This window comes from Pan paniscus, chromosome 16 (genome assembly GCF_029289425.2).
Source record: "Pan paniscus chromosome 16, NHGRI_mPanPan1-v2.0_pri, whole genome shotgun sequence".
Lineage (NCBI taxonomy): Eukaryota > Metazoa > Chordata > Mammalia > Primates > Hominidae > Pan > Pan paniscus.
The window spans coordinates 58,352,398-59,505,830 of NC_073265.2; the positions used below are offsets into that span (position 1 = coordinate 58,352,398).

The 1,153,433-nt window shown below is 45.7% G+C and overlaps 5 protein-coding genes, 5 long non-coding RNA genes, 3 other non-coding genes and 3 pseudogenes across 38 annotated transcripts; 9 read left to right on the forward strand and 7 right to left on the reverse strand.

The window, feature by feature from the left end:
• The first annotated feature begins 4,769 nt into the window (after positions 1 to 4,769).
• Positions 4,770 to 23,941, forward strand: LOC129394041 (uncharacterized). The gene is made up of 4 exons (XR_008621228.2): positions 4,770 to 5,098; positions 7,027 to 8,073; positions 15,065 to 16,668; positions 20,061 to 23,941. It is a non-coding gene; the product is annotated as an uncharacterized LOC129394041 (long non-coding RNA).
• A 47,775-nt stretch (positions 23,942 to 71,716) lies between these two features.
• GLCE (glucuronic acid epimerase) lies at positions 71,717 to 183,265 on the forward strand. 3 transcript variants are annotated; one of them, XM_024925721.4, is made up of 6 exons: positions 71,748 to 71,925; positions 105,600 to 105,689; positions 121,487 to 121,577; positions 166,867 to 167,465; positions 172,151 to 172,393; positions 179,276 to 183,265. In XM_024925721.4, exons 4-6 carry the CDS (start codon positions 166,880 to 166,882, stop codon positions 180,298 to 180,300), a joined length of 1,854 nt encoding a protein of 617 aa, XP_024781489.3. In that variant the 5' UTR covers positions 71,748 to 71,925; positions 105,600 to 105,689; positions 121,487 to 121,577; positions 166,867 to 166,879; the 3' UTR covers positions 180,301 to 183,265. The 3 variants fall into 3 exon arrangements, with proteins under 3 accessions (XP_003818579.3, XP_024781489.3, XP_034794914.2); XM_003818531.5 differs by lacking the exon at positions 105,600 to 105,689 and having other exon boundaries at positions 71,717 to 71,925; XM_034939023.3 differs by lacking the exons at positions 71,748 to 71,925; positions 105,600 to 105,689 and adding an exon at positions 109,874 to 121,041.
• Positions 107,582 to 108,623, forward strand: LOC129394042 (histone-lysine N-methyltransferase SETMAR-like; annotated as a pseudogene).
• Positions 183,266 to 193,649: 10,384 nt separating the features above from the next.
• Positions 193,650 to 209,423, reverse strand: LOC130540838 (uncharacterized). The gene is made up of 3 exons (XR_008954837.2): positions 209,151 to 209,423; positions 199,097 to 199,204; positions 193,650 to 194,826 (listed from the first exon to the last, which is right to left on the reverse strand). It is a non-coding gene; the product is annotated as an uncharacterized LOC130540838 (long non-coding RNA).
• Positions 209,424 to 209,480: 57 nt separating this feature from the next.
• Positions 209,481 to 316,624, forward strand: PAQR5 (progestin and adipoQ receptor family member 5). Of its 2 annotated transcripts, XM_034939025.3 has the most exons (10): positions 209,481 to 209,716; positions 247,484 to 247,645; positions 269,399 to 269,503; positions 270,047 to 270,212; positions 292,056 to 292,183; positions 296,785 to 296,990; positions 301,734 to 301,860; positions 309,539 to 309,635; positions 312,021 to 312,162; positions 315,615 to 316,624. In XM_034939025.3, exons 4-10 carry the CDS (start codon positions 270,162 to 270,164, stop codon positions 315,854 to 315,856), a joined length of 993 nt encoding a protein of 330 aa, XP_034794916.1. In that variant the 5' UTR covers positions 209,481 to 209,716; positions 247,484 to 247,645; positions 269,399 to 269,503; positions 270,047 to 270,161; the 3' UTR covers positions 315,857 to 316,624. The 2 variants fall into 2 exon arrangements, with proteins under 2 accessions (XP_034794916.1, XP_014197011.1); XM_014341525.4 differs by lacking the exon at positions 269,399 to 269,503 and having other exon boundaries at positions 209,482 to 209,716.
• On the reverse strand, positions 235,441 to 235,568 carry LOC112437348 (small nucleolar RNA SNORA77). The gene has a single exon (XR_003025971.1). It is a non-coding gene; the product is annotated as a small nucleolar RNA SNORA77 (small nucleolar RNA).
• On the reverse strand, positions 308,975 to 327,113 carry LOC117976051 (uncharacterized). The gene is made up of 4 exons (XR_004666575.4): positions 326,254 to 327,113; positions 313,020 to 313,074; positions 310,809 to 311,012; positions 308,975 to 309,819 (listed from the first exon to the last, which is right to left on the reverse strand). It is a non-coding gene; the product is annotated as an uncharacterized LOC117976051 (long non-coding RNA).
• KIF23 (kinesin family member 23) lies at positions 326,346 to 360,556 on the forward strand. Of its 9 annotated transcripts, XM_008971869.5 has the most exons (24): positions 326,450 to 326,578; positions 328,095 to 328,164; positions 329,483 to 329,611; positions 333,754 to 333,859; positions 334,099 to 334,235; positions 334,442 to 334,551; positions 335,280 to 335,450; positions 337,404 to 337,445; positions 338,192 to 338,304; positions 338,458 to 338,579; positions 341,211 to 341,313; positions 347,582 to 347,661; positions 347,751 to 347,870; positions 348,237 to 348,360; positions 348,666 to 348,824; positions 350,354 to 350,511; positions 352,014 to 352,187; positions 352,418 to 352,597; positions 352,880 to 353,191; positions 356,916 to 357,167; positions 358,140 to 358,222; positions 358,414 to 358,495; positions 359,002 to 359,072; positions 359,923 to 360,556. In XM_008971869.5, exons 1-24 carry the CDS (start codon positions 326,568 to 326,570, stop codon positions 359,936 to 359,938), a joined length of 2,925 nt encoding a protein of 974 aa, XP_008970117.3. In that variant the 5' UTR covers positions 326,450 to 326,567; the 3' UTR covers positions 359,939 to 360,556. The 9 variants fall into 9 exon arrangements, with proteins under 9 accessions (XP_003818581.3, XP_054954848.2, XP_054954846.2 ...); XM_003818533.6 differs by lacking the exon at positions 337,404 to 337,445 and having other exon boundaries at positions 326,346 to 326,578; XM_055098870.3 differs by lacking the exon at positions 358,414 to 358,495.
• On the reverse strand, positions 346,563 to 347,213 carry LOC100976687 (acylpyruvase FAHD1, mitochondrial-like; annotated as a pseudogene).
• Positions 360,557 to 364,984: 4,428 nt separating the features above from the next.
• On the forward strand, positions 364,985 to 367,651 carry RPLP1 (ribosomal protein lateral stalk subunit P1). The gene is made up of 4 exons (XM_003818535.7): positions 364,985 to 365,120; positions 365,747 to 365,821; positions 367,275 to 367,392; positions 367,533 to 367,651. The coding sequence occupies exons 1-4, from the start codon at positions 365,049 to 365,051 to the stop codon at positions 367,610 to 367,612; spliced, it is 345 nt and encodes a 114-aa protein (XP_003818583.1). The 5' UTR covers positions 364,985 to 365,048; the 3' UTR covers positions 367,613 to 367,651.
• Positions 367,652 to 373,234: 5,583 nt separating this feature from the next.
• On the forward strand, positions 373,235 to 667,816 carry LOC130540858 (uncharacterized). 2 transcript variants are annotated; one of them, XR_010110066.1, is made up of 19 exons: positions 373,975 to 374,113; positions 375,815 to 375,873; positions 379,158 to 379,378; positions 458,890 to 459,168; positions 473,552 to 473,783; positions 474,071 to 474,285; positions 475,995 to 476,328; positions 481,544 to 481,708; positions 543,625 to 543,758; positions 546,522 to 546,631; positions 591,098 to 591,192; positions 593,581 to 594,679; positions 597,669 to 597,814; positions 600,288 to 600,559; positions 601,674 to 601,937; positions 611,822 to 611,893; positions 613,179 to 613,251; positions 628,930 to 629,123; positions 665,935 to 667,816. It is a non-coding gene; the product is annotated as an uncharacterized LOC130540858 (long non-coding RNA). The 2 variants fall into 2 exon arrangements; XR_010110065.1 differs by lacking the exons at positions 458,890 to 459,168; positions 543,625 to 543,758; positions 546,522 to 546,631; ... (7 more) ...; positions 628,930 to 629,123; positions 665,935 to 667,816 and having other exon boundaries at positions 373,235 to 374,113; positions 481,544 to 482,249.
• A 49,007-nt stretch (positions 667,817 to 716,823) lies between these two features.
• LOC100994745 (gem-associated protein 8-like) lies at positions 716,824 to 717,914 on the reverse strand (annotated as a pseudogene).
• Positions 717,915 to 748,582: 30,668 nt separating this feature from the next.
• LOC130540855 (uncharacterized) lies at positions 748,583 to 756,338 on the forward strand. The gene is made up of 5 exons (XR_008954858.1): positions 748,583 to 748,630; positions 750,778 to 750,851; positions 754,106 to 754,188; positions 754,828 to 755,045; positions 755,421 to 756,338. It is a non-coding gene; the product is annotated as an uncharacterized LOC130540855 (long non-coding RNA).
• A 205,717-nt stretch (positions 756,339 to 962,055) lies between these two features.
• Positions 962,056 to 1,011,826, reverse strand: TLE3 (TLE family member 3, transcriptional corepressor). Of its 14 annotated transcripts, none has more exons than XM_034939042.4 (20): positions 1,010,643 to 1,011,778; positions 1,010,030 to 1,010,130; positions 1,009,449 to 1,009,512; positions 1,008,377 to 1,008,421; positions 989,957 to 990,019; positions 988,397 to 988,471; positions 979,875 to 980,079; positions 978,317 to 978,333; positions 974,391 to 974,510; positions 973,271 to 973,321; positions 972,524 to 972,676; positions 972,047 to 972,152; positions 971,320 to 971,519; positions 970,161 to 970,237; positions 968,912 to 969,161; positions 968,301 to 968,548; positions 967,083 to 967,230; positions 966,233 to 966,383; positions 965,250 to 965,326; positions 962,056 to 964,064 (listed from the first exon to the last, which is right to left on the reverse strand). In XM_034939042.4, the coding sequence occupies exons 1-20, from the start codon at positions 1,010,664 to 1,010,666 to the stop codon at positions 963,957 to 963,959; spliced, it is 2,283 nt and encodes a 760-aa protein (XP_034794933.1). In that variant the 5' UTR covers positions 1,010,667 to 1,011,778; the 3' UTR covers positions 962,056 to 963,956. The 14 variants fall into 14 exon arrangements, with proteins under 14 accessions (XP_034794933.1, XP_034794931.1, XP_034794928.1 ...); XM_034939040.4 differs by having other exon boundaries at positions 971,335 to 971,519; positions 972,020 to 972,152; XM_034939037.4 differs by having other exon boundaries at positions 972,020 to 972,152.
• On the reverse strand, positions 993,250 to 993,310 carry MIR629 (microRNA mir-629). Its single transcript, NR_163125.1, has one exon. It is a non-coding gene; the product is annotated as a microRNA mir-629 (primary transcript).
• A 94,823-nt stretch (positions 1,011,827 to 1,106,649) lies between the features above and the next one.
• LOC112437397 (U6 spliceosomal RNA) lies at positions 1,106,650 to 1,106,758 on the forward strand. The gene has a single exon (XR_003026016.3). It is a non-coding gene; the product is annotated as a U6 spliceosomal RNA (small nuclear RNA).
• Positions 1,106,759 to 1,153,433: the final 46,675 nt, after the last annotated feature.

The following is a 1,153,433-nucleotide window of genomic DNA, read 5'->3' on the forward strand; positions in this document are numbered from 1 at the left end:
GTCAGGACAGGGGTTGCCTTTGAGAAGGAGTGGGGCAAAAAGGGACTCTGGGAGTGCTGGTAAAATTCTGTTTCCTGATCTGGTGACAGTTATAGGTTATGTTCACTTTGCAGAGATTTATGTTGTACATAATTGGTTAAGTTTTGCATCTTTCTGTATGCATGTTATACTTCAACAAAAAAGAAGTTTACTTTAAAAAGAGGCAAGTAGAGCTGGGCATTGTGGCTCACACCTGTAATCCTAACACTTTGGGAGGCTGAGGCAGGAGGATCACTTGAGCCCAGGAGTTTGAGACTAGTCTGGGCAACATAAAAATATTTTTTTAAAGAAAATTACCTGTGTACAGTAGTGTGCACCTCTAGTCCCAGCTAGTCAGAGGCTGAGGTGAGAGGATCGCTGGAGCCCAGGTAGAGGGTGCAGTGAGCTGTGATCGCACCGCTGCCTCCAGCCTGGGCGACAGATGGAGACCCTGTCTTTAAAAGAAATTAAATTAAAAATAAAAAGAGGACAGCAGGGGGAAAGCAGTATGGAAAGACAATGCTCAGCCCAAAGGGGTGAGTAGGGGACTCTGCGACTGTGTTTACTGGAATTTAGAGACAGTCTCTGGGAGGGAATGGAAGGGAAGGAAGCAGGTGGGGCAGAGGGAGAGGTGGGGTTTCAGTGCAGGCCAGCCACAGCCTCTCCAATCCCTCAATCCCTTGTAGGAGTCCTGGAGCTAGATAAGTTCCTCAGAGTCATCCTGACTTGGGCTGTGATGGCCACACCTTTATACCCCAGCATTGGTCAGTCACTGAATGTGCACTGCCCAGGAAGAGGAGGGATCTCAGGCCTGGCTGCGCTCTGCAGCTGAGGCCATCTGAAAGGGGCTGGCCTGACTATAGCTCTCCCAGCATGTCCCTCCTTGAAATGGATCTGGGCGACCACCACAGGAAGCCTGCCACCTGAGTTTAGAAGATTTGGTGGCCTGTAAAGATTTTTTTTCAGATCCCTCAGTCCCAGCATTCCTAGTCTGGTTAAACTCGTCCAGCGGTGCCCAGCACTCATAGGACCTGCTTTGCATCATAGCCTGCAGACAGGCTTCCCACACAGGATCCAATGCCTGGACACACCAGAGGTCTTTGCAGTTTGCCTCTCACACCTCAGCCAAAGCCTCTCCTTGGCCTGGACTCATTTGGTGAAATCCAGCTGTCCTGTAAGACTTGAGAGTCACCTCCTCCAGGAAGCTCTCCCAGATCTTGCCCCTTCTCCCAGGAAGGCTGGGCCCTTGCTCTTCTGAGTCCCCTCCAAGCACCCTAGCACCCTGCCTTTTATAAAACTCTCATCACACTCTTTGTTTACCTGCTGGTAGAAGTAGACTGAGATCAAGAGATGCCTTGTCACTCCTGATCACTGACACTGCACAACAGTGACAACAATTCTGATGGCTGCCATGTACTGAGCTTTTCCAGCCAGGCTGGCATTTGCTGTGCACATCCATGCCTGAATTTACTAAATCCCAACAACCAACCAACCCTGTGAGGTCAGAGTAGCTACCTTATAAAGCAGGCATGATTGCCCACAATCACACAGCCACTAACTATCAGAATTAGCACACACGTGGGAGTCAGTTTGAACTCCTGGTATCCTCTGGAAATGGTGGTCGGGGAAGGAGGGGAGAAAAGGGAAGGGAGGGGTGGGGAAGGAAAGAGAGGGAAAAAGGAAGGAAGAAGGAGCGAGAGAAGAAGAGAGAAAGGAAGGGAGGGAGGGAGGGAAAGAAGGAAGGAAAGAAGGCAGAAAGGAAGGAAGGAAAGAAGGAAAGAAGGAAGGAAAGGAGGTAGGGCTTTCCATCCATGGCCCTGAGGACTATCAGAGTCCTCAGGCCCATTGGAAGCTGTTTCACATTTGAAGAGGGACTCATGAAACTATGGCAAGCTGCTGAGTGGGAGAGGGCAGTCCCCCAGCCCCTCCCTGAGCCCCGCCCATCTCTGTGTTTCCAGAACCTCTTGCTCTCCCTGGGATCCTGGCCTGGGGAAATGCAGTCGTCAAATCAAAGCCTGCCTGTGGGAGCAGGTTCATGGGCCAGATCTAGAGCAGGGGCAGGCTTAGTTCACAGTTTTAATCCTGATGTTTACTTTCTTTCTTTCCATTCCTAGTGGCTCCCTTTGAAGAACTGCCTTGGGGTTCATGTTGCAGCATCAAACAGGGATGGAAGATGCATCTTGCTTTAGCAGCAGGAGCCTGGAAAGCAGCTGAAGCCCTGGAGGGTGCCTGGCACACAGAATCTTGTGCTGAGCCCGGAGCACAATGGGAGCGGGCTGGCAGGGTGGGTTCACAGCTGGACTGGGAGCAGCAGACATACAGGCCGTAGGCACAGACATATAAAGACAGTCATGCAGATTGCAGGATGCCTGAGAGCACAGACTCTCACATGCACAAATACGTGCATGATCGCCAGTGTGCATCCAGACAGCCCCACATGCATGCACACGCATGCACACATGTGATGTGTACATAGATGGACACATGTCTATGCCCACAAACACTGCAGAGACACACACAGAAGTGTCTGGCAAGGAACACTATTTTGTCCTCAATTTTCTGCCAGTGAGAGTCTACTGACTCCATCTCTGAAATGTCTCTACTTATTGTCCCTCTTCTCCACCTGCGCCACATCCCTAGTCCCTGAAACTCCCACCGAGACCCCTGGGCAATAGCAAAGTCTGGACAGGATTCCTGCTCCGCCTCTACCCCACCCTTAAGCCCATCCTACATGCAAGAGCAGGAGTTATCTGGGTATCAAGCAAATCTGACCAGATCACCTCCCCACTGCTTAAAACCCTTTCCTACAGGATGAAGTTGAAATCACTTGACATCCCATATAAGGCCCTTGACTGTCTGGCATCAGTCATAGTCTGGCCTCAGGCCCTGGCATGGAGTCCCCTGGACTCAGTGCTCCAGCTGAGGGCCTCCAGGATGAAGATGCCCTGTGCAAAGCCTCACACTTTTGCTGTTGCTGGGCTCACTGTGTGAAATTCTCTCCTCCCTCCTTCCACCTTCCCTATGCTGAACTGCCACTCCTCCATCCTCCATGGCCAGCTAAGCCAACACCTCCCCACTTCCTCCTGACAACCCAGGCACAGCCACTGACCTGTCCCATGGCTGTCACAGCCCTTTCTTGGGCTCTCAATGGTATCATTGTCACCTGTGTGCTCATGAGCCTCCGCCACTCAACTCCAAGCACATCAAATAGAGAGCTCAAAACATATCGGATACTCAACAAATTTCTGGGTATGAGTGAATGAATGAATTAGTCTGTAAGACAGCATCACACTAGGTGATTGTTCTGGCTACAGAACCTGGGCATGTCCTGTATGTAACTCCTATGATCTCAGCCTCCACATAGGTAAAAAGGGCTCTCTACCTCCTGGCAGAATCTATGGTTCAGACCATGGAGATGTATATAAATAACTGAGCTGAGCGGCTAACATGGTGGGCGCTCCACAGATGACAGCCATAGTTACTGTCTTTAACTTCTATTTTTATTTCCAGTGAAGTCTTTCCACTCATGTTTCTTAATTCTCCATCTCCCTCACTGCCTATCCAGTTCAGTGCTGGACTCCTGGAACCAGCTCATTGAAGGTGCGTTGTCGGATTGATCGGCTGAATGGCTTCTTAAGGCTTGCTTCCAACCTGAGAACACTGAGCTGAGTACTGTTCTTCCTCCCTCCCAGCCTCCCCTGAGACTGAAAGCCGAGAGCCATACAGAGATCACTCCTCTTCCAGGCTCCAGAAGCTGAACATCTGCTCCGTTTGGAGTTCTATGCACTGAGCTGAGTTAGGACCTGGGGGGACAGGAACAGCTGAGCCTTTCTGCTCCAAAAGGCAGAGTCATTTCAGCCAGCCACCCAGCAGCTGCCTAGCCCCTCCCAGACACCCCCAGGGATGCTGCACATGCGGCTAGGGTTCCCATAGGAACCTCTGTGGAGACCTGCCATCCCTGCTTCCCCACATCTCCTTTTGGACTCGTGAGAGAGGTTAGGAAGAGGAGGGGAGGGGAAAGGATAGGACTGCCAGGCACTTTCATACACAAACACCCAGTCTCTTAATCCTCACAATAACTCTAAGAAATATGCTATTATTATCCTTGTGGTACTGACAAGGAAATTGAGGCCCAAAGACATCTAACTCAAGTTCACCCAGGTAACAAACAAGAGAACTGGTCTGCCACCTTATCAGTTTGTACTGACACAGTATCAGTCAGTAATCTCTGGTTGCAAGCAACAGAAACCAACTCCCACTATCACAAGCAAAAAAATTGCTGAAGGACTGTGGTGCCACACCAGAAGGAAAGGAAAAGCTGAAGACACATGATTGGAAAGGACAGGAAGCAGGGCAGCGTCAGGATCTGGGTGCCAGGAACGGACCATCATTTCATTGGAATAAATAAACTTCTATTTTTAAATTCCTTTGTCTCTCCATTTAGGATTCAGGTTTGGGGAGGAAGCTGGGCCCAGTGCCGCTTGTTGGCTGGAAGAGGACAGACTGCTGTAATTGACAGTCCTACCAAGCCTATATTCAATGGGATAGAGACTGCCCCTCCCTCCAAATTGGGATGCTATTTCCAGAAGAAAGGGGAATGAATCCTAGGCAGGCAGAATCCCAAGCTCACCTGACTGCACCATGCTGTGATGGGCTGCAGGGTGGGACAGTTTCTATGGCTCTCTCTAACAGAACTAGACCCATTCAGGAGGCAGCAGTGGTTAGAAGATGGGTACTGGGAAGAAGGAAGCTGGAAGTGATGGTCTTCGTTTTTATGGGAACAAAATGCATTTACATCTCAATGTTAACCACCCTGTTAACTGACCTCTCACATCCCAATACTATCTCTCTCTTTTTCTCTTTACCCAGTATTGAATTCCCAGGATCCCAGAGAATTATTAGTCACCAGCCTTGATTGGTAGAAAGAGTCCTAGTCACCTTCTAATATTCTATATGATTTACTTTTGTTAATTGTTCTTTTTTTGTATAGACGGGTCTCACTATGTTGCCCAGGCTGATCTCAAACTCCTGTTCTCAAGCGATCCTCCTACCCCAGCTTCCCAAAGTGCTGGCATTCAAGGTATGAGCCACCATACCTAGCCCATGTTAATTGTTTATTGCGTGACTCCCCTGTCTCCTGTCCCCTGTCCCCTTTAGAGTGTAAGATCCAGGAGGGCAGTGATTTTCTCCTGTTTGTTCACTACTGTCTCCCCAATGCCTAAAAGAAGTGACTGGCACAGAGCAGGTGCTCAATAAATATTTGCTGAATGAATGAGGAGGTACCAATCTCTTCAACAGGCATTTGGGATGCAATGATGAACCAGAAGACAGATCCTGACCTCATGGAATTTATAGCTTCCATGACTTTAGTGAGACAGAAACAATTACAAAAACATGTGGCAAAAGAACAAAACTAAAATAATGAAAAATTGTGAAATATATTTTGAAGGAAACACACTAAGGTTTTAAAAAACAGAACTAAGAGGGTAGGAAACTACTTAAGATATGGCAGTCACAGAAGGAAAGAAGGCCTCTCTCAAGCAACATTTAAATGGAGACCTGAAGGGTGAGAAGGTGCTGACCACGAAAAGTGTGAGGGCCGCTTCTTCCAGGCAGAGGAAAGAGTATGTACAAAGGCCCTGAGGCTGGAAATAACTTGGTATGTCTGAGGAGCTGGACTGTGAAGGCCAGTGTGGTTGGAGCTTAGTAAGCAAGGGCTAGAGGCCTACAGGCTGAGGATGGAGAGTGTGCCAGGCGCTGGGTTGACAGCCCCTTACAGGCGATGGCATGGAGCTTGGATGGCATTCTGGATACATTGGGAAGCTATCAAATGGTTTTTAACATTCGTGCTTGACCCCATTTGCATTTCAAGCTGATCATTCTGGCTACTGGGTGGAGAATGCATGGAGCTAGGGAGTAGGGGACCAGTTCGTAGGCAACTGTGGTGGTCCAGACTGGGGCTGAACTCAGGTGGCCGAGGCTCAGAGAACAGTGGAAACTTTTGAGTCACTTCTCAGTTATAGTCTCCATGACAGGTGCTATCATCAGGCTGGATGGTATCACCCTCCAGGGGCCACAAAGGCACCCCCCTTACCAGCCCACTCCCAGCCTGTGGGTGATGGATAGACCAACTCATGGTCTGGCTAGGCCCTGGGCCTAAATGACAGGTGACGGATGGGGTTGGAACTAAACGCTCTGAGCCATGTGGCCAATGCACTGTTCCAAGGAAGACTTTGGAGCCAGGAGTTAATTTAAAGAAAGGAGTAGGGGAGCTCAATATCGCTTCCTCCACTGCTCAATTAGTGGAGAGAGCTGCAGGGAGCTGGAATTGTAAAGACCCCCTTAATCATCTCTGTCTGCCTGGCAGCGTGCAGGAGTGTGGCAGGGATAATTGCACCTACCCATTAACAAATGCAATTAAGGTGCCTGGGCCTCTAGCACCCCCTTCTCCAATTAAACAGCAGATGAGGGGCCCGTGGGGGTGGGCTTTAAGATGAATCACTTGAAGCTGGAAACTTGGAGCCTGGAAGTCTGGACAGAGAGGCGATTAGAGACGATAAAATCGTGATGGGGAAGGAGAGACTCATATCCAATACCAGCCTGCTCCAGCTTGAGGCCCAACCCACAGTTGGGCAGATATTCTTTGGGACAAATTAGAAGAAGTTCTGCTTCACACATAAGAAAGTCAATATTTAGAACCCACCGACCACCACTTCCAGCCAAGTGCTTCCCCTTTGCCAAGGACACACTCAGTGTCTAGATACAGGTGAAGACCTGAATAATTCATTTTGATGAGAAACCGTGAGGTCTGGGTATGTTGGCAGGGAGGGTCCAGGAAGGCACGTTCTTGTCCTGTGAAGGGGCATGGGGGTGGAGGAAGGGGACTTCCATTTGTGGGCACCTCTAATATGCCAGGCCTTGTGCTCCCTCCCTTTCCATATGGCATATCCTTTAATTTAATCCAGATCCCACCAGCCTCACACAACAACCACGATCTCTTCATTGCAGTGATGGAATAGAAGTTTGGGGAGCTCAAGAACCTTGTCTAAGATCACAGAATTAGCAGGTGGTGGAGCTGGTGGAGCTGGGATTTGAACCCTGGTCTATGTGGCTTCCAATAGGCCACTCCCCTATGCTGAGATGCTTTGAAATTGCAACTGTCAAGATCTTGCCCCTTGTGCATTTTGATGCCCCCATGAGGGTGGACTCAGGGCAACATTTCAGATGTTATTCCCAAATCTCTCCCTGCTCCCCTTGGCTGAATCCCTGAACTTCTGAAACAAGGCCTCTCTGTGGTTCCTGTTGTGGCCTTGAGGTAGGATTTGACCAGTTGTCAAGTCCCGAGGTGCTGACTAACATGCTCATCTCAAGCTGAAATAATAAAATAAAAAATCTCTCCTACCTTAATTGCCTCTCCCTATTCTCTTTATGCGTTTCACCAATTACAAATGCTATGAATCATTATGCATGTGTGGATCATCACTTTCATTTAGCATCTCCACCGAAGCTCCAGGTGCTGAAGTGCATAATTGAAAAGCTCCACGATTTGAGTTTGCAAAGAGGAGGCTCAGCTCCTCTGAACGTCACAGTGTGCAGGTCTCCCCTGCTGGGGCCTAGACAGCAGCCAGGAGATGACAGCCTGCATCTGCCCGAGAACCCAGCCACACCAGATGAGTGCTGAAGTAGTTCTGCTTTTGCCCAGGGGAGCTCAGGCAGTGAGTAATATGTTTCTTAATTCCCAATTCCCCCATCTTATTTCCTTGGGAACTTTGCTTTTTTATTATTTTTTTATTTTATTTTATTTTATTTTGTTGTTACTGTTTTCCTCTGTGGCTTCAGAGAGCAACAAAAGTCACTGGGTTGCCATCTGCTAGTTAACCCCTTCCTTCAAGACCTTCCTGAGCTAACTCCAGGACACCTGCTCCTTTCTGCAGCCTACATTCTTCCTGAGTGCAGGGCTCTCCCAGGTCTGCCTCACTCACTTCTGACTCCATAAAAGCTCCCATAAGATGGAAGGAGAAAGGGGCAGAGATGACCAGCTGCAGCTTGGCCCAGGTGAGGAATGAGCTGCCTGTCTTTAACAGCAGCTAGGCTCTATCTTAGCTGCCAGAGGGAGGGCCGTGTCTTCTCTTGCACCCCCATAACCTCTATGACATTGCTGGGCATTTAGACATGGCCATGGAGTCCTTCCTCTCTCCTCCCCTCCTTTCCTTCCCAAGCATTTCCCAAATGTCTACTATGAGTCTGCCTAAGTCCAGGGGCTGAGGACTGAGCAATAAATAAACCTGCTCCCTGTCCAGTAGGAGAGACACTCCAGTAAGAAACATATAGTAATAAATACAATGTGAGAAGTTTTTCCATAGATGGAGGAGCAAAGACTTCTCTCTGGGAGCAGGGAGGAGGGAATACTGATTCAGCTGGGAGAGGCAGGCATTTGCATTCAGTCTTGAAGGCTGAATAGGGCAGGGTAGGCACAGTGATTCCAGGTACGGGAAAAGCCTAAGCCAAGTAAAGAAAGGCACAAAAGACATGGCATGTTCCATGCCACCTGGGCCCTGCTGCTTCCAGGGCCCTCGAATCATCAGAGTTTCATAGAGCCAGCCCCAAAAGGGGGGATGGCTCTGCCCCCTCAGATGTCAGCCCCTTGAGCCAGATGGGGGCGCTCAAGGGCTCGGACACATGCCCCTCCACTTCTAGTTAGGTTGGAGTGGAGGTGGGGAGGCCACAAGACACCTGGACTGAGGCCAGCATTCCAGATTCAGGGAGTGCCCTTGGCACACACATCTTGGGTGACAACCTACTTCTAGCATAGTCTGGCCAAAAGTAAGGATGCGAATGCACGCACGTATACACACACAAAAACACACACACGCACAGAAGCTGTGGGCACAGCTCCCTAGACCATCTCACTGCCACCCTCCTGCCCTTCCATGAGCAGGTTCCCCTTCACACCAAACTGAGCACCACCAATCACCTGATGCCAAACAGATGGCGGGAAAGAGTTCTTACTCTGAGTGGGGATGGCGGCAAGGTCACTGCTGATGCGTGAGGGGCTGGGCTGCAGGGCAGTGAAAAATCAATGGATCACTTCCCTCTCATCACTTTTCTGCCACAGATTGAGCTGAAAGATGGTTCAGCTTGGAGCTGAGAAGCAAAGTCTGTAAGGTTTACTCTCTCATACCTTTTTATTTTCCCTCTTCTTTTCACTTTCTCAATTTTCAACCTCCATTCACTCTTCTCTTTCTCCTCTACTCCATCTTCTCTTTCCTTTGGTGGGGGGAGGAATGGGGATGATGAGGGGACTATGAGTGATGGGAAAAAAGAAAAGCAGCCCCTGTCATTTAGAAGCTGGCCTGACCCTTGCAGCTAAGCCATGCTATTCTCTCTTGGATCTAAACAATCTCACAGCATACCAGCCTCAGACAGATTAACTCCGAGGCCAAGATAAAATGAAATGAAGCAAGGTGACTTCATAATTTTACCTAAGGTCAGACAAGAATGAGGTCACTCTGCCACCCACAAAATACCAAGTAGCCCCTCTCTTGGCCAAGATGAATGACTGCTACTTCTTTTCTATTTCAACTTTATCTTCATTCTAGTCTTTCACATAGTCCCTAGAGATGAGATTTATTGAGATACCCAATCATAGAATTGCCCCTGCTTACTGACAGCATCCAATCTAGAGTAACCTTCACTTCCTTGGACCCCTTCCCAAGTTGTCCCATCAAAGCCAAGATTCTATAATCAATTCTAATATCCTCTCTTGGAGAGAACACACCCCATGGTTTCCCATGCTGTGCCTTCTCCCTCTCTGCAGTAAGCAATAAACCCAACTGGTTTAACTGTGTTCCTGGCGGTCTTTGGTAAATTACAGGACACTGACAAAATTGGAGGTCCCACCAAGATTCACCTGAGACTTTCATAGCTTTAACCAGGACCCTGACTCAGTAACAGTTCACATATCGTGGAGGGGCGGGCCTCAGGCACTGGTATGTTTTAAAGATCTGTAGGTAATTTTAAAAGGCAACCTGGGTTGGGAGTCCGTGGGGAACAAGTTGCTTTAAGAGTCTCTGGTGAGGGTCAGAGGGCAATGCCTCTAAATCACTGAGTTCGGGACCTAGCCCATGGTGCCCAGTCATTGTTGTTGGCTTCTGTGACTTATTCACTCTGCTGTCCCTCTCAATAAGCTTTTGTTGAATGAAAAATATAATAGGTCTCAAACCACGCTGCCATTTTCTCCCCAAACTATTTTTCCCCTGGCTCCAGTGTTCTCATGGCACTGGAGGCTCTGATTCATCCCATCGCCCTGGCCATGTCTCCCATCAGCCCCAGGCCCTGCTTCCCTCTTCAGGCAGGACCTCTTGGCACCCCTTCCTTTCTGATTCCACTTAGTAGCTTGAGGCTCTGTGGTCTTCTCTGTGCAGCTCACCATGGCCAGAACAGATCTGTCTAGATATTGGCTTGACCATGTCATGCCTCTGTCTCAGATACCCCTAATAGATCCTCATCACCCCCTAATAAAGTCCAAACACTTGTCTTGACATTTAAGGCCTTCCATAATCCAGCCCTACCTCATGCATGTATCATACTTAAAGGTTATACCTAGTAGCCCCATGGACATCCTTCATGCCCTCAAATTATTGTGCTTTGCTTCTGCTGGGCCTGCTACATGAAATGCCCTCCCATCATTATGTCTGTATAAAGCCTGCTCACCATTCAAATGCCAGCTCCAATGCTACTTCCTCCATCCCTCATTGCCCATACTAAAAGGGACTGCTGCCCCTTTATGATCTAAAACTATCCTCTTTAAAAAACAAACAAACAACAAACAAAAAACTCACTTGTGACCCTTTATCACATGTTAACCTGAATTGTGACTATCTTTATTCACCTTTGATCTATGTGGGATGGGAGCCATTCCATACCAGTAGGTTAAGAATCTAGGCTTCGGAATCAGGAAACCCTGGGATTGTAATCCTATTCCCTCCTGTTAACTAGTTCAGTGACCTTGGGCAAGTCTCTTAACATTTTTGAACCTCAACTTCTCATTCACAATGAGGGGAGCCTGATAGGGTTATGGTGAGAAGTACATGAGATAATCACATGTGTTGAATGCCTTGCACAGAATGTGGCGGAAATAATAGTTATTATAATTACAATAAGAATAGTTATCATTGCTAGGTTGAAATCTCCTAGAGGAGGGTGCCTCAACTTTAGTGTGCACACAAATCACCTGGGGATCTGGTTAAAATCCGATGTGATTCAGGAGGTCTGGGGTGGGTCTGAGATTCTGCATTTCCAACAAGCTCCCAGGTGGTGCTGATGCTGCTGGTCCAAGGATTACACTTGGAATAGCAAAGTCCTGAAGAGCAAGGCTAATGTCTAGTGTAGCAATATCTCTCTTGCAGGATCTAGCATGGTTTCCTGCACAGAGTAGGGACACCACCATTTTTTTAGATGAATGCATCGTCTTGATGATGGTAGGGATGGTATTGCACATAGCCTTCTTTGCTCGGAAGATCACACACACATTGCATACACACACCAGCTAATCTAACCTTGCATAGGACTGAGATTTCCCAGGGGCCCAACTGCTGTGTTTCAGAAATCAGAGCTCTGAGATGGAACCGGCTGTGCACTAACCTTATAGCCCTGATTAATTCCCTCCCTTTGTTTGCCTCATTATCATGATTAGGTTCTGCCCGTAGCATAGCAACGGCTAATTGTAGGCTGGTTGCAGAGTGCATAATTCCTGCTATTAAAATTTTATCGAGGCTTAATTGTGCTCCTTTTTGCTGTGGCGAAGCTTCAAAGTTTCAGAAGAGAGGGGATGTGGTTAGTGGGAACTGATGATTTTTTAATCTTAGCAAGCCCTGTAAAACCCTACTCTGCAATATCATTGACCTTGAGATGGTTTCCTGTGGCCAGAAAGAAGCCCATCATTTATTTATTAACCCACCAGAAGGTCTGCAAACATCCCCTGTGGCCAGGCGGAAAGCGTATTATAGGTCAAATGCCATTACAGAAAGCCCCAAAGGGCTGGCAGACCAAAGAGTGTGGCCGTGTGGGCATTAGGGTGGGGGAGGTTCGGTGGGGAGAGCTGCACTTTGCACGTGGAAGTGGGTCAGTGTGCAAAAAGTTGTGTCACTCCTTAGACACCCAGTGGCCTCTCAGTGGACCTCCAAAACCTGCAGTAGAATTGACAGGCTTTCAAGGCATTTTCCAGGAACACACCAAATTGCCCAACTTGTGCTTAGTGGGAGGTGAAAAGAAGTGAACCCATTAGCAGGTACTTTCCACAAATGGTTTCCAAACCCAACTGATCACTAGTATTACCTGGGGAGCTTGTTAGAGCTGCGCATTTCCAGGCTCCAGCCCAGACCTACGGATTCAGAGTAGGGAGGGAGGCTGGAAGTCACTCCTCAGGTGGCGCACTTATGCTGAGCCACTTCGGGAATCCCTTACCTGTGGAAAGAAGGGGCTTCGGCAATGTAAAAAAGACAGCAGAACCAGCTGCTTCTTGGGGAGGGGTCCACCTACTCAGCTTAGCTCAAATTGGAGCCACAAGGCCTAATGATATGAGATGGCTCTAAGTCAGTGCTTTTCAAATCGAAGTGTGCATCAGAATGCCCTGGAGAACTTGCTAAAACACAGGTTGCTGGGCCCTACTTCCCACAGTCTCTAATTCCTTAGGTCAAGGGTAGGGCCTAAGACTTTGCATTTCTAACAAGCTTGCAGGTGGTGCTGCTCTAAGGACCACACTTTGAGAACCATCGCCTTTGGTGATTCTCCAAATCTGAAATCTGGACCAAATGTGACTCTTTGAAAAGGACTCAGTTGTGTTTCTCAGTCCTCGCATTATAACACTGCTCTACGTGAAGACTCCATCCTTGTGTCTTGAGCATCTTTCTATAATCCAGAACCAGTGGCGTTTGTCATCAATCAAGCTTTGACTTGAGATATTATGAAGGCGGAGTAGAGCCTGGGGTTTTGGATTTAAACACAGTTAAATGCAGATAAATCCACTGCCATTTTACCATTATTAAGTAAAGCAAGGATTTTAAAAGGACATGGGATTTCAGGCACCACTTAAACAAAGGGCAAAGCATTATTTGATGAGCTGGCCTCAAGCTGGGAAAGGCTTTAGATAATACACAATGATAGAATTATGGTGAGTGGAGAATAACAATAGGCACATTTGATGGAGAGGAGATGAATTGTGGTGAATTGTGGGTGCGGGGAATGGTGAAAGGGAGAAAGTTCAGAGTAAGTGTAAAGAAGGGGTTGTAACTCAAAGGCTAGGCAGATCACAGAAATGCATCAGGCAGACAAGCCAGACCACCATTAAAACCCATGGCTCCAATCTGAATGAGACTATATGGAATGGTGAGGACTGTGGTAAACTGGACAGTCCTGGGCCCTCTAACAAGCGGAGGCCTCAAGTCAGCTCTTGCCAGTTGTTGCCATGAAAGAATGTGGGCCCAGGAGTGCTTGCCCTTCCTTATTTTCAAAAGAAGCTTGGAATGTGGATTCTAAGATAAAATTTCCCTATTTTAAAAACCTTTGCCCCAATCATAACATGTCTGTAGGCTATCAGTTTACAATAATAGTTTAGAAGTTTTAAATCCTAATTCATAGGGATGTTATTTTGGAACTGGGAATAGACCAATATTTTTTCCCTTTTTTTTTAAGGAGGGAAGGGCAGGTAGTTTATAAGGAGAGGGAAAAAAAAATGAGTAAGATGGGGAAGGAGGATGAAATCATGGAAAACATGGTGGAAAAGACTTCACTACTCAGGCGGAGCTTGGAGGTTTACACAGCGCTCTCTTCTCCTCCGTATAAAGAATACATCACTCTACAACATCCCTGCTGTACCACACTATTAGTTTGGTGACCATTGTGGAGTCCCCTCTCGCAATGACTGGGCTTGGCCAGTAGGACATTAGCAGGTATGATACCCGCAAAGCTTGTCAAAGACTTGCACCCTGAAATGCACGCTGTTGGACATCTCACTTGGGATCCAGCTGCTGTGTGAAAATGCCATGAGGAAACGTATGGAGGAAAGAGAGGTCCCAGCCTTTCAACTATACCTGTCAAAGTGCCAGGCATGTGGCCGGGCACGGTGGCTCATGCCTGTAATCCCAGCACTTTGGGAGGGGCCAAGGCAGGCGGATCACCTGAGGTCGGGAGTTCGAGACCAGCCTGACCAACATGCAGAAACCCCATCTCTAGTAAAAATACAAAATTAGCCGGGCATGATGGCGCATGCCTGTAATCCCAGCTACTCGGGAGGCTGAGGCAGGAGAATCGCTTGAACCTGGGAGGTGGAGGTTGTGGTGAGCCGAGATCGCACCATTGCCCTCCAGCCTGGGTGACAAGAGTGAAACTCCATGTCAAAAAAAAAAAAAAAAAAAGGTGCCAGGCATGTGAGCAAAGCCAGCTTGGATCCTGGTTGTAACTACATGACAACCCAAGAGAGACCAGCAGAAGAATTCTCTAGCCCAGCCTCAGTCAACCCATAGAATCATCATAATAAAAAGATTGCCTTAAGTCCCTAAGCTTTGGTGTTAAGCAGTGAAAACTAACAGAAACACTTAGTACGTAGCTGGCTATGAATCAGATAGGATCCTGTTTGGTTAGACGTAACAGAACACCTGATAAATAGTGACTTGAGCAAGTAAGAGGCTTATTCTCAGGCAACAAGAAGTCTGCTTTTGTTTCATTGGTCAGAACCAGCTGCACCAAGGGGGACTGAGGAAGTGTGATTAACTGGGCACATTGGTATTCTGAACAAAACAGGGTTTTTGACTAGTAAGGAAGAGGGAGGAATAGGTGTATATTTTGCAGTGTCTGCCACAGCCGTCTTACTAAAAAAAGAACAAACGTGTTTCTCTCATGATTTTTCCCTTCTGTACCAAATTTAGTCATAAAACCACAAGCCCAGCAACCCATACAGCCAGCACACATTTATCCCATGTTTGAAGGAAGAGGTCTCATCTTGATTTAATGGCTCAGCATTTTGTATTTGTCTGCCTGCTTCTTCCAGGTTCATTTCATAAAGAGCTGATTGATCTTGAACTTGATGCAGCCCATTGATACCATCACTACTAATAAAAGGTTTCAGGGCAATCAACTTTAAATTGGAAGCAATGGAGATGAGCAAACATTTTCAAATGAGCATATCTTCTGCAAAACTTAGCAGACTTCCAGGATGGTTGGTACAAGAGAAGAGGTCATAGAAGAAGCTAAATATAAAGTTTGCAGTTCTCATAGTTAGCCTGTGGCCATTTCAAGAGTTAGAAGCGCCTTGGTGGGAGTGGGGGGAGAAGCAATAAAAGAAAATGAGATTGAAATTCACTCATTTTCTTTCTTTTTAGCAACTTCTTGGAGAGAGGAAATGGAGATGAATGAGACATAATATCACAGAACTTAGATTTGGCAATGCTCTCAGAGATAAATTATCCAGCCTTTCACTGAATTGCAAATAATAATAGCTAGAATTTATTGAGTGTTTATCACATGCTAAGTGTTATGCAAAATAATTTACTGGCAATCTTTGATTTTACCTGCACCCCATCTCTAAAGGGTAGTATGATTTTAATGTCCACTTTACAGACATCAAGTTAAATAACTTGTTCAAGGCCATGGTAAATAAATGGGGGGACCAGATTTCCTGGCTATGTGTATTGCCTCTCCTTACTTCTTTTGACCCCATCCCATAACAATCTCTGCTCACCTCTTCCAGGTCTCCATTCCTCTAGACAACTCATTCCTATTTGAAAAACCCATCCTATTAAGTTGAAGTCTGCTTTTCTGAATCTCTCATCATCTGGTCTACCCTCTGGAGCAACACAGGCTGATCCCTCTGACCTACGACAGTCCTTCCAATAATGCATCCTCTGAGCTTTTTCTTCTCTATGCTAAACGTCTACAGCCATACTAACCGTTCCCTTCTTAAATGCTGTGTTTCTTCTTCTATGTGTACTGTATTCAAGGACCGCAAATTCAAAGTTCTACAGACACCAGGATAGTAATGAAAACAAATAGAGCAGGGTAGGTATGGTAAAATCATATGGCTGCCTCACTCTTTCATTCTCCCACTTTTCTTAGAGACATGGATATAGAGATGCTTTCCTCTACAAACCCAGTGATAAAAGGCAACGAGCACTCAACCTTGCTACTGTGGGACAAGAGGGAGTGGTGAGCACTTTGGCAAACTGGCAGCAGATGCTTGATCTAAAGGACACAGGTGCTACTCAGAGCCTGCCAGGTGTTTCTAGTAAAGGAGGGTGACAGCTTCTCTGAGCTTTTCCAAAGCTACTGGAACTCTGGGTTTTCATTTGAAAACTTTTCATCTTTATCAGATTTTTTTTTCAATTTTTCATTTTTTTACAGTATCGTGTGGCCCAAACAATATTCTACAGGCTGGATCCAGCTCCTGGGCTGCTGTTTGACAACTGATGTTGCTGGTCACCAGCTGGACTCACTCCCCTGATGAAGTCTAAGGCCAGTGGGACTCGCCCTTCACTAAACCTACACACCACGCTTCTAGGAATGCAGACTAAATTTGCAATCATTTTTCCAGCAGTTGTGTCATATTATACTTTAAATTCACACGAAACTGGTGGCTAAGGACCTCCAAGTCTTCATGTGAGTGTTGTCCAGCCTGACCTCTCAAACCATCTTGTGCAATGATACGTTGAACCTACCTGCATGGCTTTGCATTTATCTCTGTTGGTCCCCATTCTGTCTTACAGAGTTTGTGCTATTTTTCCCCAACCTGCTTTTGGCACAGCTTTGAACATTACTTCTTACATGAAATCACCAGCTGGATTCAGTAATTCAGTGAAGTCTGACAAGTCCTAAAGGCATTAATACAATTTTTGATTAAGCCTGGGCAACATAGTGAGACCCCGATCTCTACAAAAACATTTTTTTAAAATTAGCAGGGCAGAGTGGCACATGCCTGTAGTCCCAGCTACTCGAGAAGCTGAGGTGGGAGGATCACCTGAGCCCAGAAGTTTGAGGCTACAGTGAGCTACGATCATGCCACTGCACTCCAGCCTGGGCAACAGAGCTAAAACCTAGTCTCAAAAAAACTTGGCTAGAAATGTGATGCTCCAAGGTACCCCAAATGTCACCAATGCACTAATGAACACCCCTTACCTTCAGAGTAAAAAGAAACTAGCCTATGTTCAGCACCTGCTACAAGCTCAAGACTGCCCAGTTTCCTCATTCTCACTTCCCATCTAATGCAGAGACCCTTCCAGCAGCTCTGCCCAGTGACAAAGGAAGAAACCCCAGGCTGTCCTCCAGATAAGTCTGAACTCTCCACTCTGGTCTGGAATTCCAAGAATGATTCCTGATTGAACTGTATATTTGGTTCTAGGTCTCAGGTTCACCCCTGGGTATAGGCCCACACTCTGCAGCCCCAGGATCACTGGCCCCTGCCCAGTGTCCAGCCCAGGCAGCTAGCCGTTTGCCTGTGGTCTGAGACAGCTCCTGCTTGTCCAGGAGGATATACACTGTGCCAGGCACTGTCCATGGCACTGCAACATTCATTGTTTCACTTAATGATGAACCCATTTACACATTTACTTCCACTGCCATCTGGCCCACGTTTTTCAGTTGAGCCTTTGATTTATCAAGGAACTTGTATCATTGATGCTCTTCCTGCCTCCCTGTTATTGTAACTGAGAGCAGAGCACCAAGCTGTTTAGCAGCTTGCATAAAGACAGCAGCACATGCTCACTCAAATTCCCTCCCTTTTTTGAGCTCTTTGTGCCTCATTATTTTCATTGATAAATGAGATTGTTGTGAGGGGCCCATTAGTAGATATTAGGCAGTTGTAACAGAACTGGGTATGTAGTGGGCACTCTTGAATGTTAGCTTGAAGGAGAAGCAGTTGAAGAACTAGTCATGGTCATCTCCTGGACTAGCCCCCAGTAGCCAGAGGGAACACCCCTTTATAAGGAAATGTCACCAATCTCCTACCATCAACAAGCTCAGCAGCAGGCACTCCAAGTTGTTTTTCTGTCAAAGGGAAAGATTTGGCTCAAGCCATCTGCGTGGCCCACTGGATGGCCAATGGAAGACCCAGGATGGTCAATTACCTTACCCTGTGGCTTCGGATCAATTGCTTAACCTCTCTGGGCCCAAGTTCTTCATCCACAAAAAGGAAATACTAATATATAGCTTACAGAATTATGGTGAGAGCCAAATGAGATTGAGAGTAAAACACCTGGCACATAGTAGGCACTTGATATAGTAATGATGATAGTGGTGATGATGAAAATACCCAGACACATGTATTGTCAGTGAATCTTCCCAGTGAGCAAAAGCAGCCTTCCTTTTTTTGTCCTGTCAGATTTGCAAAAATTAAATTACAAACTTATTGCATGGTCATTATTTTTAAAAGCAAACACAATACAGGCATTTATAAACTAAAATAAAAGTTGGAGTCCTCCTCACTCCCATTCTACTCTTCAGAAAGAGCCACGTTAACTGTTTGGTTCATGCCCTTGCTGATGTTTTCCTACACACACACACACACACACACACACAATTTTAAAGCAACATTGGGATCATACTATGCATATTGTTCTGCACCTTGCTTCTTTCTCAAAGCAGGTGTCATGGCCACTTTTCCAAGTGAGAGTACATGGAGCTAATCCATTGCTATGGGCTGAATTGTGTCCCACCCACAAATTCAGATGTTGAAGCCCTAATCCCACAGTACTTTAGCATGCAACTCTGTGTGGAAATAGGACCTTTAAAGAGGTAATTAAGTTAAAATGGGATTATTAGGGTGGACCCTAATCCAGTATGACCAATGTCCATATAAGAAAAGGAGATCAGGACCGGGTGCAGTGGCTCACACCTGTAATCCCAGCACTTTAGGAGGCTGAGGCAGGTGATCACTTGAGGTCAGGAGTTCAAGACCAGCCTGGACAACATGGCGAAACCCCATCTCTACTAAAATTACAAAAAATTAGCTGGGCGTGGTGGCAGGCACCCGTAATCACAACTACTCAGGAGGCTGAGGCAGGAGAATTGCTTGAACCCGGGAGGCGTAGGTTGCAGTGAGCCGAGATCATGCCACTACACTCCAGCCTGGGTGACAGAGCAAGACTCTGCCTCAAAAAAAAGAGAGGAGATCAGGACACAAATAGAAAGAAACACCAGGCATGCCCACACAAAAGATGACTATGTGAAGACACAGTGGGAAGGCTGCCATATGCAAGCCAAGGAGAGGGCCCTCAGAGGAAACCAACCCTGCTGATACCTTGATCTTGGACTTGTAGACTCCAGAGCTGTGAGGAAGTAAATTTCTGATGTGTATGCCACCCAGTTTATGGTATTTGTTATGGCATCCCTAGCAAGCAAATGCATCCATCCTTTCTTAAGAACCAGAGTATTCCATTTTATAGATGGTACATAAAATGTGTTGTGGACTCTTATGTTTTTTCCAGTTTTATGCTTATTACTAAGAGTGCTGCAAGTAATATCTTTGCAATATACTTTGTGTACATATGTGAGGATATTTGTAGGTTCTGTTCCCATACAAAGAATGACTGGGTTGGAGGATATGCACATTTTAAATGATGTATGAATTTACTGTACCAATGAAAACTCCAGTAGTGCAGGCAAATTCCTGCCTTTCTATACCCACCAAAGCATAATTTCAAGGACTTATATTCTGTGGCCATTAAAATATAATGAAATTGACAATCCAAAAAAGTCTGACACTCTTGACCTTGGCTTTGCTCATACTGACCACCCCTGCCTATGCCAGGACCTTGGCCCCATCAGCCACCTGCGAGAACATACAACCTTCCTAAATAGAGAAAGCTCTCACCAGACTCTTCACTGTGAAGGCAAACTTGATAACAACAAATGCCCATGCTTCAAATAGAAGCATTGATTTTAACTTTTTAAGAGTATAAATAGATTTGAATCACACATAGTATATTGGATTTGGGAAGAAAATATTTCATGACAGCCTGCCAATATATTTGTTTTCTTATCTTTCAACAATTAAGAATGGAGATTAAAGACTGCTGAAGTGAAGAGAAGCTGACGATGCCACTCAGAAAGGCCATTATCCTCATCTGAGGAGATGAATCTGACTGACCTTTTGTTTGGAAAGCAAAATCGGAAACGGGAACCCTCTGCTGTGGTGGAGATGAACTTGGGGATACCACAGCCTGGGTCCTTCCTCAAGAGTGCAAGGAATTTACCCAAACCATAAGGGGCTTTGCCTTCCCTCTTCTCTTGCTCTTACTCTTTTATACATGAGGATGTCCAGACGAACCAATCATTAAAGGAAGTCATGACCTATCAGCCACTTGGAAGATGTGTTGAGGAAGAGTGGTTATCACTCATGGTGGCCAGGGAGCTGCTTTGGGAAGAAGGGAGGCTGGCAATCGGACACATCTGAGCATTGATTTGTGAGCCCATCTGTCTTCCACTCTGGACCATGGGCTACTTGGGAGCAGGGGTCATCAAATTCATCTAAGCCTACAGCCCAGCACAGGACCTGGACACAGATCTTCTTCTTGCCTTCTGACACAGTCACTGCTAAGAAGATCTCATCCTGCTTTATAGCTTTAAATGCCATCTATATGCTGATGACTCAGATTCATATATCCAGCCTAGAATTCAGTCCTTGACTCCAGCATTTATTTATCCATCTGTCTACTGCCATCTCCCCTTGGAGGCCTAATAATCATCTCAAACTTAAGATCTTTAAAACTGAATCTTCGATTTACACTTCGCCCCAGTCTGATCCACCTGCAACTTCCTAATCTCAATTACTGACAACTCCATCCTTGTAGTTGCTCAGACAAAAACCTTGGAGTCATTCTTGACTCCTTTCATTCTCTTATTTCTCAAATCCTGTTGGCTTCACCTTTAAAATATATCAAGAATCTTTTCATGCTATCATCCTGATTCTTAGCCACTGTGGTGGGTTGAATTGTGGGCCCCAGAAAGATATCTCCAAGTCCTAACCCCAGGAACCTATGAATAGGACCTTATTTGGAAAAGGGGCCTTTACAGGCATAATTAAGGACTACTAGATGAGATCATCCTGGATTCATAATGGGCCTTAACTCCAATGGCAGGTACCCTTGTAAGAGAAAGGCAGAGGGAGATTAGAGACACGGGGACACAGGGAGAAGGCCATGTGAAGACAGAGGCAGAGATTAAAGAGGTGAAGCCCCAAGTCACAGATGCCTAGAACCACCAGAAGCTGGAGGCAAGGAAGGATTCCCCCTGGAGCCTTTGGGAGGAGCACAGCCCTGCTGGCACCTTGGTTGGGATTTCTGGTCCCCAGAACTGTGAGAAAATACATTTCAGTTGTTTCAAGCCACAGAGTTTGTGGTAATCTGTTACAGCAGCCCTAGGAAACGAATATAGTCACAGTGATCATTCACCTGGATTACTGTAATAGCGTCCTAATTGGTCCTGTTTTCACCCTTACCTCCCTATGGCCCTTTCTCAATACCTAAGCTAGAGCAATCCTATTAGAACATGTCAGACCACTGTACTCAACTCAAAGACTTCCAGTGGCTCTCAATTTAACTCAAAATAAAAGCTAAATTCTTTGCATGGCTTGAAAGGCCCTGTCTGAACTGCCCCCTCCTTTCCCACTCCCTCTGCCTCTCTCTTTCCCACCTCTCTCCATCTTGCCTGCCCCTGTCCAACCACAATAGCCTCCCATCTGTTCTTTGAACATGCGGAGTGCTGTCCCCCTTAGAGCCATGCACTGGCTGCTCCCTCTGTCTGGAAGGTTCTTCCCCTAGGTATCTGCAGGGCTCACACCTTTGCCTCCATTAAGTTTGTAGAAACCGCATCATCTCAGAGAGTCCTCCCCTGACCACCCTCTTAAACATGGGAACCCTCAGCATCCCCCACTTTTCTTACTTGGCTTTACTCCCCAGCGCACTCTCAGAATCTATTATTTCTAGTGTACTTTACATGTCATTCATTTATTATGTTTATTGTTTCTCTCCCATCAGGATATAAACCCACAGGCCGGGCATGGTGGCTCACACCTTTAATCCCAGCACTTTGGGAGGCCGAGGCGGGTGGATGACTTGAGGTCAGGAGTTTGAGACCAGCCTGGCCAACATGGTGAAATCCCGTCTCTACTAAAAATACAAAAATGACACAATAGCAAAGACTTGGAACCAAACCAAATGTCCAACAATGATAGACTGGATTAAGAAAATGTGGCACATATACACCATGAAATACTATGCAGCCATAAAAAATGATGAGTTCATGTCCTTTGTAGGGACATGGATGAAGCTGGAAGCTATCATTCTCAGCAAACTATCCCAAGAACAAAAAACCAAACACCACATGTTCTCACTCATAGGTGGGAATTGAACAATGAGAACACATGGACGCAGGAAGGGGAACATCACATACCGGGGCCTGTTGTGGGGTGGGGGGAGGGGGGAGGGATAGCATTAGGAGATATAACTAATGTTAAATGACGAGTTAATGGGTGCAGCACACCAACATGGCACATGTATACATATGTAACAAACCTGCACGTTGTGCACATGTACCCTAAAACTTAAAGTATAATAAAAAATAAACAAATAAAATAAAAATACAAAAATGAGCCAGGCATGGTGGTGCGTACCTGTAATCCCAGCTGCTTGGGACACTGAGGCATGAGAATCACTTGAACCTGGTAGGCAGAATTTGCAGTGAGCCACAATCACACTGCTACACTCCTGCCTGGCGACAGAGCGAAACTCTGTCAAAAAAAAAAAAAAAAAAAAGAAAGAAAAGAATATAAACCCATAGGGCAGCGATTCTTGCCTGTTTGTTAATTGTTGAGTCAGAAGAGGGTCGAGCATATAGCAGTGGCTCAATAAATACTTGAGGTGCGAACGAATAAATAAACAGCTATTAGTATGCTTTTTGTATTTTATTTGATTATTATTTTCCGACTGTCATATATTCACATTGTGCAAAATTTATAAGTGCACAAAAGATTTACAGCAAAAGGTCTTCCTCCCACGCCATCCATCCAGCCCCACTTCTGTTACTCTGCCCAGTGGCAACTGGTAATCAGTTTCTTTTCTTTCCTTCTAGACTTTATTTATCCACTTATCTATCTCTGCTTATTTTAATTAACACTGAAACTTGAAGGTATTTCATGTCCGCACATAAAAATTCCCTCATTCCTTTTTCTAGCAGCGTAGCTTTTCATGTTATGCATAAACTTTAAAATGATTTAATAATGGGCATTTAGGTTGTTTTAAATTCCTTGATATTTAGGTGCCAATGATGGAAACTTTTTTTTTTTTTTTGAGACAGAGTCTCGCTCTGTCTCCCAGGCTGGAGTGCAGTGGAGCAATCTCAGCTCACTGCAAGCTCCGCCTCCCGGGTTCACGCCATTCTCCTGCCTCAGCCTCCCGAGTAGCTGGGACTACAGGCGCCTGCCACCACGCCCGGCTAATTTTTTGTATTTTTAGTAGAGGCAGGGTTTCACCATGTTAGCCAGGATGGTCTCTATCTCCTGACCTCGTGATCCGCCCACCTTAGCCTCCCAAAGTGCTGGGATTACAGGCGTGAGCCACTGCGCCCAGCCCTTGGAAACTTTTATGTAGATTATTTTCACACGTGTGAATGTATCACTGTGGAATAGTACATTTTTAAGATAACTGAACTTTTCAAATGAAATTTTTAATAAACTTTGGGTCATATCATTTGTTTATGTGGTTCAAGTCCCCCTTACCCGCTAACCCCCAGCAGGGGCTGGCCACCTCATTCTTGGCGTTCTCTGCTTCTCTTGGTCTCATTCTGGGTGGGGCTGACATACAGAGTCAGCTAAGAGCAATCGCAGTACTTCATTGGATGCTTACTGGGCACTTGGCATTATGCAGTGTACTTTGTTTAATCCCACTTAATCCCTCTATCAGGGAGGGATTAGTATTACCATTTACACTTTAAAAAACTGAAGCTCAGAGGGGTTAAGTAACTTACTTGCCCAGGGTTATCACAGTTGGTAAGAATCAAAAGCAAGACTCTTTTCCAAGTCTTTACCAGAATCTGGACTTTTAATCACGACATACTTAACCTCTCTGTGCCTCAGTTTCTTCATCCATAACAGGGGGAAAATAATACCAATGATTTCATAAAGTTGTTTTGAAGGTAGGTGAAAAAGCAGCAGGGAATAGAGTGAATCAGAACCAGTTGGGAAAAAGAGTCTGAGGCAGGTCACAGTGAGTGTTCAGAGATGCTCAGTGTTTCTGAAAATGCTAACACACATTAACATCACTTTGGATGTTTATTTAACATGCAGATTTCAGGGTCCCTTCCTAGATTTCCTAGGGAACAGAGCATGGGAATCTACATTTTAAACCAGCATCCAGGTGATTCTGATACGCATTGAAATTTCGGAAATGTAAGCTCTAGAAAATATATATATATATTTAAAATTGTTAACTGTAGCACTACTTTAGCTCCATCATAAGCTTCTTTTCACCCTTCCTCCTTATTCCCCTGACACAAGTCATGTTTTTCTCAAGACTGGCATAATCAATAATCTCTCCAAAAGAGATTCCTGGATCTCAAATCCCGGAAATATGGGCGGGGGGTGATACTGTGTTTCTGTTTTCTCTTTGCTGAAAGAACAAAAACAAAAAAAATAATGATAGTTGACCCATGAATAAAGTACAAATGTGGCCTATTGTCTTAAAGGTACAGGGACCCAATCCACCTCCATGCTGTGAAAGTGACCCCAATGGCTATGGATCATTCTCATCCCCTGAATCTTGGGGCTATGTCTGTTGGTCCAATATGTCCTACAAACTAAATAGGCAGTGGAAATTTAAGTAAATAGTATTCATTAACATTGTGATCATGTGTGGCATTTTCTATTACTAAATGATCCTAGTACACAGATTATTCACTTAAATAATCAATCACTGTCAACAAATTACAGGATGCAGAGAATGAAATTAGCAAAATGAACTATGAATGTAAAATTCATTTGAAATTCAATTTAGTGACAACGTTAGCTTTCAATTAGTCTGCCCAACTGTTTGAATGTCTTCCTTTTGCATTGATTTTTTAAAAAATGTAATTAACCTTTTTACTGTTAAATTGCTGTTGGGTGCAACAATATCATTGTTACATGGCTCCTATTGCTGGGGAGTGAAAGGATTAAATGATGAGTCAGGATGAGGGCAGTGGAGTGGGGCTTCTCCTCATGACTGAAGGGCTGGGGAATAAGAGGAGCCCGGGAGCGGGAAATGGATGTTGTTTGAGCTGAGGCTTCCCCCACGGGTGTCCGGTATTGCTGCTATTGTCTCTAGATTCTTGTAGAAACCTTCTCAAGACCATCTCCTGCTCCAGATTCCTTGCTCCCTATTTCACACAAAATGGTTTGTATTCTACATTTCCTGTCAACTTCCCAGAAAACTCGGCCCCTTCTCTCACTACCTTATTTCCTTTCGTGATTCTCTGACACCTTTTATTCAATTGGTCTGGCTGGAGAGCTGGAGTGTCCCATCAGACTCCAGCTCCTTCTCAGCTCCCACAGACAATGCCACCTCTTCAAGTCTTCTTCCAGTCGAACTCGGCCACTCTCTTCCTGCTTGTGTCTGTGGTGGCCACAGTGGTCTGGGTCCTCATCGCCACTTGCTTTGTTGCAGCATTGCATTGTGGCAACCTCACCTCTACCCCACAATCCACCCTGCACACTTCTGCCAAGCTTTAACAGAGCACTCCCAGACTCAAGACCCCACCGCCGCTCCCTGCTGCCTCTGCGACTGAGCCCAAGCCTCCCTTCAAAGGCCACCCCTCACCACCTGTGGGGCGTGGGCTCCCCCACTTCCTCTGCCTCTGTGCCCCTCGAGTACAGGTTGCCCACTTCAAATTAGCCTCCTCCTTAGCCCAAAACGTGTTGTGCACTTTCCTGCCCTCACACCTTTGTTCTTGCCAGCTTCTCACCTGGAAAGAAAACACCTTCCATTTCTCTTTCTTAGTAAAATCCTTCTTACCCAATGCCCAGCTCAAACCTCACATCTGCCAGGAAGCCTTCCCTGCCACACCCCAGGCTCCAGTGATCCGTCAGCTTCAAACGGTTCAAGAACTTATTGCCTGGGACATTCCTTTTGATCTTTAATAACACGCTTTGTGATTTTCCTCTGCACTCTCAGCTGAATTGTACATTCTTTGAAGGTAGGGACACGCCTTGTGGTTCCTGCTTCTTGCCGACAGTCTTGCTTAATGGGCAACGGCTTTTCTAAGCCTTTTTTGAAAAAGGACGGCACCAATCTCTCTCATCTACTGTGTTCAGGACTGTCTTGAGGGGGACAGCTCAGTTGTGGTGAGAACCAGGAAACCTATGCATTGGAGCAGGGTGTGGTGGGTGGGCTGGCCGGGGTTACGGTGAGGCAGGCAGCCTCAAGGAGCAATTACAACATGTGGACACGGTGCTCATGCTGTAAAACTGTCTCTTGTCAGCTGCACTGGCTGAGATAATCTTGGTTCTGAACCACATCCCTGGCTGTTCCAGATCACCCATTATCTCTCCAGAGCTGCCGCCACTGCTGGGAGACACAGGAGTGTTTAGCTGTGCCAAGGGTCTGCAGATAGAGGCAGTTTCTTATCCCGTCTTCACGAGGAGCTGCAGGGAAATAAGTCACACTTAGACATTAAGAGGCCTCCATCCTTCAGCAGCCTGGCAGCAGAATTCTTTATGGGTCTGAGGAGAATCTCCATGAATTCTTGGGATTCATCCCTAAGAACCCCATGGGGATGTGGCCCGGATGTTGAACCTGTTCCTTCTTAGGTCTGAGAATAGAAAGAAACAGCCTCACTCCTCTCTGAGCGGTAGCTCCCTTCCCTTAGCTTCCAAAAGCCAACTCAGTTCTCCTCGGTACTAGCTAGCCGCCATTTATGAAGCCATCGTTTATGTGCCAGGAGCCATGCCAAGTGCGTCACATATTTTATCTCGTCGAATTTTCACAGCACCCTACAAAGAAAAGTTCTCATTTTAGAAATGGGATTCCTTAGGCTGGGGGCAGTTAGCAAACACAGCTGGTCAGCAGAGCCGAGTCCAGATTTCCTCTTTCTTTTTTTGAGACAAGGTCTCTCTCTGTTGCCCCGGCTGGAAGTGCAGTGGCATGAACACAGCCCACTGCAGCCTTGACTTCCTGGGTTTACTTGATCTTCCCACCTCAGCCTCCTAAGTAGCCAGGAATACAGGCACATGCCACCACACCCAGGTAATTTTTTAATTTTTTTGTAGAGGTAGGGTCTCATCATGTTGCCCAGGCATGGTAGCCTGAACTACATCCCTGACTGTTACAGACCACCCCATTACTTCTTCAGAGCTGTCGCCACTGCTGGAAGACACAAAGAATGGGCAGCCGCTCCAAAGGCGAACTCCTGGGCTCAAACAATCCTCCTGCCTTGGGCTCCCAAAGTGCTGGGATTACAGGTGTGAGCCACTGCGCCTGGGCCAGATCCCCTCTTTCAACCACCACACAACCTGCCTCCTAACCCAACAGGTCCAGAATCCCATCTCCTCTGGGAAGGCCCCCACCTTCAGGCTGCCTAAATCATGGGATTGCTGCCAACATCCTTCACTCGTTTCTTTCTGGCCTGTTATAAAATGATGGCATCAGGTGCTCCTCCTGACATGTGGGCTATGAAAATGTGTGGATCCGGGATCACCATGCCATGTTTCCCATGAACTAAGTATTTGGGCAGGAATCAGGTTGTCCACCTCCAAGCCTGGCTGGCTAGACTCTCTTCAGAGTGTCAAGACTTAAAATGAGGGTCTAGGTGGGTTTTAGGTCATTGTGGCTGCTGTGTTGCCTTTCCCCCATCCCCTATACTCTTTGGGATACCTTTGAGATAAAGTCAGCAGGGCAAGCTCTTCCCAGTCCCTTTCTTGGATTTAAGTTCTGGCTTCACACATGCTGGGTGCCTTAGCAAAGGACTTTCACCTCTTTGTGCCTCAGTTTTCTCCTCTGTAGAATAAAGACAGCCTATTACATTATCTGAGAAGCAAATGAGATAAAGAATATTAAACATCTAGCACAATATCTAGCATACTGTGGGTTTTCCACAAATGTTTGTTTATTTCAGATCCCAAAGAAATAACCATGAGTATAACTGGAACTGGAGAATAAAGTCTGAACAACACACACACCTCAGACTGCATGCCCAACCTCCAGGTGAGCAGGACCCAGGCCCCTGTATCAGCTCTTAGCTCATTTTCCTATTACTAGAGCTCTTACTCAGGCTCAGGGTAGACAGCGCCCTTCCTAAGGAGGCAGAGAGACAAATGGGAGAGGGAAGCAAGACTAGCCCCACCCACTATGCTGCTGCCTTTAAGGACACCGCGGAGGATGCCTCTCCCCTCCTCCTCAGCTCACTTTGCGTACATCTTACACTAGTACAGACAACTTTGTGGAGGTTTGCAGAGAAATGGAGCAGTAATTGAAGGGAGTAGTGGAGTCAAGGGAGGGCTCTTTAAAGATGGGAGGTGTTATTTAACACATTTAATGATCAAATAGAAAAATTAGTGGAAGAGCAAAGGATGCTTCCACTGAATCTGGTTTGGCCATTTTATCTGGCCTCCTTTCATCCCCCCTTGAATTTTAGGCTAAAGTTCTCTTTACCATGTCAGTGACTCCCTTCTTACACTCAGTAGAAGCTGTTCATCTGGTGGAAAAAACTTTGGAATGTGGGTTCAAATCCTGGTTCTGCCCATTATTGGCTGGGTAGCCTCTCTGGGCCTCTATTTCCTCACCATCAAATTGAAATAATAATGCTTTCCTCTTGAATTTGGTGTGAGGATTAAAGGAGTCATGTTTGGCCTGGCCCAGCACTTAGTGAGAGCTCAAAAATGGTCATTGTTGTTGCTACCATTATTTTATTGAAAAGGTTCTTCCAAGTCTTTGTGATATGCACCAAGTCCCTTGTGAGGAGCCAACCATAAACTACAGTCCTCAACACTAATATGTGGGCTCTTATTAGCATGAGCAGTGTCTGGGACTTGAGTTTTCACGGTTGTTCTGACAGAGCCCTCCTTACCTAACTCTTCGCATACCTGCCTGGGTTTGCCACTCTCTGTAGGATAGTGTTCCTGGGAACTCCGCATGAGCCTGATGCTGCCTCTTGCACCCTGAATGTGTCAGACAGGGAGGCAGCTTCCCCATCCTGGGCGGGGTGCTGTGAGATGAGCAGTCACTCTGCCTTTTAACCCCCTCCCTGTTCCGTGTTGATGACTGGGCAGGTGGGGGCAGTTGCTGTGAGTGGACGCATCTGCTGTGGCTTGTCAGCCTGTGTCAGACTCGACCCTGAGGGCAGATAGGGTCCCAGCTAATGAAAAGCCCAGAGCCACAGCCTCTGGGGTAGCTCCACAGCTGCTGTCTCTGTTTTCTTTTTCCTTTTCCTTTGTGCTTGGCAGTTCTGGCCCTCGGCACAGCAAGACCAGCACTAGAGACACAAGCACTGAGGTTCCCTTCTCCAAAGATCAAGTTACAGAACACATTCTCTGGCTCACCTTGAAGAACAAAGACTTGAGAAAAGCAGCCTGCCTGGGGATGAGGAGGCGGCTGCCTGCTTGATGTAATTTCAGGGTCTCTGGAAAAATCTCTTGAGCTCCAAATATTTTCCTGCTATAAACCTGAGAACGCCATCATTGGAGACTCAATCTTTTTACATTTGGAGCAGTGGTTCTCAAAGTGAAGTCTGTCTGTGCCCCATCCCATCCCCAGCAGCATCTGCATGACTTGGGAGTTTATTAGAAATGCAAATTCTTGGGCCCCCACTGCAGACCCCCTGAATCAGAATCTGGAGGAGGGAGTATCTGTGTTTAACTGGCCCTGTGGGTGATTCTGACGCCTTAGTAACCCCACCGAAGGGCACGTCACCCAGGAGGGGGGAACTCATCAGTATTATAGCTCTGATTTACTGCTCAGCTTGATGGACTGTGAGGAGGTGCAGACAGGGACAGGGACAGGGGAGGGGAGGGAATGTCTTGTCTGGTGTAGAGCAGTCAGACAACCTGGCATCGACTCCTAGCTCCTCCTTCTCCCTCTGTGGCCCTGGGCAAATTACTTCATCTTTTCAGCTTTCCTTTGCTCCACTGCAAAATTCAGCTTGTGCAACCAACTCACAGGGCTGAAGATGAAATGAGATATAGAAAGTACTTTGCACATAATAGGCGCTTAAAGAGTGAGCAGTTGCTCTCTCCAACTCACCCCTACATCCTCTCTGATAGAGAAGAGGTCTATGCTGATTGGCATATGGTAGAAGGGAAGGTACCAGAGGTGGGGATTCATGTATCATAAAGGCATGGACCAGGAAAGAAAGGGGCTAGAAGTGGATGAGATGTCAAGACACAGAAAGGGGAGGAGAAATGAGAATAAGGAGCTCCCCTAGACTCAACTCATCTGGTTTCTTCCATTTTGCAGGGGGTGGTCCTAAGACCAGGGTCTCATAACATGTGGCCCAGTCTCACCACCACCCTTTCCAGGTGGTGGGTAGGGCCGATTCTTTGCTTACCTTCCTCCTACCTCATTCTAACCTTTTCGGGTGCATGACTTAAAGGTCTGAAGTTTCCCTGCAGGGAGATGACTGGTGGAAATATGCAAATGGTGAGCTTTATGGCAACTCAGGATCTTTAGGGTTAAGAAGAGAGCTGACAGTTGGTGCACAGGCCACCATGGTGACCTGACCCTTGCTCAGACACAGCCAACAGGCAGGAAGCAGAGAGCGTCTTAAGAGAAGGAGAAACAGATGTGTGTGCCCCAGAACAGCATGCTTCCCTTTCTTTTAAAGCCTTCACACGGTGTCTTGAGCCTTTGATGGCAGTGCAAATTAAGATCTCAGTCTCACTAGGAAGGCTCACATGATATGGCTCTGGGGCAATTCTACCCCCATTTCCCTATCTCTCCATTGCCAGGAATTTCAGAGTCAGTGTTTCATCATTTATGTAAGGGTTTAATCCCTATGAGAATTTTCATCTCCATTAAGCTGTGTTCTGGGCTTGGGTTAGTCAGTCTGGATTCAAATCCCAGCTCTACCATTTGTTAGTTGTTATATTCTGGGTTAAATATTTAAACTCTTCGAGCCTCACTTTCTGCCTTTGTAAAATAGGGACAGTGTTTTATACACACACACACGCACAGACACACATATACATATATATGCTCGTTATTTCAAGGGTTAAACATGTACAGTGCTATTTGGATTTCTTATGAATATATTTCTTTAAAGCTACAAAAAGAGTGGGAGGAGTAAAGACTGAAGGGAATGGTTGAGATCGGGGATGGCTAATAGGTCTCACCTATGAATGTGGGTGGACTCGGAGGTGCCCCAGGTACACTGCATTGTCAGTTTGTGAAGAATTCCAAGGCAGCTGACTGCAGTCTTGGCAGACAGCATGTGACAGTGTGGAAATGTCTGCTCCAATGTGGGCAGGGTCCTGAAAGCATGTGCAAGCCACATTTGCCATCTCTGCTCTAGTTGCTTCCTGCCTGAAGGCAAAAAGACAGGCTGTGACTCTTGCAATTACCTGAGTAGAATTATAGAAGCCATTACCTGGGATCTTCAAAGGCTCCCACAGAGAGAGTAACTTAGCCTCTTAATTGAACACAGCCTCCCAGTATCATTCTGGAACGTTGGAGCTGTCCCCAGTCACAAGGCACAGCCTTCTTAATCTGATAATAGTGTACTCTCCAGGAGGGAGAAGAGAACTCCCTCTGTAGTAGCACCAGACACAGTGCAGTGACACACTGTGAACCAGAAAGATCTTGAAGATGGTTTCATCAGAGTGGGGTGAGTGTTGGGAACCCAGGGGTGGGTGGGACTTAAAGGAATCGAGGACCCCAGGGGAGCCTGAGCTCTAACTCCGTGGCTATTTTGGATATCAATTGCTGCTTTTGTGTGTTTCCCAGCTGGACGTCTGTGAGGCTTGCAGGTGTTTTACATTATTAATCAGCTAGATCTTTTTTCTTCCTAATAATCTAGCCTCCTTCCACACCTGTGAAAGCCCTTTGAAAAACAGGCAGCAGTGCATACATTCAGTGTTTAATGGAAGGGGCAGGGCAGGGCCCACGTTTCCATTAAGCACAGCAGGCTTTGTGCCTGGGGCCCATAGGACTTTCAGGGGCCATGAATTTGTTTTAATTGTGGTTTCTTTTAAAATCAGAAGAAAAAAATGAATATAATAATAATGATATAGAAGAATAAATCCAGCCTACAATATACTTGTCTTTGTACCAATGCAATCATAAAATATAACTTTTAATATTTTGTTATGGCAGAAGGGGCCCCCAAAGGCAAAAGTGCCTAGGGCTGAGGGAAGTCATTATGCAGTCAGTCCTAAGCATGGGATTGGAAAAGATTTGAATGGGGTCTGAAGACAAAGCTGCGGTTCTACCTCAGGCCCTACTGACCCCGTGACTTTGGGCAAATCATCCATTTGGGGTTGCAGTTTTCTCTGTGGTCCAGTGTCCTACAACTGCAGGAGAGGACTGAGTTCTTCCCTCCCCTCCTTTTCTCAGTCCTAGGCTCTAAGGAGATAATAGCTGTAAAGTGCTTGAACATGTGTAAACATGCAACAGGTATAACAAAGGTCAGAATCCTTATTATCTGGAGGGAAGATGGAGACCCGTATACTCCAGGAATGGATGGCTCCAGAGCGGGGGTGAATGTTGCCATGACACCCTAACATCTACCAGGTAACCACCATCTGTCCCATTCCTAAGAAAAAAATCAGTTAGGAAGAGGCTGGATGAGTGAACTGGGCCTTTGAGGGGTTACGGGGGCTCCAGGGAAACTGGAGCCTTCAGAGAATCACACAGCTCTGGCCAGAGTGCTGAGCAGGCTTCTAGAATGACCAGGGGGAGGGAGGGAGAGGGGGGCCAGAGAGACACTAGGTGTGAGAGACATGGCCAAGCTGCAGACCAGGAGCTTGTCCTACTCAGTGAGTACCTAAGCTGAGTTGAAGAACTGAAACAATCTGGAAATTAAGGGACTTTTCAAAAATAGGCTATGGGAGAGTTAGGGAATAGGACAAAGGAAAGTTTGATTACAATCTGCTGGTCTGCAGTGTGATGCAACTGCCTCCATCTCCCCAAGGCATCGCCATAAAATCAACATCACCACACCTCTTGGGAGTTGAGTTCATGTTTTGGAGATGCCGCTAACAGCCAGCAAGTCTGGCGTGTGTGCTGATAACCCACCTGCCTCATGCTTTTCCGCTTCCTCCTTCTTTACTTCTCTTCTCCTTCCCTCCTCTCTCCCTTCAATTTCCCTTTCTCTTTTTTCTCCCCCTCTGGCCTTTCCCCTTTTTCCTCTTCCCCTCTCCCTCTCTCCCTCCTTTCCCTCTTTCTCTCTCTCTCACCTTTCCTCTCCCCCTTCCCTCTCTTTTCCTCTTCTTCCTCTTCACCTCTGGAAAGTGGAGAAAAGTGCGTCCATTGGAGGTCTCCCAACTGTGGGGACCCCAAGCTCACAGGGTTTGGAAGCCTCCTGAGGACAGCTGCATCACCATCCATCATCTTTTTGATGAATGGAGCTCTAAATGGCTTAGTCTGACTGTGATGCAACCCAGATTTTGCCAGTGGCATCAGTGATTTAAATATCATTGCTTTTCTTTTCTTGTACTTCTATAGGATGGACTTGGTGTAGAGCAATGGAGGCAGTGCTTTCCCTCAGTCTGCGAGGACTGGGATCTAGGTGGCCATCCCCACCCAGCTGTGGAGCAGTCAGACAGTGGGACCCTACCCTGCCAGCCTGCAGGGGAGGGACAGCAGGCTGAGGCCTGCCAATACCAGCACCTTCATCTGTAGGGACAAACCAAGGACCTGGCCTGGCCTCAGAAAGAAAACTCCTGACCCATACTCTGCCCATGCTGCTGGGAGAGAAAAAGAAGGGAGTGATCTAGAAAGAGGAAAACAGGCTGGGTGCAGTGGCTCACCCCTGTAATCCCAGCACTTTGGGAGGCTGAGGCAGGCAGATCACTTGAGGGCAGGAGTTCGAGACCAGCCTGGCCAACATGGTGAAAGCCTGTCTCTACTAAAAATACAAAAATTGGCTGGGCATGGTGGCAGGTGCCTATAATCCCAGCTACTCGGGAGGCTGAGGCAGGAGAATTGCTTGAAGCCAGGAGGCAGAGGTCGTGGTGAGCCAAGATGGCACCACTGCACTCCACCCTGGGCCATAGAGCAAGACTCTATCTCACAAAAAGAAAAAGGAAAGAAAAGAAAAGGAAAGGAAATCTAAGACTAGGGTGGAGTGGTGGGCTGGATAAAAGAAAGGGCTGGCCGAGCCCTCTCTACCTCTCAGACCTCCCCACCCCAGACCTCAAAGCTGCTGTAATTAAGAATCAAAGAAATTGTACCTTCAAATAATCAAAGACCATTTTTTAACCTTATCAGATGGGCAAAATAGTAAAAGGTTTTGAAGAGTTGGCTACTAAACAGGTGCTCTCAAATCCTAATGGAAAAAAATCACACAATCTTTCTGAAGACACAATTTGGAAATACATAACCCAAAATATATTCTCGGACCCAGCAATTCCACTTTTGAGAATTTATCCTAAGAAATCACACATGCCATTCAGAATTACCCACCAAAATAATACCAGAATTATTACAACTAAAATTGTAATTTTGGTTATAATTGTGAAAAGTTTGAGACTTGGAGAAGTGGTTAACTAAATTGTGGTACATTTGGCCAGGTGTAGTGGCTCATGTTTGTAATCCCAGCACTTTGAGAGGCTGAGGCGGGTGGATCTCTTGAGGCCAGGAGTTCTAAACCAGCCTGGGAAGCATGGTGAAACTCTATCTCTACTGGAAAAAAAAAAATTAGCCAGCCATGGTGGTGCACGCCTGTAATCCCAGCTACTCTGGAGGCTTAGGCACAAGGATGGCTTGAACCCAGGAGGTGGAGGTTGCAGTGGGCCGAGATCGTACCACTGCACTCCAGTCTGAGTGACAGAGCAAGACTCGGTCTCAAAGAAAAAAAAAAAGTGGTACATTTATTCAATGAAATTCTGAATGCTAGTTAAAAATGATTATAGATATGGATTTACTGACATGGAAGATGTTCATGATATACTGTTTACGTGAAAAAAGCTGGTTTCTGGACATTACCTATGTTATGATCCTAACACAGGATAAGGAAAAGAAAAAAAGAAAAGAAAAAAGAAATAAGCATATCAGTTATCTGTTGCTGTATAGCAAATTACCCCCAAACTTTTCACCTTAAAATAACAAACATTACCTCATAGTTTCTGTGAGTCAGGAATTCAGAAGTGGCTTCTGGCTCATGGACCGTCCTGAGGTCGTCGTTAAAATGTCAGCTGTGGCTGCAGTCTCCTGAAGCTTGCCTGGGCTGGAGGGGCTGCTTCCAAGATGGCTTACTCACATGGCTGCGGGCAGGAGGCCTCAGTTTCTCACCACATGGACCTCTCGGTAGAACTACTTGAGTATTCTTGGGGCGTGGCAGCTGGCTTCCGGTAGAGCCAGTGATCCCAGAAAACAAGACAAAGATTGCAATGTCTTCCATGACCTAGCCTCAGAAGTCACACTCTGTCACTTCTGCAATATATGATTCTATTGATTATACAAATTGGCCCTACTCAGTGTGGGAGGGGACTATACCACAGCATGAATACTAGGAGCCAGGGATCCTTGGGAGTCATCTTGGAGGCTGTCTGCTGGAATGTTTGTATTCATTCCTTCAATAAACAGTGTTCGAGCACCTACCAAGCAAGCATCAGACCCTCATGGTACCCTACTCGGGTACACCCATAAAAAGAGAGACAAGATCCCTCTTCTCCTGGAGATTACCTTCCAGGGGAGTGGGAGGGGAGAGACACTAAAGAGGTAAGAATTGTAAACAGTGGTCAGTAACTGAAAGGTAGCATGAGGAAGGTGATGTCAGAGGAGCAGGCAGGGGCTGGGTGACAAGGAAGCTTGCAGGCCATGCAGAGAGTTTAGACGTTATCCTAAGGATGATAGGGAGCCACTGAAGAGTCTCAAGCAGAACAATGACGTGATCTGAGTTATATGTTTAAAAGATCACTATGGCTCAATGTGGAGAATGAATTCACGGACAAAGGTTGAAATAGAGGCCAGTTTGGAGTTTATAAAAGTAGTCTAGGGGCCATGGCTTGGATGACTACACAAGCAATCCTGGTGGCCATATGTATATATCTTACAACCATGCTCATATTATTTATATATATATATATATATATAGTTTTTCTTTTTATTCTCCCACCCCTTGCCTAGCAGAGTACTGGGCACATGGTAAGGAGGTGGGAGGCCAAGTGAACACAGAGTATTGGATTGTTCATTGAGAGACCACGTCCACTTTCACTGTGTGACAGTCACTCCCATTCTGTGCCTCAGTTTCCTCATTCATAAAATGTAACAAGTGAATGAAGTCAGTGATATGCCATTTTTTTCTTTTTCCTTTTCTTCGATTAGAATCAGCACCCTAAAAGATAAACCAGATGAAAGACAGTGCAGTGGCAGAAGCAGAAGGAGCCTCAGCCTCCTCATTCTCCTCTGGCTGCATGATTTGAAGCCCGTTGAAAGGACTCCCGGCTGACCCTTCTGTCCTTGAATGCTCCACATGCCATGCATTTCATAAACAGTCAGGACCAGCCAATTGTTTTAATTTCTGCCAGGCCTTTCCTGCCGCCACGTTGAAATGCTCTGTTCCATGTCCCTCCACCTGGCGGTAACTGGACATTCCATTGCACTCCGTTTTTTGCACACGGGGCTGCCCAGCTTGGGAATACTGCACTGTCCTCCATGGGGAGGGAGGCCCAGCACCTGGGCACTGCTGATGAGTTTTCACTCATATTTAATATGAGACTTGGGGCGCCCTAAGGAGGAAGAAGCTGCCTTGAGATCCCCCTCATAAGCTCTCTGATGAGTGGCTGCCTTTCCCTGAGCTCCTTGGATGAAAACTGTCAGGGGAGATTTCCTGGCTGAAATCCTTTACTCCCTCCACGACTGTGGCCCAGACACTCCCACACCCTCTCAGCAACCCTGACATCGTTTTCTTCCCAACCCAGTATTGCACTTGCTAGCCATGGACTTCAGGGTAATCTCACCCCTCTGAGCCTTGGCACCCTCATCTCTAAATCGCGGATATCAACACCTACTATTCAGCCCGTCCACATCCGTGTAGGTATTCCAGTTGCTACAGTATTCAAATACATCCATACTGATTGGTGAAAAGCCAGGACTCTAAGCCCCTGGGTTTCCCTCACCCCAAACACTCCAGCTTCCCCCTCTGAGGCCCACAGACATCCACAGAATCAGCAGCCTACAGGTCATGCCTGACCCGGGAGGAACCTGCAGACCCAGTTCTAGTGCTATAACCAAGGTCAGTTCTGACATGTTGGTGTCTGGGCCTTACTGGTTGTTAAATATTGTAGTCTTATCCTTGACCATGGTGATGCAAGATTACGTACATGAGGCACCCAGCACTTCAGTTCCTGGAACACCAGAGGAAGAATAACTTTCATAATCCTCGTACTTCACAGCATGGGGCCTCCCATGTTTGTTTTCCTGTTAAAGTCCGGCTACAATTTATCCTCCTTCACCTTGCCATTTCACCCCTTGTTTTGTTTACTGAGAGCTGAGATATTGAGGTTGGGACCTGGTTTGTGTGTGCTTTCTAAATGTTCTTAGGTCTCCATGTGGTTTTATGCCTATTTTGTTTGTGGGCTGACTTCAGAAGTGATAAGGTGAAAAGAGGTGAGCCCATTTTGTAAAGAGGTGAGTGGTGCAGGAGGGGCTATTCCCAGCCATTTGTCTACACTGGCACACACACAGCCCTGGGGTTCATCCCCCATTGTACGTTAAGCAGTCAAAGCTGGCTGGCCCACTTCACAGAAGCCCACCCTGCAGACTGAGAGAATCAGCTCTTTATTTGACTTGCTGAGCACTGTGGCCAAGTACACACTTTGAAGTGATATACTCCATGTTTCTCGGTGCCTGTCGCTGGCTGAATGGTGGGCCCTGAAAGGTATGTCCATGTCCTAACCCCCAGGACGTATTAATGTGACCTTATTTGGAAGCAGGTTCTTTGCAGATGTTATTAAGTTTAGGATCTCAAGATAAGGTCATCCTGGATTTTTTTTGTGGGCCCTAAATCCAATAACTGGTACCATTAAAAGAGAAACACAGTTCCCAGCTTGGTGGCTTACCCCTGAAATCCCAACACTTTGGGAGGCTGAGAAGAGCGGATCACTTGAGCTCAGGAGTTTGAGAGCAGCCTGGGCAACATGGTGAAACCCCATCTGTACAAAAAAAAAAAAAGAAAAGCAAAAATTAGCCAGGCATGGTGGTGTGTGCCTGTAGTTCCAGCTACTTGGGAGGCTGAGTTGAGAGGACTGCCTGAGCCTGGGAGGCAGAGGTTGCAGTGAGGCAGAGGTTGCACCACTGCACTTCAGCCTGGGTAATAGAGCTAGATAGACCCTGTCTCAAAAAGAAAAGAAAGAAAGAAAAGAAAAACAAGAAAGACACAGAGAAAAGGCCATGTGCTAATGGAGGCTGAGATTGGAATAGCACAGCTACAAGGAATGCTGACAGCTGCTAGAAGCTAGAAGAGGCAAGGAAGTATTTACCCCTAGAGCCTCCAGAGGAAATGTGCCCTCTGGACACCTAGATTTCAGACTTCTCACTTTTAGAGCTGTGAGAGAATCAATTTTTGTTGTTTTAAGTCACCAAGATTGTAGTAATTTGTTACATCAGCCACAGAAAACTAATACAGAGCCTAACATGCTGATTGGCTCAGACTCAGTAAACAAGGATGAGTTAGGATACAGGAGCCGCTGCTACAGCAAAGACCCCAGACAGCAATAGACAGCTTAAACACAATGGAAGTTTATTTCTATCTCGCGTAAGAGTCTGAGCATAAGCAGTGAGGGCTGATAAGGTGGCTCCCAGGTGTCAGGGACCTGGCCTCCACCGTCACCTCGAATGACAGTCAACCTTGTGGTTGACTGATTTAATATAGCAACCTGCCCCTCCCCTGCCCCCTGCACTGTATCTGTGCCCCAGTTCTTTCTTTTTCCCCATAGCACATCTTTTAATGTACAATATAAGTTGTTTGTATCATGTTTATTGTTTATTATATGTCTCCACCTGTTGGGCTGTAAACTCCACTGGGGCAGGGATTTTTGTCTTGCTTATTCACTGGTGTATCCCAAGTGCCTAGAATAGTTCCAGGCAAATGCCTGATGCGCAATAATAATTTTTTTTTTTTTTTTTTTTTGCTTTGAGATGCTGCAGAGGGAAGATAGCTTGAGGGAAGGAGTTTGAGACCAGCCTGGGTAACATAATGAGACCCCATTTTAAAATGTTTTAAAAAAACATTTCTTTTTAAAAATAAGGCCAGGTGCAGTGGCTCACGCCTGTAGTAATCTCAGCACTTTGGGAGGCCGAGGCAGGCAGATCACCTGAGCTCAGGAGTTTGAGAGCAGCCTGGCCAACCACAGCCAACATGGTGAAACCCCGTCTCTACTAAAAATACAAAAATTAGCTGGGCTCAGTGGTGGGCACCTGTAATCCCAGCTGCTGGGGAGGCTGAGGCAGGAGAATCACTTGAACCCAGGAGCCGGTTGCAGTGGGCCAAGATTGCGCCATTGCACTCCAGCCTGGGTGACAGACCGACACTCTGCCTCAATAAATAAATAAATAAATAAATAAATAAATAAATAAATAAATAAATAAATAAAATTAAAAATTAGCCAAGTGTGGTGGCCCACACCTGTAGTTCCAGCTACTCAAGAGGCTTGAGCCCAGGAGCTCAAGGCTGTAGTGAGCTATAATCGTGCCACTGCACTGTAGCCTGGGTGAGCCAGACCCTCTCTCTCTTTCTCTCTCTCTTTTTCTCTCTCCCTGCCCCTGCTCCACTCCACCTCTATTTCCTAATCTGATCTCTGAGAGGGACAGGAAAAGGCAGAACCAGGTTCAGAGTCCAGGCCTGTGACTCTCTTACTACCTGCTTCTTGCTAGATCTCCCCTGCCCCCTGAAGTGGATTCCACCCTGCAGCACAGCCCTTCTGACTAATGGGAGCAGGGCAGAGGGCCAGTGAGCCTCTTTTGACCCTGATCCAGGGCCAGAGAGCATTGGAAGCAGAAGAGAATCTGAATTTCCTCATCCAACAAAATGAAAATGCCAACTCTGAAATCAAAAGTGATGAGAAATAGAAAACCAAGTCTCAGAGCTCCTTGTCTGTACAGGCCATTTGGCTGACTGGCTGGGCACACAATCAAGAGAGAGCAAGAGACACAGAGAGAGAGAAAGAGATTGATTGAATGAAGTTGTCTCACTACTTTTTGTACTGGCAGGCACAGGGCAAAGCCACAGTGTAGCCCACACTCTTTCCCTGTATGGCTATAACCCGGAAGCTGCAAACATTGTATCCACTCACATCTTGGTAGCCAAAATTAGTCACATGGTCACATTTGACTGCAAAGGACACTGGCTTTATTCTGAGTGCTATGTGACCAGGCAAGTTCAGCAAGTCTGCTAGTAAAGGAAATGGGGAGAATGGGTTTTGGAAGAAAAACTATGAGTCTCTAGTCAAAATGATGGTTGAATAAAGATTATGTATTTCTAATAAGCGCCTGGGTGAGTCCAATTCAGGGGGATAGGAGCCCTGAAAAAAATCCACATCAATTTCACAATGTATCTAAGACAAAATTCGGAAAGAATATTCAATGTATTCATTTTACAGCTGAGAAAACTGAGACTAGAGGGTGAAATGACTTGCCCAAGGACACCTAACCAGAGAGAAACCTCGCGTGTCTAATTCCACACTGAATCTTCTTCCCATCTAAGCACGCCCCTTCTCCTGAAAGATGCGGACCGTGAGAAGGACAATACTTCAGTCCAGGGATTTTCATCATGAGGACTTCCAGCATCCGCATCATCTGTGAACTTCCAGCATCCGCATCATCTGTGAACTTCTTAGAAATGCAAATTCTCAGGCTCCCAGCTAGACAGGGGAGAGGGGGCAGCAATGTGCGTTTTAACAGGAATCCAGGTGATTCCCATGCGCTCTAAAGTTTGCTTTAGGCAGAAGATTGAACCTCTAATGGGGCAATTTTCAGAACTCACGGCAGCTTTAGGGATGATCTTTTCTGTGACTCCTCAAACAGCGTGTCATGCTCTGGGAGATCATTTAGGGGCTGGGCAAGCAGAGGGCTACTAAGATGAACAGAAAGAACTGAGGCCACACATAGGTGCCTTCTACTGGAGGAAGTAGTTACTGTGGAGCAGTTAGCCCCAGAGCAGCACCTAGTCTCATTCCTTAGCAACTCAGACTTAGACCCTTTCTTAGCCAGTGGTTGCCTGGGCTGTTCAACAATGTCAGCCTCTTTTTCTTCCAGTTTCTACAAACCAGCTTCTTTTCCCTCTAGACAGTGTCTGAAGATTTTCGCTGCCCCTTTTCTCTTCTGTTTCTTTTATTTTTCCTTTTGCCTTTAAAAAATGCATCGGAAGGAGGAGAAACCTCCACTCTCCTGTTCAACCAAATGTTAGCAAACTAGAAATTAGACATTAGAAGAGGAAGGTGGCTTAAGTGTGGGGGCTCCTTTGAGATTTTGATCATCGGAATTTTCTTTACCCTTCCAGGCAAAGACAGCCCTCGATGGATTCCAATCTCAAATAACCCTGCTCCAGGCTCCAGGAAACTCATGATGTTTGTCTTCCTTAGCCTTGGCTCTTGCTAACTCACTGCATGACTGTGGGCCAGTCCCCTAATCCCACTAACTCTTAGTTTCCCCAACTGTTAAACAAGGGAATTGAACAAAGTAAGTTAACTTTGTGTTTCTTAACGTTGACTATGGAAACCCTAGACATTTGGATAGCAGGCCACAGGGGAGCACCACCAACCCACCTCCTGGTGACAGCATACCTAGATTACAGATAAATTACCCAGGAAGGACACAATAGCCTGACAAACTCAACCCACAAACACGAGTGAGGAGATCCCTAATTTAAAGAAAACAGCATTGTTAGGAAGGTTTGTCCAGCATTTAATTTGTCTCTATCCTTATGACTTTGGAAAACTAGGTGAAAAAAGAATCCCTTTAAAAAATGGGCAGACAAGTTCAAGTGACATGTGCTCAGCTTGCTGTGATGCATTAATCCATCCATTCATCCATTCTTTTCTCTTTTTTTCTTTCTTTTCTTTTTTGTTTTTTAACACTTGCTCTGTCACCTAGGCAAGAGTACAGTGTTGCGATCTTGGCTCACCGCAACTTCCGCCTCCTGGGTTCAAGTGATTTTCCTGCCTCAGCCTCCTGAGTAGCTGGGATTATAGGCACCTGCCACCATGTCTTGCTAATTTTTGTATTTTTAGTAGAGACAGGGTTTTGCCATATTGACCAGGCTGGTCTTGAACTCCTGACCTCAGGTGATCCACCTGCCTTGGCCTCCCAAAGTGCTGGGATTACAGGCGTGAGCCACCACACCTGGCCTCATCCATTCATTTATTTTATATTTCATCTTCCAAAAATTATTTGAGGCAGAAGTAACGATGCTAAAAGCTATTGCCTTGCTGCTGTAGGACAGAGTTGAGAGAGAGAGAAGAGGCAGAGGAGGGGCAAAAGAAGAGGAAAGAGAAGCAAGAATAACTGACAAGTTGCTAAGATAAAAAAGAGAAAGAAGGAAAATACTGTCCCTAGCAAAGTTTCATTTACTAAGCAAACAACGCTTGCTATTTTTCTTTGGCTCTGTTCTCAAAAGGCCTCTGCTGGGCATTATCGATTGGACAACCGGGCCACAGTCCTCCTGCCAGGCAGACTTCATCAAGGCAGCACCAGCACTTATAGGAGATGGTTTTTTTGGCCCTGATGGAGCAGGAGCCCAGCAGGTTGCTTGCAGGAGCCAGTTGGGACCTAAGTGTGCCCCAGGGAAAGGGGAAACTGCAGTAAGATGAGAGACACTAGGGTGGAGGGCTTACAGAAGCTGAGATTCACTTCCTCTCTGGGACCAGGATACTGCAGCCCTGTGACCAGGCTCCCTGCTCCCTGAGCTGGCTCTACAGCCCTGCACACAGATTGTTGGAAGGTCTTTTGATCAGCCAGTCACTCGATTAACCAATAGAGCCATCTTTATTGAGCAGTTCTCAAGGTACCCTGGGGAGGTGCTTGAACAATGCCCTCAAGGCCTTTGCTAGGGAGAAAATGTCATCACACAGTTTAAAAAGAGCCACTCTTGAAAGTGAATCAGTAACTTTAAACATTGAAGGAAGGAAAGAGGAACAGGGTGTTACTATCTGTGGCGACTGACTCTATTAGGAGAGCCGACCCAGTGGTAGGAAGCTAAATTCAAGGCTCCTAAAATTAAACTTTTGAAAAGTGAACCCTTCTTCTTCATGAGAAACAGAAGGCAATCGGCAGTGCAAGGCCATGCCTGGGAGTGAACCCTGCAAAAGACGGAGGAGGTGTTGCTTTAAGATTTCTGAAGAGGGAAAGCCCCCCTCAGCAGGGGTCCACGGGGGCCACTCAGGGAGAGGCAGAATGGAAGAGAAGAAGAAGGATAGGGGAAGGGGTGGGAAGCAGTCTCAGAGGAGGCTATGGCATAAGCAAAGGCAAGACCAGAAGTATAAAGCGTAGTTGGGGCCCAGAGTCATGAACTAGTGTGACTGGAGCCAAGCCTGCCCCACATTTTGGGCCTGGGAAGAGTCAGAAGGGCCCTGTGTGCAGAACCATGGAAATGCTAATAGCTCATATTTGTATGGTGCTTAATCTGTATATACAGTGTATTAACCAATGTAATCCTCAGAATAGTTCCATGAGGCAGGTACCACTATTCTCCCCATTAGGCAGATAGGCAAACTGAGGTACAGAGAGACTTAAGTAACTAGCCCAAGGTCACCCAGCAAGTAAATGGTAGAACTGGAACGTGAACCCAGCAGTCTGCGTCGCAGCCCTTGTATCCTCAGCCACTAGGCTATCCTGTCTCCATCAGGATTATCAGGAAAGGGAGCCAGAGCATGAGGAAGGTGATGCTTGCTATTTGGGACTTGTTGCTTTGAGGTGGATGCATCTACCAGGCAATTGAGAGCAAGGGCTACCGCAGAGGGTGGGGTGCTTGAGAATGCTATGATACCTGCCCATACTCTTCCTGTCCTTGGGTAGGGCAGAGAGGGCACTGGAAATTGACCATTTTGTTTTGTTTGTCAGTGAGCTGGTCTCCAGGACAAGGTTAAATATATATTAAAATGTACACACACACACACACACACACACACACACACAGAGTCAGCAGCATATCATCCATTCTCTCTTGGCTAATACACAGGCAGAAGTCTTTATGCTGAGCTGATCAATGCCCAGTCAGGGCATTCTTTTCATACACACACACAAAAATCAATTAGTCTGAACCAACAAAGAGGAACAACAGGATGGCCCAACTGATGAAACCCACTTCTAAGAAAGCTTACACTGTGTAGTTATTCATTTAACCTTCAAAATAACCCCATGAGGTAGATACTATTATTATGGTCATTTTTACACATTGACACATTCCCTGTGGACAAAATCTTCAAGATAAGATAAACTTTTGTTGGTGGAAAGAGCCTGGGCTGAGAATCAGGACACATGGCTTGTAGCTCCTACTTTGCAGCTTACAAGTGTGTGATGGGTCTCAGTCTTCTCATCTGTAAAATAGGAGCGGGGTTGGAGTGCAGAATCACTAAAGTTCCTTTCTGCTAAGGCTCTAGGATTCCAGTACTGTTCCCAGGACCTCATATTTTCATTGGCTTCCTGGACCCAGCCTGGCTGCTCAGCTCCTGCCCCCAGCTGTCCCTTTACTAGCAGGCACAGGCTATGGCTTCCATCCAAAGCTTTGCCTTCCCAACTTGCCCCAGGGCCTTCAGTGAGCATCTGTCATTTCTTCCTGCTTCTTGTTGTGAAGTTTGGGGGAGGAGTGGCACCCTGTGGGGCCTGGCCAAAAGGCCAGGTTCTTCCCCATCTGGCTGAGGACAGGGAAGGAGTGTGGCAGATGGTGAGCAGAACTGTCCTTGCCCTAGACCCGGGGGGCCCATCACCTGCCACCCTCACTCTGGCTGCAGTCTTGCTTGGTTGGCAGCACCCACCCTGCAGCCCAGCTAGTCAGCCAAATGGCCTGTACAGACAAGGAGCTGTGAGATTTGGTTTTTTACTTCTCATTGCTTTTGATTTCAGGGTTGGCAATTTCATTTTGCTGGATGAGGAAATTCAGATCCTCATCTGCTTCCAATGCTCTCTGACCCTGGATCAGGGTCAAAAGAGGCTCACTGGCCCTCTGCCCTGCTCCCACTAGTCAGAAGGTCTATGCTGCAGGGTGGAATCCACTTCAGGGAGCCAGGGAGATCTAGCAAGAGGTGGGTATTGAGATAGTCACAGGCTTGGACTCCGAACCTGGTTCTGCTTTTTCCTACCTCTCTTAGAGATCAGATTAGGAAATAGAGGTGGAATGGAGTAGGTGACCTCTGGGTGGTCTTTTCAGATCTTAAACCTATTCCTGTACATCAGGGTTGACACACCACAGCCCACAGGCCAAATCTAGCCAATAAAGTTTTATTGGAACACTGCCATGCCCGTTTGTTGTAGCTGCTTTCATGCTACAGCGTTGAATAGTTACAACAGAGACCGTATGTGGCCCACAAAACCTAAAATATTTACTATCTGGCCCATTACTGAAAAAGCCTACTCAGCCCTGCTCTTCATAGCTATTCTCACAGTCATAGGGGTTATGGAATTGCCTGCTGCTCTCCTTTTAGCCAAGGCTATGTAATAATACACGTCTCTTGTGGCCAGGTGTGTTTCAGAGCTCAGAACTGCTTGGATTTCAGTGTACGTGCACTGCATATATGGTTCTATTAGACATCACCCATGGTAGGGCCTGGGACAACATGCCATAATCAAATACATTCATTTTTCTATAGTGAAATGTAGAACTATTCCCTCTACATAAGATAAATAAGACCACAGATATGTTCCCATCAATGCAAGCCAGGCTCTACCACCTAAATGTTCATGTCAGGTCAGATGTGGCTGCAAAATGAGTTATGAAAGTCAGTTTTGGATCTCAGAGCATTAGGGGTATCAGAATTGTTGCTAAGGAACTGTGTTGTCATACTGACGCTTTACTGGGCACTGGAGCAGAGGAACTACAGTCCTCTGAGGGGGTGTGATGATCTATTTGGTAGATTAGGAAACAGACTCAGAGCAGGCATATGGCCGAGGTTACCCAGTTAGTGAAGAGCAGAGCCCACACCCAAATCCAGATTTATCTCCAAGTTCTAATCCTAACCTCCTTTAAGACCCAGGTTTAATCCCCTGACCCCTATCACCTTTCATGAAGTCTTCCCTGAGAATGAAAGTCTACATTTACCTCTGACTTTTCCAATTTTTTTTGACTTTGAAATCCAGCACTTAATTATATGCTACATGGTGTTGTTATGCCTCAGTGGTCTTCTCATCTTTTTGAGGGCAAGGTCGGTGAATTCCATTTTTTCCTGTCTTCCCCACAGGGCTGAATGCTCAGTGTATCGGTGATGATTCATCGTTGATTGAAAGAAAGTAACTCACTTAGGCTGTAACTTCGCTTCCTTCACCCAGAGGGGCATGGAAAGGATGCGGGGGGCGGAGGTTGTCAGGTATGTGTCCATGGAGTAGGAAGGCCATGGAACATAGCCTATTTGTCTCCCTTGAAAACCTTGACACTCCTTAATTAAAGAGGTTGGATTTGGAGATGGATACATATGGAAATGAAGCATATATGTGTCTTATTTTGTTAGGTTGGAAAATGCCACGGAAAAGCTGTAGATCTGCATACAGTTATCTCGATGATCAAGAGCAGCCAGCAGTCAGAGGTGACTGGCCCTCTGTGGTTGGTGTTAGCAAGGAGGATAAAGACAGTGTCTGCTTTTAGAAAAAGCATTTAGGTGAATCTCCTGGCTGAGTGCTCCTGTGGGGCTTGGATAATGCTGATGAATATGTGCATTTTGAAATGATCAGGAGTCAGCCTGATAATCCATCACATGTAAAGATGCCTTTGGGAGCAACTAACCCTTTCTTTGCTCCTGTGAAGTTCAACCCCTTATGAGAAGGGGCTCCTAGGCATCATTACCACAGGGTTTATCATCATTATCAGCCTTCATGGTTGCCAGCATGAGTTCCTGAAAAGTCTGCTTACGTATGGTACTTAGATAAAGCTGTGTCTAGGACAAGCCTCACTGCTGCCCTCAATAGTCTTGTGATCCAACCCATTCCAGTCTATGCACTAGGAGACTGGGTGAGGTGGTAGAACAAAGCATGGCCTCTGGAATCTGGAACCTAGGTCTGGATCCTGACTCTGCCACTTAGTAGCTGTCTAGTCTTAAGCAAATTACTCACCTTCTCTGAGTCTCCGATTTTCATCTATAAAAAGGATTGCTAATAGTACCTCTTTCTCAGTGTTGTTGTGAAATATAATGTGATAGCTACTATTAAATATTTTTATAAGCAAATTTTAAGTCCCTTCCCTTCCTGTCCACCATTAGTCTCTGTATTAGTCCATTTTCATGCTGCTAATAAAGACATACTCAAGACTGGGTTAATATGTTAGGAAAAAGAGGTTTAATGGACCCACAGTTCCACATGAGGAGGCCTCACAATCATGGTGGAAGGCAAAAGGCACGTCTTATATGGGAGCAGGCAAGAGAGAAAATGAGAGCCAACTGAAAAGGTTCCCACTTATAAAACCATCAGATCTCATTCACTTATAAAATCATCAGATCTTATTCACTACCATGAGAACAGTAGGGGGGAAAATGGCCCCATGATTCAGTTATCTCCCACTGGGTCTCTCCCACAACACATGAGAATTATGGGAGCTGCTATTCAAGATGAGATTTGGGTAGGGACACAGCCAAACCATATCAGTCTCCAAAGGCAAACAGTAACCTAGACAAGGGAGGGCATAGATGTGGCACACATGCTGCTCCTCTCTCTTCCAGTGCCTATGGTAGGCATCAGTAATCAATCACTGCACTGTACTCCGTTCTGCTAAGCTTAAACGAGGCCCCAAAATCTTCAACATGGTGTTCCAGGCTGCACAACCTGCTAGGACCTATACAAGTGTCTGCAGAGCTCTTTCAGTTCATCCCTTCGTGGTGGCGGAATCTCAGTTGAACCTAAGCTATGATCCCAGTAGGATCCAGAATGTTCTATAGACTGTTGGGGCAGGCCCACTAGGGTCTATTTCCCAGGAACCAAGGAGCCTCCTGGGGAAGAATTTATCCTAAGAGAAGAGAGCCAAAGAAGTTAGGTTCAAGGTAATAGTCCATGGTGCAGGAGGTGGGGATGTAGAATCTGCCACTCAGGATGACCTCTGCCTATCCCTACCGGACAGATGCCTGAGCCCTTTTTTAGAGGAAGGGCTACAAAAAAATTATAAAGGAGCAGTTTCTCAATAGTGGTCATAGATAGTGATGGTCTAGCACAGCTGCTGCTTTGGGACCAGCAACTGCTTCCACTATGGGAGCAGACATAGTACGTCCAGCCTAGATTCCCATGCCAGGTGTTGGACTTGGCAAGTGGTGGGCATGGGCAGGTGTTGAGCATGGGCAGCTTCAGCATACGCACCAGAGAGCACCAGCCACAGCAGGGCCCTTCGTGGCACCCCCAATGCACCAGGCATTGGCAGATACCCTCTGTGGCTGCTTCTTGTGCTATTGGTGGTGACCAAAGATTTCAATGCAGTGAGGCAGAACAAATGAGCGGGCTGGTGTCAGGTGCTCTGAATCCTCCACAAGCACAGTAAGTCACCCATTGGGAGCCCCCAGAGCAACCTGGGAGGGAATTTAAGGTGTCAAAGAATGGGTAGGAAGCAGCCAGAGAAAGATTTTAAAATAGTATTCCTTGAGCTCCCTCCAGTCCAGCCCCTGGTGGCCTAGGAAACCAGAGTTAGTATATGATCTTGAGCCATTTTGCATCTTATGTCATTTTTCAAATATTTATAAGTCACCTCCGGAATCTCTGAAGTGAGAAGAGTGTCTTTTGTACGCTAATGAGATGACTGGTGGCTGGCAGCCCCTAGATGGCTTCAGAATGGGGACTGGTCACAGGGAAGTCCCTCTGGTTAGGATTTTCAGCCCCATCCCCCAACCTCCATGAGGGGAGAGGAGCTGAAGGTTAAATTGATCATCAGTGGCCGGTGATGTAATCATTCATGCCTGTGTAATGAAACTTCCATACAAGCCCAAAAGGACAGGGTTCAGGAAACTTCCAGAGAGCTGAACATGTGGAGGCTCCTGAGGGGTAGTCTACCCAGAAAAGGCATAGAAGTTTCATGCCCCTTCAGCCATACCTCTCCCTAAGCATCTCCTCCATCTGGCTTTGTAACATCCTTTATAATAAATTGATAAATGTAAGTAAAGTCTTTCCCTGAGTTCTATGATCCTCTTTAGCAAATTAATCAAACCCAAGGAGGGAGTCATGGGAACCTGGATTTATAGTAGGTTCATCAGAAGCACAGGCAAACAGCCTGGGGCTTGTGACTGGTATCTGAAATGGGGGGCAGTCTTATGGGATCTGGCACTCTCTCCAGGTAATAGTGTGGCACTGAATTGAATTAGAGGACACCCAGCTGCTGTCTGCTACAGATGGCTTGGTGTATGGAGAAATACCTCCACACGTGGGGTCACAGAAGTATTCTGTGCTGTGTTGTGGTGAGTAGAGAATAGGAAAAGCACACTTTGGTTTCTCCTCTATAGCTAGAAGGTATAGACCCTAGAAGCAGTACGTGGATTTTATGTCTCATTGTGTCCTCCATGGTCTCTAGTACAGGCTGGTATGATGGTAGTTCCTCAAAAAAGTTTGGTCAAAAGAATGAATTAACAGAAGGAAGGAGGGACAGATGGATAGGTGGGTAAATGAATGGATGGATGGTGTGCCACCCTGCAAGCCAGCATTGATGGTCCTGTATTACTGATTACTATTTGCATTTTGTTTCCTCCCCACCCTCTCTCTTTTCCTTCCTTCAAATATTTTTTGCTTCCTTAGTTCTCATCAACCCCATCTTTGGCTCCATTGTGAGCTTCCTTTCTCATAATTTCACTCTCTTGAGATCAGAATGAAAAGCTGGGTCAATTTTCCATTAATTAATTCATTAATTAATTGAGTCAATAACTGTTTACTGAGCTCCAGCTGTTCCTTTGTCCATTGATGCAGTCACTTGACAAGATGTTTATTGAGCACCGGTGGTGTGTCTGATGTGGTGCCAGAAGCTAACTGATGGGGAAACACAAAGATCTAAGCAAGATCCCTGCTCTCTGGGGTCCAACATCTAAATGACAAAGCGGACAGAAGCCAACAAACACTGAGCTCTGCTGACCCATTGCTCCCACCCTGATCAGTAGCCCCATCTTCAGGTTGTGAAGGTCAACCCACCTCCAAACCCCATGTTGTTTTGCCTCTTGTTCTTTGTTAATTGGTCTAACAGGTTGCCTGCAGTGGCCACATAATTAATATGGCATTTGCAGAGACAGGCACTCTCTGCTCGCTACCTGCCTTCGCCCTGCTTCTTGCCTCATCTTCAGTCTCCCCTGCTCCTTCCTCATCTGAATCCTCAGAACGCAGAATTAGAAGAGATCTTGGGGTGCTTCTGGTTATCCAGAGCCCAGCATGGGTGTCCCATCCACAGCGTCTCAGAAGCTGGTCCCTCACCGTGGCCCTCACCTCCAGCAACAGCCTGCTGTCTCTGCTTCATGAGCCTCCTGTCCTGCCCCACGAAGGCATGTTCATATGTTCAGCTCAAGTTGACCCACGTTGTCTGGACTGCATAAGTTAAAGCCTGGAATAATCCTGATTCATCTTTTGAGCTGCAGCCTTTCAGATTTTAGAATTATGGCTATTATGTTCCTTTTCAGGATTTTCTTGAGGATAAATATTTCCAGTTTCTCAGCTTTTCCAAATTCAAATTTGACCTCTCACAATCCTGAAGATGTTTCTCTGGACAGCCTCTAGTTTTTCTAGAGACCCCTCAAAATGTGCCCCATTCCCCCAAACTGACTGCTACAAAGAGAGCTGCCCAGCAATTGAGGTCAGCTGGGTTATTGCCTGGTTTTAAGTGACCACTCTATTCCTATTTGTGCACCCTAAGTTTTCATTAACTACGATTTACATACTACTAGCTCTTATTGAACTGAGAGCCAACTAAAACTACCAAGTCTTCTTGACATGAATAAAATAAAATAGCGTTATATGTTAAGGTTAAAATAACCCACTAGGATTATCTGCTAGTCCAATCTACTAATTTTACAGGAAAGGAAACTGAGGCCCAGAGAGATCAAGGGACTGTGAAAAGGCTCATAGCTTGTGTGGAGTAGGGCACAGTGCGGACTCCTAACTCCTGATCCAGTGCTCTTTCTAAAACACCAGGCTGCCTCCTGATTGGCAGCCATTTCGGGGGTAAATAGAACGCGTCTTCTACTTTCATGTCAGTCTTTCTCATGCAGTGCTTTATGCTGTTGGATGTTGGAACCCAACGCATAACCCTGGGTTTAGCCCTTTGGGATTTTATCTTATTCATTTCATGCAATCTGTCGAGATAATTTCCAGCCTGATTTTGTGAGGCATTGCTGTGGCAGGTCCTCCCAGGCTTGTGTCGGGCTGACGTATGGAATTTTCTCCAGCTCTGGATGCTTTTCATTCTGTGCCCTGTGCCAGCGTGTTCCACCACAAACCTGGCAGAGGAGACGCACTGTCTGAAGCCAGAAGCACCGCGCGCTTCCTTCTCCCCTCGCCTGTCTGCCTGGCGGATGTCTTCCACGTGAGTCTCTCTCCTCCCACTTGCCTCCTGTCCTGCTTGTTAGGTAGGAGCCCCACAAATCCATCCCAACTGTACCACCAGCGTGGAACTTAGGGGCAAACGTGCCAAGCAGGGTTTTGTTTTATTTTGTGAAATAGCCTTTCTTGAGAATCTACCTGTTGTAGAAAAAAAAAAATCCCTGAACCAAGCATACTCAGACATGTTTCCTATCCCTTTATGGACTCACATTACGATTCTCTCCTTAGTTTTCTCATCTATATAATGGGAGGAGACAGAAACTCAGGACTAGTAAGCATCTACTCTGTGCTAGCAGCTATGCCAGGGGCTTTATTTACGTTTGCCTTTACGTTTACTTTTAACTGTCAACAAAAGCCTGCAGATGATATCCCCATTTCAAAGAAGAGAAAACTGACCTCAGAGAAGTTAATTTGCCAAGGCTTATCCAGTTAGTAAGTGGCAGAGTTTCTTTACCCTCTGCCCTCCCTTGCTGAGTTACTATAAAAATCAAATAATTTAGTAATGAATGTAAAGCTTCTTTGAAAAGTATAAAGCACTCTGTAAACATAAGGGAGAATTGTTAAAATACTTAGGTTCCTCACTTGCTTTCTCTCTCCTTCTTCTTTTCTGTCACCTCCCTAAAGTATAAGCAGCTGCCTTCGGTCCAGACCTATCAAAGAAATGTCATAAAACTATTTTTCAAAATGTCAAATGCCTGTGTACTTTAGCCCAAACTAATTATGCCCTTTGATTTTCTTGAAGTCACAATGCAAAACCCTGGGAGCTTCGAGGATGTGCCCTTTCTCCTCCATCCTGAACTAATGGAAATCAAGGCTGAAGGCTGAGCCTGCCGGGGAGTCCACAAGAGCCCTTCAGTGCCACAGAGGCCTGGCCTGACTTTGGCAGGTCTCCAGCAGTGACCACAGAGTGCTAAATAATAATAGGGTTGAATTATTTATACAGAGGCCAATGACTCATGAGGCATGGTCCACTTCTAAAAGAGTGCCAGGGTCCCAAGTCTAAGGTGAGTGGCCACCAGAGGGAGGACTGCAGTCCTGGCCTCTAGAGCACCAGTGCACACACCCCCCACCCCCCACCCTGCCATCATCCCACCCCATGTACAGCAGGCACAGCTCTAGCACAGTGCCTGGAGGGCAGCTAACATTTCAGTGACATTATTGGGTGTTTACACCAAGCTAGCTATTTGTGCATACAATTTCCCATTTCATCTCCAAAACAATTTTTATTTTTCATATTTTTCCTGATAAAGAAAGTGAAGCTTATGTTTCAGGTTATACAGTTGGCAAAGCATAGAGCTGGAACGAGATCCAGGTCTGACATTTCTAAGATACCATGTGCTATTTCTTTTAGAATTCCTCTTTCCTGACAATTACATTTAAAAGCATAATCTGGGAAGTGCAGATGGTGCCAGGCCCAGTCTCAGGGCACAATGGATTCTTTGTGTGGTCTTTAGGGCCCTTTGTGATCTGATCTCATTCTGGATTCTTCTTATCAGACACAGTGTTTTTCATCATCAGAATCACCTGGAAGCTTTAAAATACAGATTGTTGGAATCCATCCTTGGTTTACTGTAATCCAAATAATTGGTACTGGAACCAATTATTTGTATTTTTAAGCCTTCCAAGTGATTGTGATCATCAGTTGGTTTGGAAACTATCATGTTATGCAGAAAGTCACTTCCAAATTCCCATCCATATTCCCATTTGTGTGACTTTGCTCAATTCCATGGACTTCACTTAAATTGACTTTTTTTTACTCCCACCCATTGTTCTCATCCAGCTCACACTCCATCACCTCTGTAAGGATCTTGGCTCCCAGAGCTTCCAGGAATGCTCCATCATCTGTATTCCATTAACACCTTTGGCTCTAAACTGATATATATTAGTCAGGATGTGAGTTTAGAAGCTGTCTGAGAGACCCAAAATAGCAGTTTTGCCTCATTTAACACCTATAAATACATCCCTGTCTTCTCTCACGGTACAGAATAATCAGTCCATCAGGGACCCAGGCTCCTGCAATCTTGTTGCTCATCCCTAGCGTGGTGCCTTTGTTCTAATAGCCCAAAACGGCTCATCACCATGCCCATAACCAGACACTGGAAAAAGGGAAAATGGAGTAAGGAAGAGCAACGACAAAGAATTGCACACAAAAATTAGGATCACCTTCCACTGTCCAGAACTTGATCACATAGCCACCCTTAGCTGCAACCAAGGTTGAGAGATTTAACTTTATTTTGCATCACTACATGCCTAGTAGAAATGGAGGGTTCTGTTAATTGTGCTACTGGTTGGGGAGAATGGGTATTGGGGAACAACCTAGCAGGCTTAACTTCTACTTGGGATTGTAATTTTCTCTTTGTGTCTGTATTTCCAGCTAGACTATAAAAGCTCCATGAGAACTAGGCCCCTGACTTACACCTGTTTGTGATCCTTCTAGGAAGGCACTAGATCAGTACCACTGGTTGGCAAGATAGACTAGAGTGATTGACAAAGCTCTGGAATTTAACTTTTATTTTAGTCCTTGTTTTCTACAATTTAGCACAAGTTTCTTAACCTCTCTGGGCTTTAGTTTCATAGAATCATAAAATTTAGTTGAAAGTCACCTTCGATATTATCTAGTGCCATCCTCTCATTTTGTAGATGAGGAAGCTGAAAACCAGAAAGAATAGTGACCTGTCCAGGACACAAAGCTTTATAAATAGAAGAGCCAGAGACCAGGTCTCCTAGAAACCAACCCAAGGACAGCACTAAGGTGTCTTCCCATATCCAGAAAATAAGTACAAGGGACAATGTTGTCTTTAAGCTTCCTTCCAATTCAGAAACTCTGAGCCACATACGCAGTCACATTTGTACCCCTTGTTCAAATTAAGTATAAAAGTGGGATAATTTCCAAGCACTCAACCACTGCATCCTGCTGGATCTTGCTATGTACTTCAGCAGCTTAGATGGACACTCAAGAGGTTCAGTTCAGTGCTTTGGGTTCCAGGGTCATCTAAGAAGTAAACTGGGTGGAGAAAGCAAAGAAGAGATACTTGGGTGACCCCACTCTCTGGTCACAAGCAGTAATATTCCCTGTGAGCTTCTTAGGAGATGACACAGCTCCAGGTGTTGTGGAGCAGCTGCCCTCAGGGAATTTGGAATCCAGGTCACACACAGTTAAATAGCAGTAGAGGAGGGCGTATGTAACATTAAACAGAAGAAATGTCACAAGGCAAACTGGCTGTAATAATAATAACAGCTTCCATTTATTGCTCAACTGCAATGTGTGCCCCACACTGTGATAGGTATTTGTTTTATAGGCTTGATCTCATTAAATCCTCACGACAAGCTTCTGGGATTACTGAAGGTCATACAGCTGGTAAGTGGTGATTAATTGTCAGAGGAGTGGTGTGAAGAACATAAATTATGGAGCAGTTCAGAAAGAGAGAAGCCTGAGGATGGAGTGGTCTGGGAAAGCTCTGTGAAGGAGGAGAGTTAAACAGGATTCTGAGGGTAGGTGGGATGTGAAGGAGGTGAGAAAGAGGGAAAGTGAGTGTAGATGGCAAAGGCAACACAGGTACAGGGGACACTGAGTTAAAAAATTCCCAAGTAAAGCATGAGAGTAATTAAATCCAAGGGCAAACATCCAAGCTGTGGAATTGTGGGGCTAGGGAGTGGTGGGGGCAATGAAACACCCAATGATCATTCTTGGAAAAGGGATAAAAGGTCAACTGAAGTCCCATAGCTCACATGTGGCCTGCTACAAAAGAAAAGAGGAAAGAAAATGACCGAAAAACTCTAAAGGCAATTGTGTCAAGTGACTTACAAAAAAAAATATCTTTTCATCCAGTAATCTCTCTTCTAGGGTTTAAACTAACAAAAATTTCAGAGACAGAGTGAAAACTGAAGACAAATGTCTAAATAATAGGAGAATTCTTGAATATATTATCACACATATACATGGTCAAATGTTATATAGCTTTTACAGAACATACTTTTGAAAAATGTGTAATGATGTCACATAATGTCAAGAAGCAGAATGTGGGCCAGGCGCAGTGGTTCACACCTGTAATCCCAGCACTTTGGGAGGCCAAAGAAGGTGGATCACCTGAGCCCAGGAGTTTGAGACCAGCCTGGACAACATGGTGAAAACCTGTCTCTACAAAAAAACAAACAAACAAAAAACCCCACAGAAATTAGCCAGTGTGATGGTATATGCCTGTAGTCCCAGTACTTGAGAGGCTGAGCTGGAGGATCGCTTGATCCTGGGAGGTTGAGGCTGGTGTAAGTCGTGATCACACCACTGCACTCCAGCCTGGGTGACAGAGGGAGTCCCTGTCTCAAAAATGAAACAAAACAACCCTCCCCCAACCAAAACAAAACAAAGAAGCAGAATGCAAAAAAGTATAGTACCACAGTTCGTCATTTTAAATTATATGTATGTATATATTATGTAAAATCATATGTGAGTGTACACACACAGAAAAAAAGACTGAAGGAAAGACAGCATATTTACCATGGTTATCATCACAGAGTAAGAATGTGGGTAAGTTTTGCTTTAGAGTTTTCCTTTTCTATATTTACTAAGTTATGTTCAGTGAGCACACACTTTTATAGTAATAAAAATGTTCATTTAAAATTTTTTAAATTTAAAATGCTCATCCTCTGCCATAAAGCAATATTTATAAACCTCTCGCTTTGTCTTCAAAGAAAATTCATTGTCTCTGCCTTCAGTATGCAGACACAAATATTCCAACCAAATGATTATTCAGTAATTGCTGAATCCATAGATTTTTTTGAAAGTTCATTTAAACTGGGTTTTCCTGGGTTCCCATGTAACGCTCCCAGCTCCATGGCTCCCCAGGGACTGGAAACATTAAAGTCTCCCATTAATGTTCTCTGGAGCCATTTAGATAAATTGTCTTCCCCAGAGCTATAAATCCTAAATGAATGACACCCTTATTTCAGGGGACAGGTACCAAAGCCTCTTTCAAACTTGATGATTTATGTATCTGTGGCTTGCAGAATGTCAGGGGTCCTTCATCAATATCCACAGGGCCTTCCCAGGTATAGGAACATACCACCTCTGATGGAAAGACATTACTGTACTCGGGTCAATAGCTTTCACCTTTATCTGTCCTGCTTGCTTTGCGTTGGGGGTTTATTTATTTTTCTTTCTTCCACTGAAATAGCTGGGATATGAGCTGAGTAAGAGAGGCAGTGCATTAAATATAACTTGATCAGAATCCCAGGCTGTCTTTGCCCTCACTGCAATAGGGGCAACATAAAGGTTAATAACTGAGAGAGGCCCCCACGCACTTAACCACAGTGCAGCACCCCATCACCAAGTGACAATTAGGAACTCTCCATGAATGCCAATGACTGGTGATCAAACAGAGCTTCACCCAAACCAGGCGCACTTTTGCATTAGCTCAGCTCTCCATTCATCACTGAGCTGACAGCTTGCAGAGCTCAATGTTGAGTATGCGGCTCTGTCTTTGTTTTACCCAGTGAAATGATCTATGCTACCAGGACTGAGTGGGAGAGGAGCAGGGGAGGGAACGAGGAAAATGAAATAGGCTTGTCTTTGGCATGGTTGGGCAACAGCTCAAAGTGTCTGTTTGAGACTTGAAGAGAAATATCGCATAATGATCTTGCTTGTTCCTGCTTTCAACTTTTTGGCTCTCAGACAAGGATGGTCCTACCTTAAATAGTTCTCTTTTTGGAGGCAGCATGACAAATTGGAGCAAGCACATAGCCAGCTGTGTGATTTTGGGCAAGTCACTCTGGGTCTTAGTTTTCTCATCCATAGAATGAAGGAGTGGATAAGAACAGTGATTTTCAAACCAGGTTCCTCAGAGTGTTAGGGTTCATAGGGGCACCTCAGACCCTGCAAGGGCATGCTTCCTGCAAGGGCAGAGGTGAGGAGGTTAGTAAATTCCAGGCACAGCTGCTCCATGTTGGCTCATTGAATTTTATTAGTAGACTACTTTATTTTTCTTTTATTATACTTTAAGTTCTAGGGTACATGCGCAGAACGTGCAGGTTTGTCACATAGGTTTACACGTGCCATGGTGGTTTGCTGCACCCCTCAACCCATCATTTACATTAGGTATTTCTCCTAATGCTATCCCTCCCATAGCCCCCAATCCCCCGACAGGCCCTAGTGTGTGATGTTCCCATCCCCGTGTCCATGTGTTCTCATTGTTCAACTCCCACTTATGAGTGAGCACATGCGGTGTTTGGTTTTCTGATCTCGTGATAGTTTGCTGAGAATGATGGTTTCCAGCTTCATCCATGTCCCTGCAAAGGACATGAACTCATCCTTTTTGATGGTTGCATAGTATTCCATGGTGTATATGTGTCACATTTTGTGCAGAACATGGTCTTACATTCTAATTTCATTTGGTCCTCACAATTTGTAAGGTAATTAGGACAGATATGACCAACTATTCCAGTAACTATTGCTGTGTTAAAACCACCTCAAGACTCTATGGCACAAGACAACCATTTTATTATGTTCACGGATTCTTTGACTCCGGAATTTGGGTGGGCACAACACGAAATGCTCTTCTCTGTTCCATAATGTCTAAGACCTCGGCTGGAAAGACCAAAGGCTGGTAGTGACTAAACAGCCGGGGGCTAGATTCATCTGGATGTGTCCTTACTCACGTCAGCTGAGCTATTGACTGGAACACTGACACACAGCCTTTCTCTGGGGTTGTCACATGGGCTAGTTTGGGCTTCTTCACACAATGGCAGCTGAACTCCAAGGGCTGATGTCCCAAGAACAAGGCAGAATTGCACTTTATTTTTATCATCTGAACTCAGAAGTTACATAGTGTTGCTTCTGCCATGCCCTATTGGTTGAGGCAGTCCCAAAATTTCACCCAGGATCAAAGGAGGGACAAGATGGGAGAAGAATCAATGTCACAGTGGAGGAAGAGCATGTAGAACGGGAGATAGTGTTATTATCTTGAGAATATACAAAGAGCTGGGACTAGAGCCAGTTACTTCAGATTTGAGCCCTTTCTTTGCCATGCTGCTTTGGGTTCTTCATTTCATCTTTCTGAGTTAACTCTTTATTAATTCAGTGGATAGACTCATTAAAATATGAATCCTCATCATGGCGATGCATGACCAGCCCAGGAGAGCTGTATCTTCTTGTGGATGGAACACTTTTCTCATCTGTTCTCAGAAAATTGGAGTGAAAAATGTACATAAATTCCATTAAAATTAAGGTAAAAGGCAAGGCTATTCATGTCGCTTTCTAGCTTCCAGTCCAGCATCAGGAATATAATTGGTACTTAGTAAAGGATTGGGCTCTTTGTGTGTGTTTTTGTTTTTTATGTATCAACATTTGCTTTTAAATCCTTTCCAAATTCAAAGCCATATAAACAATTCTTTAAGGTTGTTTTGATTCTTTGATGGTTCCTACTTGGAGTTTACTTTTATCTTCATCCATTCTGACAACACCTAAGTGTATTTATTTCCAATTTACCAACATGAAAAATGAAAGCCGAGAGACAAAAAGAGAGCCAAGGACACAAGGTAAAGTCTGAGAAAAGAGTTGGAATTTGAAGGAAGTTATGAAGTAGGATTTTTTGTTATTGATTCAGTAGCCATCAGTTGGGAAGTGTCAATGCCCAGTCATACGTTCAGCACAGAATCCAAAGGCAAGGTGACAATGGTCCTTGCCATGGAGAGCCTCACAGTCTAGGAGAGAAGTCTAGGTTATCCAATATAATCATTGCTGAAAGAGGGCCTGAACAAAGCACTGATAGAACACAGAGGAAGCAGCTGTGGGCACTAGCTGGGAGATTGGATGCTTCACAGAGGTGATAATGTTTAACCTGGACCTGGAGGGATAGGTAAGAGCTGTCCAGGCAGAGGGAGCGAGGTGGGACAATAATCCTGAGCATAGGGAATACACATGGGGAGACACAGAAACATGAAAGGGCATGATGTGTACTGAGAAAGATAGACATTTGGTCAGTGTGGGAGGGTAGATGTGAAGGGTGGGCAGACAAGTAGGGAAGCAGTCTGGAAAATTGAGGTCAGATCATAAAGGAGTGCCAGTAGCATCCCTAGATACTCCCTTTCTGTGAACTTTATCTTTCTCATAGTCCCACCTTACCCCTGCTTCTGAGATCTTGCTCTCTACCTCTTCACAATTAAAACCTGCTCTGGAGAGTGTTGGATATCAGTCATTTACACTATAGTATAAATGACATTATATATAGACTATAAGCCAATGTGTTATTTCTTGGAACATTTTTTTAATTAGAAATTTTATTTCAGTTTATTAAACAAAAGGCTATGTCTTTCTTGTTTGAAAGAATGTTGTGGAGATTCATCTTATGGCCAGTAAAATCCCAGCCCAGAGTGAGAGTCTTGTAGGGAAACATCCACCACTCTGTACCAGAGACAGAATCCTGGGCCAAACTAATCATATGTCCAACTCAATGTACCTGCATCATCCCTGGTCATTTTGAGCTCTCTTGGTCTCTGGATAAGAACTTAACTATCCCAAGAGCTGCTAACCACTTTTCCCAATAAAATATAATACATGCCCCATAATGATCAACCTGCAGAACTCTTATCCTTCATATCAGCAAGCCAAACTCCTTGGCATGGGGCAGAATGTAAACGTTAATCTGATAGCTCACTGCCTATAAAAACTCTTTAATGTGTGTCTAAGTAACAGGTGATTGTCCACTGCCTACAGCTAGAGCGATAATTGCAGCTCCTCTTTCCTGAAAGAGATGAGTATTGATTGTCTATGTGAGAACATGTGGGTTACAGTGATGTTCGGGGAAAGCCAGATCTTACTAACATATGGACACAGTTCATTTACAGTTCTGCAAGGGAGGGAGAAGAACGTTTCCTTAGGGTTTTCTTTCCTTTTTTTTTTTTAGAGACAGGGTCTCACTCTGTCACCCAGGCTGGTGTTTAGTGGCATGATCATGGCTCACTGCACTCGGCTCCTGGGCTGAATCAATCGTCCCACCTTAGCCTCCCAAAGAGCTGGGACTACAGGTGTGTACCACCATGCCTGGTCCTCCTTTCATTGTTGATTGGTGTTAGGTACTGCCTGATCTCTTAACTTATAAGTGCCATTCTCATCTCCCACTTGCTGCCATCCTTGAAGTCTACTTGACTTGGTATTAGAAGGCACTTGGCCGATTGTTAAACTCCATTCTCACTGATTTTTCTCAATTACTCCTTTAACCTCTTCTTTCTGCCATCTCTCAGGTCCATCCCCATAGATGGCCTCTTGACTTGTCTCACCTCCTAAGCTCTGGTTTCCTGATCTCCCACTGCATTAATGGACTTTGTTCCACGCCTTACTGTCCTCTGTGGTTGCCAAGGCTACTTTGTTTCCTCCTATATACAACTCTATCCAATCCCTCCTCCAGTATTACTACCCCGGAGGATTGACATTGAGTCAGTTGTGCTGTGGCTGTCACTTCTGTTCCTTGGACATGGTCCCTGCACCAGGAAAGAGGTTCTTGTCTTGTTCCCCTGTGTGCTGAGCCTCTGCCTGTGCCATGGTCCAAGTTGCCAGATCTATATCTCCTCCTTTTGCTTGAACCCCTGCCCTGCCTGATTCCTTTCTAAGTGTTCCTGCTGTATCCTTTAGAATAGAGACTCTGTCTTGTCCTCACTGTGAAAACTGTGTTCCCAGGGACTGGAGTCTTGTGGGAGCCCCAGTCCTTGGAGTCCAAGACTCCCTGCTGTCATGCTCAGCTAATGCCAAGTTATAGCTGCTAGGACCACCTTTGACTTCCAGTCTGGGCTCTGATCCCTTGCCTGTCCATCTCATCTCTGGTCACTGGAGTTTGTTTCCTTGCATGGACTTCCTGCTGCCATCTGTTGCTGGGTCTGACCAGAAATCTGCCATGTCTCACTGGTTAATGCCAGAATAGGCCAACTGCTCTGACAAACAATCCCACGTCTCAGTAGCTTAACACAGTAACAGGTTTATTTCTCATATCAGTCCAAGAGTTCGACAATCTACCACAAGATGATTCGTGGACATGCTCCTTCCATCCAGTGGGCCCTCCATCTTCTAAGACCTTGGAATCCTTAACTGGTTCCTTTGTATCCAGCCAGCCAGTGGATGAGAGAGGCAAGACAGCAAAGGAGATATCAGGAGATTTTTTAGGGGCTGACCAAGAAGTGGTATTCATTGCTCTGACTTCATCATCACTGGTTAAAACTAGTACCTAACCTCACCTAGAAAATGAAGTCTTCCTGAGTGCCAGGGGAAAATGAAAAAATCTGGTGTACAAGTAGCATTTTCTCTGCTACGCAGTGGAACACCTGTTTTCTAAGTGCTATCTCTTTCCAACCCAGCCTATTTCTCCCCCTCCAGCTTATCATTCAGTCCAAAGTCTGGAAATGACTGGACTCCTGAGAAGAAATTTCAGAAGTCACAGAAAATGGGGACCAGGGTTTTTGCCTTCCTACCACCTGAGCAGAAGGTGGATCCCAGGGGGAAGCCCCCCTAGGGAGAACCTCCAGCCCTACATAATCATGCAAACTGGGATCTTTTTGATAAGTGGCAGCCTTTCATTTCTTCCAAGAAATATTCTTTTCCCTCTCCCGGGGACTTGTTCAGAGAAGAGATACTCAAGTGATAGGTGCTTTGCAAATATCTAGATGGAGGGGGAAAATGGCATGAGAAAAAATTTAGACAAAACAATGTAGATCACCATGGAAACAATCTTTAGAACACACTGAGGAAAAGAAATCATTGTTAACATGGTTCATATTTTGCAGAGATATCCAATCACCAAATTCAATTTTAGACCTTTCAATCACACTGCCTTCAAAATGCCAGGGTTGTTATGACCACAGAACATGCTGATTTTCTGGGATCCCTCCTCTTACTCATCTAATAACCTTTAATGAAGATACTGCTTTAATTAAGGCAACTTACTGTTTCCCCGTTGTTTAATTTGAAATCAGTGAAAGGTCAAGTTACCATTAACACAGTGAGTTTACTAAGCTATTTTAGAAGTATTTTTATTCTGACAGCAGAAGCTTATAAGAATATGGCAAAAATATTTAGTTGAAATGTGAACAAGGAAAATAGGAGGTTTGTTTTTTGCATGGCATGGTAAGAAAAAGAGAAACCATTCTTAGTTACTCAAAAGCAGTTTTTCTTAGAATTTTCTGCCCTAATATACGTGAAAAAGTCTACAGGTATGGATGACTGTTGGTCAATAATAATGCTTCAATATGGCCATTTAAATAAAACCTTTGGGTGTTGCTAATGAACAGTTTGTTCTGGGGGCTTCTAAAGAAATGTCAGAAGAAAAGCAGTGGCTTTTGCAAGTGAGATCTCAGAGACAGAGGGTCACCACCATCTAGGTGCTGGGCTTCCACCTTGCAGGTACAGAAATGTAGTGTTTGCCCATGGTTATCTGCCCACCAGTCTCATGGGGCTTCATCCCTGTTCATTCTCCAGGTTCCCAGTCTTTCTGGGGAAAAGTTTCTCTCTCTCTCTCTCTCGTTACACACTTTAAAAGCAAGGATGTCTTTCTCATTGGAAGGCAAGGCCAGAGTTTTATTGGATAGTCCCAGGATAGAAAGTTACAAACTATGCATTCTGAGGCCTTTTGGAAAATTTATATGTATAGTGTATATGTTAGAGACAGGGTCTCACTTTGTCACCTAGGTTGGAGTGCAGTGGCACAATCATAGCTCACCGCAGCCTTGAACTCCTGTGATCCTCCCACCTCAGCCTCCTCAGTAGCTGCAACTGCATGTATGAACCACCACCCTCGGCTTGGAAAATGGATTTGTGCTCTGTTCTCTATTTTCCTTGGCCTTAGTCTTCTCAGTACATGATACGTGTGGGCTGAGGGAGAAAAGAGCCAGTGTGCTTATGTGAAATAGGAGGCAAGTCTTGATACAACTATGAGCTCTATTTCTTCCTTTCTCTCATTTCTTCCTACAAATATTTGATGAGCGCGTACGACGTATTAGGTATTCTCTCTGGTGCCACTAGTAGTTCTTTTGTGTGCATCTTTTCCCTCTCTGTAGCTTTTCTTCTTCCTACTTTAGGTATCATATTTCTTTCTGTCCTCCACTTCCCTGTGACCTCAAAACCTATTCTCAGGAAAGTTGAGCTGTGAGTTGTTTGCACTTTGGTGCAAATGTAAGTTGCTTTAATTTAATCTTCCGTTGTTGTATCAAATGATTCCCTGTTCAAGAAATTTTAGACATCAGTTTGCAAGCAGAGGAGATATTTTCAAAGTAGAAGCCCTTCTCCAAAACCTCAGAGTCACACCATCTGTTGACCACCTACTTGGAATATGCAAGAGATCGGTCCTTTCCTTGGCTTTCATGTATAATCAGAACAGATAATGGAATTGACCAACCTCAGAAAAACATGCCAACATTGCTATTAGGATAAAGTCCCAAAGCCTTTTCCATAGCACACAAGACCCTGCATAATCCTGCCTCCTACCTAACTCTTTAGACTCTTTCTTTGTCATTGGAGGAAAGCCACATTGGAATTTTGTCAGATCTTTGATCAAAATACCATCTAATCTTAGCATGCTTCTGCTTGGAGTGTTCTGCTTGTCAACCTCCTTCACCGTGCTAACTCCTACTCCTGCTTCACGTCTCATCTTGGATGTTACTTCTTCTGACAAGCATTCACTGACTCTCAGGGACTTAATGAGACTGGGATTAGGCCCCCTGATATATGATCTGATAGCATCATAATTTTATTATTTTTTCTTTTTTAAAAAAATTATACTTTAAGTTCTGGGATACATGTGCAGAACGTGCAGGTTTGTTACACAGGTATACACGTGCCATGGTGGTTTGCTGCATCCATCAACCCATCATTTACATCAACATTAGATATTTCTCCTAATGCTATCCCTCCCCTAGCCCCCCACTCCCTGACAGGCCCTGGTGTGTGATGTTCCCCTCCCTGTGTCCATGTGTTCTCATTGTTCAACTCCCACTTATGAGTGAGAACCTGCGATGTTTGGTTTTCTGTTCTTGCGTTAGTTTGCTGAGAATGATGGCTTCCAGCTTCACCCATGTCTCTGCCAAGGACATGAACTCATCCTTTTTAATGGCTACATAGTATTCCATGGTGTATATGTGCCACATTTTCTTTATCCAGTCTATCACTGATGGGCATTTGAGCACAAGTAATTTTCATAGCACTTCTCATAGTTGTGCTTAGTTATTTATTTCACAGAAGTATACTTCATTAATTTTAGTCTTCACACTGTCTTGTCTATTATTTTGTATCAAACATCTATCAGAGTGCTGGGCTCATAGTAAATATCTGTGGAATGTATACATAACCAATCTTAAATACTAAATCTCAAAGTCAAAACTTCATCAAGAGTCCCCTTGCAGTTTGATAATAAGCTGATTAGCTCTGCCTTGCTGAGTGGTCACCTACTGTGAAGGTAATTCCATCTTGGACAGAATCTGTACTTGGGTTGTGCCCTCATTGTCTCATGTCTAGGATTTCCCCACTTCAGCTCATGAGATCATACCAGAATAATCTTCCCCTAAACTCTGGTTTGACCAGGTCATTCTTCTGCTCAAAAGCCTCTGATGGATTGGAGTTGGCTACAGAATCAAGTTCAGACTCCACCTGGCCTTCTTTAAGCCCTTTTGTATGTTGATCCTGACCTCTATTTCTATATTAACTTCCTTTCTGAGATGAATTGTTCCTTCCACCAGACATTTTTACTCACTGACTTTAAGCTTTTGTTTACATTATTTTCTCTATCCAGAAGCACCTCCTATCCTTCTGTTTATAAAACTCATATTCCATCTTCTAAGAGAACAACTCATATTCTGAGAGAACAACTCATATTCCATCTTCTCTGTGCAATAGTCTCAGGCCACTAGTGTTAGGACTCTCAGGTGCAAGTGGTGAGACTGATCTCGAATTGCTCTAAGTAAAAAAGAGAACTTACTCTTAATACATGCAAGGTACTGTGTATTTCGAATTTTCCTTTAGTCTGCATGAGTTCTCCCCCACCCCCCGCAAAGGAAAATGAAGATATTTTACCTATTCCTGTGATAACAGTATCTCAGTTTTCCTTTGTGGAACCACCCACGTCTCATGCTCCATTCATGCAGTTCCATGAGGCTGACCTCACCCATGGGCTCCAGGAGTGGAAGTTTTTTCTATCTCTGGGGGAAGTCCTCTCTCCATCTGCTTCCTTCTTCCTACAGTTTCTGGCAAGATCTGTAGCTTATACTTGCATTCTTACACGTAGGAGTCATCCAATAAGTATTTGTTCATTATATTTCAGAATGAGGGGTTGAGGGAAGGGTGGAAGACTCAGATTTTCTCTGGGATTGTGTAGTTCAAAAACTTAAATTTGCCCTCACTGCTAAAGGAAATCGAAGGTCAACACATCTGTGTTATGGCATTTGAATCATGGAGATCCAAATGTATCTCAAATATATTTTCTTAGCTATAAGTTATCTCCTGGTCAATTTGGAAATCATTCAACTCTTTGTATGTATGGCCCATCTATATGGCTCTTATATATGTAAAATGAAGTTATACAGGCAATGTACATAACTCAGCCAGCTGGTCTCCTTTTTATGGGGATTTTGCTCATTTTTAATTTAATAAAGAAATCATTCTTTCACTGAATTTTAATTCACGATGATAAGACTTCAGAAATATAGTATTATATTCAGAAAGAATTTCAATCTTCTTGCTGTCAAACACCTCTTGCTCTCACATGGGCACTTTAGTGTTGTCAGGATGTAAATTCTATTTTGACGGAGTCCTTATAGATGGAATTTTCAACTTTTTATTCTTAGCTAATATGGATGGGTAAGAGGATGTTTGAGTTTTCTCTTCTGTTTTCATAAAAACACACTTTCCCACAAGACTAGATGAAAATAGTCTGGTTGTGAAGCATTCTAAAGTTTGGAGAGACAAAGTTTTCTCTGCTCCTCAAGACCTACTGTTAACTATCTCCAAATGGCTCTGCGGTTATTGTTATCTCTAATTGCTGTGATGCTTTGGAGAGTCTGAAGGCACTGGAATCGTTGTTTCCACCAAGAAATGGTTTCTTCTACTTACTTTTGGTGCAGTTCCAGTTGAGTTTCCGATGTAAAGAGTTATGGCTACAGAGCCATGGTCCTTTGCTCTTTACATAATGTTAGGGCCTGATGATTAGAAGGATGTAAGTTTTTACCTCTTTTGTCCAGGAATAAGAGTAGACTGAACTACACTCAACACTTGTATTAGCTATCTATTGCTATGTAAAAAGTGATCCCAACATGAAGTAGCTTCATAATAAACATGTTCAACAATAAACATGTATTATCTCACACATTTTCTGTGTGGAATCTGGGAGAGGTTTAGCTGGGTGGTTCTGGCTCAGGATGTCTCATGAAGTTATGTCAAGGTGTTGGCCTGGGGCAGTAGTCATCCGAAGGCTTTGCTGGGGCTGGACTGGGGTTTTCAAGGTGGCTCATTCACATGGGTATTGGCTGGAAGCCTAAGTTTCTTGCTTATGGAGACCCCTGCTTGAAGGCATGGCAGCTGGCTTCCTCCAGAATGAGTGATCAAAGAGAGAGACCAAGGAAGAAGCTGCAATGCCTCTTATGGCCTTGTCTCAAAAGCAGTCACTTTGTCCATATTCTACTCGCTAGAAGTGAGTCACTAGGTGTAGCCCATACTCAGGGTGAGGGGAATTGAGGCCTACTTTTTGAGAGATGGTATATCAAATAATTTGGGGACATATTTTTAAACTGCCACTGTTCTTTTGATTTCCCTCCTTTATGATTGGCTATCTGCAAAACATAAACAGATGAACAAACCAATCAAGGTCAGGGGTTTAGTCTGGAGTCAGCAAATGGACAGATAAGTACTGTTCCCTCAGTCTTGGGGTAATTTACAGAGAATTTCATGCTTCCAACCTAATAAAATAGGTGGTCCCCAAAGCTCTAAAAAGATGAAGTGGAAATTCGGTCTGAGAGAGCCAGATTTTCAAACAATACTAGCTTCTGTGCCCTTGTGAATATGCAGGGGCCAGGAGGTAGCTTTACTTGGGGAGTGCTCAGAGAATGGGACACCAGGAAGGCTTCTGAACAGGGATAGAACTGCTTGGCTGTGCTCACTTAGACTAATAGGTCAGAATGCAGGCAGCAGATGGTAAGACCTGAGTAAGAAGCTAGCTAGTTCTGTTCTGCAGGTTGGCAAAGGCCAGTCACAGATGGCGACAGTGAGGCTACAAGTAGATCCCAGTTCTGGGATCAAGCAAGTGCCAAAGCCTCACACTAAAATTATCTGCAGCACTGCTGAGAGACGTGCAGGATCCACAGGCAGAATTCTAGGCTTGGATAGCTAAAACAGAGACCATAGTGGTTCTGGCCCCTTGGTGGCTCTAAGTGCAAAACATGAGGAAGGGAGCACTTGGTACCAGATGGAGAGGTTGCGGGAACAGAGCATGACTGTCAGACCACAGAGTGAAACATCGCACCATAAAGACAGATGGCGAGAGGGGTGCCCCCCTCCGTGGCAGCTCACTGCCTTTTGAGTACTCTTACTGCCTGTGTACCCTTCAAATGGGCCTCTCCAAAAGCTTCTACTTCCAAAGCATTTTTATCTAGAAGTCAGATGTAAGTGTTTCAAGCTTGATTCCAGGCTGAGAGCACTTCATAGCTTTTCTATTTTCTCACATTTAGAGACTACCAGGTTTCTGATGCACTAATTAACAAGGGAATCATAGAATGGTGTAATTTATGAAATTGAGCATTGGAGAAAAGGATAGAGTCTTTCCAGTACATTCTTGCTATTAAGATACCCGTGCAAAGGCAGAGGGGGTGGGAAACAGAAAATGCACATATTTATACTTCAAGGTATAGATCAACTCTACATGTCATTACCCTACCAAGAAATTCAGTGGCTCTGCTGCTACCACCTTTAGATGCAGACAGGCAGGGCTTCCCTTTAAAGGCTCTGCTCTGGCTCTTCCCCAGCTGTGCTCCTACATCTGAGGAGTCCATTAAGCCAAGAAATGTATCCACCTGGAGGTGACTGTACCCCTTCAGACCTCACATCAGGTACCCAGGAGCCAGTATTCCCTGCCCAAATGGCTCTGAGCCACTTCCAGAGCCTGCATAGGCTTCTCCCCTAGATCCTGAGATATGCACCCCTGGACCTGTGGAATAGCCAAGAAATGACTGTTTTGGAGGGGAGAAAGTGAAGACAGAGCTTGGACGTGTGGGCTAGTGTGTTCATGGAGTGGAGGGTACCTGGCACTGTAGGGCTGAAGGGGCCATGGGAAGCAAAGGGTAAAGGCTGCTCCATGTGGGGAGCAGCTCTCTCTGACCTGCCTTGTTCCAGCAAGGAGCTCTGAGAAGTCTCAGAATTCTCAATTCAAACTGGGTCTTCCAAGTTGTTATGAAAGTATATTTGTCAAGGTGAAAGGATATAATGCTTTTAGTACTCCATTTGTTAGCTTTTTAACTTTCACATATTTAGACATTTGGTATGTGGGTCTCCATGTGTAGCCTTCTCATGGTCCCTACAAATATTAAAATTGGTCCCGGCTCCCCATTTAATATGGAATCCAAGTCAAATCGGCTTGGCCTGATTTTTAAGGCCTTTTACTATTTGATTTTTCTATAATCTTGCCTCCCGCTACTCTCTGCAGGAATCTTCTATCTGTCAAACCTGTCGACCTACAGCCCAGGCTCAGCCCACATCCTTTTCTCTGTGCTCAGGTTCACATTATTTTTCTCCTCTGAAAGGCCTCCGTTTCTGCCTTGCATTTATATGGCCAACGTAGTGTTTCGTTATGACCCAGCTCAAGCCTCACAGCTATGTCTCCTCCTCTGGACTCTTCTAACAGCTTTTGTCTCAGCCACTTATTGGCACTCAAAGTGTGCAACTGTGTGTGGCCATTTTTCATATTATGCACAAGGTGTGGCTATAAGATAAGGAGACATAAATATGCAAGTTTTCAAACCAGGACAAGGGACAGGGAAAAAAAAAAAAAAGAAGAGTTGCCAAAGAATCAGGAGAATGTAGTTAGGCAGCTACTAAGGGAAGAGATGTCAGCATTGTCAATAAGCTGAGAGAGGTCATGAGAAAGATACCCCAAAATAGACCATTCTTCTAGAAGGTAAGAGGTCTTTTGTAACCATTGAAAGAATAGCAGATTGTGTGAGCAAAAGCAACGCTGTAGTGGGAAAAATAAGAGATGAGAAAGTGGAGACAGCAAATATACTTTTATTTTTTTATTTAGAGACAGGGCCTCAGTCTGTGGCCCAGGCTGGAGTGCAGTGGCTTGGTCACAGTACACTGCAGCCTCAACCTCCCACACTCAAGCGATCATCCCATCTCAGCACCCCGCCTCTCCCACCGCGAATAGCTGGGACTAGAGGTGTGTGCCACCACACCCGGCTAATTTTTTATTTTTTGCATACAGGGGAGTCTCATTATGTTCCCAGACTGGTTTCAAACTCCTGGCCTCAAGCAATCCTCCCACCTTGGCATCCCAAGGTGCTGGGATTACAGGCATGAGCCACAGTGCTCAGCAGCAAATATAATGTTTCTCAAGAAGTGTGATTCCTAGGAGAAAGGAGAAGGTAGTTTGGGTGGAAGAGATTGGGTGGCTTTGTTCTGTTCAAAGGATGGGCGAGACTATGTTCGTGGGAGAAAGATTTAGGTTAGAGGAAGAAATTAATAATGGGGAAAGAAAGAATAGCTGAATAAAATCTGGGAATGGCTGGGATCCAGGGCACAGGTGCAAGATTTAACCTTGAGGAGAAAGGGCACTTCTTGCTGTGGGTGAGGGAGTGAAGAGGGTAAGATGAATGAAGGTACAGGATAGGCAAAATAATGAAGAGCCTGGATTTAAGGGTGAAGCCACTGGCTCACATTATAGAGGAAAGGCTAGGAAAGCCGAATTTTCTGGGGCCAGGTCCCGATTTAATATATTTAAGTATAACAGTCTTAATTCATTCCTTTCACCTTATTCAGTGCCCTGGGTGTGCCAAATACTACTGGGCACTGGGGTCTACAAAGGTACGACTTTTCATGTAATGTTGGAATTTGTTATGTTGGTAACTCGAGATTTGCATATATTTAACAGTCTTAATTCATTCCTTTCACATTATTCAGTGCCCTGGGTGTGCCAAATACTACTGGGCACTGGGGTCTATAAAGGTACGACTTTTCATTAATTTTGGAATTTGTTATGTTGGTAACTCGAGATTTGCTTTTCATTCTTCTGCAAGGCTGTATGTAGAAATAAATACAGTCATCAGACGAGTCCTTTGTCAGACCAGATGTCCTGGGTTGGGGTTTGGAAAACATGGGCATCTTAACAATGGTGCCCTGTTTGAGGTGGAGAGGGAGGAGAGGCCCAAATCGGGGAAAGGAATTAAATGGAGGTTTAGACGCGGGTAACCGGAGTGGGTGGGCCTTCGACCTGGAAGATGGGAATCCCCTGCGCACTTCGGGCAGCGCTGTAACCAAGGGTAACCGCACCTCGGTTTACACCGGTGTGAAGACCAGCCTCTTCCCCAAACCAGGTGTATCTACGGCGGCCTAGCAGGACCACACACAAGCCAAGCACGTCACGTCATTCCAGCTACCTTACCGCGAAAGTACACTGCCTCCTACTACTTCTGGTCACTACTACCTTTGCTCACAGTTTATTAAGGAGGAGCGGAGAAGAAGAGGGGCGGAGAAGGGGCGGGGAGAATCACCTTTCCTTTTTTACAATTGGTCGTAGTAGACTCCGAGTCCTGCCGCCCGTCCTGCAGCCGACAGGCTGCCAGGACTGTCACTCGAGGAGCTGCCGCTACCGCCCCCCGCCGTGGCCCCGCCCCTTGCCGTGGCTGGGATCTCGCGGGAAGAGCTGCGGGCACGGCGGTGGCTCGGTCTCCCGGCTGCGCGCGGAGCGGGAGGGCTCTCCTCACACAAGCGCTTCCTTGCCGAGAGGCTGGAGCTGCGGCACCGCAGGCCTGAGCCACCCCTTCTCTGCTGTCTCCTTCTCTTCCTCAGGGCTCTCGTGTCTGCTCGCCCTCCGACGCTGCTCAGGTTAGAAAGCCCGGAGCGCGTCTCCGCTGAGGAGCGGTCGGGGAGCGGGGACACGGAGCAGCCGGAGCAGGCGGGCTCCTGACGGGGGCGGCTCTGGGGGCTGCGCGGCGCTGCCTGGTGGGCGCGAGGCTTGGCGGGGTTTGGGAGTCCGGGGGGCGAGGAGGCGGTGCAGTGGGATCCGGGCGCGGGCGCCCAAGGGCGGTGTAGCGGGTGCCGGAGCTCCCGAGGTGAGGGGGCAATGTATTAGGGATCCTGGGGGCTCTTCCGGCTTGGGGTAGGGGTGGGTGGCGGCACACGGGGTCCTAGGTCTTTGACGTCGAGGGAGATTTATCAGGGTCTTGAGCTTCTTGGAGGTGGTGTAGCGGGGTTCCGGGACAAGGGGTCTTTTTACCCGGGTCCCGAGCTCTTTGGGGCGGAGAATGCAGTTTAGCAAGGTTTACACCGGTGTAAACCTTGTCTCTGGAGGCAGATCATCGGGGTCTTGGGGGTTCTTTGAGCGGGCGTGGGCGTCCGTTTCGCATTGCTGGGATGAAGAAGCAGTGTGTCCGGGTTCTGGGGAGAGGGGTCTGTTCATCGGTGTCTCCGGGTGAGAGAGCGATGTATCCGTTCCGCTGGGGCCGGGGCCGCCTTGGGGGGTTGTTGGGGGCTGAGGGTGTGTAGCGGCGACCAGCGTCTGTGCCGGGGTTTCTGCTTTGCCCGGAGCGGGGCGGTAACTTGGCATGGTCTCCAGTCTTTTGGGGGCGACGGGGCGAGTTAGCTGGCCCCCGGGCAGTCTCTCGGGGTGGGCGCGGCTCCGCAGGCGCTGGGTCCGCTGAGGGCGGGAGAGGGCTTTAGTGCTACCGCGCAGGCTGGGCAGCATCCTGAAACGTTTTTGTTCAGGTCTCCTTCTCTCTGGATGAGATTTACTCAATGCTTAGTTGGAGGATTGATCGGTGTTGTTGCCTAGTTGAAGAAGCAGTGCGTTTGTTCTGCAGTTTTCTTTTCTCTGCCCCGGGATCCCTGTGGGGGCGCGCTGGTCTCGCTGGAGCTCCGGGAGCTAGAGTGGCAGCACCTTAGGTGGGCGTTTGGTCTGCAGGTTCTTTAGGAGGCCGGTGTCCGCAGGTTGAGCGTGGATACAGCTCCTGAGCAACTGGAATCTGTTGAGGGTGGGGAAGACTGTGATTTTGGCTTGCTTTCCTAGGTGGTGGTCTGCTTTGCTCATCCTGCATGATTAGATCTGTTCTGAAGTCTTGCCTGAGTGAGTGTTAGGCAGAGTCGGATAGTGCAGGGAAGCGTGTTCTGTCTGGCTTCTTTCTGTCCTTTGAAAAGCATTTGTAGAGAGGGATAACGTCAAATTCAGCCTCCAGAAAACAATGGAATTTGAAATCCCAAAGCTAGAACTCTGCAAAAGCGTTTTCTGTGACCTGTAAGGATGGTTAATCGAGCTTTTTTAGAGAATTCTGCTTAACAGTTTCATTGTATTGTAAAAGTGTATTTAGCCTTGGATATTACAGAGGTTTTGGTAACTAGCGTAGGCGTAGGTGGGATTTAAATAAAATGACTTGTATGTATGTGTATTGGTTAAAAAAAAACAGCGTATAGGTGAGAAAGCCTATGTGTTTGCCTGACATTTCTTTTGGTTAGTTACTCTATCACAGAGGCCTGTATATGAAATTTAATGTGGCAGGCAGTGAAGTCCGTACTCAGAGCTGTTCTGTAAATATGTAATCTGGGGTTAACAGACAAATTTGAGTATACCAAAGCAAATAATTTTGCCTGCCTTAGTCTTTTTCTTCGTGTCAGTTTTTTTTTTTTCTTGTTTTTTGGTTTGTTTCTTTTGAAACAGGGACTTATTCCGCCTTCCAGGCTAGGTTGTAGCATCGCTACCATGGCTCACTGCAGCCTCGACCTCCAAAGCTCAAGCAGCCCTCCCAGTTCAGCTTCCCATCCCCACCCCCAGTAGAGGAGCTGGAACTACATGCATGTGCCACCAGGCCTCACCAATTTTATTTATTTATTTATTCAATTAATTAAAGACAAGGTCTTGCGCTGTTGCCCAGTCTGGTCTTGAACTCCTGGCCTCAAGTGATCCTTCAGCCTCAGCTTCCCAAAGTACTGGGATTTAGAGGCGTGAGTCACCATGCCAGGCCTCTTAGATACAATTTTTTAAAAAAGATGTCATTTTTTCTGATCTTAGAACCAGACAGATTAGGGATAATGTACTTAATTTTGGAATTTTACATCATTTTGAAAAACAAAGGAATCCCGCACAGCAATATTTAACACTTTGAAGGGGTTAAAATAAGTTTTGTTGTTGTTGTTATTCAGACCAAAATACCTGGTTGACATTTACAGCTATCACAACTGATTGCTTGAGCAGATATTTGGTTGGAATGACAGCCCCCAAACCTGTAAGCAGATCTTATTTTTCCTTTTTTTGAGAGAAAGACAAAGAACAAATTAAGCAGGTTTCAGAAACTTTTTTTTTTCTAAAAAGCAGCTTTCATCATTTCTAAGTAAGGCGTAGACTGATAAGTCAACACATATTTGATTATCTGCTAGGTATCACAGCGCTGGATGTACACTGATTAAAGCTGACATGTGACTTTCCCCTTTAAGTCCAGAGAGAGGAAGAAAACAAATAAATACAGTTAAAAATTGTGATACTGCTAAGGAAGAAATACACAAGGTACTTAAGATTCAGCTCTCTTTTTTTAGTAACCCCTGAATGATGATACGATTGATGTGTGTTGTGATAATAAGAAACCAAGCAAAATAGTTAACTGCCTTCTGAATTAGTAAAGAAAGATTAAATTACAATCAGTAGAGTTTTAGGTGTTAAATGTATGTTGACTCTTTGTAGATGATTGTGCTACGTAAGCATACAAAAGCCTATAAGGATACACATCAGACTTAACCATGTTTGGATTCTTCAGGAGGGAGTTGCAGAGGCGTAGAAGAGAGCGGTTTAATTTTATAGTTTTATATTACTTGAATCTATTTCAATGAGCAGACATTACTTTTAAGTACAAGTTAGAGAAACCCTAAAATTAAAACATTTCAGTCACTATGCAAATGGTGAAATGTACAGTATTTATAAGGCTTTTGTCAGTATTGCCAGTTGCACCCGTGTATACTAATGAAGGAAAAGGGTATTTCAAGTATCTGAAAATTATAAGGGTGTACAGGGTGGGGTGGGTAGCACAACAAAATAAGAAAAGACATAGACCTAAGTAAAATGTTAAAACATGTTAAGTTTGTTGGATATTTAATTATGTAAAGATAAATTAATTTTAGGACTTTCTTTTATCAAATTTAATTGTTTCCTGAGTTTGCAAAAGGAAGTTTTTAGATTTCCTAGAGGAGAATAGGGTGGGGGAATAGGTATTCTTATTGTGGTACAGACTTCAGGAAATTTCTTTTTGTCAAACATATACACATCTGATAGATATATTTTGCTTGTGAAGCATACGAACCATACAAGTAATTTTATAGTTTCATTATTACACTGCTGAAAATGACAGTACCAAAGTGTCTTTTGAATTATCATTCAGAGTTCTAGAATCATAAATATGATATACTAAAGCAGTTTCTAGAAAGGAAATCATAAGACATGAATTCCAGTCTTCACTGTGCTACTCATGGTGTGTCCTTGGATAATTCCTTAATCTTTCAGGGCCCCAGTTTTCATATATACATATATGAATTATACTTACATACATTTTATATATAATATATACTTTTGCTTTAATATATACATATATGACATGTGTATGTTGTTGTATACATATGTCATATATGTATATAATATGTATAATATATAAAATATGTGTATAAAAAGATACATATACACACACTTCGAGTTTTTATGTTGCAAGTCTGAAGTATTGTATGTACAAAAAGGAAGAGATACCTTAAGAGTAGCTAGTTCTCAAGAAACAACTAGTTCCATGTAATTTTTACATATTATATCTAATTTTAGAAGCCTCTTCTTTTTAAAGGTACATGGCAAGTATTTAATTCCAGAATATAGATTCATGAAGGTGAATGATTTTCTTTGGATAATTTAGCTTTATCTGTTAAAGCATTATTATTTTTAGTTCCGATCCCTGGTTCTGTAGTAGATTATCTATATAATAATATGTCCTTACTTAACTCTGGATATAGAATGAGGTCTCTAGTGGTTGCCTCCAGACTTGACCCCCTTTAATCCATCCTTACATTACTGCCAAGGTGATTTTTCTGAAGTGCAAATCTATTCATTGCTTCTTTTCTTGTTTCTTTTCTCTTTTCTTTCTCTTTCTTTCTTAGAAATGTTACTGAGATTTATTTATTTATCTTTCAACTTTTCTTTTAAGTTCAGGGGCACATGTGCAGAATGGGCAGGTTTGTGACACAGGTAAACATGTGCCATAGTGATTTACTGCACAGATCATCCCATCACCCAGGTATAAAGCCCAGCATCCACTAGCTATTCTTCTCTTCCTGATGCTCTCTCTCCCTGCCCTTCTTTCTTAAAGCCCATACTTTATCAGCCCAACTCTCTATCATTACAAGGCCTTTCATCATCTGACTAATCTTATGCATTTCCCCCACCATAAATCTAAAGCTGCACTTGTACTAATACGAGCAGTTTACTGAATGAGCCATACTGTTTCCTGACTCAGAGCCTTCACATATGTTCTCTCCACTGTTTAGGATGTCTTTCCTTCTCTTGTCTTGCTGGCAAAGTCTACTGATTTTTTAAGATACAACGTAAGCACTGTCTGCTTTTTTTTTTTTTTTTTTTTAGCTCTTTTTTAGTTACCATTTTTTCTTTTTTTTCTTTCTTTACTGTCTGCTTTTTAAGTCTTCTGGTCTTCCCTCTTCCCAACCCTAGGTGTTATACACTCACTGTATCATGTTCATTCATTCTCTTGTGTTTACTAATGTGTTGTAATTAAGTCTCTCTTTCCTCCTGGACTCAAAGGCAGGTTTATATTTGTCTTATTACTTTTTGACTTCCTGTTGCTTGTTTATGCATAGTTGGCTATCATTACATGTTTGAACTCTCAGTACCAAGATTGATGTGTTCATGATGTCAGAAGTGAGTTAAACTCAAATCTCAGTCTTATCCTGTTTTCCTAAAATTTGGGAGTTTCTAAAGTATCTTATTCTCTTGCCCTGTGACCATAAGCTGATATGAGAATGGTAGTTCTTAGCTTTGTGTTTAAAAAATAAGACTTCTCGCACTTTAAGAGGTGATGGTTACACTGTTAAACTTGCAGAAAAGTCTTGTAGAATTTTGAGGCAACTACTAATCCTTATCTCTAAAATTGCTAGAAGAGATATTAACTAGTTTGGGTGTTTTAAATCTTGGACATCATTATTTGGTAGATATTTTACCTTGGCTGCTTTTTACTTGGAAAATGATAGTAGCTGATGTATGCAGGTTTTTATATAGGCTTTAATAATTGCTTTACATACATTGCCATTCATTTTCAAAATAAATCCTAAACATGTAATAATTTGCTCAGCGTCATTATCTACTAAGATGCAGACTATGACTACATGTAGGTCTGACTGTCTCCAGACTCTATGCTTTTTCTAATACTACACTGTTTTCTGAATATGACTGCTTATTCAGTGTTTAAAATTATTAACATATTTAATTCATTTTGTAAATTGAAGAAGTAGGTTGTAAAGTTTATCCATTCAGTTCTTCCAAAAAAGCTAAAGTAGACAATTTGAGATTGATTGGACTTTAGAGACCATTTAATCCAACTCCTTCCTTTAGCATATGAGGAAGCACACATGCAAGAGTGGTGGAATGGCGTGCTGAAGATCACACAGTTAGTTGGTCTATAAGATTTTCTTTGTTAAGCTGGTTGTGAACACTGGTGTTATAAAACTATTACTCGAGGCCAGGCGCGGTGGCTTACGCCTCTAATCCCAGCACTTTGGGAGGCCGAGGCGGGCGGATTACCTGAAGTCAGGAGTTCAAGACCAGCCTGGCTAACATGGTGAAACCCCGTCTCTACTAAAAATACAAAAATTAGCCGGGCGTGGTGGCACATGCCTGTAATCCCAGCTATTCGGGAGGCTGAGGCAGGAAAATTGCTTGAGCCTGGGAGACGGAGGTTGCAGTGAGCCGAGATTGTCCAGCCTGGCCGACAGACCTAGACTCTGTCTCAAAAAAAAAAAAAAAAAAACAAAAAAGGCCGGGTGCGATGGCTCACACTTGTGATCCCAGCACTTTGGGAGGCTGAGGCAGGTGGATCACTTGAGTTCAGGAGTTCGAGACCAGCCTGGTCAACATGGTGAAACCCCGTCTCTACTAAAAATACAAAAATTAGCCAGGTGTGGTGGTGCGCACCTGTAATCCCAGGTACTCGGGAGGCTGAGGCAGGAGAATTGCTTGAACCCGGGACGCAGAGGTTGCAATGAGCTGAGATCGCGCCACTGCACTCAGGCTGGGTGACAGAGCAAGACTCATCTCAAAAACAAAAAACAAAACAAAACAAAAACAAAAACTATTGCTTGAAAGGGATACCAGATGCTTGATTTTCCCCCTCAAGGGGAAGAAGCAAAAGCCTAGAATGACTTTTTATAAAAGTAATGTTGAGGATCTGAGAGTCTTAAGGACAATCAGAGAAAATCCTGACTTTGGATCATGACACATGGAGACACGCCAGTGCCTGAAGCACATGGTTCCCTAATCTTGGCTCCTTTCCTTCCTCTTTTTCTTTCTTAAAATTTGTCCACAGTTTACTGATCTTATGCCTGCTGAGTTGTTATTAGCATCAGTCTTACCAGTTATCATTTAAGTGCCAACCATGGGCCAACTAATAGGAATACAGAAATGCATAAAATCTAGTCACTGCCATGAAGAAGCTTGGTCTGTTTGGGAGCGGAAGGCAGTTTATATCTAATTGCAAGGTAGTGTATAAAGATAACCATGAGTAGTATAACTTTAGCAGCTCAGAAGATTAGGTAAATGTGGGCTGGGCTAGTGGTTACAGAAATTTCTATATAGAAAAGTTTCTACTTAAGTCTTTAAATGAAGAGTTGGAATGGTGTGGAAAGAGAAAAAGACTTGGGAAAAGTTTTTTTTTTTTTTTTTTTTTTTTTTAAATCTCAGCTTTTACTAATCTTACCTTGCTTACTTTCCTTCAGCCACACTCCTCACTGTTTCATGAGGTCTTTAACATGTTCTTTCAGATATCCAAATGTCTCCCTCCCTCACTTCCTTCAGGTCTTAATTAAAGTATTATCCTTTATCTGAGAACTTTACTGGTCACCTTGTTTAAAATGACAATATCTCTTCCACACATACTCTTCCTATCCTTCTTGCCTGCTTTGTTTCTTTTTTGTGCTTTTCACTATCCAACATACTCTAGATTTTTATTGTCTTTCTACTCCTACTAAAAAAAAGTGTAAGAGCCAGACACGGTGATGCATGCCTGTAGTCCCATCTACCTCGGAGGCCGAGGTTGGAGGATTGCTTGAGCCTAGGAGTTTGAGATCAGCCTGGGCAAAAAAGTAAGACCCTGTCTCAAAAAAAAGAGTTAAATTAAATGAAAAATTAAAAAACATAAGACCCTCCAGGATAGGGATTTTTACCCATTTTAGTCAATACTGTATCCCCAACATACAGAACGGTGCATTTTACAAAGTAGGTGCTCAAATTTTTGTTGAATTAATAAGACAGTGGAACTTTAAAGCAGGAGCTTAAAAGATCATTTGATCTAAGCCTCTCATCTCTTCTTTTCTTTCTTTCTTGCTGGCAGGCATGGAGGAAGAGGAACTTTCCATTCCATCTATTCCTTTTTTTTTTTGAGACGGAGTTTCGCTTCTGTTGCGTAGGCTGGAGTGCAATGGCCTGATCTGGCTCACCGCAACCTCTGCCTCCCAGGTTCAAGCGATTCTCCTGCCTCAGCCTCCTGAGTAGCTGGGATTACAGGCATGTGCCACCACTCCCGGCTAATTTTGTATTTTTAGTAGAGATGGGGTTTCTCCATGTTGGTCAAGCTGGTCTCAAACTCCCGACCTCAGGTGATCCGCCTGCCTCAGCCTCCCAAAGTGCTTGGATTACAGGCGTGAGCCACTGCCCCTGGCCCATCCATTCTATTTTTTAAAAAATTTGATAGGACTCGAAGAAAAAATATATACAATAAAGTACACAAATCATAAGTATACAGCTCAATGAATTACATATGTAAACATGTAACCAACAATCAGATCAAGATAGAGAACATTTCCAGGACCTTGAAAGCTTCCCTCCTGTACTCTCTTAATCATTGCTTAACAAAAGTTACCACTTTTCTGATACCCATCACTATAGATTAGTTGTGTTTATTCCTGAAATTCATATAAGTGGAATCAAATCATTCTTTTATGTCTAATTTCCTGTGTTGAACATTACATCTGTGAGATCCATGTTTTTTGAGTTAGTAGTAGTAATTCTTTTTCATTGCTCTGTATTATTTCATTATACGAGTGTCTATTTGCGTCTTCTGTTGACAGACATTTGGGCTGTTTCCAGTGTTTAGTTCTTAGAAACAAAGCTACCATAAACAATTTTGTGCATGTGTTTTGGTGGCCATAAAAATTCGTTTTTTGGCAAAGCGCTTCATTTAAATATATAATAAAACATATCTCCATATATATACACACATATACACACATAATTCTTTTTTTTAATTATACTTTAAGTTCTGGGGTACATATGCACAACGTGCAGGTTTGTTACATATGTATACATGTGCCATGTTGGTGTGCTGCACCTGTAACTCGTCATTTACATTAGGTATATCTCCTAATGCTGTCCCTCCCCCCACCCCACAACAGGCCCTTGTGTGTGATGTTTCCCTTCCTGTGTCCAAGTGTTCTCATTGTTCAATTCTCACCTATGAATGATAACATGTGGTGTTTGGTTTTTTGTCCCTGCGATAGTTTGCTGAGAATGATGGTTTCCAGCTTCATCCATGTCCCTACAAAGGACATGAACTCATCCTTTTTTATGGCTGCATAGTGTTCCATGGTGTGTATGTGCCACATTTTCTTAATCCACCCTATCATTGATGGACATTTGGGTTGGTTCCAAGTCTTTGCTATTGTGAATAGTGCCGCAGTAAACATACGAACACACATAATTCTTAAGCTCACATGGTTCCTCTCACATGCTAGATGATCATTAAATGATTAAAGATGAATTAACTAATCTCTTATTATAAGATTATTTCAAATGTGTTAAAATAATTTATTCTCTCTGCTAATAACATTTATGTAAATCTTAGTACATAATCTTTCTCCCTACCTGATTTGTTTAAAGAATAGGAATAAAAACATTAAGTCAAAAGATAAGACCTTAAAAAAATTAGACATTGCCATATTGCTTTCTAGAAAGATGCTAATTTATATGCCAATATGAAACATTAGTTTTAAAAAAACATTTGCAATTTGATAAGCAAAATATCTTACTTAATTTGTATTTCTTTGGTTATAAGTGAAGTTGAAACATTGTAAATTGTTTCATAAACAATTAGATATTAAAATATTTATAATAAAACAATTTTTAAAAGAATGCCTCAGATGTCTTGTAAGGTAAAATATATTTTAACTAGAATTAATGTTCTTTATTGTTGTTTCTCCTTTTAATAGATAAATTTTGAATAGTTATTAGAAAAACATAACAAAATTCAGAGATAGAAACAGTTGTCCCAGAGGCAGCCATTGTTAACAGTTTTTTATGTATACTTCTAAAGATATTATAGACTATGCATATATATGTATATGTGTATAAATGTGTGTATATGTATATGTTTGTAAGTGTATGTATATATACATTTGTGCATGCATGTGTGTAATGTGTGTGTATATATGCCAAAACATTAGATGAATTATGGAAACCATTCATTAAAATACTTTCTGGTTTGGATGTGTTATTGTGTACCATTTTGTGTATTAAAAATTAGAAAGGGTCTAGCTATGATTCGTATCTGGCTACTGGCCCAGAAGGAAGAAAAGCAGGGTCTGGCAGCATTTGGCGGTAATTTTCTATAAGACAAGTGGCCTTAGCGCTCCTTATTATTGAATCAGTTCTTTGACAATAGCACTTCTTTTATAGTACTGATTCTGTAGTACTGTTCCAAAGTGAAAAGCCAAGTTTTTGAAAATTAGACAGATGATACCTGAAAGAAGCTCTTTAAATGTACGAAAGCTGTTTGGAGGTATTTAGGAAAACATTTAGGGGAAAGATACTTTATTCTTAAGCATTTTAGGATTCATTTGCTTGACAGTTACAGTTTTTGCAGAATTCCTCTGACTACTGTTTAACAGTGAAAATTTGAGTTTGAATAATTGCAAATAAAATTATTCATTTACTTAAACTTTTATTTACCTAATTTAAAAACCAAATAAAATTATTCATTTACTTAAACTTTTATTTACCTAATTTAAAAACCAATCACCCTCAATATAAACATATTTTAAAAATATTTTAAGACAGTTTTTCATGATAATATATAGTAGTAATTTGTCTCATATATAAAAGATATTTCTGAGCTTGACTTGAATGTCACTGTTAAATAAATGGTTTGAGCAACAAGAGTCAGAAATTTTAATTGGTTTCTGCAGGATTTTAATGGTTTAGGGAAAAGATATTTGCTTTTGGGATATATTCTTTTTTTTTTTTTTGAGATGGAGTCTCGCGCTGTCGCCCGGGCTGGAGTGCAATGGCATGATCTTGGCTCACTGCAACCTCGGCCTCCCAGGTTCAAGCAATTCTCTTGCCTTAGCCTCCTGAGTAGCTGGGATTACAGGCGCCTGCCACCATGCCTGGCCAATTTTTTGTATTTTTAGTAGAGACGGGGTTTCATTATGTTGGCCAGGCTGGTCTCGAACTCCTGACCTTGTGATCCACCCACCTTGACCTCCCAAAGTGCTGGGATTACAGGCGTGAGCCACCGCGCCCTGCTCTGGGATAGATTCTTTTTAAGGCCCTTATTTCAAAAACTAAAATTTGGGAATGACTATTGTTTACTGAATACTAACTCACTGATGTAGCCCAGGATAAGTTAGGGGTATTATAAGAGTTCCTGTTTACTGGAATTCATGTCTCCTACTGAGGATAGATTATAAAGCTCTAAGGGCCGCTGAAAGAATTTACATCTAATTGTGATTGGTAATATTTGGGGAATTTGAAGAAAGAATTTGTCAGAGGGAAGAGATCATCTTGATTTTTAAAAAATGTTCAATTTTGAAATATATCTTTATAGGAGAATTGCAAAGATAGTCCAGAAGATTTCCATGTGCCATATACCCTTCACTCAGCTTTCTCTAATGTTCACATCTTATATAATCATGTTATATTGATCAAAACTAAGAAATTCATACTGATTTTTTAAAAGGGAATTCAATTAACCATTTTTTTTGAAGACCTATTATGTATAAAAGAGTATTTTGGCTGCTGAAGTATGTACAATATGGGAAAACAAGTAAAGGTTACAGACAATAATAGACTGATATCAGAGCTTGGTGTCATTCCTTGAACAAATTCTTAAACAGATTATCGAACACACGTGTTGTCGGTACTTAACAAAAGAAGGCACTGATCACTAGGAGCCAGCATGGGTTCACAAAGAACAAGTAATGACACCTAGCTTCACTTCTTTTTTTATGGGGTAAGTGAACTATTAATAGTAGATATATCAGAAGATACTCTGGCCATAGTATATATAGAATTATTGCTACATTTATTGGATTTTAAATTACGTGCTGGGCACTGGATTAAATGCTTTTACATAGGTTGTCTCATTAAGTTATTGTTTTACAGATGAGGAAAGGGTCCCTCAAGATTATACATATAGCATTTGACATCCTCTTATGATATCTTTTTAGACTAGATAGAAAATGTGGTCTGAATAGTTACATAGGTAGGTGGATTAGTAATTGCTTAAATGGCCATATCCAGAGCTTGATGATTAAAATTAAACTGCAGTACATTCTTAGTGGTGTGCCTCAAGAAGCTATCATGTCCTATTTAAGATTTTTATCAGTTACTCTGAAAATTGTAAGGGAATGCTGGTATATATACAGAATCAGGATCTTCACTCTTACTGCCTTATTTCTAATAGTTAAAAATGACAGACTGTATTTAGAAAATATTTGTTACGAAATATGTTATAAGATTTTATATTTGATGTGTAAATATTTGATAAAGACCGGCCTATAGTTGATTTTTTTTTCAGAAGTCTGCACAAATACAAGATGGGAATCTTGGAGGGCTAACAGCAGTAGATGTGTGTTTGTTTAAGCAGAGGTGTGTGCCTGGGTGTGTCTCCTTATTTGTCTGCAGTTGGTGAGTCAGTGGTTTATTATAACTATCCCAAAAGCCAGCACCTGCTTAAGCTACACTTTGAAGCATATTGTCCAAAACAGTTGATTATTCTTTTCTACTCTGCATCTAGCTTAGTTCTGTTCTGTTTGCCACATTTTAAGGTAGGCATTGATAAACAGTGTAGTGAGAAGAGAGTAATCAGAATGAAGCATGTCTTGAAACAGTTGCAAAGTAATTGAAACATTGAGGTTGTTTAGCATGGAAGAAAGAAGAGTTGGGGTATATGATAATACTTTTTAGATTGGGTAACTGGATGATCTTTAATGTTCTTCCTGACTCAAATCTGGGATTCTGTGAAACGTGAAGGGTTGGCACATGGAAGAAGGATTAAGCATATCTTTTCCATTGCAGTCTGGAGGATGGAACTAGGAACAATGAATGAAAGTTAGAGGAAGGAAAATATTGGTTCATAATGAAGAAGCCTTTTTATTTTTTTAAGAGATGGGGTCTTGCTCTGTTGCCCAGGCTGGTGACAATTTGAATGGAGTAAACATTCACTCCCTGAGGCACTAAAGCATAGATTGAGTAGGGTTTAATCAAGCGATCCTTTAAGGACTTTTCCAATTTAAAAATTTTTTTAAGTTTTCTTCATTGGTTGTAATTCCAATTGGCAAAACATTTTCTTGGGCACTTATTCACACTTATAATACTTATGGCTTCATATAGTATCAGATTCTATTAGGGAGAATGATACCTTCCTGATAATCAAAATCTGAAATTATAGTATGAAATAATTTAACTAGATTTTTTATTTTTTTGAGACAGGGTCTTACTCTGTCATCCAGGCTGGTGTGCAGTGGTGTGATCTTGGCTCACTGCAACCTCTGCTTCCTGGGCTAAAGTGATCCTCCAGTCTCAGCCTCCCAGGTAGCTGGGACTACAGGCGCATGCCACCACACCCAGCTAATTTTTGTATTTTTGTAGAGATGGGGCTTTGCCATGTTGGTTGCCCAGGCTGGTCTTCAATTCCTGAGCTCAAAGTGATCCACCTGCCTTGGCCTCCCAAAGTGATGGGATTATAGGCATGAGCCACCATACCTGGCCTTAGATGATTTTTAAAAAGTTTATTCACAATTCCGAAGGAAACAAGATTTTAGTCTTGTTTTAGAAATGTCACAGACTAATTGAAGTTGCTTTTAAAGATGATGGCATAAGTATCATTAAATTCAAATGCTTGTGGTTTCTCTTCTGTGTATCTAAAAAAATGTTAATGTCAAAAACTGAAACCACTCATGCCTGTAATCCCAGCACTTTGGGAGGCAAAGGTGGGCAGATCACCTGAGGTCAGGAGTTTGAGACCAACCTGGCCTACATGGTGAAACCCCGTCACTACTAAAAATACAAAAATTAGCTGGGCATGGTGGTGGGCACCTGTAATCCCAGCTACTCAGGAGGCTGAAGCAGCAGAATCACTTGAGCCTGGGAGGTAGAGTTTGCATTGCGCTGAGATCGCACCAGTGTATTCCAGCCTGGGCGACAAGAGTGAAACTATGTCTAAAAAACAAAACAAAACAAAACAAACAAACAAAACCCCAAAGATTATTAACTTCTAAATGATTCAGTTGTTTAAATCTAAAATGGAACAGTAAACCATTTTATTCACTGTCATCCCTTACACAAATCAAGAGCTTTTTTTGGCCGTCATGACCTTCATATTTTTTTATTCTGAGAATACTCTCTTTCTTTAAGCCCATCTAAAGTCTAATTTTTAGGACTTAACCCTGATCCATTTTTTTAAAGTCATCTCAGGTTCTTCTATCCAACACTGATATTTTTCTTTCTTTTCTAACAGTTTGGTAATCTATTAGTACTATATCCTATACTGTTACTAATTGCTTTATAATATGTAAGGTTTTTAAAAAAAATTAACAGGATTATAAGCCCCTTGAAGACTCTTTTACTGGGGCTTGAAAACTACTTAATGAAATTAAAATTTACAGACTCAGTGGTTGAATTTTAGCTAATGTTGAAACTCTTAATAGCATAAGAAAAAGCCTATGCAGAATTTCCATGTTTAGTTTCTACTTTTTTTCTTTAGCAATATGATCTTTAGTCTTCATTTGATGTATTGTAAAATTTACAAATAATAGTAATATACCCACTTTAAAAATGAAAAATAAGAAAAAGATTTTTCCATCATCCTCACATTCTTAATACCACCATCTCCTAAATTCTGGAGTCTCCCTTTTGTTGTTTTTCAATGCATATGCCAATGTCTTTGTCATTAGCCCTCAGAAGTGGCAAATAATTTTAAAATGTGTATTTCAAAACGAAATTTCTTTTTAGAAAATCAAGAGATACATTCTAGTAAATGTACTTACTGGACCTCAGTAGTGTACTTTTTACTTTGTTACATTCATATGAACACCAAAAAGTTTAATGAATAAAATAGAATATATTTTAACATGTTTAAGAAGTATATCTGTGACAACATCTAATTGAGCTGTTGATGAAGTTAGTTTATAGTCATCAGCTTCATTTTCTATATTCTTCATTCCCCGTACAAAATACTTGTCATACCCAGTGGGTGTTCCAGACTTAGCATGTTTTAAAATCAAGGTAGCATTGTCATATTTTGTTTTGATTGGCTTTTGCTCAGGGGAAGTTTGGGTCCATATCAGAGATCTGTTTGCCTTCTTCACTGAAGCTAATGACTTTCTGTTATGTGATAGGCTTTCACTGCTTCTTCATGTGGGGGCATCTCTGCAATGTAATTTGCTATTTTCCAGTTATTTTACTTAAATTAAAACAAATAAAGTTTCTGAAGACACTCAGGAAATGTGTGAATTTACTGATTATATAACCTTAGAACCCTTGAGCAGGAAAACATCAAATCACAAATAGGGAGGTGAGTATACTGGCTGGCAAATCTTACATTGTACTTTGTCATGTAACACTGTTCACTTACTCATTTTTACAAGCTACATGTGCATTATATACTAATGGTATATCTCTCAAATAATTGAAATAATGAAAAATTGATAATTCACAGCCACTTTTTATTTGGCATGGGATGTGATTGTTTTTGCATTACCACATATTAAAGTCTAAAAGGAGTTAAATTTTGTGATCTAGTAGTTTTCAGTGGAACCTTGTTTTTTTTTTTTTTTTTTTTTTTTTTTTGAGACAGGGTCTTGTTCTGTTGCCCAGGCTGGAGTGCAGTGGTGTGATTTCGGGCTCACTGCAACCTCCACCTCCTGGGTTCAAGCGCTTCTCCTGCCTCAGCCTCCCAAGTAGCTGGGACTGCAGGTGGGCAATACCACACCTGGCTAATTTTTGTATTTTTAGTAGAGACAGGGTTTCACCATGTTGGCCAGGCTGGTCTCAAACTCCTGACCTCAGATGATCTGCCCACCTCAGCCACCCAAAGTACTGGGATTACAGGCGTGCGTCAGCCACCACCCCTGGCCCATTTTTGTTTTTTTTTTCCCCAAACATCTATATGGCACTGCAATATAGAATACAAATAAAAAGTAACATTTTTGTATAACTTTAAGTACATATTTATAACATTAACTTAGCATAAAGGGGATCAGTGACATTCAGGGTAGGCTCTTAAGTTGTCTTATCTTCACAACATTCTATTGCCACTTTATTCCTAGCATTTAACAGTGCCTCATACATAGCAGATTCCAAATGTATCTTAGTGGAATAAATGAATGAATGACTTAGGCCATTTTGATGTACTCAAGAATTTGAAATTGAATAACTGATAATGATTGTAGTTTCTCAATCTCTGCATTAAATTTCTATTTTGTTTTGATTGTACAATGTCCACCACAACTGGAAGAGTTGTTTTAGTTGGTTCTTGAGACTTAGAGTAGAATCAGGACACTCTCAAATTGAACTATGACTTTGAAAAAAGAAGTGGATAATGTTTCAAACCTGAATCAGGAACATTTCATATTTGCTTTTTTTTTTTTTTTTTTTGAGACAGTCTCTTTGTCACCTAGGCTGGAGTGCAATGGTGCAATCTCGGCTCTCTGCAACCTTTGCCTCCTGGGTTCAAGCGATTCTTGTGCCTCATCCTTCCGAGTAGCTGGGATTATAGGCATGCGCCACCACACCCAGCTAATTTTTGTATTTTAGTAGAGACGGGGTTTCACCACGCCCAGCTAATTTTTGTATTTTAGTAGAGACGGGGTTTCACCACGCCCAGCTAATTTTTGTATTTTTAGTAGAGACAGAGTTTTGCCATGTTACCAGGCTGGTCTCAAACTCCTGACTTCAGGTGATCCATCTGCCTTGGTCTCCCAAAGTGCTGAGATTACTGGTGTGAGCCACTGCACCCGGCCTTGCTTGTGTTCTTTATGATAAATATAAAAGAAGTTAAACAGGAGATATCACCATTTTTTGATAATTTTTAAAACAGTAGTACAATATGTTATGAGTCCCTTAGTATAACAGCTTCACTGAAGTATAACTGGCATATAGTGAATTACACAATTTAGTAAGTTTTGATGTAGGTATATACCTGTGAAATCATTACCACATTCAAAATAGTGACCATACCCATCATCTCCAGAAGTTTCTTCATGCCCCTTTATTATCTTTACTTCATGCCCCTTTATTATCTTTACTTCATGCCCCTTTATCATCTTTACTTCATGCCGCTTTATCATCTTTACTTCATGCCCCTCCACACTCCACCCTCTCAAAGTAACCATTGATCTACTTAATGTAACTACAGATTGATTGTTTTGTATTTTCTAGAGTTTTATATAAATGGAATTACACAGTATGTACTTTTCTTTATAGTCTGGCTTCTTTCACTCAAATAATTATTTTGAGATTCTTCTCTGTTGTTGGATGTATAAATAATTCATTCATTTTTTGTAGTAATATTCCATTATATGGGTATACCAAAATTTATCATTCATTTGCTGATGAGCATTTGGGTTATTTACAGTTTTATTTACAAATAAAGCTGTTATGAATATTAGTGTACGAGTCTTTATATGGACATATATTTTCATTTCTTTTGGTTAAATAGGATGACTAGGTCACAGGGTAGGTATCTGTTTTACCTTTTTTGGGAATAACATATTTATCATAAAGGGCTAATTTTCTTAATACACAAAGAGATCTTGTAGCTCGGTAAGAGTAAGATCAAAAATCCAACAGAAAAATGGGCAGAGGACAAAACCAGGTAGCTAATATCAAAAAATATACAAATGGCTTTAAGCATAAGAAAATATTTTTGGAAAGCTGAACAAAAAACTTAATATGTTGTTTAAAATTTAAACGTCTAGAGTCAGTCTGCTTGGGTTTGCATATTCTTTAACAATCAGTGTAATCAAGTTCCCTAACCTTCCTGTGCTTCAGTTTTCTCATCAGTAAAATGTGGCTAATAATAGCAATATCATCTACCTCAAGGGACTGTTATGAGTATTAGATAAGTTAATATATGTGGAGTTCTCAGAACAATATCTGACACACAGTAAGTGCTCTATGGAAGTTTATTTTTATTATTATTCAAATGCAAATTTAAACAGGAGAACATTTTTTGATTATCAGATTGACAAGGATTAAAAAGCTCAATAATACACAACACTGGCAAAGATATCTAGAATCACTGTTATATACTGTAGGCAGGAACACAAATTGTGCAATTTCTTTGGAGGACAAGTTGACTTTACATCTTAAAATGATAAATGTTCATACTTTTTCATTCAATTTTAAATAATTTATCTTTGCTCTTTATAGTATTAATTATATTGTCAAAAAACATAAATGACTCAGTAAGGGTCTGGTTAAATAAATGATGATATAGCCACACAATGGGATGTCATATAGTCATAAAAAAAGAAAAAAGGAGCACTTCTCCATAAGCTCATCTCTAAGACACATTATTGGGTTAAAAAAAAGTAAGTTGCAGAGCAGTGTTTATGGTATGCTGCTTATATTGCTATAAATAAGTTGTGTATGTGTTGGTGTAAATACACATGCATATGTACACATTAATAAACATATTTTGCTTCAAAATGCATAGACTTTTCTAGAAGGATACACAAGAAAGGGAATAGTTCCTTCTGAAGAGGGACTAAAAGAAGGGACCAGGAGATTGGAAATCAGATCTCGGTATGACTGTGGTTGGGTTTGGTTGTGTACACTTTTATACTGCTTGAGTATTTATTTCTTGTCAAGAGAATATTACATTAAAAAATTTGTAGTATGTAATTATAGATTCACAGGAAGTTGGAAAATTCGTGCAGAGAGGTACCATATACCCTTCATCCAATTTCAAACCCTGCTGGTAACATCTTATATAACCCTAGTGCACTATCAAAACCATGAAATTGATGTTGGTACAATCCAAAGACTTTATTCAGATTTCACCAGTTTTACAGGTACTCATTGTATGTGTGTAATTGTTTGCAGTTTTATCATGTGTAGTTTTGACCACCACAGTCAAGATACAGAACTGTTTCATCACAACAGAAATCCCTGTGCCATCCCTATATAGTCATATCTCTCATCCTAACCACTGACAATGTAACTCCTGGCCTTAAAGAGCATATAGTTTTATAGGGGAGATAATAGAGATATACCAACAATTCAGTACAAAGAACAAAACAAGTGGCTGTGTGCAGTGGCTCATGCCTGCAATCCCAGCACTTCAGGAAGCCAAGGCGGGCGGATCACTTGAGAGGTCAGGAGTTCAAGACCAGCCTGGCTAATGTGGCAAAACCCTGTCTCTACTAAAAATACAAAAATTAGCTGGGCGTGGTGGTGCATGCCTGTAGTCCCAGCTACTCAGGAGGCTGAGGCACAAGAATTGCTTGAGCCCGGGAAGTGGAGGTTGCAGTGAGCCGTGAATGCGCCACTGCACTCCAGCCTGGACGACAGAGTGAGACTCTGTCTCAAAAACCAAAACCATAACAAGTGCCAAAAGAACGTATTTATTGCTTTGAGAGTTATGAGTGATCAAATATTAAAAAAGGATCAGAAAAATCTTCATGGAAATAATTAGTATAGTTATAAGGAGAACTGGCTATAGTTCTGATTCTGCATTAAACACCACTAACTAACTAGATGTATAAAATAAGAAAGTTGAGAGAAAGATTTTTTTAGTGGTCCCTTTTAGTATAGTCTTAATACTGTGGATAATTTGGCATCATCCTTGAAGGAGGGCTATGATTTTATTCATTTATCAAATATTTGACCATTTTATGCCAGGCACTGCTCTAGGCTCTGTAAGTACCTCAGTGAACAAAACAGACAAAAATCCCTACCCCTACCCTGAGAAGACATACATTTTAGATGAGTGAATTAAAAAAAAAAGTAAGTTTACAGCATGTTAGAAGATAAGTAGTAAAGAGGAAAAATAAACCAGGGAAGGGGGAATAAAGTATGGGAGGAGTTACACTTCTCTAAAGGATGGCCAGGAAAATTCACTGATAAGGTGACTTTTAAATAACATGAAGACAGTCAGTGAAGGAGATATGACACAAATACAAATCATTCTAGGCCCAGGGAATAGCAAATGCCAAGTCTCTGAGGTTGGAGCATGCCTGCGGTATTTACATTTGAAGAAGCTTGTCATTGGAGTTGAGTAAAGGACTGGGTAGTATAGGATGAAGTCAGAAAGGTAATGATGGCACTGGTGATGGGCTGGTTGTGCTGCCAGGTCAAGCAAGGTCTTATAGACCATTTTAAGGACTTCAGCTTTTAGACTAAGTGATACGTGGTATAGAAAGACATTGGATGAGTTGGAACAGAATAGTGACATGATTGGACTTTTAAAGAATCAGTCTGGCAACTGTTGAGAGTAGGCTAAAGGAGAACAAGGGCAGAAGCAGTGAAACCACCTAGGAGACTGTTGCAGTAATTCAGGTGAGAGGTGATGGCTTGGACCAAAATGGTAGTAGTGGTGGTGGTGAGTAATTGACATTTTGAGGTCAACAGGATTTGGGGGACTGGGAAGCAGGGAGAGAAAAAAGAGGGAGGCACAGAGGTTAAGGGTGATACAAAGTTTGTGGTCTGAGCACCTAGAAGGCTAGTTACCCATTTGCTGTTATGGGTAAAACTATGATGGAAGATTTTGGAGGAGAGAAGTTGGATCTTGGACAAAGTAAATTTAAGATATATCTTAGGTATTCTAAGTGAGATGACTGCTAACTATCTGAGTCTAGAGTTCAAAGGAAAGGAATGGGCTAGAGGTTTAAGTTTGGGAATTATGTATAGATGCTATTTAAAGAAATCAGATCAGATGACTTCACTAAGGGAGTAAGCATAAAGAGGCGAAGGTCCAGGACAGAGATTTGGAGCACTACAACATTTAAAGTGTGGGAAATGAAGAACTAGCAAAGGAAACTTAGAAGGAGAAATCACTGAGGCAAGAGGAAAACCAGGAGAACATGGAATCTTGGAAGCCAATGAAGAAAGTGTTTTGAGAGGAGGGAGTAATGAACCCCTTGTCAGATGCTGCTCATAGTTCCAGTAAAGAGAACTGGTAATTGAATTGGTCATTCTAGTTTGCAATGTGGAATTCATTAGTGATTCTGACAAGAGCAGGTTTGATAGAGTGGTGGGGAAATAGACTCATTGGAATGGATTCAAGAGAAAGGGAAGTGAGAAATTGGAGACATGCAGAAAGAATCATTTTTCTGAGGAATTTTGCTGAAGAGGGAGGGAGAGAAATAGAATAGTAACTTAAGAGAGATGTTCAAAGAGTTTTTTTGTTTTTTGTTTTTGTTTTGACGTGTTTGTAGGAGGCTGAGAAAAAAATGGAAAATTTGATGGGATAGACGAAGAGGTAGTGGTGGTTAATGGGGATCTAGTGTGTAAGTAAAAAGGTTGGGTCTTGGGTAGAGCAGAAATAGTTCACGCTAGTAATGAAAGAGGAATCAGAATATGTGGGCACAGACGTAGTTAGGTAGATGTGGTTTGAGAGTTTGTAGAAGTTCTTTTATTGCTTCTAGTATTTTATTAGTAAAATAGGACACAGGGTCATAAGATAAAAGTGAGGATGAGAGGGAAGGTGATGGAAGATTGAGGAGCAAAAAGTTGAAATAGTTATGTAAGAGAGTGGCAGAATGGATGAATCAGGAAAATAAGGTATAATTGTCAGTCAGCATTAAGGAAACTCATTTGAGGCTCCTGGCCACGAATTTAAAGAGAAACCAATTTATCAGACATCGTGTATTTGTGTGTGTGTGTGTGTGTGTGTGTGTGTGTGAGAGAGAGAGAGAGAGAGAGAGTGCATGTCCATCCAGCCACATGCAGCTGTGTAGGTATCAACACAGAATAGGCAGAAAATTGCGCTGAAAGAGAGAGAGAGAGAGAGAGTCCATCCAGCCACATGCAGCTCTGTAGGTATCAACATAGAATAGGCAGAAAATTGCATTGGTAACAACTAGCCAAGCAAGATTGACATAGTCAGAAGGAAGACAAGTAGTTAAGCATGTATGCAAAGGAAGGAAGGAAGTAAATGATTGAATATGGATTTAATTTGGGTAAGAAGGGGATTGAGGACATGGGAAGGTAAAAGGAAGTGCAGAAGTTGTCAGATTAGTGGACTACAGGTCTGTTGGGTTGGCAGATTTTTTGGAGTTAGGATATTAGAGGTAGTGAGCTGGTATCAGAGTGTGATACTTAAAAATGGTATTTTGAGGCTGGGCATCATGCCTCATGTGTGTAATCCTAGCACTTCGGGAGGCTGAGGCAGGTGGATCACTTGAGGTCAGGAGATTGAGACCAGCCTGGCCAACATGGTGAAACCCCGTCTCTACAAAAAAATACAAAAATTAGTCGGGTGTGGTGGTGCGTGCCTGTAGTCCCAGCTACTCAGGAGGCTGAGGTGGGAGGATCACTTGAGTCCAGTGAGCTGTGATTGCACCACTGCACTCCAGCCTGGGCGACAGAGTGAGACCCTGTCTCAGAACAAAACAAAACAAAAAATGGCATTTTGGAAGGGTTGCATTTATTAAAATTGAGAAGGTTTAAGGTTTGACTGGGAATGAGTATAAAATAGGGTTGAGGGAAGGATCAGTGGAAGATCCTAGATCTACTGAAGGGCAGAACTTCCTTTCTGATAATAAGAAACTGACAAGCAAGAATTTGGAAAGGATTGTGTGGATGATGAGATTCCCAAGCATTATGACAATAATGATGGTGTAATGAGCAAGCAGCTAAAACCTTCAAGAAATAAAGTGGAGAGCTTGATAACTGCAGTAAAGAACGGCTACAGTCTGATGATGAGATTTCAGTTTGGATGTTTTTAGGGAAGAGTTAGGAAGAATTGTCTGGAATGGGCAACTAGGATTGAGAAAGAATAGAAGCTTTTAATCTGAGGAACTGAGCCACCATTATCAGGCCTAGAGAGGCACTGAAATGAAATAATTACCTCTGGAAGCCACATGCTGTGTGGGCTCTAGACTGATACCAGGTAGCCATAAAATGCCATGTGCTAGACGCCATAACTCATACCCTATAGTTCGACAATATATAGTCAATCACTAATCAATGCTATTTCTGTAAACCAATGAGAATTCCTGTCAAACAATTGTGTATCAGTCTGCTCCATGTCCCCCTTTGCCTTTAAAAACCTGCTGGTAACAAAGGCTGAATGGGGCACTCCCCAAGGCAACTTGGAAATGTGTCCTAGGCTGCAGGTCTCAACCTTGGCTCAAATAAATTCTCTATATTAATTTTACTTCAGTTTCTTCCTTTAGGTCAATAGGATCAAGAAGACCTACCTTCACATCCAGGCCCTGTGGTATGAGGAGTTGGGAGGGAAAACACATAACACTTGAGAAAGCTTCAGGGGAAATGCCGATAACAGAGAACCAAGTTGTAGTTAGAGCAAGAATGACTTTAACTAGTAGAACCAGTGAAGAACATCCCAAATAGAGGAAACACCAGAAACAGAGTCACAAAAGGTACATTATTTGATGTTGGAGAATAGCAAAAACTCTAGTGCAGTTTAGAATTTAAGGTTTATTCCAGTTTGATGTCTTCGTAGTCACATCCCTTTTAGTATCATGTAGAATTTATAGGCATTCTCTATATTTTAACATCCAGGAATTTTTCATAAGAATGAACATCAATCCCAATATTGAAATAGTAGGACATGGCTTACTGATCCTGAACCATTAATAATGATTTTTGTTACAGCTTCCCAGCCACTTCAATTTAGTTGTAGCTCTGGGCATGCAATGCGGAATAATGACATCTCTCCTCCCTTATGAATCCTACCTCCCACTAAGTCTTTCAGGAATACCCAAATCAGAGAAAAATATTAATTATAAAAAATAAGCATAGAGCTCTTTCATCTCTTTCCCAAAGTATTTCTAGAATTTTTTCACCTAGTTTATATTACTACATTTAAATTACCCACTAATAGAATAACAGTGTTCTTAAAATATTTTTAGAAATCCAAGAGACCATGTTGGTTCTTAAGCACCTTTTGTTGTCCATCAGCTACATGTATTATATCACTAATATGTTTCATTTAGGTGTCTTTCAACTTTAGATATCAGAAAGCCCAATTCAAACAACCTTACACAATGAAGAAATTTATTAGCTTAACGTAACTGGAAGTCCAGAGGAAAGGCAGTCTTTAGGATTAGTCAGTTAGTACCTTAATGAAGACACCAAAGATTCAGATCATTTCTATTGTTCCACTCTGCTGTCCACAGTGCTGGCTTTATTCCAGGGTGGGATTCTCAGATTCTCTTCATACAGTGGGTACCAGGAAGGAGCTATATGTTCTATAAGGAGGAAAAATTCTGGCTTCCTCCTAACAGAAAGGACAACCTTAACCAGAGGCCACCAGCAAACCTCTTCTACCTCTTCTCCTATCTGATTGACATGATTCCTCATATCTGAGTCAGTTTCTGGCAGTGAGGATAGATCCACCATTGAGCTAAAGTTAGTTCTCCCAGTTTTTGCCACTCAGAGTTGTGGCGTGGATATTGGAGAACACAGTCACAATGTCTGCTTACAGTGTTTGCCTTGGTTGTGTTCTAATGCTCTGAGGTTCTTTATTCATTCTTACCTGTTACATTTTTATAGTGAGTTAAAATATGCTTCATCATACTTTATTGGTTTAATTGCCATGTTCAGAGCTTTCTGTCATATAGAGAGTACAGCAATTATTAAGCATTCCTTTCTGCAAAAAGGGAAAAATGCTGGAATAGTGAAAAGATTGAAGATAGTTGGCAAATTTGAATCTGTACCTCCTTATAACCAATAGTTTTTAACCTCTTTCAACCTCCAGTAATTGACTTAGCTATCATTTACATAGAAACTTTAGTAATTTGATTTGTATCTCCTTTCTCTCTGTCAAAAGTTGCCTGAAGCGTTGTGGTAAAGTAGAAAGTGGACTGGGTTGTGATTAAGTTTCTAATTAATTCTAGCTCCACTGCTTTCCAGATCTGTGTGATCATGGGCAGATAACTTCATCTCAGACCTTCTGCTTGCTTCTCTGTAAGCCTGGAGAGAACTACCTGTCTTCTCATCAAGTTGTTTTTATTGGAGTTAGTGTAGCGAAAACTCTCAAACCGTGTTTTTTTCTACTCTCACACCACCACAAAAATCATCATCAATACAGAAGAAGACTTCTGTGACCAAAGGTGTGGGGGTTTTTCCCTACACACCAAGCAGTGCACATCAGCTGGGTATTCTCCAGTTCAATTCTGGCACTGTCTACCTGGAGAATTTAAGAACATGCCAACCTATCCTTAAGATACCAGTCACAAGTCCGGGCCACCCCATCCTTCAGACACCAGTTGCAAATCTGGGCCTCTGGAACTTCTGACCAACTGGTTTCAAGTTGGGTTCCTCTTTGGGCCCACTTCCTCTTTGGGCTCAATTAATTTGCTGGAGTGGTGCACAGAACTCAGGGAAATACTTGCTTACCTTTAGTGGTTTATTATAAAGGATATATGTAGAGGATACAGATGAAGCGATGCATAGGGTGAAGTATGGGGGAAGGGGTGCGGAGCTTTCATGTCCTCCCTGGGTATGCTACCCCCTGGGAACCTCCGTATGTTCAGCTATCCAGAAGCTCTCTGAACCAGTTTTCTTGGGTTTTTAAAGAAGCCTCATGACATCAACATTCCTTCCTTCAGGGTATGAGGCAGGACCCTCTCTGGAGGGTCTTAAGACCCACTGTCAGAGAGGCTGGGAAGATTAAAGTCCTGCTATAGAGCCGATAAAAGGAGAAGAGGAGAAGGTCAGAGGCCTGCCTCTGAGGCCTCACACCCTCAGCATTATAACAAAAGACAAACAAGGGCTATAGGGGTTAGGAGCCAGGAACCATGAATGAAAACCAATGTATATGTGTCATAATGCTGCAGAGTTAAATAAGCTAATATGAAATAAATCTGATAAATATAGAGTAGCAAACAATTTTAAATTGCCTGAATTATTATATTCTAATAGTAAACTGTAGGCAGTTAAAGAGAGGAACCTGAATAACACAGAAGATTCTGATGCTAAAAAATAAATAGTTAATCTTAGTTTCTGAGTATCTAAGGTGTATCAGAAGAAGATAAGGATGTGTGCAGCTTTTTTGAAAGTAGATGCTTAATGGTTAGCTACTAGTTAGTATATCCAATGGCTACTTCTCAAGTATTCCCTAGAATTTTTTTAACTTAAATTTTTGCCCCTTTTCTGGCTAAAGCTGTTTTTAAAGGTATCAACTAGGTATTATTATAAGCTTTAGGGCTTTGTGTAGCTTACAAGGTATGACAGATACATTTATTCAAATTATTGACTGTTTTCTCATATACACTTTTTTTTTTCCTTTCTTGGAATATCATTCTTTTGAAGAACCCCAGGGTTTCACATTGGGTGAAGTTTGGTTGTTATTACCAAAAGAGATAGCACATTTCATTGCTGAGAACCCTCAAGAGCAAGACTTCATATTTGGAGTAGAATGAAATTAAGATGACACTAAAGAATTTGACTTATAAAAAACTAATATATCCATTCAATGTCTTAGGTTAATGTTCATGGTGAGTCTGAGTATGTTAATAAACTGTATTAGCTTTAGTTTCTGTATCTCATTACTATTGGTTTGAAACTGGGTATATATGCTTCTTAAATTGTTGACATTCACCTTTTTGTTTTGAGCTAGTCACTGTTATCTGTCATGTTAGACTTGGGGCCATAGCTTTTTCTAAATGAAAAGACTGATCTTACCATATTTTTTTTCTTTTACATAAGAGATACTATTAATATATATAAGCCTTGAAAGGAAAAGGATACTAATATATGTTGACTGTGTTACTATGTACAAGCATACCAAACATTTAACATTTGTATCATTTAATTCTCCCTTCAACCTGATGAGAGAGTATTATTGTCCCCATTTTACAAAAGGAAACATTGAAACATAGAGATTAAGTAAACAAAATTACTGTAATGGAGAAATCCTGCTTTCTCCTTCCCTTTTACCATCAGTGGGCATTTTTCATACCTGCTTTCATTTAATTATACAACTCTTTGAAGATGTTATTATCATTTTGCAGATGAAGAAAAACATTAACATGAATGTACAATTTAAAGAATAAGAAAATGAAAATGTGTACTACATTAAGGAATAGAAGCCTATATAAAAGGTTTTCGTTTGGTTTTGTTTACATCAATTGATTCTCAAATGTTAAACCAACCTTGCTTTTTTTCATATCAACACTACTTGGGGCCGGCCATGGTGGCTCACCTGTGCAATCTCAGCACTTTGGGAGGCCCAGGCGGGTGGATTGCTTGAAGTCAGGAGTTCGAGACCAGCTTGGCCAACATGGTGAAACCCCGTCTCTACTAAAAATACAAAAAATTAGCCAGGCATGGTGGCACGCACCTGTAGTCCCAGCTACTCAGCAGGCTGAGGCAGGAGAATCACTTGAACCTGGGAGGCAGAGGTTGTAGTGATCAGAGCTCGCCCCACTGCACTCCAGCCTGGGTGACAGAGCGAGACTCCATCTCAAAAAACAAAAAAAAAAACACACAAAAAAAATTAGCTGGGCCTGGTGGTGCATGCCTGTAGTCCTAGCTACCCAGGAGTCTGAGGCAGAGAATCACTTGAACTGGGAGGTGGAGGTTGCCAAGATTGCCACTGCACTCCAGCTTGGGCGACAGAGTGAGACTCCGTCTCAAAACAAAAACAAAAAACAAAACAAAACAAAAAAACACAACTTGGTCATGAGGTATTGTACTTTTTACATATTGTTGATTTGATTTATGTCATATTAAGTATTTTTGCATCTATATTCATAGGAAAATTGGTCTATAGTTTTCTTATAATATCTTAGTTTGGTTTTGATACAGGGTCATGGTGGCCTTATAGAATGACTTGAGAAGTGTTCTCTCTTCTTCAATTTTCTGGATAAGCCTTTTAGAATTAGTATTATTTCTTCCTTAAATGTTTGTTAGAATTGACCAGTGAAGTCAGTTGGACCTGGAAGTTTTCTTTGTGGGGTGGTTTTTAACTGTAATTTCAATTTCTTTAATATATGTAAGGTTATTCAGGTTATCTGTTTCTTCTTGAGTGAGCTTTATAATTTGTCTTTCATGGAATTTGTCTGTTTCATCTAAGTTGTTAAATCTATTGACATCAAGTTGCTCATGACATTCTCTTACCCTTTTAATGTCTGTCTTTAATTTATCTCTCTCACTTGTGATATTGGTAATTTATGTATTTTCTCTCCACCCCCCTCCTCCATTAGTCTGGCTAGTGATTTATTAATTTTATTGATCTCAGAGAGCCAGCATTTGCTTTCATTGACTCAATAAAAATTTTTAAATAAACTTTATTTTTTTAGAGCAGTTTTAGGTTCACAGCAAAATTGAGTGGAAAATACAGAGTTCTTATATCCCCCCCACCAGCCTTTCCCACTTCAACATTTCACACCAGAAGTGGTATATTTGTTACAACTGAACCTACAGTGATGTATCATTATCACCCAAAGTCCATAATATACATTGGGGTTCACTCTTGATGTTGTACATTCTGTGGGTTTTGACAAATGTGTAATGGCATATATCTACCATTATCATATTATCATACAAAATAGTTCCACTCTCCTAAAAATCCTCTGTGCTCCACCTGTTCATCCCTACCTCCCAGTTAACCCCTGGCAACCACTGATCTTTTCACTCTCTCCATAGTCTTTGCCTTTTTCAAAGTTTCATACAGTTGAAATCATATAGTATGTCACCTTTTCAGATTGGCTTCTTTCACGTAGTAATACATACGTTTAAGGTTCTTGCATGTCTTTTCATGCATGGCATGATTGCTCATTTCTCTTTAGCGCTGAATCATATTCCATTGTCTGGATGTGCCACGGTTTATTTATCCATTCACCTACTGAAGGACATATTGGTGGCTTCCAAGTTTGGGCAATTATGAATAAAACTGCTATAAACATAAGGACATACGTTTTCGACTCATTTGGGTCACTACCAAGGAGCATGATTGCTGGATCATATGGTAAGAGTATATTTAGTTTTGTAAGAAACTGCCAAACTGTCTTCCAAAGTGGCTTTACCATTTTGCATTTTACTGATCTCAAAGAACCAGCTTTTGGTTTCGTTGACTTTTTTCTATTTCTTTTCTGTTGTACGTGTATGTTTTTCATTCCTGCTCATCTATCTTTTCTTTCTTCTCCTGCGTACTTCCCTTCAGAAGAGGAGGACACACTTACTGCTTAGGATTAGCTTGCTTTTCTCTTTCTAATTTTTTTTTTAACTTTTATTTTAAGTTCAGGGGTACATGTGCAGGTTTGTTATATAGGTAAACTTGTGTCATGGAGGTTTGTTGTACAGATTATTTTGTCACTCAGGTATTAAGCCTAGCACCCTTTAGTTAGTTTTCCTGATCCTCTCCCTCATCCCACTCTCCACCCTCCACTAGGCCCCAACTAATTTCCTAAAGTGAAAGCCTAGGTCACTGATTTGAGACCTTCTTTTCTAACATTCAGAAGTATATTGTTTAGTTTCCAGATGTTTGGAGATTTTTTTTTAGATGTTTTTCTAATTTTAATTTCTAATATAATTTTATTGTGATCAGATAATATACTTTGCATGCTTCGAAATCCTTGAAACTTAGTGAGAATGTTTTATGGCTCAGAATATAGTCTGAGTTGGGGTGTTGTTCCATGTGTACTTGAAAAGATGTGTATTCTGCTGTAATTTGGTGGTGGATTCTATAAATGTTAATTAGATCAAGTTGGTTGCTAGTGGTGTTCAAGTTTACTATGTCCTTACTAAGTTTTTGTCTACTAGTTGTGTCATTATTGAGAGATTTGTTGAAATCTCTGACAATAATTGTGGATTTGTCTGTTTGTGCTTGTAATTTTATCAGGTTTTGCTTTAGGCATTTTGAAGCTCTGTTACTAGCTTAGGATTTTTCTTCTTGATGAATTCATCCCTTTACTCATTATGAAATTATTCTTTTTATTCTTAGTAATAATCTTTACTGTAAAATATACTTTATCTGTTATTAATATAGATACTCTAGCTCTCCTTTGATTAATGTTAGCCCAGTTAACAATCCTTTAACCTTTATGTGTTTTTATATTTAAAATGGGTTTCTTGTAGACACATATAGTTGGGTTTTACTTCTTTTTAAATACAATCTGACAATCTCTATCCCTTTTAATCAGGAGTTTAGACCATTTAGTCTTAATATGATGACTGGTGTGATTAGACTTTTGTCTACTGTTGTGCTGTTTGTTTTCTATTTGTCCCATTTCTTCTTTGCATTTTTCTCTCTTTTCTTGGCATTCTTTTGGATTGAGAAGTTTTTAATGTTCTATTTTACTTGCACTATTGTCTTAGGAACTTTGCCTCTTTTCTTTTTTAGTGGTTGTCCTAGGATTACATTCTATATCTTTAACTTACACAGTGTTCCTACACATTATATTATACAACTTCTATATTTTACTTCTATATTTGTTAAAAACCCCACAGTAGATTGTAATTATGGTTGTTTTAAACCATTTTATTTTAAAGAGTTGTAAAAATAAGAAATATCTTTTATAGTTACCCACATATTTACTCCACTGTACCTCATGTCTTTGTATGGTTCCATGTTTTTGTTTAGTATCATTTTTCTTCTGCAAAAAATCTTTCTCAATATTTTTTATTGTGCAGTTCTACTGGTGACAGATTTTCTTGGCTTTTATGTGTCTGAAAAATTACATCAACATTTCAGAAAGATATTTTTACTGGGTCCCAAATTGTAGTGTATCACCTCCGGTTTGGTGGTTGGCTAGGAGGACTCGGGACTTAGCATATAGTCAAACTCGTGGTTATGACTTATCACAGCAGAAGGGTACAAAGCTAAATTAGCAAATGGGAAAGGTTCATGGGTGAAGTCTGGAGGAAACAAGGCACAAGCTTACACGAATCTTCTCCCAGTGGAATCATGCAGGATACATTTAATTTAACAATGAATTGTTGACAACACATGTGAATACAGTTGAACAGGAAGCTCATTAGAGACTCAGTGCCCAAGGTTTTTATTGGGAGCTGGTCAGGTAAGCATCCTCTGCCTAGCATGTAGCAAAATTCCAGTTTCCAAGAAGGAAAGCAGATGTTCAGAATATTGTTTGCATAAATACTTCAGGCACAGTAAACCACCCTTTTTAGTTAGGGAATGTCAGGAACCCTTTTGAAGTTCAAGTTCTTAGACACCAGCCAAGGCCTAACCTTACAAGTAGGCCTTTCTAAGGATAGCACTCCTGAGCCTGCTGTGTTACCTTTTTCCTGCATACTAGGTTGCCTGGTTTTTTTCCTTTTCTGTACTTTGTAGATTTTAATTTATTGTCTTCTGACTTGTATAGCTTCAAGGAGAAATCTGTGATGACTTATCTTTGCTCCATTGAATGTAATGTACCTTTTTACCTCTGGCTGCTTTAAATGTTTTCTTTATCATTATTTTCAGCAATGTATGTGTGAATGTGTGTTTGTGTTTATCCTGCTAGATATTGCTTGAACTTCTGGGAACTGTGGGTTTGTAGTTTTCAACAAAGTGGAAATTTCTGTAGCTATTTTTTCCAATATTGCCCTACTCTTTTTGTTTTCATGCTTTCATTATGGTTATGTTGATTGCCGACATTGTTACAGAGGTCATGGCATCTTTATTTTTTGGAGGGGTTATGTGTGTGTGTGTGTGTGTGTGTGTTTCTCTCTGTCTTCATTTTTGGATAGTTTTATTCCTGTGTCTTCAATTTACTAATACTTTCTTTTGTAGTGGCTAATCTGCTACAAATCTTATATAATAATATTTTTATTTCAAGTATTTTTTTATATGTAGAAGTTTTATTTGATTCTTTTATGTTTCTTTGTCTCCTCATTGTGTTTGGGTTTTCTCTTATGCTATTGAGGAAACATTTGTTTTAGCTATTTTAATGTTCTCATCTCTTAATTTGATCATCTCTTTCATTTCTGGTTCTGTTAATATTGACTGTTTTTCTAGTTCACAAGTCACATTTTATTGCTTCTTGATAGGTCTAATAGTTTTTTATCGAATGCTCATTATTGTGAATTTTATGTTATTTGCTGGATTTGGTTGCATTATTTTAAAGGATGTTGGTTTTTTTCTAGTATGCCACTGTTACTTACAGATAAGTTCGATCCTTTCAAAGCTTATTTTTATGCAGCTTCAGGGAGAATCTAGAGTAGCCTTAAGGACTAATTTAACCTCACTTCTAATGCGTGGTCCTTCTGGAGTCACTCATGGCTGCCCTGCTATTCAGCAAGATTTCACCACTTTGGGTAATACAAATTTTAACAATTCCTGGCCTTTTGTGAGCACTGACAGTTGTTTATCTTACAACTCCTGGTAATTTTCTTTTTCTAAAGGTTGATGTTTTATTTTGCCCAGCCTCTTGGGGGTTCACCCTTCACATGTATAACTTGTATTCAGCCAAAGATCCAGTAGGACTGCTGTGCATTTTTTGGGATCTCTTTCCGTGTTGATCTCTTCTCTCAGGCATCTGCCCCCTCCCCCTCCCCCTGAATTCTAGCTGTTTTGGCCTCCCTAAACTCTGATATATGTCTTTTCAATTCAGCAATGTTCCTAGGTTCTTATGAGGTTACCTTTCCCTGCGCCATTGTTTGTAAATTACCTCCAGGCAGAAGCTGGAGGGCCCTCTTATTATTGCCCTTTTAGGGCAATAGTCTGGTATCATAGACTTGTGCTGCCTTTGTTCAGTGCCAGCAAATAGTTTCCTCTATTTTATCCAATTTCTGGTTGTTAGGGAGAAGGATATTTCCAGACATATTCAGAATGTCCTTCATATTCAGAAGTGGAAATCTCCCTATAAACATTGCATACTTTTCCATTTATACCATAAATGTTTCCCTTTTCTGAAGCAACTTCATCCTCATAATGTGTGAAAATGTCAAGCCTTTACTTTTTTCTTATTATATTCAGAAGATAATAATGATGCGTGTGATCAGGATCCCAAACTTCAGATTTTGCTCAGATTTTGTTTCAAATTTTTGTATTCACAAAAAATCTCCTATGCCTTTGATGAACATCTAGGTATCACTGTGGATCTGGGCTCCAAGGAGGGTGAGGCAAGGGGGGCGCCTAAGGTACAAAATTTAAGGAGACACTGACTCTCAGATGTCAATCCTGTGCTTGTACTACCTGGAGAGTAAGTGTCTCCTTAAATTTTGTACCCTAGATGCCTTGTTTGCCTCAGTCTAGTACACGCTTTGCGGTGGATATTCCAGACTAAGATCACTTTTATTACCTAGGGCATTAGTCTCAAACCATTATTAACTAGATCACATATTTCCTTTGTAGTAGGTGTCTTTTTTACCTTCATAGTTAAATTATTTAAACTTCTCTGACCATCTGTTTTTTTGGAGGAGTTGTAATAAAGTCTGATGTAAAATGCCAGTTCCTTAGTATTGGCTGAGAAATGAGAGAAGAAAAGAAAAGAGTATTCAGGGTAGCAAATACTGTCCCACAAAGCCAAAACCATGTGTACTGAAGCCTTACCTATTTTTAGTTTAGTCGGCCTTGGCCCTAGAAAACAGTTCCTCTCCCTACCTAGGCCAGATTCCATTAATTCCATGTGGGCTGTTGCCCACTGGGCATGCAGCTGTATTTGCAGTTTGAGAGTCCCAAGTAAGCCTGACTAGGCTTCAAAAATGAATCTAGATTTATACTAAGGAATTTTAATATGGGTCAGAGACATGCAGTTGGTCTCTGATGGTGGGAAGAACAGAGTTTTTAATCTTACATAAAATGTACTCTCTTTGAGGTCTTTGGTTTGTGACCCACTTTTGGATTGCCTTAGAGTGTTCTTGCAGCTGGAATGATAAAGGAATCTCTTTTCTCTCTTCTTAGAATATTAAAGGAGACAGGAAGAAGTCCAGATGAAGTGACTCATGGAACCATTTGTTTATCTGAACCTGAGCTAAATCTTAGGAGAGAAGGGTAAAAATAATTCATTCTTATTATTTTTAGTCCAGATTACCAGGATTTTTCAGATAGTGATGTAGGTATGGGTTCTGGCAGTAATAAACGGCAATTTTACCCAGAATGGCATCTGTTAAATATCTTCCTCTGGCACTTGAAGTGGTATTTGGTATCTGTTTGATAGTTCAGGGGTTGTTCTAAAACATTGATCCTGTGTGCAGAAAGTAACCATTAATCTCATGTTACTACTGCTTGACTCAATTTTCTTTATTTTTATTTTCTTGGACTTTTCTTTTTTAAAAAATAAGAAGAGTAGCATATTTGTACCATCTGCAAAGCACTTTTATAATGGATTGGAATGTGAAAATCTCTAATCCAGAAGGAAGATACTTATATAGTCTTTATAGATAAATGCAATGTACCTTTCTTTAATTACTGGGTGAGGTAATATGTTGTGAAAGAAAATAGTGAACTTGGATTCAAAAAAACCTAATTATAGTTCAGGTTGAACTGCTTGTAGCTCTGTGACCTTGAGCAGGCCAGTTAATCTCTTTGAGAGTCACTTTTTTCCATCTGCAAAGTATGTGTATGTATGTGGGAGGTGGGGGAGGATGTGATAAAATCTGCCTGCCTATTTATTCGTGTCAGTGTGAAGAGCATAATAAAGATGTGAAAGCACTTGGGAAATGTGTAAAGAACATATACATACAAATGTAAAAATGATATTTATAAGTATTTTATCTCAGCACAATCAAGTCTTGTTTTTGTCTTTGGGACACTGTGTAAATATAGTCTCAGCTAAATTTTTTTTTAAAATCACTGATAGCTTAGAAAAAGAGAAGTAAAAAAATACGTATATTGGCAAATGGATGGAAAACACATCAAAGGTTACAAGTTACCTATGAAAGAATTGATAAAATCTCCTTAGAGTTTGTGTGTGTGTGTGTTTGTGTGTATTAACAAAATTTGAAATTTTTACTTACCTTCTCTTTCACCTCTAGACTTTGAAAGTCTGTATCAGATTTTGTGACATATTGTATGTGGATTGTCTACTTTAGATTATCCATGGAAAACTATTTTTTAAAATCAGTCTTGTTGCTCCTTGTTGTCTAAGACAATTCTGGATGTTTTCTCCTGATTGGTATGTTTTCAGGGGAATGCAAACTAATTTAATATAGCCCTGGTGTGTATAATGAGGGTGTTAAATCTGTCAGAACACAAATCACAATGATTGAAATATGAATGTAATATTTTGGTACCTTTGAAACTATTAAATTACTCCCCTATATTACATTAAATCAGTGAGAGAATTCCCTTGGTTGGTTCATTCATTCATTAAACAAATATTAATACCATTCCTACTATTGCCAGGTACTGTTGTATCACATACAACAGTAAACAAAACAGACAAAAATTTCTGCCTCTATGGAGCTTACATTCTAGCTGAGAGGGAAACTGAAACTAACAGATAAAATATATACTGTATCAGATAGCAAAATAAAGGAGGGAAAGGGGATGGGGGAGTGTTGGAAGGCATGGCAGTTGGAGGAGGGCAGGCCTGGGAAGGATTGTGACATTTGAGTGAAGACCTACAAGGAATCTGTGCAGATATCTCAGGGAAGAACATTCCTGTTCTAAGGTATAGCAAGGGTAACAGATTTGAGAAAAGTGTGTGCCTAGTATGTTCAAGGAACAAGGAGGAGGCTAATGTGACTGAAGTGGAGTGAGCATGGAGTGTTAGGCTGGTGCAGACATAATTGCGGTTTTTGCATTGTTTAAATTTGCTGTTTGGTATTGGAATACATTCTTAAATAAATGTGGTTATGTTATACATAATTTTAATGTGCATTTCTTGCTTTGTTTTGCTAATGACTTATTACTTGCTGTTTATTTTATATTTATTTTAGACTATGGAAATGATGTTAGACAAAAAGCAAATTCAAGTGATTTTCTTATTCAAGTTCAAAATGGGTCATAAAGCAGCAGAGACAACTCGCAGCATCAACAATGCATTTGGCCCAGAAATTGCTAACAAAGGTACAGTGCAGTGGTGGTTCAAGAACTTTTGCAAAGGAGACGAGAGCCATGAAGATGAGGAGTGTTGTGGCCGGCCATCGAAAGTTGGCAACGACCAATTGAGAGCAGTCATCGAAGCTGATCCTCTTACAACACTAGAAGTTGCCAAGAACTCAACATCAACCATCCTACGGTCATTCAGCATTTGAAGCAAATTAGAAGGTTGTAAAAGCTCGATAAGTGGGTGCCTCATGAGCTGACTGAAAATAAAAACAATCGTCATTTTGAAGTGTTGTCTTCTCTTACTTTGTGTAACAACAATGAGCCATTTCTTGATCAGATTGTGACGTGCGTTGGTAAGTGGATTTTATATGACAACCGCTGATGACCAGCTTGGTGGTTGGACTGAGAAGAAGCTCCAGAGCACTTCCCAAAGCCAAACTTGTACCAAAATGTTCATGGTCACTGTTTGATGGTCTGCTGCCGGTCTGATCCACTACAGCTTTCTGAGTTCCAGCAAAACCATTACATCTGAGAAGTATGCTCAACAAATCTCTGAGATGCATGGAAAGCTGCAACGCCTGCAGCCAGCATTGATCAACATAAAGGGCCCAGTCCTTCGGCACAGCAATGCCTGACAATGTGTTGCACAATCAACGCTTCAAAAGTTGAATGAATTGGGCACAAAGTTTTGCCTCATCCACCGTATTCACCTGACTTCTTGCCAACTGACTACCACTTCTTCAAGCATCTCAGCAACTTTTTGCAGGGAAGATGTTTCCACAACCAGAATGCAGAAAAAGCTTTCCAAGAGTTTATCGAATCCCAGATCACACATTTTTGCACTACAGGAATAAATAAACTTATTTCTCATTGGCAAAAATGTGTTGATTGTAATGTTTCCTATTTTGATGAATAAAGATGTGTTTGAGCCTAGTTATAATATAATGATTTAAAATTCACGGTACAAAACCGCAGTTATTTTTGCACCAACCTAATAAGATTAAAACCAGTAGAGGTGGGTATTTTGAGAACCATGTATTTCAAGGACGGAATTATTGTTTGTGTCAGCTGCTGCTCATAGGTAAAATAAGAGGAAGTCGGAGAATCGATTGTTGTGTTTAGCAATGTGGAAGATGTTGGTGACCTTAAATAAGTGCAAGTTGGTAGACAGATGGGATGAAAAGCTTGGTTGATATGGATTCAGGAGAAAATGGGAGATGTGGAGACAGTGAGTGTAGATAACACTTTTGAGTTTTATTGTAAAGGGGGAACTATGCACATTTGGTGTGTAGAGTTAAGAGAGTGGGCTTTAAAAAATTTTTTGGTTCTATGTTTAATGTGATAGGAATAATCCAGTAGAGAGGGAATATTTGACAATGCAGTAGAAGGAAGAGAAAATTGCTGCAGCAGTTTTCTTGAATAGGTGGGAAATAATTGGGATTACCTTTAGTTTTCCAAAGTGACCATTGTATTTCTTTGATGCTTATAATTCACATTCTTCCCTTTTAAAGAACATCAGTGCCTGAGCCTTTTTATATACATATCCTTTCTTATGTCTGTACCTTACCCCTCACATGTATACTTTTTTCTTTTTTTTAAAAAACCCTGCATGTGGCATTCAAACACATGTATGCTTTTATCAGAGCCCCTAAAATACTTTATTACATTTATTTACATGTCTCACCCATTACTGGATTGTCGATACCTTGATCTATGTTATTACTCAACTATTGGTTCTTTGACTGCAGTGTTTTTATTCATTGCTACATGCCTATATTAGTTACCCATTGTTGCATAACAAATTACTTTAAAACATAGCCACTCAAAACACACATTTATTATATTGCAGTGAGTCAGGAATCCAGGAACAGCATAGGTGCTGGGTCTCTTACAAGGTTATGAACCAATGTGTTGACAGGGCCTGAAGTCTCATCAGAAATCTTGATGTGAAAGGATCCATTTTCTAGGTCACTCATAAGGCAGGATTCATTTCTTCTCAGGCTGTTGGCCAGAGGCCTCCCTTGGACCCGTGCCAAAGGGCCCCATAGAGCATCTCACAATATGGCAGTTGACTTAGAGCAAACAAGCAAGAGGGCAAGAAAAAGTGCCAGCAAAAGAGAGTGCTAGCAAGAAGCACATCACAATTTTTATAACCTAATTACAGAAGTGACTTCCCATCACTGTTGCCATATTTTCTTTATTTTTAAAAATTGAGACAGAGTCTTACTATGTTGCCCAGGCTGGTCTTGAACTCCTGGGCTCAAGTGATCCTCCTGCCTTGGCCTCCCAAAGTCTTGGGATTACAGGCGTGAACCACCATGCTTGGCCAATATTTTCTTCTTTATAAGCAAGTTACTAGGTCTAGCCCACACTTAAAGAGGGTTACACAACATGTGTCTATCAGAAGGCAGGGATCACTGCAGGGATGTATTAGAAGTCCGCCACCCGGTCCCCAAACTCTAGAACTATAAAAATGCTTAACTTGTTGAATGAATTAACCTTTTTCCAAGCACCCTCATAACTGGTAGTGTACATTTGTAAGAGGGCTGGTCAAGGGTAAGAATTTGGTTTGAGACTGTATACAGAATAACTTGATACTCAGGGATTATTTCAACTGTTTCTTGTTTCCTTAATGATTTGCTTTTATGAAATAATGTTAATGAAAAGTTCAAGTCATTTTGTATCTTCAGGAGCTAAGCAAAACCAGGAATGCTATTCAAGAAAATCAGAATACATGCAGTATATTTTAATAGGAATTCTAGAAATAATCTGATAGCAAGCTGTATTTTGAGATAATTCAAGCTTCCAGTCATTCCTAACATATATACCCTTTTATGACATGGATGAGCATAAGGATATATAAAAATCTGTGCAATTGAAATGTAGTTGAATTTGATCTCTACTATAAAATAATCTTTATAAAAATAAGATTTTAACAGGTAGGAATAAGCATCATCAGATCATGGATTTCAATTTTTTTGCATAGTTTAAATGTTGAGGTGATTTAATCTTTTGAAGAAAACTAAGGAATCTCATCCTCTTATAAAATGTTAGATATTAGAAATAACTTGTCCAATCCTATATTTTTATAGATGAGGAAATGGCTACCCAGTGACGTACCCAAGCTTTCTGGTGGCACGGCCAGTGCCAGATCCCAGGCCTCCTGACTCCATTCAGTGCACTGTACCATGCCTTAAACCATACTGGAGCCACTTGGGGAGTTTAAAAACTTTTATGCTTCTCTTATCCCCAGACCTTTTGATTTAATTGATATGGGTTAGAACTTGGTCATTGGAAGTTTTAAACACGCCCCAGGTGATTCATGCATCATAGTCTGGGAACCTCTACTCCAAAAAGAATTAGTGTGCTTAAGGAATTGGAACTAGAGTGAAATCAGTGGTACAGACTTCTATCCGTTATGATTCCTTAATCACTTATTTGGCTGGGTTTTATCAGAGTAGTAAGACAATTTTTTACATTGAGAAATAATTAAGATATATGCAGAGCAAAGACTTCCTTAATAAAACTGTCCTTTCACTAGTATTTTGTGAGATAGCCTGTGACAAAATTTTTCCTAATCATGAAATTGGAGAACAATTTTTTGACACTAATCAGGCAAGGAGAAAGTTTCGTGCCATCTGTGTTGTGGCATGCTCTGCTGTTGTTTTAACTAGATAAAATTCTAATTACTGTTAAACAGATTGTTTATGAGGTTGTTTTTAATATTTTAGAGCAAGTGCATAAATATAAAGAGGCAAAGAAATGGTTCCAGATTTAAAATACAGTTTCTTTAAAAGTAAATCAGAATTTGACACACTGGGTTGTTTAATTACACATTTCAGTTTGGGTCCTTGGTACTGCAATGTTGCAAGGCATATGAAATTTGCAGTTTGTTACAACTATTCTGTTGTGTCGTTTTATACTTTTGGATATAAAGCTGACCAAACATTCTAACTAGAAAATACTAATTCATGATTGATAAGTGGCATTTTGTTTCTACATATTGTTCTTTTAAACAAGGTCTTTCTTTGATAATGACAGATGTAGGGAATATGAAGCAGAAGAGGTAAGAATAGGAGATTATGATCATATCAAAGCATTTCAGAATGTTAAATCTTTTATTGAACCAGTATCAGGGTGTTGACAAGAAAAGCTATATATTTGGGTTGCTAGAGTAGAAGCGATAAGGGGCATATTAGTTTTCTATTGCTACCATCATAAATCAATACAAACTTGGTAGCTTAAACAGAAAGCTTTTTAATCTTACAGTTCTGTGAGTCAGTAGGCCAATCCAGGTCTCATTGGGTTAAAATAAAAATTTCAGCATGGCCATGTTCCTTTCTGGAGGCTGTAGGGCAAGATCAGTTTCCTTGCTTATATGGGGTTTTGGTAGAATTCACTTCCTTGTGGTTGTAGCATTTGTCTTGATCAGAGCCCTTTCTAGCACCTACATTCCACCCTCGTTCCCTGGCATGTGGCCCTCCTTCATCTTCAAAGCCAGTAACAAAGGTCAAGTCCCTCTCAAGCTTCCAGTATTTCCTTCTCCTTTGATTTAAACTCTCTGATCCACCTTCTGTCTTCCTCTTCCACTTCAAAAGCCTCATGTGATGAGATTGGGCCTACCTGGATAATACAGAGTAATCTCTCCCATCTCAAGTTCCTTAACCTTAATTACAACTGCAAGTCCCTTTTGCCATGTAAGGTAACTTAGATTCCAGTGCTTAAGGGCACAGATATCTTTGGAGGGCCATTGTTCTGCCTGTCAAAGAGGGCTAGATCACTGGAGTCAAGGAAGCCAAGTGTCAGTATTGACATAGCTGTTGAAAGTCTTCATTTATACAACAAATTTTTTTTAGTGCTTGCTGTGTCTAGTCATTGTAGTAGGCACTGGGGCTATTGTGGTAAACAAGACAGACATAGTATCTGCCCTTGCCTGTCTAGCAGTATACTTATAAAAACAAGCAAAACATATAGCATTGCTTTATAAAGAATTCTTCATGTATTCCATATTTATGTAAGCTCTTTGAAAGCCAGTACTAGTGTTCTTTGTTTTGGCCCTTTCCTCATCCCATCACTACAGCAGTGTTTTACATACTAGATGCTTAACAGATACTGTTAACAAAGGCTTACTTTGTTTTTTCTTTGCATTGAGTTAGAAACCTCATTTATCTCTCTTTTTTTCTATTTTCTGCTTCAAAAGCAGTGAGGAATTTTGAGTTCAAAAATCCAGACGTAGAGGACAATTTAAGATTTAATCAGATACCCACTGAGGAATTTTTAAAAAGGCCTTAAGAATGACCATGTACTCCATTTTACTTTTCTTGGTAAAGACTCTAAAGTGCTAAAGGCAGCTCTGTTTTTGCTTTTTCCTCCTCCTCCTATTATTATTATTATTGTTATTTTTGAGAAAGGGTCTGGCTCTGTCACCCAGGCTGGAGTGCATTGGTATGAGCACAGGCTCACTGTAGCCTTGACCTCCTCAGCTCGAACAGTCTTCCTACCTCAGCCTCCCAATGAACTGGGACTATAAGCACACTGTACCACATCTGGCTATTTTTTACATCTTCTGTAGAGATGGAGTCTCACTATGTTACCCAGGCTGGTCTTGAGCTCCTGGGCTCAAACTATCCTTACACCTTGGCCTCCCAAAATGATGGGATTATAGGCATGAACCATGGTTCCCAGCCTTGCTTTCACCTCCTAAATTCAACAGTCAGAGAGTACTTACCCAATTAAAAAAAAAAATCAACAGTTGCTTTAAACCAGTATTCACCTATAGTGAAGAACTGCCAACTCAGAAGCAAATTAAAATAAATTTTTCAATATGGCTTTTCTGAGATAGATAGACTTTTAAAATAATGGAAGAGATTTACTATCTGTTGGTCACTGCTCTTAGAGCTTCTGTCTTCCTCATATACAATTCTCTCTTGTGCTCCCACTGTGTGCCGAGTGTGGGTCTACCCTTCATGGAAAAACTGCGGTATTCTTACCAATCGTTAAATGCCTTCTAAAAGACAGTTATTTGTAGTTTTCTTAGTGATAGTCCTGGTTACAATTCTGTATCATGTAGTTTCCCAATGTAGCAATAGGAAACTTCAGTAATGGTGGATTGGAGTAAGCATAGGTATATGAGATTTATAGTCTACACAGGCATTGATTTCAATCATAAAACTTTTTATCAGAACTATTAGCAAGTGGTTAAATATACTTGTAACACAGGTTTGGGCTACATAGTGTTAAGTGTCACATGAGGCCTTCTTAATTTCAGTACATACCAAGTTCTCCATCCCAAATCCCTTCTTGATTCTTCGATGATTTAACATTATTTATGGATAATTTCTTATTCTGACCTTTAATGTTTCTAAACAAATAGCCTAAATATATTTTATATAAAACTTCATTTCTGAAAGAAGAACTTTTGGAATAATGGGTGGAAAGTTCATTTGATTTGCTTAAGTGTAGAGATGGCTATTGTGATATTTAAGTTTGGATGATACTAATTTGGGTGAAGGAAAGTAGTAGCTACTTTTATAGAGATAGGTGGTTTAATCTTTAAAATGTTACTAGGTAATGTTGATTTCTGTGAACTTAGCATTTCAGTGGCCAGTAAGGTAAAGCATCCTGTTGGGTTTAGTTCATATGTAAAAATTCTTATTAATTGGCAACTTTTGAAGAGAGCTGGAAGTTTAACTGTGAATGGTGTAATACTAATTAACTGAAGTTTTCTTGATTCTTTGAAAAAGATGGGAAAAAACTCCTGTGTTTATGGACGTTAAAATATAGTAGTGACTTAAACACACGCAATGCTACAGAGAGAAGAGACAGGAAATTTACTAACCTACTGAAACTTTTGACAGGTGCAGTGCATCTTTGGAAGTCAGATTTTGATTATTATTAATAAAACAGCCTTTGTTTAGTAAGTTGAACATCAAGTGAGAAGATTACATGGAGCAGTAAGCATACAGATTTGCAATAGGTACTCCATTCAGTGGGTTTTAATGGGTGTCAAAACTAAACTGACCTTAGTGAATTATAGCTACTGCACACACATGGCTTCAGTTAGAAAGGATATGGTACCAGGTAATGTCATCAGTTTTTCCAAATGTGTTCCTGGGGAAAATAACCTAAATTCTTGAAGCAGATCATTTAACTTATAATTGGATGTAATATTATGACAAGAAAAGGCCTTAAGGCAAAAACTGTTCCTTATAGAGGCTTTTTGTTTTTCATTTGAAATTAGTGCAGTTGCTGATCGGCTTTAAAAAAAAAACTCATATTCTTTTAAATATAATAATCTGAAGGTGTTGCTAAATTTACTAGCCCAACTGAGAAACAACAGTATCCTTAAAAACAAATAATTGAGTTTAGGTTAAATGGAAATAGTTGGCTAAATATGATTTTTAAAAATAATACCTAAGGTACATATAGGAACCAGATAGATTAAATAACATGATAGAAAGTGTTCAGAAGAGGTAGTACCTTTATACTTAGTTTTAAAAAATTTAAATTCCTCTACTATGTAGATTTTTATATTTTGTGACCACATGCATGTATAGTATAGTAATAATTCACTGTAAGCTTGTAGTGTACTGTATTAGTTGAAGTACGATAAAGAAATTCTTGCAGAAGAGTAGAGATACTTCTGAAATACTGTGTTTTCCAGCTTGCATTCCTCATCCTACTTATTCAAATAAAGCGACTATTTTTTCCCTGATAAAAAAGTTAGAAACAAATGATTGTTTTACTTTTTTTTTTTTTTTTTTTTTTGAGATGGAATCTCACTCTGTGACCCAGGCTGGAGTGCAGTGGCACGATCTCAGCTCACTGCAACCTCTGTCTCCCAGGCTTAAGTGATTCTCATGACTCAGCCTCCCGAGTAGCTGGGATTACAGGCGTGTGCCACCACACCCAGCTAATTTTTTTGTATTTTTGGTAGAGACAGGGTTTCACCATGTTGGCCAGGCTGATCTCAAACTCCTGACCTCAGGTGATCTGCCCACCTTGGCCTCCCAAAGTCCTGGGATTACAAGCATTAGCCACCTTGCCTGGCCTGTTTTACTTTTTATTTTCAGAATGCTTATTATGCAATGGAAGCAGAATTAATCATATTCCTCTCCCTGACCAACAATGTGGAATTCTCTACTGACTGTAAATCAGTATTTTTAAAAGAGCTTTAATGAAAGTTCTTTTATGATACCACTAAGCAGATGTCAGGATTTACTTTTCAATTAGGTGGTATAGTGGTGATGAGCAGATCAGACTCCTTTGCAGGTGATACATTGCTTAGGGGAACTGACATTTAGACCATTGATCCCTCTAGTGATTTTACATGTCACGACTGAGCTATTTGTCACTTGCTCTATCTGAAAAGTAGGCAGAATAAACAAGAGGATTTTCACAGACTATAAGATCCAAACTAAATAATCCTGAAAAGGCCTTTGATTTAAAATTCTTTTAAGTATCATAAATTTTATTTGTTTAAATGAACATGCAGTAAAACTGACTTTTCCTATGTATAGTTGATATATTTCAACATGTGTAGATTTATCTAACCACCATCACAGTCAATATCCAGAATAGTTTCCTTAGCTCAAAAAACTCCTTGTGTTATCCCTGTGTAGTTGTGCTCCCCCCCACCCCTCAATACCTGGTAACTCTGCCATTTTACTTTTGTCTTTTCAAAAATGGTCATGAAGTGGAATAATAGAGCATGAAGCCATTTAAGACTGTTACATATCCATTTACTCAGCATATGCCTTATAAGATTCATATAAGTTGTTCTGTGTATTGATATTTTATTCCTTTTTATTACTGAGTAGTATTCAGTTGTATGGATGTACCACAGTTTGTTTATAAGTTTATTAATTGGAGGACATTTGAGTTGTTTCCAGTTTTTAGCTATTTTGAATAGAGCTTCTATAAACATTTGTGTATAGGATTTTGTGCAAATGAGTTCTCATTTCTGTTGGGTAAAAATACATAGGTATGGGATTGGTGGGTCATATGGTAGATGTTTATTGTCAAGAAATTGACAAACTGTTTTCTAAAATGGCTATTTCCACTTTGTATTTCCATCAGCAATGTATGAGTGTTCTAGTTGTTCTGCACAGTTGTCAGCACTTGGTATGTTCAATCTTTCTCATTTTAGCCATTCTAATAGATTTGTAGTGGTACCTGATAATGAGTTTCATTTTTCACTTTCCTGATAGCTAGTGATGTTGCGCATTTTGTCGTATGTTTTGTTATATTCTCTTTGGTGAAGGATCTATTCAGGTCCTTTGACCATTAAAAACAACCTTTTTATTTTGGTAGAAGTTTAGGTGTATAGAAGAGTTACAAAGATAATACAAAGAGTTTTATATTCCTTTATATTCCTCACACAGCTTGCCATAATAATAACAGTTTACAAAACCAAGTGCATTTTTCAAAACCAAGAAACCAACAGGTACCTTACTACCAACCAAACTCCAGATTCCAAATTGAGATTTTGCCAGATTTTCCACTGGGTCTCCTGTTCTTGAATCCATTCCAGGATTACGTGTTACATTTGTCATCTCTCCCTAAATCTCCTATAGTCTATGACAGTTTCTCTGCCTTTCTTTGTTTTTCATAAACTTGATAGTTCTGAGTACTAGTACCAGTCAGATATTTTGCAGAGTGTCTCTCAATTTGTGTTTGTCTGATGCTTTTCTTGTGATTAGACTGAGGTTATGAGTTTTAGGAAGAATACACAGAGGGAAATGCCCTTTTCCTCACATCTTATCAAAGTGCATGATGACAGCATTACTTGGCTAAGGTACTGTTTATCAGATTTCCTCACTGTAAAGTTGATATTTTTGTCTTTTTGTATTATATTCTTTAGAAATGAGTTGCTAATTTCAGCCCACGATCAAAAGGGTGGGAGATTGTTTCATCTTATGGATAGGGTATATCTATATGTTATTAAGTTTTCTTCTGTAAGTAAGCCTTTGTCCCTTCTCTTCCATTTATTTATTCAGTCATTTATATCAATATGTATACTTATTTTATACATTGGCTTATAATTCAATACTATGTTATTTTGTTGCTAAAATTGTTCCAGTGTTGGTCCCTGTATTCCTTTGACATGTCCCGTCCTTTTCTTTTTTGAATACTTCCTTAATTTCTGGTACTACAAGATACTCCAGGCTTATCATATATTTTCTCTGCCCTACCCCTAGAATCAGCCATTTCCACCAGGAGCCCTGGTTTCTTGTATTGGAGAATTGTGTTTAGATCCATTGTCTCTCTGGGTACTGGATATACTTGTTGATACAGGGGTATCACCATTTCAAGGCCTTCTCAGAGGATAGAGCTAGGAAATAATACATTTGTATATTAATCATGTATTTATGTACATCTATAATTGTTTCTGTACCTATCTATTTGTATTATATATTTTGCTGTATATATAATATATATTAAGTTCATACTGATGTCTGTGACTAATCCAGTACCACAGGGTTCATTCCAGGCTTCCCCACTTTGCTTATCTGTAACTTTCCTTTCTAACAGAAACCTGGCCTTGATCATCCATTTACTTGTTTGTTCCATCTCAGTAAAGCAAGTTCACAATTGTTAACCAGTACCCCTGTGAGAAATAAATTTACCCTACCCCCTTTAGCTGGGTTATGCCATTCATTTATAATACAGCCAGATTCATTTGTCATGGACTGCATTCTATCTTAAAATTCCCCCAGCATCTTTGTTGATTTTTTAAAATTTGCATACATTAAAGTTCAGTCTTTGTGATGTGCGGTTCTGTGGGTTTTGACAAATGCATAACATCATGTATACACCACTTCAGTGTCATACAGAACAACTTCATCACACTAAAAAATTTCTCCATGCATCCCCTTTGTAGTCAGCCACTACTCCATACCCCAACTCCTCTCCTGACAACCAAAATCTCCTGTAGTTTTGCATTTTCCATTGTGTCATCTGAATGCAATCGTATAATATATTGCTTTTGGATCTGACTTCTTTCATTTAGAAAAATACATTTAAGGTTTATTCATATTGTTTCATAAATCAAATAGTTCATTCCTTTTCATTTCTGCATAGTATTTTATTGTATAGGAATACCACAGTTTGTTTATCCATTCACCCGGACATTTTGGTTGCTTCCAGGTTTTGGTGATTATGAATAAAGCTTCATTAAATATTGGTGTATAGGTTTTTGTCTGAATACAAGTTTTCAGTTCAGTTTAGTAAGTATCTAGAAGTTTGACTGCTGTGTCATATGATAAATGTATACTTAGCTCTGTTAGAAACTGCCAAACTGTCTTTCAGGTGGTTGTGCCATTTTTTATTTCCACCAGTAATGAATGAGATTTCCTATTGCTCTGTATCTTTAGCAGCATTTGGAATTACCAGTTGTTTTTGTTTGTTTGTTTGTTTGTTTTTTAAGCTATTCTAATCATGTACTTTTGCTCATATTTAAATTATATTGTTTTCTTACTGTTGAGTTTTGAGTGTTCTATATATTTGTTGGACAGAAGTCCTTTGTTCCATAAGCGATTTGCAGGTATTATCTCCCTGTCAGTAGCTTGTCCTTATGTTATGTTAAAGATACCTTTCCAGAGCATAAATTTTTAATTTTGTTGAAGTCCAATTTATAACTTTTAATTTTATGGATTATGTTTTTGGTGTCATATCTCAGAACTCTGCTTAACTTCAGGTAACAAAGATTTTCTTCTTCTTTGTCATTTTCTAGGTACAAGTTTTACAGTTTTATATTTTACATTTAAGTTTATTTTGAGTGAATTTTTGTATAACATGAGGGTTTAGGTGAAATTTTATTTTTTTCTTTGCATATGGATGCACAGTTGTTCCAACACCATTTGTTGAAAAGACAATCCTTTCCTCACTATATGTCTTTGAACCTTTGACAAAAATCAGTTGACCCTGTTTGTGTGGATATATTTGTGAACACTCTATTCTTTTCCATTGATTGATCTCTCCCTTCAGCAATATCACATTGTCTTGGTAAGTAGCTTAAAGCCTTAAAATTAGGTAGTATAATTCCTTCAACTTTATTTATTTTAAAAATAGTTTTGTCTTCTCTAGTTCTTTTGCCTTTCCATAATAATCTTGGAATCAGCTTGTCTATAACTACAAAAAATCCTGGAATTTTGATTGGAGTTGCATTAAATTTCTAGACCAGTTTGGGGAGAATTGACATCTTTACAATGTTGAGCTTTCTGATCTATGAACACAGGATATCTTTCTACTTACTCAGATTTTCCTGATGCATACATCAGCATTTCGTTGTTGTTAGCATATAGCTCTTGTACATGTTCTAATATGTTTATGCTCAAGTATTTGTTTTTTATGGAGCTATTTTGAACGGTATTATTTTTAAATGTGAGGGTTCCAAATTGTTCATTGTTAATGTACAGAAATGTGATTGATGTTGACCTTTTCTCCCCAATCTTTGTCTATGTTCAGATTGGATCATTTTTATTCATCTGTAGTAAGTTCACTGACTTTTTCTTCTGTCGTCTTCATTCGGCTATTGAGCTCATTTAGTGAGCTTTTTATTTTGGTTATTGGTATTTTTCCACTTCTAAAATTTCCATTTGGTTCTTCTTTCATGTTCTATTTTTTTTTCTGAGTTTATCTCTGTTTCAAGAATGTTTGCACTTACTTGTTAAAGCATTCTGTAATAATGGCTCTAAATATCTTTAATATCTTAGATAATTTCAATATCTTTGTTTTCTTGATGTTAGTATTTTTCCTGTGCAAGTTGAGTTTTTTTGATTCCTTGTATACCTAGTAATTTTGGATTATATCCTGGACATTTGACTATTATGTTAGGAGACGTTGGGTCTTGTTTAAATACTATGCAAAATGTTGATATATTTGTTTTAGTAGACAGTCAACCCAGTTAGAGTCACACTGCAAATTTCTGTGGATTGTAGTTACAACATCAGTTTGATTTTCAAAACTTTTGCGATATTACTTGCTTCTGTCCCACATGTGTACCACCCATTGCCAGTCTGGAACTTGAGGGGTGGTCTGTTCATAATTCTCAAAGTCTGTGTATGTTTGTTTGGGTCAGATGTATGCATGTGCCACTCGAGGGTGAGTCCAGGAGTTCATAAAACAACTTTGAGGTGTTGCTCTCCCATGTTCCTTGTCTGTGATCTCCCAGTAATTTCTAATTCTGCATGGCTCCCCTTTTCTGATCAGAAAGTGGATCTTTATCCCTCTTTAATGTTCACTCCCTGCAGCTGTGCCCATATTCAGGGCCAAGTGGCAGGAGGACAGAGAGAGAAGCAAAAGGGATTCACCACATCCTCTTGGGACCACAGCTTCTGTGATCAGAGAGGTAGATTCCCTCTCTCAGAGTTTTAGTTCTTAGTAACCTCCATTGCCACTGCTGCCACAGCTGTGATGGGTGGCTGGGCTTGAGAGAGTGAAGAGAGAAAAAAACGGGGGGATTTGCACACTTCCTTGTGAGTCTTAAGAGACCCCTTTCCCTCTCTCAAGCCAGAGGTAGAGGGCTTCTCCTGAAGCTTTCCATTTGGCCTGTATTATGTTCAGTCTGGATGAAAGCAGAGGGGGAAATAAATGGTAAACCTGTGGTTGCTTCAGTGGTACATCAAATTCTGGTTGTTTTAATCGGCCTGCTACTGTTACTTTTCAAAGTTCCTTAGTAGTTGTTCCATGCATTCTGTCCAGGTCTTATAGCTACATTAACTTGTTGGCATGTGATTACCCCATCTTATCTGGAACTGGAAGCTGACTTAAGGTTTTCAATTTTGTTTCTCCAGGAATTTGACAAGAAACTGAAGTTTTGATTCAGATATATTTTGAATTGAAACCAGAGATGTTCTAGAGTTTAGATTCTTTCATTTGATTAAGGTAAGATTGTTTGATAAAACTTAATCATACCTTTACTCTACGTTTTCAGTGATGTGCTAGAATTTAGATTGTTTCATTTGATTAAGGTAAGATTGTTTAATAAAAGTTAATTATACCAATACTATGCATTTTTAGACTTATATTTTAATGTGTATTTGATTAACACATTTAAATTTCCCAGTCTAATCTGAGATTCTGACCTCAGGAAATATTTTCATGGTTTCTTTACCACTTAAATAGCTAATGTTCCTTGTAACAACTACTAGATTCAAGGGAAACATGATTATACATTCACTGGAAGTGTTATAGACTGATATCAAATCTGTTTGCCTAGAGCAGGAGTCAGCAAACTATGGCCTATGGGCCAGCCACCTATTTTGGTAAATAAAGTTTTATTGGAACACAGTCACACCCACTTAATACATATTGTGTGTGGCCATCTTAGCACTACATTGGCAGAGTTTTTAGTTGGAACAGTGTCTGTATGGCCCACAAGCCTAAAATCTGGCCCTTTTAGGAAAGTTTGCTGACCCTTGGCCTAGAAAACTGAAGCAGGGTATCTTATTCTGCTATGTAATTATAATACATGAAATGGTAGCTAACTGATTTTAGTTGTCAGTAAGGCTTGTTGTATGAAAACTTATTAGAGATTTAAATATGCATATAAGTATATGTGCAGATACAGGAACTCTAATTTCTTGAAGTGAAGGGTCTGTATTATTTCTTGGGAGGTGCTAGTTTTCTGAAGTAATTGATTTTTAAAATAAGACTTAATGTTAGCAGTTAAATACTATGCTTATTTTTTAAGTAGAAGCCTTCATTTTGCTTAGATTTTCAAAAATAAAAGTTTATATGATAAAGGTCAAGCTTGTTCTCATTCTAAAAACTATTCACACGAATGTATTTGATTATATTTGTCTCTCCTACTAAATTTAAACTGAACAAATAATATTTTGAGAGTGATGATTGTGTGTTTTTAATATCTGTTCTAGTAGTGTAAATGGTTTAGCATATATGAACTTAAATGAAAACATGCTAATATAGAACTACATTTAGTGGCTAAAGTTGGAGTTACGTTTCTCTCTGAGGTTTAAATGGAAACGCTTACACTTGTTTGTGATTCCTAAAATTATTAGTGTTTAAATAAACATAAGATAGAAGGAGAAAATAAAATTGGAGCCTAGAAAGTCTATAAAATCTTTGCTACCCTCCTCAGAAGTCTCTTGGCTGAAGAAAAAAAAAAGTATATTTTAAAAACATGCCATATAAGTTAGAATTTCCAACCAATATCATAAAGGAATTTCTCTGTTCAGGGCACCAAAATTAGAAACAAATTATTTTTGCTATTTCCCATGTAATTTTAAGAAAATAAAGTAAGCTTCTAAAATCTTCATCTCATAAAGAATGATTATTTGATTTGAAAACAGCCTCTTATATCCTGCATAACCTGAAATATATTTGGTTTCCTAATAGACTTGTGTGAGGTATCTTTGCTTTCATTTTCATAAAGTCAATTTAAAACTTTTTAAAATTTACTTTTTAAAGGAGGGAATCTGGAAACTTATCAGAAAGAAAATACTTTGCATCTTTTTGTGCCATCACACATTTTATATTTAAATCAGTATGGATTTAGAATTTGAGTGCTTATACATTTGAATTATGAAAGATGATAAAATTAAGCTGCAGAAGGGATGGAAATCTTGATAGCTTTAATATGTTAATGAGGCCACCTTAGCATTGTGTGTGTTTAGCTGTGGAGAGTATCTGATTTGTATACTAAGACTTATGAATAAAATAATCAATTTCTTACGAATAAGTAAAATTTCCTCTTAAATGATGGATGATATAAGAAGGTAATGCTAACATTTTTTGCATCTATTAAAATCATATCTTAAGACATCTTTTTTTAATTTCCCTGATTTGTGTTCTAGTTGTGGTACTTAAAAGTAAAACAAGGGGAAATAAACTCATAGGAAAGTTTATACTTTGATTTTCTCTTTCATATAATCTTAGATTATTTAGATTTTTCTAACAGCATAAAATATTTCATTATAAAATCAAATACTGAGTCATTGCCAATTTGATAGTATCATTGAAGTTAAATATGTGTACTTTAAAGACAGGCATAGAATTTTTTCTTTTAATTGAATATACTGCTTATCTTTTAAAGTATATGTGGCTAGATAAGAAAGGACCTGAATGGACTTGATTTGGAATTTTCTCTGTTCATGTCTTTGAAGGTATTCAGACTAAAAGAGAATGTCAGCTTTTTAACTTTGTAAAACCTGGTCCATATTACCGCATAGCTGTTAGTTACAGTAGCTATTTGCAATGTTGAATTTTTGAGATGAGTATTTTTACTGCTAACGATGTGGACATGTGTATTATTTTCATATAACTGTCAGGGCAGTAAAGAAACTAGTTTGGAAGTCAACCTCCAAGATTTATCCTCTTAGGAGACAGTGTTAAAAATCTTACTTTAGTTGACCACTATGGGGTTTTCTTTAAAATGTTAAATAATGTTTTCGAATAATTTGGTTTTTGTACCCATTTTATCTTCTACCAAATAAATTTTAAAAAATCAAGTTTATACACGTAATTTGCTATCAAGAAAGGTATACTGCATTTGAAGGAGAAGAATAACGTCTCTTTTTCTCTTGTTTAAAGCTCTTGAAAAAAATTTTATTTTGAAATAATTTTAGATGTACAAATAAGTTACAATGATAATATAGTACAGAGAGTTTTTTTAATATTCATTACTCAGCTTACCCTCATGTTAACATCTTACATAACCATGGTATAATGATCAGAACTAAATAATCAATAATGACTTACTAAAACTACAGACCTTATTAGAATTTCACCAGTTTTTCCACTAATGTTCTTTTTCCAGGATCCCATATTACATTTAGTTGTGTTTTTCCTTAGTCTCCTCCAATCTGACAGTTCCTTAGTCTTTCCGTGTTTCTCATGATTTTCACACTGTGAAAGACTCCTGGTCAGGTATTTTGTAGAATGTCATTCAATTAGAGTTGAGTTTCTCTGATGTTTCCTCATAACTAGATTGAAGTTACAGATTTTGAGACAGAATACCACGGAGGTGATGTGCCTTTCTCAGCACACAATATCAGAGGCCACGTGGTGTCAGAATGTCCTATTACTGGTAATGTTAACCTTGATCACTTGATTATGGTGGTGTCTATCAGATTTCTCTATTAAAAAGTTAATACTTTTCCCTTAATTAGTAAATATTTGGGGGAAAATGCTTTGAGGCTTCACAAATATCTTGTTTTTCCTTAAATTTTTGGCCACTAATTTTAGCATTTATAGGTAGATCTTGCCTGCAGCTTCTGTGGTGTTTTAGTGGTGATTTTCTATTCTCCGTATTTCCTCTACATTTATCAATTATAATTCTTCTGTAATACACAGTAGTCCCTCCTCACATTTATTTGCTTAATCATTTACTTATATCAGTGTGAACTCATAGATATTTATTTTATTCTCTGGATTAGAATCAAAATTCTGTTGTTATTTATTTTGTTGCTCAAATTGTTCCAGCTTCAGCCACTGGGAGCGCTTTTCAACACGTCATTGTCTTTTTCTTTTCTTTCTTTTTTTTAAAGCAATTCCTTACTTTCTGACTTTATGAGATGCTTCAGGCTCATCTTGTATTTTCCCTGCTTTAGTCCTGAAATCACTTACCTCTCCAAGGAACCCAGGTCCAACTTATTGGAGAATAGTATTTAGAAACCAGCATCTGGGTGCTAGGTATGTTCATTGCTACCGACGAGTTACTGCTTTTAGGCCTTTCAGGAGTCAGAGTTAGGAAATGTATACTGATATGGTTAGGCTTTGTGTCCCCACCCATATCTCATCTTGAATTATAATTCCCATAATCCCCACATGTTGAGGGAGAGACCTGGTGGGAGGTGACTGGATCATGGGGCAGTGTCCCCATGCATTTCTTATAATAGTGAGTGAGTTCTAATGAGATCTGATGGTTTTATAAGTGTCTGACAGTTCCTCCCTTACACACTTGCCCTCTTGCCTGCTGCCATGTAAGACATTCCCTTCTGCCATGATTGTAAGTTTCCTGAGGCCTCCCCAGCCATGTTGAAGTGTGAGTCAATTAAACCTCTTTCCTTTATAAATTACCCAGTCTTGGGCAGTTCTTTATAATAGTGTGAAAACGGACGAATTACATATACCAACTCACATACATACATCTATATTTGTGTTTACTTTCTGTATACACGCTTAAAATTTTAATTCATGCTGATACCTTCAACTCCAGTTTTGCACCACAGGGATTATTCTAGCATTTCCCCTTTGCTTATTTGTAATTTCTTTCTCCCACAGTGAGAAACCTGACTCTCATTCTCTACACTATATTTATGTATTTATTATACATATATAGTAGTTTCCAAATTGCTAATCCATACTCCTGTGAGAAACAAATTTACCAAATAGAATACAGTGTTTGTATACAGTTATTTTTATCTTTATTCTCACATTATCCAGCCAGAATGCTTTTTTCCAAAGTTAGTTGTCAGGTCTTTTCTTCTGTATATCCCCATCAGTCTACTATGCCATTTCATTTGTACCACAGTTAGATTCATTTTGTCACAATTCACATTCCATCTTGGGTTTCCCTGATATCCTGGTTATTTGCATTTAATTTGTATACAGTAAAATTCATTCTTTGTGTTGTAGTTTTGTGGATTTTGAAAAATGCATAGAGTCGCATATCTACCAACAGCAGTTCTGTGACCACCCCCGCACCCCCAATTTTTTTGTGCTGCCACTTTGTAGTCAGCCTCTCTTCCAAGCCCCAAATCCTGGCAACCCCTAATGTGTGTTCTATCCCTTTAATTATTAGCCTTTTCCAGAGTATCATATACATGGAATCATATAATATGTAGCCTCTTAGGTCTGGCTTCTTTCATTTAGCAAAATACATTTTAAGTTTCATCCATTTGTTGCATAAATCCTTAGTTTATACCTTTTTGTTGCTGAGTAGTATTCTACTATATGTACACGATTTGCTTATTCATTTATCTGTTGTGGGACATCTGGGTTGTTTGCAGTTTCAGTCAATCATGAATAAAGCTACTACATTTACATAAAGGGTGTGTGTGTGTGTGTGTGTGTGTCTCTGTGTGTGTGTATACATAAGTTTTCATTTCACTTGAGTGAATACCTAGGAGCAGGATTATGGGCCTTATCCTAAGTGTATAGTTAACTTTATAAGAAACTGTTAAGCTATTTCTAAGTGAATGTACAATTTTGCATTCCTGCCACCAATATATAAGAATTTTTGCTGTTCTGCATCCTTGTCAGCACTTGATATTGTGCAGTATATTTTTGCCTTTTATCTGTTCTAATGTATGTGTAGTGGCATCTTGTGTTTTTCTAATGACTCATAATGTTGAGCACCTTTTTATAGGTCATCCTTATATGTTTGTGAAAAGGTAGCTGGTCTCTTTTATTTCTCTGTATTTTCTTCTTTTATGATCAGCCAAGTAGATAGTCTTTCCAATATCTTTTTGACCAAATTAGCTGTTATTATCTCTGACTATTTAGCTATGCTTTATAATAAAATACACATTTTCATATATGAGTTTTGGTTATCTGTACCTGTTCCAAGGGAATGTCTGTATAGTTTTATATAGGTGAGTATTTGAATGATAATTTTATTGTTGTCTAAAGCTAGATTGCATCGTAGGAATCTATCCAAAGATTACATCTGTGACTGAAAAAACATGTAAAACAAGACGAAGTGTAATAAATACTGCTAGTGCTGAAGATTGGCATTGGATTGACAAATGTTATTCTAGAAAAATAAATTTTAGAGTCTTTGGTGAGATCTTTTCACCTTTGAGTATCAAATGGACAAAGAAACCTGATACTGTCTTGGGATATCTGTCAATATGGACAAACTTTGGTATGTTCTTACAACTAATCAGTTAATATTAGGTGAAAGAGATTAGAAATGAATGTTTTTAAACTTGGGCTACTTTATATAAACATTTAAACTAGCAACTTAAAATACTTAGGACTTATATTTAGTTTCTGTCAGAATGGAATGAAGACATAGCAAGTTTCAGTGGTAGTTTTCTACCCTATTTAAGCCTGATACTTACTATTTCTTTTTGTAAAGACCTATGTTTAACCCATTAGAATATGTGTGGGGATGCCATGTTATTTAATTAGGCCTTTCTATTTGTTTGCTATATAACAAATAGAAAGTTATACAGCAAACTGTATAACTGCTGTATAGTTCTTGCCCTTTTAAGAACTTTACTATATTACACAAATTAATATGCTTAGATTTGGAAAATACTGTATGCCTAGATTTGGAAAATAATATATGCCTTAAAGGATAGCATTCCTGTCACATTATGTGAGTAATTATGATTGATTCTGTTGATAATTCTAATTAGCTAAGTGAGTTCCCTATTTCAGTAGGAGATTGTTTCCTATTTCAGTAGGAGAAAGCCAAACGAAACAATGTTTTATTTACATATTCAGATTCTGAAAATAACTTTAGTATTAGAAGTCATTACATATGGGAAGATGACTTTTTCTGCTTTAGAATAAGCGTACCTCTTTAAATGTCCTATTTAATAGTGTGATCACATGACTGATATTTCTAATGGCTAAACCCAGTGTTGTTATTATGATGATGATGACAGTCTTTGATTTAAACCAAAGCCATTATAGAAAGGTCTGCCCTTTCCAATATAAAACTTATAAAACATATATATATAAATTACATTGGATGTAACTTGTGTATATATAACTTACATTAATGACTGCTGTAGTCATTGTATATATCTTACATTGTTGTCCCTTCTCAGGCCATATTTGTAAATGAGATGTATTTTTTGTTTGTTTTTTATTGATCCTTATTCCTAGAAATATAAATGAGATGTAAATAAGACCAACTGTTTTCCAAGACTTGTAAAAGTAGAAAAATTACTATATATACATATATTATAAATATATATTTTATTTCCTTTTTCCCTTCTCCTGAAAAGCAGGAAAAAAAAAAGAAGAAAGAATGTGGGTTTTTATTTGTTCTGTAAGGCCTTGATAGCAGCCTACTTCCTTGTTTATAGGAGACTAGGAACTTTGTGACTTCAATTGAGTATACTTTAGAACCTGAAACATAATAAAGTGGCACCTGCTAGCAGTTTTGCATGTATGACAGTTGACATTATTAATTTCACTTTCATTGTTGAAATCAGCACTTCTGAAATTGGGGTATTGAAGAAGGATGGAATTTAACTTCTTTTGAACAGCTGTTCTTTGGTTGACTCTGACTCAGACACTTTGTTTCTTTATTATTTTATTTAATTCTTAAATTTAATCCTCACAATTTAGTCTTCACAATTAGCCTACAAAGGAGGCGTGATTACACACATTTTACAAACAAAATGTATTCAAAGGAACACAGCAGGCCAGGTGCGGTGGCTCATGCCTGTAATCCCAGCACTTTGGGAGGCCGAGGTGGGCAGATCACAAGGTCAGGAGTTTGAGACCAACCTGACCAACATGGTGAAACCCTGTCTCTACTAAAAATACAGAAATTAGCCGGGCGTGGTGGTGCGCATCTGTAATCGCAGCTACTTGGGAGGCCAAGGCAGGAGAATCAATTGAACTCAGGAGGCGGAGGTTGCAGTGAGCTGATTGTGCCATTGCACTCCATCCTGGGTGACAGAGCGAGACTGTCTCAAAAAAAAAAAAAAAAAAAGGAAATTCACACTTTTATCAGCTATACTATATTGCTTCTTCTAAGACTAGAAAAATAGGCCAGGCACAGTGGCTCATTCCTGTAATCCCAGCATTTTGGGAAGCTAAGGCCGGTGGATTCCTTGAGCTCAGGAGTTCAAGACCAGCCTGGGCAACATGGTGAAACCCCATCTCTGCCAAAAAAAATACAAAAAAATTGGCTGGGTGTAGTGGTGCATGCCTATAGTCTCAGCTACTTGGGAGGCTGAGGCTGGAGGATCGCTTGAGCCTGGGAGGCAGAGGTTTCAGGGAGCCAAGATCAAGCCACTGCACTTCAACTTGGCTGCTGGAGTGAGACCCAGTCTTAAAAAAGAAAACAAACAGAAAAAGAAAAGTGATGAGAAGTGTTAGAAAATCTCTCTAAACTTAAGCCTGTGGGAGGGAAACTAATAATTAGACAAGACTGAAATTTCAACCTTATGTTTAATTAATAATTAGACAAGACTGAAATTTCAACCTCACGGGGCTTCACTTTTGGAAAACCTGTTTTATGTGTGTTATACAAGAGAACTGTCAGTATAATACCTATTAATGCTAATCATATGGCTAAATATCCATTTGATATCTTGGAAAAGATTATCTAATAACATTACTGATAATTGTTTTCTTAGAAACAAATTATCTGTGAATCAGAAATAACGCACATATCTGCATTGCTGTTAGCAGTAAAAATACTCATCTCAAAAATTTAACACTGCAAATGTAACTTTCTGATAGTCCAATTAAACTCTTAAAATGATACTTAGTATAATATTTGTAAAACAAACTCATATAGCTGCAAATAATACTTTTAAACTGTTTTGTCAATAAACTCATTTTATTGTAGATCAGTAAATTCTATTTCCATAGTGATTAAACCGTCTTTATCTTAATGGTATTGATAGTAATATAGTAATGTTATACTGTGAACATTAATAACTTCATGTAGAATTGTCAGTTGTAAGGGTTTTTCTTAATATTTTTGTTATATTAGCAGTCTTATTGTATACTTAATATAAATTTATCTATAGTCCAGTCATTATTTAGTATTTATTTCCAGCATATTAATATTCCCAAATCAATAAAATACATAACATGTTTCAAGGATAATGAAATTGTATAGACAGTTGTTTCAGTATATATAAGCAGTCAAACTGTAGATTTTCTGTTGAAAAAGTGATAAATGTTAGTTGACATTTGGTAAGGAAAAAGTCCAATAATTTAATATTTTTTAAAATAACATCCTAGGGTAAAGTATGTTGTAATACTAAGTAGTATATATAAAAGTAGTATCTGAGTCTGTGTATTTATTTCAGTGTTATAAGTAGAACAACAAAGTTAGAAAGCTGCAATGGAAAGCAAAGCCTTTGTAAGTAATCACAAGACTTGGGTCTAGTGTTGGTGCAGCCAGAACTAGTTGTGTGACTTTGGACAAGTCATTAAACTCTAGATCTTATTTTTTTGTTGTTGTTCTTTACAAATAAGCTGGTTGGATTACGGTTTTTAAGATTATTGCCAGTTCTGTGATTCTTTTTTGTTTTCACTTGTTTAAATTGTGTTAAAATACACGTAATATAAAATTTACCATCTGAACTATTTTTAAGTATATAGTTCAGTGGTATTAAATACATTCATAATGTTGTGCATCCATTTCCATTACTCTTTCAATCTTGTAAACCTGAAACTCTGTACTGATTAATCAGTAACTCCCCAGTTTTCCCTTCCCCCACTCCCTGGCAACCACCAATCTACTCTGTGTCTTTATGATTTTGAATAAGTACCTCATGCAAATGGAATTATAGTATTAGTGTTTTTGGTGACCAGTTTATTTCACTTAGTATAATGTCCTCAAGGTTCATCTATGTTGTAACATATATCATAATTTCCTTTCTTTTTAAGGCTGAAAAATATTTTGTTATATGTATATACCACATTTTACGTATTCATTCCATTGATACACTCTTGGGTTGCTTGCACATTTTGGCTATTGTTAATAATGCTGCTGTGAACACAGGTGTACCAATATTTCTTTGAGAGCCTGTTTTAAGTTCTTTAGGGATATACTGAGAAGTGGAATTGTTGGATCGTATGGTAAACTCTATTTTTAATTTTTTGAGAAACCGTCATACTGTTTTTCCAGAGTGGCTGTACCATTTTGTTTTTCTTATTTTTTAAATTTATTTTTCTTTCTTTTATACAAACCTGCACATGTAAGTGGCTGTACAATTTTACATTCTCATCAACACTGCACAAGAGTTCCATTTTCTTTACATCCTTGTCAGCACTTGTTATTTTCTGTTTTTTGATAGTGGGTATGAGGCAGTATCTCATTGTAGTTTTGATTTGTGTTCGTTAATGATTTATGATGTTGAGCATCTTTTCATGTGTTTCTTGGCCAATTATGTGTATATTCTTTGGTGAAATGTCTATTCAAGTTCTTTGCCCAGTTTTGAATTCGGTCGTTTGCTTTTTGTTGTTGAGTTTTAAAAGTTATCTATATATTCTGGATATTAATCCCTTATCAGATACATAATTTGCAAATATTAGCTCCTATTCTGTGAGTTGCCTTTTTACTCTGCTGATATTGTCTTTTGATGCACAACATTTTAAGTTTTTCATGAAGTCCAAATTGTCTATTTTCTCTTGTTGCTTGTGTCTTTGAGTAATATCCAGGAAATCATTACTAAATCCAGTATTGTGAAGTTTTTGCCCTGTTTTCTTCTAAGAATTTTATAGTTTTAGAATTTATGTTTAAGTCTTTCATCTATTTTTGCATATGGTAAGGATCCAACTTCACTCTTTTGCATATGGAGATCCAGTTTTCCCAACACCATTTGTTGAAAAGACTGTGCTTTTATTCCCCTTTGGGTGGTCTTGCCACCCTTGTCAAAAATTATTTGATTATATATTTGACAGTTCATTTCTAGGCCCTCTAGTGTATTCCATTGATCTATATGTCTATGCCAGTACCATACTGTTTTGATCATTCTAACTTTTGAAATCAGAAAGTGTGAGTCTTCCAACTTGGTTCTTTTTTAAGATTGTTTTGGCTATTTGAGGTCCTTTGAGATTCCATGTGGATTTTTGGTTAGGTTTTTCTATTTCCATGAAAAACATGTCATCAGGATTTTGATAGTGATTGCATTGAATCTGTAGATTGCTTCGTGTAGTGTTGACATTTTAACAATGTTATGTCTTCCAATCCATGAACATGGGATATGTTTCTATTTATGTCTTCTTTAATTTTGTTCAGCAGTGTTTTGTAATTTTCGTTTTACATGTCTTTCACCTCCTTGGTTAATTTCTAAGTATATTATTCTTTTTGATGCTATAATAAATGGAATTACTTTTGTCATTTTCTTTTCAGATTGTTCATTGTTAGTATATAGAAATTAACTAATTAAAAAAAAATTAGGCTGGGCACGGTGGCTCATGCCTATAATCCCAGCACTTTGGGAGGCTGAGGTGGGTGGATCACCTGAGGTCAGGAGTTCAAGACCAGCCTGGCCATCATGGCGAAACCCCATCTCTACTAAAAATACAAACATTAGCTGGACGTGGTGGTGGGCACCCATAATCCCAGCTACTTGGGAGGCTGAGGCAGGAGAATCACTTGAACCTGGGAGGTGGATGTTGCAGTGAGCCGAGATCACGCCACTGTACTCTAGCCAGGGCAACAGAGTGAGATGCTGTCTCAAAAAAAGAAAAAACAAAAAAAAAAGAATATGCCCTGGCTTTTAGAGTTGCCAGAGTTCTTGTGCTGGTTCTTTCTCATTGATGAGGGCTGATGTTCTTTTTTCCTTTGAAGTTGCTGTCCTTCAAATGGGACTTTTTGTTTTTATGATCTTTATTGCCTCAAGAGTTTGCCTGTGGCACAAGTTGCATGTGGTTGAATGCCTTTGTTTCTGAATGCTTTCAAAGGGCCAAGGTTCAGCTTTACACTCATGGGCTGCATGCTCTAACTCTGGGTGGCCTGGACTGAATCCACAGCTTTGTCCACTGATTCCTCGAAGCTGAGCCCAGGCTAGGCTAGAGGGGCTGAGGTACTCCCAGACTGCTGACAACAGCATTCCATGACGTATGGCAGCACGGGTCCATGGGCTTAAGTGCTCCTGTGGGAGCATTGCAGGTGGGAGGCATTCTGGCAGGGGCACCATGGGTGGGAGGCAGGGGTGGTGGAGGCACCACGGGCAGGAAGTGCTCCAGCAGGGTAGTTGAAGCTTTGCTGTGTGTAGGCACGACCAGACAGGGACTATGCGAGGGGCTGGTGGACAGCAGGGTGCACAGATCAGGCTCACCCTGGTCCCACAGGAAAGAAAGCCCTGTTCTCTCCAGGTCTGGCAGCTTATACAGGTCAGAGCCACTCCTTCCTAAGGAGCTGTTTAGGGCCTTGAACATATCCTGGCACTTGGCAACCCTGTGTGGGGTTCCCAGTTTCCTCCCCCTTCAGTCCTGGCATCTAGGTCATCTCTCTAACCTCTTTCAGTGTGATTTTCTCAGATTGTCTGTCTGGATTATGCCAGTTTAGTTGATACTCTGGTCTATCTCAATGGGAGAAGTTATTTCTGGCTATGACTAGTCAGCCATCTTGTTTGGGTCCTCTGCAACTGATTTCTGTTCATATCCTGCTCCTTTGCTGAATCCATAGTTGATTTTTTTTATAGTGAAAGGTTTAAAATAATTTCACATTCCTGTTTGTGTATTTTCTATAGCTACTTTCTTTGTGGTTACCATGGGATTACAATTAACATCCTAGGTTATAACACTCTAATTTGAGCTTATAAAAGTTTAACTTCAATAATATCCAAAAATCCTGCTCATCTACAGCTTTATTCCCACACCTGTCAGTTGTTGGTGTCACAAATTACATCCTTATACATTATGTACCCACAAACAAACTCTTAAATGCGGTAGTCTCTTAGGTTGTATAGAAAACAAAAAGTGAAGTTACAGACCATTATTACAATAGTAGGTTTTATGATTGCCCATGTAGTTAGCTTTATTGAGATATTTATTTCTGGTGTTCTTTCATTTTACCTTATAGGTTTCCATTGATCATTTCTTGCAGGGCAGGTCTAGTGGTAATGAATTCCTTCAGCTTTTATTTATCTAGGAATATCTTAATGTCTCCTTCACCTTTGAAGGACACTTTTGCCGGATATAGGATTCTTGTTTGACAGATTTTTTTGTTTGTTTGTTTTCCTTCTAGCACATTGAATATGTCAACCCACTGCCTCTGGCCTCCAAAGTTTCTGATGCGAAACATGATGATAACCTTCTTGAGAGTCCCTTGTATATGATAAGTCTCTTTCTTACTGATTTTAAGATCCTCACTTTGTCTTTGGCTTTCGATAGTTTCATTATACTATATCCCAATATGGGTCTCTGAGTTCATGCTACTTGGAGTTTGTTGAGCTCCTGGGATGTTTATACTCATGTCTTTCATCAAACTTTGGAAGTTTTTCATCATTATTCATGTGATCTCTTTGCCTCTTTCTCTTTTCTCCTCCTTTCAAAACTCCCACAATGTATATACTCATCCAATTGATGGTGTCCCACAGATCTCTTAGATTCTCTTCATTTTTCTTCAGTCTTTTTTTTTTCTGTTCCTCAGAGTCATAGTTGCAATTGTCCTATCTTAAAGTTAGCTGATTCTTCAGCCTGCTCAGATATGCCTTTGAATCTATATAGTGAATTTTTCATTTTGTACTTCTCAGCTCCAGAATTTCTCTCTGGTTCTTTTTTAGGTTCTGTAGCTCTACTGATACTTACACGTTTTTCATACATCATTTTCTTGGTTCTGTCTGCACCTTCCTTTAGTTCTTTGCACATCTTTAAGACAGCATTTTAAGAGCTATGGTAGATTTGCCATCAGGTCTTTTTCAAGGACAATTTCTATGATTTATTTTTTGCCTTTGAATGTGCCATACTTTCCTGTTTCTTTGTATGCCTTGTGATTTTTTGTTGTTGTTGAAAACTAGACATTTAAATCTATTAATGTGCTAAGTCTGGAAATCAGATTTTCTCCTTTCACTAGGGCTGGTTGTTTTAGTATTATTTTTATTTATTGTTTTTGGTTTTTGTAGACTGGGTAAGGAAACAGGGATCAGCCTATGTCAGAGATAGAAATATAAACTTAAGGTCTTCCCAGGTATTTTCTTTGCATCTTTTCCTGGACATGCATGATCATTTTCCAATTTTGTCCATATTTACAGTTGTTTTTGAATGTCCCAGTCTTTAATGTCTGGCTCCCAAAAGGAGAAAAAGAGAAAAATAAATACAGGAAGAAAAATTGGCTCTGGCCCTTTAAGTTCCCTGGAAGTCATTTAAGGGGAGCAGGGGGGCTCTTGCAACACCGGGAGGAGGTGCAACAACAATGGCTGGCAGCCTCTTTGACTACACCCATGTGATCTTTGGCAACAATCAGTGATCAGAGTACAGATCTCCATACCTGGAGGACAAGGTCCTTTTTGCCTACGTGGGCTCCTGCAAGCTGAGTACAAACTGCTCCAGGAGCACATGCACAGCTGCCTGCCAGGGAGCTAGGAGTGGAGGATGGCTTGCTGCAACAGTGTTAAGAGCTGAAAATGACCCAAATTAATGCACTTTATCATTTAGTCCTTCTCTTGGAAGTTGCAAGCCTTCAGTGGACTACAGAGTTCCAAGATAATTACTCTAGACAGATTCTGCCAGTGCAGTTGTTGTCTAAGTTGGGAGACAGATTCCTGGTGGTTCCTACTTTGTCATCTTTCTTGAATCCCTCTGTGATTTCTTATGGCAGAAATTATGTTAATAGTAAACTCAACATAAGTGATATAGTTTTTTGGTTCCTAATAAATCAGATTTTTGTTTTTTGTGTTTAGAATGGCAGCCCAAGATAACTATGCTGGTGGTTTTATGGCTTATGGTGCTGCATATACCCATAGTGATATAATATGTCTAAAAAGGTATGATTATTGGTATTAGGAATAAAAGCTTCATTAGCCAAATATTTTAAAGCTTTTTTTTTTTTCTTTTTTGCAGGGCAGAGGTGGAGAGGGGTTAGATTATTTCATCTGCCCTACAGTTGGCATAATAAAGAGTAAGCCCTTAGTTTTGGGAATGTATGCAGTAAGCTAGGCATCCTTGCGTCGGCTGTCATAGAAGTCCCTGTCCTCTTAGTCTTCAGTAAACATTAGGATATACCAGGACTTATATTCTGTACCACAGAGTTCAGCATTCAATTAAATATGGTCTTATATCATAGTCTAAATAATTTGTTAATAATTATAAGGTTTTGAGGGGCAGTTGTTATGCCTCTTGTTTGTACACACAGTGCCTAGTAGGTATTCAGTAAACACTTGTTTATTAGGTTATCATGTATAAGCAACAATTTTTTTGTGGAATAATGAAGGTCTTGAAACTTGAGTAGACATTAGACTGAAAGTATGCACAACTTCCTGTGAATTATGTGTAAATTTGTAGATTTGAACTTTGACTTGCATACTAAGGATTCTTTTACTGATTTCAGAGTGGTAGTGCTGATATTTCCTAACATTTACTGAGTACTCTCTCTGTGCCTGGCATCGATCTAAACAATTTACGTACATTAACTCATTTAATACTACCTTATGAAGTATTCTTTAAATCCATATGGTGTATGAGGAAACTAAGATATAAACAAGTTAAACTTTTTCTTAAATACACAGAGTTAATAAGTGATAGAGCCAGGATTCAAACCCAGAAAAAAACAGCTAAAAGCCTACATCCTTAACTTCTGTGTTATACTGCCTCCCAGTGTTACATATATGACGTTTCCAATTTTTATTGGACTTAAGGGCCTAAATTCATCAAACCTCCCTCCTCTAAACACATACACGTGTGCGCGTGTGCACAGACACACACACACACAGACACACACACACCTGTTTTAATCTTTTGTTATTAGATACAGTTATTAGACCATCTTGGGATCATGGCGTTTTCTGTAACTTAAACTACCTACCTTTAGGTGAATTGAGTTAGAATTGAGTATTTGACACAAATATTACTTCTATTCCAGATTATGAACATTTCAAAACTCTATTTCATAAGTAATAAACATGATTTTGGCAATATTCCAAACACTGCTGTTGTTGGAAGTGTTAGGTTAGATAGAATTCTGAGTACTTTATTAAGTTAAATAGACACTGACAAAGGAATATTTTTATAAAGATCTGATAAGCCTTCTGGTCTGTATAAACCCTGTCTGTCCTACAAGTGTACAAATGTAGAAGATAGCAAAATCTGAGAAATATTATAGTCAATTAGTCACTCCTAAAATGTAGCGTTTTTACTTTGTCCATAGTGTTTATTGCAAAACAGCATAGGAATAATGGAGTCTTAAGAGTAAAGCTCAGTTGCCAAATAGGAAAGCTTATACTAAAATGGATTCCAATTTCTTAGTGAAAATCAAAACTTGATTGCATAGAAAGTATAAGAATTTCATGTTCATGCACATCCCTGATCCATAAATCAGGACTTTTAATATAGATTTCATATCTTCAGCCAGAGTGAGCTTGCTTGCTTGCTTTTTTTTTTTTTTTTTTTTGAGGCCTAATCTTGCTCTTGTCACCCAGGCTGGAGTGCAGTGGCGTGATCTCGGCTCACTGCAACCTCCGCCTCCCAGGTTCAAGCGATTTTCCTGCCTCAGCCTCCTGAGTAGCTGGGATTACAGGCGCCCACCACCACACTCAGCTAATTTTTGTACTTTTAGTAGAGATAGGGTTTCGCCATGTTGGCCAGGCTGGTCTCGACCTCCTGACCTCAGATGATCCACCTGCCTCGGCCTCCCAAAGTGCTGGAATTACAGGCGTGAGCCACTGTGCGCAGCCAAGAGTGAGCTTTCTAATTAGTATATTCTTGAGTCGGATGTTAGTAGGGAAAAATGTGTATGTGTATAAAATATATATAATTATTGCCTAACTAAATCAAGGATGATTTATTGTTTAAATGTAATTTGAGTCAGTAGACCATGTGTAAGAGAGACATTTTTGCTAAGTCTCTAAGATTATGGGGAATATTTGTTACAGCCCCAGGCCTAGATTATCCTGACTAATTAATACCCTATAGAAAGGGTATCCAGATAATTATTAGAGACCCCTATTTGTATTGGAGAGAGAACATCAGTATTAGTGAAGCCCTATGATAACTCAAGTCACTAGTCTTAAATATGATTTGTTCAATGTAGAGCTGATACTAGAGTAGGTGTGTCAGAGAAAGCTTTCTAAGTATGCACAAAAACACAGTATTTGTTAGAATGAACTGTTAGATAACTAAATCAGGAGAGTTATGAACTTTCTTTTTTCATATGACAGAAAAAAAATTAGATAATCTTTTTTGAGTGAACGCTGTGAGCCGAACATAAACCTTGCAAGAAGCAGCAAGATCTGCAAGTATAGCTAAACCATCATTTAAAAAACAGTCTTTGTGTACAGCAAACTTGGGCATATATGCTGACCTTATACTGATAATTTCAATTTTGTTCTCACCCTTTGTTGGTTGTCCATGATAGAGTTAAATATGACTGACTAATCTGTATGGTTATAAAAGCACATTAAGGAATATAGGTTTAGTATGGTAGCATCAATCCCTTTTGTATTTTTATACATGAGAAAATTCCGCTTTTATTTTTATGAGCTTATGTGGAAACTGGGTAAGGTAAACAATGATACGTAAGAATATGACTGCTAGTAGAAGTAAATATAGGTAAGTTGCATTAGAGTACTGAAAATTGTCACATAAAGTATTTTCAGTTGATCTGCTAATAGATGCATTGAAAGCTAGCATTTGACATTTAAGCCTACTCTTAAAATAGTAGAGAAAGCTAGGAGGAAAGTTTTTCTTCTCCAAGGCATTATGTTCTTTCTCTACTGAAGTATTATGCTTTTCCTTCCTATAATCTGTCTGATAACATTTTTATTTTCTATGTATCTTCTTTGTATTTTATAGCACTGTGAGGAACTATAAGTTGTCAAAACCAGTATGTATAGATTGAAAAGTGACAGAAAGGGTAAATATATAGATGAACTATATTAATTGTATCAGACAATTTTTATGAGCTCTAAAATGTATGTGGAATTAAAACTCATGATATCAGCAACTCAAAAAGTGGGAAGGGTATACATAAAGTGTTTTAAGTTCTCAGAGTTAGCTATAAAGTGATAGAAGTACTGATTTGTATTAGACTGTAATTAGCAAGGATGGTTTTAATCATTAGGGTAACCATGATTGAAACAGTAAAAGAATTATTAGCTAGCAAAAGAAATTGAATAATGAAAACTACTTGATAAAATCAAAAGAAGGCAAGAGAGAAGAGAAAGAATATAAAACAGGTTAATTGGAAGAAACAAACAATAGGCTAATGGATAAAATTTTAAATATATTAATGACATCAAATGTAAATGGTTTAAATATTCTAGTAAAAGACAAATTTGTTTGAAAAATTTGGAAGACTAAATTTCTTTCTTTTTCTTATGAGTCAGAGTCTTGCTGTGTTACCCTGGCTGGAGTGGCACGATCTCGGCTCCCTGCAACCTCTGCCTCCTTGGCTCAAGCAATCCTCCCACCTCAGCCTCCTAAGTAGCTGGGACTACAGATGCATGCCACCACACCTAGCTAATTTTCTTTATTTTTTGTAGAGACAGAGTTTTGCCATGTTGCCCAGGCTGGTCTCAAACTCCTGAGCTCAAGCGATTTGCCCACCTTGGCTTCCCAAAGTGCTGGGATTATAAATTTCTTTAAAACCAAAATATATTTCATTTTCAAGGGATACACGTTACATATAAGAACACAAAAAGGTTGAAACTAAAAGGATTAAAATATACCATGCAAATGCTAATCAAAGGAAAGCTGATGAAGCTATGCTAATATCAGGCAAAGTAGACATTAAGGCAAAAAGCAATACTAGACGTAAAGAAGGTCATTTCATGATAATATAAAAGGTCCATACACTGGAAAGACATAATAATTCTAAATTCATGTGAACTTAATAATTTGGCTTTAAAGATATAAAGCAAAATATGACAGAGCTAAAATGAGTATGGCCACAAATTTCATTTCTCTAGAAGCTAAACCAGAGAGTCTAGCTGTGTGATTTAGAACAAATGAAGTGAGCCCACAATGTTTCCAGGCCATAGCACAGGAAGAGGGAACCCAAACAGCTCAGGAATTACACAGGTTTGAGTTTGGGTTCAGAGATGACAAGGAATGAAAATTATATCAGATGGAAATTTGCATCTACAAAAATAAATGAAGAGCCCTGGAAATGGTGAGTGTATATGAATAGATATAAAAGTCTTTTTTCTCTCATTTAAGAAACTTTTTTCTTAAAGATAATTGCTTAAAACAAGAATAATAATATGTTATGGAATTTTTCACATAAGTAGAGGTTTTTTTGTTTTTTTAAAGCAGTATAGTTAATATACCAGTAGTGGAGATAAAATGGAATTATGAAAATTACTTACCCAACAATGACAAAAAGAAAAAAAATGACAAAGATGAGACATAGTAAACCAATAGCTAGATAGCAGATATATACCCAATCATAGCAATAATCACATTAAATGTAAATGGTCTAAATACCATTAAAAAATGGAGATTATCTAATTTGATTTAAAAAAAATTTCATTTACATATTGTCTACAAAAACTCACATTGAATATAAAAACACAGGTTAATAGTAAACAGCTGAGGCTGGGTGCGGTGGCTCATGTATGTAATTCCAGCACTTTGGGAGGCAGAAGAGGGTGGATCACTTGAGGTCAGGAGGTTGAGACTAGCCTGGCCAACATGGTGAAACCCCATCTTTACGAAAAATTAAAATTAGCTGGGCGTGGTGGTGGGCACCTGTAATCCCAGCTACTCAGGAGGTTGAGGCAGGAGAATCGCTTGAACCCAGAAGGCAGAGGTTACAGTGAGCCAAGATCGCGCCGTTGTACTCCAGCCTGGGTGACAGAGAGAGACTCCATCTCGATTTAAAAAAAAAAAAAACGAAAAGTAAACAGATGAAAAAAGATATACCGTGTAGACACTAATAAAAAGAAAACAGGAGTTCCACAATTAGTATCAGATAAAGTAGATTTTAGAGCAAGAAGTATGAAGGACATTTGATAATATAAAAGGGGTCAGTTTACCAAGAGTATATAGTGGTCTTAAACATGTAGGCCCCTAATAATGGAGCACTAAAATAGATGAAGGAAAATTAATAGAATTCAAAGGAGAAATAGACAAATATACAATTATAGTTGGGGTCTGCAACATTATTTCTCAATAATTGATTCAGTTGAACTGTAGTCTACCACAAGAGGCATGATTTATCCTTGTTACATTAGTTTTAATGTTTCCATTCTAATTGGGAGTTGCTCTCTCATTAGCCAAAAGATTATTCCTGCTAACCCTGATTATCAAAGTAGTGTTAAAGTGCACATTCTATTCTAAGTGTCAACAACCAGAGATCAGTAAAAATAGCAAATACTTATTGGGGCTTACTAATTTCTAGATGTATTTGTGTCCTGTTGTTATTATAGCAAATTACCACAACCTTAGTTGCTTATAACAACACAGATTTATTTTACAGTTCTGGAGATCAGAAGTTCAAAATGCATATCACTGGGCTAAAATCAAGGGGCCAGTAGGATTATGTTCCTTCTGGAAGCTGTAGTGGGGATCTTTTCCTTACATTTTCTAGCTCCTAGAGGCTGTCTGTATTCCTTGGCTCATGGCTCCCTTCTAAAGAAGTAAAAAGGCCTGTATTTCAGATGGAATACTTGATCTGTGTAATCCATCAAGTAGATAAAACCACTTTTTTGGTTTATTGAAACAAGACCATGAAAGTAAAGTTTTGAAAAAGAAAACAAATTTTCAATTCGAATCCCCTTTGCAATTCTGATGACAGTTTTTCTCCTGGTGCTCTGCTTAGGTATGGGTAAGCAGGGGTGAGACAGATTTTATTATACTTTAGACTTTTGAAGACAAAATATCTAATTTTACCAAGTTTTTATGAGCAGCCAGAGATTTTGCCTTTGCTACCTAGTGTTTTTTGTCCAGTCATTTTTTTTTTTTTGAGATGGAGTCTCGCTCTGTCGCCCAGGCTGGAGTGCAGTGGCCTGATCTTGCCTCACTGTAAACTCCGCCTCCCGGGTTCACGCCATTCTCCTGCCTCAGCCTCCCAAGTTGCTGGGACTACAGGCGCCCGCCACCATGCCTGGCTAATTTTTTGTTGTTTTAGTAGAGATGGGGTTTCACCATGTTAGCCAGGATGGTCTCGATTTCCTCATCTCGTGATCCGCCCGCCTCGGCCTCCCAAAGTGCTGGGATTACAGGCGTGAGCCACCCAGCCTTGTCCAGTCATTCTTAAAAATCACATGTTAAGTGAGTTGATGGACTATTCGCTGAGCACTTGGCAACATCCTCAGCAAATGCCCTCATTTCATTTTGTTGTTGTTGTTTGTTCTCTAGATCTTAAAGGACTTTTTGATATTTTTATATATGCTTACGAGCTTTTCCCATTTAGGATGTACATGTGATTCAGATATCTATCTATCTTTTTTGTTTTGTTTTGTTTTTTCTGAGACAGAGTATTTCCCTGTCACTACTCAGGCTGGAGTGCAATGGCACGATCTCTGCTCACTGCAGCCTCCGCCTCTTGGGTTCAAGCAATTCTCCTGCCTGAGCCTCCCAAGTAGCTGGGATTACAGGTGCACACCCCCACGCCTGGCTAATTTTTATATTTTTAGTAGAGACAGGGTTTCACCATATTGGCCAGGCTGGTCTCGAACTCCTAACCTTGTGATCCATCTGCCTCGGCCTCCCAAAGTGCTGGGATTACAGGCCCAAGCCACCACCCCGGCCTCAGATTTTTATATATACGTTTGGATGGAGTAAAGTAGGCTATTGTCTGAGTAATTACCATTTCCTTTTATTTGCAAGAAAATAACAATTTTAATTATTTGAGAATGGACAACTTCCTGTGTCTGGTATGTTAACGAGTGAATCTATAGTGTCAGTCTGGTAGGAGAGTATGGTAGAATAGTCATTAATGCCTTTCTAACATCTAGTGCTGATCTAGGACTAATTTATGTTCTTAGTAATCAGTGATACTTTCAAGCAATGGCTCCTGAGATACATATTGTGTTATATTACGAAATGTCTTCCTAGGAACAAAAGTCTTGATTAGTCACTTGGTTTTATGGGATTGATATGACTACATGAATTGTGTGTGTGTGTGTATGTATGTATATCAATATGTCCATATGTTCTTACTCCTGAGTTATTTGTCATGAAAATAGAAATCATTGAGTTATGCCTTTATTTTGCCAGTTGTCTAAAATATTTCAAGTACTTTTTTAAAAAATGATGCGTTGCTTTCTAGCTTTTATTGTTACAGAGCTTGGAACCATTATACTTCCTAAACTAGCTGCGGCTTCTTACAGGGAAAAAATAAGTGTTTAGAATAGCAGAGTAGAATTTGAGGGGGGAATTATATTCACATAATTTGTTTATATGTATACTAGAAACAATTAGACAATTAAATAGAAAACAAGGGGGAAAAATCTATTCACACATGGCTTCTTCTCTCAAGGAGTTTATTTTTTGACATAAATGGAACAGCAAGGACCTGTAAGACATTTATCCTTGAGAGTAAGCTTTTGATTAGTCCAATGTCATAGACTAAATGAGAGTATTTCTGTTTGGGTGGAGAATATGCTTTTTCGGGAGGAGCAGCAGACAGTAGGAAGGGAGCCAAGAATACACAATTGAGAAACAGTTTTCTAACAGTGTAAGATGACTTACTTAACATTGATTATTAAAGATTGTAGAATATTCATATTTGGGCATTTTAGGATAGTTTCTCATTTTCCCAGAAAGGCTGAAAGAGGGCATACTGGCTTAAAATTTCATAGTCATCTTAAGGGGTTCCTTTCAGAAAAGTATGTTCAAGCTGGACATATTTAACTTTTGGGTGCTCTATCACCTCTAAGGATTTAGGTGTAAAGTATGTGAAAAACATGTAAAAGATTCCATAAAGCCCCCAAAAGTCTTGAAGTTTGACCTCCTCAGTCACTTCTTGTGACTAACATGGAGAAAAGAGAAATCAAAATTTTATTGACTTTATGTTTGTTTTTAGTTTATAAATTCCCCTTGTTTTATCTCTACATTCAGGCTCTGTAAATTTATACCAAGAAACTGCTAGAAAAATTACATTTTAAGTCAAGAAATAGACATCAATAACATACTTGAATGCTTTCTCCCTCCCAACCCCAGGCACTAGTAATGGGGGAAAACACTGATGTCATATGAGTCTTCAAATTCAGTATATGTTAAACTTCTGTTTAAAGTCACTTTGCTTCCTAGAGGTGGAGTTTCAGCACTAAGGAAAAAGAACAGTCTCTATCCTTATTACATATGTGCATTGTAGGGTATGATAAGAAGCTCAGTTTATAACCCAGGTACCCTATTAGACTGTTTAGGGACCATAGCTACTTTGTGGTTGGCTTAATAGAGAAGGAAAGATTTGTATAACATCTTAATTTCTTAATCAACATTTGCCACAATTTGAAACCTAGAGTTTATTATGATGTGTGAGTAATAATTTAAATTCTGTCTTAAGGAAGCAATTTTTAAAACATGAAGCAGTGTGTAGGCTACACGGTACAGCTTGTTGCAGGAAGAAAACTCATACATACGTACATATGAAATATATGTGATGCACATATACATACATATATGGAGAAGATTTTTTTGTTTTTTTTTTTTTGAGACAGAGTTTCGCTCTTGTTGCCCAGGCTGGAGTGCAATGGCATGATCTCAGCTCACTGCAACCTCCGCCTCCTGGGTTCAAGCGATTCTCCTGCCTCAACCTCCCCAGTAGCTGGCAGTACAGGCACACGCCACTACACCCGGCTAATTTTTTTATTTTTAGTAGAGAGGAGGTTTCACCATGTTGGCCAGACTGGTCTCAAACTCCTGACCTCAGGTAATCCGCCCGCCTCAGCCTCCCAAAGTGCTGGGATTACAGGCATGAGCCATTGCTCCCGGCCAGAAGATTATTTTTTTAAAATTTTTTTGACCTTATTTTTTCTGGGGCCACCGTTCCCACAGCTGAGGTGGGGATGCCGCCCCATAGAAGATGATTTTGATTTGGGAAGAAAGACAGAAAGTATAATTTTCTCCTTGCCAAATATTTGTAATTCAGGTTTTACCTTTGTAAATAATCCTAGTGCCAAGATTTTAGGTTATTTATATAAATGTCAGTGAAAACTTAGTTTCAACCCTTAGAAAATGTATTGATATATATATATATGGAATATATTTATATGCCTTAAGAAATAATCTTAGGTAAAATTTCATTTCTGCTTCACCACCTTATTTTTTTAGGTAAATGCTGTTTCTGTGCTGCAAGTTACATTCACCTCAAATTTAAAAACCAACAGAAAGTATCTACACCCTTTGATCAGCATGAAGTAAGGTCTTAAGCAGGAGGTTAATGAAAGTTCTTGCAGTGCTGAAGTTAATTCAATTTGGTAACCTTCTTATTTGCTTAGAAAATTGTGCAGCTGGGAAATCTTAGTTTAAGTCTTATTTAATTCACATTTATTGCTGATAAAATTTATGTTGCCTACCAATATATCATTCTGTGGAAAGCCAGATTATATTTGTTTCTTGATTGCTATTCTTATCAACTTTTATGAGATAATAAAAATTACAGAAGCTTAGAGAAAGGTGATTTTTTCAGGGGAATATGTACTCTGGTTTTACTGATTGTTTATTTGGGAAAATGCTAACATACCTTATAACAGATGTTTAACAAATATTTGTTGATTAAATGAACTGATACAGATAGATGAAGATTATTATTATTATTATTATTATTTTTTTTTTTTGAGATAGAGTCTCGCTTTGTCACCCAGGCTGGAGTGCAGTGGCACGATCTCAGCTTACTGCAACCTCTGCCTCCTGGGTTCAAGCGATTCTCCTGCCTCAGCCTCACAAGTAGCTGGGATTACAGGCTTATGCCACCACACCCTCCTAATTTTTGTATTTTTAGTAGAGACGGGGTTTCACCATGTTGGCCAGGCTAGTCTCAAACTCCTGACCTCATGTGATCTGCCCACCTCAGCCTCCCAGAGTGCTGGGATTACAGGTATGAGTCACTGTGCCCGGCCTGAAGATTATTATTTTTCTAATTGACTTAGATATCACTTCATCCATAAACATTTTCCTTTGTTTGCCTATTATGAGTGCCTACTGTGTGGTAGGCACTAAATTAAGTGTTCACTTAATCTTAAAACTACTTTATAAAGCAGAAAGTATGATATCAGCTTAACAGATGAGGAAACCGAAGTTTGGAAAGGTCAACTAACTTGTCCAAGATTGTCAAGCTTACCAGGATTCAAATTTAGGCCTATCAGACTAAAAAGCTCAGGTTGTCCCAAAAATATACCTTCTCACTTTGTTTATATGACCTATTTAATTAGTTTCTTCTGTATTTTCATAGCATTTATTACTCAAAAACAAAACTATAGAAACCCATTATAGATTAATTTTACTAAGGTATAGTTTACATAAAATAAGATGTGCCCCTTTAAAATTTATAGTTGGATGAGTTTTGTCGGATGAATACAGTCATTTAACTACCAGCACAACAATCAAAATCTAGAACATTTCCATCGTCCTCAAAAGCCCCTCGTCTATGTCCCATTATAAGTCACTCCCTTCCTGCCACTGCTGATTAACTTTTATCCCTATGATTTTCTTTTTCCAGAATGTCACATAAATGAAATTATATAGTAAGTACGCTTTTGTGTCTGACTTCTTTCACTTAGTGAAATGCTTTTGAGGTTCATCTATGTTGTGGCAGGTTATCAGTATCAGTGCATTGCTGTGTTGTGTTCCATTGTATGGATGAACCACAGTTTATCCAGTCACCATTTGGTGGACATTTGGGTTGTTTCCAGCTTGGAATTATCATTAATAAACTGCTGTAACCATACATGTTCATAACCTGTTTAGTTTTAAAATTTCTGGATTATTATGGCATTCTCTGGAGTCATATGGCCTTCTAACGAGTTCATAGATTCCTTAGTTTTAGATATGAGATACATGATTGAAGGCTGTGAGCCCTTTGTTAGAAATTGGAGATGAATTTGTTGATTGCTTTCAAAATTTGGAGATGACATTTGAGACATGCCTTTTAAAAAAATTAGCATGTAGTAGTAGTAGTAGTAGGAAATAAATGACATAAAAAGTGCAGGGAAATGTAGTATAATGGCAAACACTGGACTAAGATAAATTTGGGTTCTGAGCCTATAATCTGGTTTCATTTTCCAGCTGTATCTCTTAAGAGATTTTGGACAAGTTGAGACTTGAAAAAACTAGTAACCGCTCTAAAAGAAAAATGGAACTTACATTTCCACATTCTTGAGTATATACATGTATCTCATTTAGTTCTCAAGACACCTGTGAGGTACCTGTGAGCTAGATAGTACTAGTGCTAGTGTACTAATGAGAAAACCGTGATTCAGAGAAGTGAAATAACTGGCAGTGGAAGAAAAGCTAGTAAGTGATTGAGTCAACAGTTGACTCTATATCAGTTTCCTTATCTGAAAAATGAAGGTAATACCACTTTGTAGTTATGAGAATTAAGTGGGATTACATTAATAAGGACTCAAAACTGCTGCTAGTCTCTTCCTCTACCCCCCTTTTTATAAAGGTCCCCACTTCCCAGTCTCTTGACCTGCCATTCTGTTAACTATTAATTACTAAGAGAAATTTATAATATGGATATTACTCTTATGTATCTTTAAAATGGCAAAAGATTATGCAGTGTCTGAAGGCTGTATATTAAATGTTTCTTTTTATCATAAACATTAGAAAAAACATTACTTCAAATTGCAAGTAGAATTTGCAGTATTGTTTATTCTACCAGATTATCCTTACATGTTTCCATTAGCATATTCTCACAATCATTTTTTCTGATATCATGCTTTCTGCATTGCTTTGTGAAGTAGCTCAAAACCGCATTCTATATAAAAAAATTATCCTAATAATAACTCATTTAAAAACCAATTTGGGGCTGGGTGCGGTGGCTCATGCCTGTAATCCCAGCACTTTGGGAGACCAAGGCAGGTGGATCACCTGAGGTCAGGAGTTCAAGACCAGCCTGGCCAACATGGTGAAACCCCGTCTCTACTAAAAGTACAAAAAAAATCAGCCAAGCATGGTGGCGCACACCTGTAATCCCAGCTACTTGTGAGGCTGAGGCAGGAGAATCGCTTGAACCCAGGAGGCAGAGGTTGCAGTGAGCCGAGAATGTGCCACTGCACTCCAGCCCAGGTGACTGACAAGACTCTGTCTCCAAAAAAATTAAAAAAAAAAAATTGGGCACTGATTTCTTCCACATATAATTTCTTCTGCATAGCTAATACTCTGTATCTTATGATTTTTAAAATTACTATAAGCAGGCTTCTTGATGAACCTTTCTCCTTTAGACATTCCAGTTTGCAGGATGGCGCCAAACTTGGTAAAAGATGTTTCATAAAAACTTATTGTCAACAACTATTCTATAGAACCTGTGTTTGAACCATGCAGAGTAAACACATCATTAAGTTTTCTTTTTCTTGGCTTTCCTAATGAGTGGAGAAATCTTAACACAGCTGGAGAAGCCTGGAACTCCTTTCTGAGCTGATTTATTTACATAGCATATGCTTAGTTTGACACATTGCTTAGAAGCAAGCAGAGAGCTTTTAAAGTTAAGTGCTATACAGTACTTCAAAGAACATTTTAGCTACACTGTAATTGTTCAGCTTTTCTGGATACAAAGCATCTCTTTGCTGTTAAAAAAACATTCCTGTCTCACTTTTTTATGTTATGGCTTTCAATGCTAGAGAAAAGTAAGCTGAATGTATTTAAAAGCTCTTTTTAAAAACATATTTTAGTTTCAGAAGCTGATGCATAATGCTAGTAGTTTAAGATTGTGTCTGCACAACCAAGGGTAAATCTTTCTGCTCTTATCTAGTTGGTGTGAAAGTATATGGTGACTTGGAGCCATAATATGATACTATGGTCTGATGTAAAGAACTTACACTTCAAAGCCAGATTAAATCTAGGTTTAAATCCCACTATGTGCTCACTAATAATTTTTCTTCAGCAAAGTTAAGAACTACTCAGTTTCTTCAACCATATGTGGGTGATAAAAAAAAATCTTCTTAGGGTTTGATTTCAATAACCGAAAGTATATCTAATGCTTAGCATATATGGTAAAACTACTCGTTAAACCTTTCCTTTTTCTGTGACCTTCCCCACCCTCCCAAAAAGGAACAACTTCCTTTCTCATTGAAATGAATATTTTTTTAGCCTAAATATGTTTTATTAAGGTTTGAGGATAAATGAGAGTAGCAGGGTTGACCTACTTATGGAGTGCTGATGATGATTTTCATTCAGCACAAGCTCTGGATTGTGGGAAGAATAGGTTGCCATACAGGTAACAAAACCCAATAGAATAGTTTGAAAATGAACATACATAACTATAAACATGGCGACAAAATACATGCCTTCAGTGTGTCTGAATAAGGCATGTTTGAGTGGAATGCCTGAATAGGCATTGATAGAGGGAAATATATATATAAATAAAAAATGCCTGCATCTTCAAGGAATTCAATCTAGAGAAAAATACCCACAGATTCATAATTACTTGCAAACCAGACTTGAAGAATTTGTGTAATTGAGATATAGTAAAGGGCTACATGGGGAGAGAGTGATTAATTTGTACATTGAGAAACTTTCTGGTGAGATGGTATGACAGAGACTGTGGGTTTCCTCCCAGGGTCTGTTTTCTCCTTAATAATAGAACCCGGTTTTTTCCACTTGGCATGTGGCTGCCTAGAACAGAGGTGCCTCCTAGCTTCCCTTGCAGCTAGAGGTGGCCATGTGACTAAGATTTGACTAATGAAATGTTGGAAATGTTGTGTGAAGCTTGAGGAAAGTCTCATTAGTTTGAATTAGTTCTACTGAGAGATGTGCTGTTTTGCCCTTCTGCCTTTCTTTTTCTTTCTGGGATACAACACAGACATGATGGCTGAGGCTTCAGTAGCTTTCTTGGGGCATAAGGTGATGTAGAAAGATAGAAAGCACCTAGGTCCTTGATGAGCACATAGCTGCATATATGCTCCAGACTGCCTATTTCTAGATATATTTTATATGAGTGAAAACCCAAGCTGGAACATAAGATGGTTTATTTCTGGTGTCTGTTACTAATAGCAAAACCTGTTCCTCACAGGTACAGATAGCAGTGTGGTACAAGCATCTGACTCCCTCTAACCCCACATCTAGTTACCACTGAAATGACTATAAATATATCTAAATAGAGTGTACCAGCATTGAAAACACCAAAAAGGAAGTGTTCACATACCTGAAATACCAACATCCCAAGAAAAAGAAATAACTGCAGTAGGTTGAAATTTATCAAATATGTTAAAAATCTGTGAGTTCATATGTTACTTTTTTTTAAAGCTCCTTATGTTTGGGGACTAGGGAGCCAATTCATTATTTTGAAAATTGATAAAGATTTAATCATTAATTCTGCCCTTCCCATACAAACTGTATATCTCAGGGTAACCAAGTAGTTGGCAAGAGCAAGATTTTCTTTATAGAAATATTTTAACTATACATTAAGAAGGTCTGATAGAATATCACCCATTTTGCAACTTTTAATGAAACAATCATCAGTGATTGCTAAAAGTAATATTGGGTGAACTGCTAAAGGATAACTTTATAATGGCTTTCCTCTTGTTTTTGGGCTACAACACAGACATGGCTGAGGCTTTAGTAGCTTTCTTGGGTCATATAATGGCTTTATAATGGATTAGGCTGAAAATAGGGATTAATCTTAACATCATAAAAAGAGAGACAGTTGAACATTATATACTTCCTGATGAAAGTTCACATCTCTATCATGAAGTATCCTTGTGAAAAATCAAACCCTACTTTTATCAAACCTCTAGATATCTAGTAACTGATATATAAGAAATATTGAGGAGACAGACTCTGAAATAAGATTCTGCAACCTTAAAAATACAGGAATGTTGCACTCAACACCAGGGCAAAAGCACATACTCTTGATATAAAAGGTTACTTCTGTAACAAGAAAATTGTAGAAAACATTTTTTTATGCTTGTAGATTTTTTAAATTGTGGAGTCTTTGGAGTGAGATGTAGAAAATAAGTTCATAAGGCAGCAGGCGGGGATGAAAGTGGGGGCTAGCTAACGGGGAGGCATACATTAAAAGGGTGTTGGATATTAATAAGTAAGGCCTATAGGATGGAAACTAAAAAATGCAATATCCGAATAAGAAACAATAAAATAGAAACTAAATAGGCAGTATATAGATTAAACTGTACCAGAAGCAACAGAGAGTGGATTAGAAAATTGTATTAGTGATGCAGACTACAAATTTGAGAAGCTCTCCCAAAATGCAGAGGAAAAGGGGGAGAAGAGATGAAAAAAGAAAATTTGAAGAAAAAGATGATTGACATAAAGGATAGAGTACAGAGATCCAATATATACAATTGACATTTTGGAAGAGACCAGAACAAATTCAACAGGAACAATTATTAAACACACTATGGGATAAAAACTTTTCTGAGATGAAGGATGACCTGAGCCTGCAATTCAAGCAGGCTTGTTGCCAAACACCAGGAAAAATTAATGAAAACAGCCTAACAACTAAAGCTATTCTGGTGAAGCTTTGTACTTTCTCTTGTTAAAATCATCATCGTCGTCGTCATCATCATCATCATGATCATCAGGCATCCAGGAAGGGAGAAAAACAAGAAAACATGCAAGTTGTTCACAAGGAAAGAAAAGATGGACTAGCTTTAGATTGATTGTTCTTATCATTAAACATCGGCTTGTTCTTGCCATTAAACAGTTGAGCAGTGTATACAGAGTTCTGTAGGCAATTTGGACCCTAAAATTCTTTATTCAGCCAAGTTGTTTGATGAAGAAGCAACACATATTTTCAATTCTACAAGACTTCAAAATATATACCACCCACCTACCCTTCTAAAAGAATTATTTCAAAACATACTGTAGCTGAGAGGTTCTGCAACATACAGGCAAAAGCCAAAACTTACAAATTTTTTCCAAGCATGACTTTAGGGCTTAGCTAACTCTTGAATCACTGCTTTGTAAATTGATTCAAGAGTTAACTAAAGTCATTCTCACTGGAGCACAAACTAATTATTCTGCAAAAATCAATATGCTAGTGACCCTAATTTTCAGAATTGCCTAAGATAGTTCTGAGTTTGGGCAGCATATGTATTTCCACTTGCACATAGTACCTACTTTATGCATATGGTATATTACAGTGGTTCTCAAAGTGTGATCTCCTGACCAGAAGCATAGGTTTCACCTGGAACTTGATAGAAAAGCAGGTTTTTAGGTCTCTACCTAGATTTAGTAAATCAGAAACTGTGGGGTTTGTGAACAGCAATCTGTGTTTGAACGAACCTTCTAGGTAATTCTAATGCCCAGTGAAATTTAGAGCCAGTTGTATTGGTTCTCAGACCAAATTAATCATCAGAATCACTTGTGTAAGACTTTGAAACGTCTTTTCCCAGTCCAGATGAGACTTAATTATCTGGATTTGGAAATCACTGGTCTGATAAAGCTTAGAACCAAAAGACCACCTTATCAATTTCTGAGCCTTAGTATTTTCTATTGTAAAATAGCACTCATTTTCCTGACCATTTCATTGGATTGTTGCAGAAATTAAATGAAGAAATGAATGTAAAAGTACTTTGCAGTGTAGATAAGGAAATCCATAGCTACAAGTTCATTATCCTGTGTTTGAAAAGGGCCTCACTTAATGGTTGTTAATATTCTCTTGGAGACCAGTATATACCATCTGTGTTGGGCTTCAGTGAAGTGTTCTCCCCATGCACCACTTTCTAGTATCTTTCCCTTTCCTAACTAAACTACCTGCCACGCTACTTTTTATTTGATTTTCAAATTCAATTATTATATTTATTTTACCACCTTTTCAATGTGGATTTTTTTCACTTGTTTTCTGTATGTTCAAGTCTTGTATCTTCAAGGTTCTAAGTTATTTGAGAGCGGAAATCGTTTCTATATATATTTTTATTTTCCTCAGTATCAGATGTTAAGCTAAGCTATGCATCTATATATCTATATACTATAGATATATAGTAATACTAAGTAAAATGCTTCATTCATTGAATTTAGTCTGTTCATTAGCTCATTGTCATTAACTGCTGTAGGAATTGATGAGGATTTTCTTTTTCTATTTGATTAATTTAGTGCTTTGATGCAAACAACTTTCCTTCTACTAGTATGAAAAAGTGGTTGGTCTGGAACCAGTCAACATCTGTACTTCTTAAAATTATTTTTTTAAAGGTTCACCATATTATTCTTTCTGCCTAGTTTATGGTTGCTGAAGTTAAGAAAACTGGAACTAGGTGTGGTAGCTCATGCCTGTAATCCCAGCACTTTGGGAAGCCGAGGCAGGGGGTGTTGCTTGAGTTCAGAAGTTCAAGACCAGTCTGGGAAACATAGTGAGACTTCAACTCTACTAAAAATAAAAATAAAAAATAAAAATTAGCCAAGCATGATGGTGTGCACCTGTAGTCCCAGCTACCCAGGAGGCTAAGGCAGGAGGATCACTTGAGCCCAAGAGATTGCAGCTACAGTGAGCTATGAGCATGGCACTGCACTCCAGCCTGGGTGACAGAGTGAGAGATCCTGTCCAAAAAAAAAAAAAAAAAAGAAAAAGAAAGAAATGAAAAGAAAGGAGAAAGGAAAGAAAAAAAGAAAACTGGAATTGCTTTGGTGTCCTGTTAGGGGTAAGACTAAGATTTTCCTACAAAAGTATGTCAGGTAGGAGGCCCAGTAGGCTTAGAATATGAATTTCCACACCTGAGCTAATAGAAGCCACCAGGTGGTCTCAGGTCTCCTTATGAGTAAAGTGCAATAACCACGAATGTGTCTTCCCCCAACTTCTAGTTCTGTTCTGCATTTTTATTTATACATTATCTTTAAAGGCTAATAAAATTAGCTTTCCTTAGATGGTTCTCCTTTATCTCCATAGTGTTGAAATTTTTTATTTTTGTTTTGCTTTTTCGTTTCATAGCTTCAAAGCCGATTTATTGGCTCGGCTCAGTGGCTCACACCTGTAATCCCAGCACTTTGGGAGGCTAAAAGGATCACTTGAGCCCGGGAGTTCAAGACCAGGCTGGGTAACTAATGAGACCGCCCCCATCTCAAAAAAAAAAAAGCCAATTTGTGTTGCATGACATGAGCAAATAGATTTGACCTTTGGTGTCACTGGTGATTTTCATTCTAAGGGTAATTACAATCTGTATTCAAGATTATATGTTCTTGCCAGAAATTAAACTAAGTAGAAAAAAAAAGTTAAAGCTTTTTATTCCCCTTGACTTCTTGCCTTTTTTTATTATTATTTTTATTTTTGCTATGGCTAATAAAAAGTCATAGAATAAAATAATTTTTTTTAAAAAAAAGACAGGGTCTCAGGTCACCCAGGCTGGTCTCGAACTCCTGGCTTCAAGTCATCCTCCCACCTTGGTTTCCCAAAGTGCTGGGATGACAGGCGTGAGCCACCATGCCCAGCCCAAAAAATAGCTTTATCTTTAGATTCTTCTTTTTTACACCCTAATTTCTTGTACTGTTAGTTACTCATATATACTGCCACCTTGGGGCTTTTAGAACATGAGTACATTTTCAAAGCCTCAGATTAACATGGGGAAGGTTTTGCTTCAACGAGCTATACCAGAATATCATAATAATTATGACAGAAATAAGGTATTAAAATGCATTTGTAAGCTATTGCTGGATTTGTGGGGCCAGTGAGGATCCTGTTGTCAAGAGCTTAATTATTCTAAGCCACCTGGGGACCAGGTAGCTTTCTTAGAATAAAATACATAACATTCACAATCATGACTCTCATTTCTGTCCCTTTCTAATATTAATATGGCATTTAATTATACTGTTAGATTTAAAGAAAATTCAAAAATTTCAGTAGCTTCATTCAGAAATGCTAATACATTTTTAGAACAACTAGATAACTTTTCCTAAAATTATGTTTACCTGTGTGAACTGTTGATTTATGGTAAAATTAAACTTTAACCAAAACAAGACCTGTGAATGTCTGAATTCAGTTCGCAGTCTAGTAACCTGTTATAAGTTAAAATCTTCTGGGGAAGGGGAGTATTCAGCTTCTGAAATATAATATTTATATATCTGTTCTAAGATACCCTGTGACATATCAGAGCACAGCCTTTGGAGTCAGACTGAAAAACTGGAGTTAAAATACCATTCTTAATACTAGATATGTGAACCATCAAATAATCATGTGGCTTCAGGTAAATTACTTAACATCACAATGCCTTAGTTTCATCATCTGTAAGTAGGGAATGCACAAAATTTTTTATCAGATTTAAGTTCTCGTCTTGGCTTTGTTCCTGTTCTTTTCCTTTAGTAAATCTTTTTGTGGGTTCTTATGCCTTAGTCTTTTCATCTATGAAATTCAAATAATATAATTTACTATAGGAATACATTGGAGATACTGCAGATTCAATTCCAGACCACCATAATGTGAATATTACAATAAAGTGACTCACACACATTTTTTGGTTTCCCAGTGCTTATAAAAGTTATGTTTATTCTGTACTGTAGTCTGTTAAGTGTAGAATAGCATTATGTCTAAAAAATATACATACCTGGCCGGGTGCAGTGACTCACAGCTGTAATCCCAGCACTTTGGGAGGCCAAGGTGGGGAGGATCACTTGAGGTCAGGAGTTCAAGATCAGCCTGGCCAACATGGTGAAACCCTATGTCTACTAAAAATGCAAAAATTAGCCAGGCGTGGTGGCATATGCCTGTAATCCCAGCTACTCGGGAGGCTGAGGCACAAGAATCGCTTGAACCCGGGAGTTAGAGGTTTCAGTGAGCCGAGATCACATCACTGCACTCCAGCCTGGGAGACAGAGCAAGACTCTGTCTCAAAAAAAAAAAAAAAAAAAAAGTACATACCTTAATTTAAAAATACTTTATTGCTTAAAAATTGTTAGAGATTATCTGAGCCTTTAGCAAGTCATAATCTTTTTACTGGTGGAGGGTCTTCCCTTGATGTTGATGGCTGCTAAATGCTCAGGGTGGTGGTTGCTGAAGATTGTGGTAGTGGTGGGAATTTCTTAAAATAAGACAACGATGAAGTTTGCCACATAGAATGAGTCTTCCTTTCATGAAAGATTTATCTGTATCATTCCATGCCATTTGATAGCATTTTATCCACAACAGAACTTCTTTCAAAATTGGAGTCAATCCTCCCAAACCCTGCTGTTGCTTTATTGACTGAGTTTATGTGATATTCCAAATCCTTTGTTGTCATTTCTTTTTCTTTTCTTTTTTGTTTTTTGAGACAGAGTCTCACTCTGTCATCTAGGCTGGAGTGCAGGGGCACCATGTAAGCTCACTGCAACCTCCGTCTCCTGGGTTCAAGCAATTCTCCTGCCTCAGCCTCCCAAGTAGCTGGGATTACAGGTGCCCACCACCACGCCTGGCTAATTTTTATATTTTTAGTAGAGACAGGGTTTCACCACGTTGGCCAGGCTGCTCTCGAACTCCTTACCTCAGGTAATCTGCCCGCCTCGGCCTCCTAAAGTACTGGGTTTACAGGCGTGAGCCACCGCGCCCGGCCAGTCGTTTCAACAATGTTCATGGCATCTTCACCAGGTGTAGATTCCATCTCAAGAAACCACTTTCTTTGTTCATGCATGAGATTGCAGCAATTCACCCCCTTCTTCAGACTCTACTTCTAATTCTGGTTCTCTTGCTGTTTTCACCACATCTGTAGTTACTTCCTCCACTGAAGTTTTGAACCCCTCAAAGTCATCCATGAAGGTGGGAATCAACTTACAAACTCTGTTCATGTTGATATTTTGACCTCCTCCCATGAGTCATGAATATTCTTAATGGCATCTAGAATGGTGGATCCTTTCCAGCAGGTTTTCAATTTATTTTACCTAGATCCATCAGAGGAATCACCATCTATGGCCAGCTATAGTGTTACAAAATGTATTTATTAAATACTAAGACCTGAAAGTTGGCTGGGTGTGGTGGCTCACACCTGTAATCCCAGCACTTTGGGAGGCTGAGGTGGGTGGATCACGAGTTCAGGAGTTTGAGACCAGCCTGGCCAACATAGTGAAACCCTGTCTCTACTAAAAATATAGAAATTAGCCAGCCATGGTGGCACATGCCTCTAATCCCAGCTACTCAGGAGGCTGAGGCAGAAGAATCACTTGAATCCGGGAGGCAAAGGTTGCAGTGAGCCGAGATCATGCCACTGCACTCCAGCCTGGGCGATACAGTGAGACTCCATCTCAAAAAAAAAAAAAAAAAAAAAAGACATGAAAGTCAAATTGCTTTTTGATCTATGGGCTGCAGAATGAATGTTGTGTTAGCAGGCATGGATACAGCATTAATCTCGTTGTACATCTCCATCAGAGCTCTTGGGTGACCAGCTACATGTCAATGGGCAGTAACATTTTGAAGGGAATCTTTTTTTCTGAGCAGTAGGTCTCAACAGTGGGCTTCAGATATTCAGTAAACCATGTCGTAAACAGATGTGCTGTCATCCAGGCTTTGTTGTTCCATTTATAGAGTGCAGGAAGAGTAGATTTAGCATAATTCTTAAGGGCTCTAGTATTTTCAGAATTATAAAGGAGCATTGGCCTCAACTTAAAGTCACCAGTTGCATTAGCCCCTAACGAGAGTCAGCTGGTGCTTTGAAGCCAGGCATTGACTTCTCTCTAGCTATGAAAGTCCTAGATGGCATCTTCTTCTAATAGAAGACTGCTTTGTCTACATTGAAAATCTGTTTAGTGTGGCTGCTTTCATCAATGATCTTAGCTAGAGCTTCTGAATAACTTGCTGTAGCTTCTACATCAGCACTTGCTGCTTTACCTTGTACCTGATAAACCAGCCTCTGCTAGCTTCCAACTTTTCTTCTGCAGCTTCCTCACCTCTCTCAGCCTTCATAAAATTGAAGGGGTTAGGGCTTTGCTGTGGATTATTAGGCTTTGGCTTCAGGGAATATTGTGGCTGGTTTGACCTTAAGACCGCCAAAATTTTCTCCATTATCAGCAATAAGGCTGTTTCACTTTCTTTTCATTCATGTGTTCACTGGAGTAGCAATTTTAACTTCCATCAAGAACTTTTCCATTGCTATCACAGCTTGGCTTTTTGGCACAAGAGGTCTAGCTTTTAGCCTATTTTGGCTTTAGACATGCCCTCCTCACTGAGCTTAATCATTTCTAGCTTTTGTTTTAAAGTGAGAGACATGTGGCTCTTCCTTTCACTTGAATAGTTACTGGTCATTGTAGAGTTATTAATTGGCCTAATGTCCATATTGTTGTGTCTCAGAAAATAGCAAGGCCCAAGGAGAAGGTCAGAAACAGGCAATCGGGGAACAGCTGGTCATTGGAGCAGTCAGAACACACACAACATTTATCAATAAAGGTTGCCATTTTATATGAGTACAGTTAATAGTACCCCCAAAACAATTAAAATAGCAACATTGAAGATCACTGATCACAGATCACCGTAACAGATATAATTATGAGAAAATATTAGAAATACTGTGAGAATTCAGTAACATAAAGCATGTCCATATATATACCCACTACTCAGTTTCCTTGGGATTTTTTTCCTAGAAATACAATCTTATTTGAAGTATTATGAGCACTTGTATCACAGATCATTTCAATTTTGTTACTAAAAAATAAAAGGGACTTGCAAAATTTCCTTCCTGTTTTGCCTTATTGTGAGTAGCTACCAGAGAATTCTACTTGTTTATATTACTGGAAGGATCCTAACAACCAAAAATATTAGGCAGTTCTCCTTTGAGTTACATCTATCACTGGATATTTAACAATTTGACTGTATAATTTAAATCTTGGTCTATTAAGCAGTAAACAGATGGAACATTACTAACAGCAGTAATTAAATTATAAATCTGTTTTAAAATCGGCCAATATACACCATCACAGTCCGTATTCTGTTATGTCAGTTATGTTCGTTTTTATTTGGATTACAATTTCTGAATACCCAAATATTGGAAAGAAAACAAAGTTGTCTGGTTCAAATGTCTGTTTTTTATCTTTTTAATTATATAGGCCAAGTGCTTGCTTGCTTGCTTCCTTTCAAGAAAGGAAGGAAAGGAGGGAGCAACGGAGAGGAAAGAATATTTAACAATGTTCATTTATTCAACAAACCGTTAATGAATGTCTACTCTGAGCTAGGCACGGTTTTTTTTTGCCCCCTCACTCTGTCGCCCAGGCTGGAGTGCAATGGCGATCTCAGCTCACGGCAATTCTCCTGCCTCAGCCTCCCAAGTAGCTGGGACAACAGGTGCGCACCACCATGCCCAGCTAATTTTTTGTATTTTTAATACAGATGGGGTTTCACCATGTTGACCAGGCTGATCTCAAACTCCTGACCTTGTCAAGTGATCCTCCCACCTCGGCCTCCCAAAGTGCTGGGATTACAGGCATGAGCCAAGCTAGGTGCATTTCTAAGTATTGGGGATAAAACAGTGGCCAGGAGAAGCAAAACCCCAGCCCTCATGGAATTTGCATTCTAGTGGATTGGGGATGAATAATTTAAATGTATAATATGTCAAATGGTGATAAATGCTATGAAGAAAAATAAAACTGAGTAAGGACCTAGAGAATGATGGGGTGAGAACTGGTATTTTAGATAAGGTGGCCAGGGAAGCCCTTTCTAATACATTGGCATTTAAGCAGTGACCTGAATGAAGTGAGAGAGCCATCCAAATGGATATCTGGGGAAATAGAGTGCTAGGCATGGGGAATGACAAGTGCAAATACCCTGACTTGGGAGCATGCTTAACTGTCAATCTTCAATTCATTCTACCTGGAAGCTTTTCTTAACACCTTAAAAGGTTAAGGTGTTTTATAGCATAGTCTACATAACTTTTTTTTTACAGTTCTTAAATCTTAGCATTATTATTTTTTCTGCCTGTGAATCTGTCCTTTAGAGACATGGATAATGCCTTACCTGCCACATAGTAGCTGCTGAACAAATATTGATCAAAACAATCAGTGAGTTTGATTATTTGTTGAGCAATTACTATTTCATCTACTTACTCAGTATCAATAAATTATTTTTTAATTAAGAGTAAGCATTCTTCTCAATCAAGGAATTATAGGAAACATAAGTAGATGTGTAAGTAGATAAGAGAAATAATAAGCAGGGAAACCTTGGCCTACATTATTCAGAGGGAAAAAAAGCCAATAACAATGTAAGTGAATATTTTAAAAACCTATTGAAAGGTTGTTCTTTACTGAAATATAACCTTCATATTTTGAAAGCTCATGATGCTATCCATAGTTCCTGATATTTAGTGAATTACTCTAATAGTTACTTGAAGTAACTAGGAAAATAAATCTGAAAAGTAAAGTATCACAGAAAAGATGTTTGAATTGCAAATCACTTTAGAATAGAACAATTTGCTTTCCAAAAAAAAACCCTAAGAGTTATGTTTTACTTTCCCTAATTTTTAACTATTTCTACAAAGAAGTTTTTCCACAGTTTCTTTATGATGCTTACTGCATGACATTTTCTGTTTTAGATCTCCAGCGTTATAAGACCTGATTTTTATTGGATTCTATTTCTAATGAAATAAATCTTTAGGGTCAGCAGTAGGTGAGGTTTCAAGATTTTTTTTTAATTTATGAGTTTTTCATTTGTTTGTTTTACCTAAAACATCAATCTATTTTGTAGATGTGGCAAAAGCTTCAAAATAAGTAGGAAGCCTCTCACCACTCAAAGTTACCACCATTTATACCTAGCAGAATGTCAGTGCAATCTACTTCTTGAAATTTCAGAGTGTCTGTGTCAGTTTTCTATAATTTGGCAACATTATAATGAAATTACTGAGTTTCTCTTTAGATGAGCCTATTTTTTAGTTAATACTGTATGTCAACACTCAGAGATTTCCTTCTCTTCATCCTCCTTCGATCTCTCTTATCATCCCCGCCCCTCTGAAAAAAACCCGTGCCCATTTGAAAGCTAAATTTTTCTACAAATTTTTAACTGACTTACATTTTTTTCTTTCAATATTTTAACAAAGTTAACCTTGCCGTTCTTAGTTTTTCATTATTTTTTTTTTAAGAGACAGGATCTCGCTGTGTTGCCCAGGCTGGAATACAGTGGCTCTTCACAGGCGCAATCCCACTACTGATCATCACACTCCATTTCCAGCCTGGGCTGGTTCATCCCTCCTTAGGCAACTTGGTGGTTCTCTACTCCCGGGAGGTCATCATACTGATGGCAAACTTAATGTGGACACCCGATCGGCATAGCACCCTATAGCCCAGAACTCCTGGGCTCAAGTGATCCTACCCCAGTCCCAAGTAGCTGGGACTGCAAGCACATGCCATTTTTTATAGTTTAAAAAAAAAAAAAACAGCGTGGTCATGGAAAATTAGAAAATAAAGACCTATATATGCATTGTTTACTTAAAATAAGATAATACTAAATGTGCTGTTCTGTAACCTATATTTTTCAGTTAACAGTCTTCATTTCAGTATCTTTCCATTTTATCAAGTCCATTGTTGAATTTCCCAGTCCAGAACCAAGTTTCACATCTGGTTGTTATGTCCCTAAGTCTCTTAAAAAAACACACACACACAAAACAGCCCCCTCCTTTTTTATTTTCATATCACTTATTGAGTTGAGGAGACAGGACCAGCTGTCCTGCAGGATGTCTCACCTTCCAGAAGTGTCTGGTTGCTTCCTCCTTTAACTTGTTCCTCTATCCCTTGTATTTCCTGTTAACCAGAGATTAAATTTTATGTCCTGAGAGATCCAAGTGAAACATTTTGGGCTGGAATGTATGGTAAGTGATATATTTTTTATTATGACTTATCAGGAGACAGCTTCTGGATGGGTCACAATTAAGGAGACTAAAGTTGACCACTGAATTAGGGTATGACTATCTGATCCTTTCACTGTCAAGTTTAATCTTTTTCTTCTTTCAACTAGAAAATAACGTATTTGGTGTTACTTTGCACAGTATGAATCTCTAGGTCATGGCAAACATATACCTGCATTTAACACTTGCCTGAATCTGTAATATCATGAGGGATTACATAATGCTAATTTTCTGATTTTTTTAAAAAATTTACTTCTTATTATTAGATAGGCTTTTGCACAACAGAGTATTTTATTTACTAGGGTTATTGATTTGTTCTGAAATATGGTTGCTCCTACAAAGACAAGTAAATAATTTTTTTCACTCAGTTGCCAATTTTTGTCAGCTCAGAAGATTAGGTAAGTTTTTTGCTGGCTTTCTCCTTTTTAAATATTATTGCAGATTCATGGATTTTTATTGCTTCGTTGTGTTTCAGTCTACTTCACTCATAATTCTTACAAATTTGACTAATAGGAAAGAGGACCTTTTAGACTGATTCCTGTGTCTTTTTGCCATGATGTTATATATTTATGGAAATGTTTAAACAAAAGTATATAGTGAGTGGTATACTGAACTTCCAATATATCTGTCACTCTCAGTTTTAGCAATTAGCAATAATTTTCTAATTTTATCTGTCTCCTGCTGCTTTTTTGACACCCTTGATTTTTATCTCATTGGTAGTTGAAAGTTTGTTTTCTGGTGTGGCAAGGTGTCCCATCCCTAGACCTGGAATTACTCATTTCTTTAAGAAGCCCTGATTGTCTTTAGTAACGAATGGCATCAGACAATAAAACCTGGACATAAGGATTATTGGAAGTTTTTAAATTTGATTTTTCTTTATTTTCCCATCGTGTGCTTCAACATATTGGTAGCTGTGTTAGTTTGTTCTTGCATTGCTGTAAAGGAATACCTGAGACTGGGTAATTTATTTTTTAAAAAAAAGAGGCTTAAAATTGGCTCACAATTCTGCAGGCTATACAAACATGGTGCCAGCATCCACTCAGCTTCTGGGGAGGCCTCAGGGAGCTTTTACTCATGGCAGAAGGCAAAGCTGGAGCAGGCAGGTCACATGGCCAGGGCAGGAGCCAAGGGAGTATGGGCAATGCTTTTAAGCAATCAGATCTCACGCAAACTCATTCATCATCAAGGGGATGGCGCTAAGCCATTCAAGAGGGATGCACCCCCATGATCCAAACACCTCCCCCCAGACCCCACCTCCAACACTGAACATTACATTTCAACATGAGATTTGGGTGGGGACAAATGCCCAAACTATATCAGTAGCCTTGTTCCATAAGCAGGGTTGCAGGCATGCGAGTAGTGGAGGAAGGGCACTTCTCAAAGATAGGATAAAAAGCTTTATATTTCTATATTAGTTGGTCAAAATGTAAGGCGTAGCTGACAGATTACTCAGCTGTTGACATGTAAGTGTTTTTAATGAAGGATTAAAAAAAAATAAACACCATTTAGTGTTATCAGTTTGCCCCCACTGCAATATAAGGAAACCCTCAATTTATATGACTTCTAAAGTTTTGTTTGTTACACACTTTGGTTTCTCATAGTAATAATGCAGATGATGAATTATTCTCAGTTAATAGGGTTAAAAATGTATTATTGGGTTTCCACTTCTTAAAATCTGTATTCACCTCCTTTCCCTTCTGATACCCCAGCAAAATAAAATGTTTAAAAATGAGAAATGAAGAAGCCAGTAACAGTAAATAGGAGGACTACCCAAGGATGATAGTTGAACAGATTTCCAGATCTCTAGTTGAGTACCAGTAGGCCCAACTATACCCTCTTCTCCCCTCCTCATACCTCTTTCACCCCTACACTTGAATACAGATAGCCGGCAAGAATCCCAGGCAAACACTAGGCAGATTTTCTTTACAGAGCATGAGAAAGACGAAGGCTTCTAAAGTGTGTGCTGTGTTCGTGTAACAAAAGAGAAAACACCATCTTCTTTCTGGCATTTGAAAGGTCTGCTGGCTCCCCACCCACTCACCCTGTGGGAACACTGCCAGTCAGCTTATGTCCAGCCCACACAGAGCTCCCTCTTTTTATCCCCTCCAGGGGAACAATCTAGCCAAAATCAGACTATCTTCAAAATAACACAGGAAATCTTTGTTGGCTAATGAGTCATTCTCCCTTAAATGTGAATGAGTAACCGAAGATTACCAGGCATGGTGGGAAAAACTAATGGCATGAAAGACTAAATAACCAGGAAAATGGCCAGTGGAAAAAGTAAAACTAATAAGAAAGAACTTTATTTTAAAAAAAGAAGAATAAATCATCTAATATATTCAGAGATCCAAGAAGATACTACATCTATTAAACAAGAATAGGAGGACACAAGTTTTTAGATTGAAAGGGCACACCAAGCACTGAAATAGAGAATCAAACATGGTACTGTGACACATCTCAAAACTGCAGAATTCCTAGGATAAACAAAGATCCCGGAAGAAATCACACACATAATAACAAGTAAGAGACTGAAATCAAACCCCTTATGAATAACTCTTAATGATTTAAGACAGTAAAGTATTGCCTACAACATTTAGAAAGAAAATAATATGCAACCATGGATTCTACAACCTGCCAAACTATTAATCAAGGGTGAGAGCAGAATACAGTTGTTTTCAGACACTGAAGGGTGCAAAGTTTGCCTTCCATTGGAAGTAAAAGAAATGAATGAATTACACATTCACCATCAACTTCTTGAGAAATGGAAGTTTAGCATTTGTTTTTTTTAATATATCATTGCTGCCAAAAGGGTTGAGGGGAAAATGAGAAGGGGGGATTAAAAACGATAAAATTAGTTGTTGATTCACACCATACAATAAATTACAGAGCTCCTGTGGCAAACGGCAGTTAAACTACTCCCTTTACTCTCAGCAGGCTGAAATGTATCATACATTATACGTATAACTATCCATAATTTCCCATGTTTCCCAATCATCCCAGCAAAAAGTAACCCAGGACTACTTGCATTGCAATCACAACAGGCTCATACACCATATGGCCAGAAGAAGCAACAGCATCACATTTTCCTCCCATCAGGACTGGAATGACATGATCTGACTTAAATTTAAGAGCATCATTCTGACTGCTGTGTTAAGAATAGACTTGAGGGTGGAGTAGTAGGGTAAGCGTAGAAGGAGAGAGACCAGTTTGAATATAACTGCTGTGTTCCAGGTGAAAGATGACAGTGATTCTGACATGGTAGTAACAATGTAGTTGGTGAAAAGAGGTCAGATTCTGGGTATAATTTGAAGGTAGAGCCAACAGAATTTCCTGACTTATGGGATATTGAGTGAATAAGAAAGGGTCAAGATTTTTAGTCTGAGCAGTAGGAAGGGTGGAACAGATTGAGGAAAAGATTGGGAGTTAAGTTTTGGATGTTATTTCAGAAATTTATTTGACCTCCAAATAAAGATATGTGTATTTGGATATACGTATCTGCAGCTCTGAAGAAAGACCTGGCCTGGCGAGAGAATTTGGGGATAGTCAGCCTTGTATTTAAAGGCATGAGGTTGGGTGAGATCAAAGTGAATAGAGTGAATAGAGATAAAGAAGTTCAAAAGACTGGGGCCCTAAGGTACTCTAACATTTAAGAATTAGGGAGATGAAAAGGAAGACTCAAAGAAGAGAAGAACAGCCAGTGGGATTTTAGGAGAACCAAAAGAGAATGGTGCCCTAGAAACCATGGGAAGAAAATGTTTCAAGAAGGAAAGAGCCATTGACTATTTTATGCTGTTAGGAGGTCAAGTAGGATGAGCACTAAAAATTCATTGTTGGATTTAGCAACATGGATGTTGGTGTTTACCTTGAAAAGGTCTACTGTGTTTTTTCAGACAGCTACTAAGGTGTTAGGACATAAATACTTGTATATAAGTAGTTATTTGGCCCTAACTATTTAATAAATGCTACATGTTGAGCATCCCAAGTTCAGAAATCGAAAATACAAAATGCTTCAAAATCAAGAACTTTTTAAGCATCAACGTGATGCTCTAAAGAAATATTCAGTGAATCGTTTCAGATTTTAGATCTGGGGTGCTGAACTGTTAAGTGTAATGCAGATATTCCCAAATCTGAGAAAAATCCAAAATCCAAAACCCTTCTGGTCCCAGGCATTTTGGGTACAGCATACTCAAACTGTATTAGGTATTTCTTTTGGCCTAGGGGGCATTGTGAAAAATTACTGAGATACCAAGGGAGCCACAAACTAAGAAAGTTTGAACATCTCTGCTTTAGAAGCTTGTGCTAACTAAGGATTTCACCAAAAGGAGGAAGCACCTCTTACCTTTTTTTGTGCTGAAAAGTTTGAGTTTGCAATTTTAAATCTGATCCAAAATTGTCCTAATACAGTTGTTCAACATTAAAAAAAAAAAAAGCAAAGAAAACTTTATCCTATGAAATGCCGGTAGTACATCTTTGCATGATTTTTTTTCTTCTTGCCTCCATAGGTATGGTCTGAATATGCGTTGCTTGGCAGCTCGGGTCAACTATAAGACTTTGATTATTATCTGCGCACTCTTCACTTTGGTCACAGTACTTTTGTGGAATAAGTGTTCCAGTGACAAAGCGATCCAGTTTCCACGGCGTTCGAGTAGTGGCTTCAGAGTGGATGGGTTTGAAAAAAGAGCAGCAGCATCTGAGAGTAACAACTATATGAACCACGTGGCCAAACAACAGTCTGAGGAAGCATTCCCTCAGGAACAGCAGAAAGCACCCCCTGTTGTTGGGGGCTTCAATAGCAATGTGGGAAGTAAGGTGTTAGGGCTCAAATATGAAGAAATTGACTGTCTCATAAATGATGAACACACAATTAAAGGGAGACGAGAGGGGAACGAAGTCTTTCTTCCATTCACTTGGGTTGAGAAATATTTTGATGTTTATGGAAAGGTGGTTCAGTATGATGGCTATGATCGGTTTGAATTCTCTCATAGCTATTCCAAAGTCTATGCACAGAGAGCCCCCTATCACCCCGATGGTGTGTTTATGTCTTTTGAAGGCTACAATGTGGAAGTCCGAGACAGAGTCAAGTGCATAAGTGGGGTTGAAGGTTGGTATCTGTCTGCTTCACTTGCATTTTTCAAGCATGATTGTGTTGAGGAATAAGAAAATGTTGTTAATTATACATCAAGTACATAGCTTACTGTCAAAAGACCTTTCATCACTCTAATTTAGCAGGGAGGAACAGGTTAAGCCTGAACCTAGGGCAACTTTCTAGATGCTATGACTTAAGGGCTGCCATAAGACCAAACCTGGGCAAATAGAATTATTTTATTAACCTAACTCAGAATCTAAAATTCTCACCAGTAAGGTAAAGGCACTGTTTCTCCGGAAGTTTGCGTTAAAATATATAGCTAGAATCCTGTGAGAGATGGGAAAGGGAGAGAGACCATCCAGTGGACCCATCAATGTACCAGTGTGGTCTGGTTACCTAATGAGTCAGGTGTCATCTCTGGAAGGAGGTTTCAAGTCTTCAGAACAAGACAATATGTAGATGCTTTTTCTCTGGACTTATACTGAACTCCTAGTCTATTACATTTTTCATTGTCTTTAAAACCTGGGGCAGTAAGAGTTCCTTGTGGATACAATTAATATGCTTTGGAATTTGCTTTTCAAACCAGAAAGCCAAATTGAATTTGACTTTAAAGTATATCACTTAAACAGAGGAAAGAGCTTAATATGTTTGAGATTTCTTGGTTTGGGTTTTACTTTCCTCATTTTGTTATAAAGTGATTTTAAGATCTTAGTATTTTAAAATCTGTATTGAAATAAGTTTTTAACTAACTAAATATCTGTTTTTTGCTCTGGAAAGAAGTTTGTGCTCACTTGGTGACCATGTGGATGTTTTCAGACTCCCACAGACCGAAGGATTATAGCCCACCCATGTCTGTGAAGTTAATGGTGTGTTTATTCATCCAGTTGGAAATTGGAATTTACATATCTGATGCAGGAGTTTTCTCCTTTGTTTTTACTACTTAGATACATTTTTTATAATATCTTTTTCTCTTATTTTGAGACAGAATCTTACTCTGTCACCCAGGCCTGGAGTGCAGTGACACTGTCATGACTTACTGCAGTCTCGATCTCCCAGGCTCAAGTGATCCTCCCACCTCAGCCTCCCAAGTAGCTGGGACTATAGGCATGCTCCACCATGCCCAGCTAATTTTTTAAAATTTATTTTTTGTAAAAACAGTGTCTCACTGTGTTGTCCAGGCTTGTGTGAAACTCCTGGACTCAAGCAGTCCTCCCACCTTAGCCTCCCAAAGTGCTGGAATCACAAACATGAGGCACTGTGCCTGGCCAATATCCTTACCAAATGTTTAGAAGAGAGAAGCGACCAGATTCACCTATACTCTTACCACCTCAATATAATTATTATTATTTTTATATATTCTCTGGAGGCCTTTGTACTTAGACATATGTTTTAGCATAATCGTAATGATGTTTACTATACAGTGATTCAGGAGAGTAATAGAGATTTCAAAGATATTCAGAGTCAAACCTTTTTTTCAGCAGTTTTTTAAATGCATGAAATTAATAGGTGCCTAAATTCTAAAATAAAAAAGTAAAAAGTACCCATAACCACTGTTAATATTTTGACTTTTTTTCCCCATTCTTTTTGTTGTTGTAGAAATATATTTTTATTTTATTTTATTTTTAACTTTTAAGTTCAGGGGTACATGTGCAGTTTTGTTATATAGGTAACTTCATGTCATGGAGATTTGTTTTACAGATTATTTTGTCACCCAGGTATTAAGCCTAGGACCCATCAGTTATTTTTCTGATCCTCGCCCGCCACCTACCCTCTACCCTCCAGTAGGCCCCAGTGTGTGTTGTTCCCCTCTATGTGTCCATGTGTTTTCATCATTTAGCTCCCACTTAGAAGTGAGAACATGCAGTATTTGGTTTTCTGTTCCTGCGTTGGTTTGCTAAGGATAATGGCCCCTCGCTCCATCCATATTTCTACAAAGCACGTGATCTCTTTCTTTTCTATGGCTGCATAGTAGAAATGCATCTTTAAAAAAAATTCAGATCATACTGTATGGTCAGTTTTTATTCTGATATTTTCTACTTAACGTGTTTCAACTATTTCCCCTCACTGAATATTTATTGAACATTTTAATAACTAATATTTGTAGTAAGGACATGCCATGATATATGTAATGTATGAGACCCTTCTCTTTAGTTGTACACTTAGGTCATTTCCAGGTTTTTTATGTTTTTTAATTAATGTTTTATATTTAATTTTTGTGGGTACATAGTAGGTGTATGTATTTATGGGGTGTATTAGATATTTTGATACAGGCATGCAATGTATAATAATCATCACATCAGGGTTAATGGTGTATCCATCACCTCAAACATTTATCCTTTCTTAGTGTTACAAACAATCCAGTAATATTCTTTCAGTTATTTTTAAATATATAATAAATTAAGATCAAGTGAATAAAATCTGGTATTTGGTAGCACAAAGGGTGACTAACTATATTTCCATTTTTTTGCTATTATAAATGTTACAGATTTTCATTGTTAATCTTTATTTGCTATTTTAATTTTATTCTCATTGTAGTGTATTCCTATTCTGAGAATATAATTAACCGCCATGTCAAATAACCTGCCAAACCTTTGTACTGTTTTGCCAGCCATTTTCCAGAAAGGTGGAACTTGCTCATGCTTCCAGCAGCAGAGTATGAGGGTGCCATTTTCACCCAACTCTTGCCATCATGGAACATTGTTTTTTTGTCTGTTGGTTACAGAGGGATATTATAATTTTCTCTCTTTAACAACTAGTGAGGTCAGATATCTTTTTCTTATGCTTTTTGCCGTATTTTCATGTTCTTTACCCCTTTTTCGAATGTGATAAGTGGAGTTTTTAAAAAATGTATTTGTGTGAACTTATGTAGTAAGGGTAGCAGTACTCATATTTGTTAGGGCTATTTCTTCAATCTGGTTGTCTTTTCATTTTACATATGATTTGTTGGTTTTAGAAGTTTTTAGTTCCATTTATTAAACTTATGGGGTTTTTTGGATCTTTGTACCTCTTCTTTTTATGCTTAGAAAGGCACTTGCCACACCACATTATGATCCGCTTTTCACTTTTAGTTTCTCTGATAGTTTTATGGTTTCATTTTTTTATGTTTAACTTTTTTAGTTCTGCTAAATTGATTTATATTTTGGCAAATGGTACAAGGTCACAGCCTAATTTTAAACCTTTTTCCCCAATATGTATTGAATCATCTCTTTTCCCACTGAGTTTGATGGAATATTCGTCATTATACTAAATTCTTAGGAGTACTAGAATGTGTTTCTGGACTGCTACTTGGTTTCATTGATCAGTCCCAGTTCTTGTGCCAGTTGCACATTATTGTAGTCACCACTCATGTTTAATGAGGTTGTATAAACCACCTTTTATTAATTGATAATAATTCTATTTGAATTACAGAGGGGATCCCCCTCTTGGAGGAAAGGTACAAATGTTAAAAAGCTTATCTGTAGCCTACCTAATTCTGTAAACATTGTTTTGAATCTACAACAAAACACATAAAATTTTGTAGATTCCCAGTTTCTGCTGTGCTCATCAGATTCTTATTAATTTTAGAACTACAGATAGTAGTTTATCTCTCAATACATACGTGATTCAACCATACAACATTATGTAAATGTAGGATTTGTAGCTCCTAAGTAGTAAATTACTAAGAAAAACACTAATACCAAACATTTAAAAGTTGTACTTAGAACTTTACATAAGGTAATCCATTAATGAATTATTTCAAGAATCTGTGGTAAAATATACAAACTAAATTGATGTTTTAAAAAACACTTCTTAAGAATTACATTTTAACAGGAAAGATATGAAAAAGAATTTCAAGCTGTGTTTATATTTTAAATTGCCAAGTCACAACTGGCTTTTTTTTTTTTTTTTTTTGAGACAGAGTCTTGCTCCATCATCCAGGCTGGAGGGCAGTGGCGCCATCTCGGCTCACTGCAACCCCCGCCTCCTGGGTTCAAGTGATTCTCCTGTCTCAGCCTCCCAAATAGCTGGGATTACAGGTACCTGCCACCACCCCCAGCTAACTTTTTGTATGTTAGTAGAGACGGGGTTTCACCGTGTTGCCCAGGCTGGTCTCAAACTCCTGAGCTCAGGCAGTCCACCCACCTCGGCCTCCCAAAGTGCTAGGATTACAGGCATGAGCCACCGTGCCTGGCCACAACTGGCTTTTTAAGCAAATACATTAACCATCAGATGACATACCTAATTAGTAGACCACACTTTGACATTGGAGGGAAAGATGAGTATGTAGTAACTTGACTGTTAAGTATAAATGTTTAAGAAAATTTCAGGATTAATATTGAAAATAGAACTGTGGTGACATTAGCTATACGCATCTAAATTGTGCAGAATTTGAATGTAGGAAACAGGATTATGAAACATGACATCTGTAGCCATGAGCAAAAGTAACACACACAAAAAGCCAGTCCTTAAAAGGTAATTTATAGCGTTGCACTATTTGTTAACAAATAATGAATGAGAGTGAAAGAATACTTAATTTTTGTTTTTCACATCTGGTTAATTTGGTACTAGATCTGGTCATTATGAGAGCAGTATTATGAGGAAGCCCACAACTTCCTGATAACCCTGTAAGATCCCCCAGAAGTAAATCAGTGAGGAATGGTATTAGGAATAGGCTTGTGATGTCTGGATATGATTATTCATTTTGTTTCTCTATTTTATAGGTGTGCCATTATCTACACAATGGGGACCTCAAGGCTATTTCTATCCAATCCAGATTGCACAGTATGGATTAAGTCATTACAGCAAGAATCTAACTGAGAAACCTCCTCACATAGAGGTATATGAAACAGCAGAAGACAGAGACAAAAACAAGCCTAATGACTGGACTGTGCCAAAGGGCTGCTTTATGGCGAATGTGGCTGATAAGTCTAGATTCACCAATGTCAAACAGTTTATTGCACCAGGTAAGTTATGTATTATATGTGCCTGCGAATTTTATGTTGATTTATGGGACCCTGATAGTCCCTTAAAATTTTAATATGGTTTAAAAAAACACATAAGCAGACCCTTTATATTACATATATAAAGTAACAAATGGTGTCACCCCAATGAAATCTCTAAAAAAGATACAGCTAAAAAGTCAAGGTTATAAAAAGGAATATTTACTATGTAAAGAGCCAAGCCATAGATTGAATGGTAAGGTCCAGGTTACTGCACAATGTGTACCTGCCTCCAGGGGTCTATATCTGATAGGAATGAAGTTCCTCCATTTAATATTTCAGTACAGTATAGTTTAATTTTTAAACTTTTGCAGTAAATAGAATGGTTTTAAGGAGACAGCCATCTTTTCATTTGCCTATTTTTTGCCAATAGCTTTTAATTTTTTCAGGATAATAGAGCATTACCAAAGAGGCCTGTTTCCCATATTGGATTTTGTTAATGTAGTAGATTATCTCAAACTTCATGTAAAGTCATTTTCATTAATAAAATAATTAACAAAATCAAATTAACTTTATGCAACATTTCCCCTTTTACTAAGACAGTCTCATTAATTAGAATGTAATGCATTTTCCTGCACTAATCAATATCAATGAGAATTAATGAGTCCATTACTTAAGAAGACAATGAAATAATTTTAGTTAGCACCTCAGGTTTAATTCTCTATGGGGGAATGTTTTCAAGTACAGAACTTGTTCCCCCTCCCACCAATCTTGCAGTTGGTAAATAAAAAGAGAGGAAAGGTTATAAGACCTCTTCTGTATTCTCTCCTTGTTCTTCATAATTTACAGACCCTGAAAGCCACAATACAAACCCACTCATTCTAGATAGCCTTAAGTAATGAATTTATGAGTACTGAATGCAGTGCAAATAATAGATGACCTTTACTTTTTATTCTGTCACTAGAACTCCTTTTCTCCCATGGCATTCTGTGATATTCTGGTACACAGAGCATCTTTGCTTATTGTAAACAACAGGTTTGGCTGAGTGAGAAAGTACAACTAAATGTTTAAGAATATTTAGCTTGTGATACCTAAGAGGTTATTGCAACAGGAAATGATTAGACTATGCAAAAGAACTTTAGGGTGCACTCAAGAAACTTATTTTTGCACTAGTTAATAATGGTTGTCTGGATTAGGGTGGAATCAGCAGCCCTCACCTTGATCTCCTTGAGTGTTTGGAAGGTTTTCTAGGACAGTCTTTTGAACTCTGTCCTATTTAGAGCAACAGATTTCATTGTGCACTTTTGGGTGCTTTGAGTAATACAAAAGATAGGTCCCCACATCTTAAATGAGGGATCCTCACCTTAGCCCCTCATTCTGTAGCCAGTAGCTGGAGATAAAACTACTTCCTAAGATGGTTTTAAGCATATAGAGGAGAGAACTCTGTCTCTAACAGCCACTCTGCGAGTGGGACACAGCTGTTCTAAGTTGGAACTCCCTGTTGGTGGAAGCATGCTAGCTGGGAATGGAATTCTGTGTGTGCATGTACAGGTTGAGTATCCCTTATCTGAAATGCTTGTGACTAGAAGTGTTTCAGATTTTGGAATATTTACATATACATAAATATCCTGGGGATGGGACTCAAGTCTAAACACAAAATTCTTTTATATTTCATATGCTATACACATAGCCCGAGGGTAACTTATTATAATATTTTTAATAATATATGCGACCCATCATGAGGGAAGATCTGGAATTTTCCACTTGTGGCATCATGTTAGCACTCAAAAAGTTTTGGATTTTGGAGCATTTCAGATTTTGGATTTTTGAACTAAGGATGCTGCCTCTCCAGTTGCATACTATAAGAGTATGAGAGAAGGTGAGTTGGAGTTACATGGGAGTTATTGCTCAGAACAGAGCAGGAGAAGGGAATCAAAGAGGTGAGACTATTTTATTGAAGCATAGGTATGAGAAATGAGGCTTTTTAGAGGATATAGACCTCATGGGAGATAAATTCAGAGAATCACCATTAAGAGGAAATTGGAACTTGTACATAAAAGCATAGGCTCAAGTGAGGTGAGACCCTGGAGGACCACAAGCTGAATGCTGTTGGCCTTTTTTTTTTTTCTTTCTTGGCCTTCGATTTTTTTTTTCTGAAAGGGGATAAAATCAAATATGAGTGAAGAGGCATATAATATGGGTCTGCAGCTATTTTTGTTGTTTTGTTGAATAATGTTTTATTCCTTTTTCTAATTTTAAAATTGAATGAATTGAAACTTTAGGCCTGTCCTACTCTATTAAATTAAATTAGCTTTCCCTTTCCCCAAGCACTCTTTTCATTTGATTTCCATGACCTCACTTTCTCCTATTTCTGTAGCCATTCTTTCTCAGGCTTCTTGGGAGCTTCTCTTCTTCTGCCTGATTCTTCTTTCTCTTGGTGTTTCTTAAGATTTTGAGTAGGGCCTCTTCTCATGCTGCATAGTAAATCTGTTGATTAAACGAATTGATTGATCAACAGTTTTTGTTGGATGTGAAACATTGATTTAAAGGCTCTTTTTTCCCCAGCTTTATTGAGGTATAACTGGCAAACGTATACAATGTGATGCTTTGATATACATATATGTTGTGAAATGACTGCCATAATTAAATTAGTTAACACATCCATCACCTCATAGTTACCTTTCTTTGTATGGTGTTGGTGGTGGTGAGAACATTTAAGAGATATTTTAGCACATTTCAGGCATACAATACAGTATTATAAGCTGTAGTCACCATGCTGTACATCAGACCCCTAGAACTTATCTTATATCTGAAGTTTGTACCCTTTGATCAACATCTCCCCATTTTTCCCACCCCCCCAGCCCGACAACCACCATTCTACTGTTTCTGTGAGTTCAGTTGTTTGGGGGTCCACATATAAGTGAGATCATACAGTATCTTTCTCTGACTTGTCACACGTAGCATAATTCCTTCAAGGTTCGTCTATGTTGTCACAAACGGCAGGATTTCCTTCTTTGTTATGGCTAATATTCTATTCTATAGGTATGTGTGTGTGTATACACACATGTGTGCGCACGTGCACACACACACACACATATTTACACCATATTTTCTTTATCTATACTAGACACTTAGGTTGCTCCCATGCCTTGGCTATTGTGAATAATGCTGCAAAGAACATGGGAGTGCAGGTATCTTTTTGAGGTTATTGATTTCATTTCCTTGGGTTGTATACCAGGAAGTGGGATTGCTGGATCATATGGTAGTTCTATTTTTAATTTTTTGAGGAACCTCCATACTGTTTCCTAATGACTATGCCAATTTACATTCCCACCCAAAGTGCGCAAGGGTTCCCCTTTCTCCATATCCTCACCAGTACTTCTTATCTCTTCCCTTTTTTATGATAGTCATCCCAACAGGTGTAAGGTGATGATATATCATTGTGGTTTTGCTTTGCATTTATTTCCCTCGTGATTAATGATGTTGAGCACCTTTTTATATACCTTTTGGCCACTCGTGTCTTCTTTGAAAAAGTGTCTATTCAGATCATTTGCTTATTTTTTAATCAGATTTTTTTTTGCTATTTGTATAAGTTCCTGATAGATTTTGGATATTAACCTCTTATCAGATATATGTTTGTACATATTCTCTCCTATTCTATAGGTTGCTTTTCATTTTGTTGATTGTTTCCCTTGCTGTGCAAAAGCTTTTTAGTTTGATGTAGTCCCACTTGTTTGTCTGTGCCCCTTTTGCTTGTACATTTGATGTCAAATCTAAACAATCATTGCTAAGACCAATGTCAAAAGTATTCTTAAATGTTGATCATCCTTTATTGCCTAAAGTGCATATATATGTGTCACATATACCAAAAATAAACAGTTATAGTAACTACTGGGAATAACTGGTTAGGAGAGGATGGGTCATGGCTTTCAAACAATAAAAAAAAAAAAAAAACTTTCCATTAGATTTGAAGGAGGAATCTTCAGATAGCCTAGTACCTCCAGTAGAGCTCAGAATCTTACCTGGTACATTGCCAAACTGGTTGCCACCATCCCATTTGCTCCCATTCAGGTCCTCGTGAATGATGCCAGGAGGTTATTTAACGTCCTCTGTATATCTATAAAATGGGAATTAAATGATTTGTAAGATTGTTGTGAAGATTATAATTGTTGGTTGGTTAATTTAAATTGAGGATTGTGACTTCTGTCACTTCTCCTAGATGACTCAGGAACGCCCTCTGCTGGTGTTAAGGTCTTAGGAAAATTGATACATTGGCTTTTTAAAAGGTTACATGCCTTGACATCGTTCATTACTGAGTTCTTTGGACTGGTTTGTCATATGAAGATATAAGGTGACGCATTAAACCATGTCATTTCATTAAATTTGTGTAAATAAAATTGTAATTCTGGGAGGAAATGGGTACTCTTCCAGCTTCCGAAATTCTGGGAGGAAATGGGTACTTTTCCAGCTTCCTCACACTTGGACTTCTAAAGATGGGTCATTGTTATCCAGTTTGGCCAGAATAGATGTCATAGTTAATAATCCCATCTGATGAGAATGAAAAAATAAGCACTCAAGATAGTCTGCTCTACTGAATATAATTTAATCTTGAGTGGTTCATAAGTCAGTTCAGAATCCTGCAGTGTTTCAGGAATGTTGTCCTGAACTTCAGATCCCATTTTACTATAGATGCAGAAAAATGCTAGTTAAGAGAGAGAGTACATGTTGACATTTTGCCAGATGAAATGGATTTTTTACTGTATTAGAAGTTTACTTCTGCAATCAGTTTTTCTATTAAGTTACTCAGAGCATTGTTTGATGCATAAGTCTATGAGGATGTTCTCATTCTTGATACAACTTTCAGAATTGTCTGTTCCATCCAATGAAGTAATTAAGAGCCTTGGGACAAATATAACCATCCTGCTTGAGTCCAGTGTTGCAAGAGTTAAATGATCAACTCAGCATACTGACACCCTCCAAGTATACACCATCATCAGTTCACATTCCTTTTTCCCTTTCTTTTTTTTTTTTTTTAAGAGACAGAGTCTCATTCTGTCACCCAGAACAAGAGTGGTGTGATCATAGCTTACTTCAGCCTTAAACTCCTGGGCTCAAGCAGTCCTCCCACCTTGGCCTCCCAAGTACCTAGGACTACACATGCCACTGCACTTGGCTATTGTATTATATTTTTTGTAGAGTTAGGGTCTCGCTTTCTTGCCCAGACTGGTCTCAAGCTTCTCGCTTCAAGCAGTCCTCCTGCCTTGGCCCCCCAAACTGCTGAGTGTGACCAGTTGTGCCTGGCCCAGTTCACATTTCTGATCTTTGCTCCTGGTGACACACTAAAGATTTTTTCAAGGATTCTGCAAAGCATAGATCTGCTTCTATGGCTGCATCTAAGAGAACCTTTCTATTGAATATTCTCATAAGAATACCATCTCCAATATCATTTGTCTTTTTCACAGTCTGAACCTGAGTCCGGGAAACCTGGATTCTAGTCCCTGCTCTACCACTAATTAGCTTTTGGCATTGGGCAAACCATTTAACCTTGCAAAGCCTACATATCTTCACCTCTAAAATGGAGATGTAATATAATAATTCCTGCCCTACCAGCTTCAGAAGATTAAGTATCAAATGAGATAATACATGTGAATGCGTTTTGGACATTTAAGCTGTGAAAAGATCAAGATATGAAGATTTCCCTTTAATATTTTTAAATTTGTACTACGTATATTTTTGTTGTTCTTATTCTTGCTGCTGCTACTGCTATTTTAATATGCTCAGTTTCTTGGTAGATCTAGATGAGCAGTATTCAAAATGTCATCTTTCTGGGAATTAGCCATCATTAATACTATAAATATTCAAGAGAAATTTTCTCTTTAATAATTTGTCAAATAAAACAGCTTTAACTTTTTGACCTCTGAAGCCAGTGGCTTCGGAATAATAACCATCATTTATTATTATATTCCACTCCATTGTCTTTCTTAAAATCCTCACAATTACCCTGCAAAGTAATATTATCTCTATTTAACATGTGAAGAAACTGAGGCTCAAAGAGGTGCATCTTGCCAGACTTCTCAAAGCTAGTGGTTGAACAAAAATTCAAATCTGAGGTTTTTAAACTCCAAAGCCTGAGCTTTACCCTGTCACTCCACCATTCTCTCACTTTTTGTTGTACACATGAGCCCATTGCTTAATTTCCAGAAATTTTATTAGCACTTCTAGCAAGTATGTGAAAACAAATCTATCATTTTCAAAATCAAATTAATAATGTGTTGTGGAGTGAGACCAGGCAACCTGGGTTCAAGTCTTGTACCTTGGGCAAGTTACTTCCTTGTGTCTCAGTTCCTCATCCATAAAGTAATAGTAATAGCACCTACCCTTGTAATTGTTCAGGGGATTAAATGAATAAATAGGTGTAAAGCCCTTAGAACATAGTAAGTACATATTAAATGTTAAATAGTTTAAAATTCATGTATAACCATTTTTTCTAGCCTCTTTCTTGCAATATTATGTGCTGAGCCAGCTTTTGGCTTTTTTTTTTTTTCTGTTTGCAGAATGGGTATACTAGAATAGTCATTGATTACTGATCAGCTAGTACTAGATTTAGGAAAGGCAGTTTTGATCAGCAATACCTTAGCCATTTGCTCTCAATCCTCTGCTAGAACCTAGACAGGGCAAAAGGTAAGAGCTTTGGCCTGATGCTCACAAGCCATCATGAACTCACCAATTCTGTCATTTGTTTTTGTTTAATTTAATAAAAAATAAAATTACAAATGATCTGATACTAAAAATATGTAAGTGTTAATTTTGTGCGGTCAGGGTTTTCAAGGATGAATTGCAATTCAATTTCAAATACAAAAGTGCTTTTATTCTAACCAGTCTTTGTTGGTATATTCTCCCCTACAGAAACCAGTGAAGGTGTATCCTTGCAACTGGGAAACACAAAAGATTTTATTATTTCATTTGACCTCAAGTTCTTGACAAATGGAAGTGTGTCCGTGGTTCTAGAGACCACAGAAAAGAATCAGCTCTTCACTATACATTATGTCTCAAATGCTCAGCTAATTGCTTTTAAAGAAAGAGATATATACTACGGCATTGGGCCCAGAACTTCATGGAGCACAGTTACCAGGGACCTGGTCACTGACCTCAGGAAAGGAGTGGGTCTTTCAAACACAAAAGCTGTCAAGCCAACCAAAATAATGCCCAAGAAGGTGGTTAGGTTGATTGCAAAAGGTAAGGGATTCCTCGACAACATTACCATCTCTACCACAGCCCACATGGCTGCATTTTTTGCTGCTAGTGATTGGCTAGTAAGGAACCAGGATGAGAAAGGTGGCTGGCCAATTATGGTGACCCGTAAGTTAGGGGAAGGGTTCAAGTCTTTAGAGCCAGGATGGTATTCTGCCATGGCCCAAGGGCAAGCCATTTCTACATTAGTCAGGGCCTATCTGTTAACAAAAGACCATATATTCCTCAATTCAGCTTTAAGGGCAACAGCCCCTTATAAGTTTCTATCTGAGCAGCATGGAGTTAAAGCTGTGTTTATGAATAAACATGACTGGTATGAAGAATATCCAACCACACCTAGCTCTTTTGTTTTAAATGGCTTTATGTATTCTTTAATTGGGCTGTATGACTTAAAAGAAACTGCAGGGGAAAAACTCGGAAAAGAAGCAAGGTCCTTGTATGAGCGTGGCATGGAATCTCTTAAAGCCATGCTGCCCTTGTATGACACTGGCTCAGGAACCATCTATGACCTCCGTCACTTCATGCTTGGCATCGCTCCTAACCTGGCTCGCTGGGACTATCATACCACCCACATCAATCAGTTGCAGCTACTCAGTACCATTGATGAGTCCCCAATCTTCAAAGAATTTGTCAAGAGGTGGAAAAGCTACCTTAAAGGCAGCAGGGCAAAGCACAACTAGAGCTCACAACCAAAATTGCACTTCAGCCTCTGCTGTACACAGAAACTACAGGCTCTGTCTCAGGAGAGCATAGGCACATTTTAAAAGGTTATGTACTAGGTTTTTGTGGATTCTATCAAAGTGATAAGTGATCCTTAAAACCAGCCTTCTAAAATAATTGCATTCCATGGGTTGGGTATTTAGAAATGTAGGTGGCATTTAGAACACAATGTTTAATCAATGGGCTGAACAAAGATGCTTCACTTTGCCTTGCCCATCACCCTATACAGTTTCGCAGATAGTCTAGTCACTCTATGTGAGAAAGATAATGGTAAGTAGTTGCTACTGGCCAACTGTCTAGCACTTACCTGAAAACTTAGTATGGAGCTCTTTTAAAATGTGATTATTTATATTTATGTTGAAAGCGGACTTTAAAAAAAATAATGTGCTGTAATACAGTAAATATGTACTTGTAGCCTGGATAGCAGACTGTGTTCAACTTTTTAAAAAGATGTTTCCTTTCTATAGATTAATTTCTTGGGAGCAAATGAGTATTTGTTGCATTTGTTCAATTTGTTGTATATGGTGAATATTTAATTATGGTTTTCTTGAAACGTGTAAATTAAAAACACAATCAGTGTTCAGGCTTCACAGTTATATAATGTAAGCACAACTAAAATGAAACTTGTTGACTGCACAAGAAATTACAAAAATGTTTCTGTTTTGAAACTTGATCTACAATCAGTAAAAGTTTGATAATCAGTATATCCCTCCCCAACCCCCATTGTGACAGTTTCTTTTTGTCACTGTCTAGAATTTTGTATTTTATTTCAGACTATACCTTGGAGTTTTGTATATTTTGAGAGAGATATTTTTGGGACATTATTTTGGAAACTTATTACAAATCTAAATTTGGAAAGGAGCTAGTAGCTTTAAGGCCACCACCATATTTTACTTTTTTAGGATTTTTCCCCCTTTAAATAAAAATATTAGATCAAATACTATATGCAAGAATCATAGCAAAGTTTTTTTTTCCTACCAGGATCATTCTTGATCATCAGCTTCCCAAACTAGTAAGTCTGTGCATCATTGGGTGTTTTTCTTAATTTAATTTTAAATTATTCCAGCTATTAGATAGAAGGGATGTTACTGCACTTATGTGTAATGAGATCTTTATTTAGGTATACATATCCTCCTATACCGCACATAAATAGATTTCAGAGCCCCCATACAATGGGCAGTGTCTGCTATAGGGCTTCAGGCATTAAATAAAACCGAGGGTTGTTGATTTTGCTGTGACAGTACACTAAATCAATACTATATCTTATACAGTTTGAAAATATGATACCCTACACTTTCAGGGGACCGAGTCTGACAAACACAATACATTTATCTGTGACCTATATCAAGTACACATTTAGGAGCCAGGTAGGTTACCTGCTTACACACTATATTTTAATTGAATTCAAACTATCAAGCACTACTTAGAAACTGGAAAACATATATATGTTAGCATCAAAGGGGGCAGAAGCAAAGAAGATACAGATCTGCACTGAAGACATTAGACTGGCCATAGAAAAGTAAGCTTGAACTCCCAATTGATGTGACCACACTTTTCTTAATTTTGCTCACAGTAAAAACACTTTTTTGAGTTATCAGGCTTACCCCTAGCTTTTGACCTCTGCATTTCATATATGTTAGATGTCTCAGCAAGAATATCTGGTCTCCCCTAATTTTTATTCCCAGTGCCGATGTTCAAAATAAACTTTCTCCAGTCTGGGAACCTTTTTTACTTCCCCGTATTTGTTATTATTTAGAATGGTTCATACGTCTGCTTTGTTTGCATACTGGTCTTCAGATTATGAGACTCGATGATAACAGTATGGTACTGCTTCTGTGACAAATATCGTGCCTTAACAATGTGGCTGTCCTTTTCCACTGAAGAAGGAAAGACTTTTTGATCTAGAAATAGCGTTGTGATTTCCTTGCTGTTGGTTTTACACTGCCTTCCACATTGCAACAGCAAGTTGATTTCTTGTGATCCCAGAATTTTCTAAGAGGATGAGTTGAATCTATAGCAGCATTGTCAGTACAGACCAGTGGTTCTCAAACTTTAAAATGCCTCAGCATCACTTGGGAGCTTATTGAAATGCAGAACCCAGAGTCAGTAAATCTGCCTGTGAAGTATGATAGTCTGCATTTGTAATGAGCATTCAAGTGATTCTGATGCAGGTGAGCTGGGGGCATACAGGGAGGAACACTGCCCTGGACTATCCATTGCATTTTTGCCTCTAAACAACTACAGAATTTTCTAGGGTTTTAAATTATGTAAAATGTTTACTTATTCTGAGCTTAGAGAGAATGCGGAGGGTATTTTTAAATTTTATTGTTTTATTTCTTTAAGTTTTTCTTTGCTTTAAGATTATAGGTATTAGGTTTGTTTTTGTTTTTCCACTTATCTTGAGTTCATTTTGATGTTAAATCTATTGCTACTTCAGTTGTAAAACCAGCCAAAAGTTTCTGGATGAAGGTCAAGTTTGACCTTTTAGGAGTTATTGTACATAAAGGCTTCATCCACGAACCATCCAGCGCACAGAAGCAAGTGCAAAAATGACACAAGCACAACTCTCCAGACGTGGCTCCTTCTCCTTTCTCAGTGCAGACTCTCACTGAAAGCTGCTATTTTCATCCTCCTTGTGGTTGCTTTTCTTGTTTCTCTTCCATTGTACATGTGGGTTATATACCATATGTTAAATATGCAATAAAGTGTTTACAGGATGCCCTTCTGAAGGGTAGTCCTTTGTAAAGCTGTACAGACTTTGCAGTTTAAGCACAATGTGCACATGTTAGTTTTATATACAGCAAAACTTGATTTTTTGCAGATGGAAAGGTATTTTGTTTCTATACAAAGTAAATGGATTGTTTGTGCTTAATGTAAAGCCGCTTTATAAAACTGTAAAATAAAGTTTTTTTCTTAAAAAGAATATACCTGGATATTTCTCTTTCTTCTCAAATTATTCTAAGGTTATTTGAGCCCAGCAAGCAGATTTCTGACCATTTCCTGTTCAACCCGTGACCAGAAGTCAGGCAACAAATGTTGTTCATCAAAGGCATACCAAGCCCTGTCAGACAATGTGTGGGAACAAAGAGTATGCATGGGCTTTAATCCTAAGGACCCTTAGTCTTCAAGGGGGCGCACAATGTATACTAAAAACTCGAAGAAAAATAAAATGCTAAATTGTGTACTCAGGGAAGGTGTTAGGGAAGAGACAGAGCCTAAGCTGGTGTTCCAGGGGTGGAGTCCAGGTGGAAGAAGAGGAGGGAGTAACCTGAGCAAAAACAGGTGTCCATGCCAGGTGAGAGGATGGCCTTTCCCATGCTCATTCAGACTGGGTAACCATTTTTTATTCAGATTTATTTGAGAGTTTGTCCCTCATATATTTTCTCTACTTGCCTCTTCAGAACAATTAGCATTATTTAATGTTTACCCCCTTCTCAAAGAATAATGATTTAACCTCCCAAACAGACAAAACCAGAGACCAGAGTCTTGCTTCATGTTATGTTTCATTGCACAGTATTTTTTGGATTATAAACATTCTGCACCATTTGTGTAATGGGATTACAATTGATCACGAATCAACTTTTTCCAGCTGATGGGTGCACAGATTTTGACAGGCTACTAATCAACATTCTTGGCAGCTTTTCCTTCCCCACCGTCTTCAGTTGGGAAATGGCCATAAGGTTGCAAGAAGTCTTGGGCTGAATGAGCTCTCCAGCTGCTCTTGCTTTGATTTTGCTGCTTGTAGCCAAACTGTTAATACGTTGGCTGTTCTGCCTTAGCACAATGAGCATCTCATATTCATCTCCCCATTGCCCTTGAGGGGGATGGGCCCTCCATACTCCAGAGAACTTACTTGGCAGTCTGATGAGTGCTCCTTCCCTTCATAGCCACAGGCTCTGGCGGCCACTGTATGCCATGTGACCCTGCCTTCTCTGGCCATGACTTAGACGAGGGGCGAATCCCCCTCACTCAAGCTGGCCGACCAATCAGTCTTTTCCCCAGGAATTCAAAATGGGATGGATTAAAAAACTAAAGCAGAAATACAGTGAAAAGCGGAGATGAGAAACAGAAGACAATGCTCCAGGCCCTGGATCCAATGCCCTTCTGAGGCCAGCTGTATTCCTCTCAGGTTCCGCGAGGTACCACTGTATCCTTAGGATAAATTCTTAACTTTTGCTGAAGTTGGCTGGATTTAGTTTCTGTTACTTGCAACAAATGAGCCCTAATTAATAATGTATCTCCATTATAGAGGAAAATACGTGTAAATACAGTGTAAATTCTGCATTTTCCTCCAATCTGGACCCTGTTGTATTAGCTTGCTAGAGCTGCTCTAACGAATATCACAGACCGGGTGGCTTACACAAGAAATTTATTATTCTCACAATTCTGGAGGCTTGAAGTCCAAGATTAAGATGTTGGTAGGTTTGGTTTCTTCCAAGACCTCTCACCATGTCTTGCAGATGGTGCCTTCTTGCTGTATCCTCAAGGCTGTCTCTCCAACTGTGCTCTCTGTGTCTAGGGCCCACTCATGTGACCTCATTTTACCTTAATTACCTCTTTGAAGGCCTGTCTCTAAATGCAGTCACGTTCTGAGATGCCGGGGAGTTAGGACTTAACGTGTGAGTGGTGAGGGGCACACAATTCAGCCAGTAGCAACCACTCAAAGGGTTGCCATTTAATTCGATGACAATCATTGAAGGACAAAACTGAAATCTGTAGGGAACATTAGTTGGGCAGAAATCTAGACTTGGTACTCAGAATACAGGGCTCCCTGGCTCAGCCATTAGAGCATCAAGAATTTACTCAGGCCAGGTCTGGTGTCTCACGCCTGTAATCCCAGCACTTTGGGAGGCCGAAGTGGGCAGATCACCTGAGGTCAGGAGTTCAAGACCAGCCTGGGCAACACGGCGAAACCCCGTCTCTATGAAAAATACAAAACTTAGCCAGGCATGGTGGTGCACACCTATAATCCCAGCTACTCAGGAAGGTGAGCCAGGAGAATCACTTGAACCCTGCAGGGAGAGGTTGCAGTGAGCTGAGATCATGCCACTGCACTCCAGCCTGGGTGACAGAGTGAGACTCCGTCTCAATAAAAGAAGAATTTACTCTTTCACCCCATAGACTTCAGTTGCCTCATGGTACAATCCAATAAATAGAGAACTCTGCTCTCAAAGTTTGTAATAAACTAACAAAAGGTAACCACTAAATTTAAGCAGTGGTAAAAACAACAACAACTTCTAGGTTTTTATTCTTCTTACCTGTATGCCTTTTTCATTAGCTCATTCGGAATGCAGAACTCTGGGGTACTGGGAGCGGGTTGGTGGGAAGTATAGACAGAGTATATAAAAGTGCAAGTAGTGGTGAGATTTTGTTTAATGGTAATTTTTTAATCCCAAGTCTGCACTATCGTAACTTACAAATAGTCAACAATATAGGGATAAAATATTGATTTTCATTATACCAGCTCATTAAGGATGTCAAACTGAAAATGGATGTGAATGTAAATGTTGTATTGGTGATGAATTTGAATGTTTGCTGCTCAATTTCTGGTGAAAAGAGATACATTTACCATCTGGTAAGAATGATTGATAACTTGCATGCGTATGCTGCATTTCCTGAATGTTAAGTAGCAGCAACACTGTGTAATTTTGCTAATCCTTTTCTAGGAGGATTTCACAAAATGACAGGACTGCAAAGCAAGCCATCAAAGAGCAGTAGCAAAGAGAACAGCAAAAGGGGCAGAAAAAAAGTCCTGTGAAGGACCAGAAATAGAGCAGTGGACAACTGGTATTAAATGCACAGTTTAGATAAGATGTTCTTAAGCAACACAAAGCTCATTGCATCTAAGCTTAACGTCAGAAGAGCTGGTGTCTCCCTGGGATTTTGCTCTGTTCTGTCAGCACCTAGTGAAATCACTGAGATAAGAATGGCTACTTCATTTCAGTTCAGAAAATCTAGTAAAGAGAGTTCATCTCTCTGGGGACTACAGAAGGAAGTAAATCTCTGAAGTGGGGTGAGGAAGAGGTCTTGTTTTTAAGCAAACATATAGCAAAAATGCATGATCTTAATTTAATGCCTGTTATTCTGTCATCTTTCCTTTTTAACACCAATGAAGTTAAGTTTCTGCAATTCAGTTGAATACAGTGGGAGGCCCCAAACAGATTCCTATCAATGGCGTGGCAAGGTAGTCTTAGGGAAAGTGTCTGTCTATCTTCTCAGCTACTGCAGGCAACAGAAAGAGGCACTCTCTTCATCTGAAAATATCCATCAGAAGAAATTACCTAGGCAACTTCTTGTGAGCTTGAATTAGTAGGTTTCAGTGTCTGGGGTACAGGAAACCATGGTCCTGGGTTAGTGTTTCTTGCTAATGAGCATTTAGGAATAGGAAGAGGAAACAGGCACCATTACAGGTGCTCCTCAAACTAACTCTCATTAACTGCTCACCATGACTCTGGAAGCCCGACTCCTGGTAGGTGAGAAAAAGAAACACTGCTGCCTAGTGTTCCATTATCGGAATGCTAAGCATGTGGGAGTTATTTATATCCTACTGCTCAAGGTCATCGCCAAGGTCTGATTTTTCATTCATGCAAAAATTCAAAAAATTGTAACCCCTGGCATAAATGGGTTAAGGAGCTTGCTGAAGCTCGTGCAGTTCTTTTCACTACGTATTTATTGAACACCTTCCTACTGATTGTGCTACCTGCCAAAAGCAAAGATGAGACCTGTCCCTGTCATGAGTCATAACTAGTTAACATAAATAACCGAGTCCACAGCTGACTGGCCTGGAGTGCTCTTCCCTGGGGTAAGCTTTGGATGGCCTTTCCTTTCCAAAATCACAGGCAGAGCAGTGGGGCCAACACGAAGAGCCAGAGTGTCTAAGCTCCCACAGTGGGTCGGGCTCTTGCTAGAAGACTCCACGGGTGTTCTTTCTAATCCTTTTGACAACCTTGGGAGGAAGTCTGTGAACTTCACGGATGAAAAAACAAACTTGGAGAAGTTAACAACTTGCCAGAAACCATTTAGCTATTTGATAAACAAGGTCTCAAGCCCAGGTATGTCTGACTCCAAATTCCATGTTCTGACCGATCGTCCCCAGGCAATAACTATAATCCACTATCTCCTGACTCCACCGTCTACACAGTGGGCTCAACCAGGGAGGCAGATCTCAGCCCCAGAGCTCTCCTACATTTGCCAGGTAAGATAATTAGTCCATTTCATCTGTGGACTCTGTATCAGATCTGCTGAAATTGGTATTTGCTCCACTAAATGATTAGAAAAGCCCAAAAGCAGAGACAGGAAGTTTTTTCAGCAATTGAGTCTCTTAGCATGTGCCCTATTTCTTCAACTTCCATTGATGTTATTTTTTGAATAACCCAACATAAAAACCCCTCTAGCCTCTCTCCAGCCCTCTCCTGCTATTTGCTGTCTTCCCTAGTGGACTTTCAAAAAGCTGCCTCTATTACAAATTAAAATGTACACAGCATGTGTTTAATACGTGCAAATACGCGCACACACACACACACAAGTGAATACACAGATGCACAGCAAACAGCATGCACTGTGCTGGCTGCAAGGGATGCAGTGATGAGTGAGATGAAGTCTCTGCCTTCTGTGAGTCCATGAAGTGACAGCTTTGGGAGGTACACAATTTTATTCTTTGCTGTGAAAAATGAAACCGTTTAAAATTTTTCAAATTCCAAATTAGAGTTTGAATTAATGAGATTCTAAAGAACCTTCCTACGTTATACTTTTTAGCTCGTTTCATGAAAATAATGAAATATTTTATCCTCAGAATGGCCCTAAGAGACTGGCCGAGTGGGCACCTCCTCTCAGTGGCAGAGCAGCGGTGTGTGTGTGAGGACTGTGTGGGGTCAACGTCCTGGTGACGGAGCTGGAGTAAAACCCTGGTCTGTAGACTCGCAGTTGGATTCTCTTCATCTTGGTGCCTTCACATCTATGGGAATCTGGAAAAGAGCTTCCCGGTGTGCACTTAGGCAGGGCCATGTCTTGTCTCCTTTGGCCCTAGGCTTGGCATGAAAGGAGAGGGGAAATGGGGCCATTCTCTTGTGTTTCTGTTTCTCCTCGGCTGTCAGCACTTCTCTGTCTCATTATATCTGAGCTCTCACCAACAGGAACCCACCCAAAGGCCTGTCTACATGTTGCCTGGTTGTCTTATTTAAAGCTGTATTTTAATTTTTAAAAATACATTTTTTGTGGGGTGTGATGGTTAATGCCTGTAATCCCAGCACTTTGGGAGGCCGAGGTGGGTGGATCACTTGAGGTCAGGGGTTCGAGAACAGCCTGGCCAACATGGCAAAACCCCATCTCTACTAAAAATACAAAAATTAGCCAGGTATGGTGACGCAGCCTGTAATCCCAGCTGCTCGGGAGGCTGAGGCAGGAGAATTGCTTGAACTTGGGAGGCGGGGCCCCTGCACTCCAGCCTGGGTGACGGAGTGAGACTGTGTCTCAAAAAAAAAAAAAAAAAAGTATAGAAAATCAGATTTGACAATAGAACCAGCACACAGATGCTTCCCAAGTAGCTGGGACTACAGGCATGTGCCATCATGCCCAGCTAGTTTTTATATTTTTAGTAGAGACAGGGTTTCACCATGTTGGCCAGGCTGGTCTCGAACTCCTGACCTCAAGTGATCCACCCACATCAGCCTCCCAAAGTGCTAAGATTACAGGCATGAGCCACCACACCTGACCAAAAATATTCCATCTTAAGGTGCCAATTACTTCATAAACTTTAAGATAGTTATGTTTTATTCCTGGGGAATACCCCTGAGTGCCACCCTGCGATTTGCGTTCGAGTAGCTGTGAGAAAAGCCGCTTCGTGTCGGGGGTCGACTGTCCCCTGCTGGCCAGCTGTGGGTGTGGAGCCAGTGACTTTGCCTCTTCACATCTTGGTGACTCCGTGGCTCTGTGGACACAGGATTGCAGGGGCAGGAGTGGAAGCAGGAAGCCTCCTAAGGAGATGGATGCTGGAGCTGTGGTGAGAGGGAAGGGGGGCCAGGGCTGAGAAGGGGTGGAGAGAGGTGGGTTGACTAGGACACATGGCAGAGCCGGTGTGCTGGCTGTATGGAGTGAGGAGTAATGGGGACTCAAGGACGTCCAGCTGTGGATGGCAGAAGGGCCACTGTCTGAAGTGGAGTCTTTGAAAGACTGGGTCTTCTCCTGAGCCTGAGAGCAGTGCTTCTTCCAATGGCACTGCTTCCATTTTAAGGTATGTGGAGGAAACAGGATTTGGGGTGTGTGTGTGTGTGTGTGTGTGTGTGACATTTCGGATGCCACTTTGTTTGCCAGTGGGATTTCTGCCCCTGCCTCCCTCCCTGCAAGCCTGTGTCCATGTAGCCAGCAGAGTCATTGTTTTGGAAAATAACATCAGCTGTTCAAAACTCTCCAATAGCTTCCCAATGCCTGAAAATGGAATTGAAATTCCTCAGCAGGCCTGCAAGGCCCTCAGTGAGCTGTCCCCTGCCCCTACCCTCCCTCATTCTCAGCCTCCTCAATCCACCACTGGGCTCCCTCAGAGGGCTTCATGGACTGCCACGCTCCTCCTGCCTGGCACCCTGGCTCTCGAGTTTTCATGGGGCTGGCTGCTTCTCCTCACTCAGTCATCAGCTCCAGTGTCAACTCCTTGGTGTGGCCATCTCTGCCCAGCCAGCCAAGGCAGACACCCAGGTGCTCCTTATCATAATACCTTGCTATAAGGACCTGTTCCCGTGCGGGTTTACCTGCACGCTGCCTCTCTTCCCCCACTGGAATGTGACCTTCTTGAAGACAGGGGCTTGACTCCTTGGTCTCCATCTCATACCCAGCATCTTAGCACAGGCCCTGGCACATCAATAGATATTGGTTGGTTAACTGGATGGATGGGTGGATGGATGGATGGGGGAATGGATGGATGGATGGATGAAAGATCCCACAGAATGGAGAGGGGGCTGGGGGCTAGAGTTCTCCTCACAACACTTTGACCATGTTCTTTACATTCTCTAGCATCAGCATGGCCCGGGAGCTTGTTGGAATGAAGAATCTCCAGCTCCATCCGAAACCTGCTGAATCAGAATCAGCATTTAACACGCCACCAGGATCCCAGGTAATTGCTGTCCACGGTGAAGTTTAAGAAGCTCTTCTAGAGCACTGACTGTCAAACTTGCCTGCACGCTGGAATCACCTGGGGAGTTCTAAAAGTCACCGAGGCAGGCGGGGAACGTTGACAATGAGGGAGGCTGTGCACATGTCGGGGCAGAGGATATGTGGGAGATCTCTGTGCCTTCCTCAATTTTGCTATGAACCTACAACTACTCTAAAAATTAAAGCCTTTAAAAAAATTTTAAAGACACTGATGTCTGGGCCACTCCTGCCAGGGATTCTGAGCTAATCAGTTCTTGGACTGATTAAAGTCTACCAGCTGATTCCATTGACTACCCAGCTGACACTAATGTTTGGCCAAGGTTGAGAACTAGCTGATGTCTGGCGTTCTTTTTTGTTGGGAAGCAGAGAGCAAAGCTCAAGGAATGGTAAGGAGGGAGGCTGGGAGAGTGTGAAGAGAAGAAAGGGAGATACACATTTCCTCCCTGTCGCTGGGGCTTGGCTGTCTGCAGAGCACTTGCTCACCTTCATTAATTATATCAGGTGCCTTTCTCCTGGTTCCTAAGATGCTCTAGGCCGTTCAAGAAGCTCTCAGGGTTGAGGTGAGCCCCAGACCCATGTGTGTGTGCCCATATCCCCCCCATCACCACCCCCCTCCACACACAGTGCAGCCTGACTACCGTCTTGGGGAATCCAGAGCTTAGCCCAGGCCTGGTGGGCCCAGCAGATGCTCAGGCAGAAGCTGCAGGAAGGTAGGAGTGGTAGAAAACCAAGAGAAGCCAGGAAAATCACACTTCATTGCTGTGTTTTCAATGCAAAGGCGTCTTTGCCCATGGTGGAACCACACAGAAGAAATACCTCAGGGTTGGGTCTCAAAGAACAATTCCAGCTCCCACTTGAGGAAAAGCTTTTGGGTCCAAGAACAGGCCTCCTGCCTCTTCCCCCACCCCACTTTGCAGGCTCCTCCCCAAAGGTCTTCCCTACCTTTCCCTCAACCCCTAGCAAGCTATGCCTGGAATCAGAGAGTTGGGCTGAACCATGATTGCAGTTAAAATGCAGACTAAATTGTAAGTTGTTTTCATCATCTACACCTCGATGTAACTGGAGTAACCAGATCCTCTTTTGAGAATGGTTTGCTGGGAGGCAGCACAGCCAGTGGGCCCTGGCCAGGGGAGAGAGGCCTTGTGGGGCTCACACCAGCCTCCCACATTCTCCCAGCCTGACTCCCACCTCCACGATGCAATTCTTGTCTCCCTTTCTGGCTCCTTGCCCTCCAGAGCTGCCTCTTAATGGGGGGAAGAAATCACTAATCTAAGCCTTCCTCTCCGGTTCACAAAGTTACTCACTTTGCACAGCTGCCTTAAATCAATGTGCCCAGCCCTCTGGTGACAGTCATAGTGCCTACTGTAACTGTAAACAGATCTCATAGTGTATTCATTTTTTAAAAATCACCAACTGAATTAAAATAGACCGAGAGGAAAAGGTTGCAGAAGTCAGCCCTGGGTCTCTTCTTTGCTGATTGCACAGACTTCCTCCAGGGCCCCGCAGAGACCTCTGTCCACCTGGCTAGGTCTCTTTCAGGAGGTTAAGGGGTGACCTTCGCAGAACTCTACAAAAGCCAGGGACTCTCTCACCAGAATAATGCTCAGAGAATTTAGGTACGTTTAAGGTCCCTGTCCACAATTTTTGGGCCTCCAGATACTCTGAATTTCATACAAAGATCTGAAAAGGGTCCACAAACCCCAAGTGAAAAATCACTACAGTTTTTATATTTAAAAACTCAAACTACAAACTCACAAGCCTTCAGAAACCAGGCAGGGGAAGATTTGTCACCAGACTTCAGAAACCAGGCAGGAGAAAATGTGTAAGTGAATAATTGAGTCCGTGGATGATAAGGAATGGTGGGTACCATTTAAATTCATTTCATAAATTATTACCGGATAGACCAAGTAATATATATCTTCAGACTAGATTTAGCCTATGGGTAACCCATGCATTGTTCAGAATTTTCTAGGTATTTATACCTGCCTCCACCCTCCATTTGATAATGAGATCTACCTAGTATCTAAGCCCAATCATTTCTGCAGGAACATGAGCTTATTTCTCCTCAGTTTTACTTGGCAAGAGTTCTCTCAATTCTCCTCCTCCATACTACTGTCAGTTCTTCCAGATGTCTGCCCAGCTCCAGGGCCCAAGTTAAACAGCCCCTTCTTCCATGAAGCATCCCTGATAGCCCCACACCCACAGCCAGACCCGCATCCCTTGCCCTTCCATTCCTAGCCACGGGTGTGTTGGCACTACAGTGTGCTCCCTGAGTCCTCTCTGACTTGATTGTCAACACCCATTCCCCAAGCTGTTGCTCTTACCTGGGAGCTATTTTGCTTCCTAGGGGACATTCGGCAATGTCCGGAGACATTTCTGATGGTCACCGATTGGAGGGAGGGAATCCCCCTGTCATCTAGTGGGAGAGGCCAGGGATGCTGCTAAACATCCTACAATGCACAGGACAACCCCCCACAACCAAGAGTTACCCAGTCCGGATGTCAATGCTGAAGCTGAAAAAACCATCCTCAGCGAGCCCTGGATAAACCCCTGAGGGCAGGGCTGTGTCTTGCTTAATGTGGTCCTCCCAGAGCCTAGGATACAGGGTCTGGCATGCAATAGGCACTCAACACTGGCATGTTGATGGGGTTTAATGGTAGCAGGCTAGGTCAAAAGAGAAAGACCCAATCTCAGCCCCAAATAGCTCATAGCTAGATCAGAGAGGAAAACACATGTCCAGTTGGCTCTCCACAGTGGATGATGCAACCAAGGCTGGACAACCATGAAATGAGTTTGCTCTGGGAGGGGCTTCACCACTTTCAGGAGGGGACATTAGGACTGGGTGTTTGTTTCAGCTGAGCTCTTTATTGCAATACAGAAATGAACTCACGGCTCCTTAAGAGGTGAAAGATCCACTGCGAAGAGACACCTGAATGAACACCCCAGCCCTGGGAAGAGCAGGGCATCCATCCATGGGAGCTGGGCTGGGGCGGTCACACGGGCGCTGTCCACTAAGGAGATGCAGAGACAGCCCCACCTCTTCTCTCCACCCCACCCACCCCAGGTTCACCCAGACGTTTCTGCTTCCCCTTGACCTGAGACCCCACCAGGGCCAATTATCTGTTAGCTACAGTGTCTAGGGCCCACAATACTTCCTAGGGGCCCTTAAAATGTTTAATTTTAATTTATTTTAAAATCAGAAGAATAAAAGAACATAATAACAATGAATCTAAAATAAGGAATCCAGCCTGAATTGCATTCATCTGTATATCTATGCAGTCATATAATCTAATTTTTTCTATATTTTTATGGAGAGGGGCCCAAAGGTACCAGCCATCACCCCCTCCCAGCCCTCTCTACTCCTCCCGGGTGAAGCTCCCACCACAGACGAGCACTCCTGGGTTCTTCATGAAAATCTCATGGAGGATCCACTGGAGACATTTTTCTCTCTTTTTTTCATTTTTACTACCAAATACCTATGGAGATATTGTTGTTTTTGTTGTTGTTGACACGGAGTCTCGCTCTTTCACACAGGCTGGAGTGCAGTGGCGTGATCTCGGCTCACTGCAACCTCCACCTTCCGGGTTCAAGCGATTCCCCTGCTTCGCAAATAGCTGAGATTACAGGCGTCTGCCACCATGTTGGCCAGGCTGGTCTCGAACTCCTGACCTCAAGTGATTCGCCTGCCTCGGCCTCCCAAAGTGCTGGGATTACACGCATAAGCCACTGCACCCAGCCTATGGAGATATTTTTAATACAAATATGTAACTCAGAAGTTCTCTGACTGATGAATTTTTCTTGGGAAAGGGTTTTCCAGAATGGACTCCATTAAGTCAATTTAATTCCTTGATCAATTCTGTAAAAAGCTCGGTTAAACTATTTCCAATTTTTCCACTTTTTCATTTCCAATGGACTGAAATTATTTTCATTGGGACCAATTCTTTTTCATTTGAATTTTATATCAGAACTGTGGTTCATAGATCGATTTTTGTCAATATCAACTTTCACCAATGATAGCTGCTGCCGTGGCAAGTTTCCTTTTGTGGACTTTATTTCTATCACCTCCATTTTCCAGGGTCAATTTTTGTTCTAAATTTTGTCAAGAACATTTGATTCTTTCGTGAGTTCTACCGGATAACAACTTATCTAATTTAGTATCTCAGTTTTTTAATGCATTGGATAAAAGACTTTAGAGTTTGTAACTGTTTCTTGGCTTAAACCATGAGAAAATTGTGACTATATTTATGAGACAGAGAGGGTGTTGCAGGAGAGAGGAGAGGCAGAGCAGAAAGGCAATGAGTTTAGCAGCTCTGTTAGGTTGAATGCACACTGGAGGTCATGATGTCCTGGGGAGGAGAAGAGAAACAAGTGGTAGGATCAAGACACTGTTTTCTGTTCCAGCTCATTTTGCGAACAATGTTATGTCACAGGTCACTTGGCTGTCCTTGGCTCAACTGTGAGTAAGGAGGAGTCCTGTGGAATGAAAAATGACTACCCAGATTTGCCACCAAAATCCAGCAGGAGTGCCTTAGAAAGCAGGTAAGGCATAGGAGCCCCGGTCTTGGGGCACAAGAAGAATGGTCTCCATCTGTCCGGTCCTCTTCATGGGAGGAGCCCTTGCCTGTGCACTCTTTTTTTTTTTTTTTTTTTTTGAGATGGGGTCTCCCTCTGTTGCTGAGGCTGGAGGGCAGTGGTGCAATCTCAGCTCACTGCAACCTCCACTTCCTGGGTTCAAGTGATTCTCCCGCCTCAGCCTCCGGAGTGGCTGGGATTACAGGTGCATACCACCACGCCCGGCTAATTTTTGTATTTTTAGTAGAGATGGAGTTTCAGCATGTTGGCCAGGCTGGTCTCGAACTCCTGACCTCAAGTGATCCACCTGCCTCGGCCTCCTAAAGTGCCGGGATTACAGGTGAGAGCCACTGTGCCCGGCCACCTGTGCACCCTTTCATGGGATTTCTAAGCAGTGCTGGGAGGCAGGCAGGATCGCTTTTGACTTATGATGATGGAAGAAAATTAAGCTAAAGTGGGTCATCTTGTTTCAAACCCAGTGATTGTCCCATCATGCCTTGAAGCCTCTCGAAAGGAGAGGTGTGAGAGTCAGTACAACACTTTGCCATTGGCAGAGGTCTTTGGGCTGGCTCCCGATGCCTCTGGGCCCTGGAACAAGAGAACAAATGGAGGCCGCCCACCATATGTCTAAATATTATTTAAAAGTTATTAATTAGGGGCTGAGGGCAGTGGCTCATGCCTGTAATCCCAGCACTTTAAGAGACTGAGGCAAGAGGATCGCTTGAGCCCAAAACTTCAAGACCAGCCTGGGCAACATACAAGACCTTGTCTCTACAAAAAAAATGTAAAAATTTGCTGGGTGCGGTGGCGTGCCTATAGTTTCAGCTATTTGGGAGGCCAAGATAGGAGGATGGCTTGAGCCTGGGGAGTTGAGGCTGCAGTGAATCAAGACTGCACCACTGCACTCCAGCCTGGGCAACAGGGCAAGACCCTGTCTAAAAAAAAAAAAACAAAAAACAGGCCGGGCGCGGTGGCTCACGCCTGTAATCCCAGCACTTTGGGAGGCTGGGGCAGGTGGATCACGAGGTCAGGTGATTGAGGCCATCCTGGTTAACACGGTGAAACCTCGTCTCTACTAAAAATACAAAAAAAAAAAAAAAAAAAAATTAGCCGGGCGTGGTGGTGGGCGCCTGTAGTCCCAGCTACTTGGGAGGCTGAGGCAGGAGAATAGCGTGAACCTGGGAGACGGAGCTTGCAGTGAGCCGAGATCGCGCCACTGCACTCCAGCCTGGGCGACAGAGCAAGACTTCGTCTCAAAAAAAAAAAAAAAAAAAAAAAATGCCCAGGAGGAAGGGGTACAGGAGCTTCTCGGTAGCTGAACACGCGGGGTTTACGGAGAATGCTGCATCTGAGGAGGACATGAAAATTCTGTCCCCCTTCCCCATACCTCACCCTATGTGTCGCCTCATCTGTATCCTTTGTAATATTCTTTATAATAAATCAGTAAACATAAGCAATGTTGCCCTGAGCTCTGTAGAACTGCTCCAGCAAATTAATCAAACCCAAGGGGAAGGTAGTGGGGACCCTGATTTATAGCTGCTTGGTCAGAAGCACAGGTAAAACAACCAGGGGCTTGCGGTTGGCGGCGGAAGTCGGGGGGCAGTCTTGTGAGACTGAGCCCTCAACCTCTGGGATCGGACACGGTCTTTAGGTAGAGGGTGTCAGAACTGAATCGGAGGACACCCAGAGCCTTCAACCTCTGGGATCAGATGCGGTCTTTAGGTAGAGAGTGTCAGAACTGAATCAGAGGACACCCAGCTGGTGTCCACTGCAGAACTGATTGCTTGTTTGCTGGTGAGAGAAATCTTCACATATGTGGGCACAGAAGTCTTCTGTGTTGATTGTTGTGATGTGAGAGTGGATAAAAAACATTTTCAATTTGTGGTTTTTTTCCACTCACATATCTATATTCAAAACAAAAAAGAAAAGATCTCACATACCCACACCTTACACAAAAATGAACTCAAAATGGATTATAGTCCTAAGTGTAAAACATAAACCTATGAAACTTCTAGAAAATATAGGAGAAAATATGTGTGACCTTCAGATACTAAAGGAATAATCTATAAGGAAAAAATGATAAATGAGATTTTATCAATATTAAAAATGTTTGCTCTGAAAAAAAGTGAAAATGAAAACACAAACCACAGACTGGCAGAAAATATTTACAAATCATATATTTGACAAAGGACATAAAAAGACTCAACAGTGAGAAAATAAGTACATTTTGCCAATTAAAAATAGGCAAAAGACTGAATAGATACTTCACCAAAGAAGAAATGAGAATGACAAACACACACACACACACACACACACACACACACACACACACACGCAAAGATGCTGAACATCATAGTCTAAGGGTAATATAAATTAAAACCACAACAAAATGATCTAAATACTCAAAAATAAGTGATTAGTTAAATAAATTAGGGTGTATTTGTGCAAAAGGTTATTATCCATCCCTTAAGAATTATGTTTTGCACTTTAAAATAACATGAAAAATAGTTATGGAAAAATGTATTAAGTAAAAGAAAGAGAATTTAAAGATATACACAATATTAATCCAAACTTGAAGGAAAATTGTGTATATGTTACATACATGTGTTCAACAAACACTGAAATACATTAAAATATAAACAGGCCTCATTTCTGGGTGTGGCAATTATAGAAATTTCATTTTTTTTCTTTCTATTTCTTAGACTTTTCCTAAATATTTTCCAACACACACATATTATTTTTATAAATTATTTAAGCGATGAGAGAAAAACATAGACATATATCTGAGCTCCCCCTCCAGGCATCATTCAGCCCTTCTTGTAAGAGATGCCACTGTGGAGACCCCCAGCAGTGGAAGTCACGTACCTCAGTTTTCCCTCTCAACAGCCTTTCCCAGAAGCCTCCTCTGGCTCTCAGCTCTTGGTGCTGCTGCCTTTCCTTCCAACGGGAACGCCTTCCTCCCCTGGCCGTCTCCTTCACTGACACTCCTGCTGAGTCCCTCTCCTGGGATGGAGGTCCCTGGGGATCCTTTCCTTCCCCTTTTCCTTCCTGGCCCTCATTCTGTCCCTGTGGGATTTAATTTACTTCTGTGGCATCAGCAAGGGCACCCAAGACACCCACATCACTGTGTCTGGCCTAAACTGTTCTCATGGGCTCCAAGCCCATCCATGCCACAGATGTTTATTGGGTATCTATAGCCAGGCTCAGCTCCAGGGTCTGGGGACCCAGCAGGGGCAATCACAGCAGAGCCCCTGCTTTCAGGGACCATGCATTCTAACAGAGGAGTCAGGCAATAGACACATCCACAAATCAACAAGCCCATTCATACTTCAGAACCTGCATTTTAGCAAGATTCCCCAGAACAGGTGAAGGCACATTGAAGTTTGAGGCCCACTGCCCTACACCAGTGGTTCCCAAAATGTGGTTCCCAAGCAGCGGCTCTCCTAGGAGTTTCTGAGAAGTACAGCCTCTCAGCTCCAACCCAGACCTACTGAATCAGGAACTCTGTGGGTGCGGCCCAACATCAGTTGTGTCCTCCAACTGATGGAGGGCTCTCCAGGGGATTCTGCTACAGTCCCATAAAGGGCTACTCAGGGCTAGGGACCACATCTCATTTATCTTGCTATTTGTTAGTTTCCAATTGTAGCAATCACAAATCACCACAAAAGTAGTGGCTTAAAGCAACACAAGTGTATTATCTTATAGTTCTGGAGATCAGAAATCTGAAAGCAGTTCCGCTGCGCTAAAACCAAGGTGCTGGCTGGGCTGTGTTCCTCTTGGAGGCTCTAGGGAATGGTCCGTTTCCTTGCCTTCTCCAACTTCCAGAGGCCGATGGCATCCCTTGGCTCATGGCCATATTGCTCTGACCTCCACTTCCGTCGCCACACTTCTTTCTCTGACTCTGATCCTCCTGCCTCCTTCTTAAAAGCACCCTGTGATTACATTGGGCCTACCCTGATAATCCATGATGACCTTCCCATCTCAAGATTCTTAACTTAATCATATCTGCAACATCCTTTTTGCCATGCAGGGTAACATACTCACAGGATCTGTGGATCAGCACATGAACATCTTTGGAAGCCATTATCTACCCCACACCATCTCTCTAGCACTTAGTACACGGCCTGTACAGAGCAGATGCTTGGCAAGGATCTGGAGAAAGAAAGAAAGAATGAATGAATAAGCAAAGAAATCAGGAGCCAGATGAAGCCTCCCCTTCTTTCCCCCTGAGCCCTGGCCCACCTGTGAGCATCTGACCTGGATCAAATGCTCCAGGTCAAAGGCGATGAGGCCCCACAGTGCTCCCTAACACATGAGTCCTTCAATTCAAGGTGGGGCTCAGGGTTGAGGCTTTGCCCTCAGAACCGAGCTCCACAGGCAGCACCAACCAGGCAGTGGGGCAACCAGGCCAGCACTGTGGAGGTCAGCAGTGAAGGGGCTTCTGGGGTCCTAGCTGGTAGGCATGGTGTATAGGGGCACCAAGAGAACATGGGCTTTTGGTTGAAGTCCTGACTCAGCCACTTGCCAAGTGTGTGAGCTGGAACAAGCTACTTAACCACTATGAGCCTCCTTGGTTACTTCCTCCTGCATATGGGATGGTAACAGCAGCCTTGCCAGGTTGTCCTGAGAATTAGAGGACACGAAGTACCTGGCCCTGGAGTGGTGAATGAGCGTGGAGATGCTGCTGCCGGAAGTAGGGTAAATGGGAAGCTGGCATTCGGACCTGTGCTTGGGGAGTGGGCTGGGTGCTGGCTTTGATTCTGGCTTGCCTGGAGATCAGTCTCCCGCCCTGAGGCCCACTGGCCCCCAGCCATGACGAGCCTGGGCATGAATTACCTTCTAGGTTTCACACGGTTCTTCCTCTCTGTGTGATATGCTGACTCTCTTTAGTCATTCAGTGCAGGAGAACTGAGCTCAGAGAAGGGAGGAGTCATTGGGGGGCCTCCCTGCAAACCCCAAACTGGGACAGAAAATGCTCAGGATGTGGATGAGGAAACCTGGGCTCTGGCACTTACCAGCTTCCCTGACCCTTTAAACCTTGGTTTCCCTGTCTATAAGCAGGGATCTGCAATCTGTCCCTCCTCCCACTCCGCCCCTGTGGCAAGGACATGCCGAGGAGGTGAAGGAGTATGCGACCTTGCAGGATGGAGGGAGCAGAACCTGGGACCAATAGAAAGAGGCTCTGGCTGGAGACTTCTGATTGGGGGTTTTGATAGTGAGCCTGAGAAAGGGTTGTTTATCATTAGTTAGACCTGGGAATATTATGATAAAGACGTTAATGTTCTGTAATTAAGGCTACCAGCTTGAGGCTAAATTAAATATTTACACAGCCCTCGATTATCTTCTTCCTCTCTTTTGCAACTCCCTCCCCATGCTAAAATATTTAGCAGGGATTTCAGAAGTGTTCTCAAATCCAGCTATGGTTCCAAAAGTTACTTAATAGCCAGGAAGTTTGCAAACACTGCTTTTAGTAGATTCCCAGCGGCTGCTGCTCTCGTTGGAGCCCAGGATAATCCACATGGCTCATCAGATGGGGGTGTTAGATGGAAGCTTTTACACTTGGATTTTTACAACAGAACCAAAATAAACTGCGTAGGGTAGTTGTGAGACAAGCTGGACCCAAAGGGACTCTCTAATACAAGTGTCAGAAACTGCCCCCAAAATAATTGCACAAAAATGTTTAAGGAGGAAGAAACCCCAGCTGGGCAGGTGGCAATGAATGCAAGGTCAGCCTTTAATTCATGAAGTGACAAGCAAGTCACTTGCCCTTTTAGGATCTTACTGTTCCTAGAATAGCTAATAGATTTCCGTGGTCCCTTCTGGTTTAATGTATGAAATGGACTAGAAGTACTCTATATTTCCCAAAAGAACAGTAGACAAAATGCCTGCTCCTCACATTATCTGAATATTCACCATTTTTGCCTCAAAGGCATGATCCTGTAAGAGCCTCCAGATTGGCTGGTTGAAGTGAATAGGAGTCCTGTTTTGAACATCAGCTATAGGATATATGTGGTGGTGAATTCAGAGCATATATGTTCAAGGAAGAATTATATGTATATTTAATTTTTGAAAATCTAAATGTACTCTCTGATTACTAAGAGAAGTGGTACTAAGAACCGTGTGAAACCTACTGGGTAATTCATGCCCAGGCTTGCCATGGCTGGGGGCCAGTGGGCCTCAGAGTGGGAGACAGCAACTGAGAACACAAACTTCGGGCCAGTCCTAATTTGAGATCCAGCTGTGTGATCTTGTAGACGTCACAGCCTCAACTTTCCAATCTATAAAATGGGATGGTGATAGACATGGAGTTTGGTGAGTACCACATGAGATACTGATCCTGCAAAGCTCTTGGCACCTAGCTTGTAGCAAGAGCTTGGTAAACATTGGCTGTTATTATCACTTTAAATCTTCTTATCAAAGTGAAGCCTTCCCTTCCCATGGAATGTTTTGTGTAAATCTGACTTCCACACCCTGAGCAGACTGGGTATGTCATAGGGTTCTTTGGCCTGCCCTGAGCTGCCCCACAGCCAGCAAGTCCAGCCCAGGCCCCAGGAGAGCAGCCAGGGAGAACTTCCTACGTCTTTTGAGCTGGGTGGGAACAGAGAACACAGCAAGGCTTCCTCAAGCCTTTCCTGAGAACACAACTTCAAAATGTCCACACCCAAATGTTAAGAAAGCCCCACGCCCAGCGCCAGCCCCCTCCTCCCTGGAGTCAGCACCCTGTCTCAGCCCTAGAAGAGTCCATAGCCCTCCAGCCTGCTGCAGAGGAGGCTCAGGATAGCGGCTGGTCACCTCTCTCCTCCCCCATCTCAGGGGGAAGACCCAGAAACAGAAGGTAGAAGGCCTGTGCCCTTGGCTGAGACCACCTGGGTTCAGCTCTCATATAAGCTGTGGCCCCTTGGCCCCCTTCTTACTCTTTCAAAGTATCCCCATCTGACCCTACAGATAATCCTTTTTTTTCTTTTTTGAGACGGGGTCTCACTCTGTCACCCAGGCTGGAGTGCAATGGCATGATTTCGGCTCACTGTGACCTCCGCCTCCCCGGTACAAGTGATTCTCCTACCTCAGCCTCCGAGTAGCTGGGATTACAGGTGCATACCACCACACCCAGCTAATTTTGGTATTTTTGGTAGAGACAGGGTTTCACCATGTTGGCCAGGCTAGTTTCAAACTCCTGACCTCAGGCGATCCACCCACCTTGGCCTCCCAAAGTGCTGGGATTATAGGCATGAGCCACTGCACCAGCCCAGATATTCTTAATATGGAGTAAAATACCGCCCAGAGAAAGTGAGGCTTGGAGCCTGAGTTGCCTGTAAGCTCTGCATGACTGTCTGCCCCTTCCTGCATTGCACAAAGGAGAGTGCACTGAGCTAGGAAGGCTGGTGGTCCTGTGGGTGGCTGTGTGGGGAAGGGGTCAGCTACGGGTGGTGAGCTCAGGGCCTTTCCCTGCCCATAATAAAATAGCTGTCACCGGCCGGGCATGGTGGCTCACGCCTGTAATCCCGGCACTTTGGGAGACCAAGGCGGGAGGATCACTTGAGGTTAGGAGTTTGAGACCAGCCTGGCCAACATGGTGAAACCCTGTCTCTACTGAAAATACAAAAAATAAATCAGCCAGGCCTCTGGTTGAGTGCCTGTTGTCTCAGCTACTTGGGAGGCTGAGGCACGACAATCGCTTGAACCCAGGAGGCAGAGGTTGCAGTGAGCCAGGAGATCATGCCACTGCATTCCAGCCTGGGTGACAGAGCGAGACTCTGACTCAAAAATAAATAAATAAATAAAATAAAATAGCTGTCACCCTGGCTGCAGTGTAGGCTTCTTTCAAATGCAAACACTCCAGAAAGACAGTCCATGTGAGGACCCGTGCTCAGGTACACCTGTGCTGGAATAGGAGCATTCAAGAGGCTTCTCTGGTTGTGCAAGAAATTATTATCATTATTATTTCTTCATATAAAATATTTATTGCACAAACAATATTATAACACCACCACAAATTTAAAAAAAATTACAATCCCCCAAACCTAGTAAATGGGCATTGGTTTTCTTTTTACTTTTGCAATTCCCCTCCGTCTCTCATTCATACACACACAATTTTCTCATAGCTGGGCTCCAGCGCAATGCAATTTGCACCGAACACCATATCATCAGCATTTCTCCACGTTGCCACAGTCTTCACTATTAGCTTTTAACATGAGCATGCTTTGCTTACCAGCGCTCTGGAGCTGGGCATTTAGGTTGCTTCAAGTTTCTGGCTATTAGATATGAGGCTGAAACTTTGTTCAAAGGGCTTTTTCATTTTTTGAGGATTATTTCCATGGGCTACGTTCTCAGGTGTGTGATTGCTGGATGAAAAGTGATGATTATTTTTGTGGTTCTTGAAAGAGACAGCCTAGTAGAGGTTTTGCTTGGGGCTTGCAGACAGTTGGTACCTTAGGGTTGAGAGGGAGATGGGGTCAGGGAAGGAGTCTCTGTGCTTGCTGGGGCAGTGGAAGTTTTGCCTGGAGCAATCCTTAAAGGACTTTAGCCCTAAAGGAGAGGCAGTGGCTTCAGGCTGAGAGCAGATCCCAGAAGCTGCCCAGAAGATGCTCGCTCCTTCCCGTTCCTCCCTGAGTGGGGAGAGCTTCAGCATCTGCAGCATCCACTCACTGGGAGAGGGGGCATGGGCAACAAGGAGAAACCCAGGGAAGCAGCAAGCACTGTGTAACTGATGGCCCGTGATTCAGACAGTAAGGGCAATTGCAATTGCTGCTGGGAAGAATCCACCACCATGGCTATTTGCTGGAGCGGCAGTAGAAGGCTCTGTGTGTCCACACGTACATATTTATATGTCTTTGCTGTATGCTGGGCCCAACCCAGAGAACTGTAGGAGCGAGATGGTAAGGAAGCAGCCGTGGCCTCGCCTCTCAAGGTGCCCCAAGAATCAAGCAGGCCGAGGTAGTTGGACTACCTGGGGGTCTCTGCCCCAGCTGCACATCAGAATCCCCTGGGAGCCTTAAAAGAGATGTGGGCCTCACCTCCAGAGATTTGAATTAAATAGCGTCGGATGCTAACTTGTTGCCATGATTGAGAACCAATGGACAAGAAGTTATGTTTTCTTATTAGAGCAATTATGGATGCAGGAACAGAGACCCTCTTAAGCTAACAGGATAAAACAGAAATTACTGTGGGTGACCGGGATGCATGCAGGGGAGGGTGGGCTAACCCCCCTTCATAGAGGCCTCTATAATCACCCTCCTCCAACCCACCCCAATTAAACCCTCCACCTAAATGAAACAGGCTGCTTCTATCCTATTGTAGCTTCAAGCCCAGCCCCCCAGCTCCCCCTTTGCAAGCAGGGGGCTGCCCAAGAGGCACCGTGGACTCTCAGCTGCTGTAAAGATATTGCCTGGGCCTGGGAAGCTGGCACCGAGACAGAGGCAACCTGGATGCTGCAAGCCTGCTGGTCCCCTCACTGCATCTTTACTTCTCTGCAAGCAGCTTTCCTCCCTAGGTCAGATGGCCCTGAAGGCCTTGCTGAGTGTTCTGGTCCTTGATGGCTACTGGCCCTCAGGAGCCCACCTGGCACAGGGTACGCCTGGGGCTTCCTTCAAGTACCGGACATGACAGGCCCTTGTGATCTCTGTCTCTGGCCAAGGCAGGTCATCCTCCTCCTGTCTCAGCATCTTCCCCCTGACACACACTCTCCAAAGGCCAGCTTCCCATGCTCCACCTCCCTCAATCCTGCTCTCAAGACAGGGTCACACCTGGGGATCCATGCCAGTCACAGTGTCTCCTGCCCCAAGGGGTTCTGCCTGGAAGTCTGTGCTTTCCGCATGGAATTCAAAGTTTTGTGGCTCCCTGGCAAAGGGGCTCTTAGGACCTGGGCATCAGAAGAAGGGCTGGGGCACAGATGGGGTGAGAAGGGAGAACAGGCATTTTCTCTGAGCCTATTCACCATAAGGGACATCTTTCCATAGGGACCCCATGATGGGAAGATGTTAGAGGAAGGGGATCCAGGGTCCTTTTGAAAGGCCATGGCCAGGCCGGGTGCGGTGGCTTATGCCTGTAATCCCAGCACATGGGAGGCTGAGGCAGGTAGATCACTTGAGGTCAGAAGTTTGAGGCCAGCCTGACCAACATGGTGAAACCCCATCTCTACTAAAAATACAAAAATTAGCCAGGCGTGGTGGTACCTGAGTCCCAGCTACTCAGGAGGCTGAGGCAGGAGAACCGCTTGAACCTGGGAGGCAGAGGTTGCAGTGAGCCAAGATAGTGCCATTGCACTCCAGCCTGGGTGACAGAAAAAAAAAAAAAAAAAAGCCATGGCCAGACTGTGAGGTGGTAGGAAAGGGAGTTAGAGGGAGGTAAGTCCCCCAACTCAATGTCCCCAGCAAGGACCCTATATGTCTTTACCCTCCTTTCTCCTCCATAACATGACCAGATAGGAGAAGATGCTATAGGAGACCCTCTCTGACACAGTGAGAAGCTGAGGGAAGGATAAAAGGAAGAAACTGACCTTGCTGGACCCCCTTGTGCTGCCAGTGGGGGAAAGACACTGATGTCGATTGAACAGTGTCCCCAAAATGTATGTCCACATCCTAACTTCCTCTACCCGTGACTGTGATCTTGTTTGGAAAAAGGGTCTTTGCAGATGTACTTAAGCTAAGGATCTTGAGATGAGCTCATCCTGACTCCAGTGACTGCTGTTCTACAGAGACGAGAGGACACAGACACACAGAGACGGCATGTGAAGACAGGCAAGATTGTGTGATGCTGCCACGAGCCCAGGGATGCTGGGACCAGAAGCTGGAAGAGACAAGGAAGGATTCTCCGTCTCAGGGTTATTGTGGTGACCACAGAATGCATTTGGAAGTGGCTTTGTAAACTGCAGAGTGATAAGCCAATTCAATATTTGGAGTTGTGTTTTATCTTCCAAAGACCTCAGTAAACATTTGTAGAACTGACCGGTGTTGGATTGGGCACTGGGTCTCTTCACAGCCATGGGCAGAGGGACCATAAACGTAGGGGGCAGGGATGGGCAGCGGTCAGAGGGAGCCATGGAAGCTTCAGAGGGAGCACAACTCTGCAATGCCCCGACTTGGGACTTCTGGCCTCCAGGACTGAGAGTAAATAGTTGTCGTTTGAAGGTGCTGTGCATGACAATTTGTCACGGCAGCACTGGGAAACCACTGGCAACATGGACCCCTTATCTGGATGCAGTGGCAGAAAAGAAAGCTCTGCAAGAAGTTCCCGTAAAGCATGTCCTTGCCCTTAGTGCCCGTTTCCTCCTCTGTCAAATGAGGCAAATACTTCCAGCCCTGATGAGATAATGGCCTCATCAGCAGGGCAACTCTGACGGTGTGGGTGAGGCTGTTCTAGGTTTCCTGCTGCCAGGCAGCACCTCTCTCCTAGCCTCCGTTTTCTCATCTGCCAAGTGGGGCAGTAAGCCCTGCCCTGGTGACTCCATTGCCAAGGAGAGGGGAGGAGTGAGCGGACTTATGGATTGGGGTAGGGTTGGGTGCCAGGGGGCTGAGAACACATGTGAGGGACCTGAGTCTTGCCATATTAACTGAGGGCGATGGTTTCTGTAGTACCGTTTCTGCTATCCAACAAGGCCTTGTAAACAAATACAACGTCTGGGCCCACCCAGGAGGAGCTGGTGAGTGCCTGAGGAGTAGATGGCCAGTGGGGATGGGTGAAGAACACATAGAATAGTGACATCTGATATGGCACCCCTTGAACACACAGGCAAAGGAAGAGATGGGGCATTTTGAGTCACATGGATTGGGGTAGGACTGTTTCCCCCCAAAAAGGCTTTTTGAGTTATGTTGTAAAGATGTCAGAGGGAGACTGACGTTTAAGACTGAAGCTCTCCTTCCTTCACACCCTTGCCAGGACTCTCTCTGACCACCCCAATCCCTGCCCCCCTCCGTTTGTGGTCCCTCTGCCCATTGCCATGAGGAGAGTGTCCAATCCAATATCAGTCAGTTCCACAAATGTTTACTGAGCCCTTTGGAAAATAAAACACAACTCCAAATATTAAATTTACTTAGCACTCTGCAGTTTACAGAGCACTTCCAAATGCATTCTGTGGTCACTACAATAACCCCGAAAGGAAAAAAAGATGATTATCTCCCACTCCACAAAAAAGAAACTGAGGGTCAGAGAAGAGAGACAACTTGCTCAAGGCCATTTGATTGGAGGTTGCCTGACTCCTGGAGCTGCTCTTCCCTGTCTCCTTGCTGCCTTGCTGTCATGTCACCTGCTGTCTCACTGGGTCATTTGGGCGTGTGCCCCTCGCACGCCTGTATCTTCCCAACTGGTGTCAGCTCGAAACCCTCTGTGGTCTGCAGTGCTCAGCCTGGCTTTCCAGGTCTGGGCAGCTCCCTCCTTCCAGATCCTGCCTGTGATTCCAGCTCCTTTCCCTTGCTGTACAAAGTTCCCACCTCTGCACTTTGCCTCACTCTTTCTTCCTGCCCACTGGTACGTATCCCAGTCCTTCCCACACTTCAGGTCTCCCTCGGCTGCACAGGAGGCTCAAATCCAGCATAGATTCCTGAAGTCCTGGGTCCAAGTTCTAGCTCTGCTACTGACTTCTTGTGACTGTGTGACCTTGGGCAGGTCACTTTCCCTCTCTGGGCCTCCATTTCATCACTATGAAATAGGAGTGTTGAACACAATACTCTAAATGCATCTCCGTGTGGTCTAAGTACCCCCCTCCCCGGCCCCTCCCTGCCCTTCCCCCTCCTCTGATCATCCTGTGTGCTCACCATCCACAATCCCCTCTCCTGGCTCCACATCATTCTCCAAAGGGTTCATGTTCAATCATTCAGTTAGACTTTAAACTCCCTAAGAGCAGAGGAGGGTGATTTTGGCCAAGATATGCAGATCGATTCATCAGTAATCCACTGACCACCTCCATTTAGGTTGGGAGCCTCTTTATCTTCCCTCTTTAGTTTCTTCAAGGTGCACACACAGATACCTACAGCAGGCAGGAATCCAGGTGGGGCACCAGGCATCTCTGCTCATCTTGGCTGCTGGTGGTGGGGTGCCTGCCTGTGCTGTGCATGCTGCAGCTTTGGCAGGGTGGCCAATCAGTCCAGTGCCAGCCTTTGCCTCCCAGAGAACGCTTCACACCCTATTCTTCCCCCAAACCCATCACTGGCCCAGACATCAAAAGCACACATCCCTGTGCTATTCCCCTTCAAAGAGCTTCATGTCTAATATCTCATTGAGTCCCCCGACTAGCCTTGGAAAGGCAAAGCAGGGATTATTAATCTCCATTTTGTAGATGGTGAGGGTCTTGTCCAAGGCTACTCTGAATTCAGCATAGAGCTGGGACTGAGCTGCACTCTTGTGTCCAGTCATTCTTGTCAAACTGTGGTCTGTGGAATATACATGTCTGCCTCTGTGTAGGCCCCAGTCTCTTTCCCTTTAAGAACTTAGGTCTGAGAGGACAAGCGCATGCTCGCACGCACGCACACACGCACATGCATACACACACTTACAAGATGCACAGCCACCAAAAAGCCTAATAAAGCAAGGTGCCCAAGACCGCGGTTCAGGATCTGTAAAAATGGCCGGAGATAATTGACTGCAACCTATTCACTGCAAATGGGGCAACTTAGGCCTACAAAGGGCCAGAGACTTGACCCGAGTCACAGAGTAGACTAGAGCCCAGGTCTCTGGACTCCCAGTCCTGTGCTGTCTCCACTGTGTGTGCCCTCAGCAAACAAGGCAAGGCAGGGAGAAGCAGGAGCTCAGAGAGCCTGGGGCTGAAGGGTGGGAGGAAGGAGCGTGGTGGGGGACTTCGGTACACAGGTGTGGATGTTCCAACCTTTCTCTGGCAGGGTCGGGGTGGGGGCACCAGGTAGCTGCAACCTGTTCCTTCAGCACCTGGGAGGAGACACAGAGTCTGGTTCCCTGAAGCCAAATGTTTCTTCTTTGTCCTCTGTGTCCCTTCATCTCTTATAGCTGTGTCCACTGAGTGGCAGAGGTCCAGGCCCAGCACCTTCCAGTCTAGGAGCCTGTGACCTGGGACAGGATCCCTGGGGAAAGGGTGAGGGCTGGCAAAGGGCCCACCACCCTGAGCACTCCAAGAGACAGGGGTGGAACTCACTTCAAGGATTCAGGGCGACCAGGATCCTCTCCCACCGGCGAAGGGGACACCGCGGTGGGGCTGCGAGTACCTAGTTGTTTTTTTTCTCCTTCCCTGTTCTCCACCCCATGCACTTTTTTCCGAGGGGCAAGCTCCGCAGTTCTCCCATCAAGGAGGCTCTCCAGGCTCCCTGCCGGCCTTCGGCTCCTGGGGTGGAGGTGGGCGTGGGATAAGAATGGGGTGTGAGAGACTCCCCTGGGCTTATGGCTTTGGTGGCACCTCAGGCTGTGGAATGGGGTGGCGAGTCTTTGGAAGTCACAGAGCCCAGGGTCGGTGGCACGTGATGAGGCGCAGGCCTGGCTCAGGGACTGGTGCCCACGGCCCTCGGCTCCTCCCCCGGGGCCGCCCCGCCCCGCGCGGGAGGGGACGGGCGGGGACCGGCATGGGTAGGCGCGGCGACCCGCAGGGCCAGGTGCAGGGCCCGCGAGTCCGGGGTCGCCGCAGCCCGGGAGGAGTGTCTGGTCTCCGGCCTGCCTGTGCTGTCCCCGCGCCCTGTCCACTGGACTCCCGAGACCCTTGGAACCCAGGTAACCCGGGGCGGGACTCCCCGCCGCGCGCCGCCTCCCCACCTCCCGGTCCACGCGCACCCGCCCTCCGCGGCAGCCCCAGCCGCCCTGCGCCCGTGGAGCCCGTGGAGCCCGGGTGGCCGCTCCGAGGGTGGGTCTGGGAAAGTTTGTGCCGGGGCGGCCCTGATCCGGCGGCGGCGCGGCTCGGCCACTTTGACCGCACGCGGGGCCGGTGTGAAGGTGGGGCGGCCGCCGCCGTGCAGAAGGCTCTCTGCTGCAATCGAGGGCGGTGAGGGGAGCTGTTGCCTTCTCGCACCTTTTCTCTCACTCTCCAGGGCGTTTGCGCCGCTTACCCTTCCTCCACTGCCCCCCTCCCGCCGCCCCCACTTTAATAAAACCCTTGGATTGGGGCTGCACAGTTGGCGATTTCTTTACACCTGTGCTTCCAGCTTCCTGAGCCCAGATGTGAGCCTGGGCTGAGCAGGACCGTGTGGGTGAGGGGCGGCCCACTGCCTGCGGGGGTCGTCCCGGCCCTGTTGAAGTGGGTGCCCAGCTACAGGGAGTTCCCCCTGCTCTGTCATTGGCCTCCCCCCGGCCACAGCCCCCAGCTGGGCATCTCTTGGCTCCCCTAGCACTTCCCAAGTCCCAGTCGGATGAGCCCAGGAGAGGGGGTGGACCCCGGCCCAGCAGAGCAAGAACTCAGGAGCCCGGTAACTCTTATCCGTGAGCAGAACCGGCTTCCTCCCGCTTAGGTTGGGAGGAGGGCTCAGCTTAGTGGGAGTCGGGGGTGACAACTGCCCCTTCCCACGCAGAGCCATAGAGAAGAGATGGGGAGAGGTCAGGGGATCTGAGAAGAGCCAGCAGCCAAACAGGGACACATCCCTGATTTCATTTGAACCTAACAAACCAATGGCGAGTAGATATTAGCACATGGGCAGATGAGAAGACAAGGAGGCCCAACGAAGCTCAGCCATTTGCTGGAGAAACTGGTGGACTTTTCTCCACCACTGAGTGACGGATTTCCCACCGCATCCTTCCAGAGCTGCATGGTCGCTTCTGCATTCTCGCAGTGCCCTTGACTCAGCAGAGGTCTGTTTCTTTTACCCCACTCCCCACCCCCTAGGTTCTGCCTGTGAAAGAGGTTCAGGGGAGAGGGCACCTCCAAGCAGACACAAACTCCAGTCAGTAAGGTCCTCCAAGAGCCAGCCAGAGCCTTGCTAAGCTCCCAGAACTGCAGGAGGGCAGGGACCTGCTTTGTTCCCTGCTGTAGCAATAGTACCTGGCACACGGAAGGTGCTCTGCGAGAATGGAATGATTAGCCTGCAACAGCAAAGCTTCTTTTCCAACTGCCTTATCTCTGCCCTTGGCAAGCAGAAAGGGCACTCTGAAAAGTTGGATCAGAAAGGTGTCCAGCCCCACCACTGAGATCCCTTGGCACTCTTACCCACATGGGGCAACATTTTCCCCTTACACCAAGAGTACATCCTTAATCCCCTATGCTTTTCTTTCTTTCCCTTTCTTCCTTCCTTCCTTCCTTCCTTCCTTCCTTTCTTTCTCTCTTTCTTTCTGTCTTTCTTTCTTCCCTCCCTCTCTCTCTCTTTCTTTCTTTCTTTCTTTCTTTCTTTCTTTCTTTCTTTCTTTCTTTCTTTCTTTCTTTTTCTTTCTTTTTGACTGAGTCTCGCTCTATTGCCCAGGCTGGAGTGCAAGGGCGAGATCTCAGCTCACTGCAACCTCCGCCTCCCGGGTTCAAGCAATTCTCTTGCCTCAGCCTCCCCAGTAGCTGGGATTACAGGCGCCTGCCACCACACACAGCTAATTTTTGTATTTTTAGTAGAGACAGGGTTTCACCATGTTGGCCAGGTTGGTCTCGAACTCCTGACATCAGATGACCCACCCGGGTTGGCCTCCCAAAGTGCTGGGATTACAGGCGTGAGCCACTGCACCCAGCCCCCATGTGCTTTTCCAGAGAGACAGGGGACTTTCACTTTACCCTTGTCCCACCAAGGAGAGGCCGAGGCTGGTGGGTTCCATGCCAAGCTTGGCCCTACCCTAGACTGAGGCAGAGCAACTTTGTCCCTTTACGTAGAATTCTTATGCATCCCTCTGGGGGTAAGAATTGGAATTGGAATTATTTGGAACCTTTAATCTTCATTGTCTCCTCTCTCTCCTTACCACTCCATGGGGCAGCTATGTATTGAGGGAAGAGAAGGTGCTTTTCTGGGCCTCAATTTCCTCATCTGTAAAATGAGAGCAACAGACCCTGTGTGGTTTTAGGAGATAGTAAGTGGTTCCAAAGGACTCTGTGGGCTGCAAATCAAACTGTAAGAGCGGATTGTTATTTTCTCATGTGTATTAGCCTGGCCTCCCTGGTTGGCGGTAAGTCCTTTCTCAGCATCTTGGCATCCCTCATTCATCCTGAGTACACAGAAGGTTTGCAAGACATGTTTTCAAAAATGATCCCTACAGGAAGAGAAAAATTGTGAATTCATAAGAAATGGGGGGAGATTTTTTTTTTTTTTTTTTTTTTTTTAGCGCAGTGTTAGGAGTCAAGAATGGTGGCAGGAAACTGGGCAGGGCCATGCGTGAGTACAGGGACAGCTTTCAGGGGTGGTGGGGGTGGTAGGTTTGTGCATGGGCTTGAGCCCCAGTCAGTCTCTCAGTGGCTTCCTCCAGGAAACAAAACTGACCAACTCCGGGTTGGTCAGATATATATATTTGAGACAGGGTGTTGCTCTGTCTCAACAGAGCAGGCTGCAGTGCAGTAGCATGATCTCAGCTCACTGCAACCTCCGCCTCCCGGTCTCGAGCTATCTTCCTCACCTCAGCCTCCTTAGTAGCTGGGACTATAGGCATGCACCACTGTGCCCAGCTAATTTTTGTATTTTTTGTAGAGGTGGGGTCTCACTATGCTGCCCAGGCTGCTCTCGAACTCCTGAGTTCAAGCGATCTGTCTGCCTCTACCTCCCAAAGTGCTGGGATTACAGGTGTGATCCACCGTGCCCAGCCAGAAATGGGGACTTTCAAGTTCCTCTCCCTCCCTCCCCATGTAAGGGGAGGGGACAGCCCACCATGCAGGGGAGGATCAGTAGGAGGGAAGGAAGGGTCTGAGAGCCCCTGTAGTTGGAGGTGGCCAGTGTCTTGTTCATCGAAGGCCAGGGCAGAGTGAGGGATGTAGAAGAGTCACTGGCAGTGCCCTGAGGATGCCGCCCACCTTGCTTTGAAGAAATCTGCCCCTCAGTCAGGACTTTTGGAGCCCTGCCAGGAACCCTGTGTGACCCCTGGACTCCTCAGCAGACCCAGGTGTCTGCCTTTGACCTGAGGACAGGCCAGCACACCCGGGGTTGGTCAGTTCTGTTTCCTGGAGGAAGCCGCTGAGAGACTGACTGGGGCTCAAGCCCGTGAACAAACCCACCATCCCCACCACCCCTGAGAGCTGTCCCTGTACTCACGCATGGCCCTGCCCAGTTTCCTGCCACCATTCTTGACTCCTAACAAGGATGCAGCAGAGTAAGAGCTTTAGACCCAGAGTCTCTAAGCTGGACTAATCCTTAGCAGCCATGTCCCCCTGCTTCTTCTCTGCTTCATTTTCCATGGCTCGCATCCCCTTCTGATGGCCTATAGATCTCACTCCTTAATCTTGTTTGCCATCTGTCCTCCCTGTTAGAATAGCAGCTCTGTGAGGGCAAGGCCTTTTGTCTCTCTCGTTCCATGGTCTCTCCCGAGAGATCAGAGTGTAGTAGGTGCTCAGTTAACATGTGCTGAGTAGATGAACACATCCAATGCACCATTTCTCAGTATACAGATGGGGAGACTGAGACCCAGAGGCGAGGAGTGACTCTTGGAGGCAGAGCTGGAGCTTTTCCTAATTAGACTCAAGTTAATTCAAATTTGGGTCTCTGTCCCCCACTTTGAATTACCTTGGTTGCTAGGGGTGCTTAAGAGGCCCTTGGCAAGAACCTTCAGGCCAGCTGCCTCCAGAGTTACCCAAAGGGGCAGCTCCCAGACTGAATGGACAGCTGCCACATGAGGCGATTGGTGAGTTCCAGGAAGGAGTCATCCCCACCAGACCTCCATCCTCAAAGAAAACCTCCCAGGGTTGCTCTCCCAAGGCAGCCAGTTCCTCTGCTAGTGAGTTCTCTCTTGGTGAAAATAGTGCCCTCTTCAGGCAGCCTTTTAAAATTCCCCAGTGCAATTAAAAAAAAAAAAAAAGCACATCCAATCAATCAATCAATCAATCAATTCTCCAGTGCACTGGAGAACTAAGGAAGTCCAAAGCCAGGCTCCAGGCAGCCGTGGGAGAAGGAGTGGCATTCCCATGGACTTGGGCTAGGGATAACCGACCAGTCTGAGAAACGCAGCCAAAGGCCCAGGGAAGCCTTGGGGTTCTGAGGCCTCACTTGGGAATCTGGCAAGAGAGCCTAGAGGCCACATTGCTCAGCATGCCCCCCACAGAGGAGCAGATCTTGTGCAGGGCTCTACATTCCATCCATGGGGAGCTTTGGCTTTTTTCCCCAAGCCCAGCTGTTGACCCCAAACATCTTTTTCCATCGTCATTGTGGTTTGCCAAATTCAGGGTTGGAATGCACCTGAACCTTGGAGCTGGGGGAAGGACTCCAGAAATTAGGCCTTGAAGGATATGTAGGAGTTTCCAAGCTTGTTGGAAAAATTAGGGAGGAAGGAGACAGGCAGGTGAGGGAGCAGTGATAATGCTTTGCCTGAAGAAACGAATCTGTAATGGGGCCTTCCTCTGTGACTGAGGCCATTGTAGGCCCTTCCCTACCCCCCCATCCTTGTCCCCAACCACCTTCTATGGGCTCCCTGCTCCTGAAGAGGGTGAGGCCCTGACCTAAGACAGAGCTTCATGCACTACTGCCCTGGCCTTCTCTTTATTACCACTGTTACTACAAGTTTGCTGACTTTCAGCCACAGTGGATGGAAAAGTACGCCTGTTGCAACATGATGTGAGTCAGTTGTTCATAAATAATGGGATTGCACCGTCAGCTCTGATGCCCTGGTGTCTGGCCCACAGTTGGAGACATGGTGTTGGCTCCTTGGAGAAAAGGATAAGGGTGACTCTAGACATCAGTTTGAAATTACGCAGGATGGCAGTGAGGATCCAGCAGGTGCAAGAGCTACAATCATTTTTGGCATCTAGGAAAAAAGATAGTGCCCCCAAATCAGTGATCCAAGGTTTAATTCTTACCCATGCCCTGTCCTCCGATCCAGGTTTTGCCTTACACAGTCATCCTCTCTTCTGACCTTGACCTCAGCCAGGACCACCCCCAGCATGCTATGGACTTAAGGGGTGAGTTTTGCCCAAGCCTCAGACAGGGTCATTCTGCCTGGACACACCACAGCCCCTTCAGACAGTCTTCCTCTGATTATCTGGGAACCCTGTGACCAAGATGGTCAGGTTCACCTTGGTGGGATTCATTTGGAGCTTGCCAGAGACACAGAGACCAACTATGATAGCTTCTAGACCCCAGAGTCCCAAATTCAGCCACTCCACTAGCTTGCCACTTGTTTTGGAGTTGATCACTGCACTCCTGGGAGCTGAAGGCTAGTGTGGCTGGTAGAGAGCCCTGGATTCTAATTCTGACATTATCTAATGCATAGTGTGACTTTGATCCTGTCACTTCCTCTGCCTCAGTTTCCTCTTCTGTACAGCTTGGATTCATCATGGTATCTCAACCTCAGCACTATTGACTTTTGGTACCGGATAATTCTGTGTTTGTGGTGGGCGGTGGAGAGGGGGGATGTGCTGTGCATTGTGGGAAGTTAGCAGTAGCCCTGGCTTCTACCCAGCAGACACTGCACCATCACATCCCCTTCCCTTCCTGGCAACCAAAACTGTCTCCAGACATTGCCAAATGTCCTCTCGGGGACACTCCATCTCTGGTTGAGACCCCTGGGATCAATGATCTGTGAAGACCCTCCCAACAGTCATCCTCAGGACAGGGGAGACCATGTTCTCTTTCCAGCCCCTGTTTCATGAATGTGGACTGGGTGTGAATGAAGAGTCAACAGGTGGGGTGTGCAAGGACTTATGGGTGGAGGGGCCCCTTGGACCTCATGCTGAGAGCCAAGGCCAGTTCTCTTCGCCTTCCAGACCTTGGGTTACATAAGTCGGGGTGGGTGGGGCGAGGCTCGGAGTGAGGGGGAGAGAGGCCTGTGGTTCGGGCCCGCACTCTAAGGTCAGTGGCCTTCCAGTGCGGGGCAGCGTGGTGAGTAATCATCTATTCATGCCCTAGGACTCAGCATTCCACCCACTTTCCCCTCTCACGCTGCCCTGGGAGGGGACACAGGAAGTGAATCAGCCCACCCACCAAGCAGAGGAGGGATTGAGGGTGGAGTGTGGTGTTGTTAGATGTAAGGGCACGCCTGCGCCGGCCTACCCTGGGTTTTATTTTGTTTATTCCTCCCAAGTTAGCTGTTTATTAACTTCGTCCACAGAAACCCCCTTCTGACCTTGTCGCTTAATGGAAGGGCAGACGATCTTTGGCAGGGGGAGGGGTTTGTTGATGAATATTAGAAGTAAATCACTGTTCTGGGAATAACAGACTGTGAGGTTTGGGATAGTACAACCCAGAGCTATTGGTTTGGGGGATTCATTCCTTCATTGAAGAAACTCTGCTCTGGACTGTGGGCTAGATGTGGGGCAGGAGAAGGGAATGAGATATAGTGCCTGCCTGCAGAACCCCTCAGTCTCAGAGGGCAGACATGGCTGTCAGGCTGTCCCTGCAGGGTACTGGGAATGTACATGGAATGCATGGAGTGGGATGTGAGCAGCACCACCCAGCTGTGTTGCGGGGAATTTGCGGGGGGCAGCTGGGGCAACACATGTGCTTGGGGAGGTGGAGGGAAGGTTCAGGCAGCTTCCCGAGAGGAAGAGGTGGAATTTTTGTTGTGTTATTTTGTTGTTACCTTTTGTTATTGCAGTAAAACATACAAAACATTTAACCCTTTTTTTTTTTTTTACCATTTAACCTTTAACCATTTAAAATTTACCATTTAACCTTTTTTTTTTTTTTTTTTGATACGGAGTCTCGATCTGTTGCCCAGGCTGGAGTGCAATGGCACCATCTTGGCTCACCACAACCTCTGCCTCCTGGGTTCAAGCAATTCTCCTGCCTCAACCTCCTGAGTAGCTGGGATTACAGGTGCACGCCACCACTAATTTTTGTATTTTTAGTAGAGACAAGGTTTCACCATGTTGGCCAGGATGGTCTCGATCTCTTGACCTCGTGATCTGCCCACCTCGGCCTCCCAAAGTGCTGGGATTGCAGGTGTGAGCCACCGCCCCCCGCCCATTTAACCATTTTTTAAGTCTGCAACTCATTGTCATTAAGTACATTCACATTGTTGTGCAACCATCACCACCATCCATCTCCATACCTTTTTATCATCTCCCAGATGAAACTCTGTACCCAGTAAACAATAATTTCCCATTTCCCCTCCCCTGGCCCCTTGCAACCACCATTATCCTTTCCGTCTTTTTATGAAGTTGAGTACTCTAGATACCTCCTGTAAGTGGAATCATGCTGCACTTGTCTTTTTGTGACTGGCTAATTTCACTTAGCGTAGTGTCTTCACTTAGCATAATTTCACTTAGCATAGTGTCTTCAAGTTTCATCCATGTTTTGGCATGTGACAGAATTTCCTTCCTTTTTAAGGCTGCATAATATTCCATTACGTATACATCACATTTTTTTTTTTTTTGAGAGATAGTCTCGCTCTGTCACCCAGGCTGGAGTGCAGTGGCACGATCTCGGCTTGTTGCACCCTCCACCTCCCGTTATATACCACATTTTGTTTATCATTTGCTACTGACACTTCAGTTGCTTCACCTTTTGTCTGCTGTGAATAATGTTGCTATGAACATGGAAATGCAAATATCTGTTTGTGTCCCTGCTCTCACTTCCTTTGGATGCATGCCCAGAAGTGGAGTTTCTGGGTCATATGGTGCTTCTATGTTTAAGTTTCGGAGGAACCATCATAGTATTAAGGAAGAGGTGTTTGAATTAGGTTTTAAGGATGAGCGTGGGATCTCTGGACACCTCAGAGGGAAGGGGAGGGGAGAGGAGGGAAGGAAAAAGCCCAGGCTGCAGGAAGAAAGTGGCGCTGAGGTGTTCGTGCCTGGGGCTGGAGATGAGGCCCTGAGGGTAGGAGGGGCTGGGGAAGAGTATGGAAGGTCTTGCACCTTTCATCCACCACCAGGCTGGGGAACTTAGGCTCTGCCCTGTGGACAGTGAGAAGTGTCGAAGGAGTTTTCATCAGGAAGTGAGACAGGCTGATGGTCATCTTAGAAGGACATAGTTGGGAGGGATGTCCCAGGTGGACTGAGAGGGAAAGAGGCTTCAGGCAAGAAGACCAAGTGGGAGAAAGCTGGGGGACCCTGTGGCTGTCGGTGGGGTGGTAGAGGGAGCAAGTCTGAAGGGTGCTGTGCCGCACAAGGGTGCCCAGGATTCTGGTTTGTTGGCTGGGTTGATGGTGGTGCAGGCACCTGGGTAAGTTCACTGGAGGAGCAGCTGACTTGACAAGATGAGGAGTGGATAAACTTGGGCCTGGTGGCTTTAAGGGGCCCACAGAACCACCTGGAGATGAACTTAGAGACGAGGCATTGACAAGTGTGAAAAGGCATTGCAGAGCTAGTTGCTGAGTACAAGGTGAGAAGCCAGTCAAGGGCCAGGGCAAGGACTGCCATCAGATGACCTGGAGGGCCCTGCGGAGTTGAAAGCCAGGACACAGGGTGGCCTCTGCTCAGTGTGGCTCAATCCCTGCCCTGGGCATGTCATATCAATCCACACATTCTCACTGCCAAGCTCGAGGCTGCGTGCTTGGTTTGGGCACTGTGGGTAGAGACCCAGAGATCAACATGACCTAGTGACTTTAATTCATTTATTCATCCCATAAAGCTCAGAGAATGGAATCTGGCCAATACCTTTGCACAGCTAAAGATTGAATGTCTGCAGGAGAAATGGAGTGTGTTATGGAAATGTATCATGGGGACATGACAGGCTAGAGCAGGATTTCTCACCTTGGCCCTGCTGACATATTGGGCCAGATAATTCTTTGTCATGTGGGACTGTCCCGTGCACTGCAGGATGTTTAGCAGCATCCCTGGCTTCTATGCAACAGATGCCAGTAGCCACACACACCCCCTCCCTGCTTGTGACAACCAAAAATATCTCCAAACATTGCCAAATGTCCACTGGGGAGCAAAACCATCCCCAATGAGATCCATTGGTCTAAGGGTCAAAAAGGTTTCTTTGAGGTAGTTATGTTAATCTGAATTCCAGAAGATAGATAAGAATTAGTTAGGGTACAGCAGGGGTGGAGAGTGGAGGAGAGTATTCAAGGCACAGGTTCCAGCAAGTGCAAAGGCCCTGAGGTGAGAGACAGCATGGAGGCAGCAGTGAGGAACCTGGTGTAGCTTCCTCACTGAATGAATGGGGAAGGCTTTGATTAGGCAAGCAGTGGTGAAGGTGGGAGAGAAGGGTCAGATTCTAGGGATCTTCCAGAGGGAACACTCTAGGTTCTGATGACCAAAAGGGTTTGGACATGAGAGTGCTAAGGAAATCCCCCAGGTGCAGAGAATGAAACCAACTAGAAGCTGGTGAATTACATTTGGAGCATGCTGGGTTGGAGATACCTGGGAGACAGCAGGTGGGGTCCTGAGCTCAGAAGAGAGGTCTGGTTGGAGCTACACAGTTGGAAGCTACATGCATACAGGTGATGAGAGAAGCCATGGGGTGGATGGGACAGCCCCGGGAGAGCCTGCAGACTGAGAAGTGGAGCATGGAGAGGAGGGCCTGGCAGGAAGCAGCAGGAGCTCCAACATTTAGAGATGGAGAACGAGTTCCAAGAGAGATAGTGGAGGACCGTATGGAGAATGGTGCTGTGGAGGCCCATGGAAGAGTGCTCCAGGCGCAGGGCATGGGCCACTGTGAAGCCTGTGGAGCACGAGTAAGTGGATGAGGACTGAGAAGTGCCTGGGGATTTTGAAGTGCTATGAGGAGGAACCAGACTGAGATGGTTGAGGAATGGGCAGCAGGTGGGAAGAGAGGCAGCTGGCAGACAGTTTTTCCAAAAATGTGTCAGTAGACGTGAGGAGAGAGTGAAGAAGCCAGAAAGGGAAGTGGGTTTAGGATCTCACTGGGAAGAGTTTTCATCCTCCTATCTCCCCCGATCTCCCTGTCTCCTCCCTCCTCAGAGGCAACGTTACCAGTTCCACGCATGTGTTAGAAAAGACGTATACAGATTATTTCCCCCGGATGGTGGCACATGCATGCACTCTGCCCCTGAGCCTTAATTTTTCCACCTAGCTACCTACTGTGAGGTTTCTCCATATCAGTACATAGAAAGCTGCTTCTTGGCCAGGTGCGGTGGTTCATGCCTGTAATCCCAGCATTTTGGGAGGCCAAGGCGGCTGATCACCTGAGGTCAGGAGTTTGAGACCAGCCTGGACAACAAGGTGAAATGTCATCTCTACAAAAATACAAAAATTAGCCGGGCATGATGGTAGGTGCCTGTAATCCCAGCTACTTGGGAGGCTGAGGTGGGAGAATCACTTGAACCCGGGAGGTGGAGGTCACAGTGAGCTGAGATCGCTCCACTGCACTCCAGCCTGGGTGACAGAGTGAGACTCCATATTAAAAAAAAAAACAAAAAAACAAAACAACAACAACAACAACAACAACAACAACAACGAAAGAAAGCTGCTTCTTTCTTGCTTATGGATGTCACATAACTTATTTAACTAATCTGTTTTTTGGACATGGAGGCAGTTTTGAGCCTTTTGCCACCACAAATGATTTCCCACAGAATCCCCTTATACTTCAGTCATTTTGCAAATGTAGGTGGCTATAGGTAGGATAAAGTCCTAGAAGTGGAATTGGTGGTTCAAGGGTATGTGCGTTTATATTTGGAAAGATATCGGCAATGTGCTGTCCATAGAGTCTGTAAGAATGTACCCACCTACCAGCAGTGGATGAGGATACTCATTTACCACACCCTCCAACAGAGAGTGTTACCAAACACACCAATATTTGCCAATCTGGAAGACAAAAAATGACTTATTGATATAGTTTAACCTGCATTTTTGAATAAAGTTAAATATATTATTACAGATATAAAAGTCATTTGAATTTCCTCTTCTGTGAACTGTCTATTCATATGTTTTATCAATTTTATTTGAAGTTGTTCTTATCAGAACTTTTTCTTATTAGAGGAATCAGAGGGAATCTTGATGTACTGGAGAAACTAGTCTTTTGTCTGGAATATACATTATACGTTTTTCCCTTCCTCATTTGGTCAACAATTTATTATTATTATTATTATTGCTGTTACTGCTGTTTTTTAAGAATTATGAGTGTTGGCCAGGCGCGGTGGCTCACGCCTGTAATCCCAGCACTTTAGGAGGCCAAGGCGGGTGGATCACGAGGTCAGGAGATCAAGACCATCCTGGCTAACACGGTGAAACCCCGTCTCTACTAAAAATACAAAAAATTAGCCGGGTGTGGTGGCAGGCGCCTGTAGTCCCAGCTACTCGGGAGGCTGAGGCAGGAGAATGGTGTGATCCCGGGAGGCAGAGCTTGCAGTGAGCCGAGATCGCGCCACTGCACTCCAGCCTGGGCAACAGAGCAAGACTCCGTCTCAAAAAAAAAAAAAAAAAAAGAATAATGAGTGTTGATGGAAGAGATTCACTAGAGAAGGGATCTCTGATATGGAGGTCCCTGAGGAAGCATTTAGGTGAGTTCCAGAATGGACCAGGGCTTGTCCTTAGGCAGGAAGGGAGATACCTCGCTGTCATGACAAGTAGAAGGGAGGGAAGAGGGAGCTGTGTGCCAGGAATTGGATGGCTACACGTTGAAAGAGTGAAGGAAATCGTGAGTTCATCTAGGGAAGGGGCTGTGTTCACGAGATAGCAGAAGTTAGAGGGATGAGAGAGTTCACCGATGTAGCAAGAGAATGATTGGACTGATGAAGCCTGGAACCTGAGTTAGATGAGGGAAGTGAATGGATGGTGTTCTGACGTTTGCCTAGATTTTGTGTTTGTTTGTGTGGCATTTGTTAGTCACAGGGCAAACAATCAGCCCAAGTTGTTTCCATCTCCCCTGCAACTTAAAATCCATGCTCTGAATCACTTCCTTATGTAACTCTGATGCACCCTGCCAATCTTTCCCTGCCCTTAGTCGCCCAGGCTGAGGTACCAAATGAGTTGGGACAGCCTCTATGCCCCAGTGCCCACAGGGGTTATTTAAAATAGCCATTCCTAACCTGCTCAACCTGCCCTGCTGTGCTTTTCCTGTTGAAACACAATAAAGGATCTGACCGAGGCCTCACGCTCACTGACCAAAGCCTGGTGATTCCCCTGCAGCCACACACTGGGTTTGGTGTGGCCCCTCCTCTTGGGAAATGTGGGTGATACATTCTTCTTTCAGCAACATTGCCTCTGTTATCACTCAGTTGCCTCCATCAATTAAAATCCTGCAGGTACAATTGAGACCACAAAGGACCCTCAAACAGGAATAGAATGTAAGGGTCAGTAAACTGCAGGCCCGGTGAGGCTCCAGAGCCTTCAGAGCGTGAGTGGTTAAATAAGCAAGCTCTCCGGGAAGAATTCCTGGAGGAGGTGGGCTGCGGAGATGGATTCTGAAGAATGGAGATGAGGAGATGCGTTGTAGTGGGAAAGGCAAGAGCAAACTGGGGGGTGCAGGGGAGTGTGTGGGTGTGTTTGGGTGTCCGGGAGGACAGCAATCAGAACTGAAAGAGGCTGGAGGAAAATCTGCAATGAGGAGGTTAATCTGATGTTGTATAGAGGAGGCAGGGGCGAGAGGGTCCAAGAGGTAGGGTGGAGCCTGCAGATGCTTTTTGAAAACAGGATTTTTCTTTCCAAGAATGATTTGATTTTGTGGTAACTCCTTCTGGGGGCTCAGAGTGGGGCTTGAAGGTGCCTATGATGAAGGACCTAGATGTGCGTTCCAACCTTGCATTAGGTCCAACTTGACTCTTGCTATACAGTAAACCCCCTACCCTGCTACCTTTTGGTTACCACATTAACAAAACCCCATTCCTGGCTGAGCTCAATCATCTGACTTTGCCCTTCAACCCTGGCAAAAGTCATCCTCTTCTCTCTCTTCTGCTTGTTACAGCAGTGGGGGAACTTCCCTCCTATCTGAAGTGAGCCTCAGCCCTCTTGGTGCCTTCTTCCTCCCCATGAAATCCCCCTTTTTCCGGCCAGTCCCCCCCTCCCCCAGGATCAGCTGCCCATACCTGGCGACTGCTTCTGACTTTCCAGGGGCATTTGACTTAAGAAAAAAAAAAAAAAGAAACTGGAAGACCGAAAAGTCTTTAAAGCATGAAGACTTGAGCAATACTGGTTGGACGGTGGGTGGTGGCATTGCTGTACTGAAGCCTGAGGCCCTGTTCCACGCTGCCTCAAATCACAGAGACTCTTTTTTGGGGGTGGGGATTTGCCTGTTCTAATAATGCTGGCCTAGGTCACAGTCCTATGTGCTATAAATCAGTAAATCCATGGGAAGTTCACGAACGCATGCACCTATTGGGCGATTCCTCATGCTACCTTGGGATTTCTCTTGTATTGTTGCTTACACAGTTATTTACCTTTTTGAGAGTGGAATTTGTGGGGAAGTCATCTCATATTCAGCAAGTGCTTGCCTAGTTCTCACAAACCCTGAACTGGGCCAGGTGGCATGGATCTTAAACCTTTGTTGTATGTGTTTTACCTCCCCAGTAAAGACCCTGTCACGACTCCCTGATATGCCCTATAGTCCCCATTGCCAATGCAGAGAATAAGGGAACCCAGCCAGGCACAGTGTCTCATGCCCGTAAAATCCAAACACTTTCAGAGGCCAAGGAGGGAGGATCCCCTGAGCTGAAGCGTTTGAGACCAGCCTGGGCAACATAGTGAGACCCCCGTTTTTACAAAATTTTAAAAATTAGCTGGGCATGGTGGTGTGTGCCTGTAGTTCCAGCTACTCAAGGGGGCTGAGGTGGAAGGATCACTTGGGCCTAGGGAGCTGAAGCTGCAGTGAGCTGTGATTGCACCACTGCACTCCAGCCTGGGCAACAGAGTGAGACTCTGTCTCAAAAACAGCGGCAACAACAACGAAATAAATAAATAAATAAAGGGAACCTAGATGGGCTGTGGTTGGCAGAGAAGATTTCTTGAAAAAAGGAAGAGCTCGAGCAGACAGTGTGTCTAGAAAAGGTAGGAAAGGGGAAGGAAGAGAAAAGGAAGTCCACCAGGGAGGCCCCATTTCCGGCACTCTACAGAGCCAGGTGTTCCCGAGAGGAGGTTGAGTGTCAGCCCTTCAGGGTGGCCAGTGGATGGCGACTGGTCACCCTGGGGTGGGGGGGTGACAGGTGAGCCGGTGAGCCGCCTAAGAAGGAAAGGGACAGGAGGCAATGGAGTTCCTGCCAACAGTGAGGGTGGGGGTCTGTGAATGTTGCCCCCTCTCTGCCAGCTGGGGAGTCCTGGGGGGGCTGCAAGCTGGATGGGCAGGGTGGGGAGTGGGTGGACTCAGGGAACTTGCCTTTCTGTGTGGGACTGAAGTTCCTTCACAGCCGCCTCCCCAAGCGCCCAGGGAACAACTGTTCTCCCAGATCAGGGCTCACTAATGCCTCCTGCCTGGAATCCTGGCTTGCTGAAAGGGAGTGATAGGGAGCAGGGAGTTCTGAGAGGGGGGCTTCCGTTTCTGAAATAGAGGATGCCAATAGTTCATTTCTTCGATGTTTTTGGTACACGTCCTCTCTAGAACCTGACTAATCATTTTTTACAAATTGTAAGTGGAAAAAAAAAAAGGAAATTGTGTGCAGGAGGATGAAAACTTTGGCTTAAGCGTGGGCTTAACCAAGCAGGAAGGGAAAGTGACTGGCCCAGCTGCCCTTCTCCCTCCTGTCCCTCCTAGTCTGGTTTGGTTTAATCTTACCTTTGTCCTAGACGCAGTTCCAGATGCCCAGTTGCTGGAACATTACTTCTGGGTGTAGCTTAACAAGACCATGGCCTCTGGACTGGTGATCAGCTCCCTGTGTGGTCCTAAGCAGCCACCCAACATCTCTGGGCCTTGGATTCCTACTTGGCCTTTCTTCTGGATGCATCATTTTTGCCTTTAGGTATCTGGACCATTCCCTCCCATGGATGATAAAGTCTTTGCTTCACACCCTCAGGATTACCTTAAGGGCCTGAAAAGAACAGAGGAGGAGTCTGAGGAGGTGAATTCCAGCCGTGCTCTTGCAGGCTGGCTGGGCAGTGTGCTGGGGAGGAGAGGGAGCCTCTGGCTGGGCCTCCTCCACCGGGCCTGGTGTGCTGGGAACACCCCGCATTGTCCCAAGGCCTCAGATTTGACTTTCAAAGGGAAAACAGCTCTCCTGATAAGGTGGGTCTTGTTCTATGATATATGGCTTTGTTCCAGTGTCCTGCAGGTATGAGAAGAACAGAGGCTGCACCGGGTCTCTAGGGGGTTAGACGACTCCTGCTTTGGGGGAGCTGAAGGGTTTCATGTGCCTGGGCTGTGTCTGATTGTGCCTTCAGTATCGCTGTCTGGGCGCCTGCTGGTGCCGGGCACTCTATTAAATGTGATCTTAGGGACCACTCTGGAGGAGCAGTGCAGGAGTGGTCATCTCTATTTTCTCAGCCTGGGATGAGGAAACTGAAGGGTGTGCAGCTTGTGCAGAATCCCTTGGGCTTCCCAGGGGACAGCTCAAGTCAGACTTGAACCACGTCTTAGGAATCCTTGCCCAGAGCTCCTTTCCCCACAGACTGTTTACGATGGGCCTTCACACGACTGCAACTGCGTTCTCTGCCCTTCCACTCCCCCCTTCTGCTCTCATGTGTCCCCTGCAGCATCAATGGTTGCCAGTTATTGAGGAAATGAATTCACTTTGTTCAGGGAGGAAGATCGGGGTCTTTGTCTGAATAATAAAAGAAAAGAAAAGTTTGCTCTAATAATTCCAGTGAATCCCCACAGCACCTCCCCTCTCCCCAAAGCATCAGCATGTCTTCGTGTTTTCCAGCATCCTTGAAGACCCAAGGGAATGGGTCTCGAATGGGGAAATCTCCAGTCTCAAGTCACAGGGGCTGGCCCCTGACTCACACTGCAGAGGTGACCACTTTTCCACCTTCTTACCCAGCCTTACCTTCTTACCACAGCCAGCCCTGTGTGACATTCCTGTGCCAAGAAATGCAAGGACCTGTCTCCAAGTGTGTTTCACCTTGACTGGCACTTTCCACCTCACATACCCAGGGACACGTGTTTGGGAGAGGTGTCTAAACTACGGAAGTTATTTCCTTTCTTCTCACTTTTCATATAGAGGCCCTGCTTTTTCTCCCTGGGCAAAGTGAATCATTTCCCATGACAAGCAATGGCAGTTGGAGCTCTGGGGGCAGGGACTACCTGGGTTTAGGGACAACTGTAGTAAGAATCTTCCCCTCCAGCCCCTCCACTGTCATGCACTTGCCAGTCCCATGCCGCTTCCTTCCCCTTGGGCTCGGGGCAGTCCTTGGGTCAGGAGCTCAAGGCCAGCCTGGAGCCTCAGAGGTGGTCCTGGGCAGTGAAGCCTCGGGGAAGGCGGAGGGCTTACTATTTATGCCTTCTGAGCTTGGGCTGCACGTTCTTGGGGGCTGATTTAGATGAACTGTTATTCTCATTATTCATAGGGTTTTTTATTTTTTTATTTTTTTCAAACAGAGTCTCCCTCTGTTGCCAGGTTGTAGTGCAATGGTGTGACCTTGGCTCACTGCAACCTCTGCCTCCTGGGTTCAAGTGATTCTCAAGCCTCAGTCTCCAGAATAGCTGGAATTATAGGCGTGCTCCATCACACCCGGCTAGTTTTTGTATTTTCAGTAGAGCCGAGGTTTTGCCATGCTGGCCAGGCTGATCTGGAGCTCCTGACCACAGGTGATCCACCTGCCTTGGCCTCCCAAGGTTCTGGGATTACAGGCATGAGCCACCGTGCCCGGCCATAAGGTTTTAAATAATGCATTTTGCCTCAGCCCTTTAAAAAAAAAAGCCCGTGCTTAATAATGCTACAATAATGACGTTGTGTCACATTTCAGCCACGGGCCTCTTAATCCACCACTGCATTCAAATATTGTGAAATGTGTTACTTATGATATTGGGTTAGCGGGAAAAATAATGTCCTAGCAAGGAAGGAGAATACATTTTCCGTTTTATCTTGTAGCCTGGGACAGGCCAGAGAAGGCATGTCCCTGGTCATAAGTTAGAATGACAGTTGCTCTTTTTGAGTCCCGGCTATGCATCAAGGGCTTACACATGGGGCTTACACTTACTAATGCTTGAAACACCCCAAAGAGGTAGTTGCTCTGGGGATTATAAAAGTGTCCACCTGAAGAGATGCTGTGAAAATTAAGTGGGGTGTAAAATGCCCATAAGGGGTTTATTTATTTATTTATTTTGAGATGGAGTCTTGCTCTGTCACCCAGGCTGCGTGCAGTAGTGGGATTTTGGCTCACGGCAACACCTGCCTCCTGGGTTTAAGCAATTCTCCTGCCTCAGTCTCCCAAGTAGCTGGGATTACAGGCACACACCACTAGGCCTGGGTAATTTTTGTATTTTTAGTAGAGATGGGGTTTCACCATGTTGGCCAGGCTGGTCTGGAGCTCTTGACCTCAGGTGATCTGCCCGCCTCAGCCCCCAAAGTGCTGGGATTACAGGCGTGAGCCACTGCACCCAGCCCACAAGGGGTTTAGAATAGATTGAGTGCTCAATAGTGGTGTTTCAAATCAAACATCATCATCTCCATTTCACAAGGGAGGAAAGTGAGGCCCAGAGGGGCTTCGGGACTCAAAGCCTGGGTGAGCTGACTCTGGAGCCCAAATGCCATACACACCAGGGGGAGTGGTTGGACATTATGCAGGCGGGGGCATCCACCCAGGCTCCCCCACCCCATCTAAGCTCCCCACTGGCTGTGGGGCCACTTACAAGACATGCCCTTTCCCATCTGGGCCCTGCATCCTTCTCTGACCCCTAGTACCCTCCAGTCTCTGCTGAGGTCTGGGCCCATGCCGGTCCACCCCCCTACCCAGGTCCATGCAGCCTTCTTCCCTCTGCCAGTTCACATCTCCCTGGCTGCTTGGCTGCCCTGACCATTTTCCCCTCACCTGTGAGGTGTGCTGTTTGGGTAATGATTACGTGAAATGGCTCACCTACAGCTTTATAGATTTACAATCCCCCTAGTCCCAGTGGGTGAAGCTCAGAGTTAATGATTGCTAGAAAAGCTTCCCACAAATGCAAATCATCTAGGGAGGTGCAGCAGCTCCCTGGATGCTCCCTCACTGGCCTGGCATTGAAATGCACCCGGGGTGCTATGTCTTGGCTTTCTCCGCGTGCCCACCCTCCTTTCCCCTTCTCCCCCATGCTGTGCTCCCACCTCTTGCCTCTCTGAGCTCAGCACCAGCAGGCCTCCCTACTTGCCGTCTGCCAGTCTGCCTCCCTGCCTTGTGCCTCTGCTGTCTCTGGGGACATCGTTCCGTTCTCTGCCAAAGCAAGTCCTCAGCCTCTTTGGTATCCACCTAAAGCACTGCCTCCACCAGGAGCCTGCCCTGACTGCACCACCATCCTTGCTCAGGGTTTCTTCTCTGAACTTCGCCGAGCCACCAGGCAGATCTTTTCTGAGTGCTATCCCATACATCGGGCAATGTTTTGTTGCGAGGACTCAGCAGTGGGCAAGGCAGAAGCCCTGCCATCCAGAGGGGCATTGATGTGCTCTGGGAGCACCCAGCCAGCCTGAGCTGCAGCAGGGGCTCAGAGGAGAAGAGGGGTGCACTGGAGGCTGATGAAGTGGGGCTCGGGCTGGGACAGACGGTGTGGTGGAATTGCCTAGGCAGGCAAGAAATGCATCTCGAAGCAGAGGGGGCAGCTTGTTCGAAGTACAAGGCAGGATTTGGTGTCAGACATTATGCAGCCATGTCATGTTTGAGACACCTGTTTAACACCCAGGTGGAGGCAGGTGATCCCTCAGAGATGTCTGTCTCCCTCTCTCCTGTTACCTGCTCGTGGTCCACTGGGTATGTCTGTCTCCTCAGAAAGATGGGGTTCTCTTTGAGGGCAGCCGACATTTCTGACACTCTGCCTAGCTCAGACCCCGGCACTGAGCACGCACTCACTGCAGAGATGTGGGATTGAATTTAAACTCACCTCCGTCATCCATTCTGCCTCCTTCTTGGGGCACCTGCTTTTCACCTTGTCCCGCTAGTACAGTAGTCCCCCTTATCTGCAAGGGAGATAGTTCAAGACCCCAGTGGATGCCTGAAACCACAGATAGTACTAAACCTGGTATATACTATGTTTTTTCCTATATATACATACCTATGGTAAAGAGTAAGTTATAAATTAGTAAGGATTAACAACCATAATAATAAAACAGAACAATTATTATAATATATTATAATAAAAGTTATACGATGCCAGGTGCAGTGGCTCACGCCTGTAATCCCAGCACTTTGGGAGGCTGAGGCAGGTGGATCACCACCTAAGGTCGGGAGTTTGAGACCAGCCTGGCCAACATGGGGACACCCTGTCTCTAATAAAAATACAAAAGTTAGCTAGGCGTGGTAGGGGGCGCCTTTAATCCCAGGTACCTGGGAGGCTGAGGCATGAGAAAAGCTTGAACCCAGGAGGCAGAGGTTGCAGTGAGCCAAGATTGTGCCACTGCACTCCAGCCTGGGCGACAGAGTGAGACTCCATTTCAAAAAATATATATATAAATATATACATATATATATTTATATATATATATATGAATGTGGTCTCTCCCTCTCTCACTCTCTCAAAATATCCTGTTGCACTATATATACCTATTTTTGGATCACCGTTGACTGCAGGTAACTGAAACCCCAAAAACTGAAGCCATGGATAAGGGGGACTGCTCTATGGGTCCCCAGCTCCTTGTACTTCTGCTTGCTTTTGGTTGTGAGTGTCTTGTCTCCCAAACGGATTCTAGGCCATGTGACCCGAACGAGCACAGCTCAGAGCAGTTGTTCCCTCCTTGGGCTGAGCATGGGACTCACCACTGGAGCTTGATAACAGGGTGATCCCCAGGCAGCACCCCAAGGGACCCTGATTCAGAAGGTTCGAGATAGGCCCACCTTGGCGGCTCTGGGTTCTGACAAGCCAGGTTTATTTGGAAACACAGCTGGGCTTGGGACTTGCTGCCAGAGAGGTTTCCAGGCTCCTGTCTCTACCCTAGCTTTAACCAGTCCTCACCTCTTCCCAGGGTTAGAAACTTAGACTCGATTGGGACATTTTTGGAGCAGGGAGCTCAGTGCCCATGGAGCAGCATGCGGGTGCTTGCCTCTGTGGGTTGAGCTGAATGAAGCCTGTCTCCTGGAAGCTCTTGTCTGGGGGTCTTGGTTCTGCTCTCAGGGGTTGCATGGCCTCTTCCAGGTTCCCAGCCTGCTGCCCCTGGACATGTGAAGGCACTCACCCTCGCCCCAAGTCTTCTCTGGGTCTCCTTCCTTTCCTTCCTCTGCGGTCTGGTCTGGCTTCCACAGGCTGGCAGCTTTATCTCAGACTTCAAGTTTCTGATCAGATTAGAAGCTTGAGAGCAGGGTGGAGATAGGATCTCGCCTTCCCCCGCAGCCAGAGGCTTCCCTGTTGGGGTGAGGGGAACCCAACAGTCAGGGCCTGGAGTCACCTTCCATCAGCCTGGCAGGGGCTTTGCCCTTTCCCAGCCTTGGGGGAGGACCCCGCCTGCTGCACCCACCCTGGAGGCCAACTAGCTGGGTAGCATATAGCCAGAAAGAGCCCAGGCTGGCGTTTGGCACCCTGGTGCTAGATCTACAGGGCTCAGCAGCAGACTGGCTCCAGGTGGGCTCTGCTCCTCTTACCTGGGACCAGCTTTACAGTCACTGACGTGGGTCCCCTTCCCCTCCCCTGACCCTTGGTGAGCTGGATTTAAATGAGCTGGGGTTCGGCCTGGGCATTAGTATTTTTTAACTTTCTGGGTGGTTCTGATGTCCATTCAGAGAGGTGCCTAGCATCCCCTTCTAGCTCTGACAATGCATGGAAATAGTTATTGCATGCTGGGGTAAGATCACCAGGGCCGATAATATGCATATCGTATAATGCTGAAATCAGTATTTGTATTTTACAAAAAGGTATTTAAAAAATGTAAAACAGGAAACCCAAATCTTTAATAATTTTAAATATAAAAATGCTTTAGAATACCAATAAACATTGACTTAGAAAAATACACATTCTCATTCTGGTCTATGTTAGCAGATAAAATAAACAAAAATGAAATATTCAAAACATTAAAACCTATCCACCTCAAAAACTCAAAATTCAGTCATGGAAAGTTCAAGAAGGGATACTATTTGATCCCTTTTAAAGCAGAAATTTAAAATCAAAGGATGTTGGCAATATCATTATGTCACAAGTATGCTTTTTTTCCCTGTAAAATTTTCTAGAAAAAGCTTTTCCTGACTCTACCCTAGTTGGGGAATAGTGAGAAGATATATTTGTGTGATATCTTCGAATATTTTCCGCCGACAAGGCCTTTTGGCTTTTTTTCAGAGACTGCCGTCTTTTATTTATAAGGAGCCACAATTTTTGTTTCTAAAGCATTTCCGATTTGCCTTTGAGTTCTTTGGTTTTATCTTGTTCAGATGGAGATTCTGAGGCACACTTCCTGTATCAGTTTCAAAACTGTCATGTTAATATCCCACATGTTAGGAAAGTCTGTGAATAGAGTGGTAATTATTCTTGCAACAGAGTTTTGCTTTGTCTATAGGCATGCAACATCTGAGTAGGACTCAAAAGACATATTTCATATTTCAGGGTTTTTTCTGACACTGTTATTCTCCCCTTTTCAAAGCATATACAAAGATTGAGAGATTAGTAGATTAACTTCCATGCTGGCTCCAGCAATTATCAACTCATGGCCGTTTTTCATCTATACTCTTACCCAGTCCCTTGGATCCCCACCAGATTCTGTTACAGCCGGTCTGAGACGTCATATCATTTTATCTGCAATTACTTCAGTATACATCTCCAAAGGAAAATGGCCCAATAAAACACATAACTACAGTACTATTACTGTACCTTAAGAATTGATAATTCCTCATTATCATAAAAGAGCAAATGTTGACATTTTCCCAGTTGTCTCCTACATTTTGTTTTATAATTAGTTTGTTTGAGATTTCCTATGTTTAAACTTTTGAAATAAGTATCTTTGGACCAAACAGATACACAATTTTGGCACTGAAGTGCAGTTTTCGTGAACACAGTGTGGCAACCACCAGGTAGAAGATGCCAGACAACCAGGCCAGACCCTGCCTCTAGGGCTCAGAGTGCAGTGGACAGCAGAAGTCATTCAGTGGCTCAGCAAACATTCATTCATTGAACAGGAACACTGGACAGTGTTCCTGGGCTGGGCACCATGGGCACAGCAATGACCAAGACAAGCTGGGTCTGTCTTGACCTGATGGAAACCAGGACACTGGAATCTAACTGAAGTTTGCAAATGAAATGATAGATACCCTTGTACTGGAACCCAGAAGTGAGTGGAAGCTAATTTTACCCTAGAAAGCATTATAGAGCAGGTGACATTTGCGTTTAGCCATAACAAAAGGAAGAATTTTGTCAAGAAGACTGGTGGCTTATGCCTGTAATCCCAGCACTTTTGGAGGCCAAGGTGGGAGGGTCACTTGAGACCAGCCTGGGCAACATAGTGAGACCCCATTTCTAAAAAAAAAAAAAAGAAATTAAAAACTAGCCAGGGCCGGGTGCATGGCTCATGTCTGTAATCCGAGCACTTTGGGAGGCTGAGACAGGCAGATCACCTGAGGTCAGGAGTTCGAGACCAGCCTGGCCATCCATGGCTAACACGGTGAAACCCCGTCTCTACTAAAAATACAAAAATCAGCTGGGCGTGGTAGCGGGCACCTGTAATCCCAGCTACTTAGGAGGATAAGACAGGAGGCAGAGGTTGCAGTGAGCCGAGATCGCACCACTGCACTCCAGCCTGGATGACAGACGGAGACCCCGTCTCAAAAAAACCAAAAATAAAAAACAAGAAAAAAACCTAGCTAGGTACTGTGGCGTGTGCATGTGGTCCAAGCTACTCAGGAGGGAGGCTGTGGTAAGAGGATCATTTCAGCCTAGGAGGTCGAGGCTGCAGTGAGCTGTGTTTGTACCACTGCACTCCAGGCTGGGTGACAGAGTGAGACCCTGTCTCAAAAAAAAAAAAAAAAAAAGAAGAAGAAGAAGGAGAAGAGGAAGAAGAAGAAGAAGAAGAAGAAGGAGAAGAGGAAGAAGAAGAAGAAGAAGAAGAAGAAGAAGAAGAAGAAGAAGAAGAAAAGGAATTATTTCATCAAGAAGAGAAGATGGAGGAAGAGATGTCTCATCCAGTGCAAATAACAAGCACAAAGAGTGTATGGGGGTGGGAAGTTCCTGTGCACTAAGGACCGAGATGACAGGTGGGCAGGCATATGGCAAGGCTGGTGGGAGGTGGGGCTGGGGGACTGCGGAGGGCTTGAGGATATGCTAAGGAGTGGGGTTTTCCAGGACCTACTGCTGGGGACTGCGCTATTTTCTTGTTTGAACATAAAGTGTGGACCATGGGGCAGGAGAAGAGAACCTTGCAGGAACAATGAGGAGGATTTGGATTTCCAAGCCCTTCCTGGAGCCCTCTGTCCACTAGGCCAAGAGTCTGCCTGGATCTCCATGAGTCTCCAGGGATAACACAGAGGCTGGCGCACAGTGAGTGCTTGATATAGGTCTACTAGCAGATGGCCTCTGCCATGCTCCCAGTGAGAGTGCTCCCACCAGCCTCCACCTTCACCTATGGTGGTGAGAGAGGGATCCCCCTCTTTATGCCTTCGGCTCAGGGAAATGGGGTGGCTTTTCCAAATGCATGAGCTGTTAGGCTTTAGGACTTGGTCCCCAGCTCCCCTGAACGGCCAGTGGTGCTGCTGGGCCAGAGGCAGGATGGGGGCACATAGAGTAAGGCTCACCTGTGACCTTCTCAGGTGAATGTACAAGCAAATGCCAGCATTTGCAACCCATGGGCTGGCTGACACAATTAATCCTTTTAAGACCCGCCAAGAGTTAGAGGACTCATTCATTTATTTTCTTCTAATAGCGTTGCGTTAAATGAAAGAAAGAAAAAGAAAAAAGAATATACATGCTCATTGTGGGCAAACCCTGTTGTTACAGAAAAGGAGAAAGAGTAAAGCAAATCCCTAGATTTGCTGATCTACCACTACCATCTAGAGAGAGCCACAATGAACAGCCTTCTAAATCTTCTTCTGTTCATAAATACAAAGCAGTTAAATGTAGCACCATTTTATATAGACAGTATTACGAGATTTAGGCTGTTCTATAACCTGCTTTTTTTCATTTAACAACTTGTCATGACACCGTTACCTGTCGGTTACCACAGATCTGTACCATTTTTAATAGCCCCACGGTACAGTTTTGCATGGATGTGGCGGTAAGTTACCCACCAGTTCTGTTGCCAGAAATGTGGATTGTTTTCCATTTTTCTCTGCAATGTGCTAGGGAATATCATTCAGCTTTTTCAGATGTAATAATCGTCTAGCAGTAAATATTTAGAATAGCTGGGATAGCTAGGGCAAAAAAAAAAAAAAAAGAAAAAAGAAAAAAGGCTCAGTACACTCAGAGTCCTAAGCCAAGCTGGGAGGTCACCATGGCAACCCCCTGCCATCCTCACACAGGGAGTGCCCATTTGCCACGGCTCCAGCCCAGGAGGTGGGTCAGAGCTGGAGGAGAAACAGTCTGTTTTCAAGCAGTTTTATAAACCAAGGGCAGAAGGCACAGGAGAGAGCATTAATGCAGACCTGAGACAGCTTAAAATGCAGTGGTGATAATAGCTCTTTATTGAGTCCTTGTCATCTGGTAGATACCATGGGTTTTCATCCTCACCAGAGCCGTTGAAACTTTTATGATCCTGATTCAAGTGATTAGAAACTCAGAAACTAAGGAATCTGTCCAAGGGCACACAGTAAATGATGGAGCCAGGGTTTGAAATTAGGCTGCATTCACTCTTCAGCATTCTCCTTGCCACCACAATTGGAGTGGCCAGCCTCTGTCTCATCACCATCTCTGAGGCTCAGGTTCTCTTTTCCCAGTCCCACTAGAGCATTCATTCCCACCCCATTCCTATGCAGCACACACCAATTCTTCATCTGGCCTCTGTTTTCTGGGCTCCACTCTGGCAGACAGGTCCTCGAATGGCACGCCCTCTTCCTACCTCCATGGCCCTGTCCTGCTATACCCTCAGCTCTCCCCCATAGCTGTGGCACTCCTATTGACTCTTCAAGACTTATCCCAAGCTTCATTTCTTTTTTTTTTTTTTTCCTGAGGTAGAGTCTTGCTCTGTTGCCCAGGCTGGAGTGCAGTGGGGCAATCTCAGCACATTGCAATCTCTGCCTCCCAGGCTCAAGTGATTCTCCTGCTTCAGCCTCCCAAGTAGCTGGGACTGCAGGTGCCCGCCACCATGCCTGGCTAATGTTTGTATTTTTAGTAGAGACAGGGTTTTGCCATGTTGGCCAGGCTGGTCTCGAACTCCTGACCTCAGGTGATCCACTCAGCTCAGCCTCCCAGTGTGCTGGGCTTACAGGCGTGAGCCACCGCACCTGGCCCCGAGCTTCATTTCTTCAAGAAGTCTCCCCTGACTCCCTAGCATAATGCCGTCCTCTGTGTTCCCCTAGAGGCATAACCACTATTTTTTAAGCACTGTCTATCCCCAGGCAGCTGCGTCGCCCTTATAGGTCAGGCAGCCACAGCACCCTGGAATGTTTGTTTCTCTTGCAGAGGGAACGAGCACCCACCTGGGCCTGCAGCCAGGTGCACAGTGAGTCTGCAATAACCACTGCTTTACTATTAGATGTGCCGCGTGGCAATTGTTAGTGCAGATCTACACTAGAATGTGAGCTCTTAAGGGATAGAACTGTTGTGTCTGCTTCTTCATCCCCATATATTTCCTACCAGAGCTTTGGACATATAGTAGGTATTCAGGAAATGTGTGCTGAATGAATGAATGAATGAATGAATGAATGATCAAGCATATTCCTGCCCACTCTCCACTTCTGCTACCAGCCCCAGGGCAGGTGCAAACTCGGAACTACATTAACCCAAGCAGCCTACCAAGTTCGCTGCCTCTCACCTGGCTGGTTCCTGACCACTCCCCAAACACGTGACCCCTCCTGTCTCCTTAAGCCTCATCTACCTCTCCACCCACCACAGTTTCTACTCACAGCCATCTGCCCGGGAAGCTAAGGTTCTGGGTGAACCCTTATCATCACCTCTACCACATCATCCCATGAACCTGGCTTTTTCTTCTCCCTTGGGCTCCCCTGTCTGTGTTCCTCTCCTTGGTGGGACCTCAGGTATTCCCTGGGGCTTTGAAAGTCACTTTTCTCTCCCTCTGAAATGTATCTGTAGCCTCAACTTCTCCTCCAAGATGCAGTCACATTTTTTTTTAACGGCAAATACATGCAAATCAAACTCAACTTGTCTGAAAACTGTCCTGGTTTTCCTTACTTTCTTCATCATTTCCCATTGATGTCATCATTTTCCAGTGCCTGGGAAATGGTGCTCCAAAGACGCCAGCGAAATGTGCCTGTTTCTCTGTGATCAGACACCTGACTTATCACCAGGGCCCCAAACTCCCCAAAGCTCCCAGCCAAGCCTGGCAGGAGTAGTGAGGCCTCAGCAAACCTAAGGGTGAGTACCCATGTGAAGAAGCTGTGTTTCCTGGGCTGCAGCCCGTTCTTTCCATGTGCAGATTCAGCCCAGGGCTGTTAGATCTTCAGATTTATCAAAAGAAACTGGGAGCGGGGTTTTTATTTTGACAGCTCTTTGTCTTTCTTTTTTTTTTTTTGAGATACACTCTCACTCTGTTGCACAGTCTGGAGTGCAATGGCATAATCTTGGCTCACTGCAATCTCTGCCTCCCAGGCTCAAGCAATTCTCCCTGCCTCAGACTCCTGATTAGCTGAGATTACAGGTGCCCGCCACCACATCTGTCTAATTTTTGTATTTTTAGTAGAGACGGGGTTTTGCCATGTTGGCCAGGCTGGTCTCAAACTCCTGACCTCAGGTGATCTGCCTGCCTCGGCCTCCCAAAGTTCTGGGATTACAGGCGTGAGCCACCGCACCTGGCCTTTTGTTTTCTTAATAGACTTTATGTTTTAGAGCAGATGTAGGTTTATAGAAAAATTGTGCAGAAGGTAGTTTCCATTCCCTCCCTCCCCACCCCCCTGTTATTAACATCTTGCATTAGTGTGTATGATGAACAAACATGGATGCATTGTTATTAAGTATTGTCCCTCCTTCACATTAGGCCTCATGCTTTATGTTGTGCATTCTATGGACTTTGACAAATGCTTAATGTCATGTTTCCACCATTACAGTATCATGCTGGGTTTTTTTTTTTAGATGAGGTGTTGCTCTGTTGCCTGGGCTTGAGTGCAGTGGCAGTAACATGGCTCACTGCAACCTCGACCTCAGGCTCATGTGATTCTCCTGCCTCAGCCTCCCTAGTAGCTGGGGCTACAGGCTCGCGCCACCACACTTGGCTAATTTCTTTATTATTATTATTATTTTTTGTAGAGATAGAGTCTCACTATGTTGCCCAGGCTGGTCTTGAACTCCTGGACTCAAGTGATCTTCCCGCCTCAGCCTCCCAAAGTGCTTACAGGTGTAAGCCACTGCGCCCACCACATGCGGATTGTTTTGTAAACACTTTAGGCATCAGAAGTCTCTGCTTTCTACGCTCTTTCATCCTAGTGTGCCCCTCCTTCTCATTGTATCTACCCCACAGTATTCAGCTCTTTCCCCCTCTCTCCACTCCTTAGAGCTTCCTGTCCCTACACATGGTCAACCTTTCATTTGTGTCATCTTTCTACCAAACTCTAAGCTCCTGGAGGCATTTGGAGGTTTAATTTAGAAGTCTCAGTCTCCCCAGTGCCTAGGGTGCTTTTGAGATTCACTAACATTCACCTGTAGGCATATTAAGCAAGTGCCTGCAGGTGTGTTGGCTCTGAGGCTTCCAGGAAGACGCTTTTAGGTCCTGTTGACAACAGAGAAAGTGAGAGTATGTGGCAAGGGATGAAGACTTGGGCACATCTCCAGTGGCAGTGGCTGCAGGGAGGAGAGAGGAGGTTTTCCAGCAAGAACAGTTTTAGAGAGAGGAGAGGTGAGAGGACAAACAGCTTTGAGTGGGAGGATGCTTGAATCCTTGGGAGCTGCCCCATAGAATGCCCAAGTTGGGATCTCAGACTCCCAGGGCCCTCACCTACCAGAGTCAAGCGATTCTCCTGCCTTAGCCTCCCGAGTAGTTGGGATTACAGGCTCCTGCCACCACACCCGGCTAATTTTTTTGTATTTTTAGTAGAGACAGGGTTTCACCATGTTGGCCAGGCTGGTCTCAAATTCCTGACCTCAGGTGATCTGCCAGCCTCAGCCTCCCAAAGTGCTGGGATTACAGGTGTGAGCCACCACACCCAGCCAAGTCTCTTCTTCTGTAATGAAAATAGATCCAGGTCCTGTCTTTCAGGAATCTAAATTGTGGCTACCAAAATGACAACACTTGAAAGGATCAGAGAATGATATAAATCAAGCTAATAATCATAATGACCTTTGATTGAGCTGTTTGCTGCCAGCCACGCTCTATGCAAAGAACCTTATGTACATTATTTCATTTAATCTTCATGCAGTTTATAAGCTAAGGACAGAGAGGCTGAGAAGGCTAAGACCAAGGCTGAGAAAGTTAAGCAACATGTTCAAGGGCACCAGTTAATGAATAGAGAAGCCAAGTCTGAAAGCCAGATCAGTGTGACCCTGAAGTCTGGTCTCAGCCATTTCCCTACAGCTAGAGGGTTCAGGGAGGAGGAGGGCAGCAGGAGAGGAGTCGCTGGAGCCCGTGTCCCTCCTGGAGGAGGCTGACTGTGTGCTGGGCCCGAAAGGCTGCCAGGGAAGTGGCCAGCTAGAGGGTATTTGAGGCTTGGGGGCAGGCCTGCAGCCTGGCCAGCCTGGAAAGACTCCCAGGGAGTTGCTTGGGATGGGGGTGGGGGTGGCCATTATTCCAGCCTGTGCTTACCCTGAGTGGCCCACAGTGACATGGATGGCAACCCCTCCTTAGGGCCCTGCCAGGTTCCCGTTGCCTTTCCCTCTGTCACCCATCCCCCTGGGTCTGCAGATGAGATCCAGGCCCATTGCCTCTGGTGTGGGCTGGTTGCCTTGGGTGCGGACTTTACCCAAGTCAGAGGGCAAGGCCAGTGCAGCCTGCAGAGCCGCTTCTCCCTGGATCACGCCTGCTGAGGGAATGCCTCTCCCAGCCACCGGACCAGTTTCCAGTTTCCAGGGTGGGGCAGCCAGGCAGAAACAGGTTTCTGTGAAGTGACACTCCCTTCATTCACTGACTGGTAGCATGACTCTGTCCCACCACTTGGAGCCACGCCAACAAATCCTGCCCTGGAATGGGGATTCCGTCTGGACGCCAGGTTACCCTGGGAATGCGGCTTCGCCCTTGTTCACCAGGCACTGCAAGGGGCTGGTGGTTCTGAACCTTTCCTGGCTCACAGATGCCACTGAAACTGTTGAAACTTTGTTGAAAGCCATAGCCCTTGTCCCCAGTGACACACACACACACATATGCACTCACTCACACATAATTTAACCTATAATTTGATAAACTCCCTGAGGCCCATCCATGGATTGTCATGGACCTCAGGTTAAAAACCCCCATCCTTGAATATAGAGAGTAGATTGGTGGTTATCAGAGGCTGGGAAGGAGGTGGGGGATGAAGGGGAGAAAAAAAAGAATATAAATGTATTTACAATCACTGAACTAGATGGTAAATTATATATGTATATTTTACCTAAATTTATTTTTTCTTTCTTTTTTTTTTTTTTTTTGGAGAGAGAGCCTTGCTCTGTCACCTCACTCTGTCTGATTGTTACCAGTGCAGTGGTGCAATCTCGGCTCACTGCAACCTCTGCCTCCCAGGTTCAAGCAATTCTTGTGCCTCAGTTTCCTGAGTGGCTGGGACTACAGGTGTATGCCACCATCCCCGGCTAATATTTTGTATTTTAGTAGAGACAGGGTTTCATCATGTTGTCCAGGCTGGTCTTGAACTCCTGAGCTCAGGCAATCTGCCTGCCTTGGCCTCCCAAGGTGCTAGGAGTATAGGAATGAACCACTGCAAACAGCCTCAATTTTTGGTTTTTAAATCATCCTAAAAGTTTTCGCCGCTGATGGCTCACTCTCCTGAACGTGTTCTTTGTAGTAATAGTAGCCGTAATAGTAGCCATAGTGGTAAATACCACTGGCATTGATTCAGGGTTTTGTAGTTAATAAAGTTTGTTCACATCTATTATTATTTCATTTTAGCTCCCCCATAGCCCTGGCCAGGTAGGTATTAATGTTTTTATTTCACAGATGACAAAAATGAAAGTCATTTGGAACAAGCCCAGCCAAATTCATACCTAGGAGATGGTAGAGAGAAGACCTGACCTTGGTCACCCAAAATCCCAAGCTCTATGTGCCTCTCCCCATCTTCATAGAACATTCTCCAAGCTTAGGCAGTCCAGGGTACTTGTTACAATACACCAGGGAATGTTAGTGAAACCACCTGTGCAAAATTGTGACTGAGACAGTGAAAGAGATCTAACTTAACTGACTCCATCTTGCTTCTAACCCCAAGCTATCTTTGTTCATTCCTGGGCATAGGCTGAACTTACTTTGGGAGAAACTTGGTTTGTAGTTTATAGTTTAAACAAAAATGGTAACAGCTCTTTCCCAAAGGAGACCTCCTTCTTGCCTGGGGACTAGATTAACATTAGCCACAGGATTAGAAATTATGGTTTAGGAGTCCTGCAGTTGGAGGCTACAAGATTCTGACCCTCTCCAGACTGCTCTTAAGATCAGTGCTTGGGATATTTTGCAGACCCTGCACTCGATGGATCACCACCCAGATCAATGAACTGGCTCCTCTGATCTTGTGGCCCCCTCCCAGGAACTGAGTCAGTGCAAGAAGACAACTTCAACTCCCTATGATTTCATCCCTGACCAGCACTCCTGGCTCATTGGTTACCCACCCCCCAACCACCAACCAAGTTATCCTTAAAAACTCTGCTCCAGGAATGATTGGGGAGACTTATTTGAGTAATGATAAAACTCCAGTCTCCCACACAGCAGACTCTGCGTGAATTACTCTTTCTCTATTGCAATTCCCCTGTCTTGATGAATCAGCTTTGTCTAGGCAGCAGGCAAGGTGAACCCCTTGGGCACTTACAAATTTGGTGGCTCATCCAGGATTGCCCTTGTGGCTACCTGCCCATGGTTCAGTGGCCCCACTCCAGTGATGGATCCAGAAGCCAGCCCAAGCAGCCACCTAGTTCTCTTGGACTGGGGGCTGACTCAGGGACTCTCTGTACTGGTGGGGCACTGCCAACCCAGTGTACATTGATCTAATTGCAATGGAGAAATAGTCCTGGGGCAATGTTCCTTAACTGTAGCCCTATCACAGGGTGTCTGTATAGCCTATGATGGGGTGTCTGTCTGTAGCCCCATTGTGGGGTGTCTGGATTGGTGAGTAACCTAGGTGCTGCCAATGCCTCCTTCCTTCTCGCCACTGGTTCTGTAGCCCTATGGTGTGGTGTCTGTAACTCCACCATGGGGTGTCTTGTGTCTGTAGCCCCATTGCAGGGTGTCTGTTCAGCTCCTGCGGGGTCTCAGTTGGCTCTTTCTAACTAGTAAGAAGAGTCTTGGTTTGAGAGACTTATCCTCAATCAGGAAGATTTCGAGGCAGTTTCTCAGACGGAGAATAGGAGGATAGTTTGGAAGGGATACTCTTGGAGTTCTTGGTTAGGGATCTGATTTAGAAGGCCTTCTGTCTATCTCGTCTTTGTGTGTGTCTGTGTATGTGGAAGGGATCTCAGGAGAGGTTGCTAATGGAAGTCCAGCAGGTCTAACTCAGAGATCCCTCCTTATTTGCCTGGTTACATTTGGTAAGCCCTAAAGAAAGCTCAACAGGCCTGTCTCTCGGGGTGACTATCTGGTCTTCGCCTTGCCCAGAGACTCCATTGTGAATTACCATTTGGAGGTCATCCCTCCCCTCCCCACTTGGAGTGGATCAGAAACAGGGAGCAACGGGAAATAGTTTGAGCTTTACCAGACTTATATTGGGTGCTGAATGAGGTGACTAACGTCTGTTCTGTTGTGTATATTTTGCTGGGATGGAAAATGTTAATTTGGTTCCCCATGCGACCTGTTGGTTAGCATCTTGCAAATTGAGAATCTTGCCTATGGTTCCATAAAACAGTAAAGTGGCTTATTTTTTCTCTTGTAAGTGGCTTGAACCTCACAGCTATAGCACAAGCGAGCAGGATCATCAGAAGCCCCTCCTTCTTCTGGAAGCTGCAGAGAAAGAGAACCCAGAAGCCGGGTATGCCAGCAAAAAGGGAGAGAAATTCTTACCAGCGAAGATTCTGGTCTCTCTTTCTCTGTCTGGGTAAAACAGTAAACTATTGGTCTCCTCTGCAAGGGTTTGATTAATAGAAAAAAGGATTTGTGAGACTAGTCTTAGGCGGTAGCAAATCTACTGTACTTTGTGCTAAGAATTTGTCTTTCTTTGTTCTGTAATAGAGAGAGGGGTATCACAGGATAGAATGTGGGTTTAGGACCCTATAAGCCCGCTTTTCAAGCCAGCTTGGCAGGCTGGTCAGTTACAAACCTTGCTACAGGCTCCTGAAACCAATACTGGACGAGATTTCTCCGTCTTGCTTTGTGTCCTTAAGAGCTTAACCTTTTGACCATGTGGGGATACTTTCTCTTGGTTTCTGCCATCCAGAGGACAGGAATTTTGGGGTTCATGTCGTAGTCCTAAAATTTTTTTCTTGAGCAGTTAAAAGCCTGTGCAAGCTTGAAATTGGCTTCTCTAGGCTCCTTCTGGGGAGAGCAATAGAAACTGCTCAATGCTGTAACTCAGTAGCTGAGGCTTTGCTTTTTGACAGTGGCAGCCTGAGTTTTAGTCTTGGCTTCTGGAATGATTCCTTTCTGAGTTTTATTTATGAAACTTTGCCATTTATTGAGGTTCCCCACCCCACCCCCACCCCAGCCAACCCATGGATAGCTTCTGATTTCCTGTCTTGAGTTTTCCTTTCTCTAAACTACCCTGGGGGAGATTCTAAATCTTGTAAAAAAAGAAAAAAAAAAAGAAAAAAAAAAGAAACTGCTTACCTCCTCCTTGAGACATGAATGTGTCCATGGTTAAGTTATAACCTTAGCTAAAACTTATTAATTTCATGTGGGAAGTTAACTGTGGTAGAATTTAAAAGCCAAAAATACTGGTCGCTTAGTGTTAAAGTCAGGTAATAAAAAATTTAAAAGGATATTTTTTAAAGAGTGCTATGGTTAAAAGTCAGCTTAATTAAAAGTGGATAAACAAGCAATAGGTATATTTAAAAGGCCTTTATGTTTTTCTCTTTTTGGAACTTGTTTTTTTCCTGGGAAAAGGTTTTTTCTTCTCAGTTGACTGAATTATTTTTTTCCATTTTTTTTTGTCTTGCCAATCTTAATACACACATGAGAGGCCCTACGATAACTTCTGGTAGCCTGGGACTCCTTGGGAAAAACAGAGGAGGCACCACGGACCCCGTTTTGGAAAAAAGGCTCTGTTTTCCTCATGAAACCCCAGGAATTAAAAGCGGATAGATCCCTTTCAGAATCAAAGGCTCTGTTCTGTTTTTCATTGTGTTATCTGACAGTTTTGATTTTTAGGGGTATCAGAAATTACTTATTATGAGAGAGCTTTGGTGTGTAATAACTAGGTAGGAAATATACTTTAGGGAGTGGCTAATAGTAGTTGTGGAGGGATACTTGACTCTGCACACTTGGATCAGAGACGCATGCTCTCGGCCACCTGGAAGATAAGGAGACATCCCCACCCCCGACTGGGAGATGAGACTCCTGTGAGAGATGGGCCGATTACAAAATGAGCTGATTGGCTTTGGGTTGCCTTGAATGGAATGCAGGGTAGAAGCACTGCACGGTCTTCTCCCACAGTATTGCCCTCCTGTTGGGGATCCAGGATCCAGTATAAAATGGCACCCTTAATTTTGGGGATCTGTCTTTGCCTTCAGCTGCTTATTTGCTGCTTATTTGGCTCTAGAAATGCATGCTTTCCCGGCCCTGTTCCTCCAAGGGCTCCACCCTAAAGCCAGTCACCCAGTTAAGAAACTGGCAAATGAAAAATCTTACAAGTGCTGAATCTTCTGTCTGTCTGTATTCATATGTGTTGTGTTGTGTGTGTGTGTGTGTGTGTGTGTGTGATGTTTGTATAAAAGAGCTCTGGTTAATTGGCTTAGAAATATAAGCATTTAAATCAAATATTTTATCAGAAAAATAGAAACCGTAATACCTTTTTGTTCACATGACTTTAGTAGTCTTTTGGAAATAAAGACGGTTTTTTTGTTTTTTCTTTGAGATGGAGTCTCGCTCTCTCACCAGACTGGAGGCAGTGGCGCAGTCTTGGCTCACTGCAACCTCCACCTCCCAGGTTCAAGTGATTCTCCTGCCTCAGCCTCCCAAGTTGCTGGGGCTACAGGTGCCCGCCACCACGCCCGGCTAATTTTTTTGTATTTTTAGTAGAGATGGGGTTTCACCATGTTAGCCAGGATGGTCTCGAGCTCTTGACCTCGTGATCCACCCACCTCGGCCTTCCAAAGTGCTGGGATAACAGGCATGAGCCACTGCACCCGACCTGGGAAATAAAGACAGTTTTAAAGATTATTGGTAAAATAAAATGTCTTGAAAATGTAGACATTTGGTCTAAAATAAGGTCAGGTATCAGATTTGCTAAATGCTTTAAGGTCAAACTGTTTCTTTGACTTTTGAGAATTGTTCAATTTCCCTACTTTGGAGCATTAGATGATAGGTAAGGCCTGGGGACATGTGGAGAGCCATGCCCGCCAGCTATGCTAAGAGTCAGACCTTATCTTCATTTCTGATTGATGTCCTAGGCTCCACCCCAGTACATAATTAAAATCGCTTACTTACCAGGTTTTTCACTAAAAATAAAAGTTGCTAAGATTTAACATTGTAATATGTAGTTGAGACCACTGGAGAATGCGTTTTACATACTAGGTGTGTAGGGAATGTGTTTTTGGTAAAAGATGATCAGAAGGCATGGGAATATGGCTTTTGTTAAAGGGAATGTAATTTTGTCTACTTCAGAGGGTTTTAAAGATTGTCTTAACCTAAAAGAGTAATGGAACAAAACTGAAGGTTTAAGCAAAGGGAAAGGGGTTTGTAAAGGGTTGATCTTGTAAAAAATTCTGTGGGTATAAACAAGTTGGCTAAGATTTAAAAGAAATTGGCTGGGCACGGTGGCTCACGCCTGTAATCCCAGCATTTTGGGAGGCTGAGGAGTGGGGATCCCTTGAGGTCAGGAATTCAAGACCAGCCTGGCCAACATGGTGAAACCCCAACTCTACTGAAAAAATACAAAAATTAGCAGGGCCTGTGGCAGGTGCCTGTAATCCCAGCTACTCAGAAGGCTGAGGCAGGAGAATCGCTTGAACCCAGGAGGTGGAGGTTGTAGTGAGTCAAGACTGTGCTCAAGCATGGGCAACAGAGTGAGACCATGTCTCAAAAAAAAAAAAGATTTAAAAGAAATTTTAGCTTTTTTTTTTTTTTTTGAAATGGAGTTTTGCTCTTGTTGCCCAGGCTGGAGTGCAATGGCATTATCTCGGCTCACCACAACCTCTGCCTCCTGGGTTCAAGTGATTCTCCTGCCTCAGCTGCCCAAGTAGCTGGGATTACAGGCATGAACCACCACACCTGGCTAATTTTTTATTTGTAGTAGAGAAGGGGTTTCTCCATGTTGGTCAGGCTGGTCTCGAACTCCCCACCTCAGGTGATCCGCCCGCCTCGGCCTCCCAAAGTGCTAGGATTACAGGTGTGAGCCACCGCATCCAGTTTTTTTTTTGTTTTTTTTTTGAGACAGAGTCTCACTCTGTCGCCCAGGCTGGTGTGCAGTGGCACGATCTTGGCTCACTGCAACCTCTGCCTCCCAGGTTCAAGCCATTCTCCTTACCTCAGCCTCCCGAGTAGCTGGGATTACAGATGCATGCCACCCTTAGGTTAAAACATTAAAATCATACTGATGTGGGGCCAGAATCTGGGCCTGTGTGTCCGAATAACAGGGTTTTCTTAGAAAACTAATCTGCTGTTGGATGGAAAATTGTAAAGAGTTCTAAAAAGTCTATAAAAATCTTACCTTATGGTCAGACTAATTATAACTGGATAGAGATATAAAATTTTATTTAAAAAACTAGTTTTAACATTAAAGATGCACTAATGCAAGCCTGAAATTTGGTTTTCTCTTTTGAAGCCGATTTTTATGTAATGTTAAAAGATAATGAAAGTGGTTTTGTTTTCTCCTTTGGGTAAATGGCAGGAAAAAAAAGGAGGAGAGAGAAAAGAGACAGATTCAGGTGGCTTCATGCTATCTTCATTGAGCCTTGTTTGGAAAGCTAAGTCTCCTCTATCAGAGTAAAGGCTTTCTTTTTTAGAAAAATTTTTTGGAGTTATCATTTTGGCTAAGTGAATGACTTATGGTGACCTGGGATTCTATTTTGTGATATCCAGTGTTTTAAACCTTTGATATTTGACAAACTTTCCAAAATCAAATTATAAATTATGTCTCTTTCTAACCTAATATTTTAGATATTAGGTCCTCTAAAGTCCAAAAATGACATTTGGCTTATTTGACATAAAAATCATACAGGAAGCATTGTCAAGTATGAAATGGTGTTTGGCTTTCTTTGGGCTATGTTTGTGTAAATGTATTATTGGCATATGTTCCAAAATTATGTAAAACTCCTAAAATTCTAATATGACTTTGTATATGTTAGCAGTAATAATTATAATTATGTTAAATGGCTGTGTGCCACAGAGGTAACAAATCTCTTTGTCGATCGTGTCTTTAACTGTGGCTACCCTATAATGTTTTTGTCATCCACAGATGATTGTTGTCTCATTTTGGTCCTCCTAAAAGTTGGTTTTATAATCAGCTGTAAAATTTAACAGGTGCTCTTAAATGCAGATTTCTGCTTAATAACTCTGGAGATTGTGACTTTAGAATAGACAAAAAACTTTCAAAAGAAAGAGAGAATGGTGTTTGGTTTTCTTTGGACTGTATTTGTATAAATATGTTATTAGTATGTGTTCCAAAAATTATGGGAAACTTCTATAATTCTGATATGATTTAGTGTACATTATTAATAATTATAATTGTTATGTAAAATTGTTGTATGCCACAGAAGTGGAAGAACCAAAATTCCTAGTCAATTGTAGCTTTAATAGTGGCTATAGACTTTTGTCATCCACAGACATTTTGTCCTGCTTTTGTCCTTTTCAAAAGGCAATTTATAATCAGATACAAGACTCTGAGTGCAGGTCTCAGATAACTTTAAAAATTGTACTATTGGAATAGAGGAAAAAAGGAAACTTCTAGGACTCTTATGGAGAGCTGGTATGTTAAACATTGCTAATCCTTTTGTTTTCAGAGTAAAGATTACTTATTTCTTTAGAGCTATTTGCAAGTTTTAACAAGTGAGTAAAATATACTCCTGTGGAAAATTTTGGAGCATATTTGTTTCTCTCTACCTGACTGCTCTAGAATTTGGAAACCATTTGTGTGTATTCTCAATTTATGGCAGTATAGTTAATTACATAAGTGCAATAAGAATCTGTTTTCTTTTGTCACAGGACACCATTGGAGAAACTGGTCATTTTACCAAGGATTTGACTGGAATGGCATGCTTCCTTTAAAGAATGGAAGTTGACTTTTAGAGCCAATTAAAGCCCTTTGGGAAATCTGGCCTCATACCTTGTCCACACAGAGTTCCTGTACAAGGTTCCTGACCTGTGGTAAGTAAACAGCATCACTTTCTAACAGGCCCAGGAACCCCAAGTTATCTTGGGACCTCAAGAGGAGAGGATTTTGCTCAACTCATAGGTATTTGAGGGTACAAACCCATGGCTGGGCTCAGCTTTTAAAAACTTTTATCTGAGATTCTTCATGGAACAGAGTGCTATCAAAGCCAATTTAAAAAGCCTAAGTGAAAAATAATTATTCTTGCTGCACTTTATGCAAATAATCAGGCCAAGTAGAGTAAGACTAAAATTTATTTTGTAAACTGTAAATCAGTTCTATCATGACTTGCTTTTAAAAAAATGGGGACTGAAATCCCAGCACTTTGGGAGGCCCAGGTGGGTGGATTGCTTGAGGTTGGGAGTTCAAGACCAGCCTGGACAACATGGTGAAACCCTGTCTCTATTAAAAAAATACAAAAATTAGCCGGGTGTAGTGGTGTGCACCTGTGGTCCCAGTTACTTGGGAAGCTGAGGCACGAGAATTGCTTGAACCCAGGAGGCAGAGGCTGCAGCGAGCTGAGATTACACCACTGCACTCCAGCCTGGGTGACAGAGCAAGACTCTGTCTCAAAACAAACAAACAAACAAAAAAACCAGAAACAACAACAACAACAACAAAAAGATTGTTGTGGGAGGACTAAGGCTACCAGGTACCCAGACGGATGCATGTCTGGACAAGAAGCCCCTCCTAATGTAACTGCCCAAGGGGTTCACCTTGTCCACTGCCTAGTGGCAAAATTATGCTCCAAAAGAAAACTATAGTATACTGTTGTTAGCTGTTCTTGAGGTTTTTTCCTGCAGTTTAGACTAAATTCTAAATTCCTTGTGGGTTAGAAGTCCCCAAGCTAATGCTTTCAAATCTTTGCTTTTAAAATTGGGAATTGTACTCCTAATTGTAGAACTCGTAATGTACCTTTTAGTAGGCTGTTCACTTAAACACTGTAGTAAAACTATAGATGAGAGCACTAATGTTTTTCCCACACAAGCCTTGGAAGCCAAGCCAGGCCTGCATGAGTACACTCAGACAGTTAGAAAGCGGTTCCACTCTTCTCACCTTGGGGTTCACTCCCATTCCCACAATGTCCCTTGTCAGCAGGAAGAAGCCAGAGCGATTGACAGCCTTTTCCTATCTTCATAGCCTACACTTTAAGATTAAGGTGTTACAAAATCCAAAGGGAGGGATTGAGACCGCCTTTGCAAAATTATGACGGAGACAATCAAAGAGATCGAACTTAACTGACTCCATCTTACTTCTAACCTCCAAGCTGTCTTTTTCATTTCTGGGCATAGGCTGATCTAACTCTGGGAGAAACTTACTTTGTAGTTTATAGTTTAAACAAAAATGGTAACAGCCCTTTCCCAAAGCAGACCTCCTTCTTGCCTGGGGACTAGACTAACATTAGCCAAAGGATTAGAAATTATGATTTAGGAATCTTGCAGTTGGAGGCCTCAAGATTCTGACCCTCCCTAGACTGCTCCTGAGATCAGTGCTTGGGATATTTTGCAGGCCCTGCACTTGATGGATTAGCAGGCACCACTCAGATCAGTAATTTGTCTCCTCTGATCTTGTGGGCCCCACCCAGGAACTGAGTCAGCGCAAGAAGACAGGTTCGACTCCCTATGATTTCATCCCTGACCAATCAACACTGCTGGCCCACTGGCTACCCCTGCCCCCCACCCACCAAGTTATCCTTAAAAACTCTGCTCCTCAAATGCTCAGGGAGACTGATTTGAGTAATAATAAAACTCCGGTCTCCTGCACAGTTGGCTCTGTGTGAATTACTCTTTCTCTGTTAAAATTCCCCTGTCTTGACGAATTGGCTCTGTCTAGGCGTGGACAAGGTGAACCCCTTGGGCAGTTACATTAGGAGGGGCTTCTTGTCCAGACATGCCTCTGTCTGGGTACCTGGCGGCCTTAGTCCCCCTACAACAATCTTTTTGTCGTTGTTGTTTTTTCTGGGTCTTTTTGGTTTTGTTTTTGTTTTTGAGACAGAGTCTTGTTCTGTCACCCAGGCTGGAGTACAGTGGTGCAATCTCAGCTCACTGCAGCCTCTGCCTCCCAGGTTCAAGCAATTCTCATGCCTCAGCTTCCCAAGTAACTGGGACCACAGGTGCACACCACCATGCCTGGCAATTTTTGTATTTTTTATTACAGACAGGGTTTCACCATGTTGTCCAGGCTGATCTTGAACTCCTGACCTCAAGTGATCCACTCACCTGGGCCTCCCAAAGTGCTGGGATTACAGGCATGAGCCATTGAGCCCGGCCCCTCCACAATCTTTAGAATGTACCAGAGCATGTGTGACTCTAGGTGGAAAAAAATCCATGGCTCTTCGTAATCAATACAGGTGACCTGTGACATTAACACCTTTCTTTTTTTGGGACGGAGTTTCGCTCTTGTTGCCCAGGCTGGAGTGCAATGGCACAATCTTGGCTCACCGCAACCTCTGCCTCCCGGGTTCAAGCGATTCTTCTACCTCAGCCTCCTGAGTAGCTGGGATTACAGGCATGTGCCACCACGCCCGGCTAATTTTGTATTTGTAGTAGAGATGGGGTTTCTCCATGTTGGTCAGGCTGGTCTCAAACTTCCGACCTCAGGTGATCTGCCTGCCTTGGCCTCCCAAAGTGCTGGGATTACAGGCATGAGCCACCGTGCCCGGCCTCACATTAACACCTTTTTTTCAAGCTTTTTTGATTATGGCTTTTAGTAAGCAATACCTTTTGTCATAATCTAGTATACACATACAGTCATACATAACATAGCAAGCAATATCTATAAACATATGTAACAAACATCACAAAACAGTACTTACCTTTACTCTGCAATACACTGATATTTTCTGTCTATTCTTTTCCATACGATTCTATCTTTAAATGTTAATCATGACTCACTAAATAGATTTCACGATCCATTGAGAGGTTGTGACCTGCAGTTTGGAAAGCACTGCGTGAGCAGACATAATCATGGCTTTAATGAATGGCAAACTACTTGGGAGTTGTTTATAATCTTGCTGAGGTGGGCATTTGACCCATGCTGCAAGGAGGCTGAAGTTCAGGCACGTGTCATTCAGCTGATGAGTGACCTCAGCTTTCCCCCAGCTCCCTGCCCTGTGAGTTGGCCGTTTTCTTCCCATGGTGGATTCAGGCATTGGCATGGCGGGGTGGGCTTCTGGTCCTTCCAACTCTAGGACCCATGCACATGTTCCCACTGTTCGTTAGAGACCTTCCTTATTTTAGACTTTGCCAGGCCCTCACTGAGTGACCTCAAGCAAGTCATTTCCTATCTGAGGTTCTCAGATATAAAATAGGAAGAAGGGTGGATTGAACTAGTCTGCGCTTCTCGCAATGGGGGGGAGGCAGTTTGCAGCAACAGGATGTGTATAACATGTACTTTTTTTCTGGAAGATTTGGAGAAAATAAATTTTTGTATTAAAACAAGTATAAATTATGGAGCAGACTACAAAAAGCACGTGCTTTTTAATGATACTTTTTTATTGTGGTAAAATATACGTAACATAAAATTTATCATGCTAAGCACTTAAAAATGTGTAATTCGTTGGTATTGAGTACATTCACATTGCTGTGCACCTATGACCACCATCCATCTCCACGACTTCTTCATCTTCCCAAATAGAAACTACGTATCCCTTAAACACTAATTCCCCATCCCCTCTACCCGCCCCCGCCCCCCCTGCCAGACTGTCTTTACGTAAATGTCTCTAAAATTTGCCTATTCCAGGCATGTCATCTCAATGGAATCATACAATATTTGTCCCTTTGTGTCTGGCTTATTTGACTTAATGTTTTCAAGCCTCACCCATGTTAAAACATGTATTAGAATTCTATTCCTTTTTTTTTTTTTTTTTTTATGAAATAGGGTCTTGCTCTGTTGCCCAGGCTGGAGTGCAGTGGTGTGATCCCAGCTCACTGTGGCCTTGTTCTCCTGAGCTCAAGTAGTCCCCCCACCTCAGCCTCAAGAGTAGCTGAGATTACAGGCATGAACCACCACATTGGGCCTTTTATTCTTTCTTAAGGCTGAGTAATATCCTGTAGTATAGATATACCACATTTTGTTTATCCATTCATCTGCTGAAGAGCATTTGGGCTTTCACCTTTTGGTCATTGTGAGTAATGCTGCTATGAAAATTGGTTTAGAAATACCTGCTTCAGGCCGTCACACCTGTAATCCCAGTACTTCGGGAGGCCAAGGTGGGTGGATCACTTGAGCTCAGGAGTTTGATACCAGCCTGGACAATATAGGGAGGCCTCATCTCTACAAAAAATACAAAAATTAGGTGGCGTGGTGGCATGTGTCTGTGGTCCCAGATACTTAGGAGGCTGAGGTGGGAGGATCACTTAATCCCAGGAGGTCAAGGCTGCAGTGAGGCACTCCAGCCTGGACAACAGAGTGAGACCCTGTCTCAAAAAAAAAAAAAACTGTTTCAGCCCCTTTCACTTCTTTTGGGTATATACATAGAAGTGAAATTGCTGGATTATATGGTAATTCTGTTTAACTTTTTGAGAAACTGTCATACTGTTTTCCATAGCTATTGCACCACTTTACAGTCCCACCAGAAATGCATTAGTTTCTATTTCTCCACACCCTTGCCAATACTTACCTTCCATGTTTTTTGTTCTGTTTTTTGATAGCAGCCATCCTAATGGCTATGAAGCGGTATCCCATTATGGTTTTGAACTGTGCTTCCCTAATGACTAGTGGTGCTGAGAATCTTTCCATGTGCCTATTGGTTGTTTGTTCTTTTATTATTATTATTATTATTTCTTTTATATTGGTTGTTTGTATATTTGGGGAAGAAATATCTATTCAAGCCATTTGCCCATTTTTGAATTGGCTTGTTTGGAATTTTTTTGTCAAGTTCTGGGAATTCTTTATATATTCTGGATATTAGTCTCTTATAGACATCTGATTTGCAAATCTCCCATTCTGTGGGCTGTCTTTCACTCTCTTGATAGTGTCCTTTGATGCATACAGGTTTTTAATTTTGATCACATGTTTTAAGGTAAAACGGTGGTCTGAAAGCAGCTGGGGCCCCTGCTCCTAGGCTCTGCCTCCCTCCATCGTCCCCCAGAGTGCTATTCAGTCCTTGGAGGTGGTGAGGACTGCCGGGGCCTTCTGGCACAGTGATGGGATCAAGACTTGGCCTCATTCACCTCCTGGGCTCTGTGCTGTTTTCTGTTCACATGAAGGAGATTAGACAGGAGCCCCAGGGGAAGGAGAGGATCAGAAGTGTGGCTCAGCCACCCAGAGTCTGCCTAAACTCAGGACCTCCCCTTCACCTCTCACTCTCTATTCTTCTCCAGCCACGCTCAGACCCTGCACCTTGCAGCACTGGCTAAAGAAGCCAGCTCCTCCTACCACATGCAGGAGGCATTCAGACCACTCTGAGATAAGCAGAAAGGTGATGCTGGCTTCCCTCTCCTGACATCTCCTTGCTTCCTTCTCACAGAACCTGAAACCCCTCTGTTAACCTTGCTTCTTTGGGTCAAATGTATGACCACTTGTCTGAAATGCCTTTAACAAAATCCAGACATCCGGTGGTGATTTAGACTGCATGGCTTCTCAGAAGCTTCCCAGTCTCATGTTTCCATTCTAAAGCAAGCATGGAGAAATTTCCTACCAAACAGTGTTCTTTGCCTTTGTTTTGCATTACCCGACTATGAGTTGAGTATTTTGTTTTCCAATATATTTTTCAGGAACAAAGAAGTGGCATCACAGCTGGGTGTATCCAGAGCTTTTCATATCCAGGGTCACTGTGTTCCTTTATTAGGATAATAGGCTGTCTGGGGGAACGCCAGGTAACCCTGGACTTTCCCAGTGAATACTTATTTGGGATCCTTTCAGAAGGCACCTGACACAATCAAGAGAGAGGGAAAGAAATAGAGGCAAAAAAAATGTAACACAGATTGAGATTTATTCCCAGGAATATGGCCTTCCACTTGCAAGTCCTGGTTTTGTGGTAAAAGAGCCTTTAAAGATCCCTTTAAAGAGCAGAGTAGTGAGTTTGGAGAAAGTAATCATTGCAGATGAACTTAAGCCAATTGCTTATTCACAATGACTGTCTTTCATCAATCAATTTCAACACGCACTTTTTTTGTGACATTTTAACAGCTCTGAAATCAGGATTCATTTCCCATCAGTGGTGCCTCCTGATAAAATTGGCAGCATTTGTGGGTGTGTGTGTTAGTAGTAGGCAAAAATAGCGGCATGACTTCCAGCTGATAGATAGTGTCTGAAGTTGATTGAAATACAATCCTAGGTTCATTCAGTATCTGCAGGTACCTGAGAACTAGAAGGAACCCCACAATCTCAGCACCAGGTGGCACAGCACAGTGGAAGATTCAGGCTGAGCAAGCAGACAGATAAACAGTATAATGACCTAGCAAACCCCAGCAAGCTGCTCTTCCTCCTGAGTGGCTGGGACCACAGGCACATGCCACCATGCCTGGCTTATTTTTGTATTTTTGGTAGAGATGGGGTTTCACCATGTTGCCCAGGCTGGTTTTGAACTCCCAGACTCAAGCAATCCACCTGCCTTGGCCTCCCAAAGTGCTGAGATTACAGGCATGGGCCACCGTGCCTGGCTACAGCAAGCTACTCTTTTAGGAACTCTTAGGCACACCTTGCTTGAAAGTTCATGCATGGCTGATGTGACAGCTGTCTTGTGGCATGCTTCAGCTGAACTTCTAGTTGTATTCAAACCATTGACTCTTCCCTAAAGTGTTTATCTGGGCTCATTCAGAGGAGTGGCCTCTTTGGGGTATACCATAGCTGTCACGCCAGAGAGAGGAAACCTCACTAATTCGCATATCTCTAATTCCACTCATTTCTCCAGAGAAACAGCATTCACTCTGCTAATTAGCAAGCCCTCTGGTGTTGATTAAAAATAACCTCAACTGAATCAAAGCTGTACTCTCTGGAATGTGTGTGTGAGTTTATGATTTGTCTTTCAAATGCTAACTAACCACCCCCACCAGGGGTATGGATTAAAACTAACATTTTCATATCATGTTATCTATGTGAAGTATTTGAAAGCAAGTTGCAAACAGCATAATAATAGCAAATGAGTACTTGTGACTTGGGACACATTTTTCAGCAATTAGCATTAAACGCAGCTTTAAAAAGTATAGATTTCAAACAACTTTGTTGGCGGTAAGAGTATTTTTCAAGTAAACTGTGTGAGGTGACTCAGAAGAGTGGCTGTAGTTGTGAAAATGTTCTTGTCGATTTTGAATACACTTATTTCTATGAAATATGAGTGGAGGCTGGGCACCATGGCTCATGCCTGTAATCCCTGCATTTTGGAAGGTCGAGGCAGGTGGATCACTTGAGCTCAGGAGTTAGAGACCAGTCTGGTCAACATGGTGAAACCTTGTTTCTACCAAAAAATACAAAAATTAGCTGGGCATGGGGCTGTGCTATAGTCCTAGCTACTTGGGAGGCTGAGGTGGGAGAATCTCTTGAAGCTGGGAGGCAGAGGTTGCAGTGAGCTGAGATCACACCACTGTACTCCAGCCTGGGTGACAGAGTGAGACCCTGTCTTGAAAGAAAAGAAAAAAAGAAAAGAAAAGAGAAAGAAGAAAGGAAAGAAAGAAAGAAGAAAGGAAAGAAAGAAAGAAAGAGAAGGAACAGTGGAAAAGCTATTTTAAAATTAATATATTGAATATATTTAGGGGTTCTGAATATGTATGCCTAACTACATTAGTGAATTAATGCTGTGAAGAGACTGTTTATTAGTTTATTTGCATTACTGGAAGTTATTAAGTTTTTGGACTCTCTCATTGGCAAAATAGTCCATAGGCTTATAATGTGGCCACCTTTTATGTAAACATATTCAATAGGTTATGAGGTTTGCCAACTGTGTCCTTCAAGGCCTAGTATCCACAGAGTGTAGGCCAAAGTTCTGTGTTGGGGGATCTTTATGGATGGACCCCTAGCCTGAGAGGAATGAGATAGCCAAGTGCAAATTTCACCTCTTAGTAATTTTGCTTGGTCTTGAATGGAAAGGTTTTAGCCTGAAACCTCTGGAGGGTGATTTTGCTGTTGATTTGCCTGTTTTGTTTTCTTTTTTAAGGCTATTTCAGGGGAACTCAGCATGTCCTGGAGAGTGCATTAAACACACACTCTCTTTTTGTTTTGATTTTTTTGAAGCTATTTAAAACTTATTTTAAAGCTTTGGAACTCTCTTTTAAATGAAATCTTACATTCAGGATCTGTATCCTAGGTAAAAAAAGAGATCTTGCATAGTCGGGGGTGCCTGTAGTCCCAGGTACTTGGGAAGCTGAGGCGGGAAGGTTGCTTGATGCCAGGAGTTCGAGGCTGCAGTGTGCTGTGATCACACCTGTGAATAGCCACTGCACTGAAGCCTGGGCAACATAGACCCTTTCTTTATAAACAAAATAAAACAAATGAAATCTTATATGGAACACAAATACACTGTTAAAACATTGGCAGAGCTTTACAGTTATGTTTTGACTTCAGAATTCTTAGAGGCCCTTTTGTTTCATTCAAGATGTTTCTAGACCTCTGCAGAAAGAGATAACCAGCCAAGCTGCTGTTTGAAATACTAGAAATTACAATCTGGATTTTATAGTGTTGGTGAAATTAAGGGCTTGGATTATGATGGAAAGAAGCTAAAAAGACCAGTGAGTTCATTTTATGCTCAATCATAACTGAAATGATTAAACACATAGGAATCAGTGACCACACATGATGACTTCCTGTGATTGGCCATGAATATTTTGTAATTTTTTTTTTTTTTTTTTTTTGCGACAGGGTCTCACTCTTTCACTCAGTCTGGAATGCAGTGATACAATCATAGCTCACTGCAGCCTCCACCTCCTGGGCCCGAGCCATTCTCCCACCTTACCCTCCCAAGTAGCTGGGACCACAGGCACATGCCACCATGCCCAGTTAATATTTTTTGTAGGGAGGAGGTATCACTATGTTGCCCAGGCTGGTCTTAAACTTTTGGGCTCAAGTGATCCTCTTGCCTTGGCCTTGCAAAGTGCCACCTTTTATCACCTTTAATGTATTATAAGCGTGAGCCACCACGTCCAGCTGCAATTTTTTTTTTTTTTTTTTTTGAGTACACAGTTTTACTCTGTTCCCCAAGCTGAAGTACGGTAGCATGATCTTGGCTCACTGCAACCTCCGCCTCCCAGGTTCAAGCAATTCTCCTGCCTCAGCCTCCTGAGTAGCTGGGACTACAGGCATGTACCACCACACCTGGCTAATTTTTGTATTTTTATTTATTTATTTATTTTTATTTTCTATTTTTTTGAGATAGAGTCTCTGTCGCCCAGGCTGGAGTGCAGTGGTGCAATCTCCACTCACTGCAAACTCCGCCTCCTGGATTCAAGCAATTCTCCTGCTTCAGCCTCCCGAGTAGCTGGGTTTACAGGCACCCACCACCATACCAGGCTAATTTTTTGTGTGTATTTTTAGTACAGATGAGGTTTCACCATGTTGGCCAGGCCGGTCTCAGACTCCTGACCTCAGGTGATCCACCTGCCTCGGCCTCCCAAAGTGCTGAGATTACAGGTGTGAGCCACCACGCCAGGCCTCCAGCTGCAATTTTTGACAAACTTAAAGATTTACATTTTAAATGCAAAATAACCACGGATTAGCAAGAGAGTTCTTATTTATCTGGATGGCAAGAAAACATGACACAAGAAATCTCCCACTTTTGATACAGGAGGGTCAAGTTGGGTCTTACCTGATAGTTTGTCTCAAGCTAATTAATTGGCAAAGAGGTTCATTGTATAGCATCTAAGTTATAAACATCATTGTAAACATTCTGTATTTTCCATTTTCTCTCAGTCGGAAAAAGAAATTAAGTCCTAGTGTCTGCTATGGTTTAAGTCCCTTTAACTAAAGTCAATTCTCTTCTTAAAAGGAAACTTACACCCCATATTTTCTTTCTCAAAGGGAGGGCCTTATATTATGTTTTCACTATAATCCAGAAAAAAGTGGGCATCTTCTGGTTAAAATAGGGACAGAAGTGACCTCTCTTTCTCCCTGGTGGCCATTACAATCCCCACCCCTCCAAAAGTGGTCTCTGGGTGTCTTAGTCTGTTTGAGCTGCCATAACAAAATATCATAGCGAGTGACTCATAGACAACAGAAATTTCTCACAGTTCTGGAGGCTGGAACTTCAGTAGATTCGGTGCTTTTGGTCCATAGACACTGTGTCTTCTTGCTGTGTCTTCCTATGGCTGAAGGGCAGGTGAGTTCTCTGGGGCCTCTTTTATCAGGGCGTTAAGTCCCTTTCATGAAGACTCTGCTCTCATGACCTAACTACTTCCCAAAGACCTCACTTCTAAATACCATAACATTGGGAATTAAGCTTCAACGTATGAATTTTTAGGGTGACACAAACATTCAACCTATAGCACAGGAGCATAACCAAAGGCCCCACAGAGGGCAGTTTCAAAGCCTCCAATCTCTTGAGTCTCTGCAGCCAACAGTCCTCAGCTCAAAGGGCAAGGGTCCATGGACCACCAACATCCTTCCCGTCCCTGACTCCCTCCACAGACCTTCAGGCAAACCAGAAACCAAAGGCCGCCTACTGGCTGTGTGATCTCGGGCAAGGTCCCTAACTTTGGGACACCTCTGTTTTCCTCTCAATAAAACATAAAATTAATTTTCCTGCCTGAAAATTAATAATAGGAAGTGTTTGTTGAACCCTTACTTTTATGGCAGGCCATTTACATGGGTTATGTCTCTTAAGTATAAGAAGGACCCTATGAAGAAAGTACTGCGATTTTAATTTTACAAATGGGGAAACTGAAGCACAGGGAGTTAAGTAACTTACCTAAGGTTGCACAGGAAACGGTGAAGCAGTCTTTGAACGCAGGTGTTTTGAAAGCAGCACTTGGGCCCTTACCCGCTTTGCTGGGATTTCTCAGATGGCTGAGGTGAGGGTGAATGAGATGGGGCAGGCAGGCGAGGTGACCAGCATAGGTTTGGTTCAGAGTAGGGGAGAGTTTCCCTGCTTCTCAGGGTTTGCATATGTTAGTTGGGTACTGTGAGGGTTAATTTTAGGTGTCAACTTGGCAGGGGACATGTTCCAAGATGTTCCAAGTGAAGGCCTGAACTGCATATAGTACTAGACTCCAGAGATGGTAGGTTTTTCCGATCTGATACTCAAGATGGCTACCTATAGCACTAGACTCCAGAGACGGTAGGTTTTTCCGATCTGATACCCAAGATGGCTACTAGGTGGCCAGGGGGGCAGGTAGCTGTACTCAGTGAATACACTAGACAAAGGGTGATTCACAGGGATTCACTGCCCAGGCCCGATGGAGTGGGATGGTGTGAGATTTCACTGTGCCACTCGAACTTTGCACTATTTAAAACTTATGAATTCTTTCTGGAATTTTCTATTTAATATTTTTAGACTGCCATTGACGTCAGGTAACTAAAACTATGGAAGGCAAAACCTTGGATGATGTGGGGAGCACTCTACCTTGAGAACTGGTAAAGCATTTTTTTGGGGTACACCTGGGAGGGTGTTTTCAGGGGAGATTGGCTTGTGAGTCGGTGGACTGCGCGGGGAAAATTTGCCCGTAATGTGGGTGGGCACCATCCAATTAGCATCCCCACCCACAATGGTATGGCCTTCTCACCTCTGTCTGCGGGTAAACTCTGCTTGCCTGAGGAACCAGAAATGGCCTCTCCAAGGCAGTTGCCAAGAAAGATAATTCTGATTCTCCTCAGGACCCACACATATCACTCCTCTTTGCTTCTAGACCTGCAACCAGACGTGAGTCCCAGCAGGCCCCTGAAGGTGAGGCCCAAAATGTGACCCACGAGGAGCTGTACTACCCTCCACAAGAACCAAATCCAGAGAACATGTGTGGGGATGGCTATCAGGGTGTGGGATAATGTGGAAGGAACATCAAGTTGGATCAGGCCGAATTTATTGCTGTGGGCACACTAAACAGAGATTCTGCATGTAATGTTCCAGTGTGGGGAGTTAGGAAAAGTACTAACACTTTGGTTGGTTGGCTGAAACATGAATCAAAACATGGGCCACTATTAACAAGTTGGAGGTGTTCGATCTCCCTTAGTTTATTTTTATTTATTTATTTATTTTTTGAGACGGAGTTTCACTCTTGTTGCCCAGGCTGGAGTGCAATGGCATGGTCTCAGCTCACTGAAACCTCTGCCTCCTGGGTTCAAGCCATTCTCCTGCCTCAGCCTCCTGAGTAGCTGGGATTACAGGTGCCCACCACCACACCCGGCTAATTTTTGTATTTTTAGAAGAGATGGGGTTTCACCATGTTGGGCAGGCTGGTCTCGAACTCCTGACCTCAAGTGATCGGCCCGCCTTGGCCTCCCAAAGTGTTGGGATTACAGGCGTGAGCCACGGTGCCCAGCCTTCCCTTAGTTTCAAGCAGAGGAAGGGGTCCACAGGCTTAGGGAGATTGGAAGGCTAGAGTGGATTTTTCACTTAAGATTTACTAATCCTAAAGAGCTCTGATTGCTCATTTCTGTAGGCCAGACTTTACAATGGGAAAAGCAGTTGCTCAATTGGAAAAGTTAAATGCAGTGGGAATAACTGGATCCCAGGGTAGCAGGGGCCACGTGGCGGCACTCAGCTCCAACGGCAAAGTGGGTATAGTTATGGTTGTGGGCAGCAGAGGCAGAGAACCAATCAGAATCGTCTGTCTCGTGCAGATCTATGGCATCGGCTGGTCTAGAAGTGAAATAGAAAGTCTACTACAATCTTACTTGATCTGTATAAGCAGACAACTTCCAGACCAAGTCAACAAAGGCCTAATTCAGAGTGTAAGAACAGGCTGAACATGGTGGCTCACACCTGTAATCCCAGCACTTTGGGAGGCCGATGCAGGCAGATAACTTGAGGTCAGGAGTTTGAGATCAGCCTGGCCAACATGGTGAAACCCTGTCTCTGCTAAAAATACAAAATTTAGCCAGGTGTGATGGCGCACACCTGTAGTCCCAGCTACTTTGGAGGCTGAGGCACAAGAATCGCTTGAACTCAAGAGGTGGAGGCTGCAGTGAGCCGAGATTGAGCCACTGCACTCCAGCCTGGGCAACAGAGTGAGACCCTTTCTCAAAAAAATAAAAAAATAAAATCACACACACACACACACACACACACACACACACACAAAACAAACAAAAAAACCAGAGTGTAAGAACACAGACTCACAGTACCTCAATCAATTCCCAGACATGAGCCAGTTTATAGACCCAAAAACCCTTGAATATAGGGGAGGCTGGGTTCCCTCAGGGAGGGGGACACTACTGAAAATTTATACTATTACTCTTTCTCCCAGCCTTCGCCAAAGGGATCTGTGACCCAGGGTAACTGTGCTTTAGGAAAAGGAAGTAATCAGAGGTTTCATGGACTGCTAGACACCGGCTCTGTGCTGACATTGATTCCAGGAGGCCCGAAATGTTACTGTGGCCCTCTAGTCAGAGGCGAGGCTCATAGAGGTGAGCTGATCAGTGGAGTTTTAGCTCGGGTCTGACTCATGGTGGGTCCAAGGGAATAGACATACTTAGAGGCTGGGAGAATCCCTACATTGCTTCCCTAACCTGTGAAGGGAGGGCTATTATGGTGGAAATGGCCAAATGAAAGCCATTAGAGCGGTCTCTACCTAGAAACATAATAAATCAAAAACAATATCGCATCCCTGAAGGGATTGCAGAGATTAGTGCTACTATCAAGGACTTAAAGACACAGGGGTGGAGATTCCTACCACATCCCCATTCGGCTTACATGTTTGGCCTGTGCCAAAGACAGATGGATCCTGAAGAATCCAGAAGACAGTGGATTATCACAAGCTTAACCAAGTGGTGACTCTAATTGCAGCTGCTGTACCAGATGTGGTTACATTGCTTGAGCAAAATAACACATCTTCTGGTACCTGGTATGCTGCCATGGATCAGGCAAATGCCTTTTTCTCCAACCCTGTCTATAAAGCCCACCAGAAGCAACTTGCTCTCAGCTGGCAAGGCCAACAATACACCTTCACCGTCCTACCTCAGGGGTATATAAACTCTCCGGCCCTTTGTCTCGATTTAGTTTGCAGGGCACTTGATCACCTTATCTTTCCACAAGAGATCATGCTGGCCCATTGTATTGATGGTGTTATGCTGATTGGACCTAGTGAAGTAGCAACCACTCTGGGCTTATTTGTAAGACATTTGCTTACATAGAGGGTGAGAAATCTGACAAAATTCAGGGGCCTTCTACCTCGGTGTAATTTCTAGGGATCCAGTGGTGTGGGTGGGATATCTTGAGATATCCCTTCTATAAGATGAGGGATAAGTTGTTGCATTTGGCCCCTCCTACAACCAAGAAAGAAGCGCATGAACACCTTGGGCTTGTTTGGATTTTAGGGGCACACATTCCTCATTTGGGTGTGTTACTCTAGCCCATCTACCAAGTGACCTGAAAAGCTGCTAGTTGTGAGTGGATCCTAGAACAGGAGAAGGCTCTGCAACAGGTCCAGGCTGCTATGCAAGCTGCTCTGCCACTTGGGTCATATGACCCAGCAGATCCATTGGTGCTTGATGTGTCAGTGGCAGATAAGGATGCTGTCTGGAGTCTTTGGCAGGCCCCTATAGGTGAACTGCAGCAGATGCCCTTAGAGGGCCTTTTGGAGCAAGGCCTTGCCGTCATCCACAGATAAATACCCTCCTTTTGGGAGGCAGCTCTTGGCCTTAGTAGGACTGGGCCTTAGTAGAAACTGAATGCTTGACCATGGACCACCAATTTACCACATGACCTGAGCTGCCTATCATGAACTGAGTGTTATCTGACCCACCAAGCCATAAAGTTGGGTGTGCACAGCAGCATTCCATCATCAAATGGAAGTGGTTTATACATGATCAGGCCTGAACAGATCCTGAAGACACAAGTAAGTTATATGAAGAAGTGACACAAATGCCCATGGTTTCTACTCCTGCTACTCTGCCTTCTCTCTTCCAGCCTGCACCTATGGCCTCATGGGAAATGCCCTATGATCAGTTGACAGAGGAAGAGAAAACCAGGGCCTGCCGTCCAGATGGATCTGTGTGATATGCAGGCTACCTGAAAATGGACAGCTGCAGCGCTATGGCCCTTCTATGAGGCATCCTTGAAGGACAGTAGTGAAGGGAACTCTTCTCAGTTGGCAGAACTTCGAGCAGGGCACCTGGTCATGCACTTTGCTTGGAAACAGAAATGGCCAGATGTATACAGTTTACTGATTCATGGGCTATAGCCAATGGTTTGGCTGGATGGTCAGGAATATGGAAGAAACATGACTGGAAAATTGGTGACAAGGAAATTTGGGGAAGAGGTATGTGGATGGACCTCTCTGATTGGGCAAAAGAAGTGAAGATATTTGTGTCTCATGTTAGTAGTCACCAAAGAGTGACCTCGTCAGAGGAGGACTTTAATAATCAAGTGGTTAGAATGACCTGTTCTGTAGATGCCAGTCAGCCTCTTTCACCACCCATCCCTGTCTTCATCCCAGAGTCTCATGAATAAAGTGGCCATGGTGGCAGGGATGGAGGTTATGCACTGGCTCAGCAACATTGACTTCCACTCACTGAGGCCAACCTGGCTACAACCACTGCTGAGTGCCCAATCTGCCAGCAGCAGAGACCAACACTGGTGTCCCTGATGTGGCACCATTACCTGGGGTGATCAGCCAGCTACCTGGTGGCAAGTTGCTTACACTGGACCCCTTCTATCATGGAAGAGGCAGTGTTTTTTCCTTACTGGAATACATATTTAATCTGAATATGGATTTGTCTCCCCTGAATGTGATACTTCTGTCAAAACTACCATCCATGGACTCATAGAATGCTTTATTCATTGCCATGGTATTCATACAATATTGCTTTTGACAAAGAAACTCATTTTACAGCCAAAGAAGTGTGACAATGGGCCCATGCTCATGGAATTCACTGGTCTTACCATGTTCCTGTTATTCCGAAGCAGCTGGCTTGACAGAACAGTAGAATGGCCTTTTGAAGTCATAATTACAGAGCCAGCTAGGTGGCAATACCTTGCAGGGCTGGCGCAAGGTTGTCCAGAAGGCTGTACATGCTCTGAATCAGCATTCAATATGTGGTACTATTTCTCCCACAGCCAGGATTCACAAGTGCAGGAATCAAAGGGTAGAAATGGAGGGAGGTGGGGGGCACCACTCACCATTATCCCTAGTGACCCACAAACAAAATTTTTGCTTCCTGTTTCCAAGAAGACTTGATGCTCTGCTGGTCTAAAGGTCTTAGTTCCAGAGGGAAGAGTGCTTCCACCAGGAGACACAACAATAATTCCACTGAGCTGGAAGTTAAGACTGCCACCCAGCCACTTTGGGCTTCTTGTGCCTCTGAATCAACAGGCTAAGAAGGGAGTGATGGTTTGGGCTGGGATGACTGATGTGGATGACCAGGAGGAAATTGCACTCCTACCCGACAACGGGAGTGAGGAAGAGTATGTCTGGAATACAGGGAAGCTCTTTGGGCCTCTCTCAGAATTATCCTGCTCTGTGATTAAGGTCAATGGGAAACTATAACAACCCAATCTAGGCAGTACTAACAAATGGCCCAGACCCTTCAGGAATTAAGGTTTAGGCCAACCCACTAAGTAAAGAACCATGACCAACTAAGGTGCTTACTGAAGGCAAAGAGAATGCAGAATGGGTAGTAGAAGAAGATAGTTATCAATACCAGCTACAAACATGATCAGTTACAGAACCAAGGACTGTAATTGTCATGAGTATTTCCTCCTTGTTTTGTTAAGAATATGTTTGCATGTATATATACATATATTAACAAATATCTGTTTTTGTGCTTCTCTTATTTCTTCATCACGTAATATAAGATTTATTGACCTTGTATCAGTAGTTAAGTATTATTAATGTTATATCATAGTATTTAAGTTATGAGATATCAAGAGAAGAGTAAACATTACCCAAGAACTTTACCTCCTCTTCTGTGGAAGGGATGAGTGCATTTTGGGTTGTATGCAGGATAATTGTATCATGTTTTGCAGAACTATCTTATTGTTATTGTTTTTATTTGGAGATTAAATATGATTTAGGAGATGCAGATGGGTGCCAAGTTGACAGGGGGTAGACTTGTGTTGGTTAATTTTAGGTGTCCACTTGACTGGATTAGGGAATACCTAGAGAACTGCTAAGCGTGATTTCTGGGTGTGTCTGCGAGGATGTTTCCAGAGGAGGTCGGGTTGTGAGTCCATGGACCAAGTGGGGAAGATCCGCCCTCAGTGTGGGCAGACACCATCCAATCAACAAGGGCCCAGAGAGAACAAAAAGAGGAAATTCAAATTCTATCTCTTTTTCTCCTGGAGCTGGGGCACCCTTCTTCTCCTTCCCTTGGGCATCAGAACTCCAGGCTTTCTGGCTCTTGGACTCTAGGACTTGCATCTCCACCCTGCAGAGTTCTCAGGGCCTTCTGCCTCAGCCCGAGAGTTAAACCATCAGCTTCCCTCATTCTGAGGCTGTAGGACTTGGACTCAGCCACACTGCGGGCATCCCAGTGTCTCCAGCTTGTTAGAGAGCCTGTTGTGGGAATTCTTGGCTTCCATTATCACGTGAGCCAATTCCCCTAATAAATCCCCTGTCACCCATCTCTCTCTATCTCTCTCTCTCTCTCTCTCTCTCTCTCTCTCTCTCGCTATCTATTTATCTACCTACCTATCTACCTGTCTACTTGGTTCTGCCTCTCTGGAGAACTCTAATACAGGAGTATATTTGTCTTCTTTCTCTATCTCTTTCTTTCTTTCTTTCTTTCTTTCTCTCTCTCTTTCTCTCTCTTTCTTTCCTTCTTTCTTTTTTTCTTTTTCTTTTTTTTTCTTGAGACAGAGTCTCACTCTGTTTCCCAGGCTGGAGTGTAGTGGCGAGATCTCAGCTCACTGCAACCTCTGTCTTCCGGGTTCAACAGATTCCCCTGTCTCAGCCTCCCAAGTAGCAGGGATTACAGGCATTCGCCACCACGCCCAGCTAATTTTTGTATTTTTAGTAGAAACAGGGTTTCACCATGTTGGTCAGGCTGGTCTCGAACTCCTGACCTCAGGTGATCCACCTGCCTCAGCCTCCCAAAGTGCTGGGATTACAGGTGTAAGGCATTGTGCCTGTCCTGTCCTATTTCTTTATTTATTTTTTATACATTTCTTGGAGACAAGGATAGTCTTATTCATCTTTTTTCCCCTGTGAAATGAAGGAATAGAATGATATAAAGCATGACTACTCCCCTCTATTCTGCGTATCACAAACTTAAACAATTTTTATATCAGTTAAATTCTCAGCTTTTCCTTAAATCTGCGGCAGCCCACAGAGAATAATCAGCTATTCACTTATCCCTTACCCTTTCTTTCTTAAGCTATTCACTTATCACTGATTAAAATGCAGTAAGCAGTGAATGAATGAAGAAATTAATGAATCCTACACTACTTTGTATTACCCCTTATTTTTGCATGGCTAATATGGTCATCCTACCTAAATAGTGTGAGAGTAGAGACTGTGTCTTTCTTTTTCTTCCCATGATATTGAGTCAAAGCCAGAGATAACTAAGGGACCTAGGTAGGCAGGTCTGTGGAGACCCAACCTTGATTTCTATTGTTGTCTGAGGCTTCTCTGGTGTGTTTGAGTTTCCCTATTACTGGACATTTGCCTCTTGTCCTGCCATTAGGTGAATTGGTGGTGCTTCTATGAGTGTGCACGGCTTGGTGATTTAGCCATGAAAAACTAAGTGTACTATGGCTCATTTACATCAGTACTGTATTTTTTGCAAAGTATTAACTTTTATTTTTTAACCTGGGCAAAATGTATGTGAGCTTTAAAAAATTATTTTCTTTATTATTCTATAATTTTGAAATCGTATGCCACTATTTTATTGGTATAAAATATACATAACATTTAGCATTTTAACCATTTTTAAGTGTATAGCTCAGTGGCATTAAGTACGCTGATACCGTTGTGCAACCATCGCCATCATCCATCTTCAGAACATTTTTATCATCCCAAACAGAAACTCTGTGTCCTTTAAATACAAATTCCCCATTCTTTCCCCCAAGCCCCTGGTAACCACTATCCAGCTTTCTGTTTCTAGGAATTTGACTACTCCAGGTGCCTTGTACCTGTGGAATTGTACAACATTTGTCCTTTTGTAAGTGGCTCACTTCACTTAGCTTAAGGTCTTCAAAGGTGTGTCCTGGTTGTAGCATATATCAGAATTTCCTTCCTTTTTAAGGATGAATAATATTCCATTGTATGTATATTTCACTGATATAGTTTGAATATTTGTCCCTGCGCAAGTCTCATGTTGAAATGTAATCCCCAATGCTGAAGGTGGGGCCTGGAGGGAGGTGTTTGTATCATGGGGGCAGATCCCTCGTGGCTTGGTGCTGTCTTCGAGATAGTGACTTCTCTCAAGATCTGGTTGTTTAAAAGTGCGTGGCATCTCCCCACCCACTGTCTCTCTCTGTCTCTTTCTCTCTTGCTCCTGCTTTCGCCATACAACTTGCCAGCTACTCCTTCGCCTTCCGCTATGATTGTAAGCTTCCTGCGGCCTCCCTAGAAGCCAAGCAGAAGCCAGTACCATGTTTCCTGTCCAGCCTGCAGAACTGTGAGCCAATTAAACCTCTTTTCTTTATAAATTACCCAGTCTCAGGGTGTTTGTTTGTTTGTTTGTTTTTGAGACATAATCTTGCTCTGTCGTCCAGGCTGGAGTGTAGTGGTATGATCTCGGTTCACTGCAACCTCCACCTCCCAGGTTCAAGCAATTCTCCTGCCTCAGCCTCCCTGGTAGTGGGGACTACAGTCGTGCACCACCATGCCTGGCTAATTTTTGTATTTTTAGTAGAGACGGGGTTTCACCATGTTGCCCAGGTTGGTCTCAAACTCCTGACCTTAGGTGATCCACCCACCTAGGCCTCCCAAAGTGCTGGGATTACAGGTGTGCACTACCACACTTGGCCTCAGGTATTTCTTTATAGCAATGCAAGAATGGACTGATACCACCACATTTTGTTCATTCATCCTTTAATGAACACTTCGGTTGCTTCCACCCTTTGAGTATTGTGAATAATGCTTCTATTACTGTTTTTAAGAAAGAAGCATATTTACGACGGTGAAATAAACAGATTGTGTTTTGCTGCATAGTTTCAGATAACACTTAGAACATAAATATAAGAAGAAGCAAAAGTAAACGAACCACAAAAATAAAAACAAAACAACTTCAAGTTCAAACTATGAGCATCATTGCTTCATTAAATAATCATTTGCTGAGGGCCCAGGGTGGACCATGCATACACCCCGAGTTTCCAGCCAGCCATGGGAGGCTTCTTCCTGAAGGGGCAGACGAGGCCTAGGGAGTTAGCTGTGACTATAGGTACGATGTGGTTGGTGCTGCAGGTACATACAAGCAAGGTCTCTGGGTCTTCAGAGGCAGGGAAAGAACACCTCTGACTGATGAGGACTATGATGAGGACTATGAGGAGGTGGTAGACTTTGGCCCAGTGATGATAGGGGTAAAGGAGGAAATTTACTATGGTAAATTCCCAACTCTGCTCTTCTTTGCTAAATCCAAGGTGTATTTTTCTGTTTCTTGGACCTGTTCCAAGGGCTCTGGGTCTCTGTGGTGCACATTACTCACAGCTCTTAAGTGGTCTTCATCCTGCATTTAAGCAATCTTGTTACTTACTCTTGAGTTGCTCTGTCTCCAACAAGTGCCTTGGATTTATTTGCTTGGCATGGTTCTTTTGTGTGTCTCAGGGCAACCAAGCTCTGGTCAGCTTTCTGGAAGAGTTGAGTTGCTTCTCTTGCTGTGATCTGAGGCAGCTCCTGACCCTCTTCCACCCACTGGCTGGACACAGACTTAAGATCCCACTGTCCGTTCAGGGGCAGCCTCTGGTGGAGTGGAGAGTGAGCAGCCCAGCTCCCTGCTGCGGTGCGGCCTTGGGAAAGTTATTCCGCCCCTCCCACCTTCATGTGTAACATGAGAAGACTGGGTGACCTCTAAGGCCCTTTTCTTTTCAGCTCTGTGGCTTTTTTTTTTTTTTTTTGAGACAGATTCTTGCTGTGTTGCTCTGGCTGGAGTGCAGTGGCATGATCATGGCTCACAGCAGCCTTGACCTCCTGGGCTGAAGTGATCTCACTTTAGCCCGCCCTTGAGTATAACACCATACCCAGCTAATTTTAATTTCTTCTTTGTAGAAACAAGGTCTCACTATATCACCCAGGCTGGTCTTGAACTCTGGGGCTCAACTGATCGTCCCATCTCAGTCTCCCAAATTTCTGGGATTATAGGCATGAGCCACCACACCTGGCCTTAGCTCTGCAATTTTATGATCACTGTCTTAGTCCATTTGGCATGCTATCACAAAATATCTAAGACTGGGTAATTTATAAACAACAGAAATTTATTGCTAATGGTTCTGGAGGCTGGGAAGTCCAAGGTCACAGTGCCAGCAGATTCCCCGTCTGGTGAGGGCCCATTCCTCATAGATGTCTCCTTCTATGTGTCTTCACATGGTGGAAGGGGCGAACAAGCTCCCTCAGACCTCTTTTCTATGAGCACTAATCCCACTCGTAAGGGCAGAGCCTTCATGACCTAGTCACCTCCCAAAAGCCCTGCTCCTTGTCACCACATTGGAGATTAGGTTTTGACATATGAATTTTGGGGAGACACAAACATTCAGACCATAGTAATTGCCCATATTATTGTCGCAGGATGAGCCGCAGACAAAACTCCTCAGACACCGAGTTAAAGAAGGAAGCGGTTTATTTGGCCGGGGGCATCAGCAAGACTCCTGTCTCAAGGGCCAAGCTCCCCAAGTGAGCAATTCCTGTCCCTTTTAAGGGCTCACAATTCTAAGGGGGTGCATGTGAGAGGGTCGTGATTGATTGATCAAGCAGGGGGTATGTAACTGGGGGTTGCATGCACCGGTAATTAGATGGGAACAAAACAGGATACGGATTTTCGCAGTGCTTTTCTATACAATGTCTGCAATCTATAGATAACATAACTGATTAGGTCAGGGGTCGATCTTTAACTACCAGGCCCAGGGTGTGGTGCCGGCTGTCTGCTTGTGGATTTCATTTCTGCCTTTTAGATTTTACTTTTTCTTTCTTTGGAGGCAGAAATTGGGCATAAGACAATATGAGGGGTGGTCTCCTTCCTTATTATTAATTACCTCCCTCCAGCACTCTTGGAGTGGATGACTCAGCAGTCTGATCGTTTTGCTGTTTTTAAGGAAGCTTGATCTTGTGCCATCATGTGTAGCAAGTATATGTTCAATAGTTGAACAAGCTGACTGTCCTGACCCAGGTGGAGTTAGGCTGAAACTGACTGGATTTCTTCATGCTGTCCTCTTTCAGGGAAGCGGCACAGCACCAGCTAGGCAGAGACGCCCCAGGCCATGTTAGAGCTTTGAGTGAGGCCTGGTAACAGGGAGGCGCTGTCACCTACTGGCCTTGCCAATCCAGCTCCAAGATGCTGAGCCTGAAGCTCCCCAGGCTGTTTAGCATAGACCAGATACCCCAGGTATGTGCTCTATTGATTATGATGGTTCATTTCCAGAGTGTGACCAGGGCTTGGTCCATTCCCTTCAAGGACCCCTTCCCACACTTCCTTGGGGGATATTACAGCCTCCTACTTCCCCCACCTACCTTGAAATGGAAGTATTCCCAAAGTTGTTTAAGTTGTAACCCTTCCTTGCAACATCTGTGTTTTATCCAGAAGCAAAGTCATTACTGAGATTCAACCTGAAGAGATAAAGCCAGCAGCAGCTGGCTGGGTAGGAAGTTTATTTTTTCAGGCCCCTCCTATGGGTGCTTGAAAGCAGGATATGGGCAAAGGCACACCAGGTCATGGCTTTGCTCATCCCCATTACTTGCAGGATGCCCAGGCCAGGCCTTCACTGGGGCGATGGGGAGGGTTGTTGAATGAGCCTTAGCATTGCCCTTTAGTGGACCCATGGGCCTGGGAGCTCACAGGCAGGTACCCTGAAATATGTGAGACTCACTGATGATCTGCTTTAATAAGCCATAGGTGAGCCTGGTTGTGTGCTACAGAGAACTGGTGCACTTCCTCCTTCTCTTGCAAAGGAAACATCATTGTGTCGCACCCCTTTGTTGATGTCAAATTTCCTTCCTTTTTGACTAAGAAAAGTGGGTGTCATTTCATGGTGGGAAGTTTCTTTGGGAAGATGTGACAGAGTGGAGGAGAGTTCTACTTGGCTGATTGCCAAGCACTTATGACTTGCCCCAGAAAAATAATTTCGAAATAAACTCAACATCACCAATGGAAGGTTGAGGGGGAAACTGCCAAACCCTAACCCTAAAAGCCTGTGAAGCCAGGTGATTCCAGGAAGATGGCATGGGGGAAAACCATAAGTGATGCCGAGCTGTTTGGTGGGGTGAGCTGAGGAATGTGGCAAGTAATAGGCAAGCTACACGTGTGGCTGTCTCCCATGACACTGGGCAGAGCGCCTGCCTCTGTTCTCACAGGGCAATCACCTTCTCCTTTTGGTGCACTTTGCTGGTTGGTTCTACCCATAGAGCATTAGCAGCTGTGATTGGTGGGAACACAGTGTGATTCTTGAATTTTTTTACTCATGAAATTTGCATTGACTGCCTACTATGTGCAAGGGATTCAGAGAATAATTACATACAAATCCTGTCCTTGCGTGACTCATATGTTGGTCAGGAAGATTTTTAAATGTGCATGAGAAATTCTTTTCTAAAGTGGGTTAGGGTCTATCTTAAGACAGGGTGATTGTTTCAGAGAAGGGATTGGTCAATTCCATCACGGGGGAGTGTATTAATCCATTCTTACACTGCTATAAAGAACTGCCTGAGACCTGGTAATTTATAAAGAAAAGAGGTCTAATTGACTCACAGTTCCTCATGGCTGTGGAGGCCTCAGGTAACTTACAATCATGAGGGAAGAGGCACGTCTTACATGGCAGTAGGCGAGAGAGAGCATGATGTGAAGGAGGAACTGTCAGACACTTATGAAACCATCAGGTCTCAAGAGAACTCACTCACAGTTTGGGGGACAACACCCCCATGATCCAATCACCTCCCACCAGGTTCCTCCCTTGACATGTGGGAATTATAGGGATTACAATTTCAGATGAGATTTGAATGGGGACACAGAGCCAAATTATAACAGGGAGGAAATGATCAGGGAAGGCTTCATGAAGGGGGTGATCTGTAAGACAGATTTTGAGGGGTGGACAGGATTGTGGAAGTGGGGAGAGTATTCCAGGTGGAAGGAGCAGTGTGAGCAAAGGCCTAGAGATGGGAGATCATGGAGCAGGTGGTGATGGTGGAGGGACTGGGGAGCGTCTTGGGGGTAGAGGTTATGGGAGTCTGCTTAGATATCTTTCTGGACATTTTGGTCAGGGTTGGATTCAGAGTATGTCCGCAGGAAAGAAGTGAAGGGGGCAGAGTGGTATCAATAGGTCCTTTGGGTAACCTGCTGGGAATCTGAATGTATGGAGATTCTGAATGTCAGGGCTGGACAACCCTGGCAGAGGCTGAGGGAGAAAGATGAACATGTCCTCCCTGTCCAGTTTTTCATAAGTTAGAGGATGATAATATCTTTAGTGAAATGGCACTAGCTAGAGGCAGAAGACCAACATCACACTTTGCAGCCACCGTTTGCTTCAAAATCTTCCTTGGGCTCCAGCATCTACTACTGGGTTTTTGGGCATCATGCCCAGGGTTCATGAAGCCATAGAGAAAATACAGTGGCTCTGCCTGCCTGGGTAGTTTTACCTGAGGATTTGGGGGCAAAGACATTTATTAGTATTAAAACAGATGCACAGGTATTAAAAATGGAATGCACAATTTACATGAATATTTAAAATAGGATACTTCATACAATTGTTAAAGCTTACCTTTGGTGGGATCTGTGGGTTCCAATACTTGGTTTTTAGAGTGGCCTCAAGCAAGATAATCTCTCTACCTCAGCTTTTGCTTCTGTAAAATGGGAATGACAACAGTATCTGCCTCCTGGGGTTGTGAGAATTAAATGAGATAACCCAAGTGAAGTTCCTGGCACGTGGTGAACAATTAATAATGTTGGTTGTCATTATTAGCATTCTCTCCTAGGCTCTTTAGGGCACTTTGAGGGGTAGAGCATGCTGGCAGGAGACTTCAGAGGCCCTGTCCATAGACTCGAACTCCGGCTCCCTCGCCTGCTGTTCACCACCTTCACCAGCCTGATCCCTCCCCGCCTCTTCCACCACGTCCCATCCACAGACCCTCTTCTCTTTATTCTCCCCAGCAGATGCAACCTTCACTTGTCTTGATTTCTGTTTGAAGAAGGCTTTCCTCTCCCCAACCTTTGCTCCCCCTTTGTGGCTTCCTTTTTTGTGGAGTGGCAGGTGCCTGCTCCCTTCCCCAAGCTCCTTCAGCTGTTGGTTGTACCTCTACAAGCTGCTCTGTACAGCTGCCTCTCCTTTTGTGTATCAGCCAGCTATGTGACTTGGGCCACTTCTCTACCCTCTCTGGGCCTCAGCCATCTATAGGGAATGGTGTGCCCACCTCTCTGCATCATCAGAGTTGTAATCCTGGCCCATTCTTGGTGCATTCCTGGCTGATAGATTGTTCATGGAAAAGGGCAGTTTCTCTCTTCCCTCAGAAGGCAGAATTTGTGTGTATGCCTCATAATATTTAGTCTCCCTTGTGTCCAAAACTAAGCTTGGGTACATCAGAGGGTCATTAAAGATGTGAACAAAACCTCAAGGAATGGAATAATTATCTAGATGTTGATTCTTACACAGACCCCTTTAGAGACAAAACAGAGAGGCCTAGAAAAAAGACAACAAGTTCATATGCAACATGGTGTGACACTTTGCCAGGAAACAAGAACATCGAGTGTCAAATTGCTAATCCGTTTTTTTTTTTTTTTTTTTTTTTTGAGACAGAGTCTTGCTCTGTCACCCAGGCTGGAGTGCAGTGGCACTATCATGACTCACTGCAACCTCCACCTCCCAGGTTCAAGCGATTCTCCTTCTCCTGCCTCAACCTCTCAAGTAGCTGGGACTACAGGTGCACGCCACCACACCTAGCTACTTTTTGCATTTTCAGTAACAACAGGGTTTCACCATGTTGGCCAGGCTGGGTCTTGAACTCCTGACCTCAAGTGATCCACCTGCCTCAGCTTCCCAAAGTTCTGGGATTACAAGCGTGAGCCACCGCACCCAGACAAATTGCTAAGCTTTAAATAACTACAGCCTTGACTCACAGGCTACAGGTAAACACATCCCATAGTCCCAGATGCCTTAGTTTAGGGGCATGGACAGGAGGATTCCCTGAGGCAGTGGTCTACACAGAGAGGAAAAGCAACGCCATTTCCAGACTTGCACTGCAGCTCTGCCACACAGTCATAAACTTAGTCTCAGTGTTCTTATCTGTAAGATGGAAGTGACTCCTGTTAAGTCAGTCTCACAGGGCAATTGTGAAGATCCAATAAAAATGAAATAGAACAGTGGGATTATTATGAATGAAGGAAGCACAGCCAGATCAGTGGCTGGCATAGGTGTTTGGTAGGTGGGCTCAGGCACTGGGAACAAGGAGCCATCTCAACAGGTAAATGGTTTCTCCAGCCCAGTGCTATTCAGAGAGAGTGCTTAGATCACCAATGTCAGAATTACCTGGTAGCGTATTAAAATATGATAGAAGCAGGGCTCGGTGGGTCACACCTGTAATCCTAGCACTTTGGGATGCCGAGGTGGGTGATTTTAAGGCAATCACCGTTCTGTCTCCAAAAACAAAACAAAACAAACAAATATATATATAAAATATATATGTTATATATATTATATGTTATATATATTATATATGTAATGTATATTATATATGTAATATATGATATATGTTATATATAATATATGTAATATATATAGTATGTAATATATATTATATATATGTCATATATATATTATATATGTCATATATATTATATATGTCATATATATTATATATGTCATATATATTATATATGTAATATATATATTCTATATGTAATATATATTCTATATGTAATATATATATTCTATATGTAATATATAATATATGTTATATATAATATATGTAATATATAATATATGTTATATATAATATATGTAATATATAATATATGTAATATAATATATGTAATATATAATATATGTAATATAATATATGTAATATATAATATATGTAATATAATATATGTAATATATATAATATATGTAATATATAATATATGTCATATATATAATATATGTAATATATTATATATGTAATATATATTATATATGTAATATATTATATATGTAATATATATTATATATGTAATATATAATATATGTAATATATAATATATGTAATATATAATATATGTAATATATATTATATATGTAATATATAATATATGTAATATATATTATATATGTAATAGATAATATATGTAATATATATTATCTATGTAATAGATAATATATGTAATATATATTATCTATGTAATAGATAATATATGTAATATATATTATCTATGTAATAGATAATATATGTAATATATATTATCTATGTAATAGATAATATATGTAATATATATTATCTATGTAATAGATAATATATGTAATATATATTATCTATGTAATAGATAATATATGTAATATACATTATCTATGTAATAGATAATATATGTAATATACATTATCTATGTAATAGATAATATATGTAATATACATTATCTATGTAATAGATAATATATGTAATATACATTATATATGTAATAGATAATATATGTAATATACATTATATATGTAATATATATAATATATGTAATATACATTATATATGTAATATATAATATATGTAATATATATTATATATGTAATATATAATATATGTAATATATATTATATATGTAATATGTAATATATGTAATATATATTATATATGTAATATGTAATATATGTAATATATATTATATATGTTATATGTAATATATGTAATATATATTATATATGTAATATGTAATATATGTAATATATAGTATATATGTAATATATATTATATGTAATGTATATTATATATGTAATATATATTATATATATGTAATATATAATATGTGTAATATATATTATATATGTAATATATAATATGTGTAATATATATTATATATGTAATATATAATATATGTAATATATATTATATATGTAATATATAATATATGTAATATATATTATATATGTAATATATAATATATGTAATATATATTATATATGTAATATATAATATATGTAATATATATTATATATGTAATATATAATATATGTAATATATATTATATATGTAATATATATTATATATATGTTATATATAATATATGTTATATATTATATATATGTTATATATTATATATGTTATATATTATATATATGTTATATATTATATATGTTATATATAATATATGTTATATATTATATATGTTATATATAATATATGTTATATATTATATATGTTATATATAATATATGTTATATATTATATATGTTATATATAATATATGTTATATATTATATATGTTATATATAATATATGTTATATATTATATATGTTATATATAATATATGTTATATATTATATATGTTATATATAATATATGTTATATATTATATATGTTATATATAATATATGTTATATATTATATATGTTATATATAATATATGTAATATATATTATATATGTTATATATAATATATGTAATATATATTATATATGTTATATATAATATATGTAATATATATTATATATGTTATATATATTATATATATGTTATATGTAATATATATAATATATGTAATATATGTAATATATGTAATATATGTAATATATATTATATAATATATATTTTATATGTGTAATATATATTTTATATGTGTAATATATATTTTATATGTGTAATATATATATTATATGTGTAATATATATTATATATGTAATATATATATTCTATGTAATATATATTATATATGTAATATATATAATATATATGTTACATATGATATATATGTTATATATATTATATATATGTTATATATATATAACAAGTTGTGATAGCAGGCATCTTTGTATTGTTCTTGGTTTTAATGAAAAGAAATGCTTTTAACATTTCACCATTTAGTATGTTTGCTGTGTGTGTGTGTGTGTGTGTGTGTGTGTATAAGTAATCTTTTCATCTTTATCAGATTAAGGGTATCACTTCATATTCTAGTTTGCTAGGATTTTTTCCCTCATATTTTTTTTTTATTTTTTTGGAGATGGAGTCTTGCTCTGTCACCCAGGCTGGATTACAGTGGCAAGATCTCGGCTCACTACAACCTCCGCCTCCCAGGTTCAAAAAATTCTCTGCCTCAGCCTTCCAAGTAGCTGGGATCACAGGTGTCGGCCACCACACCAAGCTAGTTTTTGTATTTTTAGTAGAGATGGGGTTTCACTATCTTGGCCAGGCTGGTCTTGAACCCCTGACCTCGTGATTCACCTGCCTTGGCCTCCCAAAGTGCTGGGATTACAGGCGTGAGCCACCGCATCTGGCCTTCCCTTATGCATTTTATTTTATTTTATTTATTTATTTAGAGACAGAGTCTCGCTTTGTCACCCAGGCTGGAGTGCAGTGGCGCAATCTCGGCTCGCTGCAACCTCTGCCTCCCAGGTTCAAGCGATTCTCATGCCTCAGCCTCCCAAGTAGCTGGGACTACAGGCAAGTGCCACCATCCCCGGCTAATTTTTGTATTTTTTAATAGAGATGGGGTTTCATCATGTTGGCCAGGCTGGTCTCAAACTCCTGACCTCAGGTGATCCACCTGCCTCAGCCTCCCAAAGTGCTGTGATTACAGGCGTGAGCCACCGTGCCCAGCCTCCTTTATGAATTTTATAGAACTCTTTATTCCTATCATCTTTTGAGATGATCATATATGATTCATTTAAGTTGTTAATGTGGTGATACATTGATTAATTTACTAATGTTAAACCAATTTTTTGTTTTTGGTTTAAATACAACTTGATTGTGATAGATCTCTTTAATCTATTGCTAGAGTCAGTTAGCTAATATTTTGTTCAGGATCTTTAAGTCTATTTAATGAGTTGGCCTATAATGTTTTCTTCTTATGCTGTCCTTGCCTGGACTTGGGATTCAGGTTACGCTAACCACAAGTGAGTTGGAGATTGCTGCCTATTTATTCTATGGGGAAAAATATCTAATATTAGAATTATACATTCCTGAGTGGTTGGTAGAATTTATCTGTGAAATTACCTGGGCGGAGCCACCGTATTACCCAACTCTAAGGGGGCACCATTTCCCTTTTAGTCTACGTGAATGGCAACCTCTGGAGTTATGCAGGGAACAACTTGGCCCTACAGCTGAATTTTCTTGATGGAAAGATTTTTTTATAACAGCCTAGTTGAGACACAATTCACATATTATAAAATCCACCCTGTAAAAGTGTACAATTCAGTGAGTTTTAGTTTGTTGAACACAGAGTATATTGCACAAAACCATCACCATGATCACCAGTTTTTAGAACATTTTCATCACTCCAGAAAGAACTACACCCGTTAGCAGCCATTTTCTATCCCCTTAGTTCCTGGCAACCACCTAACCTACTTTCTGTCTGTATGGATTTGCCTATTGTGGATATCTCCCACAAATGGGATTGTGCAAATATGTGGCCTTTTCTGACTGCCTTCTTTCACTTAGCAGGATGTTTTCAAGGTTCATCTATGCTCTAGCATCTATCAGTACTTTGTTTTAATGGCCAAATCATAGTCTATTGAATGGATATACCATAGTTTGTTTATCCATTCATTAGTTGATGAACAGGTGAGTTGTTTCTATTTTTTGGATATTATAAATATGCTGCTGTGAACATTCATGTACAAGTCATTTAGGTGGACAAGTTGTCAGTCTCTTTGGTGTACAACCCAGGAGTGGAGTTGCTGGATCATATGGTAACTCTATGCTTCCAAGTATATGGAGTTTTTATACTACTGATTTAACTTAATTGATCTTGGTCTGAGAATGCCCCCTGTATTATTCCAATCCTTGACGTTTGTTCAGATTAGCTTGATGGCCTAGCACATGAATAATTTTCATACATCTTCTAAGTGTGCCGATAAATAATGTATAGTCTCCAGTTGTTGGAGGAAGTATTCCATATTTGTCCATAAGATCAATTATCTTTATATTTTTACCAATTTTGTTCTACTTGATCTATGCATAATTGAGATGTGTTAAAAAATCTTCCACTATGGTGGCAAATTTGTAAATTACTTCTTGTAAGTTAATTTTTACTTTATGTATTTTGAGCCTGTGTTTTTTAGGTATATGCAAGTTTATAATTGTCCTATTTTCTATCTTCCCGATGATACAAAGGTATGATTTTGTAGTGATTATCTTTATATCTAGTAATGCTTTTTGCCTTGGAATGCATCCGATATTAATGTAACTACTCTAGCTTTTGTTATCATTTGTTTGGCTTATCTCCTTCCTTTGACTTTCAATCCTTCGCCATGATTATATTTTAACTGTGTCTTGTGTAAACAGCACATGGTGAGATTTTATTAGTTTGACAATATTTGTTTTTTAGCTGACAGTTTAGTCTACTTATATTTATAATGATTACTGATATCCACATTTATTTTCATTGTCTTAAATGCTTTTGTCTTGTTTTGTCTATTTGTTCCTTGTTTCCCTTACTTTCTTTGGATTGAGTTTTACATTTCTCTTTTTTTTTCTTTTCATATGCTATTTTTCCCTTCCACCTGTTTTATAATTAATGTGTTAGAAATATGCTCTGTGTGGATTAGTTTAGTGGTCACTTCAGCTATTTTAACATAAATAACTGTACTAGACAGGGTCAGGCTATGCTGAGTTAAAAATTACCCCATATAGCTCGGTGACTTAACATAGCAAAGGTTATTTCACATCACACTACATAGCTAAGTGGTCAGTGAGGGACTGAGACACCCAGGCAGCCATCTCCTGGCTGCCCCCTCTGGAACGTGCAGCCTCCAAGGTCATCCCAGAAGGGGAAGCCAGGGTCTACAGCAATACCACCCTGAACACACCTATCTTGCCTGATCTCAGAAACTAGGCAGGGCTGGGCCAGGTTCAAGCTTGGATGGGAGAAGAAGAAGAGAAAGTTAGTTTCCCTAGAAACAGACTTTGAGAAAAAGATTCGGGCACAGAAAGTTTATGGGGGAGTATTCTCAGGAACAACCCCTGCAAGGATGTGAAGGAGGCAGGATTGTGCAGAAGGAGAAGCTGCGTTAGAAACCTCCACCAGTCACTCAGGAGCTCTGGAGGTTAGTGGGCCTTTCAGAGTTGTCCCAAATGGGAAAAGGAGGCTAGGACCTTGATCCGTCATCAGTGGATGTACACAGCCCCTGGGGAGGAGTATAACTAGTGCCCGTTGGCCAAAAACAATTCCCGTGGCATGATGAGTGGCTCCGTTCGGAAGAGTCCTTCCAAAAGGTCCTTCAGAAGTTTGTAGTGATATCTGCAAGAAGGCTTTCTGCTTTTTTTTAGACCAAGTCTTGCTCTGTAGCCAAGGCTGCAGTGCAGTGGCGCTATCTTGGCTCACTGCAATCTCCGCCTCCCAGGTTCAAGCAATTCTCCTGCCTCAGCCTCCTATATAGCTGGGATTACGGGCATGCACCACCACGCCTGGCTAATTTTTGTATTTTTAGCAAAGATGTGGTTTCACCATGTTGGCCAGGCTGGTCTCGAACTCCTGACCACAGGTGATCTGCCTGCCTTGGCCTCCCAAAGTGCTGGGATTACAGGCATGAGCCACTGCGCGTCTGCTTTTAACTGTTCTGGCCTAGAAGTAACATTAACTGGAAATAGTCACATGGCCCCAACCTAACTTTGAGAAAGTCTGAGGAATGTAGGAAAGCACATGTAATATTTGGTGAACACCAACTGTCTACTTAACCTCTTGGATCTGAAGACTGATGACTCAATAATGCTAGAAATGTATCAGTTATTTCTTCAAATAGCACATCAAAACCATTTATATCTTCTCCTTCTGGAGAAATGTTCTCTGTGTCTCTTATTAGCTTTTTCATATTTTCTATCTATTACTCTCTCTGGACTGCATTCTGGGTACTTTCTTTGGATCTTTCAGTTGACTAATTTTCTCTTCAGACAGGTCTGGTGTATTATTTATTCCTTTGATGTATTTTAAATTTCAATTATTATTTTTTAATTTCTAAAAGTTATATTAGGCTCTTTTTTTTGAGACAGGGTCTTGCTCTGTCACCCAGGCTGGAGTGTCATCATGCAATCATGGCTCACTGTAGCCTTAAACTCTTGGGCTCAAGTGATGCTCCTGCCTCAGCCTCCCCAGTAGCTGGAACTACAGCTGTGCTCCACCATACCCAGCTAATTTTTTAAAAAAATTTTGTAGAGATGAGGGTGCCTCACTGTGTGGCCTAAGCTGGTCTTAAACTCCTGGGCTCAAGAAATCCACCCACCACGGCCCCCAAAGTTTTGGCATTACAGGGTTGAGCTACTATGCCCAGCCTGTTCTTTTCAAATTGGCTTGTTTCCTGTTTATCTTTATTTCTTTAAATATATTAAACACAATTATTTTATATTTTAATATTTGTTCTTTGATCTCTATCTCTGCCGTCTACTGTTTCTGCTGTTTCTCACTCATGGTGTTTTCTTTCCCTATGTGTGCATGCCTGTGTTAAAGTAGAAATCCGGCTGGGTGTGGTGGCTCACGCCTGTAATCCCAACACTTTGGGAGGCCAAGGCAGGTGGATCACCTGAGGTCAGGAGTTCGAAACCAGACTGACCAACATGGTGAAACCCTGTCTCTACTAAAAGTACAAAAATTAGCAGAGCGTGGTGGCATGTGCCTGTAATCCCAGCTACTCAAGAGGCTGAGGCAGAAGAATAGCTGGAACTCAGGAGGCAGAATTTGCAGTAAGCCAAGATAACACCAATGCACTCCAGCCTGGGTGACAGAGCAAGATCCTGCCTCAAGTTAAAAAAAAAAAAAAAAGTAGAAATCCTTCAGAGAGGATTTGTGTTTGCTTTTGTTACTTACCTGAGGGAACTACAAAATTTTAACCTCTTTCTATTTGTAATCACTTTAATTTTTTCACTTGAGATTTCCTGGACCACAAAAATAGTAGGGGCATGGACCACAAACCTATATGAAGACTAGTTGATGGTTATGAATTTTGGGAGAGATTTTTTTTTTTTTTTCAGAGAAACAACTTTCCTTATCGTCCTCTTCTGGCTGGTTGAATTTATTTCACACTCACTTATCTTTAGACTCCTAGCTTTATTGGCAAAGTCTCGTATTAGATTCCCTGCCTTTGGTGGGCCTTGGGTTTCATCTCTTGTTTACAAAATCTGGCAGCAGAGACTCTGATGGTGAATGCAGCTTACCTCACAGGGTTCCTGGTTTCCCTCTGTTTTGGGGCTTTGTGACTTCTTTACTTTTGTGTGATTTTTGCTGATACACTGGCTTATGATGCATACTCCAGACAGCATATTAATTGCATTAATCAGAAAGATCCTTCATAACATCTAATCGACCATCATTCGGCCAGAACTGGAGTGCCCCAGCCATTCTTCCATGACACTTAGCATTTCTATAAAACATGTTTGTAGCAATCCTTGGTTCCACCAGCTGGGTGCTGTGAAGCACACAGGAGTTTTGCAGTTTAAGACTAGGGTTTGCATCTTGGTTCTGCTATTTATTATGGCCTTGGGAACGTCATCTCACTGAGCTGCAGTTTTCTTATTTGTCAAATGGGTCGACAGTCCTTACCTTGCCATGCTCTCATGATGAACAAATGAAATCAGACCTGCCCTTAACAGATGCTAAGTCTGAATAAGGAGGACAAATGCAGGCCATAGGCTATATGTCTAAATACTTAAGAGTTATAAATGAAGCCAACAAACAGTTATGTAAAGTGGTTCTATTCTACCTTAACAAATCCCCCTTTATTTTATTATTTATTTATTTATTTATTTATTTTGAGACAGAGTTTCGCTCTTGTTGCCCAGGCTGGAGTGGAATGGCGCGATCTTGGCTCACTGCAACATCTGCCTCCCAGGTTCAAGTGATTCTCCTGCCTCAGCCTCCCGAGTAGCTGGGATTACAGGCACCTGCCACCACACCTGGCTAATTTTTTGTATTTTTAGTAGAGACAGAGTTTCACCGTGTTAGTCAGGATGGTCTCAATCTCCTGACCTCAGGTGATCCACCTGCCTCGGCCTCCCAAAGTGCTGGGATTACAGGAGTGAACCACTGTGCCAGGCCTGACAAATGCCCCTTTATAAGGACAGAAAAAGTGAAACTCTGATTTTTATATAGCTAAAGTCAGCAAAATATGAAAAAGAACTGAGTTTAATTATTATCGCACATGTCTAAATGTTACATTGATGAATTACTTATGTTTGAAAGAGTAATAAAACAAAAACATACATAATTTATAAATTATTACATGTGTTTATTCCATATAATTTATTTTTTCATTTCAGCAAAATTGAGTTATAGTGTTGTAATCGACATTATCATATAATTTGTGGTCTATTGACAATGATGTTAAATTAAACCACTATTCCTGAGTCATTGTAGTTCTTAGTTTTGTTTCTTAATTTCATTTAAGAGAAACTTCTGCTGAGATTCCATTCAGTTTTATTGAGGTAGAACAGCTGGAATTACAAAAAAAAATTCTTAAGTCCACATTTTGAATCAGAAATGAACTATACATTTTTTCTTTTTTTAATTGAAGCCAGTTTGAGCAAGAAAATTATAAATTTTTCATATGAAGTTAAAACATTGTAATGAGGCTGCAGCATATGATAATTCTATTAAGCAGAAAAATTATTAAATATTTTAATTCCATATAGATTACCATCTCATCGTGCTATCTTTACTCCCTCAAAGTAATATCTAGATTAGTATTCATCTATTTTATTAAGAAAAGTATATTAGAAAGAGATAGTATAAAGAAAACTGAAAACAGTAGGGTTTTACTTAGTCAAAATTACACCTCAGTCTACAGTGTCCGGAGAAATAATCCCTACAGAAGTTAATTTCAGGATGATTTGTACGTGAATCTTCTCTTCATAGTCCAGAGACATTTTTGTTTCCTTTTTTGGAGTTTATCTGATTGGAAAGTCACCTTTATTATGCATTTTACGTGCGACTCCTTTGGTTTAGAAAAGTCCTATACATATTTAAAATAATAGATACATATTTTTAATCCCTTTAAAAATGGAATAGCCAAACCTAGATTTTTTTGTAGGCTTTTGCTAACATTATCTCATAACAAATATCAGTTGAGAGCTCAAATTCAAAATTAATGTTATTTCCTATGAAAAATAGAATTTTCTGTTACACTGATTTCTTCTCATCATCCTATATCTTACCTAAATCAAATCTAAGTGTTTAACAGCACGGATTTGTTATTCTCATTGTGTGAACGAGAGGAGTTAAGGTCAAATTTGGTATGTGTTTCAGCAAGATGTCCCATTTGGGAGAAGACTCAGAGAATGTCATATATAATCTTTGAACTATTCCATAGAAAATCTAATTGACAGCCTAATCAATTTTAGTAAGCAATTCAAACCATGTGCTACCACACCCAGCACTAAGAATACTTTCAAGCCACCTTACATGTTCGGCCAGAAGAAATTTACCATTGTCTTCTGTAAATATTGTGCTGAACGTAAAAAAAGCATTCTTTGGCCAGGCGCGGTGGCTCACGCCTGTAATCCCAGCACTTTGGGAAACCAACACAGGTGGATCACTTGAGGTCAGGAGTTCGAGACCAGCCTGGCCAACATGGTGAAACCCCGTCTCTACTAAAAATACAAAATTCACTGGGCGTGGTGGCACATGCCTGTAATTCCAGCTACTCAGGAGGATGAGGCAGGAGAATCACTTGAATTCAGGAGACAGAGGTTGCAGTGAGCCAAGATCGTGCCACTGCACTCCAGCCTGGGTGACAGAGTGAGACTCTGTCTCAAAAAACAAAACAAAACAAAACAAAACAAAAAGCATTCTTATGCTTGACTGAATATTGAACACATTATTTTTTGAAAACCATCACACCACTGTTGTAAGTTGGCATTTTCCTGTAATTGTTTCATACCAGCAATGGCTGGCTATTAATTCAGCCTATTTAAAGTTCTGGTAATTGCATGTGTGTTGTGTGTAAGCGATGTTTTATGTTCTTCTAATTGAGAGCCCAATCAATTCTCCTAGTAAGCAATTCAAACCACGTGCCACCATACTTAGTACTAAGAATACTTCTGGATTTTTGGTCAAATTCTGAACTTGCATTAGTTTTCTGTTGCTGCTGTAACAAATTACCACAAACTTAGTGGCTGAAAAAACAAACAAACAAATATATGATCTTACAGTCCTGTAGGTTACAAGTCTGACATGGGGCTCACTGGGTAAAATCTAGGCTTTTATGGATGCTGTTGGGGAGAATGTTTCCTTATCTTTCCAGCTCCTAGAGGCTGCCTGCTCTCCTTGGCTCCTGGCACCTTCCTCCATCTTCACATCAGCAATGTTGCATCTCTCTGACCTTATTCCATAGTCACTTTTTCCTCTGAGTCTCTTCTTCTGCCTCCATCTTCCATTTTTAAGGACCTTTTGATTATACTGGGCCCACCTCAGTAACCAGAGAATCTCCCTATTTTAAGGTCAGTGGATTAGCAACTTTAATTTCACCTAGGACGTTACTGCCCCTTTGCTGTGTAACCTAATATATTCACTGGTTCTGGCAATTAGGATGTGAACATTTTTGGGGAGCCATTATTCTGCCTACTGCAGACTTAGCAACCATGTTATACTATTATCACAAGCTTGCCTATGGCAGCTTTTGAAATCAATGCCTAAAACTGAAAATAGTTTTTCTACTTCTTAAATCAAAGACTGCATTTTTACAACAAATGTAAAACCAGCAGAATTGCTCTGTTATTTCAACTTTCTTACTTTCTTCTGCTGTAGATCAATATGTCTATAATGCTAGTCATTCAATGGGACTTTTCTTCTCTAGCACACACTACCTGAGTTCTGTTTACTTTTCTTTTTTCGAGACAGAGTCTCGCTTTGTTGACCAGGCTGGAGTGCAATGGCACGATCTCGGCTTACTGCAACCTCTGCCTCCCAGGTTCAAGTGATTCTTCTGCTTCAGCCTCCAGAGTAGCTGGGACTACAGGCACGCTCTATCATGTCCCACTAATTTTTGTAGTTTTAATAGAGATGAGGTTTCACTATGTTGGCCAGACTGGTCTCGAACTCCTGACCTCAAGTGATCTGCCCATCTCAGTCTCCTAAAGTGCTGAGATTACAGGTGTGAGCCACTGTGCCCAGTGCTATTTACTTTTTAAAAACATTTTGTGTATCTTTTTTTACTTTATTGTCCATTAAATTATTAATATTCTTTGGTTCCTCCATCCCTGATATTGATCGTTTATTTCATTAATTTTTATCATGTTCAGCCAGAAGAGACTTACCATTGTCTTCTGTAAATATTATACTGCATGTACAAAAAGCATTCTTATGCTTGACTGAATATTGGACATGTATTTTTAAAAAACATCACAGCAATGTTGTAAATTGGCATTTTCTTGTAATGGTTTCATATCAACAATGGTTGGCTATTAATTCAGCCTATTTAAAGTTCTAGTAATTGCATGTGTGTGGTGTGCAATTGTTGTTTTACGCTCTTTTAATTGAGAGCCTAAGTATTTCTGTCCTATGGGAACTAAGCATGGTCCTGCAAGGGATGTGGCATACTGTCCAACCTAGAGCCTGGTGCACCGCAGGTACCCAGGAAATGATAGGTTATAATTGCTGCAGCAAGGCCGGGCACAGTGGCTCATGCCTGTAATCCCAGCATTTTGGGAGGCCAAGGCTGGTGGATCACCTGAGATCAGGGGTTTGAGACCAGCCTGACCAACATGTTGAAACCCTATCTCTACTAAAAATACAAAAATTTAGCTGGGCATAGTGGCATGTGCCTGTAATCCCAGCTACTCAGGAGGCTGAGGCATGAGAATCACTTGAACCCAGAAGGCAGAGCTTGCAGGGAGCCGAGATGGTGCCACTGCACTCCAGCCTGGGCAACAGAGTGAGACTCTGTCTCAATAATAATAATGATAATTGCTGCATCAATGCATGGCCTCCCCCTTTTCCCTCCCATTCTTCCCCTGCCCTCTGCCAGCAAACACCTCATCAGACTCCCCACTAGCCTGTAACTATTCCCTGTCCTGGCTTTCCCTGTCACTGTGTCCCTCTTACATACAAGGAACTTCCTCTTCTGTAGGGAACTGGATTCTGGGCAGGGAGGTGACAGCACGATGCTGGGGTGGGAGTCTGGCTTTGAAGCCAGAGGCAGTTGCAGCATCAGCAGGCCCTGGGAGCTGGTTAGAACTGCAGACTCTCGCCCCAGCCACCACACTGCAGTAAGGTGCCCAGGTGATCTGCACACACTTGCAGAAGAAAGTTTGAGAGGCACTGGCTTGCACAACCTCACCGCTCATATTAGTTTGCTAGGGCTGCCATAACAAAATACCACAGACTGAGTGGTCTAAACAACAGAAAGTTATTTTCTCGCAGTTCCGGAGACTGAAAGGTGTTCAAGATCAAGGTTTGGACAGGGGCAGTTTCCTCCAAAGCCTCTCTCCTTGGCTTACAGATGGCCACTCTCTTGCTGCCTCTGCACAGAGTCACCACTCTGTGGGTGCTCATCCCTGGTGTCTCTCTGTGAATTCAAATTTCCCCTTCTTGTGAGGGACACCAGGCAGATTGGATTAGGACCCACCCTAATGGCCTCTTGAAAGACCTTATCTCCGAATGCAGTTGCATCTGAGGTCCTGGAGGTTAGGACTTTAACTTAACAGATGAATTTTGGGAGGGACACAGTTCCCTCCCAGATTTAGTTCATAATGGCACTTTAACGAAGAAGAATCTAAGGCTCAGAGAAGTATATCACAGTCCAAAATCATAGTACAGGCCAGGCGATAAGGGTTTTATCTCTCGACAGAGCCCTCCCCAGGCAGAGCAATGAAGGGCAGTGCACAAGAGGACAGGAAATGGAGTGTGCTGTCTGCATTGAGGTTTCAGCTTTGCTTCCGTTACTTTTGAGAACTTGAATAAATGCCCTAACCTCTCCAGGCCTCAGTTTCCTTTTCTGTGAAATGGGACAATAAAAGGCTCTTCCTCACAAGCTGGTTGTGAGGATTCCGTGAGCAGGAATTGCAGAATTAATGTGAATAGTGCCTGAGGACCCCTGATCCTACTCTGCCTCTTCTCTTTCCCTGCTATCCAAATCTGCCATTATTTACTGCTGGCCAAAAATGCCCAGTGATTTTCCCCAGGTGGTTTGCAGTTTAATAGCTAGAAAAACCAAAGGCTTGAAACTGTCATGGTAGAATTGTAGGCATTGGCTAGCAGGTGCATGCAAGTCTTGGCCATGCAAGAAGGCTTTCCTGGATGCTGAGCTTGAGGCAGGAACTGAAAGGGAAAGCTTGCTGATGTGCCCTTCTGCTCCTAGTTCCTGGAGGTTCTCTCTTCTAAATAGGCTGCATATGATTTGATTTCATTTCACTCTAAATTGCTCAGCCTGCAACTAGGGGTGCAAGGTGGAGTCCTACAAATCAATTCTGCTGTGCAAATAAGCAGGCACCTGCTTACTTGGGGGTGCTTAGAAATGAGGCCAAGCTACGAAGTGTTGAGGAAATGATTGCAGTTTTCCTTTGGGGTCAAACTGGGTTTAGAATACAAAATTGTTTTCAAATATTTAGTTTGTCCTTTCAATGTATGTACCATGCGTTTTATGAAGGTCTGCTCTCTGCAAAGCACTTTGCTAAGGCTAGAGTGGGAAGACAGAGAGAATGTTTCTCCTTTCCTGTGCTCACAGGAGCTCAGGGCAGGAGTGCAACTAAGACCTAGTAATGGGGTTCCATAGACAGAGGTTCAAGTTGGGGAGGGCAGGGCAGGTCAGTCTTCTTAGTCTAAGCTGGAACATCATTGTCCTAGGACAGAGGGACTCCTTCTATTATCCTGTATCCGTCCATTTATTTTTTTGGAAAGGCTGCTTTAAATCTTGCCCGGCCAATATTGGGCTTCCCATCCTTGTCTGGGGTCAGCATAGCAGGTCAGATGGAGGCAGGTTTTTGTAATCTGGGCCCAGCCCTGGCTTTGGTGGCAAAATATCCTCCCCAGGTCTGGGGCCAGATTCCTAAATGAGGTCAAGTTGTCCAGTGTATGGATTTCCCTTCCGTTCCCCGCTGGCTTTTGACGACGTCAGTCCCCCTAATTTTGCCTGCCAGAATGCCAGGATCCACAGAGAGAAGGGAAGTAGTCACAAACTGTGAGTGGCCTTTTCCTCCAGCTTCTGTCCAGCCACTGCCACTGTGGCTGTCACGGGGTCTGTGCTCTCCTGCAGCCCTACCCGGCCTTCTCCCTGCAGGTCACCGCCCCCACATGTCCAGTGCTCTGAAATGTTTCTGCTCTCACTGGTCCCTTGTCACAAAGTCTCTTGGTTTATAGGATCTGCTAGTCTAATTCATATGAAGGAGTAAATAATGATTAATGGAGTCTGCATTGGAACCAGTGGCCAGTGCTTTAATTAATAATTATAAAACAACAACTTAAAAGGAAGAGAGAAAGAAGCTTGAAAGGTAGAAGGATAGACCCAGTGTGGAGCTCCTGGGAGCTGTTATTTCTGCTAGAAGGCTTTCCGAGTCCTGCCAAGCACGTGCCGTCCTCCTCCACAGGATCAAAGGCTGAAGGCCATTGGCCTATTTGCCTCCTTGTCATCAGCCTTAGTGGGGTGGAAATCTGCAACTCAAGATTCCTGCTGCCCATTACAGGAATCTGTCCACCATAAACCGGGGACGTCAGCAGAATTGAATGGTGAATCAAAAACTGGAACAAATCATTTTAATTACCTAAGACCCAAACCTAATTCGCAGTATTTCTTCACTAGACCATGAATCAACTTCATTTTATCCCCTCCCTCTAGTTGAGCAGTTTAACCCAGAACTGAACTAAGAGTTGTCTAAAACTTGGAGCTACTGCTGGAAGGGAATGTGCCGACCATTCAGCTAGCCAAGCCCTCTCATTTTACACAGAGGCCCTGAGAGCTGTGACCCAGGGCTTCAGCTGCACTTAAACGCTTCACTTTTCTCAAGGCCACATGGCACCTCGGGGACCCAGATTTGACTCATTACTCTGGCAGCCCCTCACCTTCTGCACTGTTCCATGTGACTGCTTGACTTGGAACCCCAAGAAATAGCACAAGGCTGGCTACAATGGCTCACACCTCTAATCCCGGCACTTTAGGAGGCCAAGATGGGAGAATCACTTGAGCCCAGGACTTCAGGATGAGTCTGGGCATCATAGTGAGACCCTGTCTCTGCAAAAAATAAAAAATTAGGCTGGGCGTGGTAGCTCATGCCTGTAATCCCAGCACTTTGGGAGCCTGAGGTGGGTGGATCATTTAAGGTCAGGAGTTTGAGACCAGTATGGGCAACATGATGAAACCCTGTCTCTCCTAGTAATACAAAAAATTAGTCGGGCATTGTGGCATGCGCTTGTAATCCCCGCTACCCAAGGGGGCTGAGGCAGGAGAATCGCTTGAACCCAGGAGGCAGAGGTTTCAGTGAGCCAAGATAACAACACTGCACTCCAGCCTGGGCAACAAAATGAGACTCCATCTAAAAAAAAAAAAAAAAATTAGCTGACCGTGGTGGCACTCCTGTAGTTCCAGCTACTCAGGTGGCTAAGGTGGGAGGATCATTTGAGCCAGGAGTTTGAGGCTGCAGTAAGCCATGATTGCACCACTGTACTCCAGCCTGGGCTTCAGATCAAGACCCTGTCTCAAAAAAAACAAAACAAAATAAAAAAAAAGAGAGAGAGAGATAGCACAGACTCTGGTATATATTGTACATTTTTTAACAGAGAACCTCTCTTACACTAAGAAATTGACCCCCCAAATGAGAAATGGGTGGCTAGATTGAAGTTCCTCTAGCCTTCCCCTCACAGCCCTAGAAATTCAAAGGAGAGGGTTTGCCACTTATTGTGACTTGATTTAGATTATGATTACTAATATTATCATTGTTATTATTTGCTTCAATTACCCTACTTATTTATAATTTACGTTTCAAAGGGTATGGCAACATTTATCTAAATCAGTGGTCCTTACCTGGGGGCGATTTTGGCCCCCAGGGGACATCTGACAATATCTGGAGACGTTTCTGTTTGTCACAGCTTGGGGGGTAGGGTGCCGACAGTGTGGGCTAGTGGCGTTTAGCGGATAGAGGCCATGGATGCTGTGAAAGGATGCACAGGTTGGCCCCCACAACAAACAATGATCTGGCCCAAAGTGTCAATAGTGTCAAAATTGAGAACCCTTGGTCTAAATCAACACAGAAGGGGAAAACAGGTCTCCTGCAATCCTGCTACCTCAACAAATTAAACACTTCACTTTTCTATGTTCTTCCCAGCCTCTGCCCCATGGTGTAAACTTCACTTTCCCAAGCTCTTCTAACCATGGCAGGAATACAGTTTAAATTCCACATTTCTTCACTTATTATTGTATCCTGGGCTGTTGTCCCTCTGGCCTCATTATCTTCTCACTTACCACTTTTAGTGGATGTAATACAATACTCCAGGCAGGTTGATACCCCATATTTCACCTGACCAGTCTGAGTTTCTCAGTGGGGGTGTTTTTTGGGGGGGACTTGCCAAATGGGCTGCATGGGGGTGGGGGTGACTTGAGCAGCCGTGCTGTGGGCAGCCGCCTCCTCTTCCTGCAGCCCAGGCATCAGCTTCATGGTCCTCATCATCAAAAGCCCTTTAAGAAGCACCTTGGTGAATATATCCTGGCACCGGGGGCATCTTCTGCAGAGTTCTTCCCACCAGTCCCTGACATGCAGGGCTTGCCAGCTCAGACAGACAGCATCTATGTCAGCTCACCAAAAAGGCGTCCGAAAACTGGGCTGTAGGCCCCAGGCAGAGGGGTGAGAAAACGGATTCTTAGGCAAGATTCATGCCAAGAGTAAGTACGCCGGGGAATGCAAAGACAGGCTGGATTCCCAAAGGGAGCCTGGCCCTTGAATTCCCTCCTCCAGCTAGCTGGAGGCTTCTTGGAGGACATGGGATTTTAGAAGCTACTGCGAGGGAAGGAGAGAGTGAGGGGAACAGCTTAACAGGTTAAGGACTTGGGGTCAAGCGTTCCAGGCACACAGAGCACGGCCTGGAAGATGTTTCTCCAGAGACCTTCATGCCACCCTGTGGTCTCACCTCAGTGTCCTTTTCCTTTGCCTCTGCAGGTATTCCATGAGCAAGGCATCCTGTTCGGCTACCGCCATCCACAGAGTTCTGCCACTGCCTGCATCCTCAGCCTTTTCCAAATGACCAATGAGACTCTCAACATTTGGACTCACTTGCTGCCCTTCTGGTACCTTCTGGCCCCCTCGACTGGCCTGTCTCCTTCAGGAGCCCTGGAGACCAGGGTGTCTTAAAACACAGCTAGTGTTGAGAGGGCTGAGATTCTGTGCTGGGATTTGGGGATCCCCCGTGGGTACACGCGGGTGAAGGGAGTGTGTGACAGAGGGAAGAGACATTGGGTGTGCCACTGGGATGACCTTTAAGGCATGGACTGGGGTAAGATTTGAGGGGAAATCCCAAAAGTGCCTCAGTCCTTCCCTGCTCCCTGCTCCGGTGCCTGATATGATAGCATTTACCTTCATCTCCGGTCCTGGAGACTTTCCAGGTCTTCCAGGCGCCCTGTTAAAATGTCACTAGTTTGAGCAAGTCAACCTCTCTGAGCCTCACATTTTCCTACCTGCAAAGCAGGAGTGATGGTCTGCACCTCCCCAAGGGTTGCTGTGAGGGTTTGGGGAGAAAACATTGGTAGAGGCATCTGACACAGAGTTGTGGGTGTTCCGTAATCGTTCTGGGAACCACGGCAACTGGGAGGCACTTGGTCAGGCAGCCTGTAGATGGAGCCAGCTAAGAGCAAAGCTCTGGGAAGCCTGTATGCAGAAATGGGAGTTGCCAGGGAAGCGAAGAGGGGCCTTGCTGAGAAAGGTGGGGGATGAAGGCCAATGTCACACACTGCACACCTTTGCTTAAGGAATGGAGGATGGAGACAGGGTCAAAGCACCAAATCACAGTGGATCTGAGCTGGAAGAACTCAGAGGCCATTCAAGCCACTGTCCCACTCAGACCATCATTGGTCGATGTAGACACAGCCGAGAGACGGGGTGGCTTCCTTATGTCATGCAGGGGTGTCGTGGCACAGGCTGGTCACTGGACTCCCTCCAGTCATGTCGAGAAGAGATGAGGAGTGTGCCATGGGTGGAGATGGGCCCAGGCTCCCCGCACAGGGGCAGCCAGCCTGAGTACAAGTCAGATGACAGACCCGGGGCCAAAATGCAGGGGCAGGCTGTTTGGTTCCAGCAGCCAGCTCAGTGGAGAGGGGAGAGAGCTCAGTCTGGTGTGGACTAGGGTGATCTGTAAAGGAGTGTGGCAGCCCTGGGCCTGCAGACTGGGCAGGGGTGGCAGCACAGCCCTGTTCCAGGGGCCATTTGTCATTTTTAAAAGTATACATGCTTATAAATTATAACCCTTCAGAAGGGAATAAAGTCATACTCTGCCACTGGCCCCAGTTCTCCTCCCTGGAGTGGCCAGGGGGACCTGCTTCCTATGCGTCCTCCTGGAGATTTTCTGGGGACCCAGGAGCATCTGTGCTGTGAGCGTCCCCAGCATCTGCCTCTTTCCCTGCTGCCTTCCTCTTACTTCCCTCCCTTGGAGATCTCACTCTGTCAGCATCTGCAATCTGCATGTCTCCTGGACTTTGGAACATCTGCTTGGTGTTCCATTTTCTGGATGAATCATGGTTGATTTAGGCTGTTTTGAGATTTGAGCTGCTAAAAGGGTACCAGCCTGTCCATCCCTGCTTGTGGGTCTTGCGCTCCATGCATGGATCCCTGTAGGGTGATTTTTTGCTATTTTACAGCTGAGCCAAGCTGGGTGAGCCACACCCCCATCACCTCCAGCACTGCCTATGCACCTCTACACGGTGCCAGGCTCTCAGAGATGATCCTGACTGAGCAACAGAGAGTAGCAGGAAGGACTTGGGGAGGTCTGGATCAAGATGCCCTAAGGAAATGGGACCACTGAAAAATTGAAATAACTGAAGGATACATTTTGAGAAACAGCAAATAGCTTAAGCTTTACTTCTGCTGGAACAAAAATAAAAAGTCCACAAGTGTAGCTGGAAGGATTTAGCAATGTTCCTTCAGCTCCTGCATATGAAAAGCTTTGTAGAGTCTCCTCCCTTGGAGGAGTTAGTGAGAAAGGGAGCCAGCTCTCTAGGAGTGATTTGTGGAAGCGAGGTGCTCTGCAGGCGGGACCTCATGCGTGGATTGTAGGCCAGGCAGACCTGGTGAAGAATTTTGAAGTGTCTCTGCATAGAGATCTAGGCTTTGCTAAGAGTCAGCTGTGGGACTAGCTATTCTGAAGAGTGATTGTACTCTTAGTGGAGGAACAGTGTGGAGGAGGAGGGAGAAAATAGTTCTCGGCCTCGGCTTGCAAGGCTCCACCTGGGGCATTGCTTCTATTTGAGGAGCCTTCCTACAAGAGGGACATAGACAAACTACATGGAGGAAGGACAAACCACAGGGATGGTGGTAATGCCACATTTAGATCCTGCGAGGAATGGCTGAAGGAACTGGGAGTATTTAATGTGAAGTTCAAGGAGGTGGGAGGGGGTTAGAAAGACTGCCTTAAAATATTTGATAGGCGGCCAGGCACAGTGGCTCATGCCTATAATCCCAGTACTTTGGGAGGCCGAGGCAGGCAGATCACAAGGTCAGGAGATCGAGACCATCCTGGCCAACATGGCGAAACCCTGTCTCTACTAAAAATACAAAAGTTAGCCAGGCGGGGTGGAGGGTGCCTGCAGTCTGAGCTACTTGGGAGGCTGAGACAGGAGAATCACTTGAACCCAGGAGGCAGAGGTTGCAGAGAGCCGAGATCGTGCCACTGCACTCCAGCCTGGTGACAGAGCAAGACTCTGTCTCAAAAAAAAAAAAAAAAGTATATATATGTATGTATATGTGTATATATGTGTGTGTGTGTATATATGTGTATATGTGTGTGTGTATATATATGTGACTATATATATATATATATATATGCATACGTTAAGCTTATTTTCTATGATCCTGGTGGAGGGAACTAAGGCCAATCAAATGGAGATAGATTCCAGGAGGACAGGTTTGAGCCAATGAAGGAGAACTTTCCAGCCCTTGGAGCTGCTTTGGGAGGTAATGAGCCCCCCATCCCTGGAAGCATGCAAGCTGAGGCTGGAGAATCACTAGGGGATTGGACTAGATATACATAAAGCCTCTCTTCTTAGTTCACCTGCCCATTCCCAACGTACTGCCTCCCAATTAAAAAAGGACCCCCCACCTCCCTAGCACATAGTATTTCCCCAAAGTGAGAACAGGAAGGAATTGGTCACCGCAGGGGATTGGAGACAGTAGATAGGCGAGGATCTAAGAGGGGCTTCCATCATGGAGGGTGAGCGGGTCCTCCATGTTCATCGTGGAGGGTGAGTGAGCCCTCCGTGTTCGTGGTGGAGGGTGAGCGGGCCCTCCGTGTTCCTGGTGGAGGGTGAGCGGGCCCTCCGTGTTCATCGCGGAGGATGAGTGCGCCCTCCGTGTTCATCGTGGAGGGTGAGCGGGCCCTCCGTGTTCCTGGTGGAGGGTGAGAGGGCCCTCCGTGTTCATGGTGGAGGGTGAGTGGGCCTCCGTGTTCATGGTGGAGGGTGAGCGGGCCCTCTGTGTTCATGGTGGAGGGTGAGTGGGCCCTCTGTGTTCATGGTGGAGGGTGAGCGGGCCCTCTGTGTTCATGGTGGAGGGTGAGCGGGTCCTCTGTGTTCATAGTGGAGGGTGAGTGGCCCTCCGTGCTGATGGTGGAGGGTGAGTGGCCCTCCGTGCTGATGGTGGAGGGTGAGTGGGCCTCTGTGCTCATGGTGGAGGGTGAGTGGGCCCTCCGTGTTCATGGTGGAGGGTGACTGGCCCTCTGTGTTCATAGTGGAGGGTGAGTGGGCCTCTGTGCTCATGGTGGAGGATGAGTGGGCCTCTGTGCTCATGGTGGAGGGTGAGTGGGCCCTCTGTATTCGTGGTGGAGGGTGAGTGGGCCTCTGTGTTTGTGGTGGAGGGTGAGCGGGCCCTCCGTATTCGTGGTGGAGGGTGAGCGGGCCCTCCGTGTTCGTGGTGGAGGGTGAGCGGGGCCTCCGTGTTCGTGGTGGAGGGTGAGCGGGGCCTCCGTGTTCGTGGTGGAGGGTGAGCGGGCCCTCCGTGTTCGTGGTGGAGGGTGAGCGGGCCCTCCGTGTTCACGGTGGAGGGTGAGCGGGCCCTCCGTGTTCACGGTGGAGGGTGACTGGCCCTCCGTGTTCACGGTGGAGGGTGAGCGGGCCCTCCGTGTTCACGGTGGAGGGTGAGCGGGCCCTCCGTGTTCACGGTGGAGGGTGAGCGGGCCCTCCGTGTTCACGGTGGAGGGTGAGCGGGCCCTCCGTGTTCACGGTGGAGGGTGACTGGCCCTCCGTGTTCACGGTGGAGGGTGAGCGGGCCCTCCGTGTTCACGGTGGAGGGTGAGCGGGCCCTCCGTGTTCGCGGTGGAGGGTGAGCGGGGCCTCCGTGTTCGCGGTGGAGGGTGAGCGGGCCCTCCGTGTTCGCGGTGGAGGGTGACTGGCCCTCCGTGTTCGCGGTGGAGGGTGAGCGGGGCCTCCGTGTTCGCGGTGGAGGGTGAGCGGGCCCTCCGTGTTCGCGGTGGAGGGTGAGCGGGCCCTCCGTGTTCGCGGTGGAGGGTGAGCGGGCCCTCCGTGTTCGCGGTGGAGGGTGAGCGGGGCCTCCGTGTTCGCGGTGGAGGGTGAGCGGGCCCTCCGTGTTCGCGGTGGAGGGTGAGCGGGCCCTCCGTGTTCGTGGTGGAGGGTGAGCGGGCCCTCTGTGTTCGTGGTGGAGGGTGAGTGAGCCCTCTGTGTTCCAGGTTCTTTGCACGGAGGTTTGTGACTGCACTGTATATGACAGACATCAAGAATGACAGCTACTCCTGGCCCATGCTTGTGTACATGTGCACCAGCTGCGTGTACCCACTTGTGTCCAGCTGTGCGCACACCTTCAGCTCTATGTCCAAGAATGCCCGGCACATTTGCTACTTCCTGGACTATGGCGCCGTCAACCTCTTCAGCCTGGGTATGTGAGGCCTTGTTCTTGCTTTCCTTCCCCTGCAACCGGGCTGTTTGTCCCTTCTCCTGTGAGCTAGGGTCACCAGAAGGCTTTGACGAGTTTGCAGAAGAGTCCAGGGATTATGCCAGTGCCCCTGTCCAGGTTCCCAATGGGTGTTTTATAAGAAACTGTCCATAAGCATGCTGCTAAATATTTAGCCACTGGCTCTGTGGGGACAACAGCCCCGATCTGCAGTGTTGCCAGTTTCTGTGGTGTAAATCTTCCCATCATGTCCAGCTTCAACCTACCAACATGACATCACAGAACACAAGGGTGGGAAGAGATATGCATAGCACACCATTACAGAAATTCCACCATGCAGATACAGTAGATGTAGTCATTGAGTACTCAGTACTTTTGTTAATATGGTTTATTTAATTGCAAGTTTATGTGATTTAATTTTTAATGATGGCTGTGTTCAGCACTCAGCTCTCTCACAGGCCGGAATGAACGGACTCCAGTACATCAGTGCTGGTCTCTGTCATGCCAGGCAAGAAGAGGAGGGTGAGGTCATGAGCCTCGTATGTCCAGAGGCTTAGCACAATCAGAGAGATGCTCAGAGTGTGTGGGAATAGAGCAGCAGCCTAAGCTTGTGACATTCGGTGCTGACCGCCCCCTCTTCCTTTTTCTTTGACTATGATGCCCCCTCCTCTGGCCTCTTCTCTCCTCCCCTTGTGGGCATGCATCTATCCCTAAGGATATGAGTTCTAGATTCTTCCTCCAGGTCCCGTTCTAGGTGAGAAAACCAATTATTGTCTTCCTTGCCCAAGAGGTTGTCCATGAGGAGCTTACCTCCTTCCTCTTTCTTCATATACACACATTCACACTCACACAAACACACACTCATGCACTGACACACACTGACACACACACACAATGCACTCACACATGCACACACACACACTCACCACATATACACAATACACTTACATGCACACACACACCACATGCCACACATACACATTGACACACACACAATACATACACACACTCACACCACATACACACAATACACTCACATGCACACTCTCAAACACTACACACACACACCACCCATACTGACACACACTACACTCACATAAACACACATCACATACAATACACTCACATGCACATACACATACTCTCAGACCCTCCACACACACTCACATCCACATACGCACCACACATACTGACATATACACACAATACACTCACATACACACTCACACCACATACATGCTCATATACGCACACATACTCTCAGACACTACACACACATTCACACACTCACACTCTCACATACATCACACACACACACCACACACGCACATCACACACACCACATACATACACACACACCACACACACGCTCACTCACACACTCTCACACACATACACACACACTTTCCCACTTCACTGCCCACTCCTTAGTGCTCTGCTGCCCAGTCCCCAGCATTCACTAGACCGTGCCCCTTTCCGTGTGAGCCAGGCTTACCCTCAGGCTTTGATGGGTTTGCAGAAGAGAGCGGGGAATGTGCGTGCCCCTGTCCAGGGTCCCGGCCTCCTGACTGCCGAGATTGACGCAGGGGTCCTTCAGGCCTCCTCAATGCCCCTCTCTTTCTCTGGTCCCTGTCACATCCCTCCCTCCCTCCCGGATCCCCTCCCACCCTCTGGATCCCCCCTTACCCCCCATGTCCCCCCTCCCCTGGGCTGGCTCCCCTCCTCTGCTTTCTGGCACACATGGGTGGGGAGGCTCAGAAGTGGTCCTTTGACCTCTCCTCTCACATGATCCGGCTCCCCAGGGATCTCCTCCATGCCTACTGCATCTCTTCCCACCTCCGGAGAAACCCTGTCTCCAATGTAAACCTCTTACCTGAGGTCCACGCCACCTCAGAGCCATGAGACCAGAACTGTACCTGCTCCCGCCCCTACCCCTGCACCTGCTACCCCTCTGTATGTCCAGCCTGACTGATGGTCGCGCCCCTACTCCTTCTCCTGAGTCAGAAGCCTGACTAATCCTCGGGGTCCCCTTCCTCTCACTCCCCACCCACGCCCACCCTCTGGCCAATTGGTTATTAAGGCCAGGTGACTTCTCTCCTACCTGCTGTAAGCGGCACTGCCCCTTCGTCTTGACTCAGGCCCCGGCCTCTCACTTGCACAGTTATCACAGCCTTCCCCACCTCACCCAGCCCCTGGAGGCTTCCACAACACCTTGTACCACATCACCCTCCCACTGTCAGGGCCCTCATCAGCCAGAAGCAGTCCAGACTCCTTAGCGGGGCGACTTCCTTGGCCCTCGGTTGCCTGCCCCGGACTTGTTTTGATAAGTGTGGGCATTTCTGGAGTAATCGCTGCATAGCAAGCCCTGGTCCAGGCCCCCGACACACACCCCTGAGGGGCCACACCGCACCATGTTTAATGGTCCAGGTGCTGGCACCTGATTCCACCACCCCTAACTGTTAGAGGCTCCTGTGCAAGTTTCATAACCCTGCCAAGCCTCAATTCTTTCATCCACAAAATGGATGTAATATCTTCTTTGTGGGTATGTTCTGATTATTAAATGTGTTTTAAATGAGGCTCAGAGCCTGGCCTTAGTCGGCATCTGAGGGCAGCCATTACCACGATGATCTTGTTAACCGTGGCAGCAGTCCCTGAGGTAGGTCCTAGTGTCATATCCATGCGTAGGTGAGGACAGTGAGGCACTGTGGAGGTAAGTGACAGGTCACACAGCTGTGCATGGCAGAGCCAGAGTGAGGACTGAAGCCCATGTGGTCCGCCACCAACCTGTCCCCTGCCTTCCTCCATCACGGGCCTCACTGTCTGTCTGTGTAAGAGTTCCTCTTGTTGCCATGGTCTCCCTTCTCTGTATCCTCCCATAGGCCATTCCCCAGAACTCCCTCTTCCCTTCCCTGCAGGCTACACCACGGGAGCCTCAGGGGCCCCTGCCCTGTGCCCTTCCTCCAACCCCCAGACCTGGATATACCCCCCACCATGGTTCTTCTGATCCCCAGCCTGCCAGCCATGCTGGCACACCTCCATTGCTGAGAACAACTCCGGAGCACAGAAGATGCTTCCAATCTGTTTTTCCAGCCCATAGCCCAGTGCTTGATGTGGGGAAGTGTTCAGGAAACACGGAAGGAACATCTAGTCCACTGAGAGAGCCATTGATTCCATCTGGGACTCCCGGCTCCACCCTCTGCCCCTGCCTCCCTCCTCCCTCCCTGTCAAAGCCCTCAATCCCACCAGTGTAGCAGCCCTCCTGCCACCTCCCAGGCTTCCAGGGGTTCCTTCCTCAGGCCATCCTGTGTGCTTTCACTAGGTTTTGGTCATCAGAATCCTTCAGTGGCTCCCTTAGTGCCTGAAAGAGGAAGTTTCCTTTCCTTAGCCTGCATCCAAAGCTGAAAGCCTCCCTGCCCTCAGGCTCCTGTCAGAATCCGGGATGACCTACCAGGCTTTGTTCCAAGATCAGCTCCTGTGCCTTGTGCTCCACACATCCCGAAAGCCTGCCCCACACTGGAACCTGCCACAGGCTCTGGTCTTTTGCTTCTGGCTGCGGTTCTGGGCAGGGTCAGAGGCTCCCTGGCTCTTGCATGGCCCACAGCTTGCCCCAGTTGGCATCTGCTGAGCGAATGCATCCCAGTCCAGAAGGGAACCCCCTCCCAGTATGGGGCCAGACAAAGGGCTTGCCTGTCCCTCTGGAGGCAGCTTCCCACTGAAATCTCGCGGGCTGCCTGCTGGAGCTGGGAGTATGGGACCAGGAGGCTTTGGTGTTCACCCTCTTTGCCTGTGTGGCCAGCTTTGCTAGATCCACCTGTCACTGGGATAAAAGACAGATCAACCTGTATGGCCCAAAGCCTTGTTCAGCCCTGAGCTAGGACTCCACAATTCCTGATGTCTTTGGAATGACAGGTGACCTAGGCATGGCCATCAGGCCCTGGGCTGCCTCCCTTAGGGGAGACCTCAGGAGGTGAGGGTGCAGGTCCAGGCCCATCTCCCCAGCTGAAGCACACCTGGCCCCTTTGAAAAGGACAGTGATCTCCCCTGCTCTTCCAAATAAATGCTTCAGCAAAAAGGTCACTAGAAGGTCCTTAAGCAACCCTTCTTTCACAAACTTCAAAACCTAAAACACAACGCAACACCCAGCCTCTCAGCTGGTCTGTCTCCCAGCTGCTGCTATGACATCCTCATCTCAGCAAGGGCCCTCCCTCCAACATTGATCTTTCTACCAGGAGCACCCATGTCCCTGGGCAGGTGAGATGTGCACACTCTGAGTAGAGCTCAGCTCGCTGGGTCTGTCATCATGGACCACAGCATGTGGCTAAAGCAGGGACTGTCACTAACCTGTCTGGGTTTGAAGCCCATCTTTGTTAACTCTCTAGCTGCAGGACCCTGGGCGAGTGATTAAACCTCTCTATCCCTCTGCTTCCTATCTGTACAATGAGGATAAGTGCAGAGTTATGAAGGAGGATAGTTGAAGTATTATGTGAGGTCATACATGTAAAGCCCTTGGAGCAAAGCTGGGCTCACAGTAAATTCTCAGGATGGGATTTGGGGGGGCAGAGAAGAGAAAGCAGGAGATCCTAGAAGGGGGAATGGCACCAGCGAGGGCGCAGAGCCAGGACTGTGGGAATGATAAGGGCCAAGCCAGATGCTGAGGACAGTCTTTGCAAGGGGCCCATGTGGTGCCAAGGCCTGGCTCCTCTCCCAAGGCTGGCTTTTCTTCCCCAGGCTCAGCCATTGCCTACTCTGCATACACGTTCCCGGATGCGCTGATGTGCACCACTTTCCATGACTACTACGTGGCCCTGGCTGTACTGAACACCATCCTCAGCACAGGCCTCTCCTGCTACTCCAGGTACTGGTCGCTCTGACCTCAGATGGGAGGGGAGGGAGGGTCTTGCATGCAGCTCCCTGCACTCTTTGAGGGAGCGGGGGAAGAGGTGGGCTCAATGGAAAAGGTGCTTGGGAACCTAGGACTCCGTTCCAGGTGGACTTCCTATTGCTGGCAAAACCAGCTTCCTGGGCACGCAAGCTCCAGGCCTCCATGCTCAGAGAGTCTCATACTTGGTTTAATACTCTGCTGCCTTTTTTTGTTTTTGTTTTTGTTTTGAGACAAAGTCTCACTCTGTCACCCAGGCTGAAGTGTGATGGCACAATCTTGGCTCACTGCAACCTCCACCTCCTGAGTTCAAGCGATTCTCCTGCCTCAGCGTCCCACGTGGCTGGGATTACAGGCACCCACCATCATGCCCAGCTACTTTTTGTATTTTTAGTAGAGACAGGGTTTCACCATGTTGGTCAGGCTGGTCTGGAACTCCTGACCGCAGGTAATCCACCCACCTTGGCCCTCCAAAGTATTGGGATTACAGGCGTGAGCCATGGCACCTGACCTGTTATTTATTTATTTATTTATTTATTTATTTATTTATTTATTATTTTTTTTTTTTGAGACAGGGTCTCTCTCTGTGGCCCAGGCTGGAATGCAGTGGTGCAATCTCAGCTCACTGTAGCCTCGCCTTCCTGGGCTCGTCTGCTGCATTCTTAATACTTTGTAATAATTTTTGAACAAGGAGGTCCCTGCTCTTTGATTCGGTACAAGGCTTTACAAATTATGCAGCTGGTTCCATTTGCTGGACAAGTGGCTTATCCACCCTGAACTTCAGTTTGCTCATCTATAAAATGAGGCCATTACAAATACCCCTAAGACAAATGGAAGGATTACAGGTAATGTACCCAGGACACTTAGCACAAGCCTGGCACAGAGGAGATGTCCCATAAATGTGTGGTCACTAATGGTGACTGGGTGTGTCTGCCTCTGGGCATATGTGATGGATGATGGTGTTATTCAAATGCCCTATGCATCCCTCATCAGTGAGTCAGGCCCAGCTTACGCGCTCTAATTCCCACTGTTTTTTTTTTTTTCTTTCAAGAAAACTCATGGGGGTGTGAGTGCAGAGAATGTTGTTATGGGGATAACTACATCCATTTATTCAGCTCTTTGTAGAAGCGAACTGCCTGAAAGTTCCTTTTCCCTAAAATACTCAGGAAATCTCCCAAATGGTTGTGTTGGGGTGACAGCCCTGGCTGAATAGTGCCAAGGCTGGTACTTTTGGGCTGGAGGCGTTTCGTGCTGGTCAGGAAAGGTAAGCTGGCAGGTACATCTGAGTTCTCTGTCCTCCCGCAACGGCAACTCCAGCAAGCCAGTGGAGTCTCCCTGCCTCCGCTTGCCCCCCTCTCCCCAGGAAAAAACAGGCAGGTGAGATATGCCCCATCTGGTAACTTCTCCAGAATGATTTTGTCTCCAACTTCCTTTGGGTGACACTTGGGATGTGTGGGGCCAGCAAGTTTCACAAGGGAGAGCAGGCAAGTTTCACAAACAGGACAAACCAGTTTTTTTGTTTCTGTTTTTTATTTTTAAATGGAAGGATAGATTCTGAAACAGCATTGGGAATACTTGTTCCAATTCGCCTTCCATTCACCTGCGCTAAGGTGGGTTGGAAGTGTGGAGCTGCCTTCCATGGGAGTGAAAGTCTCTTTCTAGGAGTCCCTGCCGTGGATGAAGGGAGGTATGACAGACACAGAACAGTAATAACCCTGCAGAAACAAGTCCAGCAGAGATGAAGCAAGCCCCGGAGACCTGGGTGCATGGGCTTGTGGACTGGCCATGGTCCAGGAACCTGGACACTCTTGGACCTGGTCCTTGGACCAGTCACTGCCCCATCTGGTTCGCTCTCCTAGGGCTGTGTGGCTCTGGTGTTTGAAATTTAGGATTAGACAGGGAGAGTACCATAGGTTGAGGGGGCAGAGGAGGAAGAGAAGGCTTCGTGAGTGTGGAAGAAAGTCTCCAGAGTGAGGCTGGGTGCAGTGGCTCACACCTGTAATCCCAGCATTTTGGGAGCCCCAGGTGGGTGGATCACCTGAGGTCAGGAGTTCAAGACCAGCCTGGCCAACGTGGTGAAAACCTGTCTCCACTAAAAATATGAAAGTTAGCTGGGTGTGGTGGCAGGTACCTGTAATCCCAGCTACTCAAGAGGCTGAGTCAGGAGAATCACTTGAACCCAGGCGGCAGAGGTTGCAGTGAGCTGAGAGCATGCCACTGTACTCCAGCCCGGGCAATGGAGCCAAGAAAAAAAAGAAATTGTCTCCAGAGTGAATGATCCAAGATGGCTTCCCCATGAGCTCATAATTCAAATTCTTAGAACACTTGCTGGTTTTAATTTATTATTTTTTTTGTTTTAAGTAGAGACAGGGTTTCGCCATGTTGGCCAGGCTGGTCTCGAGCTCCTGACCTCAGATGATCCACTCTCCTCAGCCTCCCAAAGTGCTGGTATTACAGGTGTGAGCCACCCTGCCCAGCCTAGATTACTTTCTTCTAGCCAGGAGTCTTCCCTGATTGCTCAGATATAACGGATGGGGTCTTTTGGATGTGGCATGCCTGGTGTCTTTGGAGGAACTTATCTGGCAGGGCAGCTTTGCCAGACATCTCCTGGGTGCCTGAGTTTGGGGGCTTCTCCCTTTGCCAATGAAATGGGTTATTTATTTATGGAGTACATCTGTGGCTATTCCGTCTATCCACCCATCTACACACCCACCCACCCATCTAACATTCCTTAAATGCCTGCCATACTCCAGGTACCATGTTAGAAGCTGGGGGTGCCAGAAGGATGCCCTTGCCTTCAGAGAGCACCCAGTGCCATAGGAGAGACAGACTGCAGATGCCCCCAGAGGCCCATGAGGCCATGATTTCCATCAGAGTGTAGCAGGAGGGAGTGTAATGTAAACAAATAATGATAAGGCAGAATGACACCTGCTGGTATACACAGGGTTCTGAGAAGTGGCATTAGGACTGGATATTGAAGGAGGTAGAACACTTTAGCTGAAGAGGAGGACATAGCAACCAGCCAGGACAAGGATGAGGACTACAGAGAGGGTGGGCCAGGGTGGGGAAGCAGCAAGGTGTGTTAGAGCTGCCAGAGTCTGCAAGAGTAGATGGAGGAGAGCACCTACAGAGGGGCTTGGATGGTAGGCTGGGGGCCTGTGGGTCCTATGAGGACTGGCCCTTTGCTCATGAAGGATGAGAATCTCTTAGGGAAAAAAAAAAAAATCCTACGCACTCAGCTTCCATGCTCTGAGGGGTTTCCAGGCATATTAGCAGCAACTGAAGTGGGAGCTGAGGGGAGAGGGAGGTGAGGGGCTATGTTGGAATCAAAAAGGAGGAAGGGGGCACATGCCACACTCTTGCACCCAAAGGTAGAGTGGGCATTCCAGCTGTGGCCCTTCCAGTGCCCTTTGTACCTCGTCCTCGCTCCACGTTCCCCGACCCATGGTTTTGCTGCTCTTACAAGGTCTGTCCTCCCCTCTCTTAATTCCCTGTCTCTGCCTTTGGTGTCTGGAGAGTGAGAAAGCTGACTCGTGTGCAGAAGTGATGCTGGCCCTGAGTAATTTCAGAAGAAGTGGGTAGAGAGGAGGGTGTGGGCATCTGGAGGCCTGAATTTCAACCCTGCTCCCCCAGACTTGCTGTATGGCCTCAGGGCAGTCACTGTCCACTCTGGGCCTCAGGGTCTACGTCTTCAGTGAGGGCATCTGAGACAGTACCCTCTGGGTCCTCTCTGGTTTGGGCATCCTGCAATGTCAATGCCTTAGTGTCTTCTCCAAGCTTCCTTTCCCAGCTGTCTTCCTCCCCCAGGCTCCACCCCTGCCTCTCCCTCCTGCTCCATCCGGCTGCAGTTGGGCAGGAGCGGGAGAGAACCACCTTCCCCTCCCGGGAGCACAGGGGGAGACCAGGAACCTCAGTATTTGCTTGATAGTTATCTGATGCTTGCCCGAAAATCAGGGTTGAAATGGCATTCGTTCCATTACAAGGCAGACCATTAAGGCCAATCTCAACATAGAGAGCTTTGTCGTCCCCTGAGTGGTTTTTGGTTCTTACTGTCATGGACTTTGGTTCAAATGAAAATGTTCCAGAAAACTGCCTTCTCATTCTGTAGCATTTGAGAGGGGAAATGAGAGAATGCGTGCCCTCTTTGTGGTTCTTGGAGCAAGGTGGGGGTGGCCGGGGCCCTGGCCTGCTCATGCCTGCACAGGAAGGGGCTGCCACTCCCTTCAGGAATGTCAGTTACACAGCAAGTACTGTATGTCACAAATCACTGTCCATCTCCATCCAATGCATCCAACCATTGATTGCTTTTTTTTTTTTTTTTTCCAAAGAGCTGCTGAGTGAAAAACCTCCTGGTCAGAGCAGTGAGGGCGAGAGATTAATTTTCACCCATGAGCTCTGCTGTAAGGACAGCTTGGCAGTTGCTGAGGCAGTTCAGAGGGGTGGAGCTGACTTGGAAGGGGTTTGGGGTCAGCGCTGGAGGTAGAAGGCTCAGCAGACATGGTTCTCAGACAGAGGCTTGGCCAGAGGATAAAGTGCTGCTATAGCCAGTTAGGGGCATGGGGAAATGTCTACATCGCTGCAGTTCTCCAAAATAAGACAACTCCTACACAATAAAACAACCATAACCACCGCCCCCATGTACACACACACGTGCACTCGTGCGTGCGCCTCTGCAATAGAATGATTTTTCCAAAGGCCCGCTAGTTTCAAGCCCTCGTTCCGGAATTCCAGTTGCCAATCCTTCCAGCTTTGTTGTCAGATTGTGTTGAATCGACCCTTTCTTAACGAAGGCTTCTCCCGTAACCCAGTGTGTCCTGCCAACCTCGTTCTGAGCAGAGACCTGACTTCCTCTATAGCAGCCCCTTAGCCCTCTGGTGCGGGGACTGCCCTAAGCCCGAGCAGGCTGGGCTGTGGGGCCGCACGTGGGGCGCCTCTGAGGATGCTGCGGCTGTGGCTCTGCTCTGGCTGTGGCGACATCGCGTGGCCTAATGCGGAACTGCAACTTGGTAGCGGACGGCCCTTCTCCCGAGCTACCGGCCCTTCTGCCTTTTTCTCTCTGTTGCTGTCTCTCTTCTCTTCTGCTTTTTCTCCTTCTCTTTTCCCTCTAGACCCGGCTTTGCAGCTGGAGAGGCTGGTCCGTTTGCCCCTGGGGAAACACTTTATCAGGCCGAGCGAAATGTTGTCTCAAGTCACAGAAAATCCATGCTTTGGGGGATGGCCTTCGCCAGCCAGAGCCAGATTTCTTCGAGTGTAAGTGGCCACAGGGACCTTTTAAGAGCGAGCCTCTCAACCCGGAAACGGCAGGCGGTGGCAGGGCACAGGGCAGGAGGGGGCGGCCTGCCGCGGCAGGGCAGGGTCTGCCGGAGGACTAAGAAGGCCGGTGAGGCAGATACCTGGCTCTCGGGATAGCAGGAGTGTGTGCCCTCTGCTCCAGGGGCAGAGCGGGCAGGGAAGGGTGAAGGCCGGGCGGGGTCTGAGTCAGCGCAGCCTACTGCCTGAGACAGAGGGGGTGACACTTGGGGGCCAGAAAGCCCAGGGTTTAAATCCTAGCTCTGCTTCTTATTGGCTCATCTGACTTCAGGCAAATCACCCAGAACCTATTTGTTCCTTCCTGTTCCTATTTTCTGGACCAACATAGATACAAGGTGGGGATGGGGAGAGAATGGAGCTCCACGATGCATGTGTTTTTAAAAGCTGCTGTTTAGTCTGTGCGACTGTGCCATGCACAGTTCTAAACACCTCGCGAGCATCGTTTCATCAAATCCATACGAGGCTGTGACGAGACACAGTCATTGTCCCTGTGTTACACATGAGGATCAGGAGGTACACAAAGGTTAGTGACCTGCTGAGGTCACGTGGTTGTGAAGGGCAGGGTCAGGATTTGAACCCAGTGTGTCCCGATCAAGCTCTCCACATAAAATCACAGTGCTGCGCTGCCTCACCTCTCCGGGAGTTTGGTTTTTTTTCGGGGGGGATGATGCATCCTAGTTCCTTCTCCTTGAGCTTCTCACCTGCTACATGCCATGTGCCATGTATGACTTACAGGCAGGGTCAGGAAAGAAGAAACACGAAAGTGGGCTGGAGTGAAGTTGGGGTTTTTCTTGGGAGGCTGTGGGGCTTCTCGGGGCACACAGTGGTGTCCCTTTCTCCTGAAACAGGAATCTCCGGGTGGGCCATTTGTGCTCGGTTGCCCTGAGGACTGAGTGGAGCACAGTAGCCTGGAGAATGTCCGCATCCTCAGACCTGCTTCTGTGCTGGGTCCCCGGGATCCAGGCCTGACCAGATCTGGCGCCTGCCTGAGGAGGGTTCCCTAACTGCCCAATGTGGAAGTCCCTGCATACTCCATGCTGAGGGATACAGGCAGCAGCTGGGTTTATGGTCAGGTGGCTTTACTGGCTCATACGAGATATGAACAGCCTGGCCAGGTGAAATCGGTCTGGGCTCAGAGGAAACAGCAGATGGCATTTGAAGGAGAAGGAACAGGCTTGTGGACTGGGACCGAGGTTCTTGGGAGCAGAGGTAGGAGCCACAGCAGGCCACAGACCCCATCCCTCCAGTGTGATAGGGGGCAGAACTGTCAGCAAAGGCTGAAAGGGCCCAAATGCATGCATTGCCTTTACAGACTGCATCAGAACAGCCATCCCAAGGGCCTCAGCGTGTGGCTGTGCATCCACTGTGCTGGGTTCCTTACCCTGCAGCCCTGTGGGCCCCAAGGGATGACACAGCCCTCCACAGTACACCTCAGCATTGATGTGGGGACTGTACCTGTCCCTACTACCTGGCCTTGGTGGCCCAGCCAGGGCCCATGAGCACTTCCTTACCCAGGCCTCAGTTCAGGGCTGTGATTTTGTGCAGAGACCCTCCTTGCCCCTCCCCATGTCCTCCCAGTGTGCAGCCTGCTCTCTGTGCTACCCAGTTCCCCATACCCTGAACTGCTGCCCCAGGCTGGGCCCAAGTCAGCTGAGGCCCTGTCATGTTCTGTCTGGGGGGACCTGCCTCTCTTCTCAACAATCAGCATCACTTGTTTTAATGTTGCTGTCAGCTGTCTTTGGATTGGAGCTTGGGTGAGGGCGGCAATGAAGGAGAGAAGGAAAGACCTCACGTTTATTTAGTTTTCCCAAGCCAAGTATCCCTGTGTGTGGTATAAATATTCCAGAAAGCTCTCCAAGGGTCAAACACCTACTTGAACCCAGGTCTCCTGCATGATAATACCTGGGCTCCAACTAGATGGGTGCATCTCAGCCTTTGCAGAGTGTGCCCCCCAAGAGTCTGTGGCAGTGGATCCCCTGATTCCCCCTACCCGTTCCCTGTCCCTGTAGCAACTAGAGTTTTAAAAGGTTCTTTGGCAGTTACATAACTTGGCCCTTGAAGGGTTTCTGCCCAGCGCCTCCTTTCTGGCTTAGTCTGGACACCACTGCTTCCCATGGTCAGGAGATGGTGTCCCTGGAGATCTTTTTGCATCTGAAGTTTTGTCACTTCCATTGGGGTGGGAGGAATGGACGAGGCTGGTGGAGAAGCTGCTGGCCACAGGAGCTTGTAGAAAAATGCTTGTCCTCTGTTGATGACCAGGCCCTCGGTGTGCATGCATGTGCGTATGCAATTTGCTGATACTCTTTTCATTCCATTTCCTCCCCACTTTCCTTCCCTGATTTAGGTTTCTTGAAATCCAGAAGCCCAGACTCTGTAAGGTGATTCGTGTCCTCGCCTTTGCTTATCCGTACACCTGGGACTCCCTCCCCATCTTCTACAGGGTAAGGACTGGCTGCATCTCCTCTCTGCCTGTTGGCAACACCAGGAAGTCAGTTGTTTTCCTGAGCTTCTGGGGGATCACAGCACTGCAATGGGAACCGTAGAACAAAACAGGAGTCGAGACCCAGGTGAAGGGGGCCAGCCCCTCCACACCTGTGGGTATTTCTCATCAGGTGGGACGAGAGACTGAGAAAATAAATAAGAAGATTTTTCTTAGTACAGATCAAAGTGGAGTTTCTTATGTCTTCCTTTTTCTACATAGACACAGTAACAGTCTGATCTATCTTTCCCCCACACCCAGGTGCTGCCTTGGTGGCAATTGAGGAGTGGTTAGGAGATGGCATAAGCACAGAGGCCCTGACTGACAATATGACTGGGGGCTCGGGAACGTCATAGAACAGGCAGCCTGGGGCTGAGTGGAGTGAGCAGGAGAGCGAGCTCTGCAGGCAGGTCTCTAATACTTGCTGTCAGTCCCTGGGCCAGTTCTCTATGCCTCGATTTCCTTCATCTGTAAGCTGGGCCTGATAACACCTCATGGGCTGTGGGGAGGATTACACGGGGAACATGTCAAGTGCTGACTGGTAGCAAGAGTTCGGGAATGCATTGTTCCATCATCAAGGAAAAGGCATGAATGAGGGTCTTAAAGGAGCGATGGGAAAGAGATGGAGAGCATAAAGGAAGAGAGTGTAGGAGGGACAACAAGTAGGACTAGAAGGGGAAAGTCCATGCACTTTCAAACCATACGGGCTTGAGTTCAAATTCTGGCCCCACTGCTCACTGGCTATGTGACCTCAGGCAGGATACACAACTCTCTGAGCCTCAGATTAGTTTCCTCATCTGTACTTAAGGGTACTAGCCCTCCTTTGTAGGGGGAAAACAATGGATCTGATAGGCTCTGCGGTGCCTGTCCAGTACCCGGTGAGTGAAGTTCCCTCCTAGAGGCAGCGTCCTGTGGGCTTGAAGAATAAAGCCCAGATGGCAGGGCTGAGGGACAAGGGGAGGGGCTGAGCTCCACCCAGCAGCTGGGGCATTGAGCACGTTCTCTGTGCTCTGCCTCTGTGGGTCTGGGAGAACGCCAAAGATGGGGCTGCAGCCCATTCCCCTCACTCCTTCCTCAAGGGCGCAGACCACACACAGGAAACCAAGAGCAGACAGAGCAATTCTGTCCCATGTACCTCCAAATCAGGCAGTGCAAGTCCTGTGTTGTGACAAGCGTCGTGTGCTTCTGGCATGTGGCTGAGTCAGAGGAGGGCAGAGGGAAGGGGAGGTCCAGTTCTAAGTGGTGATGTTGATGCTGGAATCAGCCTGCCTGGATTCAGATCCTGACTTCACTTCTCACTAAGTGATGTGCAAGTCACTCTCTGGCCCATCCTCCTCACCTGCAAAATGGGGAAGATAGAGTCTGCCTTATGATAATTGTGGCTCAGGTGAAATGATGCATGTAAGAGGCCTGGCCTGCTGCCCTCGGTAAGTGGGGGCTACTATGACTGTTTATAACAATAATACAAAAACTATACTTGGCTCTGAAACAGTATAGTGGCCATCATTGATACTTTTGGATGACTCAGAAGGCCTTCCAGGGATTTCTAGGCCTTAAAGCCTTAATTAGGAGCACCAGTTCAGTGGATGTGCTGATAAAAAGTGAGTTCCAGTGTGAATCCACCAAACAGTTGACCCTTAAACATGGGTTGGAACTTTACATGGATTTTCTTCCACCTCTGCCACTCATGAGACAGCAAGACCGACCCCTTTTCTTCTTCCTCCTCCTCAGGATTTTCTCAATATCACTTGCTTTTCTCTAGCTTACTTTATTGTAAGAATACAATATATAATACCTACACAAAATATGTGTTAATTGGCAGTTTGTTACAGGTAAGGCTTCCAGTCAACAGGAGGCTATTAGTAATTAAGTTTGGGGGAGTCAAAAGTTGTACATGGACTTTTGACTGCAGGGGGTCAATGCCCCTAGCCTGCATGTTAAGAGTCAACTCTACTTACATTTTACCCCAGAAAGAATACCAATTATCTAATAGGATTTTTGTCTTTCTTTTCCTTTCCCATTCCTTTCTTCTTTCCTTTTTCTCTCCGATTCAGTTAAGTAAATAACCCAAAAGACTCTCATGAGTATTTGGGGGATTGAAATACAATAGTCTCGAGTCTCAATCGACCACACTCAGGATAGGAGCTCCGCTCACATGGTGCCTGAGTTTCCTCTACCAGGTCACAGACCTGAGGAGGTGAGGGCCTTGGCCTCTGGAGTTTGTGTGTGTGTGCTAACATGTGTGGGTGTCAGAGCCCCCAAAGTCCCAGATGCAGGTGCTGAGAAGGAAGAGGGCCTGCCTCAGGCCTGTCCTCTCAAGACCTGATGTTTCTTTAAACACCTGCAGCTATTCCTGTTCCCAGGGGAGAGTGCACAAAATGAAGCCACCTCGTACCACCAGAAGCACATGATCATGACCCTCCTGGCCTCTTTCTTGTACTCTGCACATCTGCCAGAACGCCTAGCCCCTGGACGCTTTGACTACATCGGTGAGTGGGCAACAGCCCTGCTGCTCTGCTCATTGCCCTCCTGACTGGGGAGGGTCCTGTCCCTGACTCCAGTGCACGTAGCTGCAAAGGGCAGGGAAGGGCAGAGAGAGAGGCCAAGGTGAGTAACATTGCAAGTTGACAGAGGCCAGGATGTCTGCAGCAGGTGCATTGTTAGGTAGCATGGGCAGGATGGAGGGCAGGTGGGCCCAGGAGCCTAAAGCATTCTGATGGGGTATGGAGCCAGTGTGTCTTATTGTCATCCAGAACATGGAATCCCACGATTAAATGAACATTGGGGCTGGGCATGGTGGCTCACGCATGTAATCCCAGCACGTTGGGAGGCCGAGGCGGGCAGATTACTTGAGACTGTGCTCAAGACAATCCTGAGCAACATAGTGAAACTCCGTTTCTACAAAAAATACAAAAATTAGCTGGGCATGGTGGCGTGCACCTGTGGTCCCAGCTACTTGGGAGGTGTTGGTTTGAGCCTGGAAGGTTGAGGCTACAGTGAGCCATGATCGTGCACTGCACTCTAGCCTGGGTGAGAGAGATCCTATGTGAAGAGAAAAAGTACATTGGGAGCAGCCGAGGAGAGGAAGAGGAAAGAAAGGATGAAGATGGCTCTGAGGGTACCAGACAACAGGGGGCTGTGCAGAAAAGGGAAAAGGGGAGAAAGCATCTTTCTTTGTCTTGAGCATGGTGGACGGGAGGGGGCCAGGGGTTCAGGGTAGAGCAGTGGTTTCTCAAGGGGTGGTCATCAGCCAGCAGCATCAGCATCATCTGAGAACATGCAGATTCTCAGGCCCCACCACAGACCTCCTGAACCAGAAACTCCAGGAGTGAAACCCAATACTCACACAGAGGCCGAGTCATCCTCCAGATGAACCTGAGCTCACTTAAGTTTGAAGTGATCTGGTGGAGAGAAGGTGTCAGAGTCACGGGGGTTTCCACCTGCTGGCAGAGTTCTTTCCCCGCTCTGTCTAGGGAAGGAGGGGCGGGTCCCTGCAGAATGTGCCTCCTCCGCTCTGGCTCTGGGAACCCTTGCATCATTTCTGGTGAGGCTGACAAGACTTTGGGGTGAGAGTTCCTTAGGTGAGTACATGGGAATCAAAGGGCCAGTCATTGTCCCCACCAGGGCAGGAAGCTTGCTTCTCCCCAAGCCCATTTTGTTCCTGATTTTCCATCTCCTCTCACTAAAAGATGTGGCCAGATGCAGTTTGTTTGATCTGATTAAAGTTTTATCTCCTTTTCTTCTTTTGTTGTGTCAGAAGGGGCTGTAACTAGTAAAATGCTTAGAGAACAGATTTCCAAAAAGGAGGAAAAGGAGAGGCCAGGGAATTGGAGTCACCAGCATCCTGACTGCCATGTCCACCTCCCCAGCCCCGCTTAATGAAGTAGAGGTGGCTGTGTAGCAAGTTTTGGGGTTGCAGGAAAAATGGCCCTGGGCCTTCTTTTGCTACCACTCAGGTTTCTTAATAACATTTTATTCACCTCTGTCCCATCCTCTTGGGCCTGGGGGTACAGAGCTGAAAAACACCCCTCTGGGGGACATTTCCTAGACAATAGTTCATGACAGATCATTAACAAGATTTGGAACATTCTCAGTCCTTAACTAACAGAGTCTGCTGGAGGTGGGAATCCCTCTCTGCCCCTGCTCAATCTTCCTAACTCTGCTCCTGCTTAATAGTAGAGGTGGCCAGGCCGGTTCATTCCTAGGACACATTTATTGAATATTTCTTCTGAGATAGGTCCTGGGGGTGAAACACTGAATTTTTTATTTTTCTAGAGATGGGATCTCACTGTGTTGCCCAGGCTGGTCTCAAAACTCCTGGGTTCAAGCCCTCCTCCTGCCTTGGCCTCCCAAAGTGCTGGGATTACAGGTGTGAGCCACCATGCCCAGCCTTTTTATTTTTTTTAAACCAAAAGAGAAACCTTATTTAACTCTTATGCTGCATTAGTTTGCTAGGGCTGCCATAACAAAGTATCACAGACTGTTGTGGCCTAAACAACTGAAATTTATTTTCTCACAATTCTGGAGGCTGGAAATCTGAGATCAAAGTGTTGGCAAGTAGGCTTCTCCGGAGGCCTCTCTCTTTGGCTTGTTGATGGCCGTTCTTTCCATCTGTCTTCACATGATCTTTTTCTTGTATACGTGCATGTCTGTGTCCTAATCTCCTTTTCTTTTTTTTTTTTTTTTTTTGAGACGGAGTCTCGCTCTGTCGCCTAGGCTGGAGTGCAGTGGCATGATCTCGGCTCGCTGCAAGCTCTGCCTCCCGGGTTCATGCCATTCTCCTGCCTCAGCCTCCAGAGTAGCTGGGATTACAGGCACGTGTCACCATGCCCGGCTAATTTTTGTATTTTTAGTAGAGACGGGGTTTCATCATGTTAGCCAAAATGGTCTCAATCTCCTGACCTTGTGATCCGCCCGCCTCGGCCTCCCAAAGTGCTGGGATTACAGGCGTGAACCACCGCGCCTGGCCTAAACTCCTTTCCTTATAAGGACACCAGTCATAGTGGATTAGGCCCATCTTAGAGACTTCATTTTTATTTAATTATTTCTCTAAAGATCCTATCTGCAAATATGGTCTCATTCTGGGGCTTAAGACTTCAGCACGTGTATTTTTCAGGGACATCATTCAGCCCATAACACATGTGGTCGCCTCCTTACTCCTGGGGTCTGAGGGTTGTCCCCCAAAGCTGCCCCTGACCCTAGGCATTGGATTTGTTTTCTCACCAACCACCAACCACCCAGCACATCCCTGTCCCTGTCACTCCCACTACCCTCTACTGGGCTCCCAGCCTCTGTGAAGGGCACCATGTGAGCTGGGTCCAGCATGGCATTGGGGAGGAAGAGTCCTGGTCATATCTGTGACTAACTGGCAGTAGGGAGAGGTCCACTTGGTTAGTGGCCAACAGAAAATTCAGCCAGCTTCTCCCTCAGCACTGAAGTGAGACTCTGAGCTGATCAGTGCTGGCTTTCAAGAGATGAACTTTGGTGCCTAATTTTTTCATCTGAAAAATGAGACTGGTGGATAAGTTGTTTTAAAAAAGAATTTGGATTTGGTTTTCTCTGATGGGCCTTTTATTTTTCCCATATTGCTTCTTAAAAATAAATTTATTAAGGTATATTTCACATATTCAATAATTCTCTAATGTCAAGTATACAATTTAATGATATTTTCAGTAAATTCACCATACATCAGTTTTAGAACATTTTCATCCCCTCCATCAGACCCATGCACTGTTAACCCCTATTCTCACCCCCTGCTTGAGGCAGCCTCTAACCTACTCTCTGTCTTTATGGATTTGCATATTCTGGAGATTTCATATAATATGCGGTCTCCTGTCTGGTTTCTTTCACTTAGCATCATTTTTAGCATGCATGCCATAGCATGTATCAGTACTCATTCCTTTTCACTGCTGATCTTGACGGCCTTTTGTGTTGGCCATAGGTCACAGTCACCAGCTGTTTCACGTGTGTGTGATCCTGGCCACGCACATGCAGATGGAAGCCATATTTCTGGACAAGACTCTGAGGAAGGAATGGCTCCTGGCCACCTCCAAGCCCTTCTCTTTCTCTCAGATAGCTGGAGCCATACTTCTGTGCATCATCTTCAGCCTCAGCAACATAATTTATTTCTCAGCTGCTCTGTATCGGATTCCCAAGCCAGAATTACATAAAAAAGAAACATGACTCAGACCATAAGCTTTTCATGCCAGATGTCAACATTAAGCTGCAACATCCTAACCACCATAAGCCGGAGGTGGTTACAGCTTATCATGGCCTAAAATATTCATAATGGTTGGTGTCTTTTGAATGAATTCATGTCAAAAATGTTATTCAGCTGGGGAAATTTCTCTAAATGTACACTGATTCTGTGTGTGTGATTTTAAAAGGAGAACATGGTTCAAGCAAGTCCTTGTTAAGGCAAACTATTGATATTTCATTAATTTTAAATTTACTTAAAATGTGGTTTTAAATTCTACTTAAACATTTGGATTAAGCATATTACTCTGGAGCTTTGTATTATTCTTTAAAAATGAATCTTGCTTCATTTGATGAATTTCATGTCACAAAGCTTCTCTCAAGAGCTCTCGTAGTGGCCTGTCAACCACTTTCGGAGAATGAGCCAGGTCAGTCACTGGGAGGACCTGTGAAAGAAAGTTGGTCACTGAGTGCCTTGGGGACTGGCAAAACATTCCAGAATGAAGAGAGCTATCTGGGGAGAGCCCTTCCTCCCTTCTCCACCTAGTGAAGGGAGAACAGAAGGGGAGTCCTCTCTTCCCACAAGTCCATTCTGCCTTCAAAGTGTAAGTTCTCATGTCATTATGGATTTGGAGTTTGTCAGTTTTTTTCTTAAAAGTCCACAGCGGGGTGTCATGTGTTCTGTTATGTTCTGTTTTCTGGTTGCCAGTTTGATCTGCAAAGTATTTTTCAGTGCAGGTAAAATGTGTTAAACCATAAGAGTTGACTGAGTTAATCCCAATTGGTTGTGCTCATATGCCATCTTTTAAACCAATGGAAATTGCTATATTTGGGGATGTCATACATTTGATATTGCTTCAGCATTTCAAATATGTTGCAAAATTTAGTATCCATATGCATAAGAAGTTAATCACCTTGCCAGTGGGGTGGTCACATATAGTGTTCTCAAGCTTTACTATGAATCAGAAACATCCAGTAAGCTTGTGACAAATGCAGACTCCTAGGGAAAACCAGGGGGTTCTGCTTCACTAGGTTAAATGTAGGTTTTGTAGAGGAGATCTGCACTGGAGCAAGTCTCCCAGATGATTCTAATACAGGAGGGCCAGAGGCCAAACTTGAAGAACTGCTGGCGTTACATGTTCCAAAAGGCATTAGACCTATCAGCTTTGTTTCGCCTGATCTCAAGTTTTAGCAACTCACCAACTAAGGCGTAACCTCATTTTATGTTCCAGAGTTTTCTACTCTACATAGTTCTAAAACACTGAGCATTTTCTCATTTGTTGCATTACTGATTAAAGTTCAGTATTTCATGGTGTTTTCAGGGAACACAGAAATGCGGATGCAAAACAACTTTTGACAGAGGCCCATCAAACCCAGATCTGCACTTGGTAATGACTTAGGGGGGCTTCCTCACAATGCAGGATCCTCTTTGCTGACTCAGGAATACTCCGTATTTTAGACTACTGCCTCTACCATTAACTAGCCCAGACATTTGAATGGCCTTGTAAACAGCTCACTGTCTAATACTCGAAGGACAAGTAACAATTTATATTGGATGAGAGTGGTTAAGAAATATGATTTCATTAGTTTTATTATCTGTTTACTTCCTCTGGGGAAGGCAGACTGATAAAATTATATGGGCTGGTAAATTTTTGGTACATTAATTGCAAGCTGCATGACAAAATTTGTTTTTCTGGCAACAATCTGACATTATTAGTGGAATTCCACACCAACAGGGCTTGTGAGCTTCTATTTCATCTTACTGTAACTTCAATTTTATGGCAAAAAAAGGTACAAAGTTTAAATACCCCTTTCTAGTAATGCCAAAGACATACAGTGTTTTACATTCTCTCCTTTATAGGTAACAAAATAATGTTTAGCTCAGTAAGTACTGAAATAATGAGTGACCAATTTGAAGGATTTTTAGATTATTTAATCTTTGCTTATGTTGCTTTTTCACATGCTTAATGATGGAAATGAAATGTTAAATCAACAAAATAAGATCCAGTGTTTCATAACATTTTTATAAGTTTGGTAAACTTTAGTCCCATTATATACTTTTGGGGACAGTGTTATAAATCAGAATTTTACGACAGTTTGCAGAACACTGATTTGAAAGCTTCCTATGCAAAATGAGAAGGGGTTCAAATATATTAATTATCATTAAGTATTAAATAATAGGCATTAGATGTCTAATGTGAGTATAATTTCATCCAAGCCATCTCAGAAAGTCTAAAAGGTTGGCAGGGGGTCAGCTGAAGACCTCACTGGAGTGGGTCTTAATTTTTAAAAAGTGTCTCACTACACTTAAGACATGTGACACATTCCCATTGGTAACAATTGCTCACCATGGCATTGTCTCAAAAAAGACTATGGTGGGGAGGGTGGCACATTCCTAATGGGATGTACCTCTCCCCACTCCCCTTGCTTGAGAAGCACTACTCAAAAATTTACCAGACCTTACAACTGTGATAAAACTGGAATGTGTATGATGAATAAGGCCATTCAGTTAACTTTACCTCCCTTTACCCATTGAAGGGGTTCCTTTTCCATTGCTCAGTTTTTAGAAAATAATTCTCATCTTTTTTCTAAAGAAATGAATTTGTGGCTGGTCTGAAGGTAGTGAGTTAGCTCAATTGATTGTTCGCAGTCAGTTATAGATCAAGCTCCTTGTTCTACTCTTCCCCTCTTCTCACTACTGCACTTGACTAGTCTTAAAACAAAGAAAGAACGAATGAATGAATGAATCTGTGGCTGGATGCAGTGGCTCATGCCTGTAATCCCAGCACTTTGGGAGGCTGAAGTGGGAGGACTGCTTGGGCCCAAGAATTCAGGACCAGTCTGGGCAACAGAGCCAGACACTGTCTCTATAAAAAAAAGTTAAAACTAGCTGGTTGTGGTGGTGCACACCTGTGGTCCCAGCTACTGTGGAGGGTGATGTGGGAGGATTGCTTGAACCCAGGAGTTGGATGCTGCAGTGAGCTATGATTGCGCCATTGCACTCCAGACTGGGCAACAGGGCAAGACCCTGCCTCAAAAAAAAAAAAAAGAATTTGTAATTGTTGGTAGGATGTTATGGGAAATTTAGAGGTCTTCTGAGTATAAAGCGGTTTAAATATTTGGTCTGCTGAAGTCTTTCTGGAAGTGTTGTTCCCCCTGCTGCCCCGCCCAGTAGAAACTTGCTCATATGAGAGGTTCTGAGGTAGGTGCGGTGTAGTAGAATGGCATTGTCAGATATGTTCAAGAAACCCTTCATTTGACACTATTTTGTACCTTATGGTACCCTTTAACATTTTTTAATTAAAAAAAATATTTTTTGAGACAGGGTCTTGTTCTGTTGCCCAGGCTGGAGTGTAGTGTTGCAATCTTGGCTCACTGCAACCTCTGCCTGACAGCCTTCAGTGATCTTTCCACCTCAGCCTCCTGAGTAGCTGGGACTACAGGTGCATGCCACCAAGCCTGGCTAACTTTTTATAGAGATAGGGTTTTGCCATGCTGCCCAGGCTGGCTTAGAATTCCTGAATTCAAGTGATTTGTCTGCCTCAGGCTCCCAAAGTGCTGGGATTACAGGCATGAGCCACACTGCACCCAGTCCATGATGCCCTTTTTATATGAAACACCTATTAACACGGTACAACAACACTTCAAAACATATTATTTGAATGTCGGCCTCTGATTTTCTAGTCAACAATCCATTAAGGCAAAGACCTGTTTCCAAACTCAGATGTTCTCCAACTTACACTAATGTCTGGTTTTCTTGAACTATGTGAGAGAAAAAAATAAACAGAATTTATTTATTATCATAAAGTCATCCTGTTTGCCACTTAATTTGGTTATGTTTTATCTACCACACTGCAAATATGTTAATTCACCGTGAGAAACAGATCCCTGTACACATGTATATCAGTAAATCATTCAATGAATAGTTAGTGCTTAGGATATATAGAATGGCCACTGTCCTAGGAACTGGGGATACACAAGTGAAAAAAACCTGCAATGTCCCTCCCTAATGAAGCTAGTGTTCTGGTTGGGCAGGCAGACAGGATATATAGATGAATCCAGATAATAAGTGCTGTAAAGAAACTAAGCCTAGTAGGGCATGTGAATTGATGGTCACTCTGATAAGCTGACATTTGAGGAAGACTTGATGGGCAAAAAGGAGCCAGCCTTGTCAGCTTGTCGGGGGAAGGGATTGCAGGTTGAGCTAAGTAGAGGGGTCCCAAGGCTGGCAGGTACTTGTTCTACTGGAAGGATGTTAACTCCAGAAGATATCTGGATGACTTGATTTTTGAAGAATCCTGAGATTTTCCTGATTTTTTTTTCCCTTGAGAAATTGCCTATAGGGCTTTCCTATGTCTCTTGGTACTTGTATGGAATGTGTCAACTCATAAGAAATTAACTTCAGACAGTTGCCACGCTCGTTCTCTTCATGCTAAGCAACAGATTTCTGAAACAGGCTGAATTTTTTTGCCTCCTCCAGAACACAGAAGGAAAGGCCCTCAAAGATTATTTAATTCAGCCCTTTTAAAATTTGTTCGATGATGTATAATGCAGATTCTCAGGCCCAAACATACTGACACAGACTACCCACAGTGGGGGAGGTGATCCTGTAGTTTCAAATTTTTAGCTAAAGCTGTAGGTAATTTTTAATATAAGGGAGTTCAGAAGCACTGATATAGTCCAACCATTTTTAAATACAATTTCAGACTTAGAAAAATGTTGCAAAATAGTGCAAAGAATTCCCAGGTACTTTTCACCTTTTCTCCTTTCCTCCCTTTTCCAACAGTGAGAAAGCTGACTGCCATTAGCCACAATATGTTTTATTTTATTATTTTTTTAAATTTTTTTTTGAGACGAAGTCTCACTCTGTTGCCCGGGCTGGAGAGCAGTGGCACGATGTTGGCTCACTGCAACCTCTGCCTCCCATGTTCAAGCGATTCTGCCTCAGCCTCCTGAGTAGCTGGGATTACAGGCGTGTGGCACAATGCCTGGCTAATTTTTGCATTTTTAGTAGAGACAGGGTTTCATCATGTTGGCCAGGCTGGTCTCGAATTCCCGACCTCAAGTGATAGACCTGCCTCAGCTTCCCAACATGCTGGGATTACAGGCATGAGCCACCTCACCCAGCCCATGATACATTTTATTTGCTCAATCCTAGAATGTACAGAATGTTGTTTCAGAATTACCAACTAATGTCTGTGCCTACTAATTAGAATTCAAAACGTTTCAAGTTTTTTTTTTTGTCTTGACCCTGAGGGCAAGCTTGATTCTAAATAGTCACAGTTACCTGGGTTATTTCCCCCTTTCTGTGTATGTTATTTATTTGAAATATAGTTCAAGTCATTTGTTTCTTTTTGTGTAAATTTTACAGTCCCCCAACTCCCCAACACACACACACACACACATCCCCAGGTTGATTTTATTAATTTGTGTTTTCTGTATGTAAACATTAACATCTAACCATTCATGCTACAAATGGCCTGGCGAGAGAGATTCATGGCCTGGGAACCTGAGACAATGTTTCTAAGGCCACTGAGTGACCAGCAGGGCCTGGGAGGGAACAGTGTGCGGAGCATGTCCAAGCTCCCAAGGCAGTGCTGTCTCCATTTTACCACCTCCCCTCAAACACTCGGGGCTTCAGTAGTTTCTGGTCATTGGTGTTTACTGGGTTCCCACAGCTGGACTTGCTTATCTGGGTGTTTGGATTAATATATGGTTTCGAATTTGTGTAGTGTCAGCCCCTCTTCAATGATTTGGATAAGACTCGCCTGGTCCAATTTAACAGTTTCTAATAAAGTTAAACTTACTGTAAGACCCACAATCCCACCCAAGAGAAATAAAAACACACCTACATAAAGACTTTTACACAAATAATTATACCAGTTTCATAATCTCCAGAAAGTAGAAACAACCTAAATGTCCAACTGGTGAATGAATAAATTGTCCTGCATTCATACAGTGGAATAGACTCAGCAACAAAAAGGGAACAAATTACTGGTACATGCAACACATTGATGAATATCAAAGCATTATGCTGAGTGAAAGAAAAGACATTCTGGAAAAGGCAAAAGTATAGGGAAGAAAATCAGAAAAATCGTTGCCAAGGCCTGGGAGTAGGGGCAGCCCAGAGAATTTTCCACTGTGATGGAAATATACATTTGATTGTGGTTACAGCACACTATATATTTGTCAAATACACATAACGATACAACTAAAAAGGGTCCATTTTACTGTATGTAAATTATACCTAAAATACTTGACTTTAGAAAGAAAAAAGCCCCTCAGTTCTCTTCTCCCCACCCTCCTACGCGCACTCCTGATCTGGATCTCTAATTCTATGGTAAAATGCAAATCTTTTAATGGCTATAGGTAGCCCTTTGCTATTTTTGAATAGAAAAATGATGTAATTATTTGGTAGTTTTAAGGAAATTAATAAGCCAGAGAACTTTAATACAGAAGTGAGGGAGGAAGAAGAAACTGGCTTGAAGAGAAGCTGGAGGTGGTGCGACGTAACTGGGTCCTCAACTGGAGCGTTCTTTGAAGGGATGATTCATTCATCCCTTCAAGCCATGTATGGGGCACCTGCACTGCTAGGCACTGGGCATGCAACAATGCCATCTAGTGAGGCTGTGGGGATAAGCCAGTAGAGGAGACAGGAATGAACAGTGACTGCCAATTGGAATGTGAGTGCTGAAACAAGTCAACAGGTGCAGTGAGTGGGAAAGGGCAGTTTTGGGGGCGTGGGGGCTGTACTACGGGGCCCAGTATCCACAGCAGGGTAGCTGGCAGATCTGCAGAGAACTGAAGGCAAGGCATTGTCAGAGGAAAGGAGGGAGGAGAGCGTGACAGCACAGAGAATGGCGTGTGAGCCCAGCGTGTTCAGGGCACTGCAGTTCAACATGACTAGAGGGGACAGGGGGCAGTGATGGGTGATGAGCCCCAGAGAAAGTGCCTCAGGGCCCTGTGGTGGGTCTCCAACAATGGGGAACCACTGCAGAGTTTCATATAGGTATGTGACATAATCAGATCCATGATTTAGAGATGAGCAAAATGGAAACTGAATTGGAAAGTGGCAGCAGAGAGGCCTGTTAGGAGACTGCTGTCTTTATCAGACAAGAGAAGATGGTGGCCGAGGAGACAGAGAAAAGTGGAGCGGTTTGGAGGTTTGGCTAGTTAGTAGGTAGAACTGTTAAGATTTAGTGATTGAATATTGAGACAGAAGAAGAGAGAAAAGCTAACAATGTTGCCTTAGACTCTGGCTTGGTGGATGCCATCCACTGAGAGGGAGCAAGTTTGGGAGAAGAGATTAGAATGTGTTAGATGTGAGATGCTTGTGGGATATCGAAGTGGAGAATCCAGAAGACAGTTGGATATATGGCTCTGGAGCTCAGAAGAGCAAACATGAATGGGATGTGAAACCATATGAGTGCTTGAGAGTGCCTAGGGAAAAGGCACACCTAGTGACCAGCTCTAAACCCTGAGCCCCAATATTTAAGGGAGAAAAAAAGAACTCACAAAGGAGACTGAGAAAGAAGGGCTAGACAGCTAGGAGAAAAAATAAAGGCATGGGAAGAAAGGAATGGGCAACATTTTTTAGTGTTGTTAAGAAGCCAAGTAAGACAAAGGTCAAATAGATTTAGCATCAAGGAAGTGGTAATTTTGGTGACAAGAGTTCCAATGGAGTCTGAGGTAGAAGCTAAACTGAAGAGCAACTAGGATATAAGTAGTCAGCAACCAAGCCCAATTCCTAAATGATAAAAATTCCAAACTCTAGGCCAGGTGCAGTGGCTCACATTTGTAATCCTAGCACTTTGGGAGGCTGAGGCAGGTGGATCACCTGAGGTCAGAAGGTCAAGACCAGCCTGGCCAGCATGGTGAAACCCCATCTCTATTAAAAACACAAAAAAATTAGCCGGGCATGGCGGCACATGCCTGTAGTCTCAGCTACTCGGGAGGCTGAGGCAGGAGAATTGCTTGAACCCCGGAGGCGGAAGCTGCAGTGAGCCGAGATTGCACCACTGCACTCCAGCCTGCGTGACAGACTCCGTCTCAAAAAACAAAACAAAACAAACAAACCAACAAAATACCAAACTCTAGCTTGACAACAAAGTCCTAATCATTCAAAGACTTCAACATAGGAAGCAAAGCAATAAAAGCACTAGGAAACAAAAAATGGGAAATAAAATAAAAACTCAGAATGGATGTATTTTTCCAGGATGACACAAAACAGAAGCCATAAAAGAAAAGACGGATTAATCTGTCTACCTGAAATTTTTTCTAAGCTGTCACAAAACATATACAAATAAAAATAACCAAAATGTGAAAAATAAAAGTATTTAAACTCGTGTTTTGGATGAGGACCAATTTTTTTTTAATATAAGAACTTTCACAGATCATTAAGAAAAACGAACAGCCAATAGAACAAAGAGGCAAAGAATGTGAACACAGTTGATAGAGAAGGAATCAAAAGGGCTCTAAAATATATGAATAGACAACATTTATCTGAAAATAAATGAAAAATTTAACTACATGTTTTTTCTCACCAATTGATATGAGATATCAATAGATTGGTATCTACTGAAAAGTTTGATAACACTTTGAGAATTGTGGAGAAATAGGCACTCTCATACAGGCTGGTGGGAGTGTACATTTGGACAGCTTTTATGGAGAATGATTTGCAATATCTGTGAAATGTTACACATATGTATACTCTTTGACTCAGCAATTCTGTTTCTAGAAATGTGTCCTACATATTTACCTGCATTGTATAAATTTCCACATTCATTCACTATAGCTGTATCTGTAATAGGAAAAGTTGGAACCATCCTAATGTGCAATGTAGGGGTGGAAAAGGTGTGATACTTTTTTTTACCCATCTTAAGGGTCACAGCTGACACTACCATAACAAAAAACAGGTTAGCAAGATAAATGGATAACTTATTGAATCACAGTTTTATGGGATGTAAGTGCCTTCAGAAATGAAGACCCAAAGACCCAGGGAAAGCTGTCCATTTTTATGCTTAGATGAGATGAAGAATGGACAGCTGTGTAGAAATGTGATTGGACAAAAGGAGTATGATCTAGTAGTAACAGACTGAAGGAGGAATCCAGCAAGTCCTGTCTGTTCAGATTCTTCTTGGCCTCTCTTTGCAGCTTTCCTTCTTCCTGAGTGTAGGGCAAGACCCTTTTGGAACGAGGGTCTTATGACAAGGTACATCAAAGAATGTCTTTATGGCCAGCTCTTAAACAAAAAGGTGGGGGAAGGCTAGATTAATATTTCTAGGTTTTTCTAGAATAATGTTTCTGGCTTGCTTGGGAGAAAAGGGGTTCTAGTTTCCATGACCCGCCTTGGGGAACAGAAATTCCGGTTTCTATTATTTGCTTTAGGAGACACAGAGGGGTGGGAGACAAGAGGGCAGGAGAAAGTCAGAGACAGACTTTGCTTTTAAGGCTTCTCTGAGGCACTTTCAGTCTTCTTTAGTTCAAAGCACTCAGTGTGCCAAAGAGCCATACTTTGGGGTGTCGTTTCCTGAGCACCAACAATATTGGCCAAGGATATTGTGACTATCCTTACCAGTGCTGTGGTCCTTTAGGAAGTTGAGAAGGGGCTAGAGTTCCATGAGAGCCCAGGTGTAGATGTGTATTTGGTAGTCATCGGCTTAGGGTCAAAGACGGAAGTGATATAGAATCAGTTCATCTAAGGCAAGAGTAGGTTCAAAAGGTTGCCCCTTAAGGGTAAGGACCAAATTTGATTCATCTCCGTAAGGCCAGGATCAAACACAATCAAGATTTGATAAAATAGGCCGGGCGCGGTGGCTCACGCCTGTAATCCCAGCACTTTGGGAGGCCAAGGTAGGCAGATCACCTTAAGTCAGGAGTTCTAGACCACCCTGGCCAATATGGTGAAACCTCATCTCTACTAAAAATACAAAAATTAGCTGGGCGTGGTGGTGCGCGCCTGTAATCCCAGCTACTCGGGAGGCTGAGGCAAGAGAATTGCTTGAACCTAGGAGGTGGAGGTTGCAGTGAGCTGAAGACTGCAGTCCAGGCTGGGCGACAGAGCAACTCCACCTCAAAAAATAAAAAAGGAAAAAAAAAAAAGATTTGATAAAATAATGTACATATAGGACAGAGCTGGAGGGAAACCCAAGAAAGGTGAATCAGAGACAGAAAAGACGCCAAGATAATGTGGTGACTTGGGAGCCAGAGAGACGGAGCCTGAGACTTGGAGCAGGGCACAGCACAGGAATACAACACTTTTCACCAGAACGACATTCTGACCTCTGAATCAACCCTGGAAAGGCCCTTCCATTGAACTTCTTGTGATGGAGGAAAAGAAACCCTCAGTTTCGTCATCGCAAGGCGGAAGAGTTTAAATACCATACCTCAAGATCTCCCTCCAGCCCTGACACGCGACTCCGCGGCCCTTTCAGCGTCGGTCGCCTAGGAGACAAGCGCCACTTCCGGCAGCGCAGTCACTTCCGCGGAGGTCCTGCCTCTCCCTGCGGACGGGCGCTGATTGGCCCGTTTGAAATGCGCCAGGCGGGAGCTCACCTGGGCTCTTAGCGTCGCCGCCGGCTTCGCAGAGCACCGCGCCTTAGCCGCGGAGTTCTAGTTCTTGCTGCCGGTCTTAACGTCCCGCAGTCTTCGCCAGCCAGCCGTCCCGCACGCGCGTTTGGGCGGCGTGGAGCCTGCTGCCATGAAGTCAGCGTGAGTACGAGGCCGCCGAGCAGGGAGGGAGGGCGGACGGGGGCCGAGGCCGCGGGGCTGGGGGCAGGCGTCTCCACTGAGGCCGCGGCCGTACGCGGGCAGCGCGGACAGCATCCCGCCCGGTGCTGCTGCGGCCGCGACCCCAAAATGGGAACCTCCACGTGTGGCCGCTCCGCGGGAGCCTGGGCGCGGAGACCCCTGCCGCGTCGCCCCCCGCCGCCCCGCCTGGGCCTCCAGGGGCCAGGAAGGGTCGGCCCGGAGCCGGGGTTGTTTTATGCCGCACCCGGTTCCCGGGGGCGGGGCAGTCCTCCTCGGGGTCCCGGGACAGCCTTCCCCTTCTCCCTCGCTGGCTGCCGCCGCCTCCAGAGTGCAGTTGGCCAACTTAGTGCGGGTCGGAGGTGGTCTCGTGTGTGGAGCAGAGCGAGTGTGCTGGGCATTGGTTAGATGGGCTCCGTTTCTGGAGAGCCCTGGCACCGGTGATCGCCGCTAGCTTTTTTTTCAGCCGAGCACCCTGTCCTTGAGGCCGAGCCCATCCGCTTACACAGGCCAGTTACTTCTGCTGTATTTTGTGGCCGCAGAGAACCTCCGCCCACATTCCTAAGCCAATATTTTCGGCGCAGCATCATTCCTGGGTAAAGGAATATTTGTCGTGCAAAGGAGAGGATTGGCTTTATTACCATTTAGGGAGTCGTTTGCAAAAGACAACTTGTTTATTAAGAGGCCGAAGTCAAAATCTTTAGATGAAAAAAATTATATATAAGAAATATACGTTGAGTTTAACTTAAGCCCACCACAAAGTATTTTGCACTGAATAACACGAATTTGCTTGTGTTTCATCTGAGAATATGTTTGGAAAAATATTTTTAAACTACAGTCGAAGCCAATAATCTTACTTAATTTTAATGTGTTAAATGTATATCTAGCCTATAGATAAATGTGAAGGGAAAAAGATGAGATGCTAGAGAAATGGTGAAATCAATCAAAATAACTTTTTGATTGCCCCTACTTAAGAAACCAAGAAATTGGCAGTTTGGGACCAGATTTTGTTTGGAGACAAAGAGTAATGTTTTGAGCATTCAATGACTGGTTGTTCCTTGAAAGTACAGGCATAAATCTTGACGAAAGAATGGTTTCCTCCATGTGCATTTTTATAGTGTATTGAAGTTAATCGCTTGTCAGTCTGTAAAGTGTGGGCAGTTATAATTTGTAGTGCCTCTGTTAAATTGTTGCTCAAGAAAATATGCAATCCATTTTAAGTATAGAACTAATCAGAGAATAAGTAGGTAGCTTTGGTACCAAAAATGTATTCTAAAGCAAATTTTAATTACTTTTGGATTACGCATGCCACAAACACTCTGCTACTATGATTATTAATGTTATTTGGGATGCAGTGTTTTGCAACTGCTAAGGGATAATTTACAGATAACCTAGAAAGATTGTATAAGTTTTAGGTGAGGCTTTTGTATTCGTGTTGAACTGAAAAAAAAGTTATTATTATTTTTTAATCTATGACCAGGAGAGCTAAGACACCCCGGAAACCTACCGTGAAAAAAGGGTCCCAAACGAACCTTAAAGACCCAGTTGGGGTAAGGTATCCCTGTGAATTTATGTGTGTGTGTTTAAGAAACTTATCTCTTCAGTCCTTTCTGTCTTATGTGTATGCTTGGAAGGGAAAGAAGAAGACATGTGGAAGTATAATCAAAGAACATTTAGTTAAATGGATGTACTACATTGTGTAAAACTAGTTCTAGCTGTGAAATTTTCTCTATAAGATTAATTAAATTAGTCCAGTAAAATGAAGTCTTTGGTTGTCAACTGCATACCTTCTGTAATTATAATTTGGAGAGTTAGATAATTAAAAATCTCCTACTGGGTTCATATTCATCCCAGAGAATATGAACTGAGTTCATGCCATACAGTAACTGATGGCATGAGGAGAGTTCCAAACTTCTTGGGACCAAGTTTAATTCAGTTAAATTATGAAGAAAAAATGAAGCAGGCAAAAAGAATAAGAATTTTAAAACAAAACAACAAATGGCAAACAAAAAGGGTTCTTTGCTCTGAGGTATTTTAAATCTATCCCTCGCTGCCACTGGAGTGGGTCCCTGGCTCTGAGTTAAGGGAACCGGGTGCTTTGCACACAGCTGAATGAGTTTTCCTCAAGCCCCCTCCCCTGCTTTCAAAAATGTCTCTGTAGGCCCGGGTGCGGTGGCTCACATCTGTAATCCCAGCACTTTGGGAGGCTGAGGCGGGTGGATCACCTGAGGTCAGGAGTTCGAGACCAGCCTGGCCAACATGGCGAAACCCTGTCTCTACTAAAAATACAAAAATTACCTGGGTGTGGTGGTGGGTGCCTATAATCCCAGCTACTCGGGAGGCTGAGGCAGGAGAATTGCTTGAACCCAGGAGGTTGCAGTGAGCTGAGATCATGCCATTGCACTCCAGCCTGGGTGACAAGAGAGAAACTCTGTCTCTAAATAAATAAATAAAAATGTCTTTGTATATTAAATGTTGGGTTAAGCTGACAAGTTTTTAAATTGACATCCATTTCCAAGAAATTCTGACAGTTTTAAAAATCTCATTGTGTGATATGTTGTTGACTTTTAGAGATATTAGTAGTAGTATAACTTATTTGTGTACAATATAATAGTGAATACACTGCAATTTGATTTTTATTAAAATTTATTTTAATTTTGTGTGTATTTAAAGTATTCTCATATCTAATACATACTTGTATTTGTCAATCTCAAGTAGCAGATTTTAATTTTCATAGCCCTTGGAGATACAGAGCTCTTAAATTGAGAGACCGAATGTTGAATGAATGAATGAATGAATGAGAAGCTTAAGTGAAAAATCAGGTGAAAGGTCAAACTTTCTTCTTAAAGCACCTTCCTATTTCTTCAGGTATACTGTAGGGTGCGCCCACTGGGCTTTCCTGATCAAGAGTGTTGCATAGAAGTGATCAATAATACAACTGTTCAGCTTCATACTCCTGAGGGCTACAGACTCAACCGAAATGGAGACTATAAGGAGGTAATTCTGATTTGGACCAAGTTGTTTTTACTCAGTATGTTGTTTCCTGAATGACTTTTACATTTTTAGATGTAACAAAGTTCATTTGTGAGCCCACATTTTCAAAAGACTTATTTACTTCATTATAACCACTGTATCTAAAGTGTTTTTGACTTCTGGGATGCACAGACATACCTTTGGTATGCTGGAGTTAGAGGATTGCTTTTAGCAGATAATTTCTTACACTGAGTATTATTGTTTCTTAGAGCACGTGTTAGGGATGATTTAATGTGGAATGATACATGATTGTGCTAGGCAGTTTTATATATACAACTTGATGTGTGGAAATGAAAATAACATTTAATAATAGACATTGTTTACTTGCATCAACCTCCTATGCAGTGTTTTTATTTTTAGTAAAGTTTTGAGGCAGCTCAAAAATATTGTTTAGCAAATGTGCTAAGCTAATAGTTGGAGGGTGGAAGGAGATTTAAAAAAATGAGCATGACATACTCCTTGCCTTTAGAAAGTTTATAACTTAAGATATATGGTAAACAAATAATTCTCATATAAATAAGACAGAAAGTTAGATGTGCTAAAGATGAGGGGACCGTGGGAATGCAGTAGGATTAATTCAGGCTACCATTTCTACTTCTAGCTGTCACTCACTCTTTTGTGCCTACTATTCCTGTGAAATTGCTCTTCAGAAGACTACCAGTGGCCTCTTTGCTGCTAAATTTGATGTATACCTCTTCATCCTCATTTTAACCTGTTCGTCAGCAGCACTCTCCTGTCTCCCCCTCCAGCTCTCCTTGTATCTCCAGCTGAAACCTTTTCTCTGGCTCTCAACATTCAACCACTTACTTGATATCTCTGCTTGGATGTCACATGTGCATCTCAAATTTTACATGCCCAAAAAGGAGTTCTTGATTTTTCTTATTCCCTCTCTAAATACTTCCTCCCTTGTTTTCTTCTCAAGGAACGGCACTATCATGTGTCCAGTTGCTCAAGCCAGAAACCTGGTACCTACCTTTTACTTGCCTCTCCTTATAACTAGTTCGTTAGTAGCTCCTATCAGTTATATTCCAACATGTGTCTTGAAACTGTCCTTTCATTTCCATCTCCACTGCCACCACCCTAGTCTGAGCCCCATTATTAATCACTGAGACCAGAGCTACTGTAATGAAGGAGTAGCTTTTTTATTTTTAATGCGTCACAGCTGAGACTTTTGTACAACTTGTGCTAGATGGAACTGCCCGTGTGAGTTAGACAATAGGGAACTAGTTCATAATCTCTTCATAGAGATGAGCCTATTGAATACATGCTGAAATACTGATAATTGAGCAGTGCCAGATGGTGGCTCATGCCTGCAGTCTCAGCACTTTGGGAGGCCAAGGTGGGTGGATCACCTGAGGTCAGGAGTTCAAGACCAGCCTGACCAATATGATGAAACCCTGTCTCTACTAAAAATACAAAAATTAGCCGGGCATGATGACGTGTGCCTGTAATCCCAGCTACTCAGTAGCCTGAGACAGGAGAATCACTTGAACCCAGGAGGCGGAGGTTGCAGTGAGCCGAGATCGCGCCATTGCACTCCAGCTTGGGCAACAAGAGTGAAACTCCATCTCAAAAAACAAACAAACAAAGAAACAAACAAACAAAAAACAACTTTCTAAACATTTAAGTAGTCTGGTAACCAATCTCAGACTGGCATTGGTTTGCTGAGTGTGCTTTGGGTATCATTGACAAGACTTCCAAAGCCCAACTGCCTCCACTTGGAATCTTCTCTAATCCATTTCTACAGAGCAGACAGAGTGATCTTTTAAAACATAAAATCTCATTTTCCTGTTCAAAACCTTTCAAAGAATAAAATCTTTGAACAGACAAAATCCTGCTTCATCCGTCTCCCATCTGTCTCTCCACCTTCATTCATCTTTTAGTATTCATCCAATCCTTTGAGTTTCTTGGATAAGGCAGAATCCTGGCTGTTAGCTGTTGCCTTAACCTGGACTTCTCTTTTTCTGGGTCTTAGCATGGGTCATCGTTGGGTTTCAGCTTAAATATCACCTCCTCGGGTTGTATAGACTACCCAATCAGAAACAGCACCCCACAACCCCTCTCCCCTGGTCTGTACTCTGTATGCCTCCTTTACATTACTTAACCACAATCTATTTGTTTACTTGTTTATTGTCTTTCCTCTACCATAATGTAAACTTCCAGGGAATATGTACCTTATATGTTCTGTTCATCAAATAGTAAATATGGCTTCAGCAAGAATGAATGGTCTGGGAGGGTTTTTTGGAGGAGCAGGTCTTTAAGGATATAATGTAGTTAAACACTGATTTACTGAGTTTTACTTCTTTAAGTAAATTTCAAGTATGTATAAATATAGGTATCGAGTAGGTATCGAGTAGGTATAAAAAGGTTTGATGGGGATTAAAAATAGTCACTGCTTTCTGACAGAAGGCAACATTGTATAATGAAAAGAGCATTGCTGCCTGGCATGATGGTTTACATGTGTAATCCCAGCACTTTGGGAGGCCGAGGCAGAGGGATTACTTGAGATCAGGAGTTCGAGACTAGCTTGGCCAACATGGCGAAACCCCATCACTACTAAAAATACAAAAATTACCCAGCGTGGAGGCATGCGCCTGTAATCACAGCTACTCGGGAGGCTGAGGCAGGAGTATTGCTTGAACCCAGGAGGCAGAGGTTGCAGTGAGCCGGGATCCTACCACTGCACTCCAGCCTGGGTGACAGAGTGAGACTCTGTTTCAAAAAAAAAAAAGAAGAAAACAAAAACATTGCACTGATGATGGCTTTGATACTAATTAACTCCATGGGCTCAGAGAAGTTTCACCTTCGGGCCTCAGTTTTCTTTACCTTGAAAGGAGGGAGTCATTCATGAGGACTGTGAGGTCATCTATCTTCTCAGTATTAGCCTATGTGTATCCTTTCAGTTCCAAGATTCTTTGTTCTTTTTGAACTCTAAAGCTGTTTTTTACAGGATATTTTATTAATTGTATTTAGAGAGCCTTGATAATTGAAGTATTCTTGCTTTCTTAAAGGTCACAATTTATTTAAAATGTATTTCATGTAAGAACTCAGAGATGAGATAATATTTACAGTTTACTTCTGGTTTTAAACTATAGTACATCAAAACGTGGTATTATGCTGCTATGCCATTTTATTTTATATGTCTTTTTTCTTTTTCTTTTTTGAGACAGGGTCTCACTCTGTTGCCCAGGCTGGCGTGCAATGGTGTGACCACAGCTCACTGTTTTTTGGTGGGGTTTTTTTGTTGTTTTTACTTTTAAAATTTTTTATTAGATGAGCTTGCCCAGGCTGGTCTCTTAACTCATGGCCTCAAGTGATCCTCCTGCCTCAGCCTTCCAAAGTGCTGGGATTATAAGTGTGAGCCACTATGCCCATGCTTTGCTATTTTAAATGACACCTTTATAAAGAAAACCTAGGAAACAGTAAAGTTGTGTATGACATGATGCTTGTAGATTTCCACAAATCTGTGACTATGAATCGTTACAATACCTTTTGATCTCTGTCACTTAATTAAAACAAAATCAGCCTTAGATTAGAAGCATTAGTAGACTTAAGACTTTTCTACATTTTTGGCCGGGTGTGGTGGCTCACGCCTGTAATCCCAGCACTTTGGAAGGCTGAGGTGGGTGGATCACCTAAGATCAGGAGTTTGACACCAGCCTAACGTGGTGAAACCCGTCTCTACTAAAAATATAAAAATTAGCCGGGTGTGGTGGCACGTGCCTGTAATTCCAGCTACTTGGGAGGCTGAGGCAGGGGAATCGCTTGAACCCAGGAGGCAGAGGTTGCAGTGAGCCGAGATTGTGTCATTGCACTCCAGCCTGGGCAACAAGAGCAAAACTCTGTCTCAAAAAAAAAGAGTTTTCTACATTTTCTTTAGTAGTTGTGACTAAAAACGTTTACCAGTTTATAATTGGTATAATATAGGTATGTCATGACTTTTTAGTAACTAAATAACTAAGGGTTCCAACTGTAAAAAGACCATTTATATTTTTTCTTTGCATGCTTAGATCTTAAATGTCATAAACACCTTAAGTTTAAGGAGATGTATTTTTAGCCTAGATAATAGTGGAATTCTATTTAGTGCATTTTTTCTCTCTCCACAGACTCAGTATTCATTTAAACAAGTATTTGGCACTCACACCACCCAGAAGGAACTCTTTGATGTTGTGGCTAATCCCTTGGTCAATGACCTCATTCATGGCAAAAATGGTATGATATGACTCTTGGAGTTTTGTTAGATTTTCCTTTTTCTCCTCTTCTGATAAAACTTTTTTGATATTTATATATTCGATTTATGTTTGGTGTTGAATCCATATTTAATTTGTTAGGGTGGTGCTAAACTTGCCTTTTTTGAGCTGGCTAATTGTTAGTGTTTTCTAATGCAGTGAAGAAATACTCTAAGTGGAGAACTTCTAAGATATAACTCATTGTGACTTGCTACACTGTAGGTCTTCTTTTTACATATGGTGTGACGGGAAGTGGAAAAACTCACACAATGACTGGTTCTCCAGGGGAAGGAGGGCTGCTTCCTCGTTGTTTGGACATGATCTTTAACAGTATAGGGTCATTTCAAGCTAAACGATATGTAAGTATGATTCTTTTGTGTTGTGACTATCTTACTGGACTAAGACACCTATGGATACAGTAGTAGTAAAGAAGAACCAAAGCACTGGATTCATTTTGAAACCTTAACTGTTCCTTAGTTTTTAAACATATTTCTTACTATTTAAGTTAAATTCTAAAAAACGTGGTGTGATTTTTTTTTTTTTTTTTTTTTTGCCCCCACTTCAGGTTTTCAAATCTAATGATAGGAATAGTATGGATATACAGTGTGAGGTTGATGCCTTATTAGAACGTCAGAAAAGAGAAGCTATGCCCAATCCAAAGACCTCTTCTAGCAAGTAAGTAATTATATTTGTCTGCAGCACTGGCCTAGGGGCACAGGATTCTTTCCTGTGGTTTGCCCAGACATGAGGAATGGTGAACATTAAATAGAGAAGTTGACTTTTGTGAGATTAAAGTTAAGGAATGTTCTTAAGTTCTTTGCTCAGATGTTTTCTCTTTGGCTTTGAGCACATTTTGTTTCAATCACTGTTTTAAGAGGGTGCCACTCTGGATGGGGAGAGGGTATAAAAGCCATTGTCGTGTGTTCGGGAGGACGTGGGAATACTGTTGGCAAACCATGAGTATGAATAAAGCTGCTTTGTGCATTTCTGCTTGTAATTGCAGATATTTATTGTATCTGTTAGTTTCCCCTTGGGATCATTTACTTTTTTTTTTTTTTTTTTTGAGACAGAATCTCACTCTGCTGCCCAGGGTGGAGTGCAGTGGCATGATCTCGGCTCACTGCAACCTCTGCCTTCCAGGTTCAAACGATCCTCCTGCCTCAGCCCCGCTAGTAGCTGGGATTACAGGCACACACCACCATGCCCGGCTAATTTGTATTTTTAGTAGAGACGGGGTTTCACCATGTTGGCCAGGCTGGTCTTGAGTTCCTGATCTCAGGTGATCCGCCTGCCTCGGCCTCCCAAAGTGCTGGGATTATAGCTGTGAGCCACCATGCCCGGCTGGGATCATTTACTTTTAAAATGGACTTATAACGTATGCAATTGAACTTTTTTTTTTTTAGACGACAAGTAGATCCAGAGTTTGCAGATATGATAACTGTACAAGAATTCTGCAAAGCAGAAGAGGTTGATGAAGATAGTGTCTATGGTGTATTTGTCTCTTATATTGAAATATATAATAATTACATATATGATCTATTGGAAGAGGTGCCGTTTGATCCCATAAAACCCAAGTAAGTAATAAAGAGAGCCCCTTCTTAGCTATTAATGTTGGGGAAGTTACTTTGCCTCAAGGAGTTTTAGTTTCTTCAGTTATGAATGAGAATAATGCTTGCATTTGTTTTCAGAATGAAATGATATAATTTGTATATCACGTGGTTTTGTGTTTGAGTATGTTTATTATTAACTAGATATGTACCTGTATTAGGGAACTAGTGGGTTAAAGCATCTAAGGAGAAGAGGGACCCAAATATTCATCTTGGAGATTACTTTTGAAAACTCTGGGCCCTGGGCTATGTTTTGAGAAGGATCTTAATTATATAATTAAGAACGTTTCAAGAACCTGAAACAGTAAAAGGAGTTTTGTAGGCTCTTTAACCACCCGTGTCTTGGTGATTTCTACAGACTGGAGCCTAAAGCTGTTATCTATACAAGTAATACTTACATATCTTCTATCATTCATTAATATGGTATGATATCTGCACTGTAATTCCATCAGAGTTGAAATACTAGTTCCTAGATTTCCTTGGGTCTTGCCTTTCTGAGACGTAAGACTGGTTACCACTTGGCATCACAAATGATAAATCTGCATTTGTGCCAGAGTTGACCCTGGGATCTTATGTTTAATATTAGTATCTTGTTCCTGAGTTGATGGTTTTGTTTTTCAGCTAAAGGCTTGTCTTTAATGCTGTCTTTATTAGGGCCTCTCAGGACATAAATAATACGAAGACCTGTGGCTTATATTTAACTTTGTATATCTAAGGGAACATTATTGGAGAAACAGCTGGATTTAGAAAATCATTAGACTGAGAATACATACCAGTATATCCACTTTTAATTACATGAAGAATTTATGGACTCTGGTTGAGGCCATACTTGATACAAGCGTTTCTGTGGTTCTTAGTGAGTCACATTTTGATACAGTTATCTTCACCAGAGTCCTTGAATTTTCATCACGTTTATTGGGAAAACAATTACAATATGGCTAAGTAAGCTAAATGTAAAAATATTAACACTCTTAATACTAAGAGTTTATGCCAAGGAAGACTCTTTGGCTCTGTTTAACATTTCTTCAAGTGAGAACTTTACAAAGGGACTTATTTCTGGAGTGACCTATCTATATTTACCCTTGGAATGTTGGTAATAGTAAAAATACTTGGGTTAGGTTGTGGAGCAATACATGGAAGAGTTAAAACCTTGTGAGACAGTTACTTTTTATTTTTTTTTTGAGACAGGGTCTTGCTCTGCCATGTCAGCTCACTGCAGCCAACCTCCTGGGTTCAGGTGATCCTCCCGCCTTAGCCTCCTAAGTAGCTGGAACTACAAGCACAAGCCACCATGCCTGGCTAATTTTCTAATTTCTTGTAGAGATAGGAGTGATAGGGGTCTCACTAGGTTGCCTAGGGTGGTCTCGAACTCCTGGCCTCAAGCAGTCCTCCCACCTTGGCCTCCCAAAGTGCTGGGATTACAAGTGTGAGCCACCATGCCTGGCCTGACAATCACTTCTTATATCAAACTAATTACTTTCCCATTTGTTTTAAAGTGTCAACTGTCTTGACTCTAATCTTGAGTATACCCATTTTCATGTATGCCCATGTGCCAACTTTTTGTTTGGTTTGTTCTAAATGAGATTATTTTCAAAGGATCATATCTTGGCTTTATTTAGTTATACAAAAGAAGATTGACAAAAGTACCTTGTGTGCTTTGTAACCTTTCTGGTTAACTCCTTAAATGAACATACAAGGGTGCTTGTTTGGCCCTGAATTCAGATTTAATTTGTTAGGTTGGTGTTAGACCTGCTTTTTTAAGCTAGTTAACTTTTAGTACTTTTAATACAATGAAAAACTATTACAAGTGGAGGGTTTTTAAGATATGACTCATTGTGATTGTCACATAGTCTGGACTGAACATGTTGGTGTGAGATGGCTGCTGTAGAAACAGTAACTTCTACCTTATTCCTTTGGTAGGTGGAACAGTTGCAGCACACCCGTGAGGAACACAGATTTTGTGTATGTGTTGGTGTTGGCTCTGTTCTTAAGGAGAAGGGTGCAGTTATACTATGGTTGGCATTCTGTGGCTTGTTTACATGTAGGTTATTTTCCATTGTCACTGGGCTGGCTGCTGTCTCTAAGCCCTCCTTGCTTCCTGAAAAATCTGCTATTGACTATCAGTGATGGTGGCTGGTAAATGTCTCTACCCTCACCATTCACAAGACTTAAGACCAAACAGGTAGCTCTCATACCCAACTTTCATCTTGTCATACAGACTAAAACTTCATAAGCCACTTTGAAAGGATTGCCACTCCTGGTATATACCAAACTCTTTCTGAATTTGTTTTCTGCTGTTGCTGAGGAGGTCAGAACTGGTTCTATCTGCTAGTCTTTTCAAATTAGGAAAATACTAGATTTTGATGCTTAACCTGTGCATGTGATGTTGCTGTAATACTCCTTTGGTCTCTAAATTGTTTAGTGTATTGTTTCATGTGCTTTCTTAGAGCAAATTAGAGCAAAGCTTTTAAAACAAAATTGGTTTCTGTTATCTTGTTACGTAACTAATCTTGACTATTTAGCTTTACAATCTTATCTAAGTTTAATATTTCTCTGGAGTATTATACATTATATATATATTATAAAATATATATAATTTTCATTAGAAGAATAACATGTCATGTCACTTGGCGTTTTAGTCCTAGTCTTAAATGAAGATACCAGCATCTCATAATTTAGGAGACTAATCTTTTTTTTCTTTCCCATAGACCTCCACAATCTAAATTGCTTCGTGAAGATAAGAACCATAACATGTATGTTGCAGGATGTACAGAAGTTGAAGTGAAATCTACTGAGGAGGCTTTTGAAGTTTTCTGGAGAGGTTAGAAACACCTAGAACTAGAAAAATACAGAATGATGAATATCACCTAGAGTTGCTACTAAGTTTGATGGCAATTTTTTTTGACTTATTAGAAAGCATGTATAATGAAATGACTGAGTTCAGGTTTGACAAATGATTTCTCTGTTGTCCTAGGCCAGAAAAAGAGACGTATTGCTAATACCCATTTGAATCGTGAGTCCAGCCGTTCCCACAGCGTGTTCAACATTAAATTAGTTCAGGCTCCCTTGGATGCAGATGGAGACAATGTCTTACAGGTAAAGTTGTAGTATGTGGAGTTTTTCTGGTTCTAACTTGGAATTAGAGTAATCCAGCCAACATGGCAAAAACCCGTCTCTAGTAAAATTGGAAAAATCAGCCAGGCATGGTGATGCACCACTCCTGTAATCCCAGCTACTTGTGTGGCTGAGGCAGGAGGATCGCTTGAACCTGGGAGGCAGAGGTACAGTGAACTGAGATCGCGCCACTGTAGTCCAGCCTGGGTGACAGAGTGAGACCCTGTCTCGAAAAAAAAAGTTAAATTAGAGAGGTTTTATTGCAATGAAGATTGCTCTAGAATAAATATACAGTTGGTTCTCTGTATCTGTGAGTTCTACATCTATAGATTCAACCAACTGTGGATTGAAAATATTCGAAAATAAAATGCTGCATTTGTGCTGACCATGTACAGACTTTTTTTGGTCATTATTCCTTAAACAATACAGTATAACAACTTGTTACATAGTATTTACATTGTATTAGATATTATAAGTACTCTAAATATGATTTAAAATATACAGGAGGGCTGGGTGCGTGCGTGGCTCATGCCTGTAATCCCAGTGCTTTGGGAGGCCAAGGCAGGAGGATCACTTGAGGCCAGGAGTTTGAGACCAGCCTGGACAACAAAACAAGACTCTTGTCTTTGCAAAAAAATAAAATAAGGCTAAAAAATAAAAAAAATAAATAGAATTTTAAAAAGTGTATGGGAGGATGTGCATAGGTCATATGAAAATACTACACCATTTTATACACGAGATTTGAGCATCCGTGGAATTTGGTATCTGTGAAATTTAGTATCCATAGGAGATCCTACAACTAATCCCTTGAGGACACCAAGGGATGACTCTGTATGTAGGCGATGACATGAAAACTTTTTTTTCCCCATTATTATAGTTTTGGGAAGCTGGATATCGAATCTTAGAGCCTGAATTTTGCTGTGAAAAAAGTTTGCAAATCTTTAAAAATCCCTTTGGTAGAAGTGATAAAATAAGACTGTGATTTTTTCTCTCTGGCGACTCATTCTGTAAGTGGAAATTCAGTTAGTGGTTTTAAAATGTCAGTAATTCATTTTTCAGGGTAGGTATAGTTTAGGAAGTGGCTAGTGTTATAAGTTGTTCATCTCTTGGTCGATAGGCTAGTAGGGTCCCCCATATGCAGATCACTATTTACTGCCTGGCCTGCCACAGTACAAGGCTTGTGTCAATTAGTAACAGCATTTGAGTCTGAGTATACATAATCTAATAACTGTAATCCATTAAAGTGTAATTTTATTCAAACTGTATCATGAAATTGCGGCATTATGAAGGTTTATAAGTGGCAGGAGTGGTATTGAAGACCTCCAGGATTTGAATGCTCATTTCTATTTATTTACCGACTAGCTATAATAAAACCTCCTTATAAGGTTGTGAGAATTAAAGGAGGTAATGCGTGTAAAGTTCTTAGTCCAGTGCTTAGCTTATAGTCAGCACTCAATAACCGTTAGCTAGAAAATAGTTATAAGGGCCAGGCGCGGTGACTCACGCCTGTAATCCCAGCACTTTGGGAGGCCAAGACGGGTGGATCATGAGGTCAGGAGATTGAGACCATCCGGGCCAACATGGCGAAACCCCGTCTCTACTAAAAATACAAAAATTAGCAGGGCATAGTGGCGCATGCCTGTAGTCCCAGCTACTCGGGACTGAGGCAGGAGAATTGTTTGAACCAGGGAGGTGGAGGTTGTAGTAAGCCAAGATCGCGCCACTGCACTCCAGCCTGGCGACAGAGTGAGACTCTGTCTAAAAAAAAAAAAAATGGTTATAAGTCAGCCTTCCATATGCACCTGATTTCCATTGAATCACATCTAATATTACAGCATTAGTTCGGTACCACTTGACTTTCACTTCTTTTTATAAGAATTATCTGCTGGGCGTGGTGGCTCACCCCTGTAATCCCAAGCACTTTGGGAGGCTAAGGCGGGCGGATCAACTGAGGTCAGGAGTTCGAGACCAGCCTGGTCCACATGGTGAAACCCTGTCTCTACCAAAAATACAAAAAAAATGAGCTGGGCATGGTGGCACACGCCTGTAATCCCAGTTACTCGGAAGGCTGAGGCAAGAGAACCGCTTGAACCCAGGAGGGGGAGGTTGTAGTGAGCAGAGATGGCGCCACTGCAATCCAGCCGGGAGGTAGAGCGAGACTCTGTCTCCCAAAAAAAAAAAAAAAAAAAAAAAGAATTATTTATAGCATTATGAAATTATAAGATTATTAAATATCTGATTATAGAAGAATTTAGGATAATCCTGTTCTAGACTCTTATTCAGCAAATATCTGCTGAGTTCCTACTCAGTGGTAGGCACTGTGCAGCATGCTGGTGATAAGGTAGTAAAAGACAGAGTCCCTGCTCTCAGGGGGCTCACTGTCTGATGCAGAAGGAAGACCAGCCAATTGACAAGTAATCATTAATGTCATGAGTATATTTATCATACTCTTTTAGCAAACTCTCCCCTAAAATAGGTATCCTTTGCCTGTCCTGTGCATTTTGTACTGTGCAAATGTTCATTAAGACTTAGCTTGTTGATATGAATCTATTTAAAGAACATTGTAAACCAGTTATAACCCATTTTAAGTTATTGGCTTTGTGATCTTTTTAGGAAAAAGAACAAATCACTATAAGTCAGTTGTCCTTGGTAGATCTTGCTGGAAGTGAAAGAACTAACCGGACCAGAGCAGAAGGGAACAGATTACGTGAAGCTGGTGAGTAAAGCATGGTATTTATTTATTGCTACAACTTTCAGAAACTTGCAATGCCAGTTTATTATCTACTTATCAATGGGTGGTTCTTTGTTTTTTAATTTTTATTTTATTGAGACGGTCTTACTCTGTTACCCAGGATGGAATGCAGTGGTGTGATCATGGCTCATTGCAGCCTCAAACTCCTGGGCTCAATTGATTCTCCCATTGTAGCCTTCTGAGTAGATGGGACTACAGGTATGCACCACCATACCTGTCTAATTTTAAAAAATTTTTTGTAGAGGTGGGGTCTCCTTATGTTGCCCAGGCTGGTCTCAAATTCCTGGGCTCTAGTAATCTCTCACCTTGGCCGCCCCAAAGTCTTGGGATTACAGGAATGAGCCACTGTAACCGGCCTCGATGGGTGGTTTAAGCACAATTGTCCTCCATTAGATAATTTAGAGGCTAAGTTTATAGTTAGGCTGGTTTGGTATCAATCTATTACAATACACTGATTTCTTTAAGAATGAGGAAAGTTGTATTCAAGTAGTCTGGGTGCGGTGGCTCACACCTGTAATCCTGGCAATTTGGGAGGCCAAGGCATGTGGATCACTTGAGCCCAGGAGTTCAAGACCAGCCTTGGCAACATGATGAAACCCCATCTCTACAAAAAATACAAAAAATTAGCTGGGCGTGGTACGTCTATAGTTCCAAGCTACTTGGAGGCTGAGGTGGGAGAATTGCTTGAGCCCTGGAGGTCAAGACTGCAGCGATCCCTGATCTCACCACTGTACTCCAGCCTGGGCAACAGAGAACCTGTCTCAAAAACAACAACAACAACAACAAAAAAGGACTCTATTTTTAGTGTTGTAGGTCAGAATTGGGTCCTTGAAATGTTATTTCAATACTTATTAGTGGTAAAAATTGGCTTCTAGAGATGAGAAAATTCTGAACACAAGCCAATTGAAGGCTTTAAATATATATATAGCCAATCTGTATATGTGTTTTTTAAAATTCATGCATGTTATGTCCTGTTACCTTTTTGTAGTTTTTTAAAAATTAATATATCATAGTTGTACATACTTTTTGGGTATATGTTATATTTTGATAGATGTATGCAGTGTGATCAATCAGTGTAATTGGGTTTTCTGTCACCTTGCATGTTGTGTTTTATGTTAATAAACATGTATTGAGTACCTACTATGTGCCAGGAATTAAACACAAATTAATTCCCATTAATTCTCTCTGCTGGAGCGAGCCCATCCTAATAGAGGAGATCAGTAGATAAACTAGATTGTTTGAGTAGAGTATGATGGGAGTGCAGGGTAGGGCTGCCTAAACCAATCTGGGAGTGGGAAGGTGAAAAATTGAGTAGGAGTGAGCTGTATGAAGAAGGATAGGATTAAAGGCAACGTTCCTGTCCCAGGAGGCAGTTGCTTGGTCCTGAGATACTATGGCAGAGTCAAAGTAGCTGAAGTAGAGGATGTAAGTTGGTGAACTATGAGAACTGAGGCAGGAGAGCAAGGCAAGGTCATGAAGACCCCTGTCTGTCATATCAAGAAGTTTGAATTTTATCTTGAAGGAATAATGTTAGCTGCCAACTATTAAGGGTCTAGTGTGTATCATAGTATCCACACACTAGATAGGTAGGATTGTATCACACCCATTTTTCAGATGAGGAAATAGGTTTGGGAAGGTTAATTTTCTCAAGGCTGGAGCCAGGTTGGTTGGACTCTCATAGCTTGTGTCTTTATACTATGTCATACAGCCTCCCCTTAAAGAAGGATTAGTCTTTTAGAAAGATCATTTTGCCAGTGTAGAGAAATAATTTACCAGGAGCGAGCCTAAATATATGAAAGAGCAGTTAGGAGCCTTTTGCCCCAATTCAGGTAAGCAATTGTGTGACCTGGAGGCAAAGGTCAGACAACACTGAGAGCTAGTTAGGATGTGGAGAATAAGGAGGTGTTTGATTGAGGAGAAGCAGTTTTAGGAGCAGGTATAGGCAGGTAATGAGTTGTATTTGAAATGTTCAATTTATGCAAGTGAAAGTGCCTTGTAATTGGATGCAGAGGTACATGGATTTGGAAGGAGAGAGATTTTGACTTGAGGTTTATAGGTTTAGGCTTTGCCAATAGAGAAATGATTGGCTGGATGCAGTGGCTCACGCCTGTAATCCCAGCACTTTGGGAGGCCAAGGCGGGCGGATCACGAGGTCAGGGGATCGAGACCATCCTGGCTAACAGGGTGAAACCCCATCTCTACTAAAAATACAAAAAAATTAGCTGGGCGTGGTGGTGGGCGCCTGTAGTCCCAGCTACTCGGGAGCCTGAGGCAGGAGAATGGCGTGAACCCGTGAAGCAGAGCTTGCAGTGAGCCGAGATCGCGCCATTGCACTCCAGCCTGGGCGACAGAGCGAGACTCCGTCTCAAAAAAAAAAAAAGAAATGATTGAAGCAATTGGGTGAGATAAGATAATTCATAGCGAATGGAGAGGAACAAGCTGAGAGCAGAAGCTTGAGGAACAGCAAGCCCTTGATTATTAGCTTGGGATGGACAGAGAAGGGTGATAGCTAAAAGGGATTTGAGGGATTATGAAATGATGAAAAAATACACACATTATATATGTACATTAGAAGATAGTAAAGACTTGAGTTTATTCATATGCTGAAGAGATGATGTTTAAGTCCAGTGGTGAGAAATGGGGCCTTTAGAGCTGCCTCTACCCTGGCCCAAAGGACTCTTGCAATTTGTCTGAATCATTTGAATTTCATGAGAGTGGACTGTGTGTGTGCTGTCTGTCAATGTCTACCCAGTGCAGCTTACCTACTAGGTGTTCATAATAAAGTGGTGATTATTGGCGGAGCAAGATCCCGGAAGAGGCAGGAAAATCTGAATCTAGATCCAAGAGGAAGGATTAACTTTGATGGGACAAGAGCTGGTTTGGGAAGAAAGTAAAAACTTGAAGTTTTGGATGCTTTGGGGAAAAGCTAGAAAGGACTGTTAGTGTTAATATAGAGTTAGGGAGTGAGAGTAGAAAAGGAGATTGTAGTTGGGGCATATGGCAGAGGTTCCAGGTTTTTAGAAGTGGTACACTTCTGAGGGATAGGGTTTGGGCTGTCAGCTGTAATGGAATAGAGATAAAGATTTACTGGAGTTGGGACATTGGGACCCTGTGACTACAGCATATGAGAATGATTGTTGTTCTCATGGACACCGAAATAAACCAGGGACTGGCATGTAGGAGGAATATTTCAAGGCAATAAGGAGGAACTAGGAAAATGTTGCTAGCCTCTCCCTCTGTTTACCATACTTGTAGAATGTCAGCCTTTAGAAAACAAGTAGCTTTTTTTTTTTTTACTCCAAAAGGCTACAGGGCTTCAGCAAGAGATAAATGGTTAGGTTGCAGGGCTGTGTGCCATGGATGTAGGGTGAAGCCTATGGACCCTTCCTGGTATAATATTTCTGAAGGTATAACACAGAGAGGATTACAGAGGAAACCAATTGCATTGAAATGTGTTTTAATAGTATTCTTAAGTTTGTCATACAGTAATTATGTGCTTCTTTATTAATACCTTAAAGACACAGCAGCAGGTCTGATTAAATAAATGCAGTGTAATGATGAACATAAATATCTTGATGAGCAACAAACTGTAACATGCTATAAAAATATCTGTGATTTGTATTGATACCAATTACAGGTACTACTAATGCTGTGGTTTTTGGCCTGCATTCATAATTGAAGGAACTAGTGAATTCCAGTTGGTTTGGTAAAAAATAAATAATGTAATTTATTTTCCATCTAAGTATGCAGACACCCCATAATGTTCCCCCGGACAATATAGACCTCAGGTTAAGAACGCCTGACCACTAGGGAAAGCTATCAATGGATTATTTTGTGAGAGATTTGAAGATGCAGGGAAATCTGTTAATAACATGAGTTCCTGAGAGCACAGTGGAAGAAGAAAGAACATTAGGAGTTTGGGTCAAGGAACATAAATCATGAATCATGGAATATTACAGAGGTACAGATGAGTTCTGTATTTTGGGAGTTGTATCCAAGATCCTCCAAGGAGGCCAAGGGCGAAAGCATAATCGAGTTAGCTGACTTCAATCAAGGTTTCAAAATGAACTCATTCTTATGGGGTCTAATCAGATGAGAGCTGCATTCTTGAAAGCTTGATTAGACTGTTAGACTTGCCTTGGCTCAGAAATCCAAATAAGAGTGGTCAGAAGTAACAAGTATGCCACCTAAGAAATCCTTGCTGAGATGTAGAGGGGACAGAGTTAGCTGATTCTGAAGACACTTGACTGTTAGAAACAACAGGAGAGCCCCTCTAGATGCAGCAAGAGCTTCAGACTCTTGCATGCTTCTTATGAGAATCTAATGCCTGATTATCTGAGCTGGAATGATTTCATCCCAAACCACACCCCTCAAGCCTCAACGCATCTGTGTAAAAATTGTCTTCCATGAAACTGGTCCCTGATGCCAGAAAGTCTGGGGATCTGCTGCCTTAGAGAATATATTTTATTTATTTATTTTTTATTTTATTTTATTATTTTTATTTTTTAGCCACATAAAAGGTAGCAGCACACTTATTTGGAAAACAATAATTTCAAAATCATCTCCTGAACTCAGAATCGATGGGTCAGGGTAGACACCCTAAGTAAACAGGTGAAATCTTCATTAATTGTTCACTTATTAAGCAAAAATTTAAATTAATTGATGATGTACGCAGTGTTTTTCCACATTTCCCTGATAAGAATCATTTGGAGTACTCTGTAAACACAGCTTCGCTGGAGATTAATCCCATCAAATTGATTTAGTGGCTCTGGGATGGGCCACAGTAGTTTGGAAATTTTTATTTTTACAAATGCTTCCTGATGATGACCAAATCCAAGGAAATTTGGGAAACACTGATCTGGAACATAACTTTCAGTTTTCCCTGCAGTTTTTAAGTCTTGAACGACTGATCATCCTAGAGATAACCCACTGAAAAGTCTTCTCCAATCCAGTTTTATGAAAGAAAACTCTAGAACATTTGGTTTGATAAAATTTTTCCGAAGCACCAGAAGTACTTTACTTTGGCTTTTTAAATTTCTGGCCCATCCCTTCTAGTTCATGTTTTCTTGAAGAATCCATCTTCTTTGAGTTGAGCCACAGCAATCTAATCATTTTTTTAAATAATTGGTTTCTTATTAAAGGATTGCGACATTTAATAGCCATTGCTTGCTTTTGTCTTTCTCCCTTCTCCCTGAAACTTGTTAAGAGATGACTCAATATTCTGGCCTTTCCACCTTCAATCTCACACTGACCACGCCGTGTATGCCAGCCTGGATCTCATCGTTTTCTTTAACTGGTTCAACTCCCTTTGTTGTCCTGGTCAAGATAACATCTCCTTCTTCCAAGGTCATGATCTTAGAAACATAGTTGATGATGTAGGGGATGGAAAAAGTCATGGAGGATGTCTCACCCTCCTGTCTTGAGTTCGCCGTTGACCTTGAGCCAGAGCCTCAGATTGGGAGGATCAGGGATCTTCTCCTTGGGCACGAACGCGCTGACTGGGCAGGAGGCCATAAAGCTCTTGGCCAGAGTCCAAGGCAGCCCCTTCTTCTTGCACTCATCCTTCACGTCCCTGGCAGTAATGTCCAGGCACAGGGCATAGCTGCTCATGTAGTCCATAGCTGCGCGGCCATGCTTGCCCATCACCATGCCCAGCTCCAGCTCGTGGTGCAGGTTGCAGCTGTACGCGGGCATGAGGATGGGCGAGCCCTCAGGTGTGTAGGCCGTGGACAGCTTCAGGAACAGCACAGACTCGCTCAACACCGCGTTGGCATCTCCCTGGTGTGGTCCCCATAGTTCCTCCCCACACAGACGATATTCTTCCCCCACCCCCAGAAGCGGGACAGTGGCCTGGGGGTCGCCATGATTCCTGTCAATTGCCTAGAGAATATATTTTAATATGAGGATATTAAACATCTCTATATAAGATATTCCTTCAGAGAATTTAGGATTTGGAAGAAACCTTATAGTCATTAACTGTAATGTTGCATTTTGTGGAAAATCCTGTTGGTAGAATCCCTGAAGGATGGCTGTTTAACCTTCCCAGAAATACTGCTATTGAAAGAGAGCCTGGACCATGCATAGACAGCTCTTTATATTGAGCCACAAAAATTTGTTATTTATAATTTCTATCTAGTAGTTGTTTGAAGTTGAGATTTTATAGGCAAACAGAACACACTTTAGCTACTATACTGTTGTTCTGAAATGGCGTCTATGTATTTTTTTCTGTCAGGTAATATTAATCAGTCACTAATGACGCTAAGAACATGTATGGATGTCCTAAGAGAGAACCAAATGTATGGAACTAACAAGGTAAGCAGCAGCCTTCTCTGTTGTTTTGTATAGTTTCATTTGTGTGCATTTTTTTTGCGTAACACATTTGGATATGAATGTCTTTGTAGATGGTTCCATATCGAGATTCAAAGTTAACCCATCTGTTCAAGAACTACTTTGATGGGGAAGGAAAAGTGCGGATGATCGTGTGTGTGAACCCCAAGGCTGAAGATTATGAAGAAAACTTGGTAATTTTAATGTATTTGTCCTATAAAGTCTTGAGTTTTTGTCGGGAAAACAGTTATTTGGATGAGCAGAATGACATTTTGAATATTTTAAAAATGGATAGAGAACCATTGATTGTAGAAGTAAACTAGGCTTGGTGTGGTGGCTTATGCTTATAATCCCAACATGTTGGGAAGCTGAGGTGGGACGATCAATTGGGCCCACCTGGGAGGTCGAAGCTGCAGTGAGTCGTGTTCATGCCACTGCACTCCAGCCTGGTGACAGACTGTCTCAAATAAATAAAAATAAGCAATCTTTGCTTCATTTAGTAATTTCTGGGACTTGGATATCCTTATTTTTTTTTAAACTCCATTTGTTTTGTGTTTTAGCAAGTCATGAGATTTGCGGAAGTGACTCAAGAAGTTGAAGTAGCAAGACCTGTAGACAAGGCAATATGTGGTTTAACGCCTGGGAGGAGATACAGAAACCAGCCTCGAGGTCCAGTTGGAAATGGTATGATTTGGTGTTGTATCATTTGTCCACTCATTGGTCTGTCTGTTTCTCTCTTTTTTAAAAAAAATTATTTCATTTAAGAGAAATGTTTACATACCTTCTGAAGAACCAAGCACATAATAATTTGAACAAAATTTAAATGAGCTTATTTTGCTGCATACTATGATTCTTAGGTAAATAAACTTATGTCAGCTCAAGAAATTGCAATGGTTAGTTGCACTGGGGCTGTATGCAGTGTTAAACTTGTTTAAATAAGCTCTTTCTCTCCTATGTAACTTTTTGTAATTTTCTATAATTCAATACAGAACCATTGGTTACTGACGTGGTTTTGCAGAGTTTTCCACCTTTGCCATCATGCGAAATTTTGGATATCAACGATGAGCAGACACTTCCAAGGCTGATTGAAGCCTTAGAGAAACGACATCACCTACGACAAATGATGATTGATGAGTTTAACAAACAATGTAAGGGCAAAACTATTTGCAATAATTTTATTTAATTAATTTTTTTTTTTTTTTGAGACATAGTTTCACTCCGTTCCCCAGGGTGGAGTGCAGTGGCACAATCTCGGTTCACTGCAACCTCCGCCTCCTGGGTTCAAGCGATTCTCCTGCCTCAGTCTCCCGAGTAGCTGGGACTACAGGCACATGCCACCACGCCTGGCTAATTTTTGTACTGTTAGTAGAGACGGGGTTTCGCCATGTAGGCCAGGCTGGTCTCAAACTCCTGACCTCAAGTGATCCGCCTGCCTCGGCCTCCTAAAGTGCTGGGATTACAGGCATGAGCCACCACTCCCAGCCAATTTGCAATAATTGTAACTTCTGAAATTGAAAGTATTTTCAATGAATCTGAGTTATATGGTAGATTGCATATTTAAGGAAGTTAAAGAAAATTGTGTCTTTAGAACTTTGAAGCACTCAAGGCATTGTTTGATTAGTATGACAAGGCATTTTTCCACAGCTCTTTTTTGTATTCTAAGGAAGTCAAAAAGAAAAAAGTGAGCGCGTGTTCTTTCTTTTGTTTTTTACAGTGATGGAGACACAAAGAAATATTTTTTAGTTTCCCCTGTCTACATAGTGGGGATTGTAATTGTTTCTACCTCAGGATATGTTGTGAAGATAAATAAGATAAAGTATGAAAATCCTGTAGAACAGTAAATTCTGGTACATAGTGAATGTATCTCAGTGAATGAATGTATCTACTTTTTTTTTTTTTTTTTTTTTTGAGACTGAGTCTCGCTCTGTTGCCCAAGTTGGAGTGCAATGGCGCAATCTCGGCTCACTGCAACCTCCGCCTCCTGGGTTCAAGCGATTTTCCTGCCTCAGCCTCCTGAGTAGCTGGGATTATAGGTGCACACCACCACGCCCTGCTAATTTTTGTATTTTTAGTAGAGACGGGGTTTCACCATGTTGGTCAGGCTGGTCTCAAACTCCTGACATCGTGATCCACCCACCTTGGCCTCCCAACATGCTGGGATTACAGACGTGAGCCACCATGCCTGGCTCTACTATTTTTATTATCATTATTCATTTGAATCTTTACCAAAAAGTTGTGAGATAAAGTGGTATTTAAATTTCCATACTGAAATGAAATTTGCCCAGAAATATTAATTAACTTGCCTAAGTCATAACTAGTAAGTGATGTTCCAAGGATTTCAGCTCAGGTTTAATTAATCCCAAATAGTAGTGTTGTTTCTATTTTTGTGTTTGTTGTTGTGAAGCAAAGTACCTGTAAGGATTGGGAAGAGAATGCTATAGTGCACAGTGAAAGACTTGAGTATTTTTTCAGCATTTAACAGAAAGCTTCTGTGAATATCTTGTCAATTTGAGACTGAAGCTCCTGATTTCCCTCTAAACTTGTTTTCTCATTATAGACTGATTCTCACAGAGATTTGCTGAATAACTACATTTTATCTAGTGTCTGCTAGCAAAAGTTGATATCATTGTTTGTTTTAGAACTGGTGTAAAACTTGACCTGTATGTTTTTGTTTCAGCTAATGCTTTTAAAGCTTTGTTACAAGAATTTGACAATGCTGTTTTAAGTAAAGAAAACCACATGCAAGGGAAACTAAATGAAAAGGAGAAGATGATCTCAGGACAGAAATTGGAAATAGAACGACTGGAAAAGAAAAACAAAACTTTAGAATATAAGGTTTGTTTTGACATTATTATGATAGATGTATGTGCTGGTGTTTTAGCACTGTTCTCTGAGGGAGATATTGTGCTCCAACGGCCTGTAAATGCTGCTTATTAAGAGTTCTCGGTTGAGTGCGGTGGCTCATGCAGGTAATCCCAACACTTTGGGAGGCTGAGGTGGCCAGATCATCTGAGGTCAGGAGTTCAAGAACGAGCCTGGCCAACATGGCAAAAGCCCATCTCTACTAAAAAAGTACAAAAGTTAGCTGGGCGTGGTGGCGAGTGCCTGTAATCCCAGCTACTCAGGAGGTTGAGGCAGGAGAATCGCTTGAACCGGGGAGGTGGAGGTTGCAGTGAGCCGAGATTGAGCCACTGCACTCCAGCCTGGGCGACAAGAGCAAGACTCTGTCTCAAAAAAAAAAAAGAGTTCTCAGGCTGAGTGCGGGGGCTCATGCCTGTAGTCTCAGCACGTTGGGAGGCCAAGGCAGGGAGATCACTTGAGCCCAGGAGTTCCAGACCAGACCGGGCAACTTGGCGAAACCCCATATCTACAAAAAAAATTAGCCAGGCATGGCGGTGCATGTCTGTAGTCCCAGCTACTCGGAAGGCTGAGATGGGAGAACAGCTTGAGCCTGGGAGGTGGAGGCTGCAGTGAGCTGGGATTGCACGACTGCACTCCAGCCTAGGTGACACAGCGAGAGCCTGTCTCAAAAAAAAAAAAAAAAAAGTTCTCAATCGGTTGTTTACTAATCCTCATCCCATGCTAAGGAGGAAATGTGAGTGAAATGAAGAATCATATGTTCTTTAATTTTATGAGAGTTTTAACAGTTGAAAAGGATGTTCTCTGACCCAAACAAGGGAGCTTTCTAGAGCTTAGCTTTGGTTGTAGCTTGCTTTTCAATTTATTAGAAATATTTCCTTAGTATGCTTTTTTTTTAATGAGATAAATGATTAAATGAAATGGTATAAAAGTGCCAGCATCGGGCCTTGGACGTAACAGATACTCAGTAAAGCTTAATTGGATCTGTATTTGGTTTACAAATCAGATTGTAAAAGTATAAACTCAGGATTAATCTCTTACAATGGGGTAGAAGGAAATACCGTTTTGTTGGGAAGCATTGCAGCACTGTGTAATGTATGTCTGTTCTCTCATTTACAGAGGGTCATTTAGAGGTTTGGTGGGGGTACACATTCATAAGAGAAGTTAGTCTCAACCAATATAGTTTTTTTTAAATTCTGAAAATAGCCTAAAAACTAAATTTTAGCCCTTAATTTTAGGAGAAAGTAATTTTCACATGAAGTTAGTTGTAAATGTCTTTGGGTGAGGAGCTTGTTTAACATGTTTTCATTTCTGAGAATGGGGGTGGGAATTCAGATGAAATGTTAGAGAAAAAAGTGCTTTCTCCATGATTTTTCTTTCCACAAATATGCTTGCATAAGCAAATTAAGGAAGACTATTTTATAGCGACATGAAATGTTTATATACCAAATATTGAACATAGTGGTCTACCTTCCTAGATTGAGATTTTAGAGAAAACAACTACTATCTATGAGGAAGATAAACGCAATTTGCAACAGGAACTTGAAACTCAGAACCAGAAACTTCAGCGACAGTTTTCTGACAAACGCAGATTAGAAGCCAGGTTGCAAGGCATGGTGACAGAAACGAAAATGAAGTGGGAGAAAGAATGTGTAAGTATCGTTTGGGTAGTGCTTGTCTCAGAGTCGGTTGATTTATTTTACATTGTAGTTAGGTTCAAAATTTTGAATTATTGTATTTGCGGTAGGGTTTTGGTGGTGGTTGTTAACTCTCAGGAAGAATTGGAGAACTGTCATTTTTAGGAAATAAAGAGATTGGGTAATCTGGTGTACTCGTTTGCTGTGATGGAATGATAATATACATTGCCACTGATAATCTGTAGGAGCGTAGAGTGGCAGCCAAACAGCTGGAGATGCAGAATAAACTCTGGGTTAAAGATGAAAAGCTGAAACAACTGAAGGCTATTGTTACCGAACCTAAAACTGAGAAGCCAGAGAGACCCTCTCGGGAGCGAGATCGAGAAAAAGTTACTCAAAGATCTGTTTCTCCATCACCTGTGCCTGTAAGTTATTTGTAATTGTGTAGTAACTTTGTACTAGAGAAATTTTGTTCAGATTAGATGACTATTTCTATGAGGATTTTTACATTTTATAATACTTACATTTCTGAAATTTCTCTTTAAAAATATTTTAAAATTTAGAATAAACACAAATTTAGCACAAAAAAATAGAACAAATAATTATTTGTAATGTTAAGTCTTCATGTGCTAACATTATAGAGAAGTAATGAATTGTTTCTCTCAGTTTTTCAGTCTTGCTCATTAATTTTTCTCCAATTTTTCTAGCTTTCTAGTAACTATATTGCTCAGATTTCCAACGGCCAGCAACTCATGAGCCAGCCACAGCTACATAGGCGCTCTAACTCTTGCAGCAGCATTTCTGTAGCTTCCTGTATTTCGGAATGGGAGCAGAAAATTCCTACGTACAACACACCTCTCAAAGTCACATCTATTGCAAGGCGTAGGCAGCAGGAGCCAGGACAAAGCAAAACTTGTATCGTGTCAGACAGAAGGCGAGGGATGTACTGGACTGAAGGCAGGGAGGTGGTTCCTACATTCAGAAATGAGATAGAAATAGAAGAGGATCATTGCGGCAGGGTTAGTGCCAGTATTATTTTAACGCATTGTAGCAATAGATTTTATCTTCTTTGTTTTTTGTAACTTGTGTCTGAAAGTTCATTGGAAAAATGGTTGGGCTATAGTATAAAGAAGGTCTAATTTCTCAGTTAATTTGAAAGATTGACACACGGAAATTGAGGCCTGGCTCTTCATCTGAAAAAGCCTAAACACATCTGGCAGCGGAAGTGTGTTCAGTGAACACAGGTCAGTTTGGTGCATCCCAGAGTAGTCTGAGCTTTTCAGCTGCATACGCTAATAAGCTTTGCACAAAATTGGTGAATGTGTCTTAAAGCATACTTTCCATATTTTTCTTTTGGTTCCCCTTCCCCAAATTAGATTTTTTGTACCTCCTTTCATGCCCTAGTTTTAAAAATTGTTTTCCCAAATTTTTATTTTGAAAAATTTCAGACCCAAAGCAAAGTAGAAAGAATAGTATGGTAATGTCTTTCCCTCCTTGCCTAAGTTTACCAATTGTTACTTGATATAGATATGTAAACCTTTTTCCCCTAAGCCTTGTGAAAGGAAATCACAGACTTAGAGACACTTAATCTCTAAGAATAAGGACATTGTACTACCTAGCCACAATCTTTATCACATCCAAGAAAATCAACATTAATTAAGTAATTATCCTCTATTGAGACATTGTGCAGTTGTCCCAAAATTGGATTGGCTTTTCTTTTTTTTTTTTTTAAAGACAGAGTCTCACTCTGTCACCCAGGATGGAGTGCAGTGGCATGATTATGGCTCACTGCAGCCTCAGTCTTCCTGAGCTGAAGTGATCCTCTCACCTCAGCCTCCCAAGTAGCTGAGATTACGGGCAGGCCACCATGCTAATTTTTTATTTTCAGTAGAGACAAGGTCTCACCATGTTGCCCAGGCTGGTATTGAACTCTTGAACTCCAGCAATCCTCCTGCCTTGGCCTCCAAAGGTGCTGAGATTACAGGCAAGCCACTGCACCAGCCAGCTTTTTTTTCAATCCATGATACTATGAAAGTGTATGCATTGCATATCATGATTATGTCTTTCATCTCTTTTAATATAAAATAGTCTCACCCTGTCCCCCTACTTTATTTTTATGACATTGACTGTTTTCATTGAAGAGTTTAGGCCAGTTATTTTAAAATTACTGATTTCCATGCCCAATAAATTGCTTTTAATCTTGAGGCATTTATCTCAATTTACATTTGCCTCATTCAAGGGTATTTAAATAAATTGACTTTCATATTTTTCTTCTTAAAGGTTAAGGTAAAGTTTCTTTTGAATCTGAATAAATGGACCAAGTTAATGTTTGGGAATTTTATATTTAGTAAAATCTTCACAAAGCTCTTTTAGAATTTTTCTTCTAAATCTTACAGTAAACATTTACTTTAGATTTTCTTATATAAGTCAGGGTATAGATGAATGTTCATTTATGTGGCCTGAATTCCTGATTATTAAGGGATGGTGATGAATCCCAAGTTATTTACCAGGGAAACAGATGATTCTAAAGTCTCTTAAGTTCTTTACTTTGCAGATTTTTCCTTAAACATTTTTAGACAGCGAATTAGGTAAATGGTCATTCTGACCAACTCTAGTCAGTCATTTTATGAAAGTTTATAGGCTGAAAACTATTCAAGGCTTGCGTATGCCTTGCAAACCGTAATGAGATATCTAATTTGGCTATGAGATATTTAAGGGAATTTACTACAGATTCTTACGTGAAATCAAAATCTCTTTAGAAATGCAGCAGAAAAGTTACTGTAAGGTTAGTATCTGTGCGTCTAAGTTTGTTGGTCAAAAATTATGTCAGGTGGACTGAATTTATACTTCAGTGAGGAAAAAAATTTAAATATTTGTTTCATAAATGCTAGTAGATTGTATGGATTATCATCTTTCTGAAGCGTGTTTCATCATATGCTTATTGTTAAATGTTTGAAGAAAACCTTTGTTTTTGCTAACTGGTAGATGATAAGGACCAGACTTTCTTTCGTGTTCAACATTAAATAAATCATTGTAGGAATGGAAAGTTCCTGTTTGTCTTGAGGCTCAGCATCTTTAGTGGCAAACTGTATTGCCCATGTCTTAGAGCTGTCACTAGTGCTGCATTTGTTTCTTGTTAACTATATAGCGAAAATGATTCAGTTCCTCAGATGTGCATTTTGAAATTGAGGTCTTCATACTTGACTAGCTTTGACAGATTTGGCCTGTGATAGACTTTTTCCATTTGCTTTCAGTTTTGTTTTTTGGGTTTTTTTTTTTTTTTTTTTTTTGAGATGAGGTCTTGATCTGTTGCCCAGGCTGGAGTGCAGTGGTGTCATCTAGGCTCACTGCAGCCTTGACCTTCCAGGCTCAAGCGATCGTTCTACCTCAGCCTCCTGAGTACCTGGGACCACAGGCATGTGCTATCGCACCTGGCTAATTTTTAAATTTTTTGTAAAGATGGGGTCTTCTTACATTGCCTAAGCTGGTCTCGGGTGATCCTTCTCCCACCTCAGCCTCCCAAATGTTGGGATAACAGGTATGAGCCACTGCACCCAGCCCTGCTTTCAGTTTTACAAACAGGAGATGTTCATAAAATTCCAAAGATAATTCATTGCTTCAAACTATAACTATGGCATGTATGTGACATATTATTTTCTTAGGCTGAATGTGCTTAATTTAGCATTCCCAGGTTTACATGACATTTGACTGGAAGCAACTTGTTTGTTTTTGAGGCAGGGTCTCATTCTATTGCCCAGGCTGGAGTGCAGTGGTGCGATCTTGGCTCACTGCAATTTCCACCTCCTGGGCTCAAGCAATCCTCCCACCTCAACCTCCTGAGTAGCTGGGACTACAGGCACGTGTCACCAAGCCTAGCTAATATATATATATATATATATATATTTTGTTTGTTTGTTTGTTTTGTTTTGTTTTGTTTTGTTTTTGTTGAGTCTGGGTTTCACCATGTTGCCTAGGCTGAACTTAAACTTCTGAGTTCAAGTGATTCCTCCACCTCGGCCTTCCAAAGTGCTGATTACAGGCATGTACCACCATGCCTGGCCTAGCAACTAGTCTTTTATTGTATGATAGAGACTGATTTGACACTGTATTATTTATTTGTTTCTTGGAACCTGTATGAAATGTTTGGGGGAAAAATTAGTTGGTATATTGTAGCCATTACTGTATTTGAACTTTTCATGAAGTTCTATTATGAGATTTTAAAATCTTAACTGAAAGCACTCAGAAGTATTTCACATTTCTTTAATCATTTTATTCATATGGTTCTTATTATACCTATGTTCTTAGGATTGTTTTCTGTTTTGTTTAGAAGCCTAGAAAATGTGTAGGGCTTTCATTGATCTTATTGAAGATTTTAACAGAGTTGTGGACATAATAGATTACCTCTCAATAGCAGGGATAAATATTGGTTTTTGATCAAGAATATGAAATGAGTTGTTTGTCCTGAACCACCCCCAAGCAGGAAAGACTTGCAGCATTACCAGAATTTTTTCTTTTATCCTTTATTGAAAGGGAAACTCCCAGATAGAATGTGTAACATACAAGTTGGTGTTAAAGATGTTTGTTGGTTTTGTGTTTAAATGCAAAGATCATGTTTAAATTACTTGAATAAAATATTTAGCTTTGGAAAGGTTTGCTATGATACTGTCATCAACTAATGTAGCCAAACCTGCTGCACTTCTAATAATACCCTTAAATTAATTCTGGGTTATGCTTGTTTCTCAGTTACTCTTTCAACCTGATCAGAACGCACCACCAATTCGTCTCCGACACAGACGATCACGCTCTGCAGGAGACAGATGGGTAGATCATAAGCCCGCCTCTAACATGCAAACTGAAACAGTCATGCAGCCACATGTCCCTCATGCCATCACAGTATCTGTTGCAAATGAAAAGGCACTAGCTAAGTGTGAGAAGTACATGCTGACCCACCAGGAACTAGCCTCCGATGGGGAGATTGAAACTAAACTAATTAAGGTAAAAAACTAATTTTCACAGGAGAAAAAAATATATTTAAAAATTCAACAAAAGTCCATTTGTCCTGCTACTCCTTTGGTGACACACAGGTAGTGTCAACTGGAACATCAGTGGGTATTTGATATAACCTTTTTGTTAGCAGAAAATTAGTCACTGCCTAGGTTTTAAGTCTGCCAAACTGGGACTAAGTATGCTTTAAATAGGTGTAGATTCTTCGGTTTCTTAGAATTCTAGATCCATGATGTACTTTAATTTTTTAATGACTGTATATTTAGTTTTAACCACTACTTAAAGTAATCTAAGCAAAGAATTCCTATTGCTCTCCATCAGTTCAAGATAAAAAAACAAAAACAAAACAAAACGAAACCTATGTTAAAATTTGACCCGTCAAAATTACTCAGTATTGAGCTGCCTAAAGCCGTTTTCCAGAAAGAGACTTGCCTGACTATAGAAGAATTCCCCTTTGATCATAGGGTCAGTGAATAATCAGGAAAGTAAAAGATAAGACCAAAAAAAAAAAAAAGCTTTTTATTTCAAGTTCAATTTAGAGTTTTTGTTCTTATTATAATTAGCTACAAATAAGACTATACTGTCATTTGAATATGGGCAACAGGGGGCACTCAGAGAAGAAAGTACCATGCCTTAGAGCGTGTAGAAACTTCCAGCAAATTTCTTGATCCTTAGTGCAGTTTACTTTTTAAATTACAGATAGAGCAAAAGGAATATTTTTTTCTGCAATTATGAATGTTACTGATTACATTGAATTGGACTTCTTTTATTTGTGAGAGATATGTACTCAAATTTCTAAATTATTTTGATAGTACGTACTCAGCAAGTACCAAGTACCATCTGATTTTGTGGATGGGAATTTCTATAAAATAGAATCATGAGAACAGTTTGAAATATATATGTGTGTTTTTCATTTGGGTGGGTGTATCAATGTGTAACAGTGACCTTTTCTTTTGGCTTTAGGGTGATATTTATAAAACAAGGGGTGGTGGACAATCTGTTCAGTTTACTGATATTGAGACTTTAAAGCAAGAATCACCAAATGGGTAAGTAACCATCAAAAATCTCTGTATAAAAGTTGGTCATTTTCTTAGCTGCTCATTTTGGAGGAACAGAATAGCCTGTGAAATGTATCATTAATTCTCCAAAGGGATGTAGATAGTATTCCCCTACTTCTAATATTTTTCCTCTTCTTAGATGGAAAAATAATTGTTGCATCATGTTTCCCCTTTTTCAGTAGTCGAAAACGAAGATCTTCCACAGTAGCACCTGCCCAACCAGATGGTGCAGAGTCTGAATGGACCGATGTAGAAACAAGGGTAGGGGAAAAATTAAATATTTGTCTGCCTACTAAAATTAGGTTTGTCATGTTTTAAACCCCACAGCTCTAGATTTTTATGCTCTTTGAAAATGCTGAGGTATAATCTCACATTGCCAGTGCACCATGTAGGCCTATTCCTAGAATAACAAGAATCCACCTCATCAGGAATTCCCTTGCAAGTGTTATTCCTGAGGAGAAGCTCTTGGAAAGAACATGGGAAGGTAGGGGTCAGGAGGCTAAGCTAAGGCCTTAGCCACCAACTCTCTTTGCAAACTTATCTAAAATGAGATAAGTTACCTGGATGACCTAAAGACCTTTCTGGCTCACAACATTTGTGGCCTGTGCCAGAAATAAATTACGAGTGACTGGTGTTTTAACGTAAGAGTCTTTGCTGAACTAGAAAGCAATATTGCATTTCACCTAGGTGTGGAGCCTGCTAAATAACTGTGTTTTATAGACTATTGAGAGGAGCTGATCTTTTTCCTCTTGTCATTTTCCTCTCAGTGTTCTGTGGCTGTGGAGATGAGAGCAGGATCCCAGCTGGGACCTGGATATCAGCATCACGCACAACCCAAGTGAGTACTGACTGTAATTGGGGTCTTGCTGTGTGCTTTTTTCCTCCTCTGGTCTTTACATTATCACTCCTTCTACCAGCCATCCACTTATTCTTCAGAACAAATATATGGTTTTGGTTTTCCCCTTGGACTATCTGGGCCTCCATGGGCAGACTGCAGTAGGCAGCTGGAATGCTGAGAGCCTCAGAAGGCTGGATAAGAGCAATCAGAGCTGCAAGGCAGGTGGTGGTGGAAGATTGGTGGCTCATGTTCATATTCTGCCAACGCTCATAAAGCTTTCTGAGGCTGAACTGAGAGTACCTCTAAGGAGGGAAGGCTAAAGGCTTAAGTTGGGGACTAGACAGCTTTGTGTAAATCATTGTTTCCTGACTTGCTTCGTGGTCTTGGTGTAGCAATAGGTGTTCACTAAAATAAATAACACTGAATGAAAGAATTTATAGTAGGGAAGGAATCATACCTTTTCTTCTTCTGTTAAACTTATACTCAGGAGTCTGACCCAGTCTTTTTCCATATTTTAATAAAATCCCTTCTTTACAAATACATACATATATGTATATCACATGTTATATACATATATGTATATAAAATGTTATATGTATATAACATTTTAAACATTTACATACCTTACTGAGCAATTTAGAAAATTGTTGCAGCAGGATAAAGATGGGAAATCCTTTCTAAATTTAATACTAAGATAAGCATATTTTATAAAAGTTGTTTGCTTTCTCAGAGGGACTTGAATTATCTCATCATAAAACAGCAGTTCTCAAAGGCCTCCTAAAGATTGATTTGCTATGAATGTGTTACTAATTGCAAAGTTCAACTCTAAGTGCTGGTTGTTATGTTTTAGGCGCAAAAAGCCATGAACTGACAGTCCCAGTACTGAAAGAACATTTTCATTTGTGTGGATGATTTCTCGAAAGCCATACCAGAAGCAGTCTTCCAGGTCATCTTGTAGAACTCCAGCTTTGTTGAAAATCACGGACCTCAGCTACATCATACACTGACCCAGAGCAAAGCTTTCCCTATGGTTCCAAAGACAACTAGTATTCAACAAACCTTGTATAGTATATGTTTTGCCATATTTAATATTAATAGCAGAGGAAGACTCCTTTTTTCATCGCTGTATGAATTTTTTATAATGTTTTTTTAAAATATATTTCATGTATACTTATAAACTAATTCACACAAGTGTTTGTCTTAGATGATTAAGGAAGAATATATCTAGATCATGTCTGATTTTTTATTGTGACTTTTCCAGCCCTGGTCTGAATTTCTTAAGGTTTTATAAACAAATGCTGCTATTTATTAGCTGCAAGAATGCACTTTAGAACTATTTGACAATTCAGACTTTCAAAATAAAGATGTAAATGACTGGCCAATAATAACCATTTTAGGAAGGTGTTTTGAATTCTGTATGTATATATTCACTTTCTGACATTTAGATATGCCAAAAGAATTAAAATCAAAAGCACTAAGAAATACATAGTTGTGTGATGGCCGTTGCCCTGCATTTACCTGGCACTCATTGTTTGCAGGATGAATTAAAAGAAAGCTCTAAAAAATACAAGATAATATGATGTTAAACGGACAATGCCTTTTTTTATGTGACAACCATAATTATCTACATATTAAGTATGACTTCTAGACATTTAAACAAAAAGCATAGTTTGGGGACAACATAAATTAGAAAAAATACTGTCGAAACCATGGTGAAATATCCCATTGCATGGGTGAACACACATTTTACTTGGATTTAATTTGGATTTCTTTTGAGGCTGAGCTTTTTTTTTTTTGAGATGAGTTTCGCTCTTGTTGCCTAGGCTGGAGTGCAATGGCACGATTTTGGCTCACCGCAAACTCCGTCTCCTGGGTTCAGGCGATTCTTCTGCCTTAGCCTCCTGAGTAGCTGGGATTACAGGCATGCGCCACTACACCCAGCTAATTTTGTATTTTTAGTAGAGACGGTTTCTTAATGTTGGTCAGACTGGTTTTGAACTCCCAACCTCAGCCACCTGCCTCGGCCTCCCATAGTGCTGGGATTACAGGTGTGAGCCACTGTGCCCGGCCACTTTTTTTTTTTTTTTTTTTAACTAAAATGATAGTTTAATCTTTTGTTATTAATAATAAAAGTGTGATATCAGTCCTTGCCAAAAGCCGATTCAAAAGTTAAGGGAGAAGACAAAATGCACTAGTCACTCACAGTATAGTAGTAAACAATGTCATATATGTGTGTGTGTTTTTTTTTGAGGGGAGGGATGGATTTTCACTCTTGCCCAGGCTTGAGTGCAATGGCGCAATCTCGGCTCACCGCAACCTCCGCCTCCTGGGTTCAAGCGATTCTCCTGCCTCAGCCTCCCCAGTAGCTGGGATTACAAGCATGAGCCACCAGGCCCAGCTAATTTTGTATTTTTAGTAGAGACGGGGTTTCTCCATGTTGGTCAGGCTGGTCTTGAACTCCTCAGGTGATCCGCCCTCCTCGGCTTCCCAAAGTACTGGGATTACAGGCGTGAGCCACTGCACCTGGCCTATATGTGTGTTTTTAGAATGCTTCAGGACACTAAAGGTTAAATTGCTATTGCAGTAGATACAGAATTTATTTCTTGATTTTCTTCTTAAAGTTTTTTTTTAGAAACAGGGTCTTGCTCTGTTGCCCAGGCTGAAATGCAGTGGTGCAATCATGGCTCACTATAACCTCAAACTCCTGGATTCAAGTGATCCTCCTGCCTCAGCCTCCCAAGAAGCTGGGACTACAGGTGCTCACCACCATGCCCAGCTAATTAAAATTTTTAAAATATTTTGTAGAGCTGGTGTCTTGCTATGTTGCCTAGGCTGGCTTTTTTCTTTCTTTTTTGAGATGGGGTCTCATTCTGTCACCCAAAATGGAGTGCAATGACATGATCACAGCTCACTGTAGTCTCAACCTCCCAGGCTCAAGCAATCCTCTCACCTCAGCCTCTTGAGTAGCTGCAACTACAGGCAAATGCCAGCACACCTGGCTAATTTTTTATTTTTTGTAGAGATGGGGCCTTGCTCTGTGGCCTTGTCTGGTCTCAAACTCCTGGCCTCAAGCAGTCCTCCCGACTTGGCCTCCCAAAGTGCTAGAATTACAGGCATGAGCCACAGCACCCAGCCTGCTTTTTAAATTATTATTTAAAATAATAGAGACAGCCCGGGCATGGTGGCTCACAACTGTAATCCCAGTACTTTGAGAGGCTGAAACAGGATGGCTTGAGGTCAGGAGTTCAAGACCAGCCTGAGCAACATGGTGAAATCCCATCCCTACAAAAAGTTTAAAAATTAGCCAGGTGTGGTGGCACGCACCTGTAGTCCCACCTACTGGGGAGGCTGAGGTGGGAGGATTGCCTGAGCCTGGGAGGCAGTGGTTGCAGGGAGGCAGTGGTTGCAGTGAGTTGTGATGGCACCACTGTGCTCCAGCCTGGGCAATGGAGTGAGACCCTGTCTCAAAAACAAACAAACAAAAAATTAATAGAGACTGGGTCTCACTATGTTGCCCCAGGCTGGTCTTGAACTCCTGGGCTCAAGCGATCCTCCCGCCTTGGCCTCCCAAAAGTGTTTGGATTACAGGCATGAGCCACCATGACCTGCCCCAGCCCACTTAAAAAAAAAAAATTTAGCCGGGCACAGTGGTTCACCCCTGTAATCCCAGCACTTTGGGAGACCAAGGTGGGTGAATCGCCTGAGGTTAGGAGTTCGAGACCAGCCTGGCCAACATGGTGAAACCCTGTTTCTACTAAAAATACAAAAAATTAGCTGGGCATGGTGGCACACGCCTATAATCTCAGCTACTCTGGAGGCTGTGGCAGGAGAATCGCTTGAACCTGGGAGGTGGAAGTTGCAGTGAGCCGAGATCGTGCCATTGCACTCCAGCCTGGGGAACAAGAGTGAAACTCCGTCTCAGAAAAAAAAAATTTTTTTAATGGCTTATTGCATAGTATTTTCAAAATATTAATAGGAAATTTTTACTATGATAGGAGAATATGGGGCAGTGGAATTTGTCTGAAGTAACTGTTGAATCCACTAAGTCCTTCATCAACACAAAAGGAAATGCATGAGTATTGATGTTTTGCTTAACTACTTCTCTTGAATAGCTGTGGTTAGTGCTTACTGTTTGATACCCTGTAAAAAGTATTATCTATAATGTATAGATGGAGAAGAAGATTATTTCCTCAATGACCACAAAGTGCCACTTGTCAACCAGATCAGTTTTGTTTTTTTGAGAGGGAGTTTTGCTCTTGTTGCCCAAGCCGGAGTGCAATGGCACAATCTCAGCTCAATGCAACCTCCGCCTCCTGGGTTCAAGCGATTCTCCTGCTTCAGCCGCCCTAGTAGCTGGGATTACAGGTGCCCGCCACCACGCCCAGCTAAATTTTTTGTATTTTTAATAGAGACAAGGTTTCACTATGTTGGCCAGACTGGTCTCGAACTCCTGACCTCAGGCTATCCACCCGCCTCAGCCTCCCAAAGTGTTGGGATTGCAGGCGTGAGCCACCGCACCTGGCAGATCAGTTTTTTATGTACACTGCTGGACAAACAGTATTTTGGACTGACTCATTGTAGCTTTGGAAATGTTTGGATTTTTTAATAGCTTTAACCCTTCTTGACCAAAATTCCCCTATAATGGCTGCTTAGATTTGGATGAAAACTCAACAGCTTTATTTTTTAAAAGTTTGATAGCTTTATAAATGCTTTTTTAAAAAATTCCGGATGTGAAAATATTTATGTTTGTAGTTAAGATTGACCCAAGTGGGACTCTAGATCGGTGGATTCCAATAGAAATGTTTCTTCAGAGATGATTATTAAATAATGGGATGGACTAAACAAAGAAGGTGGCCCCCCCCCCCCCGCAAAAAAAAGATATATATACATAGAACTAACTTTCCGGTAAACTAAGCAAATTCCACGAGAAATGCAAAGATGACCATTTTTGAAGGTAGGAATTTAAATTGGGTTTAGATAACAAATAACGGGTTGTAGACAACTTACCCATAATCCCCCCTTCCCCCAAGCACTAGGCAGTGAAGTTAGACTTCTGGATTCCACCTCCACGCTCACCGCGCGGCACTATGCAATCTTCGGTTAGTTACCAGGTCTAAGTTAGGCTTCTGGATTCCAACTCCACGCTCCACCGCGCGGAACTATGCAATCTTGAGTTAGCTACCGGGTGTAAGTTAGGCTTCTAGATTCCAAATCCACGCTGCACTGCGCGGTAACTACATAATCTTGGGCTAGTTTACCAGCTCTAAGACTTAATTTTGCCATATGCAAGATGGAGATAACATCCAACTCCTGCTGTGTGAGGATTACGTGAATCCTTGCAGAATGTGGCTCAGTGCCTGGGACATAGTAAGCGCTCTACGGCTTCTGCTAGCATAACGCTGTTAGTTTCTCTCTTCCTCCTACATCTACCTATCTCACCCAAGGTCCTGCGCTAAGCAGGGGCCTCCAAGCTGGGACGCAGCCCTTACTCTCAGGGTCAGCGCCGGCTGGGAAGGCCGCGACCTAACCAGGAGATTACGAACAATGTCACCAGGGCCACAGCGGAGCTCCTGCCAAGTCAAGCAACTCATGGAACCAACGGAGGCGAAGTCCGAATACCTAGGCAACCCTAACCTAAAAGTGTTTTTAACGTTCTCAGGTCCTAAAATTTACCCAAATAAAGTGGGACCGTATTTGCAGGCGCTGAGAAACTTTCTCAACAGTAAGAACCAATCAGGCGCAGTGCGCAGGCGCCTTCAGTGGGTCCTGGGTCCGCCTCTTCCGCCCGGTGCGGGCGCCGATTGGTCCGCGTGGACACATAAGAGGCTGCGTATAGGCGAGAGAGCCCCTTTCCTCAGCTGCCGCCAAGGTGCTCGGTCCTTCCGAGGAAGCTAAGGCCGCGTTGGGGTGAGGCCCTCACTTCATCCGGCGACTAGCACCGCGTCCGGCAGCGCCAGCCCTACACTCGCCCGCGCCATGGCCTCTGTCTCCGAGCTCGCCTGCATCTACTCGGCCCTCATTCTGCACGACGATGAGGTGACAGTCACGGTGAGTGCGGGCGCGGGCCGGCGGCCGGGCTGCCTGTGGGCGGTGACTTTCGGCTCTCCATGCGGTTCCCGGCTCCAGGCCGTTCGACTGAGCACTTCCGGCCGGGGCCAGGCCGCGAACACAGGCCACATAGGGCGGGCGCTCCTCGGGGCTGGGGCCTCTCGCCGGGCAGGTCCTGGGCCCCCGGGACCACGTGCGGGCCCAGCGGGCATGGAGTGCGCTTGAGGCTCGGCGCTCCGGCTCCAAGAGCCTTCGTGTAGAAAAGCTCTTCCGCAGTGCTTGGGCACCCTGACCCGTGCCTCGTCTCTCTCAGGGACACTTACTCGGACCTCTTTCGGTGTAATTGCCTTGAATTCCCCCGGTCGTGGAGGAAGGCGCCCGAGCTCGGCTCCACCTCCCAGGTCTTGTAACTTAAAAATAGCCGCGTGACTCAGGCAAGTCCCAGCCCGTGAAACAGCAGTGATGGGCTCGCCTCATTGCAGGGCGCCTGGCACACATCTCTTTTGCTTGTGATAGAATATTTGAGCTGGTTAAACATGTTATGTACACTTATTGAGTGACGTGCAGCATTTTGGAGATATTACATACGCTACGTTTTGATGGATTGACGTTTTTATTTGTTGTAGGAGGATAAGATCAATGCCCTCATTAAAGCAGCCGGTGTAAATGTTGAACCTTTTTGGCCTGGCTTGTTTGCAAAGGTAAGGTGATGGTGGCAAAGTGATGTGGTAAGGCCTGCTGATTTACGAGGGCAGGTGTACATGCTAAAGTACCCCCAGCGGTGCCATAACGCCCCACATGCCGCTGGATCTCCTAGGTGTTTTTCGTTGCATGTATATCTCTAGGAGCTAATAAGATTTCAGCTTGTCAAGTCTTATGTTTCCTTATCAGACTCTGGTTTCCCTTTTGCTCTGAAACCATGGTTAAAAAAAAATGTGAATCAGGTCATTTATTCCCAAAAAGGGTCATTCGGGAGATAGGTACTACGCATGTTAAGTTGCAAGCAAATTCTTTTTCTTTTTCTTTTTCTTTTTCTTTTCTTGAGACGGAGTCACCCAGGCTGGAATGCAGTGGTGCGATCTCAGCTCACTGCAAGCTCCGCCTCCCGGGTTCACGCCATTATCCTGCCTCAGCCTCCCGAGTAGCTGGGACTACAGGCGTGCGCCACCATACCTGGCTAATTTTTGTGTGTGTGTTTAGTAGTGACGGGGTTTCACCATGTTAGCCAGGATGGTCTCGATCTCCTGACCTCGTGATCCCCCCGCCTCTGCCTCCCAAAGTGCTGAGATTACAGGCTTGAGCCACCGCTCCTGGCCCGCAAGCAAATTCTTTCAGTAAATTCTTGCGTTAAACCTACGGTTTGATGGACATTTGGGTTTAGCGGACTTCATTGACACAGTAGGTACTGTGTGTTGGGATATAAAAGACTAATAAAGAGGTTCCTGGTCATGGAGCTTGCACTGGCTATTTTCCGTTGTACAGGTTACTTAATCTCTGTCAAGTGAAGCTAATAGCATCTAACTCCAGGGTTGTGTCCTCTAAAGAGTTTTGAAAGATTGAAAACATTGTACCTATGTCATCTTTAACAAGCCCCTTTTGAAGTCCCATATTTGTTTAGTAGACTGAAAATTTGAATTCACTGTTAAGAGGAGACATGAAACTGGAAAGAATATTCATTTGAGTGTTTCAGGAAGTTTGGATTTTTTTTTTTACCAACATATTATTTGTAAAAGGAGGGAAATCAGCTGCCTCAGGAGGTTCTTAACATATAGGAATGTAATTATCAGATTCAAAGCTGAACAGTAGTGCGTTGCCCTGTAACCTAAGTCTTGGCTGTTAGCAAAGAAAAGCCAGTGTCTGGGGTATTGGTTCCAGGACCTTCCACTAATAACAAAATCCCAGGATGTTCCATCTCTTATATAAATGTATTTGCATATAACCTATGCACATCCTCCTGTATACTTTAGAAGTCTACATGTTTGGTACACATGCTTATTTTTCCACTGTTGAATCCATGGATGTGGAACTCACTGTATATAGTGTTAGGGGTTGATCACTGTAACCTGGAATGGGGGATACTTTTCGTTTTTGGCTGCGTGAGTGCTTAACAAGGACAGAACTGGGCGTTTACCTATGCATGCACATGTATTGCAGGCCCTGGCCAACGTCAACATTGGGAGCCTCATCTGCAATGTAGGGGCCGGTGGACCTGCTCCAGCAGCTGGTGCTGCACCAGCAGGAGGTCCTGCCCCCTCCACTGCTGCTGCTCCAGGTAGGAAACATGGAGTTTTTAGTATTGGGAGGAGTGTAGAGATTTTTAAAAAAATAGTATTATAGACAAAATTGCCATTAATTTTTCACAAGTATATGAAGTATGGAAATCCTAACACCTGATTGACTTTTTTTTTCTAGCTGAGGAGAAGAAAGTGGAAGCAAAGAAAGAAGAATCCGAGGAGTCTGATGATGACATGGGCTTTGGTCTTTTTGACTAAACCTCTTCTATAACGTGTTCAATAAAAAGCTAAACTTTACTGCTGTTGGTCTTGTCCATAGTTTGGGAATGTGCTCTGCAAAAATGGTCTGTTTTGTAATGTTGGCTTTCAGCCTATTCTGCCATGACACAGGCTGGATTTTCCCTGCCACCATTGCCAGATGTGAGATTTAGACAATCCTGATGCTAACAAGAAGGCACCTCATGGTACAGTGTTGAAAACTGCACTGGGGTGGCAGGAGGAAGGATCAGAGCAGATGCTTTGTCCAGGTTACCTGTGTAAACTTGATGATTATAAGGCGTGTCCCCTACACTGGGGGTGGAGGGTAATACAGACCAGCTTTAGAAAGCCGCCTGGGTATTTACCCTATACAACCCTGCCTAAGAACGAACTTTGACGTATGCTGAACGTTGACTGCTACATCCCAAGGTTGTAAAGAAACAAGACTTAGCTATGTAATGTCTCACCAAATGTTTGGGAGTTTTATGGTAACACTGAAGGAGTGCAGAAAGTTTACTTAATAGTTTATTAAGGTCTCCAGTTACACAAAGTGGAAAAAAAAAAAGATTCAAACCTGTGTTCCAAAAACTAAGAGCTTTTTTTGTTTGCCAATTAATAATAACATGAATGGAATTTTCAACTTTTCAGGCTTGGATTTATATAATAAACCATGGGTATTGTGTGTTCAGAGCAGCTAATGACATGCCAGGCACATGAATGAGTCTTATCCTTACCTCCATTAGCATTTAGTAAATGAAGACATTCAGTGATGAAAAGCATGACTTCTAGCCGGGACTCCTCGTGTCAATGTGAAAAAGACCATTTGTGTAAGTTACTACAACTACTTGGGGAAAATGGCAGTTCTACTTTGAGGCATTACTCAAGAGAAACTTCATGTGGACATAGGATACATGCCTGGGAATGTTCAAAGCAACACTTGGGGCTTCTCATAAGCTCAAAAAAGACATTAAATATATGCATCTGATAAGAGTAATAAATACCAAAGACGGGATAGTGAACAATTTAGGACCTTGAGCAAGGTGGAGTTGACAATGGGTAGGAGTATATAGGTGTCAGTATTAGAGTTTTATGTTTTAAGTTTTTTGAGAGGGGTTCTTTTGCTGTTGCCCAGGCTGGAGTGCAGTGGTGCAGCCATGGCTTACTGCAGCTTCAAACTCCCAGGCTCAAATCGGTCATCCCACCTCAGCCACCCTCAAGTAGCTGGGACTACAGGCATGCCACCATGCCTGGCTAATTTTTTGTAGGAAAACCTCAATCTCCTGTTCAGCGATCTGCACGCCTTGACCTCCCGAAGTGCTGGGAGATTGCAAGTATGAGCCACCATGCCTGGCTAGTTTTGTGTTTTTAATACATGGCTTGAGCATCCCTTACCCAAAATCCAAAACGTAAACGTGACACGCAAAGGAAATGCTCATTGGAACGTTTTGGATTTTCAGGTAAGGAATGCCCAACCTGTATACTAAAACCATAGGCCAGGCATGGTGGTTCATGCCTGCGATTCCTGCACTTTGGGAGGCTGAGGCAGGAGGATCGCTTAAACCTATCCCCGCCTCTACAAGAAATTTTGTTTTAAATTAGTGCAGTGTGGTGGCATGCACCTGTGGCTTCAGTGAGCCGTGTTTGTACCATTACACTCAAGACTGGGTGACAGAGCGGGACCCTGTCTAAAATTATCTAAGATCATAAAGTATGCATAAAAACCTTAAGTATATATAAATATTCCAAAGTCTGGAAAAAAGTAGAAATCTGAAACACAAATGGTTCCAAGCATTTCGGATAAGGGATGCTTAGCCTGTACTAAAGGGCAATTGTGAACTAGTGAGGATGGTGTCACAAGACAAAGATAAGGGATAGCCTATATCCACATGGTAAGTGCCTGCTTTTCCTTCACCCATTAACAGCTAACATTAGCTAGGACTGCTCATCTGTGTGGCATGTCATTCTTCACAACAGTCCCATGACAGTATGACCCCATGTTGGGGATGGGGAAGTGGAAGCTCTCAGGTTACAAACTAGTAAGTGAATGGGTGAACCAGATTAAAACCCACTCTGTCCCTGTTAACAGCATGGTCCATGCTTCTGGTCCTTTCTCCCACCTGCATCAGCTTCCTCAACTGTAATGACCGTAGGGTTCTGGAGAGGTAACAGTAGGAATTCTTTGTGCTGAGTGAACAAGTGTCAGAGGAGGGAATACTAACACTTCACTTAATTTTTGTATTTTCAGTAGAGACAGGGTTTCACCATATTGGTCAGGCTGGTCTTGAACTCCTGACCTCATGATCCGCCTGCCTCAGCCTCCCAAAGTGCTGGGATTACAAGCATGAGCTGCTGCACCCGGCCCCCCATTCTTATCAATCAGGCAGGTTTGGTTTCTCATATTTCATACTTCTGATTGTTCACCAAGCATACATGGTACTTTGCTTACATTTCTATTGCTCTCAGCATTGTGTTCACATCTCCTGTGGCCACTGGAAGCGTACCCAGGTCCATGGCTGGCCAACTCACACCCCTTTAAAAGTCTATCAGCAGGAAGCCAAGATTAGGCATGAAGGGCTCTCATGTTCTGGAGAACTGTAGGAACAGACATGCTCATAGACAAACCATCTGAACAACTTCATAAACCTGTATTGTCACTGAATGTGTTGCACAATGGGATAAGTAAAAATATCCAAAGCTCCTGCCAATCGTTTTACTTTCTAATTTTTTTTTTTTTTTTTTGCTTCTTCTCAACTGAAAATAAGGAGAGAACCACATGTGAAATTTTAAAACCACCTTTTGGAAGAGATAAACACTCTAATTAAAATGAAAGAATTAGGTGCAGTGGCTCAAGCCTGTAATCCCAGCACTTTGGGAGGCCCAGGCAGGCTGATCACTTGAGCCCAGGAGTTCCAGACCAGCCTGGGCAACAAAGTGAGACCCCCGTCTCTACAAAAAAAATGAAAAAATTATAATGTCCAGATTATTGATCTGACCAGAACAGTCCAGGTTCCATGATGCATGCAGTGGTGTCTGTGATCTGACTTTGAGAGATATCTGGCTCTGTTTCAGAAGAACTAAAAATGCAAGTGCTGTAAAGCTTTAAAGCAGCCCATGTTTATCTCAAGTTGAATTATCCAGGCTTGCTTACAAAGATGAGAGAGAAGTGGCCTGTAAAATGACAGAGAAAAACATTAAGTGCTGGTCACTGTATCTTACAAAAGTATGTGTGTGGAGAGGACTCCGTGACACGGTAGAAGAAATGCTGGGTTGAGACAACTGAAGTGCCAGGCCTAACTTTTACCCTGCCATAGCTGTATGAACTTACGAAGGTACTCAACCTCTCTGAGCAAGTTCGTTGTTTTGTTTAAAATTGTTTTGAGACAGAGTCTTGCTCTGTCACCCAGGCTGGAGTGCAGTGGCACAATTTCGGCTCACTGCAACCTCCATCTCCCAGGCTCAAGCAATCCTCCCACCTCAGCCTCCCAAGTAGTTTAGATTACAGGTGCATGCCACCATGCCCGGCTAATTTTTTTGTATTTTTTGTAGAGATGAGGTTTCACCAGGTTGCCCAGGCCGATCTTGAACTCCTGGGCTCAAGTTATCTGCCTGTTTCAGCCTCCCAAAGGTTTTGTTGGGCCAATGTGAGCCACCATGCCCGGCCAGTTTCTTTATATTAAGAGGGCTAATTGAGTTCTTCTGACATGGTAAAGTCCTGAATGGGAGAACACATAAAAGTTATCTCTAAAGTGCTACTCAACCAGATCAACAATTACCTGGCTCACATTGTTCCCTAAGAATTTTCTGTACATCCTCATTGAAATTATGGGAGGGACAAAGGATTTGGCATGTTTTATTTGAATTTATAGAAATATAGTAAACATTTTGCTGCATAATTATTTTGAATTCTTTCATTTTACTTTATTTTTTGAGACAGGGTTTTGCTTTGTTGCCCAGGCTGGAGTGCAGTGGTGAGATCAGTGCAGTGGTGAGATCACAGCTCACTGCAGCCTCGACCTCCTGGATTCAAGCCAACTTCCCACCTTAGCCTCCGAAGTAGCTGGAACTATAGTTTTAGTTCTTCTGAAACAGAGCCAGATGTCTCTCAAAGTCAGATCACAGACACCACTGCATGCATCATGGAACCTGGACTGTTCTGGTCAGATCAATAATCTGGACATTTCCATCAGAAAACAGGGTCAGAGGTCTTCACATATGTTTATAGGATTGCTCAAATACTTTTATGGGCTTTCAAAGAATTCTCCAAGGCCTTCTCAATTTAACTTGCTGAAGCTTCCACACCTCTGACTTGTATGCTTTTGAGAGTGTTTATAATGTCCAATTCAAGAAATGTGTGTGTTTCATGCTCCAGACCTTTGCACTTGCTATGACCATGCTACTGCACTCCAGTCTGGGCAACAGTGAGACCACTTTGGGAGGCCAAGGTGGGCAGGTCACTTGAGGTCAGGAGTTCCAGACCAGGCTGGCCAACATGGTGAAACCCCATCTCTACTAAATACAAAAATTAGTGGGGCGTGACAGCGCATGCCTGTAGTCCCAGCTACTTGGGAGGCTGAGGCAGGTGAATCGCTTAAACCCGAGAGGCAGAGGTTGCAGTGGGCCGAGATCGCGCCACTGCACTCCAGCCTGGCGACAGAGCTAGACTGTCTGAAAAAAAGAAAAAAAAAAAAAAAAGTACACGTGTAATTACGTCCACGTGACTGTTGACTATCTGCCTCCTACTCCACACCATATGTTCTGGGGATCAGGGCTGTCCGTTTTGCTCACCTGTATCCCCAATATTTAATGCTGGGCTCCTTGTTGGCCTTTAATATATATTTATCAGAGTTCAACTCTCCTTTTACATGTTAAAAGTTAGAACCGGCTAGGCGCAGTGGCTCACGCCTGTAATCCCAGAACTTTGGGAGGCTGAGGCGGGCAGATCACCTGAGGTCGGGAGTTCGAGACCAGCCTGGCCAACATGGAGAAATCCCGTCTCCACTAAAAATACAAAATTAGCCGGGCGTAGTGGCGCATGCCTGTAGTCCCAGCTACTCGGGAGGCTGAGGCAGGAGAATTGCTTCAGCCAGGGAGGCGGAGGTTGCGGTGAGCTGAGAACGCGCCATTGCACTCCAGCCTGGGCAACAAAAGTGAAACTCCGTCTCAAAAAAACAAAAACAAAAAACAAAAAAGAAACAAGAAGTTAGGACCCAGATGGGAGGAGGAACTTATTAAGCAGCAATGATGAACGGAACCAGAACTGGAACCCATGAATCCAACTAGCAAATGCTCTTTCCATTGTAGCAGCCCTATAGGGGCAAACACGCGCCCGCCATCCCCCAGAAGCCTCATTGATTCATTTACTTTCACAGCACGCACCTTCCAGGCTCCTCCGCACAGGTACAGGTTTGAGGCGGGAACCAGATGAGGACGAAGGCGGAGATGCTGTTGGTACCAGGTCTGGCCTTGCACTCCGGCTCTGCGAACCTAATGCGCGGTCTTGCAAGCCTAGCCCCTGGGCATCAGGGTTGACTGCCCTGGGAATGCCTGGAGAGATGAACAGGGAACTCATCAGATGCCACAGCAGAAGCAAAGGCGTGGCACCTGGAGGCCCACTTCCTTCTGGACACGGAGTCCCGCACTCAGGGTGACCTGTCACCTCCTCTGTCACGTCCAGCATCACCTACGATGAAGAAGATGCAGGAAGCTTAGAGGCCGAGGCTAGGCGGCCAGACGAAGTGTCGTCCTCTGCCCCGGTCTCGGCCCCAGGGAGCCTGGCACCTCTCCAGCGCTGGCGCGTGAAGGTCGCAGGCCCACAATAGAGCTTTTTTTTTTTTTTTTTTTTTTTTTGAGACGGAGTTTCGCTCTTGTTGCCGAGGCTGGAGTGCAATGGCGCAATCTTGGCTCACTGCAACCTCCGCCTCCCGGGTACAAGCGAGTCTCCTGTCTCAGCCTCCCAAGTAGCTCGGATTATAGGCATGAGCCACTACGCCTGGCTAATTTAGTAGAGACGGAGTTTCACCATGTTGGTCAGGCTGGTCGCGAACTTTGATCCACCCACCTTGCCCTCCCAAAGTGCTGGGATTACAGGCTTGCGCCACAGCGCCCGGCCGACAGTCGAGCTTTTAGAGCCCGCGGCGCGCCCACCGACGCAGCGCCGGTAGGAAAAGGCGGGCCGAGAGGCGGGGCTGGAGGCCGAGTGTGGCCGAGGGAAGCCGAACTTTCCAGTTTCGCTGAGGCCTGTTACCGCTGGGGGCGCCTTCGGGACAGCTGGCTTCTGCGCATGCTCTTGACCCTCCGTCCCCCGGAGGAATGTCTTAAGTCAGGAGCTGATTAGTGGTTGAAGGCAGCTGATCTGTTTCGAAGCCTGTGTGTCCGGAGAGGCCAACGCTTTCATTAGCCAGCAGGAATGGGCTGGGGCGCGTTTATAGTTGGGAATCCTGAGCCCGGGCTGTTGCTTGGAGGACTCGGGAGCAGCAGTGGATTTCGGCGTTACCAGGAGAGGTCTCGAGCACCAGATCCCTCTTCCTTCACTTCCCAGTAGTGGGTTCTAGCCGTTCCCAGCGCCTTCATTTCCAGAAGGCGATTTTACCCAGAGAAAGGAGAGGGAAGATTTGCTCTACCTTTGGCTTCTTATCAAATAGCTAAATCACGTGGGAAGCTGGTAAACAAAAACAAAAATGAATGAAACAAACAACTAAACAGCTTGCCGGGCCCCTCCAAGGCCCACTGAACCAGCCCCTCGAGGCAGCCACCGGGAATCTGTATTTTCATAAGCTCTTCTGATGAGCGGGAGGATAAGTCAGTCAGGGCTGGAAACTCCCGGATCAGAGCAAACCCAGCTCCTCAGCGCCTGAGGAGAAGACGCGTAGTCAATATGGTTTGAAATAATGTGTAAATGAATATATGAATGAAGAGCTGTCTTCAAACGTGGAAGGAAAAGTTAACAGTTTGATAAAAAGCCATATTGACAAACCTGGGAAAATGGGCTGTTGGTTGATTTGGGTGTAAATTCCTATAACGTTTTTCTTCTTTCTTTTCTTCTTTACTCCTCTCCCTCCTCCTCCCCCACCCCTCTTTTCCCCTCCTCCTCCTCTTTCTCTTTCTTCTTCTCTTCTTTTTTTTTTGAGACAGGATCTCACTGTCGCCCAGGATGGAGTGCAGTGGCATGATCTCTGCTCACTGCAACCTTGAACTCTGGGGCTCAAGCGATCCTCCCGAGTAGCCGGGATCACAGGCACATGCCACCACGCCAGGCTACTTTTTTTTTTTTTTTTTTGTCTTTTCTAGAGATAGGGTTTCACCATGTTGCCCAGGGTGGTCTTGAACTCCTAGGCTTAAGTGATCCTCCATCCTTGGCCTCCCAAAGTGCTGGGATTACAGGCGAGAGCCACCACACCCAGCCCCTTAATGTTTCATTCTACTATTTTATTAAAGACTGAAAACCACAGTTAATAATGTGGGGATTTTGAATTTTTTAAATTTCCTTTTTTTTTGAGACAGGGTCTTGCTTTGTCACCCAGGCTGGAGTGCAGTGGTGTGATCAAGGCTCCCTGCAGCCTCGACCTCCTTGGGGCTCAAGCAACCTTCCTGCCCCAGTCTCCAAGTAGCTGGATTACAGGTGGTGAGCCACTGTGCCGTCACTACAAGTTCCAATTTTTTTTTTTTAATTTTTAAATGTTTTCTTCAGCCTGTCTGAGTTTGAACTACTACAGTTTTTTGTTTTGTTTTGTTTTGTTTTTGAGATGGAGTCTTGCTCTGTCGCCTAGGCTGGAGTGGAGCGGCGCGATCTCAACTCACTGCAAGCTCCGCCTCCCGGGTTCACGCCATTCTCCTGCCTCAGCCTCCCGAGTAGCTGGGACTACAGGCGCCCGCCACCACGCCCGGCTAATTTTTTGTATTTTTAGGAGAAACAGGGTTTCACCGTGTTAGCCAGGATGGTCTTGATCTCCTGACCTCGTGATCTGCCCGCCTCGGCTTCTCAAAGTGCTGGGATTATAGGCGTGAGCCACCGAGCCCGGCCAGAACTACTACAATTTTTTTAGGGTAATTTGGTCCTCTCTCTCAAAAGTGCACTTACCCTCTATCCAGGAATTTCATTTGTAGGAACCTATGCTATGTACAATTTCACTGAAGTATTGCTTGTATTAGAAAAAAAAGTATGGATGATAAGCAGGTTGAATAAATGTTAATGTTTTCATGTAGCTATGTATGGGAATGCCGCTATGGAAAGACATCCAGGACACCTTGTTAAGTGAAAAAAGGTAAGTTGCCACCAGTATGCATAACATGATCCTATTTGAGTAAAAAAATAAAAAAAATGTGCATATGTTTATAGTATTAAAAAACTTCTGGGAGGATTCAAGAGTAATTATAGTGGTTACTTCTGAGGACAGGGATTGGATGGGGTGGAAGAAATGTTTTTACTTTCCAGTTTATCCTTTCTATATTGCTTGAATTTTTAAAGACCATGAACATGCATTACTTTTGTAAATTAAAAACACTAGTTTTGATTTTTTAAAAATTGGAGAGGGTTTCATGTGGAAGAGAGACTCAACTTCCAAGTAGTTCTAGAAGGAAGAACTCTGACCAGTTTTGAGACAGTTTTAGGTCAAAATAAGAAAAATAAGGAAAAGCTTTGCTAGGTGTTAGGCTGAGGCTGGGATATGGAAGACAGTGTTGCTTCAGGAGGAAGTGAACTAGATGCTTCCTCCAGCTACGAGATCATGTAAGTCTTCTGGGACACAGGGTTAAATGCTCTGATATCAGACTACCTGGGCTGGCTCAAATCCCATTGCCGCTAAATAGGGCTGTGTGACTTTGAGTGAGTTATTTAACCTCTCTGTGCCTCAGTTCCATCATATGCATAGTGGGGATCATGGTGACACCTACCTCATAGAGTTCTTTTAGAATTAAGTGAGATGGCACATATAAAACAATTAGCATAGTTCCTGTTCAAAAACTGTTGAGCGTTTCTTTGCTATCTCATATGAATTGGTGGCTAAAAAGTTAAAAAGTGGCTGGGCGCGGTGACTCACTCCTTTGGGAGGCCGAGGAAGGTGGATCACTTGAGGCCAGGAGTTGGAGACCAGCCTGGCCAACATGGCAAAAACCCATCTCTACTAAAAATACAAAAATGAGCCGGGTGTGGTGGCGTGTGCCTGTAGTCCCAGCTACTCAGGAGGCTGAGGCATGAGAATTGTTTGAACCCTGGAGCTGGAGGTTGCAATGAACCGAGATTGCGCCATTGCACTCTATCCTGGATGACAGAGAGAGACTGTCTCAAAAAATAAAATAAATAAAATAAAAAGGAAATCAAAGAAACAGTTTCTACAATTAGGAAGGCTGTTTTATTTTTACACCCTTTATGGAGAAGGTCAAATATTGGATTTTCAGAATTAATGGAATTATTGGGTTGGTAGAATTTCATACATGCTGGATGGCTTTGCTGACAAAAGCAATTTTTGTTTACCAGATGCTGGCTCAGTGTTGCCCCATAGTGGCCAATCCTGGGAAGGGCTACTGGGGTTGACCCCTTCACGCTAGAGTGCTTCTAGGCTAGGGTGTGAGTTCCACAGTCAGGGCTGCCTGGCTGCTTGGCCGAAGGATGAGTGAGTCAGTCCACACCTTAGTAAGGAAAGCATGTTTGTGTGCCCTCCCATGACCCAGCCAAGATGAAACCAAGAGCACTTTAATATGGTCTTCCCTCCCTTGTAATTTACTTAGCACACTTCACTTCGCCTCTGCAAATGCTCAAGTTCATTTCTTGTTTAAAAACAAAGAAAGATGTCACTGAATCACTGTGCAATCTGGTGCACCCTTGGTTTTCCTCAAAGGTTGTTGGAAGAAAAGGCCACATGAAAACCATTTCTGCTTTTGCCAGAAAACTTGAGCAGGCTGTTATGTTGTTATGGTCTCCTAAATAAGGTCTCATGTGAAAAATTCTTGTAAAATTTAGGGGCAGGAGAAAGTTTGTGTCCTCTGGGGCATTAGTCTGCATCCTCCTGTGTGATAACGAGAGCTCTGTGACTTCACACTCTCTCTTCTCTGCTTCAGCTGCTGAGAAATTCAGTACCAGACCAGGTGCCCAATCTCAGTAATTAAATTAACCCAAATGGATAAGGTGTTTACCTCCTCCTCCTTTTCTTGGTACTGATTTTTAACATAAAAATTTTGGCAGCTTTTTTATTGACTTTACTGCATAGTTGTACTTTGATCTATACTCAAATTCTTTTGAGAAAGAGGAAAGGAATTCACAAATTAAATGAAAAATTGAATATTGGAAGGTTTTTTTCTGGTGGCACGTTAAATGAGATGTTAAGTTAGTGGTTGTACTTGGGTTTTGAGACTAACAAGCTTATAGGTCCAAGATTTCAGGTCATAATTTTTCTTTACTTGGGAAAATGAGAACCTCATGCATATCAGGCCATCAAAGAAGTTGTGGGGTGTGGTGAAAAGACAGAAAGCAGTTCAGGCTTGTTTTTTGTTTGTTTGTTCGTTTGGAGATGGAGTCTCTCTGTCACCCAGGCTGGAGTGCAGTGGCATGATCTCGTCTCACTACAACCTCCGCCTCCTGAGTTCAAGCGATTCTCCTGCCTCAGCCTCCCGAGTAGCTGGGACTATAGGCGCGCACCACCACACCTGGCTAATTTTTGTAGTTTTAGTAGAGACGGGGTTTCACCACAAGGCTTGTTTTTTATCCACTGTCACCAAGGATAATATTGAATCAGTGTGAACATTCAGAGACCGAAAAAGCTAGAAGCCCTATTTGGACCCAAAATATTTTCCCTCTGCTGTCATTTCAGACATGCCACCATTAGGGCTTCATTTCCCTGCAGTCTTCTTTAAATACCAAAACTGCCCTGGGAAGGATAAGACATCAGTTTCTTCATACTTCAGAGCAAATGGGATTGATTCCCAGGGCCTCCTTTCTGTGGACTGGGTTTTTGCCTCCTCACCAAGAGACTGGGCTCCCTGGGCGAGCAGAGGCTGCTGGGTAAGAGAGATTCAGTTCTGTTTCAACAAGCTGTGTGGCCTTCGACAAGCCCCCTGACCTCTCTGGCCCCTGGTGTCCTCACGTTGCCATGAAGGGCTTTTGAGGATGCTCCAGCTCCCACATGGCCAATCCCGACTCCCCTCCCAGGGCCCCTGATGGGCCCTGCGGCAGGTGCCAGTGGAGTCACCTTCCAGCCCGGCGGGGCCCATTAGCTCCTTGCTCTGTTGACTCTCAGGTAAAGCCTTTCTTGTGTTTACTCAGCAAAGATTCTTTTAAGACAGGCTAAGCACACGGTTTACTCTGCTAACAAGCCTTGGCATTTATTGTGAGGACCTATGTTGACTTATTCTCGAGTCTCCATTGACATTCACTGAGAAACGTTAACGCAAACACAAGGAGACATCCTGGGAGCTCTGAGGCCCGACATTGTGCTGGGGAAGGAGCTCCAGAAAGGGCCATCCTTTCTGTTTTGGTTAGAATCACCTTGAGAGTTAAAAATAACAATAATATAGGCACCATAAGAGATTCTAATGATCTCCTTTTACTTTTTAGGTTCAGTATCTGAACACTTTTGCTAAAGGTCTCTGGAAAGCTCCCTGTGTTAATTCTCGATGAGACTACGTCTGTGCCGGCCGCTTCCTGAGCCTCTTTCCATGTGCATAGGCCTGCTGCATGCTGGAGACCCGCGGCACAGCTGCCAAGTGCCCCGTGTGGTTCTGTGATCTTGGGACAGTCACTTCCTCTCTGTGGTTGTCAGTCTTCTCATCCCTAAGGTAAGGGGACGCTGTCTCCACGCTCATCTCCTCAGCTAGACTGGGGCCTCAGGCCTAAGCCCAGGGCCTAAGAGCCCTAAAAAATGTTTGCTGAATAAATGAATGAATAAGCCACATTAGCCACTCTCTCCAGTCTTGCTCCGACATCTTGTGCCTGAATCCTCCCCCAATGCAGGCTCTGCTTTGAGTCGTACGTAGTCTGATGAGATCTGCTAATGGGGTCACTGCAGACAACCACAGAGCCCCAGCGTCTGACTCATGCGCTGCGGCTGCCAAGTGGTTTCACCTGTCTCTGCCTCTCTCATTACCTCCTCTCATCCAAGCTGATGCTTGTAAAGGAAACAGCTTTCAGGTGAGGGGCCTGTGTGTTTGGTTTGTCTTTGTTGCCTGGAAACTGTTGACATCCTGAGACATTCTGTTGCCTTCACTGGGTAATGAAAAATTGATTACTTTTCTCTCTGTCAACAAACTATAGCCCGTTCCCCTTGGCTGGGAATGGGTGAGAAGTGTGTGCGTCTTGCTCTGTGGCTGTTTGCTTGCTTTCAACAAGTTGGGTTTGCTTGACTTAGAGGTGGGGGTGGGACCCAGAGCAGAGGGACAGGATGAGTGGCTGTGGGGGAGGCTCTTGGGGAGAGGACTCTCCTCACTTCCCTTGAGCGCTCCCTCAGTTCCAGCAAATGCCTTCACCCAGCTGACCCGTGGCATCTCTCCCCTCTGCAGTGTTCTCTCTGCTCAGCCTGCCCGGAAGCCTTCTTGAGTCTCTCCAGCCCTGGAGACAGCCTGAGATACACAGCTAATACCATTTCCTCTGTGTTCTGCTCTGTATGGTGTCTCCTCTGGACTGTGCACTGGGCTGGCATCCCCTACCTGAGGGGATGGGCAATAGATATACCCAGAGGAGCTCAGCATGCTAGATTTAGAAGGGACCTCAGAGAGCATCCAGCCCTCTTGGTTTTACATTTGTGGAAGAGGAAGCTCATAGGGCAGGTGATGTGGCTGTGGCCACATAGCTAAGTGGTAACAGAGTATGCCTTCTTGACTCCCAGTCCAGTGGGATGAAGGTCGTCAGTTTGGTACTCACTGTCCTTGGTGGAATATGAAAGTCATGGGATGGCCCTCACCCCAGAAACATATCAAACACTCAGCAAAAGGGGTCAGAGACTGGGCAAGAGCAGACAGAGGCCTGGGGTCTTTCCGTGGGGAGCATGGTGACTTGGCCACTCAGCAGGGATGGAGGTGGCGGAGCTCACGTGAGAGAAGCTTTCAAAAGGTGGTGTTGAGAGAACAGTGAAGAATGGGCTTTGCGAGGGTGGCCTGATGTGTAGGCTTGGCTAAGTCCTCTCCTTTCCTGACTCCGTGTTTGGTGCCTGCATGCCTTGCTCCCCAGAGCGGGGACAGCGTGTGGGCCCCACAGCCATGGGAGAGCAGAACTGCCCAGGGTAGGAGGTCACAGCCTCAGGCTGCCTGGTCCCACTCCAGCAGCTTTCTTGGCCCCAGGTAGGATCTGTAGATGACCCCGTAGGCTCAGCCTTGCCCCCAGCCTTGGGGGAGCCCATGCTTGCAACAGGATAGATAAGGGCTCTCTGAGATTCCCTGAGCTATTACTCCTGGCTGGCCCTATTTTAGACCTGCCTTGCTCCAGGAAAGGATCTTACACTTTGTTCCAGGGCCCCAGGCCTGCCTAGACATCTCTGAGTCAGCTTCAGGGGATCATAACTTTAAGCCTCTTGTTCTTCACTGATTCCTGTACTCAGGCATTTCTTGAGTTCCTTAGTCCCTGGGTTTCGGGCTGGCTTAGGAGCAGCCAATTGGAGGGCTCTGGATGTGTTTTGCTTGCTTTGCATCAGTGGTGGACTGGGGCTGGGGCTGGGGCTGGGAAGGGTGCTTTATCACTGATGTCATTAAGAATTGCCAGTGCATGGTCAGGATGAGAAGCAGACTAGCTTCTTTTTTTCTTCTTGAGACAGTCTTGCTCTGTCACCCAGGCTGGAGTGTAGTGGCACGATCTCAGCTCACTGCAACCTCCGCCTCCCAGATTCAAGCAATTCTCCTGCCTCAGCCTCCCAAGTAGCTGGGATTACAGGCGCCCGCCACCACGCCCGGGTGATTTTTGTATTTTTAGTAGAGATGGGGTTTTACCATGTTGACCAGGCCGGTCTCGAACTCCTGACCTCAGGTGATCCACCCACCTCGGCCTTCCAAAGTGCTGGGATTATAGGCGTAAGCCACTGTGCCCGGCCCAGACTGGCTTCTACTCAGTTTTATCACTATTGTTACTTTCTCTACAGACTCATTGCCTGACCCTGGGGGATGGACCCTTCTGCCCCTCACCCCCACCCCAGGTATACCACCGGCAGGTATATAGGTTTTTACATACTTATTTCTTTTTAAAATAAACCTTATTTTTTAGAACAGTTTTAGGTTTACAGCAAAATTGAGCAGAAGGTACAGAGATTTCCCATATATCACCTACCCCTACAACATGCACAGCCTCCCCCACCATCAAAAACCTGCAGGGAGTTGTCCATTTGTCACAGTCCATTAACCTGCATTGATACATCATCATCTCCCAAAGTCCATAGTTTACATGAGAGTTTGCTCTTGGTGCTGTGTATTCTGTGGATTTGGAAAATGTAGAATGATGTGCATCCATCATTGAGGCATCACACAGAGCAGTCTCACTCCCCTAAAAGTCCCCTGCGCTCCACCTGTTCATCCCTCCCTCCCCCAACCCTGGCAACCACTGATCTTTTTACCGTCTCCATAGTTTTGCTGTTTCCAGAATGTCATCTAGTTGGAATCATGCAGTCTGTAGCCTTTTCAGATTGGCTTCTCTCGCTTAGTAATGTGCATTTAAGGTTCCTCCATGTCTTTTCATGGCTTGGTAGCTCATTTCTTTTTAGCACTGAATAATACTCCACTATCTGGTTGTGACATGGTTTATCCATTCATTTACTGAAGAACATCTTGGTTGCTTCTAAGTTTTGGCAATTATGAATAAAGCTGCTATAAACACCTGTGTGCAGGTTTTGTGTGGATATAAGTTTTTTTTTCAACTCCTTTGGGTGAATACCAAGGAGCATGATGTATAGAATTTAAAAAATTGGGAAGCAGGTGAGGCACGGTGGCTGATGCCTGTAATCTCAGCACTTTGGGAGGCCAAGATGGGAGGCGTGCTTGAGCCCAGGAGTTTGAGACCAGCCTGGGCAACAAAGTGAGACCCCTATCTCTACAAAAAAATTAAAAAGTTAGCCGGGCGTGGTAGTACACACCTGTAGTCCCAGCTACTTGGGAGGCTGGGGCAGGAGGATCCCCTGAGCCCAGGAGGTTGAGGCTGCAGTGAGCCATGGTTACGCCACTGCACTCCAGTCCGGGTGACAGAGCAAGACTGTCTCAAAAAAAATAAATTTAGAAACATTACCCAAGTTGTGGATTTCTGGTTTCTTGTTAAACATTGGAGGATCTGGATGGTATGTGTCTGATGGTGCAGTCAGGACCGCTGCTGCTGTCCTTTTGGGTTGGGCATGTGCCACCTCTTCAACTCCTCTCTGCCCCCACCTTCTATAGTCTTTACTCTGCCACAATTGCACTCGTGCCTAGCCATTTGGGTTTGCAATCCCTGGAGGAGATAGCATAACACTTCTCAGGTGGGGAGCCTTGAGAATGGTCCAACTGCATCACTACGTGTCCCTGGTAGTCCTGGATTTGGTAGATGTGGTTTAGGTGCCCTGGAGGTCCCTGTAGCAACATGTGATTTTCCTGTGGCCTGGTTTTGAAGTGAGCGTGCCACAAGGTTGGTAGAATGGAGTGAATTGCTGACAAGCGAGTGAGTGGGCCTAGCCTGCCACCTGCCACCCAGCTCTCAGTACCCCTGTTGGGCTTGGTTTTGTTCCCAGAATCCAGTCTTGATGATTTACCTGACAGTCTGCTCCTTCCCAGGTGCAGGAGTTTGTTTTAATTCTCCTTTCCTTCTATGGACTGGACGCATTTGTCTACTAATTCATTCACTCATTGAATTATTCAGCATGTATCCACGAATTATCTATTAGGCAACCACTGCTTTCGATGTCAGAGATGCAGAGATTAATTAGATCAAGTCCTAACTCTTAAAATTCTCTTATCTGGTGGAATAAAGACCCTTCAAGGATTATACTGTGTTTAGGAGGTCTGTGGTAAGGAGCAGCAGCTGTCAGGAGGCAAGGGTGGGGCAAAGGGGTGGGCTTGTGTGGGAAGGTGTTAAGGAAGCTTCCTGGAGGAGGAGATGTTTTGGCTGCAGAGAAAGCTGCTCTTAAACAACACGGAGTAGCTAGATAAACATCCATAGAACTGCAGGGATGTGGTGTGGATGGAACTGAGTGTAAGGAGAGTGGCAGTTGAAGAGATGACTGGGTGAGGGCCAAGCTCAGAGTAGCCCTGCCCAATAGAAATAGGACGAGCCGCCTAGGCGTTTATAAACTTCCTAGGGCCACATTCAAAAATGGAAAAGGACACAAGCGAAATAATTTTTATTTTATTATTATTATTTTTTTGAGATGGAGTCTCACTCTTGTCGCCCAGGCTGGAGAGCAGTGGCACAATCTCGACCCACTGCAACCTCCACCTCCTGGGTTCAAGCAATTCTTCTGCCTCAGCCTCCCCAGTAGCTGGGATTACAGGTGCCCTCCACCATGCCCAGCTAATTTCTTTTTGTATTTTTAATAGAGACGGGGCTTCACCATGTTGGTCAGGCTGATCTCAAACTCCTGACTTCAAGTGATCCACGCACCTCGGCCTCCCAAAGTGCTGGGATTTCAGGCACCTGGCTCAATTTTTTTTTTTTTTTTTTTTTTTGAGATGGAGTCTCGCTCTGTCGCCCAGGCTGGAGTGCAGTGGCGCTACCTCGGCTCACTGCAACCTCCACCTCCTGGGTTCAAGCGATTCTCCTGCCTCAGCCTCCTAAGTAGCTGGAATTACAGGCATACGCCACCAACCATGCCCGGCTAATTTTTGTATTTTTTTTAGTAGAGACAGGGTTTCACCATGTTGGTCAGGCTGGTCTCAAACTCCTGACCTTGTGATCCGCCCACCTTGGCCTCCCAAAGTGCTGGGATTACAGGTGTGAGCCACCGCACCCAGCCTTGAGCCACTGTGCCTAGCCTACCTGGCTCAATTTTAATAATGTATTTTATTTAACTCAGTATATCCAAAATATTGTCATTTCAACATGTGGCAGTAGCCACACTTCAAGTGCTCAATGGCTACATGGACTAGTGGCTACTGTAGTGATGGGACATTCTTGTAGAACGTTCTATTTTTTTTTTAAACGAAGTCTCGTTCTTTCACCCAGGCTGGAGTACAGTGACGTGATCTCGGCTCACTGCATCCTCTGCCTCTGCCTCCTGAGTTCAAGTCATTCTGGTACCTCAGCCTCCCAAGTAGCTGAGATTACAGGCTCACGCCCCCATGCCTGGCTAATTTTTGTAGTTTCAGTAGAGATGGAGTTTCGCCATGTTGACCAGACTGGTCTTGAACTCCTGAGGTCGAGTGATCCGCCCACCTCAGTCTCCCAAAGTGCTGAAATTACAGGTGTGACCCACCATGCCTGGCCTCTCTAGAATGTTCTTTATCCTCATGCCTCAAGGAGGGAGTGACACAGTGGGTTTTTGTTGAAGAAATACCCTCCAGCTCCTGGAAAAGTGGAAAAGTGCCTGAGGGAGGGAGGTAGGGAGGCCGGTGGAGGCAGTGCAGGAAGCACCGACCTAGGCGTGAGACGGAGAGGAAAGCTCAGGTATGAAGGAGGATTGTTTTTTAATGACTGTCTCCCAAGGAAGTTGTGATTCAACCTCCTGAGAAGATGTGATATCAGCAGGAATCCCCACTCCTCGTGAGAGCCCCAGAATTGTTTTGAGCCCTAAGACAAGGATATAAATTTAGGGAAGTCATCATAGACAATTTTGCTCTCAAACTCAGGGTGCTTGACTGGGCACAGTGGCACACACCTGTAGTCCCAGCAATTCAGAAGATCAAGGCGGGAGGAACGCTTGTGCCCAGGAGGTCAAGACTGCAGTGAGCTGTGTTTGCACCACTGCACTCTAGCCTGGGTGACAGAGCAAGACCCTGTCTATAAATAAAACAAAACAAAAAGCCACCCAGGGTGCCACAATCCGCAGCCCCATGTCAGGTTTAGATCCCATCCCTCCCTCCCAGCCTGCATTTCCAGAGGCCGTCTTGACTCCTTGACTGAGACAGCATCCGCTTTTCTGCTCTCTGCCTGTTTCTCACAGATGGGGAGGGCTGAGCTCAGGGGCCGACTTTGAGCCACTGTCCCTGGGGCTCTGTCCTTGTCCTGAGCTACCCCTCAGTTCCAGCTGCAGATCTAGAGCTGCACCCTGAGTCAGCAGTGGGACCTGAGTCTCAAAACGGCAGAGGAGTCCTGGCTGTCTGCTGAGGTAGCGCATGAGGAAATGGATTCCTTGTGCTGGCTGGGTGGCCTCTGGCCTGTCATTTGTCCTCTTTGGACCTGTGCTTCTCACAGCATAGTCTGTGGACTGCATTGGCTCTCAAAATATTGTTACTTGTCTATATGGAGACAGGTACAGTAAGTACCTGCTGAGAATGTAAGAGTAAACATAGAAACTTTTGGCAGGGTGCAGTGGCCCAAGCCTGTAATCCTAGCACTTTGGCAGGCCAAGAGGAGAGGATCGCTTGAAGCCAGGAGTATGAGACCAGCCTGGGCAACATGGCGGAATCCTATCTCTACAAAAAAATACAAAAAATAGCCAGGCGTGGTGGTACACGCTACTCAGGAGGCTTAGGTGGGAGGATGCCCTGGGTGGGGAAATGGGGAGAGATGTTGGTCAAAGGGTAAAAGTTTCAGTTAGACAGAAGGAATACCTTTTTTGAGGTCTATTGCACAGCATGGTGACTATCCTTAATAATGATGTATTGTATATTTCAAAATTGCTGACAGTGTAAATTTCAAATGTTCTTACCACAAAAATGGTAAGCGAGATGATGGATTTGTTAAAATTAGCTTGACTTTATCATTCCACATTGTATACATATATCAAACATCACATCAGACCCCATAAATGTATGCAATTAATAATAAAAAATTATAAACAGGAACAAAAGACCAGTGGCAACCTGGTCCTTCTTCAGAGAGGGCTTGGGAAGTCCTGCCTCTACCCCCTTTCCAGTGGGGTGAAAGAGAGGTGAGCCTTGCGGTTCTCCTTTGGGGCAGGAGGGGGCGGCAGATACACGGGTAATCCATCTTTCCCTGCAGGACCGGTTCCTTCATTCTCCAAGCTTCCTCCATTTGGCACCTTCTGGATGCTGGGGACACAGGGAGAAAGAGAGGCTTTCTCCTTTTTCCTGTTTTGCCTCAGTCCAGGGCAAAGCCACCAGGGAGAGTGTCCAGGAGGGCTGTCTACATGGAGATGACACAAAACGTGACCCCTGCCAGGGGCTCTTCTCCCAGGAGGTGTAGCTGCGTGGCTTGAGTGTATAGCAGAGGCCTGAGTGGGGCTTTCTGGGTTCGAATCCTGGCTCCTTCTCTAGTTGCTGTGAGATGTAGGAAAGGCTTTGGAGTCACCCCAAAGCCCAGCTTCTTCAAGTGTAAAGGGGGCATGTTAATGGTAGCTGCCCTACAAGGGTATTGGGGGATTAAAGGATAATTCTTTTTTTTTTTTTTGAGATGGAGTTTCACTCTTGTTGCCCATGCTGGAGTGCAATGGTGCATTCTTGGCTCACAGCAACCTCCGTCTCTCAGGTTCAAGTGATTCTCCCACCTCAGCCTCCCAAGTAGCTGGGATTACAGGTGCGTGCCACCATGCCTGGCTACTTTTTTTGTATTTTTAGAAGAGACGGGGTTTCACCATGTTGGTCAGGCTGGTCTCAAAGTCCTGACCTCAGGTGATCTGCCCGCCTCGGCATCCCAAAGTGCTGGGATTACAGGTGTGAGCCACTGCGCCCGGCAGGAGATAATTCTTATAGAGCACTTAATACTGTGCCTGGCCTGTACAGACACCTGCCCAAGCAATGTGTTCATTATTGTTGACAGTCTCATCCTGTCTTGCTTTCTCTCAGCTCCCGTGAGGTTGAGAAATGTCACTCTTCTTTGATAGGCACTTTTCCTGAGGGCAGCCAGTTCCGCCAGTCACTCTGACTGTTGGACCCTTTTACATAGTGAGATATGGCTCAGTCCTCACCTCCTCCAGGAAGTCTGCCGAGATGATCCCAAGTCCTAAGAGCCTCCTCACTGTAGCCTCATTTTTTCAATGATTAATTCCTAATTTGTCTAATTTCTTCCTCCTGCATGTCACCCCAGCCCTGCACAGACTCTGCACGTTCCATAGTGTACAAGGCATTGTCCTAGCCATCTTGCTGCCAGAAGACACTGTGAGGGTTGCAAGCCTGGCACCGGGAGCCAGCCTGCCTGGGTTGGAATCCTGGCTCCACATCTGGCCAGCTGTGTGGCTTTGGGCAAGTTGTTTGACTCCTCTGGGCACCCAGCCCTCAGTTTCCCTGTTCTATCTTGCGTATTACTGTGATATGAGTGAAGTAATGCAGGTGAAGGCCAGGTACCCGCATTGAGCAAGTGCCCAATAATCCCAGCACTTTGGGAGGCCGAGGTGGGCGGATCACTTGAGGTTAGGTGTTTGAGACCAGCCTGCCCAACATGGTGAAACCCCATCTGTACTAAAAATACAAAAATTAGCTGGGCATATTGGCGGGCACCTATAATCCCAGCTACTTGGGAGGCTGAAGCACGAGACTTGCTTGAACGTGGGAGGCAGAGATTGCAGTGAGTCCAGATCGCACCACTGCACTCCAGCCTGGGTGGTAGAGTGAGGCTCTGTCTCAAAAAAATATACAATAATAATAATAATAAAATTAAAAAATAAATAAATAAAAGTCAGGCCAGGCGTGGTGGCTCATACCTGTAATCTGAGCACTTTGGGAGGCCAAGGCACGTGGATTACTTGAGGTCAGGAGTTCTAGACCAGCCTGCCCAATATGGTGAAACCCTGTCTCTACTAAAAATACAGAAAAATTAGCCAGGCGTGGTGGCACATGCCTGTAGTCCCAGCTACTTGGGAGGCTGAGGCAGAAGAATCATTTGAACTCGGGAGGCAGAGGTTTCAGTGAGCCAAGATTGTGCTACTGCACTCCAGCCTGGGCGACAGAGCGAGACTCCATCTAAAAAAAAAAAAAAAAAAAAAAAAAAAAAAATTTCAGCAGAAGAGAACACTGAGGCTCAGGTAGAAGAGCTTGATTATTAAGTACCTACCAAATGCAGGGCCCTAAACATACACTATCTCATTTTTTCTTCCCAGAAGAAAGGTAGGCACTTTTGTCTCCATTTTGCACACGAGAGACTCAGTTGCACAAGTCTGCAGGACCACGGAGAGCAGGAGTTGTTCCCGATATGAAGTATCTGACAGTTAGTATCTGATACAAAGTCCAGAGTTCCTCTTTGCCGGTTTTGTGATGGAAGGATAAAAAGATGTGGGTTTTTTGGGGTCCCCTAGGCATAGACCTAGAAGGCCAGAAATAAACATTTATTTTCCTCTCTGTTTTGCCTGAAAACCAAGAGGGCTTTCAAGAGGATAAAGGTGTTAGTGGGAAAGTGGGGGTCTCATTCGAGGACCCCCAAGGGTCTCTTGTAACAGGTGGCCCTGCAGCATTAAAGGCTCTTGCAGAAGAGCGTGGGAGTGAGCAGCAGGGGGCGCTACGCCCTCGGCAGAGAGACGCAGCTTCCCTGGGGAAACAGACCCCGGGCTTTGAGTGCTTAGGAGCAAAGCTCAGCCTGAAATAGACAGGCAGCAGCATCCCAGCCCACTCACCCACTGAGGAAACTTGAACCTGAGAGCTGAGAGCTAGAGGGACCTCCCGAAATCAGGATCAGTATGGTCATTGCAAGCACTGGCTTTGGAGTTTGTGGATTTGTAATTGAAAATCCGCTCAGCACTTTCTAGTTACGTGACCCCGGGCAGGTACTTAACCTCTTGGAGCCTCAGTGGCCTCATTGAACAAAAATTAACACCTGTTTCATGGGGCTCTCAGGAGGATCAAGGCAATGATGCGTGTAAATTTCTTAGCATAGTGTCTGGCATCTATGAGCACTCAATTAAGTGCAGCCAGTGTTGCTATTAAGGGTCATGTGATTTGCAGGGTAGTCCCAAAGAGGCAAGGTCCCTGCCCTTCAGTGTCTAGAGCCCCTGTGCTGCTGTGGACACCTGCTTTGGTTCTTCAGTGGGGCTCACTTTCTGGGACAATGGACTATCTGAGTCTCTTTCTGCCAAGCAAACTGCCCATGCCCTGACAGACTTGCTTGTCTCCAGATGCCTAAGAATCCCATTTGGGCCAACAGGTTTGCTGGAGGTCAGTGGGGAGGAGGAGGGCAGTGTGGTCCCTGCTCTGCTATGAATTTGCTGAGGCCTGTGTTGCCTGGAATAAGTCCCTTGCCCTCTCTGGGCCTCGATTTCTTCATTTAGATCCAGAGGAGCTGCAAGAGATAAGTGTTGGGATCCCAGCTTCAGCATCCTGCCAGTGCGTCCCCATCCAGGAAACATATGTGCATTTTAACAGGGCCCTTTGCTGGCTAAATGTGAAAGTGTGGTTTGAGGTAAAGAACAGATAGGCTTCTAGCTAAGGCCCATGGACAAGACAGCTTTTGGACAACTTTTCTCAGTAAAGAGGTGGCATGGGCCTTCCACACTGTCCAACATGCCTTTCCTGTGTCCCTCCTGGATTACATTGTCCCCAGGATCAGGGTCCCTATCCTCTCTCCACACCACTCAGCACAGTCTGCTGTAAGGAAGGGTCTGAGAGTGTAGTTTTCCCTAAGGCATGAATTACTATTAGGGATGGAGCTACCCATTCTGAGGAGATTTGAACTTGGGCAGGAATAGTTTTTTATCCAGAGAAATTAGACTCTATTTATGAAATCCCAGCAAGAGACTTTGAAACTGGAAGGATGTTGCCTCCATTCAAGTCACAGCAGCCTCATTGCCTGGCTTTGCTCGGGCAGGTGTGGCTGCCAGGGCAACTGGTTCAAAAACCTGTGGCACACAGAACGAAGAAGAATGAAGACACTGGACGTCATCAAAATCACAAACTTTTGTGCTTCAAAGGACACCATCAAGAAAGTGAAAGATTATCCCACAGAATAGAAGAGAATATTTGCAAGTTATGTATCTGACAATAAACTTGTATCCAGAATATGTGAATAACTCTTACAACTCAACAACAAAAAGACAAATGCCCAATTTAAAAATGGGCAATGGACTTGAAAAGACATTTCTCCAAAGAAGATATACAAATAGCCAACAAGCACATGAAAAGAGCTTGGTGTCATTAGTCATTAGGGAAATGCAAATCAAAACCACAATGAGATACCACTTCATACTCACTAGGATGGCAATTATTAGAAAGATGGATAACAATAGTTGTTGACGAGGATGTGGGGAAATTGGAGCCCTCATGCGTAGTGGGTGGGACTGCAGCCACTTTGGAAAAACAGTTTGGCAGTTACTCAAAGAGTTAAACAGAGTTACCATATGACCCAGCAATTCACTCCTAGGTGTATACTCCAGAGAATCAAAAATAGATCTACACAAAACCTCCTATGTGAATATTCATAGCAGCATTACTCAAAATAGCTAACAAGAGGAAATACCATCCATCAAATGATGAACTGATAAATTAATATATATCCATACAATGATTTGAATAAGTGAATTCAGCCATTAAAAAGGAATGATGTACTTATACAGGCTACAACATAGATGAACCTTGGAAATATTATGCTAAGTGAAAAACCCAGAGACACAAAAGGCCACATACTGTATGATTCCATTTATGTGATGTCCAGAATAGACAGATCCATAGAGACGGAAGTAGATTAGTGGTTGCTGGGGCTTGAAGGAGAGGGGGATGGGGCATGACAACTAACAGGTACAGGGTTTCTTTTTAGGGCAATGAAGATGTTCTAGAATTAGATAGTGGTGATGGTTGTACAACTTTATGAATGTGAATGTACTAAAAACCACTGAATTGTACACTTTAAAGAGCAAATTTTTATGATATTAGAATGCCATTGCACTTTTTTTTTTTTTCAAAAGCTCACAGAAGCTGGGTGTGGTGGCTCTCGCCTGTAATCTCAACACTTTGGGAGGCCGAGGTGGGAGGATTGCTTGAGTTCAGGAATTCAAGACCAGCCTAGACAACATAGCAAGACCTTGTCTCTGCTAAAAATTAAAAAAAATATCTGGGTGTGGTGGTGTGTGCCAGCTACTCAGAAGACTGAGGTGAGAGGATTGTTTGAGCCTGGGAGGTTGAGGCTGCAGTGAGTCATGCCCTTGCACTCCAGCCTGGGTGACAGAGTGAGACCTTGTCTCAAACTGCACCCATGTCTCACAAAAGAAAAAACTAACAAAGCTTATGGAAAGAATGGGGAAGTTCTTGAAACCTTCAATAAATGATAAATGCCCCATTCCCACACCCAACCCACAGCTACCCTAGTGTATGTGGTGACTCTTCTTTAGGGCAAATTTTCCATGCAGATGGGAACGCCCCGGGAGGCCCTTTAAAAATGTGTGTGTAGGGTATTTCTGGTGGTCACAATGTTAAGAGGCCACTGCTGGCATGATTGGGTGGCCTGTGAGAAACCAAGGGTACAAGACACTCTGCAATGCGTGGGTCATCTCACAATAAGGGACTGTCTTGCATTCCACGTGACTTTCGAATGTCTCTCAGGACACTGATGTAGATTAGATGATTATCTAATCTGAAAACTCAACTTTGCTTTACATAATAAACATCAAGCATATTTGCAAGGCTTTAAAATATACCAAATTTTTCAAGAATATAGCTGCCATGTCAGTTGGGAAGACTGCATGACATCTCCTGTTTAATGTCAGTAATCTATCCCCCAAAATGAGATGTTCTGTGTGAAAATGCTTCTGGGAACATATTTCCTTTCCTTTCATCTCTTTTTGTTTATAGTCTTTCCATTATTCTTAAAGGGAAAAAAGTTATATTGTTACTGGTTAACCCAGCCCCTTAACCAATTTCCTAAATTCTAACTAAAATACAGTAAAATGCTTATATTTGTAACAAACAGTCGTACTAGGTTGTAAGATGCTTAAACCTTTGCTTCTTGGTCACCACATAATTAATATAGACATTAACAAGCAGTTGCTCTGTAAACAGGAACCTGGCCTCTCTTAGTACCAGCAACAGCCAAGCGGCACCACCCACTTCATTGTCACCGTCATGTTTTTCTTTCTTTCTTTCTTTCTTTCTTTCTTTCTTTCTTTCTTTCTTTCTTTCTTTCTTTCTTTCTTTCTTTCTCCTTCTTTCTTTCTTTCTTTCTCCTTCTTTCTCTCTTTCTCTTTCTTTTTTTTTTTTTGAGATGGAGTCTTGCTCTGTCACCTAGGCTGGAGTGCAGTGGCTCAGTCTCAGCTCGCTGCAACCTCTGCCTCCCGGGTTCAAGTGATTCTCATGCCTTAGCCTCCTGAGTAGCTGGGATCACAGGTGTGTGTCACCATGCCCAGCTTATTTTTGTATTTTTAGTAGAGACAGAATTTCACCATTTTGGCCAGGCTGGTCCCAAACTCCTGGCCCAAAGTGATCTGCCCACCTTGACCTCCCAAAGTGCTAGAATTACAAGCACAAGCCACCACGCCTAGCCACCACTTTCATGTTTTTCAAAACATAACTTCTTTCAGACAGTCTACTAATTGTATTTAGAATGCACCTTAATTCTCTTCCTGTACATTATTCCTTTAAAAAAAGTTATATTGAATTTTGGAGACATATACACACATTTTTCCCCATGTAAATACCAGCCAACAAGCCCTGGAGTGAAGATACATATGTTCTGTTAAGGAGTAGTTGTGCAGGGAGAATGTTACCTGGGGTGGAGTTCTGAGGGTAGACCTGAGCTTTGTTTCTCCGAGCACAGGAGGTAGTATGATTCTCTAGTCCTGTTGCAGCTTGAAGGACTTTGGAGAATGTCTCATTCTTTTTCAGTTCACAGGGAAAGGACAAAGAGGCCTGGAGATTTCTCCAGGGTCATACAGTGCCCATGGTAGAACTGAGCTGGGAACCCAGGCACCGAGCATCCAGATGGGCAGCAGCTCTGGGCTTTACACCAGGATCTCAGGCTGGCAAATTGGAATACAGGCCACCAGACAGGTTTGGTGGATCAGTCAGTTTGCCTTGAGCAAAGCAACCTCCAAACATCAAGTAACTAATGTATCGTGTTGTCCCTGCTAGTGGAAGGTTAGTGCACTCTTGGTAAACACACCTACTGGCTATTTATAGAACTCAGTCTAGGGACCAGACTGGGCCTTTCAACACAGTCAAGTCAGGATGTGGGAGCCAAGCAGAGAGGCTGGGAGGTGGGGCCCAATGGTCTGCAAAGCCTGCGCACCTGCTGCTGGGATGGGGCGTTCAGGGCACTCCTGGCTTCCAAGAAAGCCAACCCCACAGTCCCAAGGTGCTTCTTCCCAGATGGCATTGCAGATACATCTTGATGAGGGTATCCTAGCCTGGTTTCCCCCGAGCAGGGCCCAAATCAGAGGCTTTTGCAGGATGAGTTCTTTGAGTACATTCCTAGGAAGCTGGGAAGGGGGCAACTGGTCCAAGGAGGCATGACGGACTTGCTTCTGCTCAATGTGGTGGGGCCTTATAAGAAGCCTCCTGAAAATGAGTCCCAGAACTGCCTGCCTGGGAAAGAAGGGATGCCATTTATTCGTGCCCCCTTTGATCCGGGTAACCCATGAAGTGTTTATGCTACATTGCATTTGGGTGAGCACCGGGTGGGTTCGGGGCCACTCAGGCAGGAAAGCCTGGGGCAGATGAAAGAGGGCAGGGAGGAGTCAGAGGTGAGACTGGGACAGCTTGCACCTTCACAAAACAAGCAAAGCTGCGTGGAGCTGGTAGCTTCGGGGCTGACAGGGATAAGAAAGAAGGTCAAGGGGGTCTGCAGTGGTGTCAAGAGGGCATTGGTACAAGTGGCTGGGGGAGATGAAACTAGGAGCAGATTAGCAGTTGGTGGGAGTCCAAATTCCAGAACACGTGCAACGTGGCTCTTGCCCTGTGCGCAGTGCAAAGGGAAAGGTATAATATATCACAATCAAAAGACAGAAGATTTCAATCTCCCCAGAAAGTTCTCTGTGTCCTGTTTTACCCACCCTCCATCTGCTTTTGATTCTGATAGCAAGAGTGTTATTTGGTCCTTCTTCCCACTCTTTTTTCTCTCCCTCTCCCTCCATCTCCTTCCATCATTCTCTCTGTTCCTTCCGCTGTGCCCCTTTCTACTCTCCTAAGCTTGCTGGGAGCCTGGCTCACCTGCTGAACTACACTGGATGCTCTTTGAGAGTAGAAGATGCACCGTGTTCGCTTTTCCATCTGCTCCCATCCCCTGTGAACATGTATCTCAGATGGCAGCCAGTGGCCCCAGACCCTGAAAATCTGAAAGAGCGTGACTGAAGTCCTCATTTCATGCCCGAGGGAACCCAAGGCCCTGTAAGATGCAAATTCCTGCAAACTGTCCCCATCCACGTTGGCTTCAGACTGCTGCCTCAGTGGTGTCTGATTTTCCTTTCACTGTGAGTTTCAGCTGTTTCTTTATCTCTTCCCTGCAGTTGGCCCAATCGTAGGGCCTGGAGCTTTCTCCTTAATCTTCCCATTCTAAAGCCACTGCAGGTAGTAGAAAAGCGACAGAAGATTCTTGGGTCACCAGGAGGTGTCTCATTGTGCTCCAAACAGCGATAACGTCAAAAACCTTTCACGTTTTACATTTTACTTTGAAAAAGTTCTGCCAGCCTCCATGTCAACTGGCTATTCTTTCCCCTCCCTTTTGAGTGACGAACTTCCCCCAACCCCTGTGGGTCCAGGCCATCGCACTCTGGAGCAAACCAGCCAGGTTGTTTCCATTCTGGACCAGCTCTGCAGGACCAAGGCCACCTGTGTTCTCAGTCAACACTGTAGCAGAGTTCACCATCAGCAGGAGGTGCTGGAGCTACGGCTCCCATGGGACCCCAGAGCCTCCTCCATGGTTCCCTCAGGATTCTGGAAGCTCCATCCTGTTAGGTTTGGCCAGAGGCTCCCTGCCTCAGGAGCCTTCTCTCTCTTCATGTCAGCTCCAGTGGGACCTGGCATAGCTTCATCCTGGGATTGGAGTCAGATCTCAAACAAACCGCCTTTCTCAGGGAGACAAGCACCCCAGAATCCACTAATCTCCTTCTCCAGCAGCATCGTGTTGCTCTTTGTGATCTTAATCTCTCCTGGCAGACCAAGCTGGAAAAAGTGCCAGGGGAAACAGGATCTTTCTGGGTAAAGCCAGGGCTACCTCCCAGTCCACTCCCTCACACCACTGGGTGTGCCCTGCCCAGGAAGAAGCGCTTCCTTACAGTGGCGCCTAGCCACAGCCCCACAATTACAAGCTCACAAGTTCTCAGAGCTCCCTCTAACTCTCTCTTCGGCTCTGTCAGCCCAGTGCTAGGCTCTGGGCCACTGGGGTTCAGTGAAGGGTCTCCCAGCTCATGTCCCCTCTGCATGGAGGAGGATGTATGGAGAAGAGGGAAGGGAAAAAATTGGGCTTCCAGATCAGAGGACCTGGGCTTGCCCGCTTTGCCCAGGCAGGGTAGGTCACCGTGTAACTGGCTATGTGACCATAGGCCTCAGTGTATGCATCTGTAACCAGGGCATAATATGCCACAATCAAAGGATAGAACATTTCAATCTTCTCTTTGATTGAAGTTCTCTCATGTCCCTCTGTACCTGCCTTCCACCTGCTTTCGGTTGGGGTAGCTGGAGTGTTGGATGATGGAACTATACAGACAGATTATTTCGTGTCTGGCTCTTGCACTCGGCGTGATGTCTGTGAGACTCAACTATGTTGTTGGGTAGATCGGTTGTTTGTGCCTTTGTCATGCTGAGAAGTAATCCATTGTATGGATAGACCAGAATTTGTTCATCCATTCACCTGTTGTTGGACACCTGAGCTATTTTTGGCTTTTTTCCAGTTTTGGCTATTATGAATAAAGCTCCTAGAAACTGCCATGTACAGATTTTTGTGTGAACATAAGTTTTCATTTATCTAGGGTAAAACCAGGGAGAGCAATGACTGAGCCATAGGTTGAATATATGTTTCATTTTATAAGAAATTGCTGAACTGTTTTCCAGAGTGGCTATACCACTTTGCATTTCCACTAGCAGTATATGAGCATTCCAGTTGCTCCACATCCTCATCAGCACTTGGTACTGTCTGTCCTGATTTCTTCCTCCTCTTGTCTCTATCTGAAGCCATTCCCTGTGACCCCAGGCCTACCAGTGCTTCTTATCCTCTTAAGCTCTCCTGCTGTCTCCCATGCCTGCTTCTCAGGCCTGGCTGAGGCCTTAGCATGGGTGGGGACTCTGGGGAGATGCAGAAACTTTCAGGTCACCTTTATTTGAGATCTGACCTGAGATATAAGTTTAAATGTAGCCTTTTAACTCTACAAAGCAGATAGCTTGGGACCTTTTCAGAATCTCTTGGCTCCCTGTCTCAGGGCCAAGAATCTTACTTTGCTCATTTTAATGGTTCCTTTCTAATTATTCAGGTCCATGCTCAAATGTCACCTTTTCAGAGAGGCCTTTCCTGACTTCTGGGAGCAGAGCCAAGCTTTGTGGAGCCTGATGTTTATGTGATTTTTGAGAGTGGTTTTTAGGAAAAAGAATACACAATTGTGAATACAAAATTTGGTCAGGAAGCATTTATTGTGGGAACAAGAAGGGACCCAAGTGAGCAAGGGGCCCTAAAGCTTAGCTTTATTACCTCGGGGTAAATTCACTTCTGCTGACCTCACTACATGAGTTCCTGCTCCTCCATTCCTCTAGTTTAGCCCTGTTCCTTGGTGTCTTCGTTTTTACAGCGTGCACAGCTACTGATGTCATATTCTATTTGCTGTCTGACTGGAGAGCATGCTCTATGAGGGTGAGGGGTCATTGGTTCACTGCTACACCCCTGGCCCCCAGAATAGTACCTGGTACATGGTGAGTGCTGGATAATTATTGATTAAACACATGAATAAATGCCTTTTGAGTACTACTGGTTTTCTATTTGTGGAAGTGAGTTTGAGTTTTTAAAGTGAGTCAAGTTATAGAAAAATATTAAGCTCATGGTGCATGGTGGTGACACACAGAAATGGCCAAGGTCACAGTGAAGGAAGTGTGGGGGCTGTGGATGACAGCCTAGGAAGCTGGCATTTGGTGAGTGCATGCTATGGACTGTACATTTTCTATCCATGGTCATCTTGAAGACTCTCGCAGCAACCTGTGAGGTGAACATCTCTATTCCCATTTTGCAGGAAACAGAGGCTCAGGGAAGTGAAGTCACTCAACCAAGTGTCACACCACCGGCAAGTTTGCACCCAGGTTCTCCCTTTCTCTTGTCCTGGCATGGCCCTTGAAGCTTCTGACTCCATGGTCCCTAAGGGGATGGTAGAAGTCTAAGAGGGTACTCAGAGCTGAACGCTGGGGAAGCTGGGGTTACAGGCATGGAGAAGAGTCATTGCATCATGTTTTCTGATGGGCACCAGAGAGGGAAAAGGAAGGCTCTGCACTCCTTCACCCACCTCCCTAACAACATCCCTGCTCAGGTCAACTTGAACTAGGCCAGTCTAGAATGAAATCATGTTCATTGTTAAACAAAGGCACAAGGGCCTGGCTTCCAAAGAAGGTGAGCTTTGAGCACCTTCCAGGACTTGATTTGATTTAGAGAATAGGGAGAGTACCTGGGAGCCCAGAAACCCTTCCTGCATGAGATGCCAGAAGTTCCTGCAGTTATAACACCCTTGAGAACCTGGGTGAACAACTTAACTTGTTTGTGTTAATGTTTTCTCTTGTAGACATGGGCACAAAACCACCCACCTCCCAGGTTGACATGAGGATTAATTAAGGTCATGTACATAAAAGTACTAAATATCTGTGAATTCTCTTTCCTCCCCCACTTTTATTAAAAGTCCTTGAACTGTAGATTTTTGGCTAAAGTTATCCTGGTAGCCCTTGGCTTCCTCTGCTCGGAACACTCACCTTTGCCTCAAGTTCTGCTTCAGGTGTCATTTTCATCCCAGCATCATCGTTTTAGTCACAACAGTCTTTTATTTAGCACCTACTATGTGCCAGGCACTGGACACTCATTCTCTCTTCTTCACCCCAGCTCTGCAAACTAAACTTTATGACTCCCATTTTGTTGCTGAAGAGAATGAGGCCTGACAGGTAGTAAGCAGTGCAGCTAGGGTGAGGAGGAAAGCTCTTGCTCCATTTTCTAAGCCACTTGCCTCCTCTCCTGTGTTCCTCTCCACTGCCTACTCCAAGCCCAGAATGCTACATGGCTTGACTTTTACACAATGGAATATTTATTTATTGAACTCCCACTCTGTGTGGGGCAGGGTCCTTCCCAGCCCAGGACCGAGGGAGAGGACAGCCTCACTGTTGCCTTCAGGGAGCTCAGAGAGTAGCAGGGAGACAGATGAGTAGTAAGAAGTTCCGGAGGAATGGGGCAAGTGCAGATTAGCAGGAGGGATGTGGTGCTATGGGGCACCTGCATCTGTCGGGGAGGCAGGGAGTCTAGAATGTGAGCCATCCAAACGGGATTTATCAATACCCTCTCAGTGCTTTGCATGCATATGTATGTGCATGCAAGTGTAAAGTGATGGTGATAAAGATTAATGAGACATAGTTGCTACCTCAACTTATGGTGGTTGTGCAGTGCCCCCAGCCATCTCCCTCCATCCCGAATCTCAATTTTCACATCTTTAAAATGAAAGTTTTGACACAAGCATAGGTCTACACACTGGAACTTGTTGATGGCAATTTGGCATTTTTTAAAATCCATAGGCAAAATGTTTATAATGGAAGTCCTTACTTCTGACACATTAACTTGAGAAGCAGACTTAAAAATATACATATGGTTTCAACTTTTTACTATGGAATTTTAAATATATATATTATATATAATATATATATTATATTATAATATATTCTATATATCTTATATATAATATATATATTATATATAATATATATAATATATATTTAATATATATATAATATATATATAATATATATAAAATAGAATAAGATCATGAAGCCCTATGTACCCAGAACCTGGCTTCATTAGTTATCCACATCATGCCATTCTCGAAGAATCTTGATTAATTAAATAAATAGATATTTTGCAAAACATTGAATGTAATTCGTGTAATGCCTATTGTTGTTTTTCTCTGATTAAAGAACTAGAAAATATTTTAAAATATTTACAATGTTTGTTGGAGAAGCTAATATAGACACACATCTGTTATCTGTCTACAGTAACTTTAAAGGTGCATGGTGGAGAATTCAGATTCTTTGGCTAGAGGGAATCTGGCCAGGGAAACACCCCACTAGTCTGTCTCTTGAAGACCTAACATTCTGTGATTCTCTTATCTGCAGAGAGAAAAAGCCCATTTATAACTTTTCTAGTCTGGTTTTAAATGTGGTGGCAAAGATTCAGGAATGTGTTTGCTTGGAACTCGTAACCCTTGGAGATTCACTTAGAAAACAAGGCCTCGTTGTCTCCTATTCTGACTCCCAGGACACATTTTAATGAAATGCCCTCAAACCCAAATTGGCTTCAGCCTAACTCACAGCAACCGCAGTACTCTGGGGAAAAAACAGAAACCAGGGGGGCAGAAAATGTGGCTTTGAGCCTCAGCTCTGTACCCATTAGCTGTGTGGCCTTGAGAAAGTTGCTTTTCCTTTCTGAGCCTCCATTGCCTCGTCTGTAAATGGGTTTTCACCTGGGCCTTCTCTGTGGATTCTTCCAACTCTGGGTGCCTGTGGTCTGTGGCCAAGTGCAAGGAAGGAGTGTTAAACACCACGCAAGCCATGGTAGATGTGTGTACTTGTTCATTTATTCTTCAGGAAATGATATGCTAGAGGGCTTTGATATACTTTAGAAAGGTCAACAGTTTTCTCTGAGTTTATTAGATGCTCTGCACTTAACAAGCGTGAGCCAGATGCCAACTGGGGGCACTTAAGATCTATCAGAATGGCTTGAATCCCCATTCCAAAGCCCCCTTCACTCCTGCAAAGATTGCTATGAGTCCCTGAGGGACCCTATGTTCTCGAGGTGCAAATCCAGTAACCCTCTCTCTCTCTTCACTTCACATGGCCCAGAAGTAAAATCAGTCCATTGCTGCTCCACCCCCAAGAGACCCACATACATGAAGATCTGGGAGCATGACAGACTTCCCTTTGGGAGCAAGCCACAGTGAGCATCGCCCCACACGTAATTTAGAATCATGCAGCAGCCTTCCTTGTTTTAAAATGTTGACCCAGCTCTTTGCCCTCCACACTGCCTAACCTTTCCCTACCTTCCTGGTTTCCTTCTTTCCTCCTTTTGTTTTTGGATGCCCTCTCCTTCTCTCCCTTGGATGTCCAAATACATTTCCTTCTGTTTTGCAGAGCAGTTCAGCATTGCTCCAACCTGCAAATGCACACACTCAAACCTGTCAAGGTGCTCACCAGGCAAAAAGATTTCCACTTAACAGGATCAGCCTTCCACAGAAAGGACTTGTTATCATACAGATTAAAAAATAAAAAGAGTTACACAAGAATATAGCCCTAAAACCATTTGGGTAGGGTTCAGGGGTGATGATACTACTTCTGGTTTATTGTCTGAAAGATCTGGCCTTACGCTATGAGAACATCCTGCAGCATTCAACAAGACTCTTCCCTCCCTGGTGGCTGCCCACGCTTGCTCTCCTGGTTCTCTCCTTTCCTCTGCAATGGCGCCTTCTCTGCCTCCTCCTCTTTGGACCTCTGGGCTGCCTGTGTGGGAGTGAAGGAGAGCTCAGGAGTTTGGCTTTGAGCATCCGTGCAATTGGCTTCTCCTGGGGGCCAGAGCTGGGCGAAGTTCACTCTTCCTGATGCTCTCACACAATGAATCTTTAGGTTCAACTGGTGAGTCTTTAGAGCTAGTTCCAGAGCATGAACTTGATGAGGGATGCAGAGAATGGAAGTCAAGAAGCAGCCACAGAAACTGATACAGTTTGACAAGGCTGGGAAGGGGCAGTGGCACCTGGGAGAGGGAAGCAGCCTCCTACCCATGTCCAGAACTCTCCAGTGTGTGCTAGTTTACGTGAAGAGCTGGAAAGAATGGTCTGTGCTGTTGCACAGGGGTGGACTTTGGCTCTGAGCGGGAAGTGACTTGCCTTGGTTCCCACACCGAAGAAAACCTGGTCTTGTGCCTCGAGATGTGGCTGGAGGATTGCCGGAGAAAACAAAAGAATAAGGGAGTGGGGAGTGGGGTATGGGTGTGTGCAAATTTCTTCACAGAGATTTGTGAGCTGAGCCTTGAAAGATGAATGTGGACACTTGCCAGGCTGATCCACTTTGATAGGCAAATAAGTCTGGGTGGGACGGAGCTGCGAGAGAAAAGCTCACTCCCGGCCAAGAGAGCAAGTCACACAATCAAGGCCTGGAGGCTGAACAGCTGGCATGTCTGGTGAACCACAGACAGTCCTGTGAGGCTGGATTGGAAAGGTTGTTGGGTGAAAGATGAGGCTTTTGTAAGCTCTGCTGAGACATTTGGGCTCTGTCTTGTAGGTCTCAGAGAGTCATGGGAGAGTTCTAAGTAGGCAAGTGACATTGTCAGATGCATGCCTTGGAAATATGCCTTTGGCTGCTGGGTGACTTCCAGGGGCCAATGTGGAGCTAGGAGCCCAGTTATGCCTCTGTTGCATCATCTAAGCAAAAATTGTGACAGGGCCTTGGCATAGAGGGAATGGAAAGGAGCAAATAGACATCACGGAAGTAGAATTTATAAAGTGTAGTGGATAAATGTGAGAAGTAATATTATATATCTGGTTCATTTTAACTGCTGCATAATATTCTATTGGGTGAATGAATCGCATTTTAGATTTTCATTCTCGTAGTGATAGTTATTTCCACTTCCTCACTATTACAAACAGGACTTGGATGAACACCTTCGTACTTGCACATGTGAGAAACTGTCCTTAGGGTGGTTATTTATAATTGGTTTTTCTGAGTTGAGAGGTTTGCACATCTTTAAATCTACAGGATATTCTCAAATTCCTCCTTAAAGTGGTTGTACCAATACACCTTCCCATCAAGTAGAGGCACTCCCTTTCCCTGTTTCTTTCAAGTTTGTTATCAGACTTGCAAGATTTTGCCAATCTGATTGGTGTGAAATGGAATCTTTCTATTGTTTCAATTTGTTTCCCTGACTATTGGTGAGATTAAGCCTATTTTAATACATGTCACTATTTTCTTCTGTAAATTGCCTGTTCATATGTTTTGCACAATTCTCTGTTGGATTGTTTGTCTTTTTCTTACTGATTTGTTGAAGTTCTTTATATATTCTAAATACTAATCCTTTGTTGGTAAAATATCTTTTTTCAATCAGTGACTTTTCCATTTCATTTATAAAAGTCTTTGTTAGGCAGAAATTTTAAATTTTAATATATTCTAAAATTTCAAAAATTTCCTTTATAGTTTGTAGTTAATGTATTTTGATTAAATGTTTTTTTATGCTGAAATATTCTTCTGTATTTCTTCTATTTATTTTTTCTCTAAAAATTTAAAAGCGTTGATTTTTCACATTTGTATCTTTAATCTGCTTGAATTGTGTGTGTGTGTGCCATGTGATGAAAAGGCCTAATTTTACCTTTTTCTTAAGTGGTTAGCCAGTTTTCCCATTACTATTTATAGAATAATTCATTTCTTCATTCATTACTTACAGAAAAATTCATTATACTGATTTGTAATTCCACACCTGTTATATATTGCCTATGTTTATGGGTTTATTTCTGGGCTGTATGTTTTATTCCATGGTGTATTTGCCTATTCTTAGAGCAACACCACACTGTTTTAACTGCAATAGCTTTATAATAATTTGTTTTATCTGGCAAGATAAGTCTCTCAATTTTGGTTCTTTTATTTCAAAGTTGCCTTGGCTGTTCTTAGCCCTCTTTACTTCCATATTAATTTTAAGATCATTTAATCAAGTCCTGTGAAAAAAATCCTTTGGGATTTAAGTGGGAATTACATTAAATTTGTAGCCATAATTTGGCAGAAATTGCTGTTTTTAAGATATGGAGTCTTTCCATCTGTAGACATGGTATACCACTCTATTATTTAAGTCTTCTTCAATACCCTTCAATATAGTTTTACATTTTTCTTGCTATACTATAAATCTCTTGAGAGTTTTTTGTTAGATTTGATTCTAGAAAACATGATTTCTCATTTTAAAGAAAATATGTCTAATGTTTTACCACTGAGTACAATATTTTCTGCATATTTTTCAAAGATGTCCTTAATCAGGTTAAGGAAGGTCCTGCTTTCCCAAATTCTCTATGAGAATTCTCTTTTTTCTTTTTTTGGCTTTTGTTTTTAACATGAAGCTTTGAATTAAAATATAGATGTAAATTTTATCAAAATGTTTGTATAGTTTTTTTATTTGTTAATTTGATAAATTATGTTAGTCACTTTTCTGAAGTTAAACTCTCCTTGCTTTCTGAGGTGTTACTTGGATAGACAGATAGATAACAGGTAGAGAGATAGCTAGACAGGTGATAGGTAGATAGATAGCTAGATAGGTGATAGGTAGATAGATAGCTAGATAGGTGATAGGTAGATAGATAGCTAGATACGTGATAGAGAGGTAGATAGCTAGATAGATGATAGATAGATAAATAGAATCATGAATATATTACCATGTTCAATCTGCAGGCCTCTGTCTCAGAGAGAGGGGAGTTGTAAGGGAAAGGGCACAGTTTTAAAAGACAGGTGCATTTCTAAGGGGGCTGGTGCTCTCTAAACTCAATGGATGTCTAGCGCTGGCTTTCTCTGCTTGGCATTTCAGGGATTTCTCTGAGTCCTGCCCACCCCATGGGGAACTTCAGCTGCAATGCCTCTGGCATGGTGATGTCATGACTCCAGCTAGCCATCTGGCCTTCTCTGCCAGACCCTCTCTGTTTGCTCCCATTCCTCAGAGGGCAGATTCCTTATCCTCTTCCCTCTTGCCCTTTGATAAGCTCATTTGTCCTTTTCCACTGTCAGTAAGACAGCACTTTCTCTCTCCTGTCCACTCTCCTGTGAGGCAGGTCCGATCACTGTGATTTGCCTTTTGATTTTTCAGGTATGCCATAAAGACTCCCCAATTCTGAGGAGTCATAAAGCTCCATAAGTGGGCCTCTTCAAGCCCCTCTCACTTGGTTTGAGCACCTACCTATACTCCCATCTTCAAAGGTATCTTTCCTTCTTCCAGGCCTCTCCAATTTGTGTCCTTTCAGCAGCTGGGCCTGGGGATGGTCAGTGCTGGCAGAACTAGTTTTCAAAGCCTTAGCTTGTCCAGTAGAGGCAAGGTGGTTTGGCATCTTGTTTAGGAATGGGAAACATTTGGTAGCTTGTTCTTGGTCTCTAGAGTCTCAGCTAAAGCTAAGGTGGAGATAGTCCCATTTTAATATCCTGTTACACATTTTTCTAGACCATTACTTATTTTGTCTGTTTTCTAATTTATTGGCATACAGTTGTGCATAGTATTCTCCCGGGAGTTAAAAAATATCTACCGTAACTGCAGTTATATTGTCTTTATCATTCTGAATAGATGTGCCTTTTTTTTTTTTTGAGGTGGAGTCTCACTCTGTTGCCCAGGCTGGAGTGCAGTGGCATGATCTCGGCTCACCACAACCTCCGCCTCCCGGGTTCAAGCGATTCTCCTGCCTCAGCTTCCCGAGTAGCTGGGATTACAGGTGTGGGTCGCCATGCCCGGCTAATGTTTGTATTTTTAATAGAGATGGGGCTTCACTATGTTGGCCAGGCTGGTCTCGAACTCCTGACCTCATGATCTGCCCGCCTTGGCCTCCCAAAATGCTGGGATTACAGGCGTAAGCCACCATGCCCAGCCATATGGGCCTTTTCTATTTCTTTTTTGATCAAACTTGCCAGGGATTTGATTGTTAGTGTTTTCAGAGAACATTAAAAATTCGCTTTTGTTTCTTTGTATTCTAATTAATTAAATTTTCTTTCTTCTTTTTTACTCTCTGTCAAATAAATCATACATACAAAAGAGTGCATGAGAAGTATGTGTGTGCATTACAAATAATAATAAAATGGACAAGCATGTATCCATGGCTGAGTTTAAGAAATTGAGAGCCAGGATGTTAGAAGCCTCAAATGCATTGCCCTTCTCACCCCAGTGCAGCCACTGTCCTGTCTGTTGTGTTAGCCATACCTTTTCTTTTTAGAAACATGTTTCACTTGTGTATGTATTGCTAAACAATAGTCCAGTTTAGCATTTTTTAAAAAGAGTCCCAGGTGACCAAAGTGCAATTAATCAAAATCCTTACTTCATGGCATAATCTCATATTTGACCTACAAATGGACCCCCTTCTCTCTCCTCCCTTCCCTTCTTTCTTCTATCCATTTTTGTTCCCTTTCATATTCCTTCTTTTAATGTGATAAATACCTGTGAAGCTGGCATCTAACAAAAGCCAGTCCCTTCATAATAGCACATATTAAACTATAAGATGACTTTCTCAGTTTGTGTAACTGTCATCCTGAATTCTATGATATATTTTCTCAAAAAGCATTTTTTTTTTTTTCCGAGGCGGAGTTGTTCTGTCACCCAGGCTGGAGTGCAGTGGTGTGATCTTAGCTCACTGCAACCTCCGCCTCCCAGGTTCAAGTGATTCTCCTGTCTCAGCCTCCCGAGTAGCTGAGATTAAAGGCACGCACCACCACACCCAGGTAATTTTTGTATTTTTAGTAGAGACGGGGTTTCACCATATTGGGCAGGCTGGTCTCGAACTCCTGACCTCAGGTGATCCACCTGCCTCGGCCTCCCAACATATTGGGATTACAAGTGTGAGCCACTGGATCCAGCCACAAAAAGCATTTTTAAAATTTTAGTTTTTTAAACTTTATTAAGAAGATATGCTCTATGTCATCTTTGGAAATTTCTTTTTTCTTAATATTATCAAAGATATATCCACATTGTCAAGTTTACTATAATTAACTTTTTATTGTAGTAAAATATGCATAACATAAAATTTGCCATTGTGACCATTTTTAAGTGTATAATTATGTGTCATTAAGTACATTCACATTCTTGTGCTACCATCACCACCATCCATTTCAGGACTTATTTCATCTTCTCAAACAGAAACTCCAATCAATGTGTTTTGACTGTCGTACATAGTGAGAACACACCAGTTTATTTATTCTCCTGCTGATGAACAATAATTGGTGTTTCCAGGGTTTCGCTATTGTGAACTGTGCTGCTGTGATTATTCTGGTAATGTCTACTGCTGAACATGTGTTCATTGTTGAGTTTTAGGTATCTAAATGTTCAGCTTTAGGAGATAAAGTCACACGGTTTAAACAAAGTGGTTGTACCAATTGACACTCCCACCTGCACTGTGAAAGAGACACCATGAATCCACATCCTCACCAACACTTGGCTTCAACTGCTTGAAATTCTGCCAAATGCATGTAGAATGGCATCTCTTAGTGGCCTTGACTTGCATTTCTCTGATTCCTAGGGATGTTAAACATCTTTTCATATGTTTATTGGCTTTGTATGTTTTTTCTTCTGCAACTTACTTTTTAATGTCTTTGTCCATTTTTTTCTCTTGCATTGTTTGTGCTTTTCCTAACAAGTTGTGAGTTCTTTCTGTGTTGCTCATTCTAATCTTTTGGCATTTTTATGTATCACAAATAGATTTCTCCAGTCTGTAACTTGTATTTTTTATTTTTCAAAGTGTATTTTGGTAAATAAAAGTTCTTAACTTTAACATAATTATCAATATTTTTAAATAATGTATTTAGATGTCTTGTTTAAGAAATATTTTTCTCATCAATGTTGAAAATATTTATTTATTTATATTTTCCCTTCCCTTCCCTTTCCTTCCTTCCTTCCTTCTTTCCTTCTTTCCTTTTTTCTTCTTTTTTTGAGACAGAGTCTTGCTCTGTTGCCCAGGCAAACTCCTGGGCTTAAACAATCCTCCTGCCTCAGCCTCCCAAGCATCTGGGACTACAAGTGTGTACCACCATGCCTGGCTGATTTTTTTTTATTTTTAGTAGAGACTGGGTCTCGTTATGGTACGTAGGCTGATCTCGATCTCCTGGCCTCAAGTGACCCTCTGGCCTTGGCCTCCAAAAGTGCTAGGATTACAGGCATGATTTCCAATGTCAATGATGCTGTCTTCTGTTGCACCCTAGGATTCCACATGCAAAGTCTCCTAATTTCTTCCCCTTATTGGCAAGGGTCTACTATGGCATATTCCCTCCAGTGGGACACGAAAGAGCCAGCACTTGCTTCTCCCCTATCCCATTCCCTAGGGGAAAGGGGTCCTAGTCTCATTGGAGCAGGGGCTACAGAAGGGTCCTCAGCAGGCATCCTGGTGAGGAGACAAGGCAGAATCAGCCCCCTGGGCTGCACCCCAGCACTGTGGAGCTCTGGGGCACCTTCCACACAGACTGTAGCACCAAATGGCACCACAGGAGTTGTGCGACACAGCAGCCTTCTTACTGACCTTTAGTTTGGGTGTCTTGTCCTGGTCCCCTTACTCAGCTTGAAATAATATGCAATTGGAATGTCCCTGTTTCTTACAGTAGAATAAATGAGGGAGTGTGAATAACCAGAAACCATCAGATCTCTACTTCCTGCCTGTGCCTTGTGCTGTTGCCTGCTGGGTTTCAAAAGAAGTAAAGCCATGAGCACCTTTGTTCCAACCAAACTCGGAATAGGAAGCAGATTGGCCCCTGGAGTCCTCTCCAGAGAATGCTTATGGCTCCAATAAGCATAGTTGGAGGGCCACCGCAGCAACCCTGCTGCCCTCATGACCTTACTAGGAGGACCCCAAGCCCTCTTGTCCTTTCCCCTGCAGATGGTTAACCGAGAAATGGACCTTGACCAAGGCCTTTTCACCTATATGTAACAGGATTCTACTCAAACTGGCTTCAGCAAAAAAGGGGAGTTTATTGGAAAAATAAAGGGGTGGGTTACAGCACACAAGGATTTCTCAAGGCCCAGAGCCAAGTGAACCCAGGCAGCCTCTCTCTGTGACTCTGTCTCTGCATTTCTGTTTCTGTCTCTCTGTCTTTGTCTTCCTCTGACTCAGACTTTCTCTCTCTCACATTTGGACCATCTGACCCCATCAGCATGAGGCCCCAGGTGCAGCTTGAATAAATGTTGCTGGTTGCTGGGGGCAGATCCCATCTCAGAGAAGTGTCTCTACATTTTTTCTGCCTTCTGGAGTCCACATTCTAGACCAGAGACAATCGACATGTTTGTACTGCAAACCTGAGGCTGAGGCCATCAAGGAGGGCTGCTTACTCTTGTGGGTAACGGGCAATTCTCCGTGTCCTGCCTGCTAACCCCACCCCTGCCTTTCCTGTGAAAAAGAGGGGGGAGCACATGGGATTAAGATGACATAATTAGAGGTCTAACTTGAAACCATTCTGATTTCTACAATTCAACAAGCCACTCCCAGACTTTGACATCTTATCGTCAGTAGCGAATTATTTGCTCCACACTTCACAACTGATCACTACACACCACACCTCGCCTGTGAATTTTCCTCCCATGTGTCTGAAGATTCAGTATGACTGAAGGATGGGAGGTTGGGTCCCAGCTCTGGCCTATACATATTGGAGCGTTGTATATTTTAAATCACACATGGATGAGCCGTGTGTGTACGCGCGCGTGTCCGTATGTATGTGTGTGTGTGTGTGTGTGGATGTGTGTGTGCATGTGTGTGCACGTGTTGTGTGCGTGTGTGTGTGCGTGTGGACGTGTGTGTGCGCATATACGTGTGTGTGCATGTGGACGTGTGTGTGTGCATGTGTCTGTGTGTGCGCATCGCATGTGTGTGTGTTTGCATTGCCAGACTGCCTGGAAGAGTTTTGGTGGATCAGTCCCTTGACCTCTGACAACTTCTCTGGGTGCAGATGGAGAGCAGGTGCCGGGACATTGGAGCAGAGGGAACCAATTATAGTTTTTTTTCCCTCCTCCTCCTTCAAGGAAACTCACTTTTAATTTCCTTTGTGATTATCCTGCTTATTGCCAAACATAAGCTGCTGGCCGGCTCCCCTTTGATTCTTTCTTTCAGTAAGTCCCCTGATATGTCCTTTCTGCCCTTCTCCACCTCCTTTCATTTTTTTACGGTTTTATATTTAGTCCCAGACAGTTGAGAAAATATGCAATGCGTGCAACCATGCAGGTCTCATCGCTTGTTTGGGGTTGATTTTGGGCACTGGGTCAGCATCCTGCTGTTGAGGCAATGGGACCCCTTGGGATATCAGAGAGTGAGGCCTGAGAATTAACAGGCGCAACGCTCATGTCAAGGTCTGGGGATGGAGCAGACCCTATGTTTAAAAGTTTGTATCAAAGTATCCTAAGAAGTCCTCTGATCCTTCCATCCCACCTTGCGCATCCTGTTGTAGTGACTGAGACCGTTGTGGATTCATTCAACAAGTACTTTCTGAGCCCTGCAATGTGTCAAACCTGTAGCTGGTGCTGAGTAAATGCCATGGCCCCCATTCTCAAGCAGCCTTCCTCCTTTTTAATTGCAAAGCCTAAAGAGAGGGTTACCCGCACCCTCATTATGACCTGATTAGTTTTCCAGATTTCTGGCTGCTGCTCAGTAGAGCACAGCCTTGGACGGGGGGGTGGGTGGGGTAGGCAGGGGCAATAGCAAGTTCTAAGGACCCGGTCAGGGATGAGAGGTCTGGAGCGCATGCATGAAGAAGGGCTGGGAAATCAGGAGGCAGCATGAGAGTGCAAGGCCCCCGGCAGGGTGTGGGGTCCCTGGAGTTAGAGAAAATTGAGGCAGAAAAGGCCTTGGAGATAATTGAGTTGATCTCTTTCATTTTCACCATGAAGACAGCTGGGCTGAGGGCCAGCCCTTCTGGTGAGAGGTGAGAAGCCCTTCCTTGCCCCTGCACTCTGGGTGTTACTTGCTAAAGTCCTTTCCTGTCTCATGTAGCTGGCATCTTCCTTTGTTCACAGACCTCAATTACGTTTAGCCCGACAGCGGGGAGCGTTGTGAGCAGAAAGGTCAGTCACATGGTGCCCCGTCTATGCTGACTTGATGGCCCTGCTGCTCCGTCAGAAAGCTTCCCAGGCTCCTGGGCTCAGAATGAGCTGAGGCATGGAATTCCACCTGGGCTCCAGGTCATTGTGCTCTCATCGCTTAGATGACTCAACCTCTAGGACAAAGGCGGCTCCCATTGCCGTGGGGAACAGCTTGTTCTCGGGGGGCTTGACCCAGAACCCTTCAGAGCGGAGCCTGGTCTGGAGTGAGAGCTCAGTGCCCCACTGAGCTCACTGGAGCACAATGGGCTATTTTTAGGGCCTGCCTCTCCTGATGCTGTCAAACACGCTGGCTGACCGTTTGCATCTGACGCTGTGAGCTGGCGGCCTAAGCAGCTTGTCGAGCCCCTGTTGCTCCCCAAAACCCACTGCCCTAGTTCTGCCTGTCATCTTCCTTTTGTTCTGCCTGCTTTGTCATCGGTGCTGGCACTGTTTCTCCGGAAGCTGGAGAGATGAGGTCTCAGCAAATATCATCAAGGTAGCAGCTTCCTATAGCAGTGCATTAATTTCCTGGGGCTGTTGTAACTAAGTACCACTAGCTGGGATGGGTTAAAACAACAGAAATGTATTCTCTCACAGTTCTGAAGGCTGGAAGCCAGAGATGGAGGTGTGGGCAGGGCCATGCTGTCTTGGAAGGATCTAGGGAAGAACCGGTTGCATTCATTCTCATAGCTTCTGGGATTTGCTGGTCATCTGCACTGCTCCTTGGCTTGAGGCCACAGCACTTCCATCTTGGCCTCTGTCCTCACATGGCCATCTTCTGCTAGGGATCTGTGTCTTTCAAGTCTCCTCTTACAAGGACACCAGTCATACTGGATTAAGGACCCACCCTGCTCCAGCATGACCTTATCTTCACTTAACTAATGGCATGTACAAAGGCCCTACTTCTAAATAAGATCACATTCTGGGGTACTGGGGTTAAGGTGTTCAACATATCGTTTTGGAGGACACAATTCAACCCGTAACAAGCAGATTCCCACTGAGTGGATGGTGAGAGCATGGGTGGATGTTCCACCCCCAGGGTGTATGAACCCACCTGTTATCCACATTCCCATGGCCAAAACTCACCAAGGGACAGGGGCATCCAGGGTTTGTGGGGCTTCAGGCGCAGGCAGCTTAGGGACTTTCTTTAAGAAAAAGAATACATCCTGGGCGTGGTGGCTCACACCTGTAATTCCAGCGCTTTGGGAGGCTGAGGCAGGTGGATCTCTTGAGGCCAGGAGTTCTAGACCAGCCTGACAAACATGGCGAAACCCTGTCTCTACTGAAAATACAAAAATTAGCTGGGTGTGGTGGTGCACACCTGTAATCTCAGCTACTTGGGTGGCTGAGGCAGGAGAATCACTTGAACTCTGGGAGGTGGAGGTTTGCAGTGAGTTGAGATCGTGCCACTGCATTGAAGCCTGGGCAACAGAGTGAGGCTCTGTCTAAAAATAAATAAATAAATAAATAAATAAATAAATAAATAAATAAATAAATAGTCTCAGAGCAAGAGATGCCACTGTCTCAATGATCTCACATGCCTGAAAGGGTGAAGCTATCTATATGTCTGCGAGACCACTCCTGCTTTTGGAACTTGGATGGGATTGAAAGGAAGCCTGTATACCTGAGTGGCTTCAGCCTGGGAGACGTTTATACAATATGACAGACTAGGCTAATTACTAATGATCATGTATGTTCTTTTGATGTAAAGGGTCCACGTTAAAAAACCAAGGGGTGACCTGTGGTGTTATGATGTATACGTGTATTGGTTTTTGTCCACGGTTCCTGGCTTGCCGCCCGCAAAGCACTTGTTATAGGCTTAACATTGTGGGCATCAGGCCTCAGGAGCAGGACTCAGGAAGCAGAATCCCTCCGACCTTCTCCTGCCCTCCCTTCGGCAACCCCAAGCCGGGATGCTAATCTTCCCCTGTTTCTCCTGTTACGGGTCATAAGACTCTCTCCTCCGAGGGTCCTGCTCTGTGCCCTGAGGGAAGGAATGGAGATGTCATGAAGCTTCCATAAAAACCCACGAGACCTGGGTTTGGAGAGCTTCCGGACAGCATGTGGCATTCCACATGGAGGTTCCTGGAGGTGGTGCTCCAGGGAGGGCACGGCAGCTCTGTGTCCCCATAGCTTGCCCTATGTGTGTCTTTTTTATATTTTTATTTTATTTTATTTTTTTGGAGATGGAGTCTTGCTCTGTCACCCAGGCTGGAATGCAGTGGCACGATCTCGGCTCACTGCAACCTCTGCCTCCCAGGTTCAAGCGATTCTCCTGCTTCAGCTTCCTGAGTAGCTGGGACTACAGGCGCCCGCCACCACGCCCGGCTAATTTTTTGTATTTTAGTAGAGACGGGGTTTCACCGTGTTGCCCAGGCTGGTCTTGAACACCTGACCCCGTGATCCGCCTGCCTTAGCCTCCCAAAGTGCTGGGATTACAGGCGTGAGCCACAGTGTCCGGCCTCTTTTTTATTTTTTGAGACAGAGTCTGACTCTATCGCCCAGGCTGGAGTGCAATGGCGCCATCTTGGCTCACTGCAACCTCTACCTCTGAAGTTCAAAAGATTGTCCTGCTCAACCTCCTGAGTAGCTGGGATTACGAGCGAGCGCCTGTAACTTTTGTATTTTTGGTAAAGATGGCGTTTCATCTTGTTGACCAGGCTGGTCTTGAACTCCTGACCTCATAATCCGCCCACCTTGTCCTCCCAAAGTGTTGGGATTGCAGGCGTGAGCCACTGCATCCAGCCTATGTGTCTCTTCATCCTGTATCCTTTGTAATATCCTTTATAATAAACTGGCAAATGTAAAAAAGGAAAAAAAAGGAAAAGAACAAAAGAAAAAAATACATAGTTATGAACACAGACTTAGGCATAAAGTGAATGTGCTGGAGCTGCTGCTGCCCCCTGCGGGTCCCTCTACCAGGAAAGGTGATTGGAGTTCTGGGGGGTTTTGGAGGGGACCCTTGGGGCAGTGGCTATTTACTACCTGGTGTGGAAGCATTTTAAGATTTTAATGCTGAATGTGGCTGTACTGACATATGCATGGTAGCTGCACCTCCACGCTGGGTGCTGTGATGAAAGCGCCCTGCACTCAACCAAGGCACCCCCTGTAAGGGCAGCTCCTCCGTGCTTCCCATGCTGGCTTGTCCTCAGCTGAAGGTAGGCCAGAGGCGCTGTGTGGGCCGGGTGTGGTGGCTTCAGCCACCGTGGCAGCTGACGGAGATGGAGGCCGCCTGGGATGGGCCTATGGGTTTTTTATACTAGGGGGAGGTAGGTCTGCAGCAGAATCTCTGAGGAAAAAAAAATTTTTTTCCAGGAAATTAACAGAACAGAACTGTATTGCAAACATGATGAAGGGAGGCAGGAAGCTCTTTGTAAGTCAGAAAGAACCGGGACTTGGAGGTATTAGAAGGGAATCCAGGTAGGCTGCTGTTTCCCAGCCTGCCTAGCAGCTAGTAGGGGGCAGGTGAGAGGAGAGAGGTAAAGAGAATGTAAGTCCAGCTTAGACTCATTCGATGTTAGAGTTGGAAGAGTCTCACCTCCACGTGGACAAACTGAGGCCCAGAAAGGCAAAGTGGCTTGCTTCACATCATGTAGCTTCCTATTTTATAGGCTCATTTGGGTTTTATATGTGAGTTCTTCTTTATAAAGTGGTTATGTGGAAGGATTTTTTTTTTTTTTTGAGACTCTGTTACTCAGGCTGGAGTGCAGTGGTGTGATCACAGCTCACGGCAGCCTCGATCTCCAGGGCTCAAGCAATTCTCCCACATCAGCCCCTGTGAAGGGATTAAAGTAATTAAAAATGGGTACCCTTTGGGGTAATGTAGAAAGGGTGTTGGGCTTGCAATTCTCTCACATTCCACTGGCAAGAACGTGGTCACACTCAAGTACAAAGGTGTCTGGGAAATGTAGTCCACAGCTAAGTAGCTGTGTGCCAACTACAATATTATTACTCTAGAGGAATGAAAAGGATTTTAGTGGACAGCTGGCATTCTCTGCCACAAGCTAGAAAATGTGCACACACACACAAAATCTTTAGGGTTGTGGTTGCCTTTAAGCTCTTCTAGGTTTGATTTGATTCAATATCAGATCAATAGTGACATACTCCAGGAAACTCAAAAAATACAATAAGGACAAGAAAGAGGGAAGGATTACTCTTGGGTTTATCAGGCACCTGCTATGCTCAGCCCTGTGCCATTGATTGAGCAAATATCTAGGAAAAGGCATCACCCCTCAAGTTTAGTTAGTCCAAAACACACTTGGCAAATAAACAGCCCCTAAATCATGTGTTGAGGACCAGGAATGCTGTAAAAATTCTAGAGAGGAAGGGATCAAGATGGACTGGGATGGTCAGGGAAGGAAGGTGCTCTTGAGTTGGCTCCTGGGACTTAACGAGATGGCGCAGATCAGAGGCAAGTTGTTTCAGTGTGGAATGGGGGTGGAGGAGAGGAATAACATCTATCGGGCACTTGCTGTATGCCATTAACAAGTGGTTTCAATTAATTTTCACAGTAACCTCAGTATCTCCCTTTTATAGATGAAGGATTGAAGTCATGACAGGCTAAGCTCTTGTTCCCACAGCTTGATTGAGGAGCTGAGATTCAAACCCCCGTCTAACTCCGGGGTCCTAGTCCTCACCCCTCCCTTTCCCCACTCCCCCAAACCATTTAGATCCAATCTCCTGACTGTTTCTTAAATTAATGTTCTGTTAGCATCTTGGGCTCATTGTACATGTTTCTTAGAGGACACAGCCGGGTGACAGGACAAGGCTATGTGTGCTTGTGTGGGTGTCTGTGAAAGAGGAAGACAATTTTAAAATTACTGTTTCATTACATATGTCTCAGCATTGGTTAACTAATTTTTGCCAGGACCATCATTGATCAAGCAAATAAATTCAAAAGCCATTTGGGGGGTGAAAAAAGAGGAAGACAATTCTGTTGGTTTCTAGCTGTTCAGCTTTGGATAAGCCATTTATCTTTCCTGGGCCTTAATTTCAATCTCTGAACAATCTGTTTCATTGTCCCTGCACAGAGTGTTTGGTGAGGTTTGGATGAGGTCACAGATGACCACATGCCTTGTTCATCACAGGGTGCTGTGTACACTGCCAATGTGCTGGTGGGCCCCAAAGGCCAGTGAGCTGTTGAATATCATTGGAAGGAAAATGGAAAGAATGTAGAAAACATCACCCCCACACTGTGTAAAACTGGGTGTCCCTCAGGAATGCCTAGTGCAGTTGGTGTCATCATCTCTTAAAAAACACAGGGTACAGATGGCAGGTCGTGGAGGGCAGCTGGATGCATGCTTGGAACCTGGTGCTGCAGAGTGAGGGCCTCCCCAGTACCCAGGACATGCGCTCCTGTGATGTGGCAAGCTCCTTGAAGCATGCTCCTGGCCCTCTACTAGCTCCTGAAATGCTCTGCCTGACCTCCCAGCCTTGAAGCTTTGTGTGGTGGTAAATGTTACAACTAAACGGAAGATCTGCTTTCTACGGGGAGAGACAAGCTGTTGGATTTGTACAGTGCTTAATTATTCAGTCTTTTTGGTGATAAAGGACACAGGGCCCTGAAACTTTCTGCAGAAAATGGGAGCTTATGGTGAGAACTGGCAAGTCCAAAAGCCCAGAGACTGAAACTGCTTTTATTATTATTATTATTATATTGTTATTTTTTTTTTTGGAGACGGAGTTTCACTCTTGTTGCCCAGGCTGGAGTGTAGTGGCACAATCTCGGCTCACTGCAACCTCTGCCTCTCGGATTCAAGTGATTCTCCTGCCTCAGCCTCCAGAGTAGCTGGGATTACAGGCACCCACCACCATGCCCAGCTAATTTTTGTATTTTTAGTACAGATGGGGTTTCACCACGTTGGTCAGGCTGGTATTGAACTCCTGACCTCAGGAGATCTGCCCGCCTTGGCCTCCCGAAGTGCTGGGATTACAGGCATGAGCCACTGAGCCCGGCCAGAAGCTGCGTTTATGCCCGTAATCCCTTTGTTCCTTGAAATACTCCTGCAAGTGGGCGTTATCATCCCCATTTCACAGTGAAAGAAACTCAGGCATGGCGATGTGAAGCAATTTTCTCAAGGCTAGTTACGTGGTCTAGCACACAGCATATGTGTGCTATATTATTCAAAAAGCAAAAATATGTGCTTTTTGAATAATATTATACCTGTTTTTTTTTCTTTCATAGTGATTTTACCATGAGGAAACTGAGTCACAGAGGAATACTATCCCAACCACCATAGTTCAACTGAATGGGCAGAGTGTGGAGGCTGTTGGTCCTAGCCTGAACTTGAGATGGTCAATGTTAGTCGTAGATCTTGCCTTTCCCTGCACAACCCCCGGTTGCTAAGCCCCGTGTGACGTAGAAGCCGTCCTGGAATGCCAGACTGATACCCTTGATTGCTGCGGTGATCTTGGTCTCTGGCTGAGACATGTCAGTTTCAGCCTCCATTAGAAGCCTAAGCACCATTGCAGTCCTCCTATTTATACTTAAAACTTGGAGACCCAGGCAGGGTATGTCTCCTTTCCACCACCTTTGAAAGAACTCTGTCCTTAGACTCCTGGTTTTTCACCCTCGCCTGACCCGCTCTGGCTCCAAGGCATCTTGTTAGATTTAATTGGTCAGCAGGCAATATTGATTGCCATGGAGACCTCTGAAATGAAGTTAGGAATCTGTACTCATTTATGTTGGCTGATAAAAGGCCGACATAAATTGTGTGTTTCTCTTTTGTTTCTTGATGTAATAAAATATATATTAAAAAGAGAAAGCATCATGGCCAGTGAGATGAAAGCTTTGCCAGGGTGCCTGGGGAAGGTATGTTACAGGCTTGCCCCAGCCCCAGCCCCGAGTCTTCTTCTCTATTTTTTTTTTTTTTTTTGAGATGGGGGCTCACTCCCACCCAGGCTGGAGTGTAGTGCTCGGTTCACTGCAGCCTCTGCCTCCTGGGCTCAAGCTATCCTCCCACTTCAGCCTCCCGATTAGGCGCACGTCACCACACCAGGGTAATATTTGTATTTTTAGTAGAGACAGAGTTTCGCTATGTTGGCCAGCCTACTCATAAACTCTTGACCTCAGGTGATCTGCCTGCCTTGGCCTACCAAAGTGCTGAGATTACAGGAGTGAGACACGGCGCCCGGCCTCTTCTCATCTTTTCTGGTCTTTAGCACAAGTGTTCAAGTCTACCAATCATTCAACAAGTGTTTATTAAATGCTTAGTGGCTAAAGCCTGGGAAACTAAGCCTCCTGAAATGGGTCCTGGCCTCAAGGAGCTGACATTCTGGGTCCTTGAGGAAACAAGGTGCAGAACAATTGACAATCAGGTTACGTGCTAAGTGGGGTGGAGGGGTTTGGGTGGTGAGGGAGCAGCCTGGCTGTGACAGATGAAAAAAGGCTTAGCCCAGGGTCTTGAGTACATGAGAGGGGGCTCATAGAATGAGCTCGTATTTTGATCTATTCAATTTTAGTTTTGAATTCCAACTCTATTTCTTGTTAGCTATAAGACCATGAATAAATCACTCAACCTCAACCTCTCTGAGCATTTTGTTTTGTTTTTAATTTGAGACAGGGTCTTTCTCTGTCTTCCCAGCCTGGAGTACAGTGGTGCAATGTTGGCTCACTGCAACCTCCACCTTCTGGGTTCAAGCAATTCTCATGCCTCAGTCTCCCAAGTAGCTGGGATTATAGGTGGACACCACCATGCCTGGCTAATTTTTGTATTTTTAGTAGAGATGGGGTTTCACCATGTTGGACAGGCTCCTGACCTCAAGTGATCCACCCGCCTCGCTCTCCCTCTCAAAATGCTGGGATTACAGGCATGAGCCACCACACCCGGCCTCTGAGTGTTAGTTTTCTCATCTATTTCTATTTAATCTATAATCATGTCTGCCTCTTGGGGTTGTAATGTGAATTTAAGTGAAATCATTAATGTGACATCATTTTGTACACACAAGCTTAATAAACTTAATAAACAGTTTCTTTCCCATCCTTCCCTGTATCAGTTATGATCAGGCTTTGCTGTGAGTAACAAACCCCAAAATATCAGTGGCTTAAGCAAGATAGACAGAAATGTATTTCTCTCTCACGTGAAAGACGGCAGGTATGTGGTGCAGGACTGGTGCTCTGTGGTGTTAGAAACTCCAGCTCCCTCTAGTTTTTTGTCCTGTGTTCATGGTCTCTATTCCCAAGATTATGTTATAATCCAAGGTGGAACCCCCAGCATCTCTGCATTGCAATTGGTAGAAAGGAGAAAGTTATACCTTTTCCTGTTAAGGATACATTCTGGAAGTTGCACATACTACTTCTATCATAGGGCCTCTTCCAGCCCATTACCTCTTCACAGCAACCCCATTTTCTTCCTTTTAAAGTGAAGGATTGAGGTCAGGACAGGCTAGCTCTTGTCCCCACAGCTTGATTGAGGAGCTGAGATTTGAACCCTAGTCTAATCCCAGGGTCCTCACACCCACCTCTCCCCCCACTCCCCTCAAGCCATTTAGATCCAAATCTTCTGTTTCTTAAATCAGCTTTCTGTTAGCATCCAGAATATCTTGGGCTCATTGCAGATGTTTCTTAGAGGACACAGTAGGGTGATGGAACAAAGCTATGTGTGCACGTGTGGGTGTCTATGAAAGAGAAAGACAAGCAAGGGAGGCTGGAAAATACAACCTCTTACCCAGGTGGCCCAGCTAAAACATGGGGTGCGGTTACTTTAGAAACAGGGGGAATTGGATATTTCCTTACCACCTTCTCTTTCCTTGACAAAGGCTTTTTGGAGGCAGTAGAACATGAACTGGGGATTGAAGGATAATAGGATTCAGTTACCACTACTACCACTGCTAATGGTGGCTGAATTATTTATATGGGTCTGCATAAAAATTACCCCAAAATGTAGCAGTTTAAAACAGCAATGAACATTTATTATCTCATACAGTTTCTGTGGGTTGGGAATTCAGAGCTCAGGCATGGCTGAGCTGTGTGGTCTGGCTCAGGGTGTCTCATGAGGTTGTAGTGAGGATGTCAGCCAGGGCTGCTGTCTCACAAGGTTCAGCTTGGACTGGGGCATCCTTTTCCAAGATGGATTGTTCACACAGCTCACAAGTTGGCGACAGTCATTGGCAGGAGGCCTCAGTTCCTTCCCACATAGGTCTCTCTGCAGGCTCCTGTGGCAATATCCCTTATGACCTAGTGTCAGGGGTCACACACCATCACTTCCTGCACACTCCATTTGTTAGAAGTGAGGCACCAAGTCTGTACCACATTTGAGGGTAGAGGAATTAGGCTCTATCTTTTCAAAGGAGCAGTGTCAAAAAAACCACCACAGTGGCTAACATTTTTTGAACATTTACAGTAATGGCTGATATTATGCTAAACATTTTATATGCATTGTCTTAATGATGTCTCACAACAACCCACGAAGTGGGTACTGTTCTTATTTCCTTTATTGCACTGAAGAAACCAAAGCCCAAAGGCAAAAAGCACCTTGCCCAAACCCACGGTTTTGTTAAACAGCCGAGCTGAGATGTGAACACAGGCAGGCTGACTCAGGAACTTAACCACTAGGCCATTGTGAAGCAGGCGGGGAGATGTTGGGGAGAGTCAGAGCTGAGACAGAATGACAGGGCAGATAGAGGCACAGTGAGAAACAGCTAACACTCTGTGCCTCCTAGACAGTGTATTGACTGGGCTGGACTTAATGTGCAGTGGTCTGTCTTCAAAAGTGAGCATGATGAAGAATAAGTGAGAAAAAAAAGATTATTTTACCAGGCTGGGGTCAGGTTACTGCTTTTCCCTCCTGCTTTTGGCTTTGATTTTGGGCTCTAGAATGTCAGGAAAGCATTTTACAGACAGCTGTCCTCTACTCTTGTTTTCCCTCCTAGTAACATGGAAATCAACCTAAAAATCAAGTCTTTTATGGGGGAAGCGTTCTTGTTTCAACTTATCTCCATTTTATGGATAGGGAAAGGAGACCAAGAAAGCAAAAGTGGTAACTGCAGTAACTTAGAGGCAGAGCTAAGGCTAGAGCCCAAATCCCCTACCCCGCAGCCCTGGAGAATGATGAGCTAGTGAGAAGGAGAGAAGAAAAGCAAAAGGTGGGCGAGAGACCCGGACTCAAAAGTCATCAGTAAGTAAAGTCAGAGGAATCAAAACAATGTAACATTGGTGTATGGGTCAACAAACCGATCCATCAAACAGAACAGAAGGTCCAGAAACAGACTCATACTTATCTAGTTAATTGATTTGTAAAAGTACCAAGATAACCAGTGATAGCCTTTTCAGCAAAAGATGCTGGAATAATTGGATATCCATAGGGGAAAAAAATAAACCTTGACCCCCTACCTCACACCACACACAAAAATGAAGATGGATCATTTGAAGATGGATCAAAAATGAAGATGGAATGTAAAAGCTAAAATGATAATGCTTCTAGAAGGGAACATGGGAAAAAATATCTTCACAACTTTGGGATAGGTAAAGACTACTTAGACAAGACAAAAATGTGCTAACTATAAAATAAAAAAAATATGGACATGTTGGACTCCATCAAAATCAAAGATTCTGCTCTTCAAATGACATTCCTGAGAAAATGAAAAGGCAAGCTACAGGTGGGGAAGGAATATTTATTTACATATATCTGACAAATAATCCATATTTAGAGTCTATAGAAAACAACAATAACTCAATAATAAGGCCAACAATCTTATTAAAAAATGGGCAAAGGTCCTAACAGATACTTCACAAAGGAAGATATATGAATGGCCATGAAGCATATGAAAAAGTGTGCAACATCATTGCTCATCAGAGAAATGCAAATTAACACCCACTGGAATAGTTAAAATTAATGTGCCCAACAACACCAAGTGTTGCAGAGGATGTGCAGCAACTGAATACTTTGCTGGCATGACAGTAAAATGATATGACTATTTTTGGAAACAGTTGAGCATTTTCTTAGAAATATACACCAACCTCATTGTGATGGTTAATATTTTGTGGCAACTTGACTGGGATCAGGGATGCCCAGATAGCTGATAAAACTATTTTTGGGTGCATCTGTGAGGGTGTTTCTGGAAGAGATTAGCATTTGAGTCAGTGGACTGGGTAAAGAAGATCACCTTCCTCATTGTGGGTGGGCACCATGTAGTTGGCTGAGGGCCTGGATGGAACAAAAAGATGGGGGAAGGGTGAATTCTCTCTTTCTCCTTGAGTAGGGACATCCATCTTCTCCTTTCCTCGGGTATTGAAGCTCCTAGTTCTAAGCCTTTGAAATCTGGGACTTGTACCCATGGGCACCTCTCCCCGCCCACTCCCCCTTCCCAGGAATTCAGCCTTGGACTGGGAGTTACACCATTTGCTTTTCTGGTTCTCCAGCTTGCAGAGGCATATCATGGCACATCTCAGCCTCCATAACTGCATGAGCAAGCTCCTCTTGTACATCTATATATAATCCTGGAGAACCCTTACAAATACACCCATGACTCAGCAATTTTACAGCTAGGTATTATTTACCCAAGAGAAAAGAAGCATATGTTTACAAAAAGACTTGTACAGATGTATTCACGATAGCTAAAACTGAGAACAACACAAATTGCCATTAACCAGAGGATGCATTAACAAATTGTGATACATCCATTCAATGGAATATTACTCAGAAACAAAAAGGAATAAACTGATGTATACTGATACATGTAACATGTATGAATCTCATAGAAGTTTTGATGAATGAAAAAAGCTAGACACAAATATACTGAATGCTTTCATTTTATGCAGTAGTAGAAAAGACATAATTAACCTATACTGATAGAAATCAGACAGTGGTTGCTGAGAGCAGCAATGGGGGTAGGGTGTGACTTTCAAAGGCACAGGAAGAAACTTTTGGGGGTATTAGAATATTCCATGCCTTCACTGGGGTGGTGGTTACATGAGTGTGTACATATATCAAAATTCATCAAATTGTACATGTAAAATCTATGCATTTTATTGCATGTAAATTATACCTCAGTAAAAACACATGTCTATAAAGAATTCATTATCAAATGCAACATTCCTCTACATAGGCTGATGTATTGTTGTTGTCATGATTTCAACACAAATCTTGGGTGACATAACTCATTGACTTAGAACAGGCTGTTAAGGGAGCCAGGAGAGATGCTGGTGGGGTCATGAATTTGATCCTAGTGAGTGCAGGCAATTTACATTGCTCTGTCTTGAAGAGCCTTGCATTTAGGTCCAGCCCTAGTCTTGGGTGGTCACCCATGTGCTATGATTTTGTGGTGACCAGAAGTCAACCCATTCCAAATTCCTTTGCATACTGGAGTCTGAAGCCAGTTGGGTGAAGCCCTGCCTTTTCCCTGTCTTCTCTTCATGAAAGGAGTGGCAAGATGCTGAAACCCCACTTGGAGGTATGAGTGACTGTATCAGAAGCTGTCCACCCAGGGCTGGCTACATAATTTGCAGGGCCCACTGCACTATAAACATGCAGGACTCTTGCATGTTTCACAGTGAAATCATGAATTTCATGATGGTGTCAGCAGAATATTAAAACAAGCATGAGTCAAGGAAATTGGGTACACTGGGAAAGGGTGAAGACACTCCACCAGTTTCAATGCTATTTTGGGTTGACCTCTGATGTGACCAGGAGGTGGACATAAGCATATGGCACAGGGCGAATCTTCCTTCTACAGACCTCATTCGTGTGCATCCAGGCTTCTTTGCATACACTATGCTGGCCCTGTGCTCAGCCCTGGAAATAAGAGAAGCCATGGGTCCTGCTTTCTAGGAACTCATGGTCTCATAGGAGAGGGTCACCCAGGAACATGACAAGCTTCAATATGTGGTAGAGAGCCCTCATTGTCAGCAGAGACGCACAGATGGTGTCATATCCAGATTGGGAGTAGTGGAGGCAGTCAGGGAAGGGCTCCTAGAAGAGGTGGTATTTGATTGGGTCATTTGAGGGTTGATCCAACTGGCTATAAGAAGTGAGGGCAAGGCATTCCTGGGGGAGAGAGACAGAGCAGAGCTGGAGTGATGGGAGAGCCCCAAGTGGGTGTGGGGTGTGGAGGAAATGTTGCTGTAGCTGGGAATCAAAGGCTCTGTCTCTCCCTGTGGAAGCAAAGAGAGCCAGACTCCCCTCTACCTGGACCACAGTGATGGGGCTGCAGAAAGAGGCCGTGCTTGGTTGGTTGGCTACTCCCACCTGGGATGGGGGGGTGAAGAGACTGATGTGAGAGTGTGGGCACATTTAGATATTATTCATGGAGGCTGTGGGGCTGCTGAATGGTGGAGAGTGGCCAGTGGTGGAGGCATCAGCAGTGGTATTCTGGCTGGACAGTATCTGGACATGCATGACTTTAATCTCTGCCCTTTGCTGGTCAGCCTCCCTGGCCTTCCTACCGATTCTATGAGCTCCCCGGTGTCCTCCTAGTAGATTATTTCTGGCTTAAGTTAGCCATGGTCACTTTCTATTGTTGGCAACCAAGAACCCTGATACAGGATGGTCAGCTGGGGTCAGATGATGAGAGACTTTAATGTTGGCATGAGGAGGATGGCAGACAATGGGGAGCCATGGGAGGTGCATGAGTGAAGCAGAGCCTTGATCCACAGATCCAGGAAGAGTCACTGTAGAATGAAAAGGGGAGGAACAAGACTGTGGGGGGTGGCGGGCAAGCCGAACCAGGGCAGTCACAGTGACAAAGGAGGAAATGGCACTGAGATAAGGGGCTCAGGATTGACATGATTTTGCAATGGGCTGGATGTGGCAGGACAGCAGGGAGAACTTTTTACAGAGAATATACATCATGGCGTGTTTCCTCTCTGGTCTTCTGAATAACCGGCTCATCTGTTTTGACTATGGATTTGGGGGAGGTTATTGGCCAGGGGTCCCCAACCCCTGGGCCACGGACTGGCACAGATCTGTGGCCTGTTAGGAACGAGTTTGCACAGCAGGAGGTGAGTGGCAGGCCAGTGAGCGTTACCACCTGTGCTCCACCTCCTGTCAGATCAGCAGCAGCATTAGATTCTCACAGGAGCGCGAACCCTATTGTGAACTGCACGTGCAAGGGATCTAGGTTGTGTGCTCCTTATGCCTGATGATCTGAAGTGGACCAGTTTCATCCTGAAACCATCCCCCACCAACTCCCGTCTGTGGAAAAATTGTCTTCCACGAAACCAGTCCCTGGTGCTAAAAAGGTTGGGGACTGCTGTTCTAGACCAAGGGGTGCTGGCCTGCCTCTCCAGCCTCAGCTGGGAGGTGCCTTCCCCTCAGAGCTGTGCTCTGGAGTGAGCAGGCAGGAGGGCTTAGGAGCGATTAGTTTCTAAGGGGAGGGAAGTGAGTGACCCCTAATTCCTCTTTAATAACATATGTCAGTAGGTAACATTTTCAATATGTCACTGTGTCTGCAGCTCTGGTCAGCAGGTCGCTATCATTTTTGAGCAATAAACAAAAGACTGCTTTTAATTACTTCTGTGAAATTGCCCGACCCATGCATGATTAAATATTCGTAATGTAGAACGAGGCATTTTCTTTGTATATAGATCCATATTAAATTTAGCTGGCAACCCGCTGACCGAACAGCACTAATAAATTTCTGGTAATGGGCCACAGCTTTTCCTGATTGCTCCATCTCTTCCCTCTCAGTCCCTCTCTACATCCCTGTCGCTGTCCTGGCCTGGCTATCTCTGTTCCTTCCTTTTGGAAATTGAAGTGAAACTTGTCCTGGCCTAGCTATCTCTCTTACCTTTTTAGGAAATTGAAGTGAAACGTACACAACATACAATTAACCATTTTAATATGTACAATTCAGTGGCATTTAGTGCATTTACAATGTTGTGCAACCACTACCTCTTCCTAGGTTCAAAACTTTTTCATCACCCCAGCAGAACACTCCATACCCATTAAGTAACCACTCCTCATTCCTCCTCCTTCCATCCCCTGGCAATCACTAATCTGTTTTCTGTCTCTACAGAGTTGCCTATTCAAGATATTTCATATAAAAGAAAACAGCAGGGCATGGTGGCTCACACCTGTAATCCCAGCACTTTGGGAGGCTGAGGCAGGTAGATAACCTGAGGCCAGGAGTTCAAGACCAGCCTGGCCAACATGGTGAAACTCCATCTCTACTAAAAATACAAAAAATTAGCCTGGTGTGGTGGTGGGTGCCTGTAATCCCAGCTACCTGGGAGGCTGAGGCACGAGAATTGCTTGAACCTAGGAGGCAGAGGTTGAAGTGAGCTGGGATTGCACCACTGCACTTCAGAGCAAGACTCTGTCTCAATAAAAAAAAAAAAAAAAGAATTCATACAATATGTGATCTTTTGTGTCTGGCGTATTTCATGTAGCATAACGTTTTGGGTGTTAATCCATGTTGTAGCATGTATCAGTACTTAATTCCTTCTTATGGCTGAGTAATATTCCATTGTATGGATATACCAATATTTGATTATCCACTCATCAGCTGATGGATCCTTGAATTGTTTTCACCTTTTGGCTATTATGAATTATGCTGCTATGAACATTCGTGTACCAGTTCCTATGTGAACATATGTTTTCGTTTCTCTTGGGTATGTACCCTAGAAGAGGAATTGCTGAGTCATGTGGTAATTCTATGTTTAGCACTTTGAGGAACCACCATACTGTTTTCCACAGCTGCTGCACCATTTTACATTCCCACAAGCAATGTTATGAGGGTTCCTATTTCTCCACACCTTCACCAACGCTTGTTATTTTCCATTTTAAAAACTTGTTGGCTGGGTGTGGTGGCTCACGCTTGTAATTCCAACACTTTGGAAGGCTGAGGTGGGCAGATTACTTGAGCCCAGGAGTTTGAGACCAGCCTAGGGGACATGGCAAAACCCTGTCTTTACAAAAAATAGAAAAATTAGCTGGGTGTGGTGGTGTGCACCTGTAGTCCCAACTACCAGAGAGGAGGAGTTGGGAGGATTGCTTGACCCTGAGAGGTTGAGACTGCAGTAAGCCATGATTGCACCACTTCATTCCAGCCTGGGTGACAGAGTAAGACACTATCTCAAAAAAAAAAAAAAAAAAAAAAAAATCGTAGCCATTCTGCTGGGTGTTAACTGGCATTTATTTCATCATGGTTTTGATTTGCATTTCTGTAATAACCAATGATGTTGAAATTTTTTTCTTCCTTTTGTTTTTGGAGACAAGAGTCTTGCTCTGTTACCCAGGCTGGAGTACAGTGGTGTGATCTCGGCTCATTGCAACCTCTGCCTCCCAAGTTTAAGTGATTCTCGTGCCTCAGCCTCCCGAGAGGCTGGAATTACAGACGGCGCCAGCATACCTGGCTAATTTTTGTATTTTTAGTAGAGATGGGGTTTCATCATTTTGGCCAGGCTGGTCTTGAACTCCTGACCTCAAGTGATCTGCCCACCTTGGCTTCCCAAAGTGCTGGGATTACAGGTGTGAGCCACCATGTCTGGCCAAGAATTTTTTCTAGCGCTTTTTGGTCAGTCATGTATCTTTTTTGGAGAAATGTCTATTTGAATCATTTGCTTTTTAAAAATTGGTCTGTCTTTTCATTGTTGTAAGGGTTCTTTATATATTCGGAATACTAGATCTTTATCAGATATACTATTTGCAACTATTTTCTCCCATTTTGTATATTGCCTTTTCACATTCTTGTTACTGTCTTTTGGTGCACAAAAAATTTAACTTTTATGAAGTCAAATTTACCAATTTTTATTTTGTTGTTCATGTGTTGGGTGTAAAATCTAAGATTCCATTGTCAAATCCAAGGTCATAAAGATTTACCCCTATGTTTCCCCTAATAGTTTTATAAAGCTTTAACTCTTTCATTTAGGTCATTGATCTATTTGAGTTAAATTTTGAGTACGGAGTGAGGTAAGGGTTCAACTTCACTGTTTTGAGTGTGGCTATCCAACTGTTCCAGGACCATTTGTTGAAGAGATTCTTTCTTCTTTCGTTAGAGACATTCTTTCCCCATTGAATGGTCTTGGCACCCTTATTGAAAATTCTGTCATCTTTGTCTCATTCAACTTCCCTGTCTCTATCTTTCTCACTTTTTGTAGACTTACGCTTACATCCACATTCCTTACCTGTTGTCTTGTGGTTGCAGCATTCCACAGAGAAGGGAAATGATGGAATTTGGGGGAGGCCTGGGGAAGTACTCGGTCAAAGGAGGGATGCTATGGAAGGAGTGAGGCTGTCATCAGTTGCCAGCCAAGTGCTTTGACACACAGTGGCAGAGGGGAATCAGGGCTGGCAAGGGAGTAAGAGTAGGACTGATCTTTCCTTTTAACACCAGATCGAGGCTATTGTAAATATTTGAGCAATATTTCATTACACTCGGAGTCCACATCTTGATTTTCCATTTCCATCAGACCTTGTGGAAAATTAACTGTATTAAATTAATATATGATTCTAATTTTTTTGAGTTTTTTTTTTTCTCATTCCCTCTATTTTCCCTCTCCCTTAACTAACTCATTATTCCATGGTGACCACATAGCATTTTGGGCAGCTGAACTGGAATTCATTTTAATCCACACCAGGTATACTATTTACTAGCTTAGCTAGGGGCAAGGAACACCAGCTTTCTGGGATTCAGTTTTCTCATTTGCAAAATGAGGAATGAATGTGAAAGTATTTTACAAACTGCAGCACAAGGAGTTATTTTTATAATAATTATATTACAAGTAATTTATTATTGTTTTAAAGGCACAGAGGTGGAGAACTCAGAGCTTCAGGAAATCACAGGGACTTTTTCGTCAGTGATCTATAATGCTGCAGAGCAGTGATGTGGATATGACCTGAAGCTGAGACCCTCACCCCATTCAGGCCCTAGCGACTCTGTGCCTGCACAACCTCTGACTTCCTTTATGCTCAAAGGGCTCTCGAGATTATCAAGTTCTACCTGCGTATTTTACAGGGGAGGAAACTAAGGCCCATGGAAGGGATTGTCCAGGGTCCCACAAGCATCAGTGATGAAGCCCATCTTCCCATCCAGAGGCCTGACTCCCAGCTCAGGGCCCCCTTCTTCCTCTTTAGACACGTTGTGGCTGCATTGCTTATTCTTAGGCAGCATCACCTTCCTGGGAAGCTGGTATCTCCCAGGGTGCAGAAAAGAGATGGGGCCACTGTAGGTCCAGTGAGCTCAGTAACAGCCCAAAGGCTACCCACCCCCTGCCAAACTCCAATTACAGCTGGAGGGGAGTTACTTTAGTGGGAGCATGTTTGGGGCCTAGGGTATGTGTTCTTTTTTCTTGGAGATAGAGTTTCACTCTGTTGCCTAGGCTGGAATCCAATGGCACGATCTTGGCTCTCTGCAACCTCTGCCTAATGGGTTCAAGAGATTCTCGTGCCTCAGCCACCCGAGTAGCTGGGATTACAGGCATGCATCACCATGCCTGGCTAATTTTTGTATTTTTAGTAGAGACGTGGTTTTGCCATGTTGCCCAGGCTGATCTCGAACTCCTGGCCTCAAGTGATCCGCACGCCTCAGCCTCCCAAAGTGCTGGGATTATGGGTGTGAGCCACTGCACCCAGCCAGGTATGTGTTTTTTAATAAAATATTCCAGGCATGACAAACCATGTACCCACCACCAAGCTTAAGAAACAAACAGGAAAAAATGAACTCAGCAAAGTTGCAGTATACAAAATCACAAAAATTAGTCGCATTTCTATACACTAATAATAAATAATCTTAAAAAAATTGAGAAATTATGATAGCATAAAAAATACAGTGATGAGCCACATAATGACGTTTTGGTCAATAACGGATTGCATATGTGAAGGTGGTCCCATAAGATGATGACACTGTACTTTTACTGTGTCTCTTCTATGTGTAGTTATGTTTAGGTACACAAATACTTACTAGTGTTACCATTGACTATAGTATTTAGTACAGTAACATGCTGTACAGGTTTGTAGTCTAGTAGCAACAGGCTATACCATGTAGCCTATGTGCGTAGTAGACCATACCATCTAGGTTTGTGTAAGTACACTCAATTGTGTTTGCACAATGACAAAATTGCCTAATGACACATTTCTCAGAACATAGCCCCATCATTAAGAGATGTATGTCTGTACTTAGGAGTAAACTTAACCAAGGAAGTGAAAGACTTATACACTAAAAACTCCAAGATGTTGCAGAAAGAAATTAAAGAAGACGTAAAGAAATAGAAAGATGTCATGTGTTCATGGACTGGAAGACTTAATGTTGTTAAGATGTCAACACCACCAGAAGTGATCTACAGATTCAATGTAATCCCTACCAAAATTCCAATGACATTTTTTGCAGAAATAGAAAAGTCCATCCTAAAATTCATATGAAATCTCAAAAGACTCCTGATAGCCAAAGCAATCTTAAAAAAGAAGAACATTGCTATCCAAGAAGATGTTAAATATATAATTAAATTAAAAAAAAGAAGAACAAAGGTGGAATTCTCACATTTCCTGATGTAAAAACTTAATACAAAGCTGTAGTAACTAAGTCAGTGTGGCACTGGCGAAAAGACAAACATACAGACTATTGGAATAGAAGGGTGAGCCCAGAAACAAACGTTCACATATACAGTCAAATGATTTTTGGCAAGGGTTCCAAAACCATTCCATAGGGGAAGAACAGTCTTTTCAACAAATGGCACTGGGAACACTGGATATCCACCTGCAAAAAAAGATGACATTGGACCCTTGCCTTACATCATATACAAAAATTAATTCAAAATGGATCAAAGACATAAACGTAAGAGCCAATATAAAACTCTTGGAAGAAAATATAGGGAAAAGCTTCAAGACATTGGATTTGGCAGATTTCTTGGATATGACACCAAAAGCACAGGCAACGAAAGAAAAAAATGATAACGTGAACTTCATCAAACTTAAAAACTTTTCTGCATCAAAGGACACTATCAACAGAGTGAAAAGGCAATGCACGGAATGGGTTTGCAAATCACATTTCATATCTGCCAATTATATATCTGAGAAGGAACTGATAACTAGAATGGATAAAGAACTCCTGCAACTCAACAATAACGACAACAAAACAGCCCAATTAAAAAGTAGGACAGAGACTTGAATAGATAAATCTCCAAAAAAGGTATACAACTGGCCAATAAACACGTGAAAAGATGCTCAATATTACTAATCATTAGGGAAATGGAAATCAAAACTACAATGAGATAACTTGTCATACCCAATTGGATGGCTACTATAAAAAAACCCCAGAAAATAACAAGTGTTGGTGAGGATGAGGATATGGAGAAATTTGAATCCTCATGTATTGCTGGCAAGAATGTGTAATGGAGCAGCTGCTGTGGGAAACAGTATGATGATTCTTCAAGAAATGAAACATAGAATTATCATATGTTCCTGCAATCCTACTTTGGGTGTAAAACCAAAAGAAGTAAAAGCATGATCTCAAACAGATATTTGTACATCTGTGTTCACAGGAGCACTATTTACAATGTTCCTATGAACCATTTGTTTTTTTTTGTTGTCGTTGTTGTTTGTTGTTTTTTGTTTTTTGTTTGTTTTTTGAGATGGAGTCTCACTCTGTCGCCCAGGCTGGAGTGCAGTGGCGCGATCTTGGCTCACTGCAACCTCCGCCTCCTGGGTTCAAGCGATTCTCCTGCCTCAGCCTCTTGAGTAGCTGGGATTACAGGTGCGTGCCACCACACCCAGCTAATATTTGTATTTTTAGTAGAGACAGGGTTTCACCATGTCAGTCAGGCTGGTCTTGAACTCCTGACCTTGTGATCCGCCCGCCTCAGCTGAACCATTTAGTTTTACAACCAAAATGTGGAAGCAACCCAACTGTCCATTGGATGAGTAAACAAAATATGGTGTATCCATACAATGGAATATTATTCAGCTCTAAAATAGAGGGAAATCCTGACACTTGCTACAACATGGATGAATCTTGAAGACATTATGTTAAGTGAAGTAAGCCAGGCACAAAAGGACAAATACATGATTCCGCCTATGTGATGTACTTAGAACGGTCAAATTCACAGCAGCAGAAAGTAGGATGGTGGTTGCCAAGGGATGGAGGTAGGGGTAATGTGGAATTACTGCTTAATGGGTAGAGAGTTTCTGTTCTACAAGATGAAATGGGTTCTGCAGATGGCTGGTGATGATGGTTGCACAACAATGTGAATATACTTAATTCCACTGAACTGTACACTTAAAAATGGTTAAATAATAAATTTTATGTTATGCATATTTTACCACAATTTTAAAAACGATGAAAGAAGCAAGGGAGGAGTCCATTCTTGGATCGTGGCATCCTCTCTACGATATTCTTCAGGAGCTTATGGACATGAGGGTTGGCTATGACAGTAGTGCTTGCTGGGGAAAGTGAGTCTGGAGGCTCCTGCAGAAGGGATCAAAGGCTTTTGAGAAGGTGTTGCCTCCCCTGGCAATCCCAGGGAAATGTAGGGTCTGTTGGGCCTCCCTGGCCCCAACTCTAACCTCTCAGCAGAGTTCTCTAAGGCTTGGCTGGACTGTAATTCCTATTCTTGTGTCCCCACTACAAGCTTTTTGAAGCCTTCCTACCCTCAGAGTATTATAGGAAGATATGTTGAGAGGGTCTCGGTTTCTTGCCACCCACAGCATGCAGACCAGAAGAGCTGAGTAGTGAGAGGAATCAGGGTGGGAGACTCTGTGTGTGTGTGTGTGTGTGTGTGTGTGTGTGTGTGTGTGTGTGTGTGACAGAGACAGAGTGGTGGGTGGGCGGGGTGGGAGAGACAGAGAGAGAATTCAGAGGGTTTTGGAGACTGTCCCAACTCCTGTGAGCCCATAGAGATTTGTGGATCTTTCTTCTGTCCTATCCTATGGGTTAGGTCTTGAGTGAATTTAAGGGAGGTAGCTGCAGGCCTTGTAAATTTGGAAGTGGTTGGGGAGTGGACACACATCTCTGGATTATTCCTTACCAAGACAGGAAGACAGGGACCACAGCTGTGTTTTCCTGTACAGCAGGCACTAGCCACATGTGGCTGTTGAGCACATAGAATATGGCTAGTGAGACTGAGGAACTCAATTTTAAACTTTATCTAGCTTTAATATATGTTTAAAAACTAATAGCCCAGTTACTGGAAAACTTTTAAACACGTTTGAAACAATTTGTCTATGTGAGTTTACTCCCTCATCAAGAAGTATCCTCTTGGTCCAAATACAGATCAAGTATTTCCAGTGAGAATGTAGTGTCTGAATTGAGATGTGCTGAAAGTGTCAAATATACATCAAATTTGGAAGACTCAGTTTGAAAAAGAGTGCAAAATATCTTGATAAGTTTTTATATTGATGACATGTTGACATGGTCATGTTTTGAATATATTGGATTAAGCAAACTATTGTCAATATTGATTTCACCCATTAAATTTTTTTTTAAAGGCAACTGGGCTGGGTGCAGTGGCACATGCCTGTAACCCCAGCACTTTGGGAGGCTGAGGTGGGCAGATCACTTGAGCCCAGAGGTTTGAGACCTGCCTGGGAAACATGGCGAAACCCCATCTCTACTAAAAATACAAAAAATTAGCCAGGTGTGGTGTCATGTTCCTGTAGTCCCAGCTATTCAGGAGGCTGAGGTGTGAGAATCACCTGAGCCCAGGAAGTCCAGGCTGCAGTGAGTCATGATTACTCCACTGCACTCTAGCCTGGGTGAAGGGAGTGAGACCTTATCTCAACAAATAAATAGGCAGCTATTAGAAAACTTAAAATTACATGTGTGGCTCACATTATGTTTCTCTTGGATTATGTTGGACTAGAGCGACCCAGGGAATCTTAGGTTCAGATCAGTTGGGAAACTTGCACAGCTAATAAATGGCAGAACCAAAATTTCAACCTAGTTTTCCAAAGCTGTAGTGCTTTCTTTTTTGGTTAATTGGAAAACAGTGGGTTTGATCTAGGACCTCTAACAAGCCCCATCTGGGAAGGAGGCCGTGGTTCTCACCCTGGGCTCTGTGACCAATGCACTGCTCCAGGAAGGGGAGGCCTGAGAGAGGCTGGTGGGCAGGGCTAGAGCTCCCCTACCCCTTGTCCCTTGCCATACAATCACCAACCAATTCCATCAGAGAGCTGTGCTTTTATTGTTTCTCTTATACATGGGACCTGAGATTTCATTTGAGAATGCAATTTCTACTTAAAAAAGATGGAAAATCATCTGTGAAGAGGGAAGCCTTTAGACTCAAACAGACCATATACTTATGAATTCTTTGTGAGTTCACTACTTGGGGCCTCAGTTTCATCATCTGTAAAATGGGTGTTGGTGATACCTACCTGAGAGATTATGATGGTAATGAGATAATGAAGGATCTAATGCACGGCTCATAGCAGGTGTGCAATGAATGCAACTCTTCTCTCTTTTCCCCTCAAGACTGGCCCTGGACTCAGTTCTGACTCGTGTGTGTGTGTGTGTGTGTGTGTGTGTGTGTGTGTAGGTGGTGAACTTTCCCTAAGAGTTTCTTGCCTCCTATTTTCCTTATTCCTGGAATGATTTGCTTTCAGTGGTAGTTTCATATTCATCTATAGACAGGGAAGGACATGGCAGAATGAGATAAAATGGGGGATGAATGCTGCTAAATACTGCCTTTGTGATTGTATTCAATTACATGGGCTTTTTCTTTGCCTGTTTGATGAGAAAGGTGATGAGAAAGGCAGGCCTGCAGGGGGCAGCACATGGCCAGTACTTCACTCATGAGGGACTGGCTCATGGGACTCCTGGCTTTGCAAGAAATCAGAGCCTTCCCAGGCATAGGGGAGCCTTGGAGATTTCTGCAAGGAGCCTCAGTTCTGGTGTTGAGATATTTATTATACCCTGCAAGTTACTGATGCTGGTGGAATTAGGTCCTTGGGCTTCTTGGTCTCCTGGCCTCTGTGGTCCAGCCAGCCTCTTCCCCTATCCCTCAAGGATCACTTCTACAATCTCCTAACTTCAGGGCTGAGAGGGACTTAAATGGTGATCTAACCCTAACACATCATGTTACCAATACAGGAGGCAACCAACCTTGCAAGGTGGGGACGTGTGTATCTCCCATCTTACAGGAGAGAAAACAGAGGCTCAGTGAGGTTAAATGACTTTCACCAGGTCCCACAAGTAAGGAGTGATAGATTAAAGCTCGTTTGTTTGCAGGCATCAGAAATGACTAGTCAGTTTAAGCAAAGGAGAGGAACATGGATCCTGGGGGGATTTCAAGAAAATCAACTAATTTGGCCTCCATGGGTGGGGCCCGGGGTAGCTCAAGATTGGCAGCAACAGTCTGTGGCTCTTTCTGTCCTGAACCTGCTCTCAGGAAGGAGCACTAGCCCTAGTCCAGCCCAGACCCTGTATCTCTCAGGTCTAAAATTCAGGTTGCTGGGATAGAGGTTCTAGATGGACCCCCTTGGATCACTCAGCAGTGGTCAGAGGTCAGGGGGTTACTAGCATAGTTATGGAGGATTTGTTTTGAGTCCTGTAGTGAATCCCTGACAAGAACACCACAGGTGTCGACACCTGGTCGATGTGGGTCTTCCAAGGATCAGCCGGGGCCTCTGTTCTGTCGCACAGTCACACAGTCTGCTCTCCCGTAGCTGCAGGCTAATCCCAGCTGTAAGGTCAGCCGAGGAAACGGAAGGTGCTATTTGCATTTTAATAAGGAATCCAAAAGACCAAAGGCCTCTGGGTCCTAAAAGACTGGTTTTCTCAAATGGTGCAACGTCCAGGTATTGTAACTGATGGGGCACCAGGGGTAAGGAGCCCTCCCTGGTACTTCCCGTCACACCCACACAAGTGTGCCTCCAACTTATAAAGTTCACCTGTTTATCTTGCTGCCGCTTGTTCCAACCCCTTTCCATCTCCCTCTCCAAGGATTCAGTAATATGTTGTCTAGACACTACTGCTGCTGTTTCTCCTCCATTAATCCATTTTAATTGGAAAGTTATCATAATGCAAACTCTCTTTGGTATTATTTGCGGCTCTGCATTATTAGAACCTCACCAACTCGCTTTCCCAGCAAATTAAACTTGCTATGGAAGCAATGAGATCAGCTGCTCATATTAAATCAGGCCGCACGTTGTTAAGTGGGGCTGGGAATGGGGCTTCCTCAGTTGGGTGGGGCGCCATCGCTGGAGGCGTTTACAATGGCACCACTGTTTTTATGCTGGGGATTTGGCCTCTGTGCTCAGTTCTCCTCTTTTTTTGGCACTGTGTATTGGAAATTAGAGATGGAAAGAAAGAGGGGACAGAAAACCCTCTGGTGGTATTTGGCCTCTCACCCCAAACCCAGGGCAAACAGCAATGATCAGAATGCACATGGCCGTAACCCCGGATGAATTACAAAGCATATTCCAGTAGTCCTAGGAGCCTTGTGAAGTAGCGATGATCATCCCCTGTGTATGCAAGCTGGAAACTGAAGCTCAGAGAAGGTACTTCTAGGGGCTGCACAGGCAACACATAGTAGACGCGGACTCTAAGCCGGGTCCTCTGAGTCTAAAACCAGACGGCCCGAAGGGATGAAACGCCGACCACAGCGAGCAGACCCTTTTTACAGAGCAGATCCTGGAACGGATTCATTTCTAGCTGATAGTATGGAAAGCAGTTAATAAATGACCAGGTTTCCTATTTGTGGATTATCACCACCTCAGCATCTAATTTTTCCCAGTTACCCACTCAATAGAATAACATGGCTGACACTCCTGCCCGCCCACCCAACGGCCATTTCCCCCTACTCCCTTGCTACCAGAAACCTAATTTTGTTAAGTCAGAAATGTGCCCAATCTCAGAGGAAGACTCATGATTGGTCTAAGCCAGTCATGGGCGTCTGTTTCCCTTGTCAGTGATTGGTCTAGAGGCAAGCATGTGACTCATTTCTGGCCAATTACACCTAAGGGAAAGACTGCCGATGACTTCTGGGAAAAACTTTCTCTCCGATGGCGGCAGAGCAGGGAGGAAACTTTTCCTTGAGTTTCTCTCTTCCAGTGTGGGCACTATTTGTTATAGTTAAAAAGTCCCCCAATTCTTTGACCTTGCTTCCAAAGGTGGAGCCCATTTCCCCTCCTGCTGAGCGTGGGCCACACTTAGCGACTGGCTTTCAATGAAGAGAATGTAACAGAGGTGAAAGTGTGTGACATTCGAGGAAAGGCCGTAAAAGACATTGGTGCTTCAGCTTTACTCTGGCGGCTGTCTGACTCTGGGGGAAGCCAGCTACCACGTCATGAGGACACCCAAACAGCCTACGGAGGGGCCCACGTAGGGAGGAGCTGAGGCCTCCTGCCAGCAAGCAGCCCTAGCCCGCCAGCTGTGTGAGTGAGCGAGCCTTTTTGGAAGTGCATCCTCCCGTCCCAGTCCAGCCCTCAGATGGCTGCAGCCCTGCTAGCATCTTGACTGCCGCCTCATGAGGGACCTCAAGCCAGAACCAACAGCCACGTGGTGCCAGAATTCCTCATCTGCAGCAGCCGTGTGAGATCATAACTGTTTATTGCCTTTTTAAGCCGCTGACTTTTGGGTTCATTTGTTACTCAGCAATAGATGATTAATATGCTGTCATGCAGCTGTCTTGGAACCAGGAGGGGCAAGACTGAGGGCAGAAGCCACTGTGGTGAAACTGGCAGAGACATGGAATCTGGATTCCTGGTGATGTGAGCTAGTGAGCTGCCCAGCCAACCCTGGGTTGCCTATTTTGGGACTTTTTGTTACATGAGCTGATAAGAACCCTTAATTCATTGTTAGTCTGGGGTTCCATTATTTGTAAACAGCTTTTTACTGCCTCAGCCTTGGGGAGATACGTGATCCTTCCAATCACATTTCATGGCCAGCAGAGGTCACATGGTCTCCACCCACAGTCACATTGGGATGGAGAGGAGGGAGAGAGGGCCCTGCTAAGGGGCTTAAATGCTGCACGTACATTTGCATGTTGAGATTTAATAGAGGCCTTCTGGAGACACAATGCTTCCTCCCAGGGCGGGCCTAATTGCAGAAAGTCGGGCACTGTGATGGGCCTGGGGGCTCTTGTGACCCTGGGTAGGCGATTGTCTGTGTGACAGTTGAAGTGATGGTATGTTAATAGCTTCTCGATGAAAGGCTCAATCTCAAGGGGTTCATGTTTCTCAGCAGCCAAGACAGCGGGTTTCTGCAGCAGGTGGTTCACAAACGGCATCCTATCAGCATGGCCCCAAAGTAACTAAAAGCTGCTCAGACTGTCCCGCACTCCCCAATGCCTCCCACCTAGGTGAATTCTAAAGGAGGAGGAACCAATGGGTCTGTGATGGATATTACCCTTCCCCATTAACTCTACAAGTTAGTTTTCTTCTTTTCATTTTTTTATTTTTTATTTGTGACAGAGTCTCGCTCTGTCGCCCAGACTGGAGTGCAGTGGTGCGATCTTGGCTGACTGCAACCTCTGCCTTCTGGGTTCAAGCGATTCTCCTGCCTCAGCCTCCCGAGTAGCTGGGATTACAGACGTGCGCCACCATGCCTGGCTAATTTTTGTATTTTTAGTAAACACGGGGTTTTGCCATGTTGGCCAGGCTGGTCTTGAACTCCTGGCCTCATCTGATCCACCTGCCTTGGCCTCCCAAAGTGTTGGGATTACAGGCATGAGCCACTGCACCCAGCCTAATTTTCTTCTTGAAACTGCTCTTTCCTCACCTGCAGCATAGGCACAGTCACACCACAAAGGCAGCAGTGTGGAGTTCCTGGCAGAACTGCCAGAGTTTCAAGGGTTTTCAAGAGGGTATCCCAAGCACACAGATCTAGGGAGGGATCTGTGACATCAAGCCTCTGGGAGCAGGGCCTGGGGTCAGCATTTTCCTATACACTCTCCAGGTTATCCCGACCCACTTTGCATGTTTGAGAGCCACTCAATGATCCTGTCTGTCCCCTAGGACAGCTGTCGCTGTAGGCAGGGCAGTGAGAATGACCCACATGGGGAGCTAAGGAAGCAGAGGCACAGTCCTGCCGGCACCCGAGGACAGGGTCAGGGCTGGAATCTGATTACCTGTCTCTTTTCACTGTCTGTAGTGTTGTTTCTCACCCTCCTAGAAGGGGGCAGGAGAGAAAGGACCCCAGGAAACCCAGGATCAAGGAGGGTTCGTAATTGGGGGAAGCAGGAGCCCTCACTCATTCCATTCATGGCTGTCAGCTCCCTGCTGTCCCCTAGCCCATATTCTTGGTTCTGGGAATATAAACAGAAAATGAAAAGCGTTTGTATAACACTTCATATGTACCTGCACAATGCCTTAAGCACTTTACATCCACAAGCTCAATGAATGCTCACAATTACCCTATGAGATAGGCACTATTATTATCCCCACTTTACAGATGAGGAAACTGAGGCACACAGTAAACACTGAAAGTCCATCCAGACTTTCAGCCCCTAAAGCTGCTGAGTGGGCATTCCCTTGGGATACTTCCAGTTCAAGCCCTTTATTTTATAGAGAGAAACCGCTCGGTGAGAGAAGGGCCATTCTGAATCATACACGTCCATGGCAGGGCTGGGCCAGGTCCCGGGTTCTGGCCGCTGGGCCATGCTGCCTACCTCAGAAAGGGGTGCTTCTGGGCTCTTGCGACCACAGGGCTCATTACCGATGCTGCAAATTGAATGAAATGCTGCTCAGTTACATATTAATAACAGATTTGTTTGTCATTAAGGCAGCATTGTTTAATAAAATTAGTTTAGCTGAGCGTAATTACCTTCATATAAAATTCCCTCTTAAAAATTACTTTGATAGATGTAACCAGTTAGGTGGTGTAAAGACTGGGGTGTGTGGGGTTTGGCTCTGAGCTTTGGTTGGGTCCTTAAAGTGACATTCCCGGGTTGGGAATTCAATTGCCAAAGACCTTGGGTTATCCCTCTGTGGACCACTTGAAGGCCCAGTGGAGAACACGTAACTCAGCCTCTCCGAGGCAAAACTGCAGACAGCCTTGGATGGTCCCTTTTGCTAAACGCAAAATAGTGTTCCTCCTACCGAGGCCCTGCGTTCTCTTGCCACCCTGCCAGCTTTTCACATTCCCTCCTTAACTCTGGGGCTTTCAAGTCATTTCTCTGCTTGTAGACTTTTAACGGCTCCTGATTGCCCATAAGCTATGACCGCGAATCTTGATCTTATTATTCAAGGCCCTGCAAATCTGGCCTCATGGTAATTTAGTGAAAATGATAACCAAATTGGGGATCAGGAGACTGAGGTCTTAGACCCAATTCTGGCCCCAGCTCATGCTGGATGTTCTCAGACAAGCAGCCTTACCTTTTTAGGCTCCCTTTTACTTATCTGTAAAATGGGAAGCATAATATTTTCCTTCCTAGGCGGTAGTGGGGCACTCAGGAGATCATGGCTTTGGTGCTTTATAAATCGCAGACCCCCATCCAGGCCCCACTTCCGCTCACTCCACCTCCTCAGCAGCCGTCTGCATTCTCAGCCTGGCCACTCAGCCTACAGTGACTCGGAATTGACTCTGGGTCCACCTTCTTGCTGGGACCACACAGCCCTTTCTGGAACATCTGTCCTGCTCCTTTCTGATTAGTTGGCTTCTTGTTGTTGTTTGAGACAGGGTCTCTGTTGCCAACGCTGGAGTGCAGTGGCATGATAATAGCTCACTGCAGCCTCGACCTCCCAGGCTTAAGCAATCCTTCTACCTGAGCCTCCCAAGAAGTTAGGGATACAGGTGCATATCACCATGCCCAGCTAATTTAAAAATGTAGAGACTGTATCTCTCTATGTTGTCCAGGCTGGTCTCAAACTCCTGGCCTCAAGCCATCCTCCTGCCTTGGCCTCCCAAATAGCTGGGATTACAGGTGTGAGCCACTGTGCTTGGCCTTGGCTTGGTTTTGAAGGTCCAATCAATACCTCCTCTCCTGTCAGCCTCCCCTGACTGCTCTTCAGGCTCCGAGCCTTCTCCCTGTCAGTCCCCTGAGCTTGCCTCTGAGAATATGTCCCCAGACAGGGGTGGGGAGGAGTGTATGGAATCACACCCTACATGGTTAACTTCCAGGACTGTCTTTCTGCTTTTACAATTGGATTCTAGTTTTATGTCATTGTTTCTTTAAACAACTCTCTGTGAAAATCTGCTCTAGAATCAAAAGATACTTGTGCCTGCCCTGGATGGAATCTCAGAGATTAGCAGGCCCAACCTCCTCATTTACAGATGGAGAAATGGAGTCACAAAGCCATTGAGTGGCAGTGCCAGGTCTGGATCTCCCATCTCCTCACTTCCAGGCTGGAGCTTATCCCCAGCCTGTGTTTTCCATTGATTTCTGCTTTGCTGCAACCCCCCTTGGCCCTTCCTGAGCCTGTTGGTCATTTCCTGAACAATACTCTGTTTTTACCAGATGTCTGAATTTCAGCCCCGAGGAGGTGGTTAAGGGGAGTTATTCAAGCAGAAAAGCTCAGGTTAGATCTATAAATCTTTGCTGCACAACTTATAGTCCCAATCCCCAAATGGCCCTGAAGGAAGCCAGTGGAAGGAAAGAATGCTGAGTAGGGCGTAGTGCTGTATAACTCCAGGGGACGCCATTCACAGACTGCAACACCTCCTGGCATTGCACAGTGTACAGCCTGCACAGCTGTACGCTGTGCCCTGGAGCTGAGGATCAGGAAAGACCTAGGCAGGCATGTAGGAAAAGAATCCAGCTTAAACTGCAGGGAGGTGGCTGAGACACAGAAGGAAGTGGGGCAGACACTCAGGTGGCAGAGGACAGCCCCTTGTCATAGAAACCCCTGGATCCATCTGGCTTGTCATGAAAACAGCTGGGTCTTCAGGCCTCAGTTTTCTCATTTGTAAAATGGTGAAAACAACCTGTACTTCATAAATGCGTGTAATAAGAAAATAAATGTCAATGTCCTTCAAAAGTAGAAAGTGAAATCTGAAAGCTGGGGGTGATGTTAAAGCAATGACTGGATGTCAGAGCACAGGGTATCTGGGAATGGGGAACCTCAAGGAGCCCCTCCCCTCTGTTCCAGCCCGAAGCCCTGGCTGATGGCCTGGGAGGAGAAGACCCTGTTTCTGGGTGGAATTCCAGCATCCACCCAGGAAGCCAGAGCTTTGGTGACAGTGGTGTGTTGAGTGTTGTGGGGGTGGCGGGAACACTGGCCTTGCTTCCTCTGTAGAGAGAAGGGAGGACATGCCCCATTTCCCTCAGTTTACCCTGATGCTTTCACATTCCCAAGACTCATACTGCCAGGGTGGCCCCTCCTGAAAGGCTTCACCAGTCACCCAGCCAGCGGGCTTGGGCAGGGGAGGGGGCTCAGAGACAGCAGCACACACAGACTGGAAAGTTCTAAAATGCGCCTCCTGAGCACTGGCCCCCTCCTCGGTCCCCCAGCTCCCTCTAAAGCCCCTTTTGAAGGGGACCTCGGAGCTCTAATGAGTTGAGAGCTTTTATGGGAGCCCAGGCAAACCAATTAGGTTTGCTTAAAAATATTGTATTCATTAGCATGAAAATAAAGCTGAACTTTTTAGAGATAATTGCATCTTTTAAAATGTGGTAGTCTTTGTCTGGGCTTGTCTCATAAATATGCATGCTGCATAATCCTTTTGGAACCATGGTCGCAATCATGAGTAACACACAAATGCATCCAGGGTGTTAATATTCTGACAAGAGTGGGGCCTCTCGGGCAGGGGGTGCCACCGGCGGCGGCCTCCAGAGGTGTCCCTGTAATCCCCAGCTGCAGCCTGCACAGCTCACGGGAACAGAGCCCAGTCCGGGCTCCCTGATACCATAGACCAGGGCTCCAGTTCTAAATCGCTCCCTTTTATGCCGCTGCCTCCAAGGGTGGGCTGGAGGATTCTGAGGCTTTGCTCAAAATGCCAGGAATGGTGGCACAGAGGTCGAGCTCGATTTACAGCTGGGGAAATGGAAGCCCCGGGGGGTTAAGTGGGTTGCCAAGGTCACCCCGCATGGATAGGGCCAAGATGAAGCCCGGTTTGCCATGGCAGACTGATGCTTGTTATCTGAAGTCTGGCGAGGGCCCCTGCCAGGGAAAGGACTGCGTTTACATTTAGCAGGGAAGGGACGCATTCCAGCTTGGTTAGCCTGGGTGGTTGGGGGAAGGGTTGGCATCTCTAGCCCCACCCGCTGCCTTTCTATCAGCTAACCTCTAAGCCTCCCCAAATAACATGCCATCTAAGTTTAAGGAGTGAGCTTGTTACATCGGTGCAGCTTCAAGACAAGTCCTCAGTTCCACTTTTCCAACCAAGAATGCCCCTCAGCCCTTCTGGGTAGAGATTCCTCAGCTACCACTGGTCCCTGTCCTACTGGGCTTCTTTAATTTCCTCCTACCCCACTTCCTCCCAAATGCAAAAGCTTTATAAGATTAATATCCCCCTTCTTGATGGAACACTAGGACTGGCCCCCAGGGAAAAGTATGAGCTTAGTGAAGTTTCTTTTCAGCAAACATTTTCTAAGTGCCTGCTCTGTTCAGGGCCCAAGCTAAGCCTTATGGGGCTACAGAGACTGTAAGACCAGGCACCTGCCTGCCCAAGCTCACCATCTATGGGAGGTGGGCACATTTGTCACTACTGCTGATAGAAGGCAGGCTGCTGCTTAGGCCTGAGCCCCAGGCTCCTTCCAAAGGCATGCTGTGGGGGTGTGGGGAGGGAACACATCACTTGGGTGGGGGAAGGCTGACTGGGGCCAGGGCAGCTGCCTTTTGAAGAATGAGTCGGATTTGGGCAGGCTTTGGGGGACACCTTGAACAGAGGAAGGTGTAGGGTTTGGGGTGTGTTTGACAATATCTGAGCCTAATTTTTCTTTGCCACTTTCTCATCTCCCTCCCGAGACTCATCTGTCCTGTGGCCAGGTTCTTAGCTGTCCCCTGGCTTCTCCTGCCTAATAGCTTCTCAGGCCATGGCCAGACCTGCCAGGACTCCAGAGTTACCTTTCCTTCCAAATAGGAAACTGTCCAAATGTCACCTGTGCCTGATGGGTTGAGAAAGTGTGTCATATTTATTTGTAGCCTACCCACTTCTGTCAAAAAACTTATTACATTGAACCACATGAAACTGCCCATATTCAGCCATTTTGGAATAAAATGGTGATTGTAGCTTCTATGGAATGCTTTTTGTGTTAGGTGCAGTATATGCATTATCTCATTTAATCGACAGGGAAAACCTATGAGGGAGATACTGTGACTGCTTCTCCCATTGTACAGACTGGAAAACTGAGGCATAAAGAATTTAACTTTCCCTGGTCTTGTGGAGTGAGGCGTCCTGCCTAGGCTGCCTGGGCCACATGGAAGTACAATGAGACAAAAGGCACAGTGGGATGGAACCTCAAAATGCAGAAGAAAGATGAAAATCCGGAGAGGTAGCTTGGAGTAGAAAATTGCATCCAGTGACCGACTGAGGGATATTTTGGTTGTTGAAGGCAAAATATGATTCTGAGTGTCCTAACAGAGGAAGCAATTGGTGGTGGTGGGCGGGGAGGTGGGGTGGGGGCATGGATCAGGGAGCAGGCTCGTTGTGTTCTCCCTGACTGTAGGGAAGAGCCTGCCTGTGCAGTGGGACTGCTCCCAGGAGAGGTCTTTAAGGTGCCGTTTCCCTAAGAGGCATGATGAATAGTGTAAGGTACACATCATTGGCCCCAGTTTTTAGAGAAAGAGCAGAGGTTATATTGGTGAAGGGCAAACCATAGTGTTAAGGTCGGAGATTGGGGGAAACATTTCTGTTTAGAGGAAGGACACCAAAGGCTTGATCCCCAGAACGCAACTTCCTGGTGATCTGACTTAACGTAGGGATATAAGCTGGAGGACCGAGGAAAGGCTTGAAGTGGAAAGTGCTTGTTCTATTGTCAGATCCGAGTTTCAATCCCTGCTCTGTAACACATTTGGTGGGTGGCCCTAGGCCAGTTAATTATGTCATTTCATACCAAGGTTAAGTGACTCTAAAGCCCTTTTCCTTCCATGCTTAAATATTCCAGAAGAATTCATATTGTAATAATAGGACTTTTTTAAACACTGAAATTGATTTCTAATTTGTGAAGTCGGGTCTGGGTTCATGGAATGAGGTTGGGCACTCCACTGAGCCCTCTGATTACTAATAAGGCTGGTATATCCTGGTCTTACTTGGCTCTTAGGATTCATTATAACTCTGTTAGAAACGAGAGTTATAACTCTATTAGAAACCTCACCCAACCAATGTATCATGAACATCTCTCCTTTCTTCTTTTGTTTTTTGTTTTTTGTTTTTTTTTTTTTGAGACGGAGTCTCGCCGTATCACCCAGTCTGGAGTGCAATGGTATGATCTTGGCTCACTGCAAGCTCCGCCTCCCAGGTTCAAAGTGATTCTCCTGCCTCAGTCTCCAGAGCAGCTGGGATTACAGGCGCCCACCACCATGCCTGGCTAATTTTTTTTTTTTTTTTTTTTTTTTTTTTTAGTAGAGGTGGGGTTTCACCATGTTGGTCAGGCTTGTCTTGAACTCCTGACCTCAAGTAATCTGCCTGCCTCCGCCTCCCAAAGTGCTGGGATTACAGGCGTGAGACACCGCGCCCGGCCATCATGAACATCTTTCTATGACCATATTTACAACACTGCCTCATGTTTTCTAATGACAACACAGCATTTCATGACGTGGATATATCTGATTTTTTAAAGCAATATATGTATTTTTCTGCATTTAAAAGAATTTTGTACCAACAGTTCTGTAATGATCAACATGGTACATATATAATAATTGAAAATATTGCCGCAAATAACATTTTATATGATAGCATTATGTATATATATATTAATAGTATTTGTAGAATTTAGAAGAATTGGTGCATTAAATTTATGTGCATTTAGCACGTTGATTACTCTAAAAACAAAAAAAAAGGAAAAACTGGTTTATATTTCTAACAACAGTTTTGAGGATATTTATTTCCCCAAATCCTCTACCCAAGGCTATCTACCACGTACCCATTTTTCTGCATGTTGAATCTTCTTATTAATTTCCAGGTACTCTTTGTATATTACGGATATTAACTTTTCATCAGCTATATATGATGGTACAACTATTTTCTCTGTTCTGTCACTTTATCTTCATTTATAGATTATTTTGCCATGCAAAAATTTTACACTTTTATGCAATTAAATCTGTAATTCTTTTCTCTTATGGCTTCTGGGTTTAATGCCTTGAATAGAAGGCATATTCCTCTCCAAGATTATATATAAAAAAATCTTTCCTCATACTTTTCTTCAGCTTAAAAAAAAATCATTGAAAATACTTTTTTTTTTTTTTTGTGGGGAGGGGGATGAGATGGTGAAAGTAGTGTGTGGTTAGTGTCCTCTTCACCAGATATTTCTGGTTTTCTTCACTTTGTAGCATGTGGTAGGATTCACATCTTGTGCTCCTTGCGGTTGGGTGGGGCCGTGAGACTAGTTCTAGCCAGAGTTGTGAGCAGAAGTGATGGGGCTTTTCAAGAACAGGCAGTTGAATGTGGATTCAGGACTTTCTGGTCTGTGTCTAGACCTTCTCTGGCAGTGTTTGAGATGGTGGCTTCTCCGTCAGCCTGGCTCCTGTGTGATTTCAATGACCAATCTCAATGAACATGTATCCTGAGCCAGAAATCAGCTTTCACTGCGGTGAGTCACTGAGACTGGGGGGATGTTTTACCACAGCATAGTGTAGCCTATCTTGGCTGATACCAGAAGGGATCTAACTTTTGCTTTTTCTCATATAGATGGCAGGTTATTGACTTTCCTTTTTTTAAGCAGCCCATCTTTCCCTGCTGATATAAAATGCCATGTTTATCGTGTCCCCAGTTCTCATAAATACACAGGAATATATATCTGAACTCTAGTCTATTCCATCAACCTGTTACCTATTCTACTTTAATACTAATTGATGAAGCTTTATGACATATTTTCATATTTAGCAGAGCATGTTTCAAGCTTATCTTGTTTATCCTTATGAACTTACTCTTCAGACAAACTTTAGAACTAGTTTTTCAAGTTTCATAAAACCTCATTAGGATATGGGTGGGAATTATATTGAATTTCTATATTAATTGGAGACTTTCTGTCTTTACATAGCAAATCTTCCTCTTATTTATTTTCATATGTTAATTAATCCTCTTATACTGCTCAGAAAAATTTTTCTGAGCTCCTACTGTACACCAAACATTTTTCTAGCACCAAGGATGAAAGACACAATCCATGCCACCTGGTGCTCACAACTAGGGGGAGATGGACAAGACCATTGACAGTGGTCCTGAGGGAGGAGGCAGACAGCGCTGTGGGAAACCAATGACAGGATGCAGCAAAGCTCGGTCTGACAGTCTGAAGACAAGTTTCCCAGGTTGACAGGCAGGCAAAGGCCCCTTTGGGCCATACCAAGCAGCTGGAAGTGCGTGACTAAGAATTCCAGGTGGGGACATGGCAGGAGAGGAGGAGGAAGGTAGGGGCCGGTTCATGGACTTGATCTCCAGAACAACAGGGCGCTGCTGAAGGGTTTTAACTGATCCTGACACCATAGCCTTAGTGTAGCATATATTTGGGGTGCGATCTGCCAGTTTAACTGGGAAGAAGAAGAACCCTGTAATTCCCATATTTAATCAATTAACCAATTTGGAGCATAAACCAAGTCAAAGGATATCAAATCAAATGGTTAAGAAAAAAAGGACTAAAGTCTAGAAACTAACATTTATTGAGTGCCTACTGTGTGCCAAGAATTTTGATAGGGTAGTGTTCATGTTGTCAGTGTATTGTCAGATATTTTTACGTAATATAAAACCTCACAATAACCCCGTTGTGCAGGTATGATTTCTACTTATAGATGAGAGAAATGAGGTTCAGAGGTTTTTAGGTGATTTGCCCCAAGTCCAAAAGCTACTTAGAGGCAGAGCTGGGATTGTGCTGCAGATTTTGTGTTTCCAAATCTGGGAGTCTTTCTGCCTCTCTACAGCTGTGTGTCCTTATAAAAAGGATATAGTTCCCAGCCTGGGGAAGAGAGGGAAGGCTCGTTCTTGGCCAAGTTTCATTTAATTTTCCATCAGTAGGTGTCAACTGTGAACTAGTCAGAAATGCTAAAATAACAGCTTAAAAACATAGGAACAGAAATGGAAATGTAATTTTAGCGTGCTTTACCAGCCCCTCCTGAAGATAAGTGCTGCTTATGGAGTATCTGTTACAGAAATGTAACACTTAAGGACTAAACTCACAGGAGTTGCTGGTGATGTGCAATTTAGCAACTTGGGCTGTTAAAGAAGGGAGGAAAAAAAAAAGAACCAACTCCACAAGCAGAAAATTGAAAACAAAAGGAAATGGAGAAAAAAAGCAACATAGCATTTCTGCCTCTGGTTGTAGTTCCTCCTAATGGCCTGGGAAATAGCTTGTTGGATAAAAAAGGCTTGCCTAGGAGAAACATTAACTCAGAGATGGCGCACTTGATAGAAGGGAGGCTGGATTTAGCCAATCAGGCATCAAGGCCTTTGACTGGTAAATTAGCAAGTACCTTTCAGCCCCTGTGATTAGCCAGGTGTGGAGCCAGGCCCAGTGGGATTCCAGGATGAGGGACAGTGGCTGGCATTCTTCCCTCAAGGGATTTGCTGCTTGAATTGGGGTGCAACATCTCCTGGAACCGATGAACTGATAATGCAAATACAGGACAAGAAACAGGGACGTGTGCAACAGGGACCTCACACTGCTGCTGACGGAGGGAGGGGTACAGCTCTAGCGTGGGAGGGCGCGGGAAGGTGACTTGGAGAGGGAGCGTGGGGCCACAGCTTAGGAGTGAGGATTGGCATTCCAGTCTCAGCTCTCACCCTAATTTATGGTGTGAATTGGGACAAACCATTTCACCTTTCTGAGTCTCAGGTTCTTCACACGTGGAACAGTGGAAGCTTTATCAGAAGGTTTCTAAGGCCTTTCCAGGCTCTGACACCTATGATTTTATGAATTAGAATTTGCATTAAGGTTCTTCAGTTGCCAGTGACAGAAATCCAGTTGCAACCAGTTTAATTTTAAAGGTGGCATTTATTGGTTTAGGTAATTGTGAAGCCCAGAGGTAATTCTAGGTTCAGGCGTGGCTGGGTCCAGGGGCTCCCAAAGGATTCCTTGAGCTGTCTCCCCTGGTTCTGCCTTCTTCTCTCTGTGCTTGCCTATCATTCCATTGTAAAGGGATAATCTTATTTAATAGTTCCAGTGGACTAGCCCCTAGGAGCTCAGCCCCATCCAAACCACAAGGGATAGGTTTCTTCCAGAAAAGAAGGCCTCAGGCACCAGCTGAAAGGGGACAGGATTGATTTCAGGAAAAAATGACAGATGCTCTCCATATGGCCCTTGAATATATTTCAGGTCAGATAGAACAAGTAGGGGAGGGGAGGGGCATTCCAAGATCTACAGGGTCAGAGTTGTGCCTTTAGACTGGTCAGAACATTTGTGGGGCCCAGGGTAAGAGTACAAATGGAGGCCACAGACCATATGTCTCAATATTAAAAAGCCGTAACTCACACTAACAATCTGTTAAATAGCATAGGTTTATCTGCTTATCTGGACACATGTGCCTTCATAATGACCTGGAAGGTGGGTTTCAATTTAGAATTTTCAGAATCCTTGGAATTTTGCACCAGCATGAGATGGAGCAGAGAGAGGCTGTAGCGCATCCCTTCTCTTCCCACCCCTGACTGCATCCACACCGTGTGGACACCTCAGCCCACATATCCAAGCACTGAACACAGTTCCAGTAAACAGCTGGCCAGGGTGTGCATGTGAACCCTCTGTTCACCCTCAGCAGGGCCAGCCGGGAGGAGGTTGATGAGGGCTCTGGGAGGGGGCTGGGTCCAGCTGAGCAGTGAATCCCAGATACTGGAGCATGGTCTTTGGGTGAGGGGGTCAGTAGACTTTGGGTTTAGCCCTACAGATGCTTGTTGCAAGGTGAGGGGCACGGCTAGAGGGAGGGTCAGAATGGGGCTATTTATAGACTGGGTCCAGGGCAGGAGCCCGCTTGCCTGAGTGAGCATGGCCCAGGTCGTGTCACAAAGAAGAGGGCTGGGAAATAAAACTGAAAAATAACGTTTGGGCTTAAATGAAGGAGAAATTGGACTTTAGGCTATGAGATTGGACTTGTTCCTATGGGCAATGAGAAGCCTTGAGGGGCGGGTCTCAGCAGGTGACTGTACCCATGTCCAGAGTGGCCCCCATGGTCCTGCATTTGGGACTGCTGCCCTCCCTCATGCCCTCTGGTACTTACAGGAGCTCCTTGGAATTAGGGCTTTTTGAGATTTAGCTTTGATGTGAGGACAAGTCTTTCAGGGGAACCTTTCCCTGGATTCCAACTCCTGCCTCACACTCTTCCTCTCAGAGCCGCTTGGGTTCCCTTCATCACAGAGCATCACATAGTCCTGCAGTGGCTGGCTCAGTGCTGCCTCCCGTGAGCCGATCTCATTCCTCTAGTGTAGAGACTTCTACAATCAGGTCCCCCAAAAGTGTTGTTGGAAGGAAGGGGATTAATGCACGTGATTAACCCAAAGGAGGTGAGGTTAGGAGAAAGCTTTCGTAGACAGTATTTTGCTTACTTAAGCCCTCAGCAATGTCTCTCCTTCAAAAATATATCTAGAACTCGACCCCTTCCACCAGCTCTATGGTGACCGGCCTGGGCCAGCAGCTGCTGTTACTGCTGACCTGGACAACTGCTGGCCTCTCCTTTGTGCTTCCCTCCCCGCAGTCTATTTCCAACCAGCAGCCTGTTAAACGTGAGAGTGCATCATCTGCGACCGCCTTCATCTCACTCAGAGTAAATGCCAAAGTTCTCGCCAAGGTCTACAAGGAGCTAATGAACAGCCAGATCTCCTGGGGACCTTGAAAAATGCAGATTCCCATTCAGAAGCCCTGGGGTGGGCCTGAGAATGTGCATTTCTAACAAGCCTCCGGGTGCTGTGGGGTTGCGGGGGGTGGGGGCATGCTGTGAGTGGTGAGACGGTGAGACCCTGCAGGATGTTCACTGTCCCCCTCTTCTGACCTTATCTACCACCCTCACCCTCGTGGTAGGGTGACCAGCTGTCCCTGTTTGCCTGGGGAGTGTCTTGGTTTTAACACTGAAGGTCCCATATCCCGGGAATCCCCTCAGTCCCAGGCACAATGTTGCCGTCCCCCGCTCTGTGCCTCCGCTCAGCCTCACTTCCTTCAGGTCCTTTCCTGCCTCTCGGGGGGACTTCTATTCACCGCTGCCTCTTGCCCACCCTGATGTTCTCTACTCCTCTGCCCTGCTTAATTTTTCTCCTTAGCAGTTATCACCCACTAGCATACTATCTATTTTATGCATTTATCTTATTTATTGTCTGTTTCTGTCCACCGGACAGTAAGCTCCACAAGAAGTGGAATATTTTCTCCCCTTTGTCACTGAAGGACTCCGGTGCCTACAACACTGCCAGGCATGTGGTGAAGGCTCAGGAAAGATGGTTGCATGATGAACTGAATGCTCCAAACCAGGGCTTCTCAGACTTCAGTGTGCACCTGGAGACTGTTAAACTGCAGATTCTGATTCAGGGGTCTGGAGTAGGGCCTGAGAATCTGCATTTATTCCACAGATGGAGGCTCTACTTGGTGGTCCGTTTTCTTCTCATTTATCCCCTCCCCTCCCTGGGAAGGAGGCAAGTTTGGACTTGGAGATGGGGCAGGGGCTCCTTAGAAGTGTGAGGAGCAGGTGGGCCGTCTAGTCCCTGTGAGGAGGGCATTCAGCACTGGTGTAGCTGGGTGGACAACCAGCTGGCCCGTCAGACTGACGGACTCAAAGATGAAAATGGCCAGGACCAAACTTTCCCTGTTCTGTGCTGGCTTTCAGAAAGAGCTGCCCCCTCCCACTTCGCTTCATGGTCCCTACAGCTGGTTCCAACAAGCAAAAGATTTCTCTCCAGAGCCGGGCTCTGTTTGGCCTTGCACCTGCTGCCGGCAGCTGTTGCCGGGGCTCCCGTTAATGGCACAAATGGAGCCTCTAATGGATGGGACCTAAGCCCTGGCTGGCAGCGGGGCTGGGAGGATGTGGGCTGTGTAGACGGATGGGAATTCTGCCAATGACTGGGATCCAGGCCGTGCTGTCAGTCAGATGGACGGCCAGACAGTGGCTAGCCAGACCCCTAGACAGCCACACAACCAACTCAGAAGATTTCACCCTTAACAGGCAGCTTTGGGGGACTCAGGGAAGTGTGGACAGGCTCTCAGCCCTCTGGGAGTTCGCGTTTTAGTGGAGGTGAGAACACTTTGAGGTAGAAAAGACTTGAAGACGGAGCCAAGGACCCTGGGTAAAAACCTGGGCCCAAGTTGTGTGTGTGGAATGCGCCAGAAGAACTGCAGGAATTCTGATAAACTGGAATATGTCTTTTCTCCTAAAGATTTTGATTAACTCTAATAGAGTGTTTTAAATTTAAAACTGAGATGCTGTCTGTCAACAAATAATGTATGTACTCATGAGAAAATTGTGACATGTAAAAGCTTTTTAATTTATGGAAGCAGAATAAAATCATGAGTGGCACTCACTGGCCATTATCTACTATTGCTAAAACTGCTTAAGGATTATAAGGGCTTGCGTTTGCTTGTGTTGCTAATTTTTGGATTTCTAGTTTTTATGTATTTATTTAGAGACAGAGTCTCGCTCTGTCATCCAGGCTGGAGTGCAATGGCATGATCTTGGCTCACTGCAGCCACCGCCTCCTGGGTTCAAGCAATTCTGCTACCTCAGCCTTCCAAGTAGCTGGGATTACAGGCATGCGCCACTGTGCCCGGCTAATTTTTGTATTGTTAGTAGAGACAGGGTTTCACCGTGTTGGCCAGGCTGGTCTTGAATTCCTGACCTCAGGTGATCCACCTGCCTCGATCTCTCCAAGTGCTGGGATTACAGGTGTGAGCCACCGTGCCTGGCCTCTAATTTTAAAAAATATCAATATGCTAAAATACTTACCTGCAAGTTAATGACGCTGATGTTGATGCAAGTGCTGGTAATAGTGCCTTTTTTTCTTTTCTTTTTTAATCCTAAATGTGATAGTAAATAGTGACTTTTATTGAGAATATTTTATATGCCCAGCATGTAATCTCAATGCATCCTCATGACACCCTGTGAGATAGTGGTAGCCGTTGACCATGGAGCTGCCCACGTGCTATTGGCCCTTCATCTGGTCACTGTGTCCTGATTCCCATAGGGGGGACTCCATCCTGCCCCACTGCCATTCCTTGTGCATCTGAGAGGTGACTCTACCGCAGTGCAGAGGTGTGACATGAACTCAGGCCTGGCCCATCAGAGCATTTCCTTGGCCATTGTGGTTGATTCAGGGATGGCCACATGACCCAAAGAGAGCCAACGATGCTTGGGAAGAAGGTCTTACTTTCCCCTGAAGGACGTGAAGCTGAGAAGATGTAGGACCAGGAGTTTCTGCCTCCAGCTTATGCCCTCCCGAGGAGAACCTGTCTGCAAGCTGTGGGTAGGGGACGCCTACCCAGGGCAGACAGTAGAGCTGGGCCTGGAGATGGAAAGCAGGGCCTGGCGACATGTGTGCTAGTTTTTGCTTGAACAAGTGTGAGCTATTTGTTTGTTTGTTCCTTGCACCTTAGTGTCTTAGTGATATGAAGGCAAGTACCTTTTGTACTCCCACCTGCAGACAAGAAGGCCCTATCTAGAAAGAGGGGATGATAAGAGCTTGAACTGGCATCTACAGGGTGTCTTATCAGATCTGGGCAGAGCGAGAGGGTGGAAGGATGGATGATAATGCAGTTTCTGATGGGATGGCTGGGTGGATGGTGGAGCCCTTCCCTGAGAGAGCCTACGGAAGAAGAGCTGATTTAGAAGGAAGGTAATGAATTCAGTTTGTGCAATACCCAGGTGCGAATGCAGTCTGGAATTCTTGAGAGTGGGTTGGAGATGGGGGTTTGGATGCAGAGCAAAACCAGCCAACCAACCAACCAACCAAACAACATCATCCTCAACAACAACAAATCAACCATCCTGAAGAGAGCTGTGTAGTAGGTGGCATTACCCCAGCTGATCCAGGTGTAGGGAAGTGGTCTGTTTCCTTGTGCAAGGGTTCTTTTGGGTCTCAGGTGCAGAGTGTTGAGTTATTTCTCAGGTCGTGACACCCCATAATTACTGGTTCCTATAAGACCCTATATGTTTGTTTACTTATTCCTTTATTCCCCATTGCCCTCTCCCATTCCTACTCCACCCCCATAGATCACTGTTCTAACATGTATTTTGTTTGTAAGTGTTCCTACAAAATGTGTTTTGTTGTTTTACCTGTGCGTATCTTTAATTGATATCAATGGACTGGTGCTATAGAGCTCATTCTGTATTTTATCTTTTTCGCACAGCACCATGTTTTTTATTTTTATTTATTTATTTAAGATGGAATCTCGCTCTGTTGCCAGGCTGGAGTGTAGTGGTGCGATCTCAGCACACTGCAACCTCCGCCTCCTGGGTTCAAGCCATTCTCCTGCCTCAGCCTCCCGAGTAGCTGGGACCACCACGTCCAGCTAATTTTTTTGTATTTTTAGTAGAGACAGGGTTTCACCATGTTGGCCAGGATGGTCTCAATCTCTTGACCTTGTGATCTGCCTGCCTCAGCCTCCCAAAGTGCTGGGATTACAGGCATGAGCCACTGCGCCCAGCTGAGAGCCAGAAGCAAACAGCAAGACTGCCCCGAAATTCCTGACCCATGGAAATGGAGATAATAGATGTTTGTTGTTTTAATCCACTAAATTTTGAGACAGTTTGTTATGCAGTAAGAGATAACTAATATTACGGGGGAGGGAAGTTGCTGGGCCATAGGGTGTGCCTGTACAAGTTTTGATCATGTGTGTGGTTTGGAGAATCAATATGGAAATCTGTAGCAAAGTTGCTTATTTATTTGGCCACTTCTGCATCTGGGTGGTGGGAAGGAGGTGATGGGTTCACCTCTGCATAAAGCCCTAGAAGGGTGTCAGACTCCATTAAATGCTATTGGGAAAAGATTGTCTGGGCCAGTAGACAGCATTTCCAGAGAATTCCCAAAGGATTGTCCCACACCCCAAATCCCAGGGAGCTGTCCATTGTGAGTCAGAGTACCCTAGTCCTTGCTGGGGCCAGCAAGAGGCTGGGGCCCCCTGGTGTGAGCTGATTCCTGTCCTCTGGACCTGGTAGCATGATATGCTGACATAAGTGCAGTGACATTTGGCCAGGCAATTGAAGAGCTTCAATCTGCAGATAGAAGTGATGGAAATTCATTTTCTCTTATTTTCCTAATCTTTGTCTGTAAAATAGATTCCTGCAGTGTCATTTCTCTGTTCATTCCGATCTTTGTTAAGGAAATGAAGTGCTGGAGTTGGATGTCTGTTCAGAGTGCTTTAGCAGTCTCCAGGTACCTGGCTACTTTAATGTCCCAGGCCATTGGAAATTGAGCTGGTCTGGCCAGACATTTTTCCATTTCAAGTTGTGCTTCCTCTACAGGTTTTATTCACAAGGCACAAGAGTTCCCACTGAAGGCAGAAGAGACAAGAATAGCCAACTCCCATATAATAGCAGTAATATCCTCCCATTGCAACACCCCCTAATGCTCCTTGGATTGTATAGTGCTTTGTGATAACAAAGCTAGTATGTGGCAGGACCAAGAATCTTACCGAAGTGACTTGCCCAAGGTCATCCCGCTAGCAAGTGCAGAGCTGGTATGACACCCCTGGGCTCCTGACCCGCAGTGCTCTCTGCACTCTAACCCTGCAGCCAAAAGAGTGTGGACTTTGGGTTTACTGAATCTGGGTTCTAACCTGGCTGTGCTTTTTGCCAGCAGTGTGACCTTGAGCAAGGCATTTACCTTGGTAGAACTTCAGTTTCCACGTCTGAAAAGTGAAGCGAGAAAGAGGATTTCAAGAAATTCAGGAGAGTGGGAGTAGTGGGTTCAAGGAGTAGGTGGCTTGAGTGGGAGCTATAGAGGCAGGGAGGGGTTGGATCTGCAGGCCTTGTAAGGCACACAGAAGAGTTCGAACTTTATCCTAGGGCAATGGGGAGCCATAGAATACTGGGGAGCCAGGGGGTCAGATTTGACTCAGAAACTCGACATTCACTGCTGTGTGGGAGTTGGCGAGGGATGGCTCAGCCCTGTGCCAGGTCACATGGCTGGGTGAGTGTAGAGCAGGCTAGGTTTCAGCCCCTAGTTTCCCTCTTGAACTGGTGTCCTTGTCCAGTCCAGAAAGTAACCCACACAACTATATGTGACACACCTGCTTCTATTAGAAGCATTTGCTCAGACATCACCTCAAACCAAGGCAGATCTACCCCTAAGAGGGGTTCTGTGCCAGCTGTGAAGGCGCTGACCTTCCTCCACCTTGTCACATGTGTCATCCTCACCTCACCCCTAGGAGATGGAGGGAGTATCTCCACTCTGTTCATGAACAGACAGACACAGAAGGTCAAGTCGCAGATCCAAAGCCACAGTAAGGGACCAGGTGGGGACTCTGATTGGTCCCTCTGAACCTCAAGTTTCTGTTCTTTCTCCCGTCCTCCTGTGCCCTCCACCCATCCTTCCATCCATGTGCCTCACATGTTCCTCAGCACTTCCTCATTGAACATAGAATCATCCTGTGACCCCTCAAACAAATACTTTACATTAATGTGCATAACAGCTTCATTCACAATAGCCAAAGGTGGAAACAGCCCGAGTGTCCATCGGTGGATGGGTGGGTAAACAAAATATGGTCTATCCATACAAGTGAATATTATTCAGTCACAAAAAGGATAAGATAAGTAGTGTTTGATAGCACAACAGGGTGACTACAGTTAACTATAATTAATTGAACATTTAAAAATAAAGGATTCCTTTCAAATGCTGAGAAAAGAAAATATAAAAAGGAAAAAAAAACAAAAAGAATATAACTGGATTGTTTGTAACACAAAGAAAGGAGAAATGCTTGAGGTAATGGATACCCCATTTACCCTGATGTGATTATTATCTATTTTATCTATAGTCTTCTTTTTTTTTTTGAGGCGGAGTCTCGCTCTGTTGCCCAGGCTGGAGTGCAGTGGCACGGTCTCGGCTCACTGCAACCTCTGCCTCCTAGGTTCAAGCGATTCTTCTGCCTCAGCCTCCCAAGTAGCTGGGACTACAGGCATGCACCACTACGCCCAGCTAATTTTTGTATTTTTAGTACAGACGGGGTTTCACCATATTGGCCAGGCTGGTCTCGAACTCCTGACCTCGTGATTCGCCCGCCTCGGCCTCCCAAAGTGCTGGGATTACAGGCGTGAGCCACTGTGCCTGGCCGATGTGATTATTATCCATTGTATACCTGTGTCAAAATATCTCATGTACCCCATAAATATATACACCTACTCTATACCTACAAACATAAAAAATAAAATAAATGCAATCCTGACATGCTGCAGCATGGATGAACCTTGAAAACATTATGCTAAGTGACATAAGCTGGGCATAAAAGGAGAAATATTGAATGATTCCACTTACAAGAAGTGCCCAGAATGAAAAACTCATAGAGACAAAAAGTGGAACCAAGCTACTAGTGGCTGGTGGGTTGGGAGGGAATGGGGATGATTACTTCATAGATACAGAGTTTCAGCACAGGATGACGGAAACATTCTGAAAATAAATAGTGGTGATGGTTGCACAACATTGTGAATGTACTTACTGCCAACGAATTGTACACTTAAAATGGTTAAAGTGGCAAATTTTATATTATGTATATTTTGCCACAATAAAAGAAATTTAGTTAAAAGATGGGCTTCAGACCACACTGTGTTATGGCTTTCTTTTCAGATAAGAGTCTTCTAACTGGGGCTATGGGCTTCTCCAGAGCAAGACCATCTTGTCTTGTCTTCATCTGTGTGAGTCCTGGTGGCTTTCAAACGAAACTCCTCCCCTAGATTTGCCTTATATTAGGGTGGGGAGTGGTTCACTGGGTGTCAGCTCTGTCCCCCTATTACCCTGGAAACTGGATTTCTTCCTTGTGGTTCAGCAGACCTGGGACAACCAGCTTTGTGGACTGAGTGTAAATAATGCCTCTTCTAGCAATGGTCAAAAGAACAGGGTTTAAGCCCCTACATGCTCAGATTTCCTAGGAGCCTCGTCTCTCTCTCAGACCCGCTTCTCCCAAATGTCCAGGCATTTCCCAGCTTCACACAAGGTCAGTTTAGTCTGTTCCCAGAGCTGAAACAAAGTGGCAGCTGCCTGAGGCCAGAGGATGCTTCACTGGTCTGGAAGCTGCAGCACCAATGGGACCTGCCAAGTCAGGGACAGCTGGAGTCTAGGGTGGGTGCTCACAAAGATGCCCCGTCACCTGCAGCTGCTGGCCCTGGAGGGTGACATCTCTGATCAGGTCTGGAATGGGTGGACCAGGGACCCTGTGGCTGCCCCCTGCACCAGTACACACTCCAGTGCAGGATTTGGAGATCCTCAGAGGGTGAACGCAAGTAATGCCTTTTTTTTTTTTTTTTTTGAGACGGAGTCTTGCTCTGTCGCCCACGCTGGAGTGCAGTGGCGCCATCTCGGCTCACTGCAAACTCCACCTCCCGGGTTCACGCCATTCTCCTGCCTCAGCCTCCCGAATAGCTGGGACTACAGGCGCCCACCACCACACCCAGCTAATTTATTTATTTATTTATTTTTTGTATTTTTAGTAGAGACGGGGTTTCACCGTGTTAGCCAGGATGGTCTTGATCTCCTGACCTCGTGATCTGCCTGCCTCAGCCTCCTAAAGTGCTGGGATTACAGGCGTGAGCCACCACGCCTGGCCCAAGATCCCACTCTTAATGCCCCACCTGGCCAAGGATTTCTAAGTGCCAATTGGTGGGTAAACTGTTCAAGGCAAATTTGTTTGAAAGAGAGGGGGAAAAGGATTTTTTGGCTCTCACCAGTAGCTAATTCAAGGGCTCGTTTCCACATGGTGGAACCAGGGGTCAAGTGAAGTCATCAGATTCTATCTTTCTCCTCTTGGCTTTTGTGGTCTCCCGTTGGCTTTATCCTTCATACCGGTCTTTTCCATGGAGGAGGCAAGATGGTGACTGGTGGTTTCAGACTCATATTCTCTCAATTCAGCAATAACAATTGAGGTCATTTTCCCTGTTACCTCTGACAGAAAAGTCCCAGGGCAGCCTCTTACTGCCTCACCAGGATCACCCATGCCTCCCTGAATTAATCATTGTAGTTTTCTTCAGAGAGTACTCTGATTGGTTGGACCTGGCACTGGATCTTTACCAAGGCAAGGTGGGGTTGCATGATTGACAGGTCCCTCAGGACCACCAGGAATGGGGGAGCTGTGTCAAAGGAAAAGTGGTTGCATTACCAGAGGAGGGAGTCTTTGGTGGGCCCCAAAGACTTTGGGAACCTGAATCTATAACAAGCACCCAAGGGCTGAGCTCCCAGTGGGGCTCTTTTGTGTAGATGCATTCTGAGGGCTCCTTTCCCAGAGTGTGGGGCTCTCCCAGAAGAGCCAGCTTGGGCCAGGTTCTGGGGTCCACAGACACACTAACCCAGAGCTCTCATTTCTCTTGAGACCACTTTGTTTTTGTTCCAGCACTCAAGAAGCCCTTCCTTCTCTGGCTCTCAAGTCTGGACTCATCTCTTGTCTTACACACGGACAGTTGTTTTAAGGAAAAGCCCCTGGTTGGACTTGCAGATTGGGCACAGCCCTGGACGTATACTACAGGTGCTCATCAAAGACTTGCCTCATCTGTTTACCCTCCAGGTCATGCCCCTTCCTACCTCTACACCCTGTTGCATTGCGGGCATGGCCTCCGGAAAAGTCAAGCATGGCGAAAGGAAGCGTGGCCCAGAGCTGGCACGCCACAGGCAAGTGCGTGCATGAGTGAGTGAGTGAATGATTGCTTGGGTGGATGGCCGACAGTGCTCAACTTCAGAAGGAGATGAAAAAATAAGACACTATCCCCAACAGGGTTTGGCAAAAGGCGTTTCTGGCCAACTCAAGCCTGGGATCTATCACATCCCAAATCAATTTTCAGACTTAGAACAAAAATGCATATCTATCCCCCTCCCGTTCCCTCTGCCTCCCCTCCCAAAAGAACGCGTCTGCGGGGACAGATGGCCCTGTGTCAGCGTCCCTGTGTGATATTGATGTGAACAGCGAGGGAAGGCAACGTGTCTCATGGCTGTAAAAATAGACGTGCATTAGGAATGCATGAAGTCAGACTCCTCCTCCGGCCACACCAGGCGTGCTATTCTAAATCCAGCGCTCATGGGCTTGGTATCCAACCACCCGGCAAGGCAAAGCAGTGGTCTGGAACTTGACATTTAAAGGGTTTGAAAGAAATAGAAAGAGGCACCGAGATTTCTTTTTTTAAGTCAGTCTGGCTATTTCTGAATGGGGCATGCCAATGAAGCTGGAGACCAAATCCACTGCATTTTTGAACCATAGCATCTGAGAGATGGAGGGGGCTGTAGGAGCTGTTCGGTCTGGTCTCCCTCCCAATGCAGGGATTCCTTCCACAGAGCCTCTGATGGTTGTCTAGTTTCTGCTTGGATACCTCGAGTGATGGGGTACTCTCTACCTCGAGGGGCACAGTTTCATTGTTGGATGTTGTTGGATGCCTCTGGCTGCTACCGCAAAGTGCTTTTAGGAAAAGATTGAGTTGATATCTAATCTCTCTGAAACGTTCCTCCACTGACCCTGGGGTTTAGGACCATTTTATGCTCTTGAAATTTATATCCACTGCTATTTGCTGGGCTCCTTCTATGTGCTCAGCCCTGCATAAGGAACTATGGAGGATGAAAGAGAAAACATCATTTCCAAAAGCCAGCTAACACCGATCTGGGGAGATAATGAACATGTGCAGAGTAATGAGATAGGGCATGGCGACAGGAACTTATTAAATTTGACATCGTGTGATACTGCCTGTTTCCTTCCCAAAGTCAGTGGCAATTTTTGCCACCCCCATATTGGTTAATGGGAACTGCATTTTAGCAATGGCTCTGGCTGTGGGCTTGGAATGACCTTGGTTTATTCTTACTTGCCCCAGACCCAGCCAGCCCCTCACTGCATCCTGTGGAGTGATCACTCACAAGCATCTCTCAGTGTCTCTCTCCTCCTGAGAACACTATCATCACCGTCCCCAGCTTGGGGTCCCGGGCTCCCTTGTAGCTTGCCACTATATTGCTCCCTTTGGGCTCTGCGTTCTACTCAGCACTCCCCTTGAGCTAGCTCTAGCCGTACACTTGCACCCACAGATGACTTCTGCTTCCTCCAGTGCCTCTCCTTCTTTCCAAATGTCCAAGTTCCATTGCGTCTTTGAAGCCAGTGGCAGTTTGCCTTCTCTGTGTTCTCTGCATCTAGGTGTAAACAATTTGCCTGTTTCCCAATGGCTGCAGTTTTCTCTATAGCAAAACTACTGGCCACCCCTTGAACCCTGTCTCTTGGCTTTTAAAACTCACAGCCCCATATGACAGAAAAAAAATAATGGGTTTGGTGTCACAAGACTTGGGTTCAAATCATGACTCTGCCACTTACTAGCTGTGCTCTCGGGCACATCACAGACTCTCACTGGTCCTCAGTATTCGCACTTGCATTGTGGGATGAATTCCACCCACCTCTTTGGGTTGCTGATTAATCAAGACAATGAATGTAGCAAGTCTTTACCAAATATACACTGCCTTACAGGTAGTGGTTATTATCATTGTCCTGCCTTCTTTTAAAAGAGAAGGAAACTGGGCTTAGGCCCTTCTTATGTCCTTGGAATGTGTATCAGCAAGTATTTTTGGGGCACTGGCTGTTTGTATAGCCTTGTGTGATGACCTTAGGGGGTTAAAAGCAAAGGCATGGTTTCCAGCCAGGGAGCTCACACTCTGGAGAGGTAATGAACACATGTGGAGAAATGAGCCTGTGGGATTGGACAGGGTATTATTAAACTTGACATTGTGTGATGCTGCCTGAAAGTAGCATAGGGTTCTGAGAGGGGGTTGCGGACAGCAAGGGTGACTGGGGTGGGCTTCCTGGAAGAGGTATCCTGGAGTCAGAGCATAAAGGGTGGGTGGTAACCTCTGGGAAGGTGGAGAGGAAGTAGGAGGGCAGTCGGCAGGGAGATTTCTCTGAAGAATGCAGCCCACCCTGGCTGCAGTTGGATGAGAGAGAGGGACTCCTCTTCAGTCAGGTGCTGTGCTGGGCGCTTATTTGCATCTCACAACTCTGGATTCAAACCTGGAGAGCTGCTTATAGACAGTTCCTCATTTGCAGATGAGAAAACTGCAGCTAAGGGAGCTTTAGTGACTTGTCCAAGGCCCCACACCTAAGAGGGGATGGAGTGAAGGTTTTCCATCAGGTGAGCAGCGACTCAGAAAGTCTGTTAGACCCTTGTAAGCGGAAAGGCCAACTCTCAGCCCCTGTCCCCAGTCAGCCTTGAAACCACCTTTGCAAACATTACGACAATGAGAAAAATCTGACATGGGAAAATTATGACAGTGAAAGAAATCTGACTTAACTAACACCATCTTGCTTTTAACCTCCAAGCTGCCCTCGTTCATTCCTGGGCATAGGCTGGGTAAAGTATAGAAGGAATTTAGATTGTAGTTTAACTTTGAAACAAAGATGATAACAGCCTGTTCCTGAAATAAACCTCCTCCTTGCCTGGGAACCAGATCGCCTGTGTAAAACTAACAAATGAGCCGCAAGATTAGAAATTACAGCTCAGAAGTCATGCAGCCAGAGGCCACAAGATTCCTAACCTCCCCACTTGCTCCTATGGATAACATCACTACTGTAAAACCTGAGATTGATGTTCTAGATATTTTTCAAACCCTGCATTCTAATGAACCAGCTGGCACCACCCAGGTCGGTAAACTGGCTCAACTAGTTCTGTGATCCCACTCAGGAACTGAAAGCAGCAGGAAGAACTTGCTTCAACCCTCTCTGATTTTATCCCGACCCAACCAATCATTGTTCCATACTTTCTGGCTCTCTGCCCCCCAGATTATCCTTAAAAAACCCTAGTTTCTGAATTTTCAGGGAGGCTGATCAAAGTAATAAAACTCCAGTCTCCTGTTTAGCTGGCCCTGTGTTTATTAAATTCTTTCTCTATTGCAATAACACTGTCTCAGTAAATTGGCTGTATTTTGTGCCATGGTCAAGAAAAAGCCATTGGGCCATTGCAGCCTTGTGACTGTATCTGCCTCAGACCCGACTGACCCCAGCAGAGCAGGGAAACTGACCCATCAGCATCAGTCTACAGAGTGACCAGTAACTTAGTGTGTGGCTTGGTATGAGAAGATGGGCCAAGCAGATTCAGGCTCTTGGGAATTGGAATTAAGAAACCCAGGGAGAATAAGGCAGGTAGAATCAGAGACAGATTCTGAAATGATATCTATGGGGGTAGAGGCAAGGCTGCAGTTGGCCTTTTGCAGGCTAAAGCTGGGAGACCACAGAAATCATAAAGAAGCAGGAAGTGGCTCTCAGGCCTTGAGAAGGCAAGTGGGGAAGCACTGGTGGTGAGAGATCCGGTACAATATGCAGAGAGGCTACGAAGGAGAATGGCCATGCAGCCATGCGAACAGACTGGGTTCTTGGGGTCCCTCTGACCACATCCAGTTATGATCTCCATCCACAAATGAGCTCCCTCCCATTTCCCCCCACCTTTCTTGAGGGGGAAAGGTTTATGGTTCCAAGTGCCTAACCATAAACCCTCTCGCCCCTCTGTTCTGTCTCAGGAAGAGGGCTGGAGACACACTTGCTGTTCTTTTGGGAAAAGAGGCATGGTAGTCAAACAATAGGATTGAGGAGCATTTGCAGAGTCAGCTGTCTTCTCCAGCCACAGCACGCATGTTCCACCCTAGCTGAGGCAGAACTGTGGGCTGGCCTGGCTGTGAGCCTTGTGGGACTACGAGAAGCCTCCAGCTTAGGACTCAGAGTCTCAGATGCCCCAGGAGAGAGGAGGAGACTGGAGAGGCCAGCAGGCACAGTGACTTAATCCAAGAAGGTGACTTTAAGGGGTGCGGGGGTCGAAATGAGCCAAAGGGCCCAGGTGGTAGAGAGGAGGTACAGGGCATTGAGGGCCCCTGGGCACAGAGCATCCCAGCTCTGCCTGTCACTCACCTTTGCCAAGGCAGGACCCCACATTTGGTTTTGGTTTCTTATGAAGTGGGAGTGGATCCCAAGGGCTGAGGCTAGCATCCCCTGGCCCAACCAAGAGTATGCATGGGGAAGTGGGGATCAGAAAGGAGTCAGAGTAGGGATCAGAACAAGTCAGGACGCCATTCTCCTAACCCCAGCAAGTCAATTTAGCCCCCACAGGCTCATCCATTTCCTGTCACACATTTAACACTTACATTAAACACACCTTCCTTCTCTTTCTGCAGAAGTTTGTTAGTGGCAAGAGCGTGGGTTTGAGGCCAGGCCTGTGCTGACTTCCAGCCTGGCCACTTTGTTGCAGGAGGACCTAGGGAAAGTGTTGTCAGTGTCCTTATCTATAAAACAAGATTATCACACATCACTTAGGAGTGTGAGAGGACTAAAGGAGATAATGCACACCTGGCACACAGTAGAAGCTCAGCCAATGGAAGTTGAGCCAGGAGCAAAGCCACCTCCCTTCCCTCCTTCTTTCTCTAGCTTTAGTCCTGAGTTTGGAAGGGTCTGTTTGAGGAGATGAAGTAGAGCCGCCGTTGGCTTTTACACCATCCTTGATGAGAAGCCAGTGATGAGGAGCTGACTTCACCTGGGAGAGCCCCAGACAGGGCCCCTCTATCCTTATTATTCTATGCCCCAGGTCATCTGACCACCTGGACCTTCCCACCAAGGTGAAAAAACCTGAGGGATTTTTCACCCAACACCTGTAGAAGGTTTTGTTTGTTTGCTTGTTTAAATTACAGACTTTACAGACAGACTTTACAGTTCTGGAACCATTGACTCAGAAGAGTCCCAGGGGCTGGAAATGAATCGATTCTGCCTTCACCTGCCTCTTCTTCCTTCTCTTCCTCATTTTAAGAGAAAGGCTCTTTATTGGTGGCAGTTCATATAGGTCAGTGACCCGGGCTCCTAGCCTCCCTGTGTAGTGGACTCTGCCTCCAGTGCTTGAGCTGAGAGTTTTCACGTGAGAAGCAGTGGCTGGAAGTTGTACTCCTAGGAGCTATGAGCGGCAGGTAGGCAGAGTCGTAGATTCATCCTACAGGTCAGAAAGCAGCCTGGGGAGTTCAAAGGGGAGGGGCAGGGTGCTTGCTGGTGCTAACTGGATTTGATATCCTGAGGAAAGTTATATTTTGGATCCAGCATTCTCTGATTTGTCCTCCTCTAGCTTCCCCAAGAGTCATACAAATATTGGGGGATTCACAAGCATTGTCCCCCACTGGTGAACACCAGGAACAAGTGGGCAGTGGGGGCTGCAGAGTGTTTCTAGAGAAGGGGCTTAGGGGTGGCCCCTGCCTGGGTGGCACAGTGAGCACACTGTACTCCTAGGTAGATTGGATATTGACTTGGAGAGGTCTTGGAGAAAGGCTGATGAAGGTGATCGACAGCCTAAATCTCTGAAGCCGTCTCCTGATGCAACCTCTGACCCAACAATCCCTGGGTCTTGCTGTTATCAGCTCCATCAGTTTTACTGGGTGAGTAATTCATTTACCTGCTGTTATTGCCAGAGTGTCATCCTTTTCCTAGTTCCTGGTGGAATTGGAGATATGCTATCGGGAGTCCTTTTAGAAAGTGCCTTGTCTCCTATCCCATCTTTATAGCCCTGCATCTCACATCTCCAGCGACCTTGGCCTGCAGCCTGTTAAGGGGATTGGTGCTGAAGGCTGCTAAGCTCACCTTGAGAGCCCGTGATAGCAAAGGCTGGGGTGATGCTCACAGCCTCCTTTGTTCTTTTATTTGCCCAGCCCTGAGCAAACAAGCCTCAATAAACTAAATGACATTTGGATATTGAAAATGCAAAGAGAAAGTGTCTGGAAGAACAATAAAGGAGTTAGAGCAGAGGTTGCATGCAGGAGGAGATTACATTGTCTAATTCCCCTCAAAGGCACCATGGTTTTCCAAACAAGAAGTGTTTATCTGAAGCCTTGGTGAGAGCCCAATCAGAGTTTTGCTCTAACAACATCAACCTTATTTGACTGGATGCTGACTCAGAAGCTGTGATTTTGCAGGCAGGACCTGTGCTCACAGCTTAGCTAGGCCCCAGGAATGATACAAAATGATGCCAGGTCACAGAAGCCCTTAGCCTCAATAGGGAGGAAAAATGGATAAGAACAAAGCAACTGGGGGACCATAAAGGCCTGAACCAAGAGGCAGTGGCTCTTCCAGGAAGCTTCTGGCCTCTCCTGGAAATCAATTACTTCTTTCTTCCCTGTGAATCCACAGCACTTGGCTAGCGCTTCCATTATTGCACAGAATTAAGTTTCTATCTTTGCATAGTAAATGATTTATATTTTTGTCTCTCTCATTAGACCAGAGGGTCTGCAAACCATGGCCCAAGTAGCTTTTGTAAATAAAGTTTTATTGGAACATGGCCACTCATTTGTTGATACATTGTCCGTGGCTGCGTTTGTGCTTGAAGGGCCGAGTCGGGTTATTATTGCAACAGAGATGGTCTGCAAAACTGAAGTATTTACCATCTGGTCCTTTACAGAAAAGGTTCGCGGACCTCTGATTAGACCATGGGCTGGTGGAGAGCAGGGACTGGGTCTTACTCATATTTCAATCCCTAGGCACAGTGCTGCGCACAAGATGGACTTCCATAAATGCTTAATTAAGGAAAGAAGTGTCCAAGCTGGAGAGAATGAAGAGCATCAAGGGGAAACAGTTAAATTACTTAAGAGCAAGAGCCAGTTTTCCTAAGACTTTAAAAGCCTTCATTTACATATACAGAGTTGATAAGCTAATTACACAACAATCTTGTCCTAACCGTTAAATCAGCCACCTAAGGTCTTGTTAGATAACACCTTGTTAACCTAGTTCAAGGAAACCTGCTGTTTCTCGAAAATAATAAAAGCTCAATTTCTGCAATCCAAACTCGACTCCCCCAACCACTCCAATCTCTCTTTAGTCTGAATTAGATATTAAATCGATATTTCCACTGAATTGGAAACGACCATGAAAATAATCAGTATTGCTCTATAAGTATGGCATTTCTCGAACTGTAGAGGGTGGCTGAGTGCAGCCCTATTTTATCCATCCTGCACTGTAGGCCTAGTCCTCAGGGCCCACATGCTTTCCCAGGACCTAAGAAAATGATCGTGACATGGAAATTTAAAAAGTGTTGCCTCCAAAATTAACATTCCTTGCAACTGAGCAAAACCAATATGAAAGAATGTTTAATTACGAGTCTACTAAGCAAATGACATTATACCAGCTCCAACTCAACTCCTACAGTTATTTATAAATTAGATGAAATGCAAGATGTGGGTGCATGTTAAGATGTTAGTTATGATGTAAGGGTGGTGCCTCCAGATGTGAAAATGGATGCAGAGGAGGATGTGCGTTTTGTGGGTCCCAAAGCTCACACAATTTTAGGAACTTTCTTTAAGAAAATGGATGCAGCACTTGAACCCGGGAGGTGGAGGTAGCAGTGAGCTGAAATTGTGCCACTGCACTCCAGTCTGAGCGACAGAGCGAGACTCCCTCTCAAAAAAGAAAAGGAAAGAAAAGAAAATGGATACAGCAATATCTTACTTCTGCAAATTTTAGCCAAGCATATAACCAGGTGAACACTCAGTATGGGTACTTCCAGAGCTCTGCAGTGACCAGTGCAGGTGAGAGGCTCTGAAGTCCAAGATTCCTCAGCCTGATGGTAAATACTCCCCAGGATGGATGGGTTGTTACATCAATTATAGTAGAATGAGCTTGGAAAGTGCTGTCACCCCAGGCTTGGAGAGTCACACAATTCCTGTTAACTCTTTAAAGGTTCTGAGAAAGTCCTCCAGTTCAGAAAGTTAACTTTATTTGACCCAGAGTTTTCAAAACTTGGTTTTTTTTCTTTTTCTTTTTCTTTCTTTTTTTTTTTTTTGCTATAGAGACCCTCTCTGGGTGAACATTTTTGAACATCTCAGAAAGGGCTGGGAAAGGTTGACTTAGTCCCTTCTGCCTTCTGCTGCCCCCGCAATGCTCTTTCATTTTATGAAGAAGGAAACAGCAAGGACTCTGACTTCTCTGTTATCTCAGAAAAGGGCTGAAATTATCCCTCAACCTCAACCTCAGGTTGCAGACACGGCAGGTCAGAGAGGAGTTTTTCTGCAGAGGGTGGTCAGGGAGGAGAGGGGTTAGCTTAGAGGACAGGGCCAGACCTACTCATAAGGGATTTCTAATGTAGCGAAACACTTCCTCCAGAAAAAAAAAAAAAAAATTCCACACCTTTCTCTTGTTCAGAATTTTAAAAGAATGGGGCATTTTGCTTCAGATGAGGGCAAAAGTGGCTTGATGTGTGGATTCCTGTGTCTCACTTTCTGTTGCTTTCTTCTTTAAGAGTTTAGCCCAAGCCTGGAAACATCATTTTCAGGTCCCTGTGCAAAATGGAAATGCTGGGGCTCCCTGTTCTAGAATTATTCAGAATTTCAAGACAGCATTCAACCAAGTGGGGGGTGGTGCCCTTTGGAGCTCAGGCCCTGAATAAGTAGCCGCAAAGGTTGCGTGCCCATGAAGCCAGTCCTAGTTAGTGCGTATTCGTGTTTACTTATTTCAAAGTTCAAAGTTCTGAAGATATTTAGAGTCTGTATGCAAGGCCCAGTGGCGTAAGAGATTAACGTAATGAGCCAGATCTGGGCACCAGCGTGGAGATGCATTTTTACAGGGTGAATCATTAATTGGGCATTCTAAGAGTCACTCAGCCTTTTCAATGATTCATCAGCCATGCTGATGCTGTTGTGTAGTTCATATTATTGTTGTAATTAGCTGATGCTTGTCAAATGTAAACCTGGCTCTAACCTGGGTGTTTTCAAAAACAGCACTAGTTACTGTGTATCCAGGTAGAGGGGGTCAGCATACTGTAACTCTCTGTTTTCCTGACTTGTAATAATTAACCCCTTCTCTCAGGGGACGCGCTCTCATTGTCTTTCCTGTAACCAGTTGGTAGTTGTGAGTGGAGCTATGGAGTGAGAAAGTGGGTACTGCTTTTCCTGTTTTAAGGGCCTGCATGTTCAGAAGCAGCAGTGTGGCATGGGAGATGTTATAGCAGCAGAGTCAGGGGCCAGTTCTTTCACTGCCTGATAACTTGGGCTTTCCAAGGGAAAGGGAGGGAGGTGGTCACTGCGGGTGAGACAAAGAAAGTGCTTGGTAAGGGATTTCTGGGATCCTTGAGCCCAGAGTGGATTAGATGGGATTAGAGACCCACTCTGAGCTGTTTCTACCTGCATCTTAATCCACTCCAGAGCTGAGGCTTCCTGATCCCTCTAACCAGGTGCATGCTCACTGGGCTTCCAGCTTCCAAGCCTTCTACCTGTGGAATGCTTGGTCCAATGTCTGGGGCACCCACTCTTACTCCAAACTCCTCCAGATCTGCAGAGTGGCCCAGCATATTCTCTTCTTGAAAGGAGGTCTTTGCCTAACAGAAGTAAGTCTGTAACCCTAGGCTGATTGGGGGTGTGGTGTTTATGTGACCTGTTTTCTTGCCTCCAGGGCAGGTCAAGGAATCCTTCCTTGACCCTTAAAAACAGCAGTGGTTTTAACAAGTTTTCTCCTTTTTGCTTTTAACTTTTTCTTGGTTCATAGTCTGCATGCTGTCTCATGGAGCCAGGAGCAGAGCAGGAGAGGGGGAAAGCTGGGGTCTGATGGGGGCTGGGAACCTTGTGGCCTGTGCCTGAGCTCTGTGGGACCATGTTGGGGCAGGGATGGGAGTGCCCTAGGCCCGGAAGCAGGTTGGCCGTGGCTCAACACTCACCAAATGCACCCAACCTTAGCTAAGACTTCTCCTTATAGGGGGATCATCAATACCACATCTTCCGGGCCCATTTTCCTTACTTAACCAGATGTTAGGCCATGCAGATTGGAGAAATATAGTTATCTCTACTTAACACGTCATAAATTACAATCATAAATTACCCCCGTGTTTGTGTGCCCTTGTTCCCAAAGCAAAGGTTCTGAAACAACCTTAGTTGAGATGGACGTTTCCAGTGAGGGTAGGTATATCAGTAGGTTGAGACGAAGCATGCCAATGCAGGTACGATTTACTTATTTGTTTTTAATTGCTGTAGATAAACCCTAATTCATAACTATTTGCTGGAGGTGAATTGGGCCCCCATCCGCTCCACTTTTAAGGCAAGCTTAAACTTCTCCCTGATAACCTGTCACTGGTTTTGCCTTTAAAGACCCAGCCTCATCAGCCCGTTTTCTTATTGCCACAAAAAAACCTGTGCAGCCGCTGACCTCCTCTGTGACCTCGGGCAAGTCCTTTCCTTACACTGGGCATTCACTGCCCCATCTATAAGCAGAAGGTAATAGACCGGCCCATCTCTATGCCGGAGAACTTTGTCTTCAAACCCCACAGCCTTCTCTTTGCGCTGAGGGCAGGGCTACTGGTCGATGCAGGAGGAGGAGGCCTTGGAGAGGTCCCTCTGATGAGGAAGCCCATCCGAGCGGCTCTCATAGGCCACACACTTGAAACCAAGTGCGCGTCTCCACTTGAACGGTAAAATCTCGGTGCTGACCCAAGGCTCTGATGGTAGGTTTTCTAGGGAAGGCTGGTGGGTTTCCTCACTGGGAGCAAGGCATCCTCTGCAGTCACATATTGGCAATGACAGCTCATTCTCACTAGGGTCTGTCCTGCTCACATCACAAAAATAACCATAAAAGTCCCTATTATTTACTGAGGGCTTATCATGGGTGAGGTGCCGCACTGAGGGGCAGTCCCTCCAGGGGTATTGTTTCCATTTCACAAGGAGAAGTGTTGTTGAAGTTCAGAGAAGTTAGGTAACCTGCCTAAGGCCTCACAGCCCCACGAGTGGCAGAGCTGGGATTCTGCCCCAGGCACTTAGCTCTGAAGCCCGAGCTCCTGACCACTTTGCCTGTATCCTTTCATAAATGTAATCTTTAAGCTGTGGCTATTCCCTGTTAAGCCCCTGTTTAAAGATCTATCAAAATAGATGCCTCCTCTGAGTCGCAGCCTTCTCTGATTCTCCTTATCATCATGAGAGCAGATACCAAGAGGCAGAGATGGCCAAAAGGTTTTAAGTTCCCTCTATTCTCTTGTACAATGCAGTGCCAAGTAATACCCTGGGGTTACTCACACTGCTATGGCCTCTAGTTGAAGATAGGAGTGCTGTGGTTTTTTTCTTGGCAAGAAATTGTGGACCAGGGGTGATATCCAATCACAGTCCTCTGGCCTCATTTGGGACACAGAGGGCAAGTATTTTTTTAACCCTATTATTTTACAAAAATATTAAAAGGCAAGCAACTGGACATGGTGGCTCATGCTGTAATCCCATTGTTTATGGGAGGCTGAGGTGGGAGGACCACTTGAGGCCAGGAATTCGAGATCAGCCTGGACAACACGGTGAGACCCCATCTCTACAAAAAAAAAAAAAAATAGTCAAGTGTGGTAGTGCACACCTGTAGTCCCAGCTACTTGAGAGACAGGCAGGAGGATTGCTTGAACCCAGGAGCTTAAAGCTGCAGTGAGTTATGATCGTCCCACTGCACTCCAGCCTGCGTGACAGAGCAAGATGCCGTTAGACTGGGTAACAGAGTGAGACCCTGTCTCAAAAATAACAGCAAGTAAGCAATCATGATTTTTTGACTTTTCAAGGAATTTGCAAACAACATGTATTCCCTTTGCCCATCTAGCTTTTGGGAAAGGACACCCAAATTCCAACAGTCACCTACCTAGAGAAATACATAACCACAGCCATGGTCCATTCCATTGCGACTTGGTGATGTCAGAAGGTCTCAGGCTCAGGAGGGGCATCCCCCAGGGTCTCTCAGCAAATATCCCGATTCCTTAAACTGGGACAGTGTTTTCTGTCTGCAGAGTGTGCTCCCACCTTGGAATGGGCTTGTCTGGCCTGACCCTGAATATGCCCAGCATGGACTGCATCCCTCAGTTCATAGATACAGAGGTTGAAGGTCAGGGAGGTGAAGACAGAAGGGGCAGCCAGTCAGAGCCAGCAGCTGCAGCAGGACCCAGATTTCTTGTTTCTGAGTCCAGGATTCTTTCCACTCCACCAGCTCTCTTGTATGGACAGCTCAGGGGTCAGAGAAAGCACCTTTATTTCTGAATTTCCTTCTTCTCTCCTGTAGCCTTATGACCAGTGTTCGGAAGATTTATCTCTTTCTAGCTTGGGACTTGCACCCAGCAAGTTTCCATGCAAGGCAGCTGCCTTTAAGAAGAACAGAAGAGTCCCAGTTGGGCTTATGGGGAATGAAATCAGTCCCAAGCCCCGATCTCTCTGAAAAGTTGTTATTAAATTCTGTGCCTGGCCCTGACCTGGATTTAAAGATTTGCAAGAAGACAAATTCCAAACAGATGCCCATTAGGGCCCTGACAGCCGCAGCTTAAAGATAACATTTACATTCTGCCGGGGTTTGTATCTCTCTGTTCCCCACTCGGCCCCTCTCTTTCCTCCGGTGGGATCAATACCTCGGTTGAGGTTACGTGGAGGTGGCCACATTCTTTTAAGCTGTTTGCTCAGTGCTTGGTTTGCTCTGCTAACACGCTGGGCACTTCTTCCAACAGCCCTGTTTGCCCAGCATTAGGGCTGTTTGTTGAAACACCTAGCCCAATCCGAGGGGGCTCAGCTTTCTAAACAGTTGGTCCCCGAATCTGTCAATCAATAACACCAATTGGGTTCCTGATACGAACAGCAAGTGTGGCCAAGTCCAATATTTGCCCAAACACTGCCTCCTCCCCCTGCACCTGACTGTCCCCCAGCTTGACTAAAAGGACGATCACCAGGCGCATGGGCTGCTGGGAAGATACAATGTTGGCAAACAGGGAGCTGGTTCCAGGAAAGAAGGGCACATGAGCAAACATGATGGCCCCTTTATGAGAGGTAATTTACTGAAATGCACAGCGATTACCTGCTCATCCAGCCCTGATGTAATTAAAAATGGCAGGCTAGGGGCTCTGTTTCCCCCGGCTCTGGCAGAGAAACCTGGGTTTCGACTTGTGAAGCTTGAGGTTGGATGTGGGAATTGGCTTGGAGTCGTAGGCGATGAGAGGGACATTAGGATTATCAAGCCTGTGAGCTCAACTCCTGAGAAGGACACAGCAGAGCGAGAGAAAAGGTACCTTCAAAAGAGGCTGATGTTCAGTGGGTACGGGCTTTTCTTTTGGGATGAGGAAAAAAATGTTTTAGAACTTGTGAGAGGTGTTGGTTGTGCAGCATCGTGAATGGACTAAATGCCAAAGAATCGTTCACTTTAAAATGGTTAATTTTATGTTGCGTGAATTTCATCGAAAAAAAATAAAAAGGGTGAATCCCAATGAACCTGGGTCGTTTACATTTCAGAAGCTCTAATGCCTAACTCAGGGTTTGGCTCAGAGTAAATGCTTAATAAATGTTTATTGAAAGAACAACCTAACATTTGCACAGTCAACAAAGCTCTTTGTTATACATTAGCTCATTTCATTTTTAAAGAATCCTCTGAGGTGGGCAGGGGTAAGCATTCTCGTGTTGTAAAGGGGAAACTAAGGCTTTGAGAGGAGTGTGGCTTGCACAGTGTCACGTAGCTAGTGGCAGCAGTGCCAGAATTCAAACCCAAAAGTCTCTGGCTCCAAAGTCTGTGCTTGTAAAGCGATACTTTGTCTACCTCATGGCTTTCAGGATGGGAAAGAAAGCAATAGGGTTTTAAAATATGTTCTCCCCCCTTCTTTTTTTTAGGGTATTTATTACTAAAAGTGTTTTAAAACTGGACCACTGAGTAAAGTCACTCCATCTCCTACTGTTCCTAGCACAGTGCTTGATAAATATTTGCTGGCTCATTCAGCTGCAGCTGCAGAGACCTACCTGTGTTTGCTGTGGCGACTGTCTGGGCCAAAGCTCAGGCAGCTGGAAGTATCAGTGAAGCCAGAAGATTCTAGCTGTCCAGGGTCTGTGAGGAGGAGTCAAGGTCTGGGGTTTGTGTCCTCTGCATAGCAATGGCACTGCAATGGGGGAGCCTGGTGCTGGGCTGGGCCGTCTCGTCACTGTCACCTGCCCGTTGAGGGGTGACGGTGGTTGTTGAGAGGCTGGATCAGACCCCAGAGGTGACATGGATGTGACATATTTGTTGGACTTACACAGCCTTGCATTTTATTTTCATCTCTGTTCCTTCCTCCCATGAGATCTTGGGTGGTGTTTATCAACCCTGAGTAATCGTTTCTTCATCTGCAAGATGGAATAAAAAGGCCTACCTCATTGGGCTCGTGTGGGTGAGGAGAACTGAAGAGTCTGAGAGCGCGGCACGAGCCAGAGGCTACGGAAAACACTGCCCTCCTACACTCCACCTTGGAGAGACCCAGAAAAGAACAAGCTTCATTTGTAAAAAAGGAAAACAGCTCATGGGGGTGGCTTAAAGTGAGTACCCTCAAGGGGCTCGATCAGACCTCTGGCCAGAGAGCCTTTTGGGAATGGGTTGAGGGTTGGTTGTTGCAGGGTAAAGGAAGTTGGTGTCTTTGGGAGGGGCGCTTGGCTGTGAGGTGACCTCTAGTTGTATTTGGCATAAGGGGAGAGGAGGGAACAGGGATTAGTAAGGAAGAGGGCTAAGAGACTGCCAAAGGTCTCCCTGTTTTGCCAGGGTTCTGGCTGGTGGGAAGCTGGGCCAGGGAGGTAGGGACAGGAGTAATCACCCTCTATGATTGCAGGGCACTCTACAGTGTGCAGATGCCTTCTACTTCTTCCATCTGCCCTGTCTCTCCAAGAACCCCTATGGCCCCAGGCTCAGAACAGAGCTGAGTGCAGAAATGAAAATCTATGGCTCTGTGTTCCAAAATGATGAAGAATTTCAAGATGGTGGCAGTGGTAAAATCCTTCTCCAGGAAAAATCTGTCCTTGGCCCAATGTGTAAACACTTGCTGAGGTACTGTGGAGCTTCATAATGCTGATGATATTGATGATGATGATAAGTATATAAGCTTCACGTTAGGACAGTTTTTGTTTTTGTTTTTTTGAGACAGAGTCTCACTCTGTCACCCAAGCTGGAGTGCAGTGGCACCATCATGCCTCACGGCAGCCTCGACCTCCCAGGCTTAAGCGATCCTCTCACCTCAGTCTACCGAGTAGCTGGGACTACAGGTGCGTGCCGCCATACTTGGCTAATTTTTGTATTTTTTTATAGAGGCAGGGTTTCACCATGTTGCCCAGGCTGGTCCCAAACTCCTGGGCTCAAGCAATTCACTGCCTCCGGAAGTGCTGGGATTACAGGTGTAAGCTACCATTCCTGGCCTTAGGACAATTTTATTTATCTAATTTAATTTAATTTTTTTTTTTTTAGATTTAAAAAAATTTTTATTTATTTATTTTTAAATTATACTTTAAGTTCTAGGGTACATGTGCACAACGTGCAGGTTTGTTACATATGTATTCATATGCCATGTTGGTGTGCTGCACCCATTAACTCGTCATTTACATTAGGTATATCTCCTAATGCTATCCCTCCCCGCTACCCCCACCCCACGACAGGCCCTGGTGTGTGATGTTCCCCACCCTGTGTCCAAGTGTTCTCATTGTTCAATTCCCACCTATGAGTGAGAACATGCGGTGTTTGGTTTTCTGCTTAGGACAATTTTAATACTTATCCTTTAATAAAAACTTTATTGCACATGGAAGTTACTTTGGGGGAACTCCTAGTTGCAGAGTTGGCTCTTGAAACAAGACTCACTCATAGGCATTTATTTCTAGAATAACATTGTCAGGGTACAGAATTGTATCCTTTAGGTGGGACACAAAACCTAAAATGACATCCTTTTCAGGTATAATTTGTGTCTGGTATCTGGTATCAAGTATTCTTGTGTTTAAAAAGTAGATTCAAGGCCGGGCGCGGTGGCTCACGCCTGTAATCCCAGCACTTTGGGAGGCCGAGGCGGGCGGATCACGAGGTCAGGAGATCGAGACCATCCTGGCTAACACGGTGAAACCCCGTCTCTACTAAAAATACAAAAAATTAGCCGGGCGTGGTAGTGGGCGCCTGTAGTCCCAGCTACTCGGGAGGCTGAGGCAGGAGAATGGCGTGAACCCGGGAGGCGGAGCTTGCAGTGAGCCGAGATCGCGCCACTGCACTCCAGCCTGGGCGACAGAGCGAGACTCCGTCTCAAAAAAAAAAAAAAAAAAAAAAAGTAGATTCAAAATGAACAATGATAGCACAGTGATTGTGAAGATGAAATAAAGTAACTTGAGTTGCCTGACTTGATCATTCTAGGTGGCCGGTGGAGTTATTTCTGTTTAAAATTTAAAACAATGAAACAGAGTGTGAAATGTGAGGTGTAATATTTGTGTTTAGTAAGTGTATATTTTAGTTCATGCTTGAAATATTTTACTGAATTTCAATAATGTTTTTAAATTGAAACTTACTTTTTAATTATTTTGAAATGGCAGAACAAAATACAGACCATAGATTTATCAATGTTGTACCGTTTGCTAACATTTTGCACTTATTAAAATCCTCTCATTGGTCTCTGAATAATTATTTACATAAATTATTATATTAGAATGTCACCAAAGGATCAAAGTCAAACTGATAGGTATATTTAAACATAAGTAAGTAAATAATTGTGCATTGTTGTCCTGTAGGAACTTGGAATAACTTGCAGTGTCTTGCAGTATTGTGAAACCAGCAACTTGTTCACAATTCTTCTGAATTTCTTGGGAAATTTGAAGTGGAGTACCTGTACCAACATGAAATGACACGAATTTAAGTGAAGCTCAACAACGAAAAGCAAAAAGAACCAAAGAGGAAGCAACTGAAACAACATCTGGATGTATTTAAAAATATACAATGCCTCCAAAATCAGGTGTCATTAATGAAAATTCTGAAGAAATGCCACCGGACATAGCCAACACACCTACGCTATTGTTATTCATTTCCTGCTTTTCACAGAAAACAATTTTGTTGCATGGAAGATTGGTGAGTTAAAAAAAGACCTGCCCTGGGTGTCAAGCACAGTGGTTACACCGCTGGTTCTGCTCCCTCTGCTTGGGATACATGGGCAGGGCGCCCTGGTGGTAGGGCCTTGGTCACCAGCAAAGTCAGTTCCCATGGGATCCTCTTTCTGAGCTGATGGCCACTCCCCTGAAGAAGGGGCTTCTATTCAGGCCTCTTGTTGCAAGGAGCAGAAACCCACTTAGGCTGGCTGAAGTCCGCTGTGTTCAGCTGTTCAGCATCCTGTTTCACAGACGTGTCCCAGCCTCTCTTGGGGTATGACACGAGGCTGGCAGGGGAGACCCAGGGAATGTCACCAGTCCTTGGGGTTGCCTCAGCTCAAAACAGTCCTTCCTTTTAGCCTTTTTTTTTTTTTTTTGAGATTGGGTCTTGCTCTGTTGCTCAGGCTGGAGTGCAGTGATGTGATCTCGGCTCACTGCAACCTCCACCTCCTAGGCTCAAGCAATCCTCCCACCTCAGACTCCTGAGTAGCTGGGACTACAGGCACGTGCCACCATGCCTGGCTAAGTTTTAAATTTTTTTTGTAGAGACAGGATTTCGCCATGTTGCCTGGGCTGGTCTCAAACTCCTGAGCTCAAGTGATCCACCTGACTCCCAGTCAGTCTCCCAAGGTGCTGGGATTATGGGCGTGAGCCACCCTGCCCAGCCTCCTTCCTTCCACTTTTAGGTAGCTGTGTTCAGAGTGCGTCATCCAGCAGAGGCAAACAGGTACAAAGTTTCTTCCAAGGCCCTGTGGGAAATTTTTATTAATTCAGTTGACAAATATGTGTTAAGTGCCTTCTTTAAGGACAGACAATGTCAGACCTGACTCAGAGGCTGTCTTCCTTGGGGAGCTATGGCAAACATGAGCATGACCAGAATTCAAGGAAGGGCAGGACGGGGGCTCTAAGAGAGAGGGAGGTGAGTTGTTAGGGGCATGTGAAGAAGGGTGAGAGAACTTCGCCCCAGGGGTCTCCAGGAAGGGCTGGGGGCCTTTGTAGAAACTGAGATGTGCCAGGAGAGAACATCTTCTAAAGAATGGCATGCTTGGCTGGGCGCAGTGGCTCACACTTGTAATCCCAGTGTGTCCGGAATTGGTGGGTTCTCGGTCTCACTGACTTCAAGAATGAAGCCGTGGACCCTCGCGGTGAGTGTTACAGCTCTTAAGGTGGCGTGTCTGGAGTTTGTTCGTTCTTCCTGGTGGGCTCGTGGTCTCACTGGCTTCAGGAGTGAAGCTGCAGACTTTCGTGGTGAGTGTTACAGCTCATAAAAGCAGTGTGGACCCAAAGTGTGAGCAGCAGCAAGATTTATTGCAAAGAGCAAAAGAACAAAGCTTCCACAGTGTGGAAGTGGACCCGAGCGGGTTGCCACTGCTGGCTCAGGCAGCCTGCTTTTATTCTCTTATCTGGCCCCACCCACATCCCGCTGATTGGTAGAGCCGAGTGGTCTGTTTGGACAGGGCGCTGATTGGTGCGTTTACAATCCCTGAGCTAGACATAAAGGTTCTCCACATCCTCATCAGATTAGTTAGATACAGAGTATGGACACAAAGGTTCTCCAAGGCCCCACCAGAGAGCTAGATACAGAGTGTCGATTGGTGCATTCACAAACTCTGAGCTAGACACAGGGTGCTGATTGGTGTGTTTACAAACCTTGAGCTAGATACAGAGTGCCGATTGGTGTATTTACAATCCCTGAGCTAGACATAAAGGTTCTCCACCGCCCCACCAGACTCAGGAGCCCAGCTGGCTTCACCCAGTGGATCCCGCACCAGGGGTGCAGGTGGAGCTGCCTGCCAGTCCCGCGCAGTGCACTCGCACTCCTCAGCCCTTGGGTGATCGATGGGACTGGGCGCTGTGGAGCAGGGGGCGGCACTCGTCGGGGAGGCTCGGGCTGCACAGGAGCCCATGGAGCAGGTGGGAGGCTCAGGCATGGCGGGCTGCAGGTCCCCAGCCCTGCCCCGCAGGAAGGCAGCTAAGGCCCGGTGAGAAATCGAGCACAGCGCCTGTGGGCTGGCACTGCTGGGGGACCCAGTACACCCTCTGCAGCCGCTGGCCCGTGTGCTAAGTCCTTCATTGCCTGGGGCCGGCAGGGCCAGCTGGCTGCTCCGAGTGCAGGCCCGCCAAGCCCACGCCCACCCAGAACTCCAGCTGGCCCACAAGCGCCTTGCGCAGCCCCAGTTCCCGCTCGTGCCTCTCCCTCCACACCTCCCTGCAAGCTGAGGGAGCCGGCTCTGGCCTTGGCCAGCCCAGAAAGGGGCTCCCACAGTGCAGCGGTGGGCTGAAGTGCTCCTCAAGTGCCACCAAAGTGGGAGCCCAGGCAGAGGAGGTGCCGAGAGCAAGCGAGGGCTCTGAGGACTGCCAGCACGCTGTCACCTCTCACCAGCACTTTGGGAGGCCGAGGCAGGTGGATGACTTGAGGCCAGGAGTTGGATAGCAGCCTGGCCAATGTAGGGAAACCCCGACTCTACTAAAAGTACAAAATTCAGCTGGGCGTGGTGGCACACACCTGTAGTCCCAGCTACTTGGGAGGCTGAGGCAGCAGAATCGTTTGAACCCGGGAGGCGGAGGTTGCAGTGAGCTGAGATCGCACCACTGCCCTCCAGCCTGGGCGACAGAGCAAGATCCTGTCTCAAAAAAAAAAAAAAAAGAAAAAAGAAAAAATGAAGACTGGCATGCTGTGTTTATTTATACCAGCTCTGTGACTTTGAGCAAGTCCCCCCTGCCTTCTGGGACACAGCTCCCTCCTCTGATGAAGCGGGGTGGGAGGGCCAATGGTCTGACATTGACATTATGGGCTGAATGTAATGAGGATAAAGTCAGGCAATCACAGAGCGCCAGCCCCCATCCAGAGTTAAGTGCTTAATAAACGATGACTGATGGCAGGTTCTCAGGGTGTCCCAGGAACTTCCCCTTCGCTGGTGGTTCTCTACCCTGAGGCAGAGTAGAATCAAGGGCTTAACTCAGACCTTCACTCAGAAAAGGCCTTTCTGCAGGTGCTGGGCTAATTCTGGGATGTGGTTCTCTGATGAGTGAACCCAGTCCACACTTGGAATTCCCAGAGGAACAAATACCGTGGCCCTTGCACAACCTTCCTCAAATATACACTGTCTCAGTGGAGCTTTTGAGAGAAGCTGGATAGCTCTTGTAAAATATAAACCGTCATTTTTGTTGCTAATAATAATAATGACAGTAATTCCTAGGCTCCTGCCTTGGAATCATAGCCTATCTGGAGGCAAATTTCATCATCACCCAAGGACTGGCCCAGCACCAGGAATAATAATTTCAGCATTCCTTATGCCTCAGAGGTTCACTAGGTCTGTGTGCGGGCCTTTCTGACTCACCTCTAGGTAATGGTGGTCCCTGTGCTGCAGGAGAGCTTTTGCTCTTTCACTGCCATTCATGACTTTCGTGTCTCTCAGGTACTTGAGCTGTATACCTAATTTAATCCTATAGCAACCTTGTGAGGGAAGTTATCTTAGGGATGACTGGGATTTGAACCCAGTTCTGTCTGCGTTCAGAGCCCAAGCTCCTAAGCACAGCCTCTTTGCTGTTTGATGGAAACGATTCTAGCTCTGGGAGGTGCAGGCCAAGATGTGCACCCTGAAACAGGTTTCTCTGAAAGGAAAGAACATAAAATAAGGGCCTTGACCTAACTCAATGAAATGTCTTATGCTCAATCACCACTGAGTGAGAATCTGTTAAAATCTGGTCAGTCCTGTGCTGAACTTGCCTGGAGCACTTTCCGGGTAGAGAGAAACTGATGAATGAAGAAAATGCATCATGATGATTGCAGGGGAAACACTTAATCTATGGAAGATAATACCTTGTTTTGAGGCATTTGCAAATACTTTCCGAGACACCCTGTTCCATGCCAATAATGGATGGACTAACCTCAAATTGTTCTTATTTGTTCATTAATGCAAGTCCCCCAAGGGCTCGCTATGCAACACTTTATTAGCCTGGACCGAGTAATATATTTTAAAGCAATAAAACTACATTATTTTTAAATTATTTTTTAATGTGGACTTTCCAGCCATTGACTGCCCTCTCTGATAGGTCTGAATTAGTGAGTTTTAATTGCGTGTAAAAGAGCAATAAAATCATCATTATGAAAATGATGGGGTGCCTCCTTCACGGCAGGCACTGTGCTGGGCCTTATCCCACTCAGCCTCACTACACCCACCATGTGGGCACCCCATGCCTTCACTGCACAGAAAGAACTCACGTTCTGAGGGGTTCAACTCCTTGCTAATGAATGGGGGAGCCGGGACTTAAGCCCAGGTGTGTCAACCTCTGTTGGGGCTCAGAAAATGATACTCCCCAATATGGTGCTTTGACATGCTGGACTAAAGAAGAAGCCTCAAGGTCTCTTGACCTTCCCTACCCCTCCTACCTTCCTGTTTCTCAATCCCTTGTCTCTCCCAAAACACAGGACAAGGCTGTTCTCTGAAGTTCCCTCATCCACCTAGAAACCAGATGGCCGAAGAGGAACACAATTGCCTTCCATCCCCTCCCTGAAATTTCATTATCTAGAGGATTAAAACCCATATCACAGAGGAAGAGATTGAAAATTAAACATCACACCTACAACCCATACTTTGGAGCACTGACCCAAATTGTCTGTTTTTAGGTCCCATTCCATTTCCAAAGATAATTATTTACTAACCATTGTCTGGAGCATTGGGCCCATTCATTCCTCTTAAAAATCATTTGCTGGGCCAGGAGCGGTGGCTTAACGCCTGTAATCCCAGCACTGGGAGGCCGAAGCGGGAGGATCACGAGGTCAAGAGATCGAGACCATCCTGGCCAACATGGTGAAACCCTGTCTCTACTAAAAATACAAAAATTAGCTGGGTGTAGTGGCACATGCCTGTAGTCTCAGCTACTCAGGAGACTGAGGCAGGAGAATTGCTTGAACCCAGGAGGTGGAGGTTGCAGTGAGCCGAGATCATGCCACTGCACTCCAGCCTGGCGAAAGAGTGAGATTCCATCTCAAAAAAAAAAAATTATTTTCTACCCCTCAAAACAGCCACTTTCTCCTCCATCTCCTCTTCCCTGATGAAGAAAGGCGTATGAGCATCTGGACCTCATTGGGTTTAGGTCATCATGTTCTTGCAATTCCTGTGTGCTTATGCACATTAAACGAATTTGTATGCCTTTTCCTCTTATTAATCTGCCTATTGTAAATTCATTTTCAGTGAACTTCAAAGAGCAGAGGGGAAACTCTCCCTTGGCCCCTACCCCTCCAAGGCCCCACTTTTTCGTCAACACTCCTTGGACGCAGCAGAAGTATGAACATAATATGGTCCTGAATGAGGCTGAGTCTTTGGGCGCAGAAGACCCGGGTTAATAAAAATAGGAAGGTAAGAAAAGAAAAGAAAAATCAAGACACATCATAGGACTAAATTCCTATTATTTATCCACTCAGGATTGACCACCCTTTTGGGCCAGATAGTTGTACCCCCATGTACCAGGTGGGCACATGAAGACACAAGAAGTGCTGTGATGGTTCATTTTGCATGTCACCTTGCGTGGAGTATGCCAACTCATTGTTTGGTCAAACGCTAGTCTGGACATGGTGGTAAAGGTATTTTTTAGATGAGATTAACGCTTAAATCAGTAAAGCAGGTTACCCACCATACTATGGGTGGGCCCTGTCCAATCAGTTGAAGGCATTAAGAACAAAGATTGAGGTTTCCTAAAGAAGATGGAATTCTCCTTGAGACTACAACATAGAAACCCTATCTGAGTTTCCAGCCTGCTGCCCTGTGGAATTCGAACTCAGGACTCCAGTCTATGACATTAACCCTCACTTAACTTTTCAGCCTGCCAGCCTGCCCTATGGATTTCAGACTTGCCAGCCACACAATTCCTTAAAATAAATCTCTCTGTCTCTGTCTGTTTCTCTCTGTCTATATACACACCTGCATGCATATATACATATATATATGTATGCATCTATATATTTATATCTAATCTCGTATTGCTTATTGGTTCTGTTTCTCTGTAGAACTCTGCCTAATACAGCTGAAGATGTATTCTCTTTAGAAAGCTTGCAATTACTGGGGAACAATCAGTACAGAAGTCGACAATTACAGAAAGGGGACTAGGGTAATATGGTGGCCAATGTCCTTGTGAGTAGTGGTGACAGAGGGCAGCAAGTTAGAGACTGCCAAGGGAAAGTCAAGAGCAAGGGAAACAGAGATGAAGTAGGTTCAGCCAGGCCCCACCACCTACCCAGACTAAACCTGGAGAGTCTCTTTTCCCTTTAGTCTTTTAAAAATATTTTATTTCTGTACTTCAATGGATGCAAGCCCCTAAGTCCTGAAGGATCTGTTGTTTGTTGTGTTACTCCAAGCAAGTATTAGCCTAGAAGGGACCTCACCTCCCAACAATGAAATGCAACTCTTACATTTTACAGATTGGGAAACCAAGTCTCTGAGAGCTTTCTATTAAAGTGACAAAGGTACTGGATCATAGTAAGCAGGAATATGTACCCAAAGGAGTAATAGCAGCTGTTCATACGCATTTTATTCTAATGCGCCTTCCTGTGATCATGTTAAATGAATTCCCGGATTTTTACCAAACTTGACTCTTTTGAGAAAGAACCAAAGGAGCTAAACCAAACAACTCTTGGGGACGGATCTGCAAATGTCACTCCTGAGCTATGGGGCCTCCAGGTCCACCTCACATTGCCCCCTGCAGTCACCCTCATCCAGCCCTAGCCCCAAGGCAGATTGTCCCTGCAGACTGGCAAAGTCATTTCCAGGTGTGGTCTCAGAGAACCACTCTCTGGAATGGTAGAAGGGTTTGTAGCCATAAGAGCTGATATCAAGGGGGCTTCTAGAAATCTAGAAAATTTAATTCCCCAGAATGTGCCTGAGAGTTAGTTTCTCCTCTAGAGTCCTTTTCTTAGGAAGCACCGGAGTCCATGCTTGCTCTTATATTTTTATCCAAATATCACCTCTATTAAGGCATCAAAGTCCCGTGAGAAACACCAGCTCATGCCCTCTTGTCCTCCCCGACTCCTACTGGATAGTAGGGACAGGAAAGTGGAGATGATTCCGCATTTTATAGAAAGAGAAACCAAGGTGCAGAGGAGGGTGGAACTAGCTTCTGATCCTAGGCTACACCCCTGGCAAACTGGGAAAGGTGTGTCAGGAGGAGTTGCCACAGGCATTGGCCCCAGGAAAGCCCTGCTTTGTCACTTCGAGAGGACAGGGCACCACCTAGGCTGGCCTTGCCAATTAGAACCAGCTCTGCTGCTCCAAAGACACCCAGGCCAGTGAGGGGTCCACATGTGGACAAGGTTTAAAATCATAATTCTTCCCTCTGACAGTTCCCTGAGGTCCAAGACAACCTGTTTGGTAGTGATGCTCTGTGACCCTCTGGCTCCCTATCCCAGGGATGTGGGGAAGAGCTGCACCCTAAGTCTCTTCTTACTGTGGGCGATAAGGATTGCAGCCATTAGCCAGAGTGGGTGGGAGAGACATCATCTGCTAAAGTAGGAAGGGCATGTGGTCTGAATACCTGAAATTTAATCCCAATCCTTTTTTTTTTTTTTTTTTGAGATGGAGTCTTGCTCTGTGGCCCAGGCTGGAGTGCAGTGGCAGAATCTTGGCTCACCGCAATCTCCGCCTCCTGGGTTCAAGTGATTCTCCTGCCTCAGCCTCCCAAGTAGCTGGGATTACAGGCATACACCACCATGCCCAGCTAATTTTTGTATTTTTAGCAGGGACAGGGTTTCACCATGTTGGCCAGGCTGGTCTTGAACTCCTGACCTCAGGTGATCTGCCTGCCTCGGCGTCCCAAAGTGCTGGGATTACAGGTGTGAGCCACCATGCCTGGCCATTTCTTTTTTTCTTCTTTAAACTAGCTGTGTGACCTTAGATAAGTTACTGAACCCCTCTGAGTCTCAGTTTGTGCCTCTGCCTCTGTAAAACAGAAATAGCAAGAATAATTACCCCCAGGGGCTATCAGTGACTTCACACAAAGTCATGAATGTGCTCATATTCTGTAGACTGTAAAGCACTCTACCAACATTCACTGCCATTCTTTCTTGATATGCTTTAAAGGAGATGGGGGAAAGAAAGGATCCAGAGCTGGGAAATTCTGCTTTCTCAAATCCTTTCTTGTTACAGTGAGGCCGTAGTCCAGAGAGTTTAAGCAGTCAGCTCTAAGTCACAGAGGGCAGGAGGCAGGGTTTGCATTGGGCAGTGAGGGTGGGTAGGGAATGAGGGGACTGTGCCAGCGCCCAGAGACTGGACCACGATGAGACCCTGGAGGAACCCTGCAGGAGGGTATTAGGGCAGGGGCAGCGAGGTAGGGGGAGCCAGGTGGGCAGTGGGCTAAGGACACAGTGCTGTCGAGTGGGGATATGCCAGCCCTGGTTACCAAAACCCACGTGGGGGTTTCTGAGTTCAAAGGCATGTGGATGGTGCAGCTCCCTGCTGAGATATGACTGCAGCTTTGGAACCATGATAAAATAAACACACGACGTGGGTCTTCAGACCACCCCCGATTAGCAGCTAAAGAGGTGGATGGGTAGAAGAAAAAGCAGAGGTTTTCAAAGAACAAAGAACAAAAATACAACAAGGCAGCACATCCGTCCCCGAGGTTGAGAAATGTGGGCTGCACTAGTTTCCGCATCATCAGAACTGTGCCCGAGTCAGCACAGTTCTGAGCACAGGGAGAATGTAGAGCACGTGGGGCAGGGAGGCAGGGTGCATGTACCTATGAAGCGCTGCCCCCACACACATCCCTTAAAGGAGAGTTACCCTAGAAATGACCTGAGGATTCTGGTAACAAGAGTTGTCATTCAAGATAGGCCTGACTCATTTCTCCCATGAAGGAGGAACTGAACAGTCAGCAGCAGAGATTAGAATTCTTATCCAGGCAGATCTTGAGTGCTTCCCTCCCTCCTACCAAAGTATTCTCTCTTTTGGCATCTCTCTGCCTTATATTTTGCCATTACAGGTTGATCTGTTGGCTTGTCAGTCTCCAACAGTTCTCTATACAAACGCAAATGTTTCTGGAGAGGCAGGCCACAGGTCAGCCCAGACTGTGAACCCAGCTCAGGCAGCCAGGACCCAGGACTGGTTCCATCAGGGGCATGAGGGCCCACAGGAGTGAGCGAGGGAGAAGGATGAGGACAGTGATTATTGTTCCCACTGTATGGATGAGGAAACTGAGACTCAGAGGAGTAAAGAAAGCAATGAGCAGTCTGAGGTTGGGGAAGGCCAAACCTCACTTCCTCCTCCCAAATCGTGTGTCTTCAGAGTACATTCAAGGGCAACTCCACGCTCTGTGTTTCAGAGAAAACAATCCTTCATGGGTGTGCCCACGCTCTCCTCCCACACCACCAGATGTGCAGGCAGCGTGGGGTCTCTCCAGCATCCCCTGTTCAGACGGCCCGTTCGGAAACTGCACATAACTGTGACTTGCGTGCCTGGCTCTGAATAATCAATTAGGCCAGTGAAATGGGAGTCTCTCTGTGTGTCTGGAATTTGAACTGAGACCCTAAGTTGGGACCACTCAGCAGTCTGGGAGGCTCAAGAGTGAGGTGGCCATTACAGAGCCACACACAGCACAAGGTATTAAGTCAGGAGAAACTGAGGCAGCCAGACAGACGGGGAAGGGAGCAGGGCACAGAAAAAACCAATGAGGAGAGATACCCAGGGGAGAGGCCAGAGCTGCCTGATCAAGGACGATGCCCACCTCCAGGACAGGGACTCTTAAAGTCTGCCCAGGGATGGCAGGGCTGCCATGGAGCAGTATCCCCTGAGATATGGCTCTCATTTTTCTGCTTTCCTACTGGTGTGTTTTTTTGCCACTCTCTAGCCCTGGCTGTGCCACTGAGGACTGAATTTTAACAGGAAGCAGAAAACTGGGATTCTTAGGTCGCAGGTCACTGGATCAAGAGGCACCACATCTACGTGTGAAGCAGGGATTACTGCCCCTCACTGCTGATATGGGATGCCAACATACCACCCTGAGACCCTGCACCTGAGGACTATGCTGCCCCTGCTGCATTCCCTGGGGAGGGATGAGGTACTTTGCTTGCAGGAGGGAGAATGAGCCGGAAGCCATCAGTAGTCAGGAATATGCCCTCTCAGTGTCCCTAGCTCCTGACTTCTGGGCACCTGGTGGGATTGCACTTTCTGCCTCTTTTGCTTGGGTGGGTCTGTGATAGATCCCACCAGTGAGCTGTGAGTGGAAGTTTTTCACTGTCTGTGTGAGGTCCTCAGTCTCTTGCTCTCAGTCACTGTAGCCAGCATCATTCCAGATGGTGGTGGCTACTGCCTCAACCTGGATCTTAGAAAATGGACACAGAGCTTGTCCAGCTAAATAAACCTGCCTGATTTGGAGCCATTTCGTGTTGGGGATTGTTTGCTACTACACCACACCCTGGGTGATCTGGCGGGTGCATTGCCTTAGCCAGGGCTTCAGCATCACACATTTCCTGGATCCTTCTGGGAAGTAGATGGAGGGCTGCTAAAAGCTGGGGCAACCCTAGGGGCTGGAGAGATTCCCTGGGTCCCCCTGCCAGCCACAGTGCCAACCCTCAGGCTGTGGCACGGGAGTGCTGAACAGCAGAGGGCACCAGAGGCCCGTCTCTGCCTTCCCCATCCTGGTGCCATCATGGGGGTTGGTGGCATCAGTATTGCTGGTATTGTAGGAGGGTAGCATTTGGACCTACAGCAGAGAGAGATCTCAGGGCCCGCTCCTCTTCTGTCACTGTGGTTGTGGGCAAGTGTTTGGAAGATGCAGACTCACCCTTCAGTAGGCTTCAGACAATATCTAGGGACCAGGGTCGGGGCACCCACCACAACTTCCTCTGGCCCTTTCTCTCTTGGGCTGGCCCCACCTTCAGTTGTCATCTGTCAGGCCCAGGGGTGGGGAGGAAAGCCAGGAGCCAGGATACAGCAGAACAGGCACAGGCAGCCTGACTCAGCACACAGCAGTGTTTTCAGGCCATCCCCTGTGGCTTTTCCTCTTCCATGCCTCAAATCCCACCACTATACTTTTGCCCATTTAGCACCCTACTTTCAACTCTGAAAATGCAGCCCTTGTTTTTTTGGGGAAAGGGAAAGGATGGAGGTTGGAGAGGGTGGGACTAACAGCAGATGTTTTCAGGATTTGAGAGCTTCGTCAGTACAAAGAGCTTTGTGCTAGGAGCCTGGAAGCCAGGTGATCTGCAGTAGGTCTTTTTCTTCCTTGGGCCTCAGTTTCCTCCTCTGCAAAAGTGGGTTTTGGGACAGCCGAGCTCTGAGCCCCTTCCAGAGTTTATAACCTAAGATTCAGGTTTTGCTGGTCAGGAAGAGAGAGACAGCCTGGCCCTGGGGTAGGGATAGGAAGGAGGAGGAAGGTGCTACCTGTAAGGTAAAGGAGACAGGTGGGGGAAGCTTGGGTCACTGGGAGTCCCTAGCTGGACCATGACACTTTGCCAGGAGTGGCTGGATTCCCTGCACCTGCCGCTTTACTGTTGGCCTGTGTTTCAGTATTTACATTTCTCTGGATCATATAAGACCAAGGTCAGGTTAAGTCCATTACTCCTAACCCTAGTTGGCCCAAAGTCAAACAGAAGAGGTTACCTGTGCACCTGCATCTCTGCCCTTCCTGCCTTCTCTAGGTGCTCTTAGCTCTGCATTTCTGCTCCTTCCTGCGGGGGCAGGAGGTTGGGCCTAACTCTGAAGCCCTAGTAGGGCCTGTCTTCCAGAAAGACAAGCACGTAGACACTGCAGGCAGCCACCTTGGGGTGGGGAGGGGAACACCCGCCTGGCATCTGGCTGTTCGCTGGGTGGGGATGCCTCTTTCTGCTGCCTTTGTTACCCTTTTCCCTCACCACTGCCAGCACTCAGGCTCCATAGTTAAAAGGCGGCACCAGGTTCTTCCCAGCAAGAACCTCAGGAGCTCTGGAGGCACCTTCTGGGTGGGGTTTGGTTGGATAAGCAAAGCATCTCCTTCAATCCTTCAACCTCCATTCTGCTCATTCCCTGGAAGGTCGGGTGGTAGCATGGGAGGAGGCCACCTCCTAAGCTTCCCCCGCCCTCCCCAGTGCCCCTGTTCCTCTGAGCTCTGGAGGTCACCAGGGCGCTGCGGAGCTCATTGCAAGCTGCCCTGGCTTGTTATCGGTCTTGAGAGACTCGTCTCTCTCTAGCTGCCTGTAAACCTCTGGGACCTGATGGATGGGTTTTGTTGTTTTCCTTCCCCCTGACTTGTTGGTGCTGTCACCTCCAGTCCCTGGTGGATGGACGTCTTTTTATTCCAGCAAACCCACTACCTGTACTACCCATTCACGTAGTCATTCACTGAGGCTCACCATTGGCCATAAGATCACCAGGGCCTAGACACACAGAGGGGTGTGAGCACAGAACACGGTCCTTGCAGGGCTCTGGGTTTTGTAGGTGTGAGATGTGCCCGAGGCCTGCCAATTCACGGTGGCAAGTGCCCTGATGATGGCTGCACTGGCTCGTATGGGAACATTGCGGGAGGTGCATGGGGCCGCTTCTCAGAGGAGGCGATGTTTGAGCTGAGTTGGAGGAAAAACAGTAAGGGTTCCCTAGATGGGGGTGGAGGGCTGGGAGAGAACTTTCTGGAAAGGGCACATCAGTCTGAGGGAAACACCTACATGCAGGCTGGCAGGTGAGAGGACAGAGTCCTTTCTGGGATCAGGACTGTTTGGGGCCACTGGAGTAAGTGCAGGAGACTGGAGACAAGGCTGGGGAGAAGGCGGGACTTTGATCATGGAGGTACTTGGAGCCTTTATCCTGTAGGTGGTGTGAAGACCAGAAAGGAGGCTGTTGCACTAGTTCAGGAAGAGAAGAGGAGGTGGGCGACAGAAGTAGAGGCAGCGCTCTGAGGGACCTCGGGCAGGTGGAAGCCACACAACTGCATGGCCATGAGGGCAGGGTGAGGAGGAGGGGGAGGCGAGGAGGAGAGGGAGGTGAGGAGGAGGCGGAGGAGAGGAGGAGGGGGAGGCAAGGCTGACTCCAGGTCTCCTACTCAGGTGGCTGATGGCTCGGGGCCACTCGCTGCTCACCAATCCTGTGAGCAGAGGAGGAGCAGATATGGTGTAAGGTGCATATGTGAATCCAATTTTGGTGATGCTAAGGTTTGGATGCCCGAGGCCGCTCAGGAAAGGACATCCAACAAGCATTTGGTGTCAAGTTTGGCAAAGAGATCTCTTCTGGAGAATTGACTTGGGCACCATCGGCATTAGGCAGCATTTGGACCTCTGTGATGTAGATGACGTGATTAAACGGCAGTGTGTAGAGACAGGAAGAAGGCCTATGCAAGACCTCGGTACTGGCATAGGAGGGGCTAGGAGGGCAGGGTATGACGGAGGCTGAGAGGAGCACTGTGGAGAAGGAGCAGGTAACATGCTTGAGTGCTGCACAGACTGAGTCAGACAGGACTTGGTCTGACCACTGGCAGGAAGGCCGTTGGTGCCCTTGGCTTGAGTTCAATGGCAGAATGGCAGAAGAGGGTGTAGGCTGTGAAACTGATGCAGGAGAGGCAGGCTGCCGCAGCCACTCCCGACGGTACAGCTTTGAGCTCCGTGCTGGGTGTTCAGTGCTCGGGATAACATATGTGCAGTAAACATTTCTAGAATGACCCACTTTGGGGGTTGAAGAGACTTTTTTGTTTTTAAAATAGGTGGGACTTGAGCATCTCACCTCTCCCACCTCCCAGCCCCTGAAGTGAGTCAGAATCAGAAAGGTAATGGATAGGAAGTTTCCAGTTCTTATCCAGATCTGGAAATTCTGATCTAACCCGGGAAAAATGTTGAGGTCTGTTTAGAAAGACATGAGTGCTCCCTGGGGGCAAGAGAGCTCCTTTTCTCTGGGGCCTTTCCAGTAGCCCCAGCCTCACCGGTCACCTCCAGGTGGTGAGCTGGGCATTTAGGGAAGCCGTGCCTTTTGGCGCTAAGCTGCTGTTTTTGCAAGACTGGGCGGCTGGAGGTCCTTTCTCAAGTCAGCAGCCACCGCAGGGAAGAAGGACCACAGTAGGAGTGCTGGGCTAGGATCCTAGTCCAAGCTCTGCCATTATCGTATGTGAAACAATCATCTCTCTGGGCTTCAGTTTTTCCATCTGCAAAGCAAGAATTCCAACACTACATTCACAGGAGTATCTGAAGGATAAGATGAGATAATAGATGCAGAGGTGATGTGAAAAGTAGGAAGTGCTTTACATGTGCCAGTTTTCTTCATTCATTCACTCTCATTCACGCATGTACTAATTTAGCAAAAAATGAGGAAGCATCCATTAGATGCTATAATTGCAAATTGCTAAGTGTTCAGGGCAGAGCAAGTGGACAGACTTTGTAACAAAAGCCTGCTTTTGACTATTTTATCCCTGCCCCCACTGTCTGCAGAAGAAAGAGAAGGGTAGAGCTGATGGGTCAGTGGGCATCTGTGCCCTAGGCTGGGGGTCATCACTAGCCCTCAGTTTGCCCTGCAATCAGTAGACTCTGTGCGTGGGATTCTGTGATGGGAGGAATTTTCTACCCTCTTTGTTCTGGTAGGGAAGAGTTTACAATGAGTAGGGTCAAGGGTTGTTTTCTGCTTTGTAGTGTTGATTCCAGAGGCTGCCTCATCTGTTGTCTGGCAGCAACGGCACACTGGCCATTGACATGGGCAAAGGTCACTGTACTGAGATGTGAGTGCAACAGAATCATGGGGCAGCTTTAGCAGACCATCATCAGAGACGGCTCAGTGGATGCAGCTGCCTTCTGAGGATAAAAGATTTGGATTCAACTCGGGTGGGTGAACTTGGACAAGGTGCTTAACCTTACCAAGACTGAACTTCCCTATCTGTAAGAGGGGACTCTTAATACCTACCCTTTACGCTTGGTGAAGATAAAGTGAGAGTCATGAGAGAATGTCCTCCTCTCCTTCTTCCATTGACGTCAGTTCATGATCACTGACCTCATCGGGCAGTTATCTGACTCAGGTGTATCAGATCTAGCGGGTACAGTGACCTCTGTGCCACTCATACGCCCCTCAGTTATTAGGTACCAGGCTTCTGGTGATGTGAAGAGTGTCTGTTGTAGCCACTGTTTCTGAATTGTTAATAAAATAAGACAGCTCTGGTCTGGAGGAGAGTTGGGGAGAAGCCCAGGAGTCTGCTTAAACCCCATGTCCAGGCGGGCATCCCCGACTGCTCTTCTTCCCTCCCTAAAGGTTCTGGGGATTCAGCCTGTTGCAACTTCCTCATTAACCCTTTCACCCATCATGGTGCTCATGGTGGGGTTCTGTCCCTGAGCCTGGCTGGGGAATGGAAAGAAGCCTCTCAGCATGCCACCACTCCCCTCACTGTTCCCAAAGACAAGCACTCTGGCCATTTGCATAATGGGGGCTTTATCACTAATCAGAGAAGGTAAACACACCAGGCAACAAAACAGTAAGCACAGAGAAAGGCAAAGTTTTCAGAAATCTACAAATCCCTGATGCCGCAGGCCCTCACACATGGAGGCCCTACTGGACTTATTCTTTCTGTGCCAGGCTGGGTGAAGAGGACAGGAGCTAGCAGCTTTGATCTGCTCTATCATCACACTTGCAGTTTCAGGGGACTTCCAGACCAATCAAACACTCACTCCATCCCCTTTGCCCACCCCAACGCTAGCCCCTCTATCCCAGCATTGTCTGGATCTCTACTTTGTCTTTGCCTGTCTCTGAACTGTGGGCTCCTTGAAGGGAAGAAGAAAGGTGTTTTCTTCTTTCCTGTGTCCTCAGAGCTATCATATGTTTCCAAGAAGGGGATGGGGAAGTTTGGCCTCAGGTGTGAGGAGTAGTTGCCTGGGTCATTGGCTCACAGTGGGGGTGTTTCTGGGGTCCATGCAGTTACTCAGATGGTGCTCACCTTGCTGGGCTCTGTCCTACTCTCTCCTTCTTCTAAAGCATGCTTCTGGGGTGTGACAGGTACACTCAGAGGGATAGCCATCAAAATGCATTCCTAGCTTATCCTTCCTTCCATCGAATTGCCTGCTGAGTGGTTTGTCCCAGTAAGAATTCGCCAAGTTCTTGTCTTAATTCTATTCTATTACACCTCATAAAGGTTGTAGCCCAAATGACTCTGAGTTTCAGGACCACAAAGCATCAGTATAGGAGGAAGCCTTGGAGAGTGTGTGGTCTGTCTGAAAAAAAATAAGTAGATAAAAAATGGGATGGTGCCTCCTCAAACATGAGTGTCTTTGTCAATGATCCCACTAGCCTTCTGGGCCACAGCCAACATGGAGGGCTAAGGTGGGCATGGTTCTAGTGCAAGTCCCTGTACAGGTACACACCATCTGTCAGCAGGCATCTGCAGATGTTCAGATTTGGGCAGCCTGGCAGAAGATTCTGGGGTGCAGGCAATGGTTGGATTTTTCAGATTAAGCTTTGAGGTTTAACTACCCATAAATGACTTCAAGGTCTATTACATGCCACCATTTGTAAATTGGCTGAAGTGGAATGTGAATTGTTGGTGTTTGAGGCTCATAAAAGGGAATGAGATTTGGCCTGGGAAGGGTCTTGTCCATTGACCAGTATCTCATCCCAATTTGCCCTCTCGTGTTCAAACTCATGAATGATAACCAAGAAAGCCAACTACTGGGGTTGTGGGTAGCAGTGTGGAGGAGGAGGCCATGGAGAATAAGAAAGTGAAGATTTTAAGCCAGAAAATAGAAACTTGAGGTAACTTAAGCTTTTCTTTTCTTTTTTTTTTTTTTTGAGATGGAGTCTCACTCTGTCATCCAGGCTGGATTGTAATGGGGCAGTCTCAGCTCACAGCAGCCTCCATCTCCCAGGTTCAAGCAAATTCTCCTGCCTCAGCTTCCTGAGTAGCTGGGATTACAGGTGCACAACACAACCCTGACTAATTTTTGTATTTTTAGTAGAGATGGGGTTTCACCATGTTGGCCAGGCTGGTCTTGAACTCCTGAACTCAGGTAATCCACCAGCCTTGGCCTCCCAAGGTGCTGGGATTACAGGTGTGAGCCACTGTGATTGGTCATAATTTTCAGGTATATATATATCTGAAATAAAAAATATATATATATATTTATTTTACCATATGAGATAAGTTATGTGTTATACTATGTCTTAGTCCATTTTCTGCTGCTATGACAGAATACCACAGACTGGGTAATTTATAAAGAAAATAAATTTATTCATTACAGTTCAGGAGACTGGGAAGGCCAAGGTTGAAGGGTTGGCATCTTGCAAGGGCCTTCTTGCTGTGTCATCTCATGGTAGAAGGCAGAAGGGCACAAAAGCCCAGGAGAGCAAAAGAGAGCTGAACTCACTTTTATAACAACCCACGCTTGCAACAATGAACCCTTTCTCATGATAATAACATTAATCCACTCATAAGGGTGAAGACCTCCTGAATTAATCACCTCTTAATTATCCCACCTTTTAACACTGGCATGATGGCATTTAAATTTCAATGAGAGTTTTGGAGGGACTTTCAAACCACACCATGCTGGTATTAGTAAATTTGGAGATTCACAAAATCTTTGGGATATATTCTTTGGAAATGTTATAGAAAACCTAACGCAATAGCAAAAATCTAGAAACAACTGAAATATTCCTCAGTAAAAGTGGTTATACAATAGGATCAATACATAATGTTTATATTAACAATTAAGCATGATATTACTGATATGTACTAAATATATTATGGTACTTTCATACTATAGAATGTATTACAGTTGTTAAAAAAAATTTAAGTGATGGTTTAATAAATGAAAAAAGCAAGGTGCAGAGAAGAATGTGTTAGTATGAATCCAAATCCATTTATGAATTTCTTTTAAAAGCTTATGCACATTTATCTCAGGAGAGGCTCCATTTTTTTATTCTGGGAAGATACACAGGAATCTGTTGATGAGGGCTACCTGCAGAATCTGCACATCAACTCTCTGAGCCTCTGTTTTCTCACTTGTACAGTTGGCTTTATAATCTCATATTCAGGATGTTTGTTAAACTCCAAAGGGACACCTCCTGGGCATAGCCAGCCATAGAGCCTAATAGAAACAGCAGCTATTGGTGTGTGCTTGAGGCAACGTGATGGGGGGATGTTCCATGACCTCTGCAGTCAGGCAGATTATGGCCTGCTACCCTCTACTTGTATGGATCAGAGGGGAGCTGTCTCTTGCTTCTGAGCTTCAGTTTTTTGTACAAATTCTTAAATGTAAAGATCCTAACGTAGCCCCTGGAATAGACCATGTGTTAGTTCTGCTTCTGCACAGCTGTGGAAGTCACACTCTGTAGGACTTCCTGACAACTGACTGTGGGCAAAAGGGTGCTTCCTATGAACCCTCCTGGGGCTCCACTGAGCCTGGAGGCCCCCCTCCTGACTGGCAACGGAGAGAGGCCTGCTCTGGGAAGTGTTCCCACCCATCAGGCTCCTCACACTTCACTGGCTAGTGGATAGCCTTCCGGAAGCAGGCCTAAACACCCAAAATCAATTTGCTAAAAGCCAATTTGCCAAACCATCAATTCACTGAATGACTAATTTGCCATAGGACTAAGGATTTGTTTTCTAAATTTCAGTTTCCCTGTGGCTTTGCACAGAAGTTCTGGTTACAGAATTTTGCATAAGCGTCAAAGTTTAGATGCTGAGCCCAACTCCAGCACTCAATATTTTATATAGAAAGGATAGACTTGCCCCATCTCTCAGCCTCTGCCCCTGAATCTGCCTCTTCTCTGCTTTTTAAGTAAGTCTTTCTTTCAGATGCAGTTTCTGTCTTCTCAAAATTTGTTTTTTTCCAACCTGGCCCTATGTTTTCTTATGAACAGACATCAGCAATGATAGTAGATTTTTTATGGAGTGGGGGCCCAGAACTTAGCCCTAAGGGGGTTCAAGACCATGCACTGGGGTAATTAGTGGAATGAAAGAAAGGGACATTTCTTGCAAATGTGAGTTTGTGATCTACGACTTATATCTACTTATTGTTATTATTTATCATTTTAATTTAAGTTGTAATAGACATTGAAATAGCATTTCTAGGTGAAGAGATCTATTTATTTGTTTATTAGATTTTAGATTCTGAAGCTTAGTTTAGAAGCATCTTATAGGCAGCACATAAGTGGATAAAACTACTCCAAACCAGTAGTTTAAGATCTTGAGTTATTTTAACCCTTGATTTCCCTACATTTCTTATTTATTTCTATCTCTATGTCTATCTACCTAACCTTATGCCTATACCTATCTATGAACAGGCAATTGAGAAGAGCAGACTGATCCCAAATGTTTTCATATGCTTTGGAATGTGTGGTACTTTTTTAATTTCTAGATTTTCCCTCTTAGTAGTCTTCACTTACATCTGCACCCATTTCATATACTTGTACCTAGTAAACGTTAATTATTTTTCTTATTAACTATTTCATCAGACCACCATGGTCTCTTGAACAGAAAACTGTGCAGTTGACCTCTGGGCAAGTTAACTAATTTCACTGAGACTCAATGTCTTCATCTGCAAAGTGGGTGCAAAGTGGCCCATTCCTCGGGGGTCTCAGTTTTCTCATCTGTTGCATGGGATAATAATCTTGTCCCTGGACTGCTACTCTACCAGGAAGGTTGTGAAGGGGTTTATGATAAGATAGAGGTTAGAATGTTATGGGTTGAATGTTTATGTCCCCTCAAAATTCATATGTTGAAGCCCTAAACCCCAGTGTGACTATAATTGGAGATGGGGCCTTTAAGGGAATAATTAACATTAAATAAAGCCATAAGGGTCGGGCCCTGAACTGATGGAACTGGTGCCTTTGTAAGTAGCAATCTCTCCCTCTATCCGTGTGTGCTTGTGGCAAGGAGAGGCCGTGTGAGAACACAGTGAGGAGGCAGCCGTATACAGGCCAGGAAAAGGCACCTCCCCAGAAACGGAATCCACTGGAACCTTGATTTTGGACTTCCAGCTTTCAGAATTGGGAAAAAAAATTTCTGTTGTTTCAGCTGCCCAGTATTCTGCAGTATTTTGTTATGGTAGCCCCAGCAGTCTAAAACAGAATGCCTGATTTCTGAAATCACCCCATCATTCTAGGGGTGTCTGTCTTGGAACCTGGACTGGGAGTCCTGGGCCTGAAAGCCTGAGAGATGGCAGTGTGGGAGAGGCCACTTTCTAGGCAATGGGGAGAGAAGGAAACATCTCTTGGGAACATCAGCTTCTTTTGGGATGCTCCGCTCTGGGCTGCCTGTCCCTAGCCTCCATGGGCCAGGCTGACTGTGGACCCATCTCTCAGAGTAGCAAGGATCCTAAGCTCTGAATACTCAATGTCATCACTAGATTCCTGTTTAAAAAGTCTATTGAGCGGAAATATATGGAGTTGTGCTTTCTTAAGAAAAATCCAACATTTCTTCTAATGTTTGGTGAGGGAGCTGCTGAATGTGTCCTAGCACCTTGTGAACCCTGTGTCCTTGCCCCTCCATGTTCTGGAAGTCCTGGCTTTGCAAAGCCAATCAGGGGTCTTTGATAGCCAATCACTCTTAGCTCAGATTCGCATGAAAGAACCTGGTTTTGCCCAATGCCACACCTCCAGCCTCTCCTCCACAATCCTCTGGAATGTAGAGCTCCAGCTCTGCCAAGACCCTCCCACACCAGAGCAGGCAGCATCCTCTGACCTGGCTCTATCAGCCCTCCCTCCCCTTCCCCCTGGTTCCCTCTTCCCTAGAGCACAGGAACGCAGCGCCAAGGCTGGGGTTGTGGCACATCTTTCTCTCTCCTATTCCACAGTCTACCTTCCCTTCCTTCTCTCTTTCCAGCCCCCATATGAGAGCTAGTGAGCCAATGCATGGAAAAGCAATGCGGGTGGAGAAGTGAGAGAGACTGGTGGGTCTGGGATACTCAGGGAGGCCTTCCTGGAGGAGGAGACCCCAGGCTAGGCTTTAAAGGATGGATAGGTTTGGAAGCACAGAGAGGGAAGGACAAACTCTAGAACTCAGAGTTTAAGGATGGGTGTGGGGACCCTGGCTTAAGACTGTGGCATAGGGTGGAGGCCAGGGGTGTGCATGTGGAGCTGGGACGGGACTGGCTAAGAGAAGTCTGGAAAGCCAAAGCCCAGATATTTTCTTTGATGCAGAACCCAGTGGTCCCTGGCTGCAACCGCGGTAGCTAAATAAAGCAGTCACTGTGATTTTGAAACCACAGTGGGCTTGTTCCACTGTGATGGCAACTAATTACAGATTGTAATTTGTCTAAACACAGGGAGGTGTTTTGACCTGAATAGTAATAATGTGACAGGCTTCCTTTGGTGTCTTCCCGCTGCTGGTCCACTAGCCAGGGGCACGTCTGCATGCCCACCCTGCTCTGGATGCCCGGCCAGGACAAGGGGAAGCGAGGGCGATGTCCACCCTGGCACAGGGAATGGTCTTCTCTGGATCTTCAAGAGGCAGGCCCTGGCGGTGGTCAGAGCCACAGAGGGACTTGGGGTCTAATCCTTGTCTGTAAACTTGGGACCAACTGTACCGGGTTGTCGTGGAGATGAAACAATGTGGAGGGGAAGGCACCTGCGCGTGGTAGGTGCTGGATGCATGGGAGCTGTGACAACTGTCATTAGCACAGCTAAGGTGACTTCATTTTACAGTGAGGAAACTGAGCCCCAAGGGGACCCTTGGCTGAAGTTCCGTAGTCACAGGCTTTGGGGCTTTCTGAGGACTCCCCTCAGCGTCCTCTCATCCATGCAGCTTCCAAACAGTATGAGTTTCCTCTCTCCATCTTGTCTGTAAGCCCTAAGAGAATGAGGCTGTGGCATAAAGTGCCGTGCCCTCTCCCTGCCCCAGCATAGCCTAGCAGAGGTCCTAATAAATATTTCACAGTCACTCAGAATCATCATGTGGACAAGTCACTTTATCTCCCTGAGCCTCGGCTTCCTCATTTGTGAAATGGGAATAATGACTGCCTATCTGATGGAGCAGTTGTGAAAATGAACATGCAGAATGTGCTTGGTAAGTGGTGGTTCCCCCCATTCCCCCACCACCATTGCAGCCCAACAATGCGGCTTCATCAAGAATCAAATCCAAGGAGAGGCCTTCAGGGATGTGTGCAACCATTTCCTCTGTGCCTGCAGGGAGAATGCTGGCCCAGCAGTGGAACATCCCAGGTGGATTCAAGGCCATGTCTGACCCTGATGGTGTCCAGATATGAACTCTGAACCCTCCATGGGGGCTTGGTTTCTGTGCCTGATCCAGTTCTCTCTTTACAGCTTCCAAACAGTATGAGTTTCCTCTCTCCATCTTGTCTGTAAGCCCTAAGAGAATGGGGCTGTGGCATAAAGTGCCGTGCCCTCTCCCTGCCCCATCATAGCCTAGCAGAGGTCCTAATAAATATTTCACAGGATCTGAGTGCAGAGTTCTCACTTTACAGCTGGAGAAGCTCTGAAAGGAACATGATGTTCCTGCAGAGCCCGGACTTATAGCCAGGTCTCCTGACCCACTCCACAGCTCTTTCTGCTGCCCTGTTGAGCTCACATCAGAGTTGTCCTCTGCCTAGAATTCTTCCCAACCCCTCTGCTTGTCTGGATCTCATGTAGCCTCCGGGCCTCAGCTGAGCTCTTACAGCCATGACTCCCAACCTTGACTTGGTTGAATCAATCCCCCTATGCTTCATTCTTACATCATCTGGGGCAGAGATTTCTGGTTCCTTCCTGACATCCATGATTACCTTCTTCTTTTGTAATAACTCCTGATTTAACGAGGAAGAAACATGTACAGTTAAAAGACCACATTTCACAGCCTTCCTGGCAGCTAGGACGTTGCTGAGTAAGCCTTCCAGGAAATTGAGAAGGAGTCAACTCCTTTTTTTCTCTTTGCATTTTGTTCTTTAGACCTTTCCTTCATTTTACCCAGAACACAAATGTGATGGCTAGAGCTACAGCACCTATTTTGGGCTTGTGTGCTAAGGATATGAATGCAGAAAGATAGGAAACCCTGAGGACTTTGTGGGAGCCATCGTTCCCACCCTGGGCTGCCCATTTCTAGACTTGTTTTATGGAAGAGATAAAGCCTTCATTTGTTTTCATCACTATAGTGGATTTCTGTTACTGGCAACCAAACCCAATCCCAGTTGATAGGGGACTCCTTGTAGTTCTGTCATAGTTCATGATAATTATGGTCAGAATCATTTAATGCCTCCCTCACTAAACTGTGTGCTCCGTGAGAGCAGGGACCCCATCTGCCTTGTTTACTTCTGTATCCCCAGAAACCAAAACAGTGCCTGCCACTGTTAGTGCCAGTAAACACTTAGTAAATCTTTTGGGGTGATTATATCCCAGTGAATACTTGGTGGTCTAGCAGAAGTCCTAAGGGATCATTTGAGGAAAAAGTGGCTCTGATAGTGGTCTTCGTACTAATTGTGACAGGCTGCCCCAGCTGCTAGCAACTACCTTTCCTTTCCTGGTAAGTTGGCTCCTCGATATCATCATTTAAAAATCAAATTTTTGACGGAGTGTGGTGGCTCATGCCTATAATCCCAACACTTTGGGAAGCCGAGGTGGGAGGATCACTTGAGGCTGGGAGTTTGAGACCAGCCTAGGCAACATAGTGAGACCTTGTCTCTTATTAAAAAAAATTAGCTGGGCATGGTGGCATGTGCCTATAGTCCCAGCTACTTGGGAGGCTGAGGGGGCAGGATTGTTTGAACCCAGGAGTTGGAAGCTATCGTGAGCTGTGATTGTGCCACTGCCCTCCAATCTGGGCAACAGAGAGAGAGACCCTATCATACACAAAAAATAAAATAAAATAAAATTTAAAAAACAGAATTTTAATTTTTTCCAATATGAAAGTCTCTTTCAGGATATTCTTTTATAACCTCACTACCTATAATAGCTGCTTAAAAATACACAAAGAACAAGTAGAACACACAGGAAAACCAACTTTTTTCTTTTCACTCTCAGTTCTATGCAGTTGCTTTTTTCACATAGGCTCACATAAAAACTTGCATCAACCCCCACTCTAATATCATACTAGAATTTTCCCACTTATTAAAAAGTTGGACTGAGTGATAATTTTTAGTGGAGAGACTGCAACTTGTTTCCCATCGAGGAGAATTACTTGGCCTGTTCCCTCTTCATTTTGCACTTTTTGTTTGAACGATGCTATCATGAACCTCTCTTTGTGCCCAAAGCTTTTTCTGTACTTAGGATTATTTCCTTAGATAGATTCTCAAAGTGGAATTATTTGATCAAGGGAGGTATACATGTTCCAGTGTCATTTTGCAAAACAGGAATCAATGCACAATTAAGGGAATCTTAAGGGAGAGACCCACTCATTTTTTCTTTTTCTTTGGGCTCAGTTTCCCTAGTTGTAAAACTGATCAGGTCCAAGCATAGAGAGCTCTAGGTTCCCTTACAGGTTCGAAGTTCTGCTGATGGTTCAGGAATGAGGCTTCTGACATCTTTCAGGGCACAAAGTCGTAAGACGACCTGGGTTTGTCAGCCATTGCCTCTGGTTCACCCTCTTAAAAGCTGACCTTCACCATGGGGAAGTGGGTCATTGGAGCCTCTAAGCTGTCTTCCTATGTTTTCCTCACAATAATACTCCTTCCCCAGCTGCCAGCAAGCTTATGCTCTAGTGCAACCCTAACCCTTCCGGAGAGGGTGGAAAGCTTCATATCCTAGAGTCTGAGGGATGTGAAGGTGGGGATTCACCTTTGAAAGCAGTAGCAAGAAGAGGGCAATGCTTAACCCAAAGGGACACCTTGAAACTAGAACATCAGACCCCACTGCAGGCCACTGAGGGACCTCAGCCCACATGGCACGTAAACTACTCGTGCACAGCTGGAGATACCATTTATGCTCTGTGGCGAGGCTTCTCAGCCTTCTCCTCCGTAAGATCATATTACTGCATTTATTTTCATCGCAGTGACCTGCCAGACTGTGAGCTCCTTGAGGACAGTGATTCCTCTGATGTGTCTGCATCTGAGACACAGCAGGTGCTCACTACTTATTTTAAGTGAGCAAGAGAAGGGAGATGCCCCGATGTGATGGGAAGAATTCATGGCGAGATGGGGAGGAGAGCCAGAGCTCAGACAGGAAAGAGTGGGAGGGAACAGCTGACGGTGGGAAAAGTCCTGGGATGCTCCTTTCTCTGATTCAAGACAACATAAACTGAACCAACTCCCAGTCCCTGCAGCCTGGCCCTTCTTGTGTGTGCAGCTTGTAAGCCCTGAGGTGGATGTTTAGGGAATGAGTCCTCAAAGCATATACATTGGCAAGGGTGGCACAGCGCTGTGGGAGAAGGAGAAGCATGGCAGAAAGAGGAGGCCAGGGGACCTTATGGCTCCTTTGTCCATCCACAAAGCATTAGTTTATTTATTCACTCATTTTTTCATCCAATATTTTTTAGCATCTGCTATGTATTATGTTCCGTGTTAGGTGCTGGGTGTTCAAGGGGTAAATGAGAGCTGTGGTCCCTGCAAAGGCCAAGAGCACTCTGAGGAAACATCAGTACCTGGGAAGGCAGTGTGTGGTGCCCAGCGGAGTGTGTGATGGGTGATGGGCATGGGCGGAACACTCACACAGAAGTGGCAGCGTGCCACAGGGGTGGCTGCAGGGGTGGCCATGCCTGGGGAAAGGCGACTGCCTGGTTTGTCAGTGGGCCCTGTAGGACAGCAGTGAGGCACCTCCCAGGCAGCTCTGCAAGTGGCACTCCAAAGGAGAGCTGGAGAATAGAGGAGGGAAAAATGGGAATTCCTTGAGTCATAATTGGGTAGAGCTTTAGAAGGGGTTGAAGGTCATAAGTGGGAAACATTAGCCTAGAAAATATTGCTTACACATGAAAAAATGGCAGGAAGGATCAAACAGCAAATTGCAACCTGACATGCATGCTAGGGTCATGTCTGTGAAAATTCTACCTTTGGGAGGTAATGTGCCAAAAAAAAAAAAAAAAAAGAGAAAAGAGAGAAGACTGTTGATTGAATGATGGGGATAAGCTTATGGGTGATTTGTTAGATGGTTTTAAATGTTTAATCTTATTATGTAGTAGCTATAATCTTATCATTACAGTAGTAATACTAAAATTGAGGAGTAGAACAATGATAGAGTTTGGGGGGATGAGAGATGTTTTCTTGAGATTCATTTCACATAGTAAAAGAAAACCCAATAAAAGTAAGATGGAATGAATCCCGTCTACGTCTTCTTCTGTGACTGGGTCAGGCAGCTGTGAGCAGCTAAGAGAAGCCCTGATCTTACAGGTGATTCAGCTCCACTTCCACTTCTTTTTGGGACTCACTGGGGATTGTTTCTCTTAATGGGCAACAATTAGCTAATACCCCACCACTACAAGCAAAGTAAAAACTGGGCCTGTGTTAACAGTTCTCTTTTTGATGGGGTCATTGGTGTAACAGATAACTTCTAGCTGCATTAGGACTGGTAGCACATCAACATTGCCTCTCTGTTGTGAAAGGAAAATAGAAACGGCTAAGTCAACCATATATAAAGGCTTATATTTGCTCTTCAAAAGTTTTTTTTTTTTTTCAACATATCTTTGCTGGGGTTGGGCCATAGCTTGATGGATATTTGTTGAATGACTAATTATTGACTTATAGGCTAACAGCCTCCTTTGAAGTAGGCTGAGCAAACAAACCATTAAGTGGAACATGGTGTCTAGGTTACACAGCTCACTCATCTGCTGATCACTGGGGCACACTGCTGGTTATTATTACCTGAGACCCTGAAAGGAAGCACTAAAAAAATGAAGACAGAGGAATACCAGGAGAGAAAGGAGGTCCAGTTAGACCTAAAGGTGGGCAAGAAGAAGAAGAAGAGGTGAGATCCTCAGTATTGAACAAGTACAGTGCAGCACATAGGTGATGTCTTAATAGGGGTCTTGGTCAATAATTGTTTGGTTGCAAGAAATAGAAGTATTATAAATTTAACTCTCAGTAATAACAATGATTTTGTTGGAAGGCTATGAGGAATCTCACCGAATTCAAGGGCAGGGATGACAACCAGACCCGTGAGAGGCTCAGAGACTTTCCTAGCTTCTTGCCTGTGTTTCTCTGGGTGTTTTTTTTTTTTTTTTTTTTTCATCTCAGCTTATCTCAGTAGCTTTGTTTCATTCTTTTCTCTGCAGACTGGCTTTCTCTGTTTTGCCTTTTCTTTTTCTCCTTTCTTCTTTCCTTCCTTCCTTCCTTCTTTCCTTCCTTCTCTCTCTCTTTCTTTCTTTCTTTCTTTCTTTTTTTTGACAGAGTTTTGCTCTTGTTGCCCAGGCTGGAGTGCAATGGCACAATCTTGGCTCAGTGCAACCTCTGTCTGGTGGGTTCCAAGCGATTCTCCTGCCTCAGCCTCCGGAGTAGCTGGGATTACAGGCATGCACTACCATACCCGGCTAATTTTGTATTTTTAGTAGAGATGGGGTTTCTCCATGCTGGTAAGGCTGGTCTCGAACTCCCGACCTCAGGTGATCCACCCGCCTGGGCCTCCCAAAGTGCTGGGACTGCAGGCATGAGCCACCACACCCGGCTGTTCTGCCTTTCCTAGGTTTTAACTTGTTCACTTAAACTTGGACATGATCTCTCAGGTTATGGGCCCAATACCAAGAATCTAAGTCCAGAGACCCAGGAGACAGAATCTGATTGGTCAATGGCTAGCCAATGGGGTGCCTCCCCTCAGTCAGGAGTCCACTGCTGTTCCAACAGCTGCAGCCAGGGAGAGGTACGTGAATGTGGATAAACATGGCGGCAGGGACAGTTCCTGTGGGTGGTCAGAAAAGGAGGCACTGACTGAGCAGGCAGCACATTGGCTAACATGTCTGCTGTGGGGAAAACTGGAATGACTTGGCTGTTGGATAAAATACTCAACCACATGTAGAAAATGCCCACCATGTATTTTTAAAAATGAATAGCTTCTGAAGGTTGGAGTCCAGGCTGCCATAAGGGTCTACATAATACTTGATTTCCAAGGAGTTTCCCCCTCGTTTTCCAAGTCTTTGGAGAGAGCAGTTAGTAGAAAATGTTAATGGCCAATTTTAGCAAATGACCATTTTGGTACTCCCAGGCCACTAGGGCTGGCTAGAGCTAATTTTTAGAATGCCCCCTTGATGATCCTGGCAACTTGTTTAATATTGACCTGGAGACACGGCATGGGCCCAGATCCAAATGTACTGCTAAGCCTACATTTGCTGTACTTGTGGGCAAGGAAAAGCCACCCCAATTACTCCATGTGGATTTCTCGTCTCAGAATATTCCGTGGCTTGTCTGATCTCACTGCAGAACTGCGGGGTGTGGTTGGGCAGGTTGTGCACGACTGTGCTCATGACTCCCCTTAGACTCACACGGGAGCCTTGATTCCACGCTGGTTGCACGGTTTCATTTCTGTGCCTCCAGGTTCTCCCTCTGGACTGTGAGCTCTGGGATGCAAGAGATGCGACTTCCTCTTCTATTGCTTGCCCAAGGGGCTTGTGTAGGCCTGGCCACTCGTTTCTCTCCCCTGTTCCCTCTGTCCCTCCGAGAAGACACTCAGAAAGACCCTGCCACCCATCCTCACACCGGATGTGAATGGAGGTCCCTGCAGTCCCTCTCCTGGGCTACGCTTTAGGGCCCACTCTCATGGTGGCAGAGTCAATGATGGCATCTGTTAAAGGGACTTCAGCCCAGTGGGCAGGGAGAGTGCTTTCCTGCAGAGCGGGTTGTGCTCAGTTGTGAACTCACACCCAGTGCTGGTGAGACAAGCTCCAAGGCAGAGGCTAGTTTTCTAGGTCTTCCTCATGAACACGTGGTGGCTGCATTAGCTTATCCACAGGGTCCTCCTACTCTAAGCTTCTGGTCCCAATCAGTAAGCGACTGGCCCCTACTAGACACCCACCTACTGGGTATTTGACTGATGGATGGAGTCACCATCTCCCTGCTTGGGCACCTGGAGCCCCTGAGCTCCAGTCCCTGCAAGCCTTTCCCTGCAGAGCCCAACCACAGGGTTTGGCTGATAGCCTGGAACTGCCTTACCATCATTTTTCACTGGCCCCACCCCAAAGGACAGCCTCCCCAAGTAACCTTTTTCAGTTGCTCCAACTTCCCTGGAGTGTTGACTTAGCCAGAGAGCACGCTCCCTCTCTAACCTCGGTGTGTTTGCTCAGTGGAGGAGCGGGCATTAGGTCCGCTTGACTCCATGAGCACACAGGTTCCTCTGTCTTTACAGGAGCGTCCCACGGAGGGGGTGCGGCGGGGGGCAGGGGAGACTGAGGAGGGAGGCGCAGCTTCCTGTTCTGCTGCCGGTTATCACAGGCTGTTCTAATGCTGCTCAAACAATATTGAGAATAACCCCGGCTCAATAGCACCAGTGTTAGGCTGCAAAGTCAATATTGGCTGAGCAAACACAGCAAATAAGGAGTTGCTATTTGCGTAGCTATGAGTACTTGTGTGCTCCGGCTGCCTCGACAGGGCCCTTGGAAATGAATGGGAAGGAGGAGGGTGTCTGGAGGTGGAGTGGGTTCCTGAGAGGGGCTAGGCCAGGGTTTCTCACCTTGGCATTGTTAACAATTGGGGCCAGATAGTTCTTTGTTGTGGGGGAATAGCCTCTGCATTGTAGGATGTTTAGCAGCAGCCCTGGCCTCTGCCCTCTAGATGCCAGTAGCACCCGCTCCTGATTGTCCAGAGAAACCAAAATGTCTCTTGACATTGCCAAATGTCCCCTGGGAAAGGACAGAGGGCAAAACCTCCCCCTGCTGAGACACACTAGGCTAGGTGCAGGACAAGGCTGAGGAGCAGATGGGCTAGAAAAGAGAGAAGGGCTGGGAGGGGCTCATTATGCCTCTTTGACCCTCCTGCTCTCCAGCTGGGGCTCTCCCCAGTCTCTTGTGAGTGCCAAGAAAAGCCAGCCTCTTTAAGAACTAGATGCAATGTACAAGTGCCTCTTCGATAGAAGAGCCTTTTCAGCTGTTGGCTGGATGTCCACCTCCTTACCCTTGCCCTGTCTTGGAACTCACTCCTGTTCTCCACCCCGAGAAAGAGAGAGGTTGTGAGATGCTCAGATAATTTATGTCTGTCTCTCTCTTGTAGAATTTCTGGCATGTTTTGCCCTGGCCGGTGACCTTCTCAGTCAGACATGCCTATTTATAACAATCTGTCCCTGGCTCTACTTCCTCCCCTTTGCCACAAGGGATTGGCTCGTGCATTCTTGAATGCTGCAAGTGGCCAAGGCTGGGCCTGTGGGAGGGCATGGGGCAGGGAGGGGAGCCAGGCACGCTGGCCAGAGGGCCTCCCTGGGGACAGGCTGCACCAGCTCAGTTCTCCCTCAGGCTCTGCAGGGTCACATCCAGGTTCACCTTTGGTCCACTACTGGGAGGGCGATAGAGAGAGCGTTTATAGCCTGGTGAAGGCCAGGGCTGCCTCAGGGGCTGTCTGTGCCATAGTCACCAGTCCTCATTGCTGGGCCATAGCTGGAGCAGAAAGACGCCCAGAGAGGCTGTGCTGAGGGGCTCCGGACACATCTTGATGCCTGGAGACTTCTCCTCCAGACCAGGCTGCCACGGCTCCCAGGTTGGGGTGGATTAGGAATGAAAAGAATGACACTGGCCATAAATGAGCATTAGACACTGCTCCTTTTTGAATGTTGATCCTTTTGGTTGTGGTGGGAGTGAAGGGGAGCCCGTACTTGGAGCAGAAGGGGAGCCCGTACTTAGGCAGCTGTGATGATGTGGGGGTCATGATTGCCATACCATTGGCCTTGGCTTCAGAAAGTGGCATCTTGGGAGGAAGGAAAACTCCTGGATCTCCAGACGTTGAGAAGGAAAGAGCAGGCAGGCGGACGAGAACCGGGCAGCCTCGGCGTGAAGCAGCTGCAGGAAGGTGGACAGCTGTGATTTTTTTTTTCCTTTTTTTCAAAGTTAGCACACACCTTATGCACCACTCTATTTGGCCTCTCCCCTTCCCTCCTTCCTTTGACAGAGGAGGAGAAGACATTTGAGAAACCTACCGCATGCGACTCCTTCCTAAAGGTACTTGCACAAGAATGTTTCACAGAGCAATGGAAGCCTTTCAAAACTTGTCAGAACCATTGCCTGATTTCTTTAGAGACTTGGCAGGGGGCAGGTTGGCATGATTAGACTCAAGCCCCAAAGATGGAAGCATTCCTGAAGCAGTCATCCTGATTGTGGGGCCACCTGGGGAAACAGGGATCCCTCCCTCCAAAGCTGATTCTGCATTTGGAGTGTCGGGGAGGGCCTCGGGGTCTGGCCCACCCCAGCCGGAGCCCCCCTGCTGTTGCCTTATCCTGGTGGCCCGCTTCCCAGCTCCCTGCAGGTGTATTTTCCTTTCTGCTTGGAAGATGGGTGATGTGGGCTGTGGTTGTGGAGAAAGAAGCCTCGTTGTTAGCAATGGGGATGGAGAGGTCCATCAGCTGGCTTCGGTCTCACCTCTCTGGCATCCTGGGATCTTGTGTCAGACTTCATTTGAAGAGTGGCTTCTGCTCTTAAAAAAAGAAAAGTTGAAGCTATAGTAGAAAACAGTGTGACTTTCAAGCCAGGGGTAACTGAGTTCCCACCCCTGTTCTTTCACTTACTGGACACATTCACAAGAGTGGATGTCACCCTTCTGAGTGTCACTTGTCCCACCCGCAACATGGGAACAGTAACATTCAGCCTCTAGAGCTGAAGCAAGGATAAAATGAGACTGCATGTGTGTGTGGTGACAGTGCCATGCTCAATGCCATAGACACTTGGGAAATGGAAGCCCTTGATTCCTTTGCCTTCCCCTCTAGATCCTGCTCAGCTTCCCAGGCCAGCCCAGGTTGAGGCGCTGCCAGGTGGTCCCTTGGGACCTTGCTTCTGAAGCCCCCCCAGTGATCTCTTCCCTCTTTGAGAGAAGGAGAGTGATAGAAAGAACACCTGCAGTGGACTCAAAAGACCTGGCTTTAAATGCCGACTCAGCAACTTAGTAGCTGTAAGGCATCAGGCCAGTGACTTAACCTCTCTGAACTTTGGTTTTCTCATCTGGATAATGGGCCTGATGATACTTTCCTCCGAGGTGCCAGTAAGTCAGGAGAAGGCAGTGCTTCAGAAATGTGGGTCTAGTTATGAAGCCCCCTTTGGGGTTTGTTTAAAGTGCAGGTTGCTTATGTTCACTACTCGAAGCTTCTGATGCAGTTGGTCTGGGGTGGAGCCCAGGAATCTGCTTTTTAAATAAGCCAGCAGGTGGCTGGGATGCAGGTGGCCCACCAAGAAAAAATATAGAGTGTGTGATCCCAGTGTCCTGGGTGCTCTCCGGACTGTGTCTGCAGGGGAGGCCCCCACATAGCACAAACACACCCTATCTGTCTCTCCAGCAGCTCAAGCAGGACCACCAGGAAAGTCTTCTCAATTGCCTCTGAGATTCCCCCCAAATGCCACCTCATGCTGCAGTCGCCACATGGGCCTGTCCAGTTCTCGCTCTCCTGCCCTATCTCCCACCGGTCCATGCGCTGTGCACCTAAGGCTGCTTCAGGGGGCCTCCCTTGGCAGCTGTCAGCCATACCCAACCTAGAGCATCCTTGTCTGTATTGAGGGCACTTCCTCTGGATGCTTCTGAAGGTTACCATGATATGGGTATCAGATGGAGATAGGTCTGATGTAGAATATGGGCTGCAGCTCTCTGCAGCTCAGTGTCACTTTTGCCACTGGACACCAAAACTGCACAAAGCATTGCAAGGTGTCTCATGCTAAGAGCTCCTCTTTAATGGGGCTAAAACACAGTCTGAAAGCTGGGCAGGACACAAACACCATCTCTTCCTCACAAGATACTGAGTTCTTGATGTGGCAGACATGTTTCTCTCATCCTAGAGCCCCATGGCATCTTGCAAAGGGGTGGGCACAGAGTATAAACCTGGTGAGTGCTTTTGGATTGGTTGGTAGCTCTGTAGGAATGGAGGTAGCTCCAGAGAATGAGCTTTGCCTCTTTTCTCAGCTTCATCCTTTCACATGGATGCAGTTGCTCTGTCATGACCTGAGATCCAGGCTGCAAGTATGCCCTCTCACCGTCATCCCTGTGATGGTGAGTATGCCCCTCCATTCGGTAGGGCTTTGGCACCACCTGAATCATGATCTTCCCCACCTTGCAAAGACCTGCCACCATTCCAGGGGACTTCGGCATCCTTGTGAATAACCCATCCACCATCCATGCCCCACATGCTTCCTAAACCTTTTCAGGCACATTGGCATCACCGCCACTCCAAGCTTTCACTCACACCCTCAGTGCTACCCTAAACGCTGGGGATTTAGCATTTCTGAAAGGATGGCCACTCATCAGCACCATTTGGGGAGCTTTAAAATATATAGATTTCCAGGTCCCAGACCTGTTCAATCAGAAACTCCAGAAATGGGTCCAGAAACTGGATCTGACCTGATGATCAGCCACATCAGCGACCACTGGATCTTGTCATCCTCTATTGTGCTTCTCTGGAATTTAACCTGACAGTAGCCCACCACCACAGTCAATTACCCCCAGACCTCTCACTGCCTGTGCCTTGTTTTCCCCTCGTCAAGCCATCCAGGCTTTTGACTCTCTATTTTTTTTTTCCTGTCCATCAGCTTCCTCCTCTGTTTGTCTGTGCCCTCCCGTAGCCTAGACTAGGTGAGCAACACATACCCTCCTCCCTAGTCCCTGCTTTACCTGTCTGATAAAACCAGAGGTCAGCCTTCTGCACTCCTGCCCCCAGTTTGTCTCTGATATCCCTGAGATCACTGCTGCATGCAAACGCGAGGAGCCTACACTCACTCAGGTTCTTTGGGATACCTGGCAATCCTCTCCTGAGTTGTCAGCTCTGTCTCCCAATCCCCTCCACAACCATTCCAAGTTTCCACTGCTTTCCTCAGTCTTCCATCCCAGCACCCACTGCCTTGTGCACCTACTACGTGCCCAGCAAGAGATTCAGAGCTGAGCAAGTTAGACGTGGGCCCTGTCCTCATGGAGCTTACAGTCCAACGTGGAAAAAAGACTAGCAATAATGATCAGTGCTCTTGATCGTACAGAAAGACAAGGACAAGGTCACAGGGAAAGTGATCCCCGCAGGTGGGAAATACCTTTAATAGCCAGCCCCTGCTCCCTCTGCACATCTGGGGCACTGCAGTCACCTGCTTTCCTTCCCTCATTCTTGCTGGAAGAGAGATCTTTCTGCTTTATGTGGTCACCCCCTCCTCTGTACTTGTGATCCCCTTTCCCCTGCCAGGAACTTCACAGATTAGACACCTCCTCAGAGGTTCAATCTCTTCATATCTACTGCTTCATCCCTTTCAGCTCAATCTCTCCTGCCTTATTGTTATTAGTGATAATATTAACTGTTTGCTGAAATTAATGCAGGTAAGTCTCAGTGACAACACTATTCACAAAGAACCACCCATCAGATGGCCATAGAGGGAGGGATTTAAAAAGGCAGAGAAATGTGAGGCATGGCAGGGGGGTGAGAAGGGGAATGGGTTGGGCGCCTTCAACACGTTCTCTTGTTTCATCCTCACAACTTCATTGGACGGCTGTGATCATCCTGTTTTGGCTTTGGGAGGTGCAGCCATTTAAGGCTGCAAAACTGCTGTGTCAGCCAGTCAGTTAAAAAACAACCCATTCCAAGTGTTCTATATGCACAGGGTGTTCATTCAGGGAATTAGAGGCTGGCCCAGCCACCGGAAGGGCTGGGGGAGCAAGGGTCAGGAAGGCATAGTGGAAGGTCAGCGTGCAAGCTTCAAAGTGGATATCTCTCCAGGGCTGGCCTGGAAGCTGTATGGAACCTTCAGGAAGCTCGTGCTGACTATGAACCACAGCTATGGGTGGGAGATGGCAGGCACAGGCCCAGAAGAGGCTGCAAACCTCATGTCTGCCCCAACTGCCTTAGGAGAAGAATGGCCTCTCCTCTCTTTCACCTTGCAAATATCATGTGAGTGTCTCCCTGGCAGGATCCAGCCTGGGGCCTTGTAGAGAAGGGGAATCTGGGAACTCCAGGTCCTGAAGGAGACAGTGGACAAGGATGGTAAGGATTCAAGGTGATGACAGACAGTCCAGCATGAATGCCACCGGGCAAAGCTGGGTCAGAACCCAGATCTGCAGGCTCTAACCCTCCACTCCATTTCCCAAGCCACGCTGACCCCCATTGAACTTTCTCTTAAAGGACTTCGTTTTTGCCTCACCACTCTGTAGAATTTTCTGAAATTCCTTCAACCATCAATGAATTTGGAAGACAATTGGCCGCTAACTGTGGACTAAACCTTCATGAACTTTCCTTCTTCTTGCTGTAGGATCAAACACTCAAGATATTGGTCTCCAACCTGTGATTTTGAAACTTTTTTAAAAGCATAATTCTTAGTTCAAATGTTACACAGAACCCCACCGTACACAGTGGGTACTGAAGGTCACTAGCCTCCATGCTGAGCGCCCCTCTTCTGTCTGCCCAGGGCACGACTGGGGGACGTCAGGTTCTGGAGGACACTAGACAGAGGAGGAAAAGGAGCTTCCTCTCAGCCCAGAAAACATTGGCAAGTTAGATAATTGTGGGGGTGGAGCATCAAAGAGGAGGCCTTTCTCTACTTCCTCCCACTGTCATATGTGGCTTTTATGGTTCAATGACCAGACTTTTTGGGAAGAAATAGGGCCTTGAGGATTAATATCTGGGAATGGAGCTAAACAGAAATCTGTGTCCCTTTGGCTGCAGTTTTCCATGGGCCTCACCATCTTTTCCCAGAGTGGCTTTAGCAGGGGATGCTGGGGGGACTCTGTTACGAGTAGCATCCTAGGCTGGATGGGGCCTTCCTTAGGGTCCTTGCAGTTCATAGTTTTGCTTTGTCTTGCTTCCCTAGTTCTGCAGACCCCAGGCCAGTATTTGTGTGCATGTGCACGTGTGTATGCATGTGTGTGTGTGTGCATGTGTGTGTGTGTAATTCACTGAAGTGAGAGAGACACTGGATTCTAAATTCTCAGTAAATTGCAAATATTGTGAGATGTGTTAGTACTCTGGGCCAAGACAAATGTAATTTTGGATTATTAAGTCCACATAACAAATGAGTGCTTATTAATTTTTATTTATCTTGAGTGAATTAATAGGGACCAGCGATGGGAAAAAAATAATTGTCATTCTACTCATTCATAGAGAATAGCTGATTTGGAGAAAACCTTAAGAAACAGTAGCATAAAATCACAGAATGTTGAAGCTGAAACCTGTGCTTTAATTCAACAAATATGTATTAAGTAACTTCTTGGTTCTGGAAATTCAAAAGCATACAAGAAACTGTTCCAGTCCTCAAGGAGCTCAGAATTTGGTAGGGTCAACAATAGGAATTTGATCAAGGAATAAAGGTGGTATGAGATGAGGGCAGGCTGTCACTAACTCATTGTGGGGGTAAAAGAGCCAGAAAAGGCTTTCTGGAGGAAGTTATATCTGAGTTGGGTTTTGTTGTATGAGTAGGAGCTTGGCAGGAAAAAAAGTGGAGAAAGGCATTCTTGTCAGAAAGAAGAAGAATATAGGCTTGTTAATCCATGAGGTGAGTTCAGAAATCCAGCAGTCTGAAGGTGTAAAGTGGAGGGAGATGAAGAGAGAGGGGTGGGCAGGGAGCAAGTCCTGAAATCTGAGCTGAGGATAGGTCTGGACTTTTCCTCCATGATCAGGAGCCATCAAAGGTGTGAAGCAGGAGAAAGACCACTTTGGTGGACCTATGGGGGATGCACCAGAGGAGGCAAGGCTGGAATCAGGACCCCCTTATGAGGAGGTTGTAGTGGATGGGGATAGAAGCCAGGTAGGGCTAATGAGAAGGGAGAAAGTGGATGGATTGTATCAGTTTCCTTTTTGCTGCTGCAACAAATTTTAAACTTAAAGCAACACAACTTAATTTTCTTACAATTCTGGAGGCCAGAAGTTCAAAATCAATCTACTGGGCTAAAGCCAATGTGTCAGTCTGGCTGGTTCCTTTGGGAGGCTCTAGGGTAGACGTTATTCCCAGATTGCCTTTTCCAGCTTCTAGAGGCCACCTGCATGTCTTGGCTCATGGCCCCTTTCTGTCATCCTCAATCCGCATTATTCCAGTCTCAGCTACCATCATCACATCACCGTCTATCTGACTCTGACCTTCCTGCATCCCTCTTGTAAGGACTGTTGTGGATATTCAGGGCCCAGCTGGAAAATCTCATCTCAAGGTTCTTAATCACATTGGCAAATTTCTTTGCCATGTGAGTTAACATTCACAGGTCCTAGGGGTTAGGACGTGGATATATTTGGAAGGCCATTATTTAGCCTAGCACCTGGATGCAAAGGACTTTGGGAACTGTAGCCAATACAATTTGGTAACTGTCTAGGGAGAATGGAGGTGATAATGGGAGAGAAAACTGCTGTGGATACTGGTTTGGGCAGCAAGTGAATGGTGGCACTACCCACTGAAAGAAAGAAGGAGGAAGAACAGAGTTGGAAAGCAGGTATAGGGGGAGGTGTGGAATAACGTGCTCAGTTTTGAACATGTTGAATTTGAGATGTCCAGTAGGTCATCAGATACGTGGAATTCAGGGGAGAGGTCTGGGTGAGAAAGAAATCTGAGTCAGCCATGTGCAGTTGGTAATCGAAACTGGGGTGTGGGTAACAGTAACTCAGGGAGCGTACAGAAAAGAAGTTTTTGAACTTTATGGTACATCAGAATAGCCTTGGCATACAGTTGGCAGGCTTAGCAAATGAAAGTACAGGAGACCCTGTACAAGTTGAATTTCAGATAAACAACAAATACTTTTTTAGTATGTCTCACATATGGCACACACCTCGCTTGCCCTGCTTCTCCTTGTTTATCTGAAATTCAGATTTAACTGGGCATCCTGCGCTTTGCCTGGTGACTCTACCTTGGGAGCACGTTAAAAGCAAGGCACCTTTGTGGGCTGCGTTCCCAGGGATTCTGGTTCTGTTGGTCTACGGGGAGGCTTTGGAATCTGTATTTTAACACGCTTCCTGGGAGACTCTCAGGCAGTTAGACCTGTGAGACACTGAAGGAGAGTGAGGAAGGAAGAGGGCTCAGGAGCAGACCCCAGGAACCTCAGCACTGAAGGGCAAGGGAAGGAAGGAGCCAGCACACTGGCCTGAGAAGGACCAGATGGAGCAGCAAGAGGAAAACCAGCCCTGGTGGCCTCTTGAAGGTGTTTTGAGGATGAGCATCAGTGCAGCAAGAAGCTGTAAGAGGCCATAAATTAAAATGTGGAGTCAGTGGTGACTATGGCATATTTGTGGAGACTCCACGGCATTCTTGTTCATTGGAGTTCTTCTCCAGTCTGGGCTGTACCCGGGACACGGTGATGGTGCCTGTATCTCTCTCCCTGTCTGCCTCTCTGCCTGAGGGCTTTCCCCAGCACAGCTTGGCTGCAGGCAGGCACGACCTGAAAATTCAGGAGTGTGAATGCCCCAGGACAACCCTCACCAGTGGGGCATGCAAGCTGGTGGACCACTGGCCCAGCCTCCCAGCTCCAAGAGCTCAGTCCCCTCAGTTTCTCAGAGGGAGCTCAGAGGGATTGAGCCTTCATTGCCCACAGTGGTGTCCTGCTTATTAATCACACTTGGTTAGCTTCTCTCCCTTCCCTGTCTCACTCTGTTCCTGTCCCTCCAGTTCTCATTCTCTGGAATCACTTCTCAGTTATCCTACACACACCCAGGACCTTGTCTCAGGGTCTGCTTCTGGGAGGACCAAAACCAGGACCCTGGAGATGTCTGTTCCCATGGAGTCATGGGGATGAGCTGAGGGCAGCAGGCAGAGGGGTGGGAGGGGGGCAATGGTCTCCGGAAGGAGCTGTGAGGCAGGGAAAGGCTGTCTTCAGTGAACCCCAGCCTGTGCTGGGTGCACCTCTCCTCCTTGGCAGCCTGCATACCCTGGTGCTTATCTCATGACCCTGGTTCCCTGAGGCCCCTCTGTAGAACCTCCTTCTAGGATCTCTGGACCCTGGTGGGCCATTTCACTGGGACTCTGCCGTCTTCAGCCGTGCTAATGAGGGCATGTATCTATCCCCCTTCTCCTCCTTTGCAGCTGATGATGTTCTTCCATTTCAAAATGGGCCTTCAATATCTTAGAGAAGGAAGGAGATGAAGCTTTCCTGAGCACTGCTTTGTATACAACTCTGCTATCTCATTTAATCCTCACAACACCATAGAGAGTGATTTTTCTCATCTTTCCAATGAGGACACTGGGGCTCAAGGGAGTTAAGTCACCTGCTAAGGTCACCCCACGCAGTAAGTTGTGGAGCTTGGACGCTGGTCTCTTGCCTTGCCAGGCTACCTGCACGTGACAGGTATTTGAGGATGACACCCACACTCTACCAAGCCCTTTCCCTGCCCAGGCCTGTGTTCACAGTTTCTTTAGATGACACTTCAAGGGGCATGGCTCCTGAACTCTCACCTCTTGGGTGACATTCTTGGTTTGCCTTCCCAGTGAAATATAGCACCCAGGGCTGGTAGCTTTCCAAAAGAGCCCTGTGCCAGTTACCTCTGCTGACCTGAACATTACACCTCCATCTCTGACCCCAGGATCGCATTAGCTTTTGAAACAGCCACAGTCCTTACATGGGCTCATATGAAGCTTTGGGGTTACCTGAAACCCCCGGGTCTTTTTCACATGGCCTGTTGCCAAGCCAGGATGCTCCTGGAGCAGTTAATCATTTTGATCCCAAATGCAGGCCTTGGCATTTGTTAGGACTGTGGTTTTCATGGTTTGGGCTAACATTACGACAAAAAGAAAAGCAACAGGTATTGATTTCTCTATACAGCCATTGATTGGCCATCAATGAATTCATATTTGTGTGCCTCATATTTCCAAGTAGATTTTCAGTTCCTTGAGGGCAGAGGGCATGCTTTCCCTCCTCTGCATTGCCTACAGGGTCTGGCACAAAGGTCTGCAAACAGCAGGTATTCCACAAGCATTGCTATTGCCTGAGTGAGGAAAAAGACTCTCAATCCCTCAATCCTGCCCTCCTCAGCCTCAGCTTCAGCTCTTGTCAGCACCACTCTCCCTGACTGTACTACACAGAGCACCCCCATCTGGAATGCTTCCGTGGAGTGGCTTCTTACAGTATTGGTGGCAGGCAAGATGGTGGAGTGAAGGAAAGAGCACTGGCCCTGGAGCCGAGAGACCTGGGTCTGAATCAGCTCTCGCATATGACTGTGTGCTGTTCCCTCATTTGTAAAATAGAGACAATGAAAACAGGTTAATGTATTGAATTCATACTGTAAAATGTGCTCCATGCTTTTTGCCCATAATCTCAACCCAGTGAATTAGGGATAATAAATATTTCCATTTTTTAGATGAAAAAATCTGAAATTCAGAATAGTTAATTTGTTTGCTCAAGGTCACAAAAGTAAAAAGTGCAGAGCTGGCATTTGAACCCATGCTGTCTGCTCCACCCTTAGCCATTGGGCATAATAAATATGTCACCTCATAGATTATTGCACAGGAGAATGGCAACTTGCTGATAAAGTGCCTGTTACCATGCCTGGCACATAGTAAGTACTCAGTAAGTGCTATCTCTCTCCCCAGCTGCCTCTCCACCTTTAATTTTTCCCTCTTCTCAGGGCAGAGCTAGGACAGAAAGGTGGAAGTAGAGGAGATTCACTTTCAATACAGTCAAGGGAGCAACTTTCTGACAGTTTTGAGTCCTCAGAGAGAGACCTCTGTTCTTGGAATAGGAGAGCAGAGCCTGGCTGGTCAGCTGTTGGTGGCGGAACCCCTGTCTTGGTCCGGAGGAGGGAGGAGTCATCATGCAGGGGTCAGCTGGAGGCCCGTGGGCCTTTGAGGAAAGAATTCCTTAGTTCGCAGGGCCATCCTGACCCCTCTCTCCCTTGTCTCTCACACATGATCTATCACCACGTGGTGTTGATCCCACCCCACCTGTCCTGGCATCCTTCTATCTGCTTCTCTCCAGGCCACCAGCAGCTCTCCTGTTGAGCCTGGCATTGGCCATCTAACTGATTGTGTGACCTCTCTTGATTGTTGATCCACACAGCACTCTATGGGTCTTCCCAAAATACAGTGTGCTCATGCCTCGCCCCAGCCCAGGACCCTCAGAGCCTTTCCATCTGTAGGAAAAGGTGCTAAGAGACCTCTGAAGGTGTCTTAGCCAGTCACCCAGGCCTTCTCAGGGCCCCCAAAGCCTCTGGCAGGCCTTTGTATGTGCCTTTCCCTCAGCCCGGGACCCCCTCCACCCTCTCTCTCTGCTAACTTTGTCTCCCCTTCCAAGTCTGTGCATTTCCTTTTCCTGGAAGCTGTCTTTGAACACCCCTTTTCCTCCATCCTCACCCCAGATGACAGAGTGAGTCTTATGTCATCAGAGCCCCCACCTCTAGGACCTAGATTTGAGCCATGCAGTTCAAGCTTTTCTTGAGTCCTCCAGGTGCCAAGAAGACTTGACCAGACCACGAGGATGCAGAGATAAATGAACCATGTTCCTAGGCCTGGAGGAGCTCTTCAGAATAGCATGGAGTGATGTGTTGGCCAAGTGAAGCTCAGGTGCTCTGGGGAAAACCACACAAGGAACACAGATAATCCAGACTGAGGGAGTCAGGGGGGCTTCCTGGTGGAACAAGTGCTTAAATAGAGCTTTAAGGTCTCAGTGGGGGATAGGACGTCAAGAAGGGAAAGAAAAGTTTGTGCTCAACTAGAGCCCTGAGTGAGTCAGCCATGCTGGGCACTGCAGAATGACTGAGCTGAGGCTACATGACCCTTGCTGATGGGTGCCGCACTGGCTGAGTGGGAAGGAGTCTCCTTGGAGGCCTCCCAGGTCTCTGGAAAGGCAGGAGTGGGGGATGCACAGGAGGACTAGGTTTGGAGGGACAAGAGGGTAAAGAGGCTGATCAGGAACTTGCTTGATTTAGAGTCCTTGTGGGATCCCTGAGTGGAAATTGCTTAGTGGGAAGGGCATCTGAAGTGGAGGGAACAGCACGAAAAGGCCAAGAGGCCAGACTGAATGATGGGTCATAGGTAGTGGGACAAGGAGGACACCTGGCTGGAGTGTGGAGAAAGAGGAGGGAGGGACTGGTCAGCTGGAGGAGGTTCCCAAGGTGACTGTATCTGAAAGTCAGTTATGGGCCAGATGCTGTGCTAAGTGCTTTTTTGAACATTACTTTTTATCTTCCCAACAATCCTGCGGCAGCCCCATTTTGCAGATGAGAGCATTGAGGCTCAGAATGGATAAAGGACTTGCTCAAGACCACATAGCACCAGCCAAAGCCTTGCACAATAGGTGCTCAATATGTATGTCTGAAGGGGCTGGCTGACTGCATGAATGAATGAGTGAATGAATCAATCAATGAATGAGTAATAGAATTCAAGGCCAAGCACACCTGGCTTTTAGCTTGAGCTCTGTCCTGTCCTATACCTTGTTGCCTGAATTCTCTCCACCTCAAAAACAACTATAATTCTAATGGTAAGAAGAGTGAATAACATAGCTTCCCCCTGAGCCTGAAGTGCTTGGGGCTTTGAGCAAAGCCCTCACATTCCTCCAAGCCAGGAGCTCATGACCACATGCTTCCCCCCTTCTGGAATCTTCCCTAACTCCTCCTGGGGCAGCTCCATGCCAGCTGCCCTTTTGAAAGCCACTGTTTGCTTTCCCTGCCTCCAGTTTTATCAGTTTCTCCAGGAAAATATTTGCCTTCCCATTATTTTAATCATGCCTCACGGGTCCAGCAGGGAGGCCTTGCAGAAGAATAAGCCCTGTTTCCTGTTTGCTGTACTGGGAAGACAAACAGGTTTGTTTGACTTACCTGCATTTTCCCAGTAGGTGGACCCCTTGGAGCAAACACGGACTAGACCTTGGGCTTCCTGCCCCTTGGACCTGGAGTTGACTTGACTGGGGAGCATTTAAAATGGAAATTGCTTCCCATAAGGCAAGCTGGGGTGGATGGAGCTATTCTCTTTGGTTTATCACAGAGCGCGGGTTCCTCTTATCGTGCATGGTGCCTGAACTGGAAGTGAGCTTCTCTTGAATCCAGGAAACATTCAGTCTTCCTCAAATAGCAACCGAGCCCTGCAATACTTGAATGGATTGATCTAAGAGTGAGACTTCAAGATGAAAATATTCTAGAGATTAGGGGTGGGAATAAGTAGGGGGCTATGACCAGGGAGAAACTTGAAATTTATTGGTGTAAAAATGGCCCTGATTTTTGAAGCCAGACAGATCTGGTTCAAATTCAATTATAGGTGAACTACTTTTTATGTGTGTGTTGCTAAGGATAGAGCTGTTGCTTCATCCATTCTGTGAATGTTTAGTGAGCACTTCCCAGGTGTCATCCCTATTTTAACTGTTGTGATGCACCAGTGAACAAAACAAGTAATAATTTCTACCCTTTGGAGTTTACAATCCAGTGGAAAAAAGCCAGGCAAACATAAGACATAAGAAAAACATGTAGCAAGTTAGAAAGGGATTTAAAAAAAAAAAGTGGAAGAGGGCCAGGTGCGGTGGTTCACGCCTGTAATTCCAGCACTTTGGGAGGCCTAAGCAGGTGCATCACCTGAGGTCAAGAGTTCAAGACCAGCCTGGCCAACATGGTGAAACCCTGTCTCTACTAAAAATATAAAAATTAGCCGGGCGTGATGGCAGGTGCCTGTAATCCTAGCTACTCCGGAGGCTGAGGCACAAGAATCTCTTGAACCCTGGAGCCGGAGGTTGCAGTGAGCTGAGATCACGCCATTGCACTCCAGCCTGGGCAACAGAGTGAGACTCCGTCTCTAAAAAAAAAAAGTGGAACAGATTTAGTGTGACTGGGAAGGTGTTGTGGGTGCAGGGTGGGTGGGTGAGGGTGCAGTATAAATAGGATGGTCAGGGTAGGCCTCTTGAAGAAGGTGATATTTGAATAACAACTTAAGGAGGGAAAGTACTTAATTCCAGACATGTCTGATTCCAAAGCCCAAGCTCTTAAAAGCCTACACCACCTCTCTCCCAGTTGAATACCAGCAGAAAGCTGGACACATAGTAGTACTTGGTAAGTATTAGTGCTTATCCCATCCCTCTTCCTTTTAGAGTATCTTGGGCATGCATCAACCAGGAAGACAGACAAGAGGGTGGTGGGGATCCCAGCAGGGCACCATTGCCAGAGCAATGTGTGGGCATGAAGTAGGGATCCTGGGGAGCAGGCAGTCACCAAGATGCCCATGACTTCTCTTAGGGTTGGAGTTCACTCAGGTTGGGGAGTAGAGTTAGGGTGGGGAGGGCTAGAACAGTTAGGGAAGATAAGACTCATCCATTGATGCTCACTGCACTCCCTAACTTTGCCCTGGAGACAAATGCACTACACAAACATTTATTGAGGGCCTACTAGGAACCCGGTGCTTCCCCATGCATGTCATTCTCCCAACTGTCCTCTGAAGCAGGCAATAGCATCTCCATTTCACAGCTAGAGAAACTGAGGCTCAAAGGTTGTAAAGCTTATGTGTTGCTGACTGGCTTGGATATAGCTTTGGATCTGTCTGATTTTACAGACCAGGTAATTTTTACTTTATAATCATGATCAATTTCTGACTGAACAGAAAATTTATCTGAACAGCTGCCAATGTCACTATCATCCTCAACCTCACCATCAACATTACCAACATCACCATCACCATTAACATCACAATCACTATCACAGTCACCATCACCATCACAATCACCATCACCACCGTCACTGTCACCGTCACCATTATCGTCACCATCATCAACATCACCGTCAGCTTCACTATCAATGGTCCTGTGATTACAGGCAGCAGGGCATGTCAGATCATCTCTCTCAGCTTCAGCTTCTTTATCTGTGAAATGAGGATAACTATATCTACCCCAGAGGTTAGGAGAGGTGCTGAAGTAGGTCTTCTATTTCCTCCACTCCACCAAAACTGCTGTTTTCAAAATCATCAATGACCTCTATAATTGTTGTCATTATACTCACCCTCCAAGAGCATTCAATGCCTCTGACCACTTCCTTCTCTCGGCTTTGTGACAGTCGCTTTCTGGTTTCCCTTCCAGCTCACCGATCCCCACCCTCCTTTGCTAGCTCTGTCTCATCTACTAGATCCCTAAATATTTGAGTCTTGCAGAGCTTTCTTCAAACAGGCTCTCTAACTGCTTCCTCCCTAGTCCAAACAACCATCGTGCCTCCCTTGAAATACTATAGAAACTCCACATCACTAGGGCACGGTCAGGGAAGTGGACCTTAGAGTGGGCCATGGAGCCCCCCCTGGGGAAGAAGGGTCCCTTCCTGGGCCCATCTAGAACTAACAGCACTCGCTTCAAGGAGGAGATATAGGGTCAATCCTGAGCAGAATTTTTCGCAGGTAGTTTGTGAAGTCTCTGCCTCCTGAATCTGCATCCCTTTCAGCTTTCTGTTGCTTGCTGGGTCTGTACTATCTCAGATGATCAGAGCCCTCAGAATCTTCCCACCCTAAACATGTCCACACTGAGATGTTAGGGACAGTGGCCCCCACTTGGTTTCTATTTAGCAGAGAACTAACAGAGTGCTATAGAGAGATCTCCAGTTAATGGCTGGGAACATTTGCAGAATGCTTTCCTGAAAACTGAAATAGCACCCCTTTGGGGGCTACTGTTTCTGCCTCCACATTGGGGGGCTTGTTCTGAGACAGATGGTCCCCTGTTGGGCTGTTCTCACACACACGAGCAGAGGAATTCTTTTAGGTCCTCTTGGCCTCGGGAGCATTTTGAATCAGATGCCAGGAGAAACAGATTGCCTACCCCTTATTCTGGGGGCTGTGGGTGGATGGCTTTGAGAGGAGATCTCTTCCAAGAATGTGTTTTCCCTTACATCTTCAGGATGCCATGCACTTCCCGCTCTGCTCTTTTGAGGCTGGCATAAGCATGAGAGTTGCTTGGTGGGGGAACGTCTGTACCGCCTCTGCCCCACTGCTCAGGAGCAATGGCGGGTGAGTGAGTCACTTTTGGCATCCTCCTTTATTCCCTTTGCGTAGGGCTACCCAGTTGGTAACACTACAATCTGCTCTCCACCACCAGCTTAACTTAAATTCCTAAAATAGCTCAGTGTGATTGGGCCATTCCGTTGCTCAAGAACCATCCAGAGTCTTCCATTGCCTGTAGAGTGAAGTCCCAGGCTTTCATCTCACATTCGAGGTTGCTACCATCTGGCCTTCATTTGCTTTTCCAACCATGCCCCTCATTCCTTCTCTACCCAAGGTCTTCCCTCCAGACAGTCAAGTCTACTCTCCTTTCCCAGAATGCCTGGCCTCCTGGCTACATCCACACCATTCTCTTGGTTAAAATGCTATCCCCCTTTGTTGCCTCTATAAACTTCTTCCTGTTCTTCCAAACAGGTTTGAGGCCAACCTTGCAAAGACCTCCTCTCCTTGGATGTCTTCCTTGATCCCCCCTTTCATTTGCCCCCTGATTCCATGTTACCACACAGAGGCCCTCTTGTGACTACTTACCTAGGTGTGGGCAGGGAGTGGGAGAACCACAAGGGACAGTACCCAGGGCTATTACCACCAACAGGTACTCCCAGTAGCAGGAGAGCTATTACCACTTCTAGGCCTGAAGAAGCGAGGGGAGGAAACTGTTAACAAAACCTGGAAGGAGGAAGGCCTGCAGAGAAGACCACAGGGCTGTGACCTTCCACAGAGATGTAGTCAGCTTGGGGAGAGCTCTCCGGTGAGTCAGGAGAATGAGCACCCCTTAATTGAGACCAATTGGAAGCCAGAGCGCAAGGGAGCCCCTTAGAAAGTCTCTGCAGGGGCCGGGTGTGGTGGCTCATGCCTGTAATCCCAGCACTTTGGGAGGCCGAGGCGGGCGGATCACAAGGTCAGGAGTTTGAGACTAGCCTGGCCAATATGGTGAAACCCCGTCTCTCGTAAAAATACAAAAATTAGCCAGGCGTGGTGGCAGGTGCCTGTAGTCCCAGCTACTCGGGAAGCTGAGATAGGAGAATTGCTTGAACCTGAGAGGCAGAGGTTGCAGTGAGCCAAGATCACACCATTGTACTCCAGCCTGGGTGACAGCGAGACTCCAACTCAAAAAAAAAAAAAAAAGTCTCTGCAGGTCAGCCTTCGTGTGTGGGCAGAGGAGTGAAGGAGTGTGGAAAGGAATCTGGAGGGATGTAAAAAGGAAGGGGATTCTAGCTTTTACCTTAGATATCAGATGGGTAAATTGTGAAGACTTTGAATGTCACAAGTAGAAAGATTCTTAGATTCAAGCTGTTCCACATCATTTCCCATATAGGAAAGTGGAAGCCCAGAGGGTGTTCGTGCTGATCTGAGACCACACAGTAAGGTAGTGTCAGAGATGAGACGGGAGGAAGTGTGAACCCCCCAGTTCATTAGTCAATTGTTTCTTTGGAACAGAGCATCTAATAAGTTACACAATAAGAATCTGAGTTTTAGTCTTACTGGCCATGCTGGCTGTTTGGTAACTGGTGAGATGGCCTGATGGGAGTCTGTTTGCAAGTGGTGGCTGACAGCCCTCCACGGAAGAGGTGCATCCTGAAGGGGGAAGCCATGGACGATGATTTTACCCAGTGGTATGTGGATTGACATTATGGACATAGCACGGCAGTTGTTTGTTTGTTTGTTTGTTTTCTTTTTTTTCTTTCTTTTTTTTTTTTTTTGAGACAGCATCTCACTCTATTTCCTAGGCTGGAATGCAGTGGTGCAATCACAGCTCACTGCAGCCTTGACCTCCCAGGCTCAAGCAATCCTCCCATTTAACCTCTCAAGCGGCTGGGATTACAGGCACGTACCACCATACCTTGCTAATATCTTTAAAATTTTTTTTTTTTTTTTTTTTTTTTTTTGTAGAGACGAGGTCTCACTATGTTGCTAGGGCTGGTCTCAAACTTCTGACCTCAGGTGATCCACCCGCCTCAGCCTCCCAAAGTGCTGAGATTACAGGCGTGAGCCACTGTGCCCAGCTGGCAGTTGTTTTTCAAGTCTGTTGTCCACCTCGGTTCCTGGACACCATTTGAATGCTCTCCCACAGAGAGCAGAGAGAGAGAGAGAGAGAGAGAGAGAGAGACAGAGAGAGTGTGTGTGTTTTAAGGGGAGCAATCTACAGTAGAATCTGAAAGAGCTCTTTCACTCATCTCTGAGTCACACTGAACTCCAAGCAGCACTGCTGTGGGTTCCCCATAAGGGAGCATAACAGAGAGACAGCTCTCCCACGCCCCACTGTATTTATTATTATTATTACTTTTTGAGATGGAGTCTCACTCTGTTGCTTGGGCTGGAGTGCAGTGGCGCAATCTCGGCTCACTGCAACCTCTACCTCCCGGGTTCAAGTGGTTCTCCTGCCTCAGCCTCCTGAGTAGCTGGGATTACAGGCGCCCATGACCACTCCCGGCTAATTTTAGTAGAGACAGGGTTTCACCATGTTGGCCAGGCTGGTCTCCAACTCCTGACCTCAGGTGATCCGCCCACCTCAGTCTCCCAAAGTGTTGGGATTACAGATGTGAGCCACTGTGCCTGGCACCCAACTTTGTTTTAATTCTCTTTCACCCGATTTCCTTCTACTCTTTTTTTTAATAATTGAAGCAGTTGTGCAGTTTTTTGCAATGTTCAGACTCTGATGCTTATGACTCCTTACATCTCAGATCAAGCCGTGGGAAGGCCCGGGCAGGGAATATGATATCCAATGGTCAGTGGAAAGAATGCACTCAGGGAAGTCAAATACATGGTCTAAGTTCCCACAGCTGGAAAGGGATGACCAAGCAGTAGGCTTGACTCTGAAGACCATGCCGTTTTGATTTTACCATATTGGGACTCTCTCCCTCTGCCAACCATTCCTTTTTCTGAGTCTTTTCCTATTCTTTTTCTCTCTCATCTCTCAACCTTTCCCTTCTTCACCTCCATCTCCCCCATCCTCTCTATCTCTCTCTTTCTCCTTTTCCCCTCTCCCCACTCTTCTGAAAAGCCACAGCTTCTCTCTGTTCTAATATGCCTAAGACATTGTCCCAGGAACTTTCTTATGTGCTTCTTGACACCCAGAGTGACTGAACACAGGTATGTTTGTTGGGAGAGCGTCTGCCTCCATGGGAAGAGAAGCTAACTGGTTGACTTTCTGCTACTTGTACCAGCCAAGGGGCTATTTGCAGAGAGTACGTAACAATGACAAAGCACCATAAGACATTGAGCAATCTTTCCTTGCATCAATTAGATTCTGACATCTGCTTACTGTTTAATTATCTTTTGACTGAGGAAATGGAAAAGTTGACAAGTAGTTCAACCCAACAAGAGTCAGGTTCCTTATTTTTCCCCCTTCGTGAGCATGTTTTTAGAACACTGATCTGCCAGCATCTCCTGGTCTCTCTGGGGCACTGGCAAAAAATACAGACAAATATTTATGTTCCATGAACTCAAGAAGGTTTTCATATTGTTTTCATGTTTAACTGATTTCAAATGAATGACAATGGCTCTTAATGTGGTTACAAGAATTTGCCATTAATTTTCACTTGAAATTGGATGCAGCCGGTATACATGCCTATACCGTATTCTAGTTCTTAACGATTTGCCTTCCAAAAACATAGGCTGCTTCCCACTGGCTGATGGGCACAGCAGCTTAGTGAGGGTATCGATCTCCTATTACATGTGAACAAAAATTAAATTGAGAATATCACCCTATTTCAGAGTGCTTTGCATGTAGCATTTGAGGCAGGCGGCTGGGACACTGAATGAAGAGCCTGGGGGAGGCAGGTTCAGCATGCCACCGTTTCCTGGTCATGAAGATGCCAGCTCCAGCTCCAAGCAGGTGACAAGGCTGGGTGGCCAGGGGACAGGGGAGTGGGGTTCGAGGTCTCAGAGAATTTTTAAAAACTTCCGTTGTCTTTCTACCTTGGATTTCAGGAGCACCAGGGTAATGTTCTAAACTTCTTTGTGAGGTTTAAAGTCTTCCCTCCCTTGGTCTAAAATGTTGAAGTGGGTGGTGGAACAGAGAGGTGACATGAAGATGAGAGTTGAGCCAGAGGAATAGGATTCTCTATCTTTGGGTATGTCATTTAATTTTAGAAACACTCAGTTTCTGTTTAAGCAGTGTAACCATATAATTTGTTGAACACTTTTGAAGGGGTGAATGTTAAATTGGATAGCATGTTGGGAAAATGGGCTTAAACTGGAGATAAAGTCGACCTATGAATAAAGAAGGGATTAGGCCACGTAGCGGGGGTCAGGGGTGGTAAATAGGTTTCATACCCATGGTAATTATGAAAGAGCGATCAGGCTTTCTGGACTGCATTGTGGAGGGGATGGTGCAGCTGCTCTTGAGCACCGTGGAAGAGTTTCCTGATTGATTAGCAATGTCTGCTCTAGTCTCTGGGAAGGATGGCTGCACCCTTGCAGGTATTCACCATTCCTGGATTGGATGTCTTCAAGAGCCTTTTCAATTCTATTTTTGTAATAAGAATAATTGAGAAGTGAATGAAGCTAACCTTCTTATTTAAATGCCCTGGAGGTTGAGACCTGGAAAGCCAGACTGAGAGGCCTATGGCAGTGCTTTTCCAACTGAATGTGTACACTTGAATCTTGTCAAAATGCAGATTCTGAATCAGAGGTCTGGGCTAAGGCCCAATAGCCTCAATTTCTGATGAGTTCCCAGGTGATACCGATGCTGCTGGTCTGTGGGCCACACTTTGAGCAACAAAGACCTAAGGCAGCATCCTGAACCTGGGCCAGTGCTCCTTCACTGCAGGCTCATAGCCTGCAGAAGAACCTGCATATATGCTACTTTCCAAAGATTTTTTTCCGCAGGTCATTTAAGTGATTCCTCCAGACAGCCTTTTAATGTTTGATAGATTATTTCCCGCCCCCATCACCCACTTTTTTTTTTTCTAAATGTGCTTCTCAGGTGCAGCAGGTTTAAGTGCCTAGCCCAAGGGCTATAAATGGCAGAGCTGAGACTCACATTTAAGTCTTTGCCCTTCCCCAGGTGGCCCTTTGAACACCTATCTGGCAGGCCTAATTATAGAGGTAATGTTGTGAGTGCCCTCAGCTCAAATGGGGCAGCTCTTGGAGCAGTGCCAAGGGATTGTACTGATGCTAAATTTGCCTTCAGATCACGTCAGAAGCCTAAGCTTGCCTTGTGACCCCCAGCTCCACCATTCCAGCCAGTCATTAAGGCAGGCAGACAACATCTTACAGTCTTGGGTTCATGGGAGCCTTCTTTGTTCTTATGAGGGTTTTAGAGGCAGATAGACCTGGATTAGAATCTTTCCACGTCATTTGACCTTAAGCAAGTTACTTAATCTCCCAAATTAAAGTCCCTTCACCTGTAAAAAGGCACATTCTTGGCTGAGCGCAGTGGCTCACGCCTGTAATCCCCGCACTTTGGGAGGCTGAGGCAGGTGGATCATAAGGTCAGGAGTTTTAGACCAGCCTGACCAACATGGTGAAACCCCGTCTCTACTACTAAAAATACAAAAATTAACCAGGCATGGTGGTGCGCACCTGTAATCCCAGCTACTCGGGAGGCTGAGGCAGGAGAATTTCTTGAACCCAGGAGGCGGAGGTTGCAGTGAGCTAAGATCGCACCATTGCACTCCAGCCTTGGCAACAGAGGGAGACTCCATTTCAAAAAAAAAAAGGCACATTCTTGCCTTTCAGAGTTGTTGGAAAGATGAAAATAAACAATGAATGTAGTAAAATGCATGGCACAGTGCATAGCAAAGATGGAACGTTTTGTTTCTCCCCTTTGCCCTTCAGAAGAACTGTAATTCCTTAGTGTTGCTATTCACTGCACAAATACAGTGTAACTATCTTAGATTCTTCTTGGTACAGTGGTGTACTCCACGATAATGGGTTCAACCTTTATGTAGTGCCTTCCCGTACACAATAAAATAGAAAACCGTATTCATTACCAAATATCATTCTTTCATGATATAACACACAAAAAACTATTTAAACAAACTTCAAAACTTATACTCTAAAACATGTCAGCACCAAAAACTATGCAGGCAACACAGACAAATTTGAAAATTAGAAGCAAACTTAAAATGTCTCCGTTGTGATTTGGCATTAGCAAAATCACCGATAAGTTTTGCAACTTCTGCTGCCTTGTTTCTGCAGCGAGTGGTGTTAATTCTGTTAAACGTTGTTGTCACAGAGTGTTCCTTAAATAGTTTTTAATTGGTTCTAATTTGGAGAAAAAACGTTTTGCTGAAGATACAGGGGCAGGAATTGTCAAAAATAAAGTTAACAGATAACATTCTACGGAAAAACTTGGAGACATGCCGTGTCATTGTATACTCCCTTGGCAAATGTATGGATGCTTTAATTTTGTCAGTTTCACGTGTTAATGATTTTCACAGAACAGTAAGTTAATTGGTAGTGCTTCCAATGGATCCCTGGAATCTTTCGTTTTCACCTCCTGTGCGTTCTTCACAGCGGACTTTTCATCCACATGAATTAATTAGGATGGTGGAAAAAAATGCAATCAAATCAGCAGTTGTATTTAACCCTGAAATCTTAGGCCTATTTAGGTAATCAATGTTATCAATTATCCATGAAAAAAAGGTAAGGAATATATAAAATCCTTCTTTAAAAAAAAATCTGCTGAAGCTCAAAGTACTGCCGTCCTGATACTCAGCAAATCAACAGGTGGAGGCAGATGATGTAGATGATGCAAAAATCTTTTCATTATTATGGTATCTTGGCAAAATTTTAGCCAAAGCAGTCTCTCTTTTTTTTAATTTGGAAAATATAGTCAGATTTTTTCACCTATCTTTTAAGATATTAGCATAGTTCTATATGTATAAATGCATAATTCTATTAAAGAATTCTGCATTGCTTTAGCTAAGGGAGCAACAGCCGCTCTGACAGCTCTGACTTTGCAAATGCCAGCCAAGCACCCACATTCTCTTGGCTATAAAGGCAGTAGAGGTCAATATGCTTTCCTAGGAGTCATCAAGTATTGCCAAGGAATAGTCCCAATCTCATTGCATATCACATTTCAGGCATGCCGTACTCTGTTCAAATGGCATCTGGTGTAAAATATGTATTAGAAACTGCTTCTTCCCAAAATTGAGAAGATCTGAATTATGCAGGGGGAAAACTGACAAGTACAGTGTGTCTACACTTAAGTATATGTAGTATGTCCTTGTATTTGCTTAGCCAATAGGGTACTAAGAGGTGGGATTTGAAAGTTCCTGTCTAACAGACAGAGTATGTATTTATTAATAGTTCTCTGTAGGCCATTGGCTACAGAAGAGATGTACTTGAATATTAATGATATTCTCATTTGATTGTCATGGAAGCCAGAGTGGAATTCTATTCAAGTGCAGTTTTTATTTATACTCCAATGGTGTCACGTAGATTTAAAAATCAGTTGCCTGCATGATAACCACAGCTAGTACCATAGAAGCTTTAAACTCTCAAGGGCTCCTAGTAACCCATGGCCCTGAAACAGTGCACCATCCCAGCTTGACATGGGTTCCTTAGTTCCCCCCTTTCACAATGATCAACTGGGTGATCAAGGCCTCCACAGCCTGGCCCCAGCTTCAGCCCAGATCCCCACCTAACAAAGCCCCTCCCCAGCCCCACTGTGCTGGCCCTCCTGAGCAAGGCTTCTGTCTTCTGCCACTGCTCCTGCAGCCTTGTGCCTGCTTTTCAGGTTTTCTCTGCTCCTCTGCCTGTATCAATCCTGCTCATCCTTTAAGACCTGGCATAGACCCTGTATCAATCAGGGTCCTGGCAAGAAACAGCTGATACATCAGAAAGGGGTTTGAAGAGAGTTAAGGAGGGATGCTTTATAAGGGAATGGCCAGGGCACAGCAAGAGCAACATGAGATGTTGTAGAACCCTGGGACGACTACAGTGGGGAGCTGCTACTGTCCCAAGGCTGGAAGAGGTGAGGCGAGGGAGGGAAACCACAGAAGGCCCACAGCCATAAGTGAGGACTGCCTGGTGGGAGTCATGGCCTTCGCTGGAGGAAACTGGTTATTGGTAACCCTCAGCTCGGCAGAGAGGAAGCCAGAGGAGTGGAAACCCTACTCTTTCCTCTTGCTGTGCATCCCCTGTTGCCCATCAACTTTGGCCAAACCCAACTCAGAGAGGGAGGACAAGAAGACCCTTGCACGGCCCTTATAGGTCAGCCTCCCAGCCAGAGCAGGGTGGAGAGAGACAGAGCCTGAATTGGGAGGGGACCCCTCTGCCTTCTCCCAGGAGCAGCCTGATGAATCCAGCCCAGAGAGACCTCTCTCCTCTGAAGCCCAGAGCACTTCTGGTTTGAATGCGCACTTGGCCTGAGTAGCTGTGATGTGTCTTCATGTTGTGCTGCAAGGTCATTGCTTTCTTGCATTTTTAGTTTGCCTCATGCTCCCCACTGACTATGGAAGCTCCTTGAAGCAGGGCCTTCACTTATTCTCTTTGTATTTCTCATATGGAAAGAAGTAAATACCCTGGAATGTCTTGCTTGTGTCAGTTTGGAACATATTGTTCCTTTCTTGCCACTCCACCCCACCCCCAACCCAAACACACACCTCCGGGGCATCAGGACCTGTGCCTGGTAGATTATTCTTGGTAGGAGGGTGGGTATTGAGATAAGGGTGAAGAAGCCAGGAGCCCTGGCCCTGGTGTGGGGAGTTTTCAGCAGATGCAATAGGAAGCCAGAGCACAGGGTCAAACAGAGGGGAGCTGAGGGCCAGACCTAGGAGGAGCTGGGTGAGGTGGGCAGAAAGTGTCACCAAAGCAAAAGGGGAGGGAGACACAGACTGACATGGGATGCCAGTTGGGAGTACAGGGCCAGGGGACCCGGGCAAGTGAGTTACCACTAATGAGACATTGGAACTGATGGGGAGGGACTCGGATGCAAGGTTAAACCGGGTGCCAACCGAAGTCTAGCCCTGTACTGTCCAATATGTCAGCCCCTAGCTACGTGTGGCTATTTAAATTTAAATTAACTAAAATTACCTAAAATTAAAAATTCAGTTTCTCAGGCACACTAGCCACATTTCAAGTGCTCTACTGTGTTGGCCAATGTGGATGCAGGCATTTCCATCATTGCAGAACCTTCTACTGTACAGCCTGCTCCAGAACATCCTAGAGGTCTTAGGGTCCTAACAATGCTAAAAACATACCTGTTTGTTTGATTTGAGCTGGTCTTATCTGTCTCGATATCAAATAGTCCTAGCTTTCACTTTGCTAGTGAATAATTGTGTGACGAGTCCCCAAACTTCAGCTTTGTCTTCTAGAAAATGAGGCAAATGACAAAGGACGAATTTAATTGAGGATTTGAAGGTGTCTTGAATGGCCATAGATACAAAGGAGGAGCTCTCTAATAAATATTATTTCCCAACCTCCTGACGACCACAACAAGGATACGAACCAGCACTTACTGAGAGCTTGTTCAGCTGGCACTGAGCTGAACAGTGATTGCCTTATGCAATTCTCATAGTAATTCTGTAGGGAGGTAGTATCACTGTTCCCATTTTTCAGATAAGGCAATGAAGCTGCAATAAGATTAAAACTGTTGCTCAATGTCACATAGTGGTGGAGCCAAGTTTCTTTATATTTGATTTAAAACTGTCAAACATTGTTCTCTGCTGTTTCCTGTAACATCTTGTCTTCCCACTTAGGCCATTAAGAACATCTTAGGCTTCATTTGAACCTTGCAATGTGCGTGGCACAGGACTGGACTGATGCTCAGTTGCTAATTGGCACATCAGTTTTGATAAATTTTAACAAAATATTTAAACTTTCTTTTTTTTTAAATTATACTTTAAGTTTTAGGGTACATGTGCACAACGTGCAGGTTCGTTACATATGTATACATGTGCCATGTTGGTGTGCTGCACCCCTTAACTCGTCATTTAACATTAGGTATATCTCCTAATGCTGTCCCTAACCTCTCCCCCTACCCCACAGCAGGCCCCGGTGTGTGATGTTCCCCTTCCTGTGTCCATGTGTTCTCATTATTCAATTCCCACCTATGAGTGAGAACATGCAGTATTTGTTTTTTTGTCCTTGCGATAGTTTGCTTGGAATGATGGTTTCCAGCTTCATCCATGTCCCTACAAAGGACACGAACTCATCCTTTTTTATGGCTGCATAGTATTCCATGGTGTATATGTGCCACATTTTCTTAATCCAGTCTATCATTGTTGGACATTTGGGTTGGTTCCAAGTCTTTGTTATTGTGAATAGTGCCGCAATAAACATATGTGTGCATGTGTCTTTATAGCAGCATGATTTATAATCCTTTGGGTATATACCCAGTAATGGGATGGCTGGGTCAGATGGTATTTCTAGTTCCAGATCCCTGAGGAATTGCCACACTGACTTCCACAATGGTTGAACTAGTTTACAGTCCCACCAACAGTGTAAAAGTGTTCCAATTTCTCCACATCCTCTCCAGCACCTGTTGTTTCCTGACTTTTTAATGATCGCCATTCTAACTGGTGTGAGATGGTATTTCATTGTGGTTTTGATTTGCATTTCTCTGATGGCCAGTGATGAAGAGCATTTTTTTCATGTGTCTTTTGGCTGCATAAATGTCTCCTTTTGAGAAGTGTCTGTTCATATCCTTTGGCCACTTGTTGATGGGGTTGTTTGTTTTTTTCTTGTAAATTTGTTTGAGTTCATTGTAGATTCTGGATATTAGCCCTTTGTCAGATGAGTAGATTGCAAAAATTTTCTCCCATTCTGAAGGTTGCCTGTTCACTCTGATGGTAGTTTCTTTTGCTCTGCAGAAGCTCTTTATTTTAATTAGATCCCATTTGTCAATTTTAGCTTTTGTTGCCATTGCTTTTTGTGTTTTAGACATGAAGTCCTTGCCCATGCCTATGTCCTGAATGGTATTGCCTAGGTTTTCTTCTAGGGTTTTTATGGTTTTAGGTCTAACATTTAAGTCTTTAATCCATCTTGAATTAATTTTTGTATAAGGTGTAAGGAAGGGATCCACTTTCAGCTTTCTGCATATAGTTAGTTTCCCAGCACCATTTATTAAATAGGGAATCCTTTCCCCATTTCTTCTTTTTGTCAGGTTTGTCAAAGATCAGATAGTTGTAGATATGTGGCATTATTTCTGAGGGCTCTGTTCTGTTGTTCCATTGGTCTATATCTCTGTTTTGGTACCAGTAGCATGCTGTTTTGGTTACTGTAGCCTTGTAATATAGTTTGAAGTCAGGTATCGTGATGCCTCCAGCTTTGTTCTTTTGGCTTATGATTGACTTGGCTATGTGGGCTCTTTTTTGGATCCATTTGAACTTTAAAGTAGTTTTTTCCAGTTCTGTGAAGAAAGTCATTGGTAGCTTGATGGGGATGGCATTGAATCTATAAATTACCTTGGGCAGTATGGCCATTTTCACGATATTGATTCTTCCTACCCATGAGCATGGAATGTTCTTCCATTTGTTTGTATCCTCTTTTATTTCATTGAGCAGTGGTTTGTAGTTCTCCTTGAAGAGGTCCTTCAAGTCCCTTGTAAGTTGGATTCCTAGGTATTTTATTGTCTTTGAAGCAATTGTGAATGGGAGTTCACTCATGATTTTGCTCTCTGTTTGTTTGTTATTGGTGTATAAGAATGCTTGTGACTTTTGCACATTGATTTTGTATCCTGAGACTTTGCTGAAGTTGCTTATCAGCTTAAGGAGATTTTGGGCTGAGACAATGGGGTTTTCTAGATAACAATCATGTCATCCGCAAACAGGGACAATTTGACTTCCTCTTTTCCTAATTGAATACCCTTTATTTCCTTCTCTTGTCTGATTGCCCTGGCCAGAACTTCCAACACTATGTTGAATAGGAGTGGTGAGAGAGGGCATCCCTGTCTTGTGCCAGTTTTCAAAGGGAATGCTTCCACTTTTTGCCCATTTAGTATGATATTTGCTGTGGGTTTGTCATAGATAGCTCTTATTATTTTGAGATACGTCCCATCAATACCTGATTTATTGAGAGTTTTTAGCATGAAGGGTTGTTGAATTTTGTCAAAGGTCTTTTCTGCATCTATTGAGATAATCATGTGGTTTTTGTCATTGGTTCTGTTTATATACTGGATTACGTTTATTGATTTGCGTATGTTGAACCAGCCTTGCATCCCAGGGACGAAGCCCACTTGATCATGGTGGATAAGCTTTTTGATGTGCTGCTGGATTCGGTTTGCCAGTATTTTATTGAGGATTTTTGCATCGATGTTCATCAGGGATATTGGTCTAAAATTCTCTTTTTTTGTGTGTGTCTCTGCCAGGCTTTGGTATCAGGATGATGCTGGCCTCATAAGGATGAGTTACGGAGGATTCCCTCTTTTTGTATTGATTGGAATAGTTTCAGAAGGAATGGTACCAGCTCCTCCTTGTACCCCTGGTAGAATTCGGCTGTGAATCCATCTGGTCCTGGACTTTTTTTGGTTGGTAAGCTATTAATTATTGCCTCAATTTCAGAGCCTGTTATTGGTCTATTCAGAGATTCAACTTCTTCCTGGTTTAGTCTTGGAGGGTTTATGTGTTGAGGAATTTATCCATTTCTTCTAGATATTCTAGTTTATTTGCATAGAGGTATTTATAGTATTCTCTGATATAGTTTGTATTTCTGTGGGATTGGTGGTGATATCCCCTTTATCATTTTTTATTGCATCTATTTGATTCTTCTCTCTTTTCTTCTTTATTAGTCTTGCTAGCGGTCTATCAATTTTGTTGATCTTTTCAAAAAACCAGCTCCTGGATTCATTGATTTTTTGAAGGGTTTTTTGTGTCTCTATCTCCTTCAGTTCTGCTCTGATCTTAGTAATTTCTTGCCTCCTGCTAGCTTTTGAATGTGTTTGCTCTTGCTTCTCTAGTTCTTTTAATTGTGATGTTAGGGTGTCAGTTTGAGATCTTTCCTGCTTTCTCTTGTGGGCATTTAGTGCTAGAAATTTCCCTCTACACACTGCTTTGAATGTGTCCCAGAGATTCTGGTATGTTGTGTCTTTGTTCTCGTTGGTTTCAAAGAACATCTTTATTTTTGCCTTCATTTTGTTATGTACCCAGTAGTCATTCAGGAGCAGGTTCAGTTTCCATGTAGTTGAGTGGTTTTGGGTGAGTTTCTTAATCCTGAGTTCTAGTTTGATTGCACTGTGGTCTGAGAGACAGTTTGTTATAATTTCTGTTCTTTTACATTTGCTGAGGAGTGCTTTACTTCCAACTATGTGGTAAGTTTTGGAATAGGTGTGATGTGGTGCTGAAAAGAATGTATATTCTGTTGATTTGGGGTGGAGAGTTCTGTAGATGTCTATTAGGTCTACTCGGTGCAGAGCTGAGTTCAGTTCCTGGATATCCTTGTTAACTTTCTGTCTCGTTGACCTGCCTAATGTTGACAGTGGGGTGTTAAAGTCTCCCATTATTATTGTGTGGGAGTCTAAGTCTCTTTGTAGGTCTCTAAGGACTTGCTTTATGAATCTGGGTGCTCCTGTATTGGGTGCATATATATTTAAGATAGTTAGCTCTTCTTGTTGAATTGATCCCTTTACCATTATGTAATGGCCTTCTTTGTCTCTTTTGATCTTTGTGGTTTAAAGTCTATTTTATCAGAGACTAGGATTGCAACCCCTGCCTTTTTTTGTTTTCCATTTGCTTGGTAGATCTTCCTCCATCCCTTTATTTTGAACCTATGTGTGTCTCTGCAAGTGAGATAGGTTTCCTGAATACAGCACATTGATGGGTCTTGACTCTTTATCCAGCTTTCCAGTCTGTGTCTTTTAATTGGAGCATTTAGCCCATTTACATTTAAGGTTAATATTGTTATGTGTGAATTTGGTCCTGTCATTATGATGTTAGCTGGTTATTTTGCTCGTTAGTTGATGCAGTTTCTTTCTAGCCTTGATGGTCTTTACAATTTGGCATGTTTTTGCAGTGGCTGGTACCGGTTCCTTTCCATGTTTAGTGCTTCCTTCAGGAGCTCTTTTAGGGCAGGCCTGGTGGTGACAGAATCTCTCAGCATTTGCTTGTCTGTAAAGTATTTTATTTCTCCTTCACTTATGAAGCTTAGTTTGGCTGGATATGAAATTCTGGGTTGAAAATTCTTTTCTTTAAGAATGTTGAATATTGGCCCCCACTGTTTTCTGGCTTGTAGAGTTTCTGCCGAGAGATCAGCTGTTAGTCTGATGGGCTTCCCTTTGTGGGTAACCCGACCTTTCTCTCTGGCTGCCCTTAACATTTTTTCCTTCATTTCAACTTTGGTGAATCTGACAATTATGTGTCTTGGAGTTGCTCTTCTCGAGGAGTAGTTTTGTGGCATTCTCTGTATTTCCTGAATCTGAATGTTGGCCTGCCCTGCTAGATTGGGGAAGTTCTCCTGGATAATATCCTGCAGAGTGTTTTCCAACTTGGTTCCACTCTCCCCATCACTTTCAGGTACACCAATCAGACATAGATTTGGTCTTTTCACATAGTCCCATATTTCTTGGAGGCTTTGTCCATTTCTTTTTATTCTTTTTTCTCTAAACTTCTCTTCTCGCTTCATTTCATTCATTTGATCTTCCATCACTGATACCCTTTCTTCCAGTTGATCGAATCAGCTACTGAGGCTTGTGCATTTGTCACGTAGTTCTCATGCCATGTTTTTCAGCTCCATCAGGTCCTTTAAGGACTTCTCTGCATTGGTAATTCTAGTTAGCCATTCGTCTAATCTTTCTTCAAGGTTTTTAACTTCTTTGCCATGGGTTCGAACTTCCTCCTTTAGCTCGGAGTAGTTTGATCGTCTGAAGCCTTCTTCTCTCAGCTCGTCAAAGTCATTCTCCATCCAGCTTTGTTCCATTGCTGGTGAGGCACTGCGTTCCTTTGGAGGAGGAGAGGCACTCTGATTTTTAGAATTTTCAGTTTTTCTGCTCTGTTTTTTCCCCATCTTTGTTGTTTTATCTACTTTTGGTCTTTGATGATGGTGACATACAGATGGGGTTTTGGTGTGGATGTCCTTTCTGTTTGTTAGTTTTCCTTCTAACAGTCAGGACCCTTAGCTGCAGGTCTGTTGGAGTTTGCTGAAGGTCCACTCCAGACCCTGTTTGCCTGGGTATCAGCAGCGGAGGCTGCAGAACAGCAGATATTGGTGAACAGCAAGTGTTGCTGCCTGATTGTTCCTCTGGAAGTTTTGTCTCAGAGGAGTACCTGGCCGTGTGAGGTGTCAGTCTGCCCCTACTTGGGGGTGCCTCCCAGTTAGGCTACTTGGGGGCCAGGGACCCACTTGAGGAGGCAGTCTGTCTGTTCTCAGATCTCAAACTCTGTGCTGGGAGAACCACTACTCTCTTCAAAGCTGTCAGACAGGGACATTTAAGTCTGCCGAGGTTTCTGCTGCCTTTTATTCAGCTATGCCCTGCCCCCGGAGGTGGAGTCTACAGAGGCAGGCAGGCCTCCTTGAGCTGCGGTGGGCTCCACCCAGTTTGAGCTTCCCGCCACTTTGTTTACCTACTCAAGCCTCAGCAATGGCGGACGCCCCTCCCCCAGCCTCGCTGCTGCCTTGCAGTTTGATCTCAGACTGCTGTGCTAGCAACGAGCGAGGCTCTGTGGGCATAGGACCCTCTGAGCCAGGCGTGGGATACAGTCTCCTGGTGTGCCGTTTGCTAAGATCGTCGGAAAAGCGCAGTATTAGGGTGGGAGTGACCCGATTTTCCAGGTGCCATCTGTCACCCCTTTCTTTGGCTAGGAAAGGGAATTCCCTGACCCCTTGTACTTCTCGGGTGAGGCAATGCCTCACCCTGCTTCAGCTCACGCTTGGTGCGCTGCACCACTGTCCTGCACCCACTGTCTGACAATCCCCAGTGAGATGAACCTGGTACCTCAGTTGGAAATGCAGAAATCATTTGTCTTCTGCGTCGCTCACGCTGGGAGCTGTAGACTGGAGCTGTTCCTATTTGGCCATCTTGGCTCCACAAAATATTTAAACTTTCTTCAGTGCTGATTATTGACTTTAATATTTAAAGGCATACTCACCAATGAGGGTCTTGACAACTAATCCAAGAGTGTTCAATTTCCATCTTTAATTTGGTGCATTGCTTGCAGAAGACTTTAGATCCTGGAGATTTTAGAACCATCATGCTCTTAGGTGTAGAAGGAAAAGGCTGGTTCCTGTTTGGGGGACACTAGAAACAGAAAGAAATAATGGAACACTGCCTGGCTTTGACTGTAAGCTGCCTTAAGTTGGAATCTAGTGTGCCTTTGGTTAAGTTATTTATACTCTTGGAATTTCAGTTTCTTTACCTGAGAGAGACAACGTCCTACTTCTCCTGGGGATGGTCTTGAAGACTGAATGGCTCTATAAAACTTGGCCCAGTGCCTGGAGCACAGATGCTCTCAGCAAACATACTCTTGTCCCCACCCCAGAAAGCTTCCAGGTCATTCTGATCTCTCTGGTGAAAGGGAAGGATCTCTTATTGTCTGAACCACACATATTTAAAGAAACTAAAACTGTGTGTCCAGGGAATTATGCTGATTATGTTAATTTCTACCTTGATTGGTATATAGCACATAGATTAACTAGAACTGCAGAGGGATGGGGAGATGCTAAAGTCACCTCCTAGCCTCCCCCAGCACTGGGCTCTGGGCTCCCTACCTCCTGCCTGACATGGGTGGCCCTAGTGCCCATTGGGTCTGCTTACCAGGTCCTGGCTGAAGGTATGAGGGAGGCCTAGGGGACTCTTGGGCTGGAACTGAGATGGTTTAAAGAAAAAACATGTGAGAACCTGTGTAATATTGGGATGTGGGAGAGGTGATAGGGCTGAGAGGCACCGAAGGCAGTGACTCATGGTAGTTCTGCAGCTTGAGGTTATTAGGTGGCATCAATCTGAAAAGAAACTGGGGCTCACCACCCTTTCCCAGCCACTCCCTACGTCAATTTCTCAGCAGGTTGTTGTCCATTTCCATGGGGAGACATTTCTGTTGTTTCCTCTGGTGAATTCCAGCATGAGCTAGTCTCTCCTTGGGTTGTTATTTGGGGCTTGGTGAAGGGGGGGATTCTGAGCACCCCTGGGTGGGAGTCACCATGTTGTCTGAAGACACCATGTGACTAAGTGTTAGACTCAGTGAACTCATGTCCAAGAAGGTTGGGGTGTGGTGTGGAAATTACTAATTTTAGAGTCAGATTCCCCTGGGTTCCAGCCTTAGCTCAGTCACGTGGAAGCTGTGCCTCACTGGGCAGTTACTTCACCTCTGTGATGTTTTTTGGAACACCAGCTTTGTATTGGGGTTTTCACAGGAGTTATGTCTTCTAATTCTCACAACCAGCCCGATGTAAGGGATGTTATTCCTATCTCACAGATGATGAAAAACTGAGCCTTCAAGAAGTGAAGTAACTTCCTTCCTTCCTTCCCTCCCTCCTTCCTGACTTCCTCCCTTCCTGCCTTTCTTCCTCCCTCCTTCTCTCCCTCCCTCCCTTCCTGCCTGCCTGCCTTCCCACCTTTCTGCCATCTTCCGTCCCTCTCCTCTCATTCTTGATCATTCCCACTCTTTCTTTCAAACATGTTTTAAGTGCCTGCTAGTTTCACCTACATGATCATCTTTTAATATATTTTTGAGTTCAAAGACACCTACTTGAAGTGCTTTCCTGCCTCCATCTGGGACATGCTCCTTGGGTCCAGACCAACTCTGTTCTCCCAAGGGGAGAGAAGCAGCTCTCACAGAGGAGCTCCCTTCTTCCACAGAATCAGATGCTGCCCTTGTGGCCAGTTGGGTTCCCACCCACCTGATTCTGGAGCCCTGGACCAGAGCCCTACGTTCACCATGGAAAGAGACCTTGTGATAAGCCACTCCTGAAGGCATGGCCTAACTCTGGACACAGGTGGACAGTGGGTCACCACCAGGCTTGGCCACCACCCAGATCCCCTTGGACCAGGAGATCAAGGCTTCGTGCTCCATCAAAGACATGAAACAAAACAATGGGGAGGAATAAAACAGGAGACCTAAAAAGCAAGTATTCTTGTCCCTTGTCCAGACTTTGGAAACATTTTGTCTTGAGAAAAATCTGATTCACAGAGGGGGCTTGGGGAAGGGGGCTGCAAAGGCAGGTTGAGGAGCTCAGTAAATACCAGAGAGTGAGCCTGGTAGGAGACTCTGTTCCTCCAGCTCTGAAATGACTGTGGGAACATGAAAACAAGTTTGTTTTTAACCATCTACCAGCACACGGGAGGAGAGAAAGTTCTGGGATTTCCCTCTCTCTCCTCTCTTCCTGAATTGAAGAAAACTTGGCCATTTGTCCTGCTCTGGTTTCCAATACTGTCTCCTGGGTCCTTAGGAGGTGCTAAGCCGAGTGGCCAGCACACACAGAGGGTGTTATTCCAGCTTCAGGTCATGCTGATGGAAACTAGAAACCAAGTCCTACCCAAAGCAGAATGAAATACACACCCCACATCATCATCATATGGTTTGTTTCCAAAGAAAAACCTGCTTGCTTGTCTGTCTTTCTTTCTTTCTTTCTCTTTCTTTCTTTCTTTCTTTCTTTCTTTCTTTCTTTCTTTCTTTCTTTCTTTCCTTCCTTCCTTCCTTTCTTTTCTTTCTCCTTCCTTCCTTCCTTCCTTCCATCCTTCCTTCCTTCCTCTCTCTCCCTCCATCCCTCCTTTCCTTCCTCTCTCTCCCTCCATCCCTCCCTTCCTTCTTCCTTTCTTCTTTCTTTTTTTGATAGAGACTGGCTCTCACTATGTTGCCCAGACTGGTCTCAAACTCCTGACTTCAAGCAATCCTCCTGCCTTGACCTCCTACAGTGCCGAGATTACAGGAGCGAGTCACCATTCCTGGCCTAAAATTTTCTTTTATCAGCACCCCATTTTCCAACAACCTCCAGTTACGTTGGCCAAAGGCCAGAATCTACTTCTGAAAGCTCCTGCTTCATCTAAGGCCTCAACTCTTGCCCCTCTCCCTTGACCTCTATGTTGTTAATGTAATAATTTCTTATTCTTAGAGTTATGGGCTCTGGCCCAGTGTGGAGGGGCCAGAGGCTGACTGAAAAGCAGGCCCAGAGAGAGGAAGAAATTCATTCACCCAAGGTCACAGAGCTTTCAGCAGAGCTGGGACAGACCTCCTCTGACTCCCAGGCTGGGGCAGTTTCCTCCAGGGCTCCTCACCCAACCACGAGTTGTTCTTCGGTGACCCCAGGCACCTTCACAGCTCCAAACATCACCACCAAGAGCTGCCTTGACTTTTCAGACGTCATCGAGAACAATAACAACAAAAAAGCATGAAAGAAAAAAGAAAGCAACAAAAACAAAAAGTAATAAAACCCTCCACCGTTCCCCAGCCCTGACCCAAGATGCCTTCATTGCACAAATCAGTGGTGAGGTTTCCCCACAGCCTGCTCTGACCAGGGTCATTTTGCAAGGGAAAGTGGCATGTTTTGGGATTGTACCCCACCCTGTATGTTTGTAGGTGCTGTATGTCTGAACATTTAAACTAGAATGTCTTCAAGAGCACCAACTGTGCTATTTGTTTTTCTCAGGCCGTTTTCATTAAGGCTGTGGCCTCCCAGGCAGAGCCCAGGGACTTAATTACGGCACCCAAAGGTTATCTCCCCAAACTAAATTTCATCTCATGTCGGGCAGCTGGAGCCAACTCCGCCAGCTGTCTTAATAATAGTTCAGACTTTGCCTCCCGTCCCTCTGCTTGGAAATTAGGCTGGCTGGGTCAGCTCTATACCCACACTTACTGCCTGCAATGCTTTGTGAGAGGAGTTGCCTGCCCTTTGGCTCTTGCACACCTCCTGGAATGACAATAAAGCCTTCAGTGATTGAGGGCAGAGATTTCCTTATTCACCTTCATATCCCCAGCACCTAGCCCAGGTCCAGCACAGAGCGCAGGAAAGGTCTGTCAAATTACCATGTATTTCCATATATTTCTATTTTACTCAGGTTGGTCAACTCCTCAGCTCTTGAGCCTACATTTTGCCTCCGCACTTTAGCTCGGGTTGTTCCCTCTACCTAAAACGCCTTTCCACCTCCTTTCTACTGCTCAGAATCTTGTCACTTTTCAAGGACCAATTCCACCCCCTCCTAGAGGGTGCACTTCTTAAGAAAAAGGGTTGGGCTCATTTATGCATGTATCCCTATGTAGAAGTGTTCAGCACATGTCTGTACCAAGAATAAATAAATGAATGAATGAAACTCTGATTTCTCCCCCCAACCCCTCCAGGTTTTTGGACCCTTCTCAGAAACCCCCCAGCCCATGGCGCTCTCTTCTGCTCATTGGGCTGACCTGCTTATTGGGTGCCTCTTGACTCTTTGGTCATCATCTGGCCCAGCATCCCAGGCTATGATTGGCTATCTTGAGGAAATCTTTCTCTCTGTCTTCTAACACTATTTGCCTTATTTTCTCCCATCCAAACTATGTCCAAGGGAAGTCCTACATGAGGGGATATATGGCACGCTGGCCCAGGTCATGTCCAGGGGGGCCACCTGGGGTGGAGACAAGTAAAATCATGGGTCCAGGGAGGAAAGAAGTCAGGTCCTGGAGATCTGCTTGGATAGGGGGCAGGGAACGTGCTCTCAGGCACATACCACAGGCTTTAGAGCTCAAGTCAGAGACATTTTCCACCCAGAAGGTGCAGTGTTCCCTAAGGGCTAGCATTGGCAGAAAAGGACTGCTGAGCCAATGACCATGGCTGTCAGGAACTCAGATCCTAAGGCAAAGATGGCGGCTCACAGCAAGAATTGGTTGCTCCATGCTGGGCCTGTGGGCTCTTGACCAATAGGAATGGGCAGTGGCCAGAGGCCTGCAGGTGAATCCTGTTACTAAAGCAGCCAGCGGCATTTCAGGCTCTTCAAAGGCTGGGTGCATGTCACCACCTCATCCCAGTGTTTGTCCAAGTCCCATTGCCTCAGAATCTATGGCATGGGACCAGGAACCTTCACCTTTAACAAGCTTCCAAGGTCCTGCTTAGATGCACTAAAATTTCACGACCACTGCCTCCTGTTTCTCTGAGTTTTCACATACCACAGCTCATGGTTGGACAACATAAATATTTCAGCTTATAAGTCACAGGGGGTCTTCCCTGTTCCTTGAGATCCAGGTAAGATTGGCTCAGATCCCCAAATTCCTCCTCCATGGAGATCCAAGGACCCTAAGATTTCTGAGCCTCTCCAGAAGCTACACATTCAATTGGCTCTGGCTGCCTCAGAGTCTTGCTTTCACACTTACTATCTTCATCCCACACCTCACGGACCCAGATGGGAAGCTCAGCCGCTTCTCATTTTCCACATAACAATCTGCTGGCGCAAAGCATTCGTGGGTGAGGCAGATTTATTTGAAGATACGGGGTGGGGCGGGGGTGGGGATGAAGGAAGGATTTACATCACTGCAATGCAAACAACTTCAAGTTGAACATGAGATGTTCCCATTCTTAAAATGCCCTTCTGGCCACTCCACTGCTGGGTGCTTCTCTCTGACCTTTTGCTCCAGGCAGCTACAGCTTTGCACCATCTTGCTGCTCCCCAGTCCCTGCCTTCTCTGATTCTCTCTCCCGTTTCTTTCCTTGTTCCCTACAGAGGAGGCTGGCCTTTGCCCCACGGCCTTGGCTGCAGCACCATCACATGCCTCCACGCCTCTCCATCTCCTCATGAAGATCTCTCTCCAGATAGAGACCATTTCCTCCCTAGAGGAATCCTTGTACTATCCGTAGGTGAGAACACTTCACCTCATTACCTGGATGTGGAGTGTTGAAGCTGGAAGGGATCCCAGAGATCGTAAGTCAAACTCCAGTGAAACAGTCACAGGCCCAGTCTCTGGCAGGTGCGAGGCAGAGTGGAAGCTAGAACATAGGTCTCTGGCTCTCATGCTAGGGCTCCTCTTGATTAATTGATTCCAGGAGTAACTGAGGCTACCAAAGCCCCTTACAAATGTAGCAAGGCTTTGGGGCAAGACCATATTGTCCACTCGGGCTATCCAATGACACCTGTTGGCATTTCTTCATCACTTCACCCTGACTCAGAAGTTAATTCTCATAAGCATAGTCCTTCTGCCTCTGCACAGGTCTTGGGGTGACAGGCAGCCAGGATTCCAGCTCTACTTTTACCATCAACATGCAGCTTGATCTTGGCCATGAATTGTCTTCTCTTTGGGGCTCAGTTTACCCACTGTTAAAAAGAGGCCTGTTTTTGACATTGTCCTAGCAATTTGCAGAACTGTTTCAGGAGCCTTCAAGGGGTGGTGCACATGATCTAAGCCTGTATGTGGGGCTGGGGGAGTAGGGATTCAGTCCCTACTACAATCAGAGACAGCTCTCCTTACATCTATTCTAATGACGGGTTCATAAGGACTTCTAATCAAATTAAGATTTCTATTGCTTACAAAGTACTTAAAAACCTCTGGTCTAGCTGACATTTGGGGTCCACAGCTCTAGTGACCTAGGAGCCTCATGGCTGAGGCAAAGCGGACTGTCTCTGCAAGGCTCCACACGGCTGCGCCTTCCACGTGGCGCCACTTATGAGCAAGTGGGAACATCCATCACGAGGCACTGGGGACAGCTGGGCGGGCAGGCGGGCGGGCGGGTCCCCATTGTGGAGGCTGTTTTGGGGACTTTCTGAGTATTGGTAAGTGTGAATCAGGCCCCAGATTTTCCATTTCCTCTGCCCATTGCTCTTTCAGAAGAGCTTGTAAGTGTGTGCTTCAGCAAAATGCAGGTGCTGAAAGTTCCACGCGTCCAAAGAGGGTGTGGGAGAGAGTAGAGGGCTGGGCCCAGGTGGGCACCGGGCATTTCCACCGTGGGTGGTACCCTGAGGGTGAACAGCCTGTCCCACCTGCAGCCCTTCTGAGGGTCCACTCCCTCATCAGCTTAGGTGCTCTGGGGCTCTTAAGTGTCTCTTTGTCCTGAGCGTCTGAGATTTGAAGCAGCCAAGTCTTGTGTGGTGGCCCCAGTGTTAAGAGAGGGCTGCTCTGCCGGCCAAGATGGCCCTGGTCCCTACACATGTGCAGATGCAAGCCTGGCCTGCTATTGACTTCCTTTGACCTCGTTCAAAGATTAAATACAATGTGTATGTGCAGCACTTCAGAGTACGCCCAGCGCTTCCTAACCACGATCTCATTTGGCCTCACACAAATCTGAGAGGGAGGCACAGCAGGGGACACTGTGATGCCATGTGAGATTCACATGTGGGGTGGAAACAGGTCTTTGGGCTCTAAGGCCAGCGCTCTTTGCTCTCCACTACGGCACCTCCCAACTCAGCCTCCGTCCTTGGCTTCATTTTTTACTTCTCCATCATTAAGAAGGGAAGCATTACTAAAGACATTTCCTTGGCATTTCTTACCCAGCTTCAGTTATTAAAATGACAGTTTAAGGATTTGTTCCTGCGGTCATTCATTTATTCACTCACTCTCTGAATCACTTGTTTATACACTCACCTCATTTGTTTAGTTGCTCACCCCACACATGTAGCCATTTGTTCACTCATTTATTCATTCATTCAAGTCCTTTTTGAATGCCTACTATGTGCTCAGCTGATGGTGGGCATCAGGGAACACAAAGAATGCTGAGTCAAGATTCCTGACTTTGAGAAGCTTGTCACACTCTCATTGAGGAACAATGGAAAGGGGTGTCCTGCGTGGTTTCTCAGTCACAGAGGATCCAGTTTTATTTGTTCTTACCATTGAATGCTAATAGATGTTGCTTATTATATGGCTTTCCAAAGTCCCAGATATGTTCTGGTTGGGAAAATGCTGGGCTAGGTGAGTTTTAGGTGCCTGCAGTGCTGGAATCCCATGGCTCTTTAGGAGCTTAGAGAAAGGAGGGTACTGATAGTTGAGGTGGCCAGGGAAGGGTTCATGGAAGAGGTGGGAGTTGAACTCGGCTTGGGAGGTCGTGGGGGATTTGTGAACAGAAACAGGAGAGGAGCAGAGGCCCAGGATGGCAGGAGGGGCAGAAGTGAAGTCCCATGCATGTTCAGCAGCTCTGGATAGGCAGCCAGGCCAGGTCTGTGTGTGCATGTGTGTGCATGCATGTGTGTGTGCACGAGTGCATGTGTGCGTGCATGTGTATGCATGCGTATGCATGCATGTACATGTATGTGTGTGCATGTGTGCATGCATGTGTGTGCATGCATGTGTGTGTGTACTCGTGCATGTGTGTGTGTGGTGGGGGGAGGCGAGCATGGGAGCAGAGCAAAGAGGAGGGTTGTTTTCTGGGGAGGGTGAGGTTTATGTGCAGGAGGCTGTGGAAGCACCTGCCTCTGGCCCTTTTGCCTATGACTATTTGGCTTTGTGTCAGTTGCATCTGATGTGTGAGGGGGCAGCCGCTCTCAGCAAATTTCCCTCTAGCTTTAACAAGAAATATGGGCTTTGCTCGTTGTGTGAGTGATAACACACCCTTTGCCTCTTTCAGCTTTTGGCCATACAAGCATAAGCAAATAATGTTTTTCTCTCCCTCCTTTTTAATTGATTTTTCTTACAGGGAAGTGAGAGGGAGAAAACAATGAACTTTGAGTGCAAAAAGAGAAGGAAGGAAAAGGTAGAAGAGAAAGAGAGAGAGGAGACAAAGGAGGAAAAAGGTGGTAGAGAATGGTAAGGAATGGTGAAGAAAGATAAAAGTTAAAAAAAGAAGAAAGAAAAGGAAATGGTTAGAGAAGAGATGGAGTTAAAGGGAGTCTGGAGGGGAGAGAAGAGGGGAAGAAAAAGAGAGAGGAAAGAGCAAAAGGAAGAGAGGGAAGAGAAAAAAGGGGACTAGAAGAAGAGAAAACAGAGGAATATAAAGAATAAGAAAGGCCAATGGCAGTGTCTCAATTCTCTCTAGAGCTTTGGCTAATTTTTTTTTTTTTTTTGCCAAAAATACTTGGGATAAATACCTGGATTCCTCAGAACCCGAATGCCCCAGAGGACCAACTTTACAGGGTTAATTACACAATAAACTGCCTTTCCAGATGGCTGTTTCCGCATCTGCAGAGAGGAAAAGGAGTGGCTGCCTGGGGTCCCCTCTCTCCTCAGCCTCCTGTGGCTGTGCGTTGCCATGTGCACCATCTCCATGTGGATAAGAACCTCTCACAGACTCTCTCCCTAACAAGCAGTGTCATAGGTGGTGATGGCAGCAGTTGTCATAGAAATGCCTCTCTCTGTCTTCCCACTGACATGACCATTCTTAAGAAAACAACGTCACACACACACACCTCTCTCAAAAAACTTGAGATAGAAGGTATTTGTCTAACCTGATAAAGAAAAACCTATTTTAAAATAGGAATAAGACAAAGATATCTTCTACCAACAATCTCTTTTTAAACATTTTCCTGAAAATTCTAGCCAATGCAAAATTTCATGAAGTCAGGGGAAAAAAGGACCTTAACTACTGAAAATAAGACAAAACTATTATTGGTTTTAGGTTATATAATCACATATGCAGAAAACAAGATGAATCACTAGAAAAACCCTTAGAATGTATAATAGAGCTTGGTATCGTGACCGAATAAATGGTAACCCTAAAAATCTCAGGGTCCCATATGGTTTAGTCTCAGCACAGAGTTATACTAAAAGGAAACCTAAGTTGGACTCCAGAAACCTGGAATGGTCACGTGGACTTTTAGGGCAGGCTTTCTTAAAAAGGCTTGTCATGCCCAGAGGTTTTACATATCCCACGACATAGAAAATTTTCCAGAAATTCTCTCTAGATGTTCGTTTCTCTCTCCAAAACTACACACTCAGGGCAGAGGCTAGTATGCAGTCACTTCTCTGTTCAGGTAGTTCTTCCATTGCCGGCATCTCCCCTCCCACCTACATTTTCTCCTTCGCTGGTGGACCCCACTGCCCTGAATCCGATCAGACATCCTTGTGACCTTCTGATTGTCTCCCCACCCACACTGAGGAAAGGACTGAACCCTTGGGGACCATAGCTTTTCTTTCTCTTTCTGTCTCTCTTTGACCAATTTTTTGTTTTTTGTTTTGTTTTGTTTTGAAGACAGACTTTCACTCTTGTTGCCCAGGCTGGAGTGCAATGAAACGATTTTGGCTCACTGCAACCTCCACCCCCTGGGTTCAAGCGATTCTCCTGCCTTAGCCTCCCAAGTAGCTGGGATTAGAGGTGCCCTCCACCATGCCTGGCTAATTTTTGTTTTTTTGTAGATATGGGGTTTCAACATGTTGGCCAGGCTGGTCTCGAACTCCTGACCTCAGGTGATCCACCAGCCTCAGCTTCCCAAAGTGCTGGAATTACAGGTATGAGCCACTGCGCCCAGACTCTCTTTGACCAATTTTCTTGTGAATTATCACTGGGAACATTGCTAGTGAATATATTCTCCTCTCTGATACACAAGATAAATACACAAAAATCAATAACTTTCTTATGGACCCACAATAACTAGTGTGAAAAGAAAAGCAAACAAAAACATAATCTACCTCTGAACAATTCTCAGTGAGAAATGTGTAAAGCTTTCATAAAGAAAGTGACAAAATTTTATGAGTTTTGTGTAAGAGAAGACCTGAATAAGTGGAGAAATATGACGGGTTCTTGGTTGGGGAAAAGGAACAACGAAAGATGTTAGTTTTTCCTGAATTAATACGTAAGTCTAGCAAAACCTCAATGGAAACTTTTCATAATTCATCAGAACAACTTTACAATGAATCTGGAAGAATGACAAGTTAAAAACAGCTAAGACATTTTTGAAAGAACACGAAGACAGGATTTCCTTTAACATAGATTAGAATATATTTTAAAGCTACAGCAATTGTCCAGCAAGGTACTGGCTCAAGAACAAGTCAGCATCAGTGGCACATAACTGATCTCTGAAACCAAACTTACTATGGATACAAAAGCAAAATGAAATAAAAAGAAGCATTGCAAATCCATGAGAAAGGGTTGGATTAACAAATGCTGTTGAGAAAATTGACTACTTGGAAGCCAATCTTTTTAGATCTTAATCTTTTTCTCAGGCAAATTCCAAGCAAATTATAGCATTAAGTATTTAAAAACCTCATAGCAAAATATGAAAGTTTAAGTGAATATTTAAATGATCTTAAAGTGGGTAATACGTATTTAACTTAAGAACAATTGGAGAAATCACGAAGGAAATTGTCAGTAGAATTGCCTACACAAAGCTCTAAATGTATATTTTTAAAAAAGAAACTACAAAAATAAAAAGGTAAATGACAAATTGGGAAAAATGCTTGCAACAGGTATGGCGAAAGGCTAATAGCCTTAAGAATACAAAGAGTTCTAACAAAGTCTAAAGAAAAAAAAGACTAACATCCCAGCAAAAAAAACTGGCAGAGAACATTCACAAAATAAGACATACAGATGGCTAACATATGAGAAAATGTTTAATTTTACCATTAGCCAAAGAAATGAGAAATAGAACAATAATAAAATCCCATTTTCACTTGTCCAGTTGTTAAGATTGGAGATGATGATGATGATGATATGTGTTAGCAACTAGGTGATGATATTGGAACATAAATTGGCACAACCTGTCTGGAAAAATTTAAACAGTTTTCATATTTTTGGACTCCATGGTCCTACTTCTAGGAACCCATACTAAGAAAACACTGGCAACGAGATCAGGATGTTCATGAGAGCATTATTTATCAGACTTAAATATTGGAAATAATTGTTATATATGTAACAAATGAGGATTGATAAAATAGAGTATATTTATATTGTAGAAAACATTTTTAAGGCATATATTCAAAAAATACATAATAACATGGGAATGTGCTTGCAATGGATTGTTAAACTTTAAAAAAAAATAATCAAAGCTCTGTGTGTGCGTGTGTGTGTGTTTGTGTGTTCATATGTATGTGTGCTGAATCTGAATTTTCTACTCTTCTGTAGGTAGTCAGGAGAGCCAGAGTTAATATGATCTGTTATTTACCTTCATGCCCTCAGTCTCCTCACCTGTGAAATGGGATCATAATGCTCGACTCTCAGGGCTGTGTGAGAATGAAATGAGACCGCTTATATGAACAGGATGTAGGTCTAATCTTTCATGCATCTGTGTCTTCCCTATTCAAGGAAGTTGGCTTTTCCTAAGGGCAGGAACTGTGTGACTCCTTGACCTGTAAGAGAAAGTGTTGTACGGGGTGTTCATTAGGATCTAAAGTTAAGCTTTAAAGTTCTGGGACCATGTTAAGTTCCAGCCTTGACACTATGTCATGCTTCTTGCATGACTTTAGGCAACTCACCATCTGCCCATGGGCTCCAGCTCCTTGGGATCAGATGAGAAAATGGCTACGCTCCCTTCAAGAGCTAACAGGATGTGATTCTCTTTTAACCTCACAATTAAAAGTCACAGCCATCTCATAGTTTGTCTGGGTCAGGGATGGCCTCGCAGGGCTCTCAGGCTGGGCTACTGCCCATGGACAGATGGATTGACCAGTGGAAGGATGGAGTAATTATGCTCACACATGGCAGCAGGGGTCTTCTTCTGTTTTGACCACTTATGTGTCGCCAGTACCCAGAGCCGGGTCTGGCTTTTGGTGAATGCTCAGCACTCATTGACTGAATGAAGAATGAATGGAAAGATGGACTGATGGATAGATTGCCTGCAAGACAGGCTGTGTGGCTGACTTGAGATAGTGTCCTCAGGACCTCCTTGACTGGCCTTGGACCCATTAAGGAGGGAAGGAGAGAGGTGAAGGTAAAGGTGATGCAGGAGGAGAGAGACCTCCTGCATCATCTTTGTCTTCCTTGGACAGCCTGGTGGAGGCTGGGGTTTGCATCTCTCACTGTGTGCATGCTGAACAAATCAAAAGTCATGGTCCTGGGAGCCTGAGCCTCATCCTGTGCTACATGTTTTACATGCATTATATTATTTGGAGCTCACTTAATCCAAGGAGGGTAGTATCATTATCCTCATTTGCATATAAAACAATGGCCTCAGGAAGGGAGGAAAATTTACGCCAAGGTCACACAGCTTTTTAGTAGAGGAGTTGGGATTTGATCCTAGGTCTTTCTGATTTCCAAGCCATTGACCTTGAAGTTATACTCTACAAGTGTTGCTCTCCTTAAACTTTTCCCTTTTGTAGAAAGGAAAGACTCCACTTTTGCTGTGTGTGGAGTCTTGGGAGCATCTTGGGAGGAGTATGGGCTCTGCCCCTAAATCATAGCCTCAATATGAGTGCTGTGCTGGGAATGGGCCATCAGCGTGGTGACGGATCCCCACCGTCCATCACGCCCCCGCAGCATTGTGACATGCAGCGCTGGAATGTAATCAGAGTGATGGTGTCCTGATCTATGGGGATGTTCATCATCTCAGGGCTGGTACCTTGACATATTACTGTAGCTTGCTGTCAGTGGGACAGCCCCTTAATGTATTTCCGTAATACATCACCCACTGATGGGGATCAAGGAGGCCTGCTGATGCTAGTCGGCTGGAGCCCTTTCTGTGAGTCTCCCTGAGTTCTTGTTCTCTTAAAGATTCATGTGAGTTTGTGTGTGCCTCAGGAGACAGCATAAGAGAAGGAGGCAGGAACAGAGACTGAAAGATGAAGAAAAGATGAGAATAGAGAGACAGAAAGGAAAGCAGGAAAAGAGAAAAGGAAGAGATGGGAAAAGAAAGGGAAGAGAGCAAGAAAGATTGGAGAGGAGACGAATGGGAAGAGAAAAATAAGAGAAAAGAGGTTGGGGGGGAGATAAAGATGGCAGAGAAGAAAGAGTGAAAAACAGGAGGAAGAGAAGATTCAAGGGAGAAGGAGGAAAGGAACCAGAAGAATCAAGGCTAAGGTGCGGTGTAAACAGAGAGCAGCAGGAGAGAGTAGGGAAGCACTCAGCACTGGAGTGAAGCGCAGGTGTTGTTGGAGATTCAGATCCTTTTATTTAGCCTTGGTGGAGGCCTGGCTTTCCTGGGGGCTAGAAAGGCTGTGGGAGTAGGTGGGGTTGCCTGAAGGGAATGGGATATGAAAATTCTTTCTCCCTCCACAGACAGCAAAGAAGTTTTTGTGGTCAGCCACAACCTTTCTCATTCTGCCTCCATTGTTGCAGAGGTCACCTGGGTGGGAAGAGTCTCAAAACTGCCTCTTCACCCCCTCACCCGCCAAGTCCACCTGAGATCTGAACATCTTTGCTCAGACTGCCCAACAGCACCACAAGCTCAGAGACCCCTAACTGTGGTCATTCATTCTACCCCTGGTCTCCCTTCTGGCTTCCCCATTGCAATGAAAGGTGTTGCCAGTCTCTAGGGCCCTGGTTCGCAGGGGCATCTTGTCTTGTTATTCTCTCCACATTTAGATCTATCAGATTCGTAGAGCAACTTAGCCTGTTTGGGCTTCTTACCAACTTCTGTTTGCCTCACCTGTTATCTAGACCCTGTGAAAGCAGAGTCTGGAAGCTGACTCAGCAAGCAAGAACCATTTCCTCTTAGAAGCTGAGGATGGATTATACACTAGTGATTTTATTTCCTATTACATGTGAATCACTTTCGCCCCTGGCCCATGAGTACTACAACTGGGAATCAAGGTGAAGATCTGACAAGAAAATAGGTAGCAAACCGAGTAGTCGAGAAGGTTCAAAAAAGACAGTTTCAGAAGAAAAGTGGGAACTGGGCAATTGGCTCAAGAATGAGACTGTGAATGGAGGTGTGAACCAGGGCAGATTGCCTTCTTTCACTCAGCATAATTCTCTGGGGATTCATTCAGGTTTTTGCATGCATCAATAGTTCATTCCTTTTTATTGCTACGTAGTATTTCATGGTATGGATGTATGATTGTTTGTTTAACCATTCACCACTGATAGACCTCTGGGCTGTTTCTAGTTTTGGTGAATACAAATAGAGCTGCTGTAAACATTTGTGCACAAGCTTTTGTGTGAACATGTCTTCATTTCTTTGGGACAAATACCCAGGAGTGCAATTGCTGGAGCATGTGGTAGATGCATATTTTGTTTTTAAAGAAACAGCCAAATTGTTTTCCATGGTGGCTCTACCATTTTACACTCCCACCAGCAATGTATGAGTTATCCAGTTCCTCTGCATCCTCACCAGCATTTGTCGTTGTCACTACTCCTTATTTTAGCCATTCTGATAGGTGTGTAGTGACATTTATTATGATTTTAATTTTCATTTCCCTGATGGCTAATGGTGTTGAACATCTTTTCATGTGCTTATTTGTGATCTATATATGCTCTTTGGCGAAGTGCTTCTTCATTCAGTTTGTTCATTTTTAAATTGCATTATTTGTCTTTTATTGCTGACTTGTGAGAGTTCTTTATATGTTTTAGATACTAATCCTTTGTTGAATATGTGGTTAGCAAATATTTTCTCCCATTCTGTAACTTGTCTTTTCATTCTTCTAACAGGGAAGATTTTTAATTTGTTTTGATTAAGTTTAATTTATCAATTTTCTTCTTATGGATTATACTTTGGGTGTTGAGTCTAAGAACTGTTTGCCTAGTCTTAGATCCCAAACATTTTCTTTTATTTTTTTCTAAAAGCTTTAGAGTTTTGCATTTTCCGTTTTGAATTAATTTTTATGTAATTATCAAGCATGAGACTTAGGTCAATGTTTTTTTTTTTTGGCTCTGAATGCTGTGCAACTTTTCTGGCACCATTTGTTGAAAAAGCTATCTATACTCCATTGAATTGTGTTTGTACAAAAATTGATCGGGCTAATTTGTGTGGGTCTATTCCTGGTTTCTCTCTTCTGTTCTATTGATTTATGTGTCGATTACTCTGCCATTACTACACAGTCTTTACTAGAGTGGCTATATGAGTCTTGAAATCTGGTAGACTGATTTCTCCCACTTTATACTTCCTTTTTGAAATTGTTTTTAGCTATTTTAGTTCTTTGCCTTTCCATATAAATTTTAGGATACTCTTGTTCATATATACAAAAAATCTTGCTGGGATTTTGATAACAATTGTGCTAAACTTGTATATCATTTTGGAAAAAATGACATTTTTACTATGTTGAGTTTTCCTATCCAAAATCCCAGTATGTCTCTCCATTTATTTAGATCTTTGATTTCTTTCCTTCGCTATTGTATAGTTTCAGCATACAACTGCTATATATATATGTTATTGGATTTATGTCCAAAGTATTTCTTTTTTTGGACAATTATAAATGATATTGTATTTTTTATGTTGGCGTCCATGTGTTCATTGCTAGTATATAGAAATACAACTGATTTTTATGTATTTGTCTTTTACCTTGTGATAGAACATCACTGGTTAGTTCTAGGAGGTTGTTTGCTTGTATTTTGTATTTTTGTAGCATCCTTGAAATTTTCTTTGTAGACAATCATGCTATATGTGCATGTAGAGACAGTTTTTCTTTTCTGATTTGTATGCTTTTTAGTTACCTTTCTTGCCTTATTACATTGGCTAGCAATTCTAGCACTGTGTTGAATAAGAGTGGTGAGAATGGACATCCTTGCCTGTTTTTAGTCTTAGAGGGAAAGCATTCAGTTGTTCACTGTTAAGTATAATGTTACCTGAAGGTATTTGGTAGATGCTTTTTATCAAGTTGAGAAAGCTAGTCCTCTATTCCTATTCTCTTTCTGAGAAATTTTATTGTGAATTGTTGCTGAATTTGATCAAATGCTTTTTTTTGCATCAATTGATATGATCATGTGATTTTTCTTATTTCACCTGTTAATATGGTTGATTACATTAATTAAGTTTCAAATATTGAACCAGTGGGCATCTCTGGAATAAACCCCATTTGGTCATGGTATATTATTCTTTTTATATATTGCTGAATTCTATTTGCTAATATTTTGTTAAGGATTTTTGCATCTATATTCATGAGAGATAATGCATTGTATCTTTGTCTGGTTTTAGTATCAGCATAATACTAGCTTCATAAAAGAATTGGGAGTGTTCCTTTCTCTTCTATTTTCTGGAATATATTATGTAGAATTGGTGTCAATTCTTCTTTAAATATCTGGTAGAATTCACCTGTGAAACCATTTGGGATTTGTATGCTTGGGACTGGAGAGTTGTTTTTGTGAATTAAAGAAAAGTCATTTACTTTCCTTGAATAATTATAGGTTGTAGTTACAGTAATAGGACAATTTTAATGATCTATTTTGCGTTAGGTGAATTGTGGCAGTTTGTGTTTTTTAAGGATTTGGTCCATTTCATCTAAGTTGTCAAATTTATGTGTGTAGATTTGTTGTAGTATTCTCTTATTAGGTTTCTGGATGTCTGCAGGATCTGTAATTATATCACCTGCTTTATTTCTGATATTGATAATTTGTGTCTTCTCTCTTTTTTTTATTTGTGAGATTTTTTCTAGGAATTAGTCAATTGTGTTGATTTTTTCAAAGAACCAAATGTTTGTTTTGTTAATTTCACGATTGTTTTCCTGTTTTCAGTGTCATCAGTTTTGCTCTTATTTTTATTATTATCTTTCTTCTACTTGCTTTGATTTTATTTTACTCATCTTTTTTGAGACTCTTAGGTGGGATCTTAGATTATTGACTTCAGACTTTTCCTTTTTTTCTAATGTATGTACGTAGTGTTATAAATTTTCTCCTCAGCATTTTAGCTGTGTCCCACAAATTTTTATATGTTCTATTTTCATTTTAATTCAGCTCTATGTATTTTTAAAGCTTCCTTTGAGACTTCTTCTTTGATCTGTGGATTATTTGAAAGCATGTTTTTTAGTTTCCAAGTGTTTGGAAATTTTTCTGTTATCTTTCTGTTAGTGATTTCTAGTTTGATTCCATTTTGGTTGATGAAAATACTCTGTGTGATTTCTATTGTTATAAATTTGAGAGTTATTTTATGGCCTAGGATACAGTCTATCTTGGTTTATGTTCTGTGGGCACTTGAAAACAATGTGTATTCTGCTTTTATTGGGTGAGGTGTTCTATAAATGTGATGAGAATCCATTGTTAATGGTGATGATTTCTATATCCTTACTGGTTTCCTGTCTGGTCATTCTACGAATTGTTGACAGAGGGATAGTTAAGTCTCAAATTTTATTAATAATTTCTTCTTTTAGTTTTGTTTGTTCTGTTTCACATATTTTGCATCTTTTTATTTGGTGAATTCACATTTAGTATTGTTAGGTCTTCTTGGTAGGTTGACTCTCTCTTTTTTTTTTTTTGAGAAGAAATCTCGCTCTGTCGCCCATGCTGGAGTGCAGTGGCATGATCTCGGCTCACTGCAACCTCTGCCTCCCGGGTTCAAGCGATTTTCCTGCCTCAACCTCCTGAGTAGCTGGGATTACAGGCACCCGCCACCACGCCTGGCTAATTTTTGTATTTTTAGTAGAGACAGGGTTTCACCATGTTGGTCAGGCTGGTCTTGAACTCCTGACCTCATGATCTTCCCACTTTGACCTCCCAAAGTGCTGGGATTACAGGCGTGAGCCACCATGCCCAGCCGCAGTTAATGTTTTGACACAGCAGTTCTGTGTGCAAGCCTAGTTTTTTAGATGTTTTGAATGTTAGCCAGGTAGCCATCTCCACTATTATTATTATTATTATTATTATTATTATTATTATTATTTTGAGGTGGAGTCTTGCTTTGTAGCCCAGGCAGGAGTGCAGTTGTGCAATCTTGGCTTACTGCAACCTCTGCCTTTTGGGTTCAAGCGATTCTCCTGCCTCAGCCTCCCAAATATCTAGGATTACAGGCATACGCCACCACACCTGGGTAATTTTTGTATTTTTAGTAGAGATGGGGTTTTGCCATGTTGGCCAGGCTGGTCTCGAACTCCTGACCTCAGGTGATCCGCTGTCTCGGCCTCCCAAAGTGTTGGGATTACAGGTGTGAGCCATTGCGCCCTGCCAACACTTTTATCATTACATAATGTCTCTCTCTGTCTCTGGTGATTTTATTTACTCCAAAGTCTACTTTATCTGATTATTGATATAGCCACTCTTGCTTTCTTTTGAATATATATATATATATATGTATATATTTCATTTGTTAAAAAAACTGTCAACTTGCTTTTGTCATTGTATTAGTTTGTTCTCCCACTGCTATAAAGAAATACCTGAGACTGGGTAATTTATAAAGAAAAGAGGTTTAATTGACTCGTGGTTCCACAGGCTCTACAGGAAGCATGGCAGCATCTGCTTCTGGGGAGGCCTCAGGGAGCTTTTACTCATGGTGGAAGGCAAAGTGGGAGCAGGCATCTTACATGGCAGGAACAGGACCAAGGTGGGGTAAGGGAGGTGCTACACACTTTTAAACAACCAGATCTTGTGAGAGCTCTGTCATGAGAACAGCACCAAAGGGATGGTGCTAAACCATTCAAGAAGAATCCACCCCCATGATTCAATCACTTCCCACCAGGCCCCACCTCCAATAACGGGGATTAAAATAGAACATGAAATTTGGGTGGGGACCCAGATCTGAACTATATCAGTCATTATATTTGAAGTGAGTGTGTTGTAGCAGTATTTAGTTGGGTCATACTTGTAATCTATTCCGCCAGTCTCTATCTTCTAATTGGTGTATTTAAACTATTTACATTTAATTTGACTATTGATATGTCAGAGTTTAAGCTGATATTTTATTTTTTGTTTCTTGTTTGTTTTCTGCTTCTGTTTGTTATTTTGCCTTCCTATGAGTTACTTGAACATTTTTGAGGATTTTATTTTGATTTTTCTACAGTGTTCTTAAGTATATCTATTTATATAGGATTTTAGTGGTTGTTCTAGGTATTATATTATATATTCATAACTTTTTACATTCTACTGGTATGATCAGCTTACCATCCAGATAAAGTGTGGAAAACGTCATATCCTTTATATCTGTTATCCATTCAAAACCACATTAGACAGTGTTGTACCTGTTGCTTCAACCATCAAACATAAATTATAAAACTAAATAACAAAAGGAAAGTCTATTGTTTTTACTCATATTTGTGCTTAATATGTTCTTTATTTCATCATGATATTCCAAGGTTTCTTCTTCAATAGTTTTCTTTCTGTTCAGAGAAATTTCTTTAGTTATTCTTTTAGGGTAGGTGTGTTGTAAACAAATTCTCTCAGTTTTCCTTTATCTGTGAATATCTTGATTTCTGTGAATATCCTTCATTTTCAAAGGACAGTTTTGCTGAGTGTAGGATTCTGGATTGACACTTCTTTTCCCCGAGCACTTGAAAAATATTGTGCTGTTTCTTCTGGCTTTTATGGTTTCTGATGAGAGATCCACTGTCATTTAGGTTTTCTTCTATAGGTAAGGTGTCATTTTTCTCTGGCTGCTTTCAAGATTTTTTCCTTGTCTTTAGTTTCCAGAAGTCTTGTCGTAGATTTCATTGGCTTTATCCTGTTTAAGGTTCGCTAAAATTTAGGAAATTTTCAGCCATTATTTCTTGTAGTACTTTGTCAGTCCTGCTCTCATTTCTCCTTCTGGGACTCTGATGACAGGAAATCAAATATATTTTGCTATAGTCTCACAGGTCTCTGAAAATGTGTGTGTGTGTGTGTGTGTGTGTGTTTTCTCTTTGATTTTCAGATTGGGTAGTTTCAATTATTCTATCTTCCAGTTCATGGATTCCTTCCTCTCTTCCCTCCATTCTGCTGTTGAGCCCAATCACTGAGTTTTTAATTTTGGTTAGTGTATTTTTTAATTCTAACATTTCTATTTGTTTCATGTTTATATCTTTTATTTATTGACTGAGGCTTTCTATTTTGTCATTTGTTTCAAGCATGTTCATAATTGCTATTGAAGCATTTTTTATGATGACTGCTTTAAATTCTTTGTGAGATAACTTTCAATCTCTGTCATTTCAGTGTTGAAATCTATTGTCTTTTTTCATTCAGTTTGAGATCTTCCTTCTTGGTATGATGAGTGATTTTAAAATTTATATCTGGATATTTTTCATTATATTGTGAGACTCTGAGTCTTATCTTAAACTATCTGGTTTAGCCGGCTTTTTTTTTTTTTTTTTTTTTGACATTGCTTTAGCTGGGTGGGGATTGAACAGTGGGGAGACTACTGCTTTGTCCCTGCAAGGTGGAGGTAGGAGTCCAGGTTCTCCACACAGTCCTCATTGATATGTGAGAAGGGATCTGTCATTACTGCTAGGTAGGGATGGCAGCTCCAGCAGCCTCCACTGATAATGAGGTGTGGGTGACCTTGTTACTGCTGAGCAATGGTAAAAGTCCTGACTCTCCACTAGGCCTCCCCTAATACCACCTCAGTGGGATGGAATGCCTCCTTCCTGCCAAGTAGGATAGAATTTAGGCTCCCCACTTTACCTTTGCTGGCATGGGAGATGGTGGGGCCATGATGTTTTTCTAGAGTGAAGCAGTTATCACTTGAATGTTTTCTGTCTCACTAGGCTGCCCCTTTACTTGTCCTTTGGCTAGAGAGAGTAGGCTTTATTTGGAACTTTTCTTATCTGCACCAGTTGCAGTTTGTAGGTTGTTGGCTTCTTTAGCTCTAAGTCTGGGATGTGCCATGCACAAAGAAAATCCAAGGAACTCATCATTGTGCAGTTCCTTGAGTCTTAAGGTCCCTAGCCTACCTGCTTTCTATCTACCTTAGGTTTATTTTGTATATAGTATCGAGGACTTTTAGTTGTACATAGCAGCAGGAATAGGGAAAAGTACATCTACTCCATCTTGCTGGAAGCAAAAGTAGATCTGGCCTTTACTTTTATCTGCTGAGCCGTTCAACAAATCTTGTAAGTGGAAGCCCAAAATTTTAGGTAGAAAAATGTTGTTCCAGTTGAAGTGGTAGTGTGGACTACAGCCCTGACCACTAGTCTTCTATTCCCAGTAGCCCTTTGAAGTACTTCCCAGAAGTCCTGGGGTTCCACGGAGAATGCAGGTTGCAAACCCAGAGCATTAAATGACCTTATCTTTTCCTACAATGGGGGACACAGCCACGAAAAGAGAGTGAATGAGGACTTGGGCATAGGGGTAAATTTGGGCCAGCAGGAAGTGCCCAGCTACTTCCCAAGTGGACCTCTTTTGCCCACAGGAGTCATCTGCTCTTTTATTTATTTATTTAGAGACAGAGTCTCACTCTGTCACTCAGGCTGGAGTGCAGTGGTGTGATCTGGGTTCACTGCAACCTCTGCCTCCCGGGTTCAAGCGATTCTCCTGCCTTAGCCTCCCAAGTGGCTGGGATTACAGGCGTGCGCCACTATGCCCGGCAAATTTTTGTATTTTTAGTAGAGACGGGGTTTTGCCATGTTGGCCAGACTGGTCTTGAACTCCTGACTTCAAGTGATCCACCCGCCTCGGCCTCCCAAAGTGCTGGGATTACAGGCGTGAGCCACCGCGCGCCCGGCCTCATCTGCTCTTTAGCATGCCCTAAATTGGCTTCCTTCTCTTCCCTTTCTCACGTCCACGCTCCCTGACTGGCGCGTCCCGCGATTACCTCTCACACGAACTACTTTCCCTCAAATTCTTGTCTCAGGGTCTACTTCTGGGGGGAGCCAAACTTAGAAGCATACAGATTTAATCAATGTAATCAGTGCTGTGTGTGAGAATGATGGTGGTGAGCTGACTTGGAAATGACAAATAAGACCAATCTGTCTCCATGGCACCATCCTCTGAGTGCATTTCTTGTCATCATTTCAGACCCAACTGTGTTGCTACCGGCGCCGGCAGTGCTCTGGGACCCAGGCCTGCTGTGCAGAGCAGTGTCCTCCCACCCCCACAGCCTGCCTCTGAGATCACGCTAGCTAGAACAGACAGTGGAATCTCGGTTCCGGGATATTTGCAAAGGGGGCTTTCGTGTTTTTGTTGTTTTTGTTTTGGTTTACTCTGAAAGTACCTGTTCTCAAAGCCGTGATTGAAGAAAAGTTTTCCAGTGCTGTGGGCTGCTTTTCTGTCTTGGATCTTGACCCCTGGCTCCCTGCTGAGGTTTTTCTTTGCTGTTGGTGGGCTCACAGGGACACCCTGCAACCAGGAATCCCCACTGCCCTGCTCTGAGGCTGAAGCAGGAAAATGAGGGACCCCAGCCTTGCCTGGTCCTGGAGATTGTCCGACCACACTCTGCAGAGCTCCTCCCCAGGTCAGCTTGTTGATTCAGCCTTTGCTCTTTTGTCCTGTAGGTGAGGAGCAGGCAGATTCCTGAGTCTTCTGAGATTTGCTCTCTGCTCTTAATCCCAAAGAGTGGCTCTTGTGGTGGAATCTCAGGCTTTTGGAGAAGCTGTCCCACAAGAGGTGACTTCAGAGAATCTTGATGTCTGATCAATAAAAAGACAAACAGACTTCGTTAGGGAGAGGTTTAGGAAGGAACTGTTGCAATAGAGAAAGTGTTCTGACTATGAGATCTGCAGCCATCACAGGTAAGATAGAAAGAGGATTTTCTTGTATAAAAAGGGAGTAAACCAGGCTAGAAAGAACAGACATGGGGAAGGGAGATGAGAGGGGGTGACCCTGGGACAGTAGATGGGAGAATGTTTTACCCTGAGGCCAGCCTGTCTCTGGAAGAGCATTAGGATAGGTGGCCTGCTGGCTCATGCTGAGGGTAGGTTAAAATTCAGGGGCCTAGGTGAAGGAGAGAAACTTAACCCAGGTTTCGTTAACGTGCCTTTTGTTCCAATTAATTAGTGGGAGCAAAATACTTAATGATTTATGAGACAAAGAAGGGGAATTTAAAGGGTCTGAGTCTGGTCTTGTCATGGGTAAGCAAAGGGGCATCTGAGAGTCCTATCCAAGTCATATAGAAAGGATGCTTCATTGCAGTAAGCCTTTTCCTGGAACACAAAGGGGTGGAAGGATTTCTTTAACCATCATTATTTTCCAGAATCACAGAGCTCAGATAAAATTCAACATTGTCAGTCCCATCCTGGGACTTGAGTTGCACCCTGCAGGAAATAGACTAGACCCAGCATTTCTCCATGAGGACGAGATCCCCGTGGGAGCTCCTCTCACCTGGAGAGAAGCTTCCTCCCTGCTCTAGTGGGTGTGGGCCAGGGCTCCGGGGGCTTTCCAGGCAGTGTTCTTGGGCGCTGCTCATAGCTCAGAGCTGAGCTTCCCTCCTCCCACCCTCCTACCCTCCCAGCTCCTGGCCGCCCCCTTCTCCGCCTGCCTCACAGCTGTTTTGCCAACATCATTGCCTGATTATCTTTCAAGTGGCTTCTCGGAGCAGATGTTCCCGGCTCCTTCCTGCCTGGAAAACAAACAGGCGCTGTCTCTCCTGGGGAAAATCCCTCTGCTGCCACAGACTCTTCTTGAGAGGTTCGGCGATGTCTGTGAAATCTCTCTGGGCTGCTCTTTGCCAGGAATTTGGCTCTGGATGGATGGCAGGGGCTCCTCAGGTCTTTCAAGGTGTGTGTGGCCCCTCGAGGGGCACTGGGAGTGGGGAAGCACACTTTTAGCAGAATCAGATTCCAGTCTGGGCGAAGCAAGGGTGGTATTTCCTTCTGTCACTGTGTCTCGATCTTATTTAACGTTTTGAAAAACATCAACATCCATCAACTTTGATTCTGAAAGACCCTCTTGGGGGTTGTCCTTAGTTCGAAATCCCTGTTTGTTTCTGATAGCCCCACCAACAAGAAGATGTCGTCAGGCTTGCTTTTTGAGGTTTGTATTATGAAAGCAATAGGTTTTTGGTTTCCCTTTCATGAATATGAAAGTCTAGTATAAAGTTGAATGTGTCTTTTAAAATGTGCTCATCTCATCTCCTTACCCACAGTGAGAATCAGGGCTCTTCGTGGCCCCCAGGCAGCTGCTTACAGGGTAGGCAGGATAATCTGGGCCACAGTTGAAAGGCCCTCTTGCCTCTCCAACCTTCTGTGTGCAAAAAATTGCACCCTCAGCAATTCCCTTTTTGGAGGGAAGGCTTGAATGCACAGGTAATACACATTGGCCACAGCCTGCAAACTGCTCTGGCGGAGAAGGAGAGAGGCACAGGCTTGGGCATGCCTGGGGAGGAAGATGGGGCATTGGCAAGACCGCAGCAGTGAGATCTCTCTGGAGGAGAGGGTCACTTGAGGATGCTGAGCTGGGAGGTAGGAAGGCAGGAAAAGGAAGCCCTCCTGGTGTGTGCAGAGGAATGCGGATTGCCAGCATTCTTGCTCGCCTTGGCCCGCCCAAGAACTCTGGGAGCTGGTAGCAGACAGAATAAAATCACATGTGAAATACGTTTGAGGGTCTGTTCCCAAGTTTTCCGCTGATTTGGGATGACGTCCTTGCTTCTGTCCATTCTGAAATCCCCAACCCCTCCCCGACTTTGTCGCCAGAGTATCCTCCTCTGCCGCACTCAGTCCTGCCTTACTCCTCCCCAGCATTCCCCTGGAAGCGTGCACATGGCTGCATCTCATGGCTCCTGCACTCATCATGCTTAGCAGACAGACTCTGTTGATCACCTGGTCCTGATTTGCCCCTACTATGTTGGCCTCTGAGGTACCACCCTCTCCTGATTTCCATCTTACTTCTCTGCCTATTTCCTCTCTTTCTCCTTTGCTGTTTTTTCCTCACTGATCTGCAAATGTGCAGATTTCTCAGTGATAGGGCCCCTGCCCTCCTCTCATCTTTTCTTAGACCAGTGTTCTACCCATGTGAGATAGCATCCAGACACTCTGGGGTGATTGTCAAACATATAGACTCCTTAGCCCCATCTCTAGACATCTCTTTTGGGGAGCCTGGGGGCCCAGAAATTTGCATGTTCAACAAGCACCCCAAAGATTCCAAGAAAGTTCTGCACTGCACTGCACTGCTGCATGATTAAGCCCATCCAGTCCCAAGGCATTGCCGAGTATTTACCTGCTGACAACTCCCCATTTCACATCTCCAGCTCCAGGCTTGTATCTCCAAATCTACTTTATGTCTCCATTTGGATACCACCCAAGCAACTGAACCTGAGCATCTCCAGAAGGAAACTTGATTTTCCTCCCCAAACCATTTTTCCTTAGTCCCATCCCTAGAAACGAAAGCACCAACCTCCAGCAGATCCTCCAGACCTCCCATTCTGCCAGTCCTATGTCCAAAACGTTAACAAATCCTGCCAGCCGTGTTCACCTTCAGAACACTTTTCTACCTGGCTGCATTTCCTTCCTCTGGTACCACTGCCGCTCTACTCCAAGCCACCTTTATCACTGCCCGGATGTCTGCTGTGGATGCCTAAATGGTCTCCTGCCCTAACTCATTCTTCTGCACCAGCTAAGGAGGAAGTATGAAACACACAGCAGCCCCTGTTGCTCCCTTTAGTGGCTTCTCATCACACTTAGAATGAACTCCCTAGGCCCTATGCCGTCTGGCTGCTGCCCACCTCTCCCCCTCCTCTGTTGTCACTCTGTGCCTTGCTTCATGTTGAACTTCTTTCTGTTCCCTGAATGGGCCAAACATTTTCCTGCCTTAGGGCTTCTGTACATGCTGATCCTTCTGCCCAGAATGCTCTTCCCTGGTTCTTCAAGTGTTTTTGTTTGTTTATATTTATTTATTTATTTATTTTTTGAGACGGAGTCTCGCTGTGTCGCCCAGGCTGGAGTGCAGTGACGCGATCTTGGCTAACTGCAAGCTCCGCCTCCTGGATTCACACCATTCTCCTGACTCAGTCTCCCGAGGACCTGGGACTACAGGTGCCCACCACCACGCCCGGCTAATTTTTTGTATTTTTAGTAGAGACGGGGTTTCACCATGTTAGCCAGGATGGTCTCAATCTCCTGACCTCGTGATCCTCCCGCCTCGGCCTCCCAAAGTGCCTTCAAGTGTCTTTGGCTCCTCCCTATCCTTTAGGTTGGAGTTTCCTGACTTCCTTGTTATCATATTATTTCTTTCATCCTATTATTTGTGATCATGGCAATCTGTTTATTCTTCCACAGACACTCATAATTTTTAACTATACATGTGTTAATAATTACTTATGTCTTTTTGGTTCCTTTTACAAGACAGTGTGTTCTACGAGGGCAGGGACTATTCTGTTTTCCTTACCTAGTGCAGAGTAGCACCTGACAAACATTTGTTGAATGAGTGAGGTGAATTTCATTTCATCCAGTTATGTACCATTTGGCTCCAGCCCTGTTATCCTATTGCACTCTATTCTGTTCAGACCTGTTTGCATCTGTTCTGCCCTGTGCTGGTCTGCTGAATCCTATTCTATTCTGCTGCATCCTGTTCTAGTCTATTCTGCCCTGTTCCATTCTGTTCTGACCTGGTCTAGTCTACTCTGTCCTGTTTTATTCTGTCCCATCTTGTTCTATTCTATTCCAGCCTGTTCCAGTCTGGTTCTACTCGCTTCATCTGTTCCATCCTCTCCTATTCTGTTCCATTCTAGTTTGCTTTTTTCGTCCTACTTCTTTCTATCTGTACCATACTATTCTTCTTGCTTCTATTCCATCACATCCTGCCCCAATCCACACTGTTTGCTCGATTCTCATTGACTTCATCTCATTTAGTCTCACTCCAGCACATTTCACCCCGGTACTTTCCTCAAGCTTTTTGGAATACCTGCTTTGTGCTCAGTCTTCTTCAAGGGAGCCATGCGATTATGAGAGAAAGAAACATCATCCTGGGCCTGAGATGACCCCTCTAAAGGGTGAGTGAATGGGGAGAGAGGAGAGATTGACATCGGGGTCTTCGCTGACCTATGATGGGGCGTGCTTGGTTAGGAAGAGAAGGCAATGGCATGAGAGGAAGCAGGGAATGGGCCCTGGAGTGTGGGTGATGCTCTGAGGACTTTAGCATGGGAAACTTAAGCAGGAGCCTGGGGCTGGGGCAGGCAGAGAGTACAAAGTAATGGGAGATCAAGGTGCAAAGGTAGGTTTTTCTCTTTCTGTGGTTGACTGGTGCTTTGATGTTTTCAAAGAAGGACACTTGCATGGTTTGGAAATGACTGTTGGGACACCATCCAGCCTGCTGCCATCAGGACATCAGGAGAGGCAGTGTTGTCCAGTGGAATGGGAATCCCTGGGGAGGCTGCTTAGCCTTTCTAAGCCTCAGTTCCCACATCCGTAAAATGGTCATAATAACACCTACCTTGAGTTTTGTGAAGATAAATAGCTTAGACTCCTGTGCAGAGGGTTGGCAAGCACTCAGCCCAGCACCTGACCTATTGTAGGTGTCCACGCAATGTTCACCCTCTCCTACCTTGCCACTGATCACTCTAGTCCACCCTGATGTTACTAGGTTAGCTCTGAATCTCAGTTCTCTCCATTGTGAAATGGAGACAGTGTGAAGCAAGCAGGAAGTATTAGAGAGGCTCTGTAGAATTGTGGTTTTGAGCTTGAAGGGTCTGGATGCATGACAAATGTTTGTTGATTGAATGATTGATTATAGCTCCCTACATCCACCATAATACTTAGCATGGAGGTGGGAGCACACAGGAGGTACCTAATAAATAACCATGGACTTGTAACAAATATAAAAAGAACCTGAAAGAGTAGAAGGTGGGTGACACCCTTTCCAAAGCAGACCAGACAGGTAGATGCTGGGACTGAGCTGATGAAATTTGCACCAAACCTCCAAATATATTCAGAATCAGGGAATTAGGAGACAACGGAGGAGGCTGCCAAAAAGAATTTATCTCCGAAGTGGAGCTTGGGGAATAGCACTAATATTTTCGGAAATTGAAACTCCAACCATGAAATTGCCTATCATTTATCATACATGGTCTCTCAAAGGGGAAACGGGAAAGCATTTAGTCTTATTGCTTTTTAAACACATGATTGCTGAGCATAGCCATCCAGGCTGAGGTTTTAAGAGACAACGTGTCTGAAAGAGTCTGGCCAGCAAGTCACTCCAACCTAATGCAAGGCTGCTCTCTGCAGACTCTCCTATGCCAAGCACCCTGAGCCACGTGTGGTGAGGGTGCAACCCAGGCCAGGCTTGGGTGACTGGGTGTGGTGCCAATTCTAGCTTTCATAGAAAACTCTAAGTCTGAATTTTCCCCCAGCTCCTTCTTGATGCCCAATAGCTATCTCATTATTAAAGTCATTTGCACTTTTAGTTCCAAACTTCTTTGGAAAGGGTCCCACTGATGACTTCCACTTCCACCTCTATATTGATGCTTATCAAATTTCTCTTTCCTAGACCTACTGGGGATTTCAGGCCTCTATGTGAAACCACCACCCAGGTCTCTTCAACTGAAATGCCCATAGGTTCATCAAATGCAGCATGTTTGAACTGTAGACAACATTCTCCCAAGCTTCCTGGCTTGGCAAAAGGCATCCCTGCTGCCCTGAGAGCTGGAACAGACTCTGAGACACAGAGTGACAATCGCCCATGTGTGTCAGCAGTTTGAAGGTGGCATTCTGCTATCACAGGGCTCATGATAGTTGATCTCCCAACAAGGGGCAGGTTGAGAATATCCACTAGTGGATCTGAGGTCAGTGAATAGGAAAGGAGGCTGGGGACTTTCTGGAGCAGCTCTTATACAGTGAGCCCAGTGTTTGCACTTGGACTGATATATGTTTGAAATTGTAAGGGAGACAGGAGGTGAGCACAGACTAAAGTCCTCTCAAGCCACCCTTCTGCTCCCAATAAGCTTGTGAGGAGAGCAGGGAAGGAACTGTTAAATTGTTATTACCATCCATAGATGAAGAACCTGAGTTTGCAAGAGACTGTATAACTTATCCAAAGCCACAAAGCTAGAGGTGGTGTCCATGAGATTCCCACCAGGCCTCCTGATGACCAGCATCGTGTTCTTTCTCCTGAACAGAGAAGTGCCCAGGACAATGGCCAGTACACTTGACAGCGAGTCAGAGGATGTGAGTTCTCACTCCTGCATGGCCACTAAAAATACCCAGCTACTGCCTGCTCTGCAGTCCTTGAGTGGGCCCTGGGAAATGGGGGTGTCTATGAAGCAGCCCCCCTGGGGCTCTACACTCTCCCTGGACAGTGCATTCTCACCTCTGGCTACAGTGACCATCTCTGTACTGATGACATCTGGACCCTCATCTTTAACCCAATCTGTAGGACACCTCTCTTGGGAAACCCTACAGGCACCACTAAGTGAATATGTGTTTTGGGAATTCCAAATTCCTTCCTGGAAATCTTCATCTCGAGCCCTCATTAACTTCCTTCCCGCCAGAAAGGCTCTCAAGTTAGGTTTCACTGATTTTCTCTCACATTTCTTCCAGAACCACCACCACAAATGGTTGTCATGAATGTGCCTTTGCATTCTGTGAGACTACTGTTGATTTTTGCATTGTCCTGCATGGTATCCAATGCCTCTTGTATAAGGATCACTAAGGCAAATGCCTGCTATAATTGAGTCCTGGCCAGGGTTGGGGATAGGCTGGACACTGAGATCTCTGGAAACAGCAATATTTTTCCTTTTAGTAAACATCCAGACTCAAACATTTCCCTTCATAGCTTGATTACCAGAAAGCTCAGACAAAATGAAGTGCTCCATTCTAGCAATTGTATTAGCCCACATTGTAATATATATTTTTCTTTTTCTTTGTACCTGTCAATTTTTTATTGTGGTAAAATATGCATAGCATAAAACTTATTTATTTTATTTTATTTTTTTGAGACGGAGTCTCGCTCTGTTGCCAAGCTGGAGTGCAATGGCACAATCTCGGCTCACTGCGACCTCCGCCTCCCAGGTTCAAGGGATTCTCCTGCCTCAACCTCCCAAGTAGCTGGGATTACAGGTGCCTGCCACTCTCGGCTAATTTTTGTATTTTTAGTAGAGATGGGGTTTCACCATGTTGGCCAGGTTGGTCTCAAACTCCTAACTTCAGGTGATTCGCCTGCCTCTGCCTCCCAAAGTGCTAGGATTACAGGCGTGAGCCACTGTGCCTGGCCTAAAACTTATTTTTTTTTAACTATTTTTAAGTGTACAGTTCAGCAACATTAAATGCATTCATATTGCTGTGCAGCCATCATCACCATCCATCTGCAATATTTTTTCTTTTATTAAAGATCCAGACTCAAACATTTCTCTTCATAGCCTGGTTACCAGAAAGCTCAGACAAAATGAAGTGCTCCATCCTAGCAATTGTATTAGCCCACGTTGTAATATATATTTTTCTTTTTCTTTGTATATGTCTATTTTTTATTGTGGTAAAATATGCATAGCATAAAACTTTTTAAAAACTATTTTAAGTATATAGTTCAGCAATATTAAATGCATTTATATTGCTGTGCAGCATCACCACCATCCATCTTCAGAACGTTTTTTAAAATCTTCCCAAACTGAAACCCTATACCCATTAAACAATGATTTCCCATTACCTTCTCCCCTCAACCCCTGACAATCACCATTCTACTTTCTGTCTCTGTGAATTTGGCTTCTCTAGGCACCTCTGTACATGGGACCCTACGGTGTTTGTCCTTTTGTGACTGGCTAATTACACTTAGCATAACATCCTTAAGGTTCACCATGTTGTAGCATGTGCCAGAATTCCCTTCCTTTTATGTATGTATGTATGTATGTATGTATGTATGTATGTATGTATGTATGTATTTATGACAGTCTCACTCTGTCGCCAAGGTTGGAGTGCAGTGATGTGATCTCAGCTCACTGCAACCTCCTGCCCACCCCCGGGCTTGAGCGATTCTCCTGCCTCAGCCACCTGAGTAGCTGGGATTACAGGCACGCGCCACCACTCTTGGCTAATTTATTTTTTGTATTTTTAGTAGAGATGGGGTTTCACCATGGTCAGGAGTTGGCCAGGCTGGTCTCAAATTCCTGACTTCAAGTGATCCACCCACCTTGGCCTCCCAAAGTGCTGGGATTACAGGCATGAGCCACCGCGCCTGGCCCCTCCTTTCCTTTGAAAGGCTAAATAATATTTCATTGTATGTATATACCACATTTTCTTTATCCATTGATCCATCAATAGACATCTGGGTTACTTTCACCTCTTGGCTATTGTGAATAATTCTGCTGGGAATATGGGTGTTCAAATCCCGACTTCGAATTCTTTTGGGTCTGTATCTGTACATGGTTTTTAATTTTCTGTTTTAACAGCTTTATTGGATGTATGCCTATTAATATAAGAAGCAAATATACCTGGCCAGGTGCGGTGGCTCACACTTGTTATCCCAGCACTTTGGGAGGCTGAGGCAGGTGGATCATGAGGTCAGGAGTTCGAGACCAGCCTGGCCAAGATGGTGAAACCCCGTCTCTACTAAAACTACAAAAATTAGTTGGGTGCGGTGGTGGGCGCCTGTAATCCCTGCTACTTGGGAGGCTGAGGCAGAAGAATCGCTTGAACCGGGAAGACAGAGATTGCAGTGGGCCAAGATCACACACTGCTCTTCAGCCTGGGGGAGAGAGAAAACTGTCAAAAAAAAAAAAAAGAAGCAAATATACCTAACCTGTATCGAGTAGCACTGTATGCCTGGCACTGTTCTAGGTTCTGTGATCATTGTAATGTATATTTTACAGTTGGGCAATTGCTCTCTTTTGGAAGAAGATGGAATATCAGTTGTAACAAAGCCATTAACTAACTAAGCTGCCTCTGCTTTCTTACTCCTGACATATTCCTCAGCCTGAAGCAACATGACTCCACCCCCCAGCACCATGGAAACTGTTTTGGCAAAGGTCACCAGTGACCTTCATGTTGCCAAATCCAGCAGAGACCTTTAGGTCTCTTACTTGCTACTGATTTTGACCCTGTTGACTATTCATCCTTCCTGAACTTCTTCACCGGCACCTGGGACACCACCACTCTGTCCTGGTTTCCCCCTGTTTCCTTTTCTCCTCTGTCTCTTCGAAGGGTCCTTTCCTTCTGCAGACCCTCAAAGGTAGGCACTTTTAATAGCTGTCTCCTTGAGTTGCTATTTTTCTCTCTTGACACTGCCTTTCCTGGTGACTCCTGGTCTTCCATGTCACTGTAGTCACTGCCTCTTGGAGCCGATGACTTCCAAATCTCTACCTCTGGTCTTAGGCTCCACCCTGACCTTCAGTCTCACATATCCAGCCTATTGCATTTCTCTCTAGAATGCTCCACAGTTATCTTAGCCTCAACATGTCCCAAGTGGAGCTCATTTTGGCACCTCCCCCTGACCCACTGCCCAATCTCAGCAAATGACATCACAGACCCAGTTGCCTAAGCCACCAACCAATTGACCGTCTTCCAGTTTATCTTCAGACCTCACCAGTCCTACCTCCTTGCTACTTTTCAGGCTGATCCCTCTTTTCTATTCCTTTTCCTCATTCCAAATTCAGGTCTCATCCTCCCTTGCCTGGAGTGTTAGAACTAGCTGTGGACTGGTCCCCCTCTCTCTAATCTTGCCCTATTCAAATACATCTTCCACAGCTGCCAGATGGATTAATCTCAAACACAGAGCTGACCATGTCCCCTCTATGCTTAAAACTCTCTATGTCTTCCTGGCCCCTGTAGGATACAATCTGAGCTCTGAGAATGGCATTTACCCCTTCTCCTGCCGCATCATCACCACTGCATGGTCCATCCTTCCTGTGAACGTGCACTGTGTTTCTACTACCCGTCAGCAATGATGGGCAGGGTGCTGGAACTGGAACTGGGTGCAGTGATGAGAAATCAGACATGCTCTGGCCTCACAGCCGGAGGGGAGGGAGATAGTCACCCAAAAAATGTAGCACCACTCAGTCTGGTCCGTTGCATAACGAAAAAGAACATGGTGACACAGGAGCATAGAAGGGGCAGGACTCGGGGGTGGGGGTAGAGCTCCAAGGAGAGGGAAAGGCCAGTGCCTGGTCTTTCCTGGTGGTTCTGTACTGTCTCACTCTGCCTTCAGGATCCATCTCTTCTCCCTCTCCATTAATTCAGACCGTCTTGATTTCTCACCAGGATTGCTTTAATGTCCTCCTACGTGATCTCCCTGCCTCCATCTCTTGACCCACTTCACCCATTGCTGCCAGAATGTCCTTTCTAAAACCCAAATCTGCCAGCCTGGGCAACATAGTGAGACCCCATCTTTACAAAAAATAGAAAAAATTTAGCTGGGCACGGTGGCATGTGCCTGTAGTCCTAGCTGCTTGGGAGGCTGAGGTGGGAGGATTGCTTGAGCCCGGGAGGTTGAGGTTGCAGTGAGCTGTGATTGTGACACTGCATTCCAGCTTGGGTGACACAGCGAGACCCTGCCTCAAAAACAAAATGAAACAAAACAAAACAAAAAAGCTCACAAATCTGATCTTATTGCCCTTCAGCTGACAACTCTTTGATGACTGCTACAGTAAAATGTCAACTTCTTGGTGTGACTTCTGAGGCCCTTCACAGTTAGGTTTTCTTCTTTCCTACCTAAGCTGCCCTCCCCTCCTCGCCTCTCCTCCTCTTAGACTGCAACTCTGCCCCACTGCTCATGAGTTCCCGAACAGGGCGTGCGTGTGCGTATCTCCATGCCTTGGGCCATGCCGCCCTCATCACCATATTGCTCCTTCTGCCTTCTCTGTTTCCTGCTTACACGTCAAGGCCCCTCTCTGTGGAGCTGCCTCCTCTCTCTCAAGAAGGATGCCTGGATCTGGGAGGATGCAGGATGCATTTCTGTGCCTTTAGGGCTCCTTCTGTGTCCACCTGTGCGGAGCCTGACATGCCACAATTTGCTGGGCAGCCTCTCTCCCAGCCTTAGTGAGCCTCTACAGGGAAAGAAAGATGTCTGGTTCATCTCTTTAATGCTGGGCCATGCAAGGGGTTTGGAAAGAAAAGCTCCTCAGTAGCTATTTACTGAACACAGGATTCCAAAATCTGACCCTGTCCCAGAAGAGAAGGCATGGCCCCACCTCATGGAACTTTCAGTCTGTCTGTGTGGCACTGGTGGACCAGTCACTCTATTCTCCATTTCTGCCTTACTAGGTGACTCCACTTTTATTTAGGGCAGCAACAGGCAGCTCTTAAAGAAAAAAAACACATATTCCAGAGCTTTGGGAGGCCAAGCAAGAGAACTGCTTGAGACCAGGGGTTTGAGACCAGCCTGGGCAACATAGTGAGACCCTGTCTCTATGAAAAATTTAAAACAATTAGCCGGGTGTGGTGGTGCATGCCTCTAGTCCCAGCTACTGAGAAGGCTGAGGCAGGAGAATCGATTGAGTCCAGGAGTTCAAGACTGCAGTGAGCTATGATTGTGCCACTGCACTCCAACCTGGGCAACAGAGAGAGACCCCATTTCTAAAATGAACGAACAAACAAACTCTGTTTCCCAAATTCTCCTAAAGCCGTGGGTGTCCATGTGATGTGGTCTCACCAGTGAGCTATAAGCAGATGTCTCCTAGATGGGGATCCCAGAAAAGTTATTACTATTATGATGAAAAAGGATAAACTCCACGGCAGGCCCCATTTTGCCCTTTTCCCTTCCCAGTCTTCCTGTCTGGAATGCTGCCCTGTGAGCAGGAGGGAAGAAGCCACAATGTGGATAGTGGAGCAGGAGAGGAGTAGGCACTGGGGGCCCTGTGTGGGATGAGAAGTTTCCATTCCATTCAAAAGGTGGTGAAAGCCACTGGAGGGTTTTAAGCAGGGAAGTGGCATGGCCTGATTTCCACTGTACAAAGCTGACCCTGGCTGACTCATGGTGAGTGCATTGGGAGGGCAAGAGTGAAGGCAGGGGCCTGGCCTGGGGGGGTCCACCCTCCTTCAGCTTAGAGGCACCAGTTTCCACAGAGATGCCCATTGGCCTGGCCCTTATGGTCCCTTCAGAGCCCAAACATTGCTGGAAACTTTGCCCAGGAATGTGATGCCTGGGGCCACCAAGAGCACACCACGCCACCTTTGCCTGTCCATTCTGCAGATGACCAATACAGACCCGGAAAGGCCTAAGGCTGCTTAGCTCTAAAATAATGGCTCACTCACCTAGTGCTTCTAATGTGGGGCCTAATCACTTGTGGTTAGAGAGGGAGCCCCACGTTCGGTCAGGAAGGGGTGGGGGCTGCAGGTAGGGGAGGGCATCACTGATGCCCAGGAGACAGACTTTAGTCCAGCAGTGAGGCAGTGCTGGCCCAGATTGGGGTGGCCATGGGGAGAAGGAGGAATGTGGACAGACTGGGATGTGTGTTGGGGGTGGGATGGTCAGGGACTTGCTGATCGCTTGGGTGTGGGGGATGAAGAGGGGAATTCGAGCTAACTCTGGGATATTTTGCTTAAGCACCTGAGTGGGTGGTGATGTCATTGACAGAGGTGGGAAGTCTAGGGAGCAGGGAGGAGGAGCAAGTTTGCAGCAAAAGCTAAGAGTTTGGTTTTAGCCATATGCATTAATTTTGAGATGGCTCCTAGTCATTCTCCTGCAGTTGAATACACACCCTGGGAGTTCCAAGGAGCAGCCAGGACTGGAGATGGAGGCGTGGAGTCAATGACGGAGACCTGGTATTTGATGCAATTGGATGGGATGAAGTTATCTTGGGACCATTGGGAAAGAAGAAAAGAAAGAGGCCGGGGGATTCCCCCTGAGATTGTCCTGCACATAGAGACTGGGACATGTGGCAGAGTTGGCTGAATAGACTGAGAAGGAGCAGACAGGGAGTAGGAAGAAACCCAGGAGAGGGAGCAGTGGAGGCCAAGTATAAAGCATTATAGGAAGCGGGAAGAGGTCCTGAATCAATCACTGCTGAAAGGTCAAGTGAAAGGAAAAGAAAGTGAACTGGACACTTAGGGGTCGGTGGTGACATGATGAATGCTGAGTCAGCTAAGCCATGGGGACAGAATGCCCACTAAGAAAGTGGAGGCAGGAGGTGCAGATGATTTTTTAAACACTTTTTGCAGTGAAGGGGAGCAGAACATTGAGATGGAAGCTGGAGAGAGAAGTGGAGCCCAATGGAGCTGTTTGTTTATCACAGGAGATCCTAGAGCAGCCTGTTGTGGATGACCTAATGGAGAAAGAGGAAGCGATGTGCAGAAGGAGGAGGTATCTATGGTTCAGATAACAGAAGTGGGATCCAAGACCCACATGGAGGGAATGGCCTTGGGCAGAGCAGTGGCCTTCATCCACAGGAGCAGGAGGGAGGCTGCCAGGTTTCACGATGGGAAGATGACTTTTCTGATTTATGCCATTTCCTGAGCAAAGCATGAGGCAAGTGAGGCTGGGGGTAGTGAGGGGTGTGGGGAGAGGAGAAAGGCTGAGACAGTTGCTCTGGAGAATGGGAACGTGCAAGACAACTGTAGCAGTGCTGTGGAACAACACCAGGGCCCAATTGAGATTTCAGGCTATGAATTTAGAGGAAGCCAGTTTGTTTTTTCTCTACCTTTATTTTGCGTGTGGGTGCAGGCATTGAGTAGGTGGGTAGTTGGATTTAACCCAGGTTGAGCATGGTCTTTAAGTATGAAGAAGTAAGGGGAGAAAAGAAGATGAAAGATGGATGTGATGGCAGAGGGCTGATGGTGGTGACAGAGGAGGGTGAGGGGTGGGAGGGCTTGGCGAGGCGGAGGGATCACTTGTCATCTGGAAGGATGACAGGTGGTCTCCCGGTGGGATGTTTGAAGTGGAGATTGTGTGGATGGTGCCGTGTTCATGATGGTACAAGATGTGATGCCCATGGGAGTAGGTGGGGAGGAGGGTGACAAATTGTTGGACCAACCTGGTAGAGGAAGAGAGAGGCACCAGTGTTGGGTGGATCTGCAAAGTGGATGTTGAAGTCACCAAAACTGATGATAGGATGAGGGTGGGGAGGAAGACAGGGCAGATGTGTCAGTTAAGTCTGTGATGAATGTGAGGTGCAACCCGGTGGGGCAGTGGTGACAGGTAGAGTCTATGGACATGGATTCAGAGAGGATGGCACTTAGAAAGGGAAAGGGAGGGCAAATGTTTTGGAAAAGGCAATCCCAGGGTCTGTGGGGGCGTGGGAGAGGAAACAGGGGGAACTGGTGTGTTGGGGGCAGCCAGGTGTCAGTTGGGGAGAGTTCAAAACAGAGGCTGAGGGTATGGGCTCCTTGTGATGACAGGGTCTGAGTCCCCAGCACCGAGAGAGGTTGCTGTTCCTGGAGGCTGGAGGTCTCAGTTTCTGTGGGAGGCTTAGATTCCACATCTCTATGGTTTCAAGTTCCTCAGAAGCAGAATGGTGTCATGGTCACTTTTGAGTGGGTGATAGGATGCTACGGAATGAGGGGTATGGGCTCAGCCCTGGACTTGCAGGAGCTTTCTAGCTGTGCCTGGGCTGATGGGTGTGGAGTGCCCAGCCAGGCAAACCCACCAGTTGGTAGTAGGAGGCTGATGGCCTCACTTGTGGTGGGAGGCCCCGCCCTCCACGCTGTCCAAGTTTTGCAGGTAAGAGAAGAAACACATTTCGAGGGCGACTGAGCACTGGACACCATGCTGTGGCTTGGCAGGTGCCCGCAGCACAGGTGTGTGGGTAATTGTGTTACATGGGAAGATGCACAAAACCACCAGCCCTGGGCTGGCCTTGGGGGCAGGAGCAGAGAGGGGCTGGGCAGAGGTGGGACAGGGACATTACCTTCTTGCAACGGGAAGACACCTCAGGGCACAAGCCCAGGTTGGTGAGAACATTTGCATTTCTTTAAACAAATGCCAGAGAGATGGGGGAAATTCAGGCCAGTTTCCATAGAGATGCCCACTGGCCTAGCCCTTATGGTCCCTGCAGAGCCCAAACATTGCTGGAAAGTTTGCCCAGGAATGTGATGCCTGGGGCCACCAAGAATACACCATGCCACCTTTGCCTGTCCATTTTGCGGCTCAGCAGTACAGACCTAGAGAGGCCTAAGGCTGCTTAGCTCTAAAATAATGGCTCACTCACCCAGTGCTTCGAATGTGGGGCCTAATCACTTGTGGTTAGAGAGGAAGCCCCACGTTCAGTCAGGAAGGGGTGGGGTCTGCAGGTAGGGGAGGGCATCACTGATGCCCAGGAGAGAGAAGAGGCTTCCTGGAGGAAGCGGATCTGAGCAGGACCTGGGCGGATGAGCTGGATATGGGGATCTGTGAGGATAGGCAGGGCTTTCCTGGGGTGGGGAATAGAGTGGACAAAGGTGTGGTAGTGGAAGAGTCGGCATGTTGCTGGGACAGTGAGGTGTTTGCTGAGTCTGTTTTCAGGCTGCAGAATTAACTGTTCAACTTGGCTGCTTTTGCACAGCTAGATTTAGGTAACCTCTTAGGCTGCTGTCAGCCTGACTACCTTCTTTAGACTCTAAGCTCGTTGGCTGGAAGGGAAAAGACTGTTCACCTGGTCTGTCCAGGTGGTCTCACTTAATCTTCTCATTAGCTCCTAGGAGCAGATGCTCTTGCCTCCATTGTGCAGCTAAGGAAGCTGAGGATCCACTGAAGGCTTAGGGTTTGACCCATCCCTCCCACTGCCTACAGGGCTGTGGACAGAGCTAGGAGCATATGTTGTGCACTCCTGACTGGGCATCCAGGAAGAGAGAAGACTAAGATAATCCCAAGGGCATCCCCTCAAAGTCTGATGGTCCACTGCCCCTCTTTGGGGCTGTCTTGTAGAGCAGCAGGAAGAGCTATGAAGTCAGAAGCCCAGGCCAGGACTCCAGCCCTGCCCCTTACTGGCTGGACCACCTTGGACCAGCCAATTCCCTCTCTGCCTCTGTTGCCCAATCTCTAGCATGAAGGGTTGTGCTGAACAATCTCCAAGTCCCTTCAGCTCTATAAGCTGGGGCCACTAAGCTTCATTTTTTGCCTCCAGCCTGCTCAAGGCTGAGAACTTGGTTCGTGCCTGCCTCTGGCCTTCCTCAGCCATGGATTCAATGCTTCTTGGTCTCCTCTTACTCAAACACGTCAGAAGCTGAGACCTGTCTCAACATAACCTCATGCCAGGGGGTATTGTCTCAAATGGGCTCACCTGTTGGTCCCAGCCCCATTCCTTATGAGCCTTTTGAATCTGCATTCCCCACTGAAAGCAGACATTCACTGAATCAAGCATGTGATAGATGCACTAGGGCTGTGATACTGGCAGCTGCCATTGACTGAGTGCCTACTATGTCAGACGCATTCCATATTTTGCATCTGTACACTCTTCCTGCCAGGAATGGAGTTGTTTCCCTGTTATGCTGTTGACAAACTGCAGCCCAGAAAGGTTAAGTGACTTGACTAAGCTCTCACGACTTGGAAGTGGAAGAGTGGGGATTAGAACCCAGAACTCTGTGACTTCAAAGCCTGGGCTCCTGCCGTGTGACATATCAGTGAGATGCCCATTCCTGGCTGGGTCCTAGGATCCAGAGACATCACATCAGTGACCCTGCCTGCCCACAGGGCACCCTCAGCAGCTTCTCCTCCTCAAGCCTAGGAGTCTATAATCCTGGGCTATTCCCTTTCTGGGGCCACTCCCCAGAAAGGACAGTCAGACCCCCTGGGTGGTCTTTCTGTGGCATCGAGTGGACAGGGGCCTCCCTCTCTGGCTTGGGCAGGCAGGCGTGTGCTACTGTCGTCTCTAGGCAGCCATCGGATGAATAACTGATGGTGATTAGCTAAATCATAACATCGCTCATGCCATGCATAAGTGATGAGCCAACTGGTGCCAGGCCGCGATGAGAGGCAGTGAGCACCCCCACCTCACCCCCCAGCCCGGAGAAGCCACCACCGCGCTGCCTCCCTGTGTTATCTGGCACATCAAGTGCTGCGACAATGAATATAGATTGACCTTATTATAGCAGCCGGCTGCTGGTGCCAGGCTCAGCCAGGCATACTTTGCACAAATTAAAGGTGTCAGCATGTAATTTACGGTTCATGGCAAAAAGGGGTGGTAGGGGTAGGGGAGGCACTGAGGCAGGTAGAAAGGAAGGTGGGCTGGCTGTGGGGCTGGCACCAGGAGCCCAGGCGCTAATGACAGGAGGCGCAGCCGTGGTGTCATTTTCATCCCGGTTTGCTCATTTTTAGCTATTTCTTGCTCAAGGGGGCAGCCCCCTCTCCTGAGCCCTCCCCGACATGCTCTGTGTGCATGTGTGCGTGTGTGTATTTTTCAGCTAAATTACTGGTTTTACCTGAAGAGTGTAAAGTAGGTGTGCTAATTTACAGCTCGGCAGATAAAGCCGCAGTGTGCAGAGCTGTCTGGGAAGCCTGTGATCCGACATCATTTTACTAACACACCCGAGAGCAGCTTGACACATTGAGTCGGGCCTGTGATTAAAGTTGTAGTCTTCTTTCCCCCTCCCTCTCTCTTCTCCAACACGGAGAACAGATTAAACTCTAAGTAATAGATCTCGGTTTTCTTGCCATCCCACTGATATACACAGTACACAGTTTGACACAAAGAGTAAGTTATACATCACAAACAACAGCCTCTGCTCTTTACCGCCCAGAATTAATTTTCCATTTGCTACGCTTCCCTCCTCTCCAAGCCCATTTTCCTGTCCAGCAGGGCTCTCTCCTCTCTTGAAAAGGCAGGTGAGGAGAAGTGCAGGTCGGGCCTGGAAGAGGTGGCTCAGGACAGAGAGTTTAACCCTTATGGTTTAAGGATGAGGAAACAGAGACCTGGAGAGAAGCGACTTCCTGATGTCGCCCTTTGTGTCTGTGGCAGTGGTGAGGCTCAAACCTGTCTTCTGGTTGATGAGCCAGGCCCCACCTCCCATGCCCAGACAGCAGAGGCTGCCCGAGGAGCTGCTTGTCTGTTTGCCCTGCTATTCCCAGCAACCTGCCAGGCAAACTGTCTCTGCTTCTCTGCTCTGCTCTGTGCCCCAGGAGGGGACCTCTAAGGGCTGCCCATGCCTCTGACCACTGCCTGGGCTTGGCCAGCGGGAGATACCAGAATGAGAAGCAACAGTGGGAGGAGAGAGGGGCTGGGCTATTTCTCCTCTGCTTCTCCCTCTGGGATGCGTGTCTCGGAAGAGCTGCCTCCCTCTGTGACTGTGCTCCTGTGGGGCGGCCCCTCCTCCACGGCCCCCACTCCTGCTGGTCTCTGGCCATGACATCCTGCCCTGCCCTGTAGATGCGGGCTGCGGACAGCTGTCAGCTGTTCTAGTCCAGGAGTCTCCCCATCCCTTTTGGATTTCCTTACCCCTGCCTAACTCAGTCACAAGCCCCTCCATCTGTGTCTCTTCATTTGAGCCACCTGGGGGGAATTCTGTTTCCTATGGGGACCTCAAATGATACTGGGGTGGACCCATTCTTTATTGAGGACCTACGCTGGCAGCCATCTGCCTAAAGGCACACACTGGGAGGAAGGAGTCCAGACCTCCCAGGGTAGCACACATCCCTCTGGGAGAGTCCACCATTCACCCGGCTTGCTTTCCTGGCCACCGACACCCCTCCCCAGGCCCCACCGCAAGTCTTTGTACACCACCTTAGTGGAGTCTCGTGTGTGGCCCTGTGAGGCAGGGTCTGGCTAGGCCCTCTAAGGGATGTGGAAACGGAGGCCCAGGGAGGCTGGGGCTCTTCCCTAGGGTCACCCAACTTTGCACAGCCGAGTCCAGTTCCAAATGTGGGGCTAGCTGGCTCCAGTGCTGAGCAACTTCCTCTGTGCTGTGTGGGAGGTTCGTCTTGCTCATGTAGCTCACGTAGAACACACACACACACACACACACACACACGTGCACACACAGGCACAAATGACTAAATGCTTTTAAGGAGCTGTAGGAGAGTACGGGCAGGGATGCAAGGCCAGAAGTGAGGAGGGTTAGATGTGGCAGGTAGGGCTGGGTAAATCCAGGAGGGCATTTTGGAGGAGGTCAATAAGTCCTGGAGATGATTGGAAACCGCGTGGAAGCATATAGCCAGGAACTCTCTAACCGCGCCTCAGTAGACTGGTTGCACTGAATCACCAGGTTGGGTGGGGTTTAGGGGTATGCTTTAAAATTAGACTCCCAGGCCTCATCTCTAACATATAGAATCAGAATCTCTGGGGATGCAGTCCAAGAATCTGTTTTGTTTTGCTTTGATATGCCACTAGTCGTGGGAGCCACAGACTCTTCCCACTTCCCCATTTTACGTGCTGGGGAAGTATGTAAAGGAAGTAGAGAGAGGCCTAGGGACTTGCTCAGGGTCTCACAACAACCAATTCCAAAGCCAGGGCTGGCACCCAGGCCCCTTGGTTCCCAGCTCGGTGCTCATCCGACTGCTCATTCACCCTCAGGCTTCTCAGTGGGCAGGGTGGAAACACAGCTTCCTTAGATGATGGTCTCAGCCTCCTCCTCCCCCCGCCCCAGCCACCCTGCAGCCGGTTCTCAAGATGGCAAGTGGGGGGTGGATGAAGGTGGTGGCAAAGCGAGAAAGCGCCTGGAATAACACGACATTTTGAAATGTGAATCACTGGCACTTTCTGTTTTCTCCTGTTCCCCCTCTGCACCCTCCCATTCCCCCCTCCGCCACCAGGCACTCTCTGAGCTGTAGGAACGCTAGGCCTGGACATCCACCCAGCGTGTGGAACCAGCTGGGGAAGCCACCTGCGTGCAAGAGTGGGTGGAGTCTGAGATGAGAGCAGAGACTGGGGCTCTGGGCCTACTGCTGTCCCTTCTTGCTGTGTGACTTTGGGCAAGGCACTGTACCTCTCTGGACCTCAGCACTGGGATGCTCACCATAAGGCTTGTCAATACCCTTGGGCTGCCACATGGTGGGGGTGGGGGCCCTGCAGGACCTAGTCTATCCTGAATCCCTCTTCTGCCCTGCTGTCCTGACATTCCATCACTCGTGTTCCGGTCTTTTGAACCCTGAGTAACAGGAGCCCAGGACGGTGCTGGTGGGAGGGTGCTGGGAAAGGGGGAAGCTGGGGAGGGGGCAGGTAGGGCTGCCGAGTGGAACAGGGGCCACTCAGCTGCTGAATGAGTGTCTGGACTCCCACCCCCAGACACTTCCTCCACATTCCCTCAACTCAGGAGCTAATGATTCAAAAACAGAGGTCAGCTCCTGGCTCCATGTTGACATGCAGGTACAGGGCAGAGCAAGCCAATGGTACCCTGGACCTCAGGGGGCTTGTGCCCTCTGTGGTGTGAAAGGTCACTGGGCATTTCTTAAGTGCCTCCAGCGCCAGGGCTTCTCCTCAGGCACCAAGGAGTGAGTTGGCTCTGTGTGTGTTTGTGTCCCCATCCCCAGATCAGGCCTGACTCACCCCATGTCCCCACAGTCCAACACAGTGCTGGGTGCACAGCAGGGGCCCCAGGGACATCCCTGCATGGAATTTGTGCTGCCTGGCCAGGACCTCGTCAGCCTCAGCAGGCAGGAGCCTTGATCCCAAGAGGATTGCCTTTGGGCAAGGCTTTTTTTCAGGCCCTCAGTGACCACATTTCTAAAATTGTGGTAGTGGCCAGTTTCAGAGGCTGAGGAGCTCTTTCTGCTCTCCCTCGCCACAGGGTCCCTCTGCCTCAGCAGGAGAGCAGGCCAGAGTGCAGAGTCTGAGTGTGAGGCAGATGTGCATACGCAGGAACTCAGACTGGGCTGGCACATAGCAGCTGCTCAGTTAACGTCTATGAGGGGAAGAAAGGAGGAGGAGGGAAGAGGCAGAAAGAGGGTAAGGCTGGTGTGTGCAGCCCCATCAGCTGGCTCTGTGCTCATCTGATCCCTCTTGACCCCCCAGCTGGCTCCTGCCCACCCTCCTCTACTTCCTTCTGTGGCCTTTTCCCCTCCTCCTGAGAAGAAGGTGATGTTGGAGGAAATGGTGGGGAGGGCACTGGAGAAAGCTCCCTAGGAAGTGGAGCTCTGTTCTAGAGACTAGGGAAATTGGGCCGTAAGTCTCCAGACCTCCCCTTCTGAGGAGCCCTCCATATAGCAGGAGGTGCTCAAAACTGAGTGTCCCAATCCTGAACTTGGCAAACGACCTAACCCTAACACCCCACTGACGGTTCCCAGGTGTAGACCCCTGTCTGGCTAGGAGGGACGGTGTTTAGTTTGCCACTGAGTGAGGGTGGTGGTGTGGGGTGGGGCTGTAAGACAGAAATGCACCCCAGGAAGTGGGAAGCCAAGAGTGGGGAGAGTTCCATGCCCAGGACCCCAGGGCCCACTTGTGGCTGCTCACGCTCACCATGTTTTGTCACCTGCCACTGGCTCCTAACCACTGATCAAAAATAGTCCTCTGCTTGCCCTTACATGTGACCGGCCTGTGGTCAGAGCACCCTACCCAGGCTGGGGTTGGGCTGCACGAGCATCCTGGCCAGCCCTGCCCCAAATGAGACAGGAAGTGCTCTGAAGTGCCTCTGTAGCTGACGGGGGCCGGGGTGGGGGGACCCTGCCAGCAGCTATCTGGGAGAGTTTGGCTTACGTTTCATAGTGTTTTCAAGGTCAATTTCTTCCTCCTTGTTACCTGTGCCTCTTATTTCTCTTAAAGGCCATCTGGAAAGAGGATATGGCCCAGAAGCGTTTCTGTTCTCTCTCTGGACCTGAACATGGTTCCCCAAGGGTGTATCGTCTTGGCCGGCATGGTGGGTGGAGAGGGTATGGGGACAGGGTGGGCCCTAGCTTAGAATCCAAGCCACAGGGGCTTTAAACTCAAGAGAAAAAAATGTGGAGAGCTACAATCAGGTCATTTTACCAATGAGGAAGCAACTTCTAGGGAGGTGAAGTGACTCACCTAGTGACTTCAAAATAAAAAATTCCCATTTCACAGATGAGGAGACAAAATCATAGAGACAAAATGTGACCTGCCTAGGGTAACACCATAGTGGCAGAACTCTGACTGGACCCAAATCTCTGGGTTCCTCGCTTCCTTCCATCCTGCTGGACAGCTCTGTGTGTGTGATCTGTTGGTAAATTAGTTATGCTTATCTCCATTTACAAATGAGGAAACTGAATCTCAGAACAATGGCGTACTTGGCAAATAATGACACCTTCAGCTCTGCTTGAGATCAGACGCAGCAAGTCCAGTGGAGGCCCAGGTCCCAGCTCCTCTAGGAACCCTGTCCTGACGATTCCAGGTCACATGGAGTCCTTCCTTCTCCAAAGTCTTACTATGCTTATTTTAAGGAATAGAAAAATAATGCTAAGAAAGAAGCAAGGAAACATTCGTACAATGCTCATGGCACGCTGAGTGTTTGCCAGCACTCATGGGCGCCTAGGGACCACCTTGAGCAGGACTCAGGATGATGCTCATTTTACAGGTGAGGAAACTGAGGTTCAGAGGGCTCGGGTCCCAACCCATGTCTGTCTGACTCCCAAGTTCAATGCGCTTTTCTCCCTTATTCAGCCCCACATTCTCCTCCTCTAGAATCGTTTCCTGAGTGCTTTCTTGTCTCTGCAATTTGGCTGTAAGCTCATCAATCATAGAGATCATGTCCCTGCTTGCACCCCATGCAGCTTACCTGGGCTTGACCTCGGCAAAGGGTCAGCACAGACTCTAGGCCTTGAGGAGGCAGGGATGGGGCAGAGGCAGCAGGCCGGCTCCAACTCCCCTTAGCCACTTCCTAGCGCAGTGAAGGCTGTTAGTTTATTTCTCAGAACCTCAGTTTCTTCACCTATAAAATGGAGTGGTACTAACCATGGAGTCTCAGGCTTGCTGAGTGAAGGTGCAGTAAGGTAAGGAGCTTTGAGTGTCAAGAGCCCAGTGTGAAGCCTGGCACATAGTGGGTACCTAATATGAACTGGGATTACTCTTGTCAGCCTGCTCATTTTGTGGGGCATCTCTGGGGTGCCCTCTCACCCCCAGCAACTATGACCCAGCCTTCCTTTCCTGGAGGAAGCCTGCCTCTCCCTGGGCCCTGTGTGTGTAGGGGCTGGATCTGGCTGATAGACACACAGGGGACTGTGTTTCTGCATCACTCACTTTGGGTGGTGGCTGTGAACACTGCAGTCTGTGTGTCCCTGCCCTGCCTCCAGACTTTGTTAACCCTGAGAGCTGAGGGTTTGTCAGTGCTTCCAGACGCCCAGGCGGGGAGGAGAGGACCTCAGCTGAGACACTGGTTTCCCCTGGCTAGCCTGCCTCGAGCTAGGGAGAAACCCTTCAAGATGAGCTCCTGGCTTCAAAGCCCAGTGGGGTTGGGTGGCTGACTACAGGGGCAGAGCACAGCCCAGGAGATGGTTGCTGCAGACATGCTGCTAGGCACATCTCAATCACCACCAAAGCAGCAGCTGCCAGGCCCTCTTTTGATGGAAGAGAGATGTGGAGGTGGGGAGAAGAGAGCCTCCCAAGTCAGGGAGCCAGGGGTGGGATGGGGTGGGCCATCTGCACGATCTGAGCTTCCAGTTTAGTTCTCCAAGTCTTTAGTATTAAGTGGCAAGGGCTCCCTTGGATGCTCAAATCAAGCAGATATCTCGAAGGGGAGTTTGGACCTGTCTGGGGCAAGAGTGCTGGTACCCATGGGTGGTGTTTTCTCTGCACTGAGTTATCATTTACCTGTATATGCAGCCCTGCCTACATCCCGCCCTTGCTCCCTCAGCCCCAACCACTCTGCACGTTTTTCTGTCCCTTGAATAAACCAAACACGTTCTTTCCCCAGGCCTTTGCTTCGACTGTTTCCTCCTCTCAGACAGCTCTTCTTCTGACCTTATGCAGGGTACCCTTTCTCATCAAGACCACCCCGCTCATGGGGGCCTCCATTCCCCAGGGCAGGTGACCCTCTTATATGACCTTCATGGCCCATAACTCCATTGGTAATTATCCTTATTAGATTGTTTCTTGCTTTTTTTTTGTCCCCCCACTGCAATGAAACTCCCCAGGAGTTTGGATGCTTAATCTCTGCTGAGACCCAGTGCCTTGCACTGAAGGTGCTCAGGAAATACTTTCTGAATGATAAGAAGCCCCTGCCATCTGCTAAACTGGATCTATGATGACAGAAGCCGAGGAATGTGAGGTTCATCTAGAGAGTTCTTGTGAATTTTCCAAGGGTAAGCACAACACCTAGCTCATTAGATCCCGGGATAATCCACAACCCCTCCTTCACTCAGAACAGGTGAAAGTACTGAGACCTGGAGAGGGGTGGGATCACCATGAAGGTGACACACCTGGCTGGAGGGGCAGCAGCAGGAGTGTGGCCCCTTCCTAAAGCTGCAGGCTTATGAAACGAAACATAAGGAGGGCACGTTTTCACCTGGACATGGAGCCTCAGTCTCACAGGTCCTGATGGGGCCAAGGCCCCTGTGGTAAAGCCCCTCCTGCTTGCAAAACAGGATGCTGAGACCCAGGGAGGTGCATGGCTGATCAGAGCTCCCACCACAAATTAGAAGTAGTCTTCAGATTGTAGATGCGTCTGTTTCTTCGTGTGCCAGGCTGGTGGGGGAAGTCAAGCTTGCCAATGTCCACATGGGGCTAAAGAGGTCTCAGATGAGGATCTCAAAAAGGATCCTGAGGAGAGAGGGCCAGGTTGCCTAGAGCCCGTCTGTGGAAAACCTGGTCAGGGGTCACTACAAGGGAAGAGTGAAGAGCAGTGGCCTCAAAACTTTACAATTAAGAAAAAAAAAAATCAGACCACACAGTCATCAATATATGTGCCTGAGAACCTTCAGTGCAAGGCACTGGGTCTCAGCAGAGATGAAGCATCCAAACTCCTGGGGAGTTTCCATTGCAGTGGGGGGACAAAAAAAAATCAAGAAACAATCTAATAAGGATAATTACCAATGGAGTTACGGGCCATGAAGGTCATATAACAGGGTCACCTGCCCTGGGGAATGGAGGTCCCCATGAGCGGGGTGGTCTTGATGAGAAAGGGTGCCCTGCATAAGGTCAGTCAATATAAAATATATCTTTGTTTATTCACTATGTACATTGAGATATAATAATATGTATGAAAATGTGCAAAAATAGAAATTTTAAAATGAGATTTTAAAGCATATATAACATTTCTGTTATTTTCTTCCCATATGACAATCGTGCCCAGCCCTGGGCCTTAGGGCACTCCCTTTGCAGAGCACTCATTAGGAACATGTGCTTTGGGGCCCAACAGACCTGTGTTTGAATCCAGGACTTTCTTGTCATTATCTGTGGCTTTAGGGCAGCTTCTGGGACACAGTCTCTTCCTCTGTAAAATGGGACAATAATTCCTACTTTGCTGTATGCTTTAAATGAGGTAATACTTAAACGGTGCTTGGTACCAGGCTTGGCAGCCTGGAAGAGCTCATATATGGTAACTATAGTGATTATTATTACCATGATCAGGCTCATCCTTGTTTGCTAAAATTAATGAAACTCAACTCTAAATACCATGGACCCTCAGGCTTGTTTCTTGAGCTGCACCATCCTCACCAGAGATGCTGGGTCACCGCTGAGTATAAGGCTGGAACTAAGATGACAGTTTCCCTTGGCCGAATACGATGCCCCCAGCATTGATGCAGATGGACCTGGAGCCTGGCTAAAGAAAGGCTGGCTGGGCGTCCCCGAGGATGGGGCTGAGAGGCTGGTCAGATTTCAGCTTTCTCTGTGTTCCTTTTAAAATAATTGAAGTGTCAGCTTGGGTTCATGGGCTGGTCACGGTTTCCATCCCTCTCTAACTTCATAAGGCAAGTCCATGAATTATACAGTGCCGGAGCAGACGGTGCTAAGTAAGGATGCATCACAAGCTGGGCTTAATAAGGACACTCCAGCTATTCTTGGAAGGCATTTGCAAGTCAAAAATATGGTGCATGGAGATCTGATGTCGACTTCACATTCTGAAGATTTCAGCTAGGTCAGCATTATTTTATGTTAAATCCCATCAAAACAAAAAAATAAAGAAATAAGGAAGCGCTATAGTACATTGTTTTGCTTCGTTTTTAATTTGAACTTTTTAGTAATAACACAAATGGTCAAATCTGCCTACCTCCTCCCACACACCCCAACCCCATCTCCCATTCCCACACCCCCTCTAAGTAATGTCAACACACATTCTCATGGACTCATATGGTGTGGGTAGGCATTGCCTTGCTGTGGAATTAGAAAGTATTCCTACCATTATAATTTTGTGCTAAATAGTGAGAATATAAAAGCTTTCCTGTTTTCTTTCTTTTTTTCACCAAGCTTTCGCATGACCCATACCTGCGCTTTTCTATAACATGTCCACGTGTTAAAAACTCAGCCATTTATCAAAAAAATAGGGACTGACATCTATTTAAAAAATTAAATTGCGCTGGAGGATAGGAACCAAGAACCACAGTAAAAGCTGGGAGGCTTTTCTCCTGTACTCCAGGAGGGTGGCTTTTCATCCAGAATGCCCCAGGAGAGAGGGTTGACCATTCTGGATGGCTCCTTCATCACTTCCTGAGAATCAGCTGCCTCCGTAGGAGATGCTGGGCCCTGTAGTGCAGGGATCCCACTTAGACTTCCCTTTATGGGTTCACATGTGGCTTTGTTTATAAACACAGTATTTCAGGGGAAAGGCAAGCAGGCATCACGTGCCAGGAGGTAAGGGAAGCACAGAAGCAGGAATATCTAAGAGGCCCCTGCAAACCTTTTCTGGCCATTGATGGCAAAAAAGGATCAGGGTTTCCCTAACTCACCTCCTTGCAACCTGGAGAGCCACTAGCATCTTTGTGTACACAAGGGCCAGGTTTATTTTGGGAATCCTTAAATGTAAACCCAATACAGCAGCGATGAGAGTATTTATATCAGCAGCAAAGTGCAAGAACAGCCTGTGAACTGGAAACCTCTTGGGCTGGAAAAGTCCAAGTGCTCAGGAGAAGGTAGGTAGACCAGCATTTCTCAAACTTAAATATGCCCAAGAATCCCCCTGGGGATCTTGTTTAAATAAAGACCAAGATTCTGCAAAGGGCCTAAGATGTTGCATTTCTAAAAGTGCCCAGGCAATGCTGCTGCTGATGCTGGTCCTTGGACCCCACTTTGAGTGGTGAGGGTGTAGGCTAGGTCCCTTTTTCCAGGAAGGCTTATATTCAGGTTACTGGGCTCAGGTGCTGTGATGGGGGTTGGGGGGACGTGGTTTCGTGTTGGCTTCCAGATTGTGCCTTAGATGGACATGATCGGCTCATACAGGATGGTGGCCGGGGGTGCTGGGCAGGCATGGGCATGGGACAGAACACAGGACCATGAGTCAGGAGAAGTGGATTCTCCTGGCACCACCTGGCTCCCCTACTCAGCTGTGGAGTAGTAGAGAGTATTTGATGACAGGGAGGTCATTGGCAGCTTTCAGAAGAGCAGATATAAAGTCTCTAGGATGTGTTAGGTCAAAAATCTAAGTGTAATGGGGTGTGTATGGTAGGCTGACACTGAGTAAAGAAAGTGAGGGACCACATACACATAGATGAGTTTGTGTAAATGGAGAACTTCTCATTCTGAAAAGATACACAAGAAACCATAAACAGTGGTTGACTTTGGGGGGAGAAACTGAGAAAGAAAATACATGGAGCAAGAAGAGACTCCCTCCAATTGAAACACTCACTTCTCTGACCACAGTGATTGGTTCAGTGGGCTTGGACCTGTGACATGCCCTGTTCCAATCAGAGTGAGTCTCTGGATATTTGCTGGACTGTGTTGTTCTCCATCTCATTCCAGTGAGACTCACTTGTCAACATCTGCTGATATCTGCCATCCAGTGTGGTGTTCAGACAGTTGTTCCCCTCCTTGCTGGCATCAGCTGGGACATGACAGTGTCCTCATCTGATCTCACAGGACATCCTCTCCTGTTGTTGTGAGTCCCCTGCGAGGCTCTGCCTTTCAGGTGACCCCTCTGCCCCACTCCTTGTGGGCATGGAGAAGCCCATCTATTCTCTCTGCACCAGGCTGAGGGAGTGGCACTCTCTGTGTCCATATGTCTGGGCTCCTCCACTGGACAGGGATCTCTCTCTAAGGTTTGCTTTCATCCCAAGGCCCCTCCCTTCTTGTTTCCCAAACTGGCCAGAGATTTCTGGGTCTGATACTTCCTCTCCCACTGAGATTGGACCACAGGAGGAGTCAAGCATGTGACTCCTTGTCCCTGCCTCACATATCAGTAGCTCCTTCTGCTGCTCTCACCTCTGCCTCCGCCCACCCCACCCCTCTTAGTTATCCATGTCTAATCTCGGCAGCATGGCAGTCTGGTTCTCCAGCTCTCCTTTTTCTAATCTAGACTTTATGCCCCAATTCCTTCAGAGCTTTGCTTCTGATGATGCTAAAACTAGGCTTTTAGAACTGGAAAAAAAAAAAAAAACAGTTTTTGCAAATCAAAAGCCTTATCTTTCAAGAACTTGTCTCTGCTATGAGTACCAAAGTTCTATTTTGAAATGAAAAGAGTTGACTGTTTCTCTTCTCCTCACATTCCGTGTTCCTGATCTAACAGTCCTAATCTTGCTTGAGGCCAGGCACCTTCGCCTTGGGTACATGGGTGTGGGAAGTATGATCTTCCTGCTGTGGCATCAATGGCCCTTCAGCTCCCCGCAGCCTTCCTAAGTTCTGCAGGGGAATAGGAGAAAACAATTTTGGAGTTGGGGCACCCAACTAGTGGCAGAAATAGTCCCACTTCTGCCACTCAATTGTTGCGCGACCTAGGGAGTGGCTGAATCCTTTTGAACCTCGCTTTTCTTATCTGCAAAATGGGGAGAGCAACAACCACCTCTCAAGGTTGTTTCAGGATCAAGGCAGATAACATATGTGAAAGTGCTTTGTAAATCACAACGTATGGTATAAACATGAAGCATCATTACTTTCCAGTGTTCTTAACTTCTTTGTGTAGTTTTCCCTGCCAAAGGCTTCTGTCTTGAGCTCGCATGGCAATTTGCTCACAGAGCCATGAACGTATTGTATTGTGCCAAACTTATATTTTAACATGTCTGCTGGCTTCTTGCACTGTATGTGAGTGCTTGGAGGGCAGGGACCACACCTATGTGATCTTGGCACCTCTTGCCTTCAGCCAGTGTCTGAAGTAGGTGCCCAGTATGTGTTTGTTGATGAAGGGGTGGACACTTAGCAAGTACTCAGTAGATTCATGTAATATAAATAAATAATTAGCCAGGAGCAGCAATGGGCTGGAACTTCTGTAGACTAGTGGTTTTCAACTGGGAGCAATTTTGTCCCCTTCCTCCCAGGGGGTATTTGGCAATCGGAAGATGTTTTTGGTTGTCATAACTTGGGGAGTGCTACAGATATCTAGTGGGTAGAAGCCAGGGATGCTGCTAAACATCCTACAATGACCAGGACAACCCCCTACAACAAACAGTTATCCAGTCTAGAATGTCAAGAGTGCCATTGCCTAGAAACCCTTCTGTAAGCTCTCTTTTTAAACAGTCCTGAGAAATAAGTCCTGTGAGTCCAGAATTGGAAGGGAAGCTTAGACTTTGGGTTTAAAAATGATGTCTTGATTATCTTTGATGAATGGAAGGGGGTGGAGATATGGTGGCTAATGATGAAGATTCTGAAAATTATTACTAGCTGGGGGTGGGAGAGGAGAGAGACTTTGGAAAATGTCCAGCTGAAGAAGAGAAGAGGGTTGGCATCAGACAGGATAGGGTGGGGCCCTAGTGTGCTGGGAGGCACTGAAGGAACCTCTGAGTAGAGAAGTTAAGCATGTGTGCTGAGCTCTATGATTGTCCATTAATTCCCTGTCCTCCTTCGGCAGGAGGCACCTGTTGAACTCAGGCATCGGCATGTGAATTGATTTGGTCAATGAAATGTGAGAGAAGTGACATCCACTTTGAGACAGGCAGTTTCCGAGTGAGTATGTACTTCCCCATGTTCCCCAGTGTGGTTGCTTAGCCACCCCGGGCCCCAGAATGAGATAACAGCAACATAGAGCATGACCTGTAATTGCCGTGAAGATGAGAGAGAAACAGACCTGGAATGCCTTACACCACTGCAGTTTTTTGGATTATGTTTTATTGCACCATAATCTATCCTATCTTGAGAATGTACTATATTGGGGCCGACATAGCTAGCAATCCTGTGTAACTGAAGATCAGCTCATCTTTCCTTTCCCCTTTGAATTGGTTTGCACAGGGATCTCTGAGGTGTCTTGGCTAGAGAAGACAAATGCCAAGTGACTAGGACCCCTAATTGTAGTCAACGAAAAGAGTCAGACTCTGTAATATATTTGGAGGGGTTTATTCTGAGCCAAATATGAGTGATCAATGGCCTGTGACACAGCTCTCAGGAGATTCTGAGAACATGTGCCCAAGATGGTCAGGCTACAGCTTGATTTTATACATTTTAGGAGGACATAAATCATCAATTAATATGTGTAAAATACATTGGTTCAGTCGGGAAAGGTGGGACAACCTGATTCAAAGATTTTCTGATTGGTAATTGGTTGAAAGAATTATTATCTAAAGACTTGGAATCAATAGAAAAGAATATCTGGGTTTACGATAAGGGGTTGTGGAGACCAGAGTTTTATTATGCAGATTAAGCCTCCAGGTAGGAGGCTTCAGAGAGAATAGATTGTAAATGTTTCTTTTCTTTCTTTCTTTCTTTCTTTTTTTTTTTTTTGAGATAAAGTCTTGCTCTGTTGCCCAGGCTGGAGTGCAATGGTGCAATCTCGGCTCACTGCAACCTCCACCTCCTGGGTTCAAGCGATTCTTGTGCTTCAGTCTCCTGAGTAGCTGGGATTACAGGTGTCTGCCACCATGCCCAGCTAATTTTTGTATTTTTAGTAGAGATGGGGTTTCACCATGTTGACTAGGCTGGTCTGGAACTCCTGACCTCAAGTGATTCACCTGCCTCAGCTCCCAAAATGCTGGGATTACAGGTGTGAGCCACTGCACTCAGTCAAGAATAGACTGTAAATGTTATCAGATTTAAAGAGTCTTCTATCAGTAATTCCAAAAGGGAGGAGGGTATAATGAGGCATGTCCAGCTCTCTGTTCCCATCATGTCCTGAATTCATTTTTCAGGTTAACTTTGGAATGCCCTTGGCCAAGAGGAGGGGTCCATTCAGATGGCTGGGGGAACTTAGAATTTTATTTTTGGTTTATACAGTCCATCTGCATTCTCAAAGCTCCAGGAGGCAGGAGCCATGGTGGGTCCAGGGGAAGGCAACTGACACTCCAAAACTCCCTTCCCACTGCTGCTTCAATGCCAGCTTCACAGAAAGATATATGATGGTTCTATTTATTTAGTTATCACAAATGTCACTATTATCACAGATGACATTAATTTTTAAAAGAAAAGGAAGAAAATATGTCACATTTCTGTTTTGTGCATATGCTGATTGAATGAAAAGTTTATATCAGATGCCAACTTAAAATAAGAACATATAAATATTTAATTGTTTATATGTATGTATACATTGCTGTATACACAATATTTATCTATACAGTTATAGAGCACTGATTCTCAGCTGAGGGGTGATTTTTACTTTCCAGGGAGACATTTGGCAATATCAGGAGACATTTTTGGTTGTCCCAGCTGAGGGCTTGGGGGTACTCCTGGCATCCAGTGGGTAGAGGCCTGGGATGCTGCTAAGCATCCTTCAGTGTACAGGGCAGTCCATATTATCTGAACTGTGCTGAGGTTGGGAGAGCCTGGCCTGGATGTACATCTAAAGCCAGGAGTTCTGGGGCTGTTTTGTGTGAAGCCATGAGTGCTGGCATCATTCTTCAGAGCATCATTGACACACATCTGCTTGATTCATTTCACGTCCCCACCTTGGCTGACTCATCTAGAAGAAACCACAAGTCACAGATCAGCGAGGGGCCAGCCCTCACGGTCCTTACAAGACAGCCTCGATGGCACTGGGGTTCCCCTGGGAACACACATGGTCAAGCATAGCTGCCTTGCTCAGCTCTCAGGATGACAACTATTTACACCTAGTGTGCTTTATAGCACACCTGGGATGGGAGTTGCAACGGCGGAAAGGTAACGGTGTGGGAGGAAGGGAGTGAGAAGGGGAACCGGAGAAGGGAGGGCCAGTCATGTTAGTTTTATGAAGATATGACAATTAGCGCATCATTTAAAACATTGCTCATAAGGATTGCTTAGGCGCAATTTGTCTATATATGAAGATATTGAGATATGTGATTTTATAGCTACAGCTATATGTAATATATGTGTGTGTGTGTGTATACACACATTAGTAATGAGGTGAAACATTTACTGTCCTAACAGCTGGAACTAACATTCCACATGGAATGGGAACTGACTTTGAGACACTTTCTGGATAAGTCACTGGACTGGAGAGAGAGACCTGGAGGGCAAACGCGCCAGCTGGACTCCCAGAGAATAAGCTAGCTTGTTGCTGAAGATGGAAACCTTCTCACTTTTGCTCCTGAGATGGGAGATTAAGAAAAAAAAATAGAAAGGAAACAAAAAACAGAGAAAAAGAAGGAGGAAGACAGAGTAGCCAGAAAGATGATGAGATGCTAGGATGCTTTATGGGTGGCAGAGCCCGTGAGAAATGTGTGGTGGGTTTTGGGGACGGGGTGAAGTGGGAAGGCCTTTAGGAAGCAGACTGTGGTGCTACTTTGCCACTTTTCTAAGTGGGAGAGAAAAAAAGAATGAGAGTGTGGCCCTAGAATATTTGTCATGCAGTGTGCTCAGAGCTATATTAGGATGTCTTTCCTGTCCTGTCTGATGCTCTTTGTGGCAGGTTTGAGCTGCCCAGGGAAGAGACTCAGCCTCCAGGCCCCTCTCTTCCCCTGTGCCCTGCTCCATACCTCCACGTGGTGCATGAGGGAGGGCCCAGGAGGCTGAGGCCATGCTGGGGCCTTAAGCTCTGGCCTAACCAAGTGAAGTCTCAGGGGAGACCTTGAACCATAAGGCAGGGGTTAGTGTTTCCAGCCACACGGATCTAGATGTTAAGGAAGCTAGGGAGCTCCAGCTGACAGGTGGGGAACCAGACTTACTCCACCAAACGATTAGACCAGATGCCAACTCATTTCCAGATCTCATTGCCAAAGATACTAGAAAAGCCCTTAGGTAAAACAAAGCGAGGAATTGGAGGCAGACACAAATCCACCAAGTGGAGAATCCACACACTTGCAGCAATGACACTAATGCTTTGAAGGAGGCAAATTTCTCAGACTTGTCACATATTTATTTGCAGTTTCAGTCTCTAGAGATTCCAGAGTCTGGGATCTGGATTGGGGTGAAGGGAGGCATGGTTTTGCCACAGCCTGCCCTGTACTGCTGAATTGTCCTGCGCGTGCTCAAGTGCTTGCAAATGAAAGGTCATCTGGGCCTTGATCAGTCGTGTGGCCTGTGGATGGTGAGCAGCCTGGCAAAGGCAGAGGTCTGTGAGGTGGGGGCAGTGGGGCTCCGTGGGCAGGTTTGCCATGCCTGAGCACCAGGTCCCTACTCTAACACAGGCACACCACAGAGATATTGCAGGTTTGGTTCCAGGCTACCACAATAAAGCAAATATCACAATAAAACAAGTCACACAATTTTTTTGGTGTCCCAGTGCATATAAAAGTTGTGTCTGCATGATACTGTTGTCTATTAAGTAAGCAATAGCATTGTCTAAAAAACAATGTACATACCTTAATTAGAAATACTTTATTGATTAAAAATGCTAACGATCATCAGAATCTTCAAGTCGTCATAAACATTTTGCTGGTGGAGGGTCTTCCTTCAGTGTTGATGGCTGCTGACTGATCTGGGTGGTGGTTACTGAAGATTGGGATGACAGTGGCAATTTCTTAAAGGACAGAAACAATGAAGTTTGTTGCATCAATTGACTCTTCCTTTCAAAAAAGATTTCTCTGTAGCTTTTGACAACATTTTATCCACAGCAGAACTTCTTTCAAAATTGGAGTCAATCCTCTTAATCCCTGCTCCCGCTTTATCAACTAAGTTTATGTGATATTCTAAATACTTTGTTGTCATTTGAACGATGTTCATAGCACCAGTAGATTCCACCTCAAGAAACCAGTTTCTTTGCATATCTGTCAGAAGCAACTCCTCATCTGCTGAAGCTTTATCATAAAATTGCAATGATTCAATGTCATCTTTAGGCTCCACTTGTCATTTTATGTCTCTGCCACTTCTGCAGTTACTTCCTGCACTGAAGTCTGAAGCCCTCAAAGTCATCCATGAGAGTTGGAATCCACTTCTTCCAAACTCCTGTTAATGTTGCTATTTTGACCACGTTCTATGAATCACAAATGTTCTTATGGCATCTAGAAGGGGAAATCCTTTCCAGGAAGATTTCAATTTATTTTTCCTAGATCCTTCCAAGGAATCACTATCTATGACTGCTAAAACTTTTAAAAAATTATTTCTTAAATAATAAGACTTGAAAGTTGAAATTACTCTTTGACCTAAGGGCTGAGATTGGATGTTGTGTTAGCAGGCATGAAAACAACATCAATTGTACATCTCTTTATACATCTCCATCAGAGTTTTTGGGTGACCAGGTCCATTGGCAATGAACAGTCATATTTTGAAAGGAATCTTTTTTTCCTGAGCAGTAGGTCTCAAAATTGGGCTTAAAATATTCAGTAACCCATGTTGTAAACCAATGTGCTGTCATCCAGGCTTTGTTGTTCCACTGATAGAGCACAGGGAGAGTAGATTTAGCATCGTTCTTAATGGCCCTAGGATTTTGGTGATGGTAAAGGAGGAGCATTGGCTTCAACTTAAAGTCACCAGCTCCATTAGCCCCTGATAAGAGAGTCAACCTGTCCTTTGCCATGGAAGTCAGGCATTGACTTTTCTTTTCTTTTCTTTTTTTTTTTTTTTTAATTATTTTGAGATGGAGCCTCACTCTGTTGCCCAGGCTGGAGTGCAGTGGCATGATCTCGGCTCACTGCAACCTCTTACCTCCCAGGTTCAAGCAATTCTCCTGCCTCTGCCTCCCGAGTAGCTGGGACTACAGGCACATGCCACCACGCCCAGCTAATTTTTGTATTTTTAGTAGAGATGGGGTTTCACCATTTTGGTCAGGCTGGTCTTGAGCTCCTGACCTTGTGATCCACCCGCCTCGGCCTCCCAAAGTGCTGGGATTACAGGAGTGAGCCACCACGCCCAGCCAACTTTTCTTTATCTATGAAAGTCTTGGATGGCAACTTCTTCCAAGAGTAGGCCATTTCATCTTCATTGAAAATCTGTTGTTTAGTGTAGCTACTTTCATCAGCCATCTTAGCTAGATCTTCTGGATAACTTGCTGCAGCTTTTCTATCAGCACTTGCTGCTTCACCTTGCACTTTTATGTTCTGGAGATGGCTTCTCTCCTTAAACCTCATAAACCAACCTCTGCTAGCTTCCAACTTTTCTTCTACAGCTTCCTCAGCTCTCTCAGCCTTCATAGAATTGAAAGAGGATTAGGCTCTGGATTAGGCTTTGGCTTAAGGGAATGTTGTGGCTGATTTGATCTTTCATCCAGACCACTCAGACTTTATGTCAGCAATAAGCCTGTTTCACTTTCTTATGATTCGTGTGTTCACTGGAGTAGCACTTTTCATTTCCTTCAAGAATTTTTCCTTTGCGTTCACAACTTGGCTCTTTGCTGTGAGAGGTCTAGCTTTCAGCCTCTCTTGGCTTTTGACATGCCTTCCTCACATGCTTCATCTTTTCCAGCTTTTGATTGAAAGTGAGAGACTGTGACTCTTTTTTCCACTTGAATACTTAGAGGCCATTGTAGGGTTATTAATTGGCATAATTTCCATATGTATGTGTTTCAAGGAATAGGAAGGCCCAAGGACAGGGACAGAGACAGGGATTGGCCAGTAGGAGCAGTCAGAACACACGCGACATTTATCGAGTTCACTGTGGGCGTGGTTCATGGCACTCCAAAATAATTACAATAGTGACATCAAAGATCATTGATCACAGATCACTATAACAGATGTAGTAATAATGACTAAGTTTGAATTATTGTGAGAATTACCAAAATGTGACAACAGAGACACAGAGTGAGCACAACCTGTTGGAAAAATAGCTCTGATAGACTTGCTGTATGCAGGATTGCCACAACCTCCAATTTGTACAATTGCAACATCTGCTGAGCACAATCAAGTGAGTTCAGTAATATGAGGTGTGCCTGTAAGTAGCATGAGGGCCCCTAGTTTCTCTTCCCTCACCTGCAGGAGCCTTTAAACTTGAGACTTGAGTTGGGTATTGTCCGCTGGTCCCCAGCATTCTCACCACTTTCTATGGCGTCTTCCTGGACTGTAATGGTAGGGAAGATAAAAATGATATTTCTCAAACTCCCTTGCAGCTATTGCTCTGACAGTACACTTTGTTCTGCCAATCAGATGCCATCAAGCTGAGATGTGAAGCGGAAGTGAGGCAGAGGCTCCCTTCCTTTTGTTTGGCGCAGTTTTCTGTGAGAGAGCAGAGGTGGGAGATGAGGGGACCTCTGCCCCAGTGTTTCTGCATCCAAGCTCCAGCCTTGTTGAAGGTGAGAAAAGCAGCTGTGATGGTTTTATGACCCTAGTCCCTGGCTTCTGATCCCTGGACCACATCTAAGGGGCTGTGTTCTTGAATAGAGAGTGGTGATCTCCCAATTCTCCCCGTCCTGGCTGTGTCACAGGGAGCAACTCTCTCAGTGGGTTGGTTCTGTGGTGTTTGGAGAGACATTCCTGGAAGCCCAGGCAAGAGTCTGCTGCTCCAGTCCTTCCAGTGCTTTTTTGTTTATTTATTTATTTATTTATTATTTTATTTTATTTTATTTTATTTTATTTTATTTTATTTTATTTTACTTAAAGTTCTGGGATACGTGTGCAGAACGTGCAGGTTTTTTACATAGGTATACATGTGCCATGGTGGTTTGCTGCACCTATCAACCCATCATCTAGGTTTTAAGCCCTGCATACATTAGGTATTTGTCCTAATGCTCTCCCTCCCCTTGCCCCTCACCCCCTGACAGGCCCTGTATGATGTTCCCCTCCCTGTATCCATGTGTTCTCATTGTTCAACTACCACTTATGAGTGAGAACATGTGGTGTTTGGTTTTCTGTTCCAGTGTTAGTTTGCTGAGAATGATGGTTCCCAGCTTCGTCCATGTCCCTGCAAAGGACATGAACTTGTTCTTTTTTATGGCTGCATAGTATTCCATTTTTTAAAAATCCTTGTATTAAATGCTTTCCTGTTGAAAATAGCTATGCTGGGCTGGGTACAGTGGCTCAGGCCTGTAATTCCAGCACTTTTGGAGGCCAAGGTGGACAGATCACCTGAGGTCAGGAGTTTGAGACCAGCCTGGCCAATATGATGAAACCCCATCTCTAATAAAAATACAAAAGTTAACCGGGCATGGTGGTGCATGCCTGTAATCCCAGCTACTCAGGGGGCTGAGGCAGGAGAATTGCTTGAACCTGGGAGTCAGAGTTTGCAGTGAGTCAAGATCCCGCCACTGCACTCCAGCCTGGGCAACAGAGCAAGACTTTGAAAAAAAAAAAAAAAAAAAAAAGGAAAGAAAGAAAAGAAAAGAAAAGAGCTACACTGGTTTCTATCTCCCACTAACTGACACAGGACTTTATAAAGACAACCAGAGGAGTTGTTAAGAACCATTGAACTAATACCCTGGATTTAGAACAACAGAAAGTTCACAACACACAAACAGCCACAAAGGAGGTAGAGTGGGTTCCTTTCCCAGTCAGCACTTCCTCCTCTCTGAGAGCTAAGCCTGGATTCTCATGCACGAGGGGACTGTCCCGACTCCTCTGGGCCCTACCACGTTCCTGTCTCCCAGGCTGGGCTGGGACTAGGGTGAGGCAAAGGTGCCTAGGCATGAAATGTAAGGAGGCACTCACCCTCAGGGCTGTGTGAGTACAGGCTGAGCCCTGAGAGTCAGTGCCTCTATAAATTTTATATACTAAGTACTTCACTTGCCTCACCCCAGTCCTGGCCTCCTCAAAAATCTGACCTAGGTGGACCTAGTTGGCCTCAATGTTGAGTGCAGAGAACTCTTGTCCTCTGCTCATGCTCTGGCTCAAAGCCCATTCTGTAAGTAGCTCCTCTGGAGGGCTCTCAAGTCTGCCCTGCACCTCACACTGTGCCTATGTGAGGCTGCAGCTCCCAAAGGCTCTCTGCATTCCCTCTGCTGTGTCATCCCTATCCTACTACCAGGAGGGAGGATCTTTGGTCCCAAGCTTAAAACGGGTCCCCACTAGCTATGCCAACACGACATTTCCAGGTAACATCAGACACCACCAGGGGAATGGCAGCTTGGGGCATTGTTCTGTGAGCTCTTTGTGCCCAGTGTCCAATCATCAGGCTGTATGAACAGAAGTGCAGTATGCAAAAGGGGAGAGTTCGGCTCCACCCCAACTCATCAAACACACCTGGAGAGGCTCCACTTCCAAGGGGCTGGAGTCCTTGAAGGAAGAACAATTGGCAAACAGCTAATCAATATACAGGTGTTGCCCAATTTTAATAGAAAGTAGAGAAGTGCAAATGAAAGCAGCAGAGCAGAAAGTTACTTTTTGCACTTATCAGATTGTCAGCAGTTAGAACTGCTGGGCACAGTGGCTCATGCCTGCAATTCTAGCACTGTGGGAGGCCAAAGTGGGAGGACCGCTTGAGCCCAGGAGTTTAAGGTCAGCCTGGGCAACAGAATGAGACCCTGTCTTTATGAAAAGGAAAAAGAAAAAAAATTAAATCAAAAGAGAAAAAAAATTAGAAGCATGAATGATTCAGTAGCAACGTCTAGAGCTGGGTGCTGTCTCATCTCTCAGTACCCTGGACGCCATTGGCTGAGAGAAGGCAGAGAAGACAATGCAATGAGTAGTGTCAGTGCTTTTATAAAGGAGGGAAGTGAAAATGCGTTCTTCTCTCTGTGTTTCAAAATGCCCACATACCTAGCAAGAGGCAGATAGCAAAGCTGTGGCGTTCCCTTCCATCCTGTTCACGGTCACTTCTTATCTGCCTGGAAGGTTCACTGGGGGAGCTCGAGGGAGCAGTTGCTGAGGCAGGCCATGCACAGAAGGAGATTTCAGCCTTAGAACCTATTCAGATGAGCACACCGCTCTGCTTGCATGGGCTCTGAAGATATCCCAATCTGGGTTTCCAGGAAGCTCTGGACACTACTAGAAACACATCTGAAGTTTGGACGGAGGAAGCCAGCCTGCAATAGCCTACATAGCCATGGACTATGAGTTTGCCTGACCTGTTATTACCTGATGGAAGTGTAGCCCCTGGCTGCTAGGTACGGGCAGGGGTGCTGGGGTGGTGTGGGGTAAGGAGAGATGTGAAGAGGGGGAGAGGGAAGCTCTTTATGACAGGGAAATATGTGTACCTCCAGGAGGTTTTGTGAGTGCCAGGTGCAACCATGATTAGTAAAGACACACTGGCAACTCCTGGACAAGCATTACCACATACGCACTAGTAAGGGAGAAGGAAAGTTAGGAAGGGGGCCATTTCTCTTTAGGGAGGTGGCACAATGTGGTTATTTTAGTGAGAAAATAAGTCTTACCTTGGTCTCAGTCTTGCAATGTGACCTGAACTTACTTGCTTAACCACTCTGAGTTCCAGTGTGCGCACTGGAACTTACTTAGCATTCTTACTTAGAATGTGAAAGTCAAAATAAGAGTATGTAAAAAGGTATGCTGAGATGTTTCCACTGTTACACAAATGTAAGGGTTGGGTGTTATGTCCTCATCTCCTGTCTGGCTCTTCTCTCTCTACCCCCAGCCTAATCTTCCCCTTCTCCACCTCACTGTCCTCAGCCTCACTGGCCTTCATTAAGTTCTAGAAAGAGTTATCCTCTTTCCTGCCTCAGAGCCTTAACACATGCTGTTCCCTGTTCCTGTAACACTCTTCTCTTTTTAAATTATTATTATTTAATTTTTGAGATGAGATCCACTCTGTCACCCAGGCTGGAGTGCAATGGCACAATCTCGACTCACTGCATCCGCCACCTCCTGGGCTCAAGCAATTCTTCCACCTCAGCCTCCCAAGTAGCTGGGATTACAGGTGTGCACCACCACACCTGGCTAATCTTTTTTGTGTTTTTGGTAGAGATGGGGTTTCCTCATGTTGTCCAGGCTGGTCTCCAACTCCTGAGCTCAAGTAATCCACCTGCTTCGGCTTCCCAAAGTGCTGGGATTGCAGGCGTAAGCCACTGTGCTCAGCTTCTTTCTCTTTATGTCTGGTTAGAAGAGCTCATCCCCCAGAGCTCAGCCCAGGCATCACATCCCCAGGGAAGTCTTCCATGACTTTCCTGATTAGGTCAACTCTTTATTTGCACTCATAAGCGCAAAAGTACATCCTTCTCATTGTACTCATCTCAATTGTAGTTTTACATGTATTTGTATGATAAGGTGATGATTACCTGTCTCATTAGAGGCTTGTTGTGAGGATCATCAGGCAGCTCTATTGAAAGTCTACCATAGAGAGGAACATAAGCCTTTAGTCAGCTCCAACTCACCAGCCATATGAATGAGCCACCTTGGAAAAGGAGCCTCCACCCCGGTCAAGCCTGCAGATGACTGCCGCTTAAGTTGATAAATGTCTGCAATCTCATGAGACATCCTGAACTAGAACTACCCAGCCAAGCCACTCCTGGATTCCTGACCCACAGAAACGTAAGAGAGAATAAATGATTACTATTGTTTTAAGTCAGTAAGTTTTGGGGTATTTACTATACAGCAGTAGAAATAGTGCAGATTTAGGTGCCTGGAAATGTGGTGCTGCTGTAAGAAATGTGGGAGTGGCTTTGGCACTGGATTTGGGCAGAAACTGGGAGGCGAGGGTGCATGATAAGTTAAAGGGACTTCAAGAGACTTCACTTCAAGAGAAGCCTGATGGCTGTGATAAGGATGCAATAAGAGCTTAAAAGAAAATGAGGAGGGTCAGGTACTCATGCCTGTAATCCCAACACTTTGGGAAGCTAAGCTGGGAGGATCACATGGGGCCTAGAGTTTAAGACAAGCCTGGACAACATAGTGAGACCCCATCTCTACAACAAATTTTTAAAAAATTAGTGGAGCATGGTGGTGTGCACCTGTAGCCCTAGCTACTCAGGAGGCTGAGGCACTTGAGCCCAGGAGTTCAAGGTTACAGTGAGCTATGATCATGCCACTGCATTTCAGCTTGGGTGACAAGTGAGACTCTATCTCTAAAAAAATAAAAGTAAGAGTAAAACACTTGAGAGAAGAGGTTCTTTGTTATGTAACGGTAAAAAGTTTAGAAATGCTGTCACTTGTGATAACCTGGAAAATAGCAAGTGGTCCTAATGAACTGGGTTATCCAACAAACAAGAGTTCCAGGCAGTGTTGAAGAAACACAGAGTATCATTTCTGGGCAGTGGTAGGAGTGAGTCCCAATCAAGAAATGATTAACATCTGCTCTGCTGGATTTCAAAATTGCTATGGGCCAGTGACTTCCATATGCCTCTTGCTTTCCCCATTTTTGAATGAGCAAAGGGAATCTAAAGTAATGCCTGTCCACCATTGGAAGTTGGGTGTGTAGGGGTGCAGATAATGTAGCTCTTTAGTTTATAGTTTTAGGATGGAGAGGAACTATACTCTAGGAGCTGTACTTGAGAAACCGCATCATGGGACCTTCATTTATGCCAGGACATGATTTAAATAATAAGATACTGGACCTCATGCTGATGTTGTCATTGAAGGACTTTTTGGGCATGTTGAAAGGCTTGGGAGTCAGCTAATTTTAATTTAAGAGAGATGTGAATTACAGAGGGCAAGAAGGCAGACCATGACTGCAAGTATCTGAGATGGTCCGCAATGAGCCTGATATCACGGTATCCATTCTCTGTGTAGTTAGTTCCTTCCCACATGATTAGTGCTTTGTGACCAATAGAATTCTGTGGAAATGACAGGGTGTGTGACTTCTTAGACCAGGTGATAAAAAGCATCACAACTTTTGCATTGGTCTCTTGGATTGCTCACTCTGGGGGAAGTCAGCCACCATGTCAGGAGGACACTCAGGCAGCCTGTGGAGAGGCCCACATGAGAGGAACTAGGGCCTCCTGCCAATATCCACCACCAACTTGCCAGCCATGAGAGTGAGCCACCTTGGAAATGGATCTTTCACCGCCTGTCAGGGCTTCAGGGACTGCAGCCCTGGCCAACATCTTGACTGCTACCTTGTGAGAGATTCTGATCTAGTGCCTGCATGAGATAATAAGTGATTATTGTTGTTTTGAACCATTATTTTTGGAGGTAATTTGTCATGCAGCAATGGATAACTAATACAGCCAATCCTCTCTTCTCTGGCCTGCGTTTTCCTGGGTAAACTCTCTTGTTTTTGACCTTATATTCAATTTGTGAGCAGGACCAGGATGAAGATGAGCTGAGGGGGTGCATAGGGCCTCCTTCAATTTTGTGCCTGAGGTGTCTTGCTTGTTTCACCCTTGCCCCAGCCCTGTGTCTGGTTTCTGCATGGTGTGATAAAAAGTCAGTCCCTGGTGATCTTGCCCTTAACCTTGCAGCCTGACTACTGCCAGCCCCCTGTGCCTGACTTGGCTTCCTGTGGAGAAGCCTGTGGAGTCAGGTGGACAACCCCTGTGGTCCTTTAAGACTGTAGGCAAAAAAAGGAGGAATGGGCTGAACACCACCAGTGGGGGCAGTTCTCATAGAATTCTGGAACCCAGCAGGTCCTTACATTGGCCCTGAGGTGAGTGGAGAGACCTTTAGTGGTGGAGTGCATCAGATGGTTGTGACACCTTGACCTTAGGGTGCAAACAGGCCTCAGGGGTTCAGGGCAGTCCCAGAGGGGGCCACGAGAGAATGGCCTTCCTCGAGGTAGAGATTGGAGCCCATGTGGAACATTCATATATAGAAGCAGAAGGAAAATAACACTAGTAACACACGGAGTGACTCCTCCAAGCCAGCCATTGGCTTTACCTCATCCAATTCTCCCAAAAGCCCAATGCATGATATACTCCTCATCCCTTAAACCCAGTTTCAAAAATCCAAAAAGTGGTAGTGTGCAGTGGCTCATGATCTCGGCACTTTGAGCAACAAAGTGAGACCCCCGTCCTGGGAGACTGAGGCAGGAGCATTGCTTGAGTCCAAGAGTTTGAGGCTGCAGTGAGCCATAATCACGCCACTGCACTCCAGCCTGTGTGACAGAGCAAGACCCTGTCTCTAAAAATAACTCCAAAAGCTCCGACAACCGAAAGATTTTTATAACTCACTTGGTGGCAAGTCCTGGACTGAACTGATGTGAGACTATTTATGGTCTTAATTATGCCATTTACTGTAAATATCTATAAGTTTCCCTACAGAAATATTAATGCATTTGATTACAGGGTGTTCCCCAGAACCCACTGAGTGCTCCATAATATAGTGTTATGTACCATATAACTTTTCTAAAACCCAGCATTTCTGAATGTTGAAACATCTGGTCCAAAGATAAAGTACAGTGGGCGTCTTAGTCTATTTTCTGCTTTTATAACAGAATATCTGAAACCGAGTAATTTACAACGAATAGAAATGCATTTGGCTCATGATTCTAGAGGTTTGGAAGTCCAAGAGAATGGTGCTGACATCTGGTGAGGGCCATTGTGCTGCATCATTCCATGGTGAGAGGCAGAAGGGCAAGTGAGCATGTGAACCAGAGAGAGGATGGGGACTGCCCACTCCCATGACAATTAACCCACTTCTGCCATAATGGCATTAACCTATTCGTGAGGGCAGGTCCCGAATGACCTAACCACCTCTTAAAAGACCCACCACTTAATATCAGCAATTACATTTCAGCATGAATTTTGGAGGGGACATTCAAACCATAGCAGTGAGACTGTATTATTATTTTTTCCATTTTACATATAAGAAAAACTGAAGTGTCATGAAAAGTGATGACATTTTCTAATTGCACAGTGACAGCCTTTTTCTTCCTCCTGTTCAGAGGAGAATTATTTCACAATACTGAGACTCTGTTACCTACCCACCGTCCCCACCCCGATCACAAGTTCTTGATGGGATTTGGCACTCTGAGATCTTTCTAGACCCCTTCTAGTTATTTTTATAATAAACTTCCAAATGCTTTCTGTGCTTTGGATATTGATTGTTTCTGGACAAGTGGCAATCAGATATTTATCCACAGAAACTCCCTGGAGTTTAAGGAAGACTTTTGTACTGCCAATGTGTTCATGTGACTAAAATAGAATAAACTCTTGAGGGTTTCTTTTCATTGCCCGTCTCCGCACTGTCCCTCCTTCACTCCAAACCCTTGCTTACCTTGTGCCCTTGCCAGAACTTCCCTCTGATCTCATTCTCATTTAGTAATTAATTCACTCAACAAACCCTGATGGAGTCCCTGCTGCTTCCCACAATGTGGTGGAAGAGGTTTTATGATTTATTAGGAGAGCACTGGTTTGACAGACAAAAGATTAAGGTCCTGGTTCTGTAAGAGTTCAGACAAGGCCTTTTTTTTTTTGCTCTGGACCTCAGTTTAACCTTAACCAAATATGAAGTAAGAAGATAATTGAGAGGATGTGAAAACCATCATCACAAAGTATTGAAACCTAATACAAACAGGACTGAACAATAAAGAGTGTGGGCCTTGGCACAGTCTGCCCAGGGTGCTGGCTGTACAGTTCTCTTTATCCAGTCCTCCTCTCGGTATCCTTTTAATTTTCAGGGTGGCTTATCTCATGATCACAAAAAGGCAGCCAGCAGCACCTGCAATCACACGCTTTACAGCCAGAGTGGGAGAGATGGAGCTACTTCAGGCATTAAGCTCAGTTCCCAAACTGGTTGCTCTGAGCCAGGTCTATTCCAGTTGAGCCTACGCTGGTTCCAGGGGTTCAGAGCCTGATCTGGAGAGGTTAGCAAATATTTTAACCATCACTCCTGGAAAGAGTGTTATTTCTAATAATCATCACACAGAAGTCCAAATTTCAAGCTAATTGGCTTAAGCTGGAGTTACCTGAACAAATCCCATGGCAGGAGGCTTAGGATTGCCCCACTTGGCTTGGAACCATTAGTCCTACTCCAACAACTGGGGTTGAGGTCAGTTTTACTCAAATTGCATGCTCACTACAGATGGGTGGGATTGCATACAGGGGTGCAACCAAAATGTGCTCCACTAGCTCTAAGTTCCCCTCTCACTCTTTCTTTGTTTCTACATTTTGAACCCCTGTACATGACGTTGCAAAGGATACCCCCATCTTAACATTTTTGTTCCACTCATTTACTTTAGCTTAGTCACACTGGCTGGAGATTCTACCATCAACTTCTGATCTTCCAAGAATGTTCCTCTAAATCTGAAGGCAAGGAGAAGTGGAAACCGAGATATGGTGCTCTGCTGGTTTGCAGTGTCAGCCCGGGCTAGGCAGGAAGATTTCTGGGGGCAAAACCTCTGCATCTGCAGGGCTTCCCCTTTGCTGGCACTCAGATGGCATTGAATACATGAATTTTCATCAGTTTTTCAAAATATAACAGTAATATGTGGAGTGTTAGAAACTCAAAAGGCTATATGAAACATACTTTTCCTCATCGAATACCTCCAGTTCCCGGAGTGAATCACTGTCATCTATTTTTCGTGTATTCTCCCATTTATGTTCTATACGTATACCAAAATATATAAACAGTATTTACGTAGGTGTGTGTATATATACAACCAAAGCCACCTTCTTCTATACATAGGGATTGTAGTACAAATGTTTGTTGAATGAATAAATGAGTGACTAACAGTAACTGGGGGGCTCTGACTGTGAAAGGCTCTCATTTATGCCCCCAATGACTGTCAGTCAGGAAAACAGAGCTCACACAAGTTGTTTGAACAGAGAGATTTTAACGTAGGGAACTGAGTAAACAAGAATTGGAGGCGCAGAAAGACAGAAAGTGGCCATTGAGGACTTACAGAGATAGTAACTGCCAAAAGGCAGCTATACCTTTAGGACAGAGGAACAAAGAAAGAGATCAGGGTTATTAGAACCTGGAAGCTTGGAGAAGAAACTGCAGTGCTAGGACCTAAAACTCAGAGAAGCTGGTGCTGGCTGATTGGTGCTGATGTTGCTGGACATGCCAAGGTGGGTTCCGAGGGTGTGGCAAAAAGCCGGTGAACTGGAATTCACTGCTGGTGGAGTGATGCGGCCAGGAGTAAGCAGCAAATGGGATAGATGGGGTCTCTCCTTCTACCTCTCTTTGTCCCTCCAAGAGTCAATGGGAGGGGGCCTAGTAAGGAGAAGCTAGTGAAGGGGAAATGTGGCTTGCAGGATTTCATCTCCAGGAGCACAAAGTAGAGAACAGAAGGGTGGATTTGGGGCTGAGGGACAAGAGTTTAATAACCAGCGCTCCTTGTTCTTGTTCTTTTGGAGCTTTTGTACAAATTAGAAAAAAGTATACCCTCTGGGCAGAATTAGCCCTGGGTCAGGGTACATGGTGTGGTGGGTAGAGAAAGATGCTGCACCATACCTGGGCATAAGGTCGGCAGGAGAATATGGGCTGGATTTTACCCCCCAACTATCCTTTTCACCAGGTGTATTTGTATAGGGTACAACCTAGTGCAGTCGTATGTAATGGCCCTGCATCTGTCCAGCTATAAGCATTATAGTCCATTTGGTTACATGTGGGCATCACACACACACACAGACACACAGACACCATGAAAGCACATTCTTTTCTTCTTTGGGAGCAGGGGTTTGGGGTGCTATATCAATCAGAAGGCCTCTGTGATCCCTGCTGTATCAACTCACTGGGTATGGGCCCCTTCTCAACATCAGGACCCAGGGTCTAACTTGTACAAATGTGCATCTATAGACAGAGCATTGACAACATACACATAATTTTCTCAGTAAATCTAGGATGAGAAACTGTTTCTGAGGGGGCTGTGGTGAACAAAGATGGGGAGTTAGGCCTTTTTAGACAGTAGGCGTTCAAGAAGTTTGAAAGGCTATTTCAGAATGCTTCATAACAGAGTTTTCAAATTGGTTGGGAGTCTGGAAATGACCTGGTAATAACGATTATGGTGATAAGAATAGTTGTCTTACACTAGGTTCTCTGGATCCAGACTGAGACAGAGGTGGTGTGAGAAGCTGGTAGGTGTTAGTGGGAAATCATCTGCGAGGAGGTGAGGAGGCAGACAGGGCAGAGGAAGAAGCTGAGAGACGTGCAGCTGCACCAGAGGCCCTGGCTGATCCGGGGACCTCTGGAATAAGGATGGCCCTTTAGGGTAGTCTCCAATTTAGGTAAGAAGCCTGGGCTGTGTGTCTACACATCAGCCTTTTATTGGCCATGGCCCCTCTTGGGAGGAGGCATGGCCTCGGAAGGAGAGCAGGTTTCTGATGAGTAATAACTGTGACCTTCCCATCGGCTGGAGGATTGGGGTCTTGGCTCTGAAGAGGGGATCTGGGCAGCATACCACTGCATCCACTACAATAGTGATGAGGGTGTCAATAGCTACCACCAGGCCATCACCTACACAAAAGCTAGATGTTTTGCCCATAAACCTGGTCCTCTCCAAGTCTCCCCCATCTGAGTGAGTGGTATTAACCTCCAACCCCACTTCTCAAAACAAAATCACCAGAGTCCTCCTTGATTCTCCCCTTTTCTCCTCTCACAATCTGTCAGTAGGAATTATTGGTTCTGGCTCCAAAAATACATTCTGAATCTGTCCACTCCTCTCCATTTCCATCCCTCTGGCCCAAGCCATTAAGTCCTCCATGACCAACTGTAACAGCTTCCTAACACACCTCTTTCTTTCCACCCAGGTTGCCCTGACAGCCACTCTCCATACTGCTGCCAGAAGAACCTTGAAATAGCGCTCTTTTTAATTAAAAAGCAAAACTCTTCAATTGTTTTTGTTGCATTTAAAGTTCAAACTTCTTACCACGGAGTGAAAGGCCCCACACAATTGGCCCTGTCTTCTTCTCCAACTTCCATTTTTCTCTGGTCCACCATGTTCTAGCCGCATGGGCCCTATCTTGATTCCTTGTACATGTCAAGCTTACTCTTGCTCCAGAGCCTGTGTGGTAGTTGTTCCCTCTGCCTGGAATGGCCTTCCCTAGAACCTGCCTTGGCTGGTTCTTCTTGCTATTCAAACCTCAGCTCCCACATCACCTCCTGTGTTAGGCCTCCCTGGACCACTCTAATTAAATTAGTACTGGAGACATCAGTCCACCTGGCTTCAGGGGCCAGGCCTTCCTCTTGCAGCCTAGAGGCTCTTTGCAGACTGCTCAAAGCTCTCTTTGCACAACTCAACCTGGCAGTGGGGCCTTACTTTCTATTTTTATGATCTCAGGGATGTCTAGAGACCTCGTTGGCCTGGCTACAGTACATCCTAACCGGACATTGAGTTGGGGGAACTCAGGAGCTTATAATCTGGCCTAGCTCCTCCAAGTTAGTCAGTTACCAAGTGGAGAAGAGAAGCCCTTTACCATTGAATTTTTAATTGTACTAGAAACTGCCTAACCCTTTGGTAGAACAATAAAGGGAAATTTGGTGACTTGGTCTAGAGGCCTGGGGCAAGTAGCAACAGAGATGAGGTTAGAAAGATTTTTAACATGTGGGCTTTCTTTAGTCATTAAAAGAGAAAAACAAGCTCTTACAATGTTTGAAGGAAACCGTCATGCAGTTTCCAAGTAGTTATTGGATTCTGTCTGTGACCAAGACATTGAAGGACTTGGGCTGAGCTTTGGGGCCACTGGAGTATGAAGAGGCCCCTTTTGTCATGGAGCTGACTTCTAGGAAGGGAGACAGGGCAGAGGCAAAGGGCGCAGGGACTACACCATGGAGCGCCATGCTGCATCAGGCACTGTGTTTGGGTTTCCATACACACAGAGCAATTAACACACAGCAGGCTGTGTGTACCTGGACCCAAGGGGTTGGCCAGGCAGAGAGGGCTGGGACTGCCCAGGAAGGGGAGAAGGTGATCTCTGAGGAGCAGAGGGGATGAGAAAAGGCTTCCTGCAGGAGATGGACTTGGAACTGGCTCCAGGTGCACCGTGGACTCTGAACACACACTACTGAAATAATGGGCCATGAAATTCATTCCTCCAGCACTATTCTGCTTCTCTGTCACTTCTCCTTTCCCCATCATTTCCTTCCCCGGCTGGAGAGCACTCAGGAATGCCTTGCTGTGCCCTGTCAGGCCTCCGGAATCCACCCTACCTAGCTGATGTATTATTATCACCAGCAAACACACACCAGAGGCTGTATCTTGGCTGGGAAGCACATTAGCACCTTGGAAGCCCTTCTTGGAAAAAGTAAACGATTGGCATTTGAGCCTCCTCATTGATTCCTTTGGATGAGGCAGAAACCGCTGCCCAGAAGGATGAAGGGGTGAAGTGGAAAAACATGGGCTGGCTTCAAAGTGGAGCACAGGAGGCTAGGAATAGTTCTGCTTTGTGAACAAAGTCGTGCAAAAGGCAGAGAGAGAGAGAGAGAGACAAAGATAGAGAGCGCAGGAGAGCGAGGAGGGAGGGAGTCAGCTTTGGCTAATTTGAATTTTGAATTGCCTTGAAAATCACCGTGCAGCAGTATCCAGTTCTGCCTTTGATGGTTGAAAGAAACCAGCTGCTTTTATTCCTCTTCAGGTCTTGTTTTCCCCCCAGCAGTGAAGCAAATTAAGCAAAGAAACAGTGAAAGTTGTAGTTGGTATAATATCTCAGGCCAAGGTCAGGCTAATTGTTGGTGAGAGGGGCGGTAGAGACAAGGGACACACTCTAGGTGTTGATATTTCTCACTCCTGCTCCATTCTGCTCCCCATAATGTCACTTTGGCATTTCCAAACACGACCACCTTGGCAGGCTTTCTTTACAAACTAAGGCCCCTTGTTCTAACCACCAGCATTCCTATACCATGCCATGCATTCGGGCAGGTAAGATATGGTCTCTTTGCCCAAGTCGGGCTAAAGGAGTGGCAAACCTTGAAACACACCCCAAGATATCCCATAATGCTGTTCTTAATTTGCAACATCAGCAGGGCAGGTATTTGCTAGTGAGCGTAGCCTCATTTTTTCCTGCTGCCTCATTTTTATCAACTCAGTTGTAAAAATTAATATCATGGAGGCTTCCTTGAAAGATATGAAATGCGTACTTCTCCCTAGAAAGTCTAAAATGTACCTTTGTATCAAATTTAAGCAGCCATCTGGGAAGCTTGCCTGTGCTGTTTTGGGCCCTGGTAGAGCTCTTTTGAATGTGTGGCATGCTGGCAGGATGCCAGCTGCCTGAGAGGAGGAACCGGGAGTGCTTGACCCCGTGATGGGTAGAAGATGGAAAAATTGTCATTTCAAAACAGCAAGTGGTTCCTCTCTTGATAGAGGTGGAGATTTTCACCTTTTGGGAAAACATTTCCTTTGTGTGGTTGAAATTATCAGAATGGACCCTTGGGGACAACTGGGCAGTAGTCTGAATGCTGATGTTTTAGATGGGAATATGGGGGATTAATTTGTTGCGTGTGGTTATGCCAGAGCAAGGTCTCTCCTTTTTGTCTCCTCTCCCTTCCTTCCTTGTTTTTGATTGTGCTCTGCTCACCTCCTCCTGGTCCACACACCTTAGTAAGTGGTCATTGAATGCTGCTGTCCAGAAAGGGATTCTCCCTCCTCGGCTGCTTCCTGAGTAATGATCAAGGTAAAAGTGATGAAGTGGAAGGGGTGGGTAATCGGACCTATTTTGAAAACTCAAGATCCTGTCCTGACCATTCCTAGGCTTGACACATCTTCCTTTCCCTTAAAAGCAACCCCAGGCTAGCCCAAAGAAGGCCTGGAAGAGGTAAATGTAATTCTGGTTTGGCCACCTGGATTCTTTTGTTGGATTGACCTGACCTTAGGTCATTAGGATAGTGACCACTTGTCTTAGTACACAGCTCATTCAGCACCCTATTGTGGGCCACATCAACAAAAGTGGGGGATATAATGGATCTCTCCATGTTTTATGAAAATGCTTTTGTCACTCTAGCAATTGAAACTTCTGGATTAAAGATGTACATATGAGTAGGAGATTATTGGGAAAAGGGTGATGTTATATTTATTGGAAGGGCAGTTGAGGAAGGGCATTGACCATGGCACCCACAGAGGGAATACCTTAGCCTGTACTTGTACTTAGAGGTACAGGGAAGGGAGGGACACTGATGGAATTTGTCTTTCAGAACCGCTCCTGGAGTCTTCCTCCCAAGAGCGAGGCACTGGTGCTGCTCTCTCAAACTGTTCAAGTGCCTTCATGTAACTGCTTGCTGTCTCTGCTAGCCCCTCCCACTGGCTCCAGCCATGGCTTGGTCCCCACTCCCCTTAACCCCAGCTCCTGCACTTCCCATGCAAAGCACCTGCCAGCACCTCTGGATAACTTTCCCAACCACATTCTCATACTATTTGCTCAATCATTCCATGGGGCAAGAGAATGTCACCCGACTAGGAGTGTAGACAGACAGGACAAGTTGGACAGACAGCCCTCAGGCAGAATCTTTGAAAACAGGGACTCCATTATTGGCACTGAAAACCCTAAGTCTTACCACCCACGGAGAGGCCATATTGGAGCCAATCAACCTGTGCCCCTAGCTGATGTAGTCCCATTTGGGGATCCCCAACAACTGTGGACAATACTTCCTTTCTAGGGGCACCATATGCATCCCAGGGACTGTAATTGTGAATTGTGTGGAAGCCAGATGTTACATTGTCTCCCTACCGTAAACACAGTGACCTTCCCAGACAGATAACGGAGTCATTATTTATGGGTACCCTATGAACTGTTTTCCCTATAATGGGACCCCTCCAATTAGAAAAGGAGGCATGAAATTTGACCCTGACTTCAGCTGGCCCCACCTTGGCCTGGGACCTGGAAAGCATTCATGTCAGCCTCCCCTCACTGACCAGGGTGGTGATCGACGACAATAGAATTACCCTACACTTTTTCCTTGTAGGCCAAGATGGAGTCTCTGCAATTCCAAATACATCCTGCTCTACCTGGATCACTGCCTTGAGCTGGGTGGAAAGGTCAGTAGAGAAATGTATCCACCTGGCTTTCTAAGGTAGACCCAGGTTGTTGATGGCATCCGTTCACCTGGCTGGATGCAGGACCCTGGGGAGGTCATGGCTGAGGCCAGTGCTGCAGGTTAGTCTTGTCTCGCTGCATGGATCCTGTTGGTAGTAACCTTAATTAAATGCTATAGGAGACTAACTAAATCGATTTTGTCCCCTCTTCTGTTGGTCAAATTAATCAGAGTGGCCGATAGAGTGATGCATTCATGGGAGGATTTGCCAGAAGCTAAGGCTATAAAAACCAGGGCTAGAGTTGGTTTGAGACAATTCCCCGTGGGTCTTTCAAGTTTCTGCATGGTTTGTGAGCAGAGGTACTGACTGCCTTTGTTCCAGATGATCTTTCCAAGGATGTTGTACTACAAGTATGAGAGATAGTATCTCTCTCTGAAACCAAGAGCAGGCAGGCTTAGTGTTCCTTAGGAAAGATTCACCTTCCCTCCACTTGGGGTTTCTCTCCTGTAGTGCAGGTGTGTGCAGGAGCCTTGTGGCCCTTCCTATGCTGCTCTGTAAGATTTGCTTAGGGAGCCAATGCAAAAAAGCACTGCTTCTGGATCCTGCTACTTCTGTGAGTCATGAAATCTTTGATCTCTGACCCAGGAGTCTTGTGTCTTCTGCTAGCCTCCAAGCAGGGTAAAGTCATCTCAGACACCTCACAGTTCTTGATCACCATGTCTGGCCAGAACCATGCTTGAGTGTGGCATGTCTGTGAACATCATCCATCATGTATGCATCATAGGAAGATAAAAGTCAGCTGCTCTTGACATCACCAGACCATACTGGATGATAGGTGTGGGGGTCACCACCCACCACTTTCCACTGTCCAGTGCAGGCGATCAGTTCTACATAAAGATCCAGGAGGCTGGCTGGAGAGGGCTGGAGGGGCCTCAGGAGTCAGACCATGTGGGTTTCTATCATGATCCTCCATACCCTACAGCCTCTGTTTTCCCATCTTTCAAGCAGGGATAACAACAGCACCTACTTTGGAGGGGTTTTGTGGGGATTCAATAGTATGGCTCCGCCCAGGAAAGCCCTGATGAAGGTAGAACCTGTTATTTGTGTTTACCATTGTTATTATCATCCATATCATTATTCTGCCCACCTGGACTTATTCTTTGTAAGGCTTGCCTCTCCCTCTGAACAGCCTGTATATAATCTAAGTCTATCTTTTCTGCACCAAAATTGGCCAATTTATGTGGCACCCCTCACCACCATCACTGGATGTGCCTCTAATCTAATTAGACTAATTTCAATTTCCTGGATTTAATTACTTTTAATTTAATTAATTTAGAATGCAGTATACTAGGTGATTAATTAGGAGACGTTACTGAGGGATTCGGAAGGGGAATTGCAGTATGTAAGTGTTTAAATATTATTGTGGCCATAGCCACCAGTTGTCACTTTACACAGGAGGCCGCTGAGGCCCTGGGAGGGGCAGAGCTTGGAGAACTGGGATGGGACAGGGACTCAAACAGAAGTCTCCTGGCAGCAAGCACAGAGCTCTTTCCTTTCACTGCTTTTGGCAACTCCCAGGGGAGGCAAAGAAGAGGCAGCTGATTCCAGTGACCAGCAAGTTGGAACTAAGTCATGAATTGTGGGAGGTGAGAACACACTTGGTCTTTTAATAGAGTGATATTTTACTGGGTTTTTCATGTACATAGTAAATAACCATAGGTCTCCCTCTGAGCTATCACACACTTCTGTTATTTTTCTTTTTTGCTACACACATTTACTGAGTACCTGGAATAATGAATAGTCATCGCCATCATCATCATCTTAACAAACATGTATGTGGTGCTACATGCCAGATGTTGTTCTGAGTGCTTTTATATTGATTAGCTCATTTAATTGTCATCGGAGTTAAGTACTGTAAGTGAAGTACTGTTGCTTCCATTGTACTATTGCTTCCATTGTCTAGAGGACTATTGCTTCCATTGTCTAGAGTACTATTGCTTCTATTGTCTAGAGGAGGGATCTGAGGCACAGAGTTAGCTCTGTCAGGAATATCTATTATTTGTGTTGTACAAAGGGACAAGTCCTAGTGAATTTCAGGCTTGTGCCAGGCAGGTGGGGGAGACAGTCTAGGGCTGGGCCCTTTAGGTCACACAGGTTTACCTACTCCACCTCTGAGAGGTAATAATAACACCAGCAAACACCTGCAGAGCTCTGACTGTGTGCCAGGTCTGCTTCTAAATCATGTTGTGTATTGACTCTGGACACACCTGCCCTACTCACTACTCCCTGAGGGTAGATTGAGCTATGGCTTTCTCCATATCTCTGTTTGTCAATCAGGACTTGAGACTACAGTTCCTTGGAGGCAGAGCTGGGCCAGACCCTCTATCCTGAGCGAATCCTGCAGCAAGAGCTAGATCCTTCACTCTGAAATCCAGCTCCAATTCCAAGGTTACTCATTTACCAAATGAGCCCATTGGGCATTTTCAGGGCTTTGACCCCTGTTCTCTTGGAATGTTGGGCTAGGATTCAGGTAAGAAGCCTGTGTGGTGTAGGACTTCACTCTGATGCATGAGCAATGCCTGCTAGGCCGGGACCCTCTTTCAAGGAGAAGTAAAGACACAAGAGCTGGCTTCAATATATTCCCTGTGTGGGGACTAGGACCACAGCGAGACTTTCCTCTTTATAAATGAATTTTCTAATAGTCTGAGCTGTCTTAGCTGCAATGGGCTTGTCAACAGGCCATCACTGGGGGTATCCAAACAGAAACCGATTGACAACAATTTGCTCACTTGGTCTTCTCTTCCTGGAAGGCTCATCTCTATCCTTTTTGTCAGTTAACTCCTATTCAACTTTTAAGACTCAGTCCAGGTGTCACTTCTTCTGGAAAGGCTTCCCTGTAAACCCCAACCCAGCCCCAGACTGGGCCAGATGTCCTTTGTGTTCCCATAATGTCTCAGGCATATCTTTATCATTACACCCACTATATATTGCAATGACCTGCTTATGAGTTTGTCTCCTCTAGGTTCTGTCTATGTCACCACCCTCTTCAATAACCAGGTGAGGCAGACATGATTTCCATTTGGAGGATGGAGAACCGAGGCTCAGGACCTCGCCTGTGCAGCCAAGAGGAGACAAAGATGGCTAGGTCTGGTTCCCAAGCCTAAAGACCATGATCTGTCCAGTGTGGAACACTGCAGGCCCCCAAGTTCTGTCATTTGTAAAGTCATGGGCTTGTGTGAGTCCTGAGCAATCAAAGCAGCAGAAGCAATGCTCCCAAGGGGTGCAGGAGGGCCATGTTTGGAGCCATGCCAGCTTGCCAATCCTTGGCATACTCTGTACATAGCCAGATAACTACACAAGCTCACCTCATCTGCACAAACTCACTCTCTGAACACTTCTAAGGTCACCGAGAAGTCAGGGAAAAATGAGAACCAGGACAGTCAAAGCCTTTGCCTCTCCTGAAGCTATGGGGCTTGTTGCCAGAGCCAAAGCCCCTCTTAGCACTCTTATTCCTTCATTTAACAAACATGAGGAGAGCCCGGCCCTATGCTTTTAAGGGTGGATTCCATTACTATTAAGACTTCTGCGGCCCCTGAAAGATTAACTCAACAGTCACCCCTGTGAAAGCTGATCCAAGTGGAAAATCGAGTTAGAAAATTCCACCTTCCCTTCCCTCACACCTCAGCAGATTAAGGGGAAGGCCTGATGCTGAGTTATGGGGATTTATGGGAATGTGCAGTTGCTGGCTTTTAAACGCTCACTCTTTGGAATGTTGGCAACCTTGCTTCCTATAAATCGTTGCTGGTATTTCTTAGCCTTTCCTTGCCAGCAACGCGGAGGCCTGCAACACCTTTTCCGTGCAGTAGCCTGTGAAAATATTGAAGTCGGGCCCAGAAAAACACCAGCATTGAAAGGGGAAACTTTGATGTTTGCTAGTTCTTTTCAGACAACTCTTGCCAAATCTTAATTTTTCCAGTTTACAAGTAAGGAATTCTGACCATCTGTCTGCTGTCAACCGATGTTTGTTTGGATGAAGATTTTATTTTTTTCTCCCAATCTAGCACTCCTGTTCTTACAAGTAGTTTATTGGACTTCATAAATGTCAGCTTTTTGCAGGCATTTTGTAAGCAGCTTATGATTTAGTATTTAATCAAAATTGAGCAGTCAGCGTCTGTAATCAATCTGAAGCAGGAGTAACAATGAGATTGAAGCTTAAAATGCACCAGGACCACAATTTATGTCTCCCAACTATCGTTATAAGAACTAAGTTTGCACTTGAAGGTCTGGGGTGGGGAGATGATGCAGGAAATAAACACTTACTGAGTACCTGTTGTGTGTCATTTTATGATTGTGTCAGTTATTAATTGCCAAAATAATACTGTACAACAAACCATCCCAAACTCGGTGACTTAAAAAAATCAGTCTTTTTAGCTTGTTGGTCTGATGAGTCAGGTGGGAGGTCCTCTTGGCCTTGGCAGAGCTCTTTATGTGTTGGGGATGGGTTGGCTGCTGGGTGATCTTTGCTGGCCTCGTCTGGGACAACTAGGGCATATTGGCTCCATTCTGTGTGTTTCTCACCCTCCAGCAGGCTAGCTGAGGCATGTTCTCATGGCCATGGCAGAGTGCAAAAGTAAGCAAACCGAGTCTGTAAGCACTTTCCCAAATTTCTGCTTGTGTCACATTTGTTAACATCTCACTGGCCAAAGCAAGTGACATGGCTGAACTCTGAATCACAGAGTTCACGCAGGCTGCTCTAACAAAATTCCATAGACTAGGTAGCTTATAAACAAAAAAAATTTATTTCTCAGAGATTTGGAGATTGGGAAGTCCAAGGTCAAGGTGTGCAGACAGATTTGGTGTCTAGTGAGGACCCGCTTCCTTGTTCGTAGATGTTGCCTTCTCACTGTGTCTTCATGTGGCGAAATGGGCAAGGCAGTTCTCTGGGGCCTTTTTTTATAAGGGTAGTAATCCCATTCATGGGATTACTCATGACCTAATCATCTCCCAAAGGCCCCATCTTCTAATACCATCATGTTGGTGTTTAGGTTTCAGCATATACGTTTTGGGAGAAGGCAAACATTCCACCCACAGCAGGGAGAAAGACTCTCTCTCTCTATAGCAGGAGGACTTACAAAGTCACAGGCAAAGTTCATGGGCACAGAGAAGGGTGAAGAATCAGGGCCCTAAAACAATCAGTCTATCACAGTGATGCTGGAAATCCCTGAAGGAGGTAATTATTATAACCGCCATCTCCAGACGGAGAAATTCAGAGATTAAGCCATTTGCCCAAGGGTTCTCGACAGTTAGCAAAGAAGTCAGAATTCTTTCTTTGCCTAAATCTTAAGCAGTTTACTTTTGTCTCTCTGAATCTACTTTTCTCTAGACATAGGTAAAGCAAGAGTAGTGGGAGGCTCTCAGAAATCATCAATTTGCCACCCTCATTTTAAACATGGCCTCTAGAAGGGGAGCGAATTGCCTAAGGTCTTACAGGGGAATGGAAGGACACAGGAAGGCCCAGCTTTCAGGACAGCACTCTTCCTGTGCCCAGGAAGAGCTGTGCATCTCCAATCTTTCACAGCGCTGTCTTCTGCAGGAAGCTGCTGAGGACTTTGAACTCCCCCTCTCAGACTTGAATACAGTATCCACTAGGCAGGCTCTACAGGGACCTGGCTTGGTCATGGCAGCCTTAAGAGAATATAGCAAAATTACTCTAAGGGGCTCCCAGATGGAGCAAGGATGGCAAAGGACTTTGCTAGGTTTACTAGAGAGGCATATTGAATGTTGGCAGCCTTTTATGACATCATGATTAAATTCCTTCCTTGGTTGGTCCTATGAAATGAATTCATATGTTGAAGCCTGAACTCCCAATGTGACTGTATCTGGAGATAAGACCTTTAGGAATTAATTAAATTAAATGAAGTCATAAGGGTGGGGCCCTAATCCAACAGTACTGTGCCCTTATAACAGAGAAGAAGGCCAGGCGTGGTGGCTCATGCCTGTAATCCCAGCACTTTGGGAGGCCAAGGTGGGTGGATTGCCTGAGGTCAGGAGTTCAAGACCAGCCTGGCCAACATGGTGAAACCCTGTCTCTACTAAAAATACAAAAAATTAGCTGGGCGTGGTGGCACATGCCTGTAATCCCAGCTACTAGGGAGGCTGAAGTGGGAGAATTGCTTGAACCTGGGAGGTGGAGGTTGCGGTGAGCCGAGATCATGCCATTGCACTCCAGTCTGGGCAACAAGAGTGAAACTCTGTCTCAAAAACAAAACAAAACAAAAGCAACAAACAAACAAATAAAAAACAGAGAAGAAAGAGATATTTCTGCCGTGTGAGGACATCATAAGAAGGTAACTGTTCACAAGCCAGGAAGAGAGCCCTCACCAGAACCCAGCTGTGCTGACACCCATCATAATCTCAGACTTCTGGCCTCCAGAACTGTGAAAAAATACGTGTATGTTGTTTTAGCCACCATCCAGTCTATGGTATTTTGTTGTAGCAGCCTGAGCTGATTATGACAGATGAGGAATCAGATTATCAAAGGGTCATTTATGTATTCACTCAGGCATTCAACTTATATGTATTAAGTATATACCGTGTGCAAACTCTCCATGCTACAGTGGGGTGGGAGGCTGGGATTTTCCCTGGAGAGTGGAGGAGTGGCTTTTCATGTTGCCCTGATTTGCCCCCAGTTCTCCATCTAAGCTGCCAGCAAAGCCTTCACTATATAGGTTTTTCCCTCCTGGCTTAATGAGCTACTGGCTTTGGAGGAGGCTGGGATGGCCACCTGACTGACTGTCCCTAGGGCAGTTGGCTGGAGTGTCCGTTTTTATGCTGCTGATGAAGGCATACCTGAGGCTGGGAAGAAAAGAGGTTTAATTGGACTTACAGTTCCACATGGCTGGTGAGGTCTCATAATCGTAGCAGAGGGTGAAAGGCACTTTTACATGGTGGCAGCAAGAGAGAATGAGGAAGAAGCAAAAGGAAACCCCTGATGAACCAATTATATCTCATAAGACTTTTCACTATCACAAGAATAGCATGGGAAAGACCAGCCCCCATGATTCAATTACCTCCCCCTGGGTGACTCCCACAACACATGGGAATTCTGGGAGATACAATTCAAGTTGAGATTTGAATGGGACACAGCCAAACCATATCATTCCCCCTGGCCCTCCAAACCTCATGTCCTCACATTTCAAAACCAATCATGCCCTCCCAACAGTCCCCCAAACTCTTAACTCATTTCAGCATTAACCAAAAGGTCCACAAGTCCCAAGTCTCATCTGAGATAAGGCAAGTCCCTTCCACCTATGAGCCTGTAAAATCAAAAGCAAGCTAGTTACTTCCTAGATACAATGAGGGTACAGATAATGGGTAAATACAGCTGTTCCAAATGGGAGAAATTGGCCAAAACAAAGGGGTTATAGGACCCATGCAAGTCCAAAATACAGCAGGGCAGTCAAATTTTAAAGCTCCAAAATGATCTCTTTTGACTCCAGGTCTTACATCCAGGTCACACTGACGCAAGAGGTAGGTTCTTATGGTTTTCAGCAGCTCTGCCCTTGTGGCTTTGCAGGGTACAGCCTGCCTCCCAGCTGCTTTCATGGGCTGGCATTGAGTGTCTGTGGTTTTTCCAGGTGTACAGTGCAAGCTGTTGGTGGATTCTGGGATCTGGAGGACAGTGGCCCTCTTCTTACAGCTCCAATAGGCAGTGCCCCAGTAGGGACTCCGTGTCAGGGCTCTGACCCCACATTTCCCTTCTGTACTGCCCTAGCAGAGGTTCTCCATGACGGCCCCATCCCTGCAGCAAACTTTTGCCTGGACATCCAGGAGTTTCCATACATCTTCTGAAATCTAGGTGGAGGTTCCCAAACCTCAATTCTTGACTTCTGTGCACCTGCAAGCTCAACACCACGTGGAAGCTGCCAAGGCTTGGATCTTCCACCCTCCAAAGCCACAGCCTGAGCTGTATGTTGGACCCTTTCAGTCATGGCTGGAGTAGCTGGGACACAGGGCACCAAGTCCTTAGGCTGCACACAGCATGGTGACCCTGGGCCCAGTTCACAAAACCACTTTTTCCTCCTGGGCCTCTGGGTCTGTGATGGCAGGGGTTGCCGTGAAAGTCTCTGATATGGCCTGGAGACATTTTCCCCATGGTCTTGGAAATCATCATTAGGATCCTTGCTACTTATGCAAATTTCTGCAGCTGGCTTGAATTTCTCCCCAGAAAATGGGTTTTTCTTTTCTACTGCATCATCAGGCTGCAAATTTTCTGAACTTTATGCTCTGTTTCTCTTTTAAAATGGAATGCTTTTAACAGCACCCAAGTCACATTTTGAATGCTTTGCTACTTAGAAATTTCTACCACCAGATACCCTAAACCATCTCTCTCAAGTTCAAAGTTCCACAAATCTCTAGGGCAGGGGCAAAATGCTTCCAGTCTCTTTGCTAAAACATAACAAGAGTAACCTTTGCTCCAGTTCCCAACAAGCTCCTCATCTCCATCTGAGGCAGCTCCCAAAAGGTTCCTCATCTCCATCTGAGGCCACCTCAGCCTGGACCTTATTGTCCATATCACTATCAGGTTTTTGGTCAGTCATTCAACAAGTCTCTAGAAAGTTCCAAACTTTCTCACACATTTTACTATCTTCTTCTGAGGCCTCCAAATTGTTCCAACCTCTGCCCGATACCCAGTTCCAAAGTTGCTTTCACATTTTCAGGTATCTTTTCAGCAACACCCCACTCCTGGTACCAATTTACTGTATTAGTCCGGTTTTATGCTGCTGATAAAGACATACCTGAGGCTGGGAAGAAAAAGAGGTTTAATTGGATTTACAGTTCCACATGGCTGGGGAGGTCTCATAATCATGGTGGAGGGTGAAAGGCACTTCTTACATGGCAGCAGCAAGAGAGAATGAGGAAGAAGCAAAAGCAGAAACCCCTGATAAACCCATCAGATCTCATGAGACTTAGTCACTATCATGAGAATAGCATGAGAAAGACCAGCCTCCATGATTCAATTACCTCCGCTGGGTCCCTCCCACAACACTTGGGAATTCTGGGAGACCCAATTCAAGACAGAATTTGAATGGGGACACAGCCAAACCATATCAGGGCCTTTGGCAGAGATTGGTGTGCCTGCTGTTGCTCTCCTGTGGAGCTCCTCAATAGGTCATGTGGGCAGTGAGTTTTTTTTGGTACATCAAATATGATGTTTCCTAAAGACTTCAGAATCATGGATTCCAATGCCTGGTCAAGTGATCCTAACACCATAGCTTGATTTTTGTCTTATTTTTCTATTCCCAGCTGAGTGTCATGGAAAATGCCCCAGGAGCTGGAAGGAAATTGCTAACCAAGAGCAGAAAACACTGACTGGCTAGACCAGCAGGGAGGGGCAGTGTCTGAAATGGATACAGGGAGGAAAAAGATGGTTCAGCTTCTTTTTTTTTTCTAGCTCAAAGGATCAGCCTCACTTTATAAAGTTTGGTAAAAATTTTCATGAGTGAAGCTCATATGATAAACAAAGGTATTCCTAATAATTGAACTTGCCAGTGCCCCCTGTGTCCACACCCTGTGGCTGTTAGGGCACCTCTGTAAGACTCAGTTTCCTTCTCTGTAAAATGGTGGGACACGGGTTATAATGTGGTTGCTATAAATGCCTACAGTCACACCCAAGAGGGTGTCTTGCTCATGGATATTAAATTAACATTCTTTCATTGGCCCTTCCCTACTAGACTCCCTCCCTACCCCTGTCTATCTGAATCTTCCTAGCACTTTCTTATCCCTTCAATAATTCAACATTAATGGTTTATTAAACAGAGGCTTCCTAATGGGCTGTTATTGACCTGATGCAGAGCAAATCTTCCACTGTGGGGTTGCCCAGGCCCTTGACAGGAGAGTAACTGATGGGAGAGGCTGACTGTGATGGTGTTCTCGGGCCAAGAAGGAATGGCCCAAGAGCAAATCCTAATACTGTCACCTTCATGCCTTGGAAAACCTCTTAACCTCCTGAAACCTCAATTTCTGCAAAATGGGATTCATATCACCTTTGCCATGAGGTTTCTATGAAATTGAATCAATGTAGGTGAACCTCCTAGCTCCTCACACCTCCCCACTCTGCGCCTAGGGCTCAGGCCAGCCCCAGCTCTGGGGAATGTGTTCAGTTATCCACCTGGTCTATCTGCGGGACTACAACACCCATGTATCTCCCTTGCTTGAAGTCTCACCATAACAGATTTGTTCCTTTGAGTCCACCTCCAGAAGTCTCTGTGGTAAAGAGAAGTGCCTTTGTCCACCACAAGCCCCTGGTGGCTGACGACTAAGAGGCAGGGCAGTGAGATGGAGGGAGCCCTGAGGGAGGGGTTGGGATTCCTGGCACTAGTCATGCTGACTTTCTTGCTACGTGACCTCGGATAAGTCACTTTCCATCTCCGCACTTTAGTTTCCTCAGATGTAAAATCAAAGGCTTAGGTTGTATGGAATCTAGGATTTGCTCCATCTGCAACCACAATTAGCTCAAAATATTAGTTTTGAGATTCCCAGTGGGGTTCCAAAGAAGGGGATCTCAGACATGTCAGTTTCGATGAGACATGTGGTGAAAGGGCAGAAGCAAGGGCCAGGGGCAGGCTGCCTTTGTACGGAACCCATGCTTACTCACACCTGTCACACTCGATGGCTCCAATCAAGGCTCCTCATTGGCTGGCTGATTCATTGATTCATTCATTTTCTTTATAGAGCTTTCTCTGAACACACCAGCCCAGAGTGTTCTCTCCCCTCTTTGACCCTCCATGGCCCTTCCTGTGACATCTCCTCCACTATCCTTTGGTGGCCTTGGCTATTCTGCAGATGGCCCTGTACCTGTCATACTTTCCCTCACTGTTCCCTCTTCTTGCAAGTCCCTTCCTCTCTATCTCCCAAACTCCTGGCCATCACTTCAGGGCCTGCTTAAAAGTCACCTTCTCCAGGAAGTCTTCCTAGGCTTCTAATTCAAAACTCTCTCCCCTATGCTCTCTCTATGCCTATTAATATCCTTCAATGTCTTCCCATTGACACAGAACTAGGCCAAAACCCTCAGTGTAGCTCCCCAGGCTCATCTCTCATCACTCTCTTCCCCCGCAACCCAGCTCTAGTTATGCCAGGGAGTCTCTCAACTCCACTCAGGTGCTTAAGTTGCTGCTTCTGCCTGGGGGCTGTATTCCTCACCCTGTTCCCATAGTGAGGATACTTAATGACTTTAAGACTCAGCTCATATCCCTGGTACTGGCAGGAGTTTATTGAACTCATCTTCTGGTCTGTATTCTCTGTTTCGTAGTGAGCCAGTCTTGTCCATGACTGCAGTGACACTGGCTTATTTGTCTCTGAAGTCACACTGCCTTGCCTATGACCTAGCACATAGTAGGTGCTCAGTAAACATAGCAGTGAAAGGAATCCTCGTATGTGTCCATCACAGCACCCAGGAGGGGCTGTCATTGACCTGCCCTGGACAGGTGTGTTGATGGGGCAGTGGATTAAAAGCTTTGTTTGCAGCAGCCCTGGGATTTGGAGTCTTGGAACAGGCTGATCTGGAGAAATGGCTCCTGTACTAAGTGTACATATATATATGAGTGTGTGTGTGTGTGTGTGTGTGTGTCTTCTCTGTGGGCATGTATGCTGGGGTCTGGATATCTGCCATGCATGGGGGAAGGTTGAGTTCCCCAGGATCTCATGTCTCTCACCTGACTTCCAGAGGTTTCCTCCTGGGCACTAAACCACCAGCCCAACAACTCCAGAGTCAATACAGAGATGCTCTTGGAGGGCCCTCCACAGTCCTGTAAAAGAGACAACGTTCTTCAGAGGACCAGGGCATGGACTTGGAGCTGGATAGCCCTGTGCTCTGTAGCCTTGGACAGGTCTCTGATATCTTGGCTCTTCTGGGGTAATTACTTATGCAGGGCTTCTCTTGTGCCAGGTGTTGAGTGAAACCCCTTGCTTGGATTATCTGATTTAATCTTCATAAACACCTTAGGTTGCAAAAGGGAAACTGAGGCACACAGCGGTTAGATTACTTGTCTTAGATCAAAAAACAGCTGAGTAAAGAGCAGGGGGCTGAAGTCAAGCAGTCTTAGCTCAAAGCCCATGTTCTTGAGTGCTGCACCCCACTCCTTTTCATAGAGTAAAGCCTGATAATACCTTCTTGTAGGATACTGAATTAATATAAATTAAATGGCATCTATGAAATGACTGGAACACTACAGAAATGCAATCTATGGAAGCTGATATAATCAATATCTATTTCAACCCTCCTCTCTTAAAGGTGAGGAAACTGAGGCATGGTTTATATACATGACTTGATAGTCAGCATTGAGTATGGTAGTCTCAAAGTCATGTCTCCTGATGGCCAACCAGTTTCAGTTTTCATTATGCTGTGCCTTGTCAGGTAAAAATTAGAAAGAAAGGTAACCTAATATTTTGGAGGAATCAAGACTAAGAGAAAGGTGGGGTGGATAGGCACTTGAGGATATGTGAGGACTTTTCCCCATAACTTCCCAACCACCAACGATGTAGGTCCTAGGATCCCAATTTGCAATTTGCATATCTGATCTCAGAGAAGTAGGTGACTTGCCTGAGGCCTTTGCATGATAAGAGAAGGCCATGATTTGAACTCTGGCCTAAGTTAGTGTTTTTTTCCTACATTCCCAGCTCAAAAGTGGGGCCCAAGATTAAGCCCACAGTAGACACAATTGTGACTACAGATTGTGGTGGGGATGGGGCGGGCAGTCTCTTTATTGCTGCTCCTCCTTCATAGCATCAGGGGAGCTCCTGGGGCTGGGGAACAGGCACTCGGAGGGGCAGTGTGCCCTAGAGAAAGGGGCAGCTCTTGAAACAGGAAGTGGCTGGACTTTTTCTTGAGCACCAAGGAAGCCAAGAACAGCCATTTGGTCTTCATGTATCCAAGATAGCCTCTAGGGCCCCTTCTGCCCAGCAGGGTGACTTTCAAATGTCGGGAAGGTGATGTTGTACCCACAGGGTTGGGGGGTCATATGCCAGTGGCAGACAGAAAATATCTCAGAAATCTCAGGCTTTATTTTAAAAATGCGTGCAGAATTTAAGGAAATCTATTTCTTTCCCACAGCATATCCACGTGTGCATGTATGTTTGTGTGTGGGTACACATAAGTGTGTATGCACATCGCAATTCTGTAACTAACCACTGTTCTAGGAAGAGCTGCTGTGCCTTTGGTATAGCTCCCTATACTCCCTGGAACCCTGCCATGTATTCATCACCCTCACTCTGGGATATGTGTACTACCCAGCAGGTCAAATACTTCCATTTCCTGAGCCTAGGGAGGAACTGGGCAAACAGTTAAGGGCTAAAGGGGCATAGTTCATAGTGAGGATCTGCTCAGTGTGGCTGAGCTGAAACAGGTCAGGAAGTTACAAGATTGCCTGATGTCACCCAGTAACTGTAAGACTAGAACTCTGGTCCCTAAGTCCTAGTTCAGCACACATTTCCACCTCCTCTGGGCCAGCTCCTGGGCAACAGAATATACTTGGTCATACTTCTTGCCTTGTCTGCCTACCTGGCACATTGCTGGGAAACAGGGCTTCTCTCTGGGAGCCCAACATTCTGGCAATCAAATATAAAGTATGACTTGTGCCCACCCCACTCCTCCCCACTACTGTGGCTGAAACGCTGTGATTCCCACACCTGGGCTCTCCCACTTGCCCTTTTGGATTTCTAGACAGGCAAGTGAGAAATATGTGATCTGTTTGGACTTGAGCAAGATATTTGGCAAGGTGTCTCATGCGCATCTCAAGGTGAAGAGTTAGGACTGGATGCTGGTGCAATTCAATAGATTAGGAACTGGTTAAAGGGCCATACCCAAATGGAATGGATAAATCTAACTACATCAGCCTAGATGAGGGTCTCTAGTGGCATGCCAAGGGACTCTGTCTTTGGCCATATCTTATTCAGCACTTTTATCAATGACTGGAATGAAATAGGTGAGGGAAGGGTGAACATTTATTGAGAAACTCCTGTGTCAGCAACTATTGCCAATATTTTACAAAGCTTATTTATTTTATCCCTCACAGCCTGACTGTAAGAGAGGTTGTATTACCCTTTCACAGACCAGGAAATAAATATGTAACCAAGGGCAAGCAACTTGCCCAAGGTCTCACAGCAATTAATGCAATAAGATTTGGCATCTAGACTGGGATCTGAAGGCTGGGGCTCTGTGTCACATGTGGCACTAAACTGTCTTATCACCGAGGGGCATGTGGGAAGGTCAGAGAGATGGACAATACCAGGAAGGTGAGAGGCAGGTCTGAAGAGGACTGAAATTAACACTGGGCCAAAATAACTGCACACCAACATGCAAGGTGATAGAGACCTTTGCTCACAATGGGGCTCAGATGCTCACCAGACACACACAGGATGTGGGATACCTGGGTCAACAGCACAAGTGAAAAGGTGTTGGGTTTTTAGTTGACAGGAAGTTTCATATGAGTCAACGGTGGGATGTGGTAGCCAACAGAGCTAATGTCACCGTGGCCTCCACAAGTGGAGGTACAATGAACAGAGCGAGGGAGGAGCTACTCCTTAGTCAGCGTGTGTCCAGGAAATGGAGCTCAGGCCTGGTGACCTCAGTGGAAGACAAGCATCAAAAACCCGCCGAGCTCTCGGAGGGCAGGGAAGAGGGGCTTCTTGCTGTTGTTGCTGCACATTCCTCTCCTCATTCTTTGTCATTCCCAAAATTACCAAAGCTTATTAATACCTTTCTGAGAAGTTATGGCCACTTCTTGATTTTTATGCTTTTGCCTTTCAAGCCCTAAGAATATGCTACTCATTTAGTTTTGAATTTTTATTAATGTAACTTGAGTAAATGCAGGGAGTCCTTGTGACCCAGTCTCTACATTAAGTTATAGTCAAAGAAGCACAATCCAATAACCAAAAGAAAGTAAGAGATTTTCAATCTTTATGCACATCTCTCAAAGGAATGAAAAGAATGAGACCTGCTTTTAGTTCTCTGTCTCATTACCTTATGCTTCAAAAAACATCCCCTCTACGAAACACTCCAAACTCTCCTATATCCAGTCAACCTGTTGTGCCATCTCCCTTTGGTTCTTCCATATCTCCATTATTTAGATGGGCTTAACATCTGTGTTTTCATTTTCTTTTCCTTTTTCTCCTCCTTGACTCCACTGTTCTTTAGTTTTCTTTCTAGTTTACTTCTGACCCCAATTCCTTTTTACAAAGGAGAAGTCAGGAACTGACCTAGCAAACCAGAATACTACCCCTTCCCTCCTGTCTCTGCAACACTGCCCATCTCTCCCCATCCTCCCCATCCTGGGAACCTGGATGGCCAAGATGGAACTCTTTTTTGAGAGCTGGGGGAGGAGAAATGGAGCAGGCAAGGAAGACAATTTTGGTGGTGGGTGGTAGCAAACATGGTGTTGGAAAAGATGGTGGGGAGGCTGGGAACACTCTACATACCAACCTTGTCCTCATCACATTAGCATGTGGGCACTGTGGGTGGAAGAGCCTGGCCACTCGTGCGTGACAAACTCCAACACAGACTGCCATGCAAGAGCTACTTGTTGTAGTGAATGGCAGCAAGGAGAGGCCCCTCCTTACCCCTGAGATCCCCGTTGCCATGGATGGTTCATTTTCATTACCTTGCTGGTCTCCTTTTCTTTGCAGAGTTGACTGTTTCTGTAATAGCATACCTTGAGATCTACACAGAAATGGCAGACTGGGAGAGATGGCACTCCCACTTATTCCACGTGCTCTCCTACACTTCCCAGCCTCCTAGGTGAGGGCTGTGTGGCTTGTTCTGACCAACGCAGGCACACCTTGGGGATATGCAGGTTCCATTCCAGACCACCCCCAACAAAGTGAGTATCTCAATAAAACAAGTCACACATTTTCTTTTGGTTTCCCGGTGCACATAAGTTATGTTTACACTGTACTATACACTATTAAGTGAGCAATAACATTATTCCTAAAAAAAGTACATACCTTAATTAAAAATACTATATTGCTAAAAAATACAAATGATCATCTGAGGCTTCAGTGAGTTGTAATCTTTTTGTTGATGGAGGGTCTTGCCTTGAGGCTGATGGCTGCTGACTACTCAGGATGGTGGTTGCCAAAGACTGAGGTGGTGATTTCTTTTCTTTTTTTTTTTTTTTTTGAGATGGAGTCTCACTCTGTCACCCAGGTTGGAGTGCAGTGGCACAATCTCGGCTCACTGCAAGCTCCACCTCCTGGGTTCACGCCATTCTCCTGCCTCAGCCTCCCGAGTAGCTGGGACTACAGGCACCCGCCACCATGCCCGGCTAATTTTTTTATATATTTTTTAGTAGAGACGGGGTTTCACCGTGTTAGCCAGGATGGTCTTGATCTCCTGAGCTCGTGATCTGCCCGCCTCAGCCTCTCAAAGTGCTGGGATTACAGGCATGAGCCACTGCGTCCGGCCAGTAATTTCTTAAAAGAAGATAACAATGAATTTTATCACATTGATGGACTCTTTCTGTCAAGAAAGTTTTCTCTGTAGCATGCGATGCTGTTTGATAGCATTTTATCCACAGTAGAACTTCTTTAAAAATTGTAGTCCATCCTCTCAAATCCTGCCATTGCCTTAACAACTTATACAATGTTCTAAGTCCTTGTTTTCATTTCAACAGTGTTCACAGCATCTTTACTAGGAGTAGATGCCATCTCAAGAGACCACTTTCTTTGCTCATTCATAAGAAGTAACTCCTCATCTGTTCAAGTTTTATCATGAGATTGCAGTAGTTCATTCCCATCTTCGGGCTTCACTTCGAATTTTAGTTGTCTTGCTATTTCCAGCACATCTGCAGTTACTTCCTCCACTGAAATCTTGCACCTCTATAATTCATCCTTTAAGATTACAACCAACTTCTTCCAAACTCCTGTCCACGTTGATATTTTGACTTCCTCCCATGAGTCATGAATATTCTTAATGGCATTTCGAATGGTGAATTGTTTCCAGAATATTTTCAATCAACTTTGCCCAGATCCATTAGAGGAATCACTATCTATGGCAGCTATGATCCTATGAAATGTATTTCTTAAATAATAAGACCTAAAAGTGAAAATGTCTCCTTAATCAATGGACTATAGAATGACGTGTTAGCAGGCATAAAAACAACACTAATCTCCTTGTCCATCTCTATCAGAGCTCTTGAGTGACCAGGTGCATTGTCAATGAGCAGTGATATTTTGAAAGCAGAAATCTTTTTTCTTCTGCAGTAGGTCTAAATAGTGGGCTTTAAATATTCAGTAAACCATGCTGTAAACAGATGTGCTATCGTCCAGGCTTTGTTGTTCCACTGATAGAGCATAGGCAGGGTAGATTTAGCATAATTATTTGGAGTTTTGGAATGATAAAAGAGTATTGGCTAATGTAAAGTCACCAGTTGCATTAGCCCCTAACAAGAAAGTCCCCTTGTTATTTGAAGCTTTGAAGCCAGGCATTGACTTCACTCTGGCTAGGAAAACCCTAGATGGCACCGTCTTCCAATAGAAGGCTGTTACATCTATGCTGAAAATCTGTTTTTTAGTGTAGCCACCTTCATTAATGATTTTAGCTAGATCTTCTGGATAACTTGCTGTAGTTCTACATTATAGCACTTGGTGCTTCACCTTGCACTTTGATGTTCTGGAGATGGCTTCTCTCCTTAAACCCCATGAACCAACCTCTGCTAGCTTCCAACATTTATTCTGCAGCTTCCTCAGCTCCCTCAACCTTCATAGAATTGAAAGAGTTAGAGCATTGCTCTGAATTAGACTTTGGCTTAAGAGAATGTAGTGGCTGGTTTGATCTTTCATCCAGACCACTCAAACTTTCTCCATATCAGCAATAAGGCTGTTTCACTTTCTTATGACTCATGTGTTCACTGGAGTAGCACTTTTCATTTCCTTCAAGAACTTTTCCTGGCAGGACTCGATGGCTCACGCCTGTAATCCCAGCACTTTGGGAGGCCGAGAGGGGTGGATCACGAGGTCTGGAGTTTGAGACCAGCCTGGCCAACATGGTGAAACACCATCTCTACTAAAAATACAAAAATTAGCTGGGCGTGGTGACAGGCGCCTGTAATCCCAGCTACTTGGGAGGCTGAGGCAGGAGAATCGCTTGAACCCAGGAGGCAGAGGTTGCAGTGAGCTGAGATCGTGCCATTGCACTCCAGCCTGGGCAACAAGAACAAAAGTCTGTGTCAAACAAAACAAAACAAAACAAAACACAAAACAGAACTTTTCCTTTGCATTCCCAACTTGGCTAACTGGTGTGAGAGGCCTAGCTTTCAACCTCTCTTGGCTTTTGACCTGCCTTCCTCACAAGCTTCATCATTTTTAGCTTTTGATTGAAAGTGAGAGATGTATAACTCATTTTTCCACTTAAATACTTAGAGGCCATTTTATGGTTATTAATTGGGCTAATTTCCATATTTTTGTGTTTCAAGGAATGGGGAGGCCGAAGGAGAGGGAGAGAGAGAGAGAGATTGGCCAGTAGGAGCAGTCAGAACACACAAAACATTTATTAATTAAGTTCGCTGTCTTACATGGGTGCAGTTCATGGAGCCCCAAAATAATTACAATAGTAGTATCAAAGATCACTGATCACACATCACCATAACAGATGTAATAATAATGAAAAAGTCTGAAATATTGCAAGAATTACCAAAATGTGACACAGATACAGGAAGTGTGCACATTCTATTGGAAAAACGGCACCAACAGACTTGCTCTACACAGGGTTGCCACACATTTTCAATTTGTGAAAAACACACAATATCTGTGAAGTGCAATAGGCAAAGTGCAATAAAATCAGGTATGCCTGTAGACTGAGGCTCATGCAGTTAAGAGCTGGTGTGGCTCCTTCTTGTCTTTCATGGGGTGATGACTTGGAGGCCCTGCATGCCCAATGGCCTGCAGAATGGAGGAGGGCCCCCCACTCCATGGCATTCTCCATGAGCAAGAAATAAACTTTCATTATTTTACATCTCTGAGATTTCAAGGTTGTTACTTCAGCATAGCCTGGCCTATTCTAGCGAATACCCAGCATGTTGGAGTTCACTGAGTAATTGCTGCTCTTGAGTTCTTTAACACTGTGAAGGAAAAAGCTGCCTCTTGAGCCACCCAGGGCAGCTGATTGACACTTTCCCTCACTCTCATCATCCAGCCCAGATGGCACTTCCTGTTTGGTAACACCTCACGTGGGCTCCTTCGTCCCCCACCAACTCTGCCAGTCACCATCCTACACAGTCAAATGTGCACAGTATTAGAGGTTTGCCAAGAACACATCCTTGTGTCTGCCAAGGAGCGTCTGTTTGAGGAAGAACATTCTAACAGAGAATGTTCAGAGACAAAATGCTGGCTCTGGGAGACAGTCAAATCTTTGTCTCTATGATGAGCAAGTGGAGGCTGGATGGCCACTGTGGATAGGGGGCAGGGGTCCTGAAGATGGGATGCCAGTCTCAAATGGGGAGGGGTTGGGCTGGGAGGGGCAGGATGAACAGGATGATTTTTAAGTCCCTTCCAACCCGGAGAGTCCCCACCTTACTGCCTAACTCAGTATTTTTTTTTGAAAGTGCATGAATGAATACATTTCAGTCACAAAGAAAGTAAAGGACGTATGAAATAAAATAGCCTGACTTAATGAGCAAATAAGAATTATAACACAGATTCTTTCTGAAAGGTGTAGCCTCATGAGATCAATGTTCTCAGCCCTCATGAGGCTGACGGATGGTGAAGAGTGGTCAGGAAGGCATGTGACGCATATCCGTAATTTACACGCCAGCCACAAAGAGGGCTGAGCTCAGGGAGGAGTCAGAGCCTTGAGACAGGCTGAAGCCATCATGATAACAGCCCCTCACAAGGACACCTGGTGCTTTGTCATGCACAAAGTGCTCCCCGTGACATCCTGAGTGCTCAGAAACTATTTTCTCTGAGCTTTTAATCATAGATCATAGATTATCCTATATCTCTGAGCTCTTCTTATCATAGCCTCAGGAGAGAAGAACTGCTATTCCTATTTTATAGATGGGTAGGGAGTTTTCAGCAATTTCCCCAAGATCACATAGTGAGTAATGGGGAGATCCAAGACTTGAACCCAGATCCTGCTACACAAAGTGGTGGGTTTTAAAATAAGAGAATACACTTACTCCAGGCACTGGAAGCTGAAATTGCAATTAGTTCACATGCTCCCAGGTTCCTGAGAACTTCCATTTTTGTGTGTAATGTTGATTGTGGACAGATATTATAGGGACAGGCTGGCTCTGAACTGCCTTGAAGACAAGAAGGATTTTCTTGGGAAAAGCAATGGACTGGGAGACAGAGAGTCCTGCAATACAGGCCCTGAATCTTTTTCTGACCCACTTCATTACCAAGAAACCTCAGTTTCCTCATCTGAAAGTATGAGGAAAGATGTTGATCTGGTCTACCATGAAGAATTTCTGTGAGGACCCAATGCGAGGATGGGGTGCACATATTTTGAAAACCAATAAAAAGCTGTGAAGAACTATAAAAAGCTAGGGTTCTTGTTTCAATTAAGAATGCATTTTGCTAGGCCAGGCACAGTGGCTCACACCTGTAAATACCAGCACCTTGGGAGGTCAAGGTGGGTGGACCACCTGAGGTCAGGATTTCAAGACCAGCCTGAACAATATGGTGAAATGCTGTCTCTACTAAAAATACAAAAATTACCTGGGTGTGGTGGCGGGCACCTGTAGTCCCAGCTACTTGGGAGGCTGAGACAGGAGAATTGCTTGAACTTAGGAGGTGGAGGTTGCAGTGAGCTGAGATTGCACCACTGCACTCCTGCCTTGGCGACAGAGTGAGAATGCATTTAGCTGCAAGTAACAGAGCAGCCAGCTATAGTGGTTTTAACAGATGATGCTCTGATTTTCCTATGACATAAGAAGTGCAAGGTGGGTAGTACAGGGCAGGAGAGGATGATTTAACAACGTTAATGGGGGCCTAGCCCTTTTCCCCTCTGTTCAAATTCCATCCTCACACATGCTACCTTATATGCACAAGATGGGTACTGCCCCTCCAGGCTTTATGTTCCAGTTGCAGGTGGGAAAAAGAAGGGAGAAGGAGGAAGAGTTGGTACCTACATTACGAATGCAAAAGTTTTCTTAGAAATCCAATAACTGTAGTATTGGCCAGAACTGTAATCAAATGGTCACCCTCTAGGTACAAGGGAGGCTGGAAGAATGAACATTTTTGGCTGGGCACACCACTAAACAAATCCAGGGTTTTGATGGAAAGGAAGGGGTGGGAATGGATTGCAGTTGACAGCTGGTGGTGCCTACCACAAGCTCCAATACCAAGATGGGCACTGAAGTCACAGGGATCTTTTAAATTTAGTTTCTGGATTTGAGTGAAAGCAAATTGGGTTGCCTCATCCTTCGAAGGAAAAGTGGATCCATAGTATTCTACTGTCAGAAAGGGAAATAGAGTCACCTTGAAGACAAGAGGTGAGAGAGTGCTGCAGGTCTGGAGGGCCAAGTGGATAGAAGCTCAGCATGACCTCCCTCTCTCTGTCTCCGCTTTGTTCACTTTCATTAGTCCCGTTCACTTGGGCTGGGAGAGCTGGATCCGGGGAGCTCATTAATAGCCTCTGGGTTTGTGTGTGTCTCCACCCAAAGAAGTCTAACCACAGACTTCCTCTTGACTCTTGGCAACAGGGAGAAAACAAAACCACAGCAGCTTTCATTGCTGAAAAAGACAAAACTGACTCGTTTGCTTAATAAGCCCAGACGGAGGAACTTTATTTCTGGGAGGAAGTGCTGAAGACTCCAGTACAGGCCGGGCGCGGTGGCTCGCGCCTGTAATCCTAGCGCTTTGGGAGGCCAAGGCGGGTGGATCACGAGGTCAGGAGATTGAGACCATCCTGGCTAACACAGTGAAACCCCGTCTCTACTAAAAATACAAAAACATTAGCCAGGCGTGGTGGCGGGCGTCTGTAGTCCCAGCTACTCTGGAGGCTGAGGCAGGAGAATGGCGTGAACCCGGGAGGCGGAGCTTGCAGTGAGCCGAGATCGGGCCACTGCACTCCAGCCTGGGCGACAGAGCGAGACTCGGTCTCAAAAAAAAAAAAAAAGACTTCAGTACAAGGAGTCGTGGTTGCGCCGTGAAATTGCCAGACTCTGCAATGAGACATCCTGGGTTGACAGTTTAGAAGTTGAGAGATTGGTGGGAGGAGGCCACGAGTCCAGGGCTCAGTAGGACTGCGGGGCAGAAGCCTGTGCTGCAGATAGGTGGGGCTTTGCAAAATGGATCTGCTTGGGGAAACTGAGGCCTCCTCCCACCTCCGACAACATCCAGACCTCTTTTGCCACTTCTGGTTTCCAAAAATCCATTTATGTATTTATTTTCCCTTTTTCTTATTTTCCCTTATTAAATTCATCTATTGATTAATTCCCATTGCATACTTTCTTTTTCTGTTTGCTTGTATTTCTAATTTCTTACGATGTATAGTCAGTGCTTTTATTTTGGTCTTTCTTCTTTAATAAGAAAGCCATTTCAGGCAATGTATTTTCCCGTGTTAAGCTTTTTTCAAGATCTCATAGGTTTTGAAATAAAATGTTCCCCTTTTCATCGGTTTCTAGATGGGTTTTAATTTCATTTTAATGTTTCCTTTGATCCATGGGTTACCTAGAAGTACGTTTATTAATTTCCAAGTAGTTAAAAATATTTTCAGCCACATTATTGTTTTCTTTTTAATTTAACATTATGGGGTTATAGTAAGAGATTGTGGCCTGTAAAATCTTTAATTTTAAATTAAATTTTTTTTCTTTGTTTCTAAGTATGTGTTCAGACTTTATAAATGTTCTATGGGGCAGGAAAAGCTGAGCTGGTTGGATTCATGCAGGAAAGAATGGAATTCTAAAATGTGCTAGCTCTGAAGACATACTACCCTGTTTCCAATCTGGCTTCTACCCCTTTCCAGCTGTGTGTCCTCGGATGAAACACAGAATTTTCTGAGCTTTATTTTCCATTTAAAAAATGGGAACAATAAGAATATCCACTTTCCAGTATTGCCGTGAAGATTAAATGAAATTACATACTTAAAAATACCTAGAATACTGCCTGGTGTGGATAAAAAAAACTCACCAAAGAGAAATATTGCTATTTTTTTTGCTTTTACCAAAAAAAGGAGGAACCTTCACTGTTTGTGTTCTCAGCTTTATCCTAACTCAGAGCTGTGGTTGCTGGTTGTTGAGGGAATTGGGAGAAAAGAGGAAATGGATGGCGCAGTGCGGCAGTCACCTTTCCTTCCACGGGAGGTACCTGGAGCCTGGGGGATGGAGCTACTTGCCCAAGGAAACACAGCGATTTAGTGGCAAAGCCAGGCCTCAAACCCAGGTCTCACCTGCTCATTCCTGCCTGTTCTGCTGGCAAGCTGCTCTAGTTTCTCCCTTGAAAGACGAGAGAGTTGACCGCAGATTCGCCTCTAAGCTGTAGGGAAGGCTGGAAGCTCTCAGGAGGCAGCAACCTCAGAGCTTTGTCATGTTACACCTTGCTGTCTGGGAAAGGGGAACTCTGAGGTCAGTAAGTTCCAAGAGAAGCTATAGAAAGAGGGTTGAACTGGGAGTAGTGGGAAGCTCTGGGCATTGCTGTTCCATTGATCAGTGGTGGCAGGAGAAAAAGCCAGTCCTCTAAAGCAGCCCTAGGGGGATGTCTGTCTGCACCCCTCTGGGCTTCAAGCCTTCATTGCCTGCGTGCCTTGCTTCCCAAGCCCTGGTACTGACCGTGGCAAAGGCAGATCCCCAAGAGGCCCCATCTTCATTTGCCTAGCAGGTCCTATGTGGAGCAGAGCTCAGGGGCAGGAGCCCTCTGTTACTGTTCAGGGGGGCTCAGCAGCACGGATGTGCTCATGGAAACTGGAGAAACTGGGGTGACAGCCTCAGCAGCACTGAGGAGGCCTAATTAAGAAGTAAGGCAAAACGAGATGCGCTGCTCGGCTGTGCTGCCAGCTGACATCTGAGAGGGGCTGGCACTGTGCCCTGGAGCAGCCAGGAGCCATGAAGAACTCAGGAGGCATGGGAGCTTCTTTATGGCAGAAGTCCGGAGAGGAGAGGGAATCTCAGGACAGAATTACAAGGTGGAGGGTGGCTGAGTTATCTGATTAGGGCCATTGATCTTGGGAGCAAGTGACCATTTCTTGGCCAAGGACTCTCAGTATCCTCAAGCATCATGTCATCATGCTGTGTATAACCCACAAGTGGACAAAGATGCCTGGAACAGATATCACAGGGCATGGTTAAAGCACACATGGATATGTCTGGGCAGCAGGTCTCTGACCTCAGACACACGCCCATGCTGTGGGGTAGGTTGTCGCCAGGGAAAGCTTGGAATTAGAGGCTGATTTTCATAGCTCTTCCATGCAAGTTTTAAAAAAATGTATGGCCCCCCTGATTATTATGAAAATTGAATAAATCCGGGCATGCAAAAGTGCTTTGTAAATATCAGCACAAGCACAGAAGAAAGTTAGCGCATGTGCAATTTGGTTAGAAAGTGCTAGCTAATTCCTTGCTATGTCCCCAGCCCTTTGTTAGAAGCTGCAGAGGAATCAAATAGGCCTAGATCTTGTTCCTGTCCTCATGGGGCTTGTGGGTTTTCTCAGTGTGAAATGCTTTGCAATCATTGTCTCTCCCTCCCTCTTTCCCCCATGCTACTTCCTTCTAACATAGCTTAATTAAGCACCTCTTCTAAGTGAAGTTCTGGGCTAGGGGCTAAATTATATAGAAATTATTGTCTATTAAGGGAGAGACAGGAGCAAATGGATAGGTACAAGCCCAACATGGTAGCCATTTCTTGAATAGAGAAAGACCCAGGTTCAACGCATACAAAGCAAGAAGGCAATGAGCAGCGATCCCAGGGAGGTTCCTGGAAAGCTTCAGATAGAAGCACGTGGGGCAGATCTCGAAGAAGGAGCAAGAACAAGGAACAGAGTCCTCCTGGGGAGCATGGGAAGAAGGCATGGCAGGCACAAAGGCATGGAGGTGGGAAATCCTCTGAGCAAGAGTATCCACCCACACAGGGGCGTCAGTGAACACTGGGAGCCTGAATTCCAATCCTTGATACCCTGGTTGATGCAGATTGGAAGTCTTACTGGAGCTCAGAAAAGTTGATGGCCCTAAATAGAAAACTCCTATTTGAATGAACCCATCATGGTGTCAGCACAGCCTGGGGTCAAGGCAGAGTTTGCCTGCCAGAGAGTGGGTAGAGCAGAAAGAGGGCAGAGCTTGAAGCAGGCAGTCCTGGCTTGTAATTCAGGCCCGCCACTGCCTAGCTCTCTGGTTGTGGGTCACTACAAACCTCTCTGAGCCTTGGTTTCATCACCTTTAAAATAGGAATGGGTGACCTGGGCATTCTGTTGAAAATCACATCCTTTGTTGAAAAGATAGTGAGAAGATGGGGTGGGTGGGTGGATAGAGACCAATTTACACTGAACGTGGCACTGGGGAGACACAGAGAATAAGCTGTTAGTCACTCTGAGCTCTGATAGGCTGAGTGGGGCCGGGAGGTGTGGGAGTCCAAAGGAGGAGCCCTTCGCTCTGCCTGGGAGGTTTAGAGTTTTCCTGGCAGCAATGAGAGCAGAACTAGGGGCCTTCCCGCAAGGCAGGTGGAAATTCAGAAGGCTAAGAAGGAAGCAAGGGGAATTCCAGGTAGAGGGGACCAAAGGACAAGGGAACCAGGAGCAGTTCTACTCAACTAGGAAATGTGAAATGGGGAGTGATGAGGCTGCGGAGGCTCGACCGTGGCCTTGAATGTTGAGTTAGGAACTTGGACTCTATCTCATATGCAGCAGGGAGACATTTAAGAATTAGAAGCATGAGAGAAAGGATTAGTCAGGCTCTGTCACCAGGACAGTGATAGTGAGTGGGCTAAGGAGAGGCGGTTGCAGAAGTCCTAGATACTGACATGAAAGGTACTTGTGTGAAGTCGAGTTTATCATACTGCAGGGATAGTGTAAAGCAGACACCAAAGTCTAGCGTGCCATTGAGGTCCCAGGGATGGGATGGGCACTCTTCCCCAATGCAGCCCTCCCTAGCTCCAGACAGGACAGCCCAGGGCCTTGAGAAAGAAGTTGCTGCAGGGCCCAGGCCTTCCGACCAGCCCCTCTGCAGGGACAGGCTCCTCAGGCCCTGGTGGTCTAACTGGGGTTGTTCTAGCTGGAGCCCGTGTGGCCATGAGAAACAGCCCTTTTTGCTCAAGCAAAACAATGACCTTATGGGAAGAAGATGGTGGTATTTCACAAAACTCAAGGGTGAAACATTCAGCCCCGCCTTTGAGGAACTAGAATCAGGAACTGTAAAGTCATGTCTATGGCCCCTCTCCCTCTCTTGCTGGTTCTCTTCCTCTTTCTCCTCTCCATTTTCCAGCCAGCTTTCCCTGTGTAGAGGGGGTGCACAGCTGCCTGGCCCCAGCTCCCTAGCCTCAACTGTCATGGCTCCAATGTCCTGGGGAGAGTCTGACCATCTGAGCCCAGGCAGCAGATCAGCCACCTCAAGGCAGACACCCTCCCTTGCTCCCCTCAGCCCTGTGGCCAAGAAAGGGGGTGGTCTCCTTTACAGCAAGGCTCCAGAGCCCATCCCTGCGGGTTACGATGGAGGGTGGTTCTCAGAGGAGGGACGCTGGCACTGGACTGGCCCCCAGAGGTGGTCTATTCTATGTAGTCCCTGACCCTACCTGGCACTATTTGTATTATTGGCCAGGTAGAATTGGTCAAGGGACATCCGGGTGAGCTCGCCCCCAAGGTGCACCGTAGCGAGCTGGAATGCACAGGGCCTCCATTCACCTCTTCAGGAAGGAGACAGAGAGTGAAAATGAAACTCTGAAAAGTCCCCATGTTTTGCTTTGTGGATGGTAGAGCCAGGAAAAGAGAGGGTCTGAGAGGCGCTTGTCTTTGCATGCAGTAAAGAGGGGTATGGGAAGAATGGCCCCTTTGCTGCTGGCCTGGGGGAGCAGGTTTAGAGCCCAGGGACCTGGGGGAGGTGGCAGCTCTGGGGAAGAAGGGGCTGAGTCTGGGCTGAGTCCCTGGAGCTGGAGGCCAACCCTTAAGGAGCCAGCTGCCTAGAGCGGAGGGCAGGGGAGGGCCCGGAACTTCTGGGGTGGGCCTGCGGCGTTCCTTTGTTTCTCCATTCTCCTCAGATGGCACACAGCACCAGCTCGAGGAACCAGAGTCATTTGGTTGTTTTCCCCAAATGTGGAGGATTCTTTCCCCTTTCCCTTCTCACGTGTTGCCAGAAGCTGGGCTTCCTGGGGGTTCTCATAAACCCAGGCGGCTCTGCAGTCATTTTCATATAGAACGGTTTCCCTAAATAGCTGAGAAGGCCAGCTGTAGCTGCTGGAACAGAAAACAGCATTGGCTGCTGGGGGATGAACACAGATCCTGTTCTTGTGCTTGGCAGCCCACTTCCCTGGAGACACAGCAAGTCATGGGGCCTCTGGCCTCTGCGCCACCCACTTCAACTCCAGCCACTGTTACTTGCCAGTAGAGGTCTGAGGTAAATGACTTGATCTCTCCAAGTCTGTTTTCTCACCTGTGAAATGGGAATAATGACAGTACAAAGAAGGGTTGTGGTCCCCAGAATTTAATGAGACACCTGCAGAAAGCACTCAGTAGGGTGCCTGGGTGAGTTCTGTGATGTTAATGGTTTTAATTACTACTGACCCTGCGTTGGCACACACTGCAGGGGCTCCGCCCTAGTTCCTTTATTTGCTGATTTTCCATGGATAATTATAATGCATCTGATATGCTAGCCACCCTGCCTCCTCAGTGGTTTTTGAACTCTCCCCACAAATTGCCACCTCTGCAATTTCACTTGGGCTCTTTTCTCCTCTAAAAATGCTTCTCATGAGTATTTGTATTCACACCTGACCAAGACCTCAGCATTCCTCAGGGTGCAGCTAAGGTCCGTACTCCTTCACTACAGCTTTGCAGTGGACCCAGGAAGGAGCTCTTCCTCTCTTCCCCCAAAGCTCAGAATTTCTTTTTCCTTTCCCTTCCCTTCCCTTCCCTTCCCGTTCCTTCCCTTCCCTTCCCTCCCCTTCCCTCCCCTCCCCTCCCCTCTCCTCCCCTCCCCTCCTCTCCCCTCCCCTCCCCTCCTCTCCCCTCCCCTCCCCTCCTCTCCCCTCCCCTCCCCTCCTCTCCCCTCCCCTCCCCTCCTCTCCTCTCCCCTCCCCTCCTCTCCCCTCCCCTCCTCTCCTCTCCCCTCCCCTCCTCTCCCCTCCCCTCCTCTCCTCTCCCCTCCCCTCCCCTCCCCTCCTCTCCCTTCCCCTCCCCTCCCCTCCCCTCCCCTTTCCAGGGTTTGGCTCTGTTGCCCAGGCTGGGGTGCAATGGCACAATCTTGGCTCACTGCAACCTTCACCTCCTGGGCTCAAGCCATCCTCCCACTTCAGCTTCCTGAGTTATCTGGGACTACAGGCGAGTGCCACCATGCTGGGCTAATTTTTGTATTTTTGGTGGAGACGGGGTTTCGCCATGTTGCCCAGGCTGGTCTCCAACTCCTGGGCTCGAGCAATTCACTTGCCTCAGCCTCTCAAAGTGCTAGGATTACAGGCATGAGCCACTGTGCCCGTCTGAATTTCTTTTTGTTTAATTATTTTTTTTAATTGCAGGAGCTTTAGGAGTACAAGTAGTTTTTGGTTACGTGGATGAATCACACAGTGGTGAAGTCTAGACTTTTAGCGTACTTGTTACCCGAATAGTGCGCATTGTACCCAATAGGTAATTTTTCATCTCTTACCCCTCTCCCACCCTCCCTGCTTCTGAGTCTTCAATGTCCATTAAACCACTCTGTGTGCCATTGCATACCCATAAGTGCTCGGAATTTCAATGAACCTCTGTTAGAGAAAGGCAGCATCATGCAGTACACAACTGTGCAGCCTCTGGGTGCTAGATGAATGCACACCTCTAGCTGTATGACTTTGGTTTTTCTGTGCCTCAGTTTCCTTGTGTGTCAAAGGGAAATAATACAAATAGTGCTTTCTTCACAGAGTTGTTGTGAGCATGGAATGAAGTGATACCTGTAAAACACTGACAGTACTACCTGAGAAGGGCTCATTGAAGGTTGGCTATTTCCATGAAATAATCTTCAAAAACATGAATTTTAATGGCTGTATGAACTTCTATTGTGTGGGTAGATCATAATTTATTTAAACACCCCCTTGTTGTTGAGCATTTCAGCTGTTTCCAATTTTTCACCATTATAAATAATGCTGTAGTGAACATCTTGTATATAAATCTTTCTGTTTATCTCTGATTGCTTTCTTAGAAGAACTTCCCAAATCTTGTTTGTCTAAGAACAAAGCTCTGTCCCCAGACTTTTAAACAATGCCCTTTGAAATAAAAGTAAAGGCTATTTTCCATCAGAGTAAGAAACATATGGAACATGTTAACCAAGAAGTGGTTCAAGAGGAAGGTAGAAATAGGTTCAAGATGGGTTTAGATCCATTTCAGGATGTCTGACATAGAATGAGTTATAAAGCTCCCCTCCAGCCCCCTTTCCTCCAGAGGAAAGGAAGGGTCTTGATCCTCAGGGACCACCGATTTCTCTCGTTGAGGCAGTTCCAGGGGGCTTTGAAGTTCTCAATGTCAGAGAAACAACAATGACAGATCAATAAAAGAAGGCAGTCTGCGGGCAATCCAAAATTCCTCCAGCCAGTAGGGGGCGATGTCGTCTGTTTCTCTTGGCTGCCTGGAATTTGGTAGTGTTTTGTTTTGTTTTGTTTTTTGCTAACAAGGACTCCCTTTATTGATGACCTAAAACTTTGGCTTACATTTTATGTATCTCTCCTGTCTGTTTTTCATTCCTTCCTCCACTTCATACCTTCCAGCACTCACACATTCATTCAGGAGAAATCCAGTGTGTTCTTCCTCTGGGCCAGACATCAAGATGGTTTTTAGACTTCTATCTGGAGACACTTGCATTGAAGGCTCCACCTCACACACATCCAACATATTAAATATAATTTTTTCTGTAGAATTATAGGAATTTTTTTTTTTTTTCTGAGACGGAGTCTCGCTCTGTCACCCAGTCTGGAGTGCAGTGGCGCAATCTCGGCTCACTGCAAGCTCCGCCTCCCGGGTTCACGCCATTCTCCTGCCTCAGCCTCCCCAGTAGCTGGGACTACAGGCACCCGCCACCACGCCCGGCTAATTTTTTGTATTTTTAGTAGAGATGGGGTTTCTCCATGTTAGCCAGGATGGTCTCGATCTCCTGACCTCGTGATCCGCCCGCCTCGGCCTCCCAAAGTGCTGGGATTACAGGCGTGAGCCACCGCGCCCGGCCAGGAATTATTTTTTATAACTTCGCTTTGAAATTATTTGGCTACTCGTCATTCATTTGATGCTTGTTTCGGTTTGATTTCTCAGCGATTATGAGGGGTACTCAGGAATTCTTGCGAAGTAAGAAAATCTAACTTGCACATTGTTTTCAGATAGAGTGAAGTTTTTATAAATACTAAATGAAACCATTAGTGAGTTTGATGTAATATTTTGTTTTGTAGACATTCCATTAAAATTTTATTTCCATTGCAAAGTTTTCCCTTGATGTTTTGGATCTCATAATTTTGTTTCTGGGTCTCATACTTTTTTGGAGATCTCTCAAAAGTTCTCAGACCCTCTAGCACCAAGCAGATAAGAGAGCCCTGCCACGCTGGGAGATCGAGGGATGAAAGACTCTGTGCGGACTGTACAGAGCTGCTGGGCCACAGAGCTTGTCAATGGACAAACTCCTGTTACCAAAGAGTAAGAGTACTGTTATATGAAATGTGATCAGGATACAGTGAAGATATCATCTTCCCTGAGCGTCCTTGTGGAGAGGAGGGGCTCAGTGGAGACTTGAAAGAACAGACATCACCGAAGCCAGAACATGAATGCTGAACAGGACTTTTCTGATTCGAGGAGGAAGGGCATTGCAGACGAGGAAATAGCACATGCAAAGGGGCTGGACGGGAAAAGAATATCTGAATAGACAAAGGTGACTCAGCTGGACCCGCAAACAATGATCTCTAGGCCCTTGTTTTTCCAGACGAGCAGCACTGGCATCACCTGGGAACTTGTCAGAAATGCAGACTCTGAGGCCCCCAGAATCAAAACCTTTATTTTAACAGGATCCCAGGTGACTGGAATGCACGTCAGGGTCCGAGAGGCAGGCTCTAGTTCTGACAGGATCAGAAATAGGTCTCCTGTAGCCAGAGCAGAACAGCAGTTGTCTAAGTTGTTTTCAAGCTTGGCCTGAGAATTCAGTCCCTGAGGGCTCAGACAGTTTCACCCATTGCTTGGAGGGTTGGGGCTTTTCCTGCTCAGGGACTCTTCCACTCGCTGGGCCTGCATCATCCCTTCTGCTGGCCTTTGCTCCAGACAGCCTGTCTTGCCTGATGGCTCCTTCATCTGGCACACCACCGATTACCTAATAGACTGTAGGCTATGTGCTTACTTTATTCCTGTGAGTAATTGATCACATTAGGATGAGCAAGGGGCAGCATCAGGAAGAGAAGAGAGAAGAGACATCAATAACCAGGGGAAGGAAACCATGCTACAGTCAGCTAATTAGATGTCTCACCGAGGCAGCTTTTTAAACATAATGGTCCATCTTGCTGTTGTCGGTTGACCATGCCCTCCCCTGCTTCTATGTGTGGCTGGGCTTTCCGATGAGTTAGGGGTAGTAAGTAGTAAAAGCTCCAGACCGAGTCAGAAAACTTGGTTGCCAGGCTAGGGGATCTTAAGCAAATTAGTTATCTCTGGGCCTCAGTTTCATCAACTGTAAATTGGGGAGGGCTGGATCAATGGGTTACAAACATGGCTGATATCAGAATCACCAGAAATACTTCTAAAAACATAGATTCCAAGGTCACATCTCCTAAATGCTGACACAGTCGGTACAGGGTGAGAATAGGAATCCTTGTGGCAAAAAGCATCTCAAGTAACTCTGACACAACTGCACAGGAAACTGGGAACCACTGGGTTGGAAAGATAACCTCTAAGCTCCTGCCCGGCATCATCCATTTCAGATTGTCCATAAGGATGGATTTTCCCAAACCTCTTACAGAGCAACAGTGCAGTCCTGGCGGGGGAGGAGGGGGAGACAAGAAAGACAGGAAACTCATCTTCCACTCCTGCCTCTGTCAGCAATTCATTGCCTAACAACAGTTTCTCCCTGAGACTCACTTAACTCACCTATACGTACACTGACAGGTATGACAATTCTTTCATCTGAGCATCATGCCAATGTGTGCAGAGGTTCCCAAGCATGGGGAGATTTAAAAAAAACAGATACCCTGACCAAAATAGTGAAACCCTGTCTCTACTAAAAATACAAAAATTAGCCAGGCATGGTGGCATGCACCTGTAATCCCAGCTACTCGGGAGGCTGAGGCAGGAGAATCGCTTGAACCTGGAAGGCGGAGTTTGCAGTGAGCTGAGATTGTGCCAGAGCAAGACTCCATCTAAAAAAAAACAAAAATAAAAACAAAAAACAAAAGAAAAAACACCAAAGCAAAACAAAAAACACAGACTCCAGGTCCCCATCTACCCACATATCACTCTTGAGTACATCTGGAGCAGCTCAAGACAGTATGTGTTTAAAGCCTGCCAGATAATCCAAAGATCAGCCAGTGGCCTGGCCAAAGGCATTGCTCAATAGGACCCCTGGTGCCCCAGTGCACGTGCAACAAGGCAGGGTCTAGCTCAGGAGGGCCACTGCCATGTTGGTGGGAAATGTGGACTGCAAAGGGACCCAGGCATATCCCACTCACCTCTTGGTTTTCAAGAGTTTAGACAAATCCTGTCAGGGGAACACTCAACAGTATTGCACCAGAATGAACAGTAAACCCATCTTCCAGAAGACCTATGTTTAAATCCTGGTGCTGTTACTAATGGGGTAACCTTGGACAACTCATGAGAGCTCCCTGAAGCTGTTTCTTTGTCTTTAAAATGGAGTCAGCTGTAACTCTAACCTCCCAGCTCAGTTGAGAAGATTAAAGAGAACAACTTGGACACTGTACTCTGGGAGTGGGCATTCTGTGCAAATTGTCCAGCCACCTACACTGGGACCGGTGGGAACCAGCCTGACTGAATGTTAATATCTCTCACCCTAATGAAAGCAGGGGTTGGAGAGAGTCTGCTATTGCACTGGGACAGAGGACCAAAGGTCCTGGTGGTAATTTCTGGAATGATTCTGCTCTGCATAGCCAGCTGCCTTCTGTCCAGTATTTTTTGTATTTTCTCTAATCTTTTGGGGGCCTTGCTTGATTCCCTTAGTTGATCAGCAGGGGTATGCCTGTTGGCTGGCCTGAAAAGCTGAGCCCAAAAACCAACTCCAATGGGACTTAAATCTTTGCACCTGTCCCCTTCTCCACACCCTTTTTCTACCTTCATCTCTGGCCTTGACTATTGCAGAATGCTCCCAACTGGTCTCCCATAGAGACCAGAAATGTTCTCCTCATAGTAGCCCGAGGGGTTCTCTTAAGGTGTAAATCAGATTATGTCATTAATTTTGACTGGCTTCTCAATTCTCCTAACATAAAATCCAAACTGGTGAATAAGGACTACCATGGAGTGCCTTCTCAGTCTCCGAGAATGAACTCCATTTTTCTTCCCCTGGTTTATGAAGCTCTGCACATTCTGGCCATCTATTTCTCATCTGGTGCCATGCTAGCCACCCTTGCTTGCTTTGTGAGGCAGAAAGGTTCTGCTAACCTGTTTTACTTCCTTCCTTTGTACATAGCTAAACCCTATGTCCTGGCTCCTCTGCAGTTAGATGAGACCATATATTGAGTTCTAGTCGTTGGAATATGAGTGGGAGTGATGTACACCATCTCCAGGCCTGGCCCCCACGTATCCTGGAGCTTTTCTCTTTGCTCTTGGCTGCATGCAGAGGGCATGGTGGACAACTCAGAGGAAGCCTAAAGGACGGCAGAGTAGCTCATTAGAAGGAACTTGGGTTTTGAATAACAAAACACTGTCCACCTAACACATGACAAGAAGGAAAAATAAATTTTTATTGTCTTAAATCACTGAGATTTAGGGTCGTGTACTTTGGCTACCACCGTTGCTCACTCTGAATGACAGCCTATTCTCAGTTTCCCAAATTTGCCAACATTCACCCTGCTTCTCCCATCCTGTTCCCTCTGCTTAGAATGTTTTTCCCTGGCATTCCTCACATCCCCTTCTTAACCTTTAGGTCTTCACTGAAAAGTCGCCACCCAACTATGAGCCTGTATTTGTGTTCTTGTTGATTTTTTAATAGTAGTTTTTAATAATGCACGTGGTTCTTAAACTTTGTTTTTCACTGTATTTCTCCTAGAACGTAAGCTCCCATGAGCATAAATCAAAGCTGTCTTATTTACCTTTCTGTATCCCTAAAAAAGTGTTGAGCAAAAGGTAGCACTCAACAATTATTAGCTGTTGGATTAAATGAATGAATGAACCAAGTGTGTATTCCGTTCAATTCAATTCAAATATTACCGAGCACCAACTTCGTGTGAGGCACTTTGCACGCATCTAATGCATACTGTATTCAATTCTCATTACAACGCCAGTGGGGAGGTAAGATTATTATTCCCACTTTACATGTAAGGATCAAGAGGCACTGTCAGCCAACGTAGCACAGATCCTTTCCACATGGCATTGTCCAATTATCATCAAAGTCCCAAAAGGTAGAAATTATGATCTCCATTCTGCAAAAGGGAAAACTCAGGCTCAGACAGGCCAAGTCACTTTCCTGGGTCATGTCGCTACTGAGGTCATGGAGCTGGGATTTAAATCCAGGGAGAGAGAGAATGGCATGCATGTCTCTTACAGCGTTATTCTTCCTAAAGTTTGACAACCTCATTAGAAATCCCCAAAGAATATCCCGAGTGTGGGGCAAATGAAGACATGGAACTGCTCCTGAGTCCTATGTGCTTGGTTTGCAGTGGGATTTTATTTTAAATGCAAGATCCAATCTTCCCCGATGCCTGGGATCAGGGGGTGCCATTTTGCAACCTGGGGACGCAGCTCCAGTTTCCTGACTGAGCCTGGCCAGGTTGGCCGCCACCCATAAACTGGAGACCAGAGTGCCCAGGTTCATTTAGGGAGAGCAGCCGGAGTTGTTGCTAGGCAGAGAAAGTCTGTGATTGATTATGGCTGATGAAAGTCTGAAGCCATGAATCCTTTTTGAGGGCTGGGCAAGCTGAAGAGTCTCACTCGCTGAATGCATTTGGAGACTGCACAGTCCCTTCTGAAACAAGCAGTAAACTTTAATGGCTGCAAGATCTGCGACTTGGCATGCTGTGGATTGGATGGCACATAGAACTCATGAATTCTCTGGGGTGGGAGCTAATTAGAGTGCAATTTTTCAATTACGGAACATTAAGCAAGCCTCTCCCCAGTCCCCCCACCCCATCTCTCAATGGATACACTCCATTTATCTATTTTCCTTTATTTCTTAATCATTTGATGATATGACAACAATTATTTGTCATTTGGAAGAGAAAATTGTCACGGAGCTATTGTTTCCCTCTTGAAACCCCAGCTCTTCCGTGGTGATGGTTGCATTTGATAAATCTTTTGCATTCCTGCAGCTCCTCCCCCTCTCCCACCCAGGGTTGGTGTGGCAACAGGAAAACATTAGCCTGTGACGTGGGCCTGTTCTGATTGAAATGCCATTTGTAAAAAGGCCTGGAAAAGAGCAGGCTCAAGTTTAAAAGAGCCACAGCCCAGAGCTCCCGGCCCACCCACATCACCCAGGTTGAGACTCTGGGACATTTGCTTTGGGAAATTTGGTCATTCCTCTGAGCTAATAAGCCAGCTTCAGAATCAGGAATGCAAAACAGAAACAGAACAAAAAGAATAAGGCAAAAGAAAAAAGAAGCATGCCACCAGAAATGGGAAAACTTAAATGACTTTGTTTAAATGTCATGGTACTCTCAAAACCCTGTTCTCATATGTATGCAAGTTAATTAAATGGAAAAATGTCAAATTAGTTGCTTAAAATATTAATGGCAGGAATTATCCCAGATTCTAGAGCAGGGAGAGTAGAGGAAACTAACCTTTCAGGGCTTAACCCTTTGGTTGGCTGTTCTTCTCTGAAAAAGTAGACATTTCTTTCATTTGTAAAAATGCCAATTAGTGCTGAGGGGTTTTGTAAGTTTCAGGATGGGAGCTTGCCAGTGGGCTTGCACTATGGGATTCTCCCAGTGACACAGGACTCACTGGTGGCATTTATTCCCACAGTGTCGGCTTTGCATGGGGGATTTGAGGTCCCTGGAAAGGCCCAAAAATCATGCATATGTCTCTTCTGGAGTCAGAGTAATTTGCCATTTTTCCTTTTGGTTTTTTTGAAGAGTATTTTGAAGAGTTCATTAAAATGCAAAATTGGAAAGATTGCACAAAAAGAGTTGTCAATGTACTACTCATCAAACCTTTATTCAGTACCAGTGGGATCCAAAGCCTATGCTATTTGAGCAAAATGCCAAGAAAGGGAGCGTCACAGACTCAAGGGCATAGGATCTGGTAAGGAGAGGCTGTAGAGCACCCTAATCTAGCCTCATGTTAGCATGTGGGAAAGCCAAAGCCCCAGGAAAACAAGGAACATTCCCAAAGCCACACAGCTATTGAGTGGTGAAATCAGGCTCATTTATTTATGCAACACAGCTCCTGCCTACCCCCTGGAGGGACTTGTGTACATCCTGGGAGGTCAGGGCAAACAAACCCAGGGCAGTGCATGCCACAAGCCTAACACTGCAGAAGGAAGGGCAGGAGGTGGACAGCAGGGTGATGGGTATCAGGGAGACCTTACTTACCTCCATCAGCCAAAGAGCATCTACTGTCCACCATGGTAGCCAGCACTGTATAACACCTGGCTTCTCCCCATTGTGACAAAAATAAGCAGGCAAGGGAGGCCACGTCATCTACTGAGAAGTTATGGCTAGTCACCGTGGCCACATGTTCAAACTGATCTCATGTAATTCAGTGATCAGTTCTACCCATTGCTTGTTCTGCAGTTTTTGGTAAACAGACATCCCATTGCCTACCATAGGATTACAAATTCTTACAGTCAATTCAGCCATGTCCTTGGCTTGTGCCATCCAATCCACAGCATGCCAAGTTGCAGATCTTGCAGCCATTAAAGTTTACTGCTGGTTTGCTTGGAGGTCTTTCAATTTCCTCATCTGTAAAATGAGGGTAACAGATTAGGAACGTGGAAGATCTCCAAGCAAAGTAAAGGGCTGAACTGACTCTGTAAGAATGGGATACCTGTTTACCAATAACCGCAGAACAAGCAATAGAAATGCCAAATAATAGGTGCAGAGCCCAATTTCCAAAAATTGTATCCACAGAAGGAGGAAGGTATTATATTGAGATGCTCTATGGAAAAGATATCCAAATAGTTTAGGGGGAACCCTGTATATTTTAATCCTTTTTTGCTTTGGTCAGTGTGGTGGGCTGAACCATAGCCCTCAGATATATCCACGTTTGAATCCCTGGAACTCATGAATGTTACCTTACATGGCAAGAGGGACTTTGCAGATGTGATTAGTTACGTCTCTTGAGATGGGAAGATTATTCTGGTGTTCCAGATGGACCCAACATAATCACATGGGGCTTTATAAGAGGGAGGCAGGAAAGTGAGGAAAGATCATTTTAGAAGCAGAGATTAGAGGGATGTGCTTTGTAGTTGGAGGAGGGGGCCATGAGCCAAGGAATACAGGTAGCCACTGGAAACTGAAAGAAAGGCAAGGAGATGGATTCTCCCATGAGCCTCCAGAAGGAACCAGCCCTGTTGATATTTTGACTTTAGTCCCCCAGTGAGGCTGATTTTGGATTTCTGCCCTCCAGAATGGTAAGAGACTCAATTTTTTTTTTTTTTTTTTTTTTGAGGCTGAGTCTCAATCTGTTGCCCAGGCTGGAGTGCAGTGATGCGATCTCCACTCACTGCAAGCTCCGCCTCCTGGGTTCACACCATTCTCCTGCCTCAGTCTCCAGAGCAGCTGGGACTACAGGCGCCCATCACCACTCCCAGCTAATTTTTTGTATTTTTAGCAGAGACGGGGTTTCACCATGTTAGCCAGGATGGTCTCAATCTCCTGACCTTGTGATCTGCCTGCCTCAGCCTCCCAAAGTGCTGGGATTACAGGCGCGAGCCACTGCGCCCGGCCAATGTGTGTTGTTTTAAGCCACTTGGGTAATGATAATGTGTTACAGCAGCAACAGGAAGCTAATACAGCCAGTCATTTCTAAGTAATGAATGACCTCAACTCTGCTTTTCATTCCTGGGTCTAGGGGTTGGCTGGAGGAGCTCTGCTTCAGATTATGGGTTGGTTTTAAGTCTCTCCACCCACTGCCCATTCTAGGGCAGTGGCTGCCAGGGGTGTGCTCCACTCATGGCAATGGCCAAAGCATGAGAGACAACCAGCAGATACTTCTTATGCCTGTCACCATTTCAGCTCTCAAACACCCCCTCCCACCCACCTTCTCTTTGCCAAAGTAAGTCACATGGCCAAACTGAACTTCAGTGGGAACTGGAAATGCACATAGCCTAGTCTAGAGGGAGATACTGCAAAGTCACATAGTGAGGGCAAGGATGTATGATTCTAATATTGGAGAAGAGCAGTAAAAGTTGGAACAATAATCCAATCTGCCACACTTTTTTGGAAGATTCATAATAGGTATTAACACGTTAAGAACTCTGAGAAGTCCTGCAGTAAATAAACCTGTCTAACTATTTAACACAGTGTTCCCAAAGCTTCTTTGAGCGCAGAATCCTACTGTCATCCTGTAGAACTAATATTTTGAGAAATGCTTATGTAGGCAGTTCATCTCAGAAGTCTGAGGGAGGAGAGGGCAGTGGAACTTGACTGGGCCTTGAAGAATGGATTCAACTAAGCAGATTGTGACAGGGGGTTTACCAATGGCAGAGAGAAATGGAAATGTTTTCATAAGGGATGCTTTCTCCTGAGAATCTCATCAAATGTTCTATGCCCGTCGGGAAAAGAAGAATCTGTAATGATACTTGTCTTGCCTGAAAGAGGGAACACAACTGTCTTGGAGTCCAGTGTCCCCTCATCCAAGGATCTATTTGAAATGCCTTAGTCACAAAAGGTGGACACTCACTTTTAAGCCAAGGATTGGTGCATCTCCAAGCCTTCTTCGGCAAGCTGGAGTCTGAATTCTTTTGAAATCCAGAGATGCTGAAGGAGATTAGAAGGTGCAGTTATTAGAGACAGGTACTGCCACCTGGACTCTTGCAAATATGCATGCGTTGGGAGGTGCTGCTCCCTTAGAAACAGTGAGAGAGAAATGGGCCAAACAGGTTTCCCACAGAAGTCTGGTCATCTCAAGTCCACTAATAGAATTTCTCCTGGAATGGAGATGAGAATGTTCGCCTTATTTTCATGAGGACCTAGACTAGGAACAGGCCAAGAAACAGGAAGCAAGTCCTCCAGGATGGGTGCCTGTCAATCCCACTGGGGCCCAGCAGAGCGTCTAAGCAATGAAGGGAGGCCATTGGTAATTGCTGGAGGCCTCCTCTGCCCTGCAGAACAGAGATTCCCCTGCATCCTGCCTCCTCCCTCCACAGTGGGGCACTACTGTGTGGGGAGGGCTGGCCACACTGCAGGACTGGTGACTTACTTGACACAGGCAATTAGCCTATTTCCATGTAACACATTTTAAGGGAGGTCATTAGAGCCTAATAAAAGGAAACAATAGTGCCATAAATCCCAGGATCAATAGAAGGGAAAGCAATGAGGCTGAGAGCTGGCTTCCTCTGCAGAGCCCAGAGAGCCTTCAAGAATGAAATGCCCCTTAAAATGGAAGGACAAGGAGAAAGAGTATTTACCAGCTCATGCACTCACTCCTTCAGCAAAAATATAGAGGGCACAGACCAGCCCCCAGGAGACAGACCAAAGGCGCAGGCTAGTTGGGGGAGAAAGGTGCAAGGACAAGAATATCATCACTCAGAACAAAAGCTAGAGGGGCCCAGAGGAGGGAGTGACTCCCCAGAGGCAAAAGGTTGGAATGGCAATGAAGGATCAATAGGAGTTTTCTGCATGGAGAAGGAAGGGGAGGCAGAAGGATTCTAAGGGAAGGAAGAGTACACAGACAGCTCTGAGGCAGGAGGAGCCTGGTGAACCCTGCGGACAAGGAGTGCAAGAACAGCTAGGAGCATAGACATAGGGAGGGGAAGGGGGTGTGGATGCAGAGGTATGTTGAGGCACAGATGGGGAAGAGATTTCTTTGCCAAGCTGGAGTTTGGATTCTTTTGAAATCCAGAGACACTGAAGGAGATTAGAAGGTGCAGTTATTAGACTAGGCAAGTACTGTTGTGGAGAAGACTGTGGATAAGGAAGCTCCTTGTCTTGGGTACTCATTCTGTACACCTGGAGCTGGCCTGGCACCCTGAGGAGCCTTGCGGGAGCCATAGATCCTGCTCTCTCAGCCAACTTTGTACCTGAGCAGAAGTATACCTCAGCACAGCATTGATTCATGGATTTGGAGGTAGGCCTGGGGGTGGTCGAGGAAGACAGTGGGTGAGGAACCTGTCCATACACCTGAAAGGAAGGGGCTTGATCAAGAGAAACCTGCAAAGATGTTTTGAGGGGCAGATGAGGTGTTCACACTCCAGGTTGTTCTGAAGATAAAAGATGTCATCAGCTCTTCACGAGGCTTTAGGCCAATGTGGGATGCATGCCCGCGGCTCATTAGCCCAGTGGTGAGAGCCCCATGTAGCACAGTCAAGATCACCAGCTCAGTCTGCTTTTCCAATTTACAATGATCAGGAACCCACGAGTCCTTGTGCTGTATCCAAGAGGAGAGGTAGATGCTGCACTTAGCTTTGCCATCAGCCATTGACTTCACCTAGGGCTTCTTGCTCTCTCTCTAGATCTGTTTCTTTACAGTAACTGGATTTTCCTCAGGAACCCTCTCCTTCACCCAAACATCTAATCAGTCATGAAGTCCGGTTGATTTCCTCACCCAATGTATCTTTCCTTCCCTGTCACTTGGAAATTGCCAGAGCCCCCAACGAGGGCTTCTCACTTCCAGTCTTGATTCCCTGCTACCTGTGGTCTATGTCAGGGGTCTGTCAATGCCAGTTAGTAGATACTTGGGCTTTGTGAGCCACATGTGTCATTGTTGCATATTCTTCTTTGGTGGAAACAACCCAAATGTGCATCAACTGATGAATGGATAAACAAAATATGGTATGTCCATTCAGTGGAATGTTATTCAGCCATGAAAAGCAGTGAAGAGTTCTATTGTACATCATGGTGACTATAGCTGATAACAGTGTATTGCATACTTGAAAATTGCTAAGAGAGTAGATTTTAAGTGTTTTCACCACAAAAACATAAGTATGTGAGGCAATGTGTATGTTAATTAGCTTGATTTAGCCATTCCACAAGGTATATAAGTTTCAAAACATAATGTTGCACACTATAAAAATTGACAATTTTTACGTGTCAATTAAAAAATACTTAAAAAAAGAAAAGGATGAGATATGGATACATGCTGCAACAGGGAGGAATCCTAGAAACATGCTCAGCAAGGGGTTAGGAACAAAGGCCCACATATTATATGATTTCATTTCTATGAAATGTCCAGAATAGACAAATTCATAGAGATAAAAATTAGATAAGCGAGTGGCTGCTTAGGGCTGGGCTGGGGTTGGAGTGGGCAGATAGGCAGGTGGTGGCTAAAAGGTATAGCATTTTTTTTGAAGTAATGAAAATGTTCTAAAATTGACTGTGCTGGTGATTGTATAACTTTGAATATACCAAAAACCATCAGGTTGTATATTTTAAATAAGCAAATTATATAATATGTGAATTATCTCTCAATAAAGCTGTAGTCAAAAAAAGTAAAAAATAATGTTTCAGTCACAGGCCATATAAAAACAAGCCGTGGGCTGAATTTGCCCCATGGGGCCATGGTTTGGTGATCAGGGGTCTATGTTGCTGCCAACACAAACTGTCTAAAATGCAGATTTGATATTGTCACTGCCCTGGCAGGAAATGACTCCCATTGCCCACTGGATAAAGGAATAACTCTTTGGCTGTCATTCAGACTTTTCCACACTCCATCCGCAGCTTGTCTTTCTAGTCTCATGTCCTTCTGTCCTTTTCTGTACTGCAACCACATTGATAAATACGCATACATTTGTTTCCCTTTGGTTTGCATCTGTTGTACCCTATGCCTTCAGTATTTTGGAAAGTCTCAAATTTATCATGTCTCAAATTCTCACTCAGGTGTCCCTTTCCTCCATGAAGACTTCCCCAGCCTCCCTGGGAAAATGGATTGATATTATAGGATGTGTTGTCTTGTATTATCTCTGTTTAAATGTATGCCTCCTTTCCTAAGACTGCGAGCTCCTTGGCATCAGGGAAGCAGGGACTGTGTCTTTTCTTCTTGGCCCAACCACTGCTTAGCACAGGTGCCTGGCACACAGTTGACACTCAATAACTGCTTTCTTGAACTGAATTGAAGCCTAAAGAGAAGCAGACTAGCTAAATTACATCACAGAAATTCAGCAACATTATATTGCTGAAAAGGCTCTTTGAGCCGCTCTAGTAATCCAAGCCCCTCCTTTTCTATGATAAAACCAAGGCCCAGAGAGGGGCACTTCCTTGCCTGGAGTCACCCAGCAATTAGGGGCCAAGGCATACCTAGAGCCTGCATCTCCACCCGGGACCCCAGGGCTCCATGTGCACACCTCCGTGTCTTTCTGCAATCTCCTCCAACATTAACACGCTGGGGAGCTGGGCCATTTGCCACAGCCAGGTTTTATAGCCATCTCCTTGGCCCGGCTAAGCCAAACCTCCCAATGGCCAGCAGCCTGGTTTGCCTCACCCCCGCCCACTCTGGGCACTCTCAGGCTCCCGAGAAGGGGCCAACCACCTCAGGAGCAGCCTGAGATGCTGGCCAGAACCTCCGGGCATTCCTGGCTATAGGAACAGACTGTGCAACACGGCCTCTGACGCAGCTGGAGCAGGAGGCTGGACTCAGGCTCAGATTTGGATCCCATGTTTTGATTTATTGCATCGGGTACTTGTTCCACACATGTTTTTCCTATGCCTGGGGATACCCCAGGCTGATTGTGGTTTTCTCTTTCTTTCATCATGTATATTTGTGTGTGTGTATAGAGAAAGAAAGGGAGGGGGGAAGAGGGAGAGAGAGAGAAAGGAAGGAAGGGAGGGATGAGAAAGAGAGAGAGAGTTCTGATTTTTGAGACAGTTAGTTGCAGGATCAAGGTCCTTACAGAATAATTAAACAAGACTCTGGGATTTCACAAAGGTTTATTCCTTCCATGCAGGCACACATATGGCCAGCTTCAACCTCCATAGCCTGTAGCTGAGCCCCTACTATGTGCCAGGCACTTAATCCTTCTAAACCTCACAACTCCATACAGTAGGAGGGACTGCCCTTGTTTTAAGGACAAGGGAACCAAAGCTTAGAGGGATTACATGATTTGCCTCAGGGAGGCAAGTGGTTAGCAAGTGATGGAGTCTGGATCCAGATCCCAGCGTTTAATTCTAGCATTTGTTGCTGCCACACAAGCCCCTGTGCCCTCCCATCTTTAGTGAGAGCCTCCTTTGTACCAGGCACCAGGCTTTAGCAATGACTAACATGTGGTCTTCACCTTCTTAGAGCTGTGTTCATTTTTGTGTGGTGTCATTTGCCTTGTGGTCAGCTTTGCTAAAACTGATCAAACTCCAAGCTGTCTTCCAGGCCCACTCTTATGTTTTCTGTTGATTCTCTGACTTGAGCTTAGAGATCACATCAGCTGTTCCATGATCTCTTGTTTAGTGGAAGAAGAAACCAAGGTCCTGGGGGGTCAAGCAGCAAGCCCAAGGTCACCTAGCTAGTGGATAACTGAGCTGCAACTTGAATCCTTATCTCTTGTCTCTCAACTCAAGCTCTTTTCATCCTCCTGGGCTGCCATCATGCTACAAGCTGTCTTTCTCTGTGGAAACTTTTGGAACCACATCTCGTCATTTCAGCTGGAAGTAGCTTGGATGTAGGGAGCGGTCCTCCTCATTTCAGGCTGTGTTTGTATCTTTGTGATGCTCTCTTGCTTCCGGGGTGGAAACAGCTCACCAGGCCAAGAACCAGGAAATGCAGGTTCAGCTCATGAACCTCTTCCCTGATGCTGGCTTTCAGGTATCTTGTGTCCTCGTCCAAGCCACTCCTGGCACGGACACAGGGACAAACGTGGAAGGGGAGTTAGAAGTCACCCACCTTACAGGTGAGACACTGAGGCCAGAAGGGATAGAAGTGACTAAGCCAAGCATAGGCAGCAGGGTGTAGCTACAGTTTTGAGGGTCCTCCTGCCTTTTCCTGTGTGTCAGAAAGCAGAAGAAAGAGAACATGGATCCTCATGAAATAGGGAGGCAGATGCCAGCTCATTCGAGGAAGCGCATCCGCTAATGCTCAGTGTTGTCTGAATTGGGAGAAGATTGCCTTGAGAGTAGTGAGCTCCTGTGGTAGGAGACAGCGAAATAGAGGCTGCCTGAGCTCCCCAAGGGCCGGTGGGGCAAAGATCAGATTGAAGGGGCTCAATGGCTTCAGTGCCTATCCCAAAGAGCCCATGACCTCAGGATCTAAGACTCCTGGCTTCCCATCTGGGAGAGTGGGAGAGCAGGAAAGGAGGAGGGTGGTGGGGCAGGGGAGTGGCTTTCACTGATAGAAAAGACCAAAAGAGCTCTTATTATTGGCCATCAGCCAAAGGTTTTGTAGGGTGTTGCCTGAAATGTAGGTCTGGGCCCCCAGAGGGGCTGTCTAACTAGATGAAAGGCCACAGCACTTAGAGGATGGTACGGAACCTCCTTCTGGGGAAACGAGCCCAGGATATGGGTGGGGATTGTCCCAGACACTCAGCTGGAATTGATGGGGCAGATGAAAGCTCAGGAAATGGCCCATCACTCAGTTCTGGGCGGCAACTTGGACATCTTCATGGACCAAGGGCTGTAGACCTCCTCATCCTGGGGACCTTGGAGGGTGGGACCCAGGGAGGTCTCTTTTAGTATGCAAAGCAGATCTGGCCCTTCCTCTCAACAGCTGTGTCTGTGGGCAAGTTGCTTGGCACTCTGAGTAGGTTTTTGCATCCTGAGTGGGTTTTTGCATCCGTGTACCGAGGATAGTGACTCCTCCCTCCTGGGCTTGTAAGTACTCCGTGAGAGCAGGTGTGTGATGTTCCTAATACAAAGCAGGGGGAGGAAGTAGTTTGGATCCCACATCTTGATTCACTGAGTGGGGTAGTTACCCTTCACAGTCTCCTCCTCAGCTTGGGGCCAGCCCACACTGAATGTGGTTTTCTCTTTTTGTGTGTCTGTGTGTGTGTGTGTGTATGCATGCATGTGTACATGCATGTGTGTGTACCTGTGTGCACATGGCAGTTACCTGCCTTTCATTGACCCTGAGGTTCATATCCACTTTGAGGAGCCCAAAGCTCTCTCTCAGACCTGTGCCATATGCCAAGATTTTCTGGGACCCAGCCAGACACCAGTATACCTGGGCAGACCACAGGGAGTGCTGATGGGGTGCATCTCTCATACTGGTAGGGATGGGGTGGGGGTAGTGCCCCTGGAAAATCAAATAATGATGCAAATTACAGAAAATAAAATAAAATAAAGTAATTAGAATTCTATTCATTTTAATTTTATCTCCCACAGATTGTCTGAAGTGTTTGATATCTGATGTTACCTCTATACGAGAACATAGGTTAGGTCTGAGTCGGACCACAGTGAACCAGCTGGTCAGTTACTTTCTTTAACTGTCTCTAGATCTTCTCAAAGAGCTCCTTCACTTCCAGACTGACTGCTGCCCGAAAAACTTGAGAGTCACTGAGAGCCACTGCTCCAGAGAAAGATTACTCTTCAGGAGCAGGGAAACCTGGGATCCGGGTGTGGCTCTCTACTAACCCACCTTTGACCAGCAGCCTCATCTCACTGGGCCTCAGTTTCCCAGTCATGTTTGGGGTACAACCACGCCTGCCCCCATCCTACCTGACAGGGCTGATACAGGCTCAAGAGTGTGATGGGCGTGGAAGAGCTTCCTGAAATGCCAGCTCGATATGTTCCTATGGGTTTTGCATGAGTGAATTCTACAATGGCAGGGCACACACTCTGTGCAAGTCTTATGCTAGGTTTGCAGACCCAGAGATAAGCGGGACCTAACCTTTGTCTCCAGGAGCTCGCAGTCTGTTCTTTTTTCTGGAAGCTGACTTCCATTCTGTGTGGCTTTTGTGCCCGGTCAGCATACACTGTGCTCACCAGTGACGTTCTGGTGGTGGCGTTCTCACCACACTCTCCTCCCTTCCTCCCCTCATGCTCTCCCCTTCTGCCTGCCTGCAAGCTGCTTCTGTAGGAACACGAGTGGGACAGGCTTCCAGACACCGTCTTATCCAGATGGCAGTGGAGGCCACTGAGGCTCAGAGGAGTGAATGACTGACCAAGGCCTGTTCGCCTGCCTGTTTTGTTGGTTTTTAAAAACACCTTACCAAGAGTTAATGTACGCTGATTCTTAATATGTGGGACATATAGTATAAAAATTTCATACTGAATAAATGATATTTATTAAGCCAAAAAAGGAAAAAGATGAGGTGTTTTGGCTACATTACTTGAAATACAAACATGCAGGTTTCATCACTGAAAAAAATAGTCTCAATTGTGTTTCTTCATGGAGAACATCAACTGAACCTGGAATTTCCTCACACCTTCTTTAGAAAGAAAACACAACAAAACAAAAACCCAGGAAGAAATTAACTAAAAGCTTTTTGGCCGCTGAGACAGCAGGGACGGTACAGCAGGATGCTGAGGGGCACACTGACAAGCAGCAGGTCACACAGCCTTGGCTCACTTTTTGCAGGTCACCAACTTGCTAACTTGTGATTCTGTAAAAGGGGGAACCTGCAGCCTGCAGGAAGCCAGAGGGTATGTGCAATGCACCATGTCCTATGCATATACACACAATACTGTATGTGCACATGTATATGTCACATGTACACAGGTACGGGGCCACTGTTCCCAGGGCAGGATCAGGAAAGATACCTGATCCGGTGCCCAGCACAGCCATTTCTGAACCATATAGATATTGTTCCATGAAAAAACACAGAAGAGTCTTCTCTAACAGCTGAGACCCCTTTTTAGGATGATGATGATGGTGATTTTGTTTACCATTCACTGAGTGTCTGATACGTGACGCTGGAGACCGGGGCTGGCACTGTCAAGTGGGAGAGACAGATTATAAACATAATAAACAGTAGGATTCTGGTTCAAGATGACTGACTGGAGACATCAGACACCCACCCCCTCCAGAACGGAGAACCCACATTATGAGGAGACAATCACACTGGGGACCCAGAGGGGCCCTGCCCTCCATGAGCCTCCAGGCTGGGAGACAGAGACAGGTCTCCCCTTCAAGGATAGTAATAATGGCAAATGTTTCCATCCCCCTTGCCCTGTGCAGGCATATGTACATGTACCTGTGGCAGTGCAGCAGCAGCAGAATTCATTTTTCTCCCAGCAATTGCAAAGCAGAGACCAGAGAAGCACAGCACTTGAGTGGCCCAGAGCAGTCCCTGTGTCACTAAGGGACTCTGGCTGGGAGGAACAGCTGGCCTGGCCCTGGAATTTCACCGCTTGCTGGGGCTCAGCAATGGTCCTGGAGGGCCCTTCCCACACCCTCAGGAACCAGCACCTGGAGAGCGACTCCTTGTCTTCCTCAGCCCGTGCAGGCCAGAGCAGGACTGACTTGCCTGGGGCCTTCTTGCCCTTTGCTAAGGGAATGCCTGGTCCTGGTCCCTGGCTTTCCTCAAAGACTCTCTCATCGAGTTCTTCCACAGAGGGCACTCACTGGAGACCTGTGGGCCTTATATGGGCTGTGGGCAAGTTTTATTTGACCAGAATTTTTTTCAATAATTTCAATAGCTGCCAGTATTGAAATGTTGGGTGTTTTCACATTAAAAGCAAACAAACAATAAAATCCTGACCTTTCTTGGAAACTTGGGAAAGCTGACCACAGGAGGCCGGGTTCCTGCACCAGCACGTCTCTGGAGTGGTCGGTGGAAGCCTTGCTGCCCTTTAGCTGAGGGCACGTTTCCTGTGGGCCCTGCCCAGCCAGCCTCACACGTTTCATTACTTGCCTGGCCCTGTGGCATTTGTGTGTGTGACCCATGCCCAACTCTGTCTTGATTTTATAGGTGGGAAAACAGGAGCGGTTTAAAAGTTATGAAAATTGGAGCTCTGAGAGCCTGCATCTTTTTTCTTTTCAAGCAGCTCCAGGCCCTGTTGGTCAAAAACAGCTGGACCCACAGGAGATGCTGGACCCCGCCACATACCCACCATGGGATGCACCCCACCCCCCAACCATGGCATTTTCTCAAATTAAAGATTCCAGGCAGGCTGGGGCTTATTTTCCACCCAGTGTCTAGGGCATATTTTCTCCTTCAAGTCATTACAAGTTCTACATCTCCAGCAACCCAGGGTCTTGAAGGCAAAGCCTGCTTTTCCCAACAACCCCAGAGTGCTCAGACGCGATGTTTCCTCTGTTCAGTTTCCATATGCCCCACTCTCGCCTTTGGTCTGGGTGCAGCTTGTCAACATTAAATAACCACCTCTTGCGGTTCTCTCATAACAATTCCTTAGATCTTGGAAGCCTGGCTGTGGAGCTCTGCATATGTATAGATCTAATTTTCACACAACAGGCTGCTTAGCAGATGGGGACACAGACCAGCCTCCAACGTTTAGCTGAGAGCTAAGACGTGGGAAACTAGGTGGCTTTTAACCAGCCCCTATTGCTGCCAGCACTCAACCTTACAGAATTTTCATAGAGGGGAAAGAAACTCAACCCCCACCCCCAACAACAACAACAAAAAAAAACGAACAACAACAGACACACACACACTCACACACACACACACACAACCAACAAAACCACAATTTTCCTTGCTCCCCCAAACCAGATGGCAGATGGTATGGAACCAATAAAACACAGATTCAAACATTTGTTTATTTAACATTGAATGTAATATGGCTTTGTGGTCCCTTGCAAGGAAACACCAACCTTCCAACCAAAGAAATGACAGATTTCAGTCAAACCTCAGGGCAGCGTTTGGAGGAGCTACCCCTCAGGAGGCCCATGCAAAGAGGGGCCAGGGAGAATTAAACACTGGACTGGAAGCCTCTTGGCCTGGTTTCCTCTCTGGCTGAAAAGCTAGGTCTTCGGAAGTGCTGACTGACACTCCATTTCTGTTGCTTGCCTTTTGTTGATGTTCAGTTCCAAAGGCAGCCAGCCACATGAAGAATGTTTCTGCCTCCTTTCTGAAACAGCTGCGGAAGATGTGACTCTGGGCTGCCAATGCAAAAGAGCATGAGAAAAAGGCTTGAGCAGTTGAGAAAAGGCTCTTTCTTGGCGCCTTGGGTCTGTAATGTCAGAGAATGTGACTTTGCTATGCAATGTGGTTCCCCTTTTGCTTTGGCTTCCAAGACACACAGAGCTAAATTATATGCTCAGTTGAAATAACTATCTCTATTAGTTAAGATTCTTTTGGTTACAAGTGGCAGGAACCCGGCCCAAATTATTTTTTTAAAGAAGATAATTGATCAGGTCAAGTAAGTGCAGATGGCTTCAGAGATGGCTGGTTTCACCCTGGATTCAATGTTACCAGGGCTTCCCTTTCTAGGTCTCAGACACACTGTCTCCACACGCCAGCCATGGTAGCCCCAAATCACCCCAAACTCACATCTGGGAAGATGTGAGCAGCCCCAGGAGAAGAATGAGTCTCTTCCACCAGCTCTGCCAGCAAAGTCGTGTTGGAGGAACCTGACTGGTCCTGCTTGGAGCATAGGCTTACCTTCAAACCAATCACAGTGACTGAGACTTGGTGTACTCAGCCTGGCCAAACCTGGGCCATGCGACTATCCCTATAGGTGCAAAGAGGGGCAAGACTAACTTGACCCTGAACACGTGGAATATATTTCTTATAGAAAATATGAGGAGGAGGAAGGAGAACTATGCAAATAAATAAGCCTGGGATTCTGGCATAGCTTTTCCTTCTCCTGCCCTAATTCATATTTGTCTTCTAAAATGATTTTTAAACATGTATCTTTCATGTAAGCAATTCCAAAATTATTAAAAATAAGAGTAATCCATGATGAATGAATGAATGAATGAATAAACAAGTGAAAGATTGAGTAGTCTCTAGAATGTGCTGCTTAGGGTGGTTCCTTTGTAAAATTGTACAATCATTATTCAGATTGCCAGAGCCAGAGGGAGCTGTAGAGCTCTACCTGTTCATAATACTTGGGTTATAGATGAGATCATGGAGGCCCAGAGTGGAGGTACATCACCCAAAGCCTGGTAAAAATCATCTGCACAGCCTGGAACCCAGAGCCCTGATATCAGGCCTGGGGCTCTTCCTGTCCCATATCTGTCTCTTGCCTCTCATCTTCCTAAGTCCTTCTCCCTGGGCTGGCTTCCACTTTCGGGCCCTTATTCTGGAGTCTTGCTATGAGTTGCCTGGCAAAAATTTCTTGCTAGTATATTAACTTATAAGAGTGAAACTGAATTTCCCAGGGCTGTTTGGGCCTTCTAGATCCCCCAAAATGCATCTTTAACAATGATCTCTGTATTGGTTTGTTAATTGTTAAGTAACAAATTACCACAAAGGTAGCAACTTAAAATAGCACATACAAATATCTTCTCTCAGTTTTCATGTGTTGGGTTACCAGACATAGCTTAGCTGAATCCTCTGTACAGTCTCACGAAGCTGCAATCAAGGTGTTTACTGATGCATTCTCATCAGGAGGCTCAACTGGGGAATTCCACTTCCAAGCTCACTCAAGTTGTTGGTTGAATTCATTTCATTTCCCTGTGGCTGTATGACTGAGGGCCCCAGCTTTTTGCTGGCTGTGGGCTGGAGGCTGTCTTCAAGTTAACCTCACAATTCCTTGCCACATGAGATTCCTCAACATGACTGCTTACCTCCTCAAGCTAGCAAGGAGAATCTCTCATCCAGAGAATCTCTCAACTCTGTCATCATGGACTTTTATATAAAGCAACATAATCATGAGATTGACATCCTATTACCTTGCCATACAACGTAACCGAATCATGAGAGTGGCATCCATCACGTTTACCATATTCTGTTGGTTAAAAGCAAGTCACAGATTCTGCCAGGGGCGAGAATTATTAGGGTGAACTTAGGGTCTCCCTCCACAATCTCAGGTCTTGGTGACTCACCTGTAATGTACTCATAACTCTATAACAGGAAGCCCCTACTCCATGCCAGGCAGCACACTGGTCTTTACACATGGCTGAGTGGAAGTGATGGACCTACAGACAGATAATGGCCAGACAGTAAGGTCAAGGCTGAAGGCTGTGTGTTTGAAGGGTTTGTGCATCACAGAGGATACAGCCTCTTCTTAAACTGGGAAGGCAGGGAGTTAACACTGGCACAGGCTTGATGGGTGAATAGGAAATTGACAGGAAGACAAAAAGGGTGGCAGAGAAGGTCATGATGTGGAGGTAAAAGAGCGAGATGAGTCTGGGGAGCTGCAAGTAATCCGGTTTGATTGATGTTAAAAGCCCTCGGGTCATGGGGCAAAGCCAGATCACTGAGGGACCTAGAAGCCAGGTTTAGAAGTGTGTCTTCCTGCTGTGACCTGAGACAGCCACCGTGAGGTTATAATAGGGGAATTTGGGAAGTGGCATGATGGGCTTGGGCTCCAGGGAGTGAGAAGCTCCAAGTAGGACCTTGAGCAAGGCAGTGCCTATGGGGATGAGAACAGCCTGGCTTGTCTGTGCTAACAAGAAGTCCACTCTCCCCCTAAAATATTCCAGGGAAGGCAGACCTTCTGAGAGAAGTTTCAGGCAGCTGGGCTGTCAGAATGATGAGTTCTGCAGACCAGCAGCTGAATGAAAGAAGAAAAATGTCCCAACAAGCCCCATTTCACTGCCCTTGACCTTGCAGTAGAGCTCTAAGTGCAAAATCTGTCATCTATTAATCTGCTAGAAGTTGACAAAAGGGACTTTGATCAGGGATTGTTTTTTCTCCCCTTCTTAAGTTTCCTGATGACACATAATAGCCCATTTCAGCCGTAGGCCCGGAAGCATGGCCATCATTCTTTTGCTCAATTCAACCCCAGTGGCCTCCTCCCCTCTGTGGCTTTCCCCCATCCCCTGCCCTGATATTAATTGGCCTGTAAGTGGTTACATGTGTTTCTTTTTATGTGTCAGTTGGAACCCGTTATTTGAACTTCGCAGCTATTTGGGAACACAGAAAGGATTCTCTGGGCCTGAGTTGGAAAATGGAACCATCTAGAACATGTCACATTTGCTTCTACCTCCTGTTTTTCTTTTTTCTTCCTCTATGCCTTGAGGTCTTGATATCTCCCACCCTCACTCCTATTCTATCTCCACTCCTCTGAGTTAGGTCTACCCTAACTTTTTAGACCATGGACGTTCACAGCCAGGAGGGACCTTAGGGAGCCTACAAACTTTTCTTCTACAATCTATAGCTTCTTGTTTTAAAGTTAGAGAAACTGAAGCCTAAAAGAGGAAAGCAATTTTTTTTTAATGAAAGTAACATCTGTTTCAGGTCTATTAGGTACAGGTTTCTTACATGTGTTCTCTCATTTTATCCTCAAAATAACTGAGTTAGGAATCACATTGCCATTTTTCAGATGATGAAATGGAGACTCCTGGAGACAAAGCAGAAAGGATGCTTGGGCCGGATTGCCTAGGATTATATTCCATCTCCAGCACTTACCAGCTATGTGATCTTGGGCAAGTGGTTTACCTTCTCTGTGCTTCAAGTTGCTGGTCAGTAATGGGGCTAATAAAAGTGGCTACTTCAAAATGTTATTATGAGGATTAAATTAAATGATTTTTGGGTACCTAGAACAGTGTCTGGTACACAGAAAGCAGTTGTTAAATGTTAGCTGCTGCTGCTCTGAGAGGCAGTGCAGTGCAGCACAGTGGTTTAGCACACCGCTTCTGGAATGAGATGTTCTTGGTTTGAATCTCAGCACACCAGTTACTAGCTATATGAACTTGGGTAAATTACTTATGTTCTCAGTGACTAGTCTCATCTACAAAATAGGAATATTCCTGATGATTGGTTCCTCAGTGAAATGGTTAGCTTCCCACATTATTACCTTGCAGTGAGTTCTGCCAACTGAAAAGCCCTATTCAACCCTATGGAGCTTTTCATCAGATCTTTAGTGACCCATTTTAAAAGTGAGTAGACTTCAAAAAATTACAAGTTACATCATCACAGAGATGAGAAGATATTGCATCTAAGAAAATAAAAATGAATGTAAAAAGAAAGAGTGGGAATCAAATGAGAATAAGACAGAGCTCTTGAAAATTAAAATTAATAGTCCAAAAAAAAACCTTAAAAAATAACACATTTGATAGATGAGGAGAATGCTCAGAAAGTAAAACAAAAAGATAAACAGATTGGAAATAGGAAAGAAAGATAAGAAAATTGGAGGATCCATCAAGGATATCCAGCATCCAAAAAGTTAAACGTCCCAAAAAGAGAAAAATGGAGAAAACTAGGGGAAGAAAATATTCAAGGAAAAATACAAAAATAAAATTCCCACAACTGAAGCCATGAGTTTACTTATTGGAATCTACCACATGCTAAACACAGCAAATGACAAAAAGATCCACATTGAGGCAAATTATTAGGAAATTTCAGAATACCATAGATCAAGAAAAAATATCAAAAGCTTCCAGAAAAGAAAAATGAGAAGCAAATAAAAACAAAAACATATATAAAAGATCAGGGTACAGGATGGCATTGGATTCTTCAACAGTGGCTCAGGAGGCTGACTGAGGCTGTAGAATTCTATACCCAGCCAAACTATTAATTGAGTGTGAGCTTCTCAGCAGCATCACTGAAAACTACAAGCAAAGAAGCAGTATCTTTAAAATTCTGAAGAAAAGTGATTTGTGAAATAGAATTTATGCCCAGCCAAATAGCAACCCACAAGAGCTCTAAAGAATTTTTTAAATGACAGTCCCCCCACATTTTCCTTGCATTCTCCTTGTCTCAGGATGCTGCTGGAGGGACTGTTCTGCTAAAATGAGGCGGTCAACCAAGAAAGAGGAAGACATAGAATCTGCAAAGCAGATGACCTGGTGGAGGAAAAACTGAAGGGATATTAGGATTGTGTGGAGAGATGCTAGGTTTGCAGCAGGGCCCAGGCACAGAGCACCATCTCTTCCTGTCAACAAGGCCCCACTGTACTGTGGCTGGTGCTGTGGATCCCCTGAAAGCAGACTGACTCTCATTCCAGCCCCATCTGTCTTCCCCAGCTACCTCACCCACTGCAGCTCCAAGGCCGGTCTCCTTGCACACCCTCCACAGGGCACATGGAGACTTCTGGAGTCCTCCATGCATCACAGGAATTGAGGAAGACTCTGGCATTCTGTCATCTGCTGTGTTAGTTTGAATGCCCCACCCCAGTTGCCTCATCTTTTAAAAAGGATAATAATTAGCACCAATGTCACAAGGCCAATGTGAGAGTTTATATTTGCAAAGCACTTAGAATGACATCTGTCACATTGTAATGTAATGTCGGTATTTGTTAAAATACATTATGTAATGATGTGAAGGTGAAATAGTAGTAGGGTAGAAATGTGTCACTTTAAACTTTAAAAGCTATGGCAAGTTCATCATCTCCCATTGGTCATGTATACCTAGACACTCCCAAATGCACCTTCCTAAAAGCACTTCAACTTGTGATGCCAGTGCAAGTCTGGCCACATTGATTCCTGCTGAACATAGGTTAGTGATTCCTCCTTTCTCTGTGGAAGAGGTCAGGGTTCTATTCTCAGGCCACTAGGATCTGCTCTGCTGTCCCCTCCAGAGTCACCTTGAACCAACCCTTCCTTCCCACTTGTCCTCCAGCTCTGGAAACTTTCTTCAGCGTCCTTTCATAAACTGTGCTCCCTCTTGCTTCAGGACCTTCACCCAAGCTATTCCTTGTGTCTGGGTGGCTCCTCCTGCCACTATCTTCTCCTTCCTTTAGCCAGCTCCTGCTCACCCCTTGAATCTTGTCTGGGTTATCATTTTTTGCAAAGAAGTCTTCCCCAGACCCAAAAGAGATGATAAATCCCGTGATGCATTCTCATCCATGTTACGTTTAATTCTTACATTCAGCATGACCTGCAGTTGTTTGGGTGATCCATCCATCTATCTATCCATCCATCCATCCATCCAACAAATGCTTATTGAATGTCTATTGTATGCCAGGTACTTTTCTTGGCCTTAACCATATAGCAGTGAACCAAACAGACAGAACCCCCTTGCCCTGGTCTCTAGCAGTTATTTGATGTATTTGTGTTACAAAGCAATCTCAAAACAGATATACCCAATTTGGGGCCCAGCTCTATCACTTCTGTTTCATAAACAATGGAATTTCTTTTCTCGTGTCCACTCTGTGCTGGGCTCCTGCAGTACAGGCACAAAAGAGATAATTACCACACGTTTGTCTTTGAGAAAGTTACTTAATGCCTCTGATCCTAATTTCCTATATGAAAATTTTCTCTGCCTCCTTTGAGGGGCCATGAGGATTAAATTACTGGGCAGTTCTCTCTGTTCATGTAAAAGGGCTGTCGCATATGCAGTTGAACAGCAGAAGCCTCTTAAACAACCCGAGATCAACCATCAAAAACACAAGAGCAAGACTCCTAAGCAGTTCTTTGCTTACCACTATATTCCTAGTGTCTAACAGGTACCTGGAGGAAAGCAGTCTTTAATATATTATTTGTTAAGAAATAAGCCAATGAAATACTGCTACCTTCCCTAGAAAGATGATGGATTGAAGGCACAATCCTACTCCTATGAAACTCATGAAGATCTCCTCGAGCAATGGCAGGAAACAGAGCTGCTGACTAGCAGTTTCGCGGGAGGTTAAAAGAAGAGAAGCCCCACCCAGGCGGAAGGTTGCTGCGGTTTCTTTGGTGAATGATCCGTGCCCCAGCTCTCCCATTTAGACCCTAGTTAATCTGGCTACCCTTGTAACCAGGCCAGCCCTCTAGAATAACAGAGCCTGAAGTGAGGAGGTGGGAGGAACATTCATGAGTGGGTAACCCTGTGACTAATCCAGAGAAACAGTTTCAAGCCTGGTGGTTCACCCCAGCCTTGTTTGTGTCTAATTTCCCCAGGGGCAAATCAGCCCCTTCATTTCACTCTGAGGTTTAGGGTTTCCCCTAGAGCTCTTGGTGAGACTCAGCCAGGATGTTTTGCATAAGTGTGGGAAGTCTTGGAGGTGGAAGTAGGAAATGGGGTGGAGAGTAAAGGTGAGACTGGATGGGGGGCACTGTGTCCACCCCCACTTCTGAAAAGCTTTGGCATAATTCAAATCAATTGCTTCTTCCCAGGCTATTTTGCAGAAGAATTAACACCAAAGGAGACAGAAGAATTGAGCCTTTTAAAACAAGTTGTTTTTTTTTTTTTCCAGGAGAAAGGTGGGGAGAAAAATAAGAGCTAGAAAACACATGGCCCTAAACAGGTGAGAAGTAATAGGCCCTATCTTTTGTATCTGGGCCAGCCATAATTATTGACAAATAGTGCGCATTTCACAAATGTTCATCAGTGAGTTGAAAGAACATGGGCTCTCAAAGCAGATCCACCTGGTTTGGGGCCTGGCTCTATCACTTCTGTTTCATAAACGGTGGCCTTTTTTTCCATGTGTCCACTCTGTGCTGGGCTCCTGCAGTACAGACACGAAGGAGGTAATTACTGCACATTTGTCTTTGAGAAAGTCACTTAAGGCCTCTGATCCTCATTTTTCCTATATGAAAATCTTCTCTGCCTCCCTTAAAGGGCCATGAGGATTACGCTGGACAGTGCTCTGTCCGTGACAAAGGGCTGTGGCATCTGCGTACAGTTAAACAGCAGAAGCCCTCTTGAGCAACCTGCGATGGACCAGCTTGCTAGATTAATGGAGGCTCTCCGCACTACTCAGCCAGCGCTGTGCCCATGCCTGGGATACACGAAACCCTTGAAGCTAGCAGCTCCAACTGAAGCTTCTCTCCAGTTTTCCCGGGCACATATGTTTCCATTGGTTGAGCTGTGTGTGCTTACTGAGGGCTATTTGTATTTCTTCTCAACCTGTACCTGTTACTCTGATTAAATAATGCAATCCATCATTTCATAATGCAATGAAATATGAGTGCAAAAACGTAGAGTTGTTTCTTTGCAAGCTAAAGTGAGTGCTTTGGAGAGAATCAATGCATGCTATAACTGAACAACCTCCTGGTGAATTCAGTGTAAGTGCGATAACTATAAAGGTTAGAGGAAAAAAACAAAATAGAGTCTTTGGCATTCAGTTTTATATTCTCTTTCACTTTAAAGAAACAGAGACTACATATTGTTGGTGCTACCTTGTGGGCGTGATTTATCTGGGGAAGAATTCCAAACAGCCAACCCAGAGAATCCCCCATTTTCTATGACTGTCTTGGGAAAGTGGGTCTGACAAAGCTGAGTCTCATCAGATTCAAGAGGGGGTGTTCGGTGGCTTTAATGCTTCTCCGTAAAGTGGATGGGAGAGTGTCAGGGCTGACTCAAGCCACAAAGGGTTCTGAGAACCTCAGAGCTGGGAAGGGCTTCATGTTCACTGGGCCCAGGCATCCCCTGGGGTGGGCACCTCCACCGCAGTCCCACTGCCAGGTGGCTGCCCAGGCTCCTGACTGATGCCCCAGTGACTCAACACCACTGAGACCAGAGCCTGGTTCGGTTTGAGTCGTATTCTGGTAAGCGTGCCTGACTCACTCTGCTCTCCCTTCTTTGTGCTCCTTGATGTACCCTCCTTTACCCCCAGGTGAAAAAGCTCCATTAACTTTGTCACAGCAGGTCCAGAAAGAAGCTAACACTGTAATATGAATTAACTTAATATATTCTCAAGGTACCTATTTTCCCAGCAGGACAGGGCCTGCTTATCCTTTCAGATAATTCTTCATTCTTTCCTAGGGCCTTCCCATCTCTCCTAGCCCCAAGATCCAGGTCCTTCGTCCAAAAGACCTACCCTAGGCCCCATTTCTGCACATTTCCAGCAAGATTCTGCCTGATCACTGCCTCAAGTTGATAGGACAAAATATTGTACCTGGGATCAAGAAAAATTCTAATTCTAGCACTTTTTTTTTTTTGAGACAGAGTTTTGCTCTTGTTGCCCAGGTTGGAGTGCAATGGCGTGATCTCGGCTCACTGCAACCTCCGCCTCCTGGGTTCAAGTGATTCTCCTGCCTCAGCCTCCCAAGTAGCTGGGATTATAGGCACCTGCCAACATGCCTAGCTAATTTTTGTATTTGCAGTACAGATGGGGTTTCACCATGTTGGTCAGGCTGGTCTCGAACTCCTGACCTCAGGTGATCTGCCTGCCTTGGCCTCCCAAAGTGCTGAGATTACAGGCATGAGCCACTGTGCCTGGTCTAATTCTAGCACTTTCTAACTCTTAGACCTTGGCTTACATAATTAATGTTTCTAAAAGCTGTGATTTTTCTCATTTGCATAATGGAAATTGAAATAGCTCATTGTGATGGTTCTTCATTCAACATGTTTTTAAAGTCCCTACGAGGTGCTCAAGCACTCTGCTGCTGTGATACTGTGGATACATGACTGGGAAAGCCAGAGGCCATCTGATACAGCCACAGGAATGAAGCTTTGCTGGTTGATAGATGGGATAATGCAGGGGTTGGCAAACTTTTTCTGTAAAGCGCCAGATAGTAAATATTTTAGGCTTTATTCTGCCATAGTAGTGCAAAAGCAGCCATAAACAATATATAAACAAATGGGCGTGGCTCTGTGCCAATAAAACTTCACAAAAACAAGCAGCAGGCTTTGGCTTGTAGGAAGTAGTTTGCCTACTGCTGGTCTAAAGGTTAATGTTTGTGGATTGAGGGTCAGTTCCAGATCACTCCAAGAAGGTGGCTTCAGATGATGAACATGTGGACTTAGCCTGGCATGCTGGGAGTTCTTCAGGAGGGCCTCCAAATGCATCATTCTTCTTGCTTATGCAGAGCTGGATGGGTTAGATCTCAAGCTGGCTTAATTAACTTTCCAAGCCTTCTTCCTTAATGGCAAAGTACAAATTCAGTAGCATTCAGTGGCCCCTTATAACAGACACAGTAAGTATGACAAAGATACAACCCAGCCTACACTACTGGGATGACGGGGAAAAGTCACTTCTCTCCAGCAGGGTTTAAGTAGTGGTTTCCCAAACTTGAACACTCATTGAATCACTCAGGATGCTTGTTAAAAATACAGATTCCTGGACCCCTACTTTAGAATGATTATTTCAAGCTATAGAGATGACCTGGGGATTCTGGACCATTAGCCTGTGGCCCAGATGATTTTAAAGGAGGGAAACTCAGAGTTAGGCCCCTTTTAGCTCTGACATACAGTGGTTATCAAAAGAGTAAAGAAGCCTGTCTGCCCTTGCTGGGCTGTGGTGGGACAGAGAATGGTGGTGGTGGGGATCGTTATCTTGTCTGCAAAGACGTGGCAGGATGTGGTTGACCTGAACTTCCTGTGAATCAAGGAACCAGAGAACAGTGGGGAGAGATTCACAGCCCGGCAGTAGGCTCAGCCCACATGCCTAGAGTGTGCTCAGTGGGTACTGGGAAATGAGAGCCTGGCCCCACCTCTTCTCTGTGACCTTGGGCAGGTCACTTCACCTCTCAGAGTGTCAGTTTCCTCATGGATACAAAGGAGATGATGATAGGTCATTTTCAAGGACACCATGAAGAATAAATAAGGTATCATTTATAAAACCTCTGTCTCCTTGATTAGTGGTAGAAAATTCTCTTTCAGTGGAATAAGTGTCCACCTCAAAACATCCAAGGGCCAAGAGTTAGGAGACCTCCTTCATGGGCGGGGTTTTACCAATGACTCAGTGCTCCATCTTGGAGTAAGTGAGATCATGTTGCTGGGCCTCACTTCACTTGACTGTAGAATGCGACGTTATGCACCTGCGGTTCCCTGTTTCCTTTTCAAGGATTCTCTTGAAGGTTGGATGAGACTATGGAATGAGAAGTGTCCTGGTGCTGTCAAGGGATATGGCAAAAAAAATGTGCAAGACCATTCTTGTCAGGTGCGGGGAGAGATGTTGCTGACTTTAATAATGTACTTCTTTCCATTTGTTATTTTTACAACAAAGGAAGAAATAAAACAGGACCTGTGAAAGATTCCTTGTCATATATAGCTTTCTCCTATTGAGTTATTTTCATCTGAGTTTATCAATCAATTGAGAAACAGTCACTGGATATCAACGGTGTACCCAGCCCTGTGCTATGTGTAAAATAAGGAGGTTCAGAGGTATGCCGCTAGGTCCCTAACCATGAGAGACCCACAGTCCAGCTTAGGAGATAACAAATATGTGTTATCCAGGTATGTTAACACATGGGAAGTGAAATAGCAATGCAGTGATGATGCTGATGATGCTGACAGTAATGATGGAAAGGATGAAGATGATGTTAATTATTCTTCATATACACCACAATGGTACAGTTTACAAAGCACGTTTAGGACGATTATCTTATCTGATATTCAAGGCTAGAAAAACCCTGATTTTACTGATGAACAAACTGAGGGTAATAACTTCTCAGAGATCAGATAGGAAGAAAGTAGCTTAGTTGGACTCCAGCTTCTTTCTTTTGGCCCCAAGAGTGCCATTATCCTCAAGACATCATAACTTTCTTCCTTTAAATTGCAACAGAACATTGCAAAATGCACATTATCATCAGATAGTAACATGAGTAAATTACCACATGGGAAGTGAATGTTACAAGATCTCAAAGAGCAGGCAGGTCAGGAGACTGTTGACTGCAGTGAACAGAAGAGGCTCAGTGGAGAAAGCTGTAACTGAGTTTAGCCTTGGAAGGCTGCATGGTATTTTTGAGAGGTGGAGATGGGGAGAGGGGTGACATTCTTGGCAAGTGGAAATGTATAGGTAAGAAAGGAAGTGAGAAAGTTCAGGGTGTGGCAGGAAATAGCCAGACCCCAGTCTGACCACAGTGGGTTCCATATAGTGGATCTGCTGGGGAAGAGTTGGGGATGTTCTCTTCCAAAGGGCTGGAGTGGTACTCTTTACTTTAGCATAGGTGGGATATGGCCACCATTTTCTCTTTGATATCCTTATCCCCCTCAATCCCGAGTCCATCCATAATCAAATGAAGCAGTAATCAAATCAAATAACAGTCTGTAGTCTTAGCCCAAAGACAGAGTCTGCCACTTCCGACTTTTTTCTTTAAAAAAAAAAAAATGTCAGAATGCTGCTGAAACAGGAACAGCATTGAGGCAACAACAGCTCTGACTCACAAACAGCACATCAAAGCAGCAACGATAAGAAACTGGCAGTAATTGTGCGTGTGAGCAGTGTTTTCCTGATGCTCTTTGAGGCTTGGGGGCCCCTCTGGGCAGCCTGATTGTGGAAAGAAGCATGTGGTTTTCAAAAATTGGGTGACTCACCACACAGGCAGTGTTCAGAAACAAAAACAAAGTCCTGTCTGCTTTGGTTCTCAGAGCCCAGGGCTTTGGGTCACTGCACATTTCAGGACATCAGTGAGCTGAGATTCATCTATTCATTCATCCAACCATCCATACATTTGACCATCCATTTATGCATCCATCCATCCATCCATCCATCCATCCATCCATCCATCCATCTGTCCGTCCACCCACCCATCCAGGCATGCATGCATGCATCCATCCATCCGTCCATTCATCCATTCATCCTTCTATCTATGTATGCATCTTTCCATTCATCCATGCATCTATCCACCCATCCGTCCAACCATTCATCTATTTGTTCCACAGATACTATGAGCACATACTTGGTATAGGCCCTGTGCTAGGCACAGAAGATGTAGTGGTGACCAAGATAGACTCTGAACTCAGTCCCTACCTTCATGGGTCTTAGAGTCTATTGACGGAGAGAAGTATTGACCAAATAATTACATTGGCAATTAAATCACTACTGTGAAAAGCGCTGTGAAGGGAAATACTGAGGTGTGTAATAGGAGAAAGTGACCTAGTCTGGGAAGATGGTCAATGAAAGCAGGAACTTATGCTAAAAGGTAGATAAGATTGATAACTCTACAATCAGCCTTTCAGCACCACCTCCTCCACCATTAGGGATAATAAAGAGGTAAAATTCAACATTTTTCGATCTCTCTGTCTTCATACAAACACCATGAGGAGTTAATGACACAATCATGCTTTTTTTGAGTCTCAGAGACCTGGGTTCAAATCCCATATTCTGAACTTACTATTGCTGTGACTTTGAATAAATTACTTAACCTTTCTGATTCTCAGTGTCTTCCACCATAAAGTGAGGATAATTATAATGGCCTTCAAAAGATAGTTTAGAATATAGGTTGAAATAATTTCTGTCAACTTCCTAGCCTATAGTAGATCCTTAATAACTGTGGCCAGGCTCTTCATCTGCTGTCACTGGTATGCAATTGTATGCATATCTCATGTGAGTTTGTTCTCCAGGGATGATCAGAGCACCATGCCTATTGTCTGAAGTGGCCGGCTGAGTTCTAGAACATAGCCATCCTTAATGCGAGTCTGAATTAGATGATCTCTAAAGTTCCTTACTATCCCAGCTTCTAGAATCCCAAAAATTCTTCATGAAAAAAAGCAAAACCATAGGCCAGGAGTAAGATGCCGTGGAATCTCTTTTGCCCCTCTGAGCCTCAGTTTCCCTGTATCTCCAATGGTAGAGTTGGAACTAAGAGTATTTGTGGTCTGACAGTCTGGGATTTTGTGATCTGCAGGAGGCAAGAGGTCCTTGGCAGAGCTGGTGCCTGATCAAATCACGACATCCATAGAGTTTTACTTCTGCCCCTGTCCTTCCCCTGCTCTTTCTGCCAGCTGGCTCCAGGTGCCAGGGCTCTCACCTGCCCAGGTTCCTTCAGACAGAGCATGAAACAGCATCAACCAACAGCTTAGTTTATTCACACTGTGATCCATGAACCTTAATATGTTTTCCCCCTTCAGAAAAATATACCTTTGGAAAGATGAACCTGGAGAGGATAATGCTTAACTCTCCTAGGTCTATCAATAATGGAGGAACTCCAGGCCTTGTAGGAGAAATGTACGGCTTCATCTCATTTCACACTCAAGGGGGAGCTCTTTATTCTGTGTGTGGTCAGGATGTCCATGCTGGGGATGGGAGCAGATCGGGAGGGAGGGGCTTGAGGTTGGAGCGGACAGGTGTTGAAGGATATCCTTCCTTGTGAAGCTCTTTTGGATGAGAGAGAGAGCAGTGCTGGTTGAGGTTCATGTCTCTCTGTTTCATGGTCTGGCTCCCAGGGACCAGCCAGTGTGGACCAGGACCCGGGGCATCTTGTCCTACATTTCCTCTCAGCCTGAGCCCTCCACAAGAGTTCTCTGGACAAGCCTTGCTTATGAGTGCCCCTGAGAGCTTCCTTTGGTGTGGCCAATGTCCCTTCTACAACCTTATTAGAGCGATGCATGGAGCAGAGTTAAATAAACAGAAACCTCTTAAGCATTTGACTACAGACTCAACTTCCCTTGTCAAATAGCCTGGGCTTTATCATTTTGGTTATTTTGGGAGTGAGGTGGGGTGGGTAGTCTTTCTTGTTTTTAGGAAATGGTATATAGAAGGCATATACAGAAGTGGTATGCAAATTCCACATCCCCTGCCCATGCAGAGGTTAGAAATTGAGCCCATCACTACTAATATTAATTTCCTATAGCCCCAGGCTTATGAGAGATTTTTTTAGGAAAATGAGAAGAGAAGCCATGGACCACAATCCCGAGGAGATACATCAGGGAGTTGGAAGAACACATCAGTTGTCCCTAAGTTTGATGGGGCCCAGCCGGGCTGTCCATTCTGCTGAAGTGGCATGGCTTTTCCTGATTTCTCTCACCTGATAATTAGTTGTGACTGGTTAAGCAGCTGGTTAGGACAACTTCAGCCTTTAGCTCTTTGAGATATCCAAGGATAATATTATTTCTAATGTTCTCCTTCTTCCTACTGGCATTAGGTGATAGTGAGGTAACTTGGTTATCTGTTGCTAGTTAGGAATCAGAGCAAGAATTTAGGAAGGAAGTATATGTGCCTTCAAAGCAGCATCAGCATCTTTTGTAGATCTTCCCAACTTGAAATCTAATAAGCTCCAAATCTCGAACTGTTTCCCATTTATAATTTTTTTTTCTCAATAGCTGGCTTTGGAGGCTGGAGTCAGGCTGGGGTTAGCTACGGAGCAGTTGGAGAGAGAAGGCCCTGAAGCAAACTAGAGGGAAAAACATGCCAGGTGGTCAGTACCAGAGTGAGGAGGGAGAGCTGCCAAGACCTGGGAGATGGCTCCAGCAGGCAGTGAGCTGAGGCAGAGCTGGAGGCAGATTGGGCACAGCCCAGAGTGGCTGAGGGGGCACCAGTACCAGGGAAGGGGATTTTTGGGCTCCGGACTCTGCCCAGCCCTCCTGCCCATATTCTTCCCTGGTGCCCCTGGGGCTTCTCCCACTTTCATTCCATTGCTGCTTGTAAGAAGACAGATGTTGATGATCTTCATGTCTCTGGGGCTGTCAGTTCCCCTGGCCTAAGCCAGCTGTTCCATTGCAGAGCCGAGGCCCCAAAGGGTCTTTTACCCGCCATTCTCGCTGATTTGTGTAAAGTGTCCTTCTTATTAATTTTTAAAACTGTTGTAAAAGTTTTGAGGCCTGGCATGGTGACTCATGCCTGTAATCCCAGCACTTTGCAAGGCCAAGGTGGGAAGATCGCTTGAAGCCAGGAGTTCGAGACGAGCTCCACCATGAGTCAGAAACCAGCCTGGCCAGGAGTCAGAGACATAGAGAGACCCCCGTCTCTACAAAAAATGTAAGAACTTAACCAGGCGTGGTGGTGCACACCTGTAGTCCCAGCTACTTGGGAGGCTGAGGCGGAAGGATCAGTTGAACCCAGGAGTTTGAGGTTGTAGTGAGCTATGATTGCACCGCTGCACTCCAGCCTGGGTGACAAAGCAAGACTCTATCTCTCAATAAATAAACAAATAAAAGAAAAAAATAAAACGAAAGTTTTAATTTATTTTTTGAGTCACGTGTTGAACTTATTTATTCAGTGAAATTTAACCTTTCAGAGTGTACAATGCATTCAGTTTTGACAATGTGTAGTATCCTATAACCACTTATAACAGAGAACATTTACAGGATCCCCCAAAGTTCTCTCCTGTCCCTTTAGAGCCAGCCCCCTCCCCAGCTCTCTAGTTCCTGCCACCACTAATTTGATCGTTGTCACTATCATTTTGCCTTACCTAGAATATCCTGTAAATGAAATCATTCAGTATGCAGCCTTTGAGTCTGGCTTCTTTCACTTAGCATAATGCTTTTGAGGCTCATCCATGTTGCCTGGGAAAGAATAAGACATCCAGTCAATCCCACTTCAAAATCATGAAATGGCAGAGTGGTGGTGCCCTGAATTAAAGGATGCTGGTCGAATAACACCTACCTGCTATAAGAACATTCTAGACTACAATGCTATGAATGATAGAATAAAGGGTTGTTTCCAGTTTTCAAGTGCAGGGTTGGGTATGATTAACTTTTTTGTTAATCCCTTAAGATTTAGGGATAACTTCATAGAAATGGGTCTTCCCCCAATCTAACTTTTAGTCTTTTGGTTTTGTTATTTATTTATTTAGAGACAGCGTCTCACTTTGTCTCCAGGCTGGAATGTAGTGGCACAATCTCCACTCACTGCAGCCTTGAACTCCATGGCCCAAGGGATCCTCCCATCTCAGCGTCCCCAAGTAGCTGGGACTATAGGCATGCACCACCATGCCTGGCTAATTTTTGTATTTTTTGTAGAGAGGGGGGTTTCACCATGTTACCCAGGTTGATCTTGAACTCCTGAGTTCAAGCAATCCTCTCAGCTTGACCTCCGAAAGTGCTGGGATTACAGGCATGACCCACCGTGCCCAGCCCTGGTTTTGTTTTAATTCAACAAGTAATACAAATTTATTTAGAATAATTAGAAAGGGAAAAATCACCAATAACTCCATTATCCCAAGATATCACCACTATTGACATTTTTGAGTTCTAGGTTTTTCTTTTTCTGTTTGTATACATGTGTTTGTATGTTTTATATACATATATATGTGTGTGTGTATATATACGTATTTCTTTCAGCTTTTTTACTGTGGTAATATACACATAACATTCTGACCATTGTTAAGCGTACCATTCAGTGGTATTAAATACATTGATGCTGTTGTGCAGCCATCACCATCATCTATCTCCAGAACTCTTTTCATCTTGCAAAACTGAAACTCTGTATCCATTAAACAGTACCTCCCCCCAGCACCTGAAAACCACCATTCTACTTTCTGTCTCTATGATTTTGACTACCCTAAGTACGTCCTATAAGTGAAATCATGTAGTATTGGTATTTTAGTGAGTGGCTTATTTCACTTAGCATTATTTCCTTGAGGTTCATCCATTTGTTGCATGTATCAGACTTTCCTTGTTTAAAGGCTGAATATTATTTCATTGTATGTATACACCACATTCTCTTTACCCATTCATCTGTTGATGGACACCTGGATTGCTTCCACCTCTTGGCTACTGTGAGTAATGCTGCTATAAACTTGTGTGTACAGATATCTCTTCAAGATCTGGCTTTCAATTCTTTTGAGTCTATACCCAGAGGGGAATTGTTGGATCATGTGGCATTTCTATTTTTAATTTTTGAAGAGCCACCATATTATTTTACACAGAGGCTGTACCATTTTGCCTTCCCACCAACAGTGCACAACTGTTCCAATTTCTCCACATCCTCACCAACACTTGTTATTTTCTGTTGTGTGTTTTGTTTTTATAATAGCACTCCTAATGGGTGCGAGGTGATATCTCATTGTGGTTTTGACTTGTATTTCTGTAATGGCTAGTGATGTCGAACTAATGGCTTACTGGCTATTCATATGTCTTCTTTGGAGAAATGTCTTGTTGAGTCCTTCGCCCATTTTTGAATCAGGTTCTTTGTTTTTGTTGCTGAGTTTTAGGAATTCTCTATGTATTCTAGATATTAATCCCTTATCAGATATGTGATTTGCTTAGAGTTTCTCTCATTCCAGGGGTTGCCTTTTTACTCTGTTGATAGTGTCCTTTGATGCCCAAAAGGTTTTAATTTTTATGACGCCCAAATTAACTATTTTTTCTTTTGTAGCTTGTGCCTTTGGTGTCATATCCAAGAAAGCATTGCCAAATCTAATGTCACAAAACTTTTGCCCCATGTTTTCTTCTAAGAGCTTTATAGTTTTTGATCTGTGATATATTTTGAGTTAATTTTGTATATAATTGGGTAAGGGGCTAACTTTTGTATATAATATGGGTAAGGGGCTAACTTTATTGTCCTGCATGTGGGTATTCAGTTTTCCCAGCACCCTTTGCTGGGAAAGGGTGAATGAAAGAACTCACACTGAATGGCTTTGGAACCCTTGTTGAAAATCATTTGTGAGGATTTATCCCCAGGTTCTCTATTCTAATTCATTGGTCTGTGTGTTTGTTTTTATGCCAGTAACACACTGTTTTGATTACTGTAGCTTTGTAGTAAGTTTAGAAATCAGGAAGTGTGAGTCCTTCAACTTTGTTTTTTTGAAATACTGTTTTTATGCCAGTAACACACTGTTTTGATTGCTGCAGTTTTGTAGTAAATTGTGAAATCAGGAAAGGCGAGTTCTTCAACTTCGTTCTTCTTTTCCAAGATTGTTTTGGCTTTTCAGATTCCATATGAATGTTAAGGTAGATCTTTCTATTTCTGCAAAAAAAGTTGGGATTTTAATAATGTATTAGTTCGTTTAGGCTACTGTAACAAAATATAGACTGGGTAGCTTATAAACCACAGAGATTTATTTCCCACAGTTCTGGAGGCTGGGAAGTCCAAGATCATATTCAGTGTCTGATGAGGGCTCACTTTTTGGTTCATAGATGGCACCTTCTCCCTGTGTTCTCACATGATGGATGGGACAAGGCAGCTGTCTGGAGCCTGCTTTTTAAGGGTACTACTGCCAGTCATGAGGGCTCAGCCTAATCATGACCTAATCACCTTCAAAGTTTCCACCTCCTAATATTATCACATTGGTGATTAGGTTTCAATGTATGAAGTTTGGTGAGACACAAACATTCAGACCATAGTAGATAGGTATTGCACTGAATCTGTAGATCAATTTGGAGTATTGATGTCTTAACAATATTGTCTTATAATCTTACAATTGTATGTCATACATATCACAAATATGATATGTCTTTCCATTTATTTATGTCATCTTTAATTTCCTTCAGCAATGTTTTGTAGTTTTCTTTGTACAAGTCTTTCACCTGCTTGCTTAATTCCTAAGTATTTTATTCTTTTTGATGCTATTGTAAATGGAATTGTTTTCTTAATTTCCTTTTCAGATCATTCATTGTTAGTATATAGAAATGCAACTGATTTGTGTGTGTTGACTTTGTATTCTGCTACTTTGCTGAATTAATTTATTAGTTTTGAAAAGGGTTTTTGGGTGCAATATTTAGGGGTTTCTATATATAAGATCTGCAAACAGATCATTTTACTTCTTTTCCAGTTTGGATGCCTTTTATTCCTTTTTCTTGCCTAATACTCTGGCTAGGACTTCTAACACTATGTTAAATAGAAGTGGTGTGAGTGGGCATACTTACCTTGTTCCTTATCCTAGAGGAAAAGCTTTCACCATTGAGTATGTTTGCTATGGATTTTTCATATATGGCTTTGATTATTTTGAGGTAGTTTACCTCTGTTTCTAGTTTTCAGAGTGTTTTTATCATAAAAGGGTGTTGAATTTTGTCAAATGCTTTCTCTGCATCAATTGAGATAATCACGTGTTTTTCCTTTTCATTCTGTTAATGTGGTGTTTTACAGCAATTGATATTTATATGTGGACCATCCTTGCATTACAAGAATAAATCCCACTTGATCATAATATAAAATCCATATTAGCTACCAAATTATTTTGCTAGTATTTTGTTGATGATTTTTCAAATCAATGCTCATAAGAAATATTGGTCTTATGAACATTTACTTAAAATATATAGTTTTCTTTTCTTGCAGTATCTTTGGCTTTTGTATCAGGGTAATGCTGACCTCATAGGCAGAGAGGAACTGTCCCTTCCTCTTCCATTTTTCAAAAAACGTTGAGAATAATTGGTGTTATGTCTTCTTTCAATGTTTGGCAGAAATCACTAGTGAAGCCATCAAGTCCAAGGATTTTTTTTGTTGTTGAATTCTATTGTAATTTTTATTACTGGCTCAATCTCCTTAATAGTTATAAGTCTATTGAGATTTTCTATTTCTTTGTGCTCCAATATTGGTAGGTTTTGTATTTGTAAGAATTTGTCAATTTCACCTAGGTTATCTGATTTGTTTGTGTATAATTGTTCATAAAAATCTCTTATAATCTCCTTTAATTCTGTAGAATCAGTAGTAATGTTCCCACTTATGTTTCTGATTTTAATAACTGAATCCCTTTCTCTCTTTTTTTAGTCAATTTAACTAAAGATTTATCAATTTTGTTGATATTATAAAGAACCAACTTTTGGTTTTGTTTATTTTCTCTATTGTTTTTCTACTTTATTTACCTCTGTTCTGACTTCTATTTTCTTCCTTCTGCTAGTTTTGGGTTTAGTTTGTTCTTTTTCTAGTTTCTTAAGTTAAATGGGGGAGGGGCATCCACCATTGCTGTGGCTTGAGTAGGTAAACAAAGTGGCCGGGAAGCTCTAACTGGGTGGAGCCCACCGCAGCTCAATGAGGCCCGCCTGCCTCTGTAGACTCCACCTCTGGGGGCAGGGCGTAGCTGAACAAAAGGCAGCAGAAACTTCTGCAGACTTTAGCTGTCCCTGTCTGACAGCTCTGAAGAGAGCAGTGGTTCTCCCAGCACGGTGTTTGAGCTCTAAGAACGGACAGACTGCCTCCTCAAGTGGGTCACTGACCCCCACGTAGCCTAACTGGGAGACACCTCCCAGTAGGGGCCAACTGACACCTCATAGAGCCAGGTGCCCCTATGAGATGAAGCTTCCAGAGGAAGGATTGGGCAGCAATATTTACTGTTCTGCAATATCTGCTGTTCTGCAGCCTCTGCTGGTGATACCCAGGCAAACAGGGTCTGGAGTGGACCTCCAGCAAACTCCAACAGACCTGCAGCTGAGGGACCTGACTGTTAGAAGGAAAACTAACAAACAGAAAGGAATAGCATCAACATCAACAAAAAGGACATCTACACCAAAACCCCATCTGTAGGTCACCATCAGAGGCCAAAGGTAGATAAAACCACAAAAATGGGGAGAAACCAGAGCAGAAAAGCTGAAAATTCTAAAATGCAGAGCACCTCTTCTCCTCTAAAGGATTGCAGCTCCTCGCCAGCAACAGTACAAAGCTGGACGGAGAATGATTTTGAGGAGTTGACAGAAGTACGTATCAGAAGGTCAGTAATAACAAACTTCTCCGAGCTAAAGGAGGATGTTTAAACCCATCGCAAGGAAACTAAAAACCTTGAAAAAAGATTAGATGAATGGCTAACTAGAATAAACAGTGTAGAGAAGACCATAAAGGAGCTGATGGAGCTGAAAACCATGGCACAAGAACTACGTGACGCATGCACAAGCTTCAGTAGCTGATTCGATCAAGTGGAAGAAAGGGTATCAGTGATTGAAGATCAAATTAATGAAATGAAGTGAGAAGAGAAGTTTAGAGAAAAAAGAGTAAAAAGAAATGAACAAAGCCTCCAAGAATATGGGACTAGGTGAAAATACCAAATCTACATTTGATTGGTGTACCTGAAAGTGACGGGGAGAAGGGAACCAAACTGGAAAACACTCTTCAGGATATTATCCAGGAGAACTTCCCCAACCTAGCAAGGCAGGCCAACATGCAAATTCAGGAAATACAGAGAACACCACAAAGATACTCCTTGAGAAAAGCAACCCTAAGATACATAATTGTCAGGTTCACCAAGGTTGAAATGAAGGAAAAAATCTTAAGGGCAGCCAGCGAGAAAGGTTGGGTTAACCGCAAAGGGAAGCCCATCAGACTAACAGTGGATCTCTTGGCAGAAACTCTACAAGCCAGAAAAGAGTGAGGGCCAGTATTCAACATTCTTAAAGAAAAGAATTTTCAACCCAGAATTTCATATCCAGCCAAACTAAGCTTTGTAAGTGAAGGAGAAATAAAATCCTTTACAGACAAGCAAATGCTGAGAGATTTTGTCACCACCAAGCCTCCCTTATAAGAGCTCCTGAAGGAAGCACTAAACATGGAAAGGAACAACCAGTACCAGCCACTGCAAAAACATGCCAAATTGTAAAGACTGTCGATGTAGGAAGAAACTGCATCAACTAACAGGTAAAATAACCAGCTAACATCATAATGACAGGACCAAATTCACACATAACAATATTAACCTTAAATGTAAGTGGACTAAATGCCCCAATTAAAAGACACAGACTGGCAAATGAGATAAAGAGTCAAGACCCATCAGTGTGCTGTATTCAGGAGACCCATCTCACGTGCAGAAACACACATAGGCTCAAAATTAAGAGATGGAGGAAGATCTGCTAAGCAAATGGAAAGCAAAAAAAATAAATAAATAAAAATAAAAATAAAAAAATAAAAAAAGCAGGGGTTGCAACCCTGGCCTCTGATAAAACAGACTTTAAACCAGCAAAGATCAAAAGAGACAAAGATGGCCACTACATAATGGTAAAGGGATCAATTCAACAAGAAGAGCTAACTATCCTAAATATATATGCAACCAATACAGGAGCACCCAGATTCATAAAGCAAGCCCTTAGAGACCTACAGTGAGACTTAGACTCCCACACAATAATAATGGGAGATTTTAACACCCCACTGTCAATATTAGACAGATCAATGAGACAGAAGGTTAACAAGGGTATCCAGGACTTGAACTCAGCTCTGCACCAAGCAGACCTAATAGACATCTATAGAACTCTCCACCCCAAATCAACAGAATATACACTCTTCTCAGCACCACATCACACTTATTCCAAAATTGACCACATAGTCGGAAGTGAAGCACTCCTCAGCAAATGTAAAAGAACAGAAATCACAACAAATTGTCTCTCAGACCACAGTGCAATCAAAGTAGAACTCACGATTAAGAAACTCACTCAAAACCGCACAACTACATGGAAACTGAACAACCTGCTCCTGAATGACTACTGGGTAAAAGGAAATGAAGGCAGAAATAAAGATGTTCTTTGAAACCAATGAGAGCAAAGACACAACATACCAGAATCTCTGGGACACATTTAAAGCAGTGTGTAGAGGCAAATTTATAGCACTAAATGCCCACAAGAGAAAGCAGGAAAGATCTAAAATCGACACCCTAACATCACAATGAAAAGAACTAGAGAATCAAGGGCAAACAAATTCAAAACCTAGCAGAAGGCAAGAACTAACTAAGATCAGAACAGAACTGTAGGAGATAGAGACACAAAAAACCCTTAAAAAAATCAATGAATCTAGGAGCTGGTTTTTTGAAAAGATCAACAAAATAGATAGTCTGCTAGCAAGACTAATAAAGAAGAAAAGAGGGAAGAATAAAATAGACGCAATAAAAATTGATAAAGGGGATATCACCACCAATCCCACAGAAATACAAACTACCATCAGAGAATACTGTAAACACCTCTATCCAAATAAACCAGAAAATCTAGAAGAAATGGATAAATTCCTAGACACATACACCCTCCCAAGACTAAACTGGGAAGACGTTGAATCCTTGAATGGACCAATAACAGGCTCTGAAATTAAGGCAATGATGAATAGCCTACCACCCAAAAAAAGTCCAGGACCAGACAGAGTCACAGCTGAATTCTATCCGAGGTACAAAGAGGAGCTGGTTCCATTCCTTCTGAAACTATTCCAGTCAATAGAAAAAGAGGGAATCCTCCCTAACTCATTTAATGAGTCCAGCATCATCCTGATACCAAAGCCTGGCAGAGACACAACAAAAAAGGAGAATTTTAGACCAATATCCCTGATGAACATTTGATGCGAAAATCCTCAATAAAATACTGGCAAACTGAATCCACCATCACATCAAAAAGCTTATCCACCACGATCAAGTTGGCTTCATCCCTGGGATGCAAGGCTGGTTCAACATACGCACATCAATAAACGTAATCCATCACATAAACAGAACCAAAAACAAAAACCACGTGATTATCTCAATAGATGCAGAAAAGGCCTTTGACAAAATTCAACAGCCTTTCATGCTAAAAACTCTCAATAAATTAGGCATTGATGGAATGTATCTCAAAATAATCAGAGCTATTTATGACAAACCCACAGCCAATATCATACTGAATGGGCAAAAACTGGAAGCATTCCCTTTGAAAACTGGCACAAGACAGGGATGCCCTCTCTCACCACTCCTATTCAACATAGTGTTGGAAGTTCTGGCCAGGGCAATCAGACAAGAGAAGGAAATAAAGGGTATTCAATTAGGAAAAGAGGAAGTCAAATTGTCCCTGTTTGCAGATGACATGGTTGTATATCTAGAAAACCCCATTGTCTCAACCCAAAATCTCCTTAAGCTGATAAGCAACTTCAGCAAAGTGTCAGGATACAAAATCAATGTGTAAAAATCACAAGCATTCCTATACACCAATAACAGACAAACAGAGAGCCAAATCATGAGTGAACTCCCATTCACAATTGCTTCAAAGACAATAAAATACCTAGGAATCCAACTTACAAGGGATGTGAAGGACCTCTTCAAGGAGAACTACGAACCACTGCTCAACGAAATAAAAGAGGATACAAACAAATGGAAGAACATTCCATGCTCATGGATAGGAAGAATCAATATGGTTAAAATGGCCATACCGCCCAAGGTAACTTATAGATTCAGTGTCATCCCCATCACGCTACCAATGACTTTTTTCATAGAATTGGAAAAAACTACTTTAAAATTCATATGGAACCAAAAAAGAGCATACGAAGCCAAGACAATCCTAAGCAAAAAGACCAAAGCTGGAGGCATCACGCTACCTGACTTCAAACTATACTACAAGGCTACAGTAACCAAAACAGCATGGTACTGGTATGAAAACAGAGATACAGACCAATGGAACAGAACAGAGCCCTCAGAAATAACACCACACATCTACAAGCATCTGATCTTTGACAAACCTGACTAAAACAAGAAATGGATTCCCTATTTAATAAATGGTGCTGGGGAAACTGGCTAGCCATATGTAGAAAGCCGAAAGTGGATCCCTTCCTTACACCTTACACAAAAATTAATTCAAGATGGATTAAGGACTTAAATGTTAGACCTAAAACCATAAAAACCCTAGAAGAAAACCTAGGCAATACCATTCAGGACATAGGCATGGGCAAGGACTTCATGACTAAAACACCAAAAGCAATGGCAACAAAAGCCAAAATAGACAAATGGGATCTAATTAAACTAAAGAGCTTCCACACAGCAAAAGAAACTGCCATCAGCATGAACAGGCAACCTACAGAATGGGAGAAAATTTTTGCAATCTACCCATCTGACAAAGGGCTAATATCCAGAATCTACAAAGAACTTAAACAAATTTACAAGAAAAAATCAAACAACCCCATCAACAAGTGGGCAAAGGATATGAACAGATGCTTTTCAAAAGAAGACATTTATGTGGCCAACAGACACCTGAAAAAATGCTCATCATCACTTGTCATCAGAGAAATGCAAATCAAAACCACAATGAGATACCATCTCACACCAGTTAGAATGGCAATCATTAAAAAGTCAGGAAACAACAGGTGCTGGAGAGGATGAGGAGAAATAGGAACATTTTTACACTGTTGGTGGGAGTGTAAACTTGTTCAACCATTGTGGAAGACAGTGTGACAATTCCTCAAGGATCTAGGACTAGAAATACCATTTGACCCAGCCATCCTATTACTGGGTATATACCCAAAGGGTTATAAATCATGCTACTATAAAGACACATGCACACATATGTTTATTATTGCAGCACTATTCACAATAGCAAGGACTTGGAACCAACCCAAATGTCCATCAATGATAGACTGGATTAAGAAAATGTGGCACATATACACCATGGAATACTATGCAGCCATAAAAAAGGATGAGTTCATGGATGAAGCTGGAAACCATCATTCTGAGCAAACTATCACAAGGACAGAAAACCAAACACTGCATGTTCATAGGTGGGAACTGAACAATGAGAACACTTGGACACAGGGCAGGGAACATCACACACCGGGGCCTGTCGTGGGGTGGAGGGATGGGGAAGGGATAGCATTAGGAGAAATACCTAATGTAAATGGCAAGTTAATAGGTGCAGCAAACCAACATGGCACATGTATACATACATAACAAACCTGCACGTTGTGCACATGTACCCTATAATTTAAAGTATAATAAAAATAAAAAAATAAAAATAAAGAACCAACTTTTGGTTTTGTTTATTTTCCTATTGTTTTTCTATTTTATTTATCTCTCTTCTGATTTCTATTTTCTTCCTTCTGCTAGTTTTGAATTTAGTATGTTCCTTTTCTAGTTTCTTAAGTTGTAAAGTTAAGTTGTTAATTTGAGATCTTTTGTGTTTTTAATATAAGCCGTTATAGCCATACATTTCCCCCTTAGCATTACCTTTGCTTCTCATAACTTTTGGTATGTTGTGTTTTTGTTTTCATTTGTCTTTAAATATTTTCCAGTTTCCATCGTGATTTCATTTGTGATCTATTGGTTGTTTAAGAGTGTGTCGTTTAATTTTCACAAATTTGTGAATTTCCCACTTTTCCTTTTGTTATTGATTTCTAACTTCATATCATTGTGGTTAGAGAAGATACTTTATATCTTTTAAAATCTATTGACAGTTTGTGGCCTAATATGTGATCTATCCTGAAAAATATCCCATGTGCACTCGAGAGAAATATGCATTTTGTTATTGTTTGGGTAGAGTGTTCTAAGTATGTCTGGTAGATTTTGGTTTATGTTTTGATCAAGTCCTCTGTTTTTTTTATTTGTCTTCTGCCTCATTCTACTCATTGAGAGCAGGGTATTGAAGTCTCCAACAATTATTGTCGAACTGTCTATTTTCCCTTTAATTCTGTTAATTTTTGCTTCATATATTTTGATGGCCTGATATAATGATATAACATTATGTGCATAATTGTTATATCTTCTTGCTGTATTGAATCTTTTTTTTTTGAGGCGGAGTCTCGCTTTGTCGCCCAGGCTGGAGTGCAGTGGCACTATCTCGGCTCACTGCAAGCTCTGCCTCCTGGGTTCACGCCATTCTCCTGCCTAAGCCTCCTGAGTAGCTGGGACTACAGGCATCCGCCACCATGCCCGGCTAATTTTTTGTATTTTTAATAGAGATGGGGTTTCACCGTGTTAGCCAGGATGGTCTCGATCTCCTCACCTCATGATCCGCCAGCCTTGGCCTCCCAAAGTGCTGGGATTACAGGCATAAGCCACCACACCCGGCCCCACTGTATTGAATCTTTTTATTAATATGTGTCTGTCTCTGATAAACTTTTTTGAATTCAAGTCTATTTTGTCTAATATTAGTATAACCTCTGTTCTCTTTTGATTTCTGTTTGTGTTACTTTTCTTTTTCTATCTTTTTGCTTTCAATCTATTTGTGTCTGGATCTAAAATGAGTCTCTTATAGACAGCATATTCTTGGAGAATATTTTCTATTCTGCCAATATCTGTATTTTCATTAGTGAGTTTAGTCTATTTACATTTAAAGTAATTATTGATAAGGAGGGGCTTACTTTGGTCATTCTACTATTTTCTAATGCCTTGTAGTGTTTTTTCAGCCCTTATTTTTTGTATTACTATCTTCTTTTGTGTTTAGATGATTTTTGATGTGAAATGTTTTAATTCACTTTTCTTCTTTGGGGTGTACATTCTATACCTCATTTTTGTGGTTACCACAGGGATTATACTTAACATCCTAAAGTTATAACATTTTAACTTGAATTTATTGGACCTTAACTTCCATAAAACACAAAACACTGTTTCTGTACAGCTCTGTCCCCACCCTTTTCAGTTATTGATATCATGTAGTTATAATTTTATACATTGCATATCCTGAAACATAATCTAATAATTATTTTTGAATGCACAATTTCTTAAATTATATAAAAAACAAGATGCAGTATTATAAACCAAAATTACAGTTTTTGGCTTTTAGACTAATACTTAAAAAAATTTTATTGGTCTCTTAAATCATGTAGAAAACAAAAAGTGGAGATACAGACTGTTGTTACAATAATACTAGCTTTTCTAATTGCCAGGGTATTTACCTTTACTGAGATCTTTATTTCTTTACATAGCTGTCTGTTATTGTCTACTGTCTAGTGTCTTTTCATTTAAAGCTGCAGGACATTTTTGGCTTTTTAGCATTTCTTGCAGAGCAGGTTTAGTAGTAACAGATTTCCTCAGCTTTTGTTTAATTTGGAATGTTGTAATGTTTTCCTTACTTTTGAAGGACAGTTTTGCTAGATACAGGATTATTGGTTGACAATCTTTTTTCTTCTAGAACTTTGAATATAAGTCCACTTTCCTCTGGCCTCCAAAGTCTCTGATGAGAAATCCAATGTTTATCTTGAGGATCTCTTGTATGTGACGAGTTGCTTCTCTCTGGTTGCATTCAAAACTTTTTCTTTGTCTTCATCTTTTGTCAGTTTGATTATGATGCATCTCGGTGTGGGTCTCTGAGTTCATCCTACTTGGAGTTTGTTAAGCTTCTTGGATGTTTATATTCATGACTTTCATCAAACTTGGGATGTTTCTGGACATTATTTCTTCATATAATCTATCTTCCCTTTTCTCTCTTCCTCTGGACTGCATCAGTGTGTATGCTGATCTGCTTGATGGTGTCTCACAGGAACCTTAGACTATATTCACTTTTCTTCAATTTTTTTTCCCTTCTATTTCAGTTGTCCTATCTGCAAATTTACTAATTATTTCTTCTGCCACTCAAATATCTCTTTGAATCACCTAGTAAATTTTTTATTTCAGTTATTGCACTTTTCAGTTCTAGAATTTCTTTTTGGTGTCTTTATAAATTTTTCTTTCTCTTTATTAATATTTCCATTTTGTTCATACACTATTTTCTCCACTTTCTCCATATCTTCCTTTAGTTATTTGGACATCTTTAAGAAAGTTTTAAAATAAGTTTCTATTTAGTAGGTCTGCTATCTGGTCCTGCCTTTCTCAGTGACAGTTTCTGTTAATTTACTTTTCCCTTTAAATTGGCTACACTTTCTTATTTCTCTGTATGCTTTGTGATTTTGTCATTGTTGAAAATTGGACATTTTAATTCAATAATGTAATAACTGTAGAAATCAAATTTCCCCCCTTTCCCAGATTTTTCTGGTTTTCTGTTTTTTATTTTTTCATTGTTGTAGGCTATCTCCTTGCTGAGGATTGGCCTGGGGTGTAAACTTAAAGTCTTCTTATTTTCTGAGCTACACCTTTCTCTGTGTATGTGCAGTTACTTTCCACTTTCTCCCTTTAATGCAGTTGCTTTAGATGTCCTAGTCTTTACTATCTGGCTCCCAAAAAGGAGGAAGATAATTAAAAGGGGAGAAATGCACCAGCCCTTTAATTACTCTGGAAATTGCTTCAGCCTGGGTTGGAGGGGCTTGCAGCAACAAGGGGAGGTGCAAAAATAATGGCTGCATGCCTCTGTGTCTGCACCTCCATGATCAGAAGCATCAGTCAATGATCAGAGCACAGATCCCCATATTTGGGAGACACGGTCCTTTTTGCTCACGCTGGTTTCAATAAGCTATGATCAAGCAGCTTCAGGGACATGTGCACAACTGACTGCCATTGGGATTAGGATGGGGACTGGGTAGTTGCTTCAGAGGTAAGACCTGAAATTGACCAAAATTAACTGCAATTTACCATCTAAGCCTTCCCCTGGAAGTTGCAAGGCTTCAATAGACTCCAGAGTTTCAAAAGAGTTGTATCAGACAAATTCTGGCAGTTCAATTGTTATCTAGATGAGGAAAAAGATTCCTGGTTCTTCCTACTCTGTCACCTTTCCAGAATTCTATATATATATATATCTAAAAACAGGATTATATACACTGCTTTTAACTTCTTTCAATCTAGTCAAGTCAACAGTTGTTCATGTCTACAATTCTGTATGACTGAGTGATTTTTCATTGTATGACCACACAGTGATTTATTGAACTAGTTCCCTATTACTGGACATTTTAGCTTATTTCTAGTTTTTCACCACTATATACCACACACAGAGTTATACATATCTTTGCTCACTTGTCTGATTATTTCACTAGGAAAGAGGAAGGTAAGATTTTGAGGTGTAATTGGAATATTTAGGGGACAGAGAGTACATTAGGGAGGTAGAACTTTCTAGATATCAAGAACAGCTTGAGCAAAGACCTACAGGGGTACAAGTGCATCTCACATTCAGAAACTGTGCAACTGCAAAAATATCCATGCTTTGCTTTCTTTCAAAGTGTCTCCTGACCACTCCAGCCCTCAGTGAAATATCCATACTCTCAGATGTCCTGGGCCATGCTGTTCAGGGCTCTTCCTCATTGGCCAATGGACTTCCCCACAATCCTAGGCTACACCCTATGCAACTGGCAACACACAGACCAAGTCTTCTAGGAACCGAGGTGGCCATAAAAGGCTGGGACATATTTTAAGGACATTCACTTTATGTCTTAAAATAGTGCCCAGTCAAAAGGAAAAATTCCATGTGTGTCTAATTCACTTGTGCAAGAAAACAAAATGGCTGGAGGGTGTCCCCCCCCCACCCCCCGCCCTGCAACTGCATGTCTTTCTTTTTAACTTAAGAAGGGCTATTTGATGTCCCAGAAACACTTTGAGGCTTTTTATTGCCCTTGTAGACTTAACAATAAAAGAGTCTAAGAGGTAGAAGCTGTTGGCAGTTCTGGGTGAAAAACCCAAGAACAAAGAAAAAAATTCTGGTTAGATGGAGGCCGAGAATCTCAGAATTTTGGAAGTGCTTCAGGCCGGGGTTCCAGTTTCAGGTTTTCTGGGAGGGGACACGTGGCAAAGTAGAGGTCTCTGTGCTGTGACATAGAGAGTGCCATACCAACATGTGTTTCCCCATGATGCTAGAAACTCCCCATTAGAACCGTAGGTGAAGATCAATAAAAGGTCTCCTATCCCTTCCCCCTGCTGGTACATGGAACTGTGCTAGGACACACAGGAAACTACACCAGTGGTTCTCAGCCAGGAGTGATTTTGCCCCGTAGGAGACATTTGGCAAAGTCTAGAGGCATTTTTGGTTGTCACAACTGGAGGAGGTGGTGCTCATGGCATCTAAGTGGGTCGAGGCCAGGGATGCTGCTAGGCATCCTACAATGCACAGGACAATCTCCAACAAAGAAATATCCAGCCCCAAATGTCAGCAGTGCCGAGGTTGAGAATTTGGAATATCTCCAAGAGCATACGTTTTACTCCATGGTAAATAATTTAAGACAGCATTTAAAATTAAAATAAGTACATCTATTAAGGTGCAGTGAGGCAGAATAGGAATTTTTCTTCCCTTTCAAACCCTAGTATCTCTCCACCAGCAACCGTTCACCCCCCTGCCCCACCATACCCTCTTTCCCCGCAAACTCATATTCCTTCTTTCTGGAGGTTAAGACTCATTAAAACCTCATTCTGAGTCTAGCAGAGCTGACATCAGGAAGGAGGCCATTTGTAATATGTCTCATGGCAGGCCTAAGGGCTCGCTGGAGGTGAGCCAGGAGGCTCTTCCTAGAAAGGCCGAGAAACAGAATGGCTGAGCCAGGTTGAAGGCCAGGAAGAGGGGAGCACTGCCTGTTTGGGTGTGTGGGGGCGATGTGGTCCAAGAGAGGTGAAGGAGTGAACAGGGAGGGTATCTTTGATGAGCTGGCAGCAGGTGGGCTCGAGGGGAGAATCAGGGAAGCCCAGGGTCCCTGTGGGAGCAGCTGAATGGGCTGACCACAGAGCTGATGTGCTCCTGATCTTCCAGCCCTCATGTCACAGTCCATACTCAAGGGGAATGCTGCAGGCCTGCAGTGAGAGACTTGAGCCCAATTAAAGGACAATGTGCTCTGCCCATCATTTGAGAGTCCATGTGTTATTGTCCTGTTAATAGAAGACTTTTTTCAAAAGAACAGAGAATAACCATCTTACCCTTCTGATATTAAGAGTATAATAAGGGGTTATCATGGAATACCAAGTTACTATGAATTTTAAAGAAAAAAAAAAACCCACAAGCGATTTTAAATAAATGTCAAGCTGTGGATTTGGCCCCAAGCCCTTGGGGAGCAGGAAGTGACTCTTCTATGTCCTCAGGGGAAGTTGTGGAGGTCCGAGGCGCCTGGGTAAGGCACAGGGTTTGGGTCAGATGTTGGCTGTCCTGAGGTTGGGGAGTGGCAGCAGGGCAGGAGACGATGGGCTGTTAGTAGCTAGTCTCTTCCTGGGCTGGATCTGGTAAAATGAATTAGTCAAGTGGTTACCATTTCCCTGGAGGAAATCAGAGCCAGGACCAAAAGGGTCTTTTTTCATAAAAATAAGCAAGGAGGTGTGACCCTCCCATCCTCTCTGTTACATGCACTGAGATGTGGGACAGCCTTTCCCGGAGACCACCTCCTTCTTCCCAGGCTCAGCGCAGCTTCTTCCCAGGCTCTCCCATAGAGGAATTTCTCCCGCAGAGCACTGTCCCCAAAACTGTGTGCTTCCAAGTGGCTGTGTCAAGCTCTGCTTCTTTCAGGGAATCTGACCTCATACAGGCCCTGAAGGGGCAGGTTTGGGACCATGCAGGGGTCTCGGGCACTGAGTGTGTGAGGGGATGGAGCTGACAGGAGAAGAAGAAAACTGACTGGGGTTTGCAGGGAAGAGGAGAGAGCCCCTGCATCTTCATGGTCCTAACTCTTTTAGGGCTTGGGGAGCTGGAACATCACACCGGCTGCTTATATGGAACCCCAAAAGGATGGGCTTGAGTTCTGATCCTGCCCTGGTGACTCACAAATAATCCACACTTTCTCTCTAGACCCCAGCTTTCACATTTTACAAACCAGGACACATAACTGCTGCAGGACTGGGATTATTTGGGAGAGTTATCCTGAGAGGGCCAGTTCCCCCATACCGACCTCAGGGACAGCTCCAAGGTAGACTCTGTGGGCTCCCAGCCATTTTGCCTGGGACAGTGGTCTCCCTGCATTGGAGAGCCAGGGGTGAGTCTGGTAAAATGAATGGAGAGGCTGCGTGTCAGGGAAGAGCAAGCCCTGTGGGTTACTGATATGGTATATAAGGAACGGAAGTGAGGGGGAAGACAAGGAAATCTAACTCGGTAGATGAAAGTGAGAGTGGTAATACAGAGGTTCTGGTTAAAAAAAATACAGATCTGCACTGCTGGAATGCTAAGAATGATTCCATAAGTAACCTGGGAAAGCTGTGGACATGAGAGGGAGATGGGAACACAGAGAATCAGCCAGGCCAAGTGGGATGAAAGGGGCAACTCAGAGAGTAACCCTTCCTACTGTTCCCCAGCTGGTTACTTTGATGCCTGGGGACTTTGATGCCTTAAGTTGGTCTGCCTTGCCAGGCTCCACTCTCTGCTCTCAACCTCTCCTTGCTATTCTATTGAACTCTCCTAGTTAAATACACTCTTATGCTGCACCCCCTGCTCAAGAGCCATCAATGGCTCCCTATGGCTCTTCTCATCACGTTCAAATGCTTCTCTGTGGCTTTCTAGCACAATTGTTAATTCAACAAGTATGTATCCATTTTTAATTACATATTGAAATTGAAAATCTATTACACCAACCTGAACATGATTAAATAATGGTGCAAAAGTATGAACAATGCATAGTGAATCTAACTCAGACCCCCAAATCCTCCATCTGCAGGGACATCAGAAATATGCTTTACATATCAAATGATATGTGTAAATATTTTTCTTACAAAAATAGGGCATTATATACTTTGCTCTTCCCCTTGATTTTATCACTTATAAATATATCTTTGAGATTACTCCTTGTTAGTACAGTGTTCCATTGTATGAGTGCACCATGGTTTATTTAATCAGACCCCAGCTAAAGGCTTGGCTTTGAGTCTTTTGTCAAGATAAGCAATACCACTACAGACACCCTTGTACATGCCCCTTTTGCACGTGGGCAATGCACAGTTATATCTGGAAGACAAACTAGAAGCAGAGCGGCTGGATCAAAGGGCACCTGTGTTCTATCACCTGACTGATAGAACAAATCCCCCTGCAGGGCGGGGCAGAACCTCCTCCCTCTACTCTAGTCACCCCGTGTCCTCATCAAACGTTGTGATCTTTGCCAGTCTGCTGAATGAAAAATAGCTCTTGTTTTATTTTGCATTTCTTTGATTTTGATGGAGGCTGGGTATTTTTTCATCTGTTTCAAAGTCACCTGTATTCCTTTTTCTGTGAACGGACTGCTTTCAAGCCCTTCGGCCATTTCTCTATGAAGTATGGAACAAATATTTATTGATATCCAGTTACATGCCAGATAAGTCAGAGATGATCCCTGCCCACCCTCCATAATTGGACTTCATTCTCCCTTATTGACCGTTAGCCGTTACCTGCCCTCCCCAAACCCTGATTCTAATCAGGTCCCTTGGGAGTTTCACAGACTCACTTGGCCATCTGGAGTCAACAAGGCAAAGGCATTTGTGTGTGTGTGTGAACATGAGAGATGAGAATATCTCCCTTTTGTATTATCATCCTTCAATATCTACTATAACTAATTACAAAAGTAATGCATCTTCTTGGTAGAATGTATAGATGCTATAGAACAGTATAAATGAGAAAATTTTTTAAATCCCATGTGATTCCAGTCACACTGCAATAAACATCTCTGAGCCACTTCCTTCAATGTTGTTCTCTGCATATTTGTGTCCTTTTATAAAACTGGCATCATACTATACATACAGTTTGGTTTTTAAAATCTTTTTTGACTTAATACTATGTCATCGTAAATTCTAAAATTATTCAAAAGCCTCTTTTTTATTTTTCTATTCTTTTATTTTTAAAATTTTTAAAATTTCCATAGGTTATTTGGGGAACAGATGGTGTTTAGTTACGTGAGTAGGTATGAGTAGGTTCCTTTTTTTGTTTGTTTGTTCTTTTGAGATGGAGTCTCACTTTGTCGTCCAGGCTGGAGTGCAGTGGCATGATCTGGACTTACTGCAACCTCTGCCTCCCGGGTTCAAGTGATTCTCCTGCCCCAGCCTTCCGAGTAGCTGGGACTACAGGCGTCCGCCAGCACGCCCGGCTAATTTTTTGTATTTTTAGTAGAGATGGGGTTTCATCGTGTTAGCCAGGATGGTCTCAATCTCCTGACCTCGTGATCTGCCCGCTTCAGCCTCTCAAAGTGCTGGGATTACAGGCGTGGGCCACCTCGCCCGGCATGCCCGGCTAATCTTTTGTATTTTTTTTAGTAGAGATGGGGTTTCACCGTATTAGCCAGGATGGTCTCGACTCCTGACCTCGTGATCCACCTGCCTCGGCCTCCCAAAGCGCTGGGATTACAGGCGTGAGCCACCATGTCCGGCCACATGAGTAGGTTATTAGTGGTGATTTGTGAAATTTTGGTGCACCCATCACCCCAGCAGTATATACTGCACCCTATTTGTAGTCTTTTATCCCTCACCCTCTTCCTACTCTTTCCCCCTGAGTTCCCAAAGTCCACCGTGTCATTCTTATGCCTTTGCTTCCTCATAGCTTAGCTCCCACTTATAAGTGAGAACATACGATGCAAAAACCTCATTTTTATTGGCCAACAAATTCTTTCACAGGAATGTTCCAAAATTTATTTAATCAACCCCTTTGTTACTGTATCTTGTTTATTCTCTCCCTTCCCTCTCTCATTCCTCCTTTCCTTCCACTTCCTACACAAATACATGCTTATATCTCCATTTCCTTCATGTGGATTTCTAGGAAGGTATTTAACAGATCAAAGGGTGTAACATTTTTATGGCTGTTGATTTGTTGGCTTGGCTAGTTCAAAACATATTCCACCTCCTCTTAGGATGTCTAGATATTAGACAGCTAACAACTGAGACCTCCCTCCAGCATGGATTCTAGATATGATTTAGGCTCCGCTAATGAGATGAACTTCTGCAAGTGTGAGTCAAAGCTAGTGATTCAGGGGAATGGCAGGGGGGTGGGGCCCCCATTTTGCTAGCACAGATCAGAACTGAGGGGCATGGCTCTGGAGCCAAGAGTTATGGTGATCATTCGTATTCTGGAGCTTTGTGATCAAGGCAGAGGCAGCAGTTCCGTTGGCAGCCAGGCCAGCATTGTGTTATTGGAACTCATTCCTGGAAGCCCAGCCTAGGATGCCTTACTTCTACCTCCCAATGAGTCTGCAAGCTATCTAGTCTCCTAATAAATCTCTTTCTGCTAAAAGTAGCTGAGTGTATTCTGTTGTGTACAACTAAGATCACTGATCAGTGAAGTCCCTGTTTGTCAAAATGTCCTCCAGGAAGGTTGGACCAATGTAGAGTTCCACTAAGTGTGAGAAGACGAGAAGCTGAGAGCATTTCAGGGGAAGCTGATACTCTCTTCCAGGGATGGGTAGTGTATTAGTCAGGGTTCTCCAGAGGGACAGAACTCATACGATGTGTGTGTGTGTGTGTGTATACACACACACATATATATATATACACACACACTCACATATATAAACATGGGAGTTTCTTAAGTATTAACTTTCACGATCACAGGGTCCCACAATAGGCTGTCTGCAAGCTTGAGGAGCAAGGAGAGCCAGTGCCAGTCTCAAAACTAAAGAACTTGGAGTCCAGTGTTCGAGGGCAGGAAGCACCCAGCATGGGAGAAAGATGTAGGCTGGGAGGCTAGGCCAGTCTAGTCTTTTTACATTTTTTTTCTGCCTGCTTTATATTCACTGGAAGTTGATTAGATCATGCCCACCAAATTTAGGGGGGATCTGCCTTCCCCACCACTGACTCAAATGTTAATCTCTTTTGGCAATACCCACACAGACACACCCAGGATTCATACTTTCTATCCGTCAATCCAGTCAAGTTGACACTCAGTATTAACCATCATAGGCAGTCAGGGGTTTTCTTAAAAAAGTGACATTAGAACTGTGATCCTGGCCTAGGTGGTCAGTGTGGGTGCTTGGTTTTTGAGCACTTACCATGTGCCAAACCCTTTACATACATCAATCTTATCAGCCTTGCAACCACTCTATGAGAGATACAATATTAACCTCATTTCACAGAAGCCAAAACTGGGCTCAGAGAGGTCATTTGACTTGCTCAAGGGCACAGAGCTAATTCACAGAGAAGATGGGACACCAATTCAGGTTAGATGGATCCCAAAGTCAACGCTAGCCTCGTGGCCATGGACTACCTTGGCTAATGGCCAATGGATCTACCTCCCATTCTCAGGGTTTATTTGGCTTTCTGCAGGCACTGGCGACTGCCCCTGGCTGCCTCTCTGAATTCACGTCACATCACAACAGCTTGCCTGGCACTTGTTTCCTCAGTTGCTGTTTCCTGGAGCTCCTTCCATCAGGGTGGGTCTTTCTGACCTGCAAGTCCCCTCCATACCTCATAAGCCTTGGGCAGATGCTCAGTAAGTATCCACAGTATGGACGAAAAATGATTCAACAGCTTCCTGCACCCAAACCAGGTCAGACCATCGGGGCTTGAGGAGTATTACAGAGTGGCAGGAGTAATAATAGCTAACATTCTCCAGGCACCCCCAGTGTGTCCAGCCACTATACCGAACACTTCACATAGGTGCTCTCATTCACTCCTCCAAACGACCCTGAGAGATAGGATTGAGGTTTCTGTTTCACAAGTTCAGAGAAGTCAGATAATTTGGCCAGGGTCACACAGCTGGTAAATGCTGAAGTCCAGACACAACCCAGCTCTGTTTGACTCTAGAGCCCAGAGTTAAACATGTGATCATGGGAAAAATGGCAAGTGTGCAGTTGAGAAGGCTCTGGACACTGCCTCAACTCAAAGTTACTCAAGCTTAACATCCCCTGCAAGGGGTGAATGGATGGGCCCCCAGTAGACTGCCCTGAGAAGGACTTGGCACCCTGTCTGTGATTTTCCTGCCCAAAGTGCATGACTTGAATTTAATCATGAAGAAACAGCATCAGACATGGCCCAAGTGAGGGACACTCTACAAAACAGCTGGTCTGCAGTCTTCACAAATGTCAAGGTCATGAAAGACAAAGAAAGATGCAGGAACTCTTCCAGAGTAAAGAGACATGGTGACCAGATGCCAGGCCTGGTCCTGGAAGGGATGGTGGACCAGAAAGGACTCAAGAGGGACAATTGACAAAATGTGAAGGTCACCTGTACACTAGCTCATGTCTTTGTTAAGTCTCCTGAGTTTGTGGATGTGGTTGTATGAGAAAATATCCTTGTTTTTAGGAAATATATGCTGAAGCCATAAAGGGAATAATCATGATAACGGCAATCATGATGGGTATAAATAGATAGAGATAAGGCAAAAGTGGCAAAATGTTAAATTGGTGAATCTAGGTGAGAAGTATATGAGAGTTTGTTGTCCTATTCTTGTAGTATGTACTTAGGTTGAAAAAACTCAAAATAAAATTTGGAAAAAAAAAACCCTGATCTTTCCTGGAACCAATGTTTTAAGCTACAGGGAAGAGAGGAAGAATGGAGATTCCTACTTACTGGGAACCTGCTATGTGCTGGGCACATACTTAAATATTTAGACGTCTACAGGGCCCCTAAGAAGTAGTGTTGCTTGTGGCCATTTTATAGATGAGGAAACTGATGCTCAGGGACCTGAAGTAACAAGCTTAGGGCACACAGCAGGTAGTGGCCCAGCAGGCCTTCATGCCAGAGGCTACCTGACCCCACAATCTCTCCCCTACCTCTGGGTAGAGGAGTAGTGCGGGAAGGATGTTGGGGGGATGATGACCTTGACTTCTGGTCCCAGGCTGGCCCCCATGGGCAGTAAAGGACAGAGACCACAGCCAGTGCACACCACTCTGGGGAGATGCCCGGTCCTTCCATACATGTAGCTCCAGGGAGCAGCCCTCTTGTAACCAAGGCTTACTCTGAACGCAGCTGCCATATGAAGGAAGGAGCAGTGTCCCCAACCTGGTAGGAGCTCAGAGCAAGTTGCTCAAACTCTCTGGGAGAGACAAAGGCTGGCAACTGGGTCTGCATCCCGGCCCACCTGCCAGGAGGTTGTTGGAGAGGGGGAGAGTTGAAATGTCTGGGTGGTTGCCAAAGAGCCTACTAGGGGACAATTTCTGTTCCCCCACTGCTCTTGGGACCGAGCCCCTCTGTCCTGTCGGGGGGCTTTCCATTCTTCAGGGGCCTTGGGTCCCAGTACTGGGTGCTGCGGGCCCCTGTCGGGGAGCTCAGCCTTCTGAGCTGCATATACCTGCCTGGCGCCCCTCATCCTCACCTGCCTGGGTGGGGTGGGGCCATGCAGGTGCCTTTCATAGCAGGCTCTTTGCACGTGGATCACTGACAGGCAAATAGCAGCACTATGCATGGGAGGTGGAAGGTCCTCTTCCTACCCTCAAATTTCCACCCCTGCCTGTCATAGCGCCTGAAAGGCCTCCATTGGTACCAGGTCTTTTTTATATTTTTATTTAATTTATTAAGTTTATTAATCTGTACTCAATTTCTTAAAGGCTTTTTTGTTTCCTTTTAAGACAGGGTCTCACTCTGACACCCAGGCTAGAGTGCAGTGGAATGATCGCAGCTCACTGCAGCCTCGACCTCCCGGGCTCGAGTGATCCTCCCACCTCAGCCTTCCAAATAGCTAGGACCACAGGCACACACCACCACACTCAGCTAATTTTATTATTTTTTCTAGAGACTGGGTCTCCCTATGTTCCCAGGCTGGTTTTGAACTCCTGAACTCAGGCGATCCTCCCACCTCAGCCTCCCAAAGTGCTAGGATTATAGGCATGAAACATCGCACCCGGCCTTGGTACCAGGTCTTTTAGTTAAGGCAATGAAGGCTTCTGCTGAGATGAAATACATTGCCCAAGGTGGGGAGGATTCATGGGAGAAGGGCTCCCAAAGCCTCCTCCTCCCTGTCATCCTCAGCTTCTTTGTCTGTAAAATACGGAGAATCATAACTCACTGGGCTTCTAGGTAGAATTTGACCTTGGTGAATTCCTCTTCCCATCTGCAAAGGGAGGCGGGTTGGATTCACACAGGCTTCTTACGCATTAGAATTGCCTGGGGAGCTTTGAAACTATCACTGCCCAAGCTCCAGCCCAGATCCCTTGAGTGAGATTTTTCTAGGAGTGGGACCCCACATCAAGATGTTTTTGTAAATTGCCAGGTGATTCTAATTTGAAGTCAGACTTGAGCGTTGTAGGAAAATGATTTCTTACATCTCTGAATAAGGACAGTTCATGAGCCTGCGTGTAGTAAGCCTGCGACAGTTTGGCCCCAATTTATGGTACCCCACTAACTTCCCTGGAATTGGGAAGCCTAGGGAGGAATGGCTTGGTAGGGGTGTGGGAGGCTGGAGCTCCTTGGAAGTACTAGAGAGATGTGTTCAGAGCTCAGGGTGGGGCTGATTCAAGGATGAGGGGCCTGAGGAGCTCACGGACTGTCAGATAGGCAGTCAGGATGGGCTTGGTCCAAGGTCAGGGGTGTTTGCATAGTTCAACGATGTAGAGTTGAACTTTGTATAGTTCAATGTGCCTGGCACATAGTAGAAGAGCAAAAAAACATCTGTTGAAGAAAAGGATGAAGACCCAGGCCCGATATCAATCAGAGGACGATGCACCCTTCAGATGCTCCCTTTTATGGTTGAAGCCCGCTATTTCCCACTGAGGCATCAGCTAGCAAAATGACATATTTTATCATCTTAACAATCCTTCAAAGCAAGTATTACTGTCCCCATTTCACAGATGTGCGGACTGAGGCTCAGGAAGTTTAGGTAACTAGCTCAAGGTGGCATGGTTCTGAGAAAGCAGAGCTGAGTTTCACAACCAGGTCTGGGGACCCCAAAGCCCGCCCTAGTGCCTTGGTCCCGCCCTCAGACCGTGTCAGGGTAGGAGGGTCCTTGGAGACCAGCGCATGCCTCCTCTTGTTTGGGCACAGAGGGAGCTTAGCTTTGCAAGGTGGCATTGGGATGTACCCAAAGCCCACTGCCAGGGAGTGGCCCAGCCAGGACCACCGGAAAGTCTTTGGACTTCTAGCCCAGTGCTTCCTTGGGAGGCTTTTATTGGGAGGTAGAAGATACTGCACTGATGTTGGGATTTTGGTCCAGGTAGGGCCACCCTGGGCTCAGCTGTGAATTAGATGAGAGTGTTTTTGGTCACGCACTCCTGCCGCTTCTACTTTCCCACATCCTCCTTTTCCCTCAGAGCTCTCACCACCACCACCCCTGATCCCACGCACATCCTGCCTTCATGGTGCATCTGAATCAAAGACCCCTACTATGATGACCAGTGTTCCAACAACCTCTTCCCAAGTTACTGGGGAGAAGAGTCTGCTAAATGAATTCACAGAAAAAAAGCCAACAACTACAGCATTATGTAGCACCCCTCTATTTAACCAACAGCTTCAGAAGATTGTGGCACCTTACCCTCACAGAATAAAGCCCTGATAGCAGAACTTCGAACACCAGTAGGTTCCTGGAGAGAAATGCTGGGATGGAGTCAATGGAGGGGAGATGTGCACTGCAGTCTGAAAAATCATAATATTGTAAAACCTCAAGCCACCCGTGGCAATCTCTTTCTCCAAACTTAGGTTGGAATGAGCTTAAAGCATTTCCATAGTGGTCACCTGGCTTGGTTACCTCTACTGTCAGGGAGCTCACTACCTCACGAGGCAGTCCATTCTGTCTTGCCAAGCTGCTCACAGCTTCATTGTGTAATAGCTAGCATCGCCTGTTATTTCCCAGTACTCTACTGGTCTATCTGAGGGTGGCTGGCTGGGGTTGACTGTGCTCCAGCTGCAACAGGTGTGCATGTCTCCCTGTGACAGCACAGAGTCAGCCAGGCATCCTTACGCCGGAGCGCAAATATTTGTCGCCTCTCCATGGTGGCGGCAGTCGGCCTACCTTATTTTTCCACGTTGGAAGGATCCTATTATAGCAGGTCTTGTCTCAAGTTACAAGTCAGAGTTCTCTGACATCAGGTTGTATTTAAAGGCTCAGCGCCGGGACTGTCCCCTGCCACACCCCACCAGCCTTGGCTGGCTTTATGTCCCCATTGGTTTCTTTTGGTCTCAATTGAGTGTTATGCACCATGAACGGTGGTGACACAGGTCTGTGACCTGGCCCTGCCCTGCAGTGGTACACAGCACTGTTTGGGAGAATATACCTGCAGCAGAGACACCAAACCAAGCAAGAACAAGTGAAGGTCATATAAAGCAACTCTGTAACTATCTTTTCATGGCGTTTGGCACACTCTATACTGGGGCCAATAAAGTTAAATCAAATAGAATTCAGTGCATCAAGATTTGGTGTAGGCAATAGGTTCTGGGCTGGGTGGTGTGGCATGGAAGGGCAGATATCATGGGTTTTAAAGAGCAGTTAGAAGTAGTTATGCAAAGAGAAGTAGTTCAGCTGCTGTAACTGAAAGGCCAAAACAACAATGTCTTAAACACAACAGAAGTGTATTTCTCCCCCGATAACAGTATTAACTTAAGCAGTCCAGGGCTACTATGGCAGTTTCATGGTTTTGGAGACCCAGGCCCCATCCACCTTGTTGCTCTGCCATTCTCAATCAACAACCTTCACCATATGGTTCAAAACGGCTGCTCTAGAGCCTGCCATCTCATCACTATTCTAACCTACAGGAAGAGGAAAAGTAGAAATTGAAGAAAAGTCATTCCCATTCAGGACAGGCTGACCCAGAACTGGTACGTGTGACTTCCAAACATATCCCATTGATAGAACTTCTTCTTGCAGCCACTTCTACCTCCACAAGGAGTCTGGGAAATGCAGTCTTAAGTTCTATCACTGAGGGGCATGCATGCGGAGAGTGCATTATCAGGGGTAACCAGCCAACTTTGCCACAGGGAGGAGCCAATCCCAGGCATCCAGAAGACTGGAATGAACTTGGCTTGGGCATGTGGGGATGAGGAGCTGAGTCTGCAAGGAACTCGTATAGGGCATCTCAGAGGAAAACCCTAATGGAGAAGTGGTGGACTCAGGGTCTTAATTACTAGGCAGGGCTCCAGAGATTATAAGGGGACCTTGCTGAGCATGGAAGTGAACTCACAGAATTCTGAGCCTGAGCTTTGGTTTATAAATAGACCTGCTTCTGGTAAGTTGAAGTCTTTAAAATTGTACTGTCTTCTAAATTAGCCTGGGGGAGAGAGGTCAACAGGGGTTTGCAGCTTTAAAAAACCTTGTTAGTCCTTTTGCAACTCAGAGAGTTCTTTGGTCAAATAAAGAGTTACTTGTCCATTGATCTTTTTTGTAAATCCCACATCTGGTACACCTTTTTGGGTACAAGATTATACACCTGTGTGATGACTTTTACTGCTGGGAAGGATCTGCTGGGGATATTTGTTATCTCATTTTATCCTTACATCAATGTTATGAGATGAGCGTATGATCCCTGTTTGAAAGACACAGAAACTGAGGCTTAGGGATTTGTCCAAGGTCACCCAACCCCTTTTGCAGTGAAGCTAAGCCTTTTGTCTCTTTCCACTGCAACTCTCAAGAAGCAATTGGCTATCTGTGGCAACATGTCCAAAAATATGGAATGGTAGAACACTAGACCTTCGCATGGACCCATGACAGAAAGAAACAAATCTGTGGTCAAATAAGACTGGGAAATGAGGAATGTTTATCTAACTCCTCTCGGAGATTCACAGAGCACAGGAGAATACTGATGGTTCTGATGAATCCTGCAGGCTTTAAGCCATTGTTGGTTTAAATCATTGTTTAAATGTCTCTCTCTGACAGGGTTCCTCCAGCTGAAAAGGGTAAGAGGTTGACTGCTAGGTGACTCCAGGTAAAGTCTTGGATTGTCTGACCAAGTTGCTTATCATCTCTGTTGGGGTTTTGGGGAAAGGATAAACAGCATTTTGGTACTTCTCCCACTTAGTTCAGAACAAATTGGGAGATTGCTGGAGTGGTCATTCAGATGAAGATCAAAATATCAGCACCTCTGACACGTGCTACTCAGACAGGGATGCTCGGGTCCCTGGGAGGATGGACTCAGCACATCTTCGGAGTCAGCTTGGCTTAGCCTTTTCCTCCCTGACGCAGAGCCAACAGGCTGATTGCAGGCCCACCCTCAGAGGCTGGGCCCAGGGCACCTCTCAGCAGGCAAGCAGATCCCCTGGGGGAAACTCAGAGCGGCAGAACTCCTTCACCCAAACTCACCATTCAGGTAAGTTGCTGCTTCTCCCAACATGCTCCCACCCCTGGTTTCCTTACTTGGCACATAGAATTAATGAAACCCATTCTTTCTGTCTACAAAGGTTGTTAGCGGGGTGCCACAAAAGGCAATGGGGAAATACACTGAAAAATATAAACTGTTAAATTACTTTATTCAGGTATCAGTTCTCATACTCTTCTTATAAGGCTGATAGTTACGTTAAATCATTGATTCATTGATTCATTCATTCATTCAACAAAGATCTCATTTGTGAAGCACAACCTAGGTGCTGGTAGACAAAGAACAGCACTTCTGCTCAAGGAGAAAGAAAACGTTGAACTCCTATAGCCCAAGCTCCTGTCTGCAGACAAGGAAGCAAAGTTCAAAACAATCAGGGCCTCCCCTGGGGGCTGGGTTGGCTGGGGCGACAGAGCCACCACTCACCCCCAACTATGTCATGCTCCGTCCCACCTCTGTGCCTTTGCTCACTCTGCCTGACACCTCAAAGGCCCTCTCCACGTCTCTCCCTCCACCCAAATTCTGCCTATTCTTAGAGACTAGCTCCAGACCCATTTCCCTGATGAGCCATTATATATTTTGGTCCCCCTTTGCTCGGAACTCACTGAGCCGTTACTATCTGCTGTGCTTATCTTAGCACTTGATTTTCTCCAATGGTTTTATGGGGCTATGTGTCATCTCCTCACTTACTGCCCTCTGCCCTGTCTTGGGTGCAGGAGGGGTGAGGGAGGGCTGTTTGCTGATAGCCTGCTGATGGATTTAGCCAGCCAGGGAAGGTGGCAGGCTGACGAGGATCTCATTTTCCCCTCTCGCTGACATGTTCCTAATTCGGCCTTATGAGATTTTTCTGAGGTGTCAGCTGTGCTGTTTGGAGCTGGGCTGCAAAAGGCAGTATGTCCAGTGGCAAGGGGAATGGCATGTGGGAAGGGCTTGGCAGAGGGCAGGGGTGTCTGCCGCCTTTCCCAGCCTCCAGCAGGGTCTCGGAATGTTCTGGCCCACTTTGGAGTCTTAAAAGGACATGTTGGGATAAAAAAAACACTTACAGAGATTTTTGGAATGTGGGCCACAGAGAGAACATAATAGAAGGCCAAGGCTAACTAAGGTCCTCCAAGGAGAATCACACGAGACCTGAGGAGGGGCTGGGGCCGGGTGCGTGAGGACACGTTCTCATGGGATGCCATCTCATAATGAGTGCCGACAGGACAGCTGGCCCCAAAGCGGCATTCCCCAGAAATGACTGCACTGCACTGGGTTTTGTCTCTGTGGCCTGTGACAGACCACTACCCCATGCCTCAGTTTTCTTGTCTGTAAAAAGGGACAATTGGACTTCATCAGAGGCCACATATTAGTCTCAGGTGCTTTCTTTTTCAATTTGAATTCTTTCTATATTTAAAATGGGAATATTTTACATTATCATTGTATTTTCTGGCTGTTCTTAAAAAAAAAAAAAAAAAAAAACGAATGTCCAGAAATCCTGCGCCTGCTCAGCAATCATCTGTGTGGCAGTCATCCCCCCAGTCCTGGCTCTCCTTTCCCTTGATGTGATCTTGTGTTCCCCGTGGGCATTCAGGCTTGTCCCCAACCCTTGCCCTGGCCACACACTTCCTGGGGTTCCTTCCAGCGTGGGCATCTGTGGTTAGGAGTGGACAGTGGGACGGGAGCTCACTGGGACAAGCAGTGCCTAAGGGCTCGGGCCCTGGGTGCTTAGCACGGCGCCTTCACTACCCACTGAGTGACCCTGGGGAGCCACCTCCCCCGTGCCTTCATTTTCCTCATCTATTAAAAGAGGGAGGTGGTTGAAACCATCAATAAGATCCTTTCAAGCTCTCACTTTTGATTCAGGCAAAAATGCCATTTGCCTGAATGAAATGGAACTGTGATTTCAATGCTGTGGAATGTGGCCGTCCCAGCCCTTGAAAACTTCATGACAGAGAGTGAGAGGGAGAGGAAGGAAAAGAAGGAAAGGGGACCCTAGCTAGTAGTGAGGTCTGAGCAAGTATGTGGCTCAGGCCGACCTGCTGAGACTGCTCGTGGGGTTGAAAGAAGCAACCCAGTCTCCTGGAATTCCTTCCAGGTCGAGGTCTTGGAATGCCTCCAACCCCACCCTTTCCAGAAGCCCAGGGCTCTAGGTTAAAGCTGAGGGTGTACAAATCAAACATTCACAGGGGTGGAGGCACAGCCAAATTTTTGGTGTACTCCGTGCCAATGGAGACTTCCTAATAAGTAGCCAGACTGAGGGAGAGTGTTTGGTCATCACGTGAGCAGGAGGGGCCTGCCCTGGGTGTCAGGAGACTCTGCGGTCACTCCAGCTCTTTCCTAATTGCTATTATTTTGTTTATTTGGACTTCAATATTATTGACACCTCAATATTATAAAATAAATATTATTTTATTTATTTGGACCTTATTTATTTCTCATTTGTCAAACGGGCTTGAAGCAAACAAGTAATCGAGTCAACCTGTTCTATGTGACTCCTAAGAGGAAAAATAGGAGAGAACAGAAGCCAAATTCTTGGAAAGAAATGAATGTCCCACCAGGTGGCTTGTGGCATTTCTTGGGAGAGTCCTCTCTGTGGTTTCTGTATCACATTTTCTCCGGGACAGTCTCACTGGCTCAGTACCACTGGGGGCCTGCCTGGTTCAGCCCCAGCAGACAGAGGGCTCCTTACTAAGCCTTCCAATCAGAGGGGCCCCCGCAAGCAGACAGAGACCTGAAGAAATACACACCACTCAGGGACTCAGCACAACCCACACACTGCTAGCTCTGTGGTCTCCTTAACCTGTACAGCATCCTCACTGCCTCGGGTACTGAAGAAGGTGGGCAAGATGTCCCCTAGCTGCTGGGGAGGACCCCCAGAATCTTGACAGGCCTTGGGAATAGAGCCCTCTTCTGCAGGCAGTCCTTGGGAAGCTGGACACAGTGAGCTACAGAAGAAGTTTAAAGATCTGTTAGAGGCACAGATGTATCTAAATTCACAGGCAGTACTGTGAAGAGGCCTAGAAGGATGCTGGATTTAGGGGCCTGGCTTTGAAGTCCTGTCCTGATGACAGGGTACTGGTGGCCCATGATTTCATTTTCCTGAAGCCCCAGTTTCTGTACCTGTGTAATGGGGAAACACGCCTGCTGGCCCCCGCACAGCAACGTTGTGAGAAGAGATGGAAAAGGTAGCTTTCAGGCTGGTTGGATAACTGCTGCCAATGGGAGCATGGAGTTGAGCAGGTGAACTTTCTTTTTTTTTTTTTTTTCTTTTTTTTTAGACGGAGTCTCTCAGTCTCATTCTTGTTGCCCAGGCTGGAGTGCAATGGTGCAATATCGGCTCACCACAACCTCCGCCTCCTGGGTTCAAGCGATTCTCCTGCCTCAGCCTCCCGAGTAGCTAGGATTACAGGCATGTGTCACCACGCCCAGCTAATTTTTTTTTTTTTTTTTTTTTTTTTTTTTTTAGTTGAGATGGGGTTTCTCCAGGTTGGTCAGGCTGGTCTCAAACTCCCGACCTCAGGTGATCAGCCCGCCTCAGCCTCCCAAAGTGCTGGGATTACAGGCGTGAGCCACTGCGTGCCCGGCAGCAGATGAACTTTCAATCGGCGCAATGGTATGATGGAAATGCCTGGGTAGAAAGGGGCTGAGAATGGGAGAGGGAAAGAGAATCGGCCAGATGGAGCCCCTGCCCCATCTCTATCCCAAGGAGGCTATCAGTAGGGGAAGTAAGAGCCAGGGCTCTGGGCTCTGGAACCAGGCTGGCCTAAGTTTACATCCAAGGTCCCGAAAAGCTACGTGGCCCCAGGCAAGCTGTTGTACCTCTTTCAGCTTTTATTGCCTCTCTGTAAAATGGGGACAATATTCAGACCTTGCAGAGTAGTTTGCAAGCTTAAAATGAAAAGGGATAACATATATAAAATGTCTAGTGCAGAGCCAGCACATCAAACATGTAGCTGCTGGTATTTTCAACAACGTTTTGCTGTGGCTCACTTCCTCCAAGCAGGTAGTTCTAGGCAGCCCCCAGCCTGAGGATGGGTCCTGGCCCACAGGGAGGATGTGAAATGCTTCCTGGCTGAGGCAAGAATGACTTCAGCATCAGGTTCTGCCCATGGCTGGAGCTCTGTGCTGCTGCCCTGATGGCTTCCTTGGTGAGGGGGTATCTGTCCTGCCTTGACCCCTGGCCCTGGCATCCCTCATTCCTGACCTAACCTATTCCTTCTTGACTCCTGGGCCTGGCCTCTACCATCCCCTTTTCCGCCTGCCTTGGTGGTGAATGAGAGGAACTTGGGATCCAAGGCCCTCAATACCCTAGCCTTGAAGGAATCCGTGGAGGCTTACCGGTCTGTATAAAGCTAGTCTAGGGCTCCCCGAGGTGGTGCCTGTCCTATATCCCCTAATTTCCACCCTACAGGCAGAAATGAACTCACAGCTGATTTCTTCCCACCTGAAATTGCTCCTGCAGGCAACCCTAACAGGATCACTTTGAATCCCTGTGAGCTGCTCCTATAGCATCATGACCAAGGGCACAGGTCAGCTCTGAAGCCAGACTGCCTGAGTTTAAAATCCCAAGCCCATGACAATCTAGCTGTGTAACCTTAGGTCAGTGATGAAATTTTTGTGCATCTCATTTTCCCCACCTATAAAGATTCTACCACATAGAATTCTCATGTGAATTAAATGAGATAATACAGTTCTTGGCACATAGTACATGCTCAATATATTCATCATTATTTTCACTCCATTCCTCTGCAAATATCCACCTTAGATTTATGTCCACATCCCCTTCCCACCATCCCATGTTGGTGCTTCTTGGAGGGCGTGGTGCTCCCGTGAACTCTCAGTCCTTAGGCCTGAATTTGAAATGTCTGGAGACTGACCTGGAGAGAAAACAAAGGGTCTGAATAATTGAATGGGAGGGATCCACGAAGGCCAGAGAGTGTGCTAGGGCAGCTTGTCTCCTTCTCAACTGCATTCACTCACCTGGATTGAGAAAGCAGAGATGCTGCCAGCTTGGGTAGAATAAGACCTCATCCTAAGTTCCCTCCCTTTGGATACACCACTCTTTCTCTCTGCAAGAAAAGAGAGAGAAAAAAGGTGAATTAAGCACACATCTGAGCCAGGTATGAGCAAGAGGCTGTTTCCGGGACTCCTTCTCCCTCTGACAAGCATCTAAGTTTCTGAGTAAGGAATTGCCCCAGAGACCCCTTTCATGTGCTTAACCCCCTTCCTAACTCAGACTCCGTGTAACCAGAGATACGTGTTCATGCATCACCTCTGTCCTCAAGTTTATATCAGTGGCTGCTTCTATCTGGTGGGAAGGTAGAGGGGAGGGGTGGCCTTCTTGTGAGGCTCCATGCCTCACAAGTGCAGCAGTGTGGAGAGGCTGACCAGGCTTGGCAGGCCAGCAGCACCCTGGGATGGCAGGCCTGGCAGGGCTGGTGCCATGGCAGCCGGCTTCAGGCCCACATCTCCAGTGAAGGCCCTCAGAAAGCTTCTGAGCCCACATGAGGTGACTGGGCTGGCTGCAAGGAGCTGTGTGAGTAGGAATTGGCCAGGAAAAGTGAACCCCCATTGGGCAAATTCTGGTCCCAGGCCTGGCTGGATCTTGCTGTGGGTGAAAACGGACTCTCTGAGTCTGGGCTGCAGAGAGAGAAAGAGAGATCAGTGAGATGGAGCTTCCCCAAAGGCGTGCATGGCTTCATCACAGCAAATCCTCAGGACGCCCAGGGAGCGCTCACTTCCCTACAGCCTTGTTGACACAGAACATGACATCCGCCTTCCCTTGCTCCCTTTTCATCTGTGCCCAGGCCATATCATTGTTGTTTTACTTTGCGCTTGTGTGGTTTTTCCTGCAGTTGTAAGTATTTTTTCCATGTTTCTTGGCCACTCCTGTGACTTCTGTGAATTGCTTGCTCATCGAGACTGACCTTTCTGTGCTTGTTTTTGCTTTCTCTTCCCTGGATGAAGTAGTTCCTGGCTGAATGACTAAGAATTGGGTGAGAATGGAGCATCTTACCTTCCAGAGAGGTTCCTAAGGTGGAAGGAAATGGGCCAGTCAGCCTGAAATTCTGGGAGCACACCAGTCCCTACTCCCTACAGGAAGAGGGGAGGGATAGTTTTCCTTTGAGAGTTTTATTGGGAGATTGAATAACCACTACAAGCAAGTATCATTGGCTGAGCCAAATGATTCTGGTGGTTTTTCTGATGCCTAGATTCCATGAAAGATGGGGAATTTGGAGGCCCAACTCAGATATGGCTCAGCTTCTAGACCTGAGCTCGGACCTGCCCTAGAATTAGGGTAGGGAGACTCAGAGTCAGGGAGGCAGAGGAAAAGCAGACTCTCTCTGCTCCTGGAGCAACTGTGACGACCCCTCCACCTGGAGCCTGGCATGCCCCCATCCCAGCTCCAGGCACAGCTGTGGCCCCCTGCACATTTGCTGTCCGTTTACCTTTCCCTTGAAGTTTTCCTGTTTCAGAAATGTGGACCACCACAGCTAGAGAGGTCCTTAAAGGTCTCCCATATCAGGACAGGAGCTGAGCAAAAAAGAGAAAAACTGAGAACTAAGATGAGCTCACATCCATATGAGCACATTAATGCACTTGTGTGAGAAGTTAAATATCTGCATGCAGTATATCTAAAAACAACGTGATTATTATTTTTCTACAAAATATTTCCTACCTCCAAATTGTCCTACTAGACCTGTTTGTTAAAGAATGGTGATGTGGTGTTGGGGACTCCATGTGTGCATCCCCCCGAAATTTATATGCTGAAATCCTTATCTCACTGTGATGGTAGTGGGAGGCAGGGCCGTTGGGAGATAATTAGGTCATGAGGGCGGGACCCTCAAGAATGGGATTCATGCCCTTGTAAAGGGACCTCAGAGGGCTCTCTAGTTCTCTTTCTGCCATGTGACTGCAGCAGTCTGCAACCTGGAAGAGAGCTGCCATGCCAGAACCCTGCCATGCTAGCAACCTGATCTTGGACATCGGGCCTCCAGCACTGTCTGAAATAAATGTCTGCTGTTTTTATAAGCCACCTATTCTATGGCACTTTGTTACAGCAGCCCAGACTAAGACATAGGGGATGGGAATCTTTTCATCCACCCCTATTTTGCAGAAGGGGAAACTGAGGCCCTGAGCAGGTACACAATTGCCACACACAGCCAGTGGCATTTGATCCTGAATTTTCCGCCTTTGAATTCAGGTTCCTTTCTAGGATATCTGGCTCCAGTAATTGTACAGCCTGGAGCTGCTTCTTGCCTATAGGAAATATTCTTCAGGATTGATAAAATAAGTCAGAAAATAGGCTATGTTAGCAAATGCACAGCCAAAGGGGTATTTCCATTTCACTCTGACCTCCTTCAATAGGTCACCATTTTCAACCTGCTGGAAAATTGTCCTTTTTTCCTTTACTTTATGTATTTATATGTATGTGTATATATACATACATATATATATACACATACACATACACACACACACATATGTGGGTGTGCACGCACATGCACATTTTGTATATGGTATAAGTATGAAATTATATATTTGTATAAAAAGTATATACATGAAATTATATATACACACACACACACAGATGAAACTTTGGGAATTTCTTTTCAAGCCTTGTATGCAATCACTGCAAAGCTGACACACATCACAGGGAGTAGAGTCAGGCAGAGAGAGAGGGGTTTAAGGGTGTTCCCAGAGCTGGTGTCAGAGTGAAGACTTAAGTACAGTTCTGGAATCTTCCCTTCTCACTGAGATGCCTCAAAAGACTTTTTTTTTTTTTTCCTTAGAAACAGAATGCTAGCTTTCTGACAGGACTACCCACCCATTCCAGCATATTCTCCCTCAGGTTCTCTCTTTTCACTCTCAAGGTGCTTAGAATCTTCCCAATCTTGATCACTGGACACAGCTTTCTCCTTTCAAGAGTGCTTTTCCCCTGGATGTCTCATTGGGATGTCACAGTGTTCCTGGGGGCTGGGGACAGGCCCGGGAATGCCACTTCCACAGGGGCTGATACCGTGAGATGTCAGGAACGCTGACAGTCACCTAGCATGTCAAGGTCAGAACTTTAAGACTTCTGACTCCAAAATCAGTGCTCTCTGCCCCTCTCCAGCAGGTGTGTGGGTGGGCGTGGGAGGTGGCTGGGGAGGTGGTGCTGAACTGCAGCACTCAGCAAGCTTCCTTGGAAGGACCATGCAAGGCCGAGCTCCGGGTGATGCCCAGGCGGGGGAGGGATGGGGAATGTGCAGAAGCCCAAGCTCCCCAGCCACTGCAGACAAGCTGGGCGGCCCCTCCAGTAGCGGCCATCCTCCACCCCTCCCTAACTGTGTGGACACATCTGCTGGCTGAACCCAACCTCATCAGAACTGTGGGGGTTTCTGGGGTGATAAATCTTTATTTTCCAGGGTTGTCCTGAATGTGCTACTCTGCTGAACAAAACCATTTCTTCATGGGGTGTTTCTCTTAATTGGCTGGTGGTGCTGCCTGCCCTTGGCAAAATCAGGAGGACAGTTGTCTTTGCAGCCTGCTCACTCCCTTTGGCCCGAGAAGCCCACCCAGTGTCCTCACAGTGCCCCATTTCCCCCACTCCTGGTACCTTGTATCAGGCTTTAGGACCCCCACCCCGGCCAATGCAGCCACTCTCAACATCTCACTACATCTCCAAGAAGTTGCAGATAAAGATAAAATTCACAACAAAACCAAAAACTGAGCCTTGCAGGTACCAAGTGCCAGATTCAGATTGATGTCTTGGAACAGATAGCAGTCCCAAGGCAGGTGAAGCTGGACTGAGAAAAACGTAGTCACAATTCAGCTCACAGAGTTCTCTGACTCTCTTCATACACTGAGGACCGCTGTGTCTCTGGATACATCCCCCATGTCCTTTTCACCATCATGCCACTCTCTTTCTTTTTGATTATCCTTGCCAGAGATTTGTCTGTTTCACCAGTCTGCTCAAGAAATAAGTTCCAGCATTTGTATCTCAACTCTTCTTCCTGTCTCTCATCTTTTTTCTCATAATTGTCACTTCTTTCTCCTTTCCCTTTTTATCCCAAGAGAGGTGGCCAATTTTTTCTCTACCTTGCTGATTTGTTTTTCTGGGTCATCAAGTCTATTTTTTATTACTTACTTCCAAAGTGGTTTTTAATTTAAATATTAAGATTTTAGTTACTTTGTAATTCTCCCATTTCTCACCTATCTCCCTTTTTATATTACCTTGTTGCTTCATTTTGAAATGAAATATATATTATCTCCCTAAAACTTTCTGCTCCTTTTTCAAGTGAATGGTGTATCCTCTTCTACTGAGCTCCCTGGCAAGATGGGCACATGTTCTTCTCAGGTCTGCAGCTCGGGGCAGGTGTGAGGGCTCCCAATCAGCCTCTGGCTCCTGGTTTGTCTGGGCTGTGATGTCTTGGGAGCCTTAACCACCGCCTGAGCCTCTGGCACTAAGCTGCTGTGGGGTGAGGGTGTCTTCCCAGCATGCTCTGGTTGTCATGGCTTCTCCCTTTGCCCCAGCTCCAGCCGGCTGGTGAAAAGGACACTTCCCACAATGCATTGCCTACCTGCCCCTGCCTTTCCATCTTCTGTAATCTGTAGTTTCTGACTTGGTTGTAGACAGATGGTGCAAAGGACAAGGGATGCTGTGATGGAGAGAGGTAATAAGATTTCCACTTCAAAGGACAACTCTTAAGAGGCAGAGAGGAGTGGCTGGGCTTGTTTCTGGTGGATCAGACACACAGACAGCCCAGATGGGAGCATAGATGTGAAGCCCCTTCTTGTCTTTTCCAAGTAGGCCTCTGATGGAGGGTTTCTGATGGAGGTAGGCAGGTGAGATTGCTGGGTATTTGCCCCTTTGTCTACATTCCTGACATCCTTGTGAGAAGTTATTTTTTTTTTCTAGGCAAGAACTTTAATGAACTGTTACCAACAACATAAAAAAAACAGTATAATATATACAAAATCATCATTTTATGTCAGGAGAAAATTCATCATGTCGGCAGCAGAACATGTCTGCCGACCTCCAAGTGGCTGGCATAGTACATCCACTCTGTGACAGGCCCACTGGGACTGTGGTGAACATGCCTGTACCTCAGTACAAAGTCCCCTTTTACTGAGAAAGGTACAGAAGGAGAGATGAAGAAAGTGTACCCAAAAGGAAGAGGGAGAGGCTGGGTGCCCTGTGCCCCGAGCTCAGAACTTCAGGGGGATGACCGGCCAGTACTTGGGCTGCTTTTGGTCACAGTGCTCGTCAAAGCTCAGCTGCACTGCAGCCTCCATGGCCTGGATCTTGGTGCTGTCCCCATACAAATGCTTCATCTCGGCCTGGGACGCTGCTCACTAGGCCTCTCAGTTGGGGCCTCTACCAACCAGCGGGTGTTGCAGTACAGGTCGTGGTCAGTGTTCACATAGCTTTCCAGGTGCTCTGCATCCAGCTACTGTCACCACCATCCTTCTCTGTGCCTCTCCGTCTCTGCAGAGTACTGGCAGAGCTCTTTGGTGATTTCCATATTGCTCAGGTCACATTCTACCACTGCATCTAACTTGATCTCCATCTCTTCCTCTTTGGACAAAGCTTGGTCTTCTCTTGTGGATGCCTGGATTCCACTGCTGTCATGTGGCTGCTGCCCAGACCCTCTGAAATGTAAAGAACTGCATGGGGAGTCCTGCCAGGTCACATGATGGCCATAGAAGGACTAAGGATACGCAGCCTGGTTATCGTAACAGCTTTGGGGAAGAAGTGCAGGAGGGAAGTACCATGGAAGACTGAAACAGGATTCCCTGGCCTTCCTGTAGGCATTGTGGTGGCTTTGCATCAAAGCCATTGCTTGATGATAATGTTGCCAGTATCTTGCATATACCGGATGAGAATACCAAGGCCTGGTAGCTTTCAATGTTCATGCCTTCACCGCTGCCGTCTCTGATTGTGAAAGTCCAAGTGGGTGCCGAAACTCATGGGCTCTCAGCTTGCATATCCTGAGCGGTGGCCGAGCAGGGGCCTAGTTTTCCTTCCTTAATGAGAAGTTTTAAAGATTCCCCGGTCACTCATTGTTTTGAGCTAGATGTCTCGTGAATTAGTAGTTAGCACACACTTATTGCTTACCCCTCCCTCACATTCATTTCTTCATCGCCTAACAACAGCTCCTGATTGGACTTGGGGTCAAGCCCTCTCTTAGCCCAGGTGGCTTGGGTGGGGGTTCTTGAGGTAGAGCACATGACCCTGACCTAAGCCAATCATCATTTCTCATTTCCCAGGTCACAGCAATTAGTTCAGGGGTGGGCATGTTACCAGAGGCTGGTACAATCAGAATGAAGTTCAGGACTTTTGTGGAAAGCAGGCTCAAGTCTCCCTGCTAGACTTGAACCCTCAGGCTTATGAAATGAGCCTTGGGTGTTACCTTGAGTTTGAGAATAAAGCTGAGGACTGGAGAGAGGTCATATATTGGAGACAGCACAGAGCTCCTGATCCTGCCTTGCCTGAAGCTGGCCCTACCCTTTGATCTTTTAATAATAGGAACTAATAAATTTTATTTTATGTTTAAACACATTTGGGTCAGATTATAAGTTAACTGAAGTAGAATGAGTCCTCACTGATACAAGTATGATCAGCAAAAGAAAAAGACCAAATATAATAAGGAAGACATATTCCTTAATATTTATAGTTTGGAAGGCAAAAAGGTTAAAGGGGACCATTCTCATATCCCCATGGAATCCATGGAGTCACAGTCAAGCACTCCTGGAGGGATCTGGGTGCAGGCATCTCCAGCCAGCCCTGTGATAGAGATCTGAGGAGTTCCCCTTAGAGCTTCTCAAGGAAATCCTTGATGCAATAAGCCGCACACTTAGGGAAGCTGTTCTCTCCAGACAGGGTACAACTTGAGAAATGGTTTCAAAATGTTTTGACGTGTTCCTGAATGGCAGGTCTATGGGAGAACAGAACAGGGGCTGTGGTATGTTTGAGGTTTTCTGTGACCTAGGGGTAGGTGTCAGGAAAGCTTCCAAACTCTCCCTAGAGGCCAAGCCAGGGCTGCCTGAGAGGCTGGACAGTGGGCACTCAGGCCCCACTGGGCAGGGACACCAATGTGTCGTGCTTGATGTCACACTTGGCTTATTTGCTCTCCTCCACCAGGAATTCTGTGGGGCAGGGAACTGCACACTGCACACATCACAGCTGCTCATCCAGGGTTCAGGGAGCACAGGTGTTGTGGCACTTGCTTCATCTTGAGTGGAACGGAGCACAGAGCAGCCACTGTGGAGTGTGGAAACACCAAACCCTGAGTCACCACTGACTGTTGCCCTGGGCATAGAACCCCAGGTGAAGGCACTTAACACTGGTTATCCCCGTGCATCCAGGAAGCTGAACGGTGGCCAAAAAAAAAAGTTACAATGCAGTCAGACTGGACCAGAGAATTCCTGCATGTGCAAGTTTGTGCGTGTGTATGTTTTGGAAGTCATGCCAGATGTCGTCTTTCCTCATGTGACATTTGGTATCTTTTTTCCACAGCAGTGTCCCATTATGTTCTAGTTCTTGAAAGAGGCAGTGAGGCAACAAGTGTACGACAAAATTTATTTGGGAAATGATTTATGTGTATTATAGTCTTCTCTTAGAGGATCACAAAGTATATTAGCATATTAAAGGCTCTGAGAAGTCCTGTAATAAAGGAGCCTGGTTGATTGAATGATTGTGGAAATCATTATGGGTGGATCATTCGCATACTGGATGGAATGGGGTGCCAGGCTGACTGTGCAGAGGGTGACTAGTCCCTGAAATGTAGATAGGGGCCACCTAGAGAATGGTGGAGCGTCGGGCATGGATGGGTGAACTGACCAACTGGGCCATGCATTTCAGCCCCAAAGCACTTAAAGCATAAGGTAGATTGTAAGATCCTGGAGTTCACCTGCCTTAGACACCTCCTTTCATAGAGAGGGACACCAAGGTCCGTAGAGAAGAACTGAGTTACTCATGATCACCAGTCAGAGCTCTTGGCTGCACCACATAGATGCCAACGTTGGATACCTAGGGAGAATGAGATTTGATGGAAGGATATGGAGAAGGCCACTGAACCCACTGGAAGACTGGAGAACCAGGTCCAGAAAACAAGCAGAAGCCAAGGGAAAGTGGGCTGCTGAGAGCATAGCCAGATCATGCCACGAAATCTGATTAGCCCACTTCAGCTAGGGCCCATGATGCATCAGAAATGGACCCATGGCTCTCTGTGTTCTTCCCAGTGGGTACAGGTGATTGGCTGAGCACAGACTGCGTTCCCCTCCCTGGCTGTTAGGGTCTGGGAGAACAGGTGGGAGGCTTTTGTGGCTTCTGCAGCTGAAGCCTGGAGCCCATCTCTCCCAACGACTCACACAGGAAGGAAGCCCCCATCTGGTTGGGGACAGAATGAGGTTACAAAGCCCATCTCCTGTCCTGCAGTTCAGATCATGCAGCCAAGGGTACTCTTTTACATAAGTGTTTAAAATCTTGATTTAATCAGCAACATGGACCTTGCAGCGTTCCTGCTTCCATGGTAGAAGGATATGAACTATTTGAAACATTCGCATCTACTGCTCTCCTTGGGGATTCCTACCCTCCTTCCATTCTTTACTCACTGGCCTCATGGTAGAGTAACTAGAGCAGAAATGCAGAGCGAGAGAGAAACAAATATGCAGCTTTCGAAACCCATGGCAGAGACAATAGTTTGAGAGTCTCAAAATCTTGCCTTTCGAGAATCCAAGTCCTGACACACAGAACTCGGGAGGGCTAGTGTATGGTTTGTTAAGCTACTTTTTCCCACCTACCCAGTCTACATTAATGACTCCCTGAGCAAAGAAAAAAAAAGTCCTTAGAAGGAAAGAGAGTTAAATGCTGGCATGAATCTCTGGGAATGGTCCTGCCTACACATTCCATGCTCTCAAACTCTGAAGTTGAGGGGACGATAGAATCTCCAATAATTTAGGGGATCAGAGAGAAGAGAAACAGGTGCTCCCACTCTGTGGGGAGGCAGGAAGCTCCATAGAGAAGTCCCAGCATTCAGTGTCGTGAAGGACCAATAGATAGGCAGGAAGCAACCTCCGGGGGGTTCAGGGTGCATCACAAGCCCTCATCCCCCCGGTGTTGTGTAGCGAACAACAGAATGTTTCTGAGTGTATCTGATGGTCCTGACAGCCAGAAAACCTGGAGGGCCTTGAGCCTGGGATGGTAGGATGTGAGAGCAGATGCAGGTGTGGACCAAGGGCAGGAATGAGGATTCCCCACCAGTCCACAAGGGGTGGCCGCCACCAAGGACCAGCTGGGCAATGGCCAGTCCAGTGGTGGCCAGGGTGGACAGGTGATGGCAGAGAGCCAGGCGTGCTTCCCCGGATGCACTGAGGTGATGTTTTCCCCACCTCAACTGAATCCACCCTCTGGGAGAAGATGAGAAGGGGAAAGCCTTGAATCGACTTGAATGGCGGTCCTGCTAAAAGTAGAATAGTGGATCAAGGGAGTAATTAGATTTTTCTTTTTTAAAAAAAAAATCTGAATGTGTGGCCTGTGACATTCATTCTGATATAATGTAAACTGTAGTTTATGCATAGAGTTAAAACTAGTCCACAATATTTTCTTTTGAAAGGTTGCAAGCACCTGTCTCCTGGAATTATCATCAAACACCATTTGACTTTGATTTTCCTTACCCACATCCCAGGTCAAAGTTAAAATGATTGGCAGCATGTTGGCAGTGACTTCCCATAAAATAGGGCTGGCACTGCTGGTTGCCTTTGGGCCCAAGCCCAGCAGCCACTGAGTGCCCAGGAGCAGCCCCTGTTCCTCCTGAGGCTAGGCCTCCTGGGTTGCACCCTCGATGAGTCACGCTTGTTCCTGGCTTGGTGATCGTAAACACTGGAGGAGATGATGCAGATGACAGTCTTTTGAAAATCTTAAATCTCTGCCTGTGTCTGTGGGACTTCGGTCAAGCCTCCCCTTGGGGCTCAGTTTCCTCATCTGTAAAATGAGGTCACCTTTGCTGCCCTACTGACAGTGGTGGCAGCTTTCATGCATCCAGTGTCTACCACATTTGAGCACTTTCCACTTCCAATCAGATCTTACTTCGTCTCCATGACAGCCCTGGGGAGGTGCAGTCAGCCTCGGTTTACAGATGTGGAAACAGCTTCAAAAGAAGAAACCTGCCAAAGCTCAGACACATAATTAATTCATCAACTCTAAGACTCAGTAGATTATAAGACACACAATTATTTCACAAACAACAAAAATAGGAAAAAGGGGCCAGGCGCAGTGGCTCACGCCTGTAATCCCAGCACTTTGGGAGGCCAAGGCGGGTGGATCATGAGGTCAGGAGATTGAGACCATCCTGGCTAACACGGTGAAACCCCATCTCTACTAAAAATGCAAAAAATTAGCCGGGTGTGGTGGCGGGCGCCTGTAGTCCCAGCTACTCAGGAGGCTGAGCTAGGAGAATGGTGTGAATCTGGGAGACGGAGCTTGCGGTGAGCCGAGATCACGCCACTGCACTCCAGCCTGGGCGACAGACAGAGATGCCATCTCAAAAAAAAAAAAAAAATAGAAAAAAGAACTGCCAATTATAACAGCAAGGTGTCACTGATTGCAAGACACATTCCGATTTCAGAGCCGTTAAAATGCATACAAAGGTGGGGCTTAGAATTTTTAGACTACTGAGTGGAACTGATGGTGAAGGTGGGTGTGATTCCAGGGCTGAGGGATTCCAAAGTTTGAGTTCTTTGTGTTGGGTCAAGCGGCCACCCAGAGAGCTGATGCATGCTGATGTGAGACTCCTACAAGCCATGAGACAAAACAGACTTATAAACATGTAACGTGTTGTGTTGACACAAGGAACCAAGCAGTCATGAGGAATGTGCCAATGGCTGGGATGGAGCAACCCCCTTGCTGAGTCTTGCAAAAGCAACCTCCCTAGATGAACTTTCAGTGGATTCTGGGTGGAATTCTATCACAACACAGAAAACGGACTTCTTGCCATGGCGCTTTATGCAATCCCATCTTAGGAGCCAACTTGTCAAAGAATTGCTTGGCTTAACCCAGATCCAATTCACCTACAGAGAATCAACTCCAAAACAAGCATCCCAGGTTTGTTGCAGAGCTGATGAGCCTTCCGGTTGGTGAGAAGGGCCAGGAAAAAAATCCAAGAGACAACCTGGGATCCCCAATGGTTCTGCCTTGCCCAAGTCTGATGCTGCTGGAGGCTCCTGTGCCTGTCCCTTATCTGTCCCCTCTCTTTGTTTGGAGCAGGACCTGGCTTCCCTGGGGCTACTGTCTTGAATAGAGCATAACAAGCATGCACAGACCGTGTCCTGGAACCTGCCATTGCTGTGAGATTCCCCTCCCCAAATCAGATCTGCCCTCAGATGGAGCCTGAGTAGACACAGTCATTTAGACCTTTAGTTACTCCTCACCGGGTGCCCACAACTGGTTTACCACCTCTGAGTCTGGCTGATCCTTTCCTGGCTCCCTCGTCTCCTCTACCAACTTCTCAGATGCTACCATCTGATGTAAGTTTCCATGACTGTTGCTGGCTGAGGCACACTAAGCATCACCAGCTCTGGCATCTTAGGAACTTTATTTCATCAGGGCTTCCCAACACTCTCTGAAGCAGGTGTTACTTTTATTTTTATTTATTTATTTTTTTGAGACAGAGTCTTGCACTGTCGTCCAGGCTGGAGTGCAGTGGTACGATCCCAGCTCACCGCAACCTCCACCTCCCAGGTTCAAGCGATTCTCCTGTCTCAGCCTCCTGAGTAGATGGGATTACAGGGGCCCACGACCACACCCAGCTAATTTTTTGTATTTTTAGTAGAGTCGGCATTTTACTATGTTGGCCAGGCTGGTATCGAATGCCTGACCTCATGATTCACCCACCTCGGCCTCCCAAAGTGCTGGGATTACAGGCCAGCTGAAGGGTGAGCCACCGCACCCAGCTGAAGCAGGTATTACTATCCTCATTTTAAAGGTGGAAAACCTGAGGTTCAGAGAGGCCAATCACATGTTCAAACGACACAGCCAGCAAGTGAGAGAGCCTTCACTAAGTCGTTATAGAGTGCTTAGAACAGTGACTGGAACAGCATGAACACTCAATAAATACTTGTTAGATGACAGAAGGAAAAACTGCCTTATGATGATAGTGCTGAGAATTTCATCACGAACTAGTTATTATTTAATTTTATTCAACCGAGCACCTGCTTTTGAGCCCAGGGTAGACCTACAAAGGATATAGGTTCTAGGCAACCCAGGTTGTAACACACACACACACACACACACACACACACCCCTCCTTTAATGACCCACCTGCAATTGATATACTGCTAAGTAGCATTTCTTGTACTGGGGAGATTCTATTTCCACACCAGCAGCAAATATGACCTTTGTGTCAGCTGCCAGCTGCTTATAATTCTGACAGATGCAAGCACATTTCTGGGAAGCTGTAGCCACTCAGGACCTTGCAGATCAACAGGCAACACTGGCGGCTTTGGTAAGATTGATCGGCCGGTGAGAATCCCATTTACAGCCCTAACGGAGCCTTGGTTTACCACGGCCTGGGCACTAATGACTTAGACAGCTCTGATCTAAATCTGTCAGCCAGGGCTGGTGGCGATATTAAAGAACACTCTATTTATACGAAGCAGCAATTAGAGGAATGCTCGCCAATGGGCCACCTCTTCCAAGTAAATCCCCAGCCTTCCAAATGGTGTCATGCTCACGGTTATTTTAATCCGCTTGGAATTTTAGGGATATTAATGTGACGGGCCATCGCAGAGGATTAGCCAGGTTTATTTCTGCTGACATTTCAGAGAGCACACTCAGGTTCCCAAGCCGTGCCCCCACGCCTCCCTGTCGCATCACTGGGGGAGGCAATCGAGGGAGGGAGAAGCAGCTGCAATGAGGGTGAACCTGTCTCCCTTCAGCCCTGCCTCCCATCTCACCCTTCCTTCCCCTGCCTCCTCTGCCTTTCCTCCCCACTTCCCTCCAGGCCCCTTCAGTCTCTTCTCCCTCCCCGTTCTAACTTTTTCTTCTTGTTCTCTCCAGGAAACAAGCTCTTGTATGGGGTTGCCAGATAAAATACAGGATGCCAGCTTAAATGTGAATTTCAGATAAACAAGGAAGAATTCTTTTTTTTAGTGTAAGTACCATGCATTTATGTTGGGACATACTTAGACACTAAAAAGTTCCTTTGTTGTTTACCTGAAATTCACATTTAATTGAGCATCTTCTATTTTTATTTGCTAAATCTGGCAACCCTACATAGGAAGAGTGAGTATAAAGTAGAGAGGCCACTGCTGGATAAAAAAAGTGTCCCACCTTGGTCTGCCAGTTAAATTTGTCCTCTGTCATTGTCACCTTGAGAGATTCCCCAGGCCCTGTGCATTCTGTTACTCAGCCCCTTACTTTCTGATTATTTTTTTCCCACTATATTGTGAGTCTCTTGAGGGCAAGGACCAAAGCTTATTTTTCTTTAGCTCTGACATCTGGGGTCAGAGAATAAATATTTATTGAATGAATGGATGAATAAAAGAACGGTTTATTCCACAAAATGATTCTGTCATTTCTTAAAGGGTTTTTGGAATTCTTTTTAATCCAGTGATAAACCCCATTGGAAGAACAGCCCTTTCATCCTAGTTATAAATGTTGCCTCTGCTAGCTTTCAGGAAAGGTCTGAGGGGGGACTGGGTGGCCCTCTGGAGATATGTTGGCTGTTAACAGCTGCTATGAACATATTTGAATATTGTAGCTGCAAGTATGGCTGCACTGTTGCATACAGCAACTGCATATTAGTTCTGGAAACAGGTAAAATTATTATCACCCTGTCTGACAGGTAAGCAAACTGAGACCCAGACAGATGAAGAAGTTTGCCTCTGGACACACAGCTAACAAGCAGCAGTGCCAGGTTTGAATCCAGGCAGGCTGGCTTGAGAATCCAGGCCGTATTTCCTCTCCCAATGATCACTACCTTTATTAAGTATTTAACATACCCGTGCTGCCAGGCACTGTCCTAAGCACTTTCTTTATATGCATGCAGTCCTCACAACAATTCTATGAAATACATACTCTTATTATTCCCACTTTACCAATGAAGAAATTGAGCCAACCTGAGGCTTAGTTACTTGCCCAGGGTCATGCAGCTGGCAGGGAGAGGGGTCCGGATTGAACCCCTGGCTGCAGAGTTTGTGCCCCAACCCTCACTGGCATGCGGCAATGAGGTCAGGACCCTCATTCCCAGTTCCACAGAGCTTATATTGTGGGATTACAGGACCTGGCCCCTTGTTCATTCACCCAGCTGGTACCTAGAAAGCACTTGGGCCTTGTAAGGCTCTGACTGTGACAGATACTATGAGGGACAGAAAGGTGGATGGATCCCAGTTCCTACCTTCAAGTCACTTAGCAGAGGAGAGAAGATCTGCACCCCATCCATTCTTAAGTGCCAGCTTCGTATGCTGTCTCCAGAAAGTGTCATCTCCACCTCTTTGCTCCTCTACACTCCCGGCCCCAGCCTGGTCAGGAACCAGGTTGGCTCTTATGTATACTATTACAATAGGCTCCTAACAGTGTCCTGGTCTCTCCAATCCATCTTCCACCTCCTATCCCCCAAATCAGGCCATAGTAACCTCCCCTGCTCAGAATCCTTCAACACTGCCCTAATGCGTTTTGACAACTTTCAAACGTGCCTTTTACTAGTATGTCATCTCCATGTGCCCTGCCTCCTCATGCCCACAGCCTGGAAAACAGATGTGAGTGGGGCTGTGCCAGTTGCAAATGAGGGGGTGCCCTGAACGCTGCGGCCCGGCTCCTCATCCTACAGCCCCGCCCCTCACCCTGCAGTTCCGCCTCTTTCCCCGCAGCCCCGCCTCTTTCGCCGCAGCCCCGCCCCCACCCTACAGCGCCGCCTTTTTCTCTGCAGCCCCGCCCCCACCCTACATCCCCACCCTTTCCCTGCAGCCCGGCGCCTCGCCCTGGCTTCCTCCCTCTTTCCCTGCAGCTTACCTGGCCATTGCATGGAAACCCGGCGCTCCAGGAAGCAGGGTCACAGCCAATGGCCTGGACAGTCAGGACTGTACTCCATAGCCCGGCCTCACTGCTATTTGTAGTTTGGTTCTAAACTGCAGGATCCCTCAATTTACTCTGCAAAGTCCTGTACTCCAGCCCCAAATTACTTCACGTCCCCTGTGTTAGCTTAAGAGTTTCCAGCAGTGGGGTCTAGGTTTGTACTTCTCAAGAGCCCAGCTCTCCCCTTAGGCTGGTGGTATCACCTGGCACCCTACAGAGGACGCTGCCAAGGCTGGAGACAGCGCTCAAGAGGCCGGCTGGGAGGCAAGAGTCCGGGGAGGAAGGTGGAAGCCAGGGACGAGAGCAGTGACTTTGGGGTGTCAGGGAGGGCCAACATCAGAGGCAGATAAAACTGGCATGCTGGATATGAGGCACAATGAAGATGAAGTCCCAAGACAGGGTACAGGCAGGGGTGGGCAGTGCTACAAACTGAACTATGGAAAAAACAACAACAACAAAAAAACAACACTCTCAACAACCTTGAGAAGGGGAATAGTTTGAGTTCTGTCCACCACGATATCTATTTACCTGCTTCTGGGTAACTTTGAGGGTAAGAATTTGATTTCAACACCTTCCTCTGGCAGACCATTTTGGTCACAGCCCAGGGGCTATGCCTGGGTGTCCTCTGTTATCTGCAAAATATGGGGGGCCTCAAGGACACCCCTCCCCCAGGAATCGTGTCCCCCTGGAGATGGGGAGTACGCAGGGAGGATGAGTGGGGAGGCTCAGGGCTCTAGTACTCATCCCGGACTCTGAGCAGTGGAATGAATTCCAGCCCTCCTGCCCTCCTCTACCACATGATTTGCGGTTGGGCTTAGACCAGACTGGCCTGCAGGGTGGGGCGCCATGCCTGCCCTTAGGCAGGTGTGGGGAAAGACAGTGTGGGGAAGGCCCAGCCCCCACTGTGTGCCCGGCACCAGATGGACACTTAGCCCGTGGTCATGTTGCATGGTCACACCAAGCCTGGGAGGTGGGAATTATGGTCTTTATTGTAGAACTGAGCTACCTGACCCTCAAAGAGATAAAGGAGCTTGCTCAGGTCACAGGGCAAGTAATGACTGGCATCTGGCTTTGCCTGATTGTGGCTTCAGCTCTCAGTTTACCCCTCCCTCCCCACATGTATACCCACTATCCTCTGCTCCATCAAGTGGAACTGTTTTCAGACCTCTCTAAATTAGCTCTCTCTGGCCTTTTCCATTCAGGCATTGCTTCCTGCAAGAAACCTTCCAGGATCCCCAGGCTGACAGCTCCCCCTCCTCTACACTCTTGCATTGCCAGGCATCCTCATTTGATTATAATTGCCTGGTGACTTGGCCTGCCCCACTGCATCTCAATGTCTTTCCCTTTCCCATGTCCCTAGACCTAACACCTTCCCAGCACACAGTAGGTGCTCTATCTGTGTTTATCCAGTGAGTATCTCCAAAGCCTGTGTTCCTCCTCTGTACACTGAGGCTCCCAGCAGTGTGGTAGACAGTGAGGAAGAGCCTCTGGACAGAGTCCTGGGTCACCTCTATGAAAATCCAGGCCTTGCAGAGTGAGAGTCTCTTGGTTATCTGTGACTTGGCTGAGACTGGGATGCTGGGAACCCCATGATAGCCCATCTGGACATGTGGAAATGTAGAAGTTAGAGGTTTTTATTGCTCTCTTATGAGTCTCTAGACAATTCCCTCTAGAAATGGCAGACCACAGCAAGAACCCAGGTGTGTCCAGAGCTTGGCAAGGGACCAAGAGGGATGCAGGCATGGCTCCACGACTAGCTGCTTGACCCAATGTCGAGCCAGGAGGAGGTTGACTGGGGCTCTGACTCCCCATCCTGAAGACCTGCTCATAACCCTCCTCAGCTATGCTCGTTGGACAGAGCCCTGGTTCCTCCAGAGTGGGCCGTGGAGGGCGTGGTGAATATTTGAACTCCATCTAAACCCAGCTGGGTGCGTGTGCACGTGGGGTCTGGAGGCTGCTGATGGAGAAAGAGCTGGATGTGCGTGACAGGACCAGGTTCAAGGCTGAGAGCTGCCTCTTCCTTGTCAGGCATTTGTGCGCAACCCTTGACTCTCCAAGTCTTAGTTTGCTCACCTATAAAATGGGAAACATAATACCAGAGTCATAAAGAAGGTTATGGAAGAGTGGAATTTAGAAAGTGTTTGGGTAATTCAACCAGACTGCCAAGAAAGTTACTCTGACTATATTAGGGAGTTTAAATAAACGTGGGCTCTCTGAACTGAGGGGGCCCTGACCTTGGCATAAAGAATATACACAAATGTGGACTTGATGCCTGCTTTCAAAGGTCTATGGTCTTGCAAGGGAGTCACAACTCACACAGATCCACAATCTCAGGAACATTTCCAGCGTGATGTGCTGAGCCGAGAAAGTGCAGAGGGGGTGAGGCCAGGTGCCAGAAACAGTCAGTGGGTGCCTGATGGAGGCAGAAGGGGCCTGGCTAATTCTTGAAGGAGAGGCAGGACTGGAGGTAGCAGAGTCCTCTCAGGCAGCAGCTTGAGGACCAATTCTCGGAGATGGGACCAGACTTGCTCTGAGAGGGACCCGGACAGCAGAGAGGCTCTTAGCTGTCAGTAGGAAACTATTTTCCATTTCTGGAAATTTTGTAGGGAATGGAGGTTGGGGAGTTGGGAAGCAAAGCCAAGGCCCCTCAATTCTACACAGGCCCCAGGAAGTGAGCCTGCACCTGTCTGCCTTCCAGACTGCAGGCCAGAAGGAAATACGTTCAGGCAGCTTTGAAGCCAGGTCCCCATGTCTGTCAACCCCTGCTGCCTTGCCCAGAAAAGCCCCTGCTTTCCTGTGGTGGCAGTGTGGCCTATTCAATGCTGTCTAGGGTGTCTGTGTCAACACTCACTGATTTTCCATCCACTAGAACAAGCAAATGTTCTGAAGGACAGAGAACACCCTTCCTCTCCAAGACTTTCTGATCATCTGGCTTGATTTAATTTCCTGGTGTGTATATTTTTACTGTAATCATGAGAGAGCCTGTTGACTCTCTTACTTTTGGAGTTGATGCTTCCATTCAGAAAAAAATGGGGTTGGTATCCCTTCTCCTCACTCTAAACCTTTGCAAAAGGTAGTGCAGCAGGGCCTTGGTAGGGGCTGACCTGCTGGGTCCAGGGCAGAGGAGCGGATGTGGCTGGTGCAGTGGGCACATGGGCCACAAACCCTGATGTGGGGTCCCTGTAGGCCTGAGAGAGTTGACACCTCATGAGGCCACTAAGATTTCATGTGTCTCATCTTCAACCAAGGGCAGGTATTTCTCCCTCTTCCTCAGTTTTCCTCTTGCTGTCCCCTTCCTTACATCCCCCATCCCACATAAGAGGTGTTCACTGCGGAGGGAGCTCTGCTCTGAGTGTCGGTTTGGCTTGAGAGAAGGCGCCAAGCAACAGGTTCAAGGGGTCCCTGGCTGCATAGCTGGCTTCCTTTTGAAATTCTTTAGCTTGACAATGTCCTCAATAAAACCAGACTAGGATTGGAGCACGACTCTTAAGTAACACTTAGCTCATGAGTGAAACCAGACAGCATGTAACACTATTGGTTCCACGTGGGGAATCTGGTTTTAAAATCAATCTGGAATTCCATTTGGGTGGAAAGTTGGGCTCCACCTTTGTGACAGAGAGCATGGGTGGGTTGGCCAGTGGGGGCTGGGAATTCCAGTTATGACAGAGATGGGGGGCTGCCATAGGGATGGAAAAGCTGGCAGGGGCACACAGCAAACAGGGAAATGGATATAGAAATCCAGTTTGGAAAATCACATTATGGGACAGGGTCAAGCCAACCTGGGTTCAAATCCCAGCACAAACCCTGAAAAGCAAACTATTTACTGTATCTGAGCTTTGAGACAGTAAATAGCCTCTTTTGAGGCTTCTTCAAAGAAAGAAAAAGAAAAGAAAAGAAATAAAAGAAGGAAGGAAGGAGAGAGGAGGGGGGAGGGAAGAAAGGTTGATTCTTAGCCCTTTTAGGCTGCTATAACTAAACAGGATAGCTTATATACAACAGAAATTTATTTCTCATAGTCTGGAGGCTGAAAATCCCAAGGTCCAGGTGGATTGGTGTCTGGTAAGGGCCTGCTTCTGGCTCTCAGGTAGTGCCTCTTTGCTATATCCTCACATGATGGAAAGGATGAGGGTTTCTCTGGTGTCCCTTTTATCAGGGCACTAATCCAATTCACCAGGGCTCCACCTTCATAACATAATCACCTTTCAAATACCACCTCCTAATACCATAATCTTGGGGGTTAGGATTTCAACACATGAATTTTAGGGGGACAAAAACATTCAGACCATGGAAGGAAGGAAGGGAGGGAAAACATGCACCCTTCTCCAACACTACATGTTTTATTTAAAGTTGTATCATTAATTCCTGGCAGGGTGAGATAGAGGGAGTGATTACACCTGTGGTCAATCATTGTTAATTTGTATTGCATCTACTTATAAAGCTTCACGTTAGTTAAATACCCATTATCTTAGAACCCTAGAACAGGCCTCTTTATCTGCTGGACCTCCATTTCACCATCTAACAAAAGTAAATAATAAACAGAGTTGCTTTTGCTCAAGAGTCCACAGGTCGGAAAAGAAAGAGCATGTGTGGGCCAGGAGCGGTGGCTCATGCATGTAATCCCAGCACTTTGGGAAGCAAACGCAGGCAGATCACGAGGTCAGGAGATCGAGACCATCCTGGCAAACAAGGTGAAACCCCGTCTCCACTAAAATACAAAAAAATTAGCCAAGTGTGGTGGCATGTGCCTGTAGTCCCAGCTACTCAGGAGGCTAAGGCAGGGGAATAGCTTGAACCCGGGAGGTGGAGGTTGCAGTGAGCCAAGATCTTGCCACTGAACTCCAGCCTGGTGACAGAGCAAGACTCCATCTCAAAAAAAAAAAAGCACAGGTGTGTTGGATTCTATAGCCAAATCAAATCAAGACCGAATGCCAGCCAACGGTATGAGCCGAGAACTGGTTTCCTCATTCAGGCATTCCATTGGATGTCTAGGAATTATTCCTTGAGCCCCCTGCATCTCAGTTTTCTCACCCGTAGGGTGGGTTTTCACCAAGGTCCTACATCGAGGTTGAGAGGATTCTATATGGCAACGTAAGTGAAAGTGGGCAGAGGAATGACATCTCTTCAGCAGCCTGCCAGGCATGCCCAGAGCACAGCTAACAAGGGAGGGGAGCAGAGCACATTCTAAGAAGATTTGTAAGTGGCCTACTGTGTGTTCTCTGGGAACTGCTATCTGGGCTCGTTAGTGAAGAGAATGGATAGTTGAGTCAAACAGGAGAGAGTTTAGAGTCCTGCTTTGCCTCTAACGACCACTTTGGACAAGTCTCCTAATCCCTCTGAGCCTTAGTTTCCCCATCCATGAAGCATCTCTGTGTCGTAGGCACACTTAGAATGAGGCCAGGCATGTAATAAGCACCCAACGGCTGACTAGCTGCTGCCCCACCACTCCGCCAAATCACATGTAACCCGAAATTCAGAGTCAATATAAGGAAGAAAGACTGAGTCTCCTGCTTGTTTTAGATTTGGCTGCAAGTGATTCAATGAAGCGCATGACACCATCCCTTGGCACAGTTTAGAGAACACGGTGAAATTTTAAATGAAGTTTGGCTAAAGACAGAGTGATTAACTGCTCACGCAGGTCCTTCTTTCTCTCCTCCTCGAAAGCCACAAAAATCTAGCCAACTAGATGAAATTGTCATTATGTTGCATTGACACCCAACTCTGTTCCCATTAAATGCATTCATTAGCTAGTAAAAGTTCAATAAAGCCCCTTTTGATAGCTACTCACTTCTGCCCCCTCTCTATTTTCCCTATCAAAAGACCCTCCCAAGTTTCCATGCAGTCGTCAAAGCCCTCCACCAGTTTCTGCCCAAACCATTACTTCTGAGGCTGGAGCTCCTGCAGAATGGAGAAACTGCCTTTAGAAAGATATAAATAGGGCCAATTTAGACGTCTTTCTTGCCATGGTTCCACCGAGGACTGAAGGACAAAATGAAGAGATTCCTGAGACTTTCTTTAAATGTTACTTCAACTCTTAGCTAGCTCCTCTTTGACAGCAAATGGATTTCAATTATGCCAAGCCTGTGAGCAGGAAACATGGAATTTATGCCTTAAATTTCCCCCACTCACCAGTGATTCAGGTTTGTTTAGGCCGCCAACAAATCTTTGCGCTGGTGACGTTAAGGTGCAGGGAGCCATGGTTTGATTTCTTACAGAAAAGCTCCCCATTCAGGGCAGCTTTGCAGGTGTGCTCTAGCACAAAGGCTTTGATAGTTGGATGATTTCTCATTGAAGCCCAGAGCCAATCATACAGCTTTTGAGGTCCCTTCTGCCTGCCATGTTCTGCCCCACTCTGCCTGAATGCAGTGTCGCTGCAGGGGAAGCCTGTGGAGGTCAACAGCAGAACCACTGGGCCACTAGCTAGCTGAGGTGGCCTTGGATGGGGCCTCACCTGCTTCACAGGGTTGCTCTGGGGATGAAATGGAAGGTGAATTTCCTAGGAGCTATGTGGCTCTACACAGATGAAAGCTGTCACTGTCTTATCTGGCTTTCTGTCTGGTTCTGCCTGCTTGCTTCTTTGATGTTTTAGACTGGATCACAGCTGATGTTCATACTAGAAACTTCTAGAATGTTTTTTCTGCCCAAAGGACTAAATATTAATTTCTGTTACCTACAGTTTTTCCGGGAGGATTTGCTTGTGCTTATCTGCATAGTGAGCCTCAAGATTCTACGGGAATGAACTTAAAAATCTTCTGGCGAGGCTGGGAGCCCCTGGAGAACCAGACCATGAAGAAGGAAGCCCCTCCATCTTCTAAAGAAGGTTGAGAGGTCCCCAGTTTACAGTGATACAGTTAGTATCACTGTGACTAAGAATTGGGTCAATTATATTAAAACACAGAATTCAGCGGTCTTAATCTGATTTCTGTTCTGGAAGCAATGATTATATATGCTGAGCCCTTGGCTAAGAAGACCTTTATGTTTCCCTGAAAAAACTTGGGTAATAGGCCAGGTGTGGTGGCTCACGCCTGTAATCTCTGCACTTTGGGAAGCTGAGGCAGTCGGATCACCTGAGGTCAGGAGTTTGAGACCAGCCTGGCCAACATGGAGAAACCCCATCTCTACTAAAAATACAAAAATTAGCCGGGCATGCTGGTGGGAGCCTGTAATCCCAGCTATCCGGGAGGCTGAGGCAGGAGAATCGCTTGAACCTGGGAGGCAGAGAACCTGGGATGCAGTGAGCCTAGCTCACACCACTGCATTCCAGCCTGGGCAATAGAGTGAGGCTCTGTCTCAAAAACAAACAAACAAAAAACAGAAACAAAAATTTGGGTAATAATGGCAGTAGATGAGCCTCATGTCCTTCTGGAGAAATGACTAGAATGTGGAGAAAACCCTGACCCTCCGATCCAACTGCTGCATAATGGGTATGCTTGACAACCTTTCTAGAACCTTTCTGGGTTGAAAGTAAGAGTTGTGGGAAAAAAAACAAACCACTACTAATGTTAAAAATAGCTAATAATTTACACATTATGAGATATATGTTATTTAATCTTCACAAAAGCCCTGTGAAATTGTCATTTTTAGCCTCGTTGTACCAAAGCTGAGAGGAGGAAATGGCAGCTGAGAGCATTCCACGTCGGCTGTGTGATCCAATTGGTTGTCTTTGTGGCATCAAGGATCCAGCTGGGCTCCCCACTGTGCAGGGCTGAGCCTTGGGAAATACAAACACACATGCCTTCATCCAAGAGCGGAGGTAGAGGGTCAGGCAGGGAGGCCAAGCCACTGTTAGCTCTGTTTGCGTGAACCTGAGGCTGTAGTGGTTCAGGAATGTGCTCGTCAGCTTTCCTGATGCCTGACGTGGACCAACAATCCAGTCTCAGCCCTAGACATGGGCCACCTGGGAGGGAGGCAGAAAGGAGGAAATGGGGTTGGTTTAGTAACCACGTGACCAAATAGGGGGCCCCTAGGCTGGCCCTCCCACTGATGGTGGGAAAGTGAGGGAATCTCTCCTCTCAAAAGCTGTTAATGGCTTGCAGCTGCCTATGATAGGAAGTCTGCACATCTTAGCTGTTTTTGAGCTAGACCTGATTCTTACCTGATTCTACCTTTCTGTTTGCAGATGTGGGAACTGAGGTCCAGAAAGAGATGTGTCAAAAGATAATAGAAAAGAAGGCACCAGACTAGGTCTCTGGTCCCAAACTCAGGGCTATTCAGATGCTGCTCTATCCAGTCCTTGGCTCTGGCCTACAAGACCCTCACTGACCAGTCAAGGCCCATGCACTGCACACTTCCTCAGGCACAGGGCTGTGTGTGTCTCTGCGTCCCCGATGGCTGCCCAGCACAGGGGTGACACCCTGAGCTCCATACATGCTTACTGAATGGATGGATGGATGGATCTGACTTGGGAAAATGTCTCTTCCCTCAGCAGCTTCCTTCACGTGCGTGTCCAGGGACATGGCTTCTTCTCTGGGACCATGTCCAAGAACCAACCAGCTCGAGGGCTAGGAGGGCTAGAGGTCACCTAGGACTGGTGGGGAAGGGTGGTTAGCAGGGAGGAAGCAGGGGCGGAAAACCTCCAGGGCGTTAAGCTTGTTTTCCCACTTAGACTAGAGGCTCCTTGAGGACAGGGGCCAGGTCTTCTCCCGCCATGGTCCTCAGACACAGGTCTCGGACCTGAGATGCTTCACAGACATCCGGGTTTGGAAGTGGACCAAGTCCAGACCTCCAGAACACCAGCTTCCAGGAGCCTCTGGACTGAGTCCATGGGTTGTCGTAGGTGACAGCCTTCGAGCTGCATCTGATGGACATGGACTCGAACCTGGCTTCTGCTGCTTTGTAGGTCTCTGACTCGGGACAATCACGTGGCCTTTCTGAGCCTCAGTCTCCGTCTCTCTGTCTGTCAGATGAGGCTGACAGGCCGCCCTGCAGGGCTGTATGGGTTGGAGGGGATGGTGTACCATGTCTAGCACAGCCCCTGGTGAGACCGAGTGTCCTGTGGCAGCAGAGCGGGGTGCCTGCAGGCCATGGCCTCCCCTGGGCTTGCTGCCTCCAGTCTGGGTGCTGCTGGGGCCTGGGCCTGAGTGAGGCAAGGAGATGGGGCAAGGCCAGGGACCCCAGCACCCCAAACTCCTGCCTTTACTGTGAGGAGAACCCTTCACTGAGGGAACTAAGGCTTTCCCAAGAACCCTGCCTCGCAGGACCTTAGCCGTTCCAGAGCCCCTGACACTGGGGGGCACTGTGGGCATGAGGGGCATCCCCAGAGGTCCTGCCCTTGGAAAGCAAGAGATGAGAAAAGCGGACCTCCCCCAACCCCAATCAGACACATGTCCCATGAAAGGTGAAGGATGAGAGCACATCTGAGTGGCACTAGAGTGGGGACCACACTGGGATGCTTTGGAATATGTCATGATGCAGTGGAAACATGGTCAACATCCAGAAACTTGGGTTCAAGTCATTTCTGCATCGATTCAGCTCTGTGGCCTTGAACAAGTAATTTAAAACCCCTCTAGACTCAGTTCTCCAGTCTGTAAAACGACAGGCTGGACGAGAGCACTGGTTTTCAAAGGTGGGGTGTGTGCAGCGGCAGAATGCTTTGAAACTCACCAGGAGCAGAAGCTATATACCACCGAATGCTAGGAGGGCGCAGGACCTCAGTGTGGCATCCCCTTGGGCTCTCACAAGGGCTGCCCCTGGGAACTCAGTTTGCAAACCTCCGGAGTAGAAGCCCTTTAAGGTCCTGGTCAGCTCCAAACATCCCCTAATTCCTGAATCTTCCACCAGGGATGGTACAAGCAGTGGTGCCTGAAGCACCAGCCTTCACAGTGCCTTGTGTTCTTTCCTTAGCTCTGGGTATCAAGTAGTGCTCTTTGGGTGCGAATAACGGAAATGGACTCAGGGTGACTTAAGGCAGAGGGAGGACTCAGAGAAGGAATCCTGGGCCTCTACAGAATAGAAGCAGAGCAGAACCTCTGGATCTACGTAGCTTTGGAGACCTCAGAAGATGGAGTTGGTGGGACGTCTCTCTGGAGTGTCCAGTCCTGGTATACCTGGACTCCAAATAGCCACCAATCTCTGTGGCTCTCATTTCAGTTTCAAATCTGCACAAGAGAGACTGTGATTGGTCCAGCTTAGGTCACGTGTCCACTCCTGGCCCAGCCAGGTTTAGCAGGGCCGCAGGATGCCGCTTGCATATCTTGGGAGGAGTCCAGAGAAAGAGAAGGCCTGTTTCATGGCAGCATATTGATGTCTAATACGTCTTGCATCCCCAGTTTTATTGTCCATTCCTGGAAAATGCAAGCTGTGACTGACGTTTTTACATCTTAAATCCCTCTCCCAGAGCAAAGCAAATTGCTTCAACCCCAAAATACAGGCACAGGAGCCCTAGAGATGTGGTAAGGGGATGTGAGAGCTTTTCTTTCTCTGTTTCCATAACTGCAAAAACCTACAACTTAAGGTATTATACTGTCAGAGCAAGGTAATCTATTTTATAGACAGACCAGTCAAAACATACATCTTACTGGTCCTGGGAGTCAGTGTAAAAAAATCCGTGTGTGGCTTTGAATGAGGGGGAAGTGGTGTGTGTGTATGTGTGTGATGTCTTCAAAACCCATAAACACATCCAGACAGGCATGGGCACCGATAAAGGAAATCACACTTATTATTTGAATGTATGCCACTTGGAAATGTTCTTCATTATTAATAATAATTAATAAATAAATGGTTCAGAGAGTTCTAATTTTCTCTTGCTATCAGAAATTAGCATATTTTTTCAGTTTTCCTAAATTGCTACCTTTTTGATAATGTGTATATAATTACTGATTCCACCCAAACTCACTCGTTGTTCGGCTGACTGACTTTGCCTGCATGCTGTCAGATGCTGGTGAGGTTTTTTAAAGAACTGTTATGATTGATGTAATTAAACCAAGATAAGACGTACATTTTGCTTTTTCTCCCCTTTTCTTTTCTTCTTCCCCTCCCCATCACAGCAGAGTTGAGGGAGAGGGAGAGAGACAGAGAGAAAGAGAGAGAGAGAGAATGAGAATTAGTTGCCTCTGATTTGTTGGAGGTGCTTTACCAGAATGCACAGTATCTGCATTTTGCTCAAAGAACTTAATAAAACACCCACAGCAAACTTCAGGCTGTATTGTTCTCGTCAATTACTGGTGCGGCCTCGGGTTTCTCCTCGTTAATTGCTGCGAGCAGGGAAGCTTTACTCAGTGCGCAGTGTACCCAAGCATGTATGGAGTTTAATGAATCATACTAACTCTGCACTCCAAGCAATTAGGTAAATCTAGCTGTTAGTTAGTGAGGCATAAAATAAATTTAATCTCTCTTCTAAAAAATCAATTATAGTGCTGTAATGTATAATTCAATTTGGGTCATGCTACATAAATTTTCTGTTTTTAGTATGTTTTTAAACTGGTTGTTATTCGATTTTGCAAGCTCTGTGTGTGTGTGTGCGTGGTGTGTGTGTGAGCATTTGTGTGTGTGTGCGTGTGTGTGTGTGTGTGTATAAAGACTGCAGGATGAGGGAAAGCGACAATTCCAAGAAAGTCTGGATTTATTAAGGAAACTGTCTCTGGAAGGGTCTTTGTCCATTTGATTCTATAAGCCTTACTTGAGCCCCTACTGTGTGTGTACTAGCTTCATGGAAGATAGAAGGTGCAAAAAACTACTGCCTTCAAGGAGCTTATGGTCTAATTGATAGTGCAAGACCTAACCAAGTAGAAAATTAGAAAATAATCAGAAGAGGATAGACACAGGTAATACACAGATATTGTGTTGTGAAATACGCAGATATTGTATTGTGAAATACACAGATATTGTGAAACTGGAGGGGACAGATACAGGTAATACACAGATATTGGAGAAATAATTGGGGCTTTCAAATCTGGACACTTGGGCTCCATTTTAAACTCTGCTACTGACTAGCTGTGTGACCTAATGCAATGGACAACCTGTCAGAGCCTTAGTTTCCTCATCTGTAAAATGGGTTCCATAGTTCCTTTCTCCCTGTGCTTTTGAGATTGATTGGTGTAATACTGTCTGGGAGCACACTCTTTTGACTGGAGAGGAGTGGATGGCAGTGTCTGATGTCCCCAACTCCCAGTAAGCACCTGGAGGGTGGAGACCATGTTTTTCCTTCTCCTGCTTTGTTCTGGGCACAGGGCCCTGGCCCAGTGCGCAGAGAGAATGCTCCAGATGTAGAAACAATGGCATGAGAAGTGAATCCTACAGGTCTGGATGGGCCAGAGAGGGGACACTTGAAGAGTTAACCAATGATAGGCAATTTACCCAGGGCCACTTTGCATCAGGTTTTCTGTTCATACTTTACAATGCACCATCTCTGATCCTCAGAATAGCCCTGTGTGGATCTTCCTAGATGCAGGTGAGGAAGCTGACGCTCACTGAGCTTAAGCCACTTGCCCAGGGCCACACAGTGAGGAGGAGATAGAATGGAATTTGAACTCAGGTCTCCTTGTTCTCTTTACCCTGCCTTGCTTGCCCCACACGGATGATAGGCAGGGTTAGGAAAGATGAGAGAAGGCCGGAAGGAGTCTGGAATTCACACCAAAGAGGTTCTGCTAAGATTCTGAGCCCAGAAACTCCCTCCCAAGGAAGCCTCCAGAAAGCTTTTCATTCCCCTGCCCCACCACTCCCCCCTCCATCTGCCCATTTGATTTTGTTAATGGAATTCTTAGGAAAAATTACACACCGTTACATTTCCCTGCTAATCTCCCAGCAACAGCCATGGTACCAAACATTATTAAAATAGTTAAGACTCCATCCCAGCTGTCTCTTTCCAATTTTCTTGCTTCCAGGGGGTGCTCAGCAAAGCGGTGAGCAGGCTTACCTACTGAGCGCTTCTGCATCGCCGGCTAGCACAGTGATCGAAGCCAGAGCTCCTGAGACCACCAGGGCCACTTGGCGTGTGCACAAGCACGTGCAATGTGGGGGCCAGGGAGAGTGGACAAAGGGCTAGGGATTGCAGAGAAATCCCATTCTCAAACGGGGTTCTGCCAGTCTGCTGGGAGGCCCTGGGCAATCCCTTTCCCTCTCCAGGCCTCAGTTATCTCCAACCACCTGCTGGTTCCCTTGCCAGCTCTGAGGCTCTCTCTGCATGTGTTCTTTGTGACTCTAAGAACACACTTGCCCCTGGCTGCGTCTGAAAATGGAGGCTCTGGGGTGCACGAGGCGTTACTATCTAATAAGCCGTGAGCTGCGCAGCAACATCAGTTGACTCACTTTGCAGAGCCTATGGGTCATTAAAAAAAAAATCTAAACTAGTGCGAGTGAAGTAGCTTCCACAAAATGATTCCCATCACAAAATAAGCCTTTAATTAGCAGAACATCTCACCCAGCTGAAGCACGACTTTTGCAGACATATACCCAGTGATGTTAATTATGAAATGAATTTGCACATGCATGATTTATGGGTCTTTGACTTTAAAGAGAAAAAAAATCGGCTGCCTACTTTACTTATGCTTTCTGCCCTCTGAGAGAATTCACAAGAGAGAGATACCATGGACGGTTTCAGTGTTTCTTGGAAGCTTAACGTCCCTTTCAATGACTTTTGTGCTTTGCTTACATCAATCAGCTAAATATTTATTGAATTCTCAATTGCCCAGCACAGAGTCAGGGGCTGGGGAAAATGGGGATTCAGGATGAGTCACAGTTCTGGTGCTATGTTTAGATGAATTATGTCCCCTGGAGGGATCTTGCAGAACACAGGGTCTACCTTCCTAATTTTGCAGAGAAGGAAACTGAGGCCAGAAAGGAGACTAACTCCCTCAGAATAGTGCGATGACTCAGGGTTGGTGGCCCAACTCTGGCCTCATGTCCCAGCTGGGTGTTTCCATTACATTCCAACCAACAATAACAGCAGTATGCTAGGGCCTGGAGCGATAAGGAAGTTTTGTTTTTGTTTTTGTTTTTGTTTCTGGAGATGGAGTCTCGCTCTGTCGCCCAGGCTGGAGTGCAATGGCGCGATCTTGGCTCACTGCAACCTCTGCCTCTTGGGTTCAAGCAGTTCTCCTGCCTCAGCCTCCCAAGTAGCTGGGACTACAGGCATGGGCCACCACGCCCAGCTAATTTTTGTATTTTTAGTAGAGATGGGGTTTCGCCATGTTGGCCAGGCTGATCTCAAACTCCTGATCTCAGGTGATCTGCCCGCCTCGGCTTCCCAAAGTGCTGGAATTACAGGGGAGAGCCACCATGCCTAGCCCAAAAAGGAAGTTTCGAGTCTGCAGTCCAGTGGGGCAGATGAAACACAAGCACATGAGTGCAAGTAGGCATGTGTGTTGGTGTGCAAAGATGCACACACACATGCATGCATGCATGCGCGCTCACACACGTCAGACACCCTGGCAGAACTTAAGAAGGTGAATGTACTGCAGACTTGCACCTGTTGAGAATGCCAGAACTCCAGGCACTCTGAAGGGGGTCCTCAGAGCCATCCAGGAGCTCCTGGAGGAGGTGGCCCTTGGTCTGGCCCTAGGGAATTTAGACAGGCAGAGAAGAGGGGGGGCTCCTGCAGGAGGCCAGTGTGGGTCAGGAGCATCTTGGAGGCAGGAGGAAGGTGCCTCTGCAAAGCCTTGGTCCATTTGTGTTCCCAGCTTCTCCTTTTGTCCATGTACCTCATCTTGCTGTGGTCAGCTGTGAGGCATGTGGCTGCAGACCCAGTGAGTGACAGGGACAGCTCTTGGCCTTTTGAGCTTCAAAGGGCATAAACAGTACATTTGGAGGAGATGCCTGCTAGTTCCCTTTGATCTCCACCTGAGAGGCAATGGGGACTCTCTAGATGTAGGGCAGGGAGGGGAGGAGTTTTGGATGCAGAGTAGAAAATAATGAGAGAGAGAGAGAGAGATGCTGAGAAGCAACTGAGGGAGCTGCAGGTATTGGTTCTCAGAGCAAGGTGGAGCCTCACCCCGTCCCTCTAACCTGCTGTGCACCAAAGGAAGCTAGAAACGATAGACCCGACCCCATAGATAGGCTTGGGGGACGCGCCCTTCTCCTGCCCACAGCCGCATTCACAGCAGCACTGGGCTGTAGGAGCAGAGCAGTGGAGCTGGTTGGATGTTGCGTCTAAACAGACAAGATCAGGGATTCTGTGGCATCCCCCAGCCCCCGAGGGTCCCAGCACAGCAGACATTACCTGTGCCTTCAAGACTCAGGCTGGCGGCCTGGCAGAGGCCCTGTGGTGTGGAGAGGGCACAGCAGCGGGTGGCTGGCCTTTAGCTGTGTGTAGGTGGTAACCCCCACAGCCATTGCCTTCATCAGTGTTAGCTCAGCCCCTGGGAGGAAAGGGCCAGGAGAACCCTGACCTGACTGAGGAAACATTGCATTGATGGAGATGATAAGAATTGACCAGCTAATATTTCTGCCAAAGTAGATTCTAAATTGATTTCGGGTAATTGATTTAAGAGAAGCCAGGGAGAGAGATAAGCACTTAAGTCTGTGGCCTAAAAGCTCCATCCTCAGTGTTTGCTTGAAGAGCAGTAAGCTGCAGAGATGGCAGGGAGGGTGACTGCCGATGACCTTGTTGCTTGGGGAGTCTTGAGTGTCCCCAAAGCCCCCATAGCCTGACGAGGCCTTCTTTTAGGGTGGAAAGATGGAAAGATAAAGAGCCCTGGATACTCTAGGGAAGAAAGCAACTGGCCTCTCACTTAGCCCTGCCTAAAGCTGGCTATGTGACTGTAGGCAAGTAGCTCAGCCTCTCTGTGCCTTAGTTTCCCCGTTTTAAAACAAAGGGGGTAGGCTTGATAATCTCAGAGGCAGTGGTTTTCCAACTTCAGAGTGCCTGACAATGACGGGAGAATTGGGTTAAAATGTAGGTTTCCTGACACAACGGTCCTCAGAGATTTGTACATGAGGGCCCGGGGTGACTTGGAGAACCACTCTTCTTCCCCCGAAGAATGCCTTTCCACTGCTCTGGTTTCACAAAACCTCCTTCTCCTCCCTCCTCCCCACTTCCCACCTCCTTCCCCTCCTCCTCCTTCTCCTCCTCCTCCTTCTTTTTCTTCTCATGACTTATTTATCATACAGTTTTCTCCTGCTTACAAATACAAAAGGAGGCATAGTAAACATTTTCAAGCATAGCAGCATAGAAAGCAGAAAGCTCTTTATGCCTGTGACTCTCCCCCCAAGTCACAGTAGTTAACAGCCTGCTGTGCCCAAGCTCAAGTTTGAAATCAGCATACAAATAACTAAGAATAAATATATTTAAAACAAAAGTATAGCTATACCATACATACTATTTTGTAATATTTTCTCCCCAATGAACAGTATATCTTATCCTCATTTCAGGCCCCTATATGGCGATGAACACGTTCTTTTTCACAACTGTATAATACTCCATTGAATTAATTCCCATAGGCCAACATTTGGGCATTGTCTCATTTTTCACAGCCACAAAACACCACTGCAACAAACATCTTTGCACAGATGTCTCAAAGCACTTGCATAGGTGTGGGGGACATTCCTAGAAGTAGAATGGTGGATGCAAAGGCGTGTTTTACGTTTAGCCTGTATGGCATTGCCAATTTGGCCTTCAAAATGGATTTTTCCAACTTATTCTCCCACCCATATTTTGTGAGTAGCTGTTTTTCCATACACAGCCTCTGCCAACCTTGGGTATTTTCTATCTTTTAACTCTTTGCCAAACATATTGGCAAAAATATCTTTTTATTATTTCCTTTTCATTTTCCTTCATGATTGATGAGGTTGATCAGTTTGGGGCTATTCTTTGAAGTATCACCTCATAACCTTTGTTCATTCTTTTTCTCTTAAGAAGGTGAACAAATCATGTAGTCAGGCATTTCCACAGTTTACAAGTGCAGCAGTGCGGGAGTATAAGACAAACATGAGTGCCACATCCCCAGACTCCCAAGCTGTCCAGCTCTCAGGTTAGAACAAACCTGCATTGAGCCCCTGGCTTTAAAGAGCACTTGCATCCCCAGAGCAGAGCTCTTCATGAGGGCCCGTGTTTTCCACCATGTAGAAAGCAGGACCACAGGCTATGTTTATCCAGGGGCTGCCCTCCTGCGGGGCACGCTGCTCCCAGGCTGTAGCTGCATCCAGAAAGAACTTTGTTAAAGGATGATGAGGCCCTGAGGCAGGGGCTGCGGGTGGGGCACAGAAGCAGACCTGGCCAGAGAGCTGGGCCCACAGGCGGAACCCTGGGCTGTAGGTAGGTGGCTGGGGGTCAGGTCCCAGCGTCACAGTTGATTCTCTCTGAGACGCTTGTTTAAGTAGCCATGGCCCTTGGTTTTCCTACTTGTAAAAATGAAAACAGTGATATCAATTTCAAGGGCCTCTTGTGAGACTCCAATGAGACTGTGTACAAATAAAACTGGAGCCTTCTATAACTGTAAGTTCTGAGTTCTGAGTGTTGATGCCAGAAATTCCACCATTAGATCATATCCCTAACGGCTTGTGTACAGCTAAATGCAGACTCCCTTCTGCAAGGGGCCACGCCACACTTTGTTAACTGTTCCATCTATAACACAGTCAGTGGTTAAGAGCATGGGCCTTGGAATTGCAGAGAGCTGTGTTCAAGTCTACTTACTGGCTCTGTGACTCTGGGCAGGTTACTTAACCCCTCTGAGATACAATGCTCTCCTTCATAAAGTGGACATAACCACTTCTTAGTTTACATGAGGAGTTAATGAGCTGTGTGTTGAAAGTCTGGAGCAAGAGAAAGGTTCAATAAATGTCAGCTATGTTATTATCATCCTTAATAATGATAAATTATTAACAATGCTGATCTTAACCACAATGTCCAGAGGTTTTCTTCCTCTCCCATTGTGAGCTTGTTGCGAGAGGGCTCCCAGAGGACCCATACCATCCCATTCATCTCTTATGTTATCAACCACACAGTCCTGCAAGCGTATATCCTGCTTCCTTGTGTTTGCTCCTGACAGGGCTCCCTGTGAATAAGGAGGAGGTCCCCTTCATGGCATAATGCGAATAGTTCTGAAAAAGTTCTCTGTTGCCTCTTCTTCTGCCGTCTGCAGTGGTAACAGAAATCCCAGCATTTCTGGAAAGCCTCAGGTTGGAGTTGAAACGCATATTTGATATTAGGAAACCGCTTCAGGATGCTCAGCTATGAAATACGTCCCATGGTGTCCGCCCTCTGCCTTCTCCCTGGAAGACTCGGGCAGGGTATTGAACCTCTCTGTGTCTCAGCTTCCTCCTCTGTGAAATGGGGACATAGCAGTGCTTTCCTCAGAGGGGTGGAAATGAAAGAGAGCGGCCAGCGTGGCCTGGCCCACAATGAGTGCCCGCTAAGTGCCAGCAGTGAGGAGTGCTGCCTCCCACGGGGTGTTCCCTACCTTCTCCGGTAGATGCTCAGTCTCTGCGAGTTCCTTTCTCTGATATCTTAGTCCATCTGGGCTGCTGTAACAAAAATACCATCAACTGGGTGGCTTATAAACAATGGAAATTCATTGCTCACAGTTCTGTAGGCTGAGAAGTCCAAGGTCATGGTGCCAGCCTACTTGGTGTCTGGTGAGGGCCTGCTTCCTAGTCTGGGATCTCTTTCATAAGGGCACTAACCCCATTCATGAGAACTCTGCCCTCACGACCTAATCAGGCCCAAAGGTCCCGCCTCTTCATCTACTGCATTGGGAATTAGGTTTCAACATATGTATTTTGGGGGGACACAAACATTCAGAACACAGCATCTGACTTCTTATCCTCCCCCATCCTCGACCTCTTGAGTGGATCAGATGCCCTTACAGGTCCCAGCCCACCCTGTGGTTCAGGGAGGGAGCAGAGGAGGGGAGGATGGGGTTGGGGGTGCTCATGTTAGACCCTCAGGAACCTCCATGGAGGATCCATCTGGGGCAGCACTTTTGCAGTCAGCGTTGTGTGGGAGGCTGAGAAGCCAGAGGCAGGGCAGGTCCCCACCGGAGAACGGTGGCACTAGGGAGTAGGGTGAGGGATGAGCTGTTTCAGGAGAAAGGCAGGGGAAGGGGGATAGGAGGGGAGGGGAGGGGACAGGAGAGGAGAGGGGAAGGGAGTGAGAGGGAAGGGAGAAGGGAAGGGGGAAGGAAAAGGAAAGGGGAAGGGGGGAAAAAGAAGGGAAGAAGAAGGGGGGAAGGGAAGGGAAATGAAGGAAGGGAAGGGAAGGGGAAGAGAAGGCGGGGGAGGAGAAAGGAGGGGAGGGGAGGGAAAGGGAGGGGAGGGGAGGAGAAGGTGAGAGGAGGAGAGGGAAAGGGGAGGAGAGGGAAAGGGAAAGGGGAAGAGGAAGGGGAAAGGGAAGGGGAAGAGGAAGGGGAAAGGGAAGGGGAAGGAGAAGGGGTTTGGGAAATTACCACACAGTCATAGAATGGCTTCTCACCAGCTTCTCCCACCAAGGATGTGGCCCTTTAGGCTCATGACTTTCTGGACCTCAGTTTCTCAATCTGTAGCACAGGAATCCTGAAGTAAGGGGATAATGACTGCTCATAGTGGCATTAGGAGACCAAAACCAGAGGTGATGGGACCACATACAGCATTGCTGCTGAGGAGGGGAGGCTGCTGTGGGTGACCGGGCTGGGGTTTCCTCCACCCCAGCCCTGCTGGCTCCGTGTGGTTTCTAGTATGAGCCAGGCATATCCCAGCTCAGGGCCTTTGCACTGGCTGTTTCCTCTGCCTGGAAATCTTGTCTTCCAGATAGGTGCATTTTTTTACTTCCTCAGATCTTTGCTTGGATGTTTTTTCCTCAACAAGTGCTTCCCTGGGCACACTATTTAGTATATTGTGTGCACGTGTGCGCACACACGTGCACACACACACACACACACACACTCCTTATTCCCCCCACTTTGTTTTCCTGTGTAGCATTGATCACCACTGCATATAGTAATTACTTGTTTGATAGTTTGTTGTCTGTCAGTCTGTCTCCCTCTATGACAATATTCTCCTTATCTCTTGCCAGGTAACGTACTTCCTAGAAATTTAGCAGCTTAAAACAGCCAGCATTTTATTGTTTCTCACAGTGCTGTGAGTGAGGAATCCAGGCACATCCCAGCTAGTGGCTTTTCTGTTCCACATGCTGTTAGTGGAGGTTGCTCTGTGGCATTGGGCCAGTGGCTGGGCTGGGACATTCAGGATGGCCTCACTGGCCTGTCTGCTGCTTTGATGAGGACAGCAGGAAGGCTGGGGCTCAGCTGGACTACAGCACCTACACATGGCCTCTCCAGCACACCTGGAGTCAGACTTTTTCCATGGAGGCCCAGGGCTCCTAGAGCCAGTGTTTTCAGAGGCACAGGCAGAAGCTACAAGTGACCTAGCTTCAGAACATCACTTCTTCCTCATTCTATTGGTCACAAAAGTCACGAAGACCAGCCTGGATTCAAGGGGAACAGAGTAGACCCCACCTCTCAATGGGAGGAATGTCAAAGGATTTGTGGCTATCTTAAAGCTACCATCACACGCTTCACCAGGGCGGGGTCTTTGGAGTGTTTTGTGCACTGCTAGTTTCCAAGCACCTAGCACAGAGTAGGTGCTCAATAAACATATATTGACTGAGTGAATGAATGAAAAAATGTAATTTTTACAGTCCATGCCAAGCCCACCTCTCCCTGGAAGTCCTCTACACCTACCCCAGGCCATGGGTCCTTTCCCAGCCTAGCCTCCACCCCTCACCTGCCCTGCCCTCCCTCTGGGCCTTGGGCTCTTTCCCCCTTTATAGATGACCCTACAAACAAAGCATTGAGTTCCCTGGGGGCAGGTGTGTGTTCTGCACCGTGCAGAGAGGCTTCAAACAGGAGTTCCTAACTGTATGCATGGCATAGGTGCATTTTATATGTATAATGGTTCACAAATCACAACCACCCATCAGGTAACTATTGCTATCCCATTTACAGAAGAGAAAACTGGGGCCCAGAGAAGTTGAATCATTTGCCTCAGGTCACCCAGCCAGCCCGAGTCTAGCTCGGTGTCTGCAGCAGCAGGTGCTCAGTGGCTCTGTGGACTGACTGTTCCATCCCTACGCTGTGCATATGAACATGAGGCGCCCAAGACTTCCCCTTGAGGTTCCAGAGCCCACTAAAGCAGGACTTCGGGGCCTCACTTTACCTTTCTCTTCCCTGGAGACCACTGAAATGCACTGGCGAGAGAGCTGGGTTTAATATTCATGAACCAGCCAGGCATGAGTGATTAGCTGACTCCTGTTGGAGGAGGAGGAATAATTGAATGCGGTATTTACGTAACAAGTTAATGCTGCCACCCGCCTGTGGGGCTCCTTTGTGGGTCTGTCCTGCACCTCCCTACTTGCCCACATTGTGTTTCTCCTCACCTGCCTTGGATGGCCTAGGAGGAAGTGCAGTGGCTTTGCACCCCTCTGCAATTGGGGCTGCCGTCTAAATGATAACATTATTTAGGGAACAGAACTCCAGTGCCTGGGAGAGCCTGTAATGGGCTGGTCGGTGGCCTGCCCGGGGGGCTGGACCCCTAAACAAAACCCTTCTGCAGACTCTGAGAAATGACAAGGGGAAGCTGAGAAGCTGAGACTGGGTTTTTGACATGGGCCTTCTTGCCCCAAACCTTCAGGAGACCTTGAGCACATTCCATCCCATTTTTTGGCTTCTTTCCTTTTCTGCAACACACAGGGCCCCAGCCCGACCCTCTGTGGTCTAGGACTGCATTCCAGCTGCCTGGTTGAAGGCAGCAGGCAAGGGCAGAAGCCGGGGTGCGGGGCCATTCAAAAGAGAACTGCTCTTTTGTGGCTGCAAAGGGGAGGTAAGGCACTGTTTCCATGCCTTCCTCAAGAGCTGCCTTTGGGGTTACCCCTGGTCAGTGCTCACTTGGGGTCCTGGAATCAAAGGTTCTTAGCTCATAATCACCTCATTCATGGCTGGCTGGGAGGTGTGCTGTGTGCATGTCTGACCCTGGGCATGAGGAACACCAGCCAAGTCCTTCTGGCTGCAGTTAAAAGGGCTCACCGGCCTCTCCCTGAAGGTGAAGTGCAAAGATGGGCTGGAGATTTTTAAGGGGAGTGGGAAGTATTAATTGTTGGGGTGCTAGCTCCACTGTAAATACATTAAAGCCAGCATTTTTTTATGTCTCTGGAATGGTGGATGGTGTCTGGCAAGGGCCAGAATAGCCTGGTTCTTCTTGCCCAGATGCAGAAGTGCAGACCCTGGAGAGCTGTACATTTTATCATTTGCATGACTTCTCCGCAGAATGGGCAGGATGACAGAGCTCCCCTCACAGGGCTTGTGTGAGGATTGAGTTGCTGTATGTTACGGCTCAAAACAGAACTAACTCCCCGAGCAGAAACCTGGGATTTCTTCCGAAAAGACTGTGGGGCACTGTATCAACACTTGAGTTCTAGCCTTTTTGATGACTAACCTCCTGAGAAAGCTTGGGTACCTTTCATGACTATGAGCTTTAGTTTTCTCACCTGTAAAATGGGGGCAATGAGCCCGATCTCTCAAGCTTGCTGGGAGGATTAAATGACAGTCACCCTGGTAGAAGATGCCCAGCCTTGGTGCCTGGCACACAGTAGGTGCTCAGCGAGAGCATGCACAGATGCAGTATTAGGTCTGTGATGGCCTGTCTGGGGGAGGGGGGCACAGATCCTGGAGAGGGAAGATGTAGGGGCTCAAGACAGCTGGCTTCAGGTGGCTAAAGAGCCCTGAGGGCCAGAGGCTGCACTTCTATGCATTTCAGAATGAGAGACCGGGGAGCATTGATAAGTGTTGCAACTAGAAGTATTTTAATCCAAAGTAAAGAGGAGCCCAAGCTGCCTGACGGTCAGGCAGCATCCGTGGGGTGGGTGCCCTATCACAGGATGTGTCCAAGCTTAGATTGGTTGGGAGGTCATGGAGGGGCTCCAAGTAATGGAGAGGAAGGAGGTTCCTGGGCTGGTTAGTAAGGTTCCTTCTGTGATGTATGATCACGAGGTCAGCAGTGGTGACACTGTCTTGATTTTTTGTCACTCTCAGTAGCCATGTGGCAGCCCGTGCTCCCTGCTGCTTGTCCCCATCCCCTCCCATGCACCTGCCTCACTGCCCGTGGCCAGCGGCATCCTTCCAACACTCTCTAGAACACGTCTCTTCTCTCTACTGGAGGCAGCCTCTGCCCACAGGGAGTGGGGGACCCAGACCCCTGCACTTGGCAAAGGGGGCCCTCCATGCACGGACTCTGACCATCTCTCCAGCTACTTGTCCTGCTGCTAGACAAAGAATCAATACTTAAGCCCACGTTTCTGGACACTGACGCCCTTTCTGTTTCTGTTTCCACTGAATCATGACGTATTCCAAAGCATTCCAGTGTCGTCCCCACTCTAGTGCCACTCAGAGGTGCTCTCATCCCTCACCCTTCATGGGACGTGTGTCTGAGTGGGGTTGGGGGAGGTCCGCTTTCTTCATCTCTTGCTTTCCAAGGGCAGGACCTCTGGGGATGCCCCTCATGCCCACAGTGCCCCCCAGTGTCAGGGACTCAGGAACAAACAGCTGAGGTCCTACGAGGCAGGGTTCTTGGGAAAGCCTTAGTTCCCTCAGTGAAGGGTTCTCCTCACAGTAAAGGCAGGAGCTTGGGTGCTGGGGTCCCTAGCCTTGTCCTGTCCCCTCTCCTCACTCGGGCCCAGAACTCAGCAGTACCCAGGCTGGAGGCAGCAAGCCCAGGGGAGGCCATGGCCTTCAGGTGCCCCACTCTGCTGCCACAGGACACCCGGTCACATCAGGGGCTGTGCTAGACATGGTGCACCATCCCCTCCAACCCATACAGCCCTGCAGGGCGGCCTGTCAGCCTCATCTGACAGACAGACAGACGGAGACTGAGGCTCAGAAAGGCCACGTGATTGCCCTCAGCCAGGGTCTTGAGGGCCAATGTCGAGGAACAGAGCTAGTTCAGGTGAGGTGAATGAAGCACTTGCCCCAGGGCACAACATTTAAGGGGGTGCCCCAAAACTTGGCAATCAAGATAAGTATTATTTCAATGCAGTATATGTAAAAATGGAAAGTAATGCAATAGACATTTTGCATTAAATTTTACCTTTTAAAATATTGCTTGGAGATATTATTCATCGTAATTAGTGAGTTTTTGGTTTTCCCGAGAATTGCCCCGATATCCAGTGAAATCGCTCATTTGCTTTCCCCTAGTCTTGGCCCGGGAGCCTGTGTCCTCCAGGTAGCTGTGCTGTGGGGAGCTGGAGAGGACTGAAGAGCTGAGGAGGGTACTTTGGCCTCTGGCTTTGTGGGATGTGGGGTGTGGGGGGAGGGAGGGAGGAGGAACCCAGGCTGGAGCTGTGCAGGGGGGACTGGCTCCAAATGTCTGAGAGACCCCTCTGACCTGGGATGCTGGAGGGGTCAGGGGAGCAAGCTGGCTTTTGACAGGCTGGGCTGTGAGGCAGAGGCAAAAGGGACCTGTGGGAGCCTCTTTGTCCCCCAGTCCCTGGAGCTCAGCAGACAGGAAGGACGCCAGAGCCCAGCCTGAGATTGGGGAGCAGTGGGTGGCTGAGATTTCTGTAGGGCTTTTGGGGCCCTCACCTCACACCTGCTCTGCTCCCTGCTGGTGTGGGAGGACCCTAGACCCTGACAAGGTGGAGGTCAGGTGGGGGTGGACGGTGTGTGCAGGAAGCGCAGAGGCCCTCCTGTCAGCTCTGGGCCAGGGCTGCAGTGGGCCTTCCCAGCTCCCGCGTCATCTCAGGGCATTCTCCCACAACTTAGGAGGAAGGGGCTCTGTGTCATCCTTCTCGCCTTGCGCGGATGAGGAAACTGAGGCTTGGAGAAGAGCAGATGCCCAGACAGTAGGACAGGGCTGGGGCCCTGCCCACGGCTTTCCTCTCTCTCAGCCCCCTTCCTGTCACTCTCTCAGGCTGCCAGGGAATTACAACACCCTCTCTGCTCCTGCCTGTCCAACTCCAAACTGTCACTTCCACCTTTCCCTCTTCTCCAAACTTTCCCAAAGTGAATATCATTATTAATATTATTTGCCTAATTAACACGTTGGCTGAATGACAGAAAACATGCAAACAGGTTTTGCCAAGGAAACTCTGTCTGATTAAAACTGCAGCCTGTCTAATTAGATGGAGATTTCTTCATCAGTTTCCCCATTTTAGATGCACCTGCTCCCTCCCCCAGCTCCCTTCCCTGCACTTTCACCTCCCAGCTCCCACCCCTAACCCTGGAGGCCTTCTCCCGTCGCAATTCTGCTGCCCCAACCCTCCCACTGCCTGCACCCCTCTTCCCTAGGAGGCAGCTGATGAAAGGGCTGACCTGCTTTGGTCTGAAGCTGGCCAGATGACAAGAGGACACTGCCCTGGGGGACAGGTGCTGGCCCACCTTGTAGGACTGAGAACCTCCTGGGATCAAGGTCACACCTGAAGTCTATTTAGAGTGGGAGTGTGCTGGCTGCTAAAAGTGTCTTCATTAAAAATCCCCATTGACAAACAAAACAAAGCAAAACAACATTTCCAAGTCCTCTCAATCAGATGCCATTGAAAGCAAAATGCACACTTAATAACAAAAGTAGAGTTAGGGAACATTGGTTGTGTACCTACTATGTGTCAGAACTTGCAAGTGTTTTCTTATCTCCATAGCAACCCTTCGAATGAAGTTATCACCATTTTGCAAATGAGAAAATTGAGGCTTAAAGGAGGTTGGCAAGGAGTAGAGAGTAGACTCAGATCTAGCCCATTCCAGCTCCCATACACTGGTTTCTCCCTCTCAGAGGCTCCTTTGTGGTGCCTAGAAGCCCCCACCCTTCTTCCTCCTTTTCCCTTCTCTTCCTTTCTCCTAGCCACAGTGCTCCAGGAAGCAGGAGGTGCTGCAAGCTGGGTGTGGCTGGGCAAGGCCAGGGCAGTCTAGCGAGGTCCCAAGTTAAAGTTCATTGGAGCTTCAGGAGTGGTTCCTTTAAGGGCCTCAGGAATGTGTTCTGGCATGAGAGGGGTGAGGGTGGAGGAGGAGGCACTAGACACATTATGACACCTGAGGTCAAGCACAAATAGGGGTAAGGGTGTTTGGTTTGGAAAGAGCAGGCTAGTGTTGGATTACTTGGAGGAGGTGAGATGGAGCCCGTCATCTTTTGTGTCTATCCCATGCCAGGGAACTGTGCAAGGTACTTTATGTGCACACATGTCTACTCATTACAGCAAAGTGTTGTCATGTCTTCATTTTTTTTTCTTTTTTCTTTTTTTTCTGAGACGGAGTCTTGCTCTGTCATCCAGGATAGAGTGCAGTGGCACGATCTCGGCTCACTGCAACCTCTGCCTCCTGGGTTCAAGCAATTCTCCTGCCTCAGCCTCCTGAGTAGCTGGGATTATAGGTGCAAGCCACCAAGCCTGGATTTTTTTTTTCTTTTTGTATTTTTTAATAGAGATGGGGTTTCCCCATGTTGGCCAGGCTGGTCTCGAACTCCTGACCTCGTGATCTGCCCACCTCGGTCTTCCAAAGTGCTGGGATTACAGGTGTGAGCCACTATACCCAGCCCAGTCCACCAGTATTTACCCTGTGCCAGGCACAGGGTCCGTGGTGAGCAGGGCAGGAGCACTCACTCCTTGTGGAGCTGGCCGGCTCAGTGGCAGAGCTTGGCTTCAGCTCCCTGCCCCCATGGCTGGGCCTTTCAACACTCTCAGGGGTGTCCATCGCCCAGTTGCCCCACATCCATCCCTCAGGACATTCTGCCCAGTCTCTTGAGACCTAGGACTGCTGTTACTGCCTGCCAGGACCTGCCAACTCCGCCTCAATTCAATGATTCAAGAACCATTGAACTTGGGGAGGGTGGGGGGTGGGAAGGATGAAGAAAAGTGAGCTAAAGGGTACAAACATACATTAAGATAGAAGGAATAAATACAATGTTTGATAGCAGAGTAGGATGACTTTACTTAATGTATGTATGTACCTGGGTGATGGGCACTCTATACACCCTGACTTGATTGCTATGCATTATATACATGTAAAAACTTTCTCATGTAGCCCATACATTTACACACATACACAAGAATCGTTGAACTTAGGGCAGAAGAGACGGTGTGGGTGGGATGAGCTGCTCCTTCCCTCTCTACTCTTCCCACACTCCATCAACCTGCAAATGATGGAGCAGAACAATTCGCCATTGAGGAAGCTCTGGCAGGCTGCTCCCTGGGCACATCTAGTAAGACAGCAGGTGGCCAGGTGGGGCTGGGCGAGGAACGTGGGCACAGCTGGTTCATTAATAGAGGAGCCTGACTTGTCAATTCTATGGCCCAGGTCATTGTGAAGCATCTTGGGTTGGAGCTTTGTGTCTGAGGATGGTGGGGCAGAAGACCTCAGCCCTTGCCCTCAAGGAACTTCTAGTCTAAGTGGAAAAGCAAGCTTATTTCCTTTGACTTCCTCAACCCTCCTGTGAAAAGAGCCCTGGCCTTGGGTTTGAATCCCACCTCTGCCATTTGTTAGTTCTGTGACCTTGGGTGCATGCCTTAATCTTTCTGAACCTCTGTGTCTTCATCAGTGAAATGCAGAAATGATAATGCCTCACAAGCTGGTTGTACAGATTGAATAACAATGTGAACAGAGCACCGAGTATAATCCCTGGTAAGCAGAAAAACTCCATCCCAATATTCAAAGTTCACAGGCACAGTAGTGGCGTTCCGAGCTCAGGGTTACATCTTCATCCCTGTGGGTGGGAGGACACTGACTTTGACCTGCCACGGCTAAAGGTCCTTCCCGGAACCCCCAGCTTCCTTCCAGCTCTAACATGTTCCATGTTCCGGTTCTCCCACTGATGGGCCTTTGCCTTTAGGTGCTCCAAATGTCCGAGTCCTCCTATGGGCCCGGCAATGTCTGGTGGCTTCCCAAAGCCTCACTGTGCTCTTCCAACAAATGGGCACAGGCCCAGAACTTCCAGAAGTAATTTGAGGCCTGTTGGCCATTTTTACCAGGGAGCCCAAGAAGCGAAGGGAGCATGATCAGAGATGGGGAGACAGGCCTCATTAGATAGCTCCAGTGCTGCGGGCTCTGTCGCCATGGCAGCCAGCGCTCGCGCAGGCCAGGTGGTTTTTATTACCGAACTTGGAAAACTTTACGGCGGCACCAACAATGAATCTTTATTCTGTTGTTAATAGCGTGTCTCTTATTAGCATGTATCTTTTCCCCTTCTTAATAACCTTTACGTTTCCAAGCCACATTTATAATTAAGTCATTAATCCCTTACTGGAATTTCTTGTTTTTCAGAAACAGCAAACCAGAGGTCCCGTCTGGCTGGCATGAATGGAAGGGCAAACGCTCCGACCAAATTGCTCTGGGAATGTCATTCTAATTATTGGATCCTGACCCAGCAGCATGCTGATAAGCTCTGGGTTGGAGACGCCCTATCTCAGAGGAGCTCCAAACCTGCTCAAGGCCTTTTCTTGCCCTCTGCAACTTTCCTGCCAAGCAATTAGCCTCCAGGGGTATCTGAGAGCGGGAGACTGGGAGGAGCGGGGTCCCTAGGGGTTGCAGTGGGGAGGGCTAACGGGCTGGGGATGCCCCCTGTTGTGTTTCCAGGGAAAGCCTGTCCAGATTGCCGTTGCCTTCTTTACCTTCAGTGTCAGAGTTGGGGTCCAGTCTGTATTGTGGGGAGTAGGAAAAGCTTTTCTTGTTGAGCCCTGGGCTTCTGTTAGGGGTTGAATTATGTCCCTCCCCACACTCCACATTCATATGTTGAAGCCCTAACCCCTAGTTCCTCAGAATGTAACTGTATATGGAGATACAGTCTTTAAAGAGGTCATTACATTAAAATGAGGTCACTGGGGTGGGTCCTTATCCAGTAAAACTGGTGTCCTTAGAAGAAGAGGAAATTGGAACACGGACACGCACAAAGGAAAGACCAAGTGAAGATACAGTGAGAAGATGGCCAACGACAAGCCGAGGAACAGGGTCTCAGAGGACCCCAACCCTGCTGACACCTTGATCTCGGGCTTTCAGCTTCCAGCACTGTGGCAAAATTCATTTCTACTGTTTAGGCCTCCCGGTCTGTGACATGTTGTCACGGTGGCCACTGAAGACTCAGACAGCTTCCTTCTAGCTCTGGTTCTTCCACGGGTGTGCTTTCAGGTGCTCCGAGGGCCCGGTGGCAGGGAAAGCCAGGTCTCCAGGCTCCTGGCCCAGGGTGTGTTTAGGAGGCAGAGCCTTCTCTGACACAAGTATGAGGAGCAGAGAGGTTTCTCTTCTTCAGTCTCCACTAGGTCCTGGCCTCCATGGCTTCTATAGGCAGGGACCTGGCCAGGGCATTCACCAGAGACTTTGACAGGGAGTCCAGGCCCAGACCCCATAGGCAGAGCCAGAAGCCCTGTGCCAGCTTCCCAGGGAGCACCGGGGCCCAACGCAGAGTCAAGAGCTGGCATCAGCACAGGTGCAAGGTGGGGTTGGGAAGGGCATGGCAGCTTGGGGGTCTGCAGTGCCAGGCATTAGTCACAGGTGGCCTGGCATGAGGTAGGTGGGCCGGCTTGAAGGTCTAGAAGATGGATAGACACCAGAGACTTGTAGTCTATGTCTCCTTCTTGCTGTCCCCTGGATGTCACCTCCCCTCTGCCCCCAGTGCTGAACTAACCCCCTTCATCTTTTACTTGGGACTCCATCAGTGACTCATCATTGCTTTTGGTGTGACTTACCAGCGGCTGCTCCGTCTGCCTCTTCCTTCCCCTCCAGGGTCATTTTGAACACTCTTCCTTCCTGACAACTAAACTTTTCACTGTTTCCTATCATAACATGTTATTTTATACTTCATTTAACTATCCACCCACCTATCCATTTATCCACCCACCTACCCACCTATCCATCCACGCACCCACTCATCCATCCATCCATCCATCCATCCATCCATCCATCCATCCAGCAAATATTTGCCTAGTGTCTGCCTTGGGCACCCATGCTGGACCCTGGTGCCACAGTGCTGAGCCCACGCCCAGCCCCTCCCCCCATGAAGCTCACAGTTTAGCTAGGGAGCTAGATAGACATCAGCCCATCAGATGACTTACATCTAAAATTATAAACTAAGACATGCAGTGAAGGGAAAAATCAGGGAGTGCTGAGCACAGAAAACCATGGGACTGATGGGGTTGGGGTTGAGATGAGCTCCATGTGGAGGAGGGGACATTGTGTGGGCTGAGACCTGAACCGTGAGTCAGGTGAATCAGGAGGAGGGGAAGGAAGGGTGTTCTTGGCAGAAGGGACCACACGTGTGAAGTCCCTGAGGTGGCTGGGAGCTGGAAGAAAGCCGAGTGACTGCAGCACAGAGTGAGAGGGTGGCGGTGGTGTTGGGCTGGGAGGTCCTGGGGGGGTTGCATCTTCTTGTTTCTAGGGCAGTAACTGGTTCATGCTGGGAACTCAGCGGGAATTGAGGAAGGCATGAGGTTGTCGCTAGTCATTATTTGCAGGGGAATGGCAGTCTACTCAGGGACTCTTGCTGCACATGACAGCACACCCCCTCCCCACCCCTGCCCCATTTACCATCTCTAAGGGGTGCTGCTAAGGTCATCTGTCTACTCTGGAGCCCAGAATCCCTTTGTTCCTCCCTCTTCCACTGTTAGTATTTCGACAGGTTTTCCTCTAGGCTTTTTGGTGCAGGTCACTCAGATTTCTGCAGGCCACCCTAGCCCAAGCAGTCACTTTGTTTCTCCGGCTCTGCCCTGCCCGTCAAATCTACACACACGCTTCCTGGATTCCTGTGGGTATGTCTCGTGTGTGCTCACAAGCCAGGCAGTTTGATCCTGTGTAGCATCTGTCATGTTTTAGTGTTGCCCCTGGTGATGTCCATGTCTGAGACCTCAGATGTTGAGGCGGGGTGAAAATGCCTCACCGTCACCTCCGCTGAGAGCAGCAACACCTCCAGGTGCCAAAGGGATATGCAGCCAGCCAGCCACGAAGCTGCCATGCGGGGTCTGCCAAGAAGGCTGAGAATGCGCCTGTTCTCCATTCTACATGACAGTTGGTAACCCGGACACCAGAACAACTGGCTGACCACTGCTTGAAAACAGTGCCCAGTGTCCACGTGTAGCTCTCACTCCTTCAGGCTTGGTCTATGAATTTGGGCTGGGGATCAAAATGTTGGGGGCAGGTGATGCAGGCTCCCCAATACCCCACCCCTCTGGGGTGCACACACTCAGGGCACTTCTCCCCCAAACCTTCATGGAAACCAGCACATGGAAATTGTGACCTCACCTCACAAGATAACCAAGCAGGCTTAAAAATACCTAGATCCTTATATGAACGTAGCTCAGGTGCTGACTTCACTCTAGTGTAGAGGGTGATTTTAATTTTGTATGAATTATAATCAATATGCTTTCCATTTTGAGTGCTTTTTTTTACTCTACATTGTAAGCATGTTCATATTATTACAGTCTTCATAGGCAGAATTCTTAGCAGCTCCTTGATAGTTCAGTAAGGAGATGCACCCCTTTTCCTAAGCACCCCCTATTATTGGACATTTAGCTTATTTCCAGATTGTTGCTATTTTTAATGATGTGCATGGAACATCACCATATATTGGGCTATTAGTGCATATTTTCAGAATAAGAACGACCAACTTGAGAAGTATAAAAGAGTTTGATCCATTAAGTTTAATTGCCATCCAACTAGTTTGTAGCAACTCACAAGTCCACCAATATTTTCCATGGGTAGGTACCAGATCCTTAACCGTAATTGCTATAGGATCTGCCTGGCTGGATTACCTCTCTTCATAATGACAAGAATGATTCTTGAAGCTCAGGGTTTTATAAAGAGAAAAGGGAATTAGTTAAGGACTGAATGCAGACCATAGAATCAACTGCATAGAGTTTCTAACCAACCATTTAAACATACATATAGATCTAAAATAACAAACTATATATAGCTATAGCGCCTGTGGGGATCTTGTGTCAATGGCACTCTCACCTCCTAGGATGCATGAGTGAGGAAGAAATACCTTACTTAGCCTGGTAAGGTGAGGCCCTACTACTGCTCTGGAACATCCTTCTGTCATCTGTAGGGGGATCACCCCCTGCTTCTCCATGCCCACCTTGGCCCCCATTCTGACTGATCCACACTGTAGCAGATGCTCCCTCACCTGTATTGAGAATGGCCTGACAATGGCTTAAGAGTTCTTACTCTAAAGTTGCGCAAAATCTACGCTTCAGGGGCGGGGCCTTCATCAGCTGTATTTCTGAAGTTTTGTTTGCTTTGGCTCCTATTTGCTACTATTCAGACCTGCTGCAAAAGCTGAAAGTGTGACTGTCCTCCAGTTTAGCAATTATGTCTTCTGCAGGTCCCTGGTACACAATGGCCATCTCTCTCTCTTTTTTTTTTTTGCATTTTGGTAGTAGGAGGTGTGTGTGGACCTTCCCAGCTATTTACAGGAGGAGGAAATCTACTTCTTCTACATACATGGTACCCAAATTCATACTAAGCTGTTTTCTAGGTTGCTTAAGTGCACCCTCCCACCCAGCGCAGCAGCCCTGTGCCCTGTGTATGTGTGGGGAGGGAGGTTTAACTCTTTCATGCTACGCCTACGTAGTCTATGAACTAAGGTGATAACTTATACAGATGGTCCCCAACTTCTGATGGTGCAACGTCATGACATATTGACTTTATGATGATGTGAAACAGTTGCAATTTTGATGTAATGTACAGTATTCAATTCAATAAATGACAGATATTCAGCACTTTATTATAAAATAGGCTTTGTGTTAGATGGCTTTGTCCAATGGCAGGCTAACCTAAGTGTTCTGAGCAAGTTTAAGGTAGGCTATGCTAAGCCAAGGTGTTCAGTAGGTTGGGTGTATTAAATACATTTTAGAGTTACAATATTTTCAACTTGCAGAGGGCTTATTGGGACATCACCTCATAATCCCATCATAAGTCAAGGAGCATCTATACCTGGTTAATAGAAGGAGGGACCACCCCCCGACAGGTGGCCATTTTCCTTTTTGAATGGGACAATTCTTATGATGAATCATCTTTAACAATAAAAAGCAAAGCTATAATGGAATGACAGGCTGAAAGACAAGGACCCAAATCACTCCATAGAGGCACATCTCATTTTGGGGCCATTTTTTGGTCATCCTTGGAGGTGATGGGAAAGGTCATAATTTCCTACTTGATGGGTTGCATCAATGACCACAGGTACCTGTCAAAGGATCAGGACCAGGTGAACAGTTTAGCATAGTGACTAAGTCAGACTGGAGTCAGGATGCCTGGACTCAAGTCTTGGTTCCTCCACATGTAGCTGTGTGACTTTGGTAGAATCACTTTCTGGGCTTCAGTTGGCTCATGTGTAATCTAGAATAACAATATCGACTTAATAATGCTGCAGAAATTAAATAAGATACTCAGTGTAAAGTGCTGAATGCAGTGCCTGGCATATAGTCGGGACCTAATAATTGCCGGCTATTACTGTAGTTGTGAGCATCTCATTCTCCAAATCCCCTCCCCAATGCTCCAGCAGTAATTGCACACCAGGTACGGTGTCTTACAACTCACAGATGACTTTCACTCCATTAACCCTTTGGATTCTCATAATTATGGAGGAGGAGAGTTGTTTTTTATTCTCCTGCTCTTGCTATATCATCCTCATCTCTAAAATGTGAACAGTTCCACCTCCCACCCTCCTTACAGGGCTGCAGTAAGAATGCCACAAGAAGGTCGATGTTAATTACATGGTAAGGTCTACAACATCATACAAATGGAAGTTATGTGAGCATTTGGAGCTGCCATTAGAGCCTGCCCTTTTACAAAGCCAAATATTTTATTTAACCACATAATAAGTTTCACAGACACGAGCTGCTGCTCTGTCTTCATCCATGATCTTGCACTTGAAGGGCACGTGGCAGACCAAAACAAGGAGAAATGCTGTATTCGGGTAGACTTGGATTTGTTCCTCTGTGACTTTGAGCAAGTTACTGAATCTCTTTAAGATTCAGCTTCCTCTTCTTTAAAGTCAAGTGGTACCATCTATGTCACAGAGTTATTATAAAATTTCAGTGAAATAATTTAGGTAAAATACCTGCCCATTTATTCAACAAATATTTACTGAGCATCTACTATGTGCTAGAAATGATTATAGGCAGTAGGAATAGGGTGCTGAACAGAGATGGGGGCCCTGTCTCCTTGGAGTGGGGGAAACAGATCAGACCATATATAATTGAAGTGCTTTCTGCTACAAGTAACACAAAACTTGACTCCAAACAGCTTTGATAGCCCAGGTATTTAACATCTCATATAACATATTCAAAGACTATATATAAGACTAGCCCAGGGTTGGTGAGTTCACCAGCTCGTCTATGCTATGAAGGCTAAATCTTTCCATCTTTCTGCTCTGCCATCCTCAGCTTACCTATGTTTGTCTCCAGGCTAGTGTCCTCATGGTCACAAGATGGCTGCTGAAGCTCCAGGCTGGCATCCTCACATGGCAAGGGTAAAAGGCCAGCCATGCAAAGGACCTTTCTTAATGTCCATTTTTCGTTTTCCTTAAGGTGAAATTCACATGACATAAAAAGGACTCATTTTAAAGTGTACAATTCGGCAGCATTTAGTACATTCACAATATTGTGCAACCACCACCCACATCAAGGTCCAAAACATTAGTATCACCCTAAAAGGAAATTCCTAAGAAACCTTTCCCAGAAGCTCAGAAGATGTGCCCTCAAGTCTCATCAACCCAAATTGAGTCACCTGATCGTTCTTAAACTTGTCACTGGCAAGGAGTGTGAGTGTGGGATTATTATGATTGGCCAGTCAGAAGTCCTTTCTGCCCAGCAGCCCCTGAAGCCCAAAACTACTGTATTCTTGTAAAAAGGAATAACGAGATTGTCGGCCCAGGGCGAAGCAAATAATAGATGCCTAATGTATGCTTCTCTCCCATATTAATGAATGTTAGATGAGCAGGCAGAGCACACTCCAGGCTGCCAAAATGAAAAAATAAAATGTAACCAAAACAGCCCCTCCAAGCCTATGCCCAGTTAATTTTCAGTGCTTGGAGAAGGCATCTTTGCCACGAAAGAACAGCACACACTGTTTCGGAGATGGCAGAGGAATCGGCATCTGGAGCCTGGATGTCTTGCCAGCCTCTCATGAATTAGCCAATTACACTGCTTTTCTGATCTTTTTCACTACCCTAAACTGACTGCTCTTCTATTCCTTTTAAGAAATGTTACTCAGAAACAGTAGACCATATTATGCATTTTGAGACACCTGTTTGCAATCACATTTCCTTTTATGGAACTATTTTGAAGCTTGTTTACAGGCGCTACCTAGAAAGCTAAGATGGTATAGCTAACACCTGCACAAAACCTTTCCCACGCTTCATCCTAAAGGATGCGCTTCCCTTTCTTCCTTGCATTATGGTAGCTTGTGAGAATGGTGCACTGTCCTTACTTGTCTGACAGTGCCTCAGGTGCAAGGAACATTCCAGATTATCCCTACGGCTCCTACCAAGATAAATGACTAATTAAGTTGGCACCTCCCCTCCTGTCTCTCTGGGGGTCAGGCTGCCCCTGGTTGCTCCAGGCAACAGGATGGGCCAGAGAGTCCCATAACAGGGAAGCAAAAGCAATAGCTTAGTGAAACAGGGATGGTGACTCATCTCTCATTTCAGAGATTGATGTATTTGTTCACTTAGCAAATATCAGTGGAGGTCAAAAATATGCCCAACACTGTGCTAGGCACCAGGCACACAACAGTGCTGCATGGACCCTACCTCCCTGGAGCTCAACGTCCACACTAGTCAAACAACCTTCCAAATATACAACTACACACTGTGGGAAATTCATATGTTTGCAACATTCAACTGGCCGAGTCCATTACCAAGAAAAACAGCAATAGGAGAGATAATGAATAGTCTCAATGTCAGACAATTGCAAATGCACACAGAATCCAGATAAGGGGCCAATTGGCCATGACTCCTCCCATTAGTCCTTTTCATGTGCCTTTGAGGCTGCCTCCAAGGAAGTCCAGACTCTTTCCTTCTCAACGTATTTTGAGTGGTATTTGCAAATATCTCTTTTCATAGCTGCATAAGTACATGATAAAGTAAGTGTTGTAAAATCTTAAAGGTAGAATCGGAGTTAAGGGTCAGCAAACCTTTTCTTAAAAGGCCAGATAGTAAGTAGCTCCCACATTTTGCAGGCCATATGGTCTCTGTTGCAACCACACAACTCTGCAGTTGCATCATGAAAGCCGCCGTAGACAATTCATAAACAAATAGGCCTGGCTGTTTCCAGTGAGATTCTATTTATGGACACTTCTATTTGAATTTCATATAATATTCACATGCCACAAAATATCATTCTTCTATAGATTTCTTTTCTTCAACCACTTAAAAACCATTTAAGAATCATTCTTGGTTTGCAGACCATACAAAAGTAGGAGGTGGGCGGGATTTGGCCGATGAACCATAGTTTGCCTGTCCATGATCCGGGTGGTGGGGATGTGGGTATTCTTTCAATTCTTTGAGGTATTTGAAATTTTCCATATAAAATGTTGGGAAATTGTCTTTTCTAAGTCAATGGCTTGTCTTTTAGCTTTATTTTGATGTTTCATTATTTAAAAATAATTTTGGGGGGGAGCATGCTATTTATTTGTAGCTAGCTAAACTTGCCAACCTTTTCCTTTGTGGTTTGTGATTTTGTACCTTGCTAAGGAATCTTTCCTACCCTGGCATCACCTAGCTATGCTCCTATATTTTCTGTAATCCAGCTGGAATTTACCTGTGTGTGTAATGAGAGCTCAGAGCAGAACCGTCCCATTTCCACGAGGACACTCAGTCACCCTGTGCCCTTCGTTACTGGTAGGTCCTTTCCTGCTGATTGGGAAGTTTGTCTCAGCCACCTGCCGGGTGCTCTGCATGGATAGATGTGACTCTGGACTGTCTCCCTGTCCCTTTGTCCATCGCTGGAACACTTCTCTTTGTTCCTCTCCTCACCGGGGATGGCGACAGCCTTCCTGCCTCTGGTCAGGAGTCCTCATGGTCTGCCCTGAGAGGGTCTCAGGTCTTTAGGTCTCAGATAGGCTTCAGGGAAGACCTTGGTTATGCAAAGCTTTTTATATAGCATCACTTTGCTGCTGTATTAAGCTGACGTAGAGACTGTCCTGATTTTACTTTGTCTAACCAGTGTCCCTCCCCACCAGGGGCAAGGAGGAGGAAATAAAAGCAGGGATTGAGGTGAGAAAAGGAAGCTCTGGTCTTTCCACAGAAGAAAGCCACCAGGGAGCCCTCACCGCCCCCTTGCAGGCCATATGGAGCTGTGAGGGACTGTCCTGCACCTCCTGCCTCCCCCATGAAGGGTCCCAGGCGGGCTGCTTTCCTAGGGCCCCAGTCTCCTCGCCTGCGAAAGGGAGGGATGGGCCTGGGCTTCTTAGGTCTCAGAGCCCACCAGCATTCGGCCTGACTCATTGAGGACCGCCCCTTTCAGTCACTGACCTCCTCATAGTCTCCCCAGGGTTTCTCCTACCTCAAACCTCCCTCCTCAGGGCACAAAGCTGAGCATGACGGGCCTCTGTGGTGGGAACGACCCTGTCTTTGGTTTCCTGGCCTCTCTGCCATCCCTTTGTCCTCTTGAATTCAAAGCCCTTCCTCCCATCCTCTCCTCACCCCTCAGTTTCTCCAGCAGCACCCACATTCTTTCAGTTTATCCCCTCTCCACTGCCCCCCAACTGAATGAAGACTCTCAGGGGATACAGGCAGGACCCTGATCTTGAGGTCCCAACTCTGCCATGAAAGTGCCCTGTAACCTGGGAGAGACCCTTCCCTTCTGCAGGCTTGTTTCTCCATTTTTCTCCTGGTAAAATAAATTTTTATCCAGAGGATGTAAAATTTCAGCCTACAATTCCAGCCCTGAAAAAGTCCTCATTGCAAACCTGAGCTCAGAGCAGCCCTCCTTTCCCCTCCCGCTTACAGCAGGAGGGGAAAGCCCTTACAACAGGCCTTCCCTTTCCAGACAAGCCCACTCTCTGCAGCCATTGGATACTGGGGAGGGAGTTGGGGGTAAATATGGACTCCCAGGATTGTCTTGGCCAGCCTCCTTCACCATCGCTGCATCCCCTTGGCTTGCCCCTAAATTAAAACAGGTGTCTGAGCTCACAAAAAAATCCTGGCAGAGTCCAGCTGTAACACAGGAAGGAAGGCAGCCACCTCCATGGCGGGGGGACACATCTCTTTATCCTGTTCCCTGCACCTTCCGTTTAATTAGGCAGTGTGGGGTCTCTGTTGCCAAACCCAGCCCCACCAACTGCCAGACTCATGGAAACTCTGCTTTGTAATCACAAAGAAAATATTAGAAGGGAGGGCCACTCCCAGCCTGGGAACTCCTGGGGGCTGGCTGCCACCTCCCCAGCTTAGCTCCCCATTCGAGGCACCCCATCCTCACTGGTTGCCTTCCCCTGAGCACCCGCATGGTCCCACCCCACATCTTGGTTCCCTAGTGGGGTGGTCATCCCCCACATGGGAGGGGATCTTCTCATAAGAGTTCTGGGACAGGGCCCAGCTAATCCTCTTCTTGGGTGGAATCAGAGGATTTGAGTCTTTGATGCAATTCTTTCTGGGAGGAGGAAGGGAGGGGAAGCTGTGCTGCTGAATGGGACAGAAAATGGCCCAAGCAGGCCCAGTGCAGACCCCAGAGGGGAGCACTGATGGATGACCCGGCCAGAGCAGGGGAGAGGACGCCTGCTTCTGGGGTTTTTTCAGTGTTAGACTCAGTAGTTTTCAAAAGATAGAAACTGGAAGAGTCGTTGAGGTGTGATTAAGACGGACCTGGATTCACTTCCTGCTGCACACGTAAGGAGTTGTAAGACTTTGGGGTCTGTGTTTTACCAGCATTAAGCCTCGGTTTTCTCATCCTTGAAGTGGGGATAAGAAGCATACCCACCTTGCAGGGCTGCTGTGAGGGTTAGAATGAGAAAGCGCCACACAGGCTTTGTGTAACATTATCATCACGTGTTAAATTTGGTTTCTCTTGACTTGTGTTTCCAACCTTACAGTAGGTACTCTGGGTGCCCTGTAAGGAACAATGAGAAGGGCATGCTTTTGAGATCCTCAAGAGGAAAAAGAGTGGAGTTGGCCCATGCAGGGATGAGACTTCAGTGGGTGGGTCTCCAGGTAGTGAGTATTCTCACCCAGCTCCACCATGGCACAACTCCAGAAGGTATGGTCCTGGGAAGACTCGAGGAGGCTGGCGCTTGCTTGGCAGCTGCCTGCCTAGTGAAGACCCCATGCCCTTCATGCAGCCTAGAGGTGGGGAATGGCTGGGAGCCCGGGGATCTTAGGAGCTCACCCAGAGCAGTACCTGATGGCCTGCCTCCAAGGCCCCTCCTTCAGTTCTGGAAACACATGAGATGCAGGAACCTAAAGTTCCCTAGTGGGGAGGGGATAAGGGATGGGATGGCAAGAATAACTGATAAAATTCCTCACCACACTGGAATGATGAACCACAGACTCAGATTTAAGATGATGGGAATAAAGAAGTGTGTTTCTTATACATCTGCACTTAAGGACTCAGATTCCTGTTAGCACAGACAGAAAGTATTTATTAGCAAGCCCAGAACGAAGTAAATTTTCAGTACATGAGAGCGATTCTTAGGGTTCCTCTGCAGAATGGGATATCACAGTGTTGATGTGAGGGGTAAGGAAGCTGTTTATTTATTTTCAGTACTTGGAACAGCCTGGCACATAAGTAGCATCATGGAAGTATTTGCTGTCAATCTTTAATTATTTAATTTCAGTTCACTTCCTCCTTGTACAGGAAGGTTCAAGGACTGGAGGGCTGTTTTGCTGAGGTTGAACAAGGGCATGTGCTGAAGGACCTGTGGTGTTCCCACCACCACATTAGCAATGTCACTGTCCCAGATTAATCTACTGCATGGCACTGGTGGAGGGTCAGTAAGCATCTTTGGGCAGCTGCCCACATACCTGGGGGGCAGAAAGAATTCACTGGAACTGGCGATGATTTTAAATAGGATGAATTTGTCCTCCAAGGTGGTCGTGGTTTGACCTCACGTTGGCTGGGGAGAGGGGGCAGAGAGTTTCGTATGCCTTTGCCATATGCTGTCATCTGTCAGTGCTCAGAGGGGGCAAGTGACCTGGGCCAGGTGGTGCCCTGAATCAGCACCAGCCAGGGTGAGACTTAGGATGATAAAGAGCACTGGAGGCGAGCGAGACACCACCCTGCCTGTCTGCAAAGATGCCGAGAAGTCCAAAGAGATGGCATTCAGGCAGAATGGAGACACAATCTGAGAATTAAAACCCTTAGAGTGAACCACAACCAGTTTGGAGCCTGGAGGGGAGCAGGTGTGGCAGGGGGACTAAGGTGTGAGCAGGTAGCATCTATATGTGAGTCAGGCTGCTAGGACAAAGCCAAGCTGGCGATTGTAAAAGAGGAGACCAGAGAGACCAGACGCAGGCAGGGCCAGCCCTTAGGAAACAGTCCTTACTCTCTCCTAGCTCTGCGCCCTGGGCCCCTCCAAGGCTCAGCTGACTCAGCCGAGTCTGTGTCCCTTCTTAGAGCCTAACTCTGTTCCTCAGCCCTCCCGCCCAGTGACACTTCGTAGGACTCATTGCCCAGGAATCCTGTTCAGTCATTGCATTGCCCGGCTCTGACCTGGGATTTCACAGATCAGTGACATTCAAAATGCAATATAATGGGACACCAGCGTAAGAGGCCAACTGTTTCCTTTGCCAAGTAAGGTCATTTTCAAAACCTCATTATTCCCATTGTTCTATAAATAAGGGGATTCTTTTTTACTATCTGAATATTGGAAAGACATAACCTTGGAGTTGTCCTTGACGACCCTTCTCTCCCACCCACATCCAGGCTCTCAGCAGGCCCCAGCTGCTCTGCCTAGACTGCATCCAGGTTTGGTTGGGATGCTCTTTAAGAAAAAGAACATCAAATGCCAAAAAGAAAATTAGACATGAGACTGAGTATTAGAGTCAGAAATCACAACACATCACAAATCACATTTTAAAAAGTTGGTGAAAACACAAACGTGACAAAATCCAGGAAAAAAAAACCTCACAATATTTCATTGTGTTCACTGATATGCCATTAAGACACTTTTTTCTTGTATTTTGACTGCATAGTCTTTGATTCTTCTCTTCTTATGTCAATAATTTTGTGTTTCTTTAAATAGAGAGAATAGAAGGCCCGTTCTGTCTTCCTTTTGGGATTGGCCATGGCATTTTATTTTATATTATTGATCATTTGGAGAACTTTTCTGTCAGCTTCATAACTCATTGCTCTTAGGTAATGCAAATTTTAAGACTGATGCCAAATTTGGGAAACCATCTATCAGATTCTCTTCCTATATGAGCTGTCAACGTATCGTGCGTTCATAATTGCATGCAAAGGATTATGGAGTGTATTCCAGATAGGAAAGAAATTTTTTTTGGCCAGACAGCGATGAGAACCAGATCCCCCACTTAGAAGTATACACAGCTGATGACAGCAAGAATGTAGACAAGCTTCCTGCTCACTACATTCAAACCTTGTTTCTCCCCTACCAGGTTTGAATGTAATGAGCAGGAAGCCCGTCTAAGGAAAATTCTTCCTGATCTTTCTGATCCACAAACGTAATTTGGTTTTATCAAAAACTTCCTGCATTCTTCTTGCTTCTCTCGGTTGCAGGCTGCAGTGAAAGCAGACTTCCTTGATGAGTCGGGGAAGTGGATGATATCCCCGAGACCCTGGTGGCTAACCCTGGCATGCTGTAGTATCTTTTCAAGATGATTGCCTTCAACAAAGGAGAAAAAAAATTCTTCCCTGTGGAATTCTGAGCACAAGGAAGACTGGCTGAGGGGAGAGTCCGTAGGGGGAGAGGCCTTGCAGGGTATGCCCACTGGCTTCCTGACCTGCCTGCCCCCACTGGCTCTGCCCTGGGCAACTCTGCCTGCTCCAGCCCTGCAGCCGAAAGGGCCACAGGGATTCGCCCAAGAACTTGCCCCATGCCTGGATGAGAAGCCTCAGTGATCCCTGATGATGTGGCCATGAGTCCAGGTACAGTCTCTCTCCACCTCCACCCCCAAATTTTGGAGAGTGATTTCCAGGTCTCTTCTTTTCTCTAAAAAGTAATAATAAGGCATTCTCGCTTGGGGAAAAAATGATTAAATTTCAAATTACTCTGCTTGCCAGATAAGATTGAAATCTCTGCATCCCAGCAGGCCGGAGACCTGTTTTGCACACAGGAAGCTCCAACAGCAACTTATTTGCCACGTAGCGGGTTGACTGAAATGGAGCAGCGTGTTTAAAACTGCATTAAGGGCGGCAAACACGGTAATGAGGGCATTTGTTATACTGTAAGGAGGTTTCCAGAACATGGAAATTACCAACATGGCGATTATGATTGTGAACTCGGTGAGGGAAATCGAATCCATCCACCGCCCCTCTTCTCCTCCCATTAAAAGGCAGAGAGTGAATAGGAACAAGAGGCCTTTCAGGGTCTTTGGGAGGGAGGAGTCCTGGAAAGTTATTAAACACTTTAATAATGCAGGGAGTTGTGGCTTCAGCTCAGGTTTATGGGGGCTTTGATCAAATCCAGCCTCACAGCAGGGCCTGGTTCCCCAGGGAGACCCAGGGGAGAAAAACCACAAGGCAGGAAAAGGCTGGCTGAGACCAGCCTCAGATTTCAAAGCTCCGTGCAGAGGACGTATTGTAACTGGCTGGTGGTTCCAGTTTTCTTCCAAATGGCTTGAGGGCAGGGCCCAGTGTCTCTTTGCCATTCAGACTTGTCACCAAACTCAGACTGGAAGCAAGTGTGTGTGTGTTTGTGTGTGTGTGTGTGTGTGTGTGTGTGTGTGCATATGTGCAGAGGATATGCCAAAATCTAATGATGGGTATACATTGTTGACAGTTATGTACACACAGGCCTGTGTGTGGTGTCCCCGCTCATACTTGAAAAGGCATCATTCCCAGAGTTGGTAAGATTGACATCTAATCACCACAGCCACTCAGCTTAATGTACTTAGCACCTTTGAGCCTCAGTTTCCCCATCTGTAACCTTACATCCCTTCCTCAGGAAAGCTTTCCTGATCACTCACACTAGTTGAGGTCCCCTGACAACAATCCTGCATCTCCTTTAAATGGCATTTCTCACTCACACCCATCTTTCCTGAGCAGCAGCAAGCTCTGTGAGGCCAGCACCCGCACGGGACCAGCCCTCAGTATATATTTGAGTAAGTCCCCCATCTCAAAAAGCTACTTTTATTCAAAAAAAGTTAATTTTAGGCTGGAGAGAGTCTGTTTTAGTGAATTGATAACCACAGTAAGCATTGATGACAGCGCAGACACGATGGCACTTTTCGTTATGCCCCTGTACTTTGCATCAGGACTGGAGCCCTCTAACATTTACAGGGCCAGGAGCAAGAAGGTAAGTGGACATCCCAGCCCATGCTGGCTCCACCCCACTTTCATGCCTGTGGATATTCCCATCTATAGTCCATCTCCCCTGACAAACAACCACCCCTCGAGCCACCCCTTGAGCCCAGGGCCTGCAGTCATTGGTGGTGTGGTCAGACCTCAGGGAGACAGATATAGAAGAAGACTCGCTCAGGCCCAGGAAGCATGATTTGGGGGTCCTGGACTCCAGCTTGTGATCTAGAAGGAAAAGCCATCAGCTTGGAGTGAGCAGGGCCCCCTTACCCATGGATTCGTGGTCCCCTTCCCTACTGCACTTCTATGCAGTGCAATGATGATCTTGACTTCCCCTTTATCTGTATATCCTGTGGACTCCTTCCCCACAGGGTGCAGAGTGGCCAGAGGTGGCCCTGGCTCCCCTTTTACCCATGGATCCTATGGACCCCTTACCGCCAAGGTGCGGTGTGGCCAGAGGTGGCCCTGGCTCCTGTTGCCCAGGTCTCAGGGTGGTGCAGACTTGAGCGCAGGGAAAGACACCACTCCTTCCGCATCATTCAATCTGAAAATGGACTGTGGAGCCCAGCAGCTTCATATTGGTCGGTCATCCCTTTGGATTGAACATTGGCCCTACAAAACTTCTCTTTTCAAATGCAACTCTCTCTTGCTGTCCTCCCCATCCCTCTTTTCCCATGCAGGGAGTGGGACAATATACCAGGCCCATTTCTGGCATTGAGGATGGAACCGGGGCAGATGGGAGGTAAAGAAAAAGGAGAAAACGTGTTGTTTTTTTTTTTTTTTGCTAACTCTGAGTTGAGCGTTTCAGGAGTGGCTTGGGTTGCCAGCATTGGGGAGTGTGACGGAGCCAATGGGCCATGAAATTTCAGAGCATCTTGTGGTTGAAGTGGAGGGGCACACCAGGAAGGGGCAGCCACTCTGCAGTTTCACTCAGATCCTGGCTGAGACCCCAGCCCTCACCTCCGGGAGCCTGCAGTTGTGAAGATACATTCTTTCTAAATGTGTCTCTATATCTAGGCACATCTAAATATGCTTAACATTTGACCTGCACATAACGGGAGCTCAAAAAATGCCTACTAAATAGAGAAATAAACAAATGCAAGCGTGAGGCCAAGGCCGGCTCCCAGCATTGCTGACCCTCAGCCCACCATGTGTCTCATCTTCTAGGCAGGGCTTATGTTCCAAACCAGCCTGGCATCCTCACATGTGGGACCCTCGGCCACAACCCAGCTTCCTGTTGTAAAGATAAAAGGCTATTTAACATTTCCCGTAAATTGCACTTAGGCTCCGGATCAAAGGGTCCCGCTGGGACTGCTATTTCAAACCTCAGTTCTCTTAGTGAGGAGCTCCCCGAGCCAGGGCGGTCGATACTGACAGAGGGAAGCCTCTGCTGCCTGTGGGGGTGCTCAGGCAGACATACTAGGCCCTTGCCCCCAGGGGCTTATCCCAAGGGGTTGGTCACCCCATGTCCATTAGAAGTGCAGATCAGGAAAGGAGGGTCTCTGAAGGCCATCACGCAGGTGTCAGGGAATGAAGGCAGCCAGAGCGGCAGTGAAGGACACACAGCATGCTGCCCAGGAGCAGTCCTTGAGTTGCAAACCACAGAACAGCTTGGGACTGGACGAGGCAGGGTCCTTGCTGGAGAGATGGCAGGAAACTCACAGGAGGGCCTGTGGCTGAGAACCAATCTGAGAAACAGAATGAGAGCCAAGCCAGGCTGGTCCTGGAGCTCCAGGCCAGGGAAGCTGTGGAGAAGGATGTTCTTGGACCTGCCCCTACACTCTTGCTTCTCACTGGGCTCCAGTGGCAAAGCCCTGGGAGGGGTGGGAGCTGGGCTCAGCTTGGGGCCTGGGCCTGCCCCTAGCTGGGGTGAGCAGCCCCTCCCTCGAGAGCCCCTCCGAGCCTGCACCAGAGGGAGAGCCTGGGGGCATCGGGCAAGGAGGGTGTTCTCTGGGCAGCGAGGAGATCAGCATGGGCAGGACTCAGGCAGGGCCTCTTGCTGGGGGCTTGGCCTCTTGCTGGGCACTTGGTGTCTTGAGACGGGCTCCAAATGGTAAAAAGCGTAAGCACCTCCTGCTTTATGGTTTTATGAGCAAATGTGTGATTTCCCCCACTGTTGTTTTGGAGACTGTTGAAAGCCTGCTTCCATGTAACCCAACACAGCCAACTTTTCACTACTTTACCCCTCTCCAAGTCTTTTTTCACCTTCTCTTTCCCCTGGAAAAGTGGAACAAATTAGGCAGGCGGGTGATGGGATTTTATGCACCCAAGTAGGCCAAAATAGAAAAACTATAAAGGCCAAGCAGTCTTCAACTCTAGGTACCCAGAGGATTCCTTTACTATAGAACAGCACCCAGTTAGTTGGTGTGTAGGTGCTCACACCTGTGGTCTCAGCGCTCAGAGGCTCAGGGAGGAGGATCGCTTGAGCCCTGGAGTTTGAGGCTGCAGTGAGCTGTGATTGCGCCACTGCACTCAAGCGTGGGTGACAGAGTGAGACCTCATTTCTGTTTTTTAAAATAATATTTTAAAGAAAAAATAAATAGCACCCAGGACTCCCTAATTGCTGCTTGTTAGAATAGGAAAGCTCAATGTTTTAGAATGATTTTCATATGAAATGGTTAATACTTTTAACAATATATAGTTCTTAAATTGAGAACCTTAAATTAGCTGGAAATAAATTTTTTGGAGCCCCTCTTGGATCTCCAGGCCAGCAGGCATTCATTTTTTTTTCATTTTTCTTTCTTTCTTTTTTTTTTTTTTTTTGAGATGGAGTTTCACTCTTCTTGCCCAGGCTGGAGTGCAGTGGCATGATCTGGGCTCACTGCAACCTGTACCTCCCAGATTCAAGTGACTCTGCTGCCTCAGCCTCCCAAGTAGCTGGGATTATAGGCACATGTGACCACACCCGGCTAATTTTTGTATTTTTAGTAAAGACGGGGTTTCACCATGTTGGCCAGGCTGGTCTTGAACTCCTGACCTCAAGTGATCTGCCCACCTCCACCTCCCAAAATGCTGGGATTACAGGCTTGAGCCACCACACCCAGCCTCACATTTACTTTTACCAACACAGACACACAACTGGGGTCTGGGGAGCGGAGATAGAGTCCCCCTTTGTTCTTTCCAGCAGGCCAAGAGTTGTCATTGGAAGAGCACCAGACAGGGGGTTGAGTGGGTCTGAAGATTAATATCAGCCCTGTCAGTAAGAGCTGTGGGACACTGGGCAAGTTACTTCAACAAATCCTGGCCAGCCTCAGAGGAGAAGGGGATAGAAAACACTTGGAGTTAGTTCTGAGAATTAAACGAGACCCTATAGGTAAAGCCCCTACCACAAGGCCTGGTGTAGACAAGGTACCCAGTGAGGTTAATTGAATGGAAAAGTGGGGGAGAAGGAAAAGGGTGGACTGGCGGATCCCTGCATGGTGTAATAGCGTCCCAGATCCTACCGGACCTGCCAGCTGCTGCCTGAAATTCTACCATTAAAGCATCTTCCCTTTAGCCTGAAGCACTGATCCCAATTAAAATGCTAATTATCTCCAAGGGTTCTACTTTTCAAATTTTTTTTTTTTTGCTAGTTTTTATCATTGACCCAGAGTGTGAATGAGGGATCTGAGAGCTGCTCTTCGTGAACAGAGGTTGGAGAGGACAGCCTATTCCTCCAACAAGCCAATTTCTGCAGCCCCACGGCCGTCGTTTCCCATCTGCTCCCTACCTTGGTTGGGGTGCCCTTCTCACGAGCACCTGCATCCTCCACACCCACTCCAGCTGCTGTGCCTTTGGGCTTGTCTTTCCCTCTGCCTGGAACGCCCTCCTTGCTCCTCTCCGGCCCACCCTCCAAGGCCCAGCTCAAATCCCACCTCCAGCTCACGGCTCTTTCACTTTCCTCTCCTCCAGGATATCATCACCCCCATCTGCTTTAGCCGTTAATGAAGGATGACAGTGTGCAGTGCGATGGTGATTCTGAGAAAGGCTTGTGTGTGGATAGCAGCTCCAGTTCCCAGAGGTCTTCCACAGGCAGTATAGATCACGAGGCCAGTGTCATGGGAGAGAACATGGTTCTTGGAGCTGGGCAAACTGCTCACATCCCAATTCCACCACCATGGGACCACATGCATTCATCAACACCTCCAAGGCCCAGTCTCCTCCTCTATAGGATGGAGAATCAGCATGAGGAACAATGTAAGAATGTAGATAAAAGGCCTGATATTTAATAGGGTCCCAGAATACCAGCTGCATCTTCTTTCTCATGATAGATGATAACACTCAGCCTGAGCATTATTATCCCCATTGGACAGATAGATAAACTGAGGCCCATGAAGGTAAAGAGACTTGTCCAAGGTCACATGGCAGCCTGGTGCCCCAGCCAGCGCCTCCCTGGCTCCTGCTCTCTGAAGTGGAGCTGTCTGGGTCGATTCGGCCAGCTGGGGGGTGCAGGAGGATGTGAGGTGACCAGAAATAAGAGGCAGCTGGAGAGTACAAATCAGCAGCCCGGAGAAGCCTCTGCTCTGGGGATTAATTAAACAGAGGCTTTCATGTCATCTCTCTAACAAGGTTCTCCGTCTCCCACGGTTTTGCTGGAGTGGAGTTAATCTCGGTTTCTCTCTGCACTTCAGCTGTTGATGCTGAGGCGATTATGAAGTGAGCAGCTGTCACCTCAGAGGGGAGGGAGCATGGGGCAGAATCGGGTCAGCACTGTAAGGGTCTGTGCTCCTTTTTTACAGGTGGGGAAACTGAGGCTGGAAGGGACTGGCCAGAGGTTTCTTTGCAAAGAGCTCCCCATGCCCACTAGCCAGGAACTGACTTGGGCAGGTGAAAGTCCAGGAGAGAAAGTCAAGACGGCATGGAAGCCTGTGTTCATTCCTATGGTCATTCTCAAACATTTACCCTGGGGCCCAACTCCCTACTAGGCCTGGGAGCCCAGGGGGAATGTAGGAAGGCTTTCTTGAGCAAGTGTTGCTTCTTGCTGAGTCTTGGAGGACAAGTAGCATGTTAGCTAGAGATTTACATCCTGGGCACTAGAGACATTTGGGGCTGAATAATCCTTTGCTGTGAGGACTGCCCTGCACGTTGTAGGATGTTTAGCAGCATCCCTGGCCTCTGCCCTCTGGACGCCAGCAGCACCACCATCCTTCCGCCCCCTACCAGTCGTGACAACCATAAACATCTCCAGACATTACCAAATGTCCCATGGAGAACACCTCTCATTGAGAACCCCTAGATAAATTAAGGAGGGGCATTCCAGATAGGGGAAATCCCGTGAGACACAGGAGAAGGTTTGACACTGTTGGGGAATCACGAGGTTTGTCCAATATGAGTGAGACATTCCTTCCAGGCTGTGGGGGTGGGCGGAGAGGCGGTTGCAGACATCCTCAGGGATATCTAATGAAAGGCATTGTGTGCTCAGCTCAGGCTCCTGTAAACCGTTCTGGAAGTTACTGTTCTCTTAATCTGACCTCTCTCAGCTGACAGCAGGTTTCTTGTCTTATCCACCTGTGTGTTGAAGCCTCAGCAAATACCCTGGGGGTTGAGCTTTTGCAGGAACTCTGAGACCGCATTGTCTCTGGGGTCTGCACACACAGCTGGCAGTTGCGCCTTCACCTTTAGAATAATCACAGGCATCCAGATCACACCGTGTCCCTTTCCTGACTCAGTTGACATAAACTTAAAGTTGATTTGTTTAAGTGATGACACAAGAAAGAATGTGGGCTAGAAGAGGGGAAGGGTGCAAAGGCATTTTACGACCATCCAGGCATGAGGAAGCTGATTAATTCCCACTTAATGAGTATATTAGATTCCCTCTTCAATCAAAACTTCTATTAGAAAAGTCACCTATACCAGATGGATCAAGGAAACAGATGTTTTCAAACCTTGACCAAAGATTAGCCAACGGAGTCTTTTAATTGATGCCTGCCTAAGTGCATGTAAGATAATATTCACTTTAGGAGGACCGGTTTGTCCACAATGTGTTCAGCCAAAGACATTGCATGAAGCGAGTCACCCCATGTTAGTCTGTACCTAATTCCCAACCCAAATACACTTGACTATTTTGGTCTAGACCACACTTGATCATCACAAACAGCCACCAAATCCCTCTCCTCTCCTATTTACGGATGGAAACAGCTGCTGTATTTGCATGCCCTGCTCCTTAATATAAACACAACTCTGATTTCCTAACTTTCTTTGGGGAATTCCTCCTAGGCGTCCATGTTTATTTATGAAGCTGGTGTGGAAATACAGCAGGCACCATTGTACTTTCTGGGGGTTTAGTTGAGGTCAGCGGTGGAGTGATAGCATTACTTGGATGAAGGAGTAGAGCACCCCAATGCCAGTGGGCCACGCCCGTCTCCTAGGCATCAAAGCCCCACCCCCCAGGCCAGGATCAGATTTTCCTTGAAAAGGATCTTCGTGCCATGGATTATCTTATCTTTCGGTTGCTTCATTTTGCTTTGCCTGCCAGGCAGCTCAGAGGTTAATCAGATCTTATCCCAGGCTCCCAAACAGTTCTTTCTCCCAATTCTCTAAATGGCTTGAGAAACCTCTTTGGTTTCTTTCTTTCTCTTTTTGGCTACTTTATATATGTATTACTACTGTAAACTCCCTTAAATACATTCAGGAAGTAGATGGGGTATAAGTCACGAACAAATAAACCTCAAATGCACTAAACATTTCCTCCCACCTCCATGAAAATGCAGCTATTTTTTGTCTTTTTTGCTGGAGGATTCCCCCTGTATTAGAGAGCTGATAGAAATGGTAAGATGGAGTGTTAGCCCTGGAACAGACCATTTCTTCTAGGAAAAAGGAAGAAATTCGCATTATGAACTGCCCAAAGTCATTTGCCTGTATTTTCAACACAGAGAGGAGAACACCAAGGTCCAGAAAAAAAGAGAAAGGTTTTTTTCTCAAGCCAAGACTAGAGCCCGTGTCTCCCAGCAGCTCCCAGTCGGGGGCTCCATGCATCACTGCCCTGCTGTATCCGTGGGGCTGATGAGGCACTGCCAGTCAGTGAGTTAACAGAGACCTACTCAAGCCAGTTTCTTGTTCCAACAGGGAAGTTCTACTGGTGGGAATGTCAAAGGGAAATCAGAGATTTTAGCAACCCAGTTCACTGTTTAGGTTCTGAGCACGTGGGAGGACCTCAGCTGTGGCATTCAGACAGCTTGTTGTCAGCCCGTGTTACAAAGCCTTGTGTTGCAATGTGACAGAACAGGTTGGGAGCAAATAGGCCCGGGCTTTTAACCCAGAAGGAGAGGGTAGAAGCTTCTAAAATTTAGGTAAGGTTAAGAGTCAACCCCAAAAAGGACAATCCTGGCTTCTCAGATTGGGACATCTGGGCCTACCTTCTGTACGATGCTTGGATTTCCTATAGTAATTTGGCCATGTGTTTGCCCAGCCTCACTTTGACCATCTCCAGGGACAGAGAATTCATTACCTACACGGGGTTTGAGCCAGCTGAAACAGAGAAGAACAGGCAGGTGGCGGATGTCCTGACTCCCAGGGTCCTGGGTCCCCCAGGTCAAAGAGATGTAGTGAGAGAGCATTTGGGTGGTGCATATTTCTAGAACAAAGGGAGCTCCCCAGCTGTCTTCTGGGACCCTGCATATACCATGGGTACTGGCCTGAGCTAGTCCCCCTTATTAAGGCAGCCATGGGTCCTTGGATCACCTCCCTCAGGAGTCCACTGTGCAGTGCCTGGCCTGCCTTAAGAGATGAGAGTGGGATGCTGAGGGCTGTAGCCAGGAAGAGCCAAAATAAAGGCTGGAAAATAAAGCTGCTTTTTATCCTAGACATCTTCTCTGTGAGAGGGAGATCGGGAATTAGGTTTGGGAGGGGTGAGGTACAGGGTTCTGATTTGTAGTTTTTGATGGTTCCCATGGTATATTAGTCTGTTCTCATGCTGCTGAGAGACATACCCAAGACTGGGAAATTTACAAAAGAAAGAGGTTTAATTGGACTCATAGTTCCACATGGCTAGGGAGGCCTCACAATCATGGCAGAAGGCAAGGAGGAGCAAGTCACATCTTACATTGATGTCAGCAGGCAAAAAGAGAGAGCTTGTGCAGGGAAACTCCCGTTTTTAAAACCATCAGATCTCGTGAGACTCATTCTCTATGACGAGAACAATGCAGAAAAGACCTGCCCCCATAATTCAATCACCTCCCACCAGGTTCCTCCCACAACATGTGAGATTTGGGTGGGGACACAGTCAAACCATATCACATGGTGTAAATAATCCCACCAGGGTCAATTTCCAGCTGCCCATGTGAGGCCGCTGCTCCAGAACTGGAAAGAGAGACTAACAATCATCTTCCTAACAGGTCCCAGCTGGCCCCAGCACATCACTGGCTGAATCCATGGTCTGGTCTTAGTCACTGCTCTGATTCTAACCTGCCCTATACATTCTGGCTTGGTTTCCACATCTACACAACAGAAGTAAGAACAGCTGTCTTCACATGCCCCACAGAGGTCATCAGGTAGTTTTTGGAGAAGTCTTAGAAAATAATAAAAGTTTTACATTATCATCAAGTTTGATCTTCTGAGGCAAAATAAAGAAAATGCACAAGAGTATAGCTATCGAGATGGAACAAAGAGAGAGGCCTGAGTTTTGAATCCAAAACTCCAGCCTTGAGTCCACAAGTGGTTACCTGTGAAACCTTGGGCCCTAGCTTCCCCACCTGTGAAATGTGTGTCCCACTTCACACCGTGGCAACCTCCAGGGGTATTGTGAAACCCAGGGGGATTAAAGAAAAAATATACATTTTCAAGAGCCCATGTATGGGAGAAGGAGACGATTGTATCATTAAGACAGATGTAACAAAAAAGAGGGCCAGCCCAATCATCAAAGGGACAATTTATGCTCCAGAAAATGAATCCCTAATTATTCCTTTCAGTTCTAAAGAGACAGGGGCCCAGAAGAGAAGCCGGCAGCTCATCCTTCACGTGACTGTTTAAGCCTGGACCAGGAAGAGGAACAACTGTATATACACACGGGCAAGAGTTTGAATATCTAATTTGATGGGGCATATAAACTGGCAGTTATTCAAATGAGGACATTTGCATATATAGGGTTTAAGGCTACATGATAATTCCTTAATATTTTTTTCCATGATGCAGAGTAAGGACTTTAGATCTTTGTCCTTCTTTTCAAGGGTTTTAGGAAGGGATTGAAAAGGCAGCTAAATGGAGCCCAGGCTGCCCCTGGGTACACCAGGATTTGGGTGTGGGGTTTGCACCCAAGAGATGCTCAGCGGCCCTTCTCTGGGACAGAAGAGGTGGCATCACAATTGTTTTCCTATGCATCTGACCATGGCTTCCCAGCTTGCCAGTGCCCAGCTAGAGCACCTCCCTTGTTTCTGAGGGTAGCAGACGCTCTTGGCTGGCTCCTCTAGGTCCAAGTAGAGCAGGGACTCTCAAAGTGGGGCCCCCAACCAGCCACATCAGCACTTCCTGGGAACTTGTTAGAAATGCAAATTCTCAGGCCCATCCAGCACCCCCCGAATCAACAACTGGGGGTGGGGCCCAACACCTGTGTTTTAACAAGTCCACCAGGTGATTTATTTATCCATTCATTAATTAATTCATTCACTCATTCATTTAGAGACAGGGTCTCACTCTGGCTCCCAGGCTGTAGTTTCATGGTGTAATCACAGCTCATTACAGCTTCGACGTCCTGGGCTCAAGCAATCCTCACACCTCGGCCTCCCAAGTAGCTGGGACTACAGGTGTGCACCACTGTGCCCTGCTGATTTTTTTAAAAATATTTTTTGTAGAGATGAGATTTTGCCATTTTCCCAGACTGGTCTTGAACTCCTGGGCTCAAGTGATCCTCATGCCTCAGCCTCCTAAAGTTCTGGGATTCCAGGTGTAAGCCACTGCGCCCGGCCCTCACCAGGTAATTCTGATGCGTGCTCAAGTTGGAGAGCCGCTGTGCTAGAGCATCCCCGACATGGGAATCTGTTTTACATACATAGAGCTTAATCTTACACAATCATTTGGGTTCATTTCCCAAGGCCAATTCCAAGTTCTCATCCAGTGCCTTTTAGGGCTGGTTTTGACTTCTGGCAAAGGAGGAGGGAGAATCCTGGTTTTCTTTCAGGAAGGGAAAGGAGGAGGAAACCCTGTTCCTCTGATGTTTGGTGGCCTGGGTGTCAGCAGGCAGCATGGGACCCTCCTGTCTGATCTCACGCTGCCCTTCCTCACAGGCTGGGTGGTGGAGCCCAGGAGGGCTCCTATCTCGGATGGATGGAGGTAGCCCTAGGTCATGGCTGAAGAACCTTGAAGTTGCTGGAATTTTTCAGCCCTCTCTGTTGGGCCCAGGCCCTGAGAAAAGCCTCTACCCTCTATTACTCAACAGTTTCTAAGGCCCACCCTGTGCCAGGTGCTCAACCAGATGGTGGGCCCAGAGCAAACCTGGGTGGGGTGGGCCCATCCTTAAGGAATGTGCTGCCCTGCAGAGGAGGCCCTGACAATGACTGACTTCAATCAAGAGCTGAGAGCTCTTGTAGGGGATGTGCAGGTGGTCTTGGGACCAAGCAGCAGGGAAATGCCACCTGGTCCAAAGGTCAGGGAATGATTCCTAAGGATGGTGGGAGGAAGACAAGTGGTCAGTGTGGCCAGAGCTTCATGTCTAAATAGGACGCAGGGCCCAAGAAGCAAGTGAGATTCTCGAGGCAACAGGGAGTGTTTGAAATGCACTAAACAGGGGAAAGAGATAATAGGATTGATGTTCTGCAAAGGCCACACTCTCTACAGGGTGGAGCCTGGGTCAGAAACAAGGTTGAAGGAAGAGATCTCAGAGAGGGGCTATTAGGACAATCCAGGAGAGACAGGATGGCAGACTGAACAGGAAGTGGCAGTGAGATAGAGAGAAATGATGCTCATTAGCAGCAGATGGAGTTGCCTGGAGAGGGAGGTCCTCTGAATGTTGTGGTGAGAGAGGGGCTATGATATGGTTTGACTGTGTCCCCACTCAAATCTCAAATTGTAGCTCCCACAATTCCCACGTGTCATGGGAGGGACCAAGTGGGAGGTAATTGAATCATGAGGGTGGGTCTTTCTCATGCTGTTCTCATGACTGTGAATAAGTCTCATGAGATCCGATGGTTTTGTAAAGGGGAGTGCCCCTGCATATGCTCTCTCTCTTGCCTGCCACCATGTAAGATGTGACGTTGCTTCTCCTTTACCCCTCCTTTGCCTTCCACCATGAATGTATGGCCTCTGCAGCCACATGGAACTGTGAGTCCATTAAACTTCTTTTTCTTTATAAATTACCTAGTCTCAGGTATGTCTTTATTAGCAGCATGAGAACAGACTAATACAGGCTTTCTCCCAAGTGTCTGGCTTGGGCATCTGGGAAGCTGCACAGTGCTTACCAGAGCTAAAAAGCCCTGGGTTAAGATCAGGTTTGAGTTGCCAGATTTGTCTCCTAGACAAATGGCCCTGCCTTAGCAATCTGAATAACTGGATTTGTAGTTGTGGTCTTGGCTCTCAGTGCAGGTAACTTGTTGGGGTCATCCCAGTCTGGGCTGGACATGCCATGCAGTAGGGGTGGGCTACAGAAAAGACAAGGGATGGAGACTCAGGTCAACCCAGGGTGGAAGAGGCAGTCAGAAGAGCTGACTCAACAGGATAAAAAGGAAGACATTAAGGTAATGTAAGTGAATCGCAGAGAGGAAATATGGAGCCTGGATACAGATCAGGATAAAGGAGCTGGGATTGAGGTCCTCTGGGCTGGACCTAGAGTAGAGCTGATAAGCCCAAGTAGGCCACAGACAACTATTTGCCAACTGCTTATGGTGGTCCATGATTTCACCAAGTACCCAGGCTCCTTCCAGCTCTCTGCTCTGCCAGCCCCAAAGTGTGGCCCCATTCTCTTATTTACAAGATGGCTGCTGGAGCTCCAGCTATCATGTCCACGTTCCAGACAGAAAGATTCTAAGAGGAAGGAAGGAACAAAACTCACCTGACATCTGAGTCAGCCCCTTTCAGGGGTTTTCCTTGGGACCCCAGTGGATGACTTGGAGAGGTTGGAACAGCAGCTTTTTAGTTAGGCACATGCTACCTCCAAAGTGTAGGGAGAGTAGAATGGATATGAGGTAGGCAACTAAAAATCTCTACTGCAGGAGGAATAAATAGGAAAAATTAGCATCTTTTCCTCATTAGATTTTACTTTTTAAAAATTAAAAAAATTATAAAGGTTAGCGAATGAAGTCAATGTATTAAGAAAACCAAGAGTGTTTTAAGCCGAAATCATTTAGTTGCAAGGAACAGAAAGCTACTTGGTTGCTTTAAGTAAAACAGAATTTATTGTAATGATTCATGGGAATATCCCAGATACTGAGTACAGGAAGCTGGTGGGCCCACGAGGCCTTGGAGCCAGAAACAGGGAACCTGGCTCAAGGTTTTGATTTTTCTCTTCCCTTCCTCTTCTTAGGTCTCAGTGGGATTCTGTCTCCAATTCCCCCCGACCTTCTCATCTGCCTCAGATTCTTTCTGTACCCCTCCCCCTAACTTCATCCTTCCCCTCCCCACTTCTCTTTCTCTGCCTCTCTGTGTCTGTCACTGTCTCTCTCTCTCCTTCTTTGAATTTTGGCTTTCTCTCCCTTGTGTATAGAGCGGAGAATGGTCACCTTGCTCTGCCAGTTCAAGTGCCAATAGGAAAAGTCTCCAGAACCCCGTTCCAAATTCCCTGGGTGTCTTAGTCCACTTGTGCTGCAATAACAAAATACTTGGGACTGAGTAATTTGTAAACAATAAAACATATTTCTCATAGTTCTGGGGGCTTCTTCTTCCTGGGTTGGTGTCTGATGAGGGTCTGGCCTGGTGCCTTGTTGCTGTGCCCTCCAGAGGACACGAACACTGTACTCTCACATGGCCGAAGGGTCAAAAGGGCAAAAAAAGGTCTAGCTAGTTCCCTATAGGCCTTTTATAAGGTGGCTAATCTCATCTAGGAAGGTGGAGTCTTGATGACTTAATCACTTCCTAAAAGCCTCATCTTAATACCATCACACTGGTCATTAAGTTTCAACATGCGAATTTTGGGGACACATTCAGACCACAGCACTGGGATACAATGTAAGATAGCCCAAGCCTGGGTCAGATGCCCACCCTCCTGTTTCAGTAGGTGTGCTTCAGGTGGGGCCATCAGCAGAAACTGGGGGCAGATCATCTGGGGTGCTCAGGAGGGCACACAGGCACTTAGGCTGTATGTCCCCACAAATACCTGAAGACAGCGTTGCTCTCCTCCTCATGCTTAATGAAACACTAGCTTTCCTTCCAGGTGTATGGAGAAAGCTTCTCCCTAATGAGATGTCCCTTTCCAGAAAGGCTCTAGGGTTCTAGGCCAAGTGACTTCCAGACTATTCTTGACTTGTTCCTTTATTTATTTCCCTCTTCCAAAGGCTGGAGAGTCAAAGCCAAGTAGAATTGTCCTTGTCCTTAGTGGTTCATAACGGGGGGAGGAAGGTAGACAGGTACACCTGTCGCTTTCAGTAAAATCCAACTGTGGTTTCACATGCTGCATTGTTTGCACAAATAGATTGAGAGCACATTAAACAGCTGGGAAAGACATTGTCAGCACAAGCAGAAGACAGAAGTCTCCTCAACAGATTCTCCATGCATTACATAGGAGCAGGAGCAAAAGTGAGAAATGCTGACTCTGGCCAGGGAGAACGAACCGCAGCTGATAACATTAAGCAAACTGGCTGAGACCTAGAGGATTCTAGCAAATGACATGACAGAATTAATAAAATACAGCAGTTGGACTTGAATTTCCCAACAGCTGAGAGTCAACAAGTCTTGATAGCACCAAATCTGGGAAGAAGCCCGAGGCCGCTATAGGCAGCTGAACACGCAAAGCCAAGCTTAGAGAGTGAATTACATCTCATCGGAGTGACGCTATCTACTCTTTGCCCTTACAAAGATTTTTTTCAAGTTGAATTTGCAAAAAAAAAAAAAAAAAAAAAAAAAAAAAATTGGTAACATATGCAAGTGTTTAAAAATTTTTTTAAATATAATTTCTGGCTTATTTTCCCAAACAATCCAATTTCTTAAAATTTCCAAAGAGTATATGTATATCCCTGGTTATATATTTTTTAGTTATTTTTCTATATGGAAGAAAACTTAACTCCATGCATCTACCTATTTTAACTGTGTTGAAGCACCACTAATAACCTCCTGACTGACAGCACCAGGTACCAGGAGACAGAGTGAGAATTCCCAGCCTCTCAGCTACTAGACTGATGGTGCAAACCTCGCAAAAGAAATGGTGCTCCCTTCCACATTGGTTCCACAAACACACACAAATATGCACATTAAAATGGTAATATATGGTTCTGATGAAGTCACGGTAAAACACATGTTTAGCCAACTGAGTACTCAGAGAGAAATTTAACAATACATTCCAAGAACCGTTAAGACTGTGTTTTTCCTTCAATCCTGATCATTTGTCCAAAGGGAATAGTATTCCCACAACTACCAAAGAAAAAAGCTAGGCTGGGCACAGTGGCTCACACCTGTAACCCCAGCACTTTAGGAAGCGGAGGAGGGCAGATTGCTTGAACCTGGGATTTCAAAACCAGCCTGGGCAAAAATGGGAGACGAAAAAATACAAAAATTAACCCGTGTAGTGGCACTCGACTGTAGTCCTAGCTACTCGGGAGGCTGAGGTGGGAAGATCGTTTGAGCCCAGGAGGTTGAGGCTGCAATGAGCTGTGATCATGCCACTGTACTCCAGCCTGGGTGACAGAGCAAGACGCTATCTCAAAAGCAAAACAAAACAAAAAAGTGAAAAGGTGCATATTATAAACTTTTCTTTAATCAAAATGGAAAAGTGGAAGTGTGTATTCACTAATGTTTCAGTTTAGGCCAAGCAGGAGACGTTATTTCCTTCACCAGGTAGAGCAGTTGGGATCTGGAATGTAGGTGGCCATGGACTGGTGGTGCCCCATCTATCTAAGCTCATAAGCCACCCCCGACCCAATGTGTTAGGTGGGCAGCATTATCCCTTGCAGACAAAGACTCGCTTTCCAAGTTACTGGAAGTAGCAGGATTGATTTCCAGCCCAGTGTTTTCCAGAGAGCTGTGAGGCTCTCCATTATTCTTGGAAACTCTGCCCTTGGCATTGAGACATGCCATCTGGGGCTCCTCTCAGTTTTGAAAGGAGAGAAGACAATATCATTTGATACCTTATCAAAGCGTACTTTACAAAAACAAAAAAATCCCGTTTAAACACGTTAGATTTCTTTCCCTTTCTTTTCCCCCTCCTTTTATTAAGCACTTTATATTCTCTAAGAAGTTGGGACTCATTAATTACAGCGGTGGCAATTATAACCCACTCGTATTTCTACAGAGCCCTTCTGAGGAGCTGAGAGTCCTTTATAAATATGAGCTCATTAATCGTCCCAGCAGCCCTGCAGGTAGAAGACAGCTACTGTCCCTTAGAGTCTGGGGCTCCAGGGCTGCCTGAGTGGGGGAGCCACAGGTGCTCCAGTGCCCAGGGCTTGGGCTGCCTGAAGCCCTCTGCAGGAACAGCCACTTGCTTGAGGCACTGAAAGTTAAAGGCTGCTGGGTCACTGGCTTCAAGGGCTTCAAGCTGTCTCGAAGTTCCAAAATTAAAGCTGGCAGCCTAGCTCTCCTCCAAAGCACACCCACAGGACAGGGTCAAAGACAGGAGCCAGCAGCCCCATCCTGGCCCCTGCATGCCCTGGCGCTTCCCATCTCAGCACTTTTGCTTGGCTGTGCCCCGTGTTTGTTATGCTCTCCCTCTGTTAAGTTAGCTTTACCCTTCAGCTGAAGTTCTGCTGGGTTCTGCAGTATCTTCTCCCACTGTCCTCCCATGGGTAGTCTGAAGTCCTCATTTTGCAGGTAACCCTAAGCAGCGTGACCTTTTCAGCCTTCTGTCTTGGCTTGCTAGTGATTTTCTAAATCGTGATTTGGCATTCCTTGAAAGCATAGTCGAGCCCCTTGAGGGAGGGAAACATCTTTCCCACGTTTCTGGGAGCTCCAGGGACAAGTTCAGGTTCTGTATACTGTAGGGGGTCAAGAATTGTTGACTGATGGGCTAACAGGGCCCTGAGTGGCTGTTCCCCGGGAAGCACTGCCAGAGGAGATGGACTGGGGGAATGCAGAAGCCCACTGCCCCCTCCCATGCTGCCATCTCACCCAGCCTGCCATGAGCCTCCAAGCCAGACGACAGCACCTTCTACCCTCCAAGGGCATGGTTTTCACATCTTCAGATCTTATGTGAGCAGCTCCTTACCTCTCCCACCAGGCTTGCCTGTAATATCAAACCATGCTCATCCTTCAAGCTGACATGCAAATGCCATCTCTTTAGTGAAGTCTTCTTTCCTGAACTTGTTCTTCCTCCATGAAAAACCATTGCCTTACTCTGAGCCCTCACAATATATTACATAGGTAATCCTCCAGATTGTGGCTTTACCATGTTCCAACTGTATGGACTTGGAAAGGTCTCCACCTCCGCAGGCCTCTGTGTCCCCATCTTTTTGATGGTAATCACACGCCCACCATGAGTGTCATAAGAACCAAAAGGGAGAGCTAGGTGCCTGGTGCTTAGTATCCATCACTGTTTGTACTCTCTGCCACAAGAAGGGTAAGGATGGTGGCTAGTTCATTGTTAGGGATGGGGTGACTCCCAAATCTCTTGCTTTTTAAAAGGTTATCAAGTGATTCTGACGTGCAGCTACATTTGGAGACCACAAGTCTAAACCAGACAGTGTAAGAGAGAAAACAGGGTTCCAGAAAGTGGGGGTGGGGAAGAAAGGTCAACATCACAAACAAGAGTTGTATCAAAGGTGAGACACACAGAGCCCAGGGTTGGAATCTTCCATGTCACCCAATGAAAAACATGGCTGATATTCACATCCCATTAAGTCTTTGATGAGCCTGACTGCTCTTTTTATTTTTAAAATTTTATTCATATAATGTATGAATTATAAAATAATTACCACAGATAAGTCAGAATTCCCCTTGACACTCATCGTTCACTCCCTCCCCACTGTTGTCAGGTTTTGTTTGTAGTATTTCAGGACCTTTTCTGTATATTCAATTTTTTTAAATTTTATTTAGAGGGTAAATGAGGGTATATGGAGGACTTTAAAAAGATCATGTTATACTTGTGGTATTAGTCTCAATTTAATATTAAACTTGACTTCCCTGTCTATATCAGATAATGGGTAAAATTGTTAGCTGGGGCAGGGTCTTATTCAGTCACAGCCACAGCTACAGCCCAGTGGACACTCTATTTAGGAAATGTTGCTGAGCATCTACTGAAATCCAGACATTAGGCATTATTTATAGTCCCCTGAGTTACGCTAAACTCAGTTTCCTGGGTTCCTGCCCATATTTCTCCATCTGTATTTCTTCATCTCCATCAGGATGTACTGAAAGTCCATGCCAATTGCTTTACTGAAATTAGATCTCTTATATTTATTGTGTTTCTCTGACTACCAGTCTGGTAACCTTGTCACAGGGAGCTTATTTTTACCTAGGCTTATTTTGATTCACCTATTCTTTGTAAAGCCATCTTAGCCCCTGATGATCACTATTTCATTTTCTAATTGCTGATAACTTGTGGCTTTAATCACTTATGCTACAATACTGCCCTAGATCAATATCAAATTCATAAGCACACCCTATTTCCACTGAAATTCAGCTTTTCTCATCTCTTCAGTCCTTCCTATTTCTCCATCAGCTATGTGGTGATCTTTGCAAGCTCTCTCAGGATTCAGGAGCATAGTTCATTGGCCTCAGAAGACTGAACTGAGTTCAGGGCCATCTGGGCTCCCTGATCACCCCCTTCATCACAGCTGTCAGCTGTACCACCAGCTCCTCTCCTAGCCCTCTTCTCAGTCCAAAGCTCACTTTACTGGCCTGAAAGTAAACCAGCAGTGGAAAGCATGTTTCCCCTTTAGCCTCTGACATCAATGGGAGGCAGAGTGAAAAGGTCAGGGGCCTCAGGAATCAGATAGGTGCTTGTTCAAGGCCCAGCTCCACCAATGGCCAGCTCCCAGGACTGGGCAAGTTGTTGGACCTTGGTCATCCTTGCTGTATTATTTCTGTAAAAGGCCAGAGTGCAGTGGCACCATCTCAACTCACTGCAACCTCCGCCTCCTGGGTTCAAGCAGTTCTCCTGCCTCAGCCTCCTGAGTAGCTGGGACTACAGGCATGTACCACCATGCCCAGCTAATTTTTGTATTTTTAGTAGAGACAGGGTTTCACCAATTGACCAGGATGGTTTCAATCTCTTGACCTTGTGATCCACCCACCTCAGTCTCCCAAAGTGCTGGGATTACAGGCATGAGCCACCATGCCTGGCCGGGAAAACTTCTTTTCTAAGTTGAGTTATTCATCAAAGCAATCAGCCATTATCTCCTCAGTGCCTGCCCTACCTTGAATCTTCTGCTGAAGCTGATATGACTGATAGAGGGCAGAGATGGGGCTCTTCTAGCTTCTCTATTTAACACCAAAGGGAGAATTAGGTAAGTCAGGGCACTTCAGAGTGAAGGGTGATTCTCCTCCCAAGTCCCTTTGTGGCAGATGCTCTCCTGGTCTCTGGATGGAGGATGCTATGACAGTCCTGTGTGCCTTGCTAAACCCGATCCTCTTTCTATCCTCCATAAAAAAGGTCCTGGCCACAGCTGACCCCAAATACTGCTCTCATTCATGGACTTGGTGAGATCTTTGCTCTCACTACTCAGTCAAACTCCTTTACAGATGAGGAAACCGAGGCTTAGAGAGGGGACATAACTGGATCAAGGTCCTCCGAAAATTTGGTTGTGGAACTGGGGCTAGGACACAGAAATTCTGGGGTATGACCTCTTCCTCTAGGCTCAAACCCTCTGACCCAGTCTCCTTGTAGTTGACAGGAAGCTTTCTTTAGGCCCAAAGGTTTGGTGCAGAACAATTTCCATCAGTTACCTCTGCTCCTCCTTCTTCATGCCCTAACAGTATACCAGGACCCTAACCTATACATCAAGAATCCCATTTCTGCTGTGTGACATTGGGCAAGTCACTGCCCTTCCCTGGGCCTCTGCACAATGTGGAGGTTGCAATTCCTGTTCTCTAAATTCACTTTCCACTCTGATTGTCTCAGACTCAGCACCTGTAAGACCGACAGCCACATCGCTCCACCCTTGGTGTTGAACAATCCCCGGGCTCATTCCAGCCTATAGTGACAGATGAGAGTTCCCTTCTACTCATGCATCCAGGCTTCATGGCCCAGTCACTGAGCTTGAGGGATGCAGGGCAGACATGGGGCCCTTTAATGCAGTAATGTGTATGCTGTGAGCTTATATTGCAGTCGACCCACCGCACCCTCTCCAGTACAGTTTAGTTGGATAGACTACAATCTCTGTGGAGACCCCTGAATGCACACCCACTCCTGAATCACCCCCAAATCTACCAGGTCTCCTGTTGGGAACCCCGAAGAAGGCCACTCTAGAGCCGGGGCTCCCTTGGCATGACTCGTATCGTGTCATTAGCTGTCAGGAGTAGACTCTAGAGGCCGCTCCAACCCCCATGCACACACACCGCCTTGGGCATCATCCACACACACCCACTCCCACCCCACCGGAATCAGTGTTTGGAAAAGAACGAACACAGCTCCTGCTTGGGCCCAAGTGACTCCCTGCCCATGCAGCCACATCCAGCCAGCACCTCCCACGCTCCCCGGGGGCCACGCCTGCAGAAGGATGATAAGGGAATCGGATTCTCCAGCGACACCAGAGGCACAGTCCAAAGATCCAGAATATTTAGCTGTGTTTACTCGCAATAATCAGCTTCTCAAAGACATGTCGCCGGGCAGCTCTTGCTACATTGATTATGCCGCCTCATATTTTTGGCCCCCAGGGGCAAACAGTTCTGATTAATATTTCACAACACCATTTTTTTTCCATATTCCTTTCTTCGCGTTGTTGCTTTTCTCTCTTTTTATTTTTTTCCTCCTCCTGAGCCCCTGAGAGCCTGGGAGAGAGACATGGAATGTTTCACCGTCTCTTGTGTCTGCCTGCTCCAGTAATCAGCGGACTCAATCACGCTTGCAGTGTTTTTATGAATTAATAACAGGCACTTTGGAGGGCTAGCGGGGGAGGCAGGAAACGCAATCTATGGAAGCTTAATGAGCGCCGTGGGGAGCAGCTACCTCCGCCTCCAACCCTGCCACGCTGTGCTCTAAATCATCGCTTCTGAGATCACCCACTTCCAGACCAGCCTGGACAGCTTGTGTGGGACTCCTCAGTGACCCTCTGTCCCTGCCAGGTCCTCCCGGGAAGCGGAATCTGGAAGAGGCAGCCTCAACGCTTCGCCATTTTAATTCGAAAAAGGAAAGGGAGACAGGGGCTCTGGTTTGTCCCTGTCATTGGGTGTGCTTTGTATCTGTTGCTTTTTGATAAATTGGGTGAGGAGCAGGTAAGAGTAGGGCACAGGGATCCACGGGTGATCTAGGCAGGGCCACGCATGGGGTCTTGCTGTTGTAGGTCTAGAAATGTGTTCTTTTTGGTACTCCATGGTGTCTAGATTCTAATAGACTCATTTATGCTAACTAAAACCCCAAGGATTTGAACTGTATGTTCTGAAATACCACTTAAGAAAAGAATTTTCTGGCCTGTCATGGTCTGACATACAGCCCCACTGTGTGTGACCAACACTCAGTTCATATTACGTGAAACTCACCTGTTGAATCTTGTTTGATGAGACAAGACCAGTCCACTGACAGTGTGCATGGATGTTAGGGCAATGCCAAGTGACCACATGAGTCTCTAAGGGTTTTCTCTCAATGTCCTTGTATTCTGGTAACAAACAGGTCGCAGGCCCCTATCCACATACCACACTTTGAGCAGTACTGGTCTAAACCTGAATGTCACATTCATAATTTGCAAAGGGAAATATAGCCAACAGATAAACCAGGACCTCGTGGCTGGGGTTGGAGCAGTCTTTACCAACAGGATGGGGAGTAGTCAGATTCTAATCAGAAAGTTGTACTGGAAGCAAGGCATGTGTTGGTTCTTCTTTTATTTCTTTCTATTTTGACAAATGTCATATCTACACAAAAATAGAGAGAATTATATAATAAACTTCGTGTTTCCATCACTGAGCTTTGGTCATTAAGTTGCATATTTATGACAAGCCTGTCCTTGAGCTCAGATGACCACATTTTCCTTGAAAGGCAGGCTCCACCCACCAAATGCCATGTGTCCGAAATTCAATGAGATCAGTGAGTTGGTCTGGCTTCCCTCTTTAGAGATGCCGTGCAGCTCACCCCTCCCAGGAATTACCCCCTCCCCAGTCCTTCTCCCCGAGGGAGGACCCAAGAGTCCAGGTGGGAGAGGCTCTTCAGTCACACATTCACGGATAATCACTTGGATTCTTGTGCTAGATGACTGGTCTTATTCATCACATTCTGATTCTTCCTAATTTCATACTCATGCTAACCTGAAGGACCTGAGAAAGCCAGAAAGCAAGAGTTTGGGAAGCACTGTGTATTTTGACTTGGGTTTTGAAGGCGCCCTGCCATGAGGCCCTCCAAATGCAAGTATGTATTACAAGCAGTGGGAAAATGTCCAATCTCTTCCTCCACTCCCTATACTGGGCGCTATGCTGTCAGTGGAGCCCCAAGCAGAAGAGAGCAGTGTCTGCCCTCAGGGGGCTCCTAGTCCAGTGTGTAAATGCTGGTGATTTCTGAGAGTGAGCTCTGATCACTTGGTGAGGTTGTGAGTCACCTATCCTCTGCGAACCAGCTACTGGAGAAACAGCATGGGGAGGAGGATGATAAGGATGATGATAACGGAGGGGGCAGGGGGAAAAGTAGGGGAGAAGGAGAGGGACAAATAGAAAGAAAGAGAGAGAGAGAGAGAAACAGCATGCCCACACACCATTCAGACACATAAAGGCAGGCGGGAGAGCTAGGGCCTCTGAGAAAACCTGAGCTGAAGTAGAACACAAGGTGAGGGGAGAGGGAACCTGGGGTTCCAGGTGTGAGCCAGAGGGGAGGGGGGGATTCAGGCCCTCTTGGGCCCTGCGGGCATGGGCCCCAGCAAGGTCTCAAGGCCCCATCTTGTGTGTGCATGTTACAGTTCTTCAGAGCACTAATCAAGATCCCACAAAAATACAGATCCAAATTTAAAAACAGCAGCCCTATGTATTAGTCATTCTCTCATGAGGGAGAGCTGCTTTTTGCCAGAAATCCTCCCAAACCATCACACGCCACAGGGCTTAGGCCTTCCACCAAAGCCTGGTTTTCTGGGGACATTTGGGCTTGCTGTTATGTATCACTGCTCTTCCAAATGTGGTCCTCGTAGTGTTGGCATCACTTGGGATCTCCCTAGAAATGAGGATTCTCAGGCCCCGCTCAGGCCCTCTGAATGGGATTCTGCATTTTAACTCCCTCCACTTGTCATTCGTGGGCACACACAGGGGTGAGAAGCGTTGGTCTATCCCACACTTGGGGAGCACCTGCCTGGGACGCTGGCTTCTCTTTATCACAACCCTCCTTCCTCAGCCCCATCCGCAATGGTTTGCTGGTTTGCTGCCAGCCAGGAAAAGTCCATGTCTCAGGCCAGACTCTCAGAGGCCCAGAGATAATGGCTGAATATTGATGCCTCCCAAATGCATTTTAGCGAAAATGTCTTAAACATCTAAAAGCCTTTAACATCCCAGGGAATAAATTTCTAATAATGACATTTCAGGCCCTTTAACATGCCTTGGCAAAACAATATTTCTAGATAGGAGAAGATGCCTTCCTAACATTGCTTACATTCTGTCATGTAATAATAACTGGAATTTGTACAGCATCTTCCTTTCAAAACATGCATTTATTACTTCTCATTTAATCCGCCTGTCACCTGGGAGGTAAGCCAGGCAGCTTTCAGGATCCCTATTTTACAGGTAGGAAACTGGAGCTCAGAGAGGTTAAGGGACCTGCTTGTGGCCACCTAACTGAAGAGAAGCAGAGGCAGGTATGGACGCCCAAATCACCTGCCCCCAATCCCTGTGCTCCTTCTGGGCAGACTCACAACTTCCAGGACAATCCTGCCGGAAGGTACTGTGTACTAAGGGAGGTGTTGTGGTGTTTGCAGTAGAATCCCGTCTTAAACACCCCAGGGCCAGGTGTCCAGTTTAGTCCAACAAACATTGTCCTCCCTCACTGGGCCCTAAACTGGGTGAATGAGACCCAGGCCCTGCCTTTGAGAGCTTGAATATTAGAGCTTCATTTTTTTTATTATTATACTTTAAGCTCTGGGGTACGTGTGCAGAATGTGCAGGTTTGTTACATAGGCCTACATGTGTCATGGTGGTTTGCTGCACCCATCAACCCATCATCTACATTAGGTATTTCTCTTAATGCTATCCCTCCCCTATCCCCTCACCCGCTGGTAGGCCCTGGTGTGTGATATTCCCTTCCCTGTGTCCATGTGCTCTCGTTGTTCAACTCCTGCTTATGAGTGAGAACATAAGGTTTTGGTTTTCTGTTCTTGTGTTAGTTTGCTGAGAATGATGTTTTCCAGCTTCATCTATGTCCCTGCAAAGGACATGAACTCATCCTTTTTTATGGCTGCATAGTATTCCATGGTGTATATGTGCCATATTTTCTTTATCCAGTCTATCATTGATGGGCATTTGGGTTGGTTCCAAGTCTTTGCTATTGTGAACAGTGCCACAATAAGCATACATGTGCATGTATTTTTATAGTAGAATGATTCATAATCCTTTGGTTATATACCCAGTAATGGGATTGCTGGGTCTAATGGTATTTCTAGTTCTAGATCCTTGAGGAATCACCACACTGTCTTCCACAATGGTTGAACTAATTTACACTCACATCAACAGTTGATGGAGCAGAGATGTGTTCTTACATCACAGCCTCCCCAAATAATATATGAATGCTTTTTTCCTCTAAGAAAGCAGCTATTTCTCTCCTTTTCAAGATGAAGTAAAAATAGCTCAGCTCCCAGATCCCACCCCCACACCCCCAGCCAACAGCTGTCCCCCAAGATGCCTCTGCCTGGGCTTCGCTTGAATCTGACATAGGCCCCTTGGGCAACGCGTTAGCACCTTTTACGTCTCACCTTGGCCTAAGAGTTTTTGGTACAAAGCCAAACTTCAACAAAACTCGAAACCATTTTTTTCTTTCTTTCTTTTTTTTTTTTTTCCAGCAACACATTTAAATAAGCTTTTCTCAAATTGGATTTAAGGCAGTTTCACTTCCCTCTGCTCTTCTTCAAATCAAAACTTACCTTTCCTGTGTCCCATTTCTTCAGAGTCTTTCAGATGATTTAAAGCTCATCTGTTAAACCACTTTGCATTTAGAAGGATTTAACTAATATTAGAATAATATTTTACTCCTCCCTGAGAAAAATGTGCCTTTCTAAACTCATCATTGCCTTAATTCAGCATTCCACAAAGTGTGTGTCTGCAAAGCACTAGGTCTGAAAAGGGCTTTGTGAAAATATTTTTCCGGTCAATGTGGTTGGAAGATCCTGCATACTAAGTCCCCACCTTGGGTCATTAGCATAGTAAGGGCTCTGAGAAGTCCTGCGGGGTATAAAATGCTTTACATTTGTTTAAATCAGCATTGCCCAAACTTTTTGGGGACAGAGCCTCTTAACGCTTTTGCACATCTTGAATCCAGGTGCCACCTAACACACCTTTGGGAAATTTTGTCAACATCCAATGGCTGACTCCCTTTGAGGATTTCAGGTCTGCAAATGGGTGAGGCAGGACTTCCTCTGTCCCTCCAGTCAAATCACCCTGCACCCTGCGTGCTATTCCCCTGGGCCTCTCCTCATAGTCTGTTGCAAAAGCAGCAGAAGGTGTCCAGGCTGTTTTCTGCCTTTGCCTGGCTGTATGACCATACTGCAGTGACTCAGCCTCTCAGAGACTCACCTGTGAAGTGGGAGGGTCCTGCTCCTTCTATCTCACAGGGCAACAGGGAGTCTACGGAAACAGACTATGTTTCTAGAGCACCTCAGTATTCGTCATCCTAGATTCTACAGGGACCTAAGACCATTGGTTTCTTAAGCAGTGGACAGTAGAGAGCAAGTTCAGCCTTATGTCAGAGTGGCTACTCCAGCTCCCCAAGCTCAGGATGACATTTATGTCCTCTCACATTCCTACCAGAGGCCAATCTTGGAGCTATAGCACTGCAAGGAATCCCACATTTTGGCAATGATGCCCAAGATCGTGCCTGGTACTTATTGTGGAAGGGGGATGGGGCCAGGTCGTGGGAGAGGGAGGTGGTGCACCCCTCTCTGCCATCACTTCACCAGCGTGCAGTCATCACAGCCTGTCCTTGGCTTCATCCTTCCCCCGAGCCACACCTGTTAGCAATCTGCACTGGCGTGTGCAGTGCCTGTGCACGACAGCCTGGCTGTAGAAATCCCGGGGGAGTTATTTTTGTCGCTTACATACATACCTTGTGTGCAGTCAGACGGGGGTGGTGTTTATGTCTCAGTTCCCTTTTGCAAAAAGAAAAAAAATTACAGTGGAGCTAGAAATGTGTACATTTTGAACAGCCGCCCTCATGCACTGTGTATATAACTCTGCTGCATGAAATTTAAACATAAACTCGAGTTTTCTGAGATTGGATGGAGGAAAATTTGGCCATTGGCATCACGATTATTTTTCTGCACCAACTGCCAAAATCAGGCATTAAAATACAACACTTCCACCCCCAGAAAAAAAAAAAAAAGAAAAAAAAACCACATTCACATCTATACAACCTAATTTTCTCTGGGAACAAGGTAGCTGTTGTTGATATGACATGTTTTTGTAGCACAAATGTTGGCTCTTCAGCCCATTTTGCTCTTTTATATACACTCAAATGTGAAACATCTGAGAGAACACACACCATCAGTTCAGAGCATTCTCCCCTAGCCTTGCTGTGAGCTGAGAATCTGTACCAGACTCCAAGACAAACTCTCCAGGAGCTGAGACTGTAAGGTTTGATTAACTGGCACAGAGGGAAAAGGGTGTCAGGCTGCTTTCAGGGTCTAAGGGTGGGTGATCTTGGCATTATTATAGAAGATGGTGGTACAAGTGGGGTGGAGAAAGGGGAGGTAAAGGGGATGTGTCCCTACTATGGCCACTGGAGAAATAAACAAAACTAAGGCAAAGTCCATTGGGATTCAGAATGATCTTGTGTGTGCTAAAAAGGGAGATGATGATGGAGACACATGCAGGCTTTGGACACAGATGGACCCGAGTTTGAATTCTGACCTAGGAAAGCTTCTTCCTGAAGAGGCTGCCCACTCCCTGAGCAGTGCAGGCTACTTCCTCCCGGGTGCCTGTTGGAGGTGCTGCACCAGCAGCCCAGACTTGAGTGTGAGTGGTCCCCTATGGTGGTCTTCATGGTTTGTTCCTTGTATGGTCAGCAGCCATTTTGGATTCTTCCTGCCTTCCTAAAAGGCAGCAAAGGCCCTTCCCTCACCAGCAGCCCCGATTTCCACCTCTGATACTCACATCACAATCAGGTCTTCGATGGGAGGGTAAAAAAGTTGAAGACTGTGATTCTCTTAGCTCGTCAACTTTTATAATACATATTTCTAAAGTTTGGAAACTCTCTTAATTCTTTATTTTTTTACTGCTATAACAAAATATCTGAGACTGAGTAATGTATAAGAAACAGAAATTTATTTTCTTACAGTTCCAAAAGCTGAAAGTCCAGGATCAAGCCCTGGCATGTTCAGTTGTCTGATGAGGGCCGCTCTCTGCTTCCAAGATGATGCCTTGTTGCTGTGTCCTCCAAAGGGGACAAATGCTGTGTCCTCACCTGTTCTTGTATGACAGAAGGGAAGAACTCCCTCAGTCAAACCCTTCTATAAGAGCACTAATCCTATTCACAAGGGCCCCACCCTCATGACTTATTCACCTCCATCGCCAGTGTTTTTGTATATTTCCTTTGAAGACTTGGAGAATTTTTTTGTTTTGTTTTGTTTCAGAAATATCCTTCTGCAAGGGCAGCAGGGGCTACGCTAGGAGTGATGCAAATGCACCAAAGGGAGAAGCAGAGGAAAAGCCTGGACAAGGATCCAACAGACTCGGAACAGAGAGGAAGGGAGAGCTGAGTCCAGGCTACCTCCTTCCAGTCATCCAATTGCTGGAGGAAGAGAGGTCAAGAGGGAAAGACAGAAAGCTTCTTAGAGTGTCAAAGCAAGAGTCAAGGTTGCAGGTTATGGAAAAAACGGGTTGGTGGGGTCTTGGGAGGGATTGGGAGGGTGGGGGAGGTAGATGTGAAACAGGGCTCTCAGGAGGTGACATTCCCTGCCCTGGGTAGGCCTGAACCAGGCAGATGGCTTGGAGTGCGGGACCCTGCTAACCAACAGTCTGAAAACAAATGGCACAGGAAGCCTGCTGCTGGTGAGCGCAGTACCTACTCACCCTGTCCTCTCTCATCTCATCACACGGCACCTCCCTCTCTATCTGCAGCTCATGCTCACTGAGCAACCTAGTCACCCAGGCAGGCCACCTGATGTTTTCCATGCTACCTCTGTGATTGTCCAGAGTGGCATTAACCCACTGAGGAATCTGTCAGGCCTTCAGCACAAGGTTCTTGACTATTGTGTGACCCTGGAAAGAAGACTCACTAAGGCTTGGCAAGGTTTGGTTTGAGGAATATCAAGGATCCCTTCCTGCCAAAGGCCATCATGCCTGTACTGCCACCATTCAAGCACTTTAAGAGGCAGTATGATGCTCTGAGCACTGGGAGGGGAGTCAGGACCCCTGGGTCCTGGTCCAGGATCTGTTCTTCTGAATTAGGACTTGGAGAAGTCATTTCACACTCTGAGTTCACATTTTTCATTTGGTTAATTTAAAAAAAGAAAAGATTGGTTGGAGGCAAAACAGACAAAGCAAAGACTTGCTCCAGGAGTGAAAGGCCTAGAGTCAGTTGTACACATTACAAATGGGCCAAGTCCCTTAGGGTAAGCACTGCTCATGCCCCCTCCTCTCAGGATTTTTTGAGCCATTAGAAGTTGCCATTCTAAGACCTGAGTGTGGATGAGTGTATTAGACCCTATCTGGGGAGCCAAGGAGCCTAGGGAAGGGAGTTGGGTGCTCAGAACCAGGCTGAACTCAAGATCAAAAAAAGGAGATGGGAAAAATAGGGGTGGGGGTGCCTCAGCCTCACTGGAGGAGCTGACCCAGCCCCAGGGCTTTGCATTGGACAGAGTTTGCTTCAATGTCCCATTTGACCCCAACAACAATTCTGTAAGTTATTGTTATTGTTATCCCCATTTTATCCATGAAGCCCTTCCAAGGCTCAGAGAGGTAAAGTGGCTTACTCAAGTTCACACAGCTGGAGGAGCCAAGTCTCAAAGCCAGTTACACTTGACTCCAAAGTCCAGGCTCCTTCCAGATCTCTGCACTGTGCAAGCCCAGGGGTGAAATGGGGCTCTTGGGGTGGGCACAGGCCCCCATTCTCCCCATCCTCTCTTGTGTCAGCAGCATGGTGAGCCCAACACTCTCACTAGGAGACAAAATTCATCTGAACTTGCCTCCCATGGAAGGGCTTTGTGGAAATCTCTGGATAGAAGAGACATTTTCCCTTAGTGGGGGCAAGAGAGGGAACTGGTGGCTGCTTTCAGAGGGCTGAGAAAGCCACATTGTGGGCTGATGAGAGGCAGTGCTGGTGACCCTAGGAGATGGCAAGGCAGGTCCAGAGGGAAAGGCTGAAGTTCGGTGTTGGAATGCCAGTGCCTGCCTCTTACCACCCAACCCTTCTCACCTCCTCCACCCAGGCCCCCTCCTCCACTGGCTCCCATACATTCTTCAACACCTCTTTAAAAATTAAGGGTGCAGTTGGGGTGGGGGCAGCTTCTGAAACAGATAAGAGGTAATTGCCTGCCTTTGACTCCTCTTGATGTGAAAATGGGATTGGAATGACTCACTCTGGTTGAAAGGTTAGTTGAAGGTTATTACAGGAAAATTGTTATTCATACATTTTTTCTGTGCCGCCGGATAGCCTAAAAGATTAAATTCACAGAGTGCATAATGACCCATCAGTGCGGACAATGGTAGGGGCGTCCCCGGGGAGGGGAGATAACCGAACAGAGACTTCTCTGAATAATTCATGCTCCAGTGCAGTGGCACTAACAGATTACATGAGGGTTTTCATTAGAAAGGAGAGGAGAGAAAGGCGCTTTGAAAACAGGCGGTGTGTTTCTCAGCATCGCAGGCAGCTCTGGCCCAGTTCGCTGTGGCTTCAATTAACGCCTGTCCCTACATCTTGGCGGCCCTGGGAGGGGGAGCAAGTGGGATAAGAGAGCTTCGTTGTTCATCCCGCAAGACGGGCGGGTGACAGACGTCCCACTCCTAAGTGAGTCTGGGCTACCCGGCCTCATTCTAAGCCTTGAAGCTCTCAAAGGGTGGGCAGGCCTGGAGAAGAAGCTGAGCAGCCTGTGGGGCTCTGGATTTATTTAAAAAATAAAGACGTGGTTATAGAAAATTTGGGTTTATTGAGAGTGTGAGAGAGGTGTCTTCTTCCTGTCCCATTGATCACATCCCAATTGGTGCCTTTTCTGATCTTCCCAGAGGATGCAAAGGTCACCCACCCACCAATCATTTGTGATCAACACTTGTCAGAGGGGGAAGGGTCTCTCGGTTGCAGATGGGCAGAAAGGGAGCTGTGGATGCAAACAGGGCTCAGAAGGTTCAAGACACCAGCTTGGGCCTCTAGGGGATTAGGATTTAAACCTCAGTCCTGTGAGCTTGGGCAACTGGTGTCTCTGTTCCCCCATCTGTGAAATGGGATGAAATAACTGCACTTACTCCAAAGAGCTGTTGGGAGATTACAGTGCTTGGAAAAGGCTAAGTGCAGTGCCTGGCACCTGGCAAATAGGAACTCAGTGCATGTGGAGCACTTCTTCCCGGCAGATCTTCTGGATTGACTGGTTACATTGGTCTCTTTGCCTGAATATGACAATCACATATTTGTTCCTTCACTCACTCATCCATCCATCCACTCAGTCATCCCTCCTTTCCTGAGAGGCCCACTCTATGCCTACCCTCAGCTGGGCACTGGTTCCAGAGAACTCACTCTCATGTGGACCCATCCTCCCAGAGCTCCCAGCATGAGGGAGATACAGACATGTGTGCCAGCTTCAGGGTCTCCCTCCTTGACCTAGAAAATCCAGCATGGCAGAAGAGAGACCGTAAAAGGTAAAGAGAATCCTACAAAGATTGCCTTGGGAGCTCATGTGGCTTGAAACAAAATGAGATATAGAATCTTGGGCAAAACATTGAGAGCTCAGTGCGAGCATGAGTTGGCACAATATTCCAGTGGGCAGTGATCCAGGTCATCTTTTCTCAGATAAGGTCATGGAAACCCATGGAACAAGGGAGACTTGCTCAAGGTCCCACAATTAATAAACCACCAAGACTCAATCCCAGGTCTCCTGCCCCCTCCCCACCTTCGAGTTTTTCCCTTCTGCTATATTCTCCAACTCCAACTTTGTCTAAAGGTAAAAAACATTTTGGTAATGTTTTACTTAAGACTTTGAAAAAGATTGTCCTTTCCATTTAAATAGTAGTTCATTGCTCACTTTCAGTTTATTGAAGCTTATCTTAAGTGGGCACAGTGTCTCAGTTCCTATCGGTGGATCATATGTCATCACACCCAGTTGGTACTCAAGATAAACAGCTGTTGTTTTCTTAAGCCCTAATTAAATCCTAAATCAAGCAATTAATTTATCCCCTAATGCTTATGATTCGAGTATATGGATTCAGATCATCCTTTTCTTCTCCTTCCCTCCCTTCCTTCCACATCTATGTAATGAGCAGCTACCTTGTGCTGGCCACTGTGCTGCCACATTTAGGGACCCAGGAATGACCACAGTTCTCACCTGGAACAGCCATATTCATCGGGTAGAGAAGAAGGTCAGGTCAGAAGCATTTCCCCTTTACAATGAGTGCAGATGTTGGGAATGCACAGACCTGCACAAAATCCCAGCACTCCCCTTGCCAGCCAAGTGTCCTCAGCCACGCTGCAGCTTCTCTGAGCCTCAGCCCCCTCTCCTTCAGGGAGTGGGCTATGCTATCTCCCTCTCAAGGCTGCCATGGGGCATGAAGTGGGAAAATATCTAGAGGCTCTCAGCTTTCTAAGAAACTAGTGGTGATGTCATCTGATGTGATGTTTCAAGGGGTCAGTGTGGGAGAAGCCACTCTGCATTGGAGAAGCTGCAAGGGTTTCATGAGGACTGGGTATTGAAGCTGTATCTAGAACTACAGTGGGATTCAGACAATGTGGGGCTCAAGGTGGGAGGGTGCCCCAGGCAGAGGGACCAGCAGGAGAAAAGGAAGGAGGAAGGATGGGTGCAGAGCATGTGAGAGAACAGTAGGGTGTCAATTTTACTGGAGCGTGGGATTCTGGAGAGTGAAGACTGCAAAAAGGCTGGGTCCTAGAGCAGGTCACCAAGTTTGAGTCAGAACAAACAAACAAACAAACAAAAAAGAATGTTGGATATGGATGGTAAAACCCATTCTGATGAGGTGTCAGGTGGAACTGAGGAACAAGATGTTAGAAACTAAAGACCATTCTTGTTACACACTTGCCAAGAACTTGGCTGAATTGTGTCCATGCCCAAGGACTTTATAGAAGGTAATATTTAAGAGTGATGAGCTAGGATATCTGGTGAAAGAAATTTCTAAGAAAAATATTGAAGAAGCTATGTGCCTACTTTCACCTGCATATAGTAAGATACAAGAAGAAATAAATAGCAAGATGATCTTTGTAATTTAAAAGAAGTGGAATGGAAATAGTTTGAAATTTTTAGCCTGGCCATGTAAAAAATAAAAACGCATTTTAGAGAGAGCAAATCAAGGGTATGGCCAAGTGACCTTTGCTAAGGAGATTAATATGAATAGAAGGGATCCTCAAGACAATGCGAGAATGACCCTCAAAGCATTTCAGAGATCTTCAAGGCTGGCCTTCTCATCACAGGCCCAGAGCTCTAGGAGGGCAGAATGGTTTCAGGGAACTGCCCAGGGCACCCTCCAAGGGTTTGCTGCCACCTCGGGACTCTGACGTTCTGGTGCAGCACCCCTTCAGCTACCCCAGTCACAGATTAAGTGAACCCAGATGTGGCCCAACTCACTCCTCGGCAGGGTACAAACCATAAACCTTTGTGGCATCCACATGGTGCTGACTCTGCAGGCTTGCATAATGCAAAAGCTGTGGGGGCATGGCTACCTCCACCTAGATTTCAAAGGATATCTCAGACAGCCTTGGGGTCTAGGCAGAGACGTGTCACAGGGGTAACACTGCAGAGGAGATTCTTTCACCACAGAGAGTCCCCTACTAGGGCAATACCTAGTATAGCTGGGGGAGTGGAGCTACTCCTGAGACCTCAGAACTGGAAAGCTACCAGTGTGCAAAGCCAGCCTGGGAAAGCTGCAGGCACAAAACGCTAACCTGAGAGCTGAAGCATGGGCTAAGCCTAGTAAAACCACGAGAGCAAGGCTACGTAAAAAACCTTGGGGCCCCAACCCCCCATCAGTGTGCCCAGGATCCAGGCCATGAAATAAAAGATTATTCTCTAGCTTTAAGACTTACTGTTTTTCCTGTTGGGTTTTGGATGTAGTGGGGACTAGCTACCCCTTTCTTCTGGGCTACTTATCCTTTTAGAAATGGGAATGTCTATCCTATCCCTGTACCACCATTGTATTTTGGAAGCACATAACTTGTTCATTTCACAGCTGAAGAGAAATTTGCTTCAGGATGAACTGTGTCTTAAGCCTCACCTACCTCTGATTCAGATGAGACTGTCTCTAGATTTTGGACTTTAGAGTTGGTACTGGAACAAGTTAAGACACTAGGGGCTGTTGGAATCGAATGAATAGATGTAATTTGTATGTGAGTGAGTTTTGGGAAGGCAGGAGTGGAATGCTAAGGTTTGAGTGTCCCCTCCAAAACTCATGTCGAAATTTAACTGCCACTGTGACAGTATTAATGGGGGAGACTCTTAAGAGGCAATTATGCTATAAAGTCTCCGCCCTTGGGAATGTATTAATGTCATTATATCAGGAGTAGGTTAACTATCATGAAAGGAGATTGTTAGAAATGTGAGTTCAACCCTCTCTGTTTCTCACTCTTGGCCTTGCTTCCCCTTCCTCTGTTTACCATGGAATAACACAGCATGAAGGTCCTCACCAGATGCTGGAGCCTTGCTCTTAGACTTCCCAGCCTCCAGAATTATGAGACAAATAAATTTCTTTTCTTTATAATTTACCAGTGGCATTCTGTTATAGCAACACAAAATGAACTAAGACAAACGTTGGGATCAATGTGATGAGCTTGATGTAGCCTATTTTGGCAAGGATCTGTGTTGCAGACTGGCATGCACACTGTCACAACTTTGACTGAGGAGAGGCAGAAAGTCAAGATAGTCTAAAAGTAAGGTGCATTTTCCTGTGGAACTCCTAATGGTAGGGCAAGGATTCCCAGAACCCACTGAGCAATATGAGTACCTAGAAAAGGAAGAAAATATCTGTGGTTTCTGTCCACCCAGCATCTCCTGCCTCTCCTTCTGGCAGTAGCACCCCACTTCCTTTGGGAAAACAGCTCCTCCCCTAGTTGATATATTGCCCCTGGGGTAGCCATAAGTGTGCCAGCCTAAACACATCAAACTCTGACTCCTGCAGTTAAGCTTTCTCCAGATAACACACCACAATTAGGACTACATCTTCCTGTTGTTAAATCTCCTCTAATATTTTCTTTGGTGAAAAAAAAAGTGATTCTCTTTGTATTGTAACTAAAAAAAGTCTTTCTGTACACATTGAACCTCTAACTGCCTCAACACATACACAAACATTTTGTTCAAAGTGACTTACCCTCTAGAGTAAGACACACAGCAAATTAGGGGGTGTCATATAATCTGATCCATGAATCACCCCGCCCTCTAGCTTCTGTCATTACTTTTTGTATTGAGGTGGTTGGACAAGGCATGGGTACCTGGTTTAAGCCAGACCAGTCAAAACCCTTATTCTGAATTTGCATGAGTCAGGAACCCTTCATGTGGTTGTACCTTCAACATGTGGCCTTGGTTGCTGGGGCTTGGAATTGTCCATAGCCATGTAGACTAGAGAGGCAGAGGGTCCCATTTGAGCAGCAAGGGGAAAACGAAGGTTTTACCAGGGATGAGAGATGAAGGGAGAGACCAAATGGCTTCCTGTTCTGATCTGTTCTTGAAATCAGGAAGCTTGAGTTCCTTTAGATTCTGTTAGACATCCCTATGTCCTAAAAATAAATCTCCTCTTTCTCCATTTAAGCTAAATCCAGTTGGTTTCTGCCTCTTCAAAATGAAGACTTCTCTATAAAACATTCAGGTTTTTGCTAAACTATAAAATGCTTCCTCCATCCTTCTCTTCCTTGTCCTCCTTTCCCCACTTCAATCAAATGTGTGATCTCTGACACATGTATATTACGCAGAATATCAAATATAGGTCAATGGATGTCACCATGGTAAAACAAGCAAAAGAAAAGCTCACACTTCTCAATGCTTGTTAGTAAAAGGATACAACAATGCATTCTTCCCCCCTGCTGGTTGGGGGGTCATGAAGGTCAGCCCATGCTTTGGCGTGTGAACTTCTTGTTCCCACCAAATCAGTCAGCTGAAGTGGGAATGTTTTATTTAAGCAGACATGTGTCAGCCTCAGTTTGAAACAAAGACATTCTGCCAGCATCTACCGTCACAAAAGCAGGCTGTGTGAGACATCTTTGCTAAGGCAATGATTTTTCTCTATTGCCAGGCACCATTTTGGAAAGTTGCTATGGGAGGTTGGCCCGCACTTTAATGACGTCTGAGACACATTGAAGGCTAATGTTTTTGAAAAACAAAGCACTGGGAAGGTTTCAGTTGGGGCGGGGAGGTGGTGAAAATCAAATGACCCATTGAAGCTGAATTACCAGCCTCACAGAGCTTTTAGAAATACCATTCTGCCTCGGCCTGGGGCCACCACTCTCTCTCTTGCTCTTCCAATTAATTGTTGTGTTTTAACACTATCTCCAAAGATAATTGCCTGTCAGTGTATCAGTATGTAACACCTCGGGGTGAACAATGTTCTTGCACTCGTCTGTCAGCCCTAATAAACACAGGGCGGGGAGAACCCACCTGCTTTCGTGTGATCACCCAGAATCCAGATTCTCCTCAGCAAAGATGCTGCCTCCCTCCTCACCCACCCCTGGTTCTCACAGTGTGTGCGGTACAGGGTGTGCTGGGAGCCAAACACATATGCTGCATGGTAGAAGAGTTGCCTTATCACCACCCCGAGTCTAAGGATGACTTCTTTTCCGTAGACCTGTGTCTGTTAATTTATTGTTGAGGACGGCAGAATAGATATCAAAGAAGGGATTTCTTTTTTTGCCAAACTGTCCCATCACCTACTAAAAGAAAAGATATACACCATTAGCTTCTGTAATTACAGAGGTGGTAAAAGTCAAATATTTTCCAAATAAATCATGGTTGGAGGGGTTCTTTTGTATTTTTAAAGCGAAATGGAAGAGTAATGGAATGCGAGGATTGAAGCTATTTAGTTAAAGCCTGCTGCATTAAATATTTCAATAGGGGAAAGAAAAAATTCCCCATTTCAAATTAAATTGAACCCATTCGGTGAAAGTATGAGCATCATATGGAGTAAGTGTCAATTAAAGTGATAAGTAGTGGGTCTGGCACCGAGTTCTGGATTGTTCTGATGTCTGCTTCCCCGGTGTGGCCATTCGGTGCTTTGGGGGAAATTGAAACTGATCCACCATGTGCGACCTGGGATTCTTCTGAGAAACGGATTCTAGTTCAATATCTCTGAGTTAATTGGCATTTTATTCTCATTTAAATCTCTGTCACAACCTTTTATTTTATTTTATTTTTGTATTTCAGAAGAAACTACAATTCCAATATCTTCCCTGCAGCTTTCAGGAAGCTCAGAACAAATTAGGTGGTGTCATATAATCTCACCCATGGATCTTGCAGCCCTCTGGCTTCTGTCAGGATTTGGGGGGATGAGGTTGTTTGCCAATTGCTTGCTCTCTCAGTAGCAAAATGGAGAGGAAGTGAAATCATTAATAGCTTTGGACACTTTCTGCAATGCCGAGTTTGCTTCTTGTCTTCTGTGTAAGTGTTTGTCACAGCAAGGGGGACCTCTCTGTAAGGAAAGGAAGGGAATCACCTGAGATGGGAGAGGGAGAGTATGGAATAGATTATTATAAGGTTACACACAATTATAAATTATGAAAGCGGCTACAAATCTGTAGCCTGGGAAATAGGAATGCTCCTAGGGTGTGTCCCATACTCATCCCAAAGTGACACTTGGAATGCCCATTAGTAACACCCCAGTGTTGGGAGGGAAGGCCATTGGGGTGTGGGTTTCATCTTCTCAGGTACCCCATCTCGGGGAAATCTCTGGGTTCTTGGCCTTGATTTCCCTGGTTTCATCTCCAGACAATGTGAGTTTGTGGTCACTTTCCCAGAAGGGTCCAGTTTTGCCAGATACCTTCAATGAGCAATACAGTTAGGGCCTTGTTCACCCTGCCCACTCCAGTCCTCACCAAGGACTGCCTATATCACATGGGCTTTCAGACCCTCCAACAACCAAAGAATGTTTCCCTGGGAGCCACTGAGTTAAGACTGCTATCTCTGTCATCCTTGGCAACTCACATTTTCCCAAACACAAATACAAGCCCACACAGTCATTTACCCACTCTTAGCTCCACCTCTCATCCCCCACAATGTTCTGGTCCCTTTGAGGCACACTGAATTTTCCCAGGATTCCTCAGTTTGTTGGTACACAAAACGTCTCAGCACTTAACAGTATTAAGCAGATTGTTCTGGCTTTCTCCATTCACCTGCTAATGTGGGACTCCCTGCACAGGTGTCTGCTCTCAGTGAGTATATTTCTAGGAACCCACAGGAAGGTCTCATATGAATCCCAGAGAAGTCTGTCTTGTTACCACTTAAGGTAATTGGCCATGGTCACCAGGCATTGGCTGTCTCCCACCGAGTTTCCAAGTTTCCACTTTCCCACCAGGCATTGTATCCACAGCCTGGCATCAGAGTCTCCCATGCTCTCACTCACTGTTCCACAGAAAACCACCATGATGCCCAGAGTTCCCACGGAACCCAAGCAGGGGAGAAATACAGGCTTCCTCCACTCTGTAGAACGTTTGTCATCTGGGCTCCCAAACAGGACTGCTTGAGCCCCTGTGAGAACAGCTGCATCAGCTCCCCGCCGGCAGCCTCCACTTCACAGCTTTCAGATATGGTCCAGGGGCTGGGCCAGGGAGAAGGCTCCTGCTCTCTCCCTCCATGGCTCGTCATATCTGCTCCAGACATCTATGTACAGACCTCCTCCCCCATGCAGCAAGTTCTCCCTGGGGGTGTTGCCAGCACACAAGCTCTGCAGACACAGTGAGACACTGTTTTCCCTTTAGAGCCAGCTGGAATCCTGGCTCCAAATCCGTGCCACATTTTGCAATTCTCTTGGCCAGTGGATGACAGAGACTGGCAGAAGCCCTCCTATGATCTCATAGCCCTTCCAGGGTGTCCATCCACTGGGTTCTCACAGCATTGCCTGGAGAGAGAGCCATAATTTTATTGCCTGGAATTCACTCTTGAAGTCATCTTTTTCTTTTCATGTCTTTGAGCTATTTGAAGGCAGAACCCAGAGCTCAAATTGTTCTGTACTCTCCGCAGGATGTGGCCCACTCCCCGGAACAGAGGGGATGCACAGCAATGATCAAGGACCAAACCAAGCTCAATATGAGACACTTAGAGTCAGAATGAACTTAACTGGAAGCCCCAAGAGGCCCCTACAAAATCATATGTTTTTTTATTTTGATTCAGAGGTCTGGAAGAAGTGCCCAGAGATGAGTATATTTAATAAGCTCCAAGGTTCTGATAAACAACATCATTTGGAACCTCTGGCCTAGAACTCAGCACTGCTTATAGCTCATGGAGTTGTTCACTGGGTGTGGGACATGGGGTTGTAATTGGGTGTGCATGGACTCTTCCTGGCTGTGCCCCTGGAAATCCCTGGACGTCTCCTCCATGGTTGCTGTTTCAACATCGCATGCATAGTACACACCAAGCACCATATCCCATGTGTGGCTCTCTAGCTTCCCTGAATTCCATTGTGAAATCTTCTTGGTTAGGGCAGTGCGTCTCCTTCCTTCCTGGCCTTAAGAGATGACAACTTTGTCTTCTCAGGGACTATCATCCTGGAATCTCAAGCTCGTGGTTGAGCATGGCTTTGGTGTCAGGTCTGTGCGGTGTGACTGGAAACTCAGATACAGAGACTGAGAGAAAGAGGGACTACTACCCCACCACACTGAATTACGGCTCTTCTCCCAAAAATATAATTCACCACCCCACTTTGCCATCTTGCCTATGTTACCCTGGGCACTGGTACATGCCTTCAGTCCAACTAAGAGACTTAAAAGTTAACAAATTGCTCTGAGCTTCTATCTCCTACTCCACCTTCCAACCACTGACAGTCTTAGGCTTTTCAAATTTTATAATTAACCATCCACTGATAGATGATGGGAGGTCCTTGGGAAATCTGTGACACAGTCACAAATGAAAATTATTATGCGTGTATATTGGGTTTTTGGGAAGAAAGGCTCATGGCAATCTAGTCTCATGGCTTTAAATACCAACTCGATGCTGCTGACTCCCACGTTTATATTTCCAGCTCAGACCTCTTTCCTGGACTTCAGTCTTATATATCCAAACACCCACTCAACATCTTAACTTAGATGTCTAACAGGCATCTAAAACTCAACATATCCAAAATTCCCAATCTCCTCCTACCCAAAACTGTCTCCACCCACAGCTTTCCTCAGCTGAGCTGATAGCACCTCCATCCTTCCTCTTGCTCAGCCAAAAACCTTGGAGATGCCCTTGATTCCTCCCTTTCTCTCACACCCTACATCTAATAGATCAGCAAACCTGGTGCTTCCACCTTCAGATAGATCCAGACTCTGACCATTCTCCCCACTTCCCCTGATACCACCTTGGTGTAAACCACCATCATTTATCCTGTACCTTACAGCAAAGATTCCCAAATGGGTCTCCCTCTTTCCACTCTTACCTCCTACCATCTACCCTTAACATTGAGCCAGAAGACCCTTTTAAAACACAAGTGCAATCAATCAGGTTTCCCCTCTGCTCAAAGCCCTACAGTGGACTTCTACTCCATGCAGAGTCAAACCGCAAATCCTTGCAATGGCCAACAAGGCCCCGTGTGACCTGCACTTTCCATCAACTCCATCTGCATGCCCTTTTCTAAGACCCTGACTCTAGGTCCTTCCTGCCCTTGAACATTCCTGCACAGCTTCACATCTCTGCTGAACCGTTGCCTCTGCCTAGAAAGTTACTCTGCCAACTTCTTCTTCTTGGCCAACTTCCTCATCTCCATCACGTCTTTGTTAACATTTTGCTTTGTCCATGAGGCCACCCTGAGCACCCTATTAACCACTGCAGCCCACACCTTGGACCACTCCATTCTCAGCCCACTTTTCAGTTTCTCATAGCACTTACCACTTCTTAATAGATTGTATAAGTTACTTATGTATTACAGTTATTGTCTCTCTCGCCTTCCTAGAATGTACACCTAAATCTTTATTTTGTTCACTGATGGTCTGGCATACAGAGAATGAATGAGTAGGCACTCAGTGAATGTTTGTTAAATGTTGAATGGAGGGTTTGTGAGCATGTATTGGTTGGCAAAGGAAGGTACGTTGCCAAAGATGGTGGAAATAATGCCATAAAACCAGGAAATCTTGGAGTAAAATGCACCAGTTGTTTGAAGGTAAAAACAGGGTTCTTTGAGAAAACCGAGATGAGTGAGATCCACTAGAGTGAGCCCAACAGCTTAATGCTAAATAAAGACATTATATATCACAATAACAAAAACTCCTCTCAACGTGTAACTTCTTTCACATACAGTTATTTCACCCTCCAATGATTCTACAAGATAGATTTAATATTCCCATTTCACAGTTAAGGAATCAGAGGCCCAGAGAGATGAACACATTTGCCCAATGCTATGTAACTAGGAAATTACTGGGTTGACCAGGTTTGGCCAACTCCAAGTACTAGCTCCCTCCCCTCCCCTCTCTTTACTATGCAATCCAGAGGAGGAGGGAGAGAATGAAGAACAGTGGTTGGGCAGGCAGATCTGGGGTTATCACTTTTCAGAAATATCCAGTCTGGAAGGATTCCCTCAGAACTGAAGTCATCCCATGAGATGCCAACTCACATTCCTCTTTGCAGCCTGGTTCCTCACTCAAGCCTGAAGACCTCATTCCTGAGACCCATGCAGGACAGTCTTCTAGCAACCTTACCGTGGACCAGCCTCCTCCTCCTCCACTCCTCACCCTAAAATGATGTCCATTCCTCACACATTGAACTGTCCTGATCAATTTTCCTTTTTGTTTTTCTTCTAAGAGGATATAAAGTTAAGAGCTATCTGGAGAGCAATGCTGGCATTTTAATCAGGACAATAGGATTGGAGGCCAAAGTGTTCTGTGTTGACAAGATAAAGACAACATGAAGGGCTGAAGGCAGCCAGCAGAAAGGAATTATGACTGTCCAGCTTAATGACAGCCAGACATGGAAGGGGTTGTTCGCTCCAAGTTTTAAAAATTCTATAGTGTGCAATTGGGACCTTGCTGGAGTTGTTTTGTCTATTTCTAGGGATGCTGGCGCATCCCCTTCCTTGGCAGGGCTGAGAGCGCCTCCATAACTCACTTGCAAATGTCTACAGTGCCGTCCCACTTCTGGAGTTGATGTTCATTAGAAGACACAACTGGAAATTCTTAAGCTGTTGCAAAATGGGTTGTTTGGAACTGAATTCTGGTCTCTATGTTCACATCGTGGATTGTTGTAGCTCTCTTGGCTGGAGTAGATGCAGATGTTGTCATTGTGCCTGACATGCTGAAAAGACCCAGCTAGAGATAGGTGACACGTTCTTAGATCAGGACAGCTGAAGCAGGTCTTAAGCAATGTCTAGTCCATTTCCACTTGAGAAGCCAAGGCCCTCAGTTGGGAGTCATCGTGCTGTGATGGCAAACCCTCATGGGCGCATTCACAAAGCAGAGACTCATTGCCTTGGCCATGGTACTGGCCTGTTTTGTAATTGGCAAAGGCCATTGCAGACACTGACATTCAGCTTTGATTCTGCTTGACGCTTTTTAATTTTGTGCACTAAGCAATTTCAGTCATTCATTCAACAAATGTATTGAGCACCTACCACTTCTACATTTACCGGGCACTTTCTCAACAATAATAATAACTGACACAGAGCACTCATGGTGCAACAGGCACTGCTATAAGAGCTCACCCATAAAAGCTAATTAACCCTCACCACAACCCAAGAGTAGATGAGCTACTGATAACATGGAAGAAAAGAAGCTTCAAAATCAATAAATACCAGATGCTAAGTCCCCTTGTTTCCCAAAGGTTGCCTCACCGACATCCATAAAACATTAACTGTGAGATTCCCATTTATAAATGGAACCTGATCCTCCAGGAGATATCCCCAGCCTCTTCCACTTTGCAAGCTACTTGATCTGCTTCCTCCCTATCTGTGGGGATCAAACGTTCTTCCAAGGGGAAGAAACATTCTCTTGTTTGAGATTGTCAAATGTCATAAGGATTTGACAAGTAGGGAAATCCATTTTTTTAAAATTTGCTTTTTTAAATACAAAGGCATCCCCAAAGGGACCTGTCTGGGCAGACATTCTGGTCCCAGTAAATTGTAAAAACCTCTCCTAGTCACCTTTTGTTCTCTCAGTACCACAAGCCTGGTGGCTGCTCAGCAGATGTCAGTGCTGATTCATGTATGTGCATGCCTGAATGAATGAATGAGTAAATGAACCAATGAATTTTTAAATTTTAAAGAAATTTAAATTTTAGAGAAATTTTGAGAAATTCTTGTTCATAAGAATCCCCTTGTATACTCTAAAATGTCACCTCTTCAACATATCTAAAATTCTACTATCAAATCGTTATCATCTCAGGCTACACGGCCTAATATGGTAGCCACCAGCCACCAGCCATGCTAAGCTATTTATGTTTAAATCTAAATTAACTCATATAGATTTTAAAATTCAGTTCCTCACTTGCCCAGCTACCATTCCGGTGCTCAATAGCCACAAGTGGTTAGTGATTACCATATTGGACAGCACAGATATAGAATACTTCCTTCACCACAGAAAGTTCTACTGGACAGCCCCACTCTAGGGAACCATTTCTTTTTTTTTTTTTTTGAGATGGAATCTTGCTCTGTCACCAGGCTGGAGGGCAGTGGCACAATCTTGGCTCACTGCGATCTCTGCCTCCCTGGTTCAAGCGATCCCCCTGCCTCAGTCTCCCTAGTAGCTGGGACTACAAGTGCACACCACCACACCCTGCTAATTTTTTGTAATTTAGTAGAGACGGGGGGGAACAATTTCTTAATCTTTTTTGGTTCACAGACCAATGGTGAATCTGATAAAAGATATGGACTGTCTCCCCAGAGAAAAAAGTTTGAGCACATTGACTGTACCCACACTCAGACCTTCCATGGACCTGGATTAAGAACATCTGCTTTAGGTTTAGATCTTTCTTGGAATTAAAATAATCCCTTGGAGAAACAACACATCACACATCAAGTGGTTATCAGTTATCTATACCTGAGTGTGTGTGAATTTATTAAATGCTCTTTGGAGCTCTATCCAACTGGTTTGGAACAAGAGGAAGAGGTGAGGACCTTGGTAGCTGAAGGAAGAGTCTGGGGTACAGACAAGGCATGTTAGCACTAAAGACGCCCATGTACTGTGCAAGGATTCAGGGGACCAATTTTTTCTGCACCTCACAGGTCATCACAGGCAAGATCCTGATGGCGGTCTAGCATGATGCACTCACACAGTAGGTGCTTAATGCATAAAATTGTTTAATTTATTTTCTTTTCTTTGTTCTTTTTTCCTTTTTTTTTTTTTTTTTTTTTTTTGAGACAGGGTCTCACTCTGTTGCCCAGGCTGGAGTGCAGTGGCGCGATCTCAGCTCACTGCAACTTCCGTCTCCCCAGTTCAAATCATTCTGCCTCATCCTCCCAAGTAGCTGGGATTATAGGCTTGTGCCACCACACCCAGCTAATTTTTGTATTTTTAGTAGATGGGGATTTTGCCATGTTGGCCAGGGTTATCTGGAATTCCTGACCTCAAGTGATCCACCTACCTCAGCCTCTCAAAGTGCTGGGATTATAGGCGTGTACCAACACGCCCAGCCCAAAACTGCTGAATTTCTGTGACAGGTGTTGTGCTTGGCATCCTGGGGTTACAAAAATGAATTAGACATAGGTCCTGTCCTTGCAGAACTTAGAATCTTCCCTGGGAGAGACAATCATACAAACAACAATAGCAGCAAATAATGATGGCTAATATTTCCTGAGCATATGTTCTATATTATTTATTGGTTAGGCATTTTTTCATATTTATCATTCCAACAGCCCTATGGGTAGGCACTATTCTTACTCCCATTTTACAGATGACAACTGAAACTTCAAGAGGGGAGGAGTTTCTTCAGTGATGGAGCTGAGCTCGGGTCAGGTCGCCCTGATGCCAAGGTCAGTGTTTACTTCATGGAGTCAGGTCTTGGTAGGTATGTGAGAGGAACACAGGTCAGGACACACATGGCACAAGCCAAGCAGCCCATATCGCTGGACCACTGGGCAGCTCTTGGTGAGCTGGTGAGTGGGCAGGAATGAGCACTCAGAAGCTGTCCAGTGGGCCTCCCCAAATGCCGATTGACAGTGTGCATGTGCCCTCTGCCCAGGGAGGAAGGCCTTGCTTAGGAGGCGGCCAGGTGACTGTGCACTGGCAGCCCACCTGGGACACCCAGCATGGCCCACACTGCCGTGGCTGCCAGCTGCATTAGGGAGACTGTGGGCCAGGCCTTTCCCAGAGGGATGTGCCTCTGGGTCCATACATCCTTCTGGGTCCATACAAAATGGGCTCTAAGGAGACCATGCAAAGGGAAGCTTCTCTTTTCCTCCATGGTCCCATCTACACACAGACCTCCGCACACACTGGCTCACCCCTGCTTAGTCAGGATGGAAAGAATGATCAATTTAAGGGCACAGACCTAGTCTTCCTATAATTCTCCAAGTTCAAGGTCCTCTTGTTAGGGATAAGCATCACAAGCACTATCTCTGTGAAGCTGCACAGCCTTGTGTAGTGTGGGACTTACACTCCACGTCCAGAAGAGGACAGCCAGGCCCAGAGGCTTAATTGACCTGCCTGTGATCAGAAAGGGGCTTGGGACCAAAACATCCACCAGCCTGCCCTGTGCCCTGAGGCTTCCATGGCCAGGGAGTCCACCTGGTGTTTTCTAGGACACCCAGGGGGTCTTAAAGGCCAAGGGGCGCAGACACAGAGGGGAGCAGCACCCAAGGTAGGCATCCTGGAGAGGTGCCTCTGCAGCTTCTACCTGGGGCTCCTCCAACTCCTGCACTCTCTCTTTTCCTCTCTCTCTGTCTCACACACACGTAGATATACACACTACCACCACCTCTGACTACCGTGTCACTCCGGGGCTTCCTGCCCCTTTCCTAGGGCTGCTGTGGAGCAGGGGAGGACCCTGAGTCATGGCCCTGGGCAGTGTGCACCCCCATACCTACTCTCCATCTTTCCTAGCTTTCAGATCACCCATCCTTACACACACTGGGTGGGGCCTCCTCCCTTTCTATCCAAAGCCTCATCTGTGCCCTGGTCCTCCCCATGTGGGGAACACAAACCAATCAGGAGGAAATTTATCTCACAGGGGTGATAAGGACTGATGAGAGGGCACGAAAGAGGAGCGGGAGGCTGCCTGGCCAGAGGGGCCAATGTGCCCACCTACTACTTCCCCTCAGGCAGCCCCTCAGGCTTCAGCCAGCAGGGGTGAGGAAGTGGGGCTCCCTCCCACAATGCCCACCTTCCACCAAGAAAGCAGGCCTTGGCATCGCGCAGCCATGCCTGTTTTCTGGTGGGTGGTAGCTGGTCTGAAATGAGTCTGTGACCTCCAGCAAGCCACGTGAACTCTCTGAGCCCATTTCTCACCTGGTAGGGGAGGCATGCCGGTGAAAGAGGCACTCCTTTAGAAGGTCCTTCGGAAATCATGCTGTAAATAGAAAGTGCGTTCTTTCTCAAAGAAGAATATCAAAATGTACCCACACTCTTATATATGCACAGACACATACACACACACACACACACACAATTTTTCTGTAAGATCTAGTAGGAATTCTTTAAACATCAGTTATATTCCTAGGATAGTGCTGAGGATACAGAGAAATCTCAGCCATAGCTTCCCCTCCTTGGAAGAATCTGATGCTGTTGGAAGAGCAGAAGAGCATCCCCACAGAGTGGGAGCGCCATTCCAGAGCCAGCTACCACCCAGGCTGGAAGGAGATGGGCTCGAGGCCTCAGAGTGATTGAGAGTGAGGAGAGCCTGTTCCTTCTGCCTTCCTACCAAGGATGATGCAGGGAGAACTCTGCATTTCCAAGTCAGGAAAAGGCAAGCCCGGGAGAATGCAGTGGTTTGCCTGAAGTTCCACAGAGTTAGTGGCAAGATCTGTGGAAACAGCATATGTGCTAGTTACTTAAAAACCTTCCCAGCACCTCCTCCCTTACTCTTGTCATCAAAGATAAACACACACACACATGCACACACACACAGGCACACACACATGCACACACCTGCACATCCCTCTGGGTCCATACAAAATGGACTCTAAAGAGACAATGCAAACAATTGAACGCAGGGCCAGTCTCCGTGACGTCTACTGGAATAGGAAGCACTATGATATCAGGAAAGCTGCTCTGGAGTCAGAGGCGCCCGAGGTGGAATCCCTACTGTCATATACTAGCTGTGTGACCTTGAGCAAGTTACCAATCTAAGCTCCTGAGCTGTAAAGTGAGCCTAATAATACCACTTGCTTGTTGTGGAAACTAAATGAGATAATGCTGCATAAGAGCTCAGCCCTACCTGGCTTGCAGCTCAGACTGTTGTTATCACTTTCCTAGAAGCAAGAGAACAGAGAACCTACAGTACCATCCCCTATGCCTGACGCAAGGATAAAGCAGGACACTGGCCTAAATGAGAGCACTGGGCTAAGTGCTTTAAGTAGCTATCCCATTTCAGTTAATAATAATCCCGTGAGATTGTTCTACTTATCCTTATGCTAGAGGGAAATGGAAGCTCAGAGAGGTTAAGTATCTTGCCCAAGGTCACACAGCCAGGAAGTAGCAGCACAGAGATTTGATTCCAGATCCGTCTGTCTCTAAAGCATAAAGATTTCCTTCTAGTCCACATTGCATTGTCAAGAAGTGTCATCCTGTCTCCTGGCAGGGAGATGGCCTGAAGAACAAGCCCTGGGGTCATACGCCTGTCCTGACTGACCAGGGTTCTGGGCTGAGTATCTTGGCCCACCTCATGGTGCAGGGGCCTGGCATGATGTCCACCTCCTTGTAGCTGGGAGGGGTGGTGGCCATGATCTGACAAGGGCTGGTGCCATTGTAAACTGGGCCAGGCCCACTTGAGGGTGGCCTGAGCCTGAGATTGTGTGGACAGTGAGGAGGCTGCCTGCCTGGGTCTCTGCTGACTGTCTTGGCGTTGCCTTGTGGTCTGGATTTGAGAAGCCCAGTCACAGCCCCTCAACAAGTTCCAGACTGTGTTGATCCTGCTACTCACAGCAAAGGCTGTCTCGGTGATGGGGCCTGTCAGGGATCTTTGATTATTTTTTAGGGTCTACCTGGACTCAGGCTTCCTATTAATCCAGAAAAACAGGTTTGTGACATGGTTGGGGGATATTCCCATTATCCACTTCCATGAGGCTGGAGGCCAGCCTCCCCTAGCAGCAGTAGCAGGGCCAGGAAGGAGCAAGGACTTCAGCGTAGGACAGGCTGAGCTTGAATCCTGGCTTTGCTGCTTCCAGCTGAAGGGCCTTGGGCAAGTCAGGGTGTGCCCCGGGCTTACCACTTGTGAAATGGGAATGATAGGACCTGCCTCACAGCTTCTGCCGAGAACTATTGAGAATGCACAGGAAGGTGCCCAGCACTGGCCTGGCCACATGGTGAATGCACAAACACTGGGAGATCAAGCCTTGACCGCCAGGCCTTTTCTCAAGGACACTGAGGCAGGCCCTGTCACCACAGCTCCCTCCCCAACCCTTCATCTTGCTCTCTGCCCTGAAATGCACCCCACCCCCAACACATACACAAACCCACGAGAACCATTCCACCGAGATTCACAACTGAAGAATGTTTGCGTAATCTCAGCCAATGATCTAAGCCTCAATATATTTTTCCTTTCTTTCTATTTTTTTTTAATTTAAATTTTATTTAGCCTGGCTTCTAGACTAAAAATACCAACCTCTGAGATAAAAGCATGTGCATTATGATTTTGCCTTATCCAATCTTCCACAATACAGTGAGTGCTTGAGTAATGGAAAGGGGAAATCCAGATACTCTGTGCAATGCTCCGAGCCTGTGAAGCTCTGTCTGCTGCAGGAAAGGGATTTTGTGAGGAAATTGATCATTTTCTTCCAGAACCATTGTGTCAGAATTAGGGAAGGGCTGCAGGAAGGCACGGGTCAGTTACTTTTCCTCCTCTGAATACAAGTAAACGTTATTCCAGATGAAATCTTGCTGTGGTCCCATAAATCATGACCCCTGATATACTTCATGCATCTGTAACAGGAAGACCCAACACTCTCGGCCACCCTGGGGGCATTGCAATGTGCAGAGAGGCCATAAATCCTCATCATGCCTCCCTTCTGCTTTCGGAGGTTAGGGTGGGGGCACCTGGCCAGGGAAAAAGCAGGGGTTTCAAAGTTTCTGCTGCCTTCTGTGAAACCAAAGGGCCTGCCAGGGATAGTGTCTCTGTTGTTCGAAGCTGCAAAGGTAATGGGCCTATTTCCTCTGCTGTGGTGTCCTCTGAGGATGCTTGGAAGGATAGGGATGAATAAAAGGGAAATGGATGTCACTCTGCCTCCTCCCCAGATGGCAGGTAACACATTTACGGAAAAGCTTTCCTACCTTTCCACAGGGCTGTACTCTAATGTTTCCGGGGATTACTGCTGCTCCTTGGGGTGTGTGTTGGCACAGTGGATAGGGGTGGGTGCTGGGTGTTTGGAAAAACGGGGAGGTGGAGAGGCCTAGAGCAGAACTTGCTTTGGATCCCCAAGGGCCCCTTCGATTACCCTACTGTCCCCAGCCTTTCTGCCCAAACTCAATTCAGTGTCATTTCAAAGTGGATCCCTTGGGCTTCAGGAAAGGTGCCGGTGGGGAGTTATTATGTCCCTCTAATTGTCTAGTACGGAAGCAAGTCCAGCTCCTATGGGTAGGAGACAGGGTTCTCCTAAAAAGTGCTGGAGAGTCACCCCATAGAGATTTATTATTATTATTATTATTATTATTATTATTTTGAGACAGAGTTTCGCTCTTGTCACCCAGGCTGGAGTGCAATGGCGTGATCTTGCCTCGGCTCACTGCAACCTCCGCTTCCCAGGTTCAAGCGATTCTCCTGCCTCAGCCTCCCAAGTAGCTGGGATTACAGGCACCCACCAAGTTACTTCTTTATGCCTCAAAGCCCTTAAGAATTGAGAAGGACGGCCAGGCATGGTGACTCATGCCTGTAATCCCAGCACTTTAGGAGGCCGAGGCAGGTGGATCACTTGAGGTCAGGAGTTCAAGACCAGCCTGGCCAACATGGTGAAACCCTGTCTCTACTAAAAATACAGAAATTAGCCAGGCGTGGTGATGGGCACCTGTAATCCCAGCTATTCGGGAGGCTGAGGCAGGAGAATGGTTTGAACCTGGGAGGCTGAGATTGCAGTGAGCCAAGATGGTGCCGTTGCACTTCAGCCTGGGGACAAGAGCGAGACTTTGTCTCAAAAAAAAAAAAGAATTGTGAAGGAAGGGCTCGGGGGAGCTGGAGGAGTTGGAAAGAACTATGAGAACAGCACCTTGGGAGGAAGGATTCAGATGGATGGACTGGACAAGGGAGGAAAAGATGGAAAGGGGCCGTGGCATAACAAGGGGCAGAGCAGACTCCAAGACCAGCCATACCACTCATTACATGGGACACAGAGGAGCTGTGCTGGGGACAGCCCAAGTGGAATGGAATGCTCATCTCTTCATGGGGATGGCATATAATCAGAGTCATTCAAAAATACATTTGACATCTCTATGTCCAGAAGAGTACACATGACTGGCCAATCATTCACACCCTACTCTACGTGATGACGGAGCAGTAGCTCCTCTGCATGCCCACAGCAACCCGAACAAATGTGCACTGAGCACCCATCACGTTGTTTTAAATTTAACTTTATGTCTGTGTTGCTTTAAAGAAATCTAATTATCTGAGGGCAGGGGTGTGCCACCATAATGTCATTTATAATAGTTCTATAGCTGCCTCCTACTGAGCATGTATTAAGTGCCAGGCACTGTTCTAAGTATTTGGCAGGCATTATTTCTTTATAGAAGTCCTATGGGGCAGGCACTATTATTATTCCCAATTTACAGATGAGGAAACCAAGGCCCAGAGAAGTTACATAATAATTTGCCTAAGGTGATAACGTCAAAGTAGCCAGAGATTTTCATCAGATTTTGTTCAACTCTATGTCCCCAAGGCCTAGTACACTACCTGGGACCCAGTGGATTGCCAATGTGTATTGACTGAAAAGGTCCATGGATGGACGCAGCCTGACCCTCCCAGGCAACTGTGTCAGGCTGGCCTGTGAGTCACTGTAAAATGTTTGTATCTTGGCTCACCCTTTGCTTGAAAATGGCTTCTCCTAGGCATGTCCCCAGGCAAAATGCTGCAGTGCAACAAATAAACTAACAAAATACTCTGTGGCTGCTGGAGCGAGCCATAGCCAATGTGTTGAAGGCAGGACAGCAGATGTCTTTAGAGGTAAAGTGATGGACAAACCATTTTGAAAGGAAAAATAAGTGGAAGTGACCAGTCAATTGGCCCAGGAAGACTCAGCCAGCCAACCAACAAATCAACCAGGCGTGTGCTATATATAACTAAGAATCCAGACTTTTCCGAGATTTACACTGAAAATGCAAGCTTTGAAAGTTGGAACAAACCTCATTCAAATCCATTGTGTCTAAAACAAATGTTGGAATTTGTTAGGAGATTATTTAGAAAAGTAAGATTAAGTCCTTGTTTAAAAACTTATAATTACTTCCATTGTTTAAAAAAATACCGCAACATGGATGAACCTCAGAAACATTATGCAAAGTAGAAGTCAGACACAAAAGACCACATGTTGTATGACTCTATTTATATGAAACGTCCAGAAAAGGCAAATCTATAGAGACAGAAAGCAGATTAATGGTTGCCTGAGGCTGGGAGTGGGAATTGCGATTGACTGCAAACAGACACAAGGATCTTTGTGGGGTGATGAGAACGTTCTAAAAGCGGATTCTGATGATGACTGCACAATTCTGTAAATTTACTGAAAATCACTGAATTATACACTGAAAATGAATGAATGTTATGATATGTAAGTCATACTTCAATAAAGCTGCTTTTTTCTTTTTTCTTTCTTTTTTTTTTTTTTTTTTTTTGAGACAGTTTCACTCTTGTTGCCCAGGCTGCAGTGCAACAGCACGATCTTGGCTCACTGCAACCTCTGCCTCCCGGGTTCAAGTGATTCTCTTGTCTCAGCCTCCCAAGTAGCTGGGATTACAGGTGCCAGCCACTAAGCCCAGCTAATTTTTGTATTTTTAGTAGAGACGGGGTTTCACCATGTTGGCCAGGCTGGTCTCAAACCCATGACCTCAGGTGATCCACCTGCCTCAGCCTCCCTCAGTGCTGGGATTACAGGCATGAGCCACCGCACCCAGCCCTAAAGCTGCTTTAAAAAAAAAAAACAAAAAAAAAACAAAAAAAAAAACCTCTTGAAAACAACAAAGAAATTGATAGTTCATAAAATCTCTATGCAAAAGATCATAGAAATCATTGAATCCAGTTTTATAGAGGGCAGGGAAATGCTGATAGAAGCTAATAGGAGAGAGGAGTTGCATGAAGCTTGAATCCAGGCCCCTTGGCTCCCAGGTAGACCTATCCTTTTCCTCACAGAGCTTGTTTGGGGTATCTAATTGAAGGGGCGATTTCCCTTCACATGTCCACACTGTCTATGTGGATGTTGGACACTGATGCTAGCTGCTGTCTCCCTAGGTCAGTAAGAGGATCCCTGGGAGCCCTCCTGGGTAAGTTCCTGTAATGGGCCAAGTGGAGAAAGAAGCTAGGCTGGTGAGACCCTGCCCATCCCTCTGGACCCCAAGGGTGACAGGTGCCGGGTCAGAAGTTGCTCTCTGGGTTTTAGGGCTCACAGACACATAGTGTCCCTTTCTAGGCCAAAGCTGCCCAAATCTAGCTGCCTCTTAAGTCAATCCCCACTGGGCCTCCTGGGGAGGCTTAAGACAGCCTGCTAGCCCACATGGGAGGAGGTGAGGTCCCTCCCTTCCTTCAATGGAAGATTCTGATATGGCCTTGACCTCCAAGGTGGATGTAGCTTGTCATCCACTCATCTACCCATTGAACACTCACCACTCACCTCCACCCATCTATCTATCCCTGCATCCATGCATCCAAAGCTACACCCACCCACCCCCCACTCACTCATCCATCCTTGTACTTATTCATTCCCAAATTTACCCACCCATCCACTTCTCTACCCACTCAGCCATCCAGCTCACTCTGAGCCAGTCTGCTGGCTGAACCCAGCCCTTGCCCTCCAGGAGCCAAGAGCACATGTGCTTGACACACCTTTCCAAAGCACATTTTCATTGGTGGTTCGCATAGATGCACCAAACTTATTACTCACCCAGTCCTCATCTTTTCAGGAAATATCTGATTTCTCATTCCTTCACTTCCCACATCTGCTGCACTAATAACTCACGTAGGCTCTCCCTTCAAGGTACATGCAGAATCCATCCTAATCTCTCTGTCTCCTTCACTCACCAAGATCCAAGCCACCATTTACTGCTCACCTGGACTATTATTACACCAGCCTCCTCACTGACCTTTCTGCTTCCATCGCTGTTCCTCTAGGGGCCCTCCTCCTCACAGCTGCCACAGCCAATCAGATCCCTTCACTCTCCAGTGATTTTTCTACCCTGGAATACAATCTGAACTCCCCGTCTTCAGCTTCAAGGCCTTCCAGGCTCTGCACCTGCCTGCTTCTCTGTCGTGTTCTATCAGTCTCCCCCCTGCTCACTCAGCTAGAGCCATGATAGCATTCTCTCTGTGCCTGACTTGCTTATCTCCTTCCCACCTAGTGTTACTGGTTGAGGGTAGTTGTCCAGGTTCTTGGCATTTTGAACAAAGAATTGCACAAAACGCACAAACAAAGCAAAACAGCAAAAGCAGAGATTTATTGTAAATGAAAGTACGCTCCACAAGGTGGGAGTGGGCTCGAGCAAGCAGCTCAAGAACGTCGGTTACCGAATTTTGCGGGGTTTAAATACCCACTAGAAGTTTCCCATTGGTTCAGTCGATGCAAATGAAGTAGTGGCCCATGGCCAGTCTGATTGGTCGTGGGAGAGGATCAATCAGAGGTACTTTCATTTTCCAACCGCCACACAGCAACTGCCACGCAGAAAAAGGAGGGGTTGAAAAGGGAGTTGGCGCTGACATCTAGTCAGCATGAATTGGCCTTAGGTTCCCTGCCTCCAGACCCTATTCTCCTGCCTCACTAGAAGCCTCTGCCCTTGGTGGTGCCTCGGTCTGCAATGCCATCCCTAAGATCTTCTTATGGCTGGCTCTTTCCTGCCACTGGGAAAGGCCTTCTCTGCTTGCAGTCTAAGAAGCCTTATCCATTTCATTTTCCCCATAGCACTTACGGCTACTTTTTGAAACCAGGCTCTGAGTAAACCACACTGACTATCCACTTGTTATATTAGTCAGGACTTTCTTCTTTACAAATAAAAGTGGGGAGGGGGTTATTGGCTCATAAAACTGAGAGGTTCAAGAAGCAAGCAGGTTCACCCCCCTTGAACATGGGTTCCTGCAAGACACCAGGAAGCAGCCTCCTTTCCTCCATCTCCTGCTTCTCAGTGCTGATTTTGTTCTCAGTCCAGCACTCTACATACTTATTGGCCATGCCAGCCTCTGATCATACAGAAGGCATGACTGTCTCCAGAATCCCAGCAGAACCCTGAGAGGACGCTGATTGGCCCAGTTGCCCAGCTCTGAACCAATCAGAGCTCATATTGACTGAACTCCAGTGGGGTAGAGAAGTCTGATTGGCTAAGCTCAGTCACATGACTGCTCAAATGCCTCACGTGTCCATCAAACCACCGACACTTCTCTTTGGTTTCCGACAGACAAAAACACACCCCTCCAAACTCCTAGTAATCCTCCTGCTCCCACCCAAACACACTCCTCTAAACTTCTGGAAGGAGTGAAACATGGTTATCTCATCATACCTTTCCCTTCAAAGGAAAAAGGTTGGCCTTCTAAGCTGGGTCATTCCTAACAACCGGCTCTTAGTTTTTCCTTTTAATCAGTCTGTACTGAGCAATTTAGAGACACCAGCCCCTTTGCAAAGAACGGCAGGAGGTGCCTCAACAGTTAGATTATGCCCCTAGGTCAGGAAGCTAGCCAGGAAGATAAGGTAAACCCACAACAATTTACTATGGAAATAATTCATCCCTTGGTTGTGTCGTCAGATAAAGGGAAACCAAAGAATCTCAGAGGGCTTGGCAGTTGGGCAAATTTGAAGGAACAGAGAGATCTGTTCCCTGCCAGCAAGACTTTATTCTGCCAGTTGAGGGTGTGTGTGCTGGGGAGTCCAAATTGTGTACACACGTGTGCAAGCATCCTTCTTCCATGGCTACACTCAAAGATGTCTGAGGCCAGAACTGTGTTTTCTCCTTCCTGGGCATCCAATAAAACCTCCTGAGGTCACATGGCTCTTCCTGATCATTTGGGGCCAACCTCACTTTTTGTGGGTCTTTCCACAGCTTGTTAACTTTGTCTCGACTCCTTCATTTATCTTGCAGTCTCTGCCTATTTCTCCCCAACTCGGTGTGAGTTTGAGTCTGTTAAACTCTGCATGTCTTTGTCTCTTTTAAGAACATCCCACCCCCTGGTGTGGGGTCACACTGAGGACACATAATAGCCCCTAAAAAGAATAGTCAACTCCACATCTTCAGAACTAGCACTGTTTTCTGTTTCCACCACCAATCATGGATAGATCTATTAGGACTTCAAAGCCAAGTATAATACTATGGCTTCAGTACACTGTCATTCAAACACTTAGCCTTTCATTCATTCAACAAAAGGAAAAGGTAAACAGGACTGCAAAGGGCATATATAACCAGTTTAAGCTATTCTTAAGCATTTGATGCCATGCAAATGCACAAAACAGGTGTGCTTGCCATAGCTCATTCTTTCCTATTGGCTGAGCTGGTCATCCATTCTGTTTAAGCTGGTTCGTAGACACTGAGTTGGTTTTTCTCTCCCTGTGTAGAATTGAGGCCATTCATTACTTCCCTAGCAGACCTCTGCTGAGTGCCAGACCCTGGTTCAGCAGGGAATGAGTGAGTGAGCTGGGTGAGTGGAAATAAGGGAACAAATCCTTCTGAAACAATGAGATATGCTCCAACACAAAAACGGACTTTTGGGAAGGTTTCTGAAGGCATAGGGTGTGAGCTAGCCTTTGCAGACTAGTAGGCTGAATTGGTGGCTGTCAAGATATAATACTAAAAGTTCACTGACAGGAATCCTTGCATAGAAATAGAGTCCCTCTTCTGGGGCCTAGACAGGGCCCAAGTCCACTCCGTCAATCAGCCAATGGTTAACATGGCTTACTTTGCAGAAAGCCTGGGGAAAATAAAAAATATCTACAATTTATTTTCCAGTATTTAGTGGGTGTCATCTTCCTGCCTAGGAGAAGTTGACATTCCAGGGAGACTAGTAGTAAATATTTCCAGAGTGCAGGGCAGGAGACAGCTCTCAATTCTGGGGGCAGGAAAAGAATATTTCAGGAGAAAGGGAAAGTTTGAAGGATGGGAAGCCCCACTTTTCATCAGCCTTTTCCACAAGGGCCTTGAAAGAGCAGAGAAAGGTGATCTTTTCTTTTAACAATCATATAGTAATTCCCCCTTCCTGCCCTTTTTTGCAGAGCAGAAAGTTGCAGAGAGCTTAAGCAACTTGCCTAAGATCACACAGCTAGTAAATGATGAAGTAGGACTCAGTCCAAGTCTTTCTGGATTTCATTATTTCATGAGGATTTTAATTCTTTTCTAAAAGATGAAACATATATATTAATTATCAGCCATTTACTAATGGCTCAGTTTCAATTCTTTACCAGATTTTCTGGTAAGGGACTGTGTATCAAAGACATGAGACACATAAAGAATAAGCTTTGGAGAGATTCAGAGATCAGGAAAAGTCCAGAACATGGGCACTCTCCAGAAGGTGTATTTTGATAGGGGAACTGAGCAACAAGAGGTACCTGAGTGTGTAGGAGTTCAACGTATGTTAACTTGACCAGCAAACTCTTACAAAGAAAAACAGGAGACATGAAGCCAAACTGCTCATCCCCTCCGGGTTAGTTGTACCTGTCTTGTCCTGGAGGGTGAGTGAGGCGCAGGGCCCCCTCATTCTCACCGCTACTGTGTCCAGTGGGTCCACCTCAGACAAAGCCACCTGCTGGGTCGTGTCTCTTGAAACACATGCCAGGGTCTGGGGACAGCTCTCCCCTCAGACAACATGAGGGAGCCCCTTAACCTTGCCTTTCCCTTGAATTTGGGTAAAAGGATCATTGTGGCATTTATTTCTCCTCTAATCTAGTGTGTTCCTGAGCACCTGTAAGTGACAAATCACCCTAATGCTCAGTGCTGGGAGTCTGGCACTTCCAGAGCTCCATCCTGGCCTCCATCCGTGCTCCTTCATTTTCAGTCAAGTGAACTTCAACCTTTGATGTTTTGGAAGTCACTGCAGTCTCCATGGGTTTCAACTTTGTTTTCTGTATCCTGAAAATAGCAACCCCTCACAGGCTGGAGAGAATCAAATAGAACATGTGAAGCCCCTAGCTGGGATGTGCACAAAGCTGGCCTTGTTCAACACAGCTTACCTGGAGTAAAAGCATTTGTTATGGTTCCAACAGGGTGTATGAAACTTGTCCTTATTGGATCTTTGCTTCCTCTTCTGTAAATTGGGAATTCCTTCTCGACCTACTTTGCAGAGGTGCTGTCAGGATCAATAAGGTGAGCCATGTTAAACCAAACTTTGAGAAATATCACCCAATATCCAAATGCAAGATGCTATTATGTTTCGTGTCAGTGGAAAAATCTAAAAATTGCATTTTCCAATTCATTAGCAACAAGCCGTTTGTTCATAGACCTCTACTCCCAGTTCACATTAGGGAACATTCACAACTCCAGGAATATTTACACTATCACCTGGCAGAAATAATAAAACTAGGGGGGTGATAAAATTTAAATCCACGTTGGTTTATGAAATACTATGGCTCTAAGTAAACCACCATGGAGAGTCGCATGGTTAAAACAAGACAAGGAGAAAATAAAGCCTCCCCTCTTCAATATTTAGAATCAATAAATATGTTCTGGAAATAACACATTAGCCATGCAAGGGCTGCTTATCTGCCAGGAGAAGACTCTTGATAGCTGGAGAACACAGTGGGAAATAGTAAAGTCCTTAAGCCTTGTGTTTGCTTGGATGTCATCTCAGTGTGAATAACAAACCCTCTCGCCCTCGGCTCCCACCAGCTCCCAGTAACTGCATATTCTCATTACATAAACGGAAGAAAAACAACTTGAGGGAACAGCCCCCTTAAAGTGGGGCATGCATCTTGCCTTTGTCACCAGCAAGCTAAGGGGCCCCTTGGGGCTTCAGTTTCTCTAGGCCTCTTCCCCACGCCCAGCACAGCACCTCCCAGAACCCCAGCACTCCAAGCAATGCAATTTTAAAACTACTCCTCACATGTTCTTTGGAGACCCTTGAAAAGGTGACTTTCTGTGATTTTATGACAACTTTTGACAGACATTCTTTGATCCTTCTAGCCTTCCCTGGTCCTTTGTGATAGGCGGCCTTATTAAGGCTGCATTTCCCAGACAAGTCATGTGAGGCTGGAGAGCACCTCATATGACCTAGGATCACACATGTGGATGTGCCTGGCACAGGCCCTGGAAGTACCCCCTCTGTTCCTGGTCCCCAGCCTTGCCAGGGGTACCGACCTCCAGCCCAGTCGGCTGGGCTCCCGCAGTACCCTAGCTCTTTTCCATGGAAAGCTTTATAGCTGTGTACTTGGCCTATGTCCTGTGTGTGTGTGCACGTGTGTGTGTGTGTTGGAGGGTCTGTCCCCATCATACTTTGCTGGGACTGAGCCTGAGTCCCTGAGGGGCTATCTGTCCACCCTGGCCTCTCCCACCAGGGCCTGAGGGAGCGTGTGTACTGTGTTTTCAAATAAGCTGGATGATTTTTTTTTTAATAAAACTGGTTTTTTATTGCTGTTCCCAACCCACCTAGCACCAGCTGTGATGAGAATCACTTGTATGGTAAAGTGCTATTGATAAAATTGCTCCCACCGGAACTTAGCTATGCACTCACGCAGCGCGATTGGCTCCTTCACCGCTGGCTCCTGCGGCCTGCTCAGCCCCGTCCCTGCTCCTGCCCTGCAGCCCTCCTCTTACCTCCTGGCCTTTTGCCTCCTCCCTCTTCTCCTCTTTCCCCTGCTCCTTCTTGCTCATTGTCTCTCCCCCTCCTCCCTTTTCTTTCTACCTGCTCTGGTTTTCTCTACCTTTCTGTCTAATGTTGGCTGATGTCTTTCCTTTCCTCTCTTTCTCTTTCTCCATCCTGGGCTTGTCCACCCCTCTCCCATTTCTCTCCCTCCTCCTTCTGTCTCTCTCTGCTTCCTGTGTCTCCCAACCGTCTGCACGTTTCAGGCCAGGCCGGCTCAGTGAGGCCCACTGGGAGGTCCCAGCTCTCTCTTTAGAGACGGGCAAACCCAGCTGGGTTCTAACATGCAGTTCCTTTGAGGACCCCAGCATCCCCAGGTATACTCCTCCTTCATCTGTGTCCGGTTCCCCTCTCCTGCCAGAGGTGCTCTGGGACAGAAGGGGCAAACAATGCAAAGCAGATAGGAAAAAGGACAATGGTACAGGGAAGAGAGTGTAATCTAAAGGAACAGCATGACATGGAGATGACAAACGAGGTTTAAACTCGCCTAAGTATTGAGGAGGTAGGTAAGGACCCAGTTGCGGATTATGGAAGGCTTAAAAACCTGGCTAAGAAGTTTGACTTTGACCTCTAGTCCTTTCCAATCATTAGGGTATTCATAGCTGTGGCAACATAAACTGGACTTGCTGAAAAGATCTAAACCACGCATTGACACACACTAACTATGTGAGCTTCAGGACCGGGTCTGCCGGGGCTCCAGCCAGCTCAATTATTTCTGTTGATTTTCTCAGCTCCACTTTCCTGTCTGCATGTCTGCTTGGTTCTCATGGACACAAGAGGTCTACAAACAGCAGTCAGGGCCGAGGGCTTCCTTGTTCATTTATAGCAGGAGACAGGAGAAGACTGCAGCTTCCTGTAGCTCACTCTTGCAAAACCTCCTGCCTCATGTCCTCTTAGCCAGAATTGGGCCACATGTGTCTTCCTGAACCAACCATTGGTAACAAGGATAAAATGATTACCCCTATACCAATCAGGCATTCCCTCTCAGCTGAGGATAAGCCTCCAAATTCAGGCTGCTGCCCAAGGAGGATGGAGTAGATACAGTGTTAGAGGGTCCACCTCAATACCCTCTACAGCTAAAGGTTCCCCAGAGGAACAGGGTGATTGGAGGGAAGGTATATGAAACCCAGGGCCAGCAAGAAGTATCTTCCTAGAACAACACTATTAGCTGAGGAGTTTTGGAAAAATATACTGTATTTAAATGATCACCTAAGGTCAGGAGTTCAAGACCAGCCTGGCCAACACAGTAAAACTCCATCTCTACTAAAAATAAAAAAATTAGCCAGGTGTGGTTGCAAGTGCCTGTAATCCCAGCTACTTGGGAGGCTGAGACAGGAGAATTGCATGAACCCGGGAGGCAGAGGTTGCAGTGAGCCAAGATCATGCCACTGCACTCCAACCTGGGCGATAGAGCGAGACTCCGTCTCAAAAACATATATAAAAATAAATAAATGATCACAGATATATTATTGACTATAATGTAAAATGCACATGCTGTTTTAAATTAAAACATGAGACTTCAAAGAAATTTTCTGCTTAACTAAGCTATATAAGGGTTGGCTTACACCTGTTTATTATTGCATTTCTAACACATAAGAAATGCACAATAAATACTTGTGGAATGAATGAATGAATAAATGATTGAGACAGATAATTTTAGGCTACTTCCAGATCCAAGGGTTCCATCACCTCTCCTCTATTAGAGGTGCCTTGGTGGAAAAGTTTGAGAAACACTGCAATAAACAAGGGAATGTGTCCAGGAAGTTATTTTTCTTTTCTTTTTTAATAACGGCCTAATGAGACATAATTTATAACCATAAAATTCACACTTTTAAGTGTAAAATTCAGTGGTTCTTAGTATATTCGGGGTTGTGCAACCATTGCCATTACCAGAGAGTTTTAGCACCATGTGTGGGAGAGTTACACCCATAAACAGTGAGGGGGCTCAGGGCTCTGAGTGGCTGGGAACAGAAGGGGATCTAGTTGGAGGAAAGTATCTGGTGGAGGCAGGGGGAGCCGCTCAAAAGCTGTTGCAATACTAAAGGGAGGGTAAGGGAGGCCTCGGTCTCAGGGTGTCAACAAGCCTGGAAAGCAAGGCTCATGCAAGAGAGGTTGCAAAGTTTGCAAATGCAGGTTTGGAGACTGCCTGCGGTGGGCAGACAGCCTGCAGGGCAGAGGTGCCTTCTCCCCTGCTTTCAAGCCAGCAGATTTGATGTTTCATATCCACACTACACAGCTGAGCCAGGATGCAGCTGAGCCAGGATGCAGCTGAGCACAGTTGTGGATGTCCATCTCTCCTGCCTGGGGCAAAGACATTGGGAACATGAGTCCCCGGGCGCAGGCCACGTGGAGATGCAGAGCAGGCATGGCCTGCCCAAATTGCTCTGAGAATAGCACCCCAGGCACCATCCTCCTTGCCACAGGCACCTGAGCTCAGCTACTCTTAAGCAGCATTTCAAGGATGGAGCTGATCCAGTCAGGAGGAAGCAAAAATGAATTCATGTTCCACTTGGACAGGCCCCCTTGGGAGCTCTGGAACTTCCAGCTCTGTGGAGCAAGGGGGAGCCTGGAGATGCTGAGTCCAGAACTGTGGCTTTCTGGAAGCCCTCCTCAGAGGGAGCCTTGGCAAGACCAGACTCAATAATGTCTTTAGCACCAAGTGGAAGGAGGTGGGAAAACCTGGGCCCAAGAGCAAAGACCCAAACTGCCCGCAGACACCTCCCAGCTTCTTGTGAGCTTCCTGGCAGTAACACAATCTGCCTGCTGACTACAGAATCTTCAGCACTAAAATGAGGGTGAGGCCAGCTCAGGCGGAACCCCAGGCTCTCTGAGTGTTCCATGGAATAAAGTTTGGGACATGCTGAATACTGTCTTACCCTTTTGGAGAGATAAGGGGTGTGAGGCTGGCAGTAAAGGACACGGTCAATGTTTTCTCACTTTGGAGTTTCCCCAGTATTTGACGGATTGGGTCAGAGTGGGAACTCAGAGCATTAGTTCCCAACCCCGTCTAAAAACAACTTCCCACTTCCAGGTGCCATGTATCTGAAAGCCTATCTTCACAGGCTAATAATGTGTTTGGGTCTCCCAGTCTCCCAGTTAAAACATAAATACTTCAGATAGAGGACCACTGAGCCATCTTAGTGGACATTTTCACCAGGACTTCTCCAACAGTTGGCTGGGCACAAGCTAAGCCCAGGGTGAAGGGTAGGACAGGATGCCGGGGGAAGGAAAATGGGTTAAGAAAGGGAAGGAGACCATAAATACCTAAATGTGTTCTTTTATAACTCAGAGTGGTTTTAAGGAGGCAGATTTCACATAAAATCATTTGCAGCCACAGCTAAGCAAGAAGACAACAAGGAGAGGGTTTTAGACTCAGGGTGGGATTTTTCAGATGAGGAAAAATCCCAGCCAAACCCAGAGAATGGGGTGATGTGCCCCAGATCCCACAGAGAGTAAGTAGCAGGTCAGAGCGGGACCCCAGTCTCCCAGACCAGGGCCCTCTCAGCAGGGCCAAGCTAATTGGCATCTCAGGCTGCCCTCCCTGCAAGCACAGTGCATGGCTCCTCAGCCCCAATGTCGGCTCTGTACCCGAGAACGATTTCTCTTGACAGAAAATAGAGGTAAAAGGGCAAGGGAATATTTCCAAATGGTTGATCTGACAGCTGCAAATTTCATTTTGTGTTGCGTATTAACCTCTAATTGTTTCCCAAGTAGCCTGGGACTGAGAGATCAATAAATCCCACAGATACTTAATATCCCCTCTGGCATCTTCGGCTTTCGTTAGAAAATAGTCAAATTCCTGGCTGTCTGCAAATATTAGCAGGTTTTTCATTTTCTGCAAAGCCTGATGAACTATAATTCAACCAAGGGCCTGGTAGGAGCCTGAGAAATTCCTGGCACGCTGGAGGGCAGGAGCTGGGAAGGAATTCACAATGTTGCTGGCCCAACCGCTTCTTGTCCCGGAGAGATGAGATGACATCTTCCAGGCCTACAGTGGCCACTAAGGGAGTGGAAGCTCCAACCTCATCTTCCTGGTGATCTTTCTGCTCCATCAAGTGGCCTCCATTAGGTTATTAATATAACAATGGAGTTGTGGTCATTAGCTAACCTTTCCCCAGAGATCTTTTTAAAGGAAGACTTGCATGTAGTTGAGAAAACCATGGGTTTGTCATTATAAAAGCAATCCCCCTTATTCTCCTTCCTCTGTTCCCTATTAGCCGCTTGGTCTCGATCATGGCACTTTCTCTTCTTGCTAAGCCTCAGTTTTCTCAGATACATAATGGGAATAATTATTATCCCTGTCTAAAAGCATTGTCGTGAGGATTAAATGAGTTGGTGAGTGACAATCCTCACCCAGAGCCTCGCAAAATTAGTGGGAACCTCCATGAACCTGAATGAGGCACAGGAGTATTCAACTGAGACCACCTCTGCCCAGATTTTATACACCTCAGATCTGAGGAAGGAATAGGCTGCCCTGTGGGGCAGGGGAAGTGGTGGGGGTCAGGGGGAGTGGTGGTGGGCGGCGAGCGGTGGGAGAATAAACTTGAATTGACAACCAAGGCCCAAAAGGACTGCCCTGCTCAGAGATGTCAGATGTGTGCAGATTCCCCCACTGGATTGCAGGCGACCTGGTGGCAAGGACAGAGTCCTCTTCACCGTGCCAAGCTCCAGGCAGGCGCTCAGTAAACACTTGCTGAATGCACACAAGACCGTGTCAGGTGGCATGGCAAGGATGGCATTTGGTCCACAGGATGCTGTTAAGAAGAACATTGTGTAGGCAATCATCCTATCACACACACACACACACACACACACACACACACACACGCGTGCGGCTATACATGCACTCACAATTGGCCAAGAAACCAACGTCAGCACTGGCTTCATGGTCGTCATCCACCAAATCTGAGGAGTAAATTTTCAGACATGCTTATAGCCCTGTAATGCCAGGGCTGAAACCCACCAAGGGCCCTTTCTTTTTCTGACCCTACCTTGCATCTTATGCAGTGAGTTTCAGCAGAGAGAACTCCCATCTAGGATCTGTAGAATACAGTTTGGTCTCTGCATGACACAAACTGGCTGTGTGATTCAGAGAAACTCACTCCTCCTCTCTGGGCTTCAGTTTTACCATCTGTGAAATGGAGAGATGGAGCTACCTGGGCTTGCCTATCTCACAAGGTCTCTGTGAGGCAAGCAGCAGCTCCAGCCTGCTAGAGATGGAAAGGGCACAGCAGATCACTGAATCTAATGGCTTTCAAGCATTTATTTTAGCAGATGAATCTTTAATTTTTTTTTTTTTTTTTTTGCTTAGAACCCCAACTTATAAGACAGAAAGAACTGAGCTGTTCAGGCTGGGTTGGAGATGGGGGTCATCAATAACAGCTGCCTCATTTTAAAAGCAAGGGAACTGAGACTCAGAGAGGGCCCCTGCTCAAGGTCACATGCTTCCCTTAGAATCACAAATCTTTGGGAGGCTCAAGGACCCCAGGATGTGAACACAGAGGCCAAGGAACCCCTACTTTCATGGTGGGGGCTCTGAGGGCTCATCCGCCACCTAAGGCCCCCAGTGCTGCCTGTGGCTACCAGGCAACCAGCTCTGCGTGGCCCAGCCTCCCCATCAGCACCTCGCAGCTGTCCTCCCAGCCAAAACTGGTTTAGAAAAGGCTGCCCAGCTGGCAGGTAGGAACAAAGGGATTAGGCCCCGTTTGACAGACTGTGTCCCTCCCATTTGCATGTCATTAAGCTGCAGGCCAGTTAGCAGAGAGGGTCACATAGCTTCAGAGTCCCTGCCAAGCTGGGGCACGGAGGCACTGAGGCTTCATTTGCATTTTGGACACCTGCCCTGAACTACAGGAGCCAATTTGAAGAAGAGGGATTTCTTGAGGAGATGACTGGGGTGCTGGAGTGGACTGGGGAGGTGTCCTCATCTCAGTGGTGACCCTAGTTTTTTTCTGTCTCCCCTCAAAACTGACACAAACTGAAGCAGGCTTGTTTTGAGGGACAGAAATGGCTTCATTGCTCTGAGAGTTAAACCAGGCACTATGCAACAGCTTGGGAGAGGATAAGTGAATTCTGAGAACCGGGGCTTCTCTCCCCAACCAGTATCCCCACACCACACACTCACACACATGCACCAGCCTAGCCAAAAGGAAAAAAAGGAAGAAAGGAACACAGGCCACATTTTCTCTGCACTCCCCTTCTAAGGCCTCCTGGGGTGGCCCTGATTGACAGAACACTAAATGCAAGAGGTTTCCTGTGATAGAGAAAGAGATTTTCTTGAAGCATTCAACTCCTGACCTTTAAGAGCTCGGGGAGCAAAATGATTTTCAGTCACTTGGGCCTGAGTGAAAGGTATGTGAATTGATCGACTGCAGGGCTCAGGCCTCCCGAGGTCTTGATGTTATGTCATTAAAATCTTACAATCGAGTTATCCTAATGTATCCCAACAGCCCCCTTCTCAGAGGTGATTAGTAAATAGACTCAAAGTTACATGGTCTAAAATGCTTTCTCCAATGGCCTGGAAGACCAGTAATGTGGATGGGGCCTGGGGCCAAATCCGGCCTCTGCTATTTGAGGTTTTCTTTTTTGACATTAGACTATGGTAACTACTGCTGTTGCTGCCTCTCACATTTCTTCCTCTAGCTCTTTTAATCTTGTGAAGGTGCCTACCCCTCTTGCCACAGGTGTCTAGATAGGTTGAGCTGGCTAATTTCCTCTGGCAACAGTGATTGGTCTGGGGATGCAACTGACCCACACCCAGCCAATCAGAATCTTCCCTAGGATTATTCTCTTTACTGGGGATCCTGAGCTGGGATAGTGTGAGCAGGGGTTGATGGTGAATATTTTCCCTGCCATGTGTGGTCTTGTCTGCAGAAGGTAGGCAAGCCCAGCAGGCAAAAGTGAGAAAGGGGTGGAGTGAGAGAGGCCTGAGTCATGAAACCCCATCAATGCTATTGAGCTACCTTCATATCTTTCCTAGTTCCAAGACCCTTAAAATTCCTCTTTTGCTTAGGTTAGCCAAGGTTCATTTCTGTTGCTTACAACCAAATCTTGCCATGTGGGTAGGAGCTGATATTCCCAAGGTTCAATCCTTTGGGGCTTGAGGAAAATGAAATGGACAGGGAATGATACAAAATGTGGTCATACAGGTCAAAGGTGTAGACCACAGCAGCCCCTCAGGGACAGCCCACTAAAACATCAGCTCCACGAAGAGAGAGACCTTTGTCTCTTTCCCAGTTTCTAAAGCAATGCCCGGCACATACCTCTTCCCACCACCTCCCTCCTGGGCCGCGCTGTCTTGCCTGCCACATGAGATCTCTGCTTCTCCCCGAGCCTCTGCTCAGACCCTCCTCTGTCTCCTAACTTGCATCCTCTGCCTTTTCCACTTTCTGCTCCCTCTTACTTTCAATTTGTCTGTGGTCACCATGACCTGCTCTCCTTCATAGCTTCCACTGCTAACTGCTTTGTTCTCTTCATGTTTCTTGATGTCAGGTTCAAGTGAAGTGCCAGAAGTCAGAGAGAGACAAAATCTGATTGGCCTGGCTTGTCGTTCCTGTGTCAGGCCACCTCCCAGGTCAGGCTGGTGTCTTTGAGTCAAGTACCAGTGCCTGAGCTGATCAGCTGAGGTTGTGGGGCAGGGATTCAAATGGTGCAAACCATGGCCACTTAGGCTGTAGACGTCACAAGCCAGCCAGTTCTCACTATTAGGGGCCACAGTATCTCCAGCATAGAATCCATTGCTTAGACTAGCTTGGGGGAACCCAGGAACTATCTACACTCCCCTCTTCCATATTCCAGAAACTTCATCTGAGGCATAAGATTTTTATTTGACAGTGGGAACCCCTCCCCCCATTCCAGGGAGCTTCCTCACAGGTGCCTCTCTGGTGTGTTTCTTGCTTGAATTGCAAATTGAATGCTGCATAAACCCTACATAACTCAGTGCCCCATGTTGGCAGTATCTTATTTTTCAATTTCTTTTTTTTAATTGAATGAACATATTTTATGCAAGCCGTTCTACCTTGGTGAAGGCTGTTCCCCTGTGATTCATCAGAGTAATAACTAGAAACACCATTATTTGGCTCCATCCTCCTGCTGAGAACATCACGTAACTGAGAAATGTTCATGCATCTCACAGAGTTTCGGGGCAGAGTAAAAAGGGGAAGCAGTGAGAGGAGGAGGAGAGGGAGGAAGAAACAAACAAATGATTATGAACACACATGCAAGCTGACAGCAAGAGACATGGCTAGACAGTGAGAGGAAAACACAGGCCCACATATGGCTGTTGATCTCACACACATACACGTATGCACACACATACACGGAGGCACAGAAGGAACCACACATACCTGTCTACCCAGGTATCCCAACATTCGAAAAAATTAAATGAAAAAACCCATAAACTCTACGAGAAGTGATGCTAGAGAACTGGTCCAGTTGCCTCACTTAACATGTAAGAAAAAGGAAGCACAGAAATGTAGCTATATCCCTGTGTGTCCCATTTGCAGACACCAGTGTTCCTGGGTTTCTGCCTAGAAATACATAATTCAACTTGTCTAAGATGCAAATCATATCGTTATTTATATTTACTGAGTTCTTGTCTCTGGGTTAAAGATTTTCAGACATCCTTATCACTTTGATCTAAGATGTGGCCAGAGTATTCCTGCTATTATTGTTTTTGTTTGTTTGGTTGGTTGGTTGGTTTGGTTTTTTAATGACTTTTGTTGAGTTGGCTGAGCATCTGGAAATATTTTCAAAATGTTCATCTCAGGACACAGAAGCCCCTCAGTTAATGTCTTACAAACCCTAGCATGCTCTCAAGAGCTGTATGAATGAACACTTTTAAGGTTAGACAAATCAAACGTTCAAAGCAGGCTTCTGGAAACCTTGCTGTCGCTTCTCCAGGTTCATTGGCACTTCCTTAGCACAGCTCTCCTCGCTGCTTGCCTGCATGATTGCCTTGTCCACTGCCCATTTCCAGCTTTTCCCCTCTCCAATCCCCTCTTCATTTCATTACCAGATGAATTCTTCTAAGACATGACTCTCACCTTACCCTTCTTAGAGTAATCAGGATCCTGAGCTGCAAGTCTACTTCTGCATTGGTTGGTCATCTTCTGGCAGCAAGTGAAAACACCCAACTCAAACAAGCTTGCAAAATGGCAGGAAGGAATGGGATATTTGAGGATTCACATAACTGGATCATCGAGCAGTAAAGGCTGGATTCTGAGGTCAGCTGAGGCTATCAAAAACATCTCTTTTCCTCGATCTCTCAACTCTGCTTTTCTTCATGGCAACTTTTTCTATCCTTTTACTTTCAACTTTTCAGTGTTCTTATGATTTACCTAATGTCTTATAAACAATATAGAGCTGGAATTTTTTAAAATGCAATTTGATATCTCTGTATTTTAACCAGAGATTTAAATCCATTGAAATATGTTGTGCTCACTAATCTATTTGTATTTACTTAGCAGCATTTTATTTTTGTATTCTTTTTACTCTGCTTTGTCTATGCTTTTTTTCCTTCTTTTTATGTCATAGAGTGTTTTTTCTTTAGCCTTTCTTTTTTTCTCTTTGTTACTGGCTTATAGCTCATATACTTTACTGGTTTGTATCTTATGCATTTTTCTTGATTGTCCTTAATTTTTTTAACATGCATACTTGACTTTACTATGTCTGAAGTTAATAAAAATCTGTATCATCAAAGAATATAAGACTTTAGAATACTTTAGCCACTATGAGTCTCTTCACATCTTATATATCATATTCAAATCAAATAGTTTTATATCCAAAAATTATTTAATGTTACTATAGTTTTATGCAGGAAATGCTTGATTGGATTCATCCCATGTTTATTATTTTTTTCTGATTCCTATTTCTTCTTGCACCTCAGTCCTTGCCTCTAGGTGGAATTTTCTTCTTCCTAAAATAATCCTGCAGCAGAGCTTTCAGAGAGGATCTGCGAATAGAAAATGCTGTTAATCTTTCTTTGGGATGCCTTCACTTTTCCCTTTTTCTGACTCTTAATTGGAATTCTAATGTGACAGTTTGTTTTTATTTTTTCCTTATCAATTTTTTGAAGACATTATTCCATTTTCTCCTTGCTTCTATAGATGCTATCGAAAGCTGCTATTGCTTTTATAGCTGCCAATCATTTATTTATAATAATCTATCTTTTTTCTGTTATCTTTCTTAAGATCTCCTTGTCTTTGGTGTTCTGCAGTTTTAGTACAATGTATTATGTTCTAGGAGTGGACTTAATTTTCTTTATGCTGACGGGGGCTATCTGTGATTCCTGAATCTGAAGATTAATGTCTTTCAATAATTCCAAAACATAGTTATTGATTGTACTGTTTAACATTGCCTCTCTCTCTCATTTTTTCTGTTCTCCTTCTGTAACTCCCATTAAATGTGTATGAGGCCTTCTTATCCTGTCCTCCACATCTCTAAACAACTCTTTCATATTTCCATGTCTTTATATCTCTGCATGCTAGGTATTTTCCTCAGATATATTTTCAAGTTCATTAATCCTCTCTCCAATTGTGTCTAATCTGCTTTTTAATTAATCCTAATTTTAAAAAAAGCAATGAGTACATGTTTTTCATTTCTAGTAATTCTGTTGGGTTCTTTTTGCAACATGAAAGTTATTTTCTCATATTGTCATGTTCTTTCTTGGGTAATTGATTCCCCTTTTATGCATTTATTCATTTCAAGCATATTTATTTGTATAGACTAACAGTTCTGCTACCTGGAGTTCTTGTGGGTGGAGGGTGTTAGGGTGTAATACTGCTCTTTGTTGGGGTTCCTGACTGTCGCTCAAGGTGGATCCATTCCTTGTGTGTTTTGTTATATAGGATTATGAGGCTACTTTCAATGGAGGCTTATCTGTGGAGAATCATTTGGGTTGATGGCATATTGCCAAAGAGTCTGGGTTTGCTTTTGCCCAGTTCCCGAGGGCCATCCCTATCCATCCTAACATCATTTTAATATTAGTTTATAGGTTCAGTGATTCCCAGACCATACAGGTAGTACCATGGCACACCCCAACCCCTCACAACACATAGACTTGCCTACATAAATTATCAAGGGACACTCTTTCATCCTCAGAGTTCAGGCCAAGACATACAGCTTTTCTGTTGGCTCCCTGTGTATGATGTTTTCCTCCTGCTGCAAGCACAATGCTTGAAGGATCCTACCTTCATGCACAGTTCTCATGTTTAACTTAGCACAGGCTCATGGCCTTGTCTTTGGCTGCCATGTGCAGATTCAATCTCAAGTCCTGAGGCTACCCACACCATCTCAAAGCAGCTACAGCCTCAACTTACGTGCCAGATACTCTGATTTTTGTTCTATCTTTATTTTATTGGACCCCTTGTGATTCCCCATATTTTTTGCAAGCTCAATTAGGCATTACATATATTTATTTTAATTGATATGTAATTTTAAAAGAATTTTCTGAGGGAGCAAGTTCAGGTTATTTAGCTAAACGTTGCCAGGAACAGAAGTCCCTGCTCTCCTCCTCATTGACTTTATTTCCAGGGCAGCTTTCTCTAAGTGGTGATAACAATGGCCCCTAGCAATTCCAGGCTTATATGAGCCTTAGAGGCAGAGAGACCAGAAGGAGTCATTCCTGAAATAAAATATCCCTCATTTCTGAAACTGGGATAACTGTCATTGGCCTGATATGGGTCACATGCCCACCTACAGTCAATCATAATGATTCAGTCACTCTTCAAGGGAGTGACTAGCATAAGGCCACCCAAGCCCCTAGATCAGAAAAGGGGAAAATAGGTGGTTGGCAAGAAAAAACGACAGGTGTCAACCACAGCCCCTTTAAAGTGTGCAGCATTATCTCATGTAATCCTTACCCTGTGAAGTCAGTTTTATAATCATCTTTCCAGTTCCCACAGCTGCTGAGGGGCAACACTAGCACTGGAATGTTGGTCTCCTGACTCAGACCTCGGGCATTTTTAATCAAGGCTAAGCCTCTTGTTCTAGCCCTTAAGGCCATGTATTTCTGAGTCCTTTCTCTGTCCAATCTTATCTGTCACTACCTCTCTACTTGCTAGACTCTGTTTGGTTTCACCCTGTGCTTCACTGAGCTGCTCCTGTACCTGTGATGCCTCCTACAGTTTTTCAACCAAACCAATAAGAGGTTAGACCTGGAAGGAGACCCATCGGTTTCCCTTCCAATGCCAACTCAAATCAGTGGGTAGCATCCACATGAGACACTATGTTAAGTTAAGGTTGTATCCAGGCTTTGCGGGTGTCTTAGGTCTGGTTGCAGAGCCTGAGACAGGTATTCTTGTGCACATTATTTATCGAGGAAGTGCCTTCCAGAGAAACCTGTAAGAAAGTGAGAGATGCAGAAGAAGATGCTAAACAAAGACATCATTTCAGCTGAAGCCTGGCCTCAGCCTGATCCCATGGGAAGTTCTGGAGTGTGAATGGCACGGCAGGATTGCCCCACAGTGAAGCAAGGCTTTTGTATCTCTGTATCAGTCAGTCATTGGCCATGGGTTGACCCTGAGGGAAGGTGGGAGGTGAGCGTAACCTCCCAGATACCTCCTGGAAGGGAGACTCATGTTCCTGCTGAGGGATATGACACAGGGAGGAGTGCAGCTAGGAGCCTTTAGCATCTCACACTCACAACAGCTGGGAGTTGGGAGAACTGGCTGGGCAAAGAGGATCTGGGCAGGACACCAATGGCATCTGTGACAGTGGGAAAGAGTGTTGTAATTGATTAATAACAACAGTTATGAAAGCTGTCCTTTGTTGAACACTTCACATGTGTTCTTTCATTTAATCCTGATAATAACCATATAGCTAAGTACTATTATTTCCCAAGATTATAGGTAAGGAAACTGAGGGAGGCCCAGAGTCTCATCACTCAAGGTTACACGGTAGACAGGAGTCACATGTACCCCAGAGCCTGGACGTAGCACCACCTCATGATGCCTGGTGTGAACATGAGAGACAGGAGAGGCCACACTGGTGGCAGGGACCTACCATCTTGAGGGCGTTGAAAAAGCCTGCCTTGTTTGGGAGTTCTCACCATCTAGAAGCCTCTGGCCCTTACATGTGTGCTCTGTGGCTTACCTGCTCATACTGGCCAGGCCACATCTAGAGGATGGTGTCCACTTCCAGAAGCAGACTTTCATGCAAAAGGGAAACTGACCACATGGAGGGCATTTGGGCTTGAGCAACCAGCAGGGTGGTGAGAGATTTGGAAATCATAAACTAGGAAGAATGGGCAAATTGACCAGGGATGTTGAACTTAGAAGGGCAATCTGAGAGGAGTCACCTGTAGCCTTATCTCAAAGCAGAAAAGGACTGTTGAGTTCACAAATTCAAACAGATGGGAGCAGAGAGTCAGAAAGGAGGGATGACTTGTGCCAGGCCTAGTACCCAGTGCCTATAACCCACAGCCTCTGGTTGAGTAGTGCACTGGTAAATGTTTAGCAATCAGCTCTCTGGGCATAGAAAGCCCTGGTTTGTAGCATTTGTCAGTTGCTGTTATGTACATACTCCCACTGTAGCCAATTTCAAGCTCCCCTTGTGGATTAGTCCATTTTCACTCTGCTGATAAAGACACATGTGAGACTGGGCAATTTACAAAATAAAGAAGTTTAGTGGACTCACAGTTCCACGTGGCTGGAGAGGCCTCACAATCATAGTGGAAGGCAAGGAGGAGCAAGTCACATCTTGCGTGGATGGCAGCTGGCAAAGAGAGAGCTTGTGCAGAGAAACTCCTGTTTTTAAAACCAGCAGATCTCGTGAGACCCATTCACTATCATGAGAACAGCATGGGAAAGACCTGCCCCCATGATTCAGTCATCTGCCACCAGGTCCCTCCCACAACACATGGGAATTATGATAGCTACAAGATGAGATTTGCTTGGGGACACAGAGCCAAACCATATCACTCCGCCACTGGCCTCTCCCAAGTGTCATGTCCTCACGTTTCAAAACCAATCATGCCTTCCCAAAAGCCCCCCAAAGTCTCAACTCATTTCAACATTAACTCAAAAGTTCATTGTCCAAAGTCTTATCTGAGACAAGGCAAGTCCCTTCTACCTATCAGCCTGTAAAATCCGCAAGTTAGTTACTTCCTAGATACAACGGGGATACAGGCATTGGGTAAATACAGCCATTCCAAATGGGAGAAATTGGCCAAAACAAAGGAGCTATAGGGCCCATGCAAGTCCAAAACCCAGCAGGGCAGTCAAATCTTAAAGCTCCAAAATGATCTCCTTTGACTCCATGTCTCACATCCATGTCATGCTGATGCAAAAAAATGGGTTCCCATGTCTTGGGCACCTCTGCCCCTGTGGCTTTGCAGGACACAGTCTCCCTCCCAACTGCCTTCAAGGGCTGGTGTTGAGTGTCTGTGGCTTTTCCAGGTGCACGGTGCAAGCTGTTGGTGGATCTACCATGCTGGGATCTAGAGGACAGTGGCCCTCTTCTCACAACTCCACTAGGCAGTGCCCTAGTAGGGACTCTATGTGGGGACTCTGACCCCACATTTCCCTTCCACATTGCCCTAGCAGAGGTTCTCCATGAGGGCCCTGCCCCTGCAGCAAACTTCTGCTTAGGCATCCAGGCATTTCTATACATCCTCTGAAATCTAGGCAGAGGTTCCCAAACCTCAGTTCTTGACTTCTGTGCACCTGTAGGCTCAACACCATGTGGAAGCTGCCAAGGCTTGGGGCTTCCACCCTCTGAAGCAACAGTCCAAGCTGTACCTTGAACCCTTTTAGTCATAGCTGGAGCAGCTGGGACACAGTGCACCAAGTCCCTAAACTGCACACAGCAGAGGTACCCTGGGCTGAGCCTACAAAACCATTTTTTCCTCCTAAACCTCTGGACCTATGATGGGAGGGGCTTCCAGAAAGGTCTCTGACATGCCCTGGAGACATTTTCCCCATTGTCTTGGGGATTAACATTTGGCTCCTCATTACTTGTATAAATTTCTGCAGCCAGCTTGAATTCCTCCTCAGAACATGGGACTTTCTTTTCTAGTGCATTGTCAGGCTGCAAATTTTCCAAACTTTTATGATCTGCTTTCCTTATAAAACTGGATGCCTTTAATGGCATCCAAGTCACCTCTTCAATGCTTTGCTGCTTAGAAACTTCTTCTGCCAGATACCTTAAATCAACTCTCTCAAATTCAAAGTTCTACAAATCTCTAGGGCAGGAGCAAAAAGCCACAGTCTCTTTGCTAAAACATAACAAAAGTCACCTTTGCTCCAGTTCCCAACAAGTTCCTCATCTCCATCTGAGACCACCTCAGCCTGGATTTCATTGTCCATATCACTATCAGCATTTTTGTCAAAGCCATTCTACAAGTATCTAGGAAGTTCCAAACTTTTCCACATTTTACTGTCTTCTTCTGAGCCCTCCAAACCGTTCCAACCTCTGCCTGTTACCCAGTTCCAAAGCCACTTCCACATTTTTGGGTATCTTTTCAGCAACGCACCACTCTAATGGTACCAATTTACTGTATTATTCTGTTTTCACCCTACTGATAAAGACATACCTGAGACTGGGCAATTTACAAAAGAAAGAGGTTTAATTGGACTCATAGTTCCACTGGCTGGGGAGGCCTCACAATCATGGCAGAAGGCAAGGAGGAGCAAGTCACATCTTACATGGATTGTGACCGGCAAAGAGAGAGCTTGTGCAGAGAAACTCTGGTTTTTAAAACCATCAGATCTCATGAGACCCATTCACTATAATGAGAACAGCGAGGGAAAGACATGCCCCTATGATTAAATCACATCCCACTGGGTCCTCCCACAACATGTGGGAGTTATGGGAGCTACAAGATGAGATTTGGGTGGGGACACAGACCAAACCATGTCACCATGTGACATCACTGAATACAGAGTTGGGAGGGACGTGCACAATTGGCTATTGTGAGTAGGCGGAAACTGGCTCCAGAGCTCATTCTGCAGGACTAGTGGTTTCCCAACACTAAACCCATAAGACTCCCACCAAAAGAGCATTCTAGGGTTACACAAGTTCAAAAAGCAGACCATTCTGAATCCCATTCTTAGAGCACGGCTTGGTGTGTTTGCTTATTAAAGGTCCTCAAAGTCCTGCCATAAACAAACCTGTTTAACTTCAACTAGCTCAGCTTTCCCCAAACCTGTTTGTCTGCCCAACCATTTCATCACATACCTTTTAGGACTAGTATCCTCCAGAACTAGTATTCAATGGAACACCCTTTGGAAAATGGCAAAGAGAACAATGTCTTCACATAAACAAAGGGCCATTGCTGAGAAAGAGGTTCAACTTGCTGTTCTATTTTGCCTCAGAGGGTGGAAATAGAAGCAATGAGTTGAAATTGGAAGGCGGCAGAATCAAATTGGTATGAGGAAGTCTTTTCTAATAGTAAGAACCATCCATCATTAACACAAGGTTAGACACTGAAGGAAAGAGGTCCTCATTGCAAGAGAGGGTGAATGTCTGTCTCTATGGCAAAGGACACCAAGAAGGTGCTTCCTGCAGCAGGAAGGCAGCTAGGAAAGATTCCCTCCAATGACTCTCTGTGAAGTAAGTACTAGGATTCTAGTAACTTGAAGTGCATAGGCCCTGTCTGGGGCCTCAGAACAGGGCCTGTCAGATGGTCGCCTCTATGTGGAAATAGATATTCCAACTCTATTCATGTGCATGATATAATTTTAGAAGGGCGAGGATGTCGTCACTTCCCAAAATATACTTCTTGACGGTCTTGTTTCTGCATTAATTCACCATTAAAACTTTTCTTCTTTAGCTTAATACTTTATTCTGTGTTCAAATGCACATTCTCATGGGAAAAAAGAGTGGTTCAATAGAAGCTACTGTGGGCCCATCATATCCCTGTGGTGTAGTGAGGTTCTCCATCCCTCCCAGAAAGCAGGTCTTGTCTGGAGAGGTAGAGCTGGAAGGGAGGGGGTTGAGGCAGGGGTATTGGGTGTCTGGGGTGGGGGCTAGAGAGCAGGAAAGACTGTAAGCCAGGAGGGAGTGGGAGTGCCAAAGCCAGTCTTGGCTGCCTTTATGAATGTGTTTGGGGCTGGGCCTGTCCTAGAGATATCCCAAAACTATTTTAGGAGGCAGTAAATTTAGCTGGTGGCTGGTTTGCAAATCATCCAGATATGTTGGTATTTCTGATGAGACAATCTGTCTCGAGAGGAGACGTTTAGAGCCTTTACAACCAAAAGGGATGTGCCTTTTTGAACACGGCCATGGAAAAAGCACAACCACCGCCGCCTATTTTGTTGGCCAAACCCAGCAGTGGGTAAAATGTGCATGACCACGGGAGTTGCATTTGTACAGGGCCTTTCAGGTGAAAACCTGCTTCTAGATTTATTATCTACAGAATTCTCAGAACAGCCTGAAAAAGCAAGTGGGCCGATACCCATCTTGTAGATGAGTAGACTGAGGTGCTTACCTAAAGTTACCTGGGGAGCAGATGGCAGAGCGTAGACTTCAGCCCAAGATTTTCAAATTTCAAGCCCCATTGTAAATAATTTTTTAAAAAATTAATTTGCATTTTAACAGAGTAATAGAAGTATTATTTAAACTGTCAAATAGCTGCACGAGGCTTTTAGTGAAAAGTATCCATCTCCTGCCCCATGCCCTCCTCAAAAAATTGAGTGCCTCCTGATTTCCCAAAATCTAGAAGCACTCAATTTCTATTTTTAGCTATATCATCTTATATTTATGTTCATATTTATAAGATGTTTACACTTTTGGTTCCTGATTTTTAAAAAACTGAAATGTAATCTGAAACCTTCCATCTATAAAACACGTGGACTGGATTTTTATACCCCATTCACACAGACACACACACACATACACACTCATACACACTCTCACAAACACTTCCCTCTTCTCTTCTGCACATCACAATATGGTCACATCACAGTTTTTATTTCGGATATGGCAATTTTAATTTCCAGAATCTCTTTGATCGCTCCTTTTCTATAGCATTCTGTTTTTGTTGCACGGTGGATATATCTTTGCTTATCTCTCTGAGATTTTACTTTATTATTTGAAGTTCCATTTCCTCTCTATGGTCTTTGTCTTTCTCCTGAGTTCATTTTCCACTGGTTTGCATTGGGATCTATCTTTCAAGTTAGAGATTATCCTCAAATATCTGACAATCCTTATCTTTATATTCATATTTACTCATAAGGTGCAAAAAGGTGTTTAGAAACTCTTAGTGTCTGGATGGGTGGTTTCACTATAGAATGTCTGCAGTAAGTTCACTGGGGAGTAGTGAAGATGGGGTCTGGGTATGGAGTGAAGGATCTGGGATTGGGCAGAGGGAGGAGAGGAACTACAGGCACAACAAAAGACTCAGACAATCCCATGGGGATTTCTAGAGCTGGAAAAGTCCTGCAGAATTTCCTTGCCCTATGGCAAGAAGGCTGGGCCTTTACGTATCCTCAGTGATCAGTCACTGGAAGTGGGCTCCCTCCAGAGAAAGGAGTGACTTTGGCAAGAGAATTCCCTTTAGCTAAGAGCAATTCCTGGAGAGAGACTTGAGCTGAGAGCCACCAACACTCCCAACAAGTTGGAAAAATGAGTGCCTCGATCCTGAAGGGACAATGTGGGCAACACACCGCAGCAACCACCCAGGGCTCCCTAGCACTTCTCCAGTAACCCTTCCTTCACATAACCTTTTATGATTCCGGTTGGCCTCTTAGCTGGGGAAACACACTGGAGGAAAGTTAATGTGAAGAACAGTCCCTCATTCCTGCCTCCAGCACTGAAGCTAGTCTCAATGCTGTAATGATACCCCTCATTTTTTTTTCTATTCTCTATTCTAGATGAGCATTGATGTTGGACCAGGTAAGTAACTTAGTGAAGTAATCTAGACCCTATTTCCTGAGGGACCCAAACCCATGTCTCATGCCCTTCTCAAATTGTGGATGCTGCATGTGTCCATTATCAGTCAAAGTGGGCAACAGAGTACCAAGAGACTACCCAGTATATCACTTGAGTGACAACTGTATCCTTCCCTGCCTCAATTTTAGAAGAGTAGCCCTACCCTCTCCTGAGTCAGCCACTCCTGCCAGGATGGTGACTCCTTTTTTTGCCTACTAGTGCCATAGCACAAAGAGCTCAAAGTGACTAGGCAGTAGTCATAGATTAAAGTTTGATGGAATACTTGCTGGAAACAAGGACCTGAGACCCACTGGGCCTTAAGTCATAGGGAAACCTTCCATATGGATCACTAGGAGAGATGATAGACAGGTCCTCTGCTATGACAACTTGTTGGTTCTCAAAATCATCAATTCCACCTACTGGGGATACAGTCACTGCTCAGAAAGAGACCATATATGTCTTTTGCCTTGGGTCACTTCTCTGTCCAAAGTAAATGGCCAAATGCATAGCCTAAAGTTCTGCCCGCTAGGAGGATTTGCCCTCACAGCTAAATTTTAATTAAGCTATAGTGCAACAGGTGTTGTGCTTCTTTCTTAGTGATGAGAGATGCCAGATGCACTATCTAGTCCTTTACTTTGAAGGAAATGCCCCAGATCACTGAAGCCCTAAAATCTGCTGTGGCAATACTCTGAATCTTGGTAAGTGTTATCCCCCAAGCTCTGGAGTACATGCATTACCAAAGTCTCCAAAATTCTTGCTTACCCAGTCTGATTAACATCATGTCATCAAGAAGGTGGCCCAAGGTAAAGTTCTGTGGACTCTCCAGAGATCTGGGTCCCTTTAGATTCAATTGTGACAGAGGGTGGGCTGCTTTGGGGAAAAAATCATAAATGTGTACTGTTATCCATCCAAAATGAATGTAAAATACTTCCAATTCTCCTTTATAGGACTAGAAAAAGAATTCACCAAATCAATGGCCATATATTAGTGCCTGAAGCAATATTAATCTGCTCTAACTAAAATTGCATTTGGCACAGTAGCTTCAATTGGAGTTATTACCTGTTTGAGTTTAAATATAGTCCACCAAGAACTGTCTGGTTTATGTAGGGGGTTAAGTCATTGAATTAAAATGAGATATGATGGAGCAAGACGGTGGAATAGGAGGTTCTATTCCTCAAATCCCCACAAAAACACCAATTTTAACAACCACCCATGGGCCAGAATACCTTTATGGGAACCCAGGAGTTCAGCTGAGAGGTTCCAGCACCTTAGTGGAGCAAAATATCCAAGAATAGATTCACTGAAGAAGGTAAGAACAGTTTCACTTAATGAAACTGTTCACTTCTCCCCAGAGTGGTACAGCTCTGTGCCTAGAGAAACTCCCTCAGCCCATGATTTCTCCTATGGGGGAAAGTGAGAGCAAAGTGAGCACCCAGCTTCTTCAGCATTACAAAATCCTCAACAGTAGACCCACTTCTGTCTTGCCTCACCCAGAACACAGAGGAGACTGGCACAGCTGAAGCATCTAGGGGCAACTAGGAGCAGGGTGAAAACGAGGGAGCTCACGACCGCTGGTGCACAAATCTCAACAACTGGCCTCAGATCCTACTGGCTGGTTTGTGAAGTCTATCAGGAGCATTGTCCATGAACTCCAAGTGGCACCTCACCTGCAGACACTCTGACTAGCTCATGTATGCTCCCAGCACTCCACGTCCCACATCCCTCATGGTAGGCATCCTGCACTACCATACAAATGCCACAAACAAGGTTCTCCAGGTGGTACATGCCTCCATAGAAACCATACAGATATCAGCAGCCAGATTGACTCTGCTGGATTGGGAGAAGGTGCACAACCTTAAACACTTCAGGACACTGCCCTAGGGAAAATAAACAGGAGGCTCTCACCACCTGGCCTGGCTTTGTGGAATCAAGAGAAGGCACACAATCCTAATACTTCTCCCAAAGGAGGGAACAAGAAGAGTGAAGTAGGCACTTCCACAGAGAAGGTTTAAAGGGTCCCCAGAACCTCTAGTCAGGCTGACTAGTGAAGGTTTTTCTCTCCCACAGCCAGTCAGTAAAGAATGGAGGAGGTGACCATTTTCTCAAATGCAAAGACAGAAACACAAGACTTCAAGAAACATTAAAACTCAAGAGAAAAGGACACCACTAAAAGAACAAAATAAAGCACCAGTGGCTGACACCAAAGAAATGGAAATCTGTGCATTTTCTGACAAAAAGTTCAAAATAGTTGTCTTAAAGAAGCTCAGTGATCTACAACAGAACACAGATATACAACTAAATGAAATCAGGAAAATAATACATGAAGAAAATGGGAAGTTCAACAAAGAGATAGAAAGATTAAAAAAAAGAACCAAACCTTGGAGCTGAAGACTATGACTCAACTGAAAATTCAATAAAGAGCTTCAACAGCAGATTTAATCAAACAGAAAAAAGAACCAGTGACCTTGAAGACAGAATATTTGAAATTATCCAGTCAGTGAAACAAACAAACAAATAAAAAGAATGAAAAAGAGTGAAGAAAGCATATAAGACCTATGGGATACCATCAAGCCAACCAATTGTGGGACTTCCAGAAGGAGCAGAGAAAGAGAAAAAGTCAGAAAGCTTATTTAAAGAAATAATGACAGAAAATCTCAAATCCGGACAGGAAAGGAAACATCCAGATCCATAAAGCCCAAAGAACTTCAAGTACATTAAATATGAAGAATTCTTCACCAAAACACATTATAATCATGTTGTCAAAAGTCAATGACAGAGAGAAATTTGAAAGCAGCAACAGAAAAGCACTTCATCACATACCAGGGAATCTTTATAACACTATCAGTGGATTTCTCAGCAGAAACCTCACAGGCCAGGAAAGACTGGGATGACATATTCAAGATGCTGAGAGGAAAAAAAAACTGCCAACAAAGAACACTATACCTGGCAAATATGTCCTTCACAAATAAAGGCGAGGAAAAGACTTTCCCATAAAACAAAAGCTAAAGGAGTTCACCACTACTTCCTTACAAGAAATGCTAAAGAGAGTTCTCCCAATTGAGACAAGTGTATGTTAATAAGCAACATAAAAACATATGAAAGTTTAAAACTTCCTTATAAAGGTAAGGATATGTGTAACCCAGAATACTCTAATACTATAATGGTGATACATAAATCACTTTTAACTCTAGTCTAAAAGTTAAAAGACAAAGGTACCAATAACTGTAGCTATAATTATTTGTTAATGAATAAACAATATAAAAAAATGTAAATTGTGACATCAATAACACAAAATGTGTGTGTGAAGGGTAAAAGGTTAGAGTTTTTATGTAATCAAAGTTAAGTTGCTATCAACTTAAAATACACTGTTGTAAATATGTAAATATGTTTTATGTAAGCCTCACGGTAAGATAAATTTGTAGTAGATATACAAAATATTAAAAAAAGAATATCACTACAAAAAATCATCAAATCACAAAGGAAGGTGGAAGAAGTAGGAGAAAAAGAACTACAAAACAGAAACATTTAACGAAATGGCAACAGTAAATCTTTACCTAGCAATAATTACTAGGTAAATTATAATGGATTAATTTCTCCAATCCAATGACATGTAATGGCTGAATGGTTTTTTATTAAAAAAAAGCTCCAACTAGATGCTGCCTACAAGAGACTCACTTTAGCTTTAAGGACACACATAAGCTGAAAGTGAAGGGAAGGGAAAAAATATTCCATGCAGATGGTAACCAAAAGAGAGCAGGGTGGCTATATTTAGAAATAATGGACTTTAAGGCAAAAACTGTCACGAGATACAAAGAATATCATTATATAATGATAACATAGTCAATTCATCAAGAGTGTAAAACAATTATAATATATGTGCATCCAATGTTGGAGCACCTAACTATACCAAGCAATTATTAACAGAACTGAAGGGAAATGTAAGTAGCAATACAATAATAGTAGGAGACTTCAAACTCCACTTTCGACAATGATAGATTGTCCAGACAGAAAATCAAGGACACAATGGACTTGAACAACAGTATACACCAAAGGAACCTAACAGACACATATAGACCATTTCATCTAACAGCAACAGAATACACATTCTTCTGAAGTGCACATGGAACATTCTCCAGGATAGATCATATCTTAGGCCACAAAATAAGTTTTAACAGAGTTAAGAAGATTAGCAATCTATCAAATATCTTTCCTAACCACGAAGCTATGAAACTAGAAATCAATAACAGGAAGAAAATTGAGAAACTCACAAATGTGTGGAAATTAGGCAACACCCCTTTAAACAACCAATGGGTCAAAGAAAAAAAATCAAAAGAAAAATAAAAAATGATCTTGAGATAAATGAAAATTGAAACTCAACATACCAAAACTTATTGAATGCAGGAATTCTAAGAGAGAAGTTTATAAACTCTTACATTAAGAAAAAAAGAAAGAGCTCAAATAAATAACCTAAGTTTATACTTCAAGGAACTAGAAAAAAAGAGAACAAACTAAGCCTACCATTAGAAGAAAGAAAATAATAAAGGTTAGAGCAGAAATGAAATAGAGATTAGCAAAACAATAGAAAAGATCAACAAAATTAAGAGTTTGTTTTTTGAAAAGATAAACAAAAATCAATAAACTAGGCTAAGAAAAAAAGGAAAAAATTCAAATACATAAAATTATAAATGAAAGAGAAAATATTACAACTGATACCACAGAAATACAAAAGACCATTAAGAGATTACTATTAACAATTATGCACCAACAAATTGGTTATCCTAGAAGTAATGGATGCATTCCTAGAAACACACAACCTGCCAAGACTGAACCATGAAGAAACAGAAGATCTGAACAAAACAGTAATGATTAGGGGATTTAAATCAGTAATCAAAAATCTCCCAACAAAGAACAGCCCAGGACCAGGTGGCATCACTGGTGAATTCTATCGAACATGTAAAAAAGAATTACCACCAATTTTTCTCAAACTCTTCCAAAAAAATTGAAGGGGAGAAAGCACTTCTAAACTCATCTCATAAAGCCAGCATTACCCTGATGCCAAAGCCAGGCAAAAATACTACCAGAAATGAAAATTATAGGCCAATATTTCTGATGAACATGTATGCAAAAATCCTCAACAAAATACTAGCAAACTGAATTCAACAGCATATTAAAAGGATCATACACCATGATCAAACAGGATTCATCTCTGGGATGCGAGAATGGTTCAACATACGCAAATCAACAAATGTGATACATCATATTAACAGAGTTAAGGATAAAAACCATATGATCATCGCAACAGAATCTCATAGGCTCTCCTCCCTGAAAAGTTCTCCCTTTTCTCTATTGTCTCTAGCCTTGGGCAGGTTACCAAAGTTCCTACCTTCCAGCCCTACCATGATCCAGCCTAGTCAGCCCCAAAATCATTGTTTCTCAAAGAGAAGTACAGTATATCCTGGGGTGTGTGCCATTGTTTCAGGGGGAAACAAAACCACAGGATACATATGGGGCATTATCTTGGGTGTCAATGCCTGCCCCATTGGAATAAATAGAATTTTGTATATATTTTCCACCCAACAAATATATATTGCATCCTAGAGCTGCAGCAGTGGGACATAGATTCTCATATTCAAAGATGGAACTTTGGGCTGGGCGCGGTAGCTCATACCTGTAATCCCAGCACTTTGGGAGGCTGAGGTGGGTGGATCACCTGAGGTCAGTAATTCGAGACCAGCCTGGCCAACATGGTGAAACCCCCATCTCTACTAAAAATACAAAAATTAGCCGGGTGTGATGGTGGGCACCTGTAATCCCAGCTACTAGGGAGGCTGAAGCAGGAGAATTGCTTCAACCCAGGAGGCGGAGGTTACAGTGAGCCGAGGTCCTGCCACTGCACTCCAGCCTGGGCAACAAAAGCAAAACTCTGTCTCAAAAAAAGAAAAAAACAGAGATGGAACTTTGAATACCTTTTCCCATGGCGAAGCAATTACACATGGTAGGCAGGATCTAATCATTCATTGATTCAACAAGGATTCATTGCATGCCCTGTGTATGCCAAGCACTATGATAGACTAGAGCTAAATAGGAAACAAAACTGTTGGGGCCCCTGCCCTCATGGCACTTCCATTCTAGTGGATATAAGTAGTGACTACTTTAGAAAGAGAATTACCCACTTGGCTGCATAAATGCTCCTTTGAATGAGTAAAACAAAATAAAAACTAATTTTACAAAAACGAGTCTCATTAGTAGTCACATCATCTCTTGTAAAAGGAAAGAAAAGCTGAGAAATTCTAAAAGGCCATTAAGAGGCCAAAACCAAGAAACATAACCCTGAAGACTAGAGATTCCTAATGAGTTTAAGAAACATAACATTGGAACTCTTCAGGGAAATGGTTAAGTCAGAGCCAAAGGCATTGACACTGAATGAAGAGGAGCCTTAGCTAATGAAAAGGGAGCAGAGAGTGGAAGAAGCCAGGGAAGGAAGGTGACTAGAAATCCAGTGCTGGACTCAGAGAAGGGAGGCGGAGGCGAGAGCTCACCGACAGCATTGTTGGTATGCAAAGCACGGCAGCCTCCTCCCAGGAGCTGGGGCAGCAGCAGCAGAGAGGGAGCCAGGAATTCAGAGGGAAAGCAGGACCTGCAGGATGGCCCCTGGGATCACATTCGGGACTTCGGGCTTCTGGAGAAGATGGCACCCCAGGTGGCCAGGGACAAGGCCAGCCTGATATTAGGGTGTCACCAGGTTCTGAGGCAAAGTTGGTAGAGTTTCTTTCACTTTCTCCCTCCATGCCTTTGCTCCCTCCTCTCTGTCCACCTGGCTCTCCCTGACGCTGCTATCTTGGTCCAGGTGCAAATTGTTGGGTTTCCTCTTTGCGGAGTGAGGGGCAGCTGAAGCTGATTGCTGAGAGTAGGGAGCAAGGATTTGTTTTTAATGCCAGGTAGAGAGAAGCAGAGAAGACACTGGGCCATGGGACAGGAACAAGACTGGGTGTACATCTTGCAGGATCTCCAGACTCACTCAGAACAAACAGCTGCTGCTCATAGTAAGACAGGCCCAAGACTTTGCCTCTTTGGGGTTCAGAAGTAGTTATTAATAGTTCTAGGCTGGGCCACAGGATGGCTCAGCAAGACCCAGGACAACTTCCAATGATTCCAGCCATTGCCTAGTGCATGCCTGCTCTGTGCCCAGCCCAGTCCAGGCATGGAGGAATACCAAGTGCTCACAAACTAGCCAGGGCCACAGCCAGACAATCGCCCTCCTGGGTGACAGTGGACCCCCTCTCCCGGCTGCTTTTGATGCACCACAGATGAAGCCCCTCTGGGGGCCCCTTGGAGCCCCTCCAACCACCTCACACACAGAGGGCCTCAGGGCTCTGAGCCAGGACCCCCAAACCCTCATGCCCCCACCACCCCAGCCCTCCCCCAAAGCAGGTGCTCCCCGTAGCGACAAGGACGGCGATGATTTGGGTGGGAACACATGAGTTATGGTGTGCCAGTGCCTCACAAACAAGTTTGGTGCCCGCCTGTCTTCATGAATCACGGAGGAGCCTAATCCTTCATTAGAACATTCAGCAGTAATTGCTGGCGAAATGCCACTTGCCTTTTTCTCATTTTAACAAAACATTTATGCATGAAAGATTTAATGCCAGGTATCAAGCATATCATTGTAAATTTACCACTAATTAAGCCTAATTAAAATAATTAAATGGCTGTGGAGTCACCATGTGAATTAAAATCACTTCTCCTCCGTACTAAGCTGTCTCTCACTAGCCAGGCCCCTGGTTTGGAAGACAAATACATATCTCTCTGTCGATTTTTCCCGTCGCCCTGCTCAGCTTCACGCGGGGTATTTGCATGGCCAAGGATATTTGATAATTAAGATAATGCTGTGATTTGACGGTGCGGTTTTTCAATTTCAGGACCCCAGGAGATTTTCCTTTATCTCGGTGAAGTATAGACAATTTGACAAATCTGTTGCTTGGAGCAGTCGCTAGCGTTTGCATATTCATTACTCATTGGATTTTTAATCAAAGTAGCTGATGGACCCCTTGCACCACAAATAACTTGGTCATGAATAATTTATCCGTGCTTACTGGCTGGGCCACGCAGCCTCCCGGCGCCCCGGGGCCCCTGATTGGCTCGCCAGGGCTGGCCTGCCCTGCGCAGCACATGGCCACTCCAGATGTTTGGGTATCCATATGTGCACAGCTCATCAAAAACGGCAACGGCCCGCACCCGAGGGCCTCGGCCGTCCCCAGATAGGCCATCTGGAGTTGGAGGGAAAACAAACCTCGGCGAATTGTGGGATGCGTAGTTATCTTCAGTGGCGCCCGGAGGTGGCCACGGAGGGGTGCGCAGGGGGCGCGGGAATGCGACGGAAACCCAGAGTCAAGGCCCGCATCTGGGGCTTCAGGAAAGCTTGCTGTGTCCAAAGCTACAGGCAGGGCCGTCATGGGGACATTGTCTGGCCCTTTTCAGATCATGTGGGTGGTCAGCAGCTGCCTCTCCTGCTTCTACGGCCCCTGTGGGTACAACCCCCGACTCCCAGCCCCCACCCACCATATACACACATCTTCCCGCTGGGCCCTCTCCTGCCTAGGAACCCAGCCTGATGTGCTGCTCCCCAGCTCTCTGACTTTGCACATGCTGCCCCTTTACGTGCCATGTCCCTCCTCCTCTGTGCTACCCCAGCAGGGCTGGTTTAGAATTTTCCTGGGGAGGCCTGGCCCCTAATCATGTCAAACCCATTCAATTTACCCACATGCCACATTAAATATATTTTATATATAAGTGTGGAGGAGTTGAGTGGAGATGCAGTTGACTAGTTGACATAATAGCACGTTTTGTAGGCATTTAATGGACCATTTACTCATTTTGATGTTGCAGTTGTCTTTTCCTATGGAGCCCGTGGCGCTGGGCTCCCCAGGCCTCAGGCGTTTCTGCAGTCTCCTGACAAGGCTGTCTGCCTGGCATTGGCCTCCATGCCATGTGGTCTCAAGGCCGTGGTCTGCACGTTAGCCTTTGCCAGTTCTGTAAGGCCCAGCCTGTAGTACCTCAGCCAGCGAGCCTTCCTCTGTGACCCCCATGGCTTAAAGCTGAGGGTTGCCCCTCCCTGGTGCTTCTGGAACACCCCTATCTCCATTCCAGCCCATCACCCATATGGTGATTGCTAGTTGGCATGATTTCCTCTCCACTAGACAGTGAGCTTGGGAAGGCAGGACGGTGATGTGCTCATCTCTGTCCCTCCCACCTCTCTCAGTGCCTGGCCCATACCATGTGCACAATAAATGTTTGATGAATAAATGAACTTTGGACTTCATGTTTCAAAGAACAGGAACAATGACCCTGAAAAGAAAATTAAGGCAGAGCAGCAATCTGAAGGGGTGTGTGGGAGGCAGCCGGGGACAATCCTTCTGGCCTGGCACCAGAGCTTTTGTGCAAGGTGAGGAGGAGAGCACTTCTTCTGCCCCTCCTGCTGTTCCCCTGGCTCACTTCTCAGCTGACAGCCTCTTGGGTGATGATGCAGGGAGGGTCCCGTGGACCCCAGATCTGCTGCATCACACAGGGTGTTCTCCCCCACCATGAGGACTCTGAGATCAAAGGAACAGACCCTCTGCAGGAGACTGATCTGACAAAGGTGGACCTCAGTCACACACACACCCCTCTTTAAGTCTGGGTGTTGGTAATCACACACCTCTTGTATTGCAGCAGGTGAGATGTCCTCGCTGTAATTACCTCCCCCACAATCTAGCTCCGCACCCTCCAGCGTGCTGGTGAGGAGCTGGGAGAAGACTGCAGACTAATTATCAGGCAGGCAGGAAAACCAGCAGGCTGTGCTCTCCCTGTGACAATTAAAGTGAAAATATTTCATGATATTTTTTATATTTTTTTAAGGTTGGAGGAAAGGTGTGATTGTACTCTGTGTGTGTGTGTGTGTGTGTGTGTGTGTGTGTGTGTTGTGGGAAAGGAGGGAGGGAAGAAACAGAAACAGCCTGAGTCATAAGCAGATGCTTCCTGGAGCCTGTCAAGGATGGTAATGACCCCCTCCCGCCCCGAGTGGCTGCTGTCTGGGCCCACCTGAGAGGAGGCTGCTGACAGCACACACATGCCCGCCTCATTTGCAGGCTGGAATTCCGCACTGAAGCCCACTCAAGTTTCATGTCATTGGAGAGACCTGAGGTGGTACAAGTCCTGGGGTGGGTGGGCCCACTGCAGACAGGGCGGGCCACCCTTGGGCAGGCCACCCTTGGGCAGGCCTGGGATACTGGAGACCTCAAAGCCCCTCAGCTAGAGACTCTAGCCAGAGTTTTGAAGGGACACAGACAGGAGCAGCCAGAAACAGAGGCACAGCAGAGGCGGGGGGACAAGGGAAGAGAATGACATTTACAACAGCGAAGTGTTTTCCCTTGGAGGGCCAGGAGACACCAGGGGGCTTAAAGGGAGCACATGCTCACTCCTGAACCTTTCTCATGCCACCCTTGCCTTCCTCAAGGAGCCCACACACCAAACAATGCATATTAGACCAGACATGTCAATCCCCTTCAGGGACTGTGGCTTGACCAAGGGCCTTTCCTGATCAAATGCTAAGAGGGCCAGGGGAAGGAGGCTGGAGAACTCCTGCCCCAGATGCCATTAGTGTCCAGACTGGGGTGAAATCAGGATGTTTGGGGCCGGCAGTCAGATACCCTCTCTGGAATTTGCATGAAGGCACATTGGAGACTCTGCCAGGTGAGGCCAAAAGAAAGACATGAAGACCCAGAGAAAGGAGCAGTCACATTATTGGTGGAGCTTGGAGCAAAAATGTGCCAATTCTGTGAGCGCAGAGACAAAATTAGCTAGTCCCTGGAGACAGCTGGGCTGCAGGAGATGGTTATTCCTGGGAGCTATAAGATCGCCATTTCTCTCACCACTATGGTACACACGGGCATCCTTAATGGCAACTCTGTTACTCGCCCTCTAAAGCGTGAAGCCCTCACTGCTTAATGCCACCTCTCTAGGGGTCCTCCCACACCACGGGCTCTAGTCCTAGAAGATCTCCTTCCCCACGGACTGCCAGGATCACACACTGGTGCACCAGGGCACAACAGCAGTCCAAGTGCACACAACCACAGTGCAATTACGCACCTTGCTCAGAATTCCCCAGCCAGCCATCTGCAGCCATAACCATTCTTGGGATACATTTCAGATCCTGGAATTACTAGTCTTATTTGTTTATGTTGTAGTCAGAGCAGTAACTTGTACTCCCAATTCCTTGAAAACTAACTTTATTTTCCTTGTCTTTGTGTTCTGTTGTTACATGTGCAAAGTCTATGTTTAATCATTATAATTTTCAACTACAAATACAAGTAATATTTTTATGTACTCTTCCAATTCAACAAACGTGTATTGAAGACCTGTAGGATGAAAGATGATGATGATGATAAGAATACTGACCTTTATTGAGCATTACTCATTTAATTCTCCTGAAGACCATGTAGATTGTACCATTATAATGCCAATTTTGACCAGTTTACAAATGAGGAAACTGAGGTCACACTGTGAGTAAGTAGAAAAGCCAGGATTTGAACCTTGAAAGACTGACTGCAGAATGCATGTTCTTAATCACAATTAGAAATAGAAAATAAAAAGCTTATAAAGAGCTTGCCATCCAATAGCAGAAACAGACTCATAAACAAATCATTTAAGTTCTTCTGTTAATGATAGGAAAATCATATGCACCCTAGACTTAAAAGCTGGAGCTTTCTGTAATGTTTACTTCCACTAATACAATGTTCATTTTTCCTGACAAACTTATCATAGATGACAAATGTAATAACCAAGACTACTGAGTGTAAAAGTGCCTCTATTGTGAGCTCTTCGTTTCTCTTGTGATGAGACCCAACTTCTGTGATAGGAGTGGTAGGAAGTAAAACACGAAAGCTCCGCGTTGCTGGTGTCTGTTGTACATACACAAGTCGGAAATTGATTCTCAGCTATCTCATATTGTTTTGTCTCATATCCCCAGGGAAACTGTAAGCTCCTTGAAGGCAGAGTCTGTGACTTTTCATTCGTTAATTCTTTTGTCCACAAAAGAAGAAAAAAACATTACATTGAACCCCTATTAGGTGCCAGGCATCAGCTAGCAGTCAGAGGGTGAAGTATAGACAATTTGGCAAGGCTTAAAACTTGACCTTGTGACAGAAAACCAAACACCGCATGTTCTAACTCATAGGTGGGAATTGAACAATGTGAACACTTGGACATAGGGTGGGGAACATCACACACTGGGGCCTGTCATGGGGTGGGGGGAGGGGGGAAGGATAGCATTAGGAGATATAACTAATGTAAATGACGAGTTAACAGGTGCAGCACACCAACGTGGCACATGTATACTTATGTAACAAACCTGCACGTTGTGCCCATGTACCCTAGAACTTAAAGTATAATAATAATAATAATAATAAATAAACATACCTACTATTTGGCCCTTTAAAAAAATTAAAACTTGACCTTGTGTTCTGAGGGCCTTGTATTCTGAAGAGGAGACATGGGTAAAGAAACAAAGGGTCACAGCATAGCCAGGGCAGTCCCAGGTGTAAGAAAAAGCCCCAAAAACCCAGGGGTGGGAATGTCCACCTCTGCCTGGGAGGTGGCTGTAACCAGTTCCATACAGCAGGGTTTCGGTTACTATAAAGATACAAAGGAGAGAAGAACAATAAAGAGTGGACAACCATCCAGTGGCAACAACATTCACAACCCTTACATGCCATAAAGCAGGTTTGATAAAACTTTAGTTCATAAACTACAGTTGATGAACACATTCCACTGTACACTAGGTCTTAACACAAAGTCTTACTCTTCTCTCTCTGATCCACACTTCGGACCACTTTCTCCCTCCTTTATTCTATTTCTCAGGACCCTTTCTCTGCCTAGCTTTTTCTCCCCTCTTCTTCATCTTATCATCTTTTTCCTCTAATGATCCTCTTTGTGTCCATCTTTCCCTTTCCTTTCTTAACTGTGGTAAATTGGACATGATAGGAAACTGAGATTCTGAAAAGAATCAGGAGCCCTGAAGACTGAGCCAAGATCCTAGCCTGGTTCTATTTAGGTTTCCTCCTTCCCGCTCCCAGGTTCTACCACCTCCTCCTGGAAATTTTTTCACATTAGTCAAGAAAGTGTCCGAGTACTTCACATGTGAGTGAGTTGTCACCTTCAATACTAGCCTTGCATTCCACCCTCTTTCATCAGCCAAAACTTCATGAGCAGTGCTAAGTATATCCATTTGTGTGTTCATTCATCCCTCTATTCATTCACTCATTAGGACATTCTGAATCCCTGTGCTAATTGCCACGGAGGTTGAGATGAATGCAGTCCACTCATGACACATAAAAACATAAATGCACAATGACAAAATGATATAATATAAATCAGAGTTGAAAGGGTCTGTAGAAAAGGAGTCTATGCAAAGAGATTGAAGAGCAAACAGGTAGAATAAGAATCAAGAAGGAATGAGGTCATAGAAACCAAGAAAAGCAATGCTTTGGAACAGAGGAGGTGCCAATGGGGTCAAATGTAGCTGAGTGGCCCAAGAGAATGAGAATAAAGAAGTTTCCCATGGATCTGGCTACAGAAAGTTGTTAATGACTGTGGTGTCACAGTCTCAGTGAGAGGAAAGCTAGGTGGTGGTGGTAGGTCAAGGAGGAAGTGTAGACTGCAGAAGTGGAGAGCTTTTTGTGCACATAGCTCTACCGAAATGTTGCTATCAAGGAAAAAGAAAAATAGAGCAGTAGCTGGAAAGGGATGTGGAGATGGATGGAAGAGATTTGAGCATCATGGCAGATCTCGCTGCCTCCACTAGGGACAGGATGAAGAGAAAGCCTGTCAGTTTCCCTGTATCCTTCGCTTCAAAGGGTACCAGGCCCTTCACCAACACCTGTTATGAAGAGAGTAGGCAGACGGGCTTCTGCCTACTAGATTTGTCCCTAGAGTTACTGGGAAAGCTGGGGCCAGTTGACTCCCCCAGCTGCTGGATCCAGTGAGTGTATGTCATGGTTGGTTCCAAAGGGCACAGGACCTAGAAACAAGTAGGCTGGGGAGTTGGCAGCCCTTCCACATCCAGGGTAGACTCTGACACATCTCACCTAATTGGTGTGAACCATTCTGAAGGAGTGGGCTTTGCACTGGGGAGCTTCCTCCCCAGACCCCATTAATTTGTCTAGTGTAGTTGGTTCATTCCATGTACAGGCCTGTGGATCATCACGTAGGAACGTCCCTTCTCTGTTTCAGTCTCACTATGGCTCCCTAAGAATTAGGCAAAGGGTCCCTGGAGCCAGCAGATGCAGAGTCCTGCCCCTTTAAGCCACAGAGCTGGTAAATGGTTGGTTGAGTCAAGGAAAGCAAGAAGCTACGGGGAGGCCATAGGACAGGGGCCTGGGAATGGCCTCCAGCATGGGTGTAGGAATGTGCTCACATGAATGTGGGTGGCTAACGTGAAATGCCAAAACCACAGAATAGAAATGCACCAGATCTAAGGGGCCTCTTTTTACAGATGAGGAAACTGAGGCCCAGAGAAGGGAAATAATTGGCCTGAGGTTGTACAGATATTTGTGGCAGAGCTAAGTTTAACCCAAGCCCTTGAACTGTTGGCTTCTAGCACCATCCGTGCCAACCACCAGAGGCATGACCCTTCAGCCTCCAACGGCTTCCTTACAGGGCTGGGTGTAAAAGTACATTTGAATACAGGATAATTTTCTCATAAAAACAATGTGTTTCAAGGTGGTTACCTGTGACCCTCCATGATGTTTACAGGAGACCCCGTTCATCATGACCTCAGGGAAGCTCATCCTGAGCCCAGGCCTAGATCCCTGTCATATGCCCCAGAGCACCCGGCACATCTTTGTAAAAGTTGTGGCGCTTGGCAGCTCCTGTTTCGTAGCTGCCATCCGCACCAGACCACAACTCCATGGGGACCTGGCTTGTTTGTCTTGTTCACTGCATTGTCCCAACACTTAGCCCATGAACAGCCCAGGGTGCAGCTCAATTAGCATCTGTTGAAATAATTAATTAGTTAATTAATTCGACCCTGTAAAACCAGCTCTCCAGGTGGAAAGGTTTCAGAATTCTGACCTCGAACCTGAGGAAACTGCCTCCCTCCGAGGCTGTGCCGGCTGCAGGAACAGGCCTCTGTTGCTGCCCTGCTTTCCCCCCGGGGAGGACCCAGGGACAGGCTCCTCCAGGTGTCAGCTGAACAGCACGGAGCACACATGCCTCCCTGCTTCCATGTTTGGATGTTGTGCTTCTCTTAATGCTGCCCAACTACACTCCCTCGGTCAGCTGTACCGGTACTGAGCTAACAGCTCTCTGTCTACACCCCCACCCCTGCCTCCATTTTGAACATGTACCCAGCATTGCACAGTTGGTTTGGGGGCCCCAAATATGGGTCTTGATGCTTATCTTCAGTAAATTTTATCTTATTCAATTTGCTCCTTTAATCATAGACTGTCTTGGTTTGTGTGCGTGCTATCTTTCCTCCAATCTACTTACTGTCCTTCCCAAATTCAGGCCATCTGAAAATTGGCAGGCAATTGTTTTCATTAGCTTTATTGATTGAAATATAAACTGGTCAGCACTGAAATATAAACTGGTCATCATTTAAGAAAGAGTCCTGGCATACCAGTAGAGATCTCATCAGGTCAACGATGCTTATTTATTTATTTTTGAAACAGGGTCTCACTCTTGTTGCCCAGGCTGGAATACAGTGGGGAGATCCTGGCTCACTGCAGCCTCAACCTCCTGGGCTAGGACTACAGGTAAATCCCACAACACTTGGCTAATTTTTAAAAATATTTTTGTAGAGACAGAGTTTTGCCATGTTGCCTAGGCTGGTCTCAAACTCTTGGGCTCACTTTGGCCTTCCTAAGTGCTGAGATTATAGGCATGAGACACTACATTCAGCCCAATGGTCTTTTATTGATGCTTATTGAGCAGTCCCCCTCACTAGTTACAAATGCAGCTTACTCCAGCATTCAGCTCTGACTTTTCCTCCAAACCTTAGTCTGCAGATGGGAAAGACAAGATTGTGTGGTCTCTTGCCATTTTTCTGTATCCATTTTCTCTTCCTTCACAGCTTAATTCCTCTCTAAGGCTCCCTACCATCCATTCCCCCGCACCTCCTCCTTTTCCTCATTACAGTTCTTTTTATAAGAAAATATACATAGCTTACAGGTCCACAGTATAAGTATTTGGGAAACCCTGATCTAGCCCAAATTCTCTTGTGGGTTTTCCTATGACTGTATAGAAACTAACATAAAAATGACTATGTAAAACATTTGTGGAAGAAAAGAAAGACATTATGACATTTGTCAAATTTGTTGCTGGAATTTAAATCAACGTGTTTACAATGGGAACACATATGAGAGTGTAGAAGTTGCTGGATCAGAGTCCCAAATCCAAGCGGCAACACAAGGGTAAGGGCCAAGCAGTGGCACCGAGGGTGAGCCAGGCGTACGACCAGAAGCTGCAGTGATCTGGGAGCACACGCAGTGATCTGGGAGCACACGCAGTGATCTGGGAGCACACGCTCGCTAGGAGGGTGAGCCTCTATCAAGTGGGCAATCAGCTGTAGCCTGGCAGGATGTGGGCTCAGTGCTGGCAGATCTTCCCATTTTTCACAAGGAGAAAAAAATCCAGATATAAAAAAAAAAATTCTGTCAGTTTTTCAATGTTGTTAGCTAATGGGAAAAAAATGTCTAAATGCTATAAGTGGGTGAGAACTAAATTAAGCAACTTGAAATGTTTCTGAAGGCCATAACTGAAGATTTAAACAAACGGAAAGACATACTATGTTCCTGGATAGGAACACGTGATGTCATAAGGATGTTGATTCTCCCTGAGTGAATCTATAATTTTAGAGTAATACTTAATAGCAGCTTGGAAGAAATAGATATGGGACTCTAAAGTGCATACAGGAAAAATAGACAAGCAATAATAGGAGAATTCTGAAAAACAGTAAAAGGCTTGGGAGACTAGATTTATCGATTGTAAAACATAGTATAAAACTCCGGTAGTTAAAACCATGGTGCTGGCACATGAATAAACAGAGAAATGGACACAGCCAAAAGGAAAGTCTAGAAACAGACACAAATACATAAGGGAAGATATGGTAAAGGTGAAAAGTCAAGAAGGGAGAGTGAATTATTCAATAAATCAAATGGGACAAATGGGTAGATATCTAGGAAGAAAGTAAAGTTAGATCCATGCCTACTCCTCACACAAAATAATATCCATCTAATCTTATATACTAATGATCTATATAATAATTAATGTACTAATAATCTACTAATATAGTATATTAATAATATATCAATATTATATATAATAGTATACTATATGTTACATTAATAATATATTAATATTATATATAATGGTATACTATATGTTATATTAATAATACACTAATATATATAACAGTATATATTATATTAATAATATATAAATACTATATATAATAGTATACTATACTATATGTTATATTAATAACATATTAATATTATATAATAGTATACTATTATACTAATAATCTAGCATATATAATATAATAATAGCATATTATCATACTAATAACCTATCATGCATAATATAGCATAATATACTAAGAATATACTCATAACCTATTATTCATTTAGTCTATATCATCCACGGCCTGCTTTACACCTCTAATATAAGCTCCATGAAGCCAGAGGGTTTTGACTTTTTGTTCACTGCTATATCCTCAGTGCCTAGAACTGTGTCTGGCACATAGTGTGTGGTTGATAAATATTTTATAAGGGAGTTGAATAAGTGAATCAGAATTTTAAATGTTAATAACAAAACCTGTAAAACAATAGAAAAACCATTGGAGAACACTTTTTTAATTTTACAGCTTTAAAAATTAAAATTATTTAATTTTAATAATACTTTCTAAATATTAAAAGAAAATCAAAAGCCATAAAAAGGATCAACTTGATTATAAAAAATTATCTTCATGGCAAAAGCCACCATAATTAAAGACAAAAAAATCAGTGACAATCTGGTAAAAAAAAGAAAAGAAAAAAAAACCTTGTATTTCATATAATAGACAAAGGGCTAATAACCTAAAGAGCCCTTTTAGAAAAACACAACACAAGAGAAAAATTGGCAAAGAATATGAATAGAAATTCACTAAAAGATGTTCATCCTTACTCATAATACAAAAAAATGCAAATTAAAACTACAAATGAGATACCAGTTTTCTTCTGTTAGGTTGGCAAGAGTGAACATTTTGATGCCTCACTGTGTTGGTGAGAGTGCAAGAGAACAGACTCTCCCATAGATTGCCATGCGGGTGTAACTTAGGGCAGGTAGTTGAATAATGCTATCGAAATCATAAATGTTTATACCCCTTGACCCAGAAATCCCACTTCTAGGAATTTATCCTTCAGATACACTCAAACAGATGCAAAACAGGTTACACAAGGTTGGTCTCTACAGCATTGTTTATAGTAAGAAAAGACTGGAAACAGCCCAATTATCCATCTGTAGGCAGCTGATTAAATAAATGATAGCATCTTCATACAATAGAGTACTGGGCACTGGAATATCATGCAGCCTTTAAACAAGGAAGCTCTGTATGTGCTAATATGGAAAGGTCTTCTATACTGTCAATGGAAAAAAACAAGGTATAGAATAATATGTATAGTGGGCTACCATTCGTATGATTAGTTTAAAAAACACATATGTGTACATATGTGTATATGTAATTGTGAATGCCTAGAATGTCTCTGGAAGTATAAACAAGAGGTTAACAACATAAGTTGCCTCTAGGAAGGAACACTAGAGGGCTAGAAACAGAGGAGAGGAATCTTCTGCTCAGAGCGTGCATTGGTAAAAATAAACTGAATTGCTGTAACAAGTAGACTCCCATACCTCCTGGCTCAATTCCATAGAAGTTGTTTTCTGGATCATCAGATAATCCAGAGGCGGCATTTTCTATAAACAGGATTATTCAGGGGCCCCAGCTAATGGGGCTGTCCCATTTTTAACACAATACTTTGAAACATCCTCACCACTGTTCTAACCCTCGGGGAAAGGCACAGAGCTGAAGAAGCATGGAGTGTGGAGGTGCTCTTGACCGGCCAGGCCTAGAAGAGCACAGATCTCTGCTCACCTTCTATTGGCTTCAACTCAGTCACATGACCACAGTCACAAGGAAGCCTGCGCGGTACCCAGGAAGAAAGGAGGGCAGATTTGGATGAAGAGCCATCGGGTCTCTACTGGACTCTTTCTGCACCTTTTAACATTTGAAACACATAATTTTATTATTCAAAATACTGAACACAATTAGTATGAAAAAAATGTGCGTTAGCTCCGGCCTGAGGGCTACCAGTTTACGATCCATTTATAAAGGGCATTTGATTCTATGATAAATGTGTCAATCCATATCAGTGAGAAAAGTATAGACCATTCAATAAGTGGTGCTGGAAAGACAAAGTAATCCCTGGGGTAAAAAAGTAAAGTTAGGTTTCTTACCTCACACCATGCCCCATAAAAATTTCCAAATGGGTTAAAAACCCAAATATAATAAATATTTTTTAAAAAGTATTAGAAGAAAATATAGCCTTGGAGCTATATTGAAAGACTCAGGATTCACTGGCCACTTATAAGTTTGACCACATAAAAATGACAAAGGACAACATAAAGACAAGAGACAGACTAGGAGAAAATATTTGCCATATGAATACAAGACAAAGAAATAATATCTCACATATATAAATCCCAGTTCAGATCAGTGAGAAAATACACAAACAATCCAGTAGAAAAATGAGAAAAGAATGTTGAAGGGACATTCACAGAAAAGGAAAGGACCAATAAACCGTGGGAAGATGCACATGCTCAGAAGTAGCTAGAGTATGAAAATTAAAGAAGAAATGGGATTCCGTGTATCACCCATAGGATTGGCAAAAATTAGGGGGAGGGAGGAGGAACGTATTTGGTGTTGGAGAGGGATTGAAGAAATGGTTTTCTTAAGTGTAGCTGACAGCTGTATATTGGAATGTCATTGTTGGAGGGCAATTAGGCATGAACTGTCATATTTAAACATGTCCATACCCTTCAACCCAAATTTTTGAGTAGCCACTCTAAAGAAATACTTGCACACGCACCCAAAGCAATATGTCTAAGATGTTCATTGCTATATCGCCATAACAAAAAAGAAGGAAAAATCAAATCAAATGTTCGTCAACAGAGGGAAGTTAAATTGATACAGCCACATTGTAGAGCACTCCATAGAAGTTTTCTTTTAATGGAATATAGATCTATATGAAAAAAATGAAGATATCTGCAAAGACATATTGTTAAGCCAAAAAAAAATCAGATTACAGAACAATACATACACTATTTGTAAACATGACACAAACTGTGGGTTTCTATACTAACAGATGTGTATATACATGCCTATAACATAGTCTAGAAGAATACAGCTCAACAGCCAGCACTTCTGGAGAGAGGAATAGGATGAGAGAGGGTAAAAGCAAACTTTTGCTTTTGCTGGATCCCTCCATGATCGCTCAGACTTTGCGACATGCTATGTCCATGTAAACGGATATATGTTGATTTGTCTGAATATGTGCAGATACTTACACCTATATATTAACCATTGTAACAGAAAACATTTACTGAGAACTTTCCCTGCGCCTAGTGCTGTGTTAAGCTCTTTGCTTGCATTATCTCATTGAATCCTCATGACCACCTTATGATTTAAGCACTATTATTATCCCCATTTACAGATGAGAAAGCTGAGACTGTAAGAGATTAAATCAATTGCCTGGGGTCACACAGATAGGAAATGGCAGAGCTGAGATTCAGATTCAAGGGCGTCTGATTTCAGAGGCCACACTGTCAGTCTTGACCTGCTAAGAATATGTAACCCATTTAGCTAGTGACCCCTGAAGTCAGCCTCTTCCAGCTCTGTGGCTCCGCAAGGTACTCAGTTCAGCTGAAGATTCGAGGAAAGGGAGCCAGAGTGCCAGGGGAGATAGGCCCTCTGGAGGGGGGGCCCCAGCCCTGTAGACCTCAGGACTCACCTGCCCTTCAGTTAACCCTGAGGTCCCCGGCTCACCTGTCACACACAGACCCTGCAGAGCTTCAGAGGAGAGCTCACAAGGGCTTCATCCCTGGCCTGAGCTCCTCCTGGTACAGATGGGAAAACTGAGGCTTGGAGTGAGAGACAGCTCCATTGCTTCCGGAGGCGGGGCCAGAATTGGGATGATATCCCAGGTAGTCTCGCCCCCTTCCGCCAGTTCAGTGGTGATGAGGACCAGACGGGGTAGGTCACAATCTCTTCTCGGTCCTTAACACATCAGCAGTGTCTGAGGAGGACTCTTACGCTCCAGAGACGCCTCGGAATAAAGAGGCTTTTTATTCCTGAAGAATCATTCGCAAATGCCTCTGATGTCTTCACAAACAGCAGAAGGTGGGCAAGGACTGAGCTGGTTCTCAGAGTGTCACGGAGGTTGGGGGTAGGTCACCCTGGGGCATCTCCTCATGGGGTTCCTCTCTCTCTCTCTCTCCCCTCTCTTCTTTCTCTCTCTCTGGTTTTAAATCACTTAACTGCTCCTGGGCTGGGCTGGGCTGGGCAGAACAATTACTGACAAATGACCTGAATCAATCTTGAGGCAGCAGGGGCCTCCTTCTGGGTTCATTAAATCGGCTGCGGCTGCACCTGGCAGGAGGATGTGGATCATCTCTGGGGGATGAAGGCCGTCCCAGGCTGGCTGCATCCGGAGGCTTTGTTCTTGGGCAGTGTTAAAGGACTGCCCCTGTGTCCAACCACTCTGACCCTCTGGGACAACACCTGTCTCCCTCCCTTTGGGCCTCTCTGCCCCTTTTTCTTCCTCCTCCACCTCCGTCTCGCTGGGTCTCTCTCTCCTCCTCACACCCCATCTCTCTCCTTCTGTCTCTGTCTCTGTCTCCTCATCTCTGTCTGGACCTCTTTGGGTCACCATAGTAATTTATCTCCACCTCTTTGACTGACTTCTCCCCAAATCTGCCCCTCAATCACTGGGGGCTCAGGTAGCTTGATTTCCTAGGCCTCCTCTGCTAATTCTCTCTTGTCTTCCTTCTCCTCTCCCTCCTCCCACCCCCTTCCCATGTTTTCTCCCTCACCCGTCCCTCAGCCAGCGGCTACCTTGGAGCTGGGCAGACTCTAAACTGTGGGCAAGGGGAGTCTGGGGCCCCACAGTGTGGTTCGTGGCCCGGTTGGGGGCACTGCTGCCCTTGTTGGATGATGTGCACATGGCTCTGTGTGCGGAGCCCAGGCTCCGCGGTGGCTGTGAGTTCTGTCACCTCCCACAGCCCTTGTCAGTCAATGTCAACATGACATACCGTGGTACAATTTGTCACACATCCCTTTTCGACGCATTGCCACTGGGACTTGTTTTAAGTTCCTCAGCCCAGCACCAGGCTAGTGGAGAAGTGATGTTGTTGGCACAAAAGGGTCACGAGCTGAGGCCTCGGGATAGTGGTGGCCCACCTGGCAAGGCCAGGACTCGACCCAGGCAGGCATGCAGCGTGCTCTCGGAGGCTGGAGGGCTGCAAAGCATCCCAGGCTCTCCAGGCTGTGGCTGTGTCAGTTACTGGGCAATGAGGAAACACTCTGCCTTGCTGTAAGAGTCATGTCCCCTTCTCACACAAGCTGAGGAATGAGACACTAACTGTGCCAGTTGCCAGTCACCTGGCTAGGAGACCTGACCCTCACAGGTGGCCCCAACCACAGAGCTCAGACCAGCGCCACAGGACACTGGGGGGCAAGCAGCAGTGCCCAGTGGCATGTCAGGGAGTCGCCTGCATGATCAGTCCACAGTGGCACAGGGGCCCCTCATGGCTGAAGGCCCCTCTTGCCCCAGCCACGTAAGGATTGCTCTGCTCTCCAAGAAATCCCTTTATGTAGGTTGCCTTGCAAACTGTGGGCATCAAGTGTAGCCAAGAAATACAAAATGCTTGAAAAAAAAAACAACAACACTGTATTGGGGCTCAGGAGAGCTGACTTCTGTCTCTAGCCCAATATATGGACACAGGTAGGTCATTACCTTATCCAAGCTTGTTTCCTCATTTATAAAGCAAAGCATTTGGTCAACCAGGGTCCTTTGGGCTGACATCAGAGATAGAAACTTGGTTGAACACTTTTAGTGGAGTGTGTATGTGTCCAAATGGTGAGGGTTTACGACACACTTCAAACTGACCCTCCTGACCTAACCCCACCCTGCCAGCCCCTCCTGCTGTCCTTGTCAAGGGTGGTGTCACCTGAATGGCTTTGCTCATCTTTCCTTTCCTGACTTATTGATACATCGCTCCTCCCTTGACCCATCTCCACGTGGCCAAGCACATGTCCAAATGCTCCAAGACAGACGCCAGCCCTCAGTTCCCACACCTGGGCCTCAGCACGCTTGGCAGCAAAACCTGCAGACCTCAAGCTGCTGCTGGAATTGGAGGAGAAGTGATGAAAAAGGCGCCTTTCCCAACCACAAAGGAAGTTGCTGATAGGAGTGTGTCGTCACCATCTTCAGCCTCTATTTCATGTTCAGAGCCCTTTATATGCAAAATGATGCCTCCCCTGTTGCATTTGATTCCTCTGGGTACCATTCAGTACTCACCTGGCCAGGTAAGTATTCCCATTTCACAGGTGAGGGAATTGAGGACTGGATTAGAGAATAGATTTGATCATAGCAGCCCATGCCATGAGGCAATGCAGGTCTTTTATCTTCCCAATCAGCACCCTTTCTCCTACAATACATGGAGAGGCCCCACTCCCACACTGAATGTCCCATGCATGATAATAATAATAATGATGCATAGGTATTGAATGTTTTCTGTGGATCAGGCATTATTCTGGTTTTTCTAAATATGTATTATCTCATTTAATGCTCAAACGAAACAAGACAAAAAACACATGGCATAGATACATCCCCATTTTACACATTAAAAAACTGAGGCCCAGAAACATTAAGTATCTTGACCAAGGACTCTGCTACTAAGTGGTGCAGCTGAGAACTGCATCGCCCTCACCTCACTCAGGGGAGACAGGCATCTCCAGGGAGGTGGAATGGTTGGGGAAGGCTTCACACACCAGGGAGCTCACAACCAGCTCCAGGGGCACCTTCTCAGGGACTCTTACTTCTGAGTGGCCTGACCCCTGCTGGAAGGGCTTTCTTACCATGTAGATCACTCTGGTCTATTCCTGTGGACTGAGAACTCAACCCCATGCCCCCGGAAGTCCGTACCAGAACCTGAGCAGGTCAGACCACAATCTGCCACTGCCTAAGGCCCTGCACAGGTGGGCAGAGCGTGGAATAACAGATCCGTGGTAGTTCTCTCCTTCCCACCTTCTCCCCTCTCCTCCAATTCCTCCCTTCCTCTCAGGTAATCTGGGTGCTAAAAATAATAGTCAAACAGATGAAAACAAAAGAAACAAGTGTGCAAAAAGCCGTAGGCCTGCTGGGTTCTCTGCTTTCTCTTCACACACACACACACACACACACACACACGTTGGTGGGACAGTGGTGGACAAAACAAGCGCAGACTGGTGAATTGACCTAATTTTTTCCAAGGGCTTCAGCAGCTCCCAGAATGTGCCTGGAGTCCCTTGAGATCTGCCTCAGGGCCCAACAGGCCTGAGGGCTGGCCCATCTCTGGTCAGTAGCCTCAACGGGGCAGCCAGTCACCCATCAGAATATCCTCAAGGAGGCCAGGTGTGGTGGCTCATGCCTGTAATCCCAGCACTTTGGGAGGCCGGGTCACCTGAGGTGACATCACCCAGTCCTTGGGGTCTATGCATCATTTGACAGAGAATTTCCTCCTGTGGTCTACTCTTTGATGTCAGTGGGTTAAGAAACTTCTGCCTAAAGGTTTTGTCTTTCTCTGATGAGAAGAGGAATTAGGGGAAGTAACCTTGGTCTTCAGAGTGTGGTCTACAGTCCAGCAACATCTGCACTGCCTGGGAGCTGTTTAAGAAGAAGACAGAATCAGGGACACCACCCTAGATCTGCTGAATCACAGTCTGCATGTTCATGAGACCCCCCCAGGTGATTCATGTGCAAATTAAAGTTTGAGAAATAGCTCTTTAGAGTACCATATAGGAGCAAACAACACTCTTCCTCCAGAGAGAGAAAGTATGGTCATATTAAAATCCCGGGTGTGGGAATCAAAAGTCCTAGTTATCCCCCGACACTTTTCCTAAACAGCCTGTGAATCAGGACAAGTTACTCCACCTCCTTGGGCCTCAGATGTCTCAGAAACTCTTGTGTACCAAAAAACAGCACAAATGAGGATAGTCACTGCAGTGAGGCTTGCCATAGCAAAAAGTAAGAAACAATCTAAAGATCCACCAATAGGGAAATGGCTTAGTAAATGAGGATGCATACACACGGTGGGAGGAGCCGTGATCCTGATGTTGATTTTCCCTGGCTTTTAGGAAGAGCTGGGCCTGTAGATGTGCAGCTGGAAACTACATTTCCCAGCCTCCCTTGCAGCCACAAGAGTAGCCAATGAGTTGTAAGCAGAGTGATGGCTGCATCTTCTGGGTCACATCTTGAAAGGAAAACACTTGCCCTCCATTTCCTCTTTCCTCTTTTCCAGGGCCTGGAAAAAGCTCCCCTTTCTGAGGGTGGGGAGCTAGTTTCTGTCATGCAAATGGAGACAACACCCTAAGAGATGACAAAGCAACAAGGGAGGAGGAGCCTGGCTCTGAGATGATGTGGTGGAGTCATCAGAGCTGCCTACCCATCTGATCACTGCCTGCTCCAGCACTTACATGGAAACCACCTCCTACCTTGTGCAAGCTTCTGTACGTTGGTCTTTGTAAAAGCAGCCAAACCAACATCCAAACTAATGTTCATAACATGGAGTCTTTAAAAAGAACAAAGTAGCTTTATAAGCACCTCTATGATGTGATCTCCAGATACGCTATTGGGTGAAAATGTAAAGTTGCAAAAAAAACTCACACACAGTATGATTCCATTTAGGTCTAAGCATGCACAAACCCACACACAGAGAGAAACATATAGATGTCTATGTGTCCATATGCATATAAGGAAAAGCAGAGAAAAAGAATGAAAAGGATCCATGCCAACTGACAGCAGTGGAAACCTCTAGAAAAGATACTAGGATTGTTTCGTAGATGTTGAAGTAAGAATTGTGCATTGCGTCTTTGAATCTTGCACAATGAGACTGTAGTCACCTGTTCCTAAGCCCCCTTCCACCACGACATCTTTTGATCCTAAGCAAGATTTTACACCACCATCCCCTAACCACCCATCATTCCTGAAGGTACTCAGGACGTCTTGATTAACAAAATTAATCTCCATTCCATCCCACCCAAGCCTTCCTCTCCCTAGTCAATGTTCCATCTTTCTTCACTCTCTCTATTCAACCAAATCTTCCCTTTTGTCTCTTTGCCTCTTTGTTAATCATGAGCTTGGGAAGCCTGTGATAGGCTAATCTCTGTTAGTATGAACTCAGTAATGGATGTCTCAGCTGATGGTGTTTACCTACCTGCCCCATATCTCACCTCCTTGGTGTACCTAAGCCCAGGTGTAGACCTGGCATAGAACAGGTGTACAATAAATACTATAAGAGAGAACACAAACAAACCTTGAAGGCATTATGCTATATGGAATTAGCCAGTCACAAAAGGACAAATATTATACAATAAATTCCACTTACATGAAGTGTCTAGAATAGGCAAATTCACAGATTCAGAAAGTAGAACAGTGGTTACCAGGGGCTTTGGGGAGAAGGGTTGTGAAGTTAGTATTAGGTTGGTGCCATTACTTTCAACCTAATACTTAATGGGTGCAGAGTTTCCATTTGGGAAGATTAAAAATTTCTGGAGCTGGATGGTGGTGATGGAATCACAGCAATGTGAATGTGTTTAATGCTCCTGAACTATACACTTAAAACAGTTAAAATGATCAATCTTATGTATATTTTGCCACAATTTTAAAAATCAGTCCAGGTCAGGTGTGGTGTGGTGGCTCTGGCCTGTAATCCTAGCACTTTGGGAGGCCGAGGTGGGCGGATCACTTGAGGACAGAGTTTGAGACCAGCCTGGCCAATGTAGTGAAACCCCATCTCCACTAAAAATACAAAAATTAGCCAGGGATGGTGGCACGCACCTGTAATCCCAGCTGCTTGGGAGGCTGAGGCACAAGGATTGCTTGAACCCAGGAGGTGGAGATTGCAGTGAGCCGAGATGGTACCACTGCACTCCAGCCTGGGCAACAGAGTGAGACTCTTTCTCAAAAGAAAAAAATAATGAAAATTAAAATCAGTCCATAAACTAGTTCAACCATTGTGGAAGTCAGTGTGGCAATTCCTCAGGGATCTAGAACTAGAAATACCATTTGACCCAGCCATCCCATTACTGGGTATATACCCAAAGGATTATAAATCATGCTGCACATGCACACGTATGTTTATTGCGGCACTATTCACAATAGCGAAGACTTGGAACCAACCCAAATGTCCAACAATGATAGACTGGATTAAGAAAATGTGGCACATATACATCATGGAATACTATGCAGCCATGAAAAAGGATGAGTTCATCTTTGTAGGGACATGGATGAAGCTGGAAACCATCATTCTCAGCAAACTATCACAAGGACAAAAAACCAAACACTGCATGTTCTCACTCAGGTGGGAATTGAACAATGAGAACACATGGACACAGGAAGGGGAACATCACACACCAGGGCCTGTTGTGGGGTGGGGGGAGTGGGGAGGGATAGCACTTGGAGATATACCTAATGTTAAATGACGAGTTACTGGGTTCAGCACACCAACATGGCACATGTATACATATGTAACTAACCTGCACATTGTGCACATGTACCCTAAAACTTAAAGTATAATAAAAAAATACTTAGAAAAAATTTTAAAAAAATCAGTCCAAAAGTCAACGAATAGAAGAGGGAAGGGAGGGAGGGCAGCAAGCCTGTGCTGGATGGTGCTCTGTGGGAGAGACTGCTTCCTGGTACCCTTCGGAATTCCCAGAGCACTTTGCCTTCTGCCTCCAAATTCTTAGTTCTGAAAACTTCCTTCCAAGCCACACTTAACAGATAGCATGCTTTTTGCAAATTGAAGGTTTGTAGCAACCTTGTGTCCACTAAGTCTGTTGACGCCATTTTTCCAACAGCATGTGCTTGCTTCCTGTATCTGTCACATTTTAATAATTCTTATAATATTTCAAACTTTTCCAGTACTGTTATATCTGTTATGGTGGTCTGTATTCAGTGATCTTTGATGTTACTATTGCAATTGATTTGGAGTGCCACAAACCTCACCTATGTAAGGTGGTGAAGTTAATAAATGTTGTGTGTGTTCTGACTGCACCACCGACCAGCCTTTCCCCCATCTCTCTCCCTCTCCTTGGCCTCCCTATTCTTTGAGACACAAAAATATGTAAGTTAGGCCAATTAATAACCCTACAATGCCCTCTAAGTGTTCAAGTGAAAGGAAGAGCTACACATCTCTCACTTTAAATTAAAAGTTAGAAATGATTAAGCATAGTGAGAAAGGTATGTCATAAGTTGAGATAGGCTGAAGGCTAGGCCTTTTGTGCTGAACAGTTAGCCAAGTTGTGAATGCAAAGGAAAAGTTCTTGAAGAAAGTTAAAAGTGCTACTCTAGTGAACACATGAGTGGTAAGAAAGCAAAACAGCCTTATTGCTAATATAGGGATAGTCTGAGTGGTCTGGATAGAAGATCAAACTAGCCACGACATTCCCTTAAGCCACAGCTTAGTCCAGAGCAAGGCCCTAACTCGTCAATTCTGTGAAGGCTGAGAGGTGAGGAAGCTGTAGAAGAAAAATTGGAAGCTAGAAGAGGTAGGTGCATTAGATTTAAAAAAAGAAGCCAGTTTCATGACATGAAAGTACAAGCTGAAGCAACAAGTTCTGTTGGAGAAGCTGCCCCAAGCTATCCAGAAGATCTAGCTAAGGTCATTGATGAAGGTTGCTACACTAAACAATAGATTTGTAATGTAGATGAAACAGCCTTCTGTTGGAAGAAGATGCCATCTAGGACTTTCACAGTTACAGAGGAGGAGTCAATGCCTGACTTCCATGCTTCAAATCACCAGCCGACTCTCTTGTTAGGGGCTAATGCAACTGATAAATTTAAGTTGAAGCCAATGCTCATCTACCATTCCAAAAATCCTAGGGTCCTTAATAATTATGCTAAATCTGCTCTGCCTGTGCTCTACCAATGAACAAAGCTTGGATGACAGCACATCTCTTTACACCATGATTTACTGAATATTTTAAGCCCACTGTTGATAGCAACTGTTCAGAAAAATATATATATTTCCTTTAAAATATTACTACTCATTGATAATGCACCTAGTCACCCAAGGGCTTTGATAGAGATGTACAAGATGAATGTTGTTTTCATGCCTGCTAACACAACATCCATTCTACAGCCCATAGATTAAGGAGTAATGTCAACTTTCAAGTCTTGTTACTTAAGAAATACATTTCATAAGGTTATAGCTGCCATAAATAGTGATTCCTGATGGAACTGGGCAAAGTACATTGAAAACCTTCTGGAAATGATTCACATTCTAGATGCCATTAAGAACATTTGTGATTCATGGGAAGAAGTCAAAATATCAACATGAACAGGGGTTTGGAAGAAGTTGATTCCAACCCTCATGGATGACTTTGAGGGATTCAAGTTTTTGGTGGAGGAAGTAACTACGGATATGCTGGAAAGAGCAAGAGAACCAGAATTAGATGTGGAGCCTGGAGATGGGTCTAAACTGCTACAGTCTCATGATCAAACTTAACAGATGAGGAGTTGCTGCTTATGGAGGAGCAAAGAAAATGGTATCTTGGGATGGAATCCACTCCTAGTGAAGACGCTGTGAACATTACTGAAATTACAACAAAGGATTTAGAATATTACATAAACTAAGTTGATAAAACAGTGGCAGGGTTGGAGATGATTGACTTCAATTTTGAAAGAAGTTCTACTGTGGGTAAAATGCTACCAAGCAGCATTGTGTGCTACACAGACAGCTTTCATGAAAAGAAGGCAATCAATGCAGCAAACTTCATTATTGTCTTCTTTTATGAAATTGCCACAGCCACCATAACCTTCAGCCACCACCACCCTCATCAGTAAACAGCCATCAACATCTAGGCAAGACCTTCCCTCCACCACCAAAAAGAGTACAACTCAGTGAAGGATCAGATGACCTTTTGCTTTTTTTTAGCAATCAGGTGTTTTTAATTCAAGTATATAATTTTAGACATAATGCTATTGCAAATATAATAGGCTACAGTATACTGTAAATATAACTTTTATATATACTGGGAAACCAAAAAAATCTGTGACTCACTTTATTGCAATATTTGCTTGATTACAATGGTCTAGAACCACACCCATGATATCTCCATATATGCCTGTATATGGGGGAAAGAGAAAACATAATCAATTAAGTGAATAATTTATGTACAAAGATGATTTAATGCAACATTAGTTCTGCTAATGAGAAATTAGAAACAACACAAATGACTAGTAAAAGGGAAATAGTTAAATAAAATAAGGCAAGTCCATACCGTGGAATATCATGCAGCATTTACAGATGCAAAATAAAACAACAAAATGCTCTCTACCCCTTTCTTGCTAGTGGAATTGATTTGATGATGACATCAGGCTCAACCACAGTCACCTGGGAAAGCAGTGCTCAAAATCACTGCCGGGCAGACAGTGTCCAGGGGCAGAGAGTGTCCAACATTCTGCAATGTTGCTCCAACATTGCAGAAAAGCAATTTAATATGTATCACAGGTCTTAGAAATGTTTACATTTGTTTAAGAAATAATTCTCCTTCTAGAAATTATCTTAAGAAAAAAATTTTAAATTATCTTAAGAAAAAAAAAATTTAAAGCATACCATTGAAAAGAATCTAAATGTGCAGCTCTCAGATAATGGTACAATATGGTGCATCCATACTTTGAAATACTACAAGGCCATTAAAAGTATGTCTTTGAAGAGTTTTCTTTAATACTACAGGAAAATGCTCATAATATAATGTTAAGGAAAAAAAGAGTTCAATACTAAAAATTTTATAGAGTACAATATCATAAAAGAAAAGGAAAACCATCCTTAATAAAATGTGAAATAAATGTGCTCAAATGTTACTAATAGCTGCCTCTGGGTAACAATATGGTTGTGGGAGTTGTGGTTACCTTCTTTATTCTTTCTTGAACTTTACAAGTTTTATGCAAAGAGAACATATTACTATGATAATTATAAAAATAATAATATTTAAGGCCAGGCACAGTTGGTTCATGCCTGCAATCCCAGCACTTTATAAGAGGCTGAGGAGGGTGGATCACCTGAGGTCAGGAGTTCGAGAGCAGCCTGTCCAACATGGTGAAACCGTGTCTCTACTAAAAATACAAAAAAAATTAGCCTGGTGTGGTGGTGCATGCCTGTAATCCCAGCTACTTGGGAAGCTGAGGCTGGAGAATTGCTTGAACCCAGGAGGTGGAGGCTGCAGTGAATGGAGATCATGCCATTGCACTCCAGAGCGAAACTCCCTCTCAAAAATAATAATAATAATAATAATAATTAAACTGTAAAAATTACTCTCCAGGAAAAAAACCAGTATTGAACATACATGAGAAAGTGAAGATAATGAGTGTAGAATTCTTTTAATAAAACCAGCTTTTGGATGGCATAATGGGGAACCCAGTTCTCAGGGTAAGATGATCATTTTAGCTTTTGGTTTTTGTTTGTGTTTTAAGTGATAGGAGAGATTTGACTTGGTTCCTAGACATTGAGGAAAGCGCCAGCAGAAAGTGATTGAAAATGCAAGACAGAAGAGCTACAGATGAACTTGATCGCAGGCTTGCAAGGCCCAATAGGCCCCTCAGCTCACAGTGAAAATGTCCAAACTGATAAAGAAAGTTCACCCTGGACACTAAAAGGAGTGGCTGCATGTTCAGGTGTGGGAGTTGGTCCTGACTGCAGAGTCAACAGGACTAAAATGAAAAACACAATCATGGGCTGTTCTCACTCCACCTTTGAATCACAACAGATCAGAGAGTCACGAAGAAAGTCAGAAAAGCATTTGGCTCCCCCCAACCATGGCGTCTAGTTCAGGGCCTTGGGGCCACACAGACGGGAGTACCTGGCACCCCCAACTCTCCCTGTCCCCCCATATCCCTGTTTCCGCAACTAGAAATGCATCTCCCAGGACAGAGTTGCACTTAGAGTGGAAGGACGTGATATTGCTTCAGGAGAGGACTGATATGAAGAGGATGTGAGGACGGTTGGGGGAGGCAAAGTAGGACTCACCCCACTAGCCCTGAGTGGGAAGGGGGAAATTGGGAAGGGGCAGATCAGAGATGAAGTGATATTGTGAGAAGCCCTTGACAAATGCCCATGAGACCCTAAATTCTGGGCCAGGGTAAATTAGTAAACCAACTATGGTACATCCAAACAATGTAATGCTACTCAGCAGTAAAAAGAACCAAAATATTATTATTATAATTATTAGAGACAGAGTCTCACTCTGTCACCCAGGCTGGAATACAGTGGTACTATCTCCTCTCACTGCAACCTCTGCCTCCCAGGTTCAAGCAATTCTCCTGCCTCAGTCTTCCAAGTAGCTGGGACTACACGCACCACCACCATGCCCAGCTAATTTCTGTATTTTTAATAGAAACAGGGTTTCACCATGCTGGCCAGGCTGGTCTTGAACTCCTGACCTCAGGTGACCTGCCTGCCTCGGCCTCCCAAAGTGCTGGGATTGCAGGTGTGAGCCACAACGCCCGGTCAGGACCAAATTATTGATACATGAAACAACTTGGACAAATCTCAAGACATTACATGAAGTGAGAAAAGCTAGTCTCGAAAGGCTATATACTGTATGATTCCACTTACATGACATTCTGGAAACAGCAAAACTGCAGGATGGAGAAGAGATCAGTGGTTGCCAGGAGTTGGGGTGGGGGTGACTATATAAGGGGTTTTTGAAGTGTGATGGAACTGACTGTGGTCACAGTTACAAGAATCTATATGTGTGCTAAAATTCATAGAAATGTACAACAAAAGAAAAAAAGGCAAGTTTAGTATATGATTATTTTTTAAATAAAATGAACAATATTTCTTTAAAAGTAACCTGGATAATAGAAAACAGATTAATGGTTGCCAGGGGTTGGTGATGGAGTTGACTGCAAAGGGTCAGCATGAGGGAATTTTGGGGGAAAGGGGTGATAGAAATGTTCTGTATCTTGATTGTGGTGCTGATTACATAACCAAGCATTATCAAAATTCACAGAACTCTATACCAGACAGTTAATTTTACTGTGTGTAAATTAAAAAGCAAATAAGTACATTTTTAATACTTCAATAAAAAGTTTAAGACTGAGCCAGAGGCTATACATGTCAATTTATCCCTCCAGATCTAGATTTTTATCTGTTTCTTGGAAAATGTATTTCCAAGGGTGCCCTGAAGAAGAAAACTGAGCAAATGAATTAAAGTCACTAATTAAAATAGAAGACATCTTTTGTTTTTCATTGTGTTACAGCAATACCTACTAAACAATGACTTATCCTAGGGACAGTTTTTGAAATTACATGATCTAAAATATGTCTTGTGAGCACTAAGGCTGAAAAAAAAAAAAGGTTCACCTTAAATTTCTCAACAGCAGCATACCCCAGAAGAAAATGGATCTGTGTTTTAAAGGAGTCTTGATGGGGAAAAGGTTAAGGCCAGAAATTCCATACCCAACAAATTTGTTCTTCCCCTGATAGGTCAACATAAAGACAGTTTCAGATATACAAGTCTCAGAAAATATATCAGAGCCACATAGCTCTCCTACAAAAAAAAGTATTTTAAGACATGCTTCAGTCATCAGAGAGACGAATCAAAAATGAGGATTCAAGAAAGGAGATGTAACAGTACAAAACTACTAAGGACAAACATTAGAATCAATTAAATATTGAAATACAAGTATCAAATTAATGCAAAAGGAAGAAAAAATGCTTCAAAGAGAAGGTATATATGTTTTTTTAAATAACAGAAAAACTAGATTGTTGAATTCTGATTAGATTAACAGATTTTTAAAGTAAATATAAATGTAAAAATTCATGGTATGATACAAACTACTGCATTTAGCAATCTACCAAGAGAACAATCTGCTGGTTTATTAGGGTTGACCTCAGGAACATAGGAATCATTTACTCTGAGGCAGTCCAATGATGTCATATGGCATTTCAATGTCAATTTTTATTTTTATGTTTTGTAGAGATAAAGTCTCACTATATTGCCCAGGCTGGTCTCAAACTCCTGGGCTCAAGTGATCTGCCCGCCCTGGCCTAAAATATTTTAATTAACTTATGTTTGATAACAATTATTCAATGAATTTAAACATATTCTGAACTCAAATCTCAAAAAATTAAGAAAAAATGTATAAAAATATATTTCTAACATGGTAAAGAATATCTCTCTCAGCCAGGTGTGGTGGCTCACATCTGTAATCGCAGCATTTTGGGAGGCCGAGGCAGGTAGATCACAAGGTCAAGAGATTGAGACCACCCTGGCCAACATGGTGTAAGCCCGTCTCCACTAAAAATACAAAAATTAGCCGGGCGTGATGGCACGTGCCCGTAGTCCCAGCTACTCGGGAGGCTGAGGCAGGATAATCGCTTGAATCTGGGAGGCGGAGGTTGCAGTGAGCCTTCGCACCACTGCACTCCAGCCTGGCGACAGAGCGAGACTCCGTCTCAAAAAAAAAAAAAAAAAAAAAAAAAAAAAAAAAAAAATCTCTCTCTCAAACCAACAGCCAAATTGCAAGTTGTAAAACACCATTAAAATCAGCTCTAATAGTAATAACAACTACCATTTAATTAATCCCTACTAAGTGGCAGGCGTTCAATAGGTACTATAGAGGTTTTATTTAGCCTTATAGCAGTGCTGCGAAGTCAATGCATTTGACAGGTGAGGAAACTGAGACCTATAAGGACCATGGGACAACATTCATAGATATTTGTAAAGAGCCTGACATGAGCGGAGGGTGCACTCAGCTCCTAAAAGGGCCTCTAATTGACCTCCGACTGAGTGCCAGTCACAGGCATTCTGGGAAGAGAGCAGCAGCAACCAAGACAATAGGAAGCCAAGCTGGAATGCCAGAGGGGCCATGCGTGGAGAGCTTTCAGCACCCAGGGAGGACTGTGTGCCCAGGAGGCTTTCAGGAGCCTACGGGGGTTTCTGAGGTGGGAGTGGTAGTCAGAGTAGTTACATAGTGGACAACATTGACAATATTTTAAAATCTCTAGTTAAATGGTAAAACGTTGTCAGGGGTGAGAATGACAGGCTCGGAGATGCAAGGATATCAGTAAAGGTCGGTACAATCAGGGGAGGGCACCCAGAGCAAATGGGACAGGAACTCAGACTGGAAGGGAGACCCAGGTGGGGAGGTAGAGAGGCCGGCGTCGCAGCAGCGCTCTGCAGTTCGTAAACCTGAAAAGGAGACGGAAGTGGACGGGCCATCTGTAGAGAGTGGTTCACTTATGGTGCCGCCTTCATATATAGGTTGGGGCAAACGTAATTGTGGTTTTTGCCATAAAAGTAATGGCAATTACTTTTTCATCAACCTAATACAACACTCTATAGATTTATTTTTTAATGTGTCAACAAATACAGAACAGTATCTTAAATTGAACCATGTGAAATCGCCATTTGGTAGGTTATAAAGCACTCGCATGTCAGCAATTTCAAATTGTTCAATCTAATAGATAGTATGATTTCATTCTTGTTTTATTTTTTAATTTTTATATTTTAGAGACAGGGTCTTGCTATGTTGCCCAGGCTAGTCTTGAAATCCTGGCCTCAAGCAGTCCTCCTGCCTCAGTCTCGCAAGTAGCTGGGATTACAGGCTCATTCTTGTTTTCAAAAAATGAAAAGGCAATTGTGCATATTCAGAGGCATCTATGCGATAATAACAGGAAAAGACTGGAGTGGGGATGGATGGGGATGAGCTGAGGTGGTAAATTTATTTTCACTTGAACAATACACTTCTATATGGAAGAAAGGAAGAAAGAAACCAGCAGGCCTGGGAAGATGCATTTTGACAAGTCTCTTCCCGGGTAACTCTGATGATCAGCCAGGTATGGGAATCAAACCTCTGGCCTCAAGTTTACACACATTTCCTTCTGGCTGTAACATTATTCCATGTCAGTTGTCTTCATCTTTCCCTCTTTGACCAACTTTATCTCCAACCCAATAAGACATCCAAGTCTATATGACAGAAAAGTCTTAAAAACCCTTCCAGCACCCAATCCTCCCGGCAAGGAAGGACTGAAACCAGGGCAAAAAAAACACATATTTTAATGTTCAAATGCTTCAAATAGATTAAGCATTTGGTTTTACTTGGATTATTATTTTTTCTACAAATATAAACCATTTTGCATTTTGGAATCCTTCTGCAAACAGAGCAGTTTGTCTTTGTGTTTGCTCATTTAAAAACAAATATTTGCCTGCCAAGCAAATACTGTCTCTTAGGATGTGCTATTAATAGGATAATTAGGCAGCCGGTAATGAAAAGGATTGCTGGTAATTATGGCAAGATTTGTTTTGGCATTTGAAGGCAGCGATGGAGGCTGGAGTGCTAAAATCTACCTTAGAGTTAATTAGTACAATTAGAACACACCTGAAAAAATAGCCCAGCTAATGAACACTTCACTTTACTTTTAAAGTGACAGCACTCGGAGCTTCCCAGGCTGCTTGGGCAGTCCCAGCCCTAGCATTTCTAATGTGACAGAGAGTCACGAACAAGGCAGAGAACTTGAATTTGCCTAACCTTCGTTTTCAAAAGCACTCATTCTCTGTAAGCCCTTTCCTCTTTCCTCTCCCCACCACCCCTACCCATCCCACCTGTTTGAAAGCAATTTCTCTTGTATGTTCTCCTTGGAACCTCATGATAACCCTCCAAGATGGATAAGCAAGGTTTAGTTCTTTTCCCATTTTTCAGATAAGAAAATTGAGGACCAGAGATGCCCAGGGATTGCCCAAGGGCACAGATGAAGAGGTCATAGATGAGGTCAGCAGTCGCAGTCTAGGCTTAGAAAAGTTGGAGAACGATTCAGAGAAAAGCAGCTTTCTGATTCGTGTAGGGGTCCCTGTGTCTGCAAGAAATGCTGGGCTTGCCGAGTCACTCCATAAAGCAGGTCTTCAGGGCCCACCAACCTGCGGCCCTGCTTGACTTCATTGGTGGTAACATGATCTGGGCTTGAAATAACTAAAATCATCCAGCCTGGAAAACATTCTCAAACTTAGCCTTTTTTCTCTCTTCTCTGTTAGACTTCTCCTTTCTGCGGCTTATCCTCAGGAAGGTTTTCCACTATGAGCAGGCACTGGCTGGGCATGCTGGGCATGCTGGGCATTGATGGACCAAAGCACACGTGTGATATTCCTGCCAGTATGCATGTGGCGGCATGAATGCTTGGGGGATGTGTGTGTTTGCATGCATGGGGACTTGAGTAGGAGGTACACAAACACACACACACACACACACACACACACACACACACACCAGGGGGAAGAGCATTAGAGGAATGAAGAGAGGGAGGAAAAAGGCAGTCAATCTAAGGGAAGCTCTGCAGTGTAAGGCAGGCCATTCAATCTTTCAATTCTTAGTTTCCTCATTTTAAAAATGGGGATAGAATTGGTATATCCACATCATAAGTTTGTCATTAAGAATACAGTGACACAAAGTCCACAGCATGCCTGGCCCATCCTCATCCCCGTTCCTATCACCACAATTGTTGTTATTATTGTCATCCTTATGGATGTTGTTATAAAACGTGTTTTCTCCCTGACCCTTTGCATGGCCAACACTTGAGTTATCCTCATTCAGACCTGTTCCCTTGTCCCTGCCCCAGGGTTCTTTTCAAGGCACCACCCTGCTCACATCTGCACCAAGAAACTCCCTCTGCCTCCATGACTCCAAACTCCATGTCTTACAGTTTGGAGGTTCCACTGGGGCCCTTGGAAATCACAGAATGTGCACTTTTGTGATAATATATCCAATGTAAGAGAGTGAGTGTGCGTATGTGTAGGTTGGTGGGATGAGGAAAGGAGGGCTGAAAAATCCGAGGAGACCACACCCCTCCTGGATTCATGAACCTTGTTCTCTATACAAGGCAAATACTAATACACAAGTCAGAAGAAAGAAGGAGACTCAGGCCTGAGATTATTGACTGTCTCTTCCTGCACTGAACCCTCAAGAATCTTTGTCCTCAATTGCAGACAACAATAACAGTCACCAATGCACCAGATGCCATGCTATGCACTTTCAAACATGGCATTTAATCTTCACAGTAACCCCAGGACACAGGTCTCATCATCTTATTAAGAATGAGGAAATTGGGGCCCAGAGAGGTTAGGTAACATGTCCTAGGCCACACATCCAGGATCAAAGCTGAACTGACTGGCCCTAAGCTCAGATTCTTTCCATTGTCCATGGCTCAAAATCTCCTGCTGAGAACTCAAGGACTTGGGGCCATGACAGGCACATTTTTGGGTATTGTCAAACCTCTTGATCACCCAATGACCATTAGCACTAGGAATCACAGGAACAGAACTTGCATTTGTGAAGTGAACTCAAAGAAGAAAACCTCTCACGTAAAAACTGAAATCTATGTCCCCCACAGTAGCTGGATTTGCACTGATTAATTAGAAAATTGCATTTATATAACCCTTTAATCTGTATTTATGTGTTGCTAAGGATGCAGCGAGCTGGGCAGGGAATTACATCCAGATTAGCCTTGATCCATAAGCAGCCTGGATTGGAGCTGCTTTCTGTACTAAAGGGGAGAATCAAAAGGATTTGGGGCAGGGATCCTCAATGAGGACTCGCTCTCTCTCCTTCCTTGGATCCAAGGAGTCTGAGGCTTTCCAGGGCCACCTGAGAAATCCTGCCTGGCCTGCTTGGTCAAAACAGGGGGTAAGATTACCCAAAGAGCTAATTTCCAGCTGAGTGTGGCACTTGGTTTCCTAAACAAAATTGGTTTTATTCTCCTCAACATGTGTTCAGCAAGATTAAAGATCCGTCAACTGCACAGCTTAATATGAGCTATACTGGAAGCAGCCCATGTTCTCCTGGAGTAGGGGTGGGAAAGAGGGAGGGGGCAGAGCCTGAAATCCTGTTTATTGAATCAGAAAGACCATTAACGGATAGAGGGTATTGGAGAAGGGATGGCAATGCTTTGTCATATTTCAGGGAAAGAGATTTGATCACACACACACACACAAAACACACACAATGTTTTAAAGTATTTCCATTTCCATTGTCATTTTTTTTTCCTTCTTTTTAAGTTGGATTAACAGATGGGCATGGTTGGGGGAGATGTTGCTGGGAGTGTCAGTTCCATTCTTCAGCATGAAAGGCGGTTTGACTCTGGGGCCATGTGGGTGTGGGACTCAATGAACAATGCTCGGTCCAGGCTGCCAGATGGGGCAAGTGGGGCCAAGTTGAGCCTGGAGGTGAAGGAGGGAGTGAGACAACATAGTTGGAGTTTGACTCAGGGCAGGGAGACACTTGCTATTCCCATCGTTGTCAGGAAGTTCAATTTCATTGAGTCTAGTGTGACTGAAAGTTGTTGACCTTGGCCAGTCTGTTGCCCTACCTGGCCTCTCCTACATGAGTTATAATGGAGTAGACTGAATGACTGATGAAGCTTTTTCCAGCTCTAATATTCTGCTCTTACGAGCATCTCTATGGATGTCAGAGCAAATCAAAGCAGCATTTTCCAAACCTCTCTAATACTACCTAGCAGTGGTACAGCATTGTGGCTTAAAAGTGTGGGTTCCACAGTCAACCTGCTGGGGTGAAATCCAGCCTGGCTCTACTGTTTATGGGTCCTATGGCCTTGGACAAGCTCTTTAACCTTTTTTTGTTGGTTAAAGAGGGCTTGTTGCCCTCCTCTGTAATATTGCAGTGACAGCAACAGCACCTATATTACAGAGCTGATGTGAGAACTAGATGAGTGAATATGTGAAGAGCTGCTAGAACAGTCCCTGAGGACCAGCAGGTATTTCATAATGATAACTCGAATTATATTCACCCTTCCTCCTGCAAACCACAGCACCCTCGCCACCAGGTATGACTCATCTGGGACTCAGAACACATACCTTGGACAGCTCCTGGGTTGTCCTTCAACCTGACATGTATATGGGCCATGCTCCTGTAGCACACACCAGGCTCTTACAAAGGAGGTGGGTGAGCCATTGTCAGCCTCTATTTCATAAGCTGCATCTCAGTTTCTTCGTGGGATAGATAGAGCTCACTCCCTCTGGTCTGGTCCTAGATGTAAACAAAAAACAAATGTCTTCTGACACTCAGCATTCTCATTCACATTTATACTCTCCCTTACCTTGGATATTTTGCCAAGAAAGTGCACATTCTCTGATTTCCAAGGGGTCCAATGTCACCTCCAAACTGTAAAATAACCTGCACTTTCATGGAAGCAGAGTGTCTTGGGGCAGGTGTGAGCAGGGCAGAGTTTCGAAAAGAGCCCCAAGGCAGGGGCAGGGAATGGGTCTCTGCTCCACCTGACTTTCCTTGCTGAGCCTCCCTGCCCCCATCTGTGAAATCAGGGCATGACATTCAATTGCTCCATCCCTCCATGTGTTCAGGAGGACACTGGTCCTAAAAATGCTGTCAGAGGAAAAAAATGGCCAAAAAAATTGGGAAATGTGGCTGCTACATCCCCTTATTGATAACAAGCAAAATATTGAATGCGCTGAGAGGACCTGCAGTTTAAAAACAAAATTACTGAGTTTCACTTTAGCCTGGGGTTTCTAGGACTGTCTACCAGTAGAGGCCTCCCTTCATGTAACCTCTCATTGGCCTCCTATGGAATTGGATGGCAATCTCTCATCACTTCCAGTTCCAACAGACTGTGTCTCCTCCCCCAGGAAACAATAAATAAACTTGCAAGATTCCGTCATCTCAAGAAGAAGTAGTTCAGTGTCCTCATTTCTTGGCCTGCAGGAGAAAGAAAAGAAGAGAAAACCAGAACCATGTGGCCAGCTTTACACGCTATCAGAAAAGGAACCCATGACCCCCCGACCCAGGGCAGCAGGGACAGAGGTGAAAGGCTGTCCAAAGAAGATTCAGGAAGCCCAGCATGAGCTGTCTGACATAAATAAATAAATCAGGAGGCCACCCTGCAAAGCAGGTTGTATTGCAGTATTTGAGCAAGGCTGCTAGACATCTGGACGTTTCTGTTAGCCCCCATCCCTCCTGTTGCCATAAATTGAAGCTAATCCTATGGGGCCCAGGATCATAAGAATAATCCTCACATCTGTGTGGGCTTTTCAGCTTTCAAAAGCTCATTCACGGAATTATCTCATTAGTTCCACTCAATGCCTATGGGAGGGACTCAGGGATGATCATCGCCATTTGGCAGATAAATGCTAAAACCCAGAGAAGGAAAGTGACTTTCTCAAGGTCACACAGGAAGGCAGTGGAGAATTAAGATAAATGCACCAGGTTTCCTGAGCCCCAGGCCTGGACTCCCCAGGAGAATACTACTGCCTTACGAAGATAGCCCTGAGACCCAGACATCTATCCCACAGCCGCCCAGGGCTATGTCTGGTCCCAAAGGAATCACTTGTTCACCCCCTTGCTGCTGTATGAGAATGGAACATCATCAGGAAGTGATATTGGAAAGACCATAGGCTTCACAGTTGAATTTTCCAGGCTCAAATCCCAGCTTCCTGATCATCAAACCTCAGACCATGTGGTGAAGGCCTGAGGCCCCTGCATTTGTTCCTCACCCCAAAAGGTGGGAATGATAATTTTGCAGTGAGCGTCACTTGCTTTATCTGCTCTCCATCTTACCTTCTGACAATGACTCCCCACCTTCTGGGAACTGTTCCTCCTCCAGCTCCAACCAGACGGCTCTGAATGAAGCTTCCCACCACAGCATCCCTACCTGCCTGGCTACAGGAGTAGGCATGTGGCCCCAGCCAGGCCAATAAGAGGCCTTCCCTGAGATTTCTCTCAAAATGAAATAGAGAGCCCCTTCCTTTCTAGGAGTGAAGCTGAGGAGTTGTGACTCCAGCCTCATGGAGAAAGGTGGCCTGAGAGATCAAAGCTGGTGTGCAGAGAAAAGCAGAAGAGAGACAGGGAGAGAGTCCTGGAGGCATCCAAGGCCTAGGATGCAGTCAGCCCTGGGGCCCTGATGCCCCTGCCCTGTCCATGGGTGGATAACATGAGCCTGTGAATCATCTGGGCAGCCCCTTCTGAGGGCCTTCCTGCGTACCCAGGCTGTCCTTAATGTATAGCAAATAGGAATGATCACCCCTGCCACTCACTTTGAGGAGCCCCACCAGCACAAATACCAGGAAAGCAGGCAGTGGTCCAAGAGGCCCCTTGAATAGGCTCCATATAACAAAAAAAGACCCAGGTCTCCCCAGCCTTCAGAGACTCCTGGAAATTCAGAGCTTATAGGGGTTTAACGACTGGAGTCCAGTTGTCTCATTTGAACATAAGGGTGAGAGAGTCCATTTCATGTTCCCGAATGTTGAACCATAAGAGAACTTACCTAGTTAGACAGTCTCAGGCAGCAGGATCCCTGATCCAGGCTCTTGGTCTGGGTGCTGTTTGAGCTGCCTTCCCCTATCTTAGAAGACAAAAAGGAAGAAGATGCTAGTGGGTGCCCTGGACAGTGAGAATGCACCTGGATTCTCTGCTTTTCTCAAAAAGGGTTATGAAGATCAAGCCCAGTTATATACTATGTAGGCATAAAAGGACCTATCAAAGTCTAAATACTGTCTAAAACCAAGACATTATTGTTATGAAATTATGAGCTCCAGATTCCCTTGACACAAAGCCTGACTTTCTCCAGGGAAATAATGGAAAGCCAGGTTGTGTGCAGGAATTGGAGGAGAGGTAGTTAGAAAACTGAGCCAAAATCATTTCCCAGTGAATCTTGGCCAGGCAGCCAGCAACTGAGCCCCCTGCCTCCCCATGCCCTCTACCTACTTCCCTCTAGTTGCATAAACTTGGGGAATCAGGTGACCAGCCAACCGTCCTGGTTTGTCTGGTGGGCATGGAACTACCCCTCTGCATGCTCCTTCACAATGCCTGTCATCACATAGTATGTAGGAGAAACAGCTAGGGATCAGGCTCTGGAACAGGAGTGTAGCATTTCGTCTTCCTCATAGGGTGGCCAGTCGTCCTGTCTGTCTGGGACTGAGGGCTTCCTGAGTTAATAGGTGCCTGGCAAGACTCACTAGCACCATATCAGGGGCATCTTCCTTTACACATCTGTCTTATCCTGTACCCCGAGCTACTGTTCTCATTCTTACCCCAGGGCCTGGCATATCCGTAGCTTGACTCAAACACTGTCGCAGCCTGTGCCTCTGTCCATGGTTCTGAACTGTTCTTCATGAGCTGGGGCAAGGCTAATTCTCCTAATGTGAGGTACTCGTTGGTTCATCGAGGTATTCATTCAATAAATATCTTTACAATTTAGCTTTGCCTATATAACAAACCACCCCAAAACATAGTGGCATAAAGTTTTTTAAAATTATCAATTCTTATAATTATATGGGTCACCTGGACCATTTTGTTCTGGGCAAATCCTTCTGATCTGTAGTCAGCTGGTGGTTTGGCTGGGGCTGGGTGATCTAGGATGGCCTCACACATATGTCTGGTAATTGATAATCTGTTGATTGGGGCACCTCAGTTATCCTTTATGCAGTCTTTCCATCACATTAGCTCAAGCTAATTTGAATGGTGGACACAGGGTTCCAAGCCTGCAATAGAAGGCAAGCTCCAATACTCAGATTCTTCTGATAAGTCTACATCACATTTTCTAATGTTCTGTTGTCCAAAGGAAATTGCATGGATAAGCCTAGAGCCAGTGTTGGAGGCACTGGGCACAGGTAGGAGAATGATTGTAGACATTTTTTATAACAATTTATCACTTCTCCAAATCTCCTGCATCCCCAAAGCACTATAACGCTACAAATAATGGGATGACCCTCTGGTGAACCTGCAGAGAAATGACTTTACCCCTAGAGCTGTTTTAAACTAAGAGTCCACTTGGCTTCTGCCAAAACCACTTTCATAATTGTATCAGGAGCAGTTGAAAGTCTCTTCGAACCCTCCTTCACAACATTCAGAGGCACACTTCGAGATCTTGCTAAACTACAAAACTAATTTTTTTGCTTCTAAATGAACAAAAACCCTCCTGAATTGTAAGCCTTTTTGACAATCTTCAGTAATAATTTTTTGAGTTGTGCATGGCTGGGCAATAAACCTCTAGTTACCTTCCTGGGTGAAGGCAGAAGAGCCCCAGAGTACAGTAGAATTCCCAGGTCCCCAACTCCTCAGAAAGGAGAATATTTTAGAGAGCATCTCCTAGGAGCCAGAACCTTACATAAATTCTCCTTTAATACTCACAACATCCCTTTTTGATAGTGTTTGTTGTCTCTGTTTTATGGAGAAAGAAGCTGAGGATGGGGAGATTAAGTATCTTGGTCAAAGTCACAGAGATGGCAAGTTGCATGGCAAGATTTCAAACTCAAGCATTTGGACCTCAAAGTCAGAGCTCTTTCCACTATACCTCATCATGTCAGAGCTGCAGAGCATCTAGACTTGGGTATGGGGCACAGAGCTTTGATTCTAGCTCTGCCCCCACTTCTGTAGCACCTCGAGACACTCACTTGTTCTCTCTAAGCTTCTGTTGTCTCATATGCAATAGGAACATTACATGCACCTAATCCAGGCTCAATCAAGGTGAATGCAAACATGTTGCTCCCTGAGCTGTAGAGAGGAAAGACAACTGGTATTCTGGGAGGGTGATTTTGACAGCATCTTTCAAAATTTTTGATGTGTGTGTTCTTTATCTGGCAGTTCTACTTCCAGGAATTCATGTTAAAGAAACATATTCATATGTGAGTAAGAATGCATGTAAAAAGATGTTTATTTCAGCATTGTTTATAATAGCAAAAAAAATGGAAATAATATAAAGGCCCAAAGAAATTATGCATATCCATGATACAAAATGCTATTTATCATTGAAAATGATCTACTGATGCAAAAATGCCCAAGATATATTACTTTAAAATAATAAAGTAGATTTATATATGATGGCAAACGAAGATCACAGGAACGTATTTTAAGTGAAAAAAATAAATTTTAAGATGATCAATAAACCTACATATGCTTATTTATGTTTATACATAAAGAAAAAATCATTTGGAAGGAAACACACCAAACTATTCACAATGGCTTCCTCTAGCAGCAATAAGAAGATGATGACTTCATTTTTTGTCTGTTAATATTTACTTTCTATATTTCTATATTGTTGAAAATGTTCACAAGTATGTATTCCATTTGTAATGCAAAGAAAGAGCAGAATTCTAGTGCTGTAAGAAACTTTGAAGATCACCACGGCCCAGAGAGAGAAGCCAATTTCTCGCTGTCATGCGGCCAGCCATTGGCTATCAGGCTGAAACCCTCTTGATGCCCAGTCCAGGCCGGCTTCAGCATCAGGGCAAGCTCTTCAGAAATCACAGAAGCCACAGAATGCTGAGGAATTGATGATCTAACACAAAGGAAACTGCACCAGTCAGAGAGCAGAGATCAGCATGTGGGCCTGGCTCGGCCACCTACCTGCTGGGCTGGGCTTGAAGCAGGGGAGAGGCCTTTTCCAGCCCTTGTAGTACCCAAAGGAATGCCATCCTGAGGTCTCAGGTCAGGCCTCTGCTTAGTACGTGACCATCATGCTCCCCAGCAAGTCCCCCTCATTCCCCTCTGGCCCTGCCTTTACTCTCCTCCCTGAGTGCCTTGGACACAGCAGATGCACAATACAGGCAGCCTTGAATTCTACCAGGGAGGCTAGGAATGGCTGGGTGGCCTGTGATCATGACCTGCCAGCAACTGGGTTGGAAGAGAGGACTTCTGAGCCCTGCAACTGACGCCATAGGGGCATGACTTTGCATTACCTGGAGCCAGTTTTTCCCTCCAGAAAATGGGCATAAGGGTGATCCATTCAAGCCATCATAAATAATGTACCACTTATAAAGCCAACCTCTCTAACTGTCCTGGGCTCATGTGACATTTTATCAAGAGCCCATCATGTCCTCAGTGTGTGTGGGTCCCTGAGGGGCAATCTCACTCCCCTCCCCTTCCAGTCACCCCTCACTGTCTCCTCCTAGAGCTGTGACCACCTGGGAAAACAGGACATGAATGCATGAAGCCACGGTGAGTCAGCAGATGGCATGTCGTTCTGTCTGAGCATGGCAGGAGGTCAGAGAAGGGAAAGCCCCGAAGATGCCAGTATGCAGAGCCCTGGCCTCCACCTCCCAGCAAGAGCTGGACCCAGCCTGCAAGCATGGCCGGCATGATTTCTGACGAAGCTCCCAACAGATGTGGCTTTCCAGGTTCAGGTCTTTGCATTAGGGAAGAGGTGGGGAGGTGTGTGAAGCAGTAAACAGAGATGCCGAAAGTTCTAAGTGCATAAAGTAAATATAAAGTAAATGTGTATTCGGGAGAAAAGGTGAAATAGCTCTCTGAGTTTTCCTCTGATATGAAGGCTTTGCTTGAATCTTTGGACATGATCTTTGTGTTTCACGTCCCATGTTCTCAGAAGGACTTGGTGCTGTGTTTCTGTTGACATTCTTGCCCTGCCCCCACGATAGGGAGCTGGACAACCCATGTGACCTTGTTACACCAAGTAGGGTCTGTGGACCAGCAGCATCGGCATCTCCTGGGACCTTGTCAGAAACAGAGAATCTCAGACCCCACCCGGACCTACTGAATTCGAATTTGCATTTTTGCAAGGTCTCCAGGTGTTTCCGGCGCACAGTCATACTTGAGAAGCCGCCTGGCTCCAGGACGCAGGTTTCCCCTGGGGGTGTGCACTCATGCAATGGCAGGCATGTACCCTGACTTTAGGTGGTACAAGAGTGAACATTTACTATTTTCATGGGTTTTAACTTTAATGTCCATTTATAGCAAATGGTGCATCATGTACAGAAACGGTAAGTTGACATAAATGGTGTATTTTAAAAGTGAGTCAATTCAAAGAAAATATTCCCTGACTAATAGTCTGGGGTGCTGAGAAATGACACCTTCAAAGGTGGGACAAGAATGACTATTTCCAGAAGTGATGATCCAGTTTAGGACCCTCAAGGAGGTAGGAATGAAGGGGCTGCTGCAGAGAGATGGGGGCTTGTCCAAGGCCAACAGTGGGAGTGTGGTGACAGAAGCGGACTGGAACTCAGCCCTGTCCAGGTCAGCAGCGCCCCTTCCTCCCTCTGCCCTGGTTGCACAGCTCGGCCTGAGGCTGGCTCTGCAGCCACGGTGACGTCAGAAACTGGGACATCTGCAGGTGATACCATGCATATCCACAGTGTGCATGGCTGTTACTACAAATAAAGAGAATGTGTAGTCAGTGGAGCCCAAGGCTGAGCCATTTGGAGATGAACTGTCTCCCCTCCACCCAGGAACAACAGGGCACCCAACTCTTCATTCATGAATAAATATTGTAAGCTGCTCTGTGCAGGCTGAGAAGCCGAATGTTTTCTAGGTTTTCTAGATATGTTGGTGAGGTTTTGCAAACAGGAAATCTGAAGTTAGAAAGGAATTGGTCATTTACCTTCCCAGCCATCTCATGGACTTTGCTCAAATCTCTCAGATGGAGTCATTCACACACACACATACACACACACAACCAACTTCACAATATGTTTAGGTTTTCTCTAAAGTTTTCTCAGCTGTGTTTGTACTCCCTGAGGTTTAGGGCTGTCGGTATCTGTTTTTTCACTTCTTCTACAGCACAGAATTGAGTAGTAAATTCTCTAGTCTCCTGTCCCCTTCCCATTGTCTTTTGCCTAGCTCCTTATCCTGGCATTCAAGGCTGCCATCGCTATGGCCTCAGTCTAACTTTCCAGGCTGTTTCCCATTGGTATCCTCTGCACACCATGTTCTAACCAAAATATGCCATGAGCCACATATATGAAGTTCAAGACCAGCCTGGGCAATAGGGCGAGACCCAGTCTCTATTAAAAAATAAAAATAAAAAAAGAGTAAACCACATGTGGTCAAACCACGCCCATGCTCTGCAACCTTCACACCTACTAGCTTTCCACAAAAGCTGTACCTTTGCCTAGAATTTCCCTCCACCCTTGAAATTCTTCTCCTTTAGGGCCCAGCTTAAATGCCCTCTCCTCCAGGAAGCCTCTGAATTGTCCCCAAGCCCTTGAAACTCCCATAGTCCTCTATTGTTACCTCGTTGTGACATTTAGAACAGGTCTTGAGTTTCAGCCTCCACAGCTGTAGGGGAGTGTTCCCTTTTCTCTGTGTTCCAGGCTGCCCAGCCCAGGACCTGGCTCATAGAAATCCCACCAGGTAAAATACTTTGGCCTTAGGTAAGTCCTGGGTTTGATTCCCAGCTCTGTTGGGACTACTAGTCAGGGTTGATGCTGGGTAAATTACCTAACCTATCTACTCAGCTATAAAACAGAAATATGAATCATGCCTTCATGGAGAAGGCATGATAGTAAAATGAGGCAGCGGGTACAATGTGCTTAACATTCTGCTTGGCACCTATTAAGTGTTTAATATATCATAGCTCTTATTAGTGTTATTGATAATAATAAAAGCAAACATTAGATGGATTGAAAGATAAAGTCATAAAATCTAGAACTGGATGGCCTCTGCAGGTGTCTGAGCCACTGGCCGGCCCATCCTGCCCACCTGCCCACAGGCCCCTTTGCCCTGTTGTGCCTCCCTCACATTCTGGCCCCAAAGTGGTTGCTCCTGGCTGCTCCCTGAACCCAGGCCTGCCAGAAACCCTCTCCTTTTCCTTTACCCTGTGTCTCCAGTAAAGATCACAGGCATTTTACGGGTCTGCAGTCTTCTTTGGGTTAAGAAGCAATGATCTGGTGCTAGCTCTCATTTTATGGGGAAGGAACCTGGCCTGGAGGGAAGGAGGTGTTTGCAAGGGAGGAGGTGCTCACCAGGGAGGGGGTGCTCACCAGGGAGGAGTCCTTGCTACCCCAGAGCCACGGCACTCAGACCAGCAGGGCTCTGCATTTTCCAGAGTGGCATTTCCCCCTCTAGGTCTGGCACAGATGTGGCTGCTGAGAGCCTGCCTCACTTATTCCTGTTTTCAAAGAACAATGGCCCTTTCCTCATCCATATCTTTCTTAACAAATGTACTTGTCTGAGAGAAGCATAACTTCCAAGTCTTCCTTCCCTGAATTGGGAGGAGACTTCAGGGAGAGCAAACTTTCCGAGGACCAGCCCTGGGGTCGAGCCTGAAATAGAATTCCCAGCAGGTAGTCAGCCCCTTCCTTTCCATGGAGGGGTCAAAGCCTGCTCAGGGCTATGCTCACAGGAGCCCCTCTGGGAATGAGCAGGGCACTTCCCCTCCTAGGTGTTGGGGTGACCCCACAGATGGGAGGGAGAGGGCTGGAGGCAGCTAAGACTCTGGAGAGGTGTGTCAGGCTGGAGTCAACTCTGAGGAGCAGAGGCAGGGTGGGACAGCCTGAGCCAAACACCAGGGACAAAAGAGGAATTTATGTGAGCCAGCCTCCTTTGAAAGCGAGGAAGCAGGGAGACAGGTCAGTTGACAGCTATAGGAATACAGTAGAAGTCGGATTTCTCAGGAGCTTACAATGAGCACCAGCTCCTCTAAACCTTGGAGCACCCCTAGGAGGGAGACTCTCATATCATCCCCACTCCACCGTTGCAGTCAAGGCAAGACACTGGTTCCATTTCAAATACCACTCAGCTCCACTTGGGAAAGACAAATACTAAGTCTGAAATAACGAAAAGCTGCCCAAGTGTTTGGTTGAGAGTGGGACAGGAGATAGGGTTTGGGGACCAGGAATGGCTGCACAAGCCCAACCTGAAATGCTTACCCCTAGAGTCACTCCTTTGGGTTAAAGTGACCCAAGGATAATTCAAGGAGGTAAACGGAGAGGGAAAGCAAGCTCTTCTGGTTGCTTACCAGGAAAGTGATGACCAGACAAGCTGCCTGCCCTTGCCTAGCAGAGCTCTGGGACCCCCAGTTTAGTCCAGGAACAAAAGGCAGGGTCTGGCTCCACAGAGTAGAGACTTCAAGAAAAACCTGGAGAGGCTTCCCAACAGAGAGGACCTGGGTGGGCTTTCTTGTAAGCCAGTCAACCATCTAGCTTTTTTAACATCCCAAGGAATGCCCTTTATGAGCTTAGGATCAGCAGACAGGATGAAGGTTAGAGCTGTCAGTTTACACGGTCCCCACAGGCTTTTACCGTGTATTGTACTATTTCAGCAGTGCCACAATACAGGCAAAAGTTAATAAAGAAGCCAGATTTTAAGGGCAACTTTTTCCTCTGCTATGGCAGGCTGCATTTGAAGAAGTCTTGATCTTAGTATAGTAGATTGACTGCTTGAATGGCCCTGACAGTTTGCACACATCCACCCCATATCCACAGCCATTGCCCCAGGACTTTGCAGTTCCTCTCACTAAAGAGGGGGAGACTACTTCCCCACCCTTAAGTCTGGATTAGGCCAATAGAATGTTGCAGAAATGACATGACAGTGAGTCATTTTCCAGCGCGAGCCTCAGGGACTTTTTCCTCTATAACCGGCATGAGTAGCTGCCCAAGGTAGGCTGCTGAGGATGAGGAGCGGAATCCATCACCCTGCTGCCCATGTGGAGCCACACTAGCTCGGCCGAAAGCCAGCCAACCCCAGGCATGTTCAAGAACCCAGCCTAGAGGAGCTAAGCTGCTGGTCTACCTGCAGCTGAGCCCGTGCATGCAAGCCATAGACAGTTATTATGTGCCTTTGAGGTTGTGTGGTTGTTTGGAATGCAGTGTTATGGTGGCAATAGGTAACATACGGTTAGTCCACTTATTTTCAGCTGATAGTTGACCGTGAGTAGTTGTGTCCCTGACTGTCTTCCATCCCACGTATAGATTTCTAAGAAAATGTAGCCAAAAAGTACTTGGAGAGAAAAAGCTATTTGTTGGCTTCTGAATTTTAAATTAAGGCTAAGATACATTTTCCCCATTCAGAGAAAATATATGACCTAAAGAATCAATTATTACACTTATTAAACATTTTTAAAATAAATCAATTGGACTTCCAGCTCATCTCTGCTTTCTCTCAAAACTTTTACTTAAATTATAGTCAGGAAGTTTAAAGAAAGATAAACTCCAAAAAGAGATTGGGAGAATAAAAGAGAAGATGGCAAATGAGGTTTTAAGAAAATTTTGGAAAATAAGAAACAGAGGGACAACTGATGAATGACTTCCATTTCAGCTTTGTCTCTCTACAAGTACCGGTAAGGGCTAAACTAGAAGAAGCAAGCCAATTTACGCATCAAAATTCTAGAAAGTCTCCGGAGTTGGAAACACCAGGCACTCCTGAAGGCAGTGGTGCTGGGAGAAGTGGAAAATGTAGATTTGGTGGGAAGTTGTGTTCAACCACAGTAACAGAGTAAACCAAGAGAGAGGAAAGATGGCGTCCAAGAAATGGGAATTCAAACGCAGGAGAGAGGCCCTCAAAATAAACAAACAAAAACTGCCAGGATGATGCTGGAGGGAGACCTACGATGATAGCTGTGCATACAGTGGACTCGAAGAGCACCAGTCCAGATTGGAGCAGAAGATCAAGAGCTCTATAAGGGATGTCTCCATAGAAAAAAACAAGACTGGCCCACTCTCTAATGTGTTTATATATATGTGTGCATATATATATATACATATATATATATATACATATATATATATGTATATATATATATATTTTTTTTTTTTTTTTTTTGAGACAGAGTCTTGCTCTGTCACCCAGGCTGGAGTGCAGTGGTGCAATCTCGGCTCACTGCAACCTCCACCTCCAGGGTTCAAGCAATTCTCCTGCCTCTGCCTCTCAAGTAGCTGGGACTACAGGCACGTGACACCACGCCCGGCTAATTTTTTGTATTTTTAGTAGAGATGGGTTTTCACTGTGTTAGCCAAGATGGTCTTGATCTCTTGACCTCGTGATCCACCTGCCTCGGCCTCCCAAAGTGCTGGGATTACAGGCGTAAGCAACCACACCTGGCCTTTAGTCATATTTAGAAGAGCTTGACAATTCCTCTGAAGAATGTGGAGAGAAATTCCTGATAAAAGGCAATTATTAGCTGCAGGAAAAATTGAAATTGTAAAAGAAAGGAAATGTAATTATAATACATTGCGTGATTCAGCTGCAAACCATATTCAAATTGTCATAATGGCATAAACACCAAATATTGATGTTACCAAAGCTTGTGATAGAACTATATTGAGAAGGTAGGGGAGAAGAGTGAGTGAGTGTGTGTGTGTGTGTGTGTGTGTGCGTGTGCGCGCGCGTGTGTGTAAGCTAAATTCTAATATGTGAAGCCAATAGATGATATATAAAATTGAAAAAAGTCAGAAAACAGAGGTAAAATTATATTAATCAAAATATGGATATGCATGTTCCGCACATGTATCCCAGAACTTAAAGTAAAATAAAAAAATATATATATATGGAGCTGAAAAATACAGAAAAAAAAGTAGTGAAAATGATTGCCTAAAGGAAGCAGGACTGGAGGCTGGGGAAGAGGATGGCAGGGAACTGCCTTCTTCCCCTGGAAGTATTGTAATGTGAATAAGCTTTGTAGACAATATGCGCATATATAGATAAACAGGGTATATTATATATATATATATATAAAAACTCTGATAAAATCTTAAATTGTAAAAATCAATTGAGGTTCACATGTGCTAAAATTACAGAATGTAGTATATATTCATTAGGCAAATATTTATTAGCCACCTGCAGAAACAGTCGAGCAGGACACCTTTCCCACCTCCACAGCTCACCACCTGGTTGGGAAAACAGGCCTACTAAGTGACCATGTCCCTGTAGCACACACGAGTGCTCTGACAGGGCAGGGACGGCGTGTGGCAATGGCACTGAGCAGAGAAAGCTCCACAGAGGCGGTGATGGTACTCCTGGGGATTTTTTTCCTTCTACTTACCTGCCTCTTAACAACAGAGAACTTAAGATCTTCTTTTCAGCTGCATCGCCTTCTTAACACATCTCGTACAAAAGTAAGGGATGATTCTCATTCTCATCATTGTCACAGTGTCTCCGCGTCAACAGGCTAAACAGCTCTCTAACACTAAGAAGCATTCAAAAGTGGAGAGCTAGTGAGTTCCCAGGCACAGGGGTGTTCAGGCTGAGCCTCTGAGGTCAGCAGATATTTATCACAAAGCCTAGGAAAAGGAGGGTGGTGGGTACTTCCTGGATGAGAGACTGGACTCATGGACCCCAGGGGCCTCCCGTGGACGGCGGGGAGCCCACGCAGCACACGGATCAGCCTGCGCTCTGCCATCCCTGACAGCCCCAGTAGGATCACAGGGTGAGACAGCAGCTCCTGCCCAGCAGCCCTGACCCAGAACAATGGCAGGTCTGGTTCAACATCTCAAAGCTGTGCTGTGGTTCATTTTGAAATCAGACATCCTCCAATCGATCCCTCCTGGAGAGCTGTCAGGCTGGCTGCTTCCTGGTGTCAGCTGAGAGGAGGGAAGCAATTCATTTGTTGGGTCTGACTGCGGCTAAATGAAATCAAAGACAGAGAGGGCACCTTCTGCCAAGAAAGGAAGCCTTTTACTCAGGGCAGCCACAAAGAACCATAGACAAAAGGTGGCATGGAGGTGGGAGGGCAGTGAAGGAAGATTGGGACCTGGGAATTCTCAAAGCTATCCCTCCTCATTTCACAGATGGGGAAACCAAGGCACAGAGAGAAGAGTCCATTTCCTCAAGTTCACACAGTGGGTTAGGGAAAGTCTGCAACCTACAGTGATAAGACCTAGCATTTATAGAGGGCTGATAGTGCGCTAAGCATTTGCTATTCATCACTTCACATAACCTTTCCAAAACGATGAGGTAAGGATCCTCATCTCTTACACGAGATATGCATTTTAAAGATGAAGAAACTGAGTTAGTAGTCCAATATCGCAAACCTCTAAAATGTGGGAGGCTGTGACTTGAACTTCACCTAATTTCTAAGCTCTGAATCTTAACCACTGAGCAACACTACCCCTTGGAGATAGAACTAGGGTCCCTGTTCCAGATCAGAGCCTGGCCCACTGCCCTTCGATGCACAATTGTGCCCAAGCCCTGCCAGTGCCCTCCTGCTGTGGGGTTTACCTATTTTCCCTTCACCTGCCTCTCTTTGTCTATATATTTCCTTCTCTGAGGGTGTCAGCATCTCCATCTCTGTCTCTCCCTATGTCTCTTTATCGTTGTTTCTCTGTGTCTATGGAAGTGCTTATCTTTACTCTGGTGTGCATGTCTCTGAGTGTGAATGTGGATCTGTCTGTTGCTCTCTGAATAGCTGAGGAATGGAATTCCACAGTGGGTGGACGGATGGATGGATGGATGATGGATGAATGGGGGACAGCCTCCATCCACAAATGACAGACATGGTAATGAGCAAGCATCTCCCAGCCCAAGTACCTCTGGCAGCCAAGTCTCCCAGAGCCATTGATCTGTCTCCCCCTCTAATGCCCTCTCTCCCCAAGGCCTGCATATTCCATTTCCATCTTAACCCAAAGCTCCTTCCCCAGGGCTTGGTGGCTTGTATCCAGTTTTATTGTTGATACAGATCTTTAACTGCCCTGGGCTTATAACTGACATTTAAATTACTCTGCAAACAGTGAATCAATATTTATGGATTCCTGGACCAATGCATTTGCCAAACCTGGTGTCCTGAGTTTCTCCCAGGCCAAAGGGGCTTATGAGTCAAGGTCAAGGCTTCTTCTAGTTAAAAGATGGGGAAACCAGGTCTGCCTCTAAGCAAAGGTCTCTGATTAAAATAGAACTGTGTACCCCTCAGACTATCTAACTGGACCAAGGTGATTCCCCACTGAAAATTCAAATCACTTCACGCACACTTAGGAGGCATTTCCTATATGTGCAGAGCACCATGTTAAGCCTGTATGAGCAACAAGGTTGAATCAAATCAGGTCCCAATCTTTGAAGTGTTCTCACAGTAGGAGGAGACAGAGGCACACATAGGCAACTATGAGCCATCCAAACACAGTCCGTGACGATAAAAAGAAGGGAAAAGTAATTCTAATAAATGGAACTTCTCAGAGGGCTCCCTAGAGGAGAAAGTACCTTCCAGGAGGGGAAAACAGCCAGGACCAACAAGGACCTGGAGATACTGAACAGGTTTTTAAGGGTGGGAAAAAAGTTTCGTGGGAAAATGTCATAAAAAAGTAAACTGAGCCCTGATCCTGGAAAGACCTGGATAACGAAGCTGAGGCATGTGGCTTTCCTTCTGCAGGCAAAGAGGTGCCACCAAAGGTCTTTGAGACAGGGAGGCACCCCAACAGAACTGTGGTCTCTGGAGCTCTTTGGAAGCAGTGGGAAGTGGGGCCTTATGCTGGTAATGGTTAGGGGTTGGCCACTGCGGCATGCAAACATGGAATTCCAGCATTCCCAGCCTCGCCCCCCAGGGCACAGCAGGAGGGCTGGGCCAGTTTTTTCTCCATCTTTTAAGTGTGGCCCTCGCCTGCCTCAAGAAAAACAACAAAAATGAGACTGATGTTTCTGGGGCCTCTTTGGTGCTCTGAGTTATGGAGGTAGCCTTAATAGTGGAGGCCAAACCATTTATCATGCCGATGAATTTAAGCTCTGGTTCCAGGAAAAAAGACAAGCAATCTCTTGTCCCTGCATCAGCACTGACATACATTCCCAGGCAGCCAATTTATTTGTCCAGCTGCCCTCAGAGGCTCAACTTTAGAGCTAGGTGAGCTAAAGTCTCCCCGGTGGCATGTCTCCCGGTGCCAGGCTCAGTCTGGGAGTTTGGTGAGGGAGGATGAGCTCCTGGAATTTGGGGAGGTCATTGCAGGATCTGGAGGAGTGACAAGGTACTTCTGGAGGGGCAGCAGGGAATGCTCCCCAGCAGGGCCAATTTATTCTTTAGGCACAGTCAGCACAGTGCCCAGGGCCACCATGCATTCAGGGGTCCGTGAAAATGTTTTAATTGCTTTTAAAATCAGAAGATAATGAATATAATCTAGCTTGCATTGGGTTCATCTTTATACCAATGCAGATATACATATATGGAGGAAGGGGCCCATGAAGGCAAAAGGCCCAGAGCCCATGACCCAGGCACTCAGTATCAAGGTCTCTCAGTAAGAATAGAAAAAGCCAGGCAGCGCTAGGGCCAAATCCCACTTCCATTATGCATTGGGTCTAATTCCCTGTCTGCACCTCAGTTTCCTCCTCTATGAAATGGGCTAGTGCTCTGAACCTTACAGGCAGGTAGAGAAGGCTGGGGGTATGTACAGTGCCTGGCAGAAAAGCACTAGTACCCAAAATTGTTAACCATTTGCCCAGTTCAATGTTCCCTCCTCCCTGGGAAGTTTCCTGACCGTGCCAAACGTCCTGTTACCTCCTCCTGAATGTCTGGGGTTCAGTGGTAAGGAGACCCCAGGAGCCTCAGCTTATCTCCGCAGTTCCCTGCTAGGCTAGATCCAGGTCACACCCACTAGGTGCTGGGTGTGGAGAGGCCATCCATGCCAAAGCAGGCTGTCACCAGTGTGAGGCCAGGGGCCACACACACATCATTCTGTTTCCCATGGCATTTGGCTCAGAGCTACACCCAGGAGCTACTCAGTAACCATTAGTTGGTTGAAAATCTCTAAATTTGGAGTTGAGATTCCTTGTGGTTTTCTGTCTTTGCCTGTGCTTTAAACTCTAACAATTGCCGTTCATTGGTTCATGCCAACTCCCCATGGCTGCATGCTTGGGTCCTGCTAAACTTGCCAAGCTCAACTTGCCCCACTCTCCCTCCTCCTCCTTGCAAAGGCCACACATGAACCTCTGGGCCCTGGCACGTGCTGTCCTCTGCTCCAGGAATGTCCTTCCACCCCGTGTTTGCATGGCAGATTCCTCATCCTTCAGGAGTGATTTAGACATCACCTGCACAGGGAGCACTTCCCTGACCACCTTCCTACAGTATGTCCTTCCACTGTCTCTTTTATCACCGAAACTGACCAATTTCTTCATGGCACTTAACGTTAAGTTTTCTTGTCTCATCTCTCAACCCATGTAAGTCCCTTGAGAACCTTGGCCAATTTAAATCATTACTGTGTTACATAACACCTAGCACAGGGCCAGACACTCCGAAATACTTGTTAAATGAATACATGAGTTGATGAATAAATTAATTATCTTATTTAAAAGATATCACGTGCTCACTCTATATTGCATAGGCACTGAGGGGCCGTTGAAGGTTTCTGTCCCAGAATCTGCACCGTGTGTTAGCCAGGTGCCTCCTACTGCCTGTGCATGAGGAGCTGGGATGGCCAGTGCAGGAGACTGTGGCCACCCAATGCGCCTCATTAAAGGAGCTGCTCCTGCAGGAGGGGATGTCAGTTATGTTGAGAGTCACCCGGACGGCCTTGTGACCTCCTCTGAGTTGCTGCTGCACCCTGCCCACACAGGGCAGGGGAGGCGGGAGCACAGGAGGCCCGGGTAGGGGGCTGGGGGGAGGAGGGGATTGGGCAGAAAACACCTGGCACAACACCCCGGCCTTAGAAACCAATGCAGCACTTGGCCACTGCGCCTTCTGCCTACATGGGCTGTCAGCTAGTGTGTGTGTGCATGTGGGTGTATGTGTGTGAATATGCATGCAAATATAAACATGTGAGTGGGAATGTGTGTTTGTGGGTGGCTATGTGTGAATAAATGTGTGTGAATGTGTCGACGAGTGTGTGAATGGATACATGTGGCTGTGCGTGTGCAGATGGACTGTGTGAATGTGTGTGAGTGTGCGAGCGTGAGTGTGTGACAGAGTGAGTGTGAGTGTGCGCTCGACTGGCCCCAGCTGGACCCCTCCCTCCCTCTCTCCCTCCCTCTCTCCCTCCTCTCTGGAAGGAAGCTGCGGGGAAGGGGCCAGATGGTCTCCCCTGACCTGCTATTTATCATCCCGGCAAAAGCTTATTCAGTTTAATGCTGTTCGGCAATTCATTTAAGGGCTCTGTTTGTTTCTGCTGATGAGGACTGTTAATTTGCACAGCGGTCTCATTAGGCCTAAACCACCAATTAATTCCTTTTGTTCTCATTAAATGGCTGATTCCTAAACATTTCGTGGGCAACAATAGGCTGCCCAGCCAAGCCACCACCCCAGGCAGCGGCGGGTGGGGGGTGGGGGGAAGGCGTGGACTGCACGCATGGCCTGGGTCAGGTATCCATGGGGGCTCTCTTGGCCCCCAGGCCCCTGGCATGACCACTCCAGTCAAGCGCTGTAAACTGCTCTGTAAACCCTCGGGACCCGCCAGTCATAGCCCCGCCCAAAATCCAGACCCCTAACACCATTGCCCGGAAGGGTCCAGGCAGCCCAGCTGAACAGGTCCGCAGTGTGGAGCTCTGAGCACCTGGCTCCCCAGGGCCTTTCAGGCAGGCTGAGGCTCAGGGCCTGCTCTCCCTGCCGGGTGTGCTGGGCAAGCACTTGGGGAGCCCTTGATGCTTCTCAGCAGTGTTGAGCCAAGTGCCTTTGTCTGATGGAGACGTCAGGCCAGCCCACTGCTTCCTTAGATGCAGGTGCCATGGAGTCCCAGGGAGCAGAGAATGTGGAAGTGGGAAGTGGTCCTCAGGCTTCACAGAACTGACAGCTGGAGACCGGCTGCCCTAGCAAGCATATCACCCCTACTCAACCCCTCCTGGAGCTCAGCTTTCTCTTCTGGAAAAGGAGGGAGTTGGGCCACCAGCAAGATGCTTATTTTGAGAGGTGCTGAGCGGTTTATTCCAGTGCAGCGTCTCACAGATGCCCAGTACAGACTGTGCATAAAAGCAGAGGTGCTCCAGCTGGAATCCTGCGCATTTTCAGTCTCCGCTTGCAAGGTTCCCTCAAAGAGGGGCACCTCAGCTCCCATAAGGGCACCTGGGTGCAGGGTGTGGGCACCTCTGGACTAGCTGTTCTCTGAGTGGGGGATCCCTGCCTTTAAGGAACCTGCCTGGGCCTCCCGCCCACTCTGTCCTCTGTTCAGGGCAGCTCCATGATTGCTGGCCCTGCCTACCGTCACCGGCATCACAGGAAGACCGAGAGAATGAGATAAGGCCCAGGAAGCCCCATGAAAAATTCCAATGAGGAACAGCCTGGCCTACACCAGGGTTTGCATCCGACTCCACCACTGCCTGGCCGTTTCTTAACTTTTAGATTTCCTCATCAGTGAAATGGAAATAATACAAGCACCTCCCTCCTAGTGATGATGTGAGAATTAAGTGAGTCAATACCAAAGTGCTTGACAGAGTTCCCGGCAAATGGCAATTGCTCCAATAACTGTTGGATAATAGATACTCCTTATCAGTATTAAGCGGACAATGCCTTGCCCTGCCTCTTTTCCCAGCCTCACCCCCACACCCCTTCTGAACACCCCTCCTCACTCACTCCAGCCTGCCAACCTGCATTCAGCTCCCCCTCCCCTGGCCTTCTCTAGTGAGTTCCTCATGCCTGGTATGCCCTCACCCCCACATAAAGTTACCAGATTTAGCAAATAAAAATATAGGAGGCTAGGTGAATTTGTATTTCAGATAAACCACAAATAATTTCTTAGTATAAGTATGCTCCAAATACTACATGAGCTATACTTATACTAAAATTATATGTAGTCTATCTAAAATTGAAATTTAGACCGGGTGTGGTGGCTCACACCTATAATCCCAACACTTTGGGAGGCCAAGGCGGGTGGATCACCTGAGGTCAGGAGTTCAAGACCAGCCTGGCCAACATGGTGAAACCCCGTTTCTACCAAAAATACAAATATTAGCCAGGCATGGTGGTGTGCGCCTGTAGTCCCAGCTACTCAGGAGGCTGGGGCAGGAGCATCGCTTGAACCCGGGAGGCAGAGGTTGCAGTGAGCTAAGATTGCACCACTGCACTCCAGCCTGAGAGGGAGGTTCCATCAAAAAAGAAAGAAAGAAAGAAAGAAAGAAAGAAAGAAAGAAAGAAAGAAAGAAAGAAAGAAAGAAAGAAAGAAAGAGAAATTTAACAGAGCATCCTGTATTTTATCTGGCAGCCCTACCCCAAGCCTATGAGTCAGTGAACTTGTACTCATCCTTCCACACTCAAGTCAAGCATCGCCTCCTCCAGGAAGCCTTCCCTAATCTCCAGTTAATGTAGCCATCCCTTGTCAGTGCTCCTTCAACTCCCTAGGCTGGCTGACCTCAACCCAGCTCTGATCACTACTTTTCCCCATGCTTTGTGATTCATGATCCACATGCCCATCCCTCCATCTAGATTTTGAGCTCCTGGGGTGGAGTAGAGGGTGTTTTATTTGGCTGAGAGTGGGTAAGGCAACTAGTGCACCCTTCCCTAAACTTGTTTACCATGGGGCCTCCCCTCTCCTTCTTCCTCCTCAGCAGGCGCTATGCTCAGATGGGGAACTCTTTCCTGCCTCTACCACCAGACTAGGAACAACAGCAGGAGGTGGGGACTGGGACAGAGATTGCTAGTTGCCACCCATCAAGTTCATTCTCCCTTCTTCAGTAGTAACAAAGCCCTGCCTGGGACAGCATTGCGTTGTGCCTAAAGACTACATTTTCCTGGCTGGGCGTGGTGGCTCACATCTGTAATCCTAGCAGTCTGGGAGGCCGAGGCGGGTGGATTACTTCAGGTCAAGGCTTCAAGACAATCCCGGGCAACATGGTGAAACCCTGTCTCTACCAAAAATACAAAAAAATTAGCTGGGTGTGGTGGCGCATGCCTGTAATCCCAGCATTCCAGAGGCTGAGGCAGGAGAATAGCTTGAACCTGGGAAATGGAGGTTGCAGTGAGCCAAGATAACTCCACTGCACTCCAGCCTGGGCAACAGAGTGAGACTTCAAAAATAAAAATAAAAAGACTACATTTCCAAGGCCTTCCTTGCAGCTAGGCAAAGCCAAATAAAGTGATGGCCAGTGAGATGCATATGGAGTATTGTGTGGAAATCCAGGAGGTCTGGGAGATGTTGCCTTTGTCCTTCCTCTTTCCTCTTTTCTGCTGCTGGGAATGCAGATGTGCTGACTGGAGCTCTAGCAGCCATCTTGCACCATGAGCTAATCTTGAGAATGGTAAAGCAAAAGCAGCCTGGCCTAGATTACTTTGTGGAGTCACCATTTCAGCCCTTTACTGTATAGTGTCAAGTACTGTGAAAGGTCTGAAATTTTACCCTACTTGCAAGTTAACAAGTTAACCTGCCAGAATGTCATGCAAACTAGCAGAAGACATGAGAATCCTGGTCAGAGACAATGGACTTTATCACTCATGTTACAGCAAGTGGCATGAAGTTCATGTTCATGTCAGTTTGCATTAGTTCCTCTTGTCCCCAGGTCCCTTGGGGCAATGCAAAGCAGTCCAGGTAGATGCTGCAAATGCAGGAGGTTTAGGTCACAGCTGAGGAAACCAAGCTTGGGAAGTCCCAATCCTTTACAACAGGGCTGATAATAAACCTTCCCCACCCTTGCCCTGAGCAAGACGTTATCTTTATCATACTGGACAGCAAGCAAATCCACCCTTTGACACAGAGAATGACACTATCTGTATGTTCTGAACCTATAAAACATCTTTGCAAAGATGATCTGGAACAAAAGCCACCCATGGCTCTGCTTATAAGACAAATGAAAACGTGGGAGACTTACGGAGCATTGTCCCCCAGCATACGCTTCCAAACTTCTGAGTAAGACACGACCCCAGTGCGTTGAAGCCATTATTATTCAATGTTATATGCAGCTGAACCTGGTGCTAAGTGATACAATAATACAGATCGTTCTTTGTTCCTCATGTCAGGTAAGCATGTGTTCTCTATGTAAAGAGGCCCTTAGAGGAAAATAGTCTGCCCCAAGTTTGTCCTCAGAAATAGAATATTTGTCTTTAACAACTGCAAAATAAAAATCAACCTCATTCATTCTGTAAAGATTAATTCTTCCCCCAAGTTGAATCATTAAAGACGTAAAACTACCGAGATGGACTTCGGGGCAGCAGGAGGAGGTGAGGATATGACTGGGCCAGCATAGTGAGCTACATTTCGGTTGGCATGGATAACCGACTCGTGGATGGAGTTTGAGTTTATGTTGGGCTTTAAGGAAGAGTAGAAATGACTCAAGAAATCCCCATTATGACTTCCGTGGCCCCACAGACAACACTGCCCACTACTTTTCGCTTTTGTGGCAACAGCACTCTCACTTCTTTTGGGAGCTGTCCCTTCCCTTCATCCACCCACCGGTGAGGTTACAGAGGAGACAGTGAACCAGTGTACCCATCATTGGCCACGGCACAGGGTTGGGAGATGTGACTCAAGCAGGGCCTGCAGAGCCCTTCCTAGGGACTTTTCAATTGGGAACTAAGGAAAGAGGGTCTTTTCCCCTTGTTGGCAAAACTGGAAATCTATGGCTGGGAATTATGAGCAGTCCGGTGCTCGGTCTCAGAGAGTGACACTGACATGGGTGAAAGACCCTGAGAGCCACGCTGGTGACAGTGGCTGATGGAGCCCATTGCCCCTGCTCTTTCTGTAGGTGAATCCCACAGCTAAGTCAATCTCCCCTTTTGCCTGATTGGTTTGAAGTGGATGCCAGAATTGTAACTGAGAATCCAAACTACTATCTCCAAATTGAGTCTGGTAACCTTAGACAGAGGCTGGCCTCTTATGTGCCCATTCTGTGTCAGCATTTGGGGGAAGGTAAAAAACAAACAAACAATGAAACAAAACAATCAGCCTGGCTTATCTGAACACGCACAACACCGCAGAGACGGCGCCAGTGGAGGCATGCCTCAGACCACGCCATTAACAGAGGCCCCAAAAGTTCCCAGCCCCGTCTCCATCCCACAGCACAGAACTGCTCCAGCGGAGTGAACCAGTCAGGGCGGCCTCGACTGACCTCTGCTACCTGCTGGTGTGTACACAATCTCAACTCGAGCCCCCTCAAAGCCCGCGTGAGAAAGCAGGTGCTGCCTGCCTGCTCCATATTATTAGAATTCATTTCCATATGTTCCTTTCATCTTCTCTCCAGAATAATTGTTCTTCTGGGGCTCAGGGCATGGGAGGGCAGGAGGTGCACACTCCTGTTTATCAACTCACTAAATGCCTGCTTTAAATTAAAACCCACACCACATGCTGGCTCACACAGGAATAATATTAAGACCAACTGTTTTCCTGCCTCCTGCTATCAATGCCAAACTGATTTAAACCCGCGTTTCCTTTCCATCTAGGGACATCCATTCTGGAAGTATCTAGCAATAACCTAGTTCCTACAGCTCCCAATCCTTTTTTTTTTTCTTTTCTCTTCTCTTTTTTTTTTTTTTTTTTCTCTTTTGAAAGACCCTCCCGCACTTAAGAGGACACACAGCCTGAAAGATCCTTTTATACCCTTTACTGTCAGCCAAACCCTAGTCCAAACAGTGTGTCTGTTTAATCAGTCAACAAGCCATTATTGTACCTTCTCAGTGCCAGGCCCGGTGCTAAGTCCTTCATATACATAGTCTCATCTAATCTGATCTAATCCTCCCAATAAACCTGAGAGAGGTATTATCATCCCTTTCCAGAGGAGAAGCAGAGGTCTGGAGAGGAAGAGCGACCTGCTCAAGGTTAGGTGGCTGCGGGCGGTGGAGCTGGCAGTCCTGCCCATGCTATCTCACTTCGGAGCCCCGCCCTCTGCCCAGCGGCTGGCCACCAATCTGCTCTCCATTATCCCAGCTGCTCCTCTCACCCCACCTGTGGCCAATAGGCCGGGATCATTGCCTGTTCTGTATGCACACGGGATCCAGACTGCACTGGCAGTTACTCACCTAGAGTGATTTCATCAACAGGAAGGATTCTGCTGCTGAGGCAAAATCCACTTCAACGGCCTTCCTTTGACTGAGGTGAGCCCACTAATCCTCTGGGTTAAAACATATGATCCTGTTCTATGGTGAGTAGGTCTATGCAAACCTAGCCCCAAAGCCTAAGGAAGCTGAGAGGCCAAAGAAAGAGGCCAAGAAACCTAGGTTCTCAGAAAGAAACATTTAATAGGGACTCACGAACAACCCATGTCTTGGGTGGCTGCAAGGCGCAATGGTGGACGCCTGCACTGCTACCCCCAGACCCAGGGCTCATATGCCATAGGGAATTTGCCTAAGGGCAGGATTTATAGTAAGTATGTGTTTATGGTAACATCAAGGATGTTTTGATCTAAGGGCAGGATTTACAGCAACTACATGAAAGTAGAGATCTTAGAGGCTTTCCTGGAGCTGGGGTTAATCAGAAGTCAGCATGACACATTAGCATCCAAGATGGAGTCACTTCAGCCTCCACAGGTCCTCAGACATCTCCTTTAAAATGCACCTGCTGTCAGTGTAGTCAGTGCAAAACAAACAGCCCGAACACTTAGTAGCTTCAAACAACCACCATTCTATTTCCTCATTCTTCTGTGGGCCAGCAGTTTGGGCTGGGCTCTTCTGGGCGGGTCTTCTGCTGGTCTTGTCTGGAGTCACTCATGCAGCTGCACTCATCTGGCAGCTCGCCCATGGCTGCTCCTCATTGCTGCCAGGGGCTCCAAGGGAACAACAGTGGAAGCTGTAGGACCTCTTGAGGTCTGGGCTCAGAAGCTCCATGACATAACTTCCCCTGCATTCAATTGGTCAGTGCAAGTCGCAAGAGGCAGAGAAATCCACTTCACCACTTACTGGGATAAAGGGTGTACATACCGGTGTCGGGGGGAATTTGTGCCCACTTTTTTGCAACCTGCCACACTTGGGAAGGTTGGTGAATTAAGGTGTCTCTAAAGCAGGTCTTCTCAGTCTTGGCACTGCCGACATGTTGGGACAGATGATTCAGGTGATTCCTGCTTTGGGGGGCTGTCCTGTGTAATGCAGGTTTAGCAGCACCCCTGGCCTCTACTAGCTGTCAGTAGCACTGCCCCAGTGGGGACACACAAAAATGTCTCCAGACATCAGCTAATGCCTCCGTGGAATGGGAGTATTGTCTCTGTTTGCTGACCATTGCTCTAAAGCAAGGGCCCCAGAGAAGTTGCTTCCCGAGCCTCTTGCAGTGGCTCCCCTTGGGCCCCATGATGGGCTCTCCTCAGTGCGGGCCAGCCGGAGGAGAGCGGGCTTTGAGAGTGAGAGGCAGGAGGTACAGTTTAGAAACACAGCCCCTGTGTTTTGCCAGCCCTACCTCAGCACAGCACTCATGGCCAGGCCAGGGCCAGGGGAGCGTGTCTTGGTCCCACCAGCCCACGGGGCAAGGGGCCCTGCTGAGGCAGGTCCAACTCTGGACTCTGCTCTCATCACCCCCAACTTCCTGCCACTCCCCAGCCCCACTGTGTGCTCCCCAAACTTTATTCAGCCACCTTTCCACGGGGCTGCCTCGCCAGCTCACACAGCAAGGCCAGGAGTGGGTCCAGCTCTGACAACCTGGGCCTCACACTTGCCAGCTCCTGCCAGCGCTCTCCACAGGCAGTCGAGGACTCCTGAGTGGACTGACTGCTGGAACCACAGGCCTGCAGCCCACCTGGCCATGGGCAGCACCATCGCCTGAGAAAACCTCGGCCTGTCTGCCGGCAAACACAGCCGGATCCACTTTCCATCCATATCCAGAATCTGACCACCTCCCACTACTCCCAGCCTGGCACCAGCCACCAGCACCTCTCGCCTACATGCTCCCAGGAGCCTCCCACCTCGCCTCCATATTCTACACTTGACCCTACAGCCTAGGCTCCACCCAGTGGCTACCGGATTCTGCTAAAGCTTCAGTGTGATTGTGCTACATCTCTGCAACTCTGAAAATGGTTGCCATTTTCTCAGAGGTAAAGCCCAAATCTCTACTGTATACAACCAACGAGGCCCTGTCTGACCAGGCCTGTTGCTGCTCACCCCACCTCCTATGGCTCCCACCTCCCTCACTCTGACCAGCCACACTGCTCCTCACTCCTCCTCCAACACGCCAGACACCCACCCACCTCAGGGCCTTGGCCTTTGCCCCTTTGTCTAGAATGTTCTTCCTCCACACGTTCACTTGCTCCCCTCTTCACTTTCTCCAGGTCTCTCCTCAAAGTCATCATTTCAAAGAGGCTCCATCTTAGCTCAGGCTGCTGTAATGACACACCACAGACTGGGTGGCTTAAACCACAGACATGTATTTTCCCTAGTTCTGGAAGCTGAGAAGGCCAAGGTCAAGGCACCTGGCTTGCAGATGGCCACCTTCTTGCCGTGTCCTCACATGGTGAAGAGAGAGAGAGCTCTGGTCTCTCTTGCTCTCCTTACGGGGACACTAATCCCATCATGGTGGGGAGGGGCACACACGTGGCCTCATCTAAATCTAATTAGCTTCCTCCCAAAGTTCCCACCTCCAGACACGATCAACTGGGGGTTAGGGCTTCAACATGTGGATTTTAGGTGACGCACACATCCATCCTCATTTCACCCGCCCTGGCAACTCTTTTGAAAATGTCAACCCCGGACACTCATATTTCTCTTCTCTGCTTTATTCTCTCCACAGCACTCATCCACCCTAGCATATAATCCATTCTACTTTCTCTTATTTATGGTCTGTCTCCTGCACTAGAATGGAACTCCATATGGAGAGGTATTTCCTTTCTTCCATCTACTGCTCTGTCCCAGTACCTAGAACAGTGCTAGTTATATGGAAGGGGATCAATAAAAATGTGTTGAATAACAAATGATTGATTGAATGAATAAATAAATCCGATGCAGGACAGGGACACCTGTAGAAGGTGGAACTAGCTTGAGTTCTTCAAGCCCCACCCTGCATGGTTTTCAGGTGGCTTGGAGGATCCCCTTCCAGCCTGAAGTATTTTGCCCCAGCCCCAGCCAGGCCTCCCAGAATCAGCTTCCCCCTCTCATTTCCCCTCCTCTTCCATCCTCCCCTCTCCCTCCTGCTGAGAGCCCTGATTGTTCAGCTCTGCCTGCCCTGAGACAGCAGGCCTCAGTGGGGCTCCATCTGGGTGCTCTGAGCCACCTGGTACTGGGAAGAGAGAAGAAGCCAGAAGAGCCAGGCTAGGGGGTGGGGGCAATGCTGCAGATCAAAGGCTGGGAACAGAGGACTCATCACCACAAGTCCAAGGCAAGGGCTGGACCCACTGTAGCATCTCCAGACACATTTTCACAGGTGCAAACATGCCCATAACACACCCCACCCAGCATCGGCTCTTGCCTCCCTCTCCGGGGGCTCCCACTCCTTTAGTAGCATGAGAAGTGCTCAGGGTGCCAGTCGCCCAGGCCCAGGCAAGACAACAGGAGCCTCACAGTCTCAGCCCTTCCTGGGTGTAAGTCTCCCCCATTTGATGGGCAGAATAACTGACACTTAGAGGGGCTCTGGCTTCTGGACCATGTGCTCATCTGCCCTATCTGAACATTGCCACACAAGCATTGATTTACTTTTGAAATCAGAAGGAAAACTAGTTAAATATTACAGATCCAATAAATGATTGTTGGATAAAAGAATAACCCAGTTTTTTGGCTGGGCACAGTGGCTGAAACCTGTAATCCCAGCACTTTGGGAGGCTGAGGTGGGCAGATCGTTTGAGGTCAGGAGTTTGGGACAAGCCTGGACAACATAGCAAAACCCTATCTCTAGAAAAAACACAAAAAATTAGCCAGGCATGGCGGCAGGTGTCTGTAGTCCAAGCTATTCAGGAGGCTGAGGTGGGAGGATGGCTTGAGCTCAGGAGGCAGAGGTTGCACTGAACCGAGATCACACCACTGCACGCCAGCCTGGGTGACAGAGTGAGACCCTGTCTCAAGAAAGAAAAAAAAGAATAACCCAGTTTTATAAGCAGAAGAAAGAGAGACAGACAGACAGGAAGAGAGCAAGAGATAGAGGAAAGAAGGAAGGGAGGGAGGAAAGAGAGAGAGGGAGGGAGGAAGAGGAAGGGAGGAAGGCAAGAAGGGAGTGAGGAAAGAAGGGAGGGAGAAAGAGGGAAGACGGGCTTTCATTTTCCCACAAGAGAATGGATACTTCCCACCCTTAACACTGATCACATATGAACACTGAAAATGATTAGTTCTTCTGGTACTGCTGTGTTCATACAAATTAATTCAACAGAACAAAAATGTATGAAGGTGATCATGTTCACCAACCTCCCCCACCCCCACCCAATCTCCCAGGGAAAATTTCCTCATCTCCATTCAGTTATCCCTTTTTCCCACTGGGGGAGGGAGAGAACTAACTCTGTACATAATATAAGGCTGAGAGAGAGGGAAGAGGAAGAAGAGGAAAGAAGGCCATCTGGCTTGGGGGAAGAGGGAGGTTTAGGGGATTTGAGGGAAGGGGGTTAATACTTGTAGCTGTGGACTGTGTATTTGAATCCCTTTTAACATCCTTTGAAAAAATTTAAGTAAAACATACATTTTTAAAAAAATTACTTGGGATTGCATAACTCTGCCTCTTACATGTCACACTCACTGAGGCTCATAACAGCTACCTAGGTATTTAAACAGCGCCTTCCTATTGACCAAAGGCTTTGCATAATCACTTCACAGCCACAGCAAACAGTGAAGCAGAGGGTATCTTTACTCCCATTTTTCAGGTCAGGAAACTGAGCTTCAGAGCAGGACAACTAGAATCAGACAGTTAAACAAGAATAAGAGGTAAACCTGGGCTATGATGCAAAGTCCCACTGCCTCCCATGTCCCACACTGCCTCCCTGTAACCTGTGCACTTAGAGAAGTGGCTCTTGGTGGTAGGCACATCAGAGCCACCCGGGGAGTCTGCAGAAATGCATATTTCCTGCTTCTTCCCCCTGGAGATCCCAATTCAGCATGTCTGAGGGAGGGCCTGGGAAACTGAATTTTTATCTATTAAAAATCTAATGTTGATTGGCCCATGGATCAAACTTCAAGAACCACTGGGATAAGGTGTGAGGATAATATGTCCTCTATAATGGGCCAGGTCACTCCTCTGATGGTGAGAGGTGAATTCACACAGAAAGGGTCAGTGTGGAGCCCTCTGGGGGCAGGCAGGGCTGGTGGTCTGCATGGAGAGTGTGGGTCATTCACTGTGCCCAGACCACTGCCTGTCCAGGGAGCTCAGGGCAAAGGGCAGGCCCCAGGACACCATTTGAACAGGGGATAGGGGCTTGTGGTGTGAGGAGAGATTGAGACCATCAAGATGTCACACAGATGCGTCAGGAGCACAGGGATACAGGCCTGGGGACTGGGAAGGGGAGGGAGCAGAGCCAAGTTTCAGTGGACATGGTGGTCATGCCTTTGGGCCTGAGGTTGTTGTTTTTAGAGGGCCCACGCGTGGACCCACCAACCACTTCTACTCTCAGTTCCCTCTTGGTTCTTGCAAGAGTTTAGTAAAGTTCCTTTTGACAATTCGTTTTATCAATTTCCCTGGGAGGCACCATCACAAGGGCATTTAATTGAATTAAATAATCAGTGGCTATGTGGGAAAGTGTCAATTTGCTCACCCACTACATATTCCCACCTCTTCCTCTGAGCAGCTCTTCCTGGAGAGCTACAACCTGCGCACAGACTCCCTTGCAGCTAGGGTTCCACATTGATTTGGGTTCTGCCAATAGATGGACTCACATGAAACTGAAATTCAGAACTGAGCCAAGAGGGAAGAGAGGCAGCATGAAGCTTCCACCTTGTTGCAGAGGAATAAGATTCTAGAACATGCAGCTGTGGAAGTAACAGCATTGGGAGGTAGGGCCTAAAAAGAGGTGATTCAGTCTGAATGCAAGTTTCATATGAATGGATTGATGTTGTTATGGTGGGAGTGAGCTAGTCATCACCAGAGTGGTCTTGTTATAAAAGCAAGTTGGGCTCCTTCTTGCTCGCTCTCATGCTTTCTTGCCCTTCTGCCTTCTGAAATAGGATGATGCCGCAAGAAGGCCCTTGCCAAATGCAGGCCTCTCAACCTTGGACCTCCCAGCCTCCAGAACTGTAAGAAATAAATTTCTGTTCTTTATAAATCACACAGTCTCAGGTATTCTGTTATAGCAGCACAAAACAAACTAAGACACTTTGGGAGGCCAAGGCAGGCAGATCACTTGAGGTCAGGAGTTCGAGACCAGCCTGGCCAACATGGCCAAACCATGTCTCTGCTAAAAATACAAAAATTAGCTTGGTGTGCTGGCAGGTGCCTGTAGTCCCAGCTACTCGGGAGGCTGAGGCAGGAGAATCACTTGAACACGGGAGGCAGAGGTTGCAGTGAGCCAAGATCGCGCCTCTGCACTCCAGCCTGGGTGACGGAGTAAGACTGTCTCAAAAACAAACAAACAAACAAACAAACAAAAACAGACTAAGACAGGAACATTCTCAGTGGCTTGCCTCTTAAGAGTCACTCCCAGAAGCTCAGCCTAATGCTCTTTTCTCCAGACTTCCCTGTAATTCTGAAAGCCATTGAATACTCTGTGATGAACCCCTTTCTGCATACATAACCAAAGTGGATTCAGTTCTTAGCAGCTGCATCCTGCCTGACTCAGTCATTTAATGACAGTGTCTCCATGAGGGCAGAGGCCACAGCTCTCTTGTCCACCATTGCACCCCCAGTCACTATCTGGAGCCTGGCACATAGTAAATGTCCAAGAAACATTTGAGACATATTGCCTAGGCGAATGAATTCCCAGACTACTTTACTGCTGCAGAGAGAAATCTGGAGAAAAAGGCTGCTTCTACTCTGGGTCAGGAGACAACCCTCTGGGCTGGAGGGGGCAGCTTGGCAGCCAGCCCTTCCCACCTGCTATTTTATGTTTTGGGTTTTTTTTTTTTTTTCCTCCTACACACCCAGTAGTAGTGAGCTCGGGGTTGTGGAAAAGGAGAGTAACCAGCTGCCCCTCTGTGCCTGGCCCCTGCTCCTCCGGCCATCCATGAGTGATGGTTTGAAGTATGTTTGATTTCACCTCACCTAAGTTTCCCTTCACACAGTGAGTCCTTTAGGACCCCCATCACCTCACAACAAAACAAACCCAACCAGGGTGCAAATTAGTTCTACTGATTTGCAATTAGAAGAATCAATTAAGAAAAATGTTACAACAGTTTCTAATCCCTGCTGTAGAAATCACTCCACCTGAAAGCTCCCGAGTGGTCAGGTCCCTGGGCTTCAGAACTGCCCTGTCTCCCCCTATAGCCATTGTACTCAGAGACCACCGAGGATAGGAGAAAGGAGCTGGGGCCTGAGAGGGTGCAAGCTCCCTTCTGGGCCAGCCTCCAGGCCCACCTCCTCTGGTCCCATGAAGAATGATAACACAGTATCAGCACAACTCACCATTCTCACTCCCACCCGCTAAGGCATGACCCCAGCCCTCGAAGAGGTCCCCAAGTGTTTCTGAGCATCTCCAGAAGGAATCTCACAGGTACTCATGAACAAGCCCTGTTGGGACCCACAGCAAACCCCTGGTCCAAGTTTTGGTAAGGACTCTTCTTTCTCCCTGTCCTGGCCCTGGGCCCTGGAGCAGCTCTGTTGGGCTGTTTGTGTGTGGAGGGAAATGAGGGCTCCACTTCCAGAGGGCTCTGAAGCAGAACTGCTAGGCACCAGGGTTGATCTGGATTTACTTATCGTGGGCCTTGCCGTTCACCCCAATGGGGCCAGCCATGAGTCCCTGGGAGTGGGGCTAAGAGAGAAACCAAGTGACAGGTTCTAGAACATTTGGAATGCCCATTTCCTTCCAAAAGCTAACACTTGGGTATTTACTGGGTGAGGACCCTAGCACAAGATTCTCCCAGGAGGTACTTCTGCCTGCCCTGCACATGCATTTCATGTCTGCTTCGCCTGCTCATCATTGCCACATCCTGACCCTCATGGTTGACACAATTTAGGTTCTAATTACAGCCCTTAAAAGAATAACACCAGCACTTACATTTGCTCAGAACGTTACCATTTAAAGAAGACTCCTACCTGCGTAGGTTCTACAGAGATACTGTTGGCCGCATATAACAGAAAACCTGACTCAGATTGGCTGAACAGTCATGCAAATGTATGCTCCTCCTTCAGAAGAGGTTGGGGAGGAGGTGAGCAGCTCCAGCTGTGGTTAATTCAGCATCTCCACAATGCCATCGAGGACCCAGGCACTCTCGGTTCTTTCTCCCTGCCATCCCCTGCATGTTGGCATTGGTCCTCAGGTACATCCCTTCGTGCTTGTGAGAAGCTTGTGAGACACCACCGCAGCTCCCAGCATCACACTGTCACATAGCAGTGTCCAGAAGCAGGAAGCAAGATGTCCCTTCTTGATGTAACTTTTTCGAAGCAAGAGGCACTTTTCCAGAAGCCCCAGTAGGCTCTCTGCCTTCTGGCCACAATGGCATCCTGTAGCCTCTCCTGACCCACCACTGGCTGGCTTGGACTGAGCACCTTTTACTCTCCAGGCTGGAGAGGAGTCCTGCACTGTCCTGCAGGACCTGGCACCCCAGGCTGGGTTCTGCTAGCAAGAAAGGAGCAGAGGGGATGGCTACTTGGATAGGCAATGTCTGCCTCTGGCCTCAAAAGTGCCTCCGGGAGGCAGGGCGTGGGCTTGTACTAATTTCCGGTGGGAAGCTGCCAAGAGGGTGCGTGTCTAGCCCAAGGTCACACAGCTACAGCAGAGCAGGGTCAGCTCTTGACCTCTGACTGGATCTCCTGCTCTATCCTAATATGTCCTTCTGGTAATATGTCCTAGGGCACACAGCCAGGACAAGGAAGCAAGGCCCCAGCCCTGCCACCAGGGGTAGGGCCCCCAAAGCAGGGTGGGGAATGACCATGCTCCTCCCAGACACCCCTGACAGGTGGAGAAATTCTTTCTAAGAAACACAGACATTACTTTGTCAATAAAATTCTGCCAATCAGCCATAGGTGCATGCCCCGCCCTCCTTGCATTTATGCCCCACCCTCCTTGCATTTATGCCCCACCCTCCCTGCATCCATGCCCCACCTCCCTGTGTCCATGCCCCACCTCCCAGCATCCATGCCCCACCCTCCCTGCATCCATGCCCCACCTCCCTGCATCCATGCCCCACCTCCCTGCATCCATGCCCCACCCTCCCTGCATCCGTGCCCCACCTCCCTGCATCCGTGCCCCACCTCCCTGCGTCCATGCCCCACCTCCCAGCATCCATGCCCCACCCTCCCTGCATCCATGCCCCACCCTCCCTGCATCCATGCCCCACCTCCCTGCATCCATGCCCCACCTCCCAGCATCCATGCCCCACCCTCCCTGCATCCGTGCCCCACCTCCCTGCATCCATGCCCCACCCTCCCTGCATCCGTGCTCCACCTCCCTGCATCCGTGCCCCACCTCCCAGCATCCATGCCCCACCTCCCAGCATCCATGCCCCACCCTCCCTGCATCCATGCCCCACCTCCCTGCATCCATGCCCCACCCTCCCTGCATCCGTGCCCCACCTCCCTGCATCCGTGCCCCACCTCCCTGCATCCATGCCCCACCCTCCCTGCATCCGTGCCCCACCTCCCTGCATCCATGCCCCACCCTCCCTGCATCCGTGCCCCACCTCCCTGCATCCATGCCCCACCCTCCCTGCATCCGTGCCCCACCTCCCTGCATCCATGCCCCACCCTCCCTGCATCCGTGCCCCACCTCCCTGCATCCGTGCCCCACCTCCCAGCATCCATGCCCCACCTCCCAGCATCCATGCCCCACCCTCCCTGCATCCATGCCCCACCTCCCTGCATCCATGCCCCACCCTCCCTGCATCCGTGCCCCACCTCCCTGCATCCGTGCCCCACCTCCCTGCATCCATGCCCCACCCTCCCTGCATCCGTGCCCCACCTCCCAGCATCCATGCCCCACCCTCCCTGCATCCATGCCCCACCTCCCTGCATCCGTGCCCCACCTCCCTGCATCCGTGCTCCACCTCCCTGCATCCGTGCCCCACCTCCCTGCATCCATGCCCCACCCTCCCTGCATCCGTGCCCCACCTCCCTGCATCCATGTCCCACCCTCCCTGCATCCATGCCCCACCTGCACTGGCCTGGAATCCTTTTCAGCTCTGGCTGCAGCAAGCAGGACAGCGTAAATTTTCCCCCGTTACATTAACATCCGACCAAGCAGTCATTAAGAGAGTCACAATCAGTTTTTCCAGAATGATTGCTATTGCACACGGAACTTAATGGAATCACACGGTCATTTGAAAAGAAAGATGCAGGGAGGGGTGGTGGTAGCAAAAGGAGGAAGGTTGCCCCTCCCGTGGCGATTGCCAAGTGCCGGATGGGATCTCATGGTATTCTGACTGGTTAATCACCCAGCAGAATGGAGACTGAGGCTTATTAGGCAAATGAAACATGATGGATGTTGTATTTCAACAGTGGAATTGGGAGGGGAGGCAGGCAGGGCCTTGCAGCGAATGCTGGGTAAGCCTGGTCAGGAGGAGTCAGGTTCTGGCATGTGGGCAAGTGGGGAAGGCCCCTGGGGGACCCCAACATGTAGGAAAAACAGGTTCAAGGGGCTGTTTGAAGCAGGAATTGCAGGCTCAACTGACAACAGAAATAGCTTTCTTTTATTAAACTGGAAACCTGTCCAAAGTTACCTTGTGCCCACTGAGACCATGTCTCCTGAAGGCAAGAGCTAAAGCAGATTGGGGCCAGCACACACTTTGTGTCCCCAGGGAAGCCCCTTATGGGGCTCTTTACTCTGCAGAAGGGAGCACCTGCTGGAGGTGCATGGCAGAAGGAAGGGCAGCTGTGGGCTGCAGTGAGCTGGGTGGACAAGGGGCACGGGTGCTGTGGCCATGGTCTCTTTAGTCTCGCTCTCCCTGGAGCCTAGGAGGAAGCTATGACTCCAAGGCTTTGCAGAGAGGAGGCTCAACTGTAGCTTGCAAGATCCTGTTCTGGGCACTGGGAATTTCCTCATAGGTGGCTGGAGGAGCACATTTTCCCAGGGTTCGGGAGAAGGTGGCAGGAAGTCCCCGGGGAAAAGAAGTTGGTCAATTCAGCTCCAGCTGTCCTTGAGTGCTACAGGCCCCGGGTCCCCTCACCAAATCTGCCCCCAAGACCCTGCCAAGTACAGTGGCTATATGAGGTAGAATTGTTACTACCCTCATCCACAGGGATGATGAAATGCAGGCTCAAGCATGTCAGGGACTGGCTTAGGGTCCGGTTGCAAGTGAGCTTGGGCAGAGCCAGAAACGGACCCAACTAAGCTTGACTCCATCTTGGGCACAGATGGCAGGGCACCTTAGGAGGCTCCTAGGGGAACAGTTCTCATTGAGTTCACCTTTTTTTCTCCAAGTCTCCTTGGGGAGCTGATTGCCCATCCAAGAGGATTCCATGTCTTTTGCTCATGGATGCTGTTGTTCATTCGATGGACCTTCACTGGGCAAGGGGGTGTGTTCAGCTCTCTGAGGGACAGCATTGAACCACACACAGGCTCTCGGGAGCCTTGGGAATCTGACCACCTAGGAGGCCTGCAGAGGGGAACACCGTCAGGTCTGCAGTCAGAGGTCAGGACTTGAGTCTGGGCCCTGCTGTGTACCTGCCGTGGCATCCAGGACATGTTCTTTAACTTCTCCAAGCCTAAGTTCCTCTGTCTGTACAATGAGAATAAAGGGCATTTACTTTTCAGGATTATTGAAAGAATTGAAAGAGAGAGCTCAGGGCAATAATACCTTATTCAAACTCCTTGAGGCCGGGAGTGTTTCAAGATTTAGAATACTTTTTGGATTTCAGAAATGGAATATTGTGGATATGCCACAATTTTGTCACCCCAGCATGATCTGGGACAGTGCCCTGTAATCAAACTCACTAACACTTCTGCAGGGAAACTAATGAATATTCACAGTCCATGGGATAAATAAAGACTTAAAATAGTTGCCAAATGAATTTTCAAAAAGCTTTCTGTGTTCAGAGTGTTTGGGATTTCAGGATTGTGGATAAAGGCTCTGGCTAGTAATGATAATGGTAGTGACTCTTTGCTGAGCATTTACTGATTTACATGCATTTACTCATTGAATCCTCACAGCAACTCCACGAGAGCAGGGGCTGTCATTATCCCTGTTTTGTAGCAGAGGCTGAGGGCCTAGAGAGGTTAATTCACTTGCCTATAATCACACAGTTGCTCAGTAGCAGAGCTGAGATTGGACCCAGGCAGTCAGGCTTCAGCATCTGTGTCTTTGTTCAGGTTAGCAATTCAGGAAGATGGTGGGGCTGCTGGCAGGACCTCAGACGGCACCTAGCTAGCCTTCCTGATGCGACAGAGTGTGATGAGGAAGCGTGACTCTCCAGGTCCCCTGCCTTCTTTGCACCAGGGCCTGGGAATAGAGCCATGTTCCTAGGCTCCCAATCTAGTGTGCTATTACACACACACACACACACACACACACACACAAAACCTCTCAGCTTCCACCTCCCCAGCACTACCAGAAGCCAGAAAAACATGCTTGGCCAGACTGAGGTGCTGGGAAGGAGAGTATGACATTCACAGCACTCAGCCTCCTTCTGCCTCTTCTTCCCCCTGAGTGACACCCCCTCCTCTCCTGAGGCCCTCAGCACCCTCCTTCTGAGCAAGGGGGCAGTAGCTTCAAGGGGATGTCCCTGTGCAGTAGAGCCCTCTTGGGTTGGACTTGATCATAAATACACAGATTGAGGCTAGGGAAGGCCCCAGAACACTAGACTTGGAGTCAGATAGGTCTGGATTTCAATTCCTGCTTCTTTTCTCATGGGGCAAATGGTCTTCAACCAGTGATTCCAGCTCCCTGAGGCCAGCAAAGTAACAGTTGCCATCAAGTACTTGATAGTTAACATAAGGCCTGATGGGTTCCCAAGGACAGCTTCCCTCCAGACTCCAGGGAGAGCGAGGCTGGCTGGCCTAGACCAGGGCTGCAGCTCCTGTGGCTCCCGCAGTTCACGGCAGCCGACTGCCCTCCCGCCTGAATAGATGAGCACCCCCAGCATGGCCGGGCTCCCTTCTATGGAGGAAATAGCTCCATGAGGAAGGGCTCCCTGGGGAAACAGAAGTGTGTGGTGTCCCCGGACGGCTTTAAGTCTTGCCATGTGGAGACATGGATGTGATGGGCACTGTCATTTTCCTCATCCGCAAGCTTTTATCGCGGGACCTCTCAGGCAACTGACCAATTGGTGCTCCCCAGAAAGCTGAGCGGCTGGGCCTTGGGGCCACCCCACCCACATTCTCTCATGTGATGGGGGGCACTCAGGGCGTGAAGCCCTGGGAAGTGGGGTTCTAGTCTTCCGTCTGTCAAGAGAAAGATCACTCCCAGGCAGGATGATGTGGCTCATGGCACAGATTCATGAGTCAGGAACCTGAGTCTGAACTTTAATCCCACCGTTTCTAGCTTTGCGACCCTGTTTATCTCTCTGAACCTTCATTTCTTCATCTATAAAATGGGGATGATAATACCTGTTACTTCAAAGGGCTGTTGTGAGAATTAAACAAGGTAGTTAATTCAAACAAGGATTAGCTGAGCCCCTGGCTCAGCTAAGTGCTTTCAGGGGAGTCCTAAGCAGACAGACATGGCCCTGGCCTCACAGGCCTTACAGTCTCGTAGGTAAGTTGATGATCAAAGTGGAAAATAAAACAAAATATGAGGTCTTGGCTTAAAAAATAGTTCTTATCGTCCTCCTTTGAGTGTGCCTATGCTTAGTTAACATGAATGTATTAAAGCATTACCGTGTATCAGTATTTATTATTTATTTGTGGGCTACTAAGAGACTTATGTAAATAGAGAGATTTTATGTAAATAAACATAATGCATATGTATAGATGCATAGCCTCAGTGGACCCTCGTAAAGATTCTATGTAGCAGGTATTTTCCCCATTCCTCAGGTAAGGAGAGCAAGGCTTAGGGAGGTGAAGCGATTCTCCCATGGCTCCACAGCAAGGAAGGGGTGGAAGAGAGACTTGAACCTGAGTAAGAGTGCCCCAAGGACCCGTGTTCTTATTCACAGAGTGACCACCTTCCTGTTAGCTCAGAGACCATGGGGTATGTAAAATGGCTTCTTGCAAATTACAAGGGCCAGGCAAGTATAAGGGATTATTATGGCTCCATTCCCTGCATCACATCTGGTCCCTTGAACATGGGCAACTGAGCCCAGGATGGGAGCCAGGGAGACAAGGACATGGGGATTCCAGAGGAGGAATTGGCTCCCCTTACCATTTGGGGGACACTTGGTGAGTGGAGGTGGCATCCCCCTAGTTAATGCTTCTTTGGGGTTTCTTGGAGCTGCTCAGCCCAAAGGGAACCATCTCTGGAGAGCTTATATTGTCCTCGGGAGGGCTGTTAGCTGGTCACTGTCTCCATTGTGCAAGGCCAGCTCCATTCCAGAGAATCCCCTAAGCTCTCGATCTGCCAGCTGGGAGGCCTGGGCTTTAGTGACAGACATACTTGGTCCTGAATCTCAGCTCAGTGTTTCTTAATTGTGTGACCTCAGGCAAGCCATCCAAACTCTCAGAGGCTCCACTTCCTTATCTGCAAGGTAGGGAAAAAGTCCTGTCTGCAGAGCTGTCTTCAGAATTGAAGAGAACATCTGCAAAGCACCCAGGATGGTGCTGGCACAGAGTTGACCCTCCATAGATGGTACGAGTTGAAGGAGAGGGGCCCGGTGGGCACCGGCAGAGAGACGTCATGGCTGGTAATGCCAGTCTGTGCTGCAAGAAGCAGGGATGACATTGAATCCAGCCAATTAGGAGAATTTCTCATAAAAATTTAATTCTTCAGTAAAATAATAGTGTAAAATGAAATAGGTGAAGCATTTTTAAACTGTAAATTAATTATCTATAGTTATAGCCATAATAATAATAATAGCTACCAATTACAGAATACGGAAGGCCAAATCTGGGCCAGGAGCTAAACACGTTGCAGGCTCCCCGCTTTCTGAGATAAAGATGCTTTGCTGCATTTTGCAGGCCAGGAGACCGGGGTTCAGCAAGGCCAGTGGTGTGCCGAGCACCCTGCAGACACTGGGTAGCAAAACTACAGCTTCTCACTCCTGTGTCATCCTCTGTCCTGTGTTCAGGCCTTTTCAAATACACTTAGAGCAAATGTAAAGAAAAAACAGAACGAGAGCCACCTCTCTTTCAGTGTATGTGTCTCCAATTCAAGGTTAAATGGAATTTAATCTTCCCTCTCCAGACTTCTGTTTCCTGGTGCCAGCTCTGCTTCCAGGCCAGGAACACCTTATGAGCCAGGCATACCCTCAGGCCCCTGTCTGCAGCCCTTTGAGAAAGGCAGTTAAAGCCCCCCAGGTTTTTCTCCTGCATCTTTGTGTGGTGAGAAACTGATAATCCAGACTTCACATCGGTTCCCCTCAAGACTTTCCTGTCTTCAGAGACAGTCTGCTCTCAGGGGACCCTTTGGAGCCTTCTCTAAAGTCACCCCCACTGCTACTGACTCCTCTTCAGGGTTAGATACAGACAAGATGCTGCTGTCTGGAGTGTAGTTGAATTTGTGAGCACTGGAGTCAGGCTACCAGGTTCAAACCCTGACTTGGCAGTTACTGTGTGGCCTTGGGAGAGGCACTCAACCTCTCATTTATAAAATGAGGTTGATAATAATATCACCTACCTTCTAGGATTTTTGTGACATTAAACGAATTAACACATGCAAACACTTAGAGCACTGTCTAGCACCTTGTAAGTACTCAAGAGCTATTAGCTACTATTATTATTTTCTATGCCCTAAATGTTCATTTCCTATCCATGGCCATAATGATTTCTGCTCAATAACAAAGATAAGAAGCAGGATAGCTCTCATTTAGAAAGTTGTACACAGCAATAAACTCTTTCAATGCACCAGCTCCTCAAAGTGCAAAGCACAGTGAATGGCACATAGTAGGTGCTCAGTAAATGTCAAGATCCCTAAGCATGCAGATCACCCAAATTACTTTTTTAGTCAGTTAACTTTTAACCCCTCTTTGTTTTTTAAGCATATATATGCCTTATATACAGGGTCTCTAATATATATCTAATATGTTGCCCAGGCTGATCTCGAATTCCTAGGCTCAAGTGACCCTCTCCTACCTCACCCTCCCAAAATGCTGGGATTACAGGCTTGAGTCACCTTTCCCAGACTAACTGTAATTCAAATTGCCCTCAACAGTGTGTTTCTTAAAGAAAACAATTTTTTTTTCTGTGTGTTTTAAAATGGACCGAATCATTTTACAGGTCACTCAATGATGGACTGCCATCTTCCAGGGTTGCCTTTCTTTGTGAACCTCCCGTTGCCTTTATTCCAAACCTCAAGGCTCACATGCCCCATATCCAGCCAGCCCCCAAATCCTGTTGATTTTCCTTAAATGGCCCTCTTTCCCAGGCCTTGCTCATGGCTTCTGTTCAGCATTTTTGTTACTCCTGAACTGTGACAGTTCCCTCTAGATCCTCCCCTTCCCAGTCAATCCCATGTCATAAATCTCCCCTTTCTAGGGATCCATCATGGGCCGCCCCTCTGCTGCCCCACCCTGTTCCTAGCCCTGTCAGGCTATCTTTCCGACACAATCTTATTCTGGGCAGCTTTTCTTGCTTGCCCAGCTCATTTGAAAACTCTTGAAGGAGACATCACATTTTAGGTGCCGCATGGATTTTCCAGTACATTCACATCTAACATAGAGTGAGCACAAAAAGAGGCCTGCAACACACACTTCCCAGTGACCAGTGGAGTGGTTAGAGCCATGCTTTCAAATCCAGTTGAGCTGGCCCTGTTTGTAGTTTGAGAAATATTCTGGGGCCTGATTTGCCAGTCTGAGTAACTAGGTGTGGCACCAAGTGTCGGCAGCTAATTGCTTTTAACCATTATTAATAGGTCTGCACTAATTATCTCTTGCACATAGGCAAGATTTTACAGATGAGAGAGGGAGGGAGAGGAGGAGTAAAGGGATGTGCCCACGGCTACAAGGTGAGTGGATTGTCAGCATGAGGGTTAGAACCCAGGGATTTGCGGTCCTAGGTCAGGGGGTGCCTCCAGGTAGGGGTGGGGTGGAGAGGGGTGGTTTTGGGGGCTGCAGGGCTGGGACCGGGGAGAACAGCTCTGCGCAGGTTGGTGAAGCTACCATCTTGCCTTCCCCCTCCCCCCACTCCCGGAATGCAATCTACCGAAACCTCTTATTAAAAGTATTCTGGGGGTGATAAAAGTGTCACTAAAGATTTGCTCATTTTCTAAACTGTCATTAAAAAGAAATTTATGGTCAAGGGAAATATAGGCAGTGGAGGATGGAGGGTGGGCAGGGAGAGAGGGAGGATGATTTAAAATCAGTCCCTTAATAAATTAAAGATGCTCACTTGCAAGAGGGGCTTGGAAAAGGAAATTGCTAGAAAGTCATGGCTTTCTCCATTCCAGCTGGCCGGTGTCCTCCTCCTGCACTCTTCATCTCAACTACACTCCCATTCACACCCACCCCTCCCCTCCTGACAAATCCACAGGGCAAATGCTTCCTCCCTGCGGGCCCACCCCATCCCGTCCTCCTCCAGGAAGGCCTCCAGTTCCCCTCCCTGAGGCTTCCACAGCCCCACTGTCTGAATACTAGATAGACTATGTCTCACCCCCACTATACTGTAAGATCTTTGAAGGTAGGAGTCTTGCCTCGAACTATTGCATGAATCTTAATCAAGGGAGGTGGAGGTGATCTCATTCCCTTAAATTATTAGGAAATGTTAACCGAGAAAGGGGAATGAAGAACCCAAGGAGTTCAGACCTCATTTCACACACGAGGAGCCTGAAGCTCGGAGGGGAAATGGAACTCACCTCAGGTCACAGGGGAGCTGTGAGAACCCGCCTCTCCTGGGGTCCAGCAGTGTGCCCAAGAGCTTACACTCAGAGTCCAACTGTGCCCTCCCCACTCACTGGCTTGGGGAACCTTGAGAAAATCACCAAGCCTCCTGTGCCTTGGGCACCAGAGTTGTTGTGGGTATCAGCTGTGACGCTCTTCGTGCTTTGCTCAGTGATATTTTTATTTTGCATCACTTTGTCATTGGCATCTTGATGGCAGGAAGGAAGGCAGGGAAGCTCGAAGCTGTCAGGGCTTCAGCCTTTTGCCTGGACCCTCTTCACCTGCTCAGCAATTGTCCAAGCATCCACTAAGTGCCAAGTCCTGGGCTAGGCTTGGGAGATACAGAGACCAGCAGGCATGGCCCCAGCCCCAGACACACTTCAGTCTGGTGGGGAAACTACTGCTGCGAATGTGGGGGTCCCCGATGGCCTGGCTCTCACTCCTTCTGGGTGGGTTGTGGGTTCACATTTCTCCCCCGACTGGACTTTGAGTAGCCCTGCCTCTGGCTTTGGCCAAGCAGGACCAGCCCAGAAGGAGGCCTCTGGGGAAAGGAAGAGGGTGTGCCTGGCAGGGGTGGGAACAAGGGTGTGGTTAGCTCAGCAGGTGCTGACCACTGAGAAAGGGAAGTGAGAGAGCAGGTTCAGGCCAGGTTGCAGGCTGGGCCCATGGGGATGAGGCTCTTAGGTCTGAGCCAGGCCAGCAAGGTGGAATAACCCCGCCTCCGCCTAATGCAGATGCTCAACTCTTGTCCTGAGTGAGGTTCAGGAAGAGAGGCTGGAGGCAGGGGGCAGTCCATGACAAAAGGCTGAGAGCTGAGCCTGCCTCAGACCTGCTCTGCTAGCTCCACAAGCTGCCTGCCTGGGCCTCCTTCCCCCGTCGGCTGGGCACGACGCTGTCCTCTGCTTCCTACCCTCCGAACTGAGGATCAGCTGAAGGCAGTCAAGGAATGAGCACTCTCTGAATGAAAAGAGCACATTTCAAAACCTCATGGAAGCCTTTTAGTGCGCATGCCATGAGGCCTGGGTGGGGAGGGGAGGGAAGAGGAAAGGGAAGAGGATTTGACATCGAGATGGAAAGAGGGAACACAGAACTTCTGTGCATGGCATTTAGAACACAAACACTGCATCACTGAACCAAGAGGCTGCAATGCAGACAAAAGAAGCCTGGAGAAATCCCAGTGGGTTTCTTGGAGGAGGGGAAGGCTGGTTTGGGCTTCACAAGTTTGGTGCACACAGGGAGAGGGGAGAAAGTAAGGCACAGGCCACAGCGGGAGGGCTTGGGACCATGGGGGCCCTGCAGGTCTGGCCAGGCCATGAGCAGAGTAGGGGTTGGGAGGCTTCCAGTCTCTAAGGGGCCTGAGGACCCAGGTCCCCGCAGCCCTCCTGACCCCCAGGGGGCCCCTCCAGCCTGTTTGGTGGGTTGTTTGCCAGCCTCTGCCTGGGAGCCTCGGCCTTCCATCTAGACATCAGGCCAGCCTCCACGTGGAGGCAAAGGACGGCAGATCAAGGATGGGCTGACGGGCAGGGGGTGTGATCAGTGGAAAGTTCTGCCTGCACAACAGCACACTGATGCCTCCAGGGCCAGCCTTGTCCTGCGCTCAGGATTTCTCCCAGCCTGGCTTGGCCTCTGCTTCACTCCGACACTATTTTTATGCCTCGATACCTCACTTTGCATCTGTGGCTCTCTGTTTTGCTTTCTCTCTCTCTCTCTCTCTCTCTCTGTCTGTCTCTCTTCTCTGCCTCGTTCTGAACATCTCTGTCTGGCTTGCTGTGTCTTGCTTTCCCTGTGTGTCTCTCTCCATCTCTGTCCCTCTCTCTCTCTCTCCCTCTCAGGACTCCCTGACCTGTTCTGTGTGACTCTGTCCATCTGTGACCCGCCCTCTGTTACCACAGCACTAGCTGACAGACGCTGAGAGTCTAGGCTGGAGAAGTTTTTCTGGTTCCAGGCAGGCCTCCTGGAGACTTCAGCCTGCAGGGAGTGCGGCTCCTTTTGCTTTAATCTGGGGGGAATCTGACATTGGTTTCTTTGACCTCCTCTGCCTTTGATCTTTATCTTTGAAACCCTGTGTTGTTAGAATGCGATTGACTTCAGATGTTCTCATCCTCCCCAGAAAGCTGAGGGAACGCAGGGCAGGGGTCTGGCTGGGTGATCCCCCAACATCACATGGGCAAAGATCCTTCAAGGGCTCTGGGCTTCAGGCTGGACACCTCCAGCAGGCTGAGAGGCTGTTTGTGAAGCCTGCAAGCTCTCATACAGTGGAGGGCCATGTGGTACATGGGAACACCCGGGGCTTCAGGAAACAGACCTTCCTGGGTTCTAACCCCAGCCCTGCCATTGCTGCCTGAGTGACTCGGGACAGGTCGTAACTCTGAGTTTCTGTTTTCTCTTCTGGGGTTTCCATTTTCTCACCTCATGGGGGTAAAACTGAGCATGAGAACTTGATGCACTGATACGTGAAAGTGCCTCATGGATTACTTAGTATGTAGCTAGTGCTCAAAAATGTTCCATTTCCTCTGCCTTCCTCTTCCCTCTCTCCAAGACTTCATTCAAGTCCAGGCTTCGCTGGAGCAATAGAACATCCCTATAACAATTACAGGGCCTTGCTCATCATCCCTGCTTTGCAGGGCACAGAGACATTGATAGATACACCACTCTCACCCCACATCTTGTGCATGACCAGCATGTGGCTATTTCTACAGCATCTCCAGGGCTTATCAGCCCTCCAGCTCTCCACCCGCATTCATTCACTGAGGCGTCAGGTCATAGCAGGACTCAGAGAGTGTAAATGACAAGCACAAAACCAACAATAACAATAAAGTAACCGACTTATACAGCGCTCTTGTGCCTGCAAAGTCTTCCTTCAGACAGACTTTGTTGCTTTTCATGAGACTCCCCAAGAGGTTACAGATAAGAGGCCAGACCCACCAACAGTGACCTAGCAAGTCAGGGACAGAGCTAGGACTCAACCCCTGGTCTTCTGACTCTCAGACTAGCCTACCGTGTGTCACCAGCAGGCTTCAAGCACAGCCTTTAGAGACTGCAACTCAGCTGGTGTGTGCTGAGGCCTGTGAATCTGCATTTTAGTAAGCTCTCAAGAATTCTCATGCAGGTGGTCTCCTCCAATCTGAGAAACATCCCTCCCCAACACGTGGATGAAAGAAAGTGATTCTTGCTCAGTTCTCTCCCTAAAGTGGCAGTAGAGGTTTGGCTGGTGGTGATGGAACTCTGCCCCTTGCTGTGGGCAATTAGGGTCAAGGGTTGATTAGACAAGCTGGAGGGAGACTGGTGGGGCCTGGAAATGTGAGTTCTGTGTCTGGTGCTGGGGTGCCTCTCTGTAATTCACTCTATGGGGCTCCTTCCCGGGTGAGGAAATAAATTGGGGGTCACTGGTTCTCAACCGTGGCTGCACATTGAAGTCACCTAGGGGCTTTAAAAAATATTGATGTCTGGAAGCAGCCTGTAGAGATTGTGATGTGATGGGTCTGGGGTGTGGTCTGAGCATGTGGGATTTTTAAAAGCTCCCAGAGGATTCTAATGTGGAGTCATGTTTGAGGATCACTGAACCGGGACACTGAGGTCAGTTCTACAAAATTCCAGCCTGTGACTGAGAGCAGATGTGGCACAAGAAATGTTGTCTTCATATGTCTGTGTGTCTGTGGGTGTGTGTATAAGTGTGTCCCTGCTTGTGTCTATAAATGTGCCTGTATGTGTTATGTTTGTGTGTGAGTCTGCATGTGTTGTCTGTGTGTGTTTCTGTGAATGCACCTGAGACTGTGAGTCTGTGTATGTGACAGAGAGACCTGGAGGGCAGGGCAGAGGGGATAGGAGGGGCTGTAGAGGTGAAGAAGGGCTTTCTGGAGACACAAGTACCCTCTTTTTACAGATAGAGCCCAGAGAGGGTAAATGACCAAGCCTGGACCCTAGGCCTCCACAGCACCAATATCCACAACCCAAGGGTCTAAGATAGGAGGCAGAAAGGAAAATCAGAGCTGGTGTATGGCTTCAGGTTTTGCTGGCTGACATGAATATTTTGTTTGTTTGTTTTTGAGATGGAGCCTCACTCTGTTGCCCAGGCTGGAGGGCAGTGGTGCAATCTCAGCTCACTGCAACCTCCGCCTCCCACGTTCAAACAATTCTCCTGCCTCAGCCTCCTGAGTAGCTGGGTTTACAGGCCCCCACCACCATGCCCTGCTAATTTTTGCATTTTTAGTAGAGACAGGGTTTCACCAGAGACGGTTGGCCAGGATAGTCTCAAACTCCTGACCTCCAGTGATCCACCTGCCTTGACCTCCCAAAGTGTTGGGATTACAGGCATGAGCCACCGCGTTTGGCTGACACGAACTTTTGCTTTGCTTTTTTACCTGCTGCAGAATGCTGGGCTCAGGACAGTTCAGCCAGATGTGCTGGTGTGAGAGGGCTGGGCAAACCTCTCTGAGAACCACCAGCTCCCTGAAGCTGCTCCCCAACCAGTAAACCCTGCTTTCTCCCCCACAGATATTTCATGCATACAGGCTATGCCAGCATGAGAAAGAGCCAAGTCCAGGCCCCTCACCAGGGAGCAAACATTCCAAGTGACACTCCAACATCTTGGGGCTGAAGGTTTTTGGACGGAGTGCTTGCCCCAATGCTACCTAGACAAAGCCCCTGGGGAACTGAAAATGCTCAGGGTTGGGGCTGAAGAACCTTCCTCTTACCAGCTGTGTGATCTTAGGCACTGGTAAGCCCTGGTTTCTGCATCTGGTAGATGGGCCTGCAACACCTGCCCAGCCTCCTGAACAGGGGAGCTGGAGGCGCAAGCAGGGGAATGCGGGTGAAAGCACTCAGCAAATTAGGCAGGATCCACTTGTGCAAGAGGTTATTTCCAGGCGTGACCTGAAGACTGCCCCAGCCACTCTCCAGCCCAGATATCTTCCTCAACTGCCTGCTGATCCCTGCCATTCTTATCCTTAGATCTAGCCTCTGGGTTAAGGATATTCAGAAGATTCTGCTGATTTACAACTAAGGTTTCTGACGGAAGCAGAGGCAGGGGTGATGACACACTTCGCACCATTCATGATGCTAGTGTGACTTGTAAGCAGCTCAACGTCAGGAGGTGGCACAAGCTAGGAGGGAGGAGGCTCCTGCAGGGACGGACCCAGAGGGCCTTTCCAGGAAAGGCCAAGGGAGAGGGCCGCTGGTTGCTCTGAGGCTTCCTGGACAGAGAGGGTGAGGTGCTGGCTTAAGTGCCCTGGGACCTGGGAGTGACTGGTGAGGAAAAGAGGCTTGGAAAGCCAGAGGGGACCCAGAAAGGCCATACCAGCTTGACTTACTGCAGCCTGGCCCAGCATCAAGGATTTGGGACCTGGAACCTGACAGATCAAGGACTCTGCACAACTGTGTGGCATATTTCTGAACCTCTCTAAACATCATTTTGTCATTTATAAAATGGAGATAAGAACAATTCCTTTTGGGAGGCTTTCATATACACAAAAGCAGACTAGGTGTTATTATTCTTTACAATTTCGCTGAGACCTTAGCACGGGCAGACGTGTGTGTGTGCGTGTGTGTGTGTGTGTGTTTGTGTGTTCTGCCCCCATCTGAGTGTTCACCCCATCTTTGCTGTACTATCTCTCTCCAGACTGAAACGGAGTGCAGTAGAAAGGAGAAGAGTCAGGAGTCAGAAGACCTGGATTCAAATTCTGCCTTTGTACTAGATGAAGAACTGTAGACAGGTCCTCATTGTCACCCAGAGCCTCACATATAAGGGCAATAGATGGGACGATAATCACTAAACCATGAGGTTGCTATAAGAATGATATAAAATAATATATCAGCAATAATAGTCCACGTTTCCCCTACACTTACCCGTGTGCCAGGCACCCTTAAGGGCTTCACACACATTATTTCAACCATTACAATCTTTTAAGTATCCCTACTTCTGTAGATGTCCCTACTTCTGTAGATGTCCCTACTTCTATAGATGAGAAAACTAAGGCTCAGAGAGGTTAAGCAACGTGGCCAAAGGTCACACAGCTTGTATGTGGCAGAGCATGAATCTGAATCCAAGTGGCGACTACTTCACTACTTTACTGGGCACAGGATCCCAGCACATCCAAGTTGGAAGATACCTTAAAAGCACACCAGGTCCAACCTGCTGTTGACTGCTGAGGAGCCCGAGAGCCCCGCTCCTAACTTGTGTTACAAATCAAATCTCCTTTTCACCCTGACCTGCATCGTAACTTCCCAGATGATTCTCTGCATCTGAAGGCCTTCACCAGACACATGGCATCCACAGAGTGAGTATGGTTCCCTTCAGAGGAGGGCATCGAGACCCAAAGAAGCCAAGTAATCTGCCCAGGACCACATAGCAAGTCTCAGGCTGAGCTGGGAGTCCAGCCTCCTCCTGCAGGCTCTTTGCTGCAAAGCCTTGTGTTACATGTACTTGGTGGGGCTGGGGGCATTTGATGCTGGAGAGAGGGTAGTGTTTCTGAGACCTCTGTGTGTCTCTAAAAGCATCTACGTATGACCCTTGATGGCTTGTGATCTAGATTCTGATGAGATGTGGGCAATAATTTCTCCTCCTCTCCCTGAGACCCAGCCCAATGTGGAGCTTTGTATCAAGTATGGCTGCATTCCTGCTGTGCCCATCCCAGTGCCAGCTACAGACTTGGTGGCCCATGGAGTGGCTCGTACTGCTGGTTGTCTACTCAATATTCATTCAGATTTCTGTATCAAAGTGATATCGGCATGCCCAGCCTCAAGTGGTGAAGTGTGAAGGGTCTAAATCCATCATGGTGATCCGTTTCCTCTTTGCCAGTGATGGGCTTGTGAGTTGCCGAATGACACAGTTCCAACCAACAAGATGGGAAGGAAGTAAATGGGAACCTCCAGGAAAGATTTTCCTCCCGAATGAAGACACATAAGAGAAAAGAGCCCTGGGCCCTCCCTCTCCCACTCTCCCTTCCTTCCTGCTGGTGATGCTTTTGGGAAGGATATAATGCCTGGAACCAGGGTGACTGCCTTGTGACCATGGGGCAACACCTGCTGAGGATGTCACAGCAGGAGGATAGAGAGAGCCTGGGCCCTCGCTGACATTGTTGAGTTGCTGCACCAGCCTTGGAACCACCTGCCTTGTCAACTAAGATCACATATATATATGTACTGGTTATGCCATTATCTGTTTGGTATTATGTTACTTGAAGCCAGCATATCCTAATCAATAAAAGGGATAATAAAGGAACTGGGCATGGTGGCCCACACCTGTAATCCCAGCACTTTGGGAGGCCAAAGAGGGGTGTATCACCTGAAGTCAGGAGTTCAAGACCAGCCTGGAAAACATACTGAAACCCTGTCTAGCCTGGAAAACATACTGAAACCCTGTCTCTACTAAAAACACAAAAATTAGCTGGGCATGGTGGTGGGCACCTATAATCTCAGCTACTTGGGAGGCTGAGGCAGAAGAATCACTTAAATCCAGGAGGTGGAGGTTGCAGTGAGCCAAAATTGCACCACTGCACTCCAGCCTGGGTGACAGAGCAAGACTCTGTCTCAATAATAATAATAATAATAATGATAATGATAATAATAGTAATAAAGGGATCTACTTTATGAAGTCAACACTCTGATATCTGTTTTACATAAAAAAAAGCTAAGGTTTGGAGAGGACACTGTGATGCAGGGCAGGCGAGCCTTGCAGAGCAGGGCTACTCTGGGCACACTGCCTATGGGGTAGCCCTGCTCTGCAAGAAGCAGTGCCTCTGCTGCTGCTCTCCACTGCCACATGGATTTTAAAAAGCTGTCTAACACCCCAGCTCACCTTTGAATTCTTTCCTGGGTGAAGCCAAGAACCCTCCTGGGCTAAGCTCCAATTTTGGGTCTCACCTGCTCTGCATCAACTGAACTTTCCCACTTTATACACCCCTCCCTAGCAAGTAGAGAAAAAGGGATTTAGACCTCGTTCCATCTGACTCTCAGGTCTGTGTGCCAAACCACCACACAGAGAGGGCTGGCTCCTGCTGTAAGGATATCAGATAAAAAGCTGACTTCTCCTCCTCGCCTAGATCTGTTTCTAAATTACCCTATTTCCAAGTATGCAGTGAACATCCATGTTGGAAAATGTCCTGTCAGACAGATGATGTGTTTCGGAGTTGAGAAAAAATAGAGATGAATGGATGGGGTCTGTGTAGGATAAAATGAGTCCTGCCTGTCAAAGCCTTGTGCTATCTTTAGGGACCCAGGACGCTCGCCTGGGAAGAAGCAGTGAAAAACACCAGGAAGAACACATTTTCCCCTCTCTCCTGTTTGGATCCTTCAAGGCTAGTTCAAGTGACCTTTCTTCCAAGAAGTCTGCCCTGACTGTGCCAAACAGAACTGGGCTCCCAGGGCATATGTTTGCACACTTCTTATAATGGGCAGACTTTTAGTTATTTATGTGCCTATATACCCCTTCTCATAACTGAGTGTGAGCTCCTGGAAGCCCAGACTGTGTCTTAGGGCCAGCACAGTTCTGAGTATCAAATAGCAGTGATGTAGCGCAGGCCAGCCCCAGACTGGGGCTTAGCCCATGAGGGTTCTTGTCTTCACCCAGGAAAGAATTCAAGGGCAAGTGGGTGGTAGGATAGAAGAAAACAGCTTTCTTGAAGCAGCAGTGTTACGCTCACATAGGCAGAGATTAGCAGCTCAGAGCAGTTCTGCAGTAATATTTATACCTACTTTTAATTGCATGTAGATGAAGCAGTGGTCAACGCAGAAATTTCAAAGGGAACTTCTGAGTCATCAGGTCATTGCCTTGGGAAGGGGTGGTAACTCCTGGGTGTTGCCATGGCAATGGTAAACTGACATAACACACTGGTGGGCATGTCTTATGAAAGCTGCTTCCGCCTGGTCTCTCTCTTAGCTAGTCCTCAATTTGGTCCAGTGTCTGAGCCCTGCCTCTGGAGACAAGTCCCACCCCCTACCTCAGGAGTGCAGGAAATGCTTTCTGGTTTAACGTGACATCATTCAGTGCTAACCACACACTCTGTAAAGACAGCTCCCCCAGGTTGGGTTCATCCCCTATTGTGACACACACACGCACATACCCCCAGGGCTCAATACAAATCCTTTTCCACCAAAGGGAGCTTCTTTCACCAAAATGTGGGGTGTTTGTTACGGGGCACACCGAGAAGCACAGTGGTCATGTAAACCTCGGGGAACCCAAGACATCAGTCATCACAAAAGACAGCCGAGAAGCTTGGTCTTGGCTGAGGTCCAGGCAAGAGAGGTGGAGGGAGCAGTGAGGGGTGCGATGGGGGGTGCTGGGAGGGGTGATGATTCCCTGAGAGGAGCCCAGTGGGAACCAAATGTGGGGATCTATGGGACAGCTGGGGCTGGCTTCAGAGAGCACTAGGCACCATAGAAATGGCAGCTTCACAGCTTCCTTCCTTACTCCAGCCAGGCACCGCTGCCTTGGCCCAGGCCTGTGGAATGTTCCAGAAGCTAAAATGCCCTTTGTCTGGGCCTTACCCTTCCCTGGAACACAATAGCTTGTGCTTGAAGGGCTCGGGGTTTGTGATTCCTCAAGTAAGCCAAAGAATCAACAGCTTCCGGGGGCTGCCCCTCAGCGGCTCCTATCCACGGTTATTTTTAGTCGCATTTAATTTGGCAGCCAGGAGCACTTTTGATTTCACAATGATTAGTTAGAGCTTGTGTGTGCGCTGTTTTTCTTCTTACCACCCGCCTGTCTCCCCCAAGGGGACTGGGTGTTGTTTTGACTTTTATGTGTTACAATAAAAACTTTCATTGCAGCAAAATGTTTGCTCGTCAAAATTAGCTTGGTTAATTCCAAAGAATTGTTTCATCTTGGCTCCACAGACACGGGGGATCTTTTTTACAAGAGGAATTGGCCACCAGCCAGCTATCTCCGGGACAATTCCTCTATAGTGTTCATCCCCCTGGAATTTACCTTTAAAGAGGAAAGACCTGCCTTCACTTACCAAAGGAAAGCTGAATGCATCCCCGGGTTCATGTGCTCCACAGCAGGGCAGGGAAAGCCAGCGACGAGTGTGGATTTGGTTGTGTTGATTTTAGAATCACAGGCCTGGAAGAAAGCCCCACAAAGAGACACATGTGAGGGTGTACACAGACACAGCTCACACAAGCACACACCCACAGGTGTCACACTCATGGCACGAATAGACACACGCTCACAAACACACAGACCCACCAGGGCAGGGCAGCTGACTCTGCATACACGGGAAGAGAGAGACGCAGAGGCCTGAGCGCCACGCCAGTCCAGGTGGAAACGCTTGAGCCGCCTCACCTGCATTTGCAGGGCTCAGCAGGCAAGCTAAGCCTCGCCCCGCTGAGACCCGCCCACGTAAGCAAGGGTTGGGGGCACCACCTCCAAACAGTCTCAGTTATCCTGGGGCCTGGGCTCAATGCTCTCCCTTGCATGACCGACCTCCCACTCCTCGAGGAAGCTGGCACTCCTGAGCCCGAACCCAGGCCAAGCTGACCCCTCTGGCAGCTCTACCCTGTGCCATCACCACTCCCTCGCCACAAGCTGAGATCGTTGTTAAACAAGAAGGCACAGGAAGCTCACAGATGCCCGTGACAGTCAGCAGACCAACATTAAGTGGAGTCTTTGCACAAACTGTTGGGGAGGCTCAGATGAGAGGTTCACCGCAGCAGGGACGGAGGGACAGGCAAGAGCCGCATAGAGTTGGAAAGTCATCTGACCTGCGTCTACACCGCTGGGACAAAAAGGGGTTGAGGCAGATATCATTGCCAGACAGACTCACTGGTAACACTGCTCCTTCTCTCCCCTCTGCCTCTCCACACCCCGTCACCACTCTCCCTACTTGGAGAAAAGGGACAGTCAACATCTAAAGGGGAAATTGGCCTCTAGGCTATGTATGCATTCCCTAAATTTTTATCAGGTGCCTACCCCCAGGAACTGGAGATATAACAGAGTACAAAAGAGAGCTCATGCCCTCTGGGCACTGGTAGGGGAGAGAAGCAACCAAGGGCTACACAGTAACATGCAGCACTGACCAAGGTGATGAAGAAGAAACTCAACACCCACCCCACAGGGTGACGGCAAGTGGTGAAGGAACAGGCCCATCATGCAGGAGGTCTGGAGGCACCGAAGGGACTGGGGAAAGGGAGGATGTGAGTGGGAGCCAAGAGGGTGTCTGGGAAGGGCAATTCCAAGCCAGCCGATCAGAGCTGACGAAGCTTCAAGGCTGGGCAGGCTGGGCGGGCTTTAGGAAGTCGATGTGGCAGTGCTGAGGGAGTGGAGGGGAGAGTGGAGTGGGGGCAGTGAGCCTGGAGAAGTAGCCGGAGGCCAGGTCTTGTAAGGCTTCATGGACACGGTGAGGGCTTTCGAGGTCAGCCTTCATCTCTAAGCACCAGAAAGCAGGCAGCCTGGCAGCAGCTTGCAAAACCTCTGGCCCACTCTTCAGCTGCTGGTGCTCTTCAATCTAGAGGTTTCCGTGGCCAGAACTTTCAGTTCCCTGGCTTAGGGACTAAGCCCTCCTTCTTAGTCCCCATTAGGGAAGGGACATGCAGAAACTGCTGGAAAATTCTTCCTTCCCTGCTGTGTGCCAGCCAGGCTTGAGGACTGTGACAAGGACCTGGCCTCAGAACACAGCTGGGTAGAGGGGCAAAAGCAAGCTGTGGATGGAGTCCTGCGTATGGCTTCCCTTGCCCAGCTGTGTGGCCTTGAGTCACTCACTTGCCCTCTCTGAGTCTCAGGTTCCGTCACTGTCAAATAGAGATGCTCCACCACAGAAGCACAAGGGTCAAATGAGCAGCCGAAGTCATTGTAAAATGGGAGAATCCTGCTTATCTGGAAGTTTTTACTTTAAAATTGTTTCTCCCCTGCAGGCTCAGACAGGATGCTGGCTGCTGTGTAGGGAAAGCAGAAGGCTTCTCTGATGAGGGACCCGTGCCTCCCTCCCCTGCCCCACCCCCCATTCTCCCTGCTCTACAACTAAGTGGCTTCAACTAAACGCTGAGGCCGACTTAGAGGCCCTGCACAGCCCTTCTGGTATCCAGTTTCTCACCTGAGATTTCTGCCCAGGCGTGGGTTTCTTGCTCCTTCCAGACCCAGAGCCACAGCCCGAAGAGCAAACCAGCTGTGCTCTCTGAGTGGCAGCTGGAAAAGCCCTGAGGAGCCCAGGCCCAGCCTATGGCCAGGATTCAGAAATGGGAGGATGAGGCCACCAGGCTTCCTCCCATGTCCCCCAGTAGCCCACAGCCTGATTGCAGCTTTGGGTCAGGTTTCCTCTTTGCGTTCCTTAATTACTTTTTTAAAAAGTCGATGATCCTTAAAATTGATGCTGCTAAATCCCCTCATTTTTAGATCCTAAGGATGTGTATCAATGGTAAATGGGTAAAATATAAGAAAACATGAGGGGATGCTGAGGGAATAACTAATACAGACAATCAAGGAATTCTGCAGACCTAAAATTCATTACCCCTCAAAAAGACAAGACTTGGCTGGAGAGTGAGCAAGAGTGTAGGGACAGTCACACCTGGGGACTTGTGGCTGGGCACATGAGCAGGAATCGGCTTCTAAAGAGTGCTGGGGAGTGGGGCAGGGGCCCGCCAGGCTCTGGGCGCCCAACCTGATACCTTTCAGTCTCCTGCTTTCACTCTGGCTCACCTGAGCTCCAGCTGGGCTTCTCCACTCACCACAACTCCACCAGCCTTTCCTGGAAGTACTGGCCGCTCAGAGGAGCGGCAAGGTTCAGGGAAGGCAAGGCAGCACAAAACGGTGAATCTGCCTGGGCCCCACCCCTGAGGTGGGCATAAGCCCCCACTGAGCAAAGTCCATACACTGAGAAGCCAAATCCCCAGCCAGAGATCAGCAGTCCTCACCTTCCCTTCCCTGCCCAGCCGGTGTCCCCAGACCCTGCACTGGGCACTGAAGGTACAAGATGAACAAGACCCCATCTCTGCCTTCAAGAAGGTCAGTGTCTCTCTCTGAAAACCAAGTGTCTGGGCCCTGGTGGCTGGAGACAGAAGAGGACTGCATCATGGGGGAGGGAAGGATGACAGAGGGAGGCTGGCGTTCCCAATCCCTGAAGGATTCGAGGTTCTTTTCTCATAACCAGGAGATCCTTCAGGACCGTGTGGATGAGCCTCAGACAAAGCACCTGCCTCCATGTTTTCTCCTCTTAATTATTTACTGAGCAGTTATGTGCCAGTGTGCCAAGTGCTTTACACATATGAATTCATCTAATTCTCCCAATAATTCCATGGGATAGGTGTTATTGTGTATCTATCTCTATTGGACAGGTGAGGAAGATGGAGCTCAGAGAGGTGAAGTAACTGGCTCAAGGTCACACAGCTATTAGATGCTGGAACCACACTAGACACAGCAGCCAGGTCCAGGGGCTGCACTCTCACCCACCGTGGTAATGGCTTCTGTAACAGGGATGACATGTATAGCACAGGTCTCCACAAAGTGTCAGTGTTGAGAATCTTCCTAACATGCCTTTTGCTCTATTTTATACTTGAGAAGTTAAGCCGCTAGCATAATAATCCTTAATATTCATTGATTAATTTGTAGGTGCCAAGAACTGCTCAGAATACTTTATATACTTTAGCTAACTTCATCCTCACAACAACTCCATGGGGTGGACACTATTATTACCTCAATTTAACAAAGGAAGAAACTGAGGCACAGAGGGGCTAAGCATCTTTATTAGTCAGAGTTTTCCAGAGAAACAGAACCAACAGGATAGATCAATTGTTTGATAAATAGATAGATTGATCGATTATAGGAACTGGCTCATGCAATTACAGAAGCTAAGAAGTCCCACGATCTGTCATCTGTAAGCTAGAGAACCAGAAGACTGGCGGCATAATTCAGTCTGAGTCCAAGTCCCAAGGCCTAAGAGTGGGTGGGTGGGGTGGGGATGGGGGCCTAGGTACTTTTCCGAGGCCCAAGGCCTGAGAACCAGGAGTGCCAATGTCCACGGGCAGGAGAAGATGAATGTCCTAGCTCAAACAGAAAATAAATTCTCCCTTTCCCCTGCCTTTCATTCTATTCAGGCCCTCAGTGGACTGGATGGTGCCCACCTGCTCTGGTGAGGGTGGCCTTCTCACTCACTTGATTGATTGAAATGCTGATCTCTTCCAGAAACACCCTCACAGATACACGCAGAAATAGTTTTATCAGCTATCTGAGCATTCCTTAGCCCAGTCAAGCTGACACATAAAATCAACCATCACAGCACCTGGGTGATTCCCCAGGTGATCACTGGCGAAGCTGCCATTTGAACCCAGGCAGTCTGGCTCTGTAGAATCTGTGTTCACAGCCGCTCCACTCCACTGCCTATGAATGTGGAAAGTTAGCGAAAAGAAGAGCCGCGGGTCAAAGCCAGGTCTGTAGACCACCTGTGCCTGAGCTTAGCCATTGTGCTGTGATACCTGCCCTGCCCTATCTGTGATACTTTTCCAGGTTAGGGATTCCAAGCAGAACTCCAAGCCTCTAGTTCTCTACCTGCCAAGGCAGTGAGTCCATTCTTCCTGGGCTTCTCTTCCTCCAAACAGGCTAGAAGCCTTTCGGGGTTTCTCCCACCTGTCTTGCTTACCTGGGCCTGCCCTGTCATGGAGCTTACCAGTCCTCCCAGCCTTCCGATCAGATATGAGCTCCTGCTAGAACCCTGGGTTGTGAATCTCTGACTATGGAGACATCCATAGTTCATTTGGGGAGTTCTGGACCCTTTCCCAGGTTTGTGCCCATAGACAGAATCTGAGCTCTCTTTTCTTGGTCTGGTTTTGCACTCAGCTTTCCTAAAATTAGGAGCCCTTGTCTACTGACAAGGGTCTGGCTCTCCTTCTCTTCTGAAGCTTCTGGGCCACTTTTTCCATTGCCCTACCCCTGCTTCACTTCACCCATCAGTTCCTCCTAAGGTCACATAATCAGTCTGAACCATGGTGCCCTGATCACTCCCCACCCTCCTGAGCGAAGCTCTGGGTGGCACCAAACCCACTGGGAAAAAGGCCATGTTGAATGGAAGCAGCTGTGGCAGCTGCCTCCTGTACCTCATCCTGCACAGCTGGGCCCAGGTCGGCCTGACCCAGAGTGGCACTGTGGCTTAGCTGAGCACTTGATGGCCAAGGGTATCCTGGCAGAGTCAGACAAGAGGAGGCTTCCCCAGTATCCTCTAGAGGCAGCACAAAGAAGGGGCCAGACAGATGGCACTCTCCAGGCCTCCTTTGGATCCTGCTCCATGACCTTGGACAGCTGACCTAATCCATGTCCCAGCTTCGCCTTCTGGAAAATGGGGGACATGGTAAACACCTCCAGGGCAGCTGCAAAGATTAAACCCTGACTGCTTGGCAGAAGGTGAAAGGACTCTTGCAGGTCTCTTTCAGCTCCACCAGCTAAGGATTCTGTGAAAACCATGGAGGGAGTCGGTGGTCAGGCTGCATAATGTGGGCAAAACAAAAGACAAGAGGTCACTGACCATTGCCATTTGTGGCACTCTTCAAGAGGAAGCTCTAGCTTCATCCAAAAATACCTCTGTGCAGGAGTCGGGGTGCCACTGCAGAGCCTGCCCTGGAGTTAAGCATTGTCCTGTCTAGCCATCTCATTTGAAAAGAAATGTGTCCTGTCTTAGGAAAGGCAGCAACACAGCAATAGTGGCACCTATGTGGGAGAGAAGCACAGGACTGAAAGTCAGGATAAGGCACAAAGGGGGGCTGAGATCAGCCTGGAAGACAAACCTCACCAACTCCCATGGTGGCTGAGGGCCAGCTTGGGGTGGCCACACACCTTGGCAAAGTACTTCATACTTCATATGGGCAGTACTTGACTGTTCACAAAGCCCCTTTTGACCTATGCACTCCTCAAACCTCGTAACTCTAGGAGATAGCTTTATTTAGGCCCACTTCACAGATGAAGAAACTCAGGACGAGACAAAGTGACTCCCCTGATGTCAACAGTGTACCAGCGGCAGATCCAAGGCTTGGATCCAGCTCTGCCCCCTGCATTCCTCACTGCCTGGACCTACCAAGAAGAAGCTGTGTCCAGCTGCCCAATCCCAGTGCCATTGCATCCCCTATGGGGAAAACTTGAAGGAGTCCAAAGGCCGTAGGCCAGCAACCATGTGTCTACACCACAAGTAGTTAGGATTCTCCAGGTCCAGTTAGAGGCCTACGTCCCTGGGAAAGTTCTGGGTGCCAACGAGAGAAATAAAAAATGCAGTGAGTGGTCCAGCTCCAGCCACCTCCTTCTCCCTCTGTCTTTCCCTTAGGGAAACCTCAGATAGTTTCCAAGAGAAGAGTAATGAATGAACACCTTCTAAGACAGTGGATTACCCCAGGCTGTCAGGACCACACTGGCAGCAGGGCTAGAGGAAGAGCCCATAATGAAGTCAGCCAAATCACTAGAAAGGATACAGGGACATAGGAGACTGCCAGCCTCACCCCAATCAGGGGTCCTCCTGGGCTCATGGGAATGGCCACCTCCTTCCTCCTCCCTCCTTTCTGTATCTCTGGCCTATGCTGAACACCCTATAGCAGAACCTACACCCCACAGCCTATGCATTCCTGACACCCTACAGCAGAAGCACCAGAGGCTGGGGGCCAGCATGCTGTGTCTAGGGTATGGGGACTGAAGGACAGGTAAGACCTCCACAGAGTAGACCTGCGCCCCAGCCCTGGAGAAAGCCGCAGCAGCTCCAGAGGGCAGGCCTGATGCCGGGGATGGAAGGAGGTGACTGGCCAAGCACTATGACCTGACATTTTCTGGGCGAGCAGTGGCTTATATGAGTTCCGTGTGTTGTGGGTCTGTCTGTGGCGTTCATCTGTAAGAGGAGGGTCTTAGTCTCTAGGAGCTGCACAGCTTCGGGATCCATGTGATCTTCCTAAGGCAAAAGAGAAGAATCCCTCCCCTTCAGGTCAAAGGCCTTGCCTTGCCAGTGAAGTCCAGATGGACAAGTCCAGTACCGGGCGGTGCACAGTGGAGAGGGCAACCACTATGTTGCAGAGATCAGTGATGTCATGGGTATGCCCACACATGTGTGGGGTGTGTCTGCAGGGGTGATGCATGGGGATAGGTCAGCTGTCCGGGGAAGCCCTGAAGTGTGTCAAGGAATGGGGCTGTGTGTGTCTCATTCATCCCCCAGTGCCAACCACAGTGCATGGGAAGCATTAGCCTGCACCATCGCCTAACTGTGTGACCCTGGGCAAGTTACTTACCCTCTCTTGCTTCAGATTCCTCTTCTGTAAAATGGAGCTGGTGCTGGGGTTGTGGGGAGGATTTGATGAGAGAGTGAGAGGGTGCAGTACGCTTTCCTTACCAATGTCCCTTGTGCCCACACAGCATCAGGAAACATGGAGCCTGGCACCTGGGGTCCTCCTGGGGCAGAAAGGACTTTTGATCCTAGAAACCAGACCCATCATCAAAAGAGAAGGCCAAAGGCACTGGAAACCTGAAACCTGGAGAATGCTGTTTACTGAGAACACTTCACAAAAGTCATCATTGTTTTCTCTGAGAAGCAGTTCTCTAAAGGGCCCTTGAAATACCTTACCAAGAAATACTCCAAGAAGAACAATCATTGCAACTTCCTTGGAGAGCTGCCTCAAACAAGGAGACTCGTAAGCCCCCTTCCATCTAGATGTGGAGAGGTGAAGGTGGGTCTGAGGCGGAGGACTGAGTTGAGTCCTGCTGGAGAGCTTGGCTTTAAAAATGCAGGATTGAAGGCACTGAAACATCTAATTATAAATGGCTTTTACCTTATTGGTGTAGAAAAGGACAGTACTGTGTCACAAAAGAAAATAAACTTAGCACAGAAACATTAAGCCTAACACATACTAAGTGCTCAGTAAATGTCACGTATAATCATAATTATTTGTGCATTATAAAATATTACTATTATTTATAGACATATACATATTTCTTTATAAGTATACATAATATGTGTATTGATAATAACAATACTATTGTCACTTAATAAAAAATAAATGCTGCTATCTGGAAGAGTGGGGGAAACCACTGGGCGACCTTGAAATTTATTATTTTAGACCAGAGAATCAGTGCTCCCAGGAGAAATTTGGGAGGATGAGACCAGCCAAGGTGGTGCAGACTGTCAGGCTGGAGCTGGGAGAAGCCCTGTCTGCTGTCCACCATACTCCAGCCCTGCCCCAGGACCACGGCCTGCAAAGGGATCAGCACCCCCAACCCCTACCCGATGGTGTCTCCTGGCCAGGGCGACTGCTGTTGGTCTCACTAGCACCTCCCTCTGCCCTTGCTCAGGGAGCCTCTCTGGAGGTTAATCTGTGTCAACTCAGCCCTGCAGCCACACCAGCTGCTGGCCCACCCTCCTGGGACCCCAACACCACCAGAGATGGCAGACCACCCCAGAAGGCTCCCCTTACCCTTCACTTACAGATGGAGCAGTGTCTTGCCTAGGGCCCCCGAACTCATAAGGGGCAGCAGCCCAAAGGGCCATGGGAACCAGGGACAGTCCTATCCAGAGATGCCACAGGGGACTTGGTGGCTACTCTCCTGAAATAGGCAAACCTAGTCCCAACATTCCCTCTCCCTGGATGGACACTGTCATGTTGTAACGAAAAAGAACATTACAGTTCGAGAGACAATTTTGCTTTTCTCCTGGGCACCAGGGGACTGGAGAAAGCACAGAGAAGGGTGTTCAAAATTTACTTTATTTGCATACTTAGGAGGGGGCCAACAGACTCGGCCCCCACCGGGTTTGAAGCAGGGCAGCCCACTAGCTGGTTGCTTGTGTTTGGGAGGTCCATTGAGCTCCCTGGGCCTCAGTTGCCTCCTCTGTAAAATGGGAGTAATTGGGAGCCACTTCCTGGATCAGCCTCTGGAGGTCAAGTGAGGCTAGGCTTGTAGCAAGGCACTGGGCACAGACGCACAGGGAGGGGTGCGGGAGGCAGCGGCTGTCATTCCATTGGCGTGGTAAAACGTCTGAAAGAATATTCACCAAAATGTAAAGTAGGGGGGCAGGGAGGTTATCGCCGAGGGGCAGGATTTCGGTGATTCTCATTCCTTTTCTTCTTTTCCTTTTCTTTTGGCTTATCTGAATTTCCCAAATATTCCACAATGTTCCTGAATGCATTGTGTCACTTGAAAATGATAATAAGGGAAAAACAAGCACTAAGCCCTGCTGTGGTGTGTGGCCGCCTCCATGCTGGGGGAAGGCAGCCCAGGGCAGTGGCAAAGCCCAGGCCCAGCGCCCCAGGCGCGGGGGAAGGCGATGCCCCCTCCCCGGGGCAGGGAGGACCCCCTACCCCAGCGGGCGGGCGGGCCCAGCCCCGCTCACTCGCTCCGGCTGCGCCTGGCTCAGACAATGCGAACACACAATCATTCATTATAACTCAATTACAGTGATTAAAGCTGGTGGCATGCAGAGGCAGGAGGGAGTGTTGCCAACAAAATTTACACTCCGTGTCATCAGCGAGAGATAACAGCAGCTGACGCGGCCGATCGCCTCCCCTGCCATCTGCTCAGTGCGGGGGCCGCCCGAGGGGCGAGGGCCGCTCGAGGGGTGAGGGCCGCTGCGCGCTAATGGTGGACCGTGGAGCAGAGAGCTGCGGAGATGGGCTGCCTCGGGCTGGGACTGGGATAGCAGCAGCGCTGGCTAGACAAGCCAGCCGCCACCCCTCCCTGCAGAATTAGCCGCCCCCCGAAACTCGGCATCTGGAATGGGGCTGTGGGGAGGCCAAGGTGCTACTGTTCTGGGTTGGGCCCACCATGGCAGAGGTTGGGATTCTGACGTCTGGTTTCCACCCCGCTGTTTCAGATGAGGAAACTGAGGCACAGATGCGCAAAGAATCACACCCAGTAATCCTGGGGCACAGCCAAAACTCAGGCCTGCTCTGGGAATGGTGCAGAGAGGGAGGCAGGGAGCTGAGGACACTCTGGACTACAGGGAGAGGGAAGTTGGCCAGGGTGAGGCCTGAGACCCTGGAGGCCCAGAGGCATCAAGAATGGTGGCAGGAGGGCCCACAGGGCAATACATGGAGCACTAGGCACAGGGCAGGGCTGCTGGGGGAATGTCACTGGTGGGGGAGAGATGGCTGGCCTGTGTCAGGTGGGCTCTGGCCACAGTGACCAAGAGAAACTCAGGGAGAAGGGTTGGAGGCAGAAGCCCACAGCTGACATCTGTGCCACCACAAGGTAGAAGGTTGGGGAGGGTAAGCTGCCTTTCAAGGGGTAGCAATGACGCAGGCCATCCCAGAACACTAGGCTTCCAGCTTTGCCAGCCGCAGGAAACAGGGCACCTGTTCAATGGACCAGCAGATGTAGCTGGTCTCCCAGCTGGGAGAGTCTCCCCTCTGAGTCCTGTTGAGCAGCAGTGGGACATGGAAGGTGAAGGATGGGTTCAGGCCCCTCTTCCCCTGGTTATGCACTGGGTACATTCTTCTGGCTGTGCCATGCTCTGAGGCTACCGTCACTGTGCTAGTGTCCACGCTGCCAGCTGCCTGGCGTCCTCCTCTCTGCCTTGCCCTGACACCACAAGTAGAGCTTGTTTCCCAATGGCCGAATTCCACCCAGAGTCTCCTTGTTATACTGTCAGAGGCTCCTTGGTTCCCCCAGAGTCCATCTCAGCCCTCAGCATTCTCCTGTCACCCTCACCCTCCCTCAGGAGCCTCTGCACATGCCACACTGCCCCTCCTCCATGGCCTTCCTCATCCCCCTCATCCTTCAGAGCCCAGCTCAGACCTTACCTCTTCCAGGAAGCCATCCTGGCCCTGGGGGCCCGTGGGTGCCTGTCCTTTGGACTTCCATGCCCCTGTGCCAGTTAGTGCCCTAGGAGCACTGGTCATGGAATATTAGGGTCATCTGGGGATGGGGCCATTCCCCACCCCCAACCCTGGCAGCAGCTTGGGGGCAGAGGCTGGGTCCTGTTCATCTCTGAAGTCTGGGGCCCAAACTGAGTGGGTCTCTGGAAATGTTTGTTGACTGGATAGAGGCTGAATGACTGTGTGCCAGGATGGCCAGACAGGACCTGACACAATGACTGTCTCACGAGGCCTGGCTCAGGTGAGTGCAGAACAGAGCCCACAGATGGGGCAGAGATCAGTGTCCTCAGAGTGAAAAGCTAGGGCAGGAAGCTCAAGGGACGGGAGCCACTCTCCTGCCGGCTCGGGCCTCTCCCCACATCCATTTGGAGCCCCTCAGTTCCTGCCCATACGACCCCACTCTGTGCTCACCAGCTCTCCCACCCCAGGTGGCAGGGCAGGGCTGATGGCTCAGAATGGACCCTCAGAGCTGCTGACTGGAGGCCGAAGGAAAGAGGGAAGAGGGAGGCAGTTGCCCTCTCTCTCCCCCTGCACATCGCAGGTCAGGCCACCTAGAGACTAGGACATAACCAGCTGCAGATAGCAGAGAAAGAATGAGATCCAGGCAGGGCCACATGGCCCTGCTCAAGATGCACAATCCCCTGAATTCCCCAAGAAGAACTGAAAGAGGAAGCTGAGGAGGGGTGGTGGAGGCTGGGGATGGGGTGAGGAGCTCTGCAACACAGAAACACTCAAGAGTCAAGAAGCCTGGGTGTTCGTTTCAGTCTTGACTCGAGGTTGTGTGAAGTTACCCATTCCTTCGTTCTGCACACGGTGCAAGGCACTGGGGATACCAGAGGGACTGAGCTTGACAGAGGTCCTGCTTCCATGAAACTTTCAATTCCAAGTCACTGTGCTCTCTGGGCCTCAGTGTCCCCATCTGTAACAAAGATATTGGACTAGATCTGGCTTTCCCAACCTGTGGCACAGAGGAGAGTTTTGTAAGAAAGATGACGAGGCATTGAAAACCACGGGCTGCAGAGCAGGAAATTATTCTCTTCCCAATTCTCATTCAATCATTTCTGATTTGGACAAGGAGCAGCTTTCATTTGGGTGTGAATGGGTCCAACACAGCTCTCAAACACTGGGTCATCTCCCTTTTTTAACAAGGAAGGAGTGAGAACTTGAGGTACAGCTACTTAGAATTGTTTTCATTGCATTTACAAGTATGCAGACTTTTAAATTTAAGGTAAGGAATATTGGTATTTTATTTATGATAATATATAAAGTTTCCTTTTAAAATATTTACATTTAGGCTTTAAAAAGTAAACTTATTTTTTTAAACCTATGAGGTAAATCACAGGCTGGTGGGTTCTAGACCAGGGCAAATATCATTAGATGACTGCGATTCTTTGATTGCGTAGGTCTAGGTAGCTCTGTCCATGTTGGTGGGCAGGACTTAGAGGCCTGAACACCTGCACCTCCTGGAACTGAGCCAGCAGGGCCAGAGGAGGGTGCCTCACACTGATAGAAAGGTGATGGTGAGTCAAGTAGCAGTCTTGGGTAACATCTGTCCTTAGGGCTTCCTGGAGACTAGGGAGTGTGTCCCCAAACAAGCTTGAATGCAAATTACTTTCGTTGACAAACAAGCCGATCTACATAGTGCATGCACAGCAGTTGGCAGCAGTTTCCAAATAGTGCCCTGCACAGAGGGATGGCCTCTCTGTGCAGTATTCAGCAAAGTGATTCAGTACTGTGGGCTTCCTCCCTCCTCCCTTCCTCCCTCCCTCCACCTGCTGACCCTCCTGGGAGACACTAGAGGTTCTCTAAGGAGTAGCTCCAGCCCTAGCACAAGGAATCTACAAACTCTTCAGGCCCATCCAAGGACAAACTAGCTCAGAACTGCAGAGAGGCAAGCAGTTCAGGGACTGGCATGTCTAAAATGCCTTTCCTTCTATAAACCTACAACCCCGATGCACTCTTAAACACCTAGTCAAATGTGATCTCCTCTGGGAAGCCTTCGTGAATACTTCCCCTTTTTGACCCTTCTGAGAGTTGCCTCTTCCCCCGATGAGGACCCACACAATATGCTGTCCAGGCCACTAATTATTAATTAGTAGAATTTGTTTTTTCCACTAACAAGTGCATTCTGCAAGGGTATAGATCACTTACCTCTATATTTCGTGCCCCTAGCCTCCAACACTGGGTCTGCTCTGTCTATATCTATTGAATTAATGCATGGGTGTATGGGCCGATATGCTTGGCTTACAATCCTGAGCAAATTTTCAGATTCTACTCACTCTACTTCTCCTTTTAAGGAAAGGAAACTTTTCATTGAAAGCATTCTTTTGGGCATTTAGTAACTATTTACCAAACACCTATCAGATGACAGGTACTCCATTAGGAACTGGGAATAGAGAAGTGAACCAAACTTGATCTCTGCCCTCAAGAAATTCACAGTTGGTTGGTTGGAAAAATGAAGCAAGCAGCAAATGAATAGCAACAAGGGAAGAATTTGAAATTCATCTTCACTTAGGTGTAAACCACTCAGAATTTAATCTACTTAGCAAGGAGATACAGGTAGAAGATCAATGAGGTTAAATAAAAAAAACCCTGTAACCCTGAATTTGAATTAGAAGCCTCAGTAGACCTCACGGTCTATTTATATATTAACAAATATATAAATATGCACATACACATTTCTTAGCTCTGCTACTGAAAAGGCCCAGAAACAATGATCATTTCATTAGCATCAAGCACCCCAAGCACCCAGATTATGGTCTCTAAATACCACTTTCCACTAAACGGAACCAAGGTTCATTGGAAAAAATGGCCAACTCCACATCCAGGATGGAAAATGTACAAGATGAGCCAGGGACAGTGTCTTTTACCAGAAAGCATGGAAGCTCTCAAAGACTAGTATGGTCGTATTAAAAAGACTCAGGAGGCATCTTCAAGAGGATCCCCAAGTAGGATGATTTCAGAAGCAATAAAGATAACTCCACTTGACTCAAACATATCAAATATGTTTAAATTCACACATTCATAATGTTTTAAAAAAGAATACCTCATTGGTCAATTGCTGAGGATACTGAAGAATTAACTTATTATTTTGAAAATTGGCAAATAAAGCAAATGAATCAAGCATTCATCTTGCCTTTCCTATATGAACTGTACTTCAAGGTAACCAAATGGTTGGTGTGGGGCAGTTTCTTTTTATAACAATATTCAAGCAAATGTTGCAATTGGAATCACCCTTATGTAGCCCCTAATGAGTTAATGAATCTACACAATGATCATCGGTGACTGCTAACATACAAAAGGAGAAGCATCTAGCTGCTATGTGTTTCATAATGAATCTATGAAGTATTCTGCCTCCCTCCAAAATCAAGCCTGGATCTAATCAAGCTCCAAGATCTAACTACAATTTAGCAATCAGCAAAATTCAGACTATGTGAAGCTCTAAGGACAAATTTGTTTTTTTTTCCAGTAAATAAATATATGTGTGTATGGATGTGTATGAGAGAGAGGATGTGATATGAAGCAGGAATCTAAAAGACATATCAATTTTGCTTGCTCTGTGTGGATCTTATTTGGATCCTAATTCAAATAAATACACTTTGTAAAAAGACTTATGAGACAATTGGGGATCTTTGAATACAGATTGGATGTTTGATGATATAAGAAGTTATTTTTTAGGTTTAGTGGTATTTGGTTACATTTTCAAAACAGGTCTTACGTTTTGGAAATAGTAAAATATGTGCTAATTTAATGATGAAATGTCTGGAATTTGCTACATAATACTCCAGTGGTGGTGACTGGTAGAGATGGGTGGGGTATAGATAAAAGAAGATTAGCCCTGAGTTGATAACTGTTGAAGCTGGTTGATGGGCACATGGAGATTCATTATTCTGTTGTTCTCTCTACTTCTCTGTTTGGCATTTTTCATAATGAAAAGCTAAACAAATCTAATCCATGCTGTCTCTGCATGACAGCACTGCCCCTGCACACTCACAAAATCGTTAGAACCACAAAACATCTAAGCTGGAGAGGACCCAGGGATTGATTATTCACCTGCTTCAAGCATCACATAAAGGATGAAAAGATCAAGGACTGGAGAGATCCCGTGACGTGACTAAGGTGATGTGGTGAGCCCGGGGCTTTGCTCTCTGCCACTGGGCATGGGCACCCCCACCCCAGGCCCCCTTTGAGTCACCAGACACTATAACGGGGGCGAGTTCTTAAGTCTTTACTTTTCTGCCTTTTTAAAAAAAATCTTTAATTATGAAATATTTCAAACATGTCACAAAGTACAGAAAATAACACGACCCTTCTAAAGCCACCACGCAGATTTTTAAAATGTGAACATTTTAACATTCTCTACAGAGTTTCTAAAAAGTAATAAAATGTGATAGGTACAGCTGAACTCCCGCTGACCTTTCCCTTTCTTCCCTCCCCACAGATAACCATTATCCTGGTGGTGTAGGGTGTTCTTTCTACTCATATATATATGTATATATATGCTCAAATATAGAATTGTTTTGTGGATTTCTATTTTATATAAATAGTATCATATCATGTATTTCCTTCCACAACTTGCTCTTTTCACACAACATTGTTTTTGAGATTTATCCAAACTGCTACAGAAAGATATAGCTTATGCATTTTAATGCCTATGTACAATTTTATTATAGGAAAATGCATAGATCTTTTAAAATCCATTCATCCATTAATGGACAGGTTGTTTCTAATTATTTTTGCTCAAACAAGGAGGCAATGAAGATTCTGTACATATCTCTTCATGGAGTTGTTGAAGAGTTTCTCCAGGGTGCATACCTGGAAGTAGATTTAGTGGGTCACAGGGTTGTGCTGTTCCTCCTTCATGATTGCCAAACTGCCTGGCAAGAGTAACCTATTAGTAATAGTAATAGTTGTTTGGCAACCACAAAGTGGTTGAACCAATTTATGCTCCCACAGTGTTTGACAATACTAGTCATTCACCACCCTCATGGAAGCTTCATATGATCAAACTCGAAAACTTGCCAGTCTAATGGGAATGGGTCGTTCCATTTCATTTTGTTTTGTAAATTTGCATTTCCCTGATAGCTGGTGAGATGAGGTATTTTCACGTGTTTGTTGAGCATTTCTGCTTCCTCTCCTGTGAATCACCTATTTATGTCCTCTACCCATTTTCCTCTCGAGTTGTTGGCTTTCAATGTACTGATTTGGAATAATTCATTATCTATTCCAGACACCACTTTTTTAGGTCAGTTGTAGGCATTGTGTTTATGTTTTTTCATGTTTTGTTACTTTATAGTATCTCTTGTTGTACAGGTATTTTAAAATTTAATATCATCAAATTGATCTTTGTTTCATTACAGCTTTTGCTTACTGTCTTGTTCAATAATTTTTCCTATCCTCTGAGTCCTGAGGTTGTTCTCCAATATTCTATATTATAAGCTTGAAAACCTTAATCCTTCAAGAATTTATTTTTGTGTACTGTGTGAGGTAGGGATCCATTTTCCCACCATGAAGATGGCCTGTTGCTCCAGAACTTATTGCTGAATAGCGCTTTTCTCCACTGATGCATAATGCCATCTATGTGATAGTCACATTCTCACCTATATAGTAGTCTACTTATGGACTCTCTATTCAGCTCCATTGGTCTATTTGTCTACACACGCAGCAAGAGCACACTTTCCTGCTTCCTGTGGCTTTACAGTAAGTCTTGATATCTGGCAGGCGAAGTTCTCCTCCCTCATTTCTCTTCAAAATTGTATTTGCTATTCTTGGTCCCTTACTCTTCATATAAATATCAGTATCAGATTATCAAATTACACAGAAAACATTCCATTTGGATTTGTTTAACATTGTATTTATAAATAGTTGTAAAATACAGCTTCTTAAATGAAAAAGCTCATAAATGACTATGGCATAGTTTGTGATATACAGAGGTCTTTTTACATTTAAATCTTCAATAAAATTTTGTATTTTTATCCTTAAAGATCTTACGTAGCTTTACTTGGATTGACTCATAGGTAGCTTTTACTATTATAAATGCATTTTTCTTTACATTTTCTAATTGGTTGCTGCTTGTGAATAGGAATGCTATTGATTAATGAAATTTGATCTTGGATCCAGCAACTTGACTAAACTCCCTTATTAAACAGTTTTATATTCTGTGTATATCTAGTCATATTATCTGCAAATAATTACAACTTTGTTTCTTTCACTTCAATCATGATACTTTTATTTATCCTTTTATTTTTTATGTTGTCCTATTGCATTGGCTAGACCCTCCAGCACAACGTTGAACAGAGACAGTAATAATGAATATTCTTGTGTTTAAAAAAAGTTTTTTAGAGATGGGATCTTGCTATGTTGCCCAGGCTAGTCTCCAACTCCTGGGCTCAGGTGATCCTCCTGCCTCAGACTCTCAAGTAGCTAGGACAACAGGTACACACTGCTGTCCTGGCTCACTGATTGTTTTTTATGACTTTAATATGATGCTTCTGAAACTTTACTGTTATCTATTATTTGGCTGCAGGTCTGATATAGCTATCCATTGTCAGATTAAAGTTTTCTTTGATTCCTGGTTTGTAACTTTAAGGGAGTCATGAATGGGTGTTGAATTTTGTAAAATGCTCTATCTGCTTCTTTTTACTGGTAAAACTTTCTAAGACTTCCAGGTGTTCTAGAAAATAATTTGCGGGCTCCAATAGTTGCTTGTAGGGTTCTATGTCTCAAGCTTGTTAATTATGTTGTTCATATCTTTTATAACCTTATAAATTTCTCACAGCTTGATCTACTAGTTCCTCTTAGTGGTATGATAAAACTTCCCATTCCTCCTTGTAATTCTGTCCATTTTTGCTTTATGTAGTTTTTGAGTATTGTTCTGAGCTAGGGATCTCCGCTCTACCTTTAAAGTCTTTTATTTACCACATTAAAGGATTCCCCTTTCTTTCATGTAGATTAGCAAAATTGTCTTATTTTAATTTTGTACATTATGTCTGTGTTCACATGGTCAAAGTGAATCCTTATTAGCTTGCTGTTTCATTTTCCTGAATTGGAAATTCTAGGCCCGATCTTTTCATCTTCTAACCTGTTGCCACCAAACATTTGCACAGGGCAGCTTCCATCTGTGATACCCTGTAGGGACAAGGCCATAGCCCCATCCTAACTCCCTCTCTTGCCTCAGCAGTCAGGAGCTCCCTAGGGCCCACTTCTGACCTGTCTGAGAGGGGAACTGGGTCCGGGTCAGGTTGAGCACACTGTGGGGTTTTCTGGGCATTCACAGAGGTACTCAAATGGATGTAAGGAAGGTCTGATCTAGCCAGGGGAGCTTCTGTCTCTTGGCTCTTCTTCCCATACTCTTCCACCTAAGATCACTGATCTCCTCTACACATGGGATCAGTTCTTTCCAAGCTTCTACTCCAGTCCTCATGAGGCAGGCAGTCCACCACCTATCCTCCACTCACCCGCCAATCCTCTCATCCACTCATCCATCCACCTATCCATTCATCGATCCATTCAACCATCCATTCGTCTATCCATCCATTCCCCCATTCATCTATCCATCCATCTACCCATCCATCCATCCATCCACCCATTTATCCATCCATCCATTCATCCATCCATCCATCCATCCATCCATCCATCCATCCAACCATCCATCCATCCATCCATCCTTTCATGCATCCATCTACTCATCCATCCATCCATCCATCCATTCATCCATCCATCCATCCAACGATTCAGCAGCAGTGTCATACAAGCCTTACAAGTTGTGTGACCTTGGGGAACTTGAACTTCAGTTGTTTCATCCATAAAATGAGTATAATAATAGCAATGACCTCATAGGTCAGTTATGAGTATTAAACAATATTTATGAAGCACTGACTGACATGATTTACATGCACTAGCACTCTAGAAATATTAGTGTATTATCTTAATCACACACTCACTGATTCATTCAAGTAACATTTTCCTGAGTACCTACAATGCACTAAGCACTGGAGATATAAGACAAAGTCGCTGTTCTCTGAGAGCCCACTGTGTGGTGGGAGGGTCAGGTGGGCATCAGGAGACAGGATATCATTAAACCATACAGATGGTCCTTGACTTACAATGGGGTTATGTCCCAATAAACCCATCGTAAGTTGAAAAATTCTAAGTCAAAAATGCATTTAATGCCTGCAATCCCAGGACTTTGGGAGGCTGAGGCAGGTGGATCATAAGGTCAGGAGTTTGAGACAAGCCTGGCCAAGATGGTGTGACCCCATCTCTACTAAAAAACACAAAAATTAGCCCGGCACGGTGGCGGGCACGTGTAATCCCAGCTACTCCGGAGGCTGAGGCAGGAGAGTCTCTTGAACCCGGGAGGCGGAGTTTGCAGTGAGCTGAGATCACGCCACTGCACTCTAGCCTGGGTGACAGAGCAAGACTCCGTCTCAAAAAAAAATGCATTTAATACCCAATAAACTCATCATAAAATCAAAAGTCCTAAGTAGAACCATCTGTAATCATCCTAACATTGTGCTTGGTATGTGCTACCTAAAGTTGGGAGAGAACACTCTCAGAGTACCAAGGAGTAGGGAAGTGGGCAGTCAGGGAAGGCTTCCTGGAAGAAGTGACATTGAGGCCTACTCCTGAAGAATGAGCAGAAATTCAAAGAAGGATGCACCACATTCAAGCTGAAAGAGAAGCACATGCAAAACCTAAAATGGGAGAGCATTGCTTTTCAGGGCATTGGAAGTACTGTGCTGCTGGTGTGTGAAGGGAAGCAAGATAAGTGGGGAGGGATGACTTTAGAGATACAGGGCCCACACCTAGATGAGTTAAGGGTGAGTTGTGCTGTGAAGAGGGCCAGCGAGGGGCTCCAAGATGGGCAATGATGGGGCCAGATGTGCAGTTTATAAAAGTAACTGTGTGAATGTGGTGGGAGCTTAGAATAGGTATATTACCCAGGTAAGGAACTGATCATGCACCATGATCCAATCACAGATCCCCGGGTCTTCTAATGCCAATTGTGTTGGGGACTCAGAGCCCTGGGGCATTATCATGGGCATTCTCAGACACTGAATTGCAGCCTCCTTCCATCTTCTCCCCATTCCTCTGCCTCTCCTGGTTCAGGCTGGAATTGTGGTCTCTGTCCAGCTTCCTCCTCCAGTTTCACCAGCCTGCTCAGCCAGAATCCTAGCCCAGCTTCTGGCCTGGAGGCTACTGGTGGGGGTGAGGGGTCGGGAAGTTGCAGCAAGAACTGGGATGTAAGAAGGCTGGATGGAGCTGGAGGGAGGAGCAAGAACTAGATGGGTTAGGTAGGGATGCATTGTTGGGACCATGCTCGCTTTTACCCCAGGCCTTAGCACATGCTGTTCCTTCCACCTGGAACACTTTTCTTCATACCTTTCATTGGCATGCCCATGGTATTCTTCACTTCTGTTTAGCTCTTGGTCCTTCCAGGACCCTCTTGCTCTGCCCTTCCATACTCAAGTCAATGCCTCAGCTATGTGTGGTGACATCTGGTTTGCACTTTCACATATCTCATGGAGTGGGAATTGTCAGTTTCTGTTTTCTCCCAGTTGGCTGAGAGCTCTAAGCACGGGCACTGCATCTTACTATCTTTGCATCTTAGCATCGAGAACCATGCCAGGCACATATTAGATTCTTACTATACAAACGTTGGTAGGATGGATGGGTGAATAGGATGGCTAGATAGATGGATGTAAGAGTGAATGAAGGGGTATACGGATAAATGTGTGGGTGGGTAATGGATGGGTGGATAGATGGATAGAAGGATGGGCAAGATGGGTGGGTGGGTGAGTTCTAGGAAGTTCTTGAGGCAGGAGGCTGGTTTCCATGACTGTTCTGGGCCATCTCCTTTCCATGAGTAATTTCCTTACCAGTCCTGTTGGTAGAGGAGCAGGAAGACTCATTCCCTGGATATTAATCCTCCAAGCAACATCAAGTCCTGTAGGCTGGGCAGTTCCCTCCTAGCTTTCCATCCTGAGTGTGCTAAGGGTTTAGGGGAGGGGGATGTTTCATCATAATGTTGGCTTGGACTCTGTGAGTCATGTTAAGTCACTTGCCCTCCCTGGGCCTTAATTGCCCCATCTATAAAATGGGGCTTAGTATAGATGTCTCTTCAAATATAAAAGGTCCAACTTTGGTATAATGTTTAAAAATGCTCCATTAATCATACATTTTTTTTAAAAGTTCAGATTTATTTGTTTTATATTAAAAATGATGCTCATTTGTAAACACTGAATAAGTTATTGGGAAAAAAAATTACACTTGCATCATTATGGGCCATTTGATGGCCAGTACCTAACATTTAGCAGTCTTGCTAAGGATCCTTCTGGCTCCAGCATCCAGATCTCTGTCTCCATACCTTCTCAGAGACCCTACAAGTTAGATAATTACTGCCCACGCTGGGGTTGGGGTCACCTGGGGGCAGGGAACAGGGCTGTGACTCAGAGGGAAGCTAGAAAGGGTGGTTTTGTCAGCTATTGCCAGAGATGACCCAAATATTTGTTCTTTTTTTTTGTTTTTTTTTTTGAGACGGTCTCGCTCTGTCGCCTAGACTGGAGTACAATGGCATGATCTGGGCTCACTGCAACATCCATCTCCCGGGTTCAAGCAATTCTCCTGCCTCAACCTCCCAAGTAGCTGGGATTACAGGTGCCCACCACCACGCCCAGCTAATTCTCTTATTTTTAGTAGAGATGGGGTTTCACCATGTTGGCCAGGCTGGTCTCAAACTCCTGACCTCAGGTGATCTGCCCACGTTGGCCTCCCAAAGTGCTGGGATTACAGGAATGAGCCACCGTGCCCAGCCCATTTGTTTGTAATTTGATGGCAACTAAAACCATTAAACCTGGCCTCTGACAACTGTGGCCCTCCATTTTTTAAAAAACAGATCTTGCTTTGAGCAAAAACAGCACAATAGAATTGAAAACACTCCAGACATCATTTCACTTCTCTGGGCTCGTGTTACTGAGTATCGGATGCCCTGGGTATCATGCCAGACACTGTGAATTAGGATAATCTCAAACTGGTGAAAGCTCATCATTCACTAGCACTGCCCTGGGCTGATGAGGTCCTGCGCACTGCCCTCCAGGGAAACTAGTCTAGGTGGGAAGAGACAAGCAAATAGGTGCAGGAACATGTTGTAAACGCTATGGTTGCTACAAGCCTGGATTTCTGCATAAGAGGAAAGGAACACTTGGAGGGTGATAAAGGCCAGAAAAATGGCATCAAAGCCTCCTGTCACCCTGTTAAGTAAAAAGGGGGCAACATGGGGGGATTAAGGATGGGAATAGGTTTACCACGGAGTGGGCCCCTCCTTTTAGACTGGAATGCTTCACAAATACTGATGTGCACAGGAATCGCGGCAGCATGTTAAAATGCAGATTCTGCTTGGGTAGGACTGAGGGGCTCATTCTAGATTTCTAACACGCTCCCAGATGTGGTTCGTGCCGCCAGCCAGGGTTGGGTGGAAAGCAGTGGAGTGGTGGATGGGGAGACGCAGCAGGAGGAAGCACGTGCAGAGAGGCTCAGTGCAGGGGAGGCCCAGTGTGCCAGCATTAAGGACAGCAGCAGTGGGAACACAGGTCAAATGAAGTAAGGGGCTGTATCATCTCCCCGACCTTGAACTGTGAGCTTCTATGGCAGGGACTGACTCTTGGTCATCTCTCCATCCTTGACTGTGCCCCGGAAATCTCAGTGAACAGCCTTGCAGAGGTTCAGTCTCTCCTCAAAGAGTAACACTGGCCTTGCTTTCCAGTAGGACAAGCCTGGGGGGTGAGTATTCCCTGATGGACATTTTCCTCTTCTGCCAAACTGGGGCCTGCAAGCCCCAATTCCACCCTGATCTTGGCTCCCATGGGTAACCTCATGCTCTGGACAAACACACAATCTTATTCTGGCCAGAGCCTGCTCCCAGGCCCCTAGCCCTCTGTTGCAATGCCCAGAGATGGACACACGAGAAAGGTATGGTCCAAGGAGAGCTGTTTGACTCACACCCCTGCAACCATTTGAGGCAGAGCTATAGCCCACTGCAGCCTGTCTGGTCCCTTCTACCTGCTGGCATTGTCTCCTCCATAAGCCTGAGAGGACCTCCCTCTCCAGCTAAATGACCCCTCTGTGTGGAGGGAGGCCAGTTGTCCCGTCTAGTCATAAAGACTGTGCTTTATGCTGAGATTGTCGTTCCTCTTTTTTAAATGTGAGATTCCCTTTCTTGTATGAAATGACAGCAGGCAATTGTTTGTGCTGATTGAGAATGACTTTGACAAAATAAGGAGTTGGAAACCATGTTAATCTCCAGTGCCCTGAGAGCTTTTGCTAATGGGTGCATGAAATCCAAGAGCCTGGGGACCGCCCCGGGAATGGGCACCAGCATTCTCCTCTTCCCGCCCAGCCCCCGACTCCCTCCCTGGGGACAATGACCTGCATTTCTGGGTCTGCCCCTTCTGCAAATGCTTCCTTCTGTATCATCCAAAAACACACCTTTGTGACCTAGAGATTGAAGATCTCCTCGTCCCACCTAAACGTGTTAAGCTTAAAATAAAATTGTGCAGGTTTCCAAGGTCCAGATGTTCACAGACACTTTGCAGTTTCGCTTCAAGTTCATTACGTTTAATTTTTTTCCAAAAAAGTTTTGCATTGACAGCTGTACAATACTTTGGTGTTAACCTGTGGTCTTCCTTCACCTCAGTGAACTCTGCCCTGCCCATCTGTCCAGAGGAAGTCTTAGCTCCTACCCCCTACCCTCCCTGGCGCTTGGATGGGAGGCGACACAGTATGGGATTGTGAAATCCCTGCTGCGATGTTGGGTATCTGGAAGGGGAGAAGGGGGTGGAAGCAGCGCAGGGAATGCTGTGAGATGAGAAGAGCTCACATCGATGGGAAATGGCCCTGGCCCAGGCTCCAGAATGTGACAGCAACAGTGGCCTGGCTGTTTTCCCGGGGCGGGGGGGCAGGACTGGCAAACTGGGGGGAGAGGCAATTAAGACGCAACAATCAAACCAACCTTTAAATAGTAACTTTTAAAAATATAAAAACAGTTCAGTACAATGACTTTTCATTCTTTTTTTCTTCGGCAATAACTTTCTTCTACCCTCACCCTCCCTTCTGGCTAGAGCCTTAACAAGAGGTGGCAGATGGACATCTGAGACCCAGAGAGACTCTGGACGCCCCACGCGCCCAGCCTTGGAGAGGCACAGGGTGTGTCGCCAGCCTCCACATCCCATGCCCGGTGCGCTCAGCTGGGGAGCAACCTCACTGAAGGTGGGTGGCTTTCCCTGGAGCCCCTCCCACCTCCTCAGCAGACGGAATCACACATTACAAAATAATCCATAAAAATGCAGTATAAAAATTATCTTCGATATGCTACATCCATGGAGAGCCCGCCACCAGGACTCACAGCGGCCTTTAGCTTTTCTTTAAAAGGAGAAAAAAAAAAAAAGACCAAAAGGAAAAAAACAAAACAAAACAAAAAAAACCCAACCCAAATCCTAACACCTCAGAACATGTTGGTACCAAAAGGTGGCACCTGCCAGAGGCGATAGTCTACCTAACCTGTTTGGGCCACAAGAGACTGCAATCTGCAAGAAATATCCACAGTGTGCCAGGATCTGTGTCCCCCTCTCCCACCCCCCAACCCCCACTGCTCTGCCCAGGGTGGGGGTGAGGGGGATCCTCTTTTCAGACTCACAACCCTGTAGGTTTATACACTTTCCCCCCTCTAAGGGGAGAGGAAGAGACTGTAGGCGGGAAGGGGGAGAAGGCATTTTATAAAAGGACATCACTTCTAATTCTTTTTATTCAAATTAAAAAAAAAAAAAAAGCACCCACATCAGTTGCTATTTTTCTCTGGTAGCTCCCTGAGCTGAGTTGCTATGCTGTCTTCTAACTTTTTGTCCTTTTTAGGCTGTGTCCCAAGATTCAGAAGAGCTGGAGAGGGAGTTCCTTTGAACTTCCATTGCTCATAACAATAACTAAGTGTGCACCAAAGAGAAAGACCAGGCTGAGGAGGAGAGAGGGAGAGACCAAGAAAGAGAGACACAGAGAGGGCAAGAGGCAGCCAGAGTGCAAGAGACCACAGAAAGCTCCGTTTCTGCAGGTGTCCGCCGGACGGGCCCCCATCTCAGTGCCTTCCATCCCTCAGTCTGGCCGGCTGGTTATCAGTCCGGATGCCCAGACCCGTGTGGAGGCACACGCATTCCAGCAGGCACCTTACGGCCAACCTGGTTGCCTTTTCCACACTCTAAGACTTTTCTCCTTTTTCTTCAATTGGTTCCCCTCCCTGTCTCCTCTTCCCAGGTGAGAGAATCTGTTTATTTAAAAAAAAAAAAAAAAAAAAAAAAGCCACCACCACGAGTGGATTACAAATACAGCAGGCGAAATACACACTCAGAGTTTCCGGTGGGAAGGGGCCTCCTCTCCCACTGATCAGTCCGCAATAGGAGTCTGTTATTTACATTTTTCACAAATCTTGTGCACTGCACAATCGGCAAAGAGAGACCCCCCCCTCCCCCAGCACAACATTGTGGTCCACTCCAGCACCCCCGACCCAAGGTGAGGGACAGGGCAAAAGAAAGGGGAAGAACAAACAGAGACTCATGAGCGGGTCTGTGGGGGAACCGGAGCCATAAGCCTCCAATAAATCTATTTGTAGCAACTGCCAGCATTGTTCAGGGGGAGGAGGAGGAGCAGAACCCTTCCGAGTCTGTGAGACACATCAATCCAGGCCCAGGAGTCCAGACCGTGACGGGGCACGTGCCCTCTCAGCCGGCCAGAGCGCAGCCCGGAATGCTCGGCTGCCTGCGGCCCATCCTCCGCCATCCTCGGGGCCCCTCACCTGGGGGTCTCCCTGTCAGAGCCGAGTCGGTTTCTCCCAGAGTTTGACAGCCCTGCTGGAGTTCTTGTTTAGTAGATGACCTCATAAACTGTGGCCTTCTTGTCACCAGAGCCTGTTACAATGTATTTGTCATCCGCTGAAATGTCACAACTCAAGACAGACGAGGATTCTTTAGACTGGAGGAGGAAGACGAGGAGAAGCAGCAGGAAGGCGTGGGGTGCAGGGAGAAAAAAGACAGGAATTCATTTTCCAGTGCTCAACACCATCTCGGTTCTCTCGGCAACAATTGCCCTCCTCTGCCCCTCTCTGATGCTCCGACCTGGAGCACAGTGCGGTGAAGAGGAGGTGGGGAGGCTTTAAAGCACCCACAAAGCATTTTCAGGTAGAGCTCCCCTCCCACCTGCTTTTCCATAAGGAAAAGCTCAGTAACAGTCTCCCACGTGATCTTTACAGTAAGTCATAATGATCAGAACAGGACGCTTTAGCACGAGCTTCTCCTCCGAGTTTACAAATAGGAAGAAGCATTTCCAAGCTAGGAGCTGGCGTCAGCAGCTCAGGCCCACAGCCTGATGAGTTAGGAAAAGGATTGCCACCTGATGTTTGAAGCATGTGCTGTAACTAGAGACCCTAACAATGAGGTTTGACACGCTGCACACCAGACATTTCAGCCTGGGTCCAGAAAGTGGCATGTTGGCTGAGGGAGTGAGAGAGAATGCAAGTCTGTGTGTGGACGCGCAAGAGAGAGAGAGGAAGAAAGTGTGTGTGGGAGACCAAGTGTGCGTGAGTAAATGAGTGTGAGTTTGATCGTGTGTGGGAAAGAGTGCACGTGTGTGTGTGCACACGTGTGTGTGCCAATCAGTGCAGTATGGCAGGCCCCAGATCCTGGTAGATTATAAAAAGCCTCTTCCTTTCCTCCTCTCTTTCCTGTCCATGTCCCTGCTGGTGCTGAATGCAGGTGGAAACACTCACTCACTTGAGGAGGCAACACTGCTCTGGGCAAGGCTGCCGGGTGCCCAGCTGCCCAGCGCACCTCCTGCAGGTGCTCAGCATCCAGCCCAGAGCAAAAACACTTATGCTATTCCTCACTCTCCAAATCCGACAAGCGCCCCAGCTTAGAAGCCCTTGCCCTCGGGGGTCAGAAGCCATCAGTAGCAGATTGTGTGTCCTGCTGAAGTCCCCAGGTCCTTGGGAGAACCCAATCTTGCTCCCCTATCAGGTAGGGGTGGGGAGGGGACCAGGGCAGGTCTGATCCTGGCTCCAGGCTCCTCCTGTTCTTCCTCCTGCTATCCTCACTCCCATCACCATCACCAAGTTTCAACTCTGGGTAGAACCCAGAGGAGGACTCAGATGGTGGGCAGTACCTGGAATATGCTGGCTCCATAAGGCGTCCTCCAGGCGTTGAGAAGGTTATCTTTCCCAGTGCTCACGAACCACTTGCCTGCAGGTGGGAGGCAAAGGCATGATCAGGTTGTAGCTCACTGCCCTCTAAAGCAAGACCTGCCCCAGACATGGCCAGCTGCCATAGAAAAGCAGTGAGAACTGCTAACTAGTATGACTCTCCAATTTCGACAGACATTTTGCAAATGGGACTTGTGGACACCTGGAGAAGGCCTTTCTCTGAAATCCAGGGGGAGGGCTGGGCGGGGCTAGGATGGGAAAAGGTAGGATTTGAAGTTCATTGCAGTGATAACACTGCCTCAAAAGATTCTTGTTAAAGCCACTAAGGTTGACTGGCCTTTCTAAATTCTACTACTGGAAGGCGACAGGAAATACTGAAAATATCCAAGCCCTGGGAGTCTGGAGACCTGGCTGAAGACAGCAGTCAGTGGGTGACCTTCCTCCAAGCAGGAACTCGGCCAGGGCTCTACAAGTGTTAAAGCCCTTATGCTCCCTGAAAGCCATGAGCACCATGCTATTCCCGACCAGAGAGAAAAATCCACTAGAGTTCAGAGAGGGTGAGATGTTCAAGACTGCACAGCTTGTCAGTGGAGGAGCAGACATTCCCATCCAAGGCTATCAGACGTCAAAGCAAGTGGTTGTAACCATGGAGAGGAACTGCCTGCACTACCACTGTCCTGTTCCTTTGCCCCAAGCCTGCAAGAACTGGCTCTGGCCTAGTGTCCTAAGAGTTCAGTAACTCATGGTGACATCTGCATCCGAGAAACAAGGATGTGGAACACGATCACTTAAGGGTGTTGAAGGGGCACCAGCTCAGGGGTCAGGAGGCCTGGTTCCAGGGCCTAGCTTATTCTATAAGCTTTGGGCCCCTCTTCTGTCCTGTTGGGCCAGGCTGCCCTGGGTTCCCCACCCCACTCCATCAGGCCTGGGCCCATCCAAGGCTCACCGCAGTAGGCGAACTTGAGGGAGAGCACGCAGCTCTCGTGCAGGTGCAGCTGGTACTTGTCAGGCTTGGTGTGGTGCAGCACCTCCACGTTGCTGCTCTCCATGCCCACAGCCAGCCACTCCCCAGTGGGGCAGTAGCCCAGCGAGAAGATCTGCAGGTGGTGGGAGGGGAGATGGACTGAGCTCAGCATTCTCTGCCCTCAAGAGGAGGGCAGCTCCCAAAGGTGCTGCTCAGGTCCTCTGAGGCTCAGGGTCCCTCCCCACCCACCCAATAACCCAGGAGTATGGGAGGTCATTTTCCATCCCCATTTTATAGGTGAGACAGCACAGATATTTTGCATTCAGTTACTCTGTCTCTGAGACTTTCGTCTTTCCTTAAGAAAAAAGTGAGTTAAAAAAAAAAACTAAAATATTAAAAATTTAAGATTAAAATATTAAAGTGAGGAATGCAAATAAGAAATAATAATCCCTGGCATTTACTGAATGCTTTCTGTGAGTCGGGTTCATGGCTACGCCTTTTAGAGGGATCATTTCAGGTGCCCACATCAGACCTAGGAGGGGGCTACTATTATTTCCATCTTGTGAATGAGGACGCCGAGGACAAAGTGCTCAATAGCAGCAGAGAATGAATCGAATTTCCAGTTGGGCCAAATGTGTCCAACCCCAAGGTCATCTCCATCTGTTTCATTGTTGCTTCCTCCAGGAAGCCTTCCCAGATGGCTCAGGTTGGTCCCAAGTCTCTTGGCAGTGGCCACTCTGTGAGGGTCCCTTTGTCCCTGACCCAGCCACTGGGGCCCCGGAGGGAGGGAACACACTGCTCTTTGGGAAGGGAGGAGTCTTGGGCCGCACACCTGGGAAGTGAAGTCATGCTGCTGTAGCTGTCGGCCCTCCCGCAGGTCCCAGGAGCGCACCGTGTTGTCCAGGCCCCCTGTCCACAGTTTGGTGCCATCATGGGAGATGTCTATGCAGCTGGCCCCATCCGTGTGGCCCTGGAACTGCCTACGAAAGCCAAGTAGGGAGGAGGGTGAGTCCCGGGAACCACAGACTGCCAGGTGGCGGCCATCCCAGGGGCAGTCTGAGTAGAAGAGGAAACTGAGGCCCAGAAGAGTGCACTATGCGCATGGTCCCTTAGCGAGCTTGCAGCAAAGCTAGCCCCGGCCTCTTTCCAGTTCCACGGAAGGGTTTGCCCAGGGACAAGTCCCCTGGGAAATGGGGGGGGGGGCGCGGAGGTGAAAAGGGGACCTTGCACTAGCCTTCTGAAGGGGACCTTGCACTAGCCTTCTGAGACTGAATCCCTCCAGGGTGGGCCTCTGGAGGAGGTGGAGCTGGAGGCTCAGGAAGGTGAGGAAGGCAGGAAGGCCCTGGGGAAGCTACACGTGAGATGACTGATAAAGAGAATGCAGGGCCCCACTGCCTTTAGGACGCAGCTCCTTAACTCGCACTCCACACACCCTCAATTTGCCCTCTTAATCTATCTCTTCACCCTGCATGAACTATGGGGCTGAGGCCATCCATGCACACGCTGAATAACACACACAGCCCATGTATACAAGAGTCAGCTGGGCCAGGCACCCGTCTGCCTTTGTGCTGCAGCACAGTCAGAGGAAGATGCTCCACTGTCACTGTTTTACACAGGAAGAAACTGAGCCGCAGGGGTTCAGCGACTTGCACTAGGTCATAGTGGAGGCAGGATTCAAACCCAGCAGTTTTGTCCTGAGGCTTGTTTAGCCACCACGTGATGTGGCTTCCCAGTCGGGTCTCCCTAATCTGGTCTCTGGGGCTCTGCTCCCAGCCTCTCTGCTTGCTCCACTAATCTGACCTCCACTTCCCCAGACATGCTCCAGCTCCACTTTCTTCCCAGAGCCCTCTCCAACTCCTGGGCCCAATGGCCCTCCCTCCTCTGTCCCTCGCATAAGGCAGGCGGAGCTGTCTTTTCACCTGTGCATCCCAACGGTTCTGGCCACCCCACAGTGCCTCAGACAGGGCCAAGGTCACAGCAAACAAGACCAGGCAGGATGGGTAAAAACTTCCCCAGGACGAGGCACTAATGCTCCCTCCTGCCGGCTCACCTGACCAGGGTCTGGTTGTGCAGGTCCCAGACAGCAATGTTCCCATCGCTGCAGCAGGAGAAGCAGACTTTGGCGTCAGGGCTAATGGCCAGGGCATAACAGGCGGGAGCCGAGGACGTCAGCTCGGCCTTGATGCGGGGCGTGGGCGAGGCCAGGTCCCAGATGGTGAGCGTGCTGGCCTCGCCGCCCACGATGAGCGTGCGCCCATCAGGGAGCAGCTTGCAGGAGCGGATGTAATTGTCCCTGTTCTGGAGGGAGAAGGGGCAGGGCTGAGTGCTGCCTACTTCCCCTCCTGGGCACCAGGAGAGTCCTGTCCAGCAACACCGAGCACCCTCACCAGTCCTGCTTACAGCCTCCCCCTATACCCAGCAGCTGCCAGGCTGTCCCCATTCCTCAAATTCACAACCCTTTGATCTTTCATGAATACCAGGAGGTCAGAATCAGCCCCACACACAGAAGGCACAACTGAGGCTCAGAGAGGTTAGTCAGCTTGCCTAAAGTTGCTCAGCCAATACGATGCTGAGCCGGGCCCTGGGGCTCTCCCCTGTGGCCCAGGCTGCCCCATCCTCCTACACCAGCTGAAGGAGGCGCAGCAGCCCTGAGATTCTCACCAGGCAGTCCAGCTGGGAGATGGGGCTCTTGCTGCCTGGCTGGCTGATGTCCCAGATCTTCACGCAGCCCTTGCCACCTGTGTAGACGTGCCTCGTGGGGTTGCTGATGGTCACGGCACACACCACCTCCCCGTGGCTGAGTGTGTTGATCTGCCGGGCGTGCCTCGGGATGCCGGGGCCTGCCAGGGCGTCGTGGGGGAAGGGCACGGGCTGCATCTGCCCATCAGCACTCACATGGAATGAGTACGCTCTGAAAAGGTGAGAACCGTCACTGCTGCCATCCACCCCGGCCCCTCAGAGTTCCCATAGGCCTGGCCCAGGTCACCTGCACCGCCCCCGACTGGCTGCCCTGCCTCTAGCCCCCTCTGCTCTGAAACCATTCGAACCCAGTAACCCCATGTACTGGGATGGCTCCATCAGGGTAGACAGTGATTAACAGACCACCTTTGATTTTTACACCCAGTTATATATCCTTGCTTCAAATCAGACCAGAAACCCACAGGTGTCCTGGAATGCCCTTTCCCATGATCCATACATTCCCCCAACATGCCAACCCTGGAAAGGGCCTGGCTGAAATGCCACCTCTTGCTTTAGGAGCCGGTGGTATTAGGGAAGGGATCTGCTTGCCCCTCCAATAGCAAATGGGAAAGTCCATGTCAGAGCCTATGGTGAGCCAGCCTGGCCTGCCTGCTGTTTCAGGCTCTGGTGGGTGCCCTCTCAATCAGCATCTAGATTCTCGTGGACAATTAGAGGACTGTGTCAGGTAGTGTCTCGGCATTATCTGTAGGCTCAATCTTTTAGTTTCCTAGCAACCCAAGGAAGTGAAGGGCTGGGGAGAGTGTGCCCTCCAGGGGAGGGAAGCACTGCTGACAGGGAAGGGCCTGCGACCAGCGGCACTGGGGCCTTCCCAGCAGGTCGAACCCAAAGGAGTCGGCAAGGCCCACCACAGCTCCAGGTGACTCGGTGAGGAGTGTTCCTTCTCTCCCAGCCCAGTGGCCATGTACTTAGCTAACTCCACGGCTCCTCTGTTGGAGGGAGCTTCTGTGGGTGCTCAGAAGTGTGGCTTGGCTACAGTTTCCTGGGGTTGCAACCAGCCCTCGGTGCCTCTAGAGGGACAGATACCTTTCCAAAGGGACATGCACCAGGGCAAACCCTTGGTCAGGGGATGAGGGGCGTTGTTGGAAGAGGAGGTAGAGTGCTCTCTCCTGCCCACCCTACAAAGCATGCAGTAAGTATAGCCAAAGCTTACGGTTTTCCTCCAGGAATGGAGGCCAGGCTTGAGGGGAGGCCTGTGGCCCGCATCGGGGGGTGAGGGTCAAAACCAACCTGTAAAGCAAGGCAAGACAGCCCTCCATCAGCCGTGCTGCCACACACCCCCACCCGTCTCCTCCACCACCCACCCGGGGTCCTACCTGCACGGCTCTGCCACTTTGTAACCCAAGAGACAAGCTGAGCAGAGCAGAGCCCATTGATTCAGAGGAGACACAGGCCCAGGACAGCCCGTGGCAGGGAGGGGGTGACAGTGCAGACCCCACTCTGAACCAGCATCCTCCCTGTTCTGCAAGGCAGAGCTGGCCCTGCCTTACTTCTTTCCTCTCCTGTGGTCCTAGTGGGCCTGCCAGTGGAGAGGAGGCCACCCCAGGTCCAGGAGGTAAAAAGGAAAACTGTCTCCTGAAAAAGGGCCCCTCTCCCCACCAACCCTAACTCTTCTTTTTATTTTTATTTTTTTGAGATGGAGTCTCGCTCTGTCGCCCAAGCTGGAGTGCAGTGGTGCAACCTTGGCTCACTGCAGCCTCTGCCTCCCGGGTTCAAGTGAGTCTCCTGCCTCCACCTCCCGAATAGCGCCTGCCACCATGCCCGGCTAATTTTTGTATTTTTAGTAGAGACGAGGTTTCACCACGTTGGCTGGCCAGGCTGGTCTCGATTTCCTGACCCCAGGTGATCCACCCGCCTTGGCCTCCCAAAGTGCTGGGATTACAGGCGTGAGCCACTGCGCCCGGCCCCTAACTCTTATTATTTATTCACCACAATAGAAAGTCTTGTACAACCAGTCCCATCTACGAGACCCCTGCTCCATGGACATCACCTGACTCGCCCTGGGATTCCTACCCCCCAGAGCTGGGAAAGCCAGGTGTCAGCCCCGTTTCGCAGACTGAAAGGGAGGCTGCCTTGCATGAGGTCACAGGGCAGCTCACAGGCCAGTGGGGGATGGAACTCAGGTCTGCTGGCCCCAAAGAGTGTACCCTTCCAGCCAAGTCTCAATTGTTTCCGATACACCTTCCCACAGGGGCAGCTGCCTGGCCTTGAGACCCTGAGGGGCCCCTTTAGCATGTGGGGAGCACCCGTCCAACCACCGGCTCCCCACACCATGCCCAGTCCCCAAGAAAGGAGCCAAAAGGTCTACGTACAGCTCCAAAGCTCACCATTGGCGATCGGCCATAGGCAGCGGCTGCAGCAGCGGCGGCGGCGCTCATCTGGGGTGGGATGTTGTGGAGGCCGGCGTAGGCGCCAGGACTGGTGAGGGAGCCGTTCATCTCATGGTGGCTCATCATGGCGAAGGGCGCCGCATAGGAGCTGGTGATGGAGATGGGCGTGCGCAGAGCCGAGGCTGCGAGGGGTGGGCGTCAGGGAGGTGGGCCTTAGGTGGATTGGGACACGGCCATGGCCGCCTCACCCAGCAATAAACCTCCCTGCATTCTTAAGCTGCCTGCTCCAGGCAGTCCTCTCAGACTGAACCCACCCAAGTGGGATCCCTGCCTTCAGAGCCAAAGAAGCTTAGAGCTTGGCAGATGCACCCACCTCTTTTTACAGAGCAGGATATGGAGGCCCAAACGGGCTTGCTTAGAGCCTCATTGGACTAATGACAGGGGTGGGAACAGATTTTGGGAGCCCTGACCTGTCTGATGCTGCTTTCATGTCTGGCCCAGCAGGGGTCCCAGAAACCCTGGTGTCACCTCCTCAAATCTGACCGTGAAGTCCCCAGGGGCAGGCCCTGGGAGACACTGCCTGTGCTCTATCCCATGCGTGTGTGTCACCCCTGCCCTGGCCAAGAGCAGACCCCCTCCCCCCAATCAGATTAACCCAGCCCATGGTGCCTACCCATTATACCTATCGGGTCCATGCCCGGAGGTTTACCCGGCATCGACCTGAGCCCTGGGGTCGTGCTGGTGCCTGGAGTTGGGGCGTCGTTCCTTGGGGTTGGTGTGTTGGACTTGAGCCCAGGGGTGGAGGATTTGTCGTTCTGAAGAGGGGAGATGCAGAACAAGGGAGGCCATGAGGCTTCCATTCTCCTAGGAGCCGGGCACAACCGGTGCCGGTCCCAACGTGAAGCCCAGAGCCAGACCCTTATGAAGCTTCTGCCGAACAGCCTCTCAATCCTTGCCCAACCTTGTTTGGCAGGGACTGGGGTGATCACTCCCATTTTACAGACGTAGCAACCAAGGCTCAGAAATGTTAACTCATTAGCACAGGCCCAGCAGGCACAGAAGGTAAACCGGGGCCAATCACCCATCCAGCTTCTCCCACTCCACCCCTCTGCCTGCCAATCGGCACCACCCCAGCTCCAGTCCCTGCCGCTCCCTTCCCACTCCCTTCCACCCAGACCCCACATACATGACCAAGGTCTTTGGTCTTGGAGGAAGGTGTGCTACTGGAAGAGGCCACCGAGGCAGGGCTGGTGGGGGCATCTTTTTTCAGGCTACGGGCCTTGTCCAGCCCATTTTCAGGAGGGGAGTGTGCCGGGCTGACCCGGGGCGTTGCGGGGTCCTGAAAACACAAGTGATGCAGAGATGCACTGAAAGCAACAGCCAGCCTTGAGGCTTCCCTGCTCTGGGAGTGGGAAGAGAGAGGGCATGGGTGATGGGAAGACGAGCTTGGCTGAAAGACTGGGGGCCCCACAGTGAGGAAAAACTAGCTCTTAACCATCTGGTCTGACTGAGGCCTAGGGAGGGTGGAAGGATGATCTTCCCAATGTCAAACACAAGTTCAGGACTTCAGTCAGCATGGCTGGGTTTGGCCAAATGTAGATGCTCTCCAGCTCCTCCTCAGGCCCCTGAGGCTGAGACCCTGGGGGGACGGAGGATCACGGGGAATAGAAGATGGCCCCTACCTGGGATCTTTGGGGGTGTCTCTCTGGAGACCCATTGCAGGAGGCCCTCCAGGCCCATAAATGCCCAGACACCATGCAGCAAAGCCCTGCCCTGCTCCTCTTGACCCCCTGAGACCCCAAGACTGGAGGCCTTGTCTCCCTGCTCAGGCTGCCAGTAATACTAGAACAGACAGAACAGATCCCACCCTGGGGAGGAATAATTCCAAACCATGCCAAACCAAGAGCCCCCTTGCGACCGGGCCTGCCCATACCTCATTGGAAACATCCACCACCAGATCATCACTCTTGTCCCCATCACTGTCCTGCAACCAAGAGAGAAGCCAACTGGTCAGTAAGAGGCCACACTTTCCCCACCCCTGACTGAGCCCAAACCACCCTGTCCTTCTACTGGCCAGGACCTGAAGCCAGGCCAAACCCCAAAGTCCATGCTTTCTACTCCAGCCCTGCCCTTCAACAGGCTCCATTCCAGCTCAACACGGTCTCCCCGTGAGGCTGTCCCCTAGCCCAGGCCCCGGGTTACTCCACTCCTGTACCCACTGGGCAGCCGCACTGACACCCGCTCCATCATAGCAGTTCTAAGCCCCTGCCCCCACAGCCTGCCCTTCTGCTTCTCTCTGAAGCCAGAACCTTCTTCCGAGCTGGTTTTACATCCACCATCCTTCACAGTCAGTGTGCTGCTCTCACCTGGTCATTCCCACCCGTCTGTGTGGTATGGTAACTTGCCTCCTCTCACAGAAACACAGCTGAGTGTCCTTCGGGTGCTCAATGTGTCCAAAGCCACACAGCAGCCATGTGGCTGAAGAGGGCTGGGTGCAAGACCGCTGAGGCCCTGCACCATATCCTCCCCTTCCCTCTGTCCCAGCTCTCAGCCCTGCACAGCCTGACACAGGGGAAACACAACAGCCATGCTTCCACTAGGGTCTCACGTGCCGGGGGCATCCCATTAAAAGGCTAGTAAAAGCCATGACTGGGTGGCCAAGTGAGTGCATGCCTGAGGCCAACTGAGAGGACTATAGGGTCCACATTTTGGGGGGCACTGGGAGCAGCCCCTTAGAGCCAAGTGGGATTCCGGCAGCACCATGACAGCAGCATGGGGTTGTTGGCCTGTCTGTGGGAAGAGACCCCATGGAGGCTAGGACGACCTCCCCAACCACCTCCGCCCCACAGTGGCTCGCATGCTCATAGTGTGTGTGAACTTCACCCCAGCCCTGTCCCCACCCTGCTCTCCTCAATAGGGTCCCCTATCGCCAACCTGTGCTTCTCTGACTCACTGCCAACCACAAGAAGACCCTGGCCACAGCTTGGGCCCTGCAGACACCCCCTGCCCTACCCAACAGAAACCCCAGTGGTGCCATGGCGCCTTGGACGTACGTATCGGCTCAAGCTGTCCTTCTCCTCCGCCTTCCGCTTCTTGGCTTCCATGCTGTAGTCCGCAGAGCCCCGGTGCTTCTCACTGGCCCGGAGGCTTTCCGAGGGTGACACAGAGTTATTCTGGAAGGAAGAAGAGGGTTCGGGGTTAAAACTTTCTGCTGCGTGTAACAATTCACACATCCGCACACAGCTAAGTGCAGGTGACACGGAGATCAGGGGAGGGAAGAGAAGCTGAACTCCTCTCTGCCCTGCAGATCGTGGCTCCATCAGAGCCTTGCCAGGGAAGCCTTCCCTACTCCCCTGAGACTGAGTCCCCGGGGAGATGCCCTGGGCGCATCCCCAATTCTCTTTTGCAGCTCTGCACTGCTATTAAATAATTAACCCTGCAGCAAGCCGTCTGCCTTCTGGCCTGTGGGACTACGCTCTGTGAGGGCGAGGGTCACCTGGGTCTCATTCACCACCCATCTCGCGCTTGCCACACTCATTTGCTCAAAGGAGGGATAAGTGGAATTTGCACTGAGTCTTGTAAGATGGATCTGAGCTGACAGGCGGGGGCCATAAGCAATACTTCATTTGCTGAGCCCGACAGGAATGGGGAGATTGATAGGGAAGGAGGGCGTCAGGCGGCCACCAACTTCCCAGTGGAGATGAGCAGCCAAGCATTCTGTGTGAACACCCCCGCCTCCACGGTGAGGCTGTCAGCAACTCTGGAGAAACACCAGGGTTGTAAAAAAAACAAAAATGCCACGTCATGAAGCCTTTCCCTCTGACAGACAGGGAAAGGAGCAAGGGCAGGGACAGTCACTGCCTCTGTAGCCATCACCAAGTGGAGACCCCAAGAGGTTGGTGAATGTGCCCAAGCTCCCCTAGCAGAAGGTGGCACAAAGGGAACCCCAAAATTTCGTGAGTTCTCCCTCAACTATAAAGCAAATGAGGATGAGAAGCCTTTGGGATGGGAGGCCTGGGAAGAGGGAAGATGACGGAGCAGTCCTAGGGGTTGATAGTGGTCAGAAATCACCATGTGGCTGTTACCACCGAGCTGGGGAGCAGGGAGGGAAGTGCAACTGGCAAGGGCACCTGCCAGCAAACCTCTGTGCCCAGAGACTAATATCAGGACCAAGGCCCCTCTATGATATTGGTGAGGTTTACTCCTTTCTAAGAGTCCAAACTTTACCTTCACCCACCCACCAATTTCCAAGCAGCTGCCCTGGGTCAGCCCTGGTGCTGCAGGCCAGGAGTGGTAGAATGAATGAGACACAATCCCTGCCCTCCAGGAGCTCATGGTCCAGCTATGATGGAGCTGGAAGAAAAGGACAGGCCATCCCAGGTCCCAGTCCCCATGCAACACAGGAGGTCATATGGAGACCCAGAGGGACATCTGTTCAGAAGAGAAGAGCATCAGAAGGCAAGTGGAATGAGGCTTCCCTTCTCTTCTCCACTTTCCCAGAGGCCAAGGGTGGCTCAGGGGCAAGGGCCACTTGGAGGGAACGGGGCTGGGCAGTATTCGGTGGGAATAGTGCGGCAACCAGCCTCAGAACTTAATTTCCTTTCCTAAGCCGGGTTCTGGGCAGCCCTACCCTGCCAAGTTTCTGCCTGAAGCAAATTAAAATGGCAGAGTTATCAAGCCTTGAAGAAAAAATGGAGGTTATAATGGAACTGCAGCTCAACCTTCCCCACAGCCGTGCAGGAGCGGTGGCGATGCGCGCACAGCCGCAATTCAATTAGCTGCTGCAATCGCCGGCAGAAAAATCACCGTCATTTCATTTCATTTCCTCTGACGGTGGTGGCCACCCTGTGCTAAGCAGAAATGCTTCCAGCCCCTCGCACTGGCTGCCCCTTGCAGGCGGGCGGGCAGGGGAGGGGGTGTGCGGCTGCTCGTGTTTCTCCTTGCGACCCGGTGCTCGGCTCGGGAGAACAGCGAGCTCTTTCTTCTCATGCAGTCAGGCTGAAAACCCTCGCCGCTACCGGAGAGTCATGTCAGGCATTTAGCGGCATCGATCCAGCCCGCCTCTGGCTGGCAGGCGGCCAAAAAACTAAGTATTTTTTATTGCTTCGGCTAGGCAAGGAAATATGAATGAAGCTACCACTAATTGGACTCCAGACTAACCCCTCTGGGACAGCTTCCAGCCCGTCCCCCCATCCCCCCTCCCACTCTGACACAGCCCTGTCCTTCCTGCCGTAGGCCTCATCTGTTGACAACCTGGTTTCCAAAGCCTGATTATTTCAGTCTACACCGCCGCTGACACTGTCACCACGCCACAGGCCATGCGCACAGCCTCGGCCCTGCCCACTGCTGCCTCTGCCCAGCATCTTGATTCATTCCCACTGGAGTTTCCTGAGGCCCATGTGTGCCATGCATGGACCTCAGCGAGCATGGTAAACAGCCCAGCTCTTGGGGGTTCCCAGGGGGGGGTCTTTTAGCAGAAAACTTTCACAGATGGGGCACAAAGCCAGAAGCCAATAGGGATGAGGATGAGGTAAAGACTCATGCTCTTTAGAGAGTGCTGGGCTTCCCACTCCCCCTCCAATTCCACTGAAGTGGGTCCCTGCTAGCCAGGTAATCTGGATCCTCAGTCAGGTTATAAAGGGTCTTCCGAAACAAAGCTGAGAGGTTGGTCAAGCAGGAATTATTCCCATGGTATGGACAAGGAAACTGAGGCTCAGAGAGGCCAAGAGAACTACACAGGGCCTCATAAAGCTGGGACCAGACCTCAGCCTTAAAATGTCCAATCCAGGCCTCCACCTATCTAGGCAAACTGCCTCTCCGAAAAAATGCCACTGTTAGAGGATCAGTACTGAGGCAGTGAACACGGATTTTCAGCTTCAATGACTCCTCTCTTAGGTACCTAGCCATTCCTCAGCCCAAATGTGGTCCTGGATTTCTGAGCATGTAGGCGGGTCAAGAGGCCACGGACGCCAGCCTCACTGCTAATGGGAGGTTTAAAAAGTCAGCCTGGGTAGGGGGAGGGCCAGGAAGAGAAGGAGGGCTGGATTGGAGACAGCTGCGCAAGGAAGCTGCTGTCTAGATGGTTAGTTAACTGCCTGACCTTCCAAGTCCTACTTAACACGAGGTAATAACCAAAGCCATCCTAACAGATTAGATGGCCCCAGATACAAGGACAGCGATGAGGAATAAAATAGCTTTGCTAATCGCTGGAGGATTTTTTTTATCCAGACTCCACTGCGCTTATTCAGAAGGCTTATTCACTTGAAACAGAACCTCGGAGCCTCAGTGTGATCAGAAAGATTTACAACAAATCTCAGAGCTGGCAGACACGCAGGCGGCCTGGCCTTAATGCTCGCCTGCTAGCACTTTCTTAAATCGAGTGGAAGCCCAGAGCAGGGAGAAACTGCAGGCGTTTGAAGGGAATGAGGAGGATGCAAGATCATACAGGAGGCATCCTAGCAGGGGGGTGGGTAAAAACCTTGGCCCTGAACATGGGACACCTGGGTCCTTAGCCCTGGGTTTAGCCCAGAGACTCCACAAAGCCCCTCGCAATGGAAGATCCAGGGCTGGTCAGCTGACCTCTCAGAGTATCACCTCTCATATGAAACGGAGTTAGAGCTCATTTAGCCCAAGCTCTTCATTTGACAAATGGCAGACCTAAAGCCTGGAGAGATGAAGGGCTTCCACAACTGAAGGTCACTCTCAACAGGTGACGACAGCAGCTCCCATTTTATGACAGTAGCTACCCCTCACCCTGCCACTGGCTCTGGACTAAGACATCAGCACTGAAGCTCCCAGCTCAGCAAGAGTAAACAAACAACAAAATCCCTAGTTACAACTCACAGAGCAGAAGCGGGAACCCAGAAGCCAGCTTTGGATACCGACTGACTGGTCTCAGGCCCGCGATTCTGGGAGCCCCGAGTCCCACCTCCTCCCAGCACCCAAACACCCCTCCGGGTTCCAGAGTGCCAACACTTACCGCACTGGATTCTCTCTCTTTGGGGAAAGAAGGCCAGGACAGGAGGAAGGTCAGGCACCCCAAAACAAAAAGACAAAAAAGAAAGGAAAAAGGTCAGTCTAAGTCCAGCTGGCTTTTGTGATTTGCTAGTGCACTGGTTTTAAAATGAGCAGAAGGCCTGGATTGCTGTCTCCATGGATCAGCCAAGGCAGGGCCATTAGGTGGCATTTCTCGGTTTGGAAATTTGCCACCCAAATTCCAATGCTGCCCCCACCCCTCTAGTCCCCAGGGTGGGCAAGGGAGGCCCAGTCCCCACGGTGGGGAGGGTAGGCCTTTGACCCAGTTCTCCCTGTCATGCCAGAGGGCACCAAGTTTACTCTTTAGCAGGCTAGGGGTCTTAAGATCACAAGCTTGAGAAGGATCATGCCATATAAAATACCAGTAGGACCTGGGAGTTAAGAACTTTATTGTTTAAAAAAAAAAAAAAAAGGAATTTAACAGTGGTTTAATTTTGTTTTTGAAATTAACACCATTCTCTGATTCTTTGTCAGGATGCCCCTAAAAGCTGAAGCCTCTGAAACTTTGCCCAGCTAAGCACTAGCTCCCCAGTTCTCCTGTCTGCTATGGAGAGGCCCCTCTTCCTCTGCCAAAAGGACCATCCCACTGTAAGACAAAAAAATGTAGCCTCCAGTTCCCGGGACCGGCTACCACCCTGTGGCCTGGGCCAAGGCAGGATGGTGACATTCCAGGTCCCTAGTGCTCAGAAGGTGTTGGCTACGTGCCCCAGTAAATACCGTATCTAAGGGCAGAGTGCATTTGGCACCAATTTTTGAAAAGGGCCTCTCAGGGAGCCAGGCTTTTCTCTTTTCTGATCCAATGAACCACTCCTGAGGCCAAGCTCGGTGCAGCTTCCTGGGTCCTCATGGTAGGGGCTGCAGAGAGGGTCAGAGAACAAGTTCTGACTCCAAGTCAATGTGATCTCTTGCTGGGGTGTGCACTACCCCCACTTACAGGCAGCCAGCTAACAAACCTTTACCTGAGCACTGACTGTGCACCTTTCCCAGGTTTCTGCATTGGTGAGACATAGATGTAAGGAAAACACCCAAGAACTTGGCACCTGTCCTAGGGAACTAATGATCGTGGTGAGCACAAGACATTTTCCAGGGGTAGGATGTAAGACGACAGTAACAAGGACTCAGCTTTGGCATCCCAACTCTTAAACTCTTACAGGAACTTGAAAAAGCCCCTAGTCTGACCAGGAAGGCATCCTGAAGGGGTGTACTGGGGCTGGCCCCTGAAGGACAGGCAAGGGTGTTGTAGGAAGATGGGAGCGAGCTCCAGATGAACAGACAGGGTCTTCAGGACAGAGAATACCAGGTCCACACCAAGGAGTAGGAAAAGGTGCATGGGATGCGGATGGCACTGGCTTCCCTGCACCAGGTATCAACAGATGACTCCAAATCCTTGGTAACTCCTGGTCTTAGGACGACAGCACTTGCTGGGTCCACTCACTGTGAGGCCTATGAGGGCCCATGCCCACCCCTGCCCCGCCCCACCCTCTGCCCCAGCCCAGCCGCACCTCTGTGATCGAGTTCATGGTGGTTCTTCTCATCCTTCACCGTCAGATGGGCCTGGCTGCCCAGGGCGCCCAGTGCCAGCAGCCCGGAGCTGCTCCCTGTCACTGGGGGGATTCCTGGAGGCTGGAGACCTGACGGGTGGGGTGGCAACTGGACCGGGGGGCCGTGTGTGGCATGGGAGAGGTGCTGCGCCTGGAGCTGCTGCTGCTGCAATGAAGTCGGTGGTGAGTACAGCTGAGTTGGGGAGGGCAGGGGAGGCGTGGCCACCTCAGGAGGGAGGGAGGGAGTGGCTCTTCCCATTCCTCTTGCTCCTTCACTGGGTGGGTGGCAGGGGGAAGCACCCCCAAAACCTTTGCCCCCAGCTCAGTTCACATGAATGTCTCGCTGAAGGAAGTCTGTTAATAGACTGTAATGTAAAGATTTATGTCTTCAAGCACCCCCCAACTCCCTGCACCCCAGTTTCACGAAGAATTTCTCAATGTTTGTTTCCAAGCCTGAGATAAATAATGCATGCATTTAAAAAACCACAGAGTCATGGGGTTCCCTCTGAGTAGAGAGGGATCCATTTTTAAGCTCACAGCCCTGGCAGTGTTTGCTCATGCATACATGCCTTCAGCATTAGCTGCCAGCATCTTCCACCCTGAGGCTGGACCCTGAGGAAGGCTCCTTATTTCTTAGGAGCTCCAAGCCTGCCTTACAGAGCAGGGGCAGGGCAGGTCATCACAGCAAAGGCCCCAGAGCCAGATGAGCTGGGGGCCAGTGGAATGAGAGCTAACGTCACCGGACATCAGTGGTGGAAAACGGGGTAACTGGAAGAGTGGAGGCTTTGGAAACTAGACAGAACAGGATTGAAATCCCAGCTCTGGCACTTCCTAGCTGTGTGGCCTAGGGCAGGTTACTTCAAGTCCTGGAGCCTCAAATTTCCTTATCTGTAAAGGGGGAAAGCAGCAGACCCCAGAGGATTATTGTAAGATAATGTTTGCAGCAGCTCATGGCGCACAGCTACTAAGCCTCATGGCAGTAGCTAACATTTACAAAGAGTTTAAAATGGATTCCTGAACCCTTCTAAAAACTTGCCATGCAGCAAGTCAGTATTATCAACAACAATGCAATTCTCCCTGTCTCCTCCCCAGTCAAGGACTCCGCTGCCCTGGCTCCAGAGGCCCAACTTCCCCACTCAACACTAGCCTCAGGGGCTTGGGCTTCTCTTTCCTCTCCCTTCGCCCCACCCAACTTCTTCTCCACTACTGCAAGAGAAGTTAGGTATGCTGGTATCCACCTATGCACACATCTTTCTTCTCAACTAGTGCAAGAGAAGAAAACTAACATTTACTGAATGCCTGAATGAATGCCTGGGCACCTTCCAACCACCTGGCAAGGGAGGGGTTGTGGCCATTTAATAGATGCTTAGGGGGCTGGAGTAGGTAGCTAGTAATTGGCCAAATCCCACCACTAGTAAATCTGTCAACCACCACCCCTCATCCAAAGAATGTTCATTCCTAAGAAGATCTCCAAAGCAAGAGGGGTTGGTGGAAAGTGCCATAGAGAATAGATCTGAGAAGCTTCCAGATCTCACACCTTACTAAGGGAGCTCGCCTGTCAATATGAGATGGTTTTCTGGCAACTGCGAACAGATAACAGAACACAGTGAAGGCCCATGGCTCTGGCAGGAGGAGGCAGTAAGCATTTCAGGTTATGGATAAAGGGCCCTACTCTCCCCCAGCTAAGCTACAAACTGCCCACCTGGCCTCATCCCAAAGTTAACGGCAGCCACAGAAGCCATGGCACTCCTGGCCCCAGAGGGCTCTCTTTGTCAGTTCTGGGTGAAAGGCTGGCACTGCGGCCGTTGTTCAAAGCTGTCAGAGCACTTCTGTGACGTCTGTTGCTAGGCAGTTCATGGGCACTGTCCCAGGGTGGTCTGACCCCACATCTGCACTGAGACACTATGGCAGACACAAAGCTATGGGGGCCCCTGGAGCCAGCATCACAGAGTCCAATGCGGAGATCCAACCCCTCCCAGCTAAGAAACTCCAGCTCCTCTAGGATGGGCGCTTACTCTGAGCTCCTCCACTTTTTCTAAGAAAATGTAATTTTTAATATCTTATTACAAAACTAATACATGCCCATTTTAAGAAAATACTAAAAATAAGTAGACATTAAAAAGTTTCTTTAATTACCCTTCAATCCTACCCTCGGAAGATTCTGCTGTTAAATCTGCCTAGGTTTTTCTTTATGAAAATCTACACATTTCAAATGTATTTATACAGAAATGGACTCTTGTGAACCATACTGCTATACAGCTTGATTTTAATTTAGGAATGTTCTGAAGAAATTTTCTTGTCCTTTTTAATGGCTACCTAGTATTCCCTGGTGTGGTCGGACAATACAACTTTATCTGGATACCTGGTTTTAAAATGAGTCTCCAGTAGGGCCCCTTTGTTTAGACAAATTGTTGGTAGGCCCGTTAATTCTGCTGGTGATAACTATTTAGTAAAATCCCAGAAAGCAAGGACTGAAAGCAAGGTATTTAATCCACATTTTATAGTGCAGAGCCAATAAGATCCCTTGAGGAAGAGACAAAGAAGAGGAGGGGAAAGAAGGCTTCAAAGAAGTAGCTTTGCTGCCTGCAGACACAGCTAACTCCTTTCATGAACAAGTCTGTTTCTAGAGAAAATGTGCACTGAACATTTGTACCCAAGGAAAGATGGAGTTGAATAGCTCCACGCACCCTGACTCTTATCTTACCAGGAAAGGTCTCTTCTCCTACCCAACCTTCTAGGCTCAGCTTTGCCCAGTTCAAAGGCCATATCCTCTGAATGCCCTCCCACTTCAGGTCAGAATGGATTTCTCTGTTCTAAGAGCTCTAACGGCACAGACAATGGAGCCAGGCAGAATAAGGCGGACTTCCAGCTCTATCCTTTATCAGCTATGAGTCCTTGGACAAGTCAGCCGACCTCTCTGTGTTGTGCCAGGATCACATGTGTGACTACAGGTAAAAATGGAGCAGGTGCTCAATCTTAGCAAACAGACAGATCCCAGGTGTACACTGTTTCTTTTGCCTTTGTGCACGGCTTGGCAACCTGTGAGTTCCAGAAACAGAGACTGTGTCTTCTCCATCCTAGCACCTCTAACAGTGCCTGGCATGTTTGCTCAGTACATGTCTTGTGGGTAAATTAGTGAAAATTTTGGAAAAGGTATATGAAGAGGCTGAGAAATGGTGTCCACAGGTGCCAACCGCCTCCCAGCTCCATGCCTTCCTTCCAAGGCCCAATTAGACACAGCTAGAACAGTTAGTTGGGACAGGAAGCATCAATGGGGTCATGAGGTGTCCTGCTTGCCCAAAACATGAACCAGTGAACCGACGTCAGAAACTTGGAACAAAGGCAGCAGCGGCTGTTTGGCAGACAGTGGCTTTCAAAGCTGTTAAGCTTCCAAGGCTGAGAGGCTGGTTTTCTGCCTTAGTGTTGTCAGGTAGGAGCGTCCTCTTTGCAAAAGAGAAAAGGAATCTCCCATGCAAAACTGAAGCGTTCCTCATCTCTGAGTGCAAGAGCAACCTGCTGCAAAGAGCCAGAAACTCCCTCGAGGTCTCCTTGGGGTGGTTTGAAGGCACAGCAAGGACCGGTCCAGCAGACTCTGGGAAGCAGGGACAGGAGAGCCAATCTCCAAGGCTCCCTCCTCAGTGCAAGAGCAGATGCCAGGGCTTGTCAGACGGAGGGTCTGCTAACAACAATCTTGGGTACAACAGAGAGTGAAACGAAGATTTTTCCCTGACAGGTGTGGGGGCCAGTGGGCAAGGCCCCACCTGACCCCCGTCCCTATCACAGCTCAGCACCTCTGCAGGCAGGCGGGCACAGCTATCCTCAGGCTGTATTCCTATCCCCTGCAACACGTCTGCTGGCTTCAGAGCACAATGTGCTCAAACACAGTGATGTCTGAGTGGGAGGCTGATACTGTTTTCAACTGGGTAGCTTTCCCCATGGCAGAGAAATGGAATCAATTCCACAATCAGAGACCGCCTGTCTCCAGCTTATACCATTCCTTCCAATATGGGAACTCCTCCATCCACAATATGAAAGGAAGTCAATAATTCCCTCTTGCATCCCTAACCCCAAAGAGGCGCTAGGAGCCTGGAACCAAGCCCATGCATGGGCGTTCACTTTTCCCTCCTTGAACATTTCCTGCCAGAGCACAAATAGGACAACGAACATGTACTCCACACAAGTGATAAGCGCCCATGGCCTGGCTCAGAAGGTGCGGTCACTTCCAGGAGAGGTTGAAGGGAAGATCTTGCTTGCAGAGTACGTGTAATTGGATTATGCACATCACGCCTTAGGCCTTCGCTAGGTGATTTAATGCTGCGTTTCGCAGGTTCATGATTTGGGTTGAACTTAGTGAAGTTGTCTAAGCATTTCCAGAGCCAAGACCCGCCAAGGGCTCCCACCAGAGGAGTCAGACAGGGTCCTGACTGCGTAAAATGAACACTTCCTGCCCTCCAAGGACAGCGAGAACAGCTCCAGGCCTCCGACTGCTCCTTCTCTTTCACATCACTCAGTGGGCACCATAGCTCCACATGCATTGAGCTTCTGGGGTTGGTAATAGCTTTTAGTGCTCACAACAACCCTTGTGATCCCCACTTCAGAGATGGTGAACAGGCTCGGGAGGCTGAACAGCTCCATGAAGCCATCAGCAACCAGAGCCCAGACTCAAACTCAGCATTACCTCCTTCCACCATGGCTGCCTGGCTGAAAGACGGATACTAAGACACATTCTCTTGGCCATCCTTTCCCCTCACACAAAATTCAGTCAACTGAATGCAGCTCATCCACATCCTGGAGTGAATACCTTAGGTATGGCTTCAAAATATCCTGTGTATTTTGTGACAAGCTACAACGTCCCTCTTCCTCTCCTCCCTCCTACTTAAAAAAAAAAAATCAAGTCAATGCTCTGTGACATCTCCCCTACTGTTAATTTCCAAGGGAATGAAGACCAAATTGTCAGTAGGTAAACAGATGAGACCTCCTCCACTTTCCAGTCCAAAGATCTTGGGCCATGATATAGCAATGTAAAAAGAGGGTTCCAGAAATGGGTGATATATCGGCTCACAGGGTCTTAAATCTGCTTGGGAAATATAGATGCTGCCTTCTGCGGGTTGCTGACCAAGTGTCAAATTTCCCTCCTCGTGCTCAGGAATCTTGTCCTTCTAAAGCCCCTCCTGTTAATTGGATCCAAGAAGCATGTAACAGAAACAGGGCTACTGTAACCAAGTCTTGCCAGGCCCCAGCTAGAAGAGAGACAATCTTCCACTTCTCTTCCCTCGGTAGGCACTTGAGTTCCCTGTGGTCCAGCAGGGGAGTGGGTAGGGTAGGCTTGGCTCGAGAGCCTGGTTCCCTCTGTCTGTCTTTCCTTCCCCTTTTCACACATGCCACCCTGACCTTGGATCCTGCCCTTTCTCACCAGGAAGGAAGACCCCAGGAATACTCTAATCCTCATGATAAATATGCCACTAGCTACCTCCCTGCCCATGCCGGAGGTATCTGATTTCTCTTTGAGTTGAGTTGAGCCGAGCCACAACCTCAGAATCTTTCAACTCCAATGAGCAAGAAAGCCACTAAACAATTAGGGCAGATGGAGAAACTGAGGCCTGGAGGAACAAAGTGACTTGCCCAAAGCCCTCCTCTAAGTCCAAGACCAGGATGCCAGGCTGTGTCTCCTTCCAGAGCAGCAAATCCAACAGTGCAGTGGGGGTAGCCACTGAAAGCTGCCAAGAGCCTCTTGGGACCCTCTCTCTCCTGCCCTTTCCTGCTGGGGCCAGGATGCCTGCCCTTTTGCTCAGCCCATGGCTCTGCACCCCGTTATCCTTCTTCACCTTGCTTCCCAGAGGCAGCTCAGCTGCAGGCTCGCTCTCTGCTCTCCTCGAGGAGGAGATAAAGAACGCCCTGACTAGATTAGCGGACTCCTTCGCGGGAGTGCAGTCAAGCACGGCTCCCCAGCGCGAGCACGCCTCGGCTGTCCATAATTCCTGCCTTGTGAGGCTCTGTCAGGCGCAGCGATTAGACGGCTGCCTGCTTAATGACAGGGCGATGGCTGCATTCACTCGGAGCTGGAGAAGCAATTACCTTGAAAATGGGGGTCACAGGCCCCACTCGTTGGCTTTAATTGAATTCCAATGTCTGCCTCGAGCTGCCTCGACCTAACTTGTAGTTTCCTGAATACTACTTAAGGGAAATACAGCTAATCCAAGCAGTGCTTCTCCCCCAGTTTTACTCCTTTCTTAAAACTTAAAAAAAATTATTTTCATAAGAGGATTTTAATTCCAAAGAGGGAGGCAGAGGGTGAGAGGGGACCCTGCTGTGGCCACCGCAGGGGTAGGAGAAGTTGGCCTGGAAACCTCAAGAAGATGGTTGAAAGGGGATGGGGTGAGGAGCTGGAAGAGGAGAAATGTCGGAAAACAGAATTCACAAGGTATGTCCCACCCCTGCAGCCCCCTGCTACCACTAGCAGAACCACCATCAAGCTGAGAGCTGGTCACTGAGACAGATGACACAGGCCACCCTCCAGGGCTGCACCAGGGCCAGGGGAAGAGCCCTGGGCTGCGAGTCAGCCACCTGGGCCTCTGGCCTGGCTTTCCTCCTAAACATCATAATCACTTCCCCTCTCTGTAAAACAAGGGCATTGAGCTAGATCAGAGGTTCTTAACCAAGGGCCATTTTGCCTCCTACGAATATCAGGGTGTCAGGGTGTTATTGACATCTAGTGGCTACAGGCCAAGGATGCTGCTGAACATCCCACAATGCACAGGATGGCAAAGAATGATCTGGCCCCAAATTTCAACAGTGTCAAGGTTGACGATCCCCGGGCTAGATGATCTCTGATGATACTTCAAACATTAAAATATCATGATTTCCCCTCTTGGGGTGCTGCCTTCCAGCACTGAACACTTCTTCACGTTCCAGTTTCAAGACTCCTCTCTGCCCATTCCACACAGTAGGCCAGGATTCAAACCAGGCCAATGCTTGCATCCCCCACCTGCCCAAGCAGCACTGAGAAGTGTCCCTATGGGCTCAGCCCAGAAGGACAAACCCACTGTGCTGCCTTCATCAAAGGACTCTGCAACCATCACGGGTCCTGACAGTGTGATGGAAGGGCCGGTGTCCGTAAGTGTCATTCTGTGATTCCAGCCTCCCAGCATTCCTGGTAGGAGTCAGGAGTGCCCAAAGAGATGAGCCGGTGTACGTTCTCCCTTTACAGATACAGAAACTGAGGCCCAAGGAAGAGAAGGGACTTGCCAAAGGTCACATGGGGGGAGAACCATGACTAAAACACAGACCTCCAGGTCTCTGCCCCAGGCGGAAAAGTCAAGAGTCATCAAGTATCCTACCAAGCAGAGGAAAATTCTGGGGCCTTCAGTTCCACCTTGAAATAGTGACTTCCCATGAGAACAGAAAGAGGAAAGAAGACCAACCAGGTTCCCAGAATGTTAGAGTTGAATCAGTCTACTGCTTCCCAAGCCTAACTACACTTCAGAATGATCTAGAAATCGTTAGGAACACAGATTTCCAGTCCCATCCCCAGACCTATGGAAAAGACCTCTGGGGCAAGTGCCCCTGCATCTGTACCGTCCAGAAGCTCCTCTGTGGACTGGGAAGCAGTGATCCTGTCCACCCTCTTCATTTCAGAGATGAAAGGTGGACAGGTACACCCCAAGGGTAAGAGCCTTGCCCAAAGTCACACTAAAAAGACTCTTCTTCCTCAGGTGCTTATCTTAAATGTCACTAGCCTCACACCAAAGCAGCAAGCAGGAGAAAGATGCCACTTGAACCTAAGAAATGCATTAAAGATACAAGCCAGGTAGACCCAGCTTCCCCTTTCCACTAAGGGGCCAGTCCGGAAGTGGGCCTCACAGAGCACTCTTGGGTATGTCTGCCTGTGTAAAGGGGAGATGGGACTTCTAGAAAGTCAGGAAAACCAGTCTCAGCTCCCCAGCTGGAGTTCACAAGCGTACATGATGAATGCTCAGCCAGGCAGCTTCGCGCATGGGACAGCAAGACGTAAACCCAAATTCCACAGCACGATGCACATCAACAGTACAGCAGAGACTGTTCTGATCCCAGGTGGCCAAAGAAGGGCAGACTTCTGCCAGGGAGGAGGCAGACAGGCCCCGGGGTAAGTGTGAGGAGGTGGCCAGGTACTGGCCAGTTGGCCTGGCCTTGAAGGTGACCCTAGGCCCCCACCCTCCTCAATGGCAAGGACACCAAAAGCCAGTGGAAGATGAGGCAGATGGCTGAAGAGGTGGATCTGAGGCGTGTCTGGCTCCCCTTTAGTTTGAGGACTAGGAGGCAACTGGGAGCCAAGGGGGAAACAGCCCTACATGGGTCCAAGCCCTTGGGGTGCTTGTAGAAGCCGGAGCCCTGGGGCCGCCATTCTTTGAGGCCAGCTAAGGTCAGGGTCAATCTCTGGTTATGATAAATGAGAGGAATAAAAGGGCTATACACACGGTAAGAGGCAGATTGGGGAGTCCACGTACCCCGATGATGGCGTTCAGCTCCGTCATGGTGACCTGCTTGGCGCGCTCCACTGCCTGCGCCACCTGCTGCTGGTGCTGGAGGGAAGAGGGTGTGCGTTAGATGCAGCCACTTTCCTGGACAGAGGAGGTCACGGGCTGTGCAGCACTGGCAGGGCCTCTCGGAGAGGCCCAGAGCAGACAGAGGAGCCCCACTGAACAGGCACAGGGCACAAGTAGCGGGGAGGGTGACAGGCGATTTTACTTTCTCTTTTAGACCTTTTTCAATGAGCATGTATTAGTTTTGTAATTGAAACTTCCTTTTAAGTTCTAAAATAAAGAGCATGCCAAAAGATGGCTATTAGTCAACCACACACACACAAATTTTTCCATGCAATTTGCGTATGAGCTGGATATCAGATGATATTACAGGATGATTATTAATTCTCTAAACATGGTAACAATACTGTAATCATGAAGGATGGTATCCGTTTTTAGGAGATGCAGTTATAGTAGTTAGTGGTGAATTGTCAGGATATCTGCAATTTACCGTCAAAGGATTTGGGGAAAAAGTATGTCTACATATACCTTATCCATACCTGTCTAAATAGAGAGAAAACAAAGTATGTTTCCAGATAAACAGATAGAGAAAGAAAAAGTGGTAAAATGAACCCTAATGTAAACTACGGACTTTGGGTGATGATGTGTCAATGTAGATTCATCAGTTTCAACAAATGTACCACTCTGGTGAGGATGTTGATAGTGGGGAGGATATGGGAAATCTCTGTGAACCTAAAACTGCTCTTAAAAAAATAAAGTCTATTTTAAAAAGTGGTTGCATTAATTCCCTTTGGCCTTGAGGTAGTACCAGCCACATACACGGCTTTCTCTCCTACTGGGCTGCAAGCTCCAAGGGCATTGCCATATCTGATTCTTATATATTAATTCAATCATTTACTGGTCACCATTAGGAGTCCCTGAGGGAGCTGACATGGTCCCAGCCACTGAGTGGGAGTAGAGGGCAGGGCCTGCCCTGGCTGGAGTGAAATCAGAGGACAGAAACAGAGCCCACTAAAGTCGGCCCGTCTGTCTGGTCAGCACCAGGGGGCTTCTTTGCAGGCATTTATCTCAAATCACCCACTAGTCCAGCCGCTGTCCCAAATGGAGGTCCCTTGGAAGGTAGGCTTAGAAAGTGACATGACCACCTGGTCATGCTCCCAGCAAGGGCACTCTGTACCAGGAACTGAGGTCCCCTTTGGGCTGGGGATGCTAGTTTGGATGGGAAAGAGGCACCCACTGCCCACTGATGGTTAGGTCGCATGCCAGCACTCCAATCTCTGGACTCAGGTGATGGCAGAGAAACAATTCTATGAGAAGAAGGAGCAAATGGTCCCTCTGATATGGCCCCCTGCCTCCAGACTGGCCGGAGAAGGCTCTGGAAATCTCCAGGTTGTCAGCTCAGTCAGTATGAATGGACAGGGGCTGAGGCTGGGGCTGGGGCTGGGGCTCAGGCTCCAGTGAGACCCCACCAGCCACTGGGCTGATTTGGAAAGAAAAGGAAGAAATAATAACAGAAGGTCTTACCTCTTGTGACAGGAAAGGCATGATCTGTGCTAAAATTGTGTTCAGTCTCTTCGCAATCTCTGTCTGCAAAGGCAAGGAGACCACATGAAGCTCAGGCAAATAAATCAAGTCACTGAAATGTCATAGACAAGTGGAAATGCAAACTCCCCCCAGACCACAGCCCCTCTCCACAGGGCTCCATCCTTTCTGCCCTCAGTCAGCCTCCTACCAGGAGGCTCTAGCTAAATCCACAGCATGAAGAAATCTCTTTCAACTCCCTTGCAGCCAGGCTGCCTACATTTTAGGGAGCTCCAATTTCCATCAGAGGTGGTCTATATGTCTGGTTCAGAATATAGTTTGCATCCTCTGGATGGAATCCCTAATTAAAGCAAAACGAAATAAAAATCACCCCCAACAACCCAGCAAAACCCATTGTAAGAGTGAAACACAGTTTAGTGAGAGAGGAATTGCTCTGCCCACTGGTGCCCAGTGCCAATAGGACACGAGCTCTCAGATAAATGGGACAAAGCTGATAAGCGGTCCTATGTGGCAAAGGGTTCCCTGGGACTAGCCTCTCCCTCACCAAGATCAATCCCTCCCCCACATATATGCTACCAGGCTAAAATCCTACCATTAAGCCTTCTTTCTTTTTTTTTCTTTCCCATTAAGACAGGGTCTCACTGTCACCCAGGCTGGTGTGCAGTGGTATGATTTTGGCTCACTGCAGCCTCGACTTCCTGGGCTCAGGTGATTCTCCTGCCTCAGCCTCCCAAATATCTGTGACTATAGGTGCACTGCCACGCCCAGCTAATTTTTGTATTTTTGTAGAGACTGGGTTTCGCCACGTTGTCCAGGCTGGTTTCAAACTCCTGGGCTCAAGTGATCTGCCCACCTTGGCCTCCCAAAGGGCTGGGACTACAGACAGGAGCCACCATGCCCAGCCAACACTTCATTTTTTAGGATATAGCATTGCCTTGTCTAAGAAGCTGCTCAGAGATGTAATTCATTAGATCCCTAATCCCTCACAGAAGTCAATCTTAGAAAGGTAGATCAATTCTCTGCCTCATCTCCCAACACCCTAGAAAAGACTGCATTTAGAAAGTCAACAGTTTCCACCAGCATCCTATGTAAACTTTAGATCTCAGATCAAGAGTGGTGCTATACGGGTTAACTGAGTCCAGATAGAAAGGCCTAGAACCACTGACAGACGACTCTCAGAATTGCTTTTCTTATCTCATTCTGAATCCTGAGCCCGCCAGGACTGAGGTCCCAAAGCTGGCTTCAAAGCTTCCATCAGCACATAGCAATCTTTCAGAGACAAAACCATGACAACAGCCTTTAAAAATCTGTGATCATCTGCATGTCAAATGATTCTGGATGAGAAATCCTTGTGCACTTAAAATAAAAACAATCTGAAGGCGCATAAATAGACCCTGGACCTCGGGAGAATTCCTTGGGCTAACACCCTCCACCCCCTCCACCCTTGGCCACTAAAGAGGACGCCTCTGGTTTGTGGAAAGGCAGGCCATCAACTAAAGAGCCTTATGGGTTTTTGCAGGCCTGTGTCCTGGGCTGCCAGCCACGGTGGCAGGGCTCGCCAACCTACGGAGCCTGTCCGCTACAGTGGGGGTTCCTGGCAGGGAGAGGATCAGGAATCACTGCTGTCAGCTTTCTGCCTAGAACACTCTAGCTCCTCAGGAACAGAGTCAGTGTTTCCCAGCCAGCACCACTGTTGGCATTTGGGGAGAGACAATTCCTGTTATAAAGGACTGTCGCTCATATCCCAGGCCAACTGTGTCAACAATGGCCCCCACTTCCAAACTGCCCAGCTCAGACCCACTGGGACTCCACATTGACACATGTGTGGGGCACTCTAGCCAGGACACCATACATCAGGGTTTCTCAAACACCATGCTATTGACATCTGAGGTCAGATAATTCACTGCTGTGTGGAGCCCGTTCTGTGCACTGTAGGGCTTTTAAAAGCATCCCTGGCTTCTCCACCCACTAGACACCCGTCATTCATACTCTAAGGAACCCAGGAGGATTACTAAATAATCATTATATAAATTGTTAATCTAGTTAAGTGGGAAGAGCTCTCCCAAACAGAGTCCTTCCTCACTCTGCTTATTTTTTCCTCGCCTAAATCAACTGATAGTAGGAATGGGGAATGAAGCAAAAAAGTCCGGGTTGGATAGGGCAGGAGTTCTAGAAACAAGCATAGGCTGCACCTCACTCCACACCGGCAGAGTAACAAGTTCTCTCACCTTTGAGTTCATGCACCAAATAAGAATAGAAAGATATGTAAAAACAAAAAGCAAACAAAAATAAACAAAAAAAAAAAACAACCTTACTGTTTAGGAAGCTCACAGGTCCAAGGCCTGTTATCTTAAACAACAATAAAGCAGTGTCTGGCACACAGTAGGTGCTCCGTAAATCTTTGGCCCAAAGAATAGTATCACTGGCATCTCTGCATTTATTGAGACTTCATATTGCAGTGACCCCTTGCTGTGGATCTGGGCCTGCCCCAGCATGGGCAGCATCTGTGGGAGGGGCCGTGGTGGATGGAGTGTTGACATACACTTGGTGGCCAGTGGCCCAAGCCCTTCACCAACGGGGTGGGGTGGCACCTCCAAGCCAGGCCAATCGCAAGCCACCTAGATGGGTCCCTGGCCACTGCTCCTCCCCACAGCCAGGAAGGCAGGGGCAAGGTCAGAACATCCCCAGTCATTCTGGCCTCCTCAGCAACTATTAACTCTCACAGTCTCTGGGAGAGCAGGGAGGCAGGGTGATTATAAAAGGGTTCTGGCTATGGCCTCCTTCCACTGGTAAACAGGCCAAGGGTCAGGGTCTCGGGAGTTGACAAAAAAGAAACGTAGCTGACCTTGCCCTTCCCCACACCCTTCAGCAAACACGTGGCCAAAGGCTTCCCACAGACAGGATCTTCCCATAGGGCTGGTCTGGAGCCCAGCTCACTCTGGTTATGAGGACAAGGGATCTCCCAGGATTTATGTAGCCATCCGGGCCATCAGGTGACCACAGCTGGGTGGCTCAGGGCAAGTCCTCTCTCATTCTCACCCCTCCACCCTCCTAAAGTAGTTCCTGCCTCCCAACACCACAAGCAAGCATCAACTGAGGGCTATCGCAACAATGCCACACAGATACAGAACCTTCCACAAGCCTGGTGTAGTGGCATTCAGGCTGTCTTTCCTGAGGCCCACGTTCGACGAAGAGAGGCCTCTCTGCAAGGCAGGAAGGACTTTGGCACGTCACCAGACAGGACTGTGTAGGGTTGAGGCAGGCAGAGGGGAGGGGCTGGGCTTACGTTGGGAGAACCTCCTGGTTCACCGTAAAAGTTCTCCCAACGTAAACCCAGCCCCTCCCCTGGGAAAGGGACATGAAGCAAGCACATCCCATCCCTCCCAGCTGTCACTGTGCCATCATCTGCTAGTACCCTCTTGGGGTCTCCCCACAAAGTGGAAGCAGGGATTGGGCCTCCCCCATCTCTACAAAGGCTGCCCAACCCTGAGAATGGGCTGCGTGCACTCTGCAGAGTCAAAGTATGAACAGGAAAGCTGTTCGCTCAACATTTTAAAGAAATGTTTATTTTTTGGAGGGTGGCGCTTGGGGGAGGGGAAGTTCCTGGAAATGGAAAGCTGGCTTAACAGAAGCCCTCCTAACAACAGCAATGACCGCTGATATCACCCACCCAACTCGCCATGTGTGCATCCACAATAACCCCGCGGAGAAGGCGCTTGTCAACATCTCCACTTTTCAGATGGGGAAACTGATGCCCAGCCATTAAGTGATTTCACTAAATGACTTCCTACCAAGAAGCCAAATTTTGACATTTCAAGAGAGCTTAGAGAAATATTTTTGAAAGAAAAACCACCATTAAGGTTAATAATTGACAGCACTTCTGATTAGAACAGCTGTTAAAACAGCATTGGATCCAACTCAAACAAGCTCTAAACATCAGTTCCAAAAAAGGAAAAAAAAAAAAAAATCAAGTGTGACTTCAACAATTGGGACAGGTCACAAATCACAAACTGGAACTCGATCGTATGTTGGAAAACTCCTTTTGGCAACTTGGCGCAATCCATTATCGATAAGGCGGCTGTAGTTTCCAGAGGCCGACCTCCATCCTTCCCTCCATCTCGGTCCCACAAAGCCACTGCTTTTGAGCCAGGTCTTCAGAAGCAAATCTGAGAGGTGGTGGGAGGTGGGAAGATGGCTCCCTTTGGAAAGCACTTTGGAAAAGGTGTTCAGGGAGGCTGGTGCCGCCTTTGAAAGTTTCTTTTCAAGTATGGTTCAAAGCAGGCGCTTTGTTGGTGGAAAAACATTGCTCCTCAGAAGGAACTAATCTACTAGATACAGACAGAGAAGCAGTTCAGAGAAATGGGGACAGAGGTCCTGCTACATCCGGAATCTGCACTACCAACTGGGCGCTGGGAGTAACATCTGCCCTGCATCTCTGTCAAGATTGTTAGGCAAATAAATGACAGAAAACAAGATAGTGGGGGGCAAGTGTAATTTCCCAAACAGCAATCTGTTCCATGCGCCTTAGTAGCTCCCATTTGCATGATCATCTCCTCATTAAAGCAGGACCTCTGAACATCTTGCTGTAAACCGAGGGTACTTGAGCATTCTAAAAGTCTATTTCTCTAACCACAGTCTAGTATTCACGTTTGCTGCTACTTCAGACTATCCTTGGCCCTTGACCCAAGACACTAAATTAAGGGAGATGGAGCCTGCTCTTGATCTGTACCCCCCAGCAACCTCCTGCTCCTGGGCTTGCAGCACCCAGCCAGTCCTTGCCCTTATTTTTAATTTAGGTGACTGTGTTCAACACACCGTCGAGAGCTACTTCCACCAGAGAGTCTGTCTGCTAGTTAGTTTTAAACTGCCCTGTCGTGTGTACCTGTGGACTCTGAATGCACAATTCCTTTTAACCTCAGCCAAATAAATGCAAGGAGAAGAGAAAACTGCCCCTTCAAAGAGTGTGTTATGCTCCAATGCCACGCAGAGATGAGCTGCCTTCTACCTCCAATTCTGCCTCCATTTAGTTGTGTGGCTTTGGGCAAATCACTTCCCTTCTCTAGGCATTAATTTCGTTGTCTGCAAAATGAAGGGATTAACTAGATAACGTATAAGATCCAGGAGCCCTAATTTAGAGTTTTAGAACCCTAAATATTCCCGAATTGCCGTGCAGCTTATCATTTCCTCCATAAAACAGAGCATCACATGAATTTACAAAAGACCAGCAGAGAAGAGCCAAGCCACCTTGAGATGTGGATGGATGCTGGCTGGTTGCTGGGCAGCTGGCTGACCTGGGCTGGGTCCCAAGGACCAGTCTTCAGAGCACGAGCCATTCAAATCTGTCCATCAGCAAAACTGCGCTTCACTGTGGAAGAGCCTCTAGGCAAGAACAATGATATCATACTTCTAAGTGTCAAGCCCCTACTGTGCAGTTTCTGTGATTCAAAAGGGAAGACTGGTTGGTGAGGCTAAGACAACCAGGCCAGGGTTCTCCAAGTTGTTGCATTCAGCGGGAAGTAATTCCACGTCTGTGAGACAGGCAAGCGGCCATCCCATGCTACTAGGCTTCTAGTTACATTTGTGAAATGAGGATTTCTTCTTCGGAAAATCAGGGCAGTGTCATGCAAAGAGCATGGTACTGTGAGTCTGGAGACCGGTTTGCGGATGTGTGTGAAAGATGAGATGAGGAAGGGACCTGCCCATTTGAAAGGTGAATTACATTGCAAAGCCATGGGGAAGTGACGATTTTCATCCCAGCAGGCCTCTGGGTCTCAGGTTACTCCTCTAGAAAATGTGTGTGTTTGGGGGTGTCGTCTCGGTCAGCTCTGAGGTTCTTAAATTTTAATCAGGTTTTACCTACTTCTCTGACTGAGTCCTTGGAGTTTGAAGAGAGTCTGCTTCATCTTGATTTAAATCCCAGAGCTACAGGGAAAGGCTGGGGTGGGAGGCTGTGCAGAAAGAGGTGGCCCTGGCCCCAACCTTCCCAGCAGCCTCCCAGCAGCCAGGCGCCAATCACCCAGATTCAGAATACCACGTCTGGGCAATTTTAACTTAAAATATCCCATTGCATTTCCTAGGCAATACTAAATGGATAGCCTCTCAATGATTTGACTAAAAGAGGATAGTCCTTGCCAGGTAGTTTCTCCTTAGGCCGAGCTCAGAGAACACTGAAATAAAGCAAGTGGGTGTTTTATCAACAGAGGAAGAAATCCATGGGGGGGCCAGGGGACAGCCAACAAAAGCTGGGGTGGGGTTCTCAGGCCCTGTTCCATCCACGCCATGGGCTCTGAGGGGAAGCAGTGCTACAATGTAAGAAGGGGAGGAGGGTCAACAAATGATCCATGCAGCAGCCTTGGGAAATGTAGCCCCTCCCGCTACTGGAGGGGCTGGTGAAGGTTCACATCACAGATCACTCAATGACAGGTGAGCCTTCTTAAAGGCCCTTTTAGCACTGACATATTGATCAAATTATATATAACTACAACGCCATTAAATATTTATGCCCTCCGAGGAAGCCTGCTGAATTCTTTATGCTGGGAGGACTTGGTACAAGAAAGGCCCAGCCCCCTTCAGCGTGACCCTGAGGATCTGTCTCCTCGGGGAGGGAAGGGGATGCTGGCCTGAGCCGGCCTGTGAGGACACTCTGGGCACCAGTCCCTGTGCCCTTCACAGGCGGGTGAAGATGACAGTGAGGAGCCAGGGCAGGGAGGAGGAAACACACTCACCCTTCCCCAGCTAGGACCGATCAACGGCAAGGGACTCTGGGGTTGCTGGGGTTGGGACGACCCTTCTGCACACTTCCCTGAATGGAATCCCACCTCCTCTTTTCTTCCAGGGGTCTACAGTGTAAGGGAACTGGGGATGGTTAGGCCAAGCTAGCATGCATCCAGGCAACCCAACCTCGGAAACAGGTGGCAACATACAGTCTAGAGTCCTGCATTCCTAGCCCAGATCCATCCTGCACTTGGGCCTCAGTTTCCGAATAAAGAAGTCCAATCTGAGTCCAGTGTAATAATCGGAGCTCTCAAAAATGAATTAGGTGCTGTGTGAGTGCCCTGCCCTTGGGAGCATTCCATGGAGACCCAACAGAGACTTGGAGGCAGACACCACAGGGCCCAGATGACAGCTCAAGTCCCTCCTGGCTTTAGGACTCTAAGAGTTTCATTCCTCAGACTTTCAGTTTCCATCTACCGGGCTTCCTGTTAACAAGATCCAATAATCTTTAAATATTTGTTCACTTTAATTTCTTGGTTCCCAAACACACTAAACTCTGCTTGCCTCCCACCCCTACTTGTGGGGGGAGATGGCTCTCAAAGAGCTTGCTTGTACAGACAGAACAGGGAGTGCTTTTTCAGATTACACCTTCCCCCAACACTGCCCATTCATCCCAGGCACACCACCCCCACCCTTCCCTCTCTCCTTCCCCCTCCTCCCTCCCCTCAGATAACCCCCTGCCCCCTCCCCCACCTTCCCAGACTCCATTGGCCAACTCCTGCCAGGAGGAAAAATTCTCAATTCATCCCTGTGGGGTTGCCATGGCAACCCCCAGCCACCTAATCCCCCTTGGAACATTATGCAAATCTCCCCTTGCCCCTCAACAGGCTGTAAAAGTCACATTACCCTTGCAGAGACAGCTCATTAAATTTTGGGGGTCTCCCCCCCATCAGGTCAGCACTACAAATGAAATGCTGGCTAGGACTTCTTAAGGGCAGGGACTCTTTGGAAAACCCAAGTGGCATGAGGGAAGAACAAGGTGAGGGGCAGAGACAGAGCCCCATTCTATCTACCTACCATCTTATTCACAACCAAAGAGCATACCTCTTCCGTAAATTAAAATAAAAAGAGTTAGAGGGTCTTCTTTCTCCAAATAAGGAAGGCAGGAGTGATGGCATTTCTTAGGCTATAAAAATCAAGATCAGTCATTTAGAAACTTATTTTATATGATATGCTCCTTCTCAAACTGACCTCCTCCCAAGCCACACCATTTGACCTCTCATTTTACAGATGAGTCAAATGAGGCCCAGAGAGGGCAAGAAGCTGCCACACAGGAAGACCACACAGGAAGACCAGGTGGTAAGCAAATCTCCCAGGTTAGAGCCAGACTCCTTCCTCTATAACAAGGCCTCTCAACTAATAGTAATTGTTTCCCCCAAGGGATTCTGGCAATGTCTAGAGACATTTTTGGATGTTACAACTTGGGCACTGATAACAACAACTAGTGGGTAGAGATTAGAAATGCTGTTAAACATCCTAAACACAGAGGACAATCCCACCACAAAAAATTATCCAGTCCCAAATGTAAACAGCGCCCAGGGTGGGAATCCCTGATCCACATGTGGCTGACGCTCATGTTTTACTGAATTCTTAAAGGTTTCATCTGGTTTCTTCCCAGCACTGGAATTGATGCCTGTAGTATGGTGGTCTGGGGGTGGACATGTGGGAAGACCACAGAAGACCTCATCTTGATATAGCCTATGGATAAAGATCACTGAGGTCCACGAGGGAAGCAGGCCTGGTTTCCAGTTCTGAATTGGCCACTGGTCTGCTGTGCAACAACGAGCAAGTTACTCAACCTCTTTAACCGTCAGTGCTGCTATCTGATGCGTGGCGCCCACGGTGCCTACACTGCAGGACCGTAGAGCCAACAAGTCACATATGGGAAAGGGCTCTGAGAAATCTTACAACATATGCAACACCAAGGATCTTGTCCTCTATGTCTGAGGCCTTGACAATTTGGGGACTCTGTCCCCTTGTGAGAATACCTTGCTTCGGCCTTTTCATGTGCAAGGTTTTGTGCTAAGCAGGCTATATGCATCCTTCATGGCACTCCCTATAACTGTAACTGTACAATTTATGAAGCCACCAGCCACCCGTGGCTAGCTAAATTTAATTAAAATTAAATTTCAAACTCAGTTCCTCAGTCGCAGTAGCCATATTTCAAGTGCTTAAGAGCCACACGTGGCTGGTGGCTGCCTTACTGAAGAGTGCAGACATACAGCATTTCCATCACTGAAGAAAGTTCTACTGGACAGCACTGCCGCAACAGGAAGGTGTTATTATTATCTCCACTGCAAACTGAAGATCACAGAGGTCAAACAGTCTGCTCAAAGTCACACACCAACATGAATTGATCTGGGACTCAAACCCACATTTGTCTGACTCCAAAGCCAACCTCTTAGCCATGAAGACAAATCTCCCAGCTTCTGGTGCTCTATACCTAACTCTCCAGGATCACCCGGCAAGAACTTGTGATCTTCTGAGGGAGAAAGGGAATCCACTGGCCAAGAAAAACTGGCTTGCTGGGAACCCACCCCATCCATCATCCAGTAGGCCCAATGGGCATTCAACATCCTGGGAGTTTAAAAAGGGAGTTTGCCCAATATCCCTGGGCAAATGGATAGTGAGGAAGAGCTGGGTAGGGGTCTCTTGAGAAGTAAGGTAAAAAACCAGGTAAAAGAATAGTGAGAAAACCCAAAAGGCTAAGAGAAAGGGGTATCTAGACACTTCTCAAGTTCCTGCAGACCAGGCCTGTGGGTGCCTGCCACACACAAGGACTGGGTGACATGGAGACCGACACCAGGCCAACAGCAGCAGGACCCTGCAGGAGAGGGGCATGTCTTTCGAGCTCTAAACCAGGCTGCTTCTCCCCCATTTCAAGTCTGGCTTCATGGAGATCCCCCATTTCTCTGGGATAAAGTATGAAAACCCAGCGATTGAGGGATGGGAGACAGGGATTGTACCATCAATCTCAATTCTTCCTGTCTTTCCCCAGGACTTCTGTTGTTAGGCAAAGCAAAATAAGAACTGGACTTCAGCTTTCTTCACTGGAGAGAGAGATCAGAGGAAGGGGCCTCCTTCTAGGAAAAGAAGCAGGTAAGGGTTTAAGGATGAGCTGAAGACCTATTGACCAATCAGTGCCAACAGGCTCACTTCCTCTGTCTCCCCTGCTCCTCCTTCCTCTATCCCACCCAACCAGTTAGACCCTCACTCCAGACCATCCGGCATCACCCGCTGCTTCTGAGCCCTCTGAGTGTCCTACTTCTTCCTGGACAGAGGCCAGGAAGGTTAATAGAAGTTCTTGTACCTCACCCCCACCAGAGAGCTAGAATGGACTCCCATCCCTTGTCCACTAGTCTGCACTGAACTGCCTTCCTCTTCTCATTTTCCCCAGCAGAAATCACAAAGCATCACCGGTTCCAAAGCATGCCCCTGCCAGTATTATCAGAATTAATCAGTTTCAGATCCAAACTCAGCAAAGACCTGTCGAGGGCTAGCCCAAGGGAAAGATTTGGGAAGTGGGTGAAAGGCCGCCTCCTCCAACCTTTTTGTCATATAGCTGGCAGGGTGGTGGAGTCTAAACCTCAAGTCTTCATGGCTGACCAGGAAGGGAGAGCCCTCTCCTGTACCCAAATTGCATTTGGTATTCAGTGCTAAAACACTAGTGGGAAGAGCTCTTCTGCATTTGGGTCTCCACTTGAGGAAAGGGTCAGCCTTCCAGCGCAAACGAAAAAAAGAAACTTCTATCGGCCTGCAGTAGTTTTCATTCAAAATTAACAAACAAAAAAAGCAGTAGAAGAACTGTGAACAATAGTCAAACTTAAAAGGCTCATGAGATAAGGCCACAACACTTGGAACTCCATGCCCAAACAGCCAAGGCATGGCAAGCCGAGTTTACCAATTCACCCACTCAGCACTTGTCTCTTCCGCATCTCTGCTTTGTCATCTCTTCCTCCCAGTTATCTCTTCGCACCCCCACCCTGCCTTCTTCCCCTTTTGCACTTAAACTGTCCATAGTGTGAGATGAAAAGAAAAAGATGCCTAAGATACATTAAAGACACATTTAAATAAAGGCTCATGACACCTTTACAACCCTTTCTACAAACACAACGTTTGCAGCCTACAGGCCTCTGTCAGAAAACTAAGAAAGCTTCTATCCTTCCCAAAGAGTCCATTAACACTATTCAGGGTCAGAGAGAACCCTGAGCTGGAATATTACCTTCCTTCCTTGAGTCCCCACAAAATGCACACTGTGTATCCAGTATGGGCCAGGCACTGCTCAGGGTTCAGGACCCTTAGTGAAAACAAATACAAAATGGTCCTGTCCCTCACGGAACTCACAGCCCTGTCACAGCACAGGCCTCACCTCCCCAACCCCAATTTGAGAACACAGCCCTCTAGTACACAGGTCATCTTCACACCCCAAGCTTTCGGGGTATGCTCCGATGCTTTTATCCTGGTGTCTGTCTGTCCTGGACCCAAATACCCATTATTTTAGCTGCTAAGATGAAAATGTCGAATCTGCTCTGCAATCAAGTGCTACAGAAATTCTAAGAGGCCGTAGCATTATAATCTATAATATCTGGAAGATCAAATTTTTCAAACAGTTTGTCCTCTGGAAAGTACTTCCCCTGGGATTATTTGGTGGTGGCAGCAGCCAGAACACTGGATCCTATCCTTCACACAGTGGGTGATGGAAGGAACCACCTAAGACACACGAGCCAAGCCCATCCATGCTCCTACCCTTTTTACCAAGAGCAGCCAGCCTGGGAGAGAACAGGACAACATAGACTTCAGGCCCCAACAGGGTTTCCCTGGCCTCTCAGGCCCCACAGATGGGAAGTTGCTTCTCTCTTCTCCCTTCACAGGACACACTGGCAATGGGAGGCTTTGGTGACAGAGAGGCAAAGGAAACCTCTTCCAAAGGACTGCATTTTCAAAGCAATAATGAAGTCGGCTGGTGCGAAGGGGAGAAAAGTATTTGTTCTCAGATAAAATCTGCCGGGTGGACTAGACGGGCCCCCTGGTTAACCCTCCAAGCCTGGTGTGAACCTGTACTTAAGAATACAAGTCCTTGCCCCACCCACCCTGTTGATTTCCAGATGGGCCTCTTGGGCCATCAACTCTGCAGCGAACAGCCTCCTAGAACCTGATTCCTTAGCGGTCCTGGCCTGACTCTCCAACAAGGTGACCCCTCTCCTCCAGCCCTCCCCCAAAAGGTGGCCTCTGCCTAAACATTCACAGTGACAGCTCTGCAGCCCACTGATTGTGCAACATCCTTAGCAAAGAAAAGAATTCAAAATCAATGCTGATGCGAATTCAGACTCTCCCATTACCTCCTTGAGAAATGCAAGGTCCTAAGGACCCTCAGTAGGGCAAGGCTGACCCACAGCTTGCTGCCTGCAAAGGACGATGCTTCAAAACAACAAACCCACCAAATATTCCCCGCTTACACGGCGGCAGGACGTTTCCCCCTTCCTTAAGTTTCTCCTTAACCCCAACTTGAAGGGAACAATTATTTTATAAAGAATTTTTTTAAAATATGTATTTCGAAGGAGAAGAGAAAGCCAAAAGAAGAAAGGAAAAAGAAAAAGGAAGAAAGCATCTTGGCTGTGAGTCTCAGAGAGCATTTGTTGAAAACAAGATATTGTCCCTTTAAGCATATAAAAACAAGGCCCTTGAGCACGCAGTTCTCACTCTGGTACACAATTATGGGTGCTTTCAGCTGTCTAGCACTACTTCAAGTGCTCTCTTAAACCAGACTGTCAATGGCATGTTGAAAGCTATTTTGCTGGCTGCTATCATTAATAGCAAAGTGGAGAGCTGGGCTGATGAGAATTAAATATGGGGGAGGGGGCGGGTCATAACCAGTCATTACAGAATTACCAATATGAGAAAGGAGACAATGCCACTTTGGGGAATAAAGTTCAAAGCAGCATATTACGGTAGGAAAGCAGGCAGAGCAGGCCACAAACGGCCCAGAGCGGGCCCCCGCCCCCACCCCCACCATGCGGCAGATGGACTCAGGCCAGCCCTAGAGAGCCAGCCATGCAGGGATGCAGGGAGCCACCGGGTTGGGAGCCGCGACTGCAAGGGCAGAGGGGCCTTGGAGATCGCTCTGCTGCAAAATGTCACCACCTCGCCTCACTTCCCAAGTGCAGTCCCCGCCCCACATCATTCCGAAGATGTGAGGCTTCTAGAACATATCTCACTGCCTTGCCGCGAGCTGTTGCCACCCTGGAGGGCCCTCGGCTGCCGACTTCTGCCTCATAAACCCTACCCTCCCTTTCAGACTCGCGCCAAGCAAAGCCCTCAGTGAAGTCTGCTCTCACCCAGGAAGAATAAGCTGTTCTGTGCTGGGTGCTCCTCCTATGACACTCGGGCCACATTAGCACTTACCTCACTGCATTGCAATTACTTCTTTAGACATCCGACTCCCCCGCAGAGGGAATGGTGTCTTATTCGGCTGTGTAACCAACCCCTGCCCACACCCAGCACATCCCAGTCCCCTAATAACTGCTTTGGGAATGAATCCAACCCCCTCATTTCACTGATGAAGAAACTGGATGCTGGGCCATAGGAGGAAGCCTGCAGAGCGGGCGGCCAGCCCACAACTAAAATCCCCACTTCCTACTCACAGGGCTCAGGGAATCGGAACTCTACTCTCAGATAACCTGAGTAAATTTTGAAGAAAAACCAAGATGTTTACTGAGCACCTATTACATACTAAGTGCTATAGAGACCTCAGCAGAGGGGCTTCCTTCATACCTACAAAAATGAGATGAGGAATGAGTGCCAGATCACAGGGGAAAACACTGCCAAGCTTAGGTCTTTGTCACGTTTTTGCCCCTGGTGTCCCAGTATTTTGTACAAACAATGAGATAGAATGACATTCTCCCACGTAGAAAGCAAAAGGAGATTTATTCCTTGACTGACTCACTCCTTCAACAAAATGGAAACAAACAGCCTAGGTGGGAAGGAGGAGTTCAAGGAAAGGAAGAACTCCGTGTCTGCCATGGGCTCCTGGTCCAAGAGAGTTCAGAGAATGAGTCCCGAATTAGGAGCCCCTTGATCTATAAAGTAAGGACAAGGGGCCATTTGCTCATCTCCCAGGGTCATTTCAATGACAAATGCACAAGAAGGAAAAGACCCCAAAAGCACTGAAACCCCCACTGTACCACTCCCACTGGCAACTAGAGAAAAGGGGTCCAAAGGCAGTCTTGAGGGGTGGGGCAACCTCCCTCTAGCTAGACAGCATGCAGGGAGCTTGGAGCCCAGCAGACCCCAAAGCTGAGCGAGGCAGGCACCCACTCAGTGAGAGGACTCGTGATTACAGTCTGTTCCAGGGAAGATCAATATGGCAGGAAAAGTCAAGACAGATACCAGGGCATGGGGCCGGGTGGGAGGGTTCTTGGATGCTAGCACTCTGGCAAAAAAGAAAAAAAAAATTTCACAGCTCAACTCAGATGCCACACAAATAGGCACTTCCCTAGTCTAAGGACCTTTGACCCCTTCTACTTTGCAAGTGGTCCCACATTCTCCTATCAAGATAGGCTCAACTCCTTGGCAGAGTCTTTTGTAACCTCATTGCCTGGTAGCTCCCTCTGGCCCCTGTACCTTGCACCTTCACCGTGGTCACAAAACTTCTGTGTGCCTCAAGATCTTCCAGGTGAGCCCCTTATCATTTAGATGAGAAGATCCAGATCGGGGAGGGGAGGGGAGTGACAAATGGGGATTTTCCATTTCCTACCTCAGCCCTGTGTTTATGGCACCCCATGGCTAGGGTAAAAAGTTCACAGGTTATACCACCTTTCCCGGTCTGTGAATCTTTCCTCTGGGATTGCTAGTTATGCATTATGTATTATTATTACACACATCAAATCATTAGTTGTGCAAATAGCTGGCAATTCAAAACAGGACTGTGGACAATAAGGGTTCAGTGATATGATTATACAACCTGAAATGGGGCACTTTGGACTTTGGTGGGGCCAGTTTTGTAGCCTTAGCCTGTTTGGATAATAACACAGAAAGAAGCAATAGTAATTAAAGACACAGAATACACTAGAAAAGGAGCACTCTTCATTTCTTGAGTCTTACAGAAAAGTCCTGGGTTGGAAGGGAAGCAGCAGTAGCAGCTTTACCACTAACGTGGGACTGTATGACTGAGTACATAAGCTTCCCTTCTCTGGGCCACCGTTTCCTCATCTGTAACTTGAAAAGTTTGCATGAGAAGCCAAAGGGCTCTTCCAGTTCCAAGATTCAAAGAGAAACTTACAGGAAAGGTTGTTCGGTTCACAGAAAAAGGTGACTGTATTGTGTTGGCACGACACTGCCCCAAAATCAAAATGGCTCAAGTCCACTTTCAAAAACGTCAGTGCTCACCAACAGTGGATGAAAAGGCTGCCTGACCCAGCTTCTCAGAGAGCCAGTGCCTCAAATCCAATGCATGGCAATTGCTCTGGGGCCCCTGGTTTTAAGCTGGCTTTGTTATTTGTGGCTGACACTGGAAAGCCTCTGCACAAACAAGATGGCAACTGATGAGCCGGTCAGTCATCACTGCCTTCCCAGACTCTCTGAACCACCCTTGACATTCTGCCTGGAAGCAGGGGGCTTGGTGGAGGTGGGTGACCTCTTGAAGTCCCGGGCCAGGCCTGTGATTCTGTAATCTCTGCTTTACCATAATTAGGGAGGGAGGCAGAAGAGTAGGAGGAGAAACCATTTATTACTTCTCTGGGATTTTGACAGCTTGGAAAAAGAGAGAGACAGAGAAACAGCCAGAGAAGGAGCCAGCCACAGTGAGTTTAACCTCTCAGTAAAATAAAAATGGGCTGGACGCACCTCATCAGCTGCCCTCTGTCAATACCCGGGCCCATCTGGCAGGACTCGAGGTTCCCAGCTAATTGGCATTTCCCATAGAGCCAGCAAAGGAGAGCTTTTAAAAAAAATATGTGGTGGTGATGGTGGAGTGCGTGTGCGTGTATGCGCGCAGGCTGAGGACTGCCACACTTCCCAAGGTGCTAGCTCTATAGATCATCTATTATATAAAAGTACAGACAGTCCCCACCCCCACCCCAGCTTAAAGATGAAGAATCCAGCCTGTTTGTTCCAGGCAGATGTAATCACACGAACAGTCAAGTCTAGAGGGCAGGACACTGCATGAATAATTCAAGCACTCCAGTCACTTGATTGTGTGTGCAGATAAAACACCAGTCAACCGCTAAACAGGTCAGCTGATAAACTTGTTTGCTCAGGCCTAACCACCATTCGCCAAATGCACCCAAGACCCACACTACAATTAGTGGCAGGGCTTTCTTCTACAGAACCCTTGCAAACCTAGGGAGTGGCCAGCTCCATTAGGTCAGGGTTGCATTTCACGGCACAGGTTTCTTCACCTCCTTGCCTCTTTGTTCCTCCACAGCCACAGGGTGATTTCACCCAACTCAGAGACTGCCATAAGCTTGCAAAGCCACTGCATTCAGAGCACACATGTTCAGGCTGGGAACTCAGGCTAGAGGGCAAAGGTGAGCGGCAAGCAAGGTAAAGTGCCCAGTGGGGAAGCCAGAGGGCTGGATTTGAATCCCAGCTCTGCCCTCCTGGCCTCCCTGAAGCCTCAGTTTCCTCACCTATAAAAAGGGGGCAAAGAATGCCTCTATCCACCACTGGCAGCTGAGAGGATTAAATGAGACAACGTAGCCAAACCCCAGGCATTCTCCCCTTAAGAACCTTGTTTGGGGAATGGCCAGAAATCCCAGATGTACACAGCTGCTCTTTATATAAACCCCACCACCAAATGCGTTAAGATATTTAACTCTTCCTGCGTTCACAGCATCCCCAGGACTCACAGAACAGATCTGCTGCGAGCCAAGGTGGATTCTTAGTGCCAAAGCACCATTCATTCACAGACATGCGGAACACCACCCATGCAGACCTCAACATGCAACGAGACATTACACCTTAATTACCAAGCTCTTACAATAACTGCTGCTATAAATTTTAAACCTGGGTGCAATTACCCTCTTTAAACACACCCAAGATACTATTTGAGAAAAAAAAAATTAAGACAGGGCAGACAAAGGGAGGAAGTGGCACCCTGCATACACCCCAAGGTCCTTGAAACACCTGGGCCCCCAGTTCCATTTCAAGCATTCTTCCAGGACCTGGCCCCTTCCAGTTGCAGAACCTGTCTCTATTCTATTTTTCCAAGGAGAAATATCTTTACGTATAAAGCCCTGTCTGTTTATTACTTCTGTGTGTCAAGAAGTAAAAACATGGTAGCCTTCATGTGCCTTCCTAAGGGACTAACTAATCCCTCAGGAAGCCACAAGCTGGCTTCCCACACATTGCTCAATAAACTCAGGCCCCTTTCTGGCTTCCCTTCACCCAACACTGGGGGCTCCCTCCAGGAGAGGAAAGGAAACTACAGATCCCAAAGGCTCTATAGGAAGCCACCCGAGTGGGTAGGAATCTGCCCACTTTCCAGGGTCACCTGCCCTTCTCACCTGCCCTGGGTCCTGCCTCCTTAAAGAGCAAAATTGAAACCTTGTAAACGACTGTTAATTTAGAGCAGAAAATCCATTCAAGTCACGGTCACCAAAGGCTAGAATGAGTCAACAGCCTTCTGAGATTTCACGAACACCAATTGTTAAAAAGAACAACCGGCCTGCCTGCTCCATTTATACGTGCCAAGTCAACTCTAAACGTTGGCCAAGCCAAATTATAGGCAGCCTTTCCTCAGAACACAAATACACAAACAGGCCTCTCCCACAGCCCAGCCTAGCACTGGGACTAGTTACTGATATGCACTGAGATAAAGGGTGTTTGTATTTGCTCGGTTTGTGGTATACTGTTATTAGAAGAGTGACAATACCAGGTAGTTTACATATCCATCAAACGACACCACACTAGCTAAACTGGTTTGACTTCAGGATTTCAAAGCTGAGCTCAACCCCCAGCCATCTCGAAAGTCCTGGCTAGGCTGCCCCTGGGCAAGTTACTTCACCCAGGAGCTTCAGCTTCCTTCTCTGTAAAATGGGAACTCGGCTGCCTTCAAATCAAGACAGGGATGAGAAAGCCACCTTGTCAATGCAAGGCACTGAAGTTGTATTTCATTCTGGCTTCATATTTTTAAGCAGTTAGTGGCTTCGTTCCCTTAAATTTCGACAGCTCAGCCTGGCTTTTAAGGTTCTTGAAGTTTAATCTTATCAAGGCAGAACATCACATTTCTGCAAAAAGAAAAAAAAAGAGAAAGAAAAAAAAATCCTCCTGCATTTCCTCTTGAGAATTTTACATTAAAACAGATAAAAGCAGCCAGCCACCTCTGGGCTTTCAGGAGTTTGTAAAGCAGATCCTGGAGGTACAACTTTCCCTTTGGTCCTTTATCCTCCACCGAGATCCAAGACCAGGACTAATTTCACAAGCTCAAATGCTAAAAGCTCAACATGTCTAAAAAAAAAATCAGCAAAGCCTCAGACCTTGCATTTCAAGGACTGGATCCATTCACTCTTCAAGGAGAAGGGGGAGGAATCGAAGAAGCAGGCTCACTTTCAAACAAGAGAGAACATAAGAAGTCCACATATATAAGTTTTTAAAAAATGAAATATATTTTTAAAAGAGAAAAGCACTTACCTGCTTGTGCATTTCAATGTTCAAGCCATAGGACATCTCATAGTACTAAAAGTAAAAAGAATGGCTATTAACAGGCAACACAGAAATCTGGTCATTTTTCAAAATCAGTTTTTTCTTGGAAAGGTTTTGGCCAAATCATACTTTTACGATACATTTGCTAAAGAAGTTTAAATCAAACCCCAAAGCCAGCTTACAGAGCGGTTTAAGAGCTGACAAGGGCGAGCGTTCCTCTCATCTCAACAGAACGTTATATATGTGGTAGTAAGGGGAGCTGGGCCCTCCCTCCCGTAGTAAGGGGAGCTGGGCCCTCCCTCCCACAAGCACCACATGTGCCCTATATCCTGTTTATACAAGGTTCAGGTTCAACAGGGAATCGTGTGTACACTGGGACCCTCTTGTCCTCTGAGAGTTATTTAGCACTGTGTCGAAGGCCTCTTATGTGGAAAGCAGTGCAGGGAGCCGTGCCCTCTCACAAATGAAGATTAAAACTTGCTGGGCAAAAGGAAGACAGTCTGCCTACTGCCCCAGCGTGGAGAAGATACCCAGCTGGGGGATCCCTGAGGAGGGGAGTGGAGGCAGAGAGCTTCATAAGGCCTCTCCACTCCTCACAACACCCTGGGGAAGGAGGGCTTCTGTCCTACTCTGGCTAGATCCCAGCTGCAAAGCAGAAAAGTTTCCAAACACTCCCAGGAGGTCACTAAGAGAGATTTTTACCAACCCTAATTTCACATGGGCTGGTCCAATCCTATCTTACTAGCCAAGATAGGGCAATGGCAATCAGCCCCTGGGAAACTTTCAAAACACAAATTAAAGGCACACAAAGATAGTACAGAAGTCTCCGGCCTGGAATCGGGGTTTCTCTTTCTGCCCCTCCCCTCACTCACCCTCCTCCAAGTGGCCCCGGCAATGGAAGCTGGGGAAGGGGAGGGCAAGACCAGATTATGCCCTCTCTCAGGGCCGCCCTGCGGCTGGGCGGTGGTGGGGACCTGGCGCTCATCTCCCCAGATCCACGCCGCGCCCCCGGCCGGGGTCGGCGCCCCAACCGCCCCCCAGGCCCGCGGCCGCATCTCACCATCACATAATGGCGCTGCATCTCCGTCTTCTCGTTTGCCAGCTTGTCGTACTCCACTTTGAGGCTGCGAGGGCAGGAGGAGCCGGCTCAGGCGTGGCGCCTGGACAGCCTCCTCTGAGGCCCCGACCCAAGGGCCTCTAGAGCCACTTTTCCACTTTCCTGACACCCCCCGGGGGCGCCCCCATTATCCCACAGCCTGGGGACGCGGGGGGATTTGGGTCCCCGCCGTGGGGAGGGGGATGTGAAACAATTCGAAACTTCCCGCGAGCCAAAGGACTTATCACGGCAGCAGGGGAGTAGGACCCTGACGCTGGCTCCCGACACCCAGAACCCGGAGTGAACCCGCTCGCCGCGACCTAGACCCTCATTCGGGGACCCCACGGGCGGCGCTGGGAGCCGGGCTGCTGCGGGCAGTAAAGGGTTAAGGCGGCGCGCTCGGAAAGGGGAAACAAAAGGCGGAGGCCCGGGCTGCCCCGCGGCCCCTGGGTCGGGAGCCCCCTCCGTCCCCGCGGGGGATGGCAGGAGCCGCGCAGGGAGCCACCCCTCCCCGCCAGCCCCGGGGCGGCCCCCACCGGCCTTACCTGTGATACTGAGCTTGCAGGAACTGGAATTCGTCTTTGATCCTGTCACAAGACTCAGCCACCGTGAATTTAAATCCCGGCTGCCCGGGTTGATGGGGAGCCTGGAGCCCGCGAAGACAAGACAGGGGAGGGGGCGGGGGCATGAGACCGCGCTCAGAGCGGCCCCGGCCCCTCCCCAACGGCGCCCAACCAAAAGAGGCCACCCTCAGCCCAGAACCTTCCCAGCAAGTTTCTCAGCTCTCCGACGGGGCGGAGGGGGGGCGCCCCATCTCTCCCCGTCGGCAGCGGGGCTCCCATGCCTCTCACCAAGGGCCTCCCTCTCCCCAGTAAGGCGGGGGCGGGAGACAAGCCGGGTGAGTTGGGAGACTTCAGAGCGGGGCCGGGGACCGCGTGAACAGCTCCCCCTGGAACACAAGCAGCCCCCCGTGCCACTCGCGCGGAATTAACCTCCTCTCTCAACGGCGCCCCCCGGCCGCATCCCCTTTGTGTGAGAGCACACACACAAACACACACACCATAAAGGTAGCAACAAGCAAAATGGAGGTGCCAGATAAACTGCCTCGTTTGCCCTGCCATGATAGATGCTTAAATAAACCGAGTTGCAATTACTCACCGGATGTCTGCCCTGCGGATACATGGCAGGGAGGGGTCGTGATTCCGAGAGCGTGGAAGCGCCGAGAGCCCGGGCCGGGGAGGTGCGGGGGAGGGGGGAGCCGAGCCCGAGCGGGGGGCGGCCGGGAAACCGAGAGCTCGCCCCCGCCCCCCCCAGCTCGTTCTCGCAGCGAAATCCCAGAGTCGGGCGCCGGCCCCAAGTGGAGACAAAGAGCCGCGGAGCAGGCGGCAAAGTCGTCGGCGGGCGCCGGGGCCGGGCGGCGGGCGCGGGCTTTGTGCGCCTAGGGCTCGGCGGGCAGCGGCCGGCCGCCTTCCCTGGGCTGCGTCGAGCGCGTCAATGCCTGGGACTGCGCGGACATCGTCGGCTCCCCAACAGGTCCGGCGCGGGGTCCCGAGGCCGGGGGCCCCTCCTGGGGCGAGCTCGGGCCCCCTCCGGGTCACTCAGCGGGTCGCGCCTGTAGGGGGGCGCGCCGGGGCAGCCCCAAGCATCCGGGGCGCGCGGGTCCGATCCTAGAGGCGTCCGGGCCTGGGACTCGCGGCGAGAAGAGGAAGGAGGCGGGCTACGAGGTGGTGGCTTGGGGCCGCAGGAGCGCCGGAGGGTGAGGGCGGGAGCCCGGCGCGGGCGCTTCGACGCCCCCCCTCGGAGAGGAGAGCCTGCTGTTCCGTCTGCTACTGCCGCTGCCGCCGCCGCCGCCGCCGCTGCAAGCCCTTCCCAGGGCCGGGGAGGAACTCCGGGCTCAGTAGGTGCAAATCAAACGCCCTGGCATCCTAACTCCAGCGGGCACGGGAAGCCTCCGCAAAGGGTTCTCGCTGCTCCCAGCTTGAGCACCGCGTCCCCAGCGAGGAGCGCTCAGCGCCACCGCCGCTGCCGCGTCGGAGCGCACAGGCAGGAGAGCGCGGGAGGGGAGACGCAGCCCGAGACCGGGGAGCTCTAAGGCTTCCTTCCTTCCCCTCGGCCCGGCTCTCCTCTCCGCGCCCCGGCAAACCCCCAAAACACACACACCCAACACACACACGCGCGCACACACACACACCAAAAAAAAAAGTGCCCCGGACCTACGGATACCACACACAGACAGGCGAGGGGGACGAGCACGAGGTCTGAACTGCCGCGAGAGCAGTTCCAAATAGGGACTGAAAAGTAACAAAATAATGTGGCAGCTTCGTCCGGCGCTGGCCAATGGGAGCGCGGGGCCCCCACGTGGGGCTGCGGGACTCGGCCTACGACTGGGTGCCGCTGGGCGCGACGTCACAATGCCCTCTTGTGTCTAAAACTATGCATGAAAAGTAGCAATCAGGCCCTACCCGCTGGTGACTTTCGCATGGGAGTGAAAAACAGCGCTCCTCAGATCAGGAATTAACCGAAAGACATATAATAAATAGATATATATTATAGTCCTGGGCTGCTCGAGTTTTTTTCCTCCTTTTTTTCCCCACGATCTACTAGCAAATAATTATTTAGCGGGAGGAGGAAAGAGGGAAGACAGAGGAATAACAACAAAAGAAAATAAGACAAGCTGTACAATCTTCAAAACCTGTGGCTGGTAGTAATGTATCAGTTTATTCTGCAGCGGCGGCGAACGATTCCTCCCTCTAATCTCATTAGGTCTGCAAAGCAGCCCAATTAGATACTATAAAACAAACAGAATCACTTTGTCACTTTAATGTTTTCACTTCAAAAGATTTAGGACTGATAAAATGGTGGCTCCTAAAGTTGCCTCCGACCTTTAAAAATTTGCTCGGAACTCAGGATGTCCCCTTTTCTTCACCCCTTCTTCTGCCCGCCTCCCCCACATGAGCCCCCAGCTCTCCTTTGTTCACTCGCCCTTCTTTTCAGAAAGCCAAATAAACAGCTCCTTTGATGTGCGGCGGCTGCCTGCGAGGAGAAGTCTGAGGGACTCTGGCTTGGCGGGCAGCGCAGATGGAAGGGCCCGGCTGCCCGTGGACAACAGGCTCAGCCACGGCTGGCCCCATTCGGGGCGCCTTCCCCGTGGGCACAACTTCACCCTCGCCGCAGCCTCGCCGCGCGGGCTCCTCACTGCATCCCTAGGCTGAGGGGGTTGGGGATGGGGTCGGGACCCTGCTCGGCCGAGGCCCGGGAACTCCGAGTTCCCACCTGGTTTGCTCAGCCTGCTCCCGGCAGTGCCACGGCGTTGGCGGAAGCCTGTATGTGTCTCGGTCGCTAGCCTGCACACTCCGAGGGACGCGGACGCTCCCCCGCTCGCTCGCCCCGGCCCCGCGCCCCCCGGACCCCCGCTTGGTCGCACAGGCCACTCGACTCCGGGGCCAGCTTGCCCGCAAACCGATGGCCTCGCCCTCCCGCGCTCGGGATTACGGCGGGGCAGACGAGCAAGCAGGGAGTGGACCTCAAAGCGCGCACCGCCCGGTGGATGGCCAAGGCGGGACCCCCGGGGCCCTCCCCGGCAAGTCCGCGAGCCCGCACGCACCCCAGGGCCCGCGGCGGGCGCGCGCGAGCCGGCCGCGCGTCCCCGGATCTATATTTTCCCCTCATTAGGAGCCGGAGGTTCGCTTTTGCATCTTAATGAGGAGCTGAGAGCTAGCGGGCGCTCGGAGGCCGGAGCGCGGGGAGTTACACGTGAGCACCCGCCTCAGAACTGAACCTCCCCGCGCCCGCTCCGGCCGCCAGCCCCGAACCGCGCTCCCCTCTTCATTTATTTATTCTCCTAAATAAAAACATAAATCGTGTTTCGGCGCGCACCGAAGACGGGGGAGGGAGAAGCCCGGCTCGACAGATGCGAGCATCTGGCCGCAGCGTTCATTAGACACAAAATGGCTCCTCTTTGGAGCTTCCTTTCCCCCTCCCCCTTCTCTGCCCTCCCCCTTACGTCACGGGTGGGCGCACCCGCTTCTTACTCGCCCCGCCCCTTTCTCGCTCCAGCCCCACGTGGGGGACGCCGACCACGCCTCCGAGCAAGGTGTGAGTCACCAATCACGGACCGCCGAAGGGGCTCTTCGTTGCTGATTGGCGAAGCTGCTGGGCCCTGTCAGTCCCCGGCCAGAGCTGTCAGTCAAAACCACGCGGGGTGGGGGAGCGCTGACAAATGCCGAGGCTTCTGAGCCTCCCGCTTGCAAATAGTGCTTGGAATGGCTGCTTAATTAGCTTTGAATGGCTTTTCCTTCCAGCTCAAACAATCTGTCACTACCATGTGGTATAAAGGAGCCATGCATAAAAAAGTAAGCAGAGGCTAAATATCAATTTGATTTTGTGTATCAAAGGAATATTTTATTTTTCTCCCTAGTAATGAAACGTATCAATTTAAATAATAAAAGGTAAAAACACACACACAAACAAAAAAAAAAAAAAAAGAAGAAGAAGGAAAAGAAAAGAGGAAAAAAAAGAAAAAGAAAACCCAAACTCTACGGTGTGGCGACTCCTGTGCACGCCTGAAACAGGTCACTTCCACAGCCCACGTTCTGGAGGAAGCCTGAAGACTTTCCCCTCCCCCCTTTAAACTTGCATTTAGTGTTTTGTTGTCGTCGTCCTCCAGAAGTCTAGAAGGAGTGGTGGAGGAGGGGTGGCCTGTGAAAGGGGACGTGGCGGCGGGGGAGGGGGCGAACTTTAAAGGGAGCTCTTTGAAGCTGCTACTCAAAGTAGAGGGGGTTTTAAGACCCCGTAAACTGGGGGTCCTACAGCAGGTCTCGATTTGGGAGCTGAGAGGAGAGGGGGATGAGAGCGGGTGTGCGTCTCGCTCGGATTTATTAAACACAATGCCTTCAAGATGCCAGGGACGCGGCGCCTCGCCGGGCCTCCCTCTCAGTCTCCCTCTGGACTGGCTCCGACGGCGCCCGCCAGCAGGCGGCCGAGAAGCCGCGGGGCCCCCAGGTCGGGTCTTACGAAGATTGTGTACAGAAAAGGACAGCAGCTCTGTCTCTCGCCCGGGTGTCCCTCCTGCCCCGACGTCCACGCCCCCCGGTGACCACACGAGCCAGAGCGCTCCAACAGGGCAGACCCACGTCGAGTTCACCTGTGAGCCCCAGCGCCAGGGCCGAGCCCGGCACGCTGGAGGAGTTCGCGGCTGCGTGTCCCCGACGCGGTTTTGCAGAGCGCCGCCTCCTCCGCAGAGCCGGGCGGTAGAACCACGCTACGCAGTCAGGAAGAACAGCGCTTGAGCGCTCACTAGGTACAAGGCAGGGCACTGCTACCCAGGCAGCGCTCTCCTCTCCCTTACCTCACTCCCGAGGGAAGCAGTTTGGCTGGGGACCCCATTTTATAGAGCAAAAAAGAGAGGCTGAGAAAGCTCAATCATTTGCCCCGAGCTGGGCAGAGGGTCAGGATTCGAATCCAGGGCAGCCAGCTTAATGGCCAACCTCAGCGACCCCTTTGCTTACGCAAGCTGGATACGTGCAAGTTTTTGCTGGAGAAAAGACATTCATTCATTCATTCATGCCCAGCCCTTTCTGAGAGCCTGGCTTTGGGAGAACAGGCCTCTCCTGCCTGTAGCTCCCACTCACTCCTCACCCAGCGTCACTCCCCGCTCTCACCGGCTGCCTGAACCCTGAGCAGGAAGGGGGCAGGGAGGTAAGGAACCAGGCCAACATCCCTTTAAGCTTACCACCGCTATCTCCCCGCACCGCCCCCCCCCCAACATGCCACCCCACAAATTAGGAAAAACAAGGAGAAAAATACATGTCTTTTATGCTGGAGAAAGAGAAAAGAAAATAAAAAACATGTATACAACACCCTGTCCAAAGGCTTGACAATTATTTTAAAGAAGGAGGGGAGTCGAGAGAAAGAGTTCAAACGTCTCTGTCTCCAGTTCTAATTGGAAACGTTTCAACTGTTTATGTTACAAGAAGTGTCAGGGTCATTTGCTACCGGAGAGCTGACTTTTCATTGGCTGCTTAATTGAGTACCTCGGAGTCCACCCCACGTGGGAGAGGAATTCCTGGCACATTAAAAAAAAAAAAAAAAAAGTCACCCGGGTGAGACAGAAAGCCCGGCCTGGATTTACAGAGCAGCGGCTCCCCAGCCCCCAGCCCCTTATTTGGGGTGCAAGGTGGCTGGTGAGCAACTGTCTGCCAGTCCGAGGAGCCACTTCTCTGAGTCTTTTAAAATACTCTTCAAGCACTTTAGCTGAGTTAGTATATGCTTTACCCCCTTAGGAATTAAAGGGTATGGCTCAGGCCAGCCACCAGGCTGTGGTCACCTATTTGAGGAATGGATCACAGTGCCGTGGGTGGGGTTGCAAACCTCTCCCCGTCATCCCTTCCTCTACTGCCTCCACTGGCTTTGATTTGTGGAAGCCTCTTGTTGGAACTGCTCAGAGAGGACAGAAATCTCCCTCACCATGCCACACCCCCTCGGTTGATTCTATAGGGCTCCTCCAATTGCTTTGTCTTCATGACTAGAGTAATTCTGTCCCCCCTACCCCCACCCCTCCACTCACCGGGCATCCCAGACCTTCCTCCACAAGCAAGCACCTCGACATAGAGCAAAAGAAAGGGAAATTTTTATTTATTTAACAAACTCTTACATAGTGCTCAAGCTGTGTGCAGTGCTATTCTAAGCACTTGACAAATATGAACACATTTAATACTCACACAAGAAATGAAGTGGGTGCCATGAGTATCAGCCCCATTTTACAGGTGGGGAAATTGATACACAGTGGTACAATGATGTGCCCAAGGTCACATCAGTGACTGATGGACACAGGCATTTGGGCATCAGTGTCCCAGGGACAGGACCCAGGCAATTGGGCACCAGTGTGCCTGCCCTTACCTACTACGCCCTGCTGTATCTACAAGCTTGGCTTTCCTAAGAATGCAGGCCAGGGCTGCAAGAGGGACCACAGGAATCTGGAGGGCCCCAGAGGGAGCTCCTATAAAGCTCATCCTGCAGCTACCTCATCTCAGGGAAGAGGACCAAGGCTAGTGGAAGGAGGGGACTTGCCAGGGTCTCCCAACTCGTCTTCCCATTCTCTGACTGGTTCAAGCTATGTGACCTTGGGGGACTTATTTAATCTTGCTAAGCCTCCATTTCCTCATCTGTAAAGTGGAGATAACAATCCAGTACCTGAGAGGATTGTCCCGAGAATCGATGGAGATAATGCATGTAGTGTACTTAGTACAGAACCTGGCACATTAAGTGATCGATAACAGTTAGCTGTGGTGGCCATGATGATAATGTACAACTATCTGGGTGATTCAACTCCTCCAACATTTTCTGCGTGCCTGGAGAGGCTAGGAAGGTCTTCTATCCCAGCCCTGGGGGGAGCAAGCCAGGCAGCAGCCCCAACCTTATTCTGCATAGACACAGCCAAGCCCAGGTGGGAACACCCAGCTCCTCTCCTCTGGACTCTCAGGAAGGCCCTCCCAAGGTCACTGGGCCTTCCTCTCCCTCTCTGGGAATCCCATTCTTTATCATGGTCCTCAGATGACCTTGGGCATCCCTGAAGCCCAAGGACCCTTGGAGTGTGCAGGAGAGGGGAAGGAAGGAATGGGGAGGGGCAATTCAAAGCTAAAGCTGGGGTGAGGTGGGAGTGGATAGAGGCAGAGAGAAATCTGTCTGCCACCACAGTGCAATTCATAGCATTTCTGAGAAGACAAGCCACAAAAAGTAAGCCTATAAAGTATGAAGTGGGGGAGAACAGTTGTGAGAAGGGTGGTTCTGGAAGGGCTTCCTGGAAGGCTGGAGCTTGAGCTCAGCTCAAAAGGATGGACAGAAGTTGTGGTGGGCAGAGGGGACAGGATGAACAAATACTTCTAACAAAACCCTTCCCTTCCCCCTCACCCCGCACCTGGGTGGTTTCTGCTTCCTTGGTCTTTTCTTAGTTTTGCCACCTGACAAGCTGTTTTTACTCCCTGGGGAACGGAGCTAAGAGCTTGCTTCTCTAAGACCCTGCCCCTATCCCGACTCCCATTTCAGGCTCCAGTGAGGATGCCTCTGAAGGTTACTACAGCCAGGAGAGAGGGATCCACTCATCCGGACTGTGTGGCAGCACCAACCTGGGCTTCAGGAGTCCGGAAGATCTGCAAGATCTTGGGCAAGACCCCAAAACTCCTGGGGTGTCCATTTTTACCTCTGTAAAATGAGAATAATGGCACCTAATTTCTTACCTGGCAAGAATCTACAGAAAGCTTACCTCCAAAATCTAAGGAAAGCCCTTGCCTTCGAAAACATACACAAGGCCAGACTGTCCCCACTTCCAGGTTGTATTCCAGGCTGTATCTAGGCCCTCAGAGTTAAATAGAGCCTGTGCAGGGAAATGGTATTGGGTAGAAGGGTCGGGGTGGGGAGGGACTGGGACAATTAGGGAAGCTGCCTATAGAGGGTGGCCCTTGCTGTGGCTCAGGGGGGAGGAAGGAAGAGAGCTCCAGATAGGAGCAAAGGTACCCAGCCAGGGCACTACAGAGAGCACTCACTGGGGAATGGTTTGGTTTGCTCCATGGCCCAACTAGCAGAGGAAGCCACTGCCTCTCTCCAGAAAGCTTTGGAAGCCAGACTACCAGGCGGTGATTTACAATGAGGCCCTCATGCGCACCTGAGACTTTGTGGGGGGGCAGGTGTGCAGGGTAGGCATGGAATGTGTTTGTTCACCTGTCTTTAGCAAAAGCATAAGCCTGGAAACATTCTCCCCTACACCGGCTCCAAAGTTGAGCTGAATTGCATCCCACTGTTCCCAAGGTGCACTTTGCTGACCTCTATTGACTAATGGCACAGGGTTTCCATGCCTCATGCCCGAACCGGGTAAATATTTATCGAAGTGATTGGGCGTTCTAATTAAGAGATTTGTGCTGTTTCTTTCGTTCCTTTTTAAGGATTCAAAGCTGAGGCTTAGGAGATTAAGAAATATTTTGCTGGTATTAATGCATTCAACTTCACAAGGGTGGAGGCCCACGCTGTAAGAATTATCCACGCCAGTGGAGGGGAGTTCTGGGGTCAGTATGGATTATTTAGGTAGAATTCGTGCCCGGCATACCTGGTCTTTGATGGAGGTTCTGAGTTGGGATGGGGAATGGGGAGGGAACGAGAGATGAGAGGGTATTTGCCTGACAGATTTGATTTTCACTCTCAGATCTGTTATCAGCTTTGTATCTTTTTAATAAATGAATTTATAAATGTGAGTTTGTCACATACATCCAGCAATAGTGAGAGCCTGATTTTGTATCAAGTGTGTTCTCTTACACCAGTGGCTCTTAACTCAGGGTGATTTTGCTTCCAAGGGGAATTTGGGCAATATCTGGAGATATTTTTGGTTTTCACAACTCAGGGTAGCAGTGCCTTTGGGTACAGAACAGAGATGCCTCTAAACATCCTGCAATGCACAGAACACCCTCCTCAACTAAGAATTATCCAGCCCCAAATGCCAATAGTCCTGAAGTTGAGAGATCCTGACATATACTATCTCATGTAATCTTAATAAATAGTGTCATTCTCAGCTGGAAACCATCATTCTCAGCAAACTATCACAAGGACAAAAAACCAAACATCACGCGTTCTCACTCATAGGTGGGAATTGAACAATGAGAACACATGGACACAGGAAGGGGAACATCACACCCTGGGGCCTGTTGTGGGGTGGGGGGAGGGGGGAGGGATAGCATTAGGAGAAATACCTAATGTTAAATGACGAGTTAATAGGTGCAGCACACCAACATGGCACATGTATACATATGTAACAAGCCTGCATGTTATGCACATGGACCCTAAAACTTAAAGTATAATAATAAAAAAAAAGATAGTGCCATTCTCTATGTCCCTATTTTGCAGATGAGTAAACTGAGATACAGGAAGGAAAGTGTCACATGTTCAGGAAGGGAAGAAGCTGATTGGCGAGCCCAGGCCCCTCTGTCTCCAAAGCCTATCCTCTGTCCTCTACTCTCAGTGCCCTCTCTACTAGAAAGTAATTCAAATACCCCCAGCTCTAGGTTCCTGCCTTGTGCAGTATTTGAGCCATTTTAAAGATTGCTCTACAAGTTAGCAATTATCTAGTCATTCAGATAAAGTCTCTTTATGAAGAGTTAATGCTAGAGAAGTCCTGGGATCCTCTGGCAGCTCCTCCAAGTGGGGACTACAGCCCAGGGCCATCAGGTGCCTGCGTAACATTGGAAAATAGTCACAAAAGTTGCTGTTGGCACATCCCTGAAAGATGTCAGGGTGGAAGGCTAAATGCAGTTAGGTTGTATGGAGTTTGGCAGGGAGGAGTGGCCTGGTGGTGGGGTATTTTTTGCCTTTTTGGGGAGTGCCCTTCCTGAAGTTGAGGTTCTGCAAGAGGGAGATGGGGCAACCAGAGAGGGGTGGGTTGGAACAAGGTTGGGGGGCAAACACAAGAGACTGATGGGGACTCTGAAGGTCCAGGCTGCAGGTGGACCTGGGAGTTCTGGAAGTAGAGAGAAATGGGGGCAAGAAAAGGGGCAAAGGGGCTTCACTTGTAAGAAAGGCACATAGATGACTATAGATTTTGATGTTGGAGTGGAACTGAAAAAAAAAAGACTCAATTTTGAGGGCCTGGAGGTCCAACTTATTATTTGACCACTAACCTACCACAAAAAATCTATAGTATGAAGCAAGGTACAAACAAAACCAGCGCCATCTTACTTTTGTCTTGTGTTTTCTGCTTAAAGCATTGTCGTGTCTGTGGGTTTCTAGTTAAGACGCAACATGTACAGCAGGGAAAATTATCTCCATGGCAGATGAAGAAGCTGAGGGCCAAGGAAGGTTAGGTAGTTTGTCCACCACCACACAAGTTGACGATGGCGAATTCTGACCAGACTTAGGCCTTCTGGCATTGGAATTGATTCTTTCTATAAACCAGTCAAGCTTTCAAATTGTGCCCTAAGGAGGTCCTGGGATCCTCAGAAGTTGATGGGAGTGCTGAGAAGATGAGGAAGTAAAGAGAGTGGTCACAGGGATCGCTTCCTCCACCTCAATCAGAACAGCCTCAATTTTTATCTGTTTTATAGTTTAGGTGTCCTGGTGATGCCTCATTCCGAGGATCTTGTGTTTCCTCGTGCTTTGGGAGTCTTTTAGCTCTAATTTCACATCTCATTTGCTCCTGTGAAATGGCCTACTAGAAAAGGGAGACTCTGAGAGGCCCCATTCATACCCCTAGAGCTCGCTGGTAGGGAAAGTAGACTCAAATTCAGGCCTTGCTGTGTGGAAGGGCTGAACAGCTCAGAAGGGAAAGGCTACAGATTATTCTGGGGGCAGCCTCCCACCCTTTTACAGAGAAGGAAAGGAAGACCCAGAGAGATGGAATAACCTAGCCAAGTCATACCGCTCATGCGTGGTGGGCCTGGGATTCCGTGTAAGCCCTGTTGAGCTGCAGAGGTTGTGCCCATCACCATTGCATTACCCTACCCAATACTATCCTGCCTCACTAACCCGCCTTTCCTTCATGCCAGGTAGGTCCCAGTGAAATAATGCTCTGCTCTCTACTAAGTAGGGGCCTGGCACTTCCTAATACATCACCTAATTTATTACCTTGGCCTCCTGGCACTTGTCTTCCATTTGAACCTCCTCACTGGATATGTTCTACACTGCAGAGACTGACAGCTGAAAATTATGCTTCTAGACTCACTCACTGCAAGGGTTCTGAAGTAAACACGACTCTCCCATTAGATCCACCCAAGCAAGATGGGAGAGCAGCAGTAAGACAGAGACCATCTCTGGCTACCTGTTCTTTCTGGCTGGTGATGTGTTTGCGGAGATGGTGAGTTTTTCTGCACCTGTGTTCCAGTATCCAGCCACTACCTTCATAAACGTCAAGCGTTAAGTTGTGTGGGTGGAGGGTGCAACTCTCTCAGCTCTAAATTTTGATGACAGACCTTCCTGAAGTCAGAAGTTCTCGAGGCCACCATCTATTTCCCTATCTTTCTGACTATACTGGAAGAGGCAGCCCTCTGACCCTATAAAACCCCTAGAAGAAAACCTAGGGGAAAGCTTTGCGACATTGGAGTTGGCAATGATGTGTTGGCAGTAATGCCAAAATCACAGGCAACAAAAGCAAAAATAGACAAATGGGACTAGAACTTAAAAACTTCTTTGCATGAAAGGAATAGATTAAAAGAGGGGAAAAGGGGGCCGGGTGTGGTAGTTCACACCTGTAATCCCAGCACTTTGGGAGGCTGAGGTGGTAGGATTGCTTGAGCCCAGGAGTTCAAGACCAGCCTGGGCAACATGGAGAAACCCCGTCTCTACAAAAATACACATACATACACACAGGCACACACACAAATTAGCCGGGCATGGTCGTGCACACCTGTAGTTCCAGCTACTCAGGAGGCTAAGGTGAGAGAATCATCTGATCCCAGGAGTCTGAGGCTGCAGTGAGCCATGATCTTGCTGTTGAACTTCACCCTAGGCAACTGGAGTGAGACCCTATCTCAAAAAAAAAAAAAAAAAAAAAAAAAAGGAAAAAGCAACCTACAGAATGGAATGGGAGAAATATTTGCAAATCACATATCTATAAGGAGTTAATATCTAGAATATATAAAGAACTCCTACAACTGAATAATAAAAAACCAAATAACTCAGTCAAAAAATGGGCAAAGGAAAGACATTTTTCCAAAGAAGATATACAAATGGCCAACAAACATATGAAAAGGTGCTCAACATTACTAATTATTAGGGGAATGCAAATCAAAACCACAATGCAATATCACCTCACCCCCATTGGGATGGCTGCTATTTAAAAAAAGAATTGTTGATAAGGGTGTGGAGAGATTCGACCCTTGGTGCATTGTTGGTGGGAATATAAAATGGTACAGCCTATATGGAAAACAGTATGCAGGTTCCTCAAAAAATTACAAATAGAATTACATATGACCCAGCAATCCCACTTCTGAGTATATATACAAAGGAATTGAAAATAGAATCTTAAAGAGATATTTGCATACCCATATTCATGGTAGCATTATTCACAATAGCCAAGAGGTGGAAGCATCCTAAATGTCCACTGACAGATAAGCGAATAAAGAAAATGTGATGTGATGTGGATGTGTGTGTGTGTGTGTGTGTGTGTGTATAGACACACAATGGAATATTTTTCAGCTCTAAAAAGGAAGAAAATTCTGGCACATGCTACAACATGTATGAACCTTGAGAACATGATGCTAAGTGAAATAAGAAAGTCACAAAAAGACAAATACTGTATAATTTCACTTATTTGAGGAATCTAAAGTAATCAAACTCATAGAAACAGAAATTAGAATGATGGTTGTCAGGGGCGGGTGGGAGAGAGGTATGGGGCGTTATTGTTGAATTAGCAGAGAGTTTAGGTTTTGCAAGATGAAAAGTCCAAAAATCTGTTGCACAACAACAGGAATATAGTTACTATTGAGTTCTATACTTAAAAATGATTAAGATGATAAATTTTATATTATGTGTTTTTTTACTAGGATTTAAAAAAATAAATAAAAGGAGGCAGCGACTCTGGCAGGTGAGTTCTGTGGAGTTCTAGTTCCTGCAGGCCAAGCCCCCAGGCCTCTCCTCTAGCTTAAGATACTAATTGCTTCTATTAAATGTCTGTTTCAATAGCTGGGGTGATTCTTGTTCCCAGCACCTGGCCTCTGACTGATACACTCCTGCTTCTTCCAGCAAACCTCCCTACTGTGCCAATCTCTGCCTGACTGAGGCTTTTTGGGGTCATTTATGTTTCCTTGATGTTTATCTGTTTTATTAGAATAGTGATATTGAATGTAATGATGACACAAGGCCATTAAGCATATACATGAACAGGTGACTCCACGCAACCTAGGCACAGCCTGCTACTCAGAGCTTAAGTGCTACTTGCAGATATACAAGTTGGAATCCTGACACCCTAGCTTTTTTGCTTTAGGACCTTAGGCAAGACACTTGTTTTTGCTAAGCCTCAGTTTCCTCATCTGTAAAATTGGGATAATGCTAGAGCCTTGCTCACAGGGTTGTTGTGAGAATTAAGCAAGATAACGCAGCTGGCAGCAAGCCTTCAATGACTGTGAGTGATTCTGAATGAATGAGGACACATCAACCACTCGGTCTCAATGTGTTCAGACTCCTCAGCCTCTTTATCTAAATCCAAGCTTGGACGCTTTTCTACCTAGAGCCAGATTCTCTGCTCCCAGAATTTAGATATGTCTCACATTAATGGGAGACACAGAAAGATGGGAAGCTGGGGAGCCAGAGGCCTCAATGTTAGAAGTCAATGTTCATCAAAGGGTTCCTGGAGTCCTCGAAAAAGGAGAATGCAGAGGTGGGTGGGTTTTCAGTAGACCTGAATGTGTGTGTAGGGGGTGAGAGGTAGGGAGACACTCCTCCAAAGCCAGCAAGGGCCAAACATGCAGGCAGCCCCAGCCCACCTGCCTGCAGCCTCCCTCTCTATGGAGGCCAAACCCAGAGAGAATGGGAGCCAGAACCAGGCTGCCCTCCACAGTTGGCACACAGGGTTCCTCTTTTAGCCAATGATGAGAAGCTCCTCTCCAGCCTAATTAACTGCAGACTTGTAACTTCTAACTCAGACAAGAATGAGGCCAGACACAGACTGAACAAGAACAAAGCCCCCACGACTGTGTCTATAGGGCTGGGCTTCAGAATGGATCTTCAGAAGATCTCCGTAATACTATTGGTTGGGGTCCGCAGAATTGAGGTATAGAGAGGATCCACACGTGGGGTCATCAACCCATGGGGGACATGGACCCCTTCCCAGATGGTACTCCAACATACATGATTTTGGAAAGGGCTCCCAAAAGGGGCTGAGGGAGATCAGAAGAGCAGATAACTTGGCCCTGGATGGCTCATGGGTTGAGAGCCAGGCTAAGTGACCTGGCCTTTATTCAGGGGATACTAAAATTACTGACTTGTAGGTGTCAGCCTTGAGCTAAGCCATTTACACAATTGTCTCATCAAACTGTGTAACAACAGGGTCATGACTGCTGCACGCAGAACCCCCTCAGCACTGAAGCCCCATGCCCCAGCTGCAGAGAGTATTGGGAAAGGAAAACACTGAGCTGAGACCCCTTCAGCAGAAGACAGCCAGCTGCCTCCCCAGGAAAGCCAGCCTCAAATGATGCTAGGATGTGAGGGTCCCGGGAGGCCTCGTGCCCCAGCCCTTTTGAGGCAGCTCTGAAGGGCCAACCGAGATCCAGAGCTCCCCATGGGGTCGCGGGGACATTGTTGTGACTTCATCAAGCCCTATCTACTTTTCCCTATGCCCCATCCTGCCTCCAGGTGAGGCGCTGGCAATGAAACACTCCCCAGTGAGTCCCCTGCATGGGAATATTCTCCACTTTATGGTCGCCAGATTTAGCAAATAAAAATACAGGACACCCAGTTACATCTGAATTTCCTTTAAACAATGAATTTTTTTTTAGTATAACTATGTCCCAAATATTGCATGGGACATACTTATACTAAAAAAAAAAAAAGTCACTCGTTGTTTATCTGAAATTCAGATTGTACTGGGTGTCCTATATTTTCATCGGCAACTCTGCTCCATCTCAGTCTGTGCTTTGGAGAACCTGACCTATAACAAACCCCACCAAATGGGCACTATCATTGCCCTCATTTTAGAAACAGAACACTGAGCCTCAAATTCTGGTCCTATGAGTGACCCTGGTTATTAAGGGAGGAGTGGAACAACAGCAGTGGATTTGGGAGCTGGATCAGCTGGATTGGGGTGGGGTGCAGAAACTCCTCAACTATTTTCACAGCCCCACCATGAACTGGGCCTACAGCTCTGGAGGAAAGGACTCCAGTACGGGTTTTCCAGCCAGCCTTCCCTGGGCAGGGCTGAACTACCCCCTGGAAGAACATTTTAATCAGCCGCCTTGTCTCTGCCTCTCTTGGCCTTTGCTTTCATTGTCAGAGTCTCTGTCAATAGCTGGAAATCCAGGCAGCAGCACAAGTAGACATTTCGCTCCTTCCCAAGCAGAAATCTCACAAAGGGCAGGGCTCCCCTCTTTACAAGGAAAACAAACAGGTCTTCAGGCTCCCAGGGGCTGGGGGTGGGCTGGGGCAGAGGGAGGCTTAGGGGGAGGGGGAGGGGGCAGCCAGCTGGCTCAGCCTGGCTCAGGCTCCCACCCTCACTAGCTTTCCACTTCCATCTGCCTTTCCCCCACGCAGATCCAGACTGCGGGGGAACCTGGGCGGGCTCCCCTCTCCTCTGGAGAGTGCAGCTGGCTGAAGCCTCAGTATTGCTCAGCCAGCCCTAGCAATTCCACTCCATCCCTCCCTAGAAACCAGGGTGACCTCTAAGCAAATTGGGTTCTGCCATTCCCCTGCTCAGAATCATTCCATCGCTCCCTGCGGACATATACTGTGCACTTTCACACCTCAGGCCTTTGCCCATGCTGCTCCCTCTACCTGGAATATCCTTTCTTCTCTATTTGAACCCATCCATTCTTCAAGATCCTTTTTTCTTCTGTGAAACCTTTGCTGTCTGTACCCCCTTAGTCAGAATGAGTCACCTCCCTCTCTAGGCTAGCATGGTATCTTTACTTGTGTCTGACGCCCCCATCCCAGGCTGTCCTGCTCCACGTTTAGCTGGGCACATGTGGTCTCTCCCCCAGGCTGTGAGCATTCATCTGACCTTCGTGCAGCATTTTCCAGTTTGTGAAGTGGTTTCACATCTCTGCTCCCTTACAGCTCTCTTGGATAGACACCATTGTCCCCATTTATTTATTTATTTATTTATTATTATTTTTTATTATTATACTTTAAGTTTTAGGGTACATGTGCACAACGTGCAGGTTAGTTACATATGTATACATGTGCCATGCTGGTGCGCTGCACCCACTAACTCGTCATCTAGCATTAGGTATATCTCCCAATGCTGTCCCTCCCCCCACCTCCCCACCCCACAACAGTCCCCAGAGTGTGATGTTCCCCTTCCTGTGTCCATGTGTTCTCATTGTTCAATTCCCACCTATGAGTGAGAATATGCGGTGTTTGGTTTTTTGTTCTTGCGATAGTTTACTGAGAATGATGATTTCCAGTTTCATCCATGTCCCTACAAAGGACATGAACTCATCATTTTTTATGGCTGCATAGTATTCCATGGTGTATATGTGCCATTTTCTTAATCCAGTCTATCATTGTGGGACATTTGGGTTGGTTCCAAGTCTTTGCAACTGTGAATAGTGCCGCAATAAATATACGTGTGCATGTGTCTTTATAGCAGCATGATTTATAGTCCTTTGGGTATATACCCAGTAATGGGATGGCTGGGTCAAATGGTATTTCTAGTTCTAGATCCCTGAGGAATCGCCACACTGACTTCCACAACGGTTGAACTAGTTTACAGTCCCACCAACAGTGTAAAAGTGTTCCTATTTCTCCACATCCTCTCCAGCACCTGTTGTTTCCTGACTTTTTAATGATTGCCATTCTAACTGGTGTGAGATGATATCTCATTGTGGTTTTGATTTGCATTTATCTGATGGCCACCATTGTCCCCATTTTAAGGATGATGCAATAGAGACCTGAATGGTTTCCTGATGTACTCATCATCAGGTAGCTAATAACTGCAGAACAGGACTCGATTGCGTAGATCTTCGAGTCAAAGGCCAGTGCTGTTTCCAGGAGAGGCTGGCATTCTGACCTTACATGCAAACACCACCTAGCTCAATGGCTAGACACACATTATTTCAATCGTGCTGAGAGGAACCCCTTCCCCTGCTCTCCCCACCAACCCTCCTGAGGCCCCAGCTCCTGGCTGGGTATGAGGATGCTGGGGCACGAGTTCGACTTCCGGCCCTGCCTGCTTCCTCTTTAACTGGAATGCTGGGGCCGGGTGACTGGGAGGTCAGCTTCTGGGGAGTGCAATAGGAAGCTACCATCATTGTGCCATTGACAGTAAGGCCAAGAGGAACTGGGATTGGGGCCCATGCACTCCGGAGAAGGGGAGTTGTACCAGGTGCTTTCCGTCTCTCGGTGGCCCCAGCATCAGCAGCCTACCTGGCAAAGAAGCAGGTCTGGAATCTCCCATTTCCCATGGGCCATGCGCAGGGCTGCCCAAGTACAGGGCTTAGGTAAGGGCTTCCCCCCTAGACCTTTAAAGTGGACACCAGTCTCATCAGGGAATCATGACGGCTCTACTGTCCAACCAGATCCCCAGTCCCACCTCTTGTCACCCACTCTGCTGCTACCAGCAGGTCCCAGCCACAGTATTGCCTCTGCTGGCAGACTCTTGCAGCCCCTAACATGCCTCTGTGTTTTCACCCTTCCACCCCTCCGTGTAGTCTGCGCTCAACTGAGGAGTCAGGATGATCATGTCAGTCCTCTGCTCCAAACCCTGCCCTGTCTTCCCATTTCTAGCCAAGAAAAGCCCAAGTCCTTCAGTGGCCTGGTGGGCCACAAACAGATCATGGAGAGGACCTGTCCCCATTGTCCTCTGCCCCTCTGCCTCGCTCACTCCACTCACCCCCTCCTCTGTGCCAGATCCAGCCCTGCCTCTGGCCTTCACACTGGTTGATCCTTCTGCCTGCAAGGTTTTCTTGGCTAACTTTCTCTCCCTCTTCTTTCACATCTTACTAAGAACCTCACCTTTTGAACATGGCCTACCATACTGGAGTCAGTCCCATTCCACCTCCACCACTCCTCACCCTACTCCCTGCTCTACTTTTTGTTTCTTTGATAGCACTTTCACCTTTTAACAAGCCGTGATTGCTCACTGTCTGTCTCCTGCAGTGGGGAATGTCATCTCCATGAGGCAGCCAGGGACTCTGTCTGTCTTGTTCACTGCTGCAGCCCTAAAACAGAGCCTTTGCCTGTGGTATGCACTCAATAAATATTTGTGGGTGGAACTGAATCTATGAATGTGGATCAGGGGTCCCGAACCCCCGGGCTGTGGACCAGTATCTGGCCATGGGCCTGTTAGGAACAGGGAGGCCCAGCAGGAGATGAGCAAGCATTATTGCCTGAGCTCTGCCTTCCGTCAGATCAGCAGCAGCATTAGATTCTCATAGAAGTGTGAATCCTATTGTGAACTGTGTATTCGAGGGCTCTAGGTTGTGTGCTCCTTATGAGAATCTAATGCCTGATGATTCAAGGTGGAACAGTTTCATTCCAAAACCATCGCCATCCCGTCCGTGGAAAAATTATCTCCCATGAAACTGGTCCCTGGTGCCAAAAGTCTTGGAGATCAGTGATGTAGATAACAGTCCCTAAATCAATGAGCTGTATAATAATTAAATCAATCCATCAAGAACATGAATGTTCTCACGATCAATGTGTTAAAATGAACATGACTGTTATTCCCAGTGAAAGGGCTTAAGGGTGCTCCTACCTCTTCCTTCCTGTTGCTGGGGCCTGGGACCCCATTCTGTGAGTGGGACCTCAGCTAACAGAGACCTGGCCTTCTCCCCTTCTAATCCCCTGCCTTCCCTGGAGAGTGGTAGGTGGGATGGGGAGGCTCATCTGACAGGGATTCCTAGAACAGCCTGTGTTTGTGTCATAGGAGGACATGATGGCCCCATGTGGGCAAGGGACGTGACCGAGGTTTGATGCCCAGCCTAGGTCCCTCTCACCATCCCTCTGGCAACTGCATATTTGGAATCCCAAGGCAAGAGTCAGTATCTAGCAAAGGATGCATTAAAAAAAAACTGTTCGTGAAATGTTTTAATATAGAAAGCCTTACATAGGCATTTTTCATTTTTATTTGGTTATGCTTATATTAAATCATTTTTGTTGCAAAGAATAAAATAATATGAAATTTAAAATGTCCTGGAAAATCCAAGGTATATGATTGTCTGTTTGCATTTTTCGTTTCAACAGATATTTATTGAGGACCCATGATATGTAAGTCTTGGAGATGGAGAAGGACAAGACACATTCTCTGCTTCCGAGAGTTCTTTGGCTGGGGTCCGGAGAGGATGGGTGGTGTTGTGTAAGAGAGGATGTTGCTGCTGTAGCAGTTGTGCTCTTTGGTATTTATCCAAATGAGTTAAAAACTTATATCCACACAAAAACCTGCACAGGGACATTTACAGCAGCTTTGTAATTGCCCAAACTTGAAAACAACCAAGATGCCCTTCGATGGGTAAATGAATGAACCAACTATGGTACATCCAGACAATGGAATGTTATTCAGGGATAAAAGAAAGATATAAGCTATTAAGTCATGAAATTACAGGGAGAGACTTTAAATGCATATTACTAAGTGAAAGAAGCCAGTGTGAAAAGGCTGTATGATTCCAACTAGATGACATTCTGGGAAAGGCAAAACTATGGAGACAGGAAAAGGATCAGAGGCTGTCAAGGGTTAAAGGGAAGGGAGGGATGAATAGGTGGACCACTGGAGAGTTTCAGGACAGAGCAACTACTTTGTGTGACACTTTATACATTTGTCAAAATCCAAAGAATGTACAACATCAAGAGTGAACCCTAATGTAAACTGTGGACTTCACCTAATCATGTATCACTATTGGTTCATCAATTATAGTAAATGTACTATGCTAATGCAAGATGTTAGTAATGGGGGAAACTGGGGGTGAAGTGAAAGGGTGTTGGGGAATTCTACTTTCTGCTTGATTTTTCTGTAAACCTAAAACTGATTTTTTTTAAAGTCCTTTTAAAAAAAGAGCGTCATGAAGTGTAATCACGGAGAAATGCATAGGTGTTATGGGAGCAATCTGGGGTAGGGGGTGGGGAGGGCTTGGGAGCATGCGAGTCACTAATGAAGTCGAGACCCTTGTATGTAAAGTTAGACAGACAAAGTTTCAAATTCCACCTCTGCCACTTATCCACCATGTAGCCTTAGCCAAGTTACTTAATACCTCTTAAACCTCAGCTTACTCCTCTGTAAAATGGGGCTAATGACGCCTGCCACCAAATTATTATGTGATTTAAATAAAATGCAAATAAAGTACTTGGCACTGCCAGTGATGAGAGTCAGTGCTTGGTGAAAGAGAGCTCCTTTTCATGCCATGGTGGGTGAGGAGGCTGGCTCAGGTGGAGTGCAGGAGGAGAAAGCATGCCAGCCCGAGAAGTAATGTAGGCAGAGCCCTGGAGGTTCAAGGAAGAGCAGATGCAGGGGATTTGGCTCAGCCAAGAAGGGCATATGGAGGGTGGGGGCTGTGGCTGCAGAGGCAAAAGAGTTAGGTAGGGTGCTGTGGCCTGGTGTGCCATGCCAGGGAGTTGCTGTTTCCTCTTGAGGATTGATGGAAGGCAGGATGACTGGCACCAGGGAGAGCCCTGATTGGCTTGGCAGTTTAGAATGTTCCCTCCAGTAGGCACAGAAAAATGATGGGAGAGAGTATGGGGGAGGGGGGAAGCAGGACAGGAATGACAGCAGCAATCCAGGGACAATTTTTCTGGGTCAAAGTAGTGGGAAAAGTTGGACTGTGGGGTCTAGGAGCTCGGGATGTGGCTTGGGAAAGCAGCTTAGCTGAAGTCACCTGCTGGCTGGCTGTGTGACTGTAAGTAAGTCATTTAACCTCTTAGAGTCTCAATTAGTTCTTCTTTAAGAATGTCCATCTTCTAGGAAGATCCTGAAGTTGAAATAAGATAGTAAGAATCAAAGAAGTTCTGGGGGCGGGAGAGACATGAACTGTATACTGAAGTCTCCAACTATGGGAGGTGGAAGATGAAAATGGCACAGGCTGAAACTGCAGCATTCAGAGCAAGGACCATGGGGCTGACAGTGCTCAGTTTGAATACTGGCCCCGCTGCTCACTAGCATGAAATCTTGGTCTCGCCACTTAATTTATTTGAGCCTCCTTTGTAGCATCTGCAAAATGAGGATAGTAATACCTACCACACAAGGTTCTGTGGTGGGGTCACATGAGACAATTGCCGAGGGCCCAGAACATAGTGAGGGTTTCAAAGATGAGAACAGTCATTACTATCATTATTATCATCATCCTTGGAGGAATATAATCAAGAATATTTTTTCTTTTATTGCGATCTGTGTTATCAACATGATGTATGTATCGTGAGTGTCTTGATAGTAAAAAACTCAATTTATCAAAAGAATAAGAAGACAAGCCACAGACTGAGAGAAAATATTTGCAAAACACATATCTGATAAAGGACTGTTAATCAAAATATACAACGAACTCTTAAAACTTAACAATTGGAAGACAAACGACCTGATTTCAAAATGGGCAAAAGATCTGAACAGAGACCTCACCAAAGAAGGTATATAGATGGCAAATAAGCACGTGAAATGATGCTCAACATCATATGTCATTAGAGGATTCCAAATTAAAAGAGTGATGAGATACCACCCCACACCTATTAGAAGGGCCAAAATCCAAAATACGGATACCACCAAATCCTGGGGAGGATGCGGAGTATGTGTGCACTCTCATGCACTGATGGTGGGAATGCAAAATGGGATGGCCACTTTGGAAGACAGTTTTAAACAAAACCAAAAGTACTCTTATCATATGACCCAGCAGTCTCACTCTTTGGTATTTACCCAAAGGAGTTGAAAACGTATGTCCACACAAAAAAATCTGCACATGGATGTTTATAGCAGTGCTTTTTTCTTAATTGCCAAAACTTGGAAGCAACCAATATGTCCTTCAGTAGATGAATGAATAAACTGGGTTATATCCAGGGAATGGAACATCATTCAGTGATAAAAAGAAATGAGAAGCCAGGTGCAGTGGCTCACACCTATAATCCTAGCACTCTGGGAGGCCGAGGCAGGAAGATCGCTTCAGGCCAGGAGTTCAAGACCAGCCTGGGAAACACAGTGAGACCCCCGCCTCTACAAAAAAAGAAAAAAAAAATTAAAAAAAAAAAAAAGAAATGAGACATCAAGCCATGAGAAGGCGAGGAAGAATCTTAATGCATCCTGTTAAGTGAAAGAAGCCAATCTGAAAAGGCTACAGACTAGGATTCCAGTGATATGATATTTTGGAAAAGGCAAAACTATAGAGAGGGTAAAAAGATCAGTGGTTGCCAGAAATTAGGGGAGAAAGATGGGTGAATAAGTGGAGCACAGAGGATTTATTTAATTTCAGAGAAAGGTCTCGCTCTGTTGTCCAGGCTGGAGTGCAATGATGCAATCATAGCTTACTGCAGCCTCAAATTCCTGGGCACAAGTGATCCTCCTGCCTCAGGCTCTGAAATAGCTGGGACAACAGGTGTGCACCACCGCACCTGGTTAATTTTTAAAAACTTTTTATACAGATGAGGTCTTGCTATGCTGCCCAGGCTGAGCACAGAGGATTTTTAGGGCAGCGAAACTACTCTGATGCTGAGATGGTGGATGCATGTCATTACACATTTACCAAAACCCACAGAACGTACAACAACAGTGAGCCTTAATGTAAACCATGGACTTTGGGTGACAATGACACATCAACGTAGGCTCATCGATTGTAACAAATGAACTCTCTGGTGAGGGATGTTGTTAATGAGAGGTTGTATAAATGTGGGGGCAAGGGGTGTATGTGAAATCTCTGTATTGTCCATTCAATTTTGCTGTGAACCTAAAACTGCTCTAAGAAATAAAGCCTATTAAAACAATTTTTAAAAATTAGCTCAGAGTTGTCACACAGAAAGAAACATATCCAGGAGACCAAGCACAGATGAAGCTCATGGATTCAGAATCTTGGAGAGGGGAAAGTCTTAGAGATCCTGTTTTCTCAGTCTCCAATCTGTGACCCTCACTTTTATAGAAGATTCCCTCATGAAACCGCCCCAGTTGGAGGACTTTTTCAGTGGGGCCTGACTTTCTTGGAATCTCAGTGGATCTGAAGTAAAGACCTTAAAGATTGCTGCCTAGCCCCTTTGCAGTTCTGATGAGAATTAGGGTGTAGGGGACAGTGCCCCAGTCTCCCAGCTGTGAGTGGTTCAGCTGGATTGAGCCTCTGAACTCCCAGGGCAGAGGTCTCTCCTGTGGCCTTCCCCCTTGTTGGAAACCCCTTTCCCATCCCCCAAGGAGGCCTGTGAGGGTTGGACCTGGGAGGACCAGGATGGCCAAGGTGTGCAGTGCCAGGCCCAGGTGGAAGTGTAGTGGGGGATAATAAAAGTCCCCTGAACTCCAGGCCCAGGCCCAACAATTGTCCTGCACTCTCCAACCCCCTCCTTCCAGGCTGATCCTCCTGGGCCCCAATCTCTCATTGCCTGGTGCCCTTGGCCTTGCTCCAGGCTTCTCTAAGGAGAGAATGGGGAGAGGCCTCGTGGTCTAAGAGTGCTGAGGGCCAGGCCTTGGAGCAGGTGCAAGTTGGGTCTGGACTTTTCCATTCCAAGCCCACTCCCCTGCCCCCAGCTCAGCCGCCCACTTGACCCCCTCAGGCAGGAAGGGATGGTGGACAAACAGCTTGCATGTGGCCTGCCCGTTAAGAGGGAGGTGGAGACACTCCCTGGGGCCCCATCCATGGTTACACTGAGCCTGCTGCCCTGTCATCAGATGAAAAGCCAGCAACTGCTCCTGAGAGGACCTCATTGATTAAGTCTCTCCTTGTTATTAACAGCAGGAACTCTGGGCCCAGGGTGTAGCCTTGCAGAGCTCTGAGGGAAACAGGGTGATGAAACAGAGACCTGTGGTCACAATCAACACATGCCCCTTGTTGGCTAAAGCCCACACTCCCTCCAAGGCCCACAGGGTCCCAGGTGACTTCAGCAGCCTCCGCTGGTGCCCCATGCTGGGCTCCAGTTTCAGAGCTGCACCACCCCTCCCCAGGCCTGCTGCCCCAGTAGCACCCAGCAATGGGCTTGAGCCGGCTCCCACTGACCTTTGATTGTCTGCGTTCAGTGACATCATGCCACCATGAGAGTGTTTACACCATACAATGCCAAATGCTACCAATCTGCTGACCCCTCCACCGCCCACCCTAGAGCCAATTATTAGAAATTTACCAGCAGGTCACTGTGCATGCTGACCTTTGCCAGACACACACTTCCTTCCCTCTTAAAAAAAATTATTATTATTTTTTTAGAGACGGGGTCTTGCTCTGCTGCCCAGGCTAGAGCACAGTGATGCAATCATGGCTCACTGAAGCCTCAATCACCTGGGCTCAAGCAATCCTGCCTCAGCCTCCCGAATAGCTAGGACCACACGTGCGTGCCACCACACCCAGCCCATTTTTACAATATTTTTCCAGAGGTGGGGTCTTGCTATGTCACCCAGGCTGGTCTCAAACTCCTGACCTCAAGCAATCCTCCTGCCTCAGCCTCCCAGAGTACTGGGATTACAGACATGAGCCACCACACCAGGCCACTTCCCTCCCTTTTTATACCTCAGTTCAGGTGGGGCTTCCTTAGAGAGGCCCTCTCTGCTCCCCCAGGCCTGCTTACACGTGCTGTTACAGGCCTATGTCTCTCCTCTCTCCTCAGAGCTGAGTAGAGTGTGGGGCACGTAGCAGGGACTCTGTAAGGCTGTGGGGAGGTGCATGGGGCAGGCTAAAGCATGACAGTTGTGAGAAGGGAAGGAGCGGTAGACACCCTTCTCGGGGGACCTGCAGTGTAGCGCTCTCTCCGTCTGCTCCAGTTAAGAATGATGTCTTCTTCCTGCATCCCTCCTCCCAGGAACAGATGATTTTCATTTTCTGCCTTGATAGCTTCAAATCGCTGCCTGTCTCTGGGAGGACTCAGGCACTTATCCTTCCTCTCCAGCAATGGGAGGATCTCCCTGGACCTCTAAACTGGGCTTTCTGTTTTCAGCAAAGTCCTTGGAAGTTGCAACCTCCGCAAGGCTCCTCTGCCTTTCCAAGCCCTCTCCTTCTCTAGCACCATTTTTCTTTTCCTCCCTGAGGGCCTTCACACTGCCCTCAGATTCCTCTTCCCTCCCATTTACAAACCTTGCTTCCAGGCGCAGACCTGCAGCTGGTCATTTACAGCTTAGTGAGAATTAGTGGTGAGGCAGCCAGAAGCAACAGCTTCCTTTCACCTCTCATCTTTCAGGGCTCAGCTTAAACCTCCTTAAAGAAGTCTTCTTGGAACAATTTCATCTTTACTTGGGATCATAGAACCTTGTTAATTTCTTTCACAGCCCTGACCACAAGTTGTGATATGTATTCATTTATCTTTCTCTAGCTTGTCTATTTACTGGAACGTTGGCTTTAGAAGGCCAGGGAACATGTTTGTCTTCCCCACTCTTACATCCTTGGGGCCTGGCCAATTGCTGTTGAAGGGGCGTTTCTTGGCTACACAAATGATTGCTCATCCATGTGCAAATCTGTGCTCTGCCCTGCCCAGTTGGGTCACCAGAGACAGCTGCCTTGCTCTGTGTCTCGGCATTCTCATCTGCAGCTGGGTATAACGGTACCCGCCTCTCTGGATTTCAAGCCTGTTGTAAGGATCAAATGTGATGCCAGGTGGGAGATGTGGACCCCAGCCATGTGTGTTGGGGTGCTGGGGCTTATTAGTCCCAGTGGCTGTGCAAATGGCATCTGCCCTCCCTGTCTCCCTGCTGTACGCCGTGAAGGGGTTCCAGGAATTCCAGGTGGCAGCAAAGAGGTGAAGAGAATAATAATTGATGAATGAAAATAATGATAACCAAGTACATAATAATAATAAAAGTAATAATAACTGACTTTATTAGATACTGTATCAGATGCTGTTCTCAGCTTGTACAGGAATTAACTCATTTAACTTTAGAACAGCCTGGTGAGGTAGGTCCTCGCATGGTTTCTATTTTATAGGTGAAAAAACTGAGGCCAGAGAGATTAAGTAACTCATCCAAGAAGTGGAGGTGGGATCAAGTTTTACTTTTTGATGGGACTTTCCCTCAAATCCCTTCAATCTAATAACTTTCCTCATTTAGTTTCATGACTGTTTATTGGATTGCTAAAACCAAGAGTTTATGTCTGAGTGTGACTTTGCCCCTTTGGCAGGCCCTGGAGGCCCAGCAGTGAGTGGGACTGATCCCTGCCCCCAGGGAACCCATTAATGGGGTGCGTGCGTGTGTGTGTGTGTGTGTGTGTGTGTGTGTGTGTTATTCTCTGCTGCCCAGCCAGTCAGGAAACTCCCTGAGGACACAGGGAGGACTGTTCCTTCTCTGCTGTGTTACTTTAGGACAGAATGAACACTTAGAGTCCTAGAACTCCAGAGAATCAGCACCAGAGTCAGCTGCTCATCAGCAAAGTTACTGATCCCTTGCTTGGTACTGGGCTTGGTACTTCATGCCAGGAACACAGTGGGAGCGAAGCCAAGCCCCCATCCTCAAGGGACATCCATATTTGGGGGTGGGGCTGGGACTCCGTGGGTCAATTCTTGGGTCAACAGAGTCCAGAGAGGGCAGGAGCCCTCCAGGGTAAGGAATCAGGTCAGTGACAGTGTGGGGACTAGAACCCAGGGCTCCTCCTTCCTAGAACTGCCCCTTCCAACTTTACCACCTGCCTCTGGATCCTGTGGGAAGTCGGCTCTCCTTCCTCCAGGATGCAGGTTGTTGCCTGGAGCAGCGGCTGACCCAGACCCCACACTTTTAGCCCAGGGCCTATTGGGGCCTGCATGGGAATGGTGAGAATGAACTCACCACCCTCCCCTCTACCTGGCCCTTAGCTGCCTCCCTTTATCACCTTGTTAAGGACTTTTTCCTCTCCATTTGGAACCTGGAATTTCATTATTTCATATGTGAAGCTTAGGGATAATAGGCTGCCACTTGAAGGCTGCTTTTCACCTTCAAAGCCCTCTGCAGACTGTTAATTAGTCCTCTCTGGCCTGCTCCAGTAAGTGTTCTTGGTCCAGGAAAGGGGAACCCAAGGGAGGCCGAGGGACTTGCCTCAGGGATGTGGGGCTGGCAAAAGCCTGAGGAGGAAAAAGAGGAGCCCTGCATTCTGGAAACTTCTCCTAACGGATACCTAGCTCACCTAGCTCCCAGGCTCCTTTCCTGTTAGGACGGCTGAATAACTGAGGGCAGGAGCAGATGGGAGCCCTCCTGTGGGAATATGGCTCAAAGAACTTCACAATTGGACCCTAAGTTGGAATCCCATCCCCTGCTAATTGCACGACCTTGGATGATAACCTCTAAGCCTCCGTTTTCTTTTCTGTGGAATGGAGGTAATAACAAAGTGCTCCTTGATGTTGAGGATTGAGTTAGGTAAGTATCTGGCACAGAGTGGTGCTCACTAGGAGTGAATGGATGAATGAATGAATGAGTGTGGCTAGTGGTGGGTTGGAGTGGGGGAGGATTAGAAGTATGGAGAGGCAAGATGGGGACGGAGAGGAAAATGGGGACTCTCCTTCCTTTGCCCCTCCTTATCCTTAGCCCCAAGGCCAGGAGTTTTGCCCACAAAGCAACCGCTATCCATGATGTTGCATGGCTGGTCAACGAGGGATGGATATCTGTCTTTGCAAGCCCTTGACATCCCCTGAAAATGGTGATATTGTCTATTTTTAACAGTGGAGAACCCCATCTATGAGTTGCCAGGTGAGAATATGTCCATCTGCTCAGCCTCCCCAGCTGGACCACTGTGAGGGTCAAAACTAGACAGTGGATGCCACAGCCCTGGCTTCAGGGTCTCTCAGACCTGGAAGCAAATCTCTGCTGCTCCACTCACTTGGACAAACACTCAAGCTAAAGCAGGGAGATCCTCCCTGCCTCTCAGGATGATCGAGTTTGGTTCTGTGATGAGCTGTATATGCACACCAAGCAGCTCACTGTTGAGCTCAGTGGTAGCCAAAGCCAACAATGTAGGCGCCTGGGACACCAAGCACGAGTTGCACCCTTGGGTCCATGGCCACATGGAATGGGAGGGAGGTTGCCTCCAGCCAACTGGTCACCTACCCAGTCCTCTCCATAGACTGGCATGGGAGTTAAAAAGGAGGGCTGAGAAATGTGTTCAATGTTTAAAAGTCATTCCTAGCCAGGTGTGGTGGCTCACACCTGTAGTCCCAGCAATTTGGGAGGCCGAGACGGGAGGATCACTTGAAGTCAGGAATTCGAGACTAGCCTGGAGTTTGAGACCAGCCTGGCCAACATGGTGAAACTCTGTCTCTACAAAAAAAAAGAAACCCACAAAAATTAGCTGGGTGTCATGGCACACACCTATAATCCCAGCTACCAGCTGCTTGGGAGGCTGAGGCATGAGAATCTCTTGAACTCAGAAGGCAGAGGTTGCAGTGAGCCGAGATTGCACTACTGTACTTCAGTCTGGGTGACAGAGTGAGACTCCATCTCAAAATCAATAAAATAATAAATAAATAATAAATGTCATTTTTTACATTTTGGTACCCTCTAAATTTCAGTACCAGGGACCCCTTTGCCCCCCATCCTACTTGGGACTCCTATGCAAGTTATTTAATGACAGTTTCATCCTTCATGTTGTCTCTTCAAACCCGTCAAAAGCAGGGACTGAGTTTGGGGTGTGTCTGGGTCCCCAGTGGCTGGCACACCATAGGTGCACAATTAATACTTGCTGTTGGTGGTGACAATGTAAGGGATGGGGGTTTAGAACGTGGGAGGGATCAGAAGGACCTCATCTCATGAGGAATCAGAAATACTGATCCTGCCTCCTGTCTGTGCCCAGAAGGTAGAAATATTGAGAGAGAGAGAGGATGGGAAAAGCACCCATGAGAGAAGTGAGTACCACCTGGCTTGTGCTTCCACCATCTGCCCAGCCCTCTTGACTGGGACAGGGGGTGCATAAGGGCTAACCAGATATGAACAGATCCCTGAGGCAGGGTGTATTTGCTGAAGGGTGGGAGGAGCTAGCTGGTTAAGGGATGGCATGGGGAGAGGGTGCTAGGGGAGCATTCTAGGGTAGAGCCCCAGGGTGGGCAAACTCCAGAGGGGCACAAGGTAACCTCTGCCTGGGGAGATTCCTCCTTCCCTCAGCAGCCAGCATCTCTTGGGGCACTGCAGAGAGCAGGAGCCCCCAAGCCCAAGAGACTTGGGGCATCTCAACCCTGCTTCTCACAACAAGTGTGACTTGGGCAAATTACCTAACCAGATATGGCTGGAAAAGGCTTGTCCCTCCCATGTGCAAAATCCCCACTGTCTCCCCAGTGCCTGTGCCAGGCATCTGTGGTCTGGCAGCTGTGAGGATGGTTTCATGTGTAATCTATAGGTTCTTTCCACGCCTTTCTGAAGCTTGGTGAATGCCTGCTACCGTCTTCTGTGATGTGACTCCACGGTCAACCAGAAATGACACATCACATTCACTCATGTGCTCACTTGCTCACTACTCAAACTTTATTGAGTTTTTCTATATTCCACAGTGCTGGCCACTGGAGGTTGGATGCGAGTCCCCACCTGCCGGGTGTTTACAGCCCCCTGAGGGAGACAGACAAGCAAATGAACCATGACCACACAGAGTGATCAGAGCTCAGCAATGAGCCTGTATCCGTGGGTCAGCAACACTGCCTGGAGGAAGCATTAAGGTTTGAGCCCAGAGAGAAGAGAAGATACTGAGGTTGGGAAGAGAAGCTTCCATGTGGAGAGGGGCACATATGCAGGTCTGGAGAATCACAAGTACTTCAGCAAGGCCTAGCAGAGAGCTGAGGGGCTAGGTGGTCAACGGCCTCGCATGCTGGGCTTTATTCTGAGGGTAACGGGGAGCCATGGAGGAGTCTGGAGCTCCAGAGTGAAATGTTCAGAAAGTGTTCTTTTTCTTTTTGGCTAGAATAATAAGAACTGAGCCAACACTGGTTATTCTGTGGGAAAACACAAAGATCATTGCTTAACAGAAGTGGTCTATTCAGAAGAAAAAGCCTGCTGAAAGGTGGGATCCAGAGAAAGAACCAAACAAAAGGCCAAGCAAAAGGTGGTGATGACATTGGTGACCTCAGGCCCACACCATATCTCTTCACCCCACCACCCCAGCTTTGCCCCCGTTATTTCAGACAGACCTTCCTTCCTGTTGGGACACGTGTGTGTGTGGCTGTGCCTGTGACTTGGCTCTGTGGTCACCTGCCTGTGTGTGCCACTGCCCCTACCTCCCTGCTCTCCACCACTCCATCTCTCCAGAGCCCGGCTCTGCCACCTCCTCCAGCAAGCCTGCCCTGGGCCCCCCTGGTTCCTGAGAATATTTTGCTATTTCCACTTGGAAGAACTTTAGTAGGGTTTCTAAGGCAATGTGAATGCTGCGGTTGGGCTGTGAGGTAGAATAATCAGTGCTCAGACCTTAACCTGCATAACCAAACAGTAAGCAATTTGAGGGCAGGGGCTATGCCTCATTCCTTTTGGGAGACCTCAGTCATCCAGCTCTGTGCCTGAGAAGCAGCAGGTCCCATATTAAAATGTCTGTTCAGTGGATTCATGTTTCATTGTGTGCATCCTAAACTTGTCCAGGACTCTGGACAAGTTGTGAGCCTCCTCTTTGGAATAAGTGTAGGACCCCCCTAAATTTCTGCAGGGTCATTCTCTTCAGTGCCTGGTGGCCCAGTCTCCTTTCTGAGCCTTCTGGACTTGCCAGGTACAATTTACTGTCCCTTTTGCTGGGCTCCCATAGATTTTGGTGCCTATCTCTATTGTGTTTCTTATTCTATCGGGTCAAAGGCATTTTTTAAAAAGCGTCCACTCTCTCCACCTCCCCACCCCCACACCCAGCCCAGTGTCTAATTTGCAGTAGGAGATCAATAAGTGTTTGTTGAATGAAAAAAAATGTACTAGCAAGAGTACAGGACCACTCCTTAGGCATATTCAATGGGAACACAATCACCAATTGAATTCGTTTCCTTCAAAAGAGCCATGTATCCTGGAAGATCCATTCCAGACGTCCAGATGGCAAGACCGGGGAGAGCTGGGAGTTATTCCTATTGAAACCGTTTCCTCCAGAAGGTCCAGAGTTCAAAAGGGAGGCATTTGCCACAAACAATTGGGCCAGTGTGAGACGATGTGGGTGGCACGTTGCCAAGGTCTTGGTGGGACTTTGAGCAGTTACCAATGCAAATAGGAGAGAAGACTTATCCCCAGGGGCAACTGTGGTCACCCAGAAATGGAGCCTTTGGCAACAAGGAGAAAAAACCAGGTCAGCCACTGCACGGGGATTTTCCTAGGGCTGTGGAGTGGCCTCTGGACTTGGAGTCAGGAGGCCCAGCTTCTCAGCTGGGATCTGGGTTTTAGATCAAGGGTTAAGATGATCTAATGCCAACCTTATTTTCCAGAGGCATTTTTCTGAGCCAAGAATTAAATGCAGGGCACATCAAAGGAATTTTCCTGATTTGTGAATTGTTTCTGCCAACTCAAGCTTCAGAATAAAGACCCCTTTTCTCATTCTTTGAGATTTATCTATTGAATGTAGGACTATTCTGAAAAACTCTATGCCAGTGAAGCTCATCTCCCAGAGCTGTCCCTGTGCATCCTACTGTCTGACCTCCCTGCCTTTGCTCACGCCCTTCCTCCTTTCAGAGAGTCATCTCCTGATATTGCAGCGTCATCCAGACTTTGTTCAATGTTAACTTTTCTTTGAAAGCTTTCTCTGATCACCACAATTTATAGTGTTCCAGAGAGAGAGGGAGAGCCAATAAGCACGTAGAAGATATGGAGCACCTATTACTATGTAGTATTGGCTCAGCACTTACCATGTGCCAGGCATCGTGCTAAGCTCTCTACAAGTGTGATCACACTCAGCTCTCACAACAACCCTTAGAAGATCATTCTTAGACAATTTTAAAAATCCCCATTTGTGGGCTGGGTGTGGTGATTCACACCTGTAATCCCAGCACTTTGAGAGACACAAGTGGGAGGATCACTTGAGCCCAGGAGTTTGAGAACAGCCTGGGCAACATAAAGAGACCCCATCTCTACTAAAAAATAAAAAAAAAATTAGCTGGGCATGGTGGTGTGTGCCTGCAGTCCCAGCTGCTCTGGAGGCTGAGGCAGGAGGATTGCTTGAGTCCAAGAGACAGAGGCTGCAGTGAGCTGTGATCATACCACTGCACTCTGCCCTGAGTGACAGAGTGAGATCCTGTCTCAAAAACAAAAATCCCCATTTATGGTGGTCATTAGTGCTGTCATCCTATACTTCTGATTCTCTTTCTTCTGAGTACAACGTAGAATTTCACTTCCTGACCCCTTTGTGGTTGGTGAGGTGGAGCCATGTGAATAGTTCTGGCCAATGCCTTGTGAAATGAAGTAACACATCGTTCCAGATTGGATAATATTTCATGTTCCTTCCAGAATGGTGACAGGCCAGCAATGTTTGCCATAATGGCTACATCAGCCTTCTTTTTGCTAAGTGAGTAGGATGAGCAGAAACTCCTACTAACCCATGATGAACATGTAGCATGAGCAAGAAATACATTTTGATTGTTTTATGCCACTGAGATTTTTGGACTTGCTTGTTACTGCTGCATAATCCAGTCTATGCTGACCGATACACAATTTTACAGATAGAGAAATCAAGCTTGCATGGGGAGGCATAGATGACCTTGGCGAAGAGGTAGCTTGAGCCCTTATTGTGCCTTATTGTGTCCAGTGCCCTGACTGGCTGGCTGGCTGTGAAAGGCCTTGAGAGCCTGAAATAACAGGACTTGATGCTGTTATCCCTAAAGCACAAGGGAGAGTTTAAACAGGGGGCAACACAGCCATCCTTGGGCTTTCAGAAGGATCGCTCTGGCAGCTGCTTCTGGCTGAGAGGTCACTCTGTATTTGTCCACCTGGAAAGATCAGCCCTGAACCCAGTTGAAAGCCAAACTCCCAGCATACACAGAGACCCTCAGGGCAGGTCTGCCATGTGCTTACAATTCCCCAGCACCCAGATCGGCCCATCCGAGCCTCCACACAATGGGCAAGGCTGGTTGGAAGAGGGAGCTCCCAGGAGGGCTTCTCCCCATCAAGGCAGGCGTACTGGCTCCGTTGTCTTTTTAATGACCATAAAACAGCACGGAAATGAATGCCAACTAACAAGGTTAAAGGATCCTTAAAAAACAAATGATGCCATTTTTTCCCCCAACTCACTGCTGAGTAAAAATTTGTCACTTCAGTAAGCATTTTATTGGTAATTACAGAGTTACTTTATTTGCATATTACAGAGCTGCTAGCGGCCCTAGTGAAAATGCTTAATGTCGCTGAGCATCTTGGAAGGAATTACTCAACCCAGGGAGGGAGAATTCAGTAATTATTTCCTTAAAACTAGAATTTGCTAATAACTTTGCAGTAGATCACTTTGTGCTCCCCAATACAGCAATTAAATAATAGCAATTAAGTGCCAAAGTAACTCAGGCATAGGGCCTATCCCCAAACAGGACCTCTGCTTTATTTCCTTTGAAAGGGGAATAAAGCTACAGTTAACCCTTTTGACTCCTGAACCACCAGGGAACACCGATTCCTCTTAGAGCCAATTAGAGAGGGCTGGTGCTAAATGTCATCTCCTCATCTTCAGAGTAGGATCTGGAAACCCAGAGAGAGGCCTAGGGTCCATCCTGCAGCGAGGAAAGGCCGGCTCTCCACTCTAGCAGCTGGGATGGCAGGCACAGAGGTCAGGTAAGAGGATTCTGGCATCAAACTGGCTGGGCTTGTTGGCTGGGTCCGGCTTATCATCCAGGTGTCTTGGACAGGTTACTCAACCTCTCTAGATCTCAGTTTTCTCATCAGTAAAGTGGGGGTCATCATGTGATCGACTGCACCTGGTGGCTGTGATGATTAAATAACATGACACATGGAAGTTAGAACTTTGAACATAGGAAATGCTCAGTAAGTGTGAGTTGCAGTGTCTGACCCAGAACCCACCACCACGCTGACAAGGAAAGCCCAGGCCCCTGCCAACTAGGAGAAGGGAAGACATTTGCATGTTGCATGTAACTCCTCTGCCTGCACTGGGGAGGTGTGATAGTAGGAGGGAAGGAGTGGCACTTACCACTTGGGGTTTGATCTGCCCAGGATCAAATCCTGGCTCCACATGCACACACCCAGAGGTAGTGTGACATTGGGCCACTCATACGCTCTCTGAGAGCACCAGTTTCTCACCTGTAAGACAAGAAGTGTGATACCCATCTGAGTGCCAGGGTCGCCAGGTGACCTCTATGTAAGCACATGCTTTAGTTGCTTAGCTTCCTGCCAGGCAGATTTATAAATATATACATATATATGTATATTACAAATATATATATGAAGTGTACAAAGGCCTGTCCTTAAAAAGGATCATTACAATTTCAGACTTGTTCTGTCTTAATTTCTGATTGATACTTAATCAGCAATGGCTTGGAACACTGGCTTTTTGTCTCTCCCTCTGTTAAGTATTTAACAATCTGAAAAACAAACATCGGAGAAGATGGAACCTACAGGGGCCCCTGATCCTTCTGCAGTCCTTGATCCTTCTGTGATAGAGCTGAGTCCACTCTCTATTTTATCTTTCTGCAAGATCTGCTCCAGTGTGGTATTCTATTTAATAATGTAAAATGCTATTTCATGGAGGAGAGAGTACGGAAAGGTATCTTTTTAAAGATTTGCTTTCCCACCTCCATGGCCAGCCTGACCCCTGCCTCCAGGTAGGTTTGTGAGGAATATGCAGTGGCCCTCTGAGAAGGAATATCCAATGAGATAGAAGAGGTCCAGCCCTCAGTACAGGACTTGGCATCGAGCTCCGTAATGGCTAGTCCCCATGTGCAGCTTGGCCTTGCCTGGTATTATACCTAGGAAGTTTTTCTCTGTAGCTTAAGGCATTGGTCCAGAGTCATATTTCTTCCCAGCCTCGATGCTGATCTCACTGTTATTGATCATTTACATTTTGGCATGGCCTTTTCTGGGACCATGCTTCAGAGACGTCTTGTGTCTCAGGGCCAGGAGAGGGGAAGAAGTGCATCAGGTTCTAGCATCAGCGGATGTAAACAGAGAGAGAATGCTACCTTTGACGCCCCTCCTAGGAACTTTGGCCCCTATTAGTTGCTGAGGGTGGAGTGGCCTGGGGTCTTGGGGGCACTGCCCTGTGTGTTAGCAGTGGTAATTTTAAAGGTGGCCCTCTCTGACTAGTGTCCAGCCGATGGCCTTTGCTTTTTGCCAACTTTAGAGGCCTCTGCAGGCAGCAGGCTGGACAGCTCTGGAACTGGGCTGTTTCTGCTTTATGGATACTCCTCTGTTTGGTGAAATTCAGCCTTCCATGGCTATACAAAAGATGAATTCCACATCCACGTGGTGGCTCTGCCAGCTTCCAAAGTAAGCTCTTCGGGTCAGACTCTCACCAGACCAAATGATGCCTGGTCCCTGGGCCTCCCCCTGTGACTTGGCTTTTGGGGTATAGCTTGAGCACTGGCTCCTGGACCCATCCTGGTTTATTAATGCCTCCCCTAAACATAGCACCAATCTTCATTTCGCCTGTGCTAGCACTTCAAATGTATTGGTGTGGAAGCCAGCTGGAACTGACCAGATGAGCTCATCTACCATTGCCCAGCCAGGAGTTTGAAAGCAGAGAGGATTGCTGATTAAAGCGGAACGTGTGTGGGAGGTAGGGAGGAGGAGAGGCTTGGGAAGGACTGGGCAGGGTTCATCAGGGACTCCAAGGAGGCTGGCTCTCTGCTACAACCAGAGCATCCAGCGCATCCCAGAGGATCTTGCAGGTGCTTAGAGCAGGGGCTCTTGGGAAATGCAAAAAAGGCCTGGACAATAAGTATAAACCACATAGAAACGGCTTTGGGAGTGCTGGGTGCAATAGCTCTGTAATCCCAATACTCTGGGAGGCCAAGGCTGGAGGATTGCTTGAAGCCAGGAGTTTGAGACCAGCCTGGGCCATGGAGTGAGACCCCATCTCAATCAACCAATCAATCAATCAATCAATCAATCAGGTGTGGTGGTGCACACCTGTAGTCCCAGCTGCTTGGGAGGCTGAGGCAAAAGGATCACTTGAGCCCAGGAGGTTGAAGTTGCAGTGAGCTGTGATTGTGTCACTGCACTCCAGCCTGGGCAGCAGAGTAAGACCCTGTCTCAACATAAAAAGAAATGTCCTTGTCTTTGTGGAAATAAAATAATGCAGACCCCAGTCCTCCCCTTATGAGATGGCCATAGACAACTCAGCAGCTGACACCTGCCAATGCTAACTGCCTTCATTCTGCCCACCTGCCAATGCTAACTGCCCCTCAGTGAAGACCACCTCTTCTTCAGGGCTGCCGACGTTTGCAGCATGTGTTGTTGGCACATCCATTTGACAATTCTGGGCTGCGACAGTCTCTCATTTCTGACTTAACCTCTCGCTCCTCTCTTCCATGGTCATTTAACTTTTCGCCTTCAGTGTTCAGTGAGTGGAGGCCTTGAGGGCTGGGACCAGGTTTTACAGCTTCTGGGGTTCCTCCAGGGCCTGTGCAGAGTGAGGGCCAATCAGTGTTTGCAGCTCTGGTTTGCTGTAGGCAGCAGGGGCTGGAGGCTGTAAAGCTGCTCACATGGAGGGAGGGCAAAGGCTCGGGGGTATGGAAGACATATTTCCAGCCAGGAAATCTGGAACCCTCGGGATGGAGCCCATCCTGGAATAGAAGACACATGGATTCAAAGTCTGACCTCAGATGGAAATTTCTCATCCCCAGCCTGTGACTCTCTTTTCAGTTCCTAATGGAAGCCTCTACAACCTGGCTTGCTTCCACACAGCTTGTCCCAGCCCTGCAAACTCTGCCCAGCTGGCATTCAAGCCCAAAGACAGTGGTGTGCTGGTAAATGTTTAACAACGGGCTCTCTGGGAGAAAAGACTCACTTGTATCCTGATTGGTAGCATTTGCCAATTTTTTGTGGTACTCATCATCTCATCATGGCTGATCCTAAGCTACTCAAGTGAAGCTACTGAACACAGAGTTGGGAAGAGATGCAGAGGAGCAGCTTTCTTGGGCAGGTGGGAGCTGGCTCTAGCACATCACTGCCCAGTGACCTCTTAGTGCCACCCCCTTCTGATGTCCTCACAGTACTTATCCCCTTTCCTGGCCTTCTTAGGCTGCGAGGATCTCCTGGTTCTCCTTCTCACCATCTGCCCTTTGCTTCTCCATGAATCACTCCACCACCTGCCCTGCAGAGCAGCATTCTCAGTCCTGACTATGTGTTTGGCTCCCATAGGGAGCATTTAAAGCTGCCCATATTGGCTAAATGCGGTGGCTCGTGCCTGGAATTCCAGTACTTTGGGAGGCCAAGGTGGGAGGATCGCCTAAGCCTGGAGACCAACTGGAGTCCCAAGACCTTGTCTTTATAAAAATTTTTTAAAAGCTGGGTGTGGTGATGAGCCTGGGCGTTTGAGGCTGCAGTGAACTAAGATAAAGCCACTGCACTCCAGCATGGGCAACGGAGTGAGACTCTGTTGCTAAATAAATAAATAAAACTCCCGACTCCCAGGTCTTACCTCAGAGCAGTTAGATCAGGATCTCGGGGTGTGGCATCAGGCAGCAGAAGTTTTTGAGGCTCTCCAGGTAATTCCAATGTGCAGCTAACTATGAGAACTGCTGATTTTAAAAATTCCAATGCTGGTTCTTTCTTCCCATCCCAGTCAAATCAGATTCCCCAGGAATGGTCCTTGGTTCATTGTATGACTTCAGAGCTCTCCAGATGAAGCCATGTGTAGCCACCATTGAGGCTCACTATCTTTGAGGCCCCGGGCCCTGTCCTCAGCCCTTTCCTAAGCGCTCACCATTCTCCCCAGGTGGCCTCATCTCCCTTAATGTCCTCCTATAATGTCTCCCATAATGTCCTCATCTCCCATAATGTGCAATGTCCTAGAGATTTGTCTTTTCAAATCTCCATGTCCAGCCCTGTTCTCTCTCCTGAATTCTTCCTGCCTTGCCATATCCACCTGGGACACCCCAGATGCCTCAACTCAACACATTCACCACCTAACTCAGCCTCTTGTCCATTCCTTGTACCTCTTCCTTTCTCACCACTTGCCCTGGCTTACCCCTGGAGAAGTCTGGAGTTCATGGCTCTTTCCATTCCTACTCCAGCTACCCCAGCAGCTCTAGCCTGGGCTTTTTGGAAGTCATCTTCTGGACTCCAGCTCCCTGCACTACTAGTGACCTTGCTAAATCACTCCTTCCCACAACCACATGCCTTGGCTTCCCTTGGCCTGCAGGGAATACACATGTGGGACTTCACAGTGTCTCTCTTGCCTCCTGGCTTCATGTTGATCACATCCCAGCCTCACTGAACTGCTCAGTGCTCCCTTACAAGGCCCGACACCATCCTGCCTATCCCCTTTGTTCCCACTGTCCACTGGCCTTTCTCCCTTCTCCACCCATGGACACCCTCTTTATCCTGCAAATGCCCAGCTCAAGTGGCAGCTTGTATTAGTCTGTTTTCAAGATGCTTATAAAGACATACCAAGGCTGGGTGATTTATAAAGAAAAAAGAGGCTTAATGGACTCACAGTTCCACGTGGCTGGGGAGGCTTCACAATCATGGTGGAAGGCGAAAGGCACATCTTACACGGCAGCAGACAAGAGAGAGAATAAGAGCCAAGTGAAAGGGGTTTCCCCTTATAAAACCATCAGAACTCTTGTGGACTTATTCACTATCATGAGAACAGTATGGGGGAAACTGCCCCATGATTCAATTATCTTCCACCAGGTCCTCCTGCAACACATGGGAATTATGGGAGCTACAATTCAAGATGAGATGTGGGTGGAGACATAGCCAAACCATATCATATCTCTTCCGTGAAGACTCCTTGACCCCATCCACAGAATTAATTACGCCCATGCTGGAGCCTTGCTCCTGTTGTGCACAGTCTATTATGGGCCAATCCTCCTTGGATGATCTCAGTCGGCCCTCTGTTTCTGCCTCTCTTCTCTATGCTCTGTGGAGGTAGGGACCTTTTTTGATCATCTTTATAATCTCCCAGTGTTTAATTAATCAGTTAGCAGATAGGGGATGCCTGCTACATGTTGTGATAAGAGTAGATTTAAATTTAATTAATTAACAATTGTTTATGTCTTTTTTTTTTTTTTTTTTTTTTTTTGAGACAGGGTCTCACTCTGCCACCCAGGCTGGAGTGCAGTGGTGTGATCATAGCTCACTGCAGCCTCGACCACCCAGGCTCAAGTGATCCTCCCACCTCGGCCTCCCAAAGTGCTGGGATTATAGGTGTGAGCCACTGTGCCCAGCCTAATGAATAAACTAATCAGCAGGTATGATGGGTTGAGCTTTGTCCTCTAAACATTCAAGCGTTGGAGCCCTAACCCTCAGTATCTTAGCATGTGACCTTTTTCAGATACAGTGTCTTTTCAGAGGTAATCAAGTTAAAATGAGGCCCTTAGAGTGAATCCTAAATGTATGTGCTGGCGCCCTTATAAAAAAGGAGAAAGGTGGACCTAGACACAGAGGGAGAACATCATGTGAAGACAATGGCAGAGATTGAGGTGATGCTTCTACAAGGCAACAAATGCCAAAGATTGCCCGCAAACCCCCAGAAGTGAGGGCAGAGGCAAGAAACAGGTTCTCCTTCTCAGCCTCAGAAGGAACCAACCCTGCTGACATCTTGATCTCAGACCTCTGATGAAGTCTGTGGTACCAATGTCCCCATTTTGTATATTTGAAAACTGAGGCTCAGAGAGGTTTGGATGACGTTATTAAATGGTAGAGCTGGATTTCAGTGCAGGCCAGCCTGGTGCCAAGGCCTGTGCTCCTGATCAGCACGTAAAGCTCGTCTTCTCTCCCTCCAAGGACACTGAGCCCCACCAGGGTCCAGGCACTAAAGATACTGAGAGAAGCAAAATACAGCTCCTGTCTTCACTGAGCTGCCGGTTAAAAGGAAAACAGCCTCTGAGACCAGTGGCCACCATGTGAAGACTTCTGGCCTCCAGAACTTTGAGAGAATACATTTCTGTTATTGAAGCAACTCAGTTTGTGGTACTTTATTATGGCAACCCTAGCAGATTCAGACAGCAGGTAAATAGTATGTCCTAGAACTTTGATTCAAAACTGAGTTCAAAATCATTTTTACTCTACAAATGTTTATTGCATACTTACTATTGGCAAGGCAATGTTGTGGGCCTGGGAGGCAGAGCAGTAAACAAAAGGGCCAAGGCCTCTTCTGTCCTATGGCTTCTTTTACAGGGGGAAGACAGGCAATAAAAACACAAACAAGGACAGAGCTAATGATGACAGTTGCAAGGGCTCCTGGGACATGGCCCCTTCTTTCTCTTCTCTTTCTCTTATTTGGGTCATGAAAACTCATTGATAAATGTTCCATCTCTGAGTTTTGCTTGTGTGGGGTCCTTAAGAACAAAATGAGATTTTTTTTTTTTTTTTTGAGACAGGGTTTTGCTCTGTCACACAGGCTGGAGTGCAGTGGTGCGATCATGACTCACAGCAGCCTCTATCTCCCAGGCTTAAGCAATGCTCCTACCTCAGCCTCCAGAGTAGCTGGGACTACAGACACATGCCACTATGCTTGGCTAATTTTAATTTTTGTTTATTTTGTAGAGATGGGGTCTCACTATGTTGCCTAGGCTGATCTCAAACTCCTGGCTTCAAGTGATCTTCCTGCTTCAGCCTCCCAAAGTGCTGGGATTATAGGCCTGAGCCACTGCGCCCAGACAAAATAGAAATTTTTAATAATCAAAGTGCCTTTTGTTTTCTTCTTCCCACTCCCGTGGTTAAAAAAAAATGGCTAACAAAACAAATGAAACAAATTTTTTTTTTCTTTTTGAGACAGGGTCTTGCTCTGTCACCCAGGCTGAAGTACAGTGGTGCGATCTTGGCTCACTGCAACCTCTACCTTCTGAGTTGAAGTGATTCTCCTGCCTCGGCCTCCCCAGTAGTTGGGATTACAGGAACCACCCACCATGCTCAGCTAATTTTTTGTATTTTTAGTAGAGATGGGGTTTCACCATGTTGGCCAGGCTGGTCTCAAACTCCTGACCTCAAGTGATCTGCTCACCTCAGCCTCCCAAAGTGTTGGGAATACAGGTGTAAGCCACCACACCTGGCTTCTTTTTATTCTTTATTTAAAAAAAAAAAACACTCAAACTACTCACGTGGGGCCGTGCTCTGCAGGATGGGTGATGAGGGTGACTGTCCCAGTGTCAGCATGTGGTTATGGGCTCGCTGTTTCATGTGGAAATGGACTAATAGCCCTGCAGAGCTCAGCCAACATGGGAGTGGGCATGTCACTTAGGCTGGCTGGAGCATGAAGCCAAAGTCTTCCCACAGTGCCGGGGAGCCCTTCCCGAAGACAAGCTTTAACCATGGCCCAGCTGCCTAAGGAGGCAGGGCAGGCAGGGTGTGAGCCTCTGGATAATTTCTTTTCTGGGTGAAGAATCACAAAGACTGTAATTTGAGAATCTATAGAATCGTAACACCTCATTTAGCCAGTGCCATTAGGGAGTGAGGAGTTCCACATAAGTGAGTTTTCCAGATAATTGAACTTCAGTCCCTTAAGAGCCAAAGCTTAAAAGAAATTAACCAGTTTGACAGAAGGCTTTCTAAAGTATGTTCCTCTGCTTTCAGACCCTGGGTACCCAGAAGAGGTTTGGCCCCTTCCCAGCAACTATGATGGGACCCTCAACATCTGCTTCTGGGTTGGATGGGTCACAGTTTCTTCTAGGGTGGTGGTTCTCAGCCCACCTTAGCTGCATGTTCGAATCTTTTGAAGAACTTTAAAAAAAAAGTCCGGATGCCCCTGCCAACCTTAGGTCATTTCGTTTAGAATCTCCAGAAGGCAGAACCAGGTATAGGTATTTATGAAAGCTTCCCAGATGATTCCAATATGTAGACATATCTGAGAACTGCTGCTCTAGGGTGCATTGAGTTTCCCCCAACAATAAAAAGTAACATCGTCTCAGCAACCATCGTGCAAGTGACTGCTCCTGAGTCAGATCCTCGGCTGGTGGCCCACCTGCCTCATCTTCAATTCCTGCCACTATCTGGTGGTTTTAACCCTGCTTTTCAGATGGGAAAGCTGAGCTTCAGAGTGGCAGGAACTTGCCCACTTCACTTAGCTAGACAGCAGCAGAGTCACGGTGTCCAGCCCGTTTCATCCCAATGTCCTCCTAGGTAGGACAGCCCTAGCTGGCTCTCTGTTTGGAGCATTCTTCTCCAACTTGCTTTGGTTTTCCTCTTCCCTTCTTCACAGTTGGCTTCCAGCAGCACCCTCCCCTTGTTGCCTACATACCTTTCTCTAACCCTGCCATGCCATTCTGGCATCTGCCCAGCCTGTTCTAGCATCAATTTCTTCATCTGTGAAATGGGGATGGCACCACCCACTGCGCAAGGCTTAAACAGGGCATGTAAAACACCTAGCCCAAGTGATCACCCTGGAGGTGGTGGCTTGTCCTCCCAGATCAAATCCTCCTCCAAACCCATGAGGAACTCTCTAAGTCAACCCCACCTCCGCCTGCTGCTCCTCTACCTCTGATTTGAATCTGTCTGGCACTGGGAATCTGGGTCACTCATCTTGCTGGGACTATGTGCAAACTAAGAGTAAATAGGCTCCAAGTAAAGGCCTGAAAGATGGCCCTTTCTGTGAGAAATGCATGTGAGCCTAGTGCATCATCTTTGGCAATTTGTCTTCACTGCATAGGACCCACGAGATTGCTGTGTAAATAAATCAGCTCACTTCTCAGCCTTTTGTATGCTCCTTGAGGGATCCTGAGGCACCGGGCACACTGACGGAGCTTCATCATTTGCTGGCTGTCTATTTTGGAGATCGCCCCTGGTTGGTCACCCCATGATGTATAAGGAGGATGCAGTCCCCTCTAAAGTCAACTCCTGCTGCTGCTCTGTCCTTACCTCCCCCATCTCTTCCCTCTCTGGCCAAATGCGGCTTCTCAGGAGCCTCTGAACTGGTCCCGAACATCCTCACCTTGATGCTTTTGTGTCAGCTTCCCCCATGCTCCCTCCTCTGTAAGCCCTGCCCTGCTTCCTTTCAGCAAACACTTCTTAAGAGCTTTTGTAGACAAGGAAGGTCAGTGGACCAAGCTCTGAGAGGGAAAGACAAGCCTTACCAGGGCCCTTTCCTCAAAGAGCTTCTACCACAGTCCTGGCCTTTGGGTAAGGAGTCCAGTCTGTTCCATTATAGCATCGATTTCTTCATCTGTGAAATGGGGATGGGACCACCCACCTCATGAGGCTTAAAGTAAAGAGGGTGTGTAAAATACCTGGCCCAAATGATCACCCAGGATGTGGAGGCTTATCCTCCTAGAGACCAGACCAAACCCTCCTAGAAACCCACGGAGATCTCTATCAAGTCAACCCTGCCTCCCCTTCTGACTTCCTCTACCTCTGCTGTTGGGCTAAGACAGCTCCTATGAGATCAATGAGGCTCAAATAAATGTCATTCCTCCCTGCCCAGCTCTTGGCAGGACGAGAAGTTTACATACTCCCTGGGTGGAGAGGTGGGGGTGGGTGCCAGAGCAGAGGAGGGGCTGGAAGAAGCACTGAGTTCCAGTATTTCTGTAGCTAGGTCTTCAGGAGATGACTCTTCACACCAGCCTTTGGTCCCAGCTCTCTGTGCCCTGGGCTCACCTGGACATACCTCTGCATGCCTTCATCTGCTCTTCCCAGCCAGAGGTGGACTCTGTGAGAGGGAGCTCCCTCTTCCACCTCCAGTGGCTCCTGTAGGCCCAGCCCAAGAGCAGAGGGCCACTGTGTTCCCCCACTAGAGTCTGATTCTTTCGCCCACATTACCTCCAGCCTCTCTGAATACAGGCCTTGAGAGACCTGAGCATGCATGGGCTTCCGAATGCAAACAAGGAGTGAAGTATTTCAAAACCTGGTATTTCACCAGAAATGGCCCTTCAGAGGGGCCCAGAATACACAGCTCAGTGTTTGCACTTCAAAGAGTGGGAGGCCCAGTCAAGGCTCCAGGCAGCCAGGTCTTCCCTGTGTCAACAAGGGGAAGGAAAGCAGCTTGGCCCTGTCTGGGGCATCCTGAGAAAGGGGTTTTCTGACTGCAGCTGGAGAAGAAGGCAGGGCAGGGAAGGGCTGCCAATCCCCGGGGTGCTTCCTGCAGACGGCGTGGAGACCCAGGGGCTTTCTTGTGAGCTCACAGAGGAACCTTTTGGGGAATTCCCCAATGATAATAACAATAGTTCCCGGTTACTGCCTGTGATATGCTAAGCTCTTTCCATGGTTTTTCCCATTCATCCTGATGAGGCCGGCAGTACCAATCTTCCCATTTTGTAGATTTGAAAACTGAGGCTCAGAGAGTTTTGGATGACATGTAGGTTAATGGCAGAACTGGATTTCAGCGCAGGCCAGCCTGCTGCCAAGGCCTGTGCTCCTGATCAGCATGTAAAGCTCATCCCCTCTCCTTCTAAGGTCACTGAGCCCCATCAGCGTCTAGGCGCTGAAGATACTGAGAGAAACAAAATATAACCCCTGTCTTCACTGAGCTGCCAGTGAAAAGGAGAACAGCCTCGGAGACCAGCGGCCACCATGTGAAAGTGAAAGTGCTTTGTCAGAGGCTTTCTGCACAGTCGTGGGAGTGGGAAAAGGAAGCACTTGCCTCTTCAGGGGCCCTATGGAAGAGGGGGCCAGCAAGCTAAATCTGGAGAGAAGAGATAGCATTTGCCAGGTGGGCAGAAGGGACAGCACCTGTGGCCAGCCAGACCCTGCAAGCTGTGTTTGTTGTGGTCACTGAGTGGGCCTGAGTGCCGCAAAGTGAACCACTCACTCTGAGGTCTAGGTGGGGCTGTGGAACTTGGAGGATTTTAAGGAGCAGGGAGAATGAGCTAGGCACTCTCAAAGGCTCAGGTAGATGTGGAGGGGGCATGGAGCAGACACAGATTAGCCTGTCCTGGCCTCTCTTAGCACATCAGACCCCAAGAGGACCCCGGTGACAATTTCTCAAGACCTCATGACAGCAGTGTGGGTAATGATGACACAGTGGTGGTGTCTCAAATGCACCCAAAACTTATCAGTGTCACTGTTTTTGACAGATCCATCCTTAGCCCAGGCCCAAGATGCAGGCATTTTCACTCCCGTGGGACCCACGAGAAGAGTGGAGTGGTTCCACATCAGGAGAATGGGACGCTTTGCGGTGTGAGCCGGGGGAGGCCCTTTTGCTTCCCTCTATGGGGCTCAATTTTTTCAGCAGAAAATGAAGTGGACAGGATGATCCCTGAATTCTGGCTTGAACAAAAGCTCCCGTGTGGCGCTGAAGGTGGAGGTGGTTCGGCTCAAGGAATCTACCCTGTGAGCATGAGGAGTTGAGACAAGCCTGGGCTAGGAGAAGGACACCAGCCCATGACCCAGGCTAAGCTCTGTCATGGGCAGGATGTATAACCACCACAAGTCATTTCACTGCTATAAAATAGAGATAATAATCCCTCTCCTGTTCACTTATGGGCTTACTGTGAACATCAAATGAAATAACAAGCACAGAAGTGTTTAAATTGTAAGGTATGGTGTCAAGTTGAATCATCTTCTGGTTCTTGAACCACAAGGACCATTTAACCCAATTTCCTCATATTCCAGAAGAGGAAACAGAAGTTCAGAGTGGCTGTGACTCGTCCAGTGTTCTCTGTGGCAGAACTGAGACCAGCTCCTAGATGCGATCTCTTCTCTTTAACCACCGCTGTGGCTGCTATGATTCAGAGACCTGACAACATTTTGTCATAGAAAAAAATTCAACCACCTTCCCCCCGCCACCCCCTACCCTGCTGACCCTTGGCATGGAGTATCTCTCTGCCTTCAAAAGAAAAGAAGAAAAAAATTCCAAACCCCAAACCCCACTAACCGCAGAGCAGCTGCTTCTCAGGGAAAGCGGCCACCCGGAATGTAACGCGGCAGAAACCGGTCTCACTGCCTGCCACCAAGTAAACGTGGCCTGTTCTGATGGCTCAGTGGCCAATGTCTTCCTGTCACCAAGCTCCTCCAAATCGTGGGGGAGATTGTTTTGACATTTGATTAGCCACAGAGTGTAACTTGTGAGTGCTTGAGCAAGCCGACTCTCAAGCAATGGCATCGCTGAGTGCTTTAGCCTGTTAGAGATACCATGTATCAGGGAAAGCGATGGTGGGCAGGGCTCCAAGAGGGAAGATAAGTGGGCTGTTGGGAGAAATTAATACGAAGAAAGGAAGCGGCGAATGAAGTCAAACGAAAACAGGGTCCTATGATATCCATGACTCATAAATTTCATTGATACCCAGAATGTGAGTTCCCTGCTCTCCCTTGAGTTAGTAAACTGCTTGTCCTCAGGGTGACCCTGCGGGAAGATTCAGGGGCAGGAAGGAGGTGGGAGGAACAGGCTGGAAAGCCCGCATAACTTTTAGGTGGAGCTTGCACAAAATGCTTTCTCTCCTGCAGGGAAGAGCCTATGAAGATGGCCCTGAGAACAGATGAGTGCCTGCCTAGGGCATGATTCAAGGGGGAAGAGGTCACCAAAGGAAGGCAGGAAGGTGATAATTGTGGGGGTGGGAATGGAGATTGGAGGGACCCAAGACAGAAGTCACAACTGAATCCTTATTTCTTTTTTTTTTTTGAGATGGAGTCTCTCTCTGTCTCCCAGGCTGGAGTGCAGTGACGCGATTTCGGCTCACTGAAAGCTCTGCCTCCAGGGTTCACGCCATTCTCCTGCCTCAGCGTCTCCGAGTAGCTGGGACTACAGGCGCCTGCCACCACGCCCGGCTAATTTTTTGTATTTCTAGTAGAGACGAGGTTTCACCGTGTTAGCCAGGATGGTCTCAATCTCCTGATCTCGTGATCCGCCCACCTTGGCCTCCCAAAGTGCTGGGATCACAAGCATGAGCCACCGCGCCCGGCCTGAATCCTTATTTCTTAGCAAGGTTGTTCAGGCCACCCTACTCCAAACTATTTATTGCCATGAGTCCCTTCATTATCTTTAACCACCATAAACCCCCTGATGTGAAAGACTGAGTCTGCCAAATGAATTAGGTTTTGCCCAGAGCTCAGACCGTGGAGTTCCGTAAGCCTGCGGTGAGAGCTAAGTCTAATCTATGGGGGGTTCTCAGTAGGATGTTTGACATGTTGGAAACCACTTGGGGACCCCTCTGCTTTCTGCTGGACTCAACTTAGGCTGGCAGCTGTTGATCCTGCACTGTCACCTCCACCACTCCCGCTGGTGCCCATGCCTCGGGAGCCATGATGGAGAGAGGTCAGCAGGAAGGGGAGTGAAGTAGTGGGAAAGGCCTGGCCTGGGAAGCTGGGGAGGGGTGTGGTCCCAGAACATAAGGAGGGGGAAGACTAGGAGAGGTGTCATATCAGGGGACTTCCTGGAGCTGTGGATTTGCTAATGCTGCCCTCTCTTCACTCCAAGGCCCTGTCTGTGACATCAAGTGACCTCCCTATATTAGACTCTTGTGTGCAGAAAAGGCTATACCTTTGTAGCCAAGGAAAACCCATTTCAGTGGGCAGGAACCCACATCAGAGTCCGCAGGTAAGCACCCCTGGTAAGGCTAAATGAGGAATAGATTGGAAGATCCAAGAGATCTGGAAAAGGGGGCCTTTTATGAACCTTAGACGCAGGAACTGCCATTGCCCAAACCCAGCTCCAAACCCAGCTCAGCAGGATGGGGCCTCCCCATAGTCCACCCCAAAGCCTGCAGTGGAAACCTCAGAACTGACCTTCCAGATTGACCAAGTTGGTAGTCTTAGCTCTAGATTGCACCTGAGGAAACTGAGGTACCTAGAAGTCAAGTAATTTGTTCAGCATTACATGCTGGACTCTACGTCCAGCTTTGTCTGATTCCAAGCCAGGGCTTGCAATGCTGCACCATATACTGTGTGGAGGTTTTAGTGCACTTCAGAGTTTCTATAGCTATCTTCCCAACTATCCTGTGAGCACGTAGAAGGCAGAAGCAAAGTTTTCTTTACTATTTGCATGGCTTCATTTTAACACATTTACTGGGGGCTCACTTCATGTCGGGCATTGCGCGAGGTGGGAATAGCTACATGATATCATATTTGGGGCGTATGTTCAAGAATTTCAAGATGGTGACAGCAGAGCATGAAACCAAGTGCAGGGTCTTTCTGAGAGCAGCTCCCGAAGCCAGTCCAGTCATCAGAAGAGCAGAGAGAAGAGCACAAAACCAGACACAACTGCAGTGTCCTCTGAGAACGGGGACAGCTGTAGGCGCAGGGCTAAGGGAGCTCAGAGGAGAGCACTAAGCCCAACAAGCACTTGACTCGATGGCGATACTACACATTTGCAGCTTCTCAGCAGGTGCTGAGGAAAGCACCTCGGTGCACGTGACCTCACAGTGACATAATGAGGCAGACATTATTTATGTAACAAGAAAACAGCATAGATCCTATACTCCCTACCAGATACTTCCCTCTTCCCCAAGCGTTTGTAACTATTAACCACTTTGCTCTTAATCTTTTGATGTAGTTGCTTTGTTATCCCCATTTTACAGAAAAAGAAGCTGAGGTTCAGAGACATTAAGTGACTTGGCAAAGTCGAAGCTTCAACCTCAGATTAGTCTGTTTCTGGGTCTAGAAGTTTTTCTACCAGAGCAGCACTTCCATGCAAGTAACCTCGGTGAATCAGCTTTAGAAAACATATGATACGCAGACATTGTGTGAAGGCCTCTGGGGTCCCCTCCTTGCTGGGATGAGATGACAGGTCCACAAGGGGGCCAGGGGCAGCTGGTGCCCAGGGAGGGGCTGCACAGTGAGCCCCAGGGCCTGCAGCTTAGAGAATCCTTTGTCTGAGGATCAGCATGTGTAGGGGTGGGGCTGGTTAAAACAAACGATTGCACCTTTCCTCCTTTTTAAGGGGAAAACATTGGGAAATGAAATTAGAATAAAACGAAGGGGAGAAAAACATCCATTGTCCCAGTATCCAAATACTACCGCTGTTAATATGTTGAAATATTCCCTGCCAGTCTTGAGGGATGTGGGGAAAGTGTGCCTTCTTATATTTTGGGGGAAATGCAAAGTGGTATAACTTTTATTGGAAGCAATCTGGCAACATCTATTAAAATAAAAAAAGTATATACTCTTCAACTCAGCAGTCTAACTCCTGGGAATCTAGCCCACAGAAATAAAAGCTCCATTAGGTAAAAATGTAAGTACAAAGATGTTTATTGCAGCGTTATTTGAGTGGCGTTCATGCATGTGCACACACACACAGGGAACACAGTGAATGCCCATCCCAGAGAAAGGCTGAATAAATGAGGGTACATAAAACATGGACTATTATATAGCCATTAAAAAGAATGAATTAGCACTATACTATTTGACTGGGGGTAGGGAGGTACATTAGTCTGTTTTGTGTTGCTATAAAGGAGTACCTGAGACTGGTTAATTTACAAAGAAAAGAGGTTTACCTTGGCTCACAGTTCTGCAGACTGGTCAGGAAGCATAGAGCTGGCATCTGCTTCATGCAAGGACCTTCACACAAGGAAGCTTATACTAATGGTGGAAGGTGAAAGGCACATCACATGGTAAAAGAGGGAGCAAGAGAGAGAGGAGGAGGTGCCAGGCTCCTTTAAGCAACCAGATCTCATGTGAACTCATAGAGTGAGAACTCACTCATCACCATGAGGACAGCACCAAGCCATTCATGAGGAATCTGCCTCCATGACCCAGACACCTCCCACTAGGCCCCCTTACAACACTGGGAGCCACATTTCAACATGAGATTTGGAGGGGACACAAACCATATGAGGAGATATGTTGAAAGGGAAAAGATAGATGCAGAAAAAGGTGTGTAACATGATTCACTTTTTATAAAACAATAACAGAAATGACCTGCCTTTGCGTTTGTATGCATATACATGTATGTTGACACAGGTCTGTACAGGATTATACAAATCTGCATATAAACATGGAAAGACACATAATAAGCTGTTAACATGTGTTACCTGAGCAGGGATAGAGGGTATGGGGTGGGGTGTCACTTAATAACATGGGACAGGAAAAGAGGAGAGGGAATTCTCAGAACAAAAAGGAGGAAAACAAAGACTACTTATTTCCCACCAGTCTTTTTTCACTATATAATCTTCCTCCAGCCAACTCCCTAGCTATATAATCGGTGCTTCCCATGCAGAGCAGTTTGGTGGTAAAAACAGGGTCACAACCACACAGTACAGTAAACATCTACATCTAACTCCAGGCCCTACCAGATCTCCAGCCCTGCCCTTTTTTTGAGATGGGGTCTCACTCTATTGCCCAGGCTAGAGTGCAGTGGTGTGATATCGGTTCACTGCAACCTCAACCACCAGGGATCAAGTAATTCTCCTACCTCAGCCTCCCAAGTAGCTAGGACTACAGGTGCACACTGCCACACCTGGCTAATTCTTTCGTATGTTTTGTAGAGATGAAGTTTTGCCATGTTGCCCGCGCTTGTCTTGAACTCCTGGGCTCAAGCAATCTGCTCACCTTGGCCTCCCAAAGTGCTGGGATTACAGGAGTGAGCCACTGTGCCTGTCTCCAGCCCTGTTTTAAAAATTCAGTCCACCACTCTGGGAGTCTGCTCATCCAGTGATCAGGCACTGCTAGTCATTTTGTTCCTCTACTTCCAAAACCTCCATTGCCTGCCAAACCAAACAAGTCTCCTTTGCACCCCGCTGCTGAACATGAGAGCACCATCTCCAGTTGTTCCCAAACATGAGGCGTGGCCTCTGAGATCTTGGAAACTGCTGGAGCTGTAGGAGCTCCACACATAGCTGCCTGATCTCTTCTTGGTCCCTCCTCCCCGGGCTGGTCAGGGTTTGGGGGCTGTGAGCAACAGAAAGCAAAATGGGCAAGCGCAACCAACATAAAAGGGAACTTGGTGGGAGAATTTGGGGGAGGTCACAAGATGGAGAGAAGGATAAAAACCGAGCTGTAAACTGACAGGAAGCGGTGGCTCAAGAGTCTCTCAGGAGCAGAAACTCTGTCCATCTCCCTAGCTGGTCATTCCTGGGGAACCGAACGAACGCCAACCCTACCTTCTCCCCTGCCTCTGCTCAAGATTAGGGTCCCAAGAGAATGTGTCATTGGTTATGTGTGTACCCCCTGGCCGAAGAAGGGCAGCGGGTGGAAGGTTCCAGCAAAAGGAGCCTTTGGGCCCCCCTCCATCCTTCCCAGTGAAACACAGACCTTTGCTTTCTATAAATTGAGACTGCATGCTGTGAGGGGAGCACTCTACACAAAGGAAACTGGGGGCTGCTGGGGGAGGGGAAAAGTCTCTGCGGTCTCAAAAAAGTCAAATCTCTACTTCTCACACCCTCCCCATTCAGAGTCTAAGGAGATGGGCAGGGTTGGTTTTTACTTGAGATTCTTCTGGTTGCAAGTGACAGAAACCAACTCAAGCAAGCATAATCAGAAAAGGGGGCTTTCTCTTAAGGAATCAGAGGAGCTTGAAGAACTCAAGCCTCGGCCAGGCTCAGTGGCTCACGCCTGTAATCCCAGCACTTTGGGAGGCCAAGGGGGGCAGATCACCTGAGGTCAGGAGTTCGAGACCAGCCTGGCCAACACGGTGAAACCTGTCTCTACTAAAATACAAAAATTAGCCGGGTGTGGTGGCTGTCGCCTGTGATCCCAGCTACTCAGGAGGCTGAGGCAGGAGAATCGCCTGAACCCAGTAGGAGGAGGTTGCATTGAGCCGAGATCATGCCACTGCACTCCAGCCTGAGCGATGGAGCCAGACTCCGTCTCAAAAAAAAAAAAAGAACTCAGGCCTTAGGAAGGGCCATTTGAGGACCAAGCTTCTCTCTGGCTTCTCTATTTAAAACTACATGGTCTCTAAATCTGCTCCTTCCCCCTCCCCCTGCACTTGTCTGAGCCCTTCTCTCTCTCCAGACTGACTGTCTGCCCTTCATGCCCAGAAAGTTGGAAATCTTCCAGCCCACAGCTCCTGCATTTACATTTTTCCCTAGCTAAAAAAGCAGTCCAGCTGTCTGGCTGTCTCTCGGCCTCAATTAGGAATCTCCCAAAGGGACAACTGGATTGGCTCTGCCTGGGTCAGGTTTTCATCCTTGCTCCAATCAGCTGTGGCCAGTGGGCGGGGTCACCTCGTGGAAATATGGCTGTCGGGAGCCTGGGGCGGGGGTAGGAAGGCCTCATCCAGGGCAATGGGAACCAAGGGAGAAAATGGAGGGAAAACTTTAATTGAAGTGCAGAGTCCAGCAAACCAGGAGCATTTGTGGAACCACAGAAAGTGAGAGGCAGAAACTCAGCGTCCTATATGGAGTTAGGGGTCAGGGCAATGGATAGAAAAGTGAGAGAATCAGGTTGGGAGCAATAGGGAGCCATAGCTTCAGAAACTGCTTGAAATTACCGAGGTAGCAAGTCTTGCTGCTTGCTTTTAGTAGCTGCACTGGAACATGATATGGGACTGGGTTAATTTGGCTTTAAGACCCAGGCATGGAGCTGACAGTTGTGATTAAAATGGGGAAACAATTTTGAAAAATTAATTTTTACTTTTTCCAAAGTGATACATGGACATAGTTCTAAGAAATCAAAAAACACAAAAGAGACTTCCGGTGCAAAGCGGCTGTCTCCTACCCCAGGGCTTCTCATTCTCTCATTACTCCTGAGAGGAAACAATTTCAACTCCCTTAGGCATTGCTTCTATTATTTATCTTCATATGCTTCTAAATAATTTGCTATGCTGCTTTTCCCCCCATTATCTATTGACTTCATGTTCTGGTAATTGAGGATTTAGCTACTTTATAAGCTCTCTCCTCCATTTCTCCTTTGATTATCTTACTATGTTATATCATAGTTTGGGGCTGTGTTTACATTATTATGGCTGTGAAAATATTATTCCCCCATGACGCAAGTCAGGTACATTCCTCCATTTGTACATCACTTTGCTTTTTTGTTTGCTCAATTCTCTGTCCTCCAAAAGAAGTATCAAATGCCTATCAATATTGTTTTCCAAAAGTTTGAAACAACATGCTGGATAATATACAAATTTCACCTCCATGTCTTCCCACTTCACCCCTTATTTGGACCGGCTGCTCTCCGGTTATCTCTAAAATCCAGCCAGTTTCTTGGGTGAGATCCCCATTTTCCTGTATCCCATGTATTCCTATTTATTGGTTTCTTTTCTTGTTTGGCTGAAACACATCCTATGGTAATTTCCTAAGGAAAGGTGCAAGGGAGGACAATTTTTTTGCGTGTTTGAAATATACTTATTCCACCATCATACTTGATGTATGATCAGGCTCTGTGTTCAAAATAGGGTTCCTCTCTGCATTCATGTTTCCATTGTCTTCTATTTCTCAAGTTCTAGTTGAAGTCTGACACCATGTGGATGTGGTGGACATGGGGAGGGTACCCTGGGTCGGTAACTCCTCTGAATGTAGACTTTAAATTAACTGCAGTGCCTTCCACTCTGCACATCGCCATAGATTTTTGCAGACTTGGAGCATTCAAGCTCTGAATCTCTCAGGAATCCTTTAAGATAAATCAATGTGCTTCTCACTGGTCTGCCTTCTGCAAGTGCTGAAGTTTGTAACTTTCTCCACTGTGCTGAGTCATTACCACTCATCCCTCTGCTTCCCAGAGCCCAGGTATTTGTTGAAATCTCTTATCTCCTGATGTCACAAACCACTTTGGACCTGGCATTTCATATATGTCTCCCCATTTACTGTCAATTTAATAAAATGTTGCCAGTGAGAGAAGGTGAAGGTATATTTAATCCATCATATTTAACTGGATTGAAATTCTTATTTTTCCCTCATATATATAATATACAATATTTATATATTAATATATGTTGTATATTTATGTATTATTTATAATATATTATAAATATGTAATATATAATTATATACTTATAATATATAATATAATTACATATTTATAATATATAATAATATAATATAATTACATATTTATAATATATAATAATATAATATAATTACATATATTTATATATTCATATATATGAATCTTACAAGCAGATTTCAGAGGGTGATTTCTCAGTCTGTTTTGTGCTGCTGTAACAGAATACCTGAGACTTGATAATTTGTAATCAACAGAAATTTATTTGGCTCACAGTACTGGAGGCTGAAAGTTCATATATATGTCCATATCCATATTATGGAAGTTTTACGGATTTCTTTTTAAATTGCTGTATAGTATTTTACAATCCATTAAGAAGATGTGGGATGGTTTACTTACCCAATCCCTTATTGATAGACATTTAATTTGCTTTAATTTTTCACATAATGAACACCTTTATGCATATGGCTCTTTCTGTATTTGGTATTGTTTTCTTGGGATATATTCCCGTATCCAAAGGTTGTGAACCTTTTAAACATATTTTGATAAATTTTGCCAAACTGCTTTCTAGAATGTGTGTACCCATTTTACCCGTAGGCAAGAAAAAGGAGTAGACTGTTGTAACTGCCTGGCCTGGTCTTCTGTGGCTGTATACATCTTGTTTAGCTTCAGGTCTCCTGCAGTTTGCCCCAGCACCAAGTTCTGGTGAATCTGTGTAAGTTGATAATGGCATCCATTCCTGCTGAGAAATGCCCACATTCTTATCTTGACCAGCTTAAAAAAAACAATGTGGATGAGGGAAGAAAGAAATGTGAATTCCTTTTTTCTCTTTCTTAGTCTTACTTCTGTGGGTGGTAGGGGAAGTGCAGGGAAAAGAGAAATAATTTTTTAAAAGTTATTTGAAAAAGCATGAGGTGAAACCAGTCTGGAAGGTCAGTAACTGTAAACAGGATAATTTTACTACTTCACCTCCTTACTTCAGGAACAAAGGTGTCTGAATATACCAGTAACGTCACTGTTATGATTTGAATGTGTTCCCCAAAGTTTGTGTGTTGAAAACTTCATCCCCAGTGCAACAGTACTGAGAGCTAAGACCTTTAAGAGGTGATTAGGTCATCAGGACTATGCCCTCATGAATAGATAGTGTCATTATTGTGGGAGTATAAAGTGTCATTATTGTGGGAGTATAAAGTGTCATTATCGTGGGAGTTTGTTATAACATTAAGTCTGGCCTTCTCTAGTGCACGCTGTCACCATGTGATGCCCTCCATCATGTTATGATGCAGCAAGAAGACCCTCACCAGATGCAGTCCCTTAATCTTGGACTTCTAGCCTCCAGCACTGTGAGCCAAATACATTTCTGTTGATTGTAAATTACCGAGTACTCTGTCGTAGCAGCACAGAACGGACTGAGATAGTCACCTTCTGAAATCGGCTTGTAAGATTCGTAGACCTTCAGTGCTGGAAAACCTGGTGAGGTCATTCATTCAGGGCCCCATTTTACAGATGAGGAGACGGAGCCTAGAGAGACTCAGTCCACAGCCACAGAGCAAGCCAGTGGCAAGGCCTTAAAGAGAGCCCAAAGCTCTTGGTGCTACACAGACTAAGATACTTCCCTCTGAATCAGGCCTGCCTGAATCATGCCTGGCATTTGTCAGCATCTTGTTCATGATAAACACGATCTCAGTGGTGGCACAAGGTGCGCTGTGGGCCTTTCCCCAGCACAGTGCTCTGGAGGAACTGCAGCAGTAGCAGCTGAATCAATATCACACTTTGCAGGGAGTCTGTTGGCAGCTGGACATGCAGTGAATTGTGGTTCTTGGCGTTTGTGGCTGTCAGAGCCTTTCCTGTGGGGAGGGTGGCCTTCCTGTGTGGAAGGCAGGCTCCTGTGAGGCCGGCTAGGCTTTAGAGCTCAAAGGGTAGGTCTCAGGGCCCCCAAAGAGACTGGTAGCTCTCTGAGGTTGCTGTGCACAGCCCTAACTGTCCACTGGGCTCCTCCACTTACAAAATCTCACTTTGGGTCAGCTGCAGTGTCTCACACCTATAGTCCCAGCATTTTGGGAGGCTGAGGCGGGAGGATCACTTGGGCCCAGGAGATAGAGACCAGCCTGGGCAACACAAGGAGACCCCCATCTCTACAAAAAAATTTAAAAAATTAGCCAGGTGTGGTTGCATGTGCCTGTAGTCCCGGCTACTTGGGAGGCTAAGGCAGGAGGAAGATGAGGCTTCAGTGAGCTATAATACAGCCACTGCACTCCAGCCTGGGCAACAGAGTGAGATTCAGTCTCTAAATAAATAAATAAATAAATAAATAAATAAATAAATAAATCAACCAACCAACCAACCAACCACCAAAAACAAAAAACAAACAAAAAAAAACCACTTCACTTTGACCCTTACATTTAGTCCTTCCAGACTTTTAACTGAGTCTGACCAAGTGTTTCTGGTGCCAACAGGTTTGAATCTGTTCAGGGGAACAGGGGACCAACCTGTGAAAGCAGGACCCGTGGTGGTTGTCCTTTATTCCCTACGGTCTGGGGGCTTCTCAAGGGCCTGCTGTCCCTCCACATCAAGCCTGAAGCCAAGAGGCTCCAGCGTCTACTGCCAGGAGCCATCTCAGCTCCGCTACTGGTCCAAGTACCCGATGTGAGCACATCAACATCCCCAGCCCCAGGTGCCTCATCAGTAAAATGGAAGATGTTAGATGGAACATATGAAATTGCTAGTAGTCAACCATTTTTGACCTACAACAGCAACACAGTTCATATGGCTCAATCTACTACTAGCACCTACCTTATGGCATTTTTAAGATTAAACTAGGAACATTCATACCCAATGCTTAGCACACATGTAAAATGTAGGAACCACCACCGTCTGTGCTTATTTTCTAGACTCGGGACTTGGGCAAAAAAGAACAAGTGAGCTAACAAGAACTGAGCGTCTACTATCTGCTGGTACTATACGTGCCATATTGTTTCATCTTCTCAACAGTTCCAGGGAGGGTTGGCATGGTTAACACCATCTTATAGATGAGGAAACCGAGGCACATGGAGGTTAAATAAATTGCCCCAAATCACACGGCTAGTTGACAGCTGGGCTGTGATTGAAATCCAGATGTTTCTAACTCTGGAGGCTGTGTGCTCTCCTGAAGCACTCTGTCACTTTCTGAGTTCCAGTGTTGGGCACTTAATAGTCTTTCCCCAAATTTTGAATTGGAAAATATAAAAGAGGATTTTGAATTACCACTAATGAATTAACAAGCTTCATGCATGTGTTATTTTATTTGAGCTCATAAAATGTTGTGACTCATCATACCACTCCATGAAAGAGGAACTCTTGCTTCCATTTTACAGGTGAGGAAGCTGAGGCTCAGGAAGGCTATGGGACTTGCCTGAAGCCACACAGCAGGAAGGAGAATAGCTGAGATCCACCTCCAAGTCTGCTGGACTCCAAAATCTGTGCTTTCTCTCTGCTAGGCAAGAACCGTGGCTTCCTTCCTCTTAGGGAAAGGGCTGCAACACAGCCAGGCCGCTGACTGAAATCTTCTCATCCCAGGGGATGCGGTGGCCACTCTCCCCATCCTCTCCGTCCTGTGTGCAATTCACCTGCCTATGACTGGGGCAAGGCCTAGATTTGTGGGAAAGGATCCCGGCACTGGGATCATGATGAACGGCAACCTCCCTGCAGCAGCCCCCTCCCCCAACAACACATGCACATCAGAGCTGGGGGGGGGGGGGGGAGGCAGAGGGCCCTCCTTGCTCAAAATAGCTCTGTGTTATTAGCTGCATTTAATTGAAGGTGTTTCGAGGGCAGCCTCCACCGGGCCCAAACCAAATGGAAAATGACACACTGTCAAATTAATGTCCCCAGACCATGATAAATGTCCGGGCTTGGTGAGTAATGCTTCCATTTCTTGTTTTAAAGGAGAAGGATGCAGCCAGGCTCCGCGCGTCTGTCCCTGTTGTGCGGGGAAAGGTCAGGGGCATCCTCGGGATAAATAGCATTCCTCGCTGGCCCGCCCACCCAGGCTGGGCTTCTCCGGCTTCTGCTGAGCTCTGCTTTCTCTCTCTTCCTGTCTCTTGAGGCTGGCAAGATTGCTGAACAGCTTGTGAGCCTCCCGGCCAATGTCCAGGGAGGAAGGAGCTGGAGATAAGACTAATCCTCACCATCCACCCGTACTTTATACCTTCCAGAGTGCAGTCACCTCGGTTATCGCGTGTGTTAGTTGGCATTCGAGGCCTGCTCCTGACCTCCAGCTGCACGCCCCACTGCCATGCCCTTGGTTCAGTCATACTGATTCCTCAAACCCGCCCTGCACACCCCAGCCTCTTGGACAATGTGGAACACAACTGCTAAAGTGCCTGCTCTGTGCCGGGCTCTGGGCTCTGGGCTCAGCCCCTGCCCTGGAGGACAGACAGCCCATGAGAGCCGGAGCTGCCCTGGCATTCCCAGCCTGGCTGCGGTAATCTCTTATTGAACATAAACAAGTTCCCAGAATATAAACATCAGACAAGGCCACAAGCAAGACGAAAACAAGACCACTCCGTAATTGTGTCTGAACACAGACAAAAACAAGAACACTGTCCAAACCACAAAGATCACCAAACACCCCCCTGTCCTGGCGAACATCAGGGACTACTGCTTCTTTACCAATTACAGCTTCAGCTGTGCTCTCTGCTTCCCTCCTTCTAGATAAGATCCCCAGACACAGAATTACTCCCCACCACTTTCTTCCTGATAGCACTCCCTCCAGAACCAAGCTCTGCTCCCTGGAGCACCTCACACTAGCCCAGATCCCGTAACTCATTTCCAGGACCCTCTCACTGAGCTGCCTCGCCATTCCCTGTGGCGCGTGTTCTCCCTGTTGCAATGGGTAATACACCCGCCTTTGTTCAAATATAGATGTGTTTCTGGCAGCTTGGGCTGGAAGGCACTGGCACCACCAATATGGCCACAGGGCTGGGCAAAATGATAGAAGAGCTAAACTGCCCCACAAATAATCTGTTTCAAGAACAAGGGGGGCAGACCATTCATTCTGAATGGGGTGGCTTTGCGGAGGAGGAGGCATGAGCCTGTCAAAGAAGGAGAAAGTGAGCAAATGAGGCCCAGGGAACAGGTGGCCGGGACCCTCCAGGTGACAGGACCCTGAGCAAAGGCCCCCAGGTGGGACAGGCATGGGCAATGTCGTGTTTCCGCCCCCCCTCTCATTGTCTCTTGAAGTGGGGGAGATACTGGTTGTCCTTCAAGGCTCACTGGGTGTGTCCTCCCCCAGGCTGCCTTGGAGTCCCATCGCTGCCCTGGGGCTCAGTTTCCCTGTTGATAAAATGAGAGGATTGGACTCTGTCAGTGCTTTTTATACTTTTCTTTTTAGAGGACAATCCTTTGTCCTCTATCTTTGATAGCTCTTCTATCGAAGGTGATCTTACCCAGAAGCCCAACATAGAAAAAGCATAAAAGATGTAAGTGATGCTGCGGTGGTTGAAGTGGAGGCTGGGGACGGAGTCTTCGGGTTTTGGGCAACTCTGAGGGGACGGTGCTCCTGGAGACTCCTAGGGCTCCTCAGGGCCAGTTGGAAAGGCAGGCAAGGGGAGAGGGGTTGCAGTTTCCTCCAGCCCTCTAATTTGATCTCTCTTACTCTCCTGGAAGCTCCCCAAGGCCTGGAGTCACCTCATCAGCTGTCTAGCTCGGTGCCCTGCAGGCTGAGGAGGCTAAGTAGATGCTGCCTGAATCCATGTGGTCCTCACGTCAGTACTGATGGGTTCTTGCTCCCCCATTCTTCAGACATGGCTGGTGAGGACCCCAAGGAAGCCCAGGTTAGGAAAGGGCAGTGCCCCAAGTTGTGTGGACTGTGGATGGCCTGCCAGCTTCCCTGATCTCTCCCCTCCTTCCAGCACTTGTCCCACTGTGCAGGGATTAAAGGCTCAAGGCACCCTCTGTCCCTCTGTCTGTCTGTCTGTCTGCCCGCCCTGTGGGCCCAGGCTCCTTTCCTTCCCTACTGACAGCCTGAAACAATATTGAGGGCACACAATGGCTCTCCCAGCTCCATTATCGCCAACTCCCCTGCTGCTGAGAATGGACCATCAGTCCCTGATGATACATAGCAGAAAATTGGTTGTCAGGCCAATAAATGTATCCGATTGGATTTTTGACATCCGGGCAAACCCATTCGTAAGGCATTTGATTAAAGTGCTAAAAGGTAGTGCAGAGATAGCTGGGCAGAGCTGCCCTCGGTCTGGCCTAAATAGGGTGCTGTCTTCCCTCTGGGCGAGATGCCCCCTCCTCCCCTGTCTGCTCATTCTCCTCCTTTTCCATTTTCATCCTTCACTGCTCTGAAAGTGCCGCACTCAATCAGGGCTCCCAGTGGCGAGAAGGACAGCCGAGCCAAGCCGGAGAGGGATTGCCTTCCTTGGCTGCCTGTGTGGGAGGCTCGGGCTGGCCTCAGTCCCTGGCCCGGAGCCCTGCCTGCGCTGGCCCTTCCTCCCGAGCCGTCTGTGGGCATCAGTCACCAAGTCTCAGCCATTCCTCTTCCCGGGGCGCGGAGTGGAAAGAGCCCCCATCCGAAAGGCTGCTTCCAAGTCTCTGCCCAGCCTCTCCTGAGCTTGGTGACCCTGAGAGCGTTCCTATCCATGAGCCTGTTTACCCAGCTGTAAAGCGAGGATCATAAACACGGGTGCTTCCATACCTTGAATTGGAAATGATAGGGCTGATTAATTAGAGAACATGAGACATATGACTGGACTGCTATTGGTGATGACAGTCACAGTGGGTGATGACACATGCACCCTGTATGTGGGGAACATGCTGTTCGATTATTTTTAGCTTGCAGCCACAAAATGCAAGTTTGGCTATAAGGCATTTTAATTGTTAGATTACTATAGAGAAAATAAATTTACTGTGAGTCCATTTTTTTTTTTTCATTCTAGAATCTCTCCTTTTTCTATTGCAAATGTTTTTTTGTGTGATTTTTTTTAACATGATGTTTCTTAGGAAGCCAGTAGTCCCATTTTAATGGTGGTTGAGAAGATTGGATGAGAGGTATCATGCCGAGTGTCTGGCACAGAGTGGATATTCACTAAGTCCTTTTTCCTTCTCTTCCTCTTACATCCTTTTCTCTCCAGCCCCAGAGCCAGCACCCTTGTTTAAGCTCCCATTATCTTTCTCGAGATCTGGTCAACAGCCTCCCAACTAGCCTCTCTGCACTGTTCTCTCCTGCTCCCCATTCTATCTGACACGTGGCCCTGTATTGATCTTCCTGAAATCCAGCCCAGTATTGTCACTCACAAGCTGTAAGCCTAGGTGGGTGGTTTCTGGGCCCCTACAACACCAGCTTCCAGCCTCAATCCAAAGCTAATTTCTCTACACAAACCTCCTTCCAGGTGTCCCCCAAATACCCAGAATGTTTCCTTACCACACCACTGTCCTGTGCCCCCTGCCCTCCAGGCTGTGCTCTGTTACATCTCTTTGTGTGCACAATTTCTGTCTAGTCGGCTGCTCCCTGACTGCGGAGACAATGACCCCTGCCTTTCTTCCCTCCATGCTGTCCGTTTTAGAGCCAGGCCATGGTGCTCAGTAAATTAGCTGCTCAGCCCAGAGCTCATCCTCCAGTCATCTGGAGCAGGAGGGCCCTATGTGTTCACTGGCATGTTTTCAAGACCCCAGATCTGAAGGCATGCTTGTCAAGGGCTCTGATAATGATATAAAGTGCTCCAAACTGGGACAGATGTGCTGAACCTGGGCTCTGGGGGCCTGTGCTTGGGCTGGGAAGAAAAGGTGGTACCCACCAGAGTGTGTTTGAGTTGTACTAGGAAATTCCACCATATGTCCTTCTACTGTGCCTGGAATCCAACTCTTAGGCCCCCACCCTGTTCACTGTGCTGGGACCCCTCCGTGTCCTTTGGTGTGAGAGGGAGTGGTTTGATTGCCCCAAGTCCCCTCCAGGCTTGGTCATTCCAGTCGATGGAGTTGAATTAGCTGGCTAATTTGTCTCTGAGCTGGATGATGGCTGCTGGTGCCTCCCCAGAGCTGGAGGCGCCTCTGCAGAAAGGCTCCCTCCCTCCCCACTCCCTCCCAGAGTGTCTTTGCTCTCAGACTGGGCCGAGCAAGTGAGAAGCAGGCTGACCGTCACTTGGGACTTCCCACCCAGCTGAGCTGAGCTGCCAGAAGACTCTGACTCCAAGAGCCACTGAGTGTGGAGCCCCGGCCCTGGGCTCCCCAAGATTCTGCTCTAGGGTGTTGAATGGCGGGCCCCAAAAATATATGCCCATGTCCTAATTCCCAGCACCTGGGAATATTATCTTACTTGGAAAAATAGTCTTTGCAGATGTGATTAAGTTAAGGATCTTGAAGAGATCATCCTGGATTATCCAGGTGGGCCCTAAATCCAGTGACAAGTATCCTTATACGGGACACACAGAGGGAGATTTGAGAGAGATGGGAGAGGAGGCAGTGGGACTGTGGAGGCAGAGATTGGAGCGATGCAGCCCCAAGTCAAGGGATGCCCAGAGCCTCTAGAAGCTGGAAGAGTCATGGAAATGGATTCTCCCCTAGAGTCCCGGGAGGGAATGTGGTCCTGTCAGCACCTTGAGTTTGGACTTCTGGCCTCCAGACTTATGAACTATAAATTTCTGTTGTTTTAAGCCACCCAGTTTGTGGAACCTGTTAAAGTGGCTATAGGAAACTGATGCATCTGCCTCCAGCAGCTGCTTCCCTCTGCACCCTCTCCACGGCAGCCATCTTCGCCAGCTGAGCTGAAGGGCTGTTGTCCTCTCAGGGTCAGGGCTCCTGTTCCCCCCACCCAGCAGCCTTCTAGGGGAGCTTGGGTGAGAGTGCCTTCCTCCAGGCAGTGCCCCCCTTGCTGAAGCAGCCTCTCCACTCCCCCCAGTCCCCCACCTGCAGATGCTGCAGACCTCTGACCATTTTTCCTGTGGTTCCAATGCAGGCTGCTTTGTCATTGGTGTCCCTTATCTACCACCTTACGGAGCTAAGTGGAAGCTTGAGGGACCCCCTGACCACCCCTGTCTCATGCCTCAGATGGAAATGGGGCCCAGAGAGATGAAGGGCCCCAGCCCCCTCAGCCAAGGCCCCACAGAGAGTCTGAGGGACAGGACCCTGCTTATGGCACCAAGAAGTCCCATTTCCTCCTGCTACACCGCACGTCCTACCCCGGCCCCCACAGGGCCTCCCACTGACCGTGGCTCCTCATGAAATGCTTGATTTCTGTGCATTCCAGAAGGCATTTCTCTTTCCTATGCATGAGTTTCTTAACCTCTCCCTGGGCTCTAAGCTGGCCCAGAGTCTCTGGCTTCCTGTGAGGTCAAGTACACAGGTGCTCAGGGGACACCCTGTGCCCTGTGACTGTGTCCTGGACTGCCCTGGCTCAGGGCCAAGGGCTTCTATGTAAAACTGGGAGCAGATGGCGATCAGGGAGGATGCAGTCTCTTCATTCTGTCTTTGTCACTGTGCAACACACAGGAAGTTCCAGTCCCTCTCTGGACTTCGACTTTCTCATCTGCAAAATGGACAGAGGTTAAATGAATTACCTGCTCAGGGTCTACCACAATCTGTAAGATAAAGGCAAAGATATTGAACCAGAGTGGGGGTCTCTAAGGTCCCTTGAGGACCCTCAGCATTACTGCAACTAGGAGGCATTTGATAAGAACAAGCTAGTGAATGAATGAAGAAGAAGTGTAAATAGCTAAAGCAAATATAATAGGGGCCCTAAACCAAATAATCTCAAAGCTCTGGGCAAAGGAGAGTTAATCTCTCCAACCCTTGTTTTCCTTATCTGCAAAATAGAGATAATAAATATTTACCACCAGGGCCGTCTTGAGGATTAAGTAGAAGAATAGAGGGAAAGCTCAGAGCCCAGAGGTTGGAGTATATTAAGTGCCCCCAGGGTAAGGGGGCTGTCCTGCTCACCACCTCATGACTTGTCTGTGGGAGATTAACAGAACCTAGTGCCTGGTATACAGAAGATGCTTAATAAATGCCCTTTGCCTACAGTGAGAGTCATGTGCCAGGGCTGACTCACTCAGAAGTCTGCATGACTCAGTGGAAGGTCAGGCCTGAAGGTCATGGGGTGAATAAAGGAGGAGATGCAGCCAGTCCAGAGCCCCGTGAGGTCCTCATCCAGACACTGGGAAGAGGGTATATTTCTAAGAGCCACCATGAAGTCGAAAGAGGGCAAGGTTTGTCCTCAGACTGACCTGGGTTCAAGTTGTAGCTTTGCCATTCACAAGCTGTGTGATCTCGGGCAAGTTACTTAGCTTCTCTGAGTGTCAGTTTTCCCCTCTGTAAAATGAGGGTGGATAATGCCCACCTCTCAGGATTCCTGGGAAGATTATATGAGGGTTTGTGTGCACTTCCTTGCCCTTCTCTGCTTCTCTGCTCACAAAATTGAGAATAAGGGGCCATTGGCACGTTGTACTGGGAAGACTCCCTGGAGGAGACTCTGCCTTGGCTCTGAGGAGGCCAGGGGAGGCAGAGTGCTGGACTGCAAAGCTCCTTCTCACGAGGGCATCTCTGTGTCACTGTGCAGTGGGACAGACGGCTACCCCATCAGGCTGCCTCTAAAAATAACCTCCCCTCTTGCTGACAGCACTGGCGCTTGCTCAGGGCTTCCTCTTGGCAGTGCCCCTGCCCTGGCCCGGTTCTGTTTATGGCTCTGCGTGGGGTTTCTGTAGAGCAGCTCCAGCAGAACCAGAGACCTGGGAAAAGGGGGCAGTGCTTCTCGGAGGAGGGAGGGTATAGGCTGAGGACGAACTAGACCAAGCCCAAGGGTCCCCTGCTAATGTAACCTGAATCTCACACCTGGTATCACGGGGGCTTGAAGGAAGAGGCTCCTTGGTGGCAGGGTGGTCCAGTAGGGCCTGCCAGCAACCTCTGAGCCTGCAGGCTCCTCCTTCCTGGCATGGCCATCCAGCCAAGGAAAAGCCCTCCTGAGCGAGGCAGCGAGGCAGGTGGGGGGCGGAGAGGTGGCCATGCGCTGTCCTTGGGCATTCGCAAGTGCTTTCCTATCCATGATCTTACCTGGCCTTGACACCTCCCCAGTCACCTGGGAGAGGAGGACTGTGCCTTGAAACGTCTTGCTAATCCTCTGCCGGGCAAGGTGTCTGGCACACAGTAGGTGTTCAGGGAACACAAACTGAATGAATGGATGAAAGCAGGCTTCGTGCCTGCACAGAGCTCATTCTAATGTGTGTCCAAATTCTTACTGGCCTTGGGGCTTTTAGGAAAGTGACTTCCCCTCTCCGAGTCTCATCTTCTTCATTTAAAAGACGGGCATAGTCCAGGTCTCCACTTCTGAATGAACCCCTCTCCACCCCTGCCTCCATTAATTCCCATGTGGGAGGCTGCACGGGGGAAAAATAGGCAGAGTGATCCCTGTGGAGCACCAGGCTCCATGTGGGCTTGTCCCAAAGACTAGCTAGCCCCTCTCCTGGCCTACCCTGCCTGCCTCAGGGCTCATTAGCTTCATTTTGAGGATTAGGAACCAAAGCTCTGGGCACCAAGTGACTTGCTCAAGGTCACACAGACAGTAGTGGGGAGCTAAAATATTGAGCCCTGAGTCTCCTGACCCCAATGCTATACCTGTTTTATTTCTGGGTGAGGAAGAGGAATGTTGAGAAGGAGAGAGAGAGTGTGTGTGTGTGTGTGTGAGAGAGAGGGACAGAGAGAGAGAGAGTGTGTGTGTGTGTGTGTGTGGTGGTGGTGGTGGTGATGGTGGGAGAGAGGGCATGAATAAGAGAAGAGGGAGGATGAAAGACCAAGTAGGCTGGAAGAATGACCGAGACCCAGGCCCTGATTGGTTTCAGATGCCTTTGGGGAGGGTGGGTTGAGAGATGGATCAGCCCTGCTGGGGTTGGGTTGGGCTGAAAGCCACAACCAGAAGCAATGCAGCTCTGGATGGGTCAGGCCCTCTCTCTGGAGAGTGGGATCTCACACTTGCCCCCCAAGCTTTGGTTTTCTCTACACCCCACAGAGCAGGGTGCTTAAGAGCACTGGCTTGGGGGTCAAATGGATCCGGATTTAAAACCTTGTGTAGCCACCTACTAACTGGGGGAAAATCACTTAGCCCCTTGGGGCATCATTGCACCTTCTGAGGTTTGGTCAACACTATGAGGGTGGGGGACTCCTGAGAACTCTCTCACGGGGTTGATGTGAACCACAGGAAGTGAGGCTACACATGGACGGCATTTAGCACAGTGGGGACATGTCATGAGGATTATCAGTGATTGGTATCATGCAATTATTGCGGGGACAATATGAGACATGAATGTGAACATCAGGGCACAGCGCCTAGCACCCGGTAGTGCTCAATTTATTAATTCAACCCACCTCTATTGAGGACCATAGCCTCAGCCACATGTGGAGCTGACAGGGGTCCTTCTCTTCCTGGAGTGGGCTTCCAGGCAGCTGCCTGGAGGACAATAGGCTGTGAGTGAACCATGCAGGTTCATTCTCAGCACCCCCACCACCCCAGTCCTGCCAGCTCTGAGGTACAGCACTCCTCTATATGCTGGATTCGGAGCACTTGATGGGAGCATTGGAAACATCTAAGGAGGAAAAGGAAAAAGTGAAGCTGGTAATTAGCTGCTGAGGATGCTGGGAAACTCTCTCCTCAGCTCCTCTCGGGGCTCAGGTTGCTGAGGAACCAGCCCCGGAGGTCAGGCCTGGCTCAATCTCTCCTTTCATTAATGCAATTTCCACTGGCTGTTTCCACACTGGAGTTTTCATGCCAGGTTCTCTGCTTCCTCTGGGAGATAACAGGCGGTGTGGTAGAAATGGCTGTGGCTCTGGATTCAAATCGCAGCCCTGACACCTACTAAATGTATCTTCTTGGGCAAGTCACCTAGCCTCTTGGAGCCCTGGTTTTCTCATTTGTGACAAGGCGTCCCTGGTGGCATTGTTGTGTCAATTAAAGCAGAGTGTTTACACTGTACCAGGCCCACACTGAGTGTTCAGCAAGTCTTAGGTTTTGTTTCCCCTGCCTGGTTCTTAGCCTCACTGAAAAAGGAAAAAGAGAGGCTTATCCTCACAGAGATTGAAGGAGAGTGGGTGCTGGGCGACCAAGAGCTAAGGACCCAGGAGAGAGAAAAATGCACACCCAAGAGATGGCAAAGGGGCCCCTTCTGATGATGACCTAGGGGCTCTACTATCCTACTGGGGTCTGGCCCACCCTCGTTACTATGGGTTTCTGGTTGCAGGAGACCTTAGAGGGGCTGGTCCTGCCCCCATCTTCCCCACCCACACACCAAGGAAGGCTGGTTGTGGATAACTGAAATCCCAGAGTCTGCTTCTGCCATGCTCTTGAGGCTGAGGAATGGGCTCAGACAGGTGGGATCCCTGTTACTACATCAGCACTAAGACAAAGGGACAAGCTCTGGACCAAGAATTAGGAGGCTGGCTCAGGGCTAGTTATTTTTCTGGGTCTTGGATTCCCCATCTGGGAAACATGGAACCAACAGTATCTATCTGCTTGGACTACCATGCAAGTCTGCACATGATCTAACTCCAGAGGAGTTGGTCACCCAGATGTTCCTTTTGGGGCTCCTGGGGGCTTCCGGTGCACTCTTGCACTTGCACTCTCTCTCTCTGTCTCTCTCCCTGAGGTGAAGATATAAGAGGCAGCAGATGGCCAGGACCTTTGCTGTGGTCCCAGGAGCCCTCACTGGGTAAATAACACTGACTCCCAGTAAGCCTGGAAATTTCCATTCTTTAGGGAGAACATTAGTGAGCATAGTGCCAGCCACTATTTTAGTCACTTTCAACCCAGGCTGCCTGGCTCCAAAGACCACACTGTCTTGCCCACTACATGGTATTGCCTCTTGTGAAGCACACACATAATATTCAGTATGTGGCTCTGGAGTGGGACTGTGTATCAGTTAGCTATTGCTGTATAACAAGTAAGTCTAAAAACTAAGTGGTTTATTTTTCACAATTCTATAGGTTGTCTGGGCAGTGCCTCTGCTGCTTTCTGCTGGGCTCATTCGCTCAGCTGCATTCAGCAGGAGGGTGGGCTGGAAGGGCTGCTGGACTGGGGAATCCACCATGGCTTGATGCACATGTTTGATGCTGGAGTGCCTCGGTTCTCCTCCAAGTGTCCTGTCACCCTCCAGTAAGATAGACAAGCAGCCTTGGGGCAGCATTCCAAGGGCAAGAGCAGAAGCTGTCAGGCCTTTGGGGCCCAGGCTGCTGAACTTGCTGGTACCTTTCCATCACATCCTGTTAGTCATGGTGAGTCCAGATTGATTGGACGAGGGAAACAGATCCCACCTCTTGATGGAAGGAACCTCAAAGACATTGTGGACATATTTAATTTGCCACAAGATGCCTGGGTTTAACTCTCAGTTTGGACACTTGCTAGTTGTAAACTTGAGCTTTTCACTTAACCTGTCTGAACCTCAATCTCCTTCTCTGCAAAATGGGGACAATCCTAATCCCCCTTGTCAAGTTTTATGACGACTAAGTGAGAAAAGGGCATGAAGTGCTTTGCCCAGTACCTGAGACATAAGCGCCCATTGTGATTATATTAATAGACCCTGCTCTTACTCGTCCATGACCTCAGGGCAGAAAAGGACTTTGAGGAACTCAGAGAGGCCTGGTGCCCTGGCCAGCTGACAGCAGAGCCTGACAATTAGCTAGGTCTCCTGACTCCCCGTCCAGTGTTCTTTCTGCCACACAAGCTGCCACTCTTAGACTGAGCACAAAAGACAAATCTTCCAGTCTGGGGATGGCAGATCGATTTTCTCACCCTTGCTGGCTGTGATTGATTGGTGGTGCTGCCCTGAGTTCTGCAGTGAGAAAAGCTGTGAGGTCTGGCCCCAGCTCAGTGGGAAGGAGGGCCAGGATCGATCGGTGATGTTTGCCCTGGGTGCAGTCGCGGGGCGGGGGCACACACGCAGTTTGCTTGCCACTCCTGCTCTGGTCTTAGCTCTGACCTCACCCCTGTGGCTGTACTAGGTGCTGGGTGAACAACGTGCTCCAGGCCTTTCATGTCACAGAAGAGGACGCAAGGTCCGGACTGGTCAGGAGATTGGCCTCATGGTCACACAGCAGGATGTTTCCTGGTCAGTGACTTTCCCGTGTTTCCATTCTTCCCAGATCCCTGGGGAGTCTGGACAAGTGTGTGTCTTGCTCCTGTGGCCTGAGTTTCCAATTCCCAACTAAGAAAGGTAGAGATTCCAGGGCTTTCTGCTCTGGCTCAGGCCTCAGGCAGGGGGTCCTTAAAGCACCAGCATTGGGAAAAAGGCTTCTCGGCTCTTTGTTTGGATTCAGACAGGGCATTTTCAAGTTTCTTGAGATCACAGTGGAGGCCAGCCAATTCTATTTTCACTCGAGGCTCAATCATCTCTTTCCCTGGTCTTCTGCACACACGGGCTGGCGTGAACTCAGATGCGGCAGGCCCACAGTTAGGAGAGAGGGAGGAGTAGTTATTCAGGCGCTCAGGGCCAGCAGGTTTGGAGCACCCTTTCCGAGGCAAAGACATGACACAAATCTTCCCACTGCCCAGCCAATTCCTCCTCGTGTATCTGCCCGGGGTGACACTCAGACAAGGTCTGCACTCAGGCCCAGCCATTAAGGAATTCATTAATCAGAATCCTGTTTACAGCTCTCTGGCAAGCGATCATAATTTACTGGCTCAAGCCAGACCCTGGGCCTTCCTGCAAACTGCTGTGACATTTGGTAAAAATATCAGCTGGGGACTGGGCCAGGCCGGGAGGTGTGTATGCAATTCATGCTGACTTGTGAAATAGAGGCGCTGTGTGGGTCACAGGCACTAGGGAAGGCTGGAGGACAGGCTGTCACTGGTTCCAGGTGTCACCTTGGACAAGTCACTTCCCTGTCATCTCACATCTGTATTGCAAGAGGTTTGGAGTAAGTCAGATGGCAAGTCTGTCAGCCCACAGACTCGCCCCTTGTGCTCTGCACAGGATCCACTAGCATGGGTTTTTGTTTTTTTTTTAAATAAAACAATAGAAAATGGAATCCCTTGCCAACATTTACGAACTGCAAATTTCACTTGAAAATCTAGATTTCTGGTACATGGGGAGTGTACTCCTATCTGGCAATGAGAGCCTGAAGCTGAGTATTTCCCGACATCTCCAGATGGGTCTGTGGTCTCAGGTTTGCCAAGGTTAGCAACGATCCCTGCTACAAGGCATGGGCCCAGGGCCTCCATGTATGGCCGTGCAGGTTGCACACTATTGTGGAGCCAAAAGGGGGCTGAATTCCTACAATCTGCTGGCATGCCGTGGGCACTCGTGGCGTTTACATCGCCAGAGGAAGGGGTCTTTTTTATAATTCTCAAAATGGCCTTGTTTGGGCCAGCCATGGTTCTGCCTGGGCCCACAGTTCTGTAGTTTGCATTCCACAGAGGGCCAGGGTGGGGCTTCCCTAGCGCCACAGGCAGGGACACTGGCAGGCCATGGGCTGGGAGGCCTTGGGGAAATCTCTACTCTTCTCTGGGCCATAGTTTCCTCACTTAAAAAACAAGGGCATGCGCTAGCTGATCTCAGGGGCAATTCTAGCTGTAGAATATAATTCACCAGAGGGGAAGAGGTCATGGCCGGGGCACACGAGTGGGGAGCTGGGCTGTGTGGCTCCGCTCTGGGGAGAAGCCTGCAAAGCCTAACAGGAGCCAGCAATAGGGGCACAGCACAGACTGGGCACAGCCCTCCTGCCCCCAGCCTCATCTTTCAGTGCTCTTCAAGGCAAACTCTGGCCATCGGTGCTGGAAAAATTTATAATCTGGCCTTTTCCAGAAAAAATTTATTGACCCCTGCCCTAGACCCACCAGTGCCCATGAAATTGGAGTTCTGATCAACTCAGCCCATTTTTCATATTTTACAAATGAAGGAAATGAGGCACAGAGAAGTTAAGCAACTTGTCCAAGGTCACACAGCTAGTGAGAGACAGACTTAGCATCTGAATCTAGTGAGTCTGACTCTGGAAAAGCACTTTTCCAAAGTAGTGAGATTTCAAAGAACAAACCAATGCCCAGAGCACAGGCTAGAAAATGGACAATGTACGGCCCCTGTATTGGGCATTTTATTCCAAGGCACTTTCCTCCCTGGAATATATATTTTAGTTGATCATCAGAAGAGGGTTTATACAGGAGAGGGTATGTGTAATTAATGCTTTTTGTTTTTGAAGCTTTGAAGTGGGGCCATGAGATAGTCTAGTCTATGAGGCTCATTTGGAAAGTGGCTATTTGCACATGGCAGCCAGGGAGAGAAGGGTTCACTAAGTGACTGTCTAGGGCAGGGGGAATATTTAACCTATTTAGGAGAATGAATGGGATACAAGCACTCCTGAACCTATGTTTGTAGGTTGATCTACAGTGTAGGTCCTTATAGAATATTGTTTGTTTCATGTTGATTGATGAACTGGTTTTATTTCCTCTATTAAAAAAAAATAAAACAAAAGCATTCCTTGTAACAGGTCCTAAGGAATACCACTTAGGCAAACTTACTTAAAATCTGATACACCTCATAATGTTAAATATTTCATGTAAAATACACTTATTACACAACACCATGTAGCCATTTACTATTAACCAATTTTTTCAGAATACTTTTATTATTTAGGTAAAATAGGTTGATATAATGGATTGCTATCAGGATGTCTTATGTGCAATATATTTTATTGCTCCTCATACATGCTAGTGCTCCTTCACCTTGAACACTATGGAAACATGTTTGAGAAAAGGAAATGCATGGAAAGTTAATATCACTACACCGAGTTAACATTTAAAATCAGAACCAGGCCAGGCACGGTGGCTTATGCCTGTAATCCCAACACTTTGGGAGGCCGAGGTGGGTGGATCACCTGAGGTCAGGAGTTCGAGACCAGCCTGGCCAACATAGTGAAACCTCGTCTCTCCTAAAAATACAAAAATTAGCTAGGTGTGGTGGTGGGCGCTTGTAATCCCAGCTACTTGGGAGGCTGAGGCAAGAGAATCTCTTGAACCTGGGAGGCAGAGGTTGCAATGAGCTGAGACCACGCCATTGCACTCCCGTCTGGGCAACAAGAGCAAAACTTTGTCTTAAAAAAAAAAAATGAGAACCATATACCCGAGTAGATGCTACACCTCTTCCTGGAAGTCGCTCTTTAAGATTCTGATGTCTAAAGGCAAGCCCCTAAAGGCAGCACCAACAAGCAAAACCTAGCACCGCTCAGGACCATCGTTCCAGTTTACTTGCCGAACCAAGCAGGTTTATGTCATTGACAATATACTTCATTACTACCAAATCACAAATTGAATGCCAATCAAGGCATAGATTTGAAACATGAAAACAAACTTGTAACTTGATAAGTCATCTTTGGGCATTTTGGAATCTTCTGGAAAATGATTTCCTGCACAATGGTTTGTTCTCCAGCTTATACAGAATTTACTCATACATTATCTCATAGTCCATACTCTATTGGAGTGTGATGGATGTTACCATCCCCACTGGACGGCCAAAGAAACTGAGGCCCAGAGAGTCCAATGGCTTCACCCAGCAGAGCTGTCTTCACCAGCTCATCTGCGCGTTGGCTCTGTGCTCTTTGAATGTGCCAACTCTTTGGTTGAAAATAACACAATTGTACTTCTTTTCATTTTGTCCCCAGTTGTCATTAATTCCGAGGGCTTCTTCCAACAAATCCAGAGGAATGAGTCTTGAAAATACAGCCCACAGGCTATACTTTTTAGAGGCCAGGCCCTGGCAGGCAACATGCGAGTGTTGGAAGAGCCCCTCTGAAGGGAGGCAATGGCAGAAGGGACGAGGAAAGGTGTGTGGTTTGGGAGCCAGAGTGAGTCCTGTCCAAATCCTAGCTCTGACACTGGCCCACCTGGTAACCTTGGGTGAGTCACTGAGTTTCTTTGGTGCCTCAGAAGGTTGAAATGGCAAAATCAGCATAAGGCTCCTGGCCACTCAGGGCTGGCCCTTATCATTGTGTATCCTGGTTTGTTTACTACTCTGCCCCGAGATCAGACTCACACAGCAAGTCTATACCCAGTTCTTCACTTAATGACTGGAATTTGTTCTTGAAAACTGCTGCTAAATGAAAATCTATTAAATGAAAAACTCATTCCATACATTTTAATAGGGAAAAATGATTCCTTCCATCCCCATGGCCTGTTTTAAGGCGGCCTCATGGGCAAACTCTCCAAGGATATGGTCTGGGAATTTATGCGTCTGCAAAGCTCCACAGGTGATTCTAATGCATGCCCAGGCCTGAGAACTCTCCTGACTCCTTTCTTTTTCTTTCTTTTTTCTTTTTTTAATTAGAGATGGGATGTCCCTGTGTTATCCAAGCTGGTCTTGAACTCCTGGGCTCAAGTGATCCTCCCGCCTCGGCCTCCCAAGTTGCTGGGATTACAGGCATGAAGCACCATGTCCACCCAACCCCTTCCTTTTCCCTTTGAAGAGCCCAAGATTCCCTCACACCGGCCCCAAGATCTGAAATGTGGTAGGGGTTTTACACCAAATAGTGCTTTACAATCACACCCGTTAGCTTCCTAAACCCCATTTTACAGATGGAGAAAATATTTTACAGACTGGAGGCTGGCTCAAGGCCACCAAGACAAAATGGCAGTGCTCTGGGCTGAATCACAGGTGGGTCCATTCTGAGGTCTGTGCTCTCTGACCTGTGTGTGTGAGGAAGATGGCTTTGCTAACCCAGGCCTCCCTGATATTAGACCTGATGGTCTCAGATCATCATCTGCCAAGGATTGAAGGTTCGAGTGTGCCTGGCCTCTGCTCCAGCTCGCACATACACAGCTGAGGGGCCCCAGCACTTTTACACAGGGTCCTGGCTCATGGTTTCCTCAGAGATTTCCCAGTGAATAAATCCCAGGCCCTCTTGGTGTAAACAGGAAAAGATGACTAGCCGGGGCATTTGGTGGGTGCTGCCTGGCCCTTGGACACCTCATACATCAAAGCGGGTGCCCCGGGAGCTCTGGCATGGAGAGGGGGTTGATTCAGGGCAGCCAGGTAGAATTGAGCTCTTCCCAACACCTGTGTCCCCTCCCCAGCCAGCTGGGCTTCTGTTTGGAGGCCAGGGCAATGAGTGCTTTCCGTACCGTCTGGGAGACAGTGTGTTCCTGTTGTGATGGGGCTGTGTGTGTCAAGAGGTGAGAGACAATCCTGCCGCCAGAGAGTTTGCAGCCTCCCTGGAGAGACCAGACACGCACTGCAAAAGGGAGTGAAAGAGGTGCATGTGCATGACTGTGTGTGTGTGCGCGTGTGTGTGTGCACCTGCACAGAAAGTGCACCTATGGTCTGTGAGCTAGGAGAAAGGCTAGGGAGGAGGAGGAAAGGCATGGAGAGAAAGGGAGAAAAGAGGAAGAAAAGGGAGGGCAGGAGAAGGAAGAGAAGAGGGAGGATTGGGAGAGAGGGGAGGAGAAGAAGGAGAGGAAAGTGCAGGGAGCTGGAGCCAGAGGCCTCAGGGGCTTCATTTTCCAGCTGACCACCACCCCCTTGGTTGGATGCAGGATCAAGACTATTCCATCAGGCCTGGGGTTCCAAGTGCACTGCCTGGAGGGTACAGCAAGCAGTAATATACAAGAGGAAGGGAGGGTCTGTGTGGTGGCTCCCACCTGTAATTCCAGCACTTCGGGAGTGTGAAGCTGGAGGATCACTTGAGCCCCGGAGTCTGAGCCCAGGAGTTCGAGACCAGCCACAGTGAGACCCTAGTATGGTGACCTACACTTGTGGTCCCAGCTACTTAGGAGGCTGAGGCAGGAGAATCACTTGGGCCCAGGAGGCAGAGGCTGCAGTGAGCTATGATTGTGCCACTGCACTTCAGCCTGGGTGACAGAGCGAGACCCTGTTCTCCCCAGCCCCCCCTAAAAAAAAAGAAAAGAAAAAAGTGAGGTGGGCCAGTTGCAAAATTGGAGTGGACCGAGGCTGACTAGAGTCTCGTCCAAAGGTCTCAGCCTCCGGAAGCTCCAGCTTATTGTTGCCATGTGGAACAAGAACTCCGTGTTGCCAGATTTTCCAATTTTCTAATCCAGAAGCTGAATTCCTGTAAAAATTTCCAATTTTTAAAGCCTCACTTGGACCAAACAACACACATTTGTGGGCCGGATTCTGCCTGCTCAGCATCTGACCTGGTCTCTTGGCTTAGAAAAGAGCACGGCTTTGGGGTCAGATGAACTGTGTGTGTATCTTATCTGCCACTTTCTGCCTGCAGGGCCCCAGACAAGTTATTTAATCTCGGAGCCTCTGTTTTCTTATCTGCAAGATGTGGATAAGAATGGCTCTCTCCAAGGGTTGTGGTGGGATTAAAGATAACACGTGCAAGAGTCCCCTACAGGGAACTAGCAACTAGCACGTAGTAAGTCATCGACAAACAGGTCTGTCTGTCTTCAGCTTGCTCTTCTCAGGCAATACTTCTTAGAAAGGCCCCCTTGAACATCTTTCCTCTGGAAACAATCTCCCTTGGTTTACAGTGAAGAGATGGACAGTCTATTCATTTGAATCTGGGACTGTCTGGATGGTAGTTTACTGGCTGATGTGTTTGAGAAGGCTTTCTTCCCCAAAGCGGAGGGCACAGGCAACCAGACGTGTGCAGGCAGGCATAACCCTCTCTACCCATTCCACCTTCCCCCTCTGTAAGAGACTGAAGCTCAGAGAAGGGAAGGAAGGCTTGCCCAAGGCCACCTAGCAACTGTCAGTGGCAGAGCTAAGAGGAGAATTCAGTTTCATGGCTCCCAGCCCATGGCTCTCTGCACCCCCTCTCTCAGCTGGGAATGAGTCTCCAGAACTTGGGAGGCCCCGGTTTTCTCGCAGAAGGTACTGTCAGGCTGCCTCTGGGTGAGCTGGAGCCTGAAGAAACTCAAGCCTGCAGATGTGGCAGGTGCTCCTGCAAGCTCTCTCAAGCCTTGGAGCCCTTGAGCCAGGGAGGAGAGCCTGGGAGCAGAGTCTGGCCTGGGCCATCTCTGGGCCTGGGCTCCACCCTTCCCTGTTCTGGTCCTGACTGTGCATTGCTCCCCTACCTGGGCATATTCATTCCCTCGGCCTCCTTAGCAAAAGTGTGCACTTGCTCAGAAAGGGGGCCCTGTCTTGCCATCTCAGTACTTCCCATAACAAATCAAGCACTCAAGACCTAGTAGGTGTTCAGTGAAAGCTTGCTGAATGGAAAAAATGGAGGAAGAAGGACTGACTGCTTGTCTACCAAAGGAGCAAAAACAAATTGAGAACACCACCACCAAAAGCTGACAAGATAGTAGTGGTGAAACTGGTATACCCAACTCCTGCTGGTAGCATTTGGAATTATTACATCTTTTAAGAAAGCGGTTGCACCACAGATAGGATGCACTCTACAGATGCTCCTCCCCTTTGACCTAGTCGTTCTACTTCTGGGAATATGCAAATGTTCTCTCCTTTCTTAAGTCACCATTTTTTCTCCCTACGGCTCTACCTATTATTTGAATAACTTTTTCCTCTTTCTTCCCTCCCAGAGATTTCTTGCCCAGAGACTTCTTGAAGTGCTTTTGCTGTCCTGGTCCAAACTGCTTTTAAGGGAACATTAACTCATGAGCAAGGCTGGCACTTTTAAGCCCATTAACATTAGACACACATGAGATGGCAGCCCCGAGTCTTGGAAGCCAGGCATGACAGCAGGGCTGGTTTTTTCCTTCTGTTCCTGGGGCTGCCCTTGGGCTTACAGCGCAGTCAGCCATGTTTGCCTTTGGTGCTCTCCTGCCATCTCCTTCTAAGTCCTCTCTGCCTTTCCCCTTCAGAAATCTTGTCCATGTCTCAACAGATGAGAACCTTGAAGGCCTCCACCCAGGAGGGCCCAAGATGTTTTCCCTCCTTAGGGAATTGGTCTAATAGGATGGATTTCTGGGGAGAGAAAGGGAGAGCATGCTGGGTAAGTATCAAGATGGGCGTAGGAGGCAGGTATAGCTGGAAGGACAAGAAGCACCTTTCCAAGTAGCTCCTTTAGGAGCAAAGACAAACTGAAACAGAGAAGTCCAGTGAAATAAGTACCCGATGTGAGATTCACAGAACAACTCAAAATATTTCTAGCCAGTATTATATTGTCACCCCAGATTCTCCTGTTGAATGGAGCACAGCTTCTGATCAGATTTGTGTCTTTGGGAGAAGAGCTTGCAAACAAATAAACAAACTTGTTTCTGAGAGCCAAAGGAGGGATTTTGTAAGACAGGAGTTCACAGTGAGTCTAGGGGCTCTCCCTTTCCATGCCAAGTGTATTGGCAAAGCCCCTGCTTTCTTTCTCCACACCAGCACAGTCAGATGCATTGGCATAGGGGCTACTGATCTTATTGCTTCTTACTTTTCCATGAAATGCTGTGTCCTGGAGTGCTATTCATCTTTTCAATGTACATCTAGTGTTGGCTTCCAGTTGCTAGAGTCTTCTGGAATATGCACTTACCATATTCTCCTTAACTTTTCTGCATGAGGAACATCTAGGCCACCTACACATCCCCATATCACAAACATCACCGCAATCCACCTCCTGGACATGGACCTTTATGTACCTCTTGTTCCCTACAAGGGAGAGCCAAATCTCTACCTCCCCTGAGAAATTTACCTGTGAACACATGGGTATTGGAGAAGTCCTCAGAGATGGTTTCATCCAACTGGTCAATTTTCCAGATGAGGACTGTGAGCATCCAAGAGGGGAAATAACTTGCCCCCAGTCACCCATACATTCACTTGGTAGCAGACCCTGACTACAACCTTGGTCTACCTCCTCCTCTTTCCTCCTCCCCAAGCTTAGAAAATTAGAGGCAGCAACCAGGTAACAAGGGATGTAGCCAGGTAGAGACACATAGATTCAGAGCAGGATAAAAGCTTGACTAGATGGTAGCAAGGGGGAACGAATGAAAGACTTTGAACCTCCAGGTTTATCTGTCTTATGAAAGATACAGGAGTCTGGCTGAAGCTGCCTGGTCACTGAAGGGGTGTGTACGTGTGTGTGTGAGAACTCTGTTTCATCCTGAAAAGATAATGATACCAGCAGTGATGTTGCCTCTACAGAGAGAGCAAACAAGCCTGGAGCAGAAGCAGAGGGAAGACATAGAGGAACAGCCAAGTCAAGCCAGCTGTCCTCTCAGCAGCCAAGGTGGTTTCCGATCCATGTGCTGTGGCGTGCTCCTGAAGCCAGAATTGCCTGTGTGTGAGTGACAACTCAGGAGGGTCTCTCCTAGACACTTGTTAAGTCACCAGGGGGTTTCTAGTAAAAATAACACAAGCCATAGAGAACTCTGGACTTGTCAAAGTGCCTTCTTATCCCTTATCACATGATTTCATTTCAGGCTTGGTGTAATCTTTTTTTTTTTTTTTTTTTTTGGAGACAGAGTCTCGCTCAGGCTGGAGTGCAGTGGCGCAATCTTGGCTCACTGCAACCTCCGCCTCCCCGGTTCAAGTGATTCTCCTGCCTCAGCCTCCCGAGTAGCACCTGCCACCATGCCTGGCTAATTTTGGTATTTTTAGTAGAGATGGGGTTTCGCCATGTAGGCCAGGCTGATCTCAAACTCCTGACCTCGGGTGATCCTTCCACCTTGGCCTCCCAAAGTGCTGGGGTTACAGGTGTGAGCCACCATGCCCGGCTGTAATCTTAAATGCTTTAAATAAATAAATGACTGTGTTTATTGTTAAAAATCTAAAAAAATACAAACAGACATAAGAACAATAATTTAAAAATTTCATGATCCTTAAAGTATTTTTGTCAAAATATTAGAAAATTTTATTGCTATTGTTATACAATTTATTTTTTCACCAAATATTTTATTGTTTCCTTTCCTTTCCTTTTTTTTTTTTTTTTTTGAGACAGTGTCTCACTCCATCACCCAGGCTGGAGTGCAGTGTCATGATCTCTGCTCAGTGCAGCCTCTGCCTCCCAGGTTCAAGTGATTCTCCTGCCTCAGCCTCCTGAGTAGCTGGAATTACAGGCAGGCACCACCATGTCCTGCTAATTTTGTATTTTTAGTAGAGATGGGGTTTCACCATATTGGCTAGGCTGGTCTCGAACTCCTGACCTCAAGTGGTCCACCTGCCTCGGCCTCCTAAAGTGCTGGGATTACAGGCATGAACCACCGTGCCCAGCCAGCCTTTCCTCTTTATATGTCTTTAAATATTCTTCACAAGCATTATTGTAAAAGACTATATAATATTCCATGTGTGACTATATCATAATTAATTAAACCATTCTCCTGCAGTGTCATGTTAATGGACATTTATGTGGTTTTTGAAATTTTGCTATTATAAATCTGTGACAAGCATTGTGTGACATATATATATCTTTGCCCCCAATTCTGACCATTTCCTTGGATTACATTCCTAGAAGGAGACTTGCTGTGTCAAAAGATTTTTTGGGGGCAGGGTTCTTAAAATGTAGCACCAAATTGCTTTCTAATGTAAGGTGCTGTTAGTTTATACCTGTGTCCACATAGAGTAATATTACTTTTTTGAAGTTTTTGCTAACTTAATAGTTTAAAAATGACTTAAAAATTATTTATGGCACATTTTTATTTGTTTGTGTTTTTGTGGTCATTAATTTGCATTTATCTTGTGAATTTTCCATGTATATTTTGTTGATTTTCCCATTGGCATTCTAGTTGTTTTCTTATCAATTTGACTGACTCTATATATTCAGATCAATCTTTCTTTTTATTACAAATGTTTTCAAGTTTGTAATGAGGCTTTTTAGTTTACTTTATTATGTTTATGAGAATTTGAAATATTTCAATTTTTCTTTGGTCAAAGGTATTAATTTTTCTTTATCTTTCTTACTTTCATGTCTTTTATCCTTCTAGAGCTTGTTTCACTGCATTTTAAGAGCCAATATTTATCTTTGCTTTCTTCTAGATTTTTATGGCTTTGCTTTTTATGTTTAGCTCTTTAATCCTCTGTAATTTATTTTGGAATCAAGTATGACGTGAAGATCTAAACTTATTTCATTTTCTAAATAGTTAACCAATTGCCTTATTACCAGTTAATCCATAATTTTTTTCTTTCCTTGCTGCTAGGAGCTGCCATTTTATTATCTGCTGACTCTACATATGTACCTAGCATGTTTATGTCCTAAGCTCTGCTTTTAGGCTAATTTTCTTTTTCCTCTTTCATTGACTTATCTAATAATTTTTGCGCTGCAGCCATACTGGTTTCTATAAGGATTATAACCTTGTATTGTAATATTTTTTTGCAGGGACAGTCTCCTCTCATTTCACTTAATTCTCAGAATCTTCTTGGCTACCTTCATCTCTTCATTTTTTCCAGATGAAAATTAGAATAATTTAGAAATTTGGAATAACTTGATCAAGGCCTAGATTTCCATAGTTTAAAAAAATTGCATTACATTTATACATTAATCTGGGGAAGAATGAACATCATTATAATATTATAATATGTCTTATAATAGTTAGAAGTCTTATAATAATTATTATAAGAAGACTTATGGGCCGGGTGTGGTGGCTCATGTCTGTAATCCCAGCACTTTGGGAGGCTGAGGCAGGTGGATCACCTGAGGTCAGGAGTTCAAGACCAGCCTGGCCAACATGATGAAACCCCATCTCTACTAAAAATACAAAAATTAGCCAAGTGTGGTGGCGCACACCTGTAATCCCAGCTACTTGGGAGGCTGAAGCAGGAGAATTGCTTGAACCTGGGAGGCAGAGGTTGCAATGAGCCAAGATCGCACCACTGCACTTCAGCCTGGGAGACAGAGTGAGACTGTGTCTCAAAAAAAAAAAAAAAGAAGACTTATAATAGGCCTTCTCCTCTGAGAATATGTTGCATCACCCATTTATTTAAGTCTTCTTTATATCTCTGAAATGTTTTATTATTTGTCCATGTTGTCCTGCTCATTTACTATTAAGGTAATTCACATTTACAATATTTGTGGCTACTGTCAATGGTATCTTCTTTTCCAAATGTTATGCTCTTACTTGTTCTTGTTGGTACATCGAAAAAGTAATTTTAAAAAGTATACTGTACATATATATTTATTTTGCATTTAGTATTAGTAGAATTTGAGTATTATTATTCTAATAGGTTTTTTGGGTTTGTGTTTTGAGAAATTTTTTAGGTAGGCAAAAGTTTGCTATCTGACAATTGTATCTCCTCCCTTCTGTTAGCTATCCCTCATATCTTCTCATGTCTAATTGTATTATATTTGCTGAGGCCCACAGAATGGTGTTACATAATGGGAGTATTTAAGTAATAATGGGAGTAATAATCCCTATTAAGTTAATATATATTATTGATTTTTTTTACATTTTGATGGAATACTTCTGGTTTCTCACTAGGTAGTATGTTGGCTGATTTGAGAAAGGTTTCTGTTTTTGTTTTAATCAAGGTAGGAAAGTAGCTTATTTCTAGTTTACTTACAGGTTTTTTAAATGAGTTCTTTATGTAACATTTTATTGAATCTTCTTTTCTATGCTTTTTTTTTTTTTTTTTTGAGAAAGAGTCTTGGTCTGTCACCCAGGCTGGAGTGCAGTGGTGCTATCTTGTCTCACTGCAACCTCCACCTCCGTGGTTCAAATGATTCTCATGCCTCAGCCTCCTGAGTAACTGGGACTACAGGGTGCGCCACCACACCTGGCTAACTTTTGTATTTTTTAGTAGAGATGGGGTTTCACCATGTTGCCCAGGCTGGCTTCGAACTCCTGGCCTCAAGTGATATGCCCGCCTTGGCCTCTAAAAGTCCTGGGATTACAGGCATGAGCCACCGTGCCCAGCCTCTTTTCTATTCTTTTAAAAATAATTGTATGATGTTTCTCATTTAACTTATTGATATGATGTCTTATATTAGCAGGTTTTCTAATATTAAATCATGTCCACATTCCAGGAATAAAAATTACCTGATCATGGCCTATTCATGTTTTCATTTAAAGCTGCTTTTGCTTTGCTAGTATTTTACTTTGGATTTTTGTGTCAATATAACAGATTGTTAAGAAGGCAAGATCTGGAATGAGGCTGCCTGGGTTTGAATCCTGGACTTGCCATCTCTGGCTGTGTGCCCTTGGGCAAGTTCTTTCCCTCTCTGATTCTCCACAAAAATGGGATAGTACTGGCATCCAGCTCAGCTCCTAGGGTTATAAGAATTCAATAAGAGCAATATGTGTAAAGTATTTCTAGATTTATCTCATCCAAACCTAATGACCTTATGAATTAGGCATTGCCAGCTTCGTTTAATAAAATAGAAAACTGAGGCTCGGAAAGGTTAAGTGACTTGCTCAAAGTCACACCGCTGCTGAATTGCTGGTGAGATATGTCTTCTCCACTTCTCTTTGCCATCTCTCAGTAATTGAGAGCCATTTGCAGTTCCTCAAGGAGCAAACAGTTCAACATCTGCTTGCCTTAGACATACAATTTCCCTTGTTCTGAAGGACCATATTTTCTTTGTCTGAAAAACTTCTACTTATCCTTCAAAACCCAGGTCAAGTATCTCTTCCCCTATGCAGACTTTGTGCCTCATTGGAAAGATTCTGTAAGTTACCATGGCATCTAATGCTTATATTTTTGTACCTGTCACACCATTTTGCAGTGGTTTCATCCTCTCCCAGGGTCCTAGGCCTCCGAGAAGGGTTCACCCCCATCTGTTGAACTGAGTGGAGAAGCAGTGTGGCATGGGAGAAAGGGCCCATGTTTTGGAGACCGACTGGAATCTAATTCTCAGCTCCACCAATACCAACAACTTATCTTTCTCCTCCCCAGACTCATTTTCCTCTTCTGTAAAATAGGAATAATATCTCAACCTCACAAGGCAGTTGTGGAAATCACATGTGGGTAAAGCCCTCAGCTCAGCACCCAACACATAGTAAGTGCTCAATAAACATTGTTCCTTTTTCCCCCTTTTTCCTTTTCCTTTTTTTCCCTCTCCTCTGACACCTCTTTCTCCATGGGAGAACCACAAGCTTCCCGGCCAGGGGCCATTTCCCACACACCTTTCTCCCCACTAGCATCTGGCATGAGCCAAATAAGAAATGCTTCTTGATCAAGTCTCCCCACAACCTTGTGAAAAAGGAAGGGATTTGTGTACCCATTTTACAGAAGATGAAACTGAGGCCCTAAGGAGAAAAGGACCTGCCTAAGGTCACAGAGGTGAGTAAGCAGTAGAACCTAAATTCCTTGACCTAATTTCTACTCAAAGGCATTGTTTCTCTGGCCCTAAAATGGCTGCACTTATAGAAATGCATTCCTCAACTTGCACCCTCTGGGACTGTGCCAACAGGTAGATGTTGAAAGAAAAGCAATGAGCCAAACCACACTCTTCCATTGTTTTTGGCATTTAATTATGTTACCCTCTCATAGCATTTGGGGGCTGAGTTCAGCACTGGGGCTGTGGTGTCAGCCAATCCTAGGATGAAATCCCAGCTCTGCCACTTTATGAGTTGAGTGATAAAAAACAAGTGACAGAATCAGGAGTTTTGTTTGACTCTTTGTTTTCCAAACTTGGCAGCATAATGAACAACCCGAGCAAGACCAACAACAGCAACACCAACAATCGGACTTGCCTGAGTTTCAGGAGACACATCTTTATCCTGGCTTTAAAGATGAGAAAATCAAGGCACCAAGATGCTAAGTAAATTGCCCGGATTTACAGCAATGGCACAGAAGAGCTAGATTGCAAACCTGGGCCACCTGGCTGCAGACGCTACTTGGTTTTTCTCGTGAGGGATGGGCTAGAGTTCTGAGGAAACGCTTGTGGGTGTGTGAGAGACCCTTGCTGGATGACAATTGGCCCCTCTCTGTCCAGAGTTAACACCCGAATCTTCAGAGGTACAAAAATCAAAGCAGCAGTAAGGAGCAGTGTGGCTCCAGGGAACTGACTGGCCTGGAGGCTGTATTACCAAAGGCAGCAAGAAAACACCAGGCTCTGGCCAGGCAGGCTTCGGTTCTGATCTCAGATCTTGGACTAGCTCCGAGGCCTGGCCCAGAGCAAGTCACCTCATCCTCAAGCCTCAGTTTCCTTGTCCAAGAAATGGGATAATAATAAGGAGCTGGTGTGAGGTCTGGCCCCCTTTGCTTTTTCACACCCTATAGTGGGTCATAGCCCAGGCTTGGCAGTTTAGCTTCAGGAGGAGGCCCTCTCCTCACTGCCTTCCCTCGCCAAGTCCTCAGGTACCTGCCTTGTTCTTGCCAACGTCTCAACAGTGCTCTTTCCTCCTGTCTTTGATCTCCAAACCACTCTGCCTCCACTACCAGAATCTTCATCTACCAGTGCCATTCCCCAGCCAGGAAGTCAGCAACTCCCCGCCTCTACCCGTCCTGACGCCGACCCTCTCCACGTGCACACACATGCATCCACATACAAATGATCTTGGTTTGGGTTCTTCCAAAAGCAGTGTCAAGGACTCAAGGGCAAGTGGTTCGTTTGAGAGATGTCCCAGAAAACACCAGTGGGGAGAAGAGAAGTGAGAGTGAGAGGGAGGGTGCCCAGTACAGACAGGGGTATTCTCAAGCCAGTGGCCACTGTGGGTGCCAGGGCTCAACCCTCCTGGGAAATCCCAGGAAAGATTCTAGAACTTCGATCTCGGAGCTGCGCCATTTGAGGGCCAGGGGGCTGGGCTATGACTCACGAGCTCTTGCCAATCACTGGGTGAGGGCTGCTCCCCAGGGTTGTTAATTCCTGGCACTACCAGTCTTTTCATGCCTGGGGGAGTGCAGACTCCAGTGGCCACAGTTAGGTTCCAGCTGAAGGGATTCTGACGGTGGCAGACGGAAGCTGGCAAGACAAAGGGCCAGGGCAGGGCACCGACAGACTCTGCTACAAGGGTGGGCCTCGCACATGGAGGGCATTTGCATCTCTTGGACGGCCTGATAAGCACAGATTTCTGGGCCCCACATTCAGAGTGTCGGCTTCAGGAGGACTGGGGCGGGGCCCGGAGTCTGCATTTTTACCAAGTGCCTAAGTGGTATGCTGCTGGTTGTCCAGGGTCCACAGTGAAAACCACCATGCTGCACACACACACACACACACACACACACACACACACCTGCCAAATAAAGTCCAACTGTCTCCGCCTAGTGTTCAAGCCACTCTGTCATCTCCTCTAAATACAGTTGCAATGTTATCTCCCGCAGGCCCCCTGCAGATATTGATGGCTTTTTTGTGCTGTCTCTGGAACCTGCTCTCTTCTTTCTGGCTTCTATATCTTGGCTTGCTCTGTTCTCTGCTGAAATATCCTTTGTCTGCCATTCCTGCCTTTTGAGACTGTGCCCATCCTTTAATTTCAACAGCTTACCTCTTTTCTTCAGTCCTTCCCTTGTCCCAACTCCTTCCCCTCGTCCACTTGCTCTGGGCCTTCATAACCCCTTATCTGGGCCTCTCCAGCAGCACTTGTGGCTGCCTACCTTTATCCCTAGGAAATAAGTGCTTGATTTATCCTCTTCATAACACCCTACAAATCACTCTGTCAAAGATGATCTCTTGATTTTCAAAGCCACCCTGGGACATAGGGAGTTGGGTGGTATTATTAGCTCTATTTTGCAGATGAGGTTGAGAGAAGCCAAGTAATTAGCCCAAGGCCACACAGCTGGAACTGGTTGATCAGGCTTTGACTTTGGGTCTTCTAGGTGGAAATTCTGCATTCTGCTCTCCCTCTTGTCTCCTCCCTGCTCTACTGGCAGCCCTCGAGGGCAGAGGCGGAAATACCTTCAATCAATATTTGTTGGATGAGTGGATGGGATGGGTTGGAATGGACTGGAATCTTCTTTGAGTTGTTCCCAGAATAGGCTTTTATAGAAAAGCTTGGCCTTTGGTTGACAAAATGCCTTAAGTCCTTCATGTTGCCTCAGAGAACAGTTACCCATCTTCCCCTCTAGAACCCAGAAATTGCAGACTTTAAAATCCCTGTTTGGGGTCAGACCACCCTTTCTCAAGCTTTGCTTCATGATGAACCAACATCCTTGAGCCATCCCCTTCCCCTGCCAGCAAGGCTGAGAAACTCCATGGTCATCTTATCCCTCCAGGTGGCCCCTGATCATCTTCCCATCGTCCCAGAACCATCAGCAAAATCCTAGGAAATGTGGTTACTTCCAGTGAGCAAGGGATACCCATGACTTGTGACTTATTTCTTATGGCAGGAGATAAAGGGTCTTGGGGAGAGTGAATCGAAACAAGGGAGAGAAAGGGGTGGGTGGGTGGATGGTGCTTCTTGCAGGGATTGGCCTTTGTCTGCAATGTCTGGGCAGAGGGATACCCTGCTCGTGGTCCTTGAAAAGGGAGTTCGGTGTGAGGGGACCTGACCTATAGTCAAGAGATCTGGGCACACTTTATCTCTCTGAGCCTTGATCTACCTGTGTACCCTGCCTTCCTCAAAGGGCAATTTTAAGAGCCAGATGAGATAATGGTTATGCAGGTAGTTTATAAATCACAAAGCCCCATACTATATCAAAATCAAATTCTTATTTTACAGACAGGGAAGCTGATTCCCATAGAAGTGACCCAAGACACACAGTTGATCAGCATCCCAGCATTCACTGGGATATGCCTTACCATCCCCAGGCTCCCAGCTTCTCTGTGCTGACAAGGGATGGAGCCCTGGAGTCTGGGGCTAAAGTTCCATATCTAGCGCCACCTCTGGTACCAGCCTACCATGTAATCTCGGGCCAGTTACTTCATGTCTCTGGATTTCAGCTTCTTTGTTTTTTTCTTTTCAAAGAGCCCTCTTTCCTTATTTTCCTGATTGTCTTCCCTGCCAGCTACCTCATTCATAACATCTTTAGCCACCATCTTTCTCTATGACCTCAAATCCATATCTCCAGCCCCGTATTTATTCTTTGCCCCAGAACCTACTGTATGCCTATGAAACACTCAGCAGGTACCAAATGGAACCCAGGTCTTTCCCCACAAACCTGAACCTCTTCCTGTATTTCTTGTCTTAATGAATAATATCATTTCATGTGACTCAACCACATGACAGATGATGAGGAAACTGAGGTCCAGAGAGGCTAAGAGACTTGCCCAATTTACACAGCAATCGGTTGACAGAGATATTAATAGAACTAGAGCTCAAATTTCCTGACTCAGGGCCAGATGTGCCATTCTACTGTCTTCCATTTGACTGGGGAGTGACTTGAAAATATTTTCATTAGTCTCTCAATGACAGGTTTGTGTTAGTCAGGATAGGTTGGGCTATGGTGCAGGAATAATAAGCCCTGGCATCTCAGTGGCTTAGCACTATAATGATGATTATGTCTTTCTTTCTTTCTTTCTTTCTTTCTTTCTTTCTTTCTTTCTTTCTTTCTTTCTTTCTTTCCTTCTTTCTGTCTCTCTCTCTCTCTCTTTCTTTCTTTCATGGAGTCTCTCTCTGTCACCAGGCTGCAATGCAGTGGCATAATCTTGGCTCACTGCAGCCTCTGCCTCCCGGGTTCAAGCGATTCTCCTGCCTCAGCCTCTCAAGGATCTGGGATTACAGGTGCCCGCCACCACACCCGGCTAATTTTTGTATTTTAGTAGAGACTGGGTTTCACCATGTTGGCCAGGCTGGTCTCAAACTCCTGACCTCAAGTTAGCCACCTGACTTGGCCTCCCAAAGTGCTGGAATTATAGGGGTGAGCCACCACGATCGGCCTATAATGATGATTTCTCATTCATGGATGGTCCAATGTGGGTTGGGTAGCTGTATTAGGGAACACCAGGTAAACAGAATCAATAGGATCTGTCTATCATATATAGTATAAACGCGTGTGTGGCACACACACATATAAATAGGATCTATAAAGAGATTTATTATCAGGTACTGGTCACATGATTATGGAGGCTGAGCAGTCCCTTGATCTGTTGTCTACAAGCTGGAGACCCAGGAAAGCTGTGGTGTAGTTCAATGGCCTGAGAGCCAGAGAGCTGATAGTATAGATTCCGGTCTGCATTTGAAAGCCTGAGAACTAGGAGTGTCAAGGGCAGGAGATCAGTGTCCCAGCTCAGCAGTCAGGCAGAGAGGGGTGAGTCCTCCTTTCCTCTACCTCTTTGTTCCATTCGGGCCTTCAGTGGGTTGGATGATACCCACCTACATCAGGCAGGGCAGATGCACTTCACTCAGTCGACAAATTCATATGCGAATCTCTTCCAGAAACACCCTCACAGTCACACCCAGAAATCATGTTTCACCTGATATCTGGGCATCCTGTGATCCATTCAGGTTGACACATAAAATTAACCATCACAGTAGCTTTCTTCTTCTGTAGGTACCTTCATGAAATACATGACCAGGACAGAGGGCCAGAGAGAGGAAGAAGACATGCTGGCTCCTAGCTTCAATCTGGAAGCTACAGACCATCGGCCTGAACTAGCAACATGGTCCCAACCCTTTCACACAAGAGTCTGGGAAAGGTAGCATGTGGCCACACAGTGAGCATGAACGGTCCTTGCTACAGGTATTGACCTACCATATGCCAGGGGAGACCAAAACCAAACCATGCAGAGGAAAAAATACCCTCTGCTGTCAAGAAGGTCACTGCATCTGGGCAAGGCCAGGTATGTTTTTGGTGTCTAACTAAGAAAGGGCCCCACCCTGGGGATGCCCTGAAGGAGTTTGGGGCCTGCACACAGATGATGGCCAGGGCTGTGGAGGGGTCTCAGTTGGAGAGGTGGCAGTAGAGCAGGGCTGGATGAAGAGGAGTGGGCTGCAGAGGTGAGAAGCAGAGGGGAAGGTGGTGGGAAGGAGAGGAGGAGGGAGGAGGAAGAGCTTCCTGGAGACCTGGTGCATCTAAGCCAAGTTAAGTCCCATAAGCCTGTTCTCAGCGGGTGGCTGGGTGGGTTGTGCTGGGGGCTGGCCCTGCCCCTGTGCTGCAGAAAGACCTCAGGGCCTTGCGCTCTCTCAAGGGATGGGCTGGGAGGCAGAACTTGAGGGGGCCTGTTAGAGATGTTACAGGCCCAGTGCGGGAAGCTGTTTTGATTAAATTTGGGAGCATAATTGCAGGGTTTGTGCTGCGGTCTCATTATGGCTTTTTAAATCTTGTTAACCTCTCCTCCCCATCTCCCAGCCCCCCTCGCTTCCCTCCACAACCACAGGCTGTGGCCTTACAACAATACCAGGAATAGTTTCTGTCTCTCCCTCACGGCTTTCTCCTACTCCCCCAGATTAGATCCTGGAGGCCAAATGGACTGAAGGAAGGAAGCAGGGAGGAAGGCCCAGTGAGCGGAGTGGGGGTTTCATGGGGCTTAGTCACCTGGAGTGCCTCTTGGTTCGGTCCCCTTGCATCCAGCAGGGTGTTTGGTGCTTTGAGAGACACAAAGGGGTATTAGGCTTGATTTTAAGTGATTGTACGAGTGAGTGGAGATGGGTTCAGGAATTTGAGAGTGGCTGGAAGGGATGGGCTCAGGAGGGGTGGCAGTGGCCTGGAAGGTTAGGAGGAAGTGGAGAACAAGGGAAGAGCTTGGAATGGGCAAAGGTGCGAGGTGCCAGCTCTGCACAGGGATTCCATTAGGCAGGAGAGGCCAGGCTATGGCGCAGTCACAAATAAGCCCTGGCAGCTCAGCAGCTTCATACAATAATGGAGGTGCACTTCTTGTTCTTGAAAAGTCTTGGTGGATTGAGTGCAGAGGGATGGCTAAGTGTGGCTATGGAGTAGGGGTGGACTGACAGAATGGACTGTTTGGTGCCCAGGGAGGGCGTGCTGGCAGATGAGGCCAGTGCAATGGGGCGAGGTGGGGGATGAGGGTCTCCAGGCCTCTGGCTGCCATGGCTTCAGTGGTGTGGCACTGGTCTGTGAGCTCCCCTGGGGAGTGGATGCCACCCCCAGTGGGGCTGAAGGGGCAAGGTGTTGCCTGGGGAACCAGGGCTAAGGCAGCGGCCTGGGCTGTGGGGAGAAGGGGAGAGCAGGCTGGGTGGGAAGCCTGGCTCCACCCCTGCGGCTGTCTGTCCCCAGGGGCTTTCTGGCCACTCCTCTTCTCCATCTGCTTCCCCTCCCACCTCATGACTCAATCACTGTCTTCAGCCCTGACTCTGTCCTGAACTCCCCAAGCTGCGCCCATTGCTTCCCTGTAGGGTCATGGCACTTTTAGCCATCCAGAGTGCAGGCCTCAACCCAGACTTTCCATCACAGATGCCCCTCTGGCCCCCACCCCATCATCCAAATGTTAATTTTGTGGATTCCTCCTGCTAAATCTCAGCTGCATCCAACCTTCCCTGTCCTGGGCCATCTGCTCGCTGCTGGGCCATGTGGTCACCTTCTCACTGGTCTTTCAGCAGCTGCCCTTGCACCCTCCTCCCCCCAGTTCTTGACACTGTAGCCATAGAGGGTTATTTCCAAAATCTGGTCATACCATTTCCTGCTTCGAACCCTTCTCTGACTCCCTCCTGGCCCCCAAGGTCCTTCACCACAAGTTCCCGCATATTTCATCTCCAGCTTCTCAAGGATCTCGGCAGTCTAGCAAACCAAGTCGTCCGAATGCATCATGCTTTTTTTGCAGCTCTGAGCAGCATCGTGTAAAGCAGAGCTTAACTAGTCCTCGGATGCCACCTCTTTAAGAAGCCCCCCGGGTCTCACAGATAAAACAATCTCCCCCATCCTTTAAGCACTTTGCAATAGCCCTCACTTTCTAGCCTGTATTGCAGCAAATTACATCCATGTTTCCTCTGTTCCATCAACTGCAAGCTCCTCACGGGCAGGGCCATCCTATTCACCACCAGCATGCTTGCCCAGATTCCACAGCCGGCACTCGGAAGGAGTCCAGGAGGGCCCCCACCTTACTGAATGAGTGAGTAAGAGCTGCTGCTGGGGCTGGGCTTTCTGTGGGAGCTGGCAGGGAAGAGTGATCAGGGACTCAACACTGGGGAACCTTTAGGGCAGAGCCTGGGTGTCGGAGCTAAGGCTTGTTGAACACTTCTAGAGCTCCAGACACTGCTGGGCAGGGAAGTCTTTCCATCAGAAGACAGAGAAGGCCCGGTCAGAGGAGGAGGAGGAGAGCCAGGGGCCACGGGCAAGCAGCACGCTGCCTCCTAGCAGGGTCCCACTCCCATGGTGGGGGAGGACACGTGTGTGGGCAGCTCCCTTGGGGCAGGAGCTGAGCCAGATATGGGAATATTGCCCTCTCCCAGGGCTGTCCTGCCAGTGTGGGGCTGTGTCTCAACAGCCATCTTGGGAAACACTGGCTTAGTTCTTCACGGCCCGGGGGGTACTAGGGGCATTCCGCAGAGCAAAGGGACAAGGGGCAGCTAAGCCATGGTCCCTACTCTGTGCCAGAATGTTCATACCATCCATGGGGTCCTCTGTCTGTCCATCAAGGCCTTTGCCTCCTGCCCCTCAGCCTGTCTCTTGCCTCAGCCCAGAAAGCCCCTTCCCTCATGCATTGAGCCAGGTCTCACCCACCTTCAAGGCCTTTCTTCCAGGAAGATTTATGGGACTTGCCAACCTCCTCCTGCCACACTCTCGCCCTGTCAGTGCCAGTATACTGGTCTACTCTAGCTGCATAGCTGTCTCGGGGAGACCAAGCAGAAGGAAACAGAGAGCAAGCATTCTCTTTGTGTGGCCCCAAGAACAGCCGGCTCTTCTGTCTTCTCTGCACATCTGTGAAACTGAGCTGGGGTGGTAGGATGAGGGCTGGACCGGGAGTCAGGACACCTAGCTCCTGGACCTGGCTTGGTTGAAGCCCTGAGCAAGCCACTTTCCTCTCTGACCCTCAGTTTCCCCATCAGTAGAATGGTGAGGTTGGGCCTGGGGGGGCCTCGAAGGGCCTTCTAGCTCTAACATCACTGAACATAGAAGCCTATCACGGCAGCAGCTGGTTGATGAGAGCCCAAGGGATGGTCACTGGTTACCCCAGGCAGGGTTATCTGAGCAGTGTTCCAGATGCAGGATGGCTGGGCCTCCCCAGGGGTGCAGATTTTCAGTGCCAGGAGCAAGATGCTGGCCAGGAAAGAGGGAGCAAAGGTTACTGGAGGTCAAGAGCAGAGCAACAGGTGGAACCAATGGCCTGTGTTTGCCAACCCAGGCTGGGGTGAGAGGGAAGAGAGCACTGGGCAACCTGGCCAATCAGAATGAGCATGACACTGGAGGTCTGGGTTCGAGCTGGGCTCTACCACTCAGTAGTGACAGGACTTTGGGTTAGTCATTTAAATACCTCTGGGTCCAGGTTCCCACCGTAAAATGGGGGAGAACAATTTCTACCTCACAAGGCTGTTGTGAGCATTAAATGATAGCACATGCTTGAAATGGTTTAGTAGCATTTGAGCTTAGCACATCATAGGTGCTCAATAAGTCCTCATTCTTTCTCTCCTCCTACCCTCTCCAGTTTCCACCAAATACATTTGCTGATCTGGCACCAGTGAGCCATACGATGGTGAATGTCAGGTCTTCCATTCCACCTGCCAAGGTGTCCGCTCAGCATGCCACAGTCCCAACACTGTGCTGTGCTTGCTTTCTTGGGGTGTCTGGTGTGGTCTTTTCCTTCAAGGCACTTAGAGTCTGCCGGAGAGACAAGACCACATTCATACTTACACAGACTAAGAAATGGATAAATGACATTTCTCCATTACCTGGCTTTGTTGTAGGCCTGGGAAAGCCAATTTCAATGTCATTGTCCCAAGAAATGGATAAATGACATTTCTCCAAGAAATGACCCATGGATAATTCAGAGCGTGGTGGTTCCATATGAACCATAAGCACTAGAGAGATGGGGGTTTCAGAAAGCAGGGTTCAGTCTGGATGGGAGTAACCAGAGCAGTGGAGAGGCTAGGCTGCCTGTGGCCAGCTGAGTTGAGAGTAGCAGGGCTGGATTGGGACTGGGATGGGCTAGACATGGATCAACTGCTGAGGCCAGAGGGTCTCCAGGGCACAGTGAAGCTAGGGCTTGAGGCATGCTTCTGTGGGGAGAGCCCTGGAATGCTAGATTGCAGGAGTCCAGCTCTCATGGCTAAGCCTCCTGAGCTCAGGCATGTGGAGCATGATCTTCTTCTAGGTAGCAGGTGGACAAATGGCCTTTCAACTTTTGCCAGGATTGGCTGGCATAGGATGGAGCTGATGAGAACAACTGTGGGCTATGAGGAGATGGGAGGGTGGGGCAGGAGCCAAGGTGGGAGCTACTCCCTGGACAGAAATTCAACTCCACCTCCATCTGTCATGGACCACCCCTGGCCACACAAAGGCCAAGGAAATGGGATTAACACGTGCTCAGCACCTATATGGTGCCAAGCCCATGCCTGACACTTCACCTTCAGAGGCCCATTTTCCTCATGCTGGCTCTATTATCTTCAGATCCCAGATAAGGAAACTGAGGCTTAGGGGGGTCAAGGCCCAGAGTCTTGCAGAGAGGTGGTAGATTGAAGCCCTGCAGTCTTCCTCCTGTACCACGCTGCATCTCCATGACTTAAAGGTTGCATGCTAAGGCTTAGCATGGACTCCAGCTCTCCGCCATCTACCTCCTAGGTTGAAACTCAGCCCATTGCAGTTGAAAGCTTGCACCATGCCCTAGGCCATGTTCCTCATTTCATCAGCCACGGTCCTGCTGGCTCATGCCTGGTTACACACGCAGCCCCCTGGAGGGCAGGGGCTGGGTCTCATTCCCGAGCCCAGCGCAGCCCTGGCACAATTGCTTCCCAGAAGCGATTCTGGTAATTAGAGTGAGTGGTGGGTGGAACTACCCCACCCAGGCAGGTGTGTTTCTGGAATCCATGGCTGAGGTGGTTGTTGACAAGTCCGGGAGGGAGAGAGGGAGGGGCGAGGAACTGCCTGCCTCCCCCAAACAGGAATTTTTCCTAATGGGCTGAGTTCTCAGCTGATGAGAGAGATGTTGGACGGACCCTAACAAGAGAAGGCTCTACATGTAGCACCGAGTGAGTAATTAGATACTAACTAATTTGCATTTCACAAGAGAGTCAGGGATGTTGGGGGAAAAAAAGCTGCAAAGATGAAAGGCCTATTGGAGAAGGGAATGCTGGGGACAAGAAGCCCAGACAGAGCCAAGGAGGAGCGGCGGTGCAGGCGTGCTGCCGGGCATTCGGTGGCACAGCTGTGGAGATGGCGGGACGGGGGCAGAAGGTCTGAAGGTCCCTGCAATGCCCTCGATGACTCCAAACAGCAGCCTGGGCTGCCTACCATTGCCTTGGGATGCTTTTTTATTTCCATTTGGAATGGCCAGGAGGGAGACAGGAAGAAACTGAGACAGAGATGCATAGATAACTCCCAGTTTCTAGAGTAGGGTTAACAAAGTTTATCTGTAAAGGGTCACCTGGTAAATATTTTAGGCCTTGTGGGCCGTACACTTTCTGTCACATATTCTTTGTAAAAGATACAAAAATCATTCCCAACCAAAACAGACCACTGCTGGCCTTGATGTCTGGGTCTAGAGCTTCGTTCTCAAAATGGAACGTAAGGCCCAATATCCATTCTGCATTTCTAACAAGTTCCCAGGTGAGCATAGAACCCACTTTAATTATGGAGAGTGTGAGATCGCTCTGCAGTGTGGGGCCTGCACTGGGAGGCCAGCCACTTAGGAACTGCTGATGGAAGATGCCTGCCTTGTTTGCAGAGCACAGTGGTAGCTGTAGGTCCACACACTCGGAGCTCCTTCCCGAGAAGGCCCTGCTGCCCATCTGCAGGGAGTGTAGCAGGCAGGCAGCCCCAGCTGTCAGCTCCTTCAGGGTGTCTACCTCAGCTGCAGACACCCACCTCCTTTGAAGTCATGCCCTCCCTGGGGTAGCCTGCATCTGGTGACTGAGCAGGATGGGAGTGGAAAGTCCTGGCTACTTCAGCTAGACACAGGATGACCCCCTGCTAGGTGACTGGGGCTTGGTCAAACCTGCATTGCAGTTTGCCTTCAATCTTCTTTGGCTTAATCCAACTTCTCTCCTTTTCTTTCACTGGTGCAGATCTTTAATAAACCCCTGGGACCCCAAACTCCCTCCCAGAGTTCACTCCCACAGAACCAGCCTGTGACACAGGCAATGGGAACACATCCTGGTTGACGGCAATGGTGGCCACAGGTTGGGGCTTGGCACCAGCAAGATTCGCCTGGGGGCAACTACACATCACTGTGGAAACTAGAGGTATCTCAAGTCTAAGACCTCCCAGCAGTCCCAGCATGGCCAGGAGGAAGCAGGGCAGATGGAAGCAGGAGCGCAGTGGTTCAGGGTCTGTTAACCTGGTCTGGCCTTGGCCAAAGGGGCTAATAATGTGCTGTGTGGCTCTGTGCAAATCACTGCTGCTCTCTGGGTCTATATTTCCTCGTAAGTAAAATGGGCCTCATGAGCCATTATACTGGCTGGTTTTCCTGTGGCTGCTGTAACAAATCACCCCAAACTTGGTGGCTTAAAACAACAGAGCTTTATTTCACAGTTCTGGAGGACAGAAGTCAAAAATCAGCATCACTGGGCTAAAATCAAGGAGCCGGCAGGGCTGTGCTTCCTCTGGAGGCTTTAGGGGAAAATTTATTCTCACTTCTTCCAGATTCTGGGAGCTGCTAGCATCCTTTGGCTTGTGGCCTCATCACTCCAATCTTCAATATCAGCATCTTCAGATCTTTCTCAATTCCCATCACTGTCTCTCTTCTGTGTGTCAAATTTCCCTCTGCCCGTCTCTTGTAAGGACACTTGTGATTGCATTTAGGACACACCCTGATCATCCAGGATAATCTCCCCATCTCAAATTCTCTAACTTAATCACATCTGCAAAGACTTTTTTTTTTTTTTTTCTCCAAATGAGGTCACATTTACAGCTCCAGGATTAGGACCTGCTGTCTTTGGGAGCCGCTATTCAGCCGACTCCTCTTGCCATCTGTCTTCCTCACAGGCTTTTCAGCTCTGCTTGAGTTCTCCCTCCTGAGCTGCAGTTCTAGATGCTGGCCCGTACCATTTGCTTGCACAGCTCAGATATTCTCATTCTGCCAAAAATTATTTTTAATGTACATTGATTAAATATATGGCTGTTCTGCTCACACTGTTGGTCTTATTGGCAACTTCCACAACTAATATTTACTGAGCACATACTGTATGCTCCGTGTTTTACTCGAATTATCATTCTCCTGCCCAAGGAGGTAAGTACTGTTATAATCCGCATCATGCAGGTAGGGAGACCAGGGGCAGAGAAGTGAAGTGGCCCATGGTCCACCGACATGGTGCTGGGAGCGGGAACGCTCTGGTTGTCTGAGTAAAGGTCCTTCTCATCTCCCACACATACTCCCTCCCCAGCATGAATAGGGCTTCTATTTGGAACTATTTACAAAGTCCGGTTGTTTTTGAACTTTGGAACAAGTTTCTTATCAGATTCTACACATTGCAGACATAACACAGGAAGGGCTGTTCTAGAAAGCTGAAGATCCAATTCTAAGAGCCAGGGAATGCGGTCCGTTTTGGGCTGCATTTGTGACCTCTGCCATCAAGCCAAGCCCAGGCAGAGAGGAAGGGGCATCCCAGGCTCTCATCTGCCTGTTTGACAGCACATCTCCATGGCTTTTAATTACTCTTCCAACTTTGAACTGTTTGGGACTTTGAAGATCAGCCCTTGTTCCTGTTAAATTTTTAGGTTGAGCTTCTGGGTTCAGCGATTTATTCATCAGCAAATGAGCCAGCACACGTTGCTAGTCATAGACACTTGTATTTACGCTTTGTCCTGACTTTAATTTCAGACCCTAGAAGTACTTATATGTAAAAAATTGTGTCAGTCCATGTAAGAAAACTACTGTGGGAGTGTTTACAAATGATTATCTTGTGCGTAAGGTTCTAAGATTATCTTCTAAAACCATAAAGTGCTCGCATCAGCAGCACACAGACTAAAAAACTGGAACAATACAGAGAAGATTAGCATGGCCCCTGTGCAAGGATGACAAAACTCATGAAGTGTTCCATATAGATTTTTAAAATCCCATAAGTAGAAAAGTGGATGGGCCCCTTTAAGAGTATCGCCGTCGAGAGGGAACTGAATTTTAAAAACAAGCATGCAAGCAAACCTCAAGGTTAAAACGTATGAAGCTGGTCTATGCATATCTTATTGCTCTGGATAGGAAGAGCAGCAGAGCAAATGGGCTTCAGGGGGTTGGGGGCATGGAGCATTTGCCAAGCTGGTGCCAAGAATGGATGTAGGCACATGGGAAGGAAGGGTTGTGCTGGCCATGGGGGGCTTTGTAGACAACACTGAGGGCTTGAACTTAATTTTCAAGGCCACAGCGCACCTCTGCAAGATTTTAAGCTGAACAGTGACATGTTCATGTGCTTTAGAAATATTTTTCTGGCTGTGATAATGGCCACAGCAAGAGGTGAAGAGGGCCTGGATTCCTGTTGATAAACAGCAAGGACTGGGTTTCAGCGAGAGGCCAGTCCAGCTAGGAGTTGGCTATAGAGGGGGAGCAGGGGGAGAAGGGGAGAAAGATGTCCCTGTGCAACTTGAGTGAGTGCGGGCATGGTGGAGTCTTTCCCAGAGATGGGACACCAGGATGCAGAGAACCAGCTGGACCGTGCACGTGGGAAGAAAGCGCAAAGGCAGTTTCACCAAGAGGGGAGCTACAGGTTGGGAAGAGGCTATGGCTGAGATGGATAGAAAGTGCATGCTGTCCCCTCTGTCATGAGGCAGGATGCCGAAAACTGCAGCTGGGCAGAGGCACAGATTGAGGAGGTGGCCGCAGCAGGCACCAATGGGAGAACTCTGGGTCAGAAGCCAAAAGTCTAGGCCTATTCCGTCCTGACTCACCACACACCTTCGGCAAGGCACATTCTTTCTCTGCCTCAGTTTCCTCATCTGCAAAACCCAGGAGTTGAATCACATTGAGGGTTCCTCAAAGGAGATGGGCTGGTGAGGGACATCCTTGAGCCCCTGGAAACGATGTGCAAAATTGTGTGCCTATGCCCCCTTTTGCAGAGGGGCTGGCAGGGTCACCTGAGGAGGGAAGTGACATCAGATGTCATAGGCCACACCTGCAGTTGGAGACATGCTGGTAAAAATTGCTCTCTACGTATGCCCAGGATGAGTCTCATCTCACCCAACCAGTTCCTGGAAGGCAGAGATCTAGGTCATAGGATGTGTCTCGACACCCCATGGGGGTCTTGCAATACCTGTGGAGCCAAATGTGCTGGCATGGAGGAGCCTCAGTACATCTGGGTCTTCTTCTAGGAGAGACCCCGTCCCCTGGTCAGTCCAGGCACGTGCTCCCTACTGGAGCCCCTGGGGCCTGTCTCTCCCTTCTCCACCCTGCAAACTCCTGCTCCTTCTCCGTGCAGCCTTTTCTGTTCCCCTGGAGCAGCCCTGATTTCTCGCTGCATTGGGATTTCCCAGGCGAGGTGTCTATACCTCATGCGCAGCCTACTTTTCACCTATCTGGGATGGAGGTTGTTTGCATGTTCCCTTCTCTTTCCTTCCTTCCTCTGCCACATAGGCCTGTTTTTGGCAGGGACCATGTCTTAGGCACCTCAGTGTCCCTAAGTGTCTCTCTCAGTGACTGACACATACTTGGTACTCCATAAAAGTTTCTGTAGTTGTCCTAACTTATGGAATGACTGCCAGCAAAGTATTTCTTGTTTCCAACCGAGGCTCCTCACTTGCCCTGCTTCCCTGAGAGCTGCTGGGAGGACCAGCAGCAGTGGCCAGCACTTGCAGTGCCTGGCAGCATTTGCAAGGTCCCTCATGGGTCCTTTCCCACAGGGTCCCAGGATGATGAGCGTGAAATGAGACCAATAAAAGATTGCACAAATCTTGTTGGACTCACACATAGGATGGAAAGCAATATCCATGTCTGAAACATGTTGGAGCAGGCCTTCCACCAAGCCCTTTAGAAAAAGGGTTGTATGTGTTGTGTAGAGCAAACCTGGCTGACAGGCATTAGCATGCCCATTTTACAGATGGTGAAACGGGATCTGAGAATTTACGAGCCTTGCTCAAGCTTCCACAGCTATGCCAATGCTGCCATCCCGCCATCCCTGGGGTTGGAGCCAGGGCATGTGGGGTGATGTTTTTCTTGGTCGTGAGCAGATGGGCTAGTGCCCTACCTGCACAGTCTCACCGTAGCTCACCCTCCCATACATCCTGTTAAAGGTCCAGCCAAGATCCACTTCCCTCCCTGGTTTTCTTGCCTGGGTTTTGCCTAGTTCCTTCTCTTCATGCACCACAGGACGCACTCTGAGCAGGCGGGGAGGCCCGTGAGCCTGGCAAACAAGCTATTTGCTCTGGGAGGTGGGCTGCTTCTGAGGACTGCACAGGGTTTCTGGGACAGTGCTGAGGAAGTCACCCACAGCCTGGCTCCCTGGCTGAGTGGACGGTTGAGGTGGCCAGAGGAACTTAGAAGTGGCCCTCCAGTCTCAGGGGGAAAGGCTGGAGGGCTGGAAAGAAAGCAAACTCTGTGATCGAGCTGTGGGAAGCCTGGCCTCAGCCCCAGGGCCTTGCTGATGGCAGGCTGACTGCTGGGGCACCCCCAGACAGGCCAACGGAGCCAAGCCGACAGCCAGGAGAGAGGCCTGCTCTCCCACACACGTGGGAATGAGGGCTGCTGAGTCACTGCCCAGCTGGACGCAGCTCCCACTGAAGGCTGGAAGGAAGGCAGGAGAGTGTTCCCAGCCAGGCTGGTGGCCTCAGGACACCCTGAAGTTAGCTGAGCCCTCTAAATGGGCCATGGTAGCCCGGGCTGCCCCTCGCCCTGCTGAACTGATGCATATTTGCCTCTTGCCGGCTTCTGGGGAGCTCCAACCAGGCAAACAGCCCTTCAGACAGGACATTGGATTAGAGGTCAGATCCCTGAACTTTGGAAAAAAACAATCCCAGGGCAAGTCACTTCATCTCCCATGTCCTCACCTTTCCTCTCAGTTACATGGTGAGGCCAACAGGGAATATGGGAAAGGTCTTCACAGGTTGCCCTGCATATATTAGGATTCAGGCAGGCTAATGGCTCTGCTCCAAGCCTTCCCCTGAGGAAGGGACAGCAGCCTGGCCCCCTCCTCCCCTGGCCTGCCACGGTTCCCCCCTTAGCCAGTGTCATCCCTGCCGTGTGCCCTTCAGAGCAACCAGGCCCCTCCCAGGGAGAGTTCCTGGGGAGGAGCTGGGGTCACCTCCTGACCCGGGCCTGGCCGGGAATCCACCTTTCACCTCGGGCAGTGGGCAGAGGAGGGCACCGGCCCTGCAGGCAGAGGCTTCTCTCCCCTCCAGCACCAGCAGCGCCCGCTGGGAGGCCCAGGTGTTGTGCAACTTGAGAAGCAGCTAAGCCAGTGGACCACTCTGCCAGGACAAGAATCAACAGGAAACCTCCCCGCGCATCTAGTTCACATTCCAGGGGCACCGTAACAAGACACCACTCTGGCTGGGGTTGCCTGTGACACAAACCAATCTTTTATCTGCCATCTAAGCCTCCCAATTTGCATGCCAGTGACGTACCTTCCACCGCAGGGTGCTTTCCAAACCTTCTAGTGAGGCTGTGCCTCCTGAGCTCTGAGCAAACAGGGAGTAAGCGATCCTTTAGACACAGGAAGGCTTTGCTAATGATCGTCAGGCATGAGCCCTTCAAGGAAGGGACCCGTCTGTAGGAAGCAGGGCCCCAGCAGAGGACCTGACACCAGTGGGTGCCTAGGGAGCGCTTAGTGGCAGTTCACTGAGCAAGCCACATCTCTGGGGATTAAAGAAAAGAAGGTGAAGCAGAATCTGGTTAAATGGGCCCATGTGTGCTTGGATGAATCCCCCCCACCTCTCTCTCTCTATCACATATGCACGGGCCCTCCTCCTCCACGCACATATCACTGAGTTATTTCTCATGATTGGAGCATGATGCTGTGGCAATACGGAATTCAAGCCTTTTATCTCTCAGGCCCAGGATGGGAAAAGGACTCACTCAAAGTCACCCAGCAGATTAGTGACAGCACTTTTGATGTTTATTATTTTGTATTTTCCCATGTCCTGCCATTTCATCGCACAATTGTCCTCCTTCTCCATCCCACTCCCAGCCAAGTCCCTGCATCTGCTGCACTCGCCACTAGTTCCCAGTACTGTGTTTGAAATGCTTAGGGAAAGGGGATTGCTGGCAGAGGGAAGAGCACGTGCAAGCTCCCTGAGGCAGCAGGGAGCAAATGAGGTGAGCACCCCACTCCCGCCAGTGAGCAGGACTCAGAGAAGTGGGGGTCAGTGGGGGTAGGTGGGAGTCGGAATAAGATCCGACTTCATAAAGTTTGTTTCTGGATGTGGAGCTAGCAGCCCATGGGGCCAACTTGCTGCCTTCAGGCAGGTAAGTCTCCCTGCTTGTGACTAAGGAAGCTTCTGTAGTCCTGAGGCACCGAGGATCTGGGCATGAGCCTGCTGGGACGTGGGAAAGGGGCGTGTGAGAGAACCCACATCTCCTGCTTCCTAGGTCAGAGCACCAAGGAAGGCTTCCTGGAAGGGGCAGACTTTGTGTGGGGCCCAGAGGAGAGCTGTGTGAGCACCCTGGACAAGCTCTACGGATCTGGGTCAGGAGTGATGCAGGAGGTCACACCACAGGCGTCTCCCTGGACTGAGCACAGCTGCCCCCAGGTGTGCCTCAGGCACTGGGCCCAGCCTGACGTGTCTCAACAGGGTGGGGTTGGCCAGAGGCTGGCATGGGTGGGTGTTAGGGGAAACCAGCGGAGGAAAGGTGAGCCAGGGCTCCCTGACGTGACCTGAGAGATAACCCTGAGGTCAACCCGTAAGGGCCCCGGGGAGGAAAGGTGAAGGGAGCCTGGCGCCCTTGCTGGTTGTGAAATGATGACATCTGCTGTGGGTCTGGAACAAACACATAGTTTGCCACAGACCCTGATCCTCGGGGACCCTGCAGTCAGTGCAATTGGAGTTCAATACACACACGCACACACACACACACATGCACGCATTGCGTACCTACTGTGGCCAGGCATTGCTAGAGGTGGTGGAGCCTCTAGGAACTCAAGAGTACAGAGAAGACCCATGCACTGCTCAGAGAACACAGGCAATAGAGTTTTGCTCGAGGAGTATTATTTTTAAAGTGCTACTGAAGCTCTCAGGAGGGAGAAAGGAATTCTGGTTGGAAAAGGCCAGGAGCAGCTCTGGTTAGATGCAAATGAGACATGAGTTGGGGCTGAACCATCAGGGTGGGGAGGAGGTGGGGTGGGGCAGGCATTTCTGGCAGTGGGAACAGGTTAGGCTCAGAGCATGGCGGAACAGGGAGGGGTCTTGGGTGCATGGAGCTGGAAACTGCGGTGAGGAGTGTGGGAGGTGAGGCTGTGCAGCTGAGAGGGAGGGTACCAGAGCTTTCTATTTTCCCGACATCCTCTGTTTTAGGCCAAGCCATCACACTTTTGGGATCCATAGCCTCAAGACTTCCACATCTGGGGAGGATATTCAGGGGTGGGCTGGATCCAGACTGTCATTCTCAAACCCAGGCGTGCATCCAAAACCCCAAGGGGTCCATTGAAACAGAGTCTCCCCCATATTCCCCCAGGGATTATGATTCAGTAGGTTGGGTGTAGGGCCTGTGAGTTTGCATTTCAAACTAGTTCCCAGGTGATGCCGATGCAGCTGATTGGTCTGTGGACCACACTTTTAGTAGCACCCGTCTAGTTTGCTCCCATGGGATCCCCTGGGCAGTTCCTGTTGGGAGGTCTCACCCCACTTAGCCCAGTTGTTTCTGGGACTGTCTTTGGGGCTCAGAGGCCTTGTGCGGGAGAAATGAAAGGGTACCCTGATTGTCCCCTTCTCCATGGCCCAGACCAGGCTGTGATACTCAGTAAAGCCCCAGGTCACTTCGTGGATCAGGAGCAGTGACAACCATGTGAGAATGAAGTTTTCTGGCACTCTGGGAATGGGGCAGAGGAGAGGAGCTCTGGTCCCCAGTCTCCCATCCAGAACACTGGCAGGGAGTGCTTCAAAACCGGGAGGAAGGAGCCAGGAGGCCCAGTCAATTCATATAGAGATGAGAGTGGAAAGAGGTGTGTATGTACATGCACACGTGCAGCCCAATACCCATTGCAAAAAAGAACTCAGGGTTAGTTACGACCCTGGGCAAGTCTCTTCCTTTTTCTCAGGGTCATTTTCCTCCTCCGGAAAAAATAAGGGAGTTGGATTAGATGGTTCCTTCTGAGAAAGAGAGACCTGAGAGACTGTCCTGGTAACAACGTCATCATCTGATTAGCACTCAATTTAAAACAGCTAACAGACATCTAAAATTTTGCAAGCCTTGGCAATTACCGGGCAGAGCTGAAGCAGAAGCTTCATCTGTGGGGACCAGCCCATCTATGAGGGTGTCATCAGCCACTCAGGGGACCTTCAGCATGAATAACATTGCCCCGAGGAAGTTTGTAATGCAAAACAACAGCAGCTGTTTCCCCAGCAGCTCCCCGATGGTCCTCAGAGGTGGTTTTCTTGAGTCCCTACCGGGCTAAGGGAGAGCTGTCTCAGGGGTTCTGCTGAAGCTGGCAGAGGCCGGCCCCTCTCCCCTCCCCACTTTCCCCCAGGGCTCTGCCCGCTGACACTAGTGCAATTACGGCAGCCTTCTGAGAGGGTGACAAAGAAAACGAAGGCTCTGAAACCAAGAGAAGGATCCCCAGAGAGCCCCTGGGCTGTGGAGGCGTCAGGAAGGGCAGACACAGGCGTGGCAGTCGGCCCTGGATTGAATCCAAGTTCTACTTTCATGAGCTGTGTGACCCTGGACAGCATACTTGACCTCTCTGAGTCTCAATTTTGTTATCTACAAAGACATCCTCTTGGTTGGTTTTGAGAATTGGCTAAAATGACAGAAATGCAATTATTTTGGAGAAACGAAAAAATTAAATCCACTGAAGCCTTCAATGGTGCCATGTTGTAGATGAAAGCTGTGGTTAAGGGCGTGGCATGTGGCATCTCAGACCTGAGTTTGGGTCGCAGCTACTTGCTGTGTGACCCTTGGAACCTCACTTAACCTCTCTGAGCCTTCATGTCTTCATCTGTATAATGGAAATATTTATGGTATTTTCCACAAAAGGCTAACAGAATGAAAATTAAAAGAGGAGAGCATGTACAAACTGCCTGGCTCACAATAGTCCTCAAAAAGTTGTTCTTCTCATCTTCCCCAGGCAGCCTCGCCTAGGAGAGAGGGTGGCACTGCCGTTATCCACAGCCAAGCGCCCGCCTCAGCTGTGTGTCACCACACCGCCCTGGGCAGGCCTGGCCAGGCTGAGGGGCACAGACAAGCCCACAGCAGGCTGCCCGCCCAGTGGTTAGCTCAGGAAAGCCTCAAATTATACAATTTATGAAACCCAATCCAGTTTTCCGACTGGAACGTGTGATTAGAGAGATTACACATTCACTGTTGCAATTATGGTAATGTTGATGTGTGGACAGATAACTGGCAGCAGGGCTGTTCTGAACTGTCTATTTATAGGCTGAAGATGCTTGCTATCTCAAGGCAGACATATGGGCCATAAAGGCAGGCGACAAAAAACAGGAGGGGGAGAGCAAGCCTCCCCCGGAATGAAAAGACACCAAAGGAAGCCATAATTAGGGCTGGGATCGGCTTATGTAAATCAGGTAATACTTTCAAAACAGAGATGAGATCTGGTTTTAATAAAGCGCATTGGAACAAATGGTGGAATAATGACTTAATAAATCTAAATACAAATATTTTGTTCCGTCTCCAAAATGAACAGCCCTGGCATCTGCCGAGCCTGGGCCTGGGCGAGGGGGCGGCACCGTAGTGTTACTGTATTCTTTCACTCCCTCAGCAGGCTCGAAGATTTTAATTTTTAGCCTTCTGCTAAATTACATGGGCTGTCAGTCAACTGTGGGAGATATTTTGAGTAGGGAGATTTATACAAACACACAGAGCACACTCGGAAGACTCTGCACAATATCTTTTACACTGGCCGGGATGTAAATCATAGGTTGTTGGGAACCCGATTACAGCTCTTCTGGAAATAGACTGCAGAGAAACCATTAGTAGCAGGAGGAATCTGGTGGCCCTCTTTGGTGCCCACTCACCCCAGTAGTAACCAGAGAAGCCCTTTGCTTGTTCTTTTTAGTACCTTTTCCCATCACTTCCCATCCCAACTCCCAAACACACACACACACACACACACCTGCGGGTCGGGTTTGGCCCAGGTGCTATGAGTTTGCAAACTCTATGCAAAGCCATGGCACACAGCCCAAACCCGACCCGCAGGTGTGTGTGTGTGTGTGTGTGTGTGTGTGTGTGTGTGTGTGTGTGTGTGTGTGTGTGTTTTGCTTGGCTAAACAATGCTGGCCTGAACACAGGGCAATTTAAAAAAATTAATGCAGACATTTTGAAATCAAGACATTCCCCATAAAATGTATACTTCCAGCTTCTCCTGATAGATCTGAAAATCTAGCCAGCAACGTGCAATTTGCTGTCCTGCGTGGTGACAGTGAGTGGAACTGAAGATGTCAGGTGAATGTGGCTTCCGCTGCTCCTCACTGACCCACAATCCCCATGCTCCACCTGCTTTACTTATGTTGTCTGCCTGGTCTCCAAGGCCATGACATTTTTGACCACTGGTATAAATTCATCCCTTTTTACACATGATGGTCTGTGGCTCAGGAAATGTATTTGAAAATCACAAATAATGTATGCATAAATCACTAATGCATATATTATTATGCACTCAAATCTGGGTTTATTAAATAAGAAAAATGAAGACAATATAATATATAATATTAATGTAAAATTAATGTCACAGATATATACGTGTGTGTGTGTGTGTATATGTGTGTGTGGGTGTGAATGGAGAGAGAGACAGAGAGAGAGAAGGGAGGTTTCAATGATTCTTGCTTGGGAAAGACTGCTCTTTATTCCATTCTAGTCCATTTCATCTTTTTCAATAGATGCTGGTTGTTACACTGATGTTCTTAACTTGACTGAGTTAAAAGCTGGTAACTTTATGCCAGTCCCCTATATTTTACTGATCTGTGAAATCCCAAAGAATAGGTATTCCTTGCCCCAGTTATGAGATATTTGTGGATTCTCAGAATAGGAGGGCAGCTCTGAGGGCATCCACTCATCATCCATCCATCCTTACATACATCTACCTGTGTGTCCCTCCATCCACCCATTCACTGATACTTGTTCATCCATGTGTCCATACATTTGTTCAACTGTCCATATATGCATACATACATCTGCTTGTCTATCTATCCATTCATACATCTGTTCATCTGTACATCCATCCTTCCACCTACCCATCTACACATTCACCCAACTGTCCAATGCCCAGAGCTCCCCTTCCTGCTAGTCTGCCCTCTCCAAGTGGATATCCAGTAAGTCTTCCTGTTCTGGGCAGCTCTGGCTGTTAGAGGGTTCTTCCTATGGAAACCTGTGTCCTCACTGAAACACATGTCCCTGTGACTTCCAGCTGTCAGTCTGCTTGAGGGCTTTGCAAATACTCAAACCTCATATACCTCTGTCAGCTCCTTAACAGAACTCTCTATCCTTCCTCAAGCTTCATCGCTCATCAAACGCCACCAGTCTTTTCTTCTCCTGGGCAGATTCCTTGGAGCCCTTCCAAGAATCCTTCTGTAACAGGAATTTGGAACTTCTTGGCCAGGCTCCCTGTTCTTCCTCATGATGGCATTTCACTGTGGGCCCTGAGCATCCCAGAGTTTAGTGGGCTCTCTGCTCTCTCACCATGGATGCTGTTTCTATGGCCTCATTTGGGGTCTGGATGTCCTCATCTCACTGGTGACATGTGGGTTGTCAGGTCCCCCAAGCCTGCTAGTTATTTTCACACTACCACTAATTTCCCACGTGGACATCAACAGTGACCATGGACCCAGCTGAAAAAGTGCATTTTTGGGGTTTTATTTTCCTGCCAGAAGGGATTAAAAGTATTTCCTCCTGTTAAACATTATTTTCAACCACTTGCCATCAATGTTAACATCCTCAACAAGACCTGGCTTTATGCAGCATGAACTGGTTGGCTTCCCTATAAAGAGGAATTTCTGGGTCTGAGAAGGCCTCTCCATGCCCCAACCCCCAATACTTCTCTTGTCTGCAGATGAAGCTTGGCGTTTCCCCATTAGCACATCATTGATTTTGTAAGGCTTTGGGCCTGGTTAGGATACTCATGTGCCCTTGAATGGGAGGTGGGTTTACATCATGCTCTATTCTTGGTCATTTATGCCATGTGTGGGGACATGAAGGTTTTTAAGGTCAAAGTTTGATAGAAGGTGAAAGAGAGCCGCTAGGAAGGCCTGGTCTTGAGCTGGGGTGGGAAAATAGACAAAATGGAAAGCACAAAGTTCAACGTCACTCTTTTGCCTTAAATGAGGTTGAGATGGTTCTCTCAATACTCAGTGAATCTTATGCTTTTCAGTGCCCATTGTACAATGCCACCGCTTCTCAGAGGCTCTGCCTTCCTCATAGCATGCTAAGGTCCTTGGCTTCTCTTGCATTCCTCTCTGAGCCTCACTCCAGGCCTGGTGCTCCTTTCTCACACATTCCTTGACTAGGACCAGATGATCCATGGAGACTCAGCCCTGGTCTTCCTATGGGCTGCACTCCGAGATGGGGGGACTCATCCACTCCGAATCACCAGCAGCTACCTCGGGGGCCCCCTGCGACACTGATGAGCCAACCAGCGTGTTTGTCTATGTGCCCACAGTAGTGGGAGGGCCTTTTGTGAAGGGGAGAGGCAGCTTGGCATTACTAGAAGGACATGTTCAGACACCCAAGGGTGTGTGTGCCAGGACCAGAAACACTTCCCTTCCTGGGAGACAGGAAGGGCTGGTGGAGGAGTTGGAACTGCTGGAGGACATTCCAGGCACAGCATGGGATATGACTTGTGAGCGGGATGGAGCTTAGTGACAGGAAGGAGGTTGCCACAGTCGATTTTATGTATCAACTTGACCAGACCAAGAGATGCCCAGATAGCTGGTAAAACATGATTGCTGGGTGTGTCTGTCAGGGTGTCTGGAAGAGATTAGCATTGGAATCCATAGACTGAGTAAAGATGATTGCCCTCACCAATGCAAGTGGGCATCATGAGGGCCTCTGAGAACCTGTTTACAACAAGAAGCAGAGGAGGGGCGAATTTGCTCTCTGGGACATTCCTTTCCTCCTGCCCTCATACAACGGTGCTCCGGGTCCTCAGGCCCTCAGACTCAGCCTAGGACCAACAGCATCGGCCCCACAATTCTCAGGCTTAGGACTCAAACTGGGACTTACCCCACTGGTTCCCTTCTTAGGCCTTTGGACTGAGATTGAATTACTTCACTGGCTTTTCTTGGCCTCCAGCTTGCTGACAGCAGACTGAGGGACTCAGCCTCCCTAGTCACATGAGCTGATCCCTCATCATAAATCTCATTTTGTATATTTCTATACATCCTACTGGTTCTGTTTCTCTGGAGAACCTGCTAGCACAGAGAGAGATAGACAGATGGGGGAAGTGATGGTGGGAAGGGTGGCGGTGTGGAATGGGTCTGAGTGAACTAGCAGGTTCACAACAACTATTAATGATGACTCTTGTATCTCAAGCACTTCCTATGTGTCAGACACTGGGCTGACTGCTTAATATAAATAATCTAATTTCACCCTCCCTGCAGATGCTTAGGAGTGACAGGATGAAACTGATTTCCTCATTTACTTGGGAATATTCACATAGTAAGCTGCTCTACCTTCTTCCAATAGAGAATTCTGAATATACCCTCTGAGCTTACCTCCTCCAACCTTCTCCTAAAGTGGAGGGAGGGGTAGGGAAGGGGAGGAGAAGAGTCCTGTGCACATGGCACTGCGGGGAGCACTTCATGATCACACTGTGTGAGATGTTTCAGAGCAACTGGGGAGATGGCAAGAGGATTGGGGAGTGAAGAAAGCGATTTTGCGGGGGAAAGTTATTGTGTATAATTTGAGAGTTTCTAGTAAAAATGGAATTCCTTCTCAATTATTTTTGGCTGCAGAATTGGACTGGACCACATGGGGCCCTGAATTTATAAAGGTTACATAGTTATGATTGTCTTTATTTATAGATGAGGCAACGAATGCTAAGAAAAGTTAAGTGATTTCCTCAAGACCACGCTGCTAGAAGCGATGAAGTCAGGACTTGAACATGGGCCGCCTGCCTCTGCGCAATGCACTTGCTCTCTCTGCTGCATATTTCCCGGGTCTAAATAAGTGAGAGAAACATTTCCTCATAGACATTTAGACACAGAAGAGACACAGAGCCATCCCTCCCAACTGTTTGATCAGTAGAGAAACCAAGGACCAGAGGAAGGGAATGACTGGCCCAAAGTCAGACGTGGAATGCGACCTCGGATGGACCCCAGCTTTCTGCCCCAACGAGTGTGATTCTCTGTGCTGAGGGCTTACCATGAAGCAGACACTGTGCCTAGAGCTTTACAAGCAACATCTCTTTAATCTCTAACAGTTCTCAGAGGCAGGTGACACTATCCCCACTTTATAGAACAGGAAACCTAGTGGCTTGCCTGCATTCATACAGCTCAGAAATAGCAAGGCTGGAATTTGAAACCCAGCCTCTTTGACTCAAGCCCATGCTTATCAACAGCTCTTTCTCCCTCTGGCTTTCTTGCTTATGGTTACTAACATAATAGAATGCTTTTGGTTCTCTAATTTCAATGTCTAAAACAAAATTATACTCTATTTATAGTCAGGTCAAACATCTAGGTAGAAACAAACACTTTTCATGCAGAATTTGAAATTGTTTGTAATTATTTTCAGAGAGGAAGGATGGGGAAGGTTGGGGTGTAGACAGGGCGAGGGACTAGCCTGCTGGGTGAGGTTTCTCAACCAATGATGCAGAACTGGACAGAGAGAGGCCTCTGGGAGTTATTTGTTTCTTCTTCTCCCACTGGAATCATGTTGACAAATTCATTCCTACTGTAAGGTGGGTGATTGACCTCTGCTTTACCCTGAGGATGCTGGACACCAATACTGACACACATGTGCATGAACACATATTTTATTTATTGAACTGTACCATGCACAAAACAGCACATAGACATGTGCTCACCACACATAGGCCATTTCATTGCCTCATCTCTGAAAGAGCAGATAGGCTGGATGAGCTCACAAAAAGCTCCCAGCTAAGGTGGGAATGGATGTGCCTTTAGACAGGAGTAGATAAAGGGAGAGAGAAGGCTCAGAGGACCAAGTCGTCATATCCAGCTGAGAAATCTGGAGGACTTCCTGAAGGACGTCAGATTTTTTATCAGGGCTTTAGAAGCTGAGAAATTCCTTGGCTGTCAGAGATGGGGAGAGGTGGATAGTGCAGATTTAGGGATTCTCCACGTATGTGTATATTTCTTCCTTTAAAATATTTCCTTCTCTATCTTCCAGTTAAAAATCCATCAACAAAATTCCTTCAAGTGCTTTTGTCATCCTAAATTCTCTGATCTTTTTTTTTCCTTTGCTGAAGTTTATTGTTGATTTCTTGTGAAATAAATCATAATTGCCTACTGTCACAACATGAGAAGCACTTGACAGGCATCTATCCTGAGATATCACTCAATGTCTGTCTCAGCCAGCTGGCTCTGGGGCTGGAGTAGGCGAGGGGAAGAGTCCAGCAGCCAGGCCCAGGGTCCCAGGGCCCCCAGATCACCCCCCATCATCAGGCAGGATAGTCCCTTCCCCCAGCATGCCCTGCAGCAGGGGAACAGACGTGTGCTACAAAGGCGGTTGACAAACTCCCACTCCTAAAAAAAAGGCTATTTGAACAGCCCAAATTCCCATTCTCCTTCTGGGCAATTGGCAGTTTGTAAACCCCAATCACCAGGTGACAAATTATTATAGGGAATGATCAATACATTTTTCAGTAGAGTTGGCATTTGGGGAAAACAGACTGACATACAAAGAGACAGTCTTGGAAGTATTAATGTGCAGAGTCTACCAATTAATCAATAAGTAAATATTTCTTGAGTGCTTATGTGGATAAAAAGGAAGCATTGTGCAGTAATTAAAATGGCTGGCTATGAAGTCAGATGGATCTGGGTTTGAATCCTTGATCCACACTTGTGAGGTGTAACCTTGGGCAGGTTGCTTAACCACTGTGCACCTCAGTTTTCTTGTTTATGTGAGGATGCTATTACTGCCTACTTTCTGGGATTGTTGTCAGGATTAGACAAGATAATGGGCTTGCATTACAATATAGCTACAGGAAAGGATTTTAATTCTTCCACCACAAAGTAATGATAAAAATTTGAGGTGATGGATATGCTAATTAGCCTGATTTGATCCTTTCATAATATATACATGTATCCAAATATCACATTGTACCTTATAAATATATACAATTACTACTTGTCAATTAAAAATAAGATAAAACATTAAAAAATATAATGTATATAAAGTTGGACAGTTCCCGGCATGTGATGGGCTCAGTAAATGCTGCTGCTGTGGTCGATGTCACTGTACTTGCGCTCCAGGGGATGTTCAGGAGAGGACAGAGTTTGCAGCCTGCCAAAGTCTAAAATCAAACTGGAGAGACCAAACGCTGACATCACAGAAAATGGTAGAAAGCATCAAGTCAGAAATGTTTTGATTCTTATTGTGGATGCAACAGAAGCTTTGGAAGCAGTTGCTCATTCTGTGTGTCTGGATCGATCAGGAGAAGCTTCTGGAGAAAGCAGAGACTGACTGGGAGGATCTTGAAGGAAAACATCCATTGAGTACCTGTGATGGGTTGGCTGCTTTCAGGAGCTCTTCAAGGGAAGTATTCTTCAATCTCCATCTCACCCATGGGGAAGCTGAGGCTTAGAAAGGTTGAGTCAGAGAGTTAGGAAACAGTGGGGTCCTGGTCAATGAGTTTATGGGGTTTCCATGATACTCTACGCTGGTGTATAGGGTGCAGGAGAAGGCATCCAGATCAAAAGTCTTAGCATCATCCTTTTCCTGTTGCTACCACCTTGAGGCAAGCCAGCACCATCAGCTCTCTGCCCTGGGTTCTTGCAGTGGCCTCCTGGATCTACCTCAGCTGCCCAATCTTAACAGAGCAGCCAGAGTAAGTGTACAAGTTGGGTCCTGGAACACTCAGAAGCGGAGCATTTCAAAGAAGACTCCATTAGCCAAGAAACCAGCCAGGGATGGTCAAGCTCCTGGGGCAACTGGGACCCAGCAAGAGCTGGAGCTGTCAGAGGGGCCACCCACAGCAGCTGTGCCTTCAGTTGAGAGACACTGCCACCACCAAGACAATAAGCACCCCAACTGTTCCCTCCCCATGCCCTCCCATCTCCTGCCACAGCTGCCCCTGGCTGAACCCAGCTGGAAGCCAGAGGGCAAAGAAGCTTGAATAGTATTGTCAAAGCAAATTTAGTAAGACTTTAAGGAAGCTTAAGCCGCAGGCCTCTCACTTGCAGGTTTTTGTTTGTTTGTTTTGTTTTGTTTTAATTTTTTTTTTTTTTTTTGAGCTGGAGTTTCAGTCTTGTTGCCCAGGCTGGAGTGCAATGGCACAATCTCAGCTCACTGCAACCTCCACCTCCCAACCTCAGGTGATCCACCTGCCTCAGCCCCTCAAAGTGCTGGGATTACAGGCATGAGCCACCATGCCCAGCCGACTTGCAGGTCTTTTACTTGTAATTTTGTATTCTTTGTTTCTTTTTTCTTTCTTTTTCTTTTTCTTTCTTTTTTGGAGATGGGGTGTCACTCTATTGCCCAGCCTGGAGTGCAGAGGCGTGATCTTGGCTTACTGCAACCTCTACTTCCTGGGCTCAAGCAATCCTCCCACCTCAGCCATCCAGGTACCTGGGACTACAGGCATGCGCCACCATGCCCAGCTAGTTTGTTTGTTTGTTTGTTTGTTTCTTTGTTTGTTTTGTAGAGACAGGGTTTCACCATGTTGCCCAGGCTGATCTTGAACTCCCGGCCTCAAGCAATCCACCTGCCTCAGCCTCCAAAAGTGCTGGGATTACAAGTGTGAGCCACCACACCCAGCCTCTTTTCTTCTTTTTTAAAACAAGACCACACAAATTGTCTAAACTTTAAGCCTCCCAAAATCTGGATCTGCTCTGGGATGTAATTGTCTCAGATCCGTCAGTCTCCTGGGGCTCTGAGCAAGGTAGAAAGGATCTGATGAGCAGTGGGAAATTTTCGATCGGGACCTTCTTTTAAAAACCCAAGTTGTATCTTGCTATTTCTCTTCTTAAAACCTTCTAATTATTACTTGGAAAAAGCCAAGGACCTTACTATGCCTACTAGGCCCTACATGGCAGAGTGGTGTCCTCCTTTCCCCTCCTCCCTGAATCCCTCTTGCTCATACAGCCCCCACCATGCGGGCCTCCTCGCTTTTCCCCAGTGAGCCAGACATGCTCCTGGATCCTCGCTCTACCCGCAGCCTGGAGTTCTCTTTCCCAGCTTGTGCTTACAGCTTTCAACTCTTGGTTCTAATGTCATCTTCCCAGGGAGCCTTCCCTGACCTCTGCCTTGAAATTGGGATGCCTCATCCCTGCTTTATTTTTCTCCACAGCACTCACCATCTTCTAATTATTCCATGTACTGTATTTATTTGTTTTGTTTCTTACCTGTCTCCCCTCACTCCATTGTCGGCTCAAGGAGGGCAGAGATTTGTCTATTTCATTCACTCCTGCATCCCCAGTGCCTGGAATAGTACCTGGCTCATAGTAGGCACTCCATAAATGGTAGCAGAATCAGTAGGTGCTCAGTAAATGCTGGTTGCGTAAATAAATAGACTGATGAAGGAGGGACAATGAGACAAGTTTCTGGGTCTAATAGGAGAACAGATGCACCAGACCCAGGGCTTTCAGTGCAGCAGGACTCCTGATCTTGTGGCTGGAGTGCCACAAAGGGCATGTGGGGGAAGCCCAGGGCTCCAGCTCAGGCAATTTGTCACTGAAGACTGGGTCTTCTCTATCAGCGCTTCTCAGACTCACCCATGCTCTGGGGGTGGTGCCTCAGGGAAGAAGAGGGAATCCACCTGCTCCAGGCAGAACAGATCTGTTTGGACTTGTTTTATATGTAAGGTTTTCAAGAACTGTTTTATTTGAAGAAAGATCTCTGGTTCAGAAAGGATTGAGCCCTCCATGATGCCTTGTCATTTCTTGAAGAGGGTGTCCCAAGGTGAGGACATGGCACGAACAAAAGCCTGAAGGGGAGGCAGGGGAGAGCAAGTAAAGCTTCCCAGTGTGGCCGAAGCCTGTGGAAAACCCAAGTATGGGGATGGCAGGATGAGCACGGGCCTCCAATGCCAAGGAGTTTGGACCAGATGCAGAAGGCACTGAGGGGCTGTGTGGATTCTTAAGGAGGGAGACGTGGCAGAAGCAGCTGCTTGGGAAGACAGGGCTTGGCATTGCTATCCAAGATTGGATATCCAGCCGAGAGGACAGGGGAGGAGCTTAGAAGCAGTGAGGGATGTAGGGGACAGCAGAGGTAATGGGGAAGAAGGGGCCCATCAGTATTTCCAAGGACTCCCCTAAAGGTGCTTCAGAGCCCCCTGGTGCCCAGACCTGTACTGGGCTGTGTCTTTTGGATTCTGCTCCATGCTTGGTATCACCTGCCTTTCCCTCGCTTCTGAATATTGAGCAAACAGAGGTAAGACCAGGGCCAGGATTAGAGCATGCCTCATGCACAAAACTTACAAGGAACCAGAAAAATTTAGTGATCAAGAAAAATAAAATTTAAGTGAAAAATTTTAAAAACATCACAATTAATGCAAACAAAATATCAAAATTTCAAATAAAGACAGGGATCAGAAGAAACCAAGATGTCCTTCAGTAGGTGGATGGATGAATAAACTGTGGTACATCCAGACAATGGAATATAATTCAGCCAAAAAAAATGAGCTCCCAAGCCACAGAAAGACCTGGAGGAACCTGAAATACACATTGCTAAGTGAGAGAAGCCAATCCAAAAAGTCTACAGACTGTATGATTCCAACGATAAGACATTCTGGAAAAGGCAAAACTGTGGAGACAGTGAAAAGATCAGTGGTTGCCAGGGGTTGGGAACAGGGGAGAGGGGAAAGAGATGAATAAGTGAGATCAGGGGATTTTGAGGGCAGAGGAACTATTCTGCATGATGCTATCATGGTAGAGGCGCATCATTATAAATTTACCAAACCCACAGAATATACAACACTAAGAATGAACCCTAATGTAAACCGTGAACTTCGGTTACTACTAAGGTATCGATACTAGTCAATACTATTGATATTAATCAATATCAATTCTAATGTGTCAATGCATACATTACAATACATTCATGAATTGGATGCATTCAATTGGATGCATGGGAACTCTGTATTTCCCATTTAATTTTTCTGTAAATTTGAAACTGCTCTAAAAGAATTGTCTATTAATTTTAAAAAAATCAAAATTAAAGCAAAAAGAAATCCGTGATGAATAAAATATCAAAATTTCAAATAAAGATAGGACCACTGGCCAGGATTAAGGTGAGAGAAGTGAGGCACTTATTTTCAAACCTGTGCAAGTACAGGGCCCAATTCTGCACTTCCTGAACTACAAGAGCCTTTAGAAGCCTCCTAGCCCAATCCTTGTCTTTTACTGATACAAGGGATGCTGAGGCTGGGAGAAGGAGGGAGGGTTGCCAATCTCACCTGGTGAGGTTGCTGGAATCCTGGGTCACAGCCACCCTCCAGCCGGGTCCCAGTCCTATGCTCCCTGCTGCAGGTGGGTGACTTACTGTCCCATGCACCCTGTGTGGCCATGAAAAGGAAGGAGGAGGCTGAAGCTTAAATGACCCCTTGATCAAGTGCCAAATGACCTTGGATCTCACCAAGTGTTCAGGGGTTGCTTTATGAGAAGGCTTTCTTTGTGTCTCTCTTGGATATCACATCATAAATGGAGAAGTGGGACCAGTCCCCACATTCAGCACGTGGGCTGGGTGGGTCCTGACATCTTCCTGGGCTCTGCCCAAGCCAGACACTCCACGCTCCTGGGAAAAGCACCAAAAATGCTGCCTTTCCACTTCTTCCTCTCAGACTCCTAATGATCCGTTTCCAGCCCAGCCAAGAGCCTTCCCACTCTCAGAACGGAACAGTCCGGATGTTCAGAGGACACGCTTCCCCACTTGACGCTCACTTAGGGCACTCTTCAAGCAGACGCCTGCCTCAAGTGGGTCTCTGGACTTCCCCTTGACTCATAGGGGCTTCCTTTCCATCCAGGCCTGTGCGAGCCGGCCTTCTGTGCCAGAACACTCCCCGCTCTTCACAGACATGGAAGCCAAGAGGGGCTCTGAGGGCAGCTGGGCCTGACCTTGACTCCCAAGGGTCAGGAGGACGAGGCAGCAAACGCAGCCATTAGCTTGCCCACCTCCAGAGTCCTCCAGGGATCTGAAGAAGTGGCCTAGTCATGCCTGCTTGGTGTGATGGGCCGTGTTTCCTCTGTTGAGCCTGTACCATGAAGGTCAGATTAAGGGGATTACAGGAGGATTCAGCCACGGCCACTGAGGTTGAGGATGGGCAGGAGACCCGCATGTCAGAGAGCTCAGGGATGGCGCTGCAGGGGTGGGAGCTAGACTTAGATGGCAGGAGCAGTCAGATTTGGAGAGGAAGACACAAAATATGCAAAGACAGTTTGGATTCTGAAGATTACAGGGGTGACAGGAAAGGGCCCGGAGCCAGGGGAGGGAGAGGAGGTGGATCTGGGGATTTCCCTTGGCGAGGACAATGGATGCTCTCTGACTTTGGAGATAACAGAGGATTCTAGGTGCAAAGAGCCAAGTATGCAAACGAATGTAAAAGAAGAGGTGGGAGGGGCCCGGGAGAAAGGATTTCTAAAGGCATCCATCTCTGGGTCGGTCCTGCAGGCAAGGTGCGGGAGGCGCTGACACATGAGCAGGACCCTTGCTGGAGACCAGGCTCCCTGGCCGGCTGGTGTTTCCCAGCTGTGAGGCATCTGCTGTTCATTCTTGCTGTTTTCGTAAGCCCCACTATCTTATATTTGCTCAAGCAAGCTTTCTTGCTGACACAGAGGGTAGGAGACAGCCCATAAGGTGTGATTCTGTGGGCATCACCTTAAAGACCATCATAATGACTTGGAGTCTGTAGGGTGGGTGATGGTCCCTGCTGTAGAGAAGAAGAGGCCAAAGTGCTGGGGTGTGCGTGGCTTGGGGTCAGAGAGGTCTGGAATGAAGCACCAGCTTGCCCCTGTGTGACCAAAGCCCCCGGCCACATCCCATCTTGGTTCCCCTGTTGCTCATTGAACTAGATTCTGTTTTAAATAGTAAAATCCAGAGAAAGTAAATATAATACAACCAGGAACATCACTGGCAGCCTCACCCTACCACCCAGATTCCCTGAGCATTCACATTCAGCCTTATCTGCTCCAGCCTGTCTCGGCTTTTTTCCTCCCCTTTCCGGGTGGGGTTGAAGGTCCCTGTGCATCCCCCACTGCACATCCAGGTCCCCACCTCCCTCCTTGGAGGTGGCTACTGGGCGGGCTGAAGCGGGTACGAACTGCCCCTCAGCTCTGACAGCCGTGGGTCAGCTGAGATTGCCGCTTCTTCAGTCTCCCTTTAGAGGCTGTGGACACAGGGGCTTCCATAGCAAGCTCCGGCCCCAGGGCCCTTCCATCCTCCCCAGACATCTCCTGAGGATAGAGGCCAGGTCCCCTGTGTCTTGTGTTAACCTCCCTGCTCCATGGAGGCCTAACACACAGTCTGTGTGTCATGGGTGTGGTTGGATGACTTTGGCTGAAGGCCCCACTCTAGGCCCCTCCCGACTCCCTTTCTCCAGAGCTTGGCCCCGGGCTGGCTGCAGCGGGAATTGATTTCAGTGCCAACAGGTAGCAGCTCCTAAATGTCGGTTGCTCCCCTAATCCTGTCTCTGCAGTTCCTAGGTTACTGACACCCTCTAGGTTTATCATCCCTTTTCCAGAGAAGGTGTGGGTTTATTCTTCTAGAGCCCTCAGATGTCTTAATACAGTACATGACTTGTAAAGTTCACACAGCAGAGACCTCACACACCGGGAACTTGGCTCCCAGCCAAGAGCTGAGCCAGGACCTGGAATGGTGGGGCCCATATGTGGGGTCTAAGTCAGGCCACGTGAGCTGGGAGAGCCCAAGGGGCAGCCAGCAGGGACCCAGGGTCATTGCTAAGTGAAGCCGAGGTCCTGGGCAAAGAATTTCAGCACACCTGGAGGCCTCTTTAGGTCAGCACAGGGCTCTGTTTCACTGCTAGGGGAAGTGAGGCTCATGCCAGCGCCATCCACTCTTGTCTTTGCTTAGATAAGAAGTCAGGGCTGCTTCTCCCGCTAAATGTCAGTCTCCCCAGCTGCCTTTCTCACCTCTCATTTTTTGTCCTTAGGTCACGAGGACAGGATTCGCTGAGGCCCTGACTAGCTGTGACCCCGAGGATGATAGCCAGGCCACATTTGCTCTCTGATCAGAGGGAAGGACGATCCCTTCCCAACCTGGTCCTGCCACAGGGTGGTCAGGAGACACATAAGAGATGAGGTGTGTCACCCTAGGGGAGCTGTGCAGGCAAAGAGGATTAGAATTATTGCCCCCACCGTTGCAGGAAGACAGGCTCCTGGGCAGGAATGTTGTGAGCTCCAGGGGCACAGTGAGCAGGCCAGCCTGCAGGCCAGGGGTTTTCTGGGTAGTACCCAGGGAAGGACTAGGGCCTGGGGACCTGAGCAGGGTCTGCATTGCCCAGGTTTCAGGGGACCTGTCTGATGCCACCTCACGGAGCACTGGAGAGCTAGACCCAAGCCCAGGGGTGTCCTGTCCCAGCAGCTACCTAGACCACTTGGAGAGGCCAGGAACCTCTGGGCAAGAAAACCTGATGAGATCCAGTTCAGGGCAAGGGCGGGGCAGGCACCGGGGTAGGGGGACAGGGATCTGCAAAATGTTAAGGGACCTCCTAGGGTGACCAGCTCTCCCGGTTTGGTCAGGACTGAGGAATCTCCTGGAATGTGGGACTTTTCTTGCTAAAATGAAAACAGTTCCAGACAAACTGGGATGGTTGGTCACCCTAAGGCCACCATTGCCTGGCCATTGTTTCCTTGGAGACGAATCACTGACTGGTTAGGGGAGCTGGAGAGTTTGGGGGGAAATGCGCACATCTAGCCTGCCCCTTCTGGCTCTGGCCTCCAGCCCTGCCTGCCTGCCTGCAAGGAGGGGCCTTCTGGCCTCTTGTGGGCCTTGTGATCAGATCCTGTTAACTGGGCCAGAACTACCTGGGCAGTGGGGAAAGGGGCTGAAATTTCTTAAGGCTCATTCAGGAGGAAGAATCAGGAAACCCACTGATCCCCCCCCTGCTCTAAGCCAGGACCTCAGATCCAGCTTTGGACATAAGGCTGACATTTTCATCTCCATTCTCTGCCTCCTGGACTCTCTCTTAACTAGGTTCTAGACTTGGAAGGAGAGAGGGGTATTATTTGTTGGCCTCCTTGACCTTCCAATTGGCACAGAGTGGTAGGGGGTGTGGAACAAAACACTCAGGCCTCAAAAAGTTGGGTGAGTGACAATGGACTTGGGCAGTGGTGATACAGTCTCACCAAGAGGCAAGATTCCAAGCCTAGGAGCATCCAGTGCAGCCCAGATCAGGCCCACAGTTAGCATCTAATACACGGGAGCCATTATTATTATTCTTGCTATTGTAATTAGACTACCGGCTAATTACAATAATTATGAGTGTTTTCATACTCATCACCTCAAGGCTTTCAGACAGCCCCAGGGAGTAGGTGGGAGGACATTTCTTTGTCCATGTTTGCCAGTTGAAGAAACAGGCCCAGAGAGGGCCCGTGAAAATCAGTGGCAGCCCCCAGGTCACAGTCTGGGGCTCCTGGCTCCAGGGCTGCCACAGCCTGTCTGGGCTGTGTCTGGCTGGAGGATGTCAGGGTGGGGGGTCAGGGTGTGAGTGTGTGGTGGGAGTGTCGGGAATAGGAGAGAGGGAGAGGGCATGGGGATGGAGAGAGAGGGAAGAATGGGGGGGGGGCTGCTGTTTTAGAATCTATGGTTATATTGAATTAAGATGTTTCAGTAAATCTTTAAGAATGAACGTGTGAGGGGCGTGGCTAAAATGAAGGGCCATGGCTAAGCTGAAAGCCAAGTGGGCCGGGTTGAGAAAGAGGCTGAGTATTGACATTTTGCAGTGAGCAGCCCCTCTGCCCCTCTTCCTAAGGGAGCCAGTGTGGAACAGAAGACAGAGTATGCTTCAGTGTCACAGAGACTCAAGTTCGAGTCTTAGCCTGGGTCACCGAGGAGCTCTGTAAGCTTAGGCAAGTGAGCCTGTGTCATCTCACCCTTCTGGGCCTCAGTTTCCTCGCCTGTGAAGTGGGGACATTCGAATCTACCTCTTAGGGTTGTTGTCAGGGTTACAACATCTGGCACATAGTCAGTGCCCAACAGAATGGGTCCCTTTTGCACATGGCTCACGTGTCCTCTTGTGAGCTGGAAGAGGCCCCGCTGGTTCTATAAGGTAATAGAACCTGCCCTTCATGCCACGGCGTGCCAGGTAGGCTGATAACCATGGAGGCACGATCTTCAGTGGGGCCTTCATACTCAGGAAAGTTTTAAGTATTAATACTCATGAATGTTTTGGTCTAATACTTAGCTTAGTCAAAGAGAATTGAGGGAGAAAGTGTGGTGCTCTTTGAGTTCGGGAAAAACAAGTTGCCAAGGGCTATGCCAGGGCTGGGCTGGGTGGCCTTAGCAGAAAGGACAGAGTCGCTCAGTCCTGCTGTCCCTCCTTCCTGCAAGGCTTGGATTTTTCCCCTCCACTCCCTGTGCTTCCCTTCACTTGCTACATGGCCTCCTCCCCCAAAAAGGGGGAAGGCTGGATCCTGAAGCAGGGAAGTCCAGCTGGGGAAACAATCCATTAGGCAGATGAAAAGACATTTTTCTCCACTGCTGTTATACTGTCCGCCCCAGACAACACACTCATTACAGTTATATCTCATTCAGCTCACCTAGAGAATAAAATTAGAAATCAAGTCAACTCCCCAGAGTCTTGTTATATCAATCTGACTTACACAAAACAGGCCAGACAGAGTGTGAGGTTTCCATAAAATTAGGCTGTCTCCCCAGGGGCTGCCTTGAAGCTACCCAACATTTCAGAAAACTGCCAGGCGCCCTTTTGCATAATTTATCAATTACACACAATTCAATTTATCACAGGCAGGAGGCAGAAGGCATGGCTTAGGATGAAGGGGACCCTGGGAGCAGCGAGTGGAGGAGAAAGGAAATCTAGATTTGAAAGTCCACCCCGACGCTGATTGGTTGAATGAGCTTGGACAAGTCCTTTATCCTCCTGGGATGCCACTTACCCCAACCACAAAACAAGGGGACCTAAATGTTTTTTATCCCGTTCTAGAATTAGTTTGAATGCTGAAGTTCCAGATTTGTAGAATCTGAACACCGTGGTGGGAGGAGATGCCCAGAGCATGGGCCCGGCTTTGGAGTGTTCAGTGACCCAGGTTGGCACAAGGGTGTGGATGGTGCCCAGGTGGCAGGAGATCTGGAAGCCACACGTAGGTCTACTTGTCTAATTAGCCTAGTAGTTGCCGTGCTTATAATGCCACTTCTTACCTCTGTCTATCACATTAACTTCCTGGGCCACCTCCACTTTATTTCAATTGCTGCTCATAGCTCCCTGGGGAAGTGGGCTGGGCTGACATGGGCAATCCTGCTTTCTGATGCATGCTGAGGCAGGTGCCTGGGGAGCAGGAGTGATGTGCCCACAGCCACTGAGACCAAGTGCCATTGATCCTGTGGCATCTCTCCATCCCCACCACACAATTCCTCTCTCTCCTGGACCCCACTGCCCCTGGAGCACACTTTTTCATGGTACAAACAACACTTGTTATAATTGGCTACTTGACTACCTGAGGGCAGAGAGCAGGGCTATTTCTCTGTCTCCCAAGCACTCGGTCAAGGACCTTCCCCAATTGTGGATGCTCAGGAAGTATTGTGAGATGAAGGAATAAATGAGTATTAAAGACACAAAAGAGATCGCTTGGGAATGCTGGTTTCCTCACTCCCTGTCCAGTACTCCTGGCTCTGGGACCTGGCAAACCATTTACTTGCCCCTGACTTCTATGGCATGATTGAAGGCCCATTTGCAGGCTCAGCTGCATGTAGTTCTGAGCCACTAGAGAAGGGACAAGACATCTTTCTCCAACCTCAACCCTACCATCTTGGAAGCCTACACTTGGCCATTGTGTTCACAGCAATAGAACTTGTGAGACAGCCATATTTGAACCTACTCCTGACCAGTCTCCAAATCTGCACACCCTATAATAAGTCACCATTCTGCCACATTGTCCTGTAAGTTTCCAAGTGCCATCTCACTCCATCTCTCACTTCGATCCTTACAGGATCATGGCAGGCAGGTATGTAGGTAGGCAGGGATTGTCAGCCCACTTTAAGGATGAGAAGACCAGAAAAGCAGAGTGACTTGTTGAAGGCCACACAGCTTGTGACAGAGCTGAGACTCCAACCACACTACAGATGAAGGACAGAGACTCAGACAGAACCAGTTATTTGCCCAAGGCTCACAGCTAGCAGGTTGTGAGGCTCAAGCTCATACCTATGCTTTCTGATTCCAAACCAGTTGTTCAATACCTCATTGCTGGCTGGTGTTTTTGTTTTTTGTTTTATTAAAGCATTGAAAAGAATTTGTAGATCTCCCCCAAGAGTAGTTCTCCACTGCAAAAAGATCAGAGTGGGATTTCCTAACAGAACAGGAACCCACTGAGCCACTGAGACTAAACCAAAGGCAATTTTGCTATGCTGAAGTATCTACTAAATTATCTGCCTGGCAATTATCAGCTCAAATAATGAAACCTAATAGGTCCTCATTATTGTCCTGGAGGAGGGCCACGGTGCGAGAGAAAGGATGAAGTCACAAGGGGGCCTATGTGTTGTCCCCGAATGGAGGGTCAGAAAGGTCAGGGGTGGGTTATGGGTGGGAGGAAGCTGGGGGAGCCTCCAGCCTTTTACTGAGAAGGCTTCCTGAGAAGGCTCTGGAAGCACTCAAGGGCTGCTTTTGTTCCTGGTCTTGGAGCGTGCAGGCAGCTTTCTGGGGCAGTGTGTGCAACTCTTGCTCAGCTTGGCCCCTCGGCCTGTGTGTGCGAGAGCTGAAAGGCTTAACCAGATGAGGTAGTGCCAGCCCCGCTTTGAGATGTCTTTGGGGAAAATGTTTGCTGCTATTGTCTGGAAGCAAAATCCTTAGCCACTGTTTTCTCCAGCCTCCACAGAAATTAAAGCCAGGAAGCTAAGCGGTGGATGATTACGGGGTTCAACTTGCTTATTGACAGCCCACAAAGGATTATCATGGGGCTTCTAGGCAAAGCCCACAGAGGTTTGGCAGTGCAGTGGCTGCTTCCCGGCTTTGCGCACTGCTCTCCAAGAGCACCACCTCCTCCAGGCTCCACCCTGTGGGCTGGGGCGCCCCTGCCCTCCCAAGCCACAGGACGCTCACAGGGACCAACAAAGGCAAAGCCCTTTGTGAAGGGTGTCTGCAAGGGGTGTGGAATGAGCAGGGAGAGAAAAATGCCCACCCCATGGTACAGAGTGCAGATATTTTAAAAGGTCTTGTTGAAGAGGGATCACTTAGGTGAGTTGTTCAAGTAGTGAAGGGCAGGGGTTAGTCAGCAAACTATAGCCAAATCTGCCTGCTGCCGGTTTTTATAAAGTGTTGTTGGGTACCGCTGTGCCCATTCCTTTACAGGTGGTCTATGGTGGCTTTCAAGCTACAACACCGTGTCCACAAGGGATTGTTTTCAGGAGCCCAGTGGAGGCCAAAATCTGTGAATACTCAAGCTCTGCATGGGCCCTGCAGAACCTGCATATATGAAAAGGCAGCCCTCCTTACGCTAGGGTTTTGCATTCTGCATACACTGTATATTTGGCCCACGTTTGGACCTGCACAATTCAAATCCATGTTGTTCAAGGGTCAACTGTAGTTGCAAGAGGTTCTGTGGCCTACGAAGCCTAAAACCTAAAATATTTACTGTCTGGCTCTTTAAAGACAAAGTTTGCCTACCCCTAGGAAGGGGAAAGAATTTGAATTTCAGAGTTGACTGGATACGGATTCAAACATCAGTTTCACTTTTGCTCTTTATTGCCTTGCACTCATTGCTTTCCTTCTGTGCCTCAGCCTCTCCATTCATAAAGTGGAGATGATCATCTATTTAACACACACTCAGGGTAGTGTTCGCCCTGTAGCAGGCACTTTTCTAAGTGCTTTCCAAGCATTAACTCATTTAATTCTCACAACAACACGATGAGGTAAGTGCTATTATGGTCATGCCTATTCTATAGCGGGGGATATCATGAATGCTGCTGTGTGTTTCCCCAGTGCTCTCTCCCTCCTGCCTCCTGCCATGGTCCCCCTCCCACTGTTTAGTTAATAATAACATATCATGTTCTGTCTCAGATGCATATCAGTTGTGTGTAATTATTTATGGAGAAATAGACAGATGAGTCCCTGCTTGGACCATTTTCCCAGGCAGCCCTACCTATCACTTAGCATCCCTCTCTCCCCTAGTCTAATAACACTGTCCACTTTAGATGCTGGGGCCTTGATTTATTAGGTAATTTGTTTCTTCTCTGTGGCTTGGGCCTGCCTGTCATCAATATAATAGAATGATGGAAGTGCAAGCTATAGACACCAGACATTAAAAACTAGGCAAATATTACCCATTTCAACTCCTTGTCAGCCACAGCCAATCCGTAGCAATCCTTGGTCTCTGCTTATCTGGGGAGAGGAAAAAAGAGGACACCCAGGACCTGACTTCTCACAAAATGGTTCTTTGCAAATTGGACTGGTTGCTCTGCTAGTAGATGCTAAGAAGAACACACACATGCACATGTGTGCATGAACACACACACACACACACACAGAGCAAAGGAGTCTAATCAGAGAGACTAAATATGCTGAAGAGGGAAAGGGACCGAGCCCCATTCCAGCCCTGCCGAGCTAATCAGTTGAAGGGACCAGGGCAAGTCACCTCATCTCTCTGGACCTGAATTGCCTCATTTGTCAAACAAGAGGGTGGATGAGATGAGCTCCAAGTGGCCTTCTAGCCTTCAGAAGCTGTGATGTGGCCAAGGTTACACAGAATGGAAGAGGCATGGTTGGAAACTGAACCCTTGCTGTTTGATGCCAAGATGAGTGCTTTTAACACTCCATCATGCCAATTCCATCGATCATAATTGTAATCAAAATTATCGGTCTCTTCACTATCAATAGCTTTATCACAATCGCTGACATAATATCACCAATAAATGATCTTATTTGCATCATCAAAAAAGTCATCAGTGCCATTATCTCCAGGGGCATCTCACCATCATCACCATCATCATCATGTTAATTTCACTGTTTTATGTATTCCAGGTTTTACATGCAGGATGTGATTTAATCCTCACATCAGTCCTAGAAAATAGGCACCATTATAATATCCTGATTTAATAGATGAAGTAATGGAGGTACAAAGTGGCTGGCATTTTTGAGGTCACACAGTAGTAAATGTCAGACTTTGGATTTGAACTCAAGTCTCTTTGGTGCCAAAACAAGCTCTCAATCATCATGCTATGTATCATTATCACAAATGCTATCATCAGTGTCAGCATAACCATTATCATCTCCATCGGTGTTGCCAAATCACACAGCAGCAGCTTTTAAACCACTCCCAATGTCATCACCAGAATCAATATCATTGCTAATGTTGACATTGCCAATATCAGAATCCTTATCACCAATATCATTATTACTGATATTGTTTCAATATAAATACCATCATTAATCATTAGCAATATTGTAATTGCTACTGTCATCAATATATCCCATACCAATGTCATCAATATCATCAAAAGCATTGTCTTTAGAGTCATGGCTAATACCAACATCACTATTCATACCACCATTGTCACTAGCAATAGCAATATTATGGTCACTGCCACCAACCTGTCCACACCAACATCATAATCAATGTTATAAAAAGCAGGATCATTAGGGCCACCACTAATCTCACCATCCATGGGGAATCACCAATATTGTGTCTACAGTATGATCAATATCTTCAACCGCATCCTCACAAATTTTATCACCCTCAGTTCACCATCATCGATATCCCCATCCAGACAAAGTAAATAATAGACATTTCAATTAAATAGATAACATAAACATCAATATATTTGTCATTGCTATAGACATAATCTGCTGGGTCCCTACTCTGCGCTAGGTTTTTTCTCCCCTGGTACTACAGATATCCTGTGAGAAATATGAAATGTATAGATATTTGATGTTTTTGATATTTGATTCATTGCCACACAGCCCATTCAGATGTTGCCAGTGTCATCAGGAATTTGAAATTTCTCTATTTCCAGGGTTAGGTGATTCCTGGTTCAGGAATTTTAGGCCATTTAATATCCTTAAATGCCACCCATTTGTCAAAGTCAAACTACTGAATAGTTTCCCAGTAGGATTCCAGCTCCTGCTTCCTTACATTGTTTGAATCTCTGTTCTAACATTCACCAGTCGTCTCTTGTCCAAGCTGTTTATGTGTCTGTCTCCTTCTCTGGTATGTAAGTTCCTGGAGATGGGCTAGATTTTCTCCGTATCCTTTAGAGGCTCTACCCAGAATGTTCTCAATATTGATGTTTGGGAGATGGAAGGAAATAGCTAGTCCATAAGAATCATGTGCTGATGCATAAATGACATCAGGCTGAACAACGATATCTAGAATTTAGTCTGTGTTTTCCCTAACTGTACAACCTGGGATCATTAATTTCCCCTCCTCTACCCTGCCCCCCCTTCCTTCCTCCTTTCTTTCTTTCATCTCCAAACCTAAGAGTCATCCCTTTTCCACACTTGACCCATCACCAAGTTCTGTGACTCTACCTTCCAAATATACCCTCCAAGCTGCCCATTTCTCACCCCTCCTCTTCTGCTCCCACCCTAATGCAGGCCCCACGTTTCTTGCTAGAACCACTGCAGTTCTATCTTAATTGGTTTTGCTACTTTCACTTTGCTCCCCGCTAAACTCTATCCCCCAAGCAGAGACCGGAGGATAAATCAGTTCACATTACTTCCCTACATGACTTTGAACCTTGCTTAAAATAACACCCAGGCTGTGTCCCTTGGTCTGCAGAGTTTCTGAAGTCTGGCCCCTGCCCCTCCTGCCTCCCCTCAGGCCTCAGCACCTCTCCCCTTCATCCCAGTCACACCATCCTTCTCACAGCATGTTGAAGCTCTGGAGCTTGCTTCTGATGCTAGGCCTTCACCTTTGCTGGTCTCTCTGCCTGGAAAGTTCTTTCTTTGGCCCTCCACGTGGCTTGCTCCATGATATTGTTCAGTTCTCCAAGCAATGCCCTTTTCTCAGAGAGGCATCTGTGACTACCCTCTGTGAAACAGGACCCTTCCATAGACGTTCTCTTCTCATTAAATCCACCCGCCCAACACATACTTATTGACTCTCTACTACAGGCTTTCTCAACCTCAACACGTGACTTTTGGGATGGATCCTTCTGTGTCGGGGGGATGGGGAGGCTCTCCTGTGCATTGTAGCATGTTCAGCAGCATCCCTGGCCTCTACCCACTAGATGCTAGGAGCATCCTCCTCCTACTTGTGACAATTAAAAATGACTCCAGACATTGCAAAATGTCCCCTGGGGGGCAAAATTGCCCCTGGTTGGAAGCCACCAAATAATACGGATTCAGCACTCTTTAAAAACCTGGGATGCTTCAGTGACTAAGACAGACCCCACTATTAGCACCCCACACTTTCTTTTCCTGGCCTTCTTGGAGTACATTCTAGTGGGAGGAGACAGACAATAAATACAATAAATACCTAAATTATGCTATTCTAGAAAGTGGCATGTGCTATGGGAAAAACTACAGCAGCTGAGGGGTGATCACGGGTGCTGGACGGGGTTGCGATTTTAAATAGGGTGGTTAGGGTAAACCTTGTTGGAAAAGTGCTTTAATATTTACTTTTTTAAACCATTGCGTATATGACAATGTGAAATTATATCACAGCTTTGTTTCCTGGTTTATTGTCTGTCTTCTCTCCCAGAAAGTAAGCTCTATGAGGGCAGAAAATGTTTCTATCCTGTTCAAAACCTTGTATAGTTAATATATAGAACTGTGTCTGGCCTACTGTGGGTATTCAGTAAACATGTAGGTCATTTTCAAGAGCTGAGAATATAAAAATAAATTAGAGCCTAAACAGGCAGCGTTTAGTCCTATGCTGATGTTTAGAGATACCCCTTACCTCCCCATTCTACCCACCACCAATAGTGAGATATCCCCAGTACTAACTTATTTCAAGGGTAATTAAGACCTTCTGTAATTTTAGTTTATACTCAAGAGTTAATTTCAAATAAGTAATTCTCTTACTGGAGTATTAGTCTTCCTGTATTCAAGCAAATCTAGCCACAAAGAATCTTGTTGAGGAACGTCCTTTCCATCCTGCTAAACTGCTTCCCACCGTGACATCTCTCCCCGCCCCCCGCCCCCCAGTTTCAGCTCTTTCTTCTGAGACATCACTCAGCAGGAGGAAAGGATGCTTTGGAAAGGGAAAGGAGAGAGCTTCCCAACACTGAAGGTGTTCAAGGGTGGATTCCATGGCCACTTGCAGGATCCTCTCAAGAGGACAGGAACCTGCAGTGGTAGAGACACAAAACCAGTGATTCAAAATGTTAGTGAGCAGCAGGGTCACCCAGAGAGCTGATTAAACAGATTGCCAGGTCCCACTCTTGGAATTCTGACTCAGCAGCTGGAGGGAGTGCAAAGCCCAGGTAACACCTGGTGCTACTGTTCTAGGGACCACACTTTGAGCCATTCCACAGTCAAGTGCCCCGCAGCCCCTCTCACACCCGAGGGTCTGCAATGGTGTGATGCCTCCTTTTCAGGCATGAAATGCAGCTCTCTGGTTCCTGCCTTTTCCTCGCCTCCTGTTAAACTCCACTTTGAACTTGTCTTCCCCTGACACCTACTATGGTTCTGCTTTGGATCTTAAACCTCTCATTTTTAACCCTGGTATCTCTTGTCCACCCCTCTTCCTTTTAAACAAATAATTCCTGCCTTCCTGCCTCAGTCAGTAATTCTTTTAAAAGTCAAAGATGGGTGGTAACCTCTGCTGTGAGGGATATGGGGCCAGGAGGCTTTGCCTGGGAGGGAAGCATATGACATTGGCACCCTAGAGAAGCACCAGAGATAGCCCATAAGGAATTGACAAGCTCGGAAAGGAAGCTCTGGGCTTTTTCCGAGGAATGCGTGCACTTTGTGCCCGGGTAATCATGGATGGTTCAGGCAGAGGTGTGGTCTGAGCTGAGATCTGCAGGCTGAAACGAAGGGAGCTATCGGGTTGAACCGCATGAAATTGCTGCTATTCAAGCGTTCTTGGCCTAGAAAACCTGAAATTTCATATGGCTCAATCTAAGAATATTATTTTAATTCCTCCCACGAATCAGGTATAATTTATTTTGTAGATGAGAAACTGAAGTCCATAGAGATTAAACAACTTGCCCAATGGCACAGCGTAAGAGGCAGAACCAGGAACCCAGACCCGTTTGACTCTACGCCCTAGATTTAGGATTGATCTAGTTCAGTGGGTCTCAAGCTTTGGAGAGAGCTTCTGAATCCCCCGGAGGGCTGGTTAAAATCCAAATTGCAGGGCCCCAGCACGCAGAGATCCTATTCAATAGTTGGGAGGGCAAACTCCCAACTCCTAGGAAGTACTGATGCTGGTCTGTGGACCATACTTGGCATCGTACTGGTCTAGGTAGACAAGAAGGAGGAGGGCATTCTTAAAAGGGCCAAGGGTGGTGGCAGGATGAGCAAAGCCCCAGAGGCAGGAGTGGGCATGGGTAGGGGGAGGTTGGGATGGTGGAGAAAATGGAACAGGCTGGTGGAGAGTAGCAGAGACAGGTTGTCTCCATCCTTCCTGTCCCAGTCCCTCTCACTCTCATCTTGTCCCATCCAAGGAGACAAGATCTGGCAGCATCCCTCTCCCCCACAGAGGCCCATAGAGGGTTTCTTAGCCTGGATAATTTCTCCAGCGCCACTGATCCCTTCTGCCGAGTGTGATAAACCCTATTTCATAAAGAAGACATGAATGGCTGTAATCAGATACAATGTTTGCCACGCTGAACAAAATGAGCAAAAGAAAAAAAATATGCAGCCAGGCTATAATTATGGGTGTAATATTTCAGCCCATTAGCAAAAAATATCTCAGAAACCTGCTGCCCCTCCTTCTCAGCTAAAAAATTGGATGCTAAGCTGGTGAAGGCAAACAGAGAGAGCAGAGCACTGAAGCAAAGGCCTAATTAATTGCTGATACCATTTTTTTGTTTGTTCTTTCATTTTTGGTTGGCGGCGGTTCTGAGAATTCTGGGTCTTCTGCTGCACCGGATAAAAAGAGAGGTGGCCACTCCCAGCTGCGCTGCTCTAAAGGCCTCTCTAGGCGCCGGTCACTCTTCCTCAGCTCCATTCAGCCAGGTCTAGTACTTATCAAGGGCCTAGCACTTCCTAAACACTTGGTGCATTCAGCCTTTTTGGACAATCATAGCTATGTTTTATTGCTTGCTGTGTGCCAGGCGCAGTGATAAAGCCTTTACAAATTTGATCTCAGTCTTTCCTTTGGGAGCAATGTGAGGGAGTATAATGGATGTTGTTGATGTTCTTCAGGTCCCTTTTGACTTCTATTGTTTATTTTTGAGCCCTAGCACCTGTGACTATCTTTGGAGGATGATCCATGAGCTGCTAGAGTCACTTTGTGTGGGTGAGAGAGTCCCTGTTACCTGGGAGTCTGTGCCCTAGGGAGGGGTCCTAGGCCTGTGGGCAGCAGGGTGGGGGTAGGAAAGCCCGCCTCCTGTCAGGGGCAGAGTATCAGAGAGAAACTTAACACTTCTGAGTTCCCCAGGAATCCCGCTAAGGGCAGTAGGAGGCTTTGCCTGAAGTCACTCCTTGCCTGGCTTCCTCCCCAGCCCTGCCCTGCTCCCTCTAGTCTTCCCTGGGAAGCTTTCCTCATAAATCATTTGCACATCAATCTTTGTCTCAGAGTCAGCCTCTGGGGCACCTGACCACCATTTTACCCTAGAGGAAATGGAAGTTTAGAGGAGATAGTAGCTCACTCAGTGTCCTTAGCTAAGAAACTGGGGACTAGGATTAGACTCCAAGTCATCTGATCCCAAGGCCTCTTCTGTGAATCCCTACACGGTGACACCTTTTGTTAGCAGCATCAGCAAGACAGTCCCAGCCTGCTCCTTCCTTTTCCCACCATTTGCAAGTCTCTGCTTCCCAGAGATGTTTTTCCAGTATGTTCCCAAACCCTTCACCAGTACTGTTGTGGAGTATACAGATGTCTGTCATATTTCCTGCAGCAATCTGGCTCTTGGAGTCTAGAAATGTCAGTGTTCCTCCCCAACCCCGCTAGATTGAGCTCTTTTTTTCAAATTTTATTTTAGGTTCAGGGGTACATGGGCACATTTGTTATATTGGTAAACTTGTGTCATGGGGGTTTGTTGTAGAGATTATTTCGTCACCCAGGTTCTAAACCTAGTACTCCATATTTATATTTTCTGCTCTTCTCCCTCCTCCCACCCTCCACACTGTGGTAGGCCCCATTGTCTGTTGTTCCCCTCTTTGTGCCCATGCGTTCTCATCATTTAGCTCCCACTTATAAGTGGGAACATGCGGTATTTGCTTTTCTGTTCCTGTGTTAGTTTGCTAAGGATAATGGCCTCCAGTTTCATCCATGTTCCTGCAAAGACAAGATCTCATTCTTTTTTATGGCTGCATAGTATTCCATGGTGTACATGTACCATATTTTCTCTATCCAATCTGCCATTGATGGGCATTTAGATTGATTCTATGTCTTTACTATTGTGAATTGTGCTGCAGTGAACATGCATGTGCATGTGTCTTTATGGTAGAATGATTTATATACCTTTGGACGTATACCCAATAATGGGATTGCTGGGTTGAATAATAGTTCTATTATTAAGCTCTTTAAGGAATCACCATACTTCTTTCCGCAGTGGTTGAACTAATGTACACTCCCATCCTCAGTGTATAAGTGTTCCTTTTTCTCTGCAATCTCACCAGCATCTATTATTTTTTGACCTTTTTTTTTTTTTTTTTGAGACGGAGTCTCACTCTGTTGCCAGGCTGCAGTGCAGTGGCGCAATCTTGGCTCACTGCAACAACATCCGCCTCCCCAGTTCAAGTGATTCTCCTGTCTCAGCCTCCTGAGTAGCTAGGACTACAGGTGCATGCCACCATGCCCAGCTCATTTTTTGTATTTTTAGTAGAGACAGGGTTTCACCATGTTGGCCAGGATGGTCTCGAACTCCAGACCTTGTGATCTGCCCACATTGGCCTCCCAAAGTGCTGGGATTACAGGCGTGAGACACCGTGCCCAGCTGACTTTTTAATAATAGTCATTCTGATTGGTGTGAGATGGTATCTCATTGTGGTTTTGATTTGCATTTCTCTAATGATCAGTGAGGATGAGCTTTTTTCCCATATGCTTGTCAGCCGCATTATGTATTCTTTTGAAAAGTGTCTGTTCATTACACTGACTTCTTACAGGAGAGTGATTCTGAATTGTGCATCTATAAATTCCCACAGTCCAACACAGGGACCAGTGCTCAGTAGGCCCTCGGGAAATACATATGAAATAAATACATTCATGTGTTAGTGGTAGAGTCATTTGGCCTTCACATGTGAATGTAGCACCCAGCCCCATGCCCTTCCTAGGCTCTGGGATCTATATGAAACCAGGGTAGGTTGGAGTTCAGCAGCCACCACCCTACCCTCTGGAATGTGGCCTTGTCTGGGCAATTTTAATAATTAGATCCATATATGTTTTTCCTGGGCCTCTCTAGTTACCTGTCTTTTACTTTAGGCTCACCAAGCTCTGCAGGAGTCTGACCAGTTCCTGTGTATACATTCATTCATTAAGTCATTCATTCACTCTGTAGTCATCTACCCATCTAATCGCATCCATTCATCTAAACTCATCCATCCATCCATCCAACCGTCCATCCATCCATCCATTCATCCAAGCTCTCCTGAAGCTGGCTGTGCACCAGGCCCTGCCCTCAGTAACAGTCTAGTGGGGGATATGGATATAATAAGGAGTCAATCATCAAACAGTGTGACCTGTGCCTAGAAGGGGAAATGTTTAGGGTACTATGGAAACATAGGAGGGACACCTTCCTTAACCTCAGTGATCACAAGGCCCCTGAGCTATGATCTGCCAGGTGAGTGATGAAGACAGTTCAGGAAAGGGGTAGACTGTTCCTGGCAGAGAGAGCAGCAGATATGACACCAGAGAAGAATGAGTGCATGGAAAGTTCAAAGGAAGAAAGAAAACTCAACCTGGTAGGATCTCTTGTTGTCAGGGGAGTGAGAGTTGAGGCTGGAAGGGCTGGCTGGAGCCAGATCATAGAGCACTTTGTCCCTCAATACATGTAAAGGAGAAGAATCAGGATCTGAGAGCAGTGGGGGAACCTATAAGGAGAATGTCATGACCAGATTTGCATCTTTCAGAGGGTCACTCTGGGAAGAAGAGATTAAAAGAAAGGAGACCAACAGTAGGACTGGGATTGGGAAGATGGAGGAACCATTTGAGGGAATTTCAGTTGCCCAAGTGACACTGATGGAGACAAGGGTTGCTGTGGCTGCCAGGAGAAGGAGAGAGTGGGTTCCTGCTAGAGGAAAGAAATATTTAGAAATGAATGGGATTTTGTGATTGATTGTGGGAGGCAGGTAGAAGGAGGAGTCAAGGATGAGTGTCAGTTTCTGGCCTGTGCAATGGGGCAGGTGGAGGTGGCACTGACCGAGACAATGAGAGAGAGCAGGTGGGCAGGGGGGATAGAGCCTGGAGTGGAGAGAGACACTGTGCTCAGTTTTTGATAGGGTGGGGTGGAGATGCCTGTGGAGCTTTCCAATGGGGTTTTTCAGAAGATAATTGAATATCTGGATCTGAAGCCCCAGAAAGAGACAAAGACTGGGAACAAAGGTGTAATGCTCACTAGACCAGGAATGGCCACTGACTTTTTGGGGTAGGTGGGAAGGCCTAGGAAGTCTGAGTCTTCCTCCCACGGCTTCCTCCTTCTCTCCAGAACCCAATGGGCCTCAGTTACGTGGATCAAGCCTGGACGTGTTTCTCTATGCAACTACCATGGGATAGACTCTCCTTCTAGAGGGTTCTTTCACTTGGAGGAAGGAAAATTGTCCTTCCCAGCATGGCTGCTCACCAGAGAAAGGAGAGAATGAACACACATCTGAAATCAGAACCTCAGGGGTCGAGTCTCCTGCCACTGCTTTTAATTACTATGTGTGCATAGTAAAAGAGATATGCAACCCAGAACAAACACAAGATAAATATGATAGACTGTTCACCTACATCCTGCCAATATTAGCCCCTCTCTACCCTATTCCCTAGTGACAATAATTATTGTAATTCCAGATTACACACACACACACACACACACACACACTACATACTACTCAACAATGGACTTTTTTGTTTTAAAAATATTCTAGACATATTTCAACATCAAAATATGTATAATTATATTACCATTTCTCTCTCATTTTTATTATAAGAATCATACAAGTGTATGACAGAAAATGTGAAAATTAAGAAAAATACAAAAAAAGATCATAATCTGCCAGTAGCCTGAAATCTCATTATTCAGAGGTGATGATTAATATTCAGAAAAAATATATAAAATTTACTTTTACTGGGTAATAATAGAAGAAAAACTCTAAAGTTAGAGACAAAGAATTAGAGAACTTCAAGCAAATTTTTCTTCAACATAGGAGATATTGGTCTTTACATAATTTTTCTTTCCTTAATTTGAAAAGAATTGAAAGTTGAAGTAGTGGTGTTTTATTTTAACTACATACTTCTAAGTGGTTTTTAGTTTAGGTAGAACTTAGTCATTTCTCTTTCAAAAATCAAAAGATGCAACTTACCCCTAAACAAATAGACTAATTTATCTACATATACATTTTAATTAAAAATAATATAAAGAGGTAAGCCCATTGTTAGGATAATCTGTCAAGAGAAATTACTGAAGTACTCAATCACTTTCAAAAAGAACAAATATATCATGGGGAAATAATTATCACTTTTTCCTGATACAAATCCAAACAGATGATGTGTGAATTTAAAGCATTCATGGATTATCTTCTTCTTCTTACATTACCTGACCAATGGCAGGTTGCTTCTGTGAGTTCAGAAAGCATGACTTCCTACACTTAATTGGTGGCTCAGACTCTTGCCACAAGTTAGTCCTCATTATATCCGTACCATGAGTTTCACGTACAGTTCTTTGTTTTTCCCAGAGTTCGCAATTGCCTTTGTTTTTCTTGTTTCTGAGAAGTGTCTCATACCTTGCTTTTCTTGTTTCTTAGAAGTGTCTTATACCAGCATGTCAGCTTCTTACTCATAGGATATGGTTAATGCTTTTTTCTTCTTTAGGTTATTTTTTATGAGCCCTCTGATTTCTTGTTCTAATTGCTTATTAGGTCAGCTGCACAACTGTCCTACTAGTATTCCTTTCCATTGTTCTTCTGGGTTAATTCTATAATTTTTGAATCTATTGTCTCCCTCTTTCCTGAATTCAGTTTTCATTTTGCTAGAGTATATCTTCAAGGAATTTTTCAGAAAATGTGCATAACAGGGGTGGTGGTGCACCAAGTAAATCCAAATCCTTGAACATCTAAATGTGTCTTTACTATGCCTTCACACTTGAATAAGAGATTCCAAATGATTTCCCTTCAGAATTTGTAGACATTGCTCTGTTACCTTCTAGCAAGCCCATTGCATATGAAAAATCAAATGCTACTTTGATTGTTGTTTCTTTTTAGGTATCCTAAATATTTTCCTTAAGAAGTTTTAAGACTTCCATCTGATTGTTAGAGTTCTGAAACTTTCCCAATTTTTTGAGAAGTGTGTGTCTTTTTCATTACATCTGCTCTATACTTGGTGAAAATAGCAGATGGCTACGGCTTTGTTTTTTTGGTCCGGCCTGCTTCCCTTTTCCTTGAAAACTGCCAATAACTCACCCACTTCACATGATTTTGGAGGTGCTGTTAATGAAGGGTCCCTCTTTCCCTGCCCCAGAGTGGCCATCAGAACATTCCGTCTTTCCAGCCAAGAGATCAATTCAGGGCTGGACATGCAACCAAGCCAGGCCAAACAGAGTATGTTTTACAGACTGATCTGGATGCTGGAAGAGAGGGGATTTTGCTCTTTTCTCTGGGTTTGGTACAAGGATAAAATAAGACTGGAATTTATAGAGGCCTTCTTGGTCACTATACATAGAGAACTTGCCTGGGAATGAACCCAACACAGAGGAAAGCAGAGGGGAGGGGTGGAGAGTGAGACAGAAAGGCAGAAAGAGAATGAATAAATAATTTTCAACGTTCAAACTTCTAGATGCAGGCAAGACTGAAGCCAGATTAGCTAATGTATTCACTTTTTTTCTTTCAGCTCTTTGAATTGGGTTTCCTTCAAATGTAACCCAAAAAATCTTGATAATATAGTGATCCCTTTTAACCTCCAAATTCATATCTTTTATCAGCTTAAGAAAATTTTCTTTTGTTATTTGACAATTCCTTCTTTTTTATTACTTCAGTTCTCTCTTTCTAAAATTCCTATTAGTTGAGTATTGGCCTTCTCGTTGTAGCCTCCATGTTTGTTTTCTTTTTAAACTTTCCTCATTTAAAAAGTCATATTGACATTTTAATCTATATTCTGAGATACTTCCTAAACTTTATTGTCTTTATATAATTTCTCTGATTTGGTTTATTATTCTTCCCTTCCATTCCAGCCTTTTTTTTTTTAATTTCAGCCAACATACTTTTAATTTCTAAGAACTTTTACATGCTCTGCTTGTTTTCTTTTTTCCATAGTGTGCTGCTTTAGTTTTATGGATGCAATATCCTCCCAATAAATTAACATCCATTTTCTTCTGTTTGCTGCATCATCTCTGTTTTTCCTCTGGGTTGCTTTGTTCACATTAGTCCTTCTCTTTTATGTGGTTTGTTTTCCTAACAACTTGGAAATCCTCAGAAAGCCATTAGAATGTTTGAATAAATAGTGAGGTTGTTAACTAACCCGGCTGGGATGAATTGTTCCCTCTGCCAGTTGCACAGGTCTGCTTGGAAAATAGGCCTCTCTCCTGAACAGGACAGGGGCCCTGGAGGTGTCTGAGTGAGGATTGCTAATAGGGAACAGAAATGAAAGCTCATGAGCCACAACCATTGCTGAAGTAAGGAAGGCATTCCTTTCTAAGTGTGGAGAGCATTAGTGTACATGAGTTTGACATACAATATATCCCAAATCCTTAAAATATTCAAAACTGCATATTAAAAATAATAGGACCAATGAGAAAAATAGGATTAGAAATGAACTACCCAAATTTCTTGGAACATTATAATCAGACCATTAACAAAAATAATAATCCTAACAAAACAAAAGGCTCATATTTTAAGAACACATTTTTAACTTTCTAATAAGTAAAAAATACTACAGTAAATATAAGGCTTTACTTTTATTTTTTTTTGAGACAAAGTGTCACTCTGCCACCCAGGCTGGAGTGCAATGGCGCGATCTCGGCTCACTGCAACCTCAACCTCCTGGGTTCAAGCGATTCTCCTGCCTCAGCCTCCTGAGTAGCTGGGATTACAGGTGTGGGCCACCAAGCCTGGCTGAATTTTGTATTTTTAGTAGAGACGGGGTTTCACCATGTTGGCCAGGCTGGTCTCGAACTCTTGACTCAGATGATCCACCCGCTTCGGCCTCCCAAAGTGCTGGGATTACAGGCGTGAGCCACCTCACCCGGCCAGGCTTTACTTTAAAAAAAAAAAGCTGAAAGTAGCTTCATAGAAGGAGGTATGAGGTAGGGTTTAGGCTTCTGAGTTATGAAAATGAGGACAAAATGCATCAAGAATGGGGATAACTATTTAACAGGCCTTTCCAAGACAACACAAGTGACCATGAGGAGGAGTGTAGGTGTGTGCGGGTTGCTTCTGGCACCACATCTCTGGGTTCAGCTTTCTTTGCATTCAGCTGCTGTTACTGACATCGTGCTCCTATGCATCAATTGTGTATGAGTAATGCAGATCATAGAAACACACACTGTAGTCAAACAGACCAAGTTTATTCCTCTGTGGAGTTCCTTTCCTTTATCTTTTTTCTCTGAGTCTGCTAAGGAGGTCAGGAAGGGTTAGTCGACAGAAATGCCTGCAGAACCCTCATTTGATTTTGAGAGTTGTTCTCGTGACTCTTCCCTGAGGGTGAATGCCAAAGCCAGCTGTTCCGTCTATTCAAGAAAGGTCTGGGACAACCAGGAAAGCTCTTCTTCAAGTAGTTTGGGGTTGCCCCATAGCCTGCCTGCTTTTACTGGAGTTTCCCGGAGTCTGCTGAGATAAAGGGCTGTGGCTTCAGCCGCATGCCTCGTGTGGTTCTACGCTGACTTGTCACTTCCTTGCCCTGGCTTCTCAATCAGCTGGATTTCATTTGCCTACCACCTTTCAGAAATTCCTCAGCGTTTCTGGTGCACGGATAACATCCTTTTTTAATTTCCTAATAGGGATTTATTCATTCTCTTATGTCTTTTCTGACACTTTTTCAAATAAATTTTGGCATAGAGAGAAGCTAAATTTCATGTACTCAATCTGCATCTCTAATTGGAAATTCTCTGCACTGCTTTTTTTCCCTTTGAATCTGGATAAGTCTTTTCATCATCTTGATCCTTGGCTTATCATCTGGAAAATGGGAAGATAGTAAGACCACTTCTGCCTACCTCATAGTGTTTGGGGAAGGATGGAAGAATTTGGGAATCATCTGTGAATGTAAAGAGTGGCATAAATTTAAGTTGCTATTAGATTGTGGAGGAGAACCCCCTAACTGACAGATGAGAAAATGAAGCCAAAAGATTGGAAGCAATTTTTGCCCAAAGTTACTCAGAAACCTCCAGCCTCTTGGTGCCCATGTCCTGATCTCCCCAGGCCCTGTTACTCCTCAGCCTGCAGACAGCCAGGGCTGCAGTGCTGGAGGAAGAGCAATTGAGAATTCGGAAGAGGCAAAGATGGCATAAATAATTCAGTGATTGCCAACCACGGGCCATTAAATTTTCCATGATCTGTTTTATTGTATCCGCTATGCAGCGTTAGTCACTCCAGTTCAGATGCAAACCAGGCAGTTTACTCTGGCTACAGGAGCTGGCCACTGCTCCATCTCAGGACCCATGACCATAAAAGCACTGGCTTTGGGCCTGGCTGGGCCTCCTTCCTAAAAGGTGGCCAAATAGAGGTTCACATCACAGCAGGTGTGAGTGTCAAGCCTCCCTGTTTCTGTTCCTATTCATCACTAAGCCACTGATAGAATGGTGATGATCACCACTCAAGCACAGGATATAGTTGCAAACACATCAACTTTAAACTTTGCTGCTGTCTCTACAATCAGCAAAAATATAGTGTGTTGAGCAGGGATGAGGGGTTTCAGGGATTGTGTTCCACATAAACATTAACAGTTACCATCATTTTGACACCCTATTTTGCCTTTTTAAAAAAATATTTCATCATATACTGGGAGCCTCAAAATCTGACAATGGCCCAGATCTCACATAACTCCTGGGAAACTAAGGATCTTGAGCTCCAGGGTCAGGCTATTTAGAATCCTAAAGGTGATGAGGGCATCTTTGCAGATAAAGAAATGGAGCCTTGGAGAAGGAGCTGGCCATGCTCAAAGACACAGCCAGCCAGTGGCAGGGCGGCCCCAGGACCAGGTCTCAGGAATCCCAGTCCAGAGGCCTCCCCAGGGCCCCGGTCTTGGGAGGGAGAATTTCCCCCAGCTCTGGACCATCATCTGAGCTACTCAGGGTCACTGTGGTTTGTCAGATTTGCAATTAGAATTGGACACTTTCTTCACTGCTCTGAGGGCCACATAGCTTCCTGAAATCACACTTCCCCAAGTGTGCCCCCCCACGCCCCGGCATCACATCAGAGTGCAAAAGGGAAGAACTGGGTGCTGCAGGCCAGGTTCACCCCAACGTCTGTGGCTCAGGAGGCTTGGCCACTGAGCGTGACCACATCTCCCCCATTCTACATGCTGACTTGATACCTGGGTTAGGACAGTGTCTGAGGCCAGACAAAGGCAAGAAGAGTCCTTGAATCACTTAAGAATACAGGATGTGTAGTCAGATGGCCTGGCTCCAAATTCCAGACTTATTGCCTATCAGTCATGTGCATAAAAGAAATCTCATCCCCTCCTCAATCCTCAATTTTCTCACACATGAAGTGGGGAGGCCAAATCTGCATCCAAGGGGTTTTTATGAAGTTCTGAGGTAATGATAGTTGTGACTTGCCAAAGTCCTTTTGACACCTCTAGCAGTTAACCATTGCTACATAACAAAACACCTTAAAACTTGGCAGCTTAAAATGACAACTATTACTGCTCAAGACTCCATTGTGGTTCCTGAGGACTCATCTCATCCTGTGATTCATTGATCTAGGATGAGCCTCCTCACATGTGTGAGGCCTGCTGATTATAAACTGGCTTGGGATGTGAAGCCTCAGCTCTCTCACCCTCCAGCAGGCTAACTCAGACTTGTTCACTCAGCAGCTGCAGGGTTCTGCAAGAGAACATGAATGTACACAGGCTTTTTAAGGGTTGAACTTGGAAGCGGCACACTGCCACTTCTGCCACATCCCGTTGGCCAAAGCGACTCTACTTTCTTGATGGAAGGAGATGCAATGTCTCATTGCAAAGGACATGTTTACAGGGAGGACTGAAGGATTGTGGTCATTTTTGCAAAGACAGTGCTGAGTATGACTTTCAAGATAGGAAAAATAGCTTGTCCAAAGCCACACAGTTGGTGGATGGTAGAGTTGCCATGAGAAAGCAGGACTTTTAATGTCAAATACCATATGTTAAAACCAGCCTCAACGCCATTTCTACTATTGAATTTACTCTGGGGAAAATCTAGTAGATAGTGATTTGGGGTGTTCACATTTGTGTTCCTCTTTATTCATTTTATAATCTCAGAAGGTAAAGGAGAGCCAAGGATTTGATTTCCTGGCTCTCCCTTCTGGAAGGAACCCCTGAGGAAGAAGGAACAGGTCTTGGGGTGAGACTGAGATTCAGATTCCATAGCTTGAAGAACTTCACTTATGCAACTTTATCTTTTCCTTTTAGGGTGGCGGCACTGGTGGCGGTGGTTGGGGATGGGTTATACCTTATGCATATAATCAAAGAAGAGGTTAGTGTGTGTATGTGATTGTGTGTGTGCATGCATACATGTGCTGAGTAGAGGAGAAAAGGATGAACACAGGATCCCCAGTCCTGCTGCTTCAGGTTGGAAATCCATCATCTGTTGTGATAGTTTCCTACTTGAGTTGCTTGTTATGAGTCTGCACTCCAAGTATGCTCCTGCCCACATGGCCAAAGTGCAAAACCAATCATATCACTCTCTGTTTAAAACCTCTTATTGTTCCTCAGTACCCTGGGGCTAAATCTACTGCTTTAACTCAGTAATCAAGGCCTATACTCTGAGTTCTAGTTCCTCATGGAGCCTATATCCCGGCTTCAGGATCCGCCACTGTGTCCCCAGAATCTTTACACCCCTTTCTCATCTCCATTTCTTTACATAGCGTGTTCCCTCCTTCTCTACCTGGGGACCTCTCCCTCATCCTTCAGAGTTCAGCTTCAATGTCTTCACCTCATGAGGTTTCTCTCACCACCCTCAATGAGCTGGCTAAGTGAGGGTCTCTTCTCCCTCTCTCAAAGTGTCCCATGTCCTGCACATACCTTTAGTAAAGCTCCTGGCATGGTGTCTCGTGACTGTAGATTTACCTGTATATCTCCCACGTAGACTGTGAGATCCTTGAGGTCTTGCACATAATAGACTGAGGATACATGTATGAGTGAACAAATGAATGTATGATAATCTTTCTGATACCTTCCTCCCTGGGTAACTCCTGTTTCCAGAGCCAGAGAACTCACATCCCTTCAGGTGTAGGCATGAAACCCCAATATCACTCATCTTACTCCCCTGTCCATAGAAGACTTGGGTTAGGAAGTGTGAGCCACGGAGAGGTGTCAGAGAGCAGGGGAATTGATATTCTGGCACCACATGGCAGAGGGGCCCAGTTCTTCGGCTGGCAGGGATGGCGGTGCCAGTGGCAGAGCCCCAGGCATTCATCCCAAGTGTTCTGGAGCTTTGTGGAGGCATATTCTTATGTGGAGGCTCCAAAATTGTAGCTGGACATTTCTGATTTTCTGGCCCTTCCAGAAATTCTGTGAGCCAACCTCTGTTCATTTCTACTTAAACCAGCCAGTGTGGATTTTATTATTTGCAACCAAGAGCTCAACCAATTCAATGAAAGGGAGCAGGAAAGAGTTTAGTGGATTAGCCAAATCCTAGATCTGCCATTTACCTAGCTGTGTGACCTTGAGCAATTTACTTAACTTCTTTTTATCTAAATTTCCTCATGTAAAGTGGAAATTGACAATAATAACCATCTCTAGGGATTACTGAGAGGATGGAATGAGTACAGAAGTTTTCTATTGCTGTGTAACAAAGCACTACAACACTTAGTGGCTTCAAACAAAAATGTATTATTATCTTTCATGGTTCTATAGACTGACCGAGCTTAGACCGGCAGTTCTTGCTTGTACGTCTCCCATGTGATTGCAGTCAGATAGCAGTGCAGGCTGCTGGGACTGATGACCTGAGTGGCTACACATGGCTTCCCCATGAGGCTGGAGCTCTTCCCAGCCTGAAATCCTAGAGGGAGCACGCTGAGACCAAGTGTTCCAAGAACCCCAAGCAGAAGCTGCAAGGCTTCTTGTGACTTAGCCTCAGAAATCCCAGAACGTCGCTTCCACTGCATTCTAGTGGTCCATTATCTGGTTAAGCAAGTCATTCAGGCCAGCCCTGATTTAAGAATGACACCTCACCTTTTGATGGAAGGTGTGTCAAACATTGCAGCCATCTTTAAACTACCAAAAGGAGACGCTGCATAGAAAGCACAGTATCTGGCACATGGTACATATTCAATAACTGCTAGTTTTGGGGTTGTCTCCTTCCTGCATTTATTCGACCAGTTTCCAGCTCAGCGAGGCCAGTCCCATCTATCCACCAGATACCCCTCAGCCTTCCTAAGAGAATGTGTAGCCTTACTAGTCAATGTACAGAGAGGACAGGCAGGCAGGGTGATGGGTTCCACAAGCAATCCACACTGGCAGCAGAAAGATCCAGGAGAGATGGTTTCTAGCTCTAATTACCCTAATAAGTTATTCAGTTGCCTTGAGAAAGTCTATCGCCCTCTCTGGACTCAGTTTCCCCATTTGTCAAAGGGGGGATGGACTGGATGAGCTCTAAGGCCCTTTCTGCCCCTATCATTCTTGTTTTTCTTTTTTAAATTTTTTGAGAGAGAGTCTTGCTCTGTTGCCCAGGCTGGAGTGCAGTGGCATGATCTTGGCTCACTACAACCTCCGCCTCCTGGGTTCAAGCAATTCTCCTGTCTCAGCCTCCCAAATAGCTGGTACTACAGGTGCCTGCCACCATGCCCAACTAATTTTTGTATTTTTAGTAGAGATGGGGTTTCACCATATTGGTCAGGCTGGTCTTGAACTCCTGACCTCAGGTGATCCACCCGCTTCGGCCTCCCAAAGTGCTGGGAT

Bases quoted from the DNA above. Each gene is read 5' to 3' on its own strand.
- GLCE (XM_003818531.5), top strand. From the start codon at position 166,880: ATGCGTTGCTTGGCAGCTCGGGTCAACTATAAGACTTTGATTATTATC. The intron at 167,466-172,150 runs GTTGGTATCTGT...TCTATTTTATAG, and splicing joins GTGCATAAGTGGGGTTGAAG to GTGTGCCATTATCTACACAA. The intron at 172,394-179,275 runs GTAAGTTATGTA...TCTCCCCTACAG, and splicing joins CAAACAGTTTATTGCACCAG to AAACCAGTGAAGGTGTATCC.
- PAQR5 (XM_034939025.3), top strand. From the start codon at position 270,162: ATGCTGAGCCTGAAGCTCCCCAGGCTGTTTAGCATAGACCAGATACCC. The intron at 301,861-309,538 runs GTACTGGTCGCT...TCCCTGATTTAG, and splicing joins GGCCTCTCCTGCTACTCCAG to GTTTCTTGAAATCCAGAAGC. The intron at 312,163-315,614 runs GTGAGTGGGCAA...TGTTGGCCATAG, and splicing joins TGGACGCTTTGACTACATCG to GTCACAGTCACCAGCTGTTT.
- KIF23 (XM_008971869.5), top strand. The intron at 334,552-335,279 runs GTAAGTAATTAT...TTTTTTTTTTAG, and splicing joins CCAAAGACCTCTTCTAGCAA to ACGACAAGTAGATCCAGAGT. The intron at 348,825-350,353 runs GTAAGGGCAAAA...TTTTTGTTTCAG, and splicing joins TGATGAGTTTAACAAACAAT to CTAATGCTTTTAAAGCTTTG.
- RPLP1 (XM_003818535.7), top strand. From the start codon at position 365,049: ATGGCCTCTGTCTCCGAGCTCGCCTGCATCTACTCGGCCCTCATTCTG. The intron at 365,822-367,274 runs GTAAGGTGATGG...CATGTATTGCAG, and splicing joins GGCCTGGCTTGTTTGCAAAG to GCCCTGGCCAACGTCAACAT. The intron at 367,393-367,532 runs GTAGGAAACATG...TTTTTTTTCTAG, and splicing joins CTCCACTGCTGCTGCTCCAG to CTGAGGAGAAGAAAGTGGAA.
- TLE3 (XM_034939027.3), bottom strand. From the start codon at position 1,010,666: ATGTATCCGCAGGGCAGACATCCG. The intron at 1,008,422-1,009,448 runs GTGAGATGCGGC...TTTTACTTTTAG, and splicing joins TGCAGCGCCATTATGTGATG to TACTATGAGATGTCCTATGG. The intron at 968,549-968,911 runs GTGAGAATCTCA...TTCTCCCTCCAG, and splicing joins TCTCCCAGCTGGACTGCCTG to AACAGGGACAATTACATCCG.